Source organism: Lissotriton helveticus, chromosome 4_1, assembly GCF_964261635.1.
Source record: "Lissotriton helveticus chromosome 4_1, aLisHel1.1, whole genome shotgun sequence".
Lineage (NCBI taxonomy): Eukaryota > Metazoa > Chordata > Amphibia > Caudata > Salamandridae > Lissotriton > Lissotriton helveticus.
In genome coordinates, this window is record NC_136063.1 from 831,065,345 (window position 1) to 832,121,714 (window position 1,056,370).

The 1,056,370-nt window shown below is 45.8% G+C and overlaps 3 protein-coding genes and 1 pseudogene across 6 annotated transcripts; 1 reads left to right on the forward strand and 3 right to left on the reverse strand.

Annotated features, from left to right (window-relative positions):
* Window positions 1–1,635: 1,635 nt before the first annotated feature.
* PRELID3A (PRELI domain containing 3A) lies at window positions 1,636–274,668 on the forward strand. Its single transcript, XM_078685696.1, has 6 exons — window positions 1,636–1,821; window positions 104,300–104,468; window positions 139,783–139,872; window positions 145,159–145,229; window positions 145,323–145,425; window positions 272,713–274,668. The coding sequence occupies exons 1-6, from the start codon at window positions 1,790–1,792 to the stop codon at window positions 272,827–272,829; spliced, it is 582 nt and encodes a 193-aa protein (XP_078541822.1). The 5' UTR covers window positions 1,636–1,789; the 3' UTR covers window positions 272,830–274,668.
* A 66,187-nt stretch (window positions 274,669–340,855) lies between these two features.
* Window positions 340,856–920,182, reverse strand: SPIRE1 (spire type actin nucleation factor 1). 4 transcript variants are annotated; one of them, XM_078687479.1, is made up of 18 exons: window positions 919,622–920,102; window positions 884,082–884,116; window positions 716,929–717,159; window positions 569,290–569,415; window positions 541,461–541,544; window positions 512,124–512,288; window positions 472,699–472,785; window positions 470,915–471,044; window positions 461,853–461,894; window positions 452,268–452,440; window positions 411,224–411,314; window positions 409,977–410,119; window positions 381,707–381,739; window positions 380,152–380,289; window positions 376,534–376,604; window positions 367,775–367,802; window positions 358,688–358,824; window positions 340,856–344,269 (listed from the first exon to the last, which is right to left on the reverse strand). In XM_078687479.1, the coding sequence occupies exons 1-18, from the start codon at window positions 919,914–919,916 to the stop codon at window positions 344,011–344,013; spliced, it is 2,268 nt and encodes a 755-aa protein (XP_078543605.1). In that variant the 5' UTR covers window positions 919,917–920,102; the 3' UTR covers window positions 340,856–344,010. The 4 variants fall into 4 exon arrangements, with proteins under 4 accessions (XP_078543605.1, XP_078543607.1, XP_078543606.1 ...); XM_078687481.1 differs by lacking the exon at window positions 461,853–461,894; XM_078687480.1 differs by lacking the exon at window positions 381,707–381,739.
* LOC144826834 (lecithin retinol acyltransferase-like) lies at window positions 828,922–833,842 on the reverse strand. Its single transcript, XM_078685316.1, has 2 exons — window positions 833,254–833,842; window positions 828,922–828,951 (listed from the first exon to the last, which is right to left on the reverse strand). The coding sequence occupies exons 1-2, from the start codon at window positions 833,785–833,787 to the stop codon at window positions 828,922–828,924; spliced, it is 564 nt and encodes a 187-aa protein (XP_078541442.1). The 5' UTR covers window positions 833,788–833,842.
* A 13,410-nt stretch (window positions 920,183–933,592) lies between the features above and the next one.
* Window positions 933,593–933,768, reverse strand: LOC144829835 (U2 spliceosomal RNA; annotated as a pseudogene).
* Between the last annotated feature and the right edge of the window lie 122,602 nt (window positions 933,769–1,056,370).

The following is a 1,056,370-nucleotide window of genomic DNA, read 5'->3' on the forward strand; positions in this document are numbered from 1 at the left end:
ACAGAAGAATCCCATCAAAAACCCGCCCCTGTTGTAGCTGCTAAAGGGAGGGGTTGACTACGCCCCTGAAGCCACACAAAATGACTTTTTGTGGCTTAGTAAATGTCACTACAGTCCGTGGGTGCCGTGCATCGCCTTGCTCAACGCAACGGTGACATAAAGACTTAGGGGCAGATTTATGTTGGGAATGCGCCACGTTTGCGTCACGCAACTGCGGCGTAAACGTGGCGCATCCCTACGACCCTTTTACAACGTGACGCATCTAGGCAGATGCGTCACGTTGTAAAACCCTGCGCCACTTGTGGGCGTTCCGGCGCAGGGTGGGTGTTCCAGGGCAGGTGCGCCTCGCAAAAGTGGCTGAGTGAAATCTATAAGATTTCACTCAGTCACTTTCAGGCCAATGCTGCGTCAAAACCCTGCGCCTGCTTGAAGCAGCAGGCGTAGGTCTTGACGCAGCATTGTAAGGATGGGGCACCCCCGAGCCTTGCTGGAGCTGCGTCGCGCTTGCGACGCAACTCCAGCAATGCGCCACCTTTACGGCACAGATGCGTCACGCATCTGTGCCGTTTTTGCCCCATGGTGCGCCGCATTGTAAATGCGGCGCACCATGGGTGGCGGAGCAGTGGCGCAAAATAACTGGCGCATCCCTGGGGATGCGCCAGTTATCATAAATCATACGGCCTCAGTTCACTGCCCTCCTGCCAAGGCTGAATAAAGCCTTTGAACTCAGAATTCCAATTTCCTTTTTCAAAAAACACCTAAAAACATTGTTGCTGGTTTGAAAGACACATGACAAAAGAGATCCTTTTGTATATGGTTCGAGGTATGCTCCAAGGAGGGTTAAGGAGGTCATCCTGAGAATGAATGTGCACTGCTCACCTTCTAACCCAAGGTTTAATTTGCATAGCTGTTTTGGGCAAAGGGAAGCATGAAGTCACGCCACGTGCTTTGATCATTGCAGTTTACAGTCAGCTGCAGAGACAGCAGCACAAGATTGGAACGAAGTGACAGCAGCATGATTCTACAGCAAAGAGACAGCAGCACAGCAGAAGAGAGTAAAACTGCAAAGCAGTGGAGCTGGGAGACAGCATTGAAGAAGTGAAGCAGATGCGACAAGGGGAGAGAGCAGGGCAGGAGTTACGATAAGAGACAGCAGCACGTGCAGTTGCGCAGGGAGACACCAGAGCAGGAGTGAAGCAGGGAGTCAGCAGTGCAAGAGCGAAGCAAATAGACAAGAGCACAGGTAGAGACGGCAGAACAGGAGTGGAGCAGGGAGACAGCTGCACAAATATAAAGATATGTTTCTCCCCTATAAACAGTCTCTTTAAGGGAGGATGTCACTCTACCACCGATTCGACGACCATTGCATGCGGTTCAGGGGTAATACAATCTGTATTGTCGCAGTCCTCCTCCTTCAAGCAAGAGCGTTTCATTTCTAAGAACTCACAGCTAGTCAATGAGGCCGAGCGCCAGCCAGTGCATAGAGGCGCGCGACCGCGTTTACGTCATCCCCGCATCCTATCCTTCTTCAACTGCCTCTTCTCTGACGTTCGCGGGGTGGCGCGCGACCTTCTTCCGCCGCCTCCATGGGATTCCAGGGGGAGGCTCGTGGCCGCGCGTGCGCTTCTGCCGGCAGAGGGAGGATGCGCGCGCTGGAGAGAGACGCTGTTAACGCAGACTGGACAGCGGCTGCTGGAGCTGCAGTGCCGGGCCGGCGCAGCTGAGGCGGGCGGACATGCTGGCGCGTGCTGCAGCTCTCTCCCTTCACTGACCGGCCCTGGCTGCAGACATGAAGATCTGGAGCTCCGAGCATGTGTTCAGGTGAGTGGCAGAGACGGGTGCATCGCAGGGAACTCGCCGGTCTTCCAGCCCCTTGCCACCTTTCCGCCTCAATGTTTGGCTGGTCAGAAGACTGCAAGGAGAGAGAGGTCACGGGATTATAGTGCCCGTCAGAGGTCGGACATAATGTCAGAATGTAAGGGAAGCCGTCCTCCGTTGGGGAGCAGACGTGACGCCTAGGCCGTCGGCAGCAGGTGCATGGAGGACGGCATGCCCTAGTTACTGCCAGAAGGTAACCCTTCAAGTCGCCCTGAGGCATCCGCCCCCAGCCCCACTTGCAACATCCCATTTAGGAAGCTGTCCAAACAGTTAACTCCTGTATTAACTGTACTGTAACTATCACTGCTGTGATCCCCTTTCAGCGCCATCCTCCCGCCTCGCCCTGTACCACCTTTAGGATCCCTCCAGTATCTTATTCAAGGAGACCCCACTACACCATTATTACTTTTACTAATGCGGCTCCCATGGGAAGTAAGGTCGCAGACCAGTCTTCCCCCGGGGTTTTTGCGCAAAGGGTGGAAGGACAGTTTTCTGGGGAGGGGGTTGAACTGGGGGGGGGGGGGGAATAGGTGGAAGATTATAAGGGCCAGGGGAGGAGACTCGTCCTCTTCCTGCGCCCGACATCACTGAGAAGAGTAGTGACTTTTTGGACCACCCACCGACCCTACAAGTTCTGAGGGCAGAGTTGGTCTGTTTATTAGGGTGTCAGTTTAGGACAGGTTGTGTAGGCTTGGGGTTGGCAGTATTTTGGAGGGGTGGGGAGTCTCGGGTGGGCGCACCCATCCCTCCGGGGGGGAGGAGAAATCGGTGAATGATGGGGAGGGGGGGCAGGATGCAAGAGTGCGTTGGCAGGAGATACAAGAGAGGATGTTGAAAGACTAGCCAGGAGGTGAATGGAGAGTTGGAAGAGTTCACAGAAGGGAACGGGAAGTGTAAAGAAGAAGTGAGAGGAATGGATGAAGAATGAAATTTTTGGGGAGGGAATTGTTTTGAGTTTAAGTTGAAGTTTTTAATTTAAGTATTGTGTTTAAAACCTGCCCTAATAAATGGCCTTTTACGCTTCAAGAACAGCGTAGAGTGTAATTATTGCGCAATGTACCAACATCATTTTTCAGACCACTGAATCGTATACAAATTCCTCACGACCACTGTCACCTATTAGAACTGTCTCCAATGATCATTTTGGAGGAACTCTGCCCATGCTGACTTTTGTAGCATAGACCTCAAATTTAGGCCATACCCTAAACTGCTCTTAGATACTGTTCCTTGTGTGTGTGTCTTGTAAAGCGCACTGCTACCCGCACCGCAGGCCTCGTAGCGCTATAGACCGCTGGGGAACCCGTCCTGGCTTTCCCTGTGAGATAGTCCCTCCTGGGAGTCTCCAAGGTGAAACCAGGCATCCCTGGCGTTTGTGAGGGGCCGTTGTGGAGATGAGGCAAGCTTAATGCCCAGAGTTGCCGAGTGTGATTCCCTGGTTAGAGTAGGCACCGAGGCGAGAATTATCGAGTCCGCTGACCCTGGTCCAAGACCCTGCAGCATCTGGAATCGAACCCTGGTCCCAGGCCGTTCTCTGCTCTCGGGTCTGCCGCCTCTAACCAGTGAGCCACACCACTCCACTCCACTCCACTGGCTTGTTCTAAAGTTAAAAATTTTTTTAACGTTGTAAAGCACAAAGAGCTTTAGGAAAAGGCCATATTACCCTCATCCATTTGCACCTTTTGCACTACTCAACTAAGTGCTTTTCCTGTGCAGTGGTGCTAATAGCTCGACTCCTTTTTCTCTTTTGTGTACGTATTCTATATAGAAGTACCATTGTTTTTTAAATAGGAAATTTTGGACACAAGGCCTTCTCCTAATGTTGCAAGGATTTTACTCTACATTTGCATTAAGTGTGTATTATATAAAGAGAAACCCGCTGTAGTGAGCTGGTGTTTACTGTCATATTTCTTCTATGTTAACCCCTTCGGTGCTCATGACGAGCTCAGCTCGTCATGGCATATACCTCTCAGGTGCTCATGACGAGCTGAGCTCGTCATGACCACACCCGTTTTTATTGCTGTCCAGCACAGCAGGGGAAACTCTCTAGCAGCGATGAGGTTAATGTAGATGCTTTGACCGCATCATTGTATTAGAATATTATGATGTGATGTTCATTCCATAGTTTTTAGAACGTCCTCCTTTGGTTGCTAGGTGAGAGTTAGTTGATTGTTGGCTACTCATCCAGACAGGCAGAAGTGGCCGTGGTTTTTTTAATGTGACTTACTTTATCAATAAACTCTATTCAACTCTCTATTTTCAAGACTAATGATTCCAGCAATTCAGCTGTGACGGACTTACTTGTGCAACAATAGTGGTTCACGGCCCCCAACGACCCTCAGCAGCTAAGGTGACTTAATCCCCCAACCAGTAGTGTGCCATGAGACCCCTTCGCAGAGTGGTTGAGAAAGGGAGTCGGGTCTCTGATTACATCTCAGCAATCCGGCTGTGGAGGACTTACTAGTGGCAACAATAGGGGGTTTTGGCCCCCAGCGACCCTCAAGAGCTAATGGGACTTCATCCCCCAGCCAGTAGTGCCCCAGGAGGCCCGTTTGCAGAGTGGTTGCGAAAGTAGGTGGGGCCTCTGACGACCTCGCAGAAGTCCCGCTGTGGGGGATTTGTCGCAACAATAGGGGTTCTTGTCCCCCAACGACCCTTAGTAGCCAAGGGTATTTCATCCCGAGCCAATATTGCACCAGGAGGACCCTTTGCAGAATGGTTGAGAAAGGAGGCAGGGCCTCTGATGACGTCCCAGTAATCCGGCTATGAGGGACTTGTGGCAACAATAGGGGTTCTTGGCCCCCCACGAACCTCAGCAGCCAAGAAGAGTTCATACCCCAATGAGTCAATCAATCAATCAACTTGTAAAGCGCGCTACTCACCCGTGAGGGTCTCAAGGCGCTGAGGGGGGTACTGCTACTGTTCGAAGAGTCAGGTCTTGAGGAGCCTTCTGATGGTGAGCAGGTCTTGGGTCTGCCGCAGATGGGTGGGGAGGGTGTTCCAGGTCTTGGCGGCGAGGAAGGAGAAGGATCTGCCGCCGGACATTGTTTGTTGGATGCGCGTGACGGCGGCAAGGGCGAGGCTGGCGGAGCGGAGCTGGCGGGCGGGGGTGTAGAAGTTGAGTCTGTCGTTCAGGTAGGCTGGTCCGGTGTTGTGGAGTGCCTTGTGTGCATGGGTGAGGAGCTTGAAGGTGATCCTCTTGTTGATGGGGAGCCAGTGCAGGTCTTTCGGGTGGGGGGTGTTGTGGCTGCGGCGGGGGACTTTGAGGATCAGTCGGGCGGAGGCGTTTTGGATGCGTTGTAGTCACCGCAGGTGTTTGGCTGGGATTCCTGCGTAGAGTGCGTTGCCGTAGTCCAGCCTGCTGCTGACAAGGGCTTGAGTCACTGTTCTTCTTGTTTTGGTCGGGATCCACTTGTAGATCCTGCGAAGCATGCGGAGGGTGTTGTAGCAGGAGGAGGAGACGGCGTTGACCTGCTTCGACATGGAGAGGGAGGAGTCAAGGATGAATCCTAGGTTGCATGCGTGGTTTGTGGGTGTAGGAGCTGTTCCCAGTGTGGTCAGCCACCAGGAGTCGTCCCATGCAGAAGGGGTGGGACCTAGGATGAGGACTTCCGTCTTGTCCGAGTTAAGTTTCAGACGGCTGCTCCTCATCCACTCCGCGACGGCCTTCATTCCCTCGTGGAGGTTGGTTTTGGTGGTGTGCAGGTCCTTGGTGAGGGAGAGGATGAGCTGGGTGTCGTCGGCGTAGGAGATGATGTTCAGGTCGTGCTGGTGGGCCACCTGTCGAGGGGGGCCATGTAGACGTTTAACAGGGTCGGGCTGAGGGATGAGCCTTGAGGGCCCCCGCAGATGATGTTTGTGGCTTCGGATCGGAAGGGCGGGAGGCGGACTCTCTGGGTTCTGCCGGAGAGGAAGGACGTGGTCCAGTCCAGGGCCTTCTCCTGGATTCCGGCTTCTTGGAGGCGTGTCCTTAGTGTGCGGAGCAGACCGTGTCGAAGGTGGCTGACAGGTCCAGGGGGATGATGGCTGATGTTTCGCCATTGTCTTGCTGGCGCCTGATGTCGTCTGTGGCGGCGATGAGGGCAGTCTCGGGGCTGTGGTTGCATCTGAATCCAGACAGGGATGGGTCTAGGAAGTTGTTGTCCTCGAGGTGGCGGGTCAGTTGCATGTTGGCAATTTTCTCGATGACCTTCGCCGGGAAGGGGAGCAGGGAGATGGAACGGAAGTTCTTGAGGTCTTTGGGGTCCGCCTTGGCCTTCTCGAGGAGGGCGTTGATTTCGGCGTGCTTCCAGCTTTCCGGGAATGTCGCTGTGTCGAAGGAGATGTTGATGATCCTCCGCAGTTAGGGTGCGATGGTTGCGTCAGCTTTCTGAAGACTTGGTGTGGGCAGGGGTCTGATAGAGATCCTGAGTGGATGGAGGTCATGACCTTGCGTGTCTCTTCGTCGTTGGCGTGAGACCAGGAGGTCAGCTGGTTGGTGTAGGTGGCGTTCGGGGTGGGGTCTGTTGCGGCTGGGGCGGATGAGGAGTTGAAGCTGTCGTGGATGTCGGCGATCTATCGATGGAAGAAGGTGGCCAGTGAGTCACACAGATCTTGCGAGGGCGGGATGTTGTTGGTGTTGGCGCTGGGATTGGAGAGTTCCTTCACTATGTTGAAAAGTTCTTTGCTGTCGTGTGCGTTGTTATCCAGTCGGGCTTTGAAGGACGATCTCTTGGCTGTTCTGATGAGGTGGTGATGTCTGCGGATGGCGTACTTGTGGGTTGACTACTGACACGAATTTGGCGATGTAGTGTTGCTAGATTGGTCACACTACGGGGCAATTTTACGAAATAGTATCTATTAATTACGCTCAACCCCCTTCAGAGGACCGCCAGCCTCCCCACAACCAAGTTAAATTTGAAAGAATTAGGAAGGAGCGTACTAATAAAACATGCACAAAAAATGTATTTAACAAAACATTCACGATAATTCTTATTCAATAGAGACGTCTTCTCTGTTTTTCATTGATTTCTTTTATTCTTTTAGACAGATTTTCATGATTCACAGTACAATTTCTACAGCCGACGCGTTTCGTCCCGTGTTGGGACGTCCTCAGGGCTGCGAGAAAACATATACAGACAATAATAAAAAAAATGGTCTTATTAATAAAACAAGAAAACATGTATACACACTTCATTATCTGACCATAATGATAAATAATATATGTCCTCTTCAGCTATTGCACAACGTGAGCACATTTTACTGTTATCATACTTAACTCTTATTGTCAATTGTCCATTGCAACCTGCCTAGTGGACAATCTAGAAATCTCGAGAAACAATTTAAACACAAATTGATCATATTCATCAACATCAGCATCCTTATACTGCCACCTAACATGTTTAAGCAAGCTGAAAATGGCTGTATTGCTCACCTTTCAGAATTCTACTTCACCCCAGTGTGTTGTCTGACCACTCAATTGTTACTTCTTTATATTCAGTATTCAGAAGGCGACCCAAAATCTAAAATGATGTATAATCTGCAAAAGTGCTATGGGGGAGAAAAGACACCTCTATTACCTGACCGAGCCCATCTCTAAATGAAATAAATCTCTTAAAATGCAGATATCCCGTGGGATATTTACCCGGGGTCTTGCTGTCTGAGTGATTATCTATTAGACCCCTCCCGCAATTTACCTGTTGATCAAGATATTGTATTGCTCCTATTTGGTTGTCAGCAATCTCAGCATCCTATATATGATCTTGTCATGTAAATCTAATGAAATCCAAGAAAAAAAAAAACCACCTCATTATACCAAGTTTACCTTACTGTTCAAAATATGTCCTGCAATTATCTTGTATGACTTACTTTATAATTTGTCCTGTACTCCAACTATATCAGTCCCCACAAAATCCCATGTTCACAGACCATTAGATACTCTGTCTCTTGAGATATGTTCTCCTAAAAACACCAATGTAGAAACCTACTTTCAATTACGAGAGTTAAAAAGGAAAAGCTATTCATTCCCCAAACCTCGGCAAAGGTACACCAAGAAATTCTCACCTTGGGGCTATTATACAAAAAGTATCCTTCTTCTCTCTCAGTATTTCGTTTTCCAATGTTCCAACATCTAGACTGTTTCTGAAAATATCTAAAAGTAGAGAGAGAAAGGTATATATCGCTCTATTCTCTCTCAATGTACCATATTACCTAATCTCCCCTAACGCTCAACCCGCTAATTCCATTCTCACCTTTTTATTATTCAATAGCCGCCTTCCTAGACATCCTGTCGTCAGCCTTGTTCCGTTGACAATGTTAGCTCTAAAGTGCTGTGCTTAAATACTCTTGAAATTACCGAACAAATACCTAATTAGTAAATAGATTGAATACAAATGGCTGGCACCTGTGTTTTTATTGAGGTGTTTCCATCCTGGTCCGCTTGTCCTCCCATAACTCACTGGTTATGAACGGAATATACTATTGGACAATAGCTTGAATAAGCCCATCCCATTGGTTGCTGTCCCACCTATTACTTGTCCCGTATGTCCGTAATAGTCATTGTACGCACTTCTCACCCTGATAATGGGGCCATTACAAAACATAAAACGCGAATCCACTTATTCCAAAATCCACTTCAACTGTGTTATTTCATGCGGCTCTGATATTGCCACATTCGAAAAACACCTAAGCGCGGACCTGCCGATCTCTAAAACAACGTTCCTCAACGTAGCCACTTCATCTGGTCCCCCATTGGACAATGGCCTGAATACACCCATCCTATTGGATGATTAACCCGCCTATCGCCTAGCTGTTTCCTCGTTACTATACACGTAAACAAAAATCCCGTTTAAACTACAAGAATCCTTTACATATTAATATGTCCAAATCTCTGCCGTGGACTTCCCATCTACATCGTACAAAACTTAACAACTACTCTACGCTCAAATATCTAAATCCCGACCGCAAAGTATACGTGTGCCCTCTACTCGTCTTGGCGTGTGTTGGTCCTGCTATTGGACATATTCCCGAATACGTCAATCTGATTGGTCAATATGTAACCAATCACCATACTGTTGTCTTATTTTCTTTACAATCCTGCATATGTATATACCCGTCTGAGCGGGTTCTACTCATCCCCAACCAAAATTTGACTGCATGCGCCACAGAATCTATCCTATTTAATCATATAGAATATTATCTATTATCACCAAGATTACCTGAGAGCCATATTCTATTGGTTCAATATGACCCCAAATCATCGTGAAAAATGGCACATCATGAATACTCCCTAAAGGATGATCCAAAAATCATACCTTCTGTTCGCCGATCAATCATCTCCCTAATATGTAGAAAATCAGTATTGCACAGCAATATCCACTTCTCCTTTGCATTAACCCCCCCATTTAGCACAGCACCCTATATGTATACACCCTCTGTAAGGTCTACCAATCAGTTCCTGTGAGGGGTGTCCAAAGTGGGCTATGCCAGAAAATAATGTAATTCAGAATCACTTTTGAGTCCCTCTTTTACAGATCTACACTTACTGATCCATCTGGCTTCCAATTGTCTGATTTTGTGTTCCCAATCCCCCCCCTTATATTTAGGGACACCTTCTGAATTCCGAGAAACCTGTAGAATCTCTATTTAATACTGCCCGTCTGTGCTCTTGCATTCTGATTTTCAACTGTCTTTTCATGCTGCCAATGTATATTTTAGAACATTCAAAGATAATGACATATATAACACCCATACTGTTGCAATTGATAAAGTCATTAATCTGAAATTGCTTATCATTCCTATATACAAAAGTCTTGGTTTTGTTCATACCAAGATCACACATATTACGTGGCTGTCTGGTGCGAGGTCGTGGAGCCATTTCTTCTCCAGCTTCCGGCATGTTCGTTTGGAGATCTGGAGTTCTTCGGTGAACCAGGCTGCTTTCTTGCTGGGGTGGTTGATGGAGGGTTTCTTGACCGGGGCAAGGGTGTTGGTGCAGTCGTTGATCCATTGTCTGAAGTTTCGGGCGGCGGCGTCTGTCGTTGGGGTCGGTGGGTGGGTTCTGGGCGAGGGTGGAGGTCAGCTGGTCTTCGGTGACTTTGCTCCAGCAGCGGCGGGGCAGCTGTTGTGTGCGATGGTGCGCCGTTGGTTTCTTGACGGAGTCGCTGAAGAGGGCACGGGGTCCAGGAGGTCTTTAGATGAGTGTTCCTCTGAGGGTGGTGTTGGGGTCGGTGTGGATCCGGAAGTGAAGGTGTTCGGCGGAGTAGAGGGAGTCATCTGCGAGGGTGTGTACCTGGAGGGTGGCCTTGTGGACGATGGCTATTCCTCCTCCTATCCTGTTGGTGCGGTTTCTGCGGGAGATCTTGTAGCCGTCCGGGATGGCTATGGCGATGTCCGGTGCCGAGGCGTCGTTCCAACAGGTCTTGGTCAGGAAGGCAACGTCTGGGGTGGTGGTGTCGAGCAGGTCCCAGAGCTCGATGGCGTGTTTGCGTGCGGAGCGGGTGTTGAGGAGTATGCAGCGGAGGTGGTTGGGTCCATTCTTTGGGGTTTTGGTGGTTCTGTCGCATGTGAAGTTGCAGGTGTGGCAGGAGAAGGGTCCGTGGGTGCGTTTCGGGGCGGCCTGGAAGCATCGGTGGTCTCGGCTGGTGTTGAGAGCGTGGAGAGTGTTGGCGTCATATCGGAGTCTGGCGTTGTGGCGTCTGCGGGGTTCTGGCGCTGGGCGCAGTCCAGGCGCAGACGGGCTTGCCTTTGCGCGCCTTTGGTGCGCAGGCGCCGCGCCTGCTGCGTGCGTCCGCTAAGCGTCCGGGCAGCGGCCGCCATTTGAGGCGGGGAGGGAGGGAGGAGCAGCTGGGAGGTGGGAGCGGGGCGGCGAGGGGGCGTGGCCGCTGGGTCAGCGGCGGAGAAAGCGGGAACAGAAATCAAAAAAGGGGGTGGGGGATAGAAGCTAGGCTACAACAGACAGAAAACACGCAATAGGAACAGAAAAACAGGACTGCAAGAGATAAAAACAGTGAAATTCAAACCAAAATCACAGCGGCGATCATGGGGCATAGGAGACTAGAACACATGCTAGGAGCGGCAGTAGGCAGCAGCGGGGCGAGCACACAGTGGTGGTGCTGCTCGGCAGTAGGGGGGGCGACCTGGCCTGCAAGCAGGGTCAGGGTCAGGAGTAGTGCGCCATGAGCTCCTTTTGCAGAGTGGTTGAGAAAGGGGGCGGGCCCCAGACGACGTCTCAGAAGTCTGGCTGTGGGGGACTTAACAACCTTCAACAGCCAAGGGGACTGAGCAGTCCAGCAGATTTCGGCCCAGGGACCGTCCATGTCTCTTGGGTTTCCTGAGGGCACCCAGTGAGCTATGGGACCGCAGTGGGACCCTGAAGGCCCCCGCGGTCCCAGCCAGCTCCCGACTCCTGCAGGAGCCGGTATTGCTCCCTCACGCATGGAGCTACTTGAAATAGCATATTTATATAGCATCGAAACTCTGCTTTCTGCAAGCCAGAGCTGTTTGACAGTTCAGGCTTGCAGAAAGCGGAGTTATGTTTGCTTTTGCTTGGCACAAGCTGGCCAAAACCACTTAATGGATGCCAATTTACAAAAAGGTCACTTTCTGGACTAATAGTTACCTTTCTGCCACATTTGGTGTAATTCCATTTAGCTATTCGAGCTGTAGGCATGTCTAACATCTCTATGGGAATTAACATGGGGAAAATGCGTTTTGAGACCCACCTTTTTCTCTGCTCCCGTTTGATGGATCACCATGACACTTTTAAGACAGCAGCTGATGTGAGCGTTGTAATAGTTTTAAAAATTTGACAGGGATTTGTCAAAACGCCGAAGTTATTGAGTTATTGTCAAAAAAAGAAAATGTTCTTCATATGGAAAATAGGTCCTAACTATACCTACTGGCTATCTCTCTCTCTCTCTCTATATATATATATATATATACATACATACACACACACACACCACATCCCACTCCAACAAAGAAGAAGGCAGGTACTTGTAAGGAATGGCTTTCTTTATTGTATCAGGTCTCACACGACCCATGACTAGAAAGACTTGTTTCGGCTTCACAGAAGCCTTCTTCAATCTAATTGGCGCCCTGCACCTGTGAGTATATATATATATCCCTTCCCCCCTTGAAGCACTAGTAGACACCAAGGAAATACTATTATGGTTTAAACGTATATAAATGCAAAACATTCTGCAAATGTACAAACATATTCCTGATATCAAACACATGGTGCAGTAAATTATTGAATACATTGCATCATAATGTATCACCAGACTTTGTTACACTTGAATATGCATAATACGTGTATAAACATATATCCTGGATAATCACATCACCAGGCTCCCGGGGAAAAAATATTGATGTCTAGAACATGTCATCAGTGATGTCATATGTGAGGTCATAAGCTGTGCATGGGGGTGCGCAAGTTATGTGAATTTCAGTTTTTTTTAAAGTTCAAAATGTTATTGTTGTCACTGAGTTATTCAACTAACTATAACGTAACTTTAACCTTTGTTTTTTTCAGTAAATTTCTAAGGTTTGTTTTAATCGAAAACACATATTTTTATTACACCTAACTATAACGTTACTTTAACCATTTTTTTCAGTGAATTTGAAGGTTTAAAAAAAATATATATATTTAAAAATACTTTTAGAAACTAACTACTCCAACAATGTTTATGCTGAGAATGTTCATCTTCTTAGTTTTTGTAACTCACATATACGGAAATATTCCCAGCATAGTTATCATAGTCTTTTTATGTATCTTTACATAAACTTCATATTTATATTTCCAAAAGACACTGAACGGTTTTTTGTTTACTGTAAACTATGTGAATTCACTATGTACATCCATTTGTAAGGTGTGTGATAGCTCTTGCGGGAGGCTCGAGAGATCGTAAAGTTATACATTGCGTTCTAATCTATTGTACAGAGATCATTTTCATGGGGTCAGTTATTAAATGCTAATCTTTAATAATAACGTCAGTACACTATGTACGTTGTATTTATTATTTCATTTACAAAGTTACGGTCCTCACGAGACGAGTGTGGGAGTCAAACATACAATCTCCTACATGGATTACGAGGGGGCTTGACTTCTTGTCCTGCTCTCTCAATTCGCTCATGATATCTTAAATTAGGAATTAAATTCATAACAGTGTATATTTGTTGTTTTGAAGAAAGTAAGACTTGAGAAGTGTTGTTTAAAGTAGAAAAACTTTGATGTATTGTTGCATTTGAGATATTAAAAAGTTTCTGCTTTTACGATCTTGTGGGATTTTTGCATCCCAAGGAAGGATTGTGATTGGTTCATATGGATGGCTTTATTCAGCAAAGAAAGATTCCTTTCTTGTTGCTTCATTTGGCTATTGGGTTTTGCTGTGGTTAGATCTTTCTGGCTAGCTCTCTGACATTGCCGATTTTCGGTCTGCAGAATCTCATCCTCAGATTCAGCTGAGAACACTACTGCTGTTCCTGCAACTCAACCACCCAAGTAGTTCTTGGTGTGGCAAGTTTAAAATGAGGCCTGGTGGGAAAAATTATGTGCCAAATATGTGATTCGTAAAAAGGAGTTCAGTAGGGGCAGCAGGAACATGTAATACACCATGGGTACCGCTGGGATGTGGTGATATTTGAGGCTGTGTACCCTCAAGGCCTTGCTCTGGTTGAGTGTTTATTCTATGGACAGAGTTAATTCTATACCACACTGTTTGCAAATGTATCTACAAAGAACAGTGCACATTTTATGAAACAGTAGTAAAAAAAAGACTATTTGCTCAAAATAGCCAAGATCGGAAGGTGCTAAAGATTATACTACCTGCACCCTTCATACAATGGTTAAAACTTTATAGATAGCGCTTCCTCTGAGGCAAAACAAGCAAGCATACATAGGTTAGTATGTGGTGTGCACACACTCTTTCATGTGTAGTATAAAATATCAAGCTGACACGATTCTCTCTAATAACTCAAGACTCCTCATAAAAGTTAATATCTACAATGTAGAATCTTTCTCCTGTTGGAAACCTTTTCTGCAGAACCAAAAAGTTGTGTGGAGTATAATGAATACAAGTCAGATGTCCCCTGTACACAGAGTTACACCTGAATGCAAACATTTATAACGTGTTCAATACCTCTGCATATCTATGGTGGATTAGGAGCACATGCGTTTTGTAAAAACACCCATTAGCTGGAAAAAGTTAGGTTGAGAAGTATTATGGTAGTTACCCACCACTATGTAAACAAGCTAACACACTCATTGGATGATGTCATCATGATGTCATAGAACATGTCTTGAGTGATGTCATATATGAGGTCATAAGCAGTGCATGTCAGTGGTGCAAGTTATCATTAGTGCTACTAACTATAACTGGTGAATTTCTGTGTTTTTTAAGTTCAAAACATTTATATTGTTACAGAGAAATTCACCTAACTATAACGTTATTTCAACCTTTCTTTTATCAGTGAATGAATAAAAACAATATATATATATAATATGAATAGCGAGAGAGAGAGAATGAAAGAGATGCTCAGACAGATAGATGTATGTTACCCACTAGGGGTCATCACTGGGTAATTATAGTTAGGATCATGTATTCAGAGGAAATGCATTTTTTGGTTTGCTTGTATTTTTGGTGTTGTTTGACAAACCTTAACAAAACGTAAAAAAAAAAAAAATCATCGTAGATCCTAACTGGAAAGTTTCAGGGGGGATCCGTCAAACGGGACCTGAGAAAAAGGGTGTGTCCCAAAAGGTGTTTTCCCCGTTAATTTTTCCATATCGACTTTAGAGACAGCTTCCTCCCAAACGGCTGAACAGATTTACACTAGATTCGGCAGAAAGCTACATCTTGGTCCCGAAGGAGAGCTTTGTGTGATTTGTTGTAAACCCATTCAGTAGTTTTTGAGCAATTAAGGCTCAAAACCTTGTATATATCGTTCCACTGAAGATTTGCAACGCAAACAGATTTCATGGTGAGGTCTGATTGACGGCCACCACATCAACAACGATGTGATGACAGCCATTGATAATGCTTTGTGGTAAAAAATGTTTTGGGACCCACCTTTTCTCTTTGCTTCCTTTTGATCAATCACCATGAAACATTGCATTTAGCACCAATGCAAAAAAAACATATGGGGCCAGATGTAGGTAATCCCAATTTACCTATTCTTAAATTCCAAATTTTACCGATTCGGTATTTAAGAATAGGTAAATGGGATGTAGATACATTTTCGGTAAAAATTACCGAATTGGTAAGATTCAGTAATTAAGAATCGATATTTACCGATTCCGTAATTCTTATTCATTCCTATGGGCCTGGAGGCCCATAGGAATGAATAGGAAGCCATTCAATATTACCGATTCGGTAAATACCGAATCGGTAATAGGGGGAACTCATGCAAGGGTGGCAGGGTGTCACATTGACACCCTGTTGCACCCCTGAATAGTGCATGGGTGCACATGTGGCACACATACATGCCCTAAGGGCATGTATGTCTGCCACATGGCACAGTAAAAAAAGCACAAAATTGCTTTTTTTTAAGGTTTTCGAAATTTACCACCAACCTTTATTTGGTGGTAAATACCGAATCCTTAACTGTGCAATGCACTCATTTGAGTGCTCCCTACATTTCAGATTCGGTAATTTACTGATTCGGTATTTTAAGGAATCGGTAATTTACCGATTCCTTAAATTACCGATTCGGTAAATTATCTAATCTGAAATGTAGCCACCTACATCCCAAATGCCCAATACCGGTCGGGTTTCGGCCGTTACCGACCGGTATTGGGCCACGTACATCTGGCCCATGGTCAGCAGATTTTTATGGTGATCCCTCAAATAGGCGTGGAGTTTTAGCTACCAAAAATCCAGGGAATATCAATCTCTGGCAACCTTAACTATAACTACAGCGTGGATAAACTGTATATGACTACAGATATAGATATGGACATACATATTTATATACATAGGTATATACCTTATATTTATATATACATATATATGTGCATACATATGGGTAAACATATATATATATATATATATATATATTTATATTTTTTATATCTATTTATATGTAAACGTGCAATTTGTAATGAGCTTGTTACATGTATGTGTGTGTGTGTGTGTAGTATCGGCAGTAGATAGTTATAGTTAGGACCAAAGTTTTGTTTTGTCAATAACTTTGGCGCCGCTTGATGAATCTTCACAAAACTTTCTAAAAACGTCCACTTTGTGGTTCAACTGCTGTGTTGAAAGGTGATCCGTCAAGCGAGGCCAAGAAATAGGGAGGGTCCCAAAGCGCATTTTCCCCAAGTTATGTTTGTGGGGATTTTTTTTTTCACGACTACAGCTCTAACCCATCAACGCAATTTCACCAAATTTGACAGGAAGGTAGATGTTGGTCCAAGAAGGGTGCATTTTGTGATTTGGTGTAATCCGTTAAGTAGTTCTGAGATATTCAAATTAAAAAAATATAGATATCTGTGAGCCCAAAATCCTACTGAAACCCTACTGAATTATGATTGGCTGCCAACACTTCAAACCAGGAAGTGCTGGCAGTTGAACCGAGTCACAGAAAAAACTTGAAGAAAATGGGGCAGGGTAGAAACACCCTGACCCCCTATGCCTCTTGGGGGGGTCCCACAGGGACCCTCCAGGGCCAAAAAGCATTTGAGTTTTTTACCTTTTTGGCTGGAGTCATGCTGGCTTGCTGAATCTCGCCTACATTTTAAAAAAAATGAAGGACAGGTTACTGCGCTTTGTTAATTATCTCCCCCCGGGTGGGCCAGATCTCGGGGGCATTATGAAAAAACAGGAGGGAAGGTGCATTCCCCCCCCCCCTCCTGGGGCTTATTATGCCTCAGGGACCACCACCTCCCCGGAGCGTCTTTAAACATAAATGCACAGGAGGCCCGTATGGCCTCCTCCACTAGCCCGGGAGCCACCACCTACCCGAGGCTTATTTCTTTTTAAATGGGGGATCCTCTTGGACCCCACCAGCCCCGGGGACTGCTACCTCCCTGGGCTTCATGCTAAAACAATGCGGTGGCCTCATGGACCCCCCAGCAGTCCCAGGGACTGCCACCACTTAACATTTAGTGTGGGAGGCGCGATGCCCCGAGTGGGCATATAATCCATGAAGTGAAACCAAGAACAGACCCATTGAAGCCACTGGGGACCACTACCTCCCAGGTCCGGCTCCTGCTACCTCCCGAGGTACCCACTCTTGGGAGGTAGCTGTTTGATATGGCTTGGCGGGAGCTTTACCACTTCTGCCATGCCATAGCAAACTCCGCTCCGCTTCCAGCAAGCCTTAAAAATGCTCTTGCTTACTAGAAGCGGAGCAGAATTGCTTTTTGACAGAGGAAGTTGCATGTTTAGCAGCTCCCTCTGTCCAAAAGCAATGCCTGCTCCGGCAGGACGCAGAGAGGCGGCAAGTACCGCAGGAACCTTCAGGCTCGCCCATGGTTCCCAATGTGAGAAACTGGCTGCCCCGGGTAGGACCAGGGCACCCAGCATTGTAGCGAGGTCCCAGGGGATAGGGTCCCCGGGGGAAAAATCGTCCCGAAAGGGGGACTGCACGGCCCCCCTCTCATGTTTTAACAAAATAAATAGAGGCCAGGCACTGGGGTATGGGGTGCCCGGGGCCAAAATCGGCCAAGGAAAGGGGGATCACACAGTGCAAAACCTTAGAAATTCACTTGAAAAACCAAACGTTACAGGGTTGTTACTATTAGCAAATAGAATTTTTTTTAAACCTTGGAAATTCACTGAAAAAAACAAAGGTTACAGGGATGTTATTGTTAGGCTCAGATTTCTATTGTACAAAACCAGTAAAAGTCTGCAGTTATAGTTACCTGAGCTAACTATAACTTACAGCTCCGTAATGCACTGCTTATGACCTCACATATTACGTCACTCATGACATGATCAGTGACATCACTGATGACATCATCCACTGAACCACTCACACACCTACTCACACCCCATACAATCTCTCGTACGCCCACTCACACACTCAGACAACCACTGAAATACCCATTCACAAACCTATACTAGTACTCACACACACTCACTCCTCCATAGAGCCTCTAATATAACCACTCCTACAGCAACTCAAACAAGCATTCACTCACCCATATAACAACTCATACAACTAGATACTTACCCATACAGCCAGTCACATAACCGCACACTCACCCATACAGCTACTCACACATTCACTTATTCACCTGCAATCACTCACACACCCAATCAGCCTCTCAACACAGCCACTCACTTATCCATACAAGCTCTACATACTCACACAACCATTTACATACCCATTCACACATCCATTCAAGCACTTACACATCCCTGTACTCACCCATACAGCCATTCACACAGACACTCACACTCCAATACAGCCACTCACACACCAACACACTTAACGAACCACCCACTTAAATAGCCACTTATACAGCCACTTATACACCCAGTCATTCACTGATACAGCCATTCAGACACCCATACAGTCACTACCCACCCACTTACCCACCCATAGAGCCACTTTACTGCCACTGACACACCCACTCAGTCACCAATACAGCCACTCACACAGCATCTCACTCACCCACACAGCTAGACGCACAAGGATACATATAATCATATAGCCACACATGATATATATTAAAAGTATTGTCAATCATTAGTTGTACACCTAGTATACTACTTTAAATTTTTTAGTACCTTAGTATATATGTTTAACAATCATAAAATCTGGGGGCAAGGCCAGGCGGCGCAACGTGATGGGTGCTTGATCTGCGAGCTCCGTCCTAATTGTCTTCCCCGTGACTATCCGTTAAAGCTAACCCGGGACCCAAGCCCATTTCCGTGAATCGGAAAGAGACCTGACTCAAATCCGACGTCAAACGGTGGTCGGGATCCGAAGTTACAACTCCCGATACAGAGGGTCCTTCATTTCTATCGGAGCCGGGACCTAAAATGCAGATCGAGGCCTGGATCGAGGTGAGGAGGGGCGGCCGTTTGTTGGCGCCAGACCGGGGCCTCAATAGGCACAACTGGTGAAGACTCCTGCAGTGCTGGCATCCCACGGTGGATCCTTCCCGCTTACAAGAGATTGCACCGATCGCGGTGAGAGCTCCCTATGGGGGAAGAACTGTAAAGCAGGCAGGACTCAAGGTACCTGAGGACCGAGGCGGAGGCCTTTTGCCAATCTGCCATAACGACAAGGGACAAAGAAACTCCCTGGAGCCAACGCCGGTGACGGGAGAATAGCGCCTTGATTCAGGAACTTGCAGGCTTCTTTCCCCCTCCCTCCCCGCATACCAGAGTGAAGCGGTTGTGCGACTGTGGCCTCCCTCTCCCCGTGATTGGGCAGCAAAGATTGAAAACGCACATATCCCTTTTAGGACATAAGACCTTGGGGAGGGCAGGACCTGTGTGATACCTGCAGAGCCTCTCGAATGTGATAGACCCCCCCTGGGACTCTGTAGCCCCTCATCATTTGTGCTCCACAAGTTTGACTATAGTCAGTAGTATCTGGCACTGTGATACCACGCCAGTGTGCATACCTAGACCACCTGACGGGAGGACCCGAATCTGTTACCATCCATTTGGCTCACGACGCACTTCCAGAAGGGAGGAGCCAGGCTCATTGTGACCCGTGGCTTACTACATGGCGACCTCAGAGAAGTCAAGAAAACCCGGCCCCAAGGGCCACATAATGGTCCAATCGAACAAACTTTACTGCTACACAGTCCCCAAAGACTCACCCCAGGACACATACTCGAGGAACCGGTCGATGGGTGACTCTGAAGGTTAGAGCCAGGAACTTACACTCAAAGATGTTATGGAGGCTATCACAGGAATCAGAACCTCCTTGGACATAAAATGGACACCCTTTTAATTGAATTAAATCTCATCTGGGCTGATCTTACTAAGGCCACTGAGAAGATCAAACAGGTCGAAATCACCACGGCGAGCCTCATGAGCGACGTAGCTCATCTTCAAGGAAATGTGCGAGACCTACAAGCATTTCGCAAATTCACAGAAAATACACTGGATGATTACCAAGGACGCCTCAGGAGGAACAACATACGTATTCTGGGAGTTCCTGAGAAAGCAGAGGGGCAGTTTCCGAACCTCCTTGTGGAAGACCTCATTCTGAAACACCTACAGCCAAAAGGACTCAGCAAGTTCTTTGTTGTGGAGAGAGCACACAGGGTTCCCGGGGGGCGGCCGAAACCAGGGACTCTCCGCACCCTATCCTCGCCAGGGTGTTAAACTTTACAGACTGAGATGTAATCCTACAAAATGCCAGAATGACTGCCCCCCTTCGCTACGATAATGCCGAAGTAACCCTTTTTCCGGATTTTATGCAGATGGTGCAAAGGCAGAGAAGATCATTCATAACGGTGAAGAAGTGACTTAGAGACTGAGGATTCAAATACGCAATGCTCTGCCCGGCTAAATTGAGAGTGGAGGCAGGGGAAGGACTTGGTTCTTAGAACAGCCAGAGGCTACTTCGGAGTGGCTTGATGGCCAGGTAGACAGTGGTCCTGGGCAGCAGGACCATGGATCCCACTCGAGAGATCGGCATGGAGATTGACATTGGCTCCGGATTCCGGCCGCCACAACTTCACTAGGACTGAGTCACTGTTAGTGTCATGCACATCTGTGGGACTAGAAGGATCCTCTCTGGAACTGAGGCCCTGTCCGGCTGATCGATCACCGTACTAGTAGGATGAGACTCACTTGGGTTCTATATAACTGTATTTGGGAGGGGAAGGGCAATGGGGGGTGGGTGCTGCACCCCAACTTCTTCTTTTAATTCAACAGTTGGGCGACAGGTGATCTGCAAGTTTAAAATGGGCAGTTCTGCCGCAAAAGTACAGGGAGGCAGGGTAGGGGGTAGTTGGTTAGGGGGTTACATGGGGTTGTGGGTTATGGTTTGTTTAAAAAGGGGTTTTATTTATTGACAGAACAGGCTGACTTGGCTGCAACAGACGCAAAACTTGTTATAGGCTTTAATGTGTGCGCAGTGGGACAAAAATGCTAAGATATTAGGTTGGGATGTTAATGGGCTTGGAGACAAGATAAAGCATAGTGTAGTACTCCAACCCATTAAACGGCTTGCTCCTGATGTGGTAATGCTTCAAGAAACACACTTGGTTGGGAAGTCATGCAAAGCAATGCATAGGTACGGATACACTTTGATAGCTTATGCTGGCTTCACCTCTAGTTCGTGCAGGGTGGGGATAATGATCAAGAAATCATTCCCTCTAATGGTAACTTGTACCTGGGTTGATGATCGGTACATTGGGGTCACGGGTACCTGGGAGGGCTACTCCATCACATTCATGTCAATCTATGTTCTACCAGGCTTATAGGCCACTACATTTACAGACCTAAGCGCCATCTTACTGGTCGCCACCCCCCGTGTGCTTGGACAATCGTCCCACTGGTTGTCAAACTTCCTCAATGCCATGGGACTGGTTGATGACTGGAGGGCATATAACCCAGATAAAATACAACACACATTCCACTCTGGTGCTCATGCTAGTCTCTCCCGAATTTACTACATCATAGTCCCTCGACCACAAATTGCCCATATACATGAAATACGACACCTAGCTAGGGGAATCTCCGATCACTCCTCGCTTTGGGTACACTTAATCCTTAGCGACACACAAGTGGGGAGGATTGCCCCCATTAATCCATGGTATCTCCGAGACCCCGAAATTCGTAAGGACCTTATCAAATCCATAGACGACTTTTTCAGGGAGAATGAGGGAACGGTGGGCTCGCCTCAAGTATTGTGTGAGGCCTTAAAGACAGTGATCCGAGGCCAAGCCTTATCCTTGATCTCAGGTGTGAAAAAAGACAAACGTAAAGACATTACGGATGCCGAAGCAGAGATTTACCGACTAGAGCAAGACCTGGCAACAGACACCACACCAGAGGCGACCCACACACTTCGTCTTAAGCAAGATAGCTATATGGCATTATTGACTGAAAAGGCCAAAACCTTGGGGAGGGACAAGTTGGGTAGAATATATGACCTGGGTGACAAGGCAGGGAAGCTAATAGCGTGGCTTGACAGAAAAGAATGGGCTAATAGACTGGTCCCTGAGCTTCATGGCGCTGAAATGTCCTGTATTATGGACCCGCAGGACATTGTTAACCAATTTCCTGACTACTTCCGCACCGTTTACACCTCCATAGCCCCATACAATGAAAACGAATCTGCTGAACTCCTAAGCGACATCTCTCTCCCCATACTCTCGGCTGCAGACCGTCAATACCTTGACAGTGCCCTTACAACAGACAAAATATCTCTAGCAATACGCTTGTTGCACTCAGGCAATGCGTTGGGCCCTAACGGTATCCCTATTGAGCTATACAAACTGAGACCGGCCAAGCTGGCTCCTTATCTAAAAGCTATGTACGATGAGAGCCAAGAGCGGGAACTGTTGCTGAAAGACCAGAGAATAGCTTCTATAATTACCATCCACAAAGAAGGTAAACCCAAAACTGAGTGTAGTTCATAGCGCCTAATTTCACTCCTTAATGCGGAACCCAAAATTCTAGCCAAAGTGTTAGCCAATCGTTTAGTGAAAATCATAGGGGACCTAATACACCCAGACCAATCTTTCTTTATGCCGCACAGAAATACAGCGCTGAACATACGCAGGGTCCATGGTGTCCTGGGCAGAGCATCCACCATTCTAGAACATGCTGTCATTGTCTCCTTGGCTGCCTCCATGGCATTCGATACTTTAGAATGGCCCTATCTTTTCGCGACGCTTGCTAAGTTTGGGTTTGGGCCGGGTTTTATCCAATGGGTACGCCTCATGTATCATAAACCCATGGCGCTAGTTGTCGTCAAGAACAAAAAGTCTGACACCTTTCAGCTTAGTCAGGGTACCCATCAGGGATGCCCCCTCTCTCCCTTTTTTTTTTGCCTTAGCCCTGGAGCCCCTAGCAGCCTAAAGCCGGAAGGATCCTGTCACCAATGGATTACGGAGGTCTCTTGACCGGGAAGACCGTATTTCCCTCTATGCAGACGATATTCTGTTGTACCTGACCTCCCCTAGGAGATCCCTGATTGCAGTTCTTGATATCCTAGCAATTTTTGGAAGATACTCTGGATTCAGAATAAACTGGCAAAAATCCCTTCTCTATGTCCTACAGGGAGACCCGCCTCAAATACCGCGAGGGTGCCCACTACAAATCGCAGCGGATGGTTTTAAATACCTAGGGATTTACATTTCCCTTTACTGTATGCTCCGATATACCCATAATCTCGTCCCTCCGTTGCAGAGACTCAAACGAGACATATTGCACTGAAAGACACTCCCTCCCTCTCTTGCTGTTGGGCAAAGCAGCTATTTTTAAAATGATGTCGCTACCCCGGTTTTTTACACATTGCAGATCTCCCTTGAGCCTGCCTCTAACTCATATTTTAAAGAAATTGAGGGGCTACAGCGAGACCTCTTCTGGGAAGGTAAACCTCCTATTGCACTACAAAAACGAACCCTCAACTGATATGATGGTGGAATTAGCCTACCGGACATTAGAAAGTATTAGTGGGCGTGACACCTTGCAGCGGTCAACCATGATATCTATGGCCGACCGGATGACCACGGCTATAATATGGACAGAAGGCTCCTCCCCGGGGGGAACTACAATCGAGTATTGTATTAAAAATGAGGTAGGTATCCTCTTACGGGCCCTACTAAGCACTCAACTGATGTTTGGCATGCAACCAATAGACCGCTGGGGTGGGGGAAGAAACTTACTCTAGCAACTCCGTTGTGGGACTCCCAGACGCTGGGTGACCTTTGGAAATCGAATGGTTTTGACAGATGGGTCCTTATCGGGATCTCACGGATCTGGGACCTCTGGGTCAAGGGTCAGGTTAAGTCATTTGCCACACTTCAGCACCAATAGAACTAGCAGACTCAGAACGCTTTCGGTATTCGCAGGTGCAGAACGCACTGCAATCGCTCTTTCCGGTGGGATTCTGCCCTCTGGCCACATCGCCCCTAGAGGACAGAATACTTGATGGACACCTTCCAGAGAAAACCATATCCCTCATATATAAAAAAAACTGATAAATAATATGGAAAACCCCCTCCAAGCACTGCCGGAAAAATGGGTGAGTGACGGTATTGAAATGGACGATGAAGAGTGACAGGAGGCGGTATCCTCTCTGAGGATATTCGCTATCCCAGTGCGTCTGCGTCTGATACAGCTAAAGGTCCTTCACAGAGTCTATGTGACGGGACCCCCGCTGCTACACATCGTAGTCACAGGAGGGGGAGACTGCAGAAGGGGTTGCAACCAGATAGGTACATTTATCCACATCATCTGGGACTGCAAACATATACAATCCTACTGGAGAAAAATACATGAGGTAATTAGTGAGGTATTCGTAATCTCCCTCTGCCCGGAGGCGCGCCGATGCCTCCTTAACATCTGGGAGCCTACTGATTTAAATAGCCACCAAACTCAGTGGGCCACCCTGGGTCTCACAATAGCCAAAACTAACATAGCACAGCTCTGGGGCCGCAAATGCACCAGCAATTGCAGACTGGGAAATGGTCCAAAATTTGGGACCCTTGGAAAAACTATATAGGGGGGATATTTGTAGCCCGCCCCGTGGAATAGACTTGCTGCATCTACCCCATATCTTCCATTGAACAGATATGTTTTATTGATGATCGCGGTTTGTTCTCTCTGTCAGCATACATGCCAAATCCTTTGTACTGTATGTAAATGTCAATGATTGTTAATAAAAAGATTTATTAAAAAAAACAATCATAAACTCTTACAAAATGCTTACACTCACTGCATGGTGTCATCAGTGATGTCATCTGTGATGCCATTTGAGATGTCATCAGTGATGTCACTGACCATGTCATGAGTAATGCAATATATGAGGTTATAAGCAGTGCCTTGCCGGGGTGTAAGTTATAGTTAGCTCAGATAACTATAACTGCCGAATTTCACTGGTTTTGTTCTAGTGAAATCTGAGCCTAACTATAACGTCCATGTAACCTTGTTTTTTTTCAGGGAATTTCTACGTTTAAAAAAAATTCTAATTGCTAACTATAAAAACGCCGTAAGCTTTGGTTTTTTAAGTGAATATATATAGATACATAAGTATGTGTGTGTGTGTGTGTGTGTGTGTGTGTGTGTGTATATATATATATATATATATACACACACACAAACACATATATGTTCAATCCACAAACATAAGTTGCTTGGTCCCGAGCCTTTTTTGTGTGGTGGGCCCACGGCGGGGTAGCGAACCCCTAAATTATCCAACAACAACAACGTGTTTAGCAAAGTAAGCAGCAACACTCCGTGGCCCGATTGTTTAACCACTTGGCTGCTAAGGGGTATGCATGTAGGTCCATTGACTTTCCATTGAAATCAATGGGAACTACATGACGAGTTACCCTTGTCATTAGCACTGAAGGGGTTAACAGCATGATTTATTGTGGCAACAACACTACGCGTTTCGGAACTCCTGGCTTCTTGGTCACGAGTCTCCAATCTACAGCAGTACATGCAGTGCTGTTCTGTTTTCACAAGAAACAGAAAGGATTTGAATGTGAAAACACTGAGGCGTTCCACGTGCCCCCCCAGTACACGGACATTTAAGATTAAGTTTGGCACTGCTCCCCAATATAAGTTTAAGTTTAAAATATTTATCAAGCACAACGTACACCTGGGCGGTTTCTTGGCGCTAAAATAGCAGGCAGCCAGCTGGGCAAGGTCAGTCGCTAAGACATAGACTGGAAAGGCAAGCAGAGCTTACGAGAGAAGAGCCTGAGTAAATAAAAAAGTCTTCAGGGCTTTGCGGAAGCTGGAATACTGGGTGAGAGACCTAAGATGGAAGGGGAGAGAATTCCAGAACATGGGGGCAAGAGTGGAAAATTTTGAGCCACCCTGTTTTTTTTTCCGATAGCGAGGAACTGCTAGAAGAAGTTGTGCCGAGGAGCGGAGGTCTCTGCCAGGGATGTAAGCTTTGATGGCTGAAGATATGAAGAGAGGGGCCAGGCCCGTCCTGGCCTGAAACGCCATGCAGCCTAATTTGAACAAGGCGCGTTCCCGCACAGGGAGCCAGTGGAGGGTCTTCAGGAGGGGAGAGGTATGATGAAATATCTGCAAGCCTTAGTCCAACCTTACCAACCTTCACGACTACTGCTTTCCAATACCCAGGGAAAATTCCTGATTCCCAGGATTAGACTTTCACGGATGGGAGGCCCTGTAGGAAGGTAGATCCCTGACTATGGTTGCCCCCAACTTTTTGCCTGGTGTTTTGCTGGTTTTCTGACTTAGTTGACCTGGGGCCCTGCTATTCAGGACCCCAGGCCCACTGCTCTCTCTGTTAAAATGGATTCCATGTACCTTAGGTACATATCTAATTGGATACTGAGTCACCTTATCAGTCCCTGTACAGTGTACCTTAGGTACCCAGGGCATAGGTGTACCCAGGGCCTACCAGGGGCTGCAGCATGTATTATGCCACCCCTGGCTGGCCATCCAAATCTGACACAACTGGCTGCACGACGGCTGGGGCAAGGTGGTGTAATCACCCTTTGCTTTAGATATAGTATACCTATATCTAACCCTAAAATGGACACATGTATTTCTATCAGTCACTCCTATGGCAGGCCTTAACAATCCTGAAGGCAGAGTGCTTGGAATAATGTGAAATGGTGCTCTGGCATGAGCTGAGCCCGTTTGCAGCTTGCGGAACCAAGTCCTAATAGCTGTTCCATGATAACGCATACCATATACTCTTAAGTGCATTATAATCCTCGCGGTTATATGCCAACTCTGGTATCACTTTATCAAAACATGTCGAGTAAGGTGTCATACGAATTGGAATACTAACCCCTCGCCAATTCTGGTGACGGGGTTATCATTCCACCCTTCTAGAGGGACACGACATGTATGTAACCTGTAACCCCGGTTAAAGTCAGACATAGCCTCAGCTCCACAAGATGGATGCTGCCACCGAGACACAAGTCTGCCCTCCTGCTGCTGGGAGTCCTCCCAGCACAGGAGGCAAGGACAAAGGGTTTCCTGTCAGGGGCGGTGCCAGCACCGTCCCAGACAGGATTGTGTGTATCCTAGGTAGGCAGGGCTTTAGAGGAAGGTGACTGCAAGTGGCACCCCGGTGCTCACTGTGCATAGGCCGGCTTGAACCAGTTCCAGGGGCACTCCAGCCTCTGATCTGGGGAAAGCCCGCCAAAGGAGAAGGGTGTAACCACCCCCCTCCTAGTCCCACCCATAGGGCAGGACTTAGTCGTGTGCCAGCCCCCTTTTGCAGGATAAAGGTAGGAGCAGGCCCCCTTCCAAATTAGATCATCTTTGAATCCTGAAACTACTTTCCACGAAAGGAACTCAAGACTTCTTCCTAAGATTTCTCCCTTGTGACTAAGGAGTAGTCACCTTGCAGCAGCAGGCACCAACCAAGCATCGCGGTCTGCTGTAAGTCCCCTCACCGGATCAAGACTGCCCAGCTCGACGAGAACCGGCTTCCCTGGCACCTCTGACCTCTACCTGCATCATCAGCCCAGCTGTGATTCGTGGGTGTGACGAGACCTCGAGGGACCGGCCATCTTCCAAGACTGCACAGCGCTTGACCAGCACTACTCCCGAGTGACCCTCGACCGAGTGCTTTGGGGTAAGAGAAGCCCCAACCCTGAGCAGCTCCAGCACCGAAGTTCAGCTCCCCTGCATCCACGAGATCTGCGTGGGGCCCTTCTGCTCTTTGCTGCTCACCGCGTTGTCCAGGTCGCTTGCCCGTTGGCTAGTGGCTCTCTGACGACGAATTTCAACGACAAACACCGCTGGTCTGGTTGCTCCAGACTGGCCCTTGCTCCCCTCCAACAGAGGAGCACCCTGGACCCTCCTGGTCCACTCCAGACGCCATTTTGAGTCCACCGCGTGGGCTTGCATTTGCCAAGACTTGTTGCCCCAATCCTGGGTCCAGCGACGTCGACAGCAGATATCTTCGTGGGACAGCTCGCACCTCCATCCTGGTCGCCGGCCACGCCTCCTGGTCCGAGAGACTGCAGAGCCCAGCAGCGCCCACTCACCTGGCTGAGGTGACTTCGTCCGGTGCCACTCTGGTGCCCACCTAAATCACTGGCTAGTGATTCAGAACTTGGTCCCCTCTGCTTACAGGTCTTCCTCTTCTCCGATCCAGGCTTGGATCCCCAAGAACTTCTTCACTGGTCGCCTGCCAGCAACTTCTTTCTTCAGGCTCCTGGTTCATCAACGAAGAAACCCGACGACATTTGAACCCTATGCAGCCGCAGCCGCAGCCCCTGGGCTAGGTAAACCGAGTACTCCGGTGCTCCAGCGTAGACCAACTCTCTAAGTGTCTAGATCCACTTTCGTTTTTGACCTACCTAGTCGGGTTCGCCCGAAAACACTAACTTTGCTTTTACTAGCCTCCATAGACTTTTTCCCGCCTTACGCGTGAGAGTTCCCACTCTGCACACGACGTCCCTAGGCCTCCTGCTTGTAATCTAAAGGTTCAGTAGTCCAGTCCTAGCGATCCTAAAGCCTATGAGAATAGTTACTTACCTGCTAGTATTTCGCATTCCACTTGTATAGTATATGGTTTTTCGTGCCCCTCGGGCATTTGTGTAGATTGTGCGACTTTAAGTATTTCTTTAAGAGTTTTGTTGTGTGCTTAGCTCCCTGTCTCATAAAGAGCCAGGGTAGTCTTGTTATAAATAAATATACTTTATTTTTCATAACAACTTGTGTGGTGTCCTTTCACTTGGTGTTCAAGGGGTATATGTGATGGTAAAACAGCTGGCTTAACACGCCCTCTAGAGTTTAGCCTAAAGACTGCACGTGTCCATGCTACTAGGATAGCTGGTCTATCAGGTTGACTTACAACCAAACATCAATAAGGGTTGTTTGGACTGATATATAGTGTTCACTAGAATAGTGAGTACTGCATATCAGGCCAACTTCTCACAGGCCCTACTCTGTGGAACACTCTTCCTGCATCCATTTGACATGAAACAAGCTTCGCAAACTTTCGCAAAGGTTTAAAGACATTGCTGTTTAACCAATAACATCAATATTTTCTTTCCAACCTTCAGGCAGGTGCTAGGAAACCCTTTTTGGGTAGCTGTGCGCCGTACAAAAATAATTTAACATAACATAACATTGAAGGATATATATGTGAAGGATATATATGTGCGTATATATATTCATTCATCTACCTGATCTATAGATAAATATATATAGGTGTTTATAAACATTTTTGGGTCTGTTTTGTTGGGAAAATCCATTTTGTAACTCCTGTTAACACCCTTTACCTCTACCTGCCCCAGAACTCCCACTCGAGCATCTTAAGTGGGGGCTGCCTCTAGGCTTAATGGGTTGGTGAACTGTGTCCCACTAGAATATTAATTTGTATTTGTGGGTCTCTTCAGTCGGGAGACTTAATTCTCATAAATATCTCTGTTAGGGAAACCATGACGGCAGGATGGGGCCTTTTGGCTGTAACACTGTGAAGGAAACTAAAAAAAAAGAAGGATGATTATAGAGGAAAACATCAAGCGGGATACAAGTTCTGAAAGTAAGCATGATAAGATAAGGGAGGTAGAAGTATGCTTAAAAAAGATTGGTAGATAGAAGTAAAAAACAATAGGATGCATAAGGAAGGGATGGGAATGTGAAAGGAAAGAAGGAAGAAAAGGAGAAAGTTATAATTGAAGGGTGGAAGGGTAAAAAGATGAAAGGTTGAAATGAAGAATAGATGGAAGGATGAAAAAATTGATGGAAGAATGAAAGAATCACTAGGTGAAAGGGTGAATGAATGGAAGGATTGTCAGAGGAGTGAAATGATGGATGAAGGGATAGTGAAAGAATGGATTGGTGAAAGGATGGATGGATTAACAAGTATTTTGCTGACTGGATGGCTGAAACGTAGGATATAGATAGATAGATAGATAGAAAACAGAATGGGTGGATGGAAGAATGTATAGTTGGATGGGTGGATGAAAAGGTGAAGGGAAGAACAGGTAGATGAATGAATATATGGAAATTAGTAGATGGGGGGTGAAAGGATGCGTGGGTGGAAGTATGAAGGGAACTGTTCTAAGGATGGTCAGGTTTGCCCACCACATGGTCAGTGAGTAGAGGTATAGTTTGTGGTTCAGGCAGGGAGCAGGGAGTATTTTAATTTTCTGGTTACTCCCTTGCCCTGAGCTCTAGTAAACCCTTTCCCCCTTTTACCTCAATCCACCCCTTAAACGTAAAATTACCCTTACCTTCCTTCACTACCCTATACCAACCCTAAGTTCATTCATACCCCTTTACTTCTACCCTCCCCTTAACTCTAAAATTACGCAACTCCCTTTTACGTGTACCTGCACCGTAACACTTTTTTTACCTAACATTAACATAATTTTTTTTAATACCTGCAGTGTAAAGTACCACATGGGAAAGGACGCGGGGTAAAAGTTAAAAACCATTAAAGTCACTTACCACATAGCACTTAACTGCTTGGTAAAGACTGTGGGGTAAAGGCCATGAGGGTTAAAGACAACGAGGTAAACGTTACATACTGTACATAGGACTTGAGAGTTTGGCCAAAGCGGGGTGCACCCCTTATTTATGGCGGTGCTCCCACTCTGCTAAATCCTTAAAAGCCTGCCCCCGTATTTATTTTCTTTATGTGACTTATTCTGAAACTAGAATTTGCTTGTAATAAGAAAACATCATAACCTTTAATAGTTACAGTTGACTTCTCATATTACAACAGACCCTGCAGGTGGCACTGCTCTTTCCTGCCTTCTGTCACGTTTTGAAAGCTATAAGACTGAAAGGCGGTTGTTTACATTAATTTCCCAGTCAATGATAAAGCAATTTAAGGTACACTAACTGCTCATAACAAGCCACAAAATGCTCGCACCTTGAGCACGTTGCTCTAAAACGGCAGTGTCAATTGAGGCAACAGGCTATGCGCAGCATAAGCCATCTGTCCTGACTGTTTTTATTTGGCTCCTAAGCGCTTATTGTACTAACACTGCATATTAGAGTAGCTTGTGAAAAGGTGACAACAATGCCGGGCTGTCTCCTTCCAAAGCTATCAACGCAGGGTCGGGCAGCCGGTGCTCTTATAGTGATGAATAATCATGGAAAAGGAAAAGCAACACTCTAACAGAAACAGTTGCTTTTTCAACTTCCAACACAGCTCAGCGGAAGCTTTTGGTTGCAAACTTAAATAGCTTCAGTTGGAGTTGTGAGCGTTTGTCAGGAAATTCTTTAGATTCTTGTTTTATATTGTTCAGATTTAGTTGATAAGAATCTCTGGTCAATATGCTGAAACAAGAATTGGCATTTTTCAGCAATATTTGTTTGGGTTGACAATGCCTTTCTTCGTGATCAATTGCTGTACGCACAGCAGCTACACACATTCAGAAAATTATGTTTGAGTCTTAATAAGATTATATGCTTCATTGTTTTGTTTTTCTGTGTATCTGTGCACTGTGTATGAAAAAGGATGTTGTGGTATCTTTAAATGGCATGTGCTGATTGCACAGGCACGTCCCTGGAGTGTAGTAGCATTTATTTATTTGGAGTGTCCCATCGTTTTTTTTGTAATATTAATATTTCTACAGGTTGTAGATCATGCTATCACCAAATAGTGGTGTCCTGGTGCTAACTAGGTGACGTTAGCAAAATGTTATGACATTTGCAGAAAGGATAATATTGTGAAGCCAGAGTAGAGATGGGACTTTTAAGGTTTCGTTGAAACCATGTGGTTGTCAATTTAGAGAAGATTGAGAGGTAGATCGTTCCAATCCTTAGCCACACGAAAGGTGAAGGTGCAACCACCTAAAAGTGCTGATGCATCTTGGAAGTTGCGCAGAGCTGGTGAGAAGATTGTAGAGTACAACTCTCAGTGTGATGGCAAAACTGTCACTGGAGATATAGGACCTGTACGATTAAAGACATGGCGAACTACATAGAGAACTTTGGGCCATATGTACGAACACATTTTCCCATAGACACAGAATGGGTAAAACCCTTTGATATATCTGGCCCTTTGACTTCCATATGAAGAGGAATGAGGAGCGAATTCAGGAAAGTGATCCAGGAAGAAAGATGAGCCAGGCAAAGTATTCGGAAAATAACCCAAACTACAACATTTTGGATGATGGCAAGTTGAGCCAGTAGAGTCGCAAGTGACCTGGGTAGAAAGAATTACAGTAGGCAAGGTGAGTCAAAATGACCACCTGGACAATTGTTTATCGAGCTGAGAGAAACAAAAACAGGGTGATTGTGCATAACAATGATTATGATAAAAATCAAGATGAGGAAGTTGATTTATCTGTGGAGTACAGGAGAGACAGAGCTATCGAAAAGGGTGCCTACATTTCTGACAGTGGACACTGGAGAGGGAGACGTAGCCCGATCTGAAGGCCACCATTTTGATGTCCAGCTGAGTAGGAGGTACCTATGATTAGAACATCTGTCTTGTCATTGTTTATTTTAGGAAACATATATTGCATCCAGTGACCTACTGCAGTGAGGCAGAGGAACAATATTGCTCACCATGTTGATACAGCCAAATTACGAGAAACCACAATCTATCTGTCATCGATATGCCATAAACATGAGACTAAATGGCTGAATATGGCTTTCCAATGGAGCCACATAGGTGTTAAACAAAGTCAAACTTAGGACATCCTTGTGGCACTCCATCAGATGAAGGCACTGGAGTGGATTTGAGTGGAGGAGTGGCGACTCTGTGTCCTGTCTGTTAAACTGGAAGCAATCAGGGCCTGTACCTGATCGCAGATGTCCACAGACACGAGTTGGGTAAAAAATAATTGATGTGTCACTGTATCAAATAAGCCTGATATGGATTCACCAGGAGACAGCTGGAGGGTTCAATATCATATGGGCTAAACTGGGAAGAAAAGTAGGTCATGGTGTGTACTGAATAGTATAGTTGTACCTGTCAATAGTTAATAATCCTAAGTTACTTTTTCATTGCAAAGAGAGGACAGTCAGCTTTAAAATGGAGACAAAGACAATTAAAAAAGGATCTTTTGGGGGCGTGGCCCAGATGGCAACCAAGTAGGATGTACCTTCTTGTCACTCAGTCTTGCCAACAAGGCCTAACCGCTCGTTCATTGCGAAGCCGAACCAGGGAGGCCAGCAGCGAGCCGGGCTGGTCACCCAAAAAGACTGTAGAGAAAATTGACCCGACCCCAGATGCAAAAGGGGAATACGAAGAGCATTCTGGTGTAGCCAGCCCATACTGGGGGCAGGAGCTGGGCGCCATCCCTGAGTCATGAGGCTAGGGCCGCTGCAGAGGCAGGGCTAAGTCGGACCCTCGCAGAGATACAGGGAAACCGGGAGACGGCCCCTGGACAGGAGGGGTGAACTGAGCCGGGACAGGGTAAGCAATCCTGTCCCGGAGGCCAGAGTTCGGCAGCGTGTGCCATCTCAGGTGGGGCGGAGCCTGGGGCCTGCGGTCGAGACTGAGCCCGTGTGCCTCTGCATCAGAGGAAGAGGAAGCATCGGGACCAGAACCCAGAAGGGCGCTTTGCCATACATGTTCCCCTGCAGTGTTGAAGGGAGCCCCCAGAGAGCCAAAGAAAGTGTGTCACCGAGGCGGGGAGGGAGCTTGCCTGGAAGGAGACTGCAGCCCTAGAAGACCAGGGACGATCAAGGCAGACAGAGGGGCTCGGACGGACCCTGTGAATTGGCGCACAAGAAGCTGGGGACTGACGGTGCTGGAGGTAGGCTAGGGAACCCTCTTCTGCAAGCCCCACAAGCAGCAGTGACCCCCTGGGACCGAGGTGGGCCAGAGTGTACCAAACCTCCACCTAACTGAGCCTGCACCGCCCGACCTATCTGGCAGGGTAAGCTGGGCAAAGGAGACACAGGGCTCTGAAGCAGGTTGATTTCACAAGTCCTTGGATTGGCTCTCTTGCGAGGTGTCTAAGCGGGGATCCCTGGGCCCCGGGGTTTGTCTGGGAGGTCTCCCGACCCTCCACACCCGCTCTTCCACTCTATACCAGACTCTGGGGCACGCAGGACAAGAAACTACATGGGAGTTTGATCTGGAAGAGGGGTTGTCCCTCTCCCAATGACTGGTGCCTTAGCCGCCCGGTCCCCACAAGGCTAGGCCGGACGGGGGCCCCCACTCGCTTTTGATGGGGCCTCTTGGGCTGGGAACTTCCTGGAGTCATAACAGGCTGGTGGGATACCCAGGGACGATCCCTGCCGTTTCGGAGAAAGATATATATACGGCCTGCTTAAATAGCCACTTTCTTTGGGCGACGTGCAGGCTCCCATTGCAACTGCATGTGGGCTTGGCTCACGGGAAGCGGAGACAGCCCCTGCCTTTCCTAATCGATTGTAGCAGACCACTGGAAGCCCAACTTCCTCCTGCTACAGAGCACTAGCATTCAATTCCACATGGTGGAAAGTAAGGTGAAGAAAGAGCGCTCGGTCAAGGACCTACTGTAATAAATAAGGTTCTTGAATCCAGTATGTAAAGTAAATATAATTTATTGTAGATTAATCCAAGTTAATTAATCAATAGATATAATGATAAAAACCCCACCAGGAGCAGTTCTTCTCTCGCTCAGCCTGTCTGCCATCAACTGCCTCTACTCAGAGCAGCCAGGTACTAAACATTCTAAGGTGTCATCAAACATTCTATTAGATGCAGTGGCTAAGCAATGGGGAAATCTAAGTAAGGGAAATGCAAAGCATAAGCAAGATGTAACACATCCCCTTTCCTTATATAACAATAATTAAAGATAATAGAATAAATTGCATTGCATTCATAAAATTATAACAATTGAAATATAAGATGGATTGCATTTTCATTTTAAAATATATTGACCAAAGGAACACATTACATTGCATTCTTAATTAACAGTTGAAATGCAAGAAGGATTTCATTTTCATATTTAATGACCTTTCAAATCTAAAGGCCCCATCCCCTTCCCTAAGAAAAAGTATCCACTAGAATGAAAAATATGGATTATATGCATAATTTAATAAAATCCACTAGAATGGAAAATATGGATTAAATACACAATAACATCCTTAAGAATGAAAATGGATGGGTCAAATAAATAAATAAATATAAGCCAGATAGAGTAATCTGCGGCTCTTCACAACAAAAAAAATTACAATATGAACACCTCTTAACATTAGAGCACTTGCGTGGTTCATAACAGCCAATAGAGTAAACTTGCGGCTTTTAACAACATTGAACAATGGAACTCCTCAGAGTTCATAACAAGAAAATTGAGCAACTAAGGCTCTTCACAGCATTAAACAATTGAACTCCTCAGAGTCCAAATCCAGAAAATAGAGCAACCTACAGCTCTTCACAGCCCAAAGCTAGGAAAATGGGGCACCTCAAAATGAGCAACGAAGTGGCTTCCCAGAAAGTATATATCTATAGTGGAGCGCCTCAAACATGAGCACCGAAGTGGCTCCAGCAAAATTACACATCCAAAAAGTCCAAACAACTGAACAATTAATCTTCATAATAAAATGAAATTGAACACCTCAGAAACAATTGAGCACTACAACAGTACCACGTATAGTAGAGCAGCTATTATACATGGACCACCATACACATGTATACACCCAACACATCAAACATGCAATCAACATCATATTTAAATTTACAATCAAATGTTTGAATTAAATAAACTGAGCACCTCAATCTTAATTGAGCATATAAATGGCTCACTACCTTAAAGAAAACAAACACAAAATTAAACCCTTGAACATTCTGCACTATAGCACACATGTAACAAACATGTGAGAAAGATGATATGTGTTAAAACCTTCTTTCTACTATCACAAGGTAAATTACCCACACATTGAGCAAAATGTTTCAGTTAATAAAACATTGTACCTTTATGCACACTGAACTAATTAAATAGTTTTATACAACGTGTTGATGAAACCTAAATATCTTTCACAATTACGCACACTAACATAAAATGAAACACCTAGAAATATTGATGTTCGTTTTGAAACATGCACAAAATAACTTGTTCTAAAGCTGTGCACATCAGCGTAGCAGAAATTTCACTGGATCACGTTACCAAAATATCTCTGGAGTCTTCACAAATTACTCTGTCATACGTTGTCAAATTCCGTTTTATATATATGCAGGAAGTATTCCCCAGCTTGACAGCGATATGAAATAAAATGAAGTTGAGGTGAATTTAAAAAAAGAAACTGCTGGTGATGTAACGACGCTACATTGCATCGCGTACACTGAGCTGCGCACGTAACCGTGATGACATAAGCTCCCAATTCAGACGGAGTGAAAATGGAGAACTCCTTGTTGTCAAGGTGACGACAATGCTCTGAAAATGATGCAGATGCACGAGCCATTGCCCTCGTAAGTCGTTCGTTATTATTTTAAAAATTGCCACAGGAGTCAAACGTTGAAAAGTTGTAAAAAATTCACCCCCAGGCATTAAAATGTGCAAGAAACATGCGGTTTCTGAATGCTGCTAATGTCGTACTCCTTCAACAAAACTGTAAACATTTTCTCCGATGCAACAGCTCTCGCTCACAACCGCCAGCATCCCTGTCTCTCCAGTAGGGGGCCAAAACAAAACTGCAAGTCCATTCCCACGCTGCTCACACTCTTGAAAAGTCGAATACAAATGAATGCTGCACATCCATTTCCCACAGCTGATGGCAAAGGCGTGTCTCTCCCAAACATGACACACATCTTTCCTCCTTTGAAAGTTTTTGAAAATTCAGGCTATTTCAGTTTAAATCGTGCAGTCATGCATCTTGATAGCAGCAAAATAAAGTTGTTGACAGATGCTTTCTTTTCTATAAACACTACGTGTATATAAGTGCTCAAATCCACAGTCACCAACACATGGGCAAAATGGAGAAATTATTCTTTCCTTTGAAAATGGAAAGTTCACGTTTTTTTTTTTTTTAAAACTTGGCTTTGTTAGAGGCTTGAGTAATTTTTAAAAGTTTCTCATGCACCATGTAGATTAGATATCGTTAAAACAGGTCTTTTTAAATCCAAAAGTAAACAGTGGGAGACTCTCACTTTAAAACAGTTCTCTTCAGATTTAATCATGCAGTTATAATTCCTTCAGATTCAAGCCCAAATCACGCAGTCTGAAATCAAACAATGTCCTGGGATGGCAGGCTGTCCAGATGGCTAGGGACACTGGTGGGGTTAACCAGGGCGTTTTTGTTAATTTACCTTTTCTTTTCCAGCTTAAAGTAGTTCCTTTAGTTGCAGTAGTTATCCATTAAATCCGTCTTCCTTCCACGCATAAGTTCAGTTCTGTACCTCGTCGCCATTTTGTAATAAATAAGGTTCTTGAATCCAGTATGTAAAGTAAATATAATTTATTGTAGATTAATCCAAGTTAATTAATCAATAGATATAATGATAAAAACCCCACCAGGAGCAGTTCTTCTCTCGCTCAGCCTGTCTGCCATCAACTGCCTCTACTCAGAGCAGCCAGGTACTAAACATTCTAAGGTGTCATCAAACATTCTATTAGATGCAGTGGCTAAGCAATGGGGAAATCTAAGTAAGGGAAATGCAAAGCATGAGCAAGATGTAACACCTACTCCTCAAATCTTCCAGTTCTAGCTCCGAGGTCCAGGTGGCTCCATTGGAGTCACACACATCCACAGCCCCGATGACATGGAAGCCCTGTTCACTCGCTCCTTTATATAAACGTTGTTAGCCTTGTTGAAGTATGACTTACAATCCACAAAGAAAGAGATGCCCTAGGAGCTCAGAGAGGTGAGACGGGATAGAGACTCGCTGGGAGACAGGGTAGACCCCTTGGAGGCACGTGAAACATGTAGAGATGAGGAAATTGAACAATTACAGCAGGAAGAGATCCGGCTCAGGGACCAACACCAGGCCTGCAGATGAACGCTGAGGACCTCGAAAATTGCTGGAGGTGCAATAACATATGCATCAGGGGGATTCCAAGCAGCACGAGGGGCAAAATATCTCTTCCTTTGTTGAGGATCTCTTCAGGGCAATTCTGGAGGCCCCTTCAGACCTGGAGATCAAGTTGGATCGCACTCACAGCATCGGCCCCAGGAGACCTGCCCCGGCAGCAACCCCTGCTGACATCCTCACTTCTGTACATGACTTCCAGCTAAAAGAGCGCATTCTTAAAAAGGCGAAAGAGTCTCAACCGCTTCAGTTCCAGGGTTATCATCCTCTTCTATATCAGGACTCTGCTGCTTCTATCCTTTAAAAAAGGAGAGCATTCCGGGCAATTAAAACCCATCTACGTTCCCTCGAAATCCCCTACTCATGGGGGATATCCCTTTTGATTAGTCTTTTGCCTAGAGGAGAAGATACATCAGATCCGTTCCTTAAAGGAGGCCCACCAATTGCTGAATATCTCAACCAACGCTATGAAGGACTCCTCACCGCCCACCAAGACAGACAGAAACAAAAGATTTTTTTTTTAAATATCTTTATTGGTATTTTATAACCAAGCATGACATCGCACAATAGATGTTAAATGACATATAATACAAATTAAACACGGCTTTCCACATACTACGCATTCGGTCATTTACTATGTATTACAAATTGTTATTGCATCTCATTTATTAAGTAAATGGCACTTAACGTGTGCGGTTAAGGAATTTCCTGATAATCAATTGCACACCCCTATCTATCGCATAGGAGCTCTGGTTTATTATAGCCCATCTGTTTCTTGTGACAGAGATGCGCCTGCTCGTGTAATTTTTCCTTGTTATTCCCTGGGGCCTACTAATTGGTGGGGAGTGCTTGTGGGAGCATCATCATCTCCATACATCAAGTATGCAAAATAAATCACTAAGTAACACAATATTAAAAAGAAAAAAAAGAGAACAGCCTGAAACAGTGCCTGCAGGAGGTTATAATTCTAGCAGGGTTTTCAGCAAGGGTGGTTAAGTTATAGTCTATTCTTCACAGTAGGACTAACTAAGCCTTAATTCCTGTCGGTTGGACCACTATATCCGTATACTACTATATTTATTGCTATTTTTGTTGTTGGGGGGAAGGGGAATCGGGGAGGGGGGGCTAGCCCAGATTCAGCGCCTGTCGTGCCGTTTGCCATGCCTTGTCTGACAGAGAACAAAGATCTCACAGATGGCAGACAGCGGGCTGTGCAAAGGCTCATCTTTGCCTTGACCCAGAGACAATTACTAAGGAACGTCAAGCGGTTCTGGCTTCCCTGGGTGATGGAAACAGCAACCCAGCGTAATGAGAGCCGGGATCGCTTGAGCTAACAGTCGCCTACTGGCTAAACTTAACGCCCCCTGGTTCATCCCTTCCAATACTCTAAAGGGGTGGTCGGCCGGGGCGCGGCAAGACGGGGAATGCAGTCATCTTCCGCCCACTACCATGGGCTCAACCACCCAGGACACTTTGGATGTTCAATGTTGTTATGTTTTTAGTTGGTTGTTTATAATGGGATATATCGGGCCCTCCCTCACCTCTGGTCCCTCCGGGGTAAACCTTCGGCCTACCCGGCCACTGTGCCTCCACCTGTGGACATCCCGCTCTTGGATTCCCACTTCTCAGATGATCTATTCCTCCAAACAGCGCATCTCCATAGCTCTTCTTTAAAACCCCCTAATGACACTGACTGTTAAAATAATCACTTTAAATGTGAAAGAGCTTAATAACCCAGTTAAGAGATGAGCTATAATTTCCTACTTAGAATATTCAGGCGCCCACATCTGCCTCCTTCAAGAGACTCATCTCCTCCCCATAGACACACACAGACTTCACTCTAGGGTATTCCCTCACCAGCTATTTTCCTTCCAATCCTCCAAATCCACTGGGTGGCCATTCTAGTATCTGCCACCTTTCCCGGGAAAGTCGGCACCAAGCAGGCGGAGATCAGAGGTCGGCTATTAGCCCATTTGTCTCCCACATCTTCACGGTAGGCATGATCGACGCCCCTAACGAAGGACAAGAACGCCTCCTGGAGAAGACGGTGTCTGAATTCACCCAATTGACTGACCAGAGCTTACTGTTGGGGTGCGACTTAAACCTAGCTTTCGACAACAGTATTGACAGGTCAGCCCAACGACAGGGCTAAACAGGTGTACTCTTGAGAGAGGGGGCACATCTGTTGGAGGAGGCAGGGTTGTTTGAAATATGGAGAACCCTACATCCCTCAGACAGGGAATATTCGTTCTACTCTCATTCTCACAAACCATACGCTAGAATAGGTTACTTCTTAGTCTCCCAAACCATGGTTACCCATATCCAACAAGCTGACATAATCAACCATATGCTGTAGGATCATTCGGCGGTGACATTAGATATTACTTTTCCCTCTTTCTGTCCCCCATCTAGAGTTTGGAGACTTAGAGATACCTTGCTACATCGCCCACATGGTTCAGCAGGTCTCAAAAGCACTGAAAGACTTTCTGGATAAGAACGGCACTCCTGAGACCCCTATAGCCACCCTTTGGGACACATTGAAAGCAGTAATAAGGGGGGAATTCATTGAAATAGCCTTGTTCGACAATAAGATACATAGGGATAAGAGAGAATCCCTCACAAGACAAGTACAAGAACTGGAACGTATACACCAATGGACTGGTGCTCCATGGATCTGGAGACAGCTAGAGGCAACTAGAGCCCAATTGTCTGCCCTGGACCTTGACAGGGAGGAGTTTGCAGCGTTCCGATTACGACATACTTTCTATACCAGGGCAATAGAAGCGGGAAACTGCTAGCTAATAGGCTAAGAAAGCAGAGACAAGCAGCAGGGGTATCATCTGTGATTAGCACGACAGGGGTAGAACTTACAGAAGACCAACAGATTACCTAAACTTTCCGCCAATATAACGCAAGATCTTCTCATAGACGCTCCGGCAGGTTACCTTCAAGAAGCCGCTACATCCAAACTAACGCCAGAACAGGCAGAACCACTTGCAGACCCGATCCAAATAGAGGAAGTGATTTCAGCCATTTCCAAGCAAAAGTTACTTAAGTCCGTGGCCCTGATTGGTTCACTTCGCTCTTTTACAAGACATTCTGCAATATTCTGGCCCCCGTTCTTACTAGAATTTAAAACACAGTCAGAATCTCCGCAGCCCTCCCAGCTGCATTGTTGGTCATACCTAAGCCAGGTAAAGACAGACGCCAATGTGCCTCGTATCGGCCAATCTCCCTCTTGAACGCCGACTCGAAATTGTTTACTAGGATATTGGCAACAAGATTTTCTTCACTCCTTCCCGACCAGGCAGGCTTTATCCCCAACAGACAATTCGCAGACAACACTAAGCGCCTACTCCATATTATAGGCAAGGCACAGCGCTTCGACACAGAGCGCAAGTTCCTCTCCATTGATGCGGAAAAAGCGTTTGATAGGGTCCACTGGCCATACTTGAGAGTTACCCTATGACATTTTGGCCTCCCCAACAAATATATACGGTGGGTTTTGAGCAGCTGCACTACACTGACAGCGACAGTGCGAGTGAATAGTGTTGCTTCTACCCATTCCCCATTTGGAGGGGGACAAGACAGGGATGCCCACTCTCCCCCCTTCTATCTATGGCCCAAAGGGTACGAGACAATCCCCACATTTCGGGGGTGCACTTTGGAGGAGACAAGCACACGCTTAACCTATGCGCTGACAACGTCATAGCGTCACTAGTGGACCCTATGACTTCTCTACCTGCCTTCATGACAGAGTTAGAACAATTCTGTCAAGCGGCAGGTTTCAAGATCAATATTCACAATTTCCAAGCCCTCAATCTATTTCTCAAAACCCCCACCCGCACGGCACTACAGCACACATATCCTAACCAATGGGCTCCATCGGCAATATCATATCTGGGGGTGCAGCTTACGGCGAGCACACAACACACAATGACACTTAACTATAATAATTTGCTTCGCCAGATACAAGAGGACTTACGTCGCTGGAGACCACATGCCCGGTCGTAGTTAGGCCGGGTAGCCACAGAGAAAATGACTATTCTACCTAAACTACTATATCTTTCCAAACCCTGCCATTAGAGCACCCTCCAGGCTCCCTGCAATCCATGCAAAGAGAGATTGACTAGTTTATATGGGGGGACAAGAGGCCCGCTTACATAGAGAGAGATCTTGGTCACTGACCCCCTGAGAGAGGGAGAAATAGGGACGCTTAACTTAAAAAAAATACCTTCGGTTGGCACAGTTGAAAACATTTGTTGAGCGGTCCCTCCCTGAGTCTGGAAAGCATTGGCTTTTCATGGACGGGGTGGTGGCGGGGCAATTATTGTGAATTTTTCCCTTTCTCCCCAAAACGGCAAGTCCTAAAAGCCTTTATATATCTCCCATTACATGTGCCCCTCTAGCGGAATGGGATAGAGTGGCTGTGAAAAGAGCTCTGAGAACATTCCCATCTTCGCTAACACCGATAATGACCAACCCAGATTTTCACCTGGGCTTTGAGACCGAGGCATTCACTCAATGGACGCAGGAAGGCTGCCGATCCATTGGCCATTTCTTCGATGAGTCTGGCCCGCTAACCTTTGAGCATTTTCGCACACAACAAGGACTCCCTGCAACTGAACGCTACAGATTCCAACAAATTAGAAACTGGAGATGCACCCGTCATCCGGACCCTAAGCTCACCGCTGCCTAACTCCTTTTGTGAAGTGGTTACTAGGCAAATTCTCAGATTCCCTTCTCATCTCCGAGATATATAGCTTAATCTGACCCCCTCCCAGTAGCTACCAAATCCCCGTGACAGAGAAGGTGGGAGGCTGAATTGGGCGTTCCCTCTTGCAACAGGACTGGGGAACATTTACTAGCACGCGCACCACACTGCTCTTAATGTATCAAGCATAGAGACGGCTACTAAGATAGCCACTTACTGGTACCGCACCCCCCGAGACTCCACATAGGGAATCCTGCCTGCTCTTCCCTATGCTGGCGAGACTGTGGTTCCCTAGGCATACTGACTCATTTGCTTTGGGACTGGCCAAAAATCACTTCTTACTGGAAGCAAGTACTTGACAATATAGATGGCCACTTCGACACACAGCTACCTTGCTTCCCTTCTAGGACTACCTAATGCCCTTACATTTCCCCTTAAATACCATGATAGAGGACTCCAAATTGGGTTTGCATTGGGAGCGGCTCTCCAGAATATATTTGCTCACTGGGGGTCCGGAAGGCTCCCTACCTATGTGGGTTGGTTACACCGTATATGGTACACAATGGGCATGGAACCTATCTCCCTTTCCCTCACTAAGCAGGGAACTACATTTCAGGAAGTTTGGAAACCATTCATATCTCTACTCACACTCGAATTTCGAGAACTAAAATGCTCCAAGAACTTAGGACTTTTGCGACTTACCGAACCCCCACAAGCCACGACTTTGAAGCAGTCACAACACATACATAGCACGCAGATACTAGGAAGGGGGGGGAGGAGGGCCCAAGTGCAGGGGGCACAGGATCTTTGGGGAAGGAGGGAGTTTTAGGGATATTACATTAAAATTGTTTAAATCTACGACGACAAGGGTGGAATTAGCTCTGTCATTGACTGTGTTACGAGCTTGTCCACATTTCATTGTTTTTCTTCTATGCAAAATAATAAAGAAATGCAAACATAACAAGCATTGGAAATGCAATAGGTCTCGCATTAGAAAAGTTGGAGTTATTGGTCTTGTAAATGACATATTTTATTTATTTGTTGGTTTTTAAAATTGCTAAATTGATGGCTTTGTCATTTACAATGCCAATAGTTATAACTTTCGCGAATGTGACACCTATAGCATTTGGAATGCAACATGTTTTGTATTTACGTCACTTAGATGGCAGCTCTGGTCGTTAGGCCACATCTCTAGAGAGCAGGAGAGTGCAGCAGGGGAGAGAAGCACAGCAATGCAATAGGTCTCGCATTAGGAAAGTTTGAGCTATTGGTATTGTAAAGGACACATTTTTTATTTATGTGCTTGTTTTGAAAATAGCGAAATTAATAGCTTTGTTATTTACAATGCCAATAGTTTTATCTTTCGCAAATGTGACACCTATTGTAACACAATATGTGTTGTGAGGGTGAGTGAGGGTGAGGGGTTGAGGGTGAGTGAGGGTGAGGGGTTGAGGGTGAGTGAGGGTGAGGGTGAGTGAGGGTGAGGGGTTGAGGGTGAGGGGTTGAGGGTGAGTGAGGGTGAGGGTGAGTGAGGGTGAGGGTGAGGGGTTGAGGGTGAGTGAGGGTGAGGGGGAGTGAGGGTGAGTGAGGGTGAGTGAGGGTGAGGGTGAGTGAGGGTGAGGGTGAGGGGTTGAGGGTGAGTGAGGGTGAGGGTGAGTGAGGGTGAGTGAGGGTGAGTGAGGGTGAGGGGTTGAGGGTGAGTGAGGGTGAGTGAGAGTGAGGGTGAGTGAGGGGTTGAGGGTGAGGGGTTGAGGGTGAGTGAGGGTGAGGGGTTGAGGGTGAGTGAGGGTGAGGGGTTGAGGGTGAGTGAGGGTGATGATGAGGGGTTGAGGGTGAGTGAGGGTGAGGGTGAGTGAGGGTGAGGGTGGGTGAGGGTGGGTGAGGGTGAGTGAGGGTGAGTGAGGGGTTGAGGGTGAGTGAGGGTGAGGGTGAGTGAGGGTGAGGGTGAGTGAGGGGTTGAGGGTGAGTGAGGGTGAGTGAGGGTGAGGGTGAGGGTGAGTGAGGGGTTGAGGGTGAGGGGTTGAGGGTGAGTGAGGGTGAGGGGTTGAGGGTGAGGGGTTGAGGGTGAGTGAGGGTGAGTGAGGGTGAGTGAGGGTGAGGGTTGAGGGTGAGTGAGGGTGAGGGGTTGAGGGTGAGTGAGGGTGAGGGTGAGTGAGGGTGAGGGTGAGGGGTTGAGGGTGAGTGAGGGTGAGTGAGAGTGAGGGTGAGTGAGGGGTTGAGGGTGAGTGAGGGTGAGGGGTTGAGGGTGAGTGAGGGTGAGGGGTTGAGGGCGAGTGAGGGTGAGGGTGGGTGAGGGTGAGTGAGGGTGAGGGGTTGAGGGTGAGTGAGGGTGAGTGAGGGTGAGGGTGAGGGAGGGTGAGGGAGGGTGAGGTTGAGGGTGAGTGAGAGTGAGGGTGAGTGAGGGTGAGGGAGGGTGAGGGAGGGTGAGGTTGAGGGTGAGTGAGGGTGAGGGTGAGTGAGGGTGAGGGTGAGGGGTTGAGGGTGAGTGAGGGTGAGTGAGAGTGAGGGTGAGTGAGGGGTTGAGGGTGAGGGGTTGAGGGTGAGTGAGGGTGAGGGTGAGGGGTTGAGGGTGAGTGAGGGTGAGGGGTTGAGGGTGAGTGAGGGTGAGGGTGAGTGAGGGTGAGGGGTTGAGGGTGAGTGAGGGTGAGTGAGGGTGAGGGTGAGTGAGGGTGAGGGTGAGTGAGGGTGAGGGTGAGTGAGGGTGAGGGGTTGAGGGTGAGTGAGGGTGAGGGTGAGTGAGGGTGAGTGAGGGTGAGGGGTTGAGGGTGAGTGAGGGTGAGGGGTTGAGAGTGAGTGAGGGTGAGGGGTTGAGGTGTGAGAGGGTGAGGGATGAGGGTGAGGGGGTGAGGGTGAGGGGTTGAGGGTGAGGGGTTGAGGGTGAGTGAGGGTGAGGGTGAGTGAGGGGTTGGGGTGAGTGAGGGTGAGGGGTTGAGGGTGAGTGAGGGTGAGGGGTTGAGGGAGAGTGAGGGTGAGTGAGGGTGAGGGGTTGAGGGTGAGGGTGAGTGAGGGGTGCGGGTGAGTGAGGGTGAGTGAGGGTGAGGGGTTAAGGGTGAGTGAGGGTGAGGGTGAGGGTTGAGGTGAGTGAGGGTGAAGGTGGGTGAGGATGAGTGAGGGTGAGGGGTTTGAGGGTGAGTGAGGGTGAATGAGGGTGAGGGGTTGAGGGTGGGTGAGGGTGAGGGTGGGGAGGGGTGAGGGTGAGTGAGGGTGAGTGAGGGTGAGGGTGAGTGAGGGTGAGGGTGAGTGAGGGTGAGTGAGGGTGAGTGAGGGTGAGGGGTTGAGGGTGAGTGAGGGTGAGGGGTTGAGGGTGAGTGAGGGGTGGGGTGAGTGAGGGTGAGGTGAGTGAGGGTGAGGGGTTGAGGGTGAGTGAGGGTGAGTGAGGGTGAGGGTGAGGGGTTGAGGTGAGGGGTGAGGGTGAGTGAGGGTGGGTGAGGGTGGGGGTTGAGGGTGAGTGAGGGTGAGGGTGGGTGGAGGGTGAGTGAGGGTGAGGGTGAGTGAGGGTGAGTGAGGGTGAGGGTGAGGGATTAAGGGTGAGTGGGGTGAGTGAGAGTGAGGGTGAGTGAGGGGTTGAGGGTGAGGGGTTGAGGGTGAGTGAGGGTGAGGGGTGAGGGCGAGTGAGGGTGAGGGTGGGCGGGGTGAGTGAGGGTGAGGGGTTGAGGGTGAGTGAGGGTGGGTGAGGGTGAGGGTGAGTGAGGGTGAGGGAGGGTGAGGGTGAGGGAGGGTGAGGGGTTGAGGGTGAGTGAGGGGTTGAGGGTGAGTGAGAGTGAGGGTGAGTGAGGGTGAGGGGTTGAGGGTGAGTGAGGGTGAGGGAGAGGGGTTGAGGGTGAGTGAGGGTGAGTGAGAGTGAGGTGAGTGAGGGGTGAGGGTGAGGGGTTGAGGGTGAGTGAGGGTGAGGGGTTGAGGGTGAGTGAGGGTGAGGGTTGAGGGTGAGTGAGGGTGAGGGTGAGGGGTTGAGGGGTGAGGGTGAGTGAGGGTGAGTGAGGGTGAGGGTGAGTGAGGGTGAGGGTGAGTGAGGGTGAGGGTGAGTGAGGGTGAGGGTTGAGGGTGAGTGAGGGTGAGGGTGAGTGAGGGTGATGAGGGGTGAGGGTGAGTGAGGGTGAGGGGTTGAGGGTGAGTGAGGGTGAGGGGTTGAGGGTGAGTGTTGAGGGTGAGGGGTTGAGGGTGGAGGGGTTGAGGGTGAGGGGTTGAGGGTGAGTGAGGGTGAGGGTGAGTGAGGGGTGAGGGTGAGGGGTTGAGGGTGAGTGAGGGTGAGGGGTTGAGGGTGAGTGAGGGTGAGTGAGGGTGAGGGGGTTGAGGGTGAGGGTGAGTGAGGGTGAGGGGTTGAGGGTGAGTGAGGGTGAGTGAGAGTGAGGGTGAGTGAGGGGTTTGAGGGTGAGTGAGGGAGCGGGGTTGAGGGTGAGTGAGGGTGAGGGTGGGTGAGGGTGAGTGAGGGTGAGGGGTTGAGGGTGAGTGAGGGTGAGGGGTTGAGGGTGGGTGAGGGTGAGGGTGGGTGAGGGTGAGTGAGAGTGAGGGTGAGGGTGAGTGAGGGTGAGGGTGAGTGAGGGTGAGGGTGAGTGAGGGTGAGTGGGGTGAGGGGTTGAGGGTGAGTGAGGGTGAGGGGTTGAGGGTGAGTGTGGGTGAGGGGTTGAGGGTGAGTGAGGGTGAGGGGTTGAGGGTGAGTGAGGGTGAGGGTGGGTGAGGGGTTGAGGGTGAGTGAGGGTGAGGGGTTGAGGGTGAGTGAGGGTGAGTGAGGGTGAGGGTGAGGGGTTGAGGGTGAGTGAGGGTGAGGGGTTGAGGGTGAGTGAGGGTGAGGGTGAGTGAGGGTGAGTGAGGGTGAGGGGGTGAGGGTGAGTGAGGGTGAGTGAGGGTGAGGGTGAGTGAGGGTGAGTGAGGGTGAGGGTGAGTGAGGGTGAGGTGAGGGGTTGAGGGTGAGTGAGGGTGAGGGGTTGAGGGAGGTGAGGGTGAGGGGTTGAGGGTGAGTGAGGGTGAGCGTGAGGGTGAGTGAGGGTGAGGGGTTGAGGGTGAGTGAGGGTGAGGGTGAGTGAGGGTGAGGGTGAGTGAGGGTGAGGGGTTGAGGGTGAGTGAGGGTGAGTGAGAGTGATGGTGAGTGAGGGGTTGAGGGTGAGGGGTTGAGGGTGAGGGGTTGAGGGTGAGTGAGGGTGAGGGTTGAGGGTGAGTGAGGATGAGGGTGAGTGAGGGTGAGTGAGGGTGAGGGGTTGAGGGTGAGTGAGGGTGAGGGTGAGTGAGGGTGAGGGTGAGTGAGGGTGAGTGAGGGTGAGGGTGAATGAGGGTGAGGGTGAGTGAGGGTGAGGGTGAGTGAGGGTGAGGGTGGGTGAGGGTGAGGGTGAGTGAGGGTGAGGGGTTGAGGGTGAGTGAGGGTGAGGGTGAGTGAGGGTGAGTGAGGGTGAGGGTTGAGGGTGAGTGAGGGTGAGGGGTTGAGGGTGAGTGAGGGTGAGGGTGAGGGGTTGAGGGTGAGTGAGGGTGAGGGTGAGGGGTTGAGGGTGAGTGAGGGTGAGGGGTTGAGGGTGAGTGAGGTAACCTGGCATGGTAACCTGAAAAAAATGTGGGTGTGAGCCATGTGAAGGGGTCTGCGGTGAGCGCGAGACCCGAAAAGGCAGAAGTGGGGAAGGAGAGGCTGCGGGTAAGGGTATGCACGAAAGTAAAATGTGCACAAATAGGGCCATGCCGTGGGCGAACAAAGCAGAAGCGTCTGGCAGGATGGTGGTGCCGGAATAAGCTGTGCACATGTCAGGCCATGCTTCGAGTAACTTATAGAGATGCGGCTGACAGGATAGTAGGGTTGAGAGCAAAAGCGCCGAAGGGGCGCCTGTGTATATGCTGCTAATAATTAAAAAATGCATATGAGAACTGTATTATCGCAAATGATGGAAAAGATATCTCACCTGAAAGAAAAACAAGAAAGGAAACAAGACGGAGGGCATTGCTGTGGGGAGGGGGGGGGAGGAGAAATGCACACGGCGGGCAGGGGAGGGGGCGGAGCGGGGAGAGCGGCATGAGGGTGTGAAGCAGCCGGGGCCTTTGAAGTGAAGCCAAGCTTCACTTCAAAGGTGTGGGAGGAGTGCGGCTGAGGGAACAGACGGCGATTTGGTGATGTGCACGCGCATTTTAGGTCAATGCGCTTGCGCATTGACCTAAAAGCCACGGGCACAGCACCAAATCGCCACAGTTAGGTAAACTTTGTTTAAAGCCCTATAGTCTCGCTTCTCTCAATGCGCATGCGCATTGATAGGTCACGAGACCTAAAAAGGAGCTTTTTATCACGTTAGCACACAATTTAGCCAAAACTGTAACAGACATAACTTAAGACTAAGAAACATATCTCCAGTGCCGTTGGACCGCAAGGCAGCACAGGAACAAATAACGGCGATAGCATTCGAGAGATAGGAGATTGGCAGGAGTGAGGAGCGCTGCTGCTGCAGGAGATCATGCAGTTGCCCTGACTAAAATTAGAGAGAGAGAGAGAGAGAGAGAGAGGAACATCCCCGTGTAAGCAGCTATTCCTATGACCATAAATGCCAGGTGTCAGCATCCTGCTACTTCAAGTAAGGATGGGTGCGTGAGGCATGTAGACCTGTACAAGTTCAGGGAAAAGTGTGCAGTCGCCTGAGGCCAGGAACAGATGGAATTGCCGTTGCTTCTGTGAGGCCTACCTTTCTTGTACAGGCTATAGGACTGTGTTACAGCCCATTTATAGTCTGAGCATCTCTGGCCTTGATGTTGTGATTTGTACATGTTGTGGCTTTACCTGTTATTCATGTGGCGCAGCAGTTTTAGTGTGCGCGGTAAGTGAGCATGTATGCAGCAAATGGACCAGCTGCCCCTATCCTTGGAGTGAGGCTCTCCTATGGCTCTCCTATATCTGCTGTGAGCTAATCTGTCAAGCTTGCTTGAGAGAGGAAAGCAGGTGTAGGTGAAGGCAATATTGTGACGTGAGCACAATCACCTGGCACAATGCCTTCTTAGTGTGAGGTAACTTGCTGCCAATTCCTTCATAATCCAAACCATAGGCTGTTAGACATCATGATTCCATGTGTTCCTCAGGTGTCAAGTTAGGAGTGTTTTGTTAAGAAAGACTAATTTCCATAGACTGAGATGCTAATGTGCGCGTATCTGCTTGCTTCAAGCTTTAGCTTGATTCACATCTTTGTATTAGTGTGTCTCTTTGTCCGACTTAGGCTGTAAGGACCACTGTTTAGTTTTTTCAAAGAAGAGGGAAAGTGTGACTAAAAGGTTGGCTAGGGCTTATTTGGAACTGTGCATTCCATGCTCAAGGAGGTGTTATGCTGATGCGTGGGTGATTGAACGTTCTATAATTGCATTAATTAAGTGTGTTGTTTTGGCGACTGGTCAAATATTGCATACAGTTAAAGTGGTACTATGTGTGCATGACATGCATTTATGTTAAGATTGTAATTCACGATTCAACAAGGCAGGGAGCTATTTTTAGAATGCGGAGGACGCGTGCAGCAATTTTAGAAATGGGGCGGCTGCAGGCTGCAAGAGATGCATGGAGAATATTATATCCAACTGACCCAGGCTATACGTATTATTCTGCCCCTCACATGCTCTATTCCAGAATAGATATGGCATGGGTGTCGGATAACATAATGTTGTCATCAGATATGAAATTATGCCAACGGGTTTCTTCCAGCCATAATCCTATCCTATTATCTTTCCGGGCCACAGCCAAATGCAAGACACTTAGATCTTTTTCTTTTCCTAGATATCTATTTACAGATAGTGTGTACCTGGCTAATATTAGTAAACAGGTTGAGCTATTTTTCAAGAGAATATGGGGTCAGCCTCCCCACTCACAGTTTGGGATACAATGAAGGCATTTGTAAGAGGGGTAACCCAACAATATATATGGTTGCAGTATAAAGAGTGGAAAGCTGCAAGCAAGGCTGTCATTCAAGCATTACGTAATATTGAAGAGCTACACGCTGTGGCAGTTTTGCGGGGTACTAGTGATCAGGATCAGCTACTTCTTTCTTTAATAGATGTAAGATTAGCCACGAAGACATCATTCAGGGAGAGAATTGCAGTTAGATACAACAAACATCGGCTTTCGCAATATGAATACGGGGAACAAATAGGAAGGGTTTTGGCCTATAAGGTGGCAGATGATATCAAAAGCTATATACACAAACTATAATATTAGAAGAAGGAGACATATTAACATCTCGAATGAGGAAATAAGCTTTGCAATATCTACTTTGCCTTTTGGGAAGGCAGCCGGGGAAGACTATACCTGTCGAATTCTATAAGGTCTTTAAAAATATTTTGATTTTACCGTTCTTCTTTGTTAAATGCATTAGTGTGTCAAAAATGTTACCCACTTGTTGACAATAAAAAAATAATAATAATAAAAATACAAAAAAAAGATTGTAATACGCATGTTCATGGGGTTTGAACTTCTTGTGAGTATTTTTGTTAAAATAGGTTGCTTACCATTTGGGTTATCAGTTTTATGACTTCTTTCTAAACATTACATCCTATATCGATGTTTGTGTTCTAGCTGTTCCTTTTTTGGACAAACGTGCCTCAGTGTGCTGGCTTGATGTACATTGTAATGTACAAGTGATTGGCATATTCATTATTGTTATTGTGAACATGGCGTCACAGGAAAGTGAGTATGTTAGAGTCAGAATAGTTGTGTGGGATTTTGATTTTCTGTCAGGTGGTATGAAAGTGTCCGTCATTGAGGAAGTTCAAACAGTGTAGATCAGTCGGTGATGTTTTGTTTGGTGCTAGGCAGGGGGTTGGAATCTTCGTGCGCGTGAATATGCAGTATGGTGAGCAAGTCTTGGCAGGCTGCAGGATATGAGAACCCGCAGCCATACAGTTTTCCTTACGTTGTTTTTATACAGCTCCCTCTGTGACAGACAGTAAGTAGTCTGAGTCTTCCTTGACGGTGGTAGAGCTGCATGGTGATCAATCCATTAGCAGCTTTCTGGAGTAGGGAGTGCGCAAAATGTGCGTTTTCAAATTCAGCTGTCATGTTGTGTTTCTCTGTTCAGGTGGGTGTTAGGAATAGTGTGCATGTTGTTGTGCATAAAGGGCCCGATTCACAAAGGTAAACTTACATTTATGTGTAAGTTTACTACTTTTTGGTATTCATAGAGGTAAACTTAAACCAAAATTCTAACTTTACTAGTAGTAACTTACCTATGTGAATACCGAAAAGTAGTAAAGTTAGACTTTTGGTCTAAGTTTACCTTTGTGAACACCGAAAAGTAGTAAACTTACACAAAAGTGTTAGTTTACCCTTCTGAATCGAGCCCAAAGTGTTTCCCAACCCTTCTGCATTGTAGGATGTGATGTGTGAGGCAACCTTAGCATGTAAGTGGTAGGTAGTGCAGAGTATTGTTTTCTGTGAGCAAGATGTATGGGCTCTTGGTCTGGTGCAGTGTGTGCTCTTTTGATGTAAGTCGAGGTGTTGTAGCTGTGTGTGATGTGCATGCAGAAAATGTAAGTGCTTTCCTTCTGAGTCGACAATGTAAGAATTTAGTTTTCTTGTGGTGCAGGGTTCACCAGGGGACAGGTGTAGGACCCAGTAAGAGAGGACTAATATAAGAGCTGTAGGTGAATGGGTTGTGTGCGTTTGTTTGGATGTCTTTGTGATTGTGTGTATGAAAACTACTAAATAGTATGCTTAAATATGTAAATAGTTATTGAATACTGAATTACATGCATCTTGTGCAAAATGTTCTTAATTGCAAAGATTAAGGTGCCAGGTGTGTGTACAAATAGTTGTAACTTGTGTAGTGACTTTCTATGACCTGTCCGTAATTTTGTGATGCACTCTATATACTAATTGTTCACACTACAAAATATCCTGCCTCCGTCACAGCACCAGCTTCCTATAGAAAAATAATTAGCAGGTTGCTATTGCAACCACCTCTGATTGGCTAGAAACTCTGGGATGGTGGTTTTCAAGGAACAGCAGACCCCCATCCCTAAGTTGCATTCCCAAAAAGGAAAGATGTTTTAAAGAAGCACATATTCCTTAAAGGAACAAATGCTGTTTCAGTTATGGAGGACATTGGGTTAAGCAGGCAGTGGTTCCCTTGATTACGGCCTGCTTCCCAAGAGACGCTCAAGACAATTCCCAAAAAGAAAGCTGCGCAGCAGGGGACAAGATCGTCTTTACGAATGGGTTGCCATATCCTTTGAGGAGTCAGGAACTTATTATACGTTTTTCATCTGTAGTGGCTCACGGAACTCCTTGGTGACTTGCAATATCCTGATTACAAACAATTCGTGGTAATTTATCCCTTGCATATCATGGTACACATACTGCACTTTGCGGCACTGGAAAGCTATAGTGGCAGCATAACTTATTAACACATACCTATTTCATTATAGTTTGTTAAGTGGTTCTTGTTTAGCATGTATCTCTCACATATATGGTGTTGCACCACTTTCTGTAGATTCTTATGTGTCTTCCTACTTTAACCGACCCAGAATAACATATTGTTGGGTGTATTGTGTAGCACTGGAGGGTATGGTGTGTCAGTTTAATTTCAAAGTGGACTGCCTACACTTGCTTGTTGCCTGGTATTTTGGGAGTTTGTGTGTTGAAGAGTGAAACAACACCAGCTGTGTGGCATGGGAGCTGTGGTTGTTAACAGAACATTTTATTTTTACTGTGATAAAGATGTTTGTTGAGTTCTAAACACATTTGTTGCCATCTGTTTATTAGTAATTGTTTCAGGTAGGTCGTAAGGTTCTTCCACCTTTTAATTGTCTGTTTCTCAGGGAAAAGCTCAGTCTTCAGTTTTAAGACTAGCTAGAGAGTGTTCGCACCTACAGGCCCTCTATCGACAAGATGACAAGATACTTGCTTGAAATTTACAATGCTACATGACATTAATTCCCTAAATTCATAATTTGCCTTCCTTTTCATATGACAGAATTGAGTCCGGTAAAGACAAATTGACATCTGTTAACCTGTTTAACACTTGTGCCACTGAAAACTGTATATGAAAAAACAAGGGACACCTTACTCACATGGAACCAGGGTACATTACCGTTTAACAGACAACAATTTAATATATAATAGCACAATCACAATAATCGAAGGCAAAGAGATGTCTGAAAGAGAAAAGGCATATAACACGAATTTTGTATGAAAATAGGTTGTTTGATATAATGTAATCACATTATTTTAAATCCAGTGCATGGTGTCCCAAGTGATTGTCCACAGGAACCGTTGTTGTCTGTTAAACTGGAAACTGTAGGACATCATCATGCTGTTAGATTTTCGTTACTTAAGAATGATCAGCACACACACTTTATCATTTCTAACTTTATGATGTATATCAATTAAATCACAGGATGCATGAACTTCATTCAAATGTGGTTCTTTTTTTCAAAGGAATTTCATTATTCAAATCTTCATAAAAATGACTTCCACAACGTAGCCAACACGTTTCGCCGTCTTACGAGAGACATTATTGTCCTTAATTGGGTACTCTGCCAGTGGAGGACAGTTGCTATTATTTCTGCCCGTAAGAAAGGGGTCAGAGTGATCCTATGAATTATAGCCTAATTCCATTTCTGAGTGTAACCAGTAATATGTGATTAAGTTCTGCTCTCCCACATAGAGAAATTAGTAGAAGAAAATATGAGTCTCACAACTGCACAAGCATATTTTAGATCTGCCAGTGAAACAATTGAACTATGCTTTATCTTATTTGCTCTAAATATGACCTGTTAAAAAGACCCCTTTAGATTTGGGACTTAGTGACCTTTTTTGGCAGGTGATCAAAGTTGTGGACATCCCTTAGGGATTGAAGGGCTGGATAATGCTTTACAAATAAAAGTGATTGTGTTTGGTATGGAAAAAAGAGTGTGTAATGCAGAGTTTGCTAGTCTGTCTGGTGTCAGATCAGGCTATGTGCTTGTGCCTAACTTTTCATACTGTTTCTTGCTGTTCTATACGAATATTCAAATGCTCTACAATTGGATACTTCTTTTTTTTGGAAAATGTATTTATTACATTTTTGTTGAAAAGCATGTCAGCAAACACCAGTTACACAGATACATTTCCATTTGAAAGAAGTTGTCACTATATACATGTACAAATTAACATACCACAGTGCCCAGGAATAGTTTGCACCGAAGGGACGGGACGGGGTGTCGCCATATCAAATGACCACCCGCGTAGCTAGGGGGGGGCAGGGGGGCGGACCGCCCCAGGCGGCACTGTTTTGGAGGCGGCAAGCACGGCACGTTGCACGCATGGTGGTGTGGTCACGACCGAGTCACGTCACTCGGAAGTCAGGCAGTCTTTCTACAGCATGCAGGGCAGGGCTGGCCCTTGCAAAAGAACATTAAAATATAAATAACCCTCGGACCCTCCGATGCATTACCGAACCAGGAAATAGCGACGCTGCTGCACTAAGACCATCGTCCCCCCCCCCCCCCCGCTTATGGCAAACTCTGAACGCCCCCCATGGCAGCAGCAGATCTCACTACAGCGTTTTGACCCCCTCGCTGAGCCCCAGCCAGAAGCATGCCAGACTGCTGTGTTTTCCGCGGGAGTCACTGCGACCTTTAGGCGGCCCGTTACTGAATAGTGAGTTACTAATCATATCTCTCTGCTCAATAACATTCTTTTTTAAATTAATAGTGCGATCATTCTGATCGTCTTCAGTGGCCTGCTGCCCTGTTTCAAGCAGGAATGTGCCAGACAGTGATGTGTGATACTGATCCATGCAGCCATGCGTGAAGATGTAAAGAGATTTTTTCAGAGCCTTTGTGTAGGTTTGTTAAAAACCTCACATCTTGGCAAGAACTACAAATATTTCTACTTTCTTATTTCTGTTAGAAAGTTAGGACTTTTACGATAAATTAAACTGCACATTTACTCATTTACCATCAGTAAATTGATCTGTCAAAGAAAGCATTGCAGGAAAGAGGTTGGGCCGGATGTACAATGTGTACATGATGTGTGAACTGAAGTGTGCCTGATGTTGGTAACTTGCTATGGCAGCTAACATTTGCTTCATTCCTAGCTGCCTGCCTTGCCCCTCCCTATATGTTTCCCTCGTCTTCGTTGCAAAAAAAAGGGTCACTCATAGTTGTTGAAATGTTACTCATAATTATGCTGACATTATAAAAATGTCACACTTAGCAATCTGAAACCTTGGCAGCTATGTTATGTCCGGCCTGCTGTTGTTACCTGTACTTCCGGTGCCAGCTGCGCCCCTCCACGTGCACAAACCATGAGCTGAACATTGCAGGCATTGCTCTGCAACTGCAGAAACGTAGACATGGACGCCGGTTGTACAGTGGGGTGTCGGAGAACATTCCATAAAGTATAGAACCCTGCGAATGCTGGTAATTTCTATGTTTTTATTTATTTATTTAAAAATGTATACCACGCGCAGACGACGTTAAAGTACTGTACAGTTATTTTTTTACAAAAAAATGTGAGAAATGAGTCCAAATAATAAACATACATATTTACAAAGAAATGTTCAGGATGACGTCAGAGCATTTTGCAATCTGTACATACATATTCTGAGAAATGCATCCGTCATACAATCCATGTTAGCAAAGATGTGTTGTCTTATAGTGACCGTTAAGTCGTCAGTTTGTTCTTCATGCTACAATATTTGATTTAAGAATTGCACTGCATATCTGGTGGTGCAGGTACTGGAGAGAGCTACAATTAAATGTCACAAACATAAATATTAGTATGGTGGCAGTCTGTGTGTTCTCCTTTGTACTGCCAGTCACCAGTGTATTTAACTGTGTAGCCTTGGACCGTGTCATGTATGTGCATGTAACTTGCATGATCGAAGTAACTATTAGCGGCAATACTACGTGTCTCTCGGTCCTTTTTCCCCAGCCTCCTCCCCCCCTCCCCAGGGGCGGCAATCTGAGGGATAGCCCCGGGCGCCACAAGCTCTAGCTACGCCTCTGCAAATGACTCAGTGAATATCTTTCAATGTTCGTGCAATCTTTGTCCATTTCGATCAACAATATATATAACCATTTATCACCATACTCCAAACCAGAAGAATCCATCTGCACGCTAACATGAAAGTAAACTTAACTAAAACAACTAAGAGAAAAAGAAAAAAAATCAATAACTGCCAGGAGTCTACGTGGGTCAACTGCATGAAAGGATTTAAGTGTCGACAATATAGTGGTGGTGTGAGGGGTGGGGCCCCGGGGAGGGGGTCAGTCCTGTCCACCATTCAGAGCAAGCAGCGCAGAGCATTCAGGGCATCTTCCATACGTGTATCTATTCTCCGTCCCCTTTCCCTGGGGGTCCTGGTCCAATCCATGACGTGCTTCCCAGGACCTGGCGATATCCCCCCATGGCTCCGCGTATGGCTTACGCTGCTTAGTGATCTTATCCTCAGAAACAAGCACCTGTTCCTCCGCATGGACCCAGCAAGTAACATCTGCTTCCCATGAGGTAACCAGAGACGGAGTCTTAACTTTCCAGTGGATCGCAATCCTCCTCTTGGCCAGGAGGGCCCCCCTATAAATGGGATAAGGCGCCGAGATCGTGGTCCCCGTTCGCACACGTGCCATGGAGTTTCCATAGAGCAGTCGAATCCACTGCAACCATCCATCTCCCAGCTGCAAAATGCCCATAACCGAAAATAAAAAGGCCCACCGTAGGGTGTCAAAGGCCTCTTCCAGATCAATCGCCACTACCACTGCATCAGCATAATCTCGCAAGTCAGGATGAAACATAATATGATACAATCTTCTCAGATTACTGGGCGTGGAACGTGAGGGGATAAAACCACTCTGGTCCGCATGCACCAGACGGCACATGTGGGGTAGGAGTCTCAGGGCCAATGCTTTACTTAAAATTTTTAGATCAGTATTTAACATGGAGAACAACCTAAATTCCGTTAACCTAGGTTGAACCAAGTTAGATTTGGGCAGTGGGATTACTCACGCCTCCCGTAGTGAAGGCGATAGGTTCACCTCGCGAAGTGCGGCGGCATACATAAGTTCCAACTGCGGGGCGAGATGTCCACGTAGGTACTATAAAATTCGTCTAGGAGGCCATCCGGCGCAGGTGTTTTCCCCTTGGCCATTTCTCTAATAGCTGCCCTCATCTCGCCCGCCTTGATAGGTGAGGCCAACGGATCCCGGGCACCTCGGTCCAATTGTACCAGTCGTTGCTTGTCTGGATAGGCTTGTAACTCTTCCCCATGGGACGGTCCTGGAGTACCATACAGGGTGTCATAGTATTCCTTGAATGCGTCATTGATTAACCTCAGGGAGGAGAGAATTTGTCCCCAGAAATTCTGGACACTCACTATGGGGGAACCCCTACTCTCGGGTCTGACTAACCAAGCAGTTGCCTCCCAGCCCTGCCCCCCTCTGTGTGCTGTGTGGCCTGATAATGTTTAAAATCGAGGGCTCTCAATCTGTCCCAGGTAGCACCGTAAAGGCTCTTTACTTCTGCTAATTTCTCCAGGTTCTGGACTGTCTCCGTGGTTCCCCTATCCAGTATCAGGATTTGGGCCTCTAAGTCTGTCAGTTCCTGGGTGACCTGTCGTCGAGTGCCAACAGTCTTGCCCAGACAGTGCCCCCGTGTCACCACTTTAAATGCCTCCCATTCCACCAGCGGAGAGCTGGAGGTGCCTTATCGACGGAGAAATAGTCAATTAGGGCCTCTTAAAGACCCTGCCGGAACCCAACGTCGTCTAGCAGCGACGGGTCCAGCCGCCAACGTGGGATCGGGGCTCTCTCTCTAGGACCGGGACAAACCCTACAAGCAAACGGCTATGGTCAGAAAGGGATCTGCCAAGATACTCATCACCGGTCATCATGGGGGACAGAGTGGCAGAACAAAAGAACAGGACCAGGCGTGTGTGCAGGTCATAAAGGTGTGAATAATAGGAATATTTCCTGCGCCCATCAATATGTAATCGCCATACCTCATGAAGGTCCCAACCTGTGGCCTTGGCTCTTAAACCCTTAGCGGTGGCAGCCACCGTGGTTCCCTGTAGAGGAGGGGTGGATCTATCCCGCTGAATATCAAAAAAACACTTTTAAAGTCACCTCCCAACAGTAAGGTCCCATGGGAAAACCCCGCCAACACCCCAGACAGCCGATCTAAAAATGGAAGCTGATCTCGGTTAGGGCCATACACATTGCCCAATGTGACCTTTATAGTGCCTGTGAGCACTACATACCTCCCCTCGGGGTCTACTACTTTCCAGGTAAGCTGGAAGGGCACCCCACGCCATATCAACACTCCCCAGGAGAAGGCCGAATATTTTGTAGCAAAGAATTGACCTCCCCCCCCCATTGACGCCTCAGGCGAGAGACCTCCCCTTCATTGAGATGAGTCTCCTTAGGCAAAATCTCTTGCGCCCCCGCCTCTTGATAAAGTTGAGAACATTATAACGCTTAGCTGGCGACCCCATGCCTTTAATCTTCCAGGTCATAACTTTAATCCCGTCAGATGCAGCCATCATTCCTATTTGCATACCTCCCCATCCCCCCACCTCCCATCCCCCTCCCACACAGAAACCACCCCCCTGGCATAAAACAACAAATCCTTTCAAAACAACTCCCTAACCCAAGAGCGGACTGACAACGGTCAGCTGCCCAAACACATAAGCAAACCGCATAGTGAAAACTCACACCAAATTGTAAAGATCCAAGGCTAACTGCACTGGGACCTGCGAGGGGCGCAGCGTGTCAGGGAACCAACAAATCGTCCGAAAAACTTCCTTCACATAGCTGCAGCCTTGATAGGCCGTCCCAACCCGCACCCGGGAGCGCATGCCCAGAGATCCCCCCCCTCTCCCTACTGCGCCCTCAGCATCTAACAATAACCTGAGTGTTCTCAAAATTTACTCTCGCCCAGGTAAATCATAAAGGATATACAACGACAATACAAACAGGCAGGAAAAAGGAAGTAAGGAGAAAACCGTCCTTCATTCTCCAGAACTTCCAGTCTTACATGTCATTTGAAAGCTGCGGAGTCACTATGGGCAAGGTGCCGTCGGTGGTCCGGGAGGCACCTGAATCTGTGTCGTCCTTGCCATATTTGGTTTCTGAGTCCGTCCCTGCAGAGGAGGCCCCAGATTGCACCATGAGGGAGGCAGCCTCCAGCGCCACAGCCCCCTCCGTCGCCGTCTGGAATGGACTTCTTGAGTTCCATTTTCTTTCGGCATTTCTGCAATCGTCTCACCGGACGTTCCATCCCAGATGGCTGCCGCTCCGGTCGAGGCTGTAAAGGGCCCCCCGCATGGTAGTCCTCAACCCAGTCCCAGGCTGCCTTCGGGTCCTCGCAGAAGTGGGTTGCCCCATCAAGCATGATCTTGAGCCGGGCTGGGAACATCAGCGAGTATTGCACCCCCTCTTCCCCCAGAGCTTTTTTAACTTCTAGGAAGGAGGAGCGGCGCCGCTGGACCTCCAATGTGTACTCTGGGAACAGCGTGACTCTACTGTTCTCGACGGGAAAAGGACCAGCCTCCCGAGCCCTCCTGAGCAGCAAATCTCTGTCCCGGAAATGGAGCAGCCGGGCCACCACATCACGGGGCGGTCGGCCAGGCGCCGGTGGACGGGCATGCACACTGTGGGCCCTCTCCAGGGTGTAGAATGGGGAAAGGCCCTGAGGCGCTACAACGTCCCTCAGCCATGTTTCCAGATAACTGACCATGTCTTGCCCTTCCACTCCTTCTGGAAGGCCCACCACTCATACGTTGTTATGGCGGATGCGCCTTTCTGTGTCCTCCGCCCGTTTCTCCAGATGACCGACTCTGTTGTTCAGCTCGCCCACCTGGGCTGACAGGGCCTGCTGGGCTGGTGCTAGCACCTCTAGGTATTTTAAGTAAGTTTTATTTGCATAGTTAATAAAAACCGTTGCAATTTCTCCAGTTAAAAAAAATACATATGTGTACTGTACATTAGCACCTCTAGGGATGATTCCGTCTGTTTTACCCTACCAGAAAGTTTAGCATGGTCGGCACGCAATAAACGAAGGCCAACCGCCACTGTGCTAATTTCTTGATGTAGGGTTGCCTTGGTATCCGCTATAGCCTTGAGAATTTTGGCCAGTTGTTGGTGAACCGGAAACTCCACCTGCTCATCACCAGTGTCCATTGCAGTAGATCCATCTTGCCGTCCTCCAGATCCAGGGGGGGACCAATCTGCTTTCCCCGCGGCTCCCCCATGGCTGGGACACCTCTTCTCTCCGTCCGAGTTTGGCGGGTCTTAGATGAACAGGAAACTGTTGTTTGCCCGGGTGGCACCCACCACTCCAGGGTCACACCATGTCCGGCAGGTCCCCCTGGTGCCTCTCTGTAGTTCACGGTGTAGGCCAGAGCCCAGTATATGCTGCTCCACTCCCGGGCCCACAATGATGGTGGGACAGGCCACTTACAGTCTCTGTTAGGGGGTCACTCAGTTTCCACACGGTAGCAAAGGGGGGAACCTGCCTGCACCAGCCCTCAATCACCTGAGCAAGCGTCACCTTTTCATGCAGTGTGGGTGGTGCACCAGGGTCTCAGGATCCCTCCCAGTGCTATCCGCCGACTCAATCTGTCGGCAGGGGGGGCGCAGTCCGCAAGCAGCCCCACCCCAGGACCAGGTCAACGCAGAGGTCGCCGCGCCCAGCCAGGGAACCAGTGCTGAACTACGAGTGTCCCAGCAGCTCGCTGCCGACCCCCAATAATTCCATAGCAACGTCCGCTCTTCAACGCCCGCCTGCGTCCCTTTCTCAGGGTCTCGCCAGTGGCATCTACCTTCGCGGAGCAGCAGTGCCTGGATCCCTGCGTCGGCCACCGCACAGGGAGCTCCCCGCACCAGTCTGGAGGTCTGCCCACGGAGCCTGTTCAACCACCGCAGGTGTCTCACAGTGGGGTGTCCTCATTCACGGGTCTGTCTTCCGCCGTCAGGGACGACCCGCCTTCGCCTGGGGCAACGGCCCCTAGCTGAGGGCTTTATCCGCATACTCTCCTCAGAGCTACGCAGCGCCGACAGAAGTCGCCATCTTGGGGCTGAACCAGCCCAGCCACTCCTTCGCCACAGCGAGCTTTCGGCGATGTCCCAGAGGCAACCCGGAGAGAAATTCAGGAGCCTCACATCTCCGCAAGTGGAAGTCTTCCTCGTGCCAGTGGCGGTGCGTCCATTGGGGCGTTGGGGCATTGCCCCACTAATTTCCACAGCCCCATCGTTCTACTTCTGACGCTAATTGCAGCAATCAGGACTCCTGATTGGAATTAGCGTCAGAAGTAGATCAGCGTCAGCGTCTGTAGAACACGGACGCTGAAGGAGGTGGGGCTGCGGCGGCAGCACTCTCAGGGTTGACTTGAGTGACAGCGGACAGCGCAGAAGTGCGCATGTTCGTTTTTGGGCTGATCATTTTTACGATCAACCTGAACATTCGCTCTAGTCTTCCCCTTAAGAGACCGCGGGCTGCTTAATGCGCAGCCCCCGGTCTCCAATCCTGGCGCTGCTGGAGCAGCGTGTGGATTGCCTGAGAGCCAGGGGTTGCCAGCCATTTGCGCAAGACGTTGAGAAGGCGCCATTCCAACGCACCGGACCCCGGCCCAGGAGGAGCAGACAGCAGAGGCGGCGCGGACCCACCCGGCCAGGTAAGTTTTTTTTTTTAACTTTATTTTTAAACACCCCTCCGGCCCCCACCACCGCGCGACCCCCAGTGACTGCTCTTTACCCTCTACCCCCGCTCATTTACTCCTTCGTTAGCTCCTTTCTCATGTGTATTCTTCTCTAAGGGCTACATTTCTCGGCTGTAGGAGGGGTGAGGGGGGTTATGGTGGGCAGTGTCTCAACCCTCAGCTTGTCCTGTCCCATTATCTCACTCGGTGCCCGTTGCTTTTCCAGTGCCACTGCCCTCTTGACCAGTGGCGTAACACAATATGACCCCCCAACCCCTCATCCCACCCATTTGTAAAGGGTCCCTTAGACTTCCATGTCTCACAGGTATTCATAGGCCTCGGGCTGAAGGCGAGGAAGGCCCGCAGAAGCCTGTGGTACGCTACTGCCTCTAAGCCTGCTCACTCCGACCCCCTCTGGAGTTTGTCCGTCACTGGCTGCTCCTTGTCTTTTCAGTCAGCCCCTGCCTTTCATAGGCCCCTCGATCTGGCACGATCCTTGTTGCCCCTCATACAATGTGCCCCTCAAACGGCCATACTCGAGCCCCCTCCCGCGCCTCAGATGCCCCACGCTCACCTTGCTGTTACTGGGGGCTGCGGGGCGTCCTGGCTCCCACTTCTCCCAGTCAGGAATTCTCTGGCGGTGGGAGGCCCTGGCTCCAGGTGCCGCAGGCAGGTCACAGCCTGCACCGGGGAGGAACAGCAGCAGACAGACATCTTTAGTGGCAGCTGTCTGCGAGACATCCTGTGTGCATGCTGTCCAGGAAGCACATTGAGACTGTCTCAGAGACGTGGTGAGTGTTTATTATCTGAGAAATGCCTGCCGTCTGGAGCATGTCCTAGACTACTCGAGAGACGTCCTGCGCTCCGGCTGTCTAAGAAACACCCAAAGACTGTCGCGTGGTGAGTGTGAATGTCTATTGTCTGATAAGAGTACCTGCAGTTTGGAGCACGTCCTGACACACTACCCCAGAGACGTCTGAAGAGCACTCCGAGACTGTCGCAGACATTCTGAATACCTGCTGTCTGGACCAACTTATCTCTGACATCTCAAAAGCCAAGTGCCTCCTCTCAGAGATGTGCTGAGACTGTCTTGTGAACACCCACTGCGCCTACTGCCTGCTAACGCTTCTAAGGCTCTTTTAGAGACATTCTTTGGTTGCAGTCTGAGACTCCTAAGATTGCCTTATATATAAATCAGAATGGATCGCTGTCTGACACTCTATTAGAGACTGTCCTAGTGAGTGTTGTCTGAGAACCTCGAGATTCTTCCTTAGACATCTCCAGGCATCACCAGAGGCTGCTGTTAGGAAGTGATCCAGCGGCCTATAGGAAATATGCCATAACTAACGCTAACCGACTCAATAACCTGTTACCTAAAATACTACTCTAACTCATGGACCCATTAATCAAACATGACATATTTGACCCACTGAATCAGGTGATCAAATTAAATCTATATACACCTTATTCACAACCTATATACACATTATATACAATCGCGATAAATGTTGACGTCACTTGAACAAAACCTAATTATTTAAATGACCACCATGGCGATGGCATCTAGCTAATAGTAACCTACGCTTCTGAATAATCAAGACCAGCTTGTTTCAAAAGTAAGATTTTATTAACTAATTGTAGATAATTCAAAATATAATTTTATGAATACAATTTTATTAGCAATATAGTAAGCATGTTTGCAAAGTATCATGAGAAAATACAGTTTAAGCAAGGAAATATAAGTTTAGCATTTCTAAAATCTAAGTCCCTAACTGAGCTAAATAAAATGGAAATAAAGTAAAGTTCTTTGAGGATTCTTACGTGCTCCACGCAAAGTCCATCAGCACGACACCCTCATCGGAAAGTCAGAAAGCAGCAGTCAACCCATCCCCAGGGAATGGACTTTTTATACCTTTCTATGCTAGCTAATCTAAGTAAAGGAAAGTTTTCTGCAAATTACGATGCCTCATTGGACGAAGGGTGACAAGTGACATGTCACCTACATTTCAAAACTTCCATTCGGTCATATTCTTTGGGACCATTGTCTTTCTTGTACGTGTTCCAAAGCTTCCTTGGTTTGCAACAATTTGAACGAGAGTTCATACTGACTCCATTGCACTTCCGCGGATGCCAAGTTAGTAAAGTTCTTTTCTACCAGTTTCTGACCTTGGCCACGTCCGCCAGAATAATGACAGCACATCATCTTTGCTGAATGAATACAACTTTGATGGAAAGCTTTTTCTTTCTCAGAGACATCTCGTGCTCCTTGCAGAGTTAAATTCATCGTTTAGCAAACTCGAGTAAACTAGGCCCAAAAGCAGGCAACTTATTTTTCTAGTATAAAACAAACACAAGGAAAGTATTAATGTAAGAATTGTAATTTATTCTGTATCCACCCTTCATTTACTAATTGATTAACCCACCAAATTAGTCTAACGTTACCTAGCATCAAGCAACATATAAGCAGCATTTTATATCTACCAGTCTTCATGAATCCATGAAACCTTATGTGCACCTAGAATAGTAGAAATGACATCACATAGACAAGGAAAGCAAAATAAGCACATGCTCTTTTAAAATCTGCTGCAGTTTAGTATTGACAAAAACGAAAACGACAAATTAATTTATTATTCTTGCACGAACAAAAGATGCAACATTTATGCACGTTTATGAGCACACGTGTTACCAACCCCATGTGTAAAGTTTAATCTAGGTTGTGTTAGCAAAACACACCACACAACGTTAATAATATCATTTATGTTATGGAAACGTGACTTCACGAGTTTAAACAGAATTCTGTTTTCTATCTCGCTCCATCAGAAGCCATCACGATAAACGACTGACAGTCTAAGCGCCACTTGGAGGAACTGTCTGAGAGAAATCCCAGGGGGCTGCTGTGTGAGAGACGCCCGGTTAGACCGCTTTCTCTGAGATACTTTTTGACATCATGAGAGGCTCTGAGATACTCCAAGACTGCTGTCAGTGAGAGGCCACATGCTGTTTACGTGGTTCCTTAAAAACGAGAGTCTATACTGCCAGGTTTATCTCGTTTTATTGCCCACGACGAGCAGCCGTCATGATTCACTTCCAGATGTATCAAATGTGCCCATTAGTAAAACTAACACATGCTCTAAGTCTGCTTGATGGAAATATGAAATACAGATACCGGGGAAAGTTAGGTAGCTAGACATCAAACCAAGCATTCCTTAGCCCAATGCTCTCTTCAGATCCTGTGTATTGGCAAATACTTAAGAATCCTGAGTTTGGCAAGGGGGCAGCCAAGCATGTGCTGTAGCCGACTGTGAGGAGGAACTCACCGAGGTATCTCCCTGGGCAAATCATTCACATTGTACACCGAAGGAACGGGTATGTCGGGCCGACATCAGGAGTCCCGATCTGAGTTCTGAAACTCCATGCCGTCTTTCCGTGTTCCCGCAGAGAGCCGACAGTCAAGACCCGGAAGGGGTTAGACAGGACACAGGAAGTGTACGCAAAGAGCCAATGAAAAGCGGAGGTTGTGAAGAAGAAGGCGGGCCAGACTGGAGAGTGGAATCGAAGGAGAGGACGCCAGAGGAAGAAACGGAGAACGCTCAGCAGGACCAGACCAGCGTGACAGAGCCCCGGAAAGAGGACGGCGCTGAAGAGGAATCGGACGAACCGTGGTGTGAGGACTGGTGGAGTCCCCCGAGGATGCTGGAGAGCGGCCGTGACTCTGGAGAGTTACGGCAGGGCCGGTGAGTGGGGTGTTACAAGGGACAGAGGGCGGAACACAGGAGGTGGTGGGCACGTGGGAGGTGGTAGGCACTGCATGCTTGCTTTATAGTTGTTGACCGCAGTTTATCCTGACATATCGTTCTTGGCCACAATAGCGTGACGTACTTGCTTGTAGACATTTCTATGCTAGCTAATCTAAGTAAAGGAAAGTTTTCTGCAAATTACGATGCCTCATTGGACGAAGGGTGACAAGTGACATGTCACCTACATTTCAAAACTTCCATTCGGTCATATTCTTTGGGACCATTGTCTTTCTTGTACGTGTTCCAAAGCTTCCTTGGTTTGCAACAATTTGAACGAGAGTTCATACTGACTCCATTGCACTTCCGCGGATGCCAAGTTAGTAAAGTTCTTTTCTACCAGTTTCTGACCTTGGCCACGTCCGCCAGAATAATGACAGCACATCATCTTTGCTGAATGAATACAACTTTGATGGAAAGCTTTTTCTTTCTCAGAGACATCTCGTGCTCCTTGCAGAGTTAAATTCATCGTTTAGCAAACTCGAGTAAACTAGGCCCAAAAGCAGGCAACTTATTTTTCTAGTATAAAACAAACACAAGGAAAGTATTAATGTAAGAATTGTAATTTATTCTGTATCCACCCTTCATTTACTAATTGATTAACCCACCAAATTAGTCTAACGTTACCTAGCATCAAGCAACATATAAGCAGCATTTTATATCTACCAGTCTTCATGAATCCATGAAACCTTATGTGCACCTAGAATAGTAGAAATGACATCACATAGACAAGGAAAGCAAAATAAGCACATGCTCTTTTAAAATCTGCTGCAGTTTAGTATTGACAAAAACGAAAACGACAAATTAATTTATTATTCTTGCACGAACATAAGATGCAACATTTATGCACGTTTATGAGCACACGTGTTACCAACCCCATGTGTAAAGTTTAATCTAGGTTGTGTTAGCAAAACACACCACACAACGTTAATAATATCATTTATGTTATGGAAACGTGACTTCACGAGTTTAAACAGAATTCTGTTTTCTATCTCGCTCCATCAACTCCCTCATCTGGTGATTAACAAATCACCACACCACCACCCAAAATTAGAAAATTTAAACTTTCTGGAAAATGATTCAAATTCATCTGTGTCAGTAATTCTAAAAATCTGTTTCTGCAAAATCCTTACAATTATCATAACGAGCTCGGTGTAATTCCTGCAACTCAATCTCCCTCTCCTCTTCCTTTTTGAGTTTATAAATTCTTTTCTTCTCTTTCATTTGTCTCTTTCTCTTATGCAACAAACAACCAATTTTTGTCAAAATAAAAATGAATATTATCACAATCAAAGGTGCCAATATCTTGCCAAGAACTGAACTTCCAATGTCATGAAACCAATTTTTGATTGATTGGAATCTTTTTGAAAGTCTTTCTGAAAAATCTTCTTCTTCTAACGGAATTATTTCTGAATGTATCTCTGTGATGTTTTTAATGTACATCTCAAGGTTCTTACTCTAATCAGGGATATAGGTGCAACAATGTTGCACATGTAATATGCCACAGACTCCTCCCTCTTTTGCCAGGAGTATGTCTAAAGCAAGACGATCTTGAATTACCATGGATCTAATTGCAATGACCTCAACGTTTACTATTTGGAAACCATCAGCTGTATCTGTTGACAGTCTATCAACAATTGTGGACAATTTTCTGATTCTACCTGAGTTCAGGGTTATACCTACAATAGGTATCACTGCTTGAAAAATATCTCCCATCACTTCTGTAAAAGATTCTCTTTTAACTCTATTTACATGGTTATGAATTTTGAACAAACCCTCTGAATTTCTGTCAACATGAAATATCTTAGGAAACACAATCCCAACATAACAGGTTCCGTACCAATGGTCCGGAAGGTTATAATAAGCCTTGTCACCACACACAAAATAAATCCCAGGGAAGATTGGATCTTTTCCACCTTTGAATCCCCAACCTCCCATGATCTGATAAGTATCTTCACAATTACTCGCACCCACAAAGTAGTTATCAAACAGTGTATTGTCTCTTCTAATGCAAAGCTTACCACTAACTGGTTTATCTATGTGAATTGCAACATTATCAAGCATTTTGCCATTAAGCTTCTCATCCTCTTTCTGCCAGAACCTGGATTTAGTCTGCTTGACTATCTCATTTCTCTTGTAAATTGCTCTCCTTTCTTCAACCAGGTTCAAAAACTTCTTTCCCTCAGCACTTAGTTTGCAAGTTAAATTATTCTTGTAAGCATACTCGTAGATAAGTTCATTAGTAACAAGGAAAAATTCCCTCATCTGTTTAGCTCTCTTATGCTTATTCAAAGCACCCTCAATTTTTAAATTAGGAAAAATCTCGTCAAAATCTGAATAATAGTATTCTAAACGTCCAGTCTGATAAAACAGACTAGCTAACACACTGCATGTTACACCATATGTAAGAGGAAGCATATTGTATGTCACTCCCTCAGAAACAGAAGCAGGTAACTTGACACAGACGTAGCAGTCTTTTGCATCCATTACCTTGACATATTCGCTCAAAAGCTTTGTGAATGTATTGCTTGAAAAATCACTAATAGAATTATCCTGATGAATGTTAGGTTGATGATCAATAACTTTGCCAGTTGCACTATTTTTGTTTTGACTAACTGAAGCTTTGCTTGTCATATTGGCTTTGTGAAGATCTTTGTTATGTTCAAATGGAATAATAACAGCTAAAACTACCCAGAGCAGAATTAAAATGAGCAGACACACCAGAGTCATCTTACAGCATCTCTTAAAAATGGAACATCTTGAAGTACTTTGTTCCATAACGTAAGGCATTTTTAGTTATTTTTGCCTTAAAAAGAAAAATTAAAACTATTTTAAAATTTAACTAAAAGAATTATTTACACCCCCCTTTTAAAAAATTTTTTTTTTTTTTTTTTAAAACCTTAACAGTATTTCTTCGACCTTATGTCACAAATGAATTTTCTTCAACTAAACAACTTTTCTTCGACCTTGTGTCACCTAACAAGATTTCTTCAGCCTTTTGCCAAAAACTAAAACCCAATTAAAATTTCTGTACTTCAATCATTGTCACTGATTTCTTCAATTTCTTCTTCTTCTTGACTACTATCGTAAATGTCAATAACAGGTGGAATTACTAAATAAGTCCACTCAGGTGATTTGTACTTTTGATTTGGCCTTATAATCCTCTTTCCTTTTCTTGTTATAACTTCAATTTTCCTTCCAACTCCAACTTCCTTTTCAGAATCCTTTTGACTACTGATTTCTTCCACCTGGTCCTTCGGTTTCTTTATCAACCTAACTCTCAATCTTCCACCAGGCCAGTAATCTGCTTTTTTCACAAACTTTCTTTTTGGTTCTGAAGTTTTCAACTCAGACTTCCAAGATCTTTTCTTTGGACTTCTATTTTCACCATCCACATCACTTTCTCCAGTATCACTGTCTGAAACTTCAATTATTGACTCGGGAACTTCTCTATTCGGCAGTTTCACTCCTTCAGGAACACTTTGTCTTCCATCACTGGTACTCGGCAATTCGTCTTCCTCCTCCTCTTCAATTACCTCCAACTTCCCAGATCCTGGACTTCTGTTCCTTACTTCAGAGCTTAACTTCTGCTTTTCGATACTCTCCTGGTCAGAAATTTCTTTCGGTTCAGCCTCACTGTCTTCAATGGAAATCACTCCATTTATTTTCTTGACTGACTCCTCAGTCGTTTTTCCTTCTGATAGATTCTCTTCTTCTCCAGAATCTATTTCAATTATTTCAGAACTTTTTCTTGATACTAATCCTTCATTCACAGGCTCAGGTTCCAGATGTCGACCTCCCTGTCGATCTTCAGTTTCTGGAATTGTTTCACCTTCTACTTCTGAATCAGAATCATCTGTAGTATCACTTTCTACATCAGAACTCTCAGGAGTAGGCACTGGAATGGTATGACTAGGATGTATCCACCTTTTCAATCCTCTGCATTTCACTGCGTTTGTAGTAACCAGAATTACTTGTCTAGGCTTCTGCCACCTAGGTGCCAAACAATTTCTTCTCCGGTGTACTTTTGTTCTGACCCAATCACCAGGTCTCAAATCATGTGTTAGAACTTTCTCATTTGATTGTGCTTCAGTTCCCACCTGATTAGACACAGAAGTCACTATATCAGATAACCTTTTACAGTAATCCAAAATAGCACTGTCATTTATACTCAACAATTTGCCTATTGGTACAAAAGCCTGCCTCATGACTCTTCCCATCAGTACTTCATGAGGACTCAAACCTGTCTTTTTATCAGGTGTACTTCTCAATGACATTAAAACAAGTGGAAGAGCATCAGTCCACTTTACACCTGTCTCTAGACACATTTTTCCAATTCTGTTTTTAATTGTTCCATTAATCTGCTCAACCACCCCAGATGCCTCTGGTCTGTATGCACAGTGTATTTTCTGCTCAATGCTTAATGCCTCACATATCAGCTTCATCAGCTTGTTATCAAAATGGCTTCCTCCATCACTCTCAATAGTGACTGGAAAACCGTACCTTGGGATGATTTCTCTCAGCAGCAATTTTGCCACTGTGATTGAATCACAATGTCGTGTAGGAAAAGCTTCCACCCACCTTGAAAACAAACAAACAATTACAAGAACATATTTCAAACAATTGTGTAGGGGCATTTCAATGAAATCCATCTGAAATCTGGTAAAAGGACCACCTTCTCGACCAATTATCCCTGTACCCACGACTGATTTTCTGTTTGGATTCATTTGTTGGCATGACAAACACCTTTGACAAAAAGATTCTGCAATGGTTCTAAATTTTGTGTTGAACCAAGTCTCTCGGAAAAGCCTGATCATAGAATCTCTTCCAAGGTGAGCTGGACCATGATACAATCTGGCCATATCAGCAATCAAACAATTTGGTAAAACTACTCTGCCATCCTTATAGACCCACACTCCATCCTCATCACGTGGTCTACAATCTGATCGCAACCATAGATCTTTTTCCTCATCATCTGCTTCATTTTGTAAGTCTCTGATTTCATTCCATGTTTCTACCACTGTTGTTAGCATTAATGAATTTGAATCAGTTTCTTTACTCTTTTCCCGATTGTATGCACAACCCTTTCTTGCGCAGTATTTTGCTGTCTCATCTGCATAGGCATTGCCTTTTGAGATATAATCCACTCCTTTTGTGTGCGCAGCACACTTTACAATTGCGATTTCTTTTGGCAACTGTATGGCTTCAATTAATCTTTTGATAAAGACTGCATTTTTAATTGGTGAGCCTGCTGAGGTCAAATAACCTCTCTGAGACCAGAGTTGTCCATAATCATGTACAACCCCGTACCCATACTGACTATCAGTAATGATGGTAACTCTTATATCTTTTGATATTTCACATGCACGAATCAAAGCAATCAATTCAGCCACCTGTGCTGAACGAATTCCTTCAAGACATGATGCTTCTTCAACATCTGCAACTGTACAGACAGAATATGATGCTTTTAAAACACCTCCCTCTGTCCTCAGACAGGAGCCATCCACAAAGTAGACAACATCTGATTCAGGCAAAGGTACATCTTTAATGTCCTGCCTTGGTTTGGTGCAAAATTCCATGACATCCAAACACTCATGTTCCACTTCATTTTCATCAATTATTTCAGAATCAGGCAGTAATGTAGAAGGATTCAGATTTAAACACCTCGAAATAGAAACATTATCTGCTCCTAGTATGATTTTCTCATACTTTGTCAATCTGCTGCTTGTTAAATGTTGAGTTTTACCTCTTGTCAATAATATTTCAACTGAATGAGGTACAAAAACTTTCACAGGAAATCCCATTATGATTCCTTCACTCTGTTCAAGACTGACACTTGTAGCTGCAACTGCTTTTAAACAACCTGGTAATGCTTTTGCAATGGGATCAAGAACTGCAGAAAAATATGCAATGGGCTTCTTTAGATTCCCATGTCTCTGGATTAACACAGACAATGCACAACCTTCTCTCTCACTGCAATACAGTTCAAAATCTTTCTCATAATTTGGCATGCCCAAAGCAGGAGCTTGACATAAGCTCCTTTTCAGGCTTTCAAAAGATTCCATCTCAGCCTCATTGAGAATAATTGGATCTTTCACATCAGATCTTGTCAGTCTTTGTAGTGGTTTCGCAATTACCGAAAATCCACTTATCCATTGTCGACAGTAGCCAACCATTCCCAAAAACATTCGGACCTGTCTCTGTGTTCTAGGTGGTTGCATTGCTTGAATCATTTTAATTCTCTCAACTGTCACTTGTCTTTTTCCCTTTGCAATTCTGTGACCAAGATATTTCACTTCTTGTTTGCAAAACTGTAATTTTGCTGGAGACACTTTATGTCCTTCATCTGCAAGATGATTCAAAAGTATTATTGTGTCTGTCACACAATTCTCTCTCGTTTTAGCAGCTATCAACAGATCGTCAATATACTGCACCAACGTAGACCTACCAGGTAAGTTCAAATTTTCCAAAGATCTTTTCAACAGTTCATTAAAGATAGAAGGACTCTCAGTATACCCCTGTGGGATTCTACACCATGCGAGGGTCCTACTCTGGAATCTGAAAGCAAAAATTTCTTGACTCTCTGGATGTAAAGGAACAGTAAAGAATGCATTGCAAAGATCAATGACAGTATACCATTCAGCATCATGTGGAATCTGATATAAAATCACTGCTGGGTTTGGAACCACAGGACAACATGGAACCACAATTTGGTTAACTTTTCTTAAATCCTGAACTATCCGATATGTTCCATTCGATTTTTTAATTCCCATAATCGGTGAGTTACAAGAGCTACTCTCAATTTCTTTCAAAACACCTTGTTTAATGAATTTGTCAATCACAGGTATGACTCCCTCAATTGTCTCTGCTTTCATTTTGTATTGAGGTATATTAGGAAACTATTCCTTGCTTTAGTGTAATTTTGACTGGATCGACATGTTTCATTAGACTCATCTCATTCCCAGTCAAATCCCAAATTTCAGATGTTACTGTTTCTTTGAGTTCTTCTGGCAGATTCTCCTTTTCAAATGCAGGAAACAATTTTGTTTCCTCTGTTTCCATTAACATCATTGTCAATCTGTACAAGCCATCTTCTTCCATTGTTTGTAATTCTACTCCTTCAGGAGAACAATATATTCTGCAATTCATTTTACACAATATATCTCTGCCCAATAAATTCACCGGACTACTGTTACAAACCACAAATCTGTGTTTGTCTTTGAAATTTCCAATTTCAACTGGTACTGGTTCAGTCAAATCAGTCCTGATTTGTTGATTACTTACTCCGACAACTTGGATGGTATCCCCAGAGAGAGGTAGGTTTTCAATTTCCACTGATCTAACAGTAGAACGGGTAGCACCAGTGTCCACTAGAAAAGTGATGTCTACATCATTAACTTTCCCATTTACAAATGGACCAGACTGGTCAACCTCAAGAGTGGCTCCAACAACACACTCTTCCTCCTCTCTCGGGCACCGTCAGTAACAATCATCAGAATCACTCTCCTGACCTTCTGTTAACAAAAACTGTTGTGCGGTATTTTGCACTCTCTGCCTTTTCGGTTTTATTACCTGATCTTCTCCTTGAAATCCCACACCTACATTATATTTCTGTGTTCCCCCACAATTTGGAAACGGTGCCTGAGGCAATTGATTCTGACGGTTATTCACCTGATTCACCTGTTGCTGATTTACCTGTTGCTGCAACTGTCGTTGAAGACTCAATTCGTTTAAACTCTGTTGCAACTGTAGCTGTTGCTGCAGGTCAACATCATTCTGCATCTGTGGATTTAATAATGGGCTTTTTAAATTTCTAGGCGGTTTCTTACACTCGTCTTTCCAGTGTCCAATTTCGCCACAATTAAAACAAGGTAATCTTTGTTTCATCTCTTCAATTTTTGGATTAAATTTTCTCACAAAAGTATTATTTTTAAACTTTCCTTGCCCTTGGTTCGGATTTGTAGTTCGCACAAAATTTGTGTTTTTATTACCAAGACTGGCAATCTGTTGCTCAGCCACCTTTACCTGAGCCCACATGGCTTTTTCCTTAAGTTTCTTTTGTCTGACTTCCAGCTCATCACTGCAGTACTTTGCCTTTCTCAAAATGTCATCAACAGATAGTGCTTGCCATCCGACAATACTATTTCTGATCATATCTGCAATTTCTGGTTTTAAACCATAAACAAATCTGTAGACGAAATGACTCATATCTTTCTCGTCTAATTTTTCATAGCCACTGTATTGTTTAAAAATCAACAGTAACCTTTCATAAAACGAATGAACTGATTCTTTTGTTTCCTGGTTTGTTCTTTCTATTTTAACCCAATCAACCTCTTTTGGTGGAATTTTATTTTTCAACCAGTAAATCACTTTTTCGTAGAAATCCATTACAAGAGGATTTGGAGCACCTGTTTCCTTAACCCGATCAGGTTCCGTTTTTGGCCAACTTATGGATATTTTACATTCTGTCCAAAGATCTGATGGAACAACTATGTCAAAAAATCCATCCAGATCAATCCACAGAACTTTTGAGACTTTGATAAACCTATCCACCTGCCTATACCACTCCACTGGCTTTTCCCTCAGTTTTGGAAAATCATTTGTGAAAAGTAGTATATCTTGTCTTGACCATGGGACATGAACATATCCTCCACCTGCAATCTCTCTCATTGGAAATTGTTTTGACAATTTTTCCAATTTCTCATCTTCCTTCTTTTTAGTCCATTTTACTCTCCACTTATTCAGTTCTCCTAATTTTTTAATGTACACAATCAGATCTTTTATATGCATTATTCTTCCCATAGAATTCAAACTTTCAATATCACTTTCTGAAAAGTCTAATCTGCAATGTTTTGCAAAATTCTTCTGTTTACTCACATCAATTTCCAGTTCAGCTGCCAGTTCTTCCAACTGATCATATTTATTTTTCGTTTTCCATTGCATACTCTTGCAAATGAACAGTAGTTCATCATCTCGATAATAATTTAAACTGTCAGGACCAATGGTACCAATTATTAATTCTTCGATATTTGCTTTTAATTTTGCAACATCAAGTTTAGGTTTGGTCACCCTAACTTCAGGACTCTAAGCATCAGATTCTGCACCCATCGGTGTTTTTGGAGATAAATCCTCATTAAAAGTTAAATCAGGCATTCTCGATTTTGAAGAGTTTATTTCAGATAAGTCTGAATAAAATTTTTCAGCAACCTTCTGGATTTCTGCATTTAAAGGAATAGTTAACCCTGTCTTATTAGCTTCTTTTTGCTCAAAAACAGGCTGAACAGGACCAATAGTTACTGGAACTGACACAGCTTCCATGCTTTTTGTTATTTGTCGAATTAATTCTTCTTTTGATCGTAAATACTCAGAAGAATCAACAGCCTCAACATTTCTTGTTTCTCTCACATAATTTTTTGGAGCTTCCCTTGCTCTTGGAGTCGCTGAAAAATATCTACCCTCATTACGGACATTTTCAAATTCTGGTCTTTTTGGAGTTTCAACGATTTTACAATTATTTGGATAGAGTCTCGGAGCTTCATTCATTGGAGGTGCACTCGGTGAAGTTTCTGTAGAAACCACCGGAGTAGACCATGACCTAGGAGGTCTAAAAGGCTGTTTCCTTTTATCTGTAGTGTATATTTCTTCTAAAACTGCATCTTCCGATTCACTTTCCAAAGGAGCACTATTTCTTTTTTCAGTTTCTTTTCCACTAGGAGACCCTGAAACCATTTCTCTAATTACAAAAAGTCCCTCACTCATGTTTCCCTGTCTCCACATTCGCATTCTGTCTTCATGTGTCTCTCTCTTCCAACTTGGAGGTTTAGAAGATCTTTTCATTCCACTTGCTTCCCTTTGTAACTGGTACATTTCATCTTCCCACTCAACTAAAGCCTCAAATTGAGTTGGTCTCGGCTTAGGTTTAAGAGCATTCATTTTCTCTCGCAAATTTCTCAAAACTTTACATTAAATGAACCATCATTAGGCCAGGCTAAAACACCGTCCTCTTTTGTATATTGTTTCCAAGCGTCAAACCACAAAACAGTATGATAACCATATTCACCTTCCATATACGCTGCAGGTGTTTTATACTTATGAAGTAATTTACCACCTCGCGTTTCAATTTTCTTGACAGGCGATATAAAATTTTTAAGTTTCTGAAACAACGTTGGCTTTTTCTCAACGTGTTTAAAATGATAACTCATCTTTATAAGTTATTTCCAAATAACAAAATTGTTCGTAAAATATTTCCGGGATGTTTCGCTAAAACAACCAATCCGTGCGCGAAACACACCAACAGGCCAATGAGGGTTGAGCTACGTCACTTTTCTACTCAACCAATAAAAATGAAGATTTTCTGAAGAACCAATCGACTTACAGTTCGTCAGAGACTCAAGAACCAATCAGAGTACAGCTTGTGACGTATGTCGCCCAATCCCAGCGCGGCTCTGTGACGTACACAGCAGCTGCGGTTTCTCGCTTCTCACTCCTTGCGCTTACCCCTCCTTCACAAATTCTTTTCACAGCGCCATTTTGAGAACGCTTTCTCTGTTAAAATTAATTTTTAACAATGACAATAAGGACTCATCTGACTGTTTCTCTAATTAGGATAGCTTGCATGCATTCAAGTATTCACAACTCGGAATAGTCGACGCTATTCTCATAGAATAATTTTCAATTGCCAGTAGAGCAACTTTTACTCTACCCTTCTATCGAGTAAAATATGAACTCATTTCCCTCTGAACGCACAACTAAGTGACTGTTCGAAAGTTCCACTTGAACATACCTTACAAAACAATTACGCACTTTCACACGGAAAAATCCCTAACTTCAAACACACATGAAATCCGTACAGGACTCTCACCTGTTTATAGAAATCATGCACCGTTAGCAAAATAATGTCGTTATCCGTACAGGACTCTCACCTATTTCTGGATATAAAACATGTACCCCTACAGGACTCTCACCTGTTTATAGATAATCATGCACCGATATTACCCTACCCTTCACTCAAGCTCGAATATAACTAATACTCTTATCACAGTGAGTTTTACAACAGGCGCTTTGTCCCTATTGTCATGCTGCTCTAATTTCTTAGTAAATCCTCACTAAACAAGATTCACACCTAGCCCTAAAACTGTGTTGCACGACCACAACACGGTGTTGCACGACCACAACACGTGATACACGACGATATCACTTGTGATACACGACGATATCACAAACAGATCAGATGTTTTGCGTGACTACCTTCTCATCACACAATCTGTACCGGTACAATTCACGTATAGCACGAAAACTAACTCAACATATGTTAAACATTGATCCTATTTTTATACCATAACATATCAATAACACCTTAGTTACCCCTAGCAACGCCTTGTTACCCTTAGCAACCATCAATTTCTGCTACCAGAAGAATTGATCCAGCGGCCTATAGGAAATATGCCATAACTAACGCTAACCGACTCAATAACCTGTTACCTAAAATACTACTCTAACTCATGGACCCATTAATCAAACATGACATATTTGACCCACTGAATCAGGTGATCAAATTAAATCTATATACACCTTATTCACAACCTATATACACATTATATACAATCGCGATAAATGTTGACGTCACTTGAACAAAACCTAATTATTTAAATGACCACCATGGCGATGGCATCTAGCTAATAGTAACCTACGCTTCTGAATAATCCAGACCAGCTTGTTTCAAAAGTAAGATTTTATTAACTAATTGTAGATAATTCAAAATATAATTTTATGAATACAATTTTATTAGCAATATAGTAAGCATGTTTGCAAAGTATCATGAGAAAATACAGTTTAAGCAAGGAAATATAAGTTTAGCATTTCTAAAATCTAAGTCCCTAACTGAGCTAAATAAAATGGAAATAAAGTAAAGTTCTTTGAGGATTCTTACGTGCTCCACGCAAAGTCCATCAGCACGACACCCTCATCGGAAAGTCAGAAAGCAGCAGTCAACCCATCCCCAGGGCATGGACTTTTTATACCTTTCTATGCTAGCTAATCTAAGTAAAGGAAAGTTTTCTGCAAATTACGATGCCTCATTGGACGAAGGGTGACAAGTGACATGTCACCTACATTTCAAAACTTCCATTCGGTCATATTCTTTGGGACCATTGTCTTTCTTGTACGTGTTCCAAAGCTTCCTTGGTTTGCAACAATTTGAACGAGAGTTCATACTGACTCCATTGCACTTCCGCGGATGCCAAGTTAGTAAAGTTCTTTTCTACCAGTTTCTGACCTTGGCCACGTCCGCCAGAATAATGACAGCACATCATCTTTGCTGAATGAATACAACTTTGATGGAAAGCTTTTTCTTTCTCAGAGACATCTCGTGCTCCTTGCAGAGTTAAATTCATCGTTTAGCAAACTCGAGTAAACTAGGCCCAAAAGCAGGCAACTTATTTTTCTAGTATTAAACAAACACAAGGAAAGTATTAATGTAAGAATTGTAATTTATTCTGTATCCACCCTTCATTTACTAATTGATTAACCCACCAAATTAGTCTAACGTTACCTAGCATCAAGCAACATATAAGCAGCATTTTATATCTACCAGTCTTCATGAATCCATGAAACCTTATGTGCACCTAGAATAGTAGAAATGACATCACATAGACAAGGAAAGCAAAATAAGCACATGCTCTTTTAAAATCTGCTGCAGTTTAGTATTGACAAAAACGAAAACGACAAATTAATTTATTATTCTTGCACGAACAAAAGATGCAACATTTATGCACGTTTATGAGCACACGTGTTACCAACCCCATGTGTAAAGTTTAATCTAGGTTGTGTTAGCAAAACACACCACACAACGTTAATAATATCATTTATGTTATGGAAACGTGACTTCACGAGTTTAAACAGAATTCTGTTTTCTATCTCGCTCCATCAGAAGCCATCACGATAAACGACTGACAGTCTAAGCGCCACTTGGAGGAACTGTCTGAGAGAAATCCCAGGGGGCTGCTGTGTGAGAGACGCCCGGTTAGACCGCTTTCTCTGAGATACTTTTTGACATCATGAGAGGCTCTGAGATACTCCAAGACTGCTGTCAGTGAGAGGCCACATGCTGTTTACGTGGTTCCTTAAAAACGAGAGTCTATACTGCCAGGTTTATCTCGTTTTATTGCCCACGACGAGCAGCCGTCATGATTCACTTCCAGATGTATCAAATGTGCCCATTAGTAAAACTAACACATGCTCTAAGTCTGCTTGATGGAAATATGAAATACAGATACCGGGGAAAGTTAGGTAGCTAGACATCAAACCAAGCATTCCTTAGCCCAATGCTCTCTTCAGATCCTGTGTATTGGCAAATACTTAAGAATCCTGAGTTTGGCAAGGGGGCAGCCAAGCATGTGCTGTAGCCGACTGTGAGGAGGAACTCACCGAGGTATCTCCCTGGGCAAATCATTCACATTGTACACCGAAGGAACGGGTATGTCGGGCCGACATCAGGAGTCCCGATCTGAGTTCTGAAACTCCATGCCGTCTTTCCCTGTTCCCGCAGAGAGCCGACAGTCAAGACCCGGAAGGGGTTAGACAGGACACAGGAAGTGTACGCAAAGAGCCAATGAAAAGCGGAGGTTGTGAAGAAGAAGGCGGGCCAGACTGGAGAGTGGAATCGAAGGAGAGGACGCCAGAGGAAGAAACGGAGAACGCTCAGCAGGACCAGACCAGCGTGACAGAGCCCCGGAAAGAGGACGGCGCTGAAGAGGAATCGGACGAACCATGGTGTGAGGACTGGTGGAGTCCCCCGAGGATGCTGGAGAGCGGCCGTGACTCTGGAGAGTTACGGCAGGGCCGGTGAGTGGGGTGTTACAAGGGACAGAGGGCGGAACACAGGAGGTGGTGGGCACGTGGGAGGTGGTAGGCACTGCATGCTTGCTTTATAGTTGTTGACCGCAGTTTATCCTGACATATCGTTCTTGGCCACAATAGCGTGACGTACTTGCTTGTAGACATTTGCCCTCATTTAGCGATACTTGTTGTAAGACTGCCTGGGGAAAGGTTTCTACTCGATTACGCATCCAAATAGGGTGTGCTGATCAATGCTCTTGACTTTGGTTCCTGCACATTTGTCCCTGCACAGTCTGTATGTTCTTTGGTATATTTACTGGACCCATACATGCTAAACTCTCCTTTATTTTGCTAAATCACTGGACCCAAGAACAACCCAGAAACAAACACTGTGGTGTGGTGACGGTTTAATCTTTGAAGGCTTGTAGGATTAGTGTTCTGACGGCCCCTTTCTTTTTACCTCTTTTATGAGCCTCCGGGGAAATCCTGTGGACTCCGATGAAGAGGAGCCTGTAACAACAGCCCTAACAGCCCTCCTTCGAGAAGAAGAAAAGCCGGAAGAAACCTATAGTGATTCACGAACCTTTGTTCCTCAACCAATCATTAATAAACAACCTATTCGCACTTATCTTCAGTCTCCACGCCTGTTTATCCGACCTGCGCTCCCACACCGACGTGTTACCTGCTGTGGTCCGTAAATAAAACGTGCATTATACACCACATTGCTGCCTCAAATTTCCTTTAACATGCACTATTTGCCACTCCCTCTTTCAAACAATATCTCTTGGGGGGTGGGAACCCCCCAGAACCTCCCTAATGTCAGACGGACTCATCCACAAATTTTCTCGCCTCACCACTTTGAAATGTCACCAGCCAGCCAACCACTGCCTTGTGCGTCCCGGGCCCGATCGGGATCACCGTTCTAAGTCGGAGAAATGGCCTGGCTAGCGCGGAGATCAAAGCTCACGCGTCCGCCATCTTCGGCTTCCAAGCCACGCCCGCCACAATTGGATACTTCTAGAAAAAATTACTACCCCTCAAACCATACTCTAACTTGCAGGTGATTAAATTTTAATAACATTGACTGAAATAACAATACACACCTTGCACCTTATTGTTATTAAAAAAAGGCTTGTGATTATAAATGAAAACAAAATATTGGGTGGAACATGACTGTTAAATAACAATTTTCAAATTAACTGAATTAAAATGAAAAAAGTTAGTTAAAAGCGATCATTTGAATCTAAGGAATAGTTGCTGGCTAGATTGGAAAGCTCCTGTTGAAAATGCTAATATATCTTATGGTCGCATAATTACTTTAACCAGGTTTAATCAAAAAGTAGTTCCCATATGATTGAACTGAAGCTGAAAGTCCACTAAGACAAAGCTGTTGGTATACAGCTGTGCATGATGTGGAATTATTAGCTCCCTTTAGGACTGGGGGACTTTTCTATTTATTTGTGATGAAAGTATAATTTTGAGGAATTGGTTAATATTTTGACCGTTAATTACGCTATATGTTTCATATCTAGAACTGGGTATAAACAGTATTTCAGATATTATTTACATTTTAACCCAGTATTGATGTATGTTCAGTTAGAAACAAATGGTGCTGCAGCATTGTGGAGAAATACATTCAATGATGGATATCCTGTTTTGCAATGTTTATCTCAAGATCCCCTGCTTTATTCATGTAAACACGTTTGTGTGTGCTATAGATTGTGCACATTTGTTGGAGACTGGAACATCTAACCTAAAACATAATTAATACTAGTAAAAGACACAAGTTGATCATGGAAAAAGAGAAAGAAAACAATATCAGAGAAAATAAATACTAAAATTGCTTTCTACCTGGTTCAAATAAATCTAAGAAGGATAGTTGACGATGCTAGAACCACAGTGTTCGAATCTTTATATTTACGATTTTAGACTGTGTATTTAATTGCTCAACACCTAGAAAGTACAATGTCTAAAAATTGCTACTTGCATTGCATTGTGAACATGTTTTGCTCTTTTTCATATTTTGTCCTGCATATAGCTATTTGAGTGTAAAGTGACTTATTATTTCTAACGTTTATAAATTGAAATCTGCACTGACACTGTGCTTACCATCAAAGCAGGTTGTAATTCAACAAACATTTGCATTCAGTGTATTCAGATAAGAAAATAGAAATACTTATAAATTGTTGTACATTATTATTTTTTAAATGTTATAGGTAACTGTATAATGCTCTCAGTACAGTCAAGAGCAGTTATATTCAAGTAAGATATAGCAGGAATTTGTGACGTTTTGTATTAAAAACAGATGTGGTTTGAATATTTTAGGAGTGTTGTAAGGTTTTTTATTCTTCATCATTTGATTAAATGTATTACTTTATAGTGTACTTTATAAATGTATAATTTATCATTTGATTAAGTGTTTTACATTGTTATATACTTTGTTAGCAGAATGTGACTCTATTGATATGTAACTAAGCCAGCCTTGAAAAATCTACTCGCCCACTCACAACTGCAAGTGGCATTTTATCAGGTGGAGCTATTTTTAGCACCTACTAGTCCTATCTGGCTTGAGTGAACGTAAGCTGGGAAGGAAGAGGAGTTCTGTTCATTCAGAAAGTGAATGAGAGGTAAAGATGCGATTAAATCTTGTTTTTATTTTGACACATTTGTTGTTTGTTCAAGGAAAGAGGTAAAATGTCAGTTTGTCTTTTAACTTATGGCTGCTTGGAAAATGGAGTTTATTTTTCTTTCTCTTACTACAGTTAGAGGTTTTTGTCAAGTGAGCTGTCTGAAGATGTCAGTTTTTTTCTCTAACACATAAGATTTAAATAAATATTACAAACATTTTAAAATATATCAGGAATACCGAACGCACGTTTGCTTTGTAATTAAGAAGTGCGATGCAAAGAGTTAAATAGGAGCAAAGCAAATCAGAAAACGTTACTTGGTGATGCGCAAATGGAACATATATGCAGAAACTCTATTCCCAAACATTATTGTTTGTACACAATATAGTTTTATCAGTAAAACCACATGTCAGTGGGAAATTGACAGGCCATTTCAATGTAAAATCTGCTGATTGCAAATGACAGTGTGGTACCTCTTCATGCTTTAGTTATGTATTTATTAAAAGTGATATTTTTTAAACATGATTTGAGAAACATCCCTTCCCCCACCCTGATGACAATGCTGTTAATGGTCTAAGAGGTAAGTCAGGGGTCTTGTGTTTCCTATACGTGGATAGATTTCTATTATATATAGAAAAACAGTTTAGTCTTATTAAATTAAACACAAGAGGTTTTTTTTGTACAGCAGACATGCCGATCTCACATATTTGAAGGTACTCTCATATGTGCTTATGAAGAAAATGGCAGCTCAATGAATGAAAATATTTGCCCACAATCACATCATTTGAAATCAGTTTATGGGTCAATAGCATTACAATTAGGTTGAGTAGATTATTTAAGTCACTAGACCTGCAGGTCTAGTAACATTTGTATGATTTTTCGAGGCCTCTAAGCAATTTCTATTTAAATGTGTGGTATCGGGCTGATGATTACTTATTTGACACACAAAAATGAAATTGCTCCCTGAACCCTCGAGATCATTTGTGTAAGCAGGACTTGCTTGATCTAGTTGCAAAGAGTGTGATTATGCAGAAGAAGAGTTTTCCAAATCTTAGCATATACTGAGTAGTAGGATTTGGAGAAGGAGTGACTCAACTGAAACCAAGGCTCTTCTGAAGATGGTGTGATACCGTCTCTTCCGTCTATTTAAAATTCTGCAAAATGGCTGTAGTAATTTGAGCATTTAGAGGCCCTGAAAGTTAGAGGAACTGCCATATTTTGGGCCATCTGAAGCCTTTAAAATCGCTATGAACAATGTTTGTTTAAAAGATCTTTTAATAGTGTAATTTTGAAATGATTAGTGAACCTCCGAAAGAGAGGTTAATTGAGAAAAAGAAAAACAGTAGGATGATAAATATTAAATAAAGGCCTCTGTGCCATTGCAGTCACTTGGGAATTCATACTACAGTCTCAATCCAAGTACCCTAGATTTTTAGCAATTTAATTAAAGATGAATGGCAGAGCAAACAAAGATGGGTGAGTTGTTTTTGTAGGTCAGTTTGCAGGGTGACGTGGGAAGGGGAGGGTAAGAACTTTCAGCCTGATTCATGTAGGTAAATTGCACTCGCAAAGGGCCAGATTCTGAGAATCTGGCCCTTTGCGAGTGCGATTTTTGCAATTGGTATTCATGATACCAAATGCAAAAATCGCTATTTAAGAAGTCGCAAATATGCGAGGAATAGCATTTAAGGAATCTCTAATAGAGATTCCTCAAATGCTATTCATGAAACATCAAGAAATAGCGATTTTGAACTTTTGGGGCCGCTATTTACCGACAGGTCAGACCTGTCGGTAAATAGCAAAAACTCAGAAAAATGCTTTTAAAAGCATTTTTCAAAGTTGCATGTAGCACACACACATGTCCTTTGGACATGTGTGTGCGCAACACCTGTCCAAAAGTGCATTTTAGGGGTGCTACAGGGCGTCCTTTGGACACCCCTGGCACCCTTAAAATCGCTATCTTAGTTGCGAGTAGCAAATTGCTACTCGCAAATCCCCATTCATTCCTATGGGCCTCTTGGCCCATAGGAATGAATGGGGAGTATTTGCGAGTAGCAAATTGCTACTCGCAAATAAAGAACATGTAGGAATCGCTATTTTATTAGCAATTCCTACATGAATGCCGTTTTGCGTGTCCTCAATAGCGAATCGCTATGATTCGCTATTAGGGACACGCAAAACGGCATGTACATGAATCAGGCTGATAATCTCTTCTTGAGGTCCTTAGACTTGATGTCACCCTAAATTCTTCAGCCTTGCCCTGGTTCTTCATCATCCCTGATTACTCAACCCGCCTCTTATCCCCCCTCCCCATTCTTGATCGATAACATGCAGAACAAGCATTGGCAAAGCCACTAGGTCTCGCCTATGATAGAGCCATTGGCTTTGTGAATGTCTTTTGGCCATGTTGTACTGCAGTGCGGCGGTTGAGCAGCATGGCTGAAAGTAAAAAAAAAAAAGAGGTTCTGTGGTTCAGCCAGTATTGGCGGTAACATAGCACTTTTTTTGTTGCTGGCGGAGCAACGGGGAGGGAGGGAGAATGCCCGTTTAAATTAAAAACAATCTTCAGTTCCTGGAAAATCCTTCATGGCTTTGCTCACCCTTTACTGTACCTCGGAAATAACAACTCACGATGGTTCTCTTGGGGACCGTAGGATACCGCCTCTGATTTTGCTCAGTGTGCTATGATGAAAAGTTCACGCTTTACAAATGTGCAGATTTATTTTGTTGAACTGAGTCAGGCTGAAAGAATTTTAGGAAAGTGTCTCTTTCTGATGCAAAGACATCTATAAAAGACGAGTATAGTGAAGTAAAAAGCATTGATCTCAGTTGTAGATCGGAAATGCACATCTGCGTGATTGAGAGAGAGAGAGATGCATTATACATCGATTAAGGTCAAATATCACACTAAAACGGCCTTTTGTTTAAAACTTACTTTAAAAGAACAGAAAATCGCTAGCCAGATGACTTAATTTCTATTGAAACATTGGTTTTGTTTTGAAATGGTTACCTATTCACGCAGTATTCGTGGGAGTGGGAAACGTGTTGCGAGTAGCAATTGTGGCAATTTGGATTATTGTTTTGTGTGCAAGTCTTTTTTGTGCAGGATACCCATTTTGTGAATTTCATTGTGATTATTTAGTTAGCTCTGTCTACATAATACAGTGCTTTGCATGTACTATTACTGCAGGTTAGTTAGACATTGTCAAAGCACTTAAAGGAAATTCGTAATTTTAATAATGACACTGAATAAGGTACAGTACGTTTAATTCATACAACTAAGAAGTAGCCATTAGAAAAAAAATGGTAACTTAGGTTCCTTTTACAGAAGACTGTACACTTATCTGTCTTTCCTTTGCACAGTGTCTTCTACCTTTGCTACCCTGCTTAAGCATTCCTAGACACTTGAAATGGAAAAACAAATTGTAACTTGACTATGGTTGTTACTACTAACATTGACATAGTCCCCCATTTCATCTTCCATGTTCTTCCTATAGCTTTTCATTTATTTGTGTTTTTATGTATTTATGTATTTATTTATTTATCTGCCTTCTTACTATCTACTGAACTGGGTCACAACTTTGGTTGCACAGTTCACAAACTGTATCATCTACACCTCTACTTCAGTCTTTGGAAAGTGACATTGTACTGCAACAAGTCATCGAAAAACTAAAGAATATATATACACGTGAGGGAGAAGCAAGACTGGCACACGAATTTTACCCTTTCCTATGTAAGATCTACTAAGTCTTTGGAACGCTTTGCATACCAGGAAAAATTGTCTTGTTCTGAACCTTTATGGTTATTTGCTCCAGTACAAAGTCATTCCCTAGAGTTACTGCCTCATCCCTTCATATGACTACCTTTGCTTTTGGGAAAAAGCTTCCTTCAGTGGAGACAGGACAGAATTAGTCGTTGCTTTTGTTACTAATATTATGCATTTCCTTCTAGAGACTCTTGGGAAATGTTTTTCTTGTGACTTAGAGTAGACTTCAGTACTATGCACGCTTGCAGCATTAGCCTTGGCATTACCTGCCCAAACTTTTTCTGGCACTGTTGGAATCAGTCGCTAGAAGTTCCATTCCAAAAATATACTGCGAAAAATGTTGGTGTCACTCTGACTGTAAGCCTGTAGTTCCATGAGTACCAATATCCCATTGGTTCCCTGAGAGTGGAAAATCTTGACTATGACAGTCAAAAAATAAAATCTTAGACCTGTTAAGTTCACTGGCACGCATGGTTGCAAAGCAAGAGGTACCAGTTTCACAAGGTACCCGCAGGACATGTTGAGTCCCTAATTCTGACCTGTTGATACCGAGTAACAGATCCTTTTTTCACCCACTGGTGACCACTTTACTAATGGGGCTGATATTGACCTATCTTCTGTGGGTCATGACAGTACAAATTCAGTACCATAATTTGCTTTAAATATATATGTTCCGGGGGCGTGGCCAGCAGCCGAAGAACATGGCCGCAGCCTAGGGAGTCTCCATGGTCCACACACCTTCCCCATAAATAGGCACACTTATCCGGCGGCTTTCTCACCTCATAAATACAGCATGTAGTATCGGAGGATCCCGTGCACCCGATGTTCTTGGTCCGGAGTCTATTGATTGCTCCCTGAGGCAAAAACAGCGAAAAGAAAAGACGTGGCCTACCCTGGCGAGGTGAGCTGGGGACTACAGTAAAAACAGAGCTGGCCGCGACACCCACAGCGGTTTGACGACCAAGGCAAGGCAGATCGCGGTGTGAAGCCGGATGAGGGTGGACAGGAAAGGCTCCACAACAGTTACTATTCGGGACTGTACGACGCTCGTCAGACAGCAGAGCGCTTACCTGGGGGGCACCCACGCCTGCACGAGGACTACTAAGATGGTATAAGTGGCGCTCGGAGCCCCTACGAAGCCCGCACCAGTTCTGGGCAATCATCGTGGATTCCATAGAGCAGCAATTGGTGCAGGTATGTGAGTGAGGAGTGTACCCCCAGAGAACGTACACAGTCCGGTTGCTCAGGGGTAAGAGTACGGGCACTACACATCGGCAGGGTGTGGCACAATAATATTAACGGCACCATATTGGCAGGAAGGAAGGGCATCACTGACGCTGGCACTTTCTCTCTAATCAGAAGAATAAAGAACACCCCCCCGAGCGGATGCACAGACAATGACCCTTGCTGATATTCCTAAAGTAAGTGAGGAAACGTAAAACCGGCGGGGAAGAGGTGCAAAACCCGACAGGCCACGTGGGTCACAATAGCCCACTGGCAGGCGGCGGAGAGTACCACCCCTGACCCTAACCATCACGTGCAACCGTCCTCACCGCCAAGATGAGCACTAAAAATCTAAAGGGCCCGAACCAGGCGAAGCTCGAAAAATATGTCTACACTAAATCACAGTCCGACCCCATGGGCCAGGACACTGCGTCTGCACCAACCGCAAAGGCCATAGAAGCACATGAAATCACGTTACAGGACATTATGACTACACTGAATAACGTGCACACGTCCCTGGACTCTTGTATTGGGACCCTTTCAGTGTAACTTTCATTGATCCGAGCAGACTTCAACAAAATGTCCACCAGAGTATCGGAGGTGGAAACCACAGCAACAACCCTGATGAGTGACACCGCCACCCTCAAGAAACAAGTACACCAGCTCATGATGGATAACAACCTGTTGGCTGCTAAACTTGAAGACCAAGAAGGTTGATTGAGGCGAAACAACATCCGCATCATAGGCGTGCCAGAACAGACAGGTGGCCCAGCCTTCGACCTCTTTGTTGAAGATCTCATTACAAATCATCTCCAACCACGGGGCCTCTCCAATTATTTTTCCGTGGAAAGGGCACATCGGGTCCCCGGAAGTAAACTGAGACTGGGGGACCCTCCACGACCCATCGTGGCCCGTATTTTTAACTACAGAGATGTGATATTACAAGATGCACGCGCCGCTCCTCCATTGCATCTCGACAACAGTACGATTACCATTTTCCCGGACTACACTGCAGCAGTCACGAAGCAACGCCGTGGTTTCCTCGACATCAAAAAAACACCATGAGAATGTGGAATCAAGTACTCATGGCTGTTTCCCGTAAAGCTAAGGGTGGAGGCCGAAAGGTAAAGCATGTTTTTTTCTGGCACCTGAGGACGCCCAGGAATGGCTAGAGGGCCGGCGCTGGGTCTCACGATCGGATCGCTCTGGAGGAGGCAATGGACAACGTGGTAGGACTGAACTGAGAGAAGGACCGGAGAAAAAAGAATGTGACGGGATACATCATTGAACACGAAGGGAAGATAGTGAACACGATGTAGATGTAGAGGCGGCCCGACTCTGAGGGACTGACGAAATGTAATGACTTATCGAATGGATCGGTTGAAATTAGAACAATAATATCAAGCCACCAGCGCGGTGAAGAAGAGTTCATGTAAACAGCTCAAGGGACACGACCAACCCCATGAGGTGACTCAATACCTACCAAGACCACAACTTGCTTGTTAAATCATGGAGGAGGACGCAGCCGCAACTTACGAAGATGTAGGGGAGGTCTTCAGGGTCGATCACTCTCCCCCCACGTTATGGTATCAGGAAAGGACACTAAGCACTCTGCACAGTTGGGGTGGCGGGTAGTTTTAAGTCCGTCAAGCAGGGAGGCAGGGAGGAGGGAGGGTGGGGGGGGGCTGTTCATTGTTTTTTGTAATTTATTGGTTGTAGTTTTTACAAGGGCAGTGGCTAAACATTTTTACTTATGCATTGATCATCTGAGATACTGTCGATGCATCTCCATTATTGCACGTGTAGACTATGTCAGGAACTATGGTACAGGCTCAGCAGAAACCTGAGTCACCAGCCCCCCACCTGTCCCCACTTACTCCTCTGATGCTGGTTACGTGGAATGTCCAAGGGCTGGGTGATAAGATTAAAAGAGGGCTGGTTCTACAATATTTGAAACGCTGTGCATCTGCGGTGGCCCTACTCCAAGAAACACATTTGACGGGCTCATCATGTAAAGCTATGGAGCGGTGGAGTTTCAAAATGGTAGTGCACTCTGAGTTCTCCTCTGGGTCACGGGGAGTAGGTATTTTAGTGAGGAAGCAATTTCCGCTGATAGTCAACCGGACATGGACAGATGAGCAGGGCCGCTTTGCGGCTATCACATGTCAATGGGAGGGACGGTCCTTTAGTATAGTGTCAGTATATATCCCTCCGGCACTCCACGCAGTGGCCCTCCCAGTACTCAGTGATGTTTTGCTCGCCCTTCCAGAGGGGAAATTTTTAATCGGGGGGACTTCAATGCCACTATTTGCGGGGCCTTGGATCGACATCCCCTTAAAGCTTAGAGTAATGGACTCTCCCGCCTTGCGGGATTAATAGAAGCACTTGGTCTCATGGATGCTTGGAGATACCGTCACCCCTCGACACAGCAATTTACCTTTCACTCTGGGGTACATAATAGCCTCTCAAGGATAGACTACTTGCTAACGTCAGGGGATAGTTTACATAATATAGTAGACATTGAGACCCTACCCAGGGGAATTTCGGATCACTCGCCAATATTGCTAACGTACACATGGCGCCCGTTCGTTGTGGAGTAAGAGATTGGAGCTATATTGAGTGAAGGTGAGGCAGCGTCTTCGTAATGCGTGGTCTTTTAATTAGGATATGTACCATGCTCGCTCTGTATTGAGTTCTATTTGCGTCAGTTTGGATATGTATATCTTTTGAATTTAGGAGTGTTTGTGTGTTTCTTTGTTTACAGTTAGTCATTGAGGGATATTGTGATTGTGGAGCAGGATTCCCGCAAGGGCTCCCCACCTCCTCTCCCCCCCCCTACTTTGTGGATTTGGAACAAAACGGAGCAAGCTGCTCATTAAGGTATGATATTTGGGGATAAGGGTGTGCGGTGTGGGGCTTCAGGGGGCATATGTGCTTTGTTTTACTAATAGCTTGCCGACCTGCTTGTGTTTTTGTTTATGGTAGATTCTCTCACTACTGTGAGTCCTTACGTAGGGTGCCATTGGATTGGCTCCAGGAGTAAGTGTTTAATCTTGATTCGCTTGTTTTCTGCACTTTGGCTGGTCTGAATGCCGGGTTGGTGATACCCTCACGGAGTGCTTGGGCTCTCTCTGGATCCTATATATGTTATTTTTCCTTTCCCTTGCCTTGGGGCCCACTTAGCATGCAGCTATTATTGAGGTGATGGGACTGTAACCTCTTTTTTCTCTTTTTATTGCTTTTGTACAAATCTTGGGATAAATCCTTTGGGCGTTTTTCGTTTTGAGATGCTGGATATTGGTTTTGACACATGCTTTGGCACTGGTATACCCACATGCGGTTTGATTTGGTGACGATTTGGATTCAGGTGGTATGGGGCACAGAGAATTTGACAGTTTAGTTTACATGTAGTATATTTGGTGTTATATCTTTTTTTAGGTTCTTTATCACCCTGTCCTGAGGAGGCCAGATTTGTTGGAAGGCCGAAACGCGACCGCGTCGACACTTTCACTACAGAGGAGTCTTTATGTTAAAATGTTTTGGAATTCATAACCATTTGACACATTTTTTCAGGTTCTGTGTAATTACTCTTGGAACCATTTGTGTCTGACTACCTCTATGTGTACCTTCTAGATTGTATAGGAGGACACTAAGCAGTATTTTTGTTGGGTGAAGAAGAAATTATCTGTGATTTGTTTTGTGTACAAATTGATGTTTTGTTTTGTGTTTATATTGTTGTATATATTTGTGTACATATGTATGTATAATGGTGTATAGTGTATAAATTTAATAAAGAAAGACAAAAAATCTACGGAAAATAACCGTTTGTGATTACAGTAAATAAAATATGTAATCACATCCTCTTTGTATAGTGATGGTTATTAAAATGGACAGTATTAGAATAGTGGACTAAGGCCACCGAGATAGGAGAATCTGTAGTCCCCTATTTGTTTAATATTTCGTTATTCATTCCTCCTTTTTCCAATTTTCTTTTTCTTTGCAACGTACGCATATCAGCACAAGATTAGTCGTCACATTTATCCCATACACCCCGGGTATTTACATAACCCTAAAATTCTCAAAGACATCACTAATGCAACACAACACTATTTCCAAGAAAATGTCTCACCAGTCCCGTCCCCGAACACCCTCTGGGAGGCCTACAAAACTGTTATTCGTGGCCAAGCCATTGCCTCCATTGCAGGTCATAAACGCGAAAAGCAGAAAGAGTTGGAGACCATTGAGTCAGAATTACAAAAAGCTGAGGACCACCATACTCAAGAACTAACGACGGGAGTGGCCCAATCCCTGCATCTTAAGCAGCAGGAGTGTTGAGAATATCTGAAAGAGAGGACTAGGTCCAGATTGCGGGCCATGCACCATAAGGTATATGAAATTTGAGATAAGGCGGGAAAACTTCTGCCCTGGCTCGATAAAAAAGAGCGGGCAAATAGGTGGATTGCGCAAATACGAGCAGAGTATGGCGAGCCCGTAACGGACCCGCAGGGAATAGTAAATAAACTACCCGAATACTTTCAGCAGGTCTATACGTCATCATCAACCACAACGGTTGAAGAAGCACAGGCTTTTATTAAAGATATTAATATGCCCAAACTAACGCCCGAGGCGGCCCTCAGCTTGAGGCTGACCTCACGACGGATGAATTACAGTTAGCTATCGGGACTATACAATCAGGGAAGGAGGTAGGGCATAACAGTATCCCCATCGAACTCTATAAAAAGACAGCTGGTACAATCACCCCATATCTCTTAAATATGTATCTCGAGAGTCTGGAAGCGGGGAAGCTCCCACAGGATCAACGTATGGACACCATAGTGACCATTCCTAAACTGGGAAATCCTCCAGAGGAATGTACCTCGTACCGCCCAATATCATTGATTCACCCGGAAGCCAAAATCCTTTCTAAACTCCTCACGATAAGATTAACCCCCCACCTCACTGCCCTAATACACCCGGATCAATCTGGCTTTATGCCTGGAAGAAAACGGCCCTTAATCTGAGACGCTTGCATTGAGTGATGGCCCGTATACTATACATCCAGGAACCGGCTGTTATTCTCTCACTAGACACCCGTATGACGTTTGATATGGTGGAGTGGCCCTTCATCTTCGCGGTTTTGAAACATTTGGACTTCGGCCCCAAATGCTGTGCATGGGTGCACTTGCTGTACTCGAAACCTTTGGCTCATGTCACAGCAAATGGTCACATATCGGAGGACTTTCTGCTAGGACGTGGAACACGTCAGAGCTGTCCCCTCTACCCATTACTGTTTGCCCTTGTTCTGGAGCCACTGACCTCATGCATTAGATGGAGCCTACTATCCGAGGGCTCAAGTAGGCGGCAGGTTGGGAAGACCACATCTCTCTGTATACCGATGACTTTTTATTGTATATGACATCTCCCAGGAGATCCATTTTGGTGCTCCTAAATATCTGTGACATTTATGGTTGGGTCTCTGGTTATACCATTGACTGGTCCAAATCAATCATATTTGTGCTTTATGGCCCACCACCACAACTCCCTAAAGGTTGTAATCTGCAGATCACAGAGGGAAGTTTTAAATATTTAGGTATCCACATCACACCAAAATCTCATGACCCTCCTGGAACGTCTTAGAAGTGACACGACACATTGGCACTCCCTGTCACTGACATTGCTTGGGAAAACTGCACTTTTTAAAACGATGGCATTTCCACGGTTCCTCTATGCTTTTGAAAATACTCAGTTTCCCGTGCCATCCAGTTATTTTAAAGCAATAGCGGCAGAAGTCTCCAGTTTACTATGGCGGAACAAACTGGCACGCATTGCCATGGACAAACTGGTCAGAGGGTGGTATGATGGAGGTATAGCTCTCCCAAACGTACAATTATACTACTGGGCACCGCAGTTGAAAAAATTAATCAATGGATGCATGCCCCACAAACAGACGCCGTGTTCACAGCGGACAGATATGGGTTGGGGGATGGAGGCATTATGAAAGCATCATACACCAAAAAGCGGTCAATCCCGCTAATCGGACCAACAGCACATACAAAATTTGGTACTCGGCACTTACAAAATTAGGATGGCATGAGTTCATTACACAGCTCACTCCACTTTGGGACACACAACGACTTGGACAACTTAGAAATAGTAAAGGTTTCCATAAGTGGGATGCTATAGGCATCTCTACGGTGGGCGACTTATGAATTAAGGGTGAGATGACCACTTTTGATCACCTACAGGAACACTACGAACTGGCACCCTCTGAAATATTTGGATACATGCAGATCAGGCACGCACTCACGGCAGTTATACCAACCGACACCGCACTACCGGAGGCCTCTCCCCTGGAGCATAGGTTGACCGACTACATGGACAAAAGGCTACCTCTCTCACCTACCGTAAACTCGTTAACAATTTGCCTTACCCAATGCAAACGCTACGGCAAAAGTGGTCCTCCGACTTAGGGGACCTTGATGATACAGATTGGCAAGCGGCACTTTCATCCCCACGCGAAGTAGCAATACCATTACGATTGAGACTGGTACAACTTAAGATACTACAATGCACTTACTACACCAGGGTGACCCTCCATAAAATAGGGAGTGCTATGCATCCGTGCTTGCGGGACTGCATGGAGGAGGGTACGTTCTACCACACCATTTTTTTTTTTTGTAAGACGTTTATTAATATTCCACAGTGCAGTACATATAGCGGAGCCTACAACCCTTAGGGCCGGCCGCAACTTGAGGATGCATGTGAAGGATAAAGAAGCGCAAGCGACAAGTATGCTGTCACACATCGGCTGCCAGACATTGCAGGTCAGTAATGGTAATCTTCGCGTTATGGGCGCTCCTATGTACAATGTGTCTTTAAAGGACGTCTTGTTTCATTAAGTATAAGAAAAACATTTCAACTCTGTAAACTGGACATTTCTCATCGGTGTGTCCCATTTCGTCGGTTGTATCACCAAAGAACATATCAACAGTTGTGTTTCCGAACCCAGAAAGATCGCGTGTAGACCTTAGCTGCGTGTCAATAGTGTGGATGCAATTGAAGTTCGTGTGCGGTCTACCTTTGCCACGAGGTACTCCACCCACTAATGGACAGCAGAGCCTCACATCTCATCCCTTCATTGTATGGTGGCTCGCGCGGGTAGCTTTATAGCCTATCAGTTAGCTGGAGAGATGAGGCCCACATTAGTCCTCTTGTCTGAGTCGTTGTTCGTGTGTGCCTCCTGGTTTAGAAACTATGTATGGGAGGCAAGAGTCCAGAACAGTTAAACGGGGGTGGGTGTTTGGGAGGGGGGGGGGGGTGTGGGGAGGGAGAGTGCATCTAAGGGAGCGACGCCGTGAAGGGCGATCAGTAAGACATTGTGACAGGTCTGTTCGTCGTTGCGTCTGTAGGTGGACATCTATCCGGTCCACCGGGTAGCGTATCGGACACGTGGTGTGTGCAGTGGTCAGGTTTCTGGGCAGCTGGGGAGGTGGCAGTCCCCACTGTTCTAGGAACGCCACTCATCCAGCGCTCTTGGCATGTGAATGTCGCTGGGGGGGGGGGAAGCACTAACTGCGCATCTAGCGTGCCCTTATCTATGGCGTCCGTGTCGTCTCACTCATGGCGATCCCTATATGAATCTACGTTCTACCACACCATGTGGCAATGTCCGCAGAATTTGCCATACTGGACAGCGGTAATGAAAACTATATCTCAAGTAGGGGAAGACTCAATGGTACCAGAACCCAAAGATGTCTATTAAACATATGGGAGCCCATTGATCTCAACCATGCAGCACAGGATTGGGCAACCCTCGGGATGATGTTTGCCAAACGCATTATAGCCAGATTGTGGGGTTCAGGTTGTTTACCGGTGCTCCATGATTGGTGCAAAGATATGGATGGGGCCTTGGTGGCAGAGAAGGCGTATGTTAACCGTGGATGCCCCAAAAAATGGGGGAGAATTTGGAGACCTTGGAATAAGGATAGAGGATATATTTGTGATCCACCTATGTCAGCGACCGATGGGGGTTCAGACTGAGGGGAGTGGTGGGGGGCGCAGGGGGTTTGTATTATCATATGGTTTATTCATTGTATTAACTGTATTGATGACGTGCATAAGCCAATGGAATCTGTATCGATCTAACAGCAGCAATTTCTCTAATTGTATGACTTTGTTATTATGCCCTGAACTTAACAAAAAGAATTAAAACATTTTTTAATTCCACACACCCTTTTTTGGTCCAAAAAATAAATAAATCACTGGGAGCACCCAGAATGAACAGGTGCATCTTTCTTTGGTAATGTTCTGTGGTAAATTGCCCAGATTAATGTGAATAAAAGGCTACGCCATGGACAACAGACCCTGTTTCTGAGATTTATTGGGCGTAGCGGGCGGTAAGGTGAAGGAATGGACAACAGACCCTGTTTCTGAGATTTATTGGGCGTAGCGGGCGGTAAGGTGAAGGAATTTGGGGAGGAGGTAATGTCACGTTGTGCGCATACTATGAACAATCGTCAACATTCTATACAATTAGCAGCTCTAAATATATTTAACAATTCAAAAATTATGGTTATATTGCTATCCCTGATATATGATTGCCAACATGCTATGGGCAGGCTAGTCGCCCTAAAGTGTAAAGGTATTCACTTTGTGATCCTCTATCAGAAATGTGGGGGTTATATGGACCCTCCTCCCACACCTTCCCCCAGCCAGAACATAAGTGGCACAAGATGATACTGATGCCCTATTACAGGGTGTGTCGCTGCCACTCTGGTTTTTCACTAAAAACACAGCACTGTTTTCAGCACGATGCCCCCTCTACTTTTGCCTGGCACTCCCCTCCACCACCCACAAGATCAATTCAGCCACCCAGAGGGCCCGCCCCCAGTTTAAAGATCTATGCTTGACATTGATGAGTGCAGGATTATTTAAATTTTATGCAGAACACTATCATATTGGACTCCTTTCTCCTTCCTTTATTATTAATATTTGTTACTTTTTTATTTGCATACTCAATTTATTCTTAACGATTTCATGTTTTTAAGCAGTTTATTCATTTTGGTAGTATTTTTCTATTCTCAGTTAAAAGATGAATATCCTGAGTTGAATTAACAATGGAACTTGTCTGTTCTTTCTCGGGACTGTCAGATTCGTTCTTGGGAATCACCCTTTCCCTAGCTGCGCAATGGATATGTATATATTTTACTTGTTCAGTTTCAGCTCTACACGAGATCTCAATTAGCATGTAGCGGTTTTGTTCTTTTGTCTTGGCAGCACAGTTGAGGAGTCAGCAAACATGTGGCTACAATTATTAGTAGGAATAACTTGGGAGCTCAACGTAATTTGTGTTCCCATGGCTACCCCAGCTCTCGGGAAATAAGAAGAAACCATTTTATCTACTTCTACTTATTAGCTTCTTTTAGAGCAGCTTGATGCTCATTTGTGTGTGCAACAGGAGACTAAAGGAGCAACATATGAGAACATATATGATCTTCCTGGGTCACATAGAGACTTACCAGTGACTTCAAAACAGAATATATTAGCTTCTTTAGAAACCTGAGAAGAGGAATGTACTGATAGTTGATAAGAACCATTGTCCAAGACACGTGAAAAGGCTGCCTCTTTAGTTGAGACTTATATGACTAGCAAAACTGGAGACCCGTAGAATGATACTTCTAAATCATCTTGTGTTAATAAAGGGTCTTGAATATTAATAGGGTGGCCTAGAAACTGAACTCCCCTTGATAGAGCATCTTCACTTGGAAATATCAGCTGCCTTAGAATTAGCCACTATCAGCCTGATTCATGAAGCGAAATTGCGCTCGCAATAGCTGCGAAAAAGCTATTGCGAGCGCAATTCAAAAAATCGGCATTCATCACTGAATAGCGAATTCGCTAAAAGAAACACAGAATCCCGGCAGGAGAGCATTAGCGAATCGGAATAAAATAGCGAAATCGCTATACAATCGCTATCGGTATTCATGAAAATGCGCAAATAGCGGAAAACCCCAAAATCGCTGTTTGCGAGACGCAAATTAAGGACAACCCAAAGCAGGTGGTAACCATCAAAGCCATGGAATTTTTTTTTTCAAAAAGCCGTTGCCCAATCAGTAACAGGTGCAGGCCTGACCAAACACATATAAGGAGATGCAGCAGCAGCATTAGGAGTCTCACAATGCCAGGACTGTACATGGTGGTCAGGCGGCGAAGGCTACAGCGAGCAGCCCGGAGGAGACGCAGAATCCAGGAGAGGATATTCCGCCAGCAGGTCACCCTGCTGGGCCAAACCAGAGAGCAAATATATGCAAAGTACCGCCTGAATGGGGCAAAGATTATCAAACTAATACAGGACCTTGACCCCCTGATGCAGCACCCAACAAGGCGGACAAATGCCGTGCCTACACATTTCCAGGTATTGTGTAGCCTGCACCTCCTGGCCTCCGGGAGCTTCCAGGGGATAGTTGCGGCTGCTGGGGGGATATCCCAGCCCACCATGTCCCGCTGCCTACGGAGTTTCCTTGACGCAATGCTGACCCAGCTACACCAGCACAACAAATTTCCCACCAGCCAACAGGATTTGGATTTGACCAAGCAGCAATTCTACAATGTTGCGCAGTTCCCACATGTGATAGGATGCATTGACTGTACTCACATCCACATCTGCCCACCAGCTGCAACGGAGTACATGTACCGCAATCGCAAGTCCTACCACTCCCTCAACATCCAGATGGTCTGCAATGCGAAGACATACATACCGGACATTGTGGCACAGTACCCGGGGAGTACACATGACTCCTTTATTTTCCGGCACTGCGGCCTCCACACACGACTGGCCAGGGGAGACTTTGGTGAAGGACACCTACTTGGTAAGTACACTTGCCCCACAATGTCACACTGTGATGTAGTATCTTCGCTGCACAGGCACTCACCCTCTGCTCCTCTTATGCAGGTGACAGTGGCTACGCCCTCCGTGAATACCTCCTCACCCCATACCTCAACCCTGCAACACCACAGCAACGGCGTTAAAATGTAGCACACATACGCACAAGGAATTGCATTGAGCGGACATTTGGGCTACTGAAAAGCAGATTCCGCATACTGCACAAGACCAGTGGGGCCATGTACTACAGTCCTGATGTGTGCTGCCGCATTGTGACTGTGTGTGCAATACTACACAACATTGCTACCAAGCGCAGGATACCTGTAGAGATCTCTGGCAGTGAGTCGGAAGGGGACGACCGGACACCTGCACATGTGCGTCATGCACGCGGGGAGAACCCAGCTGAAGGACACAGACGCCGCAACCATATCACAATGAACAGTTTCTAATGCACCCACCCCCCTCACCCAACAAATCACTATTGCATGCCAATGGAAATAATGACAGGAGGCAGATGTATGATGCAGGAATAAATATTATTGTTAAATGCACAATAATAATGTTATGTCTCCATTCATCAAATGCTAGCAGTATTGCGCCATACTGCTCCTAACAAAACACTGGACATGCTTGTATCAGCAGCATGTCCCAGCCAATGTACATGTAACTCAATTGCGCCTCCGGCGCGCTGCACCCAAACGCCTCTCTGGCTCTTGCTCTGGGACGGCACGTGTCCCTGCAGTAGGCCTGGTGCTGCGGCGTAACACGCCAACCAGTGAGGCAGACAGGCTGCTGACACTAGAGGTGCCCTCACTGGTGTCGTCCCCCCCCCCCCATTGCCTGGCCCATTAGGATGGAGTGCCAGCACGGCAGTGGTGACCTGCTCCAACACTCGTCCAACATCCTCAACGCATTGGATCAGCTGCTGCTGCTGCACCAGGGACCGTCGTGATAGCTGGGAGGTGGCATTCCCGATTATATAGTTTGAGCGGGTGTAGGCTGACAGCCGCGCAAGAAGCTGCCGGTGGCGGCGGCGGGTGGAGTTGCGCTGCGATATGAGCGCAGCAGTGTTTGCCTCCAGGGCTGTCATAATGCCCTCAATATTCACACCCACATTGCGGCCAATTTTGTTTAGCTGCAGCTGAATAGCCCCTTGCCGTCGTGCCTGCAGTTGGTGTATGCGTAGCATGTGCCGCTCAATGCTCAGGCCTGGCACGTGCACAGCCATCCCCCTCCTGCCGCTGCGTGCTGTATTCTGCTGGCGATCCCTGCCATGCCTGCTCTGCTGGCTGCCCACAGTGGGTGTGCGCACTGTCACCAGAGTAGCTGCACCAGATGTAGATGGTCCAGCTGGTGGTGGAGTTGTGGTTGTCAAAGGTGCTGCGCCGGTTGGTGCTGGCGCAGTTGGTCTTGCCCTGGCTGCGGGGTGAGGTGCTGGGCCGGATGGTGCTGGCGCAGTTGGTCTTGCCCTGGCTGTGGGGAGAGGTGCTGCGCCGGATGTTGCTGGCGCAGTTGGTGTGGCCCTGGCTGCGGGGAGAAGTGCTGCGCCGGATGGTGCTGGCACAGTTGGTGTAGCCCTGGCTGCGGGGAGAGGTGCAGCGCCTGATGGTGCAGGAAGTGTCGGTGTTGGCACCTCCTCGGCATCCTCTCGTGCATCATCAATGAACAGCCTGTCGCTGTCGCTGCTGTTGTCTGCGCCACCTGTGGGGGGAATGGGACGTACATTAATTGCATGTATCTGTCACACGTGCAGTTGCTACATGCATGCTGGATGACATTCCCTGCCTGGCTTTGGCATTGCGTGCTTTGGGACATGTGAGGCTGCATTGGGGCTCTTGTACATTGTGGGCAGACTACATGTCCCACAATGCTTTTGGGCATGACCTAATGTGCATGGTTTGCATGACTTGGGATGAATATGGGAGGCTATAAGGCCATGGCCATTGTTAGGGGACAGGGTCGCAGTCGCATGCCACTTACCTTGGCTGTCTTGGCTGGGTCGGGATGAGTCCAGATTGACGACCCCTATGCACGCCTCTGGCTCCAGAGTGTCCTCCACGCGGTCCTCCATGGGGGTGTTGGGAGGGACTGTTGGATCTCCGCCCCCAGTAGCCTGGGTCTCGCCCAGCCTCTCTGCCACCCTCTCCTTGGCACGACCTCGGAGGTCGTACCACCGCTTCTTCAGCTCATCCAGTGACCTGTGTGTCACGCCCACAGCGTTCACTTTAGCAGCTATCCCAAGCCAGATACGACGTCTCTCCACCTCCGGCACCCTCCTGGAGTCCTTCCCAAATAGTTTGGAGTGGTTCTCAACCACTCCCTCGATGAGGTGCTCCAACTCCTGTTCGGAGAACTTTAGCTTCCTCTTGCGCCCGGGGTCACTGGGCCCTGGTGCTGGCTCCTCTGACATTGCTGCAGTCACTAATGGGTGGGATTAGCAGGTTTGGAGGTGTCCTGGTAGGAGCTCAGTTCAGCTGCAGCCTCGAGATCAGTCTAACAGTACTGAATGGGGGTGGGAACTGCCTGCTTCCTGGTTGTGATGTCATCACTGTGCTCGAAAAGCGACTTCCCGTTTTAGTGATCTCGCTACTAGCGAGATCGTATTTTTCGATCGCGCAAATAGCGATCTCGCTAATAGCGATATCGCTAAAGCGGCACGGATTTTGAGGGTAATTGCGAATTTTCTGCGATTTTTGTAAGTCGCTAACGCTTTTTGCGGCCGGGAGCGATTTGCTTTTTTTTCTCGCAAACTATGATGAATGCCGATCTGCGCTTTTCAAATTGCGATTCGCTGTTAATCGCTATTTGAGAATCGCAGATTCCCTTTTTCATGAATCAGGCTGTATATTCCTGATAGCACTAAAATAGACTCCTGGCATCTTCTGTCTACTGTCTGCAGAGAGGGACTGTTACTATCCTCTAGGAGTTAAGAAAAGAGCGCGCTGCGGGGATTGCCGGAAAGCGTTTCGTCAGGTTTTATTTTACAACTGGTTAGATTGCAGCCCCAAACGTGTCTGTCACTTTAGTCTGTTTCAAAATATAGTCAATTTATTTTTATATTTAATGATCATTTTGTTGGTGCATCTGTCATTTTCTTTCTTCTGTCATCACTGGTTTAAAGCTCTGCCTGCTGTCTCATTCTTGATCCACATTTTAAATCAACCAGAATATCATGCAGTCACTGAAATTGTCCTATGTGTTGTTACAAACCCCCTCCTCAACCTTCCTAACAGCACTTGCGCCTGGTTGGAACAGACTGCTTTGCAGCTTGCCCAAAGCCCTTGGCATGCTTTTTTTTTAAATATGGCTCTATTCAACCATCGCGTCGTCCTACTTAGTGTGTGCTGCCCATCTCACTGCCCCAGTCCATTCACAGAATTCTGTATTTGCTTAGCTCCCCTGCCTTTCACTCTGGAGAACTCAAGATTAAGATTGTTTTTCTGCTGGTGTCACATTTCTGGAACACCCTCCCACTCTTCCTAACCTGTGATCTGCCCCTTACAGGAGCACCTTGTAAGTAGCCCTCAAACCTACTCCCCGCAACCTGAGCATTTCCTTCCTAAACCCTTCCTCCTAGCATTGATGTCTCTTGCATCGAGTTCTTCCATGATCTTTAATGGACGATGTTCGAGGCACCCGCTGGTGTGATCTTCTAATTCCTCACTCATTACGTCCTGGGCACAGTGTTGTGGTCCCCTCCTCTGCTATTTTCCGAAGTAATGTGATACAACCTCTGAACCGCATTACTGTTTGAACGCTCTGCTTGCAAATAAAATGCAAAATAAATACAAACTGCATAGTGCAAGTGCTGGACTTCTAATTATGGGAACCTTTTTGTTTTGACTCCTGGTTTCTGATGCTGATAGCGCTTCTAAACATGTAGATCCTTAATTGTGCTTAAATGCTGCTGCCAGTTTGTAGTTGTTGTGTTTGTCATATGAGTTTTGGCTGTGTAAATGTGTATCTTGTGTGTGTTGTCTTTAATGGTAAGCTTGACTTCAGGCCTTGTGGATGATTGCAGACTATTGTTCCGGTACAATGCTTATTTGTGTCTTGCTGGTGTTGCTTACTTACTTCAGTGCATTCCTCTTGAAAGCATCTGATTGTAATCTAGAAACACTTATTCTTCGGAATGTAAAATATGTAAGCTGTTTCTTGCTGTGGTTTAGTTTAGCTCTTATAAAAAAAAAGATCTGCTGGTGTGATTTGCATTCCTCCCACCTTTCGGCCCTGCTGGTTGTAAGAGGGATGATGGTGCAAGCTGGTGGGGCAGTGCCACTAAGTGCTGTCTCATCGCAATGCTGAATGCTGACCGTCGTGTCACTGGACACTGGCCAGGGTTATGTTGCTGAGTTGCCTAGCAGTTGTTGAAATGATATGTGAAACCCACGTCCTCTACTTTAAATGCTATATGTGCAACCGACCTTGCACTGTGTCCTTCCCAAAGAGAAACTGGTGATTTGGATCTGGGCAAATGCGGTCGAAAACTGTGCTTTCTCCTACCCAGAGTGCACATATATACTTTATGTGTAAAACACTGGTGAATACCCTCCCTCTTTGACTACTGAGAAATCTCCTTAAACTCCCTCTTTCGTTACTAACAAGTCTCTTTAAAATACATTTACCACAGACACAGAATGTGGAGACCAGGGCAAAAAGTAATTTTGATGTTCAACTAAGTAAATTATGCAGATTTTCCTAACTAGCAGTAAGGAAAGTTTTTTAAATAACTTAAAGACAACCAGGTGAATAATTCTATAGAGTCAGTCAAAGATTTATGTTGGAGGTGCCCCTTCTTGCACAAAAGCAATCCTGCCTACTACAAGACAGGCACTCTTTCACCATCGTGCAAGGGTGCCTGTGTTGGCTCTAGGCTGCCAAAACGGCGCAAGAAGAAAGGATAGGAATGTGCTGTGTTGTATAAATACGGCGCATTCCTGCCCTTTTCCAGTGACACAGGCCAGCGCATCAAAGTGACTTGCAGAGCTGGCCAACGCCACAAATTTCTTAAATATGCCCCCTTGTGTTTTACAGGTGACACTCTATTGACCAAGTCTGCAAACAGACTCTCTGCATCTCCCACAGCGAAGACGCTCTTGACCCTTGTCAGTCACACTGCACCTGCCTGACATCAGGCAATCCTGTTCCCACAAGGCTTCCTGTAAAAATACAAGGTTCCTTCTCCCGCCTGTTTGTAAACAATGGCTTGGCAGAGGGCAAAAGTGGATTGTGTAAGCTTTCTGCTCCAACATTCCAATATTTCTCGTTCTGTACCTCTCCCTTTTTATTAAGAAAAGTCTGCCCTCAATGGGTGGAATGCTCAATAGTATTATAAACGTTCTGCAGAGGGCTGTACTGGTAGTTGAATGCCCTCTTCTTGAGTTATAGTCTATGGTAGCAGGAGATTGGTTTATAATTACAGAGTGGGCATTTAATAGTCAGTAAAGCATCATTGCATATGTACCCCCCTGCCTAGCTATGAAACCCATCAAAGAAGTGAAAGCAATATTTTAAAGGACATAAGGTATGTAAAAAGACATCTCTAAAACCATTCAACTATTTCTCAACCCATCCTATTCAAGTAAATGTTTGTCAAACATCCAGCATACAAAGCAGTACTGTAAGATGTTTTATTAAGCAAGCCACGGTTAAGTGACTCGTGTTTATACCCAAATGAGAGCAAGCCAATGAAGTACAGAGCAGACTGACACCAAGGAAGCCAACATTTGATTATCATTGGCACAGTGCTGAACACAGTTCTGATCCCAAAATAATTCTGTCTTCTGTCCAATCTCTTCTTGTTAGTCTATTTGAGGACTAAATACCTCTAAGACTGGGATTTAATCATTCTTATGGCCTTTGTGTACATTTCTGTTTATTTCCCTGCACGGATGTTATAATCTATTTATCATAACAAGAACGTGCTGAAAGCCAAATATGCATTATACCTCTTTTCTTTTTCTTTCAGCCATCCCTGGGAGACGGTAATCAAGGCTGCAATGAGGAAGTATCCCAATCCCATCAACCCCTGTGTGGTAGGCGTGGACGTTCTGGACAGATCCCTGGATAACCGTGGCAGGTTGCACAGCCATCGGCTCCTCAGCACAGAGTGGGGACTGCCAAGCCTTGTCAGAGCGGTATGTGCTGTTGTGATGGTTAACATCCTTTCCAGATTCGACTAATAAGAAGACATCTTTCGTGCTCTGCTACATGTGGAAAAGCATATTTGGGGTATACAAGCCGTAACAATACTTTATTGTTTTTAGCATCTGTGGCAGCTAGTCACAAAGGTAAGTTTGGTCATACACTTAAGCTTGTTGCTAAATGTACCCTTTCTGCATCTGCAAAGAATTCACTGAAGGATTTCTGGCAGATACTGGCCCGTTTACGGGAGCACATATCTCCACCACGAGTGTGGATATCTCCACAGTCTTAAATCCACTAAAGGGGGTGGGAAAATGGGTCTTTCAATATGTGGTTGGTCTTGAAAGTTTGAGAATGCCCTCAATAATTGAAGAATGCTAGTTTGTCAATGTCCACAAATGTGGAAGTTTCCCCAAGCACGATCAAACCACTCGTAAAGTTGCTATGGATTTACTACAGCACAGGGCTGGTACAACTCTCCATCCAGGGTAGAAAGGGAACGGATCATCCTGACATTTGACAGGGGTGTAGGGGAAGGGCGTTCTCAACATTGAAATCTATTTTTCTCAGTGAGAATTTAAAAGGGAAAATTTACATTTTTAATAGGGAATACATTTGTCATGTACGGTGTTCTCTGCTACAGAAAGAATGCAAACAAAGTTTAGGATTTATGTACTTCCCAATGGAATCTCGATGGAAACCTGGTGAATGCCAAAATTGCTTCTTGTAATGATGTAGTTGTCCACATTATGATCAACAATATCATTTTAAAACAATATGTGGCTTGTGCCTTTACGCTCTGTTTTGAGGTATCCAATAACAAGTAAATTTGCAGAATACATATTTACTTTAATCTCTTTTTTGAAGGAATGTGAGTTTGACCGGTCCTGGGCATTTACTCAGTTGTGACATTTGAAGTTGTTTGCCACAGGTGGCCTCGGACCACCACACCTTGGACCCTAACATTGATTCTGAAGCACTCTCCTTTAGCTCTTAACTCTCAAGAGCAGTGCAATGGCAAGAATACTATGTGCCCCAAAGCAAATATGGAAAATGGACCAACTAATTGCAGTTATGTTTTATAATACAGTCGATCCATCACACATCAGCGTCCCAGTGCCACTGAGCTTACAACAGTAGTGATAGTTGCACCCCTGAGTTGTAATGGGTAAGGAGGCGCCGTGTCACAGAATGAATTGACCAGCAGTTTATTGAGCATGCTGCAAGAAGAATGGGTTTTCAGATCCTGTGTGTTGCAGGCTTAATGAATCGACAGTGACTCTGTCTCATATCATGTGTTGTGTTGCTAACAGTGCATGTGGGTCACCAGTGGTTTAGATTGGCTGTGCCTGTGAATTTCGGGCAGTTAATCTCTGGTGCCTACATGTCAGTAGTCCAACGGAATAGCAGTGTTTGTGTCACAGGCATGTTGATTCTGCAGTGCCTGTCAGTAGCAGGAGCAGTAGGTTTGTAATGCAGGTATGTCACTACAAATTAACAATGTCCACGTGTTACTACAGGAATGCCCCAGCTTGCTAAATAATCGTATACCCCTTATCTGAGTGTCCAACTCTATGTAAAAGTGGTATTTTGGCCCTGGCATCGCACTGATCGGGTGTGTGCCCAGAGGCCTAGGCCTGTTTCTGGTAATGCGAGGTATGGAAACTGTTCTGTGACTTTGATGGGTGCGCAGAACATGCCTTCATAATGGGTGTAGAAATACTGTCTATGCTGTGGGTGAATAAAGTAAAACAGGTTTGGCAGTGTATCAACTTTTTGTGACTCAGTAGTGTGGCCTTTTTCTCTGTGTCCGGTAGAGCAGTGGTTCCCAAACTTTTGACTCCTGAGGACCTCCACTGAATCACTACTGAAAGCCAGGGACCCCCAAGCAATTTGTACAATTTAAATTTCTTTTTAAAAATGCCTTTTGAAGCAGAGGCAATTTCAAGAGGGAGATCGCCTGAATTGGGTCTATTGGCATGGACATGTATGCATACAGCAGTGTATTATTTAGTGGTACCTAAGGGCTTGTGGAAAGTGAGCAATCAGACAGCAGCACAAAAATCCTACTGTTGATCCTGGCTGCATTTATTTTTACCTGCCTGCCAAGTAACGGTAACCTATACACATGTGCCTTTCAACGTTTTATTGCTTTTATTGTATTGCCTGTATTTTCATTGTTGTGTCTGTGACTGCTGTTGTCTGTCTTCCCCCGCTGCCTGTACATGGTCCGTGCCCCTTTTTCTTCCCTCTGTTCCCCTCGTTGTCCCCGTGCTCTCTCTGCCCGGTCTTTCCTTCTGTACCCCTCGCTACCCCGTGTCTCTGGCCGTTTTCTCTTCTGTTCCCCTCGCTGCCCCCGTGCCTCTCTGCCCGTTCTGCCTTCTGTTCTTAGCTGCCCCTATATTTCTGTATTCTGTATTTTGCCTCTGTGCCATTCGTTTTTTGTGTCCGTCTGCACTTTGTTCCACTCATTTTCCCCTCGTTTTTTGTGCCTTTCTGCCCTCTGTTCCACTCGTTTTTTGTGCCTTTCTGCCTTCTGTTCCACTCGTTATTTGTGCCTTTCTGCCCTCTGTTCCACTTGTTTTTCCCTCGTTTTTTGTGCCTTTCTGCCCTCTTTGGCCACTCGTTTTTCCCTCGTTTTTTGTGCCTTTCTGCCCTCTGTTCCACTCGTTTTGTGTGCCCTTCTGCCCTCCGTTCCACTCGTTTTTTGTGCCTTTCTGCCCTCTGTTCCACTCGTTTTTTGTGCCTTTCTGCCCTCTGTTCCACTCGGTTTTTTTTTTTTTTTTTTCTTTTTTTTTTAAATGTATTTATTATTTTCCAAAAGAAATACAAAATTAAAGAAAGGTACACACATGCAGTATACAATGATGAGTCATAAGGTGTCATTCCAGTCACAAATATTATGCATATCATCGTACGAACATACTCCAGGTGCTTGGTCAAAAATAGGGGTAGAGGTCCACAGAAGGGCAACATTTCCATATCAACACTGAAGGTAACAGTATCTCTCAATATACCCACCAACACACGTACAATATTTATTTCCCCAGTACCACGAGAATGGGGAGGCCCGGGAAATCTCACAAAGTAAGCATTGTTCAAATGTACAATATCAGGGTGTACCCGCATCCCTCAACCGATGCCCTCGGGGACCACCGGATGTGTAGGAGTGGGTTGATTTTTGGCAATGGTGTGTGCGATATATGCGCGGTATGGGCCCCAAATGTCAACAGGCCTGGATGTGGCGGGGACCATGTCGGAGTATTCGGTGCTGTTAAGATTGCACTGTGCAATGCTCCGGAGCCAGGAGCTGTGCAACGGGGGACGTCGGTCGCACCATCTTAGTGCAACTTCCCGTTTGGCTAGCAGAAAGCACAGTGCCGCCAGTCTGCGCACAGCCTTTGGAAAGTCAGCCACGTACCCCAGGAGAGCAATCTCCGGGATAGGGGCCAGGGTTAGATGCAGCATTACACTGAGTGTGTTGTGTATTTGGGACCAATATTCATGCAGCTTTGGGCAGGTCCATGAAAGGTGAGCGAAATCTGCAAATGGTCCACCGCATTTGGGACAGGCGTGAGATCGTGATGGATCAATCCTGTGTAGTCGCGCTGGTGTGAAGTACAGCCTACGCAAAAATTTAAAATTTAAAAGTTTGTGTTTGCTATTGATAGAGACGTTTTGGTCGCCTTACAGCACCACTGCCATTGAGCATCCGAGATGGTGTACCCCAAGTCTGTCTCCCAAGCAGCACGCACTGCCTGGTCTCTAGAGGGGAGGAGGTCGCTGCATATCTGATATAATTTAGAGACTAAATGTGCGCCCGACGAGTGCTGTATGATAAAAGTGAGGGGCGTCATCTCGTCTGGAGGGAGGGGGTACGAGGAGAATGAGGCGCGCAGCAGGGAGCGCAGTCAGGTTAGAACAAATGAGTCCATGAACGTCCTCTCCGTAAAACGGAGATCTTCTGTCAGTGAGAATGCATGGCCGTCCGGGAATAAGTCCCCGACAGAAGTCATGTGGAACTTAGTCAACGTTTGTCGCACCACAGTCTCCCCAGTTATCGGGAGCCAGGTGGCGTTGGGTAACGGAAGGGCCGGGAAATACAGGTTCCACTCGTTTTTTCCCTCATTTTGTGTGCCCTTCTGCCCTCCGTTCCACTCGTTTTGTGTGCCCTTCTGCCCTCTGTTCCACTCGTTTCTTAGTGCCCTTCTGCCCTCTGTTCCACTCGTTTTGTGTGCCCTTCTGCCCTCCGTTTACTCGTTTTGTGTGCCCTTCTGCCCCCGTTCCACTCGTTTTTTGTGCCTTTCTGCCCTCCGTTTCAATCGTTTTGTGTGCCCTTCTGCCCTCCGTTCCACTCGTTTTTTTGTGCCTTTCTGCCCTCTGTTCCACTCGTTTTTTTCCCTAGTTATGTGTGCCCTTCTGCCCTCTGTTCCACTCGTTTTGTGTGCCCTTCTGCCCTCCGTTCCACTCGTTTTGTGTGCCTTTCTGCCCTCCGTTCCACTCATTTTGTGTGCCCTTCTGCCCTCTGTTCCACTCGTTTTTAGTGCCCTTCTGCCCTCTGTTCCACTCGTTTTTTTGTGCCTTTCTGCCCTCTGTCACTTGTTTTCCCCTCGTTTTTTGGGCCTTCTGCCCTCTGTTCCACTCGTTTATTAGTGCCTTTCTGCTCTCTGTTCCACTCGTTTTTTAGCGCCCTTCTGCCATCAGTTCAACTTGTTTTTTGTGCCTTTCTGCCCTCTGTTCCACTCGTTTTTAGTGCCCTTCTGCCCTCTGTTCCATTAGTTTTTTGTGCCTTTTTGCCCTCTGTTCCACTCGTTTTTTAGTGACCTTCTGCCCTCTTCCACTCGTCACTCGTTTTTTGTACCTTTCTGCCCTCTGTCCCACTCGTTTTTTGTGCCTTTCTGCCCTCTGTTCCACTCGTTTTTAGTGCCCTTCTGCCCTCTGTTCCACTCGTTTTTTGTGCCTTTCTGCCCTCTGTTCCACTCGTTTTTTAGTGCCCTTCTGCCCTCTGTTCCACTTGTTTTTTGTGCCTTTCTGCCCTCTGTTCCACTCGTTTCCCCCTCATTTTTTAGTGCCCTTCTGCCCTCTTTTCCACTTGTTTGTTGGTGCCTTACTGCCCTCTGTTCACTCGTTTTTGGTGCCTTTCTGCCCTCTGTTCCACTTGTTTAATGTGCCTTTCTGCCCTCTGTTCCACTTGTTTTTTGTGCCTTTTTGAACTCTGTTCCACTCGTTTTTTAGTGCCCTTCTGCCCTCTGTTCCACTCGTTTTTTAGTGCCCTTCTGCCCTCTGTTCCACTCGTTTTTGTGCCTTTCTGCCCTCTTTTCCACTCGTTTTCCCCTCGTTTTTTGAGCCCCTCTGCCTTCTGTTCCACTCGTTTTTTTGTGCCTTTCTGCCCTCTGTTCCACTCATTATTTGTGTCTTTCTGTCCTCTGTGGCCACTCGTTTTTCCCTCGTTTTTTGTGCCTTTCTGCCCTCCGTTCCACTCGTTTTGTGTGCCCTTCTGCCCTCCGTTCCACTCGTTTTTTGTGCCTTTCTGCCCTCTGTTTCACTCGTTTTTTCCCTCGTTTTGTGTGCCCTTCTGCCCTCTGTTCCACTCGTTTTGTGTGCCCTTCTGCCCTCCGTTCCACTCGTTTTGTGTGCCCTTCTGCCCTCTGTTCCACTCGTTTCTTAGTGCCCTTCTGCCCTCTATTCCACTCGTTTTGTGTGCCCTTCTGCCCTGCGTTTCACTCATTTTGTGTGCCCTACTGCCCCCCGTTCCACTCGTTTTTTGTGCCTTTCTCCCCTCCGTTTCACTCGTTTTGTGTGCCCTTCTGCCCTCCGTTCCACTCGTTTTTTGTGCCTTTCTGCCCTCTGTTCCACTCGTTTTTTCCCTAGTTTTGTGTGCCCTTCTGCCCTCTGTTCCACTCGTTTTGTGTGCCCTTCTGCCCTCCGTTCCACTCGTTTTGTGTGCCCTTCTGCCCTCTGTTCCACTCGTTTCTTAGTGCCCTTCTGCCCTCTATTCCACTCGTTTTGTGTGCCCTTCTGCCCTCCGTTTCACTCATTTTGTGTGCCCTACTGCCCCCCGTTCCACTCGTTTTTTGTGCCTTTCTCCCCTCCGTTTCACTCGTTTTGTGTGCCCTTCTGCCCTCCGTTCCACTCGTTTTTTGTGCCTTTCTGCCCTCTGTTCCACTCGTTTTTTCCCTAGTTTTGTGTGCCCTTCTGCCCTCTGTTCCACTCGTTTTGTGTGCCCTTCTGCCCTCTGTTCCACTCGTTTTTTAGTGCCCTTCTGCACTCCGTTCCACTCGTTTTGTGTGCCTTTCTGCCCTCCGTTCCACTCATTTTGTGTGCCCTTCTGCCCTCCGTTCCACTCATTTTTTGTGCCCTTCTGCCCTCTGTTCCACTCGTTGTTAGTGCCCTTCTGCCCTCTGTTCCACTCGTTATTTTGTGCCTTTCTGCCCTCTGTCACTTGTTTTCCCCTCGTTTTTTGTGCCCTTCTGCCCTCTGTTCCACTCGTTTATTAGTGCCCTTCTGCCCTCTGTTCCACTCGTTTTTTTGCGCCCTTCTGCCCTCTGTTCCATTCGTTTTTTGTGCCTTTTTGCCCTCTGTTCCACTCGCTTTTTGTGCCTTTCTGACCTCTGTTACACTCGTTTTTCCCTCTATTTTTGAGCCTTTCCGCCCTCTGTTCCACTTGTTTTTTAGTGCCCTTCTGCCCTCTGTTCCACTCGTTTTTTAGTGCCCTTCTGCCCTCTGTTCCATTAGTTTTTTGTGCCTTTTTGCCCTCTGTTCCACTCGTTTTTTAGTGCCCTTGTGCCCTCTGTTCCACTTGTCACTCGTTTTTTGTACCTTTCTGCCCTCTGTCCCACTCGTTTTTTGTGCCTTTCTGCCCTCTGTTCCACTCGTTTTTTAGTGCCCTTCTTCCCTCTGTTCCACTCGTTTTTTGTGCCTTTCTACCCCCTGTTCCACTCGTTTTTAGTGCCCTTCTGCCCTCTGTTCCACTTGTTTTTTGTGCCTTTCTGCACTCTGTTCCACTCGTTTCCCCCTCATTTTTTAGTGCCCTTCTGCCCTCTGTTCCACTCATTTGTTGGTGCCTTACTGCCCTTTGTTCACTCGTTTTTGGTGCCTTTCTGCCCTCTGTTCCACTTGTTTAATGTGCCTTTCTGCCCTCTGTTCCACTCGTTTTTTGTGCCTTTCTGAACTCTGTTCCACTCGTTTTTAGTGCCCTTCTGCCCTCTGTTCCACTCATTTTTTAGTGCCCTTCTGCCCTCTGTTCCACTCGTTTTTTGTGCCTTTCTACCCTCTTTTCCACTAGTTTTACCCTTGTTTTTTGAGCCCTTCTGCCTTCTGTTCCACTCGTTTTTGGTGCTTTTTGGCCCTCTGTTCCACTCGTTTTTGGTGCCTTTCTGCCCTCTGTTCCACTCGTTTTTTGTGCCTTTCTGACCTCTGTTACACTCGTTTTTCCCTCGTTTTTTGTGCACTTCTGCCCTCTGTTCTACTAGTTTTTTGCGCCTTTCTGCCCTCTGTTCCACTTCGTTTTCCCCTCGTTTTTTGTGCCCTTCTGCCCCCTGTTCCACTCGTTTTTTGTGCCCCCTCGTTTTTTTCTTGTTTTTGTGACCCTGTTGCCTTCTGTTCCGCTCGTTTCTTAGTGCCCTTCTGCCCTCTGTTCCACTCGTTTTGTGTGCCCTTCTGCCCTCCGTTTACTCGTTTTGTGTGCCCTTCTGCCCCCGTTCCACTCGTTTTTTGTGCCTTTCTGCCCTCCGTTTCAATCGTTTTGTGTGCCCTTCTGCCCTCCGTTCCACTCATTTTGTGTGCCCTTCTGCCCTCTGTTCCACTCGTTTTCTGTGCCCTTCTGCCCTCTGTTCCACTCGTTTTTAGTGCCCTTCTGCCCTCTGTTCCACTAGTTTTTTTGTGCCTTTCTGCCCTCTGTTCCACTCATTTTGTGTGCCCTTCTGCCCTCTGTTCCACTCGTTTTCTGTGCCCTTCTGCCCTCTGTTCCACTCGTTTTGTGTGCCCTTCTGCCCTCCGTTCCACTCGTTTTGTGTGCCTTTCTGCCCTCCGTTCCACTCATTTTGTGTGCCCTTCTGCCCTCTGTTCCACTCGTTTTCTGTGCCCTTCTGCCCTCTGTTCCACTCGTTTTTAGTGCCCTTCTGCCCTCTGTTCCACTCGTTTTTTTGTGCCTTTCTGCCCTCTGTCACTTGTTTTCCCCTCGTTTTTTGGGCCTTCTGCCCTCTGTTCCACTCGTTTATTAGTGCCTTTCTGCTCTCTGTTCCACTCGTTTTTTAGCGCCCTTCTGCCATCAGTTCAACTTGTTTTTTGTGCCTTTCTGCCCTTGTTCCACTCGTTTTTTGTGCCTTTCTGACCTCTGTTACACTAGTTTTTCCCTCTATTTTTGAGCCTTTCCGCCCTCTGTTCCACTTGTTTTTTAGTGCCCTTCTGCCCTCTGTTCCACTCGTTTTTAGTGCCCTTCTGCCCTCTGTTCCATTAGTTTTTTGTGCCTTTTTGCCCTCTGTTCCACTCGTTTTTTAGTGACCTTCTGCCCTCTTCCACTCGTCACTCGTTTTTTGTACCTTTCTGCCCTCTGTCCCACTCGTTTTTTGTGCCTTTCTGCCCTCTGTTCCACTCGTTTTTAGTGCCCTTCTGCCCTCTGTTCCACTCGTTTTTTTCCCTAGTTATGTGTGCCCTTCTGCCCTCTGTTCCACTCGTTTTTAGTGCCCTTCTGCCCTCTGTTCCACTAGTTTTTTTGTGCCTTTCTGCCCTCTGTTCCACTCATTTTGTGTGCCCTTCTGCCCTCTGTTCCACTCGTTTTCTGTGCCCTTCTGCCCTCTGTTCCACTCGTTTTGTGTGCCCTTCTGCCCTCCGTTCCACTCGTTTTGTGTGCCTTTCTGCCCTCCGTTCCACTCATTTTGTGTGCCCTTCTGCCCTCTGTTCCACTCGTTTTCTGTGCCCTTCTGCCCTCTGTTCCACTCGTTTTTAGTGCCCTTCTGCCCTCTGTTCCACTCGTTTTTTTGTGCCTTTCTGCCCTCTGTCACTTGTTTTCCCCTCGTTTTTTGGGCCTTCTGCCCTCTGTTCCACTCGTTTATTAGTGCCTTTCTGCTCTCTGTTCCACTCGTTTTTTAGCGCCCTTCTGCCATCAGTTCAACTTGTTTTTTGTGCCTTTCTGCCCTTGTTCCACTCGTTTTTTGTGCCTTTCTGACCTCTGTTACACTAGTTTTTCCCTCTATTTTTGAGCCTTTCCGCCCTCTGTTCCACTTGTTTTTTAGTGCCCTTCTGCCCTCTGTTCCACTCGTTTTTAGTGCCCTTCTGCCCTCTGTTCCATTAGTTTTTTGTGCCTTTTTGCCCTCTGTTCCACTCGTTTTTTAGTGACCTTCTGCCCTCTTCCACTCGTCACTCGTTTTTTGTACCTTTCTGCCCTCTGTCCCACTCGTTTTTTGTGCCTTTCTGCCCTCTGTTCCACTCGTTTTTAGTGCCCTTCTGCCCTCTGTTCCACTCGTTTTTTTCCCTAGTTATGTGTGCCCTTCTGCCCTCTGTTCCACTCGTTTTGTGTGCCCTTCTGCCCTCCGTTCCACTCGTTTTGTGTGCCTTTCTGCCCTCCGTTCCACTCATTTTGTGTGCCCTTCTGCCCTCTGTTCCACTTGTTTTCTGTGCCCTTCTGCCCTCTGTTCCACTCGTTTTTAGTGCCCTTCTGCCCTCTGTTCCACTCGTTTTTTTGTGCCTTTCTGCCCTCTGTCACTTGTTTTCCCCTCGTTTTTTGGGCCTTCTGCCCTCTGTTCCACTCGTTTATTAGTGCCTTTCTGCTCTCTGTTCCACTCGTTTTTTAGCGCCCTTCTGCCATCAGTTCAACTTGTTTTTTGTGCCTTTCTGCCCTTGTTCCACTCGTTTTTTGTGCCTTTCTGACCTCTGTTACACTAGTTTTTCCCTCTATTTTTGAGCCTTTCCGCCCTCTGTTCCACTTGTTTTTTAGTGCCCTTCTGCCCTCTGTTCCACTCGTTTTTAGTGCCCTTCTGCCCTCTGTTCCATTAGTTTTTTGTGCCTTTTTGCCCTCTGTTCCACTCGTTTTTTAGTGACCTTCTGCCCTCTTCCACTCGTCACTCGTTTTTTGTACCTTTCTGCCCTCTGTCCCACTCGTTTTTTGTGCCTTTCTGCCCTCTGTTCCACTCGTTTTTAGTGCCCTTCTGCCCTCTGTTCCACTCGTTTTTTTCCCTAGTTATGTGTGCCCTTCTGCCCTCTGTTCCACTCGTTTTGTGTGCCCTTCTGCCCTCCGTTCCACTCGTTTTGTGTGCCTTTCTGCCCTCCGTTCCACTCATTTTGTGTGCCCTTCTGCCCTCCGTTCCACTCATTTTTTGTGCCCTTCTGCCCTCTGTTCCACTCGTTGTTAGTGCCCTTCTGCCCTCTGTTCCACTCGTTATTTTGTGCCTTTCTGCCCTCTGTCACTTGTTTTCCCCTCGTTTTTTGTGCCCTTCTGCCCTCTGTTCCACTCGTTTATTAGTGCCCTTCTGCCCTCTGTTCCACTCGTTTTTTTGCGCCCTTCTGCCCTCTGTTCCATTCGTTTTTTGTGCCTTTTTGCCCTCTGTTCCACTCGCTTTTTGTGCCTTTCTGACCTCTGTTACACTCGTTTTTCCCTCTATTTTTGAGCCTTTCCGCCCTCTGTTCCACTTGTTTTTTAGTGCCCTTCTGCACTCCGTTCCACTCGTTTTGTGTGCCTTTCTGCCCTCCGTTCCACTCATTTTGTGTGCCCTTCTGCCCTCCGTTCCACTCATTTTTTGTGCCCTTCTGCCCTCTGTTCCACTCGTTGTTAGTGCCCTTCTGCCCTCTGTTCCACTCGTTATTTTGTGCCTTTCTGCCCTCTGTCACTTGTTTTCCCCTCGTTTTTTGTGCCCTTCTGCCCTCTGTTCCACTCGTTTATTAGTGCCCTTCTGCCCTCTGTTCCACTCGTTTTTTTGCGCCCTTCTGCCCTCTGTTCCATTCGTTTTTTGTGCCTTTTTGCCCTCTGTTCCACTCGCTTTTTGTGCCTTTCTGACCTCTGTTACACTCGTTTTTCCCTCTATTTTTGAGCCTTTCCGCCCTCTGTTCCACTCGTTTTTTAGTGCCCTTGTGCCCTCTGTTCCACTTGTCACTCGTTTTTTGTACCTTTCTGCCCTCTGTCCCACTCGTTTTTTGTGCCTTTCTGCCCTCTGTTCCACTCGTTTTTTAGTGCCCTTCTTCCCTCTGTTCCACTCGTTTTTTGTGCCTTTCTACCCCCTGTTCCACTCGTTTTTAGTGCCCTTCTGCCCTCTGTTCCACTTGTTTTTTGTGCCTTTCTGCACTCTGTTCCACTCGTTTCCCCCTCATTTTTTAGTGCCCTTCTGCCCTCTGTTCCACTCATTTGTTGGTGCCTTACTGCCCTTTGTTCACTCGTTTTTGGTGCCTTTCTGCCCTCTGTTCCACTTGTTTAATGTGCCTTTCTGCCCTCTGTTCCACTCGTTTTTTGTGCCTTTCTGAACTCTGTTCCACTCGTTTTTAGTGCCCTTCTGCCCTCTGTTCCACTCATTTTTTAGTGCCCTTCTGCCCTCTGTTCCACTCGTTTTTTGTGCCTTTCTACCCTCTTTTCCACTAGTTTTACCCTTGTTTTTTGAGCCCTTCTGCCTTCTGTTCCACTCGTTTTTGGTGCTTTTTGGCCCTCTGTTCCACTTGTTTTTGGTGCCTTTCTGCCCTCTGTTCCACTCGTTTTTTGTGCCTTTCTGACCTCTGTTACACTCGTTTTTCCCTCGTTTTTTGTGCACTTCTGCCCTCTGTTCTACTAGTTTTTTGCGCCTTTCTGCCCTCTGTTCCACTTCGTTTTCCCCTCGTTTTTTGTGCCCTTCTGCCCCCTGTTCCACTCGTTTTTTGTGCCCCCTCGTTTTTTCCTTGTTTTTGTGACCCTGTTGCCTTCTGTTCCGCTCGTTTCTTAGTGCCCTTCTGCCCTCTGTTCCACTCGTTTTGTGTGCCCTTCTGCCCTCCGTTTACTCGTTTTGTGTGCCCTTCTGCCCCCGTTCCACTCGTTTTTTGTGCCTTTCTGCCCTCCGTTTCAATCGTTTTGTGTGCCCTTCTGCCCTCCGTTCCACTCATTTTGTGTGCCCTTCTGCCCTCTGTTCCACTCGTTTTCTGTGCCCTTCTGCCCTCTGTTCCACTCGTTTTTAGTGCCCTTCTGCCCTCTGTTCCACTAGTTTTTTTGTGCCTTTCTGCCCTCTGTTCCACTCATTTTGTGTGCCCTTCTGCCCTCTGTTCCACTCGTTTTCTGTGCCCTTCTGCCCTCTGTTCCACTCGTTTTGTGTGCCCTTCTGCCCTCCGTTCCACTCGTTTTGTGTGCCTTTCTGCCCTCCGTTCCACTCATTTTGTGTGCCCTTCTGCCCTCTGTTCCACTCGTTTTCTGTGCCCTTCTGCCCTCTGTTCCACTCGTTTTTAGTGCCCTTCTGCCCTCTGTTCCACTCGTTTTTTTGTGCCTTTCTGCCCTCTGTCACTTGTTTTCCCCTCGTTTTTTGGGCCTTCTGCCCTCTGTTCCACTCGTTTATTAGTGCCTTTCTGCTCTCTTTTCCACTCGTTTTTTAGCGCCCTTCTGCCATCAGTTCAACTTGTTTTTTGTGCCTTTCTGCCCTTGTTCCACTCGTTTTTTGTGCCTTTCTGACCTCTGTTACACTAGTTTTTCCCTCTATTTTTGAGCCTTTCCGCCCTCTGTTCCACTTGTTTTTTAGTGCCCTTCTGCCCTCTGTTCCACTCGTTTTTAGTGCCCTTCTGCCCTCTGTTCCATTAGTTTTTTGTACCTTTTTGCCCTCTGTTCCACTCGTTTTTTAGTGACCTTCTGCCCTCTTCCACTCGTCACTCGTTTTTTGTACCTTTCTGCCCTCTGTCCCACTCGTTTTTTGTGCCTTTCTGCCCTCTGTTCCACTCGTTTTTAGTGCCCTTCTGCCCTCTGTTCCACTCGTTTTTTTCCCTAGTTATGTGTGCCCTTCTGCCCTCTGTTCCACTCGTTTTGTGTGCCCTTCTGCCCTCCGTTCCACTCGTTTTGTGTGCCTTTCTGCCCTCCGTTCCACTCATTTTGTGTGCCCTTCTGCCCTCTGTTCCACTCGTTTTCTGTGCCCTTCTGCCCTCTGTTCCACTCGTTTTTAGTGCCCTTCTGCCCTCTGTTCCACTCGTTTTTTTGTGCCTTTCTGCCCTCTGTCACTTGTTTTCCCCTCGTTTTTTGGGCCTTCTGCCCTCTGTTCCACTCGTTTATTAGTGCCTTTCTGCTCTCTGTTCCACTCGTTTTTTAGCGCCCTTCTGCCATCAGTTCAACTTGTTTTTTGTGCCTTTCTGCCCTTGTTCCACTCGTTTTTTGTGCCTTTCTGACCTCTGTTACACTAGTTTTTCCCTCTATTTTTGAGCCTTTCCGCCCTCTGTTCCACTTGTTTTTTAGTGCCCTTCTGCCCTCTGTTCCACTCGTTTTTAGTGCCCTTCTGCCCTCTGTTCCATTAGTTTTTTGTGCCTTTTTGCCCTCTGTTCCACTCGTTTTTTAGTGACCTTCTGCCCTCTTCCACTCGTCACTCGTTTTTTGTACCTTTCTGCCCTCTGTCCCACTCGTTTTTTGTGCCTTTCTGCCCTCTGTTCCACTCGTTTTTAGTGCCCTTCTGCCCTCTGTTCCACTCGTTTTTTGTGCCTTTCTGCCCTCTGTTCCACTCGTTTTTTAGTGCCCTTCTGCCCTCTGTTCCACTTGTTTTTTGTGCCTTTCTGCCCTCTGTTCCACTCGTTTCCCCCTCATTTTTTAGTGCCCTTCTGCCCTCTTTTCCACTTGTTTGTTGGTGCCTTACTGCCCTCTGTTCACTCGTTTTTGGTGCCTTTCTGCCCTCTGTTCCACTTGTTTAATGTGCCTTTCTGCCCTCTGTTCCACTTGTTTTTTGTGCCTTTTTGAACTCTGTTCCACTCGTTTTTTTGCGCCCTTCTGCCCTCTGTTCCACTCGTTTTTTAGTGCCCTTCTGCCCTCTGTTCCACTCGTTTTTGTGCCTTTCTGCCCTCTTTTCCACTCGTTTTCCCCTCGTTTTTTGAGCCCCTCTGCCTTCTGTTCCACTCGTTTTTTGTGCCTTTCTGCCCTCTGTTCCACTCATTATTTGTGCCTTTCTGCCCTCTGTGGCCACTCGTTTTTCCCTCGTTTTTTGTGCCTTTCTGCCCTCCGTTCCACTCGTTTTGTGTGCCCTTCTGCCCTCCGTTCCACTCGTTTTTTGTGCCTTTCTGCCCTCTGTTTCACTTGTTTTTTCCCTCGTTTTGTGTGCCCTTCTGCCCTCTGTTCCACTCGTTTTGTGTGCCCTTCTGCCCTCCGTTCCACTCGTTTTGTGTGCCCTTCTGCCCTCTGTTCCACTCGTTTCTTAGTGCCCTTCTGCCCTCTATTCCACTCGTTTTGTGTGCCCTTCTGCCCTCCGTTTCACTCATTTTGTGTGCCCTACTGCCCCCGTTCCACTCGTTTTTTGTGCCTTTCTCCCCTCCGTTTCACTCGTTTTGTGTGCCCTTCTGCCCTCTGTTCCACTTGTTTAATGTGCCTTTCTGCCCTCTGTTCCACTCGTTTTTTGTGCCTTTCTGAACTCTGTTCCACTCGTTTTTAGTGCCCTTCTGCCCTCTGTTCCACTCATTTTTTAGTGCCCTTCTGCCCTCTGTTCCACTCGTTTTTTGTGCCTTTCTACCCTCTTTTCCACTAGTTTTACCCTTGTTTTTTGAGCCCTTCTGCCTTCTGTTCCACTCGTTTTTGGTGCTTTTCGGCCCTCTGTTCCACTCGATTTTGGTGCCTTTCTGCCCTCTGTTCCACTCGTTTTTTGTGCCTTTCTGACCTCTGTTACACTCGTTTTTCCCTCGTTTTTTGTGCACTTCTGCCCTCTGTTCTACTAGTTTTTTGCGCCTTTCTGCCCTCTGTTCCACTTCGTTTTCCCCTCGTTTTTTGTGCCCTTCTGCCCCCTGTTCCACTCGTTTTTTGTGCCCCCTCGTTTTTTCCTTGTTTTTGTGACCCTGTTGCCTTCTGTTCCGCTCGTTTCCCCAGCCGCTGTGCCCCCTGTGGCCCCACCCCCCCTGCCCACTGCCTATTCGCTGCCCCCGCCTCCCGATTGTATTGTTGTGCTCCAACATTCACAGCTCTTGTGTGCTGTGAGGACGCATGGGCGTTTCATTTTTCATTACGACGATAGGCACTCGAGTCCTGCGGACCCCCTGGAAATGTCTCACGGACCCCTGGGGGTCCGCGGACCACAGTTTGGGAAATGCTGCGGTAGAGCACTCTCTATACAGTTCTGTGATATAGAAACCCCAGAACCCCGTGCTGTCATTACATGTATGTTGGGTGTGTGCATGCGCAGTGAGTGTAACACCTGTATGGTAGTAGGACCTTGAGTGATGTGAGACACATTGATGGCCCCTGGTGCAGTGCAGCATGTGATGGAGCTTCCCCTAGATAGTACAAGTGTATTATTTGCATTCCTGTTGCCGAGGAGTAGAGATCCAGGCACTGAGGTGAGGGAGGGTGGAAATATGGCTATCTTTAGAAATTCAGTGAGAACAGTGTTTGCAAAATCCTGCTGATTAGCTCTTCACGAGCACTACCATTTGCTAGGTGGTAGGGCTTGGACTACTGTTTCTGTTGTTGAAGGTGAGGAGGTTTCTAGGCAGTGCCTGTTTTTTTCTCTGATTTTGATTATTGCCTTAGGAATGCTGATGACAGTCAGGCAAATAGATCTCAGACTCCACTGTGCCCTTGTTTTGGACACTCTTGTTTGGAACCAGCCTCATTCCTACCTGTTGTAAGAGTATTCATCACCTTCCACAAGTGCTGTCCTTGAGGAAATGCCAGAAAATGCCATTTAAAAGAGAACCCACCTAAACTAGTTCTAAAAACTTAACTATTTACCTGCATTCACTATAAGGAAAATGTTTATAAATGTGGGATCCAAACAACGACACTTTTTTCTATTTCCAAGTTCTTCTTGATAGAGCAAGGGAGTGCTCCACAGAGTACCTGAAGACTTGTTGTGCGACCAGTAATGGTGTTTGCATGACAGCTAATCTCACAGAAGTGAGGGGACATCACCCAAAGTCTGCACAATTTGCTAGATAAGCTGAAGATCTGCTTAGTGCCTAGAAGCCTGCATGTCTGCTAGGAAGAGAAGGAAAGTGGCCTTGCAGGGGACAGACATTCCAGGAGAAGATCAGTTGTGTTCCACTTCCCAGCATACAGAGTACCCAGAAGTTGCTGACTGCCGTTAGGAGAGAAGCCGACAAACCCATGTAGTGAGGGAATCTCCTGCTGTCCCAACACAGATCCCACAGTGGACCGCATACAGAAATTAAGCCTAAGAAGTTACCCTGTGCTGTCCAGTGTCCCTGTAACGCCCATAGGACTGATGCTGCTTCTGCTGCGCAACTTCAAGTGAATCGAATCGAAGAGCTGCTGAAGCAGGAATCTGATCCCAGACAGATGAGCACTTTGTTTAATCCTGGCCTAAAAGATGCAATTTCCCGCAATGAGCTCCATTCATATCCCAGCCAGGAGGCCGCATCTGCCAGGGAGTCACACACTGAACAGGACTGCAGTGCTGCTCACCCACTGTGTCCTGAGTGAAGCTGCCACCACTGTATCACGTTACTGGATTTGCCACTGAAAGCCCCAGCCAAGAGAATGTCTTCCAGGGCATGACCAAAGCAACATGAGCAGGTAACAGGGCCTCACATACAGACAGTGTTCTGTAGCAGAACATTAGCTGTTACTTATATATTCCCATTTTGTGTACAAACTGTTGAACTGATCTACAAAATACTTTGCTTGAATAAAGACCAAGTTAACTGCACCTGTGCCTAACCTATTCCTATGCACATGCTTGGGGTGGAGTTCCATACACACTACAGTGGCTAGTAGAACAGGGAGAGGGTGCCATAAATGGTGTAAATGCATATCTAGGAATCTTAGGTGGAATAACAACACCGTAGCTGAGCCCCATTGAAGTCTGTGGTATTATTATGTTTTGCTGTATTATTAAAGTACTTTCCTTTTTCTAAGGTAACACACTGGGCTGGGCAATGCATCATTGTAGCTCTTGTTTGACTGTTGTCTTCTGATTTCCTGCACCCACACTTTTTCCCTTAAAAGCCTTTGATTTCTCAAAACTTGGATCGTCAAAAGTGGAAAAGGTGTCCTTGGCCTACTTTGTAGATCCATAGTAGGACATACCCTAGGACACCAGTGGCAAACTACCTCAAACACGATAGCTAGGGCCAGTAGACCCTGGCTTCCTTGTGCCCCCTCCCCCAAACAGGGCCTGAAACCCCATGTCTTAGGTGCAGGGGAAGTTTGCTCCCCAGTTTTGCTATACATCAGCATTGCATGTTTTAAAAGGTACAGTGGCTGGGAAGAACCTGTGTGTCCTGCAAGGCATGGATCTTTAGCAGGGAGAATGGGCCAGTAGTGCCTGTCGGGCTCACTTACAGTGAGATGGCAGTGCCTGTGCATGTTACATACGTAGTGAGTAGCAATGCCTGTTTTCGGCAGTGCTTTTATAAGTCACATTACTGTGGCTTAGCAGTACATGTGAAGACGATTTGATTCATCCCTGCACGGACAAAGAATGGTCTGCCTTGCTGAAAAGCCCAGTCCACATCCCCCCAAAACGCCCGCTTCTGCCTTATTCACTTTACATTATACAAAGAGCATGTTACACTCCTGCCAAGATAAACAGCTACTTCCAGTGCAAGTATGCCGCCTGCCCCCATTGTCACTTGTTAGATGCTGATTTCCTCTGTATGTTATGGACCTGCCCATCCCTATACCGATACTGGCAGGGTGTCACACTCCACCTATCTGCCTGTACAGGGCACCCGGCGATGCATACATGGGAAGTATGTCTTCTAGGTCTTTACCGCAGGGACAAGAAACTAAGGGTCTCATCCCGCTTCCTTGACTTAGGGTTCCAGACAGCCAAACAGCTCATTACCCGAAGATGGAAATCATATGAACCACTAGCTGTTGCGGCCTGGAAGAAATCCCTCATTGCATGGGCCCAGGCAGAGAGTGTTGCCTTAGATAGCGTTGGCAGACTAGGGTTACGCAAATATCCAATAGCAACCAACCAGGACACCATTCTGATTGATATGCACATGCTTGGGGTGGAGTTCCATACACACTACAGTGGCTAGTAGAACAGGGAGAGGGTGCCATAAATGGTGTAAATGCATATCTAGGAATCTTAGGTGGAATAACAACACCGTAGCTGAGCCCCATTGAAGTCTGTGGTATTATTATGTTTTGCTGTATTATTAAAGTACTTTCCTTTTTCTAAGGTAACACACTGGGCTGGGCAATGCATCATTGTAGCTCTTGTTTGACTGTTGTCTTCTGATTTCCTGCCCCCACACTTTTTCCCTTAAAAGCCTTTGATTTCTCAAAACTTGGATCGTCAAAAGTGGAAAAGGTGTCCTTGGCCTAGTTTGTAGATCCATAGTAGGACATACCCTAGGACACCAGTGGCAAACTACCTCAAACACGATAGCTAGGGCCAGTAGACCCTGGCTTCCTTGTGCCCCCTCCCCCAAACAGGGCCTGAAACCCCATGTCTTAGGTGCAGGGGAAGTTTGCTCCCCAGTTTTGCTATACATCAGCATTGCATGTTTTAAAAGGTACAGTGGCTGGGAAGAACCTGTGTGTCCTGCAAGGCATGGATCTTTAGCAGGGAGAATGGGCCAGTAGTGCCTGTCGGGCTCACTTACAGTGAGATGGCAGTGCCTGTGCATGTTACATACGTAGTGGGTAGCAATGCCTGTTTTCGGCAGTGCTTTTATAAGTCACATTACTGTGGCTTAGCAGTACATGTGAAGACGATTTGATTCATCCCTGCACGGACAAAGAATGGTCTGCCTTGCTGAAAAGCCCAGTCCACATCCCCCCCAAAACGCCCGCTTCTGCCTTATTCACTTTACATTATACAAAGAGCATGTTACACTCCTGCCAAGATAAACAGCTACTTCCAGTGCAAGTATGCCGCCTGCCCCCATTGTCACTTGTTAGATGCTGATTTCCTCTGTATGTTATGGACCTGCCCATCCCTATACCAATACTGGCAGGGTGTCACACTCCACCTATCTGCCTGTACAGGGCACCCGGCGATGCATACATGGGAAGTATGTCTTCTAGGTCTTTACCGCAGGGACAAGAAACTAAGGGTCTCATCCCGCTTCCTTGACTTAGGGTTCCAGACAGCCAAACAGCTCATTACCCGAAGATGGAAATCATATGAACCCCTAGCTGTTGCGGCCTGGAAGAAATCCCTCATTGCATGGGCCCAGGCAGAGAGTGTTGCCTTAGATAGCGTGGGCAGACTAGGGTTACGCAAATATCCAATAGCAACCAACCAGGACACCATTCTGATTGATCTGCAAATCGCCACTTAGCATGCCACTGATGCTCAAGCCGACTTGCTAACAGACAGGGCACAGGCAGCAGATAACCAAGTGGCTGCTTAATCACAAGGTACAAACAGGAGGCTTGCCTCTCTCTGCACAATATGTTCAGGATCCCAACTTGCTCTTTTGTTTAGATGCATGAAGCGCAATGTTTGTGGCTGTTCTGGGGAAGGGGAGGGCTAGGGGTTCTTTCATAGTTGTTTTATTATATGTTTGAACAGCCTGTTTATTTCTCGATGCACATGTTACCCTCTTTGTGGGCTTTTATGTCGGCACCACATGTTCTCCCCTGGGCAGGTAAATTCATTCTGACAAACCCTGGCAGACTGTTGTATGGTCAATTTCTCTCGACATGGTACATATCTGTTGAGAATAACTTGTTGTACCTCAGGACACCGTGCTCCCAGAGAGCTGTAATAACAATTTAACTGTATTATGTATTTTGTCTGTAAACCTTGCCAATAACCTGAAAAAACAATAAACAGATTCAAACAATAATAATTATTGGGTGAATGTTAACTCGTTATACGCAGATGTCATCCTGTTGTATTTGGCAGGCAAAGAGAGCTCAGTTGATAAGATTCTTAAAAATTCTTGGGATCTTCATAGGCTATTCTGGTATCTGCATTTATCAGAATAAGTCCTGTTTGTACTCCCTACCAGGATAGTGACACAGTATGAAGTGGTATTGACCTACAGCCAGGGAAGAAAATGGCTTCACATAACTGGAGATATATATAACTGTAGACCGGAAATCATTCTGTGATTGAAACCTAGGAAAGCTGCTGGAGAGTTACAGACAGGACCAAATCATTGGGGGTGGCTGCTGCTGTTCTTGCTAGGCAGGGGGCCCTCTACAAAATCAACTACTTGCCCAACTTCCTCTAGGCACTCCAAAACTCCCTCTTTGAGGTCCCCGGTTGTTTATGGGGAAGGTAGAGGCCAAAACCAGTCTATTGCTGAGGGACGGGGATGTGAGAGTAGCACTGTCTACATTGATGAGGAAGCCTTTCGACTGAGGTATAACCATGCTGGACTTTCACTTCTACCAATGGGCAACCCAATTAGTGGCAGTTAATAGTTGGTCCTTTGCGAAGCAGACATAGCCATCCCTAATGGCAGACTGTATATCAGTGGACCCAGAGGGTTTTGTTAGACAATTGGACGGGCGAGGAACATTGAAAACCATGCAGACTCCGATGCCAATACATGTATGGAGAAAGGTGACCCAGAGAACAGGTTGGAAGGGCAAACAAACATTAGAAACACAATTGTAGGGATGCAGAATCTCTGCCCCCATTTATTATTTTATTTTTTATTTTTGTGTTTTATAGAGCGCAAACTTGACCCGTTAGGTATCAGAGCACTTTACAGAGTCATAGAGTTGTACAAAAGGCATGAAATCATAAGCGTATACCATCAATTGGGAGGGGGCGGGGTGCTGGGTACATAAGGGATGGAAGGATACAATGTATAGTTTACATTACAGTTACTCAAGATAAGGTGCCAGGTTTCTTGGTGGGGTGACTAGGTCATCAGAGGTGAATTGATCAGGGTCTCTGTGGCAGTTGAAGGTAAAAGTTTAAACAAGGAATTTACCCATAAGGAAGGATTTGGCCTCCTTTTTGAAGCGTGCAAGAGAGGGGATTCTTCTGATGGTGAGTGGGAGAGAGTTCCATATTCTTGGCGCAGCCCCAGCAGAAGCCCGATTGTACGTTTTTTTTCCCGAAAGCGTGCAGGCTGGAGTAGGAGGTCTCTGGCGGACCGTGAGTTTCTGATTCCTCCGGATACCATAAGTTTCTGTTCAAGATATGCAGGGGAGTTTGAGTATAAAGCCTTGTGTGTGATGCATGCCAGCTTAAGCTTTATTCTGGCCTCGTGAGGAAGCCAATTCAGCGCTTTAAGGTGTTGAGAAATGTGATCAAATTTCCTTGTGTCGGTAAGTAATCTGGCGACCGCATTGAGGCAGGCTTTTAAAGGTGCAAGGGAGATCTTGGGTAAACCCGAGAGGGTAGAACAGCCATATTCCAGTCTAGAGATGACTAGTGCTTGGACTGCCATTTTTAGGTCAGGAGTGTCAAGGAAGGGTTTCAGTTTCCATAGGTAGCTCAGGTGGAATCTGGCCGATTTGGCCATCGAGTTGATGTGGTCCCGCATGTTCAAGTTGGAATCCAGGGTTATTCCCAGTGATTTGGCCGAGTCCATGATGGTCGGTGGGCAATTTAAGGCTGTGATAGCCTTAATCCATATCTGAATCTCAGGGGAAGTTAGAAGAAATTCTGTTTTCTTTGCGTTGAGTTTGAGTTGATTGGAGGCGAGCCATTGGACAGTCAGCTTCAGGGGCTCATTCAGGGAGAGAATCTGCTCGAGAGATGAGATTTTGATGTAGATCTGAATGTCGTCAGCGTACATATGGTAGGAGATATTTGCAGTGCGTAGGACTTCGTCAAGCTGTTCTAAGTAAAGGTTGAAGAGGGTGGAGGACAGCGTTGATCCTTGAGGGACTCCAACTGTGACCGGAGAGGGAGCGGACAGGTTGCCATTAAATAGGAATCTCTGAGATCAGTTTTGGAGGAAGGATCAAAACCATTCTAGGACAGAGCCATCTAATCAAATCCTGAGTTTGAGGCGTTCGAGTAACTTTCCATGGTTGACCGCGTCGAAGGCCGAGGATAGATCTAGGAGCATTAGGAGACAAGTTTTGCCTTGGTCAAGGGCTTGGAGGGCATCATCAACGATGTGGAGCATGGTGGTTTCAGTGCTGTGTCCCGGTCTGAATCTGGATTGGAAGTCATCGAGTAGGTGGAAGTTGTTGATGTGTTGACTTAACTGCAGTTCAGTTGCACACACTTCTCCAACACTTTAGCTAAGAGAGGGATGTTGAAAATATGTCTGAAGTTGTCAGGGGAGGCTGGATCCAGCAACAGCTTTTTCAGAATGGGGAGTACTTGGTCGGCTTTCAGATAGTCAGGAGAGAGGTGTTAATTATTGCAGTCCAGCTAGGGATAATGGATTGGGCGGCGGCAGCTAGGCAGTTGGAGGAGAGGTGGTCATTGAAATGGTTGTTCAGGTTTAAGGTAGATATGATTTTGGAGACAGAGTCTTTGTCGTAGAGTGTGAAGTCGGTCCAGTGGGCTTGATTCTTAGGTGAAGCCTGTTGGGGTGGTGTGGAAGGAGGAGGCAGGTTGGGGGGGGTAGAGAGTATGAGGCAGAACTAAGTTAGTTACCTAAGGCTTTGATTTTGTCCTCAAAAAACGAGGTGAATTCCTCTGATGATTTTAGAGACTCAGGGTTTTCTTTCGATGTTCTGGCCAGATTGTTGGATTGGTGTTTGACCGGTTCGAAGAGTTTGCGGGGTCTGTTGTGGGTGTTCCCCAGTTCCAATTTGAAGAAATCTTTTTTTGCGCTGAGGATGTTCCTGTTGTATATATTTCTGGCCTGACTGAGAAGTTTTAGGTGAGCGGCAGAGGGGTGCTGTCTCCAGATTCTTTCAGATATATAGATAGATACAGGCTATGCCACCTCCTTTCTTGCTATGTTGCCTGTCCAGCCTTGCAGTGTTATAGTTGAGAGGGACTAAGAGGTCTAGGCATGAGGATGAGGAATTGTTTAGCCATGATTCTGTTAAAATTGCTAAGTCAAATTTTTTGTTAAGGATGAGAGCAGCAACATCGGCGACGTGCTTTGCTGCCGATCGACAGTTAATTAAGAGACCAGTCAGAGAGGGGTCGGAGGGAGAGTCGGGGCGGACATGTGTACAGGCGCTAGATTGCTTTTAATCACACTTCTGTTATGGAGGGTAGCTGCGTTGTAGTCTTGGATGATTGCAAGGCTTTCCTTTTCAGTGAGGTCTAGCGGATTTGGTGTGGCGGGGGTAGAGTTATAGGAGAGGACGAAAGCTAGGGTTTCCTCCTCCAATAGGTGGCAATTATGCTTACCAGGGTGAAGGTGCCTCAAGGATAGGATGTTTGGCGAGCTCTGTGATAAGAGGGGGGTGGAGTTCAGCAGGGGCTTGAGGCTAGCAAAGGAGAGTTTGGCGAGGTGTAGGAGTTTCGTTAGATCCAGAATGGAGAAATGGAGGCTCTGAATTATTTTGGCAGCTCTGGAGTGCAGAGTATCAATATCCATATAAGGGGGAGGCGCTAAGGGACAGGGGGGCAGTGGTTTAGCGGCAGTTCTATCGTCATGTATACAGGATGGGAATGAAGGGCTAGCTGGACCTGTGTCATAGGACTTTGTGGACGTCTCAGTCTCACGGTCGGAGTGGGGAGCTAGTGGGGAGGGGACCAGAAGTCTTGGGCCGATTTTGATGGCAAGGCCGGGAGACGTGCTAGGAGGGTTAGGATGGACTGTGTTAGGAGGAATAGGAGGGGTGGTTTGTGGGCTAGCAGGGCTAGCTTGACCTGTATCATCGGTCATTGGAGGCGTACCAGTCTCAGAGTCAGAGTGGGGAGCTAGTAGGGAGGATACCAAGGGTCTCGGGCCGATTGCGTTAGCAAGGCCGGGAGACGAGCTGGAGGGGTTAGGATGAACTGTGTTGGAAACCTCAGAGACAGTATGGGGAGATAGTGGGGAGGAGACCAAAGATCTCGAGGCGGTTGTGTTAGCAGGGCCGGGAGACGAACTAGAGGGGTTAGGAGGAACTGAGTTAGAAACCCTTAGGAAGATGGTTTGTGGGAGGTTAGTCACGCTAGGCAGGCTGGTCGGAGGATCGTCGAGGCGGGTGTTGGTCGCCCTGCTAGTGTCATGCACATGGTTTCGAGGAGGGTAAAAAGGTCAGCAAATGTATTGAGGTTTTTGGTTGAGGCTTGGATGATTACGATGGCGCTTTTGTAGAGGGTGATGGTGAGGTCAGCTCGCAGGGTTGAGGAGGGTGCTATTGTGAGCTTAGTGCCATAAGGAATGTTCCTGGTTGTGCGTCCCATGCTGAGGTTGGAAGGTTTAGAAAATGGGGCATGCTAGGCGTCTTCAAGTTTGGAGGCATTTTGAACAACACTGTGATGGCAACCTTTGCAGAGCTGCAGACACAACATACGCTAACAGGAAGCCAATACCTGCAGTACTTACGGATTAGACACATATTGAATGATTGTATCGATACACAAAGTTACATTCTAGATGAGAGCCCCATGTTATGTTATGTTATGTTAATTTTATTTTTATAGCGCGCTGCTGCCCCAGCAAAGGGGCGTCCAGGCGCTCAGACAGGTACTATAACATAACACGCAGAAAATAAGAGGGAGCGGCTACTCAGAAACAGGAAACAAAAAAGTTTTAATAGCACGCCTGAAGATGGATAGATCATTCAGAGCTCGGATGTGCATTGGGAGCGAGTTCCACAGTCCCGCGGCAAGCACCCGGTAAGAGCGGCCACCCATTCTACTAAGTTTGAAACGGGGGCAGACCGCCAAATGCAAAGCCTCTGATCTTAGGGATCTCGAAGGGAAATAGGGAGTGAGCAAGTTAACAAGAGCCGGCGGCGAGGAAAATTTCATGATTTTAAAAGCCAGACAGAGCGCTTTAAACTTAATCCTCTGTCTGACCGGCAACCAGTGAAGGGCAGAGATAGTACCGGAAACAGAGCAATGTCTGGGAAGACCAACAATGGCCCGCGCCGCGGCATTTTGTACCCTCTGAAGCCTGGATGCCTCAGTCTGATTAACCCCTAACATCAGCGCACTTCCGTAGTCCAACCGAGATAAAACCGAGGCTTGGACCACGAGCTGCCGAGTGGGAGGGTCAAAGTATTTAAGAACCGGCCTTATGCCTCGCAGAATACCGTAACAAGTGGCTGCAACCTTCTTCGTATGCCCTGTGAAGGTGAGCGCAGGATTCAGCCAAATCCCTAAGTTTTTCACTTCGGATGCTGGAATGGGAGTGACGCCCAGCTCTGGAGGCCACCACTGGTCTCCCCATTGCTCAGCATGTTTCCCTAAAACCAACACTTCGGTTTTTGTGGCATTCAGTTGTAAACAATTGGTACGTAGCCAACTAGCTACTGCCACAAGTCCAGCTCGGAATCTGGGGGCCTCCACTTCCGGGTCTCCACTCAGTGTCACCGCTAGCTGCATGTCGTCAGCATATGAGGTCATCGTCAAACCCCACTGTTTGACGACTGCTGCTAGCGGTTTCACATATAGATTGAACAGAGTGGGGCTCAACGAGGAGCCCTGTGGGACCCCCAGATCCAAGGGATGGATGGTGGATTGGCAGGGTGGTATAGCCACTTTAAAGGTTCGATCTGAGAGGAAAGATCGAAACCACTGGAGAGCGGTTCCAGCTACTCCGGCTTCCTCTAGGCGCTGAATCAGTATACGGTGGGACACAGTATCGAAAGCAGCGCTCAGATCTAATAATAGGAGCGCTGCCGTACATCCGGAGTCAAGCACCAGGCGTAAATGCTCGATAATATGGAGCAAAGCAGTCTCGGTACTGTGTCCCGGTCGGAAGCCATTTTGGCTAGAGTCTAATATCTGATTACGGGCAAGGTGATCAGATAAAATAGAGTTGACGTGGACTTCGGTGACTTTAGCAGTCCAAGGCAAAAGAGATATAGAGTGTTGGATGCCCCCCTTCAGAGGCACCCATTTCTTCAATATACAGCTCACTATTGGTAAATAGCCTGCCACCACTCAGGGTAGTAAGAGAGAAATGGAGAGTGGCCTGCAGGTACCTCGGGAAGGTGAAAATCCGAGCTGTGTTCTGGCTGATTCAATTGAAGCTGTTTCATAGAGTTTACTACACCAGAACTAGGCTGTATGTAATGGGCAGGGCTGACATGGATGGATGCCTGAGGGGTACACTGCTGCACACGCTGCGGGAATGCCCCAAAGTGAGGTACATTCTGGACAGGTGTTCCACGCAGAGTCATGTCCCAGACCCTAGAAGAGTCACTGGAATGGACCCCATGGCTGATCATGCTAGGACTATGGGGAGATCTTTCGCCAAACTGGTATTAGCTTCTCTTTTGTAATGCAGCAATACTCATGGTTAGACGTGACATTAGCCAAAGGTGGGGAAGCGCAGATACTCCAACGGGTGGGCAGAGAGAAGCCAACATGAAATGGTGCATGCAAGCTGAGGAACAAATAAATAAAGTAAGGACATGCCCCCAGGAATTTACCAAGTATGGGGTTTATGGAGAAACATGATGGGTGAAGTGGCCTAAATGGCAAATTTGGGGCCCGTCTCCAGGTGAGCAAACAAAGAATTGTCAAATAAAGAAAGAGACACTGAGGGTACAATGGGGACAACATTGGGTATGGGGTAAGGTCTCTCTCAGACTCCTGGAAGATGCGATCTGTTCAGCAGTGAAGATGTACGGCTGTTCCGAGGATTGCACATAATTGCTGTCAATGGGGGATTGTTGTTTACCGATGAAGCTACCTATTTGCTGTAAACAATGCAAAATAAAACTGATTTTAAAAAAAGATGTTGCAAAACAGTGGGTGTGCTGTGCATGTATGTGTATGTTGTAGGCACAATTGATTAGAGGTGCTTGTGTGTCTCAGGCACAGGGTGAACTTTGCCTGTTTGCTAAATAGGTCTGCTCTGCCTGTATGTGTCATAGGCACTGTTATGTCCCCAGATTAGGCAAATGTATCGAAGCTGCTCATTTCTTACATTGACCTCCTTTCACAATAACATTTCGGCTGTGATCTTTTGCACATATTGAAGTGTGTGACAATGTTGGATTAGTTTCTCTGAAACTACTTCTGTTTACACATCTTGCTTCGCATAATATTAGCGCAATGCCTCGAACACCAAGTACAAGGCTCCTATGCACGAATGTACACATGTTGTTCTATCTTCATCCACGGGGCAACAGGGCTATCTACATATTCATAACATTGCTGATCGATACATACATCGCAAGGATGCTTTTTATTATAAATAAAGCAAACACAAGGAGATGATGGACAGAGAGCTGCAACTTTTCAAACACTCACCCCAGTCACAGATCTGGGTTGAATCCATCATCGTTCTTTAGCTCACTTCGCCACCCCAGTTTAGACACAGCTATATGCAAATCACCCATGACCCTGTGCCTCATGGGAACACTGCAAAGCCATGTCTTCACTGGACCGGAAACAAGCATCCTGGGACCAGTTTCGGGCTAACAGCCCTCATCAGCCAGGCTAGCTTGAATCCAGTGGCAAAGTGAGCAAGGGACCCACGTCTGGGCATTCCTTGACAGTATAGGGAGAACAAAGCAAACACAAGGAGATGATAGACGGAACGCTGAAACTTTTCAAACACTCTCCCCCAGTCACAGATCTGGGTTGCATCTATCATCGTTATTGAGCTCACTTTGCCACCCCAGTTCAGACACAGCGATATGCAAATCAGTATTGACCCTCTGGTGCAATTGTCTTATAATCTGCGATCATTCCTGTTTTTACTCCTACCTGATGTTGATTTTGCATTATTGTCCTTCCTTCCTTCCTAATGTAAAGCGCTCTGGTATCCTTCGGGATCTTGTTAGTGCTATATAAAACTTTATAAATAAAATAAATAAATGAGTAATTGAGTGAGAGGTTCTGATCTGTTACCATGAGGGGTCAGGGTAGTCATGCTCAGTGGTTGCCAGAAACTATTAAATCCCTGGTAGGGTTATAGGGGCTTATGGTGGTACAGTGAGCTAGTTGGTCTCTAGGCCAACATATCCTGCGGGGTGCCCGTAATCAGTCTAGGCACCTCACCCAAAGTTTATGTTGTCCAACAAACACGCGGATCATACGGATTAGTGGGAACTACACAACAGCACAGGTGGTCAGGAGAGCATGGCTGTTTCATATGCATGACAATTCAGCAGTTCCTGAGTAGGGATCAGTGGGCCTGCAGTGTTTGTATAATATAAGTGACATTGCCTATGTGGTTCAGATGCTGTGGATTACATATACCTCTTTGTATCCAAAGCAGTGTTGGTTGTTTGTGCAGGTGTGTCGCAAGCGTAATAAGTTGGTAGTGCCTTAATACAGTTCCAATATGTAGCAGAAACGGTGCTTTCTCTGTGTGTTTTGTTGGCTCTGAAAGTTGGCAGATGTGGTAGGTCTTCAAGGCCTGTCTTACAAGTGTAGTGTGAAGGTAGTATTTGTGAGTCACAGGAACAATGGCTTAGCTTGCCCTATGCACAGCAGTGCCTATATTGAAGTTGCAGGTGCATTAGGTCGGCACTGTCTGTGTGGTAGATGGAGTGGTTCAAGTTGGCAGTGCCTGTGCATCACAGCTTTAGTAGGTAGGCTGTACATGTATACTGCTGGCATGTTAGTGATTGGGGCCAATATTTACTATGAACTTGTGTTGTCCTTGAGTGATTCAAGTCATCCCAAATCCTTATCTGGGATTTACTAATCCACTCAAAGACCCTTTTTGTGCTTTGCATGGTTTTTGTAAATTCGAACTAACGCAAGGCAGCGCATGCCTCACGTTACCTAAAGTAGGGAAGGCGTTTCATGTGTGGAGCATGGAGTTTCCCATGCATCCACCCATAGATTTTGGCGCATTCCTAGATTTACAAAGATTTGTAAACCTGGGAATGTGTCAAAATGCGACGCCTTTCCCTGTGAGGTGTAACAAGGAGGAATATCTTATTTCTCCTTGTTATTTCGTCTTTACCATGTGTGCTGAATCCTGAAAGAGGAAATCTGTATTAAGGATTGTTTTTGTGGAGGAAGGTCTCTTCCTGCACAAAAACAATCCTGCCTGTAACACAGGTGCCCTTGCACCATGGCACAACAATTTCTGCATTGGTGCTAGGCAGACCACAGTGCACCAGAACTAGGAGTCAGCAGGAATGTGCCATATCTTTGTAAATGTTTGGCATTTCTGCATCTCCCCTTCACGCGGCACAGCAAGTTTCCTCCTGCTTTGCATGAAAAATTTGTACAAATGCCCCTGGATTGGTGTCCAAATGCTTTCTCCTCGCAATATGTTGGGTTACCATGGCTTCTTTTTACCAAGGGTTGAACACCAAAGACTATGTTGCCTCTTAGGCATTTTAGAGACATGTTTTTCCTGAGGCATTGGTTTTGAGAATGTCATCTCACCGAGGAGAAGGTTACCATGTATATGTGGTTGGGTTTTTAAGTACCCAGGTTGTCTTTTCACTGAGGAGTTCGGACTACATACAATTCCTACAGCATCTCAGGAAGCCATTTCATCAATGAGGAGTGAAATTATTTGGGTGTCTCCTCACTAAATGGACATGTCCAAAGCCTGTCAATGATGTGAAAAGGTTCAATGTAGACTCCTCACTATAGCCCGGTGTCCCAAGTCTGCTCACCTGATTGAAGCCCGGCATGGCAGGAAAATCAAGGTGAGGGTCATGTATAGGATATAGGGCATTTCCTCAGTAAGGTGAACATCTCAACACATACATGGGAACTTATGGCTAGCTCATCTTTGTGGTGTGAGACCTAAAAGACATTCCCTCAATGAGGTTTGGTCGAAGATCTCATCTCTCTGCAGAGTGAAAATCTGAGCCATCGCCTCACGGACATACTAGTTCATATAACTTATTAATCACTAAGGCATAGGTGCCTCAATAAGGCAGTGGTTTCAATATCATCTCACTGAGATATGGGGTCCAAAGGGCATCCCTTCACAGAGTGGTGTAGTCAGACGGAGGTCGTTTTACTGAGACATTGGGTCCTAAAGGTGAGTAGTCCGTGAGGTACGAGACCCCAGTGTGATTGAGGTATGGGGTCCTACTGACTTCGCTTCAGTAATGCAGGGGTCTGTTAAAAATATGTTTTTATATGCCTATCGAAGTCTGAAAAGGTTTGTTACCAAAAGAAAAAATAATGATCTGTGAATCACAGATTCAGTCGACCAGAGGGTACCTTGAAAAATTGTGGTGGAGCAAGTTCGACAAGTAAAGTCAATGCACAAATGTATAGACACAGCTTTGCAACAGATACAGGAGGTGCATTCAAACAAGGGGAGCAAACAGGTGTCGGAATGAGAACATAAGAAAGGAAGAAGACCCTTAGATTGTAACAAGTATATAAACATTCAGCGGACTAAACAAATGAACTTTCATGTCTCTGGAGCAACGATATGGAAACGAGACTTAAAGCATCAGAGAGAGGCGCTTATTTTAGGTATTTGTGAGTACGAGCAGTAAAACATGGCTGAAGCAATTTAGTTACGCTAATGAAAATTACATTCCACAAGCCTTTCAGTTGTCTCCTCATCGAGGCTTGGTTCTCAAAGCCCTCTCCTCACAGAGGGTTTGTTTATAAATATAATGCTATATCCTGACTGCGGCATGAGTCTTCATTTCTTCTTCTCTGTAAAGTGTAGGGTCCCTAAGGTATAGGGGTAAGGTGTAGGGTCACTAACGTAAAGTGTCCAGAAGCAGTTTCCTCACTAAGGCATATGAAGAGCACTTGGTTGAGGCATGTGGACAGAGGGCCAACCCGTTGCTAAAGACCAGAGGTCCAAAGCATGTCCTTTACTCAAATGCGGGAACCAATAGTTGTGAGTAACCTCACTGTGTCCTGGCATACTTAGGCATCTTAATGAGATACCAGGTTTAAGGGCTATCTCCCTGCTGATGCCCGCACCCTGGACCACAAACGCCCGTAAACATAAAGAGCCGGGCCCTGGCAAATTATGGCACCGGGAAAAAAATCCGGCAGAGTCTGCTTCTGCAGTGCGCCATGCATCGATGAGCAACAGGGAGACCCATTAACCATAGCGAATATTCCAGTTAGATGGCGGGGTCTGCCAACCCTTGACTCACGTGTGCGGGTGAGAGATCGCGGCCCACGCTCTGGGGCATAGAAGTCTGTCTACATACACTGGTGGTAGACCGGAAAACTAGGGAGGACCCTTCGGAGGGCGAGTGTTCAGTCAGCTCACTGATCAGTGATGGCTAGCGTAGTACAAGAAAAGTCAGTCATATCGGGGCATGACAAGACTGTAATTAATAACACCGGGAATCAAGCCCTGAACACTGTGAGGCACCAAAACATAAAGGCAGACCATAGGGATCAGGCCCATTAACAGGAATTTATATCTGGGTGGGCCAGGGGTACTTTCGGGTGGACCAATGTGTGTCCAATTTTTGACAATTCTGGAGGTAGTCTACAAGTGCTAGATTTACATTATATTTTCTTCCAAACAGTCATAGAGAGCACGTGGAGAGAGTAAAAGCTGATGTCTATACTCATCACACCCATCCATCATAATTTGCAGCAGGCCAGGTTTCAATAAAAGCACCCGGATACAAAGCAGATTATATTAGTAGTTCAAGTTTAAGGAGCCCCCTGTAACCACACCCAAGCATTTGCTTCTTTGCACTAGGAAGACTAGCTATTTACTCCTCTCAATTTGCCCAACACCTATTTCTTTGCACACTGTGATCTTTGAAACTGGTTTTTTTATGTCATTCCTTTGCTTTCATTGATAAAAACACAGTTTAAAAATGTATTCTTGATACCTGTGAGCAGATTTTATGCCTGGAAAGTGTAAAACTAATTATTGCAGTCAGAGGTAACTGCTGGGTCGTATCACACAGTGAGCCCCAGGGTTGCAAAGGGCTGCTTTGTGTGCCCTGGAGCACTGTGGTATTGCAGAAGGGGGACGTTTGTGCAGCACCTTCTGTAATACTGAAAGCTCTGGTGCACATATAGATCCAGCACAATTTTCAGAGTGCATTCCATTAGTTTCATGGGAATATGGCCCCATGCAAATGAGGGAATGCTTTTGCCACTGTGCCCGCCCCATCTAATGGATTTGGGCACATGGACACCCTCAGAATGCGCTCTTGAAATATGCTACAAAAAGGTGGTGCACAGTCTGTGTGCCTGCTTAAGCCAGCCTTCTGGAGGGTGCCAAACGGCCCGCTAGACATTGCCATGCAGGCAGGGACAGTCACTAATTGCACCTGCCTGCAAGGGGATCTCTCTTCCCTCTTTAAGTTGTAGACTGCATGCCACCTGCATTGTGAAACACGTGATTCCTGTACCTATAAACAGCTGTTCCTTATTTCACTGAAAGCCCTGCCCAAGGGCAGGCGTGTGTTACCGGCTTAACTGATGGCAGTACATTCATTCTAAAAGGGTGCACTGTCCCTGTTGCAGTGATGCAAACAGGGATAGTGTTCCCTGTCTGTAATACAGGCCTTGATGTTCTTAGAAAACTCTATTACTAATGCATCGATTCATCATTTTTGTGAGTTCCATCTTATGTGCTAAAATGGTCAAATTCTGAATCCACTCATTGTGAAACAGAAAGGTGTGAGGACAGTAGATAGTGTTTAAAAGGTGCTCTCAAAGGCTGCAGTTTCAATTCCTATAACGACTGTAGATACATACATTTTATTTTGAAGTTCTGCAAAAAGCTTCACCATAATCATGCAAATGGTGGCAACATCTGCACCAGTGTAGCTTCTTGACGGAAGGTTAAATATGTGTCTTCAGGGTGTGAAAGCCTGCAGTGCTGACACCCATGACTTGGGCTCTCATGACGATTTTTCAGTCGGTGACGATCCCGGGGTTCTTGGCATGGATGATTGACGTGCAAGTAGGTCCTAGCTCTGTTGGCCACCAGTGTAGTCGCACGACGAAGAGCTCTACCCAAAGAAAACAACTTCAGTCTTTTTAGTGGTTAATTTCAGGCAGTTAGACTTCATTCAACATTCATTGGTCATTGTGATATTTATATATTCTAGGCAGATTCAGCTAGGGGAAAGAAGCACTGAAAGCTTGTGGGGTTTGCAGAAAACCTGTTTGTGAATAGTGAAAGTGTGTGCTTGTGTAGCTCTAAGTGTAAGGGATCTACAAATGTACATGTGTAGCTTGAGTGAATATTGTATGTGTGTGCATGTCTGTAGTGTTTTTGCGCATGTGTGTGGCATAGCCGTTCTGGTGTAGGTGTTTCTGTGTGCAGCATTCCTTTGAACCTGGTGTGAGTGTGCTTATGTTTTGTGTGAATGGATATAAACATGGTGTTTATGCATGTGGTGGGTACTTGTATATCATGTGTTTTGCGTTCATTAAACACTGGATGGGTGTGCAAAATGATATTGATACATTGATAGAATAACTTATTTGAGGCAAGCAAAGAGCATGTATTTTCTGAATGTGTATATGATGCAGCCCTGGGTCCCCAAGGTTGAAGAACCACACACTCTGCAGAAACTGCACATGAATCATCAGCTGTGCGACCTTTCACTGTAACAGCAAACCTAGTGCTATGCAGTTAAATGTAAAAAGCAACCAAATACTATTTAGGAAATGTGACCAAAAAGAACAGATTACATTTTGTCTTAAATTTGTACACATTAGGTTTTAACTTAGCTGTATAAACTATATGATGTGATGTATACAAAGACTGAAAATCATACTTTGTTTGTGGCAGAAGTGTAGCCTCAGCAATTTTAAAATATACCTGTGAAATTCATTATTTAGTACGGAGGTAATTTGAGTTGATTATCCTTAATGCCATCTTGTGCATATCATGCCACATTGCATAACTGAAATTATGCGGCAGGGAAGGACTAAATTATGCGGCAGGGTTGACTAAATTAATGTAGCAAGGAAGACAAATAATGTGGCGCATTGAGGCACATTTTTTGATAGTATTACTATATTACATTACTTTGACATTTTCTTTACACTTGTTATCATTATTTGGGCATGCCCCTCAGCGCTGAGGGTCTGATACCTGCCTGCCACGAAAAGTCAACTTTCCCCTTTTGGAGGACTCCTCACCGCGGCGGACTCCTACCTCCTGAGCCCCCCACACTGGCCCTCCCCCGGAACCGACAACACATGCTCATGACAATATATGGCAATATTTTTTTTTTTGTGTGTTAGCTTTTGCAATTGTTTTATTTTTCTCCCTTCCTGTTTCTTAGTTAGTTGCGTTGTAGCGTGTTGACAGACTTGTTTTTTAGGATGACGCATTTCTTAAATTGGTTTGAATACGGGATTATATGTCAGCCGCCCTCCATTTTACAGCAGTTATACATGGACACAGAGTGGGCACCACACCCCATATCTATTATTGGGTAGAAGCTGACGGAGATGATAGCTTGGAGGATATTGCCACTTTGCAACACATTCACATGACTCAAGGTGCACTGCATTCTGAGACACAAGACAAAGTACTCTCTAAAAGTTATTTTCGATACTCATAACACTCACAACCGTTCAGACTTCCACCTAGAGGCTTATTAGGTTTTTTCGATCAACAACACATTATATCTCTACGCCACGGACCCCTTGTTTCTTGGGCATGTGATTTTTTTATTGTGCACAGCGCACCTCGGAGAGAGACGAATTTGCTTTTCCCTTTCCTTTTCTCTCCCCTCTCTCCTCTCTGCCCCAGGTGCAATGATGTGTGATTAAGATTTTACAGTGATTTGTGTTTTCTCCTGTGGGCCTTTGTATGGCTAAGAGATGGCATAATATATTTCCTTGTTTATCACATCTGATATGTAGTTGAGTATATATTGAAAATGAATAAAAGATATTCAAACAAAAAAAATCACTATTAGGGCATAGGTTGCACCTCAGTAGTACGAGTGTGTCACCCAATTCTAGCAATAAGCAACAAAAAAGTGACCAGTCAGCCTTTGCGAAGGGCCTTCAATAGTGCAGCAACATATGTTGCAGTATTTTTAGCAACTTTTGTTCCATTTGAGCTAGAAATTTTTTTTTTTAATCTGCAAATTATGCATCAGATAATGGATTAAGTGGCAAGTGTGTGTTGTTGTAAAGTTTAAACTGTAAGTGATCAGTATTTACTTTAAGTTTAGATCTCTATGTTCATAATAACAATTTGTGTGCGTTTATTGCTTTGATAAAGTATCTGTAAGCTGCATTAAATTAGGTAAATGTTTTGCAATTGGTCTATTGGTCTGTTTCGCTGAATAATATTACTGCACCTTGTTTTGTCTCTTAGATTCTTGGAACACATAGAACTTTGACGTACATAAAGGAACACTCTGTTGTGGATCCAGTTGAAAAGAAAATGGAACTCTGTTCTAGTAATGTGAGTACTACATGAATATAAGTTAGAATGGTACTGGTAACTTGAGCAACAAACAGGAAAGTACGCCACATGTATCATTATCCATCTGTAAATTACACTGATCTGGTAAACATGAGAGAAGATCCTGGCACCTCCTCGTGTGGAAGGCCTAGACAGACTGAACTTCCTATTCAGAATTTCAGTAAATCGAGATATTTTTTAACTTGAATAATAAACCACACAGCAAATGGCTACATTCAAAACAAAATTAACCCCTGCCTTAACGTCACAATCACATCAGGTACTCTGCATAAATTTCACCATCCAGTCATGTTTGTTTGTCAAGAAACTAAGGGACATATTCACCATAAAGTGGCAAAGCGTGTCGTTAAGCCAAGAAGGCTAACGACACGCTGCGTCTCTTTAGAAACGCAGAGCTGCACCATATTAACTAGAATATGGTGGAGCCCTGCGTTTTCCCTGCGCTGGTGCTAATTTTAGTTGCCTGGCGCCAATGCAGGTACCCTTGCACCATATTGCAAGGGTGCCTGTGTTGAGAGGAAGGTTCACATAAACAGTCTTTAAATGCCGTTTTGTAACTTCTATGTGTGCTGCTTAATGCCGCACACAAAGAAGTTGCAAAACAGCATTTGTTTATAATGATCGTGCACATTAACAATTATAGGCAATTTGCACATGGCAGCACACATGGAAACAGCAAAAACAAGGAGAAATATACCTCAGGCCAGCCAAGTCACTCTGGCTTCAAAGGGGCACCCATGAAGAAAAAAAGGTTGACCAATCTAGCTATTGACCATACTTGAGGTCCAGCCCAGCTGATCTGGCTTCAGAGTGGCATCCGTGCAAAAAAAAAAATGGTTGAACAATCTGGCTATCCATCATGGCACTGATGATTCTCTTACTTGTGAGCATTTGATACGACATCTGGGAGGTCCCCAGAGCCACAGAGGTCACATTTCTATCCCTCTGATGCAATGACTAAGTTCAGTGCACCAATATTGAATTAGCAAGCCGAAACACAAAACCACTGTGTAATCTTTTATAGGCTATGTTTACAGGGTACGGTCCATCCCTGTAGATGATTTCAGGGACACAGTGGCAGTTCAAATATTTTTTCATTTGTGAATAGCACTCAAAAATAGCACTGATAAATGGGGACATGTAGTTGTTTTTTTTTACACAAAACAATCTTCAGTCTAGTACATAAATTATGTATGGGAACCATTCAGAATGCAAAAACAAAAGCAGAAGTTAGGCTCGTAACAGTCAACAAAATAAGATAACATTTTCTAACATTATTAGCAAGTTTCTGACATCCTAACAGTCTAAAGTTATTTCTAAGTGCTATGCCAAAAATGTGCTAAATCATTAAATCGCGAAACCTGCCTTTCGAGTTTCTTAGGATGGATGGCACAGCATACCCTTCAATGGCTGTATGCTACTATTCCTTATCAGAGTTCTGCTCCAGGAACGGAATAAGTGCTTTTGGTGAAGGAAACCTTCTGCACGGTTTCAGGAATCAACTCTCGCACTGCGAGTAAAGGGCTCAGCATTCAGGCAGGGCCTCTAGCGATAGTTCCGGAGGCAAAGTCCTCTCCTATTTTATGGTCAAATACTGGGGTTTATTATACACCATTTGACCACTGTTTTCATCTCATGCTTTTGAAACAAAACAGGGTTTGGAGACAGTAAAGCTTCTCTAAGACTACACCAACATGGCACAAACTGCATCAGCTACAACCACACGTTTGCATTAAGCCTTCATCTTTGTATACAATAAGCTTACACTGCAAGGTGCGATTGTGTGATGGCTGCGCTCATTAATAAACAAAAAACATGCCAGCCTGCAGGGTTGTAAGCTATGATGATATCAGCATTTTTTGTATGTGTTCAAGGAGCTGCACACTTTTTATTATAGGTGAAGGAAAAACTAACCAGAGTTAAGAAATGAAAGCAAACTGCCTAAATTGGAGTTGTCGCATTAATCATGACACATGAGGACTTGCGTCCAACTAGAAGGCATGTCTCTGCCCTGCCAACACCCTCTAATCACTTTTCATTGCCCTTATGTCCTCTACAAAAGAACTGAGGAAAATCAGATCTTTGAAGCACCAATGGACAAAACACTAGGGGCCTAGTTTATGGGGATTTGGCATAGGGCAGCGCAGGAAGTCACCTTGCTGCGCTGCCCTATGTCAAAGTGAAAGGGCATTACTGTCCTTTCCCACTGCACTGCTGCCATTTCTGCAGCCTAGCACCAAAGCAGGCACCCTTGCACCATGGCGTCGGCAGGATTGTTTTTGTGCAAGAAGGGGCACCTTCCTGCACAAAAACAATCCTGGGAGGCTTTTCCTCTTTCTACGTGTGCTGCAGAATGCGAGGAGGAAATAGGAAAAACTATGAGAAATAAAGTTATTTCTCCTCTATGCGCCTTCCCTAGGGAGGTGTATCATTTTGGCGTATCCCCAGGTTTACATGGGTTTGTAAATCTGGGGAAGCATCAAAATAATCCATGGGTGTTGCATTGGGACACCCGCTGCAATGCCCATGGAACGCCTCCAAAGCACAGAGTAAGGCAACACAGAGATTTGCACTGCCTTGCCTTACTCCATATCCATGAGGGCATTCAAAGCCATGCAAAGTTGCTTTGCGTGACCTCATAAATACCATTTTGTAGTTTGCACCACAGGAGCGTCACAAAAAGTGATGCTCTGGCAGCACAGGAAGCTCATAAATATGCCATTTTGTGCCAAGGCACCACTGCATGGTAAACGTGTGTGCTTTATATGTACTAAATCAACTCCGAAATCAAATCAATAAACTGCTCACTGAGCTCCAGAACAACTCTTGCATGAATAGTGCCTTTCGCATATCTGGTTGCATGAACACAGGCTAATAGAAACCAAATCACATTCCGCAGTCCTAACATCTTCACTGAATGCCCACCTCCGCGCACATCCAGTTCAAGACTCCACAAGATCTTCAAGGCCATCAGCACAGAGAAGATTAGGGATCTCACAGAGAAGCCAATGTTGGCTGGCTCCATATCACAAGAAGCTTCACCCTGGTCTTACTGGAAACCAACAATCCTGTAGTCAAAGGTAAAAGAGGCAAGATTTTTCTAGCTGCCCTTGAACCTTCCCCACTTCTCCTCCACTCCGCCTTTGGAATGACGTTCCCTTGAACCTGAGATTCCCCACATTTCCTCCAGCAATTCAGATAAAGAGCTCTTCAAATAAAAACTGCCTCAGCCCAGCCAGCATCCTTTTCTTTTAGCCTTAGCCCCCAACTTATAACACTGTAACCCAATGTTAAACGTCATAGAACTATCTGTAAGTAGTCATCTATGCAAAGGGCTTCTCTCCTCTTCTCCACTGAAAGTCTTTACTACGTAAAAACACCTAGTAAAATACATGTTACAAGATATAGCAGTAGCCTTAGTTATTGTTTTATACGTTTTTTTGAGACATTTGAAAATATTAAATGTAGTAATGTTTTTTTTTTATGTTGAACACCGTTACTACAAACAATAAGTATCTGTTCGGTTGTTACCCACAATACTCAGTAATTCTGTCATATCGATAAGATTTGTTGCTTGTGTCATATATATATTTACCATTATTTTACTGCAAGTCCATTATTTGTTGTGACTAAACTATTTTGATCCATATTTACAGTTTGCCAGACAGTCTCTGTACTGTCGCCATGGGAGAGCACTTTACTTCCTCCATGGTGAAAGTATTTCAGATGACAAATTTAGAGATGTCAGCTAAATCGTTGCATTTACAGGAACTGCTGTCACTGCGGGTGTTGTGAATGCATTGAAAATGTGCCTTGCCGCTCCGTCAAGATAACAACACTGCACAGCTCACAATTCATTTTTTTTTCCAATAACAAAATCCCAAAGCGGGATTTTGTTTTTGAAAATAAAACATGTAGTGACCTCCTATCCTCACCATGGGAGTTTGCTCCCATGGCGAGGTAGTTTTGAAAAGTTTTTACTTTTACATACCGCTACGTTTTGGGTGATGGTTTTAAAAGTAAAAACTGACCATGTTTCCACTCACTTTAAATCAGTCAGATGGGCACATGGCCAAACCTCCAACGGTACTTACCTGGAAGCGGTATATATGTGGTGAAGATAGAATAGTCTCCACCATCTCCTACTGAATTTCTGCCTATCTGTAAACCAGGCAGGCGATCCTTCAGTTTGGCAGAGAGGGTACTCCAGTGCCTTTAAGAGTACCCTTTCCACCAAACTCGAAATCAGGCCCTTTGTCTGTAAGAGCCTGATGTTTAAAGGTATTTTGTGGTTGCAGAGCCCTGAAATTACAAAATCACATGGTTTGCAACTACAAAATACCTTGATCTTTTTTATAAATTCCTTTATACGAGTTGGAAAGGTCTTTCTGACTCTAAAAGGGTGTTATGCGACCCTGTTCAAATTGCAAATAGGAGAGGTTGTAAAAGGGGCGTACTACTCCTGTTTGCGTTAGAGAAGAATGTATTAACAGTTTGTGACAATTGCAAACCAGTGTTCAAATACACCTCAAAGGAGGCAATGTCTATTGATAGTGCCCAAGGGATATCTTCTCCTTAGAGAATCGTGAGGGTCGACTTAGGGAGAATCGGCAGTGATCCCTAAGACCGCTGTCCCTGGTGGGTTTTTTTTGCAATCTGTTTTTTTTTAAGTTTTACGTTTTCAACTGTTTAGTAAATGTACACATATACATGATAAACAGGTCATTTGTCATATAGGGGAGATTGTAGTAGTAAATATTCCATGTCAAAAGACTCTTACAGGTGTGATCTGGTCTGTGTGTTGTAACCAATGGAAAATACTGATATAGAAGTCTTTGTCCCTGATGTCTTCTTAAATGGAAAACCTTTTTTTTCCAAACCAGCACTGTTCCCTTTAATGGACATGGGTGTTATAAAAAAATAAAAGGGTTTCAATTTAAGTATACAAATGCATGGATGGCGGTCTGCTGTCCCTGCATTTATAGCCAAACACAGGGGCTCACAAACTATGCCCTGCCTAAATATTATTCATTAGGCAGGTCGTTTTACAGCCCTATGCAAATTTACAATGAGCTTTGTGAGCCATTACTATATAGGTCCCATCGCAAATTGCATTTCTAGTCACAAACCAGTCGGTTTTCAAATTGCACATCCTTAGTTTGCGAATTGAAATAGTACAACATGGCCGAAAGGAGACTGGTTCAACTTGTAGTTTTTCTTAACAAGTAATCTAACCATTTTGACTCTTCCTGTTTTACCTAACAGATCACACTCACAAACCTGGTGTCTGTTGATGAAAGACTGGTGTACACACCTCACCCAGAAAACCCTGGCGAGTAAGTTGACCGTATTTGGCTACTCATGGAATCAAGAGGGCATGGTTATTGTTTTCAGTCTCTGCTAAAATTATCATCTTTTTTATTCTATAGAACTGTGCTAACACAAGAAGCAATTATTACCGTTAAAGGAGTAAGCCTTAGCAGTTATTTGGAAGGTTTAATGGCAAACACCATCTCATCCAATGCCAGGAAGGTATGTATGCATTTTAGGCTGAATGATAGGTCATTACAAGAAACCTGGGTTCAGAGGGAGCATGAAAGGACACGTTTAGACATCATTTTGGAAGTTCTTGGTAATTCCTGGTAAAGAGTCATTTATACTTCTTAAACATTTTAAGCATAAATACAATAACCATTAATTAAAAATGGTTTTATTTTTGGTAGTTGAAAGGATAGTGAAAAAAGTATTGCATGTAACTATGCTACATATGCTGTATGCATTGTTATTTTGTGTTCTCTCGAACCATAGATTGTGTGGTATACATTGATACAGTATTTAGCTAGTCAAGCTGGTTAACTTGCTGGATTGTAAGCTAAAATGGCCAGCTATTTCTTTCTGGTGCAGTACCCCATGCAAACTACAATAATTCCTAGAATTTATGATAACAGCTTTAATTCTGCAGTTTTAAAATTCAATTTGGTACATTGTTTTGCACTTTAAGGCTGTTCCAATCTATCTGACTTCCCTCCCCTTAACATGTTTTGTAAGTTGTTGAGAAACCTTCTAAAATGACATAGAGCATTGCTGATCCCTGCCATGGTGGTTCTCCTTTAATCCCATTCATTTTAGAAGTTGTAAGAGAATGTACCCCGAACACAACTGCACCATTCTACTACATGCTTCAATTCAAGGGTATGCGGTAGGGTTACAGACATGTCATTGACTCCATCCCCTCTTTTATATTTATTTTAACGTGGCTGGAAACTGAATGGAGCTGCAATAGAGATCTCACTACATTCCCCAAGAAAAAGACGATGTACAGCAGTGCTGAATTTAAAAAAAAATTATTTGCTAGGGCCCTTGTCTGGAGGCAACTGCATCTTGCAGTCCCCGTTGCCCCTGCCTGAGTGCCAATGACCGTACCAAACAAACTACTGCCCATCAGATTCCCACAAGTGTGACAATTGAGACAATACCTGCTGCCCCAGCCATTATTATAGCTTTGAGGCCTGACATTAAGTAATTTTTAAATGTATATTAAATTCATAAATAACTATTGTTGTGCTTATCTCTAAATTAGACAAACAGTGCCACCATTTAGCAGACTGTCATAAGTGCTGATGCTGGCAATTAAGTGTCAGTGCAGAGCATCGGAAACCACCGGCTCAAATTAGGCACTGATGTACAAGGACTATGATGGTGTTGTTCTAGAGCGGATCGCCACCAGATGTAAAGTTCTTTTCCTTCTCTCCATGGTATAAGAAAATGGTGTGACAATTGCCATGATACAAAATGAAAAGGGAAATATAAAATGAACCTCCCATTGTAGACCCAATCTATATTAAATTATGTTAATCATTTATGTATCAGAATCATTGATTTTTAGTTTAAAATGTTCAGTGGCAGTGTTCACAATGCACATGCTAAATGGCCAGTCTCTGTCCAGATTTTAATATATGTGACAGCTTAGATGTTTATTATACAAAGCCCCTTGGGTGACCTATACAATGCCTCTATTAGAAATGAACATAACTTATGGTCCTATGAGATTTTGGAGGGAGGTACTAGCCTACTTACCCCAAATTCACGTGTTGCTAAATATTTGATGGAGGGGCAGATTTTGAGTATCCATCCCAAAGCCTTAATTTTCTGCTAGCAGACCTTTTCCTCTTGCTGTCTAGCCAATCCACTGCAGGGATCTGGGTTCTAACCCATGGTTATGGTATACACCTGCTTCTATCCAACAATCCCTTAGAACCCCATCAAAAAGCAATCATGTTTCGATATTCATTCAATGTCCACCAAATTCTGTATTCAGCAAATTCAGATATCCATCCCATACAGTGGGTGCTAATATTTTTCCTGCCATGCCTAACTATGGCCACAATTTATTACAGCTCTTTTGCAGTAGGTGTTATTATTTTTCCTACCATTCGTAACCATTAATAGCTCTGTTGCTACTGTTATCCTAGTTTCCAGATAGATGCACTCTTTTCTATGTTTTGTTTTATCAAAACAATCTCGATGTAGTGTCTTGAAAAAAGGAATGCTGCAGCTCTTTTGGTTCCCACTGTATACCTTACGCCTGTGACGTAAGCGTTGGAGGGATGAGTTGAAGGTAGGCTTAGAATGTTGAGTTCTGACTTACACGCAGTGGAATAAAGACGTGTAAAATTACTCCCCGTGTGTGGTGTACTTATTGGCAAGTGCCTGGGCTGACAGGTTGCTACAACTGGCGACGAGATAAGGGATCTGAAGCCGTACTCAGAAAGTACTCTTTCAGAGAGCTCGCCATGGTCCAGCAAACTGCTCATGCATGCTACATGTGCTGCAGTTGATGTGCACAATCAACGCTGGCAGAGGTGGAGTCTCAGCAGAATACCAGCCTGTGTAAAATGCTTGAAAATAAAGAAAGCAATATTGGAAGTCTGCATGTCCGTGGCCAGGAACTGAATGAAACGACCGCAAATTAATGGTACTGTGCCATTACGCAAATTAATGCCATATGCTATGCAGAGTAAAGAACTATAAAGGCGGATTCAACCAGGATACAAAAGCAGCGCACAATGATACTTCATTGTACAAATCAAATTGAAATTCATGTGCTACGAAGCAGAGATTAACCAGGTGGTTCTGAGGAAACATTTATGCATGAAGCCGATCAAAATCCATAACATTATCTGTTTTCATGAACTAGTAGAATACAAGGTTTATCTACTTACCAAAACCATTAACAAATTGTTGTGCCACAACATGCTGCAGAGTGACCCCACAAGAGGGTCCGGGGTTGTTCGTGCGGCGTTGTTCCCAGAAGAAGCACTCCACCACCAAAGCTACCACACAGGGGCCCAGAACAACTCCCTAGACAGCCATCAAGTAAAGAGCTACAATGGAGAGCAAGGACAAGATACTATCAGCAAAAGTTGGTAAGGCTGACCCTGCAGCCAGCACGTTACAAGGTGCTATAGAAGCTATGCCTGATTAAGTTCCACACAAAGAACCAGAGAGACCACTACTATCCACAAATGTATATACTGCTGCTGCATTCTTAAAACTGCCAACTGCATTTGATACTGCTAACAAAACACAATATTGGCACTAGATGGACTGCATGGATAGAAGATTTGATAGATGCAGTAGATGAAAAAGATGATAAAAATATTATAAAGTATCTGAGGAACATGGCTGGTGAAGGAGTGAAAGAAGCCATAAAAAAGATACCACAAGAAGGTGAAGTGGCCTTCAAACAAATCAAAACAGCCTTGAATGTCAAGTTTAATCCAGTGCCAAATGCAGATTATGAAAGATACATGTTCAGTCAAGAACGCCAGAGACCGGGTGAAACCATTGATGAATTTGTTGAAAGACTGGATGTTCTAGTGAAGCACTGTAGATTCAATGAGTTTAACAATGAGGAAGCTACTCGCCTCAGAGTAATAGATGGATGTCTGTCAGATTCCTTTCGACAACGAATGCTGAAGGAAACTGAGCTTAGAACAAGTCCTTAAGGCTGCTCTCGCTGAAGAGGGTGCTGATCGTCAAGCGACTGACATAGAGGCCGGAGGCCAAAGTGAGTCAGTCATGAGCATGAAAATTAAGCCAATGTACAAGGCTGAGGGACACAAAGTGATGTCTCCCCAGAAAAAGAGAACTTTTTACAGATATGGTTTGTCATTTCCACACAGAGGTAAATGTCCTACCATTGGACAAACATGCCTGGGCTGTGGCAAAGCGAACCCTTTTGTGACGACTTGCAAGGCGAAGAGAAAAGTAAGGGCATCACAACATGAAGTAAAATGACTGACCAAACGCTACCTCAGCTGCGGTAGACATGCTCCTAAAAGTCCAAGTGGTCACACCAACTGAGGTAAATCGACACCAAAGTCGATCATCATCTAAATCATTGACAAACAGTTCCTCAATTTCAGTTTCCAGTGAAAGTGACAATGATAATTGTACAATGTGGATGTTTGCCTCAGAAAGGCATGTTCATGTGGAACTGGTGAAATGTGACAAAAAACTCAAAGTAAAGAAAAATCGACATGAAGAAGCTCAAAACACATTCAAACATTATCCAAAGCTCACTCTAAAAATAATGGGTGTTTGATACCATTCATGATTGATAGTGGTGCATCGATAAATATTATGCCTGAGGAGAAGTATCAAGAACTGACTCCGTTACCACAATTTACTAAGTCAAAGACAAGAAGTATGCCCTGGGTAGCTTTGACGCCCTTAAAGAGTCAAGATCTTTTGTAGCCATGATGAAATACAAGAAGAACAAGAACCTATTTATGTACTTCAAGGAACAACTTCAAGTTCTTGTTTGCTGAGTTTTATTACTGGCGCTGATATGGGACGGATATCAATGAACTACAATAGTAATGCTCATCGTGGAATTGAAAGTCAGTTTCCTTTGTTATTTCATGGGCTAGGAAAACTCAAAACAATTAAATTAAAGTTACACATTAATGAGGATGTTCGTCCTGTGGCTCAAAGACACAGACAAATTATGTTTCACTTGCAAGATGCTATTGAAAATAAAAGTAATTTATTATTCAAACATGCCATCATTAAATGCCCCCCTGGTCCGACAAAATTGTTTTCTCCCATTGTAGTAGTGTCAAAAAGAGACAATGAAGGAGCTGTACACATATACATTGACATGCTTCAGGCCAACTGGGCCGCTGAGAGAGAGAGAGACAACCTGATTCGCACATTGCTGATATGATATCTCAACTGAATGATGCAAAGTTCTTCTCTTGACTCAACTTAAATAAAGGATATCACCAATTGGAGCTCAAAGAAAAATCTAGGTAAATTCCAACATTTTCTACTCATATTGGTTTGTATCGCTACAAGCGATTGAGTTTGGTATATCCACTGCAGCAGAACATTTCCAAGACATCATTTGACGTATCATACAGCTTGTAGTAAATGCATTTAGCTATAGTGATGTAGTGATGTATTAGTTAGGCTCTCATTTGTTGATCAATGCAGGCTTCACTCTGAATGCCACCAAATGTGAATTCTACAAGACAATCTTGAAATTCTTTGGCCATGTCTTTTCTATGGGGTATGAAACCTGATACAGCAAAAGTGCAAGCATTGTCTACAGCAAATTCCCCACAAGACACTTCTATGTTGTGATCCTTTTTTTGACAGACCAGTTACTGTTCGAGTTACATACAAGACCTTGCTAAGGTCAGTGCAAGGTTACAAGAACTAACGAAAAATAACGTATCTTTTCATTTGTGACAGAAGTGTGAGAAGAGTTTCCAACACATCAAGCAAGCCATTGAGAGTGCCACTGAAAGTACCTGCTTTGATACCAAACTACATACAGGGGTTGTAGTTGATGCTAGCCCTGTCGGGTTGGGCGCAATCTTTGCACAGCACAGCGGACAGTCAAATGCCCTGAGACATATCGTGGCATAAGCAAGTAAGACCCTGTCACAAACAGAACATGCTACTCGTAAACTGAGAAAGAAAGTTTGGCAGTGGTCTGTTTTTGTGAATATTTCCATGTTTTCTTGTACAGAAAGCCTTTCATTGTAGTGATCATCTAGCACTGTTGACAATGTTTGGCAATCCAAAAGGCAAAATGCCTCCTCAAATTGAACGCTGGGGTTTGAGGTCACAAGAAAACAACTATACAATTATTCATCGTCCAGGAAAAGATCAGAATCCGGCTGATTATTTTTCAAGAGTGCCATTTCAACGCCCCATCTAAAACAGCGGATGCCTTCACCAATTTTATTGTGAAATCGAGCACACCAGCTGCCATGTCTTTAGAACAAATTGTCTCTGTTACAAGCCAAGATAGTGTCATGTTAAGATAAAAAGACATTATTGCTCATCAATCGTGGAACCAGCAATTGGACCTTTCACTAGTGACAATGAGTATTTGTAAGAAATTAACTTTCAGTGACCCAAGAAGGCCTCATTCTGCCAGGTACACAAATTGTTATTCCTGAGGATCTACGACAACAATTAAACTATGTCGCCCATGAGGGACATCAAGGAATAGTTACCACCAACAGAGATCTTCGTGACTGAGTCTGGTTTATGTATCTCGACGAAAGGGTAAAAAAAATTAAAGACTTTTTACATATGCAACTGTCTTTCATCTCAAGTCATTCAGCACTCTTTGAACATATCCGACTTGCCACATGGTGTTTGGGAGAGAATTGCTATTGATTTCTTTGGTGCTCTTCAGAATGGGCATCATCTTCTAATCATTGTCGATGAATGCTCCTGTTTCCCATTGGTGGAAGACCTTTAAACCACTGCACGTGAAAAGGCCATTCAAAACCTGGATGGCATCTTTGCGACATGGTGTGTACCTGCAGTATCCTCTTTGGTCCCAAGCCAGTGGCCTGGCAGAACAGTGTATGACTACTCTAAAGAAAGCTATTCAGCATCCTGCATTGGAGAAGTTAGGCCTCAGAGCTGTTTTAAACGCCACTCTTCAAGCTTACCATTCGACTCCTCACTCAACGACAGGTAGCCCCACTACTCTCGTGTTTGGAATACCCATGATGACAAAGCTGCCCCAATGGACCAACCTCAGATCTAAGAATGAGGAAGACATTCACACTATGGACTTTGGTCACAAACAGAAGATAAAAATATATTCTGACCGATAATGTCATACAAAGGACATTTCTTTTACAAGGGGAGATCGAGTGCTGGTTAGACAGTACAGAAGAAGGAAATCTGATGCTCCTTTTAAGGTTAAACCCTTTACTATCACCAAAACCAAATGACTCATGATGGCTGCACAGCATCCTGGGAAGTCCCTAATGAAAGATTCCTGTCATTTTCGACAGGTGGACCATCACTCACCAAACATCGATGTCAATGTAGAAATTGGGTATAGACAGACTGTTGGTGACTCTGTATCTGCTAATAATTCCACCTCACCTGTGGAGATCACTGACACTTCAACCACCAGTTCCCGGTTTCCAGTGACCCGATCAGAAAGGCACCACAGCACTTAATTGAAGAATTGTAATTGCTTGTGTATCTATGTATGTACTCATGTATTTAATCCTATTGTTATTTGTGTATTTATCTATTTTTAAAAGTTGTGACTTTTTATTTAACTTATAATAAAAGAACACTGGAACTCTTTTGTTTCCCACTAAGGTAGGGAGATCACCCACTCCCCAGTTAGATGACGAGGTCAAGCCAATTTAGCAATTAATATCTCCCCCAGCACTCGCTAGTATCCAAATATTATTTGCACAGCATCAAGTGATCCAATCGAGTACGCTCTGAAGTTTAGAACGTACTCGCTTGGACCACTTGATGCCGTGCAACAAATATTCGGAATCTGGAAAAAAACAAAATAATGATTTGAGACAACAGTATTGGGGTTGTCTGAGCCTGGGAAATTTTATCAGACTTAAGAAATGGTGGGAGCACCAGGATGGAAGTAAAAGTGGTTCAAAGATAGCCACAACTTACTAAAGCAACAGCCCTGAGGAAGTCGCGGTTACTTACCCTTGGCGACGAAACACATGTTGGCTAAAAAAGAACTACAAGAATAAATCAAACAATACAAGAAAAACAAGAATTGATTACATATGTAATTTATGTATTGTACAATAAAATGATTATATGTTGATACTAGCAAGTGCTGGGGAAGAGATTAGTTCTTCACTCATGACTTTAAAAGATTGGTTTTAGCCATTCAGCTGGTAGCATCTGTAAAGGTTAGAAAAAAGTAAATTAGTTTTCTGCTTTCTTTGGTTGGCATGTACAAAATGATGGTCATTTTTTGGCCCAGCCCCTTCTATGTTATGTTTACAACATGGTCCAAATTAAGTCTAACTCTTAAGCCCAAAGTTTATTTCTGTGTCCTTGGATACAGATCCGGAGCTCTGCTCCCTAGTTTTAGTGGATTTTTACTGATAACAACATTTCATTTCAAATTCAAAACATGTTTATTGCTTTAGTTAGTTAAACCCATAACTAAACATCAATTGATTCACAGTGCATTGTTTACACAGCTCATTTAAGCATAACAAAAGATGTCAAAATGCAATAAAAATCAGGCCAATATAGTCTGTTTTGTGAAGACAGTCTCAATTCATTGGACTTTTTAGCATAATAATGTAGAAACAATAAAAACTAATCAGGACTGGAAGAGACAATTGTAAAGTATGGGCCCTCCAAATTGCTATTCTGTAACTCCCCTTGGACCGGACTTAACTAGTTTTTCATACAGGTTTAAAAATGTCACCAAGTTACAATTGAGCTGGGGATCATTTGGATCAAGGCATTTCAATGTTGCTGCTCGACAGGTGCGAATGCCACTTATATTAAAATGTTTTTTCGATAAAAAAAGGCGATATGGTTTTAGGTTAGGGCAGACGCAAATTAAATGAATTAGATCCTGCTTCGGGGCTCCGCAAAGACTGCAGGCTTTCTGGCCTGTATATTGCCAGCTCGGTTGATCAGCATTTGATGGAATTGAGCCAAGGTGTAGTGCTAAGAACTTTGTTTTTAAATGCGGGGCGTATGTCTGAACTAAATACATTGCCGTTTGCAGTTTGGTACATGATTGTTGGACCATCCATGTATGGGATTGCTTACTCAAACTTGTTTTGTCCTCCATTAGTGAATGCTTTATGGCCGCTTTCTTTAGCGTTGGCTGAAAGGAAGAGAATGGAAGATTCAATTGCCAAAGACTTGTAGTATTTGTGAGTTTTAAGGATGATTGTAAGTACTTAATGTAGGCAGACTGAGTATCATCATCTAGAGCCCTCCACAGCGCATTATTGATTGAATTTTGCTGGTTGGACCACATTTTGTACCATGTTTTTATAGTTGTGTATCGTCTTTGCACGGGCTGCTGCTGCAACCCGAACTCAAACCTCACCTGGGCTGGGGAGGAATTACGGGGTAGAGAGAATACTATTGTTGTACATAAGGTAGTGTAGTCCTTGTAGTTCCTTGTAAGTAGTTTATTCAGGTAAGATGGTAAAGTAAGAAGAAGAGGATAAAGGCCCCACCAGGAGCAGCCTCCTGCCGCTCAGCCCTCCATCCAACTGACAGTCTTACACACTCAACATTCTAACAAGCTCTCACACCAAACATTCTAGGCTGAGCAGCAGGAATAAGTACAACGCATCTACCTTCTTTAATAGAAGAACAATAAATCAGAATACAATTGCGGAGAACAAGTCAAATCACACAACTTCAGAAATTAACATGAAATCAGGCAACATCAGCAATTTAACATTCACCCACGCAAACCAGCAAATTTCATTCACCACCACCTTCTCCCTTTCTCACACAAAACACAAACCTCCCACACACAGTACACCCAAGTCAAAACAACCAACACACCACCACGCCAACACACAGCATACAAAACCCAAGAAACCAAACAAACCGACTGGCCAGGTTAGCAAAAGGCAAAAGGGTCCCAACTTACGGCGTGACAGGGAAAGATGCAACAAATATAGACACATTATGCAAAACTTACGAATGTGACAGCAGTCACGTCACTTAGGTCACGCGCTGACGTGCTCAGGTCACGGGCTCGCAATCTCATATTGACAAAAATAAGAAAAATAAGACGTCAGGTGACCTGTTCACACACTGCCATACCAAAGCAGTCATTCAAAAAAAAAGCAAAACAGTATAGTAATGAGTGGCTTAAGCTTGACAGCCATGTCATGCGCTACATAAAACTCCCATAAACCATGCATGCGATGAGTGAAAAACAATATAGTAATGAGTGGCTTAAATTTTACAGCCATCTCATTTGCAACACAAACTCCCATACACCATCAAGCAATGAGTGACTTAAACAACTTCTCAGTCATCTCATGAACAGTAGAAAACAAGAGTGACTTAACACTTAACAGGCATCTCATGCAAAACCAATAAAACAATAAGTGACTTAGAACCTAGCAGTCGTCTCATGTACCAAAACACACAGGAAAAAAATGAATTTGTAACAAGTGACTTGAAACTTGACCACCGTCTCATATACAACAACCCCCAGACCTGGTTGATGTAGTTCAAGATCTCGAAGTCCTAGATGAATCTTCTCTGTCAAGGCACCGACAAGTTTCTTGAGATCGCTGTTCTGGTTGATCAGTTCAATGGGAACTCTGACAAACTGTCCATCTCAATGAAGCTAAGTATTCAGCAACCTTATTGGCAAAAGAAAACTGCAATGTTCAATAAGCCAAACCTGGGATATAAAGTGTTCACCGGGCTATTTCCAACGTTGACTCCCGTCCACTTAGATGCAGGACTCACTCAGATCTATTCACGTCTCCGGACGCGTGCAAGGGACAAAACTTTCTTTTTTCTTTTTTTTAAACAACTTGATTGGCAAAAGGCAAAGTGAAATGCAAGGCAGAACAACAACAAGCATTTACAATGCAATGGTTTTGCCTTTGTTAAAGTTTGAGCTATTGGCATTGCTCTTGACAATATTTTTATTTATGTTTTTTTTAACATAAATAAATGGCATTGTCATTTACAATGCCCCTAGCTTGATCTCTCGCAAATGACACACACAAACACCCACAGAGAGCCCCCCCAATACACACTCAAAGGCCTCCCCACACACACACCCACACAGAGCCCCCCACACACACACACACACAGAGCCCCCCCACACACCCACAGAGCCTCCCTACACACTGCGAGCCCCCCCCACACACTGCGAGCCCCCCCACACACTGCAAGCCCCCCCACACACTGCAAGCCCCCCCACACACTGCAAGCCCCCCCACACACTGCAAGCCCCCCCACACACTGCAAGCCCCCCAACACACTGCAAGCCCCCACACACTGCGAGCCCCCCCACACACTGCGAGCCCCCCCAGCATGCGAGCACGAAGGAAAGCACAACAAAAGTGTATTTACATTGCTGGAATCAAAGTGCGACCACTGAGATATATATATATATACACACATACATACATCATGTCAGCACGAAGGTGAGCTCTAACTTATAAATACGCTGCTGGGATCAACATGTGATCAGAGGTAGATACACACTGCCAGGAAGGGCGTTTAGGCAGAACGGTGAGCACAAACATGGGTATGCACTGCAGAACAACATGTGAGCGCAAACATGTCAACACACTTTAAAGAACAGTGTGTGTGTACGAAGGTGTGATCAGCTAGTAATCAAGAGTGTGAGCACAGGATACTTTTTATTAGTTGCGGGGATCAGGTTAGTGTAGGGCGAGCACAAGCACATGTATGTGCTCCTGAGATCATCATGTGAGCGTGGGCTGAACACAAGCACATGTATATGCTGCTGAGATCATCATGGGAGCGTGGGGCAAGGACAAGCATGTATATGCTGCTGAGGTCATTGTACACTGCCTACGCTACAGTGCTGGATAATGTGGTCTTCTGTGAGGGTTACCATTACAGCCTCCACCACAGCGTGCTCGAAATTGCTCTAAATGTGAGCTCTCGAAAATAAACACACTGATCCCACGCTGGACATCCATGTGTGCAGGGAATTCAGCAACGGCGCGAAAAAGAAATCTTGTATGAACTTCAGTCAGCTTAAGGATTCGACAGAACATTTGAATTTTGGCCAAACGAAGTAATTCCAGACATTTCCCTGTATGTTTACCTATTGGAAGCTTTACTTGGGTGAGTGACTCCATAACCCCCAGGCTTGTTTCTCCTAGACTGAAAGTAGCTGCCCCGTTCACGGACCCTCGGGGCATGTATGCACCCCCAAGAAACAACCAACCACAGTGCGCAGCTCCAACAAGCATACCGGTTCTGTGCATTGCATACACAGGCAACCTAGTCCAGTACTTCATTCACTTGACGCTTTAAATAAGATTTCCACATCGAATGTATTTGCACAGTATAGTTAGGTAATTGCTCCAGCAGTAGAATTAAATGTACATTTTCTAAACGTGCCTTCTGCCAGAAGAAAAAGCCCCATCCTAGAGTGGCACATTCCCTCCCTTGGCCTACATCTCACAACTCCTGATGCAGGATAACACAGGTCCGCCTCGGAGGCAACACTGTTAGCATGCACTGGCTCCATCTGGGACCGAAGGGCTTTTCTTAATTTCACCGTCTGGTGTCTGACCATTTTCTATTACATGCACCTGCCTGCCGCGGTTGTGGGGGCTCGCTGGGCATGCGGATGGCTGGCTGGGCACCACACATCCAATGCCTGCATTATCGGCAAGGCCAGGGACGATGCTATGTGCCCTCGTGTAAGCTTCACAGACAAAAGATGGAAAGGACTCGCAGCGACATTCACTTACGCACCAATGAAGGTACCGAGAACAAACACTGCTACGAACATGCAGCGAGCTGGGCGGGCAGAACCACTAATGCACACTCACGTGAGCTGCAACCTCACCGGACACACTTCTATACAACCTCCTTTAAACTGTAAGGAATTAAGACAAAAACATTGCTACCCGTGTTCGCCTAAAGTTAGAGACTGACGGAAATAGACACAGCCACTTACAAAAAGCATTTTCAAACCTCCATTCTTTTGCACATACGCCGACTACTGTTCACACGGCTTTACGTCATTTTAAAATGGTTTTTTTCTTTGCTCACACCTATGTTAAGCGAAAGTTTCTTAGTGTTTATAGTTCCCAATTTTAACAATGCTCTTTAATAAAAAAACAGTCGAGTACAAAATCCCTTTAGGGTAATAAAATAAATATGAGCGCACACTCTCGCAGTGGGCGTGTCTGCCAGTGATGGTGTACAGAGTGGTTTGTGCTTTCTATAATCTGTGCTGCTCTCAACTGGGAGAGCCACAGTTTAAGAGGCAGCGAGGTTAAACGATTATTCCATAGTTAGCCAAACGGCAGGAGAAACATTGCAAGCAAGCATTTTTAAGACACCTCAGATGGAGATAAGCCGATTACACGTGGCTGTTTGTTTTGATGGTAAGTCAGCGCGTCAAGCACCCATTTCATGTTGGCTCCTGTCTGATCAGCGCGGAGCCGGAGTTAATGTAATAATCCGAGCTGTAGGAGGGCTGACACCATGCCCCAAAGGGTCCCTGCATGAAGACGCAGAGGTGCCGGCAATGCCGGACCAGATTCGGGGGCGTTCCCGGCTTTCGGCTGACGTCGCGTGACGTCGGCAAAAGCCAAAGAATCTCGGGAACGCCCCCGAATCTGGTCCGGCATTGACGGACAGGCCCCTCGTCCAATGGCTAGGCTCCATTTATGGAGCCAGCCAATGAATGACGAGGGCCGACCCAAAGCCACACTACAGTTCTCATCAGGTTTTCGCCTGCGCGAAAAAGATGCGCAGAGCGCATCTTTTCGCCAGGCAAAACCTAAAAAGGAATTCTAGGTACATGTGATTCAGCCATCCACAAAATGGCACCACGGTAATGACGCTAAGCCGGGTGGTTGTCGGCACGTCCATGCAGTACAGCATGAAAGCTGCAGGACAACACGTGTAAAAGAATACTGGGCTCGTGCTAATTCAAAGGTCAGAACGCGCGAGCTGAATTCGAGTCGGTGAGTTTCCAACTGTCATCAGTTTAAACAAATGAAAAATAACAATGTGTGAATTGCCACAATGGTTAATTAAATCGTCCAAAACAGCTACAGTTTTAATTATGAGAGAAAAGGAAAGACACTGGAGCCCGATTTCCGCCCCCAAACAACACGCCTCATGATCACCTCACATTTGGACCAATCTTTGCCTCCAGATCATCACATTTGACAGTAATTGTACTCTCGATGCCAAACACCACTCTTCGTCAGCATTTCCCACCAGAGCTCGATCTTTGCCTGGAATCACCATACTGTGAATACCGACAGTGCACAACACCCTTACGTGATCAGCACTGCACAGCGGGGTCGGTTTCTTTTGTCCACAAACAGCAGGTAACAACAGTTCCCGTTTCAAGCAGCAGAGCGCTTTTAATTATTTAATTACGTTTTGCTTGTGATGCGGTTTGCTTGCTGCTGCTCTCTCTCCATGGGGCCAAACAGCAGGCACCGATCTCCCCACAGGTAAAACCCAAAAAAAAAAAGGTTCACTTTACAAACAGCAGAGCGCGACTTAGGTTAACGCGTGTAACTGCTCACAGCGGGGTCTTTCCCTAGAAACAAAACACTCGTTCATGTAAACTCCTCTGTGGCGTCGAAGGGTGCTCAAGCTCTCTGGCATTCGTAATGGGAGAAAGTTTATTTAAAGTCTCTCAATACTTCAAGGGTTCGCAACAGCGTAAATACTCATCTGAAGTATAGGTTTTCCTCAGCACTTAAAAATGGCTCACCATTTCACACTGGCCTCCTGCCGCTCAGCCCTCCATCCAACTGACAGTCTTACACACTCAACATTCTAACAAGCTCTCACACCAAACATTTCAGGCTGGGGAGCAGGAATAAATACAACAACTATCTTGTAAGCTTTTGTTTGTATGGCATCCAGAGTAGCCGCATCTTTCCCATGCTGGATTTCACTTGCGTATTCCACTGTGGGCAGGAGCTTAACTCTAATAACGGCTAACAGCGGGGTGAACAATGGCCCTTTAAGGTTCCTTGCCATTGAGCAGAAGGCAATTAGTGGCCCGTTTCCTTTTTTCGTTTGGGTCTCATTAAGATTTCGAAAAGTGAGTAAATTATCTATGAGCACTCCTAGATACTTGTAGGTGCTAACCTCTTCCAAGTCTATATTTCTGATTTGGAATGGCAGATGTTCCCGAGCACGACGACTTATAATCATGGCTTTTGTTTTCGAAGTATTGATTTCCATCAGATTTTCTTTGGCAAATTGCGCCAGTTCATTGATTGCCCTTTGTAGGACTATTTGTTTCTGGCTTAGAAGCACTATATTGTCTGCATAAGATAGATGGTAGATGGGCAGTATGCCTAGGCGTGGTGGATGTGAGTTCACCTCATCTAGCTTTGGGGAGAGATTGGGCATAAAAAGATTTAACAGGTTTGGGGCCAAAACACACCCTTGTTTTAAACTGGCGTTTGTATAGATCTTCCTAGTGAGCTAGTTACAGTCGGCAAATTTGACTTGGATCCAGGTATTTGTGTATAGTAGCTGTATGACTCTTCGTGTTTCCGGGAGTCCCCATTGCCCTAGTTTATACCATAGTAAACCTCTGTTTACTTGGTCAAATGCCACTTTAAAGTCTATAAAGCATAGGTATAAGCTCTTTTGTTGCTGCAGACTCTTTTCTGCCATTAAGCCTAGGGCAAGAAGGTTTGTAGTGGTGCCCACGCCTTTACAGAATCCCGACTGGTTAAGAGGGATTTTGTTGTTGGTCTCTGACCAGTCGAGCAGATCCGATAGAATCAAAGATGCGTAGTATTTATCTTCTGTGTCAAGTAAGGCGATCGTTTGGTAATTGGCTGGTTTGGTTCGGTCTCCTCCTTTATATACCAGGTTAATTATTGATCCTCTCCAACTCTCTGGCAGGCTACTTGAGTACCCACCTGTTGAAAGAGACAAGACAATGGGACAGCCCAAAAGTTAGGGTCCTGTTTGTAGATTGCTGGTTGGATCCCATTTGGGCCTGGGGCCCCATCTCATCTGTCCGCCTGAATCACCTTAGCTGTTTGATCTACTGTGTATTGAGGTAATTGCAGGCCCATTGCCATCATGGCATTTGGAGTACTTCCAGGAACTTTAGGTTTCCTGATCATTGTTTGTGGTGGATCTAAATGGAGTTTTTGTCTTGCTGCTTCGATTAGTTTAGCCGGTATAGTCAGGTTTATTGATAATGGGTGAATCAATGAATTACAGACTTTAGCGAAGGAGTGGTTAGATTTTTCCACGTCTTCAACCCTTTTAACTGGTGTGATGAAGAATGTTAAAGTTATGTATGTTATCCAGGCCAGCTCAGTTACATAGGTGTTATTTATTGTCAGTTTTGATCTTTTTAGTCCATTTACTAGTTCCCAAAAAGCTCTTGTGTTTGATCTTTTAACATTGAATAAGGTTTTTGACCATACGTTATCTGTTTTGCTTTTTTTGTCCTTGCAGATTAATTTTTTATATTGCCTCTTCAGCTCTTTTATTTGATCCCAAGTAGCTTCAGACACTGTGGTTCTCCTTGTCTGTTTGATTCTTCTGCTTAGTTCAGTTCTTAGATTTATTGCAGTTTTTCTCAGATGCTTATCCTGGTCGTATCCAGTGGAGCTGAGATGACAGATTTGCAAAAATTCCATCATTAGTGTTGTTAGGAATGTGGTCCAAACTTCTATCAATAAACCTGGCTGTGCTCCAAGGGTTATGATCCGTTCCTTTGCCCTTAAGGAGATTTTTGGAAGGGAATTGCTTGTCCATCTTAGACGTTTTAAATTAAGCGATTTTACTGATCCTAGTTCAGGTGACATTATTGTGTGTCTAGAGAAAGAGGTTGCCAGCACGAGGCATTGGGCTGAATGATCCCTTTCAGTAGTATATTTGATTGAAAATTCCTTTGTTTGTGTAAGTAGTGACAAAGTGAGGATTGTGTTATCTAGGATAGATCGGGCCTTAGGGCCGTGATAGGTGCACGTCGGGGTTTGTCTTGCTCAGAGCTTCCATTCGGTACCCACAGCCCTAGATGTTCAAGGTCTACTACGAGTTTCTGGCCATTTACATCATGACGTCTGAGCACGGGATGATCTTGGGCTTGCACTGCCCATATTGTATTTGCTGTTATTATATCATCATCCTTGTCCGGGGTGTGTATTAGATTCAAATTAAAATCACCAGCTTCTATTATGTCCCAAGCTGGATGCTCAAACCTTATTTCTTCTATTGCCCTTATCAAATCATTGAATAGAATTTTTTTTAGTTTCATACATCGGATGAGCTTACACATTAAAGAGGATAATGGTACTTGCCATATTATTGGATCCCAAGTCCATTTTTATTACTTGCATGTCTGTTGTGGTAGCGGGCATTTGGATGGAAGCAGTGTTTAATGCCGCAGAGATGTAGACGGCCAGACCATCCTTTGGTCTGCCATATCGCTGAGGTCTTATGGCTTTTACAAAGTGCAGAATGTATCCTGCAACCTGTATTGGGGCCATGTTTCTTGGAGGGCTATTATTTCATACCTCTTCCAGCAGTCTGGAAATGAATTATCCCACAGTTCTTGTTTTGCTCCTGCTATATTCCATGATAAAAGGCTTAGTGACAAGCACTGTGCTGTTGTTTTTTTTATTTTATGTCATACATGTCTTGCGCCCCTTCTGGCTCCATCAGTTTCTTGGTGTGTTTTCTCTTGTGGCGCTGGCTTTAACCCAATCATGCCCTGCTTACCTTTAGCACTTTGTAAAAATAGTGAACTAGGCTTGCGCCGGAATCATCTGGCTTCATCTTTTGCCGGTGAAGCAATGGTGAGGAGTAACATTGTTTTTTAGGCACTCAAAGTGTGATACCCCATGCTTCGAACTGGAGTGTGGCAGTTAATATCAATGAGGCGATCTCTGCTGTCCACCAGGTTGAGAGAGTTGGTTCATTGTGGTTATGTATTCCTTGATTGATAAACCAGATGGCTAGCAGGTCCAGTGAGGACAGGTGATTTAGTCCTGGTATGGTTCCCGATAGATTTAAAACGTTTGCTCTGTTCAGGTCATCTTGCAGCTACTGTGACATGTATTGGGGTGTTAGCAGGATTTGGTTAAACTAGATGCTTTGATACTCATTGTCTCTGATGTGAGATGAATGGGGCGAGCACGGAGTTGGAACTTCATGTTGGTGCGTCTGATCATTGCCCTTTGGGCTGGTGTTGCGTAGATTGACATTTATCAGTATTGTCTCGAAGTGTTCATTGTTTGGTTGGTGACACCTCTGTAACACGACCTCCCGTTCTCCTCTGGATGAGTTAATGTTTTTATCTGATAGTGAGGGAGCCATTGTCATTTGTTTGAATTTCACTTGGTCTCCCTTTCCTTGCTCACTTGTTTGACTCCATGTTTTTTTCTATGTAAGATGTGTCTTCCGTAAGGTTAGTTTGTTCTTTTTGCATTATCTCCATCTGAGATCCTCCGGTAAGGCACTTTTCTTTGGTTTTAGTTAGGTCGTGTGTTCTTTTTGAATCTCCTACCGAAGTATCTGATAGCTCCGAAGTCATGACAAACTCATTGGAGTTTTTGGAGTCTTTGTTTAATTCTTAGTGTGTGACTGATATAACTGAATTTTGTTTTTTGTTTTTGAAGTCAAAAATAGAATAAAGTCTGGTCACCTTTTTCGCTGTCCTGTTGATGGACTATTGGCTCTTTCTAGCCTTCCTGGCTCGCTTCCTCTGCCTTTTCATTTGAGAAAGGAGAGGTATGTTAACTTGATCATTTTGGGTATTCAATTGCTGCTGGGCAAAAGGTTGAATTATGGCCACTATTGAATCAGCTAATGAGGCTGGTAGTACTCTGTTAGCAGCTGTAATCGTCTGATCTACTTCACCACTTGTTGAATACTTGGCTTTGGCTCGATTTAGATCGACTGAGGGATTAGATGATGGAACTGAAGATTCCCCAGTACCATTCTTTGCTAAAACTTGCAATGGTTGCACTGTATGGGGCTCGTGTGGGGCGACTGGGGGAGTTATATTTTTACCCTTAGGTGATGTGACGCACGCCACCATGTTATGTTGCGTTGGGATTCTGTTAGGACACTTACCCTCTTGGAGTATGGACTTTAGGATTGTTGGAACTTCACTGAGTTTATCAATTATTGGTCCACACAAGCAGTTGCAGAGTGTGCAGAGCTTGCCATGTGCACTGTAAGTAATGAGCAAGGAACACAGTGGGCATGCCCACATGTTAGACATGGCCTATATGTGAACTTGATTATTACCCACATGCTTGGGTCTTTGGACTAAAACTTGGCACCATAGGCCCCAAAAATGTTGTTTTGCAAATCACTGTAAATCTGACACACTTTTATCCCCATGGGCATGGATATTGGTCTGCAACCGGTGTCATCAGTCATTGATTATTTGGAAACAATTCACAAAGCCCTGCTTTACAAAAAAACTATCTTCTCTGACGTTTTATCACCCTTTGGGTTTAAATCTTTTTTATTGAATGATGCATGAAACAAACGGGCTAGAAACGAGCCATGCAGGGCCCACCAGCTTGGCTAGCGGGTGCATTGAAAATATGAAAAACACACAAAATGAGTACATTCCCAACCGCCACCTAGAAGAAGAAGCAAAGGAAGAAAAAGGAGAGAAGGAAAACAGAGACAACCATCCCCCTCCCTTCCCTGGTCCATCACTTCAAAACAACACCACCCGGAACATGCTAACATATATGAAGCTATCGTAGGCTAGTTGTCGAAATCCAGGGTGGTTAGGTGCAGGAGACATAAATATTTTGGGCAATATAACTCCCTGAATTCTGGAGCTAACAGGGCGAGAAATGGCTGCCAAAGGTCCCCAAAGGAGGATCCCTTCCCCGCCAGAGTGAGGAAAATCTTTTCTATGCCTAGTATGTGCCATAATCGCTGATACCACCCGGTGTGTGCGGGGATGCAGGAGGTCTTCCAATGTATCAATATGTTTTGGACGGCTGTGCCTAGGGCTATGGCGATCTGTTTCCCACATCTGGACCTCAAGGGGTAAGTGAGCGGATTTGGTACCCCCGGTAAAACATACTCAGGAAGCCTGGGGAGTTCTGTATCTAGATATTTATTAACCTCGTCAAGAAGTTGCAACCAGTGCGTCCGGAGGTGTTCGCAATCCCATAGGAGGTGAGCTAGTATGCCCCTCTTCACACACCCTCTCCAGCAATCAGGACTGTGTGTAGCATCAGCTTGGTGAAGTCGCTCCAGGGTGTAGTACCAATAGTATACGAGCTTGGTGAATGTTTCTGTTAGGCCTACGTGAGTCGCTGTGTGTAGCTCTCTATGACATGCACCTTCCCATTCTTTAGAGCCAAGGGTCTGTCCCAGGTCCCTCTTCCAACACCCACGTCCAGTGTGGTTGGTATGAGTGTATTGGGACAAGAGCATTTTGTATAAATCCGAGATTAACTTCTTGTCCGAGTACCTTGTAATGAGCCACCGTTCATACAGGGTGAGAAGTCTGGATGCTTGCTCCCAGTTATCAGGATGCATAGCCCAATGTCGTACTTGTAAGTAGCGCATTCGTTCAGAGTCAAGGAGGCCGTAGGCGGTCCTAAGTTGCGAAAAGGGGATGATGTTGCCTTTGTCGAATAGTAGGCCTAATGCTCGGCAGCCAGCTGCTCTCCACAACGGGAAGGTCTGCAGACCCATCCCGGGACTAAAGTCCGGATTATTGAAGAGGGGGGTGAGCTGGGAAGGGAAGGTCATGAGAGCGTGTTGTGTGTTTGTCCGGTCCCAGACATTAAGGGTTGTGCGTGTCACCTGTGAGGCGTATAAATTAGGTGGCCGATGGGATTTCGGGACAAAGGGAATTTTCATGAGAGACGTACCCGCCACTGCCCTGTCTTGGAAGAGCCAATGTTTCTCAGATTCTGCTCGGCTCCATTCGACCAAATGTCGCAGCTGCGTGGCATAGTAATAGAGCGTGAGGTCTGGAATTCCGAGGCCCCCCTCATGAGGTGGGAGGAAACTCACCAATCGTTTCATTCTCGGTCTGTGCCCCTGCCAAATAAAAAGAGAAAGGTCCGACTGTACCCTCTGGAGCCAGACCGTGAGAGGTGGCAGAGGGAACGTTTGAAAAAGATACATTTTGGGCAGAATCATCATTTTAGTGGCCCTTTATGGCCTAGCTACGAAATTGAAGAATGTTTCCATCGCTGCAATGTTGAGCAAATGTGTGTATGGAGAAAGGAGTAATTAACCTTCCTGTTGACTGGCAAGGTCGGGCCAGTTGTATGCCCAGGTAGGGGACTGTCTCATCGGACCATTGTAAGGGGTGTTGAGCCTGGAGGTCCGCCTGTACCTGCAACAGTAAGGACAGGTCCAGCGCCGTGAACTTCTTACGGTTAACCTTAAAGTCGGAGGTTCCCGCAAAGGAGGCTTGCTCCTCCAGAAAGACTCCCAATGCGGTCAAGGGGTCAGTGAAAGTGATCAGTACGTCATCTGCATACAAACTTATAGTGTGCGTGTCCCCGCCCATGCGGATATCTGTGATCTGGGGGTGGTCCCTCACCCGTTGTGCCATAGGTTTCATGTAAAGGGCAAAAAGCAAGGGCGACAAAGGGCACCCCTGCCTCGTACCCCTGCGGATAGGAAACGGCGTAGATGTGTGCCTGTTAACTCATACTGTAGCGGTAGGGAAGCTGTAGCAGTTAAGAATGTGTTAGCGTTTTGTCTCCTATGCCGACATGTATCAGTGCTTGCTAAAGATAGGGCCAGTGGACCCGATCAAAAGCCTTCTCTGCGTCTATAGTTAGGAGCATATAAGCACCAGGGATGTGGGAGGCCTTTTCTATAAGGTGTGTGACCTGTTTGGTGTTGTCGCTCGTTTGCCTCTGTGGAATGAAGCCCGCCTGGTCGGGGTCCACAAGTCCCTGCATGGCTAGTATTCCTGTATACAGCTTCAAGTCAATATAGCAAGATGGACCGGTATAGCTCGCATGCTGCTCGGTCCTTCCCCAGTTTAGGAATAACGGCGATTGCCGCCTCTAACATGGAAGGGGGAATCGTCCCTGTGGTCGCAAAGGAGTTAAAAAGCCGGGTGAGTAATGGGGTAAGCGTAGAGCAAAACTACTTATAATAGGCCGCGGATGAGCCGTCAGGGCCAGGAGACTTGCCTAAGTTTAAACGGGAGATGGCGGATATGACTTCCTCTGGTCTGATCTCCCTCTCTATGTGAGCCGCCTGTTCCGGCGTGAGGACGGGAAGGCGAGCCTGAGCGAGATAGGCATTAATGTCCGCCTGCTCCAGTGGTTGTTCGTCATAAAGCCGTGCATAAAACTCACAGAACATCTCGACAATAACCGCATCATCAGAGCGCAGCGCCCCTGTGTGATCCCTGATTACTTGGACCCCGTCCCGCTGCCGCATTTCCCAAAGCTTGTGAGCGAGTAGTCGCCCGCACTTATTCCCGCCAACATAGAAAGGGTATCGCAGGCGCATCGCAGCGTATTCCGCCTTGTCACGATCCAGGGCAGCCAATTACACTTGAGCTGAGGACAACTGTCTCCAGACACATGGAGCCCCGGTGCGCTGATGAACCTGTTCTAATTCTCGCACATTTTGTGTCAGTTCGTCCCTCTTCTTCTTGCGATCTACATTGTCATCGGCAGAGATAGCTATAATTTCTCCCCTAATGGCCGCCTTTAGGGCCTCCCATCAGGTGGCAAGGGATGTATCAGAGTTATCATTATGTGCTAGATTATTATCTAGAGCTCGCTGTATCTGTGCTACTGTGTCCGGACGGTGTAATAGAGTGTCCCGGTGCCGCCAGTGTCTGGTTGGGCACTGTATTTGTGGAAGAGCCAATGTGACCACCACTGGGGCGTGATCAGGCAGGGTCGCCACTAGTATGTCGGTGGAGAGTGTGACATCCTGAAGGGTCGTAGAGCCAAAGAAATAATCAAGTCTGGCATATGTTTTATGGGCAGCAGAGTAGAACCAGAACTCCCACAATTGAGGGTGTTGTTGTGGCCACAAATCAGTGAGGCCGTGTTCCTGCAGGCCTTGTAAGCCCTGCACGCGAGAGGGCACCGACCTGGTTAGTGCACTGTGCCGATCTGTCCATTTCATTATCAAACACCAGGTTAAGGTCCCCCCCTATCAAAATGTGCCGATCGTGGGTGGTCGTCACCTCTATGAGTGCCTCGTGTATGAATTGCTCTTGACTCTCATTGGGTGCGTAAATGGACCCCACCGTTAGAGTGTGTCCCCCTATGGTAAATTGGTATGTAAGCAGTCTGCGTTTAATTTTGACACCCTTCTGTACCACCCTCCCCTGGAAGCCCCTAGATAGCAGGATAGCCACCCCAGCCGTCTTAGTGGTCCTAGAGGAAAAAAAATTATGTCAGGAAGGAGCGGGACCGAAGCCTATGACAGTCCTTGGGGAGTAAATGCGTCTCCTGGAGAAGACAAATGTCCGCTCAAATACTATCCAGGTATGAGATGAGTGCCCTCCGTTTGACCAGATTGTTGAGACCTCTCACATTGAGGGTGAGAATTTTGACTGGAAGCTAAACCTCTGGAGGGAAGTAGCACCAGATAATAGCCCCTGCAAAGAAAGGACCCTGATGTGGCCTATAAGGAACTCCATGGGGGGCATAAGGATGATGGTGCTCTTTGGACCAGGGAGTCCCTGAGAGTAAGAAAGAAAGGGAAAAAATAGAAGAAAGAAACGAGAAAGAGACCCCAGAAATCTGAAACCAAAGAGAGGAAGAAACAACAAGGTACAACCAGCGCCGGAATAAGAGCGACATACAGTCATAGTCCGTCATCCAGAGATGATCAGAGGAAAAGTCTGTTGGGTATGTGTGTGGCGCATCTCAGCCCAAACCCCCCTCCCTCCAACCCCCCAGAGCCACGAGGAAAGGATACATCATAATAACCAGATACAGTCACTCACTTGATGTGTTGGCCAGGGCTTTCGGCAGGGCCGCCGGGACGGCCATCTGTTCCTGCTTAACCATTGTAGGATCTGGGCGATGGACGCAGCGCTGGCGTCTCCGCTGCTGTCATCTTCGCTTGCCATCAGTGGACTTGGGGTCTGAACACTCCCCCTCATCTGTGCCTTCCGGGAGGGCACTCCCCAATATTTTACTTGCTTCAGACAGGGAGCGGAGCTGATACAATTTGCCATTGTGGCGAAAAATCCGGCGAAACAGGTGTCCCCAAGAGTAGGCGATGTTGCGTTGGCGGAAGGCCTCGGTGATGGGCCGAAAGTTCTTGCATTTCTTGAGCGTATTGGCGGCAAGGTCCTGATAAAGGGTGGGCTTCTGGTTGTGAAAGGAGATCTGCGGGAGCGAGCGGGCTTTACGCAAGATTGCTTCCTTATTTTGAAAGTCTTGGACACAGACCAAGATGTCTGCTGGCGATGCCATCATTGCCCCGGGCGGACCCACTCTGTGTGCATGATCCAGTTTCAGGTCAGCATCCAGAGGGTTGCCCAGTGTTAGTTCTGGGGGTCTCTAGTTGGCAGAGAGAGGTACCAATGTCCAAATAGCGACCCTTGCTTCTAGTCAGGGTAAGGGGATACACTCTTTGGATTACCCCTGCTCACCCCCTTGGTAGCTTGGCACGAGCAGACAAAGGCAATGTGTAAAGTATTTGTACCAACACTCACAGTAACACAGTGAAAACACCACAAATGGACTCCACACCAGTCTAGAAAAATAAAGTATCCTAATATAAACTACACAAGACCAAAACAACAAAAATTCAACATACACAGTTCAAGAATATGCTTTTAAAAGAGTTCTAGGGTTTGCGTCAAAATAATCCACAGTTGCTTCACTTTTAACCCAAAGTACCTGTGAATGCGACAAAAGTTCCTAGCGGCAATTGCAGCGTCGAAAAACAACCGATGCGTCACTCCTGAGTTCCTGGGGAGGCGATGAGACAACCCTGCTGCACGCAGCGGGCATGTTGCAATGAATCTGATCTGTATGGGGAGCGATGCGATACCTTGTGTGGATTCCGGTGTGCAGGTTCTCCGGTAGAAGCGTCTTGCACAAGCACAGGCACGGAGCGATGATCTTCGCGACGGCACAGCATTCATCCTCTTCTGCCGCGCCCCCTCGATGCTTTGGCGCTGGACTCTGCAACGATGTTCGCAGCGACGGGATGTGGTTCGCAAGCAAGCGATGCGACGGTCTTATAGCGACGACAGGCTCTGCAACAATATGCGCAGCAACAGGAATCTTCCCGCACCGGGGCAATGCGCTCCGCAAGCGAACGAAGCATCAGTTCTTGCAGCGGCAACAGGCGCTGCGACGCTGTTCGCAGTAACGGGAATTCTCTTACACTGTTGACAATGCGCTCCGCAAGCGAGCGATGCGTGCAAATTGTAGATCTTCTTTTTTTCTTTTCCAGCTCCCCAAACAGCAGGAAACAACCTCCAGAGGCCCACAAATGGATCAAGCACTTTAGGCAGGTCAGAACTCACACAGCAGAGTTCAGGGGGAAGCTGGGGGTGAAGTCCTTTTGTTCCTGGGACTTCTTAACAGGAGCCCAGCTCTTCTCACGCCCTTGGAGATCTCTTCAAGCAGGGGACACAGCAACAGCAAAGTCCTTCCCCTCTCCTTGGCCTAATAGCAACTGCAGGTCAGCCTACAACACACAGCAGGACAGTCCTTCCTCTTCAGTCTTCCATATTTTCTCCTTGGTAGAGGTTCCTTGTTGATTCCACGATGATCTAAAGTCTTGGGGTCTGGGTACCCCTTTTTATACCAATATTCCCTTTGTTCTCTGAAGGCAGAGAGGCCTTTGCCTAGTCCAAACCAGTTCTGGTCAGTCCTGGAGCACTCTGTTTACATGACTCCTTCTTTCCTTTGAGAAAGGTGCATGGTCATCAGCCGCCCAGCAGGAGGTGGAGCCAACATTGTGGAAGGCAGGCACAGCCCTATTCAGGCTGAGGTGCTATCCCCTCCCACCACTCAAGATGCAGATGAAGCTATTCAGCCTAGTGCTGACTCACCCAGCCTCCTGGAGCCACCCCAGCCCCTGTCACTCACAAGCCAGACAATCAATTCACAAAACAGGCAAAGGCACACAGAAAGGTCAGACAAGAAAACAGCCACTTTCTAACAGTGCTGTTTTCAAACACAGGATTTAAAAAACATCCTTCCTAAAAGATGGGTTATTAAATTCTGAGTTCAAAGATACCAGACTTTAATGTTTTATCTTGCTCCTATGGGAAGATATGCAGCTAAACATTATACACAGCATTCCCCATTCTAGCCTTTGGGCAAGATAGCCTTTCAATAGTGAAAAACGAAATTGGCAGTATTTCACTATCAGAGCATGTCACCCACACTAGTACATTCTCTACCTTTCAGATACACTGCACTCTGCCCAGGGGGGTACCTTGGGCCTTCTATAGGGGTGTCCAAAGTGTACAGAAAGGGATGGGTTAGGCCTGGCCAGTGGGGACACTGGTCAGGTCAGTATGGCAGTTAGCAACTGCACACAGGCACTGCGGTGGCAGACCTGAGACACCATTTTAGGGCTACTCATGTGGGTGGCACAATCAGTGCTGCAGGCCCACTAGTAGCATTTGAATCACCAGCCCTGGCACACTCAGTGCACTTTACTAGGGATCTACTGATTAAAAAAATCTGCCAATCATGGATAACCAATTATAATTGCAATGTATACAGAGAGCATATGCACTTTAGCACTCAGCAGTGGTAAAGTGCCCAGAGTCCTATTGCCAACAACCACAGGTCAGGAAACATAAAGGAGGAAGAAGCAAAAGGTTTGGGGATAACCCTGCAAAAAGGGCCATTTCCAACACCCAGGATATGATTGAAGAGCTTGCGGAGATATGAAAATATGCCCCCAGCTTCCTCGTTGGTACCCACCCCACAGATTCTGATGTTGTGGCGATGGGAACGATTCTCAAGGTCCTCCAAATGTGACTGCAAATCGACCTGTTGCTCGTGGATTCAGATTACCTCCTGCTGCGTAGCAGTCAAATCCGTGTTGCGGGCATCGCACCTGTCCTCTCAGGTCACCACTCTCTCTCCGAGATCATCCATGTCTTTACAGATGTCTTTGATCTCTGCGGTAACATCGCACTTCACGGTTTGGAGATCATCTCGTAGGGCAGCGAAGATGGATTCCAGAAAGGCCCGCGTCACTGGCCCTTCTGCAGTGGCCGCCATCTGTGCCGCTGAGCTCGGTCGTACCGTGCCTCCAGACCCTCCTCCTTGTGTTTTGACGAATAAGACCTTAAGCGATTTTTCTCTTGTGTCATACTCAGCAGTCTCGTAGTACTGGTTCCAGCAACCAGAGGTGGGGTTAGGGCAGATGTCACCAAAGCTCAGCGTTGGTCACCACCATGGGAGCACACTATACCCAGGGATCTAAGCCGTGAGCTCCTGCCGGAAGTCGCGTTCGACGCAAAGAGGCATACCCTACAACGGTCGTTCGTGCACCGTGCCGATATTAGGATGCTTGTGCTATCAGGACCCGGGGGGGGGGGGGGTTCATGTCACTCTGCAGTGAAATCCAGAGGGGGCCCCGAAGAGTGAGGCCCGGAGTCTCTCACCGGGATATAAGCACCACTGGTGGAGCAACGGTGTGGGGTGGGAGGGGAGAACCAGACTTCGGGCAGTGCCCACCACCACCTGCACCCTACCCAGAGGCGCAAAGTGGCACCACAAGCGTCAAGGGACCAGCGTGACTTGGGCCCGGTAGCAAAGGGCCTCATCCGTAATGTCTCTCGGGGCTAATGCCGGCAGGTCCCTCCTCAAAGATCCTGATTAGGTGTGTGGGTGCAGGCCCAGCACCAGAAAATGTCCCTGTGTGGTGCAGCAGGGCCCAGGCAGCTCTAGAGGGCCCCAAGCAGTCCGGGTCTCAGCGGGGGCGGCGCAGCAACAGCAGAAGCAGTCCGGAACACTCCACAGGGCCTAAGGGCAATATGCCTCCCGGAGACCTGTCTCGTGTCACACCAACCTCAGGGCCCCCACTTGGAGTCGCAGGTGCAGAACCACCAGCTCCCACTGCCACCCCGCAATCAACAGGCACAGCAAGCTGGCGGGTCTGGAGCAGCAAGTGGGAGAACTGAGGGTAGCAGGCGCGAAGCAGGGTCCACAACCAGGGGACTAGCATCCGGAGAGGCCCATCTGCAGTGGGTAGTTGCGCAGTATGACGGGAGCCAGGCGCTTCCAGTCGGCCCGGAGGGAAAGGGCTTGGCGTCGACCGCCAGACTCACCGCTACATCTCCGCTGGGAATTCCACGGCTGTGAAGGTCGATACGCCTCCCGAGAGCCCGCTCGTCAGCCTCGGCGCACCCATGCAAGGTCGCCGCTGATCGTAGGCCCCACACAGAAGGCCGCTGTGCAGCCCCTCCCGGTGCTCCAGGTCTCCGCACGGTCACTCCAATCTCTGTCTGGCGGACAGGTGCAACATGATATGCCCCCTGGTTTGTGCCAAAGTGAAGCAGACGGGACTCTTCACCGCCGAGAGCCCAGGGCAGCGACGTCGCCACTACAGCTGCGCCCTCCGACTCCACTCGCCTCCCTCCAGCGTCTGGATCAAGCTCACGCCGTCAGCCCTGGACGCGGTTGCCAGGACTCTAGGGGCACTTCGGTGAGTGTAAAGGAAGCCCAGGATATTGTAGCGAGAAGCGCAGCCAATTTCCGTGCGTTTTAAGGCCGGAGGCCGGTGCAGGAAGTTGGCCGGTGGAGGAGAGAAGACAAAGCACGTCTTAGCTCTCCGCCATCTTGGCCACGCCCCTTTATCACCCTTTAAAGTACAGATTTTCCAACTCTTTGCATGGTCGGAATGACAAATGCTTATGATTCATTTGTTTGGTGAAACAACCATGTATTGATACATTTTTGACACTCACTTTTGGAAATGTAAAAGAAAAATGCTAATGGATTTGCACTGAACCAAAAGGTGCAGGTTTTGGGACCTGGCATTTCCTTCTCACCCTTGATCAAACAGCGAGAGATGTTCTAGGATCAAATATACATCCATATTTATTTGCAAGTCATGTTCACATTGGTAAAATGCACCCCAAAATGTTAAGACATGAAAAAACACTGTCCTTGAAATCTGCATCTCTGCCAAATGGCTGCCTGTCATGGAACATGTTTGCATGTAATTGACTTACCCTGACTAGAGTGGTGGTCCCTACGTTGACAGGGTGCATAACTCTTCCAATTAAAGGTTCTGAGGCTTATTTACAAGCCCATTGTGCCGCCAGAGCGTCACTTTTTTTGGCTCACCGGCGGCACAGTGTGCCTGTCTATATTTACAAGGCCACATAAAGTCACCCTGCGTGACTTTTCATGGCCTTGTAAATATGGGCCCATTTCACACATTACTCTACGTGAAAGGGGTGTTCCATTGGTGTTGCTGTGGGTGTTACCACGCAACATCCATAGAACCTGACACATTCCCAGATTTAAGAGTAGCGCAACCAGGAGAAATGCTTGTATTTCTCCTTGTTTGTTGCTCTTTATAAGTGTGCTGCATTTTGCAGCACACATAGAATGAGCAAAACGTCATTAATGGTTGTTTTTGTGCAGACAAAAATTCAGCAAATGTACCAGCAAAGTAAAAAATTTTGAAAGATCCCATTTGTCGTAGTTGATTTTGCCAGTGGCTAGTGGCAATGGCCATTTTAACGGGGTGATTAGTAAGTGAAACGAAATGATAGATGCCACTAAAAATGGGCCTGGGGGTTCAGTTTTGTTTTAGACTTCAATCTAGATCGAACAGTGATAAAGGGACTGACTGCTGTTAAAGGCTGTACATATCATAGAAGCTATTTTTGTTTACACAAAAGGGCACAATTGCGTAAATTTTTTAGCAAAGTGTTTTATTTAAGGAAGATTGTTATTGAATGATACAATCAGTTCCTCAAAATGTTTCCATTTGTGATCACTGTTAATTCTGTAGATTAAATGTTGCTTTTAATTAGACCACAGATATACATTTCATGTGCCTTCCATTACTAGTATGCATCTATATTAAGTGTTTAAATGTTGAATCCCGGTGGGAAAATCTGTGTTTTACCATGTGTATCTCAAATCTGTATGTCTCTAGGGGTGGGAAGCTATTGACTGGATAATTCAAAATTCAGACAGCGCTCTAAGCTAACACAAACTACCTCTGCGTCCATACTTGGTAAATACGATATTCCTTAAATCAGTACCTCATTACGTCTTGTTTAGTGAACGTATGCATGTATATGTTCTGTGTTTTAACTGTGTAACATAAAGCTATTTTAATCTAAACAAGTGTTTTTTCTCTTGCATAAAACATTACAGTCTGAAATAGAAATGAGATGCTCCCATCAAATTTAATTATTTGACACCTAGAGTATTTAATATAATTACTTGGATTTCAATACACTTTCCCGGAGTAGGGAAATGGGGGGCAGAGAGGGAACACAGCTTGCCATACCACCACAAAAATTGCCTAAATGCATTTTTGTTCATGCAGTGCTCAGTAACACCTAAGTTGAAAGTTTATCCAGTATTATGGGTATCTTTCATAGATTCACATGCCTGAATCATTCCCCGTCGTCGGGGTGGGAGTCCCCGGTAAATAATTATAGTAATGTCACATGGACATATACTTAGTAGTAGGCCAGAGGCCTCACATTAGTATCCTATCTAGGTCCTTATGTAAAAAGGACCAAACTTTGGCCAGTAGCCAATCAGCCCTTATCACCCTCCTCACCTTCCTGGAAGGAGCCCTTGTCCCTCAGATTTTCTACCGCACGTCGTGCTACAGGGAGTCTCCTCTGAGCTCTGCTCAGGTTTTTTCTTATATCTTTGGATTTTCCTATTAATTCTTCCAGTTTCCGATTAGAAGGGAGTATTGGTAGTTAATATGTCTACTACTCCTAAAAAAGGGCTATTTAGACCCTGTGCCTCTTGTAGTAAAATGAGGTTACATATAGAGGATAAGCATGAAGATTGCTTGTATTGCCTCTATCCTCAGCATTCTGCCAAGGAATGTAAGATTTGTCGCACTCTCCCGGTCAAGACATTGAAGGACAGGGAAGGGCGCCTGCTTCTGTGGCTCCAGAGACTGAAGGACAAAGAGCATCTAGTCTCCTCAGGTGAGAGCGAGTGTTCCTTCAGGAGCTTCCACTCCTCTTCTAAAAGGCCTCCACAGACATCTCCAGAACAGTCTGTTGCGCCTCCTCACAAGAAGCCAAGGTCCATGGAGAGTCATCCTAAGGTCAAGCCTCAGAAACCTTCTCTTCAGATGACAGACTTCAAGAAGCCTACTTTAGTGTCTTCTGGCCTGCCTGTGACGATGTCGACTGTCTCCATCTCGACATCCACGGCGTCTACTTTCTCTATGGCATCGACTACTTCAACATCGTCGACGATGGGTAGGTCAATACCTTCTGTCATTCCTGTCAAAAAACAGTCGACGTCGCTGCTGAAGGCGCCCCCGTCGACGTCTGCTTCATCGTCGACGAAGACTAAGCTTCCAGCGTCGACGAAAATCCCACCGTCGACGAGGGACTCGTCATCGAAGATCCCGTCGTCGACGAAGATACCGCCGTCGACGAAGACTACCTCGTCAGTGAGGACACCGTCGACACCACCGTCGGCGGGCCCGTCGACAACGAGGCCGTCGACGACGCCATCGTCGTCGACTACTACAGTGTCGACGCCGTCGTCGACGAGGAAATCATCGTCGTCGTCGACGAGGACATCGACGACGACGGTGCAGGCGATGATGAAAATGCCTGATAAATCATCAAAGCTCGTAGAGGCTCCACCGTCGACGGACACCGCGTCAGCAGATCTACACTCTAAGGGCTCTCTCTCATTAAAGTATACATATACACAATTTAGAATGTCCTCATGTTTGGTGACACCAGAGATGACCTCACCCAGCAAGGTCCAACAGCTTCTGCCAACGCAGTTTTTAGACACAGAGGATCCTGAGGAACAGACCATGTTTCCTGTAGCTTCCAGTCCCTCTCATCTTAACATAAAAATTCAGGAGAGTTCGGACTATGAAGATTTTGAAGAGGTTACAGTTCAAGAGACGATCCAGCAGCATACCACTGTTCAGCCTATGGTGTGCCTTCCAGCTTCAATTGTTTCTGACCTTCAATTTCTAATTTCAGATTACAAACAAAGATTTCCATCTTCTTCTTCTGCCTCTGCAGTACAGGTACAACAGGCAACGCCAACTCCTCAAAATTTACAACGGTCAACCCCGCTGGTTGTGCGTCAGGTGCAAGATACATTACCTCCTCAAATTTCGTCAGATGAGGATGATTATGAGGAAGAAGTGAGATATGACGAGGCCCAAGAAGAAGAAGGTGAAATACATGATGATGATGATCAATGTGAAGATAACGTTTCCCCAGACCAAGTTCAGGACGATTCACCTCCGGAAGACTTAGGAGGATTCCATAATATCGTGGGAAGAGCGGCTGCGCGGTTCAACATCCAAATAGCATCGGAAACGCAGGACTGTTTCCTTCATGATTTTAAAGAACCCTTTAAGAGATCAGCTCGCTCCATTCCAGTAATCGATTATATATGGGAGCAAGGACTAAAAATAATGAAAACTCCTTTCTCTCTCATTCCAGTGCCGGCTAGGCTTGAAAAGAAGTACAAAGCCCCGGACACTGCGCCCGCATGCTTAACTGGCCAAACTAAACCGGATTCAGTTATATCTCAGGCCGCTCAGCGCAAATCTAGCAATCCGTCAGCGGCAATGACAACCCCTCCTGATAAAGAAGGAAGAAAACTTAATCCCATTGGCAAACGATTTTCCTCCATTTCCGCCCTATCGGTCAGGGCGGCAAATTCTCTGGCATTAATAGGTCGCTACAATCGACAGATATGGGCAGATATAGCCCCATATCTAGGGGCGATCCCAGAAGACCAGAAAGAAGAGGTTAAGAAGATTTTACTTGAGGGTGAACGCTCTGCCTCAGAGATGATCGAAGTGGCCTTGGATATCGCTTCCACAGGTTTCCGACAATTGGCAGGAGCTGCAGTTTTAAGGTGCCAAGGCTGGCTTAAAGCTACCGCATTCCGGCCTGAAGTGCAAGCCAAAGTTCTCGACATGCCATTTGATGGGGAGCTTCTCTTCGGTGAGCATATCGATGACATGCTGCAAGGTATTAAGAAGGATACCGAAACGGCGAAAGCACTAGGCACCCTACAATACAAGCAGAATTCCTTTCGAGGCTCCAGAGGTCGGGGACAACCGGCTCGTGGCAACTATCAAGGTTACAAGTCCTCTTATAACTCTTCCCAGCAGTACAAACCTCAATATCAACAGAGACAGCAACAAGGACAATCTTCATACAATAAGTCGTCCTTTCGAGGAAGAGGAGGAAAGAAAGACAATAACAGACGCTGTAGTGTAGTTCCTATTATCCCAATAGGCTCTGCGCATTGGAATAATACCTTCAATAGTAAAGGCCTAGACCAGACGTTAACTAGGTCTACTACTGTCGATATTAGACTTAAGGTTTTGGGTTTGCCAGCTAGCTCAGAGTTCACTAGAAACTTTCTCGAATGTTCAGGAAGGAATTAACTTCCCTGATTAGACAAGAAGGGATTTAGTTTCTGACAACCATAGAACATGACAACTTTGCTCTCCCCTAATCAAGAGTGTATCTCGAGAGTCCTGTGAACAAAAGGCAATTTATTTTACTCAGTCAGTACGTGCATTCTTAGTCTCATCAGAATGTAGAGAAAAGGAAGAGACAGGCGTGTTCAATAAAAAGGTGTTATTTATTGATCAGTCTCTTTTCTCATACAAGAGAAATGGATCGATATTATTGCAATACTTATACTTAAGTAAAGTGCATACATTAAAAGCAATAGTATGAAATAATACTGTAAAAACATTGATATGGTTTCTAAGCCATAAGATGTTTTAAAATGAATAACATATATTACATACACATATACATTTGACTAAACGTACTCAACTGGTGTTTCTAAATACGCCTACCCCGTGTACCTGACCTAAGCCTAATACGTGGGCGGGAATAGAAAGTTACAGTTTAAGTTAAGTTTGTTTTTGCCAAGTGAATAACTAAAGAATTCTCTGCGAGGGGTTGTTCAGTTCTGTACCTGGAATCTAGGTTGAATGAGGGATGGTATCTCTCTCTCTGGTCTCGATATTCCAGGCTGCCTGCGAGGGCTACCCGGAAGCACCGGTGCTGGATTTCTCGGCAGGAGAAATGGGCAGCTGCTCGATTTCAGCGCGTCAGGAAGGCGGGGCTGCGCCAGCGGGGTCTGCTCTGCTCTGGGCTTCGGCAAGTATGGCTGCTCCGTCTCGTCACCACCGCGTGTGTTTGCATAGGGCAATATCGGTAATATTTATACCTTTAAGGTGCCGAGATTGACGTAAGGATGGACATAGATACGTCAATAAGGATGTCATACGACTTGCTCGTTAGCACATTCTTTTGCTGAAGTTCTCTGTGAAATCAAAACAATGGCCGCAGGGTTTTGCCCAGGTTGTCATAGGTTTGATTTGTTATGAGAACTCCGTATGCCTTATCAGGGGCTGGAGGAATATCGCTTGTCTAATTAGATCGCAAGCGTTATGACCTAATCAGATAACACGTTCCTGTGCCGTAGTGTGACTGCGTCAGATAACGGTATCTGCATCATGGGGGTTTTCCGCCTCATGGGCTGACTGCTAGTTAACTTGTTGGTTTGTTTAACCAGAATAGGGTCAGGAATAGGGGGATCGATTCAGAACCTATAGGAATACATCACACCCACTCCACGCTAACTATGGACATATTTACTAATCTATGCATAGTAAAACATACTATAGAGTATAGTGTATACCTTACCACCCCAAAATACATAAATGCATTTTGAAATTTTTCAAATATACGGAAGAATTGCAATCATATGTATTGTATGCACTCAAGCTGTAGAATAATGCCAAAGTAATCACGCATTTGTATACATTATTGCTATTTGGTATATGATAAATTACACATGAAATGGCTCTTAATACAGAAAAAAAGTTCGAGACCATTCCATCACAGAATAAAATATTTATGAACATACCAGCGGGCAGCTAATGTCTATAAGCTATCTAAAAGTTAGAAACCTTAGTTCTCTAAGAATAGTTCTTACTTTAAGCAGAAGATAGTGTCCCGAAAAATATGCAAAAATATTTTGGGGCTGCTGAAAATTGCTGTCCGTGAACTGGAGGTGAAATTGTTCATGTGACTTTATTTTTAAAGTTGAAGGCCGAATTCAGGGAACGCCGTGTGCGAGCTTGCTCAAAAGTCTCTATTTCTGCTCTGGTGAGAACATCATATCATTTAGGCTTTCGAAAAAGCTGTCAACAGCTTCCTGGGAAAGTTCCACTAACTCGGAAAAAGGTGTAACCATGCATTCGTGCGCATGATTGTCTCCATTGACATTCTGATTCGCATTGCTGACAGAAGGTCGTACCTGTTCGATGCTGCTTTCATCTTGAACTTCACTACCCCTTAATCGTAGTGGTGAAGCTTCCACGAATGCCGTCATCAGGATTGGTAGCCTTTGAGGGCAGCACAAAGCGTGAACCTTGATCGGGCTCAACAATGTTTCTGCATCCATTGGCGCATCCGATTGTAGCGTCAGACAGGTGTCTAACACGCATTCTTCTCCGCATAGCAGACACCTTAATACAGGTAAAACACATCTTTGCCACATTGGTCGAAATGATAGAAACCAAGTCATGTTCAGGTCTCTAAGCCAGGAGAGTCCCAGGATTTTTGATATCCGGTCCCGGTATCCAATGGCTAGGATTGTTTCTTCCCTTGTCGCAAGAGTTTTGTCTGTGACATGGGTTGCCATAACGAAAAATAAGGACTAAGAATAGGATTCCTGCAATTAGTCCCAAGATCAGGGGAAGTCCGCCAAAACTCGAATGGACGAAATCTGGAAAAATACCCAGTATGGCTTTGAATGGTGTTAATGCCATCGAAAATACTGTCTTAAATACCTTTGAGACCCCATTGGTATCAGAAATATTTAAGATTTCATTCAGGATTTCTGCGAAATGTATGGGGGAATTAGTTGATAACAATGAATGTATCTCTGCAGTCGTCCTTGCGACTTGTAGATCATACGTTCTTTTGATGACGTGAGCCTTGTAGGCGTCTGAAGAAGCACTGTTTTCATTCTGCTTAAAGTATCTATTCGAATAGAAGTAATTTTCAAAATGGGCCATGCCCTTGCCTCCCTGTCTGGAAAGGAGCTGGGGAACAATGAGCGTCCACAGCACTTGACCTTCGCAGTCGTAGTTACGAGATAAGGAGTCCCGGGCATAAGACTACAACATCTGCGATCTACAATTAGAATGTAACTCCCATTGTAGAGTCTTTGAAAGAATGGTTCTATCTCTGTTGCAGGTGCGCCTTGCTGGTGACATGAAAGGTTGTATGAATTCCCTTCACAGGCTCCATGCAAACTAATTCCGTTACACAGAAGCGTGCCGCTTAGTGACATCGCACAATTATTGCCACTAAGAAACACTTTCTGTCCTTTATTACTGACACATGCATGTGAATAGGGCAGGTTCCATGTTGTTTTAATGTACCCCTTTCCCAATTTCTCGTACATGCCAGCCTGTATATATTTTTGGCAGTATTGAAACCTGAAGGTTGAGATTGGAATATTTATTATCCCATGTATTATCCATTCACTGACAGGTCGTTCTGACATTGTCACTGGTAATCTTTCGAGTTTTTCAATGCTCAAGATTGTATAATCAGCACCCTTTTGTGCCATACTGACTTGTCTATCAGTAAGGTTAAAGATTTGGAATAGTGACGTTGTGTTGATTAAACGCCAAGGCACATAGCCTGAACGCAGATTTTGTAACGTCCAGCCAAGCTGTACAATAGAACTCAATTGAGACTGACCGTGTTGTAATAACAGTAAGTCTTGCGATAATATGTCGATTGCTGAAGACACAATGCTGTCCAAAGAAAAAATTCTGGAGGACCGAGTCATTAACCCATTGTCCACTACAGAAAGTGAATTTTCCAAATTAATACGGTCAATTTCCCGTATTCTCTCTGCTTTTTCCACTATGAGTAACCTTCCAGGCCTCATTGTATGCTGCATATACAGAGGCTGCTATGAAACGTTTTTGACGCTGTTTGCGCGGTATGATAATGAAATCACGCAAGTCAGCACCATCAGTAAGTAAAGTTAGGTGTTGCTTAATTTCTGTCAGTGTGGAAGTTTGTAGCCATTGAAGGCATAATTTGCCCACACTGTAGGTGGTTATTATCCCTGGGTGATGTCTTTGAGGATATCTAGGGTCTGGCCTGGTCATTTTGAACCCCTGTGTTTTGTTCAGGAATCTGTCTTGACAGTTATTAGTATCTGTGGGCCAGATCAACCACTGTTTCCAATCAGGATGTGTTCTGTTTTGGTTTAATACATAATTTACGTCTATCTCCTCATCTGTAGAGGTATTGCTGTACATTGTTGGTTTTGGAATAGACGGTTTATTTAAGTCTTTGATTTTGGCTAGGCCAAGACAGGTAGTTTGTTGAACAGTGTCGTTTAAAAATATCATTTGTTCTGGGATCATGCAGGCTCTAAACAAAGATTCTATACCCTGTACTTGCCATTCTTTTGTGCCCCAAACACTTTTCAATTCAACATTTTTGTCCCAATAATCAAAACCAAAAGTATTCATTTGTTCAAAGAATGAGTCTGAATATATCAATTTTGTGTTTGTTATCATGGTCTTAGTTCCTGTCTTGTTTGACAATTTGAAATAAAATGCTTCAGCATTACTTGTGTTAAAACCTGAAAAGTATGAATATTTGTCATAGAAGGTTCTTGAGCTTCCTTTTGGAGGGGTTGCACAATGTTCCCATTGATTATAATTTAAAACATTTCTAGGTTGTGCGGATCTATGTAAAAAAATGGTTACCATAGTGGTTATAACAGTACATACTATCATAATTTGTAGAACCCTGCAAATAATCAATCATGTTTGGTAAATTTAGCAGACATTACTAAGTCAGACATCATATTATTAATGCTTTCGAAGTCCCAATCATCAGCAAATGAGCTTGGTTTTGCAAAGTCACTCAATGAGATCTTAATTTGGTGTGGATATTTCAGGATTTCGACCGGACCATAAATTTCATAGTCAGTGTTGTCCCAGGCTACCCCACCCGGTATCGGATTGGCTGTGAAGTTGACTGAAGAAAGTTCTCTTTTCTCGACGTGTGAAGATGTGTGTGGTTTGAGGATCAAGTTGATTTTCTGACTTGCTGTGTCCATTTTAGCATATTTTCCCTCAATGAAGCGTCCCAAAGTAAGTACCATGATGAGCCAAAGTATGAGGATAAATGCACCAAAACCCACCCAAAATTCGATCCATGGAGAAATCAGATATGTTTCTTTTAGTTGTTTCAAAAGTTCTTTTGCTTTATCTTTAAAGGTTTTTGATGATGGCTGTGTCTTTGATTCACTGAAGCCTTCAGAGGAATCATCGAAGTTTATGAAGTAGCCGGATGCAGTTCTGTCAATTGTTCCAATTGCTTCAGGATTACTGTTTCTTGCATTTTCGCTTGGTACTTCATTATAGATTGGTGTGTCTCTGCTAAATGTTTTTATTTGGGTTTTCAGAGGTCTGAGTTCTATTGCATTGTTGCATAGTCCTTGTTGTTCTTCTGTAGGCGTTTCGAATGTGATGAGCCTCTTCGTTAGGACCTCTGTACTGGTAGCAAACCTTGGTGTTCGGCTACTTATTGGGAGTCCACTTGGCCTACTGTTTGTTATCGGCCACATGATTGTGGTTTTACCAGGTCGATGGATACAACTCGGTTCTCCTTTATACCAGCAAGTGGCGGTAGTACAACTGACCTTGTCCCGTTGATAGACAAGACAGGAACTGCTTTTCTGTAAGAAGGCCCAAATTCCTTCTTTACCGCGATCTTTTCCCTGACTAGATCCCCGACTTTTGGAATCCAGACAGGTCTTGCTGGGACAGGTGGTGGTTCTTCAGTGGTTGTTGGCTGTTGTTTCAACTTTATGTTGCTCAGGTCTTTTCTTGTTTTGTTTAAGTCCTGCAAAATAGCCAAACGGTCTTTGATATCAAAGCTTTTTTCTTTCACCACTGAAGTCTGACTATCAATGTCAGAGATCAACATCCTAGTTCCAAATAATAATTCGTACGCACTGAATCCCTTCAGAGAATTTCTTGGCAAGTTATTTAGACTACGTTGGACACTTATTAGATGTTTGACCCACCCAGCTCCCGAACCTAATATCCTTTCCGTTATAGATTGCTTTATGCCTTGGTTTTTTCTTTACACCATCCCGTATCCCTCAGGAAGGAAGTGAGAAGATTCCCGCTGTGCTATGCTCATTTGGCCATGTTTCCCATCAGGCTGGAGGGCTAGAGTGAAAACAATGGTCAAACGTAGCATGCTCTTAGCGTATATGCCATTTAGACTCGCAAATCTTTGTATAACAGTCCAGACGTCAGCCGAGTGCTGGTGGTCTACATTATAAGTGGAAACTAGCCTGTATATGTTAATCGCAAGCCTTCCTTTTTACTCTTGATTTTTTCTGGAGTAAAACGACGAGGTATTAAACTGTTTCTCTCCCCACTGCGATCTCTGTTGCAGTTTGGGCAGTTTTTTACAAACATGGTGTGACGCAGGCTCATGCCTGGCCACCAGTACCGTGATTGTAATTCTTCCAGAGAATCTTTTAGTTTGAGGTGTCTGAGACCCTCGCCCATATGTACGTCTGCGATTAACAAGTTTCTCCTGTCCATGTTTGGAATCACTCTATCCCCCACTCCAGGGATTCGAGCAAAAGGGACGGAGTTTGCATCGATTATGTATGTATAATTGAGTGGATAGTTGATCGGTAACGCTGAGCAGTCGCCTTTTGATGACGTTTTCACCGCCAGCACTGTTTCACCGTCAATGTATTTTAATGTACGCTTTTTTCGAACTACGGGAGCCGATTTACTGGCTGCCGCTGTGGCTGTCTCAGCCAATGAATTCCCTGCAACGTGAACGCCATCACGCTGATGACTCAGTGAGTGTGTCACGTGAGTCTTTGGTAGTTCTTTTTGTAAAAGAGCTATTTGTTCCCAGAGCAGTTTCTGCTTTATTGGTGCATCTGTGTCATCTTTGTAACCGTTTTTAATCCATGTCTGCAAATCCTTGTTATATGATTTGACGCAGTAATATGAATCTGACACTATAAGTGTCGGGAATTCGCGATCCGCATTATCTAGCGCCATTTTCAATGCTAGTATTTCAGTTTGTTGTTCTGAATTAGTTTCTACTGAGTGTGTTTTTGTTAATAGAGGTTTTAGTTTACCTCCGCGCCACACTTCTTTTGTAATCCCACATGTGGGGTTGTATGCCTGTTCTCCCCAAACGGGGGGTTGAGCATGTCCGTCTGTATAAATTACACAGGCGTAATGTCGTAAAGGCAGAATGTCGATTGGCAGAGGGTATGTTTCTTCATATTCTAGATTTTTTAATTCTTCTAGTTCTGGATCAAAGTAGTAGTATACTTTGTCCGTTGTAATTGAGTTCACCCATTGTATCCATTCCGGATTCAGTGTTGTTGTTGGTAAATTACACGGTGTTGTTAGTGCCTCAAAGGCTGATTCTGCTGTTCTGACTGTGACATGTCTACCGTCAGCTTGATCTTTCTCTCTAGCTACTTCGGTTTGAACAGCATGAGCAATTTTTTCTTTAATGCTGAACTTCTTTTCAGCTTCTGTGTACAAGTGTGATTTGAATGCAATTGGTACCTTTTCTCCCTCATTAGAGGTCAGGTATGTGAATCCGCATCTCCCTGGGATGACTCGAATCACAAGATTGCGTGTGTTATCACGTGTTTCTAATTTTGTTTTAATTAGCATGTCTGTTTGTAAGGATCTCAAAATTTCTGTGTGTATTTGAGTCCAATTGGATCTTTTAAAATCTGGTTTTATCAGATCATATAGGGGTTTGACCCTTTCTGCGTAATTTGCAATGTATGTTCTTCCGAAATTTAGGAAGCCTAGAATCGACTGTAGGTTTTTTAGTGTTCTAGGTGCTTGGATTAGGGCACATTTCTCTAGGAAATTGTCGGCCAGGCTTTTGCCTTCACTTGATAATTCATATCCTAAGAACAGGACTGTCAGATGGGCAATTCTGGATTTTTTAAAGTTGAATTTGTAACCCTCTGCTGCGAACCCAAGTATTATGGTGTTCACTCTCTTCAAGTGAGTCTCCAAGTCATCATCTGTTAAGTAAATGTCGTCGACATAAGATAATGCTTCATCATCATATATTTGTAGTAATTCTGTTACTCTCGCTGAGAATACTCCCGGGCTGTTCTTGTACCCCTGGGCTAACCGACAGAATTGTTTTTGAGTGCCATTTATTGAGAACGCAGACAAATATCTGCTCTCTGGTGCAATGTTTTGAAAAAAAGAATCCATTAGAAATGTCTAATGTTGTTTTGTATTTTTTGTGCACTATGTTATTCATTAGTGCAGCACTATGCGAATTTTGCACTGCAAAAGTTTTGCAACATGTGTTAAGGTGTCGGTAATCCAAAACTAGACGATATGAATTGTCTGGTTTGGAGACCGGAAACAAAGGGTTGTTCATTTGTGAGGTGCAAGTTTCAATCACCCCCTGGTATTCTAGCTGATCTAGTATTTCTTTTACCTGTTTTTTAGCTTCTTGCTTAATTGGATACTGCCTTTGTGCAGTAGGTTGTGATTTTAACTGGATTTTGTGAGGAGGAGAGTCCTCATCCCATCCCACGTGATTTTTATATAAAGCAGGAGCTAGAGCCACTGCCCACTTTCTAGCAAGTGTGTATTTTTTATGAATTGGGATATGATTTGAGAAGGCAGGCATAATTACTTCTTCGCCATGAGGGCAATCCCTGACAAACTCTGGTGGCCAGTCTTTTTCAGCTAGAAGGATATCATAGCCCTTGGAGAGATTATCCCAAAATAGTCCCCTTATTTTTCTAGTCTTATCCCCCTCTATACGCAATGTTATTTCGTATATTTTGTGAGGTTTGCTAACTCTGGTGTCTGCAGTTTCCACTTGAAGATATTCATTCGTGTCCACTGTCTCCAGATGATTCATAAGGACTTTGCGAGCTATGCTCACTTCTGCTGCGCTGTCTAGCATTGTCTGAGCCCATTCCCCGTTTTTCAGTTGTGTCCTCAGAATTCTCGGCATTGTTAACTATTTTAATGCTGGCTACCTTCTTCTTTGGAAATTGTAATTTCTTTTTTAGCTGAGCAGGTTCCTTGTCTTTGGACTTGGCGTGCTCTTCTCTTTGTTCTGATCGTCCTCTTCTTTCCGATTTCTGCGAGGAAGTCTGAAAAGATTGAGAGGGACGTGTATCAATGTCTTGATATCTATCAGGCTTTTTTATATTATCCCTGTTTCTAAGGTTATATCTTTTCCCAGAGGGGTCACTCTGGGGTGACCTGTGTCTTTGGTTCGGAGATTTCTCTCTTCGCCTAGGAGACCTTCCTCTGGACTGGAATTTCTTTTCTTTGGGATTGGATTGTTTGTTTCCATCCCAGCTCTTTTTCTGTGATGTTGAATTATTATTAAAAAATATTTTTTCAGGACTTTCAATCAGTTGTGGTTTTACTGGTATTCCACCTAAACTATCTCTACCTAGTTCCTCATAGGATTTTTCTATGATTCTGGCAATTTCAGCTGGTTGGTCTGCTATATCTGTCTCCTTTAACCTCTGGCGGATCGCCACGTTTGCTGCTTCTCCCTTTATGTTGGCTAACAATATAGCCGAGACCTGCTTGAAGTCTTTTAGTAATTTCATACCAAGAGTTAAAGCGGGTTCTGGACCATATTCATCTTGAATTTGTTTTAGCACATCTGGTATTACCGAAATGGATGGAACACTGTGTGTTTTTGTGTAGATGGAAGCAAAGACTGTACCCCAAGTGTCACAGTCCTCAATGTGTGGTGCGATTCCCATTGGAAGACAGATAGTCAGAATCCTGTGTTTTTCTAATGGGGTGGTGTCAGGAAACACCGCCTCTATTTGGGTGATTTTCTGTGCCAACCAGAATGGTATTTGTTCCCGTTTAGCCGGTACATTACCTAGGCAGGATTGTATGTTCTGTGGTGTAATTTTATTTGTGTTCCCCTGGTGAGGGGTCAGCTGTGGAATTTTAATTGCTGGCTGAATTGTAGAAGTCCGCATCACATACTGGACTAATTGTCTATGTATTTTTATTAATTGTTTTAGCTGTGTTAACAGGTTAGCTGCAGACATCCCGTCGATGTCTGGATGTGGTGTGTATCCGGCTAGGACCGGCCACGTTGCTCCTGGTCTACCTAAAGGACCGAGCCTGGTGATGTGATTATTATGTTTTAGGGCGCCATCAAATAAGAGCAAATGCTCTTGAAATTTGAGTGGTACTTCCACCTCCTCGAAAGGAGTGTACGTTTCAGGAGGTTCCTCTATTTTGTAATAGTGGAAGTACTTTGTTACAGGATTTGCTGCTGGAAAGTTTATCCATGAATAGTATACCTCTGTCTGCCGATATTCGTGTGCCTCAATTACGAATATGACTGTACCACCTCTAGGTGTCAGTCCATTTTCTATAAGTTTTATGGTTATAGATTTTCTTTTAATGACCGGGATGAGTATTATATCCGGGTCAGCTTCCTGTATGGTAGCATCAGCTGCTGCGAGTTCAGTTGCTAATCTAACTGCCTCTCTTTCATCATCACTGTCTACCATTTTACCGACAGGATGGTTATTTCTTTTGTTTGCAGATCAGGTTTCTTATGGAAACAAAGATTAGATGCACAATATTTTGGAACAGTGTATCCTTCAACGTTGACTATACCAAGAACCATACATAGGAGTTCCCTCCTGCGAGGTCTGGCGGATATAACCTTTTACCCACTCCAGACGTCTTTGGAGTATAATGGGAAAAAAGGGGTCTGAGTGAGAAAGCACGACTGAGTTACTTTAAATGTCTTACGTTAGTTTTATCGCCCTTTCCAAACGCGTTGGGCGCCATGTAGTGTAGTTCCTATTATCCCAATAGGCTCTGCGCATTGGAATAATACCTTCAATAGTAAAGGCCTAGACCAGACGTTAACTAGGTCTACTACTGTCGATATTAGACTTAAAGTTTTGGGTTTGCCAGCTAGCTCAGAGTTCACTAGAAACTTTCTCGAATGTTCAGGAAGGAATTAACTTCCCTGATTAGACAAGAAGGGATTTAGTTTCTGACAACCATAGAACATGACAACTTTGCTCTCCCCTAATCAAGAGTGTATCTCGAGAGTCGTGTGAACAAAAGGCAATTTATTTTACTCAGTCAGTACGTGCATTCTTAGTCTCATCAGAATGTAGAGAAAAGGAAGAGACGGGCGTGTTCAATAAAAAGGTGTTATTTATTGATCAGTCTCTTTTCTCATACAAGAGAAATGGATCGATAATATTGCAATACTTATAGTTAAGTAAAGTGCATACATTAAAAGCAATAGTATGAAATAATACTGTAAAAACATTGATATGGTTTCTAAGCCATAAGATGTTTTAAAATGAATAAAATATATTACATACACATATACATTTGACTAAACGTACTCAACTGGTGTTTCTAAATACGCCTACCCCGTGTACCTGACCTAAGCCTAATACGTGGGCGGGAATAGAAAGTTACAGTTTAAGTTAAGTTTGTTTTTGCCAAGTGAATAACTAAAGAATTCTCTGCGAGGGGTTGTTCAGTTCTGTACCTGGAATCTAGGTTGAATGAGGGAGGGTATCTCTCTCTCTGGTCCCGATATTCCAGGCTGCCTGCGAGGGCTACCCGGAAGCGCCGGTGCTGGATTTCTCGGCAGGAGAAATGGGCTGCTGCTCGATTTCAGCGCGTCAGGAAGGCGGGGCTGCGCCAGCGGGGTCTGCTCTGCTCTGGGTTTCGGCAAGTATGGCTGCTCCGTCTCGTCACCACCGCGTGTGTTTGCATAGGGCAATATCGGTAATATTTATACCTTTAAGGTGCCGAGATTGACGTAAGGATGGACATAGATACGTCAATAAGGATGTCATACGACTTGCTCGTTAGCACATTCTTTTGCTGAAGTTCTCGGTGAAATCAAAACAATGGCCGCAGGGTTTTGCCCAGGTTGTCATAGGTTTGATTTGTTATGAGAACTCCGTATGCCTTATCAGGGGCTGGAGGAATATCGCTTGTCTAATTAGATCGCAAGCGTTATGACCTAATCAGATAACACTTTCCTGTGCCGTAGTGTGACTGTGTCAGATAACGGTATCTGCATCATGGGGGTTTTCCGCCTCATGGGCTGACTGCTAGTTAACTTGTTGGTTTGTTTAACCAGAATAGGGTCAGGAATAGGGGGATCGATTCAGAACCTATAGGAATACATCACAACGCCAATGACTGCTTTCTCCAGCAAGCCTCCACCTCTTCTCCTCAATTCGTAGTTGGAGGAAAAATTACCAACTTTCTTCACAATTGGAAGCAAATTACGACAGATGTGTTGCAGTTAGTCCGCTTCGGACATACCTTGGAGTTTGTGGAACATCCTCCTTCGAATCCGCCATGTCCGGTGCAACACAAGAATCTATCCATACTTCAACAGGAACTCTCACTAATGCTCCAAAAAAGAGCAGTGGAAAGAGTTCCTCGAGATCAGAAGGGGAGAGGATTCTATTCCCGATTCTTCCTGATCAGAAAAAAGGAGAAGAAGCAGTGGAGACCGATACTGGATCTGAGAAACTTAAACAAATATCTCAAAAAGCAGTCTTTCCGCATGGTTACCCTACAGGAGGTATTGCAACTACTCAATTCAAAAGACTATATGGTATCCTTAGACCTCCAGGATGCCTATTTTCATATCCTCATAAACAAGAGTCATCGACAATTCTTGAGGTTTGCAGTGGCAGGCAGACACTACCAGTTCAGGGTATTACCATTCGGCCTGAAGTCAGCTCCACGCATCTTCACAAAGTGTCTGTCTCCAGTAGCGGCTTACCTTCGCCAGCATCATCACCAAGTCTTTCCCTACCTGGACGACTGGCTAGTCAAAGCTCCTACTCGGACAGGCGTGGCCAGGTCCTCTACAGCCTGCCTTCATCTCTTCGAGAGCTTAGGCCTCACGCTCAACCGGGAAAAGTCAAATCTACGACCATCACAACGTCTCAATTTCCTGGGGGCAACGTTGGATACACAACAGGAGAAAGCCTTCCCTTCCAGGGAACGTCAGGTCAAGTTACAGACCCTGGCAGTCCAAATTCAGACAAAAAAGAGAGTCAAGGTCCGACTCTTCAAGTCGTTGCTAGGAATGATGTCTTCCAACATTTTTCTCATTCCTCACTGTCGCCTCCACATGCGACCTCTACAGGAAGCGTTAACAAATCAGTGGATCCAAAGTGCAGGATCCTTCGACGATTGGATCATGATCACTCAGACCATGAAAAAGGCTCTGAGATGGTGGCTTCTGGGCGACAACTTAAACAAGGGTCTACCTTTTCTACTCCCAGTCTCTCCATATGTGATAACCACAGACGCGTCACTGGAAGGATGGGGGGCGTTCCTTCAAGAACTGCAAGTACACGGTCAGTGGTCAGTAACAGAAAGACATCTCCACATCAATTTGCTAGAGTTACGGGCAGTGCGCTTAGCACTTCGAGCATTTCTACCCCGTATCAGGAACTTCCCAGTGCTTGTGAGGACGGACAACACCACCACAATGCACTACCTGAACAAGCAGGGAGGTACTCGATCCAGAAAGTTGTCTCGAGAATCTCAGCAAATTTGGATTTGGCTGCTCCAGCACAACATTTCTCTGAGGGCGGAGTATGTCCCAGGAGTAGACAACACCCTGGCAGACTCGTTAAGCAGGCAGCGCTCAATCTGCCACGAGTGGGAGCTCGACCAGAAGACGCTCGATTCAGTGTTCTCCCGATGGGGCAAGCCTCCCCTGGATCTCTTTGCGACAGAAACCAACGCGAAATGCCAACATTATGCAAGCTGGTTTCCCCAGAAAAGGTCCCTAGGGAATGCCTTTTCGATGACATGGTGCAAAATCTTTGCTTACGCTTTTCCACCGTTTCCCCTGATCCCCAGGGTTCTCCGGAAATTGAAAGCAGAGACTTGTACCCTGATCCTGATAGCCCCAGCGTGGCCGCGCCAGCACTGGTATACAGAACTACACCTTCTATCGCTAGAACCTCCAATTCTATTCAGGACATGTCCACATCTCCTCACAATGAACCAGGGACAAGTCCAGCATCCGGATCCAACATCTCTCAAATTATCGGCTTGGCTCCTGAGTTCAGAGAGTTCCGGAATTTAGATATTCCGCAGGAATGCAGAGTAGTCCTAGCCCGGGCTCGGGCTGAAAGTACTAATAAGACCTATTCCCTTAAGTGGAAAAGGTTCTGCTTGTGGTGTAGGACTCAGAAATTACATCCTTTCACTTCTACTCCAGCACAAATCCTGCCCTACTTGCTCCACCTAGCCAATTCAGGGCTGGCACACGCTTCAATAAAAGTCCACCTGGCGGCCATATCCAGGTTCAGACGTTCTTCGAGTGGAGCTTCGCTATGGACTAACAGACTGATCAAGCAGTTTCTGAAGGGGTTATTCAGAACTTTCCCTCCAGTACGAGCGTCACCACCTACATGGCAACTAAATGTGGTTCTAGCTCAACTAATGAAACACCCGTTTGAGCCAATCCACAAAACAGATCTGAAATATTTATCATGGAAAACGGCCCTACTACTGGCGCTCACGTCAGCAAGAAGAGTGAGTGAACTGCAGGCTTTTTCTGTGCAAGACCCTTTCATCCAGTTCAAGAACGACAGGGTCATTCTACGGACTAATCCTAAGTTTATACCTAAGGTTCCGTCCTCTTTCCATCTCAATGAACCTATTGTATTGAGATCTTTCTTCCTGAATCCATCATCTGCGGCTGAAAGATCTTTACACTCATTGGACCTCAAGCGATGTCTCAAATTCTACATACACAGGACGGAGCAATTTCGGAAGTCCAACCAATTGTTTGTTGCATTTAGCAGGCCCAGGAAAGGCCTAGCATTGACAAAACAGAGCATTTCCAGATGGATTTCAGCGGCCATCGCATTCTGTCACCAACAGGCGGGCCATCCTCTGCCTTCAAAGGTTCGAGCACACTCCACTAGAGCGGTAGCCACTTCCATGGCGCTCTTTGCTGGGGTACCCATTGTCGACATCTGCAGAGCGGCGACATGGAAGACGCCACATACGTTCACCAAGCACTACTGCTTGGATTCTGAACTGATGAAGGATGCAGCAGTAGGACAGGCGGTCCTACGTCATCTATTTCATTAGAGGTGAGCCTTCTTCCTATCATCCCACCTTCCAGGTAATTTATCGCACATTTCTTATCAGGTTGTGAGTATTTTGTAAACTGTAGAACAGCTTTTGATAAGATTATTATGCCTTTCTAGATGTATTTGCGAAATGTGCTCATTATTGCTTGCTATTCTGATTCAGGCATGTGAATCTATGAAAGATACCCATAATACTGGATAAGAAATGCGTTACTTACCTGTAACAGCAGTTATCCAGTATTGGTATCTTTCATAGATTCACATGCAACCCACCCGCCTCCCCTGGAAGGGCTCACCTAAGTCTTCTCAGTAGGTACTACTTGGCACGGTGCTTACAAAAATCTGAGGGACAAGGGCTCCTTCCAGGAAGGTGAGGAGGGTGATAAGGGCTGATTGGCTACTGGCCAAAGTTTGGTCCTTTTTACATAAGGACCTAGATAGGATACTAATGTGAGGCCTCTGGCCTACTACTAAGTATATGTCCATGTGACATTACTATAATTATTTACCGGGGACTCCCACCCCGACGACGGGGAATGATTCAGGCATGTGAATCTATGAAAGATACCAATACTGGATAACTGCTGTTACAGGTAAGTAACGCATTTCATTTTTTTCAGCATTGTTGGTGAGGCAGGTGCGGTGTATCTCCAGACATGTGTTTCAAGATGTTTGTGCTTCTTCAGTAGAGAGTAGCACTTTAAGTGTGGGTGCCCGCAATGCTGCTGACAGTCTTTTCAGGTTTCTGTACCACTTCAAGAGCACAAGTGGATCCCAATGAGCTTGTCAGCCCAGTAACTCAGCAAGGAGTCAATCAAACAAGGGGTGTAAGGCGCACACTGTCTGGCATACCAGCACACAATTTGCCTAAATGTATTGAGGGGCATGCTTGATTGGCAACGAAATTGCTCTACAGTGACAGGATCTCATATTATTCTTCTGTTGCAGACTCGAGCATTGGCTAGTCCATTTTAGGTTGATTTATCAGACTTATTGTATAATAGCAACACATCAGCATCAGGCACAGCTAATGTGGGTGTAAATACATGCCTTTTTAATATGCTGAATGCTAAAGCTCCTGATTACAGAGTGAGTTCCCATGATATTCAGCCTACTGAAGTTAAGTTACCGAATACCGTTCCCTTTTTTATGGTTCTAAATCATTACAATCGGTTAGGGTCTTCTAAATTGCTGTATATTAGACCGTCTGCCTTAGGAAATGTGGCTAGCTACCCTGTTCTCTTAGTGAAAGGTGATTTGATGCAAAGATTGGGAGGAGGAATTTAAAGAGTTAGATTTACTTGAGGATGTTGCTAAGGTTTCCCAAAACGGATACTAGGGATCATACCATGGATAAATAAGGAAGCTATTTGATAGATTTAATTGCTAGCTGAGTAGTCTGAAAGGGAGTTTTCCCATTGATTCATACTTGTCCAACATTCTTAGCAAGAGCAGTGGACATTTTTGATTATTTTCTGGATAAGGTAAATCATTTTTCTGTTTTCTCCAATATTGAGGTTTTAGAAAGAAAAAAAGAGTGGCCATACTTCTGTCATTGTTATTTTTACTGGAGAGGTATTTCTTCATTGAAAAATCCATCCTATTTTCTTTCCTCTATGGTTGCTCTTTCCTGTGATTTTTGGAAATAACTATGGCTGAGTATTGATACAGAAACAGTTTATTTGCAGGTGGTACATCATGCTCTAAGTGCCACTCAGATTTGTTTAGCTATGTTTTCACAAATCACTAAAATCCTTGTGGTTTACCACAATATTAATATAATTATTGCTCACCATCTGAGAGCCATGTGGAAGGGTCATGTTAGGGCTAAGAGTAGCCAGTTCAATGGACAGTACCAAAAGTCCTGTGAAAATTTGAAAAAGGCACTGCCAAGGAATACTAGATCCCCTAGGGCATGGATGTTCACAAACATTTGCTATGGGGCCACAAAGTACGGTCTGTAGTAGGACCAAGGGCCGCACTGATGCCAGCAGGTTGGCGGTAGGGGTCTGGGTGGATCAAGGGTTGTGTAAGGAAGTCTAAAAACATGGTAAATAAACAGGTAAGCCTTTATTTGCAGGTTAATAAATGCTTGCCCATTTAGTTAACATTTATTCTTAATATTAGTGCTCAGCAACTTAACAGCAGCGCGTGCTGCTGTTTCCCGCGGGCCGTATGTATAGGTCAAGAGGGCCGCAAGCGGCCCCCGGGCAGCACTTTGAGTATTACTGCCCTAGGGTGATGTTGCTGAGAAGGCAGTGACACATTTGATCAGAATTGATGCCAAAATAACAGGAAGTGCTCAATGCTGTTTTCCTGCATAGTGAGCTTAGAGATTTTTGGAACTTTGTTCTACAGTTCCTGAAGGCAAAAAACTTGAACAAATGCAGGAACTAGTTATTGTAAATCTGTATACAGTGTGGCTAAAAATTATTTGACATCCACTTATGAGTATTTGTTGGGGCCCACAGATGAGTGTTACTCTATGATTTTTTTTTCTAGCAGTTATTGTTGCACTAAACTCTTCTATGACCCCAAACTGGATACCACTAGATTTGTTCAAATATGTACCAGCCATGTGGATTAAAAACTGCATGCAGGGATCACTCCCTTCCCCAGTTTTGTCATCATTTCATCATTGCACTTGTTCTCGAGAAGGGGGTAGAGGTAGACCTGCATGTTAAAATCTAATATCACTTATAGATTCCTGTATTAAATGTTTGGGCTGATTTGAGAGCTGGGTGGAGAATATATAGCATCAAATGTACAGTTTGGTCCTAAAGAAGGGCTGGGCACAAACAAACAAAGTGTGGTCCTATATGCTATGATTACATACAATACACAGGTCAGACTTAGAGCTTACCCCCATTCTCCGCTTTTACAATCACTTGTACAACCTTCAAGCCTTTTATTATGCAATCATTAAAAGACAGCCCCCACTCACCTGGTGCATTATGTGCTGGTTGTTTAAGCAGTCCTAAGAACAGGAGTTTAGATACTCTTCTTAAAAATGTATCTCATTCCTATTGTTAAAAAGTGAAGGTGGCCTGGATGCTGCTCTGTGGGACAGTGGCATAGGACCTTGCCGCAAAAAAGACTTTTAAAATATAGTACGATGATTCATTCAAAAATGAGTAGGGCTGCTTCTCAACAAGTGCCATCTTAGAAATAAATGCAGCCTGTTCACCAATCCATGTCAAAGAAACCAGCTTATCTAAAATTCAAAGGTCAGGCTCACATGATAATCGAGCAGATACTTAAAAGGCCAGGAGTGTCTAGTAAGATGGCCCACACTTCATAAATGTTGATCTCAGGAGATGAGCCTAAAGGGTGTACCTTTTTTGACCTAGAAGGAAAGGTTCAAGAACATTATAAAATCATCCTTAAATAGCAAAACTTAGATAAAAGAAAAGACGTTGGCAACCTCATGTAGTCTTACAAGAAACTCCACACCATCAGCATATGTCTCTGACAGAGTACTAAAAGACAGCTCAAAGGAACATCATCAAGAACCAAGAAATACAATTCAGGAGGAAGCAAATAGCCTCCCACAAAGGCTTATGTGGCTCAACTTCACATGAGTTTTTTCTTCAGCTAATAATTTTCATCATCATAAAATCTTCTGTCAGACAAAGCGACCATAAAAGTGTGGCATACATTATAAAATCGAGCAAGAATAAATAGGACACAAATCACAACAGCATGATAACATAGTAAAATGCAAAGAAAGAACTGAATGAAAAGCTCGATATCAGCTATAAATACAGGATCATCAGTCATGCCTCGAGCGTCTAGATGCCAGGGCTACCTGTAAAAGAGCTTGATACATTGAGTAAACCATGTTCATTGGGTAGCAATTGTAGGCACATAAGGGCAGGATGCAGGAACCTCTTTCTAGGCCAACTGTAATTATTACAAAACAGAACAAAGTGTCTGGCGTCCTGCGGAGACCTATTGTCGCAGCCGCAGAGCAACCTGTCACCAGAGTGCACCCAGCCCACAAGAGAGGCAGCGCATGATTCATTTGATTGAAATGGAACCTGGCCAAAGAAACCGGACATGCCTATTGGTACCCTGCACCAAATGCTGCTCCGTTGCCTGAACAGACTTTAAAAGCATATGACCCCCTCATTAGAGGTTTCAACATTTCAACTTCTTCTCTGTTAAACAATGCCCACTCTAAGAACAATGCCTTTATACCCTATAAATCACGTGATCTCAGAGAGTAAGGGGTGAGATACGCATCTGCTCTCCCTAGGAACATAAGTACCGACTGAATGTAGGCAATCCATGGGATTCTAGGCGTACCATCCATAGCCAAACATCAGAGAGGATCAATGAGTTTAGCTTGATGTCCTGTGTTGTCCAAACTTTTACCCAACAAAGAAGAAGACTAGAAGCAATTAGGTCAGCAAGAAATCTTACTCCAAGCTCTGCGTGTACAGACCAAGCCGGTGTGCATCGTGGTACCATCTGAGAAATTTGTTTTCTACTATTTGGATTGAGTCGGACTCGCATAGCCCCAGACTTCACTACCATAGCGAACTTGTGAAACACATTTCACCACATACATTTTTAGCAAAACCTACACGCACCATGGGTCAGATGTATCAGTGTAGCAATTTGCGAGTCCTTAATAGTGATTTTTAGCGAATCGCTGTTAAGGACTTGCAAAATACTATGTAGGTAGAAATAGCAACAATAATTGCGATTCCTACATATTCCTTAATTGCGAATCACAAATTGCGTTTCGCAACTAAGGAATCCCTTCCCATGTATTTCTATGGGCCAAGAGGCCCATAGGAATTAAGAGGAATTGCATGCGCAATTTGCGAGTACCCAATAGGTACTCGCAAACTGCACATGCAATTTCAAGGGTGCAAGGGTTCCAAAAGGACACCCTGTTGCACCCTTGAAATGTGCATGTGTGCAAAATGGCACTTTGAAAAAAAGCAAAAAAGTGCTTTTTTTCATGGAAATCGCAAATTACCACCAAGTTGACGTTGGTGGTAATTTACGATTCCTTACAGCAATGTCGCAATTTGCGATGTCTACTAAAATAGGATTTAGGGAATCACAAATTGCGATTCTTTAAATGCATGCACAAAAAAGGGAATCGCAAATTTTGCGATTCCTTATTTTGCGAGTAGGTTTCTGCTTACCTACATTGCACATCTAAATTGCGATCGCAAATGCTGAAATTCTGTGAATTTCAGGGATTGCGATCGCAATTTAGCTTGATACATCTGGGCCCATGAACCCAGCTTATGAGCAAACCAAGCCAGGGCCTCTATAGATTTAAACAGCTCCACTCTCTTCCTCCCCAGTAGGGTGTTCCAGTTGTTCTTAACATCAAAAGGTTCCCCTAGGTAAGGAAAGGCTGAAACTTTATCCATGGTATACTGGCCCACCTTGAAAATCTTGGAACTAGTGGACCGTGGTCCTACAACCATAAAATAGGATTTCAAGACTTTAACGGCCAGGTCGAGGCTATCCTTAAAGGTTGCAAATTTATCAAGGAGGATCTGCAACCCCCTAGCCATGCAGGCCATCAGGATTGCATTGTCAGCATACAACAACACCAGGAGCAGCATTTGGCCCACCTTGGGGCAAACGGCCTGAGTCTCAAGGAGAGCCTCCTCAAGCCTCTCAACATATAGGATGAACAAAAATGGTGCAAGTATGCATCCTTGCCGCACCCCCTCCTAGTGGAAAAAGACCTGGTGGTTACCACATCGGGCGAAAAACGTGCTGAGGTGTTTATATGTAAGTCTTCCACGAGAATCCCTATATTATGCTCCACCCATAGCTCGATCAATAGGGCCCATAGTTTAACTCGATTAACCCTGTCGAACGCTGACATAAGGTTCATGAATGCCAGGTGTAAATTCTCCGGCCTGGCAACAATTAAGAAATTGCACCCACATGAACATTTCCAAACAATTTCCAAGTGTCACCCTTCCTCCCTAAAAAGAATAAAAAGTGTAGCTGTCAATGGCCAACTTTTGCCAAAGACCATCTGATCATCATGAGCTCATAAACTACTCAATCTGTAACTCTGATTCCAGGGCAAACTGCACCCTCGTTAACTCCACCAGCATCAGTGATTTTTATCACAAGCCTTAAGGGCTTTATTGTTGCTGAGTAGTTTCTCTAACAAGAGGCCCTCCATTAAGTTGATTGGCTGCTTCAATTAAAAAAAAAAAACGAGTCATTATAAGTGATTAAAAGTATAATCTTAGCATGATAAACATTGATTAGTGGCTGGACAAATGTCCACCTTGATTACAATTAAAGTATAATAGGGCATTGGTTATAGCTTGCAGGGATCGACACTTGGTGAAAATTATGTTTTTTAAAAGAGGTCCTCATCAAAAGGAACCTCTTGCTATGTATAACTGATGACCACCTCCAGGGGGCTACCACTGAGAAAGCAGAGACCAAAAAAGTTGAATGTTCAAATACCTTGACTGACTCCTACTCTTGTCAATTCTTAGCAAACGTACATAGCATACCTCTAACATACACTGGAGTACAATGGCTAAATGATTGTGTAATGGTAGATCATCAGTATAATATAAAGCTTTGATCTTGAGATTACAAAAGAATGGTGGGAAAGTTTGAATAGCGGACATGGCTGTGTTAAGATCAGGAAAGTGGATGTTAAATGACATTGATGCCAAAATGCACTTCTTTCTTATACTGGGCGGGCAAGAAATGCTTAAGGGGTAGCTATCGGCATTGTATTAGGCAGATATGCCCAAGTGTATTTGGATGTCAGTCTGCTAAAATACAATTTAGTCAAATAAGCATACATTATTTCCAAAAAGAGATCAATCGCTTTAGTCGAAGACCGTGAAAAGGTAATGAAAGCACAGTGGAGTGGTCCAGCTGCCTAGCACCTTCAATAAGAGCTTCATTTGCAAGAAGGCAAAGGAACAATCCACCATCCATAGTGGTACCCTACCCATTTGTGTGGTGGGCAGGATATTAGTAGCTTAAATCTGGTGTTGGATGTCGCCTGAGATCGTTTTGAAGAAAAGTTCCACAAAAGGACAAAGCAGAGTTTACAAGTGATCATCATCAGATTAACGGGGATCATATATGTTTTTAAATAAAGGGGCCAAAGTTTCATCCAACATACTGGATTTTTTTTTCAGGATATCAATGTTGCACAATCCTAGGAAGAAAGGATAGTTGCTCAGCGAATTTGCATAACACTATATGCATTCTCTATTACCTTTAATCATTTTCTCTTTTTGAGATACATGTTCAGAATTTGAATATCGCTTAAGCAGTTAAGAGTGTATCTTATCTTGAATCTACATTCAAACTGCTCTACAATCAGATTTCAAAGAAGCTATACAACAATTTTCACATCCGTAATAGAGTCGCATTGGGACTGGAGAGCAACCCTGGCATCAATTTCTATGCCAGACCCCAGGAACACCATCTAAAACTTTGTAGGAAGTGACCCTGATTTGTTCTACGGGGGTTGGTTGGATGAAGGGAAGGTTCTCACCCCAAGAGCCTTTGGTGAACAACGTGGCAATGATGCATTTTAGAATTGCTTCCAAATATATTGGCTAAAAGTTATAGGATTTGCTTGTTGTTCTGGGGGGTGCATAAAGGAGTTTCCTGGAGCAATATTTCTCCGTAGCAACAAAATAATTTCTACTCCTATGGCAAGAAATGGTCCTGCACACACAAATTGAATGCATAGTGGGTAAGTAATTGTGCCACTGGAGCAGCAGTATCTGTCCATTATGATATGCCCATTTGTTTGTCTGGATGCTTTCTCCCCAAAGATCTGTAGGGGCAAAGTTGGCGTGGCTGCCACCATGGTTGCTTGAGGCCTCTAGCTATTGATGCAGCAGATGAGGTCCCCAACACATCAAGCTCACTGGAAAATACGCACCTGCTTAAATAATCAGTCAAGCCATCCTCATTGGCCATTATTATCCTCTGTACCAAACTGTTCTAGGATCAGACAACGAGTAAAAGAATACCAGCAACCAGCACAGCTAAAACAGCTATCACAGTATACCTTCAGCCATATAATTGTGTCTTACCTCACAAATGGTTCAGACCTGATGCAGAAACCAAATCTAACCTTACACCTGGCTTCAACACTGAGCCTAAACTTAAAGATGAGCCTTCCCAAAATCTAATCCAAATACTAACTTCTACAATCTAACCCTAATACTAAACCTAAGGGCATCCACTCACCCTGATCCCAAACCAAATATAAATCCTAACTTTTCCCTTACCTCTATACTAAACCGACAAATATTCCTTGCTGTGTAACCCTTACGTTTTCTCTTGTGGTGGTCTCCTTTGAGTTAGTGGTTTTCTCAGCAGCAGTATCACCAGCAGGGATAATCACAATGTAATGGTGCATGAGTGAGGTGGAACCTCCCTTGTATGGACTGCATGTATCTGGTCTCCCTCTCGTGTGCTGTTTCACTCGTGTTTACCCCCGTTGACTCTTCTTTTCATCCACATACAACAGTTCTTTTCTGTCATCACCTATCACCTTCTTTTCAGCTACCCATTCGGAATAAAATCATGTAAAAACCGCAGGTGCAAGTATCATGGAGTCCATTTACAAAGACAAATGCCGTTACCTTGTATAATGCAGGCGCACGTGTGGCTTAAGGATATAACAGTGAAAGAGGACGAAACGTGATCTTAGTTCACCAATTCAAAATAGTTTCATGAGTACAAATCGGATGCACCAACAGCTTCAAAACCTACTCCATAATCAGAATGAGGCTTGACCCCAGTGTTTGCAAACGTGGTATACATTAAATCAGTCGCTGAGGATATGCCCATTAATGAGTGTGTACCTTGTTACTTTACTATAAGGACTGTACTGTAATGGTAATAGTTCAGTTATTTATGTAAAAGCAATATTTTAAGACTGGGTTGTGGGAATGTTTTAAATGATTTGCTCATATATCGCGCTTTAGGGAAATATCATGGAGTGGAATAGTAGCCTCTTGTAATTGCTGTTAAAACTACAAGTTATATAAATTGCATTCATTTTTACTCCTGATTTGTGCAATGTTTATTAGACCTGTAGTTAAAGTTCATAACAAATGAATGCTGGTGAGAATATCTGTTTTTTACCATGTGTATCTTAAACCTGTTCTGTATGTCTCTAGGGGTGGGAAGCTATTGAGTGGATAATTCACAATTCAGACAGCGCAGTAAACTAACACAATCTACCTCTGTGATCCAAACTAACACTTGGTAAATACGATGTTCCTTAACTCAATACCACTCCAAGGCCTGCCTAGTAAACATGTGCATGTGTATGTTCTGTGTTTTATCTGTGCAGCACGATGTCATTACAATTCATAAGAAATACGCACATTTCCATCAATTTGAAACTTCACAGTTTGCTGTTCCTTTAATTGTAATATGTGATTACCTGCTGCATTTCTTTCAAATGAGCTGCAGCTATACTTTAAACTACTTATGTATTATGGAGTTGACCATTAGCTACTTTGGTGTAGTCTGTTTTAAAAGATCCATTCTACGGGAAAATACATTTTCCAGTGCTTATGACATTGTCCAAAACAACATGCAGCAATTTTCATGAAATTTCACACATTTTGAGATGATAAAAAATGGTGAAGTCACTTTGGCGACTTATTTTAGATGAACAGGTGGTATACGCATTAAGCACAGAGTTCAATAAACCGAGCAGGTCCATGCAGTGATGGCCGCCCTGCAGATAGGACGCACGCTGTGCGTGAGGGGTTGCGTGGCTAGTCTTCCGAGTATGTGCAGCAGAGCTCCTCCCTGGCTTTTGCAGTGAACAGAGTATGGCGCCCCTTGTAAAGGCTGTGAGGTGTCGTACTATAAGACACCCTCATTGCGTTCCACTTGGGTTTTCTTTTAACTTTGCTAGAGACTGAGACTACTAGATGATCATATATTTTAGCCAGGCACTGACAAGCAGTCGCACTATTGTAACTACAATTCTTTTTACAAATGTTCCATAGATACAAGGATATGGAATTTAGCACACAGTTTCCCAGGTAAACGGTGTTCTGATCAGATGGAATACATTTCATGGGATCAGAGCTGTTGTCTATTACTTCGTTAAGTTTTGAGTCAATCCATTATGGGCGGCAAAGTTATGGGGGATAACATGTTCATCTGCTTATAGCTTCAGCACTGTCTGATGAATCTGCATCAAATTGGTCAGGCAGATAACAAATAACATCAAGTGCAGATATTTCAGGTTTTCAGGCAGATCCAGTGGGGGGGGGGGGACCAAAGTTTAAGTTGCAATGAAAACATTTTGAATTTACTATTAGCTTTCGCGCTGTTAGATGGTCTGCGCACAATTTGTCATAGATTAGCACACTTAACCTCCTCTTCATTTTCTCTATTCATTCAAGTCCATCAAGGAGATCTGTCAAAAGGGGAAGGCAGGCAGGGCTCATTTGCTAATAAAATCGGCACAGTTTGATGAACCTGTTTACAATTTGGTAGACATTTAGCAGGTTTAGCTTTCTGTTGGTTTCTTCCAGTTGTGAGCGGATTCGTCAAGATGAGACAAAGATAAGTAGGGGCAATAAAAGTTTTTTTACCAATAACTTTGGCATTGTTTGATGAATTTGCATGACATTTGGCAAACAGCAAATTACCTTCAGAACTGGTGAATTGCAGTAGGTCTTTTTCAGTTTTGTGTTTGTGAACCATAACAAACGTTTTTTGAACTGGATTTTCACAAAACACACACAAATCTATAATGACAAGTGTAGTAAACCTATATTTACCTTTATAAACTGAACTTCAAATTATTTTCGTAGTTGATATTCTCTCAGCAATATTTTTGCAGAATGACATTTGAGACTCTATGCTGGTAGTATTCTATTAGTCAAGGGGCTCTACCCAGCACTGCCATCCTCAGTAGAGCTTGCCTGATTGCAAATCTCTGTTTTACACTGAGAGACCTCTACTTTGGACAAGCCGAGATCCCTTCTATACTTTAACTGGAGTGCCTCTTCACCATCGAACTCAAAAATAAAGCTGCCATATCCTTACCAGGTGTAAATACAGAAACAAACCTTAGGTTTGTAGCTAGAGGGACTCTCTAGCTGTTAAGATTGCTTCTCCTTAACTTCACTTTTGTAGCCCTAGATCTTTACCTAGACGGAGACAGTGATCGTGGCACATCTGTTTCTCTCTTTCTTCCTCTCAGTTTCCGGGATTCCATGAACTCTCTTTTTTGACTGAGATTCCTTGTTTTGAAGCAAAGTTGTCATAAATATGGGCAGTCTTGATTACAAGTCTACCTCCATCACTCTTAGGTTGCGCCCCTTCCTCGGAGATCGTGGTTCTGCAGGCTGCTCATCACTCAGTTTGTTTTCAATTTGTTTAGTCGAATGTCTTAGAGGACCTTGCTATTTTTGTCTTCCTGTGTTCATGCAGTACACCCACGATTGAACAAGAATGCAGCTATTGCAGATTTAGAATCAGGACATGTGTACCCAATGGATGTTGGCTCCCATATCTCAGTCACTGAAGGAGCCCACTGAGTGTTCACCACTTTTGTTCTACTGTAGAGGAATATCTCCAGATAATAGGAGTCAAGAGGGACATAAAGGACTAGGTCGCCCTCCACTCAGTCAAGCACTAATCACAAATTGACCCAGTCCTAAAGGCAAATAATTAATGTAGAACTGTAAACAGCTATAGATTGTCAAATGATCGTTCTAATCATACCTCTAATTATAGAGATTATTACTCTGTTTCAGTCTATTGCCTTAAATAAAAGGTAGCCCGTCTCTGATAAACAAGTAACCAGACAACACAGTACAGACATCCACTAGAAGGACAACATTTGAAAAAAGTGTGAATAGCTAGATGACACCTCACGGGCGCACCACCAATGGGACCCCTGGTTGGTACTCACCAGGATGGCCCTGTTCTCATCATCGGTGTCAAATAGCTTAACGTAAACGTGTCCAAAAACCCAAAGGAAAGAGGAAGACAGTGAATGGTGCAGTGTACGCAAAACTTATATGTGACAAGGACTAACAACGTTCAACATATAACACACAGGGGAGGAGGAGCTTGGCGGGCATCCGAGATGGCCGCGTGAGCACAGCGCTCTCCGGACCCCCGCCGCTCCCGGCTTAATATCCTGATTTAATCCTGAATTTTTGCGAGGATTCATATAGAGGACGTTGGGCTGATCTACCTGGACTTTTCGTAAACGGATTTGGACCTCGGGTGTCTGAATTATGTTCATTTGAACTTTTGGGCTCCGCCCTCGAAGTGCGCCCGGGACTGGGTGAGGTTCGGTGGCCGTCTTGGAGTTGAACAACAACGGCAGGGGGATTGGTCGTGTGAGACCCCCTCTTAAGTTTCGGTTTCGTTTCTGCCTCGGACTGGGACATTGGTGAGAGGGCTGGGCCGGAGCTGCGGCCGTGCTCCACGTAGGTTGTCTGGCCCTTGGCTGCACTGTTTCTGGAGTGGGCTGCATCTATCCTGGTGCTACATCTCTTGTAGTCCTTTGATCCGGGGGCCTCCGTTTCTGGTGCTCGGTCTGTCGACCCTGGTGACATTGCTTGTGACGCATCTTCAAAATGGCGGGCAGAGGGGACCGAGAGACGCGCAAGACGAAGACACCTCTGCGCGGGGGTCCGGTTCAATCTAATGTCATGGATCGTTATACCCACTCTAAGGGGTCCCCCGGAGCTGCCCTGCCCGGTCCCACTGTGTCGGACCAAGTACTGGATGCGTCGCCGGAGCCCTCCTTGCAAGACATCATGGGCGCCATTTCTGGCATGAGGGAATCCATAGGCCACCAGTATGAAACTTTGGCCCACAAACTGGACACTGTGGCGATTGAGGTCAATTTGATTCGAGCCGATCTCTCCAAGACGAACGAAAAGGTGAAATCGTTGGATATCAAATCTTCCAGCCTCACGACGGACGTCTCTGATATTCAGACGGAGATTGGCAATCTCCGCAGGGTGAACGATTTCATGACCCGGCGCTTGGAGGATTTTGAGAACAGGGCGCGTCGCTGTAATGTTCGCGTGGTTGGTGTGCCGGAGAATCCAGAACCCCACTCGGTTGATCTCCTGGTTGAAGATCTTATCCAGAATCACCTTTCACCGTCTGGCCTTAGTAAATTTTTCGCAGTGGAGCGCGCACATCGTGTTCCGGGGGGCCAGGGCAAGCCAGGCGCCCCGCCGAGACCTATTGTTGCCAAGCTTTTCCACTACAGAGATCGGGACGCTATCCTGCAGGCCTCGCGGGTGAAGGGCCCAGTGGCCTTTGAAAATGCCACGGTGAACTTTTATCCGGACTTTTCCCAACAGGTCCAGAAGCAGCGGATGGGATTTCGTGGTGCCAAGAAACGTCTTAGGGACTTGGGGATGCGTTACGCAATGCTCTTTCCGACCAGGCTGCGGGTGGAGCATGATGATCGAACTTTCTTTTTTGATCGGCCAGAGGCTGTGAATGACTGGCTGGACTCCCTGCCTAATCGACCTCCTGAGACTGAGTCCGAAGCCCACCCGGGCGGTGCTGAAGTTGGTGTTGAGAGCTGAACGTTTCGTTTTTGACTGATGCCTTGTTTTGTATGACTTTTCCAGGGATGTAAGCCTATGTTCCTCTACCTCATATGTGTTTTGATGTATGGTCTTATTCTCGCTATTTATTGATCGGGGGGCGGGTGGGACGGAGCCTTTCCTCCTCCGGGGTCTTCGTGTAGAATAGGGGTTCTTGGGCGACAGGCACACTGCAGGTTGGGGTGGCTTTTTAGCTTTTTGCAGGGGTGCAGGGTGGGGGGTGTTTTCCTGTTATTTGGGGGGTGGGTGGTTGGGAAGTTCATTGTTTGTGTGTTCTGTGTTCAAGGCGACTTTCTTCTGTATTTGAATTGCTTTTTGTGGTCGTGCTCATTGATGGGGGGTTTGGGCTTTGTCGGGTGGGGTGGGAGGTAGCGGGTTGAGATTTGTTTCGTGGAACGTTAATGGTCTGGGTGATCGTATCAAACGCAGCGTGGTGTTGAAATGTATACGACGTTTATCTCCTGACATTGTTTTCCTGCAGGAGACTCATTTGATAGGCAATGTCTGTCATGCAATGAACAGGTGGGGCTATCGCCTCGTAGCACATTCGGGGTTCACCTCGGGTTCCAGGGGTGTGGGTATCCTCATTCGGGCTTCCCTCCCCCTGGCTATTGATGATGTTATACAGGATGACCGGGGGCGGTATGCTGTCCTTGTGGGTCGGTATGAAGGCCGTACCCTCTCCTTATTAACTGTTTATGTGCCCCCCGGCTTGCAGACTTCCACCTTTTCAGATTTGGGCCGTGTCTTGTTGGACCTTCCTGATAGTACTCTCTTTCTGGCTGGTGACTTTAATTCGGTAGTCTCTGGCCTTCATGATCGCCACCCTCCTAGGGATACCCCGGCGGCTCAGCAGTGGTTGGGTGGCTTTTTAGATACCTTCGGCCTAGTGGACTGCTGGAGGCTTTTGCATCCTACGCAGCTGCAGTACACCTTTCACTCCGGGGCCCATGGGAGTTTGTCTCGGCTGGATTATTTCCTGATGCCTGCGGCTCAGTCCCCGGCTGTGCGTGAGATTGTGCACTTGCCCAGGGGTATCTCTGACCACTCTCCGCTCTGGCTTCGTTTTGAGGTTGGGGTGGAAGCAGCGGGCAGGGTGGCTCCCATTAATCCGTGGTACCTTACCTCCCCTGAGACCCGCACCCTTTTACTTAAGTCCCTCGACTCGTATTTTCTGGATAACGAGGGGTCGGTTTCATCTGCTGTGTCCCTGTGGGAAGCCTTTAAGACTGTGATTCGTGGGCAGGCCCTCTCCCTTATTGCTGAGGCTAAGAGAGCGAGGAATAGAGAAGTGGTTGATCTTGAGGGGGAAATTTCTGTACTGGAGGAGGGCTTGGAATCTGGTGTCACGCCTGAGAAGCTCCATGCCCTGGGTCTGAAACAATTTGATTATAAGTCCTTGGTCACGGATGCCGCCAAAGTGATGTTTCGGGAGCAACAGGGACGTTTGTATGATGTGGGTGACAAAGCGGGTAAATTGCTGGCGTGGCTGGATAAGAAGGAGAGAGCTAATCGTGTGGTACCCGTGATTCAGTCTGCCTGTGGTGTGAGTGTAACTGACCCGATTGGGATAGTTGACCGGTTTGCCGAGTACTTCCGTGTGGTGTATACCCCTGTGTCTGTGAGGGATGTGGTTGACTCTCGCCTTTTGTTGCGTGATATAGCCCTGCCCATTGTTTCTGATTCGGACCGTGTGGCGTTGGACTCCCCCTTTACGGTTGATGAGATAGCTACTGCCATCCGTTCCCTCCGTTCTGGCAAAGCATTGGGCCCGAACGGGTTGCCAATCGAATTGTACAAATTGCGTCCGGATAGGCTTGCTCCGTATCTCTGCGCCATGTTTCTGGAGTCCCGGGAACGGGGTATTCTCCCTTATGATCAGAGACTAGCCACGATAGTTGTCATCCCCAAGGAGGGCAAACCACGTGATCTTTGTTCCTCCTATAGACCCATATCCCTACTAAATGTTGAACCCAAGGTGTTGGCGAAACTCCTGGCCACCCGTCTCTTGACGGTCATTAGTGACTTGGTCCATCCGGATCAATCTGGATTTATCCCACATCGCAACACGGCGTCTTCATGGCGCGATCGCGAGGGCGGGGCTTCTGACGGAGCCGGCCATTTTGGCGGCGTGCTTCCATGGCCTTCGACACGGTGGAGTGGCCCTATCTTTGGGCGGCTCTTGAGAAATTTGGTTTTGGGCCTGATTTTATTGGTTGGGTCAAGTTGCTGTACGCGGCACCTCTGGCGCAAGTGGTGGTGAATGGTAGGGTCTCGGCTCCTTTCACCCTCGGCAGGGGTACCCGTCAGGGATGCCCCTTGTCTCCGTTACTGTTTGCTCTTGCCTTGGAACCGTTGGCTGCCTGGCTCCGGTGGGAACCGTCTCTCAAGGGGATTCGCTGGTCTCCGGACTTTGAGGACCGCGTTTCGCTTTACGCGGACGATATCCTTTTATACCTCACCTCCCCGCGTAAATCTCTGTCTGTTCTGTTTGATGTTCTTGCTTCCTTTGGGGCCAATTCGGGCCTCGTTATTAATTGGGCCAAGTCCTGTGTCTATGTTCTTTCGGGGGTCTTGCCCCCCTTGCCGAGTAGACTTCCTATTCAAGTGGTCCAATCGGGCTTCAAGTACTTAGGGATTTTTATTACGTTGGACCCGACGCTCCGCTTTGAGCATAATCTCCTCCCACCGTTGCTTAGACTCCGACTGGATGTGGCCCGTTGGCGCAAGCTTCCTTTATCACCGCTGGGCATAAAATGATGTCCTTGCCGCGATTCCTTTACGCGCTCCATAACTCCTATGACGCTATCCCTAAGACCTATTTCCAAGAGATTGAGAGTCTTCAACGGCAGTTGATATGGGATGGGCGACCCCGTATCGCACTCGCAAAGCTCACCATCCCCTGGTATGACGGGGGCATGGCGCTCCCCGATATCAAGCGATATTATTGGGCTTCCCAGTTGTCTGCCATTAATCATGTGATGTTTTCCCCGGGTCGTAATCCTGCATTCGAGATGGACAGACTCCAGCTTCCGGGTGGGGACTTTACTAGAGCGCTTTATTCCCGATCGGCCGGGCGCCATCTTGTGGGCCCATCCAGGATTGCAGTAACGGTGTGGCGGGCTGCGAGTGTGAGTTTGGGGTGGGAGGATCGATTGACGTTAGCGACACCGCTTTATGCATCCGAACGTTTGGGCGGACTCTGGTCTACCAAGGGTTTCGACCGCTGGGATGTGATTGGGATCTGTAAGGTGGGTGACGTGTACTCGAACGGTTGTGTGAAGTCGTTCCAGGCCCTCCAGGCGGAATATGGTTTGAGTGGTAGGGAATTTTTTCGCTACCTGCAGGTCTGACATGCCCTCGCCTCAGTCTTGGTTCCTGATGAGGCCTTGCCTGAATCTTCCCCCCTCGAGGACCGTGTCCTTGATGGGCATCTTCCCGATAGCACTATTTCTCTGATTTACAAGAAATTGATTAATAATCGGGTGGACTTACTGGTCCGACTTCGGGAGGCTTGGGTTCGCGATGGGTTGGAACTGGACGACGAGGATTGGCAATCGGCGCTCTCCTCTCCCAAGGAGGTGGCCATTCCTGCCCGTCTCCGTTTGGTTCAGCTTAAGATTCTTCATCGAGTCTATGTCACTGGTCCGCGTCTGGTTACGATGGGCTTTTCTTCAGATGGGCTATGCAAGCGTGGATGTGGCTTGAGTGCGACCTTTTTGCATATCCTTTGGGAGTGCCCGGTTATAGCTGCTTATTGGACTGCTGTGCTTGAGGTGATGACTGCTGTTACGGAGGTGGCCCTGCGACCGGAGCCTCGCAGATGTCTGTTGAATGTGTGGGAACCCACTGACTACTCTGTGGCCCAGACCAGATGGGCTACCCTTGGTTACATGATTGCGAAGCGGGATGTCGCGCAACTCTGGGGCGCTTCCAGGCCCCCTGAGGTCTCGAGGTGGGAGGACAATATGGACTGGTCCATGTTTCGTGAGAAGACGGTTTATGTGGCCAGGGGCAGACCCAGGGCGTGGACGAAGGTTTGGGGCCAGTGGAATGATTATCGTGGGGGTATTTGCACCCCTCCCCTTGAAAACACTGCTGAAATTCTCCTTTCTCCCTAGACTAGAGTTCCCTGAACCTTTCCGTAAGGTTTTTTATACTTCCGGTTCTCCCCGCTGCTCCCCTCCCCCCCCTCCCCGACTTGATTGGAGCCTCCGGGCTCTGGGTGTGTTCTCCTGATCGTGGAACCGTCCCCTCCGCTCTTTGGGCTGACCTTAATTATCGTCCATTCGCCTTTAGTGTTTATGTTTTCTTTTTGTAAAAATAAAAATACAAATTGTTCTGTGATGTCTATAGAGTAATGCTCTGTACTTGAGCTGTACCTCTCCACGGGTGTATATTTTTCTTACATGCATTTTGCCTTGTTATTAGCGGCCAGCCCGTGAGGTTGTAGGCCCATTCTTGTACTTTTCTATGCTTACTCCAATAAAGGTTTTGGAAAAAAAAAAAAAAAAAAACATATAACACACAAAATACTGTGCAACAAGATACAACAACCTTTTTACTCATATTTTCTTGTTGCTTACAGTAAACATGTAATATTAAAAGGAGGGGTACGAATACTACCTATCGATTCGTACTCAGCTCACAGCCGACATGTTTCATTGCCTTAGGTATTTTATCAGGCAATTTCTTCAGGGCAAACGAGAATTAGGGTGTCACTGCCAGCGATACTGTGTTTTAAATGCTGTAAATCAAAAATAAACATATATATATATATATATGTAAAAGACTGCCGGTAGCTTTACTGCGAAGTTAACACTACATTGTATCCATGCATTGCACCTAGTAATAGACAATAATGTTGATTACCTGGGAGGCACCTTAAGCTTTCATACCGTTACCAATATGGCTATATAAAATCCTGGACCCACTTCCAAACGGTAAGTATGGTCTTGCCTCCCTTCTATTTTCATCTAACGGAAAAAAATGAAGAGAGGGGAGGGCGCCATACGGGCGCACGTTAGAGTCAGCCATTCTAATCTCACCGTATCAAAGTTCTATTGTCCGGGAGCAGCGCGTTTACCAGTGGAGGGACTTCATTCGGCGTCTTCTCAGCACCGGAGCGCCGAGTAAATGACGCGCGGTCTATTTACCTTTACCGGCGTCAATGCCGGTTGGCTCTGATTGGGCCGGACTGTCATGTGTGCAGCTCACTTCTGATTGGTCCCAAAAATCACATGGCTATTCTAGCTATCGAGTGCGGACTTCTACCTATATTTACACTTCGTATTCTATTTACATTTAATTTACAGGCCATCAATGGTTGCGTCTTCTATGTCCGAAGGGGCATGATTAAAATCAAACGTGCTCCTAAAGACACGGGCATGTACAAAACGTGACGGGCATTCCATTGAATAAAGCGGGCGCCATCTTGGAACGGTACTGCTTAACATTAGTAGGTTATGGCTGTACACAGTGTGGGTGCAAACATAATGTCCCTTGATTATAACATATTAATTTATTAATTGTCAACCACCAAGCTCATTGTATATTTCTCAGTGAGCCGCTGTTTCCATGGAAATACGTGGAAATACCATCACACAAGTGCAGTGTACCTTGATTTGGATATCGAGGCTTCTGAAGGGAAGTTTGCTACTAGTGTGCACCAAAAACCCACAGATAGAAACTCGCTACTGGCTTATCAATCTTATCACCCCAGGGCACTCAGGGACAATCTCCCAGTGGGCCAATTCATGAGGTATAGGAGGAATTGCTCTACGACTGAGGTCTATAAGGAACAAGCCAAAGATCTAAGTAGCAGGTTACAAGCCCGGAACTATCCATGTAAAGTAATTCGTCAAGCGAATAAAAGGGCTTTGAATACACCTAGGACAGCACTCTTAGAATCACACAGAAAAGAAAAATCAGAGTGTCTACCAGTGGTCATGACCTTTGACCCGCTGGCCTCGAAGATTCGACAAGCTATCAGAAAACATTGGCCGATCCTGAGTACGCAAGATCACAAGATGCTGCCACCCCGTTTTGCTTTCCGAAGGGCCCCCAATCTAAAGGACAAATTGGTCCATACCAGGATGATAGAGAAAAAAACGTTAGAAACAACGACGGTACCAAATGGTCATTATCCCTGTGGAAATTGTTCGGTGTGCCATCTTACGAGCAAATGCAACACCATTTTGCTAAAATCCGGAAAGATATGGACGCTGAACCATTTCAGCAATTGTAACACTACGAATGTAGTCTATAGATTGAGTTGTGAGTGCGGCCTTGAGTACATCGGCCTTACAACACGTAAAATCAAGCTCCGGATCCAAGAGCACCTAAGTACGATACGACAGGGCAGACTGACTACAAAGTTAGTGCAACATTGTCATCGCAATAAACACTCCTTTACTTGGGTGGTTCTGGAAAGAGTGGTGGGCGAGGCGCAGTCTATGGAAAAGCGCCTGGCAACTAAAGAAGCACGCTGGATATACCAGGAATCTAGCGAACAGCAAGGACTAAATGAATTACTGGAATGGAATAAGTTAAGATGATATAGTTGTTCCTTGGCTCAACAATCTAAAGTCCGATGGCCCACATATTATATTGAAAATATTGATAATATCTAATTTACGCTCTCCCTTATTTCAGATGTTGTAAGGTGTTCACGTAAACTATCACACCAGATACTAACAGCTGGAACTGACATGAGGGGTTATAGCTCTTAATGATTTGGCTCACCTCATGGAAACAGCGGCTCACTGAGAAATATACAATGAGCTTGGTGGTTGACAATTAATAAATTAATATGTTATAATCAAGGGACATTATGTTTGCACCCACACTGTGTACAGCCATAACCTACTAATGTTAAGCAGTACCGTTCCAAGATGGCGCCCGCTTTATTCAATGGAATGACCGTCACGTGTTGTACATGCCCGTGTCTTTAGGAGCACGTTTGATTTTAATCATGCCCCTTCCGACATAGAAAACGCAACCATTGATGGCCTGTAAATTAAATGTAAATAGAATACGAAGTGTAAATATAGGTAGAAGTCCGCACTCGATAGCTAGAATAGCCATGTGATTTTTGGGACCAATCAGAAGTGAGCTGCACACATGACAGTCCGGCCCAATCAGAGCCAACCGGCATTGACGCCGGTAAAGGTAAATAGACCGCGCGTCATTCACTCGGCGCTCCGGTGCTGAGAAGACGCCGAATGAAGTCCCTCCACTGGTAAACGCGCTGCTCCCGGACAATAGAACTTTGATACGGTGAGATTAGAATGGCTGACTCTAACGTGCGCCCGTATGGCGCCCTCCCCTCCCTTCATTTTTTTCCGTTAGATGAAAATAGAAGGGAGGCAAGACCATACTTACCGTTTGGAAGTGGGTCCAGGATTTTATATAGCCATATTGGTAACGGTATGAAAGCTAAAGGTGCCTCCCAGGTAATCAACATTATTGTCTATTACTAGGTGCAATGCATGGATACAATGTAGTGTTAACTTCGCAGTAAAGCTACCGGCAGTCTTTTACATATATATATATATATATATATGTTTATTTTTGATTTACAGCATTTAAAACACAGTATCGCTGGCAGTGACACCCTAATTCTCGTTTGCCCTGAAGAAATTGCCTGATAAAATACCTAAGGCAATGAAACATGTCGTCTGTGAGCTGAGTACGAATCGATAGGTAGTATTCGTACCCCTCCTTTTAATATTACATGTTTACTGTAAGCAACAAGAAAATATGAGTAAAAAGGTTGTTGTATCTTGTTGCACAGTATTTTGTGTGTTATATGTTGAACGTTGTTAGTCCTTGTCACATATAAGTTTTGCGTACACTGCACCATTCACTGTCTTCCTCTTTCCTTTGGGTTTTTGGACACGTTTACGTTAAGCTATTTGACACCGATGATGAGAACAGGGCCATCCTGGTGAGTACCAACCAGGGGTCCCATTGGTGGTGCGCCCGTGAGGTGTCATCTAGCTATTCACACTTTTTTCAAATGTTGTCCTTCTAGTGGATGTCTGTACTGTGTTGTCTGGTTACTTGTTTATCAGAGACGGGCTACCTTTTATTTAAGGCAATAGACTGAAACAGAGTAATAATCTCTATAATTAGAGGTATGATTAGAACGATCATTTGACAATCTATAGCTGTTTACAGTTCTACATTAATTATTTGCCTTTAGGACTGGGTCAATTTGTGATTAGTGCTACTGTAGAGGAAGCCAATCATATTTTAGTAAACGCTACAGGGCCCCTGCATTATCGGATGAACCCTAGCAGGGAATAACTAGTATTAGAAAAAAAGAACACAGCACCAGGTTTTGTGCATACATATATAAACTAACCATACGTTGAACACTTCTAATTTAAAAAATAGAAACAAGCTATGAAAAAATATTCTCTTTATTTAATACTCTTTACATAAATTTTTCTTCCTTTTTTTAGAAAAGTTATACATCTTTGTCTGTTATCTTTTGATAATCTCATATGTTTTTTTTGTCATTAATGAATTTTCAATCAATTTTACATATATATTATTACATCACATGGATAGATAACAATTCAAAAATAGGGTTGCAGTCACAATGATAGTTATACAGAACCAATCAATCCAATCAACGCGTTTCGGCGAATGCCTTCCTCAGGAGTTCTATATAGCTCCAATAATAACTGTATTCACTCTTGATATTGCAGCCATATGTGACGTTCATGTGTGGCACATCTAGGTGTAACTTGGTCTGCAGGTATTATTTAAAACCATGGGATCCCGCGATATCTGTAGTATCTAATGAGCATATAATTAAAGCCGCTTACCCATACGAACTCTTTTATTCGTGGGTGACGTTTCCGGCTGTGGACGCTAATTCTTGTGTGTTCCACACTTACACTCCCTCACCTGTACCAAATGAATATACTCCGTACAGGGCACAGGAAGTACCTATTGATACTTGGCAGCATCGCGTTTGGTTTGGTGGCACCCTACCCCATTTTTTAACCTCTCCGAGGTTAGGTCCTTTGTCCATTCCAGGCGCAAATTGGCCTGTTCTGGCTGGATTTACTCCTCACCCTCAACACGGCAATTGTAACCTAGCTGAAATTCGTAGACTACATGTAGTCTCTATTTCCGTTATTCGAGCTTTAGTGCAATACATAGCCCGTAATCTTCCGGGTGGGCCCCCGGGGGGTGCGGCGCTTCCTGCCGGACAGGGCGGTTTAAAGCTCAGTCCCGTAATGGTCAATGCAGTGATGGGCAAGCGTCCCCAGGAAAAGGATGATTTTCCTTTCTGGCTTGCCGAAAAGTTTGATCAGCTGGAAGCAGTGTTTCCTAACACGACTCCTGGTGAAAAACACAGGATTCTGACACTTAGTTTGCCAAAAGATTTGGCCCCTGAAATCGGTGACTGTGAGACCTGGGGTAGAACATTTGCGGCGGTCTATGCGAGGTGTTACGGCACTCCGTCTATGGCTGTCCTGCCTACGGTCCTTAAACGTGTTCAGGATGATCACGGACCAGAGGCTGCGGTTGAATTGGGTATGCGCCTGTGTGGCACCTTTGATGTGGTTTGCGATCTCATTCTTGCTAATGTCAAGGGGGATGCAGTGAACTTTCAGGTAGCTAATGCTTTGGCGGCGATTCCCGATGCCGAGAAACCCCGACAGTTAGCGAGGATTATTGTTGCGGCTTATAAGACCGTGGGTCGCAATAGTAGGGGTCTCAAGCCTTTTTCTGTTAAAGAGAAAAAGCAACCCCAAGGGCAGACTTCAGAAACAGAAGTTCAGCCCAAGTCCAAAAAACAAAATTGGCCTAAAAAACAGAAACAGGGTAAGCAACAGCAACAACAGCAGACACAAGAGTCTCGTCCTGCGTCTCCGATGCCTGCGCAAACAGAACGTGTTTATGACTTGCGCGATCGCACGACGATTAAATCACCTGATCGATTTCAGGTTTCTGATCAACGCTCTCCTCGTTCCTTTCAGGACTCATCGGCCCCGAAGACCGGTGGTGGAGGAGGCGGAAGGGGTCGGGGTGGTCAGCAAGGACGTGACCAGCCCCGCCAGGCAGACGGTACAGGAAAGCAGGACGGCTCAACGCCGAAGAGACCGCAGTTTGCCAAAAAGAAAGTCGCGGCTTTAAAAGCCCATCGATATGCCACAGATAGTGAGAACGCGGCTTCGGAATCTGACATGGGCTCTGACTTTTCTGGACAGCATGGCGGAGATTGCCATTGTGAGAGAGGCCCTGCGTCCGCTACTGAAGGTGACGGCGACTGATATTTATGTTGTGATAGAAACAGCTGATACACGAGTTGTTCCCCCTGATAGACTTTATGAAATTGTCCTCTTAATCGAAGGTGACATACAACGTACCATAAGAGGGGTATTTTGGGAAAATCTTTCGTCTACATATGACATTTTGCTTTCGGAGGCTGACTGGCCCCCACCTTTTGTGCTCGCAGCACCGCGAGGGGAGGAGGTAATCCTCCCCAGCTTCGCGCACACAGCTAAGGCTCTAGCGCCGGCTCTGTACTGTAACCAATGTGGTTGGGATAAATTGTCCCCATGCCACGAGATACCTTTGCGGGCGCAGCCACAGCCTCAACCTCAATATCCCATACGGCGTGAAGCCAAGGCTTCCGTCGCAGCAATCCTTGAACAATTGGAATATCAGGGAGTTATTGAAACATGTGTGTCACCGATGAATAACCCTCTTTTTACTGTGACCAAGCCTGACGGTTCATATCGTTTGGTATTGGATTACCGGCATTTAAACTCGCATTGCCGTAACTGTGCAGTACAGAATACTCACGGCTCTGCCCTAGTGGATAGTCTTGTGCGTAAGTGTTTCAAGACCACGCTTGACATTTCCAACGGTTTTTATGCCCATCGATTGGATGGTCTTAGTTCCCAATGGACCAGCTTTACTTGCGGCGGTGTCCAAAAACAATTTCGGCGTCTCCCAATGGGCTATAAGAATAGTCCTGGGATTTTTACTGCCCGCATAGTCTCTCTTTTGGAGAGAATCGACCCAGATGCATGCTCGTCTGTGGATTACATATATCTCACAGACGACGAAATTTGGGAGCATCTGTGTCGACTAAACAGAATAATTTGTAACTTTGCCGACATGGGTTACAAATTTTACTTTGCGAAATTGCAGAGTACACAGTGTTGTTCCTGGGCTATGAGCTCAACAATGAAGGTAGAGGTTTGGCTCCTCACTTTCTGGAGAAATGCGCACAGTTGCGCACTCCTACAACACTGAAAAAATTACAGTCTTTGCTGGGGTTTTTAAATTTCGGGAGAACTTACATTCCGGAATATGCCCAGCGTATAGCCTTTGTATGCTCTGATACAACCAACTTTTTCCAAATCATGCTGGCTGCCTGAGCACTCAGCCATCTTGCAATCCTTGCAGGCTGATCTGCCTGCTTCTAAATTCTTACTGACTCGTGATAACCACACTAACCTGGTGATAAGAATTATTCCTGGGACAGAGGGTTTCACTCACCTAACTTTTAATGAAGGAGACACAGTACCTATTGCTTACAAGTCACACTTGTACACTTCGGCTGAAATGCGGTTTTCCACTGTGGAGAAAGTTTTAACGGCTGTGCAGATGGCGATTCTTAAGGAACGTGCTCTGTCACAGGGGAAACGCATGTTGGTTGTTACACCCTGTCCTCATTTGGAGGCAGTTACGAAAGCCAGTGTACCGAATTCTAAAGCTTTGCACCCTCGGTGGATTCAATGGGCTGCTTCCTTGACGTCCACGGATGTCACGTTTATTTTTGACGCCTCATTACGGTCGCAGGAGTACTTGCAGTATGAATTCGTTCATCCTGCTCCTCTAGCTATGCGACCTTTGGAGGACTTCCATAGCATCATTTACACTGATGGTTCGGCGCAGGTTGCGCATGGCTCTAAACACGCCTACGTTTCCGCATGCGCCATTGTTGTTGGTGCCATGGTGAACGATGAGTTCAAGTCCAGAGTAGTGCATACGCAGACTCTAGGGGACTGCACCGCACAATTGGCAGAGCTTCGTGCTCTTTTACTCGCGTTGGAGTACGCTGATCCTAGTGTGACTACTCGTGTTGTGAGTGATTCTTACTACTGTGTCCAGTCTTACAATGAAAGCTTGTTCTTTTGGATTCAGAATGATTTTCGTGATTCCAAGGGTAGCACAATAAAACACAAGATGATCTGAGTTCGATTGGCTGAGCTTAAGGCTGATTTGCCACTCTTTTTTGTGATTCATACTCTCGGCCATCAGCGCGTGGGAGTTCACGCTGTCGGTAACTCGCTTGCTGATGAAGCGGCGAAATCAGCGGTATTGACATATTTAGTTGCAGCAGTTACACGGTCCAAAAGTAAGATTGATGATGACATCTTGGCAGCTGTTGCTGCCACTGAGAAGGGAGGTAAACATCCTAGGGGGTTCCCTTCGAAGTACACATACCACTTAAGTCCCAAGCAGGTTCCTTTTGTGACAATTCCTGAAGTTGGAGAACGTTTGATTCCCAACTCGGATCGCAGAGCTAGCTTGATTATAGCGGCGCATGAAGGTGTGGCGTCTGCGCATGCGGGCGTCTCGGCCACTGTAGCTCAATTACAACAACATTTCTGGTGGCGGGGACTGTACAAACAGACGCGAGACTATGTCCTTCAATGTGACATATGCCAGCAGATTAAACCTTCGACTGCTGCGCGTCCGCCACAGACACAGTTGTACATATCTAATAAACCACTAGGTTGTGTTTATTTAGATCCCTGCGGTCCTTTTTCCTCAGATACTGCGTATAAGTACATCTTAGTAGCAGTTGATTCATGCACACGCTTTGTGTGGGTATGGCCCCATCGCAGCGCTGATTCACGGACTGTCATAAGAGATTTGCGTGCTTTTGTAGGGATTTTTGCCTGTGGTACCTTCCATTCGGATCAGGGTCCGGCTTTCGCCCCTAAGGCGTACAAGGATGCCATGACTTCGATGGGGGTCCAAGTCAAGTTTGTCTCCCCACAGACCTGAGGGTAGTAGTGTAGTGGAGCGAATGAACCGTGACTTAAAGCAATCATTGACAGCTCGAGTTATAGGCACTGGCAGAAACTGGCTGGCCCACCTCAATGGCGTGCAGCGTGCTCTTAATAATCTCCCTAGAAGGTCTCTGGGTGGGCGGACCCCATACGAAATGTTCTTTGGCATCAAGATGTACGTCCCTGACCTTGATGGTCTAGACTGCGTGGCTCGCGCCACAACCTTTGACGTAGATGAACATTGCAATGTTTTACAGAATCTACAAAAGACCAGAGACAGTCTTCCAAAGGAACATTTGCCCTCCACATCGGATGATGCGTTGCAGATCCCGGTAGTTGGCTGGCTACCCCAGAGAACTGGTTCGAGAGAAGATCGACAACAAGAAAGAATTTGGACCTTCCTATCGAGCTCCGGTTCCAGTCCTTGGAGTGAAGGGCACAAGAGCAGTCATTTTACCACCGCTTCCAGGTCGTAAGGAAAACAGGTTTATCTCCATTGACAATGTCAAGATACACAGAGTGGCCGATTCTTCTTAGTATGACACCGGCAGTCTCCTGTCCTTCTATTGTGAGAAATTCTGTTTTGGCCACTGCTTCTAATCCTGAACCAGAAGTGGCCATCGAGTTCCCTGCAATTTCCAGTCCTTTATTAAGTACTTTGCCTGGTACAGACCATGATTACATTGATTACACTTACCCCACTGACTTATCTATGCCTGACCTGCAAACACGTTTGGCCACAGAATCCAGATTTTCTTTTGACACTGTTTCCAATGCCTCAAAGAAGCCCTCACGGTTTGCAGTTTATGCCAGTTTATTTAAAAAACATTTTTTGATTCCCCCTTGGACATATATTTGGCTGGTACTTTTTTCAATTTACCTTTTTATGTCAATTGGTTTTGTGTTTTATTTTTTTCGAATTGTCAATGGACACTATGTCGAGGAAAGAACATGCATTCGACATCTCAATGGAACTTTGGCCCCCCTTTCCTCGTCGCATTCTGCACACAGACTGAAAAGAGACTTGACATTTGTTAACATCACTGCTTGGCCTGTCCTTGATGGGATTGTGTGGGATGCCGTTAGATTTCAAATTCATGGGCCTACTGAGGTTGTTAATGTCCCTAATGTGCTTAGAGTTAACATGGGGTATGTAGTGAAACAAAACATACGTTCTGATGATTGGGATGTTCAGGCCGTAGAGACTTTGTTTTCTGATTTGAAATACTATGCTGCCTTTGATGCTGAAGATTTGTACTTAGAATCTGCTAATTATGGTGGTTTGTTTTGTTTTCAACATTTTGGCAATCACTTCTTACATAAAACTACTTCCAGAAGGAATACTGTAAACTATACGCAATGGGAGCATTGCCCAGCTCCTATACAAGGCAGTTCAAGTACTTTTTTGAAAAAGTACACTTATTTTACCGACTTCAATCAGTCCAATCCCGAGTTCTTTTATTTTAAAATGAAACAGAACCCGATGTCCAAGGTTAGACTTACCGATACTAAATTGTTGTACTTGAAGTCCTTTCTTGATCAGCTGGCTGTTGGCGGCTACAAGTTGTGGAAGTAAACTATTGACCTTAAATCTGTTTGGGGTTCTAAAGGCTAGCAGGTACAAGGCACTGAGGCTTTGCACCGTGCATGTCTCATCCCGAATCATATGTTGTTTTTTTAATTCATCTATTTCGCAAACAACATGCTTTGGATTGGCTACTTCTAAAAAATTAAATACACCTACTATCCCTGAGTTAGAAGAATATTCTGGCTGGAGTAATTTTACTGAGTTTTCCATTAGGGACTTGCAGACCCTATTGCTAAATTCATCCTTTAACATATCCAGTATGGATCCAAAAGGTTGGCTGATGTGGCATAGAAGTGCTGATTCATGCCAGCACCATTTTCTGGGTTTATCTGATGGCTTTAAACAGGTCAGACCTGATCCACGTTTTGAAACTGACCATTCGGTCACGACTTACTCAGTAGACAAATTATGTCAAAATTGGCTGAAACATTCTACCTTGGCTGCGGTTAAACTGCATCTATCAAGCTGAATGAAGATGTATATTTAAATGATTTCATAAAAGGCCCGGCTAGTGGTAGATCAAAAAGATGGATATATGCGATTTACAATGAAATCTGGAAGACATCACAGATTGAGGCGGCGACACGCCTTAGAGCTATTGATCAAGCTTATCTAGAAAAGGTGCTTGCAGTTGTTGATAATAGTATTAACATGCTTTCTTCCCGCATTTGCACGTTAGACAACATTGTGTCCTCTGTAGTGGATATAGTGCAGGATGAAGTGTCTGTGTTGTACCATGGTCAAAATCAGTTGCGATCTATTATGCAATTTGCGTGGACCCTGCAGACACTGAAGGCTGGCAAGGTGCCATGGAGCTACATGAATGGGTCCTCCCTTTTTGCCCCTTTTAATTTGACTGACAAGCAGCGCTTGCTTTCCATGTGTGATGCGTCTTTTTCCATGTTACATATTGAAAGGTTAGAATCTTTACCTTTTTCTGTGGCAGAGGCCACTGCTGCAACGTGGCTAATCCACGGTTTAATAACATTACCATTTGCTTTGTATAAATTTACAAACTGTATGCGCTATGTTGCTATAGGTCGATATGAACCATTGGGTAATGCATTTCTCCATGAAGTCTGGTCCCTCCCATTTACTTACAGATGTTTAAAAGACGGACAAGAAGTGTATCTGAATGGGGAGGAGTGTACAGAGACACCAGATCACTCTTTAATGTGTAGACACATTCAATTGCACGGTTCTTGCAACCAGGACCGCCCTAATCTAGCCTGTGTTTTGAAAGGAACACCAGTTCCCGCAATCATACCCACTTTTACATTACTGGCAAACGGCAGTTATTTACTTTTAAATAATGATGATTGTTGTGGGTTAATTAAAGGTGTTGCTTATGTGGTGACTGTATCTGAACGTGTAGTTTGCTGCAAAAATGTTTTGTACCCACCCCCGCATGGGAAAGGGGATGTTTCCATCTGGCCGCGCATCCCAACCTTGACGGCAGAGTTCAATGGCATGATTAGAATAAGAGCTCTTTTGTCCCAAAAAGAAGTGGCCTTGAGTTCGGCTCGAGAAACATTTGTGCTTCACATAGCTAACACCCGCACAGAGGTTCAGGCCCTTTTAAATACAGATTTGCCGTTGCATTTCAGCGAACTGGTTCATTCAATCTTTAACGCGTCCTCCACGACTGGGCTCGCGCACTTTTTTAAGATAGTTAGCAGCGGTCTCGTGACTTCATTTGAAAAAATATTTGGGGTCATTCCTGCTTTCTTCCATTCTATTTTTTCAAGTCTATTTGGTGGATTCCCGGTTTTGCTGGCACTGGCGGCAGGCGTTCTGGTGATAGTCTGCTTTATTAAAAATGGATGCCCTTCCTGTGCACGAAGCCGCACAGCCCCTCCTGGCACTGTTTCGCAACAGAATGCTTGAATGCTATGGCACACTGCCGCTTGCGACTTTAAGCACGGCATATGGATTATCGTTTTGATTTTCCTATTTTACATGTGTCCAGCCTGTTTTTCATTGCCTGAACTGGGATTTTGACTGGGCCCTTGATTTGTGTCTCTGCAAGACGGTGTCTCCTGACGTCGATTTTAATCAGATGATGAGTCCCGTCGTTACTCACGAGTTGGTTTGTTCTGGCGAAAGGATTATGGCCTTGGCAGCGATGCATGGACTAATGGGTCATTGGAACATACTCGCAGCAGCGCAAGATTTCTTGGCACAGAGCTTTCTTGAGAACCCACTGAGTTGTCCTCTGATGGTGATAGAGGCTCCGGTACTAGAAGAGCACGTATGTTCTTTCCCACTATTAGATTGAATGGCTGAACTGTTTTCGGATGAAGACGGTGACTTCATGTTGGAGGCTGTTGCTGCATATTTTGCATATTCGGTCTTACCCTAAAAGGCTTTCCAGGTTTCTGATCATAACCCCCTTTTCTACTGACATAACTTTTTGCTTAAATTTTTCAACTCCCAGACCTATTGGCTTGAGTAAAAGTGAACACTGTATTGACACTTTGGAATTTTTTACATTGACTTATGAAGATTTTTTCCATCAAATTTTTTAATTTTGACATTGCTCATCGTTCTTGAACTCTGCTTTCATGAAGAGCCCCTTGTCTTATCTTATCTTATCCGTGCTCAGATCATGGGGGGTGTCATATAGTTACTGCTTACCTATATACCGTGTTAAGTTAGCATGAGCTTATTAAATGTTTAAACACCATTTTTCCTTTTTGCTGCTTCTGCACCCGGCACATAATTGTTGTTTTAGCTTTCAGCCTAGAAGAGCGTTGTGATTTACGTGAGAATAATATGTTATTGCTCTGATATCAGCTTTGCTTGGTAAACTATGTCTGTACAGTGAGTGCTGAAGCTTCAAGGATAACTCGACACAGTATTGTTGTGAGGTCTGATCTTCGCACCTTCATAGACATAACATAAGTGCAGCTTCTGCCAAATTCTGGCTTCAGGCGCGTTTTATATTGCTTTGCTTAGAGCACACATACACACTTGATGCAGTTCGCATGCAGTGAGCTGGTGGAAGCTGATGTGATCCCTTCACACTAGGATCTTGAGGTATGGGGCCGCCCTGCTAAAACCCAAAGAGACCTTCTTAGATATTAATATAATATGCTAGTTAGGGAGGGTGAGAATTAGGTGTTGTTAACCCTTATTTATTACAGCATTTTAGCATGCTGTCACCTTTTGCTTTCTATGGACTAGTAACTAAGCTGATAACTTTGCTTCTGATAATATGTTTCCTTGTATTATCTAAGATACTGTGTTTGAGAAAACGGCATTAGTAAATAAATATTTCAAATATGCACGTGTCCTCATTTACTCCACGTTCTGGTGTGAAATGATTGTATAACGAAAGAGTGCTCATGTGTTCCACGTGACCTGAGGTATTGTAAGTTCATGTTCTGGTTTGTCTAAGCATTGGGAGTTTGTTATGACCAATGAGACACTGTAGCTAGCTCGGTAAGGGGATTTTGGGTACTGAGGTGAGTTTTGGGCCACCCTAATTCACTGAGGTTCCAAATCTCTATGCACAGTTCTGTAGGAGAACGGAATCCCTGCTACAGTACACAAACAAGACCCGGGAGAGCAGGCAGGTGCTGACATCTGTGCCTGCCCGGATCGCCTGCCTGCAAAGCACTTAGCAGTGTGTGACTTTTGATCCCAACCTACTGCGCTAGAGTCTGGGAGGAAGGACAGCCTACTGGGCCTAGCGGGGCCTTGATTCTTGGTTGCGGCCCACTCACCCTTTGTAGACTATGCAGAATGGGTTAACACCCACAGGGCCAATGCAAAGGTGCGACTCCCACCTAAGGAGGCATTCAAAGAGAACCCAGAGAACGTGAACAAGTGTCTACGCAGGCCCGGATTGCCTGCTGTTGAGGCACTTGGCAGTGCAGGAATACCGGCCCTGGCAACCAGCCCTAAGGCCCGATAGCAATGACGGTGCTCTGGACCTTCTTGGATCTCATTTCCGGACAGTGGCCTTCTCCCCTCTACAACCTGCAGAACCCACCTGTAGGTCTCGCTAAGTGGGGGTCCCCCGCTGACTTGTGGAGAGCGACAGTATTGACCTTGTGGGCTACTCCCTATGTTCCCAGTCGCTAAAGTAGAGGGGAGTGCCAGTACCTTCACAATGTCGAACACCACTTAGAGGTAAGCTATAATTAAATAGAACCGCGGATCTCGTGTTGCGCTGAGGATTAGGGGCCCGTGGAGGCCGGCCTCTGCAAGAGGGCTGGAGCCCATGCCCGTAGAACACTGAGGAGCAGTGACTGACCCCAGGACACTTCGTTGGGATGTGGGGCGGGAACAGGTGAGGCCGTCCCCCCTTGAGGCATTGGTGATGGCTTGCTGGAATTCTGGGGCCTATGACACTAGAAATACGGCTGACCAGTGATGAGTGGGCGCTGAGCATGGCTTTTGACCTGGCAGACAGTGGAGTGCCTAGCGCCTGATTGACATGACCAGAGTGGATCCGCCGTGGGCCAGTGCACCATGTGCGATTTGGGGCAATGTGGTGAGCTCACACTGCTTGGGGGCCCTGGGTGTGCTTGGTAGGTACCCGCTGTACATCTTTGAGTGAAAAAGACCAGGGGTTGCCTGGACCCCGTAGAGTTTTGGAACAATGGTGAAACCACGGCAGCCCAAAAATCCCTCACCAACTGAAGGGACTCCCGCGCCCTAGGATGGGGAACAGGCCGGGAAGGATGGCTCACTGCGCAATCTCGAGGCCATCCTGGACAAACATTCGAGTGGAACCTGCAAGGCTATCCTGGAATCCAAACCAATCCTGGAATCCAAAATAGATGCTGTCTATCATGATGTTTGATTGATCTGCACAGATCATCGACACTGAATCTGCTCTGACCATGATGCATCCTACACTGCAGCAACTACGATTGCAGATGCAGGAAATGAGAGCCGATATCACCACCTTGCAACAGAGGACAGAGAATCCCAAAGGGTGCTAAAGGCGCAATAATGTTCGCTCCATGGGTTTCGCAGAGCGCTCTGAAGGCTCGACTATGGAACTTTTCCTCAAAAAGTCGTTGATGGGTACAGTACTGGCTGGTAGGGTGCCGAAATTATTTTCGATTGAAAGTGCTCACCGCCTGCCGGGATGCCCTCCCTTGCTGGGAGCATGGCCATGCCCAGTGATTGTACGGGTGCTCTACTATAGGAACAGAGATTTGCTTCTTCAGCTGTTCCAGGCAAAGGGCCCCTGGCAGTTTGAGGACATCGTCATCACTGCATACTCAGACTATACAGCAGAGGTGCAAAGGTGCTGTAATTCCTATACAGCTATGAAGGCTAATCTGTGCAGCCTAGGGATGAAGTACGCTCTTCTGTTTCCATCCAAACTTAGGGTGATTGATAGACTCCGCTCATTGTTTCCAACCCACAAGGATGCCTGGAACTGATTGCATGTCAAGGGACTGGCAGAGCGGCCGGCGCTGTCTCAGGACTCCGATAGGTGGCTGACACTGCAGCCGCATCAGCGGCGGTCCAAGAGATCATGTAAAATGCCCATGTCCAAACAGGCAGCCAGGGAACATTCACAAGTGGTGGAGGAAGTGTTACAGCCAGCCCGCAACCCCTTTGAGGTCCTGCGCTCTGATTGTGTCCCCGCCACCAGCTCGGACACTGGTGGCACTGTTGTATCTGCCAATGATCATCCCAATGGACCGGCGCTGGCACCACGGCTTGAGGATGACCTTCTGGAGTGGTAAGCCCTGTGACTATCTCTGTGGGTCAGTCAACCTTTGATGCCATTTGCGGGGAGTGGGTTGGGATGGGGCAGGAACTACACACACAGGGTCTGTATGCACAAAGGTATCCCTCAGTTAGTTTAAGGCCTAAGAGGAGGGGGGAAAGGTAAATACAATAGGAACAACCTCTTATCTGGCCTATCTAGTTTCAAAAATGGTAATTACTCAAAATAGACATTTCCCCATGAAACAAAGTCCCAGCACAGAAGCTACTTTCTCTCTAGTTTTTTTTATTTATCCAAAACATTTATATTTCTATATTTTGATGTACTTTTTTTTATATATATATATTAAACTCATATGCTCCTAACAACATTTACAAAAAAAGACAAATTCATATCAGCGTTTCAATTGCAAGAAAAACAAAAATTTGGTTCTGTGAGTTTTGTTACCGGTTTTAGTAATCCCCAAATGACACCATCAACCTTCCATTCTCACCTTTCATTCTCATCGCACATACCAACAATCATACCACACAAAAAGGACAATAAAAACACATCTGTGATGGAGTCCTGCTCACTGTTCCTATCAGTCACAGTTATCAAAAAACAGGTTTAGGCATTCATAAGTCCATCAAACTTATTTCTGGTCGATTCTTCTTTAGTTTGGTTCTTTCACAGATCACACACAGGGGCCAGAGGTACATTGCCTACGGTGAAGGCGGGAAGGGGCATGTATCGGGAGCCGTGATGCCTCATGGGGCGTGGCCTGTACTTTCCTCTTGACCTTATTACATGTGTACACCTGATAAGAATTTTAATGCACAGTACAACCTATTGACTTGAAACATGAGGGGCATGGGCACTCTGATGAGGTGCTACCAAATCCACACCTACCGTAAGCGACGCCACACTCACATGGCATTCCTTCAGGAAACGCAACTGATGCTGTCAGAATTGCAGCAGTTGCCTGCAAAATGGAGGGGCCAGGTGTATGGTACCGCAGTCTCAGTCTATGCCAATGGGGTTCTAGTCTGGATAGCCCCCACAGGAATCTCAAACGTTGATCCAGAGGGCAGGTATGTCATGGTGGAGGGGCATTTGGATGGTAGGTCCCTTGTGCTGTTGGCTATTTATGCCCCTAACACAAGTCATTCCACCTTCAGGGACTGACTTACACCGGCTCTGTTGCGTGACCCTCATACCCCTAACATATCAGGCAAGGATTTCAACTGCTTCCTAACGTTAACAGGGCCCGATTTATCAAGGCGCTGGAGGAGGCACCCTGTCGCAGAAGCACATAGCATTTTCAGGAATGGCTGATTAGCCATAGGGTGTTTGATGTTTTGCGCCTTTAACACCCGGAAGATAGAGAATTCTCCTTTTACTCCCCAATACACAGTTCATACGTGACTAGATCTTTTCCTGTGTGGTGCAACACTAGGCACCCTAATACTCCCTACGGAATACATGGGGCGCAGTCTCTCTGATCACTTCTGCTGTTGTTGCAATGGAGGAGGGCTCACCCCTTTATCCTAACCTGGAAGCTACAGGCTGGTTCACTTCTCGATCCCCCCCCCTTTTGCAAGGGCTTAGCCGCGCGCACCTGACTCAGTACTTCGAACACAATGCTAGCTCTATGTCCTGTAGGGCATCTGAATGAGATGCTCATAAAGCAGTGGTAAGGGGTTACTGCATTGCAACTACGTGGGGAGGCCGGTCAGACACCATGTAGGGACATACTAGCAAAAGAGCAGGCACTGCGCCGCCTAGAGACTGACCAGCTACAACTTGTTTGCAGAGCTAGTCTCTGCTCCAGGTAAGGAAGGGAACTGGAATCGCGACTTTGGTAACTTGATTATGAGCAACACCTAACTAGACTGCATGAGAATGGCGATTGCACCAGTGAGATGCTCACATAGCTGGTACGCAATGACCAATTGCACCCACCCATGGCGGAGATTTGGATGGATGGGGACACTTAATACCCAGGTGAATATTAAAACTGCCTTTACCAGTTTATATAGATCCATCTTTGCAGCGGTGACAAGCCTCTCTGGGACCGCATTGCACGGCTACCTGTGGGGATTTCAACTGCCCCATCTGAGTAAACTAAAGAGGGCTGAAGTGAATGCACCTCTGCAGCTGGAGGAAATTCACATGAATATTTCCAAAATTGCTCGCAATAAGACTCCAGGCACCGAAGATTACTATGTTGCCTAAAGCGGTACCCTAACACTAAACCTGCTGGAGATTTACAACAAGCTGCAGGAACGTGGGCACCTACAGGACACGCTGTGTGAAAGCTTGATAGTGGTACTTCCCAACCAGGGCCAGAACCTGCTGGATGCCTGCTCCTACTGGCCGCTTTCGCTGTTGAATTCGATTTTAAGATTCTGAGGAAGGCCCTCATGAATTGACTTCTCCCTATGGTTGGTAGTCTGGTTCATGTAGATCAGAACAGGTTAATTCCGGGCATAGCACTTTCCTTAATATCCACCGGCATCTGTGGCGGAGGGGTGCCATTAACAGTGTTGCTTGACATCGAAAAAGCCTTTGATACCCTGAGCTGGGACTACTTGTACGTGGCACTAGAAGAAATGCACATAGGTCCAGGTTACCTTAGTTGAATCCAAGCCCTTTACGGGTGTCCGGGTGCCAGAGTCCAGAAGGGCAGTTGATATGTGAGAGATTTGATACTCATCAGGGACTAAACAGGTCTGCCCCTATGGCCATGGAGCCGCTGGCCTGTCAGCTGTGCCTGCGTTCAAGAGAGTGGGGGTAGAAGTGCAAGGGGCCCACCACATGATCTCCCTATATGCAGATGACGTCAGTGACTCACTACTGTTGGTGGTTACACTGTTAGATATTTTTTGGGCGATGTCAGGCCTGAACGTGAACTGGGTCAAGTCCTGTCTGTTCACCTCTGTCCAACCAATAGGCCTGACAAGAGTGGACTGCCCCAGCCTTGGCTCCAGTAACAATTTGACACATTCAAATATTTAGGTCTACAGCTATACCACACTGATGACAACCTCCTGGAGGGGAAGGTGTATCGGGGGCTAAGATAACTGTGTCGCTTTGTATCGTTCTGGGTGTCTCTCCCTCTGTCTCTTTTGGACACAGTGGCAATATAAAAAATGCTGGTATTGCCACAGCTGTTATATCATTTACAGAGTGTTGCTCCCTTGAGCTCAACTCGCTTTTAGTGGAAGGCAGAGGGTTGCTCTTGACAAATTGTATAGCTCGCTTCAGGAGGGTGACCTTGGTGCACCTAATTATGAATTATAATATGCGGCTACTCAGTTGCAGTGATTGCTGCAATGGTTTGGAACTGCTTTTTGCACTGATAGGGAGGATGCCCGGGGAGGATGCCCGGCACTTACTGGGCGTGTTACTCATCTACACCTGGTTGATGACCCACCCAGGCTCCGCTTCCTGGGTGAATCGCACAAGATGTGGAACGCCAGATGTAGCTGGCAATAGTATATTCATTGCAAGAAATCCCACCCGTACTCACCCTTGATCTCGATTTAGCGTATGACGGCTCTGCAAGAGATTATCAGACATCACAATGTAGCGTGCTGGACGGAGGCAGGAGTAACACATGTAGGTGATTTTTATGTAGAGGGTACACTTCGGTTTTTCCAGATCAGTGACACGTACTCCACCTCTAATTCAGGGTGTCCTAGATGTGGGCTGCTTGATGTGGACTTTTTCCATATCATGTGGGACTGTCCGGTGATTGGGCGGGTGTGGGAAGAAATTGCAAGGCTACCTCTGCCCTGGTCAACAGTGTGGTCTTGGCCTCCCCTAAATCTTGTTTGCTCAGCATCAGGCCCAGGCTAACGGTTATAAATATCTCAATAGGTTCCTTAGCCTGGAATGTAGCTTGTATAAACACCACATTGTAATGGCATGGACATTTCTGGTAGCCCAGAGTTGAAGAACTGGCTCCACACACTATTAAAATGGGCAAAGGCCTAGGCTTATGTATTGGCGGAGGTCTGCAGGAGGGCGGCATCAGCCAGGGAATTACTACCTGGGATATATACATAACCTGGAGGCAAAAGACGATACGAAACCTCTGTAGATACCTGTATCTGTACTCTTTCATGCCTTCCTCCTTTGTATTCAATTGCGGGAGCTCCATATACAGGAGTGAAGAGAATTAAGCTGGGTTCAAATGGGAATGGCAGGGTGGGAAACTATTCTGAGACTCACTTATAAGTTATAACGTAGGTTGACTGTTGGTTTGAGGGTCTGTGTAGCGACAACAACAAAGATGCTTCTAAGCGGAGCGCGGCAGAACTCGGAAAGGATGGCTGTCTGGAAGAGTGTGTGGCAATGTAATATTATTAGATCGATATGTTTATCGATCTGGGGGCATGTGAGGGGGCTGTTACTGGGTCTCAGGTGCTCTGTTCTTGCGTTGTGGTACACTTGCCGAAGTCATATCACTCCGAGGTCATCATATGGAGGTACAATGAGAAGACGAGGGAGACCCCCCCTTTCAAGGCTACCTGAACAACGACTGGTATGCGGACAGTCTGCAACAGTTTTAGACCTCAACAACAGTTAATCACTAGCAATGCAGCAGTCAGAGAAGTCTTGAATCTACACTTGAAGAAACTGGGGTAAATGGGGGTGCCTCAAGTCCCAGAAGCTTCTAACACATAAAAATGTCACCGAGACTGTTAAGACCAGGTTGAATTAGCTAATAGTTGAAAACGGAGATGAGGGGGCATTTTGGAGGTATAGGCAGGCTGAAGGTTGGGCTGTTCCCACTTTTTTACAGATGAAATACAGTGCAACACCGAAATCCTTGGTCCGTCCTTTGTCCAACTGTCCTTTGCACCTACCAGAAGGGAAAATACGTGTTCGAGGCATATGAGCTGCAGAATACATACTTGTGCATAGATCGCCATCTGGTGTTGGGCTCGGATGTTTGCACTTTGTTGTTGTCTTGGAAGGAGTCTTTTTACTCACGAGATAGGTGACTCCTCCTTTGGACGATAGTGCACATGAGCATCGTCTCCATCCTTAGATTGTTTTTTTCCGCCATTGGGTTCGGATGTGACTTGCTGCGCTCCGGTTCGGTACCTTATTTCTAACCCTTTTCGACGCGCAACCCATCACCATTCGACAGTAATGTTTCGTTTGCGTGCCCTTCGATGCTCTAACCTTAAAATACTTGATTCCGGTCGTAGACGCAGGCCACTGGGCCTATCGGCGCCATTCGGCCCTAAGGCTAATGGAAATGACTCCATTTAAAAAATGCCCTAGTGTGGAACTAAATTTCCACACAGTGATCACCACAAGGTCTGCAACCTTTGCCTCTCACCAGAACACGAGGAAAGGGATTGCCAGGCCTGTGCCGCTTTTTGCTCAAAAAAGACTATCCGTGATCGCCGGGCTCGACGACACGTTATGACTCAACAATCTGCACCGGTGCGGGACGACATTTTCGACGAAGGCCCCGATGTTTCAGAGGCAGAGGATTCAGAAGAGCTCGAGATCGTCTCTGAAGCTGACGACACCGACGACCACATTACTCCAGGTCAACAACTGAGTACAAACCTCCATGCCCCTGCCCCATCGAAAAAACAAAAGGCTCCGGTCAAAACTTTGCCTCAAGGCCTAGGTCGAGACCAAAATAAAATTTTCAGAATCCCCACCTCCGGGACCGAGCAAGCCGCATCTTGGTACCCATAAAACACTGTCTGTACCGAAATCAGGAACACACCCTATTCCTGTGACACCCAAAAAGGCCTCTGTATCGAAATCTTCGGCACCGAAATACCATAAGGCATCGGAACCGAAAAAACCTTCGGATCTGAAGAAGATTTCGGACTCGACACCGAAGCCGAAAGAGCACAAGACCCCTTCTACGGTTCCAGAGCCCAAATCAAAACCATGATCGGAACCTAAAAAATAAGCACCGAAAGCAGACAACAACCAGGAAGAACTGTTTCGGCCAGATCCTATCGATCCAAAACAAAATACATTACATGTTGACCCTAAAACAGGCAGTATTGTCACTGTTCCAGCAAAGAAGAGGAAATCAGATACCCCACACTCTCCTGAGGTACCTGTGAAGAAAAGGGACTTTGCAACTTCACCCTTAAGACCCTCTTCTCTTGTTCTTCCTACCAAACTTTTGTCTACAGAAACTCTCCTATGCACTCTCCTAGACTCTCTCCAATACTTCCATACTCACCCTTACCACCACAGGATGAGGATGATCTAGGGGACGGGGGTGGACACAATAAGGATCCTTTAGATGACTCTGATGATAACACTATTCCACCACAGGATACATGAGATGATTACAAACATCCCACAGATCCTCCAGACATTCCTGGTCCGGATTTATACCCATCTAGGCCATCCCTTCCAGACGACAGTATAGGTTTTATTCAGCTCTTTAATAGGGCTGCGCAATATCATGGGGTTGAACTACATTCAGACCCCATGGACTAGAATTTCCTACTAGATACATTTCCTCAGTCACAAAAATCAATACAGACATTACCCATGCTTAAAGGTGTCATTAAACATGCACCAGACATATTTAAAGACCCTGTCAGGACCAGGATACTCAATCTTCGGATTGATAAAAAATATAAACCTGCCTCTAACGATCCAATTTACATTAAAGTACAACTCCCTTTAGATTCTTTAGTAGTCTCAAATGCCAGAAAACGTGCTAATTCCCAAACCTCCGGTGATGCTCCACCTCCAGACAAAGAGTCTAAACTGCTAGATGCATCAAGCAAACAAGTTGCCTCCCAAGCAGCCAATCACTGGAGAATAGCTAATGCACAAGCACTTTTTGCCAGATATGACAGGGCTCACTCTGATGAGCTTGAAGATTTTATTCAACATTTACCTGACCAATACAAAGCCAAGGCCAACGATCTGGTCCAAGAGGGCAAGTTAATTACAAAAGCATCCATCAAATGTGCCCTCCATGCAGCAGACACTGCATCTAGGTCTGTCAACATCAGTTTCTTACTTCACAGGCATGGTTGCGCATTTCTGGTTTTAAACAGGAAGTGCAAACAACTGTCTTAAATCAGCCGTTCGATCAAGAACACCTCTTTGATGCATCCAAAAACATTAGCACAGACACTAATTCCTCCTACAAGAGTCCCAACCTAAACATCCCCAACAAGGGATATTTTAGAGGTGGGTACAGAGGAAATATTAACAAGGGTAGAGACCGAGGTAATAACAACCGAACCTCCCCTACTACCAAACAATGATTTCTCTCCTCTCCCTCCAGACCATTCCACTCCAGTGAGAGGAAGACTCTCACAGTTCCTACCTGTCTGGAACTCCATCACTACAGCCAGGTGGGTAAGACATATTATCCAGTATGGTTACTTCCTGGAACTTACCGCAACTCCCTCAACCATACCACCCAAACAACGTCCAATGTCCACGGAACATCTAACGCTCCTGAAACAGGAAGTTCTCTCACTTCTTCAAAAGCATGCAATAGAACCAGTTCCCCTTCAGCATCAAGTAACAGGGGTTTACTCCCTCTATTTTCTCATCCCCAAAAAAGACAGAACTCTCAGACCAATTCTGGACCTCAGACCTTCGGATATCTACATACAATAAGACCATTTTCACATGGTCACTCTTCAAGAGGTCCTCCCATTGCTCCAACAAGGCGATTTCCTTGCCACTCTAGATCTCAAGGACGCCTACTTCCATATTCCTATACACCCTGCTCACAGGAAATTTCTAAGGTTTGTAGTGGACGGTCAGCACTATCAATTCACGGTCCTCCTATTCGGAGTGACCACAGTATCCAGAGTCTTCACAAAATGTCTAGCAGTAGTAGCCGCCCACTTGGAAGACAACAAATTCACGTGTTTCCATACCTGGACGACTGGCTCATAAAAGCCAAGTCTTACAGCCATTGTGTTCACCACACTCACCAAGCAATTCAGCTGCTCCACAACTTGGGGTTCACAATAAACCTCACCAAGTCTAATCTTCAACCATCCCACATACATCAGTATCTAGGGGCCACAATAGATACTTCCAAAGCACTTGCATACCCCAATCCAGTCACAATAGCCAGTATGCAAACCTTCATAACAAAATTTCAGCCCCAACACTTGCTACCAGCTCGAGTGTTTATGCAGCTGATAGGAATGATGGCCTCTTGCATTCTCATAGTACCTCATGCAAGACTCCTGATGCGCCCTTTACAAGAATGTTTAGCACGTCAGTGGAACCAGGCTCAAGGTCAACTTTCAGATCTGGTGTTGGTGGACAGCCGCACACATCGCTCTCTGCAGTGGTGGAACACACAAAACCTTTCCAAAGGGCGGCTGTTCCAAGACCCAATTCCACAGATAGTGCTAACAGCGGATGCATCGCTCACCGGCTGGTGAGCCCATCTCTCAAACCATACAATTCAGGGCAGGTGGACCCCTCAACAAAAAGTGCTCCACATCAATCACCTGGAGTTACTGGCACTCGTTCTAGCATTAAAATCATTCCAGACTCATCTCATCAACAAAATTGTCCTTGTCCACACCGACAATATGACAGCAATGTATTAAATACAAAAACAAGGAGGAACACATTCTTTGCATCTGTCTCAACTACTGCAAAGCATATGGAAATGGGCCATCCCACAAAAGATATACCTTCTAGCAGAACATCTTCCAGGGGTACACAATCAGATTGCGGAACTGCTCAGTCGTCAGACACAGCACATCCACGAATGGGAACTTCATCAACAAGGTCTAAATCCATTTTTTCAGATGTGGGGCCACCCAGACATAGAACGGTTCGCCACACACGCAAAAGCAAAATACCTAACCTTCGCCACCAGCTATCCACACCTATTGTCCAAGGGCAATGCGATATGTATGAACTGGTTAGGCAGATTTGGGTACGCTTTTCCACCACTCCCACTCATTCCATTAGTAGTGCGCAAGCTCAAACAACAGTCTCTCAAGATGATCCTGGTTGCTCCAACATGGGCCCGGCAACGATGGTTCACAACATTCTGGAACTCTCAGTAGTTCTACACCAAAAACTACAACTCTCCCCAAATCTTCCTACACAGAACCATGGAGAGATAACAGGGACTGTATGAACATTATTAAAGAAGCTAGACGCCCTACTACTAGAGCTTGCTATGCAGCCAAATGGAAAGGATTCGTAATTTACTGCAATAACAACCAAATTGACTTACTAGATGCTTCAAGTCAAAACATTATTTGCTATTTACTGCATCTACACAGATGTAATCTGGCATACACATCCATAAGACTACATCTTGCTGCCCTTGCCGCTTACCTACAAAACAGACAACATTTGCCATTGTTTAGGGTACCTGCCATCAAAGCGTTTATGGAAGGCCTAAAAAGGATAATGCCTCCCAGAATACCACCCTCTCCAGTGTGGAATTTAAACACTGTCCTTACTAGGCTCATGGGTCCTCCATTTGAACCTCTGCACAAATTCAAACTGCAGTTCCTTACATGGAAAGTAGCTTTCCTGGTGCAATCACCTCTCTCAGAGGAGTAAGTGAGATCCAGGCTTTAACCATACAAGAACCATTCTTACAGATACATCATAACAAAGTGGTTCGTAGAACAAACCCCAAATTCCTTCCCAAAGTAATCTCTGCTTTCCATCTTAATCAATCTGTGGAATTACCAGGTTTTTTCCCAAAACCAGATTTTGTAGCAGAGAGAACCCTTCACACACTTGATGTCAAAAGAGCTATACTTTATTACATTGACCGAACTAAACCTTTTAGAAACAAAAACCAACTGTTTGTAGCTTTTTCTCCACCTCATAAAGGAAACCCCATCTCCAAAGCTGGAATTGCCAGGTGGATAGCCAAATGTATTCAAATATGCTACCACAAAGCAAAACGCACATTAACAGTTCCCCCTAGAACCCACTCAACACGCAAATTAGGGGCTTCCATGGCATTCTTAGGGAACATTCCCTTAGATTACATTTTTATAAAGCAGCAACATGGTCTACAACACACACCTTCACCAAACACTATTGTGTAGATGTGCAAGCAAAACAACAAGCTTCTGTGGGCCAGGCTGTTCTTAGAACACTTTTTCAGACCTCTGCAACAGATAGAGTTGACCACCACTAAGGGAGAGCACTGCTATACACAAGTATGCACAACTATGTATTCTGCAGCTCATATATCTTGAACAGAAAATGCTACTTACCAGTAGGCATCTGTTCTTGGTATGTAGAGCTGCAGAATCACATACGCCCACCCGCCTCCCCGGTACCTCTATCTGTTCCACAGTTATCTTACTTAGATATATTACACATGGACATCTTTTCTGTTTCTTACAAACTCCATAATTTCCCTTCATGGTGAAAAACAAGCTAAGGATGGAGTTGATGCCCATGCGCACTATCGTCCAAAGGAGGAGTCACCTATCTTGTGACTGCAAAGACTTCTTCCAAGACAACAACAAAGTGCAAACATCCGAGCCCAACACCAGATGGCGATCTATGCACAAGTATGTGATTCTGCAGCTCTACATGCTAAGAACAGATGCATACTGGTAAGTAGCATTTTCCTTCAATGTCAATACTTTAATTGACCTGTCTATTTATGGTAGGGACTATTATTTAGGCCCTGCTGTCCATTTAATGACCTTTGTTACTTTACTGGGTAAGATTGGGCTAGGTGAGGGAGGGAGGAAGCTCACTTGAGCATGAGCTGAAGAATGGGGAAAAGAAGCGTATGACTGAAAGCAGATTCAAGAAACGCCCATAAACATTTTCAAACTACTATCCCTAATGTGAAGGTGCTAAATCACTAATCTTGATCTAGAGGTGGCCTTTTAGCCAAGAAGCCCACCTCTTCCAGCAAAACCATTTTCCGATAGGGGACGAATTCTACTATAATCAATTTTGGGTCTCGGCTTCAACAGAATATGCAGGGGTGCCAGTTCTCTGTAAGGCACACATGGGGAGAGTTTAACCGCTTCAGCGCTCATGATGAGTTCAGCTCGTCATGAGCTACGGCGCTCCGGTGCTCATGACGAACTGAGCTCGTCATGACCGCGCCCGTTCCGTGGAACGCTCGCATGCTGGGCTGATTCCCCTGCAGTGCTGAGCGTTCCATTGGAACGGGTGTGGCCATGACGAGCTCAGTTCGTCATGAGCACCGGAGCGCCGTAGCTCATGACAAGCTGACCTCGTCATGAGCATGGGGGCGCTGTGCGCGCCCCCGCCCCCCAGCACAGCGGGGGAAACAGCCCCGCATGGAAGGGGTTAAGATCAAAAGAAACAAAGCTGGCCATTGCATCAAATATTTACTCTTACACAGCACTCCCCTAGTTCTGTTTAACATATAAACTCCTAACACAGCCCAGGAACCATTCCCCAAACAAATAATTAGAGGCCAGTTGAGAAATATAAAGGGGGGATTCAATTGTTGGGGGCAGAGAGGGTGCTTTAACGTAGCCTGGGAACCTAGGCCTAGATAGTAATAAGAGCACCTACTCTGGAACAGGGGTGATGTATGCAGCCCTCCAAAAGGAAATACATGGTTTTGGATTAATAGAGACCTGGAGGTTTTCCACCATGACCAGAAAGATTTATAATTCTCCCACATACACACCACATACTTGCATCTTAATTACCCAATCAGTACTGTATGGATTGGAGGACGTAACTATGTTAGATAACTTAATATCAGACCACACTGACGTGGAGATGGTCCTGGGGAGGGAGACTCAGGCACCCGGGACATCATGATGTAGTTCCTATAGGCTGATTCTATGGTTAAATATGGAGACAAAAATATTCACCAAAATACTGGCAAGTCATCTCAAGGCCCTTGTGCCCCAGCTCAAATTCCCTGAGCAAGGGGAATTTATCAGATATAAACAGGGCAGCGACAACATCAGATTCCCCTACCTCGGGATTATCCACACTGACGAATCCAATAATTATGTGTTAGTGTGTAAAGAGATTATTATTAAAAATATATAAGCTAAACCCTCAAACACCAACCTAGGTGGTATATTCATCATCGGGTTGTCCCAGCCGCCCGACAGTTGTCTAGGGGGGTGGATGGACTCACTGGTGCCGCAGGAAGTACTTTGTTGTGGGTGGGAGAATCCCACTTGATCACTCTTTAAGAGGAAAGACAGGAAAATAAATATACAACCTTTAACTTGACATACTTTATGATATAAGCACAATTATTGTTTAGTCTATAGAATCATAAAAAAACAAAATAATGGATCCCACCTTCGAAAAATTAATCAACCAATCCTTTAATTAGAAAAGCAGTTTACTAGAAATAAAGTTCATCAAAGATAATGGGGAAAACAAGTATAATAAAGAAATGTATATCAATTTAATCAAAAGACTCGTCCTTCAAATTAGTGTGGATATTAGTGTTAAAACAGAACATGAGGAAAGAAGGCTTAGGTAAAAGGAGAGAGAATACGGAATGTTTAAGCCACCGCCCCACAGAATGTTGCAAACAAGAACATAGGGTAATTTGGGGCTTTGCGGTGTTCCCCTCAGGAAATTGGAAAGGAAAAAAATGAGTGTGAAAGAGGCCAGCAGGGGGGGAGGGGGTTAACCCTTCAGAACAGGTTTGTAAACAACTGTCAAACTTTTGCGCAATATGTTGCAAACAAGAAGAACATAGGGTAAAGTGGGGCTTCGCAGTGTCCCCCTCAGGAAATTGGGATGAAAAATCAGTGTGAAAGAGGCCAGCAAGGGGGGGTTGTAACCCTCCAGAACAGGAATTTAAAAACAGGGAAAAGTCACCCAGTGACAGAACACTGGAAGGACTTGAAGGGTACAGCGAGCTATGGAAACCTTGTTGAAATACTCCTTTGCGTGATTAAACAGTTTAGGTGAAATGCTGTCTAAAAATTGGTACTCAATGATTGTTTTATGTGAATCATACACACACAGACTGCTGATAACTGCTCTTAACATATTATCAGGTAGATTTTTCTAATTGATTTGGAAAAAACATCACTTTGTTGTAGCTAAATAGGATAGTAATTTCTACAGTCAGTTTTTCGTTTTTTGGGGATCTCCATTTTATATTTTCCTGGAATACGTGAAATTGACAGTATCGGCTCTGAAAACCATCTGTTTTCAATTATGGAATTTGGGAATTCTAGTCCAAAATAAAATAGCGACAAAAACTGGTGCTCAACCAATATCTTTGGCTTGTTTTGTTGTACAATCAGCAAATTAGTTGGCTACGCAAAATAATTTGAAATGTAGAAATAATGATGGTTTAAAATCTTAAAGAAGGTTTGTACAAAACTGCAAACGATGGTCTTCACTGGAATATACTGAAACCGAATCTTTGGGGGGAATGAATACTCTAAATATGGTTATATCATGTCAAATCCAGAATGCATTCTTCAGAATATCCTATATACAAGAAATTCCAAGGCGCATTAAATAGTTTGTAAGGCTTATTTCTTCAGTATGCCTCTGCTTTAGTAGCAACTAGGGCAGATTGTACAGCATCCAACCAGTAGTAAACTCAGTTCTGCAGTCCTTCCAGCTCTACCATTTATTTGTTGTGGCAAACTCAAAATGAGGCCCTTAGTACTTTGCCACTAACGCACAGCAATGCCTTGAGTCATGAAATCAGATGATTTCAGGAATTATGTCTGTAATCTGTTTGAGAACACACTGTACATTCAAAACACTGCCAGTGGGCAGAGGAGGGACAACAGGAGTGAGTCAGAGCGAGGAAGGAACGGCAGGAGTGGGTCATCTGACACAACTTATAAGCACTGTTAAGCTTGAGGCCAGCTAATAATGCATGAGCCTGTCAGTTAGGTGAAGGCAAGTTACTAGAATTATTGGCCAGCTTAGTAGTAAATAATGATGAAGTAGTGAGTAGAGTAGTGTGTTCTGGTGATATTACTTCATATTTTGTGGCCATGACTAAATATATGTGCATAACAGAATGTCAATGCATACTTAAAAAATACATTGTGTATATTTGGTTTGTTATATGCATTACCCTACATTCAATATGATTGCAGTGTGCAAATAACTGAATGTAGGTAACTGGATTGCCTATGGTAAATGTTAAACCCAGCAGTTTCCGGCTGGCTGGAAAACACCCAAGCCAGACAGAACCCACTGTTCTAGATAGGATGAGTACGATACACTTGTCAGTTAACCTTTGCTCACCCTTTGGTAGTTTGGCATACAGCAATCAGGTGTATCCTCAGGCTCAAAGTGTAAAGTATTGGCACAGCACCACCCTTGCAACACACTGTTTACACTACAAAAAGACTCCACTTTGTATGTATAAAATACTGGTCTTTGTATTACAAACACATTGAAATCAAAACGACATAAAATGGTCAAGACATCACGGGGCAGATTTATGAAGGCCTTGCGCCGCCGGTGCGTCATTTTTAACATGGGAAAAAGTGACGCGGGGCAAGGCCTTCATTTTCATAAATATGCCCCCACATGTTTTGTCTATGCCGCGTGACCCAGCCCCTCAAACTAAAACAGTCAACTATACACGTTGCACCCACTGGCTACACTTTGATTAGGTTGTTGGGACCACCTAAAGCAGAAGGAAACAGTTACTTGGTTTCGTCCATCCAAATTAGGCCGCCAAGGCACCTAGCAGCCCCTTCAAGAGTTCAGGATCACTATCCCCCGTAGGCAAAAGAATACGACACCGGAAGGTGGCGCACTTCCAATTTGGAGAGCACACAAGGCACAACGAGCCCCTCGAGTCCAGTCCCGATGTTACTAACAACAGAGTACCTTTTGGCTTGGGTCCAGGGAGAGGAGGCAGCGATCTCGGAATAAGGCAGTGATGTCAGGCACTGTCGTCCTCCCGATCTGGAGGTCGGAGACAGTCCAGGCTTCCAGCTCTGGTCCCACCGACTCGGCAGACGTCCCCTAACACCCTTTGGACACCACACCCTACGAAATGCGAGCTAGTACAGGTTTCCAGTTGCAAGCTTTGGTCCCTCGGACTCTGGATACTTCCCCAGCACTCCTCACATTATGGCACCCCAGGTGGCCGCTGATCTTTATGAGCACACTCCTCTGCACAGTATGATTACTGCATACGTCAGAACAGTCCTTGTCCTAACCGACGATAACTTCCACCCTTCTCCATGGTATCCTGCGTGGTCCTTAAGATCTTGTGGAAATGCGGAGATCCTTTTCGTCCCTGGGATCTTGTGGACTGGAGGCCAACCAGCCTGCCCTTGGAGAGTGCTTAGGGACCTAGGCCACAACAGTTGCCAATTAGCTGCATACCTTCAACATCCAGGCAAAATCAACCAAGTGATAGTCCTTTCCTGGAGCACGGCAAGTCACTGGCCACCACAAGTCTGTTGATAATCCAGTTGCAGTACTTCCTGCCCCAATGGTTCCTCTTGTCGATGTCCCAGAGTCAAACCCGCGTAGTATGGTTCCAGTCCCAAAAGCGTCTCTAAACTCCAGAGGACAGAGCCCCAGTAGTTATAACCACAATGGCCTTTGAAGATGAGATCAGTACAAAAGGCCAATTTTGAAATGCACAGGCCCCTTCCAAATGTAGTCCTGTCTGCCATCCTACCCTGAGAGGCTTGATCAACATATTTAGTGGGGCCAAGTCCCTGCCCCTTGGAATGCAGGCGCCAATTCCACCTCCTCTTATCCATCCCAGGAATGTCGCTCAGAGTCAGAGATCTGCAGTTTCCGTTGAGTGCTCTTAGTTTATGGCCGTCTATCAGGAATGCACAGATGTAGCTGTCCCTCAGATGTGGATTGGAGACCTGCTGACAGTCACACAGAAAGCCACAAGCACAGAGATGCCCACTGTCCCCAAAATGGCATTTCCACATTAGTAATGTCAAATCCACTCTCACCACCAGAGAGGATTTTCCATTACTAATCCATTGATACCAAACACCATGGCTACTCTTCTGCACATAAAAAATACAGCTCATAGCTTTTTCGCAAAAACCCCATGTTAATCAATGTGAGTAGCAGGCCTTACAGTACTGAACACGCGATCCGATATTATTCACTTCTAGGGCATGTAGTGCGCACATGCCCTCCCTCTTCCATACACCGCACCCTGCTCATATGGAGTACTCAGATGGAGTGAGAGATATGCAGACCTTTAGCAAGTAGCTTTGCCAAGCTGAGTAAAAGTAACCTGCACACACATGCCCCCCCATGCCAAGCCTGTGGTACGTTTGAAGAGCTACCTCCATGAGTGTCCCAACCAGTGTTGCAGGTCCACAGAGTAGCATTTGAGCTACATGCCCTAGGTATGTCTTACCACTGGACAAGGGGCTTACAGTTAACTCCGATCAGCCAATCATTTTTACACCAATCACCAGTATACATATGACAAGCACAGCGCTTTGGCACTGAATTGCAGTGTAAAACCACTCAAAGTCCTAAGGCTAGCACATAGATCAGCGGAAAACCAGGAGGGACAAAAGCAAAAAGTCGAGAGAAAGCACCCTAAAAAGGGCCATTTCCAACAGTAAACATCAAGCCAAAATGTACAAAGAGTTTGCGTCAGATTTGCGTAACTATGTTTGACCCAGACTCGATGCAAAATCCATTGTGATATTTAGAAAACAATGCAAATATTGATTTGCGTTGCTTTGGAGAAAAAAAAGATAAGAGTAACACAAGGAAGCGCATTGCACTGCCTTTTGTTACTTTGCATGAGGGTGGTGTTCCATGTGTGATGCATGGGCCTTCCAGTGCGTCCACCATGGATTTTGGCTCAAACCCATATTTACAGAGAGTTGTAGATGTGGGTTTGCGCCAAAAAGGTGTGCCTGCCTGAGGCTGGTGTGACATGGAAAAATATGTTTCCTTCTCGTCAGTATTTCCTCTTTGCCTGTGTGCTGCACAAAAACGATTCTGACCATAACACAGGTACCCTTGCACTATGGGGCATGGGTGTCTGCATTGGCGCTAGGCAGCCTAAAATGCACCAGCTCAGGCAGAGATCAGAACTGCGCCATTTCAGACCCTTTCACGCAACACAGAGCATTTTCACTTGCTGCACTGTGTTTCATGACTGTATGTAAATGTAATTTCATGTTTCCTTAATTATTTATTATTCAGGTAGTGTTATTATCGCTGTCATTTGTAGCTGCTATCGTGTGGCACTGAAACAAGACCTTATGGCTTACTCTTTTCACATTCAACTCCTAAAGTTTTCGTCCAATATATTTAACTGATGTTTTTGTTATAATGAACTTATTAGAAAGGTTATAGACTTTCTTTTTACATTTTAATTTAATAAGTAACACGCATTTGTCTGTGAATGCGCTTCAGATTCCTAATGTATTATGGTATATGATTTTTTAGTTCGGTCTGCAGGCAATATTCACACTGGTTACCTCATGTCATCAAAACGTACAGGGAGAGAGCGGGCTTTAAGCTAGCCCACTTCATATTTTGCCATTGCATGGCTGCTTGGATGGGCTGTCCATTATGACCATAGCATTTTCTGGCCGGTGACATTGCCCCATTTGTGTTCCCATTAGGTTTTGGTGATGGGCTCGTGTAGTTCTAGAGTGAGTTTTTGCTCTTTGGTGTATTTACTTAGCAGACAAAACAAAAAAGTTTAATTGCTAGTTTATATTTCTTGTTTAATAAGTGCTTGGTAGTTGGGTGCTTTGACCTGTAATAAAAACACAGTGTTGTTCACTAATCCCCCTTGCACATTCACCTGTTTTATTATATCTTAAACAGGGGAAGAAAAAACAGGCCCTTTGAAAAAGTATCTACTGTGCAATATTTTGAAGTAGATGCATTTTATGTTCTCCACCCTCATCACAAAATGTATATTCGGATTCCTATTCAGAACTCAACTAACGCAACAGCTGGAGGCAGCACACACATCATCTAGAGGTTATGGAACACGCCCCCTAACAAACATTCAAGCCTATTAGCTTTAGCAATTGTAGTTTGTAAACCAGTCATTGCAATTAAACGATATTTATGTAAAAATAATGTTACATGAAAGTACGGGTGTTGAGTTTCATGCTGCTTCTAAAGCAATGCTCTCTGAGTAATGAAGGAGGTTGATTAATAATATATTTTTTATATTTCTTTTCACACCCCACTTTTTACTATTTTCATAGATTGCAAATAACAGGTGTTCCTATTTCTTAATTTAATGCTACTCAATTTACAAATCTCGGTAGAATGGAAGTCAGAGTTGGCCTTGTGATTTAAACGTGACCTCCAGATCACAGGAAACGCCTGGAGAGAGGAATTAGTCATCTCAGCCACCGTGCCAGCTATGAAAATGCTTCTTATCTTAGAGTGCCTAGCATTAACCTGAGCACATTCCTTCAGGAATCTTTCACCAATGAAGTAAAATTCATACAGGAATTGACAATACTGATAAGAAGGAAGGCTGTGTACAGCTATAATGAAACATTTTCCTTGTTCAATATCAACCTGGTAAGAAAGAAAAAATGCTATTTTGTGGCAAAAAGTAAGATTTATCTTGCCTATTCCTGCAGGGACCACTTAAAAAAAACAATAGCACTAGGTAAAACTTTTTTAGAAAATACGCCTGTCCCTTGTAAAACTTAGAAATATTTTCTAATAAAAGTTGGAAAATCAACTTTATGAACGAAAGTTGTTTTCAAACAAACATTTAAATGTCATATGAATTGTATTTTTTTAACTTACATGTCTGCGTTTTGTTTAGAAAACTTAAGATAGGGCATGTGCAAGCTACAAACATATACTTTATTAAACAATTTGTGTTGTGAAGATCCTATACATCTTAATATTGTTTTTGTTTGATATGTGTTTTTATTATGCCGAAGGAAGAAGCCACAGCTGAAATAACTTGCTGTTTGAAAGATAATTGATTATATATTTTACCCCAAGGTTTTTGGCTGATTAGATGGAGTAGGATGTAGGCCTAGCTCAGTTGGCCACCAGGTTTTGGTTCATACTTTCTTAACCAGAATAAGAATGTCCGTCCTATCTGAGTTAACCTTAAAGTAATTCCTGTTTATCCAGGAGGAGATTGATACGTCATTGTTTGAACCAGGTGCGCAACACCCATTGGGCTCACGGGGCTTCAGCCCCACCCAACCCCCCCCCCCCCGTCGTGTGTGTCAGCCCGGGCTGACACGTCTTCGCGGGCTGGCGAGCATCTAATTGCAGCCGCACCCGAGTACTTAAAAGGTCTTTAAAAGACCATTAATTGTAAATGAGGCTTTTGTTGTGTGTTCGGCCATTCTTACAGCCACTCTGTCTGTGGTTAGAAGAATTTCTGTATACGTCCCTCTTGGTCTGCAGACTACGACTTTTGCTGATTTGGGGAAAGTAGTTCTGGGACTTCCAGATGGCGTTCTGGTGATGGGTGGAGATTTCAATTCTGTCGTCTCTGGCAGAGAGGACCGCTACCCCCCCAGGGACCTTACGGGATCACAGTCTTGGCTGAGTGGGTTTCTGGAGACGCTGGGACTGGTAGATTGCTGGAGGCTACTGCATCCGGGACAGGCGCAATACACCTTCCACTCTGGTGCTCATGGTAGTCTCTCTAGACTTGACTATGTCTTGATGCCAGCAGCACAGGCCTCGTCAGTTAGGGAAGTTAGACACCTGGCTCGGGGTATTTCAGATGACTCCCCACTGTGGCTTTCGATAGATACGAGGATGGGGGCTGAGGGTCGAGTGGCCCCGATTAATCCTTGGTATCTCCGCAATCCCAAAACCCGGGCAGAATTGGTCAAGTCTCTGGATCTGTATTTTGCTGAGAATGAGGGATCTGTGTCCTCTTATGTTTCACTGTGGGAGGCTTTCAAGACGGTCATCCGTGGGCAGGCGCTATCGTTAATCGCTGGTGCCAAGAAAAGCAAAAATGAGGCAGTGGTCCGCCTCGAGACTGAAATAGCTGAGTTGGAAGGGGATTTGGAATTGGGTATTACCCATGAAAGGGTCCATGTCCTCAATCTCAAACAACTTGATTATAGGGCATTGGTGACGAACGCTGCTAGAGTTATGAGTAGAGAGCAGCAGGGACGGCTATATGATGTAGGAGATAAGGCTGGGAAACTGATTGCTTGGTTAGACAGAAAGGAGAGGGCGAGTCGTGTGGTTCCTGTGATTGAGAAAGCCGATGGAGTGCGAGTGACTGACCCTGTTGAGATTGTTGAATGTTTTGCTGAACATTTTCGAAATGTGTATTCCCCAGTCTCTGATAGACTAGAGGAAGATTCTCATCTGCTGTTACGAGACATTGCGTTGCCTTGCTTGTCGGATTCAGATAGGGACCTGATGGACGCAGCACTTTCGGTTGACGAGGTGGCACTCGCTATTCGTTCTGTCCGTTCGGGAAAAGCTATGGACCCGAATGGTCTCCCCATCGAGCTTTACAAGCTGCGTCCTGATAAAATGGTGCCGTATCTTCGTGATATATTCCTGGAATCGCGAGACATAGGCACCCTCCCCCGTGATCAGCGACTTGCGACCATTGTGGTGATTCACAAGGAAGGGAAGCCGGGGATCGCTGTGCATCTTATAGGCCTATTTCGCTTCTAAATGCGGAGCCTAAGATCCTTGCAAAATTGCTGGCAAACCGCTTGATAACAGTTATCAGTGACCTGATCCATCCGGATCAACTTGGTTTCATTCCACATCGTAATACAGCACTGAACTTGCGGCGCTTGCATGGAGTTCTCGCAAGAGCAGTGTCACTGCGTGAACCGGCCATCTTGGCTTCCTTGGACGCTACAATGGCCTTTGATACAGTGGAATGGCGGTATCTCTGGGCCGCCCTTGCAAAGTTTGGTTTTGGTCCTGGTTTCATAGGATGGGTGAAACTTTTGTACGTGGAACCGTTGGCTCAGATTGTGGTGAAAGGTCGGGTTTTCCGTCCTTTGTTCTCGGGAGGGGCACGCGGCAGGGGTGTCCGTTGTCCCCGCTTCTTTTTGCCCTCGCCTTGGAACCCCTGGCCGCATGGCTGCGGTGGGAGCCTTCGATGAGGGGTATTCAGTGGACCCCTGAATTTGAGGATCAAATATCACTCTATGCAGATGACATCTTGTTGTATCTCACGTCGCCTCGAAAGTCGTTGATTGTATTGTTTGACGTGTTGAACTCGTTCGGAAGTAACTCAGGCCTCGTGATTAATTGGGCTAAGTCTTGTGTCTATGTACTTTCGGGCGACACTCCCTCTTTGCCGCGCGGTTGCCCCATACAGGTGATGCAAGTGGGATTCAAATATTTGGGGGTCTTTATTACGTTAGACCCCGAGGTCCGTTACGGTCGTAATCTGCTTCCTCCGCTCCAACGGTTAAAATCTGACATTGTGGCCTGGCGCAGGCTGCCTTTGTCCCCCCTCGGGCGAGCAGCTCTTTTTAAAATGATGTCCTTGCCGCGGTTTTTATACGCGCTACAGAACACGTTTGATGTCATCCCGGCGAGCTATTTCCGGGTGGTGGAGAGTTTATAGAGGCGGTTGATATGGGATGGGCGTTCGCGGATTGCCCTCGCCAAACTGACCCTTTCCTGGTATGATGGCGGTATCGCACTTCCGGATATTAGGCGATACTATTGGGCCTCTCAGCTGGGAGCGATCAACCATGGAATGTACGGTCCTGCGTTAAATCCGGTGTTCGAGATGGATAGGTGGCTGCTACCGGGTGGAGACTATAAAAGGGCGTTGTATTCCAGATCAGATGGAGGGAAACTTTCGGGACCCACTAAGATAGCGGTGCGGGTATGGCATTGTGCGACTGCGGCGATGGGATGGAAGGATCGACTGACCCGGGCGACTCCGCTCTATGAGTCTGAAAGACTGGGCAGCCTATGGACGACAAAAGGTTTTGAGAAGTGGGATATGATCGATATTTCTAGGGTAAGTGATCTCTGGCCCAAGGGTAGGATTAAGACTTTTGAGGAGTTGAAGGTAGAATATGAGCTGAGTGACAAGGAATTCTTCCGTTATGTGCAGATTCGCCACGCTTTGAGTTCGGTTTTTCCTGAATGTACTGTTATCCCGGAATCGTCCCCGCTCGAAGATCGGGTGCTTGACGGATATGTTCCCGACAGCACTATCTCTGATATATAAGAAATTGATTAACGATCGGGTTGACCTGTTGGCGCGACTCAAGAGAGGTCTGGGCCAGTGACGGTCTAGAGTTAGATGACGAGGACTGGCAATCGGCGATATCCTCACCTAAGGAGGTCGCGATTCCGGCCCGTCTCCGACTCGTACAACTTAAGATCCTGCATCGGGTTTATGTGACCGGCCCCCGCCTGATTCATATGGGTTATTCTGTGGATGGGTTGTGTAAGCGTGGCTGTGGGTCAATTGGTACTTTCCTCCATATCATTTGGGAATGCCCGGAAGTGGTAGTGTTTTGGAATCGAGTACATGCTGTGATGAAAGAGGTCACGGGTGTTGCGCTGTTGCCTGAAGCCAGGCGTTGTCTGTTGAATGTTTGGGAACCGACTGATTATGATGTGGCGCAGACTCAGTGGGCGACGCTTGGGAATATGGTGGCCAAGAGAGACATTGCGCAGTTGTGGGGTTCCCAGAGACCGCCTACGGTCCGGGCATGGAAGGAGAACTTGGACTGGTGTATGTTTAGAGAGAAGACGGTGTATGTGGCACGCGGCAGACCAAAGAAGTGGGGCAAACTCTGGGGCCAATGGAATTCCTACCGGGGGGATATATGTACACCACCCCTCGCTGATATTCCAGATGTTCCTCTTTCCCCCTGACCCGACATTCCTAATGTTGTTTAGGCTGCAATGTACTATAACTGATTTCCCCCTGCTCTCCCCCCTTGCACTGATGATTTGTATTAACTGTAGTGTATGTTCCCTCCTCCCAGAGCACATATCCAGCTGTACTGCTTTTATTGCCTTGTTTGTTTATGTTTTATTCATAATAAAAAGAAATAAAAAAAAAAAAAAAGAATATTGTTCGCTTCAAGGTAAAGGGATAGTTGACGATTATATGTTTTTCTACCATTACAGTAAGCAACTATATAGGATGATAGTAAGGAGTTGTGCAATTTGAGCTGGTTTCCAAGATTTAGGAATTGTGGTGGTGTTAATGAATGTTTTGAAGAGCGTCCATAAGATAGGTGTGATCGTAGGGGCTCCTAGCTCGAGAATGGAAGGAAGATGGGTACCACAGGGTTCCAGATTTTGACTAATTAATGAGATCCAACATAGCATCAGGAGAGATAGGAACAAACTTGCTAAGACTACAATTAATAGTGTGGAAAAAATTTATAAAAAAGCTAGATTGTATAGTATTCCTACTAGATGGAGAAGTGAAGACTTCATGTATGAGACTGATGTCGTCCTGAAAGAAAGTAGGTAAGTTATCAAAAAGTAATTGGGTATCACTAATTCCTTGGCTGACTGCTGATGGGCAATTCGAAGATTTGACAATACCGAAGATCTCCTTAAGTGAATTATTTTCCAGTGCCATCTTCTTTACATAAAAATGGGATTTTCCAGGTTTTTGTTTTTCTGGTAATCTTTCATTGCAGCTCGTTTGTGCTTTTTTACTGATGCTCTTAAAGAGGACCTTCATTTCCTTTCCAGTTGACAGCACTGTCGTCTAGCTCCTGGGTAAACCTGGGTGCACAGTGGGAGGAGGTTTTTTCTATTTTAACGTAGGTGATTCATCAAGGGCTGAGGTAATCTAGTCCTAGTATCAAGCAAACCCTTCCTCTATAATACTGGAGGGTGCAGGCATGTTCCCAGCTAATGAGGAATTGAAGTGGCCAATGCAGCGTTGGTAAATGTTGTTGCCCCCTTCTCTTTCTCCCGTGATGTTTGGCATGATAGCATACATTTAAACAGATATCAACACTCATCAAGGTTAGTGGCGCTGTATTCTATCTTTGAGATAACCCGAGACTCGGTCGCAAGCTTCTGGTGAGTGTTGGGTGCAGTGAAGCAGGTATTACGTAACCACTGGTAGAGCTGCTACAGAATTTGTCTCCTTTATATTTTAGAGAGTTTTAAGGACAGTTTTTACACCCTGATTTAATAATCTCGAGGCTATGTTAGAGTTTCTGGTTCAGGTCTACATAATCATATTAGAATAATCCTGTTTGCTTTCATTGTGTGAAATATTAGAGGAAGATATTCTTGTAACAGGAAGGGCTCACTCCAAAATTATTTTAAATAGAAAGAGTAACAAACATCATAGCTCAACATGGACAGCACGAAAACAAAACATACATCATTTAACCACATCGCTGCACTAAGGGGGCGGGGGGCCGCGTGGCGGGCACATGCTGGTGACGGAACCGCTCCGTCACCAGCCGCTGTTGAGCTGTGCTCATGACGGAGCGGTTCTGTCATGGCCCCGCCCGCTCAATAGAACGCGCCGCGCCGCGCAGGAACGAAATCAGCGCCGCGCAGGCGCGGCGGCCGGGCCATGACGGAACCGCTCCGTCATCAGCACAGCGCCACCGCGGCTGATGACCGAGCGGTTTCGTCATCGGCATGGATAGGGTTAAAAAACAATGTTGCTGACGATTTCCATGTTCACATTGTGGACAAGGGAAAGAATGGTATGATGCATTCAGGTCACCTAGTTTGTTGGACAATGAAGAAAGTACAAACTTATTTAAACTTTTTTAGCATTATTTAAAGTTTTTCTAGTTGGATTTGAACCAGTCCTGAATTTCTGCAAAGAGTTGATGGAGAAGGACAACATCTGTTGCAAATGAGCCTGCATATAATTCTGTCGTTTCTGCATAAGTTTGAATGCAATGCCAAGATGGAGTGCAGTGCCCAAAGGTCACGGTGCTAGCAGCGGCTCGGTGACGTTGGTCAGCGTTGTCAGGGTTGTGGTGCGAGATGCGGAAGGTGGCTTCTGTGGTGCTTTCTGGACACGGAGTCGGTGACAGAGTTGGTTGCTTTTCCCTTCTCTGTGGCAACTGAAGCAACGGTTCCAGAAGCAGTACCCAGAGGTGTGTGAAGTCTTTGCAGTCCCTGCGCCTTCAAAACAGGAGGCAAGCTCTACCTCAAGCCCTTGGAGAGACTGAGCACAAGTAAAGAAAGTTCAGTCCAGTCATTTTACTGCCCAAGGCAGAATACAGTAACTGCAGGCCAACCCAACAAAGCAACAACACAGCAAAGGGCAGTACTCCTCCTGGCAGCTCTTCCAGCTCATCTTCTTGGCAGGTTCCTTAATACCGGTGAGTTCTCTGAAGTATTTTATCTCCCTGAGACTTCCAATAGGAGTCAAGTTCTACTTCAAGCCCTTGGAGAAAACTCTTAACAGCAGGATGACGAAAGTACAATCCAGTCCTTTCCCTGCCTAGGACAGAAGCAGCAGGCCAAAACGGCAGAGCACGCAGCGAAGTGGCAGTTCCTCCTGACAGCTTTTCTAGCCCTTCTTCCTGGCAAGTTCCTTAGTTCAGAAGTAATCTAAAGTTTTGGGGTCTAGGCCCCATTATTTATACTCAGTTTTTCTTTGCTATTTTGGGCAGAGAGTGTCTGTGCTCAGCGCAAACCAGTTCTGTCCTCTCTGGTCCAGCTTCCCGGCAGGAGGTGGAGACAGCATTGTCCAAGGCAGACAGGGCCCTTTTCAGAAGCAAGGGAAATCTCCCACCACTCTAAATGCAGACCAGGCCTATTCAGGTGTTAGTGAAAACTCCTCCCACTACTCTGAATGCAGTCTAGGTCTATTAGGCTCAGCCCGACCTATTCAGAAAAGGTAGGACACACATTAACACCCCCCCCCCCGTGGCTGTCTGAGAGAATGCACATCCCCAGCCCCTGTCACTCCAAAGCCAGACAGTAAACTCACAAACCACCAGAGGCACAGAGGATGGCTAAGCAAGAAAATACCCACTTTCTAAAAGTGATACTTTCAAGCACAAACCATAAACATCATCTTTACTATGCATTTTTACATTCTGAGTCCAGGCATACTAAACTCCATTTCCCCATCTTGTCCCAATGGGAAGTTATGCTTATAAGATGTTATAAGTAAACTCCAATTCTATCCTACGAGACAGATAGCCTTTCCATAGTGAAAAACGAAATACACTGTAATTCACTACCAGGACATGTAACATACAACAGTTCACATCCTACCTTTAACCTTTTCCATGCTCATGACGAGCTCAGCTCGTCATGAGGCACACTGGAGCTGTGCTAATGACGAGCTGACCTTGTCATGAACAATGGGAAATCTGGGCATGCAGCACAGGAGGGGAAAACCTTTAGCATTGAAGGTGTTAACATATATAGCACCCTGCCCACATGGGTATCTTGGGCCTACCTTAGGAGTGACATATGTAAGAAAAGGGAAGATTAGGGCCTGGCAAGTGGGTGCATTTTCCAGGTCAACATGGTAGCTACTAACTGCGCGCAGACACTGCAGTGGCAGGGCGGAGACCCCTTTTCAGGGCTAATTGTGCGGGTGCAACAACCAGTGCTGCAGGCCCACCAGCAGCATTTGATTTACAGGCCCTGGCACACATAGTGCACTATACCAGGGACTTAGAGGTAAATAAAATAAAACAATCATGGAAACAACAATTCATAATAACAATTTACACAGAGAACATATGCACTATAGCACTGATCAGCAGTGGTAAAGTGCCCAGAGTCCTAAAACCGACCAACAAAAACATGATCAAAAGCAGGAGGCCAGAAAGCAAAAGGTCTGGGGGTAAACCCGCTGAAAAAGCCAAGTCTAACACAGCAATACAAAAGTATGTCTTGAGGATTCTTCTCCTCCTCGTGTCTTTATCAGGCAAGCTTGGGCCTCCCAAAATGAAACACAGGGTCCTCCATGTAATGTGCCATTGTAGGCACGCTTGAACTCAGTTTACTTTCCCAGCATACTTACTCTCCAGTACTGTTACCTCCATGCACAGTGCCACAACAATCACACATGCATTCAGCACACACATTCAGTCACTGTGCACTGCTCAGTACTGGTTCCTTTCTATATTGTACCAGGGTATGCGATTTACACACACACACTCTACCAGCATACATACACTCACCACGTGCCAGCTGCACAATACTTTACCCTTAATGCATTGTACTTTACGCAAGCACACAAACACCCAGAATAAGCTTCCACAGCACAGCAATAAATCTTTCATGTCATATATTCACTGCAAGCATACATACACTCAGAACATGCACTAACCCCAAATGTAGTACTCAGTACTGCCCTATCCCTGTACTGTACCCTTCCCAGGCACACATACATCCAGCGCAGTCACTACTCCTGCACTGCGCAGCGCTCCACATCCATCTGATGTAGGCAAGATTGAGTTCAGCACACATCAGCTGAACTTTTAAAAAGGTGTATGAGCTTTTAGGCCTCACTCCAGTGACACAGGGTAAAAGTTACCTGTTGACTACTGCTGATCACTACACAGTATGATGCCACTACTGCGGTTGTGCTGCTTAGCTCTTGGTGAAGGTTGTAGCCCTCCACCAACATGAGGGTATCATGGCGCACTCATATGATCCATGTTTGTGACAACAATAATCATCATTAGGGAACGAGACAACAGGACAGTTGGGCCATCGGGGCAGGGGTATATGTCTTTAGCCATGCAAAGGACTTTTCCTTCCCAACACTCCTGAAACTCAAAAGTCACTGACTAGACTCATGTTCCTACAGAGAACCTGAGACATTGCTCATCTACTTGGATTGATCATCAAGATCTCATTTGGTACCTTCCAACATGTTTGGGAAATGCTTCCATTTTCCCCTCCATTGCTCTCACCTTAGTCTTAATGTTATGGGAGGTATCTGAAGTACTTTCAGAGTAGCACCTAAGAGGCACTCACCCCATGATAATTCTAGCACCTGCTCATCATTAGGTTCACTGTTCCTGTCAGAAACTGGGTTACCAATTTGGGAGGAAAGCCTCCTTACCAACTCAATAATAAAGCCTGGTTAGGTCACAACACATTTCTAAGTGAATCTCTGCTTTATCACTGGGAGCTATGACACCGGTAGCAAGCAGTCTCCTAGAGAAAAGTGTTCTCTGTTCAGGCAATACTAAACAAATATTAAAGTTAAGAACACACAACAACGTAATTCCCAATCCATTGGGAAAAAATAAGAAACTTTAATAAGCAAAAACATTGAAAAATTTTTATAGTTGGTTAAGGGGATCAGGAGGCATAGCATTTTACTTTTTAAGACAAAAATCACAACTAACACACAAAGCACTACTGAATGTTAATGTTTGCAGTAGACGTGGACCCAAGTTTCATTTCAGTCTGACTGTGGTGGAACTGGGGTTGAGTCAACCTAATGGGCTTTGCCACTGGGGGATAACCTGGATGTATTGTATTGATCCCAAGTTTTACCACTGACCCAGCGGATTCAGTCTCGCAATACTGAGCCCAACTGTTTTGTTGAGAATGTACTCCGTTGCCTGGATTATTTACCTCTGCTTTTCTTACTTGCTAGCTTGGTCCTCCGATTGACCTTTCTGCGTCGCACTGAGGCGAAAGAGAGTTAACATTTCGTGTCAAATCAATTTAACTAATAGTGCAAACAGTTGGCCAAACAAGGAGGACCAGGAATCAGTGGCCAAATTTGAGATTAGGTTTAAGTGGACCACTCTTAAAATCAAATTGTATAGATGTAGTATAGCAACAGGGAAGCCTAGCATCCTAAAGAAATGTAAGCAAACAAGAATCAAACAAACGAGCAGCTTTGGGGCCACCATTCAAAACAACAGCATTAAGACTTGAAATACAATCTAGCCTGATCTTTCCGGGCATTAGCAATTCAATTTCTCTTTAATACAACCTAAGGCACGTTACTACTCATGACACAAATCTACAAAAGACAATAGGGAGTATTAGCAACAGCATTGTAGAAGCTCTGTCAGGAGTCTTCAAGGGGTCTGGAAGTGTCGGTCTAAACCACGCTTGGGAAAATAACGTGACATAGGGGAACATCTCTAAGAGTCCATTTAAGGGGCCATTAGATTTGGGGGATTTTGTGGAACAGAGACATTGTTTTTGCTTGGAGTCCAAATGAAAGCTCTGCAAGGAACTTGCAGAAAGAGTTCAGCAAAAGAGTCCAGCATGCGGTTTGGAAAGAAATCCAAAGTCATCTGCCACTCCATCCAGGGAAATTGATCAATTATAATCCTTGAAGTAAAGTCCACATTTGTAAAGCGCACAATCACCCGTAAGGGTCTCTAGGCGCTGGGGGCCGTCGGGAAGATTAAGCGAGCTATTGCCCAGAGTCACATGGTGCTGGGCTAACCTGCCGCCGGAGCCGGGGATCGAACCGTGGTCCCCAGATTCCAGCGTCAGTCGCCCTGGCCGCGGCGCCACACCTCTCCCTATGTATGTCGTCAACTCCCCTTTAAGTACGTCATCAGTAGTAATCCATTGTATGTGTTTCAAAAGTCTGTATAGTTGCACATGGTATTTAGAATGAAACATCGTAGGAATGTTACATACCAAACATGGGAACATTGTCTCAGTCCTACACTCCTGGGAAAAGACAGTCTATTGTTTGTCTACAGAGTTCTCATGTGCTCCTCGGTGGAATCCATTTCCAGACGTATCTATTACGTGTTACAAGAAATGTATCAAGTCAGACTAACAGTTCGTGAGAACTCCTGCAAAGAAAGCAAGTCAGTATAATGCAGAAACGCAATGAATTCTCACAGGACCACGAATTACGCCATTTAGTGTAAAACAGCTAAGTTAACACATTGAATCTATAATGCACATTTAATATGCATGTAAACATTTAAACATATGCGTTTATACTATTTCTTTAGTACTTTAGTCCACTAAATCATATAGCAAGCAATAAAACTGCATAACAGTAAGTATACTTGGGAACTACATTCATGAGTATATACGTGTAATATTAATGCACACATTGACGATCTTTTATTGTTCAACCTACATTAGCACTCTACATATATATATGGATCATGTGTAGCCATGAATGACATTTCTAGCAGTTACACAGACTAAATTGCGCACAGTTGTAAATCAAGTGAAAAAACGTAAGCAATGAAATGGAGGATGGTTTAAAGCGATCAACACATTACAAATGTTTCATTATTCAGTATAATACATGTTATTTCTTATAAATCCTTTTAGTGGTAGCAATCATATACATGTATTAATATGTCAGTCACTTTATTAGCAAATTATTTTTATTTCGAGACCTCTTTTATGAAGGCATTTCTCTCGACATTAGTAAAACATTAGATGTGAAATCCAAACTTTTCCATAAAGACTGTCTGCACCAGCAGTATCAAGTGTAACATATGTTAGAAGCACAAAGACACACAAGATTCATGTGCAAAGTGCACGTTCATTTTATGTGTCAAGAATGGTCTTTTTCTTTTTGTGTGACCTGTATAGAGTGGGCAACTTTACTCTGCACCACCACCATTGGCACTTTTTTGACTCAGAATTTTCCAGTGGGGCAAGGCTCAACTTTGTAGCTATTTGTCATGAAAGATTCCCTTTGGGCACCTTAATTCAGAGACAACAATTCTTTCAAACACATAGACAAATGTTACATCTCACAGAAATCTATCAATCGAAGCAATGCATAAAATAATAACACAATTCTATAAAAACCAATAAGTTCAGCTAGTACGGTTTATTCATATACATTAAAAAAGAATTAAAATAGAGACATAATTAAAATTGGTAACACAGACAATATAATAAAGGAACACATTTATATACACATATTCTTTGTAGCTAGGCAGATCTCCATGATGCTGCATACCTGATGGTGCAACCATGAAGCATTTGTCCTGAGATCCATCTGAACCCTTTTACTTTGCGGAAAACTACCACTTCAGACTTCCTGGGGCAGATATGCAAGCCCGTTGTGCCACTTTAGCAGCATTTTTAACATGGAAAAAGTGACTTAAGGGTGGCGCAAGGGGCTTGTGAATAAGCCCCCCTGTTCTTAGAAACATCAGCATTGTTCTTCAGGAAGGCATTCATTCATAACCAATGTGGAATGGAAATTACAGCCACAGACGTGGAGACTCCAATCAAACCGGTTTGAATCCAGTTTGCTATTAGGCAGCACAAAGTATGTTGTGTAAAAGTTGCATACCCCTAAATTTTTCAACATTGAGTTAAAGTTTTTAATACAAGTGAAGGGTAACTTTGAATTATTTTTCTACTTCTGTCATAGGCAGAGTTGTGGGACTATTTCTGGTCACTGTCAGGTGTGTTCATGGAAAATGTAGTTTGGTCCATTCAGTGACAAACAGATTTTTACAACTGTTCACTGTGGTGGCAAAATAAATTTCTTGAATATTTCGTATATCCCACTTTTATACATTAAGCACCCAGCCCTGCAGACTTTCAAGGCACATGTAGGGATGACCTAACTAAAAAAGTAGATTTCCTTAAGGGAAAATTACTTTTATCACTTCAGTAGTTTTAAACTGTTTCTCAGCCGGAGCATAATGATATTTCCTGTGCCAATTTACCATGGCCTTACTCGATTTGCAGGGGCACAGCACAGAGTTCTATTGCTAGCTAATCCAAACACGTTAACATGTGGGGATCATCATAGAGTGATGTCTGATTTTACCACTCCTTCTTAAAACTACCCCTCTGATTAGGGAGGCTAGGGTTCAAAAAATCATTCTTCCTCCCTGTTCCTTTGTTCTTCTTGGACGGCTTGGTAGAGGGCTGTTGAAGACCTTGTGAACTGGAAAGTCGGGGTAACCATCTGAACTACATGGTCTTCTGGTGCTCTACTACCTCAAAATCCTAATCCTGTTTCATCCACCTGGTGAAGGCACATTATGCCTTCAATCAGCACAGAAGGGGATGACACCCTTTATAGGAGAGCCAGCCCTGCTATGGACTTATTCAGGGGCTTACTCCATTTCTTCACCAGGCATCAGGGAGTACAGTTCAGTGGCAGTCCAAATCTGCTTTCCTATTGCAGCTCATGCACGTATCCCAAACCCTATTAACAATGCATGTGCTGCCACCACTGCTGCACTGCTAGACCTTAATTTCGCGGTGCGCTTAACAACATCTTTGGTCATCAGCACAATGAGGGGAGGCACCGTTATAACTTCTCTCTGCGGGCCAGGCAGTGGAACGAAGGGAACTGGGAATGAAGCATAAGAAACACTGCACTTTCTCCGTGCAGATCCTGCCTGCAAACCCCACAGCTCTTTCCCCAGTCCTACAGACTGTTCAGAAAAGGGAAACAAGTAGCCGCTCTTCACCTTGGCAGGATGTGCCTGTCACATACACATTTGTTTTAAGAATCGGAGGCGTCTCAAACATAATGAATTACGTTCAAGGTCATTCTTCAGTGTGGTCAGTTTTTTAACTTTGGAGTAGATTTTCTACTTGAGCGGCAGCTTTCTCAGTGCGAATGGCTGCAAACTGACATGAGCGCCGGCATTGAAAAATGTCACCAGGAAGTATTCTAGCGCCCGAATATTGCATTGAGGACGCAAATTCTTGTTTGTGCTCGCCAACTTAACATTGGTGAGCCATGTCAGAGAACAAACTCTACCACGCAGTGGTTGGTGGAGTTTTTTCAGACCTCTGCGTTCCAAGCAGAATGGGGAGTGGGCAAAACTCTGTGAAGTCTGCCAGCATAGCGGAATTTTCACCAACCCCTAATTAAGATATTGTATCGTTTGGTTTTTAGGTCTCGCCTACGCAGCGAGCATGCGCTGCATAGGCAAAAGACCTTTAGCAATCGCTTCGGCTTTTCAACCAAAAACGTGCACGAGTTCCATTGCCTTCAATGGCAACGCATGCACGTTTGGCGATTCACTTGCGGGAGCGAGCGGCGCCATTTGGTAGCAATTATTGCTCCTGGCGCTGCTCGCTCCTGCAAGTGAAACGCTTTCACTTTTGCAGACACTTTTTTTTTACTTTTAGCGCGCGCGCGCTTGTTTCAGATGCTACCAGTCCCTCCCTTGTTTATACTGGTATTGCGATTGTTCTGTACTGACTAGAAAGAGCCCAAATAAATGTCAACAGTATTAAATTTAACTGACATGAGAACACTGCAATCACTCCAAGGAGCGTGGCTGTCATTAGCGCGGCAGGAGCGGTGGCAGCGGGGCCCAGCTGGTGTGTGGGCCCCAATTATGGCTGTCTTTCACTACCTAGCCGAGCAAGGGGGGCATTTTCCTTCCTACAATAGAGCTCATGGAACCCATGCAGTTCTCTACAGATGCTTTCCCATGCTCCTCCCGCCCCTGCACCCTCTGCGGCTGCAGGAAGCGTCCCAGGCTCTCCCGTTCAGTAGAAAAGGCCCATTCATGCCTCCCGGCGATGCCGCGCTAGCCCGGCTTATCAGCCCCACACCGGAGAGCACTGCGTTATTTTCAACGTACGAGCCACTTTCCGGACAGTTATCGCAAGGTAAATAAGAAAGTCGGCCCTGGAAAAACACAGAGTCTCCCGGCATTCTTACCTCCCAGGGACAATGGGGGGCCGCTTCTGTCATTGGCAGCGCCCGCGCCACCCTGATCCCCGGGCAGCGGCTGCCGCTCTGGGCCAGCTGCCTCCCCCGAGGAAAGCAAACAAACAGGATGGGATGAAGGCTTTGGCTCGCGCCCCGGAGGGCCTGTCCGTCTTCTCGTCAGTTTGGTCCTGTATTCTATATGTGTGCTTGCATAGAGGAGCATGTTTTTTCGTGTGTACCCCACTGCACGTTACTTGTGAGCTTGTGCATGAGTCACTGTGTATGTAAACGCTTGTGCGTGTTTGCTTGTGCAATAAATGTGTACAATGATGTGTGTATCACATTTTATGGCGTGTGTGCGCTGTGCGAATGTTGTGCTTGCGCCTTTGCGCATGCCTGTGTGTTTGTGTAGATTGTGTACGCCTTTGTACTTGGTATATAGCTCCGTAGTAGTGCTACAATGTGTAAAGTATGACTGTGACTTTCAACTGTGCGTTTGTGCATGTATACAAAAGCTTCTCGAACACCTTTGCATGGTGTGAATTATTATTTTTTATATAGGAATGACTGTGTGTATATAATGCTTGTTTAATGTATCCAGCAAAAACACATCAAAAGTGTATGTTCAGTTTATACTTTTCTAAGAAGTGTAGGGAATCTCTGCTTTTTTTCCTGCACACGCCAGATGCGTGTTCACACCGGCAGTATTTCAGAGTTAGCTATGCAGGTTTTGCAGAGGAGCGCGCACATATAATTGGGCCACTCTTCCCCCTGTATCAGATTGTCTTGAGAAGTGTTTGTATTAACTTCAGGACAAGCAATTAAAATCATGTTTCTTTTCTGATTCTCTCCACTTTCCCCGGAATCATGTGGCAAAAATCAATATTTCTGCTAGCACTGTCTCCTTCTACGCTGTGCGTCCACCCTGACGAGCTTGAGATTTTAAAATATCGAATTGCAAAGTCATGATTTATTAAGAATGTTTTTATTCGAATTTTACATATGCGTTTCTCGCCATATGCTGTTTTAAAATATGGAACAGGAGACGGATAGATTTGAATTGTGTTTGCACGGATCCACCAGTGTTGCATCTGGCTTCGTTAAAGTGGGGTGCTGGTAAAGAAATGCGTGAGAGAAGGGTTACGTTGAGGAAGGATTCGCCGAGTCCACGTGCGCAGCACTCTCCAGAGCTCCACAGGGTGCTGCTAGAATTGTAATGGATGGATCCGTCATCGCCAGAGGTTTCATTCACCTTCTGAGAGAATCCTTCCACTGCATAATGTACTGTAGCTGTCAGCGCCGCTGCTGTTTGTGCGGCTCTCTGGCCCTATCCCACTTCCTGCCAATCATCGTGAAGCTGGTGAAAAGCTGGAACTTAGGTGGCCTTATGCATTGCTAGGCGATTAAAGGCAAGCAGTCCCCATTAATAGGACGTGTAGAGAAAACACATGCTACCATTTTGTTTGTTTTTCAAAATCGCCAGAACAGTTGATCCTCACATATGAGAACACAGCCCACCCACAGTGACCATGTGCACTCATGGAAGGTTCAGAGGATGCTAACTAAGGCATTGCTCACAGATACCATCCCATCTCAAGAGCATATCCGAAACAAGCCTTTGCTTAGCCAATAGGTCTCGCCTTTGGGACCTTATAAGTGTTTAGTGATCCAGCACAATATCCTTGGTGCAACAACATCAACTGTTGCATGGCTAAACACTTATAAGGTCCCACAGGCAAGACCTATTGGCTATGCTAATGCTTGGTATTCACTTGAATCAATAACTATGTATATTAGTGCCATCCGTGCACACCGTGATGCGATTATGTTAGAGGGCATGTGAGGAAGTAAATGCATAAGGAACACATATGATTTCTCTTCACTTACGGACTTAAGATTACACAGACTCAGTGTGACACAGCAATGGATGATAATTAAGGCAAGACAATAAGCTAATAGCATAATCACTTAGACCAGTTTATTTTGGCTCCACGCCAGACTAAGAAAAAAGTTTAAAAATTGGGTGAAACGGAAAAGAGGAAAGATGTTCGGGTGGTTATTTAGAACTTCTCCTGATGCTGTGGTTGATAGAAAGATGAAACCATGCTTGCACCAGTTACATCAAGTTTTTACAATTCCTAAAATGGTTTCTGCAACCCATACAGACAGTACCCATACCATAGTGTGTATATATATATATTCACTGAAAAAACCATAGGTTATAGACCATATATAGTTAGGAATTAGCATTTAAAAAACCTTATTTTACTCACACAAAACCATTGAAATTCCATATATAGTTAGTTGCACTAACTATATATTGCGCACCCGCAATCCACTGCTGATGATGTCACATATTACATCATTCATGACATGGTCAGTGACATCACTGATGACATCACTGATGACATCTCAAATGACATCACTGATGACATCACTGATGACAACATCCAGTGACTATGTTTCTGTAAAGTTAAAATATGTCTTACATATTGAAGAATGAGTGGATGTATAAGTGTCTGGACGAAGGATTTAGTAGGTGCATGACTGAATGTATGAGTGAGTGATTAAATGTGTCTCACTGAGTGCATGGGTTAGTGACTAAAGTGTCTTAATTTGTGCATCATTATGTCTGTTGTTCTGTAAACTGCTGCATGTGTTGATCAGTAGCTATATGAGTAACTATATGGGTTATTGATTGATTGCCCAAGTATTTGCATGGGAGACTGAGTGTGTGTGTGGCTGGCTGGGAGGTGTGTGACTCTGTACAGATCAATGTGTACTTGTATCAATGATTGTATAAGAGAGTAAGTATGTGTTAGTATATGGTTGAAAACGTAAGGTGCTCTATGTTTAACTGTATAGAGTAGAAAATGGAAGTGTGATTGATTCTTTACAGGACTGACTAGGTGTGTGAGTAACTCCATGGATGAGTGGCAGAGTGTGAGTGTCTGTATAGGTGTATGAGTGCATATGATAGTGTTGTAAACATGAGTGATTGTATGTATGAATGATTGTATGGGTGAATGAGTGAATGTGTGTGTAGACGTAGGAATCAGTGAGTACGTATGTAGTAACTAGTATTGGTGTGTCAATGGTTTCAAAAATTATACTCTGTTTTTAACACTGGGTGAAACAGAGGTTATATTAAAATGTGAGGAGATGCATTGTATTGTCACATGAATGATATCATCAGTGATGTGGTCATTAATGTCAAATGAGATGTCATCAGTGATGTCATCAGTGATGTCATTTGAGATGTCATCAGTGATGTCATCAGTGATGTCACTGACCATGTCATGAATGATGTAATATGTGACATCATCAGCAGTGGATTGCGGGTGCGCAATATATAGTTAGTGCAACTAACTATATATGGAATTTCAATGGTTTTGTGTGAGTAAAATAAGGTTTTTTAAATGCTAATTCCTAACTATATATGGTATATAACCTATGGTTTTTTCAGTGAATTTTCAAGGTTTTGTAAATGCTAATTCCTAACTATATATGGTCTATAACCTATGGTTTTTTCAGTGAATTTCAATGGTTTTTTAATAGCAAATATCATAAGCTGTCGAATGTCAAGTACGTGGTAAGTGAAAACATTTTCGTGTTTATGCACACTGATCTGCTTTGAATGGTGCCCCCCCCCCTCATTTCTATTAGGAGTACTCTCTCTTTGCAGATAGTGAAAGGTAGTTAACGCAGGCCTTTGCCCCCGTTGTAATCCGTCGTGCCTGCTTCTCTCTCCATTTGATTGATTGTTATCCAAGTATTTACTGTTTTAGAATTAGTTCTCTTTGGTTCATTCTCTATTTACAAACAAACACAGAGTCGCAATACTCTGTTTAGTCTTTGCAGATAACGAAAAATCGTGTAAAAAAAAAGAAAAGGAATCGAGTAAAATCAGTAGGCCACTAATGGGATCTCTTTTTGACCTCGCTAAAATAGAAACATTAGGAACAACCCCTCATGACAAATACAAAACTAGTGAGATGAACTGAACTCCACACAATGATGGCTGCAAAACAGCTCGGCTCCGCCACCCACCCCGCCCAAAATAACGATAAATAGCGGCTGCCATGATTGGTTGCGGAATGGCCACAACGGAGCTACGAAATGGTGGTGCTCTCATGCTAACCCCAGCTTCAGTCTGAAACATCCAGAAACACTGTAGACTACCAATTCGATCAGTTCCGGTAGCGCCCCAATGTAACCCGGTAGAGAAGACCTAGCCCTCCCCTCTTTGACTGATGGTTCTTGTTGCCTGTCCCTTCTGTTGTCATTTAACAGAACTATTTAGCCTGCTGAAAGGGGTTGTGTTTCGACCGCTGGTTGGTGGAGACATTTTGACTATATTCTGGACCTGCGTTGTCGCGTAATGCGTCATATGACGCGCCGCGTTAGCGCATCCGGAAGTCATCCGGGGCGCGCAGCGCGTAACGTAAGCATAACAAGTCATGTGACTTGTTAATAAAACTTTTCATTGGTTCATTTTACTTTTCTTATTCTAATGATGAAAGCCTTGGTCATATCACCTAAAAATTACGCTTTTAATTACTTCCGAACATTCTTTTTTCTTAAATATATGTTATAATGTTCCAGGCTAATGTACTTTCCCGGAAATTTTACAACTGTCCTGCAAGTAAAATATATTCTTTTTTCGAGAAAAAGAGCGTTTCTTCGTCCCATGACGGAGCCGTTGAGCAAAAGAGGGTCGACCTGCTGTCTTAGTCGCCGATACGCCTGAATATGAGATTCTTATCGATCACTTTCTGTTGCAGGAATAGAAAACACAACAGCCCTTGACCATTTATCTTTACTGCGTTCCTTCGTATTATACCTTTTACCCTTCATGTAATTGGTCTGCTTTATTTCACTTGCCTTTTAATGATTCTAAAACAGTGACTATTATTAAAAACTTTACCAATGTATATACTACTACCATGTTTTCTTTTAAAAACCTTTATTGTGAAAATTTCATTATACAAATACGAGCCTATAACCACGTGGGCCTGCCACGGAGCAAACTGTAATCGTATATGATGAATAGACATTTACACTGTAGAGGAACGTAACGGGCGGGCCATTAGGTTGCAAGAACTAAGGTGTCTAACAGTTACGGAATCGGTGGACGTACATTTTATAATTAAAATACGACAGGGCCAGTTACAATAAAATTATCTAGATATACATTTGCGAGCAAGTACCATGGGTGACGTTAATTCGAATTTTCAACAGCACAGTAATCAATAACACATCAGAACTTAATATCAATAGGGATGTCGAAATATTCAATCAATTCTCGTCCCCGCCCGCCATGTGCTTCAAAACTGCATACGTATCTCGTGATTTCAAGGTTCTGCAACCAGTACACAACAAGGAGTTACGAGTCCCATTTATTCCGGCGCCATTTTGGGCGAGGACGGGCAGGTCCAGAATATACTCAAAATGTCTCTACCAACCATCGACTATGATGATGTTCATATGCTGTATTTATTAGAGTAACACTCATCTGTCCACATGAAATTAATTTACCACAATCTAAACATGTCATTTTAATCTTTCCAAAGTTCTTCTAAATATTTGGGACCGTTTCCCTTGCCTCTGAAGCTCTCAGTGCCACTTCTTTGATGAATGTACTAGCAGGTCAGGGGTTCTCCTCCAAATCTCTCTTTTATGCAGCACTATAATTAATTGGTGCCACCTCTCCATATGACGATGCATGGTATAGTTACCACAACTATATTTTTTTTCGGTTCCTCTGGAGAGTTCATTGTGGCAGATGAAGCGTGTAACGTACCGGGCATTTACCTTTTTTTGCATGTACAGGAAAGGAAAAAAAATCGAGCGTCCGAGTTCTAAGGTGTACCAGGGCCATTTTAGTGGACCAGGCCCAAATACAAAGAACAGGCCGCCATTTTGAGAGTCCTCTTGCAGCCGCCTGTCGCTGTAGCATCAAGAGCAGCCGAAACTCAGCTGAATGGCAACTGAAACGGTAAATGGGCGCCCCACTACATTTCAGCATTGTAGGATGACCACACCAGTACAGCAACTTGCTAGACATCACCTCGGTGCCATCCGGATCTCGGCGCCCCACTGCAGATGAAGTGCCTCTCAACTATGAAACCACCACGGTGACATCCGGATCTTGGCGCGTTGTGCTGCCTTCGGCCTATTCGCACATCGGTCCGCTACTGACGCCATCTCACAGGCTAATGGGGTGACCCACGCCGAGTTTCAGCATTGTAGGATGACCACACCAACTTGCTAGACATCACCTCGGTGCCATCCGAATCTTGGCATCTCAACGCCTAGTGGTATCTTCCATACAGAAAATCTTGTTACGCTGCCTTTGGCCCCATTCGCACATCAGTCCGCAACTTAGACATCACCTCGGTGCCATCCGGATCTTGGCATCTCAGCGCCTTGTGGTGTCAGTCAGAAAATATTGTTGCGCTGCCTTTGGCCCCATTCGCACATCAGTCCGCTACTGACACCATCTCACAGGCCAATAGGGCGCCCCACGCCGACTTTTACCATTGTACGATGGCCACACCAGTGGCACAACTTGCTAGACATCACCTCGGTGCCATCCGAATCTTGGCATCTCAACGCCTAGTGGTATCTTCCATACAGAAAATCTTGTTACGCTACCTTTGGCCCCATTCGCACATCGGTCCGCAACTTAGACATCACCTCGGTGCCATCCGGATCTTGGCATCTCAGCGCCTTGTGGTGTCTTCTACTCCGAAAATATAGTAGAAAATATTGTTGCGCTGCCTTTGGCCCTATTCACACATCAGTCCGCTACTGACACCATCTCACAGGCCAACAGGGCGCCCCACGCCGACTTTTACCATTGTACGATGGCCACACCAGTGCCACAACTTGCTAGACACCACCTCAGTGCCATCCGGATCTTGGCATCTCAGCGCCTTGTGGTGTCTTCAAATCAGAAAATATTGTTGCGCTGCCTTTGGCCCCATTCGCACATCGGTCCGCTACTGACGCCATCTCACAGGCCAACGGGGCGCCCCACGCCGACTTTCAACATTGTAGGATGGCCACAGAAGTGCGACAACTTACTAGACATCACCTCGGTGCCATCCGAATCTTGGCATCTCAACGCCTAGTGGTATCTTCCATACAGAAAATCTTGTTACGCTACCTTTGGCCCCATTCGCACATCGGTCCGCAACTTAGACATCACCTCGGTGCCATCCGGATCTTGGCATCTCAGCGCCTTGTGGTGTCTTCTACTCCGAAAATATAGTAGAAAATATTGTTGCGCTGCCTTTGGCCCCATTCACACATCAGTCCGCTACTGACACCATCTCACAGGCCAACGGGGCGCCCCACGCCGACTTTCAGCATTGTAGGATGGCCACACCAGTGCGGCAACTTACTAGACACCACCTCGGTGCCATCCGGATCTTGGCGCGTTGTGCTGCCTTCGGCCTATTCGCACATCGGTCCGCTACTGACGCAAACTCACAGGCCAACGGGGCGCCCCACGCCGACTTACAGCATTGTTGGATGGCCACACCAGTGCGGCAACTTACTAGACACCACCTCGGTGCCATCCGGATCTTGGCGCGTTGTGCTGCCTTCGGCCTATTCGCACATCGGTCCGCTACTGACGCAAACTCACAAGCCAACGGGGCGCCCCACGCCGACTTTCAGCATTGTAGGATGGCCACACCAGTGCTGCAACTTGCTGGACACCACCTCGGTGCCATCCGGATCTTGGCGCGTTGTATTGCCTTCGGCCTATTCGCACATCGGTCCGCTACTGACGCCGCCTCACGTACCAACGTATTTTCTCCGCATTTTACACCCTATGCCGCATAACAGGTCATGTGACTTGTTTATAAAACTTTTCATTGGTTCATTTTACTTTTGGTTTCCTAATGATGGAAGGCTTGATCATGTGACCTAAAAACAACACTTTTCATTGGATGAAAACTTTTTTTTTTTCCCAAACGATGAAAGCCGCACCTTGTTTCTGGATGTTTCAGACTGAAGCTGGCGTCAGCATGAGAGCACCACCATCTCGTAGCTCAGTCGTGGTCATTCCGCGAGCAATCATGGCAGCCGCTCCCCACCAGAAGCCTGCAGGAGTCGGAGCCCCCAAAACTTTTGATGAATTCTCAAGGCGGAGGGGACGCTTTCGAGAATGGGGTCCAAGACCTAGCAGACAAGCGTCCGATTTCCAAGGTGTCCCAGGGCCATTTCAGTGGACCAGGCCCAAAAAGGAAAGAGCCTGCCGCCATTTTGAGACTCCTGTGACAGCCGCCTATGGCTGCACCGCAAGAGTGGGCGCAACTCAGCTGAATTGCGGCATTTGACACAGTGGACCAAAAACGGACGGAATGGCAACTGAAACGGTAAAGGGGCGCCCCACTACAACAGATGACACTCCACCTGGAGAGGCCCGTTCACACCGCCTCCCCCGGGGCGCCCCACGCCGTTATTCGGAGCAGCATTGTAGGATACCAAAACCAGTGCGGCAACTTACTGGACATCACCTTGGTGCCATCGTTCTGCTGCCTTGGAACTATTCGCGCAACAGTTTGCTACTGATGACCCACCCCCCGCGACGCCCCATGCCGTTATTTGCTGGGTGGCAACTTACTAGACATCACTTTCGTGTCATCTAGATTTCGGCGCGTTCTGCTGCCTTGGAACTATTCGCACAACAGTTTGCTACTGATGACCCACCCCCCGCGACGCCCCACGCCGGAAATCTGGACGTTGTGCTGCGTTGGGACTATTCGCACAGCCGACCGCTACTTCGTTGTTTTTCCCTAAAAATGTTTATATGTTATTACTATTTTTGTTTTCTTGTATATATTTATAAATTATTAAAGTTTTATAATCTTACTACTTTGTCGGAGTGCTATATATATTTAATGTGACACATAATTGTAAAAACTTTGATGTACAAAGAGTCATCCCTGGAATCTTCCGCTTCAGGCTCGGTCCCCTCCCCAATCACAATACAGGATGCTTTTCAGATAATAGCAACGCTTCTGCTGTGCCGGATCTCATCGAGTGTGGGCCTTGATCTACTATAACTCCTTTCAAGAGGGGTGATTCTTTACAGCTGTGGCCATAAACTACATCTGCAGGGCTAGCTGATACCCTAGGACCAGCCTGGACAATCGGACACAGAGGAAAAGGAGTGTCAGAGGGTGCAGTAGTGAATAGGGCGAAAGGGAGGTGTCGGGCGGGCACAGGGTGTGATTCTCAGGGAAGAGCAGCGCAGATGGGGGGAGGTTTATTACCCATGCATAAGACAGAGAGCGGGGGTGACCACTGCCTGGGGGAGATGCTTGCGAGGGTGGGGAGCCATGCTAAGGATCGACAGCGTGCACAGAGTGGATCTGGTCAAGGCATCTAAAATGGCTGCCGTGCACGACAAAAGTGTGGCATTTGAAAAAAGACAAGATGGCGCAGACAATGTTTTTCAACACTTCCTGATTTCCTTCGAATCGAACGTTAACAGACGTTGGGGCATATTACCAAAGTTAAGCGATATTTATCCCTAACGATGCTTAGCAACGATTTTTTTACCGTCAGAAATTATCGCAGATAAACCTTGCTATTATCAAGGTTTATCGGAAATACGATAAAAAACGACCGCAATGCATTAATATCGCTGAAAACTCAGCGATATTCATGCATTACCGAGCTAATGCTCTTAGCCATGTTATCCACCTTCCATTGGATAACATGGCTAAGAACTGCTCAGGGCAGGTGGTAGCTTTTGGAGATATTCGCGCTTATCTCGAATATTTCCAAAAGTTGATAATAGGAGATAGCGATGTTAGCGACTGTTTCCAGTCGCTAACATCTTGGCATGCCCACTTTCCATGTCATTAGTGATAAATATCACTCACATGCAAAGTGGGGCCCAAGATGGTCGCTATCTTCTACTAGCCGTCGCTAACTGGTGTTAGCAACAGCTAGGTAATACACATATAATTTTATCTCCGCGAAGCGGAGCGCTGTTACAGATATATATCTTGTTTTTGAACGTTAATTTCTCAAAATGCACTGAAGCACATATATTGAGACCTAGCAAAGGCACATCGGGCTACCAGTCCCTACAATTTTGCCAAGTTTCGTGCAAATCCATTCAGCTGTTCGATCCTACCGAGAGACAAGATGGCGGCCGCTACGGACTGTTTGGAATGTTTACAGACACCGGAGAGCCAATCAGCTTCGCTTCGCAAAGCTCCGTAACGCGAAAAGTACGCGAAGCGGTGCGGTGTTACAGATATATATCTTTTTTTGAACGTTAATTTCTCAAAATCCACTGGAGCACATATATTGAGACCTAGCAAAGGCACATCGGGCTACCAGTCCCTAATATTTTACCAAGTTTCGTGCAAATCCATTCAGCCGTTCGATTATTATTATTCTTTTTTTTTTTTGCCCCGCGGGGCCCTTTTAAAACCTCCACATCAAACCTAGGGGGTCAGCGAGGATCTACTATTCCCCCTTATGGTCATTTGCCCCTTCGCTTTCGCCTCCTCTTGTCTCTCGATCCTACCGAGAGACAAGATGGCGGCCGCTACGGACTGTTTGGAATGTTGACAGACGCCGGAGAACCAATCAGCTTCGCTTCACAAAGCTCCGTTGCGCGAAAAGTACGCGTCCTGGGCCGCTGCCCAGTCCGCTGTTACAGATATATATCTTTTTTTAAACGTTAATTTCTCAAAATCCACTGGAGCACATATATTGAGACCTACAAAAGGCACATCGGGCTACCAGTCCCTACAATTTTGCCAAGTTTCGTGCAAATCCATTCAGCCGTTCGCGCTAAAAGTGAGGCCAACCGCCCTATGGAAATTAACATGGGAAAAACGCGTTTTGGGACCCCCCTTTTTTCTCGGCCCCCCCTTGACGAACCCCCCCAAAATTTTCAGGGGCTGCTCAGAAACAACATTTTCCATTTTCCTGAAAATTTCAGCCAATTCCGTCCACAAACGCCAAAGTTATTAGACATAGAATTTTCAAAAAACCCATAGAGAAAAAATCCTAACTATATATACCTACTGGCGACCGCCAGTAGGTAATATATATATATATAACTATAAATATATATATATTGGTTTGCAAAATCCCATTCCATTCGCAAAAGGTTTTTGCAAATGGAATAATATTTCTCTTGTGGAGTAATGGGTGGCCTGTTGACATAGTTAGTGCTCATTAAACAAGAATCTGGTTTGTGGGCTTCACTGTTTACCTCTGCATGTTATTCTAGTGTGGTATCTTGGATTTGCCAGTAGTAGAGACTCACCAGGAAATTAACTTCAAATTTCAACGATCATATTATCATAATATGGGGCGTATTGGCTAGTATAAATCTTGCCCCTCGCCCTTAACACCTTGGGAGCTTGTAAACATACCTCCCCAGTGCTGCGCTGTCCATTATCCAGTGCTGAACTGGACGTCCAGCGGTCGCACGCAGCACTGGGGAGGTAGTGCCCGTGACGACCGTTGGCCGACGGCAGCACCTAAAGGGTTAAGTAGTTAAGCATTTTACAAATAGCAGGAAAGTAGAGGTCATTGTTTTATTTTTATTCGAGGAGATAATATATTCTTTTCCATTTCTATATATTGCCAAATCATTTTACCATCACTGTTTTTATAAGCCTAGTTATTTATTTTGGATTTCTGAAATAATTTGTCTGTGGTATAAAAATCAGAATATAAGCAATGCCTATTCAACTTGGTTTGCAGTATATAACTTATCCAAAAATGGGGGGGAGGGGCAACTACAGAATGGCCAATGATGTTTGTAGGTGACAACCTCTTATGGGGCTAGTGATTCGTATTTTGAAGAGAGAAGCACTATTGATAGATTGGATGTCTGATCGATAGGGGTGGTGGGGGGCACATTTCCACCTACCATCTACATTATTACATTTAGGCTTGGTTTTATTTGTTTTAATTCTGTTGTTGTTTTGCTTTTAGGGACAAGATGCCATGGAGTGGGTGATTGACAAACTGAATAATGAATACGAGGAACTATCGTCCTTGAAGCAGGAAGATGTGAAAGCCTCAGTGGCAGCTGCCTCAGCAGAAACTTAACCCAAGATGTTAACAGTGAGACTCCTGGCTCTCAGTGTCTTCAGCACACAGACCCGGTCTTTTGTTTCTGATTCAGTTTTTTTGTATGCAGAGATATTTTGATCTGGAACAGTTATTTGTATTTTTGTACAACAGATATTTTTATGAGAAGAATATCAAGTATGGTGAAACTTCTACGCTCCAGCAAACCTTTCCTTTAGGCATCCAAGTGGATGAGCTGTTGACCAGAACCTATCAATGGTGGCCCTCAGAGGACTTCCCAAAGAGATCTCCAGCCTCGAACACGCTTGTTTGTTCTGAAGCATGCCTGCATGCGGCCATAGAAACTCACAAAGGTGACATCATCATCAGACAAAAGGAGTCCTGCATAACTTAGACCTCCATCTTTGGTTCCTTCGTTTAATTGAGTTTGGAAATAACACCACTGTGAGGCTTTGCTTATGTCGTATGGATTTTCCAAACAGTAGTTTAATTTTGCTTGGAGATGAAAAAAATGCATGTCAAGTGGGGGTGACGTCGCATGTTGGAACTTGTCTTTCTCAGTGTGTTTTGCGATTCTTGCAATACAGTAGCAAACGGTGCTTTGACTCTGGACTTTTCCAATCCAGGCACCCTTGATAAACAGATGTTAGAGGTCAGTGCAAAGGTCATGCTAAATAGAGCATGGTTTGCTTGAGTGTGCTCAAGTAAACCCAATCTGTCGAAGTATGTTAGGCTCTTGAAATGATAGCGCTCATCCTTCCTCAATAACTTTAAAAACAGAAATGCACTGAGTGTCTTACGGGGCTACATCCAGCCTGACACTTCTACAGAGTTGGGTCTTGAAATGTCGTGAATTTTTTTTATAATTATTTAATAACACAACTACTAGCTCCCAGGTGAGTTTTTGTACGGGTATAATATTTGTCATATTATTTAACTGGCCTAACATTATTAGGCAGAAGTAGAATATTTATTTTGTAAAGATTGTATGTTAGGACAGGCTTTTATATTATACATCATTAAGTTATTGTCACCGTTGGGTCCCTCAAGTTGAATTAGATTTAATACAAGTCAAAACCCCTTTATAAGCTGCTGAGAAGTGTGTGTGGTCGACCCAGGTACTCATCAGGGGCCTAGCCCAACGACAACACATAGAATAGGACGACAGATGAGAGCTGCCATTTACTTCCAGTCCTTCAGATCCGCTGTGCTGGACAGCTGTTTTATTCATCAGTTAGTATTTTCCAGAATAAAATAGGCAGGGCTCTGGAGCACCCTGTTTTACCCCCTACAATAAGAACAGTACTCCCAACAGAAAAACAAAACTACCCAGTAAGGACACAGCATGCTTATAATTTCAGATCAGTGTCATAGGCTGCACAGGACCGTAAGGAAGAGAGCTCCTTCCTGTCTGGTATGAAGAAACCACCTAAGGCAAAAAGGTCTTATTTCATTTACTTAACGTAGCCGCAATACAACAGTATGAACGCAATAAAGAAATATCCACGTTATCAAATGAAGATAGATATTTGCTCTCTTGGTCATCATTCCAGCAGAAATTGGAATTTAAATTCGTCTTAAATAAAACATTTTCAAGAGTAAGAAGCACATTGCCCTCACTTCCAAATGCTACTCCTGGATCTTTGTCAAAACAGCTGTCTAGGTGCACTATTAGTGCTTTACCTCTGGTGCTGATGAAACCGAGCCCTGCCCTTTCACCTTTTCACATTGATGCGGTAGTGTGATCACAGGAGAAGGAGTCCCGCTCTCTCAGCAATACGGTTTGAGGTTAGATCAAAATTAATGATTTGAAAGTTGTTAAAAATAAAAAATAAACATGCCACCCAGAAGCGGCAACTTGAGTCTCTAATCAAATAAGTAACGAATGTGTCTCCACGTCACCTATTTCTACTTAGTTATGTAAAACGTCATGCTCTTACTTTGCAAGGCAGGCAAATACGCCATTGCTGGAAGTAACATGCACAATATCAAGCAATAAACACATTTTCTTTGGGATCAATTTGTTTATAGGCTTTTAAGTGAACATATCTTTGCACTGCACTTATTCACAAAGGGGCATATTTATGAGTTCTGGCGCATCTCTGCAAATCAGCAGGGATGCGCCAGAACTGATGCGTCACGCAATTCCATCCTTGCGGCACCACAGATGTGCCGCATTTACAATGCGGCGCACCATGGTGCAAGGAAGGGCAGATGCGTGACGCATCTTGTGGTGTATGGGCGGCGCATTGCTGGAGTAGCGTCGCAAGTGCGACGCAACTCCTGCAATGTACAGAGGCCACCCATACATAATGTGGTGTGTCACTCCTTACGCCTACATAACGTGGCGCAAGTCCGACATAAATCTGCCCCAAACTCTTTTTCTCTTTCTATATATTTTCTAAAAAGGTAGCAGTTTGCACTGTTTTGCTTAGTGTCTGAGATCTTGTTTTTTGTCTGTCCCTAAAAACAGGTGCTTCTTTAGCCACACTTTGCTCACCAGGTGAACAAGCATTTACAATGCAATGGTTTCGCCTTTTGAAAAGTTTGAGCTATTGGCATTGTAAATGACAAAATTTGTATTTATGTGTTGGTTTTGTAAACAGAAAATAAATGGCATTGTCATTTACAATGCCAATAGTTTAATCTCTGCCAAATGCCACACAAAAACACACAGACCCACACACACACAGACCCACACACACCAACAGAGCCCCACACACACACATTTACACTTTGTGTAACTACCCATTCCACCCCGCCCACACACACATAGTACATCTGTGTGACTACCACACAAACACATAGTACACTTATGTGACTACCCATTCCACCCCCGCCCACATACATATTATAATTTGTGTGATTACCCATTCCACCCTCGCGCACACACAAACAAATATTACACTTGGAATGTATTTTTTCCAATCCACTTTGAGCGCACTGAAATATATTATTACATATATACCCTTCGACCCTCAGTGCGTAAATGAAAAAAAGCAGCAATATGTACACGCCAACCCACACAAACACAGAGAAACACACCAAACACAAACACAAAAAATAAATACTGACATGGACACCTTACCACACAGATGCAAATACACCCAAGCATACAGAAATACAAACGGAAAGAGAAACACGTGCGTAGACATATACGCAGGTGAAGAGAAAACGCACAAAACGAGACACACAAATATAACACTGACTTCAAACGTAGGCAGCCCGCGATTAAAAAATAAAAGCAGAGAAGTACACCCACGGGTCCATTTAACTCGCATGTCCAACTCTTTGCGTAGCCAACTTCCTGTGTCAGAGCCTTCACCGGCGAGGGGAAGTGGGTTCCACCCCTACAGGACACTGGCTCTTCTCAAATGAGCCTAACTTTTATGGCCGATTAACAAAGGAAAACTGCATCTTGTATTGTTCTGTTGAGTCTTTGAAACATCCACATTTATACAGAAATAAAAGTGACTCAACCTTTTGGCATTAACTTGAAACTCCCCCTGGCCTGGGAGGGATGCAGCGCTCACAGCCACTAACTTTGTGGCCGTGAAATGTCTGGGTAAACACTGAAAACACTTCCTCGGGGCAGCGTCTCCCGCCACCAGTCCAAATCGAAACTAAAAGTGCAGAACGGGCTAATTTTAGTGTTTGAACTTGTAAATCTTCGGAGGAACGCGCTGGATGGGCTGGTTAGGCCCCGTTACCAGCTCACATGAAGATCACATCACACGCCGCTCGGTGAACACAACGAAGTAAGGAACGCGGCCATATTACAGCTGGCGCCATTTTCAGGCAGTATCTAATAACGGGTCGATATTGTTTCTGAAGCAGCAAAGGGGAGCGATTATCGATGAACTGACGGAGCAGGGCCCTCTGCTTTACACTACTAGCGGGAGGGGGACGGGCACACGGACAGCGGGAGGGGGACGGGCACACGGACAGCGGGAGGGGGATGGGCTCACGGACAGCGGGAGGGGGACAGGCTCACGGACAGCGGGAGGGGGACAGGCTCATGGACAGCGGGAGGGGGACGGGCTCACGGACAGCGGGAGAGGGGGACGGGCACACGGACAGGGAGGGGGCGGGAACGGGAGTAAAATATGCCGCTTACCTGCTAGCAACTCTAAATCACGCAGCCCACCCCTGCAAGGCACACATTGGTAATGAAACCAACATGCCGATACGAAGAGAAAAAAAAAGCACCGCCCACCGCCGCATGACGTGGGCAAAATGCGAAAAACTGTCGGGAACGCCCACGAATCTGGTCCGGCCATGACGGACAGATCTCTGTTCCAATGGCTAGCCTCCATTTATGGAGCTAGCCAATGGAACAGAGAGGCGGCACAAACATCCATACTGTAACTCATAAGATTTCGCCTGCGGGAAAGTCTGCTGCGCAGCTTTCGGCGAGGCGAAACCTAAAAAGTCGTTTTGAATAAGTGATTCTTCCCTGTGATTGTGGTGGTTTTAACTGGTGAATCAGCTTCAATTCGCCTCTGCTGATTCCCACTTCCCTGACCTGCCTCCTCCATTAATCTCAGTTAGTCAAAGCCGAGCAATCCCCTGATATATCACAGCCAAACATGCAATATCTGTTTTACTGCAATGTTACTCAACGGGGGAATCCTCGCAGTTCACCTGAAGTACTGGTTATCCGACGGTCTCTATCTCATCCACAGCGATGCTACTCAAGGAAAGTAGGTTCACGGAAACACATCTATAGTGTGAGATGCCTGGACCCTCTCATTGGATAAGCCTGGTAGAGGCCCAGGGTCGCTATAAAATGATTATTTACGCTAGGTGCAAACTACATGAAAGCTTCTCATAGGCTTACTAGTGAAAACATTTGCTCCTGCGATTTGGCCCCTTCTCTTCTTCACTACTTCACATCTGTTGTCCACATCTATTGTCATTTCTCTATCTCTTTAGCCGTCATTTCCAAATGACTAACAGTGTCCTTTTTTTTCCCCGCCATCTTGTACTGATGTTATAACATACTTCTCAGGTCCAGCTGATACTAGAATGTTCTGCACAACCGCATTCACACAGACAGCTGTTATACAGGCCCACAAAATAAAATTAATTAGGCCCATAAAATAAAACTAATTACAAGCACCCAGAAATATGCAACTCTCGGTGTGAATGCTACAGTAAGGGCTACCCAGGCTTAATAATTTTGAGACAGTAGCACATCAGTATTAATAGCAGTTACTTGTATGTAGGCACTAGAGTTGCTGTCCTTTTAGGCAGTGCAATGTGACCGCTACCTCTAGCCATGGACTTCCTTTTTCAAAATATTTCCATATTGCAGTTTCTTTACTACTGGTCAGGGTTCATATCATAGCACACACACACATCGTTTTACCCCAAGTAAATATGCATGTGCTCTTAAATTCTGTTGTCATAGAGACTGTAGTTTAAATAGTGCACCAGTTCAGAAGTCTTGCTCCGACTGCTCTTTAGCTCCAGTCATTGCCTCTTTCAGCATTTACTGTTCTGCTATCATTCATGTGGCAACAAGACAACAGAAGTGTGCCATTTGAAATGTAGGACGCCTTGTACAAGAATGCTATATCTCTCATGCGATGATTGGGGTAGGGGTGCCTCTATTCTAAAATCCATGGTACGGTGTCTTGCCAAGTGAAAGACCTTTTGGCACTTACACTGTGAGCCTGCATCTCACAGGCTGTGGCTATTCACTTATCAAAAAAGTGGCCATTAACAAAATAATTTTGTAGTTAAAGACTGTATCGGTCTATACGGAAGGCCTTACAATAATCTTTCATCTGGTTTTTCTTGTTGGTCTGTTTCTGGTTAATTAATCATTCGAAACAGCAAGCATATGGGAGAATGAAATCCATTTCTTTTTCCTGTAGTTTTTCTTTTATATTAATTTATGTAAAAGTTTGCTGGCACATATATATCAACAGAAGTGTATAAAAACAGGAAGCTACAACATACAATTACTAGAATCTTCTGCCACAAATGTTTACAGTACGCAAACACAAGTTGACAAGTAAACAAGGGCAAATAAATGAGTACAGAAATGAGTTGCACAATAAACATTAGAAATAGTTATTTAAAATGTTTTAACATATAGATGTCCGAGAAGGGCGATTACATGTTTTGGTATAGTGGTAACACTTTCTTTAAAGTAAAATATTTTTCTTCACTACAAATAAAACAGATCTGGGATTTATCGGTACATTTATTTTTTTTAGGTTTTAGCAATGTGTTTGTTGGCAGTCAAAAGGACTATAAGCAAATAATCGGTCTCCTAAGGGACCTTGTTCTGTAAAATCACATAATGATATCAAACTTATCACTGTAAAATTTGTGTTCCTGAACCAATATTGGTTCTGTCTGAAACTTGTCTCCGAAATATCCTTTCACAGAGGCATTCCCATTGGAGTTCTCATATTCCCTTTAAGGAGGTTGCAGCACCACCAAGATAGATCATTATATCTCCATGTCACATGGCCCCAGTTGAAAATAATCTAGGCATCAATATTAGATGCATGTATTTTAGGCACATGTCAGTTGAATATTTGGAAGTCTATGAACAGGAAAAAGTGCACTGTTCATTTAGAAGGTCAATTTGGGATTCATAATTTAGGTCCAGATAATACGTATAAATAACCTCCATGCAGGTGTGCATTGAATTCATAAACAACTTACAAGAATTCAATTGCTTCAGGTAAGTCTCATTCAAGTAAGTGATAGTATAGCACCGCGAGGGACATGTAAATCCATAGGTTTTGGTGTAAACGTAAGTTGCCCCACTTAAGTTCATATGTATACTTAAAAAAGTAAAATATCCGCACTTTCTAACGTGAAACACTAGCTACAAAACCACATTCTCCAGATTTTTACCTTGGTTGTTATTGTCTAGCAAGGCCAAGATATAAATCCTATGCCCCTCATATGTTGGTGGTTGTGTTTCACAATACTCCTAGCAAAGAAATATAGATTTACCTGGTGAGAGGATCATATGTCTGATAATTTTGTAGGGTATCTGCTTTGCAAAATGGCAACAATGCATTTAAGTAGACGTGGAAAGCATCACTTGCAATGTTACTTTTCCATGACATATCGAAATATTTTCCACCTGAAAATGGTATTGTGCGACTCATTTATTCACTAATTTGCATTTGTTAGGTGGACGGCATTTGGCAAATATTTTGGCAGATCACTTTTGTTTAATCTTTAAGTAGCCCATATCCCTAATGACGGCAATTATGCATTTCTTCTTGTAATGAGTAATATATTGTTGTGGATCAAAGTTTAAATTGTTGAAAAACCATTGTTATACCTGTCTGTTATGATTAATATGAACAGTAAATGCACACAAGCTAGATGTTGGAGGATGAGCTGCATATTTTGGGGATTCACTCGCCAAATCACACTTGAATTGGATAGCCCTTGTCTGTCTTCTTCACAGCTCTTATATGCTTGACTAGATTTCATCTTTGAGTACAAAGTAACAAACAACCATGCCTCCATTATATTCCTTCAGATGTTTGCCTTATTAACTCCTCACTTGGTAATCTACTCACAGGGTACCACAAGCTCCACTGCTTTCACTCTTTAGTTTGTTTCTGGCTACTTATAAATGCTCAGAGTTACCCCTACTCCATCAGCATTATGGAAGAAATTGGGCCCACCCTCACTCTTGTTCTGTGCAGGGTTGTGATGCTTGTTGTCCCTCAGGTTGCTGCACTCATATGCTCAACTTTGATCCGATCATATCGAGAAACATATCATTAATCTTAGTAACCCTCAACAACTTCAGATACATCTCCACTTTTAACTTCACTGCTATCTTCCAAAAGCAGTAACTAAGCAACTTTGTTGTCACATTGTATCGAACTTCCTCCTTAATAGCTTCTAGGTTGGCTTCTGAAATTTTTCTCAGATCCTTCTTGATGGACATTTGAGCACAAGACATAGTGGTTTATCTGGATTTTCCTGTTGCTGTCAACAAAGTTGCTAAGACGCCCTAATTATAGACATCCGCCACTTTCTGTACTTCAAGGTTCCAAACCTAAAATGTTTGCACTCTTTCTTGATGGCTGTATCAAACCACCCCCTTCTTTTCTGTAGTCCCTGTGGTCCATGGAGACCTACAGGTCTTAGCACTGTCTCAATCATTCTGTTTAACCTATACTTCTGACTGTTGCAATCTAGTGTAACATTCTGAATGTGCATATGTCATATAGAATTATGATTGTTGGTCTGGGCTGTTGATTCTATTGAGAGTAGATACAGTGTCAGCACAGAACAAAATACATCTTCTCTAAAGACAACTGGTTTCTTTTTACTGCTGAGGAGGATGGGATTGATGTTTGGAATTTACCACTAACGTGAGCCATCTTTACTTCATTTATTGTGCATCAGCTACCCACCGGCACTCCCACAAACACTGCTGCGAGCTGTTAAAAAAACTCAATTATTGTGCACTAATTGACAAACACAATGCTTTTGTTCCAAAGCATGGTATGCCGAGCTACGGAAATTTTTAAATATGTTGCAAGAGCGTAAGACTTATGGAACCTCAACAGTGTAATTTTTCCCCGATAGAATCCGTGAACAGGACCAACAATCATCATCCTCAATGACATCATTGTGTTCTAACCTTGTGCATGCTCAGATAGTTATACTGAATGATAACACTAATAACATCAGGTTATTCTGTCTCGCATATCAGAAGTACCCCAGAGATAATCAAACCATACTAATACTAGACACAAATGTGTGCCCCATCACCCTGAGTCCTGCTAATGCCAAACAAAAGAGAACACCACATGAACCAGTTTGAATCATTTTTCGCTTGTAATCAAGGATTGATTCAAAACTTCCTCAAAATAAATTCCCCAAGGCAATTATTTTTTTCAACTGCATCACTCCTGGATCAATACCTTCTTGCCCTCTGTCAAGGGCGTATCTTGCTTTACTGCAACCTTGCTTCAATAATACATTCTTTTCATGTTTGAACATGATCTTTCTTCTGTACCCCACAACTCAGGTAAACTCAGTTCTTCTTAGCCTTTTCCTCAACAGCTGACTGTTGTAGCCAGCTTTCTATACAGCCACGAGTTGTAACAACCTCTTAAGTGGGCTTTCTTGCATTCCACCTGTCTGCTAATATGGGTTTACACTGATCTGCACTGCAGATATCAAGACTCTATCCCCCCTGCATTTGCAGCTCTGCACCGTCTCGCTGTACAGTTTTCTGCTCATCTACCTCCTCTTATTCTCTAATGAACCAAAGCTGACACGTCCTTATCCATGCAAGGTGCATCCTATTGGAATGTCTTCATGCTTTCTCTCACATTAAACAACATTAGGAGATCGCTGTATCCCTCAAGGCTCATCTTCAAACCACTGTGTTATCAACAATCTTGTGCATGGTGTCCTGGTCCCACTGGCTGGAATTTTTCTGACATATATACCTTTTGATCGCTTGTGTTTTTACAAATCACCAGTGCTTAAAATGGAAAAATAGAAGTGCAGGTACCCTGAGTACATGCTTATTTCTGAGAAGTGCCGGTACTCTCCAAGTAAAAGTATCACCTCACTCTTGAGAAGTGCAGATACCCTCCCTCTCAAAATAAACAAGCATTGGCATAGCCAATAGGTCTCGCCTTTGGAACCTTATACGTGTTTAGTTATCCAGCACAATATCCTTGGTGCAACAACATCAAGTGTTGCATGGCTAAACACTTATAAGGTCCGAAAAGCTAGACCTATTGGCTATGCCAATGCTTGTTTCTAATGTAATAGCGTTTTGGGAATCCCAAGCACTATAAAAACGACAATATAACGGTCTTGCTCAAAGGTATGCATGTTATTTCCCCTTTTTTTAAATAAATTATGCTGTTACGAATAACTGTTGCAGTGTGTTTGTCAAGGGGGAAAGTGGGGCGATATGCTCATGAGGCCTTTCATCTTTTAAAAAAAAAAATACATTTACAGTTTTATATAGCGAAAACTCGACCGGAATATGTCAGAGCACTTTACATGAAAACCAGTCGCATTACAGAGAGACACATTTATTTTTAGGCATGGGGAGGTTAAGTGATTTGCCCAGAATTGCAGGATGTTCGAGTCTCATGCCAGACTCGAACATGCTTCTTTCTCCTACTTCAAAGTCGGGGATGCCCTAGCCGTTAAGCCACACCCTCTCTGTCCAGAGGCTGCTGCAGCCCGGACTATAGGTGGGGGTCCATCAATCAAGTAGCCACTAATGACCGCATGAATGCTTGTAAATACCTGCCCCTCCTCCCCTCTTGGTAGCGTCAAATCGTCACATGTACGTAATCAGCCTAATAAGGATCAGGGTATGTGTGCATCCACCTTTAGTCAGACTTGATTGAAGGATGCTGGTGCAAGGCCACGGTCAGTGTGCGTCCGAGAATGGAGGCTCCGACGTGGTAGGAACTCAGTGAGAGCGCGCAAAAGAAAAAGTCTCATTTGGTGTCTGGCTGGTCTTGCTTGAGGGCCAGACATGAACAGCGATTGAGGAAGGGCTACATTCAGGCACTGGAGGATGAAGTGGAAAAACACTAGTTAAATAATATCTGCAGCTGTGGGCGAAGGCTGACTGGGCTAGTGCACAACAGCATCCGTGAAGTTTCTTGTTCATTGCCGCTTGCCAGCATAAGTCTTCTCGTGGCACGTTTCCCAAAATGCAGTGCGCCTGCAGGCGGAGGGGATAGGCAGAGCTTTAGTGTCCTGGGTCATGAGTTCTAAAAACCAGGTGCTGAGATGGGTCCCGATCGGGCTCTCCATTTTGCTCTCAGTTTGGAATTTTTTTTTACCTGGCAGGCAGTAACATCACCGGCCTTCCAGAGACTTCCTTGTTGGTTGACAGTTCCTGAAGTCTGCAGGGGGCAGGAGGGGAAGAGAACAGAGTTTAGGTGCAAATGTAACACCTAATCAGTAATTTCCTGGTCTGCAGTCATGCTGACCAGTGGGTTGGGCCCACAGTCTCTGTTGAGTAGGAGAGATAGGGAGGCAGACGGAGATGCTGATAGTGATTATACCGTACACAGACTGCTGAGTAAGTTAAAGTTGAATTAGCTTGTCTCACATTGGTGGAAATGCAGAGCTAGAGGCAGGAGACGAAAAGAAGGCAGCTTGGCTTTGATGCCCACATGAGCCTTTTCCTTGACTTCAGGCAGTGCTGGAAACCCGTATCTGCTGCAGGTGACACAAACACACCAGCAGTCCACCCCTGAACCTCTTGCCCCTCTTGTTACTGTCCAACTAGACATTTTAAAGCTGTTGCGTGGTTTAAAAAAAGAAATAATAATCAAACAAACTTGTTCCCCACATGTATCCCTTTTCGTCTACTGTTAATGTCCTGGGCAATTAGTGTATTTTTTCTGACAGATATTTATTTATTTAAGGGGTGCTCTTGCGTAGTACCTGAAATAAAGACTCGGGCAACTCTTTCTCTCTGCGCCTTGAGGCACGCCACCCAAGAAATAAACCTCCATACATCGCCCCCAAGCACGAGCTGGCGCCCTGCATGCTCTTTGTTTATTGTTGTTAAAAAAACAGAGCACCTTGCATATGTTTACAATTACAAAGCTCAAGAGGAAAGAGGGGAAGATACTATTAAATGGAAACAATCCTACAATATAACTAGAGCTGGAACAGGTGATGAACGTGTTTTACAGAAAGATAAAGCTGACCCTTTTACACCGCCCAGCTTCCCCTGAGATTTCACAGAGGCTTGTGAAAATTCGGCCATGGGGAGAGAATGTGACATCAGGGGGGCCCTGGGTTGCAGACTTCTCAGTGGAGAACCAAGTTCTAGAGTAGGCGTTGGCTCGACATCATGTGATTCTGGGCAAACCATGTTATCTTCCCGAGCCTACAAAAAATTTGTCATTGTGTAATATAACTAGTGCCATGTTATAGCTTCAAGTTGAATTTGTGCTATATTAAAACTGCAAAAAGCAAAGCCAACTGCAAAAAAACAAGAGGAACTAAAGGAAAGGAAAGCGGGAGAGTGGACAAAAACAAAACAAGCATGCGAGTGGTGTGTGAGAGTGGTGCGCGAGTGCGCATGCTTCGCGCTATATGTAAAAAAAAGAAAAAAGGAGACATGTCTGGCGAGTGGCGAGCGATGGGCTTAATGAGCCATGACAAGAGAGGAAAGCCAGATGGCGCCTCTGCACTTAACTGTACGCGTAACTGCAAGCCTTAGGCCACAAGCAAAAGCGTGTGGTGAGCTTTTTAAAGCCCGCTTACTAAAAGTCTTGCCAGAGCAGCACATGCGCTGGCTCAGGAGAGACCTAAAAAGTGCCGGTACTCAGTACCGGACACTACCAGCCCATTTAAAGCCATACAATTCACTATGCATTCTGGTGTGCAAAGTGGAACTGCAGGAGAGGCAGCCACCATGGGACTGATAGGGAAGGGCGAACTGTCAAAATATTTTCTAAAATTTGTCGCATAATTAAACAGTGTATTCAGCACAACTGTGAACAATGTGCCCCCCTGGCAAAAGGTAACCTTACAAAATGTGACTATTCAATAATAGTAAGAATAAGGACTTATTGCACTTTAATATTCCAGTGTTTTTCTTGAATAAATAAAAAGACTTTTTCCGATCCCTTTCTTTCCGGACTTGGGTTTAGAGTGAAGGCTATTTATAGAGATTGATCGCGTGCATGTACTTGTATTTCTCACAGGATAATACACTCCAGGCACTGAAATTTCACTGCGACTCATTACCAAATTATGGGACATGTTTTCTCAATTCTGATTCTTCATAAAAAAAAAACCTGATCATTTAGAAAATATGGTAGACTTTTTTTTAAAGAGTAACACAATATGTGTGTTTTGGAGATAGCTCACTAGTTATTTATCACAATGCACTGACGGAAGTCTGGGTTTGTTTATTTTGCGTATACACTGTAGGTGACTTTCTAGAGTTAACACCCTGCAGCAAAATACATCAATTTAATGTCTGTATTTGAGCGCATTACTAAGAGCCGTTTCAAAGTTGAAGAGAGCAGGTTTTAAAGGTATTATGAAATGGATTGAATACCGACTACCCTCTTGTAAAATGATGTTCTGACAAAATTGTGACATAAACGTTAATTGCCCTTAACTTTTATAGGGTCATTAAAAATATAACAGACACATGCATTTATGCACAAATAATAAATCCGAATAGTTTCTGTAAACAAAAAAGATTACATTAAAGTACTATTAAATTGGGTAATATTAAGACCTAATACTTGCGGAATTAGGAAAACAGAATTATGGTATGACATACTATATAAAGAACAGGTTGTTGGATCAGTTCCAGTTATGCTCATATGCTGTCAGGTTTCTGTAAAGGAGATGTTAAGAAACATAGGGGGGGTCAGAACTTTCCTTGACTCCGAGGCACAGAGTTACAAAGGCTTTCCACCATTCCTATTGCGGCGCAGAGCATCAGCAGTGATTTACTTTCCAGGGCAGAAGATGTTTTTCACTGGAAAAATGCCCTTTTCAAAGTGCAAAATCCACTTAGCTCCACTTTATAACAGGAGGGCGGATCAGCCCTAGCACAAAGCTTGATCAACTAAGACACCCTGGCCAGACTTTTGGATCAAAAAATATGGCCTGCTATAAAACCGATGCATCATCGCATGTGCTGCAGTCCACAGCACACATCGCATGCTTCTGCGGTTGTCCGCTTTTAGGAATTTGCACTGGAATTGCATGCTTCGAGCACAAATCCTACACAACATATTGCACTCCTTCCACTATGCAGAGGCCCAAGGATGTGCATTTTCAAGGCGACCTGTTTGTGTCCCAGTGCTAGAGATGACACCAGCAGCAGGCCATTGTTTGTAGGTCTGCCACAGCACTGCGTTTTCACCCTCACACTGCACAGAGCAGCACTTTTGGATGCTGCAATGTTTTTTGTGAAATCTTAGTAAATCTAGGCCTAAGAGCTGTCCTTCTTATGATCTATCACAAAGCACCACTTTTCTAGAAAGTAAGAGAGCCTCTCTCTCGCCTGCAACAATAATTGTATTAGAAGATACAATGCATGATTAGAAAAAATGATTTGTTCCTCCTAAAATTAACATTTTGTTAGTTTTTCAACACTACACAAGCAAACAGGGCATCTGAAATCATAATAGGCACCAATAATTCCCATTACCGAAAATGCACATTGTTAAAGCTCCAGTTGCAAAAGGGAACATTTGTGGGAATGATGAAAATGTTGTTTACCATGTAATAGCATGTTAATTGACCATGTCATTGCTAACATTTTGTTTTATAATATTGTGAAACAAATGCATTTTGATAACTGCTTGATTTTTAAGCTGTATGGTGAAAAACTAAGAAACTGACATAATAAACCATTTTTGCAAAAAAACATTTTTCCTTTATCAGCTTTTTGCTTTCTTTTGAATGTCAGACTTCAAATTTAAAGAAAGTAGACAAATATGTAATTCTAGTTAGTAACAGATTTTATTGACAAGCAAGTGTGTGGTTCAGTTACTTCTTGGAGTGGTCCAACGAAAGAAGGGATTTGAGAACTCTAACGTAAAATGGAATGTTTTTCAGGCTGTAAGTATTTTAAAGGCCCTTGTCACTAGTCCATGGTAAATCATTTTAATTCAGTTGGTTACAATTTAAAATGTATATCTCCCAATGTCGTCAGCTAAGTGACACTGGAGGTGTCTCAGACCTCAAGAGAGCAAAAGAGGGATTGAAATACATTGGGGGTGCCACTTGTTCCTGGAACTAAAAGTACAAATAGTAAATGTTCCCAAAAACGCTAAAATATCATACAAAACTGTTGAGTAACCATGTTCACACAAAATAATGTACCCTTTTTTCAAGTTAGTTACATGTAAAAGTGATCTTTATATAAGTAGAAGCATTCTGCAAGAATACTTGAAACTACATGAGCAAATTATTAATTATTATGAAAACAAGTTCATGGAATGGTCAAGAATTAAACTTTTTGTGTGCATTCAGCAATTTTTATTCAAGCTTGTATTTCAAGCAGCATCAGGTTAGCTATTATTGCGGCCTAATACGAGTAAATGAAAAAGCTTACAGTTTTATTAATTCTAAATATATTATTTTTATTCAAAGCCAGAAAAATAATTCTGTACATTTATTAAAACCAGTTAAATCTGCTTTCCCAATCCCCATCTAATGATTATATTAAGCATCACATTTTCGTTTCATGAATCCTCCGAGTTCATTCTAACTCTCAGTTGAGTCCTTTCTCTTTCTTTTCAAACATTCATATTTTTTGCCTTCCTGTATTCATCACAAAGGCAATCAAATAAAAGCAGTATGCAAATTCCTACTACTAATACTGGCAAACATGTTGCTCTAATATACCCTTTTCCAGCTGTTGTAAACCAATTTCAGATAACAGAAACTTCTTTACCTAAAGTTTCTAAAACACTAGTGGGCATATTTACGAGAGAAGTGGCGGAGAATGGCGTTAGCCTCCTTGGCTTAACACTACGCTCCACCACTTCTGAAACGCAGGGCTGCACCGTATTTACAAGAATACGGTGCAGCCCTGCATTACACCCTGCGCTGGTGCTAATTTAGCTGCCTAGCGCCAAGGCAGGCACCCTTGCACCATAGTGCAAGAGTGTCTGCATTGCAGGGGAATGATTGTTTATGTGCAGGAAGGTGTTCCTTCCTGCACATAAACAATCAGTAATGGTGCTTTGTAACTCCTGTGTGTGCTGCTTAATGCAGCACACAAAGAAGCTGTAAAACATCATTTTTTTCAATGATTATTCATGTGCAGGAAGGGCCACCTTCCTGCACATAATCAATGGTGTTTTGTTTATTCTATGTGGGTTTGCCCAACACAGCACACATGGAAACAGCAAAAACAAAGAGAAAGAAAGCATTTCTCCTCGTATCGCCTGTTTAAGACCAGGTTAAAAAAAAAAAAAAAAAGATTGTGTGTTAGGGACTTCTGTGTTTCAAGTATTTCCCCCTGTCCTAGATTGGATTGAAAGGGGACCTCCCTCTTTTTCTTCACTAAGACCGGGTTTTCCCTGGTCTTAATTTTGGTGCTGCGTCCTATTTACGCCACCCTTGCACATAGGGGGCAGCTTCAAAGTCAATGGGTGTTGCAGTGGAACGCCCGCCGCAACACCCATTGCTCTCCTCTTTCACACTAAGTGTAGCGTGAAAGGGTGCCTTATTTACAAGGCAGCGTTAAGCCATGTCAAGTGGCTTAATGCTGCCTTGTAAATAAGGTGAAGCCCCTATCGCCAAACAACGTCTGAAAACTTGACGTGTGGCTGCCAGGAACGGACCTTGGTGTTCTATACGGAACGTATTAGGGATTATTGCGGTCCAGTTCGCCGGGGAATTGTCGGTATCGATCTGTCGATAGCCTATGATAAGGCCAGACCTTCGCGTTCTCTGTGGAACATCCAAGGCGTCTGCTGGGCACGATGGCACTATCGACAGATCGATACCGACAATTACCCTGCGAACCGGACCGCAATAATCCCTAATACGTTCCGTATAGAACACCAAGGTCCGTTCCTGGCAGTCCTACCACAGGCTCCACGCCCTCCGGCTCCTAATTCTCCCACAGAGCACTGGTTCTGTCCTCATGTGAACCATCGCGTTCCACATATCGTCAGCCCCCTGAACCAGCACGACCTACAGGTCCGGCCTCTATAGTCGCATCATAATATTCCACAATCACCGGTGCCAATCTCGACACCTGGGTTACAGGTTCTGACCTCGCTTGGACCCCTTAAGCTTCACATCTCCCTTGCTCCCTGGGCCCAGCACGATCGTTATACGTGGCTCGCAATTCCAGGCAGTACGTTGATTGTCCTGATGATGGTCCTTTATTATTATAGGATCGAAACGCCGTCGACAGTAAATGTAGTTTAAACACCAGTTCTCCATTGTGCGACATATTTATGTTTCTACTACATGAGAAAAGCTAGGATATTAGGTGCCATATGTACTAGCTTCTCACAAAAGAAATATTGCCTGATGAATCTTTTTACCCCCTTGTTTGTCTAGTCCTGTTGTATGCTGTGGATACAGGCTTGTGTCCCACTTCATATTTGTTGTGCTGTTATTGTCTTGCATCATTTTCATTGATTAAATTTTAGGGTCCGGCTGGACACCTTATGTATTATAGTGCATATTGTGGCCTATAATTATTCAGTTGTTACATTCTTTCTTGCCAAGGACCACTGTTTTATGATAATAATGGGAGTAGAGATAGCAGCCGAACAAGTTCAACTACTACTACGAGAATTTTCCAACTTAAAATCAGAGATTGCTGGTGATACTGCCCTGACAAATGCCAAGGAGGCCCTTGAGAAACTACCAAAACTTTAAAAGATTTTGAAATCAATAAGCAGCAGAAGAAGCTAGACAAACTTGCCAAAGACGTCAGGTATTACGATAAGAAGAGCACTTATCCCTACCTCAACGAGGACTATTATAAGCAGGACAACCAAGGTCGCTTTACAGGACGAGGGAGAGGTGGTTACCGAGGTCGCAGGAATTACACGACTTTCTCTGATTCCTCATACAGCGGCGAGAGTGACAACGACCAAGGAGGACCTGGCACGAGCCACGGATACCAGGGTGACTGGTACCAGCCTCAGAGTACTATTCCTTTTTTAGAAGAAGGCCAATGGCGCCCGCCGAGGGGCAGAGGAGGCGGGAACTGGCAGAGAAGCAATCCTCGAGGACCACGAGCACCCAATCCCAACTGGGACAGGGGACGGGGCGCGGCACAGAAGCAAGTACATTTTCCACCGGAGACCCATGGCGAGATATCCACCCGCAGGAAGGTTTACAGATGGTAGAACAAGGACCCAACCCGGTGGTTAACATTTCATCTTACACTTTGAAGGACGATGAGATCAATGTCCTCAGCAAGGGTCTTTCCTTTGTACCTACCGCACCGCCTAATGCTTTCACGATCAAGACTGAACTGATCAAATTCTTCCGCAAAATTAGACTCAGGTATTTTTTCAGAAACAGCCCACCATTACTGTCTTCATCAAACACGGGACTGAGAGCACCATCCACTTTCACCACGCCCTCAAGCTCCATGACTAACCAGATCTTGGCCTGTGAGCACACGGTCCTGAAGGACGTTTCTAATACACTGCAGGTATATAAACATACCAGGCCCAATGTGACTAAAGAAGAAATAATGGCTTTACTGACATTGAAAAACAACAAAGACAAGGGCGGTGCCATCGTGGTACAGGATGTAGACAAATATAAATTCGAGATCCTTGGCCAACTTGGAGATGGTATCAGCTATCGGAAACTACGTACCGACCGTTCAAAAGAACTCGCCCTGGAGATTGTGACCCTGACTAAGGAAGCGAATGAGAAAGGCTTTCTCAGTGATCACGAATTCCGCTACCTTAACCAGCAAAGCCCCCGGATACCCACAATCTATACCCTGCCCAAAATCCATAAGAACATGCAGGAACCACCAGGGAGACCGATCGTGTCGGGATGTGGTTCAGTCCTTGAACCATTGTGTAGATACATTGATGTATTTTTAAAACCAATTGCTGAGGCGACGGATACATATCTTCAGGATACCCTCCAGACTATCAACTTGGTAGATGGTCATCCATTCAACAAAGACAATGAACTCCTAGTCACGTGTGACATTGTGTCATTATACACAAGTATCCCACAGATGGAAGCCCTTGGAGTAATTCGACAGACTTTGGACAGACGGCCTGCACCTATGGCAGTACTCACTGAATTAATAGTAGATCTTCTAACCATTGCCTTGATGAGAAACTTTTCCATGTTCCAGAATTGTTTCTATCTCCAGACGAAAGGCATCGCAATGGGGGCAGCCTTTGCACCTGATCTTGCCATTATCTTTATGGACAATTTTGAGCAGCAACATATTCTCAACGAGAAAAATCCCTACTTCCACCAGATAAGATGGTGGAGGCGCTATATTGACGATGTGCTGATGCTCTGGACAGGCACTAAAGGTGACTTGGATTTATTCCACCTGTGGCTCAAACAACAGAGCCAAGACATTCAATTCACTCTACAATCCAGTAACCACCAAGTGGATTTCTTAGATATCACTATCTATGAGGAAGATAATCACCTCTCCACTACCCTGTACCGGAAACCAGCCGAGCCTAATTCCTTACTACGCTACAATAGCCACCACCCACGCAGACTGCGGGACAACTTACCGGTAGGACAATCCCTTCGTGTCCGAAGAAATTGTACCAAGAAAGATGACTATTTTAAAGAATCGGAGGATCTCAGCACAAGACTACTTGAGAGGGGATACCCTAGACGGCTGGTGAGATGATCCCAAAACGGGCGTGGTACAGCCCCCGTGAATCCCTACTGCCAATACAAGAACGGACGCAAGAGAACATGGAAAGGATGATCTGCGTGACTACCTTCTGTACCCAGAGCAATGCGAGTCACAAAATTGTGCACACACATTGGGGTTTAGTAGCAGAAGACATAGAACAGAAATCGTTGCCCATGCATTCCTTTAAAAAGGCCAAAAGCATCAGGGACCACGTGGTTACTTCACTTCTGCACAGCCCTGAACCACAGACCATACAAACCTTGTGGAATTTGCCAGCCACGGTGGGACATTTCAAGTGCGGAGGCTGTAAGGCCTGTGACATGACCACTCAGAACAAACAATTCATAAACAAAACACACAAGATAGATCTTAGGTCTTTCAAAAACTGCAACACGAATAACCTTATTTACTGCATCACATGCCCTTGTGGCTTGATCTACGTTGGGCAGACCCAACAAAAATCAAATCACGCATCTTGCAAAACTGCAGTCGGATAAGGTGTAATGTTCAGGGTGCACCACTTGTTGACCATTTCAAATCAGCCAACCACAAACCTGAGGACCTAAAGTGGTTAGTCCTAGAAAAGGTGACGCTGGGACCCAGGGGAGGCAATTTGGGTTCTATTCTCAACACTAGGGAATGTAAATGGATGAACCGTTTTGACTCTATTAACAGTGGGGGCTCAATGAACTTGATGCTAGCTATGCCCAGTTAGCATGCCTTGGTTGATTGTCCAGAGACACAGTTGTTTACTGTACCTTACTGATCTCCAATACTGTATTCCCATAAAATCTGTGGTTACTGTACCTATTTGATCTTTAACTCTGTGTTACTGATTTGTTAAAACTCACAATATGTTGTTCTTTATCATACTAATTGTTATGAAGGGTACGCCACATTACGATATGTGAAATATGGCAGTTTTGTTCTCATTTTGTCTCATTGAATGCGAATGCCATCTATCCGCAATGTGTAGACATTGACCTTGACCATTTCCTGACCCAGCCCTAGGTCCCCACTTAGTCTGTTTTCCTTTTCCGAAATACGGGGATGACGCGTTGCCCTGGCAGCATCCAGCGGCTGCATGCTCACGCGCCACACGTGTACTTTAAAGGAGCTCTGTAGGAGCACAGGCGGCCTCTGTGATTCATTCCGACACTTCGGCAGCTGCCCATGCAGTTAGAGAGGCCCCCCCGCTTGGAATTAATTTGTGGATAATCAGCTTGTGAACTTTTGGCCCGTTTGTTTTAAAGATTCATTCGCTTGAATGTAGCTTCATTCTTTTCCCCTTTAGATTGATGCACGTGTTACAGGCCACCTCCCGCATCAATCTTATATAATACTACAAGGCTTGGTGAGTCCGTGTCTTTTGTTTTCGTGAATGCTTACAATGCTATTTCACTCGTTCCCCCTTAAGATCGGTGGTGATTTTCTCTTCTTTTATCCACAGATTGTTTATCGTTTTAACATCGTGAGGTAAATACTGTTTTCTGAATACTCGGTGTGTTAGTGATTGGGTTGTTTAGTTTTGACTTCACTGTGACGGGCTTATACAAATGCCCCTATGGTTGATTTATGCCCATATCTCCGCTACAATGTGCTGATTATATCTGTGACTAAGACGCAGTTTTCCGTATATATCCTGAGACAAGAGTGTAACGTTCTGGTATGGTTGATTCATTGCCAATATCTTTGTTTTAATGTGGTGATTGCATTTCGTAATAAGGCGCTTTCTCTCTGCTTTGCCCTGGTTAACAGTACAACCTTATGATCTATATGACGTTACAACCATTGGCAACTAGTTACATGTTTACTGATATACCTATCTGAAATTGGCAGATAACCACACGCTCTCTTTGTACCTTTAGGAGCCTACAGGCCCAATCATCATTCTACATTCCATGCCACCTCGTGGCTGGTCCTTGGTAAATATTGGCAGCTTTTGTGCATCGCTTTGTTTTTATTAGGTCACTATCCTCAAGTTTTATATCACTTTCCCTTATTCTAGGTGCCCCCACCCGCCCCCACCACACTTTCCCGTCCTGGTGAAGACCCCAATGTAAGGTGCAACTTAATCTACGTGACTCCAGGGGTCGAAACGTCGACTGTCTACATTCCTTCCTAACCATGAACAAACGGACTTATTTTTACCGTGTTCTGATATATGGGATAGGACCCGAACTACTTTCCTATGTACTTTATTGACTTACCTGTGTGATGTCAACTATTTATGCTGTGATCACACTATAACTCTATGAAACTTTTCACTTTACCCTCAATCCTCACCTAACACCTTCCAACCCATCCTCCCCTTTTTGGGCACAATACGTTCTGATATACAATTGTGATGAAGTATTTCTACACCATTGATGTATAGTTGAGGATGTGATCAAACAACATCTCTCACCTAAATAATCTATGATTTTTTCATCCATTCCTGTGAACTGATTGTTTTGAATTATCGGTTATTGTTTTATGTTCTTACTGGGACCCCTTCTCCCTGCTAACTACCCAGGTCCCAGTACTAATGGGTTAACCCTTCTATGTAACTACAGTGCCATTATCAGCAAGATTCCTGGGGGCACAAAGTCCCAGTTCTAGTCGTACCCGCTCCAGTGATATGGCAGTCTTCAGAGGTGCAGCAAGCGCCCTCTTGGGCACTCACAGCGTATGTGGCAGCACCTGCAGTCTCTCTCTGTTGAGCAGCACTGTAGGTTCGTTCCAGTGATTGGAGCTGCTCCCGCTCGTCAGACACAAAGGTAAGTGTTACGGCGGGGCTAGTAATAGGAAGGAGACGTGTCCTAGTAGTAGAAGATTTTATTTTCGCATACAGGTCATCTGTACAGGTTTTTCTTGTGGCGCCCTTTCTGGGGGATCGGCTCCTTTCCTGACGGGTCTTTCGAAGCACTCCCTCCTCCTTCCTCCGGACGGGGCTCCTCCTCCTACTGCTGGGCTCTGGAGGCTCCGTAGTGCTCGCCCTCGCCGTCCGCCGAGAAGGGAAAGAGAAGAAAGGACAAGTAAATGCTTCGGTCTGACAAGAACGGTATTTGAGTGGGGAAGGGGGGTGTGAGGGACGTGGGGGGAACACACGGTGCTCGGTTAACAAGACTCGTGATTGTGCAGTTATCGTGCCCGATCAAACAGGGGGAACTGGTGGTCTCTACGACCGTTAAACTAAGTAAGTTGTCGGCCTTTCCGCCTCTACCACCCCAGGAACCGTTCACGTACCTCGGCTAGCCGTACCCCTCCTGGCGTACGGCTGGGCGGCTCGTGGGGTTGGCCTCCAGGCTTTGCTGATCCCGTCTCTTCTCTCCCGGCGCTCTCGGCTGCGGTCTCCGCTTTCGTTGATTCTTGATCCGCCGTCTCCGGTAGCTGCCGCCTTGTTTCCGTGTTCTTTGTTTCCGCAATGTTCTCCTCACTCAACCACCTCTCGCCTCCGCTCCACCCCTCTTCCTGCAACCACCTCTCTCCTCCTCTCCAGTCCGTCTCGCTGCTTCCCGCCTCTCCGCTCTCCTGCACTCTGTCCGCTCCTCCGGTGTAGTAACACCCCTGTGGACTGTCGGTGCCTCCTTTTACCTGCTCGCGAGGCTCCTCCTCCATCAGGGTCTCAGTCCACTTAAAGGGCCCCCATCCGTCTTCATCCTCCTCGTCGCAACTATACTTTTCAAGTGCCGACCATCCAGGATTTTGGGGAGGCTGTGGAGACAAGAGGGGGGGGTCGGACATCATTAAAGGGGGTCCCTCTTCCCGGCGAGACCCCGTACCCGGGTTACACACCATCCCCCCTGAACACTTCCGTTCGGGAAGGGGATTCCGGGATAAAAAGTCAGCCCCCGTATTGTCGACCCCCTTTTTGTGGCGCACGCTAAAGGCATAGGGCTGCAGAGCCAGAAACCACCTCATGACCCTAGCATTGTTCGACTTGTTACGGGCCATCCAGAGAAGGGGCGCATGGTCCGTGTAGAGCGAGAACTGACGACCCTCCAGGTAATAAGACAGTTTCTCCACGGCCCACCTTATGGCCAGACATTCTTTTTCGACGGTCGGATACTTCAGTTCCCTCGGGAACAACTTCCTGCTGATGAACAGAATTGGATGGTCACATCCATCGTCACCCACTTGAGAGAGTACGGCCCCAATACCAGAGTCCGAGGCATCCGTATGGAGGGAAAAGGGCCGTGCAAAATCCGGGGAGGTGAGAATCGGGGTGGAGGTGATTGTCCTTTTTAGGGAGGCGAACGCCTCCGACATGGACGGAGTTGGCGTCCTTAAGTCTGACTGTTTGACCTTATTCTGTAAGGCGTCCGTTAGGGGGGCAGCCAATTGGGCAAAGTCAGGAATAAAACGCCTGTAATAGCCAATGAGGCCTAAAAACGCTCTGAGTTCTTTTTTTGTGCTCGGGAAGGGGGTCTCTGCTATGGCCCTCACTTTCTCCATTTGGGGCTCAATCCGGCCGTGGCCTAGTACGTATCCCAAGTACTTCACTTTGTGGAATCCGATTCGTGATTTTTTTGCGTTTACTTTCAACCCGGCTTGGGTGAGCGTCTCGAACAATGTATGCAGGTGTTTTAGATGTGTGTCCCAGTCAGGGCTGAAGACTACTATATCATCAAGATATGCAGAGATGAAAGTCGAGAGATCCTTTAGTACACGGTTCATCAACCTTTGGAAGGTGGCAGGGGCCCCATGTAGGCCAAAGGGAAGAACGTTGAATTCGTACCTTCCAGAGTCCGTGGTGAACGCGGTTTTATGCCGGTCCTCCTCTTTCAGGGGGACCTGCCAGTAGCCTTTGGTAAGATCGATCGTGCTTATGTATTTGGCTTCTCCGAGTTTCTCTATGAGTTCGTCTATCCGTGGGATGGGGTAAGCATCAAAAGAGGAAATGTCCTTCAGAGCTCGGAAGTCCATACAGAATCTTCTCGTTCTGTCCGGTTTTGGTATTAACACTATGGGGCTTGACCATTCACTGTGGGAATGCCGGATCACCCCAAGCTTTAGCATTTCTTCCACTTCTTGTTGTATCCCGGTCCTTCTGGCCTCCGGGATCCGATACGGTTTGATCTTTACCGTTTTTCCCGGTATCGTATGGATATGGTGCTCGGCCAGACTGGTTTTTCCTGGGATATCTGAGAACACCTTGGCATGTTGCTGTAGGGTTTTCCCCAGCTGCTGTTTCTCTGGTGCCGTCAATTCGTCGTTGACCACTAAATTGGAAAGGGTAGAAGGGTGGTCGGGCTGGTTCGGTTCCGTAAGATGAATCTCCGCTGGCGGTCTGCCTAGCCATTTTTTTAGAATGTTGATGTGATATACCTGCGTGTTTCGGGGACGTATTTTCAGTCTGTAGCTAGTGTTTCCGATTGTTTCTACGACTTCGTAGGGGCCACTCCATTCCGCTTTAAACTTCTGAGTCGAAGAAGGCAACAGAACCAGGGCCCAATCACCTACGGAGAGTCTTCGCCATTTTTTTCCTTTGTCGTATATCGTTTTTTGTCGTTTTTGGCTCTTCTCCAGGTTGGCAAAAGCGAGGTCTCTTAATTTTCCCAGTTTGGACCTAAGGTGTCTGGCATACTCCAGGGTGTTTGTTACCTCCTCGGGAATTTCCCTCTCCCAGGCTTCCTTGGTCATGTCCAATAGGGACCGTGGCTGCCGCCCATATAGCAGTTCAAAAGAGGAGAATCCTAAGCTGCTTTGTTTTTGGCCCCTAATAACGTATAGAGCCAGGGGAAGTATCTGATCCCACTCCGCTCCGTTTACTTCTAACATTTTACGCAGGGTGGTCTTCAATGTGCGGTTGTACCGCTCCACCAGGCCATCGGTTTGGGGATGGTATACGGCCGTCCGGATTTGATGGATGTGAAGGAGGGCACATACTTCTCTTATGAGGCGGGACACAAAGGGGGTACCTTGATCGGTTAGTATTTCTTTCGGGAAGCCGACTCGGGAAAACAATTCCAGCATTTTGTCTGCTACATTCTTGGTTGTGGTCGCTGTCAGTGGGAAGGCCTCGGGAAATCGTGTGGAATAGTCGACCATGACTAACACGTATTGATGTCCTTTTTTTGTCTTGGGGAGAGGCCCTATAAGGTCCATCCCTACTCTTTCGAAAGGGACTCCTATAATCGGAAGAGGTTGTAGGGGCACGGCGGGCGGTCTGGTCATATTTCGTTTCTGGCACACATCGCATTCCTGGCAATACACCATAGAGTCTTTATATATTCCAGGCCAGTAGAAGCATTTTAGCAGATTTTGCGTCGTTTTCTCTGCTCCTGTATGTCCTGCCACTAAATGAGAGTGTGAATAGAACAACACCTGTTCCCGAAAGGATACAGGTACCAGTAGTTGTTCGGGGTCGTTTTCCTTCCCCTGTCTGTACAGAAGATCGTTTTTTATGAAGAAGCGGGGATACCTTATGGGGTTTAGGGTCTGAGTTTGGTGGGCTGTTTCCCAGGCGTTAAACAAGGTAGCATCATTTGCTTGGGCGAATTGGAAACTTCTGTCCAATATCCAGGGCTAAAGCTGGCACAGACTTCTTTTTCTGAGAGGTACTTCTTGACCCCTTCTCGGGGGTAAGGCTGGATTTGAACATGTCCAAAAAAGCTGGGTTGTCTGTCCCAATAATCAGGTCTTCGGGCAGGGTGGCTAGTACCCCCACTTTGACTCGGAACGGGGTACCTGTTTGTGGAATCAGGGGGATTACAGCCACTGGGTACTGCTTCACGTCCCCATGAACGCACCTGATATAAACTTTCTCTCGGGGAAGGATCTGATTGTGTAGCACGTGGTGGGCCTGGACCACGGACTGACGACATCCTGAGTCTAGCAGTGCTTTTACGGGGTTGCCATTGATCCCCATACTCACTCTATATGCCCGTCCCATCTCAGCCGAGTATAAGACGGTCCCGGGCAGATATCCGACCTCCATGGGCTCATCTTCCTGTTTCCGTCGAGGACAATGTCAGGCTATGTGTCCCCAGGTCCCGCATTCAAAACACTGCGGCCCGCTATGTGGTAGAGGCTCCGGTTTCCAAGTCCGTGGTTTCGACACCTCCTGTTTTGTTACGGGTTTCTTCTCCATTTTGTATATGTGTTTCTGTCTGTCTGTTTCCCCTACCATCGGGGGTCTTTGGGGTGCTCTGGAAAAGGTGTTGGCCATTTCGACGGCCTGGAGGGTGGTTAAGTTGTGATGTTGCTTTAACCACCTTTGGGTCGAGAAGGGGAGCGCCTCAAGGAACTGCTCGAGATAGATCCGGTCCATGATTTCTTCTTTTGTACTTTCATTGGGTTTTAGCCATTTGTCCGCGGCCATTTTCAGGCGGACAAACAATGTCTTTGGGGTCTCACCTGGTACACCCCTCTCCTTCCGGAAGCGAATCCGGTAGGCCTCTTTGTCCAGGCCTAGATGGTCCAAGATGATCTTTTTTATATCGGCGTATGACGTGTCTCCTCGGGGGTTTGCCACCTGGTAGGCGGCCTGGGCCTCCCCCACCAGTAACGGGGCCAGGAAGAAGGGCCATTTCACGACGGGCCATCCACAGGCCCGAGCAGCCCTCTCGAAATTAAGGAGGAAGGCGTCAGGATCTTCCCCGGGCTGATACTTTTGTAAAGACAGCCCTCCTATAGCATGTGGTATCCCGCCCACCGCCACTGGACCTGTTGATACAGGGGGGTCCAGGTTGCGGGTTACGACGGCTGCTTTTATTATTTCTCTATCCGCCTCTTCCGCGAGGAACTGCTGCTCAGCAATCTTTTCCAATCGTTCTTGACCATGTACCAGGGCTTTCACTAGTTCATCCATCTTTGGTTGACAGACGGTGGTTATGCCCACATTCTCCACCACTGTTACGGCGGGGCTAGTAATAGGAAGGAGACGTGTCCTAGTAGTAGAAGATTTTATTTTCGCATACAGGTCATCTGTACAGGTTTTTCTTGTGGCGCCCTTTCTGGGGGATCGGCTCCTTTCCTGACGGGTCTTTCGAAGCACTCCCTCCTCCTTCCTCCGGACGGGGCTCCTCCTCCTACTGCTGGGCTCTGGAGGCTCCGTAGTGCTCGCCCTCGCCGTCCGCCGAGAAGGGAAAGAGAAGAAAGGACAAGTAAATGCTTCGGTCTGACAAGAACGGTATTTGAGTGGGGAAGGGGGGTGTGAGGGACGTGGGGGGAACACACGGTGCTCGGTTAACAAGACTCGTGATTGTGCAGTTATCGTGCCCGATCAAACAGGGGGAACTGGTGGTCTCTACGACCGTTAAACTAAGTAAGTTGTCGGCCTTTCCGCCTCCACCACCCCAGGAACCGTTCACGTACCTCGGCTAGCCGTACCCCTCCTGGCGTACGGCTGGGCGGCTCGTGGGGTTGGCCTCCAGGCTTTGCTGATCCCGTCTCTTCTCTCCCGGCGCTCTCGGCTGCGGTCTCCGCTTTCGTTGATTCTTGATCCGCCGTCTCCGGTAGCTGCCGCCTTGTTTCCATGTTCTCTGTTTCCGCAATGTTCTCCTCACTCAACCACCTCTCGCCTCCGCTCCACCCCTCTTCCTGCAACCACCTCTCTCCTCCTCTCCAGTCCGTCTCGCTGCTTCCCGCCTCTCCGCTCTCCTGCACTCTGTCCGCTCCTCCGGTGTATTATTATTATTATTATTAAAAAAGATTTGGTACCGCGCACATACACCAATTGGTTTCTTGGCGCTCGAGACCAGGTGGGAGGAGAACATTCAGGGACAGGGCCGCTAGCCGTGCGCCAGACGGAACAAGTAAGTTTTCAAGGAATTGCGAAAGCAACGATAATCGGTGGACAAACGAATGGCAAGAGGAAAGGAGTTCCAGGTAACAGGAGCAAGGAAGGAGAAGCAGGCTCCTCAATGTTTCTTACGGTTGAACCTAGGGGTGATCAGAAGGTTATGAGCCGAAGATCTGAGGTGACGGGAAGGGATATAGGCGTGCAAACAGGAAGAAATAAAGGCAGGGGCGCATGAGAACAAGGATTTGAAAATGGTGCAGGCCATTTTAAAAACACACCGCTGTGCAACTGGGAGCCAGTGTAAAGTTTTCAGCAAAGGGGTGACATGCTGATGTTTAGGTTGCTGAAAAATTAGTCTGGCTGCCTGGTTCTGGACCAGTTGGAGACGGGAAAGATGGCAGGCAGGGACTCCCACGTATAGACAGTTGGCATAATCTAGACGTGAGGTGATGTAGTAACACCCCTGTGGACTGTCGGTGCCTCCTTTTACCTGCTCGCGAGGCTCCTCCTCCATCAGGGTCTCAGTCTACTTAAAGGGCCCCCATCCGTCTTTATCCTCCTCGTCGCAACTATACTTTTCAAGTGCCGACCATCCAGGATTTTGGGGAGGCTGTGGAGACAAGAGGGGGGGGGGTCGGACATCATTAAAGGGGGTCCCTCTTCCCGGCGAGACCCCGTACCCGGGTTACACACCATCCCCCCTGAACACTTCCGTTCGGGAAGGGGATTCCGGGATAAAGAGTCAGCCCCCGTATTGTCGACCCCCTTTTTGTGGCGCACGCTAAAGGCATAGGGCTGCAGAGCCAGAAACCACCTCATGACCCTAGCATTGTTCGACTTGTTACGGGCCATCCAGAGAAGGGGCGCATGGTCCGTGTAGAGCGAGAACTGACGACCCTCCAGGTAATAAGACAGTTTCTCCACAGCCCACCTTATGGCCAGACATTCTTTTTCGACGGTCGGATACTTCAGTTCCCTCGGGAACAACTTCCTGCTGATGAACAGAATTGGATGGTCACATCCATCGTCACCCACTTGAGAGAGTACGACCCCAATACCATAGTCCGAGGCATCCGTATGGAGGGAAAAGGGCCGTGCAAAATCCGGGGAGGTGAGAATCGGGGTGGAGGTGATTGTCCTTTTTAGGGAGGCGAACGCCTCCGACATGGACGGAGTTGGCGTCCTTAAGTCTGACTGTTTGACCTTATTCTGTAAGGCGTCCGTTAGGGGGGCAGCCAATTGGGCAAAGTCAGGAATAAAATGCCTGTAATAGCCAATGAGGCCTAAAAACGCTCTGAGTTCTTTTTTTGTGCTCGGGAAGGGGGTCTCTGCTATGGCCCTCACTTTCTCCATTTGGGGCTCAATCCGGCCGTGGCCTAGTACGTATCCCAAGTACTTCACTTTGTGGAATCCGATTCGTGATTTTTTTGCGTTTACTTTCAACCCGGCTTGGGTGAGCGTCTCGAACAATGTATGCAGGTGTTTTAGATGTGTGTCCCAGTCAGGGCTGAAGACTACTATATCATCAAGATATGCAGAGGTGAAAGTCGAGAGATCCTTTAGTACACGGTTCATCAACCTTTGGAAGGTGGCAGGGGCCCCATGTAGGCCAAAGGGAAGAACGTTGAATTCGTACCTTCCAGAGTCCGTGGTGAACGCGGTTTTATGCCGGTCCTCCTCTTTCAGGGGGACCTGCCAGTAGCCTTTGGTAAGATCGATCGTGCTTATGTATTTGGCTTCTCCGAGTTTCTCTATGAGTTCGTCTATCCGTGGGATGGGGTAAGCATCAAAAGAGGAAATGTCATTCAGCGCTCGGAAGTCCATACAGAACCTTCTCGTTCCGTCCGGTTTTGGTATTAACACTATGGGGCTTGAGCATTCACTGTGGGAATGCCGGATCACCCCAAGCTTTAGCATTTCTTCCACTTCTTGTTGTATCCCGGTCCTTCTGGCCTCCGGGATCCGATACGGTTTGATCTTTACCGTTTTTCCCGGTATCGTATGGATATGGTGCTCGGCCAGACTGGTTTTTCCTGGGATATCTGAGAACACCTTGGCATGTTGCTGTAGGGTTTTCCCCAGCTGCTGTTTCTCTGGTGCCGTCAATTCGTCGTTGACCACTAAATTGGAAAGGGTAGAAGGGTGGTCGGGCTGGTTCGGTTCCGTAAGATGAATCTCCGCTGGCGGTCTGCCTAGCCATTTTTTTAGAATGTTGATGTGATATACCTGCGTGTTTCGGGGACGTATTTTCAGTCTGTAGCTAGTGTTTCCGATTGTTTCTACGACTTCGTAGGGGCCACTCCATTCCGCTTTAAACTTCTGAGTCGAAGAAGGCAACAGAACCAGGGCCCAATCACCTACGGAGAGTCTTCGCCATTTTTTTCCTTTGTCGTATATCGTTTTTTGTCGTTTTTGGCTCTTCTCCAGGTTGGCAAAAGCGAGGTCTCTTAATTTTCCCAGTTTGGACCTAAGGTGTCTGGCATACTCCAGGGTGTTTGTTACCTCCTCGGGAATTTCCCTCTCCCAGGCTTCCTTGGTCATGTCCAATAGGGACCGTGGCTGCCGCCCATATAGCAGTTCAAAAGAGGAGAATCCTAAGCTGCTTTGTTTTTGGCCCCTAATAACGTATAGAGCCAGGGGAAGTATCTGATCCCACTCCGCTCCGTTTACTTCTAACATTTTACGCAGGGTGGTCTTCAATGTGCGGTTGTACCGCTCCACCAGGCCATCGGTTTGGGGATGGTATACGGCCGTCCGGATTTGATGGATGTGAAGGAGGGCACACACTTCTCTCATGAGGCGGGACACAAAGGGGGTACCTTGATCGGTTAGTATTTCTTTCGGGAAGCCGACTCGGGAAAACAATTCCAGCATTTTGTCTGCTACATTCTTGGTTGTGGTCGCTGTCAGTGGGAAGGCCTCGGGAAATCGTGTGGAATAGTCGACCATGACTAACACGTATTGATGTCCTTTTTTTGTCTTGGGGAGAGGCCCTATGAGGTCCATCCCTACTCTTTCGAAAGGGACTCCTATAATCGGAAGAGGTTGTAGGGTCACGGCGGGCGGTCTGGTCATATTTCGTTTCTGGCACACATCGCATTCCTGGCAATACACCATAGAGTCTTTATATATTCCAGGCCAGTAGAAGCATTTTAGCAGATTTTGCGTCGTTTTCTCTGCTCCTGTATGTCCTGCCACTAAATGAGAGTGTGAATAGAACAACACCTGTTCCCGAAAGGATACAGGTACCAGTAGTTGTTCGGGGTCGTTTTCCTTCCCCTGTCTGTACAGAAGATCGTTTTTTATGAAGAAGCGGGGATACCTTATGGGGTTTAGGGTCTGAGTTTGGTGGGCCGTTTCCCAGGCGTTAAACAAGGTAGCATCATTTGCTTGGGCGAATTGGAAACTTCTGTCCAATATCCAGGGCTAAAGCTGGCACAGACTTCTTTTTCTGAGAGGTACTTCTTGACCCCTTCTCGGGGGTAAGGCTGGATTTGAACATGTCCAAAAAAGCTGGGTTGTCTGTCCCAATAATCAGGTCTTCGGGCAGGGTGGCTAGTACCCCCACTTTGACTCGGAACGGGGTACCTGTTTGTGGAATCAGGGGGATTACAGCCACTGGGTACTGCTTCACGTCCCCATGAACGCACCTGATATAAACTTTCTCTCGGGGAAGGATCTGATTGTGTAGCACGTGGTGGGCCTGGACCACGGACTGACGACATCCTGAGTCTAGCAGTGCTTTTACGGGGTTGCCATTGATCCCCATACTCACTCTATATGCCCGTCCCATCTCAGCAGAGTATAAGACGGTCCTGGGCAGATATCCGACCTCCATGGGCTCATCTTCCTGTTTCCGTCGAGGACAATGTCGGGCTATGTGTCCCCAGGTCCCGCATTCAAAACACTGCGGCCCGCTATGTGGTAGAGGCTCCGGTTTCCAAGTCCGTGGTTTCGACACCTCCTGTTTTGTTACGGGTTTCTTCTCCATTTTGTATATGTGTTTCTGTCTGTCTGTTTCCCCTACCATCGGGGGGTCTTTGGGGTGCTCTGGAAAAGGTGTTGGCCATTTCGACGGCCTGGAGGGTGGTTAAGTTGTGATGTTGCTTTAACCACCTTTGGGTCGAGAAGGGGAGCGCCTGAAGGAACTGCTCGAGATAGATCCGGTCCATGATTTCTTCTTTTGTACTTTCATTGGGTTTTAGCCATTTGTCCGCGGCCATTTTCAGGCGGACAAACAATGTCTTTGGGGTCTCACCTGGTACACCCCTCTCCTTCCGGAACCGAATCCGGTAGGCCTCTTTGTCCAGGCCTAGATGGTCCAAGATGATCTTTCTTATATCGGCGTATGACGTGTCTCCTCGGGGGTTTGCCACCTGGTAGGCGGCCTGGGCCTCCCCCACCAGTAACGGGGCCAGGAAGAAGGGCCATTTCACGACGGGCCATCCACAGGCCCGAGCAGCCCTCTCGAAATTAAGGAGGAAGGCGTCAGGATCTTCCCCGGGCTGATACTTTTGTAGAGACACCCCTCCTATAGCATGTGGTATCCCGCCCACCGCCACTGGACCTGTTGATACAGGGGGGTCCAGGTTGCGGGTTACGACGGCTGCTTTTATTATTTCTCTATCCGCCTCTGCCGCGAGGAACTGCTGCTCGGCAATCTTTTCCAATCGTTCTTGACCATGTACCAGGGCTTTCACTAGTTCATCCATCTTTGGTTGACAGACGGTGGTTATGCCCACATTCTCCACCACTGTTACGGCGGGGCTAGTAATAGGAAGGAGACGTGTCCTAGTAGTAGAAGATTTTATTTTCGCATACAGGTCATCTGTACAGGTTTTTCTTGTGGCGCCCTTTCTGGGGGATCGGCTCCTTTCCTGACGGGTCTTTCGAAGCACTCCCTCCTCCTTCCTCCGGACGGGGCTCCTCCTCCTACTGCTGGGCTCTGGAGGCTCCGTAGTGCTCGCCCTCGCCGTCCGCCGAGAAGGGAAAGAGAAGAAAGGACAAGTAAATGCTTCGGTCTGACAAGAACGGTATTTGAGTGGGGAAGGGGGGTGTGAGGGACGTGGGGGGAACACACGGTGCTCGGTTAACAAGACTCGTGATTGTGCAGTTATCGTGCCCGATCATACAGGGGGAACTGGTGGTCTCTACGACCGTTAAACTAAGTAAGTTGTCGGCCTTTCCGCCTCCACCACCCCAGGAACCGTTCACGTACCTCGGCTAGCCGTACCCCTCCTGGCGTACGGCTGGGCGGCTCGTGGGGTTGGCCTCCAGGCTTTGCTGATCCCGTCTCTTCTCTCCCGGCGCTCTCGGCTGCGGTCTCCGCTTTCGTTGATTCTTGATCCGCCGTCTCCGGTAGCTGCCGCCTTGTTTCCGTGTTCTCTGTTTCCGCAATGTTCTCCTCACTCAACCACCTCTCGCCTCCGCTCCACTCCTCTTCCTGCAACCACCTCTCTCCTCCTCTCCAGTCCGTCTCGCTGCTTCCCGCCTCTCCGCTCTCCTGCACTCTGTCCGCTCCTCCGGTGTAGTAACACCCCTGTGGACTGTCGGTGCCTCCTTTTACCTGCTCGCGAGGCTCCTCCTCCATCAGGGTCTCAGTCCACTTAAAGGGCCCCCATCCGTCTTCATCCTCCTCGTCGCAACTATACTTTTCAAGTGCCGACCATCCAGGATTTTGGGGAGGCTGTGGAGACAAGAGGGGGGGGTTGGACATAATGAAAGGGGGTCCCTCTTCCCGGCGAGACCCCGTACCCGGGTTACAGTAAGTTGCTCGTATCCCTAGCGGCAGAGGTGAAGTGCTGGTGTGATCCTCTGGCTCCCAACTGGAGCTCCAACAAGGGTATGATACTCTCAGCAGCGTCATGGTGATCCTGCTCATCGCAGCAGTATTCCTTTGGTACAGGCAATGACCCAAACCTTTGGGAAAAGTGGTACCGGCAGCCCCTCCTGGCATATGGGGTTGTCGCGGTACTCACAGTCGGCGTGCAGACTCTTTATGTGATCGCCCTCCCTGCAGCTGCCCATCCTGGCATAGAGGGTAGCTTATTTCAGCAGTCACAAGTCCTGCGCTACTGACCCAAAATCAATTCCCTGTGACCCTCACTGGCATAAGGTCTCTGGGGTGTGGCGATGCAGCCTGGTGCTTCCCGTACAGCACTTCTGATACAGTTCAGAACAAGTCAGCTCACTCCTGGCAAAAGTGGGGGTCGCAGAACTGATACTGCACAAGGGCAACAATCCGATCAGTGCACAGTCTCACACCCCGCTCAGGAAATCCTCGGTGAGGGCTTCCCACTGGACCTAACTCACTCAAACGCTCTCATCTACCTCATAGGTCAGAACGCATTGAACATGAACTCCTTCTTCCTGGCCCCTGCAATGAAAGGTTATAGGTGCTTGATGTAGGAGAGTAGGGTCTGCTTTCCTATCGTCACCCCACTTTTTGCTTTTTGCTTCACTGGTTTTCGACTTAATGTAGCTGTGGGCCTGCTAATCAGACCCACAGCCCTGCTGTTCTCTCTCTAAATTCACACCATGTACTTTAGGTACATCACCAATTGGGAAATGGGTAACTCTTATGAGTCCCTGTACAGTGTACCATAGGTACCCAGGGCATAGGTGCACCCAAGGCCTACCAGGGGCCGTAGCATATCTTATGCCACCCCTGCTGGCCATCCAAACTGACACAACTGGCTGATCACTCAGCTGGGGCAAGGTCGTGTAAGCACCCCTTGCTTAGGTATAGTATTCCTATACCTACCGTTATATATAGACACATATGCACCTATAAGTCACTCCTATAGCAGGCCTTAACAATCCTGAAGGCAGAGTGCTTGGTTTTATGTGAGATGGTGCTCTAGCATGAGCTGAGCCTGTCTGCAGCTTTCGGAACCATGTCCTTATAGCTGTTCTATGATATAGCCATACCATATACTCTTAAGTGCTTTATAATCCTCGCGGTTGAATGCTAATTTTGGTTTGGCTTTATCAAAACATGTTGTGTAAGGTCTCATATGCTTTGGAATACTACCCCCTTTCCAGTTCTGGCGACGGGGGTAGCATTTCACCCTTCTAGAGGGAGAAGACATGTTGTTCCTATTAATCCCGGTTAAAGTTAACCAGAGCCCCAGCATCACAAAATGGATGCTGCTGCCACAGACACAAGTCTGACCTCCTGCTGCTGGGAGTCCTTCCAGCGAGGGAGGCTTGAACAATAGGTTTCCTGTCTTCAGGCCATAGTGTATTGGGGCAGGGAGGGTTGAATGAAATGAGACACTGCCTGGGGCACACAAGGTGTCCCATGCATATTCCGGTTCAAATCGGTGCTGGGGCACTCCAGCCCCAGCTCTGGCGTGAAACTGGACAAAGGGAAAGGGGTGTAGCCACTCTCTTCCCTGGTCCCACCCATAGGAGGGACCTAGCAGGTAATCCAGCCCCTAAATTTGATATATAGGTAGGAGCTGAGTCCCAAGACTTTAGATTTATCCTGACTGAAACTTGAAATTAAACTCTGGACCTTCGACGTTCTACCTGAAGATAGAAGGCTGAAGAATCTCCCTTGTGGTCAAGGAGTGACCACCCTGTGCAAGCAGGCACCATCAAGCAATCAATCGTTTGCTTTGTCGACGCTCCTGCCCGAGCCTGACAAGACCCGGACTTCCAGACTTCGAACAGCCCGATCCACAGCCACAGCAAGGCTGAGACCCGTGGAGGCGACGAGAGACGTGGGACCGGCCATCTTGGAAAGCCAGCGAATTGCTTTCCGTGCAACTTCTGAGGCACCCTCGAAGTTGTGCATTGGGGATTGAGAAGCCCCAGCCCCGAGCACCAACTGCACCAAAGATCAGCACTCCACACTCCACGAGTTCTGTGTGGGGCCCTTCTGCATTTTCCTGCTCGACGCATCTGTCAGGTCACTTGCCCGTTGGCTAGTGGCCTCTGTGACGAAGAACCTTTGTATATACACTGCTGGTCTGGTTGCTCCAGAGTGGCCCCTGCTTCCCTTAAAAAGGAGAAGCCCATCAGACCTTACTGGTCTGATCCGGAAGCCATCTTCGATTTCTGCGTGGGTTGCCTTTGCCAAGGCTTGTTAACTCCAATCCGGAAGCCGACACCGCCGACAGCGAAAGCCTTCGTGGGACAGTCCGTATCCAGCTCCTGGTCATCGTCGACACCTCCTGGTCCATGTGGCTGCAGAGTCAAGTTTCACGACATCACCTGATTGCTTCGCGACATCGCCTGGTTCCTTCCTGGTCACTGGCTAGTGACACAGACTCTGTCCCCTCTGCTTTCAGGTACTCTTCATCTTCGATTCGCCCTTGGATCCACCCGGACACTTCTCTCCTGGTCGCCTGCAGCATCTTTCTCCAAGGCTCCATAGGAATCAGCGACGAAACACGACACACTTTGACACCTATGCACCCACTTCCTGTGGGTGAGGTAACGCGAGTACTTCGGTGCTCCTGTGGGTATTGACTATCCTAGTGTCTAAGTTTTGAGTAGCTTTCTCCTAGTCCATCCGGAAGTGCCCTAAAATAACTAGTTTCCAATTCTTTCGTTCCCATTCTAACTCTATGGTAACTCGCATGTGTGTAAAGACACTGCACACGCATCCCGTGGGCCTCCTGCTCCCTATCCTTTGGTAGTACAGCATAGCCCCAGCGATTCTCCAGGCCCTAGGCCTATCCTTTGTTCATGACGTGGTTCTTATACCACTATTTTAGTATATGGTTTGAAGTGCCCCTAGGGCATTTGTTTGGCTACTAGAATAGTGGTAATTTTTACTAGGTTACGGCGCCACAGGGAGATGTACACTTTTCTTGTATACAAGTGATCGGTTACTAATGTTTAAACGGTGCTACAAGGAGAAGAGAACCACTTTCCCTCTTCTAGTTAGGCAATGCCACAAAATGCTTGATACTCCTTAGCACACGTTTGGTATTCTACGTTATTGATATATACAAGTGTTTCCACAATACAGTTCGTACACCAACAAAATAAATTTCTTAATCCTTTTGTTCAGGGTTGGTTGTTGTTTATTGCAGGAGACGTCACAGCCAACACGTGTTTCGTCGTTTTGGGGAATGTAACCCCCGACTTTTTCAAGGCTATTCTCCAATGCTGCTTTTCGTTGTTATTTGAGGTGATAATTCCAACCCTCAAAGGGGGTTCTAGTGGGTATATCGTGGGTATTATGGAAGCTTCGTCGATGTGTTGACCAAAATAATGGTTCACTCTTTGTAAGCTTATCGTAGTGGTCTTCACGGGAAGTTATTCGTCCCTTCTGCTTCATATAAGGGCATTACTGTATTTTGTGCAACTTATTGTATGATAATTGAGCAGCTTGTTATGTGCTTGTGCCTCTGACCTCATAAAGAGTACAGAGGATTAATGTAGTAATAAATACATATATATTTTTTATATATAACCTGTGTAGTGTCCTTTCATTTGGTATTAAAGGGATTGCATATGGTAAAACAGCTGGCTTCACATGCCCTCTTGAGTTTAGCCTAAGACTGCTTTGTCCATGCTACCACTAGGATAGCTGGTCTATAAGGTTGACTTTACAACCATCACCATAAGGGTTGTTTGGGCTGGTGCAAGGTGCTCACTAGAATAGTGAACATCATATAACAGGCCAACTTCTCACACTTGAGAAATAAAAAGGAATCAAGATCAACCACAATTTACCAATCACAGTTTAACCCATTTGCCCACACAGTACAGTTCAGAGTCGATTAATTGGATTAAGTATGGATTTATTACAAATTCAAAGCCAAGCGGATATAAATCAGTCACAGAACCACGGTATAAAAATGCAGAATCACTCAAAGAAATCCTTAACGATGTACAAAATGTATCCTCAATATTAGAAAGCAAATGAAAAATTCTGTAACTGTTACACAAAGGATGAAAAACAAAGTCTGCTGAGAAGATTGAAAGTCTCCACGCTCGGCGCCAATGCTGCTCTTTCCACTGTCGCTCGGCAGTCCCCAGAGGCTGTGACACTGTCCCTGGGGCAATCCCTGTCCCTCACAAACAGGAAGGGACCCAATTCAATTCCATCGGCAATCCGCCCTTCCAATCTCAGCCATGCTCACCGTCTCACTTCAGGCCTCACTGACAGAAGCATGCTGTAGGCTCCAGTATTGGCCGCACTTGGTCCAAATTGCCACTTGGATCAATGCAGTGGTTATTGCATCCAAAAGGGAACAGTCTTACAGGATTATGGGGATTTTTATTTCCAGAGCGGGAGCTAGTGCAGGGCAAGTCTAGTTGGCCATCTTGTGAGGCCAGGACACTGTTTGGGTTCTACTTGTCGTAACTGGTGCTGCCTTTTGGGCATGGCAAGAATGCTTCTGAAATCTTTGGGTGTCCATTTTCTCGTATCTCTTTTCAGACCGTTATGAAGTGGTTTTCTTTCTCACAGCCTTTGCATGTCTGTCCTATGGCTCAACATTTACCTTCATGGTAAAATGAAAACCCAAATCGGAAGCATAACCTTTACTTATTCGGAGACATTGACTAGTGTGCATCTATTTTGTGCTTATGCTTGCTTTTCATGATCAGCGCTGATTCATTATGCTCTGTTCCTGCTTCCATATCAGCAGGTTGTCGATCTGCTCATTCTTCTGCCCTTGCAGCCATTAACATTTCCTCTACACCGAGTGTCTCTCTCAACATGTTTCTTCTGAAGGAATCTGAAAGACAACCATCAATGACTCGAGGCTTCTTCATCATTAAAGTCACAGAATTTACTGTGTTTGATATGTGGATCAAGTCTCTCAACAAATTCATCCATCGTTTCACCAGCCTGTTGTCTTGCTTGCTGGAACATGTACCTTTCATAGTCGACATTTGGCATCGGACTGAACTTGGCTTCCAAAATATTTTTTTATCTTTTAGTAAGATATTGCATCAGTTTGTGAGACTTTGTTTAGCGCTTCTTTCACTCCATCACTAGCAAGGTTTTTCAAATATTTAGTGATTTTCTTATCGTCTTCTTCTAGCGCATCCATGAAATCATCGAACAATTCGATCCATGTAGTCCACCTGGCAGCGATGTTCTGTTTCTTCGCTGTGTCAAACGGTGGTGGTGGCTTCACGAATGAAGCCACTATAAATTGTGTGGTTCTTTCTGTAGGAAGGTGGATACCCGACTATGGCTACCCCAGATTTTTTGCCTTGCGTTTAGCTGGTTTTCGACTTAGTTGGCCTGGGATCCTGCTAATCAGGGCCCCAGGCTATCTGCTCTCTCTGTAAAATGGACTCCATGTACCCTAGGTACATAACTAATTGGATATTGAGTCACTTTATCAGCCCCTGTATAGTGTACTATAGGTACCCAGGGCATAGGTGCACCCAAGGCCTACCAGGGGCTGCAGCATATCTTTTGTCACCCCTGGCTGGCCACTCAAACTGACACAACTGGCTGATCACTCAGCTGGGGCAAGATCGTGTAATCACCCCTTGCTTAGGTATAGTATTCCTATATCTACCCTTATATATATAGACACACAATAACCTCTAAGTCACTCCTACGGCAGGCCTTAACAATCCTGGAGGCAGAGTGCTTGGTTATGTGTGAGATGGTGCTCTAGCATGAGCTGAGCCTGTCTGCAGCTTTCGGAATCATGTCCTTATAGCTGTTCTATGATATTGCCATACCATATACTCTTAAGTGCATTATGAACCTGGCGGTTAAATGGTAACTTTGGTTTGGCTTTATCCAAACATGTAGTGTAAGGTGTCATGCGCTTTGGAATACTACCCCCTCGCCAATTCTGGCGACGGGGGTAGCATTCCACCCTTCTAGAGGGAGAAGAAATGTTGTTGCTGACTATCCTGGGTAAAGTTATCCAGAGCCCCAGCGTCACAAAATAGATGCTGCTGCCACAGACACAAGTCTGACCTCCTTCTGCTGGGAGTCCTTCCAGCGAGGGAGGCCTGGACAATAGGTTTCCTGCCTGGAGAGGTGCAAGCACCACCCCAGACAGGATTTTGTGTATTGGGACAGGGAGGGCTGAATGGAATGAGACATGCCTGGGGCACACTAGGTGCTCCATGCATACCCCAGTTCAAACCAGTTGCTGGGGCACCCCAGCCCCAGCTCTGGCACGAAACTGGACAAAGGAAAGGGGGTGTAACCACCCCCCTTCCTGGTCCCACCCTTAGGAGGGACCTAGTGAGTAAACCAGCCCCCTTTAGTTGTATAAAGGTAGGAGCTGACCCAGGAGACTTTAGATTAATCCTGGAATCGAACTGAAGACGAAATGCTGGACCCTTCGACATTCAACTGAAGCTGAAGACTGAAGAATCTCCCTTGTGGCCAAAGAGTGACCACCCTGGGCAACCAGGCACCAACCAGCAACTCGATGGCTTGCTTTGTCCTTGTTCCCGCCGGAACTCGAGTGCAGAGCCTGACAAGACCTCGACTCCCGGACTCCTCTGACCCCACTGCACGACTCCAGCACAGCTGAGCTCCGTGGAAGCCGTCGGAATTCGTGGAAGCAGGCAACTTGGAAAGTCTTCAACTTGCTAACAGCGCAGCTCCTGAGGCATCCTCGAAGCTGATCCCTGGGGAATGAGACACCCCGACCCCGAGCTCCACCTGCACCGAAGACCAGCCCTCCACGAGATCTGCGTGGGGCCCTTCTGCTTGTGTTCTGCTCGACGCGTTGTCTGGTTGCTGGCCTGTTGGCTAGTAGCCCTCTGACAACGATCCTTGAGAAACTCCATTGCTGGTCTGGTTGCTCCAGACTGGCCCTCGCTTCCCTGAAAAGGTGAAGTACCTCAGACCCTCCTGGTCTGCAACAGAAGCCTTTTGTGTATCCTGCATGGGTTGCCTTAGCTTAGGCTTGTTGGCTCCAATCTTGAAGTCGACCCCTCCATCTGCGAGAACCTTCGTGGGACAGCTCCTCTCCAGCACCTGGTCATCCTCGACGCCTCCTGGTCCGCGTGGCTGCAACGACAAGCTTCACATCTGCACCTGATTGCTCCTCGACGACATCTGGTTCCTTCCTGGTTTCACCCGGTCACTGGCTAGTGACCTAGACTCTGTCCCCTCTGCTTTCAGGTCCTCTTCATCCTAGATCCACCCTTGGATCCACCCGGACATCTTCCTCCTGGTCGCCTGCAGCATCTTCTTCCGAGGCTCCATAGGAAACGACGATAAAACCCGACACACTTTGACACCTATTCACCCGCAGCCCGTGGGTGAGGTAACGTGAGTACTTCGGTGCTCCTGTAGGGATTGACTATCCTAGTGTCCAGTTTTGCTAGTTGTGTAATCCTAGTTAGACCGGAAATGTCCTAAAACTTCATTACTTACCTTTTTACGTTCCTATTGACTTTCTATTGACTCTCGCGTGAGAGTACTGACTCTGCACGCGCCGCCTGTGGGCCTCCTACTCTTAACCTAAGGGTCAGATAGTGTAGCCCTAGCGATTCCCAAGGCCCAAGGCCTTCTCCTTTCCCGAGTCGTGGTCCATATACCACTTACTTAGTATATGGTTTTACGCGCCCCTAGGGCTTAATTGTAAATTGTGCTATTTAAAGTATTTCTGAGTATAACTTGTTATAACAAGTTATGTGCTTTTGCCTCTGACCTCATAAAGAGTTCAGAGGAGTGTGTTAGTGAATAAATACCTATATATTTTATATATACCCTGTGTGGTGTCCTTTCATTTGATATTCAAGGGGTTACATTTGGTAAAACAGCTGGCTTTACACCCCCTCAAGAGTCTTTTAGCCTAAGACTGTTCTGTCCACGCTACCTCTAGGATAGCTGGTCTATAAGGTTGACTTACAACCATCACCATAAGGGTTGTTTGGACTGGTGCAAGGTGCTCACTAGAATAGTGAACATCATATACCAGGCCTACTTCTCACACTTTCTACTGCCATTGAGAGTATATGCTGTTCAGGCAGCATTTGTTGCACAGGATGCCACCTGCAACTACTGCACGCATCAGCTGCACACCTGAGTCTGGGTCATCACATTCAATTTAAGGTAGGGTGGCAGTTTAATTGCCTGTGTCGGTCAGTAAGTTTCTGTTTTCGTACCTGGTTGTCACTGCCTTTAGCATGTGCTTCATATGCATGATGGCTCTGTGTTACAGTGCAGCGCAGTATCTCTTCTTTCAGCCTTCCTAGAGGGTTCTGGTAGGCCGTTCGAATGTGCTCCTCTGCAGGGCCTTCAACTTCTTCGATGGCTGTGTATGGGCTAGGGCAGGGCTTTGATTCCACATAAGCCAACTGCAGACTGCTTTGCATCGATTTGGGGCTTGTGTGGCATGCACGAGCAGTTTGCTGTACCTTTGCAAACTCTCAGGGAGAGCGCCCTTGTTTCTTCAGGGCACGTATCCCACCCTTGTTGCCAGTTGTAGCTTCTTCCCTAGCCCGGGGGCATGCAAATGAAAACCCCACACACAGAGCTCTCTAACAGACGTCTTTATTCTTCAACATACGATCACGCTCTGCATGCATTGCATTATAACTTTTATAACCACACCGTAACACCTTCCAGCACATTACGTAATTCCTCTTTTGAGTCCGCCCAGAAACGCAAAATATCAACAAAATTACAAGATCCTTCTATGTCCTTGGCTTGATCAGGTCTTTGGACCAGTGGTCTTAAAACTATGGGGTACTCCAGTCCACGTCTCCCTAGTGGCATCCACAAGCCCCAAAATGCACTCAATCCTGGTTTTCATTAGTGCATTTTGTAGCCTGTTCCCATCATTGTTCGTTTTTGGCCTTATTGTTACATGCGGATGGCCTTGTACTGAAAATGGCTTGGGCTCGAGTAAAGAAGAACAGCAACAGCCTTGAAAACTCGGTACGGTAGCAAAGGTGGACAATTTGGTGTCTAAACTATCCATTTTGAAATGTCCACCTCCTTGCTGCTCCGAATTGTTCATTCTCACTGTGGCGGGGTTGAAGGAAGGGCACGGAGACCAGACCTTGGGATGTAGGGTTTTATCTTTATTAAGGTTTTCTTTTTTCTCAATGTGAGTCTTTCCTGGGCCAATTTGGCAGGATCTGTTGTAGCTTTTGTGGATGGTGGTCTTCTAGAGTCCGGGTGAGTTGATGTGGTCCTTCCTACTGGTGTCTCTTTCGTGGAATCTCCAGTGTAGGAAATGCGAAAAAGAAAACACGACTGTCAGTCGGTGCTGTTTTATTGTTTTACCCACAAAGGGAACCCGGGGAGTGGAGGGATCACCAGTGCACGTATGTATATACAACTACTATATACATTCAGTGAAGGTTTCACACGTGGGGAAAAAGGGGTGTGAGGGTACGTGTATTGTGGGGAGCGGAAGCAACAGGGTCAGAATATTTACAAAAGGCGGCCCATGAGCAGTGGCTACTTTTCCTTGTTCACTCCCCGTCTCCCCATCCAGCCCGACACGCGCCGACGTACCTGGCTGAGCCACACTCCTCCTCCTTGAGTGTGGCTGGGCGGTTCGCGGTGACGGTGGCCTCCAGGCACTGCGACCTCCTTGTTCGGCACTTCGATTCTTCCGGACCTTGCCTCTTTTCCTCGGTATGCTTCTTCTCCTTCCCGATCCACACGCTCTCCTCGGCAGACCAAACGCTCCTCGGTGGTGTCACACGCCGGGGTCCTCACTTCCTCTCTTTTCTCCAATCCATGGAGTCCTACGTCATCCGGGGGTGGGACTCCTCCTCTAGTTCGGTGTAGTTAAAGGGACCGTCCTCAATTTCATCGTGGTGTATGTTCCACAGTTCTTCAGCGTCCGTCCTCCACTCATTCTGATTGGGGTGTAAAGAGGGAAGGGTACTTGAGTCAGCGATCCACCATTCGATTTCCGGTGCAATACCCTCTGCTTACCCAGTCCCCTTGTTACACTCACATTGACCCACATAGCTCTAGGTAAACTTATCTGAGGAGTGTTGCTATAATTAAGCATAATTTCAGTACTATTGGTCCTTTCAGTGAGGTGAAACAATTGTGCATCTGGCAAGGGGGCGCATCAGCCTTGTCACGCTGGGGCTTTGCAGAAAGAATATGGAGGTGCATTTACAAAGATTATTTGGACTTTGGAAATGGTGTATTGTGAGCATGGTAAGTGCAATTAAGGTGCAGATAAAATATTCAGCTGAATGTGGCACATTTTGTGATAGTATTATGTGACTATTTTGCTATTTATACACATTAATATTTTCAGAGCAAAGGTTTCACCTCACTAGTATCAATATAACAGCCAAATACTGTAATAAGCGACTGAAAGATGACCAGTCAACCCTAGCAAAGAGCCTCCCCTGCGAGGCAACACGTGTCACTGCATTTCTTAATATCTTTTGATCCAATTGAGCTAGAAGCAAACTTGCTTTGTTAAAATATGCAGATTATGCAACTCTTGAATTATGTGGCAAATACAGCACATCCACAATTCTGGAGATCACAGCAGCCACAGAATCACGATTCCAGTGTCCTTGATGGCAAGAAATGTGTAGAGGTGTGATAATATAGCTTTCTACAAAGGATTTGGAAAGGAGTCTGAAGATGGGTGCTCAGTGTCGTTTGGCATAACGAAGTTTGAAGACCACAGCCTTAGACTTATCTGAATATAGTGTGTGTGATTTACTGGTGCAGAATCAATAGTCTGGTACAGTTGCCCCCCTCCACATATGCATGTTGCACTAGACAGTGGCTCCCCTTCAGCAAAATGTCTTGGTCCAGAATGGACATGCAAGCCTCTAAATACTCTTTCAAGTACTCCCTCCCCAAAGGCTATTCTACCTGCTAGGTGAATGGCTGTTTGCCAATTTCCTCTAAGAGTAGGTTTTCCACTGTCCCAGTGTCATTCTTCCTGAGTTGGTGCTGGAGTATGAAGCAATAGGTACATCTGCTGGACTTTGGGTGACCTGGAATCAACAAAATCACCTCTACTAGCTGGTCTGACTTGCAAGCACATGCTCCAGAGTTGAAAGTTGGACAACAACCGCAAGTTGCAGTCATCTAGGATTGGAGCAGTGATTTAACTTTTGAAAAGACAATCTTGAGAAACTATGATATATATATATATATATATATATATATATATCCAGCTCCAAGTTCCTGCCGGTAACATTGACAAAGGCGGAGCGCCGAAACGCGTCTGTTGCGAGATTAAAAATATAACGAGCTACCCCGGAGTGCGTGGTTTCTTTGACTTAGGCTGTCTTTCTTGGAAACTACGAGCTGAATATATATATATATATATATATAATGCGTGTGTGTGTGTTTAAGCATTACAAGAACATTGAATTCAGCTACAGAATCACCCCAACCCGAATAAGCAGACGTGGTTCCATCAATTGAACGATATTCTTGCTCGGTTCCTTTGGGGAGGCGGTGCAACGCGAGTTGCGCTGAGGACCTGCTTCCAATCTACCTATTCTGGTGGAGTATCTACTCCGAACGTCCATGCGTACTACCTGGTCTCGCACCTTCTAGTCCTTAACGAATGGTGGTATGGTGACCGTGAGGACCCGGCGTATGACGTGGAACGCTGGCTGCTGGGAGATACTGCCGTGCACATGGCGCTTTATTCGGTGGCGCTGTTGAAAGAACTACTGTCTGCCACGGTCACTGTCTTCAAAATCTGGAGGTCTGCGCTCCGCCAAATGGGTTGGTGGGGGAGGCTCACCAGGGAAACTCCATTATGGAATAATGGGCAACTACCAAAGCTGGCAATATTGCCCGGCTTCGGGGCTGGGGGGCCATTGGAATAAACACAGTGGGGGGTTGATGTGTGGCTGTACACTCAAGTCCTTCCTTGATATGCAAAAGGAATATGATATGCCCTGCATGCAATTCTACCGCTACCTACAATTCAGACATGCTTTTACCCCCTGTATATCTAGCCTTATGGAGATATCCGAATTTAACCCTGTTGAGGCTAAAGTCTTTATGGGGGAACCATAAGATCACCAAAATATACAGTACGATCATTAACAATACACCCACCACCCTGCATAAAACCAGGGAGGCATGGCAGCAAGATTTGGGCCCCTTGGATGAAGATGACTGGGTGGAGGCTCTGGAGTCCCTGCGTAATGCAGTTATCGCAGCCCGCCTGCGCCTTAGCCAGTTTAAGTATCTCCCCCGGCGTAGAGCCTATTACACAAGGCACAGGCTGTGGCGGGCTGGGCTAATTGCATCTCCACATTGCCTGTGATGCGGGTAGATGGAGGATACTCTTCTACATACTGTGTGGTCCTGCCCTACCCGGTTGAGGTTCTGGAGGGGAGTGCTTACATGCTTGTCCGAAGTATTGGGTGTGAGCAGTCAATTCTCATATAGAATTGCTGGGGCCACATAAATCAACAGAAAAACCGGTCGCAAATGGGCAGATTCGCAGAATCTGACCCTTTGCGACAGGTATTTTAGCATTTGGGATGCAAAAATCTAAATTTAAGGAATCGCAAAATTTGCGATTACTTAAATTGCAATTGCATTTAAGGAAATCACAAATTGCAATTCCTTAAATGCAACGCATTAAACAAAAATAATTTGCGATTTCACAAATATCGCAAATCACCGTCATTCTAAAGTTGATGGTAATTTGCGATTTCTTTGAAAGATGCACTAAAGTGAACTTTTCAAAGTCTTATGTTACACACACAAATGCCCTTGGGGCAAATGTGTGCGCAACATGTGGATAAATTGTAATTCCAGGGGTGCAACAGGGTGTTCTTTTGGCACCCTTGAAAATGCATGCGCAATTTCACAAATTGCGCATGCAATTCCCATGAATGGGAATTAATTCCTTAATTGTGACTCGCAAGTAAGGAATGTGTAGGAATCACAATTTGTTTTGCGATTCCTACATGTATAGGCAATAGCGATTCTTTCATTGAGATTCTTTAAAAATCGCAATTAAAGAATCGCTATTTTCTTTTAATGCATGTGCACTAGTGTACTGTACATCTTAGTAGACAAACTAGAGCTTGTATTTAAAGACATTTTGGAAGAGATAGGTCTTTTGGAGATGAGGGTTTCAGTTGAGGCATTAGAGTATGTTATCTGTGTTAGTCCCCATGAGGGCTGGGGGGGGGGGGTGAGTACTATGTTAATCCTAGTGTCCTCTCTCATTTAACACTAAAAACCAGTTTGAGGCAGCCACTGCTGTACCCAGAATAAACCCAGAAACAGAAGTCTGATAGGAAAAAGCAGAGTCCTTCAGCATTCAGACTGTGGATCAACAAGAATTGCCTTGGGGTCTGTTCTCTCCCATTTCAAGTGTGCTGCAAGGGTTATATGTGAACCCAGCAGACCTGTCAAGCATACATTGCAGAAGTGCCAAAAAGGATACCCACAGCTTCCCCCCCAATACATAGAGCATATTAGTTTAGAGGTGTCAGCTCTTCCCATTCAGGGCAGCCAGCTTACTGTTTGCTTCTGGGAGTCATTTCACACCTATTCAAGGTTTGAGCAGAGGGTGATAGCTGGCAGAGGATTAAGCTAATTACCCTCCTGACAGTCCATACAGGTAAGGGATAGCTTTCTAAAAGTTACTTTCCCTTAATAATTATTACAAATCCAACGTCATTATTGTTTTGAATTTTTAATAACTATTAGAAATAGCGTATAAATGTATTTAAGCTGGGTCCTTTCCCAAGATACAGTATTAGGATTTTAATCTGTAGTCTGGTCTTCAACATAGAACAGCTAGGCATGCCACAGTGAAAAATAGCTAGTAGCTTTTGGGTGCTACTCACTGTAAGGACATGTTGCCATGCATTTTCGATATGACCTACTTTTAAATACCATGCGCACTGCCTTGTGGACTACATAGGGGTAACTTAATATGTAAAAGGGAGTTTTTTTACCTCAAAAATTACTTATTTTGACAAGTTGCAGTGCATTGTTTACTTGTTACAGTCAGGCTGCAGTGGTAGAGCTGAAGCTGTGACTGTCCTGCCACTGCAATGAGTGGCACAACAGGAGCTGCAGTCCACGTAGTGTCATTTAACTTCCAGGTCCTGGGTACTCTTTTTACCATATACTAGAGACTTAAAGGCAAGTTAAATATGGCAATTAGGTTTATGCCACTTCTACCATGTTTAAAGGGTGAGAACAAGCGTACTTTACTACTGGTTAACATGGGCAGCCTACACAGTGTTATAAAGCTAGCAAAAATATAGGGTCCAGCAAAAGGAGAAAAATCTAGGATTACGCAATAAAACAGCAGATTTCTTACACTGTCCTTCTACCACAACTCAACAAATTGCAGGTGCTAGGTGGGCAGCAGCAGACTAGAAACATTAGCTCCATCATGTACTGAATAGTGGGGTGGAAATGTCCAAGCCACTACTCAGAAGGGGCTCAGGAAATAATTTGACTAGTGGAAGGCATAATCTATCGGAATATTTATGCAAACTAATTGACTACTAAAGTGAAGGCATGGTTGAGCGGATAGGAGATTGCCCTTTGTACAAGCTGAAAATAGAGCTTACTGGGGGGAAAGGGTGTGTAGAACATTGCGTAATTGCAATGGTGTTCCAGATACCTGAAAATTGGCCACATTAGGGCAATTGCAAAGTGTGCATAGTGGGGAACTGCGGAACACTACAACATGTGCTACTTGGGGCAATGATGGGGCATTGTGAAGTATAGCAATGTACATCATGGATGTGGCACCACTTCAACTATTAAATTATCTCAAAGTGGTCCACTAACAAACCATTTCCATTGAAATTGCTGCTAAATCCGATAAGCTCCGATGACATTCAGGCGTTTGCTTAATTATTCTTTTTAAATAGTCAAATGTTGTTGATCTTTGCCCATAAGGACTGTCAAGCACTAACTGTGCACAAAACTTAAAATCAAGATAATACTTTACATGTGAAGTAACTTTCACTTTTCTACTGCATGCTATGGCCGATGGCTTTTGCAGATTGTTTGAGGACTAGAGAACTAATGTCATAACATAACGCTTAACCCATACCTCATACATAGCTGCATATTCATAAAAGGGCTTTTAGAAAGCCTCATTTGGGTATTGGCTAGTGGTTCAGCTGGCATTCGGCATTGTTTTATAGGGCCGTCTATGAGCGTTGGAATCACCCCACAACATTTCACAGATCTGCATGCATCGCAACGGATGCGCATGAATGATCTGTGACACAGGAGATCCAATGTACTCATTGACAAAGCCAATTTACCTACATTCACCTTTTAAAGGCAAGACCTACTGGCTTTGCGCCTATGCTTGTTTTGTATTATTGTGACTGAAGAACATCAGACAGGGTTTTACCTCACTTTGAGGGTTTTACCTGCAGACTTTCCATCTTCTAGACTAATGGTTCCTAGCCTGTGCTCTGGGGACCCCAGGCCTACCCAGGGGGTCAGAAAATGCTTAGAAAAATGCTTAGAAATATAAATAAATTTAACAGATTAATAAAGTGTATGTAAATAAAGAAGCACAATTGAAAATGCTAAGTACGTGTGAAGTCATTTGCAATTGGAGGCTTCAAATTAAGTGGGCGCCCTCAGATTGATTTGTGGGAACAGTGCAAATGCCTCAAACAGAATACAGTATGGATGTGTGACCTCAGTTGAATTCAAATGAAACCTTTGATGTTTTACATTTATTTGTGAATTACATACCATTTGTCATCATCTGTTTATTTGTTTGATAAAGGATTGTTTCTTTATTTTTGTGTTTTGTTTTGAGGTACAAATCATCAAAATTACTTAAGTCAGTGTCCTCAGCTTCCAGTAATGACTCAGTGGGGATCCCCGGATTCAATTAATGATTCGGTGGGGGACCCCATACTCTAGTAATGATTAAGAGGGGTTCCCAGAAGTCAAAAGGTTAACAACCATTGTTCTAGACTGCATAGCACTATGAAGTAACCTAAGGGAGACATTACAGCACTTTACAAAACTCTCGAATAAACAAGAAATAAATGTGAGTGGTTTTAACTCTAGTGATTGAAACACCCTACTGTTCTTTGACAGTAAAAAAAACACCTGCACCAGTTTATTACCTGGAGCAGGTTCTTCTCGTCTGTTAGTTAAGGTACAGATTGCAAAACAGTCAACTCATGTGTCTCAAAATACCTTTGTGAGGGTGGGGCGTTGAGGAGTATACAGTGAAATGGCCAAACACCCATGCAAAACATATGCCTTTCCATCACACAGCTGAAGATTTGCTACTACCAACTATATATGATAGCTCTGTGGACTAAAACATTAATTGCAGAGGCCTGTGCGTAACTTGAAGGTCACTGGTTCGACTCCTTGAGGTTCCACTTAGCCTTTCATCGTTTCAATAATAAAAATGATACCATTGAGTTAGAAGAAAAATGAACGGACAAGTTACTTTTGATCCGTAATGCCTTATCTGGCAGAGACATAATCTAGCCGCAGATTCCTTACCTTAGTATATCCCAGGAATCAGGCTGGATTCGGAAGACTTTTCCTTGAGCAATACTCTTGTGCACCAGTAGGTGGCATCGGTTGGCTCCGTGTTGCGACTTCCGCGCCAGAAGCGACGTCCGCGACACCTATATAGGTAGCACTTTGATGTCAGTTACTATTCACAACTTTCAACACCAGGAACGCAGAGCCATGAAGTGCAACAATAGTGGTGTGTTTAGAATTACGGCCCTGAAAGGGATCGGTCCTGATCCAAAAAACCTGTCTGCAGTGTGGGGAGAATGGGTGGGTTGGTACGGAATCTGTGGCTAGATTAGGTCTCTACCTGATAAGACGTTACCGAAGATAAGTGAATTGTCCATTTGATAGAGGCATCTAGCCGCAGATTCCTTGCCTTGGAATAGACACCCAAGCAATACCACCCCAAGAGGAGGAACTGAGGACAAGTTTGGACCAGGAAGTTTTGCAGGACAGAGTGGCCAAAAAGGCCATCTCTGCAGACTTGACTGTCAAGGTAGTAGTGCCTAGCGAACGTGTGTAGTGACGTCCAAGTTGCTGCCTGACAAAAGTCAAGGACTGGTACACCAAGTTGCAACATTGTGTTTGCAGCCTTAGTTCCAATGGAATGAGCTCTTATGCCTTCAGGAGGCTGTATCTTGGCCAGAGACAAGCAACTTTTAATGCAGAGGACGACCAGTTGTAAGATAGTCCTGTTCTGCACCGTACAACCCTTCTTTGATCCAACGTACCCAACAAAGAGTTGGTCATCCACCTGGAACTTTTTAGTGCGGTCACAGTAGAATGACAATGCTCTTTTTGGGTCCAGACGGTGAAGTTGCTCCTCCTCTTTAGAGGGATGTGGAGGAGCATTAAAAGCAAACAAAGTGACTGATTGCCCCAAACGGAATGGTGTTACTACTTTTGGTACGAAAGAGGCCCTAGTGCGAAGCACCAACTTAGCAGGGAAGATGGTCAAGTAAGGACGCTTGGATGACAGTGCCTGCAATTCACTCACCCTCCTGGCGGACGTTATTGCCACTAAAAAGGCTGTTTTGATGGAAAGCAGCCAGAGGGAACAGGTGTGCAGAGGTTCAGATGGAGCCCACATCTGGAAGGTGAGAACCAAATGAAGGTCCCACTGAGACATGATGCATAGGGCAGGTGGCAACATATGTAAAAGCCCCTCACAATAGGGGATTTAAATAAAGAGGGTTGATCTGGCAGCCTCAAGAAGACAGACAAGGCTGAAAGCTATATTTTAAGAGTTCCCAGAGCAGAGCCCTGCTGGGCAAGGGTCAAAATAAAGTGAAGGACTTGAGAGAGGGAAGCAGAAAGAGGTTCAATAGACCTTTGTGTGCAATATCTTACACATTTCTGCCAACGGCAAGCGTACAGTCTCGGTAGATTGATGCCTGGCTGCCAAAATCACATCACAGACTTCAGGAGGAATGTCAAATGCTGTCAACTGTTGCTGCTCAATCGCCATGCAAGAAGACAGGGTTGACAAGTTCGTGTGGAGGACCCTCCCCTGCTTCAGCAACAAAAGATCCTTCCGAATGGGCAGCCTGATCGAGGATCAATGCTCAGTTGAAGCTCAAACTCTCCATGCCCAGTCCGGAGCCACAAGAATGACGTGGCCTGGTCGCTCCTGATCTTCTGGAGCACTTTAGACAGGAGTGGTATCGGCAGAAAGGCGTACAGGAGGCCTGAGCTCCACTCAAGACAAAAAGCGTCGCCGAGTGAGTTCCGCTTTGGAAACTTCAGTGTGAAAAATTGCTTATATTATGCATTCTCTGCTCATGCGAACAGCTCTAACCAAGGCTCTCCCCACTTCTGAAAGAGACCTTGCGCCACCTCCGAATGGAGGCGCCATTCATTATCTGCTAGGCATCGATAGCTGAGTTTGTCTACCCTGGTGTTTTGAGAACCTGCCAGGTGTTGAGCCACCAGGGATATGCCCTGTTGTTCCAGCCATGGCCAGAGACGCAGGGGCCTCCTGACAAAGGGTCCACGACCCCACCCCACCCTGTTTGTTGCAGTACCACATTACGGTGTTGTCGTTGAACACCTGAACAATCTTTCCATTGATGGAAGGGAGAAAAGCTTTCAATACCAAGTGAATCGCTCAGCGTTCCAGCACGTTGATGTGGAGTCCGGATTCCACTGAAGACCAGAGTCCTCTGATCTCCGCCTCTCCCAAATGGCTACCCCATCCCAGGAGTGAGCATCTGTCACTACTATGTGATCTGGTTTAGGAAGGGAGAGGGACCTGCCTCTGACCCAATTGCGCTTGGTCAGCGATCACTGCAGATCCTGTGCAGTCCCCACTGAGACCCAGATTACGTGAGACAGATTCAACCTGATGCAGCGCCCACTGGAACTTCAGCACCTGAGAGGGAGTCAAGTGTGACTTTGGCATGTTGATAGGGGACTCCAGCGAAAGCAGGAGATTCACCCTAGTCTGGAGGTGGGAGAGGCCAGTCTGGGGAGAGCTTGCCTTCAACAGCCAGTCGTGATAGGATAAGACTGACACCCCCTTGGTGAACACCCGAGGGGCACTAGTAAGGCCACAGGGGACCCCTGTGAACTGAAAGTCCTTGTGGCCTACCGTGAAAATCAGGTAGCACTGATGCGCAGACAGGACGTGAATGTGAAAATAGGTGTCCTGCACACCCAACGCCACCATCCAGTCTCCAAGGTCTAGGGTAGACCAGACCTGAGCCGGAGTGAGTATTTTGAACTACTCCTTTTTAGGTCGAGCGTCAGCGAAAGACCTATTGTGGCCCGTATTTGGGAATGTAGACACGAGAGGGTGCACGAGCGCAGATTTGACCTCGTGGGCGCGCACGGCGCCGTGCCCCTCTCGTGCCTCACATTCCCGTGCGCACAGAGCCAGCCACCACACCCCTGCACACACGCCACACAGGCACACGTACACACAGGCAGGCACACACACAGGTACAACACACGCAGGCACATACAAGCGCACCCCTCCGCCGCTTACATACACACACAAACGCGCACACACACACCCCCAACCCCGCTCACCGGGCACACGCAGGGCTTCCGTCACTGGGGGGGCGGGCACCGTCAAGTTGCCCCGATGCCCCCCCTCACCGGGTCTGCTATACTCTTTTTAGGGCTCGCCTGGTGTTGCAGCGGCTTCTAAGACGTGTCCCCGTCCCACAGCCTCACAGCACTCCTCAAGTACAGTGGGCGAAGACTGCAGGCGCCGCCACTGTCACGAGCCGCAGGGAACGCCAACGTGCACGCTCACGGCGTCACGCTCCTGCCCTCCCGCGTCTCTTCTGCGCTCCAGGCCGACTTTTTTTTTATAACGCGGTCCTCTTCCACTTTGGGGACCGCGTTTGTTTAATTAATTGTTTTGCTGTAGTATGGGCCGCTTTCGCATTTTGTATGTCTTTAATTATTTAATTATTTTGGAGCACGGTCCCTACCTTTAGCCGCCGCGCTTGTTTGTACTTTACAACTGAGCAGGGCCCCGCTTCAAGGAGACTGCGCCCTACTGTTTAGAATGGGTGGAGGTCGAGCTGCTGCCGTCCAGTCAAGTACCTCTGTTCGCGGCCGTACCCGGCCAGCTCTTCCTCCTCACCGCCCACCAGGCCCCCGCTGCTGCCCTAGTCGCTGCTGGACTGCGCGGCCAAGAGCGTGGCCGAGAGCTGGGCATTTGAGCAGGTGGAGGAGCTCTTCAGCTGCATCCCTGAGCCCTTCCAGCGCCGCATCGTGCACTGGAATTCTCCCGCTCCAAGTGTCAAATATGCATGTTTTCCTCCTTCCAGTACCGGGGTGGTCAGGAAAGCCCACCGCTGCCGGCGAGGTTCGCAGCCGGCTCAGCCCCAGCGCCTGCAGGGGCAGCAGGAGCCGCTCCGGCAACTCCCATGGGGACCACCGTAGCACCCGCAGCCAGGGACGGGCTACCCTTCTGCCGAGGCATCCGCCTGCTAGAGACGGGCTGCATGGATAATGGCCTGCAAGTCGGTGAGTGCACGCCCCGTGCCCCTTCTTGAGATCCCCCCCGCACCCCCTCCCCCGAAGCTCCTGTGGCTGAGTGGATTCAGTATCCCATAAATGACTTTCGGGAAAAAAGACGTGCGCAGTGGCAGAGCTTCAAAGCCCCCCTCTCCCAAGGGATGGTGACATTGCTAGCAGTTTGCTAGTAATCTGAGCTAAAGCCCATCATGGTTTTGTTGGTTAGGGCACTCCGAGCCGCTGGGGCCATGCCCAACAAAAGGCGACTCCCAAGCATCAATCTGTGCAACCATTCAACAACAAGTGGTTCAAATATGTTCTCTCAATGTTTCAAGCTTTATTACAAATGTCACAAAAATATGTCAATATTTCACTTCTGTTCTTGTCGTTACAATAAAATACACTAAACATAATCTTCACAAAAGTTATGTACAAAACTTTAAGCTATTGCCATTATAAATTACAATAACTTTTATTTAAGTATTAATTATTTAAAAAAATTAAAAGCCATCGTTATTTGGAATATCAATACATCGAAGTCACGTAAATACAACACATATTGCAGTACAAATGCTATAGGTGTCACATTTGCGAAAGTTAAAATTATTGGCATTGTAAATGACAAAGCTATTAATTTCGCTGTTTTCAAAACCAACACATAAATAAAAAATTTGACGTTTACAATACCAATAGCTCAAACTTTCCTAATGCGAGACCTATTGCATTGCAAATGCTTGTTGAGAAAGTAGTTGAGGGCTCGCAGATCTTGAGTAGGATAATGGCCCTTGTCCATTTACGGGATCAGAAAGTAGTGGGAATAGCAACTATAGCTGCCTTCTGGTGCCGGAACCCTCTCTATGGCTCCCTTGGCCAAGAGTCCTGACTTCCTCCTGAAGCAAGTTCAGGTGGTCCTTCATCAGCCGGTCATAATTCAGAGGAATGGAAGGTATAGGTAGTCTCAAAGGGGAGGGAGTAGCCCTTTTGGACTATCTGAAGAACCCACTTGTGTGTTGCCAGTGGTAGAGGGGATGACTGACCATGCCACCAACCGGCCACCCATGATCTTGAAGGGCCAGACTAGGAAGGTTTAGAGGCTAGAGGGTGAGGAGTTGACTTAACGAACCTCTGGCATCCTGACCCATGGGGTCGAAAGGAGCCAAGGCTGTGCAGAGGTTTCTAAACGTGCACGGTCTTGTGGGTAGGATAACCTAGGAGTGTGCCTCGATCCTAAACTCCCGTTTGAGTCCCAAACTAGAAAGGTGGCAGGGAGATGCTTTAGCACTCTGAGGACGCTAAAAAAAAAACTAGACATTCTTCCTGTATCAGCAAGGAAAACCATAGTCCATGTCATGTCATAATAGCTTCATTTCGATAAAAACATATCTTAAAAGCTGTAGAACAAGAGTAAAAAAGCTATACAAATAAAATCAAAATACATTCTAGCAGGAAATAGATGTACCCAAATCATCTGACTAGCAAAATTAATCAAAGGCCAAGTAATAAATACTAAAAATGAAATTTTCAACATAAAAAAGTGCAATTTGCAAAAAGCGGGAAACACATAGCAGCAGAAGTATTGAAAGATTAGCATTCAGGGTTCTTGATCTAATGCTCCATACCCATCTCAGAAATTTAGCCAGACCGCAAGCATAGAGGTCCCGTGCATCAGATCTTAAGATGCGCAGCGCAACAAAGTGCCTGCGAGTGCCCAGCTCTTTGCAGAGTGGTTTGAGCCAGCGTTTTCTTGGCACTTTGTAGGCTGGACACGCGAACATGACATGCGCGATTGACTCAAGGGTAGCCTCACAGTTCTGGCATGAAGTTGGTGTTTGGTAGGGAGCCTTCCATTGCGCAGTCAGCTCTCGTGTGAGGAGTGAACCTACCCTGAACTCAAATGTCGTATGGTTTTTGTATGACATCTACGTATGGTTCATAGCGAGTAAGGTGCTTGTGTTGCATAAACTCCTCTGTCAGCCTACCTATTTTGGGAATAAGGAGACCCTTGTTGCCCTAGACATTCTTCCTGTATCAGCAAGGAAAACAATAGTCCACACTCTGGTGACCTCGCAACTTGATTACGGGTATGTACTATATCTGGGTGCACCAAAAGACTGCATGAAACGCCTCCAACGTACCCAAAATGCAGCGGCACGCCTTGTTCTTAATCTACCGAGTTGTGCTTCAATGACAACAGTTTTCGATGCCCTCCATTGGCTGCCTGTTGGACTTGGCCCTTCTGGCAGGTTCACCCCTAAACTTTTTGCTTTTGATATGTGCCTTGGTATTAGTGATTTTTGGTTTCTGCGCACTTTACCACTGGGTCCCAGGGTAAAGTGCGTGCGTGTGTTAAGGTTGGCCTGCCCTCCCTTAGGAATGCATGGGAAATGTATGTGTACCTGGTAGTTCCTCGTGCGTGGGGAGTGCAGGGGCGAGTTTGGTATGTGCGAACTCGTGAGAGTGAATGCTGCGCGATGATGTGTGCGGCATTATTGTGTCTAGTGTGGAAGTGCCACTTCTAGAAGTTGGCATGTCTGTGTAATTTATGTGAATTGGCTGTCTGGCTTGTGATTGGCTGGAGCTGGCTGGTGAGCCTGGCTCCAGGAGTCAGGATGGGTCTGCCCCGGTGGTGAGTGGAGAGATCTGCATGATTGATGTGAGGGAGGAGGGCACCTGGGACCTGAATAGGGCTGGGCTTTCTCCACACAATGCTGGCTCCGCCCCCTGTGGTGCGACTGATGACCCTAGCCTGACTAGTGAATGGTGAGAGGGGCTGAGCCAACCAGAGTGCTCCAAAACCAGCTGCGACTGGTTTTCCCCCCACCCTGCAGACTCAGACAAAGGAATTATGTGTATAAAAAGGGGATGTGACCCCTTGGAAAAGGTTCTTCTCCTGATCCTATTTTGAGGGGGGGCCTGCTGCTGGGCGCCAGGAGGACCGCCACTGGGACTGCCTCCCTGCCTGGAGGGCCCTGTGAGCTGGCCCCTGGGCCCAGCCTTTGCCCCCCTGCCTGCCTAAGGACCTTGGACTTGTGATTTTGTTTCCTAGAGCCCTGGGAGCGCTTTATCCTCCCTACAGCAAAGCACCTTACTTTTCAGGAGGAGCGCTTTATTTGTAAACCCTGCAGCGCTGGGCTGCAGCCTGTCTAGGGATTCCCCCTCCACGTGGTGCTTGTTAGCGGCGCGGGTGCCCACCCCGCATTTCCTGCCGCATTTGGGGGAATTCGATTGTCACCCCGCAATTTTGCTGGTTTATTTCCCTAGCGGGTGCCCACCCCGCCAGGGACTCCGTATTTTACCGGGTGCCCACCCCGGATTGCCACAGACAAAGGAAAACATCACTACGGGCCGCCGCTCTGCCCAAGGTGACCCGGAAGCGCCCCAACCCAGAAGCAGCTGCCCGGAAGAGCCGCGGCGCGAGGAGAAGAGGACGGCTGAAGGTGCAGGCGGGGCTCCGGTGTTGGAAGAGAGCCCCGCGCTGCCAAAAGAAGAAGCCCGCAGCCGGCGCCTCCCACGGGGCTCCCAGGAGTGAGGGAGAGCCCCGTGGTGACCAGCAGAAAAGGAATCCCCGAGGCAGGGCTCCCGCAGCCGAGGTGCGAGCCTTGCTGTCCGACCGTGAGGAGGCGCCCAAGGAGTCCCGGTGAGTGGGGCCCCGGTTTTGCAGTGCTGAGGGCATTTGTTTTCAGAGCCTGCGAGGCTCCCGCAAGGCTCAGACGCAATTTGGGGGCATCTATGAGGGTAGAACGGCCCCGGTTGGCAGCGGGCTGCTCCCCCCAGTAGGCGGCATTGTTGTTCGACCCGAGAGGCTCCTGGACATTTCCTTTGGTTCAGAGTCCCCAGAGGGGGGACTCCCACGTCTCGGGGGCATTCTTGTCTAGAGCCCACGAGGCCCCACTAACGACAGGGGCCTCTTGTTATTCCAAGCCCGAGAGGCTCCAACGTGAGGGGCAACAGTGTAATCAGAGCCTGAGAGGCTCCTGGGGGCATTTTGTGTCTTGAGCCCCGAGGCTCAAACATGTTCTTGGTCCCTATTGTTTGTTCCGAGCCCCACAGGAGAGCCAGGAGGCACGCTGGTGCCCGGCTCAGGTCCTACAGCTGCCCAGCACTTAGTGGGCAGCTGCTACGTTTAGGGCCTTGAGCATCTTCTGTGGCTGTCTTCCCAGACTGCCCTGACATTTTGAACACAGGGCGTTTCAGCCCCTGAGGGGCCAGTTAGCCTGGGGACAGTTCACGTGTTTATGCCCTATGTGATTTTAGTGCAAATGTAATTACTTGCCTAATGTGATTTCTGCATCATGTATAATGTCTTTGGGCCTATACCTCAGAATGTATTGTTATGCTTAGGAGGTTGTTTTACCTAGTATAGGTTATGCTAGTGAGTTCATGATTCCCTGCGTGATATTTTCCTAAGGTGTTTAGGATTGCGTAGGTGGTACTTACCTTTTGCCAGTGGTTACTGGTTGTGTGCTACATTTGTTATTTGGTGCTACAGTTATTATATGTGCTATGTGCTAAGCGTTATTCCTACAAAGTGCTAATTCTACCAAGTGCTAGTTCTAAAAGTGCTTATTCCTGACAGTGGTCCATGTGGCCCTGTCCCATGTATATAATCCCCTGTAAATTCTGCTCGTGCCTGTGGCACATTGTAAATTGTGTGGTTTATTATCTAATGTGTTTGGTATAATACAAAGGCTATTTTTATATATATGTAACACGAAAGATTTGAGAAGGGTCCAAGGGGAATAAATATTTAGAGACCACAGAACAGTCTTCACCCCCATTTTACATGTAGAAACAAAAAAAAAAGACTAGTAGTGGTCTATATTAAGGAGAAGACTGAGCAGAAAGACAGAAGCAAGGAACTATGTGTCAGGTGCAATACGTGTGTTAGAGACTGGAAATTAATCCCATCAGCCCACCCATATGGCGGAGCATCGTCATCTGGGATTGTTTTAGGTAATGGTCTAGATAAGGAGACACACCTGTTGGTATTGTGTGAAATTCTAAAATTCTCCAAGACCTCCAGTGATGGATCCGACCCAAAGATGTTGTCACATGGGTGTAATGGTGTGGGAAGTTGATTGCAGTGAAAAAATGTGTGTGAACGGAAATCAAATGTGCAACTTAAAATTGGCTACCATGATATAGGGGAACTTTATTGGGGATAAATCATGGTGTCAACGTTAAAAAAGAGTGTATGACAGTCTGAAATAATGACTGCCAGGGCTAGATGGTATTGCGGTCAACATGTTTCTGCCATTGCAGGGGTGTCTCCCCTACCAGGCTTTCATCAGGACCTTTATATACACTACTGCAAAGAATTAACAAGAACACTGTTCAAGATTGTTAAACAAGTGATACCGGATACCCTACCGTCCGCGGAATACTTCCTGCGTCGGTGTTCCGGTTTCTGAATTTCTAAAGGATTCTTTCCTGAAAAATTTCCAAACACACAAATATATCCATATAACAAATACATATGACACATACAAAACGTGCTTACTGTCAAAAATGATTTTTAAATTGCTTCAAAGTCAGCCTTCATAAAGATAGTAACAAAAGTAGTGGTAATTTTATTTACTCACCCAAAAATGCTTGGGAGTAAACCTCACCTCTCCTGGCCACTGCTCAGGAAATGGAGGCCCCGCTCTATAGTAGTGGAAAAACAAAGAAAATACATATGTGGGTTACCCTCATAAGGTGTGGCCCAACAAGTAAATGTCCACTACGAAAGATGCACTGAAAACCTTGGTATTGGTCATGGAAAATGGAGATTGCAGGAATTCCATTAGGCTGGTATATAACGTAAACACAAGTTTTGCTTTGAAACCATAACCAGAGCTAGTATAAGTGATGTATAGCTCTTGGTAGTGTAAAACAAGAAACCGGCAAAACTTTCAAGATCATGTCTGTTGGTTTTTGACCTTGACTTCAAAAAGATGGTCAAAGAAATGTTTACCACAGGACTCTAGCCAAAAGACACCCCATGAGTTAATGCAGGCGCTGGAGAGGGAGCAACGTTCCCCTCTGGCACGGAAGCCCTGCAGAGCATTACAAAATTGCAGAAGAAACAGAAGCGAAACAGGAGAAAACAAAGCGCCCTGCCACACCTCACCTGTCCGTCGGTACCTCTGGCCTCGTCCTAAGCCAAGGGGGGAGGTACCGACGTGACGGTGCTGCCCGACTATGAACAATGCTGAAGCCAATCAGGAGCCCGCAATACGTCACTCGAACAGCATGAGGGCTGCCGCATTTCCAAACGTCTTCTGTTTTAAGTGAAATTAGATGGCCAGAAGCCTTCCGACCCGCTGTCACACTACGGATTGATTATAGAAGCGGCCAATGATAACGGTAAAAACCGCACCACGTGGGCCTGTACGTTCAAAAAAGTAAAGGTCCGCCGTGAAAAAATGAATGAGCCACATAATTCCATATAGATTATAAATACACGTTAGAATATCTATATGTGTATTAATCCGTGCTCACAGATATTAAACGCGGCGGCACAACGTGGAGGAGCAACGGCATTCCGCCGGGTTCCTACTACATGTAAAATCCTCAAGCATGATTGGTCCGTAACGTGACCAATAGTTAGGTGTAGATCCAAGGGCCCGGAATTAGTAAATACAGCGCGAGCCTGCTGTCAAGCAGTACGTTATGTCTGTTGATTTCCACAAAGGCTATTATGTAGCGATATCGGCAAAATATGCACAGACCTTAGGGAAAAGAAAGGTCATTGTTTATAGGTGCTCTTTAGCACCAACATGAGCTTTAGTGAAAACTGCACAGCGGACCCATTTAGAATCATCGTAGTTAGACTGTCTATTTTTCGCTATGGTGAAACGAACCCGCTGTCCTTACCGCACATTGGTTAATAGCGCGTCCAATAGTATCACTGTGGAACACACCACGTGTGTCCATACAGTGAGACTATACCCAAAGACCCCAGGGCTCATAGGTCCATAAAGTGACATAAAGAAGGCAAACTACATAAACCCGAAGTTACGGAGTATGGTACAAGCCGACTTTACAACAATGACTCATGCATGTAAAATTCCACCAAGTTTACTATGTAGTGATATTGGCATAACGTGCTCAAAGGAGGCTTGGTCACTGTTGTAGGCATTCTAAGAAACCAACAGGACAAATACAAAAACGTACTCCCCCCATTAGAAGGGTTTAACATGGGGTCACGTGTCAGTTCAATCACTACCTGTCTGTGCAACCTTAGTAAGCCACTGCTCAACAAGATGACAATCGAAGCAAAGCGGTGTTGTTTAACAGGTAAGGCTCATAGTGTAAGCCAAGTACTGCATGTCAGGTTTGATGATATTAACACAAGGGAAACAGAGGTGTCTGTAGAGACAGGTAAAGGGAACTAGGAGTGGAGTTTTTAGATAGTTTTTATATATAACCTTGTGTGGAGTTTCCTTTGTGGGGGGCCTTGGGTGTTGTTGCTGGGTGCGTGCGCAAATAATTAACCTACATTGCCTCCGGGATCAGCCTTACTGCTCGTGTCACGTTACCTAGAGGGTGAGCAGGGGTTATCCTTGGCGTGTAACTCCCTTGCCCTGACTAGAGTGGTGGTTTCTGCCTGGCTTTGGCGCAAGTCTTAGCCAACCGGAAATACCATTTCTAACACTGCCTAATGAGAAACGAATTCTCTTTAACGCCATGTGTTTCTGTCATAAGAGCCTACAGGGGAAAGGCCCCAGTTATCTGCATGACTATCACCCCATACAATCCTAGCTGCCAGCTGAGATCGACAGGAGCGCACTTACTCAAGATCCCCAGGATAAGGAAAGTCAGGATGGGCGCTCGATCCTTTGGCTACCTAGCGGCCAAGAATTGAAATACACTTCCTTTCTGGTTACGAGCTGAGCAATCAGAACCAGTCTTTTGCAGAGGACTAAAAATCTGACTTTAAAAACTTTCGTCCAGTTGTCTCCACCACTCTTGCGGACGTGTTTCTAGCGTGGGGACACACCTTTTGGGGTAGCCAGGCGTTTTACAATGGACTATTATCATTATTATTATTAGGACCAGTGTGGCTGAAAGCCCCTTCCGAGGCCCCAAAAGAGGTGAAAAACATATGGGGATGGGTGGACCCTGAGAGGCCCATGGACTTGGCCGTAGCCCACAAGTCCCTAAAGCGCCACAGAGCCAGGTCTGGCTGGTCTCTGAAGAGATGGGTGCCATCAAAGGGCATGTCCATAAGGGAAGCCTGGACATCCCCAGAGAAGTCAGAAGTTCTGAGCCAGGTGAGGCGTAGAACAGCCACCATTGATGACATTATTCTACCCAGCGAGTCCGTGGTGTCAAGCCCACAATGAATAGGGAAATTCTCCTCATCTCTCCCATCTGATACCGCTTGGGAGAGAATGGCCCAGGCCTCCTCCGGGACCTGTGGCAACACCTGTGAAACCGTTTTCCACAAGGAATGAGCGTAATGCCCAAATAGGCATGCAGTGTTCATCGACCATAATGCAAGTCTAGTGGTAGTAGAAATATTCTTGCTCCAACTATCCAGCCTCTTGGGTTCCCTGTCCTGGGGAGCGGAGGGAAACGCTCCCTGTGAGGTGGAGGCCTGGACCACCAAACTCTTGAGGGTAGGGTGGTTGGTAAGGAATTTCGGGTCGCCTGGAGCAGCACGATGACAGTGGGCAACTGTCCTTTTCACAGGGGCACCAGTGCTGAGCTTGGACCAGGTTCCTAGAAGGACATCAGTCAAGGCTTCGTTGAAAGGAAGGAGGGGTTCGGAGCAGGAGGGACCCAGCTGCAAAACCTCCGTCAAGATGATGTTACTCTTGACTTCCACTGAAGGGAGCTGAAGGCCCAGGACTTCAACTGCCCTTCTCAACACCACAGCATATGAAGCTGCCACGGTAGGGGGGGAAAGCAGGCCAGTATCAGTGGAAGTAACCAGGCCACTGACCTCACCCAATTCCTTATACCAGTCAATTTCGTGCTCAGGCTGGTCTTGCAAAGGGTCCAGCAACCCCTCCCAATCATCCTTAATTTCTAGCCTCTCAAAAGTAGGCTTAAGAATCAACCTAGATTCCAAGGGTGCCGTTGGCGCCAGAATAGGCATTGACAGGCGCCTATCCGATTCTGAGTCGTCGGGAAGAGAAAGGGGATGGTTCCGGCGGTGCTGGGAGTCTAGGCGCAGGGACCGGCACCAGGGAAAGTCACAGGGGAACGACCTGTGCCGGTCCGGATCTGCCACCGGATCCATTAGGGGGCATTGGTGCAGAACTCGATGGAGCCCTTCCTGAACCTCTGGGGCCCAAAAGAGCACCAGGAGGGTCAGGTCGCTGAAATATGAAGCACATGGCATCATAGAAGTCTTTTAACTAGGCCGGGGTTGCTCCGGGCCCTGGAAAAGCAGGGAAGCTCGGAGCTGACCTAGGCGCAGGTTCCAAAGTATGAGGCCTAGGGCGTCTAGGCTCCTTTGTCAAGTCAGCCGATGGATGGGGAGACGTTGAAGCATGCTTCGACTTCTTGTGCTTCTTATGCCTCTTACCTGACCGACTCAACGACTTCGAGTGGGAGGACGAGGACTTAGGACTCCGAGAGCACGGCCGGGACCTGCCCCTCAACTGGGAATGAGACCTCCGGGGTGAACGGGATGAGTCGAACTCAGGGCCGCAAGCAGCTTTAGGGACCGCTCCCTCAAAGACTTCGGAGCCATGGCCTGGCAGTTGGAGCATGACTTAGAGTCGAGGTTACTCTCCAGGCACCAGAGATAAACTAAGTGTGGATCTGTCACCCTCATGGCGTGATGTCAGGTGTCGCACAGTTTGAATACAGAAGTCTTCTTTGACACTGAGGAAAAACCTGCACACCAAAACTTAAAAAAATATCAAAAAAAGCCTGTCAAAATGTGACAGAAGTAGGTCTCCTCACAGAGCTGCGCTAGCTGGTGTGGAAAGGAAAGATCTGATGTCAGTGCGCCTATATACATGATGTGGACGTCACGGCGTGGACTACAATGCCACGCAGCGCCGACCAACGCCACCTACCAGCACGCAAGGGTATTGTTTGAGAACATGACTCCCAGATCCAGCCTGCCACCTGGGACATTTTAAGGCAGGAGTCTTCAAACTGTGGGGCGAGACCCCCAGGGGGGTCGCGGAGTGAGAGAAAGGGGGTCGCACATTCCTGGTTACACTGAAGGGTTTTGCAAAAAATAAAAAGTCGAGAGTCTCAAGTCTGCTGTGGTCGTGTTCCGTGAAGCACCACGTGTCTTCAGTGTTGCTGTTTACTACTGTACTCTCAGCTTTCAATGAAGCTGCTTTTTTTTTTTTTTTGCGTTTAGGTAGTTGAGAGAGGTTTCTTTTCAGAGGACGTTTCATTAAATTGGGAATGACGTAATGCTGGAGACGTGTAGATTGCACACAAACTTGCAGGGTGTGCTTAATTCCGCAGTTTCCACATTTTTTTCAGCTCAACAGATATTGTTTCCTTTCTGCTGAAGTGCAGTCTTTTTCATGCTCGAAGGTCCGATTCTACCAAATGCAGGTGGTGTCCTCCTCTCTGCATCAATACAGGTGTCAAATACGTGAGAATAGCGTAGGTGAAATCGAGGCCCCAAGTCTCCAAGTCAAAGACCATAGAAATCAGGCCGAAAGTCCAGCAGAAGTCCGAGGCAACAGGCAGTGAGTGGCCACACGGAAAGCAGGCTCCTGAAACCAGTGTCAGGCATTTCTGATCGGCTGCAGTTCTGTTCCTGTGCATTAAGTGCCATTCTCCTCTCTGCCCCCACGGGTACTTTACTGCTTTTACTTGATCCGGGAGTTTAAATGCAGTAAGTGTGCCTTCCTGTTTGTCTGCAGCCAAGGTCGTTTTTGTACAGCCAGGCAGTGCTTCGCCTGTCCCTGTGAATGCTTGTCAGAGCTCCGTGGGATCTCTTATACGTCCTTGTTATGCTAATGTATATAATTGCTTTCAGTGAGGTGTTGACACTTCCCAAATTGTTCTGTTTGATTGCCATTACCCTTAACTTTGTCCTTTTCTTAGGAAAGATTTGTTTACGTCATATTGATGCAACATGCAATTTACTGACATCACTATGCAAAGTTACTCGCAGAAATATAAACCCAGAGCTTTGTCCATGATGATTAATATTAGAAAAGCGGATATCCACACAATGGCTGATGTGTGTAATCTTTGAGTTGGGAATTTGGGATCAAAATCGCAGCTTCCTTGCTTGATCAGATTGTGTGATTTTGGGAAAATCCCTTTACTTGGCTGCCATCACATTTGAGAGCACTTTTAAGTCATTCAGCTGAGGGCGAGTACTAACCAGATTTATTTGACAATATTATTACTACCGTATACTAAAATTATTCTGCTTATTTAGTCATGTGGGCATGTCAAATTGACTTGTCTCCTTGTTAAACTAATGACGTAATCACGAAGGCATGATGGGCTTCATGAATGTTCATGTTTAAAAACGATTACCTTTATTAAATGTAATTTAGTACATCAGTATGATCTAGTGTACTCAGTGATGGACAGGGAGCCCAAAACAGCCCATGTAGTTTCGATACTAGCTACAAATTGCTACAAGCGAACATAGTGAGCAAGCCTGACATTCTCAAGGTCATTAATGTGGAAAAGGGTCTTTTCCCAGGTAGTGTACAAAGAAATAGGACAACACAGTGCATTTTCAGCACATTCTTCTAAAACTTATATATATCAGTGAGAAAATTGTGTCCCCAGTACAAAACACTTGAGGCACAAATCGGGATTATATTTTGGGTGCGCAAATCGGCTGCAGTGGGACCCACGGGGTGTGGGGCACTTACACAATTCCTATTTTAAGAGAAATGTCACCAGTGTTTTTCAAATAATCGAGGGGCGACCACCTTCATAATGGCTCTACACCAGGGGTCTTCAAACTGTGCGGCGCGACCGCCATGGTGGTCGTGGAGTGATAAAAAGGAGGTTGCATATTCCCACTTCTGCCTATTATTATTACCATGTGTAGTGTGCTACTGTTACCAAAAGGTGTCCTTGGGCTAATAATCATCTGCTGCCAAAAATGGCAAATAAGAAACACACAGAAGGGGAAGAAGAACCAGCCAAATGGGGTAAACTACAGGGTGTAGAGGCAGGTTTTTATAACTCCCTAAGGTATAATATATTGTTGGTGGAACGAAGCAAAGGAGGGTGCAAGTTCCAAAACTGTGCAGCCTGCACCAAAACAGCGAGACCGATAATTCCTGCCTTCCTGAATTAGGGAACAATAAGAAGATTGGCACAGGTCGAGAGGCGCATACAGGTCAGTTTATGCTATAAACCAACCTGTATGCTCGGTGAGGAGAGGTGAGAGGGTGAGAGGAGACAGGATGGTAGAGGACAGCAAGGGAACGAGAGCATTCAATTTAAGAGGTCAGGAATGAGGATAAATGTGAAGTGCCAAAGGATGTGCAGAAATGCGAGAGTAGAGGTGAGTGTGAGTGAAAGGTGAGGGTTACTGTTAAACTGTGAGAGAAGATGGCTGAGAGGTGATCTGTGACGTAAAAAGAGAATTTGATGCGACATGGGTGAGGTGCAGCAGCAAAAGGGGAAGAGAGGGAGTACTGGGATGGGGGCTGAGGTAACAGGGGAGAGGCACGTTGATTCAAATAGGTGTGAAAGAAAAAAGGGGATATGTGAAAGATAAATGGGGGGACTGGAACGGTTTAAGATACAAATAGACAGAAATTTGAAGGGAGAGACTTGAGGTGAATGAGAAGTGCTGAGGGGCGAGAGAGGTGACGGGCCAGAGAGGCCATGAGATAAATGCAAGAGACTGTTGGAGATGAGGGCAGTGAAAAGACATAATAGCAAGAGGTGATTAAACAGAAGGATCCGGGTTTGGGAGAGGACAGAGGGATGGAAGGGAGGGGGTGGGAGGAAAGAGGCGTGGGTAACCCTGCTTAACTCTGCACAAGACCACCAGGGTTTTAAGGGACCCTTGCTGCTCCTGGCTAGGGCCAGGTGAGCTTTTAAAGTGGTAACATGTATTCCTGTGGTCTGAAGGCCCTACTCAAAGGTTGACTAGACAGCTTTCTGTTGTTTATTGCGGTATTTTGGTTATAAACTAGTACTGATGTAATGAAATCTTTCCTCAGTGTTACTGTGTGTAAACAATGTCAAAATAATGAAGCAATACTATACCAAAATATGCGGCATCACAAAGCATTATTTACATTTTCTTACCACACAATTTAGTTGAACCTGCCGCATAATTAGGTCCTCTTAATGCCAGTAGCCCGGTCTATAGGTTTAGAAATTTCTGCCAGGAGGGGGTCCTTACTCCTGAAAATATTGACAGGGGGGTCTCGCCTTCCAAAAGTTTGAAGACCTCTGTTCTAAGGTAAGAAATCTGCGGCTAGATGTCTCTATCAGATACTGTTATCAAGGCTACAGACAAGACGTAGGGTAGAGAGCACTGCATAACGGCAGTACATTTTGTTCATTTTTCTCAACATGCTCGTTGTACACCTGATTTGCAGAATTAAAAACGCAAAGCCACACTTTCACATTGTTTTCTGAATAAGTAAACAGAGACAAAGGATAAGACGAAAATGTAATTTATTACACCTCACCCCCCCCACCCCCCAGTAATGTACTTTAGTTAAAAGGAAGTACCTAAGAGTGAAAACATTTCATCACTGTTGATGCTCTCGATAATCAGAGAGGAGATGCACTGGTACGGACACAAAATACATTGCAGATGTAGTCGATGAGAAGGCCTGCATGCATCGAGAACAGTGCAAGAACCTTCAACCAAGCTGGCCTGGAAACTACTAGCCACTCTATGATAGAAAATAAAAACTAAATGGCACAGATGACACTGTTGACAAATGGTGGCAGCAATGAGAACCAAATAGGTTTTTACAGTAAAACCCAAGACATCCTACATCGAAATAAAAAGTTTAGAAAAATAAACATTTTTTCTTTAAAAAAAATATGGAATTGACCTCACTGTGCTAGTCAGACAGACTCCTCCGTGTGTTTTAAAGGGTCTACATCTCAAAAATGCTCTAAGTTATATCTTAAAAGATGCTGTTATAGTTACTACACATATAAATATAACTCGCTTTCATCGTTTCATCTAGGTGGGGAACTCAGTTCCCAGCACCAACTGCGTGACAGAGTCCAACTGTTAATAAATATAGAATTAGTATATACAAGCCACATACCCATGTTTTCGATATCCCAACCACAAGAGAACGCTAAGAACTGGTTGACATCATGGGTGTAAAAAAAGGACCCTTCATGAGGTACAGAGTTACAGAACAGCGACAATCTAGTCCTGCAGAGAGGGGTACCATGCGCCATCAAGGCCGAATTACATAAAAACAAATCCCTTGCTTTCACTTTCTTCCTATCAATCGCAATTAGGTTATTTTCTTGGACCCCAAGCATACAGGTAAGGTTCAGCTCTACCATCCAGTGAAGACTCGAGCAGCATCGGTTTGTAGGGCCAGCATGAGGTTAGGGAAGAAATGCATTGGCTTGGCACAAGAAGGTAAAGCAATAAAAAACATAAAAGTGCATAATAATTGGGAATGGAAAAAAGAGGTCTGGAGTTGACTTGCGACAAAGGTTGTTGTCGCTTTCTATTTGCATCACTGCATTTACACCTATTTACATATTCTAAACATCATTTACGTTGATCAACGATTGTTCAAATAGGATATTTCTGGATGGTCACTGCCACCTCCATCCTAGCCCCAACGCTGCACATCTGTATTAATAACATAAAATACCACCAACTGGTTCAAACGCTCCAAATAACAGAGGCAGGTGCATAAACACAGTCTCTGACACATACTACATCTTAAGGTTGTCCATAAGATTTGTTGAGGGCAAGAGTAACTTGGAGTGCAAATAACACTAAGTACTTTTGCTTGGAGAGCTGTGTGGTTTAAATGATAAATAAAAACAGGAAACAATGTGATCCTTATACTAAGGCAACATGGCCTTTCCCATCTGGCACTCTATCATGGAATATTTAGTGTCTTAATACACTTTTAAAAAATCACTTTGAATTTTAAAATAACTGTATATTTCTTAAGCCAGATTTACCGACAGAAAGACAAGCGTGCACTTAGAAGTATTAGATCGAACAGGAACCAGCCTTCAACCAAAACAAAACATGCCTTATTTTTTACAAAAACATCCTTCATCATGGTGCAAAAACGTCTGCTTCATTGAGACATGCAGATGGCAGCCATTGTCTTTGTGCTACTGGTTTGATAAGTACAAAACTATATTCATCAGAACACCTAGCAAAGAAATTATCACAAGTAACTCATTCATTTGCGGAGTGCTGGCAGATTTCACATAAAGCTCAGCAGTTCTCAATCTCTGTGTACTGTACTGCATGTACTGTAGTGTAATCTACTATTTTTTGTCGTGCAAACGTTAGACTTAAAAATGATAGCTGAACGCAGTTAATATGGCTTTGTTAGCGATTGGAATTCCCCGTTATTATACTGGATGGTAAAAAAAAATGACAAAATGAAGCCAAACATGCCTCATGTTTTGCCACTGGCCTGCCCCCAATTAGAATATCTGATTGTGCAAAAGGTGCACATGCAGAATTCAGAGTGCTTATCAAAATTCTCCCCTTTCCACACCAAAACAATACATGTCTGATATGTCTTTCTTTATTGTGACTGGCTGATGACTGATATTCGTATCAGAGCGTGGAGCTCTAGCCTGTTAAAGGACATTTTAGTGCTGAAACCAAGATCAGCAAAAGAGGACACTAACAAAACATGGAATGTTGTAAACTGTAGTTTGCCTACAAGTTGGTCAAAAATAAAGGATTTTAATCTGGAAAAAGGCTGAAATGGTCATTTTAGAAAGAATGTGCAGTATTTCTCTGCTTGCTATTCCCAGTTTCTTCTCTTCGCCAACGGAACTGGACGAGTAATGAGGAGATGGGAGGGGCGATCTTGCCAGCAAATCAAATTGTTGGTTAATTTATCATCCAATTGAGTGAAAACAGTTGTGATGGGTCAGACCACGAGCTGCAGTAACAAATTCTTCATATTTTAATCTATTCCATGATCCCAACTTACTCTGCCATCTCTGCAGACGCACTAGCGCCGTAGATGCACTATCATCTCCGCAGCTTTGTGAATATCTTAGGAACTATTTGTACAGGTAACCAGATTATTACAAGCCATGGTCTGTTGATTCCAAACTGTCCATTAGAGGAATAATGTAAGAACTACATGTATTCTTTAAGGGTTAAACAGATTCATAGCAACAGCACAATTTGTTAGATCCTCTGGAGAAAATTAAGGCAGAAACTGAACAGAGGCATGTGCTGATACTCAAGGGCTTCAAACCGCAACAGAACTTCCTCGGCCAAGGAAACAAAGACTCCTGCAACATACTTAATTCTGTCTGTTAGATATAATAACAAAAACGGAGAGGAACATTCAACTGGACTCCTGTTGAAGATGTCCAGCCTCGTTACCCCGAAGTATGATGAATAATAATAGAAGAAAGGCAATGGTTTGAGAACCTGCATTTCCTTCCAGTGCAAACAAGCTATTGGATGACAAGTGGAGATCCGCAGGCTGATACAACGTTGGCTTACAGTCTCTGGAAGCTATGACCCTGTGCCATTAGGAGTCTGAGAAGGTGATTGGAAGAAACAAGCTCAGCCCTGCAGCGCCAAGGTGACAAGACTTTAAAAGGCACTAGGGCTCAAATTTCATTGATCGTTCTTTCAGAGGGACAATACTCGGAGGGCCCTGTCGAGGACATGTAGAAGGACTGTGTTTTGCGTTTCAACCGTGCACGCTTGTTGGCCAGCAGCATGCTGCGACGGCTTGAGTTGATGATTTCCGAGATAAACTTTTTACAGTCCACGCACACCTCCATGGTGCTCCAGTCCTCCATCAACTCTTTGGGAAACTGCAACTCCTCATCTGATTTGTCCACTGACTTAGTCTTGGAGGAAAATCTGTAAGAATTGGATGGAAAATAAACAGTTATTTGCACTGGAAACCCTGAGCTGTGCAACTTTGCTGATTAACATAATCTTAATTCCATTACTCTTACAATTTTTGTTAACTTCTTCTCCTCGCCTGTTTTTTTAGGGTGAGTTGATAGCAAGGGAAGAGGCAAATCATCTTACCTCTTCAAAGTTCGAAAAGTACTACCTCCCCCTTACCTGTGCCCAACAATGCCTTCCCCGCCGCAGCCTTCTTGTTTAGTAAATTGACAAATTACACTGAAGAGTAGGTGTGAGTGGAAAAATAAGGACTGAGTGATGGGATGGGTGGGACGGAGTATAGTGAAGCTTATAGGTCAGTAAAACACCCTCGACAAAGATCTTATTTCATGACTAAATAGAAAATACCAGGTCCAACGCTACCTGAAATAACCCCCGCCCAATAAACAAGATCATCAAATTCTCCAATTGAACCCAACAGATGCACATCAAAGGGAGCCGTCTGCAGACTTTAGACCCCTAGCCTATGGATGAAGAGTCCTAACGAGCAAACAAACTGTGTTCATGAAGCAACGGGGAAGCCAGAACAAGTGTCACAAAAAAGGCATCTTCCAAGATCACCAACTCACAGCAGGTACATCCTTATACATAAAAGCCACATTAGCAGTAAGACAAGTAATAGAAACAGACAACCAAACCAGAGGTTTAAAGCTGTCAAAAAGGGAATGCACTGCATTTAGAAGCACTGAAAGCTAAAAAGGGAGTCACAAACCAGACGTCAGCAGAGAAACCCACAAAGTTCCAGAGCAAAGACGTAGCGCTAGTATAAGGAAACTGTGTGTTGGCCCAATCGCTCACTTGAAAAGACCATTAAACTCCCTGTTCTGCATGTATACTGATGATACTCCAGTCTTGCCTACTTTGCATGGGAATTTGGAATAAAAATGTACGAGAGGTAGGATGGTTATTAGTAAGTGGACAGGTAATTATTTTATGGAGATGACTGAAGTAGTGGCTGTAGGTGGCATGGATGCTGATCGCTGTAATCTAGATTCATGACCAGAATCCATGAAAGGAAATCCCTTCCCTGTAGCTGATGTAATAAATCTTGGGGAGAAAATGTACACTGACCAACACCTCCTACTTCTACAAGAAATGTCAGTGCAAAGTATTTGCTTTTAGCTACCATACTATTAGAAAGGAAAATACTACATAAAATGTAAGCACTTGTTCGTAGCGTATATATTGTTTTGGATTTTACAGGCTCTGCATGCTCCTGACATCTAGTTTTGGGTTCGGATGTATGGCAGTTGTTTGTCTTTGAAGAAGTCTTGCCCATGGGCACCAACTCCATGTTAGATTTTTTTTTTTACACAGTGAGAGAGCGTATGTATGGAGTGGTGAATGGTCATGGCATGGTGCACTATGTGTGTTGTGAGTGTAAAACCGATGAGAAGAGGAGATATCTGCAGCAGACAGACTCATGGGAGGAAGGTGTGCGCATGTGAATCTACAGCACTACATGCTACAAACATGCCTACATGGTAACAATCTGTAGCATGTGTAGCATGTGAGGCTGTGCATAGACTGTAAAGCAGTACCCTGTATAAGTGGTGGTTAGCACTTGAATGGTGTAAATGTCTGAAACAAAGTTCTTAGCACTGACTCATCTGCCAGTTTGTGGGATATGGCACAAAAAGCCAAGAATGTGCCCGTTTTTGAGGGTGGAGTGAGCCCTGGGGGTAAAAGATAGGGTTCCTTTTGCTTAGTGAGAGCAGGTCTGGATGCACTACACTATCCACCTAGCTACGCCAACCTTTAAAATTGGATGGCCCTTCTGCGATTTGGCAAAGGCAATAAAGAGGAGGTCAGACTTGGAGATGGGCTTAGTCCTATTAATATAGTACAAGAGAGTGCATTTAACATCTAGTGTATGATAGGCCCTTTCCACCACAGAGGCTAGATGTGGAAAGAAGACTGGGAGCTCTATAGTCTGGTTGAAGTAGAAAGAGTAGACCACTTTCAGGAGGAACATAGAATTAGTTCTTAGAAGAAATGCGTTACTTACCTGTAACAGCAGTTATCCAGTATTGGTATCTTTCATAGATTCACATGCCTGAATCATTCCCCGTCGTCGGGGTGGGAGTCCCCGGTAAATAAATATAGTAATGTCACATGGACATATACTTAGTACTAGGCCAGAGGCCTCACATTAGTAGCCTATCTAGGTCCTTATGTAAAAAGGACCAAACTTTGGCCAGTAGCCAATCAGCTCCTATCACCCTCCTGACCTTCCTGGAAGGAGCCCTTGTCCCTCAGATTTTCGTAAGCGCCGTGCCAAGTAGTACCTACTGAGAAGACTTAGGTGAGCCCTTCCAGGGGAGGCGGGTGGGTTGCATGTGAATCTATGAAAGATACCAATACTGGATAACTGCTGTTACAGGTAAGTAACGCATTTCTTATCCAGTATTATGGGTATCTTTCATAGATTCACATGCCTGAATCAGAATAGCAAGCAATAATGAGCACATTTCTCACATACATCTTGAAAGACATAATAAACTTATCATAAGTTGTTACACAGTTTACATGATACTCACAACCTGATAAGAAATGTGCGGTAAATTACCTGGAAGGTGGGATGATAGGAAGAAGGCTCACCTCTAATGAAATAGATGACGTAGGACAGCCTGTCCTACTGCTGCATCCTTCATAAGTTCAGAATCCAAGCAGTAGTGCTTGGTGAACGTATGCGGCGTCTTCCATGTCGCCGCTCTGCAGATGTCGACAATGGGTACCCCAGCAAAGAGCGCCATGTAGGTGGCTACCGCTCTAGTGGAGTGTGCTCGAACCTTTGAAGGCAGAGGATGGCCCGCCTGTTGGTGACATAATGCGATGGCCGCTGAAATCCATCTGGAAATGCTCTGTTTTGTCAATGCTAGGCCTTTCCTAGGCCTGCTAAATGCAACAAACAATTGGTTAGACTTCCGAAATTGCTCAGTCCTGTGTATGTAGAATTTGAGACATCGCTTGAGGTCCAATGAGTGCAGAGATCTTTCAGCCGCAGATGATAGATTTGGGAAGAACGATCTCAGGACAATAGGTTCATTGAGATGGAAAGAGGACGGAACCTTTGGTATAAATTTTGGATTAGTCCTTAAAATGACCCTGTCATTCTTAAACTGGATAAAAGGGTCTTGCACAGAAAAAGCCTGCAGTTCACTCACTCTCCTTGCGGACGTGAGCGCCAGTAGTAGAGCCGTTTTCCATGACAAATATTTAAGATCTGTTTTGTGAATTGGCTCGAACGGGTGTTTCATTAGTTGAGCTAGTACCACGTTTAGTTGCCATGTAGGTGGTGACGCTCGTACTGGAGGGAAAGTTCTGAATAATCCCTTCAGAAACTGCTTGACCAGTCTGTTGGTCCATAGTGAAGCGCCACACGAAGAACGTCTAAACCTGGAGATGGCCGCCAGATGGACTTTTATTGAAGCGTGTGCCAGCCCTGAATTGGCTAGGTGGAGCAAATAGGGCAGAATTTGTGCTGGAGTAGAAGTGAACGGATGCAATTTCTGAGCCCTACACCACAAACAGAACCTTTTCCACTTGAGGGAATATGTCTTATTAGTACTTTCAGCCCGGGCCCGGGCTAGAACGACTCTGCATTCCTGTGGAAGATCTAGATTCTGGAACTCTCTGAACTCAGGAGCCAAGCCGATAATTTGAGAGATGTTGGATCCGGATGTTGGACTTGTCCCTGGTTCATTGTAAGGAGATGTGGGCATGTCCTGAATAGAATTGGAGGTTCCAGCGATAGCAGGTGTAGTTCTGTATACCAGTGCTGGCGTGGCCACGCTGGGGCTATCAGGATCATGGTACAACTCTCTGCTTTCAATTTCCGGAGAACCCTTGGGATTAGGGGAAACGGTGGAAAGGCGTAAGCAAAGGTCTCGCACCATGTCATCGAAAAAGCATTCCCTAGGGATCTTTTCTGGGGAAGCCAGCTTGCGTAACTTTGGCATTTCGCATTCATTTCCGTCGCAAAGAGATCCAGGTGAGGCTTGCCCCAACGGGAGAACACTGAGTTGAGCGTCTTCTGGTCGAGCTCCCACTCGTGGCAAATTGAGCGCTGTCTGCTTAGCGAGTCTGCCAGGATGTTGTCTACTCCTGGGCCATACTCTGCCCGCAGAGAAATGTTGTGCTGGAGTAGCCACCTCCAAATTTGCTGAGATTCGCGAGACAACGTCTTGGATCGAGTACCTCCCTGTTTGTTTAGGTAGTGCATTGTGGTGGTGTTGTCCGTCCTCACAAGCACTGGGAAGCTCCTGATTCGGGGTAGAAATGCCCGAAGAGCTAAGCGTACTGCTCGTAACTCTAGCAAATTGATGTGGAGTCGTTTTTCTGCCACTGACCACTGACCTTGTACTTGCAATTCCTGAAGGAACGCTCCCCATCCTTCCAGTGATGCGTCCGTGGTTATGACATAAGGGGAGACTGGGAGTAAAAAAGGAAGGCCTTTGTTCAAGTTGTCGCCCAGAAGCCACCATCTGAGAGCCTTTTTCATGACCTGAGTGATCTTGACCCAGTCGTCGAAAGATCCTGTACTTTGGATCCACTGATTTGTTAAAGCTTCCTGTAGAGGTCGCATGTGGAGACGACAATGCGGAATGAGAAATATGTTGGAAGACATCATTCCTAGCAACGACTTGAATAGCCGAACCCTGACTCTTTTTGGTCTGAATTTGGACGGCCAGGTTTCTCAGCTTGACCTGACGTTCCCTGGAAGGGAAGGCTTTCTCCTGTTGTGTATCCAATGTTGCTCCTAGGAAATTGAGACGTTGTGATGGACGTAGATTTGACTTTTCCTGGTTGAGCGTTAGGCCTAAGTTCTCGAAGAGACGAAGGCAGGCGGTAGAGGATTTGGCCACGCCTGTTCGAGTAGGAGCCTTGACAAGCCAGTCGTCCAGGTAGGGAAAGACTTGATGATGATGCTGGCGAAGGTATGCTGCTACCGGAGACAGACACTTTGTAAAGATGCGCGGAGCTGACTTCAGGCCGAATGGTAAGACTCTGAACTGGTAGTGCCTGCCTGCCACTGTAAACCTCAGGAATTGTCGATGACTCTTGTGAATGAGGATATGAAAATAGGCATCCTGGAGGTCCAAGGATACCATATAGTCTTTTGAATTGAGCAGGTGTAATACCTCCTGAAGGGTAACCATACGAAAAGACTGCTTCTTGTGGTATTGGTTTAGGTTTCTCAAATCCAGTATCGGTCTCCACTGCTTCTTCTCCTTTTTTCTGATCAGGAAGAATCGGGAGTAGAATCCTCTCCCCTTTTGTTCTCGAGGAACTCTTTCCACTGCTTTTTTCTGAAGCATTAGCAAGAGTTCCTGTTGAAGTATGTTTAGATTTTTGTGTTGCGCCGGACATGGTGGATTTGGAGGAGGATGCTCGAGAAACTCCAGAGTGTGTCCGAAGCGGACTAACTGCAACACCCAACGATCTGTAGTAATTTTCTTCCAATTGTGAAGGAAGTTGGTAATTTTTCCTCCAACTACGAACTGTGGAGAAGAGGTGGAGGCCAGCTGGAGAAAGCAGTCATTGATGTCTGTTATTGTCTTTCTTTCCTCCTCTTCCTCGAAAGGACGACTTGTTATATGAGGATTGTCCTTGTTGTTGTTGCCTCTGCTGATATTGAGGTTTGTACTGCTGGGAAGAATTATAAGAGGACTTGTAACCTTGATAGTTGCCACGAGACTGTTGTCCTCGACCTCTGGAGCCTCGAAAGGAATTCTGCTTGAATTGTAGAGTGCCTAGGGCTTTCGCCGTTTCGGTATCCTTCGTAATGCCTTGCAGCATGTCATCAATATGTTCACCGAAAAGGCGCTCCCCATCAAAAGGCATGTCGAGGACTTTGGCTTGCACTTCAGGCCGGAATGCTGTGGCTTTAAGCCAGCCCTGGCGCCTTAGAACTGCTGCTCCCGCCAATTGACGGAACCCTGTGGAAGCAATATCCAGGGCCACCTCTATCATCTCTGAAGCAGAGCGTTCACCCTAACCTCGTCTTTCTGGTCTTCTGGAATCGCCCCCAGATATGGGGCTATATCTGCCCATATCTGTCGATTATAGCGACCTAGTAAAGCCAGAGAATTTGCAGCCCTGATTGATAGGGCGGACATGGAGGAAAATCTCTTGCCAATGGCATCAAGCTTTCTTCCTTCTTTATCAGGAGGAGCGGTCATGGTCGCTGACGGATTGCTGGACTTCCGCTGAGCGGCCTGAGATATAACTGAATCAGGTTTAGTTTGACCAGTCAAACATGCGGGTGCAGTGTCTGGGGCTTTGTATTTCTTTTCAAGTCTAGCCGGCACTGGAATGAGAGAGAGAGGAGTTTTCATTATTTTTTGTCCTTGCTCCCATATATAATCGATTACTGGAATGGAGCGAGCTGATCTCTTGAAGGGTTCTTTGAAATCATGAAGAAAACAGTCCTTCGTTTCCGATGCTATTTGGATGTTGAATCTTGCAGCCGCTCTTCCTACGATATTATGGAATCCCCCTAAGTCCTCAGGGGTTGAATCGTCCTGTACTTGGTCTGGGGATATTGGATCTGGGTTAGCATTATAATCAGAATCCATATCATCGTCATCATGTATTTCGCCTTCTTCATCCTGGGCCTCATCAATTCCCACTTCTTCCTCATATTCTTCCTCATCCGTAGAATTTTGAGGAGGAAATGTCTCTTGTTCCTGATGCACATCCCGCGGGAGAGGCCGCTGTCGATGTTTAGGAGTTGGTGTTTCCTGTGGTACCTGTACTCCAGAGGCAGGAGCAGATGATGGAAATCTTTGTTTATAATCTGAAATTAGAAATTGTAGGTCAGAAACAATTGAAGCTGGAAGGCACACCATAGGCTGAACAGTGGTATGCTCTTGAACTGATTCTTGAATTGTAATTTCCTCAAAATCTTCACAGTCCGAACTCTCATGAATTTTGATGTTGAGATGAGAGGGACTGGATGCTATGGGAAACATGGACTGATCTTCTGGATCTTCCGTGTCTAAAAACTGCGTTGGCAACAACTGTTGGACCTTGCTGGGTGAGGTCATCTCTGGTGTGACCAAACATGACGACATTTTAAAGTGTGTATATGTATACTTCAATGAGGGAGAGCCCTTGGAGTGTAAATCCTTTGACGCGGTGTCCGTTGATGGTGTAGCGTCTACTATTTTTGATGTTTCAGGTGTTTTCATTGTCATTGATGTTTTCGTCGACGACGACGACGTCCTCGTCGACGGCGACACTGCAGCATTCGACGACGACGATGCCACCGTCGACGGCGACGGCGCCGTCGACGGTCTCGTCGTCGACGGTCTCGTCGTCGACAGGCCCGTCGACGGTGGCGTCGACGACCTCGTCGACGACGGTGTCCTCGCCGACGAGGAACTCGTCGACGGCTGTATCTTCGGCGACAGTTGTGTCTTCGTCGACGATGGGATCTTCGTCGACGATGGGATCTTCGTCGACAAGGAAGTCCTCGTCGACGATGGGATTTTCGTCGACGCTGGAAGCTTTGCCTTCGTCGATGATGAAGCAGACGTCGACGGGAGCGCTGTCAAAGGCGACGACGACGATTTTATGACAGGATTGACAGAAGATATTGACCTACCCATCGTCGACGACGTGGTAGAAGTCGATGCCATGAAGAAAGTAGACGCCGTGGATGTCGAAATGGAGACTGTCGACAACGTCACAGGCAGGCTAGACGACATTATAGCAGGCTTTTTGATTTCTGTCATCTGAAGAGAAGGCTTGACCTTAGGATGACTCTCAACAGACTTTGGCTTCTTGTGAGGAGGCGCCACAGACTGATCTGGAGATGACTGCCCAGGCCTTTTTGAAGCGGAGTGGAAGCTCCTGAAGGAACACTCGCTCTCACCTGAGGAGACTACCTGCTCTTTGTTCTTTAGTCTCTGGAGCCACAGAAGCAGTCGCCCTTCCCTGTCCTTCAACGTCTTGACCGGGAGAGTGCGACAAATCTTACATTCCTTGGCAGAATGCTGAGGATAGAGGCAATACAGGCAATCTTCATGTTTGTCCTCTATATGTAATCTATGTAGAGAAAGGACATAGCAAACTCTGTGGATATATGTTGACCCTCAACATTTAATATATACTATACAGCATCAAATGAATATATACTGAAACAGTAATATATCAAAATTATTTAATCATTTTATTTCTTTTTATGGTATATTTTCTTATTTTCCTCATTTTGATTATGTATCTTCAATTAAAAACTGTTGTAAATCATGTAAATAACATTCAAATTCCATACATAAGACATGTTTCAAATGGAACAGTGCAAAAAATAATATGTATAAACAAGAAACTAGACAAAAAAAGTGATATACGATATAACCAGTCGTTGGAAATTTGGATGAAGGCAATGCGGTTGAATGGAACTACGCGCGTTTCGGCCAAAAGGTCTTCGTCAGGTGACCGTCATTCGTACGTTACATATATAGAAAAGAATATAAAGACATCAAAAGAGGGATTGTGTGCAAATACACGGAATATCTGGTCCCTATGGAGCTGCTTTGCTTTGATGGCGTCAACTTTATAACATACTGGTAAATCTAAGATGCTGCCCTAAGGAGCAGGTAATTTCATATGTAGCTCGGGGGTTTAAATGAAGTTATATCCATATATTTGTAACCTCATTTTACTACAAGAGGCACAGGGTCTAAAAAGCCCTTTTTTAGAAGTAGTAGCCATATTCACTACCAAAACTTGAAGAATAAAAGGATAAAAGGATAAAATCCAAAGATATAGGAAAAACCTGAGCAGAGCTCAGTGGAGACTCCCTTCAGCACGACGTGCGGTAGAAAATCTGAGGGACAAGGGCTCCTTCCAGGAAGGTCAGGAGGGTGATAGGAGCTGATTGGCTACTGGCCAAAGTTTGGTCCTTTTTACATAAGGACCTAGATAGGCTACTAATGTGAGGCCTCTGGCCTAGTACTAAGTATATGTCCATGTGACATTACTATATTTATTTACCGGGGACTCCCACCCCGACGACGGGGAATGATTCAGGCATGTGAATCTATGAAAGATACCCATAATACTGGATAACAAAGCTGTAACTGTGAACCTGAATGAAAGGTTAAGTACCTGCAGCCCACTCATGTGGGAAGATATGGCAGCAAGGAAGTCCATCTTCCACAACAGGAATTGCAAATGAAACGAGTGTAGGGGTTTGAAGGGGGACCCGTGAGCAAGATAAGCAAAACATTAGGATTCAATGCAGAGGTGGGGGTCTCCCTCGCAGGTATGATCCTCTTGAGGCACCCCAATGAGCACCTTGATGACAGGGACCCTAAATAAGGAAGAATGTCCCCTGTTTTGCATGTGGGCAATATTGGCAAGGTGTAACTATAGAGGTGTAAGCCAGTCTTGAATATTGTAGGTGCAAGAGGTAATAACTGACATCCTCAACAGCATGATTTAAAGGGGCCAATTTTTTGGGGATGCAATAGTGGAAAAAACGTTTCTAATTTACAGCATAACATGTGCGGGAAGTAGGTCTGCAAGCTTCACAAAAGATGGCCATGCACTCCTAGGGAAGACTGAGAAAACCAAACTCTAAGACCTCAGTTTGCTAGGCTGGGCTGTCTGGCATCCAGATGCCTCATTCTACCTTGGCTCAGCGTTTCGTGGGGGCTGATGAACATCTCGAGGAGCGTTGATTACTAAGGTTGCCTTGTCTAAGTGAGAGCCACGTGGATCAGTGTGAGAGATGTTTACTACATCTTGCTTACCATGTATGGAAGAAGTGGGAGAGGGGAAAACGTGTAGGCAATTATCCCTGATCAGTTTAGGCATAGATTATTGCCCATGAACGGTGGTTGTGGGAACTTGGAGGCAAAGTTTTGGAATTTTGCCTTGTCATGTATGGCCAACAGGTCTTTCTGAAGGGTGCCCCAATGGTGGGAATAGGGGGGAGTAGAAATTGTGGATGGAGTTCCCACTCATGCGGATGTGCCCTGCTGAGCAAATCAGCAAATTTGCTGTTTACCCAGAGATGGTACTCTGCCAGGATTTGTATGCAGTGGCAGATAGCCCACTGCCAGATGGGTGGCTGACAGCTGGGAAGAATGCAAACAGCCTTGATTCTGGAGGTAATAGATGGCGGTCATGTTGTCTGTCTTGGTGAGTACTACTTTCCCCTGAATAATCTAAAAGAAGGCTTTGAGAGTTAGGTGCATAGCCAGGAGCTCGAGGTAACAGTGACCTAAAGGGCGGGGTCTGCAAAGGTCCTGCCTTACAACAAGTTGTTGCTGTTCCACCACTGCAGAGAGCGATGGGCGCTGGTCGTTAACAACACTAGTTCCTTCCAATGCCCCGCTGCATGTGACCATTGCGCTGAGGGGCACTCCTACAACCGGCCCATGTGAAGCCTGGCATGGAGTACTATGGCGATGCATGATTCCATCATCCGTAGGAGCATCAAATATCTGATTGTGAGGTGACGATTGGACTGAAAAAGAGGCAGCAGCTACTGAAATTCCAACACCCCCTCTTGGTTGGCCTAGGCTTTGCTTGTAATTGCTTTTAGGCTGGATCCCAGGAAGGTCTGGACCTGCAAGGGTTGAAGGTAGGGCTTGGTGGCATTTATGGTGAATCCCAGGCTGTGGTAGAGAGTGATTGGAGCTCAAGTGTGAGCTAGGCATTGCTACCTGCCAATGCTCTTGATCAGCCAATTGACGGGATAAGGAAACATGGATTTAAAATGAGCGGTACCAATAGCAAGCACTTTGCAAACACCCTTGGGGCAGTGGGGACACCAAAGCAGAGTACTTTGAATTGGTAGTGCTGTACAATTACCACAAAGCAGAGGTAGCCCTGGTGGGCGGGATGGATCGGTATGTGAAAGGAGGCATCCTTGAAGTGTAATGTCGCTTTGCTGGAGGTGAGGAATGACGTCCTGAAGGGTTGTAATATTGAAATATTCTTCCAGGATGTATTTGTTGAGACGACTGAGGTTCACTGCTGGCCTGAGCAATCCATCCTTCCTGGGAATGAGAAAGTAAAGAGTAAACACCCTTGCCCACCTGGTGAGGCCCACACCTCTTTCTGAAGGCAAAGATGTTCTCTGCTGAGGGTATGTGTGGGCTTGTGAGCCTTTTTGTAGTAACTGTGAAAAACCAATGCAAGAACCCACTGATCTGAGGTGATTTCCTGCCAGGAGGGGAGGAAATCTAGCAGTCTCCCCCTGACAGGTAGCAGGTGATTGGTGGCAGGGGATGCGGGAAAAGTAAGTGCTTAGAGATGGAGGCTTCTTTTACAGAACCTCCTCTACCTCTACCCTTGTTGCTATTACCCCTGTAGGCACATTTAGTATAACCCAAGCCCGCCTGCTGGGGGAGGACTGTTGTTGCCTCCGACAAGCATGTGGCTGGTCAGGGAAAGTGACTTTGGCCCCTTCTTTGGGCTGCTGTCTGAAAAAGGAATGCCTAGATGTTGTAGTTTGAAGGGCACCTATTGGTTTTGTGCTGCTTGTGTCCTTGATCTTCTCCAGCAATTCATCAACCTGTGTCCCAAATTGGTGTTCCCCATCGAAGGAGAGGTTCAGGAGATGCTATTGGACCTCTGGATTAAAACCCTGAGATGTGGATCCAGGCATAGTGTCTGGGGAGGATGCTGAGGCTAAGCCCCTGGGAGGCTGTGTCCATGGCATCAAAGACGCAACAGATGTTAGTGTTGGAGATGCTCTTGCCCCTCCTGAACTCCTTTAGAGAGATATTTAACCAGCTTCTGGCTCTTCACCCTTTGAGAACTGTTATATTAGGAGAGAACGCTAACAGAATTGGCCTTGCAATAGTGGATAACTGGCCAGCCTTTTGCCTGCTGCGCTGAGCTTCTTTGTCAGGTGGTGGGGCTATGGCTTGAGCAGAAGCCTGTTTGTGGGTGGTATGGACGACTCTAGAGTTGGGTGGACATGACCTCCAATATAGACAGATACACAGAAGGAGGGATTATACTTTTTCTCCCCCTTGGACCTTACTAGCCTTGCCTTCATGAGTTCCATGATTGTGCCACAGGTGGGCTTAAATATGTCCTTGAGCATGGCCAAGAATTGCACCATCCTCTCTGATTTAGATACGGTCTCAACAAAGAAATCCTTTTCATCATGAAGGACCTTTTGGAAGGTGACTGCCTGTTAGATGACCTCGTGATATACTGCGGTATCATTTGGGGGAGTTGCCGAAACGTATTAGTGATTGAAGTCTGGATCTCCCAGGGGACCAACATCATAATCATACCAAAGTAAGCCTTGGCTTGAACTGTGTAGCATCAGAATCAGCAGGGACAAAAAGGATGTATGCGTCGGAACAGGATCATGGGGTTCCCTCAGGTGGCTCTGTTGTAGGCAGTGGGGGTAAAGAGTGCAACAATGTTAGTGGAGGCTGTGGTGGAGTAGGAGGTAGAACATGAGTGTGAAGGCTAATGCCCTGGTCTGCGTCTTTTTGGTATGGAATCTGGGGAGCCTCTGAAGCAGGTTCCTCCTCTAAGGCAAGGCTCCTCTTTCGAGACACTCTTTACTGGTAATGGTAGGGGTGGTTTTGCTGAGATTTTACCCTGTGACAGGATGAATAAACAGGCAGTTCTGCCTCGCATCTATCTATTTTTGGAGTCTTTTTAGAATTGGCTGCTCCAAAACCTCTGAGCTGGTCATCGATGGTACTCTCTGTATCACTGCTGGCTTCAGAATCAACAGAGGTCTAGGCACTGGTGTGGATGATGCCTTTGGCTTTCAGTGGTGTTAAGATTTATTGGAGCTTTTGAACCAAATGGGATTTAATGAATGGGAGGGGTAATCAGCTTAGGACTAGTCCTTTCTCACATAAGAGTCCTTCAACCAGTGCTAATTAGAGCCCCAAGGCAGCAGAGGCCCTGGACATGGTAATGTCTTGTATACAGAGCTTGATGTCTGACTCCCTTGGGATTGGTGCTATGCAGCATGAGGCCTCTTCTGAGGCTTGGAATCACAACCAACCATTCTTAAGACCCTGGGCACAGTCTTCAGTAAGGTCTGTTGTTTGTGTGAGTCTCCAGACCACCTCTTCTGCTTCTGTGTCGGAGGCCCTGGAGAAGATGGCCTCTGGGCAGGTTGTGGCTTGGTGCAGCAGAATGCCGGAAGGGCCGGCATGTTCCTCTTTCTTAGTGTCGAATGGTCTTGAATGCCGAATATGTTAGGGTATCAGCAGCAGTCTTATGCTTCATCATGCGGTGCATCAATGCCTCTCCCTTCGGTACCATAAGGTTTTATCAATCAGAAGCAAAGCAAAATTCACATGAGATGTTGTCGTGCTCCAGGGAGAGGCAGAAGTTACAAACCATATGATGGCCTGACCAATGGTACTTCAGTTGGCACCTGCGGCTGTTCTGGAAGGGGGCATCCATTCCATCACGCTCTAAGCATCATTCTTGGATGTCACAGATCAGAAGAGAGGGGGAGTGGCCCCAGAAGGCAGGGGGCCCTGGTCTTCAGGGACTCGGTCGCTGGACTGATATCTCCAGAGGGTATCAGCGAAAGGAAACAAAGTAGACAAATGGTTGTTTCAACATCTTGTCGATACATACCCGAACTCGATGGAAGAAAAAAGCAATCTAACTTGGAGTTGGTGCCCACGCACATTCTCCACCAAGGGAGGAGTCACAATGCATCGCATAATTTGAAAGATTTCTTCAAAGATAAACAACTTGCAAACATCCATACCCAACACTATGGCAGGAGTGTTCCGAGCATTTGTATCTACAGTCACACATGCGACAAACAAATCTGCTACCTTCCTCAAGATGATCACATCTTATCATTCATTGCCACTTCACCAATACACTTTGGTTATGAAAAGCTCTTGATATGCAATAATCCTCCACAACAATAAATAAAATTAACTCCCTTGAGCTAATGAGTTGATGAGCTCTGATTAATGCACTAGCACCCAGTGAGTGGCACACAGACCTGAGAAGACTTATTTCTGGCACCCCCCAAAAGTCTTGCTGCTCTCTACTGACGAAGGACTAAATTCAGGAACACTTAGCTAGAGATAGACAGCACTGGCTGCACCAACAAGGGTGAAAAAATAAAAGGCTACCACTGGAGTAAGCGTTGTCATGCACTGCATTTACCATAATGCATTGGGGCAAACTGAGTGCTGGGATGTGAGGCAGTGTGCACCCAACCCTCCTTTTGAACAAACAGAATAAGCAGATGACTGACAAGTTCAGCCATAGGAATAAGCACAGACCATGCAACTGAGTGGCCCAGAGCAGAGGTAAGTTGCAGACATAGTCAAAGGAGCAAACAATTTCTTAAATGAGGTATTATAAAATCATACGGTACACAAGATGTCTCACCTAGCTAAGCTTTTGTGTGGCCGATGATGACTTGTGGATTCCTTTTCTGGCCTCATAAAGCTATCCCCTCTTTGTAAAGCTGATGGCCCCAGAGAGATGATAGGAAGAGTGGCATATGGCTTGGAGGGTAGCCGCATCTGTTATGTAAAAAAAAAAAAAGACAGGAATAAAGAAGAACACAATTCAGCTTAGTTTTTATGCTTCGACAAGGAAAATAACTATAAATTAGGTGTGTATAGTGCTCAAACAAGGTGATCTAAAACACATTTCTACAATATACACTGTAGTATTTAGGAAGAGGTGAGAGCAGTCCTAGGGAAAAGGGATAATTCAGCTTGGTGGGTTAGCTGTGAATAGGTTTTTTAAAAGACTAATTAAAGGTTTCAGGAAACTGAGCCAGCAGTCTTGTCACAGTGGTGATGCCAAACAGGTCCTCAGTTTAAATGCTGCTTTGGAAAAGAAACTGCTTGTGATGTTTAAGTTAGCATTCCGATCTAACAAACCAATATTGGTAAATCACCACTTAGGTAAATTATTAAAATAATGACTAGCTTTGTGGGCGAAAATCAGGTAATTGTCAACACAAATAATGCACCAGTCCTGGTACTAAAACCTGAACAAGAAACAAATAATTCTTACAGTTAGTAAACCATTAGGAAATACAAAAATAGACATTCACATAAAAGGGGTGGCTGTAGTCTGCCCCCATGGTCTATCATGACCAGTGCAGGAAGTGAAAGCATGTGGATGCAGTTTAAGACGAGGCAGAGCAAAACAATTAAGAAGGAGGAAGGGCACTGGGATGGAGAAAAGGAGTGAGGAAGAGAAAGTAGAGACAAAACAGAGTGGAACAGGTATGTCAGCAGGAGATGTAAAAAGAGGAGCCAGAATCAGTTGAAAAGAAAAAGAAAAGGGACTAAAGAGGGCTGGCTGAAAAATGAAGGTTATTCTGGGGGAGGGGAGGCTTTGTTATGTTTCTCCGTAACAGGATTCCTGAAGTTTGTTTTTGATGTTTTTTTGCCTCCATCACATACATCCCTCTTTGGGTGATGCCAATTAGCCAGGACAAGGATCTGGCTTTAACAGGAGTTAATTGGGTGTTAATGAAGGGTGGTCAATAATTGGGGTTGAAGGAATTCGCATCCAGGACCAAGCAGGCAAAATTATTCTCTCTGCAGTCCCTTGAATTGATGCAGTAGCGATTGGTAAAAGTATGGAAGGATGTCCACATGATTGCCTGGCAGATGTTCACAACCGTAACGCCTGAGCCTAAAGCAGTAGTTGTGGCTTTTGGTCTGGTTTAATGAGTCCAAAGACAGTCTGGAGAATCCTTCATGGGATGGGCATAACACAGTTTAAAAAAGAGGACACTCCATTGGTCTAAGAACCATATCAGTACCACACTTCCTTTCTTCGCACCAGCAAACCGAATAAACAGCTGCCCTATGAATGAGAAACAAAGAATCTTCCATGGATCCAAACCCTGATGCCCCTCCTTCTCTTTCAATGGATGCGAAAAACATGTTGGAAGCAGTGGCGACTGGTGGAAGGCATAAGTAATGGGGCAAACAAATCAGTCATTTTGACCCACTGACCAGCACTGAGACATGGAGAGCCCCTTTAGGGCCAACGCCAAAGCTCTCAACCATGGCTTGTTATAAACAGTGTCTAACGGGCCATAAATGGGAGCTCTGGCTTGAGGCTGAAGGCAGTACTAGTTTCTCACAGTGCCCATCAGTGGGTCAGAACATTTAAAATGAAATATATGCTCATACCAGAGCCGTGCAGATGCCTATTAAACATGTGGGAACCCAATGATCTTACGCATCCTGGGCAAACATGGGTTACACTGGGACTCATGGTAGCAAAACGTAATATAGCGCAAAAATGGGGGGACGAGGATCTGCCATCGTTGGCGGCCTGGTGTAGAGATATGGACCTTGCTATGACGACTGAAATAACAGTTTATATAAACCGGAGATGCCCCCGGAAATGGACCAAAATATGGGAAGCATGGAATGCATATCGGGGGAACATATGTGAGCCAATACCTGATTACGATGAGGACAGTTCTGACGATGAGTTCGCAGATATGTAAGAGTGGATATGTGATATGTGTTGAGTAGATTGCCTAATGTTTCAACTGCTATCAGCCAGATTAATGCAGTAATTAACGATGATTTGTTTAAATGGTTATGTAAGCTAACTGTAACATGTGATTATATACATTCTGACATTTTTGCCGAAGTTGTGAATGAAAACAATAAAAACAGATTTAAAAAAAAAATGAAATATATACTTACCCACTCATTCGCCTCCTCTCCTCAGTGTTCTTCAGTCTGTCGAGGAGCACGTGGTTTCAGAGACAACACCCTTAACCACTCCAGACGCTGTTCTCATGCTGCTGATGTTAAGCGATTCAGAAAGGGGGTGGTGATGGACAGAGCATCTGAGTTAAACAGAACACTCATACCCAGTCAAAAGATCAGTGCTTGATCCACCACCGTTTTTTAGCTCACTGCACCATCCCAGTTCAGAACCTGGCTATATGCAAATTAGTCTGACCCTGGCCCAGTGCATCATGGGAACAGGGCAGACCAAACTACCAAGCCAATTCTTTACTGGAAAGGAAACAAGCTTCCGGGGACCGGTTTCTGGCATTACAGCCGTCTTCGGCCCGGCTTGCTTGAATCCTGATGGTGCAGTGAGCAAGGGACTCACATCTGAGCATACCCTGCCACTCCTATAGTGGCCAAAACGATTCAGAAAGGGGGTGGTGATGGACAGAGCATCTGAGTTAAACAGAACACTCATACCCAGTCAAATGATCAGGGCTTGATCCACCACCGTTTTTTAGCTCACTGCACCATCCCAGTTCAGAACCTGGCTATATGCAAATTAGTCTGACCCTGGCCCAGTGCATCATGGGAACAGGGCAGACCAAACTACCAAGCCAATTCTTTACTGGAAAGGAAACAAGCTTCAGGGGACCGGTTTCTGGCATTACAGCCGTCTTCGGCCCGGCTTGCTTGAATCCTGATGGTGCAGTGAGCAAGGGACTCACATCTGAGCATACCCTGCCACTCCTATAGTGGCCAAAACGATTCAGAAAGGGGGTGGTGATGGACAGAGCATCCATCATCACCCCCTTTTTGTAATTATTTTGGCCACCATGAGTGTGGAAGGGTATGCTCAGACATGAGTCCCTTGCTCACTGCACCATCAGGATTCAAGCAAGCCGGGCCGAAGACGGCTGTAATGCCAGAAACCGGTCCCCGGAAGCTTGTTTCCTTTCCAGTGAAGAATTGGCTTGGTAGTTTGGTCTGCCCTGTTCCCATGATGCACTGGGCCAGGGACAGACTAATTTGCATATAGCCAGGTTCTGAACTGGGATGGTGCAGTGAGCTAAAAAACGGTGATGGATCAAGCCCTGATCTGTTGACTGGGTAGGAGTGTTCTGATTAACTCAGATACTCTGTCCATCACCACCCCCTTTTTGTAATTATTTTGGCCACCATGAGTGTGGAAGGGTATGCTCAGACATGAGTCCCTTGCTCACTTCACCATCAGGTTTCAAGCAAGCCGGGCCGAAGACGGCTGTAATGCCAGAAACCGGTCCCCGGAAGCTTGTTTCCTTTCCAGTGAAGAATTGGCTTGGTAGTTTGGTCTGCCCTGTTCCCATGATGCACTGGGCCAGGGACAGACTAATTTGCATATAGCCAGGTTCTGAACTGGGATGGTGCAGTGAGCTAAAAAACGGTGATGGATCAAGCCTTGATCTGTTGACTGGGTAGGAGTGTTCTGATTAACTCAGATACTCTGTCCATCACCACCCCCTTTTTGTAATTATTTTGGCCACCATGAGTGTGGAAGGGTATGCTCAGACATGAGTCCCTTGCTCACTGCACCATCAGGATTCAAGCAAGCCGGGCCGAAGACGGCTGTAATGCCAGAAACCGGTCCCCGGAAGCTTGTTTCCTTACCAGTGAAGAATTGGCTTGGTAGTTTGGTCTGCCCTGTTCCCATGATGCACTGGGCCAGGGACAGACTAATTTGCATATAGCCAGGTTCTGAACTGGGATGGTGCAGTGAGCTAAAAAACGGTGATGGATCAAGCCCTGATCTGTTGACTGGGTAGGAGTGTTCTGATTAACTCAGATACTCTGTCCATCACCACCCCCTTTTTGTCATTATTTTGGCCACCATGAGTGTGGAAGGGTATGCTCAGACATGAGTCCCTTGCTCACTGCACCATCAGGATTCAAGCAAGCCGGGCCGAAGACGGCTGTAATGCCAGAAACCGGTCCCCGGAAGCTTGTTTCCTTTCCAGTGAAGAATTGGCTTGGTAGTTTGGTCTGCCCTGTTCCCATGATGCACTGGGCCAGGGACAGACTAATTTGCATATAGCCAGGTTCTGAACTGGGATGGTGCAGTGAGCTAAAAAATGGTGATGGATCAAGCCCTGATCTGTTGACTGGGTAGGAGTGTTCTGATTAACTCAGATACTCTGACCATCACCACCCCCTTTTTGTAATTATGCCGATGTTAAGCAGCATGAGAGAAGTACCAGGATTGGTTGGAGAGGGTTGGCTCAACGCTCTCTCAGGCACTGGGAGAATTTGTCTGCTCCACCCAGTTGTCTATAACAGGTTGGGTTCGAGAGGTTTGAAGTGTGCATGTCAGACTGGCCGTCGCAGTTAGCCATCAAAGTGACACGTGCACTTCTAACTGAAGTTCCTACCAGTCCTCCCTGCTGCTGCCAATCCGCAGCAACGGCCCCACCCTGCCCTAACTCTCGGGAGAAGTGAAAGATATAATGGTAATAAATCAACTTTATTACCATTTTATCTTTGGACTTTGCAGCATTTTAATTAGGGGGGTGACGCTCCTCCGCCTTAATGGAGGAGCCGTGGCTGATTGGAAGTGTGATGGTCTGCACATGTGGTAAGGTCATACCACTTTCAGAAGAAAGGATGCATGAGTCCTAAGCATCATTGTCAGGGTGACAGGAGGCTGAAATGACAAGGCCGGCAAGCTTGCTCACGCAAGTAGTAGAAGTGGTGGCAACGAGAAACTTGGACTTTAGAGTTAAGAACTTAACAGTACAACTGTGAAGAGTCTCGGAAGGAGCACACATCAAGATGTTACTAAGAAATTGAGGTCCCAGTGTGGCATAATGTAGTGGCTAGGCATACACAGGTGTAAGCTATTTTAGAAAATGCATCACACCGAGTGATTGGAGTACAGACGGCTGCAAAAGCAAGCAAAGGAAGGCTGACAACCCTTAACAGTGCCCACAGCAAAGAGAACACAAACAACATTTATCAACTAGATTATCTAACCCTTAGAGTGTCAACCTGCTTCTTCTTGCACCAGGCAAAAACATGACCAGCAGCCAGAATAAACTGATTTGGTGGAAGAGAGGAGACCAACCAAAACACATCAACCACCTATGACTGTAGATGAAAGCCACTCAATCTGATCCACTCAATCTACATGCATGAAGTTGTAGTTGTTCTGCTGCAGCATTCTGCCTTACTGGTGGGACAGCAGTTCCCCCTTAAGATGAAGCCGGGGTAGAGGGCAGATGCTCACGCTTAGTAGCTTGGAGTACCAGAGCCTCCTGGCCCTATCCAGGGCCACCAGAATCATCTGTGCTCTGTTCCATCTGACTTTCTTCAGAACCCTTGGGATCAGCAGCAGAGGTGGAAACACATGTAGGAGGCTGGAGTACCACCAAAAGCAGGACATGTCTCAAAGAGATCCTCGAGGAGGAAATACTGGAATACAATAGGCTGGCCAACAAATATTTTCAGAGGCAACGGATAGGTCAACTTGGCAAAGATATTCTGTGCCAACTCCCGGTGCAGATGCCACTCATGATTTGCTAGATGGTTCCTGCCAAGCTCTATGCTGTGATGATGAGGGATCCTGCTAGCTGACTATCAAGGAAATGCTGTGAAGTTACAGTTATCTCCAAAACCTGACAGTCTCCAGACAGAGGACTTGAGACTCTATTCTGTTCTGCCAATTGCACTTACATGGGGCCGTTGTGTTGTATGTCAGAACCTTGAATGAACTGCCCCTCAAGGAAGAGAGGAAAGCCTCTAAGGCCATTGGAATGATTCACCGCTCTAGAAGATTTATGTAGTGGTGGTGCTGCACCTGGCACCTGTGATCTCTACCTCGTCCAGATGGCAGTCCCATCTGAAGATGACACATCCATCATTGGGGTGAGCTCTGGAGGGGGCAAAGAATATGGCTACCTACATGTGAGATTGACATCCATCATTTACCACTGAAGGTCCTCATCCGCCTCATAATTGATACAGACTCTATATAAAAGACATCCCCACGGTGATGGGCTCACTGAAGCCATAGATTCCATTAAATGGATATGAGACATCAGCAAGATGCCAAAGGCCAAGAGCCCAAGCAGCCTCAGTACCACCAAGGCTGGAACAGAAGCTGCTGCCTGAAACAGTGGGACCTTAGCCTCAATTATGATGCAATTCCAAAGGGCAGTACAATAAATTGGAAGTGATCTGACCCCACTTAAAAGTGGAGATAAATACATGTCCTGCTGGTCCAGTAACAATGTCCAGTCCCCCTAATCCAAGGCCTGCAGAACCTGAGCAAGTGTCATCATTTTGAATTTCTCCTCTTTCAGGCAGGAGTTCAAGTGTGTGAGGTCTACAATCAGTCCTATTAGGCCTGTGACCTTTTAGGGTTCCAGAAAATTCCAGGAGTAACACCCCAGTTTATTTTCTGCCTCTGCTACCAGTGCAACCAACCCTTTGGTGAACAACATCATTACTTCCTTTGACACGTGTTGGTGCATGCTGCACCAATATATGAAAGCAGAACGTTTGGACGGCTTCTGAGAATCCAGTAGAATGCATCTAGGCATGTCTTCTGATAATGATGCTGGTGCCCAAGAACATGCAACATACTTCACAGCATCTTGACCATTATGTAGCATCTACTGAAAGGTGTGGCAGACGTCTAATGGCAAAGTCGACAAGATATTCTGTGCCATGTCTCAAAAGGCAAGTGTGTAACAGCCCATGAGACAAAGTGCATTCAGGAGGAGTAATGTCAAACGGCTGTAGAAAAAAAAATTGGGGGGCCCTAGCATTGATTGCTTTTGACTTTCTGACCGGCAGAGGCTCAAAAAAACACTCGCATATCTCCCCGGACTTTAAATCACTGAACTGGCTACCTTTTGAAGCCAGAATACAACTGAAAATCGCATGCATGACACACAAGGCTGTTCACCTGAATTCACCCGCCTACCTCACTCAAAAGCTGACAATTTCGGGTGGCTCCCGAACTACTAGAAGCACAAACAATCTTTTGCTGAAACCTCGAAGATTTCGGAAGGAAAAAAATTATAAACGCTCCTTTTCAGGAATGGCACTCAGGATCTGGAACTCACTCCCTCCTGAAACAAGGCTCATCTCCTCCAACACAATTTTTAAGAAAGAAGTTAAAGCGATCCTCATGGCAAAATACACATGATCTACTATTCCGTATCACTCATGAATCTGCTCTGTAAGACCTGCCCGACCCCCCTGGTCTATTGTACCACCCGTATTATCGAATTACTTGACTGTATACGCTCACTCTTTGTATTTTGTTATAATGTTTGACGCACCTGTTTGACTATGTATATTGTTATATTGTTGACGCACCTGGTTGACTTTGCACACTTTACCCACTCCACCTCAACGATCCCTACTTCTCTACTACTGTCGCACCTGTGGGACTATACATCCTGCACACACCCACCTCAACTTTGCCCACCTTTAAACTCTAAATATTCTAAACACGCTTAAGCAAGTATATGCTCCTTATTATTGTACTTTATACTATTGACGCAATTGTTTGTCTATGCACAGTGTACCGACACTACCTCACCTGTGACCTACCTCATGTCCTTTGACCTACCTATGTAACTAGCACCTTGTACCTAACTACCTCATATATTACTTTGTATATACGCTTTATTACTCTGTATTTTTATCCCCATGCCCTTGTAAAGCGCTCTGATATCTGCAAAGATCTTGTTCGCGCTATATAAAATTTTCAAAATAAATGGTTATATTACTCCTAGAGGCCTGAAATACAAGGCTTTCCTGTGCTGCATGTTGAGTCAAACATTTTGCACCACCAGGCACTGGAATGTGATGCCTCGCAATGGGGGGAATTCAGAGCCAAGGCCAAGTCAGTGAGGGCATCATTAAAAGACAACATAAGATCAGAGGTCGATGGCCCAGATTGCACAACTCTGTGAGGAGGCTAGATTTAGTCCTTTGTGAGGGGAGTGCTAATTCAAGGACCTACAACGTCCCGCAAACAACTACTGCAAAGGAGGCACTTTCTTCCATAGAAGGGCCTAAAGGTGAATACAGAGCGAACTCTAGATAGGTATCCAAGCAGCATGAGTTCTACAAATCGTTAAAAAGGCCAATATCTGTATAATGATCTGAAATTAAGTTAGCTACCTCCTCATCGTCATTATCATCTGAAAGATGTAGAAGGCCAAGAATGGTGTCCGAACTGGAGTCACAAATGTCCCCCATTCTCCAGCAGTACCATTGGCAAGACAGAGGGGCTTGAGGGAACCATAGGCATTCTTTGTTAATCGTTAATCGTGCAACGCAACATTGGGTGGACTCTAGCTGAAGATGGCTCCAGCTCCGACGCCTGAGCTGGAGGCATATCTAAAGTACAGAGGACCAGGAGGCAGGTCCTTTCACATAGGAGTGAAGACACAGGCTGGGGCTCTGGGGGAAGGAGCTGACATTGTCCGTTGTCTGAATTTGTTACAATTGATTTTACAACAGGGGGCTAAAGTTGGATTGAACTGAACCTGTTGAGCCAGAGAAGATTAGTTGAGATCAGGAGGTTCAACAAAAAGGTATCAATGTGCCTCACCATTGTCTTGCCCATGAAGGGTGGGCTGGAGATTGGTTAACAGTAAAGTGGACTTCCAAACTTAATGGACAGCTTCATAAGCAAAGAGTGCATGCCATATGTAAGACATCTGGAAAGGAGTTAGGAGTCATATGTAAGTAAACTTACCTTTTTGCAACACTGTGAACACACTGGCCTGAGAGAAAAAAAAAAGAGCAAATATTATCGAAAAATCAAGTCATTCGAAAGCCACTACACATTACTATTACAAGTACTGGAGGAACTGATGCCAACATAAAAGGCACATCTGTCATAACAATTGACACTGCTGCACTATCATTCCATCACACATCTACAACATGACAATTTTGTTTACCAAACAGCGTTATTTTTCTTTTTGCTATTGCATACCTTTCCCTAAAAGGTGGCTCTGACTAAAGGCAACCAAATTAACGACCAGGGAGAAAATGAATACCTCTAATGGCTTTAGTCATGGATAAGTTATGTTATAACCTAACAGATCGCAGGTGATTCAGTAATAGACCTCGCACATAACATCCCAGGCTGGCTTTCACAAATCATGAATAAGTAAACGGAGTCAATAATGTAAATAAAACTGACCTCCTAAATCTGGCTTCTTTCCATTCCTGCACTGTGATGTTCTTTCTCTCTCCTTGACATTTTTAGATCTCGCTTGACAAGCGCCGCCGTCTGCAAGATCAATTTCTGCCAATTCTTTAAAATATAAATGGAATGGGCTTTGGCAGCACCCAGAGAAGTGTTTTTTTCTCGCCTCATGCTATTGCTGGCACCTCCTATGAAGAGCTTGCATTCCAATGCCAGAGAGCTCACTCAAGATCTCATAAGTATAGTGAATCATCATGCATTAAATTCTTTATCTCATAGATGCGCTGCTTGCAGAATACAAATGTCTTTTTTCCACTGCAGACAGTTTCTATAAATGTTATAGTGAGGACTGAAAAAGAAACCGAAACCTATTGGCTTTGCCAATGGTTGATAAAAAAATCGTATGGACGGTTGAAAATAAATGTCTTAAAGGCACAGTAATGTAATTCATATTTTTATTATCTAATCTAGATTGGCAAATCAGTGAAGATTAAAGTACCGAGTCCACTATTAGTACCATCAATGCAGACTGCACAAACAGATGCACATCAGGTGAGCTCCCAGTTTTAAGCTCTAAAACCCAACTGACAGATATGAGAAGACACATTATAAACATTTACCTGCCTCACATAGCTGCTAAATGTTGGCCAAACATACATTTTAGCAAATCAGCCCTACACAAAACCTGGGATCATATACCAGAGATGGTCTAATAAAAGGTCAGTTAATAAGTCAATGCTGGTTTGTCTTGCACAAAAAAACATTGCTTTTGAGATGCAAATGTCCCCTGCATGGTGAATAGCTGTGTACCCCTGCAAAGAGTCCCCGACTGCGTGGGAAGCTGGTATCCTTAACTTTATTTTGGTCTTGATGGCATGCAAATCCTGTGTGTGCATAGTGCTGGAGGTGTCCCGGGTAATGTGAGTTCCAGAACTTGTGTGTGACCTGGAGAGGCCCACCAAGCGTGACTTCCTAGTGGGCATTGGATTACTATCCATGCCCTGGGTGGATTACATGAAGCAAGTGTGGCAACTACGCCATTTACTTTAAATCTATAGCATGACCAGGCTTTGTCTCAAGGAGGTCCGACCCCACATGCTCCTCTTATGTAAAGTTCTGCCATTATATGATACCCAGAACCGTGCACTGGCATTTCGTGAGCATGCTAAGTGTTTGTATGTGCAGTCAATGTGTAGTAGGACATGTATACTATTAGGACTCTGTGTGCTGCTCGCATCTCCGTACCAAGGCCAGTGGGATCCATTTTGGATGCTTCTGGCTTAGTATGACACAAGCAAACACAACAGTTGATGGACAGAATGCAGAACCCGTGGGACGAGTATGCTCAGACGTGAGTCCCGTTCTCTCCACGCCACTGGAGTCAACCTATCCTGGCTGAAGACGGCTGATAGCCAGAAACCGGTCCTAGGATGCTGGATTCCGGTCCAGGGAAGACATGGCTTGGCAGTTCGGGCTGGACTGTTCCCATGAGGCACACGGTCAAGGTGGATTTGCATATGGCCATGTCTGAACTGGGGTGGAGTGCAAAAAAACGATGGATTAAGGCCCAGATCTCTGTACTGTGGTGAATGTATGACATTGTTCTGCATTCTGTCCATCAACTGTTGTTTTTCATTAGTATGACACAAGGCGCAGAATGAGGACAGCTTCCACCAGAGAGTGGAAGTGTAGTGCAGTGTTGCATTCTTGTAGTTGGAGGGTGGAGACCCAGATACTGAACAGTGTGAAGAGCATGACAGCATCACACTGCTGATCTAGCACTCCCATTCAAAGTGAACACACCCAACAGGACTTTCATTTGTTCCTTTATGGCCAGAGGGCAAATATTTATTTTATGAGCTTTTTATTGGGGTACACAAACAACAGCATTTCAGGAAACTTACATGGGATGCATATGTATACACTGTATTATGCTTTAGACTCACAAGCAAAATTATTTAAAGATTTTTCTTTTTTTTATACCTTTTTTTTATTTATTTTTTTATTTATTTATTAATAAACTGCATGATTACTTAAAATCTTTACAGTATAAAAAATAAAAAGCTTTATGAACGTCCCAACTCACCCCTCACCCAAGTTCCATCCAAACATAAAAATGAAAATCACTTTAAGTTAAAAAACTAACATATTAATCCTGATAAGCTGTCCAAAACAGAGTTCTTTTTAAAAGGAGTAATGTATAGGTTGTACAAGTGTTTCCCAGCTGATAAGGGGAGGCACATGAAAGTTCGGTAGAGTCAATTCATGTACCAGGGGCTGTTAACGAAAGATGGATTCTTCGTAGATCTTTAAACCAGCCCAGGTTGGATAACTGGGGCGGAAGGCTTCCGGTTACTTTGCCGACAATGCCATTAAGTGGGAGTCGAGTGCCATTTTTACCTGGTATATAAATTTCCCAACTCTGGCTATCAAACAGGTCGTGGAGACTGAGAGGCACCAGTGCGAAGCCTCTCTGCAAGTTCTATAATCCGTGTTCCGTAAAATCGGGAGCAGCAAGCGATGGCGGTCATTGGCCAGCTTTGTGCAGCAGCACAGCAAGTGTAGCCAGGATTCTCTACGGTAATTGCATAGACGGCAGGCCAACGTGCCATCCGTACGGGCCCATTTGGGGTTGAAGTCCATGATCCTGAGGGCCAAAAGTCGAAAGTACAAAATTTTCTTTCTCGCGTAGGTGGATACTGGATCTTGCAGGTAAGGTTGGGGTTTACCTGGAATATATGATTTGTCCAGGGCCTGAGTTAGTGGATTTTGCCGAAGAGATGCTAGGTCAAGACCAAAGGAGATGATCCGGATTTGTCGCTTGACTGCTTGGGCCCAAGCTGAGAAAGGAATTTCGTGCAGGTGCAAACTCCTTCTTTCGATTTTCAATGCTGCAATAGCTTGTCCTACCTTTGAGTACCAGGGGGAGCCCACCTCATCAAAGATTGATTTTAGGGAGTACTTTAGCGAATGCTCTGGTGCTTTCAATACTCTAATGTAGAGTTTTTAAAAGGTCTCCCAGTAATACCAGCTCAGGTCGCTTAAGGCCTATTTCTAGCCTTAATCTAGTGTTCCTTGCGTATCTAGGGGCCTGTAGCACCATCTTATAGGCTTTCGCCTGGTCCGCGTTGACCATTTTGTCAAATGCACCAGGGTAGGCTATGTGCCCATATGCAATGGCAGGGATCAGTTTTGCCCGGAGCACTGTCAACATTGGTTCTGCTGAGGGACTGTCCAAGCGGTGGCATAAGCGTCTTAGCGACAGAATGGTTTTGTCAATTTTAGGTTTCAGCTCCTTCAGATGTTTGGCTGCAGAGGCACTCTCAGATACCCAGGTGCCCAAATAGTTGTAGGATGGGGCAGTGACGATACGGTGCTCTCCCAGAGACCATGAAGCTGCTTTTTTGTGGGGGTATTTGCCAAAAATGACGATTTTGGTCTTGCCCACGTTGATCCTTAAGTAATTTGACTTATTGTATAATGCCAAACTGCTTAAGGCTCTTTGGAGCCCCACCCTAGTGTGGTCCATGATCACTGTGTCGTCTGCATACTGGAGTGTTCCCAAGACGAGCCCCCCCAGTTTTGGAGGTGCTAAGTTGGCATCTTTCAGAGCTGTCCCCATGTCCGCAGTATACAAGTTGAAAAGCATGGGGGCCAACACGCACCCCTGCTTGAGGCCCGAGTTGGTTTCAATTCTTGCAGTTGTTATTGTGGGGCTTAGCTTCACCTTAACCCAGGTGCCCTCATAGAGCGCTTTTATAGCTTTTAGCAGAGCCTGTGGTAGCCCCCACGAGTCAAGTTTTGCCCAGAGCCGACCCCTGTTCACTCGGTCAAAGGCTGTGGAGTAGTCTATGAAACAGCAGAACAGGGGCGGTTTGTTCCTCGTATTGGCCTTCTTCGCAAGGTAGGAAAGGGCTAAGATGTTGTCAAGAGTGGAACTATGAGCCCTAAAGCCAGTCTGTGTGGGCGGAAGAATGCCATTCTTGTCCACCGAGTCCTCCAGATCCCTGAGAAGAAGGCGGGCATATATCTTTGCTTCTACGTCGAGGAGAGCTATAAGCCTATAATTGTCCGGGTTCGTGTGGTCCCCCTTTTTATGGATGGGGAATAGAATAGAACCTTTCCAAGAGGATGGCAACATTGCCGTGGCAAAAGAATGGTTAAATAAAGGGATGAGTCTGGATGCAAAAAAGGCTGAGGCAGTTTTCAGAACCTGGGCCGGAATCCCATTTGGGCCTGGAGCGCCATCAGTTCTAATGGCCTTGATGCACTTTAGTACCTCCATTTCTGTGAACAATCTGGTGCAGGTCGAATTTACGCCTTCTGACGTAGCTCTTTCGGGTTCGATAATTTCCGCCGCCACCTTGGACCATGCACGGCTTCCTGCAGTGGCCTGATTTGACTCGCAGGTATACAACCCTTTGGCATACTGTTCCCACGCTTTCCCTGCAACACTGTTTTCCTTTTGCTCTCCTCTGGGGGTCAGACTGTTAATGAAACGCCAAAGCTTGCTATTGTCATTTCCTTTAATTAACGAGAACACGGTCAACCAATTCTGTTCAGTCTGCCGTTTTTTGTGGGCCCAGACTTTCTATTTATAGTCTGTTCGCAGAGCAGCAATGGAGTATCTCCCTGACAAATGAGTGCCTTTCTTTTGTGCCCTGATTGCCTTATTTAGAGCACGCTTACACTGTGACAGGCACCACGATGTTGCACGGCAAGGATCAGAGTGGAATTGGCGACTTCTTGAGTGATGATTATTGCCCAGGCGTTCCAATAAGTCGGAGGTCAGAGTTTCCCAGAGGTGAATGATGTTCTTAGTTTGAACTGGGTTAGGTTCTTCCTCCCTTCTAGCTACATAGTCAAGCAGGCTATGACAGAGATTGGTTGACCATTTTATTCTTTTACGCACTTTGTGATGTTCCTCCCCCGTGGTAGTTCCAATAACTACTTGTAATTCTGCTTGTACCCGCGCCAGATTGAATGTGGCGCGGAGGGGCCTATGGTTGCTTTCCTCTCTGTCGTCCACTGTGAAGTTGCAAAGATTGTGGGCAAGCCCTTCGTTGATAAAGATGTAGTCTATAGTAGAGACATTTCTAAAAGTCGGGATGGTGGTCCATTCAGGTTGGGTCTTTTTTTGTATTCCATGGATGGATTGCAGCTTAAAGTTTGCGAGAAATTCAGTCAGTAAGGCTGACTTCTTGCTTGATGGAGCTTCCGGAATTAAACCCAGGCCTCTGTGATTGAAGTCGCCCGCCATTATTACGTCTTGGTCCTTCCAATTTAGTAAAAGATCTTCCAAAATTGAAATAAGTGATTCCATGGCCTGGGAGGATTGATACTTAATTGGGTTGAAATAGCAATTAATTAATAGGAGGGGTACTTGACTCTTTAGGTGCTGAATCCATCTATTTAAACAGTTATCGCAGTTCTCAAAAAAGCTCTAAAGAAAGTAAAGCATCTTGATTTTGGCAGATTATCACAGAGAAAAGTGAGCTGTACAGTTTAAATGGAAGGAGATCACCTCATGTATAAGCAATACGTATTCAATGCAGATTGAAATAAGAAATGCAAGGACTATATCTATCATGGACTTTAGCATTTTTAAAGGAACAACCTCTGCTTTCTCGGTGTGCCTGCATCAACCTGCAGGAGGGACCTATGCAGTCCCTGGGCCCCATGGCCTCCCCTAGATCTCATGTCCTCTACCAAAGGGGCTTCCAGGGGTCCCCCTCGGTGGGTTCACAGACTGTGGGCCACTTCATATGACCCTATGCCCGCATCAGCAACACTATGTGAGTTAAGGGGCAAAGGTGTACCCTAAATCGCATGGGGCCACATCCCCATGTAAACGAGGAAAGACCAGGACTTTAAGTGGGCCTGGTCCTGTTGGTGCTCAGCACTGGCAGTTCTAATAATGGGTGCTGAGATGGATCCCTATTGGGATCTCCATTTTTGCCCTTATCCTCAGGGTGAAAAATTCATCTCAACTCTGCAACAGTGCCACCCTTCACTGTATTTAAGGTAACTTTAAAGAAACTCGTTACAGATCTTTCATAGTCACATCATGTCAGCACTGAAGCATTTGCAATGTTGTTGGACTTGTCCCTTTTTGTAGGGTCACCCCAGAACTTTTTCCCTACCTTCTGTATTTTTTCTGAGCTGGTGTTGGTGGTTTTATGACTCTGGGCACTTTATCATTGCTGATCAGTGCTAAAGTGCATGTGCTCTCTCTTGTAAACTTGGTAAGATTGGTCTACATCTGTTTGGCATATTTAATTTACTTGTAAGTCCCTTGTACAGTGATATCCCATATACCCAGGGCCTGTAAATTAAATGCTACTGGTGGGCTTGCAGCGCTTCTTGCGCCACCCACCGAAGTAGCCTTTCAAACCTGTCTCAGGCTTCTGCCACTGCAGGGCTTGTGCACGCAGTTTACTGCTGCCGTGACGTGGCATGTAAAGTGGTTGCCATGTTGACAATTCCCCTTTTACTACATATAAGTCACCCCTCAAGTAGGCCCTAGCTAGTCCTATGGGTAGGGTGCAGTGTAGGTAAAAGGTAGAACATGTGCCTTAACTGTGTGGAACGTCCAGGTAGTGACAAACAGCCTATTTAGTTTCTCACTGCTGTGAGGCTGCCCTCGCATATGGATGCATTGGGGATTCCCTGATATGTGCTTCAGTGGTAATTCATGACATGAGAGGGGTAGTGTGACTATGTATAGTATGTTTGGAATAGTAGTGATAAATCCAGCTTATTAGTGAAAGCAGATTTGTTATGACTTTTTTAGATATGCCACTTTTAGAAGTGGCCATTTCTATGTGCTTATGTGTCTCTGTGCCTCTGCTGGTATGTTAATTGACTGTATGGTTTTGGAATGACAGAGACAGGGGATGTGAATTCTCTTCAGACAGCAACTGTGGAGTTTAGGTTTGACTAATTGCCAGTCCTAGCACTGGTAAGCCTACAGAGAAGCGGTGGTTGGCGCTTCCCTTTGTGCTGTGCTTGTTGAGGAGATCAGCACGTGTGGAGTCATGACAAGTGCCTAGTGGCACAGTAATATATGTGATTGTGATCTAGTGTGTTTTCATGGATAATACAAAGGATATTTTTTATATAACCTTGAGTGGAGCCTCTTTTGTGGTGTGCCTAGTGTGTCACTGTTGTGTGAGGGTGTTGTGCCAACGCTTTACACATTGCATCTGGAATATGCTTGACTGCTCTGCCAAGCTACCAAGGGAGTGAGCAGGGGTTTTCTTCAGTGTGTAACTTCCTTATGTCTAGAGTGGTGGGTTCTACCTGGCTTAGGTGCATACCACAGCCAACCAGAAACCCAATTTCTAACAAATGTTATATACAATGAAGCCACTGTTGTTGCTTATTTATCTAAAGCAACTAACAACCATTGACAAAGCCAATAGTCTTGGCTTGTTGTATGTGTATTGTATGTCTGGAGGCAATGACAGAAGCAGCAAAATACCTGTCGGGCGGCACACTTGCTAAGCCCAGATTTTGTGTGTTGTAAGCTACGCCCTTAACCTCTTCCACGCTCATGACGAGCTGAGCTCGTCATGAGCCACGGCGCTCCGGTGCTCATGACGAGCTCAGCTCGTCATAAGCCGTGGAACGCTCGCATGCAGGGATAATTCCCCTGCTGTGCGAGCATTCCACGGCAGGTAATGCACCTGTGACGAGCTGAGCTCGTCATGAGCACAGGAGCGCCGTGCCTCATGATGAGCTCAGCTCGTCATGAGCGTGCGGGCGCTGGGCGCGCCCCCCTCCCCCCCAGCGCTGCGGGGGAATAACCCCCGCAGCGAAGGGGTTAATTACATTGGTCACGCCACTTTAGAGGCCACACAGTTTTTTCATCCCAAGTAAAGCCCTGGGAATGACTCCCTTGAAATAGCTGGGCACGAAACGTGCACCTGCACTTCAGGTATTACAGAAGGTGCAGTGCAGACGTCACCAACGCCCTCGGTAATACAGAAGTGCTTAAAAGAGCACACAGAATGGGTGCACAAGTTTGTCGAGTCCCCCAAGGCTTCGGGCAGAAAAGTTCATCTTTAATATGAGCAGTAGCGTAAATACAACGGTAGGAGCCTCCAGGTGATTACAATCTTCAGCGTATTCTCAAACATTGAAATTCCTTTACAAGGTCTACAAAATGAAAACAAATAGAACATATCGTGATACTATAATCTCAATAATATTGTTTTCAACCATTTTAAGGTGGTCAGACTGCTAAACAGAAACAGAACAAGTAGTATAAGGTGGACTGACGAAGCAAAACCACTTACCGTTTACAGAACTGACAGGTGTAAGACCAAGTGAAGAAACTGAACCTTTTGGTCCGGCAACAGAAGCAGAGCTGAGGGAACAGAACAGAAGAAAGAGTTACGTCACTGTTGGATAGCTGGTTCTGTAGTAGTTGAGCAGTTTAAATATCGGATATTCTTGTTTAACCACCTATGAGTCCACCATTCCCCATGAACTTGGATTAATTGGTTTTCTACCCCTTTGGTGGGTGAGGAAAGCCACTCGAAGACCAGGTCTGGTTTCCAGCTTCTAAAAGGCACACAGCAAGTGGCCTATTTGTCCTACCTGAATTGCACTATCATTTTTACCTGATGTCTAAGTTGAGAGCCCTTAAGGAAGCTACTGCTATAACTAGTTTTTAATCACTGATTATCCTCATGCACACTTTTGTTATTTTTTTGGTTTTGAATGATTTTATTGCGTTTTTCCATATATAAATTACATTAATTTTATATGAAAGATTCAACCCCGTTGTCGAGCATTTAAATCAGTCTTCAAGTGTATACCAACTCTATTTTCCACATTCCAATTTACTATATATGTAGATGTTTGCCCTTGATCTATTCGTTATGGCTCAGAGCATTTTAACCAATAATCTAACATGAACACAGTTATAAACTTTGAGTCTTTTGTCACGTGTTTGTTTCAGGGTGGGAGTCTCTACTCTTTCCTTCTCTCCAGCATTGCCATCTCTCAATCACATTTTGTTGGTGGGGGCTAGGTATTTCTTCCCCATCTAAGAGGGTCATGAGTAAGAGTAGCAAAGTTCTTTATTTTGAGAGTTGTATTCTTCTTTTTTCTGTTTTAGGTTGGTCTACTAACAAGATCGATTTTCAGAGACCTATCGCCCCTCTTTTCATCTGTATTGACTATGCTCTCCTGTTTTCCTATTGATTTCTCAATCTTTAAGCTATTTACTATTTCCTTCTGTTCTCATCTGGCTTTCAAACTCTATTGTTGGTATGTCCCAGGCTGGTACCACCACCTCTTCTCTGAGGCCATTTCTATTATCGATGTATAATCCCTTGCTTCCTTGATTTGCTAATGTCACCATTTCTCCATTTGATATCAGGGGCATTACGCGACTTGCAGTTAATGGCTTATTTAATATTCCATGTGTCGGTGGTTCCACCCCATTTGTGGACCCTATTTCTTTCATCAATTTGCATATATTGATGCGAGTTAAAAACAGACTCGCTGCTATCCCATTCTCACTTATGCTACCGGCTGAAAACGTTTCAACACCTCATCAGGGTTAGCAAGCGCTGTATAAATGCAAACCATTCCCCCTTCTATCCCTCCACTATCCTTGTTTAATCCAAATAACAAACTCACATGCCCACCGCTCACACTAATTTCATATCTCCATATACTAGTTCACCGCTCAAACTAATTTCGTATTTCCATATACTAGTTCACCGCTCAAACTAATTTCATATTTCCATATACTACTTCACCAGTAATCCTCTTTGGGTTAAGGAGTAGTGAGCTACTCGCTGACAAAGTGCTTCAACGCCTCATCATGGGTAGCAGGTGCTAAATAAATGTAATTACAATTATCAATACATGGGTTTGTATCAAAAGCCCATCTTCATATAACTCTCCCACTGTTGTTCCTGTATTTTCATGGTATTCTGGGAATTGTAGTGTCACTATATGCAAGTGATTGATGAAGTAGAATTTGCGTAGTCCTTTGTTAATGTTTATGTATAAGCTTTGGAGGCACACACATGTAATGAATTACCTTCCAACGTTGAATACGGGTGGAACCACTTCAAGAAAAGGTTTTTGCAGTGAGAAAATTTTACTCGCACCAGAAGCGTTTTTACACACTGTGAAGGAACGAAGGAACGTTTGATTTTAAATAATATGGGGACCCACCAGTCATGTTTAGCGCAAATTAGTACAAGTCAGGGATAAAGAGTGCAGTGATGTGTAGCACACATTGGGGGTAGAATTACTGGGATACAAAGTGCTGAATATTAATGATGAAACCAAGGAGAGAATGTTTCTGAACATGGGTTAAATTATTGTTTAAATGGTTCGTGATTCTGGTTTTGGTTGTAAAACTGATGATTTTTGTTTTTAAATGTGATGAAGCGCTTAACATAGTTGAACACGTCAGCTGAAATTCGTTCTTGTATTTGTAGATGCCCCTGAAGAAGGAAATTTACTTTCCGAAATGCATTGGGCTGTTTTAATGAATATCATGGGATGTGGAACCTAATTTGGACTCCTGAGCTTTTGTGAAACATTTTCGTCTACCTAAAAATTGAGTAAAATGAATTGACTACAAAACAAGAGGAAAATGATTAAAACGGTTTAAATAATGACGAATAAGCAAGAGACAAGCAGATAAAACATTGATTCATTTGATTCAATTCAATGTGGCAGTGCAGCCTGACGGAATCGGAAAAGGGGTTCCTTGTGGAAGACACCTCTTAAATGAGCCATGCGACCACATGTACGGATACACAGCATGCACATGGCCTCGGTGACAGCCCCTAAGACTGTCTTTGCTAGCCTTGGGCTTCCACCTCTGGAAGAGCATGAGAGACTAATGTATTACCCACTGCACCACCTGGGGTAACAACCTTAAAAAACATAAACAGAGTGTGCATTTGACTTGTGGAGTAATTAGGGCTGCACTGCATTTATGCTTCTGCCCTAACTCCCAGGGGTGACCAGCTACCAAAGGGTCGCTTTGGTTGAATTAGCCTAAGGGAAATCAGCGGGTGAGGCACCACAAGGGAGAATTGTAACTTGGATCACTGCAAAGTATACTGAATCGAATTGTTCAGTATTTATGACTTGTGTGTGATTAAAAAGTACTTTTTCTTCTTCTGTTGGTTGATTGTTGAGTTCCGAGCTCATGCACCCCCACCCTATCTCCCTGGGACTGCTCGTCCTCGCTACCGTGAAAGTCAAGTGCAGAAAAGATTATACTTGGCCAAAGCAGGATGGGCCCTAGGACATCCGTGACATATGGTCTAACCACCATGACTGTGCCCGTGTAGCCACTCCCTGTCCCTGTGCATTCCCCCAGAATGAGGTCTGACACTAGCTATGGTGTAGTGTTTTAGTTCGCTCTGCGGAGGTTCACCTCCCCAAGGAAAGACTTGGATTAGGAAGTGTGAGGATGAAACAGTGATATATGGAATGTTACATAAAACAGAATAATGAACTTTTGAGATATTGCTCCTTTAATGACCAAACTGTATCTATTTCGTTGCATACCCAAGTAAGTCGAATAAAAGGTCTGTGCCCTCACTTGTGTGTCTGTATGTGACTCGGGTGCTGGTAGAAGGAAGCAGGGTGCTGTCTGCTATGGCCTAGCTCTGAGATATGGCCAAAGTTTATGGAGTTTGGCTAGCAAAATGGATCTCGCAATGGAGAACTGCTGCTAGCCTTAACAGCCTCTGCTTCTACCCAGGAATAATAATCAATTACTGAAGTACAATGCAATCATGGGAGTGGGGATGGGAATAAGATACAAGAAGGGAATACTCTTAGAAGATAAAGATGGATGAGAGGGCGAGAAAAATAAAGTGGAAACGTCGGGCCTCACTGTGATCTTCTTGAGACTACTTCATACTTGCCTTTCCTTTCTTCATTGCATTGTAGACATCTTTGTACTGCTGGAACTTCTCGAGCTCAGCCTTCACCAGCACCTGACGGATGTGCATGACTTCCTCCACCGTCAAGCCCAGGCACTCCACCGGGTAGCAGAACTCCTCCTGAAATTTAGCGACTGCACATTAGTACGGCAAGCCCCTGTCCCATCTCACACCACCACCCTTCAAACACCAGACACTTCGGTTAGTAAGGCAGGACAGGGGGGCAGGGTTCAAAGGCACAACAAAAACAGCCTGGTCTGATATACGAGGCTTCTGGAACAACATATGATCACACACCTTTTGTGCCAGTTCTGCAAACGCCACCCTGCAGCTCCGAGACCTGTGGCAACAATCCCTTCCTTAAAATTACGAGGAGAAAGGAATTCAACAAGCATTGGCAGGAGAGTTTTGTTTATATTTCTCTATGCCAAATGGGTGTTATAGTTGGAATGCTGCAGGGCTCTGACATGTGGCTCCTGTTTACTGCTTCACAAAGGGGCAGATTCCCTTGAGGTGATGGCCCAGCTGGTTTGTTGTGCCCAGAGAAGCCATAGAAGCTGGTTAGTACACACACTCCAAAAGTAATTTTTATACAGAGGTACCGTTGGGATTAAAATGCTGGAATAAAAGCATTTGTTCTGTCTAACTATTTCGCCACTGTGGCAGACAGTTTAAATACCTGAAACTTCCAAAGAATTGCCCGGCCAGTGTTCTGTGCTACAGGTACGGTGTCTATAAACGTTCAAGCGACTTGGAGGGGCCCATTTGCAATTATTTTGAATTTAACGAGCTCCTGCAACTAGAGTCTTTTTCAAAGGTGGTGGCCCCCACAGGATTTTATAGAGAACATACTTCGGTACCACAGTATAAAAAAATATTTTCCTCCCTGTAATCCAACAGGCCAGATTTGATGTGTTTGACCAAATTACAAAACTGAGATATGCATTGCACCTTCTGCGTTGGATGTACTGTGCGCTTGTACCAGCCTCAGAAACAACGCTGATGAAACTACAGAATTACTGCTTGCATCAGCAAGTGGTCGACGTTAACACTTGTAGTATGCTTTGGTATTTAACAGCACTTATTTTCAAGACTGTACACCTGCCCCCCCTTTTGCAAATAGTTCCATCTACGTACAAGAAGTATTTCTTCTATTTCTAGTATATAGTAATGGGCAATGCGGCCCAAATCTACCATGTAAAGCAGCAGTATCACTTTGCATTAAAACTCTTGTCGACCACTGGCTGTCATCACACTGCGACAGCGCAAGTACTTGGTGGTTGAATCACACACGCAGGAGGTGAGCAATCACAGCCAGTCAGCTAGAGACTGGTAGAAGGGTTTGTTTGGCCTTCCAGTGTGAAGGAAACAGAGTGCAAAGAAGAGGTGCACAAGTGTCAAACATTAGCATTCCAGAACCTCCACACAACAAAAGACCACGTCCCTCACCTCGCTGGAGACTCAGCACACAGAAGCTGTACCCTGTTAAAGTACCCATCAAAGAAGTCTACTGCTTTAAATGTTGGACAAAACATACCCCTGTGGGTACTTCCTTGTCCTGGAGAGTTTCCTAGCAAGGGAGCAAGTTGAGATTGGTTGGAAAATGGTGAACATGTTACTACTTCAAAGTTACTCTACACAATTAAATAGGGTAAGAGCGTCTTCAAATGACTCCTGCCTACAAAACATCTGAACTGCATCTTAATTGGGATACCCAATTCATCTCATTCTACACCTTTTACGTAAAATCAGGATTCCCTAACAAGTGGTGATGGACACCTTATAAAATAAAAAAAGTATTACATAAAATAGTACAAGATACCCTCTGAACCAACGTCAGTACTCCTGGTTAATTAGCCCCTTCCTTACATTAACACTTGGAACCTGTGTCCTTCTGGGAGACCACCTATGTATATTCAACACGCCTTCGTCAGTACATTTTCTCTTCACCTGCCCAGGCTGTTCAACTTAGAAAACTTGAGGCTGGGGGAACCAGATGGTTCACCTGAAGGAAGGGGGCAGATGGACGAGGAGTACAAATGTTGCTACAGCAACCACGGAGTCATTCTACGGTATCCCCAATGCCCACTTTCTTAAACACACAGACAGATTCCAATGCATCACAAAAAGACAGGATGGCAAACGTCGCAGCAAAAAAGGTTTCTCCGGATGTTCAGATTAAAATTGGTTTTAGAACCAATGCACGAAAGTATTTCAGAATACTGTGAACTTAGATTAAAAATGCCTTGGAGCGCCTTCATGGGGTTAGAAACACCATAACGGACTGTGTGTCTAAAGGAAGAAATTGGGTATGGTAATCTCCAGATAAAGCTTATGACCACCTGGATTGATAAATTTGTTAAGGATTCTGCTTGCCTGTTAAAAGTTTAGCAAAGAATAGTGGAAGAATGACTTCATGCTTTATGGAAAGATATGAGAATCTTTGGAAGACATTTATGGATAATTTTAAGAGCCGCCCAGTGTTGTTAAACTGTATAGGGATCTTTAACAGACTATGATTTCAACTCTGAATCAGTGGGCAGACAAATCAGCAAACAAAATAAAATAACTGTTTTCTGGGTGTCTGGCCATGGGTATGGCATTAAGGGGTGTCATTGATTCAAGGGCTTGTAAGCTTCAGGGGTAATGGAAGATTTAAATCACCATTTGAATGATGATCTCCGAACTGGGGGCATGTATGTGAAGGACCCCAACAAAATAGGTTTTCACAATTTTATTCTGAAAGAACAAACATCTTCAGACATAGATTGCTACTAGACTAATGTCTGAAACACAATAAGAACAACCAGTGATATTCCAGAATCACACTTGCCACATTTAGGACTATTACTTGATAAGTCCTACCTGCCAGAACTACCACATTAAAGATGGCGATGGAGGGAAAGCTCGTTTGTCACCGCCAAGCTCTGTATCCTCCGTCACTGGAGACAACACTTAAGCCCAGGTGAAGCTGAATGGTTAGTAGAACTATCGTGATATGCGTCTTGGGAGCAGGTGATTTATAAGATAAATTAACAATCTCATGTGTTTGACCAGAACTATTGCCCTTTCCTTAGAACTGAGGATGCGTCCAACACATCCCATACACCTCCATCAGCTGCTGTGTAGACTGGATGGACTATATGATCCACAGCTGGCGCCCTACATACAAGCCGAGACAACTAGCGTACAGCTGACACCTAGCTGATGTCCACAGGTCCTGAGTCTGAAAAACACAGATAGTGGATCCTTTAATGCTACACAGGGAGTTAGTAATATTCTGATGCTACATATGGACTGATTGTAAGGAAACGTCTCCAGAAGCCACCAGGACCAAGGTACGAGAATGTCCAACAGCCTGCCCCCTTCTTCCACCTAGTAGGGACTGAACAATCTCGCTTTTCAAACACTCCTGCTGATAATCAATATCCACGTCAGGGCCAATGACTTCATCTCTGCAACCCAGACCTAAGCTGTTCCATTCTCTCTAAAGCCCTAATGCTGAATACATACCAGGGCTTCTTCTCCTGACGGTTATCAAGTGAGATCTGGGTACGATTGTGCTATATACCAGTTATTCGGAACAGACCCCTCCCCACCCTGTTCCCCTTTAGTGGGGCTTTCACTGTTATCTTGTGTTGTGGTTGGTTGATCTGTGAGAGGCTTAAGCCCCTGATCATACAGATGTATTTTCCACAGTATAAAATGCAATATTAAAACATTTAGTAAAGAAACTAAACTTTAAAAAAATGTCAGTGTGTGCACATGGTCAAAACCTGTATGCTAGAACAAGCCACCTGTGTCAGTGATGGAAATGCAATGTCTAGGTAGTAAGGGATGGGTCAAATCTGTTTACATCTGGAGAGCACTGCGCTGCCATCTGATGTTATGCTTGCTTCTAAGAGATTGTTTCCTGGGTACCAGCTGCATTGTGATTTGAAAGGCCAAGGTAACCAGAGGTTATGTCCAGCGGTAGGAAGTCGATACGGTCATCGATGAAGTTCAAAAGTGATGGGCCTGCTCCATTGGTACAGGTGTTAAAAAGCTAAATACTTGCTCCGAAAGAGAGCATGGAAAGGTGTGCTGGGCTTCGAGGAGATGCTCTAAAAGCAGATGGACCAGGGGAGAGGCTTGAAAAAACATTCCAACCAGTCCAGGAACAAGGTGTCTCCCAGGATGGTCCAGCCCTGTAACATTTCTTGCTCTCCTCCATGACATGGAGCGCCATTGACAGCAGGCCATAGCAGAGGAAGAGCAGCTCTGCACAATCTTTGAGATGAGCCCTTTTATGAGGCAGATGTAAGCACCTGGTCTGCTTTTAATTCTGTGTGTTGTGTCCACAATATATTGATTGTAAACGCATTGTATAATCCAGTGCCCAAGAAGCACATTTCCTGTGCCAGCCTGCAAAATGGTCTAACATGGGTCTTATGCCTATATTTCCTAATGTAAAATATGATATTACTGGTAAAAATAAATACTAGCTTTTAGGAGTAACAGGAAACAAGCCGTCAGAGGAAAAAAGACTTAACTCATCAGGATGTGTATGAAGCGGTCAGAGGAAAAAGCACAAGTTACTACTTGTGTAACGATATATCTGTAAGAGACATTAGTTAGTATTAGATTCCTTACCTTAGAATATCCCCAGGCTTCAGACTGGATCCGGAAATTTTTGCGTAGCAGTACCCTTGCGCGTCGGTAGGCGTCGTCTGCGGCTCCGCGTCCGTCGTCGGCGTCGTGGGCGCCGTGATGATGTTGTCGGAGTACTTAGACGCCGCCTCCGCGTGCTGACGTCAGTTCTTAGACACAGCTTTTCCGCGCCAGAAACGCAGAGCCATGTTAAAAACCAACACTGGTGCCACTGAAACTAGGGCCCTGAAAGGGGGCAACCCTAACCCTAGATATTGGTTCGCAGAACGGGGAGGATGGGTGGGTCGGTAAGGAATCTAATACTAACTAATGTCTCTTACAGATATATCGTTACACAAGTAGTAACTTGTGCATCTGAAAGAGACACGTTAGTATTAGATTCCTTACCTTAGAATACATACCCCAGCAATACCAACCCCGGTGGTGGGTCTGCGAACCAATAATCACACCAGAAAGTCCTGGAGGACGGAACGGCCAAAGAAGCCATCCCTCCGGACTTGGCTGTCCAGGCAGTAGTGTCTAGCAAACGTGTGCAGCGATGCCCACGTAGCTGCCTGACAGAGGTCTTGTAAGGGCACTCCCCTGCCCAGGGCAGTGGTAGTCGCCGTGACTCGGGTAGAATGAGCCCGCAATCCAACAGGAGGCTCCTTTCTAGCCAAGGAGAAGCATGCCTGGATACACAGGATGATCCACCGGGAGATGGTCCTCTTGTGCACCGCTTTCCTCTTCTTCGCGCCCACGTAACCAACAAAGAGTTGGTCATCCACCCGGAACTGGCGTGTGCGATCCAAGTAGAATGAGAGCGCACGTTTTGGGTCCAGACGGTGGAGCCGCTCTTCCTCTTTAGAGGGATGCGGTGACGGGAAGAAGGTTGGCAAGGTGATAGACTGCCCGATGTGGAAGGCCGTGACAACCTTGGGCAGGAAAGAAGGTTTGGTACGCAGCACCACTTTGTCCGGATGGACAGAAAGGAAAGGTGGAGTACAAGAAATGGCCTGGAGCTCACTCACTCTCCTGACAGAGGTGATGGCAACCAGGAAAGCAGTCTTCAAGGTAAGAAGGCGGAGAGGACAGTTATGAAGTGGCTCAAAGGGAGCGCACATCAGAAATGTAAGAACCAGGTTCAAGTCCCACTGAGGCATCACAAACGGAACAGGAGGAAACGTGTGTGTGATGCCTTTAAGAAATCTACTGACAATAGGGGACTTGAACAAAGAAGGTTGATCAGGCAGCCTGAGAAAGGCTGAAAGGACAGAAAGGTAGCCCTTGATAGTGCCCAGAGCAGAGCCCTGCTGGGCAAGAGAAAGAAGGAAGAGAAGGACCTCAGAAAGAGGAGCATTGAGGGGATCCACAGCCTTTGCTGTGCACCATGCCACAAATCTGTTCCACCTGCAGGCGTATACCGACTTTGTGGAGGGACGCCTGGATGCCAGAATGATGTTACAAACTTCAGGAGGCAAGTCAAATGGCCTCAACTGTCGCCGCTCAATCTCCAAGCATGGAGGTGGAGACAGGACAGGTTCGGGTGGAGGACCGTCTCCTGCTGCTGCGACAGAAGGTCCTCCTGAAGAGGCAGACGAACCGGGGGATTGACTGACAGACTGAGTAGCTCTGGATACCAGTACCTTCTCGCCCAGTCCGGAGCCACAAGGATGACTTGGGCCCGGTCGCGCTTGATCTTCGTCAGCACTCTGGGCAGAAGTGGTATAGGCGGAAAGGCGTACAACAGACCGCAACTCCACTCGCGACGAAAAGTGTTTCCGTGCGAGTGCCGCCTTGGAAATTCCAACGCGCAGAACTGATGACATTGCGCGTTCTCTTCGGTGGCGAATAGATCTAACCAAGGCTCTCCCCATCGCTGAAAGAGGGCTTGCGCCACGTCTGAGTTCAGACGCCATTCGTGATCCATCGTGCACCGATGGCTGAGCTCGTCCGCCCTGGCGTTCAGAGAACCTGCCAGGTGTTGAGCCACCAGGGTCACGCCCTGGCGTTCCAGCCATTGCCAAAGGCGAAGAGCCTCTTGACAAAGGATCCACGACCCCACCCCGCCTTGTTTGTTGCAGTACCACATGGCGGTGGTGTTGTCCGTGAACACCTGCACTACACTCCCCCGGACAGAGGGGAGGAATGCCTTCAGTGCCAGACGAAGCGCCCTGAGCTCCAACAGGTTGATGTGGAGCCGGGTCTCCGCCGGAGACCAGAGGCCTCTGATCTCCGCCTCTCCCATGTGGCCTCCCCAGCCCTGGAGGGACGCGTCGGTCACAACTACGTGCTCCGGTTGGGGAAGGGAGAGGGATCTGCCGCTGACCCAATCGCGGTCCGTAAGCCACCACTGCAGCTGTCTCGCAGTGCCCTCCGAGATCAGGACGTGGTCGGACAGGTTGCCCTGATGCTGGGCCCACTGAAACTTCAGGTCCCACTGCAGAGCCCGCATCCGCCACCTGGCGTGATGCACCAGTAGGATGCAGGAGGCCATCAGCCCCAGAAGCCGCAGCGTCAACCTGACCGAAACCCGGGATAACGGCTGAAAGATGGGAATCAGAGCCTGAATATCCCGGACCCGCTGTTCGGGCGGATAAACCCGAAACCGCGCCGAGTCCAGAACCGCTCCGATGAAGAGGAGCTTCTGAGAGGGGCACAGGTGTGACTTCGGCACATTGATGGAGAACCCCAGCTGGTGCAGGAGGTCTGCCGTCGTCTGGAGGTGGCTGACGACTGTCTGGGGCGAGCCCGCCTTCAACAACCAGTCGTCGAGGTAGGGGAAGACTGAAACCCCTAACCTGCGCAGATGAGCTGCGACCACCGCCATCACCTTTGTGAACACCCGTGGGGCTCTGGTAAGGCCGAAGGGGAGCACGGTAAATTGAAAGTGCTCGTGGCCAACCATGAACTGCAGGTAGCGCCGGTGGGCAGGCAGGACGGGGATATGAAAGTAAGCGTCCTGCAAGTCCAACGCTACCATCCAGTCTCCTGGGTCCAGGGCAGCCAGGACCTGAGCCAGTGTCAGCATCTTGAACTTCTCCTTCCGGAGGAAGCCGTTGACGTTCCTTAGGTCCAAGATAGGGCGTAGGCCCCCTTTGCCCTTCTTGGGTACCAGAAAGTAGTGGGAGTAGCAACCACACCCTACTTCTGGCCCAGGAACGCACTCGATGGCCCCCTTGGCCAAGAGGGCCGTAACTTCCTCCTGCAGAAGTCGCAAATGATCCCCCGACACACGGTGGTTCTGCGGTGGCATGGCTGGAGGAGTCGCCTCGAAGGGGAGGGAGTAGCCCCTTCGGACGATTTGCAGCACCCACCTGTCCGACGTGACAGTGCGCCAGTGGAGGTGGTGATGGCGAACCCTGCCCCCCACTGGCGTCACATGGGCCTGAAAGCACGGACTAGGAGGGTTTTGAGGCGGATGCTGCGGGGGAAGGTGTGGACTGACCTCGCCGCTGCCCCCGACCGCCCGGACGGCAGTTCCCACGGCCGCCACCGCGTTGGGTATTGCCCTGCGGAGCGTGGCTGGCGGCGCATGTGGGCGCACCCCTTCCGTGGCCACGAAAGGAGTGAAAGGCAGCCGATTGCTGGCGCTGGCCCGAGAGGCCCAAGGACTTGGCCGTAGCCCTGGAGTCCTTAAAGCGCTCAAGCGCATGGTCTGCCTTGTTGCCAAAGAGGCGACGGCCATCGAACGGCATGTCCATGAGCGTGCTCTGGACATCTGCCGAGAAGTTGGCGTACCTCAGCCAGGCGTGGCGTCTGACCGCCACCGTCGTTGCCATCGCTCCACCTAGCGAGTCGGTGGTATCCAGCCCACACCTGATGGAATACTTTGCTGCATCCCGGCCCTCCACAAGGGCTTGGCCGAGTTTGGCCCGTACCTCCAACGGACACTCTGGCAGCACTTCCGCGACCTTATCCCACACAGAGTGGGTGTAGCGTCCCAATAGGCAGGCGGTGTTGGAAGACCGCAGGCCTAGACTAAGGGATGAGAAGATCTTCTTCCCATACTGGTCATACCTCTTGGATTCCGTGTCCGGCGGGGCCGACGGGAATGCGGTCTGGGAATTGGAGGCATGGATGACCAGGCTCTCGGGGGTAGGGTGGGAGGACAGGAAACATGGGTCGCCCGGGGCTGGGCGGTGGCGTCTGGCCACGTTCCTATCTACGGGCGAACCCGTAGCGGGCTTGGACCAAGTGCCCAGAAGAACGTCGGTCAAGGCCTCATTAAAGGGCAGCAGAGGCTCGGCCGAGCTTGACTGCGGTTTAAGGACCTCAGTGAGGAGGTTAGTCCTCACGGCCGCGACGGGGAGCTCAAGGCCCAAGGCCTTGGCAGCCCTCATCAGCACCACATTATATGTTGCCCCCTCCTCCGAAGCCACGGTAGGAGGGGAGACAAAACCAGTGTCTGGAGAGGTGTCCAGGCCACTGGCCTCCCCAAGGTCTCCTGTCCAGTCCTCATGAGACTGACACTCCCTGGTCAGAGGGTCCTCAGACCCCTCCCAGTCCTCTTCATCACCCATCTCCTGAAACGCAGGGTTCTCAGCTAATGGGGCCTGTTCATAGAAGTGAAACTCCCCAAACGACGTCTGGAGCGGCGCCCATCGGGGCCGTCCCGGCGCCGGAACAGGAACGAAGGTGGAACCGGGGACGGCGCCGCCGGAGGCGACACCTGAGGGTCCGACGCCGGGGAGGTCGTAAGGTCCACCGGCGACGAACCAGATTCCGAAGGAGGTCCAGTGGCGTCCTGCGGCGCCGGGCCCGAAGGCGCCGGCGGCGCTGGAACAACTGAACCCTTCGGCGCCGGCGGGATAACGGGAACCTGCGGCGCCTGGCCCGAAGGCGTCGGCGGCGCCGGGGCCGAAGCACCCGACGGCGTCGGGGCAGATCCCCCCGACCCGCTAGGGGTCCCAGACGGGTCCGCTGGGCCCGAAGGCGCCGCGGAGCCCGTCGGAGGAGAGAGATTCCTCATGGCCATGAGGAAGCGCTCGATCTCCTCCGGCGTCGCGTTGAGCCCAGGGACGGTAGGGTATGGGGCTGGATGCGGCGCCTACGACTCAGACGGAGCCGCGTGGGTGGTGTCACCCGAACCCCTGGCCGCATCGCGCGAGCGTCGGGGGGAGTCCGAGGAGCGATGATGCCGCTTGGACTTCTTGTGCCGCTTACCTGACGACGACTTCGACCCGGAGGAGTGCGGCCTACCCTCGGAACTGTGGTGACTCCGAGCCCGCGACATGTCCCTCGACCTCCCATGGGATCGGGACCTCTCGCGGCGTGGGACCGACTGCCGGAGTTCGAGCCGCCTGCGGGACCGCTCCCGTCTGGCCTTCGAAGAGAGGGCCCGGCAGTCGGAGCAGGCCTTGTCGTCGAGACAAGATAAACACACGCGGTGAGGATCCGTGACCGACATCAGGCGGTCGCAATCATCGCAGTGCTTAAATCCGGGCATCCCTACGGCACCGTCGGAGTCGATAGACTTCGAGAACAATCAAAAGTGATCAAAAAGTTAGTCAAAAAATGACTAGGGTTACTGCTTTTTCCAGATCTGTGCTTGCTGGCGCGGAAAAAAGAACTGACGTCAGCACGCGGAGGCTGCGTCTAAGTACTCCGACGACGTCATCACGGCGCCCACGACGGACGCGGAGCCGCAGACGACGCCTACCGACGCGCAAGGGTACTGCTACGCAAAAATTTCCGGATCCAGTCTGACGCCTGGGGATATTCTAAGGTAAGGAATCTAATACTAACGTGTCTCTTTCAGATAGACTTAACTCATCAGGATGTGTATGGAGCCGTCAGAGGAAAAAAGACTTGGCTCATCAAGATGAGTATGGAGCTGTACTCCCAGAAGTTGCATGTCAGGGACACCTATGAACTCAACTGTTGGAAGAGCACTCCAAACCTCAGACCGCTCCTACAAACTACTAAACACGGCCATGAAGCTGGGTGGAGATGGGGACAGGACAAGAGTTTTTTGTTCCAGTGATGGTCCACAAGTTGCTTTTCTGAAGCTTTTGTACATAGGAAGTCACATGGAAACAAGAGTGCTCTGAGCTGGAATTGCTTTGGTACCTCTTGCAACACCAAGGCCTCTGGAGAAAGGAAGGACAGCCCAAGTGATATGTCTATCAAGTTCTTAGTGAATTTCCGGTTGCCGAAAAGGCTTTCACTTATGTTAAAAAAGGACTCTTGAGCCAATAATACTCAAACCAACCAGTTATTCTAGGGCATACTGCACAGAGCAAAACCCTCATCTGAAGAAAGGGCAAGATATGCACCAAAGTCACCATCTTCAACTCTGCTGAAAAAGGATGTTTGAATATTGTAATCTAGAATTGTACGCTTAACCAAAGCTAATATCCCTGCATACACTACAACCAAAAGCTTGGCCATATGAAGCAAGTCAAAGGGCACAGAAGCGATCGGAGGCGAAATGGACAGGTGTGAGGTACCTATCATGCAGGAATGCCAGAGCTTCTGGAGACCTTTAGAGGATACAAGCAGCTTTGCTTGACTTTAATTTGTCTGAGTGCACAGTAAATTGGGCAATCAATATTTGTCTTTTGTTACTAGGGGTGTGAATTAATTTAAGATCGCCCTATTTGAGATACTTTTAAACTACTTGCTGAGGCCGCTCACTGACCCAGGATTGTTTGCATTGACAGCCACGTAACCCTTAACATCTACCCTAAATACCAATACCGATCAGAAGAACAAAGGAGACATATCAGAGCTTTTGAAGGAGGTGTGGAAGAAATCACCAACAAGTACTTCTCAGTGATCTCCAGTACCTCACACCAATTACGTCATCAGTGGTCAACAAATAAATCTTTCAAAACAAATATCTTATATGTTCTGCTGAGCTATATATGCATTTGGGACTTAAGCCACTAATACTCTAATGGACATTTCTGTACAATCAGTTTCATAAAGTCATGAGGGTCCCCGAAGTGACATCAGATACCCCTCCACCCGGTCATCAGCACAGGAAGCAGCAACACAACAATTTCACAGATACGGCATATTGGCCTGTGCACGACCATGGACTGTAGAGGACGTGGCGATCTGAAGACAGGCTGACAAACGAGGTGTTGTCCTCGGAACAGTTGTGTTCTTGGGACACCTGCCTGCAGGACGCCATGTCGAGTTTACTTTCTCAATAAACTCGCATACGTTTCCAATGTTGTTGGGATCCCTCCATACATGCTGATTCAATTAGAATCGCATGTGATCAGTTAAATTGGTACATTGACCGAATTACGGTGTGACCAATATTGGAACGGGCAACAACACATGTCCTGAAGAAGACCGGGGTGACCTTCGTGGCACAGTAAGTCGGTCGAAACATGTTGACAAAGGCGGTATTAGGAGGGTTGTTTTGAGAATCATGAGTTTCTCCTAAAACACTACCCATCCTCTTATTTCTTTTAATCCTGGTTGTGGAGCCTGTTAATAAAGTTTTCGTTTGGTATCCACAAACTAGTTTTAAACACTTTCCCTTTAACTGCACGTGTTGTGGACCTTTTCCAGTCACAGGGTGATATCCACTGATCATTATTTGACTTATATGTTTATATGGTGTTTAGTCTCGTACATTTGTTTTGTGGTGTTTTTATGTAAAACCCCCCCCTCCCTATGCTCCGTCCAGAGTGTGGCTACACCTGGGCGTATTGTAAGCAGACCCGATGTTGGACTTTGGCCCTTAGGGCAGGTTCACCCCTAGACTTTTTGCGTGAAATGGTGACCTGGCAATGGTGATTTTAGGGATTCTGCGCACTTTCACTGTGTCCCAGTGGAAAGTGCGTGCGCACTCTGAGTGCATGTGCTGGGCTAGGCCTGCCCGCCCATAGGAATGCATGGGGAATGTATGTGTCCCTGGTAGTTCCTGATGCGTGGGGTGTACAGGCTTGAGTCTGGTATGTGTGAACTCGTGAGAGTGAATGCTGCGAGATGGTGTATGCAGCATGTATGTGTCTAGTAGAGAAGCGCCATTTCTAGACATGGCTGTACGTGTGCTGTGAGGGTGCTGGCGTGTGATTGGCTGGAGCTGGCTGGCATGCCAGGCTCCAGGAAGTCTGGATGGGTCTGCCCGGTGGTGAGTGGGAGATCTGCATGAGTAATGTGTGGGAGGAGTGTACCTGTGTCCTGGATGGGCTGGGTTTTCCCCACACAATGCTGGCTCCGCCCCCCTGTGGTGTGTCTAATGACCCAAGCCCTGCCAGTGAATAGAGAGGGTGGTTGAGGTAAACAGAGTACTCAAGAACCAGCTGCGACTGGTTCCGCCCCCACTCTGCACCCTTGAACAAAGGATTTCTCTGTATAAAAATGGGGCTGTGTCCCCACAGAGGTTGTTCTCTTCTAGGATCCTGAGGGGGCTGTTGCTGCTGCTGCTGGGCCAGAGGACCGCCACTTGGGGTGTCTCCCTGCCTGGAGACCCAGTGTGCTGGCTCTGGGCCCAGCCTTGCCCCCTGCCTGCTCTGAAGGACTTTTGCTGGACTCTGTTGTCCCTAGCGCTGGTGAGCGCTTCCTGATTTTCCTAGCGCCTGGGAGCGCTTTGTTTTGCTTATAGCGCTGAGCGCGCTTTATTGCGACCCCCTAGCGCTGAGAGCGCGCTCTATTTCCTGCAAGCGCCTCGGGGCGCTTTATGGTTCAGAGCCGGTGCCCACCCGGCATTTGCCCCGGTCGCTACTGCATTCGCGAGTGCCACCTCGCTTATTTGGGATTAATTTGTCCCCTGGCAGGTGCCCACCCTGCCCGGGACATTGCCCCTCGAGATTCACCGCCGCAGCCCGGGGTGTTTAAAAACGTTGCCGGGCCGCTGCCAAGTGCGACCCGGAAGTGCCCGCCTCCCTGCGAGGAGCCGCGCTGCAATTGGCTGCCCGGCCGGAAGCCAGGCAACCTGTGGGCGGGACTGCGGGACAACCGGAAGCGGACGGGAGGCCACCCCGCGCTCCGGCAAGAGAATTTGCCCGCAACCGGCACCTTCCACGGGGCTCCCAGGAGTGAGGGAGAGCCCCGTGGTGACCGGCCTGAAGGAGAGGGAGCCCCCGAGGAGCGGGAGCTCCCGTGCAGAGCCGCCCAAAGCCGAGGAGCAGCCCCTGTGAGGAGAGCCCCGGACCTCCGCAGCCAGACCCGGTGAGTGCCTGGAAAGGGAGAGGGGCGTCGGGACACATTGTCGGTGTCCGCCCCTCCCCCGTAGCGCGACCTCGCGCTTTGTGATTTAGAGCCCCGAGAGGCTCGTAAAGGCGGGGGCATTTACTGTATGTGAGCCCGAGAGGCTCAGGGGGCATATCGTGTGTTCGAGCCCCGAGGCTCCGGGGGCATAATTTGTTAGTTGAGCCCGAGAGGCTCCAAAGTGCCCACTATTATTTTAAGAGCCCCAGAGAGGCTCTAGGTGCCCCAATTTTGCTTCGAGTCCCCAGGAGGGGGACTCCAACGGCGGCCATGATTGATTTCGAGCCTAGAGAGGCTCAGGGGGCCATTCTGTTTGTTTAGAGCCACGAGGCTCTTGGGGGACACAAGTGCTTTGTCCAGAGCCTGAGAGGCTCCAACGTTTCCCCACCAGCATTGCACCAGTTGCCCAGCACTTTGTGGGCAACTGCCACGTTTAGGCCCCCTGACATTGGGACAGTTCTGGTGTTCCTGCCTATGGACAGTCACAGGTGGTGACTTGTGAGTTTGGCGCCATTGTTATTGTTATGCACCTCTGAATGTATTGTTGATGCATCATGTGTTTTCCTCCCTTACACCTCTGAATGAATGTTATGCATTGCATCATGTGTTTTACTCTTACACCCCTACAGGTATTGTGATACATAGGTGGTTGTTTTCTCCCTAGTACAGGTGGTGCTAGTGAGGTCCTGTTACCAGTAGTTACTGGTTGTGTGCTATTTTGTGCTATATTCTATGTACTAAGTGCTATTTCTGAAAGTGCTACTTCTGATTCCTGACAGTGGTCCAGGTGGCCCTGTCTTGTAAATATCCCCTTGTAAATTCTGCCCGTGCCTCTGGCACATTGTAAAGTGTGTTTTATCTAATGTGTTTTGGTGTAATACAAAGGCTATTTTTATATAACCTTGTGTGGAGTTTGCTTTGTGGTGGGCCTTTGGTTGTTGTTGCTGGGGTGCGTGCGCAAATACTTAGCCTACATCGCCTCCAAGTTTAGCCTTGCTGCTCGCGCCACGTTACCTAGAGGGTGGGTAGGGGTTATCTTGGCGTGTAACTCCCTTGCCCTGACTTGGGTGTGGTGGTCTCTGACTGACTTTGGCGAAAGCCCTGGCCAGCCGGGGATCCCATTTCCAACATTGGCGGCAAGCGGTGGGATAAGGATTTGTGTTTGCGTTGTACCTTGGTAGCAGCTGGCTGCACCACAAAACTCTGCATTTTAGATGACCACATTTTAGGGGATTGTTTTTTTTGAAGTTTCATATTTTCTTCTCCTGAAGGTATCATTGTGCAATTGTGTCAGTACATTTGTCCCCTACCCTGCGCCCAGAGTCGGTACCTGTGTCACTTGTGGTCAGGTTGAGGAATCAGGGGTGGTAGAAACTGCCTTACCAGTCCGAGGGGAGGGTTGTGTGTGGATGAATGGTGGGTGGCACTAGGCAAGTGAGTGTGAGTTCTCTGGGGTAGAGAGCTTGCTGATACCTTGTGAATTGTGTACTCCTGTATTAGCTCAGACCCCTAGGTTCCCTGTGTGATCTTGTCTCCAGAACGTCTGCCAGAATGGAGCTGGTTTTTGATTTCAATGATCTAGCCACATACGGTGTGTGGGAGTTGAGAAAGTTCTGTGAAGAGAGAGGCATAGGGGCGGATCAGTCAGGATGGTATGCACTTAGGAGATGCATGGTCAAATGGCAAGAGGATCAATGGGATCTTGAGCGCAGTGAGGAAAGGGCCCGGGCTTCACACCAGGAGGGTGGTGGGTCTGTGGGGAGCCCTGAAGATTCAGAAGAGGAGGAAGAAGATGACAGCACCTGGATGCCAGTAGAGAGTGAGGACCCCATAGATAGGGAGTCCCTTGCTGGGTCCAGCGTAGGAGGCAGCGCCTCATCCCTTTCCCTGTCCCCAGAGGAGCTGGAAGATAGGAGGAGAGAAAGGGAGCACCAGCTGGCTTTAGAGAAGCTCAGGTTGGAGCATGCCCAGGCTATGGCGCAGCTGGAGCTTAGGAAGCAACAGCTAGAGACCGAGATGGTCTTAGCGCAGGAAAGGATAGAGGAGGCCGAGAGGGCCTCCACCAGAGGCAAAGTAGCTCTGGAGGATAGACTATCCCCTGCGCGCAGTTTTAATTTTCTGGATTCCCCAGGGAGGGCTGAGTCCAGTGGTGGCAGCTGTTTAGACTTCAGTGCAGAAAGTCCCCTACCCCGTGCCCAACGTATGGTCCCTTGTTCCCAAGAGGAGGAGTTAAGGTTGAAGTTCAGGGGCAGTAGGAAACTGCCTCATCAGAGTTGGGTTTTTTTTTATGGATGACTGTTCTGATGCAATGTGGGATTGGCTGGAGGCTAGCTCGGATGATGAGAGAGACGGAGTACTGAATATGTTTCTCAAAGAGCAGTTGCTCAATGTTGTTTGTCCAGAGTTGCGCCAGCACCTGTTGAAGTCTGAATCCCTTAGTCCAAGTGAGCTTGCAGATGAAGCAGACCACTGGGAGAGTGCTAAAGGTTCTCTAGAGTCATTAGGGAGTGACTCCAAAAGTAGTGGTTCAGGTATCTTCCAGCCCAGCGTGGTGGAGGAGGCTCAGTGTAGCCCAGCTAGGTCCCAGGATAGCGAGGAGGGTGTAGGGGCTCACTGCCTGGCTCAGTGGAGCAGGAGTGAGGGGGAGACCGAGGTTCCCCGGACGCCCGAAGCCCTGCCTCAGGACTTGGATGGTTTCTGTAGGGAACACCAGGTTGGGGACCTAGGCTGTCCTGTTAGTCCACTTGAGGAAGATCTCCTAGTGAGTAGAGGACCTGGAGCGTCTGTAACCAGAGCTCCTATGGTTCTAGAGTCTGGCAGTACCGCTCCGGTAGGGAGGGTACAGGAGTCCAGAGTGAGGAGTGATTGGGGGAGTTCCCCAGTGGAAGGACCAGTGGGTCAGGGACTACCCAGTCGGGCTAGGTTCCCGTGTAGTGACCATGGTAACACCACTTCTGGTCTGGGGGATCGTCACGCACTGTCAGGTGGACAGAGGGCGGGAGATCTGCGCCAGACAGACAGTCACACAACATATGTCTCATTTGTTAGCCTCAGGGGGATGGAGTGTAAGTCCCCAGAAGTCCTGGAGTGCCAGGCAATTGTTCCACCGAAGGTTTTAGACCAGAGGTTGGAAGGCCAGGTTCAGGATCAGCCTGACCTGAAGGGTAGGATGACTGTAACCAGTGTCCTGACCGGTTCTTCTTCCAGAGGAACTTCTCCAGGTGGGAGAGGGCAGACCTCTGGAAGGGGGTGCAGAGGGTGGGAGAGCCCCCCTCTGACCCCGGTGCAACCTGAGTGGATAAGCCCTGGGTTGGAATGGCGTTCTAGGTGTACCCCTCGCCGGAGGAGGAGTAACCCTAGGAGAAGAGGTAAGGGGAGGAGAGCCTTCCCTGAGACTCCTGGTCCGCCTGAGGTTGTAGGCCCTAGGCTGGAGAACCAGTGGCAGTCTAGTCCTGTCTTGCAGACAGGAAGAGTGGAAAATGGCCGCTATGTGCCAGGGGTTACTACCCCCCGCTCTGCGAATTGGCAAGGACCAGTGGCACCTGGGTGGCCCAGGGCCTGGTCCTGGCCGCGGACAGCTCGGGAGTACCAGTGGGGTAGCCCAGTTGGTCCGGATAGTGGTTCTAGAAGGAATCCCATGGGTTCACCGTGGCGTAGAACAGGAGGGTGTCCCTGCAGTTGCGGGCCTGCGTCCGTGTTCTATCGCCCCAAGCAGGGAAGTCCATCACGGTGGTGATTGGTCTCCCCTGCGTTTTGGCTGGAAGGGGGTTATGTTGGACTTTGGCCCTTAGGGCAGGTTCACCCCTAGACTTTTTGCGTGAAATGGTGACCTGGCAATGGTGATTTTAGGGATTCTGCGCACTTTCACTGTGTCCCAGTGGAAAGTGCGTGCGCACTCTGAGTGCATGTGCTGGGCTAGGCCTGCCCGCCCATAGGAATGCATGGGGAATGTATGTGTCCCTGGTAGTTCCTGATGCGTGGGGTGTACAGGCTTGAGTCTGGTATGTGTGAACTCGTGAGAGTGAATGCTGCGAGATGGTGTATGCAGCATGTATGTGTCTAGTAGAGAAGCGCCATTTCTAGACATGGCTGTACGTGTGCTGTGAGGGTGCTGGCGTGTGATTGGCTGGAGCTGGCTGGCATGCCAGGCTCCAGGAAGTCTGGATGGGTCTGCCCGGTGGTGAGTGGGAGATCTGCATGAGTAATGTGTGGGAGGAGTGTACCTGTGTCCTGGATGGGCTGGGTTTTCCCCACACAATGCTGGCTCCGCCCCCCTGTGGTGTGTCTAATGACCCAAGCCCTGCCAGTGAATAGAGAGGGTGGTTGAGGTAAACAGAGTACTCAAGAACCAGCTGCGACTGGTTCCGCCCCCACTCTGCACCCTTGAACAAAGGATTTCTCTGTATAAAAATGGGGCTGTGTCCCCACAGAGGTTGTTCTCTTCTAGGATCCTGAGGGGGCTGTTGCTGCTGCTGCTGGGCCAGAGGACCGCCACTTGGGGTGTCTCCCTGCCTGGAGACCCAGTGTGCTGGCTCTGGGCCCAGCCTTGCCCCCTGCCTGCTCTGAAGGACTTTTGCTGGACTCTGTTGTCCCTAGCGCTGGTGAGCGCTTCCTGATTTTCCTAGCGCCTGGGAGCGCTTTGTTTTGCTTATAGCGCTGAGCGCGCTTTATTGCGACCCCCTAGCGCTGAGAGCGCGCTCTATTTCCTGCAAGCGCCTCGGGGCGCTTTATGGTTCAGAGCCGGTGCCCACCCGGCATTTGCCCCGGTCGCTACTGCATTCGCGAGTGCCACCTCGCTTATTTGGGATTAATTTGTCCCCTGGCAGGTGCCCACCCTGCCCGGGACATTGCCCCTCGAGATTCACCGCCGCAGCCCGGGGTGTTTAAAAACGTTGCCGGGCCGCTGCCAAGTGCGACCCGGAAGTGCCCGCCTCCCTGCGAGGAGCCGCGCTGCAATTGGCTGCCCGGCCGGAAGCCAGGCAACCTGTGGGCGGGACTGCGGGACAACCGGAAGCGGACGGGAGGCCACCCCGCGCTCCGGCAAGAGAATTTGCCCGCAACCGGCACCTTCCACGGGGCTCCCAGGAGTGAGGGAGAGCCCCGTGGTGACCGGCCTGAAGGAGAGGGAGCCCCCGTGCAGAGCCGCCCAAAGCCGAGGAGCAGCCCCTGTGAGGAGAGCCCCGGACCTCCGCAGCCAGACCCGGTGAGTGCCTGGAAAGGGAGAGGGGCGTCGGGACACATTGTCGGTGTCCGCCCCTCCCCCGTAGCGCGACCTCGCGCTTTGTGATTTAGAGCCCCGAGAGGCTCGTAAAGGCGGGGGCATTTACTGTATGTGAGCCCGAGAGGCTCAGGGGGCATATCGTGTGTTCGAGCCCCGGGGCTCCGGGGGCATAATTTGTTAGTTGAGCCCGAGAGGCTCCAAAGTGCCCACTATTATTTTAAGAGCCCCAGAGAGGCTCTAGGTGCCCCAATTTTGCTTCGAGTCCCCAGGAGGGGGACTCCAACGGCGGCCATGATTGATTTCGAGCCTAGAGAGGCTCAGGGGGCCATTCTGTTTGTTTAGAGCCACGAGGCTCTTGGGGGACACAAGTGCTTTGTCCAGAGCCTGAGAGGCTCCAACGTTTCCCCACCAGCATTGCACCAGTTGCCCAGCACTTTGTGGGCAACTGCCACGTTTAGGCCCCCTGACATTGGGACAGTTCTGGTGTTCCTGCCTATGGACAGTCACAGGTGGTGACTTGTGAGTTTGGCGCCATTGTTATTGTTATGCACCTCTGAATGTATTGTTGATGCATCATGTGTTTTCCTCCCTTACACCTCTGAATGAATGTTATGCATTGCATCATGTGTTTTACTCTTACACCCCTACAGGTATTGTGATACATAGGTGGTTGTTTTCTCCCTAGTACAGGTGGTGCTAGTGAGGTCCTGTTACCAGTAGTTACTGGTTGTGTGCTATTTTGTGCTATATTCTATGTACTAAGTGCTATTTCTGAAAGTGCTACTTCTGATTCCTGACAGTGGTCCAGGTGGCCCTGTCTTGTAAATATCCCCTTGTAAATTCTGCCCGTGCCTCTGGCACATTGTAAAGTGTGTTTTATCTAATGTGTTTTGGTGTAATACAAAGGCTATTTTTATATAACCTTGTGTGGAGTTTCCTTTGTGGTGGGCCTTTGGTTGTTGTTGCTGGGGTGCGTGCGCAAATACTTAGCCTACATCGCCTCCAAGTTTAGCCTTGCTGCTCGCGCCACGTTACCTAGAGGGTGAGTAGGGGTTATCTTGGCGTGTAACTCCCTTGCCCTGACTTGGGTGTGGTGGTCTCTGACTGACTTTGGCGAAAGCCCTGGCCAGCCGGGGATCCCATTTCCAACACCCGATGATGAAGCATGTCACACACTTCGGTGTGTGAGTGAGGGCAGTATTCTCAAAACAAAGAATGTTATTGTTTTGTGGAATGCTTAGGGTTTTCCCTATTCCGGTTTCCTTTTCTTGATTTTCCTCTACACCCCTTTACGTGTGTACAATTACTATTCAGGTGGTTCGGGGTGTGAGAGCTTTAGACACAATTGACCCTCTCCCCTTATTTGTGTTAAATGACACTACCATGGACTGACTGGGCTTGCTCAGCACAGGACCGACCTATCCCTGGTACATGATTCGCACCAAGAGCAAGAATTTCAATGGGCTCCTGCTAGGAAGCATGGTAGCCAAGAACCCTTACTTATATACCTTTATCATGTTTTTTTTTTTTTTTATCGAACCTTTATTTGTAGCAAATCATAGTACATAGATGGGCCTACAACCATCGCGGCCGGCCGCTAGTAAAGTCAAAACATTGCGAGCGATAAGCAGTGTGGCAACAATTCAAGATACAGGATAATATAGTAACAATACAGAATTCGGATGCGGTATAGCAGCTCGAGTAAGGATATGAAAGGTTCATTTTACTAATAAAGAGCAAGAAGAAGCGTCACGCAGTCACACGCAGTCCCACGATAGTGCGTAAATCAGGATAAATGAAACAGTGTCTATACGATGAGGGGGGCCCCAGGGGACAAAATATACATAACAGGAGAAGCAAAGGCACAGCCCCAGCATATGACAGGTCCAGACCCACCCTTCAGCACCATACACACCGCAAGAAACACAGGCAACGACGACAACTGAAAAAAGAAAGACTAAAGGGCCATAATAACGAACACAAACATACGCCCCACCCGCAACCCCCCACCCTGCACACCCGCAGAAGGTCATGGCCTACCCCCCAGCCGCGTGCCTGTCGCCCTAATAGAACCCGAAATATAGAGAGATAGAAAAGAAAGAAAACAAAAAGAAAAAGAAAGAAAGAAATGTAGGAGGACCCCCAGTGCGCCGCTCGGCCCCGCCCTGCACCCCAACACTAGGAAAATCCCAAAAAGGAGTCAATACCACAAAGAAGATCAATAGAGCCTGGGTATAGGAACAAAGAAATAGCAATCACAGATATCCACGACACCGCCCGTCAACAATAAAGCAAATAGAGGACAGGCCACCTCAGCCCTGACCCTGTCTGATAAGAATATTGCCTGAAGTTCTATCAATAAGCAATGGGAAGCACAGTCTCGAAGGTCCAAACAGGATAGGCGGGCCCGGACAGAACAAGGCCATAAAAGAGCATAATAATTCAAAGCCACCCAAATACAGACAGTAAAGAGAAGGCAACCACAGCGCCGGTCCCATGAACTTCCAAAAGCTGGCACAAAAGAACAGCATCCAGGAGGAGAAAGTAAAATAGTCCGGCCGTAGCCGCGAACCCCCGGGGCCAGTCCAAGAAGAAAAACAGCGCTCCACTCCCAGCCGCCAGTCAAACATGTGCCCCGAGGACAAAGTCATACAGGCGATCAAGACGGCCAGCACGGGCAAAGAAGTCTGGGCTCCAAGCGGTCAGAGGAACCCTCGAGGAACCAGAACCTTCCCCACAGAGGCAGCAGCAGGGTCAGTGGCCGACTCCCGGAGTAGGACCATGGTCGACATAGGTGGCGAAACAGCGAAGGCATCCAGTCCCATACCCAGGACTCGGGCGTAGCAATCAACAGTCTCCTGCAAAGTCGTTAAGGCAGCCAACACATCTCGGGGTGTGAACTCCGTCGTGCGATGCGGGCATCCCTGTCCCATCTCTGCAACAGCCGCCCGGCTCGGACGTGAGCCGCAAAGAAAGGCGCCAGCCGCCATCTTGAGTTGATCGGCGCCGGTCCCCTGCACAGATCCAGGGAGCGGGCCGCACCGTGGGGTCATCGCAGGATGCATCTCCAGGACAAACAAATTGTGGGGCAGGGTCCAGAAAGGAGAGCCACCAAAAGGCTAAAGTCCTGCCGGGCCCCTGGAGCCGCCCACCTATATCAGAGCGATCTCCGGTTATGCCTGGGGAACAAACGTTGGGGAGGGGGCAGGAGTCAAGCGCCCCCTCCGACCCCACGCCGCCACTCTGTCCCACGAGGGTCCACGTCGATCAGTTCGTGTCGTTACCGCTGGCAGCGGTCGGTCAGAACATCGGCCCCCACCGGCGAGGCGACGCTCCACCCTCGACGGCCGTCGATGCTGCGGCCGAGGCCGGAGGCCCCGCCTAATCAACGCCCCGGTCCCACCATCACACAGGCCGCAAAGCAGACGGGGAGATTTCTCAGGATCGGCGGCACGTAGACGCTCCGGAAGCAGACGGTAGGTGTTAGCTTTCTCTCCGGAGGCAAAGGAGAGCACTTTGGGTCAGGATATTCGGCAGGATAGTCGTGTGGGGCAAAGGGGCTCGCGGAGCCGAGCGACTATGCGGCCATTTCAGATGGCTGCTTGGCTCCTCCCCTTTATCATGTTTTAACAGTTTCAAGGAGCAGCATATAAAGCCGCAAAAAGCTGTACTTCGTCTACGGCCACCTTCTCTGTGTCCAAATTCTTCTCCAAATCCGTCACTGAAAAAGAAGGATGTGAATGCATACAGTTCTCTGAACCCAACGGTCTTGGTGAGTCCTGCCAGGCACTTACTGAAACCTCCAGGACGCTTTTTCCTTGACTGGAAGTTTGAAGCTAGGACATTCTCTTGAAGTTTGCATGCCTTGTTGTGTGACCTTGCTAGTGGTTGTCATTAAACCAGTAGATGACATCCACACTGCAGCAGAGAAATGCTTATCAAGGCAAGAGGCCTCAGCTGCCACTGAGACCACCCTGGACGCATTGTTGATGCCACTAGACGTTGGTGGCACCTGGAATGTCCAGCTGATCTTTCAGGGAGTTGGAGCACCCCTGCCGCAGAAGCAAGAGGGCGCACTGTAAATCTGACATCAATAACCAGGGTAAATGTGCATGTTATATGTGACACATGAGAACTAATATGAGGCACATGTGGAAACTTCCCATATACATAACACCTCATGGCTGCTGAGCCCACATATTTTGTCCTAAGTTATGCGCAGTACAAGTGGCAAGATGAAGAGGGTATGTTTGGAGTCTTACTTGTATAAAACAAAGATGCCACTTGGTAAATTGCACAGCAAGAACACTTCAGAACGTCATCCTAGTCGAGTGGACGTCCTGCTTGTATAGGAAAAACACTAAAGGGACAGTGGCCTGGAAAAAACATTTTACTCACTTGACCATACAATATGGGCTGCTCTAGATTGCCAACTCCTAGGTGTTCAGCCACCGAGAGGGGAGGGGTGTCTCTAAAGCTCTTTCTCTGGGATGTAGCTTTGAATGCTGGAAAAAGAAAAGTGTGGAGTTTCACAAATTCTGGCAGAAGAGTTCAAGAGGGTAACCCAGAGAACTGGCCTTGAGGGTGACACGGAGAGCTGGCCTTCAGGGTGACACGGAGAGTTGGCCTTCAGGGTGACACTGAGAGCTGGCCTAGAGGGTGACACAAAGAGCTGGCCTTGAGGGTGACCCAGAGAGCTGGCCTTGAGGGTGACAGAGACTGGCCTAGAGGGTGACACAAAGAGCTGGCCTAGAGGGTGACAGAGACTGGCCTTGATGGTGACACAGACAGCTGGCCTTGAGGGTGACCCAGAGAGCTGGCCTTGAGGGTGACACAAAGAGCTGACCTTGAGGGTGACATGGCCTTGAGGGTGACCCAGAGAGCTGGCCTTGAGGGTGACAGAGACTGGCCTAGAGGGTGACACAAAGAGCTGACCTTGAGGGTGACATGGCCTTGATGGTGACACAGACAGCTGGCCTTGAGGGTGACCCAGAGAGCTGGCCTTGAGGGTCACACAGAGCTGACCTTGAGGGTGACCCGAGAGCTGGCCTTGAGGGTGACACAGGGAGCCCATATAGAGGGTGACACAAAGAACTGACCTTGAGGGTGACATGGCCTTGAGGGTGACACAGAGAGCTGGCCTTGAGGGTGACCCAGAGAGCTGGCCTTGAGGGTCGCACAGAGCTGACCTTGAGGGTGACCCGAGAGCTGGCCTTGAGGGTGACACAGGGAGCCCATATAGAGGGTGACACAAAGAGCTGGCCTTGAGGGTGACACAGACAGCTGGCCTTGAGGGTGACCCAGAGAGCTGGCCTTGAGGGTGACACAGAGAGCTGACCTTGAGGGTGGCATGGCCTTGAGGGTGACCCAGAGAGCTGGCCTTGAGGGTGACACAGGGAGCCCATATAGAGGGTGACACACAGAGCTGACCTTGAGGGTGACCCAGAGAGCTGGCCTTGAGGGTCACACAGAGCTGACCTTGAGGGTGACCCGAGAGCTGGCCTTGAGGGTGACACAGGGAGCCCATATAGAGGGTGACACAAAGAGCTGGCCTTGAGGGTGACACAGACAGCTGGCCTTGAGGGTGACCCAGAGAGCTGGCCTTGAGGGTGACCCAGAGAGCTGACCTTGAGGGTGACACGGCGAGCGGGCCTTGAGGGTGACATGAAGAGCTGGCCTTGAGGGTGACCCAGAGAGCTGGCCTTGAGGATGACACGGAGAGCTGGCCTTGAGGATGACATGGCCTTGAGGATGACACGGAGAGCTGGCCTTGAGGATGACATGGCCTTGAGGATGACACGGAGAGCTGGCCTTGAGGATGACATGGCCTTGAAGTTGACACGGAGAGCTGGCCTTGAGGGTGACGCAGAGAGCTGGCCTTGACATGGAGCACATACTCTAGAGCACAAGCAGCGAGTGATATGCCCTACACGCACTCACCACCAGAGGAAGACAAGTTGCTCTATGAGCCTTCACTAGACAGAAGATGGACCGACGAGACGGAGTTGAACACTCATACAGATGGTCCTGGGGCACGGCCACGCAAGGACTGGACTCCCTGGTATGACACGTGCTTCATGTGCCTCCGACGGTGGAGTAAATGTCCACCTCGCTGATTGAAGGTGTGGCTAAATTAAACAGGGGTATATTTCTTTGTGGTATCTTGTACATTTTATGCAATGCCACCTGTGTTACATAAACTGATTACCTTTGGCCTGAGCAAGAGCAAAAGTACCTTAAAGAGTGCCAAATCCCAGGCTGGCGCAGCTTGCAAACACTGCAGAGGCAGACACCAGACTGAGCACTGAAGAGCTTTGTGGGTGGGCAGACAAATTCACATGTTCCAATGCTAATGTTTAATTTGAAAGATTTCAAAAGGACAACAAAATGTTAAATGCAACATTGGACTTTCCTCTTCAGATGTACAGCCATATGTACAGAAAATACACCTGAAGGCGGCCTGCATCCATTGAATGGCAACTGCAAAAGCGCCATCACCGGCAATGTACTGCTAGGCACAGAAATGGCTGATAAACACTCCCTATGTCACCAGAGACATTCAGCTTGAGCGCTTTAGACGTCTTAAACTAAGGCACGCAGTAAAAACGCCACTATATAGAAAGGGAGTGTTGTTAAAGCTCTAGGAATCTTTCGGGGCCTTAAGTATAGTTTATTTTTTAGTTAATAACCTAATTCCGGGTTTGCATATCGTGCAAACATCATGTCACTGCGTTTTGCTTCCTCAAACCCAACCGTGATTTTTACTTAGGGTAATGTAGGAAGAACAGCGAGGGAGGATAATATGGCATTAGCAAAATGGCAGGAGCCTTGGCTTCCATCAATGTATATAAGGAAAATAAAACGCAAAATATTACACTCGACTCCTGTCAAAAACGTTGCATGGCGAGTTTGCTGTCCTTTTAAATCTGATTTCACTTTCTGCCTCAGGCGATTGGATTAAAAAATCACTGTCACTTACCAATGCTCTCCTCACAGACACTATCCGATTCAAAGAACATTACCAATCAAAGGTACAGACAGTGCGCACCCAAGCTGTGAGGTACCGTCCCAGTACCACAGATTGAGTACTGGGGACTGCTAGGGGTGTGCGGACAGAGAAATCTCTTCTGAAGCCAGTGCAGGCTTCAGAGAGGCAAACCTTGGGGGGCGTCCGCCTGCTGGTGTAAGCTCTTTCACACAGATAGTACATTGCCCCTGCCACCCCTAACATGGCTGCTTCAAAGGGATGGGAGCCGAGCAGGGACGCGGTCTGAATGGTTGCAAATGGCGATGGGATAGCCATCCTGGAAAAGAGACTGGCTATCCTAGGAACCTGGACAGTGGGCAGAAAAGAGGGACAATGCAAGTACCTGCGAGTCATCTTGAAAATAAAAAAAAGCACATCTACCCCTATGAAGCAGTGGGTGGATCATTAAAGAGCTCTCCTTCAAACGAACTTCTTATTATCTAATTCTACTACACCACGAGCACAAGTGTCCAATCATATTCTAAGTGCTATCTGCTGGCAGGACAAGTCGGGGGACAAACTGCACAGCAGCCTCTGACAGACTAAAAATTGTATTTTCATGAAGGTGGGAAAAAACTACAGCTCTAACATACTGGTCCGCAATTCACCCTATATTTGTCTCAGTAAAGATCAAAAACAGCGGGTGGTTTATTAAGAGAGCAATTTACATACTGGTAATCTTTTTCTTTTCACTAGAAATTTCGACAACATGATTCGAGAGTAGCGATTGGTCACCCAGTTGTGCCTAAAGTCTAATTTGTTAATCTGTTTGATGGTATGTTTAACTCGCGAACACTAGAGGGCGCTCTTGCCAAAGATAATTCACTAAGAGATAAATAGAGTGTCCGTCTATTATTAGCAAGTGTTTATTTTGCAGGCAGGCAGAGATATGCTTGTAAATATTGGTTTATAGCTTTATTGCCTCTTAATTAATCCCTACCTAGAGAGTCATTTGATCTGCGCAATCTGGAACGTAGGCAGTTTGTTTTCGTCTGGCATGTGTTTGTTCTGATGCCTCTGTTCACACAAAGGGAAGGATTCCAGCTAGTGAGTTCCCTGACCTTAGATTGCACCTCCGCTAACAGTACAGATTAAAGAATCTTTAAGAGGGCTTTGGGAAAAAAAATTGAGAATTCAGTTGATTGAAATATTCAAATAAAATACTTTGGTGCCTATGCTGTTTACTCAGAGACTGAACGACCTAATCAATAGGTAGTAGAAACGTAGGCCCACTGCTGCTGCGGGTACAATTTCAAACACAGAATAATACAATAAAAACCCCTGTACTTTCCCCGAGTTACTTTAATGTGATCAATGAACAGACCCCGCCTAATGCTGAATTGTTTGGAGGCTCAAAAGTGATGTGTAAGAAGAAAAAGTAATGTAGTAGTAGTCAGATCTAGCTGAACTAGTATAGTACAATTCTGCCACGAACATCCCCCCCTGTGACTGTTGGTTCAGTCCAAAGCCTTGACGGTGTTCTTTCAGGGACTGAACTGCTTGGGCACAATGTCTTAATGTTGGGTGAACAGCTAGGATGTGGCGCCCTGACAGGACTGCCCCCGCCTTTAATGACGCCACTAACAGATAAACGCTGCTCACAGCGCCTAGACTCCACGCCATCCCTATGCCATAAGCATGCAAGACTATCCTTCGGGTGAAAGGAACATTCCCAGCCTTGTCCAAAGGCCTTCATTCAATTGAAACGGAAAAGGACACGGGACAGAACAGCCTTAAATGAAATGGTTCTAACACTAAAATCCTAGTCATTGCCTCTCCCATCAGAAAGATGATTGTTTTGGGGTGAGCAACGTACCCTGCGTAGTGTGCTATGTGTGGGGGACACAGAGCACACGTACACCTCACAAGACCAGCAGGTTGTACACATGGGCTGGTACCTTCATGAAAATCAGGAACGAGGTATGCACTTGTGTACAAATTCCTTGAGTTACAAGGCCAAGGGGTGCCCGTCAAGTGTGTGAAAGTCACACAGTGAGTGTACGTTGCTAGCACAGGGCGTGCGGCTGTGGCAAAGGTCTCGTTAAACAGTTTACACAACGCACAGGTATAAGAACTGTGCAAGATTAAGGTATACAAAGTGTCCACAAGCTCACTCAGCAAGCACTCCCCCGCATCACCCCAATGCAGTAAGGAGCATAGGAGTCTCATGTGATGAGAAATCGCAGCCTCAAAGCCAGGACAGGAGCAGCAGCAAAAAAATACTCCAAGCAGCAGATGCGCCTTAAAAAGGCCGCTCCTTTCCTAAGCCCATCTAACCAGCTCATGGTGGTCGGCAGGCTTGCCAACCCAGGCCTTGAATGCCGCAAAGCCCTCCATGGCGGCCTGCACCTTACCAACTGAAAGGCTGGAATGCAAATTCAGCCTGGAAAAACAATGCCTCCCTGGGGCCCTGCGCAGGCCAGGGCTGTATTAAAAACCGCGCGCATCGCCACCAAATGCCTGAAAAGGGTTAGCCACAAATACCGCCAGGGCAAGATGCAGCATCCGTGCTGGAGCCAAGTCATGGCTGCCAAGGTCACCCTGGCCTGGAATCACAGGGAATGGTCAATGCAGCCGCGACCCCACCTTGGCACCTAGAGGTGTGTATACCGCTCCCCTGAGCGCCTAGAAGCAATTCAGTTTTGATGTGTGTGCGCACTCCCTGTTCCCTTATTGCTGCTAGAATGACATCCCATTAGATAAGAAATGTCATCAAGGTAAGTGCTGCAGAGATCGGTGGGTAACCTGCAGTCACACATTTAAAAACTCCCCATCCATAGTGATAACTGAAAATGGGTAACAGTGAAAATCTGTCAAGAGTGCCACGAATCTGATGCACAGCGAAAAAGCACTTTTTAAAATAAGTGTTACGTTAACTTTGGCATTTCAAAGCTGATGGGGGCTGGACAGAGACTGCCCGGCAGAAGATCAAGTTTTTATTGGACGCTTCATAAGCAGTACTAAGGGGTGCCCAGACTGCCCCATCACTTAGCAGTGTGAGAGAAGCGCTGTGTGACAGTGCCTGCCTCTGAGAAGAGAGGCACTACACCAGCCCCCTTCTGAAAGGGTGGAGCCCTTTCTACCGCAGCACTGAAGGAACCGAAGGGCAGCAGCGCCACACGGTTGGCAGGAAGGAGACTTTTCCTTTTCAACCTCTCTCCACCTGCCAGGAACGCCTGGGTGGAAATATTTACACCACGTAGGGGCTGGCTGAGAAACCAGCGAGTGAGTCACCGAGCTGCCTTTTATTGTGCAGAGGAGTACAACTCACCCCCAGTGATGCATCTCCTGCCCGCAAACAGCTGCTGAAAGCACAAGTACGGCCGCTTTAAACTCGGCGTCTAGGGCACTATGGAAAAAGTGCCTAGTGTGCAACTTTGGAGTCAGATGCACATTTATATATACATAAATACAAATTTGAAGATATAGAGATACAGTAAGGACGTTCAAAATACCAGCGTTAACAGAGTTTAGTGTTGAAGGCACAAGCTAGCTGGACCTGTAACCTGTCCCATAAAATGCATACTCCCCAACTAATATGGGGTCCGTGTGGAAACAAAAGAAAAAAACATCCAAATCATACCTGGACGTATTTTTTAATTTCCTAGCTGAACTGGTCCTGCTTTCAGAAGCACGGCACGCATGAACCCATCTCACAAACACCCCTGGATGATGCTTTATTGGCCTACAGCCTCCTGCAGTCGGTCCCTGCTCCATCACACTGACCAGGGCCCCAGGCAGACACCATATACTTACAAGGGACCGCGAGCTCTGCTTGCAGGGCGGCAGGAACTGTCGCACATTGGTAGGGGTCTCTTTTTCAATGGAGTGCCGTCTCTGCGGAGGCTGCCGTCTCTCCGGCTGTGGGGTGGACGATATGGGCAGGAACTTCGGAGGCACTGAAAGATTAAACAAAAATGTGACCCAGGCCTCTGAAAAGCTTCCGAGACACCCGCAGAAACGCTGCAGACGGATAGACCAATGTAAATCTAACAGTACATAAAATATTCACGAGTGATCGTGTTCACAATATATGCACAAAAGAGGTGTAAAATAGGTTTAAAAATGTCCCCATTGTGGGTGTTCTAAATTGACCAAATCACTCTATAAGTATATTTTTTAGTTATACAGCTGTTTTTAAATCAAACTCAGTAAAAAAGACAAAAACACAAAATCCAATTTTCTACCTTTTCACAAATGTCCTGGAACTGCTACAACTAGTACTTTAAGTTCATCTTAACATACAATACATTAAGAAATAACTTTTCCAGGATGTGAAGCCTCTTGTGCACATACTATTCAGCATATGGAAGGACAAAGATACGTTACCCCGTTTTAGACCGAGGCAGAAAGGAGAAAAAATATAATCTCCAAAGTCTCTATGAAAATACTGTGAAGGAAGCTGTAAAATGTACGTTGACGTTTCTGAGTTCTTATTTTATATGAGAAGGAAATATCTCTCTGTTCAGCAGTGATTACAACACCAAAGTCAAGGGAGCCAGCCAGCTCATACCACAGCGGTCTGCCGTTGCTGATCTGACGAGGAGATGTGGCCTTGGCCCTTGTGGCTAGAGCTGCCGACCGTGGAACAGGGGAAGCAGGTTTGAATCTCGGCCTTGGCTCAACAGCCTGTGATTCTGGGCAAATCACCTAACTCCCCTCCCCGCCCCCCCCCCCCCCAACTCCTCCAGGGTGTCTAAAAACATGTGCAACTCCTTCTGCTGTTCACATGAAGAACTCTAATGCCCCCTAAGCCAACTTTGTAGTATATGAAACCACAAATAAAAATGAGCTGACCAGGACACGATTATTGGACTCACTTAGATGTTCTACACCTTATCATCATGCATGATTCAACACTTTTTTCAGGTTCCTTGGTATTCACACATTTCTTGCACGACCTTGATTATATTAAAGATGATAGGAATCCAAGAGCCTAGAAGATTTACATGTAGAATTACCATCAGTGGAGAAAACCAGATCTTGTACTTTTAAACACTTACTTCTTCGGAGGACAGGGCCATCCGGCAAAGTTTCTTCTGCTTGCGAAGGCGACGTGCTGCTGGTGCTTGCTGATTTGTGCGTGGACTCTTCCTAAAAGAGGATAAATAGGGAAAACTGAAAACCTTTCTACACAAAAGAATGTTTTTTCCTCGTTGACTTTTGGTCTCTCAATGATTCATACAAAGATGAATGGCTTTTAATCTTATTTACACAGAATCCTACTTTTAGTTCCACAAAAATAGTCCATATCCAGCAAATATACTTACAATCCCCTCCAGAAGAGTAGTTAGACCACAGCTGGGTGCAAATATACCAGCCTGACAACCAAACAAAGACTCACCCTCAGTATAACACCAGGAAAGAAAAGAGCGAAGCAATACAGGATTTTCACCAAGAAAGCGTCCTAAAAGTGAGCCTACCTGAAATGCTAATTTATTGTTAAATCTTTAAATGAAAATGCTAATTTATTGTTAAATCTTTACATGAAAATGCTAATTTATTGTTAAATCTTGCAATAAATGTGTTGCCATAGAAACACCCTCTTCGTTGATATGACTATTACATTAAAATCTACAAAGTGGTGTGATTGACTCCACACAACTACACAGTATCAGCTACAAACATTTACAACCAAAACGCATGAACTATGAATCCAAGTATTCAGCAAACAGTAGAAGCGCAAAGACAACCTGCACAGACAGAAGCCATTCCAAGATGGACAGACTGGCTCACAACAAGCATGGTGCTTGCGGGAGCTGTACATCAATGCGTCTGATGGATCACGTCTACGTACTCTTGGGATTGGACTACTATTGCCCGATCTCTGCACTGCTCCACTGTGGGGTTTACTACACTAACAGAATCCCAAATGACATGTAAGGTGAGTGCCGCTTAAGAAGGCATTTACAGCAGCTTGATCAGGAACTGATAAAGGCGAAGTCATCTGATCAGACCTGCTAATGGTTTTGGACAAGGACACCTTAAGAGAAAATAACAATACACGGTTACCCTAGCGCTTTAGCTACTGAAGACCTTTGGCTAAAGGTGCCAAGAAGACAAGCACAATGAATTTGTTGGTGCCTTAAATTTCTTTCCTTCTACAACAAAGCTTTTGGATACTCTGTTGCCTAACTGCAAGGGCTTAAAGAAGGTTTACAAGTGAAGCAACAGCGCAACCTATCTTTGGGAGGGAAAAGTATAGACTATTTGTTTCACTTATGGGTATTTCTCTGTATTCCTAATTTGTGAAAACAATGGTGGGGTTTAATTTGCAAACATGTCCCCTGGATTCACTGTAGAATTAGCAATCAAAAGTGGAAACCCACCAATAAATGAGGGTCTGAGAAGTAAATTCACTAGACTGGAAAGACTGACAAAGAGCAAATTGTCAAAAATGGTGGGATGGGGCCACCTTAAAACGATACATCAGATTGGGTAGAATACCGAGGTGCCTCAGCGATCATCTTTTAACTACACAAGATTGTCTAGAGACAGCAATGGTGATATGTTTTAGTAAAACAACATGGGTTTCCACAGGCTCGAGGACTATATTTGAGCCGCTCTTTGCGATAATACATACTGTCACAAAGGGTAGCGGACATCTGATGTTAGTGATGGATATCTTTTATTCCCAACTTCTATACACTTGTTTGTTTCGCAGCCCTGAAGAAGGCGCTGCGCATGACAAGGGTGACGAAACACGTGTTGGCTAAGGATCTCAAGATTAAACTGAAGTGATTGCCTCAACGGAGGAACAAGAGTGTTTTTTATTATTGCCATTGATACACAATACATGCTGTCGGCGTGTGAAAGGGATTGTTGTTTTAGTTTGCCCTGGATGCAATATAGTACCACGTAAGGAGGAATGCCACCCCTCCCCCCCCCACCAAGTCCTCAAAAGGCAAGCGACGAAGCAGTAGAGGTACTAAGAAGAGACTAGACCAGACACCCCGGTTATGCACTTATCTTTCTGTTATGGAATCTCTGCTGCCCTTGCTGTTTTTGCCAAGTCTTGCTCTAAGTGTACTGCGGAGCTCTCCAGACCCCTAACTGCCTTCACGGACCCGCCCGCCTGTCTCCCGCAGCTTGACCGCTCTGATTCCAGCTAGAGCGGGGCTGCCGAGAGGAGACCGGCGAGGGGCCAACTACATCCCCCAGAAGCCCTTGCTGGGGTCCGTGTCACCGGGGAGCGCCAGGCGGCGCATTTAAATCGCATCAGCCCCATTGAGTGGGGGAATCTCTGCTGCCCTTGCTGTTTTTGCCAAGTTTTGCTCCAAGTGTACTGCGGAGCTCTCCAGACCCCTAACTGCCTTCACGGACCCGCCCGCCTGTCTCCCGCAGCCTGACCGCTCTGATTCCAGCTAGAGCGGGGCTGCCGAGAGGAGACCGGCGAGGGGCCAACTACATCCCCCAGAAGCCCTTGCTGGGGTCCGTGTCACCGGGGAGCGCCAGGCGGCGCATTTAAATCGCATCAGCCCCATCGAGTGGGGGAATCTCTGCTGCCCTTGCTGTTTTTGCCAAGTCTTGCTCTAAGTGTACTGCGGAGCTCTCCAGACCCCTAACTGCCTTCACGGACCCACCCGCCTGTCTCCCGCAGCCTGACCGCTCTGATTCCAGCTAGAGCGAGGCTGCCGAGAGGAGACCGGCGAGGGGCCAACTACATCCCCCAGAAGCCCTTGTTGGGGTCCGAGTCACCGGGGAGCGCCAGGCGGCGCATTTAAATCGCATCAGCCCCGCCTCGCGGGACGCCGGGCGAAGCCCGGACCAAGGGCGGGCCCGTTGTTGCCCGTTAGTGACCGGTAGGGATCGGTTCGGTTCAGGCCATTCCCTTTGATTTTTGATTTTCGCCATACAACTTTGTTCGCTGTTGTTGCTGTCTGTCCTATTCTTTTGACCAGAGCAATATGACCCGAGGATCCAGAAGTAAAACTAAATCTGCACTAAGTGTAGCCCAGCTTACTGGACCAATAGACCAATTTATTTCACGAACAAACGAGGTCATCGATCAGAGTATTTCCATTCTGGAGCGCGGAGTTTCCTTGGATCTCGCTAATGCAAAACGCTCCTCGATAGGCCCTTTGGCCACAGCAGCCTCTCCTATCCAACAAGTCCCTACCACTTGTATAGCCCCTACCACTTGTATACCGACACCATTTGCTACGGCTGCAGTTATCCACACAGTGCCATGTTCTGTGGATCTGTCCGCAACTCAATCTGAATCCGACTCCTTTTCGTCAGTAGACTTAGAAAACACCCCAGACCTTGAGCTATGTCAAACTCTGGGAACATTGGAAACAACTCTAGATAAACAGCTCCGTGGGGCCAGAGAAGGTGCCATTTCGAAACGAGGATATAGTAAGTCACGTGGTAACGTAGTAGAGCTTGATACCCCTTTGGAGTCCGGGGGGGGCAGTTCACACAGTTCACTCAATTTACACAACCAACCTCAATCACATCAAATGTTAACAACTCCGCAGTGCCTATTACTATCGCGGAGAATTCTTCTGATAATTCACCTAAAAAGACCCAGTTGGGGGGCTCCTGTATAGTCTGTAATTCCACCACGCAAATACTAACTACTATCAGAGAGCTCTTCACCCAATTCCTAAAACCTCTGGAAACTAGTATGAGGCATCTTGAAACTCAGCTAGCAATTCTAACACGTATTCCACCTAGCGTGTGTAGCTTACATCCACCCAAACAAGGGAAAGGGAAACCTAATTACCCAATAAAAACTCCCCAATTGGTACAACCGGGTGCCGGAAGTTTACAGCCCGCAGTGGCTACTCCACCCCTAAGCACATTACCCCCCTAGTCCAACAGCAGTTAAATCCAGTGGCAGGTGTATCAACGACGACTACAATGTCCACTGTCCCGCCCCAAGTCCCTCCAGGGCCTGTGAAAAATGCAATCCAATCCACTAATAACAAACAGGTATTTTCATCTCCTAAAACGGTGGGAATAAAATCCTCGGTGACAGCTAAAAAGGGAGGGTGACCATGGCGCCCAGTACACCTCCCACCCGAGGCATCCCCCTACACGGTTATTCTTACAGGAGTACCTGAACTAACTGAGGGCACCAACGAATCCGCTTGGTCACTTAAAAATAAGGTCCTGCAGTGGCTAAGCTTAAACAGACCCTTAGAGTCCTGTCATTTTGGCAGGATCTCCACAGTTTGTAGAGTAACCTGGATAGGGGATGAACGTAAATCAATCCAGGGCGACTGCATCATAGTAAATTGTGATGATCCAACTACTGTCAAGTACATCTGCTCCTGGCCAACACTGGGGAAAAAGGGCGGAATTGACGCCCGTCATCTTTCCTTTTTCTATCCCCCAGTGAATACACATCAATATTTTCCTACTTCAAATTGGCAAAACCCACGGGAAGGGCACTGGAACCAAGTGGGCTATAGTTACAGAAATAGAAATAGGAGTAGAGATTGGCAGACTCAGTTCTGGCATTCTGGTAGGCCCCACTTTTCAATGGAGCGTTGGCAGGGTTTTCCAACCAGTAATAGATATGATTGTCTGGAAATGGTAGACTGACCGTTAGCAATCACAACGAGTATGACCCAGGCCCCTAAAACTCCCGGTCCCCCGGAAAGTCTCGATTTAAAATTAAATCTGTCTAACTCTCAAGTCCTTCCAGAACTAATTCCGTCTATCACAAATATTAATAAGACAGGTCCCACCATAGAATCTCCCCATTTCATCCTAAATACAATAAAGATTAGTCCTTTGGAGACCCTTACTGGAGTTAACGTTATAAACTCACATCAGATTAGAAATCAGGATAATTCTAAAAAACCCACTGTGATTCCACCAGTGTGCTCGCTTTTGCAATCCCCTGATTCTCAACCACCATCTCAGCCAAATGACTATCCAAACATCGCAGATCTGAGCTTCTCAATTTTATATTGGAATGTCGCAGGTCTGCGTGCTAAGATGTCATTGCAACCATGGCTTGATACGGTACGGAAACATCAGATAGTTTGTCTCCAGGAAACATGGTCAGTTACACCAAACCACCTAACGGGATATAAAACTTTTCATATCCCAGCAACTAAGGGAGCTATGGGTAGACCAAAGGGAGGACTGACAGTTTATTATGCTAATACTCTGTCTCCCATATCCCTACATAAGTTAAAAGAACACCAGAGTTATCAAATTCTGCAAGTAAATTTTAACAAAAACAGTACCTACATCTTGATTAATTATTATAACAATTTAGATACAATGGACTGTATAAAAATGCTTACCGAAATTACCACTTTTTTAGAATCCCTGCAGAATGAATTACAGACATCCCCAGTATATATAATCTGGGGCGGTGATTTTAACCTCCCACTATGCACTAATTCCAAAAATGGAAACTGTGGACTGCAGGACGAACACAGTAGTTCTTGTTCCATTTCGGTCATTCCATCTGCGGTAACAAATTAAATGAGTCCCTATTTTCCCTAGAGCTTGACTTTGTAAATAATTTAGTAGAACCCCAAATAGATTTCTCACCAACGTTCCATGGCAGGGGGTCCTCAACCATTATTGATTATATTATGACCTCCCAGAGCCTAAAGGGGCAAGTGGCCAATTTCTCTACTGGGACGGATGTTAGTAGTGACCATTTCCCCATTAGTGTAAGAGTAAAGCCAAAAAAGGTCAAATTGCACCCCATCACCACAAGCCATCTAAGACAAAACTCACTAACCATGAACAAACTGAACGGTTACACGGTTAAATGGGCTAAAGTAGAACCAGTTGTAATCACGGAGAGAGTTCTTGCAAAAACTAGACCCTGGGTACTTGACTGTCTATCAACCGACTCCTCTCCCCAAATAATCATGGTTAGCTTCCAAAATATTTTGAAGGTAATTGGACAAGAGTTTTCTGGCAAGCATAGGAACAATAAGTCTGCCTCCGAGAGATGGTTTAATGCAGACTGTCGCAAGGCCCTCTCGAACCTAAAGGAAGCCCTTCACAGACCCACGAGGGATATTTTGGAAATTTGCAATTTAAGGAAACTTTATAATAAAGCCCGAGTGGAACGCAGGAGAGAAATTAAGGAAACTCTTTGGGCACAGTTGCATGACAGCTGTCAAAGCAAAGATGGTGCCCTCTTCTGGCAAGTTATTAGATCCCCCTTTTTGGTCGATACAACAAAGGGACAGCATCTAGACGTTGCAGTTACGGCAGCCGAATGGGTTTTTCACTTCTCTAAAATCTTTGGGAATTCCGATATGGACTCTTTAGGGGAAGAACATATTGGAGGTAATAAGTCGGGGAAGAATAGCTACCCGATCAACATCCATTTTAATCACGAAGAGGTTACTAAAGCACTCAAGGCGTCGAAACCCGGAAAAGCCCCCGGACCTGACGGTGTTCCGCTGGACTTTTTTCTCCACAACTTTGAACTTTGGTCACCACTTCTTACCCAGGTCTTGGCCGCAGCATTATCAATAGGGCTGATAGAGTCTTGGTCAACGTCCATCCTGCTCCCCATCTTTAAAAAGGGTGATCGCAATGATACAGCCTGCTACAGGCCTATTTCCCTTCAGGACTCCATAGGTAAAGTTGCGGGTCGGGTAGCTCTGGACCGATTACAATCATGGGCCCAAGATAATAACATCATGACCGACCTGCAATACGGTTTCCAGAAGGGTCTTGGGACTGTGGAGCAGGCCCTGAATCTTGCCCTCTTGATTGGAAAGTATGTGGGTACAAAAGGAGGTAACATCTTTCTTGTGTACGTCGATCTCAGTGCAGCATTTGACTGTGTCCAGCATTCCAAACTTTGGGCTATTCTTAGTGACCTTGGGGTGGACCCAGCCCTTACAGCCTTCCTCCGTGAACTCTACTCTGACGCCACGGCACGAGTCAGATTTGGAGTTAACGGAGAGCTCTCTCCTTCTTTTCCCATAGGAAGGGGGGTAAGACAGGGGTGTGTACTGGCTCCCTTCCTGTTCAATCTTTACACCAATGGACTTGAGCAGGCTATGCTGGAAGGGAGCCAGGATCTACCCCAGATTAATCGTCGCCCTATACCAACATTGCTATATGCAGATGACTCGGTCATTATAGCTCGAACACTGAATCAACTTCAAAAACAACTTAATAAATATTGCTCCTTTATGGGTTCTCTTGGTCTCAAAATTAACATAAAAAAGACATTTACCATGCACGTTGGTCCTAAGGTTAAGAATTCTAAACCAATCCTGTTATGGATTCTAAGGAAGTAAATGTAGAAAGTATATGTTAAAAATAAATGAAGTTATAAAACCATGTCTTAGTTACAGTACTTGTGCACAACCATTGGTGTTAGTCGAATGGTGTGCAGGATTTTGGGGTTCTCATGTTCAACTACCCCAGTTAAAGCCTAACTCCTTCCTTCATTGGTCTGTTTGTTATGAGTGAGTGGGCTGTGATCAATATTCCCATGTAGAGCTGCTCAACTGAGCATATGGTTCACTTCCTTGTCAAAGTTAAGCGCTCTGTTCACAAATGAGCTGAAAGCTCAAACATTTTTTGTGGACCCACCTCCTGCTTTTTCACAGAACAGCTTCTCAGAATCAGACCGCTTTCGTACGAGTGAGAAGCAGTGGCAGAAATCCCACAGTACCGTAGAGGTCTGTCACCGAGCAGAATCTGGGAGTTCCCCAGAGTTGTAATTCATTTATTTCCCATCTTCATTTGGATCACGCATCGCACTTACTCAAAAGTGCTTCAGCCAAATTTGATCATTCCGGGAAAACCCAACGTTTGCTTTCGCAATCATACTTCAGTAGTGTTTTACTCAGCTCACTGGGCCTACCACTGGAGTACTCCCTCTGAATCATCTCCTCCTAAATGGCTCCACTCCCTCTATATAGGAAGTGCCCTTATTGTGTCTTTGGCACGGAGAGGCTTTGAAGATGTCATCAGACTCTGATCCTGATATTACGGGAATGATGTTCCTCTGTCACAACGGCTACAACTGCGTTGCATGGCATGTTCTACCTAAGAATGCACGCGGACCCTTCCTACTACGGCATCCCAGGTCAATTTTACTATGCACAGAGTTTCAAACTGGTGACCGAATTGTATTGTATACTCTTTCTGGGCTTTGTTGTACATATACCTCAATATAAATCAGTTTTATACTTATGAAATAACTGGCAGTTTTTATAGCAATTTAATGCCACAGAACGGAATGTATTAAATTTCCCACTTGTATCTTGTGCAAGGCCTGATGTTAATGAGCCTTTTCAACTTCACAGTAATGCACTTATGGGCTATGTGCCTTTGCCTTGAGAACTGTTTGCTATGCTCAGTCCCAACCAAATTAGATAATTTCTGTGGCACTCTCTCTTCTGTTTATGCGGTTTTATGTGTTTTTTTTATCATGTTCCATGCCACAAATTGGTGACCGATCTGTATAATTTTCCAAAGCTGCCTTGCTCAAGCACATCAAGCCAATTCCGGCTTACACAGATGAACTGGTTGAATGTTCAATGGGAATCGAACATGGTGCCTAATGCATTATGTTGCCGCAACATCTAGCTAATTGTACTGCATATACATTTTTTATAAACTCATCTGTATTGATAAATTAGGTGACTGGTTTTATTGGAATTGTTTGCAGTTACTAATGTTTAGTTGATCACATTGTCTATTTTCATGAAACAGTTTTAATTACTAGTTTGCTGTATATATATATTGCGGGGACATTGGCAATCCTTTTAATGCTTTTTTGCATGTGAATGGCGGCGGCAACCCACTTGGGTTCTACTGAACCACCAGTCCCAGAAAGCATTGCTTCAGGTGTTACACCTGTGTATAATTATTGTGGGTATTTACTGGTGCTTGCAGCCTGCCGTCATGTCACATGGTCTGCCACTGAAGAGGGCGTTGGCCCGAAACGGTTGTATGTTCTTACAACGCATTCCGTTGCAACGCATGCCTTTACCACGCATGCGTTACAACAGAATGGTTTTTCAACGCATAACCTTTTCCTCTAATTCTTGCGTGGTGACGTCGTTAAGAAGAAACTGAAGTTTCTTTCCTTTTCCTCCTAAACGACGACGATTCCATACACATTCTGACGTGATTTCAGGTGAGGTTTTTGTTTGGGGGGGGGGGGGGAGACCCCACCAAGCCCCCCTTTTTTATTTTGAACCTTTACCACATATGCCTTTACTACATACCTCGTAGTAAAGGTATGCGTGGTAAAGGCTTTCGTGTTAACCACACATGCGTTGTAATGCATGCGTGGTTAATGTATTTGTGGAAACGTCCGCGTTGTAGTGGCAGTTTCCCCGCCCGAAACGTGTCTGGCAGGAAAAGGACTTGGTTCGCGGCTCGCGCCCTTGCGTTGGCATTAATTCCTACCTGTAAGTGCATCCCACCCAGGGGCAACATATATATATATATATATATAGATATATATCTCCAAACAAAGGCTTCCCAACACTCTCGCGCACACTGGCCGGCAATGCATGGAGAAGAATGGGAAACGGACACCAGAGGTTCGTGGTTGAAAGCAGGTGTTAATATATTCAAGCCTTTAGTCAGACGCGTTTCGAATAACTCAGTATTCTTGTTCAGTGTGTGCACACACATATATCTATATTTATTTTCTCTTTCTTTTTTCTTATTACTGCTTTTAACTATTGTAAGGCTAATGGCTGAAACAATAAATATTTGAAAAAAGTGTACCATGGCCACTCCAGCTAAAAGAAAGCGGTGAATCAAGGTACAGAAATGCATCCTTCCAGATTCACGAGAGTTAGCTTAAAAGTTCGACTATATGTGGTGTGAGTAAGGCAGAACACTTTTTTTGGAAGGCTGTTGCGAGTTGACCCTGTGGTTCTAGAGATGGAGTGTTTGTTGAGATCATGTTTAATGCTCTTGCAGCGCGGTTTCACTTTGTTCCTGGTGGACACATGTTTAACAGTGAGTATATATTCATGTTCTGAAGAACAAGCTTTCTTTACACCTCCCGCGAGTTCTTGTGGTATCTTGTTGTTACCTTTCCTTCACCTGGTGTGCATTGATCCTAGTGATCTTGTTGTAGGTATGTTTGCCATAACATAGTTACAATTACTCCCAATTCATCAACCTTAATGTGTGTGTGTGCGTTTTATTTATATATACCTTTGCTTTTTAGAAGAAACTGGCATAACAAGTAAAATAAAAAACCCTTGATAAAGTTCTTATTGCATTGTTTACATTTGAAGTTTATTTCTCTGGCGTCAAGAGATCACGTCAGTGTCCCATATGGCTTGGCTGAAGGAAGGAGGCTTCTTCTAGGCCCGTCCCTCTCCCCCTCCCCAATTCCACCCGCCCCCACATACCGGCATCCAGCAGCGCTGAAGAAATCTACATAGGAGGGGGTCATAGTAATCCCGCTGCATATCTTCTGCTCTATAGGAAACTATTTATGCAAATACTACACTATTCATAGTCTGACGCAAGCACGAGGAACTGGGAAAGAGAAATTTAAATAATGAAATGTCACTCAAACCAAAAATACTGCTACTCTACAAACGCAAGTCTAATTAAACCTAGATTTACTCAACACTAAAATGTACAGAAGTCTATTTTAATCTGTGCCAGTGATTCATCGAATGTTCCTGCAATTATTATAATGTGTAACATCCTTCAAGGCAGCTTGTTCGGAGCTGTCAGGTGTTCTGTGTGGCGGTGTTTGATCCACTGGACGCACTGCAACCAACCCCCTGGTAAATGCAAACCCTTCATGTACTCACCAACACCAGGAAGGCCCAGTGCGAGCCTGGCTAACATTCTCTACACGACCTTCTGTCTGTTGTAAAAGAATACACAGAGACCGAGTCCTTTTAAAATTCTACTGAAAGTAGTAGCCCTGAACAGGGCCACAGAGACTAAAACTAAACGTGTTAACTTGTACAGATGTATTGAGCTGTGAATGGGATATGTATGTAGTATAAAAGATATGTGTGCGTGAATGAGTGGTATGGTTGTGTTAGTTCTCTACCTGGGAGTGAATAGATTGTAATGTGGAAAACGAATTTTGAATTGTAGATTGTTGAGGATTTTATAATTATGTATCTTTGATAAAGTTTTATGTTGAAAACAATAATGATAAAAAAAGAGTGTTAATGAAAACCAGTAAAATAAAAGAAAGTCAAAAAGTAAAATGTATATGTTTTTGAATTTTGGTTTTCCTTAGTGCCCCTGTTTGAATTCAGAGTCTGAATCTTATGATACAATATATAGGTCACGAGGGAGTTACTTTACGGTAAAAGAATACACAGGCCTCAGAATCAATGCACGGCCATGTGCGCCTGGGGAAGTAAAGCCAATCGCAATTATCACTCAAGCGGAGCCGTCGCCTGAGAAACAGCCACACTTATTAGTGGTAAAAACGTAACGCTACTTCCCGTGCTTAATTTGTAAAACAATAGGTGCTGGTGCCTAAAGTTTTCTTCTGGAGCCCGCGGTTGAGGTTGACGAATGTTCAGGGTGGCGAATACCACGGCTGCCTAGTCTTGATTAAGCATGAGCGCAAAATCCGCTCCGATCGCGGATTTTGCGGATTTTCGGTAAATCCGCGATCCGCAAACTCTCGCGAATTTACCGAGAATCCGCGATCGGAGCGGATTTTGCGGTCAAAAGTTCAAGCCTAATGCATAATTTACGATGGCGCCGGCAAGCTGCCAGCGCCATCCTCAAATGGTTACTTAATTAGCTTCGACAGGAAGCTCTAACAGATAAGATAAAGCAGGGGCTCGAGCGCCTGCTTTATTTTATCAGTTGGAGCTTCCTGTTGAAGCTAATTAAGTAACTTTTGCAGGATGGCGCTGGCAGCTTGCCGGCGCCATCGTAAATTATTTACATGGTGTCTTCTTGAATAAATATGAAGGGCAGGATTCATTCTGGCACGACGGTCCTGGCACAAAAAATAAACCTCAACAGGAAACACTTGCAGATATCAATAACGCATGTGCCCTAGTTGAAGCTTAAATTCAGTGACTCATTCATCAGCCCAAAAATAATCGTGAGCGTTGTGGAGGCTGGGCAGGTGTGCCTTGTTCCCAAATATACCATCGAAAATCCGCTGTGATGCTGGTCTCTGACCTTTTATACACACAAGAGGCATGTGCGCTCGCATGGAAGCCCCGTCCGTTTGGCCCCGCCCACACACTCGAGGAAGCCCCGCCCCCAAATCCACCGATCCGCTAAATCCGCGGATTTTGCGGATCCACGATCCGTGAATTCGCAAATTCGTGAATCGTGGATCCGCAAAATCCGCCCATGCTTAGTCTTGATTCAATCTCATGCAGTGGTGGCTCCTCCGCTAAGGCAGAGGATCGTTGCCCCACTGCTCACGGAGAAGTGTAAACGAAAAAATAAAATGATAATAACTGAAGTCATTATCATTTTATTTTTAGTATGGTCAGGCTAGGCGGGACAGGGCTTGGCTCCCCTGACTTTGGGGAGGAGGAGTGGTTGTGCACTCTGTAAAGTGCGCATGAATGTGTGACCGGCCCTCTTGGGCCAGACAAACATTCATACGCACTGCGCATGTTCTCCATGAAGGCTGCATTACAGCCTAGAACATGCCCAGGCCCCTATTCCCAGGCTGAGAGATGAATCACGGAGCTCAGACCAGCAGTGTTGTGATTGGCTCAGGTAAGCCTGAGTGCTTACCGATCACAACGCTACATTGCAAAATTGTGATGGGCTGTGGGGAGCCTGGGTGCTTCCCGGTCCCCGGAAGAGACTTACTCGACATGGAAGAGCCGCATCGATGGAGGGAAGGCAGCGAGATCAGGTGTTTTTTTTTTTTAATATTCAAAACCACCCGCTCTTCCAACCGCCACCCCCGTACCATACCGGCTGCCACTGATCTCATGCCTCTTTAATCCATCACCACATACTCCCTGACCCTTTGGCTCACCTAGCTTTCTTTCTTTGTCACTTATCTGTTGTTCACTCCCTCTCTCTTTCCTCCTTCTTTGTCTCGCTCTCTTGCTCGGGCCAATGTCTGATGATGAAAAATAAGTGCTAGTCCATAAGAAAGAGTGCTAGTGGACATGTTCATCTGCAACCATCGGCTGAAATTAAGCACTGAACATGGCGCCATCTCATAAAAACACCATTATTAATTAAAAATGCTTCTTCATTCCTCAACACCAAGATTTTCCAGATTTCCCCTCGCTGATTGTATTGAGTTTGGAAACAAGGTATAAGTTAGAAAAATAGACCCATCCTGTCTTTAAATTAGATATTCAATGCAAGTTTGCAGTTTCACCATCGCTGGAAAGAACATACATGAAGAGTTTGCAGTAGACTATTCAAGCAGTAGATGGTGGGCAGATGTAGAAAGCCATGTTGGGCCATGCAAAATTGGCTCTTGTTTCTTTACAACAGCCTTGACTACATTTTACTAGCGCAAGGAGGTGTCTGAAATTTTCTGCTTACCTGCCCTGGCCTCAGCTTTTCTGGGGACACAAAAGAATAGCGTCAAACCCTCTGTGAGTTTACCCAGGTCGGGCCTTTGTGATGTGCAAATGTGGTAGGTGATAGATCCTCCCCCTCATCAAGTCAGAGATGGCCCATCCTGCAAATAGCTATTTCCCCTTTGTCTCAATGACTGGGAGCAATAATCATGTGACCCAGGATACAGGCACAAAATGGTTGGGACAAGAAAACGTCTACTTTCTAAAAGTGGCAGTTTCAGGATTATGACTTAAAATCCAACGTTACCATCTATCTGAGCCTACAGGAACGCTTCACGAACAAACTTCAACGGTTGCAAAACGCAGCAGCAAGGCTGTTGTCAGGCACACCCACATTTGCGCCCATGTCCTAGGAAATTAGTTAACGTCATTAGTTGCCGGTCAGGAAACAGGTGCGCTTTAAAGTCCTGTGTACACCTTTTAAGGTTCTTCAGGCCATAGGCCCCGAGTATCTGAAACAGAATATTCAATGGTACTGGCTAAAAAGGACCCTGCGTTCCATGGAAGCCAAATTGGTGAGAGTACCACCTACAAAAAGAGCCTCCTGGGGCGGAAGAAGCTTTGTCTTGCGCGCTGCAAAAGCTTGGAACAACCTTCCTTTTTACTTGAGAAACAGCACAGACCTCCTGAAATTTGGAAAAATTGAAAGACCTGGCGTTTTAACCTGTAATAGCAGCCTACCGTTTCTTTACCCAAGGGATGATAACTAGCGCCAGGACACCTCCGGGTAACCGCTGCGCTTTATAAGTTCCTATGACATAACAAAGAGGGTTTTAAATTACAATTCTTTAGTCACCAAACTCAACACCCCCATCTGCTCCTAATTGAAAGTTGAGACTTGTTAAATGTAATAAGGGTACCCAATGTTATCCTATGAGAGAGGTAAGCCTTGCAGCACTGAAAAACAAATGTAGGAGTTTTTCACTATCAGGACATGTAAAACGTAAAAGTACACCTCTACGTTTTTAAATACTCCCGGCTGTGTTGGGCCTACCCTAGGAGTGACTTATATGTAATAAAAAGGAAGGTTCAGGCCTGACAAAGGGTTTTTCTTGCCAGGTCGAGATGGCAGTTTGAAACAGTACACAGGCTGCAATGGCAGGCCTGAGACATGTTTAAAGGGATACTGAGTTGTGTGGCACAATAAGTGCTGCAGGCCCACCAGTAGCATTTAATTTACAGGTCCTGGGAACATGTAATATCCCTTTACAATGGATTACAATCAAATTAAATAATCCAATTGGGTGTAAGCCAATTTCTCCATGTTTCAAGGCGAGAGAGCAAGCATTTTGGCACTGGTCAGCAGTGTAAAGTGTGCAGAATCCTAAAACAACAACAAAAAAAAAGGGTTCAGCAAACAGGAGGGTGACGGCAATAAGTCTGGGGATGACCCTACAGAGGGTCAAGTCCAATAGTTTTTTTCTGTTTAATTTAGAATCTTCCCCTTGTTGCATTTAGCTTGGGCCTAGAACTGAAGTAAATAGCCTTTAAGTTCCAATACAGTCATCAGCAACAGGCAACAATGCTAAAACAGTTTTCACACTTTAGGTTCTGTCTATTAGTCACACTTTCTTCAAATGTAAAGCAGAATCCTCATAAATACATATGTAGGTGTAGGTGATTTTCAGGTAAAGCAGATGCATAATTATGTCATCAAATCTATTTTTTGTAAACATATCATATTATATCCACTCAACACGCTCTTGCCCAAGTCCTAGAACATAGTGTCTCCACAAAATACTGAATGAAGCCATTTGCTAATCTGCTGTCACTCCCACCCCAATACTGAAATGAAATTGCTCAGTGTGCCGGATAATCTCCTTCAAGCACTGGTAGGCTATTTGGAAGTCCCCCAGAGGATCACATCACTCATCCAAGTAGAATCAACTACAGAGTGCAATTTCAGACAGCACTCCTGTGATCAGCGTCCTTTCCCTCAGAATGTCCAAATGGTGCCTACAAGCCTACTATTAAAAGTATGACTGGGCCCTAGTGGGCTCATCATTCTTCCCCTATTTTTCAATACCGGTCTGTCACCTCTTGATTAAATCCTTTAAGCTCACAACACTGAATATCACATGTAAACAGGTGACACACGGGGGCGTGGATACGAGCCGAACATGGCGGACGTGTAGCGACCTAGCTCTGTCTCTTGCCCGAAATACTTGCCGATTATCCTGTCACCCTGCAACCCCCAACCACCCAACTGCACCCCATGTGGACGCCGTAGGTGCGGAGAACTAGCGACGGCGAGTCCCGTACCACCAGCTGGGACCGGGTACAGCTGTCGGCGCTACCGCGGCCTAGATCCCTGAGCCGAGCCGCGGACCGGAGTTATCGCTTGTGCCAAACCGACTGACGGCAACCGGCGCGGCACCGAGTGGAAGCCGGAGGTGCGAAGCGCAGCGCGGCCCGACTGTGGTGCCTGGAGAGCGGCGCTGGCACGGCACATACCTGCAGGAGAGTGGCGCAGGCGGGGCGCAGTGGACGTGCCCTCTAGCCTGGCCCCGTACGGACGCTAGGGGTGACCGGGCAGAACACCCGGTGCGCCGCCGCCTGGGGGGCCACGACTGTGCACACGATCTGGGTGACCGGCGGTTTCGCTGGGAGCGGTGCAGGGTGCCCAGTTGAGGACTGCAGGGTGCGCACAGAGCCCGGACAAATACTGTGGCTCGTTCGCAGGAGGCGCTTGCTCCCGCACCCGGATAGTGGCGCGTGGTGCCATTTTGGAACCCTAGCACGGGCCGGCACTGAGGCCCTGGAGGTGAGGCGGCCTCGCACCACACAAGGCAAAGCCTGCGTACTGGAGCGTCGGCGTCCACGTGAGATCACCACCACAGCGGCGGGCAAACTGCAACACCATACAAGACACATCCCGATAGAGGAGTCTCCTCGCGTGCAAACAGCTGAACCCGCGTTTTTGAATGGACGGACCGGCAGTATAGCAAACTAGAAATCGGCATCCCCGAGAGCCTCTAAATTCACCATCCCCTGACGTTTCCGCATGCCGGTCACCGTCTCTCCGAGGTCTTGACAGGTTACATCCATCAAACCCTCTGTGTTCTTGATCGTTTTTTGTTTACCGGAGGGCAAAAGAAACATTATTTTCTAAAAAATTCCATCCCGACTGGAGACCGCGCCTACAAAGCTGCGTCCGCCCTTTAGCATCTTATGCAGATAAGGCCCCATCCCTTGGGATTTGTGTATGAACATTTCTGCCCGATGGAACTTTTCCTTCTAGAACAACGCGATTTTTCTTAAACATCATCCTCGAGAGTGTATCAGACTGTTTTCATGTGACCCCTCTATCTGAGAGTGGCCGTTTTCCTGATTTCTTGTTGCCCCTGCCTGTTGCCCATCGTATACATGCCCTGACGTTGGTGCGGCCGCAGATCGGGCCTAGCACTGAAACGCGCGTAGGCGTGGTTACGTTCTGTCCTGCTATTACCATCATTTTTCTCCCCAGCGAGTTGCTGAGTGGATGTCGCAGGACAACTTCAGTGTATTAGTGTACGGTGTGGTCTGAATGTATGAATAGGATATGAATGCTTGAATGGTTGATGAGAGTTTAGTAGAATGTTGCTGTGATGAGGAATGAAGAATGAATGGGAGACTATGGGCGTCTTATTGAATTCTATGTGATTGAACTATTGTTAATTTTGTACAATTATGCCTTTGAGGAAAATACTTATAAAAATAAAATGATATATTTTTGTATTCTGTGTCCGAATTCTCAGTGAATGGCCCTGAGTGAAAGTGAGCTCAAAGTTGTGTTCATTGAACAATATTTGTGGACTCTATAAGAGCCTTTAATCTAAATACATGGGGCAGACTTCCTTTTCTTGATATTAGATACGTTTTTTCCCCTGCTGATCTGCCCTGCATCCAATTCAGGGGGCCCCTTATTATATTAGGTCTCCTCGCGTGCCCCCTGTGCTGCATGCTGAGCCTCCACCTTGTGGGTCGGCACCGGCGGAGAAACGAGAAGCAACAACCCCCGACCGGGCACGAAGTGGTTCCCAGGCGAATGGTAGGCGACTGCGGCCTGACCCGCTAAGCGTTGCAACACACTGCGCCCCTACGAGAGGAAGGGGGTACAAAACCACGACGTCCTTCACGAGTGCCGGCCTGTGCTGCCGACGAGACCTGCCAGCTGCGTCCGAGGCGCCTCTGGGATTGAAGCACGTTTGCCCCTGGGCTGCTGGGTGTGCGTGTGGCGAGTGCTGCCTGCACAGAGTGGGCGAACACCCGAAACCACGCAATTCCTGCCTGGGTGCCGCGTGGGCAAACGAGATCGGACCACCGCCACCCTGCACACGAAATCCATGGGGAGGAATAGGACTAAAACACAGGACCAGGGCGCTAATGGGGACATGCAGTCCACTGGCTCGGAGGACCTGCTGGCCTCATCCAACATGGACATTATACCGCCGACGGGCAAAGGCACGCAGGATGCAAAGCTGGACCTCATACTGGCCGAGATAAGGGCCTCAAGAGAAGCGCTGGAGCTGCGAATGGATAATATGGCCACTGGCCTGTCGCTCCTTAGGGCAGACCACAACAAACTAGCTGAGAAGGTCTCGGAACATAAGCTCGCGCTAGACGACCTGATACCGCAGCAGACGGACCACTCCACGAAGATAGAAGGCATGGAAAAACAGATAAAATTGCTGTGGGACAAGATGGATGACGCGGAAGGGCGGGCCCGCCGCAACAATGTAAGAATTTTGGGAATTTCGCAGCGAAGGGAAGGAAGGAATCCCACGCAGTTCGTTGAAGACTGGCTGAAAAAGGTTGTTGGTCCACAGGACCTAACCCCGCTGTATAGTGTGGAACGTGCGCACAGAATGCCTGTAAGACCGCCCAAGCCGGGAGCACCACCGCGACCACTGATAGCACGTCTCCTACATTATAAGGACCGGGACTCAGTACTGCGAGTGGCAAGAGAAAAAGCGCCGCTAAGGTTTGAGGATAAAACCATCTCAATCTACCCGGACTTCACCCCGGCGGTGCAACGAGCCAGATCCACATTCCTTTGAGTGAAGCGAAAGTTGCGGGACAGGAATTTGAAATATGCCCTGCTGTTCCCTGCTCGTCTCAAAATACTGTACGAGAATAAATCGTACTTCTTTGACACCCCTGAGGAGGCTGCGGAGTGGATGGAGGTGACTCTCACGCCGCCGAATACACAGGACCTGTTTGAGGAGGACCGGGGCGGAGGGCCCTCGCACCAAGAGGATTATCAGCAGAACAAAGCTAGGGACGAGCAAGCGAAAGACTCGTCAGAGGGAAGGAGATCAGGATCAGACCGGTCTGGGAAAAGGTCGAAAGTGGTCCAACTGACGGAGGCAGCTCTGGCCGCCCACGATGCAGGAGGCATGGCTGACACGGGCAGCGCTTAGGACACGCGTACGGAGGTGTCCGGCTCTGCGGACAGCCTGCAGCTCTTCCCCAAGATCACGGCACAAATGGCGGAGGATCTTTGACTGCACCCTTGACAGACTACAGGTGGTAATGTATGAAACTCAAGCACAGGGACGAAATTGGGTGGTGGGGTGATGGGGACACACCAGCCTAGGGCATGCTGTGGCAACATCAACAGGTACCTGGCAGGTGTACGTGGACAACACCCCCCCAACATATAGATATGTTTTGGTTTGACTTCTGCCCACGTTGGGTAACAAGGTTTGGCCCTCGGGTTTTTCTGCTTGGGGACCTTAAAGTTAGGGGGTTACACGTTTTAATGGCACTCAGATCATTGCATACCTTTCACATGGCCTTCCGGCTTCGAGGCTTGATGGATACGCTCACCGCAGACAAACATGGGGACCCTTAATACCTACAAACTGTGCACCTGGAATGTACGGGGCATGGGGTCTATTCACAAGAGACACAGACTATTGGCGCAACTTAACCGGAGAGGTATCGGGATAGCCTGCCTCCAGGAAACTCATCTGAACAATGCGGAGAGCGCTAAACTGCTCAAGAAATGGAAGGGACAGCTGTTTGCTACCTCTTACTCTGAATTCTCGAGGGGGGTGGCACTCTGGCTTAGGAATTCAATACCCTTTAAGGTTGTGGAGAAGAGGATCGATAAGGAGGGCAGATATGTCTTTGTACGTGGTTTACTGGATGGCTCCCCTGTTGTGCTTGGCAGTGTGTATGCACCGAACTTCGGTCAATCTGACTTCTTAGCTAGCATGAATGGTGTGTTGGCAGACTGGGCGGAATGCAAGTGGATTATAGGCGGAGATTTTAACGCAGTACTGGATATATCACTGGACAGGTCACATCCACCTCTACACGCCACTGAGAGTAGGAGACAGGCAGACGCGCTAGCGCAGTGGGCAGAGGGATGGGATTTAGCGGACGCGTGGCGTCACAAACACTTGTTGAACAGGGAATACACTTTTTACTCTCCGCCCCATAGATTGCACACTAGAATAGACCGAGTTTTCTGTACCAAACCCTTGTTGGAGGCGGTTCTCACAGCGGAACATATGGGTAAGACCCTCTCTGACCACAACCCGGTGGAAATAGCACTGCAGTGGGGTAGGGTCCCGACGCCAATACCGACATGGCGCCTCAATGTGGAACTGCTGGAAGACACGGTCTTCAAGGCGTCACTTGCAGATGCTATTACGTCTTACTTCACCATAAATACAGGTTCTGCCAGCTCCCGGCAAGTGGAATGGGATGCATTTAAAGTGTCGATAAGAGGGGAGGCAATGGGCGCACGGGTGGGCAGGAGACGTGATGTGATAGAAAGCCTTCGAGAGGTAGAGGACCGCCTGGCAATGTTGGAAAGTGAGGCTGCGGGTACCCACCTGCCCTTTACGCCGCTACAGGAGGCGCACATACGCCATGCTGAACCTGCGGAGGTTAGGCCAACTCATGCTGGATGAGCAAGCAGGCAAGGGAACGGAAGGTTGTATTTCCCTGGACCTGAAGCAGGTCCAGGGAAATCCAGGGATTTTATGTTTGCGACACTCGAAAAATTTGGGATACCGCCCGAGTATATTGCATGGGTCAGGCTCCTGTATACCCGCCCTACAGCCCGTGTACGTATGAACAGGTGCAGCTGGACATTGCGAAGGGTACCAGGCAAGGTTGCCCGCTGTCCCCGCTCTTATTTATTCTAGCGCTTGAGCTGCTGTTATACACTTCGGAAATTGGCACATCACAGGGGCATACACAGAGCCAGAGCAGTTCACGTGGTGTCTGCATATGCAGACGATATTATTCTATACCTGCGGGATCTGAGAGGTGACCTAGACCCCATGCCTAAACCTTTTGAGAACTTTCGAACATTGTCGGGCCTCACCATTAGCGAGCCTAAGTCCTATGGCTACTGCTTCAACGCTACTGGTACGACCACCCCACTATCCTTTGCGCCTCACACTTTCCAGATGGCGGAAACAACCTTCCGTTATTTGGGGATTCAGGTGTATAGAGGAGCTGCGGACATGATTGATGGCAACCTGGGAAGGGCAATAACAGCACTGAAATCGCAAGTACACTTCTGGACCGCATTGCCACTGTCTGTGGCGGGCAGGGTGGCCATCTCCAAGATGGTTGTACTACCCCGCCTGATCTACTACTTCACGAGCTTACTGTTCGTGATCCCGGCTCCAACGTTTAAGGTGCTGAATACAGTCCTAACGGAACTTGTGGGGGGCTCGGGGCGGAGGCGCTTTGGCTTGACCAAGCTGCAGCTCACCACCGGAACAGGCGGTATGGGAGTACCGGACTTCCGGGCATACAACTATGCTTGCCAACTACAGTGGCTGGCCTACTGGCTGGCGGAACGAAATCTGCACGAAATTGAAATGTCGGAAGCGGACTGGTCAAAGGGGAAAGTCCATACACTGCTCCTACCTCATTCGGAGGTTCCTGTGTCGACGCCCCCGCTGCTGCGACTCGCGATACACTATTGGAGGAAAGCAGTGAAATACACGTTACCTGCGTCCTCCTACGCTCCCACAATGCCACTTCTGGGAATCCCGCTGGGGACGGGGCTGCTGTCGAACCAGGCGCTCACAGCGTGGCACGATGCGGGAGTGACACAAATCGGGGATCTGTTTGCAGATGGCAGGATGATGTCCTCAGAGGACTTTCGCAACACATATCATACCGCAGGAGGACTGTTTCTCCTGCATGCCGGAGTGCGTCGGTATGTGGCGAAGACATGGACGCCGGATGGAGAACAACCTCTTACAAACCCGCTGTTGACGATGCAATACCTCATGGGAACGGGCAGCCACCTGACTAAATGGCTTACGAACGGTATTAGAACGGGGAGGGCGGTATCGTTACAGCCCCTAAGAGCCAAATGGGAGGGGGACATCGGCAGACCGCTCCGGGATAGGGAATGGGACAGAATCCTTAAATTTCCAAAGAAAGTGTCAAGAAACCCGAAGTTTAAGTTCATACAACTGATGGTGCTACATAGGGCATAGGGCATACCTAACACCTCACCGCCTGCACGCTATGTTCCCCACCGCAACTGATAATTGCCCCCGTTGTGGTGCGGATGACGCAAGGCTAATACATATGATATGGGACAGCCCGAAGTTAGGGTACTACTGGAAAACGATACATGAGACGCTGCTTGCTCTAGCTCCTTCCAGGCCGATAGACACCATAGAATATGCCATACTGGGATTGGGGCCTGCGGAGCGCAAGAAAAGTGTAGCTACATGATTCACTGATCTGGCCATGCTGCTTGCGAAACGCATGATCACAATGAGGTTGAAGTCGGCTCGACCACCGGACCCAGAGGTATGGAGGGCGGAGGTGGTGCGCTGGGGAAAAGCGGAAGGCGAAACACTGCAGCGCGAGGAGCGCAAGGGTCTCAGGCAGACCCCAATACCCTTAGATTGGTATGCTATGTTATGGGCGTTTGAAGCGAATGGAGACACAGAGTCTGACTCGATATCCACCGCCGGATAGGACGAGGGTAGTGTGCCTGTAATATGTGTAGATTAATGTATAGTTGGCGCTAACTCACACTCAGATGGGAGAATACATTTCTAGGTGCACCGAATGGAAACCTTACGTAACTATTTGTATGCAGTCCCTGTGTGATCGGTGTTGGGGTGTGAATTGGAAATTAGAAGTGATAAGTAGAGCCATGTATCAAAGTTTTGCTACAACTATTTACGAGTACCGGGTGAGGGAGGGGAAGGGAGGGGAAGGGTGGGGGGGGAGTTTAACATGGAATTCTTTGGAAAAAAATGAAAATGTCTAATAGTTGCACCTGATACTGAGGATATGTGTACACATCAGACTGTAGAACATATGACTGTAAGTTGATACCTGCAAATGCACTTAATTATCCTGCTAATAAAAAAGATTTTCGAAAAAAAAACAGGTGACACACAGCTACAGGTAATGCTCAAAGTGACTCCCACACTTAGCAGTTCTATCGCAGTTACCCTGACTCAAGTTCAAGCATAGATGATTGCAAACGCCTCAGCTTTAAACAGTGCAATAGTGTCCGCAAATCAGGCAAGTCTCCCCTTTACACCAGTCAACAATGTTTTGCCCTCCTCCACCCACAGTTAGATGCGCCAGAAGTCATCTAAAACATCAGCTTTTCCATTGCAGCCCAGACTGATCAAATCACCAAACAAGATACTGAGAAAACTAAATGAATTGCAGCACTGAATCTCCCACCCCAAAGACAAGATCTCTTTAGGCAATCTGTGGATGCAAAGTGGGCTTCCGTAATTTAGTCTGCTGTGGTACGCTTAATGATGTGGTCAACAAGCTTCAGCCAGTGTAGAACCTGGTCGCCAGAATCACCTTAGGAGCAAGATTGCATTACTCCTTTCATATAAAAACTCTATTGGTCGACCTATAAGAAAATGAAGTGAATTCAAAGTACTCCATCTAAAGCATTAGACTGGGTCACTCCACAGATCTGAATCACACACAACCACCCTGAATGCCAGGTGCGTAATTCAAAATGACAAAATTGAGTTCTCCTGCCATCAGATGCCTCAGACAGCAAGGAGGACTTTTCAATGTCAAGTAGTAAGCTGCTGGAATACTTTCCTCCCAGACCTTCTGAATACATGCAACCTTTTACATTTCAGGAAGAACATGAAAACAACCCTGTTGAAGACGATCTTATTCTCGGCGAGTAGAGCGAGCAGTTTGATGCTACTTTGCACTGGCATGCAGTACTTCCAGTCTATGCCTTGCATCTTAGAAGAATTTAGGCGGTGGCACCCTGCCTCCGAAGGTGAAAACATGATTGGGAACTACCGCACAGCCATCAGTGTCAGTGTGGTTTGTGGACCAGACTAGGAGTTTTGGTGGGGAGTGCTAGCAACCACACAGGAACTGGGCCAATGGCATCTTGCAGGATGTGGGACACTAAGCAGAGGAAGACATGGAAACAAATTAAGGAATCACACAGGCAGGTACCAGAACCTTGATGAGCGAGAACACATACACAACTGAACTATTGTTCAAACCATCTAAAGGTTGGGATATGGGGGTTAAGAAGAATACAATTCTGTATCGTTTTGTGGGTTGGGAGACACATAGAAGGAAGGTATTGCTGGATTGTTGGCCTCAGTGAAGCAGCTGCACAGTAAAATGGGCGGTATACAATCCAGAATGAGTGCACTAAAATCCAAAACGAAAACCATCACATGTAGCATGCATAATCGGCACAATGGGTGAAATGTCTGGACGTGAAGGTGAAGGATAATGTCAGGGACCTCAAGAGTGTCAAAAAGTCATAAAAGAAATGTCTTGAATTTTAACATCGTTCTACCACAGGATTAATGCAGATGCAGAAGATGAGAAACATACCTTGTGTGCCATAAACCTATGCAATCTTCTAGGAACTACCTGTAAAAACATTTTAGAATTTGACCCCTTTGTATAGCCTTAATAGATGCCACTGTCCTTTGGTGGCACATTCTTTCCCACAATACTGTCCTTAGATTCACTCAAAAATATGTATTTGCAGGTTGAGGCACCATGGAACTCAGATTGCAAAAAACGAGAGGTTGTAAACAGAAGTTTGAAAGGATACAGCAAGTGCTGTAATGCCAAGGAGAGAAGGTTCCACGAGTGGCAGCTGCCCCCAGAAGGCCCACACATTGAGGTTCTCTTCATTTTGGGAACCTGAGGAATGCAAAGATGAGACCATAACAACAGTGGTGGGTGGTACCTGCTAACGGGCGTTGTGAGAGGTGTATTGGACTTGGCAGACAGGGTTTTATGCACTAAGCATAGACAGGAAACCTCCTCCAAAAGAAATGTCTGAGACCTATTGATCTGACAGAGGTGGATACAACGTGAGCATATCAAAATAGACACTGATGATCATGCCCACCTGAGAATAATATTTTTTGAGTAAATCTAATGGTATGCGGCCCCAGTAAGAAAATAAGCAGCAGCTACTGTTAGGCAGTAGGTTGGGCTTCTGCCAGGCAAACGTACTACGCAATTCAGGCTGAGGTGACTGGGAAAGACCTCCTTCATAGGGCAGGCAGACCATACAGGCAAATGGGCATTCCACTATGCAAATCCAGTCCCTAACCCTTCCACACCAGCCCCTTCCTTGCGTCCTGGGAGGTCACCCCATGGTCCATCTCGGCCCTGAACACCGATTTCTGCTTGGCAGTGGAGTAGCACATCGAGCACAAATGGCCTAGTAAGTGGAGAAATGCCCAGGTACAGAAGGGTGACTTCTGTACCCCCTCTTCCCCCTAGTGGATGAAACTACCATGCTTCTAGGAGGGTGGCTTCCTTCTGCAATGAAGGCCAACAGGCTTTAAAGCTGTTCTCATGTCGCGCAACAGGGAAGCTACCGGTCTGATGATGGTGTAAGAGTGCCACCCTAAGTGGCTAAATTGCACTTTAAGAATTTCTAGCAATGGCAGAGAGAATAGAACGAGTTACACTACGTGATCTGCATTTTTTCTAATTTAGGGACAATATAATTAGTTGTGCTGTAGAGAATCTGTTTGTGTTTTTATATTTAGATTTCTTTTATTGATTTCAAAAACTTAGATCAACATGCAAGCCCAGCAAAAACAGTGTTCATGATAATGTAGCCCAGTTGTAGGACCATCTCGGTGGGCGATAAACCATAACAAAATACCAACCCACCCTCCCCCCCCCCCCCCACCACCTCCAGACTTCAAGTAGTACAAATCAAAACAGCGAGTGACCACAGTATATATACTGCAAGACATCCCAAATGGTGGGGTCCTAAGGGCGTGTATGAGTGTCCGATTCTACAAGTGTGGGTGGATCAGCTAGCCTTAGAAGCCTCAGATACTTAGGACAGGTGAGCTCTGTGAATTCTGCAGTCAGCAGAGAGAGAAAAGGCTTCGACAGGTCATGGAAGGCGGCACCTGGGCGCGTGAGGGAAAGTGACATTTTTTCTATCCCAATGATTCCCCAATGCCTGTGAAGCCACCCCAGGTAAGTTGGGACCTTCGGAGTACCCCAGCAGGAGAGGATATTTTGTAGGGCAGGCCCCAAAGCTAAAGCCATCTGCCAACCTCTTGCGTCCCAGCTCCCCCTCCCAGTGCAGTTGACTAGGCGACTTCCCATCACCAGGAACATCCCTAACAAATGTATAAAAGTCCGTTTTCAAATGGGCATCAGTGTGTCTCGTAAGGAGACACTTTTTAAAGGAGGTGAGGTGCCTAGCAGCTCCTTCCCACACCTCAGAATGCATCAACCAGTGTCGTATCTGTAAGAAGCGGAACCGCTCCGTTTCAGGAATGGCCAGGTCCCGCAGAAAGTCAGAGAAAGTCAGGGGTCCTGTTGTATCGAAAAAATGCCCCATAGAGCGTTGGCCTTCCATGGTCCATTGTGAGAATCCCACCGAGTCCAGTCCTGGGGTGTAGTCTGAGTTGTGCACTATGGGCCGAAGTGGAGATGGAAATGCTGTGAGCCCCCGGGAGGTAGCCACCTTATCCCATGCTTGCAGGGCTGGGTGAGTCACCTTAGAGAGGTACAGATTCCGGGGCCTGGCCGAGCGGGAGAAGAACAGGATACCCCACAAGGGCTGCCTGGCTAGGGACCTGTCCATAAACAACCAGTGCTTCTCGGATTCTGGGCGGGACTATTCAACCAACGCTCTGTGCTGCACCACCCACCAGTAGGCCTGCAAGTGGGTAACACCCATCCCACCGTTGACAGGGTCTCTATAGCTCAGTTCCTTGAGCATCCGGGGTCGCTGGTCACGCCAGCTAAAGTGCTCTATATCTTGCTGGACGGAGAGGCTGACACCCGACGGGGAAGCTAGCGGAAGCATTTAAAACAGGTATACCAACTTGGGAAGTATGGTCATTTTTATGGCCGCAATGCGGCCCAGCCACAAGAGTGAGAAAGGCTGCCATCTTCGAAGGCAATCCCATATATGCCGTAGTATCTTCGTATAATTTATGCTAGTAGTTGTCTGAATATCGGCAGAAAGCTGCAAACCCAATGTCTACTGAATCCTACAGGACTGCTGCAGGAATGCCAGGTTGTCATGGTGTAGAGATAGATTAAGTGCCTGAGATTTGTACAAGTGAATCTTGAAGCCAGATACCGAGGCAAACCGGTCAAGCTCCGCCAGCAGGGCAGGGAGGGATTCCCCAGGCTTCTCCACTGTGGCCACCACATCATTGACATCTGATTTTATGCCTTGTCCCCCCAAATTGCACCCCCACAATGGAGGGGTCATCCCTGACCTGTTGGGCCATGGGCTCCATATATAAAGCGAACAGAAGGGGCGACAAAGGGCACTCATGTCGTATTCCTCACCTGATGGAAAAGGCCTTCGAGAGGAGCCCATTCACCCTCACCAAGGCAACAGGGCTAGAGTAGGTACTAAGCACTCAGGCGATGTAACGCTGTGGCAGTCTGAAGTGGGCTAAGGTTTCAGTGAGGAACGGCCAATGGACTCTGTTGAACGCCTTATAGGCGTCGACCGAGAAAACCATGCATTGATCGGGAAAGGATTCCGACCTGTCTATTAAGTGTACAAGATGTTTCGTATTGTCGGGCCATTGGCGCCAAAGGACAAAGCCGGACTGGTCCGGGTCTATCAATCCGGGCAAGTGGGGAGAAATACGCTGTGCCAGGATCCCAGTAAAAATCTTTAAGTCAACGATAAGAAGTGAAATTGGGCGGAAGGAAGCGCACAGCCGCATATCCTTACCGGGTTTGGGAATCACAGTAACGAGCGCTTCCAGCATCGAGGATGGGAGAGGGCTGGAAGCACCGATGGAATTATACCTACTCACAAGCAGCGGTGCGAGGATCGAACAAAAGGTTTTTAAAAAGGCAGAAGAAAAGCCATCTGGGCACGGGGATTTATGATGCTTCAATTTAGATATGGCCAAAACCACCTCCTCCAACCAGATAGGGCCCTTGAGCTCCTGAACCTGACTCGGTACTAACCTGGCTGTGGCGACCCCATCCAGATATTGGGCTGGACCATACTCTGGGAGATTCTGAGCACTGTACAGTGTCTCATAAAAGGGGCGAAAAGTTGCAGCTATCCCCTGGTCCGTGGACTGTACCTGGCCCAGTGTATCCATGACTCCGGAGATGTGGGATGCCTGTCTCTGTGCGCGAGGCCTATTGGCCAGTAGCCTCCCACACCTGTCCCTGCCCCCACATAAAAGGCATGCCAAAGACGAAGGGCGGCATATTCGGCCCTGTCCCCCTCCAGGCCAGCTAACTGAGCCCTACCACTTAAAGTTGTTTCCAGACCCTCGGAGCACTGATTTTCTGGTGGATGCGCTCTAGCTAGGTTATTGCGCTCGAAACTTGTTCCGGTTTCTCCCTCCTAAGTCTATTGTCTGCGGCAGAGATCCCAAAGAACTCCCCTCTGACGATCACCTTTAAAGCATCCCACAGGGTCGCGGTCGAGAAGTCAGGGGTATCGTTGGTCGCCAAGTAGTCCGTTATTGTGTTGGTTATCTGCTGAACCATGGAGGTGCGCTGCAGCAGTGTTTCTCGGAGATGTCAAAGGTGGTGAGGAGGCTGGCCATGCAGCTGGGATAGTGCCACCCGAACTGCGTAGTGGTCAGATAAGGGGCACGGGAGAATCTCTGCGTTCTGAGACTGTTGTGTAAGCACGTCAGATGTTAAGATATAGTCAATCCTAGCATACGTTTTGTGGGAATGCGAGTATATGTATATTTCCTGGATGTCGGATGATGGGACCTCCAGACGTCCGTAAGCCCTGTGTCCGTGAGCAAGCGCTTCGCTTTGCTAGAGATGGCCCCAGTTTGTCACATCCGCTGGGCGGACCTATCCATCTCGTTATCGAGAACCAAATTGAAGTCTCCGCCCCCCCCACCCCCAATAAGTAGGGACCTGTCAGGGACAGACTTGTCAGCTCCTGGACCATCTCCTGCAGGAACCCCGTCTGTCTCTCATTAGGGTCGTATACTGAGGCCACCGTGAAGGTGTGTTGTCCTATCATGAAGGTGTAAGCTAGTAGTCGACCACTGAGCTCGGCCCACTGCTTGGGTCCTATGGTGCCTTGAAACCCAGCAGCCACCAGGATTGCCACCCGTGCCGTTTTTGTGGACTGGGAAGAAAACAGTTGGTGAGGGAATGCTCTAGACCGCAACTTATGTGTGTTGTGAGGTAAAAGGTGCGTTTCTTGGAGGAGACAAATGTGGGTATCTGAGTTTTCAAGAAAGAACAGTACGGGGGGAGGAGCCAAGATGGCGATCGGAACGGTCGCATAACCGCCTCGCTCCGTGATCTCTTCCTCCCCGCCACCTATCCTGTATTTCATCCTGTTCGGGGTGTTCCGAATTTGGTCACTGAGGGAGAGCCGTCACTTACCATCCTTCTCCGGGGCTCTGGCGTGCAGTGATTTCGGCGTTCTGCCCTGGTCACCTTGTTGGCCTTCCCGGCCCTGACGCCGGGGCCTCGAGTGCTGTGCCTGCCCGGTGATGTTCGGAGTGCCGGCGGTCCGGAACCGGTGGAGAGACCCGATGGTGGGAGCCTGAGAGCCGCGGGCCGGGACCCCCGGGGCGGACCCGCCCCCGCTGGTGGGCCACCCCGCATGTCCGTTCGCCTACCGGCCCGAAGAAGAGAAGCCGCGCTGTCCGGCACCCCTCAAGTGAGAAACCCACTCCTGTTGTTAATCCCGACCGGGATCCGGTGCTGGGCTCCCCCCGAGTGCTGTGGGGAGCACGCCCGTTCTTCTGGTGACTCTCCTTTCTCCGCCGAGCGCCTTCCGCCGCGGTTTGGCGGTGAGCCCTGGGGCCGCCGGTGCTCCTGGTGGACTTGGAAGAACCTGTGGCGATGGCGGAGGGTGCTGTACTTAAGATGGCGGATGGCCCCTCGGGATGTCTTTCTCCTGGAGACAGGGAGGCTGCCGCATTTGCTTTCTCCAGCCCTCGCGTGGTTTGGGCGGCCCCTACTCGGAGTGCTATCTTGTTTGCCCTGTCTGCTCTGCGGATCGACCTGTCCTTGAAATGTCGAGCCATGGAATTGCGGATAGCTGCCATGGTGGCTCCGCCATTTTGTGACGAAGTGTCGTCTCCCCGAATTGTACTGCCTGGAACTTCGCCGGCGGCTGTGCTGGGATCTCCGGCTGGGTGCTCGATTCTATGGGATCTAGCGGACCCGGTGCCGATGCTGCAGTGCTTTCTGCATCCTGTTTTCTTTGCTTCGTGCTGGACGGCTCAGATACTGTGCTTGGTCACATGGATCCTTGAGGAACTTTTGCATTTTGACTGCTGCCGAGTTCTCCTGGTTGCTTCTGGTTTGCCGGGACGGTGTTTTGCGGAGATCCCACCGGCTTTTCCTGACTGGTGTGGACCCACTGTGTTCTGCTGTTTTTTGGCTGTGGCGGGGTTGGGAAGCTCGACTCTTCATAAAAGTGGACAGGGGTGATCGTGCCCGGATGCCTGTGGGACCCTTTTTACATGGCATCTCCGGGCCTCGTTATTCTGGATGGTTCCTGTTTACATCCCGGTGTAGGCTTTTCTTGACTCTCCTTTTCGACCTCGATTAGTGCATTATTGTTGCGGGGGGGTAGTGTTTTATGTCTCGGTCGCTGGCTCCTCTCCTCTCTCTTTCTTCCTTATCCTCTGTTTCCTTTTCCTATTCCCCTCTCTTTCTTCGTTATAATTCCCTTTCTCTTTTTCTATATTTCGGGTGACTCTGGGCGACAGGCACGCTGTTTAGTGGGGTAGGCCGTAGCCATTACAGTGATGTAGGGTGGGGGGGGTGTTTGTTATTTTAGTTTGTTTTATTCTATGGTCCCTTTATTGCCTTTTTCTAGGGGGTGGGCTATGTCCCTTGGTGTTTACTCCTCTGTTTCGCTAGCGTCTGCACTTTCTCCTTTTTCGGGGCGGGTGGGCTGTACGTGTGGCGTCCACTTTATTTGTTTGCTGGTATTCTTCCTCTATTCTGCACCTGGTATGGGCGTGTGAGGTCTTTGGGCTTTGCCCTACTGTGGTCGTCTGCTTGCGTGGGGGGCTATTTCCCTCCCGCCCCCCCCCCCCCTTCTTTTCTGTATATGTTGCATGACGCGCTGGTAGATATGGTTGCTGCCTCCTTTATATAATGTAAAATGAAACCTCTTTTATCCTGGCGCTGGCGATGTAACAACTTTATTTGCATCCATCCTGTATTCTCCCTATCGTATACATTGCTTTGTTATTTTGATTCTCCTGACTTTGCGGCCGGCCCCTGTGGTTGTAGGCCAGCGCTTGTACTTATACGTGTCTTTCAATAAAGGTTTTTAAAAAAAAAAAAAAAAAAAAAAAGAAAGAACAGTACTGCTCCCGGCTTAGTGGGGCAATTAAGGCCCTTGACATTAAGCAACAGGATTTTAACGGAAGCCATCACCAGAGTAGTTATCAAGATGCCCAAGAAGAGGCTTGGGATGAATGGTCCCATCCCGCCAGTATTCACCCCATGACATGACCTGCCAAAGTCCCCGCGACCCCCGCTTTCCATAAATCGAACAATTGATTCAAGCATAGAAGGAGGAGGAGAGCTGAATATGCTACTTACCAGTATGCATCTGTTCTTGGCATGTAGGGCTGCTGACATTCATATCTATAGCATAGATCGCCGCCTAGTGTTGGGTCCGGATGATTGCACATTGTTGTCCTGGAAGAGTCTTCGAAGTATCACGAGATAGGTGGCTCCTCCCCTGGACTACAGTGCGCATGGGCATCGACTCCATCCTCAGATTGTTTTTAGCCATTGTGGCAAAGATGGCGTGCAATAGTGTAAGCGATGGCCATGCTGAAGTGTAAATGCAAGAAAGTCTGCAGCCGCTACAGGCGCCGGGAAGGAGGGCGGGCGATATGAATGTCAGCAGCACTACATGCCAAGAACAGATGCATACTGGTAAGTAGCATATTCAGTTCGAGGCATGTGGGCTGCTGAATTCATATCTATAGCATAGAATACATAGCAGTCCCTCCATTAACGGCGGCCGCCTGTGCCAGCTGCAGAAGTCTGAAAAAGTGTTTTAAGAACAGCCTGTCCTACAGCTGCCTGCTGTTTGGAGTGCACATCTACACAGTAGTGTTTGGTAAATGTATGTGGTGTAGACCATGTGGCTGCTCTACAAATATCTTCCAAAGGAATATTACCCAGGAACGCCATGGAGGCTCCCAACTTGCGGGTGGAGTGGGCTCTGGGGGGTACTGTTAAAGTGCGCTTAGCCTTGTGATAGCAAATCTGAATGCACTTAACGATCCACCTGGCTATCCCTGCTTTGGAAATGGGGTTGCCTTTGTGCTGGGCTGAAAAGGCAACAAAGAGCTGTTGTGTCTTTCTAAAGTCCTTGGTCCTATCAATGTAGTACATCAACGCTCTCTTGACATCAAGAGTGTGGAGCATTCTTTCTGCTACAGTCTCAGGGTTCTGAAAGAATGCGGGCAGTTCGATGGTCTGATTTACATGAAACTGCGAAACCACCTTAGGAAGGAATTTAGGGTTAGTGCGTAGCACTACCCTGTTGGCGTGAATTTGAATAAATGGCTCTTGCACAGTGAGCACCTGTAGCTCACTAACACACCGTAGAGATGTTATGGCAATAAGAAAAGCCACTTTCCATGTCAAGAACTGAATCTCACAGGAATGTAGAGGCTCGAAAGGTGGGCCCATCAACCTGGTGAGGACCACATTGAGGTTCCACACCGGAGCTGGCGGGGTCCTGGGAGGGATGACCCGCTTCAGCCCCTCCAAGAAGGCTTTAATGGCAGGCACCCTGAAAACAGAGAGATGCTGCCTGTTTTGAAGATAAGCCGCTATGGCAGATAAGTGTATCCGAATGGAAGCATATGCTAGATTGCATTTGTAAAGATGTAACAAATAGCAGATGATGTTAGGAATGGATGCATCCAGCGGGTTAATGTTGTGGTCTGTACAGTAAACGACAAACCGCTTCCATTTTGCTGCATAGCAAGCTCTGGTAGTGGGCTTTCTTGCCTCCCGGAAGATATCCATGCATTCCGGAGGCAGATTAAGGTAGCCAAATTCTTAGACCTCAGGAGCCAGATCGCCAATTTTGAGCTGTTGCGGATCTGGATGCTGAATGTCGCCATGGTTCTGCGTCAAGAGCCTGGGTGTGAGGTGCAGCCTTTGATGCGGTACCACGGAGAGTTCTAGAAACGTGGTGTACCATGGTTGGCGAGCCCACGTTGGAGCAACCAGGATGAGAGTCATCGAGTGCTGCTTTAGCTTTCTTGCCACCAGCGGGATGAGAGGTGCTGGGGGAAAAGCGTACGCAAATTTGCCTGACCAGTTCATCCATATCGCATTGCCCTGCGACTGTGGGTGAGGGAACCTGGCGGCAAAGCTTTGGCATTTTGCGTTTTCCCTTGTGGCAAACAGGTCTATCGCTGGATGACCCCACTGCTGGAAGTACGGGCGGAGTACTGATGGATGTAACTCCCACTCGTGCATCTGGTGGCTGTACCTGCTGAGCAGATCCGCCATCTGATTGTCCTTGCCCGGGAGGTGTTCCGCCATGAGGAAGATGTTCCTCTGAATGGCCCACTTTCACATGCTCTGAGCCAGATGAGACAACTGTGGAGAGTGTGTACCTCCCTGTTTTTGGATGTAGTACATGGCCGTCATGTTGTCCGTCCGGATCAACACGACCTTGTTGCACAGATGTACTTTGAAGGACTTGAGCACCATGAAGATTGCCATCAGTTCTAGGTAGTTGATGTGCATCTTCTTTTGCTGTGTCGTCCATAGTCCCTGCACCGTGTAGTGGAGCACATGAGCTCCCCCTCCCTGGAGAGATGCGTCCGTCGTCAGGGTAATCTGTGGCACAGGCTCTTGGAACGGTCGGCCCTTGCAAAGGTTGTGTGGAGTCCACCAATGCAGAGAGTTGAATGCCCGACCGGTCACCAACACTAGGTCTTTTAACTGTCCTTGAGCCTGAGTCCACTGATGTGCCAAGCATTCTTGGAGCGGACGCATATGCAACCTGGCGTGCGGGACTATGAAGATGCAGGAGGCCATCATGCCTATCAACTGCATGAACACTCTCACTGGAAGGGAGTGTTGCGGTCTGAACTTCTGGATTAGCGACTGGATGTTGTCGATCCTCACTGAGTTCGGCTGAGCCGTGGCCGCTAGAGTATCTATCGTCGCGCCCAGATACTGCCGCACATGGGCCGGCTGAAGGTGCGACTTTGGATAGTTTAGTGAAAAACCCAGACTGTGAAGAAGGTGAATGGTGTGGGACACGTCGGCGGTGCACTGCTGGGCTGACTTTGCCTGAACCAGCCAGTCGTCCAGATAAGGATAGACATGGACGTTTTGTCTCCTGAGGTGCGCCGCCACTGTCGCCAGACATTTCGTGAACACTCTGGGGGCTGTGGTCACTCCGAAAGGAAGGACCTTGAATTGGTAATGCCTGTTCTGGATAGTGAACCTGAGGTATTTCCTGTGGGATGGATGGAGTGGGATGTGAAAGTAAGCATCCTTGAGATCCAAGGTTGCGAGGAAGTCTCCCTGATTTAGCAATGGAAGAACCTGCTGCAGTGTTAGCATGTGGAAGTGTTCTGAGAGAATGTACTGGTTTAGGGGCCTTAGATCCAGAATAGGTCTGAGGGACCCATCCTTCTTTGGGATTAAGAAGTACAGGGAATAAACCCCTGTGCCTTCTTCCCCCACTGGCACGAGCTCTATTGCGCCTTTCTGCAGCATGACAAGAACCTCCTGCTGCAATAAGTGCAAATGCTCTGCTGACATAGGACGGTGTCTTGGTGGTATGTTGGGTGGAGTGGATGTTAGCTCCAAACAATAGCCGAACTGGATAAGTTTCCTGACCCACCTGTCTGTGGTGATGAAGTTCCAGACTGGCAGGAACTGCTGGAGTCTCCCCCCGACAGGTGTTTGATGGTCGGGGGGCAGTGACAGGTAGTCACTGTTTGTTGGTGGCGGAGGAACGGGAGTTGTTGTTGCCCCTGCCCTTGGTGCTGTTGCCGCGGTATCCTCCTCTACTCTGCTTGATGTACGAGGATTGTGCCCCACCTTTATTGAACTGTGTCTGCTGTGACATGTGGCCTCGGTGCACACCTCGATTGCCTGAGCGACGAAAAGTGTTCCCTCGAAACTGTTGGGACTGTAGAGCCCCCATGGACTTGGCAGTCTCAGTATCTTTCTACATTTTCTCCAGGGTGGAATCCACCTCTGGACCAAATAACCTGTCAGGGTTCACCGGCTGGTTGAGGATGGTAGTCTGTATCTCTGGTTTGAACCCGAAGATTCGGAGCCATGCCTGACGCCTCAACATTACACTAGTGTTAATTGCCCGTGCTCCGTGTCTGCAACGTCTAGTGCACACTTTATAGCAGCGTTGGAGATGAGCTTCCCCTCCTGGATAAGCATCTCAGCTACCTCTTTAAACTGATCCGGTAGGTGTTGCAACAGGGTCTCTAGGGTGTCATAGTGTGCCCTGTCGTATCTGGCCAAGAGGGCCTGCGTGTTTGAGATACGCCAGATGTTGGCCGCCTGAACTGCTACTCTCTTCCCTGATGCCTCCAGCACTTTTGATTCTTTGTCTGGGGGAGGAGCTTCACCCGTGGTTTGCGAGTTCGCCCTTTTGCGGGCATTAGAGACTACCAGGGAGTCCAACGGCAACTGGCCCTTGATGTAGGTAGGGTCGCCAGGTGCCGGTCTATATTTCTTTTCAATTCTAGGGTTGACAACCCTTGACCTTGTAGGTTCCTTAAAAATGTCCGCAGCATGCTTAAGGACCCCTTTCAGCATGGGAAGAGTCTTAACAGTCTTTTCAGCAGTGGAGAAAGTGTCAAAAAGGAAGTCAACCTCCACAGGGTCAGCATGCATCTCAACATCGTGGTTTTTAGCTGCCCTCTCAATCAAGGCATTAAATGCCGCAGAATCTTCAGTGGGAGACGTCTTGACGATGTACACCTGAGGGTCATGGATGGTGTGCTGATCCCCTTGATCACCTGCCTCCACCCACGAGTCCTGTTGCTCATCAGGCTCTGTATTGGTAGGAAAGTTGTATTCTTCATCCTGCTCCCCACCATCCTCTCCATCAGAATAAGTGGGTGAGGGTGTTGCACTTTTTTGAGTCTGTGGAACTATTGGTTCTACCAAGACTGGTGTTTCTGGTGCAGGTTTTTTGCGCTTTAGAGGAATTGTAAATGACTCCAAAGGCTGCGATGCTGTAATTTTCCTTTTGTAAAGCGTAAGCTTTCTGGTGTCGGCATCGATGAAATGCTCCGACTGCTCCTCCAGTAAGGGTGGTCGATGCCTTAAGCTCCCAGCCGGGTGCATCGGCTTCGATACCACAGAGTCCTTGGGCACGGAGCGTGGTGCGAAGGCCTTCGGCGCCACCTTAGGCGGTAACGTGAAGAGGATTGGCGTTGAAGTTTTTTGCGTCGGGACAGCCTGCTTCGGGGCGGAAGGTGTCTTCGGTTCCGATGCCGAAGCCTTGTCCTTAAGTCGCTTGAGGGAGTCGGAGACCTGCTTCGTAAAGGAAGCGGATGGTTTCGTCGACGCGACGGATGACCTCGGTCCACCCCCAGGGGAAGACCCGACCGTCGATGACTTTGGATTGTCCGATCGATGCGTAGGAGCAACCTTCTCCGGGGCGCTACGATCTTTATCTACGGCAGCAGACGTCGACGCCGACGGCTTCGGGCCGGTGGCCTTGACTACTGGCGCCGGGACCCAAGACTTCGGCTCGGCACCCTTGCCTAACGTCGTCACGACGGGCCGTTTGGCTTTTGGCTCTACGGCCTTGTCCGACTTCGGCACGGCAGCTTTTTTGGATGTCTGCACGACTGCCTTGCTCGACCCTGAGTGTACGGCCTTTCTAGTGCTTGACTCGACGGCCTTGACCTCCTTTAACACTTTGACCGGGTCGATACCTTTCTTAGGCTTCGACACCTCTGAAGACGATGGCGTCGATGATGGGGGAGCAGACGTCTTCGATTTCGATGGCGCCTCGACCATCTTTGTTTTTGTCGACACCGATGGTTTCAGTTTCGGTTTTGATTTCGACAATGGCGGCTCCGCTGAAGTGTCCGTAGCCGGGCCGGAAGGCGGGCCGTGGATCTTGGTGTAAGGTCTTGGGTAAGGCCATGTGGCGATCCCTCGACCTGAGCCTTTGTAAGTGTTCGAACGGGGCATAGCCCTTCCTCTGGGCTATCTTCCATGGCCCCATAGGCCTCATCGTCGTCTCCTACCTCGTCAATGACTTCCTCTATGTCTTGGCCTTCGACATCCGCATCGTAGTCGGATTCGATGTCCACCGTTGGAGGCGAAATCTGCAACTGAACCTCTTGTTCGTCTGCTTCTTCGTCGTCAAAGATGTCCACCGGTGCCGGGGCCGATCGCCGGGCCTCGAGGCGCACCACGCGCCAAAGCCGAATCGTCTTCTTCGAATGAAACCTGGAACAAGCCATACAGCTGGCTTCGTCGTGGTCCGGCGACAGGCATTTGTTGCACACTGGATGGACGTCAATGTGAGGATACTTCGACCCACACACGGGACATTTCTTGAACGGACTCCGTTCCATGCCGTCGAAAGTCTTGCCGCGTCGACAGGGCCTCGATCACCAAGAAGTCACCCGACTTCCTGGATATCCGACAAACTGAGCTGGAAGTAAACCGGGACCGAACGCAAACAATACCGACGGTTCGAAAAAGAGGCCTTCTGGCCTTGAAAAGTTTATACTGATTCCGAACTGGAGAGAACGAAATTACATCCGAACCCAACGGCGGAAAAAAACAATCTGAGGATGGAGTCGATGCCCATGCGCACTGTAGTCCAGGGGAGGAGCCACCTATCTCGTGATACTTCGAAGACTCTTCCAGGACAACAATGTGCAATCATCCGGACCCAACACTAGGCGGCGATCTATGCTATAGATATGAATTCAGCAGCCCACATGCCTCGAACACCCATTTACCCATCAACAAAATAAACCGAACTGAACTGAAACTGAACAGTCCATAAGTGTCTGGGTGAGATGTCCAGCAGGAACCCCCCTGACGCCCGATCCTATTCGAGATCCGGCCTCAAAAGCCCTATTGGTCCCCTCTAACAACCCACCCCAGGGATATCAGATCTTTATCATGGTGAGTCCACAGCAGCCGAGTCCTCCGCCAGGGTTGTTCCTTTGCCATAGTGTCCAGATCCGGGCAAAGGCGCAGAAAGGTATTCCCCACCCGCTGCCACTTGTCCGCTCCTCGGTGCCGACCCCCCATGTCCTCGCACACCGGGGTTGCTGCGTCCTCTTTGGGTAAGTTAAGGAGCGAAGTAGCCTCCTGATGGGAGCGCATCTGGAGTAACTTGCCCTCCCACTTAAATACAATTCTGAAGTGGTGACTCCAGGAATAAGGAACGTCCTTGGAGCGCAGGAAAGTCGTGACAGGCCTAAACTCTCGTCTTTTCTGTAGGGTGGAGGCGACTGTCCTGGAACAAGAGAAGTTTTGCTGTACGAAACTCTATGGGGTGATTGGCCCGTGCTTCCCGAAGGATTTTTTCTTTGAGTTGGAAATCATGGACACACGTTAAAATGTCGGGGGGGGGAGGGGTGGAGAGCAGTCGCTGTTGGTCTTGAAGTAGGAAAATCTCCTGCTGAAGCTGGGTGGCCTCTTCGCCCTTGCCGACGCCTGCGTCTCCAGGGCGTCAACTCTTTCACCCACTGAATCAATGTATCTACGATTTTCACGGCGCTCCGAGGAGATTGCCTTCTTCATCGTATGGAATTCCCAGTAAGCGTAGCAAAGAGAGACTCGCGGACGCTGTAAGTGAGGGGGGCCCTCCACATCGCTCCGATCTCGCTCAGCAGGGTGTCCCCCTGATGCATGCGCCGCCTCAGCCCTACCAGCACCTATCTTGACGAGAAGGTCCTTACCCGACCGTTCCTTCTTGTTTTTGTTGGTGTGACGAAAAAGCTCCTTGCCGAAGGATTCAATATCCCGTCCCTCAATGCCCTGAGGAACCACCCGGATCCTAATGTTCTGTCGAGGTCTCCCGCGTTGGCCTGGAGGTCCAATTGTTGGACTTGAAGTCGGCGAACCTCCTGCTGAAGCTGGGTGAACTCTTCGTCCCTTGCCGAAGCCTGCGTCTGCAGGGCGTCCACTCTTTCACCCACTGAATCAATGTCTCTACGAATTTCGCGCCGCTCCGAGGAGATTTCCTTCTTATCGTATGGAATTCCCCGGTAAGCGTAGCAAAGAAAGACTCGAGGACGCTGTGAGTGAGGGGGCCCTCCGCATTGCTCCGATCTCGCTCAGCAGGGTGTCCCCTCTGATGCATGCGCCGCCTCAGCCCTACCAGCACCTATCTTGACGAGAAGGTCCTTAACCGACCGCTCCTTCTTGTTTTTGTTGGCTGCCATAGTCCCTAAGAGCCGCCGTCCGCAACCAGATCAGGTATTGGGGGCACAGGCAGCGGTCGGCAGCGCTGCTATAGCGTGTGTTGGTAGAAGGCCTCAAGATCAGCAGGCCGCAGGAGCCTGCGAACAACTCCCCGGGGCGACCACTTCAGAACTCTTGCCTCTCCAAGGCCACTTGCGGAGTAGGCTCTCTCTATACGTGTGTCCAACTGTAGACATGCTGGTCCCCCCCCCCCCGGAGTGCAAGGGTTGGCGTGAAGGGAATGGTTCAAGGACTAATCTCCGTATGCGAAGCTCTCATTACCTTGCTGTGCAGGGAGGGCTGGAAACATGCGGCTTTGCTCCCATCTCCCCGACGAGCAGCACGGTTTTGTCAGGTCCCACGTCTGTTCCCTTCACCGAGGACCGTACCTGGATTCAGTCTGCCTGGTGTCCCGCTGCCGCACCACGCCAAGAGGGCCACCAGAAGCCACTCCACCTCTCCATCTCCCGGTCAGGGCAGGTAGGTACGCTGGCAACCCAGCCTACGCTCGTCTTCTCTCCGGCCGGCAGGCCTATCATCCCCGGCACACGCACCCGGACCAACACCACTGGGCCCCGCCAGGTCCTTCTGCAGCGCAGGCAGGAGGGGCCAGAGCCGCCCGGGGGGGGGGGGGGGCAGGATTCACTCGCCTCCGCGGCCGGGCTCCCCCTTTCAGGCCAAGGCCACCACAGCTGTCTCAGCACTCAAGCGGGGCAGGCCCCGCCACCCACACACAGCAGGAATCAAACTAAGTCGGGCCCGGGAGGAGACCGCTTTTTCACCGAGGCGGCCTGACCACTTGCGGGTGGAGCCCTCCTTAGGCGACGATCCCGGGTGGGCGCACTCCATGCCTAAACCATCAGCCAGAGCCTCACTTGCCTGCCGTCCGGCGGCAGGCCTCGGGTACTGTGGCGCAGCGCCAGCAACGCCTATCACTGGCGCCCACGCTTCGGATCAGCTCTGCTCCCGGGTCCGGACCACCACACCAGCAGTCACCAGTAAGACGGCAGGCACGCAACACCCATTGGACTCACCAGGCTTCCGCCCCCCCCCCCTTCCCCCCCCCCGTCGTGTGTGACAGCCCGGGATGAGACTGTCTCATCCCGGGCACACACACAGCCACACCCGAACGTTTCACAGGTCTTTAAAAGACCATTTGAATGTTAATTAGGCATCGCTGTTGTTTCACCCCTTGTTGAGGCCCTGCAGCTCCACTCTGCCTACTGATTAAAGGTTCAGCCCCCCCCCCGAAACTTTTTCATAGCCCCCCCCCCCCGAAATTTGGCTCTAGTTGCGCCTCTGTAAGACGGTAGGTACGCACACCACTGGGGTCAGCAGTACGCAGCTGGTAGGCCTGGGCTGAGGAAAGGGACCGGAGCGGCGAGCAGGCAAGTCCTACTCGTCCGCCATCTTGGCCATGCCCCCCTGTATTTGTGTTTTTATATGTGTAGCCTGAGAAGAGGTTTTGGAATGAAGGTGCAGCCCCTCCTCCTCTTGTACGTGTTTGTGCTCTGAATAACTTGCATTATTGAATCTGAGTTTTCTGGAAGCACTTTAAAAAGATGAAAAAATAACACACTTTAACGCTCATTGTTCAGGTAAAGTTATTATAGTATAAACTAATTTATTACAAGCAAGTTATATAGAGCTGTGATTGTTGAAAAAAGGCTGCCACTGAACTTACCTCAGAGTCCGAGCTGTGAAGCTCATCCAGCTTTGGAGCCTTGAGCAGTTTCCGCTGCACAGTCACCTGGGTGCTACTGCTGCTCCGCCCGTTTGCCTTTGTAAGAGGAACCAAGCCGCCGTCCAGTAACATTGAACCTTCTAACCTCCTCTGCATCTCTGGAGTTGGGATATCTAACCAAAGGAAAACAAATCATCAATTATAACGTGTGATGCAAAGAAGCAGCAGTGCAACAGTTAACGTGATAAAAAAAGTATGAGCAGAATATGTTTGTGGTTCTGTTAAAGGACACACTACAGAGTTCATTCCTTATATGTTTCACAGGCAAAGAGGAAAACATCTCTCTGAGATCATATAGCATGATTCTCGGTCAGATGTTCTGTGGTTGTTTTTTCTACACACTCAGTGAGTTGAAATTGAGGGTAGTGTTAGTCCCAGCGTCAGGCCTATAGGCTTGTGAACCGCATGCAAGAACAGGTCAAAGGACCACAAGGTCTGATTAGGTGTGATCAGACCATCTGACTTGTAACGAGGGCGGCCATATTTGTGCATCAATTAAAACATCAAGAGTGAGACAGAAGGTGTGGTTCAGGCTGAGCTGCAATCTTACAAAATCGTCACAGTAGAAGTATGATGGATGGCCAAATTGAACTAGTTTTCACTCACTTTGAGCACGCTTTAACAAGGAACTTCGAGCATCCCGATAACCACAGCTTGATTTTTTTTCAGTAATTCAAGATCGGATGCCACAAAATATCCAAACTTTGACAAGGTCTTCTAAAGGGGCCTAAACAATGTGGTACAGACACCAAATTGCAAGCACTGAACTCAGAAGTTGATTTGAACTGATATGGGATCATGCAGTACTCTAAATCATCATTAGACTCACGGCCCTGGAATACATCAACGGAGCGCCAGCCCTGGAGAGATGGCCAAGGGAACCGCCATGTGCTCCACCCATTTACCTCTGCCTCATGCCTTGGCTACTGTGTACATTCGCTGGAAGGTCAGCGTCTGCCACTGACTCTTTTTGTGCACCTCACCATGGAGACACCAGAAAGAGACTTCTCACCATGGAGACACCAGAAAGAGACTTCTCACCATGGAGACACCAGAAAGAGACTTCTCATCATGGAGACACCAGGAAGAGACTTCTCACCATGGAGACACCAGAAAGAGACTTCTCACCATGGAGACACCAGAAAGAGACTTCTCACCATTGATTCACCAGAAGGAGACTTCTCACCATGGAGACACCAGAAAGAGACTTCTCACCATGGAGACACCAGAAAGAGACTTCTCACCATTGATTCACCAGAAGGAGACTTCTCACCATGGAGACACCAGAAAGAGACTTCTCACCATGGAGACACCAGAAAGAGACTTCTCACCATTGATTCACCAGAAGGAGACTTCTCACCATGGAGACACCAGAAAGAGACTTCTCACCATGGAGACACCAGAAAGAGACTTCTCATCATGGAGACACCAGGAAGAGACTTCTCACCATGGAGACACCAGAAGGAGACTTCGCACCATGGAGACACCAGAAAGAGACTTCTCACCATTGATTCACCAGAAGGAGACTTCTCACCATGGAGACACCAGAAAGAGACTTCTCACCATGGAGACACCAGAAAGAGACTTCTCATCATGGAGACACCAGGAAGAGACTTCTCACCATGGAGACACCAGGAAGAGTCTTCTCATCATGGAGACACCAGAAGGAGACTTCTCACCATGGAGACACCAGAAAGAGACTTCTCACCATGGAGACACCAGGAAGAGACTTCTCACCATTGATTCACCAGAAGGAGACTTCTCACCATGGAGACACCAGAAAGAGACTTCTCACCATTGATTCACCAGAAGGAGACTTCTCACCATGGAGACACCAGAAAGAGACTTCTCACCATTGATTCACCAGAAGGAGACTTCTCACCATGGAGACACCAGAAGGAGACTTCTCACCATGGAGACACCCGAAAGAGACTTCTCATCATGGAGACACCAGGAAGAGACTTCTCATCATGGAGACACCAGAAGGAGACTTCGCACCATGGAGACACCAGAAAGATACTTATCTAACACTCCCCATTGGAGCGTGCATGCCAAGATTAGCTTCAAGTAATACCATAACACCTCACACTATTTCTAGAGGCACCACTAGTATTAAAAAGTAAAAAAAAAAAAAAAAAGCGCTGAGGAAGGGAGACCAAGGATATGAGGGACAATGCTGTTCAGTGTGAGATTATAGTCACGCATCCAACCCTGCTTTTAAGGGTCCTCACCCCGATTCTACACTTGTAAATCCTTTGACAATGGCACTGTTATCTATCCCTATGGCTCACTATCCCTTTCTGTGTCTAATATGTTTGAACACAGAAGTGTACATGTGACATGGAGCATGTTTGCTGGAGAATCTCTGCAAGGAAAAAAATACAAAACATTACTTTGGCAGCCTATTTAATTAAAGGCTGCAGAAGACAGGAGGTGGGAGTATTACTTTGTATTAAAAGCACAGATCTCTCCTTTCTTTGCCTGAACAAAAACAAATAATATTAGAAAATGATTTAACCTCTAAACCACTTTTTGTGCAAACCCCCACTGTTGTCGGGAAGCAGCAGTGTGGTTGACTACTTCCCTAAGAACGCTTGCATCTTCCAAGGGTAGCAGTTATAAAATACAGTCACACCACCGCACTTTTACATGGAATAAGTGTACAGTTTAACAATGAAAAACTGTACTAAATAAACCTGGTTGTAAAAGAAGGATTTGTAGAAAAAAATCATTAGTATACCATTAGAAGCTCATGTAGCAGTCAGATATTTAAAAAAGTGGAGGGCGGTTATTCAGGAACCTGTAAAGCACTATGGATTCTATGTAAATCTGTAAACTAAGGGGCTGATTACGATATCGTTAGGAAAGCATTCCCACCGAATCGGGTTGGGAATGCTTTCCTTTGGAATCGCACTGGGGAGTCCCACAGACCGAGTACAATGTGACCGTATGTGTACGGACTCGGTTCGGTCGGACTCCCATTGAATTCAATGGGAATCTGTGTATCCAATGTGAACACAGGCTCCCATTTAAAAAAGGGGTTGGTGGGGAAAAGCATGCACCCTCTGGCGGGACCCCCAATGGGACTCGCCACACTGTGCATGCACAGAAAGGAGGGACCCATGGGTACCCTCCTGCGACTGATTCGGTGGGCCTCGGGTGAAGGGGGGCTTGCTACGGGCCCCCGAAGTCCGATTCCCACAGCCGTTTTGTCTCATCAAACCAAGTCAGTACGGCTGTCAAAACCAGTCATGGTACTCGCTCGTTCGGAAACCGTCCCCATTGAGCTGCATGAATCGGCTCAGAACAACTTGAATTGACTGAATCGTATTCGTAACCAATTCGGTCAGTGTGGACTGCTTCCTCACATCGTACTTGGTAGTCCGGAAAGGTGAACGATTCGGTTGGAAAAATAGGCTCTGAATAGGATTCGCTTAATCCGGATCCTGTTTAGAGCCTTTCCTAACTAGATCGTCATCGGCCCCTAATTGTCCATATCTGAAAGGAAATCTATTTGCATACTTTTCTGTTCTAATTCAAGTTTCTAAGCATCAAGACTGACACAGGAAATAACATATACCTCTGAAAGAACAGAAGATGCAAGGACATGTGTTGGTAAAAGGATAGTACAAAACAAAAGAAAAAAAGAATGAAGAGGCTTTCCCGCAACAAAACGCCTATTAAAAGGCCGTACCAAGCAAAAACGACATACGCCTTACTAGGAAAACTAGGACCCTGAGAATGTTGGCTCACATGTGAGATATAACTCAGATGCAAGAATTCTGATGCCCCTTTTAAACACAAATTTCAATCACCAAGAGTCAATGCTTAACGCAGTAGCAGAAAACCCAATCATTTGAAGGAGTTGGAGTTAAATCTACTCCATGGTCCTAGGCACGGATCACATGATCATGTTGGGTGTAGAACAGAACCGAGCTAATGGCGCCCGCCCATCTAGGAGAGGCAGATCTGCATCTCAGAGCGCAGTTTTGGGCATGCTTCCTGCTGTCTGACATGAATGATTACGAGACGAGCCACCAGTGACTGCTAAAGTACTAGGTTGAGGGATCAATGGGTGGACTGGGTGCGCCCCCTTGATGGCGTGGACTGGTGTGATGCCCTTATGGTCCCCAGAACATTCACTGTGTCCGTCAAACTCAAGCTGATTCAGCTCTACTACTTACACTCTGCGTACCTCACTTCCCTGCACCTGTATCGAGCGGGTTTGCGCCCAGATGCGTCATGCGCGAGATGCAACCATGCCCCAGCTGACTTCCTCCACATGGTGTGCTTGTGCCCCCGTTTGGAACAGTTCTGGGGATCTTTTGAAGCGGAGCTGACAAAGGTGTTGGGCTGGGAGGCGCCTCATGATCCACGTCACTCTTTGCTGGGGATTACTGATGGACTGGACGGGTCCAGGAGTGACAAGTTATTTTATAACACAGCTATGATGGTGGCCAAGCGGGACATAGAGGCGGACTGGAAGAGCCCTGACCCACCGGCCCTGGAGAGGTGGCGTAGAGGGGTGGACTGGTGCGCGACCCAGGAGAAAGCCCTTTATAAGGCCAAGGGGTGCGTGAAGAAATACCGCAGAGTGTGGGGGAAGTGGTTGGGGATCAGGGGGGTCCTGATTAACCGGGCTCTAAATCTCATCCATGTAATTTGTATGGGGTTTGTGATTGGAGGTTACATTGCTTTTGCAAATGGACTCAAAATCGTGATTTCCGTGTACTGGCTGAATTGTTTTATGCATTTTAAAATCAATTAAATTGCTTATCAAAAAAAAAAAAACTCAAACACTGAAGGGGTACTCAGATCAGTCTGAAAAATTCTACACACCTACACATGCCTGGTGGTACCTAAACGTCTAAATGTTGGAATTATCCATCTGGCCCTTGACTTGCTAGGAGCGGGGCAAAAAAAACAACATATAGGCCACTGATCCTTTTTCAATTTTACAGGACAGGCAGGCCACGATGGCTGAATTAGCTGTTTTCATCTATCTTGAGCAATATGTGCAAAGTGGCAAAGGTCCTTATCTAAAGTGCAGGTACAGTTTCCTAGCCACATTTGGCACAATACTGTCTAACAATAGTTCAGTGTGACTTACAAGTGTTCCACAGTATCCAATTGAAAGAAGTTGCCAACAAATCTCTGTTCAATCTCTCGAACCATGGAAGGCCTACACATTTAAGTTCAGGGTATGCCCCTGGTCACAGTACACAATGCCCTATGGAATGGCCTCTAAGCCTATTTGACAGAGTGTGTAGGCAAAAAGCAATGTCTTCCAGCTGTGTTCCTCAACAAACATTGGTTTTTAGGCGACAGTCATATTCAAAGTGATGCAGCCTCCCAATTATGGAATGATTCAGAGACAGTCTTAAAATCACTAGGGCTCAACAGCGGGTGATTCCAACTGAGATGTTCTGTAGCCGTAAATTCTACTGGTTCCTTGATAATGGGGTGTATTCCTATGGAGAGAGGGTTGCAGGATCTCCGTACAGCATTTTCTAAAAGCGTTAAAAAAATGTCTTTCAAGTAATGTAAATGAACCACAGAATATATATTAGTATACCATGGTTTAAAAGCACTAGCAAACTACAAACATCCCTACCACACTGCTGGGAGGTGGACTGCTCTACACTATTGATGCTACCCAAAGGTAACCATTTTTTTAAAACTACTTATACAGCCTTGTATGCAAAGTAAGTTGTATTATGGGCATTAGCAGCAGTTAGAAAGAGGTCGGCCAAGGGATGGTATGCAATTGGATTATAAACTGAATATGTGTGGGGGATTGGTTGGTTTGACCGGACTACAGAATTTCCTACTCTATGATCTAAGGCCGCAAAATATTAGCAGAGGTACAACTTCCAAGGTATTCTAGTGAACTTTGCATTTGATTCGGAAGATAAGCTTTCATATGTACCACAATGTTTTCAATCAAGATATCCTTTACTTGAATACTATCTTGAGGTAGAAATAAAACGTCAATTAATCTTTAGGTTAGCTAAAATATATTAAAAAAAAATACTATCTGCTTAATTACTCTTCAGAAGAAGGAGAAACATCTGTAAACCTGTATCAAACTAGTACACATACCGAAGGCTCAATAGTGTATATTCACCTGCAACGTAGCTTCCTAAACTGCAGTGAAACATCCAACAATTAGACATTAATTGGTTTTTTTAATCATCCCAAGCACATCTCTCTTACATTTACGTTTTAAACTATGTAAAATACTTACCTCTATATCCAGGTGATTATAAATGAATTCAGTTAGATTTCCCTACCTGGGATGACAGCCAGCCACTGCGAGAGAGTAGTGTTGTTGATAACAGCAGTCGACACAGGTTTGTAGTTACTTATATTTCCATAAACCAGGCAAAAGAATGATTTGCTCACACAAATCTGAGGGAGCGCATTTATCTTACTCGTTGATGCCAATCAATAGTTCCGAGAGCATCCCATCCACTTGCACTCACGAAGCTGCTTGACAAAGGGGCTTGGAAGTTCCTGCATTTATCTGTATATCCCGCAGTGGTTCGTTGACTTTGTTTTTATGAGACATTTTTACATACTATTTTGCTAATCTTCATATTTTAAGTGGGTTCATAGAAAAGGGGTAGGTGGGTTTGAAAAAAAAAATACATCTGACCAATAGTTTGGTGAAGAAGTGTGTACAATGCTTCCAAAAGCCCAAATCCTTCATGACTCATCAATGATCTCTTCCGGTGTGGGTTGTGTGTCATAATGTCCAATAGTAAGGTGTCATTTCAGTTACCCAGCAAACGCTTGGTATCTAAATTCCATTTCCACTGCATGATATTAAACCCTCGATGTTCTCCCAAACAAAGGGAGAGCATTAGCAACCAGTATAACAGAAAACAAACATCAGTTCTGAAGTTGTGTTCCACGTGTATCAATGGGTGAAACAACAGTCAAAATAAAAAAAGAAAAACACAAGTGAAAAGAAAGCAAATACAACAGCACGCAACGCCAATGGGAGTGTTACTATACAATGGGAGAACACAAGCAAAGCACAGACATTCATGGTAAAATAACAATAATTGCACAACACAACATCAAATAAAAGAACTGACAAATGGATAAAGAAACGTGAAAAACTTCCATGGTCAACCAAATGTAGAAAGCAAAGTTAAAGCCTGCCCACAGATGTGGTTGAGATTTTTGGCTGGGCAGAGAACCGTCACGTTCAACTGATGTTTTTATGAACATAAATAAATATTATACCCAAGATCACAGCCATGCACAACTTGCAATATTAAATGGGTAAAAATGTTTTTTATAGATTTTTTTTTTTGCCCTCCCGCTTCACTTTGTCCTTTTTTCAAATTGGTAAATCGTTGTTGTCCTAGCCATGTTGCAGCTTGTCGTAATGTTATCAATTCAGATATTACTGCTGATTAATGCACCTTTCTTTGTTCCGTTTATTAGTTTATACTTCGGAGGCAATTGATTTATAAATATAAATTAATGTGCATGTCGCCATCAATTCCACAACTATAATAAACAGAGACGAAAATAGGAGTGATTCTTTGTTTACTCTTATGGAGCTGCCATTGGAAATCGGTCTCATTTCAATTATGAAGCTTTATCCACATTACAGGTAACTATCAATACATTCAAAGTCCCAAGTGTAACTAATAAAAAACAGAATCTGAGCTACTTTTCTGGTCCAGAAATTTACTTTAAGGTAGTTGCTCAGATCCCTGAAGTTTAAGTTCTTAACTTATCAGTACTCAATAGTATGCAAGTACTGTACAAATGTAACTCGAAGACCATTTAAGGCTCCAAATTATAGTCTTCAACTACAAAAATTCAATATTAACATTTGCACAGCAGCTGCACACCACTAATACATATTAGAACAAATGTGCAGATATCTTGAAGTGCTGCAGAACACTAGTTCCCCCTAACAAAGATGACACCCAAATGACATAAGACATGCTTACCCTCAAACAAATGGCCCATTGCACACTGACCATAGAGTAAAGATTTGAACAACCTTACTTATTTTGGCCACTGACCTATTTTGCTCCCAGATCTCCTCGGCACGTTTTTTTATTTATTATTATCAACTGTACCGGGGGGGGGGAAATATAGTGCTAAATAGCAAAAACATTAAACATAAATATGAGTGGTTAAGTTAGGGAATAAATAAAGAATGCAATACTTTATTAGTGAGATTGACTCATTATACTGCCCAGAGTAATGGTAACTGATGACAAATTCAAATGTCAAAGACGAGGCAATTTGTACCCAATAATCTTGCTATAATTATCTGTGTATTAGTCAAAGGGATCAACTAGGCAATTAAGTAAGAGGGAAACATTTGGGAGCAGTGTGAAGATAGGAGGAGGCAGCGACTACTATACACCTCACTATGTAGGTTTAAACTAGAGAAGTTCAGTACTCCTTTTCGTTGTTTTAAGAGACTATTTCATTATTGTTTTTGACTAAATATCTAACAAAAACTAACTGAGCTATAACAATGCATGTTTTTCCATCAAGTCATTCCCACTTGGGAGTGTGTTTTCTCTATACATTGAACTATCTTAAAAACGTTCACCATCACGCTCTTTCAAAAGTGTGGTACAAAAACAGCATGTAGGATATTGGCCCTTATTCTAAAGCCGATTACAACTCCTGTGCCACCACATCTGTTAAATTAAAACTGGAGAGGTTTAGGTCTCTATACAAGATGATCTATTTTTTTAAGAGGCACTTCCCTATGGCACCGCTGGGGGGTGGACTGCTCTACACTATTGATATCAAGTAAGCTTTTAACTAAAGTACCATGACTAGAACTACTTTTTCTCATCAATTAAGTCACTTTGTTATTTGGGAAGTGCTCTTTCTCCTCCCACAGGACAATCTTTGTCCCAATAGTATATCAGCATAGAAGAATTCTGTGGTGACCACTCTCTAAAATATTCACGTTGTGGTCCTTTTCTAGCCCAGTTGATGATCCTAGTCTATGGTACGGTAAAGTGAATTTAGTGAACTGGATATTCTGAAGTTATTTTATTTATTTTTAAATATCTAGGCTCATAATTTCTTTCACTTACAGTACTTCTGTTGTATTAATTAATACTGATTTATGTAATTCCATTGTCTACCACAAGACATATACAAGTTAAATATATATATATATATTTTTTTTTTTAAATATCTAGGCACATAAATTCTTTCACTCACAGTACTTCTGTTGAATTAATTAATAGTGATGTATGTAATTCCATTGTCTTCCACAAGACATATATAAGTCAGATATTTGGGGAACACAGGCTAGCAGACCTCAAGCAGGAAAGACCTGCCTACTGTTTGTTGACAGCGGCCTGGTCCCAAGCGACATTGTGAACTGTTGGTTGTGTCGTAGCTTCAGTGATCATAGCCCAACAGAAGCCATTCAAGTTTCTCCATACCACAAGCTTTCACAAACAAATGGGAGGAAGACATTCATCACACTGTTAACAGCAGGGGGGCATAAAAAATGTTTACCTGACCAGTCACAACTGTAAGACATGCTAAGAGGCCGCATTGCTGGAAAAACAAAAGTACACAAAAGAACAAACCTGTTAAAAGTATAAAGAAATTATTTTAAAAACATATATTTTGTGCAATATACCCTATCTCTTGAGGTGGATAAATCAGAAAGTTTAGTTTTACAAGGAAAAGCGCACAACTTTTGTGGTGTTTACCTGGTTATACAGCAACATAATCATTCATACTGTAAGAAGGAAGGATGAAGCAAAAGGATCTACAGAAAGAAATGGTCAATTTAATACAGAACAAGCTGTAACTGCTTACTGAACAGGAAATGAGATATGGGTTTTGTCAAATTCTGAGGAGGCGTGTGTATGGTGTCCAGAAAAAAACGTTGATTGGCCTTCCATAGGCCAAAGGCATGTATAGTGCAGATTCAGGTGAGCAATAACAATGTCCTGGAAGACCAGTATCTCCCGAAACAGATCAGGATGTAAAATGACAATCCAACGGGGGGTTAAAGTGGAACACTGCACTCGAAGCTTAAACGACTGGAGAACTGGAACGTCTGAAACTGCCCTGACACACGCACCTCTCTTACTACAATTCCAGAGTGACGACTTCACATGACCACTGATCCCTTCATATTTAGATAGGTATGTGTATTTCCAAGTTGTCGCTGTAACACAATACCGATATGTCGATGTTTACAGGGGACTGACTGAACAGATTGCTACGTTTCTAGGAGTATCTTTGGGTTAACAATGAAGCATAGTGATAAAGTACCAAGCTGCACCTCCTTGATACGACGCTACCTTGTGTGTTGTTTGTGGGAGAGGCACGGTGGATCTCTTGTGGGGAATATCTGCTGTATTTATGCCAGTACGCGTATTATCTACACACTTTGTTACAGTGGAGGAATTCATAATTAATTCACCAACCATATTAAATAACATGTGAATATGACTTGTACAGTAGTGGGATAGTTAAACAAACTCATCTGATCACTTCAACATGGGCTATGTATTTTAATTACTCTTTTTTCATTAATTTTGTTGTATGACATTTATTCTTATGTATTTGCAACGTAACACTTTCTAAGCCAGAGGTGTGTAACTTGCCATTTGGCTAACAATTCAATTAAAACCTTTTTTTTTTTTTCTTTTTAAAGTAAAGTAATTTGACAAATGAAGAATTACATCATCAGTCAACTATTTGGAAAAATAAATAATTTTCGAAAGATATGAAATGCATGCTCTTTCACAGTAAAATAATATGCTTTCTACACAGTAAAGAGAAATAAACTATTAAATGCCTAATTGCTGATGTGCAAATAGAGTGAAATGAACTTAAAATGTGATTTTATATTTTCATACCCTTATCAATAACAGATGTCACAGTAACCAGGATGAAAAGCCCTGTGTTTGCACTCCTTTCTGGGTGTGGTTGTGGTTGATTGCTGCACAGGTAGGGGGCAACAGATGGTGATGTTATCCTGCACAGACACAAACAATGCAACCAAAACGAGTCCTTGTTTTGTGTTCATGCTATTTTGTTTGTTCTTTTTAGGTTTCGCCTAGCGTTGCAACTGCGTAGCAGTTGCTCCGCACACGGCGAAATCTCATGTTCCTACATTTGGCTTTGGTTCCACCTCTGTCTCCCATTGGCTAGCTCCATAAATGGAGGCTAGCCATTGGGAGACAGAGGCTGTCAATCACGCTTTCTCGTGAAAACGCGATTCGGGGGCGTTTCTCGGTGTTTTTTTAAGTCCCGCCCCTTTGTCCTGGGCCGCGCTGTCATTGGCTGCCGGCCCGGGACAACCCGTGACGTCATTCCCCGGGCCGTGCTGTGATTGGCTGCCGGCCCGGGACAACCCCCCTGACGTCATTCCCGGGCCGCGCTGTGATTGGCTGCCGGCCGGGACCTGACTTGTTTTATTTTTGGGCTGACTGAGGGCTGTGTATCAGCACAGTGCCCTCAGGGACGCCACACAACGCTTGCATTTTCCAAGGTTTATTATTCTTTTAATCAGCACGACTGCTGCGCACGTAGTTATGTTTTTGTTTAATTGGCCGTTCTCTCCCTGACTGCTGGTTTCCCGTTCGTGTCGGAGTCCCTCCACCACCTCCCACACGTCGTTCATTTTCGGATTTTTCTTTTTGTCGTACATTTGACCCTTACACAAGGAAATTCTTTGGAAGATTGTTGGCAATGGTAGTAGAAATTGTTCACAATTACTAATCATCACTGTCACGTCAAACATCTAGAATTTCCTTTCCTTAGCCCTCTATCGCTCACAGTCGTGCAAGTCTCCACCCAACTCCCCCTTTACTGAAGAACATGGGAGCGATGCATTTTTACTCTGTGCGAAGTGGCCGTGTTGTTCACTTAATCACTATGCATTAGCTGCAGCAGGTCTTTCCTCCAAATCAAACTGCTAGCTTAATCAGTTCTTTCCCCAAAAATGGCTGTTGTGTTTTACAAGCTTGTTTTTCTTCACCATAGCTACGGCCATCACACTTGATGTTTGTCGTACATCACCTGAACTTCCCACACCACCCCCCACCATCTACTGCGTCTCCTGTTTCTCCAGCTCTCAGCCTGTAACTGCCCCGGGCTCAGAGAAGGCACTCTCTTCCCGAGCAGTAATCCGTTCCCTGGCTTTCCCCTTCCCGGGACAACTTCCCAGCTAAGCCTCAGCCATGAAGATTGAGGAAGCAAAGAGCACTGCACAATGCTAGTGGCAGGAGACCGCTCGAGAGATCAGGAGAGATGTGCATCTGCAGCACGGGCGGGGCACAGTTTACGGAAGTATTTTTCAATGTGTTTTTTTGCCCCCCACGTTGCAGCTTACCTTGATTGTTGCGTCTCTCCTGCCCCTAAGATCCGTCTATGCAGCGCAGCACCTTACATAAATGTGGTGAGAGAGGTGCAGTCTGGGAGTAGCACTAGCAGAGAGTTGTAATTCTATGCAAGTGAACGTACACAAGACTATAGCATGTATTTGTGTACACATACCTGGGTATAATGTGTGTCTGCATATCCGGTACAGGTAGATAATTGTTTTTCAGAGTTTACCGCCTAACGCAATGGCATATTGTTTTGTGCCACGGCGTGTAGTGACTTTCCACATTCCCTTCTGTTTATTGAAAAAGAGAGCGCTCTTTAGATTGGGGCTCTTGTTTTTTCTGTACTTGAAAGATATGTGCGTAGTGCTTTGGAGTGTGCTAGTGTAACCATTACCCCTGTGAATAGACTCTTCTGTGTTTACCCCATTACCCCTGTGATTAAACAACGTGGGTTGTCCAATGAACGCCTGATCTATTGGCTGGTGGGACACGGCACCTACTCGTTAGAAATCCAGGAAGGATCTCCTCTTGTATAGGTTGGGGGGGCGGGATGGGGAAGAAGAGGGGGAATTGTGTGGACCTCTAAACACAGTGTGTGGATCTGCAGCCTGCAGAAGCCAAGGAGAAAAGGACGGGCAGGGTGAATGAAGGAACTGTGACCAGGAAGCTGCACGTGAGCAGCGGCGCGCTCAGACATTTTCACCTGCATTACATAACGAGGTGACCCATGGCGCTAAGGACTGTCAGCCTAAAGACTTGGGTTTACTCCTCCAAATCTATGGGTGGCCTTGTAAAGCAAATAAATATGTTTTGTGAGCTGCGGAATACTGTGAGTAAGCCTTGATCTGCTCACATTTTTTCCCAGAGATTTAAGTGCTAAAGGAGTGTATGTTGTGTTGGGTTTTCAAGGCCTTAGTAGGTCAGCCTCTGTACATCAGACATGTGGATTCGACTCAGTCTGAAGTCTTTAAATGACAGCAAGTTATCGGATTCCTTAATATTAGATGCTCACTAGAGTTGTAAATTCCTGGGAAATTCTTAGATTAACCGATTTTCCAGCCTTTATGCGATGTAATATTTTTTAGATTTCTGTAAGACTTCTCTTACTTTCTCACCCACTAATGCAGTAATATCTTCTCGCAGCCTGGCCTAATATACATCTCGGGTGACTTCAGGAGACAGTTCTGTGCGTTTTCCTTTATTGCATAATGTCTGGTTTTATCAGTGAACAGTACTGAAATACCATCATTGTATTTTGGTTTACAAAAGAGTGAGAATTCCTTTGTGTTCAATGTGCTATGCTACATATATCTAGTAGTGTTTCATCTCCACTAACCCCATTGAAGGGAGTGTTGCGGTCACCCTGGGCTGTCCGAGGCGGAGAGTGCTATGTGCCTCTAGGATTCACTCATTTGGGCGGGCAGCTTGATAGGGTTCCACTCAGCAGCTGATGCACGATACGCCCAATAGGAGTCTCCTGTCCGCCCCTTCTGTCGGTGGAGTCCTCCGTATCCAATAAGTGAAGAGGCTCTGCAGCTCTAGTGTTAAAGTTGCAGGTCACCCACTGTATTTAAACACCAGCACAGATCTCTGCAGACAGTCCAGAGGCAAAATAGTTAAGCTTCTTAGCGACCACCATCACTCCAATAAAATTGCTTGAGAGTTTGCTGGTAGAATTCGGTGAACGAGTTTCTTGGGCTCATTCACATTGTCAGTTTCATCCTTCAGTCAGTCCCAATGAAATCTTAGGAAATCTTCTGGTCATATAGAGATATTAGAAAATGAATATGCTAAAACGTGTATTTAGCTTCAATTGCTCACATACTAGTGTGCACATGACTATAATTCTCATGATTTTGATGCTGGTAGAGGATTTCATGTTTATTTGACTGACCTTTTAGTAATGTGCAACAGAATGGACTTTACATCATGCCACCTTTGTGAAATGTTAAGTGTTGCCTTCTATTTATGTTCACACTATATTCAAACACCTCAAATGTATTATATGATTTTTTCTTCTTTTAACAAATTGTTTGACTTTATTTTTAATAAGTAGTGCAATGGATATCTGCTAGAATTCTATGTTGCTTTCCGTGCCATAGTTTTTGCTTCCCACTGCCTTTCCGTATTGTTGTCCCCCCATCTTTGTGTTGCTTCCCCTGGCCCAGTCTAGAAAGAAAAAAAAAACAATAATGCAATAGGTCTCGCCGTTCATTAAGTTAAAGCCATTTGCTTTGATATACAATACCATTAGCAAAGCAAATGGCTTTAACTTAATCAAAGGCGAGACCTATTGCATTTTCAATGCAATGGTTTCGCCTTTGGAAAATTTAGAGCTATTGGCATTGTAAATGTCAAAATTTGAATTTATGTGTTTGTTTTGAGAATAGCAAAATAGATGGCATTGTCATTTACATTGCCATTAGCTCTAACTTTTCCAAAGGCGAAACCATTGCATTAAAAATGCTTGTTTGTGTCTCGTATCTACCTGGGTCCTGTACACTTGTTCTGGTGCAGGTACGTTTTTTAAAGTCACATATCTGTTTTCTGGTTGGCATCACAAACTCTACGCCTTTATAGGTTCTGAACATTGCAATATGGGAATTATTTTTGTAAATTTAAGGTTTTGTAAGTACAAAAAAAAGACAAGAGGTTTCGGGTGATGCTCCTGTAGCCAATGCTTTTTAAATTTTTAAGTAGCAGTTATACCAAACCGGCACAAATAGGATGAACAACTGGACTATACTAATGCCTGTACAGTGGACTGCCATGTCTTCTCAATACCAAGTGGTAGCATTTCCAAAACAAGTACCCGGCCTACTATACAACCTTCAACCAAGAGAAGTGCGAAACACAATCTTGAAGAAACTGCACCTGCTACTGGCAGATAACTTTCTCAGATTTAAAGCTCTCTCTGTGTAGACCCCACTCGGGACCTGCCTATTTACCAAAGAGGGTCATTAGATACACTCCATCATGGCATTAAAATCTTCAATGATCCCACGTTCCCCCTCCCTCTAGAAGAATTCCCTCCCCTTACCTTCCTTATCCAACACTCATCGGGGACGCACCTGGTCTCTAAACTATATCGGATGTGCTCCGAAATGCTCCCGGCCCCGGATCAGGCAGTACGGGCTGCGTGGGAGTCGGAATTGGGTTACCCCTCACAGACGAACAGTGGCAATGGTGCTGCAGGGTGACCAAAGACATCTCACTGAACAGTAGACACAAGCTCCTACACTTTAAGTTCTTGCATAGACTCTACTTCACACCAGCGCGACTGCATAGAATAGACCCTGCGCGTCCACACAACTGCCCCAAATGTGGCTGCCCTCAGGCAGACTTCGCGCACCTTTCGTGGGCATGCCCAATGCTTCAAGACTACTGGTCCGGAGTGCACCGCACACTTAGTGACATGCTGCGCTTGAATCTAATCCCCATCCCCGAGATTGCCCTCCTGGGCTACATGGCCGACTTCCCTAAGGCGACACGTAGGCTGGCGGCGCTGGGATTCTTGCTGGCAAAGCGCGAGGTAGCACTTCGTTGGTGCGACCGTCGACCCCAGTTGCACGGTTCCTGGCTCCGGAGCATGGCACACTGCAACACCAACAGTGAGGAGTACTCTGCCACGGTGCCCATTACATCCAGACCAAAGGATATTTGGGGCCCGTATCGTGCATATCTGGCTGGCATCGCGGCTGCGGCCCAGACGGCCTCTACTCCGGATATGGATCCCGAAGGGATCGGTTGATAAGCTTTGTTGACACACTACCCAATACACGGGCTTTGTGGAGCCTGCCCAACCATTTCCCAGATTACTTCCCCCTCCCTTGTCAGGTATTGTGGGATTACGGGTTAACCCTCTATTTCGTCAAAGGCTGAGACATCTACCCGAACGCACTTGGGCCCAGCGTTGCAATTATCTACATTGACTGTCCGATGTATTGGCCTGTTCTTGATATTGGGTATGCTCAAGTTATTCTGAACTGTATGTATGTAACCATGGGGGCACGGTGTGATGCAACTGTATTTATTTTACATTTCTACAACATTTTCATTGAATGTTTATTTTTGAAAATGATAAATAAAGATTTAAAAAAAGAAAAAAAATTCTTCAATGATACCCTTACTGATAGTACGAAAATTCCTCAGGTCATTTGTTGGCAGCAGCAGTGCGAGCTATCACTCTATGGAACCATCTGCTCCTTCCCATGAGAAGAACTGAATCTGCTGAAAATCCAGAAGCTTAAGACCTTCCTTTTATCAGTTTTCCTTGAATACTCCTGCATTGCTTTGCTTCTTGCAGATTACTTCCTTTTTCAGTGGCTCTTCGTGTGCTCCATTTCCAAATCCGCCTTCTGTCCCTTCTACCACCGCTTTCAACTCCAACTTTTCTTGACCAGTCTATTCACTGAAGAGGTTCCTTAGTCTGCATGTAGCATGTGACAAATTTTCAAACAATCACAAAATAAATTCAACTCACATAGGCCTCTATATAACAGCAGGTCTCCACAAGTGCCCTTTGCACCTATGTTTATATGCAGGTTGCATTTCCCACAAGTATAGGTAGTATCTTGTGGAGTGGTTGGTTTTAACATAGGCATGTCCTCTTGGTGTTCCAGGGTAAAAAAATAAATGCTGAAAATAATATGTTAATCTCAAGAACTGACCCCACAACACCGCCCTCTTTTCCACTGAAATAATCAAAAGGGTATCAGATGAAGGCACATATCTTCTCTCCGGCAAGTCCATTAAGAAAGGCTTTGCAGATACTCAGACAGCACAGGGAGTTTAAAGATTCAGATTTTGTGCAGGTGTAATGTGGATACACCACCATACATTTTCTTATATCCATTACAACTTTACTCCATTGCTCAGGACGACCAGAGGGAAAGCACACACAGCTTTGTTTGATCCTCATTTCTACAACTTAACAGCGCCCACTTCTCCGTGAATGCATACTAGGTGTCAAACGTCCCTCTCATGATTATTCTATGATAGAGATTACACCTACGTTATACCTTTGTGAGGCCAATCACTAGATATGTTTCACTGTAATGAAACCACGGTCTCCCTGAAAGGATAGTAAAGTGAATCTCTCAAAATAATTTTGTGATCCACAATGGAATGCTGCTTTAGAATGATTTGCTTTTGAGAAATGGAAGCATATCTCTCTGAACAGGATCAGGAATGACTGTACTCATAGACATTCCCATATAACTGCCCAAGAATATGGCCGGTGTATATTTTCCTCTATTCTGGTCAACGAGGAACAGAGAATGCTGACGGGTTGTTCATTCACCACCACCAAACACGAGCCAGCTCAACCGCAGTAATAACCTCTGTGCTTAAAGTACGAGGCCTCCTCCTTTGGTAAGATATGTGAATGGAGGCCCCTTAGTGTGCATTGCTAGGTAATATGTAAAAGCTAAATTCAGTGAAGCCAGCAATGCATCTGCCTATCCCCCACCCAGAGCACATGGGGTGGGGATATATATGTTTCCACATGTAACCTATATATGCTTGAATCCTTATTTACTTTACCAATCAGTTGGGTTGCTGTTAAGTAGGCCAACGCTTTGGTGATGTAATTGCCAAGTGTATTTTTTTCATGACCACGTCTCAATTTCAACGTGTTGGAAGCAGCAAAGAAATGACTACGCGGTCAGGGATAATTCTCAAACCTTCAGGGGTTTGATTCTCTGACCGTGGGCCATAGATCTTTAGACAGTCAAATCCGGCACACAACCAAACTGAAATGAGATGGTGTGAATAAAGCAATGGCCTGGGCCACGAATGTATTCTTTTCAATCTAGAGCACATCAAATCAAAAAACAAACTAACAGAATAAATAACAAGCTGCTGGGGATTTGGAGCTGACCATCTCTTTCTTGATCCAAGTAGGGTCAAGCTCAGCACTCTACCGCTCTCATTTCTGCATGTCCTTCAGGGACCACCAGGCCATCCAATCGGCCAAAAGGTCAGGACCTCTTTCAAGAGGTTGGGATAAGATACAATCTAGTAAAATCTTCTTTTGTGCTATTTTGGGACAAAAGGAACTCCACCCGACTTCTTACGAAAACAAAACAACTATTGCTTCTAATTCATTTTCAAAAACAATAACATTCCCTCAAACCAAAAATATACTTTGCCACTTCGTATGCAATGTACTAGCTGGGTTTCTTTCCATAGCAGATCGCTTCATGCGTAGTAGAACAGAACGCTTACCTAGTCGGCTACGCCTGATCTCATCCGGAGAGACCGGCCGCAATTTCCTCTCCGCCTTGATTCCCTCTAGGATTTTCTCATGCAGACTCTGTGGCCGTGCTGGGGTTGGCTTTAGTTTTCGGGATGCCACCTACAAAAGGAAGATGTTACCTTTCAACCATTTGATTAGAGATTAAACAAGTTATTGTTTCACGCAGAGGAGTGCTAATAGGAGTGAGTCAAAAAGAACTCTGTCTGTGCAGGTGTGTAAAAGGAGGTTGAACAGGTCACCTGGATGCAGAGACACAGCTTGAATCACTTTCTTGTTGGTCATCTTTCCAGCAGTAATTGAGATGACCCTTGTGAAGGTGCGTGCAACATGCCTCGGCCAGGGGCCCTGATAATGACCTTAAAAAGTGGACTCTAGACCTCTCTGATTCCATGCGGTGGAACACATGCTTCTCTACTTTGTTGCACGTTTTTATTTATTTATTTAAATCAGTGACCATTTTCTGGTGGCTCTAAAAATCCTGATCCAACTATGCTGAAGCTATCGGGCACCCACATTATTTATTTATTTCCCAGATTTCTATAGTAGGCGTGGGTGTGAAATTCCATTCCACCCGCAGTTTTTTCCACTCGCCAACATTAAGTTGACGAGCGCAAAAAATCTTACTCCAGACCGCTCGCGTTGAGAAACCTTCTGTTCGCCTTGAGGAAGGTGCCGCTCGAGTAGAACATCTACTCGAGCAGCAGAAAGAAACAGCGCCATCTTGCGCTGCGCATGGTGCCATTCACGCTGATTTTCCACTGTGGGACAAACATCTGGTGCTAAAAGTCAGTGCTAATGCGTGACTTTAAGCACTCCGCTGCTTGCAGAACTCCACACAGCGCGGCAGAGTTTTTTGGTCAATTCGCGGAGTTCTGCAAACTCCGCCAAGGCCTATTCTATAACGCACAGTCACTAAAGGTATATTTCTCAACTTGCTCTAGTAAAGTACACAGAGGGCAGGTTCAGGTGGACAGAATGTTCTTTGCTACTAGTGAAAACCATAAGCAGATGTGACCTACGCATGAGAATGGATTCTGAAGGCAAACTGATCTATCATAAATATGATCAAGAATATTGCATCTGTGACTGTGATTGGTTCAGAAAAACAATAAGTTGAAACTGTGTAATTTGTGAAAGAATAAGTTCCAGGCCCAAAATTTTGCTCAGATCCCGCAGCAGGCGTTATCCGAGCTCAGGGTGCCGAATAACCAACTAGATAGCCTTGAGCTCACCTCATGCCTCTTTAATCCATCACCAGACTCTCCCTGCCTCTTTATTTAACTTCTGTAAGTTCTTATTAACACTGCTTTCTACCGCTGTCACTGTTTTTCCTTCTTTCTCTTCCCTCATCTTTTCTCCTCATGTGTTTTTCACTTTCTTGCTCTGGATCAAACTCTGTTAAGCAAAACTAAGTGCTCTTCCCCCAAATAGGTGCCTTTGGTGCTTGCAACCACCGGCTTAAATTACGCACAGAGTCCAAAGGCCCAAAATTTTTTGGGAGCCCAAAGGATTCTTGTGTTGCAAGGAATGTCACCTTTAAAAAAAATCTGAGGTAGGTGTATGCAAAAACAGTGGAAATAGGTGGAATTTCCAATGGTTTTCCTTCTTTGCGCCACATTAAAAAACATGAATTCGCCCGCCACGAAGGAAGAAATTAGATTAGCCCCTCCTTCCAGAATAGAACATTTTCATAATTTCAACAACATGAAAACAAATAACTGTTCATTGTGACTTAAAGGTAGTTGCTACATACAGGATTTAGCGGAGGCCGAGATCGGATGAACTCCAGGATTATTTCATGAGCGCTCTTCTTTAATCGGGGAGGAATGTCGCCTTGGACCTGGAAAAACACAAAAAGAGTGTACGTTTTATTTCTTAAGCGCAGCAAGCAAGAGGTAGCTTCAAATACAGTAGGCATGCAGTCAGAAGACCAAGATGGCGCTCACAAAAACTACACATAGGTGAATAAATAAAATCTTTGGGATTTTGGATGAAATTATCTAAGTAGGTTCCATATATAGATGCCTTTCTCTTTGCGTATCCTACCCTAGATCTTTCTCACACTACATAGGGATTGTTAATATTTCGTTATGAAGATAATGGCAAGTGTTCAACACAACAAAAAACATTTTTGACATTTTATACAACGAATCATTTTAACACAGAGCATTTAATCGATTATGGCCTTCATTTGCCTGGGGCAGGCGCAAAACAGCACAGACTCAACCACATGCCACTGAGCATCACAAAAATACCTATTTAATGTGTGCCCAATGTTAACATAAACGGCTCAGTAGCTTAAGGGCGGTACGCGTCTAAGTTTATGCTCTTTTTAGGTCTGGTGTAGAGAAAGTTTTCGTCTGTTTTGCCTTCCTTATGTTTTGCAAACAATGTAAAGTAAAAATATATACATACAAGAACAGAGATAGTTGCTTTCGGCCAGCCGTCAACATCAAATGATTTATTTAAGTATCACTCACAGTTTCCTTCTGCCCACCACATTAAACAGCACAGGTAAATGGACCAACCCACTTTATGCATGGTCTGTCTTGCACTGCGAGTAATGCGTTTTGCCTGGTCACATGCACAGCCACCTATACGAGCGTGTGCCTCAGTGCCCGACCTGAAGCACATGGGCGGCTCGGCCATTTTTTGCATGTTCCACACCTATCGGCCCAAAAAATAATAAAAATAAAAATAACTCAACGACCAGACCTATTGCCATCCCCCAATGCATGTTTTAGGATGTGACTTGTACATCACCTTTGTCCAGTTTGAATGGCTAGAAAAATGTACGGCTGAGTGAGAAGTTAATTTTCTATTTTCCACAACATTTCACTTTTCTACTGTTCCTTTTACGAGGTGCATATTTTATTATCATATAAACGTGAAATAGCAACTTATATTGCCCCTGAAATTCTCACTAAGGGAAAATAAGGGCTCACTGGAAGTGTCATTTGACATTCATATGTCAAGAAACCAAACACTAGCACGATAAACAACTGTTGTTATCAGTGAGATCCGCCCAATAACTCATAAGCCCTTGCGTTGGACATCAAGAACAAATGCATAGTGCACAAAATAAGAAATGAAGAAATCCCTTGTGAGTTTCTAGGCAAGATGCAAAGTAATTGCAAATGTTCTTAGAAATGACAGCACCACCTATAAAATCCATTTTGAACATAGTGGGACAACTATATAGTGGTATTTACTCCCAGGGCTGAAATCTACCATTAAGAGATTTAAGCACATCATGCCTTCAATCCAGGATCTAGAGTAAAAGCAGCATTACAGCAACATCTGGCTTAGGCACTCATTACTGAGCACTGGTGTTGATGTCATTTTACACAGAGAGCATAAGAATGGCAGCACAGATTATGGAGCAACTGCACTGCAGTGAGATGAAGAAAAGGCTGTTTTTAAAAGTTTTTTTGCCTTTGCCAAGTGGCCCACTGAGGCTTCAAGTTGGACGGCTCGTTAACTTGAAGTGCACACCAACTAATTCAATAGGAGGATCTCCTGTTGACGTGTTCATGCTGAGCGCGCTCACCTTCAATCAATAAAATGCAGCCCAGGCATACGGTGAAATTGGCTTGACACCCCTGTTTCTTCTTCCAGACAAATGTGGACTTGTTTTTTTGTGTCAATTTGGAAGTATACCACACAATACTCTAACTCTCTTCAAACATCTGCTCTGGTACATGTAGACGAGACCAGCAGCAGCAGAGAAAGTGTGATATCCCTTTGAAACTACACTACGCAATCTTCATGTAAGCAATAAGAGGTGGATCCAGGCTAGGGCCATATTCTTCTAGTCTTTCAGTGGCATGTTGTGATTCACAGTGCCAAAGCCTGGAGCGAATTCAGTAGAATCAGGTGTATCTACTCCACAGGCAAGTTTGATCCCTAGATTCTTTTGATTAATCTTCTAACCTCCACCACGCTCAGAGTTTTGAAGCAAGTTAAAGTTGACCTTAGCTGTGGTGGAGGATTGCAGTAGTAAAGGGAATGGAGCTGCTCCACAACTGCTTTAGACTGATTTTAATATCTGACATTTTTGACTCGCTAAACTGAAAGACATCTTTTCAATGTTCTCAGGCTGTGTAGTGGGCGTTCTTTAGAGCTTCTTGGATATCCTGGTCTTGTGCAAACTGAAACTTTGTTTAGTGCAATTAAGGCCTTGCTGATTATCTAGGCAAGATATTCCTTTTTGTTCGGCTGGCAGCTCTGTTGTTGTTGTTTCCCCAAGTGTCTTGCACTGCAAATCATCAGTCTCAGTCTATTATCTAAGATAAAATAATTTGATTTTGATATTTTTTTTTCTCGACCAACTCTGTTGTACCATTTATTAGTTACTTTAAACACTAGCAGTTTTCTTAATCTGACATGGGCCAATTTGTCCAATGTGTTGAAGATGTATTTTGGCTTGGAAGTAATCTAGAAGGACCTCTGAGCTTGCCCAATTTGTTTGTGAAATGAGTCAAATTCTAACTAGCATACACTTTTTCTGTTCCTAACTGTGAGCAGGAGATACCACAGATTGGAATGTAGGATGTGATTCGAGAAAAATGCAGGCCAAACTTGTGCTCATATCATTGTGAGCCCATGGTTGAGCAAGTACTGTTCGAGTGGTGGTTACAATGCAGAGTGAGAACACAACATCACCTGTGTGGCCTTTTTGGACCTTTGGGTGGTTCACAGACATGCTAGAAACCAGGGCATTCATATTGCCAGTAAGTATGGCCCACCAAATGAGTGTGTAGTCTGTTCATCCCTAGAATGAAATCACTAATAATTACTACTGTATGGGCTATGGGCTGCAGGAACACAACAAGTTGGAACACATTAACCACAATCAATCCTAAAGGTGGATGCATCACCACTGCAAAAGGATGAGTTGGTTAAGAGGGCAATACAGTGGAAAACAACAAATCTTAGAGATGAAAGAACTGTTCATTTTCCCCACGCAAGTGAGTTCTGCAAGAGCGTATCTGCCCACTTACAAGCTGGAGACGTGGCATTTGTTTGAACGATTTTATTTCACATTTTATTTAGGTTTTGTTTTTCACAAACAACTTTAATTGTGATTTTTTTTTTCTTAAAGGAACGGTTGAAAACACGGACCATTGTGGCATGTATATAGGTATCAATTTTGTGTCAGGCTTCAAATTACTCAGATGCTGCATCACCTTTTCCGATCCTCTCCCTAATCGCCATCATTAATGTATGGAGCATTGTGGACCAAGTATCTGAATCATCAGATAATTTGTCGTCCGTTTAGGCATTTTCCTTTTTATTGCCTCTGCAATTGCCCATTCCAGCTGAACTTTTTAACAGGAAGTCACTGCCTGGCTTCTTGGTTTAACCACTTCGGCGCTGATGACGAGCTCAGCTCGTCATGAGTTGCGCAGTCGCACGCTGATGACGAGCTGAGCTCGTCATGTAACGCGCGTTTTAAGAAAACGCCGCGTACAGCGGGAAAAGCAGCCGTGCGCATGCGGTTAAGCCACTGAATGGCAAATTCAAAGTTTCCCCAATACCAGTCCCAATAATGTAAATTTGTATTTAGTCCGTGATTTCTTGGGCATAAGCATAACACTGCTTAATGGACAGTTCAATAGTCAAACCCGTAATATCACACCATTTATTGATTGTGGTTTTCCAGTACATATATAACTGATCTCTCTAGGTATATTCTAGACAATTTTAAAGAGGAGTTGGCCTAACGGCTAGGGAGGTTGACCTTGAATCTGGGGCACCGGGTTTGAGTCTCGTCAATGACGCTGAACATCCTGGGATTCTGGGCAAATCACCTAATCTCCCCGTGCCTAACAAAAATGAATGTGTCCTCATGTAATGCAACTCGTGCTATGTAAAGCGCTCAGATACCTGATATTGGGTCCAGTTCGCGCAATATAAAACTCTGTGAAAAAAAAAAGTTGTCAACTAAATGCGGTGGAAGAAACTAAGTATGTCAACGTGAACCGAGCATTGCTGGAGATCTGCTAGACATGTGCACAAGTCTGGTTGCATTCTTCATCTGTCAACTGTGTTGCCAGTTCCCCTCCCCATATTTTTTGAACAGGCAATATTGTCTTATGTTTATCTACTCTCAACGCTTTAAAGAGTCAGGACACTAAATGAGCAGAATGGCCCATCTCTAATAGCACAGGCAGGACCACAGAAAAGGGAGGAGCTACAAGTAAATCCATCCAAACTTCCCTAGTGGTCCTGGACAGAAGAGTACTTCAGGAACATGTCCTGATCCTCCATACTGGAGTTACACCTCCTCGAAGAGCAAAAAATAACCCCCAGGTTACTTGCGTACTGGAGTGTTCATGTGTGCCACCTGTACTTCCAGGTATCTAGAACTGTTCAGTTTCCCATCTCATATTCGGGAGTGAATCCAATATAACCCCAGCCAGCCTACCTAGTGGAAAATCCACGGATTTTCCCCAGTTAATAGGCACACCACTGGCATTGCCAAACGTTTCCAGTTCCGCCAAAAAGACTGGAAACAACATCTGTGGATTATGTAGATATACCGGAGTTTAGTTAGCGTACATTGAAACAACATGTGTCACTTGCCCTATGATGATCCCCACATATACATTACCTTGTGTAGTCTGATGGTTGATGGTTCTAACACAAGTGTGAATAAAACGGGTAACAATGGGCACCCCTGAAATGTTTTGCATTCAATATTCCACTTATGAAATACCATATTTCCTAATCTTACCTATGGCTGTGGGTTCCATAGAGAGGAGTTTCACCAACTGCAGAAAGATGAGGCCAAAGCCCACCATCTCAAACATATGGTCCCATCCTGTGGTATCGAATGCCTTTTCAACATCTCGTACCACAAGGAGTAACTTGCTGGACATGCATTTAAGAGGTGAACGTTTGCTAATCTGACCTGTTTTCACAATAGGGATGACATCCAATTGGAAGAGTTGTCTGGAAATGATAGGTAGAGCTCAAATGCTTCAGGTGACCGGCAGAAGGTATATGAATTAGCAGGAACTCCAAGAGGGCTGGGAGGGAGGTTGGGCTCATTTACTGAGGTAATGAAGAGATTTCAAAAGCACACAGTGGGATGGAATGCGGCCAACAGGAGCAAACCCCAGTGCGGGCGGACTATCAGTCCAAAACTAACAAACGAACAAAAACACACACACCTCCACTCATGTGGCCTACTGGAATGTTGCTGTAAGCAGCTGTGAAAAGGCTGCTACGGACAGGAGCGTGAGTGGTGCTCTCGTGGTTTATCTTGAACTTTATTAAACTCATAATAATTAACAATAACTATAAATATCAAAACAAAACAGTGTGCAGGAAGGGGTCTCAGAAATTGCCTTTTCTTAAAGGAAAGTTCAAGTGGCACTGTAACATGAATTGATGAAAGCTTCTGAAATAAAGTTCACCAGAGGTCCATAGAGTGGCATATCTTAGGGCATCATGCCTAATAAGGAGGGAAATCGGACTCTACATAGAGTGAATAAGGGGTCTGTAAAGCCCCTGTTTTCTTGCAGAGAGAGAGAGAAGCTAGAGTAGTTAGGTTCCTAGAAACAATCCTAAATCTTTGTCCCTACACCTCTTATTCATGCTCATGTCTGAAGAAAGTGTTCATTCCACAAACTTAAAGGCAAGTAGTTAATTCTAGAGCTGATCCTTACAAATACTTGTCAAAACATGTTTCTCATCACAAATGTGCTGGTGCACTCCAATGGACTTCAGAAGAGTCTCAGAAAGAAGGCTAGTTCATCACGGAATACATTAAAAAATAATGTCAAGTAACAGAAAAAATCAAATCCTAATGTCCATCGATGTAGAGATCCTTGGAGTTAAAGAAAAGCAAAAACGTAACATCACAGTAAAGTAACAGTCTTTGCGCAGCGTCTAATGAAACAGTGGTGCACATATCAATAAGAGGGCAGCCAAAGGCCCAACATTAAAGTGGGAATGGACATTGTTTTTAAAGGAAAGCAGCTACTTAAAAGCGTGATGCAGTGGTTGATGGAGCCTGGGTCTTTATGATCTATGACAGAACAAGCCTTCATGCTTTCCTGTGAAAGTTAATAAGTTACCCAGTCATGCGGTACACAGGCAGAGGTAAGGAACAACATTAAAGAAAGCATGCGTCTGGGCACCAGCCCAGATGCCAAGGAGAACTGATGGGAGAACATCTCTATTAGTCCATAAGATTCCATGAGAAGTCCAGGATTTGGAAAAAATCCTTCGGTACTGCTCGACAACTAATGCTGAGAAAAATTGGCAGACCAGTTACCAACAGACCAGCTTAATCCTTATCCACAGGATGGACTTAATTCTAAAGTCTCCTCTTTGGGGTTCTTCCCCATTAACACCTACTTATACTGGGGCTAATGCTAAATGCGTGGTGGTTGTTGCACTGACAATCATTTCTGAGAACTGGGACATTTTGTATCTCCAGACCTTAACTTGGATCAAGAGAAGAGGGCAAAATGGAAGAAAGAAGGACAAAGAGAAAGCGATCAGAATACAGTGACAAAGGGAGAAGGCAAGGCTGAAATGAACCTGCAAGAGTTATATAAAGATACAGGAAGAAGCATGCGGTGTAATCAATAGTACGCAGCCCTGGTTGTCCGGTCCCAAGCAGTTGCGAATAATTAACCTATTGAGCTCCAATTCATCCTTCAACCAAACTGAAAACCAAAGAAGCAAGGGACGGAGGCAGATGAAATCAAATATGTATCCCACACCCAATTCATTATGAGCAGCCTCAGCAGGTGTGCATTGTGAGATCTTTTGAAGGACTCTGAAAAACTTGTTTCCTGCTGTTTAGATGGGGTCTTGGGGCCCATAATCCCAAATCTCACAACTATAGCTGCCTTTAGGAGTACATTTGGCTTTGGAAATATCCAAAACAGACTTCAGCGGAGTACGTACAGGGGGGCAGAAAAAATCACCAATACTGTATGTGGCCCTGTTGAAGGACATTATGTTATGATTAATCAGCAAGTGCCAATTAAAATGAGAATCCAACCGTATACCCAAATAATAGAAATTATCAACCTTACTGATATGGTCGCCCTTTGCCACAAATTTCTGGGTTTTGGTGTTGTTCGGACCAGGTACCATAATGTGAGATTTCAGAAAATTAGTGGAAAGATCGAGACTATCCATAAAACAGATCTAAAAGACACTGTAGCCCCCTGGCAGTGCATGCAATTAAAACCGTCATCTGCATAAAGCAGAGCAAGAATCGACAACCACCTACCCTGGGAACATCCAGGGGCAGTTCTGTTAAGCCTGAATCGAGGCGAATAATATAACAAATAAACAAACAAGGTGCAAGATTGTAACCCTGGCAAACCCCTCGCTTCAGGCTAAAGTGCGGTGTGCATTCTCCATTGAGGCCATATCTCATCGAAGCCGAAAGGCCATTGTGCAAATCTCGCAAGAAGGTGACCTGTGCAGGCTTGAACCTAATCAGCGCCATCATGGACTTCAGTTGGGCACGGTTGGCTATCGAAAGCCGAGAGGACCATGAAGGCAAGATGGATTGCACCCTTCTTTGCTTTAGTGTATTTGCAGACAAGTAAAAAAAATGATTTAGGCTTTGCTCATTAGTGCCCGACCAGGCCTAAACCCATATTTGTAAATCAGACAGGATGTTATGCTCTTCATTACAGGACGCGAGACGGTACAACAACACCCAACCTAATATTTTCACCTCAGAATCTATCAGAGATTTGGGCCTAGAACATGCTGGGTTTGCTCTGTTCCCTTTTTTAAATATCAGGGCAATTATTGAGTGGCACCACGATGGTGGCCAAAGGTCCACTGGCGAATGCATTTATGTATAGGGTCAGTAAGGGGACCCACAAGTCGACTAGACCCTTATAAAGGTCACCAGGGACCCTGTCTGGATCGGGGGCCTTTCCTTGGGTGAGACAAGATATAGCTGTTCTCACCTCCTCCCATTGAAATAAGATTCTCTGGTCCATCTGGCATCGGGGGAGGGGGGAATCCGGGCCCTCGTGATTGTAAATGGTCTCGTAGTGATCAATCCAAGCCTGCTCCGTGATGGTTAGACAGCTGCTCACAGCTAAACAGAGGGTGGTTTCACCACTCGCCAGAAGGCTGCACTGTCTTGCTGTGAGCTGGCAGCAAGAAAATTCTCCCAAGCCTCCATTTGAACTGATTCCTACACTCTTTGCACGCTGAGCTGTTAGCTGCCCTGGCCCTCCAACCTCTTCTTGACAACAAGGTTTTTTTATGCAGAGCTACTAATAGCTCTTTATGCGCTCGCTAACACTTCTTGTCAAACCACTTGCCTGGGGGTAGAAGAGGAGGCCCTCCAGCCCAACACTTGACAGATCCACAAATGCTAGAAAAGGACATCAAGACACTATGGGCAGAGGCACCATCACCTAGACATAATAAAAAGTCAGACAGACAAGAAGTGACGAAAGTAGAGATACAATCTGGTAATAGAATCTTCATAATCAAATAAACTTGAAACAAGTATAGGAGGTAAGTAACACTAGTAATTTGCATATAACTGGTTGGCCAGATAATCTAAGAAGATTAATCAAAGGTCAAACAATACTTCTCTCTGAGCAAAAATAGCTGGTCTGGGTTGGAAAGACAGCTCTTTGAATGCTAGTTGACAATGGAGAGCCTTCAGTGACAATACTGCATTGGCTGCCAGTTAAAAGGCAAATTGAATTTAAATCCCTTTGTATCGCCTTTAAAGCTCTACATGGGCTTGGTCCCGATTATTTTACACACAGATTCAGGTGTAATGTCCCAGAAAGGCTGCTTTTCTCGGCCACATCTTTTAATCTTGTAATCCCAAGAGCAAAAACTGCCTCCAGGGGAGTAGAAGTTTTATGGCAGGCATAGTTAGCTTGTGGAATTCTCTAACCCTGGCACTTAAGAAAGAGAGTAACAGGGCCGAACATGAAAAAATGTGTCAGTTGGCTAGTAGGCCTGCCAAAGAAGGAGAAAAGGTTCTTAAAAGGTGATTGGGTATATCCAATCAAAACACTCCTCTCAAAGCCATAAACCCTTTGCATTGAAATCCCAAAACCATTTGCGGGATCCCTCTGTGTCTGATTGCCATTTAGATCTCCCCCCGGTCGCCACACCATATATTGTTTTTCTGGCGAATGTTCCAAAAAAGGAGGCTGCAGATGACGAATGATGGGTATCCTTAAGAAATAAATCACTCTATTGGCTAGGTAGAAGAGTAGGTTTGACCAAACAACTATTCCAGGAGTTTAAGATAGCAAGAAGGGTACATTGGGTGGGTCATCGAGAAAAAATGTTAACAGGCGAATGTATAGTTTTGACATTTGCATCCCCGCTATTGGTCAATAAAATCCTTGTGGGGGGCAAGAACCACTTTGTAGACGCGGTGGGGATTAACATCCTACCGTTAGGGTTCTTTTACTCTCCCCGAAAAAGCTACGAAAATATTGTTAAGACCGGATTTATTACCACCGATTATAACCAGACGTACTTAGATCCTACCCATAACAGATTTAACCCACTCTCAGGCTTGGAAGATAATGATTGACTGGCTGATTCTGATCCATCTTCCTCGGGGCAATGACTGGTGCACCTTATTCCAGGACAACATCAATTGGACTTCCTAACGACATCCAATCTCTCCAGCCGCATAGGTGATATCAAGCTGCACTCTGTATCACACCACTCCCCAGCCGAGATTTCTGATCCAGCTCGATCAGGCCCCTTGCTATAAACTGAGGTGAACATGGTCTCATTAATGGTTTGTAACTCAAATGAGGAACCAAATACTCCAGTCCCTATAGGTTCCCGTATATCTGGAGCCTCTAAACTTAATATTATCTTTTGGAACGTGGCAGGTCTTCGATCTAGAATGTCCAATGATATTTGGTTAGACTTGGTGGGAAAACACAACATTTTGTGTTTCCAAGAAACATGGACAACCACAGACAACCATCTTGAAGGTTACAAAACGTATACTTCATATGCCCTGCCGTCGATCTCTGGGAGGCCAAAACGGGGTCTGACAAAGTTTATTTCAAACACCTTAGAAATTGAGGACATAGTCCCGCTAAGATTGGAAATTAATTTTCAGATTCTAATGCTTAAAATAAACAAGTCGGCTAATTATTTCCTGGTTGATTTTTATAACGACTTACACCAGGCAGACCTCATGATAGTTCTAAATGATATTTTTTTCTCTCTTCAGGAATTAAGAAACAGGTACATTAATAAAGATTTTAAGTTAATTTGGGGTGGCGATTTTAATTTATCGCTCTGTAAGAATAGAACTAATAAAAATTGCGGTATTCTGGATGAGCACAACAATGCTTTAACCCACTGCCCCCCATTCAATCGTTGGGAATCGCCTGAACGAAAATATGTGTGCCCCGGAGTTGGGCTTTGCAAATGAGCTGGTGGCTCCCCAGTTCCATTTTCTGCTACTTTTAACGGTAGGGGGCTTTCTAGTATCATCGACTATATTTTAGTTTCAAGTAGTATGGAGCCCATCATTCAGGATTTTTTAACCATTAACAACGCTGTAAGTGACCATTTTCCTAATAGCCTTTTATTGTGTATTCTAACTAGCCCAGTAAAGCCTAATTCAGACCCACCAGCATTTCGCAATTTCGCGATTCACGAAAAAAATCACGAAATCAGCTGGCAAGCGCGATGGGCGCGATATTTACCAAACTGCCCGCAAATAAAACTATCCCGGTAGTCAAGACAAATTGATGCCATTTTATTGGCTGTGCGCCCATACGTCACCCCGTAAAACGGCGCTTTACAGCCGTATTAGCTGCCTGCTTCCTCGATTATTTTCAATAGTTATGAAAGAGGAGCGAGAAAAGGGAAAGGGTCGCTTCTCTTCTTTCCAGCTTGTAGGCTCGACTGGAAAGAATGTAAAAAATTAGGATCCCAGCACGGGGACAAGAGGGGCGCGCAGAGAAGGAAAAGGGCTGTCTTTTCCTTCTTGCGCACAGAATACACTGACTGTGTCTGCTCTGCCAACTGCCCTTCCCCCTTTCTTTCTTCCTCCTTTTTCTTCCCTCCTCCCTTTTCTTCCCTAGCAGCTTCTCTCCTACTGAAGCCCTGACTTCAGAAACCGTTCTCCCCATTCGTTGATTTGTGCCCTTATGAAATGGATCCAAAAAAGAAAAACATTGTAATTGACGTCTTTTTGTGATATTTTACTATTCCAAAGTAGTGCTTGAAATGCTTGTTTTTGAGAAGTGCCGGTACACTCGCTCTCTCTCTCAATATAAACAAGCATTTACAATGCAATGGTTTCGCCTTTGGAAAAGTTTGAGCTATTAGAATGTAATGACAAAATTTTTATTTATGTGTTGGTTTTGAAAATAGATAAATAAATGGCATTGTCATTTACAATGCCAATAGCTTAATCTCTTGCAAATGCGAGACCTATTGCATTTGCACCCACACAGAGCAACACACAGAGCCACATGCACCCACACATACAGAACCACACACACACAGACGGACGCAGACAAAAAAGCAAACACAGAAAGGGCACACCACACAGACTCTCACTAGCAGGCAGGCACGGGCAACAGAAAAGTACAGGGAAAGAGACAGATGGATACACGAACAACCAGCGCCAGAACACACCGTGCCGGAAATGGAAGGTCCACTCTCCCCCCTGACCAAGAACGGACTGTGTGGGTCACACTTCACTGGAGACCTCTTTGCCAATATGTGACTGGGTTCGCCCCACCTCTACTAACCATTCAGAGGCATGTGGCGTACGGTGGGTGGGGATGGAGGGGGGGGGGGAAGTCAGGGAAGGGTGGCAGTCATGCTTAAAATAATATAATGATTAGCAACACAAGTCAAGTAAGTAAATGTATAGATTACTAAAACTATACACGTACACACCTTCTAAATACAGCATTACATGGTACTGCCACGCAGCCTACAACCACAGTGCACAGGAAGATAGCAACTATGGGCTACGCCAAGGCAAGCGCCCTGCCTCTACAGCTGATAGTGTGCTTTGTATGTTACTACAGAAGTTACTGTGGGAGACCAAGAACCCCTGTGCTGCCTGCGCTCTAAACCCCCCACCCCACCCGGTGTGAAAGATTGGGATCCTGCTTAGAGCGTTCGCAGTGTTTTAAGGCCAGCCTATGATGTGCTCAGAACATGCTGTGAGTAGCAGCAGTGTCGGCCTTGCGGGACACAAAGAGTTAATAAAAGCACTTGGCTGTCTGTCCAAAGTTCACCGCGCTAACTTCACTCATTTGCTTGTATTGGATACCTGTCTCGTCACAGTGTCCTTCTTCATATTACTAGTGCGCGTCACCGCCAGCGTTTTCACGCTTTGCACGTTAAACGGTTGGGGCCTGTGAGCAGGGATGTGGCGGGGGGGACTGGGGGTGCGTTGGATAAGATGTCAATCGTGGCGAGGATGTGATTCGAGGGGAGATTTGGCTTAGGATGGAACAGTGGGAGTAGGTGTGCTGGACATGTTGCCTACGGGAGGTATGTCCCATGTGGAGAGATATGGAGGGTGACATGGCATTTGGAAGGATGTGTGGGGTGATATGATTTGTGGAGGAGGGTGTGGTGACGCGAATGTGATCCACAGAAGCACGTGCGGCCAATAAAAGGAGGTATCTGCGGGGAGGGGGGGGGTATGTGCTCTAAATGCGAAAAGGTGGGAGAGGCGGTGTTTATTTAAGGAGATATTGGGCGGTGTGCTCTAAGACTGGGGCGGTGGGGTGTCCTCTAGCCCTCGACTTGCTCCCTGTGGACCCGGCTCCCTGTGCTGCAATCTTAACACCCTCAATCTGATTGGTATCGGGGGAGTCAGTGTACCCCCGAGCGCTTCATTCACTCCAGCAGCCTTATAGAAAGTGCCAGCCTATTTGGCATTATTTAGATCACCAGGCGGGCACACTTCATCCTCAGCCTGCTGCCAGCGGACAAACTGTGCCCGGCCAACAAGTGGTAGGAAAACACTTTTGCCTGGCACACCAGTGCCTCCACCCTGAAGAACCCGGGGGCACCACAAGCAGTGAGTGGGAAGTACTGGACTGTGAACCGAGTCGGGGGTGCATATCACCCAGCCCCCCCCCCTACAGAAGCAACCAGCGAGCCATCTGCTTCAACCCTGACAGCAACAAATAAATATGAACGCGCTTCCTTTAAATCCAACAAGTTCACGAGCACAGCACTTCCTGGCGGGGGTCTGGCGTTGCGGAGAGGCGGATTTGGAAATTACCATTGAGTGCATAATAATAGCCTGTTCGGGATCTTCCTCTGAATCCTCAATGTGCCCCTCTCCTCCTGTCCGTCTGTCACAGAAGCCGTACAGACCAACAGTAAACTGTGTGCTAAAGGAATGAGTGAAATCCACGTGTGAGAAGGAAAACAAAGTACTCAGTGAGCTCGGGTGCCGTGCAGGCGGTTTGTGGGTGTGCTGTGTGTGGAGTGGGAATGCAATACATGCTGCTCTCCGGAGGTGCTGTGTGAGAGGTGGGGTGCCGTGCGTCCTCTCTGGTGGATCTGTGTGAGGTGGGCATAGAATGGAGGAAACTGGTGGTGTGCGGCGGGGGAAGAACGCGGGCTGCTCTGTGGGGGAGCCGAGCGCTGTGACGGCAAAGCATGCTCCACTGTAGACAGCAGTGCGTTTGAAGACATACCCTCCACCACCGTGTGCGTTCGGTGGGAGCACACGGCAGGGTGCGGGGAAGCTGTAGTACGAGCACTGGGGCAGTATGCAGGGTGGCTGCTCTGTACGTATCAGCGGGAGGGGGGGCGGGCAGGCACACGGACAGCGGGAGGGGGGCGGGTGAACGGTCTCACGGACAGCGGGAGGGGGGGCGGGTGATCGGTCTCACGGACAGCGGGAGGGGGGGCGGGTTAACAGGCACACGGACAGCGGGAGGGGGGGGGGAGCACTCACCAGGACTTCTTCCGGTGGCGGTCGGCTGCGGAATGAGCAAATGAAACCTCGAGGACCAAAAAAATAAACCCCGCCCACCGCCGCACTGACGTCCTAAAAGGGGCGGGACTTAAAAAAAGACACGGGAACGCCGCCGATTCGCGTCCTGACGGGGGAAAGAGTGACGGACAACAATGTCTTTCAATGGCTAGCCTCCATTTATGGAGCTAGCCAATGGAAGACAGAGGCGGAACCAAAGCCCCATATCTAGGACATAAGATTTCGCCCTGGGCGGAGCAACTGCTACGCAGTTGCTACGGCCAGGGCGAAACCTAAAAAGTGGCAGGTACTTCGTAGTGGACAGTACCAGCCCAATGAAAGCAATGTTCCAAAGTGTAGCGGGGGAAAAAAAGGTTAAAACATGAAAAATAACTAAATAAAGCCAAATAGAGTGATAGCAAAGTGGGCAGATTGATTTTATTCATACCCAAACACATTTGCGCCACTCTACAGAGTTTGCCAGTGAAGCTCTACTTTTGTTTACTTGACTTTCTTTGAATAGCGTTGTTTTTCCCCGGGCGAAGAACTAGAGCACCACTGCTGGAGGCACTGCAACACGTGGATTGGAAAACAAAATGTGCACTGCGTCTCGGTGTTCAGGAAATTGGCCTTTTTACTATACTGCTTACATTCTGTAAGGATATAAGAAATGGACATTGAAATGGGTCCAGTCTGTGCCCTGTAGTCATGTCCTTAACTTTTCAGGCAAAAGCACTCTCTGATTTCTGAATAGTGAGTGTAAAAGCGTTTAAGTAACCATGTTTTCACTGCTTACATTTTACATGCTTTACTTAATTTTGTATTCCCTATAAGTATTTGCTTTTTCCAGGATGATGATATTTCTTTTTTTGTAGGCAGCATATTGCCCCTTTCTGGTGCGTAATTTAAATTGAGCCGCATCCATGTGTTTATAGCGGGAACAATTGGGTTATAGTTGAGGCAGTGCAAGTTTCTCTCAGTGGCCGGTATGTTGTTTAGTGGGGGAGAGGATGTGACACCATAGTCAGAGCTACTGAATTTAGAACTGGGGAACCTGGTTCTGAAGGATGATTATTGCGAGATGTCTGCCCTGTCAGCACTACCCATAAAAGGGAGTCAGTGCACGCAACACAAGAGGAGGCTGTACCTCTGCACCCAGGGAGCGATGGGGATCTGTGTGACTGCACCCAGGGAGCAAATGGGGGCTGTGTGACTGCACCCATGGAGCAAAGGGGAGCTGTGTGATTGCACCCAGGGAGCAGTGAAAGTGGTGCCCCGGAAGAGGTGCACTCATGGGCGCTAGAAAATCCCAGGGAGAAATACGCCCCCTCCCACAAGGTTAGTAGGTTAGTAGATTGGAGCTGTGCTTCCGTAGAGCTGTAGAAACTTTAACCATGCCTATTTCAAAGAGGAATACTGTTAGAACTGGGATTTCTGGTTTGCTAAGGCTTACGCCAAAGCCAGGCAGAAACCACCATTCTAGTCAGGGCAAGGGAGTCACACGCCAAGTTAACCCCTGCTCACCACCTTGGTAGCTTGGCACGAGCAGACAGGCTTAACCCAGAGGCAATGTGTAAAGCATTTGCGCACGCACACAACAGCAACAACATCCTAGGCACACCACAAAAGGAACTTCACACAAGGTTATATAAAAATAACTTTTGTATTGTCAAAACACATCAGATAGTAATCACACAATATACATTGTGCCAACTGGCACGGGCAATATTCACAAGGGATTATGTACAAGACAGGGCCACCTGGACCACTGTCAGGACTAAGCACTTTTAGAACTAGAAATACTGTTAGAAATAGCACTTTGTAGATCATAGAATAATAATCACTTTAGCACACAACCAGTAATCACTGGTAACAGGTAAGTACCACCTACGCAACCCTAACCACCTTAGCAGAATATTACGCAGGGAAGCTGGGCTACACTAGCACACCCGTACTAGAAAGAACAACCACCTAAGTATCACCATACATTTAGGGGTATAGGCAAGAACACATTACACACGATGCATCACAACATTCAGAGGTGTAGGGAAGGAAAACACATGATGCATAAACATATATTCAGCTTTGTAGGTAAGACACATAATGCATAAAACACATTCAGAGGTGTCAAAGGCATAATGGCATAGCACATTACGCATAACTCTCCCATAGTGAAAACATCTCACTAGCATAAACCTACATAGGTAAAATAACCTCATAATCATAGTAATATCACATTGCGCAAAAATCACATTGCGCAGAAATCACATACCAGCCCCCCTGGCCAACTCAAGGAGGTGCTCAAATGCCCCGTGTCCAGAATGTCAGGGCGCGCTGCCACGCAGCGCCAGTCAAACCTAAACGTTGCAGCTGCCCACTAATTGCTGGGCAGCTGATGACAGTAACAGGGCCTAAACGTTGCAGCTGGCACTAAGTGCTGCACAGCTGTAGAAGGCCTGGCACCTCTGTGCCATCTCTATCCCTCCCAGGGACTCTCACTTAATTGCGCCTAAAAGGTGCCGCTGCCCACTAATTGCTGGGCAGCTGTAGACTTCAAATGCGACATGGGCCTTCAGGAACAGAAACTGCGCCCCAAGCCAAACGCTGGAGCTACACAGGCTCTGGAAATAAAACCTCCCACTAGGAGCACTCCAGCTCGTAAACGAATTGTGCACCCTTAAAAAGTCAGAGCACTGGCCCCCAGACACTAGTGTCGCAAATATCTGTGCCCCCAGGGAACCACTCAGGCTCTAAAACAAATATATGCGCCCTTCTGGGAGCCCTCTAGGCCCTGAAATTACCAAGGCGCAAAACGGGGGAGCCCTCTGGCTCTGGAGAGGCTGTGGCACTAGCTGGAGCCACCTAGGCTCTGGACACAGCTGTGCCCCAAATCACGTGGAAGCCCCGCTCGGTAGACTCAACAGAACAATGTCCCCCAAAGCCCTCGTGGCTCGGACAGAAAAATGCCCCCGGCGTTGGAGCCTCTCGTGGGCTCGAAAGAAATGCTCCTGAGATGCTGGAGTCCCTTGCTGGAGACTCAAAAGGCCAAAATGCCCAGGAGCCTCTCGTGGGCTCTAATTAATACAAGGCCTCACTTATCAGAGGAGCGACCCGCTGCCATCCGGGGACGCTCCTCAATCGGAGCCCCCCCGCACTCACTGGTCTGTTCTCTTCCAGAAGAGCCACGCGGTTGCACTTCTCCTGCGGCCTCTTCACCCGGGCCCCCTCTCGGGACCCGGGACTTCCTCTGGCATGCTTCGGAAGGCGGGGTGGGCTCCCGTTCTTCCTTATGTTGCACATACCGGGGCTCCCATCACTCACGGGAGCCCCGCGCTGATGCCCAACAGCTTCTGGTCCTGCCGCGGGCCAATCCCAGCGCGGCTCAATAGGACGAGTCCCTGGGTGACGAAGCACTGCTTCTGGCGCTGCCCGATCCGTACTCGGCTCACTAGACGAGCCCCTCAACAGCGGCCCAATCACTGCGCGGCCCACCGGACGAGCCTCCCGCAGCCAACCAATGGCTGCGCGGCTCCTTAGAAAAGCTTCCCTCGGCGGCCCAGTCCCAACGCGGCCCCGAGGCTGATGGCGGCGAGGTGCTTCAGCGGTAATTGCGGGGTGTGCACCCGCCCTGAATTAAATGTATATCGGCACGGCGGCCATCATGCAGGGTGAGCACCTGCTAAATTATCCACAATGGGCGAGGTGGGCACTCGCGCTGCTGAGAGCAAGTGCAGCATTGAGGGCCACAAAAGGGCAGAAGCGCTTCCCCCACAGGGAATACGACAGCGCTCTGCTCATACTGAAAAGAAAAGCGCCCACCAGGCACTGGGGCAAGGTAATTACAAACCCCCCAAAGAAGGAATCCTCTAGAAAGGAAAGGATCCCAGCAGTCCTGGACACCAACCAAATGGTGCAAGCAGCTCCCTAAGAAAAAGGAAAGTCCTCCAGTATCCAAGTCCATCCAGGGGCTGGGCAGGGCCCGGTGAGGCAAGCCCTCCCCTGGGCCCCAGCAGCAGCACGCCCCTGGTAGATTCTAGTTAGGGAAAACAAGAACATTTTGTAAGGGGACAGAGCCCCTTTTTATACAGTGAATTCCTTTGTCTAAAGGTGCAGGGTGGGGGAAAAACCAGGCGCAGCTGGTTTGGGAGCCCCCTTGAAGAGCTCAGCCACCCCTCCCATTCACTAGTCGGGCTAAGGTCATCAGTCGCACCACAGGGGGCGGAGCAAGCATTGTGTGGGAAAAGCCCAGCCCTATTCAGGTCCCAGGTGCACTCCTCCCCTCACATCAGCATGCTTATCTCAACACTCACCATTGGGCAGACCCATCCAGACTCCAGGAGCCAGGCTCCAGCCAACCATGTGCCAGCACACTCACACCCATATCTAAAAGTGGCACTTCCCCACTAGACACATTCATGCCGCATACATCATTACGCAGCATTCAATCGCACGAGTTCGCACATACCAAAATCGACCCTGCACTCCCCACACATCAGGAACTACCATGGTCACACATATTACCCATGCATTCCTATGTGAGGGCAGGTCACTCTCACACATACACAGAGAGCTCACGCACTTTACACTGTACCACAGTGAAAAAGTGCGCAGAGACCTAAAATCACCAACACCAGGTTACAGAAACAGGCTAGGCAAAAGCAAAAAGTTTCGGGGTGAACCTGCCAAAAGGGCCAGGTCCAACAAATACTATGCTAAAACAGGTTCCATTGATTTAGGGCTGAAAAGGAATGATTATGAGTAAAATAAAGTGCCGCAATAATGCTGCTAAATTTACATTTTTGTGCCGCTAAATTTACATTTTTGTGCCGCAAAATTTGCACTCTTAGGCTGCTATATCCTGGGGGGTCTGTAATTCAACAAGCATCTTGGGTCAACAAACTTTAAATTTAGATAGATTAAATGGTTTCTCTTTAAAATGGATGAAAATCAATCCAGCTGTAATAATATCTAAAGTTGTGAAGAAAGCATTGCCCTTAATTGAAAAATGCCTAAACCCTGATACCTTGCATGAAGAGATACTGGCTAGCTACATAAGCATCACTAGAATAGTACAAGATGTACTTTTTCAGAAATTGAAACCTAAAGGGAACACTGTTAAAGGGTGGTTTAACAAAGCGCGCACAAAGACCTATTCTAGTCTGAAAGCAGCACTCCATAAACCACACAGGGATAAAGAGGAAATTGTCAAACTTAGAAAGATCTATAACAAAGCACTAAAATCCGGTAAGGTAGTATTAAAAAATGACTTATGGGACCAACTGCACAAAAGTTGCACTATGAACGATAGTGCTAGCTTTTGGAGAGTTGTCAGAAACCCTTTTCTCCTAGGTGTGAAGGAACATCCTAAAATAGATGTTGCTGTTGATGCTTTGACATGGATCAAGCATTTTACCCAGATATTTAGTTTAGACTCACATGAACGCACTGGCCGAAATGAAATCGATGGGGGGCACCACCCTTAACACAAACATCTTTCCCAATTCCACTTACTTTTACGCTTTTGGAAGTGGAAGACGCCTAACTAGCTAGCAAGGGAGGGAAAGCACCGGGCCCTGATGGGGTTCGGGCTGATCTCTTTAAATTTAACCTGGAATTATGATCTCCTATCTGACTAAAGTGCTCGAAGCCGCTTGTGCCGCAGGTCTAGGCCTAGTTGACTCATGGTCAGCCTCAATTCTTGTTCCGATCTTCAAAAAGGGTGACCGGCATAGTCCATCATGCTACCGTCCTATTTCCCTCCTTGATTCCCTTGGTAAGGTGGCGGGTTGTATTCTTCTGGAACGACTCCAAAACTGGGCAGACGACTGCAACATAGTTTACGACCTCCAATATGGGTTTAGAGAGGGACTAGGTACAGTGGAACAAGCTCTTAACCTGTCCCTTTTAATGGGGAAATATGTTGGAGCAAAAAATGGACACCTATATATGGCTTACGTCGACTTAACAGCTGCTTTCGACTGTGTAAGCCATTCTAAATTATGGGCGATCCTTTTGAAAATGGGTATAGACTTACCATTGGTCAATTTCCTCCGTGAACTCTATTCCGGTGCGACTGCAAGAGTGAGGTATGGGCTCAGGGGAGAACTCACGGCATCATTTGGTGTGGAGAGGGGGGTTAGGCAGGGCTGTGTCCTGGCTCCCTTCCTCTTTACCTTTTAACCAATGGGTTGGAAACAGCTATGTTGGAAGGGGATCTCGCCCAATACCAGCCCTCCTGTACGCCGATGATGCCGTGATTTTAGCTAGAACCCCTCTAGAGCTCCAACGTGTTGTAGAAAGATACCGCAGTTTTATGGCTGGCTTGGATCTTAAAATTAACATTAAGAAAACCTTTGTAATGTATTCGGGAAAGGGATTCAAGAAAACAAGGGATATTTTTATAGACAACATAAAGTTGGAGAGAACAAACACATATCCGTATTTAGGGATTTCAATAGATGATAAGTCTTCATAGAATCAGGCCATTGAGTCTAGAAAACTATTGTTTCTCAGGGCAACCACCGCCCTAATAGCATTCGCACAAAGGTTAGGCAAAAGGTCGGCACCTGAAATGATTAAGATATTCCAAGCAAAATGCATCAGTGTAGCATGCTATGGAGCAGGGGTTTGAGGACATGGAAAGGTGGACGCCCTCCAGAAAGTCGAGAATAGTTTCTTGATATACCTACTGGCTCTTCCACAGAGCTCCTCGACTTATTGTTGCCATTTAGAGCTGGGGATGGTATATATATATCAGATACTATCAAAATTCAACCGATCCTCTTATGGCACCGTGTTTGGACGTCCCCAAAGAGCGAATTGTCCCGAACCCTTCTCCGCGATTGCCTTTTGCTTGAAAACAGGCATAAGATTAGTTGGCTTGTTTATGTAAAAAACTTTCTTTATGACCTGGGCCTGGAAAAATGCTATCATTTTCCATTAACTATATCGGAGGTCTCAAGAAAGGTTTTTAAAAAGTTATGTACGTCACACTTGAAAGAGCTAAGATTAATTACTGAGGTCAGAAAATGCTCAGTGCAGCACATTTTAACTATTCAGATTACATTTTTCCTATGCAGCCTTACCTAACATATAAGCTGAGCAATTACGAGAAATTCTTACTGACCCGTTTTAGGTTCAACAATTTCCTTCGACTGGTGACCTTTCCACAAATTAATGATTGGTCCAAGAACCTTTCAGTCTGTACCTGGGACGACGCATCTCCCCAATCTTTAATGCACACTGTTTTATTTTGTACATTTTACAATGAGCCCAGGAAAACTTGGATAATACCAATCTTAAAAATGTGGGGCCTGCGTAGATGCCGCCCTGCTTTTCTTGCCCTTCAATTTCTGGAAGAGGAATTCTACGCAAAAAATATTGCCCGCTTCCTGAAGTTCTGTGTCAAGCATAGAGCTAATCTTGGATAAAGCCATGTTTGTTTATACCACCCTAAGAACTTTGTGTTATCTTATAACTTGACTTATACAAATTTTTATTGTATTTTAATGTTCCTCTTTTTAAAACTGTGTAACGTTGTAATGTATTATATATATATATATATATATATATATATATATATATATATAGATAGATCTCATGTATTTTTATATGTACTTTTATGGTTTTATATGAAATTTGAAAACTTCTAAGAAAATGGCTGTTTAATAATTAGCTTCAGCTTACTATCCATCTTTTTTCACCTCCGGGTAGCCTTTTTGTCAGATCTGCTGTGCCTAGACACCCTCGTGTATTAGTGAGCGTTACAAATTAAAATGTTATTTCACATGGAGAAGTTCAATGCCGTTGAGAGAGGTTACCAAGGAACAACCTCCAATCGGTAAAAGAACAAATGATCATGAAGAGAAAGAACATAAGTATTAATACAATAGTTTAGGAGATCATTTGCAATTGACATAGTTATGACTATATTGGAAATATTGAATGGCTTGTGCACCGACAACTTAAAGATTTGCCAACTCAGTGTCATAGTTGAGTGCAATCAAACAACGTCACCTTGCCAGGTTCGTCGTGTTTTCAACTAGTTCTCTGGATTTATTCCATGCCATGCTCCCCTAAGTTACACACAGACAGGAAGATAAAGCTAAAAAAAAATCATGATTAAAGCACCATGTTTTTTTTGTCAGCAGACATGCACAGCAATTTCATGAATGCCAACCAGGAACTAGAATTAGAGACATGGGGAAGCAAATGATGTAACTTGGCACATGCGAATGTTTGAGGAAGACACAAACAAAGGGAACTGTCGCTGCCAATTCATGCCTCCGGCGACAGGTAAACAGTGAAGCAGCAGTGGATGGAGAAATTAATATCTGTTGATGCAAACAAAACAGACTGCAGCACACCAAACTGCATATAGTTGTGGTGCATAGCTGTTTTCTGAAAGCAGTCAGGTCAAACTTAGTAAACCCACACGTATCCAGGGTAACTTAATAATGTATAAACGGGCTATTAACAATTTGGAGTGTTTTACTTTCATATGCTGTTGTTTGTAGCGACTGTCGACGCTTGGGTAGCATGTATTCCCGTTTAGAGGCAACAGGACAATGGCTGATTTGCATAATATTGGTCCCTGATTGTAGTGACACAGCAAAGCAATGATAGACTGAATGTGGCATAAAGTAATAAGCAGTGGCTGGGATCAATTCAAGTATCGCACCCATCATTACTTTTGTTTTTTCCCATCACCACCTGACCCTTTATCTTCTTGTCCTTGACCCTGTATGGTCCCTTGTGATAACGTTTACCAGTGTCTTCATCCCCACATTTCCCGGTCTTGTTCCCCCCTTTCTTCCAGCCCCCCCTATCCTAATATCCAGGGTCTGCTTACCCATGCCCTATGGTCCCCCATGTCAGTATAGCCTCTGTATATGTATCCGTGTATGTATCCCCTTTACATATATGCGATCCTACTTCGGTGATTGAGCATTTTCTGCCCCCCCCCCCCCAGCAGTGTATTCCCTTTCCACCTGTCATTGTATTCTTTGTTCCTGTGTCAATGCATTCTCTCAAATGGTGCCTTTGTACCTACCCACAATGTGTGTGTTTCACTCTCTCAGTGCTGGTGCCTTCCCTGCGCTTCCTGTCCAACTCCTCTGTCCTAGTAGCCATAATCCATTCCATGATTACAGGTCCCCTTCTCTCAGGTGTGTAGATACCTATGTTGACATAGTTATGCCTCTCTGTTTCAATTACTGTGTTGCTGAATCTATCTTATGGGTAGTAGTGTCTCGTGTGGGACGCCTTTACACATAGGTCAATGCAGCCTACTCAGTCAAAGTGTCGTGAACGGGTTGCAGCACCCCATGAGTGTATCCTTGTCCAGTAAGTTTGTCTATCACTCCAAACAGGCTGCCTCTTCAGTCTCATTGTGTTGAACATATATATTTTCCATGTCCTTGTTTCAATAGCTTCACTATGCAAGGTGCAGAAGTGTTCTCGGTCTCCCTGCCCTGTCTCAGAGTACACGTCTTCCTGCACCATTGTTATGGTCTCCATTTGCTAACATCGTTTATTGAGCCCTTGTCTCTGCGCTAGTATGCTCGGTCATAGTAAAGATACATAGGATTGCTGCAAGTCTCATGTAGTATTGACTGAAGGTATTTGTTGGGGTGCTACAGTGAGTATCACTATTATTGTTAGTTTTTCAGTATTTGTAGAGCGCGCTAATTACCCCGAGGGGTATCCAGGCATTGCGTGGGGCTACTCGAACAGCCAGATCTTGAAGCCACTGTGCTAGTTGTCCCCTTTGCGTCACAGCCAGTGTCTGCGGGAGACATTGTCACCTTCATGTCCAGTATCCACACTAGCGACACCTATCTATCAGGTGAAACATGTTCCCCGCCCCCTTCGCGCTGGACAGCGAGAGTGATGGTTAGGTCAGGTGCCTGCAGTGGGGTCTGGAAAAATGAACTGACAGAGAATTATTGGTGTTCACAGAACTACTTCAAGCAGCGTGGCCCATCTAAACAGCACGGATGCACCGATACCCAAAGCTAAAAATACTATTTTGTTAGATCATACTTCGCTTCATCTTCTCCTGTAGGATCCATTTGTCAAACAAGCATTGGCCATGCCAATAGCTCTTCCTTGTGAATGAAAGTGATTTTTCAGTAAAAGGTGAGATTAGACACACTTCCATTTATCCACCTACTGACTCAATAGCACACAGAAAAAAGAAAAATGCTACAGCATGAACGTAGCAAACGTGATTGCAATTATAAGTGAAAAATTAAACACAGCAGTGAGAGTCTATCTGGTTTAGAAATAATGGCTATGCAGGATGCAGCGCACTGCAGAATAAATGAGCAGTAAACGAGCAGCCCAGTAGCATTGACTAAGGAGCTGCCGGGAGCTCCAAAAAAGGTAAGGAAAGAAGAAAGAAAGGTAACCTATACAAGGAGAAAACACAAAATACGCACAAGCCCTACACTGGATCATACTTAATTTGAGGCACATGTGCACACCTTATCAGGGAAAATGTCATCATACTAAAGACAATAGAGCCAGTGGCTGAAGTGCGCTGACTGACTGTACCATGGCATATACTGCCTTGGGCAGAAACAGAATGTGAACGACACTCAAACTCAATGATGGCTGAAGACGGCTAACTCAAAGTCCTTCCATGAAGGTGTATGAATGAATGTATTTTTATGAACTTTTTCGATTATAAAACCCAAGCAGGCAGCTAAAGCTGCCAGTCCAGATCCAAACACTACTTTAATACACAGTCCATTAAATGCTATGCATAAAATTCCAAACACATAAAAAATTACAGTAGGTGAAACAGTATGAAATACTGCCAAAAAGGCCAAACAAGGTTTCTAAAATGCAAATCTTCTACCCTGAGGGTGTTACAAAGGGCACGGGTAACAAACACCAAAACCGTTGCAAACTACATTATTTTTCTCGGATTCAATGTATAGAAGGTCCTGTCTACAGGTTTTAACACAGCATCAGTACAGATCTGTTTTCCTTTATTTATTTTTTACTGTAAATAAGGCAGGCTCGCAGCCTTTGTCATAGATTTTGTAATAAACAGAACAGACATTAGCCATTAGACATACATTTTTTCCAATTAGCCAATCAATTCTGTATCCCTTAGTGCCGGGTTGCTGCCATAACCAACGCAGGCACTCTGTATTGAGCATTATTTTTACCACACGCTAACCACCCGGCATGTAGGAAAAAAATTAAAACTATGTACAGAATTTCTGTTTGCAAAACAATAAACAACACGTCCTAAGTGGGCTTAATAAGGTCCCTGGCAGTGTAAAATTTCTACCATAAGGGTTTGGCAGAGGGGTAACCAACTTCAAAACTCTTGCCTCCCACGGTAGTCAATGCGATTACATATAACAAAATATTTTTTACAATAAAGGAACCAGGCCTTCAGCCTTTGCCATAACTTTGCAGAATAAACAGATCAGACCCATCGCATCTGATTAAATGTTTTCCAATTAATTAATTGGACATATACTGAGGCATCTGTATTGAGCACAAGCTTTTCCTCAAAGGACCCATTGATATGCAGCCACATAATTCCAAATATGTACCAAATTACAGCTAGCAGAACAATATACAAGCCTGCCTAAAAACGACCAAGAACAAATCTACCTCACGCGAAGTAAACACCATGGCCAGGCCTACTACAGTAATCTCAGATTCCATGTAACAAAATCAATTTCAAGTGTCAAGTAAGAACACCCCTTTGGGTAAATTTACACACCACACATTCTAACATGCATCAATATGTGGATCCACACATCGACGGAGGCGTATGCCCTACCTTTGAGTCCGTGCAGACTGCTGGCGGCCCTGCTTTTTTAATACGTTGGGATTACTAAGTAACCCGTGACACCGGAGTGATTTGGACCGTGCGTCCAAGACTGTTTTTATCGCATTTTAAGACTTTTACTGGTACTGTCAGCTGCCAACATAACGCCCACCGAACTATTGCGTATTGGACATAGACTTGTGTGGCTAGAAAGTACTACGAAGAAACCAAAGAAATACTGTTTTAAAAAAACGCTTTCAACATTGGAGGTCTTTTTAAACCCCATATATGAAGATATATTATGCTTATGTGGAAACAAAATATTATTTCCTGAAGAAGGTGTTGGCTATTTATTCACTTGCCCACCGAAACGCGTTGATACATATGAGTGGAAATTACGCTAAGTCTGGGGAGATAACAACTCTGACTACAATTGGAACATTAACCAGAATTGATTTGTTGTTGACTATTGTATTTCCCTCGTGCCAATAGGAATTAGTTGTACTTACTGCGTTTCCCATTCTTGTGTATGCCCAATGTATTTATATCTTCTTATTGATTAATATTGTATTGATGATAGGGTTGTACCATGTTTTTAGAATGACTTGAATAAGTTGTATACTATTGTAAGATTTATTTTTAAGATTTATTTTTACATTTCCTCTTTGTTCATCTTTTCATTGTAAATTCAGTGTTGTGCATGTTAGAATGCGTGGTGTGTAACTTTATACCCAAAGGGGTCTTCTTACTTGACACTTGTCTTTAGTGGTATCCCACCCCTTTGGCTGTTCGGTCCCTCTCTTTTATTAGAGAAAAAATACATTTCTACAGCTTTTAACTCTGTGCAAAAACAATCCAGTCTTAAAGGCCTTAGCCTTATGTTTTTCATAATAATTCAGGCCGATGGTCTCTGTAAATGTTTATAAAAAACAGTTAACATCTATGACATCTGACAGCATTTCCCAATGAACCAATCAGGCCTACGTCCATTATAACTGCCTTGTGACTATAACCAAACTCAGGAATACTCTATTGAGCATAAACTCTCCCAAAAGGCAGCCATCAGGCATACAGTCATACAAGTATAAATATGTAAAAAATAACATTTGACAAACATTTACACAACCACTACGAAGTGGAACGAACAAGGAAAATCACCATGCAATTCACCTACACCCAGTGTTTGTCAGCGAGGGTAACCAACACCAAAATCTTTAATCTACTATGGTAGTAAGTGAGATTCCATTTAACAAAAAAGACTGGTTATAGGCCTAAATACATAAGAGATCAAAAGTATTGCATCTAAAAAATTGCATCACTGGCTTGCCACCAATTTAGGACTATTGTACTGAGCACAGTGGTTCCCACAAGGAATACAGTGAAAAACAAGAACTCTTTATCAGCAGAAGCACACAACTTCCGCATAATCAAATGCTGAAATTGAGAGAATCAAAATGTAGGTGCAGCCATAGCCCCTCTCCCGTAGGCAGGGTCAGACTGCGACCAAAAAAAAAGGAGCAGGCACCAAAATAAAAGTGGCTCCTCCATTAGTGAACCAGATAGCAAGAGAAGTGTCCCACAATTGCAAATTAGGTCAGTTTTGAACATGATAAAACACTCTGTATAATTTGCAAGGTGTGGGAGACTGCATGCTTTTGGGCATACTGCAGGCAGTGCTTGTGGAAATGTCGGGAAATCAACAGTAAAAACTGTCTCACGGGGAGAAAAAACAGGCCAATAAATTGCAAAAAGACTGGCCGACACACTGATCTTTCACACCTGCTCATCGGGCACTGCCTGATTGCCCTTTAGGCTAGTCTGACACTGCCTGTAGGGCTGCTTAAAGCTTTTTGTCTGTGGATTACATAAGGTCTAACGACATCTCTGTTGTCAAGCCTGACCTAAAAAGGGTTTGGTATTTCTTCTCAAGACAAGATTTGGCACATAATGCTTGCTGGAATTAGTTACGGGTTTGACGTATGAAATAAAAGAGAAACTGGTCTCTGATCTTCTGCCAGCCCTCTCACCAGCCTCCCATAAAGCAGACTTGAAAGATCAAGTTATGGGATACAAGAGGGAAAAGAGAAAACACTAGATCGCTCACAGGATCCACCATACAATGTCCTCTTGTTTACTTAAGCTGTATAAACTTGGAGGATTTTACAAAATTTGCAAAAGTTGGTTAAGAAGACAGCAGAGCCATGTAGGCCTAAGAAACACCGAGCCAAGCTACAAGGACCTACGTTTTGTATAATACCCTTGTATATATGTGAGATGCTGGAATCTCAGAGGGGCCCCTGACTTTCTGCAGTAGGCCACTGAAATACTTCAGCAGAAGACGCCATTAACCATGCTGTGTACTCCAGGTCCTACTCTTGCTAAGCCTCAGCAGTAAACAATAGAGTGCCAACCAGAGAACAAGCGTGCAAACTCTATGCTAATTACTGCAAATCCTCCCTTGCCACCTATATTTTTCAGAGTGGTGTAGGAATTCCTAGGTGGAAACATGCTAGCAGAACCAATCTTCCTCTACCTCCAGTTAGCTGGCCTCATATGTGGCATGTTTCTTAAGAGACAGGAAGCACTTTGCTTTGAAACATATTCACCGCCTGGACAGATTAGTGTTCAATTTAGTAGAAATGGCTCCCAGACTGAGCCTCCCTCAGTGATGGACGGGCACTGCACATGACCAGTAAATAACCAGTTCTGTTTACCTATCATTTAAGGAAGTATAATCAAAGCTAATTTCTGATCCATATTAAGGAGGCAAATTACATTAATCTGTCCTGACATTTGAAAAGATGTTTAAGCTATAGGGGATGAATAGTCGTCATCATATAATGCCCCATATTTAACCATTCATAAATTCACACTTCCCTAGGATCTCATTAAAAATCTGATAATTATTTTTTTTAATGAAAAAATACATTTACGAGAGCTTTTCCCAGATAAATTTAGCTCCTCGATTTCCACAACTACTACTAATGTAGAAAAAAAGTTGTGGCCAATGTTTTATTCTCTTATACATGTCCCATACGTAATGCACTGTTTCATCAGCACTTAAGCTGCTTCCACCTAAAATAAATTCATAACCTTCTGACAGAGGAAACCAGGTCGTTCTCGACTAGGAAATGATTCGACAGCTACATAGTTAAGTCAACGGCATCAACGCGTTAGAGGGAAATGTATTGGATGATAGCCTGAAAAATAAGCTGGAAGTAAAACTAAATTATTCAAATGTTATTTTGTGGGAGGGTGCAGACATTCGTCAGACAAGGGGCAGGAAGGGTGGCCCTTTGCAGGGACAAGTCCATGTAGGACAGTCCTGATCCAGCTTAAAACCTGGTTATTCGTTGTACGGCAATTAAGCTGTACAGGAGAACGAAAACACTCCTGTATAATTTATGTACACCTTGCACAAGTTATAGAACCCTCAAACATCATCACAAGCACCGCAAAAGAATCCTTCGTTTTTAGACATAGAAGAAAAGCCTTTGTGTCTAACTTGCCTAACAGTTGAATTTGTAGATTTAAACCATGTTGAAATAAAAACCCACAAAAATGTATTTTCTGCAATTACACAATTAATAAGAAATGAGTATATGTCAACTAATTATTGATGCATTATTGAGATTTAACTGAAATCGTGTGGATTCTTATAATGACTACGAATGTAAAATGCTTAAGAAACTATCTTCTGTTCTCATTGTAATGCACCATTGACATTGAAAAGTTGGTGCCAAATCTATGTGCCCAGAGTTAGAAAGCTGAAATTCTCCACAAATAATCTTTATAACAAGAGACTTAGATTTTCTAAAACGAAAATTGTACATAAAAATATATGGTTTGCATGTATACACTTTGAAAATGTGGTAGGTAGTAGGCCACATTCACTCATGAATGATTTCATGAAATTATTTAAAATACTTGCCTCCTTGATACTTATATTAATTTAATTACATTAGCTTGCATCTGTATGTGCACATATTCATATATGTATTTTATGTACTGGCTTGAATGACTTAAACTTGATTGTATTCCTTAGGCCTGTACTTTCTCATGAGAATGACAAAGAATCTTACTTCAGTCCACACTCATTTTACTTTCCAGTACTTTCCCATGGCATTCTGGAAGGAAGAACAATAGTTACTTACCTGTAATCTGTGGTTCTCCAGTATTGGTGTCTTTCATAGATTCACATGCCTGAATCATTCCCCGTCGTCGGAGTGGGAGTCCCACGGTATATAAAAAAGCAATAATATGCTATAATAACATTGGAAAAACCAATAAATACCAACCAGGAAGTAAAGTAGCCCAAGCTACAGTAGAAAAAACTTCCACACTCATGACTATCCTAGTCATTTTGTATAGTCCAAACTACAGCCAATCAGGCGACAGCACCCACCAGAATGTTCTCCCCAGAGGCTCAGGCTCTCAGATTTTCTCGCACAGGAGTGAAACTAAAAACATCCTAGCCTAAAGAGCCTCAGAGGGGAGGTGGGCGGGTTGCATGTGAATCTATGAAAGACACCAATACTGGAGAACCACAGATTACAGGTAAGTAACTATTGTTCTTCTCCAGTATTAGGGTGTCTTTCATAGATTCACATGCCTGAATCAGAGTAGATAGCAGTACCGAAATAATGCTTGGAAGACGCTTTTTGTAACAAATTTGTACATAGCAAGTATATACATTCACATAATAAAATGCCAACATTCATATATGCATGAAAAAACTTGCAAGCACATGAGAATGCATCCATAGTAGGCATGGAATAAGCGTCTGGAAAGCAGTACAGAGGAGGTGGGAAAAACAGAGGCTCATCTTATCTGAAAAGATTGCGTAGAACCGCTTGACCCACTGACGTATCAGCCTCGCTGGCAGCATCCGAACAATAATGCCTGGTGACAGTATGTCTGTTGGATAAAGTCGCTGCTCTGCAGATTTGCTGACGAGGAACTCCAGCGAAAAGAGCAGTCGAGGAAGAAACAGCTCTTGCAGAGTGAGCTCTTGGAATTGTCTGTAAAGGTCTTCCAGCTTGAAGATGGCAAAAGTCAATAGCTGCAGAAATCCATCTAGCTATGGTTTGTTTAGACACTGCTTGTCCTTGCCTTATCTTTCCATAGGCAATAAACAGTTGATCAGATTTGCGAATGGCAGAGGTCCTTTGCAAATAGAATTTTAGACATCTTCTGATGTCAAGGGTATGTAATGTCCTCTCCGTAGGGGATTGCGGATTAGGAAAAAACGTCTTTAAGATGACTGGTTAGTTCAGGTGAAAAAACGAAGGCACCTTAGGCATAAACCTTGGGTTTGTAGTACCACCACAGAATTGGACGTGAATTGCCAGAAAGGTGAATTGACGGTGTCAGCTTGAACATCACTGACTCTTCTAGATGAAGTTAATGCTACCAAAAAAGAAACATTCCATGTTAGGAATTTGAAATACACCCTGTGAATTGGCTCAAATGGGTGGCGCATGAGCTGCGCTAAAACTACATTAAAATGCCACGATGGAGGCGGACGACGTACTGGAGGAAACATTCTGAATAGTCCCTTAAAGAACTGTTGTATTCTTGAAGAATAAAGAGAGGTGGACCCATCCTGACGTCACCTTGAAATGGTTGCCAAAAAGACCTTCAACGTTGCATGAGATAAGCCTGATCTTGCCAAGTGCAAGAAAAAAAAGGTAATATCTGGTCCAGCGTTGCATGAAATGGGTGAACCCCAGCAGATTAACACCAAATGCAGATTCTTTACCATTAAAGTCTGTATGTCTTTAATTTAGCAGGTGCTTTCGCGTAAGCCAGTACCTCCTTACAATCCGTCAAGATTTTCAGATGAGCTAATTCAAGGTGCTCAGAACGCCAAGCTGCTAATTTTAGAGAAGCCGGATCCGGATGGCACATCTGACCATTCTGAATGGAGAGGAGATTCGGTATTGGTCGAAACTGTATTGGATCGCACTCAGAGAGGAGAAGAAGTTCGGTGGACCAGAATTGGCGAAGCCACCTGGGGGCGAAGAGAATAAAGCGACATGGCTCTTTCTTCATCTTCCAGAGAAACTCCCGGAACCAACAGTATCGGAGGAAAGGCGTAAGCATATATTTGAGACCAAGTTATCGAAAAATGCCTTCCCTTGCGAGTCCCTGTGGGTAAGCCAGCTTGCAAAGAAACAGGCATTAGCTGTTCTTTTTCATCGCAAAGCGGTCCAGAACGGGATGACCCCACTGCTGGAAGATTCAATCCGCTGTTGGCTGATGTAATTCCTATTCGTTGTTGGACACCGTTGACCTGCTGATGGTGTCCGCCAGCACATTTGCAACTCACGGCACATGAACAGCCAAGAGATTGATCCTGTGTCGTATCGCCCAAGCCCATACCTCTTGGGCTTCATAAGATAGAACAACCAACCTCGTTCTTCCCTGTATGTTTAAGTAATGCATACTTGAAGTATTGTCTGAGCGAACCAATACTGTGGCCCCTTGAATGATTGCACGAAAGGATTTGAGGGCTAAGAATATGGCACCTAGCTCTAGCAGATTGATGTGCCAAGCCTTTTGTTGAGGGTTCCATTTCCCGCTGACTTTCAGCCCTCGAAGACATGCTTCCCAACCCTCGAGGGATGCGTCTGTAGTGATTGTGTAATTTTGGCGCTTCTTGAAGGAAACGCACACACCTTATACAAATTTCTTTCTTGGACCCGCCAAACAAGAAAGGCCTCTTGCATCCGAGGAGTGAGTAGAATGATATCTTCGGTTGAACTGGAGACCTGCAACCACTTCTTGTCTAGCTCCTCTAACAATTTTATCATGTGTAATCTGTAGAAGCACCACCAAGTGGGAGCTGCAGGCCCGTCGTTCGTGTGAGACAAACACCTTTGCTAGGTTTGTACGGATTGATGCTCCGAGAAACGTTCATATTGGAGTTATTACTAGTTGGGACTTGTCATGATTTATTGAAAACCAGGTTTTGAAACAGTGACTGACAAGTCTGGGTGTGCTGGACTGCTTGTAAATAAGAGCGAGCACCTATTATACAGTTGTCTCAGTAGTGATGAATTTGTATGCCTTGCAGACATAGATAGGGTGCCACTGGTGCCCGGATCTACGTGAAGACACGTGAAGCCGACCTAAGTCCAAAAGGTAGGACTTTAATTGAAAATGTTTTGTACCTATTGTAAAGTGTAGCCACTTCCTGTGCTTAGGAAGAATTGGCACATCAAAATAGACATCTTGGAGGTTGAATGTAGTTATAAAGTCGTTCTGGCATAAGAACCATAGGACTTTCTTGAGGTACAACATTGGTAAAGTTTGCGCAAAGATCTAAAATCATGCGCTACTTTCCTGATTTGCTTGTTGAGGAGGAACTGAGAGTAAACCCTAACGCTGTTGGAGATTCGGAACCACTCCGACGGTCCCTGTTTGTATCCATATAGACACTTGTGCAAACGACTCCCGTAGATGAGAACGGTGGAGGTCCCTTTGGAGGTGTAGAAAAAGGGAAATTTGATAAATTCTAGAGTGTGCCCTTGGGCATGACGTTTAAAAACCCAACGGTCCTCTGTCACCTTTGACCAATTGGAATAAAAGTGAGACATTAGACCTCCGACGTTTTTTGGAGGGAATAAAGGTGGGTTCAAGGTAATCCATTGTTTCTTAGAAGAGTTGCCTCGGCTGTACAATGATTTTCTATGTAGGAACTGTTGGTACTTTGCCCATATGACTGTGTTTGATTTGAGTGACGCAGTTGGTTTTGATTGTAGGAGCCAATACTGGATGGAACTCCCTTGAAAAAAGGACGTGGATCTACGTCCTCGGCACCCCGAAAAGGCTGCGATTCTATATCCAGAGGGTGTGGGCAGTATCTGTGTGCTGGCCAGAAGGGATCCTCAATCAAAAGGCAAGTGAAGTATTGAAGTTGGAACCTCCTTGCGAAAGACGTAGCATTGAAGCAAAAATGTCTTCGCCATGCTGCCCCTCTTGCGAGCTGTCGAAAAAATTGTACACGCAATGTCCGCTGCACAGTGTATTATTAATGATGCACTACTCTCTCTCTCTCCCTCCTGCAGGATCTTCAAAGTGTGAGGCTTGGAGGATTCTGGAATACGTTCTACTAGCGCCAACATGTCAGAGCACATCTGGCGGCATACCTGCCCACTGGCTTGCAAGATAATCGCTGAACCGCCTGAGTAATGACTGAGTCAGGGTAGGCTGAGAGACTAGAAAAACAGGTGAATAGTGGCGAGCTTCACACGTCTTGTCAAGGCGTGGAAAAAACGCTGGCACAGAGTTTGGCCCCTGCATGAGTTTAACACCTTCTTCCTAATAAATTCTATGATAGGAAGTGAACGAACTTGCATCTGTGGCTTCCCCAGGACGAGGGGAAAGGGGAAAACCGATTTGCCGCTCTCTTAATAAGGAGGGGAAAACCTCCAATATTCTCCAAGAAGAATAATGGCGGAAGTAAAAAGCCATCACGCCATCACGCCATCACGTGGATGTAGCGGACAGCTGCTTCGACGAAATAAATCGTCTACAAAAGCACTGTGCATAAAAGTCAATAGTGTGTGAAACCAACTGTCAACGGGCTCAAACGTCGACGAATCCAAGAGTTGACAGGGTCATCTGTTAACGAAGTCAACTGGCATCGAAGCTGAATGTTGACGGAGCTCACCGTCTACAGAGCTCACCGTCTACAGAGCTCACCGTCTACAGAGCTCACCGTCTACAGAGCTCACCGTCTACAGAGCTCACCGTCTACAGAGCTCACCGTCTACGGAGCTCACCGTCTACGGAGCTCACCGTCTACGGAGCTCACCGTCTACGGAGCTCACCGTCTACGGAGCTCACCGTCTACGGAGCTCACCGTCCACGGAGCTCACCGTCCACGGAGCTCACCGTCCACGGAGCTCACCGTCCACGGAGCTCACCGTCCACGGAGCTCACCGTCCACGGAGCTCACCGTCCACGGAGCTCACCGTCCACGGAGCTCACCGTCTACGGAGCCCACCGTCCACGGAGCCCACCGTCCACGGAGCTCACCGTCCACGGAGCTCACCGTCTACGGAGCTCACCGTCTACGGAGCTCACCGTCTACGGAGCCCACCGTCTACGGAGCCCACCGTCTACAGAGCCCACAGTCTACAGAGCCCACAGTCTACAGAGCCCACAGTCTACAGAGCCCACAGTCTACAGAGCCCACAGTCTACAGAGCCCACCGTCTACGGAGCTCACCGTCTACGGAGCTCACCGTCTACGGAGCTCACTGTCTACGGAGCTCACCGTCTACGGAGCTCACCGTCTACGGAGCTCACCGTCTACGGAGCTCACCGTCTACGGAGCTCGCCGTCTACGGTGCTCGCCGTCTACGGAGCTCACTGTCTATGGAGCTCACTGCCTACGGAGCTCAACATCCACGGAGCTCACCGTCTACGGAGCTCACCGTCTACGGAGCTCACTGTCTACGGAGCTCACTGTCTACGGAGCTCACTGTCTAGGGAGCTCACTGTCTAGGGAGCTCACTGTCTAGGGAGCTCACTGTCTAGGGAGCTCACTGTCTACGGAGCTCACTGTCTACGGAGCTCACTGTCTACGGAGCTCACTGTCTACGGAGCTCACTGTCTACGGAGCTCACTGTCTACGGAGCTCACCGTCTACGGAGCTCACCGTCTACGGAGCTCACCGTCTACGGAGCTCACCGTCTACGGAGCTCACCGTCTACGGAGCTCACCGTCTACGGAGCTCACTGTCTATGGAGCTCACTGTCTATGGAGCTCACCGCCTACGGAGCTCAACATCCACGGAGGTCACCGTCTATGGATGAGACTACCGTCTACAGAGGCCACCGTCGACGAGCCTACCGTCGACGAGCCTACCGTCGACGAGCCTACCGTCGACGAGCCTACCGTCGACGGGCCCACCGTCGACGGGCCCACCGTCGACGAGCCCACCGTCGACGAGCCCACCGTCGACGAGCCCACCGTCGACGAGCCCACCGTCGACGAGCCCACCGTCGACGAGCCCACCGTCGACGAGGCCACCGTCGACGAGCCTGCCGTCGACGAGCCTGCCGTCGACGAGGCCAACTGTCAAAGACATTTACATCGACAAAACTCCCAGTGGTCGACGAGCCTGCAGTCGACAAGAGGGCACTGTCCTCACTGTCGTCGACGAAAGCCTGGAGGCGGTGTCGTTGCAGAGCACCAGTGACGGCAGAGATTGTCCTCTGAGAGTAAATCGACCGTATTGTCGACAAGCTGGCACATTTTTACGAAGAAAAGTGCGCAGAGTGAGTCTAGACGCCTGAGAGTAAATCTCGTGGGCGTAGATGTGGGAGGCACAGACTCAAAGAAGGCCAGAGACCCCTTAATTGTGATGTTACTTCAGCTGGTGAAGTAGAGGAGAAGCATCTCTTAACATCTTAACGTGCAGGACAAACAAAAAAATCCTCCCACATCAGAAGGGGGGTATAGTCTAAGCACAAGAACAACCCCTTCTCTTCCTACCATGTCAGAGACAGGCAGAGTGCTGGTCCATATACTCTTCATGAGGGTTCACAGAAAAAGTCTCAGCTTTCCACAAGTCACGCAGGGCCTGAAGGTAGACTTCATGTAAGAAGATATTACAAAACTGTGATATTTTGAAGAAAAAATTTAGAAAAAACTATGAAAATTGAAGAAAACTGAGCAGAGCTCAGGGAGACTCCCTTCACACGACGTGCGGTAGAAAATCTGAGAGCCTGAGCCTCTGGGGAGAACATTCTGGTGGGTGCTGTCGCCTGATTGGCTGTAGTTTGGACTATACAAAATGACTAGGATAGTCATGAGTGTGGAAGTTTTTTCTACTGTAGCTTGGGCTACTTTACTTCCTGGTTGGTATTTATTGGTTTTTCCAATGTTATTATAGCATATTATTGCTTTTTTATATACCGTGGGACTCCCACTCCGACGACGGGGAATGATTCAGGCATGTGAATCTATGAAAGACACCCTAATACTGGAGAACCGATACATATTGTTACACCCATATTGATACTACCATGTGACATGAACTCTTGCTAAGAGCCCACAGGAAGCTTCAGTAATAAATGATTCTTTGTAGACTAACCAGTGTGTCCAAGACGGACAGTCGATTCCCATGAACTGTGTGGGAAAGACTGCGAATGTTGCCACTCTTGCATCTTGTAAGCAGATGATGACTTCATGTGTACCTGATGTTAATGGTGTGACAGTCGATGTCCTCTCCAGACTTGTGGAACAATACTGACGAGCCTTTCATGGAGGAAGGCTGGGTCGTCAGTGGTTCGGTTGGTCAGTTGCTGCTGGAGCTGCTGCTGTTACTATTGAGTAGTGTGGTCCAGAGCCCTGCCAATAATACAGAAGCTGCAGTGTTGACTGTCCCATTTTGCCCTTGCTGTCCTCTAGACTCATGCTGGCAGACTTGCTAGCTTTCTGGATGTTCTCTTGCCTTGCCTCTGATCAGACTCTATGCCTATTGAGGGGACTTTGGAAACTCTCTCCTGCTCTTGGCATGAACCCCTTGCCTGGCAGACTTACCTTGGACTCTTTTCTCGAGCCATGACTTTACAAATGGCTTGTGGAATTTCCTCTTGGGAGTTCTTTTCCTAGACATTATTCTCTATGGACTTTGGGAACAGCTTCCTTATTCAATATGTAGTTGTATACTACATTTGTAATTGTATTCTGAGACTCATGACTGAACCTTCCAAATAATGATTATTGTCTTGATTTTATTTCTGGCTAATTTCACAAAAATTGAAACCCTAAATTTCTGAGTCTTTTTAAATTCACTAATGTTGTTTATACAAAGACTATGCACATGAGATCTAAATTCTAATGTATAGCAAAGTTAGACACTGATTGTTTTCAGAACAACAGGTCGTATTGCTATTGTTAGCACAGTAGTCACCGAGCTGTTAGTTTGTATGATTTTGGCCCGACTACATTTCTTTAGGAGGGTTTGACTTTCAGTTGCCATCGTATACCGTTACAATATGCGTTTGAGAGTGGTATATTTGAACTTGATCACTAATTTGTAAGTTGGTTACCAATTACTGATCATCATTGGGTAGCCAACAGTTGTCACCCTAGTTTCCTTCAACCCTCAATGTGATGAGCAAGGTCCATCAGAGGGCCAAATGAAGGAAAATAAATAAGAAATTAAAAAAATTATATTGGGCCCATAGGTCTTCAGCTGCAACAGTCCCAAAGATGGTGGACTGTAACAAAAACCAGGGTTTGGTGTGAACAGGAGGCGACAGGCCGAGGGAAAGTCTAGCACGGCATGGCAGCGCAATCAATGTCATCTCCATATGCACAATGATGAAAGGAAATGTAAACAGAGAGGGACAACGTGCCAGAAAGACAAGGAGCTTCTGGGGGTCATCTCCCATGTGCTTGGACACGGTTATGCCAAATAGAGGAGTGTGACAAGGTGCTTCATGCACAAATAACATACGATTGTAAGATCAGAGGCAATTAATAATTTAGTTCATGCTTGTAATCTTTTGTTATTGTCTTTTGCACCTTGTTGCCAAAATTGTACACTCTGAAATTCATTCTATCTGGAACTAGACAAAACACCTTCACTACTAAAGCTAGAAAGCTCAACCAGGCCCTATGATTCATTCATTCCGATCCGCAACTCAAGTTATAGATCCCTTGGAAAGCATTCCCAACTAGACCTGTACCCATCAGTGGATGGTGAGCTTAATGGGGCCATTTGGACTGCAGCAAGGAAGGAAATTACTGCTATGGGCAATTAATATGCATTCAGCAAATTGTACAGCAAATATTTTCTTTCTTGCACCTTTTATCAGTAACAGTACATGTTGTGATATATGGTAAACTGTTATAACACGCTTCCTGGGTGTGGAAGGTGTGATGTCAACAAACTTCAGGAATGCGGAACGGACACTCTGTTGTTCATTGTAGGTCATTAGGCCTCAGATCACTTTATGTATTAAGAGGTACGGTGAAGTCTAGAGTGTATTAACTCCTCTACAAAGGGTGACGCTTCTACTACAGTCAGAGGGGGAGTCACAGCATTAAGCAAAACAGCCATGCAGATCTAGGCTACAATGAGGGAGAATGCGTCATTAGATAAACAATTATATAGCAATGTAAATTGGATGGATTGACACTGCATCATGAATAAATGCGGTGCTTGCGAAGTCATGTGATTGCACTATGAATAAGGATGTCCTCATAGAACCTGACAGCAAAGACTTGTCCTACTCATTACTCCTGTCTGGTGTTGTGAAGCACATTTCACACAACATATAGTTGAATTTTTTTCTCGAATGGAGTGTCATGCATCATTATTGTAATTTCTGAGAACAACTGGCCTAGAGGTTGGCCTATCAAAAAAGAGCCGGTTCAGGTGCCCAACTTACCATCACCTTCCTCAAAGTATAGCGTTTCGAGCGAATATCATCCATTAGCATCTCGTAGGGCGTCAGCTGAAACTCTATTGGCAGCATGCTGTACTGACGCTCCTGGACCTTCTTCAGTTTCACGCCATTTCGCAAATCTCGCATCACTTGCACCCAGAAACAGGCCTGAGGAAGCAAGGAATTGGAATGAAATCCCAGATCACAACTGCCAACACAACATTTAAATTACAAAACAATTTTAGTGGTACTTCTCACAAAAAGGAGTACCTCTTAAATGTTACTATATATGTCCTATTCGTAATGTTCTTTACAGCAATGTGTGATAAGTATCTGTCAAAATTCTCCACAGCTTCTTGTGGACTTCACTATATTTGTTTACGTGGTGCTTCTTCTGGGTCTAGATGCAGAATTTACAATATGACATGAAGAGTAATGTGAGGGTTAAGTGGAAACTATCTAAACAAGCACTGTACAAAGTTGGTCAAAGCCAGACAGATCCAGGCCAGGTATTTAAGGCCTCCACGTAAAATACATTTATGTACAATGAATCTAAATTGAACTCGTTTACAGTCAGTGGCTATTCTGAAAGTCTGGTATGATCATAGTGGGCAACCCTAGCCTAACCTCAACTATGCCACATGGGAAGTCTCTGTAACACCACTGATGCTGATGCATTTTAAAAACGAAACATCTCCTCACTATGGAAGTCTGTATTTTAGAAAAATAAGGCTTTGGGTCAATCCCACAAGATAAAAACAGAGGCAGGTCAAATTATAATGCTTAAGGGAATGATGATCAACTGTAAGGAACCACCACACCTATTTAGAGAAAATGACCTCCCCTCTTAGTACCGAGGCCGCGCCCTATTGACGAGAGGTGCAGGCTGTTACCCGGACGTGCCGACGGGCAGGTGTGGTGAGTGTGAGGTGGGCGGAGACTGGCTGAGGCCGTGCAGCTGGGCTGCTGCGAGCTGTGCGGTCAGGGAGTAGGGAGCCGGGAGCCGATTGAGGTCCGGTTTGGGGGCTCCAGCAGAGCCGCGGTGTGCCGGTAAGTCGGCTAATTGCGTGTGGGAGGGAGTAAGGGTGTGGAGAGGTGCCCCGCCACTGCTGTGGTAGGGCTGGGCTGGATAACCGGCAGTAGGAGCTGCTAGCAAACGCGATACAAGCCCTCTGCCCTGAACCACACGCACGTCGCATAGAGCCACTGCTGCCTGCTGCTGAGAGATCCCCAACCCTGTACATCCTGTACAGTCACCCTGGTATCCCCCAGGTCTCTCTTGTGTTGCTCCTGATTTACTCCTGATTTACTCCAGAAGGCCGTCCGGCGAGCAAGCTCCCCCTGCGGCGCCCTGTGTCGGTTTTCCCGCGCAACCTCACCTACTGGCCTGGCTGTCGGCCGTGTGAGGTATCTGGCCGCCCTTTTCAGCTCTGGGGCTGCTCCCCACGCCGTCCTTCCCCCCCCCCCCCCCCGAGCCTGCCCAGTGACAGCCAGCCAAGCTGCGAGCCCAGCAAGCTCAGGACACTAACAAGCTGAGTCTGCCTGACACACACCAACTTTCCATCTGTGTTCAGACTCCGAGCTCAGTCTTGAGCCCAGTCTTGAGGTGTGCGGCTTGGCGGGCGGCCGTGGGTTAGGCGGAAGGGGTTGGTTAGTGAGCAAAGGGCGTGGGGGTGCCACATCCAAAGGTACCTCAAGCGCAGACAAAGCACCTGAGCGCGCCCAGTGAAGGGCCACAGTGCCACCTAAATAGCTACCTAGCTACCCATCATCTAGCTGGGCAGCCACCGAAGATCAGACCAATCAAATCGGAAGATAGTGGAGAACAGATGTGGAGAACATAAAGGAACAAAAAGGAAGGGAGCAAAAAGGAAAGGAATACTGCACTATCAAGCATAGCGGACCCAGACGGAGGGATCTGTACCGGTTGAACTGGCAGTACCCTCAGACTGAACACATTGACCACACCCGCCAGAGCTCCAAGGCTATTAAATCCCTTCCAACTCTTCAACAGCAGAGCCATTGCATAGCTATCGGAGACTTAAGGCTATAGCAACCCCCTTTTTTTTTTGTGACTATTTTGGACTACTTTTAGGCTCTTATCAGCCTTGGTAGCTTACCCTACCTCCATTTAATTGAGGCAATGAGATCGGGGAAGGTAAGAAGGACCACAGCGGCACCCAAACGGAGGATTACAAAACAACCGGCACCCAAAGAGAAACCCCATTCGGGTAGCCATTCAACCCTCCTGGGTCCCGAGGATATAGTGACAGCGGTAAAAGCTTCTCCAACCAGCTGCTGCCACTCAAGTCAGAAAGGCAAGAGTTCGGACATGCCAAAAACCATGAAGCACTCAAACCTGTTGTCCTACTTTAAGAAAACACCACCCACGTTGGATACGCATCCACAGTCCCAGCCCCAGGACGCAGCAAGGCTTGATGCTCCGGACCAACTGGCCGAAATAAGCGTGCCCCCTCCACAACTGTTATCCCCATTACAGTGGTCAATGAAATCCAAAAAGTCTGTCCAACCCCCGGGAGTGTATATCTTTGGATCAACTTTCAACGATTCTATCTCGGCTAGGCCAGGGGATGTAAGCCCTAAACAAAACCCCGCAGTCATTTTTCAACCACAGTTGCAATTAGGACAGCAACTTTTAACCGCTGGAACAGACAAGCAAGGAGTATGCCCGCTCCAGTCCTCCCCGGTGGACCTGCAACCTAACCCAAGTTCCTTTTCAGATCACAAACCGAGATCAGAGTCCCCTGCACTTACCTCTCAACAAGAGCACGCCCCGTCAAATGAACCTACAATGGTCCCCCACTGCCAATCAACTCTTGCACAAATTCATGTGCAAAATCCCCATGTGCGCAATATCACTCTCCAAACGTCCTATTCACCCCAAGTCATAAACACATTAAATCAGCTCCCGGTCACGCTAAGTCCCCAGCGCATAGACAACGTCGTGTCAAGTCCTCAGCACTCTGTATTCTCACCACCAGCAGCAAAAATATCATCCCCTCGAGAAACAGCCAAGAAAACCGATCCGAACAACCAGCTCTTAGCGGATCTGTCATTCTTTTTCAAAAACACTCAAAACTCCCCCAATTATACGCCAAATATTAACTCTAACAAAGAAGACCTAACAGTAACCGGAGTCTGGCCACAACTCCTCCTAACGTTTCAACAAACAGTTAATGCACTAAATTATCATTCGGACAAACTGGACGTGCAGGTCGACCTTTTGAATACTCTAGCCCTGTTCATGGCAGGGATAGATAACAAACTCGACAAATTGAACAACTTAATATTAGGAGCACAAGCCTCGACCAAGCTCGTACAGTCTGTCTGCTGTTGCTCCCCAATCATTGACTCACTTTCTTCGCTTCCAGACTTTCTATCCAGTGTCATAAAGGAAGTTAAGTCGCTGAAGGGGGGTAACTCATCCATAAATTCTGGTCTGCAACAGCAAAGACAATCGGTAATGGACCAAGCCTCTACTAACCCATGGTCCATTACTAATAAAGGCTTAAAGCCAAGTGGTGGCACAGAACCAAGCACAAACCAGCTAAACGATCAGCCAAAAAGCGGACACCTCCAACCAGCAAGAACGGGTTCTGATCGAACTGAAGTGACGAGTGAAAACGCCGGGGCTTCCACCGGATACACAACCTGCATGGATAACCCTGTGACCAGGTCAATGGCCAGCCCAGTGGCCTTGGTACCCTCCAAATCAGAAGTGTTGTCAGCCCCCCCGCCACCATGCACCAAGAGAGAGCGCAAACGACAGCGCAAACATAGAAACAAAACAAGAGCCAAAGCAAATGCCGCATACCAGGACTTCTTTCCCCTCTTTGCGAAGGCAATTGATAAGAAAGCCATAAGTGAGACGGATGTCCCACCAACTTTAACAAGTCCCAGTGCCCCCAAATTAAAAGGGGATTCACCAGCAAGCGCCACCCAGCCATCCTTGGGGGGTATCCAAGATCTTATCGAACCAGCTAGGGGAGCGGCAACTGAAGAATCAAGCATAGCTGTGGAAAATTTAATGACCAAAACTGCTGAGCCAAGTCCAATAGGGCCCACAGTTACTTTAATAAAATCTAACCCAATGTCGGTCACATCCCCTCCACGCTTGGACACTGTAAAAACAAGAATGAATCTCACAAAAACAATTCACATCCAAAAAACAACTGTGCACAAAACCAGTCATCCTTCATTGAAGGTTCCTAATTGTCCAATGCAACAGGTGCAGAAAACAGATGCAGGACTGTCTACTAATAAAACCAACAAGTCGGCCCCAAGCATACCCAAAGAAGAGAATAAAAATGATTCCTCACTCTTTCACATCCTACTGGCACCAGAATATAAATCAAGGGGTCGACAGGATATCCTCAACAGATCTAACATAATAAAACTCGTGGAAGGCATCCCAGGGTTCGCAGGCCTGGCATCGGAGGACATAGAATCTATCGAATTTCTCCCACCAAGAGGCACCCAACCGTCCGAGGTAACGCTAGTGTCACTCAAGTCGGCCAGCTGGGCAGGAGTCTTTTTGAACCATAAGACCACCCTTCGGGACTGGGGCATCAGAGTGTATCCATATTCCACTCCAGGTTACCCCACCTCCCTACTAATCCAGCCGACACCTACTCGAAATGCTGGTACTACCAGACCAGCGCCCCATCTCAGACCGTATTCGATCTTAAAAAACGCGGCAGGATCCGAGGAACTATATAATATTCCCCCAACGGTGGTCTCCAACGTCGACACAAGTCTAGGCTGGGAATGGCTTCCAGCAATCCTGTCAACCAAAAGCTCAGATTGACCCTCCGAAGTAGAGCTTTCTGCCGACAACTACAAACCCCAAGCAACGCCAACTCCTCCAGTAGTTCCATCTACAACCGCTCCAATTCCAGAAGCTGATCCAATTTTTCTTATATGTTCTTGGAACATTAGCGGCCTCCACCAGAAAATTACGCACCCTGACACTTTTTCTTTCCTATGCGAACATGCCGTAATAGCCCTACAGGAAACCTGGGCTACAGAAGGATTTCCTGTCATTGGCTATATTGAATTATGGAAACCCGCACTCAGGGACAGCCGCTATGGCCACGCCAAAGGTGGCCTTTCAATATACATATCAAATAACCTAAAAGGCCCAATCTCACGACTAAGTACCAAGGAAGACTGGCTACTCGGGGTTAAAATTAATTCGTGGCGAAAACAGCGCCCACTTCTTCTTTTTAATGTATATATCAACCCCAATACACGTACAAAAAAAGATCACTTGGCACGCCTAACGGAAATAATGAGCGACATAGCTGCGGAACACCCCGACTCAGACTGCATTGTCACGGGGGATTTCAACACCAACTTATTCCAGGGGGACTTAGCAGATACCGACGGGCCCTTCTTATTCCCCATTACTGAGGCCTTGACACAAATCAAACCAACCAATCAAGCCTATTGCGGTCTGGGTGAGATCTGTGTGATGAAACTCTACAGCGCCGGCTACCTGGTAATGAATGGCAGGTCTTCGGGGGATATCCCCCCGAATTGGTCCTGGTCTAACGGTAGCAAACACTCTTATCTGGATTACACCATCTGTAACGCGGACCTGCTTCATTGTTTGACCAGCTTCTGTATCCTTCCACGTTCTGAAAGTGACCACAGACCCCAGGTCATATCCCTTAACACAAACACAGTGAAGCACAAACCCGCACCCTCGGCGTGTTTGGGAACATATACGGAAAATCTTAAGCGCCTTAAGTGGAGCGATGATATTAGCCCAACTATCCTACAGGTATGCATGGAACGTATAAAAGGTGGAAACGATCAAGATATCTCCCCTATCGTAATATGGACAACGCTGTGCTCCCATCTGACCAACTGTTTTCCAGTAATACAGCAGGCCCGAAGGACAACTCAGCCTCACAATTTCAAACTTTCATTACAGTCAAAGTTACTTAAGAAAGCCAGGAATAAGGCCCTGCGGTCACTTGCAAAAAATCCTGGGAACAGCGAATGTTTAAATCTCTATCAAGCTGCCCAAAAGTCATTTAGGTTGGCGACCTTCAAAGACAAACAGAACCACGAAAATCAATTTTGGTGCAAACTGGTGTGGGAGAGTAAGAGCAAAAACCCAAGAAAGTTCTGGGCCCTAATAAACCACACCAATCCGAGCACCACCAGCTTCGGATCAGCAAATATCCAAGAGTCTGAATGGGCATCATTCCTCACAGACCATTTCAGTTCCCCAGAACATCTAGGACCCATAGGATGCGGACCGTTGAGAGAGACCGCGATCGGGGCCAGCACCCAGCGGAACACACCCAATGAGCCTTCAAGCTCACTCAATATGGATCTTCAGGTGTCCCAAGACAGAGTAGCGACGGTTGTGACTAAAGCGAGATCAGATGGAGCACCGGGCCCAAATGGCCTGCCACAGAACCTCTTCAAATCTGATGTAGCTTTTTGGTCAGGAACTCTAACAACCCTTTTCAACTACGCCCTGAGAACCGCAACCATCCCAGACTCATGGCGGGGTGCAATAATACATCCAATTTATAAATCAGGATCTCGCGCTGCCCCTAACAACTACAGACTCATAGCTCTATTGGACATTGAGGCTAAGCACTATGCAGGCCTCCTCTTGGAGGACCTGAAGCATTGGGCAACGGAACACAACCGGATTCCGATGAATCAAACGGGGTTTGTTGCCAACTCAGGGACTATGACCAATCTCCTAGCAGTGTCAACCATCGTCGACAAAGCACTCTTAACATCCAGGACAGTGCTATGCTGCTTTGTCGATTTCAAAGCAGCATTTGATAGGGTTCCTAGGGCGGCCCTATGGGAAAAGCTAAGGAAGTGGGGAATCCCTGACAAACTACTGGAGGCCATGATTCAACTTCACTCTCGTACCTGGGTACGAGTGAAGTTAGGGTCCGGCACGCATCTCTCCCGGAAAATTATGACAACGAGAGGTGTAAAACAGGGATGCATGCTGGCCCCCCTTCTCTTTAATCTGTTTATAGCAGATCTGTCACAGACCCTGGATGAAACTAATAGTCATCCTCCAAAGGTGGGCGGCACGGCACTCAGCAATCTGTTATATGCCGATGACCTAGTTCTTTTCAGCCTCACCAAGGTGGGGCTGCAAAGGCTCCTTGACACACTGCTTCGCTACACAATAGCGAATCAATTAGAAGTCAATCTAAAGAAAACCCAAGTAGTCCCCTTTGGGAAGAAACGACATGTCTGCGGTGGGTGGACTTTCAACAACATAAGCCTCGCGATTGGTCAATCGTATAAATATCTTGGTGTCCACCTGGATTCAAGGGGCAACCTTTTAAAACAGCGTCATGAGATTGCAGTTAAAGCCACGACCCTTGCAGTATCTTTAACCAAGCTTTCGAAAAACCTCTCAGGTCCAACCCTTTCGCCCCTCCTGGAAGTCCTGAGAGCGAAAATCGGCCCCACCCTATCATACGGGATAGAGTCATTCAAGGGTAAATTGAATACGGCCCTAAATCAACATACCACCAAAATCTATAAAAAGGTCCTCCAGTTGCCAACTTCTGCATCTGCTGCACAGATAAGACTGGAGATGGGGCTACCAAACTATGAGGTTTTCAATATTGGTGCATATCTAAACTTGTGTCACAAGCTGAGGCAGGCTAACCCAGGCTCACTAGAATCTCTAGTCTGGCTGGAAATCTCCCAGAAAAATCCAGGTGGAACGTTTGGTCGCCTTTTTAAGGACTATATTCAACAAATGTCAGCAGGTGACCTATGGGCTCTTAACCCCAGTCAGACAGCGTTTAAAATCGCCATCAAAAAATGTGTAAGAATGAGATCACTCATCACAGACAAAGCACTCTTCTCAAAACGCAGCCATTCTTGGGCCCTTGTAAATTCTTACAGTCGGCTACTCCCCGCCGCTTACTTTTCCTGCACATATCCACTGTATCTAAAACGAACCCTTATAGCCATTAGAATGGGTGACTGGCGTTTTCTGCAAGATTTACCTCCTTGGAGACGGACAGTGGAAGATCTAACCTGCAGAGGGTGCGGTAAAACAGCCGAAACATTGCTACACGTGGTTTGCCTTTGCCCAGCCTTTAACCTCCAACGCAGGTGCAAACTAAAACCCGAATGGAATAGGTTGGGCGCCCGAACCTGCAGGCAAGCCATCATTGTGGCTCTGAACCCTGAAAACACTGACTTGAATATCAGACTTACAAAGTTCATCCAGCAAGCTTATCGTAATTTTAACTTAAAGAGGTCCTGCTAAATCCTCCCTCTTATTTCCTTTTTCTTTTTTATTACTTAATGACTCTTACGATACATCCCAAATTTCTAGGGGGATGAAACGAAAAGAATATGAGTAGTACCCCTAGGAGAATTGGGTCGTTTTTTAGTTGTTTGATATCCAACTCAGTGAGAGTAAAGAAAATGGGGTGAAGTTCCCAGTATATTAGATTTTAACTTTTGTATTATTTTTAGGCTGAGGATGCGGAAGACCCCTATTTTTATCATGCTTGGCTAATTGACTGTCTTGTTGTTTTTATTTTTAATAAGTTGTATACAACGTGAACAATGTAATCCTCTTTTAAAGATATCTGTGTTATATCTAAATAAAGAATTTCTACTACTACCTCCCCTCTTGTGCTATTTGCTCAAGTAAATTGCATGTCAGCTAAGGCGTTGGTTGACAATTGCCTACACGTAAAGCTTACTTGAGGCAAAAGGCAGGGGTACAAGTGTCACTAATTTATGAAGAAAGGGGAGCGTTGCCAGGGACCAGTTGGCCAAAATTTACAATCAATATAGGACTGACAAAGTTAAAGTGGGCAGATAAAGAATGGTGTTTGGAGCAGTAAAGAGTGAGCGAAGTAGGGAAGATCAGACATGAGAAACACTCGGAGGCGTTTGACAAAGCTGTGAAGAATGGAGTTAATCCAAAAAAGACGCATAAACAATGAAAAATAAAAAGGATCCCAAATTGTAATTAAGGGCCGCTCAAAAATGAACCACATTTTGTGCAACAGTATCAAGTGAGGGTTCTAGGTCACACAGTAAATAATAACTTGCTTTCATTTAAAACAGTCTTTTTCATGGACCAATATTTGAAAGGTGCTAAGCATAGTCAGACTGGGACCTTTTCTTTGTTTATTGTATACGGAAAATCTGCATTTTATAAACTGCAAGATAATTTGCAGTTTCAAAGTTAAAATGAGCAGTATCCGGGATAACCTTCAAACAATGAACATATACGTTTTTCTAGTTAGCCTCGCAATACCAACCACCTCGTGTGTTCCTAGATGGGAGCCCACCCTCTATACACCGTTCTGAATAGCGTGTTCTACCAAATTGACCAAGCACATTTGATACATTAGTTCAGATAGCCACCAAATAGAGAGGTAGGTGTGAACGGTCGCAAAGTAAGCAATTATTTCAGTGATGCAGCCAAATCACAATTTCAGCAAGACAAAAATAGAATTCAGCAGGATAATCTAGACTCCACTTAAGTCGACAAAGAAAAAAAAATGAAATGACTGAGGTTTCTCAGAATTTGGAAGCAAAAGGAATAGAAAGTGATAGTACCAGTTCTGGGTGAGAAGTCCCTCTCCCAATAACCACTAATGGTCACTATTAAGTGCATTCAGTCAAAGCTCAGACTCCTTACAGTATAGTAAAGTGCAACATGCAGTGGTATACACTGGTTCAATCTATGTAAACAGCATATGCCAAACTCCAGAGAAGATAAGCTCAAAGAAAATAGGAGAATAAACAAAGAAAAGCTCCATAAAAGAACTGAATCGCACAGTGGGCGTGAAAGGACTTGAAACGTAAAACATTTCCTGGAGAAAGGTAATCTAAATCTTAGTGGTCGAACTTAAAATGGCTTTTCATTTACAGACCCCGATCATAACATAGATTGCACAAGTCACAGCCCTAGCTCAGGTGAATGTCCGGAAACTAGATGCTGAACACAAGATCAGTTGGCCAACTGGTAATATACGGTCGAGAGTGGAAAAAGGGAAGGATGCCACTGCTGCCAAGGTGTACTAACACAGAAGTTACTAGTGCTCGGGTGTTGGGTACCGTCTCATCGTTTAAGGAAGATGACACAACTTAACAAGAACAAACTTGCACCAGGAGCATCTCAAATACCCCCCCCCCCCCACACACACACACAAAAGTACAAATGGGGAGGACAATTGCTTGTATGTGTGCGAAAAGACATGATTGTGCTACATCTCTATGCTGGGATGTTTTCACCATCACAACTGAGCCCTTGGTCTAATTGTGCTCTTAATCATAAAGAGGTAGGTACAGGAGGTTCTCTGACCTGGAGAAGTTCAGATCTATCTTAGAGATGAGTATTTCGCTTTGTCACAAAGCTTTAATATGCTTCGAATTACTATGTAGAAAATGTGGGTGTTGTACTGTAATGCATCATGATGCCGCCCTGGAAGCATCAATTTTGGGCTTCTATTTTCAGTGTTTACCTCGATGACTCATGAGCATCCTAAAAGCAGAGAATGTCCAACTTGAGTGGTTTTAGGATATGTCCTAATGCCGTTCACAATTTCTGCTGCTGCAAGCTATAACAGAATTATTAAAATTACAGAGATGGATCTGCTGTACATAAAAAAGAATTGGTTCTATACATCAAACTGATCCTAAGTATTGCTTTGTTGAAATATTTCTGATATTTCTCTTCTGAAGCAGTTTCATGTTTGCATCAGCACAGTCAATAAACAGGACAGGCAAACAAATCTTATACTTCCAAACAGTCTTAAACATGCTGAAAGGTTTCTTCTAAAGTCATTCAAAATTAACCCGTGAGACAGAAGGCTAAAGCAAAAGAATATAATGCAGAAATCATTGAACTAAATATAATTATTGGCAGTCTGATTTTCAGAGCTAGGCTCAGAAAGAACTCGTAACTTTTATATTTTACTACAAGGAGTCGTTTTGTTGATTTTTAAGCTAATTAATTGAGGCTCCTTTTACCAATGGGCCTAGGAATTAAGGCCATAATAGCCCAAAGGCAGGCATATTGATGGTAAAGAGTAAATAAACACCACAGTGATGCCACCGACTTGGTTCCTAAAGTTGGAGGATGGTGGGCGCGGTGTTGGCTGGGTCAGGTTCGTGGGCGGGTGGGCTTGTAGGCATGTTGTATTTCCAGAAGTGTCTGATATGTGTGTGCGCTAGTGTGGTGCTGCTGTGTGGCAGTCTGGGGTTGCCCAATGTGTGCACAGGTCAGGCATGCAGGCACATCCAGAGGTCTCCAGGGAAGTGCAAAACTAGTGAGACATTGGAATGTACTCACATCTACATGATCATCTCACATTACCAGCAGTGTGACCTGGTCATGGAAGAGGAGAAAGAAGAAAAGGAAAAACAGACGAGAAGAAGTGGGAAAGACAGAGGAAAGGAAAGAAGGGTAACTCATTTCAGGAGGAGAGTTAGGAGAAGAGGAATAACGATGAAAGAAGGGAGGGAGGGTTGGTTCTTCCCTTTCCGAACAGTCCCCCCACCTACCATTAGATTCCTCCTGCACCTTTTTACAGCTCTCCTGGTGCCCGTCTCTCCTTTCTTCTCTCTTCCATCTTTCACAGTTATTCAATTTCTGCCACCTTTCCCCTCTCAGTTCTGTTTCCCCCCTTCCCTTCCTTCTCCTTGCCTCTTTCACCCTCATTCTAGTTGCGATTCCCTTTTCCCTGTCCTCTTTCCTTGTACTGGTCACGGGGCGCTCCCGCCAGACAGAAGCACTTGAATACTCCATGAGTGACTACCGACACGCACTTGTGAACCCGATGTGCTGTTCTAGCTAATCCTATTTGGTCAAATGTACAGTAAAATGCATTATTCGTTTCCAAGCCGCTCTGGGAGCGCCGGGCGCAGATGGCAAACAAGAGATTATGTTCAATATTTCACAAGTGTACCTCCAGAAAGGCCTGCAAAATATTGGTCTTTGTGCTCAATGTCTTTGGAAAAATAAGCAGACAAATACAGCATTTTCTTAATGTTTACGGATTTTACTAATTTGCGCTACAATTGTTCAGATAGCTTTCAGCTCACTATGCAGTAAACTACCCGACATATCCCTGTAAACATAATGGAGTTCACTAACACTGTGCATATTCTTGTTTTCAAAATATTTAGGATTCTTTTTATTTTCTGTCACAATATCAAATGTGTTCTTTATTTCTTGAGTGCAAGCAATTTAGTTAAACAGAGAGGGTTATATTAGAGTTGTAGGAGAGGACGCCTCCAGAGAGCATATATCTATGTACTTTCCCAGCAGCATCAAAATTCTTATACATTGTACCGATTATCGTTAATTGCAAAATGGCAATAAAAATGTTCATACTTTTTTTTGTTTTTTAATTGTTATACATGTCTTACTTATCTGTCTTGTGGTGGGCACCTCAGGAAAATTTGGCTTAACCCCCTCTTTCTGAGCCCAGGCATTAACTATGTCAGGAAGGCGACACAGCCAGTGCTTAATTTGTAAAAAAAAATATATATATATATATATATATTTATATGTATATATATATATATATATATATATATATATATATATGAAGTGCCAGATTCCAATTTTTTTTTCATGAGGCCAATTCACATGGAGCCATCTCAGCTCCAACCACTGCTACTAAATGCTAGCGACAGCCATACCTACTTACTCATTTTTAAAAAGTATATTGCATCACCATTGAGGAATGCTGCTAAAAAAAAAGAAAATAGGCACACATCGCCACCATGTGGTGGATAAATATATGCTGTGTCTAGAAAAAGGTGCCGGAGCCATGCACCGGCAAACACTGGCACAAATTAAGCACTGGACACAGCTCCTTTACTTCACACCAATCAATATGTACTTTTTGCCATTTCACTGTTTTTCTGTAGATGTAGGCAGCAATTTGAGAGGTTTTTTAAAAAGCACCAGCCTGCTGCCTGTTTCTGAATGTGATTCCCAGGACACAACACACTGCAATGTTGCAGCTCTTATGCTGATTTTAGAATTTGGTGTTTTTAGCTGGATCAGATGTTAATTTTCTAGCTTGGTTTGTGTTTTGTTGGATTGTGTATTTTGCACATTCTACTTAAATGCCATAATCTTATGACATGGCAGTCAGTCACGTACCACAATCACGCGTAAAGGTTAGTCAGGGTGGGGTCAGATTCACAGGTGATCCTGACAGGTGACTGGCCTGTTCCCTAGTCTTAGCAATCTTCAGAGAGTTTCTGGTATGAGTCAAACAAGTATTAGCAGAGTAAACACCGTGATTACAATGAACACAAAAATAACAATTTGCGCACTTCGAGGCTCATTACTCAGCTGACTCATTCCATTCCTTTTTTTTTTTAGAATTACAAGCGTACACACAAGAGATGGCCTCCACCATCGTGACTGCTCTGCTCTTAAGAATTCAGGTTGGGAATCATTCATGACGTTTAAAAGGACTCTGTAATGACACAAGTTGCTTACCAAGTACAGACGAGTGACGTGTTCATTCTGCTTGATCCTTCTCTAAGTAAACCATGCAGTGGCGAGGGAACTTGGACAATTTGTGAGGCCCGACCCATCAGTCAAGCTGGTAAATTCATTTATTCACAGTTATTGTACCAGATTCCTGGTAGCATTTGGTAAATTGGGAGTTGACTGACCAATAAAAAGATAGGTTTTTTTAAAAAAAAGCTTGGGGGCTCTCAGATTAGAAAACTTAAATTCTGAAGGTGAAACCTGGGGTTCCTGCAGAATTTAACGTTTTTGGGAGACATGCAATATTTGTATTCTGAAATTGTATTTCCAGAGTTGGAATTCTTGAAATCTCCTACTGCTGGTCTAATGAGGGAGAAAATATGCGTAGCATTAGTTTAGGTTTGTAATTGCACGTTCAGTACTTGTAGAAAGTGATAAAAAGTGGTGTAGATCTCAGGAAAAAACTCTGATGTGGGTGAAAGAAGTCTTGTCCTAATCAACAATTAACCACCAAGCTTGCTATCATGCTCCCCGGCTACCTCAGCCTTTACCAAAAGAATTCCTGCTACCAACATCTTAAACCATGAATTATATTTCACCTGCAAACTGTGCACTAACCAAGGTGTTTTATTTCAGGACATATCTGCAGCATTTTGCAACTATAGTTTCTTATTAATTAAATGTTCCTCCCATTTAAACATCATTGTGTGTTTTCCAGAATACTCTGCGTTGTGTTCCATCTTTAAACTTGTGCGAATATATATTCAGGTGAATTGTATCAAAATGAAAATGTATTGCTTAAGTTAAATTTGCACTCAGTACTTTTATACTGCACAGAGGTTTCAAAGACATTTTAATTGTGAGGTTTATGAATTAATAAATGTTTTATTTTAATTTAAAAGCATAGAAAGTGAAAATGATTTAGGGGGGCGTGGCCAGCTGCCGAACATGGCGGTCGCCCTCTGTAGGAGCTCTGACCCGGGCTGTGATTATCCTGTAGAGCCGCCGTATCCCGTGCTCTCTGCCGCCCGCTGCATCAGTGGGCAGCAGCAACTACCTGGTGCTGTCTGCCGTGGCACTTCTGGGTTCCCGGTGTGGTCTGATCTGGGGACCAGACGGACCGTACTAATTGTGGCCTGCAGAGCAACGCGCGGCCTAGAGCAGCCCGGCCAGAGGAGGCAAGGAGACCCAGGTGAGATAGGCTATTACCGCATGCTGTGGAGCGGCTGGGGAACCTGTGTGACGCCGCGGTGACCAAGCGGCGCCTCAAACAGTTGCTGAAAGGATAGTGATGACAGGACGCACCCGGTGCGGCTCAGGCAGGCTAACCTAGAGTGTGGGCTCCCGGGCGCATCTACGCAGGTGCCGAGGATTGGGCCTACGTGGGGCTCTGCGGCTGGGAAGTGAGATGAAGACGGAGGTGCACAGCGATCCACTGTGAGTGGGGGGCATCAGCAGAATCCAGAGACAGAGACAGAGACCCGGTGGCGTGGTGCGGACCCTCTCCGCCCCCTCCCACTGTGAAAGTACTGTCGCTTGAGGACTGTGTGGGTATAGGTATAGGCGCTTGGGGACGCGCTTGTGACTGGTGCCATGATCAGAAAAGTTGTTAACAACCACAGGGGCTGTCCCAAAACCCCGAACCCGGGATAATCAGTTATAATATCAAACAATAGGTTCAGGGAAAGCAAAAACACCTTCCAAACTGTACGTGGTCTAACTCAGAAAGAAATAAAAGGAAGAAAATAGGATAAAGAGGAAAAGCCTATGGAACAACGTAATCAGTATCACCAAAAATATTTATTATTTAAAATCATTAAAAACAACTACGCTCAAGACAAATAATGCTGGTGTACATAAGGAGACATATAACAAAAACCAGACAAGTGGCACATAAAATCTTTACATAATAAAAAAGGAACAACATAGACATAAACACAGTGTCCTTAATAAATTTAGGCCACACAGAAGCGTCGACGGCGTTTCGACCGCTGCTTGTTTTAAGCAGTCATCTTCAGGAAAAAGAATTTGCTTGAGCGTTGAGTATCTGTCAGAGAAGTGAAGAGGACCAATCATTAATTTATGGTCATCCGCATGTAACTTTGAAGAGTTTAAAAACGAAAAGAAAAGACACACTTGGTCAGTAGGATTTTTCAGAATCTTGGAGCAATGGCAGCGAGTTTTCTGCCAGCATAGTACCCAATAATTTGGCGGCCGTCACAAATTTGAGGCACGTAGCTCGAACCGGATATGTGTGCTTTTCCTTTCTTTTCCTAACTCTTCAAAGTTACATGTGGATGACCATAAATTAATGATTGGTCCTCTTCACTTCTCTGACAGATACTCAACGCTCAAGCAAATTCTTTGTCCTGAAGATGACCGCTTAAAACAAGCAGCGGTCGAAACGCCGTCGGCGCTTCTGTGTGGCCTAAATTTATTAAGGACACTGTGTTTATGTCTATGTTGTTCCTTTTTTATTATGTAAAGATTTTGTGTGCCACTTGTCTGGTTTTTGTTATAGGTCTCTTTATGTACACCAGCATTATTTGTCTTGAGCGTAGTTGTTTTTAATGATTTTAAATAATAAATATTTTTTGTGATACTGATTACGTTGTTCCTTAGGCTTTTCCTCTTTATCCTATTTTCTTCCTTTTATTTCTTTCTGAGTTAGACCACGTACAGTTTGGAAGGTGTTTTTGCTTTCCCTGAACCCATTGTTTGACGATCAGAAAGGTGGAACTGCCAGCGTAAGGAGGTGAGGCTGGACGGAGCATTAGTCCTGGTGTTGGAGGGACTTTTTTGAAGCGCTGCTGCGGTGTGTGAGGTACGGGGCACCCCCCTTCCTCACTTGCTCCCCTATAGACGGCCTGGAGCTGCGTGCCTGGCTGGTCCTGTGGTGATAGGAGGTGGGTATTTGGGTCACGGAGCAGGAGGGTGCGGACCGGAGGCCTACGGACCAGCGGGAAGTGAAGTGTACCACGGTTTGTGCTGTGAGCTGAAGGTGGGGAGTATTGCTCAGAGGAAGTAGCCAGGTCTTGTACAAACTTGTCCTAACGACGGTGAGGGTGCCACACTATCAGGGTGCCACACTATTAGGCAGCCCTCATTGACCGAAACAGGGAGACTACACACGCCGAGATGGGGCGCGTGAAGGGCAAACATCATGACACCGAGGCTGGAACAGATTGCGTCCCTGACACTGCAATATCGTCGGGGGGCTCCCAGCAGACCGGCTTCATCTACCAACTTAGCGGGGGCGACAGACAAGCTAGATCTGATTTTACAAGAAGTGCGTGACTCTAGAAAAGCCATAGAAGCTCGAATAGGCGCGCTTACATCTGGTCTGTCGCTGCTCCGTGCGCATGCCAAGCTTGCAGATTAGGTGAAGGATCATGCAGTGGAACTCAAAGCCTTATCCCCTCAGCAAAACCAAAACACTGCCGATATTTAATAACTCCAATCCCAGATAGCCACCCTCATGCACTGAGTGGAGGATGCGGAAGGGAGAGCACGGAGGAATAAAATCCGCGTAATAGGCATGCCGGAGAGAAACGAAGGAGCGGATGCAGCCCGATACATGGAGGGGTGGCTCAGGGAACATGTGACTTCTGAAGGCCTTTCTGATCACTTCTGCATTGAACGGGCGCATAGGATCCCACGGGCCGTCCGAAGCCAGGGGCCCCACCGAGGCCACTCATAATTAAGCTGCTAAACTACAGGGACCGGGACGTGCTGCTACAAAAATCAAGGGAAATGCCGCAAATCACCTTTGAGAACACTAACGTCTCGTTGTACCCGGACTACACGCTTCTAGTACAGAAACGGCGCTCCTCCTTATCAGTCAAGAGGAAATTACGAGAACTGAACTTGCAATATGCCCTCCTCTTCCCAGTGCAGTTGAGGATTATCCATGAACGGAAAACGTATTTCTTCGAAAAGCCCAGGTGACGTGTAGGAATGGTTGGTGGTGATGGAGCTGGGGAGGCAATCAATGGCTAACTCTCAGTTATCGACATCCACGAGACAAGTGGGCCGCGCGGAGGGACGCCGTGCTTCCAGACGACTACGCAAAAGAAATACACAACTACGACCGACGGGTCAACAGCTGTGATGCAACAAGGAGACGGCGCTCCTGACGGTCTCCTCCTTCCGTACTAGGACGCAGTTTGGCGACCTGACTACATCTGAAGCAGACACCCAGAAATCGGACTCTGATGGGAGTGTGGCCCTGTTCCCCTCGGTGACTCCACAGACTGCGGACGGACTGATTTCCTAAAGTGAATGGACAGTACTATGAACTCGCAACTGAACAGTAACGTATATTGCTGCACTATTCATACTATCATATTTGCTGTTGTTGTAAAAGCTTTATTCGAGAAATTTTACTCATAAAAGCACAAACATACATTTTAAAATACATTAAAATCCATTTTCCATACATTTTAATACATGTAAAACAGTTGTGCAAGCTTTAACAAGAATAAAAATAAACTTATATTATTTAACAATATCAATTCGTTTTAGCAGATAAAATCCGGCGCCTAATGGACCATGCCCACCCCAAATACTTAGCAGTTCCAAGCACAATGGGCATATCAGTGGTGGTACAGATAATTCGTAGCCCCTCAACACCACTGGATGTCCCAAGGTTTCTACACACTGGAGTCAGCCATACTCTCCTTGGGATGGCGTAGGCCTCACACGAGAATAAGTGGCGGCCTATGCTTTCTTTACTTACACCACACACCGGACAGCATGAGGTGTTCGTACTCCGCCATCTACCCGTCAAGGATCGCAAGGGAAGGGAACCAGACCTTAGCTGAAAAAATAACTTCCTATCCATTGGGACAGTAATACTGTCCCAATATTGTTCCAGTATAGGTCTCATTTTAATTTCCAAGAATCTCCCCCCCATTGTTTCAGATTTAGTATTCCTCCATAGTCTTTCTTCTATGTGGTCCCAATAAAGAGTCTTGATGGTACTTTTACTTGGAAATACTTCCCCTGCTGGATTATCCCAGAGATTAGGAAGGCCAAGCTCGCCCAAAACGACCCTTAGTTTCTTCAGCCATGTTATTTTATGGAAGGTATCTGTTTTGATTAAAGCTAAAAACCCGTCAGCATAGTGTCGAATCTCTGGGGTAGTCCATAGCCGTCTCCAGTAAAGAATAGGCCTTAATCTAGCTCGGTCACTAACAGATCTCCTTCCTAAATCAAGGCCAAGCGGGACTAATGGCGCACTCTGAGGAAGGCCCGTAATTCCCCTTAAGAACCTATTCTCTGATGTTTGTAAAGTGAGGAGCCTCTCAAAACCCCACACTTCTGCCCCATATAGGGCTGACCCTATAGCTTTAGCATCATAAACGAGAAGAGCTGGTTTTATAGGCTTTGTTTTTGATTTAGCTTGCTCCACCCGAAGTGCCCCTGCAATCTGCTGGTGCCTCAGTACCGCTTTATCTATGTGGTGGTCCCAACCTGGCTTACTAGATATCTCAACCCCAAGATAAGTAAAGACACTTACTACCTCGAGCTCAATGTTGTTCAGGGATATCCTTAGTCGGGGTCTATGCTTTTGGGAGAAGGCCATCAGTTTAGTCTTACCAACATTAACTTCAAGGCCATGCTCCCCACAAAAAACATCAAATATATTTAAAGCACGTTGCAGTCCGACCGGGGTTTTAGACACAATCAAAGTGTCGTCCGCGAACATCAGGATCGGGACCCTGATGCCCGCTAACGAAGGTGCGTCTACACTCGCGCTAAGCATCCTACCCACAATTCCATTAATAAATAGGGAAAAGAGCAAGGGTGCCATTGCACATCCCTGTCGCACCCCCCGTTCTACCGGGAAGTCGACAGTGGATTCACCATTCAACCCCCACTGTACTTTGGCAGAGTTGCACTCGTGGAGCCTCATAATCAAAGTGAGCAACTCAGGCGGGACCCCAATTCCATTCAGAACAGTCCAGAGCTTGCTCCTAGGAACCAGATCGTAGGCAGCCCGCAAGTCGACAAAAGCAACATACAGGCTGCCCCCACCAAGGAGCACCGTCCCCCATCGTAACATGGTAAAACGGAATATTTGATCTACCGTGCTGGTTGCCCGCCTGAAACCCGCCTGGTAAGGGGAAAGAGCATCATGTTCCTCTACCCAGTCCATCAGCTTATTTACCACTATCTTCCCCACAACTTTTTGTACAGTGGCAATTAAACTTATTGGTCTATAATTTAAACTTATTGGTCTATATCATATTTGCTATTCAGGCATTGTACCACTTGTAATTAAGGCCCGGGGGCTGGTTGAAAATCAAGGTAGCTCAGGGTAGAGGGTTGTGCTTCATGGGTAGGTTTGGCCACGTACCCCAGTATGCGAACGCTATGCACAAATGTTACACAGGTGCCTTGGTTTCCTGTTTTGTTGGGTGGTCCGGTATAGTTCCATGACCGGACCGAGTACTGGGGATTGTTGGGGAGGGTAATGGTCCTGCGGAGTGCACCCCCTTGCGCTGGTGCGCCGTTACATTAGACTCGCTAACTACATGGTGGCCGCATCCAGACACGTGATGCAAATACATAATAAATTTACCATAATAACGTGGAATGTTAGGGGCCTGGGGTCAGTTCAGAAGCGGCAAAGAATACATGCGCAGTAATTGAGGCGCAAGGCGCAGATAGTGTACCTGCAAGAGTCCCACTTGATTGAGTCGGAAGTGGGGAATCTGCGTAAAAAATGGAGGAGGTAGGTGTTCTCCACCACGTATTCGGGGTTTGCGCGAGGCGCCACGATATGGATGAGGCACGGAGTGCCATTCACGCTAGCAGAGCACAGAGTAGACCAACAGGGAAGGTAAGTCTTGGTCAGGGGCACCCTGGATGGCTAAATGGTAGTACTGGGCTCAATATATGTGCCCAACTTGGAGCAGGACATGTTCCTAAGTAAGTTGTTGACTGCACAAATTTACAGGATGTACTGCTCCAACACCATTGCAATGCAGGCGTTGACCACCACATATCTGGCAAAGTCCTTCTCCGACCATAACCCCTTAGAGGTGGTGATTGAGTGGCGCAGGGTTCCCACCCCAGTGCCAACGTGGCAATTGTGGCCTCAGATGCTGGAGGACTCGGTGTTCCGCACTGCCATGTCGGACATCATTCAGCAGTATTTCGTAGACAACAGTAACACAGCGTCTACCAGGTTGATAGAATGGGACGCCTTTAAGACAGTTATATGTGGGAAAGCCATTGGGGCGACGGTTGGGGCTAGACAAGAACTACATAGGTCATTGGTAGACGCTGAGGAGAAGCCGAGTAGGTTGGAGTAGGAAGCTGTGTTGAATGAGGACAAACGAACCCCCTTGCAGGAAGCTAGAATTAGACATGCCGAACTTTTGGAGTCCCTCAGAGTCATAGACCACCAAAGATATACTCAGATGACCCACACCGACGCAGACAAGGCGGGACACTGCTGGCAAAATTATTGAGGCACGACCCCCCGAATGTGGTGATTAATGAGGTGGTTGCTATCACGGGAGGCATAGCAACCACTCAGGGAGAAATTAATGAGGCCTTCAGGCAATATTATGCTAGCCTTTATGATGCGCCTGAGGAGGAGGTGGGTACTGAGGTAGAGGAGTTTCTATCCACAGTTCATTGCCCCCAACTTACGATGGATGCTCGGAAAGAATTGTCGGGCCCAATCATGCAATCAGAAATTAGGGTTGCCATTAAGGGCCCCCCGTATCAAAACCCCTGGGTTGGATGGCTTACCAATTAAGATCCTATATAAAGAAATAATGAAGGATGGATATTGCCTCTCACTACAGCGCAGGCGCTGGTGGTGTCACTTCCGAAACCGGGCAGGGACCCCACAGATATGGCTAGCTACCCGCCTCTATCATTGTTGACGACAGAGTACAAGATACTTAGCAAAGTTCTGGCCAACAGACTCCGGCCCACACTACACAAACTGATTTCATATCGACCAGACAGGCTTTTTGCCAGCACGCAGCACATCCCTGAACACTAGAAAGTTACACCACCTTCTTGCAGAGGCCTCGAAAGGAGCAGACTGTGTGGGCTGTATCTCGTTGGATATGCGCCAAGCGTTCGACTCGACTCGATTAGGTGGGACTATATATTTAGAGCCCTAGCGAGTTTTGGACTGCCGGTGGAGTACATTGCCTGGATCCGACTGTTATATCAAGCTCCCACAGCTAGAGCAAGGACGGGAGGGCATATCTCGGCAGAATATAAGATATGTAGGGGCACGGGACAGGGGTGCCCGCTCTCGCTGCTTATTTTTATATTAGCTCTTGAGCCCCTGGCATTAAAGATTAGGGCGGAACTGCTGGACATGGGGATCACTATGGGTACTACTACACACTTGCTATCGGCATATGCCGATTATATCATCTTATACCTCCGCGACCTTCGCTCCCCCGTAGCCACTATGGCAACGCTATTTGCCTCCTTTCAACGGCTGTCTGGTCTCGCTATTAACCCGGCGAAATATACGGTTTTTTACTTTAAAGAGCAGGTGTTCCCACAGGATTTTCAATTTGGAACGTTGAGATTTAAGATTGCCCCCCATACGTTCAAATACTTAGGCAGCCATGTGTATAGAACTCAGGCGGATATGTTAGAGGGCAACCTGAACAGAGCGCTGAGAGCCATACGATCCAGTGTTAACTTCTGGATATCCCTGCCGTTGTCGGTGGCTGGCAGGGAAGCGAGCGAAAAAATGGTGGTCCTTCCGCGCTTACTCTATTATTTCATGAACATACCACTCCTGCTCCCGAACACTACTTTTAAACTGATGAATACCTTGTTAGTTGAACTCATCTAGGACTCGGATAGACTGAGGATTAGCCTGAAGAAGTTGCAGGGTGGCATGGCTAGTGGGGGCCTGGGAGTACCGGACCTTAGAGCGTATTTTTATGCCTGCCAATTGCAATGGTTGTCCTATTGGACTGCAGGACGTCACTTGCAGGAGATAGGGATAACCGAGCGAGATATAGACATGGGGGCACTACACACCCTTTTACTGCCACATAGTAAGATACCTCAGGATCTTCCTCCTCTCCTGTATACAGCGCTGCGGTGCTGGAGGGCGGCACTGCAGTATGCAGGGGCGTCCCCCGCCTATGCTGGGAATATACCTTTGCTTGGCATTCCCCTACAGGGAGGACGCCTAACAACGTGCAGGCTTACGCCCTGGGAGGATGTGGCGGTCACTACAGTTCCAGACCTCTTTGGGGAGGGGATGTTGTTAGATCATGATAATTTTGTCAGGGGAACAGGAGCACCAGATCATTTGTACCTCTTACATGCCGCATTGTTACAATATGTGCGGAAGTATTGGGCCTCGCAGAGACAAGAACCCCCCCACTAATGACCTAGTCAAAACCCTGTATTACATTGGTAGGGGACGTCACCTTATTAGGTGGTTATATGTAGGCCTTCGTTCACATACACAGGTTGATCTGACACTGCTTCACACCGCCCGGGAGGGGGATATGAATAGGATACTTGAGGATAAGGAATGGGAGAGAGTGCTGGAGCACCCTAAAAGGGTATCACGGAATGCGTGCTTTAAATATATTCAAACTATGATCCTACACAGGGAGTACGTTACACCACGCAAACTCGACAGGATGCACCCGGCAACGAGTCACCACTGCCCCAGGTGCCAGTTAGAGGGAGAGGATTTGGCGCATATGATCTGGTCCTGCCCGCGGATCGGTGGATATTGGGCCTTGATCAGGGGACATACGGCGGAGATCACCAACAGAGTGATAGATAATACAATGGGGTGGTGTATCCTTGGACTACGAAAGGGGGCCTCGAAGTACAAAGTGCAATATAGATTTGAGAATCTGGTGCTCCTACTGGCAGTGCGAGCGATCACCATGCGGTGGAAGCCAAAGACGTCACCCGCTATTCACACATGGTATGGCGAACTGATTCGGTGGGGTGTAGCAGAGAGCGCTGCATTGAGGCAGGAAGAGGCCAGAGGACTACGCATGACCCCAATAGCAATGGACTGGAACATCATGTTAGAGGCATGTAGATCTTTGGACATACCCCTATGCACTAACGTCAGTCATACCTAAGGTGGTGACTAAATCTACGGGTTAGAGTGGCATGGCCCCGGACACTAGCAGACGGGAGACAATAGTGTGGATGCGGTCACAGACAGTGCCTACGACTGAATTTCGATTGAATTTGGAGGGTAACCCTATGTATATATGCAGGACCAGCGGGTCAGGACCAGCGGGTAAGGGGTGGATCACATACAGTTGCGGGGGGGGGGGGGGTTTAAGTATTATGTGTTCTGACAAGTCAGCGTTAAAAAAGTATGGAAAGTTGTGCTTTAATAGGGCAAGCTGACATAGTGTCATGTTATCCTTTACCTGGTTCAACCGGGATTGAATAGTAGAGCAATTGGAAGTTAATATTACTGCCTGTAATATGTGATGATACGCTCTTGCAATGTAGAATAAGAAAAATGTGCTAGTGTGCTACACGTAATGTTATATGTTGTACGTTATGAGGAAATGCGCTCATATATCCCTGTATGCTGTGAAAAAAACCTGAAAATCAATAAAACTATGTTTAAAAAAAAAGTGAAAATGATTTAGGAGGGCTATTTAGACCCTGGCGGTGATCTCTGTACTGTGAAGGGAGCTGTAACCGTGGCAGCTCCCTTCCCAGCACTGCAGACTTGCCAACTGGGGGCCATGTTTTAGGCACAACTTTGTGCGTATTCTCACTGCACATGGGGGACTCATGCATTTTGCCCTTCGCATGTCCACTGTGCATAACATGGCAGAGATAGGCAGGGAAAATGAGTGACTGTTATCCTACCCTCAAAAGGACGAGGCGACCTTCACTGTGACCAGGCGACTACTTGGCAGATGGGCCTCTAGGTTAGAGGTCTACACTGGCAAAGGGAGTGGTGGCTCTGCTGGGGTAAACACAGTGTTTACCCAACTCTAAATAGAGTGGGGGGAACTATACTTTTTGCAGGGTAGGTGCCCTGGTGACTTACTGTTGCACCTCCGCCCTGCGAAACTCCAAATGAGGCCCTTACTCTAATCCAACTAAAGTTGGTGCGTGCCAACAGAAAGGATATGTGGGAGTGTTAGCAAGATGTGTTTGCATGTTTCTAATGCTTCAGTGTTGCTACTTCCAAAGGGCAGACAGTATTTTGGTGGCTCTCTAGGGCAGACAGTATTTTGGTGAATCACTAGGAAAGACAGTATTTTGGTTTATCTTCTCCACTGGTACACCACCACCAAATGGTTAGTTGACCTGTGTGTCACTTAGACTCCTGATAGGCTTTCAAATCTAGGTGCTTTGAATACACACTGAATGTAACTACATCCACTATTGATGCTCCATAACCAAGTGGGTCTGCTGAGTGCCACGGCCCTTTCCCAGCCATGGTACTGCAATATCATAATGTGTGCCTCTCCAAAAAGATTCAAAAGTGAAAATGATTTAAAAAATCAGGCTGTTGAAATCATTTTTGCTTTCAAACTCATTGACCACATAAAACTACCCTTGAAAGCAGTGCAACTGCTTTTAATGGTGCAAGGAGTAAATATTCAAATATTGTGCTTATCACCATAAGTACAAAGCAAATCTCAATTCTATAATCAATGATTCACTCTAAGGTGGCTCAAAATAACAACGGTTGGTGGGGAGGTCAGTTGAGCAGAGTTGTGGGAGTTGGAAGTTCTAGACTGCCTTTTATTTCTGCCTAGGTTTACCATTTTTAGGTCGAGCCTGGGCAGCGCATGCACTGCTCTGCGAGGCAAGCTGTTTTCAGGTATGGACTTGATGTTCCGCCCATATTTTCAATTGGCTCCTGTTACTGTTCTTTCTAAATGGTTGCTTCTGATTTGTAAGTAGGCTTGTTAGTCCCTCCTTAGTTATGCCTTGTCTGAATTTATAACCTCCCATGAGCACTGGACTTTTTACTTGTGTTGTTACACGGTCTGTTTTATCTACAGCCTGTGAGCACTATTTTCTTTAATGTCTTTAATATAAGCTGCTTCTGCCGGCACGACAGGCTCTCTCTAATCCACCCTGTTTATATGACAGTGTGGCGCCCGATCGTGGATGCGGCACTTTATCTTTCAAAAATGCTTCCTGCAAAGCGCGGTACTTATGCACGCGCTGTGCTGCTTAACAAATGCTTTTTTTTTTTGTTTTTTTTAAGTGCCCCATACCGCCCTTTTAATTTAATGGCGACCGCACCTTTCTTTACACGAGCCGCGTTTTAAAGAAAGGGGCGTGGCCATCATTGAAGCGAAAGCGCCCTTTTAACTTAATGGCGACCGCACCTTTTAGACGAGCCGCGTTTTAAAGAAAGGGACGTGGCCACCATTAAAGCGAAAGCGCGGCATGGGGCACTTTCACAAACAAGCATTTGGAATGCAATAGGTCTGCATTGGCGAGAGTTTAAGCTAGTGGCATCTTAAAAACCAAAACATAAATAAAAGGCATTGTCATTTACAATGCCAATAGCTCAAAGTCGCGTAAATGGGAGACTTATTGCATTGCAAATGCTTGTTACTGTTGCAATGTATGTAAAAAAGTCTCCTAAGAAATTATTTGCTTATACATAGGCTCACACCACACTGGCAGACACACGTGATCAGCACCATTAAACGCAACCAGAACCCCGAGGCGTTTTACCTCTCTAACGCTGCTCATTTCTGGACCATGCTCTTGGACGTTTTTTGTGCACTTACTCAGTTTATAGCTACGCGTCACGATAGCCATGCACCTGCACAAGCCACAGCAATGGGTCTGGGTGTGATAAGACCCCACTCCTGCAGCCGTGCACTAGGATGCAGTTTGTATAATTTTGTCATCACTTCCGATAGCATTCAATTACTTTTCAAGCCTTCAAAAAAATTAATTTAATACCTGCACGCATATATTTGTCAAAGACAAAAACGCAAAAACCTGACAACCTAGCAGAAAATGTCCGCTTTTGTACCACCCTCGGCCCCAACTAATGATACTGGAGGTCCCCAAAACTAAAAGAAAAAAAAGATATGTCTTGACCATACAAGTGCCTTCCCTCAGGAACAGCCTCATACCCTACCGAAGGTACTAGTATTGTTGCTCCTGACATTTAAACAATGAAATCAAGAAACTACCTGTCTTACTGCATCTGACACCTTCCCCTCGCGGAACCCGCACCGTAAATAAAGTAAATGATATAAATCCAAGAATCTTCGTAATTTATGGAGCGGTAACCATGTCTAACTCAACTGTACCTGTGACGACATCTGCTCCTCGGCTTTTCTAAATGTCTGCTCAGGCTCACTTAACCTGCACTCGGTGGCACACAGTAACCTGTTCTTGGTAAAGAAATGTGTGCTTTCATGGGTTAGGTCAAGGGAAACAGCAATACCCCGAAAATGAAATATAAAATTCTCTAACTGCATTTTCTCAACCTTCTTTTTTCCTAACAGCATATTTTCACTTTAAGAATTTGAACAAGCAAACGTCTGCTTTTATTCTCTATTCTGACACTCTTCTTAACTTGTTATCAAACTGTCTGGCAAGCCTTTGTTGCCCACACAAAATCACAATGAAGTAGTCAGAGTGGAAGACAAGTGAGCGAGATTCGCAGGCAGCCATGACAGGCGGCCCCCGGTGGTGTTGCCAGGGGGAACGCATTTCTATGCCCATCTAACATTCCTAATCTCCGCAGGCCTGGGACTACTAAATCTGCAAACTATGCACCCTATAATACTGTGCCAAGAGACACCAAACCCAGGGCTGTTTTAACAGCATTATAGGCCCCCAGGCAAAGCAGTGCACGGGGCCCTGCCTACACAACCACTCACAGGAATTAAAATGTTTAATGGAAAATGTGTGTTAATATCTGGTCTGCAAGAGCCCTCTATGCTCGTGGAGCCCCGTCGGCAACTACCAGGCATGCCCAAGAGTTAACACGGCACTGACCAGACCCAAACCTTTTAGCAGAGCCGTAGGAGCTGTGGGCAGCTGCTTGTCCTCTAACTAAAGCCTAGAGGAGCAAAAAACACTCCCCGCTCAGCTACTCTGCCTAACCCCCACCCTCTCTCCACCTGTACTACCTGTACTACAGACTTCCAAAAAGGCCTGTCCCGATTTACTACCTACTTCGAGCAGGTGGAAATGGTGCCAAATTTGAGCTCGTTGCTTCCCAAGCCTTCCTCCCCAAATCCTGCTTTGGACCCGGTATTTCCAGGTCCATATGTTGTTCACAACATATGGAAATAACCAGGATTTAAGAGCAGAGATACATTCCAACACAGCTGTGGCAGGACCTCACTCTGCAAGGAAATCCCAAGTATGCCTCCATCTGAGGAGCACTGTTTACAAAGCAGCCAGCACACTGGGGTTTTTACAAGGATGACGCGTCTGGTGGAGAATAAGATGTTGTTTGTCGAGTCACTGGGGTGTGGCGACTGTTGTGTGTCCTACTGGAGTCTGCTACATCTTTCTTCCTTTACTGGAATGGATGCTTGAGGCATGTTCCGGCTCATTCAGCGTGATTAAGCCGCTTGTTCTTTTAGGCTGAACTGTTGTGCCGCGCCCACCCTTTCCTGCGCTGTTGCTCCCTTAATGTCCAACTTGAACCTTGGCCAGATCACATTCTATTCCACTGCAGCAGTCCGGTGTCATTTCTTCAACTCAGCCGCAGAGATATTTTGCTTCTATTATTTTATGTGCTTTGGACAGTTGTAATAGGTCGTGATTACTTGTCGTAAAACAAAACCATTGATTTGGGTGTGTTTACTGTAACTACACCATCTTGACGCAGATGGCACCGCCTGGTTTTGGCAATGGAAGAAAATGTTGTGAAAGCGAAGGAAATCATTGCGCGACAGAGGCATAAAATGTAGGACTAGCAGAAGTGGTTAGAGTACTTTGTTTCCGTAATATTTATTTACCTATTTAATAAAGCACTCTATTGCCATGCTGGGGGACTGCACAACCTGACAGTTGAATTTCAGAGTTCGTTGGCTACCCAGTTACAGTGAAAACATGGGGGTTAACCGGCGTTGGACTGGGCTATAGGGCTATCAGGCAGTGCCCGACTCGCTTGTCTGACAGGTCAGTGAGTGGGACAGTTTTTGGGCTGTTTCTGGGACTGTTTTATGGTCAGCTGGGCCGGTTTTTGCTATTAATTTCCCGGAAATTAAAATAAATGTTGCCGACAGCGAGCTCAAATTCATGCAGTCTTCAATACTTTGCAAAACACTTATATAGAGTGTCTGCCCCAATCTGCAAACAGGCCACTTTTTTAGCTATCTAATTCACAAATGAGGGTCTCTTATTTTGGTGTCTGGGGCCTATTTGCTGTCCCAGAGCGACCTTGCGGACGGCATTCTATAAGAAGGTGTCCTGAGCCTCAAAGGATTGCCTTGTGTTCAAACCCTGTGGAAACAGCACATTTTCAGAAAGCCTCCCTATAAATGTGAAACCGATGAGGGAGCCTATCCAAGTGTGAGCACCCAAGTGCTCTTGTAGCCAAACCAATCACTGCCTGTTTTGAAGAAGTTGCAGCTGCAAAGTCATACCTTGAAGTAAGCCTAAGTAAAGGCCGTTGATGACCTTTCTACAGATGTGTATCTGTGAACTGACAATCAGTTAACATGCGTGTTTATTCAATGTTACATCTGTCTTATGACTTCTCCAGGGTACACCGGATGATTTGAATAGTGTTTCTAATAAACCAGAATAAAACATGTTCTATATAGGTCACAATCTTCCTCCCACAACGATGGCATGTTTGCGGTCAGGAGGATGCTTACCCAGTCGTCGTTTTCGAGCTCATCGAGGTCCGTGCTGGATTTGTCGCTAATCCCCTTATCCATCTCACGAATCTTCATCAGGCTCTGGGAACATAAAAACATCAAATCAGACAGTCAGTGACACGTATAATTCAGTGGTTCACAAGAGGGAACATCAACAGAACACGAGATACAAATGTTTCACCTCTCCTTACATCCGCTGATTCCTTGACGCTCTGCATGTGAGCGTTGGCAACAGGTCGTATATTGTAAATATCCTGAAAATGAATGCACCTTTTTCAAATCTAAGCCCTTTCTGCAAAACACCAGCCTACGTTTAGGAAAAATGTATTCAAATGATATTTTAAAAATACAAAGTAATCCCACAGCACCAGTGCATAACAATAGCCCCACAGCACCTTGGTGCGGGGCGAGTTCCATGTAGTGGCGGCAGCTCCACAATGACCGTGCACTCCACTCCCTAAGTGCGCATGTGTGTTTTGGCCAGCTGTCTCAGGCCGACCAAAACACACATGCGCACTTAGGTCTTCTCCAGCCCAGCAGTACTGAGCAGGTGGGCTGGAAAACCCCCACAGACTCCCTTGTCTGAGCAGGGCGTCTTTCTTACCTGCTCAGACCAATCCCCGCGCTGCTTTGCAGCACAGGGATTGGATGGGAGTCTGGGTCCCAGGGGCTGCCGGGACCCAATAAGAGGAGAGGGAGCAAATGCAATGCGGCGCTGGAGGTGGCCGGCGGCAAAGGCAATTTAAAAAAAAAGTACTTCTAACACCACCCACCCACACATGCATGACCTCACCGGCCTCACCACCCTTTGTTTATGGCAGCGACCGCTGGTTCCATGGGGACCCCTCTGGCACTATGCACGGGCGGGCTTGGTAGCGCTTGGCTGGGTCCGGAGCATGGGGGGCCCACTGCATGCAATTTGCACCTGGGCCCCCCTCAAGTTTCATTACACCAGTGTGCACCACAAAGCAGTATTTTACACTTAGTCTGGAAGGAACTTTCGAGAACCAACAAGCTGAATCAGCACTGTAAAAAAAGCCCTGTTCTAAGGCATTAAAATTAACAGGTTATTTATTTATTTGTGGTAGACAGTCGAATGCCAGCAACAGAAACACTACCCATCTCTGAACCCTAAAAACACAGAAATGCCCCTTAATGCATGCTACCCTTCACTGAACCCTAAAAAAAAACATTCCTATCCTTTAATGCTATCCTTCCCTGAACTTAAAAAGCGATTAGTTGCCCTTACTGCTACCTTTTCCAGAACCTTAAAAACCCTTACTTCCCTTTAACACTACTGTTCCTTGAGCCATTAAAACACCCTTCTCTACCCAATCCTGAAGGCTAAAACCCCTGCACCACCCCTTAATGCCACCTTTCCTTGAACCATAAAAAATGGCTACCCCTTAATGGTACCCTTCCCTGGACCTTAAAAACATACTGCCCCTTATTGTTACCCTTTCCCGGAATCCTAAAAGCCCCTTTCTGACCTCCCAACCTCTTCCTCGCCTCACTGTAAATGCTCCTCTCTACTTTAGCAGGAGGATGGCCCATTGCCCATGCCCCAGTACACTTAACTTTGCTGTATAAGGCAAATGTTTCGATTTGTTTGTAGTCACAATATTTTCTCCATTCTTTTTTTTTCAGTAGATTACATTTTGGAAATAACTTTCAGGGAGTACTTAAAGGGATGACTCCTCTTGATAACTGGTTGAATTCAGAAAGCGTTAATTAAATACATCAGAGCCACACTTTATTGGCCAGGGGGCTAACTTGTTAGTGGCCAAAACCAGAGAAACTGCAAATCATACCTAAAGGGAAATTAAGAAGGCCTACCGCTCCCACTGACATACCAGATCTCAACAGGTCATCTTAATCGATGTTGAGGGTATAAGAGCCTCCTTAGTACGGAGAAGTGCATTTCGAGGGCCGCAACCCAGTGGCGTAGCAAGGTCAGGTGGTACCCGGTGCGGAAAATTTCTTGTCAACCCCAGCTTGACAAAATGGCAAAAATATGTGCTTAAAACACATATTTTTGCCGTTTTGTCACCTCCCTCATGAGGGCACCAGAGGCGGCCCACACCCACCGCACACCCCCTTCCCACGCCACTGCCGCACCCCAATATTTAAGTTTGCTTAGTATAAAGATTCGACTCGGGATATTCCAGTTGAATGTACCTCCTTTTACATGGGGTACACGCAATCACCCATAAGCCACTGCGAAGACTTAAGAAGAACACGAGGACATGGAATGGAGAGTCATTTCCTCTATCTCTACTATCCTGTTTAGAAGACAACACAGTGGCTTTATTTGATCCTTCTTGTGTCTGAGGCTAGGAATGCGAAGGAAGGGCTGCAAAGATCAAACTCTGCAACTACAATCTGCCAACTATCCTTTTAAATGCCGTGCTTGATACAGGATTAGATGTATAGAGACGTGACTTGTTATGCATACATTTGATTCTCTTAACAGATGGTGTTTTTGTTAAGCTATGCGATGCACTGCCTTTCTGGCATGTTTTTTTTCACAACATGTTTCAAGCTTTATTTAGGATGTGTAATTTGGGATGAATGCTTTTACTGATCTACAGATTTTAGTGATTTTTTAAATTCGAAATAAACGTGTATGACTGACTGACACACAACAGAGCTGTATTGAAAATCATACCAATAATGACAAGTGACACACCATAGTTGTATTGAAAGGCACACCAATAACACCTATAATGATAATTGTTAACATTTTCATTCCCATTCTTAGAACAATGATAGTAATAAGTATTGTTCGGGCGTTCTCGGACACGTCACAGCCTGTGGGCTGCCGAGATGGTATCATTCACGAGTAGGCCTCTGTCGTGCCGAGATGGGGACAGTCACCTGACCTGGGCTCTGAGGAGCACAGTCTGAGCTCCAGCATTGTCTCACCAGTGACAGATTCCCCTGAGCGAATTCTCAAGACCTCCCACGTTTCTATCCGTATAGACAACAAGAAGGAAGTTCAGTTCAGTCGTAGGTTTCAGAACCTGCCACCTCTAACGTGCCACCTGCGCACGCTCAGAGAACCAGAGAACGAGTTTGTCTTTCTGTATCCATCCATCAAAATGGACTGAATGTATGGTTAAGGGGGAGGGGGGGCGGCGGGTCATGTGCCCGCCTGTGGGGCGGAAGGAGCCTGTACACAGCATTGTCCTCTCTTGGTCTGGAAATATCTGACAAACACTAAGTCATGTAGAAATTTTACGTCCCACCTTATATTACTCGCTCAGGAACCGGTTGAAAAAGAATGTATCATATCCATAACGATATTAAAAATAATAATTATGAAAATAAATCCAACTATAATTATATTAATCATACCTTCTATAATATCTAAAACAGTTAACCAGGCAACGAAAATAAATGATAATTGTATTAACGTAAATAACTATTATAAACACCCCCTGAAATTGAATGCAGGCTTCTGGATGGCACTCGTACGGCCCTTTGACCTTCCCCCGATGCCCCAGCTCTCAACGGGATGTCCCCGTTCTGTCCCCCACGTCTCCTCTGCTCCCCGTGGTGGGTGGTCCAGCACACGTCACGCGCGGAGCTCGTGTCAGCGGTTTGCGGGCATGACCTGCTGCTGGCCTCGTGCTCCTCCTTTCAAAGGCCTCTTGTATGGCTCTATTCTTCCGAAGATCTCATCTGTGGTGCACAGTTTGCCGCGCGTTTACTTTTGGTGCAATCTCTTTACGAATACCTCATGGTGCAACTATATAATGCTCTTTTTTCCATCGCCATATTGAAAGGTTTATGCAAAGGCAAGGCTACGTTATGTACCTTTATGCAATCCCCACTGTTACCTGCATTTTTCTCCCCTCGACAAAATAGAGAATACATTTTTAAACAAGCATTTGCAATGCAATAGGTCTCGCATTAACGAGAGTTTAAGCTATTGGCAATACAATAGCATAAACTCTCGCAAATGCGTGACCTATTGCATTGCAAATATTTGTTTCTTTACTAGCGCCCCTGCTGCACTTTCACTTTAATGTCACATACCTTTCTTTAGAAGCGGTTTGTATAAAGAAAGGGTTGCGGCTCCTATGAATGTGAAAGCGCCACATGGGCGCTAGTAAACAAAATAAATAAATAAGTGTGTTCGCTAAATGCAGACATTGCTGCTAAAATAAATACATTTAAAAAACGCAGCTGCTATAGTTAAACCGGAGCGCCACTGGTAAAAATGAAAATATTAGCTGGCGGGGTGCTGCGAGGTAGTGGGTGGAATAGGGGAAGAGCAATAAATAAAATTGTGCTCTCCGACTTATTAAGCAGACCATGTAAAGACACCAGTAAAAGGTCCAGTCATTATGGGAGGTAACAAATGCAGACAAGGTGGTACCTAGGAGGGACTAACAAGCCTAATAATGACTCGGAAGCCATGTTTACGAAGGATAATGACACAAGCCAATTAAAAATATGGGCAGAAAGTGGGCGGGCTTCAAAGCCATACTACACTACTGCATGCCTCGCAGCAGCGCAGGCGCTGTCCAGGCTCGACCTAAAAACTGATTCTAAGCAATCTGATCTAGACCCATATTCTAGCTTTCTCAGCCCATAATCTGGGCATCATCTAAAGATTAGCGCAGGTCAAGAAAGCTGGATGCCATAAAAAGTTAAAGAAGGAAAACCCTGACCCACAGACCTAAATTTCTCACACCAAAATGTTTCTCCCTTCCTTTCCTGGCCTGCAGAGTATGTAGCTTTGAATCACTGAGTACATTAAAATAGAAACAAAATGAGAGAACCTGTTGGCAACGAGTAGTCTTAAATTTGCACGAGTGGGCCCGCCGCACAAAGGATGATAGGAAAGAATAAACTGGACACATTCTCACTAGATTTACATTAGGCTCAAGAAACAGATGAAGGTACTGAATCTTCTCTTTATAGTTCCTGCGACCTAGACTTCTAGGGTTTAAGCTCCGCATCCACAGCAACACTGCTTGTACGAGAACACGCTATTTCACTCCCTTCACAAGAGTACACCAACTCTGCTGCGTACCTAGTCTTAGTATAGCACACTGTGACACACGACAACTCAACATTCATTTTTCATTTTCTTATTGTTATGTTAATAAAAAACCATCACAATATTTTACAGATAATATAAGATAATAAAACTGTTTTGAATAAAATACTTCATAATTACTTTCCGGCTTTGTCAATTTCTTAAATGTTCACATTATTATTTCAACAAAACGGAATAATAAAATCATTTGGGGGGAGGAGCCAAGCCGGCGACCAAGATGATCGAGTAGAGACTCGGCTCCACTGACCTCCGTTCCTTGCGACCCTATCCTGTAACATATCCTGAATAGGTGTCAGTGGGTTTCAGTATTATTATGTTATGGTCAGGGAGTGGAATGGCAACGTAAATTTTGCTCTTGATTTGCTGCGTCAGTAAAAGTGTCGCTATATATGGACCTAAAATGGGGTAGTGGTGATGAAGCAGGGAACAGGATGGGATGGCGGGCTAGTTTGTGCCCTCCCCTCTATTTTCTACCTCTAGTTAGTTGTAGATTAGTATTGGGTGTGAAAAGGGGCAACAGGCACACTGCTAGTTGGGGATGCGCGTAAGCGGCATGCAGGGGTGCAGAGTGGGGGTGAGGGGAGGAGAGTTGAGGGGGTTTTCGAAATATTGTGTGTCACATTATTAGCAACGTGTTTACATTTTCGTATGTTTTGCATGGTCGATGGCATCAGTATACTATATTTGATTAGCATGCAACAGGCAGTAGAGGGTCATTTCCTTTTTTCATACGACGATGGGGGTAGTGAACTGAAGGTTTTAAGTTGGAATGTGAATGGGTTGGGGGACAAAATTATACGTAGTGTGGTTCTTCAGTATCTCAGGCGCCAGGCGTGGTCTTGTTCTAAGAAACGCATTTGGTTGGAAACTCATGTATGGCGATGCATAGAATGGGGTACAAGTTGGTGGCCCAAGCTGGGTTCACATCTGGGTCCAGGGGGGTGGGTATCCTGATTCAGAAGGCGCTCCCCTTAGTGATAGATTCTACGTGGACGGATGACAGGGGAAGATATGTTGGGATCACGGGTCGATGGGAGGGGCATGTTCTTACCCTCTTGTCGGCCTATGCCCCCCCGGGTATGCAGTCCTCTTAATTATTTGATTTGGGAAAGCTATTACTTGAACTGCCGGTGGGGCTCTTGATCCTGGGTGGTGATTTCAATGCGGTAGTTTCTGGTCTCCTAGATAGACATCCCCACAGGATACTGGGCGTGCCCAGAGGTGGTTGCCCGACTTTTTGGATGCAATGGGATTGGTGGACGACAGGAGATTGCTCCACCCAGACCGGAAGCAATATACATTTCACTCGGGAGTGCACGGTAGCCTCTCCCGACTGGACTACTGTCTGGTCCCGGCGGTTCAAGCATCTTATATCGTTGAAGCAGTCCATCTTGCTAGGGGTATCTCCGACCACTCCCCACTTTGGCTCCAGTTTTGTGTTGCTCCAGGATCGGCAGGTAGGATCCCTGGAGAACCCCTGGTATATGCGGAATCCCAAAATCCGTAAGGACCTCATCAATGCTTTAGACAAATATTTTATAGACAATCAAGGATCGGTGCCTTCTTCAATATCTCTTTGGGAAGCATTTAAAACGGTCATAAGAGGCCAAGCTTTATCATTGATAGCTGGAACGAAAAAGGAAAGGAATAAAGAGATTGTTGAGGCTGAGGCTATGATTGGTCGACTAGAGGAGGATCTGGAGCAAGAGGTAACACAGGCTAACTTACATACTCTGCGCCTTAAACAACATGATTATAAATCTCTGGTCACTGATGGGGCTAAAGCTCTCGGCAGGGAGCAGCAGGGTAGGCTTTACGACCTCAGGGATAAGGCAGGAAAGCTTATTGCTTCGTTGGACAAAAAGGATGGTGCCGGGCGTGTCGTCCCAGAACTTGTTACCGATGAGGGAGAGTTACTTACCGACCCCTACAGTATTGTCGATAGCTTTGCGTTGCATTTTCAAAACTGTGTATGCCTCGGTCTCAGATCGGCCAGAAGAGGACTCCCATTTATTGCTTCGTGATATACAACTCCCTTGTTTGTCCGAAGAGGACCCTGATTTTATGGATAGTGCCCTGACAGTAGATGAAATAGCGCAAGCCATTCGGTCGTTGAACTCGGGCAAGGCACTAGGACCCAACGGGCTCCCTATCGAGCTATATAAGCTTAAGCCAGATAAGCTAGCTCATTACCTCAGGGATATGTTTGTCGAAGCCCGGGAGAAGGGGATTTTGCCTCGAGACCAGAGGGTGGCGTCGGTGGTGGTAATTCACAAAGAAGGTAAACCAAGGACCAACTGTGCCGCTTATAGCCCTATTTCTTTATTAAAATGCGGAGCCCAAAATATTAGCCAAGCTTCTCTTTAATAGACTGGTAAAAGTGATTAATGAACTGATCCACCTGGATCAATCGGGCTTCATTCCCCATAGAAATACGCCCCCAAACTTACGCAGGTTGCATGGAGTGATAGCTAGAGCCCACACCCTGCGGGAACCGGCCGTGTTCGCTTCCCTTGACGCAACCATGGCCTTTGATACTGTAGAATGGGCCTATTTGTGGGCGGTCCTGGCTAAATTTGGATTTGGACCTGCCTTTATTGACTGGGTGAGCTTATTGTACGCTTAGCCGCTTGCCCGGGTGGTGGTTAATGGCCGGGTCTCGGCATCCTTTCGTTTGGGCCGGGGCACTCGACAGGGCTGCCACCTCTCCCCCCTCCTTTTTTCATTGGCTTTAGAACCCCTGGCGGCATGGATTCACTGGGAACCATCAATCCGCGGCATAAGGTGGTCCCCTGAGTGGGAGGATCGGATCTCCCTATACGCGGATGATATTCTGCTTTACCTGACTTCCCCTCGGAAATCCCTTATTGTGGTGTGTGACGTTCTGGTCTCTTTTGGTAAAAACTCCGGGCTCTCTATCAATTGGGGGAAATCTCTGCTGTTTGTCCTCTGGGTGGAGGCCCCGGTTCCTCCGAGAAACTGTCCCATCTAGATTAATACAAGTGGGTACAAATACCTGGGTATTTTCATTTCCCTGGACCCGGCAGTCAGATATGTTGAAAATCTTCTTCCCCCGTTGCGGAGGCTTAGGAGTGACTCCGCTCATTGGCGGAGACTTCCGATCTCTCTGTTGGGTCGAGCAGCCCTCTTCAAGATGATGTCCCTGCCTCGTTTCCTTTATGCCCTTCAGAATACCTTGGATGTAGTGCCCGCTAGTTATTTCTGTGAGGTAGAGGGGCTACAGCGTAGCTTGTTATGGGAGGGAAGGTCCCGTATTGCTCCCATGGTATGACGGAGGTATAGCCCTCCCAGATATCAAACGTTATTATTGGGCTTCTCAGTTGGCCGCAATTAATCATGGAACGTACAGACCCGTAACCGATACCAGATACGCTATGGACAAGTGGCTCCTCCCGGGGGGTAGTTCTAACAGGGCACTGTATTCTAGGCCAATGAGACTGGGACTGACAGGACCAACTAAACATGCAGTGAAGATTTGGCATGATGCCACAAGTTCTTTGGGGTGGAGGGGTAAGTTAACATTAGCTACCCCTCTTTTTGATTCGGAACGATTGGGTAAACTGTGGAACACTAAGGGGTTTGATAAATGGGAGCTGATGGGGATTTCAACTATTAAGGATATGTGAGGGAAAGGGGGGATAAAAACATTTGAGGAAATGCAAGTCGAATTTGCACTTTCAGGCTCTGAATATTTCCATTATGCGCAGATTCGGCATTCATTACAGGCGGTTCTGCCTGTGGAGGTGGACCTGCCGGAGGCATCACCCCTTGAAGACTGAATTTTGGACGGTCATCTCCCCCAAAAAACAATCTCCCTGATCTATAAGAAATTGATTAATAATAGGGTGGATCTACTTAGGGAATTGAGGGATAAGTGGACACGAGACGGAATAGAATTGGATGATGAGGACTGGCAGTCGGCTGTGTCCTCCCCAAAAGTGGTTGCTATCCCTGCAAGATTGCGACTCAGACAGTTGAAGATACTACACAGGGTCTATGTCACCAGCCCCCGCCTTTACAGATGGGGTTGATGGATGTTGGGACTGTGCAGACGGAAGTGTGGTCTTGTGGGTACATTCCTTCACATTATCTGGAAGTGTCGATACATAGTCCAGTACTGGGGTGAGATTCATAACACTATTCACGAGGTCACGGGTGTCTCCATATTACCTGAGGCGCGAAGATGTCATCTCAACATCTGGGAACCCACTGATCTTAACTCTGCACAGACACAGTGGACCACACTGGGCTTCCTGATAGCGAAAAGAAATATAGCCCAACTATGGGATTCCGAGTTGCCTCCCACCCTTGAGAACTGGAAAAACGATTTAGACTGGGGTATGTTTTTTGGAATTGAGGGATAAGTGGACACGAGACGGAATAGAATTGGATGATGAGGACTGGCAGTCGACTGTGTCCTCCCCAAAAGTGGTTGCTATCCCTGCAAGATTGCGACTCATACAGTTGAAGATACTACACAGGGTCTATGTCACCTGCCCCAGCCTTGTACAGATGGGGTTGATGGATGTTGGACTGTGCAGACGTAAGTGTGGTCTTGTGGGTAAATTCCTTCACATTATCAGGGAGCGTTGATACATAGTCCAGTATTGGGGTGAGATTCATAACACTATTCACGAGGTCACGGGTGTCTCCTTATTACCGGAGGCGCGAAGATGTCTTCTCAACATCTGGGAACCCACTGATCTTAAACTCTGCACAGACACAGTGGACCACACGGGGCTTCATGATAGCGAAAAGGAATATAGCCCAACTATGGGATTCAGAGTTGCCTCCCACCCTTGAGAACTGGAAAAACAATTTAGACTGGGGTATGTTTCGAGGAAAAACTGTGTATATGGCGAGGGGATGTCCCCGAAAATGGGCCTCAATTTGTGATCAGTCGAATAAATATAGAGGAGAGATTTGTGTACAGCCTAGAAATTCTGTTTTTGATGTTCCCTCCTCCCCGTGATGTTTTCAACATGTATGTAACTAGGTTCTTCTCCCCCCCTCTGAAGATGTACTACAGATTATAATGTGATTCTACTGTACTGTGTTTTGTTTGATGCCTCTATTTAATAAAAAGAATTATAAAAAAAAAAATCATTTGGCATCTCCGTTGTTATCGTTTAAGTGACCAATAACTTTCAACTGAGTTGTTATCAAGTGACGTTGTCTGTGAAGGTGACAAGTTAAGCTATAGTTCAATTTGTGCTCATTACCAGAGTCCCATAATGGAGTCATATAACTGTCTTCTCTTCACAGTCCTCTGATTGTTTATTCATTGTGCGGACCCGCTCTCTCATACTGGAGTTGTGCCCTCTGAAGCCTGTTTCAGTGATCTGTTGTGAAACTGTAAAAATGTCAGTAGTTTTCAATTTAGCAGAGGGTCCGTGGAATCAAGACTCCTCATTATTGCCATTCGGCAGGTACGAATCCACCTCTCGTTGAATGTTCGTCTTCACAATGAGAGGCGTGCTTGCCTTAATGCGGGACATATGCAGACCTAGTGTGTAAAATCCTCTTTGAAGGCGCCACATAGCCTGCACGTTTTCGGGCCTTTGTATCTCCAGGAGGGTTTGTCCGCTAAGGATGGTAGCACTCCTAGGCAAATAGCCAGTAGCTTTTTCTTTAAATGCACAGGATAAGTTAGGAGAAAGTATGCTGCTGGTTGCAAGGTGGCATATGTTTGAATTGTCATCCAGGCATATGATCGCCACGAAAATATATTTTTATCTTCCACTAGTGAATTACATTTTGCTGCTTTGTTGATCACATGGCAGAAAGTGGAATGTGACAAATTTAGATCCCATAAGTCAGCTGTATTTGTTTTTTCCAATGACGACAATAAATGCTTGTTATAACTTGCCGTTGCATCGTTCGTGCCATAGAACGCTGACTAGAGGGCTTGACTGTGTATTTCGTATTCACAACACACAGGAAAGTAAAATGATTTAGCCACAATGACATTATTTTAGTCAACTGCTGAAGATGGGTTTAGAACCAATGCCAAGTTCACCACTACAGCCACATCTCCTTCCTGAAAAGGATCTTTAGGCCAATATTTTATTTTACGTTTTCCTTCTATTTGAGGTTTTTGTAAAAAGCTGCACGCCACCTGTGGTAGCCTTACAGCGCTTTGTAATGAGAATGCATGAAAGGGGAAGAAAAAGTATCAGAACTGAGGGCTGCTGAACCAGTCAGCTAGCAGAGGGAAGGATCCTGTGGGTGTGAAACCATGCCCATACGTGACAAAAGTATTGGGACAAAGCCTTGAAGGAGACCATTGAAGTGTTGGGGAACCATCATTGATAAATGGATAGCCAGTCGTGGGTGTCTGATCAGCAATTTAGAACATCAGTTACAATGGCCGATTACTGAGTTAGAGTATGATTTTTTACTCTCTATTTAGCAAGATGAACAGGTGGGTTTTAGAGAACTTTGAATCTGATTTAGTTATTTTCCTTTCTATTATCAATTTGCTGTGAAAGTACATATTGCTTCTGGTCTGTGACTAATGTGAATTGGGTGACTGCAGCACGCTCAAACATTGTTCGAGTAATAGAATAGCAGGCGCCTGCTTGTCGTTTCGATCCAGGACCAATGTTGCGAGACAGATTTCGCAAGGTAACCGTCCATCTGTTTTAAAGGCCAGCACCATCACCCTACCTTGACTGATGAGGGGGGAGTGCACCCATTCATGCTTACTCCAGTCCAAAGAGGACAGAAAGTGTCCTCGTTGTGCTCTTTGTTAGGGAAAATGTCAGCTTTAAATACACAGAACACTGTCACCACAAGGGCTGAGGAGACCCCGTGCTCCCAAGCACTGTCCTAGGGCGCCAACGTCAGCCAGACGTCGCGCTACTAAATGTCATTCTTTTTACTTCTGTTTTAATGAAGGCCAGATTCTGACGTTATTTTTCGAAGTTTTCTAAGGATTAATAGCTTCCTTCATTAATACTGAGAAGCTGGCCAGAATTTGAATTTGCAGGGTCACGCGAGAGGATGGCAGCCTTTGAGTTCCTCAGTACAGACTCACTCAGGCCACCTCTGTGAACTGACGCCAGCCATTGCCCCTCAATCATGGAGCCCAGATCATATTTGATATTTATACCTGTGGTGTTCTATTGCACAGCCTCTGGGAAGACTTGTAAAAAGATTTACAGTCCTGCAACCAGGACAGTGATACAGTACTTTGGTGCCACAGGCAAGATACATGTTTAGCGCCCTCCTTTTCTTTGCATACGCACAGCGTGGTTACACCCTCTATTTTTGGCACATTCCAAATAGAGCACGCTAACTGCAGTAAATGATGGAATGAATCCATAACTAATGAAGGCTTTAAAGGGAGCAGGATGGTTCAGTGCCATGCTGTGTGAGCTCTGTCGGTCACGAGGACCATCTCAGCCTTTCGTTTGCAGAAGCGGAATCCTAGACCCCAATATTTCGGATTGTACCCTAATAATAATGGCACACCTACATTTTCAAAATATAACCATTTACCTCAGGAGGTTCCACTCCGGGTTGGTCTTGCATTAGAGAAAACCCCACCCAACATCAGTTTAGCAGAGCAACATAATAAGTCATGAAGACCACTCAATAACTGGTTTTAGATCAGGGAAAAGTTTACGAGTTTTGTAACAAAAACCTCAAAATCAAGTGGTACAATATAAAAGCCACAAGGGCTCCGATTTGCGGAGTTATACAGAATAGCTAAAGTCAATTAATCAAAATAAATCTCAAATGAGCCGCAAAATCAAGAAAAAAGTCAGACGGCATCTCCAATAGAATGTGAAGTCGGATAGGAAAATCTGGCTCACCCCCAAAATCTATGGGATTCTTAAACACAGTTCTTGCATAGAAGATTGGCTAGAATCACAGATTCAGCATGGCACCGTCCTTGTAACCTTTGTTTAGACAAATCATAGTACATTACATAAATGGCATTATATGTTAGCACTATCTCATTTCCTAAGTAAGAAGAACGCTCATCAGTGATACAGTCTTCCGGAGAAGTTTTGAACATAGCTTACAACAGCTAACAAAAACTATTGATGAACGTGCAAAACAATCTTTGCCACAGAAACACAGTGGAAAAACACCATGAATGTTACAAACTTCCTAGTATACTAGAAGCTTCGTTTTAATGGACCATTGAATGGTTGATAATCAAAAACACATTACATCCGTGGCCTTTGCTTCTGTGGAGCCTGTGGGGACAGAAGATGCACAGGGGTGCCTGATGGGAGAGGTGAAGTCGGGACTGAAGACACAGAGACACAAAAGCATCCATTTTAACTAATATGGCAGCTTCACTAAATTGTGGCATAATCAAAACATGTTAACAAACCCAGTTCTGACGCTAGCAAGCAAGATGGCCGCATAAGCTCCCGGCTCCGCAGACCTCCGCCAGCAGCTCGTATATCCTGCAAGTTATCCTGTTTTCCAACCAGACTCCCGTATATATGAGGAGTGACTGACTCTGAAGGCGCAATCCCGAACTTTTTATCACACCGGATGACGGAGATACGCCGTGTTTCATTTTCGGCCTACCTGGGAGTGGAGGCCGGGGCCTCGATTTCTAACTCATCCAGGCTGGAATTGAACAACATCGGCTGTGAACCTTGGGCTTTGTCCGGTCTCCCGAACGGGGACATAATCTACCTGTTTTAAACGGCGATTTTGTGTCCTGCCTGCAACGCACACGCTACGGCGTGACACATCGTTTGCTGCGGCCCTGTATCCGACGCCCGGAGACATAGTACGCTTGTCGGGGGGGTGCGGACGGGAGCCCCGACCAGCGGCGAAGGTGCAAAATTGTGAGGTGAGAGCGCCCGTGGTTGCTGTCCGCTCCAGATTTGCCTGCTTCCCCGGAGTAGCCGGCCTCCGGGGTCTGCAACCTGATCTGTTGCTTACGAGAGGAGATGGAGGGGACGGAAGGCACACCACTGTTGCGCGCCGTAATGGCGGCCATTAGAGCGCTCCACTCACAGATCATCGTCAACTACCAGGCACTGTCGGTAACAATGGATGTTCTTTGCCGAAGACCGTACAGCGGCTTTTTGCCATCATCGCAGCCAGCGGTGCCACCAGTGAAACATCGTGTATCCAACTTCGAGGTCCCTGTGCAGACGCCGGATCCCTTTCGCGCTGCTGATTCCTATGAGACAGATCGCGCGCCCGTGGACATTGTCAGCGTCCCTTGCTTGAACCCTATCTCGCCGACTATCACTATGGACAACTTTGACTGCCTTAACAAGATCACCTGTGACTATTGGAAAGTTTTATCATCCTTCCACGCTTTTCCTCGCTTGCTCTGTGGAGATCGTGAACTTTTATCCTTTATTTGGCTTGCTCATACTGACTTGAACTTTCATGGAAACTTTACCTCTCTCATTGTTGCAGTGGCCTGGGTTGTAAGTGCTCCAGTGGACATTCGTTCTGGCCAGGGTTAACTTGTGGGACTTTCTAGGATACGTGAAAATAATTTAATCTGCTACTGGGATTGTGACCTGTGAAATGCAGGAGTCAGGTGGTATGTTTCGTACTTCCCGGATTGATTGTGCATCTCGTTACATTTATTTTGCACTTGTTTCCGGGTGGTTGCGTCTGGTGGAGGGTAAGGGAGTCCGGGAGTGTGGTTTTTTTTTGTCTCTCCTCCTCCGCTTCTTTCCTTCTCTCTTTTAGGGACGTTTCTGGGCGACAGGCACGCTGCTAGTGGGTTAGGCCGTAGCCATTGCAGGGGTGCAGGGTGGTGGGGGGGGTTTGTTATTTTGCCTTTGTTTTGTTCTATGGCCCCTTCTTTCTTCTCTTTCTCTCTCTTTAGGGTATTCCTCTGGGCGACAGGCACGCTGCTAGTGGGGTAGGCCGTAGCCATTGCAGGGGTGCAGGGTGGGGGGTGCGGGGGGGGTTTGTTATTTTGCCTTTGTTGTGTTCTATGGCCCCTTTTCTTTTTCTCGCAGGGTCCGGTAGCGATACTTTCGATCTCATCCTGCTGCATATGAGTAGGCGGGGTTTGGGGTGGGTGGTTATGATGATAGATAGGTAGCTTTGTTCTTCTCCCTTAGTGAACATACTGGCGCTTGCATTTTTACTGTTGGTCTATCTTGCTCCATGACTGCCTTTTAACGCCTTCCAGCATTTTTATACCTCCAGTGTGTAGCTCCGGATATCCTGTATCTTCTTCTTTATCTTGTTTTTTGGGGAGGGGGGTTCAATGTAAAATGAAACCTTAGGCATATCCTTGATCTCGAAATGTTTTCAATACATCGTCTATCCTCTACCGCTGCCGGACCCATGGGTTGTCGGCTGAAGAGCTGTGTTATTGGATTTCCTGATACGTTCTGCATACATGTGGTGACCGGCCCCTGTCGATGCAGGGCTACTTCTGTATTTTGTGTTGAACGATATAATAAAGGTTTTAAAAAAAAACAAAAACAAACCCAGTTCTGGGGGGGCGGAGCCAGGCCGGCGGCCAAGATGGTCGCCCGGGCTCCCGGCTCCGTGGACCCTCTCCCCTTGCTGCTGGATCTGGCTGTCGGGGCGGCGCTGCTGCCACTTCCCTGGATGTCTGAAAAGGACCTGTCCCGCCGAGAGTTACTCCGGAGGCTCTCCGAGCTTCAGGGACTGAGATATCCTTCCCGTTCGGTGTGGCCTACGCGGGTCCCGGAGCCGGGACCTCGCGTGATACTGTAGCCTGCCATGAGTGGAACAACAACGGCCGGGATGACCCGGAAAGGACCGGTTGCCCGCCGGGGCACTCGAACCCACCCTGAACTACAACCTAGCGTCCGTTGCTGAATGCCGTCCCCTCATGTCGGATGGCGAGCGGGACCCCCCCCCACCCGAATGCTGCCTTGCTAACTGTGGACGGGTGACGCAGCTCTTTATCTCTCTGCTGAGACTGATATGACCCGTTTGCTACTGTCTGTGTCCCGCGACCCGGCTAATCGGGGCCGATTGATGCATGGCGATTTGGAGCCGTGCGGACACATTGGGTGGCACAGACGAGACCTTCGGTGTGGCGGTTGAGAGGACTGTTACAACGTGTGCAACTGGGGGGACGCTTGGTTGGTGCAAATAATGGCGGCTCTGGTGTGAACTCCGGTGGCCTTTATGCTGTGAGCCCCATTTGGTGGTGATACCCTCATGAACCCCTCCCCACCCGAGGCAATGGCGATGCGCATCTCAGCAGGAGCGTGGAATTCGGAAACCCCTTCCCGTGTTTTGGCAGCACAGCGTATAGGTCGGGTTCGCGTGGCGATCGGACCCTGACATAAGTGGAAGTACGAGAGAGCCTGAAGTACGGGACCCCACACGTTGCTGATGAGTGGAAGTTGTTGCGTGGGGTCTCCTCGATCGTTACAAAGGGCATCGTTAGCATGGAACTTGGTCCATGGACTCATGGAGTGTTCGTGGATTCCATCGGATGTGCGACTCGTGGTGACTCCTTTGTTGCCCGTTCCCTTGTGACCGACATCGTCGTGTAACCCATACAAATTGACCTGCCTACTCTCCCTGAATCGGACTTTGTCTTGCTGCATGGGATGTGGTCGTGGGCTGTGAACGGCTGTGAAATGTGTCGTATCCTGGTGTAGTGCAGGATTTCCTGCCCTTCTTCGGATATCCTTGTTTATTGTACTTCTGGGGGTTTTTGTTGACTACGCATTGTGCGGACTGGGACACGTCTCTGATTAAGGCCGGGTGGGGCTGGGTTACAAAATGGTGATCGTATCCTTCAGATGCTGAAAAGAGGGGGCCCCCATTGAGGTTGGGTGACTGTGTGAGCTGGCGGGGCGATTACTGTTCTGATTCGATAGGTGCCTTGGATATTTTGCAGCAGCGCTTATGTATCTGTAAGCTACGCGAGGGGGGGGGGGGCGGGGGCCTGTACTGGGGAACCCCCAATTTAATTCCTTTTTTCCTTTCTATTTCTTATTTATATTTCCCCTTTCTTCTATATTTCGGGTTCCTGGGCGATAGGCACGCTGTTAAGGGGGAGGCCGTAGCCATTGGCAGAGGTGCGGGGTGGGGGGTTAGGGGAGGGGAACTATTGTTAATTCCTTTTTATGTTTCTAGGGCCTCTTTCTTATTCTTTGTCTCTCTTGGCTTTCTTTTCACTTTTCCCCCTTTTTATTCTTTTGGGAACGGTGTAATAGGCTGCTCTCTATACGTCCTAGTGGTACGGATTACAGGGGTGGATGTTTCTATAACGTTTTTATGTTGCAGCGGGCATATACTGTATCGGTGGGCGAATTGTATTGCTCATTGTTCATCCTGCTTAAGGTGCGTCGACGCCAACGTCCTGCCTGCAGTAGTCCTGACTGTAAATATCCTGAACTGTGATGACCCCTTGCTTTTGTATTATTAGATTGTGCGGCACCAGATCCTGTTTCTTCCTAAACCTTTAAAAAGAAACCTCTTTTATCCTAGTGCCAATATGGCACAGAGACTATCCTGAGTTACAACGGGGCATTCGGGAGGTGGGTTGAGGCACTCTTATGGCTTGATTGATTTGCGGGGCTTACGTCTAGTTCGATCGGGGAAGAATCTTGCAATGTGCGCTTAATGTTTTTACAGTGTTGTTCTTTTGGGTGGAACGCCGAGTTAGCGCACAGTTACTGTATGCTTACATATATTGCATTTTGTGTCCTTGAATCACCTTCCTAATCGTTTCATGCTGAATGCTTACATCCTGCTACATGGTTTGCTCCAACTAAGGCTTCACTAGATTGTACGTTCTTAAGATCCTCGTTCCCTTATTATAAAATGGAATCCTCTCACAACCTGTTAATTCGCAGATACGCTTTGATATGAATCCTGTTTTTACGATTTGCTATAACCAAGGACCGGTAGTTGCTGTACTGTGCTCATTTAACTTTGCATGATCTTGATTATGTCTTGTTGGCCCTAAGGGTTGTAGATTCCTGTCTGTAACTTTCTAAAGCAATATATATGTGGTTTTCCAAATAAAAGATTTACAAAAAAAAAAAAAACCAGTTCTAAACCTTATCTTAAACTAATTTCAACTACAAATATACAACTTCATTAATAACGCAAAGAATTCCACATAAAAATCGTTAATACTCAATGTTATTTATAATGTGAAAAATATAACCTAGAAAGAAAACTATTACACTTTCTAAGCCATACAATAAAGTACCCCTATCACCTGTGCTTGAAGCAAAGACTCAACCCAGCTAGCTATTTGCTGTGACTGAGGCCTGGGAACTGCAGGCTACAAAGTGCCTTCCGCATTTAGACAGGGGTTCCAGGGTGCTTTTATGCCATGCTGTGTCCTATGAGGACCTTTGAACAGACATATTAGCTATTAACTCTCTCGAGGTTTAGAGGCCTTACTGGTGAATTTAGAAAATATACAAACAGTTGGGGCACCAATAAAGAAAAGAGTAAATTTTTCTTTTTTTCAAGCTATGTGGACAGGTGGAGAAATGCTCAGCTGCCAGAAACAGAACAATCATATTAATTAGGTACTTAAAGTAAAGATTTACTCAAAATCTCAGCAAGGAAAATAACGTTGACTTTGCAGGCCTGGTGTTCCAGTGACACCACCAGCAGATACCCCTAAAGACAACCACCTAAGTTGCCCACAAGCGTCCCTGCCGGAGACTGGTAGTGTCTTTAGACAACAAAGTAGGTGCTTTAGACCCATGATTAACTAGTCTGCTCTGTTATTATTGTTAAAGCATTTAGCATTCATCGTTCAGCCATTTTAAGACCAGTGATGCTTCAATGCGATCATTAACAATAGCAGGTGTGTGTGTGCCGTGGTCGCAAACACAAGATAGTATGTGGACTCCAATGCGAAAACATTGTCAGGGGTAATAAGCACTATTTAAAAATAATTTGCAATTACAGTCACTTTGAGTCCTGCTATCCATGCATAAAGGTCAACTTCCCTTGCCACAGAGCTATGAAGGAATCCCAGAAAAACAAACGGCACACCAAGTAATCATGCTCTCATATGAAGAGGCAATATTTTACAGAAAAACAGTGCTAAAACGGATTGTAAAGAGCACAACTTTTTCTCTTTCTCCGGTTATCTGCTATCAAATCTCATGTCGCGTCTTTTGCAGTTGACTTGTGTAAGAATACACAGCAAGAGTTCATTGTGTGTCAATCGGAATGTGTCCCACTTGTGGTATAGACCGGTTTCATGCTCGAACCTTTCAAAAACAACAATAAATTCTTACACATCATGACAACCTGTGCATAACCTGTAAAGGTGTTGAATTGTAGACTTGATCCTGTGGATTGCAGAAGTGTGGCTCAATGGTTAGAGCGGCAGACCCTTATGCAGAGGTCTAGCCCGGAACCAGGGTTCAATTCCCCGCCTCGGCGGGTCTTGGGCTCAAAATTCCACGGACCTGATAATTCTCGCCTCGGTGCCTATTCCAATCATGGAGTCCCACTCTGCAACTCTGGGCAATAGCTTGCTTAATCTCCACAACGGCCCCCACAACGCTAAGGATGCCTGGCCTCCACCTTGGGGGTGCCCAGGAGTGGAAACCTCACAGGGAAAGCCAGGATGGGTTCCACAGCGGTATTCGTACAAGCGCCTTGAGACCCTTGCCGGAGAGTAGTGAGCTATACAAGTATCAATTTACATTTTTTATGACAAAACAACATCTGACACGTTTTTTTCTTGTTCTTATTTATTAATTTAAACCAGCCACAATGCCTTTTACGAAAATAGAGGATTTTTTAAAAATAATTATAATTTGAGAAGTTGTTAAATAAAGAACTATGGGCCATATGCATGAGCACATTTTCACATAGATACAGAATGGCTAATACCATTTGATACATCTGACCCTATATGAGAGCCATGACATTATGGCGACAGAGGAAATTAATTATAGGACTGTTTTCCAAGAACATTATGTACACGTCTACTTCTACAAGTTACTTTAGCAGGTTATTCTTGGTTTTACAAAGGAACAAGCATTGGCGATGCAAACTGATCTTGTGTCAGTTGACTGTCTTTTGGCTTTGTCAATGTTTGTTTTGTTAAGGTTTCTATAAACCTTTATTGTTGGGCGAGCTGCTGGGCCTCAGCACTATAACAAAATACCATCTAAAGGCAAACATGGGTTTTGGTCTAAAAAAAACACACATTGCCATAGAAGCCCTGGCACACAGGGGAACTACATTGTGGATGTGTTCGGTGTGCATGGTCTGAATGCCATTACTCACACTAAAGTTAGTCAGTGGATGAAGTGGACGGACTCACTGCCCCATACTGCAGCGAGCAGAAGCATATGTGAATGGCACAACAGAACAATGGACGAAAGAAGCTGGTTGAAAGCATTGTAAGTATATTACATAAATATTTATAGTGAAATCCAAAGGTCTTGGTTAACGCCAGACCTAAAAATCATTGAAGGGAAGACGAAAAAAAATATTGATGTAGTGGCTCACCTTAAAAGGGGAGTATTTTCAAAATTGTGTTTTAAAAATGACATTCCTTTAAAAGGCAACATCGTCCACATGAAATAGCTACTACACCTTTAAAGAGCAATGAGGACCAGGTTCAGAGCGCTGTACTACTTGATGGCGTAGGCACCCGCCGACCCTCATCGTACCTGCTCTATAGAAAAAAGAAAACTGCCACATTTAAAAAAAAAAAAAAATCTTCACGTATTCACTTTTTAAGAGTTGCAATTCACTTTGCTGTGAAATGCGATACCTGGACAAGATTATAACCTTGCATAATTTATTTAGCATAATCGGGCATATTCACAAATTAGCAAAAATACACTTGGATATTTGAATCTATTTGAATCTACGACTGAGTGTCGATTTAGTACTGTGTGCAATACACATATTCAGATTGGAATCCACGGGAAAACACATGATTTTCCAGTGGGGATACCCGAGGTGGATAACTCAGATTGGGGAATGGAATCCTTCGTGCAAATGTACATTTCGAAAAAATGGTTCCTCCACAGGGTTTTTCTTGTGTTAATGAGAAACCCCCATAAATTTAGGGGGGATCCATTAGCACTTCCACACTGGAAAGTGATTTACACCAAGCCTTCACTGAAGTCAAAATGCGGTTCCTCCTAGGATGGAAGGGGAAATGTGACGAGCTTGTGTGAATGCCCACAGTGGACTAGTGGGCATTCCCACATGTGGACATTTATGGGACTGGTTGAACTTGTGGTCTTTCACAAACTTTCAAGGTTAACCTTGCCTTTAAACACCCACAATGCCCTGAATACCACTCCTTGAGTGGGCTTTACAGGTGCAAATTGAAATCTGGTGGAAATCTACACACCCATAAATGACCTTATGCCTCCCTGGAATTCCTCTGTCAATCCCAGGCATTTGTAATTGAGATGAATTTAGTCATAAATGTACGTTTACAAGAAGCAAATTTACCCTAGTGAGTAGGCCCTATGTGGTTTAACACAATGAAAATGAAAAAAAGGTGTTTATTTTAAACTCCCTTTAACTAACCTAAATGATCGAAAGTAATTACATGCCTGTCTTCCATTTAACTTTCAACATGCTGTTTAGGACTGCAGGCCTATCATGCCTTGCGAGACCCATAGACACAACACGCAACTTCCCTCCCAGTGTCAAGGAAGAGGTGCAAACTCATGTCATGAACTATTCGGAAATCCCCGCCTCTCTTATTCTTCTCGCAATCCGAGGATTCGATCTCCTTCGATTGCCTAAAATAGTATTTTATTTTCAACTACCACACTCATTAGCCACGCGTGCCTCAGGGCTTTTATAAAAACCCTGATAGGTACATTGTGCGCTCTCTGTTATCGGACATGCAGCAAATCGAGGTCATTTCGCAGAACAGCCACAGAATTAATCTGGCGGGGTCTCAAGAAATGCTACTGAACATCTGTGCTGCTGTGGGATTTACAAACCATTTTGGCCTGCGGATTAGAGAGGGTAGTGGCTATTCGTCCCTTAAAAAATAACAGACAGGATAAAAAAAAGTGCATCTGACGAAATTATTGTATGCTAGGATAAAAGGAGGACACTATCTGTCTAACCTGCAGAACACAGACACAATCATGAAATAGGTTGTTAAAGGAGCTGTGCTCCATGGTGGCCTCAAGGACAACAGCAGTGTGTCTTTTACGCCACCGAAGTAGTTAGCTAAATTTGTGCTTTGATTGTACTGTAATGTAATTGCATTTATATAGTGCTTACTACCTCTGATGAGGCACCGAAGCACTTTACAGCGAGTAGAAGGTGGCATACACGTTTCACAACTATGAAAGCGGAAAATGGATCTCATGCAAAACTAGTTGTAGCGCAGTGACACCACTGGGGCAAATTTATAATACTTGTTCAGACCACAGGCATCACATAAAGGCCAAATTTTTTTTTATTTGTGAACGGACTAAGGATCCATGAAATTCACAGTGAAATTCCACTTGCAACACTGTAAAATTTGCCAGGTTAGCAGATGTCTCGCTTCCACAACAAAATAAATTTCTTAGCGATAGCAGTTGGGTAAAATGGGAACAATTTTGGGGGTAGGCCCATTTATTTACTATGGCATATCCCACCCTATAAGTACAAGTACAATTACTAAAAAAACAAACTGGCGGAAGTGTCTGTTTACAGTATGAAAGAGCCCCCAAAACACCCAAAATATCAGCTGCTTGTTCAGTGGAAGGCATTTCTCTAAGTGGATTTTTTTTTTATTATACAGGGGAAGAGGTCACAAATTGTATAATTTTGATAAAACCTACAAATATGCTATTTTAGACTTTTGGGGAAACAAACATGCTTGCCTTTCCTGTTACTCTCATGTGCTGGCTTCCTATTTGATGGTTTGCCTTGTCCATCCTCCTCAGATCATTGTCCCTTTGTGTCCTTCCAAAGCTCAGTTTTAGGGACCTATTTGTTTCTTAGACTTAGGCACTTCATGAGAATGAATGCGTTTTCCAGCTATCCTGCTCATGACTTTTCATGACCACCCTCCGCACGCCGTGTCATGCTCTCTCATTGTGTGCTTCTCCAACATCTTCTGTGATGTGCTTGTCGCCACATGCTTCTTCCACACATTCCTTTCTTGCCCATGTGCTTCTTTCCTACCTGCTCCACATTTCTCTGGCTCTAACCCTTTGCTCTGCCTGTGCTCCATTCCATGTGGCTCTCTATTGCACATTGCTTCTCCTCCCCACGCCTGCTCGTCATGTTGCTTCTGCCTGACCCACTGCTTGCCCCACCAACCCCACCATCGTAGTTGCTTTCCCCACCCGTGCCCCCATTCTCTCACATGTTTCTTACAAATCCCCTCTCCCATGTTGCTTTCCATCCATCCCCCGCCCTCTGAACCTCAACCCCACCAGTTCCTTAATAAAAACATTGCTTGCATCATTTTGCAGACAGGCACACCTACAAAAATTATGTGACCGATGCACCAAATCACCTTTTATTGCCTTTAGCCATGCGGCACGGCTTCAGCGATTCTGTACAGCACAGCTAAAAATCATTAAAAAACCTATAGGTCTCAAAGGCAAGACCTATTGGCTTTGCCAATACCTATTTAATTAACCAGACCCTCTATGAAGAGGCTCCTGAAAGCTTGTTCATGGATAGCGACATGGCAAGTTACTCTAACCCAGGACTTGCCAGAAAAACAATTCCCTTTAGAGCGATTACCACAGATGGAGGTTTCTTGGAATGTTAATAAGAAAGTTAATTCTGCTATCTGTTACATGTTTGCAAGTCCTCTATCACTTTCTAAAACTAAAAAATAGGAAGGTAACAAGGCAGCCTGTTACATCGAAGACAAGGCATGAAGGTAAGGTTACAGCAGATTATTATCAGGAAACAAAGCTGTGACCTCAGGAAGTCTTGAGCCTCCACAGAATGCCCTACCTACCCCATACAGACCCCCCATTCCCAATGATCTGCATTTTACTGGCAAGAGACTTTATGAGATGCTGGGCAACAAGCCGCTACACATACCAAGAACACGGACTAAACCAAAATACCAGAAAATACAGCGCAAGTCTCACAGCTCTACCATCCACACCACTTTGAGCCCTCAAACCTCCTCCACTACACAAGCCCAATCTACTCTTCCAAACTTGGAGCGATCCAGCAGGCGCATCTCAGTCCGCGTCTTCCCCTGGCTAGGACTGCCACAGAAGCACAGCTCAGGTTAGACTGCAGCTGCGCGGCAGGTGTAGAGGCGGGAACGCAGTAATTACAGTGTGATCTACAAAGGACTGTGTACGGTGGTGCTGCGACCATCAACAAGTGGTGGTGCCGCAGCATTAGCTTTTGCAAGACTAGCAATTTAAAAAAAAACAAAAAAAAAACAGCAGCAACATATGGCTAAAAACCTTCTACGCATGGATCACTACAGCAAGCAGGGTTCGTGGAAAGTCCAAGTAGAGGGAATGTCTTATTTCAAGGCACTTTAGTCCTTAAATAATGGTAAAATCAGATCTCCATCACTGGATATTGGTTTCTTATCCGAGGCCGTGTGCGAAAGGCACCATGGGCGGTTAGAACAAGGTATAATTTAATAAGTAATCATACCGCGTACCTAGCAATCACAGCACTCAGGCAGGCGGTGGAAATAGCAACTCACAACCTTCAAGGGCACCCATAAGGTTTCCCACGCTACATTTTTAATCCAATAAAGTGCTTTACTATAGCTTTAGTATTACAACTGCAACCAGGTGCGCCTTGACAAAAACTATAATTTAACAGGTGTGGCATAACCTTTCAAGTACCTTGCGAGAAAATAATGCATGTTTCCTTCAAGCACCACCAGCTTATGTCAGCAACAGCAATGTCTCCAAGAGCAGTTTATGGTAAAGTTATGGTAAAGTTGCTCTAGTGTTACCGATCTCCTTAATGTGTGTGAATCCCAGAGATATTCCACGTATTACCAGAAATCATTAGCAGACGGTATCTTGGAAGGTCTTCGCATCTCATTTGCTTCAGTTTGCTTTGTTCAGCACTCCAGGATGCTACTTACAATATGAGATTCCCAGTTTTCGGTTAACTAGGCCCAGAAGGAGGTGAAAGCTAGGCAGAATTTTTATGTGATAACATTTTTTATATTGAGATAATGAATTAAAGTGCCAGTCTTGCCTCTGTTTAAAGTGGCTGTGGAATATCAAATTAAGAAAAGCACACAGCAGTATTTAAATTTTGATTGCCCGTTTTTATCCAGACTATGTAGCTGGTTTATTATTCTTGAAAACAGGACATAGATACCACTGAAGTTTTAGGATATCTCCAGATTATTTTTTATGAATCTGATATAATTCCTGGAATATGGGGATTTGCAACACTACTACCATGTCTTCAAGTCTCACCCTCTGCACCCAGTTAGTCCTATATAGGCCAAGTCACAACCACAATCTTCTCACCAATACACCCAAAGGGCTCCCCGGTGATGTGGGACCATGTTGGCACCAGGAATACAAATTGAGTAACTACTTACTCAACAATCCAGAAAGTGAATTAGGTCTTGCAAGGGGTATGGAAAACTCTGCATAACTACCAATGCAACAAAAATCTGCCTATGAGACATTTTACAGGTTTGCCACGTGTGTGCTTTGGAACTCAGTGAATCATGCAGCTCACTGAGTTCTAAAGCACCGCTGTTCAAAATGGTAAATGTATGATTTTTGGGCTGAGTGAACTCTAGTAAGTGATATTTTGTGCGGGTGGAAAAGTGCACTTTTGGAAAGCCTCAGTGCGAGAACAAACTAATTTGGCTACTGTGGGTCGGCTTGCACTGGAGCTATCCAGATTTATTTCAGGGGGTGTCCATAAGGGAGCCACTCTAAAATAATGGAGTAACTGGATGCAAACTACATTGCCTTAAAAGTTAATACACTTAAGGTGATCACGATCTGATGGTCTAGAACAGGAATGGATCCTCACACACGGTCCTGTAATTTTAAGGGTGCATGGACCCAGGGATGAAGCCCCTATCTTGATTGTTCATCCCGTCCAACTGACTGGTTGTGCACCACTTGAGCTGTGATAGGCATCAAATGGATTTCAGAAGATTATTACGTTTGTGAGTTGGTTGACCATTCAGTGTCCTTTATTTTGGTTCTCAGAGATGTGGGGGGATTCCAACTATGTAGCACTTAGTTGGGTGGATCTGGTATGCAACGTTATTCACCCGAGAACTATTAACGTGCTGGTCTGACTGTCTTGAAAACTGACGAGTTTCTGATGATCGAATGATCACTTCAAAAGGCTGTGGTCATGATATTGTGTCTGGCCACAACTTTTATGGGCTGTTAAGAGCTTGACCTGGATAACACATTTTTTTGTGATCCATATTTGCACTTCTCAAATATAAAGGTACAGCTTCTGCTTATATTTCTGTGTACACAACATGAAATGCAGAAACCCGAACTTGATATTTTAGACTATTCTGAACAGCAGTGAAACTGTGGTATTCTCTATGTACTTAAGTATTAGACACTCTTAAGTTACTATTGCCTTCGCACTATTTATTGAAGAACAAGCCATTCTGCGCTCCCTCCCACTTTAGGAACCAAATAAAATAAGATTACCTAAATCTGTTCTAAGCACATTCTCTCTGCTAACGTTTCACTTGCTGTCAGAACAGTCAGATCTACGGGTGACTGCGCATAAACTTGCCAAATGTGAACTGACAAACGCTTTTGCAACAATTCAATATTATTACATAAGGTTAATAGAGTAGTATAGCAACACCTCATCAACACTTAAAGATGGTTAAAATCCCTTGTGTTAGCCAACAGGATTCTCACCCTGGTCCTGAACTGTATTACATGATCGGCCTTTGACAGGGACACTCAACTAGAGCCATAGTTAAGCTGCACCACTTAATAGCTGGAGCCACGGAGCATTAACCACATGCACAGACTACTTTGAACTTGTATACAGGTAGAAATGCAAAAACATTATACTTCAAAAGGACAAAGAAAGCCCAGACATTGGCTTAAATGTCTCAAAAACGCAAAGCTACAGTGGAAATATTAACACAATATACTCAAAATGTCATTTGGTGCAACCCCAGGTACCCAGACATCATGGCGTGGAGGCATTTAGGGCTCACAGTGGGTCGCAGCTCAGAATGTAACGCTGTGGACTGAACACACACTGGTCTGCTTCTATTGAACTCTTCTCAAATTTGTGGGCCATCTTCCCGTTTTCTTCGGACGCTGGATTTTTAGTGATTGCTTTTGTTTTCTATTTGGGTGCATTATAGTTAACGTAGGTGTAATGTTATTGGTTATGGTGAATGATACTGATTATATTGAATGCAACATTCCAACTGAGGAAGGATTTTGTAATTGTAAGTATGCCTTGAAAAAGCCCTGAGGACAAAACACGTTCACTCCTTTTATCCATTGCATTGTTGTTTATGAATTAAGCAGAAGCCTGCTATAGGGTTGAACACATGAGCTGTGAGCGTTTCTTAAGATCTTGATTTTGTAGTATACAGTTTTTTTAAATGTAAAGTTATGAGTGTTGAGACTCCGCTATTTTGATGAAAATGTATGTTTTCAAATTAACCTTAAACACAGATACAACAAATCAACTTGCCAAATTTCAAAACATTCACACCAATATATAAGAGACGCCTTATGCGCCCAAGTGACAAAGATCCCAAAACGCGCTCAGTAGCACACAGCACATCTGTAGCAACTTTTAGACAATTATTCACGAGTAGAGAAAACAAGCATTTTGCTTCCTGCTAGATACCTGTTTGGCACTCCGGATCCTGGACAGGAACATGTGCAGCTCCATGGTTTCTGCAAACAGCGCGCGGCACACTGCCTGGTAGTGGTTTGGTGCCTCCGCTGGGGTTGTAAGATGGGATGCGCACAGCTGTGGAAGAAGAAAAGCATTAAAAGCCAATCTGTACACTCATCCATGGCTTCTTTCCTGCATTCTAGATACACAACAATATTTTCCGTGGGCTGTTGCACTGATGAGATTACATCATAACGGTCATAAACTCAAAATTCTCCTACTGAACGGACAAGATTTTTGGTTCAGTGATTTTAAACTCAAAATTCTCCTACTGAACGGACAAGATTTTTGGTTCAGTGATTTGAACGCCCTAAGTGTCTGCAGGTCATGGGTTCAAATCCTGGCGAGGCCAAATAAACTGCCACGGTTTCAAAATTTGTAAATGTAGCACCATTAAATTGGGCTATATTGACACCTGATATTTACACTGCCTAAAATGGCAACAGTGTGGTATGAAACATTGTATAAAAACATGTTATTATCCTTGATACTTGCCACAAAATCAACAGTACTGTTTTGACAGTTCAGGTAGGATTTTTGGGCCCACTGTTAATGATGAAGTAAGGCCACTGTCTCACCTCACTTTAGAACTAAAAACAATTGTTCACCAGGCTATATTTGGAATTTTAAAAAATTCAACTATTGTGATATAATCTTTATCATTATTAAAAAATAGATAAACAATTAACGTTTGTGAGTTAAAAGAAGAAGGCTTGTTAAAGAAAGATAGTTGCATATTTAATCTTATATATTTAACAAAAAGAAATCGCTGTGTAGAGTGTATTTTCCTCCGTGTGCTTGAAATACCCAGTCTTGTTTATGTAATCATTTTAAAAACCAAAGTAGTCTTCTGAATTGAGGGCAACTATAGAGCTTTCTTGTGATAGCACCCCCCTGCCTCGTTTGAGAAGTTGCAGGCCCGCCCCTAGAGTATGAGTTATGGGAATATACTTACATATATGGTCGGCCAAAAGATCCTGGCTGACTGTATGCGAGGCCTGGAAATTGGGGGCTCAGCGTTGGAACTCCTGAAATCATTTTTGGCAGACCAACTACATAACATAACAATGGGCAATTTTGTCTCTAAGCAGTTTTCCCTGCCCTGCAGAGCCCCCAGGGATCGGCACTAAGTCCAACGTTGTCGAACCTCTATGTTATGCCACTTGCGTCAATTATCAAAGACTCTGGCTTTACTTTAGCGTCTTACGCGGATGACACCCAAATTGTGGTGTCACTAGCAAACAGTGACATTAACGCAGGCAAGGCCTTCAGCTTATGCATGAGTAAGATGAGCAACTGCCTGAAACTGAATGCATCCAAAACTGAGGTTATCATCTTCGGCAACAAACCCTCTCTTTGGACACCGGATTGGTGGCATCTAGAGTTGGATACACTGCGGACGCCTTCAACTAAAGTAAAGAACCTGGGATTCCTGATAGGCAGCTAACTGAAATTCTAGGACCAAGTTAATAAAATTACCTCTGCCTCCTTTTTCTCCATAAGGCTTATAAAAAATAAAAAAAAGAAATCGAAAAATGTCTGCCTCCAGAACTTCTAAAAACAGTAACCATGGCCTTGGTCCTCACAAGGATTGACTACTGCAACAGTCTCTACCTTACTCTTGCATCAGGTCTTTTGAAAAGATTACAGATCTTGCAGAACGCTGCGGCTCGCCACATTTTTAAAATTCCCAAATTTGAATCGGCCAAAGATGCCATTAGGAAACTACATTGGTTGCCAGTCAGACAACAATGTAAGTTCAAAGCCCTCTGCCTGGCATATAAATCCCTGCACGGATTCGGGCAGACCATTTCAAGAAGAGACTGAAATGGTATGTATCAGTCAGAGCACTGTGCTCGGGCTCTGCCGGAAACATGACGGTCCCCTCATTTAGGAAGGCCATGTAGGGTTGGGAAGAGTTTCTTCAGGACTACTGCGATACTCTTAAACAGTCTGCCATAGACTCTAAAAACAGCCCCCTCCCTACTTAGTTTTAGAAAAGCCCTAAAAACTTGGCTCTATTTACAGGATTAGAAGGCATCGTGTGCACTCGTCAAACGCGCCGCAGACACTGCCACTGTCGATGTCCGTACCTCCACAGCGCCAAGACGCACGTGGGCATGAATTGCGCTATATAAATTATAGTTACATTACATTACATATATTACAGACTTAATCTTCAATGGTTCTAAAGAGACTGCTCGTCTCAGAAAGACGGACACTAAAAATGGAACATGCAGCCCAGGAGGACATGAGTTAGCAATGCCTTGTTTTTAAAGTGGATTTGGAAATGTTTCTTTATTGATTTCAACAAAACTCGTTTCCATTGTGTAGTGCTGTGTTTCCAGTGCATGCCTTTCTTTTAACTGCTGCCATTTCAATTGAACCCTCAGGGGAAAAAAGCCTTTGACAACATGTGTGGTTTCCACAAAGTCTGTGTAATGCTCTCAGCAAACATTAATCAGCTTGCTCTGGCACCAGTAAACATATCCGAACAGACACTGCCAAGGGGGCAGAAATCCTTAATGGCAGCACTACAAACTGCCTTTAACTCAAGTGATGGGAGAAATAAGAGACATCTGTCATCGTGATGCACCGTGCAGCACAGTGCAGTGCGCTGAGCAGTTATCAGCTCAGGGGCAGTCCAGAGACAGACCTTCTTTCTTAAATGGTCTGCTAACTAGAAATAAAAGGGCTGTGTTCACTGCACCATGTATAAACAGTAGGTGTGATGGAGAGAGGCAAACTGAAGTGTGAAACTGTGGCACTGGAAAGAAATAAGGCTATCTTATGACCAGGCTGCTTCTGACCCAGAATGTGAGTCAGGCAACAGTAGATGTGCCTGATTCCAAAATGGCTACTGCAAATGCACACACCAACTATTATACACTTTGTTGCTGTCAAACCATCCTCCAGAGAGGAAGGAAGAGCTCGAGCAACACGAAGTACAACAGTGCATCGAGAGGTGCGTTCTATAGGCATGCTCCTGCTCAGATCCACTCAACGACCTGACCTAACACCATGAAGGTGGTTTCAAGCACCACTCAGCAGTGGGAGCAGATTGAGAACTTCCATTTTTTAAACTGTATTTGATTAGTTTTCATTAACGCAACAAAAAAAAAAAAAGAACATACAGTGCAGGAAGTTCAGTTACACACAATACCCCATGAAATACAAAGTGGAGACGGTTACAGATATGGGTTCACACACATCAGGCATTACAGTATCGGAGACACAACAACCATAGTCAGCACAAGACAGTACAGGGACCAAATCATCGAACAAAACATCAGACAAAGAATTATAACAGCAACACGCACAGTCGCCGTAAGCACGACAGTGCAAACATTAGCCAGGTCAATTACCCCTACGAACCAGAACCTTCACCAACATCGAATAACCATCCTCACTGAATCTCCCAAGTAATGATTGCAAACTTTATTTAGTGGGTGGAGGGATAAAAGCTTCTATGTAGCAACAAAATATTTATAAAATGATTTGAACATTAAGATAGTTAGTTAACAGTTCTGAAAAAATGTTCCTTATCATAAGAAATGTAATATAATAGCGTCATCCTAACGCTGGATACATTTCAACGAGGGGAACGTGTGGAAATGACACTCAAAATTCAGTGCAGTACAACAGAACACGTTTGACTGCCTCTAGTGGCTACTGCAATATCCACACCTACATGTGTTGCCCCAAGCACTCCTTTGTTTGACTGTCAATTTTTTTAAAACGCTGCGTTTCCATTCAAAAGTGTGTAAAAAAAACACTCAACTCTGGATCCATATATTAAATACAATGGGCAAGCAAAGATTTGCGGTGGAAAATGCTAAAGAAAGTTGAGCAATATGTTTTTGGACGCAAATATTTCCTATCTTTAGTCGGTCCTGAAAAGCTGGAAATAAATTCAAATGGAGGGGTCGATAACAGCGTCATATATAACAAGCATTGGATAATGACTGCCTGCTCCTGCCAGTGCTGACGCCAGAAAAAACACGATAAAATATCTAGTTAGCTAAGATACTTTAAAAGCATTACAGTGTCATGCGTGTGCCCCTGAAAGGTTAAGTAAGTTGAGGCAGCTGGATAAATAAACAAAACACAGCTGTACAGAGGGCAAGCACTTTTTAGGTCGAGCCAAGGCAGCGCTCATGCGCGGTAAGAAATACCAGTTGCTTTCAGTAAGGGACTTAGTGTCCGCCTGCTACTTACCATTCATTCAATGCAGTGCCGCTCTTCTTTGCTACCTCATAACTGGTTTAGGCAGCGATACGTAATTTCTGTTCTTTTCCAAAGCAGCACCGGACAGGCTCAGGTTTGTTATGCTTAGCTAGCTTATCTATTCTTTGGGGGAACTCTTTTTTTTTTTAATTGCTTTGCTTCATGCTCTGTCAGTGATTTCCAGCTTTGGCACCTGTCTGTGTCCCTCCACGCCAAGATTGCTGCTTTCTTTAGGTTCATGGACGCCGTGCTTTATATGGTGTGGCCATAGTCACATTTTAAGGTTGTTTCTCTCGCAGCGCCGGTATCACGACTGCTGCGCTTCCTCTACGTTTCCCCTTCCTCAGCGGCGCGTCTGCGAGCCTTCTTTTTAAAAGCTTTTTTTATTTTTTAGGGTTACGGAGTGTGTGTGTGATTATAGTGGGCAGTGCAGGTGCCCTCGCCACTGAAAGGGCAGGGTGTGCGGGACCCAACACAGTCCATGCGGAGGGTCCCACTGCTCCGGTGGTAGGCAGGACAGTACTACATAGCTCAGGATGCTCACCCTGGCAGGCTCCATAAGTGATGCAGCTGCAGTGCAGACACAGACTTCTTTCTGCACTACCTGCTGGGTTGGGGCGTCGCTTTCTCCCGCTGTAGCCGCCATGGAGCTTGCTGCACCCGTCACTCAGCTCCAAGTAACACTCCAGCTTAGTACCATGTGTGCTTCTCCCTATTGCCTCCCCTCGCGTTTTCCATGTTCCTTTTATTTCCCACTGGCCTTCACTGTGTTGCTTTAATATTCATCCCCCACCCAACACCATTATTGCTGCGAAGCGCCTACGCGCGACTGGTTTCAGGTAAGTGCAAATCAATACTATTAAACAATATTTATTGTACGTGTTACCATATTCAGGGACTGACAGCCTGGATGTATTTGGGTAAAAGGCATTGTGCTGTACAATGCCAAAACCTCCATCTCTTGCAAATGCGAGACCTAATGCATTGCAAATGCTTGTTGTGGAAGCACACAACTTATGACCAATCAAACAGGTACTGCTGGCTCCCAACATGTGGACAGATCTAAAGCCCCACTCCTGGTGATTATCACACAATTGTGTGGCTATAGCTGGGCTGTCAAGTCAGACCATAAAGGGACTTGGCCACCAATGTCTCTGAAAGATTTGTGTGGAATTTAGTGAAGCTCTTGATCGCAGAGGGTACACAGGATGGCATATCTGGCCATTCTTATTTAGAAAGCAAGGCAGATCATAGTGAATCAGTCTCGCCTTTGCAGAACACAGGCAGAAATCCAGACCAAATGCTTTGACGAGTAGAGACGTCCCGATTTTGAATGCTTACTTGAGAAAATAATCTTCCACTTTAGCCAAACACTGCTTGTCTCCCGATGTCCAGATTGCAGCACTGTAAACAAAGTATACGGCCAGCTTGCAGGAGCAACTAGTGTGACTATCAGTTTTTCCAATGGGCATACCTAAAAACCAGGCCAATATAATACTAAGCCAAAGTTCAAACCAAAGCAATAATTTTAAGCTCCCCTTGAGCCGGTTTATTATTCAATTCTAATGAGTGCTTAATTTGAGCCAGTTGTTTCTGGTGCTCGGCGCGGGTACTTAATTGTCAACAACAGCACTTATGACAGTCTGGCCCATGGTGGCGCTGCAGTGCAATTTAGAGATGAGCTCAACAACTGTGGTTTATTAATTCAATATACATTTTTAATTACTAATACGGGGCGCCCAAGCCATTCTTATAGCATCGGGGACCTGTAATAGTCTAAATTGTCACACTGGTAGGAGTGTGAGGGTTAGTAGCTGTGTTAGTACTGTCATTGGCAGCACTGGCAGGAATAATTGGAGGTGCAAGCAGCAATGGCCTCCTGACCAGGGCCCAGGCACTTACTTTTTTGCAATTCCAGCACAAATTCCAACATTTTTATCATTTTATTTTCCTTTGATTGTAAAAAAAATACAAAAAATAAAAATCTTAACAATTTTACTTCAGCTGTGGCTTTTTGAGCCAAAAACAGGCACCTTTCAAAGGCGGTCCAACAATCAGGGGCACGTTTTGCCCTGACTGGGAAAGATGAGCCTGATACAATTAAAGTAATATGAGAATACGAAATACTGCCGCACAAACAGGCCTAGTGCCTTGCTCAGAGGGATGCTTCAATGCTTCCACTAATCTCTGCAGATAGATTTCCTATCGATGGTGGGATACTTTAGACTCCTAACAAGATTAAAAGGACTGTGACCGCCTGGAGAAGTCGCAGAACAAGGATATTGTGTACCAGTGATAATCCCGCCTGGCCCGCTCCCATTAGCCTGTGCAACTGAATTCCCCTCAACAAGCTGAGAAACTGGGCAGCGTGGTTAGCACTGGTTGACCAAACTCGCTAACAGTCCACTATTAAAACCATCCAACCGGTAAGTGCATAAGACCGACCAGTAAGTACTATGTACAAACAGACAAAAGCTATCAAAAAGCAGGGAGAACCAGAGAACAAATTGTACGGAAATTCAAACACAATGGTTCTTGTCCAAGGCAAGGACATCAACTTGTGTGTTCAGAAAGATCTTCATGATCTTGCAGCCCATCACCAGAGACATCAACCAACAAGAGCACAGTGTCATGGTGCTACCAAACTCTTAGCCATGCCCAGCATGTAAAGTTATGCTGTGGTGGTATTCGGATTACATTGTACGAATTAAGAATGGGGGGATTTCTCTGCTAGCACATTTAAAGAAGGGACAGAGTCCCACTTCATGTCCAGAGAAAGGCACGTGCCTTCCCCATCTAGTAGGCCACACAGAGGCAACCTTGTTTATTTATATACTTATATGGATGTTTTAGAAGTGGTTCTAGCAGCCTTAAGAAAGTTTCAGAGCGCGGTGATTGCCCAACAGGAATGCCCCACTGAACAATTTCGGGGTAGTACGAGTCCAACCGATCGCAAGGCGCGGTTCTTCAAACATGGACAGGTATGTATCCACGCATTGGTTGGATTCACCCCTCATTCTTTCGAATTCCCTCAGTTAATGTCTGCAGCTCAGTAACTCTATTACTACTGACACCTTTGGAGCACAACAGCTTGCCATGACTGAAGCCACCAACAGAAACCTTCGCTGGCTTACATTAGCACAAAAGAGCAGCACAAAATCAGCTCAATAGGCTGCAATAAGGAAAGCTGAGATGCCAAGCAACGAGAACACTTCTTAGGCACAAAAGGAGCACCACGCTGATCAGATAAAGAAACAACAAATGACCAGGACAGAAAAACCATCAACGTTGAGTACAGATGTCGTACAACCAACTCAGCAAAATCCAGACTTAAAAAGCAATGCGTACACGCTAACCTACCTTGAGAAGCATTTCTGAAAGCGTGATCAGGAGATTGTGGTGCATTGTGAGGTGAATGGCACTTTCAAGGCAAAATCTGAGTTAAATTGTACAGTTATTGGCTCGGCTGCATGAGTACAATGGAACATACGGTTCATTGGCTGCTGTATTGGAAATTTCCATTTTACTTGCTACGAAACCAATGTTATTTTGCAGGTGACTATGAAAATGTTCTCGTACGATTAATACAAATCATTACAAACAGCCAAATACAAGCAGTAATGGCAGTAGCCATACTTTGTTCAACAAATAAAAAGGGAGTATGTTACAATTCAATAAAATAGGTTGTGTATTTATAGTAGCTTAATAACTGGTGCCAGGTATTTAAAAAATTGACCAGTTGGCCTGTGGGTCTGATCCATGTAGACAAGCTGTAATTGCATCTTGCCATCTTCTCATATTCAGTTTTATAAAGATCGGCCTAAGCCAGAATCCTCTCGGAGAAGTCAGGAGGTAACAAGAGCAGAATATGTGTACTAAACTTTGAATTGTTGTTCCACATACAAGGCAAGTACAAACCTGTAGTAATGATGACCCTATAGCCGAATTTACCAAATCTGAATCTTATCAAAACCCTCTCTTGCTTTAAAGGCAGAGGTAGATCCAAGTGGTTTTGTTTTAGTTGTGTTTCATACGATCTTACGATCATACAGATGTGTCTCCTTGCTTTGATGCTTGCTCTATCATCACAGAAATATATCAGTTGTGCCTGTTTTTTTTATTAGAATTCGTGTATGGCTGATGTTTAAAGTGTGTTATTCAAATCTTATTATTGGTCGACATCTATCAGGGCTTTAATTGGGGTGGGTCTTATTAAAAACAACTTTGTAACAGGTCCCTATCTGGCTCTATATTCATGTCCTTAAATCTACAGATAAGAACCTTGAATTCTCAAAATGATTGTAAAAAAAAAAAATTAAGTAATGCATGTCACTGAGGCAATCCCTGTTACATTTCACAAATTGTACTTCATCTTGCATCCCAGAACAGTATTTGCTTTTTCCAGACGTGTTTCTTTAGTTTTTTTCATGTAATGTAAAACTCTTGAATAGGGCATATGGATAAAACAGAGTCATATCCAGGTGTCTAAGTGAGTTCAGGTTGTGGGTGGGTGTCTATGATGGGGCTTGATGGAGAGCGCTGAAGCCCAGTCTGAAGCAGTACGGGTTCCTCAACAGTGCCTGTCAGTGGGTTATAAAAATATTTAGACTACACCCACCATGACGTCAATTCATCAAAGTTCCAGGGGTAGCGGAAATTACATCACATGCCCTTTGACTTACTTACACTCTCTCTCTCACACATAAATACACTTTCACTTACACTGACACACGCACTTACACATACAGGCCCATTCACACTTACAAACACTTTCACATAAACACACACTCACCTGCAAGCAAACACCCAACATAAATTTAAAAGCATTTTTTACTTATGTCAGCTGCAGAGGAACGTCACATCCCAGCTTATTACACTCCATTTTAAATACACTAATATTCAATTTTAGAGTAATAAACAAATTGACAGGAAACAAGGAGAGTGGAGTCCCAACCAAATGTCCATAAGGACGAGCTGCCCCCTGCGTTTCTGGAACTGATTTTGCCACCTCTGAGGCCAGAGATCGCAAAGGCAGTGCCAGGGGTAGCAAGGGGCACATGGATCGCAGTTGCAACCCCTCATGACCCCTAAATGGCGTCCAAGACACCCACATCCAGCACTTGGCGTCTCTACATTGCGCACAGAGCATTGGTCATATATTTGTACTATACTATTTAAAAAAATAGTTTTAAAAAAATGACTCCAGAGCAGTGCTTAATTTATGCTGGTGTTTGCTGGTAGTGGTCACTGGCACTCATTTCTGGGGATTGGGACTTATTTTTCAATCAGACTTTAACCCAGTGCAAGAGAAAGGCATCAAATTGAGAAATATGGACGAAAGGAAAGATATAAAGCAAGGATGAAAATTGAACCAGCAAGAATAAATATAGAGTCAGGAAGTGTACGGTGAGGACATAACAGAGGCAAGAGGTGCAATTAATTCTAGGCAACCTTGGCGTCCCGGCAGTGCTGGTGGTGTGCTCTTAAGTAAAACTTTGGACATTGCGGTTTTTGAAAAAAGTTTCTTATTTAACAAATTAAAATTTAAGTTCTGGATATTTTGCTGAGCTCACCTGAAGCAAACACAACAAGATGATGGACAAAGTGCTGAAACTTTTCAACCACTCACCACCAGTCAAAAGATCTGAAGCAGCAGAGCTCGAACACAGGGCTGTTTTCAGTGACTAAATCAGCCGTGATCATGTCGCATCTTTTAGCACCACAAGGCGACCTAGTTCTGAGAAAATTACTAACAGAGAAATGCGAAAGGCATTTTCCTAGCACGCACCAGCGCCATTTAGAGTGCACTTCACTGTGCAGGCGATCGCTTCCATCAAGGACCTCAAGGTCATGATGCAAAGAAGCAGGACTAACCCGTGACTCTGCAGCACGGGGGACTCCATCTTGTGACAGGGCGAGGTTTAACTATCAGCCTTTTATCCACTCTTGGAGTATGAGCTTATAAGGGGAGCACTTCAAGTCACAGGAAGTGGCAGGGAGTGTCAGAAACAGCATGTGGCTAAAAAATGTGGCGCGGGATCAGAGTAAGAAAGAGGGTGTGAGACCACACACATAAACAAGCATTTGCAATGCAATAGGTCTCGCATTAGGAAAGTTTGAGCTATTGGTATTGTAAATGACAATGTTTTCATTTATGTGTTGGGTTTTGAAAATAGCGAAAGTAATAGCGTTGTCATTTACAATGCCAATAGTTTTAACTTTCGCAAATGTGACACCTATAGCATTTGTAATGCAATATGTGTAGTATTTGTGACATATGTATTGATATTACAAATAAAAATGGCTTTTAATTTTTGTAATAATTAATACTTAAATATGTTATTATTTTATAATGGCAATAGCTTTTGTAAATAACTTTTGTGAAGATTATGTTCATTGTATTTTGTTGTGACGAAAATCCAAGAACAGGAGTGAAATATTAACATCTTTTTGTGACATTTGTAATAAAGCTTGAAATATTGAGAGAACATATTTGAACCAGTTGTTGTTGAATGGTTGCACAGATTGATGCTGTGGTGGTGCTGGGTGATGCTGTGGCGTTCAGTGATGCTGTGGTAGCGCATAGTGATGTTGTGATGCCCCTGAGTGATGTTGTGGTGGTGCTGAGTGATACTGTAGTGAGGGCGACAGACAGACAGAGTGAGGGCGACAGACAGACAGAGTGAGGGCGACAGACAGACAGAGTGAGGGCGACAGACAGACAGACAGACAGAGTGAGGGCGATAGATAGAGTGATGGCGATAGATAGAGTGAGTGCGATAGACAGATAGAGTGAGGGCGATACATAGATAGACAGATAAATGTATGTTGCATTGAGTAGAGTGTAAGTAGGAGGTGTGTAATTATGTGGCACTGAGTGGTATTATGTGGAGTGTATTTACGTTGCATTGAGAAGAGTAATTATGTGGCGTGTAATTATGTGGCACTGAGTGGTAATATGGGGAGTGTATTTTGCATTCAGTAGAGTGTAATTTTGCAGCGTGTAATTATGTGGCACTGAGTGGTATTTGGAGTGTATGTTGCATTGAGTGCAGTGTAATTATGTAGCATATAATTATATGGCACTGAGTGGTATTGTGTGGAGTGTGTGTTGCAGTCAGTAGAGTGTAATTATGTGGTGTGTAATTATGTGGCGGTGAGTGGTATTTGGACTGTATGTTGCATTGAGTGCAGTGTAATTATGTTGCATATAACTATGTGGCACTGAGTGGTATTTGGAGTGTATGTTGCATTGAGTGCAGTGTAATTATGTGGCACTGAGTGGTATTTGGAGTGTATGTTCCATTGCAGAGTGTGTGAGGGTGCAGAGTGTGTGAGGGTGCAGAGTGTGCGGGTGCAGAGTGTGAGGGTGCAGGGTGTGAGGGTGCAGGGTGTGAGGGTGCAGGGTGTGTGTGAGGGTGCAGGGTGTGTGTGAGGGTGCAGGGTGTGTGTGAGGGTGCAGGGTGTGTGTGAGGGTGCAGTGTGTGTATGAGGGTGCAGTGTGTGTATGAGGGTGCAGTGTGTGTATGAGGGTGCAGTGTGTGTGTGAGGGTGCAGTGTGTGTGTGAGGGTGCAGTGTGTGTGTGTGTGAGGGTGCAGTGTGTGTGTGTGTGAGGGTGCAGTGTGTGTGTGTGTGAGGGTGCAGTGTGTGTGTGTGTGAGGGTGCAGTGTGTGTGTGTGTGAGGGTGCAGTGTGTGTGAGGGTGCAGTGTGTGTGTGAGGGTGCAGTGTGTGTGTGTGAGGGTGCAGTGTGTGTGAGGGTGCAGTGTGTGTGAGGGTGCAGTGTGTGTGAGGGTGCAGTGTGTGTGAGGGTGCAGTGTGTGTGAGGGTGCAGGGTCTGTGAGGATGCAGGGTGTGTGAGGGTGCAGATTAGGGTATGCTGTAGCAGTATGAATGTTCGCAGGTGAGATTGCAATGAATATGTACAGTAGTGGTGGTGTTTGGTGCAGCATGATGTTGGAAGCCCAATGCCATCCAGGTATGCTATAGCAGAGGGGTGCAAGAAAGAATTGAGAAAATGTGTGGCAAGCCTTGGGTTGGATTGTATGTGCATCCAGAAAAGTCTGGCATGGTTCCCTTGGAGATTTGTCAAGGGCTCCAATGTGCCGCCCTTTCCTGGGTGCTTGGAACTGGGTTATTCCTGCATCAGGAACCCGACCAGCCTGCTGATAATGGAAGGATGGAGTGCACATGAACGGGCACGCTGCAGAGACATCTGTGCAACACACAGGCTGAAGATTTGGAACAGGCGGTCACCTCTGAAAGGCTGGTAGAGCATAGGAACAACAAGCCACAAGCCTGTCATGTTAGTCATTCTTCCCTAGCCCAGGTATTCCTTGGGTAGAATTAGTCAGCTGGCAAGCTTTGACACTCCCCATGCTAGCCGGCCTCTGGCTGTCAGTGGAGTAACTGGACTCTGTGGCGGTGATGAAAATCGAAGACCAAGTGACTGCACCCGCTGTCTTACCGGTATATACAAGGTATGGCCTCATCAGGTGCAGCGGAGAAAATGTACATCCAAAGAGTGGTGTCTCTGCAAAATCGAAGTAGGGAGACACACAAACGATGGTCAGGAGTTATGATTATGAAGGCTTCAACTTGAAATGTGTAATTGCTAATGCGGCTAAAATGCCACGGTCCTAGTCAGTATGCTAGAGTAACGTAATGGCCACAAAACAACCCCTTGCAAATTTGCGCAATGGCGTCACTCCAAATACAAGCCGGCAACCAGGGGAAGGGGGGGGGGGGGTGGAAAGAGACCCAAACGCTGCTTACCCGCTTCTCATAGGATGTGAAGCTACCGGACTTGCCGCTGCAAAACCCAGGTTAGTGGCGAAGTAGATGGCGCCGCTGGGCAAAGAAGTACAAAGTGGGGCTGCAAGCTCCCACTACGGGTACCAAAACAGTACTGGGGGCGGCGCTGCATGTACCAAAGCAGGAACCAAGTAAAGGCGCCATCACGTCTCAGTAAACGTAACTGTTCCTTGTTGGGAACCCGGCGTTAGACCTACCCCGTTCTGCTGCGTCCAGGAAGGTGCCATCTCCTCGCTGTGCGTGGCGTTAAGTATCCTGGAGTGCAGGCGCGTAGTCACGGGCCGGTCCATCGCGGGGGTGTGGCAAGTGCAGAGATTGCTAGAGGTGCTATAATGGCTAATAAACAAGGCGGCCATCTTAGAGCGGAGTGTGAAGATCAACAATCTGGCCTCAGTAATGGTAAAAGGTGGTGTGTACCTTAGTTCTACGGATGGTTTGCTTAAATCATTAAATAAACACTGACCTGGTGGTATTTAAGAAAGGGCTCAGAGAAAGAACTACTGCCTCAGGTTAGTCAGCCAAAAATGTTATTACGAGTTCAGTGCACTAACAGTTATGTCGGCTGTAAACAAGGTGTCGTAATCAATGGGACTGAAGCAGCATACACCGTGAATATAAAGTCACTCACATGTCAAGGGAAAACAAGGGCTGGCATTCCACACTTAACTAGCAGGGAGCTCCGGGGACGAGCCAGCGCTGGACTGAAACCGAAACCTTTCATGGGGCGGGACTTCCGTCTTCGAAAGCCCGTGCACGCGCCCACGGAGAGAAGCAGTGCTGGTGACGCGGGGCTCCCATGCCCGAGGGAGAGCCCCGCGGAGGCTGCAAGAGTTTATAATGGCGGTAAGTGGGGCTTGTGGGGTGGGGGGTGCGCTTGTATGTAGGCGGCGGCGGCCGGGGTGGGTCTCTGTGTGTGTGTGTGTGTGTGTGCGTGTGTAGGTGCGCTCCTGTGTGTGCGGCGGGGGGTGCCGGTGAGTGGGGGGAAGTAGGGGGGGTGCGCGCGTGTGTGTGTGTGTGTGTGTGTGTGTGCGCGCCTTCCTGCCTGCGTGTGCATGTGTGTATTCAGGGAATCTGTGGCAGGGGACGTGCACGGCGCCGGCCTGCGTGCGCGTTCGCGCACCCAAATCCGGCAGAAAAGCTCGTAACACCCTTTTGTCCCTCATTCCCCCGAGACCGGCAACTATAAGTCTCCATCCAGCCTGGACGCATCCTTCGGATGCTAATTCCAGGCGAGACCTAAAAAGAGTAGAGGCGAAAAGAAGTTAAAACGAAAGGACGGGAAATGAAGAAGGAAATGAAACAGAGTGAGATAATGACAGATTGAGGAATGAAGCAGGGGTTGAGACATGGGTACGGGAAGGACTTCAATAGGAAAGGAGAAAAAAAGCCTCAGGAATGATGATGGGAACAACTCGGAAATGAGAGAAGAAATTTAAACGAAGGAAACCTCGGAAATTAACAAGGAAAACTGGAAAAGAAGTACGAAAACCAGGGATATGGTGGGGAAAACCTGAAATGGGGGTATTAAAGGGAAGGAATGATGGAGGAATCCAAGAAAGAACGGAAAGGGACCTATGGGAGTAAAACCAGGGAAGAGAAAAGGGTGATCTAGTATTGTAATTTTGGAACCTGGAAAGGAAAGATTGTAAGGCAAAGAGGCGAGGGAAACGTATTCATTTATTTGGTTTGTGGCTTTGTACCAGTTCAGTGCCTTTCAGGAGCGAGCATGAAACCAATAAGCATTTATAGTGCTAAATATAAAAACCACAAATCACTCATGAAATGGAAAAACGCAGGTTAATATAAAAAATGAATTGACAATTTCAGGCAAAAAAAGTCATAAAAAAGGAGTATATAGATTATTGACAGATATTAATTAATTTAAGTATGAGAACGAAGTATGTCTCTGTAGAGATAAGGTATGTATGTATAGATATTGAGACCTGCCTTATTAGGTATAGAAAATGAACTTAAGGTGGAGAAGCTGTGTGACGTCTGAAAGAAGACATTCTTAATCTCCCTTGAAGGTAGAGTGGGAGGGTCGGTACAGGTGGAAAGGTCCAAATATTGGGTGCCAGGCCTGAGAAGGATTGATTCATAGTGTATTTTTTTTTTTATTTCAAAATACTTTATTGATTTTCAAGAGGGAAGATAGAAAAAAAACTGTAACAAGGTTAACATAAGATATCTAGGGCAAAATTACCACATATACAATCATAAAGTGAAGTTATTACGCCTATATGGGTATCAAGAGACTAACCCAAGTGATCAATAATAAAAGAAGAAAAGATAGGCAGAAAGGAAGGAAAAGGGATAGAAAGAGAAGAGATGGAAAGGGAGAGCGAAGGCTAGTCGAGCGATAACATTTATTTCCAAAATTCTATGCATATGTTTTTTAATGTAGCGGGCTCAAGTGAAAAGACTCAATACTTAGGAGAAAGCAGCGGCCACCTAAGATTTTCAGGATTTGCAGCAGATAGTAGGTGGGAGTTAGGGAGGGGAGCAGGTGTAAGATTTTGTGCCCTATGCAAGCTGGTTTTACTAGTCCATCTCACTGTGGCTAGAAGTCACTGGAGCACCATGAGCACAGGTGTGGCATGGTTGAACCACATGCTCCCTGACAATAGTCACGCCGCAGCAGGTAGGGCTGCTTCCGAAGGGGCAGGTGAATTGTGAATATTGTGCAGTGCTTAATTTGTAAAAGAAAAAAGTGCCAGGGCAGGAGGCCACTGCAGCTTGTACCACACATTGCCCCCTGCCATGCTGCCAATGATAGTAACAACACAACTACTAACCGTCACACTACTACAAGTGTGACAATTCGGATAATTTCAGGGCCCCCAAAGCTAGAAGATCTGCTTGGGCGGCAGGTGATAGTCATTTTTAATGTATACTGAATTAATAATTTACTGTAGATCATCTCTAAATTAGCCTGACGGCGCCCCCCTGAGGCAGCGGAACGGAGCTGGAAGGAACAGGTACCAAAGAAACTACAGCTGATGGATTTGTGGGGAAAAAAAGAAAATAAATGAAAGTGAGAATGGTGCGAAAGGATAGAAAATATGGGGGAGCAGTAAATGGAGAGCGAGGGAAATGGGAAGTTAAGAAGCAAACACAGTAGCAGGTAAAGGGCAGAAATCAAGGGTTGGCACTTGGCAAGGAAGAATGGAAGGCGAACAAAGACACCCTAGAAAACAAACCCTAGCACCAGCTTCCTTCCCACATGAAAACAGAGCACCTACGGAAAGTGATCAGCCGTGCACTGTGTACCCGCCTCCCCTATCAACCCACCTTATCCGCTTTCAGCCCAGGGAACCGACGATTCCCGCTGGCTTCTTTCCACCGCGTCTGTGGAAAATTCCATGCGAGGCATTTAAAAATGAAAGGAAACAGAACATCTCTGTGTGGGGGAGACGGCTATTCAATGTAACCTGTTTGCTGGATTTTCCGACTGCCAAGTGCGTCCCAAGCAGAATACACCTGCTGATGGCGTCTGTAATTCGAATGGGAAGATTCATTTGGCGCCCTGACCCGAGGAGATAGGATGCTGTGAGGCTATAGTCACTGATTGCTCTTCCTTTCTATGAATAAAAGAATGAGCACACCGATAGTGAGTGCACAAAGGAGTAGTCATTCCCCACCTGGCCGCTTAGTGTAAAACGAGACACAGGAGAGGTCTAAGGAAGGCCCTGAATCCAGCTCACATTTTCAGGATAACCAGATAAGATAAACGCACATTCAGTGTAAATAAACAGAACTGTTTTCCACAATCAGCGGCTACCCTGGAAACTTGCCATGGGTCTGGCCCTGCTGGCTCAATGCTGGACGCACCTGATGTACACTCATCCTCCTCTCAGAAGGTGTTACTCCACAATTGCTCCAGCGTGGCAGTACCAGGCCCCACTCAAGCCTATTACTCATTTTCCCCTGTTCACAAGTGCTGAAAATTATTTCCCTTTTTAAACACAAAGATAGGACTAGCTGTATTCCAAGAAAGAACCTGTGTATGCACAATGCAAAGGAAAACGTTCCTTCAGGAGGTATTCTGAAAAGTTTTCAGTATCTGAGAATTTGTATCTGGATTCAAAAGATCTGGTCGAGTGGAGGTTTCGCAAGCCCAAAAATATTGCGAAGAAATACGCCCTAAAAGTGGGGTGAGTGATTAATGTAATGGTCTACAAAGAAACTGACAAGATCACTGTATTGTTTTCCACACACAATATGTACACAGTCAAAGATTAAAAGAACTTTAAATATATAATTTTGAATAGTTCTATCAGTAGTTACAGCATGTGAATGGCAAAGTACAAGGCGTACACTGCAAACCATATCCAAAAACCTGAGGTTCAACAGGTTGACGTGGGCCAGAAGGAGCCACTGGCATATGTTCTTTTCACATAGGATGGCACTGAAAACAATCCCATATGTGAGCTATAAATGTTACGTTTCACCCTTTTCCACTGATTTAGCATGGTCTTCCTCAGGAAAAGCCAACATCCTATGGATTGTAAGCAAGATCTTGTGCCCACTTCTTAGACATATCAAACCCTCTGCAGTTGTTTTATGTATCAACTCTTATGCAACCTTTTGCTAATATGTGTTTATTGATATTTTCAACAATGGACCCATTATTTGGTTAAAATGTTATCTTTACAATCTTTCACCCTCCATCAACAGCCAAGTTACAGCCATAATATGCATCCACTGCTTCCTGTATCTTAACACTCTGAAAAGACCTGTAGGCGCATTATAAAGCAAAAACGATTAATAAATACAGAATGTACGGCAGGCAGCACTGCAAATGTGTACCCTTTGCGGGTCTGTAGAGGAAGCCAGCCTAAATGTGATTACAATTACTAGACCAGTTTTGAGGCTGCACTCGGCTGATATTCGTGGACAGAAGACTAACTTAATCGTTTATCAATCACTGTTCCAGGGTTGTGCGGTGAGGTAGCACTGAAGGTTTGGCACTGCTAAAGAAACAGAACAAAGGTCTGTGTGGCATGCAGCGCCAGCCACTGAGAGACAACAAAGAAGACACAGCAACTTAAACAGACGGCAGCCAAACTAAACAAGCTCTGACAAAGACAGTAGGTATGTTGTCGACTGACAGCCTTTTGGCTTTGTCAATTCTTATTTTGTTTTCTTTTGAGCATTGAAAACGTGATTTTTGGGAGAGGTGCTGGACATTCAGCAATATAAATTTTAAAAAATCGCTAAAGCACATATATTTTTTGTCTATAAAGCTCACAGTACCATAGTAGTGACTGACACTAAGGAACTACTTGGGGGGGGGGGGAGGAACATTTTTCACTCACAGCACAATTAGTAATGAATATTTGCTCCAAGAGCTGCGGCGCCTCGCGGTCAGGGCACGAGGACGCATGCCGGGCGCTTTCATTCATGCAGTGATCTGCGCAGGCAGTGAGTGAGTCAGCGCGAGGCGATGGCCACGAGGACATTCACAAACTGCGCGCGCTGCTGAAGAGGGGAGGCTGCGGCGGCTGATTGCCCGATGACGTGGCATTTCCATTTTACAGATTGAGATTAATATCTTCCGCTCTTCTTTTCTCCTTGGTCAGACTCTTCTCGCGGCGCTGTCTTGTCTTTCTTGCCTCTATCTGTCAACGCTGCGGCGCAGCCTGATGCGAACATGCTCCGACAGCAAATGAAAGCACCGCAGAGGTTTTCAACGGCAGGCAGGAGTGGATTGCTGGTCACGCGCACAAAATTGTGCTGTTTCTGTTCATTGCTTTTCGCCCTAGTGTGTGCACCTACACGAGGGCCCCCAGCACCTGTGTTCATGCAGCATTTGCGATACGTCAAGTGGTCAAACGGTTTTCCTAAAAAAAAACAATATTGAGCAAAAGATAGTACTATGGGTAGTGTTATCTTGGGCGCACGGGGGGTCAGGCAAATGTAATTGTCAGATAGAGCCCGGAGCTTTGTATTGCCTCAACAGCAATGGCCGCAGTTCCTAAGATACTGCACTATGGAAATCAAACTGGGGCACAAGGACACAGGGTCATTTGCCTAGGATCACACAATCTCACCAAGTTGCATTCAAATCTAGGTCTTTATGTTGCAAAATCACCAACTGTGCCACTAGATTGCATCTTTAAATCTCGACAACGCACTCAATATTGAACCCCTTTACATTTCAGAGGTTTAGGCCTGGGGGTAATATGCATGCCGTTCCTCCCTGCCTGGAGTGGCACTGTAGGCTCAAAATGACGCACTGGAATGCGTCCAGTGACTGCCAGTGTCTTAGACTTCTGCCAGCATTTTTCCCATCACTTTTTGTGATTTCGAACAAATTATGCACAAATGAATTGCAAATTAAGCAGCTTACTATGAGTTCAAATGTAGCTATTTTGACCTTTACTAAAGCATTGGTATCCATTTTATATAAACATATAGGTTTGTTATTGAAGAACGCTATATATAAACCGCAGATCCTATGCAAAATGCTACTCAACAAAAACATGACTTCTTCCATGCAAGCAGCAGAATGCGTTTTTATTAGGTCTAGACCTACAGCATTGCTTTAGCAATGCTTGTTTGTCGAGATTCTAGTAAGGCGTCCGAAAAGTCTCCCCAAACTGCGGATTCGATACAGTTCATGTGAGCCAGGCGCGTGCATATCGCCAGGCACATCCCACACCATGCCTCGGCATCAGACTTCAAAGGAAGCCGCTCCCCTGGCCCCACCCCCCTCAGACTTCAAAGGAATGCGCTCCCCCGCCCCCGCCACAGCAATGCCGAGTGCTTGTTTCTTTAGTGCGGAGCACTCCATTAGTGTTTGTGAGCCATCTCAATTGAGTATATCCACCCCATAACTTCATGTTACTCTCTGTTGTTGCCTGATAGCTTCTCCCTGCTCCTCTATTTTGCACTTGCCTATTTTCCTTTTGAGAATACTGTTTCCCACGCTGCCTTCGTGTCCTCTCACCAGCCCTCCCGCTGTTGCTTTCGTGTTGCTCCCCCACCCCCGCAATGCCGAGTGCTTGTTTCTTTAGTGCAAAGCACTCCATTAGTGTTTGTGAGCCATCTCAATAGAGTACATCCACCCCATTACTCCATGTTACTCTCTGTTGTTGCCTGATAGCTTCTCCCTGCTCCTCTATTTTGCACTTGCCTATGTTCCTTTTGCTAATGCTGTTCCCCACGCTGCCTTCGTGTCCCCTCACCAGCCCTCCCGCTGTTGCTTTCGTGTCACACCCTTGTTGTTTCAATGCTCTATCCCCATCCTCCCCTGTGGTGCTTCGTTGTTTGCCCCCTCCCTCTGGGATGTTGCGTCACAGTATCTAGTGTTGCTTCTGATACCATCGGGACCCCGCCCCTACCATCTGCCCACTTCAGGAAAAAAACATTTTTGGGGCCTTTTCTTTTCTTTTAGGCGACCGATCCAACTCCGATTGGCAACTAAAAAGAAAAAATGCTGTCTGCATAATTTTTTGGGTGGGTGCATGCATATTGCGCACTTCTACAAAAGAATGTGCGGCTGTGTCAAAGGATTTTAATTTGCTTGTTTTATTTATTTTTTTACTGTTTGATTGTGGGGCGCATGGACGTTTTATTGATCATGAGTGGACTTGAAAAAACAATATTCGCAGAAGGACCAAGACTAAAATAGGTTGAACGGTTGATGGTGCACCATTAACTTCAGATCTGGTAAGAAACGCTTCTCTAAGATAACGGGTCTCTTTTGAAGATTGCATTAACGGTACTTCTGGATAAAATAGCCATTCCTAATTATGCTATGGCTTTTGGCATTCCTTGGCTAAGAAGATATAGTCCACATGTCAATTTCACTACTGTGATCATATCTGTCATGATCATTCTGGAGTCTAACTGAGGAGACTAAAGAGATTTCGTGTCAACTTCTAATTTAATTGTGGCTAAACTCTCTTCTGTGCTACCTCGGTTCAAAGCATAGTCTATAGTCTTTGCTAAACCGGAGAACTGCTCCTTTCGCCTACACTGCACTCAATGCAACATGCACTCCAAATCCCACTCAGTGCCACATAATTACATGCCACATCATTACACAGCACTCAATGCAACATACACTCCAAATCCCACTCAGTGCCACATAATTACACGCCACATAATTACACAGCACTCAATGCAACATACACTCCAAATCCCACTCAGTGCCACATAATTACACGCCACATAATTACACAGCACTCAATGCAACATACACTCCAAATACCACTCAGTGCCACATAGTTGTATGCAACAGAATTACACTGCACTCAATGCAACATACACTCCAAATACCACACAGTGCCACATAATTACACACTACATAATTACACTGCACTCAATGCAACATACACTCCAAATACCACTCAGTGCCACATAGTTATATGCAACATAATTACACTGCACTCAATGCAACATACACTCAGAATACCACTCAGTGCCATATAATTACACACCACATAATTACACTCTACTGAATGCTACACACACTCCACACAAAACCACTCTATCTATCGCTCTCACTCTATCTATCTATCGCTCTCACTCTATCTTTCTATCGCCCTCACTCTATCTTTCTATCGCCCTCACTCAATCTTTCTATCGCCCTCACTCAATCTTTCTATCGCCCTCACTCTATCTTTCTATCGCCCTCACTCTATCTTTCTATCGCCCTCACTCTATCTTTCTATCGCCCTCACTCTATCTTTCTATCGCCCTCACTCTATCTATCTATCGGCCTCACTATCTATCGGCCTCACTCTATCTATCGGCCTCACTCTATCTATCGGCCTCACTCTATCTATCGGCCTCACTCTATCTATCGGCCTCACTCTATCTATCGGCCTCACTCTATCTATCGGCCTCACTCTATCTATCGGCCTCACTCTATCTATCGGCCTCACTCTATCTATCGGCCTCACTATCTATCGCACTCACTCTATCTACCGCATCACCACAGCATCACTCAGCACCACCACAGCATCACTCAGGGGCACCACAACATCACTCAGGGACACCACAACATCACTCAGGGACACCACAACATCACTCAGGGACACCACAACATCACTCAGGGACACCACAACATCACTCAGGGGCACCACAACATCACTCAGGGGCACCACAACATCACTCAGGGGCACTACAACATCACTCAGGGGCACCACAACATCACTGAACGCCACAGCATCACTAGTCGCCACCACAACATCACTCAGAGCCACCACAGCATCAATCTGTGCAACCATTCAACAAAACTGGTTCAAATATGTTCTCTCAATGTTTCAAGCTTTATTATAAATGTCTCAAAAAGATGTTAATATTTCACTTCTGTTCTTGGATTTTCGTCATAATAAAACACAATGAACATAATCTTCACAAAAGTTATTTACACAAGTTTAAGCTAGCGCCATTATAACTTACAAGAACTTTTTTTTAAGTATTAATTATTAGAAAAATTACAAGCCATTGTTATTTGTAATATCAATACATCTAAGTCATGTAAATACAACACATATTGCGTTACAAATGCTATAGGTGTCACATTTGCGAAAGTTAAAACTATTGGCATTGTAAATGACAAAGCAATTAATTTCGCTATTTTCAAAACCAACACATAAATAAAAAATTGGTCATTTACAATACGAATAGCTCAAACGTTCCTAATGCAAGACCTATTGCATTGCAAATGCTTGTTAGGCTTTCCTTTCTGATCTCAAAGTAAAATAGTTTGTGTAATAACATTTTGAATGTTGTACTCAGCAAAAAACGAGCCTACATATACACACTTTCTGCAATTAAAAGAGAGTGGAGCCTCTTTTTTATTATTAAACTGGAACCATACCATCAGTTGTATTATGAAGAAGCACTGCCCCTGTGACAGGCATATATTTTGGCATTCCAAGGCCAGTGGATACCACAGGTGGACATTCTCCTTTGCAGAATGTAGGAAGCTGGCTCTAAGTGATATGTCAATAAGTTGATTATACTGTGTAAAGATTCCAGGGGGTTCCTGTATGAGTGGATAGGGGCTTGTTATGCAATTCCAAAGTGCTCTGTTAGTGGGTAGTGCGGTCGAGCAGCCTTAGACTTAACAGAGAGGAATGCAAGACATTTGCAAATACACACAATGATTAATAAATGACACACACGATCAAGAAGAAGATCCCCACCAATTTATAAAAATAGCACGTGTATTTATATATGTTTAGGCATCAGAGAAAAATCGTTCAGGTAAGTACATTTTTAAATATAGATTATATTCACTTTAAAAAGTGGACACTGCAATTTCTTAGTTTTGCAACTTTATCCTATTGAAGGAAGAACAAGTTCTGCAAACAGGTACAGTATATCGACTAACAGGACCAATCTCCCGGAGTTAAGGTGAGTGCTGGGCAAGGCCAAAGGCAGCATCAGTAGTACACCACCAGCGGGACGAGGGTGGCCGGGTGCAGGGTGCAAATCAGCGTTGGGAGATCAATAGGTTCAATAGGGATCAGTCTCTGTATAAAGAGGCCGCAGGTTGTGGCTAGGAAGCCAGTCAGGTTGTACCAACAGGAGTGTTCAAGGCTTGCGATGCTCGGGGACGTAGGGACACCTGGGGTCCTCTTCTCCACAGCCTGGGGAGACGGATGCAGAGGTTCCTTTAGGCGTCTGGTTTTTCTTACCCGGAGCAGTCGCGGTCGAGGAAGCCTGCGTGCAATGGCTGCCAATGACGGGGGATCCACAAGGGGTGAGAACACGATGGACTTGAGCTCAGGAGGGTTGGGGAACCTTGGCACCGGTGGCACACTTTCAACTCTGGCCGGAGACAATGGATGCAGTAGCAGCTTTGGGTGTCAGGTTTCAGCTTTTCCGGAGGGTTCAGAGTCTTCTCCTTTGGAACAGGTCCACTGTTCACAAGTAGTCTTGGTCTCTGTTGAAGGCAGGCAGTCCTCCCAGGTTTTGAAGGCATTCAGCTGCAGCACGAGTCGTCTTTAGCACAGGGTCGACAGCGAACGGCAGACAGGTCAGCAGGGCTGGGGCCAAGTCAGATGCTTTCTTCAGTCTTCTGCTTTGGACGCTCATCATGTCCTTTTTTGTAGTTCATTAAGATCTGTTTCTCTTGTGCCAGGGTCTCCGCTAATTGCTGGATTTAGGGGAGTGTAGAGTAGTAGCCAAAGCGCTACTGATCCTTGGAGTCACTACGCCCCCTATATGACCACTTCCTGTGGGAAGTGGGCATAACCCTGTCCCAGAATTACTAAGTATGCCATCACAAAGATGGCTACTTCTGAAAAATCTTGTCCACCTCACAGTAGCTCACTTTAGGGGTGGTAGTAGCCTGGAGGTGGAACGCCTACCTCACTAGTTAATTTTCCCACTTGTCCAGGTGCCAGGGGGGCTCTGGATGGGAAACATCGTTAGCATCGCGATGTAATCCCCGCATTGTTATTACATCGCGGTTTTCACAACGCAAGACATTACAACGACTTGCACTGGATGGTGCTCTAGGACAAGGAGTAGTATAATTTACTATCTAACACCTTCCCTACTGTACGTAGACTGGAGTTGGAATAGTAAATTATACTACTACTAAGTCCAGTGCCCTCCAACGCAAGTCGCTGTAATGACTTGCATTGTAAAAAACGCGATGTAATGTACCACGATGTACATGTATGCGTTATAACATCATACATTCCTCTGGATGCGGTTCCTCTCCTTTGAGGGGAGCCAGATTTGCATTCCAAAGGCAGCAGCTTCTTTTAAGATCTCCGACCCAAATAGGCAAATAAGCAGGTAATCCTGTGAGAGGTTGTGTTACACCCTCTTACCGGACAGGCTTTTGCCCTGGGTCTCCTGAGAGCAACAGTTCTCACCTTAGGAGGTCAGAACAGCATCACGAATGGCAGGCACCAGTCAGCAAGCACACCAGAGGCTGGTAGGTTTTCAGGGGCACCTCTAAGGTGCCCTCTGTGTGCATGCATTTGTAAATCCAACACTGGCATCAGAGTGGGTTTACCAATACGAGATGTTTGACACCAATCATCCCTATTTTCAGTGAAGCTCTTATGTAGCTGGGGGACTCATTTTCACCAGTGTCCAGCGTGTTTTAAAATGGCTTCCTGGGTCACTTGTACAGGCAGTAATGGAATTGAGCAGCACAGGGGTATATCTGCTCATGTAGGTATGCCCTCACATGAAGTACTAAGCACCCTGCCATAGGACCTAGTTAGTTATGATGAGTGATAACACTCACCCGATCGCGCACTGTTCACCTGGTGCTCCGCACCTTATTACTTTCAATTAATTAATCAATCTTTTTCAAATGTTGTTCATCTTTGTTAACACATATTTTTATTCATAGTGTATAATCATATTTCATCTTTATGTTATTCATGATTTGCATAACGACATTTCATTTGAACATTCTGTTTTACAAATATTTTTTAGAACATACTATACATCTTAACATTGTACATTTTATTCATTGCTCTTGTGGAGCCCAATGCATTTCGGCAAACGTGATTGCCTTCATCAGGGGCAATTCTTTGTGTATCAGTTTTATACCGATATATTCTCAGATACCAAAGCGTCCACTGTGTGCTCTCACTGTCTTGTGTGAGTTTTTTTCTTAGCTTGTCGTGTGTTCTTGCTCTTAACTTCTCTTGTGTTCGTGTAACACGGCACTTAACACAGGGCAGCGGGAGGCTTGGTCGACGGCGACCGACGATCATTTTTCAGAATACGAACACAAGAGAAGTTAAGAGCAAGAACACACGACAAGCTAAGAAAAAACTCACACAAGACAGTGAGAGCACACAGTGGACGCTTTGGTATCTGAGAATATATCGGTATAAAACTGATACACAAAGAATTGCCCCTGATGAAGGCAATCACGTTTGCCGAAATGCATTGGGCTCCACAAGAGCAATGAATAAAATGTACAATGTTAAGATGTATAGTATGTTCTAAAAAATATTTGTAAAACAGAATGTTCAAATGAAATGTCGTTATGCAAATCATGAATAACATAAAGATGAAATATGATTATACACTATGAATAAAAATATGTGTTAACAAAGATGAACAACATTTGAAAAAGATTGATTAATTAATTGAAAGTAATAAGGTGCGGAGCACCAGGTGAACAGTGCGCGATCGGGTGAGTGTTATCACTCATCATAACTAGCCATTGACTTAAGGGCTGACGACCCTTCACGACCGCAGCACCAATTGATCATTATATATTTTGTTAAACTAACGGAGTGCTCTCCACGAACCCCCTTTCTCATAGGACCTAGTTAGGACACGCCCCGCGCCGCACGGCCACCAGCTGCTGCGTGTGCCTCCCGCCGCCTGCCTCGCTGCCCCGGCCGCCGCTGTGTGACCACGCCCCCTGCCACCGAGCGGCGTGGTCTCCCACGGCGCTGCCCCTCGACACTGTAGCTTCTTCTTTTATATTTACTGTTTTTTGTTGTAAATCCTGCCTGTGTGCCTGTTCTGCCCCCGTAGCGCGTAGCCCCTTTGCACTGTTTGTTTTTTCTTGTATTTACTGCTCTTTGTTGTAATTCTCGCCTGTTGCCCCCGTCTCCTCCCTACCCGCCTCCCGCTTCCCGCCACCGCCGCTGACCACTCCCCCTTTCTCTTCTGTACCCTACCCGCTCCCGCCTCCCAGCTGCCCCGCCCTCCCTCGCACTTGGCCATATATGGCGACCGTGCGACGCAGGTGAGTGTGACCTAGTTAGGACACCCCCCGCGCCGCACGGCCACCAGCTGCTGCGTGTGCCTCCCGCCGCCTGCCTCGCTGCCCCGGCCGCCGCTGTGTGACCACGCCCCCTGCCACCGAGCGGCGTGGTCTCCCACGGCGCTGCCCCTCGACACTGTAGCTTCTTCTTTTATATTTACGTTTTTTTGTTGTAAATCCTGCCTGTGTGCCTGTTCTGCCCCCGTAGCGCGTAGCCCCTTTGCACTGTTTGTTTTTTAGGTTTTGCCTGGCGAAAAGATGCGCTCTGCGCATCTTTTTCGCGCAGGCGAAAACCTGATGAGAACTGTAGTGGGGTTTGGGTCGGCCCTCGTCATTTATTGGCTGGCTCCATAAATGGAGCCTAGCCATTGGACGAGGGGCCTGTCCGTCAATGCCGGACCAGATTCGGGGGCGTTCCCGAGATTCTTTGGCTTTTGCCGACGTCACGCGACGTCAGCCGAAAGCCGGGAACGCCCCCGAATCTGGTCCGGCATTGCCGGCACCAGTGACTATCCTGCTCCTGATTGGTGAAGCTGCGTGGACGTCACTGCTGGTCCACGAGGGAGCCCACTCCTCGGGAAACTTCGCCGCCCGCCTGCCTGAGCTAGAGACGGGCCGCCGCGCTGCCCGCGGCGACCCGGAAGTGACCGGCCGGCCGGCCAATCCTAGCGCGGCCGGCCGGAAGTGCCCGCCCCCCGCAGCCCGGGGGAAGAAGGAAGACGGCAAGAAGTATGGCGGCGCCCGCGGGGCTCCCGTGGCCTGGAGGGAGCCCCGGGAGATGCGGAGGACGTTGCCGGTCTCCCATGCCAAAGAGGGAGACCGGAGAAGTGCCAGCGAGATTGCCGCCGTCGATGTTGCCGGTCTCCCATGCCGAAAAGGGAGACCGGAGAAGTGCCGCCGTCGCAAGGTGCAGGTGAGTCTATCTGCTTGCACAGGAGGAGCCCCGGGGAAAAGAGAACGTCCCTCCGCGGCCCCGGAGAGTCCCGAGGAGCGGGAGCTCTCGTCCAGCAGCCGCCGGACCCGGTGAGTGCCTGCAAGGGGAGAGGGGCGTCGGGACACATTGTCGGTGTCCGCCCCTCCCCCCGTAGTAGAAGTCACCATGTCCCCTGCGCCTCTGTCCCGTGCAGCCCCGTGCGCCTCCTCCTTCCCTCGTGTCGGGTCTCCTTCTCCGTGGGTCTCAGCCGTCTGGCAAGAAGCTGCAATATGCTGGATTTACATTCAAATTTTACGCAATAAGTGTTCTACTGCACATGACTGAGTGCGTATTTTTCTGGATCGTTTGAGCCCAGAGCTGCGTTTGAGATATGAATCTCCTAGCCACTATATGGATCTATACACACATATATATAATGCATACACTTTTTTTCTTCATTTTCATGGTAAAGGCATAAGTGCTGTAAAATAGTCTGGTAAAGGCATATGCATTGTAACGGATGTGTGATAAAGGTATTACAGGGTAACGGCCGTAGTGTAAAGGCAGTTTCTCTTAAGCAACAGCTTTTTTTCATGAGCAGGAACACCATACATCGCCAGTCGGAATTTACTTTGAGGACCCTACAAACGCTCTTTACTCTAATGTGTCCCTGTTGCCTGCTTGTGCCCCTGTTGCCTGCTTGTGCCTCCGTGTGCCCCTGTTGCCTGCTTGTGCCTCCGTGTGCCCCTGTTGCCTGCTTGTGCCCCTGTTGCCTGCTTGTGCTGTGTGGGTGTGTGTGGAAGGCTCTGTGTGGGTGTGTGTGGAGGGCTCTGTGTGGCTGTGTGTGTGGGAAGCTTTGTGTGGCTGTGTGTGTGGGAAGCTTTGTGTGGCTGTGTGTGTGGGAAGCTTTGTGTGGCTGTGTGTGTGGGAAGCTTTGTGTGGGTGTGTGTGTGGGGGGGCTCTGTGTGTCATTTGCGAGAGATAAAGCTAGTGGCATTGTAAATGACAATGCCATTTATTTATGTTAAAAAAACATAAATAAAAATAATGTCAAGAGCAATGCCAATAGCTCTAACTTTAACAAAGGCAAAACCATTGCATTGTAAATGCTTGTTCTTGTATTTACTGCTCTTTGTTGTAATTCTCGCCTGTTGCCCCCGTCTCCTCCCTACCCGCCTCCCGCTTCCTGCCACCGCCGCTGACCACGCCCCCTTTCTCTTCTGTACCCTCCCCGCCTCCCAGCTGCCCCGCCCTCCCTCGCACTTCGCCATATATGGCGACCGTGCGAACGCGCAGCGGTCACGCGCAGCAGGCGCGCCGATTGAGCGCCGAAGGTAAGCCCGTCTGCGCCCGTCCGCGCCTGGACCGCGCCCAGTGCCAGGACCCCTGGCCCCCACCGATGGAAGACGACCCGACTGTCCTACAACGCCACCGAACTCATCGCACTCAACACCGGCGGAATCCCTGGATGCTACCGAGCTACCCCGAAGCACACCCACGGACCCTTCAGCTGTAACGCCTGCAAGTTCACATGCATCCGGACCTGCCCCACACCAGCAGCCGCCAAGCCGATCACCAGCAGCAACCACCTCAAGTGCATCCTGATCAACACCCGCTCCGTCCACAGGCACGCCATCGAACTCTGGAACCTCCTCGACACCACAGCTCCAGACGTCGCCTTCCTCACGGAAACCTGGATGAACGACTCCTCAGCGCCCGACATCGCCATCGCCATCCCGGACGGCTACAAGATCATCCGGAGGGACCGCGTCAACCAGACAGGAGGAGGCATCGCCATCATCCACAGGGACACCATCCACATCACAACTAACACCGACGACACCCTGAAAACCGCCGAACACCTACACTTCCAGATCCGCACCGACCCGAGAACCACCCTCAGAGGCACCCTGATCTACCGACCCCCGGGACCACGCACACAATTTAGCGAGGACATCGCCGACTTCGTCAGCCCGCATGCCCTCCCCTCCGCCGACTACATCCTCCTGGGGGACCTCAACTTCCACCTGGAGAACAACAACGACCGCAACACCATCACCCTGCTCGACAACCTCGGACTCAAGCAACTGGTATCCACCCCCACCCACCTCGCCGGACACACACTCGACGCCATCTTCTCATCCAGCAAACACATCGCCTTCAGCCACGCCACTGGAGTCAACTGGACGGACCACAGCTGCGTCCACTTCACCTTCAGAAGAACAACGATCCACCACCACCAGCAACCGGTTGCTCGAAGAAGCTGGAACAAGATCACAGCCGTCCAGCTCGCCGCTTCCCTGAGCCAGCACCCCCCCGCCAGCTCAGCGAACCCCAGTCAGGCCGCCGACAACCTCACGAAGTGGATCATCAACTGCGCGGACGAACTCGCCCCACTGAGGACCCCGACCAGCAGACCCGGCAGCAAGAAGGCCCCTTGGTTCACCGACGAACTCCAGAGCTCCAAGAAAAACTGCCGAACCCACGAGAAAGCCTGGAGAAGGGAACCAACACCGGACAACATGACCGCCCTCAAGCTTGCCACCCGGAAACACCATCAACTCATCCGCGCCACTAAGAAAAATGCATTCAAGGACCGGCTGGACAACAACGCACACAACAGCAAGGAACTCTTCAACATCGTGAAAGAGCTCTCCAACCCCAACGCCGGAAACAACGACATCACCCCATCGCAAGACCTCTGCAACTCCCTCGCCACCTACTTCCACAACAAGATCGCGGACATACACAACAGCTTCAGCACTCACCCGACGCACGCCACAACCGAACCACCGCCCCCCACCACCACCCTCCGCACCTGGACTCCGATCAGCACCGAAGACACCATCCACATGATGAACTCCATCCACTCCGGATCTCCGACCGACCCCTGCCCTCACCACGTCTTCAACAAGGCCGACGCAGTCATCGCACCCCACCTGCGGGACATCATTAACACCTCCTTCGACACCGCCACCTTCCCGGAGAGCTGGAAGCACGCCGAACTCAGCGCCCTACTAAAGAAACCTACAGCGAACCCCACCGAACTCAAGAATTACCGCCCCATTTCGCTCCTCCCGTTTCCAGCCAAAGTCATCGAGAAGACCGTCAACAAGCAGCTGGCCGCCTTCCTCGAGACGAATGGATCCCTCGACCCCTCACAGTCTGGCTTCCGAGCCAACCACAGCACCGAGACCGCCCTCATCGCTGCCACCGATGACATCCGAGCCCTGATGGACAACGGGGAAACAGCGGCCCTCATCCTCCTAGACCTCTCCGCGGCTTTCGACACTGTCTGCCACCGCACCCTAGTGCAGCGCCTCAGCAACGTCGGAATCCAGGAGAAAGCACTGGAATGGATCATCTCCTTCCTCGACGGAAGAACACAGAGAGTCCGCCTACCACCTTACAAGTCAGAGGCCACCGGAGTCATCTGCGGCGTCCCTCAAGGATCCTCGCTGAGCCCCACCCTCTTCAACGTCTACATGAGCCCCCTCGCAGCCATCGCACGCCAACACAACCTCAACATCATCTCCTACGCCGACGACACCCAACTGATCCTCTCCCTGACCAGCGACCCCGCCGCCGCCAGAGCCAGCCTTCACGAAGGGATGAAAGACGTAGCCGAGTGGATGACGACCAGCCGCCTGAAACTGAACTCAGACAAGACGGAAGTCCTCATCCTGGGTTCCTCGCCCTCCGCCTGGGACGACTCCTGGTGGCCCCCCGCCCTGGGCAGCGCACCCAAACCGACAGACCACGCACGCAACCTGGGCTTCATCTTGGACTCCTCCCTCACCATGACCAGACAAGTAAACGCCGTCTCCTCGTCATGTTTCAACATCCTGCGCATGCTACGGAAGATCTTCCGGTGGATCCCCACCGAGACAAGGAAGACGGTCACCCAGGCCCTCGTCACCAGCCGACTGGACTACGGCAACGCACTCTACGCCGGAACCACCGCCAAGCTCCAGAAGAGACTCCAGCGGATCCAGAACGCCTCAGCCAGACTCATCCTCGACATCCCACGACACAGCCACATCTCCGGACATCTGAGAGACCTGCACTGGCTCCCCGTCAACAAAAGAATCACCTTCCGCCTCCTCACCCACGCACACAAAGCCCTACACGACCAAGGCCCCAGCTACCTCAACAACCGCATCAACTTCCACGTTCCCAAACGACAGCTCCGTTCAGCTTGCCACGCCCTCGCCGCCGTCCCCGCATCCGGAGAACGACAGCAGGAGGAAGGTCCTTCTCCTACCTGGCCGCCAAGACCTGGAACTCCCTTCCGACCGACCTGCGCCTGACCCAAGACCACCTCTCCTTCAGGAAGAAGCTCAAGACCTGGCTGTTCGAGGAGTAGCAGCACTCCCCCCCCCATGCGCCTTGAGACCCTCCGGGTAAGTAGTGCGCTATATAAATGTCTTTGATTGATTGATTGATTGATTGACTGTCAGACCTACTGTTGGGGTGACTTACAAGTATCCAGATGCAGTGGCAGGAGGGATGGCACACAGGGATGTGTGACATATTGTGTTTTCACTTTGATCTGCACCAAGACACGCAGCCTGCAATGGCAGTCTTGTATGTGCTTGGTGAGGGGTCCCTTGGGGTGGCACAATTCGTGCTGCAGCCCTTAGGGACCCTCTGTAGTACCTCAGGCCCTAGGTACCAGGGTACAATTTACTAGGGACTTACAGACGGAGCTAAAAGTTTTGACGATAGGAGGAACAATTGTATAGTTTTTAGGGAAATAACACTAGTACTGAGAACCTGGCTAGCAGGGACCCAGTAGACCTCAATCAAAGGTGCATGAAAAACAGGCAAAAGTGTGTGGGGGGTACTGCAACAAAAACCCAGTTTCCTACCCAAGTCCCCACACGCCCCTCCCCTTCCAGGCCAGGAGACTCAGCCAAACCTGAGAGAATCTTCCTTGTCTGTCAGGCGAGGAAAAGTAAGGACACAGACTGGATTGCTGCAGGGTCTATTCTGCCTTTCATTCTCTTGTCTAGGTCATTCCCTCTGGGGAGCTGACCTACCTCAACAGTGTTAGGACCCAATTTAAGATGCCCTTTGTCTACTTCTTCAGTGTCCTCGCCCAATCTTTTTGCTTTGGGATCAGAGGTGTCCTCCTCTGCTAACTATCTTAGCCAGGGCAACCTCCAGCTTACCCAAAGGGTTACCCACAACTTGAATAACCCCACCATGACCTATAGGGTCAGGGGGGCTAACTTGATATTTGACATGGGATCAGACCACCGTGCCAAGAACAGTGTGGCCATAAAGGCCAACAGAGGCAGCAGTCAATGCCCTGAACCTCACCTTTAGATCTTCACTGACACGTAAAGGGGCTAACTTATACGTTTCTTTGGTTTTGGGTTGCCTGTCTGCTGATTTAGAGTGGGGGGGTTAATATCTTCCGTCGTAAACACCCTTCTCCCACTCTCTTCTGATAGATGAAGAGCCAGCATCTCAGGCTTAATGGCTGCCTGACCAATCAGCTTCAGTCCTGTGCGGCGTAGGCGGATAGCTGAAGAGGTAATTGTAGGTGACAAAAAGGATTATTATTATTAATGAACAGGTGGCAAAAAGGAGATGTGCAAGTGCACAGCACATGTAGGAAGGTGAAGAAGGAGAAGCAGTGGAGGAGAAAAATTTGGGGCCTGATTGAGAGTTTGGCAGAAGGGTCAATCACAACTTGACCAATATCGTGTCCGCCTTCTTATATGTGCCACTGGATACTATACAATACAAAAACCCATCCTCTAAACTCTAATCAGGCCCTGAGACATACATAGCAGATTTGTTTTTGCACATAAGCAAGGAGTAGCAAGACCGCTTTTGCACAGTAAGCGAGTTGATCAGAGAGCAGTGCTTACACATCGGTTGAAGAGTAGTGACGTGGAAAATTAGTATTTGTGCACACCACAAGGTATTCACTCATGCCTACCTCCGAAAGTCTCTTTAATAGTTAATTTACTCTCAGATGGAGCAGAGTTTTATACACAAAGTAGGTGGTATTTTCAAATATCCTTGTGGGAGAGATTAAGATGTGTATGATGGCGGAGGGTGAAAACAATGAGCAAGTATGGAGGGATTAGAAAGAGTGGAGGTAAAGAGGCAAGAGGGGTAAACGATTTAGAGAGTTTGAAAATACGACGCAAGGATGGTGAGAATGGAATGGGTGGAGAAGGAAAGGGTTAGGGAGGCAAGCGTGAGAGAGGGGAGGGTGACAAAAGTGAGGAGTGAGTATGATAAAGGAGGATGGGGAAAAATTAAACTTTTGTGAGGGTGTGGAAAAGGAGAAGAGAAAAGAGCACAGGGGAGAGTGGAGGAGGGGCTAGAAGGGTGAGAATGTTGAGGCAAACAGAGGAGAGAGGTTGAAGTGAGCACCAGAGTTGGAGAGAAGGGGGGGATGACTAGGAGAAAGCAAAAAGTAGGGCTGGGAGGACCAATAGAGGGGAATGAGGGACAAGAGGGGGAGAACAGGGAGGATGAAAGAGTAAAGAGAATAAACAAATTCCAAACCTATCAAGCTGCCACAGGTCTTGTTTGGCTCTTTAAGCCATTCCTGAATGGCTTTGAAGGCATCAGCTCTTTGCATGCTGCCAGTTACACTCTCTCATGGTGTAAAGTGGTGAGCATTACAAAGCCAAGATTGCCTCAAGTTGATGCTATGGATATTTATTTAGTGTTTCCCATACCCCTGTTGGGCCTTGAGTGCTTCACACAACACTATGCCACTTGGCAGTGAAAGGGACTGGAGAAAAGTAAAAGGGGAGGCAAAAAGTGTAGAGTGGATGTAATAGAGGACAGAGAGAAGGGCAGAAACGAAAATACTTGTTCAAAAATAGAGCAATACGTGGGGATGGAGAATTTGATAGTGAAGTGGCCCTGAATCACTCTTTTCTGCAGTCCCGCAAACCACATGTAATGGAGCCATACTGCAGGCGGGCAGTAATGCAGGTTGTGTAGAAATGGAAGAATTAGGGTAGTCTACATGCTTCACATAAGTCCAGTAGTAAAGGAAACAAGGGCAACCCTAAAGGCCTATAGTAACATTAAAGCAACATAATTGCTTTCAGATGAATGAATGAAATAAAAAATACTTGTAAATCCCACATCTACTCAATCAAGTGCCCTGGAAAGATAGAAGGCAGCATGTGTGTCGTATAGTCCCTGCCCTGTACTTTAAAAGTAACTTGTAAGGTTGAAACATCAACACTATAGCAGGCAGAATGAGTTCCAGGTAATTTATTGAGGTCTTGAGATGTGTTAATTTAAAATCATATATCAAGCTGAGCTCCATGATGTCTGCCCTCTGTTTTGTATATACACACCTATATTCACAGTTATTTGTCTCTTTTACTGTATGATTGAAGGGGGCACTGAGCACTGTTGAGATTGTTTTCTGGATATCTTTTTTCATTTCTTTAAAATATATGCGGTCAGAGCATAGTTTCTTTTTTCTTCAGTATCATATTAAGTTTGGTAAGCAATATATTTGCTTATGAATACTTTAAGCAATATCTTTAAACCCTTACTCATTATACAAATCACAGATGTTCAAGAACCAGCTTGGCACATATAAGTCTTTATTACTAAAATGCAGGTTGCTAAGGAGTCAGTCAATCTGAATGAATGTAAGCTAGAAACATAAGGACTCCAGCCAGAGCAAGCTGTATACATCTGAGCTTCTTCCAACTGCCTCTCAAGTACCAAAGATAACACTTACATGCCACTTTCCACAGGAGAACATCCCATGACATCTAATGCTCCAAGTCAAGTTGACAGTGAAAAACAAGGCTTCCAAAAGGTGGGCTACACAGATCATTACAGATTAGTATAGCTATGAGCTTATTCGTAAATTGTTATATTAGCAGAAGGTTGTTCGTTTTTGAGAGCTACAGGTGCACCTGGCTCTTAAGAGGTGCAAGCAAGCATTAGCAAAGCCAATAGGCTTGGCATTTGCCAAGCTAATAAGATTTGTATATATGTTATCGTTATTACAAGTGATGGAGCGCGATGGTGCTCTTCCATTTGATGGGGTGCCTCATAATCACGAATAGTCTGTACCTACATTTATTCTTTTGTTGTGTTAACATTTGGTTATTAGAATGTACGTGCCAATAACATGTTAAAAAGAAATGATAGAATTGTTTTGTGCCATGTAAAGAAACAAACCTAGTAGTTGTGTTTTGAATAATGTAACCCTTAGTATTTGTTTGCAATTGATTAACAAAGTTTGCTCTTTTACAATGTAATGCATAGATTTAAACGTGCACCACATTTAAGTTGTACGTGAATGTGGTTAATTGAGTCTAATGTGTAGAATATCATACGTTGCTCACAATGATTTGCGCATTTGATGTGTTTATGTAACATGATGGTTTATAAATTCTTATACAAAATATTCATTTATGTGTAATTCGTAGGGCCTCTGTGCTTCACTCTTATGTTGGCTAATTTCTGTAGGCCTGAAGTGTATTCTCCCTGACTGCTCTCGTAATGAGGAAAAGCTGAATTTCATGTGCATGTTGGATTTGTTCTGTTATGACGTTTTTGTTGCAGGTGGAGAATGTCGTCTTTGTTAGAATAACGTCTTTTGTTTTAGGACTTAAGCTTGGGGAAGAGAGGATACTTTTATGCAAAGAATGCTGATAATTGGGAGGACGGAGGCCTGGGAATCAAGGTCATTGAGCCAGGATCTGGGAGTATTGAAATTATATGGAAAATCACCTATGAGAAGTGCCCAGCAGGATGAGGTGATCCAGATGCAAGCTGTGGGCGTGTTCTATGTTTTTGTGTTTTGAATTAGGGACAGTGCCCCAGGGGTTGAGTCATGAGATCGATGGAGAGGGAAGGAGCAACTTAGAACGAGCTGTGTAGCTTTGGTTTCTTGACCCATACAAGGCGAGTGCACTTCTTAGGAAATCTAGACGCGCTGAAAGCTTTTCCTGATCTTGCCTGGGGAATGCTTAGTAGGGATGTCATGTTACGGTGGTTGTAGTAGTTTAGGGACAGACTAAAGCTTTTCACTTACCAACCTCAACTGAAGACTGATCTTGACGTGGGGGCAATCATTCAATACCTGCTTTCTAATTCTGGAGTTTGTCATTCTTTTCATGCTCCAGCGTTTCAATCTTGCTCGTAGGTTTGGATTTGTATCAGTTCCAAAGTATTTCTACAACCTCGTCTTGAGGTGTCTATATGTCCAGGTATTTTTGGCTATGCAATAAACCCACTAACTTAGAATTTGGAGTCTGTGATTCTTCAGAGTTGTGTTCCTTTAAAGCTGGTAGTTTGCCTTAATGTGTTATTTCTCCCGTCTACACTTCTCAGCAGGTAATAAGGGTCCACTGACCAAGGATTCCAGAGTAAATTTGTAGAGAGGAACCTGGCCCTATCACAAGCATATGTCGAAAATGGAAAAAGTAAGCATACTGAATGTACACAAACTGAATGTACACAATTGCCATGAGGATGCCATTAAAAATCAAATGTTAGAATAAGTTAACAATAGGAAAGAATTTCAAAATAATCATCCAAGTGCTTCCTAACAGGCAGGTGTACTTAGAATAGATATATAAACCTTTTTTTAATTTTGATGCAGGTCACTTGGAAAATATGATTCTTATTATGCAAAGAAAAGGTAATGTGTCTTTGAATTACGGTAACTGGAAGACACAGATTAAACTGGCAAGACTCACTAAAATGTAAAAACGTTAATGAGTGGAAAGAAAAAAGCATTGACAAAATACAGTATTGGCCCACCAGCCCTAGCACTGAAGCACAGTTTATTTTACATGGGGCATGCACCTGTGATCAGGCAAACTGCAATCACTCAGAATACAAAAGAGTCAATGGCAGAAGTGGGCTGACCCAAAGCACTATGCTGCAGCGGGAGGAAGCAAAATGTGAATGACATTTCAGCAGACCAGTAGGTGAAGAAGAATGGCCCAAAGCCTTCTCTCTATGTATACACATATAAATATTTGATTTATGATGGGGTTTTTTACTGCCTGAGGCTGGCGACGAAACTAATGATGTATATAGGCAAGACCTAAAAAGGATCAGACCGGAATGACGCTATGAAACCTGCATTCATTGGTGCTACTTGAAAATGGACCTGCATTAGAGCGTTCTGCAGCATTTCTCAATTCAACACAAGCATTCCTGAGAATTTGCAGCCGGGGCCCGTGCACCTCGCTTTATGTAACCCGAATGTCACATGGGTCGTGTTACTGTGCCTGCTTGGCGTGATAACACCCATCGGCACTCTGTTTTGATTTCAGAACGGTAAGTTTGGGAAGAATGTCTTGATCTACAATTGCTTGCCTATTTAGGCGCATGCGTAACGACAGTCTGTTCTTTTTCTCATCCCCACTGCCACATCCCGGCTCTATTTTTAGACCTTCATGTTAGCCGCATGTGCAGATGTTGCTAGAATTTCAATGTTAAGCTTGGGGGAGTCTGCGCGTACAGTATGTCAGCTGCAGATGTCAAAACAGCCACAAAACACAAAGTGGGGGACAAGTCAGGCGCATGCACTAGATAAACTGGTTCTGTGTTACTGTATAAATCAGAGATATATAGGTCTTTATAAAACAGCACACAAATCCATTCGATCATAGCTAGTAGGGAAATTTTTAAAAAAGAGTATACAAGTTGTGTCTGCTTGGACTTGCATTATATGTCGGTTTGTGTAACGTTGTGCAATTTCTCATCAACAGCATCCACAATTTCCATTAATGCAATTAAACCACCTTTCTCCTTTAAGCGTTAATTCTTTAATAATTGATTAAGTGTTTAGTATCTAAACATTATGTATGCCCCCACCAAATGAACGCAGAAAAATAAATCAATATTATTATTTATTTATTTTTAAGCGGGGTGGGGGGTTTTAAGGGCATTTAAAGCAGGCATGACCAAAAGAAACCCATCCTACTGTGAAATCCGGCACTGATTTAAGCACCTACTCCTTCAAGCCAGAGAGGAATTCTGTTTGTAGACCCTCACCCTACAGGCTCATTCATTTAGCCTCAGTGGCCCAAATAGCCCTGCTCCTGGATGAACGCAAGTGTAGACCTCGCAGCTTCATTCACCCACGTTTATGCTAGAGATATCTCTCTAGCAGATGCAACAAGCATTTACAATGCAATGGTTTTGCCTTTGTTAAAGTTAGAGCTATTGGCATTGCTCTTGACACTCTGAAGCTCCACTCTGAAGCTCCACTCTGCACTCTGAAGCTCCACTCTGAAGCTCCACTCTGCACTCTGAAGCTCCACTCTGAAGCTCCACTCTGCACTCTGAAGCTCCACTCTGAAGCTCCACTCTGCAGCTCCACTCTGCACTCTGAAGCTCCACTCTGAAGCTCCACTCTGCACTCTGAAGCTCCACTCTGAAGCTCCACTCTGCACTCTGAAGCTCCACTCTGAAGCTCCACTCTGCACTCTGAAGCTCCACTCTGCACTCTGAAGCTGCACTCTGAAGCTCCACTCTGAAGCTCCACTCTGAAGCTCCACTCTGAAGCTCCACTCTGCACTCTGAAGCTGCACTCTGAAGCTGCACTCTGAAGCTCCACTCTGAAGCTCCACTCTGAAGCTCCACTCTGAAGCTCCACTCTGCACTCTGAAGCTGCACTCTGAAGCTCCACTCTGAAGCTCCACTCTGCACTCTGAAGCTCCACTCTGAAGCTCCACTCTGCACTCTGAAGCTCCACTCTGAAGCTCCACTCTGCACTCTGAAGCTCCACTCTGAAGCTCCACTCTGAAGCTCCACTCTGAAGCTCCACTCTGCACTCTGAAGCTCCACTCTGAAGCTCCACTCTGCACTCTGAAGCTCCACTCTGAAGCTCCACTCTGCACTCTGAAGCTCCACTCTGAAGCTCCACTCTGCACTCTGAAGTTGCACTCTGAAGCTCCACTCTGCACTCTGAAGCTGCACTCTGAAGCTCCACTCTGCACTCTGAAGCTCCACTCTGCACTCTGAAGCTTCACTCTGCACTCTGAAGCTTCACTCTGCACTCTGAAGCTGCACTCTGAAGCTCCACTCTGCACTCTGAAGCTCCACTCTGCACTCTGAAGCTTCACTCTGCACTCTGAAGCTTCACTCTGCACTCTGAAGCTCCACTCTGCACTCTGAAGCTCCACTCTGCACTCTGAAGCTCCACTCTGAAGCTCCACTCTGAAGCTCCACTCTGAAGCTCCACTCTGAAGCTCCACTCTGAAGCTCCACTCTGAAGCTCCACTCTGAAGCTCCACTCTGCACTCTGAAGCTCCACTCTGAAGCTCCACTCTGCACTCTGAAGCTCCACTCTGAAGCTCCACTCTGCACTCTGAAGCTCCACTCTGAAGCTCCACTCTGCACTCTGAAGCTCCACTCTGCACTCTGAAGCTCCACTCTGCACTCTGAAGCTCCACTCTGAAGCTCCACTCTGAAGCTCCACTCTGAAGCTCCACTCTGAAGCTCCACTCTGCACTCTGAAGCTCCACTCTGAAGCTCCACTCTGCACTCTGAAGCTCCACTCTGAAGCTCCACTCTGCACTCTGAAGCTCCACTCTGAAGCTCCACTCTGCACTCTGAAGCTCCACTCTGAAGCTCCACTCTGCACTCTGAAGCTCCACTCTGAAGCTCCACTCTGCACTCTGAAGTTGCACTCTGAAGCTCCACTCTGCACTCTGAAGCTGCACTCTGAAGCTCCACTCTGCACTCTGAAGCTCCACTCTGCACTCTGAAGCTTCACTCTGCACTCTGAAGCTTCACTCTGCACTCTGAAGCTGCACTCTGAAGCTCCACTCTGCACTCTGAAGCTCCACTCTGCACTCTGAAGCTTCACTCTGCACTCTGAAGCTTCACTCTGCACTCTGAAGCTCCACTCTGCACTCTGAAGCTCCACTCTGCACTCTGAAGCTCCACTCTGAAGCTCCACTCTGAAGCTCCACTCTGAAGCTCCACTCTGAAGCTCCACTCTGAAGCTCCACTCTGAAGCTCCACTCTGAAGCTCCACTCTGCACTCTGAAGCTCCACTCTGAAGCTCCACTCTGCACTCTGAAGCTCCACTCTGAAGCTCCACTCTGCACTCTGAAGCTCCACTCTGAAGCTCCACTCTGCACTCTGAAGCTCCACTCTGCACTCTGAAGCTCCACTCTGCACTCTGAAGCTCCACTCTGAAGCTCCACTCTGAAGCTCCACTCTGAAGCTCCACTCTGAAGCTCCACTCTGAAGCTCCACTCTGAAGCTCCACTCTGAATCTGAAGCTCCACTCTGAATCTGAAGCTCCACTCTGAATCTGAAGCTCCACTCTGAATCTGAAGCTCCACTCTGCACTCTGAAGCTCCACTCTGCACTCTGAAGCTCCACTCTGAAGCTCCACTCTGAAGCTCCACTCTGAAGCTCCACTCTGAAGCTCCACTCTGAAGCTCCACTCTGAAGCTCCACTCTGAAGCTCCACTCTGCACTCTGAAGCTCCACTCTGAAGCTCCACTCTGCACTCTGAAGCTCCACTCTGAAGCTCCACTCTGCACTCTGAAGCTCCACTCTGAAGCTCCACTCTGCACTCTGAAGCTGCACTCTGAAGCTCCACTCTGCACTCTGAAGCTGCACTCTGAAGCTCCACTCTGCACTCTGAAGCTGCACTCTGAAGCTCCACTCTGCACTCTGAAGCTCCACTCTGAAGCTCCACTCTGCACTCTGAAGCTGCACTCTGAAGCTCCACTCTGCACTCTGAAGCTCCACTCTGAAGCTCCACTCTGAAGCTCCACTCTGAAGCTCCACTCTGAAGCTCCACTCTGAAGCTCCACTCTGAAGCTCCACTCTGAAGCTCCACTCTGAAGCTCCACTCTGAAGCTCCACTCTGAAGCTCCACTCTGAAGCTCCACTCTGCACTCTGAAGCTCCACTCTGAAGCTCCACTCTGCACTCTGAAGCTCCACTCTGAAGCTCCACTCTGCACTCTGAAGCTCCACTCTGAAGCTCCACTCTGCACTCTGAAGCTCCACTCTGAAGCTCCACTCTGCACTCTGAAGCTGCACTCTGAAGCTCCACTCTGCACTCTGAAGCTCCACTCTGCACTCTGAAGCTCCACTCTGCACTCTGAAGCTGCACTCTGAAGCTCCACTCTGCACTCTGAAGCTCCACTCTGAAGCTCCACTCTGAAGCTCCACTCTGAAGCTCCACTCTGAAGCTCCACTCTGCACTCTGAAGCTCCACTCTGCACTCTGAAGCTCCACTCTGCACTCTGAAGCTCCACTCTGCACTCTGAAGCTCCACTCTGAAGCTCCACTCTGGCTGAACATAACAGTCTGCAGTTTCACACGTTACATTTGTGTTAGCTGCATTACGTCATAATTTATTGTCAAAGGCTGGTTCAAATATGTTCTTTCAATGTTTCAAGTCACTAGTCAGCCCACTACCGAGCAGACTGACCCGGACCCAGCCCAGTCCATCCAGGGCTTTCAGTGGCATTCATCACAGTGTCTCACCGGAAGGCGGGCATCAGAGAGAAGCGGGAGGGGGCGGGAAAGGGGGAGGAGAGAGCTGACGACGGCCGGCCGGAGCACGAAGGCGGGCACCAGGAAACAAGCGGGAGGGGGAGCAAGGGAGGTGCCGGCAATGCCGGACCAGACTCGGGGGCGTTCCCGGCGTCGCGTGACGTCGGCAAAAGGGAAAGAATGTCAGGAACGCCCCCGTGTCTGGTCCGGCATTGACGGACAGGCCCCTCGTCCAATGGCAAGGCTCCGTTTACGGAGCCAGCCAATCAATGACGAGGGCCGACCCAAAGCACCCTACAGTTCTCAACAGGATTTCGCCTGCGCGAAAAAGCTGCGCAGAGCGCATCTTTTTGGCAAGGCAAAACCTAAAAAGGGTAGTTAGTTTCCAGCTTGTTAGGAGAAGCAATGGCTTACGGAGATTTATATTAAAATGATCATACAACCAGGCAGCACTCTTTCACAGCGGGCAGGAAGTGGCAGAAGATTAAGTGATGAAGACAGTCACTTCCCTTCTCCATGGCCCAAGTGCTTGACACACTACTGCGTTACTCTCTTAGTGTATGAAACTAAAAGGAGGAATTTTCTAGGGCCTCTGTGTCCCGAACCCCTTTTGAACTTATTTCTACTAGTCTGTTAAGACCTTTACTAAATGGTGTTTGCAAACGAGATGCTAGTTTCAATAGTAGTTGGCATGCAAATTTGTGCCATCATATTACTCTACCTATAGCTGTTACTGTCTCTGGGTTTATGAGTGAGCGAGCCATCTCATTCCAAGGGATTGGATAAAGGTTGAAAACAAAGACACGCAACATAAATGAAAGTAGATTTTTATAAATAGTGACAAAAAGTCATATGAGGCCCAGTGTGCCATTTCCTTTCCCACCACCATGGACGGACTGGACTGGCCATGCTGCCTTTCTGGCATTTTCCAAAAGGAGGCTTGAGAGACGCTTTCACAGCCGCATGGGCTGCGATGACCAAACCATGCCCTCAAGGAACTATTCTATTCACAGCATCCTGAAATGTGAGGCTGGTCTGAACATTTTTGCAAGGGCTGATTTTGGTCACGCGTCCAGCTCTGCTATCACCCTAGAAAAGCAAAGCAGGGGATTAGCAGGGGAGATGAAATTAAGGTGCTACTAAGAAGCACTCTCACACTAGTTGGTGTTTGATTTCATACTGATGCTCCTGTTGCATTATTTAGCTTTTCAACTTCTTTCCTAACCAGCCTGTATATGGTTTTGGATGTCTTCTGGCTTACACCCAACCACCAGGTGTCAACTAAAGCAGGCACACAGTATATTCTTGGGCTAGTTTTACTATATCGTCCTTGTTTCTATAAACCAAAGGCCTAAAACAAAGTTACATGTGTGTAATTAAAAACAAGCATTAGCATAGCCAATAGTTCTCGCTTTTTGGACCTTATAAGTGTGTAGAAATGCAACACATTGTCCTGGGTGCTGTGCCGCCAGGAAATGAAGAGCTATACAATTACAAACGGGTGGAGGGAGAGGGTAGAGAAGAAACAGACAGGGGCTGGAGGGTGAAAGGTAAAAGGGAAAAGAAGCAGCCTGAATACAGAACAAAAAGGGGAGGTCACCCTAGTCCAGTACATATGGCCATCAATTTAAATGAAAGCTTAAAAAATTGTGATAAAAGTGGAAGGCAAGGAAAGAACTAGATGGGAAACATGCTGCTGGATGTCCATTAACTGGAGCAGTCTCTTGGGCAGCTTCAGTCTCCCAAGTGATTTACAGGGTTCTCCAGTTTTCCAAAATCATGCCTCAGTTGATTATAGCCCAGGATTTTTACTTTGCATTTTGGAATTTGTAGTTCTTTAATACCAATATTAAATTAGGGCTACAAGTACTAATATTCATAGAAAAATCCTGACCTGGATGAGCTACTTATAAAGGATTGAGAGCTCTGGAATTAATTAGTTACGCATAACAGCGTAATCAAGAGATTCCCCAGGAAATATACAAAAAAATTAGTCCCCATACGAACAGATAAACAACCCAAAGCGTAAAGATACATAATTTGGTCCCTGCTCCATGGGCAGAGACAAAAGACAAAAAAAAAGGAGAGATAAGGGAAATGATTGACCACTAGCAAGCAAGATTTTTTAAGGACACTGAAATAAACAAATGAAAAGCAGTGGGAGGGCTTTAAGCCACTAAACTATATACAATAGGTCACAAAAGCTCAACTTAAAAAAGGAACGCCACGCCAGCTGACATATCCAATTACCACAGAATGGTGAGACTTGCTCAGCAGAGGCAGACAATTAAACCGGTGACCAGAAGTGAAACAATAACCATCTGAAACAACAAATCAGGCCCAACAGAGAGAAGGGACCAGCCTCTGAAAAAATACACAGACATAAGACACTGTAAACAAACACCCACCTAGAAGACAGCAGCAAGTCTTGTATCCAATTTGTCGTCTGTGCCTAATGACAGACTTTAAGTTTTAATGAGGGCGAACTAAAGCATTTATTGCTTTTTAAGAGGACACCGGAGTTCACAGTCTCCCATCCTTGTCTCACCATCATTAGCTCATTGAAGAAGGTAGGTAACAAAAGGGACAAAATACAGTAATGGAGTCAAGCTAATTAGACATTACAAACTCTGTACTGGCTTTCCCCAGAGCAGCAGGTTTTGTTGTTCAGGTAACATAAGGGAGCTGAGAATACAGTGTACTTCCTCAGGAATAGTACTGTCCACACCGAAATATGATGACAGGCAAGTACCATCTAATCCAATTGCTTTTTAGCTGTACCAACGCAAATCCCCTAGTGGTGTACGCTTGTATTATTAATATATGAGGATCTAAATATGGGTACTTGTGTCGGAAAGCTTATGTGACTAAATGTGTTTAGGAAAATGTACCACTGTGCCTTAAATGTACAATATATTTTGGTCTGTTTGGATCTGTATGCCCTACCCTTGCAAACTCCAACTAATGAGAGGTTCAAGAGGGGCTTGAGCTGGAGAGAGTGACAAGGAACCTGACCAGTGCCAAAGAGTGGAGCCTCACAGGCAGTGACTCATTTATGCCGTTAGTTGCAGGTGGTGGGCACCACCACTCATTTCTGGAAACTGGGACTTTTTTTTCCGTCAGGCTTTGACCCAGAGCAGAAGAAAGATAAAGGCAAAAAAGGGAGGAAGGGAAAGACAGGACAACATTGACAATGGGTGAAAGCAGGGATGAAAATTAAGCTGAAACAGTGACATAAAGAGTCAGGTAGCGTATGGTGGGGAAGAAAGAGGCATGAGGCGGATTCAAGACGAAACAGTCTTATATTCAGCAACTCCACCATTTGGCAGTTCGGCGGTGAGCTCCTAATAAACACTTTAGGCCACTGCAATTTGTTATTAAATTAAACACTGCTCATGAACATTGGTAGCACAAATAAGTAATGTGAAGGTTGGCAAACGTTCACAAAATGCTAAGATGGCATCTAGGAGAGCCAGAGCACGCTTGGTGCACACAAAGGCCTATAAATGGCTTTTGACAGCACCCTACAAAGCTTGCCACTGCACTGCAGAAATGCTGATCCGACGCAGCAGGCTCGTTTGTCTTTTCCCACTATTCCCTACCTGCTTCAAAATACCCTCATCAGCAATGTTGATTTATTGCACATACAGCGCAGGCAGCTCTCGGCGGAGTACTGCAGTTCTGAATAAATGTGGTGGTGAATAAACAGGCATGGTATATATTAGAAAATGTACATCTAAAAAAGCACATGCCACCAGAACAAGGGGGCAAACTGGGGAGATGCAGTGATGCAACACAGCAGTAAGGCTGCCGACAGTGGAACCAGTAATCAATTATCCCTCACCCCACACTTCAGCACACCTCAAGTTCCTAGGAAACATCCATGTGTCTCAGATCCTGACTCTTGCAAAACTGGGAACACGTAGAGCAGAGGTGTGGCTTGGGGGAGCCCAACCAGCCCACCCCTTTAACGGCATCCACAAGTCCCTAAAGTAGCGCAAAGCCGATAAATATCAGTAAGAAATGGGAGTATCAGGGGCCCCTCACCACATTCTGCAGGATAGGCCCTATCATTTTGGGATATACCACTGAAGTAGAGACAAGTGAATTTTAGGGGGGCATCCTTTCTGCCTCAGAGAAACTAGTGGGGCACCAACAAGTGTGATATGTTTTCTTAAATGTTTTTAAATCTTACTTTGTATATGTGTATATATATGTGTATATTTAGATATGCATATACGTTTACATACACACAAAGTCAGATTTAAACATTTTAAGCAAGCAACACTGCTTTGCAATGAAAGATGTATGTGGCAAGGTGCAGTGTCTGTTTTTGCTCTGTCACTTCCTCCTACATTTAATAGCTGTGATAGTGGGGCACAGGGGGTGAGGACAACTAGAGCTGGGACACAGGCCCCATCTGGCATGAAAAACACCTCTAGAATGTCGAAGGAAGTAAGAAACTTTGGAACTACCATGGACTCCAAGTTATCAATGAATCCCCAAGTGGACAAATTAGCAAGATCAAGCTTCATTACTATGAAAACTCGGACGCATCTTCCCCCCCTCCTGTGATTTCCACAGAGGTTCCAAGCCACTATCTCTTGTATTGTCTAAACTTGATTATGCCAATGGCCTCTACCACGGATCATCTTCATCAACTATGAAAAGACTACAATAGATTTAGAACTATGCTGCCAGACTACTACATGTAAAGCCACAAGATTGAGGGCCCACTCACTGTCACAGAGCTCCTGCAAAAAACTGGAGTGTTCTGCTACATTGAATCACACTTTTTATTTATCCAACCCCAGTTTAGTTTCTTCCTGTTAAGCCAACCAAATACCTGGGAATCCGTGAGGGTTACAGATTACTTGTGATAGTCATTCATTTAATTCGTACTTGTAACCGATTCCGTGTGGCTGACATTAATTTCCCTCCCCTCCTCCCCCAATGGCAAGCCTTAAATTGTACTCAGCCTCTCTCTAAGAATCTCTTAAATCAATGCAGCCACATGGAGATCGTGTGAGAAGTCAGCCCATTCGGAGAATGAAAAAACTGCACTACAATATAGGCCTGATGGGTCCAACACTTGTGCTCAAGGGCAGAAGACATACCACATTTTCAGAAAAAACACTTTGGAAAATGTACATACAATTCATATAAATGGGAATCATTTAAATAGCCACCACTGATCATAGTTTTTATGCCAAATAAAATGACGGATTTCAAATTTACTCCGCTGGATAGTCACAAGCTGGAGTATGCAACAGGTTTTTTAGCCTGCAAAGTGTTTTTGACCTTTGGCACGTTCCCAAAGATTCACTTCTCAGTTGCCCACACAAAGTTTTTCTCCACATAGCGAGATAACTTTCAATGCACAGCATAATCATTTTAACTTTAATCCTACCGAACCGAACCGAAACGAACCGAACCAAACCGGAAAACGTGGTTAGAATTTCATCCACAAATGGACCTTTTGCAGAGCTGTTTTATGCACTGTTAGACGGAGACCTGGAGGGTCGGCCGAGCACAGTGATCGCACAGACAGGTAACTTCCCCCCCACAGATGGACACCACACAAAGATTAGGGTAACACCTTTTATAGGCACTTCGGGTAGTAGTGTGGCACGATACAAGGCGATCAGGACACGATGATCCTCTCAATTCTAGTCTCTAGTAAGGGAAGGGGGTAGCGGGACAGTCTTGGTACCCACGGGTACGGGTGTGTAACGGTGATAGCTCACAATCCTCGAGCTCGGTGTTCGGATGGGTCAGACCGCGGCAGCGCCGGCAGGTCCCGAAGAGGTCGTAGGTGGCAACGGGCCGCGGCAGCGCCAGCAGGTCCCAACGAGGATGAAGGTTACAACGGGCCGCGGCAGCGCCAGCAGGTCCCACGAGAATGCAGGTTGCAACGGGCCGCGGCAGCGCCAGCAGGTCCCAACGAGGATGAAGGTTACAACGGGCCGCGGCAGCGCCAGCAGGTCCCACGAGGATGCAGGTTGCAACGGGCCGCGGCAGCGCCAGCCGGTCCCAACGAGGATGAAGGTTACAACGGGCCGCGGCAGCGCCAGCAGGTCCCACGAGAATGCAGGTTGCAACGGGCCGCGGCAGCGCCAGCAGGTCCCAACGAGGATGAAGGTTACAACGGGCCGCGGCAGCGCCAGCAGGTCCCACGAGAATGCAGGTTGCAACGGGCCGCGGCAGCGCCAGCAGGTCCCACGAGGATGAAGGTTACAGAGGGCCGCGGCAGCGCCAGCAGGCAGGACAATAGTTCACAAGGCAGGGCTGTGGCAGCGCCCACAGTCCGTCAAGGATGAGTTCGTCGCGGTGTCTCTCGACTCCAGGATACAACTGCCTTCCTGTCCTGGGGCTGCCTCAGTTATAGGTCTGGCGCCCTTTGATGTCCGGACCCTCGCTCTTGGAGGTCGGGAGGTCTGGGATGAGGGAGTCCAGACACCCAGCAGGGGGGCGGAGCCAGCGCCCAAGGAGGCTGGGGGTGCTCGGCACCTGGCGGGGGAGAGCCATCGACACTTCGTACTCCCATTGACCTGCCAAGTGGGCCGTTCACCTCCTGGGTGGAGGGTGGTGCCGGGATGTCGGGGCCTGGCCAGGCCCAGGGTTGGGGTCGGGCTGAGGCCGCGCGGCCGCGTGGTGCCGTGTCCAAGATGGCGGCTGGGCCGGGCAATGGTGCTGACGGTGGCCCGGGCCCTGTCCTGCGGGGAGGGAGCGAGCCCTTCATGTGGCCTGTCCAACATGCGTCCCCCCCAGCTGAAGGCGGGGAGAGTCACCCATCTTCTTGGGGACTTTCCTCGTCGAGGCGGAAAAAGCGGGACAGGCCATCCGCGTTGGCGTGGTCTTGGCCAGGGCGATGTTCCACAGTGAAGTCCATCCCCTGCAGGGAGATGGACCATCGCAATAGTTTGGGGTTCTCCCCCCGCATCTGCATGAGCCATTGCAGGGGCCGATGGTCCGTCTGTACCCGGAAATGGGTTCCGAAGAGGTATGGCCGGAGCTTCTTGAGGGCCCATACCACCGCGAAGGCCTCTCGCTCAATGGTGCTCCAGCGCTGTTCTCGGGGCAGTAGGCGTCTGCTGATGAAGGCCACTGGTTGGTCCACTCCTTCGGGGTTCAGTTGGGAGAGGACGGCCCCAATACCATGGTCGGAGGCATCGGTCTGCACGATGAACTCGCGGCTGTAGTCGGGGGCCTGGAGCACAGGAGCGGTGCACATGGCGGCCTTCAGCGTCTCGAAGGCTGCTTGACAGTCGGGAGTCCAGTTGACTCTTTTTGGGTGGTTCTTAGACGTGAGCTCCGTGAGGGGCCCCACAATGCTGCCATAGTCCCTTACAAACCGCCGGTAGTATCCGGTGAGCCCCAGGAAGGCTCGGACCTCGGTTTGTGTCTCGGGGGGTTGCCAGGACTGAATGGCAGCTACCTTGAGTTGGAGGGGGGCCACCAGACCGCTCCCCACTTGGTGTCCGAGGTAGGTCACGGACCCCTGGCCGATTTGGCACTTGCTGGCCTTTATGGTGAGGCCGGCCTGTTGGAGGGCCTGCAGGACCTCTCTGAGGTGGTGGAGGTGATCCGCCCAGTGGCGGCTGTATACCGCGATGTCGTCCAGGTAGGCGGCGCTGAATTCTTCGAGGCCCGCCAATACCTGGTTCACCAGTCTTTGAAAAGTGGCTGGAGCGTTTTTCATGCCGAAGGGCATCACTCTGAAATGGTAGTGCCCATCCGGGGTGGAGAAAGCGGAACGTTCTTGGGCTCTGGGGGTGAGGCCGATCTGCCAGTAGCCCGCTGTCAGGTCGAAGATGCTTAGGTAGCGGGCTGCCCCCATGCGGTCGACTAGTTCATCTGCTCGGGGGATAGGGTGAGCGTCGGTTCGGGTGACCGCGTTCAGACCCCGATAGTCAATGCAGAACCGGAGTTCAGGGGTGGTGCCCGGGGCCGCGGCCTTGGGGACCAGGACGACCGGGCTGGCCCAGGGACTGTCCGAAGGTTCGATGACTCCGAGGGCGAGCATCTTGGAGACTTCTTCTTGGATGCATGTACGTACCCGATCCGGTACTCGGTACGCCCGGTGTCGAACAGGAGGACTGTCCCCCGTGTCCACGTCGTGCAGGCACCAGGAGGTGACTCCGGGTGCGAGAGAGAACAGGTTTGCGAACGGCAGCAGGAGGGCCCGGCAATCTTGACGCTGCTCTGGGGTCAGGGCCTCAGAGAGTCGGACCCCGTCCACCGAACCATCTCTTTCCCGGGTCCTCAGTAGGTCAGGGAGGGGCTCGGAGTCTCCTTCTGCGCCACTGTCGGTAGCCATCAGCAGGCTGAGCTCTGAGCGCACGAAGTGGGGTTTGAGTCGGTTGGCGTGGAGGACCAGGAGGGGGTTCCGGGGGGACTCCAGGTCGATGAGATAGGTGACGGGGCTCCTGCGCTCGATCACCTTGAAGGGCCCCGTCCATTTGTCCTGCAAGGCACATGGTTCGATGGGGGACATCACCCATACCTGCTGACCCGGTTCAAACTCGATGGAGGAGGCATGTTGGTCGTACCACTTCTTCATGTCCTCTTGACTGGCCTCCAGATTGGCTTTAGCGATCTCCCTGAATTTCCGGGTCTGATTACGGAGGGTCAGGAGGTATTTGTAGACGTCCGGAGGGGTCTTTAGGGGGGCCATTTCCCATTCCTCCTTCACTAGGCTGAGAGGCCCGCGAACGGGGTGTCCGTACAGGAGTTCGAAGGGGCTGAAGCCGAGGGACTTCTGGGGGACTTCTCGGTAGGCGAAGAGGAGGCACGGTAGTAGCACGTCCCACTGGCGGCGTAGGGGTTCTTCCAGCCCCATGATCATCCCCTTGAGGGTGCGGTTGAACCGCTCGACCAGTCCGTTCCCCTGGGGGTGATAGGGGGTGGTGAATCGGTAAGTGACTCCGCACTGCTGCCAGAGGGATTTCATATACTTTGAAATAAAGTTCGTACCCCTGTCGCTGACGACTTCCCGGGGGAAGCCCACTCGAGAGAAGATCCCCATCAAGGCTCGACCCACTACTGGGGCTGTTATCGTACGAAGGGGGACCGCCTCAGGATAGCGGGTAGCGTGATCCACCAGGACCAGGATGAAGCGATGTCCCTGTGCTGTTCGGGGGTCCAGGGGCCCCACAATGTCTATTCCCACCCTTTCGAACGGGGTGGTCACCACGGGGAATGGTTGTAGGGGTGCCTTGAGTTTGCGGCCGCTCTTCCCACTGGCCTGGCAGGTCGGGCAGGACCGGCAATGGTTGGATACGTCATTTCTCATTTTGGGCCAAAAAAAGTGAGTCACCAGGCGGTGGTAGGTCTTGTCTTGGCCCAGGTGCCCGGCCAGGGGGACATCATGGGCTAGGTTCAACAGGAAGTCTCTGAAGTGGAGGGGCACCACCAGCACTCGCCCGGCCCCCAGTTCTGCGATTTTCTGTTCGCTGTACAAGAGATCATTGTCCCAATAAACCCAGTGGGCCCCGGTGGTGTCTCCTTGGCTCTGGGCGAGCGCTTGCTGTCGCAATCCCTCGAGGGAGGGGCAGGTCTTTTGCTCCTGCCGGAATTGTTCCTGGGTGGGCCCCCCTTCTTGACGCCACTGAGCCAGGTCGGGAAGCTCGGGGGGCTGTGTGGACCCCTCTGGGGTGGGGTCCGGGTGGTCGGTCTGGAGGAAGTCTTCTTCTGGAGTGATCGAGGGCGGAGGTGCTGCCCATTCTGGTTCTTCTGGTCTAGGGATGGTGCGGGTGGCCATGGACCGGGTGGTTACGCACGCCCAGTCCGGGAGACCCAACATCCCCAGATGCTCTCTTCTTTCCACAGCGGCCCACGGGGAGCTCTCGAGATCGTTCCCCAGGAGGCAGTCTACGGGGGCATCGTCACGGACAGTTACTTTCAGCATGCCGGACACTCCTCCCCATTCGAAGGGGACGCAGGCCATCCGACACAGGCTCTCTGAGTTATCTGCCGATCGGACGGGGCAAAGTACGTTTGGTAGGATTTGTTCCGGGGTTACCAGGTGACAGCGGACGGCCGTCACACTGGCCCCGGTGTCACGCAGGGCCTCGGCCTTGCGCCCATTGATGCTCACCCATTGGCTGTACTTCCGAGTGTTGGCGGGCAGGGGAGTCCGCGGGACCATGTCTCTTCCTCCTAGGCATGCCAGGGTCATGGCGGCGGGTTCCCACTCGAACTGCTCCGACTCATAGGTCTCCGTGTCTTCGGAGACTTGTTCTTCTCCCAGGGCGGCGGCCGCCATTTGGCGGGGCCCGGGGGCCTGGTTCTTCGGGCAGGTCGGGTCACTGGCATAGTGGCCGACTCGCTGGCATCGATGACACGTCACGTTAGCTCGGAACCCCGGGCGCATCAGGGGGTTTCCCCGGCCTGCTGGGGCCGGGGTGGCGTTAGTGGGTGCGGCCGGGGCGGCGTCTCTGCCCCGGCCCGGGCCTCCTCCTCCTCCTCGGGGACGATGGTGACCTTGGTTGGTTCTGTTCTGCTCATTCGGCCCACTCCGGGCCACTCGGGTGCTCTCCCACCGGTCAGCCTCGGTGGCGAGCTGCCCGGGTTCAGTCAATTTACTGTCGAGGAGGTGCTGCCTGAGCTCGACAAAGCAGTTGTTGGAGAGGTGCTCCCACACAATGAGATTGAAGAGTTGTTCGTAAGTGGTTACGTTGTTACCCTTGATCCACCCCTCGAAGGCTCGGCTGAAATAGTTCACGTATTCCAACCACGTCGTACCTGGGATCCGGGTGCAGTTGCGGAACCTCTGGCGGTACATTTCGGGTGTAAGTCCATATCGACTGAGGAGGGCGGCCTTCATGTGGTCATAGGACGTCATTTGATGGTCCGGAAGTTGCAGCAGGGCATCACGACCCTCGTTGACTAATCTCCCCCATAGACCGGCTCCCCAGTCACTTCGAGCGACCCGGTGGGCGGTCATGGCAATCTCATAGGCCTTGAACCACTGCTGTATGTCGTCGTTCCGGTGATATTCTCGGACCACATCCTTGGGGATGTGGACCTTCTGCTCGGTAGGACCCGGGGAGTGCGGTTGCTCGGGCACCCCTAGGTTTTTGTTCAGTTTGCGTATTTCTATCTCCGCTAGTTTGCACTCGTGCTCGTATGCCAGTCTTTTTTCTTCGAGGTCTCTCTGTCTCTGTTTTTCCTCTCGCTCTTCTCTGAGCCGTAAGTGTTCTAAGTTTATTTTTTGTTCCGCCAGTTTCAATTCTCCGTCTAATCTGAGTCGTGCCAAGTCTAACTCGTGTAATCTATTTTTTTCCCGCTCTTGGATCTCTTCATGGGAGGGGCCTGTTCTCCGTTCCTCCGTCCGGGTGGTGTTGACTTCCGGGGCTGCGGGGTCCCGGGGGGTTGCGGTATTTGTCTCTGTCCAGGCCTCTAGGGCGTTTTTGAAGTCTTCTTTTGTGCTTAGCCCGGTGGTAGCAATGCCTAAGTCCATGCAAAATTGTTTGAGCTCTCGGTGGTTGTATTCTTCCAGCTTTTCCATCTGGAACTTCTCCGCCGATCCGCTCTCTTTGGTCGTCATTGTGGTTTTAGTCGTAGGGTGAGTTACTGTCTGTACGGTACGCGTTGGTTCGGATCGCGCCGCTAGCCACCAATGTTAGACGGAGACCTGGAGGGTCGGCCGAGCACAGTGATCGCACAGACAGGTAACTTCCCCCCCACAGATGGACACCACACAAAGATTAGGGTAACACCTTTTATAGGCACTTCGGGTAGTAGTGTGGCACGATACAAGGCGATCAGGACACGATGATCCTCTCAATTCTAGTCTCTAGTAAGGGAAGGGGGTAGCGGGACAGTCTTGGTACCCACGGGTACGGGTGTGTAACGGTGATAGCTCACAATCCTCGAGCTCGGTGTTCGGATGGGTCAGACCGCGGCAGCGCCGGCAGGTCCCGAAGAGGTCGTAGGTGGCAACGGGCCGCGGCAGCGCCAGCAGGTCCCAACGAGGATGAAGGTTACAACGGGCCGCGGCAGCGCCAGCAGGTCCCACGAGAATGCAGGTTGCAACGGGCCGCGGCAGCGCCAGCAGGTCCCAACGAGGATGAAGGTTACAACGGGCCGCGGCAGCGCCTGCAGGTCCCACGAGGATGCAGGTTGCAACGGGCCGCGGCAGCGCCAGCAGGTCCCAACGAGGATGAAGGTTACAACGGGCCGCGGCAGCGCCAGCAGGTCCCACGAGAATGCAGGTTGCAACGGGCCACGGCAGCGCCAGCAGGTCCCAACGAGGATGAAGGTTACAACGGGCCGCGGCAGCGCCAGCAGGTCCCACGAGAATGCAGGTTGCAACGGGCCGCGGCAGCGCCAGCAGGTCCCACGAGGATGAAGGTTACAGAGGGCCGCGGCAGCGCCAGCAGGCAGGACAATAGTTCACAAGGCAGGGCTGTGGCAGCGCCCACAGTCCGTCAAGGATGAGTTCGTCGCGGTGTCTCTCGACTCCAGGATACAACTGCCTTCCTGTCCTGGGGCTGCCTCAGTTATAGGTCTGGCGCCCTTTGATGTCCGGACCCTCGCTCTTGGAGGTCGGGAGGTCTGGGATGAGGGAGTCCAGACACCCAGCAGGGGGGCGGAGCCAGCGCCCAAGGAGGCTGGGGGTGCTCGGCACCTGGCGGGGGAGAGCCATCGACACTTCGTACTCCCATTGACCTGCCAAGTGGGCCGTTCACCTCCTGGGTGGAGGGTGGTGCCGGGATGTCGGGGCCTGGCCAGGCCCAGGGTTGGGGTCGGGCTGAGGCCGCGCGGCCGCGTGGTGCCGTGTCCAAGATGGCGGCTGGGCCGGGCAATGGTGCTGACGGTGGCCCGGGCCCTGTCCTGCGGGGAGGGAGCGAGCCCTTCATGTGGCCTGTCCAACATGCACAATACAATTGCACAGAAGAAGGCAGTGTTTTCTGTTAAGTATATCCCATGGAAAACCATTTTGATTTTATTGAATAAGCAGGGTACAAGTCCTATAAAAAGAAGTGGGGGGCAGGGGTGGCCTTAGGCATGTGCAAGCTGTGCACCTGCACAGGGCCACCAAACCCCAGGGGCCACCACGCCAATATATATCCTTAATATAATAATCCTCTGAGGATGGATACATATTTGCGTGGCGGCCCCTGGCATGGATTTGGCGGCCTCCAGCGCTGTTCCACTTCCAAACACCCTGACCCCCCCCTCTTCACTGGCCTCCGCGCTCCACCCCGCCCGGACCCCCTCTTCTGGGGCCCCCTACCTGCTCCCTGCCCAGGGCCGCCATGAGCCTAGAGGCGCCCCTGTGGGGGGACTGACAATATGCAAATGAGCTCATGACGTCACGTGCTGAACGTGTCCCGGTGTCTGAAAATTAAACCGGGAAACGTTCAGCATATTTCTGTGGAGCCCAGCTTCTTGGCAGGGGGGACGGCGTCCACCCTTTCAAAAGAGTGGGGGATGCCGTGTACCCCCGACTCGAGCCCTGTAATAAGTTTGCGCAACAGAAATAAAAACAAAAAAAAACATCATGATTGACTAAAAACTTCCCACCTTTTCAAAAACGTTCCTTACACTAAGGCAAAGCTTGCAGAAAACTTGCAAATTGCGCAACCCTACGCACAAGGGGTTAACATCTGTGCTGTGGAATAGTGACTGAACAGGGAGCGCGTGGATAGGCCAGACAGTGCGTGGAGAGATGAAAGACGAGAAAACGTGGGTCTGTCCCGCCCAGCTATACCACCTCTAAGTGTATGACGTGCTGCTTCTCGTCCACTAAGCAGAGACACTGTTTTGCATAATATCATGGTATTTGAAAACTTGCTACACCTTGGAACTGCCCCTTCGAAAACACGTCTGTCAGGATCTTCAGAAAACCGAATCTAAGCCTCAAAATAGATTTTGCTCCATTAGCACACTTCTTCCGAATCTTCTGTCGATTTAGGCAAGTTTCCATCACCTGATTTTACCTCACGCGTCATTAAACGTACTTTGCAAACGACCCCCTTTGGTTTCTCTGTCAATACGCTATAATTTATCCACACTGACTCACTCCTCCTCCTCCTCCTCCGCGGTGCCTGCGTGTTTTCTCACTTGCAACACTTTTCCGGGATATTGAGACAAAAATGAGGAAGAAGGCATTTTAAAATGCAAATATTTAGTCACTCCGTATATTTTTTTATAAGCATACCATCCGCCGGTCACCAGCCTATAAGTAAAGTGACAATTAAAAAGGGAACGTCTGGGGTAACAACTTTGATCCCAAAATGATAGCTGCTTTTAAGGCGAAAATAACTATTGTGTCCATATGCAGGGCTGCATTATTTAAACTCGCACTTAAGCAAGCATTGTCATAGCCTATAGGTCTGGCATTGGCTGCCAGCATTTTGTCACGGTATTTGCTAATTTTGATTGTTGGAAATATGGGCTTGAAGAGCAGCTGGCCAAGGGGAGTCATGGCCCCCAGGCATTTTGGGCAGCTTGAACAGTCCAAGCGACTGTTGGTAGGTTTGCCTGCGCTGCTCGGTAGGTTGGGAGGGAGAGCAAAAATATAGCGCTTGTTCTTGCCCTGAACTGTGCCCTCAGGGCAGCAGAGGGTTTGGCGGACACTGGAAGGTCAAAATTGCTATTCTAACTCCAGTCCCTAGAATGTTTGGGTTAAGAGCAGCTCCCCCCCCACCCCCAAATATTCCAGGAGGCTTAATTAGTATTCCAACTCTATGCCCTTGAATATTTTAGGGAAAGTTATAAATTCCCCAAATATTTTTAGGAATGGTTGAAAATTTTGAATGGCAGAAAGTGCTGCCCTCAAAGGCGCAGCTAAGTGCAAAAAAACAGGCATACCGTATATAGCCAGAGGTCTTTGGGCAACAGCCACCATTTTAGGATGAGGTGACATGGTGGCTGGTAGGTGCTAATCAGAGAGGGAGGATGTTGTCCTGCCCTCCCACCCCTTTTTAGGTTTCGCCCTGGCCGTAGCAACTCCGCCCAGGGCGAAATCTAATGTTATCTCAATAGTGGGGACTTGAAACCGCCCCTTCTTCAATTGGCTAGCTCCATAAATGGAGGCTAGCCATTGGAAGAGATTGGCTGTCAATCACGCTTTCCCCGTGAAAACGCGATTCGGGGGCGTTTCTCTGTCTTTTTTAAGTCCCGCCCCTTTGTCCTGGGCCACGCTGTGATTGGCTGCCGGCCCAGGACACCCCCGTGACGTCATTCCCCGGGCCGCGCTGTGATTGGCTGGCCGGCCCGGGACCTGACTTGTTATACTGCTTGAACTCGACCCCAAGATATCGGAGCGCTTTACATGAGCGCCAGTTGCATTATGGAAAGACACATTCATGTGTTTTTTAGGCACGGGTAGATTAAGTGGTTTGCCCAGAATCACACTGATGTTGAGCCTCTAGCCAGACTCGAACCTGGATCCGCAGCTTCAAAGTCGGCCGATCTGGCCGTTAAGGCACACCCTCTTGAGGCATAGCCGGGCCACTCCTAGTAGTTCAGCACCGTATATTCAGCCCTTGTATTTTTGCACGCCAGTGACCTGTATGAGCCTTTTACTCTAGCTGCATGGGTTCGAATCCCACCTCAGCCACTTATTATCTTTTTTTGTTGTTGCAGTTTTTATACTGCTTGAACTCGACCCCAAGATATCGGAGCGCTTTACATGAGCGCCAGTTGCATTATGGAAAGACACATTCATGTGTTTTTTAGGAACGGGTAGATTAAGTGGTTTGCCCAGAATCACACTGATGTTGAGCCTCTAGCCAGACTCGAACCTGGATCCGCAGCTTCAAAGTCGGCCGATCTGGCCGTTAAGCCACACCCTCTTGAGGCATAGCCGGGCCACTCCTAGTAGTTGAGCACCGTATATTCAGCCCTTGTATTTTTGCACGCCAGTGACCTGTATGAGCCTTTTACTCTAGCTGCATGGGTTCGAATCCCACCTCAGCCACTTATTATCTTTTTTTGTTGTTGCAGTTTTTATACTGCTTGAACTCGACCCCAAGATATCGGAGCGCTTTACATGAGCGCCAGATGCATTATGGAGGGACACATTCATGTGTTTTTTAGGCACGGGTAGAATAAGTGGTTTGCCCAGAATCACACTGATGTTGAGCCTCTAACCAGACTCGAACCTGGATCCGCAGCTTCAAAGTCCACTACATTCATTCATACCCCCACAACAGACATACATCCATCCCACTCCATACATCCATCCCACCACTCCATCCATACATCCCCCCACTGCATCCAACCATCACACTCCATCCATCACATTCCATCCCACTAAATCCCTATTTACATCCACCACTCCATCCATCCATCCATCCATCCATAGCCTCCCTCCATTCCATCCATACAAAACATCCACTCCATTCTGCCAGCCATCCCCTAATCCATCCATATATCCATCACCACACTACATTCATTCATAACACCACACCATCCATCCATCCATCCCACTACATCCAACAATACATCCCAAAGCATACATCCTTTAGCCACTCCATCCATACATTACATTCCAAACATGTAACACTACATCCAGACATCCATACTATCCATCCATCCCATAAACTCCATCCATCCATCCATCCATCCATACACTACTACATACATACAGCCAAACCACAATTACAAGTGCAGGGGATGAACAGTGCTAGTGCGAGTTCAGAGTGATGAGTGTGTCTTTGATAGTGCAGCCCATTAAGGTCATACTTATTTGTACTGGCCATGCTTGTTTCTTAACTTCCTGACATTTTGACGCAGCGTGAACACATTACTTTTTGTGGTCCAGCCCACGTAGTTTAATTTCTGATTGCAAAAGGCCTACTGTGTGCCTACAACCTGTCCATTGCTTACCATTGGTTGTGTTTATTGTCAATCTCATTTATTTGCTTCTTATTCGATGACTTTTTTTGTCTCGGATTGTACTCCGTGAGAGTGCATAGGTTTATCAGCTCTTTTCTTCTGTCCCCAGTGTGATCCCCACAAAATTTCCACCCCCCCTATGTTCAATGTTTCTCTCTCAGAGCTGTTGGCAATGTAAATAACAATGCCATTTATTTATAAGTAAAAAAAAAAAAAAAAAGAAATGTCATGAGCAATGCCAATAGCTCTAACTTTTCCAAAGGCGAAACCATTGCATTGTAAATGCTTGTTTCTAGAGGCTTGGAGGCACCTCTTTTTTATACGAAGCGCTTTCATGGACTAGGTGCGCAGGGAAGGGTTGGAGGTATGTTTTTATTGTCGCTGATAAGCAGGTGTAGTAGCAGAAGTTTGCCAAGTTATCATGGTTTGAATTGGTTTTATTGTTGGTGGGAGTGGGTGAAGCAGTTTCAAGGGGAGGGTGGGAGTAAGCCAACACTTGCAGAAGGCAGGAAGTTAAGGTTTACAGTTTAGAAATTTAAGTCAGCTCAGGATGTATATAGTGTAGGTGCAGTGACAGACAGTCTGGCTGTTGTAATTCCGCGGGGACAATTAGGGGTGGGGGGTAGGCAAAGTGGTAGGTGAAGACTGATGTATGGTGAGGCCATTAGTTTAGTAAGGCGATTTGCTTAGGGTTAAGAAAATGTTTGGAATGTGCACCTGCTTCAGTAAAGTGGTCTTTTCCACACTACAACTGGTCAGCTGCCTGTGCTCTCTTGGCGAATGCTGCAGGGCCCATATTAATGTTAAACAAAGTAAAAATATAAACTTTTGACTAAAAGCAAACATTTTCTTTGGTTTCAAAAAGCACGCATTGCCACAGTAGTCCCTGGCATTTAAGAAAACTACATTGTAGGTGCATGTACCCCTTATGAAAGGGTATAATGCTGTCACTCACAATGAAGTAAGCGTATAGCTTAAGAGGGCTAAGCCAATCCCCCATGCTGTAGCGGGCAGAAGAAAATGTGAATGATAATAACAGATCAACGGATAAAGAGGGCTGGCAGAAAGCCCCTAAAAGTACATTTATTACGCACATCGTTTTAGGAAAGTCATTAGGTCTTGGCTAAAATCAGACCTAATAAAATCCTCTAATAGTTCCAAACATGAAGGCTGCAAGACCTGATCAATCTGCATCTTCAATGTATGCTCATGATGCATATCACACAGTCGCAAGTTTATCTTTGTTTCAGCATCATGTTCATAAGCATGACAGTCTCCTGAAAGTGGCATCTAACTGAGGAAACAAACATCCATTAGATGAAAAGCATGGATGTTACATCAATGATCAGTCACCCTTAAGAATCAAAGGAGACTAGTAAAATCCCTCAGTCTCAAAAGCAGCAGGCATTTTGGAGTGTGTCAGCGTTCTACAATACACTATGGGGGATGATTAGAATTGACTATTAGAGCTCCATTTTAAGGCTTGTTCTTGATTATAAAAGCCAATGCATTCCAAGTTCACTACCACCTTCATGAACAAAGAGACATCACCCACTGCCCCACTCTTCTACTGCAGTGTTCAAGAATACAGCAATACCACAACCTTGTTTCTGAAGCTACAGACAAATTTGACGAACCAAACAAACCTCATGTTTCAATGTAACGATTTGGATAATAGCCTGGTGATTGGAGCTGAAGTTGTAGAATAGAATAAAACATTATCTAAAGTCTTTGAAGCCCTTGCCACATTTTGAGAGAGCAGGAATATACCATATGACACAAATATTATTCTAATTTAACAGGTCACCTTTTTAATTACTGCACTATCAGTTATACTATACCAGACTATATAGTCTATACGCCAAACTTTAGACTCGGGGGGCAGGGCAGCTTTGGTCCTTTTAGATCTGTCGGCAGCGTTTGAACTCATGCCCTGCTCTTGTCTCGTATGCAGGTCACTGGCATAACAGGTTCCACATGGGAATGGTTGAAATCCTTCCTGAGGGTAGAACTCCGCAAGTCTGGATCCCTCACTTTACAACCAAACCTCCGGAATTTACTGACTGGGGTTCCGCAAGGGTCGGTCACGAGTCCTTTACTATTTAACATCTATATGTCTCCCCTTATTGGAATGGCAGAAGACTTGGGCGCCAAAGTCGTCGCTTATGCTGATGACACTCAGCTTCTTTTTACGTGGAAGAAAAATGAAACATACTCTTCCCATGTCAAAACCTGTCTGACAGCAGTGTTTGACTGTCTCACTGCGATCCAGCTAAAATGCAATAAAGAAAAAACCGAGATCCTCCTTTTCGGCAATTTTCCTCCTCAATATTGGCATTCTTTCTGGCCAATCCCTCGGGGTTTACCTGTCAAGAACTTAGGGATCTGGTTCGATGGAAAGCCGAGTTTCAGCTCTCAGATCACTAAGTTGACTGGAATGTGTTTCGGCATTCTGAAATCACTGAAAAAGTTCCTTTACTCCCTCTGTCGGCAAGGGAAACGGTCACATGTGCATCAATTACCTCACGTATGGACTATGCCACTGGTCTGACTATCACTTGGACAAACTTCAAGTAGTTCAAAATGCCGCAGCCAGAACCCTGCTTAATCTCCCTAAGAGAATCAGTGTCAAGCAACACCTCCGTAACCTGCTCTGGCTACCAGTGAAAGCACGGGTGAAATTTTAGTCCTAGGTTATGGCACACACTGCCCTCTACGGGCTAGGCCCGGTGTATCTTAGAATACGTTTTCAGTCCTATAGGCCTACAAGGCAGCTTCGCTCTTCCTCAATATTGATGGCCTGCACCCCCAGGTTCCGTCTTAAAAGAGTAGGTGGCAGCTCCCTCGCTTATAGGGCAGCGAAGGCCTGGAACCGACTGCCTTTTGATCTACGCTGTCTGCAGGAGCCAGAAAACTTTAGGAAAAGACTCAAGACTTTTCTCTTTAATTAAATACTCCTTCCTCTTTCCGCACTTCTCACTGCGCTGGGACACTCTTTGTGTAGCTGTGCGCGCTACAAATGCTTTAACATAACATACTATCCAACTTCAGTGAGCAGTTTGTCTGCCTAAAAATCTTCTATCAAAAATATTGTAATGTCAAGAATTGGAAATCTAAGGCACAATCTGCCGTAGCCCATAATAGGTATTCAAATAATAAGTGAGTTATGATTCTGCAAATCCCCTGTCAATTCTTTGACCTCTTAGTCGTTAACTCCTCCAAACTGTGCATTTGGCAGCAATGCCTGGATGGAATTACTCTTTCTCCCTCTACTGCCTGTTTCATCACTTAGTGGAATAGCTCGACCTAACAGACTTTGACATACTCCGATAGGACTGCGATTTCAATCTGATTGACCTAAATGAATTCCATTAGTATCTGTCTCGCAGATTTGCGGTTAACAAGAGCAGTCTGTTAGATAGAGCTCCCCTCATCGGTCACTGATCGCGAGATCTGTCTTCTTCCAGCTAGTCGGTTAACCTTGTATCAGTGTTAATAATCACTGTAGAATTCTAAGCAGATAATATTCTTTCCTACTTCATCGAGCTATCAATATTCAGCGTGAAAATTATGTAATAAGCTATTATTCACAAAGAATCGTGAAAGCACAGTTCTACAACCTGGCAGGACTGGCCACAGCGACGAGTAAAGTACGTACATCACAGTGCATTAATGGTCCAAAACCAACTTGCTCTCCTATTACTTGTTGACTTTATGCTAGTCTTTGACCCTGTACAGCGCTCTGTCGCTTTTCAGCTAGGTCTACGCTATAGAAATGCCATAAATCTACATATAGATACACGTATGCCAACGCCATTTTCACAAAACCCCTCAAAATCACCTGCCAATGCACCATTCCTTACGCACACTCCCTAACTGTTCGCCGAATCTGGCAATTCCAAACTCATCCTTGGTTATGGCTGCACTTAAAAATGTAAAATGTTTCATTCTATTGAATATTTCACTATTTACAGATAATTGACTTAGAAACAATATTTGACTTTTATTGATGTAGAGACACTCAATCTTCTTCACCAGCCTTAAACGACGAGAAGAATACCCTATCAGAATGAAAAAAAACACGCTGTATGCCAAACAGACCTCATTACCACACCCAGCCGCCTCCCCATGGCCACTCATCCAACTATGTGGACCACAGTTGATGAACTGTGGTCCACTCACTCATCATCTGGTTCCAGCAGCCCTCTCTAGCTTGCTCTCTTTGAGAAAGGCTCAGAAGCCTTTCTTCCCCATCCCTCATGGACTGCCTACCCAGACAATTATTTCTTGGGCAGCTCCTATGCCCTCCGCTGAGAATAGTTCAGGCCTGTTTACCAGGCTGGACATTGTTAAAGTCCGTGTGCCCAGGCTTTGCAATGCATATGGTCTGTACTGTGCCTGCTAAAAATCCTGTAAATATAAACAAATATGGCCCAAAACAGTGCTTTCGCAGGTCAAACGGATGCAAGAAGTTTACGCCAGTGCTGACTATTCCAGTTTTCAAGGTGCAAAACCGAAAATGCTCCAAGGGGGGCGCATCGCAGCAGCCACTCTCCAGAAAAGCGCGCCAATTCAGTCAGACTCCTGTTACATCAGACAAAGCACAATTTGCACTGATAACTTCTGAGCATTTTTAAACTATGGAGTTATAGGCTTCTCCACAAACAATTGTACACATACTGGTCTTTTCATATCGTGGTTCTGTCTGACGCATAAACTTAATGTCAGCCTGTTAAATGGGTTGCTTCTCCACAAACTGCGAACACCTGAGGTGTTTGTAAAGGGAGCGCAGCTATGTGTTCTGTATTTTCATTGGTCACATTCCCCCTACGATTAACCCGCTCCAAGGAACCGATCTACATTAAAGCACGCAGAGGATAAATTACTGGATCCTTATGCTTATCTTTCTGGATTTTGTGCTTCCTGAGTGCATGAACAAGCACTGGCAATGCAAATCGCTTTCCGGTTTGCATTGTAAAATAGTTTTCTACAGCTTCAGGAAGATAGAGAGAACAGGTGCTACCTGTATATCAGCAGTGCAAGCTTTCTTAGCACCCAGAGAATACTCCAACATGGGCATCAGCAGAGCAAGCTTCATTCACACACACAGAACGCTACAACATGGGATTCAGCAGTGCAAGCTTCCTTCAGACCCAGAGAACACTCCAACATGGGTATTAAGTGCAAGCTTCATTCACACATAGAACCCTCCAACATGGGTATCCGAAGTGCAAGCTTACGTCACACCCTGAGAAGACTCTAACATGGTATCAGGGGATCACTGACCGAATATCGAGGAGAAGAATATCGACCTACCACAATATCGAGTTAAAAATATCGAGTGACAGAAAATCAAATTCCTATCTACAAACAGGTTAAGTACAAAAATATTAAATCCTAAATATCGTTGCTAATAATCTAGTATGTTAAATTATCGACTTTTTTAAATGTCTTAAAAAGAATAAAATTAATTTTAAAAAAATGTAATGAAAAAAATAAACATGCATATTTTTGTGTATATATTAACATTAATAATATTAAAGAAACATTAATCTTTTTAATTATAAAATATTAAAAACAATTTAAAATATAAGTACATATATATATATATATAAAACTATAATATAAAAATAAATTATATATTATAAGTTAAAACATTAAAATAAATATTTAAAAAAATATATATTTTACACTACATTAAATATAACAATACTGAAAATGTTTTATAGCGTGGGGGATAACATTACTATTCCCACTCCAGCGTGTGGTACAGTAGGTAAAGTGTTGGATAGCAGGTGGGTAAAAATTACTATTCCCACTCCAGCGAGTGCAACAGTAGAAAAACTGTTAGATAGCGGGTGGTTAAAAATTACCTTTCCTACTCCAGGGAGTGCAACAGTAGGGAAAGTGTTGGATAGCGGGAGTGGAAAAATTAGTATTCCCACTCCAGCGAGTGCAACAGTAGGGAAAGTGTTGAATAGCGGGTGGGTAAAAATTACTATTCCCACTCCAGTGAGTGCAACAGTAGGGAAAGTGTTGGATAGCGGGTGGGAATTTTTCAAAATTAATTTACCGCCCACCATTTCGCCCCTATAAACGTCACCTACAAATTGTAAAATATTCATAAATTAACATATTTAATTAACAATTAATTGATTAACTAACAACAATTAACTATAAAATTAATAACCATCAAATTTAAATTAATTTACACAATTAACACTAAAAAATAAGTTTTCATTATATAAAAAATAATAAAAATGACATTAAAATTAAATTACTTCTCACCCTACTCCCCTAACAACCCTCAACCCGCTCATAAAACAAATACACAATTAACATATTTACAAATTAATTATTAATTGTTATTGATCAATTTATAATTAATACATTAACTAACTTAATTAACGATATTACTTATTAAATACTAAATTATTAATTAATACAATAATTATTTCAATTAAATTAATTACCACCCTATTCCCCTATAAACCCACAACCCGCTACAGAATCAAATTACGCAAAATGTAATTATCATATAATTAATTAATTTTAAAGAATTCTTTAAAAATGTATTATATTTAAATTACTTCGCACCCTGTTCCCCTATAAACCCACAACCCGCTACGGAATTAAATTACGCAAAAATTAATCAACATAAATTTCATCAGTTTAAAAAAATTCAAACATACATTAAAAAATATATACATATACTTTGAACACAAATACTAACATACAAAACAGTAAAAAAAAAAAATACTATTATCAACGATATTTTGACAATATTACTAACTTCGATATTATTAAAATCGATATTTCTTACCTGCATGTTGATATTCTTAACCACTATATTTTTGCAAGTATATATCCTGTCCACTCGATATTAGAAACTCGATATTTTGTCCATCCGATATTATGACTAGTTACCAGTATCAGGAGAACAAGCTTCCTTCACACACACAGTACACTCCAACATGGCTTCAGCAGAACAAGCTTCATTCACACACACAGAACACTCCAACATGGTTATCAGCTGCTCAAGCATCCTTCACACCTGGAGAACACTCCAACATGGGCTTCAGCAGAACAAGCTTCATTCACACACACAGAACACTCCAGCATGGGCTTCAGAAGTTCAATCTTGGCTCACACAAAGAAAACCAGTACAGTATCAACATTAGCCGTACAAGTACCGTTCACACAAAGAAAACAGGTACAGCATTGAAATCAACAGTATAAGTTACATTTATGTAAAGACAAAAAGGTATAGCAGAGGCACCAGCAGTGCAAGCTTCCCTCATACAGAGTAGGGAAAGCACAGAGCAGCTAAAATGCAATTTCAAGGCAAATTTTCTTTTAAAGGTGGCAATTTAAATTCTACTAGCTTTCTTACAAGTTAAAATCTTTTATTTACAAAGCCTAGTCTTTAAAGTGTGACCAATCAGATCTAGGCTGTTTATGGATAGACAAGGCATTTATGCAGAGTCCTTTAAGGGATGTCGCCTGCTAGTGTTGAAATTATTTCTATGTACACAACTGGAGCCCAGTGAAGCTGATTCACCCAATGATTCCCTTTTGCACATTTCAGAAAGAAACAAATTAATTTTGCCCACCTTGACAAAACGTAGTTGCAAATTGGCTACCTCGTGACCAAAAGCGTTATTGCCAGGCATTGCTAGGTCAAATAACCCCCAATAGGGTGCGGAGCGGGTTAGGAGCATGGATTACTGTGTCCTCACCAAAGAATCAGATATATATCTGTGTTGTATTTTCTCTTCTTCCTCTCTCTCTCTCTCCTTCCTTCCTCCCCCCCCCGGTTCTCCGTGAAAAGCAATTATATTAAAAGAGACCAAGAAATCGCCAACTCTCCTCGGTATTGACACCGGACTTTGCCTGATCTTCAACAAAGTTAACAGAAGTTATTTTAAACAAGCATTGGCATAGCCAATAGGTCTCGCCTTTGGGACCTTATAAGTATTTAGTAATGCAGCACAATATCCTTGGTGCAACAACATTAACTGTTGCATGGCTAAACACTTATAAGGTCCTGAAGGCGAGACCTATTGGATATGCCAATGCTTGTTTTTTAAATATTCAATGAGCTGTGACCACATGCACAAATGCAAGCTTTAAAGATCTGCATATGCAAATGTTGGCTTTTGTTCTTTTATACGTTATTTTAGTCTTAGACGTTAGCATCTGTCATTTGCTTTCTTGTTTATCTTTTCTGCCCTCTTTTGCAACCTGCTGCAAATTTAGAGCGTCTCATTGAGAGTCGCAGTCTTACTGGAAAAGCATGGAATGTGTTTGCATTTTTGAATGATGGTGGGGTTCACTGGGGTAATTCTGGACCTATTTTAGAAAAAAAATCATTGTATAGGTTTCCATCACAAAGTACTAACTTCATGTCGGCGACAGAGTCTACACATTTGAGCAACTTTTTCCACAGTCGGTTTGTCGTACACCAGTCGGTTTACCCTTCATGTTCCTTAAACATTCGCCTCCTAAAAAAAAGAAATGAACGTTTATTCCAAAAATAATAGGTGCCATTGGGTGCATTGACGTTTGCACTGTAGCATAGGCAATGTAGTAGACTTCCTTGCGACTGGTATTTGTGTGAGGATGACACCTGATGCTCCTGGCCGCTACGCAATAGTTAGCTCGCACCTTTTTGCATTTCTGATTTGAGCGCATAGCCCAGGGTGCATCAGTAGCAGTTCTCAGATGACTGCAGTCCCAGGTTCATAACATTGTATTAATATGAATTGTACGTTGGCAGTAATGCCAAGTTGGCTTAGCAATGTCAATTGGGGGCTCGTGGGACGCGAGCTGCCGGTGGGTGTTTTGGTTCCGGTTTCGAGCAGTCATTTGATGCAAACCCCTGTGCCTGCAGTCCACGCTGAGAGTTTAACAGGCCTGCAGGCCGAGCGCACTAAAGAAAATGATTGAATTCGGAGATTGAGAGAGCTGACAAATCACTAAAAGTACTGTCCATTAATCACGCGCCTGACATTTTAATCATCCAAAGTACTGTTTTGAATTGGGCTGAGGAAGGAAGAAAGTCGGGAAGTAACCTGAAATTTTGTGGAGAAAGATGAGCTGTGACTTAACGCACAGGCCGTTTGAAATGCATTCACTTGCTTGAATTTGTGTGCGAGATTTTTTGAGGGCGTCCTCCTTCTTAGCTCCAACCGTTGCTTCTCTGTACGTGCTCACTTCTCCGATGACATGCTTGTGGGCGCATCGTTCAATTTTTATTTTTTATAAATGATTTGACTTTCAATATACCGCTCATGCTGATCTAGAATTGTCTAACTTTGGGGTTGGTCAGGGTGGCGGGTCGGGTGTTAGCGTTGAGGGCTGGAAGGGGGGTCACAGTTCTCTAGGTTATAAAACTCTGGAGTTGGCTGTGCAGTATGACCAAAAGTTTAGAAAAAAGAATGCAGGCAGGTCCTTTTTTTATTTTTAAATATAATTAAACCGAAGTGAGATGGATCGTAACTAGCCATCCAAAGACATGTCTTGTAGAGGGGGAGGAGGGAGGAGAAATGCTTGTAAAAAAAAAAAAAATGCGTGCGCCGGGAAAGGAAGGCAGAGAAGGGGAGGGGGGAGGAGAAATGCGAGACGGCGGGCAAGGGGGCGGCGAAAATGACTAATTAGGGGAGGAGAAGCCGCAGAGCGCACGCTGGGCGAAGCCCTTTGATGTGCTGTGCGGCAAATGGAGGGAGGCTGATGCGCGTTCATGTTTGAACACGTGGTTCACATTAACTGCATGAAAACGCCATGAAAACGCCAGCAAAAAGCTGGTGGTTTCATGATGTTTTCGCCGCTTGAATTCTCGCTCCGCTCGATGCGCATGCGCGCATCGATAGGTCGCGAGACCTAAAAAAAATCCACTTATCTCACTCCCCCTTGGCAGGCATGTGGCCAGCTTTCTGGAGGAGTACCTTAAGAAACTGCTTAGTGCAAGTCTAAAAGCCAAACTGCCAAAATGTGTTCTTCTAAACTAAAAAAATATATATATCAGACTTCAAATACCATGAGCATGTGAAACAGAATAGTATCCTGAGAATTGCTTCATATGTTTGCATTATATTGACAAGTGTTCAGCATGGGGGACAGGAAGTGTAGAAGCAGTGACAGGAGGTTCACCAGAGTGATCTCAGAACAATAAGGATGCCATTAGCCTTGGAGTCCAATCCTTGTATGTAGCACTTTATGCTGAGGATCAGACAGTGCTGCAGCTTGTGGCAGTTAAGGGCTGAGGAAGTGGAATATAAAGTGAGTTGTTCAGGACAGCACTCGTTGCCCCAGCGGATTTTAACCTTACTTTAATCTGCACAATTTAGCACCAGGGAAAGGTGGAGAAGCCAATGGTAGACTCAAATCCCCTAGCTCCACAATCGACAAGTCGCTTTTCTGTCTTTGACATCCCCAAAATCCAATCCCAAGGTCAGTATTATACAATGAACCCAATAAAGTGTGAATAGCCTTAACTAATCAAATGGAAGAAGAGTCTGTTTGCTACTCCTACAGTGGATATGGGACAGTAAAATGAAAGACATCGATGGCAAACAACTATGTTGTTCACACCCAAAGCGAAAGCATTAGACAAAGATATTTCTACAAACTTTTCTTACCTTATAGTACAAAAGGGGCAGGAGTGAAACCAGCGGAAGGTATCTGAAATGATATACTGTGAGCGTTGTCAATGTGATCTCAACAACAAATAGGAAGGTCAATATAAATAAAATGGACAATGCCAAGATAACTCCAACAACAGACGTGCAACGTGATATAAACACTACATAGCTTCCAGTGAACTTTGAACTGCAGGCAGCAGGAGCAGATATTTAAATTTATTCCTGGGCATTGTACAGTGAAAAGACTGGAAAGGGGTAACATGATGCAGACGATAATATGCTGGGTGAAGCAGGTACTTGGAGATAGTTTCACCAACAACACGAGACATGTTCAACATTAAAATATTGCCTTCAAGCCCAGCATAGACAACATAACTACCTCAAAAACACTAAACCACCTTTACTCTCCCCTGCAAGTGGCATGTGTTCACAGATACAGACTTGCTCGAATTCTTAAACCTTTGTACATGCACGTTGGACATTTCATAATGTATCCCAACCTACTACAAAGCCAAGAGTGCTCTACAAAGATAGGCAAATCAAGATAGTAGGCTTAGTACCCATGAGCTTTAGGAATATGGCCACGTTAACGATCCTTTTACCTCAAAGAAAAAGTAGGATGAGATTTACTAAGCATGCCTTGCAATTGGAACACATTTTGCATGTGTGTTTTGTGCACTAATATTTGTTAATACATAAAATATAGTTTTACTGAGTCACCTGAAACATGAGGTTCAGACTCATTACAGTAGGTAAGAAACTTCAAAATAGTGAAATAGCAGATTATCTTTTAGAGTTGTCCACCTTCCTTGTCAAAAATGGGTCTCTTAAGGTCATGTTACTGGGTTGTTAGAGCCGCAAAACAGCTGGCAGCTCGGTTATCATCATCTGTGCAGCTTTGTCAAAACAGAGATAAATTAACATGTCCAGAAATAAAACCATAATTCCATCGCATTACTATTTCACTTCCCACTGATATTGGAGACAACTCCAACAGCCTTTTGCTTCCAGAGGAGACATGTGGTAACGGCCAGCAAAAAATATGTTTTGACCAATTATTCTCCAATTTACCAAGCACGTCTCTAAAAAATGCGCAAAATGGCTGCCCAGTATTTCCGATGCGGCCACTGCCTTCGCGTTTATCAAGAAACCGGAAATCAGCTCATTTGAAAGAACTATGACTGTTTGTCCAGAGATGAGGAAGATGAACTGTAGAGCGCCAGATTTTACTTCAGTCGCCTCAGTCACTACCTATTTAAAGCATTGACTCCACTGCACATTATACACACATTAGGGGACAAATTCTGTTGCATATGCAAGAAGCATGTGGACAAAGCCTTACTTTATTGGTGCCCAAGGTGGAACCAATCCAGAATGTAGAACTGATTCGGCCTTAAAGGAACAAGCTTCTACTGCTCAAGCGTAAACTACAACTCGCTTTGAAGTAAGTGTACTGCATTTACCAGAATGCAATAGGGGGAACTGTCTGGAATGGTAGGCATTGTGCTGCTGCCCCACCCCCCTCGAGTTTAAAAAGGTCCCTTGAGCGAACAAGCTGGCAAGCTCGCCTGGGATGCACCCATGTGCCTTTGGAGTGATATTGCGACCTGTGAAGCCCTGGGTAGCATTTCAGCAACCTCAGATGACTTTTCTCTGCTCTCTACTACTTCTGCTCTCCACTGACGAATGGCCAACCCCAGAAACACATGTCTAGAGATAACAGACCACCTGCACCAACTTTTGTGAAAAACTACAGCAACTTTGAAGGAAGTGTACTGCATTTATGAGAATGCACTGGGGTGAACTGTGCTGGGATGAGAGGCAGTGTGCTCCCTTCCTCCTTGAACTCGCTGTGTATGCCTGCTCCCAGGCACAACTGATTTAACTGTCCTCTAATAAGAAAGACATGATGGACAACTTTATATTATCCTGTAAGTCCATGGAGTGGCAACAAATTACCATTTCTATTTTGAGATAATATCTAGCATTTCCACACTTCTCCAGCACAGGTAACACAATATCCTATTACTGTCGATTTATAATCTGATTTTCATATGAAAGCCCCCTTGACTTGGGTTATCAAAAAAGCTAGTAGACGAACGGCAGAGAGCAACACACAGAGGCATACACTTGTGCTGAAATCCTCTTCCACAAAGCAGACCCGTGGAATCTCCAAAGCCTAGATCCGTCATCAATACCTGTTAGGGCCTAAACATGTGCTCCTTTGCTCTCTTAGGTCCCTTCTAAACATATGTATGTGAGGAGAAAATGGCTGGTATGTTGTTCATCAGTGAAACAATCTGTCACTGTGAGGGAACCGGTTTCCCTAAAGCAGGCTCTTTTAAGAAAGGAGGAAGGAAGCAGACCTGCTTGGGTAGCCTTCCAATTGAACGGAGATATCAGAGCTGAATTTTATATATTATATCGCTTGATAGATATATTGCCATCAGTACAAGTACAGCAGGTGAATACAACCGTTATTAACACTAGGTAGACATAATCATATACTTACCATGACAATGTAGCGAGAGTCATGTCCTGAACACGATATAACCGCAGATCGATTTAGCTGACCTAGGTATAGAGTCATAGCATCATTTTAACCTATTATTTCTGATGTTGTATTTAAATGTGTGCATCACTTTGTTTTATGTATAGTATCGTACATTTTTTTGGAATGCTAGCGAACCATCATGACAATTACTTCATAATTTTAATAAGATATAGAGTAACATAATTATATATCTTATAGCCAGGGCACAAGTCCTAAAAAAAGAAGTGGGGGTACGCTGACGTCACAACAGGAAGTTACGTCACGAACTGTGGCATGCACCATCCGACTTATTGCCTCTCCTCGCTTACCCCTTAGATGCGTTTGCATCAGAGAAGGCAGCGGGTGAGCAGCGTTCTGAATCAGCTCCGATCTCGCCCCAGAGAGACAAAAAAGTGAATGTGTGGCTCCATTTGCTCCAGTAATCGAGCTCCTGGTAAAATAAGTGGGGGGACGCCGTCCACCTGCGATACCCCGACTCGAGCCCTGCTTACAGCAGAAGGGAAATTAGCCCAATTAAAAGAGCGGAGATCACCTTGCATTCTGATCATGAAACTGGTATTTAAAAAAGATGTGATATCACATGGCTACCACAATTGTAAAGTGCTGGCCAATAGGAAAGTAGCTATTCAGAATTATCATAATGTGCAACTTAACTCATACCACTGAAGAGACTAAGATCCAAAGCCCATGGTTTTCTTTATTAAATTAGTAGGGCAGAGTGATCTGTACTCATGAAGGATGGACATATTTCATTATTCACAGTAAAGCTATGGGGTGCAGCAGGTCCTTCCAATAAATAGCCTATCATGTATCAATTATCCTTTAAACATGGCGGCTGAACACTGTGCTACCCAGTTGATCAAACAGGTTAATGTGACCTTAAAGGGAAGAACCAGTGTGAACAAGCAGAAATTTGAGGGCAGGGCTAGTTTCACTAAGACTGTAATCACACCATTTTCTGTTGTGTAACACCAACCGAGACCAATGGAGAAATAGTGATAGACAGCAAAAAGGTAAATATTTATTGTACGCCGTAGAGCTCAGTGAAAAAGCAGTTTTGTAATTTTTATCCAACGTGTTTGCCTAATGTCTAGCCACGCTAGAGCAAGGGTAGCAACTCAAACATGGCGATTACACAATTTGTTATGTGAATAAACGCAGAAGAGTGCACCACCCACATGGCATCTGGTTACTGGTGATACCCAAGAGAAAGAAAGAGTAGTAGATGCCTGGATTATGAGCCACAAGCATAGGTTACATCTTTCCATATTTCCAACCTCGGTAACCAGGCTGAAGATTGAAGTGCCCATGAGCTCTTCTTCATGGCTTCGTAAGGCCACTCATGGGAGGTCGATTATTCAACAGAGGACAGAGGTGCATATTCATGATCTATGTACGCACGTGTTGAGGGTGCTTGTAAAACGCTGAATGGTGCTGTGGCTTACTTCAGAGCTTTGGGATCAGTCAAGTTAAAACAACTGACGGAAAAGAGCAGAGTACAATAGGGAGCAAAGCTAACAAGCCAAGTCTGAAACTTGTCTTCCAGCTGGCAGGCCTGCCTGTGACAAGCACTCTAAAGTCTAGTGCTAACGCATTTCACAGCTTCACTCTTCCAACATCCAGTCTGAATGTCATTTTATCGAGAGCAAGCTGGAACTGGTGCCAACTGGATGCAGGAGCACACCAGAGGCAGGATGCCAATCTGTTACGATGTGGCATATACACGGAAGAAATGTTTGCACTAGTAAGATATAAAAGCCTTTAAAAGCAGACATTTAAAAGCCAGAAAACCTGGTAGAAGATGATGCTTTGTCCAATGCAAGTCAGTAAGTGACCTGACAAATTCAGAATAAGTCAGTGAGTGACCTCACAAATTCAGAAAGTTATCACACCTCCCAGGCACCTATATCCTAGAGTCAAATCTGAAGTTTACTCGAAATCAGAGCAAAGGTGGTCCTGTCATTCTCTTTCAGAGGCATCTCAAATACCAGGCTGTGCTATTCAATGGGCAACTTTTTTATCTCTAAGACGGCTGCTGGAGTAAACACAGGAGTTCCTCTGAGGACATTTGCTTAAAAGTGCCTGTGGTTTGGGGCTAAGGTTTTGCACGAAATTCTCTGAATGGCTCGAACACAAATATACAGTGTGTGAGGCATGAAGAGGTGTTAGCTGTGTCGGATGTTACACAGCATGCGATAACCACCATAACACCCTATGTGTGCACACATACACCCCACATGGTAATTATCTGAACTCTAACAGAGGAGTGAGTCTCGTGTTTCTAGAACTGCATTCTTTCTCTTAAGCAGTTTTAAAGTGAATTCCTCGGCCTGAAGCAAAGTACATTATCTACGGCTGATTAACTCCGGCCTCGGTACTAGCTAGCAATGTCAACATAGCGTGGGGTGTTATTCGGAGCCTGGCTCTTTCTGTGCGGCCTCGTGTTTCCCTCCCAGATCCATCATGGCGCCCTCGTGCTTCGCCGTGCTGAACGTGGTTCCCGTCTGGCGCTCAGGTTGTCCGGTCAACCGGTTCGAAAAATGTTATACTTCACTGGAGAGCTGTGCGCTACTTTGCCCGAAGCGTCTCCTCACGCATCACATGCCCGCGTCACGGGATCCCAGGAGACGTGGGCGCATAGTGACGCCCTGAACTGGAATGTCCTACCTCTCGACCCTGCGCAGCAGCTCGGCGGGGGAGATGTAAGGGGTGTGCTGTCAGTCATGCCAACTGGCACTTTAGGTGAGGAGTCCCCATCTTTTTAGCCGTAAAACGATGAAATGTGCTCAAAAAGTTAAAGTACTGTGTTCAAATTACAGTACGGGCTGCTAAAGATTTTTTACAGTCTTTGGTTTTCCTAACTTTGCTTGGTCGTGTTTTCATCCATTACACACGACTGATGCATGTATTTCTGGGCTGTTGAACGGCCTTTGAACAGGCAGTCTGGCCAGAGGGATATAACCCAGGCTGATGGGACCCCCGGTGGTTAGACACACTGAGTTGAGAGGTATGGAAAGGTGTGGTAGCTTGGCACCAAAGAAGAAATCCCATTGGATGAGGAAGGAACTCCTTCTCCACAACACAAATGCTTGAAATTAGAGTAAAACTCACCATGAAGGGTCCTTTTTTGTTTAGAAATAATGTATATTCAAACAAGGCTGCAAAATACTTCACCAGGAAGTAGCAAAAGGTAATTTTGCTTTCAATGTCTGGTCTTGTATGGAGTATCTCGAGCACACCCTTGTGCTGGGCCTGAGCCAATGGGTAGGTGCTGTGCAGCGTCACTGCAACTCCAGGTGAACCACCTATGGCATAGTGTCGAGGCATGCAGCTCTACAGGAACTGTGCTGTTTGCTTATTGTGACATGCTGTAACAACAATGACACTCCATTTCTCGATCACGGAGCAATTAACATGTTTGAGCGCACAGTAACATGTACAATCAACAACGAAAGGTGGGAAAATGATGAGGCATTTCTTTTCCTTGGCATGTCCACATATGAGAATCGTGCGTGATGAGCCACAAAGTCATATTTTTTCAGACTTTATCGGTTACACCAGAAAAAGGAATTATTGTGTTAGCATATTGAGCCAGCCGAGTTTTCAATGATGGACAGGGCCAATGGCATTATGCTGCAACAGAGGACCAACATATGAGGCAAGTTTGACTTAATTATGTGCAAGAAATGGCCAATGGTGACGCACTTTGCAGCACATTCGGTGGCAGTATTATTTTGCCATTTTTTTCACTTTAACACACATTAATAATGTCTGGGAAAACGTTTCACCTCGTTCATACCAGTATATAATCTGTACACAACAATAAGAAATTGAAATGAGACTAGATAATCTGCACAGACGGTCTGCCACTGAGCGGCGCCATGTAATAAAGTGTCATGGGTGACCTAAAAGCCATATGGAGCTTTGAAAAGGTCTTTCTCCCTATTTTAGAATTTTATAGAAAGTTTGACATGATGGGTGGTCTTTTCAGCCATTCAGCAGTTTCGCAATCTAATCACAAAGACAAAACCGGTAGGTGTATATTCATTACATTTCAAGGAGCAACAAATAACCGGTCAACTTCCAATACAGCCAGAAGCCCTCCATCTAATGCAAGGATGGTAAACGTGTCTCTCTATCCCAGAAAGAAATTCAAGTCTCGGCACAGGAACAAAGTTACCCTCTACCTATCAACGAGGACCCACTCATTAAATATTCTGGACTGCAAACAAAGCGTAAAATTATAAAATACACAAAATCTCTAGGTTTCGCCCTTGATAAAAATCTTCCACTGGAAGTGCATCTAAGCACCTTAACAAAGAATGCATAAAACCAAATGAGAATTTTTCAAATAATAAAAACATTAAATACGGATGCAGGTTTTAAAATAGTGTTATAATCTTGATTATATCAGGTTTAGACCGTGGGAACAGGTCACTTACAGATATTCTAAAAGTTCACCTAGTACTAATGAAGGTGATCTTGGCATGCTGCAGCTAGTTAGGCCGACGTCTGGTGCGAAATGATTTTATCAAATCACTCCTGTTCTCGTTACCCTAAACTGGCTCCCGACAGAAGCAAAAAGCATTTATAAAAATGTCCTGCAACACACACAAAAAACCTATATTGTGGTACCCCACAGTACCTAGCACAAAAACTCACTCCTGGAAGTAGCCGTTCCATCTGTAGTGTCTATCTCGCTTCTAAATCCACCCAGATTCAAGACCCAAGAGCCACGTCCCAATCTTTCTCTGGAAGTGTCACAGAATCTGGAACTCTATTCCTCCAGCAATACGCACAAATCCATCTTTCTAATCATACAAGAGGGAGCTAAAACAAATACAGACACAAAGATTCATTCTCTGACAATTTCCTCACCCTCACAACCAGCAAACACAAGTGTAAATAGAGCTCGGTGCTGCAAGTACCGCCCTTTGTATACACACTTTTTCTGTTGCTAATGGAAGCTTAAGCTTGTCAAAAGAAGGGATTCTCTTGGCCTAACGTGTGTTTCCAAATTACTCTTGTAAAGTGCTGTGATACCCCTTGCGCTACAAAACTGTCTAAATAAATATATAACTAAATGCCAGATGTCCAAAGGGAGTCCAGATCCCACAAACGTTACAAGACCATACAAATGATGGAGCACCACTACAAAAGTGCTGGTAACATAATTAGTGTTAAAAAAAGCTTAATTTAGCATTCCATCAGCAGTCAAGTTGTGTATAACTGTTTCATACTAATCTGCATTATTTGTTTATCACAATCCCTTTCTTGATGTCTCAGACCACCAAAGAGATGTTGGTATGTATCATCTTAGACATAGGTCAAAAATAATTAGGTGTGCATGTGAGTAGGAACCCCAGAGAATACTATAGCAGCTCCCACCTTCTAATGGTAGTAAACTCTCACAGAACAAGCATTTGCAATGCAATAGGTCTCGTATTAGGAAAGTTTGAGCTATTGGTATTGTAAATGACAAATTTTTTATTTAGGTTTTGTTTTTGAAAATAGCGAAATTAATAGCTTTGTCATTTACAAAGCCAATAGTTATAACTTTCGCAAATGTGACACCTATAGCATTTGTAATGCAATATGTGTTGTATTTACGTGACTTACATGTATTGATATTACAAATAACAATGGTTTTTAATTTTTTAAAATAATTAATATTTAAATAATTAATAATTATTATTATTAATAATTTATAATGGCAATAGCTTAAACTTTTCTAAATAACATTTGTGAAGATTATGTTCAGTGTATTTTATTGTGACGAAAATCCAAGAACATATGTCAAATATTAACATTTTTTTGTTACATTTGTAATAAAGCTTGAAACATTGAGATAACATATTTGAACCAGTTGTTGTTGAATGGTTGCACAGATTGATGCTGTGGTGGAGCTCAGTGATGTTGTGGTGCCACTGAGTGATGCTGTGGTGGTGCTGAGTGATGCTGTATGCTATGCTATGTTTTGTTTTGCTATCCTATGTTTTGTTTTGTTATGCTATGCTATGCTGTTTTGTTATGCTATGCTATGTTTTGTTATGCTATGTTTTGCTATGCTATGTTATGCTATGCTATGTTTTGTTATGCTTTGCTAAGCTTTGTTTTGTTATGCTATGTTGTGTTGTGTTTTGTTATGCTATGCTATGTTGTGTTTTGTTATGCTATGTTATGCTATGCTATGTTTTGCTCTGCTATGCTTTGTTATGCTATGCTATGTTTTGTTGTGTTTTATTATGCTATGCTTTGTTTTGCTATGCTATGTTTTGTTATGCTATTCTATGTTTTGTTGTGTTGGTATGCTATGCTGTGTTTTGCTATGCTATTATGTTTTGCTCAGCCATGCTATGTTTTGTTAAGCTATGCTGTTTTGTTGTGTTTTGTTATGCTATGTTTTGTTATGTTATGCTATGTTTTGTTATGCTATGCTATGTTTTGTTTTGCTATCCTACGCTTTGTTTTGTTATGCTATGCTATGTTTAGTTTTGCCATCCTATGCTTTGTTTTGTTATGCTATGCTATGTTTTGTTGTGTTTTGTTATGCTATGTGTTGTTGTGTTTTGTTATGCTATGTTTTGTTATGTTATGCTATGTTTTGTTATGCTATGTTTTGTTATGCTATGCTGTTTTGTTATGCTATGCTATGTTTTGTTTTGTTATGCTTTGTTTTGTTATGCTATGCTATGCTTTGTTGTGTTTTGCTATGCTGTTGTGCTCTGCTATGCTTTGTTAGGCTCTGCTATGTTTTGTTGTGTTTTATTATGCTATGCTATGTTTTGTTATGCTGTGTTTTGTTATGCTATGCTAAGCTTTGTTTTATTATGTTATGTTGTGTTTTGTTATGCTATGCTATGCTATGTTTTGTTATGCTAAGCTTTGTTTTGTTATGCTAAGCTTTGTTTTGTTATGCTATGTTGTTTTGTTATGCTATGCTATGTTGTGTTGTGTTTTATTATGCTATGCTTTGTTTTGCTATGCTATGTTTTGCTATGCTATGCTATGTTTTGTTGTGTTGGTATGCTATGCTGTGTTTTGCTATGCTATTATGTTTTGTTCAGCCATGCTATGTTTTGTTAAGCTATGCTGTTTTGTTGTGTTTTGTTATGCTATGTTTTGTTATGTTATGCTATGTTTTGTTATGCTATGCTATGTTTTGTTTTGCTATCCTAGGCTTTGTTTTGTTATGCTATGCTATGTTTTGTTGTGTTTTGTTATGCTATGCTATGTTTTGTTGTGTTTTGTTAGGCTATGCTTTGTTATGCTATGCTATGTTTTGTTATGCTATGCTTTGCTCTGCTATGCTTTGTTATGCTATGTTTTGTTATGCTATGATTTGTTGTGTTTTATTATGCTATGCTTTGTTTTGCTATGCTATGTTTTGCTGTGTTTGGTATGCTATGCTGTGTTTTGCTATGCTATTATAAGTTTTGTTATGTTTTGTTAAGCCATGCTATGTTTTGTTTTGTTTTGTTATGCTATGATTTGTTGTGTTTTGTTATACTATGTGTTGTTGTGTTTTGTTATGCTATGTTTTGTTATGTTATGCTATGTTTTGCTATGCTATGCTTTGTTATGCTATGCTATGTTTTGTTATGCTATGCTATGTTTTGTTTTGCTTTGTCTTGTTATGCTATGCTATGTTTTGTTGTGTTTTGCTATGCTGTTTTGCTCTGCTATGCTTTGTTAGGCTCTGCTATGTTTTGTTGTGTTTTATTATGCTATGTTTTGTTATGCTATGTTTTGTTATGCTTTGTTTTGTTATGCTATGCTAAGCTTTGTTTTGTTATGCTATGTTGTGTTGTGTTTTGTTATGCTATGCTATGTTGTGTTTTGTTATGCTATGCTAAGCTTTGTTTTGTTATGCTATGTTGTGTTGTGTTTTGTTATGCTATGCTATGTTGTGTTTTGTTATGCTATGCTATGTTTTGCTATGCTATATTTTGTTATGTATGCTATGTTTTGTTATGCTATGGTTTGTTGTGTTTTGCTATGTTTTGTTATGCTATGTTTTGTTATGCTATGGTTTGTTGTGTTTTGCCATGTTTTGTTATGCTATGTTTTGTTATGCTATGCTTTGTTATGCTATGCTTTGTTATGCTATGCTATGTTTTGGGTTGCTATGCTTTGTTTTGATATGCTATCCTATGCTTTGTTTTGCTATGCTCTGCTATGCTTTGTTTTGTTATGCTATGCTATGTTTTGTTGTGTTTTGTTATGCTATGCTATGTTTTGTTGTGTTGTGCTATGTTTTGTTATGCTATGTGTTGTGTTTTGTTATGCTATGTTTTGTTATGTTATGTTATGCTATGGTTTGTTTTGCTATCCTATGGTTTTTTTGTAATGCTATGCTAGGTTTAATTTTGCTATCCTATGCTTTGTTTTGTTATGCTATGTTTTGTTATGCTATGTTTTGTTGTGTTTTGCTATGCTATGCTTTGTTATGCTATGCTATGTTTTGTTATGCTATGCAATGTTTTGTTGTGTTTTATTATGCTATGCTTTGTTTTGCTATGCTATGTTTTGTTATGCTATGTTTTGCTATGCTATGCTATGATTTGTTATGCTATGCTAAGCTTTGTTTTGTTATGATATGCTATGTTGTGTTTTGTTATGCTATGTTTTGTTGTGTTTTGTTATGCTAAGTTATGTTATGTTTTGATATGCTTTGTTATGCTACGTTTTGTTATGTATGCTATGTTTTGTTATACTATGTGTTTTGCTATGTTTTGTTATGCAATGCTTTGTCATGCTATGTTTTATCTTATGATATGTGTTGTTGTGTATTGTTATGCTATGTTTTGTTTTGCTATGCTTTGTTATGTTTTGTTATGCTGTTTTGTTGTTTTGTTATGCTATGCTTTGTTGTGTTTTGCTATGCTATTTCTTGTTTTGTTATGCTAGGTTTGGTTTTGCTATCCTATGCTTTGTTTTTGTTATGCTATGCTATGTTTTGCTATGCTATGCTAGGTTTTGTTATGCTATGCTGGTGAGGGTGGGTGTGTGAGGGTGAGTGAGGATGTGTGAGGGTTAGGGGGTGTGAGGGTGAGGGGGTGTGAGGGTGAGGGGGTCGTGAGGGTGAGTGAGGGTGGGTGAGGGTGTGAGGGTGAGGGGGTGCGAGGGGTGTGAGGGTGAGGGGTGTGAGGGTGAGGGGTGTGAGGGTGAGGGGTGTGAGGGTGAGGGGTGTGAGGGTGAGGGGGTTTGAGGGTGAGGGGGTGTGAGGGTGAGGGGGTGTGAGGGTGAGGGGGTGTGAGGGTGAGGGTGTGTGAGGGTGAGGGGGTGTGTGAGGGGGTGTGAGGGTGGGTGAGGGTGAGTGAGGGGGGGTGAGTGAGGGGGGGTGAGTGAGGGTGAGGGGGTGTGAGGGTGAGGGTGTGTGAGGGTGAAAGGGTCGTGAGGGTGTGTGAGGGTGAGTGAGGGTGTGTGGGGGTGAGGGTGTGTGGGGGTGAGGGGGTGAGGGTGAGGGGGGTGAGGGGGTGTGAGGGTGAGGGGGTGAGGGTGACTGAGGGTGAGGTTGTGAGGGTAAGGGTGTGTGAGGGTGAGGGGGTGTGAGGGTGAGGGGGTGTGAGGGTGAGGGTCGGTGAGGGTGAGAGGGTTGTGATGGGGTGAGGGTGTGGGGGTGTGTGAGGGTGTGTGAGGATGAGGGGGTGAGGGGGGGGTGAGTGAGGGTGGGTGAGAGGATGTGAGGGTATGTGATGGTGAGGAGGTGTGAGGGTGGGTGAGGGGGTGTGAGGGTGAGGGGTGCGAGGGTGAGGGGTGTGAGGGTGAGGGGTGTGAGGGTGAGGGTGACAATGAGTGGGTGTGTGAGGGGGTGTGAGGGTGAGGGAGGGTGTGTGAGGGTGTGTGAGGGTGTGTGAGGGTGTGTGAGGGAGTGAGGGTTAGGGGGGGTGAGGGTATGAGGGTGACTGAGGGCGGGTGAGGGTAAGGGTGTGTCAGGGTGAGTGGGTGTGAGGGGGTGTGAAGGTGTTTGAGGGTTGGTGAGGGGGGTGAGGGTGAAGGTGAGTGAAGGGGTGTGAGGGTGAGGGAGGGTGAGTGAGGGTGATGGTGTGAGGGTGATGGTGTGAGGGTGATGGTGTGAGGGTGACAGGGTGTGTCAGGGTGAGGGTAAGGGTGTGTCAGGGTGAGGGGGTGAGGGGGTGTGAGGGTGAGTGAGGGTGTGTGAGGATGAGGGGGTGAGCGTGTGAGGGTGAGTGAGGGTGCAAGGGGGAGGGGGTGTGAGGGTGAGGGGGTGTGAGGGTGAGGGGGTGTGAGGGTGGGTGAGGGTGTGAGGGTGGGAGAGGGTGAGTGAGGGTGGGTGAGGGTGCATGAGGGTGGGTGAGGGTGAGAGGATGTGAGGGTATGTGATGGTGAGGAGGTGTGAGGGTGAGGGTGGGTGAGGGTGAGGGTGAGGGTGTGAGGAGGGTGAGGGGTGTGAGGGTGACGATGAGTGGGTGTGTGGGGGGTGTGAGGGTGAGTGAGAGGGTGTGAGGGTGTGTGAGGGGGTGTGAGGGTGTGTGAGGGGTGAGGGTGAGGGGGTGAGGGTTAGGGGGTGTGAGGGTGAGGGTATGAGGGTGACTGAGGGTGTGTGAGGGAGAGGGGGTAAGAGTGTGTGAGGGTGAGTGGGTGTGTGAGGGGTTGTGAAGGTGTGTGAGGGTGGGTGAGGGGTGTGAGGGTGGGTGAGGGGTGTGAGGGTGAGAGGGGGTGTGAGGGTGAGTGAGGGGGTGTGAGGGTGAGTGAGGGGGGGTGAGTGAGGGGGTGTGAGGGTGATGGTGTGAGGGTGACAGGGTGTGTCAGGGTGAGGGTAAGGGTGTGTGAGGGTGAGGGTGTGAGGGGGTGTGAGGGTGAGTGAGGGTGAGTGAGGATGAGGGGGTGAGGGTGAGTGAGGGTGCGAGAGTGAGGGGGTGTGAGGGTGAGGGGGTGTTAGGGTGGGTGAGGGTGTGAGGGTGGGTGAGGGTGTGAGGGTGGGTGAGGGTGTGAGGGTGTGAGGGTGAGTGGATGTGAGGGTGTGTGATGGTGAGGATGGGTGACCAGAGACAGACAGAGGCCACTGGAGGCAGTCAGAGAGCAGCCTAGGCAGGGGAGAGAGAGCGGAGAGAGGGAAGAGAGAGCGGAGAGTGAGAGGGAAGAGAGAGTGGAGAGTGAGAGGGGAGAGAGAGTGGAGAGTGAGAGGGGAGAGAAAGCGGAGAGTGAGAGGGGAGAGAGAGTGGAGTGCCTAGAAAACAGCCTGCCTTTGGGTCTACAGAGCACAAGAAGAAAGCCTCGGTGTGCTCAGAGTGACAGCATTCAGATGCAGTGAGACCGGATTGGATAAAAATGAGTACTGCACGATTTAAGTTTCCCGTCAGTGGGAGTCAGTCATTGGAGACAGGCGGTTGGTAGGAGAGTTTGGAGTCGAGGAATGCCGCCCAATGGGTAGAGGGAGGGTGGGTACAAAAACCTACATTTTGGGAAGGAGCTTGGAGGGGCGCTGAAGGGAACGAAGGTTGTGTTTGTCTCTTGTTTACGTGGCGGAATAAAAGAACGCTGGACAAGTTAGAAGGGTTCGAAAATGCAGGGTTTCTGCTGCTTCAATACTATCAGCTAGGTGAATTGTGAGCCAGGCTTTGTTATTTTTTATATGTCTGTTTAGCAAGAAAAGAGAATTTCATTAAGAATGAACTGGCACGGGGAGAATTGACAATCCTGACACTTATTGTTTACAAAATGTGTTGCGCTTACACAAGTATCCCTATAAGAAACGCTGTACATACGAATTTCTGCAGGACCTAAGGTTGTGTCATCATTATTCCTTGGGAGGAGGATAAAACCCAAATGGCCCTAAAAACCAGAAAGGTTTAGTCGTGATGGACTCGAATGCTTAATGGTATGCATACCTCTCTGGGTAAACGTGGCAAAATCGTGTCTGTGATTAATGAACATTATTGACCTATAGCAGTCTAGTTGGAAAATGAATGCTTAAACTAGCTCCGGTTGAAATTGTCATTTGAATCCAAGAAACTTCAGGATGCAAAACAGCGGGCACGCTTACAGGCTCTGCCTCAGTTCAGAGGTAAATGGCTGAAACTGGAGTTGCCGGGAAGGGTCCAAGACAACACTTACGGTACTTGGAAATATAGAAACGAGAAGCAAGTCATGATGGATGGAGCACAACACACGAGGGACTGCAATGAACACTGTGAGACACACAGGCTAATTCACCCTAATTGAGAGGAACACTACGAGTAGGAAACCAAACGCGCTATGCAACGACTGTAACGTTTTGCATCCTTCTCTCTAATCCACTATCCTGACTTCAGCGGAAGTCAGTGGGCTGGCGAAGGAAAAGACAGCTTTTCATCATCAAAACAATCACAATGAGAATTTAAAATGTTGATGGCAAATGGATGTCGAGGGTATAGTCTCCTTATACACCCTCATTTGGAGAATCGAACCTAATCTCATGCGCGTGATTAAACAAGCACTGGGGGAAGAGAGCAGGGGAAGTAGAAGCGAGGCACGGCCTGCGGCCGTGAATAAGTGACGGCGGGGGGCGGGGCAGCTGAAGCCTTTGATGTGGCAAATGCTGCTGGCAGGGGGAAGCCTGAAGCGAGGCACGGCCTGCGGCCGTGAATAAGTGACGGCGGGGGGGCGGGGCAGCTGAAGCCTTTGATGTGGCAAATACTGCAGGCAGGGGGAAGCCTGTGGGGAAATGCAAGCTCGTGCACGAGGAGCTTGTGGTCACGTGATTTCACGTGAACTGTTGAAAATCCGGATCGTAAAAAGTCAGCTTTGTGGATGGACGGCAAAAGGTCTCTCTACGAGACCTAAAAAGAGGGTGTGCACTGCATTTTGCAACCTGTGGGTGGCCATGTATCAACACCTAGAATTTTCCACTTTTTGTCTATGGTGATACACCTCTGGTGTTCCCTTACGGGGGTAACATGGTGGTACGTAGGCTATGTCGAGGTGCCTGACTAGTCATATGAAGGATCCACTTTCACATACAGGCTGAAGACAAGACACTACCAGATGGCTGGCAGAGAAAGGCTACACAATTGCCAAGTGGCTGAAAAGACATGTTTATTAAAGGGGAAGCTTGCGCCCTCTAGTGGAGCGCCATTATACTTGGGTAAGGTTCCATTTTGATTTCCAGGTGTGTAGGAGCCCAGTGAATGGTTCCTTTTCACTAGCTGTGTAGATAGAACTGAGGTTGAATGCCAGCGCTGGATTCGTGCAGGAGCAAAGGTCAAGAGGATTTCACACACATTAACATTCTGTGGATAATTGAATGGAATGTTGGATACGAGGGGTGTAGTTTTCCAGAGTTTCACATGTGCTGCTAAAATAGAGGTAATATCTTTTGAGACCCGAGCTACGGTAAATGCTTAACAGAGAGTCTTAAGAGTACATTCAAGTGGTTGAACAACAAGAGATTAGAGTAAGAGAAAACACTTCCTCTAAGGCAATCATGATAGGAGACTAGGGGAAACCCAAGAAAATTAGGAATACTGTTGTGTGTAATGGGAGTCTTTCTTCGTTCCAGCTTCAAATAAGGGATGACAGACGATATCCTTCCAAACAGGTGAGAAGATGGTCCAAGCGGTATCTAATCAGTTCTCAATTTGAATGAGATCACCCATTACCTGACCAGTTAGCAGCAGACTCGCAACTTATTTTTTATTGTCACAGCAAAACGAGCTTCAGACAGTCATCAAGGTCTACAGCATTCAATATATGAACATGGGTAGGTGATGAGTCTTCAAGTGTATCAGATAGCAAGCACTACGTTGATGCACTTAAATAAGGGCCCTACAGTCGTGATTGGCGGCTGTTGTTAACATGTAAGGTAATAGTTCTCTCCCAGAGACCTCAAAAACAAACTTGGAAGAAGGTCTGGGATTAAGTCCTTGAGGAGGAACGGGATTGCTTGCTATTTCATGACAGTTCTTTGAACAAACTTGGAAATAGGAACCCTTGGTTTGGTCACAAGTGAATGTAGTGCACAGGTGGGTAGGGTGTTACTTTGACCTTTTGTTGGGAGTCAAGAAATGAGGCATAAACAACGGGAGGGGGTTGGCTGTAAACCATTTTGTACATTTTTAAATGCAGTGCAGTGACCCAACAGTATTGCTTATGGGTTTGTGTGCAGGTGTAAACACATAACACACACCTAAAGAAACTGATTGGGAGGGGCAGTCTTTGCAGCAGAGAAAGCTAGAAGCGTGCAATAATGAAACAGGCTTTTGGGGCTGTAAGCCTGGGTGTTGTCTGAGTGATTTGTTATTCTGTTACTTTTCGATTTACATGCATGACGGGTCCAAAACAGCAAACAAAAAGTGCTCCTGGGACTTTCCACACTTTGACATGACCATAGAAACTAGAGTACCAGGGCCTGATTAATAAAGGTAAATTAGGCCTGGAGTCTAAGGGCCCAATTCACAAAGGTAAACTTAAACCTTAAGTATAAGTTTACCTTTGTGAAATGGGCCCTTAGACTTCAGGTCTAAGTTTACTTTTGTGAATTGGGCCCTTAGATTTCAGGTCTAAACTTAGACTTTAAGTCTAAGTTTACCTTTGTGAATCGGGCCCACAATGTTCAGGAATGAATCCTCGTACTTCTTTTGCGCCGTCACTTATTTGCCAGTTGAACCTGAGGGTGCCCGAGGATCGAGGCACAGGTAAGGAAAGCACAGTTTGAAATGTACGTGGACGGGCAGCTCTGTTCAAATGCTTTAGTTATTCGGAGAACGCCTAACTCTCAGATTAGTCGTGTCAATTAGCTCTGGTCACATGAAGGGACTAATAAGGTAAAGCTTTGCCCAACCGTTTTGCTTATTATCTATTGTCTGAACTGAGATGAAGGGAGATGTTGTGTAACCCTACATAGAGAGTGCACATGCCCGGCATGTTCCACCTAATATAAGTAACTTTGTTATGAAGATTGTTCAACTGTGTTTCCTATTGGTCATTCACCTTCCATGTCATTGTGGAGAAGTGTGGCTCAATGGTTAGAGCGGCAGACCCTGACGCAGAGGTCTAGCCCGGGACCAGGGTTCAATTCCCCGCCTCGGCGGGTCTTGGGCTCAAAATTCCACGGACTTGATAATTCTCGCCTCGGTGCCTATTCCAATCATGGAGTCCCACTCTGCAACTCTGGGCAATAGCTTGCTTAATCTCCACAACGACCCCCACAACACTAAGGATGCCTGGCCTCCACCTTGGGGGTGTCCAGGAGTGGACACCTCACAGGGAAAGCCAGGATGGGTTCCACAGTGGTATTCGTACAAGCGCCTTGAGAACCTTGCGGGTGAGTAGTGCGCTATACAAGTATCAATTTACATTTACATTATAAGTCCTCCCCCCTATTTAGCTTGCGTCACCTCTTGCCTGTCATTCTTGCCCCAGCTGTTCCTTCGCAGTCATCTCTGTTTTCAGCTGACTGCGGGCCTATACAATAGTAATAAATAACATACTTAAAGTATAAATGTGTGAGGCTTTATTTAAGAAACTCTGACACTTCAATTTGGCGACGAGGAACGGGATTTGCAGTGAGGAAAAGGCCCGCAGAAGCAACGGTGCGGCGATGAAAATTTCGCGAGGACTTCCGTTTTATTGAAGGCAAGTTAGTATTAATTGGTCTGGGGGCGTGGTTTGGACGCCGAGAGAGATGGCGGCTCTGTGAATCTCTCCACCCGTGCGGAGGCCTCTAAACAAGCTGGGAGCAAGTGTAACCACTCTGACACGGCCGAAAATCAAGATTCGGCAACCGGAACATGAGAGGAGTAGAATGTGAGTTCGCCCGACAAGTTCCGTGAGCGGACAGTGGCGTTTTGGCTGCTCTGAAGTACATGCCGGGGGCTGAAGCGGACCAGGGCGGACGGAAGACCGCGCGGTAACCCAGGCGTCGGCGGACGTCTTGTGAGGACCCTACACGGACTCTGGATAATCCGCTGGGGGCTCCGGTGAAAAGACCGAGTTAAGGTCACCTTCATGAGGGTCGCGTGAGTAATGCACCCGCTGTAAAGTAAATACTGCTCGCGCCTACATAAGATGGCGGCTTTGTTGCTTCATACGGCAACACTCAAGGCTTAATAGCGAGTCAACGGCTCAGGCGCTGGTGTCACTGGCACACATCAAGAGAGGAATGAAAAGAAATTAATCTGCCTTTGGCTCGGCAAGATCTGTGACATGACATGTGGGCTTTTGAAGAGTTTTGAGAACTTTAAAATTTTGGAATGCATATAAATTTGGAGGGAAACAGTGTCATGATCCCGAAACAGGAGTGAATCAGAGGGAGAATCCGTGAGCACTGTGCCTTGTTCGCCTCAGGATATATGGGCTGCTTGACTGTCTATGGGGTACTCTTTTTGAGTTGTTGCCTGCACTTAGGAAATGCCTGAATCTAGAGTTCTGGGGCTAACGTCTTCCACACGACTGTAGAATTAAGCACGCAGGTAGTCCGTTCAGATCCCTATAGGGGACGTAAGCAGCATCTGGCTTTACGTTTAACACGACTGGCGCAAAGCAACCTACGCAAGCACTACAAACAATTGGCGAACAAAATAATGGCGAAGATGGCGGTTATGCTGGCTATGCAGTCCTCCTCCCTTATCTGAAATGCGCTCACTTCATCATGGATTGTGAATAAGGTCAAAACATATTAACGAGTAGTACGACTAAGGTACGACTGCGGTATTGCTTCCTGGGGACCTGAGAGGATCTTTTTGTGACTTTAGGTGTCGGTGTCGTCCTAGATAAAAGATCAGGTCTTCCGGTAATTAAGTGACCTCCATAAAGTCGTCTGTAACGTTTAAGAAACCTGCGCCATAACCAGTCATGGCAGAAAATAAAGAGCTAATGAAAAGCCTGAAGAGGCTCAAATATGATCAGTTGAATCCGAATTCGCCCAACAAAGGAGGGAAAAGCAATCCTGATCCGATCGACCTGATACTTAGCAGATTGGATGAAGTAAGGGATCTGGCGAAGGCGACCAAAGAAGAAGTGGCGGCGATCAGGCAGGATAACCGCGACACCAACGCAAAACTGCTGGAAGCGGAGTCAAGGATCAGCAAACTCGAGGACATGGAGGTTAAGTCGTGTGAAGCCATCAAGCGCCTATGTATTTCTGCGGATCAAACGACTCGCAAACTCGCGGAATTGGAGGACAGGAACCGGAGGGGGAACCTACGTATTTTTGGGGTTCCGGAAGGTTCGGAAGATCAACATGGGAACTGCGTGGCCTTCTTGGAGTCCTGGTTTACCCAAGCTACTAACTTAACCTTTCATCATCCATTAGAGTTTGATAGGGCACACAGAGTGCCGGGCAGGATCAATAAGAATCAAAAAGGCCCTAGAGCTATTGTGTGCAAGCCACTACGCTACCAGCATGTTGAACAAATTCGAGACTTCATGCGGAAGAACAACCATGTCCTGTGGAAATCTGCTAAGATCTACATTTCGCAGGATTTTAGTAAAGAGACGGTAGACGTAAGGAAAGCTTTCTTGGCGCTCCGTCCACTGTTGAAGAAGAGGGGCTTTCAATATGGTTTTATGGGTCCTGCAAAGTATCGTGTGATTATCCAGGGCTCTCCACACATCTTCTCAGATCCCATGAAATTGAAGCGCATGTTGGATGGTCCTGAGGATCTGGAAATGGAAACGAGCAAACCAGAAGGTTCAGGGGATCAAGCTTCGGCCTCGGGCTATAAGTGACTGTTCTTTGCTGTCGATTTACCAACAACTCTCTTTTGTGTCCCCTTCCCTTAGCTTGAAGGGATATCGACAATACTGATCTCTGCTTAGAACTTACCCACTTCTGAATGGTTTTTCATCGTGGTATGTACTCACGTTTTGTATTAACAGACATCGAATATGTCTTATTATCGCCTACTAGTGTAACGAATGTTAGGTAATGTACACCTGATTACAAGTTGAAATGTTAACCAGCTGGTATTTCAAAGGGCTAAGACAGTTGAAGTTGTTGTTGTTTTGCCCTGGTCTCAGCGGATATTTGATAATCTCACTTCATGTTCACTTCGTAATCAAAGGACTTATAGTTGTTAGTTCCGATAATGTCCTGATAATATGCTTTCCCAAAGATACATTAGTTAGCAGTAAACAAATGTTCTATTGTGTAAATTCACTTGTTCCGAAATTATCTGAAGTTTATGCACGGGGAGGTTGCATAGTAATCTCTCTTCAGTCACCATACCTACTACATACAGGTGGGGTGGGATGGGTGGGGGGATGAGGGGGTTAGGGGTTGGGATATGTGTTATGTGTTTTTTGCTTTTGCTTCTTTGTGCTTGCATTTTCCTTATTGGTCTAACGCTTGGTAGTGGGGAGGCTCGGAGGCTCTATTGTCATGTCTCCGTACGAACGAGCCCTTTAGATCTTGGAAAAATGTCGTTACCAGGTGTGATATATAAAAGTGGGATGAAGGTAGGAGTTATTAATGTCACATAGTACAATTAATACTCCGTTGGGAGTATGCAATGTGGACAAGCTGAAGATACTATCCCTCAATGTTAAAGGGCTGAATCAACCTATTAAGAGACAAAAGGTTTTGGATTATGTGCGGAGATTGAGAGGTGATATTGTTTTACTTCAAGAGACGAAATTGGAAAGTAGGCAGTTCTTCCACCTGAGAAATAAGTTCTATAATGAGGTGGCGGGAGCAGAGGCTGTGAACAAAAAGAATGGTGTCCTGATACTTGTGGCAAGGAAATCTAAGGTAGAACTGTTGTCCTTCGAAGCGAGTGATGATGGGAGATGGGTCACAGCCAAATTGAGTAGGGACAATACAGAGTTTTATATCACGAACGTATATGCTCCTAATACTAGCGACCTAAAAGTTTGGGAGAATCTGAACAAACATATTGAAAATATCCCGGATAATGCTGTTCACGTATTGGCCGGGGACTTCAATCTCCCAATGGATGTAATATTGGATAGAGACTCCCACTGTCCCTTCAAAACGAACAAGTCACATAAAGCCTTTCTTAATCTGTGTCAACGCTTCCACTTAGTAGATGCGTGGAGACTTCAAAATCCCACAGGGAGAGATTATACTTTCTATTCCGCGCCACATGACTCATACTCTAGGATAGATTATATTCTCATAACACAGAACGGAGTCCCCAGGGTAGACTCTACTACTATAGAACCCCGAGTAATGTCTGACCACTCTTGCATCTCCTTATCCATATCCAACACCAAACCCTCCTCTCGTCAAACGTCTTGGCGCCTAAATGACGAGGTCTTGAATAGTGACCAACATAGGGCCACACTACAAGCTGCAATCTCCTCCTACCTGCAGGACAACAAGATGGGGGACACATCTGACCTTACTAGATGGGAGGCATTGAAAAGTACTATAAGGGGGGTATGCATCAAAATTAGGTCAGCAATGAATAAAAATCATAATGCGAATCTGGAGTCTTTAGAGAGTGAAATTGCAAGCCTAGAGTGTAAACATTTGAAAGATAGAGATGATATGTCTTTATACGCCTTGGCTAATAAAAAATATGAATATAATAAGCTAGTCAGTGAGAGGGCGGGAGTTTGGCTTGACAGAACAAGGAGATTTAAGATCTGTGAATCTAACAAAGCTGGCAAGAGTCTAGCCTCATACTTGAAGTTTAAAGCTCAAAAAAACTCGATCAATGTCATTAAGGACGCCTCAGGTGTTTTGCACTCGGATCCAGGCAAAATAACGGAGGTGTTCAAAGACTTCTATGAAGATCTTTATGCGAAAAACAAGACGGTGGAGGAGGACAAGATTAAGAGTTACTTAGACGAATGCGATCTTCCATGTCTCTCTGCTGCAGACCAAGTGAGTCTTAATGCCCCGATTAGTGCTTTAGAAATAGGGAAAGTGATTAAAAATCTGAAATCTGGAAAGGCTCCAGGCCCGGATGGTTTTACGGCTAAATTTTATAAAACCTTCCCCTCCCTACTAGTAGAACCCCTTCTGCATCTATTTAATGAAATAAATAACTCAGGAGAGGTCAGGGGCACATTAGCTGAAGCAATAATTGCAGTTCTCCCCAAAGATGGAAAGGACCCCTCGTTCCCAAAAAATTATAGACCAATTTCATTGATCAACATAGGCTGCAAGATCCTGGCTATGATACTGTCCGCTCGCCTTCAGAAGGTTCTTCCTCAGTTAGTCCATCCTTCTCAAGCAGGCTTTCTTAAAAACAGGTTGTCCAGTGACAACACGAGGATTCTGGCACATGTTCTAGAAAAGGCTAAACTGCTAGGCACTTCTGCAGCAGCAATAACATTGGATGCTGAGAAAGCCTTCGACAAGGTTGATTGGGCCTTCCTTAAAGCAGTCCTTCACAAATTTAACTTAGGGGAAACTTTTATAAGACTGGTAATGTCCCTGTACTGTTGCCCCTCAGCGAGGGTTAGAGCTGGCGGTTCTTTCTCTTCTGCCTTCTGTTTAAAGCAGGGAACAAGACAAGGATGTCCCCTGTCCCCCTCACTTTTTTTTACTAGCAATCGAACCCTTCCTATACCATATAAGGGAAGATCCCAAAATCGTGGGCATCCCATTTGGGGACTGCACAGTCAAATTAACTGCGTACGCAGATGATGTACTGGTTCTGTCTGAGAGAGCTGAAGAGGCTATACCTGCGCTCATGACTGATATTGAGGAGTTTTCCAGAGTATCAGGATACGAACTTAATAAGGACAAAACAGAGGTCAAGCTTCTGAACAATATTGGTGATAAAAGTATCATTGGGGATTCCGGTCTTACATGGCAGCCCAAATGTTTTAGATACCTGGGTTTAGACTTCGCTAATGATTTGATCACCACCCTGAAAATAAATGAGGACCTGATTCTTAAAAAGATATCTACATTGCTAGAAGGGTGGTCGCCAAAATTCCTCTCCTGGTGGGGCAGAGCGGAGACACTAAAAATGATGTCTACTCCGTTGGTTAATTACCTGGCCAGCATGCTCCCGATGACGTTCTCGAACAACTTTGTTGCTAGGGTGGATCAACTGTTTGGCACTTTCCTGTGGAGAGGTAAGAAAGCCAGAATCTCATTAAAAAAAGCTGCAATTGGCTAAAGACAGAGGAGGATTGGGTTTGCCTTCATTCAGGAACTACCAAACAGCCTTCCTTTGCAAACAAGGTGCTCAATGGTTGACGAAATCACCTCACTACACACCAGTCTGGATTAACATAGAGGAAGCTTTAGTGAACCATGCTCCTCTTGAAACCCTTCTCACTATGGACCTGTCTCACCTACCACATTCCAAGTACATAATGTTAAATACTAGGCGAGCTTTGCTTAGACTTGATCAGACACACAAAACCAAATTGACCTTCGCTAAGTCGTCCTTCATGTCCCTATGGAGAAATCCTTATCTCAAACACAAGGGCAGTACACTCTTCTGGGACTCATGGTCCACAAAGGGTATTAATTTGGTAGGAGATCTATACGAGGGGAGGTCACCACTCCCGTTCTCAACCTTGCAGCAGAAGCACGACCTTACTCCGATGGACTTCTATGATTTCCTAAAAATCAAAGCAATACTAACTGCACGCAATTTCTCTCCCTACACACCATGGCTATTGACTCATATACCGCGTCTCCTGTGTGCGGGTCACTTTGTCTCTAGGGTGTAAAAACTATTATTGCCCTTACCCAGGAAAACTCATAGGAAGGTGGAACTGAAGTGGGAAGCTGAACCGAATTTAACAGGCATAGGCTTTGACTGGGACTTGATTCATAAGACAGCTCTAACCCAAAAAGTCTCCCCCATTCTATTTCAAACGAAGTACATGCTAATAAATAGGGCATTTTGGACTCCGGATAGGCTCTTCAAGTGTAAATTAAGAGATTCCCCCACATGCTGGAACTGCCACTCGGGGACCGGAGATCTCGCGCACATGCTATTCAACTGTCCTTCTTTAAGTACATACTGGGGGAAAGTATTTGAATGTATTCACCACGTATTCAAAATAAGACCTATACAGAACTTTGCTTATGTTATTTTGGGGGCATTAGATCCACAACTGTCAAATGACCAGGACCGCCTACTTTTGGACTTAATGTTAACACTGGCATGTAAGGTGGTACTATGTAAATGGAAATGTGCGAAAGAGGTAAACTTCAAAATTTGGCAAGAATGTCTGTCATTCCTAAGAGGTGCCAATAATCCAGCGCTGCAGGCAGCCACATGGAAACCGTCTAATAGGAAATTATGGACATCACTAGATGCATCATCATTTCACTATGAACCGCCTTGATGAGTTAGAGTGGTTCTGTTACTTGTCTTGTGGTACTGAGGAACACATCTGCTGTAACCTACTGAAGTCCATGCTGAGACCTCTCCCTACTGAGTGTTAAGTATGTAACTGTACCATAAAGATGCAAGCTGGTTTGTTTTATTTTTATTACTGTCATCTTGCTTTTCTTCGGTATTGTCCATCAATAACTGACCTGATAATGTCTGTAAGGAAGAATTATTGTTATGTCTTTTCTTTGTTTATCACTTCAATAAAAATGATTTGAAATAAAAAAAAAGTATTAATTGGTCTGAATTCGGGGCAAAATCTATGTTATTAATACTCCATTATTTTATTCTCGGTGGAGTTGACGTTACGGAGTTTCATACGACGAAAAAGAAAATTTCTTCACACAAGTTCGTCGACATTCAAACTTCTTAAAGAGTTTTTCCAGGCAAGTTTCTACTTTCATTATTGCCTAATTAATTTCTAGGGATTAGACTAATTCAGTGCCGCCAGGATGCGCGATCTTCTTTCTACCCAAATAGATTTGGTGAACATACACACCTGTTTTGCCTGATCTCCACCATTGTGTTTAACCTAAAACTCTACCGCACACTGGTAGTCATTTACTCCCTAGGAATTCAATTGTTCTTCAGTTGAACTCTTATCCTCCCCTACTCGCGGCACTTCTCGATTGCGATTTTTAACCTAAATTCACCACAACAGACGTATGTTCACCTTTGATGACGTATGCTGACTGCCGGGTCAGAATAATCACCGGTTTTCCATATAGGACACACGACAGAGAATCCTTGCAGACGCTTCATAGTTTGTTGTCTTGAATTTCTATTGTCCATTTCTGCGCACAGCCGGGTTGGGATTATCTCCGGTTTTGGTACTTCATCGTGTTTACCCAACTCTCTACAGCTCTGAAGAGTCGTGGGATTACTTTTCCCTGACAAAACATGTGTCGGCTGGTTGCGTTTCTTACCAGAATAAAGAATATACAGCAACACTCAAGAACTCTGTACATATTACTGACCAGGGCCGGACTGGGAACCAAAACCGGCCCTGACAAAGTGCTCTGCCACCCCAAACCGGCTCCCCACCCGTGCGGCACACCGGGGGATTGCCCGGTGCCCGCTACGGCCAGTCCGGCCCTGTTACTGATGTCTACTCTTGTACCCATTTTAAATATGCAAATTGGAAATGCGCTGGAATTATACCTCGCTAGATTTGCAAAAGAGGATGTAGCCTTAAGGCTAGAGTGGTTGACCTCGAAGCTGGGGAACTGTGTTCGAGTCTCGGCAATGACGCTCAACATCTTGTAATTCTGGGCAAATCACTTAATCTCCCCGTGCCTAACAAAAATGAATGTGTCCATCTGTAACTAAACTGGTGCTCATGTAAAGAGCTCTGATACCTTCGGGTCAAGTTTGCACTATATATATATATATATAAGGTCCCTCAACATGTATTTCCCTCATCAGAAAACCTGTGATTTTCCCATTGGCAATATTTGCACGATATATAGCGAATTTGCACAGATGATAAGAGATTGTATAAATTTTAGTCATGATTTTAACATGCTTTATATAAACTGTTTATTTATCCTTTTAATTGATTTTATCTAAATCAATTTTATTAATGGGAATACACAATAGGTACGATCTGAGGAATCTGAGCTAACATGTGTAGAAAAAAACGGCAAAAAAATAACAAAATCCGGATGTTGGGTGCTTAAATCTATGCATGTTAATGTTCAAATATGAGTGAACAAGGACCAAGAATTGATCTGTATACTGAATTGCATCTTAAGCAAGTTACGATATACTGAAGTACATTTTCTCCTGTAACTAGGCTGAAGTATGTTTTTTATTTCCACAGGCTGATGGGTCAGATGACGAAGCACTTGCACTTTAAATTGATTGGTGGGTTGCCAGACCATGTCATGTGATCAAGGGGCCGAGGTCCCGAAACGAGTCATGGCAGCGTGTGTGTTTTCTGCACTTTTTTATGTTTAAATAAATTTTGCAATTTCCTATTTTGGGTCCGGATTCGTTTTTCTGGTTCAGAGGTTCCTTGGGACTGTAAACTGAGTTCTTTTCATAATTCTACACCGACAGCTTCTGGGTGTATACCGGACCCCTCCAGTATCCAGGGCAAAGCGGAAGGAGCGAAACTAACGGCTTGCCGGAAGGATCAGTGGCTCTGGTAAGAGCAACCGCAGTAGCCCCCGAGAAGCGGAAATTTCTGTGAACCGCGGCTGTCCAGCAGGGCGTATCAGTTCCCACGGCTGGGGTAGAGCGGACGCTGGGAGCAGTCGGTGGATTTTTTTCAGAGACCGCGAGGAATTTATATCGGGACTGGAGCCTGGATCAGCACAGCGGAGGGGATTATTGTTAATCACCGAGTCGCAAAGCTGAGGCAAAGAAATCCAACAAATATTCAATAGTGCAGACACCATGGCCGCCGCTGATGTGGTCAGAAACCGAGAGCAAGCAGCCATCGATATGTTCGACAACACTCCAATCACGGACATGAACCCGAGCAAGAAGGTAAATCAAACGGGAACGGGGGACAACACCTTGAAAGATCTCTTTAGGAGATTAGAGAAGGCTATGCGTACGGAGCAGGCTAAATGGTGGGAGAAGAAGTCGCTAACCCGCTATTTAGAGGTGGAACGTGTCCCTCGTGGACTGAGGATAATGCTGGCCCCGAGCTTTGAAAACCCTGATCCGGAGATGCTGCAGAAGTGGGCCCACTGTAATTTAGACAATTCCAGCAGGCTGTTACGGATACTGGTCGAGTATGCTGAAAGTGACGGAGTCAAACTGGGAGTAGTAATAGCGGAGCTGAATGAACAGATTGAGAAATTGGGCGATGCAGAACAAGAACAGAGACTCCGCCAGGCAATGCTACATAGACTCGCTAAGGAAGAAGATGTGATTAAAAAAAGAAAAATGTTCAAATTTCAAAGGGACAAACTGGATTACCAGAATGGCCGCATATTCACCTTTTCCAAAAAATATGATCCACCAGAGGGAATTGCCACTCCCCAAACGGTTGGGACAGGAAAGAATGGACAAATTGGCAATAGTCCCTCCACATCGGAATCCAACCTAAGTTCAATACCAGGAAGCGAATCAGAGAATGAACAGAGGAATGGTGGCGAGGCATTGGGGTTTACCAAGCGGTCGTTGGGTCAGGAAGTAGAGTGCCTGCGAAACGACCGCAGACAGACCCTAAGATCACACAATGCAGGCTTAAAAGTAAACAAGAACACAACCTCAAACGCAAATGGCGGAGGCGGAGTCGGGCAGCAAAGCGGCGCAGGGAATCCACCACAGAGGGGGCGAGGACGCAAACGGTGGAATCGTCGTTAAATACACAAGTAAGCAGCAAAATGTCTATCATCAATCTGTCTAATATCGTTTTGACTCCTAGTGAAACCAGAACGTTATCATTGGGTTTAACCTATTGCCCCCCTTGTACATTTAATTATGCGCGCACTAGAATGGACTTTTTTAAATACATTAGAAAATTAAAATGGAAAAAGATGTTCTTACTTAGAAAGTTTAAAGCACGCGCACCATCACAGATGGGGATTGTGGCAAATGAGAATGCAGCCCAATGCCTAGCAGGAGAGGTGGATCTATATGGGGCTTTGGATGAACTCAACAGAGAAGGGGGCACACTGGATGATACTATTGTGGAAGGACAACTGGTAACTAATGCTCCTGCCTTAACAAATTTCAAGCCAAAATCAACATTTAATCCGATATTGACCTTTGACAATATAGAGGTATTTAACAACTTGGTAATATCGGATTTGAAGAAGTTACATCAGGTATCCCTGACTAGAGATGCCAAGACTAAACAGCACAACAATGCATTTGGCAATCTTATGAAAAAACTACAGGGGGAAAAGAATGTAATTATCAAGCAATCAGACAAAGGGGGCAACATTGTCCTATGGCCCAAGAAAATGTATATGGAGGAAGCCTTACACCAACTTAATGACAGGAATTGTTATTGCAGGAGTGATTGGAAGACTGCTAGAACGGCCTGGGACACCTATCACACCAAACTATATAGATGGAAAAGTATGGGATTACTGAGTGGTGACGAACAGAAATTCTTGAAATCGAATTATCCAGTGATCCCTGTATTCTATATGATTCCCAAAGTCCACAAGGACCTAATGAAGCCACCTGGCAGGCCAATAATTTCAGCGTGTCAAGGGATATTTGAAAACACCTCTAGATATATCGACCACTTTCTGCAAGATCATGTGAAGGCTTTACCCTCATATATTAGAGACACCGGGGATTTTCTTGATAAAATTGGCACGGTTGTGTGGCAGGATGATTATGTATTACTGACTCTGGATGTAACATCCCTGTATACGAGCATTAACCATGGGGATGGTTTGCGGGCAGTAGCTCATTATCTACAGAAAAGACCGGCCTGCATGCTAGAACACAACAACATGATTAATGAAATGACTGAGATTTGCCTTAGAAGCAACTACTTTCTGTTTCAGAAACAGGTGTTTCAACAGTTAAGGGGAGTTGCGATGGGGGCCTGCTTCTCCCCGAGTTACGCGTGCTTGCACATGGGGCTTTGGGAGGAGCAGGTCCTTGGAGGAACCTATCGAGAGACAATGACCACCAATATCGTTTCTTGGTATAGGTTCATTGACGACCTCTTCATTATTTGGAGAGGGTCTGAAAGTGATGCATCTCTATTTATCTCAGATATAAATAAAAATGATTTGAATCTGAGATTCACTGGTCATGTTAGCAAAACCATGGTTACCTTTCTGGATGTGGAGATCAGTATTGTCAATGGTGAATTGGTCACAGATTTACATCGCAAGGCAACAGCGGGCAACACGATCCTGCACGCCACTAGCCATCACCCAGCCCACCTGATTCGGAGCATCCCCTATGGGGAGATGCTTAGGATCAGGAGGATCTGTAGCACAGAGGAGAACTGCACTAGAGCCCAAAATGCAAGTAAAGAAAGGTTTATAGAGAGAGGGTACTCAAGAGACATGGTGGAGGGAGCAATCAGACGAGCTAATAAACCTTCGGGCGATAGTGAGGGTCCAGATGCTGTCCCAAATGACACACAGGAGATTAAGGAGACTGGGCAGCCCAGGTTGATAATAGCTTACAGCCGACAACACAAGGAGATACACAACATAGTTCGCAAGAACTGGCAGGTCATTAAAGGAGATCCAGTAATTGGGGGGACTCTAGCGGATAGGCCAGCACTAACATTCAGTCGAGCTAGGTCCATGAGCGACATGTTGGTCAGTAGTAGTCCTGAAGTAGGTGAGGACAACTGGCTGGGAAAGAGCAAGGGCTTTATCAGATGCGCAGTGTGTAAGGCGTGCAAAATAGGGAAGAGCTGCACTACCTACACTACTCCTTTCAGTGGAGAGGTTTGCAGTATAAGCAAGAAAATCACCTGCAAATCTGACTTTGTGATCTATGTGTTGGAGTGCGCTTGTGGGCTGCGATATGTGGGAAGCACTAAATTGCAGGTCCACAAGCGCATTCTCCAACACTTACGGGCAGTCAATAATAAGGATGAGACCTATCCAGTCGCAAGACATATAAATTCTTGCCATGATGGAAACATTGGGTGTCTCCAGTATTATGCCATAGACATGGTGCCACCACTTCGAAGAGGGGGAAATAGGGAGGCACGTTTAAGGGCATTGGAGACCCGGTATATCCTAGAGCTCAACACTAAGACCCCCAATGGCCTTAATCAAACTGAGGACCTTCACTCGTGCCTATATGAGGGGTAATCAAAATCTGTAAAGGATGGGGCCAGTGGAGGCAAGACTCGGGGTGAACAGTGTGTCAGGACGATTAAATTATAAATGAAGAACATTCGATGGGTGGCTTAACAGACAGATTCTATGGTGATGGGTTCGATTTGTATAAATTTTTGAATCTGTCTTTTTAACAAATATAATATTCACTGGATATGATCAGAATAGTAGGATTCAATTCAGAGTGCAAATAGTTATTATCCCATAACAAAGCAGCAGTGTGGATGCAGTGGTAATAGGAGTAAAAATGCCCACTTCGGCGGTATTTGAAGACCATAAGGTCCCTCAACATGTATTTCCCTCATCAGAAAACCTGTGATTTTCCCATTGGCAATATTTGCACGATATATAGCGAATTTGCACAGATGATAAGAGATTGTATAAATTTTAGTCATGATTTTAACATGCTTTATATAAACTGTTTATTTATCCTTTTAATTGATTTTATCTAAATCAATTTTATTAATGGGAATACACAATAGGTACGATCTGAGGAATCTGAGCTAACATGTGTAGAAAAAAACGGCAAAAAAATAACAAAATCCGGATGTTGGGTGCTTAAATCTATGCATGTTAATGTTCAAATATGAGTGAACAAGGACCAAGAATTGATCTGTATACTGAATTGCATCTTAAGCAAGTTACGATATACTGAAGTACATTTTCTCCTGTAACTAGGCTGAAGTATGTTTTTTATTTCCACAGGCTGATGGGTCAGATGACGAAGCACTTGCACTTTAAATTGATTGGTGGGTTGCCAGACCATGTCATGTGATCAAGGGGCCGAGGTCCCGAAACGCGTCATGGCGGCGTGTGTGTTTTCTGCACTTTTTGATGTTTAAATAAATTTTGCAATTTCCTATTTTGGGTCCGGATTCGTTTTTCTGGTTCAGAGGTTCCTTGGGACTGTAAACGGAGTTCTTTTCATATATATATATATATATATATATCTATATATCTATATATCTATATATCTATATATCTATATATCTATATATCTATATATCTATCCGGCCAGTAGTATATTGTTTTGTAGGATTTCGTTTTGATAGCATTACTTATCTGCGACAGGCCTGTGAAACGCTCCGATTCACAGTGCACTGCTGATGCACTTAAGAGTGCGCGTTCAGTAGTGTGTGAACTCGAGTTTCCCTACTTTCTTTTTCCTTGCAATATTATATAGAGCGAACTCGACAACATGGCATGAGCACAATTTACATTACAGAAGAACACATTCATTTGTGGTAGGCACGGGGAGACAAAGTGATTTGCCTGGAATCACAGGATGTTGAGCTGATGCCGAGATTCGAACGTAGCTCCCCAGCTCTAAAGTTCGCAATTCTAGAACTTGTGGCGGGAGGTGTGTCTAAAAGTGTATGTCGGTGCTGGCCATCAATGAGAGAGACCTGTGCATTTTTTAAATCGGTGGTGAAAAAATATGAGCATGTTGCTGGAGATGTGGGCGCCGTGCCACCAATGTACTTACCGGGGGAGGGTAAACACCCATTATTCCGGAACTTTCTTTCCGCATACCATCACTCCGCATACTTTCATTACGAAAGTACCATGACTCCGCAATGCCATTATAACGCATGGCATTACATTTTATATGCTTTTACCACGCATACATTTACGACTAAATTCATTGTAAATGCATGAATGGTAAAAGCATTTTTTTTTTAATGTTTGGATAAGGTAAGTATGGGTATAGGGGTATATGTTTTGGGGTACTGAGGTATGTTTTGGGGTGTTTAGGTATTTTAAGGGTTCAGATATAGTTTTGGATTATGGGGTACAGGGGTAGTTTTAGGGGTCAGGGATATGTATGGGTTTTGGGGTACATGGGTATTTTTAGGGTTCAGGGATAGGTATGGGTTTTGGGGTACATGGGTATTTTTAGGGTTCAGGGATAGGTATGGGTGTTGGGGTACATGGGTATTTTTATGGTTCAGGGCTAGGTTTGGGTTTTTGGGGTATAGGGGTATTTTTAGGGTTCAGGGGTAGGTTTGGGTTTTGGGGTACAGGGGTATTTTTAGGGTTCAGGTCTAGGCTTGGGTTTTGGGGTACAGGGGTATTTTTAGGGTTCAGGGCTAGTTTTGGGGTACAGGGGTATTTTAGGGTTCAGGGGTAGGTTTGGGTTTTGGGGTACAGGGTTATTTTTATTGTTGGACCCGGCCTCATGGCGTGGTCCTACCCCTCCCGCATGGCGGGCCCAGGACGACATCGGCCCTCCACCCAGCATCGGGCAGCCCTTTTGCCCAACACTGCACGCCCCAACATTGCTGGTCCGGTCACCATCCGGACCCCCCGCCCTGCCGGCCTGGCCCCATCGTGGGCCCCTCACGACCTAAGCACGAGGCCGCGCCCGACTCCATCTTGGGCCCACCCCGTCACGGCCACGTGGCTCCGGCCCCGGCCCAGGCCCAGCGAAGCCCAGACATCGAGGCGCCAAGATATACCCAGGTGGTCGAGTGGCCACTCGACAGATCCCGGAGGAGGGGAGTTTCGATGGCCCTCCAACCGTCCCCGGACGCCTGGTATCGATCGCCCCCGGCATCCCTGGGTGCTGGCCCCACCCCCCTGCTGGGTGTCTGGACACCATCTTCCCGGCCCCTCTGACCCCCAGGCGCGAGGGTCCGGACATCAAAGGACTCCAGTCCTATATCTGGGCCAGCCCCGGAGTAGGACGGCAGTTGTATCCTGGACTGGAAAGCCCTGCTGACGCTGTCACGGCCGACCCCAGAAGAACTCATTTCCTGGAACCTGAAGAGAACGTGAGAGCCTGCTGGCGCTGCCGCGGCCCACCTCTGCCGAACCATCTTGCGAGCCTGCTGGCGCTGCCGCGGCCCACCTTTGCCGAACCATCTTGCGAGCCTGCTGGCGCTGCCGCGGCCCACCTTTGCCGAACCATCTTGAGAGCCTGCTGGCGCTGCCGCGGCCCACCTCTGCCGAACCGTCTTGAGAGCCTGCTGGCGCTGCCGCGGCCCCCCCCCTTTGCTGAACCATCTTGAGAGCCTGCTGGCGTTGCCGCGGCTCGACCTCTCGGAACCCCCGGCTCGAGGATTGAGAGCTGTGCGCAGGGTATCCCTTCATACACCCCAACCGAGACTGTCCCGCTTCCCTGACCCCCCTTGTTCGAGACTTTACAGACCCCTTGGTCTACTTGTACATATCGCTGGGACCCAGCGGCCTTTATTTCCTGATAAAGCTTACGAACTCGACCTCTGGTGTGGTGTCCATTTGTAGTGTGTGGTTACTCTGCTGTGCGATCCTAGGAGAGGGCCCTCACCCAGGAGGCCTCTCAGTAACGCTCGGCTACTTCTTGACGGAGAGGTGGACCTAGGGGTGGGTCAGTCAGACATCTTCTGCCTCCCCCGGGGTCGCCTTTCTAACATTTATGGTTCAGGGCTGGGTTTTGGGGTACAGGGGTATTTTAAGGGTTCAGATATAGTTTTGGGTTATGGGGTACAGGGGAAGTTTTAGGGTTTAGGGATAGGTATGGGTTTTGGGGTACATGGGTATTTTTAGGGTTCAGGGCTAGGTTTGGGTTTTGGGGTACAGGGGTATTTTTAGGGTTCAGGGGTAGGTTTGGGTTTTGGGGTACAGGGGTATTTTAAGGGTTCAGGGCTAGGTATGGGTTTTGGGGTACAGGGGTATTTGTAGTGTTCAGGGCTAGGTTTGGGTTTTGGGGTACAGGGGTATTTTAGGGTTCAGGGGTAGGTTTGGCTTTTGGGGTACAGGGTTATTTTTATGGTTCAGGGCTAGGTTTGGGTTTTGGGGTACAGGGGTATTTTTAGGGTTCAGGGGTAGGTTTGGGTTTTGGGGTACAGGGGTATTTTAAGGGTGCAGTGCTAGGTTTGGATTTTGGGGTACAGGGGTATTAGGGTTCAGGGGTAGGTTTGGGTTTTGGGGTACAGGGGTATTTATAGGGTTATGGGGTAGGGTTGGGTTTTGAGGTACAGGGGTATTTTTAGGGTTCAGGGCTAGGTTTGGGTTTTGGGGTACAGGGGTATTTTAGGGTTCAGGGGTAGGTTTGGCATTTGGGGTACAGGGTTATTTTTATGGTTCAGGGCTAGGTTTGGGTTTTGGGGTACAGGGGTATTTTTAGGGTTCAGGGGTAGGTTTGGGTTTTGGGGTACAGGGGTATTTTAAGGGTGCAGTGCTAGGTTTGGGTTTTGGGGTACAGGGGTATTTTAGGGTTCAGGGGTAGGTTTGGGTTTTGGGGTACAGGGGTATTTTTAGGGTGCAGGGCTAGGTTTGAGTTTTGGGGTACAGGGGTATTTATAGGGTTATGGGGTAGGGTTGGGTTTTGAGGTACAGGGGTATTTATAGGGTTCAGGGATAGGTTTGGGTTTTGGGGTACAGGGTATATTTATAGGGTTAAGATGGTTAGTGTTTAAGGGTGTTGGGGTATTTTAAGGAGTAAGGGTGGGTTATGATTATGGGGTGCAGGGGTATTTAAAGGGAGCAGAGTGGACACCCAGAGCTGGAATGTACAGAACCTGGGAAGAAAAAACAATTTATTATTGGGCACAACGCTCGCTTTTTTTCCGAAATCCCGCGCCCCGCACACGCCCACAGCACACGATATGAGACATGGCATGAAGGGCGGAACGTACCACACGCCCCCAGCATTTGTCATGCCCAAGCACACACCCACAGCACAACGCAGACACGCCCACAAGGGACTACTTTGCTGGCACGGTTCTTTTACCTTTTAAATGTATATGGTGGGCGTCTGTATAGCCTATGTCCTTCTGCTGCAACTGCCCTTTCCAACGCTGTATTGGGTGTTGTGATTGGTGCTGTGGTTCCTGAGATTACCCGCCTCAAAGGTTTGGGCTCTCTCTTTATAATATTAGTATGGATATATATATATATATATATATCTCCAACGTCGCTCAACATTGCTTCTCCCACATCAAAGACGATAGTGGACCCAGGCACTTGTGCCAATCAAAGTTTCTTTATTGTAATTTGACCAGCCAGTCCGCCATGAGGCGTTTCAACCCCTATCGGGCCTTGATCATATACATATATATATACATATATATACACATATATATATATATATATATATATATATATATATATCTCAATTGTACGATGATCCGCTTTGTGGATCATAGATGAGGCGCACACAAGGAGGATATATTTTCAGTACCATATTTATAGACAAAACACTTCATGCCGTGAAAAATGTGTGTTGCTTGATCAGTGGTGAAAAATCGATGAGGAACAAACTTGTAGTTGCCTTAATGGTGCAAACGCGGGGGCCATTTTGTAGTTCATGGTAAGTGTACTAAAATTCATTTCATGCTCCACATTGAATTCATTAAGTCAGTTTCTATATACATATGTACAGTTGCTATTTACATATATATATACATATTGTAGACAATAATAGACCACATTGATGAAGGTGAGTTGAATATTGCAATATAGCGTATCCCATTATCTAGATGAGTGCAAACATCGTGTTATGAATTTTAATTAATGCACACAAATGGGTGGGAGACCTAAATACAACTCATGTCAATCAAGCCCTGGATGGGCATTGGCCTGGTCTCTATGTCTCCTCATTAGCCTCCTTGTTCTATGTAGGCACCCGCTTGTGTCATGTATACCTGTTTCCCTATGTCCTCATCTTCCACCTGTGCAGACTTTTCTTGCAAGTACAAAGTTAATGGATATGTCTCAGCTTAACCTATGTGTACCCAAAGTTCTTCTTTGGAGGGGATAGGGTCAAAAAATTACTGAAGTTGGAGTCTAAATATATTATACAGATGCAGTCCAAGAGCCCCACTGGACTAAACAACGAAGAATCAGTGATGTCATTTGAGATGTCATCAGTGATGTCACTGACCATGTCATGAATGATCTAATATGTGACATCATCAGCAGTGGATTGAGGGTGCGCGAAATATAGTTAGTACAACTAACTATATAGGAGCAATTTCAATGGTTTTGTATGAGTAAAATGTCCAGCTAACTATAACACCACTAAAACTTATAGTTTTTTTAGTGAATTTCAAAGGTTTTTTAAAAGCTAATTCCTAACTATATAACTCCCGAAACCTATGGTTTTTTCAGTGAATATATATATATATATATATATATATATATATATATATATATATATATATATATATAAAAAAATATTGCAAAGTTATTGTTCAATGTTTTGTGTTTATTGAGATTAATGTTTGGATGAGCAGATACAGCCAAGCACTGAGTGGTCCAACAAACTGAGCTGCCCACACACGTGATTTATTGTTCACAGACAACACACAAACCGGAAGTGCAACCATATATTGTCTGCTCGCTCTGCACCCCACTTCTTTCAAACACGATATACTGTCAGTAATACAAAAGCATAGTAGGGCAAAATGAAGCCCAGCCCCCCACCTCATACCAGAATATAGTGAGATGCCCTTCAGACTTGCATATTTTTTAGATATTTATAGGCCTTAGACTGAATGCCACCCCACCCCGGTGGGGTGGGAGCCCCCTGCACCGCAGGGATCTGCATCACGCTCCTGTGTCATGTATTAGCATCAAATCCCATCATTGGACAGCCCACAAACATAAAAGACACAGATTTTAACAAGTGCCACAGAGCAACTACTTAGCCCACAGAACACCTCAGGTCTTTAGAATCTGCTAATCTATTGCAACATATCCAAAAATTAACATGGCAGCCTATCTCCAGCAAACATTTTAAAAAACAAGGTACTACTCCACTCTCTGGTCGTTCCAGAGAAGGTTGAAACATGGAACTCTGATGTCTGAGGTGCTTACTGGTGCACAGATGGCTCATTGCAAAACACAAATGAGAGACTTCTACGAAGGTGTCCGTTGAGCCAACCACCCCCTTCAATAAGCGCAACAACGGAGCACCCTAGCCACTAATCACTCAGGCAAAATGATCACAGCAGGGTCAGGCGCACTAGCAAAAATACACAAATAATTTAAAAGTTCACATAGGTCTGAAGAATTCAACATGCAAACATCAGCAAGTATGCAGATCACATATACACCACAGGTTGGAAAAAAACTTTTTTGTATGGGGAGCAGAGATCCTACAGCAGAGGTGGGAATGAAGTCCAAAGACACTTCCACTGTAATGGTCTTCCAGCCAGGGACTGCTGCAAGCAACAGCTGGAAAAACAAAACTTGGTAATTCTACACAACTTATGGAATATCCTTCCACTCCTCCAAAATCACCCTTGGGCAAAGGTGATAAAAGGTCCAGAGGCATAGCAAGAATGCTGAAGGGCCCAAATGGAAGAAAAGAAAATGGCTCCCAACTCCACTGAATCTCCAGTTTGGAAATATAAAAAAATGCTAGAGCTGGGGTTCAGTGGGCCTGTTACATCGGTTGGTCCTGTGCCATGGAGAAGTGTGGTGCAGTGGCCAGGGCAGCTGACTTCGGAGCACGGGGTTCGATCCCTGGCTTCCGGCGGCAGCCCAGCCAGAACCATGTGCCACTTAATTTCCACAACGGCCCCCAGTGCCTTGAGACCAGGGTTGGATTGAGAATGAAAATCGGCCCGGGCACACACAAAAAAAAAAAAAATCGGCCCACATTTGCATAAACACTCCTCATAGCACTGCGTTGGTGTAATCTTATTAAAAAAAACTTTAGGAGGGGGGTACAAAAATGCAAGCGTTAGTTTAGACTGGTGAAACAAGTGAGGCCCCTTCTACTCAGGCCCCCTGCCCCCGCTCAGTATGTGCAGACATTAATGGGCCGGCCCGAGAAACAAAGGGAGTGACACCTCTGCCTGGTGCTAAACGGAGGTAATGAGCGCCCATCTGCACCTAGAAAGGCCACTCAGACACCCACTGGGCCGCTGACTGTATCAGAAGAACAGAGATAGCGCCCAAATAGCCCCCCAGACTGCTAAAAAAAACATCCCACAGCAGCCCTCGGACACCGGCTCCTCGGGCATTGCCCGAATGCCCGCGTTACCAATCCGACGCTGCTTGAGACCCGTAAGGCTGAGTAGTTCGCGCTTTACAAATACGGATTTACATTTACATGCACCTGGTGCAGCACTGATAACTACACTCCTGGAGGCCCCTTAATATGGTATGCTGGAATAACTTTATTGTAATTGAATTTGGGCTCAACTTAAATTCACTTACAAGCTACTTAAAACCAGGCGCACTGAATGTGTGCGAACTTAAGAAAACACACCCATCGAAAGACAGCTCTAAAAGTGATCAGGTGACTACCGGTTCTCATGGCGAAGAGTGGCATTGTAACACATGCAAATAATGTCATTTCCTTCTACAGTTTTACATGCTCTCTCAAAGCCTCTACAATATCCCTAAAAGCCCTTCTTGAAAACTGAAAATTACTTAAAACTTTTGATTGTCAACTCCCCTGTCTTTAGAACAAATCTCTCCTTTTCCATGCTCTGCATGCCTCCTTTCTCGGAGCACGGCCTATTCTAAGCCAGATGTATGGTTTGCCCTAGCCCGTATTATTGTATTGGTGCAGATTACCCACATCTCATTTTCAACCCACACCTCATTTTCACGATCACAACCTCTCCTTTCGACTTGGGTTAGGTACATTTAGTTTTTTAAGATGCTGCGCGTTGCAACGCCCTGATGACAGCTTCAGTGCACTATAATACATGTGCATAGACAAATTCATATCTTAACCTCTGTGGAATGTCAGCACAAGATAACAAAGGCGGGCTGCCTCCGTTAGAAATCTCGACACCCCACAAGAGGCTGGTGCCTTTGAAAGGCAGGTGGGCTGGGCAGAGACACTCGTGTCCAGCTCTGTCTGACATGGGGCTGACTCGAACTTTACACCTGCTCAAAATGTCTTTCAATCTGTCTATGCAAGACATTTCCTAAATGTAACGCACGTTACTTTTCAGGAAACCTATTCACAGCACGGCAGCAACATTTACACTAAATCAACGTTACATTTTCATTTCATTTCATGAAGCTTTATTCGGTTCATAATAATTAATGACCATAAAAGCACATAGCAAGATGCAACAGGATAAAATACAGGTAAATAATGTTTAAAAGATCATACTTTTCCTAAAAGCCATAGATTTACAAATAAAACTCGCAGCATAAAAACATATATAGGGGCAGTCCATATTATATAATAAACACATTGCATCATCCACAGTAAGAATACCATACCTAAGAAATACTGGTTTCAGATATGTGATCCTTACATTCTGGTACAATGTACAAATGAGCATAAAGTGCAGGGTGCTTTGTTTAGAATGCCCATCGCAGGGACATGGGCCAACCGGGTGCTTTTTTTGATGTGGGAAGGCCACCAAAGCATGAGCAATTCCAGCCCTTAGTCTAGTCAAAACAAATCTGTGCGAAGGCCTAGTTACCACGCTCAGATAATTCTGAAATCCCTCGGTAACAATATACTTATTATAAAGATTAACAGTGATGAGGGAATTGATCACAACTGAGCGTTTTTGAGCTCTGTATAGCTTAAAAGAATTTTTCATGTCCTGCTTGGCAAGACCTCTAGGGGGGGCAATGATCTAACAACAGGTTAATTTTAAAGATACTCTGGTAGCAATCCACAACATATTTAAGCCATGGTATCATCAAACAGTTATCTAAACCAAGGCAGTCCCTAATTACAAGTTGATTAAACTCAGTCTCTTCCTTGAGCCAAATAGCTCGATAAAGTAGTAGAGGCCTAAGTAAAGCAAGGTCGCCCAAATAAGCAAGCCCTACCTCTTTATGGATCAACTCTGTTGAAGCAGATTTAGGGAGACACAGTAATTTCTTTAGGAAGTTATTTTCTTCCCTCTGCAGAGGGGATAGATTTTCCATGCCTACAACAAACTTTACACCCTCTAGTGATAGATTTCTCCAAACTAACCCTAACTTCGTACCTATTGGCGACAGATTTTTTCAACCAACTCACGGGATGGTCTATGAAGTCCCGGTCCAGAATAGGTATCAACTCCTAAGCTCTCTGGACCAGAATGATTGACTTCATAAGGGATCTGTGCTTTGGAGGGACGTCATCTGGGATGCCAATCTGAATAATCCTAGTGAAGAAAAGGTGGTCGCTGAGAGCCAACATAGTAATGATATTGTGGGCAATACGAGTAGTAGGACAATAGTAACCTGTGTGACTGAGATTGACGAGGACCTAGGGAAGGCTGTAGGTAGTTGCACAGGGAGGTCAGTGATTGAACGAAGTAGTAAAGGCAATAATCGCAACAATGTACATGGCATTCCAAATAGTGACTGTACCATGGGGATTTCTATTGTTAGCTGGAATATTGCTGGATGGGCCTCAAAGGTAGACAAATTGGAGTGGGAGGGCATTGTTAGGTCCTACGACATCCTGTGCCTACAGGAGACATGGTGTGTTGTTAAATCAACGTTACATATTAGTGACATAAAAGTAACATCATGGCAAGAAGGTACATTGTTTTCTTGGTTATTTAAGACTTTCAAAGTGTTGCTCAGAATCTGTTGTTAAGGATTCATTCTGTCTCCTACTTGCCCTCAAAACCTCACACACCTCTCAGTGCACCAGAAAGTGTTACAAGTATGAATGCATGTAACCAGGCATTGCTTAACCGTGTTATCAGCTTGTTCTGACACAATGCACAGGCGTGCATAAAACGCCTACAAGCCAACAGTTTAACTACTCCAGTCACAGGTGCTTTAATAGGTCAAATTAACATTTTAAAAAACTCATAACTGACAGCAAGAAGTTCAGGCGGCAGTAATCAACGGCTCCGCGGATAACATGAAAGTCTGTCACAAAGGTTAGTTTCGAAACACTGGCAGACTGAAGGCTCGAATTGTTTCACTGATCATCTGGGCATAGGGTCTGACAGCAGGCCCGCCAGGAATATTTACACTGGTTCTGAGTTTTGCTGCAGGTGCCATAAGCATGCCAATCTCTGATAGAGTGGCGAACTGGACATAAGGGTGACTTTTTAACTGAAAAATAACGGAAAAGACTCACCAAGGTACAGGGCCAGCACTCAAACACCAAAGGAGGTGACATCAGATTCGAGGAGTTTCACAGTAAGGAACTCACTGACGAACTCACCCACTCGTGAGTTCCAGACACCAAAAAGCCCCGCTCAATGGTGTTTTTAGGTCTTGCTGCGACAGCACATTTCTCACTTGCGAGTGATATTGTATACTACAAGGGGCTTGCATCCCACCATTGCTTAACATTCCTTGGCTTCATTGCCACTCTTATTTGCTACCTTTTAATTGGCCACTGTGTGCTGGCTTAGTTTCTTTTCTTTAGGCTGGAGCATGGACCAAGTACTTATTGCTTTAGCTTGATTACTGCCCTCCCACTGATAATGCTGTGAATGAGGTACTACTTTTATTTTTTCTTCTTACCGATTGTCCTTGTTGAACCTCTTGCCATTTGTAGCTGTGTTTTACTATGCCACGCGCACTTAAAAGAAGCCCTTTACGCCTTTGAAATGAATGTTCATTGTGCCAACTGATGTTAACTGCTTTTTTTGTGACAACAGATGTTATATGCTTCGAAATGTACTTTCACTAAGACATGGAAGCAATTGCTTTCTTTATGTGATAGCTTTCTTGCCACATGTCATATTTTGTTTCTTTTTCATGCATGGGGAGAATAACTGATTTTCTCAGAATCACAGGGGTGTTGTCTCAAGACCTAACAAGCATTGGCAAAGCTAATAGGTCTGGTCTTTGAGATTATTGGTCCTGCCAAGGCTTTTTGTCCATACTGTACAGCATGAGCATTCCAATCTTGGCAGTGATTTTCATCATGCTGTATAGCAACGTGGGTGCTATGGGGCTTGGCTAAAAGTCATCATTTTAGAAAGGGACTATGAGGCATCCAGCACTAATGCACTTTAAATAAGAAAATAGCAGATTAGTTGTCACTGCATCACTGCACTTTTTAAAATTTGTTTTAGACACACTGCAAAGCATCTGCACTACTGTGCAGCATGGAAACAAAACACTGCCAAAGCCAATACCTCTCATGCATGAGACCTATTGGCTTTGCCAATGCTTGTTTTAATTACGAACAAATACTGCACTCCTTTTACTTACATTTTTATTCGAAGTTTTCCCTGGAACATTTCTATTTCTTGGGGCATGAGCAGTAGGAATAGATATGTTGACTGCGTAAGAGGGGCAGGCCCATGGACTGGGAACATAGCTGTGCTCGTCTTTGGTGGTCTGCCTTCATGCAGCGGCCAGACAACATTTTTTAATGAGTTGGTTTCTTTTATGTGGGTTGTCTTCGTACCTGTGGTGCACCCCTTACACAGTTTTGTTTTTCGTTTGCATTCAAAAGTAGGTGGAGGTGATAAGCTTGCACCAAAATAATCTGTAACAAGCATTTGCAATGCAATAGGTCTTGCATACACTATAGCATTGTAAATGACAATGCCTTTTATTTATCTGTCTTGATAATTAACATAGAAATAAATGGCACTGTCATTTACAATGCCAATAGCTTAAAACTCTTGTAAATGCGAGACCTATTTCATTTAAAAGAAGCGGCGGCCATTGTCCTGGGCTGCTTAAAAAGTGAAAGCGTGAATGGCGAGCTGAATGTTGCAGGAAAGCATGTTGCGCCTGCAGTAGGAGAAACTCATTAACCGCATGCGTGCGGCGGTTATTTTTGCGCTGTGCGGCTTTTTTCGAAATACTGCGTTACAGGACGTGCTGAGCTCGTCATGAGCATGCCAGCGGCGCAACTCATGACGAGCTCAGCTCGTCATGAGCATGGAAGGGGTTAAAGAAAATAGTGCTTACAAACTAAATAAAACATATCGTGTAACATTAGAAGCAAAAGGGCCAGTCCTCATGTGAGGTTACAAATGAAGACAAGGCGGTTACTAAGGCGGGACTAAAAAGCCTATTAACGAATCAAAAGCCAGCATTTACGAAGGGCAATGACACAAGCCAATTAAAAAAATGGGCGGAGAGTGGGTGAGCTTCAAGCCACATTCTCAAATCCCGCATGCCTCGCAGAGCAGCACATGCGCTGCTTAGTCTCGACCTAAAAATGTGCTAGAGGTTCTAAGTCGACATACCACAATAACATAATATTGAATAAGCAGGTTTTAATGTATTAAATCAGGCTCTACACACCAGTTTGAGAACAGAGATAAAAAGAGTGGCCCCTCTCCCAAACGGTGCATTTTCGTGGACTGATGGTAATGCATACGATAGAACTGTTTTGGGGTTTAAAATGTACGGAAAGCAATATTGCTCTATATGAATATTGCTCTATAGTGGCTAGTCGTTTTGCCATCAATTAATGATTTTAAAGTAGGGAACCATTTCAGGGATTGCTTATGACAACTAGTGTTGTTTCTAATGGCGTGAATACCTTTTGTTACTATTACTCAATTTATGGTTCTATCTTTTACGACCTCTCGAAAGGAATGAGTCAGCACTGCAAGGAATTGTACTTGTGATCACCACATTTGTCAACATCAAGTAGCTGAGCTACCCGAACTTACACAAGCCCATATTTTTACTAGTCAAATACCAGTATGAAAAAAGCCATGGTGGCAAAGGAAATAAATGTACTTTTCATATTTACTTTAAGGAGACTTTTGGTTTACTTTCCAAATTAGTTAAGATATTGGGGCCGTGTATATCAAAAGTGTGTGGCAACGTCACGAAAGACAGGAAGCCTGGTGATGGGAACCAATGGCACACGGAGAACCTGGACATGAACAGTGTGCAGCAAGTTACCACAGTAGGGATATAAAGTGAGCGAAAGAAGTCATTATAGCTAATGTATTTCAAATTCTAGTTTCTATAAGATTCCCTATCTTAAGATAGACCAGAAAGGATCAGGGATAATAGACTGCTCTGCAGGATTTTTTTAACGTTTCACAGACAAGAGCCACTCGGGATATTAAATACAAGCTTAAGTTCTGCTGTGAAATAATTCATCAGCCATATGGTAGCAATTCAGACACACTTAATGGACCATCTAGTGACCGTTTGAACTTGTGCAGTCAGTGAAGAGTAGGCCTTAAGCAATGATCTCCTAGGCCAGTGCACTCTTGTACATCAGAATTGGGCAAAAATCATAGCAACAGTTTCTACTACAAACTCACTTTGTACGTTGCGCAGCAACAATGAATTGCACTTCCTGATCTCCCGCTTAAAAGTTGGTATCACTATCTTCACAAAACGTGACACACATTAAGAATGTGTACGATGTGGTTACATTTTAGCAGGTAATGGGATTGACAGAACCTTTGTGCGTACCTTGGTCACGGATGTATGACGTTACAACGCATACTTTTACAACGCCTACCTTTACAGCGCATTTTTTACACCGCAACATCCATTACAACGCACACCATTACTACGCATGCCATTACAACGAATTCCTTGAAACTACCTTTACAACGCATTCCACTACAACGCATACTACATTTACAACGCATACCATTACAGCGCATTACATTACATTGCATGTAAGGTAAGTGTTGGATAGTGTAGGGGTAAATATTACTATTCTAACTCCAGGGGGTGCAACAGTAGGGTAAGTGTTGGATAGTGTAGGGGTAAAAATTACTATTCTAACTCCAGGGGGTGCAAGAGTAGGGTAAGTGTTGGATGGTAAGTTATGCGTTGTAATGGTATGCGTTGTAATGACTGCGTTGTAATGGCATGCGTTGTAGTGGTGTGCGTTGTAGTGTCATGTGTTGTAATGACTGCGTTGTAAATGCATGCGTTGTAATGGATTTTGCGTTGTAAAAGTTTTGTTGTAATGGTAGTGCGTTGCAAAAGTTGCGTTGTAAAGGTTGTATACCACGGTCACAGAATTCATAGGGTAAACTGGTCTGCCCCAAGTCGACACAGCCACATCAGAAGTTTTTGAGGGGCCAGACAATTTGTAGGATATTTATTAGTTTCCCATCAGGTTTGCAGCTCATAATTAAGAAAACAGGTATGCGAGGGAAATGGAAAAAAAAATTGGGACGTCGAATAGTGGTGTCGCCGCATTAGCTGCCTCACAAAGTACATGGTCAGACCTGCTTTCTTTGTATGTGAAGACTTAGCAGCTCCCCAACAATCAAGAATTACAAAAGCTATGACAAAACGAAGACAAGCATTGACAAAGCCAAAAGGCTGGCAGCCAATGCTAGACTGGTTGACTTTGACAATGTGTGTTTTGATGTACTCTCACACAGCACCCTCCTACCCCTCAGGCTGGGCTGGTGATGTGTACCTACCTATATATTTTTGACATCCTATGCTCCAAAATACCTACCTTTAACACAGACTCTCCTGGTAAATCCGTGGCCTCTAGCATAACAGAAACCATGAAATACTGCACATAAACAGCACAGTAAATTATAGCCACTAGCTAATTACAATTACATCCTGGGTGCCTATCACACCTTCTCTCCCCATACTACTAGGTGCTGCACCCCAAGATAAGATTAGAGAACCTCTCTTGTCACTTGTGATTCAAATCATAGAACTGCTTAGGCTGGGGTCGCTGGCTCCAACTGGGGATTCACTGGAGCGCCACGGAAGCGAAAGTGTTGAGAAAAGCTACCCTAAGGCATTATGCCCCAGGAGCAGTAGTTTCTTTTATTGATGCAGTGGGTTGAGGCATTTTTTTGCCAAGTATTGAGGGACCTTATAAGTATGTCACAATAAATGGTAACACTTGTCCTCTTATAAATGATGAGCAACATTTTGTATGGTACAATGTTTTGAGCTGGACCTTGTTCATCTACTGTCACGAGCACGTCTCCACAGTAGGCGCACGAGGCGCAAAGTTTCGAATGGGGACATAAAAAGCTGCCATTTTCATTAACATGCATTTACTGACTCAAGTAAATAAATATTCTGAAATTATGTGAGAGCAGACTAAAACATTTAAGCACATTTCCTTGCTAAATAAGTGCTCTAAATCGAAACAGTAAGTTCAATTTGGCTTGAATAAATCCTTGGTGGGGTTGAAGGGGAAGGAGCCTAATAAAGGCCACTGAATGCGATTGGAAGAGCCCACTCATTCAGCAATTACTCTTAAAAACCCCACAAAAGACTAACAATTCCGCTGTGACAAACCCACTCATGGGTGCCCTGGCGACTGCCAGTCAAGCCCAAGTGCAGCATTCCACTCCAGCCAACTCACCTCTGGGACAGCAGCAATCGTGTTCTCTACACACAAAAAAGAAGTTGTTTTCGAGATTTCGCCTCTTAGGCCAATACCGTCGAAAACAAGTGTCAGCAAAACCCAGGATCAGAATGTTATTCCGGGACACTTCCACCAACAGGGCTGCTACCTGTGGAGACCTGGTTTACTTTTAAACATTCCCCTTCTATTTGTTTTATTTTGCCTGCAGAGACTTTGGACAGTAAGTCGCAGGTCCGCGGAAGCAATCAGTCGAATGGTTAATTAGGAAAGGATTTGGCTCCGGTTGTTGTGGTTATTTTGTGAGTTTCGCAAACCCGTTACCAAGGAAACAAAATTAACAGCTTTGTTCGCTCGAGCCCCCCTCGCCCCCACAAACTCTCACCCTTTGGCGTATGCTGCTGCTATGGTGACTCCAGAAAGCCACAAATTAACCGCCAGCCACAGCAAGTCAAATGAGAGCAAAACGAGGCTACGCTACTTTGCCTCGTGTTTAGGAGATAGTGCGTGGCTTGTGACGTCTTACATTTCTGGGCAGGACCATTAAACAAAACACACCACAGGCCTGAACAAGCTATAGACCACTGCGAATAACCGAACAAGTGGTGAAGTTACACAGCAGCACTTCAGTCATGGATTAAGGTCAGGCGATCAGACCAGACTAAACAAGATCTGTCCGCTATTTAGCTGAATTTTACCTTATTCCCATATGTTGACGTAATTAAGGCTGGACATCACACGATTTCCTAATTAGCGTAACTCTTGATGTCACCACCAGCTGGGCCTTTTCATACCTTGCAAATAATGAAATCTGTTGTTAAAGCACAAGTTACTACTTGTTCAACGATATATCTGTAAGAGACATTAGTTAGTGATAGATATCTTACCTTAGAATATTCCCCAGGCGTCAGTCTGGATCCAGAAAGTTTTGCTTAGCAGTACCCCCGCTCGTCAGTAGGTGGCTTCATGCGGCTCCGCCTCCGTCGCTGGCATCGTAAGCGCCGAGATGACGTCATGGAGACTACTTAGGCGCCACCCATGCGCGCTGACGTCAGTTCTGCAAACGACTATCTGCGTCGAAACGCAGAGCCATGCAAGAGACTTCCCATTGGTGCATAAAACTAGGGCCCTAAAAAGAGATAACCTTAACCCTAGTAATCAGCTCGCAGAACAGGGAGGATGGGTGGGGCGGTAAGGAATCTTTCACTAACTAATGTCTCTTACAGATATATCGTTACACAAGTAGTAACTTGTGCATCTGAAAGAGACCCGTTAGTGATGGATTCTTCCCTTAGAATAGATACCCCAGCAATACGAGATTACACCAAAAAGTCATGGAGTACAGATCGGCCAAAGAAGCCATCTCTCCAGACCGGACTGTCAAGGCAGTAGTGCTTTGTAAACGTGTGCAGCGAGGCCCACGTAGCGGCCTGACAAATGTCCTGCGAGGGAACGCCGCGTCCCAAGGCAGTAGTGGCTGCAGTTGCCCTGGTCGAATGGGCTCGCAGCCCCACAGGAGGCTCCTTCTTGGCCAAGGAGTAACAAGCTTTAATGCACAAAACAACCCATAGGCAAATGGTCAGTTTGCGCACAGGCCGACCTTTTTTGGCGCCCACGTAGCCAACAAAGAGTTGATCTTCCACCTGGAACTGTTGTGTACTCTGCAGATAAAAAGCGAGCGCACATTTTGGGTACAGACGGTGGAGCCTCTCCTCCTCCCTTGAAGGATGCGGAGGTGGAAAGAAGGTGGGCAAAGTGATGGTCTGCCCGATGTGGAAGGGTGTAACAACCTTTGGCAAGAAGGAAGGACGGGTCCTTAAAACCACCTTGTCCGGATCAACAGAAAGGAAAGGAGGTTTAGAAGAAAGAGCCTGGAGCTCACTCACTCTTCTGGCAGAGGTCATAGCAACCAGGAAAGCAGTCTTTAAGGTGAGAAGTCATAAAGGACAATTATGAAGAGGCTCAAAGGGAGCGCACATCAGAAAAGTCAAGACAAGATTTAAGTCCCACTGAGACATTATGGAAGGCATGGGAGGAAACGTGTGTGTAATGCCTTTGAGGAAACGGTCAACAACCGGGGACTTAAAAAGAGAAGGCTGATCAGGAATCCTTAGAAAGGTGGAGATGGCAGAAAGATAAAGTTTGATAGTGCCCAGAGCAGAGCCCTGCTGGGCCAAAAACAGAAGAAACAGAAGAACCTCAGAAAGAGGGGCAGCAAGGGGATCCACAGCCTTTGCTGTGCACTATGCCACAAATCTGTTCCATCGGCAGGCGTATACCATTTTAGTGGAGGGACGCCTGGCTGCCAGAATGACATCACAGACTTCGGGAGGAAGATCGAAAGGTGTCAATTGCTGCCGCTCAATCTTCACGCATGGAGGTGGAGACTAGACAGGTTCGGGTGGAGGACCAACCCCAGCTGCTGCGACAGAAGATCCTCCGGAAGAGGCAGACGGATCGCGGGATCGATGCTCATACTGAGTAGCTCGGGATACTATACTCTTCGAGCCCAGTCCGGAGCCACAAGAATGACTTGGGCCCGGTCACGCCTGATCTTCTTCAGCACTCTGGGCAGAAGTGGTATAGGCGGAAAAGCGTACAACAGACCGCAACTCCACTTGCGACGAAAAGCGTCTCCGTGTGTGTGCCGCTTTGGAATTTCCAACGCGCAGAACTGACGACATTGCGCGTTCTCTTCGGTGGCGAGTAGATCTAACCAAGGCTCTCCCTACTGCAGAAAGAGACCTTGCACCGCCACCGAGTTCAGACGCCATTCGTGATCCACCATGCACCGGCGGCTGAGTTTTTCCACCCTGCGGTAGAGAGAACCCGCCAGGTGTTGAACCACCAAGGTAATGCCTTGATGTTCCAGCCATGTCCAGAGGCGGAGAGCCTCCTGACATAGGGACCGCGACCCCACCCCGCCATGTTTGTTGCAATACCACATGGCGGTAGTGTTGTCCGTGAATACCTGCACTACACTTCCCCAGACAGAGGGAAGGAATGCCTTCAGTGCAAGTCGGATCGCCTGCAGCTCCAGAAGGTTGATATGGAGCTGGGACTCAGCCGGAGACCAGAGGCCTCTGATCTCCGACTCTCCCATGTGGCCTCCCCATCCCAGGAGGGACGCATCTGTCACCACTGTGTGCTCGGGTTGGGGAAGGAAGAGGGCTCTGCCACTGACCCAATCACGATTCGTGAGCCTCCACTGCAACTGTCGTGCAGCGCTCTCCGAGATCCGGACGTGATCGGGCAGGTTGCCCTGATGCTGTGCCCACTGGAACTTCAGGTCCCACTCCAGAGCCTGCATATGTCACCTTGCATGTGTCACCAGCAGGATACAGGAGGCCATCAGGCCCAGAAGCCGGAGGGTCAGCCTGACAGAAACCCAGGATAAAGGCTGAAAGAGCGGAATCATAGCCTGAATATCCTGGACCTGCTGCTCGGGAGGATAAATCCGAAACAGTGTCGAATCCAGAACAGCTCCGATGAAGGGGAGCTTCTGAGAGGGACTCAGGTGCGACTTCGGCACATTGATGGAGAACCCCAGCAAATGCAAGAGGTCGGCTGTAGTCTGGAGGTGGGTTACGACTGCCTGGGGTGAGCCCGCCTTCAACAGCCAGTCGTCGAGGTAGGGGAAGACTGACACCCCTGACCAGCGCAGATAAGCAGCGACCACCGCCATCACCTTCGTGAACACCCGAGGGGCACTGGTAAGGCCGAAGGGGAGCACTGCAAACTGAAAATGCTACTGGCCTACCGTGAACTGAGGGTAGTGCCGGTGGGCCGGCAGGACGGGGATGTGAAAATACGCGTCCTGCAAGTCCAACGCCATTATCCAGTCTCCAGGGCAGCCAGGACCTGAAGAGTCAGCATCTTAAACCTCTCCTTCTGGAGGAAGCGATTGAATTCCCGGAGGTCCAAGATGGGGCGCAGGCCCCCCTTGTCCTTCTTGGGGACCAGAAAGTAGTGGGAATAACAACCACTCCCTACTTCCTGACTGGGAACGCGCTCGATGGCCCCCTTGGCCAAGAGGGCAAAGACTTCCTGATGGAGAAGAGCCAAATGATACCCCGACCTGCGGTGGTACCGAGGTGGCATGGCCGGAGGGGAGGACAGAAAGGGGAGTGCGTAACCTTGGCTGATTATCTGCAGCACCCACTTGTCTGATGTTAGGTCGCGCCAGTGGTGGAGGTGGTGGTGGATCCTGCCACCCACCGGCGTAGGGTGCTCCCTGAAGCTCGGATTAGGAAGGCTTAGAGGCGGAAGCAGCGGGGGTAGAGGTGGACTGACCCGTGCGCTGCTTACCAGACTGCCCCTGCGGAATCCACGGCCAAGGCCGTACTGAGGCTTGTTCGGCAAGGCTTGCTGGAAGAGAGTGCCTGGGTGCCCCTGCCCTGGCATCGAAAGGAACGAAAGCCAGGCGTGGCAGGGGTCTGTGTAGAAAGACCCAAAGACTTTGCCATGGCCCGAGAGTCTTTAAAGCGCTCCAGGGCATTATTGGCCTTATCACCAAAGCGGCAGAGCCATCAAAGGGCATGTCCATGAGCGAGCCCTGGACATCGGGTGAGAACCCAGTGGAACGCAACCAGACGTGGTGCCGCAATGCCACAGTCCTGGAAATTGCCCTGCCCAACGAATCTGCGGTGTCCAACCCACATCGGATGGCAAACCTCGCCGCATCCTTACCCTCCACAATAGTCTGGGAAAGGACAGCCTGGACCTCTTCAGATCACAGAGGCAAGACTTGAGTTACAGAATCCCACACTGCGTGGGAGTAACGACCCAACAAGGAGGCGGTGTTAACCGACCTCAACCCCAAGCTGGTTGAGGAGAATAACTTCTTGCCAAATTGGTCTAGTCTATTAGAGTCCTTATCCGGCAGAGCTGTGGGAAAAGCACTCTGCGATATCGAAGTCTGAATTACCAGTCTCTCAGGCGTGGGGTGAGTGGTCAAGAAGGCGGGATCGCAAAGCGCCGAGCGATGACGCTCAGCAACGTTTTTATCCACTGGCGCTCCCATGGCCGGTCGCAACCAAGTGCCCAAGAGGACTTCGATGAAGGCCTCATTGAAAGGGAGCAGCAGCACTGACGACGCAGATGCCGTCTGAAGCACCTCTGTAAGGAGGTTGGTCTTAAGGGCCTCTGTAGGGAGGTCGAGATTGAGGGCCTCCACAGCTCGCCGCAGCACCACGGTGTAGGAAGCGCACTCCTCCAAAGTAGGTGGAGGAGAGGCAAACCCCAGGTCAGAAGACACATCGAGTTTGCCCGCATCTTGAAGGTCGTCCACCCAATCCTGCTCGGAGTCACACTGCCGGGCAAGGATGTCCTCGGGGCCGTCCCAGTCCTAGTCCGGTTCCGTAGTAGAGGGAGCCGGCTGAGGCGGCAGGGTCAGAGCCGGAGAGGGGGCAAGCAGCGTCGGGAACGGCGCTGAAAACGGCGCCCGTCAGGCCGAGCCGGAGCCGTATCCCAATTCGGATCCCAGGCCGGAACGAAATGGTCCGAGAACTGGGGCAGGGGTGGGAGAAACGGCACCCAGTGCGGCGCCTGTGGCGAAGCCAAGGGTCGGCGCCGGGGCCGGAGCCAGGAGCGCTGCACCTTGTGGCGCCATGGTCGGCGGCGCAGGATCCTGTGGCGCCAGTGCTGGCGCCGGTGGCGGAGCTGCCAGGCCAACAGGATCTGGACACGAAGGTGCGCCGGCGGGAGCCCAAGGCCTAAAGAGGCGGTCCATGGCAGCAAGAAACTCTTGCATCTGTTCGGGAGTCGCTGACTGACCCGGGTATAGCGGGTAGGCCGCGGGACGCCCCGGCTCCAGAGGAACCGCAGGTGGGGAGCCCCTGCCCCCCTCGTCCGCCTCGGGGGGAGCGACGGGGGGACGTCGGAGAGCAAACACGCTTCTTTGACGTCTTCTTATGAAGTCGCTTCCCAGAATCTGAAGGCGAAGACTTAGAGCCAGAGGAGCGACAGCTCTGGTCCCGCAAACGGCCCCTAGACCCGGAGCGGCGGTGAGAGGAGTGCCGGACCTCCAGCAACTTCCGGTGCCGCTCCCGCAATAACTTCGGGGCCATGGCTCGACAGTCGTGACAGTCCCAGGAGTCATGCTCGGCCTCCAAGCAGTAGAGACACACCTCGTGGGGGTCCCCCACCGACATATTACAGCCGCACGACCCACAAGACTTAAAACCGGGCATCCCTACATGCACCAGGAGACAAGAAAAGGAGATAAAAAGCCTCAAAAAGAAGTAAAAAAATGACTGTGGTACGTGCTCAATCCGGATCTGCGCTTTCGGCTCGGAAAAAGAAAGAACTGACGTCAGCGCACATGGGTGGCGCCTAAGTAGTCTCTGTGACATCATCTCGGCATTTACGACGGCAGCGACGGACGCGGAGCAGAGCGACGCCACCTACTGATGCGCAGGGGTACTGCTAAGCAAAACTTTCCGGATCCAGTCTGGCGCCTGTGGATATTCTAAGGTAAGGAATCTATCACTAACGTGTCTCTTTCAGATAGGGTAATTAAGTACAATTCCAATGCTTAGAGAAAACTTTGCACACGCCCTCTGATTATGGTTGGTTGGCTTTAGCATCAATCTCCTTGCTTGACAAATGGCTATCCTTCCTCTTTTAGTGTTTATCAATCCTCTGGATCATAACTTCTTTAAACTTTTTTTGATTAGGTGACTTGTATTCCTCCACGACTGACATCAGCGAACTTCTTTTGTTTTTTCTTTCAGCACACCATGGGAGAGCATGCGCATGCGTTTTCTACCTCTGTCCCCTTTTTTATACCCGCTCACATTTCTGACCCACACTCTCCATTGCTTCCCCTGCCCCATTCCTCTCAGCTTATTTTTTAAATGTATTTTGTTGTTCACCTCCACAGCTTCTCTGTTGCTCCCCCACTCATCCCTGTTCACTGCTGCTCCACAGCATTGAGTTGCTCTCTAACATCCCACTACCCTGTTGCTCCCCAATCCTCAATGTCCTTTTTTTTGTATTTAATTAAATTTTCTTTCTTTTTCTGAGGGTGGGGCAGTTGCAATTTGGTAACGCACTGCTCCTTTCTCTAAAAATGCTTGAATGCACTTTTTACATTTTTTAATTCACTACTGAAAGACAGGTATCCACCAATTGTCAAATACTAAATTACAAGTAAAATGTATGAATAAATAAATGGGTATTGCAAAATCATGACACACAGCATGCAAAGTGGCACATGCGTCTGTATATGTCATGATGTTGTGGCCAGCCATAAAGTAAAAAAATGTCCAGAGCGACATCATGATGCATACATGCACGATGGCACAAGCACACATACAAGTCATCATGATTAGGCCGATAGTTTCTGATTTTTGGTTGATGCTGTGAACAACTTTTTTCTCCCTATGAAATTTAGCATCAACAACTCGCATTTGCAAAGTTAAAAGACCAGCAAATACCTTTCAAAGTCAAGACAGATTGGTTTAGCAAATGCTTGTTTATTAAGGAGGACAATTTCTAAGGCACAGATTTTTCAAAAAGAAATTTAAGCTTGGGGAAATAAGACCATCATGGTACCTTACAGCCACTCTTTTCTGGGATATGTAAGGGGTCTCTTATGTGGCTTCTTTCACGGGGCTTGCTGTATTACTCCATGTCAGGAAGACACCATTATTCCAGTCCTGCAACATTTAACATGTCAGTACATTCTGGGGACCAGTCGTCTCCTACCTCAGAACCAATCAATCAAGAAATTGCACTCTGACCAGCACTCAGAGTACCTTTCTTCAAATAGCTCTCTACCAGGATTTTTGGGGAACTTGCCAATGCACTGCCAACCCGCAGGTGATTCACATTACCGCCAGTATCAGGCCCGGACTGGTGAGTCCGGGCACCGGGCAATCCCCCGGTCGGCTGGAGGGTTTTGGGGGCCGGTTTCCGTCGGGGGGGAGGAGGGGGGCGGTTTTGTGTCTGGGGGCCGATTTTGCCGCGTGCGTCACTCACTTTGTTCAGGTACGCACTCTCGCACAACTGAACTGACTCTATGCATGCACAGTGCACTGCAGGCCTCAGCCTGCACGAAGCGCCGCCACAAGCAATTCATTCAAGTCAAGTTGCAAGCAAGCAACCTCCGACCGTAACCGTTACAAAAGTAAACAGTCACATAAACAAATGGAGGAGGAGGGGGGAGGTGCCTGTGCGCAGCGCGCAGAATTATGCCTGCCCCCTCCTCTGCCGTGTCTAGGGTGGGGGCTGGTGTAATTCTCCTCCTTCCCGGAGTTCCCGCATGCGCATTGGCAATTTACTGCGCATGACGACGAGAGGAGAGCAGTCCAGTCGGTGCGCAGGGAGTCGGAGTCCCGCCAGGCCTGCCCATAAATTAATTTTATTCTAGAGTGGCTGGCAGGCTAGTGGCTACTGGCAGTAGACTGGCTACTAGCGCCGGCGCCGCCTAGCCCGACCCCCTGCCCTGTGCCTGCCTGTGCCACCGTCGCCGTCCGTGACCTGCCGACCCTGAACAGCAGTCAGCAGACACGGCAGCCAGGCCTGAGTGAGGTGAGTGACTGAGTCAGTTTTAATTTCTGCCCGGCCGGCGGCCCCCCGAGAAAGTAAAGAAGCAAGCAGCGCTGCGCCGCGCTGCTAAGGCTGCTTACTTCTCCAGCGCAGCCAGCGCTACGTGACCAGGCCAGGCCCTGGTCCTCTGGTACCTACAATGGTGCCCACATTGGCAGACAGTAAACAGATTTTGCAAGAACAGGGTGAGCAGTAGCGCAGCAGATGGCAGCCATCTTCAGGGTCGGTCAGTCTCTTCCTCTCCGTGTTACAAGGTTTTGAGTCTTCCAGTTTGCACCCCCTACGTCTCTCCCAACAACTTTAGATCTAGATCTGTCTGATTACTTAGTCACATGCGAATATGAATATAAGTATGCCGAGGCCGTTTTCTTTTTTGATGTTTACATCATGCTGCCATTGCTGCCACGTTTTCATTGGTTTGTTGGGTCAATGTCAGGGCCATTGAAATTATGCGATCATCCGGCTGTGGCTTTTCCCGAACAATTATATATTTGCCACATTTTTTTTTAAAGAGTTTTATATCGATGTTGACACATGATCCACCATTTGCTGCATAATCTGCAGATTTTATCAAAAATAATTTGTTTCTAGCTTAAACTGATCAAACGTTTCGAAAAAAATGGCAACATGTGGTCGCAGTAGTGGAAGGCCCTTCACAAAGATTTACTGGTCTACTTTCAGTTGCTTATTTCTGTATTTGGTTGTTAAAATAGTACTAATAAAGTGAAATCATTACCCAGACAGTATCGTCATGTGTCTGAATCACAAAATTATCAAGTAATATTATTAAAAAATGGACTGCGTTATGCCACATGATTTATCTTTTTTTGCCGCCTAATTTAATCACCCATTAAACATTATTTATTGCTCTCCTAACGGATAATTCCAGTAGCTCTGGTTAAATTACACTTTTAAACGATTGTAATTGTCTGCTCTAGGTCTATGGATGATTATACTAAAATCAAAGTTGATTCTTCCCAAAACAGTCTTTCAGCTTATATAAATATCTTCTAATACTTTTCACTGTCCCCGAAATATATCTACTCTACATGCGTTGACACGTGCACATCAACACAGCGGACCAATAAAAACGTGACAGCAAGACTTACCCACATTAAACAAGAAAATAATCTTGGTTAAACAACCAGAAAATTAAACATACCTCACCTACTATCTTTTTTGCAATGCCATATGTTATTCCACTAAAGAGCCCATTACTTAGGACATAACCTAGGTAAGTGCATATTACTATTCTCAATTCAACATATATGTGTCTTGATGGTATGCACATCGTCATGGTAAGTGGATGTGTGTGTGTGTGTGTACCTTCTGTTGCTGCTCATGTTATACCTGTTCAGTGTGAGGAGAATGCTTGCAAGAATGTTGCCAGGGCTGTGATGGGCAGCAAGGGTTCCAGGGAATCTGTGAGTACCCTCAATTGCTACTGCCTGCTTGAAATGTATACTCCGTGTTTGAAAAGTGTTTTGCTCTCCTTATGCACCCTATTAAAAAAAAAAAGTGAATGTTCCTTTGTTCTTCACTTTGCTTATGCTGTGAGAAAGTCTGGCGTCCCTGGTTGCTCCCTAAGAATGAACCTTATTCAATAACTACTGCATTAACCACTAACCCTGCTTTCCAGACGGGCGGACTCCTTTCTGTAAAACCTTTCAACACCTTGTAGGGGTAATAAGTGCTATTTAAATCCAATTCCAATACTCTTGAGTTCATGCTTAATGCCGCACCCTGAAGGCCTAAATGGTCACCCCTGTGTTATCCGCGTTAGTCCTCCTTTGCAGGCAGGCATGCCTGGGGCCTAGTAGGACTGTGGTGGTTGGAGTGAATGAATTCTTGCCCTCTTCGTCATGCAGGAAGCAGCTCTTATAGATTTATTTTCCTCCAAAACTCTATTTTCTCATTGTTCATTCTTCCATAGTGTGATCTGATTAGTCCCATAATTTTGTGTTCCGAATGCAAGTTTTTGCTTTGTTCTTTTATGCTGTGTTCGGAGTCTGCTCTCTTGCCCAAGGTAAAATAAGGCTCTTAAAAGCCATTTGATGAATTACAAAGGTTTAAAAGTTAATAAAATGCTAGCAAGCTCGGTTAGCAGTGGCTCTTAAGAAGTTTTCTCCAGTAGACCAATTTGTTAAATGGCACTTTATGATGTGAAACTAATAGCGTCTTCTGGCTCGCAGCAGACTGTGTAATGTGCCTGGCATGAGAGCGTGCACTTTATGAACTGCACAGCCCTTCTGATAGCATATCTGAACGGTGACTTCAATGAGGACGCAGTACACAGGCTAATTATGTATTCCCTTGTGCTGCTTGCCTCCATAAGAAATGCTCAGACAAATTACTTGTAATTAAAAGATTGCTCGATGCCCTGATAGAAATCTTGTGCCGGCCGAAGCGTGGTTGTGGAGTGCACACACTCCTAAATCCGGTATTGGTGAAGCGCTAACTACTCACCCTAAAGGGGCGCTGAGCTGGCTTTCAGAGGAGGTCCCGCAATAATATATAAGTAAATAGACAACCTACATAAGTTCAAGTCAATATATGTTTGTATAAGGTTGAGACAATTGTGGATTTCAAAGTTTTTCACGCAACTTTGAGCAAATGTTCAGGTCTTTTGTGGTATTTCATATGACTAAAAATTCAGTTGTGTTTAAATCTTGGAGGTAATCGTGTGATCACGCATTTGTTTGTACTTTGAGGAGCAAAGGAAAGTGAGGCTGACAAACGTAATGTCAAAAAAGCTGTCTCTTCCTTTGGATCTGCTGCAGTTTATAACAAGTTTTGAAATGCTGACTCAGAGGTGTCCAAGTTTGGTCCAGGAAGGCTGGATCCTTGGCTGGTGTTGGAATGAGCACAGACTGTGTAATGTGTTCCATTTCACTTTCAGACTCTGTGGATGTGCATTTATCTCATGTCCATAACCTTAAAACGTCTGTATGACTATGTACCTTTTGGTTTCAACCCCCCAAACTCCCCCTAGTCGTTGCTCACAGCGCTTGCTCCCTACACACCATGTGGGGGTTGGTCTCACTTTTACTTTGTTCTCTCTGATTCACAACTTGTGTCTATTTTTGGTGCTCTCTGAAAGAATGCCTATGAATACATATGACTGGGTGGGTAACCCAATGTTCTTTAAGGTCATCATCTACTGTTTACTGTGCTTTGAAAGTTGATACAATTTGAATATGTAATGAAAAATATGCTGTAAAATTCACCATTTTGGTCTGTCATTTTTCAAAATGTTCTTGGGGGGAGAACCCCCCAAACCCCCCTGGTGGCCATCGGGCTCGCTCGCTGCGCTCACTCGCTACGTGCTGGACGGGGGCTGGTCTGCTACGTGCCGGGCGGGGGCTGGTCTTGCAAAATTTGCCAGGGCTGCTTTCAGTTCCCAGTCCGGCCCTGGCCAGTATTCAAGAATATTATACTCATCACCTCTACCAGTCAACAAGACCTACAACATCAAAACACGCCTAACGAAACAAGTCTTGGACCCGATCAACCAATCCAGTTTCTGACTGGAAATCTAACAGATCGGTGCTGGGCAAATTCATTTAAAGGCCAGTCTAAACAGCTCTGGTTAAGGCTCATATCAAGAACTTCACATATGCATCAATGAACACAGCTTGGCAGCTATGTGCCTAGTCACTCTGTGCAAAGTAGAACAAGCCAAGATGTCACTGTGCCTAGAAAGTGGCAACCGTAGAGATTCTGACTACATCAAAATCTTATAAAGAGAGGCTCAGACACATTTGACACAAAAACATGTACGGGCCTCTATTTGGAGCATTGCAGCTCCCTGCACGACTGAGTCTCTTGAAAGTATTCCTATGTCTATGCTTTCACTGAAAGTCGGAGGAAAAATACAACTATGCCTAGACACTAGAGGACAGGATAATTTGATATTCGAATTCCGGGCCTACAAAGTTTGATAAAACTGTGCCATCAGATGCCTTGTCAACTACATGCTCAAAAGAACTGGTAGGGAATGTTAATATAGGTAGCTTCAGCATATGTTATGTTATGTTATACGTTCTTTTATGGCGCTCGAATCACCTGGGGGCATCTAGGCGCTTGACTAGAACTAATTCCTGAGATTGGAAGAGGACCGAATGAATTAGAAAAGGAAGGCTTTTAACTGTTTCCTAAATGTGCCATAATTATCAATTTTACGAAGGGGATCTGGTAACTTGTTCCAGTATCTTGGTGCTAGGTATGAGAAAGCTTTTCCTCCCAACATAGCCTTATACGTGGTATTTGTAGGAGGCAACGCGTACCAGACCTCAAGTTCCTATTAGGAAGAACATGACCATCTGCATGGATGCATCCATCGTACTGCAGGAGCTATGAGCTTTTCGGCCATCTCGCTGTAGACTGCTTCAGCTACCCGACACATACAGCTACATGCAGTGAGGTTTGGGCAAGCGTCTTTTTTCATGATTGGATGGCTTTCTTGTCTAGGTCAATTCCCTGCATTCCCTTTCTTCCTTATTCCTGTATTTGCCCTGACCCTGAAACTGGCTCCCTTTACGCTTGCATCTGATTCGCTGAGTTGTGACCTTCCACCACAGACCTTACAAAGCTACTTTTTTTTCCTTCAAGTCTTTTTTTGACTCCACGTGAGTGCATGTGCTGCTCCCTCTTCTGTTATCTGTGCATTTTAATTGTGCTTATGCTTTTTTACTTGCTTCCTGATCCACGCCCAACCCATCTATCCCCTCCGATTGTTACTCTGGATAAGCTCAACACCTCAAAGGCGTGCCAGAATCAGTGGTTAATTTGTATTAAAAAAAATAAGTGCTGGTGCTCTTGTCAGGAAACAGCGTGAACCAGCCCATTACTCCTGTTAGCGCCACCTAAAATAAAATCAACTACTAACCATGAAAGCGGAGAGGGGATTTGGCATAATGGCCAGAATTGCTGACTTTGGAACTGGGGAAACAGGTTGAGTCTCAGCGTTGGCAAAAGATCCAGTGATTCTGAGCAAATCAGTTTATCTCCCCATAAATGAATGTGCCCTTGACTGGTGCTCATGATAACCCCAAGTGTTGATGGTGAAGTGCCAGTGCTGAGCACCGGAAACCACCACCTCAAATTAAGCACTGGCCATAATACAGGCTTGGTGATGCCCTGGGTGTGTCCCACCGAACTTTCTAGTGCCTCTTGCTGACGCAGGGGAAGCAACGGACTCTTCCTCCGTTTAAGGTGCTGGGGTGCAGGCTTGGTGATGCCCTGGATATTGTCCTACAGAACTTTCCTGTGCCTCTTGTTGCCTGCTTAACCCAGTCTTCATTCCCTCCTCAGCCCCTCTCCCACCAATGCTTTTACAATGCATCAGCCTTGGTAATTCCAATAGCAGCTAGGCTTGAGTCGCATTTGTCTTGACTCCGACCTTGTGTGACCATCAAAGCGCAGATCTCCTTATGGAGTGGAGTTGAGTGGACACATCTACTAGTCTGCGAGTGATTTTAGGGAGTTGCGTGCATGCCTACATTCTAACTTCGGCGTGTCTCGTTATTTTCCTCATTTGTGATTCTCTTATTGAGCCGCGTTGATTCGAAGGGTCAACTCAGCTTAAGCTGCGTTGGTGACAGGATAGCTCACAACTAAGAACAAGGCATGTTTCAAGTCTTTTAATCCTTGAGTGACATCAGCTGCAACTGCTGCATCTGTCTTCAGGGTTCCAACTGTGAGATGATAGTAGCTAAAATAAGTGACCAAATCTTATTGAAGAGTTGATGGTCTAAGATGAACAGCTAGTTCGATTTGTCTTATTCCAAAACCTGACTGGATCTGTTAGTCATAACTGTTTAACCATGGGCTCCAGTTTAAGAGAATTGGCGTCGAAATTATTAAAGCGTATTTTGTGCAATAAGACAATACTGTGCACTTTCTCTTTAACGCCTAGAAACTTTAGACGCCATGCACTTTATAAGAAAAACTGAAGGTAACAGCCTTCAAGCACTGGGCCCTTTCTTTAGTTTCGCTTGATGCACAGCCCGCCTTCTGATGGGTTCATGTGCATGGCGTTACCCCTTGGCTTTGCTCCAAAAGGCACAGCATTTGTGCCTTTTGTGTGCTCTCAAAATACACCTGGAGGAATAAATCCAAGACTTCCTGTAAATGTCAAGAAACCACGTTAGGAGGCAGTAACTCCACCGCCCTAAGTACCCAGTCTAGCTTTTTAATATGCTTTTTACCTGTAGTTCTGCATTTATAGTGGGCCAGAAAAAAAAACAGATGTGTATCTGAATGTAAATAAGAGAGACTCAAGTCAGGTTAATCAGGCGTGGGAGGAGGTGGAGCTCCAACTGCCCCATGCAGGTTTATCATCTCTGACAAACTGAAGAACAGGAACAGAGTGCGGCCTTGTTTGCAGAGGTGAGCTCCGGCGATACTTCATTACCAGAAATATATATAGTTTTTTTAGTGCTTAACCTTACTATGACCTCCTTCCTTCAAAGGCACTATATGCAGCTTTATAAGAGTATATGAGAATGTCTCTCAGGTGTGAGACATATGGAAACAGTGATGTGCGAGGCAGAGTTATTAACCATGGTTGGACAAAGGGGGGAGAGGGGCGGGCAGGTTTCAGGACAGAGCCTGACTTGTTCGGAGTACCGGTGAGAGTGTAATGCATGGCATGAGTATAGAACGAATACATATTTAAATCCAGCGTAATGATATGATGATTTCCTGCAATGCCGAGCACTGTGTGCCCTTTTGTGTATTAATGTTACTTTCAGTTAGTCTCTGTTGTGCGGGGGAGGGATCCTTTCATCCTGACAGCAGAGATTGCTGTGTGCGCTGCACGTGTTGTTCCAATCTGCAGAATTAATTGCGTGCACGCGTTCAAAGCAGCGCGATTTTCATTGAAGCTAATGAGATCTCCCCACCTATAGGAGGCGTGCATCCCTAGAACCAACACATGCGTAGAAATCGAGAGTCCAGCTGATGCCTCACTCAAACGAGGAGCTTCCGAAAGGCAGGCTGGATGGAACACTCAGCATTGCTATCTCAAAGTCTGTTATGAAGTTCTGTGGTTCTACTGAATAACCAGCTATTTACGTCATTATCATATAAAATCTCTTTATGGATCTCATACTACACTTTCACAATTGCTATATTAACCTTCTTGCTTTCTCAAATTTTCTGGAAAATGCCTCATTTACCCACTCTTTTTTCAACATTTCTCAGGGGAGAACCCCCTGAGACTCTCTTATGACAGTCGAGTTTTTGCGCTGCGCTCACTCACCACAGGGCACTCATTTTGAACTTTTATGTCCACAACTTTCAAATGTCCACAGCCGCCACTGTCTGGTAGTGAAAAACTCCAAAAGCTATTTTTCACTACTGTGAGGATTATCTCTCCCTTTCACTACCTTATTACAATTAACAAGAGCTAACTTTTGATTGGGAGCAGAAAGACATATGGTGTTTACACTCAAATGATTTGTAATTCAAAATCCACTTTAATTTTAAAGTTGGATTATAAGTCACAATTTTGAAAATGCCACTTTTAGAAATGGCTGGATTTAAACGAGTGGTGTAGTGAGAAAAAGAACAATGGATTTAACCCAGATCTCTTGACTGGGGAAGAATGTTTAATTTGTTCAGCATTCTGTCCATCATTTGTTGCCGCAGCACTCTTTGTCCCAAGTGAGATGGATATGCCCAGACGTGTGTCTCTTGCTCCCTTTGCCACTGGATTCAAGCTAGCCTGGTTGATATGGGGTGATAAAACCCGAAATCAGTCCCAGGATGCTTTTTTCCGGTCCAGGGAGGACCCGGCTTGGCAGTTCGGGCTGGACAGTTCCCATGCAGGGTCAAGACTGATTTGCCTATGGCTTGGGTGGCATGATGAGCAAAATAATGATGGATTTAACCCAGATCTCTTAACTGGGGTGAATGTTTGATTCATTCAGCATTCAATAATCATTTATTTCCGCAACACTTTTAGAAAGTTGCCATTTTATTGTCCTAACATTTTGCGCCTACTGCAAGTATCTGGAGTCCGATGACTGCAAATGGCGCTGCTGTTGGGTTTGTGAATTCCTACCAAATGGATACACATAAGCAGACTTGACGTGGAGGATAGGCTATCCTGCCAGGACCCTGCCCCACTTACACTTCAAAGGGCTTGGCGTCAGCACACATAAAAGAACCCTGCACAAGTATTTTGTCATCTCAGACTTCTTGGGGTCTTGGCAGGGGAAGGGAAGAACTTTCCAGAACAAGATATGGGGATAGTATAGAGCAGCTCCCCCCTACTTCATAGGCTGGCAGCAGGTATAAATATTGGACATCCAGAGCCACTCATCAGTAAACTCCAGGAACTGTGAACATGACAGAAGGAGGACGGTCTTCTTTTCCAGAGGACAGCCCTCCTGCTTGAGGCTTGCCTTGCTCTCCACAGGATTGACCTGCTGCTACCAGTGGACTGGCCACTGCTACTTGAAGACTGCCTTGACCCCCAAAGGGCTGACATGCTGCTTGAGGACTGCCGTGCTCCCTGAGATGGCTGACCTCCTGTCCGACAGGGACACAACAAGCTCCAGAGCCTCCCTGCAACTGTCCAACAGACCTGATGCCCTAGACCTGCAACTGGTCCAGTCCTAACCCTGATGGCCTCTTTTGGAATGTGTTCCTGATCCCCAAGAGGTGCCTCCCCAGGTACTGGACTCTTGGCTGGCTTCAGCTGAGCTCCTCCTGTGAATGAAGGTAACATTCTGAAGTTTTGTGGCTCTTACCGACCGCAAACAGGTCCGTTCACGCAGAGGCTCTCCCACCCGTGACAACAGTCAAAACAAAGCTCTGGTGAACCCAACTATTTGTGCAAAAGCAACCGCCAGTGACTACCAGCAACAAGAGTTCTGCACTACAGAAGCCAGAGTGCGCATTGACCACCAAAGCCAAGCTCGAGCAACGACTGTCCACAACGCCCGACTGTCTCTTAGGACTACAACGACAGCCTGCAAAGCCCGGCTTGCCCTTCGTGCCACAGCAACAACCACCCACAAAGCACTCTACTCCTTGCGGCCTCCTCCACTGTGAAAAGAACTCTTCGCGTCAGACTTTGAGAAGGTAACTTTTCAGCGGGCTAGCCTGGTCTCTTTATCTGCCCAGCGCCCCATCACGGCCAGCCTGAATTTGTGCTTTTAGGCACTCCATATGACCAATAGTGGCGCTTTGTGCTTTTAGCAGCTATATTGACATACACATTTTAAATTTGCACATCTCTGGTTACACTGCTTGGGTTTGTTATGTTCTGCTATCATTTTATTTATTAAAATTTCCTCCATATTTCTAAATTGGTTTGGGATTTTTCTTTTGTTGTGTTTTCTGTTTTTGTGCCGCATACATACTTTACATTTTGACATAAACCTGTCAGCGTTAACTTAGAGGCAAACTACTAGAGGATTAAGCTCAGATTAATTTAGTGACATTTGTGGTTCACCCTGTCAAGGATTGAGGTTGTTGACTGAGCTGGGATTCCACCCCCATCGACCAATACCCCATTTTCTCACACTCACCAACTACTGGCAAAAGGGAAAAGTCTATGGCTGTAACTGTACCTAAATCGAGATCCTGCAAAAAGGAAACATGCCCAAGACAGTGTTATCTTTGGTCAATCATAAGAGCTCGATGAGAAGATTGAAGCAGCACCAGCAGCTAGATGTGATTGGATTAGGACATTACTGTCATCACAAGATTACAGCTGTAGTAAAAAATGCTTTATTCTATGAAGGATTGTACTGTTGCTACAGATGGTCCAACAGGGGTAAAGCACCAGGGGTCGGATGCTGTTTGTCTGAGCGACTGTAACATAGTCACTACCAGTGATCCATATTAAGAAACACAGGAAGCCCAGAGGATCCAGAGCCAGCATTTGAGGCTTTGTATGAACCAAAGTAAGACAAATACATCTAACTGGCCCTGAAAGGCGGCTACCAAATTTCATGAGCATGAAGGATCAATCTGAAAGTCTTGGGTATTACCTAAAATATCGATGGGCAAACTGTGCCTATAGAGCTGCTGAAACTGGGCTCTCATTACATTTTGGATTGGAACCCAAGATCATATAATCAAAGAGGGAAACTTGTGATAGAAAATTCAAAACCATTCTTTGAGCCAGGCTTTATGGCCATCACACATCCTTGGGGCCTAGTGACCTGTCCTCTCTCTTCATTCCTTCTTCAATCACACTAACTAGCAGTCTTCCTTTTGCTAATGTAGTAAAGTAGCATGACGTTCTCTTCATTTTTTATCTAACTGTGGTGGAAAATTAAGTCCATGCGTAACTCACTGAGCCCTCACTCATGGTACCATGTCTGCAGAAGTTACCAATGCTTTAATTACTTTACTCCTTACTTGAAGGAATCAAATACCCACTTTTAGAACTCAGAATTGACTAAAGTCCTCCTGGGGCTTCTCCGCCCAACAGACGCTGTATGTGTAAGGCTCAAACTCTACACATTCGTCAGAAAATATTGAAACAGTTCTTGAAACCAGTCATCTGATTCTTCTGTCATTCCGTTTTCAATTGCTGTCCTCTCTAGATCTATTATTCTGCCTCTACCTGTGCTAGAAGTATTTTTTCTTCATCCGCTTAGAATGATGCTTCAAGATGAATAAAACTTTCCCTCGTTCCTCCATCCTCTTAACTACTTGATGACTTTACTGCCTCACCTAGGGATGGCCTGAGTTGCTTTTTCATTCTTTGAACTTTCAAATGTAGGTTGCCTTTCAGCACAGCCATACAATTCCTGAAGTTTGCCTTGGTGAGAGGACTTAAAACCAAAACATGTTATCTAAACAGACTCGTTGTAGTGCACAGATTTTGAAGCCTCGTTTCCAGCTCCTAAGTCGCTAGAAGGTAAAACGCTTTGAAGTCTGCAGAGTTCATTTTCTCCCCCCACATCAAGTATCACGCCATGATGGATTCCAACAGGCCGCCCAATTGAAAATTATTGTTAACACAGCTATAAATGCTCTGAATTTTGTCACTAAATGTGTTGTGGTAACAGGTAGAATCCTCAAAGAAGAGATACGCCTAAACACCCATCTGTTTTGGCTTTAAGAAAAATGGTGAGGGAATCTACAAGGCCTGCTACCTTAAGTCCAACTTATTCAGAAATGAAGTCCTGAAGAGTTCTGTTAAAACAAAAAAATAAGGTTGTCATAATACTGCTAGCTGCCTTAGTCCAGCCCTCTGTCCACCATTGAGCTGCTGTTCAAAAGGCAGTTACCAGTTAAGTGGTTTGAAGTTCTATTTTTTCTTTGTACTGAATTGCCAATTTCTCATGAAAAATGTCTGCCTACTATGATGACAGTGACATTGGCCTGGCGAGTGTCCTGCTCAATCCTTCATTGCCACTAAATCTTACTGCAGGTAAATGCCCGCTCTATGCCGCCTCAGTGATCAAAGATGGCCGGTCATGGCGCAATGGATTAAATCTGTTCCAACAGATAAGCAATTGAAGTGTTAGTCTTCTATGTCCCCTAACAAAAATCCCATGCCTATGTTTCAAGTGACTAAGTACGCTCGCAAAGGAGAACCACTGAGTGCATGAGTAACATCTTGCAGCTGCTATGACCACACAAGGTGCAAACCCACTGTTAGAAATAGGGTCTCTAATGCCAGTGGTTTGCACCCTGTCCAAGTAGGGGCCCTCACTCTAGTTAGAGCAAGGGAGCCACACTGCTAAAAGAACCCCTGCACACCCCCTTAGTAGCTTGGCACGAGCTGCCAGGCTTAGCTCAGAGGCAAAGTGTACAACATTTGTACATACACACACAGTAGCACAGTGGAAACACTACAAAAAGTGTGCAACACCAGTTTAGAAAAATAGCCAATATTTATCTGAATAAAACAAGACCAAAATGACAAAACCCAACATACACAAGTCAAAGATTAAGCAATTTTAGTTCATAGAAATCAATGGATGTGTTTCTTGTAGCCCAAAGTACCTTGGATGCATCAAAAGTCAAAGACAAAGGATGTGCAGGGGAGAGGCGCCGGAAAAGCAAAGCGACGTGTCGGGTCTTTACTCCACAGGGGAGGTGATTCGTTGGTTCCTTACTGCCATGGGAGATGATGCGTCGGTTCCTTACTACTAGGCAGGGGAGGTGATGCGTTGGATCCTTACTGTCAGAGGAGGTGATGCATCGGTTCCTTACCGGAAGCGGAGGTGATGCGTCGATCTCCAGACACACGGCCTCGGTTCCTTATTGCCGTGCGATGTCGATAAAGAGTTGGTGTCGTGGGATGATGCGTCAAAAATCCAGATGATCTGGAACGATGTTCTGCGTCGATTTCACAGCCGCGAAGTAGGCACTGCGTTGATTCTTCAGCAGCAAAGCAGATGCTGCATCGAAGTCGGAGTGGGTGACATGGATGTCAGTGACGCAGTGCTCGGGACTCACGCTGTGGAGATTTTTCAGCAGCTAAGCAAGTGAAAGATGATGGGTCTCAACTGGGGTGGTGAAAAGAGCAAAAGAATGACTCAACCCAGATCTGTGACAGGGGGTGAGTGTCTGAAAAGTTTCAGCACTCCGCTCATCATCTCCTTTTGTTTGCTGTGTCGAGAAAACAGGCACCGAGAGTCGATGTATGGATTTTCTCCCCCAGACTACACTTTCAGGGGCCCAGGAACTGGATTTGGCACCACTTGGCAAGTTATGGCTCTCAGCAGAAGAGCAACAGCAAACATTCAGGCTCAATTTAGCCTGAATGTTTGCTCTTGATCACGTTAGGGAGAGCGGCAGTTCCCTAGTCCTGCATGGCACACAATAATTGTAGTACATATATTAGCTTTAGTTCAATCAATACATTTTGGACAACGGTGTGCACAACTAACTGCAATTTTTACATCTCAGCTGAAGAACCAAGGCACTGTTAGGTGAAGTCTTTGCTGGTCCTGAGACTTCTTAACAGGAAGCAAGCACGTACAAGCCCTTGAATAATCTTGGAAGTACGATGGAGAAAGCAAAGTCAAGTCCCTTCAATCCCAGGACAGAAGCAGCAGGCCAGCACAACAACGCAACAGGCAGAGTGGCAATCCCTCCTACAGCATGCAGCTCTTTTTCCTGACAAAACGTCCTCAGTCCAGAAGTGTTCTAATTTGGGGAGTCAGAGATCCAATACTTCTACCCCTTTCTGCCTTTGAAGTAAGAAAACTTCAAAGAAAAGTGTATGTAGTGCACAACTCTGCATCTCCCTGATCTGGCTCCAGACCCACTACAGGTGGTGGAGACAACTTTGTGTGAGTACAGGGACAACCCTATTCAGATGTCAGTGACTACTCTTCCCACCACTCTTGCTCAGGAAGGCCCATCAGCCTGTAGGTGGCTCATCAGGGCCGCCAAGGCACACCTCAGATTCCTTTGTGGGACCATCTAGAGTGAATGCACAAGAGCCCAACTATCAGCCAACCCAAACATGTATTTTACAGACAGGCAGAGGCACAGAATGGTTAAGCAAGAAAATGCCCACTTTCTAAAAGTGGAATTTTAAAACACGCAATTTAGAAATCAACTTCACCAAAAGATGTATTTTTAAATTTGTGAGTTCAGATACCCTAAACTCCAAATCTCTATCTGCTCCCAATTGGAAATGACACTTAAAAGAAATTCCAGGACAAGCCCCATGTTACCATTTTGGAGACATAGTCCGTGCAGTAGTGAAAAAAACAGTTAACAGTATTTCACTATTAAGACATGTAAAACATACCAGTACATGTCCTACCTTTTAAATACACTGCACCCTGCCCATAGGGCTGCCTTGGGCCTACCTTAGGGGTGACTTCTATGTAATGAAAAGGAAGGTTTGGGCCTGGCAAGTGAAAGCACTGGTCAGGTAGAAATGTAGGTTTAGAAACTGCACATACAGACATTGCAGTGGAAGATGCAAGACATGTTTACAAGGCTACTCGTGTGTTTACAAGGCTACTCGTTTGGGTGGCACAATCAGTGCTGCAGGCTCACTAGTAGGATTTTTATTTACAGGCCCTGGGCACACTTGGTGTACTTTACTAGGGACTTACTTGTGAATCAAATATGCCAATCATGGATAAACCGATCACTATTACCATTTAGACAGAGAGCATATACACTTTAGCACTTGTTAGCAGTGGTAAAGCGCCCAGAGTCCTAAAGTCAACAAAATAGGTCAGAAAAAATAGGAGGAAGAAGGCAAACAGTTTGGGGATAACCCTGCACAAAGGGTGAGGTCCAACACCAACTGACACTGGATAGGTCCCTATTTATTTTAACTTTCAAATAACCTGCAGGCATTTTCCTGAAATCTTGATCTGGCTTCCATAAAATGACTTGAAAAGAGAGAGCAATGTGATGCAAACCCTAGAGTTAGTCCAGCCTTTGCATTCTGGATGGCTAGCAGTCTTCAGGAGTACAAAAACAAGGATAGGTCATGCCTTTGGGACGGACTGGCTTTGGCAATGTTTTTTGAAGTTGCTGCAGACCTCAGTAAAAACAATATGCTTTTTTATTGATGCTCTGAAAAAACAAAAAAAGAAAGAAAAATAGTAATTCATCACAAATCTACAGAATATCAAGGGAACCCTTTTTTCGCATCGACCGATAGAAGATGGTAAGTAAAAAAAACAAGGAATTGTAAGAGCACAGAAGTGGTTGCGTCATATCAGTACTTTGCTGATGGTCTCAAAAAAGATATATATATATATATATATATATATATTTTATTTTTTTTAAGTTATGTTTTTCTTAAACGTCCACAAGGAGTGGAGGAACATCATAGGAGTGGGTGTGGGAAAGCAATACGAAGTGGAGCAAGAGGGGATAAAGTAATAATAAAGCCAGGTGGGTGGACTGGGCAAAGAGCAGCACATGGTGGTGAGAGCAACTAGGAGCACAGGGGCAGGAGAAGCAGCACACAAGACAGTGAGTAGCTTACTAGGTAAGACAGCAATACAGTGGTGGGTAGTTGGGAGAGAAAATCACACAAGAGAGAGAGTTATAAAACACATGCATGCTCATGGAGTGCTTAACAAATCATAACAAAGTAATTCCAAAAAGTGAGCAATGGAAGGATACAAGTTAGCCAGTCGAAAGAACAGAGCAGAGGCTATGGTGCAGGGGACGGACAAACAAAAAAGAAATCCATCAAACAAGAAGCAAATAATGAGAGTGACAACAAAGCCAACCAATGGAAGCAGGGGGCAGGCTTTAAGCCCAAATTGAATTCTTGGCATAGGGTCTTTTGCAAACAAACATGTGACCTGCATGCAAGAGAAACTTTTTAACCTACACACAACGTGAACCTATCAACTGCCCAAGTAGACGCAAGTATCCTTTGCTCTATTACCAAATAGAAGCTGATGTGGTCTCAAAGTAAGGGACGCAAATGCCACAGTGCGCATGGAATTCCCTGTCCCTTGGGACAACACTGCCACAATTCCTACATTACTGGAATCTACAGTAATTAAGAGCATCTTCCCACTAATGTACTGACTAAGCAAAAGTGTATTGTACATCATTCCTTTCAAAGCAAGTTCTTGCTCCTCACAACAAGAGAAGTTTCGTTTTTTTAAAAAAACTTGTTAAAACGTCTCAGCAATAGTTGAAAACTTTTCAATACATTTTGTGTAGGACTCCCACGAGTCAAAAACGATCGCAACTGTTCACAGTTCAAATGCTTCCAGCAGACCTGGTGCAATCCCTTTACTGGAAATCACATTGCCAAGATATTACACTGCTTTCAATTCTTCTAGAGTGCAACCTAATGGTAGTCCAAATGCCTATCCAATTTAGAGAAAAACTTCTCTCCTGATAATGTGGCAACCATTTTGTCAACCCTGGATAAACTATATTAAGACTTCTGAGGCTAATGCACATCCTTTATTCATGATTTCTCATACGTTCTATGACAGTGGAGGACAACCATAAAGATGACTCAGTTGCCTCCTTCATCGCAAAGTTGGTTGAGTAATCTAATCAATCAACCTCAGATGCTCTGGGGTACACACCTAATTGTATCTTTCACGTGTCCACATCCTTCTTTGACCTTAATAACATACTTAAAACCATGAAATGCTACTCCTGCACTTTTACCCCTAAGACTTATAGAGCACACTCCAGTTTCAAATTAGCAAGACAACACTGGCGATGCCACCACTGAATATATGGTCCAGCTATAGAATACTAGACCTTGCCTTGCATGATGGATCCTCTGAATCAGACTATGGTCCCATAATATCTCTGCAAGCTGATTTTGGTCCATTGTACTCCCCACTCCCTGGGTTCATATCTGGCAGGAGTGGCTTCCCCTTGAGCCCGCTCTTATCAATGGTGCATCTGGAGATTATGGTTACTTTCGAGCCATTTTATGGATTGCTGAACAATAACAAAAAAGTATATGCACATGAGAGAAAAATTGATCAGTAGGGTTGTGAAGGAATTCAAACAGATGCTGACAGAAAGGCAAAATGTAGGCAATATGGAACGAAAGCAAAGGAAAGTGGTACTCTCCATACTGTGCACAGCAAACACCTCATGTCATAGAAGATCAAGTGTTCACTGTTAGGGGACTTAGCAGCTCCAAGCAGTCATACAATATATGGTGAGACTTCTCTGTGACCACGTAAAAAACAAACACACAGGAAAGCATAACTTAATCGTGTTTATAAGTTGTGGTTGGCAAATATGCGGTTATGAAAGTTTAAGATGTCCACCATGCATGTGTGTGCGCGGTGACGTACTACAGCTACACACGCTTAAGTCCCTGCTCTGTGTCACTCACAGGAAAAATCACTGGAGAATGGCGTCTCAGAACATTGAGGGGTCAGTGTTCTATGCTAGCAGCAATGACTACCATTGGCATTGAGGCCAAGAATAGCCATTAAGCACATCGTCAGGAATCAACTTCGAAGTCAGACTTGCCTTTAATAATTGCAGGAGTACGCTCTCGCTCCCAGAAGATGGCAGCACATGGATGTATACGGCTGAACCTGGAGCAGGATCACGTTGGCTTCCTCACCACTGAGCACCAGTGTAACAAAGTGAAAATCAAGCACTGTGCAGGCGAGAACATGGAACAGAGCAAGGTGTATTGAGAGGATCAAGATTCGAATTTTATCCACCCTTACCTGCTGCTGTCTTACCAGCAGACAAATAGAGTCTCCCAAGGTTTCTGCCCTGAATTCAAAAACCGTGACCATCATTTCAGAATAGTAAATGCAGCAGTTAAGGAAAACCACAAAGGTATAGCAAGATGTGATCGAAAACCATAATTCAGGCCTCTTAATTTACTCTGCTGCCATTAACAAAGACTCAATGAATAGACATCAGCACATTTGGTTTTCTTCCAAGCCACAATGTGCTGTTGCCAACTGTCGTGCTTAAAGAGGAATGCGCTGTCATTTGCGCACGCGCCGTTGCAGTTTTTGGGTAACTTGTATACACAGCCTTCTAAAAGCCAATCTCCCCAAATTTACTGCAATCATGTTAATTATTTTAATGACATATATCACTGATTAAATATGTATAACTTCTCAGGTTAAGAAGAAACGGAAACAAATTTGGACTCCTTATTCCCCACTCCATTTGCTAAATGGCCGTCAGTCCTAGTCGCAAACCTTTTTTGTTTTTGTTTTTATAATCAAATTACTGTAAAAATGATGTATACAACAACACATGCGTGTCATTTCTCATGTATGCATAATAGCTCATAACCAAAAAGAGCAAATATAGGAATTTAAAAAACAAGGTTTATTTTACAAATTTCTTTACCACCAAAGTTCTTTTCAGAGTGTTCTGCAACTCTTGTATCACAATGTATACATTGTGTGTGGTCTCATCATTTGTACTAACACCCTAAAAAACCCCAACACTTTGTAGAAGTCATCAAAAAGCATATTGGTGGTTAGGTAGTAATCCCATAGAGAACTACAATTTCTTTGTGCACTTTGTCTAATGTCATGTATAACATTTTGTCAAAGGTGCAAACAAACCGAGAGCAATGGTCATTGTTTAGACATCTGTAGCCAAAGAATGCAGTCCTGGTTTCTCCATGATAAAGCCAAGAAGTACCCAGCAGGAAAATAGTAATATACAATGCTGCGCCATAAGTGGATGAAATAAATAAAGAGGCTTTGACATACTTATTTCAGAATGGTGATGCATTCTAATTTGGTAAAGTGGAGTGAAACTCCATGACAAATAGCGTAAGCAGTACTGCTGGGCAGGGGTCTCACTAAAGGCCTGCTCTCAGTCGTTAAATCCAGAGTCTTGCACAAGTGGGTGTGTCATTATACAGAGCACGTATAAAGCAGTGATGGCCATGCTGCATTTGGCAAAGAGCTTGTGATCCCTGATGGATACCGCAACACCAGGATCCAGTCCTTTGCCAGCCTGGTCCTCCAAAAGTCAAAGGAAGCTACAATGCAGACACAGATCTTGTCCCTTTAGGCCCACAGGAAGTAGAACAAGAACCCCAAAATTAGACACGCCTCAACCCTCTTGGAATTCTGTACCCGCGCTGGACTAATATCCTAAGATTATAGTAACACTGCACCTCCACCCCCCAAATCTGGGGAAACACGCGCCTCTCTGCTTCTAATGCACACACCTTCCAAAATGTCTCCCTACACCAATTACGACTACTTTACATGGCGTAACCCGAATGCAACTTTCCCATTTTCTGCTATGTTGTTCTGCTACGTTCTGTAGCTGGTCACCCGCTGTATTGATAGACAAATTTAAAAAAACATAACTCCAATGACTGCACAGAGCCCTTTCTTCTGAAAATACAGAACTCTCATGTAACTCTCACAGTACTGCACGTCTGCTAGGATCATAAAAATACCATAATAATTGAATGACTAACTCACAGAGGTGGAGCACCATAAGGAAGAGAGTAAATCATTAATAGGAGACATGGCTGGAGGAAATAGGTGCTCTGTGATGAAATATAATGATTGATCAAATTTAAAGTGGAAAGTCAGTAATGCGATTGATTAAAGCACCATGAGACCGTGAGAGGAACCCATTACTGCTCAGCTGAAACACTGCAATACCCCAAAGGAAAGCAGCCAGAACAATTACTGCCTGCTTTCGATTGCGTACTTCTGAATGGCCATCTATTGCAATGTTCATTCTTGATCTTCAAAACAACCACTATGTGGGGAGTAATAGCCCACATTTGATCACATTCTTTTGCACTCACAGGACAAATCATGTTTGATAAGACATTCTGTGCCCAATCTCCTAAATTAAAGCGCATACATTGGAGTTATATACCCTAATCTCCTCGAATGAGGACCTTCACAAAAGAAATCACATTGCAAAGTGGAGTCCAACTGTGCTAATTAGTTGAGTAGACACACTCCTACCCAGCGGCCGACGTGGGTGGGATCTGAGGAGCATGACATGCCAGTGGCGTAACGAAAGTTTAATGGGCCAATGTACACGGAGGGACCCGAGCTCCGGATTTTATCCGGAGCGCTCAGTCCTCAGTACTGTGCTGAGTGGGCCCCCTGCAGCTGGGGGCCCTCCCACACCACGGGGTATGCGGGGGCCTGTGTTAACCCCCTGCGACATGCCCATACTTTTTTAATTTTAGAAAAACAGTTCTCCTACTGTTAGGGAAAAGACAACCGTCCTGGGACGTTTAATTCCAACAGTTGAAATGCTTCAGAAGAAGTGTAAAGCGGGGAGACTCCTGTGCTGTGAAACCGAGGGACGGGCAGACAGCTAAACAAGCCTTGTGGCCAGGGTGCCTGCTTGCCTGAAAGAAATGTAAATGTGCTAAACTGATTAATCTGCAAATGTAAAGGATACCTGACAGCCGGTATTGACTTTAATTGAGAGAATCACTTGAAGCCTGCTGATGACACAGATTTATTATTTTTTAATGACATTGCAAGGCTGAGCAATGAAGTGTGTTCTTTTAAAGGACAGTTATAAAAAATGTACTACATACAACCTGGGTATTACTAAAATCTATATTTTGGAAGTATTTTTTTATCTTAAATATTTTTGTGCGTTTTGCAGCAGCCAATCTTATACTGTGCGTAGGGCAAGTTTAAAATAATGACTTGCATGGTCACAGTCCTTTCTGACACAGACTGAGACCTCATAGCACTAAAAATGCACAAGTCATTATTCTACACTGCATCAACCAGGATTCAATTCTATGGCTCTCTGGTTACACACACGAACTAATTTAAGTTTCATAATATGCAATAGGTCATTTCCCACTGATTAACTTAAGTGGCATTTATTTTTCATTTAAGATGTGCTTTATTTTACATGTAGTTACCTGAAGGTAAAAGACCCAAAAAAGTTACTGAATAATTTTTTTAGCCACACCTTTGACCCCGCCCCAACGCTCACTGACCCACCCCATTGCATGCAACATCACAGTTCACACACTTTTTTAATGCACTTTGACCGCTGCTCAAACCCCGCACTGTGCAGTACAGATCTAAGGCACAGCCTCATATTACCGATTTGTTCACTAAATGCAGTAAGTCCCCTTGCATTTCATTCAGAAAACCTCTTAATGGTACCCACATTTTTCAAATTTCATTAGGGAAACATGTTACCAGTTCACGCCCCCACTGTAGAACAAGCTAGCACCAGCCAGGAGCAATCCCTCGGATCAGGTAGCCTTTATAAACAACTGAAGGTCTAGTTGTTTTCCTATGGAGTCAGCTGTGTTACCCAATTGCGTCATAGCTGGTCAATGTACTTGGAGATTAATCTTTGCACAAAGTTATGCAAGACATCAACCAACCAGACGTAAAAGATGATAAAATCCTAAAATAAAAATCAAGTTGTTCAAAAAAGCTAAAAACTATGGATACCACATGAAGAGGCCAGGCAATAGAGATAGCTCAATATTAACAGATTTCATTATTTGTATCAATGGTTCTCCACTTCCATCATAAATGCTTCGCGTCTTTTATGCTCTGTAGTGTCTGCGGTTTCAAGGCATTATAGACAGCAGGATTACTGCCATGTAAAGTTAGGCTGGGGGAGAAGAGTAGATCCGCTTCATGCCGAAAGGTTAAATGGCTAATCAAGAATAATGGATGATGATGTTTCATTACTGACATACATTTCACTTGAGATAGAATAAGATGTACATCATCCTTCCATTAATTCTTGATTAGCCAGGCAGTGCTATGCGGTCCCATGCCGAACGGGCATGTCTTTTTCTCCGCTTTGTCTTTTCACACAACGAAGACCCAGAAACAGATAAGAGCAGTTACTGCATTTTTATTTGTTGAGCCCTTTGAGATTATGGGACATCATTTTGTGAATCTTACTGGATTCCGCTGTAAATGTTGATCAAATGTCACTTAGTTTGTGACAAAAGAAGTTAAATTTCAAATCAAACATTTGGTTTCAGAACTTGAAATGACATGAAAATAAGATTCTAACTATTGTTTTAGCACATTATTTTGACCAATTTCTAAAGTACTTACCTTGTATTCTGCTACGCTTGTACTGCTTATGTTACATGCATGTGCACAATGCGTAGTATGCTATTTCATACCAAACTGGAATGAACACTTAAACCAAGGGTAATAAGTGGCATTTTCCTAATATTCTTGATGTTATCTGCTCCCATGCTGGATACCATATGCAGTGATCTTTGAAGACTTTGCACTGATAACTCGCCATGCAGTGTGTACGGGTGGTAAAACTGTATGTGAATGAAGTAATCTGCCTTCAAGAAATAACCATCACCTGATAATCAGATCCCACAGGCCCGCTTCAAGTGGATCATGCATACATTCAGATGTACTTATGTCTAATATAAGATTCCTGGTGCAGCCTTTACTTAGCATCCAGGCACTGCACTTTGAAATAAGAAACAAGACTTTCTGAGGACACACCCTGGGGAGATTCTGACAGCACTAGTGTCGAGAAGGGGGGCTTGTGTACCAGACACAGCTCTTATTGTTTAGATTTTGTAATCTTTTAGGTTTGCTCTCATGCAAAAATACCTGTGGGCACCACAGAAAAATTCCAGAATTTTCTAGTTCCCTTGTCTTGACTGGACAATTTCCCGAAAATGACAACGGTACCGCCTACAAATATTGGAATTCGTAAGTTGCCTGGACATGGCAAACAATTAAGAGGAAGACATATGATTCGTATACGTTTGCAGGACAGATGCCTCCCTCCTGATTCCCCATGCCATTCTGGGGGGCTATCAGGAAGTTATCCATCTCACTTATTTACTCACCATTATTACACCAATCTCAATTTTATCAAATTCATGTCATTTCATGCCCAGCTACATCTATGCTTTTGCTGTACTCCTCTTTACATGTTCTGATAGATCAAAAGCCATAACACCCACAATATGTCAAAAAGCATAGAAAATAAGAAAAATGGAAGCATAAGGGACAATACTACTGCATGAAATATGCTGCTCTCCAAGCAGGCATCACTAATTATCTCAAATAGATGACATAGGCACAAAGCCACTCCATATATTACCTTAGCATTAGGCATTTAACAAAAGGTTGATGCTCCATTGATTGGCGGAAAATATTTATTAATCTCACAGAAAGTAGCGCAAGTATCCACTGTACCTTCATGACATCTTTAAACGAGTGTTTAAAGGGCACTTCCCCCTTTCCACCCTCTTCTTCCTCTTCCTCATCCAGAGCATCATAGCCTTCATCGTTGCTCCCATCGGGCTGCTCAGTGTTGGTCATGTGATCAATCAGCTGCTCCAAGGGCGGACTGAGATTCCGCTCCTCGTTCTCCTTCAAGCCATAGTCGAGCGCTTTGTAAATGATCATTCCAAGTGACTCAATAACCTGGAAGAGATATTAAAAACAGATATGAATTTACTTTAGGCACAGAAAGCAAAATCGGCATGCTGTGTATTTTCACTTGTATATTAGTTTACAATGAACTTCAAACCAAAATTAGAAGATGACAAGACAAATGAGGTCCGCTAATGAACACAAATTTAACTCTACAATCCCTAAAACAAAGTGGTTGAAGAACGAATTTCCCACAGAAGAAAAGATGCAAACTGTCACAACAAGGACACATTAAGGCCTCCCCGGCAGTATGCAAGGTATTTAAAAGCCACCAGGGCACATAGCTGGTGAGATTCAAAGCTCGGGACCCCAAGAAGGTGAATGGCAAGACAACTTCACTTGACAAACTAAGTGTCGGGAGCATATGTAAGGAGGGGCCGTTACGGATGGCACGGTTAACCTGAGAACCATCAAAATGAGCATTACTGTATTTGTTTTGTAGTGTGTGACTACAGGAATCACCCTACCCCGAGGCCTTATGGAGTTAAACAATATACGTTAAATGTAGGTCACTGTGAAGGGTTTTTTGGACACGTGTGTGCGTATGGAACCACTGTTACTTCTCTTTACAACATGTGACATTTTTAAGTGTTGTTAAAAAGTTGTCTGACAAATTATAAGCGTGACAGTGGGGTGATCTCATGTGTGCACCATGTGTAGCATGATGTTGTACATTAAAATGGACATGATTATGTGCCCAGTGTGAAAAGATGCGATCAATGATCTCTAATTTTAGGCAATACAGAGGAAACATTCCAGAGTGGTCTGTATTAACGTTCATGCTCCATTTTTGTAAATGCTATAGTGTGACACCACTAAGAGACTAGAAATTTTGAAATACCAATCAAAATAGAGTAAGGATTAGATTAGTCTTGGTCCTGAAGAACGCCTGCTGACCCTTTAAGGCAATTGAGAGGCTGAAACATGTTGACCCCAATTTGATGGGTCTGGCTATTATATCCAGTCACATCACTCTGTTCTTAACCTTGCCTAAGGACCTCAGATTTAAAAGAAAAAATACAGACAATAGGATCCAGCAGACAATTTTATTCAATATAATCGCTCTTAGAAAAGTGATCCACTAGCAAAGTGTGTCGAACCCACCCACTCACACTAGGTGCAGCGGAAGAGGATTCGATGATGAAGTATGCTACAGATGGTACTTATGGGTGAGGATCCTAAAAAACCATCTAAGAGATGCCAGGATCTCAGTACCCACCACCTGTAGCAGGTAGAGCATAGAGAACAAGGTTAACCCTCCAAGATTGTTTAGGCTGTACTATATTTGGGAGGCCGAGGGTACCCTTACATTTATATCTTTTCATGCCACCTAAGTATGATACAGCTACTTATAGCTAGTCATTGCCTTGGGAATGGACCAGTAGCTGTTGCTTCCATTCTAAAACGGTGGGGCGAGTATTTTGACCAACTTACAGGTACTGTGAGAACCCTGCAAAGCGGTCAATCATGGTCGTTATAAACAGTGTTTACAATGAGCCAGGATTGAGAGTTCTGGAGTTGAGGCTGAAACCAAGGCAGTGCTAGTCTCCCACACTGCCTGCAAGTGAGTTTAAAAGTGGGTATTATTAAAAATAGACCAGCTTATTTAACCACTACCTCGTGTTCCTCTCCGGTCCTGCAATCCAAGGCTCCAAGGCAGCTAGGAGTCTCAGAGCCACTTCCCAAACCAATCCTGACGCTGGTCTCATGCTCAGGCCCGGACTGGCCGTTGCGGGCACCGGGCAATTCCCTGGTCGGTCGCAAGGGTGGGGGCCGTTTTTGGGCCCCTGGGGGCCGTTTTTGTGACAGGGCCGTTTTTGCAGCAAAGCTGCAAAATCGGCCCTGTAACAAATTCGGCGGAAAAGCGGCCCTGGTAAAGAGCTTGGTGGCATCCCCCCCCCTCCCCAGGGGGAGGAGGGGGGCCGGCCGAGCACTTTGCCAGGGCCGGTTTTGGTTCCCAGTCCGGCCCTGCTTATGCTGCTGATAATATTAACCAGTATGAGAGAAGCACCAGGATTGGTTGGAGCGGGCTGCCTCGACGCTCCCTCGGGCACAGGGGCCCTGTGCCTGCTCTCCACTCAGCTGCCTAAGACAGCTGGGTGGAGAGGTTTAAAATGTGCATCTCAGGCAGGCCATTGCAAAACAGCCGGCCAAAGTGACACGCACAGTTTATACTGGAGCAGAAACCACCAGTACTCCCTGCTGCCAATCAGAAACAATGGCACTGCTCCCACATTCGGCTCTGGCTGGCTGCTTGAAATATAAAATGGCAATAAAATCTCGTTATTACCATTTTATTTTTCATGTTTACTGCACTGGCAGTGGCAGGGGTGACGCTCCTCCACCCTAATGGAGGAACCGTCACTGGCAATGGACCGAAATCTCTGTGCCTCCCCTATTTAATAGGAAAGACACCCATAACCCATTCTTAAAAAATTGATTGGTGAATAACGTTTTGAAAGGACAACACAAAGAACAGAGTTGTGAGTGCCGTGGATCGGCACTAAGCCAGGGAAAACCTACAAATCCTAGGGCCTGCGTCACAATAAATACTCATTCATTTACAACTGCTCGGACTCACAGATGTGGATTTAGGAATTCCAGGGATTCACATACATTCCCGGTGGTCAGCTTAGAAAGATGAACCAAGGTCAGCTTTAGAGGCTTACTGGAATGTTAAGTGACATAAGCAGCTAGTTTTGCAACATAGGTTCCTATGTGCAGACAAACTCCACATTGAGGAAAGGTAGTCCACTGTGCAAATACATTTTGTAATTATTTTTTTTTAGGAACAGATTTTATTGTGTCAAATAGCAGATACAATGCAGAGCACTGTAAACCAGATTAGCCACAGCATATATTGCCGAATAGCGACATTGACATTTAGATGACGTATTTCCAAATGTGCATTTTAATGATTCTCTTCACAGGAAAATATTTTTTTCCCATGGAAAAATATGTTTGCCGGAAGAAAAACTTCTTACCCAGAATCCTCTGCGCAGTCTGGAGTTGGTGTATCCACCTTCCGAGCCTGAAGGCACAACTAAACAAACAGTTTGCTGAAGTGAATCTCCAAACATTTCCAGGGATGGAAACTGTCAGAAAGAAGTTATTGAATCGTAATTTTTGGGCTTTAATACAGCTAAATTGTACGCGGAGGTTTAGTATAATTATGCAGTGCTAAAAACATTTAAGCATTCCAGGTATTCTTTGAGGATACTTGACAGCTGCAAAAGGATCCATTTTCAACCATACACATTGACTTATAGCCACAAATGGTTGTAATCAGACTCCTAATATTCTCAATGGGTTTCCTGGTCATCACTTTCACAGCAGACAGAAAGTAATGACATTTACTATGTACACATGAGACTGGCCAAGTTAGTCACAGGGAAAACATGTTCCAGTGTTGTGGAAATCCAATGCACCATCCAGTTCTCCAGATCTACAGCATAGAGGACCTGGGCAAGAGTCAGCATCTTGAATTTGTACTTCTGGTGGAAGGTATTCCGGACCCGAAGATCTAAAATCAATCTCAGCCCTTCATCTTCATTGGGCACCAAAAGGTACTGAGAGTAACACCTCTAATCAATGGGTGAAACGTTCTAGGGGCAACCCTACCCACTTTTACAACACATCCTATTTGCATTAGTGCAAGCTCTCACAGAGTGGTCTAAGGGAAATCCTTTTTCAGGAGGCGGAGCTTCTGTTCCAGGCAGGGTTGTAGTTAGGGAACCGAGTAGGCTCCTACTCCTAAGCTACCCCAAACTGGATCTGCTATTGAAGATAGTTGTTGAATAATTTTACCAGCTGGTCCAAAATCAGATAATTAATATTTTAATCTATTCTCTAGTTTTCTCACAGGACGGCCAGAGTCCTCTACAGTAAAATTAGCTTTTGCGGCTAGACACTACAGGGACATGGTAACATTACATTTCTACATCTTCCACTTTTATATGACATGCCCCATACCTTTTAGGCCTCAAGGCCCACATAGGGGTGACTTATTAATATTTAAAAAGGCTTAACCTCGGTCAAAGGGGTAATTTTAATAGTTTGGGATGTAGGTTTACACTGCAGCAATCAGACTATATTGGTATAGTTGAAGCTATGTTTTCCTCATCACATTAGTAAATGGCACAATACGTGCTGCAACCCACAAGTGACCTTCGACTTTCCATGCCGTCAGTGTGGTTTCTACGCTAAATATTATAGCCTTATAGGAGAGTTTGATATGCCAATCAGAGGGGAGCCAATTTGTTCATGTTTTAGGAGTCAAAGCACATACACCAAACAGCAGCACCCCAGTGTGAAGGCTCTATAAACCAGCAATACAATGTAACTAAAAATTGAAGAGACCACACAAAAGGGGGCCATTTCATCTTAGAGACTGTAGCAGATCCATGGGGCTGAAGGCATTCCATGGGGATCCAGTATAATCCGAAAAAGGTGCAGCATCGCTTCCTCGAAGGCTTCATTCAGCTGCCGAGTTGATGATTCCCACAAAATTTAGGGTACATCAGATCAAGCTGAGGAAGTAGAGTGGAGTCAAATAATGGCAACAGAGTTGGGTCACAGACTGCATAACCTCACCCTGGAGTAGGAGCACGTGGAATCCAACTTGGAATTGTTGTGCTTACATCAAGACTTGTCTTTCAACTTCATCTTCAGGTAAGTCCAAAACATTGGGCTGGATCGAGAGCATTTTAGGGAGGGGCCCTGGGACATCGGCCGTGGCCAACCTTGCTTCTTATGATCAGAAACTTACGCCATTGCTTCAAGCTTCCTGATAGCATTAGGGTGCATCAGGGAGCACCTGCTTCAGGACTCAAAATCATGCTTGGTACCTACCCACCAAAGGCAGACGTTGTGCGGATCTGTGACCGACATTAGTTTCCTGCAGTCACAGCGCGCTTTAAAGCCTGTAGCCTACAGAGAGGGTATTTTCCTACACACACAACTGTGCTAAAGTTTTAGGAAGTCTGTTACTACCAATGCAAAGTTTGGGAGCAGAGCATTGAACAGGAAAAAAAAGAAACTGACAACATCCCACAGGGGTGGCGTCTCTATATGGCTCAAGACCATCTCTCCAGGGGGGTTGGGGAGAATTGTGAGACACCTGCAGAGTCCGAGAGCACAGTTTGTCAGCATGTGTGAATTGCTGCTGGCAAAATGTCTATATACAGTCTGGTGCCCAGGGGAACTGAAAAGGTGCAGAATCTATATTTATAAATATCTATCAGAAAAGAGGTAAGTACTTCTGTTTACCAAGTGCTTCAACATGGATTTACCATTAAAACTGTCTTGAACTTGCAATTCATTACAGCACTTTCCCACTACAGGCGGTAAAGTAAAGATAGTGGATAATGTTACAGACGTACAAAAGATTTCTTAGCAAAACTCAAAATGACATGTCCTTCTCAAGAAAGTAAGTAGGCAAACTTTGTTGTTTGCCTTGTTAATAATAAGTTAATTAACAGCAAACTGTGTACAGAATAGAGTTGTTACTACTTACAAATTATATATTGATATAAGCTAAAGGCCCAAAAAATAACCCGCTGACTGCATAAAAGAAAATGTTTGGTCGTACACTACCATAAGTAACAACTATGTACGCCTTGTTTTTTAGGAACATGAACAATCATTGCATGCACAAAGACACCGCATGAATATCCGAAGTTGGTACATTTCGCCACTTGCCCACATCCAAAGATATGTAATATCAACATTACTGTAAGGATGAGCAAAGAAAGCAGACTGGCAGACCCATTTCGACTTGAGCCATTAGCTTTAAGCGTGCACAAGCTTGTGTGGAAACAGCAGGGAATTGGAAGTGGTATCTTTGCAATGGGTGCCTCCCTCTCTCCACACCAAACCCCCATTGTACCCAAGTCCATGAATGGTGCTCTCTTTCGAAGTTTGCTTGGACTATCAGATGAAGTGTCAGCCAAATGGTTCAAAATAGGATCATGCTGGTGTTCTTACAACTCTTTACAAGTCAAAAACCTGTAAACCCAAGTGAAGGTGTTATCTCTCTGGATACAGCTTTCGTCCTTATCTGGAACAGCACCAACAAACTATATGGTCCACTAAAAGAGAACAGGTTCACAGAGAATTGTGCTTCTGTGTACCTGTGGTGCGGTCATATAAAATCCCCACTTAACTAACCACTAGTTGTTAACCAGATTTAGGGCATCTTATTAGTACGCATTAGATGTGACTTCTCTACGAGGTGTCCTACATACTTCCAATCATAGATGCTCCTTTCATCGTACAATTCGGACAGTCTAGGGACTGGCTTTGAAGAGAGGGATAACAAGGTGTTTGCTGCAGGAGACAATGGTGACCAGGTCTCTTTTGCACACGCACGCCTTATCTTGGGCTCAAGCGGAGTACTCATCGCAGATCTTTTTCTGTTGTTGATAAAAGTACCCGTGCTTACAACTTGACTTCACCTCCAGAGCAGGATCCTGGCATTCCACCTTAAGGTAATGAGTCTGGCACTTGATCCACAAGGTGAGCGGTGTCCTGAGCTTATAAGGTACATGGTTTGGAAAAAGAAGGGAAGCGACTTTGGATGAGCATTGGTCTTCCTTATTAATAGTGACAAAAGATGGCAACATATTGCTGCTTACTGAAAAGCAACAGGTAGTGAGTGAAGACTACGAAGTCACACTCCTATCAGAGCCTGAACTCTACAAAGAAAGAAGAGGACTCAACGTTTACAGAATTACACTTACTATAAAATATATCCTAAGAAATCAAATAATGTATGGTAACCAAATGTGAAGACACCAAGGCACTGGGCTAGGAGAGGCTTTTGTTTTTCAAGTGGAAAAACTTTTCTGCATACCCGTGAACGGCGAGACATTGTCTGCCTGCCACGATATAGCATTATGTTTATATTTATGTATTTATTTTTGTATAGTCATAAATCACCGTTCGGTCTCAGAGCGCTTGCGAAAGGCTGGACTAGAGATAGTCTGACAGGGGATTTTATATCAGTTTAAAAAAGCCAAGTTTTAAGATTTTTACTAAACGTTTTATGATTAAGGTCAGTTCTGATGGACAATGGTAGAGTGTTCCAAGTGGTGGGACCTATTTTGGAAAAGCTTCTATCCCCATTTCTGACCGTCCTAACCTTTGGGACTCTTAAAAGGTGTTTGTTGGATAAACGGAGGGTTCTCCCTGGACAATAACCCTGGAGTTTTCTCTGCAGGTATTTGGGAACATGTCCGTTTATAGATTTATGCACCAGGCAACATATTATAAATTTGATACGTTTTCTTATTGGGAGCCAATGTAGTTTCTTTAGACATGGGACAGAGGGGGGGTGCGAGGTGGAAGATCGAGGGTCAACCTCGCTGCTGAGTTTTGGAGGGTCTAGAGCTTGGTTAAGGAGCTTTCGTTTACATCAGCAAGTAGCGCATTGCCATAATCAAGGCGACTGATTATAAGGCCCTGAATAAGGGGTTTCCGGGAAGCAAGTGGAATCCACTTGAACATTTTTCTGAGGCTTCTCATTAGCCCAATGCTGATGCGAACAACTTTATTTATATGTGGGGACATGGACAGTTTAATACAAAGCTACCCCATCCAGGGGGAAGGCTCCTCCTTGCACTGCAAAAGAGACTGCACGAGTCTTATTCACTTGAATGCTTTTTAATAAAGTTTTGTACAACTTTGGTTTGTTTGTGTATTGTTTTCCATTTCAACACATTCATTTCATGGTTGTAACAATTTCGAATTCATCATGCATTTGCTGTGACATCAGGTACATATATCATCATCTTTTCATATATCCCAATGCATTTCGGGCTTTCTTGCAGCCCTTCGTCAGGGGGTTACTTATTGCGTTGTTTTCTCAATGCTGATTACTGTGTGTAGAAGATTTCTCCGTGTGGTGGTGAATACCGCTAACCCTCCGTGGACTTCACGGAGGGTTAGCGGTATTCACCACCACACGGAGAAATCTTCTACACAGTAATCAGCATTGAGAAAACAACGCAATAAGTAACCCCCTGACGAAGGGCTGCAAGAAAGCCCGAAATGCATTGGGATATATGAAAAGATGATGATATATGTACCTGATGTCACAGCAAATGCATGATGAATTCGAAATTGTTACAACCATGAAATGAATGTGTTGAAATGGAAAACAATACACAAACAAACCAAAGGTGTACAAAACTTTATTAAAAAGCATTCAAGTGAATAAGACTCGTGCAGTCTCTTTTGCAGTGCAAGGAGGAGCCTTCCCCCTGGATGGGGTAGCTTTGTATTAGACTTTGTAATTCTACACGCTGTTAGGACCAGACAGCGATACCTCCCTAGCACGCCACAGATCATAACCGTGATCACCAGCATTAAACCGAGCAGTGCCAGCCCCAAAAATCGCCATTGTTAGTTGACATGGACAGTTTGTCATCGATGGTGACTCCAAGGTTCCTAACTAAATTTTTCGGGGCTGGACATGGGCCTAACGACGGAGGCCACCATTCATTCGTCCAAATTTTATTAGCCATGCCAAACAGCATGATTTTCGTTTTTCCGGCGTTTAATATTAAGTAGTTGTTTGTCATCCACTCACGGACGGAAATCATGCATTGTTGAAATCTAACTTTAGCTTCTAAAGGGTTGGGGCCTAATGTTATCAAAATCTGGGTATTGTCAGCGTATGATACCGTATCAAAGCCATAGGCTTTGATTACCTTGGCCAGTGGTGATAAATATACGTTAAATAAAGTTGGACTCAAAATTGAACCCTGAGGGACACCTTTATCGTTTTCCACATAAGGTGAAGAGAATGAACCAATTTTGACCTTTGACCGTCTCCCTATTAGTATTAGGTAGCTCTGGATCCACCTGTGTGCGGGACCCCCGACACCAATCTCATCCAGCCGCCTTCACAGAACGCTGTGAGAGATGATGTCGAAGGCCGCCGACAGGTCCAATAAAATCTGGATGGCAGACTGCTTTGCATCCATGGCCAGTCGGATGTTATCAACTACCTCCAGAAGGGCGGTCTCGGTGCTGTGGAAGGCTCTAAAGCCCGATTGGGAAGTGTCCAATAGCATATTGTCCTCCAAATGTTTGGTTAATTGGATATTGATTAGGGACTCCATTATTTTGCCAAACAGTGGTAAGAGGGAGATAGGACGATAGTTTACTGGTTGCTTCGGGTCAGCATTATTCTCTTTCAAAATGGGTCTAACCGTTGCTTCTTTCCAAGACGCAGGAAAGGTGGCTTGGGCTAGTGATAGATTAAAAATTGCCGTTATTTCAGTTATCATGGCAGGGGCTATTTTTGCTAAAATCTGGGCAGATGCAGGATCACTTGGGGAGCCTGATTTTGCTTTCTTTAATTTGTCGCTAACTTCTTCCTCGGTGAGAGTATGAAATTCTAACAAGGTTTTAGACAAGGATGTTTGTTCAGGAGTAGACTTATTAAATGAACTTGTGGCATTGTCCTTAGCATTAGATTGTTTAGTCCCTTTGGGAAAGGCCTTATGAATATCATCTATTTTGTCCTTAAAGTAGGTGGAAAGCTTGTCGGCCCACTCTTGGGACTCAGTGGTGGGTGGCTGGCCAGAAGAAGGATTAGAAAATTCCTTTACTATGGATTATACCTCTTTATGCGAATTTCCCGCTTGTTCAATTCTGGTTCCTAGATAGAATTTCTTCGCTGCAGCTATCTGGCTCATAAAGTCCTTGTGTGCAGTTTTATATTGTGGTTTATCCATAGGATTCTTTGTTTTACGCCATTTACGCTCGGCGGACCTAGTGGTCTGTTTCACTAGTTTTAAGTCTGGTGTGAACCAGGGAGATCTTGTGTTGGGACATTTAGTTAGCTGTTTTGGGGCTATGTGATCTAATGCCATGGTGATTGCTTCATCTAGGTCTTTTACCACCTTATCTGGATCAGCATTATGAGTCACAAGGGGAGGCGTAAAAGCGCTGGTAAGAGAGTCAGAATTGATTTTGTTCCAAGCCCTACTCATTTTTACCTTCTTTGGGTGGACAGGTTTGATCACGTTCACTCTAATGTTGAACTTTATTATCACATGGTCCGACCATAGGACTGGATAGAGATCCACAATCTAAATTCCCTGGGAGTTAGTGCATAGGAGGTCTAAGGTATGTCCGGCCTTGTGCGTAGGACCAGTTTGTAGTAGCGTCATGTCCAATGCATTGATGCTATTTATTAATTCAGGAGGTATGTATATCTTGCCTCAGCTCAATATGATGATTAAAATCTCCTATTAGCAAAAAATTCTTGCAGGCTAAGACATGAGGGGCCAGAGTGTCCAATAGCTGAGTGGCGAAGTAGGTTTTGTTTTCAGGCGGTCTATAGACAAGCGCTCCTTTCCAGGATTCCTTTTCGTTTAGATCAAGGGAAAAGATGAGGAATTCACCCCATTTAGTAATTTGCGTGTCAATAGTCGAGATTTTTATGGAGGATTTGTAGACTATTGCTGTTCCTCCTACCCTCTTGGCGGTCCTGTCTAGTCTTAAGATACTACAACCCATAGGCAGAGCTGTTGCTAAGTCCGGGAAAGATGTTTCTTGGAGCCAGGTCTCCGTGATAAAAAAGAGGTCTGGTGATTCTTGGTCTAATAGGGCCCATATTTCAAGAGAATGTGTGGGGAGGGAACGGACATTTCCATACAAACATATAAGATGGTTAGACAAGGACAAAGGTACGTGCTTCAGGATGTGCCTATTACTGGAGGAGAGGGAGGTATTTAGGGAAAGGAGCTCTAGTCGGCAGTATCTGAGGGTGGCCATAGGGCGCTTTACTTCGAGGAGCGGGACTGGCTGCTGGCGCTGGTCTGGCGCGGACAGACGCGGACGGGCCTGACTCTGGAGCGACTCAGGCGCGTCGCTACGCGCGTTCGCTGCGCGCTCCGCCTTCTGTGTGTGTTTATATTCTTCCCAGCAGCACCACTAGACCGCCGCCTACCCGGAAACAGACTTTCCCTCCACTTCGATCGGGATAATTAGCCCGCGGTGGAACGGGGAAATGCCGGGGCGGGGCTCAGCGTGCAACCGGCAAGCAGCAACAGCAACAGGAATTAAAAGGTGAAAGACGGCGCAAAATAAAGAATAAATGTTAAAAATGCTCTTAAGTCAGCTTCTGAGTGTCAACAGCTAGCGCTAGGTATATGTCAGGCAGTCTCATACCCCAGTCGCGTCCGCTGCGTGCTCCGCCCTCTGTGTGTGTCTATATCCGTCCCAGCAGCACCACCAGACCGCCGCCCACGCGGAAACAGACCCTCCCTCCACTTCGATCGGGACAATTAGCCCGCGGTGGAACGGGGAAATGCCGGGGCGGGGCTCAGCGTGCAACCGGCAAGCAGCAACAGGAATTAAAAGGTGAAAAACGGCGCAACATAAAGAATAAATGTTAAAAATGCTCTTAAGTCAGCTTCTGAGTGTCAACAGCTAGCGCTAGGTATATGTCAGGCAGTCTCATACCCCAGTCGCGTCCACTGCGCGCTCCGCCTTCTGTGTGTGTTTATATCCGTCACAGCAGCACCACTAGACCGCCGCCTACCCGGAAACAGACTTTCCCTCCACTTCGATCGGGATAATTAGCCCGCGGTGGAACAGGGAAATGCCGGGGCGGGGCTCAGCGTGCAACCGGCAAGCAGCAACAGCAACAGGAATTAAAAGGTGAAAGACGTCGCAAAATAAAGAATAAATATTAAAAATGCTCCTAAGTCAGCTTCTGAGTGTCAACAGCCAGCGCTAGGTATATGTCAGGCAGTCTCATACCGCAGTCGCGTCCGCATTGCTCATTTTTACACAGACATTACAACCTAAAAAACAGCACTGACGTTTCTAAAAGAAGTGAAATTGATGGATGAAGGTCTAACAAGAATCTGAGATACAATAAGTCTCCTTGTCTCTGTCAGAATGAATAGAAATAACAGTTAAGGGCACCACAACAGACACTGACTCTTTAAAAGGCATCAACAACACATAATGTCGGGGAGGAACAAGGAGCCCTTATTTCAACAGCAGGTCAGCTGATGTTTGGAGTGCATGTCATACTTATCTGACGAACTCTAGGGATTTGATCAAATGTTATTGTGAAACAGCTATTTTTGTAGACGCTGAAAAGTCTTGAGATGACTTTGTAGAGTTTATTCGTCCTTGACATAGGCGCAAGCAAGGCCACATAGTGACCAGGTACACTGCAGAGCTTCAGATGTCCAGTTCTTGATCTAGTAATTCCTGTGAACACATGTTGTGGTATCTGAATCAGCCTGTGAAATCCTTCTCTCTCTCAGACATACAATAGACATCCAGCAGAGGGTTGGTTCAGCATAAGTAGCTGTGTCCAACAGAAAATGCTACTTCCCACAGTAGACACCGTTCAAGTCCTCGAATTATGCGTTGCAAGCCACATGTCAGCGGGTAGTTAATAAGAAAAGTTACTAAGAAAATACTGACTAACCCACAGTCTTAGTAGGTGAAAGTCAAAAGTACAACATAGGACCATGGGCCTGATTCACTAAGGGAGGCTGGATAAACATTTTATGAAGCCCACAAACAATCCCAATTGTACTCTAGAAATTCTAATTGTCTATATTTTAAGGTGTTAGTGAAATGTGCCAGCTACCTTCTAAGCGAAAGGAATCAAATAGAGACCACTTGGGCACAAACCAAGACCGTGTTCCACAGGAAAACACGTGGACCCATATTTATCATTTTCTTACGCCGCGCAATGCAGCAAGCCACCTTGTTGCGCTGTGTGAAAGAGAAAGAGCAGGAATGCACTGTATTTAACATTATACAACGCATTCCTGTCCTTTCCTAGAGCTGGCACACTTATGGCTGCCTAGTGCCAATGCAGACACCCTTGTATCATGGTGCAAGCGTGCTTGCGTTGTAGGTAGGATTGTTTATGCGCAGGAAGGTACATCTTCCTGCACAAAAACAATACTGAGAGGCATTTTCCTCTTTCCATGAGTGCAGCAGAATGCAGCACACATAGAAAGAGGTAAAAACAAGGAGATATTTCTCCTCGTTATACCTCACCTGGGGAGGCATAGTATTTTGACGCGTTCCAAGGTCTACCACAAATGGTAAATCTGGGAATGGGACAAAATCTATGGTTGGATACGTAGGAACACCCACGTTCCATCAATGGAATGCCTCCCTGGAGCAGAGTAACGCAAGTCTGTGATTTGTGCTGTACTGAGTTACTTTAGATCTATCAAGCCATGCAGGGCCATGCAAGGTGGCCTTGTGTGGCCTGATAAACCTCACTTAGGTTTTGTGTGGGCCTTGCAGCCCCTTGTGTGGCACAGGGGTCACGCAAAACCTTGATAAATCTGGCCCTAGAATTATTAGGTCTATCGCAGTGTCCAAGAAGGAAGTTCAATTGCCGTATCGGTGCTGTTCTCAATACTAAGATGGTCAATGCAGGGGCTAACCATTGACTACTTAACTGGCTTTTGTAGTCAACTAGTATTACTAATAACACCAGGGGCATTGTATTTATACAGTGCTACAAATGCCTGACTAGGCCACGATATACTCCAATGTTTACTGGCATCCTTATGGACTGAATAGCTAAAAAGGTGCAGAATATAGGCTGGCCCATACGGGAGGTGTTGGGTGAGTGTAGAAGGTGTTCAACGTTCAAACATTGTGGTGCATAAGATTGACGTGCTGCAGAGTGTGAGAACAGATGCAGCCACGCGTACCTGCTACTTTTAAGAGGCTTCCGCATGCTATAGGTTATTCAAATACAGACATTGTGGGGATCAGTAGACTGCACCATGGTGCATGCTATAGGAAGTTCATCCAGAAGCGAAATAGGGCAAACCCTTGAAGGCACTTTAATGCAACCTTAAAAAGATACCTGGATTTTGAGAGAATCTGGGGATCAAAACAGTTAGCGAAAAGCAGGCATCAGTTTCTCAAAAAATCTTCAGTCTGCTAAACTGGCTATGAAACGTAGCAAGCTAAGGCTGCTGCACGAAGAGCACCCTGCAACCAACAAGAGCCTACCTCTCTGAACGGCCAACCCTAACATATATCTGTTTGATCTCGCATAACATTCTGAAATGAAAATAAGGAGGTAGTTGATGTATACGTGTATTGATAAGATGAAAGCCAATCTTAAGAATTGGAGCCACTGCACCGCGGAGACAAAGGCAGTTCCCACTTACTTGAGCCAAACAAATTCTCCGCCTTCCTCCGGAGCTTCCTAGGCCGGTGCATATTCTTAGAAATACGAAGATGGGCTTAATGAATATGCTAACGCGGGATTACTGGTTACTAATTATCTTACCAAATCCCATTTCCTGTCGACTGAATCGTTGGTACCTGTCTTGAGTAAAAGGTAATCTCACAATAAAGCAATCAATTTAAGAACTTACACCACTCTAAATGACCACTGACCAAAATTAAGTTTTAAAGATTTAATATAAAGTCAAAGATAACTGAAGATACAAACTTCTCAAAATGAGATTAAGAAGATAAATCGGTATCACTATGAACATGAACTTTTTGAATAGTCTGAGTCTGAAGAACAAAATAATAAGTACAACTTCCAATAACATGAGCGTTGCCAAAATGAATACAAGTTGCAACCTCAAAGTCATTACAGAAAAGAAAATTAAGGTTAGTCTGTCCCTACACTATACTAAGTGACATCCCTACTTAGCAAGATCTTAACCCTCTAGGTGTCAGCCGTGGTGACTTCCTAAGAAGATCACGCACTTCTCTTTGTCTCTTCTCTGATAATGGGTCTCTCCTGATCAGCCTATCTGCCTACCCATCCGCTTCCTTAGGCTCCCCAAAATCATCTGCTCTGCTCTCCTCCCGGGTCACTTTCCCTAATACCAAATCACATTTCCAATAGAAACGCCCCTTGGGACGCCCCTCACGTGGTACATCTTTGCGCGGTAAACTCCATGATGGTACTCTTGAAGACCCTCGTTATAGTTGACCTTGGTTCCCAGGCTCCTTCTTCCGTGCGCTGATACCCCCTGAAATTCCTGGAAACTCCTACAGGCCTGCGCAAGGCGCCACTGAACAAAGTCCCTTTCATTCGAGCTGATTAGGACCCTCGCACCTGCATACAGCTCATCCTGCAGTGGGCCTCAAATTCCAGACTCCACCATATCTTTGGTCATAAAACACTCTCAAAGCTCCATGCTGGACACCTCACGACCTCTCCTCTAACGAGCACATGGCAATTTTAAACTACATGACATTATCTGCTCCGGCCTACTTGATTTACATGCAGCAGGTCCCTGCACTCTTAAAACGTTAACTTGATTTAAACAGCAAACATTCTTAACTAGCATACGTTTCTAAAATAACACATCTATAAAGCATATACTTTTAACCCTAAGTTCAATAGTACATTTTGGAAGAACCATGTCAACCTTATCTCACGTAAATTTAGCAGCACGTTCAGGTTTGCTGTGAATTGCCCTAAGGCCTACACATAATACTGGATTTTCAAAGTTACATTTAATTCGGACATGATTCTTTTAACCTGAGAACATGAGGTTTTCACATATATTCCAACATTTCTACATTAATCTCACACCGTTATGATTATAGTTACTCTACTTAACATTCTATACGTTTCACTACTGAATATAAAACACTCGTGTGCAAAACATGTTTAAACTAACTACGTGCTTGTAAATATGGCGTACTTATACATTTTTTCAAACTCGTGCTCTCTCAGTCCCCCCTTTGATGACCTTCAGGGGTCATCATCACCAAGACACTAAAAATGTAGAACCTTTTAAAGTGAAGTCAGGACAGTACCACTTCTTTTCATACTCTCTAATGCTTTCAGACTTTTATATTGAGTGTCCTGCATCGCTGTCAACTCTTCTTCCTGTTTCTTCATAGTTCTCTGCAACCTATTTGCTCTATAACATTGATACAAACGCACCAATCCCCACAAAGTGATTACACAAATCACTACTATGATGATGGGCTTCAATATGTACCAAACGATACCCTTTCCTAAGTTGGCAAACCAACTTCCAACTTTACCCATTCCATGGCCTACTTTTTCCCACACATTTACCTTTGCCAGGTCCTCAATTTCGTAGTGTATGGCAGTGATGTTTTGTATATACTTCTCTAGAGGCTTTGAATTGTCTGGAATGTAAGTACAGCATTCCTGGACCTTCAAGGCCCTACAGACTCCTCCCTCTTTTGCTAACAGAACATCTAAAGCAAGTCGGTTCTGAAGAACCATTGCCCTAATCGATTGCATCTCCCCTTCTATCAGCATCAAGGATCTTGCAGTACTGGCAGATAGCCTATCTACGACTGTAGCTAACCTCCTGATCTTAATGTCATTCATTATCAATCCTAAGAAAGGGAATGCAGCACCTATTACATCTCCAACTACTTCTGCTGCACCCAGCCCTCGCTTCCATCTAGTTGATATTTCTTTCTTAGGCGTGTCTAAATTCTCAACATGATATATTTTAGGGAAGACAACAGCCAGATAGCATGATCCGTACCAATTATCTGGTAACTTCACATAGGCATATCTTCCACATACAAAATATACATTTGGTATTGCTTGCATCCCTTTCATGAAGTTCTTAGAGTAGTACTCCAATTGAAAGGCATGTTCTGAGTTGACTTGTCCTACATAAACGTTTTCATAATAGGAGTAACTCCTGTGAATGCACAGTTTCCCCCGTTTCTCCTTATCCAAAGCAATTGGACCAATACTACCTTTTCGTTGTTGTGCCCTTTCCTCCTTGGTCCAATCTGTTTCCCCTTGTCCTGATGCCTTCAATACCTTCTGCTTCCTGTATCTAGTATCTACCTGAGCTATAAACTTTTTCTCAACTTCTGATATTTGACAAGTCAGATTGTTGATTCGAGCATGTGAAGTATCTAACGTTCTCCATGGAATAAACCATTTGTGTAATCTGTCTTCGCTTTTGTAGTAGTCCCATTTGTTCAAATGCTTGAAATTCGGAACCTCTGGCAATGTCGAGTCGAAATTCGAGAAGTAATACTCAAATCCGTCTCGTCCATAAAACATACTTAACAATAAACTGCACGTTATTCCATATGTCAACGGGAGATGATGGTATCTGATACCCTCCTCCACTGAAGCTGGTAATTGCATACAGACATAACAATCCTTTACTTCCATGGCATCAACATATTCATAAAGCAATTTAGCATAAGCATTTGACTTGTAATTTCCCTGTGACTCATCCATGTGTAACCTTTTTACTTCTGCATCTAACAATGCTTTGTCTTTTTCATTGATGTTTCCCTTCTCTTTAATAACGGTAGTTTTCGGTGTTGACACTCCCTTATCCTCCTTAACTGTGGTTTCATCCCCTTCGTGTCCCGCTAGGAATGAAACAGTTACCACTAAAATTATAAGAGAAACCACTACTCCTAAAGATATAACAGCTATACATTTTGCCCTGCGGTTCGGGTTGCCAGCCTCCATGTTCTCAAACAGTGTAGTTTTCGACTTTCTTCCAGCATTCACTTCCTCTTCTTTTCGAACAAAGTCTTTCTCTCTTGCAATGTCTTTCTTTGAACACTTGGAAGCTTGACAATTTGTTTCCGCAAAACAGTTCAAAGTCCAGTAGAAAATAGACAACCCTAGCCCTTCTCCATCCACTAAAATGAAACCCCTATCACTTTTCTTCTTCCACTCGGCGCTAGGTTATCTTGCAACAAGTTTTTACAATTTCTTTGCAACAGTCTTATTTTCGTCTGAAGTTATGTATGACTCAAGGAGTGACACTACTTCTTCATAAATGTCCATCCGAAGTATCATTCCCTCAGGTTCTGGACAGTTCGTACCACAACATGGAAAGTCAACTTTTTCTAGGATTATTCTCCTTATTTCGCTCAAGACAAGTGGACGGACGAAATTGAGAGTTAGCGTTTTTTCAATTTCCACTCCTGGTACTATCAGTTCTACATCCACAATTACAAAGGGGTTCGTTCTAATCAAGATCACTTTCTTCACCTTCCCAGTTCTGCACCCCCTTGAAGACATTCGCAATATGATATTAGTCCACAACAATAAGCGCTCCTAGCATTTCTACTACTCGCTCAAGCATTTCCAAACGAAGAAGAGTTCCCTCCAATATTGGATATCGTGAACAACAAACTGGAAACTCAACTGTTTCTAAAATCAACTTTCTTATTCCACTCAGGAGAGCAGGATGAACGATGTTGAGTGTCAGCAACCTTTCGGTCTCCGCTCCTGGCAGTAGAAACTTTATTTGCACTGTGATGATCGGGTCAGTTCTGATCAGTTCCACTTCCCTGATCCTCCCTGTTCTGTGTCTCCCAGACATCTGCAACAAGGTAGGTCCAGTCGGGAGTAGAGTATCTTCTGCTAGGCACTCGCACCCTTCTTGATCTTCTAAGACCCTCCTCGGCTTGATCCTGGATATCTTCTTCTGGATCTGAGTCTTCGGATATAGGAGTAAGCGTTTCTTCCTGGGCCGACCTCAAACTTAGCCTTCTTCTCCTTGTTGGCCAAGTGGCAGCTCCAAGCCTTATTCTCCTATTTCTTGTCCTCCCACTTGGTTCTTGGTCGCTCCGATACGGATCTGAGTCTGAGTCGTATTCACTTCTGCTCTCTCCTTCAGTTGCGTCTTCTGTCTCACTGCCGTCCTGCCTTCGCTCTTCTTCTGAATCCGATGCGTTCCCAACTTCTTCTGACACCTCCTCAGCTGCCTCAATCCCTTTTTGCGACTCTTCTTCCACTTCCGGGCTTTCGTCTGGGATGGGAGCTGTTCCTTCTAGAGGTGCTGGAACTCTTCGAGTATGGGATGCATGGATCCAATTTGGCAGCCCCCCGCACTTCACCGCGGTGTTCGTTATCAGGATTACCTGAAAGGGCCCACGCCAGCGAACATCTAGGCAGTTCTTCCGGACGTGCTTTTTAACTAAGACCCAGTCCCCTGGGTTCAGGTCATGACACAGGTTCCTCGCTGCTGGAACTTCAGCCGCATGCACCTGAAGGGACACAGAATGGATGGCGTCAGACAGTCCTTTACAATAATCCAAGATCAGATCATCTGTAATATTCAATAGAGCAGTAGTTGGAACTGTAGGAAGTCTCATGGCCCTCCCCATCAGGATCTCGTGGGGAGAGAGACCTGTCCTCCTATCAGGTGTGCTGCGCATGCTCATGAGCACTAATGGAAGAGCATCTGGCCAACTCAAAGATGTGGATGCCACTACTTTAGCCAATCTATTCTTCAAAGTGCCATTCACTTGTTCCACAATTCCTGAAGCTTCTGGTCGATAACTACAATGCAGCTTTTGATCGATATTCAGTGTGGAGCACAACATCTTCACTATTTCGCTGTTAAAATGTTTTCCTCTGTCAGATTCCAAAGAGGCAGGCACCCCGAAGCGCGGTATCAACTCCCTGAGCAACAATTTAGCCACTGTGAGTGTATCGCACCTACGTGTAGGGTACGCTTCAACCCATCTGGAAAATACGCATACAATCACCAACACATACCGAAGGCGATTGACTCTTGGCATTTCGATGAAATCTAGTTGCATTCTATTGAAAGGCCCCCCCGACCTCCCAATGTGACTCAGTGTGACTGGTGTTCGTTTGCCTACGTTCAGTTGTTGGCAGGTAACACATCGCTTACATACTGATTCTGCTGCTATTCTAAATTTAGGGCAATACCAAGTTTGCCTAAACACTCTCATCATAGCATCCCTTCCTAGATGTACTGGACCATGTATTTCTCTCGCCATGGGATTAGCTAATTCTTCAGGTAACACAGCTCTCCCATCTGCTGAAACCCAAAAATCCATTTCACTTCGCACACAACCTGCTATTTCCCATGCCTTTTTCTCTGTTTCAGGTGCGTTCTCCTGCATTATTCTTAAATCCTCCCAAGTGTCTACAGTTTCTAACATCATACTTAATTCAGTCTTTTCTTCTGCACCTTCTATTTCCACCTTTGAGAAAGAATAACTTTGTTCCGCACAATAGCGTGCGACTTCATCAGCATATCTATTACCTTGTGACACAAAATCTGTATTCTTAGTATGAGCTACACACTTCACCACTGCAATGTCAACAGGACCTTGTAATGCTTCTATCAGCAATCGCACAAATTCTCCATTTCGAATGGGCGAACCAGAGGAGGTCATGTAACCCCTCTGAGACCACAACTGCCCGAAATCATGAACCACACCGAAACCATATTGGCTGTCCGTGTAGATGGTGACTCTCTTTCCATTTCCTGCTATGCAGGCACGAGTTAGGGCAATAATCTCTGCTACCTGTGCGGAATGTACTCCTTCCAGGCAAGCGGCTTCCACAACTCCAGTAATGGTACAAACAGCATAAGCTGCTCTCAACCGACCAGTATCGTCTCTTAAACATGAGCCATCAACAAAATAAATTTCATCGGGGTCAGTCAATGGCTCATCCACAATATCTGGTCTGGGTTTCGTGCATAGTTCAGTCACATCAAGGCAATCGTGGTCTTCACATCCTTCGCCTTCTATTACCGTAGGTAATGGCATCAAAGTAGCAGGATTCAAGACAGAGCATCTCCTGAGAGTCACGTTTTCTGCGGCAAGTATAACTTGCTCGTAACGCGTGAGCCTGCTATTGGTCAGATGCTGCGTCTTCGTCCTGGTCATTAACAATTCAACTGAATGTGGTACATACACCACTACTGGATGTCCCATCACAATACTCTCGCTCCTTTCAATGCTGACACCCGTTGCAGCAACGGATTTGAGACATCCGGGCAACGCTGCGGCTACTGGATCTAATGTAGCCGAAAAGTATGCAACTGGTCTACGGGCATTACCGTGGGTCTGTGCCAAGACTGACAAAGCACATCCCTCTCTCTCACAGCAATAGAGTGAAAATGACTTTTCATAATCTGGCATTCCCAGAGCCGGAGCACGACATAAATCGTCTCTCAGCTGTAAAAACGCCACCAGACATTCTTCATCCCATGGTACCGGATCACTCACCTCCTTGTGCGTCAGTTTCTGTAAGGGCTTTGCTTTCAGTGAAAAGTTAACTATCCACTGTCGGCAGTAACCCACCATTCCTAGGAACATTCTAACCTCTCTCTGAGTTGTAGGCGCATTCATTTTCATTATCGCCTCAATCCTCTCTGGGGACACCTTACGTTTCCCTTTTTCTAACCTGTGCCCTAGATACTGTACTTCTGTCAAACAATATTGCAACTTGCTCGGAGATACCTTATGTCCATTTTCAGCTAAATGATTCAGTAAGGCAATTGAATCTACTTTACAAGCTTCCTCTGTTTCTGACGCAACAAGTAGGTCATCTATGTACTGTACCAGAACCGAATTCTGTGGCAGTACTAGATTCTCAAGATTCTTCTTCAGCAACTGATTAAAGATGGATGGGCTGTCTGTGAATCCTAGTGGGATTCGACACCATGTTAAAACGCGATCTTCCATTTTAAAAGCGAAAAGGTACCGGCTCTCTTCATCCAATGGGATTGAAAAGAAAGCCTGACAAAGATCTATCACTGTGAACCATTCTGCTTGACATGGTATTTGAAACAATATCACTGATGGATTCGGTACCACGGGACAACATGAAACGACTATGTTGTTAATCTTTCGTAAATCCTGAACTATCCTAAACTTCCCACTAGGTTTCTGCAAACCCATAATCGGGGAGTTACAAGGACTGCCCACGATTTCCTTCAGTATTCCCTGCTGTATCATTGACTCGATCACAGGCTTTATTCCCGCAATCGTTTCCTGGGACAATTTGTATTGAGGCGTTCTTGGAAACTCAACATTTGGTTTTACCAGAATTTTTACCGGTTCTACCCCTTTAATCAATCCTATATCTTCTCCTGTGAAATCCCACACCTCTGACGCCACTGCATCTCTTAAGTCTTGTGGAAGATCTTCTACAGTCAGAGTAGGATATAGTTCTACACAGAATTTTGAATTGGCCACCTTAAAGGTAGCATCATCGTCGGTAGTCTGTACCTCCACTCCTTGTGGGGTGCAGTATATGGTGCAGTTCAATTTGCACAACAAATCCCTTCCTAACAGACATACCGGACTCGAGTCACAAACCACAAACTGATGTTCGTTCATATGATTGCCTATTTTCACAGATACTGGTTCTGTCAAAGGACTAGTCATTCTCTTATTTGCGACTCCTACCACCTGAATTGTTTCCCCTGACATCGGCAAGTCTGGAACCACCGCTGATCTCAGAGTCGAACGAGTAGCCCCAGTATCCACTAAGAACGTAGTGGGACACCCTGCCACTTCTGCCTCAACAAATGGCCCTCTCTGATCCACTTCTAGAACTGCCCCGAGGGTACAGTCCTCTTCACTGCTCACCCGTTGTCCTGTCAATGGGTCAATGTAATAACACTTTTCTTCCTCGATAAACAGAGGCATTTGTTTAAAGACCTTTCCTCCAGCTGTTATCTTTGGTGGCTGTGGGAATTGGGCCCGTGGAGCCGAAGTACCCCCTTTGGCCACCTTATTACTTGGGACTGTCACTTTTTGCACTGGGTCTTCTTGGACCTCCTCTTCTACTTCTAACTCTCCATTTTCAGGGTTAAAGGGACACTCGCGTCGCCAATGCCCCACCTGGTGACACAGATGACACTTTGTCGTTTTCTTTAAAGTGGCAAAGTCTATCCTAGGTCTCTGCCCTTCTTCATTATCTTTGTTCTGACCATTTGGTTTTCGTCCCATCCCCTGCTTCTGCTGGCCACCCTTCCCAGCGGACTGCATTTGCACCACCATCAATTTCTCCTTTAGATTCTTGGCTTTAGAATCTATCTCGTCACTGCAGTACCTCGCATATCGTAAAATCTCATCTAGTGGTTTGTTCTGCCAACAGATTAAATGTTGCTGTATCATCAAACAAATATCAGGTCTCAACCCCAAGACAAACTTTGACACGAACTGCCCTATGTCTTTGGGATCCATTACATCTAGTCCACTGTATTGCTTGAATGTTTTCAACAATCTTTCATAAAACTCGTGAACTGTCTCCTTGGGTTCCTGCCTTGTTCGGTCTATTTTTACCCAATCTATATCCTGTGGGGGTACCTTATCTTTCAGCCATGCTATTACCCTTTCATACTTTCGCATGACAATCTCAGATGGTCCATTAGTTCGAGCATCCCTCAATGGTTCAGCATTTGGCCATTCGACACTAGTCTTACAAGGGGTCCACAAATCAGATGGGACCACGATGTCAAACAACGTGTTCAAATCTATCCACAGTACTTTCGAGATTTTAACAAACCTCTCTACCTGCTTATACCATTCGACTGGATTGTCCCGCAACTTCGGAAATGAGTTGGTAAATGCGGCTAAGTCTCCTCTACTCCAGGGCACATGTACATAATTTCCATTTGATATTTCTCGCAAAGGGAATGCCTCCATCTGCATTACCCTTCCCTCAGGGGTCATCACATTTGTACTTCGCCTAACTGTGCCCTTTTTCGACCACCTTTCTTCCCATTTATCCAGTTCTCTCCACACTCTTATCCCTGTTACCAGCTCTCTTATGTGTGTTTTTAATCCAGTAGTTCTCTTCTCATCTAGATCCTGGTCTGCGTACTGTAATCTGTGGTTACTCTGCAATGCCCTTGTCCTAGACAAATCCACGGCATACTTGTCTGCCAAATCAGTCAGTTTTTCATGAAACGCTCTAGCTTTCCTAGTAATATCCTTTGCCATGAACAATAACTCATCCTGTTCGTACAATTCTATCCTTTCCAAAGGCAATGTTCCATCTATTATCTCATCAACATCTGATTTTAAACTGGTAACATCAAGCCTTTTTGCCTTAATTTCAGCTTTCAAGACACTCAATTTAGCTCCTCCATCCGCATCTCTCCCATCCCAGCTCCGAGATCTACGTTTAGGTATGGGTGAATTATAAGGAGTCCTCCCCTGTTCCCATCTCTCTAGATCCCATGCCTTTCCGTCTTCTCGGGGTGGGTGGTGAAACACTCCTTCATGCCTCATAGCCCCTCTCTCCCCCTCCGGGCTAGTTTCACGGGATGCAGGGTAAGATGTTCCATTACTCCCTCTTTCTTCCCTACTTCCCTGTGATTCCTGATTATTCGAGGCGTGGCGGGACTTATCGCTGTTCTCCTTTCTCCAATGTTGAACGTCTTCCCCGAGTGTATGATGAAGGCACCTAAACCTATTCTGAAAAGCCCGTACCGCCTCATCTCCTCCCTTCCCCCAGAGACGGGACATTTCCTCACATTCTACAATCCTAGTATTTTGTTCCGGCTGTTCTCTCTGATTTGTAGGACATGCATCCCCTCTATTCTCTTGACTTTGGCCTTCCTGGCCCTGACTGCTTTCGCTGGCCCCACAATGAGATACAGTCCCGTTACCCCTGCTTTCCCACTCTGGTTCCGTTCTTGTCCTGTTACTCGGAGATACTATGGACCCGTCCCATTCCCTCAAATCAGCTCTTAACTCTGAAAAAGATCTTGGCCGCGGTCCCCTTAGATCCATTGGTCCTCTCGGATCTCCCTGTTCTGAATTGGGACCGACAGTTGTGTCTAATGGGGTGTTCCACGTTACCGAACCTGGTAATTGTTTCCATGCATTCGTCACATTATTCCTCCTTTCCATCTCAATCCTTTCCCTATCCAATTGCCTTTGTTGTTCCCCTCTATCTCTCTCAGAATTATAGATCGAAACTATGGGTCCTATGGTAACAGGCACTTGAAGAGCGTCTGGCAATCCCACAGACTCAACCCTTTCTGTGGTTGGCGTTTTCTGCACCACAAACCTTCCCACTACACTCTGTACAGTGTTGTTTGGAGGTGTTTCTCCGCCTTTGCTAGGTGTCCATTCCGATATAGGGAGTGGTGTATATCCCTCTATCTCATTCCCATCCTCCCTTGCGAGCCCTCTATCTTCTATCAACTCCACTCTCGGAGGTGGTCTATCCATTAACAATCTGTTTATCAGATTGTCCTCCGACTCGCTTTCCTCGTCTTCTTCCATGAGGTTTCCTCCTCCTGACACCTCCCTCATCGGATACATTTTCTCCACCTCAATAGTCTGTACTCTCCAACGCTTTTCCTCCTCATCCCATTTGGAATCTCGCACTGCCCTTACCGATCGCGTCAGCCTTTGTTGACGCCTGTTCAAATTTCGGTCGTGTGCAGCCTTAATCCATGCATTAAGAGCCTCAAACTGTGTTGGTCTGGGCGAGGGTTTCAATGAGGACATGGTTGCTTTCAGCCGATGTAACACCTCTAACTTAAACGTCCCGTACTTCGGGAACTGCATTTCCTCATTCCCTTCCGTAAGCTTATTCCAAGCCCCAATCCACAATATCGTATGCAGCCCAACATTCGTTGCCATATAATGAGCTGGCGTACCCTCTGGGGGAGCCTCTTCCCTGTAATAATGTTCACTTCGTTTACGTTTAAAAATCCCTTTCAAACACTTAAAACACTTCATGATTTCTCTTTTCTCCGCGTTTGTTTACTTCCTGATGACACTCCACCAATCTCAGCGCTGTTCTTACTAACTGGCCTATCCGTACGCGACTTTCCTCCGACGTCACTCTAACCGCCCAACCAGAGCGCGGCTCTAGCTAACGTCACACCAACCGCTCAATCACAGCGCGGCTCTAGCCGACGTCACCCGTCCCCCTTCGCAGCAGTTCCCCTCCTTTCTCAGCTCGTCTCCTCGGTCATGCACGCATCCCATTCATACTCTGAAAAATGATTACTTCCGTCCAAGCGATCACCTTTCTTTGACTGTACGCCCACAGTCTTTCTGTAGTTGTCACCCTAACTTGGCGAAATGTCTTTCCGTTTACTTCCAGACAATCGCCTTCTCCGATAGGTTACTCACACGCAGTAACTTTCGACCAGCGTCCGTTACTCATACACTCACTCTTACACTCCCCCTATCTTGGATCCACGGCGGTCAATGGTACCTCGTGACCTCCGTACTATGGTCGACAACTACCCTGGATGTTCGATACACCCAAAACCACTTAAGCTCTGGCCTGAACTTAAGATTTCACCAGTTCACCCGTTTACCAGGTTACCAGTTTACCAGGTTGCGCGCGCTCACAACCTTCTCTCATTCACGCTACAGGCATTCAACTCCGCAGACATTACAATACAAATACAACACAAAACACCGCAATCTGTTCACGCATGACCCTTTTTATACTCACTCTCCGATACTGCTGCTTTTCTCGCACCGTCTGCACCTTTCGGCACACGATTCTTCCGCTGCTCCCGTCTCTCGGCGTCTCGGGCCTTGGGGTAAACTAACCTCTCTAGATTACCTTCCTCAAGAAGATAACCATCCTCACTCTGCTACCAACTGCTAACGCGGGATTACTGGTTACTAATTATCTTACCAAATCCCATTTCCTGTCGACTGAATCGTTGGTACCTGTCTTGAGTAAAAGGTAATCTCACAATAAAGCAATCAATTTAAGAACTTACACCACTCTAAATGACCACTGACCAAAATTAAGTTTTAAAGATTTAATATAAAGTCAAAGATAACTGAAGATACAAACTTCTCAAAATGAGATTAAGAAGATAAATCGGTATCACTATGAACATGAACTTTTTGAATAGTCCGAGTCTGAAAAACAAAATAATAAGTACAACTTCCAATAACATGAGCGTTGCCAAAATGAATACAAGTTGCAACCTCAAAGTCATTACAGAAAAGAAAATTAAGGTTAGTCTGTCCCTACACTATACTAAGTGACATCCCTACTTAGCAAGATCTTAACCCTCTAGGTGTCAGCCGTGGTGACTTCCTAAGAAGATCACGCACTTCTCTTTGTCTCTTCTCTGATAATGGGTCTCTCCTGATCAGCCTATCTGCCTACCCATCCGCTTCCTTAGGCTCCCCAAAATCATCTGCTCTGCTCTCCTCCCGGGTCACTTTCCCTAATACCAAATCACATTTCCAATAGAAACGCCCCTTGGGACGCCCCTCACGTGGTACATCTTTGCGCGGTAAACTCCATGATGGTACTCTTGAAGACCCTCGTTATAGTTGACCTTGGTTCCCAGGCTCCTTCTTCCGTGCGCTGATACCCCCTGAAATTCCTGGAAACTCCTACAGGCCTGCGCAAGGCGCCACTGAACAAAGTCCCTTTCATTCGAGCTGATTAGGACCCTCGCACCTGCATACAGCTCATCCTGCAGTGGGCCTCAAATTCCAGACTCCACCATATCTTTGGTCATAAAACACTCTCAAAGCTCCATGCTGGACACCTCACGACCTCTCCTCTAACGAGCACATGGCAATTTTAAACTACATGACATTATCTGCTCTGGCCTACTTGATTTACATGCAGCAGGTCCCTGCACTCTTAAAACGTTAACTTGATTTAAACAGCAAACATTCTTAACTAGCATACGTTTCTAAAATAACACATCTATAAAGCATATACTTTTAACCCTAAGTTCAATAGTACATTTTGGAAGAACCATGTCAACCTTATCCCACGTAAATTTAGCAGCACGTTCAGGTTTGCTGTGAATTGCCCTAAGGCCTACACATAATACTGGATTTTCAAAGTTACATTTAATTCGGACATGATTCTTTTAACCTGAGAACATGAGGTTTTCACATATATTCCAACATTTCTACATTAATCTCACACCGTTATGATTATAGTTACTCTACTTAACATTCTATACGTTTCACTACTGAATATAAAACACTCGTGTGCAAAACATGTTTAAACTAACTACGTGCTTGTAAATATGGCGTACTTATACATTTTTTCAAACTCGTGCTCTCTCAAATATCACAGTTAATCTTTTACAAACATACATTTCTAAAAGATCTGCCCAGCTTCGCCAAAATATTCACCAGGAGCAAATGGAGGTGTCCCAACCTGTTGGATATGACAAGTCGAATACCGCTGTGCTCCAGCTCAGACGAGTAACACGCCGAAAGGTTCATTTAATGGACACACATTAGGAACGACTTTACATCTAAATGTCTTTCTTACGCCTCACCTGGACATCGCTTGGCTGCACTTGGCATGCAGGGCATCCCGATCATCGGGAAATGGTGCAATAAGTGTGTTGAACAACAATTTTGAATGACTGACAACACATGAATTGCTTTAATGAGAGAACTATATTGTCCATAATGTTCTCTTCTAGCATATTTAGAAGCAATTGCGTTCATTCCCTCGAGCTTTAAATAGAATAGATCAGCAAGACTAAACTGAACATCTGTATTTAATTAAGTCTTTTTAATAAAGCTAATTATTATACGTTTTCGTCAAGGCTTACACATAGAATATAGAGGCAGACCCAAAAAAGAAGGATTAGTTTAGCAATCTACAAGTGAAAACAAATGCATGTGCATTTGCATGCTCAGACTCCATTATTTGTAAACCACTTTTATTCCCAGCACAGAAAGCTGGACAGATAAGGTGTTGGGACGTCAAATGTCTCCTGCATGGTAAACTGACCTGTAACCATGCCCTATGTACCGTATAATTGGTATCATGACTTTTATTTTGTCCCTGGCATCGTGCTAATTTAGCGTGTGCGCAGAGGGATAAGTCTGCCAGTGACAACACAAGGGCTAAAACCTGTTCTGTAACCTGGAGTCGCGCACCAAGCGTGGCCTTCTACAGCACTACTGCCCTGAGTGTATCACATGATGTGGCTGGTGGTGGCAGTATACCATGTTTATGATTCTTCAGTGTTACCAATCTTTTTCCTGTGGCATTGAGAGAACCCTTTTGTGTAAAGTTCTGCTGTGATGTGAAACCTCGAACCTTCCACTCACATCTAGAGTGCATGTCAAATGCATGTATGTGCTGATGAGTGTCTTCTGTATGGTTTGAGCAATCAGAGTGTTGTATGTAAGTGAGTACTGTTGAGAGCCTTTTTGGATTCCCCTGGTTTAGCACGGCACAAGACGGAGGATGAGGCAGCTTCCCCCAAATAATGGAAGTGTATTGCTGTATTCCTGTGGCTGGAGACTGAAAAACCAGATAGTAAGCTGAGGAGAAATGGATAGAGTGCTCCCTTTAGAAATTCCATGAGGTCCTTGCAAGCAAAGGACTGCTGATTAACTCTTCCGGAGCACTGTCATTTGGTAGATGAAGGGGGCGAGGGGTAGGGCTGCAGTTTCTATTGTTCACAGTGAATAAGGTTCTAGGTGGGGCCTGTCCTTTTGTCTGTTTAGGATTACTGCTTCATGAAGGCTGCCGACATCCAGGTACAGAGAACTCATACTTTATTGTTCCCATGTTTTGGACACCCCTGCTTTGAGCCAGACCCTTTACTACCTGCTATGAGAGCCATAACTTTGCACAAAGACTGCATCTGGAGACCAACATGGACAAGACATCTGTAAAAAGAACCCACTCAAACTAGTTTCTGAAACTTTAAACAGACAGTGGACCCATAACCCATGTCTGGAAAATATGTATAACACCACACTTTATTCTACTGCAAGTATTTCTAGACCAAGGAATGGAGTGCTACACATAGCTGATGTGCAACCTGGGCTAGTATCTGCCTGAAAGACACTGTCCCAGAGGTGAGGCAACATCACTTAAAGGCAACACTTTTTAATGGATGAGCAGGTCTGTCAAAAAGAGCGTAGAAGCCTGCCTGTCTGCTGAAAGAGGGAAGGAGTGTGTTTGCCCTGCAGGAGAAGAGACCATACAGGAGGAAATCCTCAGGGGGTTCCATGTGTGAAGAGGACCCAGAGGAAGTTGACGACAAAAGAAGTCTCTTTGCAAAGCTCAGGGGTGAGCTCTATCAAAATGTTGCTACAATTGTAGTGACCAGCTGGTCTGTGGTCAGGCAGCGAGGTGGAAGCGCATACTTTTATATCTGTGTGAGTTGGACGTGAACATCTCTGGTTTATCTTAATACCATGAGGGTGAGCATTTACCCACTGTCTGAACAAGCTTGTTGTGCTGTGCCTGAAAGTGGCATACCACTACCAACGATACATATTGCTTTGGTGCTGAGCTGGATGTGTGATACTGCCAAAAGGTCTGCTAGAGAAAGTGTTCCATAACGAAGGAACCCAACAAAAATTGAAAGACAACAGAAGCTGCTGATGTAAAACCCTAAAATGCCCAAGAAATAGCATCTCAGCAAGTGAGCGGCACAACTGCAGAAAGTCAGTGGTTCGTTGGGCTCATGACACCAGTCTAAATATAGGGATTTCATAACTGTTCTTAAAGCACCACTCACACAGAAATTACCAAATTCACCAGGCCCATTTTTAGGTCTCGGCCTAGCGTACACTGCGCAGCAGTGTCGCGCAGCCAGAGTCCTTTTCTCGGGGGTTTTGAAAATGGACCTGGAAATTCCACGCAGCTTGTGCGTATTTTTTCTTAGGTCTATTTTCATTGGCCTTTGTGTGCGTGTATTTTTAAAACAGAACACGCAATAGGCCATGGGCGGGCGCGTAGCTCTGCCTATGGCCTATTGGTGTCTGTTACGTGCACAAAGGCCATAGGTCTTCAATTATCGTGCCGACACGGGCGTGATAATTGAAGACATATGCCTGCAGCGGCGCACGCGCGCACCACTGGTGGGCGTTTTTTTTTTTTTTTGGCAATCGCTTTCGCAATAACTTTGAGTGTGCTTCCCGGTTGTAAACAGACGTACCTGCTGGCCATACTCTGCTGTGACGTTACCATCGAACAAGCTTACTGCTGGTGCAGTCTTCAAGCTACAGCAGGACAATCAATACGGATTTCTTACCAAGAAACAAGATGAGGTCAGAACTCATTAAAAATGCATTATCATAGATTGAAAACATGTAAGAAGAGACGCTGCAGCTTGGAAAGGAGCTATGCAGAGAGCAGATAGGTCTCATTTAATGCGGGCAGGCTTGGACATGTCCTGGCACACACCCCCGCCCCTCCCTGGGTGAAAACTGATTCAGCTTCTCACTTGTTTTTTTTTTTTGCTCCGGTGTTCTTGTGGACGTGCTTGCCCGCTGCTGGCTTGGGGGCGTGTCCTGGTGTGCAGGGATGCTGTGTCTCCTCGGCTGCTGCCTTAAGTTGTGAACGGGTCGTAGGCTGCGTGGGTCTCTTCCGGCGTTCTGGTTCCCTGTGGCCTGCGGTGCAGCTGCGTTGGGTCAGTGTTTCCTGCAGTATGCCTACCACGTCTAAGGGTGTTTGGGCTCTGTGGCGTTCTGCCACGGGTGGTCATGCTGTTTTCCTCTTGCGTCATGTTCCCTGTAGTCCGGCCAGCCTGTTTGCAGTGGGGCAGAGTGTGGGGGTAGGTTTGGCATCCCACGGGTTGCTGTGCACCTGGGTGGACGCAATGGGGGGTTTTGGTGCATGCCCCATGTTTCCATGTGATGACATTACTGGCGTGCATTATGAAATAGCAAGCGTGCCTTATGGGCAGTGATGAAATTACGTCCATGCACTATGCTGACATTATGTGCGTGCATCATGGTGTCTGTAGTAATTACATGTGCACATTATATGATGTAGTTACAAGTGTGCAATAGGCCACTGATGAGATTGTGGTGTACATACTGTACAGTGATGACATTACAGGATCTTCGCCTGTGGTCACTGACGGCCCCGCCGTCACTTTACAGCAACCAGTAATGATTCATGTGCTTGTGTGTCACTCATGTTACCCCTTCGTCCCTCTTGCGGTTATGTTTATTATGCTGCATTGTTTGTGCCAGGTTGGAAGTTACCGGCTTCCGGGTGTGTGGCAGGACGTTCCAGAGAAGTCAGATTCAGGTGAGGTACTTGCACACAGACATCTCATTTATGCATCTATTTCTGGGAGACCCGGCAGATTCGGTTATTTGTAAAACAAGATAGTAGCATGGTTATACTTCTATAATACAAAAAGGCAATTGTTCGCAGCTTCAAAGCACTAAGCTTAAAATATATTCGTGAGAAACAATTATTGACCACACCGTTGCAGCAGGTTTTCTGGTGCTTATAGTGCTGTTCATTGAGATTTTCGGTATTTTTAGTATAGTTGAAATCAAGCAGTGGCCAGTATTTCCATTGTATACGTTGGCAGATGCATTTCGGTGATTACATTTTATCATCACAAATAGCGAGAAGTGCATATCATCTGGACTTTCAATTGCTTCTCCCATCTTCTCTGTAATTTTGGTCAAGAAAGTCGCTTGGCAGCTTCCTGAAACCGAAATGTCATTCTGTCCAATATATTGCAAGTTGTGTCTCCCTTTGTGGCTTCTAGATGACAGGCAGCCTGGTGGTACGTATACACATTATTCCTGTTTTGAAAGCAGGACAAAATGTCGTAAAATAGGAATTTAGAAGCCCACCATATCAAAGCTGGTAAGTGTCAACGTTTTAAATATATGTGTTATATTCACTGCTTTGAGTAGGATGACAATGGTGAGTGGTCTCTAAGGGGGAGGTACAAAGAGTTAAGGCCCCTTCATAAAAGGTGGGCCAAATACCTGTGAAATAGAATACTATGCCTCACAAATTCATACACGGGGCTTTTGATCATAAAAATAACTGGCATCAGTAAGCACCACACTATGTAGCAGTTTGTATGGCAACTTTACCCTGGGCCATAAGCAGGTGACTGTAGCCTGATATTTCTGGCTTCTATTCTTCCAGTGCTTGCTTTTCAACCATTATTTTTTTCTTTACTGTTAACCATGCCACAAGAGTGTTTTTCCCCACTCTGTGTTGCTCTTTGTTGCTTGTGTGCTTTTTCCTACCCCATTCTGGTTGCCCTCCTGTACTTCCCTCTATTGCTTTCTCGCCTGTCTGCATCTCCCCCCCAAGCCATGTTGCTATCTTGCTTGTTGCTCTTCCATCCCAACTTTGCCCTCCGTGTTGCTTACCCTTGTCCTCCTCTGTTGCCCTTTGAATTTCCTCCTCACCCTTGTACTCCCCCATTGGCTTCTTGCCGGTATGCTTCTCCGCCCGCTCTACATTGGTCTCTTGCCCATTTCTTCTCCTTCACTCACATGTGCCCCAGTGTTGCTCCAGGCCTCCCATGTTGCTTCCGCTCTCCTGTGTTGCTTCCCCCAACTACTACTCAAAAACAAGCATGTGCAATCCAATCTGTCTTGAATTTCTGTAAGTTCAAGCTATTTGCGTTGTAAATTATATTGTTTTGGGCTTATGTTTTTTGCTTGTAGTGGAGTGGATGTATGTTGTTTGCTATTTATAGAAGTACTGTATACTGATGCATGGAGTACCAAGTTTGAGCTATTGGCATTGTAAATGACAAGGCCTTTTATTCATTTTTTTTAAAACCTGCAATCGGTGCATAAACACGCACTTTGAACGTAAAGTCCTTGCCTATGATGAGCAAGGCTGGCCGTAAAATCCTCTATGTGTGCGTGACTGTTTGTGCGTCTCTGTGTGTATGTTTCCATGTGCGTGCCTGTCTCTCATGCCACATCCTTTCACTACACAAATTCACTCCACACCACTCAATTTCACGCCACACAATTCCAATCCAACCCACATAATTCCACTACACACCACATACATACACTCTATAACACATGGCTAAAAGTCATTGCCATTTACAATGCCATTAGCTCTAACTCAAATAAATCCGAGACCTATTACATTTCCAATGCCTGTTCTATTTTGACGCCACACAACCAATATCATAGCATGTAATCTCATTTACAAAAACATATTTTGCAAAAATCCCTTTCAAAAAACATATTGGACAGCCACCTCGTTCCCATGAACATTTCAGACAAGTTTAACATTGCACTCTATTACAAATATATGTATATATATATATATATACACACACACATATATATATATATATACACATATATATACACACACACACACACATACATACACACACACATACACACCCCCACACGCAAACACATACAGTAGGAATGACCACTGTGTTATTATAGTTAGGACAAACTTTACAGAGGAAAGGCATTGTTTGTTTTCTAAATAACTTTGACCTCGGTTGACGAATCTACTTTAAACTTTTGGAAAAATTGTTCATATAGCTCAGCTCCTATCCTTCATGGAAAGTTTCACACTGATCTCTAAAGCAGGAGCAAAAAAAAGGGGGTTGGGTCTCAAAAATTTGAATTTTCCGCGTTCATTCCCTTAAGACATGTTGCTCTCTGATAGAGAATAAATGGGTGAATGGAATTACACCAAATTTAGCAAAAAGGCGTAACTTTATTCAAAAAGGCTGCTTTTTCTAATTTGGTGTAAATCTGGTAGCAGTTTGAGAAATTATCATCAAAAAGTGACTCTGGTTGGGCATGAAGGAGTTAACCTCAGAAGACGTTACGTAATGAGGGTGGTAGGTCCTGCAAGACCCCAGTGTTGCAGAAAATTTAAAGTTAAACAGGGCATTCAGACTGGCCGAAATAACTTTTTCTCTGGTCGTCCATTTCGGTACACTGGTACCAGTGCCTGTACCACGGTACTTAGTGATCTAATTGGTTGCAGCTGCCATTACAGAACTCAAGGACTTGGTCACACAGTCCTGAAAAAAATTGAAAAAGCCCAGATGGGGGCAAGGTGGTTACCCCCTCTTACATGAAAAGACAAAACAAAAAATTTGAGATGCTGGTAATGAGGTACCAAACATAGCACCCATGTGGTACTGCGGTATAAAAAGGAAAAATTGCAAATGAATAAACCAGAGCCTGCAACCAACCACCACTGTGAGGCTGTGGACTGCATGCAGTAGGGGTCGGCCGCCTTCAGACGGTTGGGCGCATGGGCCAACCCATCGCTATACTCTGCTAAAGGCTGTGAGGAGTTGAGTGCCCATGGGGTGTTGAGCGCATGGTCTGGCCAACTTCTGCTGTGCATGCCAACAGGTGAGGGTTGGGCACATTATGTCCAACCCCATACTGCCCATGGCCAAAGCCTGTGCACAACAGGGCGCTGATCGCTGGTTGGCTTGAGGGGGATGGCCATGAACAGAAGGGGGGTTTGTTCCCATGAGGAGATTGGGCACAGGTTGCCGGAGGGATTTGGGTGTATACGCAAGTATGAACAGGATTTTTAATTAAACTAGAACGTCACAGAAAAAAAGCAAAGGTTAAAATTATATTATAGTTAGATTCTGAAATGCGATAAGAATGAATGTTAAAAAAGACAAATAAAATGAAATAAGCCAGTTATAGCTTCGCAAGCGTCCTATAATGTGTGCCCCCGTCATGCACTGCTTACAACATCACTGATGACCAGTTAAATTACATATTTGATATCATCACGAATGACACCACTGATGACAACATCCATGATACTGCTTATCACAGTACTGCGTAAACCCATACAAATTTTTTTTAAAGAAAGTTGTTAGTAGGGGGCTATAGTCATATACAGAATAAAGTTACTGTGTGTGCATTTGTAGGTACAAAAAATAGAAATAGCGGAAGCCCTGGAGACAAGTGTGGTTGAGCATGTCGAAAGTTATATAGTGTACAGTTTACAAATTAATAAAGTTTGAGGTGCAACTACTCCATATTAAATCAAGACAAAGACTGGGCATGGCTGATGTGGACTGCCGAGACATGTTTCAAAATAGATTGTGGCTTAAATCCAAAGCCTCATGCAAAAATCTGCAAGAAAAATGAAAGCTTCTGCTAACAAACGTTTATACACCAGCTGATGTCTGGCCACATGCTCATGTTAAATAGTTCCAATACAGTCGTATACATAAATTCTACATAATAATGATGGTGCATTGTGGGAATTGAAGGATTTACTTGTGGTAATGTGTTCACTAAGATTTAAGCATGGATACTCCCACGCTATGAACTTGCTCACCTGTGATCAAGGCTATTCCATTAGCCGAAACGTGTCAGGAAAGATTATGCTGCCAGCTTCATTTGAAGATAGATGCCAGTATGTTTCGTGAATTGGGATTAGTCATGTTTCCTTGAAGTGTGTTGAAGTGTTGAATTACGGGCTGCTCCAGGCCCGTTTCGAAGCCCCCTGCAGGCACGGGGGGGGGGCTCCTTTCACTTGAAGAGTGTTTGTTTGATATATATATATTTAGATATATATATATATATATATATATCAAAACAAAACCCTTTCAGGCTTAGAGTGACGCATAAATTATGGAAAAAAGAAGGAGAACTCTGGGTAGTTCTCAAGTTTAGGTGGAAAGCAGCTCCTGTTAGAGCACTCTCAACACCAGCAACATTCTAGATCTGCTCTCCTCAAAGGTCTGTTTTTCTATCAAAGTCTTTAAGCGTAGGATTAGCACAGTGCCATCCATGTCGAGCTAGAAAAAGACAAAGTCCTTTGCCATTTCTACAGCAAAGTCTTTAAGCATTGGACTAGCACAGTGCTGTCCTTGCCGAGCTGTAAATGACAAAAGCCATGTATCACTCCAGGCACAGTATTACAGCTTTGAATTGGTAAAATACCAACTCAAGCCAACCTAAAATGAGTAAAAGCAACCCCTGACACAGTGTTTCACTCTAATTAGAGCTCTTCAGAGAGATATAGCTTTGTCCAGACACAAGGGAGCACCCAGTATAAGTCAAAACAAAACCCTTTCAGGCATAGAGTGATGCATACATTATGCAAAAAAAGAAGGAGAGAACTCTGGGTAGTTCTCAAGTTTAGGTGGAAAGCAGTTCCTGTTAGTGCATTCTTAACACCAGCGACACTCTAGTTCTGCTCACCTCAAATGTCTGTTTTTCTATCAAAGTCTTTAAGCATAGGATTAGCACAGTGCAATGCACGCCGAGATAGAAAAGGACAAAGTCTTTTGCCATTTCTACAGCAAAGTCTCTAAGCACCTAAACTTGAGAACTAACCAGAGTTCTCTCCTTTTTTGTATTATATATACATATATAATATATATATATATATATATATATATATACACACATATACATATACATATATATATATATATATATATATATATATATATCCAAATATTGCAGGATACCCATTAGGCCACAGGAAGATGACATTTTCTCACATATTTAATGGCAGCATGCAGGCAGGTTACTGAACAGACACTCGCATCTCAAGTCTTAGTGCCAGACGCGTTTCGGGAATCAAAAAAGTCCCTTCTTCTGTGGCAAGTTGTTGTGAAAAGATGAAAGCACTGTTGCAATTGCGCATGATTCAATTTAAACTCCTGCCACAGTGGGCATGGCCCACCGTAGCCTTCTGGGTGTTGTAGTGCGTTGCCTATCTTCCCAAGTGGGCGCGCTATTCATTTTCAACAATAAAACAAAGTTCTATCCCAGGTGGGTAGATGGGAGTACTGGTAGTTGCCTGCTCCGCTTTCTTGCTGTCACTTCGAGCGAGCAGGCACCACACTGCAGTGGCGACAGCCCTCCTTCCTTGTTACTGTTCAAGCACCAGGTTGGGGCCTGTTAGGACCCGCACAGCAGCGGTGGACCTTACTTCTCGACCGGGAACAGCCGTTTTCAATCCAAACATTGCAGGATACCCATTTGAATAAGGCTACAGGAAGATGACATTTTCTCACATATTTAATGGCAGCATGCAGGCAGGTTACTGAACAGACACTCGCATCTCAAGTCTTAGTGACAGACGCGTTTCGGGAATCAAAAAAGTCCCTTCTTCTGTGGCGAGTTGTTGTGAAAAGATGAAAGCACTGTTGCAATTGCGCACGATGGTGCATGCGGCGTCTCCCTATGGGTAACCTGTTGTTTTGGATTTGAAGCGGCCTGCCCGGTCGCGGCGACGCCCTGCTGGTAATATGCAGATCGAGAGTTTGGTAACCACCAAGCTTGTATGAGCTGAGAAGGCCGCATGGCAGGACGTAATAATTGGACAGAGGTGGCGTTTTGTTCCCCTTCAAAGCCACTTGGATAATAATACAGGACACTGGAGAAAAATATCGGCACCCTCTTGGGATAATATTATATTGACTACTAAGACCAGTATGCTTCGGGGCACACGCCCTTAGAGGCGGGACTTACTATCAGTGAAAAGAGTCTGCCGGATTTGTTCAACTCACCTGTTTGACCCATGAACAAGAGCAGAGAGTTGCTTGAAACGCGTTGGGTAATTGATAAAGATTTGAAGAGGCTGCATCACTGCTGCACGGTTGTTCACCATTAACCCCTTCGCTGCTGGCCCGTTTCCGCCGCTGTGCGGTAAACAAACTAACAGGGCGGGGCCGTGACGAACTCCAGCCGTCATCAGCACACGAGCACCGCGGAGCGTGACGGCTGGGATTCGTCACCAGCATGCAAGGGGTTAAAAGGCTGTTAAACTTCTCCGCATGCGGCGTCTCCTTATGGGTAACCTGTTGTGTGATTATATATATATATATATATATATATATATATATATATATATATATATATATATATATATATATATATATATATTATATTATATATATATATATTATATATATATCCTACTGAAGATAGCCAGTAGGTGTATATAGTTAGGACCTAGCTACCATAGGAAATCCGCAACATTCTATTGGGAATAACTTTGGCGCCGGTTGAGGAATTTGCGTGTAATTTCCCAAAATTTAGGCCCGCTCCGCTCCGCTTATTCCCTGGAAATTTCAGGGGGATTCGTCATGCGGGGGCCGAGAAAAAAGGGGGGGGCCCAAAACTTGTTTTCCCCATGTTAATTTCCATAGGACGAATAGACAAGGCTACAGCCTGAACCGCTGAATGGAATTACACCAAACTTTGCAAAATTGTAGGGACTGGTACGCAGAAGTGCCTTTTGTTTAAATGGTGTAAATCCCTCCAGTAGTTACTGAGAAAATCAAAGGAAAAGAAATATATATATATCTGGGCGGAGCCTAACCACACATCTCATCGTGAGATCTGATTGGCTGTCAGCACTTCATCCAAGAAGTGTTGGCAGCCATCTTGGGACCAATATACATGATAGCACCTCATTAAAAAGCATTGTAGTTAATAGAGGGTTTTAGGACTTTAGTTACATTATAAATCATTTGTTGATGGTACATACTCATTTTAGGAATTGTGGTGTGTTCTAAGGTGATTTTACCATGTGAAAAAGCCTTCTGCTGGGATATCATGAATCATTTTTGAAAGAAAACTATTATCTTATGCTTTTCCCACAGTGGTTTGGAAGGGGATCTATAAGCTAAACTGAAAGCATATTTTCTGTAAATTCACATTATCTTTCTCAGTCATTTGAGAATGAAGTCTGACATTCTCAGTAAAACATGTACATCCAACAAGGACAGAGACTGTCAGTTGATTCCTTTGTGTTCTACTGCAGCCTCCTAGAGTGTTCTAAAGAACAACTAGAGCGCTAACAGTCCTACTTATTACAAATGTATGGCACACCTGAAGCCATCTTGATTGGAATAAAGTGGTAACTCTTAAAACATTTAATTTACAAGCATTTACAATGCAACGGTCTCGCCTTTGCAAAAGTTAGAGCTATTGGCATTGTAAATGACACATTTTTTATTTATGTATTAGTTTTTAAAACCGATAAATAAATGGCATTGTCATTTACAATGCAAATAGCTTAATCTCTCGCAAATGCGTGACCTATTGCATTTGCACCCACACACAGAGCCGCACACACACACACGCACAGAGCCACACACACACACACACACACACACAGCCACACACACAGCCACACACACAGAGCCCCCACACACACAGAGCCTAAATAGACTTAAATATACCACCAGACACAGCAGCACCGAGACACCAATATGTTCCCTGCAAACACACTTTCCAGGTACAGCATCAAACCAGCAAGACAATTCATGAGCTACGCAAGGGCAATAAACAATAACAAAATGCACTACCAAACTGCCATTCTGAAGCAGGGCCAAGCCACACCAGATAACACAACTGGGCAACACAGTGAGGCAAAACGCCCCTTCCTGGCAGCAGCTCGAGGACATTAATCTACCAGATCTAACATCCCTACCACACCACCAGTGCACACACCTTTGCATGGCAACACCGAGACAAATACCACCCACTTTCCGGTGCAGTAACGCCTTCTCAGCAGCAATACCACCACATACACAGCAATTAAACAGAATTCACCGCCAGGTAAAGCACTCATTCACCCGCACTCAAGGCATTGCCAACGAAAGTCTCTACTCTGTTTCACAGCATCAAGAGTAATCCCCTCCCATAATTTCGCTGCAAAATAACCCATCACCATTCCAGGTTAAACATAACCTCCAAATGATTCCTTGGAGCGATACCAAGGTACAAACAGAGAGAATCCCGGTGAAATGGAACTGGAGGAACGGATGCCGGGGCCCAGTTGGTGAACGCACGCACTGCCCTAGCACAGATCCCGTCAGACACTCACCCGTCTGGTCCAGCAGGTGCAGCCTTTCCACCACCGACGTCAGAGGTCGCCGCCCACCTCCTTCCACAGGGCCTGGGCACAAACCTATTGCCACCTCTGCGGGGCGCGCGTCCTTCCGACGCAGCTGTCCAACGGCTGCAGCGCGTGACCAGCAACCTGTCAGCGGCGCGAGTCCAACACTGCAGCCCTCTGCTGCACGGTGCGGAAAGCGTCAACTGGGCCGTTCGTAGGGGACTCAGGTCCCAGAGGACCATGCGCTGATAAACCACTCCGCTGCCGCGTCAATTTATTCCCCGCGTTCCGATGCACTGATTTCTAGACTTAGGCCTCTCCTCTAGCCCTCTCGATCCACATTCTCTCTCAATCTTCAACTCCCTCTACTCCCCCCCACCTGTGCTATTGGCTTGCCTTTCCTTCATTAATGTATTTAAAAGATTTTGTTTGATGTGTTCTTGTTTGGCTGTTTTCTCTGTATTGTTTTGAGGATCAAACCAAAGAAATTACTTAAACCAGGGCCCCTTTTACCAAGGAGTGAAACTGAGTGGGGTGGGGCATTTAGTCCGCAGAAGTCAAAATATTTTGTTAAATGCTTATATATGTATGTATACAGCAAAAACGTAAAAATAGTTAAATATTACAGCATATAAACCTGTTTTAGTAATATTCCAATATTGAATTTACCTTCCAGCTTAACATAACAGATAATAGTCTACAGTTTCGTTTCTGTTGGCACATAAGTAACAACAAAAAAAAGTTATTACACTCTTCTAACTTTCAACATAGCAACAATCATTTATGTTTCGAATTCTGTAGAACCCCATGCATTACATACACTTCAGCAGCTTGGACCGGTAGACATTCCGTTTCCACAAAAGTCCAAAGTGTTCTACATGGCAAATATAAACTTAGCGAAAAATACAGGGCGGCGTATTCGGAACCAGAGTCCAAATAAGTGGGACTGTACGAGGTTCTTAATTGAGTAAGTTAATGCACCAACTTCAGAATGCACTGCTCCAGCACGATGCTTAACCAAGATTTAACCGCAGAGCCTCCGTAAAACTTGCATGCAAGTGTAAAACAAGTCAAAACGAAACCTAAGAGCCGCGCGCTTGAGCTTCTACCGTAGACAGCTCACGTCGCCCGGCTCTTAGGTTTCGGTTTCCAAGGCGCATGGCAGAGTCGGATTCCGACGCACGCGACCCAATCCCAAGGCGCGCGTCGGAATCCAACTCTGCCATGCGTCTCAATGTGCGCGTGGCCTGCTCTTGTCCCCCCTCGTTTAACCCGACAGCTATAGTGCTCTGTGCGAGAGCGCGCTTTTCGCAGCGAGCCCTAAAAAAGGAACAAAATGAGGGGGTATATTTTGCCATAGAAAGTATGATTAGTGCTGCAGAAAGAAAAATTAGGGCACATTTTGAGTGACTTCTCAAATCCTCTTCTATTTCATTAAAAAATTCTGACATGCAGTCTCCCAAGATGGCCACCAGAGACAAAAGAGCCCAAATGTAGCCCAAATATCACCCAGATGTAGCCCAAGTATAGCCCAATGACAGAATGTCCCAGAGTGTTCTTAAGAACAACTAGAGCGCTAACAGTCTTACTTATGACAAAAGTATGGCACACCAGAAGCCATCTTGATTGGAATGAAGTGGTAAGTCTGAAAACATTTAATTTAAAAAGGAACAAAATGGGGGCATGGCCGACTGCCGAACATGGTGGCAGCCTGATCCGGGAGCTCCCCGCAGCATAACGGCCCTTCAGTAAAATCCTTCATTTATCCGTTCCATCGCCCGCCCGAAGTAGCGGCGCTGACTCCAGAACCTGAGCGGCACGCTCCGGTCTGATCCCGGAGCAAATCGGAGACCGGGAACTGCCCCGTTCGCCATTCCCGTCCAGCGGCCTGCGCCTGACTGAAAGCACCGGCCTTGAGTGCAGAGGGGGTCCCGGCGGAAGTACATCCTGTCCGGACTTGGCGGAGTGGACGCCCCCGCTCTTTCCCCCCCCCTCCTTGTGGTTCATCGGCGAGGGTCTCTCCGGCCCTGTGCGTTACACCTGGCGGCCCCTGAGCATCAGCGGCACCCTGCACTACTGGATTGGGCGGACTGAAGGGGAGATCAACGGACTACGCAGTCCGCGACCCTGCGACGCCGGTGGCCGCCATCTTGGGTACACGGCCGGCTCATTTCTCCTGAGGCCGGACGGCTTGAACTGCGGGAGGTGACGTCTCTGTGTGGAAGCGCCTGTACTTGGCACCTCGCCGATGGTTGAAGGGGGAAAAACACTGCCCTAAGCCCCTGGCCCCTGACACGTCTGCCCGCGGTGAATTCGGCTGGGAGGGACTAGCGCCTGGATAACGCGCGACACCTCCCGCACTGCAGACACGCATCTTACATGCCGTACCATAGCCACTGAGGCGCTTCAACAGGATCTGAGGTGAGAGACTTGCCACCGCTCCGACGTAACTGCACTTTGCTGGCCGCTTGGCCCTGCACGATCTGATCATTCAGCACAAGCGCTCGGTGCACGAGTGAGGGGGCCGACCTCTGTGCCACGCTGACGAGGCACTCTCTGAGGCACTCTCTGACCTGGCAGTGATTGGACCAGGGGTAAGACATTCTACTGGGCACTGTATCCACAGTCCGGTCTATAGCTGGGGACATTGTGTGAAGCGGTCTGGGGTCCTGACACCGGCTCGGACTGCTCTGATTGTGTACCCCGTCCCAGACCTGCGGAATCAGCCCCGCGGCTAGTTGAATTGTGGTGCCACAGGGGCAGCTATACTCGACCCCCCCCGCAATCCAGACATTCCACGCCATGGCGGGCAAGGGGACTAGGAGCACCTCACCACAGGCTAAACTAGATAAATTCGCCTACTCACAACACGGACACCCCCAGGCGAGTGGGCGACATTCTGCGGGCTCTCCACCTGACGCGGAAGGGGCCAAAAAAGTGACTCTGGAAGATGTAATGAGAACCCTTACGGCGGTGCAGACGACAGTGGGGTCCATCTCCTCAGAAGTTACCCTATTGCGAGCGGATCTCCAGAAAATGTCGGAAAGGGTGTCCCAGGTTGAAGTGGTAACAAAAGCGCTGGTGGAAGACACTTCAGACTTACAAGCGGCAATGGAGCGCATGGAAAAAGTCAATAAACAACTGCAGGAAAAGCTCGACGACCAAGAAGGACGCTCCAGGAGGAACAACATACGCATCCTTGGCCTACCGGAATCAGAGGGGAAGGGTGCGATGGACTTATACGTCGAGGACCTCATCAAAAATGAACTGCGACCGAAAGGCCTGTCAAACTTTTTCTCAGTCGAAAGGGCGCACCGAGTACCTGGCGGAACGCCCAAACCTGGGGCTGCGCCGAGACCTGTACTGGCCAGGCTCTTTTATTTTAGAGACAGAGACGCAATCCTACAGACGGCCAGGAATTCACCGCCTGTGAAAATCCAGAACTCGACTCTGGCCTTCTTTCCGGACTATACGGCAGAGGTGGCCAGGCGCCGGAAATCCTTCACTGAGATCAAAAAGGCCCTGCGCGATAAAGACCTGCAATACTCGATGCTGTTCCCCGCCAAACTGCGGATTGTGGCCGAGGGAAAGGCCTGGTTCTTCGACAACCCGGAGGTGGCGCGAGACTGGCTCGACGGATGGCGACAGGTGGGGCCTCCCCGGCGCCCACAAAGGGACCGACAAGATCACCGCGGCGGCGGCGGACCGGCGGAGCAGAGGCCTGTGGATTCTCCACGCGGGGAGGGTGCAGCGGAACTGGGATCGGATCTGGAAAGAGACCCATTTGATTCGGGACAGCCGGTTGACATTTGAGTAAAGCGTTGCCGACCCCTTTACATCTTTGGAACATATTGAACTCTGGAGTTGGCGGAGCTGAGTAGGGTAGGCATCGGCCGATGCCTGTAGGGGACTCACCCACCCCACGTGCAAGTAAGATAGTTGGGGACGGGATTAAGCACTCTGCCAAGTTGGGGATGCGGGCGGGGTATTGTCCGTGGTGCAGGGAAGCAGGGAGGGGGGAGGGAAGAGGGCTTAGGTTGTTCTTGTTCTTGTTCTTTATGTACACTTTTTTGGTTCTGGTCATCGCTCACTTCACATATCATGCATCCATCCTAGATGGCGGCGCGCTCCTTGACAACGCTGCGCACTACACACGCTCTGAAGCCACCCTGGGCCATAGCATGCTCCTCGTTATCTTCACGCTGGTCACCAACACATTGCTGATGATACTCTCGACACGAACCCATGGCTAATTTACTTCAGGCACCACCCGCCGGACACACCGCAGTAACGGTGGGAGTACCCCCTCTGCGCATGCTCACATGGAACGTCAGGGGGTTGGGTGACAAAATAAAGAGGGGCCTAGTGCTGCAGGCTATTAAACGACAGGGCCCGGATTTGGTTCTACTCCAGGAAACACACCTTGCGGGTACAACCTGCAAAGCGCTTGATAGGCGCGGATACAAGATGGCGGCACATGCAGATTTCACATCAGGGTCCAGGGGGACGGGAATACTTCTGAAGAAATCGTCACCCTTTATACTCACGCACCACACTGCAGACGACCAGGGCTGCTTTGCAGCGATCCATGGCCAATGGGAGGGTACACCGCTTAATGTAGTATCAGTATACATTCCCCCGGCATTACACTCCGTGACGTTACCTGCACTGGGTAGATTCCTGCTTGACCTTCCTGAGGGTGACACAATCATTGGGGGGGACCTGAATGCCATCATGGACTCGGCGTTAGACGCCTTTCCCACTAGAGCCCGCTCAAGGGGTCCTTCACCTCTTCCTGAATTTTTGGCAGCGTTAGGCATTGTAGATATATGGCGACATTTACGTCCCACAGCGACCCAGTACACCTTTTACTCTGCAGTCCACAATAGCCTGTCTCGCATTGACTACTTTTTGTTCCTGGGGGGGGGATTGGGCATGGCTGACAAGATCGACATTCTACCCAGGGGTATATCTGACCACTCGCCAGTCACTCTTACCCTTACTACTGGGGAACAAAAATGCGCAAGGGTCTACCCCATTTATCCGAATTATTTAAAAATTCCTAAGTTGAGACGAAAATTGAAACTAGCAACGACACAGTACTTTGCGGAGAATGGTGGCTCAGTGTCCTCCCCGTCGATTCTCTGGGAGGCCTACAAGACCGTCCTGCGAGGGGTGGCGATTACAGCTATTACGGGACACAAGCGTGATTCCCGGAAGGAGCTCACGGAACTAGAATTAGCCCTCCACGATGCCAACACGGCGCACATGGCGGACCCTTCCCCGGCCAAGACGCACACGCTAAAATTACGACAGCAGCAATACCAGGCACACCTGAGAACGACCGAGAAGGGTTACATGGCAAACACCAAACATAGGATTTACGAAGTGGGCGACAAGGCGGGGAAAATGCTGGCGTGGCTGGATAGGAGAGAGGGAGGCACGAGAGGAATTAGGAGGCTCATTACTACAGACGGCCACGTCATAACACACCCAGAAGACATAGTGCGCGCTTTGGCACGTCATTTCCACACAATCTACACACCGGACCGCGTCGTCACTGCCCAACTGGCGGCGGCGTCGCTGGAGGACATTGTCCTCCCCGGCATACAGCCGGAGGCTGCGAAAGAGTTAGAAGCAGATCCTTCGGAAGAAGAAATCCAATTGGCGATACATTCACTACAATCGGGCAAAGCCCTAGGCCCTAACGGACTTCCGGTGGAATGGTATAAATTGATGGCGTCAGACCTCAGTGGTCCCCTGAGGGACATGTATCTGGACAGTAGGGAGCGGGCTGAACTGCCCTTGGATCAACGTACGGCCACGATAGTGGCTATACCTAAGCCAGGTAAACCCCCGGAAGTCTGTACCTCATATCGCCCGATATCATTGTTAAATGTGGAAGCCAAAATTCTGGCTAAACTTCTGGCCAGCCGCCTGATGCCACACTTGAGTACCCTGATCCACCCCGACCAGTCGGGCTTTATGCCCCACAGGAGCACGGCACTGAACCTCAGGAGGGTTCATGGGGTGATGGCGAGATCGCACCTTCTCACTGAAAGGGCGGTGATCCTTTCCCTAGATGCGAAAATGGCTTTCGACCTAGTGGAATGGGAATACCTCTTCGAGGTGCTCGCGCGTATGGGCTTTGGATCGAAATATATAGCCTGGATACGGTTACTATATACTAATCCAGTGGCACAAGTGGTATCTAATGGCCACATCTCCCCGACGTTCCCATTGAGCAGAGGTACTCGACAGGGGTGTCCTCTATCGCCCCTGCTTTTCGCATTAGTGCTGGAGCCTTTAGCTATCCTGATCAGACGCACGCCCTTGTTTAGAGGCATTCAGTGGGAGGAGGGGTGGGAAGACAAGGTCTCCCTTTATGCCGACGATATGCTCATTTACATGGTCGACCCTGATAACGGCATCCCAGCCCTCCTGGACATTTGCAACACACATGGGGGAACTTCGGGCTATACCCTTAACTGGTCAAAATCCATAATCTACACACTGAAGGGCCCGGCGCCGGACCTACCGACCGACTGCCCTCTGGCGGAGCCGGTGACCTCCTTCAGATACTTGGGCATTAACATTGTGCCCTCTGCAACAGATTTCTTCGCTAGCAACCTAAAACCACCACTAGACCGACTGCGAGCTGATGTTAAACACTGGGCGACCCTGCCCCTCACCCTCTTGGGGCGAGCCGCCTTATTCAAGATGATGGCACTCACCAGATTTTTGTATGTGCTGGAAAACACCCCGCATCTTGTCCCTCCACGCTACTTCACACAGATAGCGGCGTTGGTCTCCGCTCTCCTCTGGAGCAATGGTACAGCACGAATAGCCTACGACAAATTGGTTAAAAGTTGGTATGAGGGGGGAATAGCACTTCCTAACATTCAGATGTATTACTGGGCGGCTCAATCAATCAATCAATCAATCAGGTCATTTATATAGCGCACTACTCACCCGTAGGGTCTCAAGGCGCTGGTATGGGGGGGGTGCCGTTACTGCTCGAACAGCCAGGTCTTGAGCTTCTTCCTGAAGGAGAGGTGGTCTTGGGTCAGGCGCAGGTCGGTTGGGAGTGAGTTCCAGGTCTTGGCGGCCAGGTAGGAGAAGGACCTTCCTCCTGTTGTCGCTCTTCGGATGCGGGGGACGGCGGCGAGGGCGTGGCTGGTTGATCTGAGGAGGCGCTTGGGGGTGTAGAAGTTGATCCGGTTGTTGAGGTAGCTCGGGCCTTGGTTGTGTAGGGCTTTGTGTGCGTGGGTGAGGAGACGGAAGGTGATTCTCTTGTTGACCGGGAGCCAATGCAGATCTCTCAGGTGTCCGGAGATGTGGCTGCGTCGGGGGATGTCGAGGATGAGTCTGGCCAAGGCGTTCTGGATCCGCTGGAGTCTCTTCTGGAGCTTGGCGGTGGTTCCGGCGTAGAGGGCGTTGCCGTAGTCCAGTCGGCTGGTGACGAGGGCCTGGGTGACCGTCTTCCTTGTCTCGGTGGGGATCCACCGGAAGATCTTGCGTAGCATGCGCAGGATGTAGAAGCAAGACGAGGAGACGGCGTTTACTTGTCTGGTCATGGAGAGGGAGGAGTCCAGGATGAAGCCCAGGTTGCGTGCGTGGTCCGTCGGTTTGGGTGCGGTGCCCAGGGCGGGGGGCCACCAGGAGTCGTCCCAGGCGGAGGGCGCGGAGCCCAGGATGAGGACCTCCGTCTTGTCCGAGTTCAGTTTCAGGCGGCTGGTCGTCATCCATTCGGCTACCTCTCTCATCCCTTCGTGCAGGTTGGCTCTGGCGGTGGCGGGGTCGTTGGTCAGGGAGAGGATCAGCTGGGTGTCGTCGGCGTAGGAGATTATGTTGAGGTTGTGTTGGCGTGCGATGGCCGCGAGGGGGCTCATGTAGACGTTGAAGAGGGTGGGGCTCAGTGAGGATCCTTGAGGGACGCCGCAGATGACTTTGGTGGCCTCTGACTTGTACGGTGGTAGGCGGACTCTTTGTGTTCTTCCGGCGAGAAAGGAGACGATCCATTCCAGTGCCTTGTCCTGGATTCCGATGTTGCCGAGGCGCTGTATTAGAGTGCGGTGGCAGACAGTGTCGAAAGCCGCGGAGAGGTCCAGGAGGATGAGGGCCGCTGTCTCTCCGTCGTCCATCAGAGTTCGTATGTCATCGGTGGCCGCGATGAGGGCGGTCTCGGTGCTGTGGTTCGCTCGGAAGCCAGACTGTGAGGGGTCGAGGGATCCGTTCGTCTCGAGGAAGGCGGCCAGCTGTTTGTTGACGGTCTTCTCGATGACTTTGGCCGGGAACGGGAGGAGCGAGATGGGACGGTAGTTCTTGAGGTCGGTGGGGTCTGCTGTGGGTTTCTTGAGAAGAGCGCTGAGTTCGGCGTGCTTCCAGCTCTCAGGGAAGGTGGCGGTGTCGAAGGAGGTGTTGATGATGTCCCGCAGGTGGGGTGCGATGACAGCGTCGGCCTTGTTGAAGACGTGGTGAGGGCAGGGGTCAGTCGGAGATCCGGAATGGATGGAGTTCATTGTGCGGATGGTGTCTTCGGTGCTGATCGGCGTCCAGGTGCGGAGGGTGGTGGTGGGTGGCGTTGTTGCGGTTGTGGCTTGCGTTGGTTGGTTGCTGAAGCTGTTGTGTATGTCCGCGATCTTGTTGTGGAAGTAGGATGCGAGGGAGTTGCAGAGGTCCTGCGACGGGGTGATGTCATTGTTTCCGGCGTTGGGGTTGGAGAGCTCTTTCACGATGTTGAAGAGTTCCTTGCTGTCGTGTGCGTTGTTGTCCAGCCGGTCCTTGTATGTATTTTTCTTGGTGGCGCGGATCAGTTGGTGGTGTTTCCGGGTGGCGAGCTTGAGGGTGGTCATGTTGTCCGTCGTTGGTTCCCTTCTCCAGACTTTCTCGAGGGCTCGACAGTTCTTCTTGGAGCTCTTGAGTTCGTCGGTGAACCATGGTGTTTTTCTGCTGCAGGGTCTGCTGGGCGGGGTTCTCAGAGGGGCGAGTTCGTCCGCGCTGTTGTTGATCCACTTCGTGAGGTTGTCGGCGGCCTGGCTGGGGTTCGCTGAGCTGGCGGGGGGGTGCTGGCTCAAGGAAGCGGTGAGCTGGTCGGCTGTGATCTTGTTCCAGCTTCTTCGGGCAACCTGTTGCTGGTGTTGGTGGATCGTCGTTCTTTTGAAGCTGAAGTGGACGCAGCTGTGGTCCGTCCAGTGGAGTCCTGTTGTGTGGCTGAAGGTGACGTCTTTGCTGGATGAGAAGACGGCGTCGAGTGTGTGTCCGGCGAGGTGGGTGGGGGTGGTCACCAGTTGCTTGAGTCCGAGGTTGGCGAGGTTGTCGAGCAGGCTGATGGTGTTGCGGTCGCTGTTGTTCTCCAGGTGGAAGTTGAGGTCCCCCAGGAGGATGTAGTCGGCGGAGGGGAGGGCATGCGGGCTGGCGAAGTCGGCGATGTCCTCGCTGAATCGTGTGCGTGGACCCGGGGGTCGGTAGATCAGGGTGCCTCTGAGGGTGGTCTTCGGGTTGGTGTGGATCTGGAAGTGCAGGTGTTCAGCGGTGGTTAGGGTGTCGTCGGTGTTGGTCGTGATGCGGATGGTGTCTCTGTGGATGATGGCGATGCCTCCTCCCGTCTGGTTGGCGGTGCGGTCCCTCCGGATGATCTTGTAGCCCTCCGGGATGGCGATGGCGATGTCTGGGGCTGAGGAGGCGTTCATCCAGGTCTCGGTGAGGAAGGCCACGTCAGGGGCGGTGGTGTTGAGGAGGTTCCAGAGTTCTACGGCGTGTCTGTGGACGGAGCGGGTGTTGAGCAGGATGCACTTGAGGTGGTTGCTGCTGGTGTTCGGCTTGGCGGGTGCAGGGAAGGTCCGGATGCAGGTGAACTTGCAGGCGTGGCAGCTGAAGGGTCCGTGGGTGTGCCTCGGGGCGGCTCGATGACATCCTGGGATGCGGCCGGTGTTGAGTGCAGTGAGATCGGCGGCGGTGTAGGTTCGTCGGGTCGGCTTCCGTCGGTGGGGACCAGGGGTCCTGGCGCTGGTCGCGATCCGGTCGCGGACGGGCGCAGACGGGCTTACCTTTGGCGCGCCTTCGGCGCACAATCGGCGCGCCCGCTGCGCGTGACTGCTGCGCGTCCGCACGGTCGCCATTTTAGGCGAAGTGCGCGGGTGGGCGGAGCAGCTGGGAGGCGGGAGCGGGGAGGGTACAGAAGAGAAAAGGGGCGTGGGAAAGCGGTGGTGGCGGGAAGGGAGAGCGGAGGGCGGCGAGGTAGGCGGACAACCAGGAAGGAAAACGTAAACACAGGCACAACAAAATCACTAAAAAAACAGGCACAAATGGCGGCAAAAACAAGGCAAAAGACAACACCTAGCAGCAGTAACAGGAGAGCCGGCAGGCGATCGCGGAGCACGCCGGAGGGGGCGTGGTCAGCGGCAGCGAGGCAGAGGTGGCAGGGCAAGGGGCACACGCAGCAGCTGGTGGCCGTGCGGCGCGGGGGTGTCCCACAAGTGGGTCACACTCACCTGCGTCGCACGGTCGCCATTTAAGGCCAAGTGCGCGGGTGGGCGGAGCAGCTGGGAGGCAGGAGCGGGGAGGGTACAGAAGAGAAAAGGGGCGTGGGAAAGCGGTGGTGGCGGGAAGGGAGAGCGGAGGGCGGCGAGGTAGGCGGACAACCAGGAAGGAAAACGTAAACACAGGCACAACAAAATCACTAAAAAAACAGGCACAAATGGCGGCAAAAACAAGGCAAAAGACAACACCTAGCAGCAGTAACAGGAGAGCCGGCAGGCGATCGCGGAGCACGCCGGAGGGGGCGTGGTCAGCGGCAGCGAGGCAGAGGTGGCAGGGCAAGGGGCACACGCAGCAGCTGGTGGCCGTGCGGCGCGGGGGTGTCCCACAAGTGCTCAACTTAAAATAATTAACCAATGGATCCACGCCCCGAGACACGACCCGGCATACAAGGCAGATTGGGCACAATTGGGGACAGACTCCATGCTGTCGGTACTGTATAGTAAACCGCGACTTAAACGTCTGCGCGGCCCGACACGGCACACTGCCACCCTTTGGCATACAGCACAGACACGACTGGGCTGGGCAGGCAAGATAACTAAAATGACACCACTGTGGGACACGAAATCACTAGGCAACCTTAGAACCTGCAAGGGTTTCACACAATGGGACCAAATAGGAATCTCCACGGTGGGAGACCTTTGGGAAGGGGACACAGTGGTACCATTCTCACAACTTCAACAGCACTATGACCTCAGACCCACTGAAACATTTCGTTATGTCCAATTTAGACACGCATTGCTCCAAGCGATACCGCAAGGCACTGCTTTGCCGGAGTCCTCGCCGCTTGAGGACAGACTGTTGACGGAGTATATGCAACAGAGCGCCACATCCCTCACTTACAAAAAATTCATCAACAACTTAAAAGACCCCACGGCAAAACTTAAGGAAAGATGGGAGGGGGAGATAGGTATGATGGATGACTCGGAGTGGAATGAGGCCTTGGCTTCTCCGAAGGAAATAGGCATTTCGGCCAAATTTAGACTGGTGCAACTAAAAATCTTACATCGCATTTACTACACCAGGACGCTGCTCCATAAAATACACAGAGCGCCCACTCCCTTTTGCTTGAGGGGTTGCGGGGAGGAGGGAACACTGTTCCACACACTCTGGGACTGCCCCAAAATACAGGGATACTGGACACGGGTAATGCGCACTATATCCCAGACACTTAAGATTTCCACTATGCCAGACCCGCGTAAATGCCTTCTGAACATTTGGGATCCCACTGACCTGAACAGATATGGTGTCATCTGGGCCACCCTTGCCATGACAGTAGCAAAACGTGACCTTGCACAGAAATGGGGGGCTCCGGACGTGCCCACTGTGGACAGATGGGCTGAGAACATGGACTTCCTAATGGTCATGGAAAGAGCGGTGTATGTCCTTCGGGCTGCCCCCAAAAAATGGAACAAAGTGTGGACAAACTGGAATGTTTATAGGGGGGAAATTTGTGAGCCCTTGCCGGAGGATGATGACCTGGATTCTGAGGGGGAGGAGGAGTGATGGCTAAGAAGAAAGATTAAGCTTCGCGATACAACTTGTGCTGGAGTAGGGGTTTCGTAGCGATGTGTCCTGTCACAAGGGCGAAGGAGCATGGTTGGGTAAGGAGAAGTGAGCGACCTAATTAGAAGTGATGACACAAAGTTGGGATATGGGGGGGGAATGTTTCTTCAAAAGTTACATAGTAGTTTCGTAGGTTGGGCACCATAGCACTGCTACTTGACATGTTGAGCACTATTAATACTATATATTTGATATATGGACCCACAAGTATAAGATTTAGACAGGCGAATTGTGATTGTGTCATAGCGGGAATGTTACTGATTATGATTCTGTTTTAATGCTCTGTAACCCGGACTACGACGATTATATGTATCATTCTCACTGAGTGCACTACCTTTTATATTAATAAAAGAGATTAAAAAAAAAAAAAAAGGAACAAAATGAGGGGGTTCATTTTGCCATAGAAAGTATGATTAGTGCTTCAGAAAGAAAAATTAGGGCACATTTTGAGTGACTTCTCAAATCCTCTTCTATTTCATTAAAAACATTCTGACATGCAGTCTCCCAAGATGGCCACCAGAGACAAAAGAGCCCAAATATCACCCAGATGTAGCCCAAGTATAGCCCAATGACAGAATATCCCAGAGTATTCTAAAGAACAACTAGAGCGCTAACAGTCTTACTTATGACAAAAGTATGGCACACCTGAAGCCATCTTGATTGGAATGAAGTGGTAAGTCTGAAAACATTTCATTTAAAAAGGAACAAAATGAGGGGGTTCATTTTGCCATAGAAAGTATGATTAGTGCTTCAGAAAGAAAAATTAGGGCACATTTTGAGTGACTTCTCAAATCCTCTTCTATTTTATTTAAAAAATTCTGACATGCAGACTGAATCATGCACTTTGAATACCAGCAGCAGACTTCCCTGGTGAGCAGTAGCTTTACTACAGTGATCTAATGAGCAACTAGAGTGCTAACATTCAGAATTTATGGCAAATGTGTGACACATCTGAATGCCTTCTTGATGGAACCAAAGTAAACAAGCATTGAAAATGCAATAGATCTCGCCCTTGTTTAAGTTAAAGCCATTCTGTTTGTAATGAGGTGGCTTTTTAGCTTTGCTTTTATTAGTGCATTTAAAACTTTCATGTAAATAACATGCATATGTATGCATATATGTAAATGTATGCATGCATTTATATTTGTATTTATATAGATATGCAGATTATATATGTTTATATATGTATGTATATTGCCTACTGGCGATAGCCAGTAGGTATATATAGTTAGGACCTAGCTACCATAGGAAATCCGCAACATTCTATTGGGAACAACTTTGGCGCCGGTTGAGGAATTTGCGTTTAATTTTCCAAAATTCAGGCCAGCTCCGCTCCGCTTCTTCCCTGGAAGTTTCGGGTGGATTCGTCATGCGGGGGCCGAGAAAAAAGGGGGGTCCCAAAACGTGTTTTCCCCATGTTAATTTCCATAGTACGAATAGACAAGGCTACAGCCCGAACCGCTGAATGGAATTACACCAAACTTTTCAAAATTGTAGGGATTGGTACGCAGAAGTGCCTTTTCTATATTTGGTGAAAATTGCTCCAGTGGTTTTTATGAAAATTAACTTAAAAAACACATATATATTTATATGCGCGCTTCGAGCGCTTACCTGTACGCGTACCGGGGAGCGCACCCTGCGCGCCACAGAAGTGCGCGAGCGGAAAGCTGATTGGCTCTCGGGTGTCTGTGAACATTCCAAGCGGTCCGGAGAGTCCGCCATCTTGTGTCTCGGTTCTATGGAAAACAAAAGGGGAAAACTATAAAAGGGGGCGGGGTAGAGACCTCCTGACCCCCTAGGATTTGTCAGGGGGGCCTAGGAGGACCCCGAAGGGCAAAAAAAACTAATATTTTTTTGGGAAAATTTCGCAGAGTACGCGCTGGGTGCGATGCCATGTACGCTTACAGGTACGCGTACCCTGAGCGCACCACGGGGAAAAGCAAAAAAAAAAAATTATTTTTGGGCCTGGGAGGTCCTTGTGGGACCCCCTGAGCAGGCCTAGGGGGTCAGGGTGCTTCTACCCTGCCCCCTTTGCGTGTTTTGTACCCTTGTTTCACTGCTTTCTTGTGCCTTGGTTCTACCGAGGCACAAGATGGCTGCCAACACTTCCTGGTGTGGAGTGTTGACAGACAGTGGCAGCCAATCAGCATGCCTTTCACGGGAAAGCAGCATGCTCATTGGCTGGCAACACTTCTAACCAGGAAGTGTTGGCATTCATTTTGTGCTAGGTAGACCGTGGCACAAAAGAAGCAGAAAAACAAACGTGTAGAATGCAAAAAGGGGACAGGGTAGAAAAAACCTGACCCGCTAGGGCTGCTCAAGTGGACCCACAAGGATATTAACATATTTAAACGTTATCCGCTAATAGAATTAGCATTTAAAAAACCTTGCGAATTCACTGAAAAAACCATAGGTTTCAGGCCTTATATAGTTAGAAATTAGCATTAAAAAAACCTTGCGAATTCACTTAAATAAACCATAGGTTTCAGGCCTTATATAGTTAGGAATTAGCATATAAAAAACCTTTGAAATTCACTGAAAAACCCATAGGTTTCAGGCCTTATATAGTTAGGAATTAGCATTTAAAAAAACATTGAATTGCTCCTATATAGTTAGTTGGACTAACTATATTTCGCGCACCCGCAATCCACTGCTGATGATGTCACATATTACATCATTCATGACATGGTCAGTGACATCACTGATGACATCTCAAATGACATCACTGATGACATCTCAATTGACATCACTGATGACATCATTCGTGTGATAATAGGATGCACCTCCTCACACTCTAATATAACCTTTGATACACCCAGTGTTAAATACAAACTACCATTCTTGAAACCATTGACACACCAATACCAGTTACTACATACGCACTCACTGATTCCTAGGTCTACACACACATCCACTCATTCACCCATACAACCACCCATACATACAGTCACTCATCAATACAATACTATCATATGCACTCATACACCTATACAGACACTCACACACTGCCACTCATCCATGGAGTTTCTCACACACCTAGTCAGTCATGCAAAGAATCAATCACACTCCCATTTCCTCATCTATACAGTTATACACACAACACCTTACTTATTCAAACATATACTAACACATACTTAATCTCTTAAACAATCACTGATACAAGTACACATTGATCCATACAGCCACGTGCACAATCACTGGCTCTCATGTATAGTCATTTATATATACCAACTCTCACATGCACTGTGTTTTACATATGTACTTACTTGGACATGTAGCACTGAGATATACATTCCCTCACCAACACACCAATGCACACAGTAAATCACCCATACAGCTGTTTCCATATGCACTCTTGAACTCATACACCTAGTGAATCAACTGCTCACACATCTATGCACAGTCACCCACCTCCCAGTCACCCACACACACACTCAGTCTCACATACAAATTCTTGGGCAACCAATCAATAACCCATATAGCCACTCATACAGCTACTGATCAACACATACAGCATCTTACACAACAACAGACATACTGATGCACACATTCAGACAGTTTAGTCACTAACCCATGCATTCAGTAAGACACATTTAATCACTCACTCATACAGTCAGTCAGTCACACACCTACTAAATCCTTCATCCAGACACTGATACATCCACTCATTCTTCAATATGTAAAACATATTTAAACTTTACAGAAACACACAGTCACTGGATGATGTCATCAGTGATGTCATCAGTGAAGTCATTTGAGATGTCATCAGTGATGTCATCAGTGATGTCACTGACCATGTCATGAATGATGTAATATGTGACTTCATCAGCAGTGGATTGCAGGTGCATGATGTGAGAAGTTGGCCTGGTATATGATGCTCACTAGTTCTAGTGATCACCTTGTACCATGCCAAGCAACCCTTATGGTGCAGGTTGTAAAGTCAACCTTATAGACAAGCTATCCTAGGGGTAGCATGGACTAAGCAGTCTTAGGCTAAACTCTGTAAAGGCATGTGAAGCAAGCTGTTTTACCATACACAATCCCTTGAATACCAAATGAAAGGACACCACACAGATATATATTGAAAATATATATAGATTTATTACTACAAATATCCCTGATACTCTTTATGAGCACAGAAGCAAATGCGTTAAAACAAAACACAGTTAAAATACACAAAAGTTGCACAATTATGGATGAGCCCTAGGGGCCACCTAAACCATATACTAAGAAAGTGGTATAAGAGATGCCACTTGGACAGGAAATAGGCCTAGGGCCTGGGGAATCGCTGGAGCTGTTCGGGACTAACAGTGAAAAAGTCGGGAAAGGCCCGCGGGACTCGGGTGCAGTGTTTAAAGTGCACGCACTCACCAATGCAAAGTCTATGGTGCGTAAAAAGTACAAAGTTAGTTAGAAAGGAACCTTCCGAGTGACCTAGAAGGATGAAACTTCAGACACAGACACTAGAGGTGTGTACCAGTGTGGGAACACCGGCGGAGCTGAGTTACCTCACCCACAGGAAGCGGGTGCATAGGGTCGAAGTAGTGTCGGGTTTCGTCACGCAGGTCGATGGTGCTTGGAGCTGAAGATGCTGCAGGCGGCTCGAGGTGAAGAGTTCCGGTGGATCTGAAGAGGTGAAGACCTGAAAGCAGAGGGGACAATGTTCAAAGTCACTAGCCAGTGACTACCGTGGAACCAGATTGGAACCAGGCGATGTCGGGTGCAAACAGGCATCGAGGTGTAGCTTCTCTCTGCAGCCACGTGGACACGAGGGGTCGAAGACGTCCAGGAGTCGGTCACGAGCTGTCCCACGCAGGCTTCTCGCTGTTGGCGGTGTCGGCAACTTGATTGGAGCAAACAGGCCTTGGCTAATGCAAGCCACGCAGGAATCGAAAAAGGCTTATCACTCGGACCAGCAAGGTCAGAGTGGGTGCTCCTTTTTACGGGAGCGAGGGCAAGTCTGGAGCAACCAGACCTGCAGTGAAAGTTGAAGGTTTCGTCGCCAAGATGGCCACTAGCCGCGTGGCAAGTGGACGGGATGGCGCGTCGAGTGGCACGGTGCAAAAGGGCCCCACGCAGATCGTGGAGATGCTGGGGGGCTGATCTTTGGTGCAAAGGCTGCTCGAGGTTGGGGCTTCTCAAACCGCAAAGCACAGCGTCGAGGGTACCTCTGGTGCTGCGTAGTCAGCTTTTCGGGGGTCTTCCAAGATGTCCGGTCCCACGTCTCTCGGTGCCTCCACGGGTCCCTTCTTTGCAGGGACTGTGGATCGGGCGGTGAGAAGTCTGGGAGTCTGGGTCTTGTCAAGCTCTGGGCTCGGGCTCCGGCGGGAGGCAGCGGCAAAGTAGACGTCGAGTTGCTGGTTGGTGCCTGTGTGAACAGGGTGGTCACTCCTTGGCCACAAGGGAGATTCTCTTCCGTCTTCTGTGCAGCAGAATGTCGAAGTCCAGTCTTCTTCTGTATTTCAAGTTGATTCAGGATGATCTGAAGTCTCAGGACACAGCTCCCACTCTTATTCGAATCTGGGGGGCCGGATCACCTACTAGGTCCCTCCTCTGGGTGGAACCAGGAAGGGGGGTGGTTACACCCCCTTTCCTTTGTCCAGTTTCGCGCCAGGACTGGGGCTGGAAAGCCCCAGCACCGGTTTGAACTGGCCTATGCACAGGGACACCTTGTGTGCCCCAGGCATGTCTGATTCTATTCAGCCCTGTCCTACCCAATACACAAAATCCTGTCTGGGGTGGTGCTAGCACCTCCCCAGGCAGGAAACCCTTTGTCCAAGCTGCCCTCGCTGGAAGGACTCCCAGCAGCAGGAGGTCAGACTTGTGTCTGTGGTGGCAGCATCCATTTTGTGATGCTAAGGCTCTGTTTAACTTGAACCGGGGTTCAGGCTAGGTACATGTCGTGTCCCTCTAGAAGGGTGGAATGCTACCCCCGTCGCAAGAACTGGCGTGGGGGTAGTATTCCAATTCGTATGACACCTTACTCGACATGTTTTGATAAAGCCAAACCCAAGATAGCATTTAACCGCGAGGTTCATAATGCACTTAAGAGTATATGGTATGGCAGTATCATGAAACAGCTAAAGGACATGGTTCCGAAAGTTGCAGACAGGCTTAGCTCATGCCAGAGCACTATCTCACATATTCCCAAGCACTCTGCCTCCAGGATTGATGAGGCCTTCCATAGGAGTGGCTGATAGGGACATATGTGTCCATTTTAGGTTAGGTATAGGCATACTACACCTAAGTAAGGGGTGATTACACCGACTTACCCCAGCTGAGTGATCAGCCAGTTGTGTCAAAATATGGAGGCCAGGCCAGGGGTGGCATAATACATGCTGCAGCCCCTGGTAGGCCTTGGAAGCACCTATGCCCTGGGTACCTGGGTACACTGTTACAGGGGCCAATAAGGTGAGCCAATTCCAATTGTGTATGTACCTAAGGTACATGGAGTCCATTTTAAGGAGAGAGCAATTAGCCTGGGGCCCTGAATAGCAGGATCCCAGGCCAACTATGTCAAAAACCAGCTAAACACCAGGCAAAAAGTTTTGGGGTAACCATAGTCAGATATCCACCTTCCTACACACGAAATATAGTTAGTCCAACTAACTATATAGGAGCAATTTCAATGGTTTTTAAATGCTAATTCCTAACTATATAAGGCCTGAAACCTATGTTTTTTCAGTGAATATATATATATATATATATACACACTAACCTGTGAAATACTTATATTTTTGTTGTAAAGGCATCCGTGGTATAGGCATATTCGTTGTACAAATATGCATGGTAAAGGTATCCATGGCAAAGACGCATGTGTTGTAAAACCTGTGCTGTAATGGCAAGCATGGTTCCAACCACGTTGTAAATGCTGTTTCAAACAGATATGCTATATCTCCAGCATGTCGTCAAAGGTTAAGTCCATTATCATTGACAATTACTGTATGGTGTCATCATTGCGGTCATTTAGTATGTCATGAGTGATGTAATATCTGAGGTCATAAGCAGTGCATGACAACAGTGCAAGTTGTAGTTAGTTCACTTAACTATTACTTGCAAATTTCAGGGATTTTTATTTTTCCAAACGTTTGGACTTGTCGCATTTCAACACCCAACTATAAAATGTTAAAGGTTGTTTTTTTCAGTGAATGTATTGATTATAAAATTGGGGATTGGATATCCCCACCAAAAACAAAGAAAGCAATATACTTAAACAAACACAAACACACACACATATATATTGAGATATATACAACGGACACACACACCCAGCACATTTAATGTTTTAGGTTTCTGTTTATTGTGAATGCATACATTGTATATAGGTATACATGGGTGTAGTGTACAGAGAGCACGAGAAATTGACAATAGGTATAGTACAAAAAATTATTAATTTATAAAAGATATCAAAGGAGGTCGAAATGTATTAAAATAAGTTTTGGCCAAAACAAGAAACAACATATTAAAACAAAATTTGTGTGCTGTTGCTCTACAAGTTTGGGCAGTTGCCTGTTGCAAAATTGCTCTTGTGGTATTTTTGATAGTATGTTGTTTTTATGTTTCCTCTGCCATCCTTTTTAGACAAAAACGAGATTGTGGTACAATCAAAGTTCCCTGTAATTTTTTTCCTCTATGTGCGGCAGAGTAAGGTCTCTGTGTGCTGCAGCCAAGGCTATGTGCGCCAAGAACCCGACCACACGTGTAGACCAGGGTTTTAAGTTGAATGAAAAAACGAGGGGGGTTTATCAAAGCGATGTGACCGATGCAATTAAGTGCATGGCTTAAAAGCAATTGAGCAAAAACCTGTGCTTAGAATAGTGCATGCCGTTTCCCTATTCGCGGATGATCTGTTGTTGTATTTTCGGGATGTCACTGCCATCCCGGCATCCGTCGCAGACATACTTCAATCCTTTGAGGAAAAGTCAGGGCTCCGGGTAAATTGGGCTAAATCGGGGATCTATTCATTTAGTGCTACCGCACCAGAGGTAGCTGTCTCTCTGAATGGTGCACCTCTCACTAGGTACTCCACCACATTCCGATATCTTGGTATTTCTATATATCGCTCGCCGGAGGACTTAATGAACTGCAATTTGATAAGAGCGATATCAGCCATACAAGCTCAATTGCACTTCTGGAAGACACTCCCATTTACTGATGAGTCGTATTGCCTTGCTGAAAATGATAGTGCTCCCTAAACTGATGTACTATTTTTCAAACCTCCCACTCTATATCCCACCCAAAACATTCTGAGACCTAGAACGACTTTCACGGGACTTGATATGGAATTAAGGAAAGCCGCGTATCGCGTTGTGGAAGATGTATGCCCCCATTAGCCATGGCGGGTTGTCGGTCCCTAATATGGAAATGTATTACTTAGCTGCCCAACTCCAATGGGCAAAGAAGTGGCTGAATGACAGGTGCCTGGAAGACACAGCAACCATGCACCAACCCTGGACCCAATCCCAGATTTGTCATCTGTTCCACCCCCGTGGCCAAACCCCCTAGGTACCACAGCTACACTTGGGAATAGCCCATAATTGCTACAAAAGAAGCTTATATCTCACCCGTACGACACCTCCTTATGCCCCCATCTTATCATTGCTGAGGACACAAAGGGGAAGGATGGGTACCTCGGAAGCGGCCCCGACGGCCTGGCATGCGGCTGAGCGTGACACATTGGGCGACCTATATAGGGACGGCGCATTAATACCTTTTGAGACGCTAGGCTAGGACAATGAATTGCCCGCTGGCCAATTTCTGCTACACACTTCCATCCTGAAGTATTTGTCAACTGCCTGGGGGGATTTGGCAGTTGAGCCGCCAACACACTTGTTAGTACAGTACTTACACGTAATGGGAGCGGGTCGCATGTGGTACACTGGCTGGCAGAGGCACTTCTCATACACACGCTGATGCCCATGCAGCGACTTAGAGCTAGGTGGGAGGCAGATAGAGGTCAGCCTTGGACCGACAAGGAATGGGAAGCCATATTAGCAGGTGCTGGGAATATACCCAGGAACTCAAGATTCAAGGTCTTCCAAACATATATCATACAGAGGGCATATCTCTCACTGGACATGATAAACAGATATTTCCACATTGTCACCTCTGCATGCCCATGCTGTCAGCAACCTCATGCAGACCTGCTGCACATGTTGTGGACTTGTACATTCCTCCAGAGTTATTGGCAAGAGATAGTCAGGACTCTGGCTGTATGTACCAAAACAGCGATGCCGTTGTCGTGGGACGTTTGCCTTTTAGGGCTTTACACCAGATCCAAAAAAACTAAAGTCACCTCAAGGTTCTGAGATTTGGGTCTCATCCCTGCTAAACGTCTTATATTTAAAAAATGGAAAAATACCGCCCCGCCGGAGATACTTAGTTGGAAAAGCTCATTTATAATATGGGCGCAGGCGGAAAGTACAGCACTACATAAAGAGGAGACGGCAGGACTTCGCAAGTTCCCCACTGCACAGAGTTGGGATGCACTACTGGCAGCCCTACAGGCTGGCACCCCACTAGCGGCTTACATCGCCTTATTAGCAACTCAGTGACAGACCCAATAGTTCACCATCTCTTAGCCAAGGAGGGTTATCACGCCTCAAAAACTGTAGACTGGGTAATTGTTGTCTCCTCTAACCTGGTATAGATAAATACTTGACTTATACCCTTCCTTAGGCATAACGGTCTAAGCTGATGGCAAATTAGTATACCATGTTGTGTGCACTGTTTCAACTATTCGCTAGATTTGCAGCTATGTGGAAATGCATTAACGTTCTTGTACCTCAATGATGCACCAGGAGTATAATTTTCTTTGTATTTAATGGATGGCAGATATTCTTTATATGTTCTAAGTTTCAGTTTCTTTCAAATGTTTCTGGATAAAAAGATCTGTTGGTGTTAATAGATGATCATTATTTGTGTTCTGTCGTCACTCAAGTTCTTTCTCCCATTGCGTAGGGAATAGACAAGAAGACCCTACCGTTAAAATTTTGGGTGTGAATAGTACGTATGTGTAAAATTCTGTCAGGACTGTTCAGACAAGTTGATATTAATGTAAGTGGTGATCGACAACACCACTACTCTATAACGTACGATGCAGCCACACTGAGAGCAATGTCATGCAGGGGCACTAATGCATATTCTCATATATGACAACTGTTTGTACTGGTGAATAGCATATTGTGATGTCTGTATACTGCTGTGAGATGTAATGTTATTCCGACAATGAGTCTGTATTTCTGATATCAGATTTCAAACATCTCTGTACGAATCAATGATGATAGTCATGTTAAATATAAAATGCCAATAAAGATATTTAAACAAAAAAAACATATTAAAACAAAATTAATGCAAAAGATGTGTTGTAAAAGTAATTTTAGCAGAACAAGTTTTGGATAACATTTTTATCACAGGAAACCACAGATATATCTACCTGAGAAATTAGCTGCATACCTTGTAATCATACTTGAGTTGTATTTATATAGCGCTTACTACCAAAGATGTGGCGTCAAGCGCTTTTCGGCGAGTAACACATTACCCTGGAGCCCAAAAAGGATTAGTGGTGGATTAGTGTAAATAAATATGAGGTAATTTGAGCAGTGGACATGTGATTCTGTAAGCTGAATTGAATAGGATAGAAGAGGAAGAGTCTAGAAAGTGGTATTTTGGAGATCATAGTAGTAAGAGGAAGTTTGGGATGAGTAAAAGGAGATTTGGAGGAGGGAAGAGTCTCTAGAAAGGTATTGGGGAGATCACAGTAGTAAAATGAGGTTTGGAATGACTCATAGGAGGTAAGAATCTAGAAAGGGTTATTTTGGAGATTATAGTAGTAGAATGATGTTTGGGATGAGTCAGAGTGTGGGGGTAGAGTATATATTGAGAGGCGTATAGGTTGAGACAGAGAAATAAAGTAATAAAAGAAATACATACACACATGACTAAATAGAAAGAGGGTATACGTGTATAAGGAAGATAATATATAGGGAGATTTAAAGTTGTATTGCATAAACGAAGACTTTCAAGTGTTGCTGTACTTGAAGCTAATTTATTTGTGTATCTTTAGAACTCCTTTTTTTTAAATTCTGTATCGGATAGACTCTACAATGAAGGTATCAGGCAGAATTGTGTTAGATCTCCTACAGGCTTGAGCCATGGGAAAATCCATTCTGTCTGGCATTCAGTGTGGGTCCAGGGAAGGACTTTGCACCACTGACCAGTTTCTGAATGTCTGACTTACAATTAATAAATATACCAGGGTGAACAAGGACTGTATCCATGAAGCCTTCATGGACCGGATCTCTACCTTTGATTGTACAAACCGATCAAGGCTATAGGAAAGAATATTAGCAGTGGGAGTTGAACCCCCTTTACTTTTTCAGACAGCTTGGCTACTATACTTAGTCTTCTCTAGTAACATACCTAGTCAGAATGTCAGAGGTGGCAGTGTGAAAAAATGCAAACATGCACTGCTTGCACTCCTATAGATTGATCAGTTAGGGGGTGAACAACATTTTTTTCTCCCATGCACTCATTGGACGTCTAGCAGCAACAAGAATTGGAAAAGCAAATAGCATGCACCTTTACAGAGCGAGTGACAAGCTGCAGGCTTTGCCAATGTTTGTCTGTAAAGTACTGCTTAAAAGTTATTATGAAAAAAACATTCCAAACACTGGAGGAAAAGCAATCCCATATCTCATGGTATTGTAACTCAATGTGTTCAAAGTTTATAAATGGAATGTTTTATTTTTCAAATACCTTTCACTCAGGAAACTCTTAACAAAATGTAAAAAGAATAAGGAAGTGCTGGAATGTAACCGAAATGACTGCCAAGGGCTAATTTACTTTCCTAGTGATTCAGCCATTTGGTCCTCTGTAGTAGCCCAGGCAGCACATTCATGGGCGTCCGGGATAAGTGGCATGCTAGATACACCTCCTGCCTCAGATGAGAGTTGAGTGTGTAGATGGCCCTTTTCTCAGCACCATAAAAAGCATTTGTGCACCAAAGCTTGTGATTTCATGCAATATGTGGAATGCAGGACATAGAACAAAAACATCACTTAAAATCTACTCTTCAGCAATCATAGTAAAAACATCCTTGTTGATGTGCTTTCACAGATAAGCTGAAGGCGGGGTGAGGAGCAAGATTGTGTACATGCACACTCATCCATACCCCCATACATTTACAAGTGTAGACACATACACCTGCCATTCATAAGTGCACATATTCACAGCGCGAGCGCACACACACACACACACACACACACACACACAGACCCGCGGCCCCCCCCCCAACTTACCTGCTGTAGCAGTGATCTCAGGAGGCAAGCCTCCAAGGTTACTGGAGGATTGGTAGTGCTGCCTCCTCTCTCTGACTAACCTTGGGTCAGTCATTGGGAGGAGGCAGCAGTTCCTTACTCTTAAGAGTTAGATGGGGTCAGTGAGAGCTGCTGACCCCACTACACTCTGTGACTGTCACTCATTGGCAATCAGCCCTAGGCACGTCAAGGCTTAAAACTGAAGCACACATGTTGAACCAATCAGTGACACTACCCCTCATCATGAGCGCTTTGCTGTGCTGAGGAGGTCATGCCCACAGGGTTGTGGCGTCTTCAGCCTCGCAAAATTCAAGTCAAGCAGCCAGGCGCCTGTGCATTTAGAGCCAGACTGCCTGACCTGAACATTCAGTGTGTATCAGGCTAACCATTGCTCAGTTTGACAAAACCTCTTCATGTCTGCCAAAAGGTGGGGGAAGGGCCTCTCCGCCCTTAAAGACGGGTCACTGCTGAGTGTTTGATGGCCCAATCCACCATGCATTATTTGGTTTCAATGCCACTGAAACAAAGAAACAATGGCAGGATAAACAACCTATCCCACCCTGAGAATTGAACTATAGCTACAGTTCTGAAACCCAAAAATTCACAAGGTCACCTTTGCTTTATTTTTGCAAACATGGGTCTGATCTTGTGGAGGTGTCAGAGTAACGCTTAAACACAAGTGTGTGTGGCAATCGTTCACAACTGGTTACACTTACAGAAAACTATAGATGTCTAGTTGTTTCTGTAAGGTCACTTCGCTGTCCCCTCTCCTAGCAAGGAGCTTTCTTGAGCCTCTGAATGATGGTATGAGTTATTATTCTTGTTTACTTGACTTAATTCAAATACAGCTGTAGCAACTACCATAGATCTTGCAGTCACCTTCACTCATGGAAGGAGAAGTATGCTGCTAACTTACGTTGTGTGATTAGTGACTGCACCTTCACTAGAAATGATTTAAACATATTGAAAACCCCGATATCTATATGCTGCAATTCAAAGGTCAGCGTCAGCAGGCAAAAACATTGAGACCATCACTAGCAATTTTGAACCTTATATTTATCAAAGGTACATAATTTACGTGTTCCCCAGATATACAGGTTCTACCGCACCTAGAATAGTATGTTCATCGTATGAACATTTATCCGATGAATGAATCGCTGGGTCTCTCACACACTAAGTCATAGAGGACTAGGTGAGAAGACTGATGGAACCAATTAACTGTTCTTTTGGAGATACTCACCTATTTAAGGGCATATGACCTGCTTTAATTAACACAGAGTTGGCAAAGTCTCACTTTAAAAGGGTACACAGTAGCTGTCAGTTCATAATCAATGACAGATACACTTTGTCAAGCTGAGAGAATAGGACAAGAGCTAACATTTACTGAAATTAATCCCATAAATGTGCTATATCCTACTTACTTGAATTTAAAACCATCTCTATTCAAGTCCTATACTTTTCACATACAAATGTACATGTTATCGCAATGTTTCCTTTAAAACTTACTGAAGCTAATACAAGAAAACATTCATTTTTTGGAGGCAGAGTACAAGATTTGTTTAGTGTGTAGGAGCTGAACCGTTTTTTTTCACATACAGTTAAGACATGTATACTCCGCAGAAAAAAAACACAACAGGAAAATATTGAGAGCTTGTCTTTGGAAAGGGCAACGTGAAGTGGAACATGTGTCTTTGACCGCAGTGTCATACTGTCAGATTTTTCTTGTGTCTTGAAAAAAAAATATCAATAGATATTCAGCTGTAAGACCTAGGCTGGAAACCTACAATTTGATTCTGCTGGATAAAGAAGGCAGTAACTGGGTCAGTGTTTTTGCTGCAAGAAGGAGGAGGACCTGCACTATGCCGTTCAAAAGAAAAAGCTCTTTCATCATAAACAATCAATTACACAGAAATGCAGTCAAGCCAGACAACCCTCAGCCTTGACTGCGATAGTCACACCAACAGCACGTGCCATCCGAAAGACCAAGGTATAAATGACAGAGAAAAACCTTCCAGTAAAGAGTACAGTCTTGGGAGCAAGAGGGGTTAGTGCAGCTGCTCGTCCCCAACTGGAATCTGTGGCTCTTTTCAGTTCCACTAATGTCCTTCTGACCTGCTCAAAAGTCAGTCATCACACTTTGCAACCTCTCGGAAGAGTAAACAGTATGTCTTCGGAAGAGGCATATGCATATAAGTGTGCATGTATTTATTTAAGTAAGCACATGGTATCTCTATTGCACAGACGTAGCCAGGTGCCAGAAGAGCTTTGTACACGGTCAAAGGCAAGCATAAAGTCAACGAGTAAGAGGAGAAGAAGCTGGATTATGGAGGTTTAATGCAATGTCATGTAGTCTTCTTTAAATAGGGGAGTCTTAAACTCTTTCCTAAATTGGAGCAGCATTGTGGCATGTCTAATGGAAATGGGAATGTTTTCCCAGATCTGTGTGCAGAGATGAAAAAGGCCTGCTGTTTTGTTGTTGCTTTTTTACACTTTTTAGTCTTCAATCTGATGGTGTCCCGGTTGCGGGTGTGCCAAGATCCACCGCAGATGGTGCGCTCATCTGCAAGCTAAGCGGGTGAGGTGGTGATATCTTTGTAAGTGATGAAGCCGGTTTTGAAGATGGTGCGGGCCGGAAGGGGAGTCAGTGAAGTTCCATCAGAATGGGGGTATGTGATCAGATTTGTTCAGCCCCAGAATGAGACGTGCTGCAGAGTGTAAGATTTTCCTAGGGGGTGTCAGTCGTCAGGGTATAGTGTAGGTTTCTTTAGGAGTGCGGTGATCTGACTTTGAGTGAAGGTACCATTGGCAATGGTAAGTAGGCTTAAGAGAGCATCACCAGAAAGAGCTTTGATGAAGGGCAATGGTAAGCATCATCTTCAGAAGAAGTAGCTTTGAGGAAGTTCAGTATGTCAGGGTGATTTTGGGAGAGATAGTGCTCTAAAGGCTGATCCTTGCAGGAGTCTAAAGGACGTTGTGGGTGTAACAATTAAAGCAGCCTTGGGATTTTCAATGTGCTGTCAGATCTTCTGCATTTCTTCAATGAAGAAGAAGTTAATGGCATTGCACTTTTTGTGCAGTGAGAAATAGGTGGGCCTCACAGGGGGTTGATGCAGTGCTTGATTGTCTTGAACAGCGTTCTGCTTTTGCTGGTGGTTTCATTGATGGCGTCGGTCCATTACTTTGCTTTGGTTGATAGGATGAACTATCAGTGTGTTGAGTGGTGGAACGTTAGCATCAGGAGGCCCTCAGGAGTTCTGGTTTTCTTCCATTTACTCCCTGTCTGCAGATGGATCACTTATTTTCAGCACAGTCTTTAGAGTAGCAGGGTGTTGTAGGGTTTGGCATGCACTTGCGAGTTGTAGTTGAAGCGTGCATGTTCAACGAGCTTTCAAACAGTAATTAAAGTTGTTTAGAAGAGTGCTGGTATCGGACGTGAAGCTAGTAGGATGAGAGAGGAGTTGAGCATTAGGTTGTCGATGGAGAAATCTTTGAGGGATCAGAAGGTTTGATCTTCTCTTTTGTGTGGACCTTGGTTTGTTGGTGAGACGATAAGCATGGAAATAAGAATGGCAAAACGGTTGGTCCAGTCTAGCCTCATGGGGGGCTAGCTATGGATTTGTGTTGGTATTGAGAACACGAGATCGAAGATGTGGCACTTGGAGTGGGTTGGTAGTGTGGCTTGCTGTATCACAAGTTGAGTATCAATGAGGCTCAAAAGGGTATATTTTTAGTTTTTTTAAGCCTGTGTTGAAGTCACTCATTAGGGTTGTGCTGGCATGTTGGATGGACAAGGTGGTGAAAACTCCAAAGGCCTTGCATGTACTTACAAGGAAGGAGTCAAGAAAAGAAAAGTCATTCTTGTTCTACTCTAGTGTCATCATAGGTAAAGCAGCAGTTCATTGTGTGCTCGCTTATGCATATGACCTAGCCTAGTTAGAAAGATTTTTGAAAGTTTAGACACCAAACAAGTCATAAGCGATGACTAAGCATGGGTGGAGTCCATGACAGCGAGGTGGTCATATCTTGCATGTGTGTCTGTTTCTTTAGCATCATACCATTTGGCAAGGTTCCAATTACAATATTCTTAGAAAATGCCCAATTTGAAGAAGAAAAAAATCGATACACCCTTTAAAGTCTATGAACGGGATTATTTGGTTAGGCAGAACAATCTACTGATAGGGTTTAACTTTTTTTCATACTCGTGCATTAAACACTCTGCACACTGAACTTTCAGTTGCAGGAGCATGGCTACCTTTCATAAATGTAACTCAAAACAAAACGTTCCTGTTCGCTTCAACAACCCCACACCGAGTCTACATATTAGGCCACACAATGACACTATCATTCCTTCCTGCTGATAACTCCTAAGTAAAATGTTCTGACACCGTAAGGGCTTTCACAATAGGTGAACAACAGTATAAGCATAGTGGCAACCAATAGCAATAGAGTGACTAAAATAAAAATACAGTGACCATCAAAGTGAATTGAAAACCTATGAACACACTCCCTAGCACTAGAGAACATTGGTACAACAGTTTAACATAAACATTGACTAAGACGTAAGGCTTGTGTGAGTTGATATTTCTATATCTTTTGATCCACAGTAAAGTGGGTATTCAAGATTTTAAAATAGTTTGCCACATGCTACATTTGTATTTACGTACAGAGGTCTTACGTTCAGTTTTATGGAACAGGTAGATCTTTACTTCTTTTTGAAAGGCCAGAATGTTTTTCTTTACTTCCATAAAACTTACTAGCTTGCATAAGGTGGACATTTTAGGATCTTTGTTGCTGTAAATATGACTACCATTCTTTGTCATTAAACAAAGGTTTCCTCTTTATCTGGTATTTGTTTATTGCTTAGTGTTGCTTGAATACTGTATAGTCTGTAAATGCAACATAGTTTTCTGTATTTAAAATAAACTCTTCATCTTTTACTTATCTGAGGCACTCTCTGTCTTTTTACTTGCTTTTTTCTCCTTTACTTATCTGTTTATCTAATTTGTATTGTTTTCCTGACCTCGTATGATTTAATACTTCATCCAGATTGTAATATTTTGGTCATTTAAATTAAGAATTTAGTCTACTGAAAATAAATCACAAAACGTTTTTTTTGCCGGTTTGCTATATTTACCAGAACACATTTACTATTAAAAAAAACTATAAATACTTGATGTAAACTAGTTAGTTGCCAATCTTTGGCAAATAAGCAAATCCAGTTCTCCAGGTCTCACACGGCCACGTTCAGGCTTCTTCAAGCCTGGCCAAGGGCGGAACAGTGTTCTTTCCCTTCCAGAGATAAAGTTAAGAAAATGCAGAGGCTTTGATCTCTAAATAAACTGCACGGTACAAGCAGCACCCATAACAATAATGAACGGTTTGTTCTCATGTGATCAATCCTGTATCATAGCCCTGAAGAAAATCCTCATGCTCCATTACGAGGCTTCTCTGCTACTGTGAGTCAATGATCTAATTCAGTCTGGAAGAATTGTAGCTGGAAAACCCGTGCACACACAAGGTCCCAAAATTAGCTAAATCCTGTCCGCATAGTAGAGAGAAAATCATAATTTAACAATTTAATAACCTTGTTATATGATTTATTTATGTTTTAATCAAATAAGCTTCTGGTAAAATTCTCAGAAAAAAAAATCAGTTAGCCCGGGGAGACTTAAAGTAAGTCAAAAAGTATTAAAGCATTTTTTTTGTTGTGATTTTGCCTAACCCTTCAAATACTTCTTTGCAAACTTTGTCCGCTAAAAATCAAAACTAAACATATTTGTAGACTTTCATCACATTTTTAGAAACGAATCCTGTAACGCTACAGGCCACATTGCGGAATTCCAACTAGGACACAGTAAATGGGTCATCATTGGAATGCCATGTTTACCAATAAAAACTCCCAAGTAAGGACTACTCCTAATATTTGGGTACAAAGGACTACGAGGAGGGGCTGCAACACTTATCCAACCAAACTATCACTGCAAATACAAATAGGTCATAAGTTAAACATCATTTATAACCTCACCACCAGAAAAAAGTAAAGGTGTACTTACGCAAGTAAAAAAAATGCAAATCTGAGCCCCCAGTCAAAGACAGAACTAATAAATTGTTACTGTATAAGTAAAGAACAGATCTACCATTCACATTATTCAAGGTGCATGGTAGTGGAAGCCATAGATCTACCACATCTTTTTGTTTTGTACCCTCAAAAATTATTGGGGGGGTGGGGGGGGACGTTCCCTCATTTCTTAGGACGTTTTGTAGACTAGGAGGGACTAGTCATCGTCCAACAGCATAGGTCACTTGCACCATTACCAGCAGCATATCCTGTGTTGGTTTGTAGAAGGAATCAGAGGCAGAAGCTGGTGATCCTCTTCAGCGTGCTTGCGCTATGGTGAAGGACACAGATCAACAATCCTTGTAATACCTGTGGCCTAGGATTCATTGTGTGGTGTTAAAGCAACAATGAATCACCTCGAGAGCTACGCTCCAACTCGTACCTTTAGGCTCAACATAGTGAAACATGAGCGCAAACGTGAGTGCGTGGTTTCTAACCAATGAAACTAAATAAAGCTTATAATTTCCCACAGTAAAACCTTACATCACCACTGTTTCATTCTGAGGTCATTCGCAGCAAGCAACACACAATTTCTCTCGGAAGAACAGCTGTCGAATGACTTGGATCTTTTCCTGCACCTTTACAAAGGACCTAAATATTCCATTATTAACTGGTGGAAAAACTTAAGGGTTGTTATCATGATGCACAAAAATCAGCGAAAAGGATGATAACATCAGATGGACAAACAACTGTCACCCTTCTGTCAAACCAGATATGACATATATTGGCCATGTTTGGACCCGTTTCTGCGTATGGACAAATCGCAGTAGGAAACATGCCTGTAGCTTTCCTATAAAAATGTTGGGAAATGTTGGTGTAAAAGACTACCACTGAGATGTTTAAGTTCCCATGTCATTGCTGCCCCGCAGTTGAAAGATAGGCAGCACCTATACGCCATGATGCAAGGGCAGTTGTAAGAGCTGTAAAGCTCTATGTGGTTTGGAATACGCCTATTATAAAGGGGACCAGTAGAAAATAAAGTTTAGAATATGTCCATCCCTTCAGTAACTCTATCTAACCACAAATTCCTCACCTTCTGAATATGCCCAGATGTGAGATTCAATGTGTCATCTTTTCAGCAGTACCTCAGCATGCCAGTAGGTGGCACAGTTTCAGAAATGACATGTGGAGGCTATACAGGTGCCACTCTTGCGCCATGACATAGGTTCCTTTCTTTCTGCACCACCAGAAATGGATTCAGAGTTATTCCTTGTCTCTCAGAGATGCTCACCTCAAATTCTTGTGTCTAAAATGTTCAATATGCCAACCCTGCAGTGACTGCGCGTTGATGAACCGGAAGACCATCCAGGTTCACAAGGCGTCAAGCACAAGATGACCCCATGACAAGACCATTCGAGATCACGGTCAAAGACCTAGGTCCAGACTTGAACCTGTTCATGTCCCTGCTCTTGTCCCAGTAATCGACGAAGCCGTTTAAGTATAAAGCTTAATTATAAATATTATAATAATCGAAGTGGGACTCTGTGCCCTCTCATCACGCTCATTTGCCTGAGCATGTGCGGGTGGCCCCATGGCTCTAGTTCTCAATCCAGGAGTTGCCCGACTTCAAAGCCAATCCCGCAACTGGTTCCAGTACAACCTGAATTTCCTACACTCCATAACAAATAAAAGAGTTCTGTGGGGCTATTCTCCAGCTCTACAGATCCTTTCGGACTCCTTCTGGCAGGTCTTCCGGCCCCAAGAATTCGAGAGCCCTTCCACAAGGAGTCAAGAGACCTTCCATTTAGAGTATCAACAGTGGGTTTGCTCTCAGCACCAGTTGGACCCTTCAAGTCCATCACAACACCTCGTATCCAATTCCGACCATGTCTCCCTCCAGAGCCATGGTCCATGCTGGTCCCTATAACTTCTACACTAGTGCCGAATCCATTGATGCCGGATGAGGAGATAGCCATAGTACTTTCCAACTCCGAGTCAGCGCCAGTCCGACCTCAACCGAAACAATGTACGACAACTGTTGAGGCACCGCTTGCCCCACTTGATCTACCACTTCCAGAAGACAGAATGCATCTGGCTAGAAGTTCCTAGTAGACAAATAGCATCATGGAACAAACAAGCATTGGAAATGCAATAGGTCTCGCAGCATTAGAGTTAGTGCTTTTAGAATTGTTTATGGGTTTTTGTGTAAATCTTTAGCATTTTTGTTTCCTGTAGCCAATGCTAAAGAATTAAAAAAAAAAGCCATAAACATTTCTAAAAGCTCTAACTCAAATGCTCCGAGACCTATTGCACTGTGTGAGGGTGAGGGGTTGAGGGTGAGTGAGGGTGAGACGGAAAGTTGTGGAAAAAGTCGAAAAAGAGAAGACACTGGGCATAGAGAAATCACGGGTAGTCTAGAGGCTACCATCATGAGCCTGTGAAGAAAGTCTTACAAATGTACAGATGTACACGTGCGACAAACATTAGTTAACAATATTTAAATTGCTAACAAACATAAAACCAGAACAGAAAGTAAATATTTTGCACACAAAAAAAAGATTTGGAATGAGGAGGCACAATATGGTAAGATGTGTGTGAGGACAACATTTCTGATTGAAATATGACGGCTCCTAAACGAATGAACACATATTCTGGGAGCCGCAGATCTGAAGGTGAGCCTGTCCAGTGAAGACGTGAACGGAATAGGAACCTGTCAAAAAATTTCTGAGCAGCCTTTTTTTTTGGGGAGGTTTTTTGTTTTCTTTTTAATAATTTACAGAAGAGATGCCTGTCATCCAATGAGAACGGTCGGTGCTCGTCTAAAACCCCCGCTTCTTTCTTAGTCAGTCAGTTCAGTGGCGTTTTATGTGGCGAAACGAACATGTGATGCATATGTGAGAGCCCTACGCCGTTTCATTTACCGTCCAGAATCCAACACAAAGAAAGCGTTATTTTTTTATTTTTAATTACATAACACGATTGTATTTACTCTTTTACACTTTATGTAATTTTAGGGGGTGGCGTAGCTACTTGCCTTCCTATCGCTTTGTAAGGTTTCGCGCTTGTCGCCGGTTTTCAGAGATCAGTGATTTATTTCCATGTTCGGTCGCCGCCGCTGTCTGGAGGGCTGTGAAGAGGCAGGGAGGGCTGGCGTCTGCCGCCGTGGGGTGGGGGATGGGCGACGGCGCGCCAGAAGGTGGCAGTAGTGCAGCGCGGTTGGAAGCACTGCCTTCCTTCCCCCTCCCCTGGCAATAAGTCATGTAAGGTTGCTGTGCTGGTTTCCTGGACGAGCTTTCAGAGAGCTGCAGCTTGCAGGAAAGCGCTTATGGCAGAGTCCCGGTAATCCTATCCGAGCCGCACAGTAATTTGAGCACTGTATCCCTCATACAAGTTGCAGAGTGCTATCAGGAAAAATAGCAACAACTCACGATCACGCGCGCCTGGTTTTTTGTGTGTTTCCCAGTAATATTGTCTTTTATTTGCTACCGCTAACATTTTGTTTGCTTTCTAGCGGCAGGCAGGCAGGGGAGGAGAGGAGGAGGGGGGAGGAGAGTAGGGGAGGCACGGCCTAGCGGCCGTGCAATCAAGTAGTGAGGGGGCGGAGCTGGGGGAGGGTGCGAGAGAGAGTAGGCAAGGCTAGCGGCAGGCAGGCAGGGGAGGAGAGGAGGAGGGGGGAGGAGAGTAGGGGAGGCACGGCCTAGCGGCCGTGCAATCAAGTAGTGAGGGGGCGGAGCTGGGGGAGGCTGTGGAAGAGAGTAGGCAAGGCGACACGGCGGGAGGGGGCGGAGCGGGTAAACAAAGACGGACATGCACGCGCCCGTGACTTTTAAGGTCAATGCGCATGCGCATAAGCTTAATGCGCATGCGCATTGACCTTAAAAGTCACGGGCACTGCAAGGAATCGCCACGATTCCTTGCAGTGTGGATAAAGAGTGGATGAGCCCCTATAGTCTCGCTTGCTCGATGCGCATGCGCATCGACAGGCGAGACCTAAAAATGGGAATGCAAGGAATAGATACATTTTGGGAAGTAGCCCTAGTTTAATAGGACTAAATCATAGTAGTTTGAGAGACAGGCACTGCCACTTCTTGGAGATACTTTCACATTACTGTAGAATACCAGTATAGTTTGAGAAGTAAGCACAGCTCCAAAATAAAAGCATTACTCTGAGATACCACAAATGGCTCACTATTTAGTGAATATTGGGATGTATCCGCTAGGACAATGTTCCCTCTAATGTTTCTCCTTGTGTGGCAGTAGACTGTTGTCTGACTAAAGTGGACTCACAGTGAGCAGAACTATGAACACCATGAGTGAACGAATGACAGCTATGTATGTAATCACTGCCCATGTTTACAAATAATACATGAAAGAATGTTGAAATATAAGGCAAGAGGTCTGAACTGTGAGCATAGTGAGAGCAGGATATGGGCACCTCCATTATTTAACAGCATGTCTAGGACTGGTGACAGAGGTAGAGAAAACGTGGAAGTGTGAAATATCCTGCATAATTTATAAAGCTACAGAATCAGTAGTCTGCATTCAGCCCATACTGGGTATGGAATATCAGGTGGTATGCTTACATTGCTTCAAGATGCAAAGTAAGTACAATATTATTAAGTTTAATTTATGGTCGAACCCTCTCTTTCATATAGCTGAAAAACTTCCTTCTCCCCAAAAAATTCTAAAATTCACTGTCAGGTCAATTTTGCCTCAATTCCTCCTTTCTCAATGTAAGAAAAAAATTAAAAGTTCGCACTCCACGGATAGGTCTTCATCTGCCACAATCAAAGCGCCAGGAAACATTTGCTTGTTACAAAGCACTTTGAAAAAAGTCGTTCATCATCACCATCCTTTTGTAAGTCAAGATTATTCCTAGGCAAAGTCTTGCAAAGTACTAAATACTTCAAATATTTATTGTTACTGCGCTGTAGGTTTTGCATTTTCCTACTGCTCTGCGGGTTTTACATTTTCCTATCGCTCTGCGGGTATATTACAGTTTTCTACAGCACTGTAGGTTTTGCATTTTCAAGAATCATTTGGTTTTTTTTCTAGGAAACCTTGTGGCATTTTTATTATACACATAACGCAACACACATGCTTGGGCACCCCCTTTCCCGGTCCTTGCTCTACTACAAACTTTGCTATTTCCACCAGCATTTCGCTTCTTCAAATGTTTAAAGTCAATAAATGACATTGACAAGTGGACCAGGAAAACGCACTTGTAAATTCAAAATATAAAACTATTTCTGTACCTCACTTGTTTGAAATAAATCATGTTGTATTTGATGCACTAAGTTTATTACCCCCAGGTCCCTCCGTCCTCGACACCTTCATACTAAACAAGTGGAGATGACCATCTCCCGACAGAAGAAAAAACAACAAGAGGCATGCTGGGACACTAATACTGCCCCTCCCCCCGGGAGTACATAAGCAGTACTTACCCAGCAGACCTCCTGTTCTTTTTTTCTGTCTGTCGACAGAGTTGATGGTGTGCTGGTGCTGCTCCTGCTGGGCTTGAGTGGCGGTGCTTCTATTCTCCCCCCGCCCTGCTGCCTGGCTGTGTGGGCGTGGGGTTCCCTGGACTGCCTCCTGGCCTGCCGGGCTTGCTTGGAGTCAGTCTTTCTCTGGAGCCGGTGTTTGGTTTGATGTGTTCCTGGCTTTGCTGTGTGATGCCTGCACCTGCCGGCCCTTTGTGGCTGGTGCTGAAGTTCCCGGTTGCTTCCGGGTCGCGGGCTCGGCTTCCCGAGCCTGGCCGGGGGCCCGTGCCTTGCTGGATGGGCTCCTGCTGACTTCTGAGTGGATGGTGCTGTGGGGGCCTTGTTGCTGGGGTTGGCCCCCGCTCCGGGTAAGTCCCGTTTTCGGGTTCCTTCTTATCCTGCCTTGCGTACTTGGAGCGTTTGCACTCCTGATGTCTTTGGATGTGATGTTGTCATGCTTCATCGTTTTCCATGACTGACTTCCTGCCTGCTGCTGTTCCCGGCGATGTTTCCTACGGACGCTTTGCCTCTTGCTGGATTCTGGCGTTCAGGTGGTGTGGGGGCCTTGTTCCTGTGGTTGGCCCCCGCTCCTGGTGAGTCCCGGTTTCAGGTTCTTCTTTCTTCCGCCTGCCTGTGTATGCTGCCCATTCTCTTTCTTTTTCAGGTGGCCGGTGCTGACGGCTGTGGGCGCCTGGCCTCGCTTCTGTGGCACTCTGCTCGTGCCATTTTCTCTGCCTGCCCCGGAGGGTGGGGGGGCTGCGGGGTCCCCCGCTCAGCCTTTGATGTCATCTGCAGTGAATATGGATATTAGTCTGGGCTTCCCACGCCGCGCCGCTGGCAGCATTGGAATGTTTCCTGTTACTGGCATGCGGGGGCCTCTGACGTCTGGTTCGGGGGCCGCCTCTGGTGTCCTCTGCTTCTTTCCTGTTGTCTCGGTGGCGGGTTTGTGCCTGGTGTCCGGGGCTGTGTTTCTTCGGTCCCTGTGGATCCTTGGGCGCTGTGTAGGGGACGTTCCTTTTGTTCCTGTTCCCTGCCCTCTGTTGCCCTTGCAGATGTGCTCGTGTTTTTCGCTTTCTGTCACGATGGTTGGCGATTGCTGAGGGTTTGTGCCTGTTCCCTCGGTTTGGTGTCCTTGGCAGGCCGTGTGGTCTTGGGCGCCGGACTCCTGTGGGCTTGTCCTTCGGTGTGGCTGTGCCTTCTGGTCTCCTCCTATGTCCCCGCCTTTACCTGGCTCGTCCTTTTTTCTGGCAGTTCCTGTCTTTTCACAGAGGCTTTCTCCGGTGGCCTGTGCTGCGTTTGCATGTGCCCAGGACTTTTTGCACGAGCCGGGGGGTTGGGTTTTCGGGGTTTTGCACACCCTGGGTTGCCTTCCATTTTTTGGGCGGGTCTGTGTGGCATGCTTCTGTGGCATGGAGCGCTGGGGTGTCTTGTTCCTTTGCTGCATGTGTATGTGTTTTTCTCGCATTTGCGGTGTGGGCCTTGTTGTGTTGTTGGCCCCCGCTCTGGCTGTTTTCACCCCCACTTTTTTTCTTCTAGGTGCTGCTAGGCGCTGGGCTCCGTGCTCCTTCTTGTGCCTCTGGTTTCGCTGGCGCTGATGGCCGTGGGTTCAAGTCCGGCCGCTGCTGTCCTGACGTCCGGTGTTGGTGGGTCCTCTGTTCGCCTGCTGGTGCCGGTCCTGGGGTGCTGCCCGGTGTGCCTTCTGGCGTGTGTCTTGTCCCTGGGTCGGTGCATCCTGGGTGTGCCGGGGTTTGTTGGGGACTTGCGTTCGGTGCTGTGTCCCGTTTTTCTTTTTGGGGTGTCCTGCTGCTGTCTCTGGAGTCCCCGCTGCTTGCCTCCTGTGTGGCTTGTTCCTGGTCTACGCCCTTGCCGCTTGCCCACCCCAGTTCTTGCTGTTGTTGCATGGTGGGCGTACCTAGGATCTGCTCCCTTTGGTTCTCTTCTTCTGGGTGTGCCCGTGCTCTTGGCGGCTCTGTGGGCGTTCGCCCTTTCGGTTTGTGGCTTGCCTCGGGTTGGCGTGGGTTCCGGTCGCCTCTGTGGTGGCGGGTTCCTTTCGCTGGCTCTGCCTTTGCTTGCTCCTGGGGTTCCCTGTATTGTTGGGGTTTTCCTGCGTGCTTGCTTGCGCCTTGCTATCTTCTGCTTGGCGTTCCTCTCTTCTTCTGCGGCGGCCTGTGGGGGGTAAGTTCTGTTCCCCCTCTTCTTCGGGCTGCCTGCCCCGCCTGGTGGTGGGCCGGTGTTCCTGCTCCTCGGGCCGATGCGGGGGTGGGGTCCTGTGGGCTGCCCTGGTTCGGGTTGGTCTGCCATTCTATTCTCCCTCTGTGGCCTTGCCTCCGCAGCGGGCTGGCTGTTGTGCCTCTGCTCTGCTTGGGTGTCCTGGTTCTTCGCTTTCTGGCTTCTGTGTGGTTGGTCGCCTTTGGGGCTCCTGGTACTGTTCTTCCCATCCCTTGGGCTGTGCCTAGTTCCGCTCTTGGGTGTTTGCCTGTGTCTTGCCGGGGGCTCTTTGAGGTGGTCTGTCCCCTCTTCCTGCGCTTGGGTGGCTTGTGCTGCCTTGGGTGCGGCTGTTCTGGTTCGGCCCTGCCTGCTCCTGTTCTCGTCTGTTCCCTGCTTGGTGCCTGTTTGTGGTGCCTGCCTGGGTCTTCCTGTTGGTGTGGGCTTCCCTTGCTCCCGCTTGGGGCTCTGGTGTTGTCCGGGGGCTTTTTTGTGTGCTTGTCCTGGCTGCTTCTGCGCTGGCTTCCCCTGGGCTGGCCTTTGGCTGTCTGTCCCTCCTGTTTTCTGCCGGGGTGCCTGCCTGGTTTTTTCCTGGCTGGGGCCTCCGGGCTGCTGCCGGTTCCCGTCATGCCTCCTGTTCTCCGGGTTGGTGTGCTGTCCCCGTGCTCCGCTGTCCCTCTCCTGTTGGGGGTGTTAGCTCCCTGGGTTTTTCTGGTCTCGTCTGGTTCCCTTGGTGGGTGCCTGGCTGAGGTTTTGGCTGGGGCGTGCCGCTCCTGCTTGTTGGGCTCCTTTTTGGGCTCTGCTTCCCTGCTGGTGTCCCTTTGGGTCCTGGCGGGGTGTTCTGCGTTGGGGCCGCTTCCTGGTGGTTCCTTCTGGGCCTTCTCCTGCTGTTGGTGGTTCTCTTCCCGGGCTTGTTTTCCCGGTTTGTGGGCCTGTGTGGCGTTCTGTGGCTACGGTTCTGCCGGCTTCTTGCTGGTTGTGTGTGACTTCGGGCTGTGCCTTCTGGGTTTTCGGGCTGTGCTGACCCTTTTTGGCCTGCTCTGGGGGTTTGTTGCCGGCCTTTTCCAGGTTCTTCCTGGTTCTGTGGTCCTGGCTCGCTCCTTCCTCCCTTGCTTTCCCGGGCTTTGTTCCCGGTGTGGGTCTGTTTGGTTGCCCCTCCATCTCTGGTTGGGGTGCTGTTCTGTGGTGCTCGTGCCTCTGCGGGTCCCTCCCTCCTGGCTGCGGGTTGTCTGTGGTTTCCTGCTGCTCTTCTTCTGGGGTTTGCTTGGGCCTGCTGTTCCTCCTGCGTGGTCGGGTTGCTTGGCTCTAGTCCTGGCTTCCCGGTTCTGTTGGGGTTTGTTGGCCTCTTTTTTACGGTTTGCTTGGCTCCTCTCCGGCGTTGCTGGGTTCGGGCCTTGTGGTTGTGGTCTGGGTGCTGTGCTCCCTGGGCTTTCTTTTTCCCGCTGCTCCTGCCCTTGCTGCTTGCCTGGCCTGGGTGTGGGGTTCCTGGGCGGTCCTGTGTCTTTTGGGCGCCTTCTTTTTACTGCCCTCTGTGCCTCGTTGGGCGGCTTCTGGGGTTTCCCAGTTGCTCTGTGCTCCCCTCCTGCCTTGTGTTCCTTCCCTTTGGGGTTGGGGTTTTCTGGGCTTGTGGTCGCTTTCTCTGTTCCTGACCGGGTTGAGTTTTCTTTGTTGCTGGTTTCCGGCCTTGTTGGCCTCTCCTTGTTTGGTGGGCTTTCGGCTGGGTTCTGGGGTTCTTCCCCGTCCCTGTCTTTTGGGTCGGGTTCTCGGTCCTGTTCAGCTCCTGGGTGCTTGTTGCTTCCTGGGCCTCCTCGGCGGGGTTTCCTCCTCGGGTCTCTTGAGCTCGGGTCCTTTCTTTTTGGGAGTTTGGCCGTGTTTCTGGCCTGTGCTTCTCCTTCCTTTTTTGGGCTGAGTGCTTGTGCCTGCGCTCTGTTGGCCTTTTCTTCTTTGGCTTTCTTCCGGGTTGTCTCGTCTCCCTGGTGGGTCTGCCTGGCCCTGTGTGCCTTCCTGCTGGTTTTGGCCTGGGCGGTCTTCTCCGGTGGGTTGTTTTGGCTGGTCTTGATGTTCTGGTCCGGGTCCCGGTTGCCGGTTGCTCGGGTTGGCGGCCTCCTTTATTTTGGAGCCCTGGGTTTTCTTTCTCTCCGGCCCTTGTCCCTGCTGTCCTGTTCTGGGTTGCGGGCCTGATGTTTCCTGCGGTCTTCCTTTCCTCCTTCTCCGTGCTCTCTTGGGTGGCTGCTTTTGTTGTGGTTTCCTGGGTGTGCTTGTGTGTGCAGAAGGCCGGGTTTCTGCTTTGGTATTCTCCACTTGTTTAGTATGAAGGTGTCGAGGACGGAGGGACCTGGGGGTAATGTCCTATTACGTATGGTAATCCTCATTACTCCGGGTCCCGTAGTCCTCGACACCTTCATACGCCCCTCCCTCCCTCCCGGGCGGCCGGCCTTCCTGTCTGGGCTTGTTAGTACAGGAGGTCTGCTGGGTAAGTACTGCTTATGTACTCCCAGGGGGAGGGGCAGTATTAGTGTCCCAGCATGCCTCTTGTTGTTTTTTTTTCTGTCGGGAGATGGTCATCTCCACTTGTTTAGAATGAAGGTGTCGAGGACTACAGTACCCGGAGTAATGAGGATTACCATACGTAATAGGACATTCTACAGTTTTTCATTAAAAAAAATTATTTATTTTTTAAAGAGGGTGGGGCGCCTTCCTGTTCGTAAAGTCGGGGAGCCCAACAACAAATGCTGGAAGCAAAGCTGTGACTATTAAGTTTCAGCGCATGCTCCAAATGTCTTTGTGCGCAGCATTAAGGATAGACATTGGCAACTGCGCAGGCCAGAGGGTCCTGAGCCTAGAAGTAATATTTTTTTCCAACATTTGCAGTTTAGGGATTTGCCTACTAAGATGGAAGCCAGCCCTTCCTCACCCTTAGCATTTTCTAGACCAACAACTCTCACAATTTAACTGAGTTTCATTACTAATTCTTCAGGAAGCGCATGCAGGCCTTGAGGAATGGACTAGTAAATGCAGCTAGAGTCTAGAAAGTCTGACCTACCCAGATTTTATCTCAGAGACTACCAAAAAACAGAACATATAAACAACATAATATTACATTATTTAAGGCGGAGGAGTGTCGCCCCACTAATCAAAATGCCTACATAGATGGAAAATAAAATGGTAATAAAATGCCTTAATTACCATTTTATTGTTCAAAACCCCGAGCCGAGAGTCAGGATGGGGACGGGGCTCTCCGCTGCTGCCAGTCAGTCAGCAGCAGAAAGCAGTGATGGGAAGGGAACTTTAAGTTTAAAATTAGCATGTCTCTTTGCCGGCCGTCTTGTAACGGCCAGCCAGACATGCGCATTTTAAACCATTCTAACCCAGTTGTCTCAGATAGCATGGGGCTCCAGTATGCTTGGAGCGCCAAAAAAGCTGTTCCCTCCAATCCTGGCACTGCTTTCGTGGTGCATGAGAGCAGCGCCAGGATTGGTTAGTGCAGTTCCTGCGTTGGAGCCTGACTGCCGGAGAAGACTGGAGCAAAGAGGACGTCACGCCAGGAAGGTAAGTGTAGTTAATTTTTACTTTTCTTATTTACTTTTATTTAAACCCCCGCCCCACCACCCTCCTCCTCCGTAAGACTGCAAGAAGAGCATATGAACGTCCTACAAGTCCAAGGCTACTATCCAGTTGCCCAGATCCAGGGCACACAGAACCTAGGCCAGTAACAACATTTTGAATTTGTCCTTCAACAGGGAAGGATTCAAAGGGCAAAGATCTAAAATAGAATGATGCTCTCCATCCCTTTTCGGCAGAAGGAAATAGCGGGAGTGACAACTATCCCCATTTCTGAGGCCAGAACCCTCTTGATGGCCTCTTTGAAGATGGATAAGCGCTCCTCTGAAAATTGCTCTGATGTGGGTGGAAGGAAAGAAATGGAAGGGCAAAGCCCTGCTCGATAATATCGAGGACCCATCTGCTGAATGTAATGGATTGCCATCCTCTGAGAAAATGTCAGATCCTGTCTCCCACATGGTGGCTGTGAGCTGCCAAGGCATACTAAAGCGCTTGGAGGGTGATGCCACAGGGGGTGGGAAGTTTGGCGCCCCTGGTGACCTGCACACAGCCTGCCTGATCCCTGTTCCCAGCTACAAAAGGGCTAAGAAGACGGCAGCTGGAGCAATAGGACCTGGAATTGCTTTTACTGCAAACCTCTAAAACTAAAACGGTCTGGCAGAGGTTGAAAGGCCTACAGAACACACCATGGGCCAACTTTTCTTGAAGCGCTCCAGGTTGGAATCAATTTTTCTGCCAAAAAGGTGGGCTCTATTAAAAGGCATATACATAAGGGGTGCCTGCTTATCTCCAGATGGATCTGTCGAAAGCATCCACTCATGGACACTGAGCATCAGACTATTGCCGATTTCTCGCCCCAAACAATAAGTAGTATCTAGACCAGTGCGAATCACGTATTTGGCTGCATACTGATCATCCTGAATGATTTGAGCCAAGGAAGCCATATACTCTTCCAGGGTCTGCGAGCAAGACCTCATTGGCCATGCCCCAGAGGACACGCGTGTAACAGTCTTGCATGCAAACTGGGCTCACTAACCTTTGGGCTAGGTTGGTCAAAGTAAACATTTGCTTCCAAAATACCTCATTCCCTTTTTGTCTTGAAGCTATATCTTCGAGAGAACCTCAAAGCGTTCATTTTCAATTACATGAAGTAGGACTAGCTTCTGTTCAGTGTTGTGACTTGTTGTGGGCAGTGAGATCTGTCCTCGAAAGAGAAATCAAATTTCCTATAATCACATCAGTCTTGATACTAAAAATAACTCAGCATGTAGAATGAAATAAAATGTACTGAATATTTCCATCCAATTTAAGGCGCGTGGAGCTCTGCTGAGAGAGTCTGGCACACTTTTCCAATCAAACATAATCCTGTAGAGAATTCTACACTCAGGTTAAAAATACTCACAAGCTCCATAACAAAATCTCCACAATTCCATGGAGAACTTAAACCTTCTACAGGCAACGGAAAATCAACAAATGTACAGATTTATTTGCAGAAAAAGAGAGACATCTACGTATTTGCAAAAACATTCAAATGTGGAGCGGGAATAAGATGAAATAATTTCCATGTATAATGTACTAGAAAAATACAGCAGGGTATGTTATTCCTGCTACAGATAACTTCAACCTGTAACCCTTCTCGGTCTGGATTTTGAGACAACTTTAGCTATCTGGCAGACTACATTTTTTCCAAAAAATCATACATAACATACATACCCAGAGGGGCTGTTGATCAGCAAGCTGCACCAACTGGTCTTAATTTGTCTTTCCTCATTATGCTTCCACCCACCACAGCATACAACATGGGGCAATGAGTCAGCCACTTTTCCCACTCACTCCCTTCACTTTGAGTTGCCACAAAGCTTGTGCGCATTACTCACATCCAGTTGCGGCTCGCATAGGGGGTGCTGCGGGGCGGTGAGGCTGGGAGGGGCGGGGAGGGGCATGGTCGGGGGTAGTAAACTCGGACATACGATGGAACCGAGGAAAGTAATGATTACTATCCTCCATTCTGTCGTATGTCCGAGTAACTACCTCCCCACCCTGCCCCGCCTCACCGCTCCGCAGCATACCCTATGCGAGCTGCCACGGTTCACATCAGCTCAAAAATAGTTCCTTTCTCTACGGTGGCAAAACTAGTTCAAAGCAGGTATAAAAAACTTTTGTTATATTATCTTTAAATAATAGATATTTATTTTGCCTGCCCTTTGAGGGTACAGATAGATGGCGATTTCTTTCCTATATCCATTTCAAGCTTGCTGCTATAAAAAGTTCAAGACATTCACTTTTAACTGCTATTTCGGTGCATGGTGGGGTGGTGATTTCTTCTTGTCGTATTAAGAAAAAATATTAAATGCTTGGCACAACTGAAAGACTTCCGATTTTTTTGGTATTCTACTAAAGCAGCCACATCAGTTACTGCATTTATAAATGTAACATTTTTATTACAAGCATACGATGGCAGGCTTAAGAGGCGCCTTTTTCTTTTTTTTTTATTTACATGCCATGTGCTTGTTATAAAAACAAATGTGAATATATTGCCCATTGCACCAGCATGCCAAAGTCATACTTGTAGGCTTTGGCAGGGCTTGTTTAAACAATATGTGAAATTTCAAACGAAGTAAAAATTTCAATACAAATATAAACGTGTTTTCTATTTAATGATTAGCTGAATGTAAGATATTCAATCACATAACGCATTTGTCTACATGTGCAGGCAGTTCTTCTGGGAACTTGCAGTTGCAAACAAACATAGGGTTGAATGGAGTTTTCTTTACACTATTTGCATAGCACGTTATTGGATTTAGATAGTCCTTCACACTTCTGACAAACAGCCCTGCCAAGTACTACGCATCAGGGGTTAGACTAAAGCATTTTAGTGTAGTGTCCGTATCTCCGCAATAAAAAGTATTAGTCACACATTCAAAACACCCTGACCACCCATATGAAGGGAGCTTGACATAGAGCTATGTTTAAGAAAGAGCACCCGCTGCGAGAACAAAATTAAGTATTTTATTTGTAGTGCAGCAGGCCCAATACCATGTGGTCTCACTCAGCGCATTTTGTAAACCCCCGGCAGTGACTGCCTTTAAGTGACTCCCTAGGTCACGCCTTACCAGTGGTTGTTGCCCGACAAAGTGCCATCCAGTCTAGGACCATGCTGGTGTCTGATTGCCCACTAAGGCTACAAGCGGCAACCTTGGTTGTCCTTACAGGACCCACTTCCACCAGTGGCATCTTGTGTGATTATTACGCAACCTCTGTGCTGTTTAATGATGCAGAAGAAGTTCCACTCTGACCACAGTCAAGATCATGTTTTCCTCACCTGTCGGATGAGAGCTAGTGAAAACAACTCACCTGCTGCCCTATATGTGTTTTGAGAGTCGGGGCTCAGATAGACTGTTTGGTACAGGCGAGTTGAACGAGGCCCTAAAAGGTGCAGTTCCGCTGGCCAACCAGTGATTGTTGACTGGAGGACTGCAGTACTGCAGTGAGCTTAGAGGCCGCTGATTGGAGACTCAACTGCAGCAGCATTCAAACCCCGGAGAGGCTCACTGCTACCAGTGTGACACAGTCCGTGTCCTCTAGCCAGCCAAACTTCAAGTAAGCTTTTTTGTAAGTGTGAGCCTAGTGGGTGGTGAGTGGGTGGTGCTGGGTAGAGTTAGTAGGTATATAAATCCATCAGCAATGCTTTTGTTCAAGTGGCATTCTGCCTGGGGGTTAGCTGCACTTTAAAATCCTGATGCCAATGCTGTCAAATAAATTCAACTTATCACTTCACAAGTGCTTAAACTAAGATTTAGAGTCAGGTTTTGGACTTTGGATTTCCATAATGTGTCCATCATAAGACATATGCATACACTGCAAAAAGGTAATAATTAGTCTTTCTAAATGAATAAATCACATAGTACTGTATGAATACTTATAACAAGACTTACTTACTACCCGAAACACCCTTTTCAGCAAAGTTAGAATAAGGTGAAAATGAGGAGAAAATAATAAGTTTCCAAACGTCTGCACTGCAGTCTACATGCAGCTCGTTGGTGCCATGCCCACAAACCACTGACCTGGCATACATCAGTCACCCCTCTAGCTGGGTGCCCTATGCCAGTGGTGAGGGTACAGGTGCATGAGCCCGGTACCCCTACAGTACCCAGGTCCATTCCTGGGCACTGTAGGTGCAGTGCTGCCATTAAGAGTATGCGGTGCTGGGAGTTTGTCTTTATGAACTTCATAGCACCATTGTAGTGTTGTTCCTATATTCCCAATAGGCTCTGCGCATTAGAATAATATATCCTATAAATTTGACGTAGGACTGAGGTCAACTAGGTCTCTAGCGAATATACTAAACTTAATTATGTGCGTGCCAGCTAACTCAGAGGTCACTGAAACTTTCTTGAATACACAAGAAGGGATTAGTTTCTGACAACTTTGTTTCCCAAGAATAAGAATATATCTCTCAGAGTCGCAGAAACAATAGATAAGTATTTCACTCAGTAAATCGTGCATGCTTCGTTTCTACAGAGTTGCCGAGAAATAGTGAGACTGGCGTTTTCAATAAAAAGGGTTTATTGAACAGTCTTCTTTCTCATGCAAGAGAGGTGAACTGCTACAATCGTTATGCAGACTGCAAAGTATAATGCGTACAGCGTAAACAGTAATATGAAATAATACTGTAAGAGCATTGTATGGTTTCTAAGCCATATAAAAATACATACATAAATAACATTGACTAAAATATTCAACTGGTGCTTCTAAAATACACCTACCCCAACGTACCTAACCTAAGTCTAGTACGCGGGAAGAAGTAAGTATTGTGTAGCAGAGGTTTTAGTTTTTGCCAAGAATCTACCAAAGGTTTCTCTAGGTTCTAATCAGCTCCATACCTTGTTTAGAATGAAGGAGGTCCGGTATCTATATCGCGGGACTCGATTTCCCAACATCCCGCAAGGGGAGCCGGAAACACTGGAGCTGGATTCTCGGCCGGAGAAAGGCAGCTTTCTGATCAGTGCGTCAGCTGGGGAGTCGGCTTCCTCCTGCACTTGCTGTAGAGAGCTGCGTAGGGCAAGTAGGTCTTCGAACTGCTCCGAACCACCGTATCTTGCTAGAGCAAGTGTAGGTATATTTATACTTTGAAGGTGTTTAGAAATGCCATAGTGTGACGTAAAATTGGGCATATGAACGTCAGGAAAGAAGCCCTAGGGAATAGTCGTTCTTCGTAAAGTAACTGAGTTCTTGGACAAATCAATATTCAAGCAAGGGGAAGTTCCCTAACTGCTTAAGCTGGATTTCCAAGAAATCGTTGTGACTTTTGTTACGGGTGGAAGTAGCCATGTCTGTATTTGGGTAGCATGGGCTATGCCTAAATAAGGGCTTGATTTCTATGCCTATATAAGGGCAATGTGAATTCTACCTACACAAGGGCATGAATCTGGAAAATTCACTCGGAGCTTAAAACGCCACACAACACCAACTCCACTTTCTTATGTACGACATTACTAAGTTCTAAACGCATAAAAACATGTCTAAACATGATGTGTTAAAACCCACCCAAAATACATAAAAATGCATTGGTAATGGTTGTACACGAAAAGCATTTGTGCTGTACGCATTTAAAGCAATGCTTCATTCAAAGCACATAGATGATATGTGAAAATGCTATCCAAATGAATTACGAAAAATATATTTATGAAATGGATCTTAATTATAGAAGAAAAAGTCGAGACCATGTCATGGCAGATTATATAAACTGGTTGATTGTGGACAAGGTCAAATATTGTCTCTTGGAAGTTTTCGAAGAATTCTAGTTCTCTATGAATAGTTCTACTTAAACAGATTCATTTGTGCCAAAAATAAAAAAAATACAAATTTAGAAAAACAAACGTTTGTTCATAGAAAACAAAATGGAGTTCCAAACTTAGAAACTTTGTTTTGAAAAAATGAAGGTCGAATTCAGAGTCTCTCAGAACACTGCGTGCCAAATCAAAAGTCAGTGTTATTGTTTGGAGAAAACATCAAATCTTCTAAGTCTGTAAAGAATTTGTCTACCATTGTAGGTGAAAGTTGGATTACCTAGTTAAGACGACTAATCGCACATAGATGTGAAGCATCAACGTCAGCATTGGTCACATTAGCAATTCGAATTGGAAGGTACCTGTGTGCCGCTTTCCTCTCGTACCTCACCGTCAGCATTTTGCTTCTGTGAGATCTCAATGAATGCCGTCATCAGAATTGGTAGCCGCTGGGGACAACACAGTGCATGAGCCGTCACTGGTACAAGCAAAGTATCAACATCCTTTGGCATGACTGATGGGAGTGTCAGATAGATGTCTAGCACGCATTCTTCTCCACATAGCAGGCATCGTAGAACAGGTAAGATGCAATGCACCACAGAGGGCATCTTAGGGATGCACCCTGAAACTCGACCAACCTCCAGTGACCTGACTGAGTGGCTGACTAGGGTGCCACCACCAGACATATTTCTTGACCCCTGGGGTGAGAGCTTGCTGCTTTCGGGGGCCTGAAACAATGCGCATCCAGGGACGAGGTGCCAAGCCTCCTCTCCCAGGATGGGCAGGTTTCACGCAGGAGAAGCTTCAAAGGCATGCCGCCTTTGTGAGCCTCTCCAGACCATTTGCTGCTTTCAGCAACTATTCCCACTGGTTCTACCCCCCACTTTGGGCAGGAGAACCAGCGGGAAAAACAAGTGAAGAAGAGAGGTGCGCCCACTTCTGCCAACTCCACCCCAATGGTGGGGGAGGCGAGGTGAAGCACAACCTCGAGTCCCCGCTATCTTGAGGATTGGGGACCCAGCCAGCTAGGGACAGGCTCCTGCCCCCCCTCCGACTGGAGAGTGGCAAAATAGGGGGTGTACGCACCCCAGGGAAGGGACCCATTGGTCCCTGCCCTTTACCTACCTGTAACACCCCTAAATGTAGTATTTATGGGCACCCTGAAACTTCCTTCCTCAGATCCAGCAACCACAAGAACAGAAGAGAAGAAGAAGGACGAGAAGCCATGCAGCGCTAACAAGAGGACGACGCCCACGGACTTGGCCCCAGCCCTACAGGCCTGTCTACCCTCAAACCTGCTCCTGCAAAACCCCGGCATGTCCAGCGGCCAGCAACCTCAAAAACCCCAGAGGACCTGCCTGCCTTCACTTTAAGGACTGTTTCTCCCGTGATCACCAGACGTGTTTAAACTGCAGCTTCTGGTGCCAGCCAGGAACCGCAAATCGAGCCCACTCTGCACCCACCGAACCCGGCCCGAGCTTGAGTGGAAAAACACCATGAGGTGATCCTGGCCCGAGATCCGGCAACCCCTGACCTGCCTCAAGCCTCTAGACGACGCCTACAGCCTCAATCCAGAAGACCCCCTCTACCGCGCCCAGAGTGGGTAAGAAAATCCGAAATCCCAAAGCACCCCTGCACCCGAAGCCCCACGGCCTTGTGTGCCCAACCCAGCAGTGCCTAACCAACCCTCAATATCCCAACTTACCCCTCAAAGTGGGGGTCGCGCCAGAAAGATCCTCGTCCCCGAGCCTGCAGTGTTTCTTTGTCCCGGAGAATCTCCATTTAAATCAACAGGGCACCCGACCTCAAAACAGCACCCTGCACTCGGCCGTCCTAGTGCCGCTGAGGGTGCCCCTTTGGTGCTAACATGGTCCCCAACTTGCCCTGAGCTAAACCCTAGGAGCTTTGCTCCCACAACCCGTGGCCTGCTTTCCAGCAGCCACCATCCGGAGCTCCCCTATTCTCCATAGGATAACATCGGGCCTCAACACTCTGCACCCGGTCGCCCTAGTGCCACTGAGGGTGCAACAACAGTGCATCACTGACCCTGGGAGACCAGAGTCAAACCCCAGAACCCTAACTCCAAAGACTGAGCACTTACCTCGAAACCGATAACCTGTTTTGCCTCATAGGATAACATGACACTTTTTCTCCCAAAAAGTCTACTTTTGAAAACTAAGAATATTTCTTAAAAATCGCACAAATAACCTAAACGAATATTCTCAACTCTTTGCAAGAAAGGTCCCAGTGCTGAATCTAGGTATCCAGCACTGAGTAAGAAAAGTAACTTAAAAGTAACTTACCTGTGATTTGAATTTCCTTCTATTGGATAACATTGGTGGTTCTGTGAAAAAGTTTCAAAGTGCCAACTTTTGAAAAACAAGAATATTCTTTAAAAATTGCGCAACTAACTAAAAAGCATTTACTCAACTGTTTTCAGGAAATGTCCCAGTGCTGAATCTAGGATCCAGCACTGTGTTAGAAAAAGTAATCCGAAAAGTAATTAATTGCATTTTACTTAAAAAGCCCATTCATTTGAATGTAGTATACCTGCTAAGTGTTGCAAACTGCTTACTTAAACTGTAACTAAAATCAGTACAAATTCTACTGCAATTTTGAACTGTGTTCACACAAGTAATTTACTACTGCAAAGTACATCTATGCTTACCTGTACCAGGTTTGCTTGGTTCTAGAAATTAAACAACAGTATATTTTTATACAAAAACAATTGGCCTAGAGTTCAGTTCTTGAGTGTGTGAATTAATATGCTGACTGAGTGGGTACATCAAATGCTTAACACTGTCCTCTGATACTGCCTTACTGCTCGACCAAGCTACCACTTTAGAGAGTAAGGTTCTATCTAACTTTAACCTCTGTCAAACCTCTGGAGACCCTTGGACTCTATACACACTGTACCTCACTTTGGTACAGTATATATAGAGCCAGTTTCTTACAAATGTCACTCATACATAAACGGGAACCATGAAAATGTCACACATAAGCGGTGTAAAACCTTGCCAGCTATGGACAAGTCGCCTTGGCACTTTTGGTTAACAGGTAGCACGCTCCACCAAAGGGTTTAGACAAAAATAAAACTCAGCGGGATGATTATGAACTAAATTTCTCTGTCACCGCAGGCCCCTCGTTGGCCAGGGTCGTGGGACCATTTCTCTTTAAGTCTGTTATGGAAATTCTAAACAGTCCAAGTGTTTCAAACGCGGTGTGTGGGGTCACTCTAAGCCACAATTGTGTCCAAGGCGGATAGCACGTTATAGATTCCTGCACAGTATGAACCTCAGGACAGTGGGATAACTGGAACGGCTGTGAGTATTTGAACTGCGTGGTCACCAACCATTCACAGGAAGCCAGCCATTACAGAAACAAACAGAAATGCTCTCCTGGCTGGACGGCGGCTTCCATTCCTCGACTGTGTGCGCAGCAAATTCATCATGCGCTGATGACTCCTGTCACACAGAAATGCCACTGAACTTCCAATCAAGGCGGGCCTCGAGACACTCCCTGAGTAAACTATGACAGGTACAACAAAGGATTAGCAGCTCACCGGCTGACTATGGGTGGTAACGAAATGCAGGAATCTACCCGAGGGACAGCCTTGTGAAGCACAGACCGGAAACTCAAGGAAAGAACGCGTTGAACCTTTGAGTACATATATATTTATTTTAACACAAATCATTCCAATTCGATAATCTGACTGGCAGAGGAGCAGTTCCAAATGACTGCTTGCTAATAATTGCAAATGGTGATGGAACATTTCTTTCTTTATCCGAAAGGCCAACTGTTTACACAACGATTGAATAAAAAACAAATACGAATAAGGCCTATATTACCGCACCTAGAGGCACTTTATGCCCAGGCTCAGCTAATTACTAACCATCTACTGACCATGTATGTTCCCCTAACACTTTGCGCAAAATCTTCCTGAAATTAGGCGAAACCTGCTGGAAGCTGCCTGCCATAAAGATGGAATAAATAGTCCACCCATCCTCAAAGAACACAGTAACTCACACCTAAAATTATGGATTGTTTCTCTACCTTCAACTCTGTACAGTTACCCATTACCTTTCAGCTAGGTATACCTAACGCAAATAGGGTGTGTATGTGTGTGTATGTATGTGTATATATATATATATATATATATATATATATATATATATATATATATATATATATCACGGGATCACGGGGTCGGCGCCGGGCAAAACGTGCGCATGAACTGTACATAAATAGCAGAAATACTTGCGCTGTCGAGCAAGAAGACGCCCGCACTCCTCGATGTTCTTCAACAATAACGTTTTATTTAGGCTAAAAAATCTTTTATTGTTGAAGAACATTGAGGAATGCGGGCATCTTCTTGCGTGACAGCCAAGTATTTCTGTTATATATTTATATTATATATATATATATATATCTCATTAAAAATGCTTCTGCGGGCTGTCTAGGCTCATTAGCAATGGCTGTTTTGGAGGTCAACAGACAGAGTCCCAACAGATGAACACTTAAAAGATGGAAGAGAAAAAAACACATTCTCAGGGTTTGTAAAATGTGTACAGCACCAGCACACAATAAAGTAAGTTATTGCCTCATGCACTCAAGGATACATATTCCATGACAGGGAATTCCAGAATGTAACGAAGATCTCTCTTACTTCACTTTTCCTAGATTTCAAACACAACACTCAATGGAAGCTGTTTTTGAAATGTATCAACCCATTACAAGCAAAGACCTTATTTCTTAAATTTTGCTCTGGCACCTTACCTCGAATGCCCTTACTGCAAAAAAGGAACTATCGGATTGTAACAAGTAGTCTATACCCAGTTTGCCAAGAAGCTGATAAATCACTAGAGCACTATATTTTTTTCTGTCTAGGTTATACACGTCCCGCCCCAGGAAAATATGGATTACACCTATATGCAGACATCTAGGCGGTCGAAAGATCGCGATTGCCATACGGCTCCTCTGCAAAGATTCTTCACAGGAAGTTGTCAGAGCGGTATCAAAATATATATACTTGAGTTGGTCAATTAGAAGCAAAGCCATCGAAGGACAAACATAGTTGATCTATCTATGGTTTTTTGTATGGTTTTAATTACTGTATATTTTATGTATTTTTAGAACTGGTAAACCACAGGGGGATAACTAGATACACGTATTTGCATATCTCATAGCTCTTGCTAATAATGACTTGCAAAATGTTTTGTTGATATGTTTTAGAGTGGGTTTTTATATTGTCAAATTGTAGATTTGTAGGTATTGTACCAGCTTAGGGACTTTTATTGGTAGATAGCCTGAATAAAGTATTTTTAATAATGATGATTGCCCCAGGCTTCCATACACCTCTCATAAGCGCTGCCTTTAGATGTCTATATGGATTGTATGGCCACAAAAGAAGGCCCTCTTGCAGCATCTCCATAACATTTGCAGATGTTTGTGTGCCCACCACTGAAAAGGACTAGTGTGGGATATCGACCATCCCTTATGTACTGACATAAAAGTGTATTACAAATGCAGAAATGTGATACACATAAACTAACCCCAATCATTCACAAAAAAGAATTAATCTATCACAAAAACTAGAGTAAATGAATGGAATGCTCAGCCTAACCAATAACACTGAACTAACTATTAACCTTGGGTTTCAGAGAAGGGTGCTGCCTGGCGTAAAGCACTTCAACACCTCGTTAGGGGTAGTATGAGCTATATTATAAATGCAATTACAATGAAATAAAATATATAACACAACAGACATGATGGCTAATTCCCATTGCCAAAGCCTAGGCAGTTACAACTAATACTGCAAACTGCAACACAAACTGAAATCGAAATCTTAACCTGTCTTCCATTAAGGCTCAAACTGAATATTTTTGCGGACGAAAACTAATAGTGTTTTGAGGATAAACAGAAACCTACAGATTATATAGCACTGGGCTGTCGCCTGTTGATCCCTTTTAATAATGCAATTTATGAACCACATCACGCCTCCATCAAAGGGCAAATCATGCCCGAGGAATTTCTACCAACCACATCTGAAAGGAACCAGCTTTGTTTAGTCAGTAATTACTGGGGATTTCCATAACAGCCTCCTTTTTAGATAAACTGACAAGTTAGAATTTGTTTAAGTGCATATTGTAGCCAGTAGTTTTTAATACTGTAAAGTCGCAGAAGGGAAAGACAGAGGAATTGTAAAAAATAAAAAGATACGGTATTGAGAACTAATGTTTTATAGCAAATTATGTGAAATTAATTTAAGTGCTTCAAATTTGGATTAGTGAGCTCACACAATGTTAGGCTACACCAACATCTAGAAGCCATACTACCTCGATGAAGTTCTGCTTGCACATATATTAAAGTTTTTTTGTGTTTTGTTTTTACACAGGGTTTAATGCTGCACGTCTGCCACCGAGGGACGTAAGACATAGCCCTTTCCCAAAAAATCACTTTAGATAATGAAAGCAAACAATGGAACCAACCCCCAAAGTCCAAGTTCCATAGACTACTTCAAATAGTTTTAAAAACAAGTCTCGGAGCCAGTCTACGTATGGTATATATAACAAAGAGAATATAGAAAATGCCATGCCTGACCCAAGACCCTGACCAAAAGCACTTGTAAAGTGCTTTATAAATCTGACCAGGTGATAAAAAAATACAGCAACAGGTAGATGAAACTGCAGTACACTATTAAGCAAATGTCAGGCCAAACTGGCCAGCGCCCAGGCTTAAAATAAGTCTGCAGGAGAAAACAAAGCTGGGGCAAACAAGCAATGGCAAATCCAACTGGTCTGCCTTTGGTAAGCATGCAATTTATTTTTAATGTACTTTTTGGAAAACATAGGAAACATACAGAAAGATTTGACGAACATGAAAAAATAAAAAAGGAGTAGCCTAGAAGCCCAGGCATACCAGCTATGGCAATTAAGTGCACACCTTTTCAGGTGGATGCACATGTGAATCATCAACATTTCATCATTCACAGGGCAAGACAACCAATGAATGAAGTGGGCTGACCGATTGGCCTTTGCGGTCTACTTTTGCTTAAGCAAAATGTGAATGAGACCTTAACAAACCAATTACTGAAGAGGGCTGGCTGAAGCTGTCTTTAGGCTAGACCAAAGAAGCATTTGCAATGCAATAGGTCTTGCATTTGCAAAATTTTAAGCTATTGGCATTGTAATTGACAATGCTTTTTATTTCTCCGTTTTCAAAACCGACACATAGATAAAAGGTTTGTCATTTACAATGCCAGTAGCTCAAATTCTCGCAAATGCGAGACCTATTACATTGCAAATGCTTGTTTAAGTTAACCCTTGCCATCAGATGTCTACATTGCCTTCCAATGTGGACATATTGTGAGAAAGATCTTTGTTGGAAAGTTTAAATGCGGGTGGCCTTGGAAAAAAACAAAAATGGAGCAAATACAACTTTTGATGCATCAATCTCACGTAAAACAGGCATGTTCTCACAATGGGCAATTCTGCCAGTTTCCCTTTACACCCATCAAAAAGAAAACCCTACCATGCACAGACATAAGCACTGTACAATATCTGATTTATGGACCATCTTACCACCAAGCTGCTGACATCTCACTGGACGATTGCAAAAAGAACAATTGATGGACAAAATGTAATTCATCCCAGTACAGAGATCTGTGCCTAAATCCATCGGTTGTTTGCTCCACCTGCCATTCCAGGACAACACCATCTCAAACACTGGATCCAACTCAAGTAACACAGAAGAGTCATGGAGTAAATTAGATCATACTAGACAGATAAAAGGTTTACTTCTCACTGATAATCAAGTTAAAATCGTGTTGTCTCCTATGTATATCTAATCCCTAATAGATGTCACCTCATTGTTTAGTGTATCGATCCAGGCTATAACCCTATTCTGACTTCATCTCCAACATCTTTTCTCCTCTTAAGCGTATTATTACTTGATTAGGTTTTGGGTTTTTCCTGTTATATGATATTCGTGGTTCCCAATATAATGACTCAAAGTATTATAGCTCAAGTATTTGCAAATAGGAAACATTGTTAATGCACATTAATGCAGTATTGTTCTCCTAGAAATTATGTTGATGTAGATTACACTTAGTAACCAAATATAATGTACCACTGTCTCTTTGTTTTTATTTTGACTTACATTCTCGTTGGTTTATTGAAAATATAAAAAATTACATTGACCCAAAAAAAAAATGAATTACCCATCAAACTTTTCCTCAATAAAAAGATAAATAAAAGCAAAACGGACAATTGACAACTCCAAACGCCCATGCAGTTTATACATCCGTCCCACCACCCAAAAATACACAAAAGAGCAATTTGAATCAATTTGGTTTAATAAAGGAAATAAATAATGCGCTCGCCTCTTTGTACAAAAACATAAAAACCTTAGACACTCGCCACAAATTATTTTCAAACGGCACCCCAAAATTACAGGAGACAGGAGAGAAACACTGCTTCTAATGACAGCGTGAACCCGCCAGCTCAATGCAAATAAGGCGTAAAAATAAATAAACGGAGCGCAGTGTCCCTAAAGCGGGTGCCGCATTCCGAATTAAAGTATAAATAAATAAATAAATAAATAAACGGAGTGTGGCCGCCATGTTAGGTATGCAGTGGTCTGGCGCATTAAAATATATATATATTTAAAGTTAAATCACGACGTCGCAGCACTTACAACAAAAAAAAACACATTTGTTCAGGATGCGGCTTAAGCATTTGCAAAGCCGAATGAAAATAAAAATAGTGCTTACCCACTAATAGAAGGAGACAGTATAACGCCGCATGTAAAAGATCTAGTCCAGGTGGGCGGGGCCAAAAGGAGACAGGGCGGAAACGAAAAAGCCTCATTTTCAATCGGAGGCCAGCGTTTTGCATAAATGATGACTCCAGCCAATGGGAATGATGGGCGGGGCTTCAAGTCCCCTACTGAAATCATATCTATGACAATAGGCCTGGCAGAGCGAGTAGCACATGCGCGCTCCAGCGCTAGGTCTGCGAGACCTAAAAAGGGATGGAGGAGGGACAGGCAGCTTGGAGCACCATGGTGAACCCAACTCAGCCCTTCTACTTCAATCCATTGTCATAAAAAAACACACGTATTTTGTGACATTACACCCAAACCTTTCTGTATGCCCGAATCTCACATACATCATTGGACATTGGTTCACTTGCTTCTAAGGGAGCTCAGAATGAAAAATGCTAAATTTGCAGTGCCTCATATAATAAAAGCAGTTTGCAGTTTGCAGGTCTAGACACACACACCTGTTCAGCACCAGGATACCCTCACGGGTGTTAATGCACTTTACAAATGCACATTACTTGACAACAGTCAGACTGCTATTGGCTGTACAGCTACACTCTCCCCCTGGGCCAGGCTGTCTTTTTATTGCATTGGGTATTTCCACAGTGGGCTGGCGCTATGGAGGTCTGAATGCCCAGGACCACTGCTGGGTGTCTCGGTCACTCTCTGCAGCGCTCCAAGATTAATTGAACTGGTTGAGGAGGGTCAAGAGAGAGGAGAAAAGGAGTGAATGGATGGTTGGAAAGAGAAATAGAGCGACAATAGGAAGTGAGTGGGGCTGCTCTGACCATGTCTGCACCCACGGTCATGGTTGCTTTTAGCTTCCTGCCTCTCGTGCTCCAAACAGCATGGAATGTTTCTCTAGATCTCAATGTTGCAAAAATCAGCTTTCACCCAAAACAGTTCTTGCAACCTTCTGATTTGCCCTCTTGACTATCCAGGAACACTTAAGCACTAGCAAAACTAACCTCTTCCCTGGCTAGGGCATTTTCATTCTAAGAATGTCAGGGGGTGGAATTCCTATAGCCTGACTCCCAGGACTCATTGTTTGGGGTCAAGGCAACACGTTTTCATGTTTATTTTGTTCTTAGGACAAGTAGGTCCAACCCCCTGCAGCACAAACCCTCTGGCTGCCAGTTTACAGTACCACATTATGGATCAGTGCAGGGCATTGTCTCAAGTTAAGGTAACATTTGTGTCGATATGTTAACACTGTTCGAACTTGTATTCATGGATTATTAATACAAAGTCTTTCTTATTAGGGCGAGCGCATTAAGGAAATTTTTTAAGCTCGGACTGCACTACAGACAGTGGTTCCGCTGTAAAAATGTGGACACACATTTTCAGAGTTTAACAATATGAGGCTACATCCAATGCTCCCAGAAGACTGTCTAATTAGATACAAATATCTGCAGAAGCTTGAAAACAAGACTAATGATCCTTTGATTTCAAAATAAAATGTTCACAAACAAAAATGTAACTAGGAAAAAAACACTTTGCTAAACTACTGTGAAATTGTAACATTTCTTTGAAGCATCATTTAATAAAAATGTGTCGAGACATGGTAGTATTTCCCAAAAATTTTCATAATGGGAAAACAGTGAAACCAGTTTCAATCAGATAATGGGAAACATCACAATAAACAAGAATTGCTCTGATATTGGGGGTCAGCCTTTTGGATTTGTCAATGCGTGTCTTGTTTTGATAAGGTTTTTGTAAAGCTTTGTGGGAGCTGCCAGGCCCTCACCATTATAATATACGTTGGCAAAAAGCAATAATATATTTTGGTCTCAAAAAGCACACTTTGTCACAGTAGTCTCTGGCACCGAGCAAAACTACTTTGTCTGCCAATATGCTCATTGTGAAAGAGCAGAACGATAGATAGAATCTTAATAAAAGCAAAAGGTCTTGGTTAACTCCTGACCTAATTAAGGGCCCAATTCATAAAACAAAGTCACAAGATTGCACCCATGGTACATGTTCTTACATTAGTGCAGATTTGCAGCTTTCAAGAATTCACAAGAATTTCCAGAGTTAGGCCAGGAAATTGTACTCCTAGAAAATATTTGTGAACTGCTTTTTAGCACAAGCAAATATACAGGTGTAGATCTGAGATAATCTGTGAAGCATTTACAAATTCACTTTCCCTCCAACCACTTTTTCCCCAACCCTTGATGAAGTTTTATTTCTATCGTTGTCAGGAGTAAATGTCCAACCTTTCTCAGTATGAGAAAGGTTTAGGTAAGAGCTGGCAAAAACCCCTAAAGCATTCAATTTAGCAGGTTTGCACAGATTCAAAAGGGGATTCCAGCCCTGGTAATATTGCTTAACGCTACCTCTAGCCCTGATATGTAGATCTGCAGAAAAGTGGAACACTAAGGAAATTGCTAGAATTCAACCCCTACTAAAGTGAGAGCCCTGGCATAATTAGAAAGGCTAATATCAGAGCTTTCATATAATGAGACTGTTGCCATAATTTGTCGCTGCACTATGTAGCACCAAATGGACAAATTGATTTTTTTACAGGACAAGTAGATTTAAGAAGCAACCTGTTCCATGGACAAGCAGATATTTGATTAAATTATGTTAGATCGTTATTTATTACTTCTTCAATATTACCAGCATTACTGCATCTCTCCATTAAGAGTAGCTCAAAGTATCTGGATGTTAACATCTCAATTTACCGATCAATGAAAAAAAGCACCACTGACCCCACTGAAAAGAGGAAACCCAGCAGATGATGGACGGAGCCCTGAAACTTTTCAGACACTCACCCCCAGTCACATATCTGGGTTGAATCCATCATCGTTCTTTAGCTCACTTCGCCCCCTCAGCTCAGAACCAGCTTTGTACAAATCAGTCTTGACCATGTGCCTAATGGGAGAAGTCCAGCCCGAACTGATATGCCATGTCTTCCCTGAAATGGAAACAAGCATTCTGGGTCCGGTTTCGGGGTAGCTTGAATCCAGTGGCAAAGTGAGCAAGTGCCCCACATCTGGGTATACCCTGCCAACTTAGGGTGAGCAAAGCAAACACAAGGAGATGATGGACGGAGCGCTGATAGTTTTCAGACACTCACCCCAGTCATAGATCTGGGTTGAATCCATCATCATTCTTTAGCTAACTTCGCCACCTAAGTTCAGACCCAGTAATGTGGAAATCAGTCTTGACCCTGTGCCTCATGGGAACAGTCCAGCCCGAACTGCCAAGCCAGGTTTTCCTTGAAACGGAAACAAGCATCCTGGGACCTGTTTCGGGGTAACACCCCTCATCAGCTAGTCTAGCTTAAATCCAGTAGCAAAATGAGCAAGGGACCCATGTGTGGGTATACCGTGCCAACTTAGGGCGAACAAAGCAAGGAGGGGCTGCATCTTAACCCCTTCCACGCTCATGACGAGCTCAGCTCGTCATGAGTTACGCCTGTCGTACGCTCATGACGAGCTGAGCTCGTCATGAACCGCGGCTTTTTGAAAAAGTCAGCGCACAGCGGGGAAAACCCGCAGCGCGCATGGGGTTAAACTACCTGAATGAATGTAGTCTCCTCTGTGCAGTTGTCAATTTTTGGAACTATGCCTTCCTCAAACATTGCAAAGAAATTTAAATCCTACCTCGAAATCCCGACTTGAAATCCTCCAGTGCAAACACTCATGATTATTTTGACTAAATGTTGCCTGCCTTCTCTGTACAAATTATTTACAGAGATCACCTCAATCCAGTCAATCACATTGAATGGAATACACACACTACCTATTTCTGAGCCCCACAACCATTTCATTTCAGCTCATATGAGCAGTCAGGCCTGGATTCAGAAGCCATTACTTCTCACTGCCCACAGAGACTCTGAGCGCATTCTTGGTCCCATTGTATGCCAAGGACCAGCAGCAAGGCTTTAAACAAGTGCTGAGAACATGAACAAATTAAGCTGCTCAGTGTTGGGAAAAGTATCCCCAACTCACACCCAAACTTATGTCGCATTGTGCTTGGCTGGATTCAAGGAAAGTACCACAGACACATAATTCAATCTAATTTACCTGCCACCAGACATTACATATGTCAAAGTCTGTGCTACCTCAGCAACAAGTTCTCCTCCTGTTAAATCTCTCTTAGAACTGTGGCTATTTCCTTAACGCTAAATATTTCCAAACAAAAAGCAGAGCCACTTAAATATCATACGCAATCTTGATCTCACTGGAAATAGAGGACTGCAAGCGAAATCCTAACAAAGAATCACTGAATACAACAGGTCTGTGAACAGGTTTAAGCGAAGGCTTTGTGAACTCTGATGCCACTGGGGGTTGCCCTGCGCCTGGCTACTAGGCCAGGCTCTATCTTTATAGTGTTCAATTTAAGAATGCTGGTGTGAGACTTTGACCTTACCAGAATTAGCCTAATTTCTCTCGAAGCTCATAAAACAAAACAATACATGCCACCAGACAATGATGGTTGACAGTAATTAGAGCTTTAAAACTAGGCTCTAGAACGTCATAATTAACGTTTAAACAATCAGGACTCAGATCTCAGGAGCAGACAAAAGATGTCAAATCTTTTCTTACATCAATCTTACAAAGCGTCACATTAATTACATGATGTCGATCACAATAAGTTTATGTTTTAAATGAAAACTAAGCACCTTCTTAGGCACAAGGTGGGGATGTTGAGTGAGTAGCTTATTTGAGTATTGAAATATGATCTTCTTTAAAGGAAAATAGGTGCCAGTGGGTTAAAAAGTCTTCACTGAACTATTTACACTATCACATTTAGGGAGTGGTGTATTAATGTCAGGGAGGTATTGTGCCAACGGCAGACTGCATACTGGCACGTGATGTCTTATTTGTGCAAACAAAAGGAACTTCAACATCTTTGGGAAAAAGTACAGAAAGGATTTCTAGGGCGGCTTATCTCTAGAAACAGACTTCAGCCATACGCTTTTTAATTTTCTCACGTAATTCCTAAAAAGAAGAACACCTCCTACCCTCCAGATCAAGCAAAACTTAATTAGAGCAGTTTGTTTGGGTTATGGAAGCCCTTGATTTTAATTTAACAATCAAGAAGGTGACAGCTGGTACAAATATTGGTGGAACACATGGTTATCTAACATAAGCTTCTTCAAGACATTTTTGTAGCCAGAATCCCTTCTGAACTAGTGCGACTAAACCAGAAGGAATTGTTTCTAAAGTCAAAGGAGGAATCAAGGATGTGATGTGTTCTTTGACAACTTAACAGTATGATATAGTTATTCTGTATTGCAAATCGTTAAGCATCCTCCTTCAAAGTACTTTAAAAAAGAGTTTTCTTCAGATCAAAAATCTAACTGACGTGCGCTCTGCTTTCAGGACTGAACTAGGAACCAAAGAATTCCTGGAAAATTTAGTAATCCCACGCTAGAGTGTCCCGTACAAGAAGATAGACTGACCCTCTGCCAAAAAGATCAAGGGCAGGGCAGATTCCACAAACTCATTTGGAAAATCTAGGCTGAATACTGCATGTTGAAGAGTCTGTCACAGTTACCAGGAGTAAGACTGCTATGTAGCAAAAAACAGTCCCACATTGTAGAAACCACGCCAAGAAATGTCCCGCTTTCCATGTGCAGCAGTTTAACCGTGACCTTTTTCAAATTGTGTGATTGCTTAAACTGTGGGATTGGTCGCGAATCGTAGGCATTGATCCTAATATACCACAGTGTTTTTCTTTGTTGTTAGTGGGCACATACAGATATTATCTAGAAGTGCATCCGTCAAGGACGGACTTTAGCGTATATTTTGTTTAGCCCCCACACTCGCTACCCAAAATGCTTGCTTCTAAAAATCCATGTGATTCAGGTCTTAGAAAGCTTTGGCTTACAATGTTTCTCCTTTGTCAGTGGTGCAGTGCTAGCGGCCAGACCTAAACTGTTTATCTGAAGTAAATTTATTCTGATCTTTCATTTTGTTTTTTACAAATATATAAATAAATGTGCCTAAAAGCAACATCACAAATTAGAGGTAAGCAAAGGGTATTAAAATAGTCATCGACCTTGCTACAGGGTTTGTAGCGTCTCTTTCTTGGTCACCAATATAGAAAAACCCAAGTTCATCAAGTCGTAGACTCACAGCCCTCTCTTGGCACAATGAAAGTGGTGCCTCCTTAGCAGGAGTCCTAGAGGTAGTCAGGATAGACACGCATGATGGACAATTGCAGCTGTGAATCTTTAACCAGCAAGCAAAATTTCTCAAAACCAGCAACAAAACTGTCCATAAGACTCCTCTAGGATTAGAGCATTTTAAGCTGCACTCCACTGCAAAGCTTGGAAAATAAAACCGAATTTAAAAAATGCACAGCTCTAAAGGGGCCTATCTTTACCCACAGACCTTGAATCGATGCAAGGACTGTTGTGCTACAGGTTGTTGGGTGCCTTACATGTCTTGTGAAATGGAAAATAACCCAGAGGCCAAAATTCAACCACAATCCAAATCACAAAATAGCTCAAGCGATAAGGATCCACGTTGAAGAGGTTGGCTCAGGTCGAAACTATTGACAGTTCTGGTGAAACAGAGGCCTTCTTCCATGTACCTACAGTGACATCCCTTCAAGAGAATTGAGTGTATTGCAGGCTTTAGCAAGAACTTCCACCATCCTAGACAATTTCAGGTGCGCCACCCTCACTCGACACAGAGGTTATTTCCATACTCAGTGTGCCTGCTGGTTTGCATGTGTTGTAGCCTCCTGTAATATGTTACACTCAGCTCAGTCAGCTACTTTTGCAAACTGACCATGTTTGTGAGAATCTTCTACCAGACTCTGTGTGCATGGACAGTGCTCAAGTCAAATCTTGTAAGACAAGAAAAATCAGTGCAAAAGAGGAAAGTAAATTCAGGTACGAGACCCTGCGACAGCAACGTGAAGTAGGCAGAGAAAACAGTGTACGATCTTTACTTTCGCCTTATTACTTCATTTAACATTTACGTAGCTGCAATTAATTAAATGGGGCATCTATCTGTGGTACATCATCACTTTACCGAGAACATCAGGAAAGCACGCTTTAAAGTAAGTATAATTTAGTATAAGCCTAAAAACACTGAATTATTTGGAATTAATTTAGGCTGCTCTATCTTTGTAGTGTGAGCATCCAATTGTTTTAGTGCCGAAAATAATTTCACTTAACTTCTTGAATACCCTCCCCCTTCTTGAATTAAGCACCATGCAGCATTTCGAAGTAGCAAAGAGAGAAACATAAAAAAGATAAATAAAATGCTTTTATCAGATTACCGAGTCACTGAATAATTGTGCCGAATTTTTACGAATTTCTATATTAAAAAATACAACAGAAACTTTATATACAATTTCATAACTGGGAAAATACAAACTTTGTGTGAACTGCGCATTTGCCAATTATTCAGGATTAGATACGTTTATATCTTATACGTTTGTGAATGTTGTAGAATACAAAAACATAGCAAGTGCTCAGCAGCTTTCATTCACCCTTTATCACCCAAACAACCTCTGTCAATGTCATTTTTTTTTTAATGAATCCCAAAGAAAGACTGCCCGCTGGTGACCACGTATTCTAGCACTGGTTTAAGCGTGTACTTTGGGAGCGCTTCATCAGAGCTAAACCGCTGGGCAGAGAGCAGAAAATCAACCGCACACTGCATTATCTCACAGGCACAACTTGTTCAGCAAGCTTAGTTGCAAGCATGTGATTAGAATGTTTTCCAAAATGACTGCAAACATGCTATTTTTAGAGTCACAAAAACTACTGACATTCCTCTTACTCAAAAGTTTGACAATCAGCTTTTGACAGGAGGATGAGCACAGCTAAAAAATTAATTTTAAAAGTCTATGCAAAGCAGAAATGCGTAAAAGAGAGGAGATCTGAAGTCACACCCACAGTAATTATTTTGCGGTTGAGTTTGTGAACGTGATGTCAGTAGTCCATGCTGTGCCTTCTAAGTCTCAGCAGTCTAGGAGTAGAAAGTTTTACGAGGGCTGCCAGAAGAGTCGCAGAACCCAAGAGTCAATGAAGCGACTAATATTGGCCACAATATATGATAACGGTCTCCTCCATATTACTTAAGGAATAACTGTGGGTTTGGAGCCTACTCAAGCAAAGGAATGATTTCTACTGCCAAGCCATTTCTCACATTTAGATTCTTATGGTAAGTGTCTAGGTTCCTTTTATTACAAATCAGTACACAATCAAAAACATGCCCTATAAACCCTGATTTAACAATTCTGTAATGACATACCAATCAAGTAATTGCATGCAATTATGCAATTTATGCAAAGTGCTCCGGCATTGTGCGCGGAGAAGAGCAAATGCATCACTTCATTGACTTTTTCTGCTGCGACCATGCTTCCGACACAGCACAATAGCTTTTTTAGGAACGAGACAGAACGCGATAGTAAAAGCGTTCATCAATTTTCTGAAGTGAATGAAAGAAGACAAGTGAATGTAGACACACTACACCAGGGTTTTCTACTGCTTATTATGTGAACAGAAAATCTGTGACTTATCTTGTAATCGAAAGTAGAAAAAACTCCACATATGCCGCATTAAATAGTTGACAAATGTTTCGCTCCATTACGTGCACTAACATCCAAACTGACTAAGGCAGTAATTTGGAGCAGTAAATCAAGTGAGTAAAATTAATGCAAAGTCAATAAAGCACGAGGTAGAGGTCAGTCAACTTAGTGGGAGCACTGACAATATTTTACGTCACATGGTCAAGTAGACTAAGGAGAAAGATAAGGTACTGGAAGCTCAAATCTCTGAAGAGGAATTTTAAATCTGAAAACCCATGAATTCCCTGAATTGCAACAGGGAGAATCTACTCAAAAAGGTAAAGGAAAGTCTCATTGCACGAGGAAAGCATCATCGGCAAAGCCACTAAGTCTGCCTTATAAGCGGAGGTGCCTCGAAGCTTCCATCCGTGCGGTCACTCATCAATCCATCAATGCACTCAATTACTCATCACCCATACACTCCATAACTCATCTTTGCGCTCATGCAGGTGTTTTGACTCATTCTTGCATTCACCCATGCATCCATTACAAATTCAACACACAAAAATAAACACCCCAATCAACGACGAGGCACTTTTACACATCACTAGACATACTGGTTTAGACGTTACTTTGTGCGGAGAATGAGAGCACTGTTGGTAGGGTAAGCCTACTACTCTGTGAGGGGATTTGTTATTGTATTTGTAAATGTAAAGCCACTTTATATTGTATTGGTCAATGGGTTACACAGTGCAAAGCCCTTTCCTGCAGAATTTGACTCAGGGTCTGCATTAACAATATCTCTATCCGATATAAGCAATGTAACTACTTCACAAATAGGCTAAAAGCACTGCTACTCAATCAAATGCGCCAAACCAATAACAATAAAGGGGCGATGCCAAGCCTTTGGACCACCTTAAAATTGAACCTAAACTTAGAACTAAGTACACCCATTAGCAGCACTTGACCGTCACAGTAGCAGGGCAGATCAGTCAAAGTCTAACCCAGGGAGGTGGTGTGAAAAAACGCAAAGCTCTGCAAAGCGCACACACTTAATAAATAAATGCAGTTCGTTTTTTACTATTAAAAAGAAAATATTTTATTTTACACGCAAAGTACAAACATACACAATGAAAACACATTTCTTTAGCTCTTTCTTAAACAGATATACGTGTAAGAAGGTATCTCAGAGTTAAGCAATGTAAAACGACTTTCAATGGTCTGTATCATGGATTTCCTAATGTAAACTCCTTCCTGCTGTATTTGTCTCAGTTCACCAAGTGAAGCCCCTTTCCTTCTGCACTTGTCAGAATTCTCAGTATAAAACCACTTAGGACTGTGTCTGTAACTGTAGGAGAGTTCACAGCCTCTTCCAATGGTGTCAGAGAACTGCCCCAGGCACGGGCCCTCCCACATCATTAGACAGAGGGTCTGGTCTGCCTTAATGTCTCCATCAGTTAAGGTAGGGCAAACCTAGCTGCTGCCAAATCAAAAGCCAAAAGCCCAAAAAGAAAATTAACAAACCGACAGAGCCGAGGACCCCTCTGCAATGCATACTGTTAATTCTTTTTATTGCATGAACTCTAGAATAAACCTAAAACTCCGACTAGTCAGATCTAATAAGTACCAAAATAAGAAAACTCGAAAATAAACGGACTGAGAGGTGTATTTGGAGGAACTGCAAGCGAGGCCTGAAGGGAGGGAGGCCGAGGTACAGCTCATGTGCATTTCTTCCGGGTTGCCCAATGTAAAACAGACCGCACCCTGTCCAGTTCTGTAACCTCTGACACCGATTCAGGCTACGAGTGAAAGTAAACGGGCCAGAATTAAGAGCCGCCCTGGTTCTCGACTTGTTCTTTCCAAACACGACCAGAAAAGTCCAGGGGAAGGGAAACGATGCACCCTCTACGTTCTCCAGAGATGTCAATCAGGTGATAAAGTGTAGAGATTACTGGGCCACCAGCAGCACTAACGTGTTTGTAGATCCGCTCAAGAGACTGCCGGCTGCAGTTCACTGCCAAGAGCCAGGAATAACAAAGGGGAAGAAAACTTGTGCATTTAGCCTCTTCACGCTGCCTGCTTCCGGCTGTCAACGCAATTCAAGTTTTACAAGTGATGACAAGAAGCCATTCTCTCGAAGTGAGAAGTGTACCACAACACCCAGATCTCCCGACCAAAGTTTGACATGACGTACTTTGGCAATAAACACATTAGTGTCACTGGGCCAAAGTTTTCATTTGGAGCAGTTTTGCTGCTCTCCAAAAGTAATGATGTAATTGTGCTGTCCTGCCTTCTGCAGACACAAAGTAGGCACGAAGATCCAATCACAGCGTAGTGGCAGTGTGTCATTCCCGCCATTTTTCATTTGCCCCTTGATGTTGCCATTTTTTTTCTTTTTATTGGAGCATGTGTCCCCCTACTCCAAGAGACCTCCAAACCGCAGATAAACGTGCTCCTCAGAGACAAGTGGAGTCCACTGAGATAGGAAGATTCCCAGTTGGTCTTCCTACTGGCTATCTCTAGGGAGGGATAGAACACTTCAACTTTCATTACACAAGCCCTGACTGGTGATAACCAACTCTTGTTTTTGGGGTGCTAATTTGCATCTAGGGGACTTGTCCGTTAGCTCCTGGTGTAAATTAAGCCCAAAGGCTAGGAGCAGTGTTTATTATTGTGAAGGGAGACCTTTTTTAATACCTTGCAAACAGTACACTGAGTTGCAGAGTAGTGCAGTTTAGAGTGCACGGTGTTGCAGACTAGTGCAGATTAGAGTGCAGTGTGTTGCAGACTAGTGCAGTGTTTCTTCTAGTTAGTGTCTGCCGAGGAGGGCAGGTCCACACATAGCAATACAGCATTTTTAATGCCTCACACAGGAGATCTGATATAATATATTAATATACCTTGACTCGGACCAGTGATAGGCATTACAGTTTGTCGGTCTCTTGTGTATTATAAAGCTGGAAGCCCGCTTCAAAGAATTCATAGTCAGACCGCAATGAACATTAAGGGGAGGGGCAATTTTTTTTTTTTTAAAAAGCCAGCCTACACATTCAGATGCCTATCCTTAGAAAATAAAAATCTGTTTATGCAGGTATTTAGGATCCTCAAATAAGTACAGGTTACTAAACTTTTCCAGGAATTGCTTAAAACCTAGTTTCTCAAACAAGTATTAATTGATACGCAACTCTCCAGACTAATGTAGGAGAGTATATATATCAGAGAACAACAAACTACTGTCATTACACAGCAATCACCCTACCACATAGCGAATCACAGGAGATAATTTACTGAATTTTAGTTGATAAATATTTTTTTATAATCGGTTTGTGCCACTATAGGGAATCTGCCTTTAAAGCATGGTCACCCCACATTTTTTTTTTACATTTTACTGGTCCCTATATTTTTGCTAGCTTTACAACACTGTGCACTTTACCCATGCTAACCAGTAGCAAAGGGCCTGTGCTGTACTTTTACCCATGGTTAAATTTACCTATTCCCGATAGCCACATCTAGCTTGCCTGTAAAGCCCTAGTATATGGTGTAAAAAGTGCACCCATTTGCCTGGAAGTTAAACACACTTGTGGACTGCAGCACCTATAATTCCGTCCACTACAACGGCATCACAAACATGCCTACAGGCCTACCCTGTGAAACGTGATGGCTGCTGTGTCACCCTGTAGTGCACTCTGACAAAATAACCATTTCTGATAGGTAAAAAATATATTTTTCAAATATTAGCAATTCACCCCTATTTGGAACCTTGTAGCCCACCGGGAAGGGTGCATGGTATTTAAGAGTGAAGCGTGGAAAAAAAATCATATTACCAGGTTCCGACAGTGACAAGGTCCAAAAGGCTATTCTCTCTGTGGCAGGCCTAGCTGTCCCATTTAGAAATCCAGAGCATAGAGCTTTCGATGTGCTCTCAACTTCTGTGATATGTGGGCAAGAGAAGATTCTAGGAAGTCAATACTGCTTTATTTTCCCTAATTTATTTACTCTGGGCGGTGGAAGGCCGGCTCCTGTAGTGCAGGGAGGGCACTGTTTAAAGTCCTTCATTTTAAGGACTTGTGGAACATGGGTGGCTCCTGCAGTACAGTGTGCTCCAGTCCTACACTATGAAGTCACACATGTAAGATCAGTACGATGGCCAGTCCCGCATGAATGACACTATGAACATCCTAGGAGAACTACCTTCTGCTATGTCTACAACGTATATACAGAAAAGGGTCGAATTTCTTCTTTGCTATAATCACTCCAAAACGAAGTCTTCTCAGCCTGAGTCTGTTTTAACAAGAACTGGCAAAGCCAATAGGGCTGGAGTTGGCTAATAGCCTTGTGGCCATGCCAATACATGTGTTTTTGTTTTGGGGGGGCGGCGGGCATAGTTTACAACACTTTATTGTTGGGGAAGCTTCCAGGCCCTCATCAATCTAAAAATAAGCATCATCATATTTGGCATAGTGCTCCCTGCCACTGAATGGAACTTCATTGTGTGTGGATGTGCTTTTTGTAAAATGTCAGAATGCTGTCACTCACAGTGAAGTAAGCCAATGAGTGAACTGGGCCAAACCAATGTTGTATTGGGTGGAAGATACATTTGAATGACAACCACCAATTGATAGAGGGCTGGCATAAAACCCCTATAAGTAAATATGTTATACATATAATCTTTGTAAGATTAAAAGGTTTTTGGCTAATGCTAGACAACAAAAAATAGCTGAACAGTATTGCAGGACATCACAAGAAAAAGCGAGAATTAAACGCATGTAGGAGAGTGAAAAATATAGAATTCCTCATGCAGGAAGCGTATCCTTCCAAAGAGTACAGAGACAGAGTTAAAACAATAAAGCAACAAAGGAACTAGAAATCACAAATCAAAAAATACTTTTCTGAAAATGTAATTTGTATTTTCTCTACCGCTACTCTTTGGAAGGATACTCTTCCTGCAGGAGAATTCTAATTTTTGACTCTCCTACAAGTGTGTGCTTCTCGCTTTTTTTTTTACTGCATTTGTTTTAGGGTCTTCTGGACGATTGGCCAGAAGAGTGAGCACCTATTGTTTGTGGGAACTATACAGAGTGCGGCAATACAATATCACAATCGTTCTGGTAGTTTGGGTTTCAGAACAGCAGGGCAGGACTTGCCCATGTAGGCTTTTTGAAAAAGATGTGGATTTACCCTCTGGAGCCCTTCTCCACAGAACCTTAAGCCAAATATACAAAAACTGCACTGAGCAGTTGGCACCGGCACAGTCCCTGAATTTCACAATTTTCTATATTTTCATATTAATGATTTACCAAATGCATTTTTTTAAAGCTAAACAGCAACTATTTCCTTTTTTTCCCTGTTCAGCAATTTTTATTAGAGCAAAAAGATACATGGTGATGTGATACAAACGATTAGGTATTAGCTGCATCGCTAGAGTGGTAATTAAATGCAACAGTTAGCATTAGATACAAAAAACAAAGATAATCATCAAAGTCAAAACAACTATACCAGTCAAATGTATATGGTATAATATAAAGTACTGGAAATGGCTTAAAGGTTTTGAACCAACGTATAAAAGAGGGGTACGAAGAAACACACATCAAGAACAGGTAGAAGCAATGAGCATAGCAGAGGAAAGAGAAAGGAAACAAAGAAGAAGAGACTGAATTGGATGACGTCAGTGAGGGTCTATATGGACGGGCGGGAAACAGCCAATAAATATAGGTGTGCACGTTTGAATGTGAGAGCGGATAGATCATGGCCGGATACATTTCTGTAGTTACAGGTCAATGGTATCCCATCATTTCCTGGACTGGTGTAAGGAATGTTTTTGGAAAAATGGCATTATCAGCGATTGTCGTGAAACACAGCCATGCCCACCATATAGGAGATTAACTATTTTGGGAACTTTTCCACTCAGTAAGGATTCGTTTTGTACCCATGGTCAGCGTTTAAAAAATGGTTTCATAAAATACTCATAAAACACCAGATATGTTGGTGGAGACAATTTGGAATACGATGAATGCAACCATTAGAGCGGAAATACTCAGCATTATGGCAAATAAGAACAAAAATATGAATATGAAACTGAATTTCTTGAAAACAAGGACCAAACATTTGGAAAGTGAAAGAACATTATCACTAGATCTAAATATTACAACCAGGATAAAACCATTAAATACGAATGCAATACAATTTTAAGTGACAGAACTCACGTATGGTCCAATAAAACGAAGGCTAGAAATCTCCTAGTGCACAATAAAAGCTTTAATGCCTAAAGAGCCAAAAACATGATTAATGTTCCAGTCATCAGAGACAAACACAGCTTGCTACAGGTTGGCCATATAAACATTTTAGAAGCTTCCCAATCCTTCTAAAATGACTTATACAAACCAATCCTAAATCTAGTATGAACAGCACAAAAGCTTGCCATAAGGACTTAGATGAAATGCCGTAAGCTAGCCTATCTGACAAAATGGTCCCAGATCTTAGCAAACAGATTGATACAAGCAAAATTATTAAAGCTATCAAATTCCTCAAAGCTAAGAAAACACCAGTTCCAGATTGCTTCCCGGCCTTCTTCTAAAAATACTATTGAAATATTTTATTACCTCAACTGGCTGATCGTTTTGCAAAACTAGAATAGTCAGGAAAAATTAAAGGGATATTCTCAAAAGCTCACATAGTAGTAATACCCGAAGAAGGTGAAGACCCATTAGAGATGAAACATTTTCGGCCATAGTTCAACTTAACACAGATTTTAACATCAATGCTAACATATTAGCTTTAATACTAGAGAAAACGTTCCCCTCTCTTATACCCTCATCCAACAGTGGTTTAGTAAAGGGGAGATAAGCTAAAGACCACATTCAAACCTTTTGCCATGTAACAGACTAGGCAAAAACGGATCCCTTCTCCCTCCGTGGCTATGACCCTAAATGTGAAGAAGGCGTTGAACAAAGTGTCAGGGCTCTTCCTCAATGCTGTGTTTCACAAATTAAATTTAGGTGACCGTTTCGGACGTAAGGCAATGTCACTTTACCACAACCCCTTGGCCCATATCAAACTCAATGGGCAACAGTCAAGGGAATTTCACCTTGCGCAAGGGACTAGGCAAGCTTGTCCTCTATGTCCCCTACTAGTCCTTTCAATTGAACCACTAGTCTACGGCATCTAAACAAATATCAAAATAAAAGGCATTCCTTTTCCCCACTATCCTAAAAAATTGGTGGCCTATTCTGATGCAGTTTAGATTTTTTCCGCCGAGGCAGAGGTAGCGGTGCAGGAAAACCTTGTTATTATCTGTAAATATGCTAAAGTATCAGGCTACTCGTTAAATAAGGAAAAAAAAGTAAACCTTCCCTCTGAATATGCTTTGGCTTCTGAGCATGGATACGCAAGCTAACCTGAAATGGCATTCTTCTAGACTAAAATGCCAATGCATTGAATTTTCGAACATGATTGAAGAAACCAGAGTGCATATGGGGCAAGGATCTCCAACCTTTTCTGTAATAAGAGCTACTTATGTTCACTGCAAATCATCTCGAGCTACTAATATTAGTGTTGTAATAGTTAGCAAGTATGACAAGGGTGCCATTAATGGACAGCAGTAATAACGTCAGAAAACGAGTCAGAGTTGCCAGCAGTAATGTAAAAAGACTTTGCCAATTTGGAATACCTTTGTGCGGATAATACATAACAGCGTTGATGCAATGTCCCTGGCAGCAAGGTAATAATGTTCGTAATACATCTCCCTCAATGCCACGACTTATCACTCAAATATCCACTTCAAATATATTTTGGAAATAGAACCAATTTTATCATAAAAGTTCTGAAAATACAGACATTTCATCTCAAATAAACACTTTTCAATTTTGGTATGCACATATTTATTTAGCCAAGCTAAAACTTATCCTTTATTAGGATGGACTACACCCAGGAGAGCTACTTTCAGGTAGATGGAAAGCTACCATTAGCTCACGAGTTACACATAGGAGAAGCATGTTATAGGAGCACTTTGCTGGCTAAGGTTAAAAGATTAAAATATATTTGGTCACCTAATTATATCACATCGTGGGGACATATAGAAATGTTCAAAAAGATGCTAGTGCCAAAAATAAACTTCATCCTGAGTATGTTCCCCTTTAAGACTATCTGATGTTTTACACAAGTCTGTCAATGTAATAATATCCTCCTTCATATGGAAAAATAGACATGCAAGAATTTCATTACGAAAACTGCAAACAAATAAATATAAGGACGGCTTGAACCTCCTAAACTTTAGATGCTACCAAACCGCCTTTCTGGCCAGACAAGTCACATAGTGGCTGAATCTGGAAACCCCTACTCTTCCTCCCTGGGTTGATATCAAGGTTGAAATGGTCATAATTATCTTCCTAATCAGTACCTTGTCGATAAAACAATTTCAAGTTCCTCACTCATTTCTGATCCTGAGGGACACATTAACAGCTATAAAAACCTTGGATAATTGATAAAACAAGGGGATTAGAGTTAGCCTCATTGTTTAACCATTCCATTAAACTCGACCCTACCACGGCTTTCTGGAAGGATTGGGCTGCTCGTGAAATTCTTTTTATCAAGGACCTCCGGGAAGCCAAAATCTACTACCCTTTGCTATGCTTTCTGAAAAGTTCCATCTCCAGCCTCATGACCTCTATAATTTCCTGAAGGTTAAAGTTTCCCTACAAAAGCTTGGTCAACTTCACCCCGCAGATTGCCTTCACTTTCTTGATAACCTAGCTAATAAAACCCACACTGCTTCTCTAAAATACAAACCATTGCAAAAAAACTCTAAGCAAAATAATACAAATATTCAAAATAAATGAGAGGAGTCATGTTCCCGCAAAAATATCAAGGTCTTCCCACCCTCTCTACCTGGGATGAAATTTAGGACTTCCTCCACCAACACAAAACTTCTCTATTATATCAGTGTAAATATTGGACGGACAACAGGCCCCTTAGGTCCGCTACACGTTTACATAAACTTGGACTAACAGACTCAGACTCCTGTTGGCCTTGTGGTTCCTCCCCTGGAACTTTAGATCACATTCTTCTTTACTATTAACATATTAGACCTGTCTGGACAGAGCTGATTAGAAGTGGTCTTTAATAAGATTTTCAACACTAACCTCACTCTGGCTTGTTCACCTACCCCTCTCTAGACAACTGGGATCATTTCTTCATGAATGTACTATGCACTATTATCATAAAAAATATTCTAGCAAACTGAAAACACCACAATAACATTTCAAATCACACGTGGTGGGCTTGGGTTTGCTTTACAAGAAGTGCAGACAACAGTGTGCATAACACTGACTACAACACCATATCTTACTGGCTATTATGGCCAAAACCAGATCTTTACCTAGAACAAAAAAAAAAATCAAGCCACTGTAAACATCAGCTCCTGCAAAATAAATATGATCCATAACTCCTTAGAGTGCGTATACTGTTACCCTTTCCCCTCTGTCCTGTTTCTTCCAATAGTTTTTTTCTCTTTTGGGTATTATTTAAGTTTCTTCATTCCCACTCCTTTACACAGTTTTACCGCAGTGCATTTATTCTTAATGCTCACTAGGCGCCAATTAGCTATGTTCTACTACAATGTATTGGAATTTATTAAAATGTATAGCCTGAAATATTTCCTTTGTATTGCTCTTTACTTGACTTCTTTAATAAAATTTCTTTAGAAATAACAAATAATAAATTTGGGTCATCTACCAATTTTTGTTGAGGGAAACCGTGTAATTTTGCGTGATGGGTTTGTGCTCTACTTACACACAACTGCCCGAGGTAAAATCTCCGATTCGCAGTCACTGTGGTGTTGATGCTTTCAAGGCCTGCAATCCAAGCAGCAAAGGTGGAACCTGACCCGTGCCAGCACGCGTGTACAATATAGACGCAGAGGTACGGTAAGTGCTGTGTTAGCTGTACTGTATACCAAACGGAAAAACAGTGACAAGACTTAACAAGAGCCACTGAGAAGTGCCAACTGAAGTCAAAGGAAATACGTCACCAACAAACACCTTCCACCCCTTCACCCGCACCAGTCCCCAAAAAAAACAAGCATTTGCAATGCAATAGGTCTCGCATTAGGAAAGTTTGAGCTATTGGTATTGTAAATGGGAAAGTTTTTATTTATGTTTTTTTTTTAAATAGCTAAATTAATAGCTTTGTCATTTACAATGCCAATAGTTATAACTTTCGCAAATGTGATACCTATAGCATTTGTAATGCAATATGTTTTGTATTTACATGACTTCGATGTATTGATATTACAAATAACAATGGCGTTTAATTTTTTTAAATAACTAATACTTAAATAAAAGTTATTGTAATTTATAATGGAAATAGCTTAAACTTTTCTAAAGAACTTTTGTGAAATTATGTTCAGTGTATTTTATTGTGACGAAAATCCAAGAACAGAAGTGAAATATTAACATCTTTTTGTGACATTTGCAACCTGCCAACCCAAACACTCACGTGAGAGATGGGGAGGGAGGGGGGGGTATTGGGTCGAGAATTACCTAAAGGCACTTTTGAACCCCACCCTGCCCCTAAGCCCCCCTCTAAAAAAATGGTTGTTGAGTGAGACTGGTGCCGATGTCTTGGGGTGTTTTTGCACCCCTCAATTGATATCGGCTGTTCAAAGCCTCGGGAAACGAACAGGAAAACCAATATTTACAGTGGTTCTCAGCGAGTTTCCCTTGCCACCGTGTGATTTCGGCTCTTCACCAGTGTGTTAGGAGCGGTGGGAGTTGGCAGGTATGTCTGTTTCACATTCAGTGATCTGACTGCTCCGTGATTTTGCGCCGAGGTATGTAAGTTTTACAAGTAACCACAGCGGCGGTGGTCTTTCACTGTGCCCGCCACACTCGCTGTAGGCATTAGTAGTACTAGTATTCCATGTAAACGTTACCTTGTCGGTCTGCAGGCTGGCCGGGCTGCCGTACCTGCAGCGGGTCACAAAGTGCTCGCAGTTGTTCCACAACAGGCTGTACTCCACGGCCCCCACCAGCTGCTCGGCTCGCCGCGCCACCTCCTCCGCGGGCAGCGCCCCCCGTGGGAAGCTGCGGTCCAGTTGGTTAACCAGGATGCAGCTCCCGTAGGCGAAGTCGTGCACCGAGTCCACCCGCACGCTGGCCGCCTTGGCCAGGACCCCCAGCACCAGCCGCTTGTTGGTCACCACCTTCTGCAGCAGGGACGGGTCTTCGGACAGCAGGGGCAGGATATCCGGCATCAGGTGGGCCACCCGGTCCTCCCCCAGGTAGATGCCAAAGTGGACGAAGAGGGTGCGGGGCACCTCCAGCAGGTCCCCTCTTTTGTATAGAGAAATGTCATAGTGCCATTCAGGGGCCACTTCATCTTCGGACACACTGAAGAATTTGAAGTTGGAAATCAGCAGCACTTTCTCGATTAGAAAATACAGCACTTCCAGCACTGGGGACTTCATCTTTCCTTCGCTGCAGGCTGCACTTTGCTGCTGCTGCCGCCCTGTTCTTTCTGCTAATTTGAAATACGGCCTTTCCTATAAAGGCTCTTTGACGGGAAGGCGGGGGCTGGTTAAGTGGAGGACGGAGCAGAGAAAACAAAACGTAGCCATCTTGCTGGCTTGCAAATCACACATGCCCAGCAATACTTTATTTAAAAAAGTAAAAAGAATCAACGGTCCCCTGCGTCAGAGACTGCTTGCCAGTCACAGCTCGCTCTCCCTCTACTTAGAAGTAACTGTCAGGCCTTCACAACTTGCACATTACCAAAGAGTCCGGTTCTACCCAAGTCGCAAACAGCACCACACACACGCATGCATTGATCTCTTATAGATATAATCATTACTGAAATTAGAGCGGTTCCTTTCCCAGGGACTGATATTTAAAGAGAGTCTCATGAGTGCTGCACAGGAAAACCAGCTGTAACCAGAGTACGCTCCTCGTCACTCAGCCGGCCTGCGACCAGGAAGTCAGGCAGGCCGGCGCGACAACCGGAAACAGGAAGTAGGAGGGTGGGAGCCTACCCCGCCTCCCACGGAAGAGCCGCGATTGTTTGGAGCACCGGAGCAGGCAGGAGCCTACCCTGCGCCCCGGTGCCGAAGGAGGGAAGAAGAGTCCTGCTGCCGGGCCCTGCAGCTGAGGAGAGCCGCCGCACCAAGGAAGCCGGTGAGTGGGTTGCTGAGCTGCGAGGGCGGGGCGGGGGGGGGCTGTGTATGTGTGTGTGCGTGCGTGTGTGTGTGTGTGTATGTGTCTTCGAGTGCGTGTGTGTGACTGTGGGGGAGGGGGTGTGTGTGTGAGCGAGTGTCTGTATGCGCGCGCATGTGTACGGCGCGGGACGCGACGTGCGCGTTTGCGCACACAAATCCAGGCAAAAGCTCGTACCACCCTCTTGTCCGTCCTTCCCCCGTAACAGATAACTATACGTCTCCAGCTGGACACATGCATCCTTCGGATGCATTACCAGCGAGTCCCAAAAAATAGGCTGGACAGCGGCTGTGTAACACTTAAAAAGTGTACTGATTCACCCATAAAAATAAGTTTACATTCAGGGGCACAGCTTTCAATAGTGGAGCAGGTGCGGTTTCCTCCAAAGCCCAGCAGTGTGAGGGGTCGACTTCACCACAGTCAGTGGCTGTTTTTCACTACCTAACCAAGGGCTGTGGGTCTAATGTCCTTGCTTGAATTAGGGCCCATGGCACCCTTGCTATGCCACGGTTTACATGCAGATAACGCGCCAAACCCAAACCATCAGTTTCTAGTATGACGCAATATAACATCTCACATGCCATCGCCTTGAGCAGCAATGTTCTCTCAGCACGAAGACAGAACTGCCTACCAGACACGCATACGCGATTACATAAACTGCGGCACTGTGATGTGAGGGCCACCAAGCCAGAAGACTTGGGTTTAATCTTGGAATTTGTAAAAAAAAAAAAAAAAAACATTGAAGACGTAATTAATATTACCACACAAGCCATGTCTGTCAAAGGTGTAACAAAGGCCCATGCGGCGCAGTGTGGTGTGGGGAGGGGGCACCAGCAGTTCTAAAAACTTGGTGCTGAGACAGGTCCCTATCGGGGTCTCCATTTTTGCCCTCACCATGAGGTTGAGAAATAAATCTTACATTCTGCAGCAGTACCACCTTTCATTACCTGTGATGTAACTTAGAAGAGACTCCTACTATTTCTTTCACAGTCTCATCATCCCAGTACTGAAGCATTTGCAATACTATATACAACAAAGCCATAGTTGTTGCTTCTTTATCTTAAGCAACTAACAACCACTGACAAAGCCAATAGTCCTGGCGTGTTGTAGGCATAATATTACTTGTATCATATCTGGATGTAATGACAGAAACAGTAAAATACCACTCGGGAGGCACACTATACTAAGTACAGGTTTTTAGCTTAGATGTTTTAAGCAACGCCTTTAATTACATAGGCCACGCCCCATTTAGAGCCCCTCTAGTTTTTTTCACCCCACTTAAAGCCTTGGGAGTGGGGAGGGTGGGGGTAGTTAATTGGCGACCCTTCGGGGGAGAGGCATATTCAGCCCAAGGCCAATAAGTATCTTTGAGATATGGGAGACTCATGGGCCCCTCAACCCCTTCTACAAGAGGGCCCCGTCATTTTGCGTTACGCCACTGACATCTGTCAACGTCTAAGAAATGCTCCTAAGTTCTACTGCTAGGCTTATATTTCCCTCCCACTAATGCCTCTCGTGATGTGTCACCCAGCACTGACTTAAGCCCAACACTTAAAATAATACACCCAGAAAACAAACAATCTATCACCGCTGCCAGATAATAAAACGCAGAGTTTGGCAGGCAAGGTCTGCTGGCTCGAGGACTAGGCTGAAAAACCATTCAGTCGATTGATCTCCTACCTGCATCGCATGAAACAAAGGCAGGACTACAAGAGCCTGTAATCAGACAGGGCACACGGTTCACACAATTCACAAGGGTTTAAACAGCAGCACCGTAGTAAAGTACATGCTCACATTCAAGCAACCACAAAGCCAGGCCACATGACTGCCTACCTTGGTCTGTCCTCTGTATGAAAGGTGAGACAGAGTAGCTTCAAGAAGCACCACTATAGGGACCGCAAGGCAGCTCAGCGGGTTAATTCACCTACTGAGCAGATTATTCTGAAGCCAACTGGCCACTGGTTTGAATCCAAGCGAGTGTGACTTCATCCTGTGGGGCCGATAAAAGGAGTAAAGTGTTGGTAGTGCACCTGTTTGTGACGGTGCAACAGAACAGGACTGCATCTCAGGTACTAAAAGGTACTGGAACAACGATAGGGCTGAGCAGACGGATGAGTCTAAGAGCATTTTTTATTGCAGTAGCTTAAGGAACACCTACGATAGGCGTGGAAATAAAGAAACCTCACCCAACCCCTTTATCATAAGGTTACCTTTTTTTATGTGTTGCTTTTGCTCCTTTTATTTTGAAGGGATCCCACCTGACCTCTCTCTCTGCCACTCTCTGCTGTTGCAAGGATCCTGCTCATACACAGAACTGTGCACAGAGACCTAGGACGTCAGTGAATTGTGGTGTACCAGAAACTCACCTCAGTACCTAGAAAAACCCCAACCGGCTAGCATCAGTGTCACATTAGCTCTTCGTCCTATAGCAACGTAACCAATGATTATACAACCTAGAACATGCGACTTAGGACCATCTCAGGAATGTTGGGAAGTGAGAACACCCTTTTGTTATACTCTCATACCAGTCTACAACAGGAGTAAAGAAGAGACACGGTAAGGTTAAAATATTTATTTTAACAACGTGTTCTCATGTGCAGTATCTTAGCCAACACATATGACATATGATTAAAAATAATATGGTCAGCATGGACAATTCCATAAAATACAAAAGGAGAAATCATATTACAAGGATGGTGAAAACAGGTCCTATAGCGCCTAGTTTTAACACGCTCCCTATATAGGAACTATGTATTATAAACTATAGAAGGTCTCTTAGGTTTGTGTGGGGGACCCCATTACCTTTCCGCTCAGTAAGAGTAAATTACATATGGATCAGAATAGGCTCTCATCATCCCTGGAAACGGAAATCTTCCATGTGTCTGAAATCATGGCTAGTGTGTGATAATAAGGACGCCAGAATCTTACTTGACTCACAGCTGCCAAAATGTTGTGTCTAGAAAGCGTTACCCAAACATGTCGAAAAACAACTAACATGTTTTGATAACCTTGACGGCTTTAGCACTCACTGTGCAGACTAGTGGCACAATGTAAGTCTAGAGATGTCGAAAACAAGCCTTTTCTCATGTGTAGAACTTTGTGAAGGCTAACTTACAAAAACAGCTATGCAGTGTTGTGTGCAAAAGCAGCAAAAGGTAAAATAGCGGTTAAACTTCTAATAAGCCATGCTAACATAACATACATACAAAGAAAGGCCCTAGGCCATACTACACTGCATTCCCATGTACACAATGACTTTCCTCTCAGCCCACCCGCTTCTTTCCCATACACACAGTGACTTCCCAGTTCCCCTCCACCACTCACCGTATTATGCTTTTTGGTAATATTTTCAGACTGTGGCCTTTTTGTTCATGGGTCAGAGATTCGAACCTCATTGAATAAGCCCATACTGCCCCATTTTTAAATGGGACGTTCCATTCAAAAATTATTTTGGACCCGGGATGACCCACAATACAAAATCAAAAAGCAATACATGTTATTTGTTTCCAGTGTACCTTCTGCCACTTTTTTCCATCATTACTAGCTAAAAGTTAACTCTTGGCAGCCATCGTCTTCCCCTTATCTTGCTATTTTAAGACACACTTTAAGTAAAGAGATGCTCAAGGTACTTTGTTACTTTATAAACAACACTCAAAATATCCATTTAAAACAACAAAGTAGCACAGAGCAAAAGCATAGCTTGGGTCAAATTAACAAAGTGTTGTTGTGGTCACGAACCTCGTGATTCACAAAGTCACAGGGGTTGCAACTGCAAAAGGGAATTTGCAAACCTTCCAAATCACGATTTAGAGGGGGCTTAAAAGGGGTATACTCGGGGAGGAGCCTAGCTCGAGAGCGTAATGGCCGCCTTTTAGCTCGGCTCCGTCGGCCCTCCGGCCAACCTCGAATATCCTGCAATATATCCTGTACTGCGACGATACTTCACTACAGATTTTGGAATTTAACGACCCACTCTTACTCACCGTCTGGTCCGGAGGCTCCTGCGTGCTGTGGGTCCGCAGCTGTGCCCTCGGTGGGATTGGGGCCTCCGGGCGCTCGAGACCGGGACCTCGCCTGTGGGACCCGACCGGCGGTGCTGAGATTGCCGGCCCCGGCCGCGAGAGTGAGCCACTGGTGGGAGCCGTTGTGTGTATGCCCCGGTGATCCTGAACCGGCCCCGATTTGTGGACCGTGCGGCTGGAGGGGGACGAGATGTGTCGGGGGCTGACTGTGTGAAGGGGTCCCTTCGCCTTTGTTCTGTCCGGCAGCCCTGGACCCCGCGCCTGGCTCTCGCTTGTGGGGCCCGCCACTGTTCGGAGGCGGCCCCCCCCCCCATTGAGCGCCTGCCCGTTCTGTGCCGGTGAGGCCATTGTTGGGAACCTCCGGAAGTCTGTAAAGTCCTACATTTGGGAACTGTTTGGGGGCCCACGGTGGAGTGCGGGGCGGCGAAACTCACAAAATGGCTACCAACAACGTGGGGGGTGATCCGCTCTGCACCGACGAACCTTGCTGGCCGGATTGCGCGGAGGCCTGGGCGTGTGCTCGAGCGCCCACGCTCGGAGATGTCCTGGATGCCTTGATGTCCTTGTACGCTGTTTTGGCCCCCGGTGCTTCTCCCGACCCCATGCGGCCCGCCGCCGTTTTGGGTCGTCGCTCTTTCATGCACCCCTATCGTCCTGATGCCTCCATTGCTTTGCCCCCTTCGGCTGCGCCAGGAGTTGCTGTCGCTGTTCTTCGGCCGCTTGATGGGCCGGTGGCTTTTGAACCTCCGCTTTCTCACCGCCCGGACTTCGAGGACTTGCACACGACGCGGAGATCTGCTCCTTCCCGGACAATTGGGAACTACGGTGGACCGCTGTTTGCTCCCGCTTCGATGGATTCGAGCTTTTGTCCTGGTGGGGTACCTTTGCATTGTCGAACTGCGAAACTGGACTCCGGCTTGCTTTTGCTTGCCCTGTCGTTGCTGCTACAATTGACTTGCTTCATTGACTTTTTGTATTCCATTAGTATGGTGGCTCTCCCTACTCTACATCACTGCCGTAACCCTGGTCAACATTACGATTATTCTGTGCTGGGTGGTCCGCTTCATGTTATCCTTTATTGGGTTGGTTTCGTGATTAGGAAGGGCTGGGGGTAAGTTGCAAGACACTGATAGACTGCTGGTTTACCTGTCCGTTGCACTGATGCTTGTACTCTCGACATTGTGAAATGTTAAAATTTCACCCCCTCCCCCCCCCCCTGCGGGTTTTTGCTGTATGTGAAGGTGTAGCACTGATTTGATAATTATTCTTTTGCTGGTCGGGGGAGGGTCGTAGCCGAGTGTGTTTGTTCATATCCTCTGGCTCCTCCCTCACATCTTATTTTTGTTTCATATTCCCTTTCCTCCTTCTTTTTGTCTCCTTATTCTACTTTCTTTCTTTACTATATTTCGGGTTTCGGATTAGGGCGACAGGCACGCTGTTTGGAGGGTAGGCCGTAGCCTTCTGCAGGGGTGCGGGGTGGGATGGGTGGGCGGGGTCTTTCAGATGTTTCTTTTTCGGTTCTATGGCCCTTTTCTATCCCTTTATAACGGTGCCGCTTCTGTCCTCGCTTCTCTGGCATGAGTGGGTTGGGGTCTGTCGCTATGCCACTTTTATCTGTTTCGATGCTCCGTCGCGACTGCCATACCCTTCTTTTCGCCAGCTCTCTACTTTCTTCTGTATTATTAGCCGCGGGATGCCTGGCCCGGGGTGGTGCCCATCTTGCACGATTGTGTTTCTCCTTTTATATTTCTTTTTCTCTGTTCCTCCTTCTTCCCCTTTCCCTGTTCTTGCCCTTATTGGTTTCCTCCCCTCTGTTTCCCCCCTATTTTTCCCCTTTCCCTCCCCCCTCCCCTTCCCTCCCCCCCCCCTTTTTTCCCCAGGCTCGTATGGCGAGTAGGTTTCGATCGTGCAGTTTATCTGCTCCCCTTGCCTTCGTTAGCGTGTTATTGGGTGGGGGGCGTGAGATGCTGGTAGTACTTGTATGCTTATCTACTATATTTTGCGTTTGTTTTGTGCTACGACCGACTCGTGTCTTCACGTCCCCCCTCCCTTCCCCCTCCTCTTCCCATTTTGGCGAGGGTGTATTTTTGTTTATTGTTTTTTCCGTATTTTATGAATCTGCCATGAGCCTTGTCCCCTATTATAAAATGGACCTCATTGATCCTGATATTGGGCCGTTAATGTCGCTTGTCCTTTCCTTAGCATTGTTTTAAATATGTTTGCCTGCCTGCCAGCTGGCCTTGTGTTGCTTATTTTGACTTTTGATAATTTTAATTGTGGCCGGCCGGATTGGTTGTGGGCCCACGCATGTCTATCCTGTTGATGCGAATAAAGGTTTAAAAAAAAAAAAAAAAAAAGGGGTATACTCACGATCTGCAACTCGGAAGGGGATACATCAATGGTTTGTCATTCAAATTGTGGTTGCTAATCGTTGATCATTTATTGACCCTCGAATTGGGGTGGTAACTGATAAGCAAAAGAGAAGATGTCCCCTTAGGGTCGTCTCAGCGTCCTTGGGGTGTGGGGAGGCTTTAGCAGGCAGTGGTCCTGGTCGATCTCTCCCATTTGGGAAAATATTGCGGGGGGGGGGTTATTAAAGGAGCACCTCTGCATTTAATGGACACTTTAAACAAAAAATGTTTCCTGTTCTGGAATGCTTATAGAATACTGAGGCAAATTGTTTTTACCTACCTACACCCTATTCCGCCGCGGGAAGTCCCGTTTGTTGCGGAGGGAAATACTGGGGTAATTCAGGGCCTCCCACACAGTCGCCATCTTAGGATAGGGCGGAACTGCTGGGGACGCGCTCTAGTTCTCTCCACATCCGGGCACAGCCTATTAAGGCAAGTCCCGAACAGTGGACCAGTGACAGAAGTAAGCACTCTCTGTTAGCGCATGATACAGAACTGTCACGGGCTAGGTTGCCGCAGAAATTGACACGGTTGCACTTTTAAAGCGTGATTACGACTTTTTAAACTTCAATTGTTGTTCGTATTTTAAATTTGCTAATGCACTATTGATGTAAATTTGCACAATTTTGCACAAACTGCTGATACAACCTGCATAAATCTGCACAATTGACCAAAAATTGTTTTTACCTACCTACACCCTATTCCCTGGTCCGCCGCGGGAAGTCCCGTTTGTTGCGGAGGGAAATACTGGGGTAATTCAGGGCCTCCCACACAGTCGCCATCTTAGGATAGGGCGGAACTGCTGGGGACGCGCTCTAGTTCTCTCCATATCTGGGCACAGCCTATTAAGCCACATGCTCGGAAGAACGCGCAGCGGACGCGCTGGCGGCGCGCCGAAGGCAAGCCCGTCTGCGCCCGTCCGCACCGGACCCGCGCCCAGCGCCCAAATCCCTGCCCATCTTGTCCTAAACACGTACTCTAAAGAGGAGTTACTTCTACTGCAGCCAAAGGCCTGTAAACATCCTGCAAACCTATATAATAATGGCACCTTCAACTCTTTAATTTCATCTCCTGTGGGTACCGGATTAACAAGGCATCGTTAAATCCCCCCCATAAGCCGCAGAACCTGTACGTGGATAAGAGCATCCCCATAACTATAAATAATCACTCGATTCCTATTAGTAAACAGACACATACGCTCAGCTACCCTGACAATAGCAACAGTACCTTAAAAAAACATTCGTTTAAATGTGAGATCTAGGTCTAAGCACAAATATGAGATAGAAGCACTTATTACGGATTATGCCGCCGATCTTGTGTTTCTTACAGAAACATGGGCCTCTGAAACGTCAGAACCTGACTGGAATGCAGCAGTTCCCGAAGGCTAATCCGTAGCACACATTAACAGGATAGGATCAATAGGAGGTGGAATTGCAATAATCCACAGGACCCATTTAAAAATATTTATTCTCCCCCATCCAGATTTGGAGGCTGAAGCCATGAGCTTTAGCATTAAGGATAGAAACCAAATAGTGTTCTCTGGCCTACTGGTGTACATGCCCCCAGGACCCAGAGCTCCTTTTACCAAAGCACTGCACACATTCCTGGAGTCTACCATAGACTCAATTCCTGGAGTCTACCTTAGACTCAATCACCTACACAGTGCTGGGTGACCTTAATTTTCATCTAGAGGAAAAGAATGATCCCGATGCAGCTACGCTAATTGACAACTTTCACAGTTTTGGGATGAACCAACTAGTCTTAAAACCCACGCACACAGCAGGACACACCCTAGATGGGATTTTCACTAACAATGAGTCTATAAAAGTCGCATCGGTCCTGCCTGTTCCCTGGTCTGATCATGCGGTAATCATTTTTGACTTAAAAATAAACCTTCCTGCCGCCTTCCGCAGAGACTTCTCGTTACCTGAAACAATACGTCCTTGGAAAAAGCTAGTACCCGACCAATTAGCTAGCACATTAGCCAGAAACTTGTCATTACCGGAACCATTTAACAGTGAAACTGGGGCGACCCATTTCCATAACTGGATAAGCCAGGCAATAGATCAACTGGCCCCAGTGGAAATTAAAAAACCTAGGAAACGGTCAGCCACTGCACAATGGTACACTCCGGATGTAAAATCATTAAAACTTAAATGCCGACGCTACGAGCGGATATGGCGTTCAGACTACAGTCATCAAAATAGAACAGAATATACGAGAGTCTTGCATGAGTACAAGACAAAGATAGCCCAGGCCAAATCGGCCTTTGTCACAATAAAAATTCAAGAGGCCTCTAATTCCCCTAGGGAACTATTTAAAACGGTTGCCCATCTGGCAAAGAGTCCTCGTTACATCACCTTTGTTCCTGATCAAAACTTTGTTGACAACATTGCTACTTTTTTTCAACAAAAAGTGCAGACAGTATATGATGACCTACAAGCCTTGGTAGTTGACAAACCTCCTACCTATCAAGAGAATGCAACACCGACTGTCGCTAATTACTCTCAGTTTCCACTGCTAGAAGACACACAGGTCAGGAACCTACTCATTCAGATGAAATCAGGGTCACCCCTAGACCCTTGCCCTCCTTATATACTGCATCTAATTCCAGAAACAATAAGTCCAGCCCTGACACCTCTGTTAAATGAGGTCATTGGATCTGGTAAATTTCCTCGTAGCTGGAAGAAAGCCTGTATTAGGCCCATCCTTAAAAAAGAGTCCCTGGATCCGGCGGAACCAAAACATTACCGACCGATATCGTGCCTACCTCTGCCAGCTAAGATTCTGGAAAAAAGCTATGAATCTAGAGTTAATGAAGTACATAGACCACAACAACCTACTAGACCCCTCACAACATGGATGTCGACCCTGTCACTCAACAGAGTCTGCACTTATAATAGCTTCCGAGGACATTCGCATGACAATGGACGAAGGTGGTATAACGGCCCTGATCCTCTTGGATTTAACAAGCGGCATTTGACACCGTTAATCATGAGGTCCTATTGAACAGACTGAAGGCCCTGGGAATCACAGGCACAGCCCTAACCCTTCTTACGTCTTTCCTAGAGGAACGAATTCAGCAAGTTCATTGGGGAGGTCTCCAATCCAACGAATTTTCCCTCCCTGGGGGGTACCCCAAGGCTCGGCCTTGTCGCCGACGTTATTCAACCTGCACGTGACACCTCTTGCAGCACTAATAAAATCTCATGGTCTGCATCTGGTGTCGTACACCGATGACACACAAATTGTAGTGTCACTTTCTCAGTCGGTAGAAATAACAGCAGAACGCTTCAGGAACTGCCTCTTAGATGTAAAAAATTGGATGAGCCACAATTTCTTAAAACTTAATACAGAAAAGACGGAGGTAATAGAGTTCGGCCAGAAACCATCTATCTGGAACCACCTCTGGTGGCCTCCGGAGGCCGGCACTTGTCCTGTCCCAGCAGATAAGGTTAGGAACCTCGGCTTTATGTTCGACAAAGAACTCTACTGTACCGCACAAATAAACCAGGTGACATCGGCCTGTTTCTACACCATTAAGGTGCTCAGAAAAATACTACCGCATATCCCACTCACCCTAAGAAAGACAGTGATGGGAGCCCTTGTAATGTCTAGGGTAGATTATTGTAACTCTCTCTACTTGAGTATGGGGGAAAAACAGATGGCTAAATTACAGGCAATCCAAAATGCGGCTGCTAGAGTTCTAATGAGTCTAACAAAACGTCACCCTACCTCCAAAACCATTCACGAACTTCACTGGCTCCCAGTTAGGCGTAGAATCCAGTTCAAGGCCCTCTGCCTAGTCCATAAATCCCATTATGGGAATGGGCCGGCAGACTTCACCAATCTATTTTCGCGCTACGCCCCTCAGCGCACATTAAGATCATCTAGTCAAGACCTGGTGTGCCAGCCCAGAATACGTAGAGCCCGCTGGGGTGAGAAATCCTCTACCCACCAGGCCTCCAAACTATGGAACTCTCTGCCCACCGTGCTCCGGTCTGACAAATCCAAACTGAGCTTCAGAAAGACACTAAAAACCTGGCTTTTCTCTATGCCATAAACTCAGAATTGCCGCCTGTTTCTGTTCTATAGCGCCAAGACGCCTCGGCAATAGAGCACTCTACAAATATTTCAGTCAGTCAGGCTAAACTTGGATTATTCTTACAGGGTCTACAAAAGAATGCGTTTTTAAATGAGACAATGTGCTTTATGAAGCAATGTCGCTTATAGGTTTGTCCAATTATTACTGTTGTGCTTATTACTGTGCAGTTGGGGAATAATACATGAAATTGAGTTGATGGTGTTCTACTTGATCCTCACTTTTGAGTGCCTGGTGCCACTGCTCGGCACAGGTATCACAGAGAAGTAAGCTGAGAGGGCAGTGGAGCTGTGGCTAGGTGGTGTGTAACGGAGCACCAGTGAAGGCTTGAGAAAAGGGGTAGGGTTTAGGCAGTTTCCTCCTTGGCAGCAAGAGAGCTGCAATAGTCAGCAGCCTGCACTCATCATGGAAATACTCTAGTGAGAGCCAGTTTGTGCTTCCATTCCAGTGGCATTCATGACATTGGGGCTCTTTTTCAATGGCCCTGGTCAATAGTTTGGCTTGGATAGTTATTCAGTTAGGGTGCGTTAAGCACATGAATTTAAAATCTAGCTTACAGACTGACACAGAACTACCACGGTCCACATATTTCACCCCCCTTAGTTAAAGTTGACTAATTGTTAAATTATTTTTTTTTTAGTTGGTTGAACTAGTTCAATTATGTCAAATGTTATAATTTCAAGAGTATTAATTCAACACAAACAGTTATTTCAGGAACAGTGTATGTTTAGCACTTCCAAAACTTCCATCCTCTGCATTCCAGACAATACCAAACTACACCAGTGCCCCAGTCCATAAAGAAAGAACACAACTTGCCTTAACATAACAATGAAGCAAATCATTTGCAGATTCCTTCTGTGTGTGAATTACACATGCAGGCATCTAGATCTGTGCAAACAGACACAATGCACTTTGCAGAGAACCTGATGGGCTCAAGGACCAAGGACAGCCCTGCTCTTTGGGTACAGGGACATGGCTCAGATCTTACTTGAGGGGAGCTGGGAATTCACTTGGTGTGAAGATAGATGCAGACAGGGCCACTGGAATTATGCGAGTGTGAGGCTGCTGTGCTTTTCGCATCATTATTGATTTGTCACAATTGCCAATCCATCATCTGCCACGTAATCTGCGAATTTGTAGGGGCCGATTATGATATCAGTCAGATTCATCATCACGGAATCGGGACAGCCAACCGTCCCCACCAACCGCCTAATTACGATGCGACCCCACATGGTGCGGTCGCATTCTCACATTTCCCTATGGGAGCTTGCGCTATGGCCGGTAACCGGGCGTAGCACAAGCTCCCATAGAGAAATGGGTGATTGTGTTCATCCGTGCACCATGTGGCAGGCACCTCCGGGTGCCTGCCGCATGGTATAGGGATCAACAGGGCCCCAACCGGAGGCCTTCAAGAGGCCCCCAAACTTGCTTTCCGACATTCCATGTCAGAAAGTCTGGCATGGAATACCTGTGGGAAACCGAGCAGCATAATCCCAAATGCAGAAACACTGTCCATTGGAATTACGGGCTGGTTTCTGACTGGCCAACGGGCTCCTTGAGCCCATCGGAATCCTGCCAGAATGACCGTCCGGTTTCAATTCCGACCGCCTAGATTATAATTGAAATGGACAATCTCAGTCGGAAAGCCTCCGACCTCAGGTCAGAGGCTTTCAGACTTAGACTGTAATAGGCCCCTTAGAATCTAGCTCAAACAGGTCAAAAGTTACAAAAAAAGCAGCGACACGTGTTCCCTCGCAGTGGAAGACCCTTTGCAAAGCTGGACTGGTTACCTTTGTTGCTTATTTCTATATGTGGGTGTTCAGCTGGTACTAATGAGGTGCAACCTATGCCCATACAGTGTTGCCAAGTTTAAAATGTCAAAATAATGAAGTAACACTACTACGAAATGTGCCACATTATGCTGCATAATTTGCCTCTTCTTGCTTCATAATTTACTCAACCCTGCTGCATAATTTGGCCCTCTCTTGCCTCATAATTCCAGTTGCCCTGATATTTATACAGTTCGCAGTGGTTCAAAGCAAGGCACGAAGATGAGGGTTCTGTTGAGATCAAGTACCTTCCATATACAAGGCAAACATAGAGACAGTTAGGAAGAAGGTTTGACTGGAGTTTACTATGGGAGTGGCCCAGAATTCCTGACTGACTGTGCTTTGCTGAGAGGTGCCAGTTAGACCTAGCAGCCAGAGGTTTAAGCAGTTTTGTAAAGTAAGAACTCTGTGCAAGCCACCAGCTTATTGGACTCTCTTCCAAAAAACGCTGAATTCACGGCAGCACATCTAAACTGGATTGGTCGAGTTTTGGCTGCTTTCTCGTAGTAATAATTAAGGTCTCAATACAGAGCTCCACTTTCCATTCTTCCGGAATTATGAGGAAACTATGACTTATGGAAACTGGGTACGGCTATTTAGTCCCAGGTCACACCATGAGTCAGCTTGGGTAATTCCCGCGTTTGGACAAAGTCAAGAGCTTCCCACGTGGCCCTCCACGTGGTGCTCAAGAGCGCAGTTATTGCCGCGCGGGTGTTTCATGATTTCGTGGTACAGTCGTTGTTTTTAGAGATCGCATGCGCTGCTCTGCGAGACATTTAGAAAGCGGGTTTTCAAAGTGCTACCACAGGCATTTTGGTGGCCTCAAGCTTGCGTGCACGCAAGCGTGCACGCGCACAACCACCATCTGTCTTTCCCCCTGTCACGGGTCATTAAGTGCATCGCGATGCACTTTCACATTTGCGACGCACGCGCAAAACACTCCTGGTCTTGTTATTTGGGGGGGGGGGGGGTGGAGATTGAAACCGGGGCCTCGTAGCTGCGAAAACCTGTGCACAGCCATGGAGCTCCCTCAAGAGTTTGACTCTCTGGGCAATTCTGGGGATTGAGCCCGGAATTCAGCTTCTAGTCAGACATTATCTTTAGGAGCGATTGTATTCTTAAGGGAGTGCCTGTCGGGCATTGCTGGCATCAAATAGCCCTTCAGAGACTGGGAATTTTGCAACACCGGATCAAATATACTTTTGCTAGCAGGCACTGCCGATTACCCTGGATTTTTATTTTTTATTTTTTTTTGTTTCTAAATTGGCCCGAGGTATCGGGTAATTGCGTGTTTTTCCTTTCTGTTAGGTACAGGGAGATCAAGGGATTTTCCCTGAATCACAGGATGTCCACGTCATTACCCTGATCTCGAAACCAGTCCCACAGCTTTGCGAACGACCAACCTAGCCGTTAGGTTGGCAAGTCCTCTCCCTAAAAGAGATTCTCCCGCCACCAAGCAAGCCAAAACTCAGACCTTGTTTCATTGTTTAAACATTGGCACTAGCGCTCGCCGTAATCCCACATACATTATAAGTACTGGTTTTGGAACTTCCTCAAAATTATGTGCAATTATTTTTTTATTTTTTAACAGTCGTGCTACGCAAGGACCCATTCATTTCTGTTCGGCGCGGAAAGCTTAACAGCAACTTTTGACCTCAAACACCTACTTTGACTACGTCTAGCTCTTGGACAGCCGTGGCAGAGAACAAACGTCCATGTTAACAAAAGACACCTACATCGAGCCCTGAAGAAACTTGGGTGGGGCGGAGGTGATCAGAGCTTGGCAGTAACACTCCTATTGGGGAGAGTAGTACGTCAATTTTAACAAAAGAAAACCACATCGGAGCCCCGAAGAAACTTGGGTGGGGGGGCAAGGTGATCACAGCTTGGCAGGAAAACTCCTTTTGGGGAGAGTGCCACCACCCCATTAAATACGGGAATACTCATTACCTTTTCAGACAGATCTCTGGATCTCGAGCGTTGATCCGCCACCGCCCCCTACCTTCACCCCTGGGAAACCCTCTGCTGTGCTTGCAAACTATCAGTGCACGTGGTGCTTCCCAAATATTGCAGACCAAACAGCTTTGCATACTAGCATTCCAACAATTATCGGGGACACCTGCTTTTTAGAATTGCCGGTGCTGAACACCGTCAGGACCCGGCCCACTTAAAGGCCACTGCTGTGTCTCGCATCATGCATGGCGTGTGTGAAGGGCGGGAGAGGGGTGGCGCTACTGGGCCTGTCCTTCTCTTCACTCTCACGCTACCCCCTGATGCTGCTGTGTCTTGCATCATGGCGTGCTGAGGCCGCAGCCCTGTCCTCGGGCATCTCTCCAAGCTGGCACACCCGTCCGGCAGTGGTCAGTGAATTGTTATGCAGTTGCAGATCTGATTTCATCTGCCGAATGGTGTCCTGTGTGTGGACGTAAGTAGGGTGATGGGGCTGGCCCGGGCGTCTATGTCTTGTTGCTGAACGTGTGGGTAAAATCCTCAGACCAGACACACACAGTTTCTCTCTCTCTCTCTCTCTCTCTCTCACACACAAACACACACACACATGCTCTCTTTCATTCTCTTTAACTCTCACACACACACACTTGCACGCTCTCACACACCTACTCTTTCTCCCCCACACCCTGCTTGAGGCGCCCAGAGGCAAGCCACTCTTACATTTCTACCCTGCCTATTTCCTTCATCCTGCCTCAAAATAACCCCCAAACCTCAGTGTGACTAGTTTTGTTTATTAACCAGTACATGTGCATTCAGCTTCAGCTGGCCCGTGCATATGGCTTAACTATATTAACAGTTTCTGTGGTTCTTATGGTCGTTTTAATTCAATGCAACATTTGTCGAATAAAAAAATGAAACTGGAAGAATTATCAATCTGATTTCTTAATAAAAGAATCTTCACTCGTTCCCCTTTAGTCACCGCTGACGGCGCCCTCTTCAGGTGATATAATCTATGGACATTTTCTCTTATAATCGGAAGGGTGATTTTATGTGCTCAAGACAATTCTTTTAACGCTACAATTACTTCCTCGTCCCTCTCGCTTATTTTCACTACACAGTAAGGCCAGCTCTGTGTAATGAAACACGCAAGAGTAGGACTCAGGGTAATGCAATTACCTGTTAGTTATAGAAGAATTACTTGGATTTTTAGCGCTCCTATTCGTAATCTAGCTGTTATTTAATTTATCTATACTTTACGTTGACAGTCATGTGGTCCGAGATGTGTACAGCGTGCTCGACACTTATTTGAACACCATAGCATGTAATTAATTCAAATTGTCATTGGGTCTTACACTTTCAGAAAGTCTGCATCCGGGGTAGATGGTTCCAGGGGCCAGTGTTTAACCAACGACCCCTGGCCTGTGTTACTATGGTTGGTGTAGTTTAGAGGGTAGGCATTTTCTCAACAGTGGCGATTAGTTTGTGGGTGAGGATACACTTGCTAAATCTGGGTGGGGTTATATACACGTTGTTCTTGCTGCGCCTCCCAGTGCTTCATTTACCAAATAATTCACCTTAAACCATATCAGTTATTTGTAGCAGGAAGTTTTAAATATTTGAGCGACCGGAGGTGTACGGAGGATAGGAAGGGAGAGCAGGAAATAGAAGCTGTGGAGGGCGAATAGGGTAGAAGGTAGAAAGGAGGAGGGGCTGGTGCAGAAGTGGCATGGAGGAGGCACAGTCTTTTAGTGTAGACCACTTCGCATCTTGTATCCCTTACCAGCAAGCTGGTGTTTGTAAGTCCTGCCCCGTCACTAACCTATGCTTGGTCGACTGCTCCTTACCCTGACTCTAGACCCATTCTTGCCCATGTAGTTAATGGCACAAGTACACTAAAGAGCTGCCCCGTCCTGCAGCAGGTTGTGGTTGCTTGAACCATGCTGGGTCGGTTTGGACGGAACCGAGGTGGATAGATTGCCTGTCTCGGGCAGCGCCAGAGGCCTGGTACAGGCCTGTATTTTGGTGCGGCGAGGAGGGTCTGGCCAACAAGTTTTAAAGCCTCTTCAGTATTTAAGATACAGTGAATATGACACTTTAGGCGCTATAGGCTTTAGTATCAGAGAGGTGACACATGGGTGGAGAGGGCTACAGGTGACTCAGCAAGCTTGTTGGTACTTCATAAGCAACTCGCATTTTTTACATCTAGTCCCTTTCAGTTTTCTTTAGATGTCTGTTATGTTGGAGGTTTGGTATTTATTCTATGTTTTTGTACGGTATTACATACTGCGACTAACCAAATCCACAGACTGTGTAAATCGCTTTAAAAGCTGATCTGCACTGGTATCTGATTGACCATAATTCCCCCTGACTGATAGCTTGTGTAGTGTTAAAGGACTTTGTCTCCCGCTTGGGACTCCAGGAAGAAGCTGTGCTGGAAAGCTGCACTGTACCCTAACAGTGGCAGGGTTAATGTCCGTCCTCTTCTCTGTTTGGGTAGTAAAGCACAGCCAACGGGCCTCTCCCATCCATGGTGACACTGCACTAAGAATATTAATGCCCCTGACAGCATGCTCTAGCAAAGCATTGGCAAAATCGATAGGTCTCGTCTTTGTGACCCTTTTGCTTTGGCATTTTTTTGGCATGATGTACAGCTCAGATTCTCTGCAGCGTGGCTAAGGGAACTACATTTAAAAAAAGGTGCTATAATGCACGCTTGAGCCTACAAAAGCATAGCCAATAGGTCTCGCTTTTGGACCTTATAAGTGTTTAGCCATGCAACAGTTGATGTTTTTGCACCAAGGATATTGTGCTGCATAACTAAATACTTATAAGGTCCCAAAAGCGAGACCTATTGGCTATACCAATGCTTTTTTATTTTCGTGGTACAGTGGGGCTCGACGCTGCGGCGAGGCTCGCGGAGTTACCTGCTTTTCTGCAGCTCTAAAAATAGATCAAACCTGCCTCGGGAGCCGCAGCCGCAGGAATTCTCTGCAGAACTTCGCTTCTGATGATAGGAATGCTACGAGGAGGGAAAAGCCGGATGCAGATCACAGCTCTGGAAACCTACTTTTCTTAAACGTTTAATGACCTTGAACTTGGTGTTGCCATGAGCCCTCGCAGTCTCCCTTATTTACATAAAATAAATACCTACGTGCAAGTGTCTCTCCAAGGCAGCGGATCGGATGCGAGACCCTGCCCACCCATGAGAGAAAAGCACGAATTCACGCAAAAGACAAAACAGTTGAGAGAAGTCATGTGCAGCTTCCGGCAGTCCCTTCAAGTTCCGGGTCGCAAAGATGCAAGTATTCATACCTGCGCCCAGAAAAATACTATGATCCAGACCAACACATGTTTTGTGTTTGCATGGGCAAAGAAAACACACACACACGCACACGCGTGTGCATCAGCAAGTAGCCAGTAGTTTACAAGAGCCTCGCATTGGGGCCAGCTGCTAGCGTCTCTGATGTCAAGAGAACAAGCACAACATGGTAACTCGCCACAGAGCACACACCAGATAGCCACCTGCACCGCAGAGGCGGTGACACACCATTCCCTTGAATGCATCTGTCATCCACTCTCTGCTGAGATTTAAAGCTCACATGGCAATGGATGGGCAGGGCCGAAAAACAAGCATTGCCAAATTCAACAGGTCTGCCTTTAATATGCCAAAATATGTCAATACTGGCATTCAGAAATGCTGTGTACGTGTGTTGCACGCCTAAACACTACCACGTTAAAGCCTGCCCTGCTGGCGTTGCCAATGTAGGGAAATGTAGCAACAGGGATGCTTTCGTTACAGAATGCATGCAGAAGTCAAAGAACTGAATGCAACAGACTGTGACAAGAACAAGTTTCACAGACTTCTCAGCCACAGAATGCACAACAGACAGTTCCAGCACCGCAGCCTATTGCTGCAACACAGCATGTTACACAGCAGATGTACCAGTATGCACAGTCTGAGTATCCAGAGTATCAGCCATATTCATGAAACAGCCTAGAGAGGGAGGTAGGCTTGCCTCTCATCGAGATTCCTGTAGATCAAGAAGGTCCCTATGTTCATAGTCAGGTACTAGGTAAAGACAGAAAGTTTCTGATTGATACAGGGGCAAGTAGGACGACCATCAGTCACGCCGAAGTTCCAGGGGCTCCACTCTCAGGCTCTAGAAATGTTTCCCTTGGATTTTCAGGAAAGCCTATTGTAAACGAGATATCTAAGCCAGTTACTCTAGAAGTAGGTCCATTGTCCCGAACTACTGATCTGTTACTTACGAAGTCATGTCCAGAAAATCTGTTAGGTATTAAAACACTGAAAGAATTAGGTGCAGTTATTTGCTGCTCCCCAGAGGGAATACGACTGTTTCTACGTGACTTCAAGGGTCACTATGTATTACGAGATTTTGATCCGAGATTGTCTAATGTTCCGCAGCATCTATGGGCCCAAGGTCCAACTGATGTAGGTTATATGCAAATCACACCCCATCGTGTGACTCTCAAACCAGGTGTAGTGTTACCACGAATCAGACAGTACAGATTGCCACCTGAGGCTGTAGCAGCCTTATCCAAAATTATTGACGAGCTCATGGCTCAAGGAGTAGTTGTAGAAACTGACTCCAATGTATGTAATTCTCCGATCATTCCAGTCATGAAACGTACTGATCCAAATGCACCCCCAGTATATCGATTAGTGATTGACCTTCGAGAACTCAATAAATGTATTATTCCCCAGTATCCAGTTGTCCCAGATATTTCTTCCCTATTGACAGCCATTGATTCCGAAGCCTCATTTTTCACAGTCATAGACCTCAAGAACGCGTTTTTCAGTGTCCCCATTCATCCAGACAGCCAGTTTCTTTTCGGATTTTGTTTAAATGGAAGGAGCTATATGTTCAAACGAGCTCCTCAAGGTTTCACAGAAAGTCCTAGTATTTACAGTCAAGCGCTTAAGAGACAACTAGACAACATTCACATGCCAACTGACACTGCCCTGCTCCAGTATGTCGATGATCTACTGATCACAGCCCGTTCTGAACGTGCTTGCGAGCGAGCATCACTTACAGTCTTGTATTTTCTCGCCGAGATGGGGCACAAGGTGTCCCCTTCAAAGCTTCAATTATGTGTCCAGCAAGTGATCTACTTGGGCCACTTACTGTCCAAGTGGGGTAGGCAGTTGACACCAGACCGTATCCAGTTAATAGCGAGTCTTCCTCAGCCCAAGACACAGAAGGAGGTACGTGCTTTTATCGGCCTTACTTCTTATTGCAGACAATGGATTCCTCAGTATGCATTTCTAGCTAAGCCACTGATACAGTTAACGACACAGGAGGCAGCCGTATCGACTGTCCTCCCTTGGACATCTGAACATACACTTAGTTTCAATGAGTTAAAGAAAGCTTTATGCCAAGCTCCAGTTCTAGCTACACCGAACTACAGTAAGCCTTTTACACTTTTCGTCACAGAACGTGAAGGTACAGCATTATCTGTTCTCACACAAGATCAAGCAGGACAATACAAGCCTTGTGCTTATTTTTCGAGCACATTAGATCCTGTAGCCCAGGCTCTGCCTGCGTGCCTCAAGTCAGTTGCAGCCACAGCTCTAGCTATCAGACAAAGTGATTCCATAGTATTAGGACATTCCTTGACAGTACAAGTTCCACACTCCGTGGAAGTTCTTTTAAACCGAACCCAGACTCAGCACTTGACAATTGCACGTTTAACAGGTTATGAATTGACACTGTTCCAGCCACACATAGAAATCAGACGCTGCAACGTTCTAAATCCTGCTACACTGTTACCGTCAGTTAATTCGAATCCTGCCACACACGATTGTGTGGAAGTAGTTAGTATTATGACCAAGCCAAGACAAGATCTGACAGATATTCCATTACCAGATCCCGACCTGACACTTTATGTGGATGGTTCATGTATGAGAACAAGTACAGGAGAACTAGTAGCCGCGTATGCAGTGACTACTGACACTGAAGTTATAGAAACACACCGTATTGACACCCTGTCTGCTCAAGCAGCAGAGCTAGTTGCTCTGACACAAGCCTGCATACACGCTAAGAACCTGAAAGTTAATGTTTACACAGATTCACGCTACGCATTTGGAGTTGTACACGACTTCGGAGTGCTCTGGCAGGAGAGAGGTTTCATGACTTCTCATGGAACCAAGATTCAGCATGGTCTCCTTATTCAAGCTCTATTAGATGCCATACACTTACCGACATCTATTGCTATCATGAAGTGCAAAGCACATACGAAAGTTACTGACATTATTTCTCAAGGTAATGATCTAGCAGATCGCACAGCCAAGCTTACAGCACAGACTCCAGACATTTCAGTTAATCCGACACAGACACCTACTCCAGATCCGACTACATGCATGACAGTTAAGGACCCCACTCAAGATGTCATAGATATCCAGTTACATGCTACTCCCGATGAAATTAAGAAATGGTCCGAACAAGGAGGGGTCCAGACAGATCAGGGATGGGTAACGAAGGGTAGAGCCACATGGTTTCTCCCCGACTCTATGGTTCAAGTCATTATCAATACCGCACATAGTCCAGCACATTTAGGAGAAAAAGCTATGTTAGACAGTATCCAGAACATTTGGTTCAACAAGCATTTACGAGCTGCAGCCAAGCAGAAAGTCCGTACCTGTATGATATGTTGCCAGTTTAATCCAGGTAAAAGTGTCCCGGTGGAACAAGGTGGTTTCCAGCCCCCTGACCACCCTTTTGAAGTCCTCCAGATGGATTATATTCAGATGGAGCGATGTCGAGGTTTCAAGTATGTCCTTGTAGTTGTATGCGCTTTGTCCAGATGGACAGAAGCATATCCAGTTCCAGATTACACAGCCGCGACCACTGCCAAGCAGCTGGTTCGTGAGTTTTTCCCCCGTTATGGACTCCCTAGAGTCGTATATTCTGATAACGGCCAGCCATTCTCATCTGAGCTTATGAAACATGTTTCCCTGTTGTTAGGGTACCAGTGGAAGTTCCATTGTGTACGCCATCCTGAAGCAGCCGGTCTCGTAGAGAGACATAACCAGACCCTGAAAATCCGCATTGCCAAAATATGTAAAGAGAAAGGTGTAGACTGGCTAGTAGCTCTGCCAGTCGCTTTGTTTTACATGCGCATGGTCGCACATTCCAGATCAGGTCTGTCCCCGTATGAGGTCGTATTTGGCCGCCCCCCTAATATGTGGGGTACACCTAGACCCCGAAGTATTACCGATGTTTCAAGTAATATGCTGACAGATTACCTAGCTTCCTTGATGTCTGCCCTACACTCTTGTCGTTCACAGGTTGCCGCCGCATTTCCAGACAATACCGAGGTGGCACCGCATGAAATCGTTCCCGGATGCATGGTTCATGTCCGGAATTTTGATCGTTCAAGTCCGCTGGAGCCTCGCTGGAAGGAACCCCGACAGGTCCTCCTGGCCACCCGTACTGCCGTCAAGCTGGAAGGCAGGAAGGGCTGGGTCCACCTGTCTCATGTGAAAAGATTTTACGGACTGAAGCCTGTTTCTAAGAACATTTCCCAGGATTTGAAAGACTGCCAAAGTACTATTCTCAAGGACTGTCCCGCAAAAGACAATGATACTAAACCCTCCCTGTTAGAGAAAACTCCGCAACAGGAGTATAAGCAAAAATTAAGGTCTAGTAAAATAAGTCAGCCAGTTTGATTGTCTAAGTCCTCCCCTAGGTGAAACGGTTAGACCGGTTTCTGACATGTATAAAATAGACCCCCATAGTGAGAGAGTTAGTCAAAACTCAATCCGATGTATCGTTTTTCTAAGTTTCATATTGTTTTTCAGCCTCATGATTACCTGCACAGGTTATGCATTTTATTTGTATTTACCAGTTTCTCATGTAAATAAGTCTGCTAATGCTACAGTAGAGCACACGTTTAGTGATCTGCCTCCTCATGAACTCTCTTATCGTCTTGCTATGCGTAATAATTCCTTTATCCGCATGTTACATTACTCACACCAGACCAGCAATGCCACTAATTGTTGGGTGTGTGGTCGACTCCCCTCATTCCAGACACCGAAGGGAGTTCTGCCACTCTTTCCTTATCCATTTTCACATAATGGTTCGTGTGGAGCATGGTCCACGTTAACGTCATCCTCAACAGATATGTCTTTTCTTAACAGTACATGTTTTCCAGACAAGCAAGGTCTTCCCCACAGAACAGGGTTAGATCTAGAATATGAAGTTTATAATCTAGGTAATTATTCTTCGAATTTCATGGTCCTGAATGTTCAGTCTGATACTACTCCAGACTTACCTGCTATGTCAGTATTACCAGTCAAAGGTGAATTATGTGTCCGAAAGAATGGTTCCGTACATGTAGGACATAGTGATTGTACTACTATCGTCAAGTATAGTGACAATGGGAAATCTATTTTCAAAGCTTCACGTCATTCTTATTTTGTTTGTGGCCAGACCGCATATGTTCGTCTGCCCCTCGATTGGGAGGGAACCTGTTACATTGCATTCCTACTGCCACCAGTTTTTCTAGCCCCACCTGACTATCATAGGAATTCCCACCTAGTACATACTAGACACAAGAGAAACCTCCCGATTGTCGATTATACTGAAACTGCTCTAGAACAATATATAGATATCAATAAAGGTGTCTTCCCTTATTTAGGTACAGTCGTGAATAGTAAACTGATACGTAGATTAACCAGAACACTCGAAGCAGTAGTGATTGAGACTACTTCTGCTCTAGGTAATTTAACCGAAGAACAATCCTTTATGAGAATTGTCGTGCTCCAGAATCGTCTCGTCCTTGACGTCATACTGGCCGATAGGGGCGGGGCATGTAGAGTCATCGGATCTAGTTGCTGCATTTTCATTCCTAATAACGCACCGTCTGTTTATTCAGCTATAACCAGACTCCATAAAATTGCCCATATGTTACACCAAGATCCAGGCACCTGGACATGGTCCGGTTGGTTCTGGAATATAATTTCCGCCTGGGGATGGAAAGTATTGTCTTTTCTAGGTATTGCAGTAGCGATCATATTCAGTTGCTGCCTATGTATACAATGTGGCCCTGCGATTTGTGGCATTTGTGCTACCTCTTGTATTCCTAGTCCCAAGTCCCGTTCTAAATCCCGTTCCAAGAAAATTCGAGACGAGCAAATGATACTGTATGAAATGATAGATGGTATCATGAATATTGATGTTTCCTGATGGAAACGTAGTGACAAGGAGGGAATGTGGAAAAGTAAATTTTGCCATGTTCTGTGTCCCTACGTGTCCCCCATCTTATGTTATATGTGCATGATTAATATGCATATGTATTCCCCATGATCGATTAAAGACGCAATTACAGCTGTGTCCATCTCTAGTATGCCAGTTTCCAGTTCTCGTGAAAGCTACGAGTATCAGGCCTATGTAAAGTTACGTTGCCACGTTTCTCAGTGTGCACGTTATTTCATTGAAAAAGTCCCCGTTTCTAGGCCTCAAAAGGGCCTGGACACCAGATTCAGCTCCTGTCTCCTGAGCCCTCGCTGAGGAGCGATACAGCCCCCACCTGTGTTCCTGACCCTTCACTTACTTCCTGCCTCACAGTGCCCGGCTCGGCCTGGCTCTGCCTGCTAGTCTGCCAAGAATATGTTATGATTCTAGTTATCAGTTCAGCCCTCCTTCTCTGCATTCCTAAGCTACTGAATCGCATCAATAGTTTCCGTCATTGTCTAGCCTTTACGTCTCCATGTAAGGGAAATACTGTATTAATGGTCATTTAATATTCTTCATCACGCACTACATGTAGAATAATGCATGCACCAGTCTTAGAGTCTGTTAGCCTTTACCCCGATAGCTTTTAGTTTATATCAACATGTTCTCTAAACATCAGATACTAGATATTGTTTAGGCACATGTCGCCCTGACTCTCCAGACTTCAGTCTCTACTCCTAGCACAGAGTTCATAGCCCCCAGCTTCTCCTAGTAACACGTCATTGTCAGTTTGCGCGCACCATTTAGGTCAGAGGTCCCGGCTCCTTAGGTAGCCCTCTCCATGTTTCCGCCCCATTTATGACATATTCTGTTACGTCTACATCACATGTCTATGTATACGCCTCCTGTTACACCTACTTTCACCCTTATCTTTCGCGACTGCTATTGACCACACCCACTGCTCCGCCTACTGTATTCATTGTAATGCAACTGTTTTAGTATATATGCTTGTACATTGTTATTAAAGTTAGCGCGCTCATCCCAGATCCAGCCCCGGCAGCTGCCGGGCCCTGCCATCCTATTCCTATGCAGGTTGTCCTGTTCCTGTCCTTTATGCTGTATTAAACCTGCAAACTCCTACTACCTCGAATCTTGACTCTTATTTATTGAGCTATCTGTTATTGCTATGTCCAGTAAAACCTAGATCCGGTATTATTTATTTATATACCACACTGTGATGGGGTTTACTTGGTGATGCCAAATCAATGAAGTTTACATCATAACCAATTTAGTTTTGTTGATGGAGAAGAAGGGTTGAGAAACTGCTAAAGCTTGGTTTCTTAAGGATAACTGTATCACATCTACAAAAAAAGCCTGTTGGAGGGCTCTGGAATCCAGTATTCCTATTCTTACTTCAAGTGACTAGCTTCTTTTGAAAGAAACACGAGATATGTTGAAAAAAGTTCTTAGTAATCGGTCTTAAACAACCAACACAGGAGTACAAGGACAAACTTGTAGTAAGATTTCAACCACTTAAAATAGCAACCCTAGAACAGCAAGTTCGGAAAGAGTTGGCCCTTACTCATATAAAACGAGGTGTACAATGGTGCATGAGCAAAAAGACAGAAACAAGAAACTATGTGCTGGAAAAACTATGTGTGTGAAGAAGCGGAAATGAATCCCATCAGCCCACCCAAATGGTGGAGCCTCATCATCTGGGATTGTAGTGGGTCAAGGTCTAGATAAGGAGACACACCTGATGATAATGTGTGTATTTCTCCAATTCTCCAAGACCTCCAGTGATGGATCCGACCCCAAATGCAATTTATTTTCCCACACCACCTTACCCACACATAACATTTGGGGTCGGATCCATCACTGGAGGTCTTGGAGAATTGGAGAAATACACACATTATCATCAGGTGTGTCTCCTTATCTAGACCTTGACCCACTACAACCCCAGATGATGAGGCTCCACCATTTGGGTGGGCTGATGGGATTCATTTCCGTTTCTTCACACACATAGTTTTTCCAACACATAGTTTCTTGTTTCTGTCTTTTTGCTCAGTCTTCGATGCTAAAGTATTGACCACTACCAGTCTTTGTGTTCTTGCTGTATGTGTACTGGGGGTGTAGACTGGTTGTAATGGTTGTTAAATATAACTTCTCCTTGGACCCTTCCTAACTTGTTGTGTTCCGTACAATGGTGCATGCAAAGCTCCTGCAGAAAACACAACAAAATGCCTACTTCTAGAAAGAATTATTTACAACAAGGGGTGGTGATGGACAGAGTCTCTGAATTAAGCAGAGTACTCTCACCCAGTCAAGAGATCAGGGCTAGATCCAACACCGTTTTTTAGCTCATTGCACCATCCCAGTTTCAGAACCTGGCTGTATGCAAATTAGTCTGTCCCTGGCCCAGTGCATCATGGGAACAGGGCAGACCAGACTACAAAAGCCAATTCTTACACTGGGAAGGAAACAAGCTTCCGGGGACCGGTTTCTGGCATTTCAGCCGTCTTCGGCCCGGCTTGCTTGAATCCTGATGGTGCAATGAGCAAGGGACTCACATCTGAGTATACCCTTCCACGCTTAGGGTGGACACAATTATTTACAACAAGGGGTGGTGATGGACAGAGTCTCTGAATTAAGCAGAGTACTCTCACCCAGTCAAGAGATCAGGGCTAGATCCAACACCGTTTTTTAGCTCATTGCACCATCCCAGTTTCAGAACCTGGCTGTATGCAAATTAGTCTGTCCCTGGCCCAGTGCATCATGGGAACAGGGCAGACCAGACTACAAAAGCCAATTCTTACACTGGGAAGGAAACAAGCTTCCGGGGACCGGTTTCTGGCATTTCAGCCGTCTTCGGCCCGGCTTGCTTGAATCCTGATGGTGCAATGAGCAAGGGACTCACATCTGAGTATACCCTTCCACGCTTAGGGTGGACAAAATTATTTACAACAAGGGGTGGTGATGGACAGAGTCTCTGAATTAAGCAGAGTACTCTCACCCAGTCAAGAGATCAGGGCTAGATCCAACACCGTTTTTTAGCTCATTGCACCATCCCAGTTTCAGAACCTGGCTGTATGCAAATTAGTCTGTCCCTGGCCCAGTGCATCATGGGAACAGGGCAGACCAGACTACAAAAGCCAATTCTTACACTGGGAAGGAAACAAGCTTCCGGGGACCGGTTTCTGGCATTTCAGCCGTCTTCGGCCCGGCTTGCTTGAATCCTGATGGTGCAATGAGCAAGGGACTCACATCTGAGTATACCCTTCCACGCTTAGGGTGGACAAAATTATTTACAACAAGGGGTGGTGATGGAATCGTTTTTGGCCACTACAGGTGTGGCAGGGTATACTCAGACATGAGTCCCTTTCTCACTGCTCCATCAGGATTCAAGCAAGCCGGGTCGAAGAGGCTGAAATGCCAGAAACCGGTCCCCGGTAGCTTGTCTCCTTTCTGGTGAAGAATTGGCTTGGTAGTTTGGTCTGCCCTGTTCCCATGATGCACTGGGCCAGGGACAGACTAATTTGCATATAGCCAGGTTCTGAGCTGGGATGGGGCAGTGAGATAAATAACGGTGATGGATCAAGCCCTGATCTTTGGACTGGGTAAGAGTGGTCTGCTTAATTCGGACACTCTGTTCATCACCACCCCCTTTTCTGAATCGTTTTTGGCCACTACAGGTGTGGCAGGGTATACTCCGACATGAGTCCCTTTCTCACTGCTCCATCAGGATTCAAGCAAGCCGGGCCGAAGAGGCTGAAATGCCAGAAACCGGTCCCCGGTAGCTTGTCTCCTTTCTGGTGAAGAATTGGCTTGGTAGTTTGGGCTGCCCTGTTCCCATGATGCACTGGGCCAGGGACAGACTAATTTGCATATAGCCAGGTTCTGAGCTGGGATGGGGCAGTGAGATAAATAACGGTGATGGATCAAGCCCTGATCTTTGGACTGGGTAAGAGTGGTCTGCTTAATTCGGACACTCTGTTCATCACCACCCCCTTTTCTGAATCGTTTTTGGCCACTATAGGTGTGGCAGGGTATACTCAGACATGAGTCCCTTTCTCACTGCTCCATCAGGATTCAAGCAAGCCGGGCCGAAGAGGCTGAAATGCCAGAAACCGGTCCCCGGTAGCTTGTCTCCTTTCTGGTGAAGAATTGGCTTGGTAGTTTGGTCTGCCCTGTTCCCATGATGCACTGGGCCAGGGACAGACTAATTTGCATATAGCCAGGTTCTGAGCTGGGATGGGGCAGTGAGATAAATAACGGTGATGGATCAAGCCCTGATCTTTGGACTGGGTAAGAGTGGTCTGCTTAATTCGGACACTCTGTTCATCACCACCCCCTTTTCTGAATTACTTCTAGAAAGAAAGCAGTTAACAGTATGAACTACACACACACACACGCAGCTCTTTTTATTCCATTAGAACATTTGTAAATTAAAATATTTTCATGTATCTGCTTTCTTTGCCTACAAATATTCCGATACAAGCCCCTCAGTGTCCATAGACACACTCCGAATTCTGACAAGAAAACAAAATGTAACCCATAACATTAATTCACCCTGCTGAGTCATGCAGTGTCTCCAGGGACAGACCTAAAACGAAGCCTTACAATCTACATCGTCACTAATGTGGTTAGTTAGTAAGGTAAAGAGTGTGGCGAGAGTGGCTGTGGAAACAATTATATAATGCAAGGGCGATGTCTTCAGGCAGAAGAGTTAATGCGGAACAAGAGGTTTTTTGTTACACTTTAGGACTTGTACAGTGTGTAGGTACACTGCAGTCATGGCACTGATCCGGTAGGTGTGCGTAAAACATGTTCACAACATGAACAGCCGGCCCAGGGCTGTTTGGATGAACAACTGAGAGTCAAGAGTGGAAAACAGATATTGATTATGTAAAGAGAACCGAAAATGACATAAAAGGGGAAGAAATGGCAGCTTTTTAGAGTGGTTACAGCAAGAGAGTAAAACAGTGAACAAAGGTAAGTAATATGCAACATGATGTCAAACAACAATCTTATGACAAAGCCAGTTCAAGACATCTCTCTAGCTGCAACATAGCCTTTGGCAGAGGCTAAAAAAATAAAACATTTGTGGCTGAAGGCAGAATGTATTTTAACCCTTTGCATGCACATTAACATTTCGTAGAAAAAAGATTGCATTGCATTATTCCTTCAAGAAAGAATCAAAGAACAGCGGATTATTGCCTAATAAAGACAACTCGCAAGCCTCATTACAATTTACCGACATCAAAAGGCTTAATTAAAAGCGGGATGGGAAAGCACAGAATTCCTTCCTGGATTTATTTTCGGTTTTGAAAGCCTTAATAGAGGTGACACATAAGCAAAATCGGCGTGACTGGCCGAGCTGTTTAAGCACTCAGGACAAATTACACGATTGGGAAGGCACATACTGCAGGTCACAGGGAGCCGACATACCGCTCGGTTCTCTGAAGGGCTCCATGCAGAGCAAACCACTCGTAAGGCATTAGGGGGTGAAGGGCGAGGGGGTCTCTTACAGCATAAAACACATTTACTCAATTCGGGCCGCCTAGACAAAAACATGATAATGACAAAATTATAATACCTAATGCCATAAAACACCATAAGCCTGCACCTAAAATTAAAAATAACGTGGTAGTCATATTAATATAGTTTGTTTGCAACACTTAATATCCAGTATTGGAGGAGGATGTGTAATCCAAGTCATTTAGGTGGATATCACTTGGAAATGCAAGAATTAAAATTTTAAAAAAAGACTCAATCCATCAAAATAGGTGTCAACTAAGAAAAACACTGGGTAGGAGTTCTGCAACTCTTGCCCATTAATCGAGAAGGCCCATCCTCTCGCATATATGTTGCACTCAAGGAAACCCCAGCAGCATCGATTTGAAAACTGGATCTCCACACGTAAATTGACTGTAGTTTAAAGCAGTGGCTGGGGCCGCAAACTTAGGGTCCGCCCCGAGTGGCAGTAGGTCTAGCTACGCTACTAATTTAGAGGCCAGCTAGCACACGTGTGACTGAAAACCCACATCTCTTTAATGGTTAGACCCAGTGACCTAAATTCCATGCCACACTCAAATGATAAACTATATATTAGCTGGGACAGCAATACTCCCACCACCTACATGGATGGCTTTATGATAGGTTTGGGGTAGACCAAACGTGTTCTTTGTCGACTATAGCAGAATACAGATGTGTATTCTTCTTCTGAACTGAAATCGGAGTAGGAAATGTTGGCTCTACTTCAGAAGGCCTCTGCTGCAACCAAAGGCGAAAAACGTGGATTTATAACAATGCAAACAACATGACCAAACGATCAATATCTAAACAATGGACAATGCATGATTAAAACAAAATTGATATGATGCTACCATCTTCAGTGTTCAAATTAATGTTACTGGTGGGCAATAAAATAATATTCTTGCAAAGATTGATCTCATGTCAGTGAGAATGCATCAGTGTGCCACAAATACCAAACATACTGGGGTCTCATTTGGTGATAAAAAGCACATTTAATGATCTTGTGGTTCAACAACACAATATCAAACAGCATTCTAGGAGCTAGGCTAATAGGACGTTTGATGCACTGTGACAACCTGGGATTATGTCCAGTAATCGATCATATGTACGCTTTTTAACCAAATGGCATGAAGCTGGTCGACTGAAAGATCATATCTATGTTGGGCCTGGTTTAGTTTACTGAGGTGATGTGACTAATACTTGTTTGAGGACAGAATATAGTACTGCATCAATTCAGTCCCAAACTTAAAGCACTGACACTTTATACTTTATGTCAGCTCAAAAGCAAAAAATAAAATAAAATTACTCTATACCCCCTTTATATATACCCTAATTTTTAGGTCTTGTCTGAGCACTGCATATGCTGTCACTTCAGAGTAATTTTCTTTAGTTACAGGGGAGTTGGAGCCCTCCCACTATTTACCATTGGTTGGCTTCATTATCACTCTCACATGCTGGCTCCTCTTTCGTCAGCGCTTGCGGGCTTCAGTTCCTCTTCATGTGTTTGTCCCTCTCCTGGAGCATGGACCAAATACTGCTTCTGTGCCCAATGTGTATCCTTCCACTGCTAGCGCTTTCAGAGGTAATTTTTCTTTAAATTGCATATTACAGCACTCCATAAGAGTGCATGTGTTTGCTTGCCCCATCCTTGATGCCATCGTCCTTGTGGCTTGTTGCCCCGTGATGCTTGCTTCCTCATCTTTGTTGTTTTCTGCCCGTGTTGCTTGCCTCTATGTCCTTGTTGCTTGCCACCCATGGAGCCAATAGCTGTTTTTTTCCTAACTCTTAGCCGTACTGCTTTACAACATGACTGAAAGACATCAACAAAGCCAATAGCTCTCGCATAGGCGAAAGCTTTTGGCTTTGCCAATGCTGGTTACCGTTTGGCACGCTAGCATGAGACGGGGTCTCAGTCTCTCCCCTTGTCTGACCCTAATGCAACTGTAAATCTGCCACAACATGCAATATAGTATCCATCTTTAATTAATACACCTTTCGGTTTCTCCTTAAAATAACCATAACCTCCACTTTGTCTAATCAATAAACTGACTCTTTTGAAACGGCATTATTCAAACTGGACAAAGACATAATTATTAGAAAAGTACTCACTGTGCATCAGTGCTTAATTTGAGTGATTGGTTTCCAGTGCTCAGTACCAGCACTTAATTGTCAACACCGGCACTTATGACAGTCTGACACATGGTGGCCCTGTTTGTTTTATTTAGAGATGAGCACAACAGCAGTTGTTCATTAATTCAATATACATAAAAAATGAATAATACCTGCCACCCAAGCCACTCATAGCTTTGGGGGCTTGGAATAGTCTGAAATGCGTCACTTAAGGGAGTGTGATGTTAGTAGGCATGTTTGTACGGTCTCCGGCAGTGCTGACTGGGGCAATGGGTGCTGCAAGCTACAGTGGCCTCCTGACGACGGCCCCAGAACTTACTTTTTACATGTTAAGCACTGCTGCACACTTAATAAGAAATAAAATATTGTGCACTCTTCTTGTGTGTGTAAAACATTATTGTGTTTATTAACTTGAACAGACAAGCAATGGAGAAATCTTACAGGTGGAAGGTTCAGCCTGTCCCATCTTTGTATGCATTTCTCTTTCAAACGATAGACATAACTTTAAGCCCTAACCAGGGTTATGATCCAATGTGTGATACTACGAAAGTTCCGTTTAGTGCAGTAATTAACTCCGTTTCAGAAAAGGAAGGAATACATCTTTTATCCTGAAGGCTAGGTCACAAATACCATAAAGCGAACATCTTACTCTGAATCAAATACTAGATTCCCCTGGTGAACTTTTAGAGAATTGTTTTATTGAAGTGTACTTCTCATTCTGGTAGAAGGTTTCACTGCCATTTCTATCTTCTTCCTAGGATAAGATATACACCTTGCAATGTCATACTCTTCCCTCTCCAAAATTAATACTCTTCTTTCACTCTCTGCAGCCTCACTGGACCTCTGGACGATCAGGAAAAACTGGGAAAAAAAGAAGATTACCCAACTGTTGCAACAATATGGGCTCCTGGCAGATCACCAGAGTGATGTTTACTTTAGAGTCCACCTCTCACCCAGCAACGCTCTCTCTGAGAATGGAAGTGTGGTTCACCGAGACACCATTTGTGGTCCTCAGGAACCTGAGACCCTCTCAGGATAAGAGTAAGAAAGGACTTTGGTATGTCTCTAGATGAAGAGAGATCCAGGGGTGCCCTCTGTGAGGCTTACCCAGAATTACTCACAACTTCCAGCCTCCACCCTTCTCTCCCTCTTCGATTCCTAAATGGCAAACATTCGCTCCACCTCCACACCAGCAGTTCCAATGTTGACATCATCGGTGTCGTCAGCTCTAGCCGGTAGTGGAAAGGTCTGCACACCAGTACATGTAAAAAACAGCCATTCAGATAAATAAAATAGTAAAACACCCTGAGGAAATGTAATTCCCCATCAGTAAACAAACAACCTATGATACTGTGGACTCTTTTCAGACGTAGTAACCCTCATATCACAGTGATGAGCAACAGCACCCCCCATGCTAAACAGGCACTCCTTTGCCAACAACTAAACTGCCACCCCCCTTAGCTTTTACAATACAAACTGATTCTCCCCAAATCTTATCTGTGTTATTTGCATGAAGATTTTTTTTCCACTTACATTAAGGAACTAATTAGCCACTATTTCAAACAGCCCCATATGGATTTTCCGTTCTGTATAAGGGGCCACTGATTTTTTGGAGAGAGTTAAAATAGTGAAACACCCATGCACATTATCTCACCGGTTTGCTATAACCCCTGACACGGCAGCGACTTTTTTTAATGGGAGAGTAAAACACAAAGTTCTTATTTACTTGGATTTAGAGACATTACCAAATTATTCGATACCTAACCCTCTATGATGGTTTTATCACATTTGTTGCGCACCCAGCTTCTCCTTTTCCAACCACTTCTGCGCATCCATCAAAAGCATTTAAAAGCAGGCTGAAAGCCGCTGGATACTAAAGGTGTGCACCATGCTTTGTGGTTTGCAGCCATGCTTCTTAGCCAAGCTGCATTTCCTTTCACTGAATAAGCACTTGCAAAGGCGATACGTCCAGCGCTGGCTGACAGCCTTTTGGATTTGTTAATAAAGGTTTTATTTTGACATGGTTTGGGGAAGCTATAAAAAAAACACTGGCTAAAAGCAAGAATATATTTGGGTCTTGCAAAAGGCACACATTGCCATAGCAGTCACTGAGGCAGAAGGAACTACTTTGAATGTGAATGTGCTCCATGTGAAAGAGCAGAAAACAGACACTCGCAGTGAAGTTAGCCAATGGATGAAGTGGGCTTACTAACTGCCCCATGCAGCAAGTTGTTGTGGGCTGAAGAAAAAGGGACCGATAAAAGACCAGTAGTTGAAGAGGGCTAGCTGAAAGATCATATATGTATTTATTTATGCATTTTTATGTAGCACACTCAACTCTAAGGTATCAGCACACCGAACATGAAACAAGAGAAGACACTTCAGCTATAATTGAACTGGCAGAAGGACAAAAAAACAATTTAATAACTGAACAAGCACAAACTGGTACCTTCTTCTTGACAGCGTCCAACAGGAGGGGTTCATAGTGGATCCTATCAGAGAGCACTAGGTAAAAAAAAGTGTGAAAAACTACTGCTTCATCACAATGATATGCTTCACACGTAGTGGAAAGGGGGCAGCCATTTTACTAGTGGGAATACCATGCAGCCAATTAATTTGACCACTGCACGTGGATAACACAGTATCCATCGCCATGAATATTACGATTCGCTATAATCGCTTTTCACCTACACCAAATGAATGCTGGAAAACTACGAATCCTCAAACGGGAGTGGCAGATTTCACGGGGCACACTTTCGAGACATCAGCAACTGGCACCAAAGTACCCTTTATTAGAAGTGGCAGCTTGTTAAATGGGCAAGTAATAGCTTTCCCTGATATCCAATTCACCAGCTGTACTCAGTCACACTGCATTACCATGGCCAGTGTGCTTCCAGGGTGAAGCTTCTAAAGGTGGACATGTAAGTCGCATATGAAGAAATTCATAATCTTGGAAAAATAACTGAAATAGCATACCCACAAGCTACTGGACAATAATGGAACAGCAAAAGTGGTACTCCTTTTATCATCAGAGACTATTATCTTCATGTCCAGGTCATAGCACTACTAATGGTGGGTGGCACATTTTCAATATTCATGGGGTACATGCTTTTATACCTGCTTCCAATTAAGCAGACTGCTAACAGGGTATATGGAAATCTATGGCGTCTTATGACGGAGCCCACGGCACCCACAGGGTGTAAAAGGTGTCTCACATCTATACTTGGGTACACGTGGAGTGGGATACCCCTAAGGGCAGGGTTTCGCACTATGTATGTAGCCAATAGAGGGTGCTTTATCAGATTTAGAAATAGTGGGAACTGTCTCCCACCCGCCTGCCAATCCCCCTATGCCGCTCCCACATGGCTCCTCCCTGCATAAAACACTGAAAAGCCAAGTGCGTGTCTAGTCTGAAAAATCTTGTGCACACCCAAACACAGAACTGTGAGCAAGGGCATGTCCAGAGCCGCAGGCATACACAAAAGAGATGGGCTGTCTGCCAACAACTGCATTGATCCTGTGCCCAGAGCTGCACTGTAGATGCAAGAAGCCAACACCAGCCCCTGACTGCCCAGAAAGCTTTCTGTCTTCAGTCCACAAAAGACAGAGGAAATTCTGGGGTGCCAGATAACCTCAAAAGGACCAGAGCAGTGCCTTGGGTAGCTGGTTGATACAAAATAGTACTCCGTCTACAGCAAGAGGCACTTTTAAACGATTATCTCCCTCCAAATGTTTCGGGAAACTTTGAGTGGTCAGTTTTCCTGGGACCAACAGCCACGGTTTCTAAATTTAGGTTCATTAAAACCTCATCTTTTTATGTCGACCTGCTCCTGCACTTGTGCGGAGACGAGACCAGAGAAAGCATGATCTGGCATTTCCCCTAAAGTAGCAGTAAATATACTTCAGGTCTGAGGAAAATAATATATTGCTACGCAACTTGAAGAAGAGAAGGAGGGAGACGGTGTGTCATGTAAAGCCTTCATGCAGCTTAGAGCAGGAGTCCAGCTGTCCAGTCGCTGCCTCGATGACCCTCATTCAACAGAGACAGCCAAGACCAGAGGCTTGCAATTACTGCCCAACCTGACCAAGAGCATGGCACAGAGGGAGTAGCTGAATATGCAGAGAGTGACTACTGCATGGGGCAAACAGCTAGCAAACAGAGCGTTGGCTGAGGACTCTGCCCGCTTGATGTTTCCAATCGAAGTGATGAAGTGATCAAAGCCTTGTCAAGCCATTAATTCAGCATCAAGAACTGCCTCTCCTGCAAAACTAAAACTGTATGACCCCCATGCACCTCAGACCTGAAGACCTGAGCTGAAAATACCTGCCTGCGATCAGAAAAAGAGCCAGCGACCAATGCATGGCAGAGCCAGTGCCCATCGCCACAGTCCCAGTCAGCGACCCGTGAAACAAACTTTCTCCGCTCCTCTGCCATACCAAATTGAGATCGACCCACCAAACTTTATTCTCATAATCAAGCCAGATGCTGTGCTTCAGTTAAACCAGTTTCTTACGTTTTATCCATCTGCTGACATGGGTATAGAGTTCCCTAGCATACACCAAAAATAGAGTACGCACAGGACCACACTCATTGCAGTTGCATGAAATTGAAGACCATTAACTAATAAACAATGTACCTAAACACGTGGTGCCCCAGCACAAGTCAGTCAGTAGGATGTGCACAGGAATACCCACATTGTCAGTGCTGTCATATGCTCAAGCATGACCCAAACACCATCAGTGCCATGTACCTATGCAGCCAGCAGATGTCAGAGAATGTCATAACTCATATATGCTGCATCAAACTTCATTCAACATCTTATACACACCATATGTCCGTGAATGCCTGATTATCCTGTGCATAAGTAACCCCCACAAGCTAGTCAATTAAACCACGTGACTGGGTATGCCCCATAGGCCAGACAATTCCCTATTACCATATACAAGATCACCCAATGTCTCCTATATTACTCAATGCCAGCTAGTACCAGGATATATTCCATATTTCTACAATTACACATCAAGCATTCGTACTTGTGCATACGTACTCTCTCGCGCCCTCACTCCCTCCCCATCTCTGCCTCTGCCTCACTCGCACACTCCGGTTTCCATCCGTAACATTCTACTGGTAGAATTCCAGGATCTGAACTTCCTGTACCGCTCAGTCCCGGCTGTTGAGTGGGGTCGTTGGGATAAAAGAGATACATAGTACTGCCTCCGCAGTAAGAAGCTACTGCCCCACACAGCATAAGGGCCTAAAATAGGAGCTGCAAGGGGCCAGTGGTTGCAGGAAAGATAGTGAGGCATGCAACTAGAACCGCAGCAGCTGAAAGAAAGCTTCTATTGTGTCCCAACCATGTCTCTGCTTCCTCCCATCACGGACTGGCCCTGGAAGTGTGCCTGTTAGGCTCATTTGCAGAGGGGAAATAGTTTGCCTGTGTTGTGAACAGACATTAACATCCTCAATCCTGCACTTTCACTTGCTTTTGCGAGCACACTGTCCATGTGGTTGGAGGGTAATTGTGCATGTGTGGACAGATGGTGTGCTATGCAGATAACCACCCACTAACATGTAGAATGTGCATGTTAGTGCCCATCACAAAGTGAATGGCTTGATCCTAGTTCAAGCCTTGAGCTCACCTAATGACAGTGGCAGAAGGCAAGGTTGGTTGGGCTCCAGCGACATATCTGAATGGGCAGGCAGGCACCAACTGTACCTCGCACAAATCGAGATCTGAATTTTGTGTTGGAGGCTTCTTGAAAAGTCAGTGGATTTTATCTCAAATGAGACGCTTTGTGCCCATTCCATCGTCATCCAGTGGGAAGAAGCTGGGCTGCCAAATAAAAGATTTCAAATCTACCATTCACGGGCTAATCCTCTTGCCATATGAAAGGATACACATGATGTAATTCTTGATCAATTGTAGGATCGTATAAGTGAGGAACCTAGAGATTACAGCTTTTGTTTATATAAAGAACATATTAGGAACTTGACGTTTTAGCAGCACTATAGTTTTAGAGAAGGCTACCTAGTCGGTAAAGGAGATGACTAAATCATTGCTTTTTTCTATTTCATTTGCAAAGTGAAAAAAGCTAATCCTTGATGTTGTCCTAACATGATTCTTTAAATGTCTATGTCTTGTCTGTGCATGTGAATGCCTGAGCTTCAGGACAGGGCATTCTGCAACTTTCTAATCCAGATGGCACTCTCCTTTCAAATAAACTTCCAGGGACTTTGTCATCAAGAGTCTCAGGGACGCAATGGGCATGTGTGCTACTTTTTGCGACGCCAGGGCTTGCGCAGCCACTTCTGTAATACAAATCGCACTGATGCATGTGCAACGCTGGAGCTTTTCCAAGAGGCGTTCACTCATTTACCTCAGGGGGAGGCGCCATGAAACAAATAAACATGTGTCTCTATGCACCTGTGCAGTATTATAGGTGGAGGTAAAGAGGTCATCAGGCGTTGCATACACATTGAGGTGATGAACAGTCAGTGATCCCCCCCACCCCCAAGGCAGTCTCTTGGAAGAGGGGAGAGGTGATCCAAGGGCTCCCCCTGAGACATTTCCCTATAGGCAGTGGCAGCAGTCACTCACTGCACCTTCATAGAAAGTAGGTGGTCTCTGCCCCCCCCCCCCTTTCAAAAGCAGTCCACGCTGCCGCCTGCAGAAGACAGGCAGACAAGGCTGCTTCAAACCATCGGTCTGCCTTTCACTAATGTGCTGCCCTGGGGCAATCGTGATGCACAGCTGTGCTGGAGGCTGCGTAATCACTGTAATACGAAACACTGATTGGTCTGCGCCCAGCACGCGCAGTTAACGGTCTGTTGTGACAAAGACCATGGCAGTTATTCCTATCTATAATATAGGCCCATGAAGTTAATCATTTTAGAAATGCTTGGGCAATGAGCGAGTGAACTCATCATCGCATGCACCCCTACGTAAATGAGATGGACAGACGAGCAGGTCTCGTGTGCCTGTGGCGTCCATGGTACAACTTGTCCAGGGCCACTGAGATTTAAAAAATCAGTTTCGCCTGCGTTTTTCACATTATTACGGAACGGCTGTTTTGCCACATAAGCCACCCTCTGCTACTTAATTTCGCACATTAACAAAATGTTTCTTGCTCAAACGGATCAAATTGGACTACTCAAAAAAAAAAAAAAACACACAGGATGCCGCACAGTGTGCAAATTCTAAATAGTCACCTTACAGTTGCTAATTGCTGTTGTAATCAGTTGCTATACTAGAACTAATGAGGTGCAATCTTTGCGCAGACAATATTAATGTGAGCTAAAAGGACAAAAAAGCTAAATAATACTGCACACATTGTGCTGCATTATGCCTCATAATTTAGTCATCCATGTTAATTTGGTCCTGTACTACCACATAATTCCGGTGACCCTGCCTATGTGCGAATTCTGAAAGTACAAATACACCATCATGGTTTGTACACGTAGGATTCTCACGCATACAGTCATGGCAGTATGATATGGTCTGGCATTTGAACAATTAATCCCATTAAATGAGGCTCTTCTTTCTACAGTCTACAGATGTAGGGCTGGGACGAGACTGTCTCACATCATATAGCAACAGTCCAAGCTATTTGCATATATCATTCAACACAGTTATTTAGACACCAAAGACTTAGGTCAATATTTCCAACCCCTCCACTCCAGAAATACAGACCCAAACACTGTGCATAGGACGCCAAATATTTAAATCAGCCAGGCACGTGTTAATCCTTTCTAAATGGATTTTATTGTGGGAGGAAGGGTGACCGCCTCCCTCCAGGTCATCTTGTACACTAGTTGGTATCCTGGATTTACGTAGGATAGACTAATGCATCCAGCTTGTAGTCTTGTTTTGCTTCGACTGAACTAATGAGACTAACACATCTGAAATCAATGACTTGTAGCTGAAAAGTTTAGAACTCTAGACAGTGTTCAAAATGACCTAGAAAAAGGTGGTCACACTATTGGTAGGGTTTGCCACAGTTTGATCTGCAGCCTTTTAGTTTTTTGTTTTTTTTACCGTCCAAGGACTCTAAATCTTTAGCTCGGGTCTTTGGTTCAAGATAAACTCATTCTTTTCTCACCTGTTGGTTTTTGCGGCTCTTACCCTCTCTTTCTTTGTAGAAGATCTTAGCAGGGCAACACATCTGCCATGATGTATCAGTGAGAGTTCTACTCTCAAAGTAGGAGCAGGAGAGGCATTTTTAAACACATGTCAGACAAATGGAAGGTGGCTTGCATCTATAAGCCCAGCCCCATCTGCTTCAAAGGCTTCCGCTTTACAGCAGCAACACGAGTGGAGCACCACACAGAGACACCCAACACTTGCCACACTGCAAACATGCATGTTCTACCCCTACAAAACAGACTTGGTATCCTCTCACCTGACCGGCCAGGGGGGTCGCTTTAGGTTCATGAAAGCGGTATAGAGAGGCAATACAAGTGCTACTTTATTATTTATTTTTTGTTAGAGTTTTATATAGCGTAAACTAGACCCGAGACATCGGGTATCAGAGCGCTTTACATAGCACCAGTTTCGTTACAGAAGGACACATTCATTTTTGTTAGGCATGGGGAGATTAAGTGATTTGCCCAGTATCACGAGTAGTGGTGCGGTTTCTCATGCTGTTTGAACGTCTTGCAAGTATCTAAAGCAGCTTGTGAATGGCACCCGGGTCCTTAGGAACTATCAACAAATAACAGAAAAAAATACGACCCCAGCATAGAGCAAAAAAGGGCAGCAGATGTTAAGGCAACATGTTGTCTATTAGACAAAAGACCTCTTCTGCCACACACCAATAAAAGACAAAGCTGGGCAAGTGTCTTTTCATTACTTATGATTATTTTTGTGATTTAAAAGACATATGGTTGTGTGGTTGCATGTACCTTATGACAATTGTAGTGTCCCGGTGTAGGCCTGAACAATGGAGACACTGGGACACGTGGAGTTGTGGTGGTGGCTAGTTACTCACTGACCACGCCCAGGGCTCTGGGCTATTTATTCATGAGGGGAGCGCAACGGCGCTCACGTTAGGGGCAAACCAAAGACCCTGCACGTCCCAGGGGGGAATGCACAGGAACAAGTGGGAGGGGGCGTGTGCTGCAGTGGTACGCCCCGCTGCAGCAACACTACATTCCTCCTTTACCTAGGGGAGAAACAGGACCATACAAAACAGTTAGGAGCCACAGTCTATTGTTCACATACTCTCTGGTCGGCGACCATGATAAGGCATGAGAGAGCCAACGTCCATGTGAAAGTTCACCAATTGTCTCTGATATAGTCTCTGGTCAACCTGCAAACATGGGATAACATTTTTAACTTCAAAAATAGAACATTCTTACTTCAGTTCTCGGCGGGGTCAGCCATCTCGATTTCTTCAACGCCAGCATTGTGCTACAAAGTCACGGTACCTCTGAGACGGCTTCGGGCATGGACGTAGGCTGTACCTTGTCTGACTTCGACTCTCGCCGGTGGCTGCAGGTGACCCCTCCGAGTCTCTAGTCTCTTGAACAGTGGGGTCTTCTGCGGGTCTCTGAGCGACTTGCATGCCGGGGTTATTGTTCTCTGCTTGGCTTGCTGCGGCACTGACATCCGCCGAACTTGGGAGCTGATGAGGAGTGGTCGGGTGCCACTCATCTTGGTCATAGTCTATGTTCTCTTCAGGCACCTGCTTGAAAAACGATACATTCCTGGTGACAGACTCGCCAGCTCTGGTGGCTGTGATCATGGTTCCGTTTACCTCTGTCACTGTCCACGGATCCAGCTCAAAAGGCATTCGGAATTTCCCTCCGGGGTGGCGGTCCTTTACCAGAACCCTGCTCCCGACTTGAAACGGCCTGTCCATTGCTCGTCTTCGTCGGGACGCTTCCTGATTGGTTTTGGTGCGCTGTTCCATGGACCGGTTCTGTGGGGGTGTGGCCTGTTCCCATGCCGGGTGGTGTGGGATGGTATCTGCCACGACTCTATTGAAGGAAAGTCGGCTTGGGGAGACTCCTGTAGTACAGTGGGGGGTCAAACGGTATTCTCTGAGGAACTGGTAGATTGCTAGCTCCAGACATTGGCCGTCAACAACCGCAATTTGTATAGTTTTGTTCAAAGTCCTCATTAGGCGCTCGACCTCTCCATTGGCCTGGGGCCACCGGGGGGTGATCCGTCGGTGCTTGATACCATGGCTTTGGAGGTATTCCGTGAATTCATTGCCGTTAAAGGGGGGTCCGTTGTCGGTGCGGACCTCGCTCACGAGCCCATGGGTGGCCAGTATCTTCTCAAATTTAGGTATGACTTCCCACGTAGCCGTCGACGACACAATCTCCACTTCTGGGTAGCGGGAGAAGTCATCCACCACTACAAGCATGTACTTGCCTCCCGGGAGGCTGCCGAAGTCCGCGCTCACTCGCACCCACGGGGATGTGGGGCCATCTTCGGTCACGATTGGCGCCGGAGGGTTTGGGAGGCTCGTCGCTAGACACACTGGGCACCGGTGGATCACTTCCTCAACTGCTTTATCTAACCCCGGAAACCACACCTTGCTCCGGAGCCTGTTCTTGGACTTGACAATTCCTTGGTGTGATCCGTGTGCTAGGACCGCGGCCTGCTGGGTCAACCTGCTGGGAAGTACTAGGCGAGGGCCTCGCAGGAGGCACCCTTCTGTAGATACGGACAGTTCGTGCCGGACTTGAAATAACGCCTTCAGGATGGTTTGGGCCTCAGGCGTGCGGAACGAAGCTGGGCTCTGGAGTGTTTTCCAGTCACCGCTCTCTATGGCCTGGATCGCGATCTGGAGGCAATCGTCTTCCTTGGTGGCACGTGACACCTCGTCCAGGGACATGGGGCGAGGTCTTGACCTCTCGATGATCAGTCGGACATACTCCTCGGTGTCTGCTGCTTCGGCTGCTTCGGCATCCGAGACGGGTCGGGCGTGCCTCGACAGATAGTCCGCCGGGTTGCGCGAGCCAGGCTGGTACTCCACTGTGAACTGAAACTCCTGCAGCTGCAGCACCCACTTCTCGATCCGTGGGGGAGGGCGAGAGGAGGAGCCTTGGAATAGTGGTATCAGGGGCTTGTGATCAGTGACCACTGAGAACGGGTGTCCATAGAGGTAGATATGAAAGTGGCGGCACCCCCACAGAATTGCAATGGCCTCCCGCTCGATCTGGGAGTAGCGTTGTTCAGTGGGTGTGAGGGTGCGGCTGGCGTATGCAACGGGGGCCCACTCTCCGCCTTGCTGACGCTGTGATAGGACGGCACCCAGGCCAGTGGGGCTGGCATCTACAAGCAGCTGTGATTCGTTTTGAGGGTTGAAATACACTAGCGTGGTGTCGGCTGAGAGAGCCGCTTTCGTGTTCTCAAACGACTCCTGTTGTTCCGGACCCCAGATCCAAGCGGTATTTGATTTTGTGAGATTCCTTAGCGGTCCCGTGAGATCGGACAGGTCCTGGATGAAACGCCCGCAGTAGGTCACCATGCCTAAGAAACTGCGGACTGCGGTCACTGAGGTGGGGGCGGGTGCGTCGTGGATGTCTCGGACCTTTTCTGGGTCTGGGCCTACCCCTTGGTCGGAGAACTTGTACCCGAAGAAGCTTATGTCTCTTCGCAGGAACTCGCACTTGTCTTTGTGAAGAGTCAACCCTCTCTCCTTGAGGCGATCGAACACTGCGTGGACGCGCCGGATGTGTTCCTCCAGCGTCGGGGCATGCACCAGGATGTCGTCACTCACGTTGAGTACCCCGACGAGACCTTGAAGGATATTGTGTATAATGTTCTGAAACACTTCGGCGGCGCTTGAGATGCCGAAATTGAGCCTCGTGTACCTCCACAGGCCAGCATGTGTCGAGAATGTGGTGATGGGGCGTGAGTCTGGGTGGAGCGGAATCTGGTGGTACCCGGATCTTAGGTCCATTTTGGAGAACCACTTGGACCCTGCGAGTTCTCCGATGATGTCGTCAATGGTGGGCGTTAGGTGGCGTTCCCTCTTAATGGCCAGGTTGGGAATACGCATGTCCACACATATCCGTACCGCGTCGGGCTGCTTAGGTTTTTTCGCCACTACGATGGGGGACACCCACGGGGTGGGCCCGGTCACACGTTCGATGATTCCTGCTTGTTCCAGCATTCTCAACTCGGCTTCTACCTTGGGCCGGAGGTGGAATGCTATCCGCCGGTGTCGCAGAGCCACTGGGGCTACAGATTGGTCAATGTGGAGCTGGACAGGGGGTCCACGGAGGCATCCGATGCCCTCAAACAGTGAGGAGTGTTCAGTGACTAGATTGTCCAGGCTTTGAGCTTGTACGGTCAGGGCGAAATGTATAAGTCCAAGTTCACGGGCCGTCTTGCAACCGAGGAGGAACCCTGACCCCTCTTGGGACACATAGACTTTTGCTTGCAGCTGCCGGGTGTCATGTGAAATGGTGGTTCTGAATACTCCGCACAGGCGTAGGGGCCGCCGAGTTCCGTAGGCAAACACTTGCACTCTGGTGGGGTGGAGTGCGGGAGCGTCCGTTAGGTCCTGGTATACACTGGCAGCCATGAGGTTTATCGTCGCCCCGGTGTCGATGAGAGCTCGGGTGGCCTGGTCGTGGACTTGGACTGTGCACATCGGCTCGGACGAGGAAGCAGCCGTCAGGGAGTTGAGCATGCGCACCACGTGGACAGATGCGGCGTCCTCGTCGTCGTCGTCCATGTCACTGCCGGGTGACGTATCCGGGAGTGGCGCCACCTGCCGCGCTCTCCTGGGTGGGCCGCTGGGCTTCTTCCGTTGGGACGACAGACAGACACTGGCAAAGTGGTTGGCTTTGCCGCATGCACTGCAGATTTTCCCTTGAGCTGGGCAGGCTCCTTTGTGCGGAGTGGTACCCCCACACCACATGCAGTTTCGATCCCGGGTAGACTGGGAGTGCTGGGGCTGGGGGGTCCTCTGCGGCCTGGACCGGCTATCTGGACGTTGCGTCCGGACAGCGCACACTGGTTCTTGCTTGATCTTGACGGCTGGGCCCGGCTCCATGTGGGCCGCCCGGGCTTTGGAGAGCTCCTTGGACCGTCCTAAGGCGAGTATTTCTCGCATAGGCATGGCGTCTGTTTCGAGGACTCTCTCTCTCAGTTTCAGAGATGCGCACCCCTGAATGAACTGTGCGCGAATTTCGTCTTCCGCGTCTGGGAGTGTACACGTGCTCGCCAATTTCTTGAGGCGCGCGTAGAACACATCAACTGACTCCTCAGGGAGTTGGCGCGCCTGTCGGAGCAGGAAACGTTCGTAGTCTGCGCTGGTGAAAGGTTCGAAATACTTGGTGATAGCATCTCGCAGGGTGGCGTATGTGAGGGGCGGATCGCCTTCAGTGACCTCCTTGGAGATGTCGTGGATTTCCTCCCCACCTAGGTGTAGGAGCATCGCCCTGCGTCTTTCCGCTGCGACCTCCGCCGCAATAAAGTAGGTCTCCAGACGTTCTATCCACTTCTTCCACCGAGAAGCCTGGGAGGGTGGCGTGCCGGTGACAGAAAAGGGCTCCAGGGGGGGCACAGTGGCCATGCTGGCAGCTGGAAGGAGGAAAGGGATACACCCCTAGCACTCTGTAGGCAGAAACAGGTCCCTCAGGGTCGCCCAGGCCCAACAGGAAGAAAGAGGCACTTCCGGCGAACACACAGGCCTCACTCCGCCAGATGCGTGAGGAATGGCACCCTCCCGTTCCCGCCGATACGCGAGAAGCGTGAGATATGGCAGCCGTCGGAACTGCGCATGCGCGGGAGTTCCGGGATGACGGGCAGGCTGGCGGCCGGCAGGGAGCGGGCCGCGGGCCTCCGGGCGGCAGGACAGAGCTGGAGGCAGGGCACAGGGGCAGCCGTGAGGTGCGGCAGGCAGCAGCCCGTACCTGGAGGAGGCCACGTGGGCGGGTCGGACAGCGGCACAGGCAGCCGGAAGGCCGGACGTCGCGCCGGAGGCAGGCGGGGCACTCGGGAACTCCGCTGGGGCACAGGCGGGCCAGGTGAGGACGGGAGACGCGGACCAAGCTGCTGGGCGGCCTCGGCAGACAGGGAGGCGCGCCGCCGACAGGATGCGCGCTGCGGGGCAGCGGGCCAGGCGTGGGTGACCGACAGGGTCACGGGTTCGATGATGCACGCGATGAGCGGGGGGCAGACCCCCTCGTCGCCAATGTAGTGTCCCGGTGTAGGCCTGAACAATGGAGACACTGGGACACGTGGAGTTGTGGTGGTGGCTAGTTACTCACTGACCACGCCCAGGGCTCTGGGCTATTTATTCATGAGGGGAGCGCAACGGCGCTCACGTTAGGGGCAAACCAAAGACCCTGCACGTCCCAGGGGGGAATGCACAGGAACAAGTGGGAGGGGGCGTGTGCTGCAGTGGTACGCCCCGCTGCAGCAACACTACAACAATGACGAGTGATGTTAAGTCATGAAAATTGTAGGCAACAGACGTGACGTCACATCAATTTACCCCCCACACCACCCCCCAAATTAAATCACAGAGTCGATCGAATGCTCCCCCCCCTCAGCCCCTCATCGGCCTCCTATTTGCTAATGAAGGGCTAGGAAAATAAAGAAAGTAATCAGCCTTCCTCGAGTCATGTTTCCTTTCAGTTGCTGTAACTTCCTTTCGAAATCTTGTAGCAGGATTATTAATAATAATAGTGGCAGTGCCAAGGGTAGCAACTGGTGACCCGGCTGTCTCTACTTTATGTCAATGCTGGTCACAGACAACATTCCATGATGTGGGAGCTCGCGCAGCTTTTACCTTACAGCGGAATGAGTTCCACTCAGGTCACTTTGGGTGTGTTTGCTACAAAAGCATTTGGCCTTTAAGGCAAAGGGCGTGCTAGCTCCGGTAGGTGATAAAAAAATGATCGTATTTTTCTTCTTTATTTGTATTCTCCTAAACTCAATTAAAACATATCCCACTGCTTGGTAAAGTCTGTTTTCCATGTCCATAGTCCTTGATGTCCAGTCTCCAAGGAAGCATTAATCATATTATTTTTAGTTCGGCCTCGTTATTCGTTACACGGGGATATTTCAAAAGGCCTAATTCATGCTGAATCATGGAATGCTGGGTCGGCCAAATGACGCAGAATATGTCTTGTAAACTCATAAAGGACAGGCATGCTCAGACGTCGATTAGTCACGAGCGGTTGCTGCGCGAGGCACAGCCACACCGACCTTGGGATGGGCTTCCTGTCAGACAAAAATGAAGACGTTCAAGTTTGTATTCTGCCGCGAGTCCAACCCTGCAGAGGCTGTTTCTTCGCTTCGAGGACTGCAGATGACGCAACTGGAAGATCTTAAAAACCCCAAGTTGTGCCAGTGAGCCCTGTAGCAATAAAGCATCTAATGGGGACATGAAAGCTCACACCCTCGCCACTTCTTTGCCTACATCTCCCGGGGCATTACATTCTTTTCTCAACGTCAAGCGCATTCCAGTGAAGAGAGCTGTGGGCAGGGCCGGGTGGGTAGAAGCCTCTCTCACAACTGCTTCCTCAGGCAGATGATGAATGTCAAAGCACTGAAGAGCAACCATGGGTAATCACAGCATGCAGGACGGCCCCAACAAAGCAAGAGAAGCCAGGCATGGAGAGGAAGGGAGATGACGGCATTTACCGAGGTTGTGACCCAGCTCGATGTGTGTGGTAATACAACAGCTTGCAAAAACCAACATGCGGTGGCTTGACAATTCAATACCGCCCACGCCATGCTGAATGAGGTTCAATGGTTGTATTGTTCAGCGGTGAGGATAGCAAACTCTGGAGGGACGTTAGGAAGCAGTACGCATGTATGGATAGACTTTGAACCTAGAGATAGGCATCCACTAGGACAACTTCACGTGTACAATTACAGCACTAAATACTCAAGGCTTGGATAAAAGATCTTTCAACTGGAGGTTAAGTTATCAGGACAGATGATGCAGATAAATATAATGTGCATCGCAAAATATATGCAGTAGATCCCTACAGAAACATTCAATGGCTTGAGAGTTAGACCCACACTATATCGGAAGCAGCCTAGAGAAATAAATAAATACATAGACTAAACTTCTGATAGAGACAATGGACATCATTTCATGCCTTACCCATAAAAGAATTTAACAAAATGCAGTACAGCAGAGAAAAGGCATATAGTACTGCTATCAGTAGCAACGCACAAGATTTTTAACATGCTGAACCACCAAGATTTTCTTACAACCCCTCCCATCCTCCACTTTCTTCATTTTACCCTCAAAAAAGTTGTGGCTACCAAGACAATATCTTCACACTAGCACACTCGACTTTCCAACAAAAATGTAACCTTTAGTTTCAATCTGTAAAGCTCTCAAGTTTTCAATGCACCTAATCTGCGCTCATCACAAGTGTATTTTAAGTCTTAATACACTCATTAAAAATGCATAAGAAGTGCAAATCAATCACCTCTAAACCAGCACCAATACTCTTGTAAAACACTTCATTTATCCATACCTGGATCGTACCCCTCCATTTCGACAAAAACTCCAAACTACGCTTTTATGCAAAAACCATGGAGCAAATATTCACAGAAGAGGTGCATGCCCACCCAGAAACATACTTTTTTTTCTGAAATATTAAACAATCATCCTTCAATTCCCATCACGGGACAGAATCGGCCATTACGTTTACTGGCACTCAAGTTGCATAATCATCACAATACTTTTAGGCCTATCATCAACTTCAATACAGTGATTTGGGACACAGTTTCAATGAGAGGCTTTCTGGTTACAAAGCAATACCTAAAAATGGATAGTGAATGATTATTTAAGCGCTAGCTGAGATCAGGGAATGTCTGCATTTAACAGATAAAATAATATGTAAACTGGCAGATGTCAATTCCCAATAGAAAGGGGTTTAAGTCTGCTTTCATATTACCCTGCCTTTTTTTTAAATCATTTTAAAGACTGATCACTATTAATCCCTCATCATCCCCCCGGACACACAGAGTAAAAAACAATTTGTATCTGCCACACTTTATTCTGGCAGTGTACTACATACATGAAAACAAAACAGAGAGCCCAGTTGTCCTAGAGCCTTGAGTTACTGTAGGACTGAACTCGTTCAATGTTGTAAAATTTGAAAAGCTTAATTTTTGATTTCACATTACAACTACTTTTGACAAAAATCAGCTGTGCAAAAACCTATCACAAGCAACAAAGGCTGATGTTAATTGTGCATTTTACTGCTTGATTATTTTAGAGCGTAATGCAAAGGAGGCCTACATTTTAACTAAAATATGTGCATAATTCCAATCTATTGACACAAATACATTCACAAGGAAGCTAAGGCATGTTGTACTACATATACTGTACTATCTTATCTAAAAATTATCACCAACTAAACTGTACCAATAATTGTTCTGCACCTAGAGGTAGATTCTTCAGTGTGTGAGGCGTAGGCAAAATAAGAGAAACATAAAAACAACCATACCATCAAAGTGATGTGCAATAAAAGTTACAAGTGTAGTATTTAAGGCGGGTTAGATTAAAACCTACAGTGCCATCAGATTGAAAGATCACTGAGGGGGTTGGAGACATACCCTGTTCATGGTGCCCTTCGGGAATGGCTTTCTTACCGGCTTGTGCATGGCACCCACTATTGCTGCCTTACAGGAGAGTCCATTCAGACCTATGGTGCAATCCTATTACAACATGAACACAAGCCCGTTGTGATATCACCCTCATCAGACATTCCCTCCCCTCTTTCAGCCATATATATTTCTCTCCTACATTCAAGCAGTGAGGCCTCGATTTTAACATTTTACATTCGCTTAAAATTTCAACTTCTATAGTTGTGGTTTTCCTTTATAAATCATCACTTTATTTCTTTGCAGTGCTTTCTGAAACCAGATCAATGCGAGCCTAAACCCAGAAGACATTATATGGGAAGGTCTGAGAAGGTCTTAATTCATGACACCCTGCAATTGACTACCCAAGACACAGAGAGATACAGGTGCTGTTAGCCATAATCTAATTACATAGCTATTAAAAAGTCTTAGTTTAAGGGCCAACCGGGCCTCTCCTGTTGAAACAACCCCACTGGTGAGCAGCATTTAGAGGGCGGCTGAGACTAAAGAGTATCCACTGTCACAACAGAATACCAAAATTCAAATGTCACACTCATCATCAGATTCCACTGAAATGGCACAATGAACAGGTTCTAAAATTCAAAACTGAAATTGGGCCCGTAATCCTTTGAGTCACTAAAAATTAGAATCGCCCACCAATACTCAATGTTCCCATGCATTATTAACAACATTATCATGATTACTACACTTAGGTCATGCAAGGTCAAGGTTTTTGCATTAGGAAAAGTATAAAGCAAATTACAAAGAAGGAAATTATCGAGAAAATGTCTTACCTCTGTCTCTGTGCAGAGCGGATGTTCAGATTTGCCTACATGGAAAAAAAAGAGACTCTTTAGATCCTAGATCTTCACAAAAACAAAGGACATAAGGCAGATTTAGCAAAGTTTTACTTCAGGGAGTGTGCTTGTGTGTGGAAAATACTTTCCTTACAAGAGAACATGAAATGAAGCTCTCATTTCAGAGAGAAGCTCGCCTGAGAGTCCATATTCCCAGGCCAAAATGGTCTGGGACTCTATGATGTTAACTGCAATACTTGCACCATCCTTAGTGTGCTTTAGGTTTAAAAACAACGCATACGGTCATCAAGAACTAACAGAGCATGGTAACTTCTTCGCAGTGCCAGGTATGGTTCAGAGTACACGCCTTCTCTATAAACGAGACTGGTTATTTAAAAAAAAGATTGTACAGCCATTGAACCATTTAATTTTTGGTTTTCAGGTGCGCCAGTTGGTGACGGTACTGTAGCTTAAAATACACAACTATTACCTTTATAAAACAGGGCGGATTGTTCCTGCTCCAATACACATTGTAATGTTTCTTCACTAAATGAGTCCCGTTGTAACCTCAGTGCCTAAAAGCCAGAGATGTTGGCTACTGAGACCTTATGAAAGACAGCAACCAAACTTCAACTCAGACCACACCTGTGCCCAGTTTAAACAAATATTGGTAAAGCAAGAAGGTCTGACTCGAAGGCTCTAAAATATGGAAACAGCATTTGTATATGCCCACATTTGCACATATTTTTATTGGCTACCTAGTTAAAGCCAGACCTAATCGCATCGTTAAAGAGTTTTTGGTGTGAAAACAGACAGGCGAGAACAATGGATAAGACACGAATGGAGAACACAACGGGAACATTTATAAGGTGAAAAAAAAATGGAAATAAACATATCTGGAAAGTCAATAGCACAAACTTAAGAGGAGAAAAAACTATGGAAAAAGCAGACAGGGAAAACACACGCATTTCGACTAAAAGATTTTATAAAAGCCAGCTCTAGTGAACAAGCATTTGCAATGCAATAGGTCTCGCATTATTTAAGTTTGAGCTATTAGCATTGTAAATGGCAATTGTTTTTTGCTTTGTGCTATAGTTTTTTTTTTTACATAAAAAGCTACATATAAAATATGTTTTATTAAAGTTATTTATGCAGTATCTAAATTTTGTTTGCATAAAAGAGTATCTGTCTGTCTTTGCTTTATTTTTTTTATATCTGTACATGTCTGAATTAGCTCATATGTGCGTGAGTGCTTGTGCGGTCATATATGTAACAGTAATGAATGTAACTGCATGAACGTGTGGGTTTGTGCTTGTGTGTGTGCGCGTATTGGGGTAACTGTGCATGGTGTGGATTGCATGTTAGCATGTAACCAACTGATTTTGGCCTTAGAAGTTCACATGCCCACAATTACAGATTTCACTCACTGGATCAGGCTGAAATCCTGAGCCAACTGAAACGCCCACCAGTAAGCTGTAACACAAAGACAAAAGACCCACGGGCATTTGAAGTTCCACATGTTTTCAGGAGTCAGCAGCCAATTTAAAACACATTTATGCAAATATGCAAAGAAAACTTCCAATCCTGCATCTGAACTTCAGTAGCACGAACAGGAAGGAGAAGCCAGACAGGACCTGCAGTGTTTAAGAAAGAAAAGTCTGAAAGTAACGGGGGGAGTGGGTGGGGTGCAAATGAATGCTGAAATAAACAATAGAGGAAAATCAGGAAATGTACTTGCTGCTCCAGAATTGAATGCAGTCATCTGTAAATGAAAAGCAATATTAAACACTATTGCATACTGGATCATCGGCAATGCATTGTGATTGGCTAGAATGTCAATTTATACGTATCTGAGGCTTTCGACACACAACAAATCAAGTGTAACACCTGCCTCGATTTTGAGGAAAGTTACTGTGTATGAAAAACTGACACTTGCAAAAAAGCTAATCCTGAAATGATACCACTGACTGACTGCACTGGACTCTACGAAAGAACTGACAGTGGTAACATAACGTTTTATAAAACTTAAGAATTCATACATATTTGTGTGCATTCATCAGAAGTTATTTCATATAGGTCCCGACTGCCACAGCTTGTGCGCAGTAAAAATTCAACAGTCTAGAAAACAAAACCCATAAAAGGTAAAACTGCATTATATTGTATTTGTTTTTTGTAAAGGTGTATATAATATATATATATATATTTTTTTTTTTAAAGAGCCTTGTATGCTATAATGTATATGGGACAAACCATGTTGGGTTTTTATCAGGTGGAAGGGTTTATTTTCCATGGGGCAGGGATGGCAAGCACTTTGGTCGAGTACATTAGATCCTGTATACCTGACCCTTATGATCCAGGCTAGACTATAAATCAGTACACTCACCATCTCTAGAGGCAATAACAATGTTGTGTGTAGACTGCAACTTAACGAATAATAAACATACAAAATATGTAAACCTCAGTACAACAGCAGCTGTCATTTAAAATCAGTGCTCATTCACACTTGTGGTAATCAGCTCAGAAATGAAGAGTTGCAATTTATCATGGCATTAAATTAATGCCAAATGCCGTACTGTACCATGAATACAGATTACTACCGGCTATCCGCGGTGCCAAACAAGGGAACCACTTTTTTTTACTGCAGACATGCAGCAGTGCCTCAACCCACTGAGCAATTTCACGGGTGGGTTGTGTCTGATGATCTGTGGTTACGGCAGGGTTAATATTACACGGCACAGCAGCTCGGAATGTATCAACCTGGGGAGGATGAAAGCTTCCTCTGGCGAGGCAAACCTTGTGCGGCAGGCACACGAACCCACCGAACTATCCTGCTGGCAGTGTCAGTAAATGGCTGCCACGTGCGCTACGCACTTGTGACTTGGACAGACTTTCTGCTTTTACACAAGTCTGGCGGCCTGGGGGCTGCGTCCCGGAGAGTGGGGGCAGAAGAGGAGTGTGGGGGCGGGGGCACGAACACAGGCACCCCCCACAGGATTAACGCACCCCGCCTGAATGTAGCAGCTCACACAGATGGCATTCATTATCCGTCTATCAACCCACTCACGAGACCGAGAACTTGTGCTCCGTGAATTTCTTGGACCCGGGATCGAGAAGGATCGACAAGGCCATTCGCTGCTGTTAGTCTGCTATCCCACATGACCGCCCTTTACCACCAGGTTCTTAAATGGAAGTTAGACCGATTGCCTTCTCTGCAGCGTTTCGCAAAGGGAATAGATCAGTCAGCAAGCGAGTTGTAACAAGCTGCATGTGAATACAACAAGCACTGCCATGGTGATAAACATCAAAAAGCACCAAATACTCACAATCGAGGAACTTACATTTCAGGATGGCACAGTGTTTAATTTCCTGCTTACAAGAACAAGTAAATGAGATATCTGATGTTCTCACATTCAATAATGTGACATTATTACAGGGGGTTAGGCACACCGTAACAGACTGCTATTGCAACACATAAACCCACTGAAAACCCTCACCCACCCTCCGTATCCCCGCCGAAAAACCTACATCCAGGCACTAAAGTGAGCGTGGGTGTCCTCAACTTGGGAGGGGGGAGGCTATGCGCGCTTAATGTGCGAGTGTAGAGGTAGCATGTGAGTGCAAGGGGCACCAGTACGTGGTGAGTGTGGGGTGTAATTAAATATAATGAAATGAGAACAAACTCCAAGTTGTCGTCCTCCTGCTGGGCTCTCACCTTCCTATACCACGCAAACACCAAACTGCCCATCCCCCTGCTCAAGCCGCCGGCCTCTCCTTGGAACAAGCATGGCGCGTGCTGCAGTCCGCCGCCGGCCTGCGACCAGGAAGTCAGGCAGGCCGGGCGGGACAACCGGAAACAGGAAGTAGGAGGGCGGGAGCCTACCCCGCCTCCCACGGAAGAGCCGCGATTGTTTTGAGCACCGGAGCAGGCAGGAGCCTACCCTGCGCCCCGGTGCCGAAGAAGGAAGGAAGAGTCCTGCTGCCGGTGAGAGCCGAGGAAGCCGGTGAGTGGGGCTTCGCCTTGTTGGGGGGGCATGTGTGTGCGCGCGTGCGGCGGCGGGCTTTGTATGTGTGTGAGCGTGCGTGCGTGTGTGTGTGTATGTGTCTTGGAGTCTGTGTGTATGCGTGTGTGTGTGTGTGTGACTGTGGGGGGTTGCCTGTCTGGGTGCCTGCGTGTAAGTGTAAATGCGTGTGCATGCATGCGCGTTAGCCTAACTTGCTGGGAGTATGGGAGGGAAGTGCACGGCGCAGGACGGAACGTGCGCGTTCGCGCAGCCAAATCCGCCTGCTAAAGCTCGTGACAGTTTTTTGTCCCTCATTCCCCGGCATCGGACAGCTTTAAGTCTCCAGCCCTGGACGCATCCTTCGGATGCGAATTCCAGGGCGAGACCTAAAAAGGAAAAGAAAAAGCATTGTTTTCAGTGTACAAAGCATTATGAAATAAAGTATTTAAATGATTCACCGTGCTTATTAGATATCAAATAATCCCTCCTCCACTGCAAATCAAGAACTTTATAAGAGGCAGAATCTGAATTAGATGTAAACAATCTGACTCAAGCCGCTAACAATATTAACTCACTGCCTCTACTACAGTAAGCGAACCCTTTGTGTCATAAACAACCTACAGCTATTAGAAGCACATTTTAGATGTTCGCTAGAGGTTTCTTAGGTTTTGTTTATCCTCCAAAGCACAATCTTCGCAGATTAACGATTCAAAGCAATCAAACAATTTCTTATTAGGGGTTTGTTGTGCCTCTGACTGCACAATAAGTGCGGATCAAATTGGAAGATGTAAATACTCAGCATTCTGGATGTTCTAGAAAGCGATTAATGAGATTTTTAACAATGGCCAGCTTTGTATTGGACACAGCCCATTGCTAATTATTTTTTTAACGTGCATTTTGTGCTTGGGGAGTCCCAGTAGATTGTGTGCATGCTACTGCCTTCTACAGAAATTTCATACAACTAGGATTTTCCTGCAAGCTTGTTTTTCCAAAATATTTTTGTTTTTACGTACTGATTGCAAAGAACCAAAAGAGTGTGTGCTTTTCTCAAAAATGATCATGCCTTTAGCTAATTTACCAACTTACGGTCAGCTAATTGCCAGGCATGTTGTGAGCTCAGAGGTAAACTTGATTTTAATCTGGTCTGACAAGCGGTTAGGCCAACATCTGTGAACCGATTTGTGGAGATATCACACTGCTTTTTAACAACTCTTTCCTTCACAGGGAGCCTGGAAAGGAGGAGGAAGTGGTCCAGCCTGACGTACTTAGGGAAAGGATCCATACGCAAATCTGGGCTCTCAACATTCTCTTACAAGACTTCCGAGAAGAGCCAGGTACATACAGAACAATCCGACCATATTCGTTGGTCTCTCGCTTAATGGCTAGGGAAAGGCAGAAATTCAAGTAAACAAGTGCTGGAGCCTTAGGACATCTACATTAAGTAAAAGCCGAGCAATTACATATCTCTTCGCTATGAGAACAACACACCTTTACCCACAACCATGTTCAAAAACTCCTCAAAGAAAAATATGTTAAGCTATTTTGTGTTAGGGAGAATAAAATGGATCATTTACTACTGACCAACACTGCCCTCTTACACTTCTTTAAATCTATAAAACTCCCTTCCTCACTTGCCTCCACATTTGCGTAGCTGTGCAAACATATTCAAATAAAGCATAATGCAGAGCTGCCAGTCGCCACAGAACCTCAACTGTCCAATCCCCTAGGTCTGTTATTTTCAAGGGCACAGCGTTCAACTTGGCACATTTACCGCCCAAAATATACACTAGTCTGACTTGATCCTTTGTATCATCAATGAAACCGGAATTAGGCACCACTTTGATGCAGCTGAACTGAATGCATGATATTTTGGAAATTTCTACAGGAAGAACAATTTCACGGAAAAGCCCTCTGATCAGATTTAGGTCAATCCATGCAATTAAATTAGGAATAACAAAGTTAAGCACACACAAGATGCGACACAACTCTCTCACTTTGATCTCGTCTTCCTATTTTCACAGCCTCACTTCCCTTTTCAGCCAGCTGGGATCCCCTTCACTTTTTGCTGCTGCCAATAGGACAGTTAATTATTCATTAATCCGGTCCCTGAGCCTTTTACAAACATTCCATTGCCATTCATCACCACGTCCAGGCCATTAAACCGCTGCCAGCTCCCATGAGTCACACATGGGTATCCTAGCCACTGGGCCTCCTCGCACGTGCTTCCCCAGCCCAGTCCGCTCCAAGTTGGCCTCTCTTGCTTGAGAGTTCAAACACATCAATTGCTTTCCTACCATTTGCTGTGGAACTCACGGCATAGGCAAACTCGTGCAGTTGTTTATAAACATTGAAGCATACAAACAAGTGACAGATGAAATGCCTGAATTATACTCAGTCATTGGAAATTACTCAGGGCAGCATTCCAGTCCATCATTATTTTACACACCATGCCACCTCGGTTTGGACCCAGCCATAGGCAGATCAGTTGTGTCCCTGCTCCAATGAGAACAGTCCAGATCGAACAATCACGCTAGGTCATCCTTGAACTGAAGAAACACAAGCAATCCAAGCTCGGTTTCATCCTTTTTAGGGCTTATCAGTCGGGTATATCCTGGTTCCAGAGGTACAGTGTGCACTCGACCCCGTCTGGGTATACTCAGCCCACTAAGGGCATCACACTGAAACATTCAAAAAGTGATCGGTGCAATGATTGACTTAATCTCAGCCACTGATAACTACTCGGGCCGCATCCCAGTTCAAAATTTTGTTGCACACCATCCCACCATGCCTCTTTGCACGAGTTTCCCCAGCCCCAGTCACAGTCCGCTTCAAGTTGGCCTCCCTTGTTTGAGATGTTTAAACACACCAGTGGCTTTACTATCATTTGCTGTGGTAGTCATGACCTAGGCAAAATTGGGCAGTTATTTAAAAACATGACACTTTCAGAATGTTTATTTTCCAAAACAATGTAGAAAAACTACAAAGTAGAAAACAAAGTAAAAATAAAGCCTGCTATGCTTAGTTCTAGGGATGTTCAAAATGTTTTCCAGGTGCAACTGCAGGGTTCTTATTCTGCTTTCAAATCACAGACTCTTCCTGCCAAGACCTATTTATGAGAAGGCTATTTCAATTATCTAGAAGATATTGATTAATAAAACTCCAGAATCACTAGTGTATCTGTATCTTTTATGCCCACGCTGTTGGGCACTGCTTATGCGGGCAGTAGCGTTCCACATTTTGTGAGAATGTTCTTGAGGTGGCAGTTGATGAGGGACAGAGACAAAAGATGAGGTAACATTTATGGTATTTGCAGCAGCTTTTTCTCTTACTGACTTTAGATCACCGGCTCAATAAATCGTTACAGTGGTAATCATTCTTTGGTCAGGTATTCAGTACAATTACAGGCTATATATAGTTATATCACAAAGATACTACATACTACGTGGCCAATCTCTTTCACAAATAGAAAGTATTTGACAATTATTATAAAGAAAAAAAAAATCTCTATTTATTTTCGAAATTGAAATTATTAGGTTTGTCAACAAAAATGTGAATACAATGGACGTTTACATGTATCCCTAAAGAAACAGAAGACATCTTGCCGAAAAACACATGTTGGCGGTCTCTGATAACATTTAGCAGTTAATTTCTGATAAATTATGTCATTTAAACGGCAATGAACTGCCCTTTTGATAATTTCTGGCTATCAGGTGAATATTAATCGAAACACGAACAATTTAAAAATGTGTAACTTTATAAAAGTGTTTACGACATATACAATTTGATTGTTTTTAAATTGTTCGATCTAAAAAATAAAACAATATTTTTTCATTATATTTGTCAAATACTTTGTATTTGTGTAAGAGATTCCCCATACAGAATGTAGTATCTTTTTGATATAACTATAAGCAGACTATAAACTGTTAGGTTAGTTAAGGGGTTGATCTCTGAAAGGTCACTGGTTACATGTGATACTGTACCTGTATTCCATCTTACTACCTACCTTACTTTATCCGGCAGGTATTTTTATAATGTATAACAAATAAAAAAAGCATTTAAGGATTAAGGGATGGTTAAGGGTTCAGGGTGGTAAGGGAGGGTAGAGATAAAAGGAGGTAAGGGTGTTATTTTTAGGGTTCAGGGAGGTGTCGCGGTAAAGGGAGGCAAGAGTTTTTTGAGTTTGGGGCAGGTAGAGAAAGGGAGGTAAGGACTTTTTAGGGTTCTGGGGAATAGAGGCAAAGGGAGGTAAGGGTTTTTTAGGGTTCAGGGGCAGATAGAGAGGCAAGGGGATTTTAGGATTATGGGATGGGTAAACGGAGGTAAGTGCTTTTTAGAGTTATGAAATGGGTAGAAGTAAAGGGAGGTTAGTGGTTTTAGGGTTCATGGCGGTAAGAGGAAAACTGTGAGTTTAGTGTTTAAGGCCAGGAACAGGTAATGGAAAGTAAGGGATTTACAAGACAAAACAAGGTGGGGAGGTTATCCACAAAACAGAAAAAGAGGGGAAAAGCTGTTTGAACAAAAGTGAGTTACCCTCCTCAAAAAATAAACACGCACACACACCTTGATGGCAGACAGCCACAACCTTTCAGACTCTGCAACATCGCCACTCCTACCACCACCCACCACCCTGCTCTCTCTAAATAAGTGAAATCATTACTAAGTGCCCATCATGGCCGTAATTCCAATTCTGGCACAATTGGAAGTCTGATATCGAAAGACGATCATGATTGTGCAAAATGTCCACAATTTATAGTTTCACCTATTTTGCCAGACAAATCGTAGAGAAATTTGCGTGGAAAAACTGAGCAACATTCACCTTGTAACGAGGGTAAACATGCTCTATTATTAAATTATCATCCAGAGCAAGGCGTGGTACTTGGAATGCAGAGATAATACTGCACCTAGTAAATGCCTCACCCTGCAGTATCATTTAGGCTGTACAGTGTAATCGCCCAAAAACAAGTCCACTCATAATGAGGCCCTTGGAAGTAATGTTGGTCCAGGACAAAATGCTAAGTGTATTTTTGTAACTTCACTTATTAAAATCCACTGACTTCCAGCATCACAAATTCATTCATGGCTCTATGTTAAAGACAACAACTTTCGTTTTTTTCTATTGGCTAATGATCATTATTTTAGTCTTGCATTCATAATGTACACCTAAAATGATCAAAGCAGGCCTGCTTATCAAATATGGAAATTAGTTTTGTCAATAACCTTAAACTTGTAAGGACAAAAAAAAAACACTCCTACACATGGCCAAAACAAGTCAACTTCATTTTACTTACAGGGGAATTAATCAAAATACTCCTCAGCGCGAACTAGAAATGCATTGTAGTACAAGGTTTGCTTCTCTGGAATACGATTGTTACCCAAATGAGGGCCCTTTTATGAGGGCGGTCGACCAACATCCAGGGTTTACAGTCCAACCGCCTTATTACAATGAAGTTTACACTCTCACCGCCATCATTGTAATAAGGCGGTAGGAGTGTAAACTGGCCGTTCTGACCGACTGGCTTCCGGGGGGGCTCAAGGAGCCCGTCAGCCAGTCGGAACCACAATGTAATCCCTTAAGGACAACGTTTCCGCCATCGGGATTACAATGTTGGTTTCAGACAGCCTTTCCAAGCCAGCCTTTCCAACATGGAAAGGCTGTCTGAAAGCAACTTTGGAGGACCCTAGCAGGGCACTCTCGCCTCCATGGCCTACGGTTGTGGGCCTTGGGGGCACCTATGGCACCCCACTGTAAATCCCTGCACAATGTGAGGTCGCATCTTAATAATGTGGTTGGGACCAAGGTTGGTGGGTACCGATTCCGCAGCGATGTCGATCGGAGGCCACTGACTGAGCAGTGGGGTGACGCTCCTCCGCCTTAGCCGAGGAGCGCCACTGCTTCAAGGATTGCTTTGTGTAGCAAATTTCACCGAAATTCTAGTATTTTGGCAAAGGCTGCTCAACAATCCTGTTCACGAGAGCAAAGCAGCCTTGTGTTTTTAGGTATTACCTACGATATGAGTAAAAAATGCAAAATCTGACGCAGAAAGACGGCAGATTGCCTTTGATTACATTGTCTCAGGCGAGGTGATGAGTCGATTGATTTGTTAAACGTTCTCTTGTCCTGTACATCTAGAGTACGGTTATTGATATGTGCCTCAGAAGTACTGCAGCTTCAATTCACAGGTCCTGGAAACATCCATTACAATGCAATTCCTTTACAACACAGCCAATATAACGCAAGTTCCATTACAACGCATGCCATTACAACGCATGCCATTACAGCACATGCCATTACAACACATGCCATTACAACACATGCCATTACAACAGATGCCATTACAACAGATGCCATTACAACAGATGCCATTACAACAGATGCCATTACAACGCATGCCATTACAACGCATGCCATTACAACGCATGCCATTACAACACATGCCATTACAACGCATGCCATTACAACACTGACCAGCAACTTCCCTGAGGTAAGCAACCTGCGTTGTTAGAATAGTAAATTACATTGTAATGGTGCATGCGTTGTACGGCTTGCGTTGTAATAGCATGCGCTGTAATGGAGCTTGCGTTATAAAAACCACGCTGTACAAGCATGCGTTGTAAAAGTTTGCGTTGTAACGACATACATCCCACAGGTCCATATAGAGTGTACCACTTCTGCACTCAGAGGCACACCCCATGTGATGGACTCAACCTTTTCTGCCGCACTGTGGAAGCCCGGATATACTAAAGCTTTTAGCTTCATGATAAGTAGACTTATGGGACTTTTTCCCCTTTTACTGAAAACAAAAAGACAGGGCTTGTAGACTTTGGTAAAGCCAGAGAGAAATGCTGAAAAAAGCAGACAAAAAAAGCTTCCATGAAGTGCAGGCTTCTGATTAGCCCAAAAACAAGGAGCATTGTCAAACTCTGTTCTTTAACACCGTGGTTCCATACCAGGGGATAACAACGCAATACTAAGCACTCCGGCAGGGTAACGTGACAAGATACACCGTTCCCACATCAGCCTGGCGGATGCCAAAAACTCTCACCCTGGGAGAAAGGCAATGCGAACGAGCAAAACAAAATTAGAGAACAAATGTATTATTGGGTTACATGTGTTGGCCTTAAGGTATTGTAACTGCAAACAGAAACAATGCAGCCAAAATGGGGGGTATACAGGCAAAGAGTAAAAATCTAAGACACCCTCAAACTGGTGATTGATTTGTATGGATCACAAGAAGGAACAGACTGCAGCCATCTGTCCAGAAGGAGACTAGACCAATCAGCCTTCTGCACAGCAGCGGCTTGTGTTTCTGTGACTCTCTATCTATGCTCTAAACCCAGCACAAAGGACAGCTTCATGCTATAATTAACAATTCAGTGTGGGCTCGGGGGAGAGATGAGAGAGTAAACATCTGATGCACTGAAGTTCTAGTTCAACTAAACATCTATTGTAACTTTTAAGGTTGTGCCTGCTCAGGCCCACACAGCTAAACATCTGCGTCCCGCAAACAATGCGTGTGATCAGCAGGGCTGCTCTGATAGCAAGTTTCGAATTAAGGGAGAAGGGGCATTTTTCACATCATGGAAGGAAAGCAGAACGAGTGCTGCTCCAAGCACAAGTTTAGAATTCTGCATGAACAATGTTCACCCACCTTCGGTTTTTGCTACCACTTTTATAAGATTCCCTGTCGATTCTAAAGCAATTGACAAGGGTGTGACATATTTAAAACAAGCACTGGCAAAGACAAGCGGTCTAGAATCAGGAGCAGGGAACTGAAACACACGAAAAAGCTCTCCAATTATGAGCAATTGACAGACCCAAAGCCCACTGTAAATATATGTTACAGTATTGTTTGTAATGCTGTCTGCGACAGATAGCTAAAGCAGTCTGTAGCGATGCCACTCAAATGTGCTCCCCGTGTTAACACATGTAGTTTAGATCTTTATTTTAAGCAACTACCCGGCTAAACCATTACTGTCATGCTGACATGACAAAAAGCAAGAATGCTCAGCCAAGCAGAAAAACGGTGTCAACTTGGTAAACAAATGTTGCAGATTTATTGTTTGTGTCACTAGAAAGTTTGTGTCCCTAGAAAGTTTATGTTGTTGTATTATAAAGGACACTTTTACATGATTCCGCTATTATTCGTTACAGTAGTGTCAGCATCTGTAGGTTGGAATGTGCTGGAGAAACAAAAATATTGTCTGCTCCCATAAACGGGGAAAGCATCAAACTGTTGACAAACTGAAGACGTAATGTGGCCAAAGTTAGCATGCCCCTTATTGGTGGGACCAGAGAGCAATTTCGGACTCAGCAGAACAATACTGCATTATGTATCCCTTAGGTTAGACAACAACTGTAACCCCAGTTTCTTCTTTGATGGCACACTAAGTTCAAAAGGCGTTTTGGCCATACTTTATGTAAACAGTGAGTTACCTATCCAGGAAGCAAACCCAGTGCCTACATCAAGCACTTTGATGAGCTGGCGATCAAGCCTTGTGTAAGGCAGTGGGGCGCTGGCGGGACACAGTCCCATTGGGTGCCTCTACCCTTTCGCTTCTGTGAATCACTGCTCGAGTGGGAGTCCCCTAGGCCTGGCCAGCTTTGGGATCCGCAGCCCCTTACAGCATCATCTTAAAGGGTTTCCGCGAATAATCTCCGGCCTCAAAAACCACCCCGACACGATCTCTTCACTTGTGCTTCAAGCCACGTGCCTTAATTAACAGATAATTAAGGGAACTTCATACACTCCATCTAAGCTTTTTTAGAATGCATAATGGCTGATCATGGAAATGTGCACATTCTCTGAGAGGAGATATACTCTCATAGTTAAATTGCCAACATTGTAATCCAGTGACCTACGTTTTGATACTGCCTTCTACTGGAAATCGTCTTTAGGTGCCTTAATCTGTACACATGAGTAAAATCTGTGGTACCATCTACAATTATACCATTTTCACTCGCCCTATAGACTATAGCGTTTTATAAACAGCCCCTTATGACCAAGATGCTCCAGCTACCATACAAATGTTTGACTCATAGTCTCCTGGAAGCTAGCTTTGTGCTAAATTAAATACCTACAGGCCTCCTATCACATTCAAGCTTCTATAATGGGGTCTCAACCGGATCCTGACAATACTGTGCTATGTACCGCATCTCATGGTTGAGACACTCTTACGGCAAGAAAATGTTCTCTGTAAACCTTTTTGCCACTCTGTGAAACCAGGTCTGTATTATATCAAACACCAACAATCAAACATTATATCAGAAACCAATAATAGATACAAATTAAAAAGAGGGTAAATGAACTGGCATAATAGTAGATTAAAATGACGATTCCAGTACCGTCTTATCAGCAGAAAGCCACTATAAAAATATTCTGTAATCCAATAATTTTTTGATCAAATGTTTCAAATGGAGAGAGCAATTAGTGATGGCAACTCGCCCGCCCCCCACTGGGCTGCACCTCAGGTTTTCACCAACTAGGGCTAGGTTTGGGAGAGGTTGTTTGGGCGAGGTATCCGTTTGTCCTGTGCCGGCATGAGATTTACCTGGGTACATGAAGGCAGGGGACGCCAGACCATAGAATATTCCAGGTTGAGAATAGTTGTAAATCTCTGGTTGTGTGTCTGCACACTGCTCAGGTTTACCTCGGAGTGTTTGATACACCAACATTCTGGGCAATCATATGCACTGCTCATCTACATATCACTCCGGGACACACCTCCTCAGATACCACCCAAAACAGAGCTCACCTGTTAGGCCCCACTACTCCTTCCAGGTATTTCTATTCACTAGGTATTGTCCATTGGATTCCAGAAGAGGCACAGCCTCTCAGGCTATATTGCTTCTAACATACTTTACCTCCAAGTATTTTAATCCATGGCTAGTAAAAGAGCTACCAGGGCTTGGCTTAGCTGCCAGATCTCAAAATGGATGCTGCCATTATGGTCAACTACAGGCCACGTCCCCACTTAACATTTAAATCTCTCTAAAGTCTAACCGAACTGAGCAGTCCATGAGCCTACATGGTGCTTCCAGTAGTTTTTGAGGATCCCTTTAAATACTGAAATTAACCCACTCCCACCTTCACCGAACACTTTAATTACAAGCAGGAACTGCTTCTTGTGCAGACTACATGTATTAGAAGATGTGCAAATACAACGCAAGGGTCTACCATAACACTAAGAAACTAATGTACACAAAATGGCCGCTCTCTACCCAGATCTGTGAAATCCGCATACTTTTACTTAAGGGGAGAGTGTATACACTAGAAGAATGGGGCGTTTTCTTTTAAAACATGGGAACTATTCAATGTAATCTATACGAGCAAACACTCTTTATTGTTTGCCAACTCGTGTCTTTCGCCGTCAGTTCCCTACAGTCCCTTCAGTTACAAGCAATTGGGTCCAGAGGTCATGTCAACTAGCTTCTAGAAATCCGCACCTGAAATGTGTGCTTTCTTCCCTCTCACAACACATGGGAGGCGGCTGGCGCAACCAAGCTTGAGCTTCTGAATACGAGGCAGACCTGAAGAATGCAAAACAAATGACAATGCTCTCAGTGGCAAAATATGTTCATTTTACGTCCACCTACATGGAGACCCCACTTCTGCTCAGTGTGGCCTTCATGCAGGGACAGACCAAAACATACTGTACAAATCAGATTCCAAAACAATCTGTAAAAAGTCTCGACTTCAGGCATATTTGTCTGCACAATGTCAACCTGCCTAGGCAACAACACTAAGTAATTATTTTCGAACCAAGGTCTTAGCATATTCGGGGGACAAATCCATGTCAAACTTTTGTAAGGGAGATTTCATGGAAAGTAAAGATTTTGGTAATCTATATTTTGGTGAGTATATGTAAACAAAAGAGATGATTTCAGGAGCGATCTAGAAAACACCTGAATACATCTCTCCGGGGAGCATCTAATTGAGACCCCAATCATCCTCGTCCCAAATATGAGTAAGAGCGACCCACACCCATGTCCACATTCTCCAATCTGTTTCAAAATACGGTGATCCGGTGCGCTCAGCCTATACAATTAAACAACAATACCACATTGGGTCATAAATACATATTGCCGTGGAGAAAATAATTACACCGATTTTTTCTAGTACTTGTGCACTCAACACTTATGTTCTTCACCATTGTTGATGGAAACACCACCTTTTTGTTTGCTTTCATTTTCTTACTTAGTAACTAATCAACTTTCATCCCTGAATTCCCATAAAGACCATATCAAAAAATGTAAACATAAACCATTCAATGTCTATCATGCATTTAGAAAGAGCCCTTGATTGCTCCAAATATCAATGAATAGTGTGCTACTCAGTTCACCCTTTCTTCTAGAAAGAGTCCTTTCTATATATAATGAATAATGTTCTCAATGAGGGTAGTAGAGGCATGGCATGTATCGAATTGCAGAAGTTGTCGTTTTAATTTCAATAGTGCCTCATTGGTCGAATGAAGATGGGCTCAGATGCGCATCTAAAAATATAGACAAAACTCACTGTAATTTGAATGGCACAAAAGAATTTGAATTGTGACCATCGGTTGAGAGACGGGATACATACAAGTTTCTGGAGTGGAATGTACTGCTTACTGTAAAAATGCCAAATGTGATTATTAGAATGAGGTGTGACTGGTAGAGGCCTAAACATGCATCAACTGCATGGTTGCGGTGAATCACCTTGTGGGGAAGGAAGGAGGGGAAGGCATCTCACCTGTGGGCTCTCTTTGGAGGAGTACCCGCTGTGTCAATCTGCAGAACCGAAACAGTGATAGTTTTATATAGTACCATTATATTATTATAAATGCAGCTGGCTTGGAAAGTGATGCTTGTATGATGACCCCACTGAGCTTCCATGGTCCACATTGTCTTTTTTCTTAGAATGACTCTTGGTTTCTACTGCCAAAAAGTGGCAGGTTGGTCTACTTTGCTTCTTTTTTCATGTTACGCCAAACTCTGGTTAGATAATAACCCCGATATCACCACATGCCTGTGCTCTGCCTCCCTCACGATAAAGGGGAGTTTACTCTGTATGATGGACAGTAAGACTGAGCCATCATAATTGGAGAAAGTGAATCAATCTAATTATCCTTCGAATTGCCCCGACTTGCGAACCCCTTCTTCAGCTACCTCAAAAGCCAGGGACCTGTGGATATTTTTGAACTCAGATCAAATGGTCGCCCCTCCAGTCAATGAAGAGGCCAAAGGGACCAATCCCCAGCTGCCCCATATATCATAAAATCTTCCAACTACACTATTGAGTCAATTAACAAAAGTCTGTTATTTTTCTCGCCTGGACTTCTACAACATCTACAATGACCTCACCTAAATCATTCATTTCCAGGTTACAAAGACTACAGAACCAAGCAGCCAGAAATTCCCTTATGCATCTGCAAATGGGTCTACATCAAATACACCTTCCGTGCTCTTCAATGGTGACCATTCAAAACTGGAATCAAATTCAAGGTTCTCTGCACCATACAAAGCTTTCTGGAAAAAAGACCAAAATACCTACAAAAACGAACTCCAGTTGAAACTTCCGCCATCTAACTAATTTATCAACTCTAATTTAAAAGTCAGAAACGCAGAGGAGAGACACTGGATGTCTAAAGACGGAAGACTGAAGATAAGCCATCAAGCATATAAGCCCATCCCATTTATCTGGATGCGTTCACTCAATACATCACCTTTTTTCATAACCAAACTTTGTTGTATGCCTCATCCTAAACTCTGAAATAATCAAAGGTCAACCACAAAGCAATATAAAATTCGAAACAAATAAATAATTGGAGTTCCAAATTGAATAAAACAAAAATGAAACTCACAGCGTAAATTATTTTCCCCACAAGACATTATTCACAATAATTTTTTGGATGTGGTAAAGAAAAGTGGTTTCAGGACTTACAATGGACGCTGTACCAAGACTATATAATAAAGTGTATGACTGGAGAAATAACAATCAGGCGGTGCTGGAAGTTCAAGAATAAATAGAAGTCCCCACTTCATGCCTCTCTCAATACCAGTGTCATATCACATAGTCTCTACCACGACAAAACAATAAGGAAATTGTTGCAGCGAGTCACGTCATGCGGACTAGATGCAGCCCACCTTGCAAATTGCAAATCCTTACTTTGCTGGGATAATAAGCATTTTGGTGAAAATGCTACAGTGGTATCCACTTCCTCTAATGGAGTTGTGGGAAAGATCAGATGAATCAACCACCACAGCCTACAAAGGAAGTTTACATCTTTTCAACCGTCACAAAGTATCAGCTCACACTAGTGACTACAAGTCCAGGGCTCGCAAAATCATACAAAATGTTACTAGACCTGCAGGTCGAGTAACTTGAATACTCTACTCGGCCTAACTGTAATGTACTGGACCCGTAAACTGGTGTCAAATTGTGTGATCAATGGCAAATATTTTATTGTAGAGTCGCCTTTCCCTTAATTCTCATGAGTGCACCTTCAAATATGCGATTTCAGCATTTCTGCTGTACAAAACAAAACTATTTTCTTTGATTAAATAGACTAAATGTTTGTACTATGTGTAATAAGAATCTTGCCCACATATAGGGTACACATGATCTCTGACTTGTCTCTCAGTTTACTGATAGCATTGCTGTCAGGGCAGGAGTGTTTCTCAGTTCATCTGTAAATACTCACTTTTAATAAATATATTACTAAAAGCACGATGGGGTAGCGCACTGTCATTTACAGACAGTACATTTCCAAGAAATGGCCAAAAAACGTCATACTATCTTTCAACTTTATTGTTAATACACTATCGTTTTAATCAGTAATCTGTGAAAATTAGGTTTAGAAAAACATATTTATCATTTGCACATCACCAAGTATAAAGTATTCCGATTTGTTTCACAACCTATTAAAATATTTTTTCATCACACAGAAGTACAAAAAAAGGGCTTTCACAACTACTGAAATATATTTTGAAATGTTTGCACAGTTGTCTTATTAGCTATTTAAATGTGTGTAAGGAAAAAATGCTACACTCTGTACAGCAGGTCAGACAGTTCACAATACAAAATCCTGGAACTCTGCAGTCAGAGAAGGAAAAGTAATTGTAAAGTGACTTCTAACTTGTTCTCTGAACACAGAGCAAATGTGACAAGATAAAAACAAGATTTAAAGGTACCTTTATTGCTCCTTCACTTTCAAATGAACAGAACACCTGTTCTTGGTCAGCTTGCTAGAATGGGCAAGTAGGTCCTAACTATAGCTGACATGATAAAATCGGACTCACCATAGGTAGTGGGCGAGTTTTTTCAAGGCCTGAAGTCAATGTCGCTGGTTTGTCAAAATAGAGGGTGCCTCGGGCCCTGCCAGATTTAGCTCACTGTCAACACAATGACCTGGTTGAAGATGATGTTTTGCCCATAATTTCAAGTTATACATAAACCCACTCTAAGCAAGAAATACCTTTAGAATGCGGTGTTGGGTCAACATTTTCACCCAATTCCACTTTTTTAAGGTGGAGAATAATGTGTAGTAACAGTTTGCAACCCGTTTCTCCCCCAAAAGAATTCACCACTGTGCACTGATTTGGCAGTGCAAATTCTTCCAAGTAATACAAGGATGAATTACCATGGACAAAAACACAGGACCAAGCACAATTTGCACAGAATCGTGAGATGAAATCTGGAGCACCCTTAACTCCTGATTTCAAAGTTATTGCAGCGCTCAGAAAGGAGGTGGTTTGTGTTAAAGATGGGGGCAAGATGCGGGGAGAGGGAGGGGGAGCAACAGCAATCAGCAGTAGACCTGAGGTATTTTATGAATGGTCAGACTATTCTGCATGTAAAATGCCAAATTGTGTGAATTTAAGCATCTGTCAATTAATACAAAATGTGCTGATGTGTTATGCAGTAAGAAAATAAAAACAGATTTAAAAAACAGATGGTGGCAGGCACCACCTCCTCTCTTACATTTAATGGATGGTAAGTTTTTTTTAATGGAATATATTTTATTGATTTTACAAACGGACATGTGCAATAAGCTCAGACAGACCACCAAAACACCACATCACTATCTTTCCTCCCCCCCCCCAACCTGAGGACAGCCATCAACTCCATCAGAACCCCACAAGTGTCCCAGCACAGGGTCCATGACTGGTTTCTTTATTTCTTTCATAAACATATTCAGCTACATTCTAAACCAAGTAAATAGCCACATGAGTTACAGACTTGCAGATCAAGTCAAATATTGCATGCAGAGCTCTTCTGGGGCAAATCTGGCCGCTTTATCTAGAATAAAAATTACACTTCCTGTTTATTTTTACTGAATAAAACGCCAGTAAGACAAAAAGCTTTGAAAAATGAAAGCACTGCAGTTACACATTGCCTTAAAACCAGCAGCGGCCCGTCCGTACGGGGTGCGGTGCTACGTCCCCCACCTTTTTCCAGGCAAGAAGAGTGTCTGTCGACAGACACTCCTCTTGTTCAGGTCAGGCAGGTAGAGCTAGACATGAGCTAAATGCGCATGTTCCCGGCTGCCTGAGCTGAACTTTTTCCAGGCTGAGAATTTCAAAGCCCAGTGGGCCCAGGGGCGTAGCTAGAGCTTGTGGCGCCCGGGGCTAGCCCTCAGATTGCCGCCCCTTGGGGGGGGGGGGGGGGGGGGGGGGCGGGAGAAGGGGGTGCTGGGGAAAAAGGACGGTGAGCACTTGAAAGATGTCCGAGAGACATGTAGTATTGCTGCTACTTCGGTTCAAAATGCCCTGTACAACTTGTGGGTTCGCAGAGAACATATTTCTAAAAACAAAAAAAGATATAAAAAGAATCGCATTTTGAGCAATCAACATCTCAATTGCATTCTTCTTCTCCGAACCCTGACTAGAGAGAGGGTCAGGCTAGCTGGCATGCTCACTCGGTGCTATGTGGGGTTAGTCTTAAAACATTTTCCAGAGCTACTTTTAGCTCACGGCCCAGCCCTGCTCACAAGTGTAATATAACATTACACAAAGTATGTGGTCTGGTTTGGGGCCCCTTACAAATGACTGCAGTCTGTGCTGATTCTTTGGGTTTCCACATGTTGAGAAGTACTGTCACCTCGGGTCTGGTATGTGGAGCAGCACCTGTACCCTAGCCAGGCACACCGGTGCTAACTCTCAGTAGAGGCTTTGAATGGGCGCACCCAGGTGCCGGGCACTCCCAGGCTCAGTGCAGCACCTGTTCAAATCTAGAAGGCCACCGCTGGAGAGTAGGTGGTACCCAGCTCTACTGCTGAAGGCTTCACTCTTGGCCACATGCCAGGGGTCAAAGATGGCCCTTCCGTGTCAGTGGCAGGTGGTAGCTGGCCTCAAGGAGCCCTTCTGGTCCTCCACCCATCAGGGCACCTAGGTGGTCTAAGCCCTGGTTAAAGGTGGTGTCCTAGTGATGGGTGCGACATTGGCCTGTGGCAGGATCCACCTTGGCGCGCTCATGTGCCCACTGTGTTTGTTGGAAGGCTGGTTTCATGGGCACAGTGACCCGAGCTGGCCTCTCAGTGGGGGTTAATTAAGGGGCTGTGCTTAGAGCACCCTCAGCTGGTTTCATATCATCAATGGAGACCGCGCGGACATCTTTCACTTACTATCTTCATCCTCGAAGAGTGAGATGGATGCGACAGTAATGTCTTGACTACCCACAGGTAACGTACATTACTTTGAGTAATCCTCATAAAGGGCGGCTTCCTACCCCCTGTTCCGCTTACACAGGCCATTCATTGAATGCAAAGATAGTTGTTTTACCCCGTGCTGCCTCACACACAAGCTGACAAGCACACACCATAGACATTCCAGAATGTTCCTTTAGTGCTACTCGTGAGCCCACGGCAGTATGCGAGCAAAGAGAGGCGGCCTCCTGCGCCTGCGCATGCGCATGCGCATGCGCAAGCGCAACCCCTGGATCTGCCCTTAAACACTTCATTCCACTCTGTCAAGCATATTCAAACACAACTCTGAAAAGCGAATATGTAAGAAATAAATAAATACTAGATGTTTTTTAATGAAACTTTTGATCACCAGCCAAAATACAAAGAAGCATCTATAGTTTTTGATTTGAAACAACCATAACACATTGATGTCCTAAATCACTGTCTTCCAATCCAAACCATGCCATCGCTCGTGTACTATCTCATGACAATGTGCAGTGCATCAGCCTATCTGCGCGACAAGATGCCCCTGTTGAGGTGATTTGTGCGCGTTATTAAATCAAATAATAATTACTGCATTGCAACACTCTACCACCTGAGCTAGCCCTCCTTAAATACACACCCTTAATCTGGAAGTAGAAGGTAACCCAGGAACCATTTACCCCCATCTTTAGCTGGGATAAGACTATGGTTGGAAGTTTTGGGCACCATCTTGGATTGGGATCATATAGCATACTCAAAATGGCACCAATGCGCAGAAACGCCAAAGCACCGACCCTGCACAAGAATGGAGGAAACCCCATGGAGGCCGTAGGCGCCCTGCTGGACGCAAAGAAAGCTTCCCATCGTGGGCGTCATTCTGAGTTAATGTGCGTTTGAAGCCTGCAGAACGCAATTACCCAAAATGCTGCCACAAAAGAAGCCTTAGGTAGTAGGGGTGAGGGCTCAGTTGCCTTCATTCTGACATCCTGCCGATCTCGGGTAGGACATTAGGCTGCAGGGAAGTGGTGCTTGGGAAAATCTAAACTTCACATCCTTAAAGACTGGGAAAATAAGGAAACTACCCATTTTCATCATTTGGTGAAAGCTCCTGAATTGTCGTATGAAGTGGAATCTTTGCACCCCCAACAGTGTCCTCACTAAAGAGTACTAAGCAACGCATGGAGGAAGATAGGGGAGCAGTTACTATCAAGTCTTGGAGGGCCAAGGCCTGATACAAATCCAGGTTTTCATCATGTGCCTTCTCCCATACTACCCATGTACCACATGTATATGCACAGATACCCTTTCTACACATAACATAACCCCACATCCAACCAAAGCAATCTCACGTACACCTCTCTCACTAATATGCACACATCCACAACCTATAAAGGTGCCCTTGCCCCAGCTGCCACTTACCTTGGAATGGTCCTCTGACCAGTCAGAGGCCATTTCGGACCCAGCGATTTGCTGCAAGACCACCGTCACTGCGCTCCATCTCTCTCTCCTCCTGCTTTCATTCTGCTCTCTGCTCTCATTCTCTCCTTCACACCCTTGCTTTGCACTCTGCCTTCTGTCCTCTCCTGTGTTCGGTGTCTGTGCCTGTTTTGTCTTTTCAGCCGGTTTGCTTTCTCTGGCTATTGTGCTCTTTGTGCTTATTGTGTCTTTCGGCTTAGTGCCCGTTTGTCTTTTGTGCTTGCCTGTCTTCTGTGCTCGTTTGTCTGGCTTTTTGGCTCTAGTGCTCATTTGTGTTTTTAAGTTGCTGTTTTTTGTGCCGGTTTGTCTTTTATGCCAGTATTTGTGCCTGTTTCTGCTGCCCCAACACCTGCTTTTCCCCTTGCTGCATGGACCCCCTCACTGATGACGAGAGCATAGTGGTGAGTGCGTAATGCGTCACCTATCGCGTTGCGAGGGGAGGGCTGGCCAAATGCAAATGTCCATTGCAGGGCCGTCATTGGTAGCGCTAGCACACGCTACAACTGATTGACGGTCCTGCAATGGACAGGACTGCGAGGCTGGGACCGGGGGGGGGGGGGGGACCAACAACGGACCGTCGGAGCCTGCAAGTGGCAACAATAAAAACGAAAAAAAACAAGTTAGGCCGGCGAGGAGGCGCACCGCGGCACTGGAGGCCCGTTGCGGAGCGGCCGCCTTAATAATTTATTTGGGATTGGGAGTTGGGACAACTGTGTTCAACAACTTTTCCCATTCCCAAAATAAATTACAAAGGCCAGCCGGAACGAGCCTCAGTGCCGTGCGACCGCCTCAAAAATGGTGCCGCCTGGGGCGGACCGCACCCCCCGCACCCCCCTAGCTATGCTGGTGAGTGGGCCTGACCGCCTCAGCTTGGCAAAAGTGCCTTGGGGCCCTCCCCCTTTTGACAAGAGGAAGCATCACTGATTGCCTCGGACCTGGGTGCTTCAGCCAATGAGGGAAGGCTGCAGTTCCAACCCTTCTGGGACCTCAGAGTCTTGGGACTGCTGCCTTCTCTCATTGGCTGACCTAAAGTCAGACAATGACAGAAGGCAGAAGTCGCAACCCTTCTAGGACCGCCGAGGCTTCCCTCTCAGGGAGCTGCAGTTGAGGTAAGTTTTATGTGTCTTCTTTATGTTTGGTGCATACGCGCATGTATGAATGTATGTGTATTTGATAGTGAGTGTTGTGAATGGGTGTGTGAATACATGGGTGTGAGTGAGGTGTATGTGTGCGTGTGTGGCCCTGCCCTCCTCCTTGGTAAAATTAGAGGCCACCACTGCTTAAAACCCTCCTAATGGTTCAAGTGCCATCTGGGCTGTCTTCACTCTGATATGGATCTGGATTAAAAGGAGGGGGCACATACTGCCTAAAGGCGGGTCGTGGGGCTAGTTTGCCCTCACTATGAATGGGTAACACCTTACTTACCCTTGCTGACCTTCGCTCCATCTGCTCCAAGCATAATAGGCAATAATGTAACTGAAATAACATGGCGGGGGTCGGGGATGTGGTGAAGTCAGTCAGTTGCGCCAAGCATACATATTTTTGTTAGAGGCGGGGGCTGCAGAAGGGAAGTCAGCAATCCCTAGTGAATACAAGATGCATCTGACGATGAAGGAGGGAGCTATGTGGCAGAAGTGTCCGAGGGAGCTCAGAGAGTCTGCAGGCCATTAGAACAGAGTGAGATATGTCCGCCCCTGCAGGCCACCGTACAGACGTGTCAAACTCCATAGCGCAAGAAGACACAGGCAGGCATGAAAGACTAGAATGTATACTTCCGCAGGCAGACAGGGCAAACAATAGCACGATTTAAATTCTTAAAGAGAGGGCTTCCCACGAGAGCTGGGTAGTAATTAGCAATCCGGAAAAGGCAGCGTGCCTGGCAACCGTAGGCAACCTTAGACTCAGATTTGGATTCTTAAACAAATGGAGTAAATCTACGCCCCGAAGTTTACAATCTGCTTGTTTACTGTTTAACTCATTTCTGTCATTTGCAAGGGTTTCCAAAGTTGATTGTAAACCTGTGGTAGTTGTTGTTTCCAGGTGTACAATTTGCAAGCCCGAGAAACACAGTGCACAAATGCACTTTGGCAGATGGTATCACATTTGTGCAACAGTATTTTTTCTCCACAGGAAAATATGTTTGCCCATGAATAAATCCCTTACCCAATACCTCTACAACATTTTGGGGGTGTTCCCTTTTTCCCGCCAGGCTGAGAAGGATTTACTCCTTCCCGGTCAAGAGAAAATCGCGGACATTTAATAGAGTGGGAATGGGTCAGAGGGACGTTTTTGAATACTCTCAAACTTACTTATTGGGTGTGAATAAATATTTACGGCATTCCAGTCCTAGAATATCAGCCAACACCCTCTGTGAACATATTTTACTCACACGAAAATCTTTGAATGAGTAAATCCTTGGACAACTGGAAAAGCAATGTACATGAAATTCAAAAATTGTTTGAAAAAGTGCATGTAAACCAAACTTATATGTGCATACATCTACGTGAATCTGACCCTTAGAACTTATTTTGGTGGAATTCCTATGCATTCTGCTCATCTCTACAGCACAGTACGTTTTAGAAAAGCGTGTGCACTTCAGATGTATAGAAACACGGTTGCCCAAATATATGGTTAGAGTGGAAGGAAGGAGACTCAGGTCGGACTGTCCTCTGTTCTACAAGGAGCCACAGCACAGCAAGCTGTCTATTCAGACAGGACCAGTATCTGTGATTGTGCCAGAGAGGTTTAGAGAGCATCAAATGCACATTCAGTAATCAAATGAGACACGGCCCATACAGACCTGAAATAGGAAAACCAGCACATGGGCTTTCTGTATAAAAGTGGCATCCATTTAAAAGTCATTTTTCTATAAACAGAAAGTACCAGCTAGTGGCATCTGTGCATGAAAATTGTTTTTGTGCCACCTTCATACTTTGAAGAGTCTGACATTTAGTTTGCACTGATAAACCATCATACCTCACCAGAAATAGCTTCACAGCCTATGTTCGCCCAACACACCATCATCCTTCTGAGGAGCGAATTCTCCAAATTTAGAAAAGTCTACGAGATTAATAAAATATATATTCTACCATGATTTTCAAACCCACTTTAAGTTAGGCGAACCAAAAAAGAACCGGACAATTTAAGGATTTTTGGGACCCTGACCCAACAACTTTGTTTTCATGATGCTTTTTTGGCTAATTCATGCCCGCTGAATTATACGTTAAAATTTCAGAAACTGTAAAATGAAAGTAGACAAATGGTAAGGAACTACTTCCATAAAATAGCATTAAATCTCCCATGCCCTTTAACACCCCTCCTTTTCTCAATCTGCCCTTGAACTGCCTTAATCCACATACAGTGCACAGATTGCGTGGAAATGGGCCATAAAGCAGCCCTGTATGAAGCTTTGGTATAATGCAAACAGTCAAAAGAGGCAGGATCTTACAGATTTCTAGCATTCTATTTTGCATGATAACATCACAAGAAATTACAACACAGGAAGTGCCCACACGACACATGACTTGGGACAGACTGCAGAAAAAGTCAATGTGGCCTTTGATTCTGAGGACTACAAGATATAAGTGCTCCAGGGGTTTACAACCTTTTCTTTACTGCGAGATATTTATGTTCAACGAGAGCGACTAATATTATTAGTGTTGTATTATCTCTATGTATATTAATTCAACCAAGAAAAAGCGTTCTAATTTAATAAGCTGGGCTGCACACAGTTGAGCTAGCTACTTAGAGATAGCTCCTATCTTCATGACTAAGCAGATGCAGATCTTTGCACCGCTCGTCTAAACCCACGTTAGCCAACTAATACACAATCATGTTGGTAGGAAATAAACAACAAAGCAAGATGACGTTTCTCAACCTGACACTACAGAGCCCAGTTTACTTTTTTGCATATCTAATTTTGACAACCATCTTTTAAGGCTGTCTTCCATCCTGGAGTGCAAATCAGGATGAGAGGTGTGATTCACACTTGTTTACTTACGCAGATACAAGGCCAACCGCAAGGTTAGCAACAAAATTATAAAATATTGTTTTTCAATGTAACAACAGTATGCTACTCAGGAATCCATGCCACATAATAGACTCGAAGGCAATTTTTTTTAACATTTGGGAATTACCAATAAGGTAGTCAAATTAGGTTGGTACACGCAGTAGTACTGAGTTGCATGATGAAAGGTTTATGGATTAAAAGGCTTGAATTAACAGAAGAGACAAGACAAGCTATTAATTACTTCATGGTAGCCAAGTCATCGAAGCTAGTGGATTATTAGAAAGTTAATCTTGAAGTGAAACACATTTACAATGCAAAAAATAAGAGCAATGTTCATATAAACTAGTAGAGTCGGTGGGCAAATGGCATCTTTTCCAGTATTACCGCACAGCTGTATTACAATTGTACGTTGCCACCAACAATAACGGTGAGTAACTCAAACTCAAATTCTTACAGAAATTTACCAGGAAGGCTTCACACCACCCACCCCAGCAGTCCTCCAACTCAAAATCACTCTGATGAATCTCGGTTTCCAGATTTAACTTCAAAGAAAGCATCACTGAGAAAACAAGACAACACTGTACCAATTCTCCTCCTCCCAAACAAGCAAAACCTATTCTCGCTGCAAGAGGTTCCGGGTCACAAGTTAATATATTTTACAGTTTTTGATACAGCACCAATAGGACCAGTAGAGTGACAGAGCGCTTTACAAATGTAATCGGGACTGGCAGATGACTGCCGCTCACACAGGGGAGGGCTCCCTGGGAGGTCAGGCGGGATATGTTTGGTTGAAGCAATGTGGGTTGCCATAATGTATTCAATGTTCACCTGCAGGATCACATGCAACTGACAGGAGGGGAAATGAGACCGACTGTCATCCGAACAGTGCTGCATGACTGGTCACAAGCCACATCAGCTGAACTGGTCCTTGAACATATCCAGTGCATCTACTGCCCGAGTCTTCCCTCCCACTTGATCCAGTACTCTCTTTTGGACCATCATGATTCAGTTACCAAAAAGAGGCAATGCATTTAATTCCCTACAATATTCTGTAGACAAAAGCCACCAACCTTATATTAAAAGTAGTTCTCCGTCGTAAAAGTTTACAACAGCTTCTGTAGTCTCTCCCCTTGTTTCTAAGTTTAACGTGTAGAGATACGAATGTAATATAGGCAGGTATCATGTGTGACACATTCGGCCAGTTCTGTCTTTTTAACTAACAGCATATCTTGGCAATAAGAAAAAGCCATCCTACAAATCTCAGACTAACCCAATCTATAGGAGATAAATGGAGACAAATGTAAACTCTAATAGATGCTCTTAACAAGAAGAGAAAATTCGATACAGATTTACTATTCCATGAGGAGTGGCGTTGCAACTGGGCAGAAACATATAGGAAGTCACATTGGCTAAGGAGGAGCTAAATTATTCGAGACAAGAAACACAGCCAGCGTCTCCCAGAAACAATGGGGGAAACATCATGTGAGAAGACAGAGGATGGGCTCCTTAAAAAAGCCAGCGAACATGATTCAGCTTGTTGAAGAGGGATATAGTACATCAACGGACACAGGAAAAATAAACAGGGAAGGACAAAGAATGCAGCTCTTGATTGAAGAACCTTCTATTCGCTGGATGTAGACTCAGAGGGGTTCTGAACAAGAGGCTGCTGCTAAGCTTTGGACATATAGTATAGACGTGATTGTACAATTGATCATTGGATTGGTCCAGAAGCGGAATCAGATTAACACAGGTAGATCAGTGATATTTGAGCCGGCAAAGGAGTGTTAAATTGCAGATAGACACTCCTGGGGGGGGAGGAGGGAGTGGTGGGGGTTGTTCGTTAACATTTTGTATTTCAATACAGTTGTGGATTTTGTTGAGGATTGGTCTGGTCAACTACAAGCAGAAACAACGTAAAAGTAAACAGACTTGAAATACACTCATATCTGATGGAAATCGTTCTACCGTATCACATTCCTTACTTTATCACTTAACGTGAAGTGGCTTAATTCTCCTTCTGAAAAGAATGAAGATTACCACTTTCGTAGCCACACAACATGGAGACAAAATGGTACACAGGAAAAGTATTTTTTTTAAAGGTGATGCTGCCAGATTTCAGGCTAAACTATATACAATGCAATTTCAAATTAATGAACACGACAAGCCATATTTGGTTGAGATTCTGATCTCCAACGTGCGAGGTTGTGATTCTGACCTCCAAGTCACTCCAGTTTGTGGAATTAGAAACGCTCATTTACAGGGAGGACAGGTATTTTATGGTGACGGGATGGATAAGAGAAACTTTTCACTATTATCACACTGTATGCTCCTAACCTGGAGCAGGACTCCTTAATTTACTGACAGGCAACACAGGGCAGATTAGGACACAGCACATCAACAGGGTGGAGAGGGATCTGTTGGACTAAAAAAAAAATCGTTTATGAAACAGGGAATAAGGCCCACCGTATCTTAGCCAATGAGCTAAAAACTAGGGTAAATAAAAAATGAATTTGAGCAATGGGAAACTGACATTTCATAACAGGCTAAAGGCAGAATTGCACAGGGTATTTTAAGCCCACCTATATTCCAGTGAAGGAAAGGAAGTTAACATGCGATCGTTTTTGGCTTCAAATTTTAGAGGACAAAGCAACGGCAATAGGAGTCCGAACTGAATATTATGAAATCAAGCAAGCCATAAAAACTCAAAATTGAATAGAGTTCCAGAGCTGGTTGGCTCCAGTGGGGACTTTTAGAAGTATACATTGCTAAGCTCTGACACATCTGGAAAAAGTTTTTCACTCTTTCAGAGATACAGGTTGGATTACAACTAAGGAAGATGCTGCATAGAGGTGATTCCCAAAGCAGAAAGGACCACTCAGAATGCTCGGCACATAGACTAATAATACTGCTCAATCTGGATTTGAAACTCTACATGAAGGTATTGGCCATGAGGGTAATCCCTCCTCTTCCAGGTATAATAAAAGAGGACCAATTTGGGTGGATTTTTTAGAGGCAGACCTTTGATAATACTCAGAAGGAAAAGAAAAGGAAAATGAAGCCTATGTTGGAAACAATGGATGCTGAAAGAGCTTTTGACATGATGGACTGGACGTTAATGGGGGAGGTTTTAGCTAGATTTTGCCATGGTGAACAGTTGAATAAAACATTAGCTAGTAATCACGACCTAAAGGCAGAGGTGGATGGAGTTAAGTCACCGTCCTTGAGCTTACCCAGGGGACTAGCCAGGAGAGCCCTTTATCGCCCTTGATTTATGGGAAGGTCTTTGAATGACTGGCAATGCAAATAAAAAGAGCCGAGAAAGTTAAAGTTAAAGTTATTTCCTTCGGGGGATGGATCATAAAATATCACTATTTGTCAATGACATCCTGTTATCCCTATGGGTACTAGTCACCTCACTGTTTTAATGGAAATTCTGGGGGACTATAGTCAGACCTCGGACTAAAAAAAATTATGAAAGTAAAAAACATAATGTCTATCTTTAGGTTTAGGGCAGGGCGACCTGCAAACGGTAAAGCACAAAGTTACCTTGACAGGATAGTATGCCTGGAGAAAAATAAAAGACGACTTAAAGAAATGGCAAAACCTATTTAGGTCTTGACTGGGTTGCATTGCAGCAGTCAAGATGAATGTGTTCCCTAGACTACTATGCACCTTTCAGGCGTTTTCAATAAGGGTATGGAGGGAACATCCGTCTGAGGTTTGTGTGGCGGAGGAAAAAGGCCTAAAGGGTTTTATAGAGTAGTTCTGAAGGCTCCAAGAGAGAAACTGAGGGGCTCGAACTTCCTGTTGTCCTAAATTTACTACAGAGTTGTCCAACTCTGTAGAACTGGTGAATGATCAATAGGGAAAAAGACAAACAAAAGGTTTTTATGGACAGGGGAGTGGTGGGCAGACCCTTGTGGGATCACATTTGGCTACCCAAGAGATCAAGGCCACCAATCATCTTTTGCAGTCAGATAACATTACCCATGTTTGACATTTGGGACACAATTGTTAAAAGTGGAGAGAACAACTTTACTGTCCCCTTTACTTCTATTCTTGATAATCCCAAACTCATGCCAGGCATGGGGCACATAAGATTCTCGAGTTGGAGGGAAGGAGACTGCTGTCTGGCACAGGACATGGTCAGAGAGGGGCAAACTGGGTCATCCATAGACTACAAAAACATGTAGGAGTTCTCTGAAACAGGGAGATTCCAATATCTACAAATTTGCCACTGGTCGTTTCAACCAGGTGTGGAAAAAGCAGACAAATGAAGCCTTTACACTAGAGGGGAACAACTGACATTGCTCCATTGCGCCAAAGGTGAGCATATGCTCTGTATACCTTCTCAAATCCCCCATAAAAGGTGAACCATTGTTGTATATGTCTAAGTAGGTTAGGGCCTTCAGGGGGGAAGTAGCAGGGAAAGGATGGGAAAGTGTATGGGAAGTTATCCATAAAACCAGCATGTCAGTGCAACATAGAGAATTTGCATTAAATAACACGGCAGAATGGTATTGGAAACCACATAGGTTTTATAAGATTCTCTCAGTAGAGACCTGCAATGCTTTCAGGGTGTGTATACTAGGATTACGTCCCCAGAATTGGGTGGAAGTCCAAACAGGGAGATCAGAAACTGGTATACCAACTATTGTTGATAGCCAGACATACTCTGGCTAGATTCTGGAAAAGGTCTGAGCAGGCAGGGCTGGTGTTTAAGAATATGGCCCCCTTAAGTGAGAGCTGTAAGGTTACTTGGCTAAATGTAACTAATTAGAAAACCTAGAGATAAGAACGTGATGAACATAAACATGGGGACTACACAGACAGAAAATGATAACTTTTCGATCAACACACTGAATCGTCACAGGGGTTGGTAATGAAGGTATATGGTTTATGTTTTGATAAATATTTTTCCGGAAAAGTTGCAGCCTTCCAAGAAATTATATCAGGCTTGCTGAAATATGTCTCCACTGAATAAGCTATGTGTAAAAAGTATGAATGACATAAGATTGATAATAATAATGTACTTAAAAAAAAAACACTATACAATTGTCTTGTGTGAAAAAAGTAAGCGCACCCTGTGGTTGAGTAACACGTGAAACCACATTTAGCATCAATAATATGAAGTAATCATTTCCTGTAAGAGTTTCAGAGTCTCATATCACCTGGGAGGAATTCTAGCCTACTCCATCTTACAAAATTGCTTAAGCGTGTGACTACTGACGGCGTTCAGCAATGCACAGCTCTATATAGGTCAGCCGCAACTTCTCAGGGGAGGATTATGATCTGAACTTCTACTTGGCCGTCCCAAAATTCTGATCCTTGTATTTTTTTGTCATATATGTATTGGTCTTTTTTGGATAGCTGCCCTGTTGCATGATTCGTTTTAGATGTGGTTCAGCAGTTTGGCACGTGGTATAACATTGTCCACTATAATCTGCTGGTAAAGAGAGACATTCATGGTGGACTCACTGAATACGAGGCATTTAGGCCCCGTAGCTGCAATTCAATGTGTTTCGTTTTTGTCAAACATATCTTCGAACAGGAGCGCAAAACATCTCAACGTTGGCCTCTTCTGTCTAGCGGACCATGTGCCAATAGCCTTGTTCTTTCAGTTGTTGTTTTGCAGATCTAAGTTGTACCCCGATGATATCGTTTTGAAGAGAAGAATTCTTCTCCTGGCTACCCTTCTATGAAAGTCAGGAGCCCTTCTGTTTAGCCTTTTCCTACAAGTAGAAACATGAGTTCTAATGTTTCCCATACTGATAGAGGGTCTTCAAATCCCAAGCTGTTACTTTGGTTTCTTTATGGTCTCTACAAGCATCATACTGTCTGATCTTGGGGTCAATACGTAGGTATGCCCCCTCCTAGGTAGAGTGGCAACCATATTCACCTTTCTCCAATTGTTAATAATCTTTCCCTTGTAGAATATTGGACTTTATATGGTTTGGAAATGGCTTTTTAACCCTTCTCAGATTGATGAGCAGCAACTTTTCTTTCTCTGAGATTGTCGCAGATAGCTTTAGACAGGTCAAAACAAAATGTCCAAGGCCAAACTGACAGCTTCAATTTTATATGCAGGGGGCAGCACTTGCTGAAGAATGAGTGACCGTGTGTACGTGTTTAGTTGCACCCAACTCTAATTACATTTTAACAGGTATGGTAGATGGTTCTTTTATTTAATCAATAGCAGCAAAGTGAAATTGATGTATGCCATTTGTCACATGAGGTAAAAGGCAATAACTCCTAGGACTTGGTGAGAACTAAACAAAGGGCAGGCATGGGTTTTTATTTATGTCCAACACACAACAACTCTAATTTATAGCTCAATGCAAGTACTGTATAAAGAGAGAGAGCGCGCCTATAACAACTTTCAAGAGGCCCTTAAATTCTATCACTCCTGAATTTATACCAGAAGCGCTTTGTATTCTGTTTTTTTTTCAGACCATTGCCCAGTCACTATATTGCATAATAGAGGGAAATTTGATATGTCTGTCTTTACAAGGGCATAGGTTTTTCATTTTACTTGTGAAAGTGTGTCCTAGTGTCAAACACTGGCATAAAAATACCACACATGCACACTGAAAGCATTTGTGTCACACATAAAAGTAAACTGAAGTCTTGCCTGTTGTATTAAATAATGCATGGTTCACTAAAAAAGAGGGCATATGTTCAACCTGTGTGTGATGGTGTTTTAATGCTTAAATTTCGACTGTGACTGAAACTGTGAGCACATCCAAGAGACACCTAGCGCATGCAATGCAAATTTCGTTCCACCCACAAAGTGGCAACTTTTGGGTCATTCATAAACATTTCAAATCCATATGCTACAACTAACTTATTCAAAAGGGATCTCTTTTTAGTTACCTTGAGTGTTCACCTTTTAGGTGGAGCAATGTCAATGCGCCTCCTAAGAGCTTCTTTGCCTCTGCGCCTGCATTAGGGTGCGGGAGCAGAGGCACAGGGATTCCCGCATTAGCATGAACACGCCCCCATGGAAATGAGGGGACGCCCCCTGAAAATAGCGGTGGTGCGCCAGTGCTAGCGGTATTACAGAAGGGGCCGCTTAAGCGTCTGAAGTCTCTTCTGTAATACTAAAGTATCCCTGAGGCACGTAAATAGGGCACAAACGTCCGCTTCACCCGCGGGGCGCTCTCTGTTATACACCCCTATTCGCTAGGATGCACCTGCACTGTTGTATTAAAATTATACAAAATTGGTATTTTTTTTATTTACATTGTTTATTGCATGCATATGCCAGCCACGTGTAGGGAGCACGATGTTTACTTTTATTATTTTCATGGCATAAGGTTGCAAAAAAACAACCATCGCACCAACATGCAAAGACCAGAACTATTGATTTTACTAATGCTTGTTTCAGTATGTGAGGACCTGGTAACTATTAAAAAAATTCAAAGGTGACAAGGCCAGGAATTGTGTTTAAAAAAAAGTTCCAATTTCAATATTCCTGAAAACGATGTACATTAGTTCTCATTGAGCGTGAATACTACACGTAATTACAAATATAACTGCATATTACGCAAGAGTGTAGGAAACGCAGGTGAACTGCCAAAAACCAGCTGCCTTTGGACTTGTCCAAGCCCAATTTCCAGTTTAGTCTCATATCTTTGTGAATCGCACTCAGAGTATCTGCTTTCAATATTAACAGACACCAATTCCCTCCGTAACCTCAGCGTAAGACCCCCGAAATGCATGACTGATAGGACCCTCCCAAACCCCACACAAAGCATGAGATGTCCCCGAGCCAGGGGGTTAACTCATGGTGACACTGCCCCTCCAGTGCACGCGCCGCGTCCTTTGTTTACAACCGCAGCCAGTGCGCACGGACGGACGGCGCGCGCCGTACGGATCTGGCGTCGCTGCGAGATCCGCGGAGCCTCCGCACACCGGCGGCCAATCCGAGGAGCGCGCCATTATGACTCCCATAATGAACCGCGCGCTCACGCGGCCGTGGATGAACGGACGGCAAACCACCGCGTCTAATAACCCACCCACCGGAAACGAAGGGGCCTGCAATAAACACCGTGCGAGAATAATGTATGTAATTCGGTGAAATCTAATTTAAAGAGCACCTCTTGGAAGCCAGCATTTAATTACACGAAGAGCGCATGAAATCATTTGCTAGTTGACTTAGAGCCTGACTTAGTTTATTTCACGTGCCATTGCGGTTAATTCTAATTAGGCGCACGAGGGAAAAAAGAGCCACCAATGACGACCATGAATGGCTGAAACACTTTTTAAAGCACACAGCCACCTACAAACGCATATCTAAGGGAAAACAGACACTGAGGGAGCATGGTGCATTGGGCCAGCTCATCCCCATCACAGGGTGAGGGCAGCGCCACAATGTAAACACACAGGCATGCCTGCCTTGTGCAATGCATTCTCCTGATGCCCAGAAGGGTGCCCGGTGCTGGTATGCAGCTTGCCCACCTGCCAGCTGCACTGGCAGGGAATATACCCCACGAGGCAGCATCGGGAAGGGTACCAGATCATCCACAACAATCCCGCCCCCCCTCCTGCTCTTGGGCGGGCTGGCAGCTCACCATGTCTGTTATCCCAGGTCCCCATGGAGGTCCCTCCAGCACACAAAGCCCTCACTGTGCCGATCCCTCAAGTGCCGGGAGACCCTTGCCCCCCCTCCCCTCCTCCACATCGCCAAGACAAAGCAGGACACCAGCAGCCCCGGCCCCCCTCACCGTACCCAGCAGGTGGGGGAGGGGCGCTCTAATAGACGGAAGTCTGTTATTATTATTTGCTGTCATGTTATCCTCAGAGCTGAAGGTGTGCTGGGCCAAGCCATGCATAAGGATGTAGCTTCGACAAGGGGAGGGCCACCCCCACCTCAGCTTGAGAGGGATGCTCTGGGACTATGAGCACAGATGTCCAGGATGTTATTTTGGACATTAGCTTAATATTAATGACTTACATAGTCATTATTATAGGTGGGCGGGCCATTTCAATAGAAGGAGGAAAGCAGAGGGCAGGAGACTTACTACAAGAAAGATGTAGGACAAGGAAGCAAGAAGGCCCGGCTCCTTTAAGGACACATGCTGGGGCGTCAGGGTCCCAAATACAAGTGCTCATGAGCGCTCTGCTGGTGCACATCTCAGGCGCGAGGAGGGCGGCAGTATCACTGAGGAGAGACAGTTCACAACACTGGGGGTGAAATCACAGCACAACATATAGTGAACTAGAGGGGACGGGGATCAATGGATTTCTCAGCCCATCTTGAACCCGTCAGCACCTCAGGGAGCTCGCGCGTGCAAGAGGTGCGTGTGCAGCTGGGCACGGTGCGTGCGTGTGCCGGGCAGGGTGCGTGCGTGTGCCGGGCAGGGTGCGTGCGTGTGCAGGCCAGGGTGCGTGCTATTCGGGCCCCTCACCTGTGTCCGCAGCGCCGGCCCCCGGTTGGGGCTCCGGGAGCTCGGTGCTGACCGCGCCGTCCTTGCAGATGCAGATGTCGGCGGGGCCGGCCAGCCGGGCCCGGGGCCCCCGCTGCAGCGCGGCGCAGCTCTGGAAGCACACGGCCCACGCCTGCTCCTCGTTGATGGGCTGGTTGTAGAGCCGCAGGATGTCCCGCAGGCTCAGCGCCTCGCCGGGGCTCTCCTCCTCGCCGGGGCTCTCGGCTGCCTCCTCCCGGGGGGCGGCCCGCTCCTCGCCGCGCACACTGCCCGCCATGCCCGGGCTCGGTCACCGCGGCGGCGCTGCCTGCAGCATCCTGGGGCGGCGCGGGCCCCGTCCGGCGGCGGGAAGGACCAGGGCACGGGAGGTCCACGGGAGCAGCCTCACAGGAACCAGCAGAGCGGCGCCGGGTGCCAGGTACAGAGCGGAGCCGACAGCAGCGGCTCAGGAGGCGGATACACTGGCGCCCTCCCCCGGCAACGCCTCCCGCTCCAGGCTCAGCTCCTGCCGCCGCCGCCGCTCCCCCTCGGCTCCGGAGCTCTGCCTCTGCCCAGCCACGAGCGCCCTCTAGCGGAACCGCGCACTGACACCGGCTGCGTCCTCCTGCACCGGCCGCGTCTCATCTCCTACAGTCAGAAGCTCTCCGAGGCTCCGCCAGAGCTGTCAAACTCTTGTCATCACGTGACCCCAGATGTAGAACCCGCCCCCCCCCCAGCTCTATGTCACATTTTCTTTATATCAATAGACTTTTGGTTTGCTTTTTTAAAAAAAATCTTTTTATTAACACATACACTTTTGGTTTGCTTTTAAGTTCTTTAATAAAGCTCTTAACCTCAAAAAATAGACTTGTGGTTCCAATAACCAGCTACAGTTCTTTTTTATCACAGACTCACGATTTTATCACGTTTATTATTATTAGTAAAGTTATATTATTGTTTTATTACAAGCATTACTTTATCACACGTAACTATTTCACCGACAGACTGTATCCCTGGACTTGATGTCTTCACCATTGGAGTTATTCCATTTCAAAAGAATTTTATTGTTATAAAGAAGCAAATGAAGATACAGATTATAAGTAAAAGTGATACAATTGATAACAGATGAGTAGCAATCAGAAGCTGACAATCAAAAATGAGTCATAGCAAATATATCGAAATATAGAAGCAGTCTGCCAAAAACAGAAAAATTCATTAATAATATAAGTTAATATCTTAGGCAGAGTCTACCACCAAAAGTATCACTATCAGCTGGTATAATCAGGGGAAGAGAGGACAGGAAAGAAGAAGGAAGAAAGAATGAAACAGAAAAAGGGCAAGAGTGGAAAAAGAGATAGAAGACAGATAAGGAGGAGGAGAAAGAAAGAGAGAAGGATTTCCAACGAACAAACCCGACAAACACGACAAACAAGACGTCATTCATCCAGACAAATCGAAGGGATATTGGTCAACCAACCCCTTGGACGACAACTCCATATAGTTATCCAGAGCAGTCCAAACCCCACTCGCAATAGATGGAGCCAGGTGAGCATGATCAACCGAGGTATGAGCACTTCGTAAAAAGGAAACCCATGCCCACCAAGTATGATAAGAAACAGAGGAAAAGGATTTCCATTCCATAAGTATTACTTTCACTGCAATAGTCAATAGGAGATCCAACAGCTGTAATTCCAATGGATCCAAGGGTAGAGGGGTTGGAGCAGCTAATGGACCTAATAAAATTAATGGGAAAGAAAGTGGGAACTTAATATTAAAAATGAGCATGAGGTGTTTATGAATGAGGTCCCAAAAGGGTTGAAGGAGGGAGCACTCAAAAAACATATGCGGAAAGTCACCTGCCAATAAACCGCAGCTCCAACACAGGTTATCATCTTTGAGATTGAGCGAATGTAAGCGAACAGGAGTCCAATGAAGAAGGTTGACAGAGAAAAATTTAGATTTCATTAACGATGGGGCGATTTTATTGCGAAGAGAAAATTTACCAATCAACTGCCAAGTGTCTGAAGAAATATGGTCAGTAAGACCATGCTCAAAATGGTGCAACCATTTTGTTTGAGCAACTGTCTGCGTAGGCAGTGAAACAGTTGATAAAAATTTATAGATTTTAGAGGCCACATGACCAGATTTAGTCCAGATGTGAAAGAGAGTAACCGTAGGAGAAGTAGGATGAAGACGCACCTTAGCCAGCGCTACTTTGATTTTAAGAAAGGTATAAAAATCTAAATTAGTTAAAGAATATTGTTGAGCTAAGGAGGAAAAAGGTAGTGGCTCATTGTTAGAGCCATAAAGATGTTTAACAAGCGAGACCCCCTTAGCAGCCCAATAAGATATCAGAGAGGGATCAATATTAATTTTAATTTTAGAATTCCGCCAAATAGACGACCATCTAGATTTGTGAAGTGGAATCGCCACTTTCTTGTCTATCTTCCGAATCGCAGCAAGAGTATCCAGAATAATAGAGCGGGAAAAAGGGATGGACAAGGTAGACGCAGTGCAAAAGGAAGCAGTCGGTAATGGAGAAGCCAACTCCTGTTCTATTAACAACCAGGAAGGAATATGAATAGGGGGAGAAGAGAACCACAGAGCACCTTGAGACGCCAAAAAGGCAGTTTGGTACTTCTCCCAATCAGGAAGATTACAACCTCCCATGTCATAAGGCTTCCGCAAGAATTTATAGGAAATTCTAGCCCGTTTATCATTCCATAACAATTTAGAGGTTAGAACATCAATTTCATGAAAGAAGGAATCCGATAGCTTCACCGGGAGCATAGAGGACACAAAGTTAACAATAGGTGTAATCATCATTTTAAGGGTCTGAAGGCGACCCCACCAGGAAATGTGTTTCGGGGACCAAGTGTCCAAAAGACGACGTACTTTAAGAATAGTCTGGGATTCATTATAAGTAATTGTAGCATATAAGGTCGAGCAAAAATAGATACCCAAGTATTTTAATTGTTTAGACTGCCATTTAAAACCAGCAGAACCCATATGCGTAGAAAAACAGTAGGCATTTAAGGGGAACATCTCAGTCTTATCCCTATTTAAGGTGTATCCTGAGACCTTCGAAAAAAAGGAAATCGTATCCGAGATAGCAGGAATAGCCAAGGCAATATCATCTGAAAAAATGAGGACATCATCCGCATACGCAGCAGTTTTAATACAATGAGGACCAAAAGAAAAACCTTTGATGTCTGGGTGTAACTCAATCAATCTGAGGAGAGGGTCAATGGACAATAAAAACAAAAGTGGAGATAAAGGACACCCTTGTCGAGTGCCTTGGCGAAGATTAAAAAAGGACGACGTAGCACCGTTGACTCTTATGTTAGCTCTAGGTTGAGAGTAAAGAGCCATGACCATATTAATAAAGGAATCCCCAAGATTATGTGCACACAAGACAGCACGAAGAAAAGGCCAAGAAACCTTGTCAAAGGCTTTTTCCGCATCAAGAGCTAGGGCCGCGGCTGGGAGATGAGAACGTTTAGCTGATCCGAGAATATGGCAAAAGGTACGTATATTATCACGCGCAAGACGGCCCTTTACAAAACCCGTTTGAGAGGGATGTACCAGTTTAGGAATGAAGGATTCTAATCTCTTGGCTAAGATTTTAGCAAAAATGTTAGCCTCCATGTTAAGAAGGGAAATAGGACGGAAGTTTTTTGGATCTGAATTATCCTTTCCCTCTTTTGGAATTACTACAATGGTAGCATCAGCCGCCGTACCAGACACAGACCCATCCTTAATGAAAGCGTCAAAGACCGATTGAAGCTTGGGAACAATCACAGGAAGAAAAGTCTTATAAAACAGAATAGGGTAACCATCAGGCCCTGGAGCTTTGCCAGAACGAGTGGCTTTAATTGCGGCAATGATTTCTTCAGGAGTAATCGGACCACTTAAAAAATTGCTATCTTCCCCGGATACCGCCTGCACCGGGACAGATTTCAAGAAGTCCTGACACTGCTCAAAAGAGGCCTGATTAGAAGGGGTATATAAATTATTGTAGAAATCACGAAAGACTTCAAGAATTTCCTCAGTCTGAAATTTTTTAGAACCAAGGTGATCGTTAATAGAAGAGATTTGAGAAGACTTGAAGGAAGAATCCTGAAATTTTAATGTAGCCGCGAGAATTTTCTCAGCCCGATTTTTGAACAACAGCCTTTTAGATTTCTGAGCCTGAACTCCAATATGGGCTCTTTTGGTAACTATTGTGTTATATGTGTATTTTAATTGCTTGATGGACTGTAAGCAAGATTTATCCTTAGACTGTCGAAAGGTAGATTCCAGCTTTTTTATTTCAGTTGCGAGATCTGTAAGTTGTTTTTTAAGAGCAGCATTCCTCCTTGACATACATTTAATGACCTGGCCACGGAAAGTACATTTAAACGAATCCCAAAGGACAATTGGGGAAGAAACTGAGCCTTCATTCTCAAGGAAAAAGGTTTCGATTGCACTAGAGAACTCATCAATCTGGGCAGTATCATGCAAAATTTCTGTATTCAATCTCCAGGAGCGAGCTCTTGATTTAGGGGCAAAGGACAACAATGTAAAAGTAACCGCGGCATGATCAGAAATCAGAATAGGATGAATAAGCGGAGAGGAGGAAGACGAAACAAGAGAGGAGAATGAGGTGAAGAAAAGAAGGAAAAATCACTACCAGTGGGGTTGTGAAGACGCCACACATCCTGAAGATGAGTTATGAAACACATGTTAAGCATTTGTTTATGGGATTTTGGAGGGCGAAATTGAAAAGCGGAATTCCTATCTAGAATGGGATCCATTGGTAGATTAAAATCCCCACCAACCATAATATTCCCAGAATGAGGTGTGTCATTTAATTTTTTGGTAACCGTTTTCCAAAAGGACGGATCATCCTTGTTAGGGGCGTAAATGTTCATAACGTAAAGATCAGCATTACCATCAGACAACTTAGTTAATAGCCACCGACCCTCAGTATGGTGCTCAGCGGAGACTATGGATAAACCGGAATTTTTGGAAATTAAAGTAATGACTCCATTCCGTTTGCCACAAGCATCGGAACAGACAACATCTGAAACCCATTCTTTCTTTAGGAATAGCGCCTCTCTGGTAGAAATCTTTGTTTCCTGAAAAAGGACTAGATCCGAGGAGAGAGATTTGCAATAATCTAAGATTTTTGACCGTTTCACTGGATGATTTAAACCCTTAACATTAAGGGACAACACATTCAAGCCCGGCATAGACAGAAATTGAAAAAAATAACATAATCCATAGATGGCAAACAGAAAACAAGCAGCACGAATACAAGCATCCAGACTTCAAACATTAACGTCGCAGCGGGAGAGTCCATGAGGGAAATCCGAAAGAAGAAAAAAGACAAGAGAGGAGAAGAAAGAAGAGAGAAAAGAAACAGCAGGGGAGGTCTGAAAAAGACCAAATTCATACCAGGGGGAACGTGGGAAGGCGAGCAAGGGGACCGTCATGAGGAATGATTATAATTGATATGAACAACCCCAAAACAGTATACAACTGAGTATACGTAATTAGGAGATAGGAACAACTGGAATATAAACTAATAACAGTAGAGTAGTACAAAACAATTCATCCATGAATCTATAAAGAGAATACGCATATATCAAGTTAATTCACAAGTAGCATATAAAGTAATCAAAAAAGAGAAATAGATGGAAGAGAGAGAGAAATCTAGTAAAAGAAATGCAATAGCAAGTCGCAATTATAGTTATACCTAATCATAAAGAAGAAAACAGCAAGAAAACATCATAAAAGTAGACGAAAAGTAGAGAGAATGAAGACGAGGCAGGCAGCATAAAAAACAGGAAAGAATAAATAGAAGAAACACATAATTGTAAAAAGACTACAGGGTGTAGCAGAAAGAAAAGAGATGAAATACAATAGAGCAAGGCACTCAAACAGGAGGTCAATCCATCAAATAAGGAAGCACTACCCTAGATAAATACAAGGAGCTATATCATAACGAGGATAAATATGAAAAAACGCAAGATAAGCAAACAATCAATTGTCTTTAAATATAGAGAACTTGTTATAATAATTGACACGAAAGTGCAGAAACATGTCAGAAATATAGTAAGAGAGAAGAGGGTAAAGAAGAGACTAAAAAGTGTAAAAAAAATAGAATAGCTTATTATAAAGTATAAGAGAAGTGCACAGATTTGCAATAGCCTAGCACCAATACAAGGAAATAGTAAATAGCTGAGAAGCAGAACAAGCAATGAAACAGCAATGTAAATATATAGTAAACCTAAATATACTATACATATTTAAAGATACTTGTAAGCAATGAATTGTCATGCAAAAGGTATATACACCCCGTTATAAGTAACTAGGGAGAACAGGAAGGAACAATAAAAGATAAGAAAGTCCTATATGATATTTAGACAAATTAATAGTAAAATATAAAAGTGATCCAATATCTGAGACCTCATAGAAAAGATCATGTAAGACCAGTAAAGCAGTCCAAGCATTAAAACAATAACCAAGTAAGCATATAAATAAATGCAAGGTACAATAATTATAGCATGGTGAGCGCAGCTAAACGCAACTATAGAAAATATATAATAATGAGCCTATGACCAACGCTTGTATCATAATACGAAACAGAACCAGACAAATTGAAGTCAAAAAGACGAAAGACATACAAGAAGAATGAGCACACACGACGGAATATCCAAGTACAAATCAAGTGAGAAATTAGACTACTCCAAAAACGATAAAGAAAGAAACAATCTAAGGACTGGGATAGAGGAAAGAAGAAATATGAATACACATTATAGCAACGTAACCAAAAATAGATAGACGCAAAAATGGTTACCGGGAAAAAGATCATACAGAAGCAGACTACTACTACAAAACGGAACAAGGAAACAGATATGAGATATGTCTAATATAACAATGAGGAATGAGAGAACGAAGACTAACAACACAAACCATAAGGAGGAAGAAAACCATGTCAAATGACAACATCATGAAGACGGAAAAAAGATCACACCGACTACAAGAAAAAAAACATCATCGAAAAAGGTGACTGACAACAACAGTCACAAAAGAAAGCCATATGCGCCCCATCAACCACGGAGCACGCAGGTCTAAAAGGTAAACTCAATAGACCCGGAAAAAACAGAGAAAAAACAAGGAAGACAAAGATTCACATCAAGTGCCAGAAGCCCCAGGCAGACGCGAAGCCTCCATTTGAAGTTCCATCTGTAGCTCCATCTGATTGTCTAAAAAAGAGGCCAAGTCAGCAGGTTCATCGAAGATTCTAGAGCGACCTTTGAAGGTAATGCGAAATTTGGGAAGGGCCAGAGAAGGAGAAAGGGATATTCATCTCAGATAGACGCTTTCGAAGATTAAGAAAACCTTTCCTCCTTATCACAGTGTCTCTTGCAAAGTCTTGAGAGATCGAAATACGGTGTCCTTCCCAAGAAAGAACTTTAATCTTCCGCATATGAGCCAAAATTTGTTCCGTGTGCTGATGACGCAACGGCTTAAAAATGACAGCCCGTGGTTGCGTAGCAGATTTAGAACGGAAAGTGGGGACACGATGTGCCCGTTCCAGCTCAAAGTCTTTTTGAAATGAAATTTGCAGAGTAGAAGGCAACCATTGGTATAAGAAGTCAATCATAGATGGAGCACCTTTCTCGGCTTCTTCAGGAAGGCCAAAAATGCGCAGGTTGGATCTACGGTTACGGTCCTCTTGCTCAGTTAGATCCCTCCGCAAAGCCGCCATTGAGCGCTCGAATTGTAAAAGAGATCTAGACTGCTTCTGCAGATTATCCTCAGCGCCACTAATGCGTGTCTCCGTGGCAGAGACACGAATGGAGAGAGCCTTAAGATCATTTCTGATGGCTGATACCTCCACCTGCAGTAAGTCTGTATTAGTTTTAGTAGACTGCGCAATGTCATGCACGTCATTGAGACGTGTCAGAATAGCCTCCAGAGTAGAATTAGTATCTTTTTGAGAGGATTCAGGTGTAGGAGATAGCTGTTTGAGTCTCTTAAGAGAAGCTTTCGACTCCTTTGAATCTTTAGCAGTCGGCGACAAGCCCATATTTGCTGCCATAGAGCCTCCCAAACAAAAGTAGAAGAGACAAGCACTTCAGAGAGCTGAGGAAAATCCCAAAGCCCGAGGATAATGATTTACTCAGGAGGCAGGGGAAAAAAAAAGAAAAATAGTAAAAATATGCAAGCACACCTCTAGCAGGTAAAGCAGGGTATTAAAGAGCAGTTAATAGCAGTGGAAGGCACTGAAGACGCTCAGAATAAAGTAGAGTAAAATGCAAAAAGATTATATTTTAAGGCACCACAGCATGAAAAACGGAAAAAGAAGTCTGTATAAGCTGGTAGGGGTTAATAGTAGTCACCAACACCTATTTGCGGGCATTTCGTAGAACTTCGTAGCCATGGTAGCTCCTTTGCTGAGGAGACTCGGAACTGCGTGTAAAGGCGACCCAAAATGGCGGCCGCCCACAGAAACACCGAGCGTCACCTTATATTGTGAGAAGATCAGTCACCAGTAAGTCCAGGGCACAGGAAGGACGTTCAGCCGGCACACGGCACCTTCCGACACATGAGGCTCCGTTTTTTGCGTGTATGGGGTCCCTGGAAGCGGAGACGAACCTCCGACGGCCCTCGCTCGTCTCGGAGCTCAAGCGCGAACCGCCATTCCAAAGCGGCGCGCAAGCCACGCCCCTTCACCATTGGAGTTATTGACTTCATAATATTTAATAAAGCACAACACGTTTATCTTGAATTTATCCAGCTTCCTGATTTTTAACTCAATGTCACATTGTCCTGGTCTTTCGAGCGACGATAAAAATAACCAAATCAGGGAAACAAAGTGGACCGAAAATCCAGACCGCAAAACAACATTTTAATTTTGTGTTCTTTCGAGGCAGTTTAAAATAAAGCTATGCACGCACAAGTCCTAAACAAGCATTGGCATAGTCAATAGGTCTCGCCTTTGGGACCTTATAAGTGTTGAGCCATGCAACACTTGATGTTGTTGCACCAACGATATTGTGCTGGATAACTAAACTCTTATAAGGTCCCAAAGGCGAGACCTATTGGCTGTGCCAATGCTTGTTGGTGTAAGCCGGCAACCAGGGAAAATGGAGGCACACATGACAAAATGATGGCCTTGGCACAATGGAGGTAATTTTTGACATATGAGGATAGGGGGCAGCCATGGCACATTTTGAAAAAATCGGGAACAACTTCTGGAGAGCATCAAGTTTCATTGGCTTGGGACGCAAAGTACAACTTTATGTGAAAACTGCTATAAACACACAATTTTACCTATTTTTTTAGGTGGAGACCCTCCCCCCTAATCGCACTAGCAGAGGTCCGACTTACTTGTTACAATTCATGCTATTTTGCTCCACCACTTTCAAAAATCCTTTCAGCACCCTAATCTAAGTGGTATCTAAATTGACGATTGTCTTTGTTGTGTTATTATACTAATAATGTAATTATAACGAAACTTGAGCAATTATTATGATGTCATCATGGTATTAGGGTTAATTTAAGGTCATGTGACAACTTCCTCCGAATACTCATGGTCAAAGGTCACATGATGCCACTGCCCGTGTTGTCATTAGGGTTAAACCGTCTGTGAGGAAATTCGCTAACACTGACATTTTTGAGAATTAACGTCAATGTCCTTCCGTAGCCGCCAAAGACCAGGAATGATATGCTTTTAATGCATGTGGACTATTAGCACACAAAATACAACTGCAGGTAATGTGCCTATTCACGCGAGGCACTGGGTTATTTTATTCATTACACATTTTATGCAATTATTATATTTTTGCTGATGTCACCTGTAACGTCATTCGTGTAAAAGACTGTGTGACACGATTTCTTAGGACTCGAACAAGGACATTTATTAAAACTCCTAAAGACTTCTAATACGTGAGGTCTAAACATCCCAGCAATCTAAACATTAATTATTTATCTTACATAAATCCACTACATCCAAAGGAATTTAGCAGCCGTCCACACACCCAGTTACAGGAATCCTATGCGCAAGTTATGAATGCCCACTGCTGTCAGCTTCTTCCTTACATAACCACTCCTCCTTAACGCTGCCAGGCGCTCCCTCCACATGCAAAGCAACCCACGCCATTCACAACTGCAACAAGGAAACGAGGGGAGAAATGTCAGGCGTGTGCGAGGGAAGAGACCAGTAGCGAAGAGAAAGCGACTTGCGGGAAGGAGGGCATTGGTTCCTAATGGGGAGTGCACAGCATCAAACATTCGGCGACTTCTTAGAGTCATGGCGGATAATCAGACCGATGAGAGTTCAGCAGCGGTGCTCTCGGTGGATATAGAAAAGGCGTTTGACAGCCTGGAATGGGCTTTCCTTGGTAAAGTCTTGGATAGATTCGACTGGGCGAAGGATTTGTAAAAATGACGAAGGTGTTATGTGAGTCGGCCACGGCTAGGGTGAGACTGGGCGAGGTGATATCGGGCCAATACTCGATTCAAAGGGGCACCAGACAGGGATGCTCATTGTCGCCCCTGTTGTTTGCATTGGCGATCGAACCCTTGGCGGCACAGGCGAGGCTGGGGCGATTCTATGACGGAACACTGCACCGGGGCGACCCGCACTACATCTCCTTATATGCTGATGATTTGCTTCTATTTCTCCGGGAGGCTGAGGAGGACTTAAGCGGGGCGACCTCTATGCTGTCCAGCTTTGGGAGGGTCTCCGGTCTCCGGGTAAACTGAAGACGTGCCTCTTTCCGGTGCGGCGGAATCTTTCGCCCCCCGCTGAGCTGGGTACCATTAAATGGGAAACGGCGTGCATCACTTACTTGGGGGTCCGGATTTATCATGCAGACCTGGATCTCCTGGAGGGCAATGTAGGCCGGGGTATTAGAGCTTTGAAAAAATGCATGGAGTTCTGGGCAACGCTTCCTCTGTCGGTCATGGGGAGAATTGCACTGCTTAAAATGGTGGCGCTCCCCAGACTCCTGTACTACTTCCGTACACTGCCGATATGGATTCCAACGAGAATCTTCAGGGAACTGAGGTCGTTAATGGAGGGTTTCATCTGGGGCGGCGGCAGGCGGCGCATAGCCCTGGCAACACTGATGAGGCCCAGATCGGAGGGGGGCCTGGCGGTGCCGGACTTTGAACGCTATTATTTGGCGGCCCAACTGCAGGTATTAACGCAGAATGTAGCGAAGGAATATCGGGGTCCGTAAAGTAGTTGGGGAAAGGGAATCCCTCGTCATGTGCAAGCCTACATAGTTCTGCAACAAAAGTTGAACCTGAGGGATTTGACGGGGGAAGAACGGACCCTCAGACTTTGCTGGAATAGGATGCAAAGACTAGCAGGGAGCCCCCATCCGTATGCACCGGAGATACCGTTGGGCATGCTGACAGCATTGCCGCATGGAGGGGGCTGGACCCCGTTGGCGGACTGGGAACAGATGGGGGTTCAGGTAGTGGGAGACCTGTATGTGAACCAGGAGTTGGTGCCTTTCTCGGTGCTGCAGGACGCGTTTGGGCTGCCGGACGGGGACTTTTTGCTGCATACTGCGATCACGACTGCTATACAAAAGCACTGGAAAACCGGGAAAATGGAACCAGTGGAAAACCTTGCCTGCCAATATGTAGTGATGGCGGCGGGGACGGTTAAGGCGGTGACCTACATCCAATCCCGGCTGCTCCGTGAAGGCATGCGTCCTCTGGATGCCCTTAAAGTGAAATGGGAAGAAAATATAGGTCGGCAGATACCGGATAACGCTTGGGCCCAAATCCTTAAAAGGGCGTGGAAATGCATGAGAAACGCGCGCTTCTAGTTCATCCAGTACTGTGTGTTACATAGGGCCTATCTGACACCGGGGAAGGTTCGGAGATACTTCCAGGTCCAGGATGCAGCGTGCCCAAGATGTCTGGAAGAGGATGCTGAGCTAGAGCATATGCTATGGCTTTGCCCACGCATGGGGGGCTACTGGGAAGAAGTGGGGAAGCTGCTGACCATGATCACAGATAGACAAATAGAGTATGACATGGCCGCTTGCTTGCTGCACTGGTTTCCACATACGGCCAAGACCAAGGTAACCAGCAAATTTATTGACTTAGGGCTTTTGCTGGCGAAACGTGAAATAACATGGCATTGGAAAGCGAAGGAAGGGCCGTCCTTTGAGAGATGGAGAAGGAAGTTCTGTAAGTGGGCCAGCTGCGAGAGTGTGGTGCGGCTCCGACAGACTACCCGCCCGGGTAACGAGAAAGCTCTGGAGGTAGCTCGGTCTTGGGAGGCCTTGCTCCAATCCTTGAGGGACAGCCAGTTGACAGAGGTGGAGTAGGTTTCACATCTGCGTGATGGTTACAAATATAGCGTAGTTTTGTTGACCCCGTGATCACTTAGTTGAGGTACACAAAGCGAAGCAGTAAGCGCCCACACCACCACATATGTCCGGGGGGTGGGATCCGGGGGGGAGAAGAGAGCTGGAGGGTACGACAAAGAAGTATTGTTAATGATGGCTCCAGGGTTAGTTCTAGTTTGTTTGATGGGATTTTGGGAGGAGAAAAGAAAAGCGGATGCAGGAATCCTTTTGTTAACCAGATAAGGTTTTATTACTGTGAAACATGCACTCATGCTGGAACTTTGGAAATTGCCGCCCGACCCTTGGGTTGTGGGCTGAATGGCTGTGTAATTCAAGTAGAACTGTCTCACAGATATCAAACACTGATTACAAAGTTGTTGACTGGTATAAATGTGTAACACTATATCTGCAATAAAAATATATTTAAAAAAAAGTAAATTGGTTCCTAATGGGGAGTGTAGGAGGGAAAACAGGAGCAAGTCTATGAGAAGACGAGGCAAAGCAGCTGTTGTGAGAAGAGCAGCAACACCCAGTGGCACAAATAGAAAAGTGCAGCAGAGCAGGGAGGGGAGAGCAGCATGTCAATCCAAGCAGCAAATTGAAAACATCAGCGCAAAGAAAACAAGCCCAGGAGTGGTGCCACCGTGCGCGCGCGCGTAGTCTGCTCATTTTTAAGTACTGCACTTGAGCTTGTGGCGCGCCCCTGCTCGCTCCCGCAAGGTGTATGCTGCCACAAGCACAAGTGTGTGCTTGGAAATGAGCAGGGCAACGGCTAAAGACCCTCCTATGCAGTGCATGTGCGCTGCGTAGGCGACACCTAAAAAAAAGGGAGGGGGACTAAATAAGTAGGCAGTATGCAAGTGTAATTATGGTGTGGCATAGTAGCATCACAGGAAATGGTATCATGATCTCACAGGAAGTGAAATCAGATCATAAGACTTCACACATATGCTTAGCAGGTCTATCATGAGTACATTTGGAAGCATTACAAGCAGTGATTGAAGTGGGCTTGATCGGCAGGGCACAGCGTGCCCCAACTTTTAAAATTGAATACAATCCGTCCCCCTACCTTTTTATTTTAAAAATGCGTTCCAGATAAGGCTCAACCAATTGGGATGGCTGGGGTTGGCAAAGAAGGAAAAGGACTCTGTGTTTTGCTTCTTGCCCAGAGAACATAAGGACAGTGTCCACTTCTCTGCCGCTGGCAGCTGCCTCCCTTTCTTCCTCATATTCCCTCTCTTCCTGTCTCACTCCTCCTCACTTGCTGAAAACCCTGACTTCAAGAAAGGCTCCTACCCTCTCTTTCCCCTCCTTTCCTTTCTTTGTTACCCTATTAAATGGATCAAAAATAAAAGAAAGAAACACTTTTGCTGGAAAGGTCATCTTTTTCTGGCATTTTTCTCTGCCAAAGTGCAGCCTCGGGACAGAGAGAATAAAAATAGCTTAAAAATAAATAACTAAATGAAGCAAAACAGAATGTTTGCACAGTGGCCAGATTGGGTTTATTCACACCCAAACACATTAGCACCACTTTACAGAGTTTACCAGTGAAGCACTACTTACGTTTTCTCCTCTTTCTTTGAACAGCATTGTTTACCCCTGGGCCGGTAAATACACCATTCCTGGAGGTACTGCAATACCAGGTGGATGCTTGGAGTGGACAGAGAAAGCTCCTATTCCATCTCCCTGTTCCAAAAATCAATGTAATATATGGTCCCCAGATAGAGGACGAACCAGATATTAAACTGATAAGAACAATTTATTTATTTTTTTGTCAGGAATTTGTGTCTGGTTCAGATACATACAATCCTCACCTTCCACAAAGGCCTATTTGTTTATAAGTTGTAGGTAACAAACTTGACAAGTGCACAAGCTAGCCCTTTGACCTTTTACCTTGCTTGACAATGATTACATAATCATTCAGCCCTGTGCGGTGCACATCAATGATGGCCTCAGCAGTCGCCATGACCTCCCCCAGCACCTCCTCTGTATTTGGGGGTAGAGGCCTGCCCTGCAACACTGAGTGGACCTTCAATCTTAGGTACGCACGTAAAAAAAGCTACCTATGATGGCCCTACAGTGATTTACACCTCAACTAGTGATGCTAACTGCCTGTCTCCACTGTGACCAATACAAAGGTCACATAAGATGGACTGGAGTCCCCGCTTTTGACCTCGTCTGCCCTTTAGTTTCAGGCTCACCCAGACTGACGATGCCACCAGGAAAAGAAGAAGAGGACTTTAGTGTGGAATTCCTGTCTGACTCCACCCATGCACTCTCCACCCTGCTAGAACTGCAAAATAGGAGAAAAGGAGTCTGCATTAGAAGAGGCCCTCCACTGGTCTCTTTTATTTATTCATTCATTTGAGTTTTATATAGCGCTGGCTAGACCCAGAGGCATCAGAGCGCTTTACATAAGGAACCACAAAATTACACCAGTTACAAGTTACATCAGTTACAAGGAAACATTTCAAGAGCGTCGGAAGACGGAATAAATGAAGCTTAGAAGGGTAAGTGGATGGGGTAAAGGTATAGGAGGGAGATAGGATGGATGGAGAGACGAAGGAAGGAGAGTCTGCCAAAAGTCCGGCTGGGTAGGTGGCCCCGAGGGGGAAGTCCACAGCCCATGTCCTCTATAGCTATCAGGTAACTAAACCGGGCATCAGTCAAGTGGCTAGGTCTCAATGAGAAAACAATTAGAGGGGAAAGAGGAGGGCTAAATGGAGCATAAAGGAGAAAGTGGGTGGAGTAAAGGGGTAGGAGGGAGAGTAAGACGGAGAGATGAAGGAAGGTCTGCCCAATGTCCGGCTGGGTAGGTGACAGCCGAAGGGGTAGTCCACAGCCCATCTCCTCTCTAGCTATCAAGTAGCTCCACTGGGTATCGGCCAAAAAGCTAGGTCTCCACGGTCAGAGGTAGGTTCACAGATTCAGCATCCTGAAGGATAGGACGGATGGGGGATGTGTTTGAGGTCTGGTCGAAGTCAGTTTTTGTTTTCCAGAGGAGTAGCACTACGTGGAAGAGAACCCAGTGGCAGCCATCTTGGGGTCAAGCAAGGAATTAACAGGTAGTAATAGGGAAGGCTCACCTCTTCATAGTTTGTCTCCTCCGCGTGGGAAGCAGTGCGTGTGCTTCAACAGGGGGGTTGCTTCCCTGAGATGCAATCCTGAGATTCGCTGTCCAATGCACCTTTTTTCTTAACTGCCAGGCGACCACCACACTGTTTCAAAGCCACAGGCACAATTTGAAACCCACCTTATCTCCAATGGCCTTCAAATACCTCGGTGGAGCTTGGCACACATGAAGAGAATGGTTCAGACCAAGCCGAGGTAGTTCTACTCGTGCTCGGGGCCGCCAGGGGGTGGAACGCACTGCAGAGCACCAGACACATAAGCGGTCTCTCCTGACACCGGACAAATGCCGCAGCCCGCTTGTGTCCAAATCAATCACATATATAGTGAATCAGGCTAATGAGTAACAATATATTCCCTGGACAAGGCTCTGGTCTCCAGAGGGGGCCCCGTTGTGGAAGGGCAGCAGACTCAATTCACGGGCACCTCCCCCTCCAGCCGCATTTGTACCTCGCTGATGGTGCCAACAAGCGGGTTTCCTGTCAAGGAGTTCTTTCCCCATGGGAGTCACCTGGAAGAACTTTGCTTCAAGAAGAGGGCAAGGCCACTATTAGATGTTACAGTGGTGGCTGGCGACATCGCGGTTTACTTCTCTCTGCTGGGTGTTTACTCATAATTCCCCGGGTGCCATCTTGGTTAATTTCCATGCGGGGATGTCGCGGGTCATATCTCATTGAGGCAGGATCACAGTGAGGCGGTTTTGCATTATAAATTATCCGCCAGTGCTCTGATTGCAGAATTGTCAATTTTGGCGGGATTATGATGTGGCGAAACGCTGCTCTGGAAGCCGGTGTGCGGGTTCATCACAGAGCATCAGCTACGTGCGGCCAACATGTCTGTGGCCATCATGTTCTCTGTTTCTGTACTCACTGCCGACCCAGCTCCACCAGCCTCTCTTGAAATCCATTCTTCATGCCTCCCCAGAGGTCCACAACCCAACTTTGACAGCTCTACTCTTTTCTCAGCACTGGAGCCGGCAAGAGCAGCCTGGACTGCCTGGACCTTTACTCAGCACTCTATAAAACAAATATCAAGTAAGTGTGGAAACAGAAGAAACCTGAACACTTTTTGTTTATAACTATGAAAACATTTAATGTGATCCTTATCAGCTGTTTTCCTTATTTTTGTTTATAAAATGTGTACTGCAGCTCTGTGTTCAGGGATGTGGTCCTTTTAAACCATACTGCTTACGTTTTGTATGGATATAAGCAATGGATATTGAAATGGTTCCCTTCTGGGCCCTGTAGTCATGTCGTTACCTTTTCAGGAAAAACACTCATTGATTTCTGAATAATGAGTGTAAAAGCTACGTTGTTCCGGCTTACATTTCACATGCTTTACTTAATCTTGCTTTCCCTACGAGTGTTTGCTCTTTCTATGATATTGTTACTTTTTTTCCAGGCAGCATATTCCTCTTGTCTAGTCTATAATTGGAACTGAGTCGCATCCAAATGTTTATTATTGGGCACAATTGGGTTATAGCTGAAGGCAGTGCGAGTTTCTCTCAGTGGGGCATAGGGAACCACGTTCAGCCTTCATAACCAATCCCCCAGACCACTCTCTTGAGAGAGCACATCCCCATGCTAGACCTTAGAAGGCCCCACTAGATAATAGAAGCCCTGGTGTCTTAGCGCCAGCAGGTGGACCCTAATGGTGGCAAATGTGGGTTAACCTTGAAGACCTGTCCACCACAATCCATACTGAAGGTCACCTCCAGTCTTGCGGCCAGGCCTACGAAGCAGCACACCTTAGAGAAACAGTGACTTTGTCACTGAGGTCACAGGACCCTTGAGGCCAGTCCGCCTCACACATTGGTACCTCCATTGGCCTTGTTTTAGCAGTAATAGTGCAACTCACCAGGGTTCAGAAATGCAGGATAAGCACGCACGCCCAACTAAGTCTTCAAACTTTACAGTCTCTATGCTACACGCACAAGCACTTTTAAAATGTGCTGCCTGCTTTGGGCCACTGGAATTATGCAGCAATGGAGGACAAAATGATGTCACAGTGTTGACTCAATTATGCAGCAAAAAAAGGCTGCAGCGTAATGCAGTACATTTTCTGATACTTTATTATTTTGACATTCTTACACATGCTAATAGTCTATGCAAATATTTTGCCTTATTTGTACCAGTGTAACATACAAAGGCTACAGTGAGAAAGGTGACCAGTCAACCTTTGCAAAGGGCCCTCCACTTTGCAGCAACACAAATCACATTTTTTACTAACTTTTGAGCCGTCTGAAAAAATGAACAGCCCAAATGTGGATAACGTTAGAGGTCTGACTACCTACAGTAGACAAGCCACTAAGTTCTATAAGCTAGGTATACAGCATTTGGTACCAAGAGCAAAGCACATTTCATGCATTGGATTCAAAATGCCAGAAAATATAATTGTGAGTATCAGAACTGTCAACTGTATTAACTTACCAAACATACCACCATTATATACACTGACAATTTGAGCACTTTGACCATTATTTAAAAGAAATGCAAGTTGCACACTGAGTTTGGTTTTCTGAGCATGGCAAATGACATTCCCTAAGAATTCTACAGTTATAACTAGATATTCTGCACATATGTTAATTTAGACAATGTAGACCATGCTGCATTGCCACAGGAATTTTAATCATAAGAAATTAGCAATGAGATATTTTACAAAATTAAATCCCTAACATGTTTGTATCAACATCATGTTAAAAAATCCCTTGTATCTGGCATTCTTTGTTGTGATGGGCAGTATGAACTACCTTCCTAGAATGAATGGCATCTACATGGTAATGAGCAGCCAGCCATCCGTTAACCTATAGCAACGGATTCCAAAGGGGCAGAGGAGGACCCACGAGAGCTATGAACATGAGTGTAGAAAGACGAACAATACCAATATAGTTTTGTATGGGTTACACTATCAAGGTCATGGTACTGCTAACGCGGGATTTCTGGTTACTAGTTACCTTACCAGATCCCAAACCAAGTCGACTGAATCGTTGGTACCTGTCATTGAGTAAAAGGTAATCTAACAATAAGTCAATCAATTTAAGAACTTACACCACTCTAAATGACCACTGACCAAATTTAAGTTTCAAAGATTTAATATAAAGTCAAAGATAACTGAAGATACAAACTTCTCAAAATGAGATTCAGAAGATAAATTGGTATCACTATGAACATGAACTTTTTGAATAGTCTGAGTCTGAAAAACAGAATAATGAGTACAATTTCAAAAAGCATGAGCGTTGCCAAAATGGATACAAGTTGCAACCTCAAAGTCATTACAGAAAAGAAAAATTCAGGTTAATCTGTCCCTACACTATGCTAAATGACATCCCTACTTAACAAGATCTTTACCCCTCTAGGTGTCAGCCGTGGTGACTTCCTAAGAAGATCACGCACTTTTCTTTGTCTCTTCTCTGATAATGGGTCTCTCCTGACCAGCCTATCTGCCTACCCATCCGCTTCCTTAGGCTCCCAAAATCATCTGCTCTACTCTCCTCCCGGGTCGCTTTCCCTAATACCAAATCACATTTCCAATAGAAACGCCCCTTGGGACGCCCCTCACGTGATACATCTTTGCGCGGTAAACTCCATGATGGTACTCTTCAAGACCCTCGTTATAGTTGACCTTGGTTCCCAGGCTTCTTCTCCAGTGCGCCGATACCCCCTGAAATTCCTGGAAACTCCTACAGGCCTGCGCCAAGCGCCACTGAACAAAGCCCCTTTCATTCTAGCTGATTAGGACCCTCGCACCTGCATACAGTCCGTCCTGCAGTGGGCCTCAAATTCCAGACTCCACCATATCTATAGGTCATAAAGCACACTCGAAGCTCTGTGCTGGACACCTCTCGACTTCTCCTCTAACGAGCACATGGCACATCAAAGGAGATGACATTATCAGTACAGGCCTCCTTGATTTACATGAAGCGAGTCCCTGCACTCTAAAACATTAACTTGATTTAAACAACATTCTTAACTAGCATACGTTTCTAAAACAACACATCCATAAAACATATATTTCAAACTTAATTCGATAATACAATTTTTGGAAGAACCATGTTAACCCCATCTCACATTATTTTAGCAGCACGTTTAGATTTGCTGTGAATTGCCCTAAGGCCTACACAATATACTGGATTTTCAGAGTTCTATTCAACTCTAACATGATTCCTTTAACATGAGAACATGAGGTTTTCATTTTCATTCCAACATTTCTACATTAATCTCACACAGTTATGATTATTGTTACTCTACTTAAACATTCTATGCATTTCACCACTGAATATAAGACACTCTGTGTATTTCACTTCTAAATATAAAACACTCGTGTTCAGTGCATGTATAAACTAACTACGTGCTTGTAAATATGGTGTACTTATACATTTTTCAGACTTGTGCTCTCTCAATCCCCCCTTTGATGACCTTCAGGGGTCATCATCATCAGGACACCATCACAAAATGTAGAACCCTTCAAAGTGAAGTCGTGGCAGTGCCACCTCTTTTCATTGTCTCTAATGCCTTTAGACTCCTGTATTGGGTGTCCTGCATCGCTGTCAACTTTTCCTCCTGTTTCCTCATAGCTCTCTGCAACCTATTTGCTCTATACCACTGATACAAACGCACCAATCCCCACAAAGTGATTACACAAATCACAATTATGATGATGGGTTTCAATATGTACCAAACGATACCCTTTCCTAAGTTGGCAAACCAACCTCCAACTTTACCCATTCCATGACCTACTTTTTCCCACACGTTTATCTTTGTCAGATCCTCAATTTCGTAGTGTATGGCAGTGATGTTTCGTATATACTTCTCTAGAGGTTTTGAATTGTCTGGAATGTAAGTGCAACATTCCTGGACCTTCAAAGCCTTACAGACTCCTCCCTCTTTAGCTAACAGAACATCTAAAGCAAGTCGGTTCTGAAGAACCATTGCCCTAATCGATTGCATCTCACCTTCCACCAGCATCAATGATCTAGCAGTACTGGCAGATAGCCTATCTACGACTGTAGCTAACCTCCTGATCTTAATGTCATTCAATATCACTCCTAAGATAGGGAATGCAGCACCGAATACATCTCCAATTACTTCTGCTGCACCCAGCCCTCTCTTCCCTCTAGTTGGTATTTCTTTCTTCGTCGTTTCTAAATTCTCAACATGATATATTTTAGGGAAGACAATAGCCAGATAGCATGATCCGTACCAATTATCTGGTAGCTTTACATAGGCATTTCTTCCACATACAAAATATACATTTGGAATTGCTTGCATCTCTTTCAGAAAATCCTTAGAGTAATACTCCAGTTGAAAGGCATGTTCACAATTGACTTGACCTACATACAAATTCTCATAATAGGAGTAACTCCTGTGAATGCACAGTTTCCCCCATTTCTCCTTGTCTAAAGCAATTGGACCAAAGCTACCCTTTCTCTGATGTATCCTTTCCTCCTTGGTCCAATCTGTTTCCCATTGTCCTGAGGCCTTTAGAATCTTCTGCCTCCTGTATCTAGTATCTACCTGCCCTATAAACCTTTTCTCAATTTCTGACACTTGACAAGTCAGATTATTTCTTCGAGCATGTGAAGTATCTAACGTTTTCCATGGAATAAACCATTTGTGTAATCTGTCTTCGCTTTTGTAATAATCCCACTTATTCAAATGCTTGTAATTTGGGACCTCTGGCAATGTCGAGTCGAAATTCGAGAAATAATACTCAAATCCTTCTCGTCCATAAAATATGCTCAACAACAAACTGCATGTGATTCCATATGTCAATGGAAGATGATGGTATCTGATACCCTCCTCTACCGTAGCTGGTAATTGCATACAAACGTAGCAATTCTTCGCCTCCATGACATCAATGTACTCATAAAGCAATTTAGCATAAGCATTTGACCTGAAATTTCCCTGTGACTCATCTGTGTGTAACCTTTTTATTTCAGCATCTAACAACGCTTTGTCTTTATCATTGATGTTTCCCTTATCATTAACAATAGTGGTTCTTGGTGTTGACACTCCCTTGACCTCCTTGACTGCCGTTGCATCTCTCTCGTGTCCCACTATGTATGAGACAGTAACCACTAAAATTATCAGGGAAATCACCGCTCCCAACAATGTGCCAACTATACATTTTGCCCTGCGGTTCGGGTTGCCAGCCTCCATGTTCTCAAACAGTGTAGTTCTTGACTTTCTTCCAGCATTCGCTTCTTCTTCTTTCTGAGCAAAAAGTCTTTCTTTCTCGCAATGTCTCTCTTTTGAACACTTGGAAGCTTGACAATTTATTTCCGCAAAACAGTTCAAAGTTCGGTAGAAACAGACAACCCTAGCCCTTCTCCGTCCGCTAAAAAGGAAACCCCTACCACTTTTCTTCTTCCACTCGGCGCTAGGTTATCTTGCAGTAATTTTACAAAGTCTTTTCAAGAGTCTTATATCCGTCTGAAGTTATGTATGGCTCAAGGAGTGACACTACGTCTTCATAAATGTCCATCCGAAGAAACATTCCCTCAAGTTCTGGGCAATTCTTGCAACAACATGGAAAGTCAACTGTTTCTAGGATTATTCTCCGTATTTCGCTCTGGACAAGTGGACGGACGAAATTGAGAGTTAACGTTTTTTCAATTTCTACTCCTGGTACTATCAGTTCTACATCCACGGTTACAAAGGGGTCCGTTCTAATCAGGATCACTTTCTTCACCTTTCCAGTTCTGCGCCCCTTTGAAGACATTCGCAATGTGGTGTTAGTCCAACACAATGAGCATTCCAAGAGCTTCCACTACTCGCTCAAGCATTTCTAACCGAAGGAGAGTTCCCTCCAACACTGGATATCGTGAACAGCAAACTGGAAATTCAACTGTTTCTAAAATCAATTTTCTTATTCCGCTTAGGAGAGGAGGATAGACGATGTTGAGTGTCAGCAACCTTTCAGTCTCCGCCCCCGGTAGCAGGAACAGTATTTGTACAGTGATGATTGGGTCAGTTCTGATCAGGTTCACTTCCCTGACCCTCCCGGTTCTGTGCCCCACCGACATCTGCAACGAGGTAGGTCCAATCAGGAGTAGAGTATCTTCTACTAGGCACTCGTACCCTCCTTGATCTTCTAGGGCCCTCCTCGGTTCCCTCCTGGGTATCTTCCTCCTGATCCGAGTCTTCGGATATAGGAACAAGTGTTTCTTCCTGGGCCGACCTCAAACTTAGCCTCCTGTCTCTTCCCGGCCAAGTGGCAGCCTCACACCTTGTTCTCCTATATCTCGTCCTCACACTCGGTTCTTGATCACTCTGGTACTGATCTGTGTCTGTTTCGTATTCACTGCTGCTCTCTCCTTCAGTTGCGTCTTCAGTCTCACTGCCGTCCTGCCTTCGCTCTTCTTCTGAATCCGATGCGTTCCCAACTTCTTCCGACACCCCCTCAGCTGCTTCAATCCCTTCTTGCGACTCTTCTTCCACTTCCGGGTTTTCGTCTGGGATAGGAGCTGTTTCTTCTAGAGGTGCTGGAACTCTTCGAGTATGAGATGCATGGATCCAATTTGGTAGCCCCCCGCACTTCACCGCGGTGTTCGTGATCAGGATTACCTGAAAGGGCCCACGCCAGCGAACATCTAGGCAGTTCTTCCGGACGTGCTTTTTAACCAACACCCAGTCCCCTGGGTTCAGGTCATGACACAGGTTCCTCGATGCTGGAACTTCAGCCGCATGCACCTGAAGGGACACAGAATGGATGGCGTCAGACAATCCTTTACAATAATCCAAGATCAGATCATCTGTAATATTCAATAGGGCAGCAGTTGGAACTGTGGGAAGTCTCATGGCCCTCCCCATCAGAATCTCGTGTGGAGAGAGACCTGTCCTCCTGTCAGGGGTGCTGCGCATGCTCATAAGCACTAAAGGAAGAGCATCTGGCCAACTCAAAGATGTGGATGCCACTACTTTAGCCAATCTATTCTTCAAAGTGCCGTTCACTTGTTCCACAATTCCTGAAGCTTCTGGTCGATAGCTACAATGCAGTTTTTGATCGATATTCAGTGTGGAGCACAACATCTTCACTATTTCGCTGTTAAACTGTTTTCCTCTGTCCGATTCCAGAGAGGCAGGCACCCCGAAGCGCGGTATCAACTCCCTGAGCAACAATTTTGCCACTGTGAGTGTATCGCACCTACGTGTAGGGTACGCTTCAACCCATCTGGAAAATACGCATACTATCACCAACACATACCGAAGGCGATTAACTCTTGGCATTTCGATGAAATCTAGTTGCATTCTATTGAAAGGCCCCCCCGACCTCCCAATGTGACTCAGTGTGACTGGTGTTCGTTTGCCTACGTTCAGTTGTTGGCAGGTAACACATCGCTTACATACTGATTCTGCTGCTATTCTAAATTTAGGGCAATACCAAGTTTGCCTAAACACTCTCATCATAGCATCCCTTCCTAGATGTACTGGACCATGTATTTCTCTCGCCATGGGATTAGCTAATTCTTCAGGTAACACAGCCCTCCCATCTGCTGAAACCCAAAAATCCATTTCACTTCGCACGCAACCTGCTATTTCCCATGCCTTTTTCTCTGTTTCAGGTGCGTTCTCTTGCATCATTCTTAAATCCTCCCAAGTGTCTACAGTTTCTAACATCATGCTTAATTCAGTCTTTTCTTCAGCACCATCTATTTCCACTTTTGAGAAAGAATAATTTTGTTCTGCACAATAACGTGCGACTTCATCAGCGTATCTGTTGCCTTGTGACACAAAATCTGTATTTTTAGTATGTGCTACACACTTTACTATTGCGATGTCAACTGGACCTTGTAATGCTTCTAACAACAGTCTCACAAATTCTCCATTTTGAATGGGCGAACCAGAGGAGGTCATGTAACCTCTCTGAGACCACAACTGCCCGAAATCATGAACCACACCGAAACCATATTGGCTGTCAGTGTATATGGTGACTCTCTTTCCATTTCCTGCTATGCAGGCGCGAGTTAGGGCAATGATTTCTGCTACCTGTGCGGAATGTACTCCTTCCAGGCAAGCGGCTTCCACAACTCCAGTAATGGTACAAACAGCATAAGCTGCTCTCAATCGACCAGTATCGTCTCTTAAACATGAGCCATCAACAAAATAAATTTCATCGGGGTCAGACAACGGCTCATCCACAATATCTGGTCTGGGTTTCGTGCATAATTCAGTCACATCAAGGCAATCGTGGTCTTCACATCCTTCGCCTTCTATTACAGTAGGTAATGGCATTAAAGTAGCAGGATTCAAGACAGAGCATCTCCTGAGGGTCACGTTCTCCGCGGCAAGAATAACTTGCTCGTAGCGCGTGAGCCTACTATTGGTCAGATGCTGCGTCTTCGTCCTGGTCATTAGCAATTCAACTGAATGCGGTACATACACCACCACTGGATGTCCCATCACAATACTCTCGCTCCTTTCAATGCTGACACCCGTTGCAGCAACGGATTTGAGACATCCGGGCAACGCTGCGGCTACTGGATCTAATGTAGCCGAAAAATATGCAACTGGTCTACGGGCATTTCCGTGGGTCTGTGCCAAGACTGACAAAGCACATCCCTCTCTCTCACAGCAATAGAGTGAAAATGATTTCTCGTAATCGGGCATTCCCAGAGCCGGAGCACGACATAAATCGCCCCTCAGCTGCAAGAACGCCACCAAGCATTCTTCGTCCCATGGTACCGGATCACTCACCTCCTTGTGCGTCAGTTTCTGTAAGGGCTTTGCTTTCAGTGAAAAGTTAACTATCCACTGTCGGCAGTAACCCACCATTCCTAGGAACATTCTAACTTCCCTCTGTGTTGTAGGCGCATTCATCTTCATTATCGCCTCAATCCTCTCTGGTGACACCTTACGTTTCCCTTTTTCTAACCGGTGCCCTAAATACTGTACTTCTGTCAGACAATACTGCAACTTGCTCGGAGATACCTTATGTCCATTTTCGGCTAAATGATTCAGTAAGGCAATTGAATCTGCTTTACAGGCTTCCTCTGTCTCTGACGCAACAAGTAGGTCATCTATGTACTGTACCAGAACCGAATTCTGCGGCAGTACTAGATTTTCGAGATTCTTCTTCAACAACTGGTTGAAGATGGATGGACTGTCTGTGAATCCTTGTGGGATTCGACACCATGTTAAAACGCGATCTTCCATTTTAAAAGCAAAAAGATATCTGCTCTCTTCATCCAATGGGATGGAAAAGAAAGCCTGGCAAAGATCTATCACTGTGAACCATTCTGCTTGACATGGTATTTGAAACAGTATCACTGAAGGATTCGGTACCACGGGACAACATGAAACGACTATGTTGTTAATTTTTCGTAAATCCTGCACTATCCTGAATTTCCCGCTAGGTTTCTGCAAACCCATAATCGGGGAGTTACAAGGACTGCCCACGATTTCTTTCAGTATTCCCTGTTGTATCATTGACTCGATCACAGGTTTTATCCCCGCAATCGTTTCCTGGGACAATTTGTATTGAGGCGTTCTTGGAAACTCGGCATTTGGTTTTACCAGTATTTTTACCGGTTCTACCCCTTTAATCAATCCTATTTCTTCTCCTGTGAAATCCCATACCTCTGACGCCACTGCATCTCGTAAGTCTTGGGGAAGATCTTCTACTGTCAGAGTAGGATATAGTTCTACACAGGATTTTGAATTGGCCACCTTAAAGGTAGCATCATCGTCGGTAGTCTGTACCTCCACTCCTTGCGGGGTGCAGTATATGGTGCAGTTCAATTTGCACAACAAATCCCTTCCTAACAGACATACCGGACTCGAGTCACAAACCACAAACTGATGCTCGTTCATGTGGTTTCCTATCTTCACAGACACTGGTTCTGTCAAGGGACTAGTCAGCCTTTTGTTCGTGACTCCTACCACCTGAATTGTTTCCCCTGACATCGGCAAGTCTGGAACCACCGCCGATCTCAGTGTTGATCGAGTAGCCCCAGTATCCACCAAGAACGTAGTGGGACACCCTGCCACCTCTGCCTCAACAAATGGCCCTCTCTGATCCACCTCTAGGACTGCCCCGAGGGTACAGTCCTCTTCACTGCTCACACGTTGTCCTGTCAATGGATCAATGTAATAACACTTTTCTTCCTCGATGAATAGAGGCATTTGTTTAAAGACCTTTCCCCCTGTCGCTACCTTCGGTGGCTGTGGGAACTGGGCCCGTGGAGCCGAAGTCCCCCCTTTGGCCACCTTGTTACCTGGAACTGTCACCTTTGGAGTTGGGACTTCTTGAACCTGCTCTTCTACTTCTAGCTCTCCATTTTCAGGGTTAAAGGGACACTCGCGTCGCCAATGCCCCACCTGGTGACACTGATGGCACTTTGTCGTTTTCTTTAAAGTGGCAAAGTCTATCCTAGGTCTCTGCCCTTCTTCATTATCTTTGTTCTGACCGTTTGGTTTTCGTCCCATCCCCTGCTTCTGCTGGCCACCCTTCCCAGCGGACTGCATTTGCACCACCATTAATTTCTCCTTTAAATTCTTAGCTTTAGAATCTATTTCGTCACTACAGTATCTCGCATAACGTAGAATCTCATCTAATGGTTTGTTCTGCCAACAGATTAAATGTTGCTGTATCATCAAACAAATATCAGGTCTCAACCCCAAGACAAACTTTGACACAAACTGCCCTATATCTTTGGGATCCATTACATCTAGTCCACTGTATTGCTTGAATGTTTTCAATAATCTTTCATAAAACTCGTGAACTGTCTCCTTGGGTTCCTGCCTCGTTCGGTCTATTTTCACCCAATCTATATCCTGTGGTGGTACCTTATCTTTCAACCAAGCTATTACCCTTTCATACTTTCGCATGACAATCTCGGACGGTCCATTGGTCCGAGCATCCCTCACTGGTTCAGTATTTGGCCATTCAACACTAGTCTTGCACGGGGTCCACAAATCAGATGGGACCACAATGTCAAACAACGTGTTCAAATCAATCCACAATACTTTCGAGATCTTGACAAACCTTTCTACCTGCTTATACCACTCAACTGGATTGTCCCTTAACTTCGGAAATGAGTTGGTAAATGCAGCTAAATCTCCTCTACTCCAGGGTACATGTACATAATTTCCGTTTGATATTTCTCGCAAAGGGAATGCCTCCATGTGCATTACCCTTCCCTCGGTGGTCATCACATTTGCACTTCGTCTAACTGTGCCCTTTTTCGACCACCTTTCTTCCCATTTGTCCAATTCTCTCCACACTCTTATCCCTGATACCAGCTCTCTTATGTGTGTTTTTAGTCCAGTAGTTCTCTTCTCATCTAGATCTTGGTCTGCGTACTGTAATCTGTGGTTACTCTGCAATGCCCTTGTCCTAGACAAATCCACGGCATATCTATCTGCCAAATCAGTCAGTTTCTCATGAAACGCTCTAGCTTTCCTAGTAATATCCTTTGCCATGAACAATAACTCATCCTGTTCATACAATTCTATCCTTTCCAAAGGCAATGTTCCATCTATTATCTCATCAACATCTGATTTTAAACTAGTAACATCGAGCCTCTTTGCCTTAATTTCAGCTTTCAAGACACTAAATTTAGCTCCTCCATCCGCATCTCTCCCATCCCAGCTCCGAGATCTACGTTTAGGTACTGGTGAGTTATAGGGAGTCCTCCCCTGTTCCCATCTCTCTAGGTCCCATGCCTTTCCATCTTCTCGGGGTGGGTGGTGAAACACTCCTTCACGCCTCATAGCCCCTCTCTCCCCATCCTGGCTAGTTTCACGGGATGCAGGGTAAGATGTTCCATTACTCCCTCTTTCTTCACTACTTCCCTGTGATTCCTGATTATTCGAGGCATGGCGGGACCTATCGCTGTTCTCCTTTCTCCAATGTTGAACATCTTCTCCGAGTACATGATGAAGGCACCTAAATCTATTCTGAAAAGCCTGTACCATTTGGTCTCCTCCTTTCTCCCAGAGACGGGACATCTCCTCACACTCTACACTCCTACTATTTTGCTCCTGCTGTTCCCTCTCCTCCGTAGGACGTGTAACTCCTCTATTCTCCTGACTTTGGCCTTCCCGCCCCTGACTACTTTCGCTGGCCCCACAATGAGATACAGTCCCGTTACCTCTACTTTCCCATTCTGGTTCTGTTCTTGACCTATTACTCGGGGTTACTGCGGACCCATCCCATTCCCTCAAATCAGCTCTTAATTCTGTATAGGACTTTGGCCGCGGTCCCCGTAGGTCCATCGGTCCTTTCAGACCTCCCTGTCCTGTGTTGGGACCCACAGATGTATCTAATGGGGTGTTCCACGTTACCGAACCTGGCAATTGCTTCCATACATTTGTCACGTTATTCCTCCTTTCCATCTCGATCCTTTCTCTATCCAATTGCCTCTGTTCTTCCTCTCTATCTCTCTCTGGGTTATAGATCGATACTATAGGTCCTATGGTAACAGGCACTTGAAGAGCATCTGGCAATCCAAAGGACTCAACCCTTTCGGTGGCTGGCGTTTTCTGCACCACAAACCTTCCCACTACACTCTGTACTGTGCTGGGTTGAGGTGTCTCCCCACCTTTGGTAGGTGTCCATTCCGATATAGGGAGTGGTGTATACCCCTCTATGGCATTCCCATCTTCCCTTGCGAGCCCCCTATCTTCTATCACCCCCACTCTCGGAGGTGGTCTGTCCATTAACAATCTGTTTATCAGATTGTCCTCTGACTCGCTTTCCTCGTCTTCCTCCATGAGGCTTCCTCCTCCTGCCACCTCCCTCATCGGATACATTTTTTCCACCTCAATAACCTGTACCCTCCACCGCTTTGCTTCCTCATCCCATTTAGAATCTCGCACTGCTCTTACCGATCGCGTCAGTCTTTGTTGACGCCTGTTCAGATTTCTGTCGTGTGCAGCCCTAATCCATGCATTAAGGGCCTCAAACTGTGTTGGTCTGGGCGAGGGTTTCAATGAGGACATGGTTGCTTTTAGCCGATGTAACACCTCTAACTTAAACGTCCCGTACCTCGGGAACTGCATTTCCTCATTCCCTTCCGTAAGCTTATTCCAAGCCCCAATCCATAATATGGTATGCAACCCCACATTCGTTGCCATATAATGAGCTGGTGTACCCTCCGGCGGAGCCTCTTCCCCATAATAATGTTCACTTCGTTTTCGTTTAAAAATCCCTTTCAAACACTTAAAACACTTCATGATTTCGCTCTTTCTCCGCGGTTGTTTACTTCCTGATGATATTCCACCAATCTCAGCCCCGTTCTCACTAACTGGCCTATCCGTACGCGACTTTCCTCCGACGTCACTCTAGCCGCCCAACCAGAGCGCGGCTCTAGCTAACGTCACACCAACCGCTCAATCACAGCGCGGCTCTAGCCGACGTCACCCGTCCCCCTTCGCAGCAGTTCCCCTCCTTTCTCAGCTCGTCTCCTCGGTCATGCACGCGTCCCATTCATACTCTGAAAAAAATGATTACTTCCGTCCAAGCGATCACCTTTCTTGACTGTACGCCCACAGTCTTTCTGTAGTTGTCACCTTAACTTGGCGAAATGTCTTTCCGTTTACTTCCAGACAATCGCCTTCTCCGATAGGTTACTCACACGCAGTAACTTTCGACCAGCGTCCGTTACTCATACACTCACTCTTACACTCCCCCTATCTTGGATCCACGGCGGTCAATGGTACCTCGTGACCTCCGTACTATGGTCGACAACTACCCTGGATGTTCGATACACCCAAAACCACTTAAGCTCTGGCCTGAACTTAAGATTTCACCAGTTCACCCGTTTACCAGGTAACCAGCTTACCAGGTTGCGCGCGCTCACAACCTTCTCTCATTCACACTACAGGCATTCAACTCCGCAAGACATTACAATACAAATACAACACAAAACACCGCAATCTGTTCACGCATGACCCTTTTTATACTCACTCTCCTCCGATACTGCTGCTTTTCTCGCACCGTCTGCACCTTTCGGCACACGATTCTTCCGCTGCTCGTCTCTCGACGTCTAGGGGCCTTGGGGTAAACTAACCTCTCTAGATTACCTTCCTCAAGAAGATAACCATCCTCACTCTGCTACCAACTGCTAACGCGGGATTTCTGGTTACTAGTTACCTTACCAGATCCCAAACCAAGTCGACTGAATCGTTGGTACCTGTCATTGAGTAAAAGGTAATCTAACAATAAGTCAATCAATTTAAGAACTTACACCACTCTAAATGACCACTGACCAAATTTAAGTTTCAAAGATTTAATATAAAGTCAAAGATAACTGAAGATACAAACTTCTCAAAATGAGATTCAGAAGATAAATTGGTATCACTATGAACATGAACTTTTTGAATAGTCTGAGTCTGAAAAACAGAATAATGAGTACAATTTCAAAAAGCATGAGCGTTGCCAAAATGGATACAAGTTGCAACCTCAAAGTCATTACAGAAAAGAAAAATTCAGGTTAATCTGTCCCTACACTATGCTAAATGACATCCCTACTTAACAAGATCTTTACCCCTCTAGGTGTCAGCCGTGGTGACTTCCTAAGAAGATCACGCACTTTTCTTTGTCTCTTCTCTGATAATGGGTCTCTCCTGACCAGCCTATCTGCCTACCCATCCGCTTCCTTAGGCTCCCAAAATCATCTGCTCTACTCTCCTCCCGGGTCGCTTTCCCTAATACCAAATCACATTTCCAATAGAAACGCCCCTTGGGACGCCCCTCACGTGATACATCTTTGCGCGGTAAACTCCATGATGGTACTCTTCAAGACCCTCGTTATAGTTGACCTTGGTTCCCAGGCTTCTTCTCCAGTGCGCCGATACCCCCTGAAATTCCTGGAAACTCCTACAGGCCTGCGCCAAGCGCCACTGAACAAATCCCCTTTCATTCTAGCTGATTAGGACCCTCGCACCTGCATACAGTCCGTCCTGCAGTGGGCCTCAAATTCCAGACTCCACCATATCTATAGGTCATAAAGCACACTCGAAGCTCTGTGCTGGACACCTCTTGACTTCTCCTCTAACGAGCACATGGCACATCAAAGGAGATGACATTATCAGTACAGGCCTCCTTGATTTACATGAAGCGAGTCCCTGCACTCTAAAACATTAACTTGATTTAAACAACATTCTTAACTAGCATACGTTTCTAAAACAACACATCCATAAAACATATATTTCAAACTTAATTCGATAATACAATTTTTGGAAGAACCATGTTAACCCCATCTCACATTATTTTAGCAGCACGTTTAGATTTGCTGTGAATTGCCCTAAGGCCTACACAATATACTGGATTTTCAGAGTTCTATTCAACTCTAACATGATTCCTTTAACATGAGAACATGAGGTTTTCATTTTCATTCCAACATTTCTACATTAATCTCACACAGTTATGATTATTGTTACTCTACTTAAACATTCTATGCATTTCACCACTGAATATAAGACACTCTGTGTATTTCACTTCTAAATATAAAACACTCGTGTTCAGTGCATGTATAAACTAACTACGTGCTTGTAAATATGGTGTACTTATACATTTTTCAGACTTGTGCTCTCTCAGTACTTTAAACCCCTTTCACAGTCACTTGAAATCACTGCGAATGTGTTTATTGCCCTTAAAACAGGCTGCATTTCTGTAATCTCACCCCTACCATTATCAATCTACTCTCTGAAACCATCTGATACAAGTTTTTAATTAAGAATCTCCTGCAGAGGTATATACACTAACAAACTACATACCCTCAAAATGACTCTCTTGTGCATTTGTTGTGAGAAATGCTCATAGGGTCTTTCTGCAGCCATGTAGCCAGGTCCTTAGGTACATGGACAGTCAGCAATGCCCTCGCATACATAAGCTACTCGTGCCTGTTCTGTGCACTCAAATCCTTCCTCTTTAGCCACACCTGATAATGCCCTAGAAATAAAGGTAGTAAAAGAATATAGGAAGACCATTTCGGCATCCTAGAATCAAGGCTTGACTTCAGTAAAGAAAACATAAAAAATTGGGAGGATTTTTAAATCCCTAAAAGGCTTAAATATGCAAAGTGAGGGGGGGCGTGGCTTGCAGGGTTGCAAAATGGCCGCTACTTAGGCGAAGTCCGCCGGCTAAGCTAGTTATCCTGCCATAATCCTTAGAAAACCTTCGCTCTGGGCAGCGCAGACACCAGCGCGGAAACCGGAGAAGTAACCGCACCGGCTGATCTAACTTTCAGCCCGTAGGCTGATGTAAGGAGTGAAATATTGCCAGCCGAAGTCGAGCGGGAAGAGGGGCTAGCGGAAGGCCGGAGGCGGACACCGTAACTCGAGCCCCGCTCTGAAATCGAGCCGGAGGCTGGGCTGGCCGCGCTTGGAGGCAGCGGCTGTGACCTGCCGTGTGAAGCGCGGAATCTACACGACGTGCGTTGCGGACCCCCACCGGTGAGGTTAGTGCTGGGACCCCTCACATTGCCTTCAATACCTGCCTGCAGTCGGAATCCTGCTGAAGGACACTGACAAGGCTGATCAGCACAGCAGCCACTATTTGACGCGGCGCTGAACTGTTCCCAATAGCGCTGGGGCCGGGATGAACTGTGTGGCGCGCTGTATCTTTCCCCCGATGTCTCCGACCTGCTGGGGTCTTCCTGATAATTGCCCTGAAGTCCCACTACGATCCTTGTGTAGTTGACTCTGTCACGCTGTGCTACGGGGCTATGCCTGTCTGCCTGGTGAAGCGTGGTCGATGTGGTGGACATAGTTGAGGCATAAGGGTCACTACTGTTGAAACATGTGGTGAAACGCTACACGAACCCGGGGCATACGTGTTGGGCATGCTATTCCCTGCTACTGCGAGCACTAGCGAGACGCCATCTTCTACACTGCGTTATACTTCGCCGCCATTTTTTGTGCTGAGGCGCCTACTGAAACTAGCTGCAGCGTAGCTCTACCTCCTTGCTAGCTGACCTGGATCCTGGGATCATAGGGATATTGTGACACCTGTGGTCAAACCCTGCAAATACAACTAGGGTAGCTGGTGGATTGAGTGATAAAGTCCTGCTCGTGGAATTTTTGCATGTGCTGCAGGAATTAACTACCGCACATCCGTAGCGGTGAAGATTGCTACTGACCGCCTCTGACCCTGCTTTCAGGCTATATCCTATGCAGCTCCCCCCTACTGACTGTCGGTGGGGCTGACTGCATATACTGGCGTTAACGAGAGAGTGTACCCTTGGCCTGCACCCTGTTTGAAGGTCTGGACAACAGTGTGCTGTGTGTACCTATATTTTGAGTACAGAGTCATAGGGCGGTCACATCATGGTCAGGTCAGAGGCCAGACAGTCAAAAATACTATTCCCGACTGCAAAGGGTGGGAAACCACCGGAACAGGACCAAGGTGCATCGGGAGGGGATGATGTTATAGAGGACCAAGGTGGAGACCTGAAGTCGCTCATGCTGGAAATGCACTTGAGCCTGAAAAGTGTAGTCGCCAAACTAGACACCCTGACTTCACAACTAGACGTGGTCAAATCGGTCACGACGCACAAAACGAGAGTGGACAGCCTAGAAAACAGGCAAACCGAATTTCATGAGTTCAGGCAGGAGACAAAAGAGCAACTCCTCAACATGGACAAACTACTCACGCTCATAAGGGCGGAGAATAATGACCTTGAAGCGCGCGCTAGGAGAAACAACCTTCCCCTCGTAGGGATTCCGGAAACTACAGTTATGCCCAGGATGGAGACCTTTGTGGCTGATCTGCTCCACGAACTATTCGACCCTCATCTGTCCTCGGTGTTTGCGGTTGAAAGAGCACATAGGGCTCTGGGTCCTTAGCCACCAGTTGGAGGTACGCCCGAGCCCATCCTCGCGAAGATTCTGAATTATCAGGCCAGAGACACCATTCTGAGGCTGTCAAGAGGGCGTGGCCCTATCACCCATAAAGGGAATAATATATCACTTTACCTTGATTTCACCCCTGCGGTGCAGGCTGCACGCCGGGAATTCCTTCCGGTCAAACGATTACTTTTACAAGCACAAATCCCCTACTCCCTACTTTATCCAGCCAAGCTCAGGGTGTCGCATGAGGGTACGTCTCATTTCTTTGTGGACGCCAAATCAGCACTCAAGTTTGCGAAGCATATCTGTGGGCCCACTGCGAAGCGAAAAGGAGTTGGGGTTGACCCTCTGGTGAACCGTCTCAGTGATAATGACTGAGTGCTGTCATGCAGCATGTGCACTTTGGCAGTGCTGATCTACCTGCTTATTATGCCATATGACTACTACATATGTTGACAAAAATGTTCAAATAATGAAAGTATGCCTTGAGGTTGGTTTTGAGGCTACGTAAGTGTCCTCACCTTTCGTTTGCCTGTGAGGGCTTGTTAAATGCGGTTTATGTCTATATGCTGTTATATGTGCTTGGTCTGTGCCGCCTCTGGGAGAGGTCTGCTGCTCGAAGCTTAGCCACCCTGTGTGCACAGGGGAGTATGCCTTTGTCACCTTGCCCCCACGGGAAATTTCCCATTGTTTGTGAGTTTCCACGCTCTGCGCGTTTATGGGGGGGTTCAGACACGACCTAATTGGGGGGGTTGATGTGGGTGGGGGGGATGGGGTTCATTGGATGGTTGGTAAGATGTCAGTACGATAACTGTATGTTTAACATTGTCATGCATCACACCTTTCTTGAGAGCCATGTTGAGAACGGAAGCACACAATTTGCTCATAACCCATGGGAGTGACTAAAATCCTAATGTGGAACATCCAAGGTCTAAATGATGGTAGAAAAGCGAGGTTGATGCATAATATTTACAAAGGCATGCCATTGATGTTTGCTTTCTCCAAGAAACTCGTATTATCTCTCAGCTATCAGTAAAACTCAAGCATGCTAGATGGGGGACCTCATATTCTGCCATATATTCTAACTATGCTCGAGGGGTGGCGATATTGTTGCGTAAAGGCATGGACTGGAGAGAGCGTACCACATACATTGATCCGGATGGGAGGCATATTGTGGTGAATGGGGTGCTTAGTGGCAAACTAGTAACATTAGCAGCAGTATATTGTGGAAAAGTAAATTTTGCCATGTTCTGTGTCCCTACGTGTCATCCATCATATGTTATGTGTGCATGATTAATATGCATATGTATTCCCTATGTTCGATTCAAGACGCAATTATAGTTGTGTCCACCTCTAGTATGTCAGTTTCCAGTCCTCGTGAATACTACGAATATCAGGCCTATGTAAAGCTACGTTGCCACGTCTCTCAGTGTGCACGTTATTTCATTGTAAAGTCCCCGTTTCTAGGCCTCAAAAGGGCCTGGACACCAGATTCAGCTCCTGTCTCCTGAAGCCTCGCTGAGGAGCGATACAGCCCCCACCTGTATCCTCGACCCTTCACTTACTTCCTGCCTCGCAGTGCCCGGTTCAGCCTGGCTCTGCCTCTGAGTCTGCCAAGAGTATGTTATAGTTTCAGTTATCAGTTCAGTCCTCCTTCTCTGCATTCCTAAGCTACTGAACTGCATCAATAGTTTCCGTCATTGTCTAGCCTTCACGTCTCCACGTTAGAGAAATACTGCATTTAATGGTCATTTAATATTCTTCATCACGCACTACATGTAGAATAATGCATGGTCCAGTCTTAGAATCAAGTTAGCCTTTCCCCTCCTGACTTCTAGTTTATATCAACATGTTCTCTAAACATCAGATACTAGATACTGCTTAGGTACATGTCGCCCTGACTCTCCAGACTTCAGTCTCTGCTCCTAGCACAGAGTTCATAGCCCCCAGCTTCTCCTAGTACCACGTCATTGCTAGTTTGCGCGCACCACCAGGTTAGAGGTCCCGGCTCCTTAGGTAGCCCCCTCCATGTTTCCGCCCCATTCATGACATATTCTGTTACGTTTGCATCACATGTCTATGTATACGCCCTGTTACACCTCTTTTCACCCTTATCTTTCGCGACTGCTACGCGTCACACCCTTTGCTCCACCCACTGCTCCGCCTATCATATGTACTGTAATGCAACTGTTTTACTATATATGCTTGTGTATTGTTATTAAATGCTAGCGCGCTCATCCCAGATCCAGCCCCGGCAGCTGCTGGGCCTTGCCATCCTATTCCTGAATCTGCTGTATTAAATCTGCAAAAAACTCCTACTACCTCGAATCTTGACTCTTATTTATTGAGCTATCTGTTATTCATTTATTCATTCAAAAATAGGGTATTATTTATTTATTTACCACATAATGGCGCCCGAATAGGGACTTGCCCTTTCCCCACGCGTCGGTGAAGCCACGCCGACCCCCTGACCCTCTGCAGTCGTGACGGAACTCTTCTGCGCACCGGCAGATATTTCTGCTTCAAGTATCCCTCAGGCCCACGGAGGAGACGGAGGAGGCGGTCCAGCATCCAAACGAGACGGTGGAGGAACGCGGCGAGTCCCGACCAGAGCCCAAGCCGAGAGTCCAAGGTCCGAGGTATCCGGAGGCCCACCCGTAACAGAAGTCCGAAGTTCGTCCGTCCGACGTCGAGGCAGTCCAGTCCAGTCTGAGGCTTTCCGTTCTTGCTGCCCGGTGAGTACCATTACTGGGGTAGTATCTAGACAGGGTCAATCTAATTGACTCTGGTCCGTGGGTTGGTGGTACCCAGACCCACAAACGAAGTGTCCACTTCGGTGGATGCGGGTCCTGACGTGTCTCTTTATGAGACCGGTAAGTTTCGTACTGTTTCAGCAGTGCATCTAGTTTCTGTTCCAGTCAGTTCTGTTCTCGAGAAAATTCATATAAAGTCATATATTCTGTGTTCCGTATTCCAGGTAGTATTCTGTTCGAACTGTTATTTCTAAATGTTTTTCATGTATTTTAATGTCGTGGTATGAATGGGGAATAAGTATCGTGTTCATTGTGTATTGTATTGTGTCTAGATTACAGTCCAGTCATGCCCTTATTTTCTAAGTTACGTCAGTTAAAAACTAGAAAGGGTCTGCTGGAAGCAGCAGTTCCAGTTCCGCCTAGGGACAGTCCAGGTCATTTTATGTATCAGAAGCATGGCATAAGCGCCATACTGTATCTAGATTTATGGGTAGAGTATACCAAACAGTTAGAAGAAAAGTATAGATGGCCCGTATCGGGTACATGGGATGCCGAGTGCATCATGCGAGTAGAAGAGGCATTATGGAAAAAGAAAGCCAGACAGTCACAGAAAGATGCCATCGAGTTATGGCGCAAAGAAGCTCATAAAAGAACTGAAAGGGAAATCAGAAAGTCAGAATTAAGTAGAGAATCCTTAGAACGAGCACAAGAAAAAGAACTAATCGAGATAGGTGAACAAGTCAAAGCCGAACAGTCAGACAGACAGAGGCATGCCCTTATTAAGGGTATGTATCCTCTTCTTGCCGAGGGCTTGCCAAAAGCGACCCCGGAGGCATCCAGTAATTTCCCGCCACCATTAGTTCCGACCAAGCTACGTCACAAACAGACCGCAGCTGATATTTTTATTTCGTCCTATTTGGACGACACAGTCCCAGAATATGCAAATCCTGTTCGCGCTCCGCCAGTCCCTGTAAATCAGGCACTTCCCGCTCCTCCAGACACCAGAGTACCTGTTACGGTACCCCCGGTCCAGCCCACCATACAAGTCCAGCCTACATTTCCATTTCCCACTCTGCCAGGACGAAGAGCCTCAGTAGACGACTCTAGTTTAGGGGCCGCAGGGGGAGGTACTCCTCAAACCCCGCCGCCACACAAGCGTTTAACGACAGCCGAATTACATATACAAGCATCACAGCGTACGCCCAGACATCAGACTGTAGCAGAAATAAGAAAATCCCTTGCCGAATGCGGCTATGATCCAGTCCCAGGCGAGGATAATATGGTTTTATATTCATTCCGCGTAAGAAAGGTGGCCGAGTATCTAGTCACCTTACCGAACATGAAAGAAGATCTAGACAGAATATATCGTTTCATCCGTACAGGGGATGATCCAGAAAGTATTAGCGAGGCCATGTCTCAAAGGAAAGCTGAGACCCAGCTCATGATATTAAAGTTTCTGATCAATTGTCTAATAAGAGAACAAGATTACCCGTCTAAAGATCCGGCTGAAATGAAAACCCTGACAAGGTGGAGTGATAATATAGCCGAGGGTAAGCACAAGACCGTCGGTGCTATGGAGAGTATGTACAAGAAAATCCGTAAAGAAATAATAAAATTACACGAACAGCGTAAAGCAGCACAAGTAAGCGAGAAAGAAAGTAACTCTGATCCTGAAGAGTTAGACGACGAGAATCCTGACAGAATAGCGTATGTAGGAAAATCTAGATTTCCAGATCGCCATTTACGCCTAGAACACAAGTCTATTTTTCATCATCCAGCACCAGACCAAGGTTCTCTAGAACAAGTATTTCAAGCTACCGATCACATTCTGAAATCACGAATCGGTTACAGTGAGTTAAGTACCATGCATGAACAAGAACTAGCCCGATCAGCAGTCCGATGGATTACTGATTCTACCACTTTTCCAGACGAAATAGTGGCACAAATGTTTCTGAAAATGCCCCCAGCCGAGCAGCGACTGGTGGGTATGTATATGATTCAGCACCTCATTACATTGTATGAGGGTCAGCACTCTGATCCAGGCCCGTTACATGATGTCCTGAACGAGTTACTCCAGTATAGATGGAAAGGTTTAGGTACCGACTTAATTAGTGTCATTCTAGAACAGCGTCACAAATATAGAACGTTTCTGAACCCGCATTTTGTTCATGTCTCACCCCCAGAAGGTAAACCATTTTACATGGAGAGACAGAATCCGTTACGAGAAGTCCACCCAATTAGAGGAACGGGTGGCGAACTAGAACGAGTGTTTGTTTACACTCCGATCACAAAGATGGAACTTCTGGAGATGAAGAAATTAATTCCCTGTCATGATAAAGATCCAGCAGGGTTCCATAGAGAACTAAAAGACATGCTCCGTATGGGAGAATACACGTATCCAGATATAATTAAAATGTTAAAGGTTCTGCTGCCCGCAGGGGTGTATGAAAAGCTCAAGGAAAAAGAATGGGAGGTGGGAGAGAAAAAGATCGATTGGGCAGTTCTAGAAGCTGAAGATAAGGCACGAGTACCAGGTACCGGTCTTGGAGCGAAATGTAAAGAATTACCAGAATTATTAATACAAGTTTTACCTAGATTATTGACAACTAGAAAAGAAGACTGGGATGCAATCTCAGCCTGTAAACAGAAACAAGACGAAGATATTAGTGATTTTTATTCTAGATTCGAGAAATGTTTTAGCATCAACAGTGGCCTCAAGACAAGTAGTGAGTCATACCCTCACCTTTTTGTTACTAAATTAGTCGAGAATTCAAGCCCACAAATTAAAAATCGAGTTTTGAAAGTCGAAAGTACCTGGCAAGCTAATACCCCGTCCCAGATGTTGCAGATGCTCCAATACCACCAGAATAGGATCAGGGAAGAACAAGAACACGAGAGAAAACGTATGAAAGACACGAAAATGAAAGTACTAGTTGCACAATCTGTTCCTCAAGACAGTCAGAAGAGGGGTCCAAATCAAGCCAGTCATCCTGCAGCTCCCGTTAAAGGGAACTGCAATTATTGTAAACAGCCAGGTCATTTTATAAATGAGTGTGCAGTTCTGAAACACAACATAGCTACTGGTAAGACTAAAGAAAGACCACGTCCGCCTAGACAAGAACAAGTTTCACAGACTCCTCAGTTACAGAATGCACCACAGACAGTTACAGCTCCGCAGCCTATCGCTGCAACACAGCATGTCACACAGCAGATGTACCAGTATGCACAGTCTGAGTATCCAGAGTACCAACAGTATTCATGAAACAGCCTAGAGAGGGAGGTAGGCTTGCCTCTCATCGAGATACCTGTAGATCAAGAAGGTCCCTATGTTCACAGTCAAGTATTAGGGAAAGACAGAAAGTTTTTGATTGATACAGGGGCAAGTAGGACCACAATTAGTCACGCCGAAGTTCCAGGGGCTCCGCTCTCAGGCTCAAGAAATGTTTCCCTTGGATTTTCAGGAAAGCCTATCGTAAATGAGATCTCAAAGCCAGTTACTCTAGAAGTAGGTCCATTGTCCCGTACTACTGATCTGTTACTTACTAAGTCATGTCCAGAAAACCTATTAGGCATTAAAACACTGAAAGAGTTAGGTGCAGTTATATGCTGTTCCCCAGAGGGAATACGATTGTTCCTACGTGACTTTAAGGGTCACTATGTATTACGAGATTTTGATTCAAGACTGTCTAATGTTCCACAGCATCTATGGGCGCAAGGTCCAACTGATGTTGGTTATATGCAAATCACACCCTATCGTGTGACTCTCAAGCCAGGTGTAGTGTTACCACGAATCAGACAGTACAGATTGCCACCTGAGGCTGTAGCAGCCTTATCCAAAATTATTGACGAGCTCATGGCTCAAGGAGTGGTTGTAGAAACTGACTCCAACGTATGCAATTCTCCGATCATTCCAGTCATGAAACGTACTGATCCAAATGCACCCCCAGTATATCGATTAGTGATTGACCTACGAGAACTTAATAAATGTATTATTCCGCAGTACCCAGTTGTCCCAGATATCTCTTCCCTATTGACAGCCATTGATTCCGAAGCCACGTTCTTCACTGTCATAGACCTCAAGAACGCATTTTTCAGTGTCCCTATTCATCCAGACAGCCAGTTCCTTTTCGGATTTTGTTTAAATGGAAGGAGCTATATGTTCACACGCGCTCCTCAAGGTTTCACAGAAAGTCCTAGCATTTACAGTCAAGCACTTAAGAGACAACTAGACAACATTCACATGCCAACTGACACTGCCCTGCTCCAGTATGTCGATGATCTACTGATCACAGCCCGTTCTGAACGTGCTTGCGAGCGAGCATCCCTTACAGTCTTGTATTTCCTAGCCGAGATGGGGCACAAGGTGTCCCCTTCTAAGCTTCAATTCTGTGTCCAGCAAGTGGTCTACTTAGGACACTTACTGTCCAAGAGGGGTAGGCAGTTGACACCAGACCGTATCCAGTTAATAGCGAGTCTTCCTCAGCCCAAGACCCAGAAGGAGGTACGTGCTTTTATTGGCCTTACTTCTTACTGCAGACAATGGATTCCTCAGTATGCATTTCTAGCCAAGCCACTGATACAGTTAACGACACAGGAGGCAGCCGTATCGACTGTTCTCCCTTGGACATCTGAACATACACTTAGTTTCAATGAGTTAAAGAAAGCCCTATGCCAAGCTCCAGTTCTAGCGACACCGAACTACAGTAAGCCTTTTACACTTTTCGTCACTGAACGCGAAGGTACAGCATTATCTGTTCTCACACAAGATCAAGCAGGACAATACAAGCCCTGTGCTTATTTTTCGAGCACATTAGATCCTGTAGCCCAGGCTCTGCCTGCGTGCCTCAAGTCAGTTGCAGCCGCAGCTCTAGCTATCAGACAAAGTGATTCCATAGTCTTAGGACATACCTTGACAGTACAAGTTCCACATTCCGTGGAAGTTCTTTTAAACCGAACACAAACTCAGCACTTGACAATTGCACGTTTAACAGGTTATGAATTGACACTGTTCCAGCCACACATAGAAATCAGACGCTGCAACATCCTGAACCCTGCTACACTGTTACCATCAGTTACTTCGAATTCTGCCACACATGACTGTGTGGAAGTAGTTAACATTACGACAAAGCCAAGACAAGATCTGACAGATACTCCGTTACCAGACCCCGACCTGACACTTTATGTGGATGGTTCATGTATGAGAACAAGTACAGGAGAACTAGTCGCCGCGTATGCAGTGACTACTGACACCGAAGTTATTGAAACACACCGTATTGACACCCTGTCCGCTCAAGCAGCAGAGCTAGTTGCTCTGACACAAGCCTGCATACACGCCAAGAACTTGAAAGTTAATGTTTACACAGATTCACGCTACGCATTTGGAGTTGTACACGACTTCGGAGTGCTCTGGCAGGAGAGAGGTTTCATGACTTCTCATGGAACCAAGATTCAGCATGGTCTCCTTATTCAAGCTCTGTTAGATGCCATACACTTACCGACATCTATCGCTATCATGAAATGCAAAGCACATACGAAAGTTACTGACATTATTTCTCAAGGTAACGATCTAGCAGATCGCACAGCCAAGCTTACAGCACAGACTCTAGACATTCCAGTTAACATGACACACACTCCAGATCCGATTACATGCATGACAGTTAAGGACCCTACACAAGATGTCATAGATATCCAGTTACATGCTACTCCCGAAGAAATCAAGTATTGGTCCGAACAAGGAGGGGTCCAGACAGATCAAGGATGGTTAACGAAGGGTAGAGCCACATGGTTTCTCCCCGACTCTATGGTTCAAGTCATTATTAATACCGCACATAGTCCAGCACATTTAGGAGAAAAAGCTATGTTAGACAGTATCCAGAATATTTGGTTCAACAAACATTTACGAGCTGCAGCCAAGCAGAAAGTCCGTACCTGTATGATATGTTGTCAGTTTAATCCAGGTAAAAGTGTCCCGGTGGAACAAGGTGGATTCCAGCCCCCTGACCACCCTTTTGAAGTCCTCCAGATGGATTATATTCAGATGGAGCGATGTCGAGGTTTCAAGTATGTCCTTGTAGTTGTATGCGCTTTGTCCAGGTGGACAGAAGCATATCCAGTCCCAGATTACACAGCCGCGACCACTGCCAAGCAGTTGGTTCGTGAGTTCTTCCCCCGTTATGGACTCCCTAGAGTCGTATATTCTGATAACGGTCAGCCATTCTCATCCGAACTCATGAAGCACGTTTCCCTGTTGTTAGGGTACCAGTGGAAGTTTCATTGTGTACGCCATCCTGAAGCAGCCGGTCTCGTAGAGAGACATAATCAGACTCTGAAAATCCGTATCGCCAAAGTATGCAAAGAAAAAGGTGTGGACTGGCTAGTAGCTCTGCCAGTCGCTTTATTTTATATGCGCATGGTCGCACATTCCAGATCAGGTCTGTCCCCGTATGAGGTCGTTTTCGGCCGCCCCCCTAACATGTGGGGTACTCCTAGACCCCGAAGTATTACCGATGTTTCAAGTAATATGCTGACAGATTACCTAGCTTCCTTGATGTCTGCCCTCAACTCTTGTCGTTCACAGGTTGCCGCCGCATTTCCAGACAATACCGAGGTGGCACCGCATGAAATTGTTCCAGGATCCATGGTCCTTGTCCGCAATTTTGACCGCTCAAGTCCGCTGGAGCCACGCTGGAAGGAGCCCCGACAGGTCCTCCTCACCACCCGTACAGCCGTGAAGTTGGAAGGTCGCAAAGGCTGGGTGCACCTTTCTCATATAAAAAAGTTTTATGGACTGAAACCCGTCTCAAAGAACATTTCCCAGGATTTGAAGGATTGCCAAAATATTGTTCTCAAGGACTGTCCCGCAAAAGACAATGTTACTACACCCCCCCTGTTAGAGAAAACTCCGCAACAGGAGTATAAGTTAAAACTCCGGTCTAGTAAAATAAGTCAGTCAGTTTGATTGTCTAAGTCCTCCCCTAGGTGAAACGGTTAGACTGTTTCTGACATGTATAAAATAGACCCCCATAGTGAGAGAGTCAGTCAAAACTCAATCCGATGTATCGTTTTTCTAAGTTTCATATTATTTCTCAGCATTATGATTTCCTGCACCAGTTATGCATTTTACCTGTATCTTCCAGTTCCTCATGTAAATATGTCTTCTAATGCTACTGTAGAGCACATGTTTAGTGACCTACCTCCCCATGAACTCTCTTACCGCCTCGCTATGCGAAATAATTCCTTTATCCGCATGTTACATTACTCACACCAGACCAGCAATGCCACTAATTGTTGGGTGTGTGGTCGACTCCCCCCTTTCCAGACACCAAAGGGAGTTCTGCCACTTTTTCCTTATCCATTTTCACATAATGGTTCGTGTGGAGCATGGTCCACGTTAACGTCATCCTCAACAGATATGTCTTTTCTTAACAGTACATGTTTCCCAGACAAGCAAGGTCTCCCCCACAGAACAGGTTTAGATCTAGAAAATGAAGTGTATAATTTAGGTAACTATTCTTCGAATTTCATGGTCCTGAATGTTCAGTCTGATACTACTCCAGACTTACCTGCTATTTCAGTACTGCCAGTCAAAGGTGAATTATGTGTCCGAAATTATGGTTCCGTACATGTAGGACATAGTGATTGTACTACTATTGTCAAGTATAGTGACAGTGGGAAATCCATTTTCAAAGCTTCACGTCATTCTTATTTTATTTGTGGTCAAACTGCATATGTTCGTCTGCCCCTCGATTGGGAGGGAACCTGTTACATTGCCTTCCTACTGCCACCAGTTTTCCTAGCCCCACCTGATTATCATAGAAACACACATCTAGTACACATTAGACATAGAAGGGAGTCCCCAATTGTCGATTATACTGAAACTGCTCTAGAACAGTATACAGATTTCAACAGAGGTTTCTTTTTCTTTATAGGACCTATCCAGAATAGTAAGCTAATCCGTAGGTTAACCAGAACCCTCGAAGCTGTAGTAAATGAGACTGCCTCTGCTCTAGGTAATTTAACTGAAGAGCAATCTGCTATGAGATTTGTCGTTTTACAGAATCGTCTCGTCCTTGACGTCATACTGGCCGATAGGGGCGGGGCCTGTAGAGTCATCGGATCTAGTTGCTGCATTTTCATTCCAAATAACGCACCGTCTGTTTATTCAGCTATAACCAGACTCCATAAAATTGCCCATCTGTTACACCAAGATCCAGGCACCTGGACATGGTCCGGTTGGTTCTGGAATATAATTTCCGCCTGGGGATGGAAAGTCTTGTCCTTTCTAGGTATTGCAGTAGCGATCATATTCAGCTGCTGCCTCTGTATACAATGTGGCCCTGCGATTGGCGGCATCTGTGCTACCTCTTGTATTCCTAGTCCCAAGCCCCGTTCTAAATCCCGTTCCAGGATAATTCGAGACGAGCAAATGATACTGTATGAAATGATAGATGGTATCATGAATATTGATGTTTCCTGATGGAAACGTAGTGACAAGGAGGGAATGTGGAAAAGTAAATTTTGCCATGTTCTGTGTCCCTACGTGTCATCCATCATATGTTATGTGTGCATGATTAATATGCATATGTATTCCCTATGTTCGATTCAAGACGCAATTATAGTTGTGTCCACCTCTAGTATGTCAGTTTCCAGTCCTCGTGAATACTACGAATATCAGGCCTATGTAAAGCTACGTTGCCACGTCTCTCAGTGTGCACGTTATTTCATTGTAAAGTCCCCGTTTCTAGGCCTCAAAAGGGCCTGGACACCAGATTCAGCTCCTGTCTCCTGAAGCCTCGCTGAGGAGCGATACAGCCCCCACCTGTATCCTCGACCCTTCACTTACTTCCTGCCTCGCAGTGCCCGGTTCAGCCTGGCTCTGCCTCTGAGTCTGCCAAGAGTATGTTATAGTTTCAGTTATCAGTTCAGTCCTCCTTCTCTGCATTCCTAAGCTACTGAACTGCATCAATAGTTTCCGTCATTGTCTAGCCTTCACGTCTCCACGTTAGAGAAATACTGCATTTAATGGTCATTTAATATTCTTCATCACGCACTACATGTAGAATAATGCATGGTCCAGTCTTAGAATCAAGTTAGCCTTTCCCCTCCTGACTTCTAGTTTATATCAACATGTTCTCTAAACATCAGATACTAGATACTGCTTAGGTACATGTCGCCCTGACTCTCCAGACTTCAGTCTCTGCTCCTAGCACAGAGTTCATAGCCCCCAGCTTCTCCTAGTACCACGTCATTGCTAGTTTGCGCGCACCACCAGGTTAGAGGTCCCGGCTCCTTAGGTAGCCCCCTCCATGTTTCCGCCCCATTCATGACATATTCTGTTACGTTTGCATCACATGTCTATGTATACGCCCTGTTACACCTCTTTTCACCCTTATCTTTCGCGACTGCTACGCGTCACACCCTTTGCTCCACCCACTGCTCCGCCTATCATATGTACTGTAATGCAACTGTTTTACTATATATGCTTGTGTATTGTTATTAAATGCTAGCGCGCTCATCCCAGATCCAGCCCCGGCAGCTGCTGGGCCTTGCCATCCTATTCCTGAATCTGCTGTATTAAATCTGCAAAAAACTCCTACTACCTCGAATCTTGACTCTTATTTATTGAGCTATCTGTTATTCATTTATTCATTCAAAAATAGGGTATTATTTATTTATTTACCACAATATGGTCCAAACGTAGATGAACCTGAATTCTTTAGAACTGTCTGGGCTCGAATTGTTGGGATGAACTGTGATACCATAATCTGGGGAGGTGATTTCAACGTGGTCCTTGATGATTCCGTTGACCGCAAAGGTGCATCTAGACCGCTACATCCACACGCTAACCAAGCCTTACACGACATTATGCTGGAAGGGCTCTGACAGATATTTAGAGAGTGAGGCACCCCACTGCACGTGAGGGTACGTGTATCTCGAGTCACCATGCTGCCTGGTCCGGATAAGATTTTTGGCTGGTCACCCCAGATGTGGCCGCCTGGACTGCTCGTGTTGATGGTATGGCCCGCTCACTATCGGATCATGCCCCATGTTTATTGGAATTGAACATTCCTGGTGCCCCAACCCATGCATTTAGTTGGCGTCTGCTGCCGCATGCGCGCCGTGATGAAGCTTTCAAGGAAGAGATAAGGAAAGATATTACAGATTATTTTGATATTAATTCAGGCTCGGTGTCCACGGACTCAATGCTGTGGGACGCCTTCAAGGTGGTTATAAGAGGAAAGTGTATTGCAGGGCAGGCGGGGGTCCTTAAGGCCATTAGAAGTACTATCGGCACAATTGAGGGCAAACTAAAAGATCTAGAGAATCAATTCTGCGCGGACCCTAGGCCTGAAACAGCAGCCGAACTAAAAGTGAAATAGCTAGACTTTACTGAGGAAGCACAGCGGGAATTGAAATTCCTGGGTAAGCATGCGGAAGCCCGGCGTTACGGGGAGGGTGATAGACCAAGCCGCACCCTGGCAAGAATGCTTGGCAGTACCGCAAAATCTGAATACATACACACAATTGATAGCCCCACAGGAAACACTATCGTAGGTCAAAGTGACATTCTACAAGCATTCGAAACTTTCTATTCTGACTTGTACACAACCAGGCACACTACCACTCCGGAACATCTTGAGGACTTTCAAGATTCCATCGCGCTGGTTTGGTTTAATGATGGACACCATAAATACATGGACCTCCCGGTGACGGTCGAAGACATAGCGAAAGTGATTAAGGGTTTGCCGTTAAATAAGGTGCCAGGCCTGGATGGGCTCACCATTGCGTTTTATAAAACATATGTGGAGGAATTAGCGCCACGGTTGCACGCGGTATTTGCGGAATCTCTGGAATTGTAGATCCTTCCGGCATCGATGAGAGAAGCCCTGATTATTACATTGCTGAAGCCGAACAAAGATAGCCAATCTCTAGACTCTTACAACTCCCTCTCCCTCATTAATGTTGATATGAAAATCTTCGCGAAACTCATTGCTGACCGTCTACAATCTCTCCTCCCAATGGAGGCCCTACCGGACCAATCTGGATTCATACCGGGGCGCTCCACATCCCATAACCTAAGGACCATATTTTCAGTCTTGCATTGTCTCCATCCCACTGTCCATGCGGCTGCGGTGTTTCTGGACGCAACAAAAGCATTCGACTCCCTTGAGTGGCCATATTTATTTCGCTTATTGCAACGTATGGGATTCAGCCCTTTATTTATCAACCAGATATGCCTCCTCTACACCAAGCCGACAGCACGAGTGAGAGTTAACGGTATGATATCAGACCCCTTCGAGAACTCCAGAGGAACTAGACAAGGATGCCCCCTATCTCCTTTATTATTCGCCATAGCTATGGAACCTCTCGCAGCCCGAATACAGCAGCATCATACTAGTAGAGGGATAGGTTTCAGTACGCACAGTTTATTAATTTCCTTCTATGCGGATGATGTCACCCTCTACGTCCTGAACCCGGCTGACAACCTGAACCCTCTGCTGCGGGAATTTGTGAAATTTAGTGGCCTATCTGGAGTGTCCATAAACTGGACCAAATCGGTAATATTTCCCCTAACAGACAACACACCGGAGGTACAGTCAGAGTTCCTACTGCGCTGGGAGGCAGAGGAAGTAAAGTATCTGGGAATATGGATAAGCCGCAACCTCCAGAACATTTGGTCTTTGAACTTCGGACGGGCTGTGCATTGGCTCGAGGGCAAGGTGGCGATATGTTCGAAATTACCACTCTCTATTGCTGGAAGAGTGGCGTTAACGAAAATGATAATACTGCCCAAATTTCTATATTTGTTTACGAACATCCCGATCCCGCGCACGAAACACTTCTTTACTTGTTTGCATTCGCAGCTTTTGTCCTTGATATGGGCAGGCACTCAAGCCAGAGTTTCATGGGCCTTGTTGACCTTGCCGTTGCGGCAAGGGGGGTTGGGTGCTCCGGACATGCGTTTATATGCTCTATGTGCGCAGGCCCAATTCTTGCATTTCTGGGCATACCCGACGCCCTATCAGCCGCATGTGGCGGTTGAGCTGGACTCGATGGCCCCACTGCCCTTGAGTGTGGCGCTTTATCACAAAACTCCGAGACCTACTACAGATGTTGATTCGGCCGACACCTTGCGCTGGGTATGGCGGAGTTGCAGCGTCGGGCTCAACTCCCATGTTTATATGCACCGGCCATTCCACTGAAACGGAACCCAATGATTCCCTGTTTGGCAGAAAGTGAAGGTGTGGTGTCCCTAGCTGGCACTCCCTTGCACACATTTGCTGGTGTATACCCGGACGGGAAATTTAGGGATCCACAAATTAAAGAGGGGGCATCACCTATACCGTTCAGAGACATGTTTATCCATCACAAATTGAAGTCCTCCTGCCCTCTGGAACGGTTTTCCAGACGAGCCTCCAACATTGCTGGCACTCCAAAACATATTAGCTCGAGCCTCACCCCAAAAACTAGTGACTCGCATATACACCACCATGCAAGACCAAGCCCCGATCACGCTGCCCAATTCCATGAACCTTTGGAATAGAGAACTGAACCCGCCATTAAGCGAGGTACAGTGGTCCTTCTGCTGCAAACAACTCCTAGAACTCTCACCTAATTACAAACTCCGCCTGGTAAATTCCTACATAGATATTACCATACCCGTCCTGACTCCATCAGAAGCGGTCGCTCCCACGCTCCCTGGCCTCCTTGTGGTATCGTTACTGACTTCGTTTGCATTGCTCTGTGCCCTTTAAACTCGGTGCCTGCTAGGATCTCATAGCGCTCATAGCGCTCTATTTGCCCATTAGCGCCGCCTGATTTCAAAGCGCTTTAGTGCCTCTTATGCTGCCTTGACTTATCTGCGCTGTGTGGGAAAATTGTGCATTTGCTCTTTTGCTCTGCTGGTCCCGTGGCGCTCGCATTGCCTGTTACCTAATATTCTCTGTGCCTGATTGTTGCCGGTGCGTTAACTCACTCTGTGCCCCAGCCTCACTCAGCTTTGCTTCGCTTCCATTTTGTTTGTTGTGCCTTCGGAGCCCGTCCTCCCCACCCCGCTCCCGCCTTCCCAGCTGCCCCTCCCACCCACTGACCCATACGGCTGACTCCGTCCACAGTAGAGCTGTGACCGTCCTGACTCCATCAGAAACGGTCGCTCCCACGCTCCCTGGCCTCCTTGTGGTATCGTTACTGACTTTGTTTGCATTGCTCTGTGCCCTTTAAACTCGGTGCCTGCTAGGATCTCATAGCGCTCATAGCGCTCTATTTGCCCATTAGCGCCGCCTGATTTCAAAGCGCTTTAGTGCCTCTTATGCTGCCTTGACTTATCTGCGCTGTGTGGGGAAATTGTGCATCTGCTCTTTTGCTCTGCTGGTCCCGTGGCGCTCGCATTGCCTGTTACCTAATATTCTCTGTGCCTGATTGTTGCCAGTGCGTTACCTCACTCTGTGCCCCAGCCTCACTCGGCTTTGCTTCGCTTCCATTTTGTTTGTTGTGCCTTCGGAGCCCGTCCTCCCCACCCCGCTCCCGCCTTCCCAGCTGCCCCTCCCACTCCCCTCTCCTTCCACTATCCACATATGAGAGATGTCTCTGCGCGCAGCGGTCACGCGCAGCGGACGCGCCCCATGCGCGCCGAAGGTGCGCCAAAGGTAAGCCCGTCTACGCCCGTCCGCGCCTGGACCGCGCCCAGCGCCAGACCCCCTGGCCCCCGCAAACCACCCTCCCCCCGCACAACGTATGCCGCCACCACCCTCCTAGCCCTCAACCCTGGACGCACCCCACAATGTTGCGTAGCTGCCCCAGGACACACCCACGGACCCTTCGCCTGCCACTCCTGCAAGTTCGCCTGCATCAGGTCCCTCGCCAAACCCACTAACCCCAAACACAGCTCCGACTCTAACCACCTGAAGTGCATCTTGCTGAACACCCGCTCGGTCCACAGACACGCCACCACAGACACGCCACTGAACTCTGGGACCTACTCGACACTGCTTCACCGGACATCGCCTTCCTTACTGAAACCTAGATGAACGCATCATCAGCACCCGACATCGCCATAGCCATCCCGGACACTTACAAAATCATCCGAAAAGACCGCACCAACCAAACAGGAGGAGGCATCGCCATCGTCCATAAGAACACCATCAGAATCACGACCAGCTCCGACGATAACCTTGCAACCGCCGAACACCTCCACTTCCAGATTCACACCGACCCCAGGACCACACTTAGAGGCACCCTCATCTACAGACCACCAGGAACCCGCAATCAATTCAGCGAAGACATCACTGACTTCATCAGCCCACATGCCCTCGCCTCCGGGAACTACATTCTACTGGGAGACCTCAACTTCCATCTGGAAAAGATAAACGACAGCAACACCAACACCCTTCTGGACAACATGGCCAATCTCGGACTCAAACAACTTGTTGACACCCCCACTCATCTAGCCGGACATACGCTCGACTCTGTCTTCACCTCCTGCAAACACATCTCCTTCGATCATACCACAGCTCTCCATTGGACAGACCACAGCTGTGTTCACTTCAGCTACAAAACTACCACGATCCACAAACCCCCACAACCTATTCCTCGTAGAAACTGGAACAAAATCACCACCGACCAACTCCTCACATCGCTCAACCAAAACCCTCCCGCCCTCTCATCGGACCCAAGCGAGGCTGCCACCAAACTCAAACAATGGATCACTCACAGCGTTGACGAATTAGCGCCCTTGAAAAACAACCAGATCAAACAAGGTAGCAAAAAGGCCCCCTGGTTCAACGCTGACCTTAAAAAATCCAAGAAACTATGCCGTACTCTCGAAAAACATGGAGAAAAAACCCAACCACTGACAACCTGACCACCTTCAAGGCAGCCACCCGCAAGCACCACCAATTGATCCGAACCACCAAGAAATCAGCATTCAAGGATCGACTCGACAACAACGCCCACAACAGCAAGGAACTATTGAACATCGTCAAAGAATTTACCAACCCCACCGCAGCCTCAAACGACATCACTCCCTCCCAAGACCTCTGCGATTCATTATCCTCCTTCTTCTACAACAAAATCGCCGACATACATAACAGCTTTGAGAACACCTCCAAAGAACAGTCCACTCCACCCACCTCCGGACCTAAACCGCCCTTTAACAACCTTAACGCCTGGAACCCAATCACCACTGAAGACACCATCCGCCTAATGAACTCCATCCATTCTGGCTCGCCAACCAACCCCTGTCCCCACCACATTTTCAACAAAGCAGACTCCATCATTGCACCCCATCTCCGTGATGTCATCAACTGCTCCTTCAACTCCGCTACCTTCCCAGAAAGCTGGAAACACGCCGAACTCAACGCCCTCCTGAAGAAACCCACAGCAGACCCCTCTGAACTTAAGAACTACCGCCCCATCTCCCTCCTCCCATTCCCTGCCAAAGTCATCGAGAAAGCCGTCAATAGCCAGCTCGCCGCCTTCCTTGAATCCAACAACTCCCTCGACTCCTCTCAATCTGGCTTTTCGAGCCAAACACAGCACCGAAACCGCCCTCATTGCAGCGACAGACGACATCCGAACACTACTGGACAACGGAGAAACAGTTGCCCTCATCCTACTCGACCTCTCCGCCGCCTTCGACACAGTCTGTCATAGCACCCTCATACAACGCCTCAGTAACATCGGCATACAAGGAAAAGCCTTGGACTGGATCATCTCGTTCCTCGCCGAAGAACCCAGAGAGTCCGACTTCCCCCATTTAAATCAGAGGCCACCGAAGTCATCTGCGGAGTACCACATGGTTCATCACTCAGTCCCACCCTCTTCAACGTTTACATGAGTCCACTCGCATCCATCGCGCGACAACACAACCTTAACATCATCTCTTAAGCTGACGACACCCAGCTGATCCTTTCCCTCACCAAAGATCCTAACACCGCCAAAACCAACCTTCACGAAGGCATGAAAGAAGTAGCCGAATGGATGAAAAACAGCTGCCTAAAACTTAACTCAGAAAAAACAGAAGTCCTCATCCTAGGACCATCTCCCTCTGCCTGGGACGTCTCATGGTGGCCATCGGCCCTAGGCACAGCACCCATACCCACAGACCACGCACGTAACCTAGGCTTCATCCTAGACAAGTCAACGCCGTCTCATCCTCTTGCTTCAACGTACTTCGTATGCTCAAAAAAATCTTCAGTTGGATCCCCTCCGAGACTAGAAAGACTGTCACCCACGCACTGGTCACTAGCCGACTGGACTATGGAAACACGCTCTACGCCGGAATCACAGCCAAATTACAGAAAAAACTCCAACGCATCCAAAACGCATCAGCCAGACTCATTTTGGACATCCCTCGCCAAGATCACATTACCGGTCACCTGCAAGACCTCGACTGGCTCCCCGTCAACAAGAGAATAACATTCCGTCTCCTCACCCACGCACACAAGGCCCTCTACAAACTAGGACCCGAATGCCTCAACACACGACTGTCCTTCTACACACCCTCCCGCCAACTAAGATCCTCCAATCAAGCCCTCGCCGTAGTTCCGCGCATCCATAGATCCACCATGGGAGGAAGATCCTTCCCCTACCTGGCGGCCAAGACCTGGAATTCTCTCCCCACCCACCTCCGCCTTACACAGAACCACATTTCCTTCAGAAAGGAACTTAAAACATGGCTATTCGATAAATAATACACCTCCTCCCACAAGCGCCTTGAGACCCTCTGGGTGAGTAGTGCGCTATACAAATTCCTGAACTTGAACTTACCCCTGTCAGCCTCCATCGCATGGGTTTGAGAGATGACACTAGATGCTGGAGATGTGGCATGGAAGATGCCACGTTCTTACACGTGGCTTGGGATTGCCCTTTCCTTACTAACTATTGGACTGAAATTTTTGATGCTATCAATCAGATCATTGACAGGTCGGATGACCCAACACCACATATTGGTCTTCTGGGGTTGATCACTGACACAGAACCTAAATGACGTAAACTACATGCCTTGCTCCTGCTGTATGCCAGAAGACGGGTGGCTATTAGATGGGGGCGCAGGGTCTTACCTACATTCGCAGCCTGGCTATCTGATGTTACATACGGGCACACACAACTTGGCACATACTGGGAGTTGATGCCCACTGCATCTAGGCCCCGCGATATATGGGAACCATTTCTGGTATGGGCACGGGCCAGGGCAGCTACCCCGCCATCTACACCACCAGCGCCTGAGATGGAGGGGCAGGATAGTCAAATCGGTGTGCATGCTCCAGCATCGGGAAGGATGGAGGAGCTACCTCAAATATGTGCAGCTGAAAGTGACCCGTAGATTGCTAACATGTTACAGACCTGTAAACTAGCATATTGTCCTGCCAGGTAATGCTACTGTCCATACAATGCATATCCTTATTCGTGCTCATTATGTTATGCTAACCCGTTACTCACTTGTGTTCTTATGGCTCATTCTGCATTGGACATTCTAAAGCGTGGCTGATGCTTGCTTTTACTTGAGATATTGATTAGTAGTACTGACGTATACCTGTTCTTCTTTTTTGTTGTTATTCTGATCCTAAGAAATGCAGCCTGTCTTATGTATAACTCAGTCATGTACATTTACAGATATCCTATTTATGTGCCATTTTGCATGAGATGTATGTACTGTGTATACCTGAAAACTTTAATTAAAAAAAAATATGCAAAGTGAAATATTGAACAGAGCGATGAGCTGTTCTTTTAGCTGTTTGAGTTAAAAGTATACTACTGCAGAGAATTATGTGTTGCATGTAGATATGTTTGAACTACAGCGACGCCACATCAAACTTTCATAAAATTGATGTAATTACAACCACAGAGTTGATTTAGGAACACCTAAAGTTATGAGGTAGATACATTAACAGAAGTAACACCTAGTAACTGCAGAAAACAGTGCTGAAACTTGTCAGACAGATTAGTGGCCAAGGCATGGGACACAAAGTGAGCCTCAATCTTGCCATGTTTGGAAATCATCTAGCATGCATGCAGAGATTGTGAAGGACAAGAATTACACACACCTACACACCTGTGGAGTAGTGTGGCTCACTGGTTAGAGGCAGCAGGCCTGAGAGCAGAAGTCAGCCCGGGACCAGGGTTCAATTCCCGACGCGGCAGGGTCGTGGACCTTGGTCAGCGGACTTGATAATTCTCGCTTCGGTGCTTACTCTAAGCAGGGGTTCCACTCGGCAACTCTGGGCATTAGCTTGCCTAATCTCCACAACGGCCCCACCAATTCCGGGGATGCCTGGCTCCACCTTGGGGACTCCCAGCAAGGGACCATCCCACAGGGAAAGCCAGGACGGGTTCCCCAGAGTTATACAGCGCCGGGACGCCCCGTTGCTGGGGCAGCTGTGCGCTTTACAAGTATACTACATTTACATTTACATTTACCTGACTAGGCAGGAGACACATGCTATAGTAATTTCGTCCTTAAAACAATGTTGGCTTTTGTCAGTGTAAACCTTTCTTTACCCAAGGATTTAACTAATTAACTCGCCCATTCCACCAGGTGTACTATTTCATGTGCAGTACCTTTCCATATAGAGGAGATTGTTTTAGCTGCCTGCGCTCTCAATGTCAGCTATGCTTCTCCAGCTGTACCCACAACATAATGTGTCTGTAGTGGTCACCTGCACTAATTTTAGGAGATTGGAGCTCATTTCACACGAATAAACAAAATGGACAAGTCCTTCTACTGGTTTTCAGTTCTGCGGTCCTGACCAAAACCTTTAACCCCTTGGCTGCTGCCCTCGGCCAACGGTCGTCATGTGCACTACCTTGGTAGTGCTGCGAACGTCCGTTGGCCGACGGTGCCCCACCCGTTTTTCGAACGTTCAATGCAGGCAAGGTGTTAAAGAGAGGAGCGCAAACAACTGCAAGTAGTTTTAGGAAACCCCTCACCCACCTACCTAGTAGGTGGCATGCTTCATCATCGGGGCCCAGCTGGATTACCTAGTGCAATCCAGCTGTGCTTCAACGCCTGAGTTACAGCGGAGCAAGTTGTTTGTGTAAGGAAAGTGAAGTGCTAAGTGAAGTGCAGTTATGGGTTAAAAAATCTCTCTAAGAATGACCCTTGTAAAAGTTTTAATCAAAGGGCCCTAGGACATAGGTAAAAACATTCCTGGGATCCGCTTGAGGTTTTTGAATGTACCTCTGTATCCCTGTAAAAATTTCAGTTTATTTTTTAGGGGGTGGATTTACTAAGCATTCCTTTACTGCGAAAATTCATGGTATTGGAATGCGTGGTAAAATACATTTCGGTTGAGACACAGTCGTACTAGAGACCTCGTTGTTTAGGGAGTCATTGTTGAGGAACTTGTTGTTACAACATACAATCGGTGTGGGTTGGACTGGGGTAGACTCGAGTGGTTTAAATTGTGGTAGATTGGAGTGGAGTGGAGCAGATTGGAGTGGAATGGGGTAGATAGGAGTGGGGTACATTAGGGTAGATTGAAGTGGGTTGGAGTGGAGTGGGGTGGGGTAGATAGAAGCGGAGTGGGGTTGACTCGGGGGGAGTACAGTAGAATGGGTAACGTGGAGTGGCATAGATTGGAGTAGAGGGTGTGGGGTTGATTGGGTTAGAATGAGTGGAGTGGACTAGATTGGAGTGGAATGGAGTGTGGTAGATTAGGGTTGATTGGCGTGGAGTGGCGCAGATGGGTTGTAGTGGAGTGGGGAGATTGGAGTAGATTGTAGTGGATTGGAGTAGATTGGGGTTGAGTGGAGTGGGGTTGATTGGGGTAAATTGGGGTGTAGTGGAGTGGATTGGGGCAGATTGGAATGTAGTGGGGTAGATGGAGTGGGGTGGGTAGATTGTAGTGGGGTAGATTGTAGTGGGGTAGAGTGGTGTAGATTGAAGTGGAGTAGGGTAGATTGGAGTGGAATGGGGTAGATTGGATGGAGTAGGTAGATTGGAGTGGGTAGGGTAGATTGGGGTACAGCGCAGCAGAGTTTAGTAGACTGTGGTGATTCGAGTGAAGTGGCAGTAGATTGGGGTAGATTGGAATAGGATAGATTGGGGTAGAGTAGAGTGGAGCGTGCTAGATTGGGTACATTTTTAGTGGAGTGGGGTGGAGTGAAGTGCAGTGGGTTACATTGGGTAGATTGAGTGGAGTGGGGTAGATTGGAGTGGACTATACTGGAGTAGAGAGGGGTAGTTTGGGGAAGATAGGAGTGGAATGGGGTAGATTGGAGTGGAGAAGATTTTAGTGAATTGGAGTGGGATACATTGTAGAGGAGTTTATTGGGGTAGATTGGAGTGGGTAGAATGATGTTTATTGGAATGGAGTGGGGTAAATTGGTTTGGAGTGGAGGGGCATAGAGTGGAGGGGTGTAGACAAGAGTAGAGTGGTGTAGAGTAGATTGGCGTATGTTAAAGTGGCGTGGCGTGTTTTAGAGTGTCTTAGAGTGGAGGGGCATAGAGTAGAGTGGCATGTCATAGAGTGGAGTGACACGATCGGTCCGACTTCCTATTTTTACTTCTGTAATCTTTTTTAAAGACCTTTGTAGATCTGCACACTTTAGTACAATTACCTTTCTTTCTACAAATCTTGCAATCTGCTCTCCATGAAGGACACTCATTATTATTGGCTAAATGGCCATGAATACCACATATCTTACATCCTACATTACATTTCACTGTTGTCTTATTTTGAGTTTAGGACTCGCAACTTGCACACTTACTAGAGTTAATTTGGTGGATTTTAAGATCCTTGGCCTCCATGGGTTATATGGGGCTTCCACAAAAGACATTTCAAGGATAATGTCCCCATCCCCAGTTCTAGTTTGTGCCGAAGTTTAGCTGGAGCAGGGAGACCTACTCAAGAGCTGGCCCCAGTTCGGTCGCCTCAGGTAACCCCCAAGCCTCCATCATATGGTGATTTAAATAGGAATGATTTTGCAATTATCTGAGCTTTCTTGTTCTAAAGAAGGTCCATAGTGTCCTTTGAGTGGTCTTCGCCGCCTCTTTTGTAAAGATAATTGGGAGGACTCTAAGGAACCAAGGCATGAAATTCATTTTTATGCGATTGATCCTTCGTGTTGAGGAGAGTTAAAACATTTCCTTATCTGCAGTACTCTTTAAACAACACAATGAACAGGTGTGGACTGTAGACTGACATATGTTTCTGAGACACAGGCGGGATAACCCACTCTTAGGTGTTCTATCCTTTTCTCTGCACTTTCAAAACCATGTCATGGAGGAGGAGCTTAAGCAGCGACCAAGATGGCTGCTTAGAGAGTCGGCTCCGCTGATCTCCCTCGTCCTCGGGACCATCCTGATTAGAATCCTGCTTCTAAACCCCCCACCCGGGTGTGGGAGAAGAAGCGATCCCCGCTGGGGTTTTCGCCACCTGCCTCCGAGGTCTGGCGGCGAAGCTACATCGCCGGACAGTTTGAGGCCTGGTTTGGCGGCCCCGCCGGGACCTCAATTAGTGAGCTGGCCTGCCGGGAGTGCAACAACATCAGGGGCGGTCGGCCGTGAGGTGCCGGTCCGCCCCGACTCTCCTGGATCGGCGACTGGAGGACGACGAGTTGGAGTAACGCCACGCTGCAGTGAGGTGAGGCGGGGGGGGGCCCGAGCCCAAGAGGACACAACCAGTTGAGCTGCCTTTTGTAGTCAGGGCCCCCTGGACTGAATATAAGCCCTGCTACACGCTGCTGCTTGCCCAGGTGCCATCCCAGCCGGCGCATGGATTGGAGCGCCTGGTTGGCGGCGCCAGGGACAACGGGTGGGGCTGCGGCCCAGGAGGTCGACGTGCGCCAAAGGAATCTGGGGTGCCACCCCGCCCGCCCTGACTTACGAGAGAGGTCCGTTCCTAGTAAGGGTGGCGGTGAGTGTCTCTCCCCGTGGGTAACCGCCCGGAACTGTGTGTGGGGCCGGGGGCCTCGTGGAGGTGTGATTTCCTTGCCTCTGTTGGGGAGGTCCAGGGCTCTGGCGGAGGCAGCCAGTGATACAGCTGCTTGCCGGGGAGCCTGACAGGCGTCCCCCACCAAAGCTACACCTGGGGGTGACGAGATGGTGCTGGAGGCGATGGCACAAACATCAGAGTGGTGCTGCCCGAGAGCTGAGTGAGGAGCCAAGCGGATCCCTTTAAATCCTGGTTGGAATGGTGATGAGACCCAGATGGGGGCTAATAGTGGACTCCGTGCTGTGCAGTATTTGACCTGAAGGGGTTGCATGGTGTCTGAGCTGGCCGCTAGTTGACTCAGGGGGGTGTATTTTAGAGGAGATGTGGTCAGCCCGCTGCAGTGGCCTTTACCCCCTATAGTGGTGCAGTTTGTGAAGCGGATGGGGAGCAGAGGTGAGGCCCTGTGGAGACTCTGGGGTGTGAGTGTGGTGAGGACCGCTATTGAGCTGTGTGGTAGTGCGACACGGGAGTGTGCGCCAAGATGGCGACGAAATGCGATCAGGACAAATCCTTGCCTCGAGCCCTCAGAGGAAACAGGAATGTACAGTCAAATACGTTGGAACCGTACACCCTGCCCAAAGGGTCTCCGTCGGAGTCGAAAAGGGTTCAGGCGAGAGGGGATTCCGATGCTCCCTCCCCGGTGGAACCAACCTTGTCGGATCTCATGGTGGCCATCACGGGTGTCTAGACGTCTCTGGTACAAAAGATGGAGGCTCTGGATCATAAGATTGACAGCGTCGCCATTGACGTCGGACTGATAAGAGCGGATCTCACTAAAGCGAGCGAGAAGGTGAAGTCGCTGGAGGTCAAGACCACTAGCCTCATAGATTACGTGAATTTGCTGCAACAAGAAATGCGGGACCTGAAGGCCTCAAAGGCCCTCACAGATCGAAAGTTGGATGAGTTTTAGGGTAGAGCGCGACGCAATAACATTCGCATTTTAGGGGTGCCCGAGAAGTCTGAGGATCAAACGCCTGACCTGTTTGTTGAGAATATTGTGCTTAATCACCTCAAACCCAAAGGTCTCCGCAATTACTTTACAGTAGAACGTGCCCATAGGATTCCGGGGGGCAGGCCCAGACTGGTGGCGCCTCCCCGTCCCTTGATTGCAAGAGTCCTGAATTTTCGCGATAGGGATGTGATATTGTAAGCGTCTCAGTCTGGGCCCCCGTTGAAGTTTGATAATGCGACACTTTCCTTTTTCCCGGATTTTACCCAAGCGGTTCAAAAACAGCGTAAGGGGTTTTTGTTGGTTAAGAGGAGACTCTGAGACAGAGGTATGAAGTATGCCATGATGTTTCCGGCCCGTCTTCGAGTGGAATACAATGGGAAGACTCTGTTTTTTTACAATCCTGAGGTGGCGGCAGACTTGTTGGAAAGCACGCAGGCGGCTGGATCTGAGAGTCGAAATGGAGGAGAAGGGGGTGATCAATAAAAAACTGAACTTGGGGATGAACAGGCCTGAACGTTGGGTTACTATGCACGGGTGGTGGGGCGGGATTTTAGTATTCCTTTGATGCTGCTAAGTTGGTAAACGTGTCTTTGGGTTTTGATCCGTGCAGTGGCGGTGTAGAGGGGCGAGGTGGGGGTGGGATTGTTTGGGGGCCCTCCTTCATTTTCTACTTTTAGTTAGTTGTAGTGTAGGTTTGGGGGCACACTGCTAGTTGGGGATGAGCGTAAGCTACAGGCAGGGGTGCAGGGTGAGAGGTGGTGGAGAGGGGTTGGTGAGGGGTTTGAGAAGTTGGAGTTTTGATAAAGCAATTGCGATGAAGAGATGTTGGATACATTTGGGTTTTGATGTTTGTTTTTTTCTTTTGCATTGGGTGTCACCGATTGATTCAGAAATAATGTCTTATCATGATGTCTTCTGGTAGACAGGGATTGGGGATCTCCACACTCAGTTGGAACGTGAATGGGCTAGGAGATAAGATAAAAAGAGGACTGGTTGGGCAGTTGATTAGAAGACACTCGCCAGATGTGGTGTTGTTGCAGGAGTCGCATCTTATGAGTAAGCGTTGTATGGCACTACACAAAGGAGGATAGAAGTTAGTGGCGCACTCAGGATTCACTACTGGCTCAAGAGGGGTGGGGATATTAGTCAAGAACTCCTTTCCGCTAACTATTCAGACTACGTGGGTTAACAATAGAGGCAGGTATATCGGGATCTCGGGGTTGTGAGAGGGGAGAATTGTCACATTTTTATCTGTGTATGTCCCTCCGGTCTTGCAGTCCGACACCTTTCAAGATCTGTGCAAAATGTTTTTGACATTGCCTGTTGGGTTATTGATAGTGGGGGGTGATTTTAACGCAGTGATGGATGATGAAGTGGATAGACACCCTGCCCGGGCCTTGTTGCCGTCCCGTAGGTGGTTGTCAGATTTTGTAGAGACCACTGGATTGGTGGATGGGTGGAGAATGAAAAATCCTGGCAAAAATCAATATACGCACGCCTCGGCGGTGCATAACTCTCTTTCGAGGATAGATTATATCTTGGTGCCGGCGTCTCAGGCAGCATGGATTCATGACGTGCGACATTTGGCTAGAGGAGTCTTGGATCACTCGCCAGTTTGGCTTGGAGTTGAGTTGGGTCAGAGGGATGTAGCTAGAGTTGCCCCGATTAGCGCTTGGCGACTGAGGGACCCTGACACTAAGAAGTAGATTGTGCGTATTAACGATGGTTACTTCCAGGATAACATGGGCACAGTGGACTCAAAATGCACCCTGTGGGAAGCATACAAGACTGTCATTAGAGGGAAAGTGCTATCGATTATGTCTGGGAAAAAGAGGAAGAGCCGGGCGGAGGTCGATAAGGTGGAGATGGAGTTGCTGGCCTTGGAGAGGAAGGTGTCTGTAGACGCCACCTCAGAGGGAATGCACCGCCTCCGACTCCTTAGGGATGAGAACAGGAATCTAGCTAGAGATAGGGCTAGACGCAACATGCAGATACTCAGAGTAGGATATACGAGCATGGCCGGGAAGTTGATTGCCTGGCTGGAAAAGAGGGAGTGGGCGTCACGCCTCATGCCAGAGTTATTGACGGAGGGCTCGGGTAAAACAACGGATTCACAACAAATAGTGGACGAATTCACCAGATATTATAAGGCAGTGTACACAGGGGAGGGAGGCTACACTGAGACTAATAATGTGGACATGGTACGAGATATCCCGATGCCCACTCTATCGGATGACGATAGAGACTACCTGGACTCCCCTTTCACAAACGACGAGGTGGCGCAGGCCATCAGGGGGTCCATTCCGGGAAGGCCCCTGGCCCGAATGGGCTCCCCATTGAGTTATATAAAGTGCATGCCAACAAACTGGCTCCATTTCTCAGAGAAATGTTTCTTGAGAGTAGAGAGGAGGGTCAGCTTCCGTATGATCAGAGAGTAGCTAATATCATAGTAATACACAACCGAGGATAGAGTGTTCCTCCTATCGGCCGATCTCACTCTTGAACGCCGAACCAAAGGTGTCAGCTAAGCTACTGGCGACCCGACTGGTAAAAATTACGACACTGATTCATCCGGATCAATCCGGCTTTATGCCGCGCCGCAAAACCGCTCTTAATATACTTAGGTTGCACGGGATCCTGGGTGGTGCCTCCAAAATACATGAACCGGCAGTTTTGTTGTCGTTAGATGCAACCATGGCCTTCGATAGAGTCGAGTGGCCTTATCTCTTTGCTGTTCTGGGCAAGATGGGCATTGGCCCGGAGTTTGTCAACTGGGTCCGCCTTTTGTATTCCGATCCTCTAGCCAGAGTGGTGTTGAATAACCACAGATCTGCAGACTTACCTTTGGGGAGGTGCACTAGACAGGGTTGTCCTCTCTCCCCACTGTTGTTTGCACTGGCGCTTGAGCCGCTCGCGGCGTAGGTCCAATGGGACTGAGGTGGACGTCGGAATGGGAAGATAAAATATTGCTGTATGCAGGCGACATCCTTCTGTATTTGGCCGCCCCCCGAAACTCCTTGATTGCATTCATGGATGTCCTGGCCATATTCGGGAGGTACTCCGGCTTTGCCATTAATTGGTCGAAGTCCGTTCTTTTTGTTTTGAATGGTGATCCCCTGATATCCCCGCAGGTTTCCCGGTGAGGTTGGAGGTGGTCGGGTTCCGATATCTGGGTATATTTGTGTCAATGGTCCCAAGATACGGTATGCTTCCAATCTGGTGCCTCCGCTGGCTAGGTTCCGGAGGGATGTGGCGAGATGGAAGTCTCTGCCGCTCTCCCTGCTGGGACGAGCTGTCCTGTTCAAAATGATGGCTCTTCCCCGTTTCCTGTACGCACTTCAAAACACCTTGGACCCAGTACCCCCCTGCATATTTTAAGGAAATCGAGTCCCTTCAGCGGCAGCTTCTCTGGGATGGCAGGCCACGGATCGCATTTACCAAACTTACGCTCCCCTGCTATGATGCGGGGATTGGCCTGCCTGACATTCGGAAGTTTTACTGGGCTTCTCAATTGGCGGCTATCAATCAAGCAATCTATGGATCGCCACTGGACCCAGGATATGCGATGGACCGTGGACAGATGCCGGGTGGGGACTATACTAGGGCTCTTTATGCCGACAGTGGGCGGGTTCCCCTGGTCGGGCCGGCGGCAATTGCGGTACGGGTGTGGCATGAGGCTACGAGATCTCTTAAATGGGATGGGAAAGTAACTTTGGCCACGCCGCTATGGAACTCGAATTGTTTGGGAGGTCTATGGAAGACGAAGGGGTTTGACAAGTGGGATCTTATCGGGATCTCACAAGTCAGAGATATTTGGGGTAAGGACGGGATCCTTACATTCGAGGCCCTGCAGGAACGACATCAACTGTGGGAAAGCGAGCTGTATCGGTATCTGCAGGTTCGTCATGCGTTGCTTACCAATGTCCCCTGTGGAGTTACACCCCCGGATGCCTCTCCGTTGGAGGACCGGGTGCTGGATGGACATCTTTCGACCAAAACGACTTCCTTGATTTATAAAAAGCTTATTAATTACACTGAGGACCCATTTGTAACTATCAGGTAACAGAGGGAGGCAGATGGCCTAGTATTGGAGGATGAGGACTGGAGAGAGGCTTTATCTTCCCCAAGAGTGGTTGCCATACAAATGAGACTTAGGTTAGTGCAGTTGACGATCCTTCATCGCTCTTATGTAACAGGATTGAGACTGGTGCGAATGGGTTTGACTGCAAATGGAGAGTGTCGAAGGGGTTGCGGGGAGGCCGGAACATTCATGCATATTTTATGGGATTGTACAGATATACAGCGTTATTGGGTCACAGTCCATGATAAGATACGAGAGGTGTTGGGTGTGGAACTGGAGGTGGAGGCACGCCGATGTCTCCTAAATGTTTGGGAGCCGACTGATCTTACCTCGCACGGAAAGATGTGGGTTACATTGGCATGTGCAGTGGCCAAGCGTAATATTGCGTAATATTGCCCAGCTGTGGGGAGCCAGTCAGGCCCCCCAGATAGGAAAATGGATAGAGGATTTAGACTGGTGCATGTTTAGAGCAAGATCGGTGTATGTTGCAAGGGCGAGGCCTGGGAAATGGGGGAAAATCTGGGGCGCTTGGAATGTTTACAGAGGAGATATTTGTGCTCCCCCAGTTGTACAGGAAGTAAATGTAGTGTTGCAATCAATCTGATCCCTATCAGAATCCTGGGATAAGTATCTTGTACTGGAAGTGGTATCATCAGCTGTTAAGTGATTGTGTGTCACCCAATGCTTTTTTTTCTTCTTTTGTTGTGTCCATGTCATGAGTGTCTGTTTACGGGACGTGGCCAAGCTGGCTATGAAGACGGACGTGCTGTGCTGAGGCTCCACGATTGGGCCAGCAAGTAGTCCGCTTCCCAGCGCCGATTCGGACAGCAGATACAGCAGAAAGGTGTCGGAGGGTGAGCGGCGCCCAACGATCCCCTCCAAATCCGGCACCGGAGGGTTTTGCAGTGCGGGAGGCGGAAAAAAGGAGAACGGGACCGGGGCTGGCGATAACAAAATGGCGCCCGCCCGTTATTAGCTGCACGGCGAAGGTCACAGCAGACCGCCCCAGCGGTGACAGAGAGCTGCGTGCCACCACGCTCCGTCCCTACCACTGGCTCAGCAGGACATAGACCAGAGGTGTGACTCACACCAAGGCACCAGTGGCCCAACAAAGTCCAGGAGGGCCCTTCAGCTTCGGTGTTGCCTGGAACCAAAATGGCGGCTGGGTCCCGAGATCATCGGTAGCACTGAATCTAACAGCCCCCCACAGACAACATGCCCGACGTATCGCGGTGAGAGACCAGACAACCTGCCACGAAGGAGGAAGCAGTCACAACCCCTCCCTCAACCGTCCCGCGGAGTGCAGGGCTGTTCTCTCCGTGCAGATGCCTGGACCCAAGATGGCGCCCGTGATCCTTGATGGGCCACGCAGCTGAAGCCACACACCAGGAGCCTCTGTGAGTACTCCACGTCCACATTCTCCAGGTGAGCCATCGGACTCAAAACGGGTTGGTACCAGTACAGCGGGGAGCCCCCACCCCCCCTCCCCATCTCAATACAACGCATTCCAGGCACACCTAAAATGGACGCTGCCTGACCCTAACATGGAGACGCCAAGTTCATAGCTACTCTCACCATAACCCACACACCTCAAAAGGGCACAACGTATGGACAGATTGCCGCCTCGCCAAGGACCCCAGCAGCGCCCTAGTTATTGGGATTACCACCCACAGTTCCACACGTCCTCCAAACCACAAGTGACGTACAAAAAACATAGCGACAGTTGGAGCAGAAGCCCCCCTTCTCTCATCGAGCAATCAACCTGACACCATCTTAACTCTGACCAGTTGGGTTCATCGGTTCTCCTGGTCCAACACCGAAACGCCTCCACTACAGGTCACATGCCCCAAGACGGCCGCGACGGTCACCACCACGGGGAAATCAAGAGCGTCCCAACCTACCACAGTTCCCGAGACCGCCCCCTAAAACATGCTTACTAAGGCCAAGACCGGGACAGCATTCGCTGCGCCACAGGCCGATCCCTCAATCTCAGAAAAGCTGGATCAAGTACTGTTAGCCATTGAGCATTCTAGAATTTCTGTGGAAAAGCGCCTGGGCACCCTCACAATGGATATCAACCTTATACGGGACGATCACCGCAAACTCGCTGATAAAGTGAAGAAAGGGAAGAAGGACCTGGCCGCGCTGCAACCCACTGTAAAAATGCATCAAACGACACTACAAGATGTCCTTTCCCGCCTTTCCACCATAGAGTAACGCACGGCTGACTTGGAAGGGCACTCACGACGCTGCAACATCCACGTGCTGGGCCTTCCGGAGGGAATTGAAGGCATGGACCCATTGGGATACATGGAAACATGGGTGAAGTCGTTCACCCCAGCAGCGGAGAGAGCAGCGTTCTTTTCCATCGAATGTGCCCACAGAGTACCAGCTCGCAGGCCCACATCAGGAGCACCCCCTGGCCCGATACTAGCGAACTTCTTACATTTCCGGGACCGAGACGCGGTGCTTCGAGCAGCTCGACAAGCAGGCCCCCTACACGTGGAGAACAAACTGACCATGATATTCCCGGACTATGTGCGTGCAGTGCAGCAGCAAAGATCCTCGTTCTTGGAAGTAAAGCGATGGCTGCGTGCGAACCAAATACAGTACTCCCTCCTATTTCCGGCTCGCCTCAAGGTACTCTATAATGGTGTGGCCACCTTCTTCACGAGTGCAGAAGAGGCACACGACTGGGCAGATCTACACTGCGCACATCAATCTAGAATGGAATCCGCACTAGATCTTACCTTCAAAGCACCTCGCACCAGGAGACGCCCCCCAAAACGACAACTTGGCAGAGCAAGAACAATGACGCGGACCGACACCCAAGATTCTCCAGACCTAGAACAAATTATGAAAGAGAGACGGGAGGTCCTACAAGCGGTGATCGATTTACAAGTCTCCTCCCAGTTGGAGGACGTCGACCAAGCTCCACACCTCTTCTCTTCAGATGGGGAAGACGACAGCGACGGAACAATCGCTGGAGTAGACTCAGTTACAGCCCCCATGGTCACCCCCCAGACGGCTGACACTTTAATGGATGGACAAATGAACTCTCTCCCGGCTTGAACTGATCTTACAGCTCGCCACATGCGACTCATGAAGCTTTCCCTTCCCTCATGAGCACCTGTGACATAGCCATGATTTGACATGCTCCGGACGACACTCTAAGATCCTACAACAGCCCGATCGGCGAGGTGTCTCGCCCTGCATGTACCACCACCCCCACTGTTTATCGTTGCAGTCTCCAGTCTAGAGAGAGTAGGTTTGGAAGTATCGATGGCTGCGATGGGTCCTCTGCATTTGGAATGTTTCCCGCCCCAGTTACATCCCGTTGTTTCTTACCCTCCTCCAGCATCACCCTACCCCCCATGGAATAACACGCTACAGGGTACCCGCAACACGTCACCTGGAGGCAGATGGCAAAGTGTAAGCCTCCCACACCACACAGGACACATTGGTTACCGGGTCCCACCAGGAAAGGCCCATCCACACGAGCACTGACAGAATCACATGGCTGCACAGGCACAGATCGCTGACATCAGCATCCTAACACGTAACGCTCGAGGTCTTCATACACCATGCAAGCGATACGCCATACACTCCTACACGAAGCGCCAAAACTCTCGAATTGTTTTTCTACAAGAGACGCACCTCACTAACACCGAGATCAGTAGACTACAGTCCAAATGGCGCTGCACCATATGTGCCACATCATACTCTGCATACGCAGGGGGGCACTGATCTGGGTCCGCCAGGAACCCCTTTCCAGGAACAAAGACGGTTGGTAGATAAGGACGGTAGATGCGCCCTATTAGAGGGTCTTCTCACAGGGCACTCGGTACTCCTGGGGAGTATATACGCCCCGAACGTAGAACAATGCAAATTCTGGGAACGACTCACTGGGGTACTCGCCCAATGTACCGCTGTACCATGGATTTTAGGAGGCGACTACAATTGTAGCCTAGACATCACTCTAGACCGCTCCCATCCCCCACCCACACACTCGACTGCCCAGAAACAGACAGAACGGTTCAGAGCCTGGGTCACACAATGGGCTCTCACTGACGTCTGGAGAATGCAACATCTACAGACTAGACTCTATTCGTGCCATTTCATCCCACATAACCTTAGAGTCCGTCTAGATAGATTCTGATGTTCAGCGGCGGTTTTACCCAAAGTACAACACACGGATTACATGGGCAGGATTATTTCAGACCACGATGCCCTCATTCTGCACTTAAACTGGAGACCCCCACACTCCCTGGTTCCAACGTGGCGCCTTCCACGGGACTGCCTAGTAGACCCAGTGTTTAAACATGATCAGGAACAGAGTATACAGGACTACTTCATACACAACATCGGGACAGCGTCCTCTACATTGATAGAATGGGACACATTCAAAGTGTTGGCCCGGGGAGAATGTATTAAGCAAATTGCGGGAGTTAAATGAACCCTAGAACAGACACTCACCAAAACCAAAAGACACCTCGCCACCGTCACTAAACGGGATGACTTATCGGAAGATGCAGCGACACAGATCGCTAAGGCCAGAACGGACTATATGGCGGCTTGTGTCAACCTCCGTCGATACAACTTCAGGATGTATGCAAGCCGAATGCACAAGGAGCACGATAAAACGGGTACCTTACTAGCTTGATAAGCAAACAAGACAATGACATGAAACCCATAACTGAGATCATAGATCCCCACGGTAATTTAGTTCGATCCCAAGACCAGATTCTTACAGCCTTCTATCAGCACTACTCGGAGGTCTACCGACACTCAACCTCAGACAAACAAAACAATATAGATCATCTTCTCGACCCCTTAACGATTCCCTCGATTACGAAAGATGACTGTACGTCATTAGAGGCAAAGATTCAAACCACTGACTTTACCCATGCCCTACGTACCTTAGCTTGCAACAAAGCACCTGGACTAGATGGGTTCCCCTTAGAATACAACAAGACCGCCCCCCCCCCCTACTGGTCCCTCGATTGGCGGCGATGTACACCACGGCATTAGATATGGGGGAGCTGCCGGAATCCCTCCAGGACTCGGTTATCGTGACCTTCCTGAAACCTCACCGTGATCCACAATTGATGACATCCTATCGCCCCATCACACTACTTTCCACCGATTGCAAGATCCTTGGTAAAATACTAGCTTATAGATACACGCACATTATACGGCCTCTGGTACACCCTGATCAATGCGGTTTTGTCCTGGGCAGAAACACATCCCCGCGGCTCTTATACTACTTCACAAACTTGCCAATAATCCCGCCCAGAACCTTCTTCCGCGAATTAGACGCACTCCTCAACTCGCTGATATGGGGTGCGAGCAGACATAGGATAGCATTGGCAAAACAACAGCTACCCACCACATAAGGGGGTTTGACCGCTCCATCCTTCTAATCCTATTTCTTATCCGCGCAATTACAGTGGCTATCCTATTGGATGGAAGGCAGACACGTAGCGGAGACGTACACTACGAACGGTCCAGTGCCCATTCCAGAAATCCGCCGATCACTATTACCTGGCACTAAACCTAGACATACATACCCCTTGCAGGTGGCAGTTGCATGCCGGTGCATGCAGAGGATACACCGTATATCGCCTACACGAGCCCTATACTCTCCCCTTCTTCTGGTAGTCGGATAGCCCATGAAGGAACGCTACTATACGTCTAAAACACTCCACATCTGGACAGACTGTGGCGTCACTGAAGCAGAGTGTCTATTCGAGGACGGCCAGCTTAAACCCTTCCAACGACTACTAGAGGATTATGACCTCCCCGCCGGCCAGTTCTTACTCCATCGCCAACTCCTCGCACATTACAGACAATACCATGACCTCCCGACAGGGGAACCACTGATACACCCGGTCATACACTCAATCTTACACATGGGAACGGGACGTCACTTGGTCACATGGCTTTAAAAAGCTATCAAGGAACTCAGGTACATGCCGCTAGAGACCCTACGGGCCACCTGGGAAGACTAATTAGGCCGCTCACTGCATGAGAAGGAATGGGAAAAAGCTCTTGAACACCCCAAGAAGGTGTCTTGAAATGCGCGTTTCAAGAATATACAATTCCACATCCTACATAGAGCGTACTTGACACCAGCGTGCCTCCAACGCTTCTACCCCGACACCCAGTCCCTATGCCACAGATGCCGTTCACAAGTGGCAGACTTTGAAGCACATGTTCTGGAGCTGCCCCACACTACACTCATACTGGCGACATGTCCATAAGTCACTCGGGGATCTTACTGGACTCACATATTTGAATACATGGGAAGCCTGTGCCCTGTGTATCTATCAGAAAAGAAAACAACACAAAGTACCCCTCAGATTTGCCTCACTGGCCATTTTACTGGCCAAACGCAACATTGCCATGCACTGGCGGACTCCCACAGGCCCCCCCGATCGCTGCCTGGGCGGGGGCGGTTCAAAAATGGGCATTAGCGGAGGAAGAGACGCTACGGGAGGAGGAGGTGAAAGTGATGCGCAAACACCCTATATCACTGGACAGGGCTATCCTACTGAACCACTTCAAACAATCACTGACCCATGATGACCCGGGAGACGGCCCTCACACACCACAGGACACACAACCGCAAACACAGACTGCGAACATCGACACCAGATCCTCTCCCGCAACACATATAGAAAGCCATTAGCTCTTTAGTGCTATGCTATCTGCCTCAATGGGCAGTCGTACCTCGTGCCGGATCGGCCATAACCCCACCCTTCCCCCAACTTTCCACCCTTAGAAGTATGTGGACCCACCATCCACCAGGGCATATGCCACCCTGCGACTTCAGACGATACCCGTCCACAAGATTCCATGACCAACCCCCCCCCCTGTTCTTCTCCAACCCAGTTCTGTTCAGAAATTGCCTATAAAACCACCTCCAGAGTGACAAAACATTGGACTAAAAACTGTGCGACGAATGCTATATTATGTTTTAATGCTTTGGAGATGTAATTCGATAACCTGCTACATGATGCAATCTGTCACAGTAAATGCAAAATGCCAATAAAAATACGTAAAAAAAAAATGAGTGTCTGTTTACTGCCCCAATGATTCGCAGCTATATCCATTCCCTGCAACTTTTGACAGTTCCCCTTAAAGCCCGAGATCTCAAGGAAGTTCTGGAACTCCGCCAATAACGCGGGCTGAGTTTGAAGGCTAAGTTAAGAAACATAAAATATTATTGGCTAATAGGGCCGATGTCTTAAGACATTCAGGCTGAGGCTGAGTCCTGGTCAGCTTCTGCTCTGTCTTCACAGCTCTGTCTGATACTTGGTGTCATTTTCGATCTTCTAGAATGTTCTGACTGCCACTCAGGTCGAAGTTCCGCTGCTGAAGCTTCCTCTCTGCTTTGTTCTGGTCCAAGGTTCACTAGTTTAATTGCTTGTTCCCTGGAGGCTACAGAATGGTGCTAACCATTCATGTGCAAAAACAGGCGGATCTGCTTGGAACTGAGGTGGTCATCTACAAATTTGAGGGACTTTCGTCTCAAGAGAGTGGTCACTAATATTTATTGGAATAGAGATGTAGAGGTTTAATTGTGCTTTTTGTGTTCATCTGTTTATGCAGCTCTTAGGATGTCCTCTTTGATCTTGAAAAATCCATTCAAGCTAGCTCATTAGGATTCTGCTGGTTCGTCAGGTGGCAGGCATTGGAGACTGTATCTGAGGCGAGAACACCACTGAAGTTATCTGGTGTTAGAAGGAGAGTGCATACAAGGCCCTGGCTATAATCCTCAGATTTGGCATTCTGCATTCCCTTGGGAATTCCCTTATTAAGGAGGATATCCCACCTAGTCATGCTTTCATTGTCATCTAGTTCATCTGAGATTTTGGTAACACTGCTCCAACTTTTCTACTCCACTCGCGAGTTCATCTTTTTTGTGGGTGCCTTCTGCAGGCAAAGTTTTGATGTAGCGTGCAGCTTAGCAAAATATTATCCCACTCCAACATTTTCAACTATATCATTTTCATTCACTGGGCCAAAACCTAAACTTACATTTCTTCCTAACAATGCACCATATCAAATTATCAGACCTTGGTCCTCCTAGGGATCTTTTATGTGAGCTAACAGGGACTTGAAGAATTTAGAGAACGTGAGGCAATTCCTTATGAGGAGCTGGAATAAAGAAATGCCAAATACATGCAAATCTCATAATCATACCACAGTTGTCACCAAAATCCATAAATTTCAAGACAAGAAACATTTATTCCAAGAATCACTCAAATACGATAAAGTTTGTCCATGTTAAACATTTATTAATGCCTCAATTTGAATGGTCAGGAAACATGAAATTGCATTCCATAATCAGATTTAATAACAGTCAATTAGTACAACTAGCCACTCAACACCATATAGAATCAATAAAACATTTCCTGTTTGCCTAAGAAAAGAATGAGAGAGAAACATGGGAAAAATCGTGATTCAGCATTTGATCATACAAACCAAATATGCAGAACGGATGCACAGCGTGCCACAAAAAGGAATCAGTTAAACCTTCAGCTGAAAGGTTAATTCTTGCACACTTTACCAGCCAGTAAAGTGCAGGTATAGAATAAGTCAGGAAAGTTCAGTCAGTTCAATGCTTTGGCATTAAAGGGAAATCAGAGTTCAGTCAGACAGCATGCCAGGCAAGGTAATTAGAAAATGACAGCCAGCATGACTCCTCCTCCAAGGGGCTATTATACTTCCAAAAGTTTACAGTTTACGCCCATTAGGTATCCTTTCTGTCATCTCATATGGTTTCCATTGGTTGTCCACAGTGGGCTGCTCATGGTGTGATCAATACCTCACCAAAAAATCTGAAAGCGTTAAGTAATCCTTTTTCAAAATCATCAAATTCAATTTATATTATATTTCCATCCTTTCCTCGGAAGTAAGAAACTTAATTTTGCTCACAGTCTGTCTGTTCCCAGACACGCTCTCTGGGTTTGTAATTTTATCAATACATTACTGTCAAAAGTGAGCCCATTGTTTTAGAGCACAGGAAAGAAACTTCATAAAAAGTTCTCACAGTGTCTAAAGTGACCAATCCAGCTAGAATCTGCCTATCGCGCAAGAGAAAAGAATGAGGAAAAGCATCTGAGGCCTACATGAATATTTCACTGAATCATTACCAAGTTATGATTAATATAAAACACACATAATTAAATTATTTTGACTTTCGTAAAATGGTTAATTTAATATTCTTTTTAAAGGTTATATGTCAATGTTAAGCACTACCAAAAAAACATTTTTCATAGCATATATTTACGTGTCATTCTGAAATACACATTTTAATCACACAATACTAGAGGAAAACTGCACATCTGCATGTTATTAATCATCTCTGAATGAGCAATTTAATCATTTCAAGGGTTTCATTATGCAGGCATTAATTTCATTTGACACATTTTAAAAGTTAGCGTCAGCACATTTTCTAAGTTAACTAAGGTTAGTTTCTCAAACTCGTAATTATGCATAGGTAATTATCATTGTTTCTCTCTTTTTTGTTTACATGTTTATAATTCCATGTTCTAAAACACTTCTGCATGCTTTTAGGATGCAGTATGAAATTGACTTTTTCGACTTTGTCAGTTTACATGTCTTAAATCAAAAATAATTGTTGTAAGTCTCTTTTGAAAGTGAGAATTGATAGAGACAACCAATATTTAACTTTTATGCTCCATCAGTTTCAAGTTGTTCTACCCTCAGTTCAACTTTCAGGATCTTATGGTTTACATTCTACAGCTTTGATCACACAGCTCCCTCCTGCTTTCTCATACTCTAGTTACATTATCAATTCCCTCTACTCAGCCTGGCCCGGAGACCTAGGGCTCCTTTTTGCGCCCCCGGTAATTAACAGATACTCCCTTCCTGTTCTGGCAATTTGGCATCAGGGCCCTGGCAGACTGGTTGGCCACTCTGTCCCCACTGGCCACGGCCTCGCTTCCTTCTTGTCTCCCTTGAATCCGCACAACACTCTCTTTCATTTTTTCGAAGTTCACAGCAACAAAGAAAGGACAAGCCTCCCGGGGATAGCGCCCTGTTCAGCCCTCAACTCTCAGCGCATCCTTACCTCTCCTAGGTTTGCTGGATGATCAGAACTTTTTATTTTTATCTATGTTCCCCCTCAAATCCCTCAACACTGCACTTGAGAGATATGGCCCCCAACTCATGGAGCGTCAGATATCCTAAAAACCTCTCTAATACCGCAAAAAAGATGTTCAAATACAGCCTTCTTAAACAACTACCGGAAAAACTAATAGCAGATACCTACTACAGCGCGGTCAATGACAATAAAAAAAAACAACTTTGTCTTCTACTCAATACACCCTGATAAGTGGAGAACCATCTTCCTTCTCCACCTACAGGCTTCCAAATCAATCAAAATCCCCTATAGAACTAAACTCACCACATGCCCCTCCCTAACCTTTAGATGGGAAATCTCAATTTCTATTTACAGGACAGGGAACATACTTATACAAGTTTCAGGCCATAACCTCTCCATATTTGATCAACACTATCTGTCCCTTCTCACTACATTAACAAAGCCTGACCTTGCGCCACAATCTCCCCTCTCCAACTCCTTCAGCCAAACCTGAACCTTCGCGCCCAGTTGACTACACTGACTCGCTACACTCCTTTGTTGAACAACCTGGTACACTAAGCAACCTTGCTGCCCCCCTGAGTCACGATTTAGCCAAGTAATCACTAGAAAGACTTCAAAGGCATTCACCCTAACCAACTAACATAAGGTAACAAAGCGCACTGGCATACACCTGGCATACACCTGGCATACACCTAAAGCACAACCTCGCCAGCCCCAACTCAAGACCAATCATCACAGAGTCCTATTGAACGCACCCCTCTCAACTAATGCATACCTCCCTCTGCCTACACAAATTGTCCACCTCCCCAACCTCAATGGCACTGGCCATTGAAGCTCACTCACTCCCTTTAACCACAAGACCTGATATGTTTTCATCCCCCCTTGGAGCTGGACACCTCGCTGACAGACTGTCCCAGCTCCTGAATCGAATAGAACAAAATCTTGAGTCAAAAGCTAAAATCATCTCACATGTAAAAAAGGACCTTTTGATCCAGGCCAAGTTAACTTGCTACCTCACGCCTGGTAGGGAGAACCTGACTACACTGATAGGTTCCCCAACTCTCAGCCAACATCCCTATTGGACCACTATCCCCTTGAGTTGTAGATCACAGATCCCCTTGAGTTGTAAATCACAGATCCCACTGAGCTCGTAGCCATTTATCCGATCTGGAAGCTGAAGAGCTCATGGAATCTTACAGCACTATGACCTAGAATATGGTCAAAAACCTTTGTCCACTATCCCAGTAATCGTGGGCTCTAATAGAATACCTCGAATGTTAACATCACCCAGACCTCCTGCCCAATACACAACTATTCAGACACTACATACCACAAACAATAGTCGTAGACAGCTAACATGCATGCACCTCAATTGCAGATCAGCAGTAAAACACGCCACAAATATTGCAGAAGTTATACTGGATAATGAAATAGATATTGCATTCCTCACCGAAACCTGGCTCAATGAACACTCGACACCCATTCTAGACCTGCTCATTCCTCCCGGCTACACCATCATGAGACAGGACAGACCACAGAGACTAGGTGGGGGTCTGGCAATCATTCACAAAGAAGGTATCCATCTCACTCCTTAAACAACCTCAAAATACTCTACTTTTGAATACCTCGGAGCTGAACTTTCAGCCAAAGGCATCTCTCCTATCAAACCGCACTAGTTCTACCACCCTCCTGGTGATCGCACCTTCTTCTCAGAGGAACTTACTGACCTAGTAAAACAGTTCTCCATAACTGACTCGAACAACGTTTTCTTGGGCAACTTCAATAGTCAATGGAATAACCCAGAAGACACCACTGTCTGTTTCCTTACTAACCTTCTTGAAATAAATTACCTCAAACAATTCTGCAATGAACCAACCCATTGCAAAAGCTCCACTCTAGATGCTATAATTAGAAAAAATGAGCTGATATCACTTCAATCCATCACACCTATCGACTGGACTAATCATCATCTCATATTATTTAATGTCAAGACCCACCTCAGATCTCACACAGCACCCTCCAAGAAACCTATGAATTGGGCTAGGAATATCAAACAAATCCTTATAACGGAATTGGAAGTCAGGGTCTGGGCCCAATTATAGTATCACCTCTCACGCTCACCGGTGAGGACTTCACCACCCACTACAATACAGTGATGATTGATGGTCTTGACCAAGTGGCCCCATTCAAACTAAAACAATCTAGAAAATTACAATCGAAATCCTGGTTCAACGCCGACCTCAACAACGAGACAGCTTAGACAGTCAGAAAGAATAGGGATACAGTACCTCTCTACAACGCACCTCACACTCCTAAGAGCTGCACAGCTTTCATATAAGAAACACATCTTTAGAGAAAAAGCCAACTTCTTTCGCAACCAACTTGACAGCGCTAAGCACAGACCTAAGGAGCTCTTTAACAAGATCAAATGGCAATCTACGCTTACCTCCCCTCACAAAACAACAGCCACTAACGAACGTTGTGAAGAAATTGACAACTTCTTCACTGACAAAGTAGCAAAAATGAAGCAATCCATCATCCGAGTCGAACATCCGTCTTCCATCCCGCTGACTCACTTTCCCTCATGGTTGCTCCCATCCCAGATTTTACTATTGACTTAATGGCCCCAAGAAAAACTATTGCCAACTCTGATCTCCGTCATCTGAAAAATTATGCTAATTGGTCTGACTTCAATCCCATGGTAGAGAGTGAAGTCTCCAATATAATTGCAAACTTGAAGCCCATATTCTACACCAATGATCCCCTCCCATCCACGTTAGTACAAAACCTCAACCATATCATTGCCCCATTCTGGACAAAAATCATCAACACCTCTTTCTCCTCAGAACATGTACCCAGGGGAGGCTCCTCACTGCTTTCTCGCAGCAAGAGAAGCAGAAACATAAAATGGTATTTAAAATGCCATTTTATGTTCTTGCTTCTTGCGCTGGTAGAAAGCTGAACGGTATACCTGGTTGGGGGTGGGTGGGAAGGTATGCCTGGTTAGGGGTGGGTGTGTCGGGGAGGAATTGCTTGCCCACTGTTGTGGGTCTTGACTGTTTGGTCGGCCCTCTGGGGCCGACCAAACCAGTCATTCACACTCTACATTTTCTCTTATGGGAATGACACCCAACTTTACTACAATATTAATTCACCGAGTGACATAAGTCATCTGAAAGATACACTCATCAAGGTAAAAACTTAGCTTAACAGCAACCACTTAAAGTTGAACATCAACAAAACTGAAATACTACTTTTCTCCCCAGACAACAACACTCTACCAATCCAAGATTGGCTCACTAATTTGGACGCCCTAAACTGCTCTCTTACACTATCCAACTCTGTGGACAAAAATCTGTCAATGAAAGACCACATCAACAACTCAGCCAAAGGAGTGCTGTACACTTAAACATATCAAGAAATTCAAACCTTTTATTCCGCCTGATGAAATTAAGATGGTAGTGCAGTCTCTTGCCCTCTCAAAACTACACTATGGCAACTCCATCCTCACAGGAACTCCGAAAACCCACCTTGCCCCCCTAACAACAGTTCTCAACGTGGCTGCTCGGCTACTAACAGGTGTTAAACGATTTTAGCACATTTCCCCGGACCTCAAGAACCTCAATTGGCTTCCCATCAAAGTAAGCTTTATCTACAAGACTGCTTGCATCACCCACAAAGCCCTTCACACTCATAGCTCAAACTACCTAGGTTCCAAACTTTCCAAAGCTGAAAGAGCCAGGGCTCTGAGAAGCTCCAATTCTCTTCTCATCCCTCCTAAATTGAAAAAGAAATCCTCACAGACTCGCTCATGCTCTGGAAATGCTCTTAGGATCTGGAACGCACCATCTAGAGAGCTCCGCTGTAACCCATCCTTTCCATGCTTCAAATGGGACCTTAAAAACCTTCTGTTCAATAAAAACTTTAACACTCAAACAAACTAAGCTATGCTCCCAATGATTACACCCAATACTTTTAGACAATTTAAGGCAAGCTTTTGATTGTTGAAGCTGCCTCTATGTCATTCATGCCATAATCTTGTTCTGGTACAATGTCCTTTACTACCTTGACTGCATAACGATTTTCTCAGTATGTAACATTTGATGACCTCTATGTGTGTTCTGTATACTTATATGTACCTCTATGGAATGGCCCTGCATTATATGTAAAGCGCTGTGATACCTTCGGGTCTAGCTAGCGCTATATAAAACCTATAAATAAATAATAAATACATTCTAGTCAGTTTTAGTAATCTCTCGGCATAGAGACCCAATTTTAAAAATGATAAAATTCAGATATCATGAGGCATACCCGCCTGTCATTTCTGAGGCGTCCATATCACTTCCATCAATTGTTAGACATAGGAGCTATCGGATTTTGAGGGTTGCAGCTCGCCCAGCTTGGGCAGTTACTTTGAAGAGTATAACATGGGGTTTATGATGGCTCTTTCGTGGCTTTAATGCAGACACTTGACATGTTGGTCCGCAATTGGGCTGTGGGGTCAATTATTTGATGGAAGTCCACCAACCACTCATGTTATGACTGTCATTTCAAGCTGCTTGTAGTATGACATGAAGCACTAGGGAATGTGGGGTTCTTGGGTCTGATAGAGCAAATTTCTTAATTTTTCAAATTAAACATGTTTAACTGAAAAGTGTGAAATGTTTTGCTGAATAACACATGAATAATAAATGGTATTTATACTACCGATGCCATATCAAACATTATTTTTACCCAAAAGGGTTAAAAGGCCTGTTTTCGCATTAAACTGTTGTCTTGCAAAATATGTTTTCCTCTTCCACTGCAGATGCTGTAACTTTCCAGAAGCCTTCTGTTAGCTAGTCAATAGGCATTTGTTATGTATTAGACAAATGAAAGTGAGGTTCTCACCAGGAGGAGAGATGACCGGAAATGCGAATCGTGGGAAGAACTGTCTGAACCGGTAGATGTGAACGGTGTATCGCTTCAAGGACGTGATTCTGTAGTCTATTATGAAGATGTGAAAAACTAAGGAGTTCCCTTGCTCCCAGAGTTTGCTGAGAATTGATTGGACGTTGGGTAAGGGGAATGTATACATTGTTGCAATTATGTTTTAGCAGATTTATGTTAGTGCGTATTCATAGAGCAGCAAAGGTTTATTTCAGAAGACTGCATTTGACCCTTTCCCATCTCTCACTTACGTAATAGGTACACATTCTGATTTATAGCTGAGAATATTTTCAGCTTTTGCTAATCTTCATTGCTTAGGTGCTGAGGCTTCATGGTAGGGCATTTTTATTCTCTCATCAGAACTGATTCAGGTTTCTGAACTGACAATTCTTTGCTTATTGAAGAAATTGTCATTCTTATGCCTCGACTTGTTTAATTTAGATTAGGGATTTCCTTCATGGAGCACTCTTGCTGTATTTTTTTCTATGTATCTGTAATCCTAACTAATGTGGTATTTTATCTTGTTTTTAAATACAGAGTAATAGATTATTTCAATCTTTAATGATGATGACTACATTTTACCACTTACTGATTAAATAAATCAATCTGAATTAGATTGTTAATAAAACTTTTAACTTGCACCAAATCTCTCTGTTGATTCTTGTGTAGTCCCAAATGGACTTCACCATTCATGGTGTTTGATGTAAATGATTGCTCCTTCTCAATTCTCCTTGTTGATGAACCATGGTCCATACGACCAATGGCAGGGGTTATTTAATGATACACTCAAAAAATGCGAGAGAAGACTCCCAGCTCCTGTGGGTCCTTCTCTCTCAGTTTGCTCTGAAAATACTGTGGAGTGCCAGGAGTAAAGGAAGAGACACTTGTTTTCTGCCTTCCTCTAGGTTTCAGAAGCAGACAGGATTCGCTATAAAGAGCCTCTCATGCTGTGACTGAGCAAGCCTCTCTCAGTCGTCGGCTCTCTTGTTCAGGTGTGCCGCTCGCACCCCTGTGGTATCTTGGTTTAGGTGCTATGTATCTTCCCTGCTTACCTGTTCTGCTGCTCAGCCAGTGTGGATGTATAGTGGAATGTTGGTATGTGTGATGTAATGATAGAATGTGGAGGATGCCTGGTGGATGGATGTCAGTTGAGAGATTGGGCTGAGCAGAAAGGGAGCTGTTCCTGGTGGGGCTTTCTATATTCCAGTACTGAAGACCTGATCCTTCTTTAATCCTGTACTGATGATCTAATGAACCTACTTAATCATCATACTTCGGCTACATCTATACTTATTACAACCCCCAAGAGCCAGCTGTCACCAAAGCATGCAGCCTCATCTCCAGCTAGTCTGGATGCCCTTGTTAATAGGGCTCTCTCTTCTTGTAGCTGTTTAGCTGTCAAAGCCTTCCCCTCTGCCACACAGCAGGGCAGCAGCTTTAGACGTCATGGCTCACTCTCCAGGTACAGTCATTTGATGATGCGCTCCTTCCTTTACATTGTGCCTCACTTTTGTGACAGACCCTGCACTCAGGTAGTCATCTGTTCAGGGGAAGCTTCCTGGATGCCAACGATCGAAGAGGATCCATTTACATGAGGAGTTCTAATGAACAACTAGAACGCTGACATTCTATACTCAAGGCAACATTGAGGCACTCCTGAAGGCCATGTTGATTTATTAGGCGCTGTTGAATTTAAAGCCTTTGCTATTGAGCTGGTGCTCCTAAAAATCGGGAGTTCCTCTGAATGAGTTACTATTTAGTATTAAATATCTTTTATTGAGCATGTCAACACAATATGGGCACAAAACCTTTGTAAGCAATCGCCAAGCAATTTTGTTGATTGTTAGGGTTCAAATATAGCAGAAGGGCAATCAATACGGTGCTGTACTTGCAAGATCATGGTTATACACAGCAAGCCGCCTACAACCCAGCAAGGGCCGGCCGCGTTTTAAACAGTGCAGAGCTATGTCATGACCACCGTCACCCCATCTGCTGACCCGCATTTCCCTTCGCCCGTGCGGTTCTTGACCCGCTCAAGGTGCAGTGAATCTCTGTCTACTGACACATTCTTTGAAGAACAGAACTCCCCCCTCCCCCCCTTCCCAACAACCCTGACCCCCCCAATGCCCAACTCCCCCCTCCCCTCCTAGCTCCAACCCCCTCCGTCCCGTCTCCTCCCCTCCTCCCCATCCCTTCCCCGTGTGGTCCATGGTCTCATTCTTCCTTGTGTCACAGCCGCTCCCAGCAACCTAACAGGCAGGTCTGTGGCCCTTCCCCTCCTGGTCAGTCTCCGTCAGCCTCAACAATCTAAGATACCTTGGGTAGGTCACCTCCACAAACTCCGAGGACAGGAGGGCCAGAAACGGCTGCCACAGCTCAGCATACCTGGCCCCTTCACCCGCTTTGTGCAAAGAAAGCCTTTCCATGCCCAGGACCATCCACAGGCGGTGGAGCCAACCCTGATACGTGGGAATTTGCGCAGAGCGCCAGTGTGCCAGAATGTTTTGTAGCGCCGAGCCCAGCGCGATGGCCATCAAACATCCCCTCCGTGATTTTAATGGATAGGTCAATGCGTTGGGGAGTCCCAAAATTACATATGATGGGAAGCGTGGGATTTCCGTGTCAAAATGGGCATCCACTTCATCTAAAACCTGGCGCCAGTATTCTTGCAAAAATCTGCAGTCCCAGAGTATGTGTGTGAGAGTGCCCAATTGTCCACAACCCCGCCAGCATAAGGGATCTTTGTTACTGTCCATCTCATACAGCCGCTCCGGGGTGTAGTACCAATAGGTCACTACCTTTGTAAGAGTGTCCGTGAGCCCCATATGGTAAGCTGAGTGTCGCGCTCTGTAGTATATACCCTCCCATTCCCTGTGTGTGATGGGTCTCCCCATCTCCCGCTCCCAGCGAACCCTCCTCGCACTGTAGGTGTACCTGTGTTTGTGCATGAGCATTTTATATAGGTCCGAGATTAGCTGCTTGTCAGTTGTGCGCGTGATCAGCCAGCGTTCGAAGTCCGTCAATCGCCTGTCTGCAACAGATCTCACCGTGGTGTCAAGGGCCCAGTGTCTGACCTGGAAGTAACGGAGTCTCTCAGTTTCTGGGAAGCCGAACTCCTGGCGGAACTGTGGAAAAGGGACCACCCCTTCCGGACCGTACACATGACAAAGGGAGCGACATCCAGCTGGCTTCCAACGTTCGAAAGCCTTCCCATCCATCCCCGGATGAAAGTTGGGGTTGTCAAGGATGGGGGTGAGCGGCGACGGCATGGTGGTGAGGCCAAGCGGCACCCCCACTCGGTCCCAGATCTCAAGCGGGACTCGCATAATAAGGGACGCATAAAGGTTGGGAGGCCTATGAGCCCTGCGCATAAAAGGGATCTCCTGCAATGTTCTCCCAGCGACTGCCTGGTCTTGGAAAAGCCAGTGCTTCCCCGACTCCCATCGGACCCATTCCGCCATAAAGCGTAGTTGCGTCGCTTGGAAGTACGTAGCTAGGTTCGGAATCCCGATTCCTCCGTGTTCCGGGGCAAGCATCGCTATCTGTGATTTCAGGCGGGGCTTCCTCCCGTTCCATATAAATTGTCAGAGCTCCGACTGCATCAATTTAATCCAGCCTCCAGGCGGAGGAAGGGGTATTGTTCGAAAGATATAAAGTATCTGAGGGAGAATCGTCATCTTAATCGCTGCAACCCTGCCAAGCCACGACAGCGGGTAATATTTCCATTGTCTCAACTCCTGTCTGACCTTCTGTCTTAAGTGGGAGTAATTAACCTCCACAGTGGTCTGTAGCGAGGGGGCCAATTGTATACCGAGATATGGAACTGCGTCCGCCGCCCATTGCAGAGGAAACCTGTCCCGCAACTCAGCGCGCGTGCTCGGTGTTAGGGAAAAATCTAGCGCCACTGATTTTGTCATGTTAACTTTAAAGCCCGAAACACTGCCAAACCTGGAAAGATCGTCCATGCAGGCGGGAAGCGAGCTCCGGGGGTCGGCAAGGGACAACAGGACATCATCTGCGTATAAGCTTATGGTGTGAACGTCTCCCCCAAACTTAATCCCCTTTATCTCTGGGTCCGTGCGGATTAGCTGTGCCAGTGGATCCATGTAAAGAGCAAATAATAGAGGAGATAGCCGGCATCCCTGCCTGGTGCCTCGTTTGATCTGGAACCGTGGAGAGGAAAAACCATTAACCCGGACTGTAGCAGAAGGGAACTTATAGCAGTTCATAACCCTGGTTCAAAACGTGGGTCCCATGCCTGCCTTCACCAACACCCTCTCCAGGTAGGGCCAGTGCACTCTATCAAATGCCTTCTCGGCATCGATGGCCAGCATCATGTATTCGCCCTGTGTACGGGAGGCTTTCTCTATAAGATGAAGGGCCCTTTTACTGTTATCGGAGGTCTGTCGCTCCGGAATGAAGCCGGATTGATCCGGATCAATTAGTGCACCCATGCATGGGTCTAGTCTAGAGGCGAGGATCCCTGTATAGATTTCGAAGTCGACATTTAAGAGGGAGATGGGCCTGTAGGCCCCGCAGTCTGTGTGATCTTTGCCCGGCTTAGGTATGACCGCGATGGAGGCCTCAAGTAGGTCCCTGGTAATCGCACCCTCCTCCGCGAACGAGGTAAAGAGTCTGGCAAGCAGCGGAGCCAGCTGGGCACAGAAGGTTTTATAGAAGCAAGCTGGAAAGTCGGCCGGACCAGGTGCTTTGCCGAGTTTGAGTCGGGAAATATCCGAGATAACCTCTCCTGGGCGGATGTCCTTCTCTAGGCTATCAATTTGCTCCTGAGTTAGAACCGGTAACGAGATCGCCTCCAAAAAGGCTGTTTCTGCCTCCGGGTCGGGTAGGAAAGCTTCATATAGGGCGGCATAGAAGTCACTGAAGGCCTCTGCTATTGCCCGATCTCCAGCGACACGTGCACCGTCCTTCCCCCTCAGTTCCTTAACCTCCAGTTTCTGAGTGATTGTGCGTAACTTATGCGCCAGGAGATGCCCGCATCTATCCCCCCCCGGTGTAATACGCGTGTTTCAGTCTTAAAGCTGCATACTCAGCCCTGTCCGGATCTAGCGCCGCCAGCTGCTGACGGGCCGTCTTCAGTTGGCGCCATATTCTCGGGGCACCCGTCCTCCTATGCATTTTCTCTAATTCCCTAGTCTTCTGGGTGAGCTCATCTCTCTTGACTTGACACTCTATGTTCTCCGCAGCCGAGATCGAGATAAATTCACCCCTTAAGACGGCTTTGAGGGCCGCCCACTGAGTAGCTAACGCGGTGTCCTCATTACTGTTGTGGGACAAGTAGTCCTTTATTGCTCCCTGAATTCTGGAGATTGCCTCCTTCTTGTATAGCAACGATTCCCGGAGCCGCCACACCCTGCCGGCGCGCGGCGCCGCCGGCCCGGCGAGAGCGACCGTGACCGGTGCGTGATCTGAAAGGGACGCTGTACCAATCTCTGCACCGGTGATAAGTGACTGTGCAGCAGTAGAGACAAGCAGATAATCCAGTCGCGCGTATGTTTTATGTGCAGCTGAAAAGTGTGTGTAGTCTTTCTCACCAGGGTGAAGCTCACGCCATGCATCCACTAACCCCAGTTCCCTCAGTTGGGCCAAGCCTGCTGCCGACAAGGCTCCCACCTGGTTAGTGTGCTGACAGGACCGGTCTAGTGAGTTGTCAAGGACTAGGTTCAGATCCCCTCCCAACAGAAAGTGGCGGTCCATTATGTCAGTAGCTTCTGTGAGCGCTGTGTTCAGAAACTTTTCTTGGCCTTCATTAGGCCCGTAGATCGAGCCAATCGTGTAGATCAGGTCCCCTATTGCGAACCTGTAGACCAGTAATCTGCCCCTGATTTCAGCAATTTTACCCAGTACTTTGCCTCTGAATTTGCGTGCTACCAGAATTGCTACTCCCGCCTTTTTATCTAGGCCTGAAGAGAAAAACTGAAGTGGGAACTTGCTAGATTGGAGACGATGGCAGCCCTTAGGTAAGAGGTGTGTCTCCTGCAAGAGGCAGATATCCGCCAGTGATTGCTCTAGGAGTAGTAGGACCGCTTTGCGCTTTACTGGATTGTTCAGCCCTCTCACATTCAGATTGAGAACAACTACGTCATTCCGAGTCATCAATGGGGGTAAGACAGGTAAGTAGCCATGAAATCGTGCCCAGACCGACCCACCCGGAGGGTTCTAAAGCCTCTCCCCTCTTCCACCAGTCCGCCTTTCGGAAAGCAGACATACCACACCACCATCCGACCATGGACCACAATCCCCCCCCAACTCCCCTCAGCCACCCCGCTCCATCCCCCTACAACCCACCCCAGAAACTCCCCCTCCCCAACTAGACAGTAAAGCAGTACAATCCCTCCCCCCCCTCCTGTGGCCAAACAGTCCACCAACCCCCCTTCCCCCCAACTTGAAGGATACAAAGAATAGTCCTGTCCAACATCCACAGTCGTAGATGAAGAGTTAGGGTCACTATCGGGAGAATGTGTCGGAGTCCATTACCTCCGCCCCAACCGCCGGCGCGATTGGCCCCAACACCCTTTTTCTCATCAAAGCCTTAGCGCCGCCACTTCGGTGGTTATCCACTGTCGGTGTTCATCAGCCCCAGCGCTACAGTTTCTACTGCCGCTCGCTGACCCTCCTCGATCTCTGTCGCGGCTGGGCGCCTCGGCCTGCGCCGCCGCCGCTGCTGTTTCCACTGTCCAGGGGCGTCCGCGCCAGTTGCTCCCCTTCCGGGCGGTCCGTCATCTTCCGTCGGCTCCTCGAGACCTAGCAGACTGCACGCCTCCCTGAGAGACCGCGACTGGTGAACCTTGTTGTCCAGCTTGAACACCAGGCGAAAGGGATGACCCCAGCTATATGAAATGTTGCGCCGTCGCAGTTCCGTTGTGATCGGTCTGAAGGACCGTCGTTTCTCCAGGGTGATGGCAGCAAGGTGCTGATATAGCGTCGGCGAGTGGGTTCCGAAGGAGATTGTTCCCATCTGGCGCGCTTTGTTAAGGATCTCCTCCTTGGTACGGAAGTCCTGCACGCAGACCAGAATGTCGGCTGGTTGGGCCGAGGTAGCTCTAGGTGGGCCTGTCCGGTGGGCCCGTCCGGTGGGCCCTGTCCAGCTGAACTGTGGAGTCCGCTGGCCGGCCCAAGATATGGTTAAAGAGGCCCTGGGTGAAGTGGAAGAGGTCGTCCGTATCGGGAGACTGCTTCACCCCCCGAATCCTGATGTTGTGCCGCCGGGAGCGGTTCTCCAAATCCTCGGCATGAGATTGGAGGTCCACCTGTTGGTCGTGTATGCGAACGATCTCCTGCCGCAGCGCCTCTATTTCTACATCTCGCTCGTCGCTTTTGGTCTCCAGATCCGCTACCCTTTCTCCTATGGCGTCAGTGTCACGGCGGACTTCCCGAATTTCCTCCTGTAGCTCTCTCTTCAAAGCGTGGATGTCCTCTCGCAGGCCCGTGAAGAGGGATTCTAGAAAGGTCCTGGTGATGGGCTCCTCGATGTCCGCCTTTCCCGAGTGCGGGGAGTCCGTGGGCTTCTTTTCAGCGCCAACCCGTTGGCCTGACGTGGCGGTGTCTGTCCGCTTCCCCATCGTGCTGGGGGTGAATAGGTCTTTGATGGTCCTGTCCTTCCGAATTCTCCCCGAGGACATGTCCCCCAGGGCCCCCCCCGGCCGGGACACCACCAGTGCTGCTGGACAATGTGGGCTCTGACAGCGAGTGTGCAGGGGGCTCGACGGGACGGTCAAGTATTCAGGGGGTCTCACAGAGGGCCCCTCAAGGAACCCCCGGTCGCTCTTCCGGTGTCGATAAGACGCCTCCTTGTCACTGCCCACACCCCGGGCCCCCCGTAGCTGGTCCGGGTCAGTCGCCACTGGTGTCTGAGTGCTCCTGTCTTGGCACGGGCCCCCAGTTGCCCACGGAGCGCAACACCTCCGCGCCCTGCTCGTAGTGCTGGGGCCAAGCCGGGGCCTCCCAGGGCGTCACACAAGGGGCAGTCTGTGCTCGCAAAGGCGTCCAGCGCGCTGCACAAAATGGCGGACATCTGCTCAAGGCGCCACAGGCCGCGACGGCCCCGCCAGCGCGAACCGGGCGTCCCCGCTCGATTCCCCTGCAGCTTCCACCTCGGTGCTTCTGAGACCCTCCGGGCCCGAGGGACGCGCCACCTATCTCGTCCTCCGCCCGCAAGTGCTTCTCTCACGCTGCACCTCACCTCAGTTTAGGGGACTTGGGGTCTGTGCTCCGACCTCCGTGCTCTGCGGGCGGGCCCACCGCACCCGGCCGCCCGTCCGTCCGTCCGCCTCCAGAGGTCCCCACCTCGGCCGCAGCCACAGCAACCGTGCGCTCGTGGGTCCGCAGCAGCCCCTGGACGGTACCGCCCCAGGGGCCTCGCGCCGTTAATTCGCGGGCCGGACCCACCCACTGTCTGTTTGCCGGGTCTCGCGCAGTCGGTCGCCGCCTGAGGCACCTCTCAGTCGGATGCCTTCGCCGGGGCTCAAGGCCACGCCCCGCGGCTCCGCTCTGCTAGGCCAAGCCCGGCCTCGCTCCCGGCGACTCTCCTCTGTCGGCTCCGGGTGTCCCCAACGTCGCTCCGCTCGTTTCACCAGGCTCACACCCCTCCTGGCAGCAAGCGCTCTCTGACGGGCCCACTGACGGGGGATTGAAGCGCTGTCAAGGTGCTAAGAAGACGGCCGGCGGTTGGAGCTCCGGGAGGCAAGTCTGCTCACACCGCCATCTTGGCCACGCCCCCCTGAGTTACTATTTAGACAGTTATTTTTCCTTTTAATTTTTCCACTTCCTTTTGTCTGTAGTTACATTCCCCTGTAAGAACAGTCATGGACTTCAAGTTAAATATAAGGAAATGATAAAACACGTTTGAAAATATATATTTATTGCCTGCAAAAAAGTCTCACAATATACCTCATAAAACAACTACATTTAAATGTAATCAGTTAAAAACATTTTTAAATAAGTAATAATTGTTAATCTGACATACCAATAAGACTGCCATTTAAAACAGCAATAAAAACTGTCATGGACTTGAGGATTAGCTATAAAGAGCCCTCTCTTATGCTGTGGACTACAAATATATACAGAGAGGGAACACTTCACATGTAGAATGCAAACACGTGAAAATTAACGCTTTCTGAATGCCTCTATTTCAGGAACGTGCAGCAGCACAGATGAGACCCATTTTCATGTACATAATCAGCTTTCACAACAGGAAAGTGTATGAATCTAAAGTTGTTTTCTCATGGAGGATGGACCCCACTGCAGGCACATTCTGTGAGCTGGGTCATCACAAGTTGCATGGTGGTAAAATAGCGCAGAACGTTATGCATCAGTTTCAAACAACTTCTAGCAACCTGTAAAGTATGCAGATTCTCTCAATAGTCTGTTATTCTAACCTTGAGATCGTTATGAGGGGCAGATTTACAAGCCCCTTGCACCACTTTTGCGTCACTTTTCCCATGTTAAAAGTGACGCAAAAGTGGCGCAAGGGGCTTGTAAATATGCCCCTTAGTGTTATTGCATTTGCAGCTCTGTTCAACTAGTAATGAAAATAGGACCCTTCCAGCCTCGCTTCAGGCTGTTGCTCTGCACGTCAAATGACACCGTGATTGAGCAATAGTGCCACTGCGTGTGTCCTAGTGTCGGGACACTTCACCAGGACAAAGTGCGGGTGATCACTGGGTCTGGCCTGGTGCATGGTTGAATCATTTTTATTTTTTTATAATTCATTTCCCCTCGTTATTGATGGAGCATGATTTTGCTTGATCAAATCCTGCTCAAAATAGTGTTCTACTAATATGTTTCCTAATATGATTGTTTCCTAAAACGAATAACAAAATGGGGGCATATTATCAAGCGGCAGCAATATTTATCGCTGCCCGCGCTTAGCGTGGATTTTTTTTCCGCTGGGTATTGCTTCAAATTATCGCCAAAAACTAACGTCTGCTAAAATGTGTTGGCCTTCTTGTAAATATCGCAATGTGCACAGCAGCGATAATTTACATGCAGTACTGCCCAGTGACGCCCACTCTGCATCTCATTAGAGTTGCAAAGCGAGGCATCAGGAAACAGGTGCTAACATGCGCTAATGCATGTTAGCACCCACTTGTAAATAGGTCGATAGTTTTATCTCTGCTTTTTTGTTTTTTAAAGCCAAAAAAGCAGAGTTAAGGCCCTTGTTGATATGCACCAAAACATTTTTTTAAAACGTGAAGGCTTGCAAAAACATGAAACTGCAATGAAAAATGTGCAGAAGAGTTGCACTTGATTGGGAGAGTTTATCTAAGACAAGGCAGAGATTTTTTCGTTAATGATTTATTCACACAGCTGAGACCCATTAAAGAGTCACTTAGGTTAATGAAAAACTGGAAAAAGTAAAAATGCTCATTTACTAATTTCACTTTGGGATTCCTTCTTGAAAAATATAGATCTGAAGGAGAAGGTGTTTATTTTCGTGCATTAATGGAGTATGACTTTATAAGTATATTAAAAATATGCATTTACATAATTTTCTGTAAATGTGTTTTAGTGCTTTATTTATAATAGTTTGCAATGAAGAACTTAGAAGAAATGTTTCCACACTGATTGTAGGCTCAGAAGAGAACGCTTGAAACCGACATACAGAGATACTTTGTATTCCCTTACTTCCTTCGAAAAACGTTTCCTTATTTCTTAGAGGACATTATTATAGACAATGGTAATGCATATCATATATGATATGATGCTGACTGGATTTTGGGCTGGAAAATAATCGTACCATGATCGGACAATGGATTTTGACCAATGAGAATCGTGCAAGTGGCGCAAAAGATATTTTGTGGGTAGGGTCTGCGAACTTTCTGAGGTATAACTGCCCCGTGAGAAAAGGACGTGCGGCGGCTATTCTTCTAGGAAATCTTTGGGCCTGAGATGCTGTCGGTATGAATTCTGATTTTTCCTGCTGAACTGAACTCTCCGGACTCCACCTGCCATTTACCGGCTGGTTAAACGCACAGGCTATATAACCTTTCGGCTGAGAGGTTCGTGACTCTGGCTATAGCACGCTGTGCTTTGAGCCTTTCCCCTTGCTCAGTCCGTCTTGGGATAGTTTTTCTGTAGATTCCAACTAATCCTTTGTTTCGTATGAAATCCGAATTGCGTATCGTCTTATTTGCAATAAACGTTTGTTTCTCTCTCTCTCCCCCCTATTTTCAGGTGTTTATTGATGAAGTCATACTCTGAATTGTGTCTCTTTGTGAATTTACCTGTGATGCTGAGGAATGACTTTCAAAGTTAGCATGATTTTCCTTGGTCAGAATGACAAGGTAATTTTTCCTTGTTCAGGCCGCAGAATGTAATCTGTCCTTCGTTATTTCCTTCGAAGGGACAGAAAATGCTGACCTGATTGCAAGTTCTTTCTTTCCTTTAGTTTGAATAATGAATATCCTTGAACTTGGTAGAAGAAATGTTTCCACACTGATTGTAGGCTCAGAAGAGAACGCTTGTCCCTATTAGCTCTTCTTAAAATATCTATCGACGGAGGACCTATGTGGTTTGTGATTTGTATGCAGAGTTTCAATGGGCCAAACTCTGTGTTGTTGTGAATTATGTGTTAAGTTTTGAGTTTGTGGTGATTATGAGTGCTTAGGTTGGAGTTTATAAAATTACAGCGCATCCGCTGGAACAATTTTCTGGTAGCGTGATCGGATGGTTATGTTGACTTAAAATACTAGTTAACAAAGAGACGAGTATAGAGGACATTGACTGAATTTATGTTGATTGTGTCTATGTTGTGGTCCGTCATTGACCTTAATGAAAAGTAGGCAGGTCCGTCGTTGACCTAAGATTCTGGGATATATATCAAGCATATGGGCAGGTCGTAGTGTGGTATACACTAAGGCCTAGATGTAGGTAAATGTGAATTACCGATTCATAAATACCGAATTTTACCGATTCGGTATTCATGAATCGGTAATTCAGATGTAGGTAGAAATTCGGTAACAAATACCGAATCGGTATGATTCGGTATTTACCGAATCTGTAATTACAGAATCGGTATCTGCCATTGATTCCTATGAGCCTTGAAGCCCATAGGATTCAATGGCAGTTACCGATTCGATAATTACAGAATCGGTAAAAATACCGAATTTACAAGGGGGACAGGGTGTCACTTTGACACCCTGTTGCACCCCTGTAACTGGCTTGTGCGCCATGTGGCACACATACATGCCCTTAGGGCATGTCTGTGTGCCACATGGCACAGATGTACATGCACAGATGTGCATGTACACAAGAATTCGTTATTTACCATGCAATTGTATTACATGGTAAATAACGAATTCTAAAGGCCCTGTTGCACTGTTAGAAGTGCTACCTACATAGGAAAATACAGATTCGGTAATTTTACCGATCGGTAATTTTACCGAATCTGTAAAATTACCGATTCGGTAAAATTACCGATTCTGTATGATTTTGCAGCCCCTACATGCCAATGTCCAAATACCGGTCGGAAACAGCCAAAAATCGGTATTTTCGGCCGTTTCCGACCGGTATTTGGACACCTACATCTGGCCCTAAGTGTTTTTGTCTGCTGTGGAAGTAGTACTGGATATAAAGCTTTCTCAGTGCGAGCATAGAGAACTCTAAGTATGACAATTGGTTTCTTAAGTTTTCTTAAAAAACGGTGCATTTGAAGAGACCGTAAAGATTTCCACTTACAGAGGGTGAAATCGCGCTGGTTGAGATTTTGCCGGCAGCAAAAGAAATTTTCAGGTTGAGTGCTTCTATCTTCTTTTTTTTAGTTGAGCAGACAAAATGGTTATATGTTTGTTATTGTTATTGCTAAAAGACTTTTTGAAGAGATGATGACAACTTTGTAAAGGGTGGGTCAGTTGCAGGAGTTATACTGACGTCACTAGGTGCTGCACTGGTATTAATTGGTTGCTGTGAAATCGTCACTAGGTGCCGCCATGTATTGGTCGGTTAGTGTGAAGCAGTGCAGGTATTGGACAGCATAAACAGTTGGGATTGAGAGTGTAGAATCATAACAGTGGAAGAGATTTAATTGGAATATTTTCTGGAAAGGTTCTGATTTAGTACAGAGAAAATTAAGTTTTTAAAAAAAACACAATTTATTTGTCAAAAACACATAGAGCGGAGCTCTGTGATCCAGAGACTTCCGTAGCATCAACATACATTATCATGACTTTGACACTTTTCTCGTATATATATATATGAGAATATTGAAAGGAATTGCAATTAAATCAAAACAGAAAGAAAAAACATACACCTCCCCACCCCCCACCCCATCGCACTGTCGACAATGCAAGATCAATATATACAGTCAAAGCAACAATCCTACGCTCACTACGGTTCACTTCTGAGAAGCTTCTATCCCACCAAGTGACACAAAGAACACCCCAGTGAAAGAGGGGGAGAGATTTGAGCCGGTCCGAGCATTGTGCTGGAACAGGCTCCAATTCCAGACCCCGATTGTCTGCCCAGCGCTTTAAAATTTTGTAGTGTTTACGAGGGCACCCCTTGCAACAAAGATGAGAGCCTCCAACCCCATATAGAAGTCCAGACCTGTCTTCCAAACCGAAATGGAGGGCGCTGCTGTCGCCTTCCAGGCTCTAACAATGTTACGTTTGGCCAGGGTAAAATCTAGGAGCATAAGGTGACGTTTGTAAATCTTGCCCCCGATATCATCCATGACGTGTAGGAGAACCAGCTTAGGTGAACGAGGGAGGTCCCAACCCAAAACCTCTGACAGGCAGGTCATTACTCCCTGCCAAAACCGCGCCACCGTGGAACAATTCCATATGATATGGAGGAAGGTGCCCTCTTCATGCGTGCAGCGAAGACACACTGGGGAAGCCACCAAGCCCGCCCTGTACAGCCTGACTCTAGTAAAATACACCCTATGGAGGTATTTAAACTGGATAAGCCAAAGGCTCATCGCAATGGCCCCCCTACGAGGGAAGGCAAGGGCCTCCGTCCAGTCTTCCTCTTCTAGCAAGCCCACATCACTCTCCCAGGTCTCACGGAGATGCTAGAGAGATGGGGAACTATGTGTTACCAGGGATTGATACATCTTGGAGATCCTATGGTCCTGCAAATCACCCAAGAACACTTTCGCCTCCATGGGACTGAAGTTGGCCAGCATCTCCAGTCCCACCAAGCTGGGCGAGATAGCGTGTCGAAATTGCACATATTTAAAAAATTTGGTACGTGGCATTTGCAAATCTTTCTACAAGTCCTGAAACAATTTCAAAACGGGCCCTAGCATAGCATCCCCCAAGGTGGAGACCCCGATTGCATCCCAGTCGCGGATTCCAGGGAAGGCTGCTAACTGCGGCAGGCATCCATTTTGCCACAGAGGGGTCTCCTGAGTCAAATGCTTCCACCAACCCATCCTCCTCAACGCCTGCCTCCAGATCTGAAAAACAAGCTGTGTAGCAGCCGGAAAAGAATGCCGCAAAGGCGCAGAATATAAGAGCGTTTGTAGCGTGTGATCACCCATAAACAGTCGTTCCACAGCATACGTCGGATCCGACCTATCCCCATACCACCATTCATTAAGGACCAACAGGTGCGAAGCCATATAGTACGAAAGAATGTCGGAAGTCGCAAGCCCCCCTCAATATGTGGACTGAAAACAGGTACAGAGAGCCACCCTAGCCGCCCCACGCCCCCATAAAAACTGGCCCAAGGCTGTATTAACCTGACGGAACCATCATGGGGAAATAGGATATGGTTGATTCTGTAGCTGATGTAATAGACATGAAAGAGAGACCATCTTGAAGATGGCCGAGCGACCATAAATAGACAAGGGCATGTGGGACCAAGCCTTAATATCCTCACGCACCCGATTCCACACCGGCACCAGGTTTCTGTCTCATGAAGTTGGCTGTGAAGCGGAGAGGAACATGCCCAGATATTTCAACCCCCCATGCACCACCTGCACCGTGGAGGCCCATGTACCAAGATCACCCCCTCCACCCAAGACCCAAAGGGTGGATTTCCGTTTGTTCATGTAGAGGCCAGAGGTCTCACCGAACACCTGCATGATGCGCAACAGCCGCGGGCCAGTCCTGTCCAAGTTGGTGAGAAAAAACAACACGTCGGCATACAGGGCTATGCGATCCAATAGCCCATCGGCCCATTCTAGACCGGTCACTTGCGCGTCAATGCGCACCCAGGCAGCCAGGGGCTCCATGGCCAAGGCAAACATATATGGAGACAATGGGTACCCTTGTCTGGTGCCTCAACCGATAGTGAAAACCGATGAGACAGAACCTGCCACGTGTACAGACGCCGTTATGTCAGTATAGAGTAGAGTAAGATAAGACAAGAAGCGAGGCCCTAAATTCAACCTATGCAGAAGAGCAATTAAATACTCCCAACTCAATGAATCAAAGGCATGGTCCATATCCGCAAGTAAAAGCGCTGCACGCACCCCCAGGCCCCTGACTGCTGCAATAGCAGTGTGTGCTCTGCGAATATTATGGTGGGTCGCCTGCTGGGGCATAAACCCGGCTTGATCCGGATGTACTAGGGAAGAAATATAAGGCCGGAGACGGTTGGCCAATGCCTTGGCCAGGATCTTGGCCTCGGCGTTGAGGAGGGAAATAGGGCGATAGGACTTGTGGTGTTCGGGAGGTCTACCGGGCTTATGAAAGACCACCACCTCTGCATGCCGCCAGTCATTAGACAGAAGACCGTGTGCTCTGGCTTCCTCCACCGCTTTGCGGTAATGAGGGCAGAGCTGTAGGAAGTAACGTTAAACAATTCATTCGGGAAAGCATTGGGACCCGGGGCCCTCCAGGGGTGCAACTCCCGGAGGGCGGCACCCAGTTCATCCTCCGTAAGTGGACAGTCTAGTTGCGCACTGACCTCGTCCGACAGGGTCCTAGGCGGGAGATCATCCAAAAAAGGGCCTATCACCTATGCCGGCAGGCATTTCTTAGAAGTGTACAGGTCCGCATAGTACGCCACAGAACTCTCTGCAATGGCCGATGGGTCCAATATTGGTGACCCATCCTGTCCGATAAAGCCCGGGAGAACCAGGGAGCCCGATGCTCCTTGACACAATCTATGTAGTAGCTTACTCAACTTGTCTCCCCACTGGTATATCCTACTCCGGGTTGAAACCAAGCCTGGCGGGCTTCGTCTAGCAAGAGAGATATGTAGCCCTGTTGCGCAAGCAATAGTTGGTGGCGGACCAGCCGCCCCCCTCCTCCCTGCTACCCCCCTCAAGATCCAAAATTGTGGCTTCAGCCAGAATGAGAGACAACCTATGGACCCTGCGGGCCGCAGCGCAGGAGATGTCCACCCCGCGAAGAGAGGGCTTCATTGCCTTCCAGAGAGATTCCGCCGCAGGCAACGACCCTACATTATATGATAAATACTGATCAATGGCCTCTTCCATGCATTCCCTGTAGTCTTCATTCTGGAGGTTCCATGTCGAGAGGCGCCACCGAAAGGGCCCACGTGCCAATACGACACGCAGAGTAATGGCCACCAGTGAATGGTCCGAGAGCCCACGGGGGAGAATATCCGCTTCAACCACCCTGCTGGCAACCCTCTGAGAGAAAATGCAGTTAATGCGGGAGAAGGAGCCGTGGACCGCTGAGAGATAAGTGTATCCCTGAGTCGTACCATGCAACCTGTGACATGGGTCAACCCAGTCCTGGCCCACCACCAGGAAATGGAGCTTGGTGGGGTGGCGAGCCGAAGGGCCCCGCCAGGCCTCCACCGGTCCTGGACTACATCTACTACATCATTCCAGTCCCCACTCACCACAGCCAGGCCCTCTGGAATGTCCGCCCATACGGTCACAAGTTTCTCTACCAGCCCTCAGGATAATGGCGGTGGGGCATAGACACTTCCCAGTATCACAGTCTCACCTCCCACCGTGCCCTGATGAAGTTTTTAAAATGAATGAAAACATTGTTTTGAAAGGATGAGCCAATACCGATTAGAGAGGGAGTTCTAGTGGCTCCAGAGAATACCCCTGCTACATTTATGTCATTAGAAAGGGGCTATCATACGTGTACATGGTTAGATAATTGGATGAAGTATAGGGAGCAAGATGGTATTTTAGCATTTCCAGAACATGGGGCATTTAACATTAGAATTTTAGAAAATTTGAAATATCAGATGAATTGTTTGAGACCTAATCCTAGACCTATGGAGTATGAAGCTCTTGAAAAATGGGAAAACGAGGTACATAAGAGAGACTGGGTAAAGTATCAAGCCAGATCCAGGAATACTGTGAGTAGATATGCTGAAGCGAAATGGGATGTACAAAAGAAAAGGTGGAGAAAAGAAGTAGCAGAAGGAGAGCATATGTTTCCAGTCATTCTGAGGTATAACTGCCCCGTGGGAAAAGGACATGCTGCGTCTATTCTTCTGGAAATCTTTGGGCCTGAGATGCTGTCGGTTTGAACTCTGATTTTCCTGCTGAACTGAACTCTTCTGACTCCACCTGCCATTTACTGGCTGGTAAAACGCGCAGGCTATAATTTTTCAGCTGTGAGATTTGTGACTCTGAGTCCGTCTTGGAATCGTTTTTCTGTAGATTCTAACTAATCCTTTGGTTCGTATGAAATCCGAATTGCACATTGTCTTATTTGCAATACACGTTTGTTTCTCTCTCCCCTATTTTCAGGTGTTTATTGATGAAGTCATACTCTGAATTGTTTCTCTTTGTGAATTTACCTGTGATGCTGAGGAATAACCGTTAGTAAATACTTTCTTTTTAAAAAATTTTTTTTATTTTGATTCCACACTTCCAAGGCATGATAGACATTTGACAATACACAATTTGACAATGTAATTTTTGCATGAATTTCATACATTATCTAGCTGAGCCTTCTAAATAAAATGAATCAAGAAAATACACTACATAAACATAAATACCAATAACCTGACAAAAGGTACATTTTCCTTAACTTAGCTAATATCCCTGTGGGAGCGCGGGCTTGATAAACAGGCGAGGAGGCTGCAATAAAGGTTTAGAAGTGGGTTTATTGATAGTAGGGGGAAGCGGAAAAGGTTGGTAAGGTGGGGGTTCTTCTTCTTCTGACATTTCCTGGGATGAGCCGGAGGAACTGGAGGCTTGCAAAGGTGTTTTCTTGCCCTCTGGCTATTCTGGACCGGGATGGTCTTTCCGGAGGCTCATAGAAGGATGGAAAAAACAATAGGGGAACCGTCAGAATGGGTTTTGTTATGATTATTTTGGGTTGTCCCTTCACCACACCATTGTGACTTTTCAAGAGTATTCAACAAGATTCAGGTTGGAACCGAGTTCTCCTATTACTCAGTCAGGAATAGGGATGCAGGGGTGGTGGACTTTAGGTGCCTAGGGAAGGGGGGGGAAACAGTGTGTATATACGTGTAGAGGTCAGCTACCAGTACGTTCTATTACAAAGACACAGCGTTCAAAATGCCCTGGTGCACACTACACATGCTCCATCTCCACGTTGTAACCCGTTGTGCTCTGCCCTCCCGCTATGACTTTCTCCACCCCCTCCCTCTGTGTGAGCCCGAGCCAGTTACACTCACCGGCCCCGCCGTAACTCTCCTCCGAGTTAAGTCCGCCTTCCAGCCTCCTCCGGACACCACCAGTCCTCCGACCAGCTTTCCTCTCCGTCTTCCGGGCTTCCTGACGTTCTGGAGTCCTCCAAGACGGGTCTAGCGTCTTCTTGGTCACCACCGGGTCCCGCGTCTTCCTGGTCACCACCGGGTTCCGCGTCTTCCTGGTCACCACCGGGTCCCCCGTCTTCGCTCTCTCTCTCCGCTGTATGACGCCGTCCTGTTCCTCCTTCCGCGTCTGCTCTCTCTCTCGTATTCTGACCCCACGCGCCTTTCATTAGTTCGCGCTTCTCTCTTCCGGGGTATGGGGGCAGGACTTCCGGTTCAAGCCGGCGATCGACGTCCTCCTGTGGAAACACGGGAGATGAACATGGACGTTGTAGTCCATTGGAGCGTGGCAGAAACCATGGTCGTGCCTGCGCTATCCGGGTGAGTGTGGGATCTTTCTCATATCCCCTTTCCCTTGCTGTCCTTCTTCTAGAGGAACTACTTTGAGGATACCTAGACAAGTAGTCAGCGTTCCCTTGGTCTTTCCCTTTCCTATGTCTAGTAAGAAATCTGTACGGTTGTAAGGAAAGAAACCACCTCAGGTCTCTCTCATTGTGACCCTTATTCCTTGCTAGCCATTCTAGAGGGCCATGATCAGTAAAAAGGATGAACTCTCTCCCTTCCAAATAGTACCGTAGGGTTTCTATTGCCCATTTGATAGCAAGAGCCTCTTTTTCAATGGTAGCATAATTTTTTTCCCGGGGAAAGAGTTTGCGGCTTATGTACAAGATGGGCTTTTCTCCTTGTGGTGTTTCTTGGGATAAGACAGCTCCTAGACCTAGGTCTGATGCATCTGTTTGTAAAATAAAAAGACGGGAATAATCAGGGCTGATCAGAACCGATTCAGAGGTTAGTGAGTTTTTTAAGGACTCAAAGGAGTGTACTACTTCAGCAGGAGGAGATTGTAATATCTCTTCCGTTTGTATGTTTTTCTGTAGAAGATCCGTTAGGGGGGCTGCTGTTTGTGAAAACCCAGGGATAAACCTTCGGTAATAACCCAATAATCCCAGGAAGGCTCTCAAATCTTTTTTTGTCCTGGGTAAAGGTATTTGGGAAATGGCTGATAATTTGGATGTTTGGGGTCATATGACTCCTTCACCTAAAAGGTAACCTAAGTACCTAACCGTTTGGGCAGCCAAATGACTCTTGGCGGGGTTGATTTTTAATCCATGAACTCCTAAGGTTTTTACCACTTGGAAGAGGTGAGTCAAATGCTGATCCCAGGTGTCACTGTATATTACTATATCGTTTATGTAGGCTCCAGCATAGGCCTCGTGGGGCTTGAGCATCATATTCATGGCTCGCTGGAATGTTGCAGGCGCTCCATGTCAGCCAAAGGGCAGCATTTTAAACTGGTATAACCCATCCGGGGTTGAGAAAGCTGTCTTTTCTCTATCTTCTGTCTTTAAAGGAATTTGCCAGTATCCTTTGCATAAGTCTAGCGTGCTAATATACTTGGCTTTTCCTATCCTTTCCACCATTTCATCCACTCTTGGAAGAGGGCAGGTGTCAAACTCAGAGATTTTGTTTACTTCCCTAAAGTCAATACAAAATCTCACGGACCCATCTGGCTTTGGAACTAAAACTATAAGCGAGTTCCATTCGCTTTTAGACGGTTCTATAATGTCCATCTGCAACATCTTCTGTACCTCTTCCCGTATAACCTGCCGGCGGGACTCTGGTATACGGTATGGTCTTAATCTAACCCGTTTACCTGGAGGGGTTCTAATGGCGTGTTCAATGAGATTGGTTTTTCTAGGGGAAGTGGAAAAAAACGGAGACAGTGGTGGTAAAACCCTTGTCAGATCACGTGCCAATGTATCAGGCAATTCTGGATCAAAACATTGTTGAAACAGTGGTGTTTGGGGTTCTGCGCTATTCACTGTCACAGGTACAGGTCCCTCCCATTTCTTCAGTAAATTCACATGATATATTTGTGATATCTTTTTCTGGGAATCTGTCTCTATCCTATAGGTCACTGGGGTTACCTGTTGAATGACTTTATAGGGACCCTGCCCTTGGCCCAATAACTTGTGATCTGAGGTAGCCATCATAAGTAATACGAGGTCTCCTACCTGAAAGGTCCTAGGCTTAGTCCCTCTGTCGCATTGTTTCTTTTGGGCAATCTGGGCATTCTCCAGGTTCTTCCTAACAATACTTCGAATGTGTCTCAAATGAGTTTTTAGGTTAGAAACATATTCAGTAAGTGGTCTGGTATCATCTTGTTCTGTTTCCCATTGCTCCTTGGCCATGTCTAGTAAGGTACGCGGCTCATGTCCATACAGCAATTCAAAGGGAGAATACCCCGTGCTTTTCTGTTCTTTGCATCTGATGGCGAAAAGAGCCAAGGGAAGAATGTCTTCCCACTTAGGGCTTCCAGGTCTAATAATTTTTTTAGGGTGGTCTTAATGGTAGCATTATATCTTTCAACCAACCCATCTGTTTGTGGGTGATAGGCTGAGGTTCGGATTTGCTTTACTCCTAGTTGAGTACAAATGTCTTTCATCATTTTGGAGATAAAGGGGGTTCCCTGGTCATTTAAAATTTCTTTTGGGAAACCCACCCTGGAAAAAACACTAACCATAACCTTGGCAATATTGGTTGTGTCGGGTCTGCGTAGGGGTATGGCTTCTGGGAACCGAGTAGCATAGTCCACCAGAACCAGTACGTATCTGCACCCACTTCTAGACGGCAATAAGGGCCCAATAATATCCATGCCAATGCGACAAAAGGGTTCATCTATGATGGGAAGGGGAAGCAATGGTGCCCTTGGGGGTTGATAGCGGCTATGTTTTTGGCAAACCGGACATTCCCTACAATATCTTTTGACCTGATGATATATACCCAGCCAATTGAAATTTTCCAGGATGGTTTTTTTCTGTCTTGTCTGTCTCAAAATGCCCCCCAAAAGATGACTGTGAGCAAGATATAATACTTTCTCTCGGAATGGATTCGGGACTAATAACTGAGCTTTCTGATTTGGGTTGTTCTTTCTATATAATAGGCAATTTTTAACAAAAAAATAAGGACCTACATGTAGTGGATCTTCTTCATCAAGTGCCTTGTTCCATGCTTCTTGAAGGACAGGGTCCTCCCGCTGGGCAGCATGGAAGTTTCGGTCCGTCTCCCAGGGATTCTCTACGATAATTACGGGCACCACCAGGGACTCGCTGCCTTTTTCGGCCCTCCTCTGTCTGCGGCTTTTCCGGGTTTTAGGTGCTGGCCATTCTTTTTCAGTCTCGGTAGAGAAAGGTTCGGAGGCTAGCCACTCGTCCGCAGCCAGAGAGGACTCCTGCAACAACTGGGGTCATTTGGCATAATCATTCCCTAGGATAGCTTGTTCGGGCAACCGAGGTATTAGTCCCACCGTTAAGGAGGTCCCTGAGTCCTTGGGATGTTGTACCAACACCCGAGCAGTTGGATAGGGTTTGGTGTCACCATGTACACACTTGATGGCCACCATCCCTTCTATTGGACCAATGTGGCTACCAAGATCCTGGGGTCTAACTACGCTGTGTGAGCATCCGGTATCCGCTAGGGCAGTAACGGGTTGTCCATTCATGGAAACGGTACACTTATATGGGGGTAGTCTTTTGTCTTCTTGGGGTGAGCAGAAGTAATTACGGGCCATTCCATTTTCCATAGGTTCTTCTTTTTGTGGACAAAACCTTGCTATGTGCCCTAATCCCCCACACTGAAAACATTGGGGTCCTGTCACAGGGGGTCGTACAAACGGGATACTGGGCAATGGACCACTGGGAACAAGCGCAAGAGGTTCTGGCTTTTTAGCAACTGGGGGTCTAGGAGGCCGATTTTGTATATGTCCACCTGCTTTCCCCGTGATTTCTTCCCTTCCTTTTTGGAAATCTTGCGCCCTATTATAGGCACTGGCTATCTCTACGGCTGTTTCCAGGGTGAGGTTGGCTTGCTGTCTAACCCACCGTTGGATAGGAGGATGAAGGGACGTTAAGTACTGTTCTAAATAAATCTTAGCCATGATCCCATCTTTGTCAGTGGTAGCCAGTTTGAGCCAACGATCTGCCATGTCCTTTACTCTGAAGTATAAGGCGCGAGGAGTTTCTTGAGGACCTTCCTTCATTTGTCTTAGTTTTAGTCTATAAGTCTCATCATCTACTCCTAGTCTTTCCAGAATACATTTTTTTATGTCCGCATAAGGGACAGCCCCTTATAGAGTAGCTGCCTGGTAGGCTGCTTGTAAATCACCAGACAACAGAGGACCTAAATACTGGCCCCATTTTTCGGCGGGCCATGAAGCTGCGTTCGCCATTCGCTCAAAGTTACTAAAGAAAAAATCAGGGTCTTCTCCCGCCACATAACGCTGTAATACCACAGATGGCAGGGTAGTAGGGCCCCGTTGATGGCCCAGGGCTTCTGTAAGTTTGCCCATGGCGGCTTTGTGAGTCTGTCCCTGTCCAGTTATGGCCTGTTGTAACTTGCCCCGGTCTTCCTCTACAACGGTCAGAAAACGTTCCATGACTTTGCTGAGGTGTTCCTGATTCTCGGCCATTCTTGTGAGGGCAGCCTCCATTTTGCCTTTCAATCCCACTTATGACACCACTTGTGGGAGCGCGGGCTTGATAAACAGGCGAGGAGGCTGCAATAAAGGTTTAGAAGTGGGTTTATTGATAGTAGGGGGAAGCGGAAAAGGTTGGTAAGGTGGGGGTTCTTCTTCTTCTGACGTTTCCTGCGATGAGCCGGAGGAACTTGAGGCTTGCAAAGGTGTTTTCTTGCCCACTGGCTCTTCTGGACCGGGATGGTCTTTCCGGAGGCTCATAGAAGGATGGAAAAAACAATAGGGGAACCGTCAGAATGGGGTTTGTTATGATTATTTTGGGTTGTCCCTTCACCACACCGTTGTGACTTTTCAAGAGTATTCAACAAGATTCAGGTTGGAACCGAGTTTTCCTATTACTCAGTCAGGAATAGGGATGCAGGGGTGGTGAACTTTAGGTGCCTAGGGAAAAGGGGGGGGAAACAGTGTGTATATACGTGTAGAGGTCAGCTACCAGTACGTTCTATTACTAAGACACAGAGTTCAAAATGCCCTGGTGCACACTACATGCTCCTTCTCCACGTTGTAACCCGTTGTGCTCTGCCCTCCCGCTATGACTTTCTCCACCCCCCTCCCTCTGTGTGACCCCGAGCCAGTTACACTCACCGGCCCGCCGTAACTCTCCTCAGAGTTACGGCCCCCTTCCAGCCTCCTCCGGACACCACCAGTCCTCCAACCAGCTTTCCTCTCCATCTTCCGGGCTTCCTAACGTTCTGGAGTCCTTCAAGACGGGTCCTGCGTCTTCTTGGTCACCGCTGGGTCCCGCGTCTTCCTGGTCACCACCGGGTCCCGCGTCTTCCTGGTCACCACCGGGTCCCGCGTCTTCGCTCTCTCTCTCCGCTGTATGCCGCCGTCCTGTTCCTCCTTCTGCGTCTGCTCTCTCTCTCGTATTCTGACCCCGCGCGCCTTTCATTAGTTCGTGCTTCTCTCTTCCAGGGTATGGGGGCAGGACTTCCGGTTCAAGCCTGCGATCGACGTCCTCCTGTGGAAACACGGGAGATGAACATGGACCTTGTAGTCCATTGGAGCGTGGCAGATACAGTGGTCGTGCCTGCGCTATCCGGGTGAGTGCGGGATCTTTCTCACAATCCCCCTTTATGCTTTGGCTTGAAAAGTGTAATTGCCATATTATATTATGTTTACAACTACTGCTAATCTTTATACATTCCATAACTCCTTGTTATTTGTATACTAATACTCTCAATTATTCATATGAGCCAAAAAATGTTCCCAGGTCATAAGACCCAATTTCCGTTTTCTTACCCCCTTTAACGAGTATAAACTAAATTCCAAGCTAGCTATTCTGTATAGCTTAGCCCTCCATACCTCGAATCTTGGAGGCTACAGACATAACCAATCCCCTGCTATACATAAACGGGCTATAGTCATTGCTACAAATAGAAAATGTCTATACTTATATAAACTTCCCCCCTTTGAAACATCCTGCCCCATCCCTAAAAGCATCAAGGCATGCGTTATACGTACAGATCTCTCTAGTGTGTCAGATAAGAATCGTTCCATATCTTGTATAAAGGGATGCAATTTAACACAAGTATAAAATATATGATCTATATCCGCATCGGATGAGGCACATCGAAAACATTTACCATCATTGCAACTGCCCCATTTTTTCATCCGCGCGGGTGTATAGTATAGCCTAAATAAAGTTTGAAAAAATTGTACTTGTAAATTTGCTGACATAAGAACTTCCCTAGCTCTTACAATCGCTTCCTCCATTGATATGTCAATTGCATTTTCACCGAGAGTCTCCACCCAATATGCCTTATGTTTTTCCAAGTCGTCGTTCTTTCTCAAACTGAAAATTTTATACAACCCACCAATTCTACTATGAGCCTTTAGAGCCTCTATCAAAGGGTTAGACATCAGTTTCAAATTCTTTTTGAATAAAAAGTCCCTAATTTGCAAGAACTTAAAAAACTGTGCTTGTGGTAGCCCATAAGCCTGTGCTAGTATTAAGAACTGTTTGAGCATTCCACTTTGGTCATATAAGTCACCCAATGTCTGAATCCCTTTAACCTGCCAGGCCATCGCCACACTGTCCCCACAAATGGATAGGAGCAATTTTGCCGCATTTAATGGGGTATAAAATGTTAAAGTTCCTAAGTTAATTAATTTGCGTATTTTCTTCCAAATTTTGCTGGCTGCTGCTACCGTCTTAAACTTAGTTCTTTTGTAATAGCTCCATTCTATCTCTCTAAACAAACTCCGATTAGCTTCCATTCCCAAAGTTAAATGATATATAGAGATGTTAGAACTTGATGTTATTAAATTGTTTCCCTCTGCACCGCCCAACAATAAAATGCGCATCCTTTGCATGAAACAAACGTGGTAATACAGGACAAAATCCGGGACCGATAGTCCCCCCCCCCCCCCTGTCTTTTGGTAGCGTCATAAGCCGCATAGCTCTTCGCGGTTTACCCGGGGTCCATATGAATCTGGCACACAAAGCCTGTAGCTGCTGGATTTGAGCTGGTAATATTTCTAATGGTAGTGCTCTAAAGAGATATAATACCCTTGGTAGTATGTTCATTTTTAGTACATTGGTTCGGCCAATTAAGGTAAAGTGTAGCCTCCCCCACTTCTCTAAGGATTCTGCTATATTTCTATAGAGTGATCCCCAATTAGCCTCAACTACCTCAGACATGGCTGCCCTTATCTTAACCCCCAAATAGGTTGCTTCTACAACTACTCTAGGGTCATTGACTTTCGCTACTTCAGAGCAACCCAACTGTGTTTTCGCAGCATTTAACTTGTAGCCAGGCAATTGCCCAAAAATCTTAGCTAAGCGCTCAATTTCTAATAAAGCTGAACCCGGATCCTCTGTAGTCACCGCAATATCATCTGCGAAGGAAAAAACAATGTGTGGGATGTTGCGTACCCAAAAAGGTTTAATGGCCTCACTACTGGAGAGCATACCAATGAAAAAGGAGGGGAGTGTAGTGTAGCTCCTATTTTCCCAATAGGCTCTGCGCATTGGAATAGTACCTACAGCAGTAAAGGCCTAGGCCAGACGTTAACTAGGTCTACTACTGTCGATACTAGACTTAATTTTTGGGTTTGCCAGCTAAGCTCAGAGTTCGCTAGAAACTTTCTCGAATGTTCAAGGAAGGAATTAACTCCCCTGATTAGACAAGAAGGGATTTAGTTTCTGACAACCATAGAACATGACAACTTTGCTCTCCCCTAATCAAGAGTCAATCTCCAGAGTCGTGTGAGCACAAGGCAATTATTTTACTCAGTCAGTACGTGCATTCTTAGTCTCATCAGAATGTAGAGAAAAAGGAAGAGACGGGCGTGTTCAATAAAAGATGTTATTTATTGATCAGTCTCTTTTCTCGTACAAGAGAAATGGATCGATATTATTGCAATACTTATAGTTAAGTAAAGTGCATACATTAAAAGCAATAGTATAAAATAATACTGTAAAAACATTGATATGGTTTCTGAGCCATATGATGTTTAAAATGATTAAAATATATTTACATACACATATACATTTGACTAAACGTACTCAACTGGTGTTTCTAAATACGCCTACCCCGTGTACCTGACCTAAGTCTAATACGTGGGCGGGAATAGAAAGTTACAGTTTAAGTTAAGTTTGTTTTTGCCAAGTGAATAACTAAAGAATTCTCTGGGAGGGGTTATTCAGTTCTGTACCTGGAATTTAGGATGAGTGAGGAATGGTATCTCTTTCTCTGCTCTCGATATTCCAGGCTGCCTGCGAGGGCTGCCCAGAAGCGCCGGTGCTGGGTCTCTCGGCTTGAGATAGCAGCGCGTCTCTCAGCGCGTCAGGAAGGCGGGGCTGCTGCCTGCGGGGTCTGCTTCTGCTCTCGGCTTCGGCAAGGGTGGCTGCTCCGTCTTGTCACCACGCGTGTGTCTGCATAGGGCAAGGTCGGCAATATTTATACCTTAAAGGTGCCGGGATTGACGTAAGGATGGACATAGGTACGTCAATAAAGATGTCATACGACTTGCTCGTTAGCACATTCTTTACTAAAGTTCTCTGTGAAATCAAAACAATGGCCGCACGGATTATCCAGGTTGTCATAGGTTTGATTTGTTATGAGAACGTCGTATGCCTTATCAGGGGCTGGAGGAATGTCGCTTGTCTAATTAGATCTCAAGCGTTATGACCTAATCAGATAACACGTTCCTGTGCCGTAGTGTGACTGCGTCAGATAACGGTATCTGCATCATGGGGGATTTCTTGCCTCATGGGCTGACTGTTAGTTGACTAGCTAGGTAGTTTAACCAGAATAGGGTCAGGAATAGGGGGATCGATTCAGAACCTATAGAAATACACGACACCCACTCCACGCTAACTATGGTCATATCTACTAATCTATGCATAGTATAACATAGTACAACATACTATAGAGTATAGTGTATACCTTACCACCCCAAAATACATAAATGCATTTCGAAATTTTCAAGTATACTGAAAAATTGCAGTCATATATATTGTATGCACTTAAGCTATGAATTAAATGCAAAAGTAAACACGCATTTTATGCATTATTGCTTGTTGGTATATGAGAAATACACATGAAATGGCTCCTAATATGGCTATACAGAAAAAAAGTCGAAACCATTTCATCACATAAAATATATTGTGAACATACCAGCGGGCAGCTAAAGTCTATATAAAGTCTATAAAGTATCTAAAAAAATAGAAATCTTAGTTCTCTAGGAATAGTTTCTTACTTTAAGCAGAAGATCAGTGTCCCGGGAAAAAATATATAGAAAAATATTTTAGGGGCTTGCTGAAAAAAGTTGCTGTCCGTGAACTGGATTGTAATTGTTCATGTGACTTTATTTTTAAAGTTGAAGGCCGAATTCAGGGAACGCCGTGTGCGAGTTTACTCAAAAGTCTCTATTTCTGTTCCGGAGAGAACATCATATCATTCAGGCTTTCGAAAAAACTGTCAACAGCTTCATGGGAAAGTTCCTCTAAGTCGGAAATAGGGGTAACCATGCATTCGTGCGCATGATTGTCTCCATTGACATTCTGATTTGCATTGCTGACAGAAGGTCGTACCTGTTCGATGCTGCTTTCATCTTGAACTTCACTACTCTTCAATCGCAGTGGTGAAGATTCCAGGAATGCCGTCATCAGAATTGGCAGCCTTTGAGGGCAGCACAGTGCGTGAACCTTGGTAGGAACCAGCAGTGTATCTGCATCCACCGGCGCTTCCGATTGTAGCGTCAGACAGGTGTCTAACACGCATTCTTCTCCGCATAGCAGACACCTTAGTACAGGTAAAACACACCTTTGCCACATTGGTCGAAATGATAGAAACCAAGTCATGTTTAGGTCTCTAAGCCGGGAGAGTCCCAGGATTTTTGATATCCGGTCCCGGTATCCAATGGCTAGGATCGTATCTTCCATTGTCGCGAGAGTTTGATCTGTGACATGGGTTGCCATAACGAAAAATAAGGACTAGGAATAGGATTCCTGCAATTAGTCCCAGGATCAGGGGAAGTCCGCCAAAAATCGAATGGACGAAATCTGGAAAAATACCCAGTATGGCTTTGAATGGTGTTAATGCCATCGAAAATACTGTCTTAAATACCTTTGAGACCCCAGTGGTATCAGAAATATTTAAGATTTCGCTCAGGATTTCCGCGAAATGTACGGGGGAATTAGTTGATAATAATGTATGTATCTCTGCAGTCGTCCTTGCGACTTGTAGATCATACGTTTCTTTTGATGACGTGAGCCTTGTAGGCGTCTGAAGAAGCACTGTTTTCATTCTGCTTAAAGTGTCTATTCGAATAGAAGTAATTTTCAAACTGGGCCATGCCCTCGCCTCCCTGTCTGGAAAGGAGCTGGGGAACAAAGAACGTCCACAGCACTTGACCTTCGCTGTCGTAGTGACGAGATAAGGAGTCCCGGGCATAAGACTGCAACATCTGCGGTCTACAATAAGAATGTAACTCCCATTATAGAGTCTTTGAAAGAATGGTTCTATTTCAGTTGCAGGTGCGCCTTGCTGGTGACATGAAAGGTTGTATGAATTCCCTTCACAGGCTCCGTGCAAACTAATACCGTTACATAGAAGCGTGCCGCTTAGTGACATAGCACAATTGTTGCCACTAAGAAACACTTTCTGTCCTTTATTACTGATACATGCATGTGAATAGGGCAGGTTCCATGTTGTTTTAAGGTACCCCTTTCCCAATTTCTCGTACATGCCAGCCTGTATATATTTTTGGCAGTATTGAAACCTGAAGGTTGAGATTGGAATATTTATGATTCCGTGGATTATCCATTCACTGACAGGTCGTTCTGACATTGTCATTGGTAATCTTTCTAGTTTTTCAATGCTCAAGATTGTATAATCAGCACCCTTCTGCGCCATACCGATTTGTCTATCAGTAAGGTTAAAGATTTGGAATAGTGACGTTGTGTTGATTAAACGCCAAGGCACGTAGCCTGAACGCAGATTTTGTAACGTCCAGCCAAGCTGTACAATAGAACGCAATTGTGACTGACCATGTTGTAATAACAGTAAGTCTTGCGATAATATATCGATTGCTGAAGACACAATGCTGTCCAATGAAAAAATTCTGGAGGACAGAGTCATTAACCCATTGTCCACTACAGAAAGTGATTTTTCCAAATTAATACGGTCAATTTCCCGTATTCTTTCTGCTGTCTCAATTTGAGTAACCTTCCAGGCCTCATTGTATGCTGCATATACAGAGGCTGCTATGAAACGCTTTTGACGCTGTTTGCGTGGTCCCAGTATGAAATCACGCAAGTCAGCACCATCAGTAAGTAAAGTTAGGTGTTGCTTAATTTTAGGCAGTGTGGAAGTTTGTAGCCATTGAAGGCATAATTTGCCCACACTGTAGGTTGTTATTATCCCTGGGTGATGTCTTTGGGGATATCTAGGGTCTGGCCTGGTCATTTTGAAACCCTGTGTTTTATTCAGGAATCTATCTTGACAGTTATTTGTATCTGTGGGCCAGATCAACCATTGTTTCCAATCAGGATGTGTTCTGTTTTGGTTAAGTATATGGTTTATGTCTATTTCTTCATCTGTATCAGAGTTATTGCTAAACATTGTTGGCTTTGGAATAGACAGGTTATTTAAATCTTTGATTTTGGCTAAGCCAAGACAGGTAGTTTGTTGAACAGTGTCATTTAAAAATATCATTTGTTCTGGGATCATGCAGGCTCTAAACAAAGCTTCTAAACCCTGTACTTGCCATTCTTTCGTCCCCCAAACACTTTTCAAATCAACATTTTTGTCCCAATAATCGAATCCAAAAGTATTCATTTTTTCAAAGAATGAGTCAGAATAAATCAATTTTGTGTTGGTTATCATGGTTTTGGTCCCTGTCTTGTTTGACAATTTAAAATAAAATGTTTCCGCATTACTTGTGTTAAAACCTGAAAAATATGAATATTTGCCATACACGGTTCTTGAGCTCCCTTTTGGAGGTGTAGCACAATGTTCCCATTGATTAAAATTTAAAACATTTCTAGGTTGTGCAGATTTATGCAAGAAATGGTTACCATAATGGTTATAGCAGTACATGCTGTCATAATTTGTAGAACCCTGCAAATAATCATGTTTTGTAAATTTAGCAGACATTACTAAGTCAGACATCATATTGTTAATACTTTCAAAGTCCCAATCATCAGCAAATGAGTTTGGTTTTGCAAAGTCACTCAAGGAGATCTTGATTTGGTGTGGATATTTCAGGATCTCGACCGGACCATAAATTTCATAGTCAGTGTTGTCCCAGGCTACCCCACCAGGTATTGGAATTGCTGTGAAGTTGGCTGAAGAAAGTTCTGAAGAAAGTTCTCGTTTCTCGACGTGTGAAGATGTGTGTGGTTTGAGGACCAAGTTGATGTTCTGGCTTGCTGTGTCCATTTTAGCATATTTTCCCTCAATGAAGCGTCCCAAGGTAAGTACCATGATGAGCCAAAGTATGAGGATAAATGCACCAAAACCCACCCAAAATTCAATCCATGGAGAAATCAGATATGTTTCTTTTAGTTGTTTCAAAAGTTCCTTTGCTTTGTCTTTAAAGGATTTTGGTGATGGCTGTGTCTTTTGTTCACTGAAGCCGTCAGAGGAATCATCGAAGTTGATGAAGGTACCAGATGCAGTTCTATCAATTGTTCCAATTGGTTCAGGATTTTTGTTTCTTGCATTTTCACTTGGTACTTCAGTATAGATTGGTGTGTCTCTGCTAAATGTTTTTATTTGGGTTTTTAGAGGTCTTAGTTCTATTGCATTGTTGCATAGTCCTTGTTGTTCTTCTGTAGGCGTTTCGAATGTGATGAGCCTTTTTGATAGAACCTCTGTACTGGTAGCAAACCTTGGTGTTCTGCTACTTATTGGGAGTCCACTTGGCCTACTGTTTGTTATCGGCCACATGTTGTGGTTTTACCAGGTCGATGGATACAACTCGGTTCTCCTTTTTTCCAGCAAGTGGCGGTAGTACAACTGATCTTGTCCCGTTGACAGACAAGACAGGAACTGCTTTTCTGTAAGAAGGCCCAAATTCCTTCTTTACCGCGATCTTCTCCCTGACTAGATCCCCGACTTTTGGAATCCAGACAGGTCTTGCTGGGACAGGTGGTGAATCTTCAGTGGTCGTTGGCTGTTGTTTCAACTGTATGTTGCTCAGGTCTTTTCTTGTTTTGTTTAAGTCCTGCAAAATAGCCAAACGGTCTTTGACATCAAAGCTTTTTTCTGTTACCACTGAAGTCTGACTATCAAGGTCAGAGATCAACATCCTAGTTCCGAATAATAATTCGTACGGACTGAATCCCTACAGAGAATTTCTTGGCAAGTTATTTAGACTACGTTGGACACTTATTAGATGTTTGACCCACCCAGCTCCCGAACCTAATATCCTTTCTATTATAGATTGCTTTCTGTCTTGGTTTTTTCTTTACACCATCCCATACCCTCAGGAAGGAAGTGAGAAGATTCCCGCTGGGCTGTGCTCATTTGGCCATTCTTTCCCCCCCCAGGCTGGATTGCCTGAGAAAAAGAAAAAAATGGTCGAACGTAGCATGCTCTTAGCGTATATGCCATTTAGACTCGCAAATCTTGTATAACAGTCCGGACGTCAGCCGAGTGCTGTGGATCTACATTATAAGTGGAAACTAGCCTGTATATGTTAATCGCAAGCCATTCTTTTTGTTGGTAATATTATCCGCCTTGCTACGACGAGGTATTAAACTGCTTCTCTCCCCACTGCGATCTCTGTTGCAGTTTGGGCAGTTTTTTACAAACATGGTGTAGTGCAGGCTCATGCCTGGCCACCAGTACCGTGATTGTAATTCTTCCAGAGAATCTTTTAATTTATGGTGTCTGAGACCCTCGCCCATGTGTGCGTCTGCGATTAACAAGTTTCTCCTGTCCATGTTTGGAATCACTCTATCCCCCACTCCAGGGATTCGAGCAAAAGGAATGGAGTTTGCATCTATGATGTATGTGTAATTGAGTGGATAGTTGATCGGTAACGCTGAGCAGTCGCCTTTTGATGACGTTTTCACCGCCAGCAATGTTTCGCCGTCAATGTATTTTAATGTACGCTTTTTCCGATCTACGGGAGCCGGTTTACTGGCTGCCGCTGCGGCTGTTTCAGCCAATGAATTCCCTACAACGTGAACGCCATCACGCTGGTGACTCAGTGAGTGTGTCACGTGAGTCTTTGGTAGTTCTTTTTTCAAAAGAGCTACCTGTTCCCAGAGCAGTCTCTGCTTTATTGGTGCATCCGTGTCATCTTTGTAACCGTTCTGAATCCAGGTCTGCAAATCCTTGTTATATGCTTTGACGCAGAAGTATGAATCTGACACTATAAGTGTCGGGAATTCGCGATCCGCATTATCTAGCGCCATTTTCAAAGCTAATATTTCAGTTTGTAGTTCTGAATTAGTTTCTACTGAGTGTGATTTTGTTAATAGAGGTCTTAGTTTACCTCCGTGCCACACTTCTTTTGTAATCTCACATGTGGGATTGTATGCATGTTCTCCCCAAACGGAGGGTTGAGCATGTCCGTCTGTATAGATTACACAGGCGTAATGTCGTAGAGGCAGAATGTCGATTGGCAGAGGATACGTCTTTTCATATTTTAGATTTTTCAATTCTTCTAGTTCTTAAAAGACTGTCAACCAGGCAATACTTGATAATTCATATCCTCCGTACTGGATTTTCAGATGGGCAATTCTGGATTTTTTGAAGTTGAATTTGTAACCCTCTGCAGCGAAACCAAGTATTATGGTGTTCACTCTTTTCAAGTGAGTTTCCAAGTCATCATCTGTTAAGTAAATGTCATCGACATAAGATAATGCTTCATCATCATATTGTTGTAGTAATTCTGTTACTCTCGCTGAGAATACCCCCGGGCTATTCTTGTACCCCTGGGCTAACCGACAGAATTGTTTTTGAGTGCCATTTACTGAGAATGCAGTTAAATATCTGCTCTCTGGTGCTATGTTTTGACAAAAGAATCCGTTGGAGATGTCCAAGGTTGTTTTGTATTTTTTGCGCACTATGTTATTCATTAGTGCAGCACTGTGTGAGTTTTGCACTGCAAAAGTTTTGCAACATGTGTTAAGGTGTCGGTAATCCAAAACTAGACGGTACGAATTGTCTGGTTTGGAGACCGGAAACAAAGGATTGTTCATTTGTGAGGTGCAAGTTTCAATCACCCCCTGGTATTCTAGTTGATCTAGTATTTCATTTACTTGTTTTTTAGCTTCTTGCTTAATTGGGTACTGCCTTTGTGCAGTAGGTTGTGATTTTAACTGGATTTTGTGAGGAGGAGAATCCTCATCCCATCCTACATGATTTTTATATAAAGCAGGTGCTAAGGCCACTGCCCACTTTCTAGCAAGTGTATATTTTTTATGAATCGGTATTTGATTCGAGAAGGCAGGCATAATTACTTCTTCGCCATGAGGGCACTCCCTGACAAACTCTGGTGGCCAGTCTTTTTCAGCTAGAAGGATGTCATAGCCTTTGGATAGGTTATCCCAAAATAGTCCCCTTATTTTCCTAGTCTTATCTCCCTCTATACGTAATGTTATCTCGTATATTTTGTGGGGCTTGCTAACTCTGGTATCTGCAGTTTCCACTTGAAGATATTCATTCGTGTCCACTGTCTCCAGATGATTCATAAGGACTTTGCGAGCTATGCTCACCTCTGCTGCGCTGTCTAGCATTGTCTGAGCCCATTCTCCGTTTTTCAGTTGTGTCCTCAGTATTCTCGGCATTGTTAACTACCTTGATACTGGCTACCTTCTTTTTGGGAAATTGTAATTTCTTTTTCAGTTGAGCAGGTTCCTTGTCTTTGGACTTGGCGTGCTCTTCTGATCGTCCTCTTCTTTCCGATTTCTGCGAGGAATTCTGAAAAGATTGAGAGGGACGTGTATCAATGTCTTGATATCTATCAGGTTTTTTAATATTATCCCTATTTCTAAGGTTATATCTATTCCCAGAGGGTTCACTCTGGGGTGACCTTTGTCTCTGGTTTGGAGATTTCTCTCTTCGCCTAGGAGACCTTCCTCTGGACTGGAATTTCTTTTCTTTAGGATTGGATTGTTTGTTTCCATCCCAGTTCTTTTTTGGTGAATTATTATTATTAAAAAATATTTTTTCTGGACTTGTAGTCAGTTGCGGTTTTACTGGTATTCCACCTAGACTATCTCTGCCTAGTTCTTCATAGGATTTTTCTATGATTCTGGCAATTTCAGCTGGTTGGTCTGCTATATCTGTCTCTTTTAACCTCTGGCGGATCGCCACGTTTGCTGCTTCACCCTTTATGTTGGCTAGTAATATAGCCGAGACCTGCTTGAAGTCTTTTAGTAATTTCATACCAAGAGTTAAAGCAGGTTCTGGACCGTATTCATCTTGAATTTGTTTTAGCACATCTGGTATTACCGAAATGGATGGAACACCGTGCGTTTTTGTATAGATGGAAGCAAAGACTGTACCCCAAGTGTCACAGTCCTCAATGTGTGGTGCGATTCCCATTGGGAGACATATAGTCAGAATCCTGTGTTTTTCCAGCGGGGTGGTGTCAGGAAACACCGCCTCTATTTGGGTAATTTTCTGTGCCAACCAGAATGGTATCTGTTCCCGTTTAGCTGGAACTTTACCTAGGCAGGATTGGATGTTCTGTGGTGTAATTTTATTTGTGTTCCCCTGGTGAGGGGTCAGCTGTGGAAGTTTAATCGCTGGCTGAATTGTTGAAGTCCGCATTACATACTGAACTAATTGTCTGTGAATTTTTAGTAGTTGTTTTAGCTGTATTAGCAGCTCTGCTGCAGGCATTCTTTCGATGTCTGGATATGGTGTGTATCCGGCTAGGACCGGCCACGTTGCTCCTGGTCTTCCTAAAGGACCGAGCCTTGTAATGTGATTATTATGTTTTAGGGCGCCATCAAATAAGAGCAAATGCTCTTGGAATTTGAGTGGTACTTCCACCTCCTCGAAAGGAGTGTACTCATTAGGAGGTTCCTCTACTTTGTAATAGTGGAAGTACTTTGTTATAGTATTAGCTGCTGGAAAATGTATCCATGTATAGTATACCTCTGTCTGCCGATATTCGTGTGCCTCGATTACGAATATGACTGTGCCACCTCTAGGTGTCAGTCCATTTTCTATAAGTTTTAAGGTTATAGATCTCCTTTTGGCGACCGGAATGAGTATTATATCCGCGTCTGCTGCTTGCATGGTAGCATCAGCATCTGCTATTTCAGTAGCTAATCTAGTAACCTCTCGTTCTTCATCGCTGTCCATTTTGCTGACAGGATGGTATTATGTTTATTTGTAGATCAGGTTTCTTTATGGAAACAGAGATTAGATGCACAATATTTTGGAACTGTTTTATCCTTCAACGTTGACTAGACCAAGAACCATACATAGGAGTTCCCTCCTGCGAGGCTTTGGAGGATATTATAACCTTTCACCCACTCCAGACGTCTTTGGAGTATTTGGGAAAAGGGGTCTGAGTGAGAAAGCACGTCTGAGTTACTCTAAATGTCTTACGTTAGTTTTATCGCCCTTTCCAAACGCGTTGGGCGCCATGTAGTGTAGCTCCTATTTTCCCAATAGGCTCTGCGCATTGGAATAGTACCTACAGCAGTAAAGGCCTAGGCCAGACGTTAACTAGGTCTACTACTGTCGATACTAGACTTAATTTTTGGGTTTGCCAGCTAAGCTCAGAGTTCGCTAGAAACTTTCTCGAATGTTCAAGGAAGGAATTAACTCCCCTGATTAGACAAGAAGGGATTTAGTTTCTGACAACCATAGAACATGACAACTTTGCTCTCCCCTAATCAAGAGTCAATCTCCAGAGTCGTGTGAGCACAAGGCAATTATTTTACTCAGTCAGTACGTGCATTCTTAGTCTCATCAGAATGTAGAGAAAAAGGAAGAGACGGGCGTGTTCAATAAAAGATGTTATTTATTGATCAGTCTCTTTTCTCGTACAAGAGAAATGGATCGATATTATTGCAATACTTATAGTTAAGTAAAGTGCATACATTAAAAGCAATAGTATAAAATAATACTGTAAAAACATTGATATGGTTTCTGAGCCATATGATGTTTAAAATGATTAAAATATATTTACATACACATATACATTTGACTAAACGTACTCAACTGGTGTTTCTAAATACGCCTACCCCGTGTACCTGACCTAAGTCTAATACGTGGGCGGGAATAGAAAGTTACAGTTTAAGTTAAGTTTGTTTTTGCCAAGTGAATAACTAAAGAATTCTCTAGGAGGGGTTATTCAGTTCTGTACCTGGAATTTAGGATGAGTGAGGAATGGTATCTCTTTCTCTGCTCTCGATATTCCAGGCTGCCTGCGAGGGCTGCCCAGAAGCGCCGGTGCTGGGTCTCTCGGCTTGAGATAGCAGCGCGTCTCTCAGCGCGTCAGGAAGGCGGGGCTGCTGCCTGCGGGGTCTGCTTCTGCTCTCGGCTTCGGCAAGGGTGGCTGCTCCGTCTTGTCACCACGCGTGTGTCTGCATAGGGCAAGGTCGGCAATATTTATACCTTAAAGGTGCCGGGATTGACGTAAGGATGGACATAGGTACGTCAATAAAGATGTCATACGACTTGCTCGTTAGCACATTCTTTACTAAAGTTCTCTGTGAAATCAAAACAATGGCCGCACGGATTATCCAGGTTGTCATAGGTTTGATTTGTTATGAGAACGTCGTATGCCTTATCAGGGGCTGGAGGAATGTCGCTTGTCTAATTAGATCTCAAGCGTTATGACCTAATCAGATAACACGTTCCTGTGCCGTAGTGTGACTGCGTCAGATAACGGTATCTGCATCATGGGGGATTTCTTGCCTCATGGGCTGACTGTTAGTTGACTAGCTAGGTAGTTTAACCAGAATAGGGTCAGGAATAGGGGGATCGATTCAGAACCTATAGAAATACACGACAGGAGAACAGGGGCATCCCTGCCTTGTGCCTCTGGTAATTTGCACTGTGTCTGTAGTTGCGCCCATAGCCGCTATCCTAGCTGTTGGTGCCTCTTATAAAATTTGCAATGCCGTCATAAATTTCCTAGGAAATCCCATATTCTCCATTAGTAGCCATAAATACTTCCATTCCACGCGGTCGAACGCTTTTTCAGCGTCAAGTAATATCTCTGCTATATCGAACAAAGTAATAACTTTGTTTATATGTGCCACTGTGCCTCGACCTGGAATAAAGCCATGTTGATCAACAGATACTAATGAAGTAATGACTTTTGATATACGGTTTGCCAGGATTTTAGAGTAAATCTTCCCATCACAGTTTAAAAGTGAAACAGGGTGGTATGACCCCGGGAGATCAGTCTATTTTCCCTTCTTACTAAAGACAACTATAATAGCTTCGTCCCATGATTTTGGTGCTACCCCAGTTTCAGCGACCCTAAATGTATCCAACATTATATCTTTTAGTTCCTCAAAAAACATTTTCCCTGGTAATTGGTCACGGCCCGCTGCTTTGCCCATTGCTAACGTTTTTACTGCAATAGCTAGCTCGTCCTTTGATATCGGTGCCTCCAATAAATCAGCCAGTAGTGGGTCTAGCTTAACAGGTGTACCAACTATAGTAAGATCTAACTCCTCCAAATTATTTTGTTCAGTTTTATACAATGCTGAGTAGAAATCATGGAGAATAGCCAATATGTCTTTGGGTCCGGTCTCTGAGATCCCAGCCTTATCTTTCATAGATGGTATATTGCGACTAGCATCCTTCATATGCAGCTTTAAAGCTAGTGGTCGTCCTACAGTTTCATCATACTCGTGACAGATCTTCCGTTGTGCCAAATATTTTCTTGCATTTTCACTGTCCCATACTCCCAGTATTTTTGCCTTTTTCTTTGCGACTTCAACCTCTAATGCTTTCACGTCCCCCTGAGTAGCTATCCCGCTGTTAAGTTCTCCTCTGCCTGCTGTAATCCCTGATATAACCTCTCCATCTCTGCTTTTAATTTTCTTTGCCGAGCGAACCCAAAGCTTAAAACCTCCCCCCTAAAACAGGCTTTAAATGTATCCCAAACGATATTGGAGCTGAATTTCTATTATTATCGAAAAATTCTCTCATCCACTTCTTCATATACACTGTAAACTCCTCATTAAAGCATAGTTTTCCTTCAAAAGTGAATTTCCGCCTCGTAGCCGGTTCCCCCCAACTAGCTATTGACAAAGCAATAGGTGTATGGTCGGATGATATGCTTGGATAGATCTGCATTTTAACTTTAGCTAAATAAGGCACTTCCATAAAAAAATAACCCAACCTAACCGTCTTTTTGTGGGGATGGGAGTAAAAGGTATAGCCGGGGTCCGTCGGAAACAAAGTGCTCCAAACATCCACCAGGCCATAATCTTTTAAAAAATTGAGAAGGGCCGTACAGACCTGCGGTTTCTGACCTTTATAAGCCTTCACTCCCGCAACGATATCATGCGCTGTTAAATTAATATTCATATCCCCACAGATAATCAAGGGGGTAGCCCAAGATGCGAGCTCAGCATGTAATTGTTCCAAAACCCCTGAGTCATATTGGAAAATTCCCATGCTGCCCCCCACATTCAACCACCGCCCACCTACCATTTATGTCCGCTACTTTCCGTCGTACCATAACCAAATTCCTTTTTGCTAAAATAGCTACCCCCCGAGTCATACCGGATTGTTGGGATGAGACTAAGATAGAAAGCCACAGTTCTGCTAATACTTGATGTTTATGCCAAGGGAGATGGGTTTATTGTAAGCACACCACATCTGGAGTGACATGGCGCAGCTCAGCCGCTACTCTTCTTCGTTTATTAAAATTGTTTAGCCCAGAAACATTTAACGAGCATATTCGAAGATCTCTAACAGTAGACATATGGCTCAGCTAGATATCCCGCACAATTAACCCCATTTAGACTTAGAAATACCATACAAATACCTTTTGTCACATTGTCTATCCTGTTTTTTATTGATTCTCTTTCGAGTTCCATGTCATTTTTGAATGCAAGTGTGGATTTTTTACCCCCTTTTAACCCCACCACCAAGTCCCTTCACATGCCCATCCCACCCTCTGCCCACCATCCCCCTAGCCCACCCCCCACCGTTCCCAATAACGAGGCATTAGGACTTATGGTCCTGTAGATGTAGCTGGCAATTCCCCGCACCCCCCTACTATACAACTCATTTATTACAATAGATAGGAAGGAAATCCTTCCTTCCTGTCAGGAGAGACCTCATCCTAAATAGAGATATTGTGTTCCCAATAAATCCTCTTAAAGAAAAAGAGACGTACAGCTACCATAACCACCTGTAAAAGCAAAAAGAAGGATTTTTAGTCCTCACAGATTGCCATCTCACTAGACTCTAGGGTTAAGCTACCCCTCATAAATCCACCTTTCTGCCCCCCTTGATGATGTTTAATTAGTGATCTTGCTTAGAAATTCCTTGGCCAGCCCCACACTGGTAAAAAATGGTATCAGTTCTTTATAAACGATCTTCAACTTCGCGGGGTTGAGCAGAAACACTTGGGCTCCCTTGGCCTGCAGTGGAGTAATTAATTGTCGAAGTTGCCATCGGCTGTCCACCGTATATTTACAGAAATCGGGGGTTACAAAAAACTCGAACCCGGGGCCAGGCCGTCGTTTGTCAGGTCTTGCAAGTTTGAATACATCTTCCCGAGCAAGAAAACTATTAAAGGAGATCAAAAGAGCCCTAGGCCTGCCCATATTTCTCTCACTTGCTTTTTTTATTCCTTTCTCAGTTCCTTGACCGGCAGTCCCCTTCAAGTTAAATGGAAAGCGATGCGCTCTTTTGACCTCCCTGTCCCAATCCCACTTTGTAAGTTCCGGGAAGGCTTCCTTAAACAAATTGACTATAAACTTGCGAGTGTCATGACCTTCGTTGCCTTCAGGGACTCGGAGGACCCTCAGATTGTTGCGCCGAGCCCTGTTTTCAAAGTCTATTTTTAAACAACAAGGGGACCCCAATTAGTATCAGCGAGGGACCTCGGGGAGCTTAGTTATATGGAAACAACAATGGTCCCTGGCAGCGAGACAAATAATTGAAAATAAATATAGACTCAGTCAGTTCTATATTATAGAAGACATGCCCAGCCGGGCAGAGGTCCTCAAAATTTATATTTAAATCAAGGTTTTACAAAACACAATAACACCTTCAACAATTCACGTGCGTGGGGCACAAGCCTGTACCCAACCACAACAATACACAAACAACAACATACATAAAGGGCTTGTAAGGCAAAATCAACACTCTGAAAAATTCAAGTTTAGACAGAGAATTTCCTATAGGTACCATTACACAATTTTTGTAGCAAGTTATTTCACAAGTATATGGTACACAGTGGGTCGACGACGTTTCGGACCCCTTGCTAAATGATGGGGTCCATCAACAGGACAAAACAATGGTTGCCTTTTTAGTTTAAAAGCCTCTTTTGCCGGAGAGGTAAGGGAGCTGGAGCTCAAATAGACGCGGGATTACTACAGGTATAATTAGCAATCCGCTACAACCGGATTATCAATGATACAGTTTATATACTATTCGAGGGTCCAGAGCAATTGAATGGAGCGCGCAGACAAGGAGTTTTGAGCGGAGCCAATTATGGAGGCATTATCCGCTTGGTTGGTTCATCAGTGAATCCAGGACGCTAAATCGAGGGTCCAGAGGCAGGCGAAGAGTATAATCTTGCATCCGCATATACCTTGTGCGCCGGATGATACCGGAAGCGCCGCGTCGCGCTGGGATCCTGGAACCAGGGGGGCCGGGTCAGTCGGCAACCACGATTTCCTTTTGAACCAGGAAATCGTGGTTGCCGACTGACCCGGCCCCCCTGGTTCCAGGATCCCAGCGCGACGCGGCGCTTCCGGTATCATCCGGCGCACAAGGTATATGCGGATGCAAGATTATACTCTTCGCCTGCCTCTGGACCCTCGATTTAGCGTCCTGGATTCACTGATGAACCAACCAAGCGGATAATGCCTCCATAATTGGCTCCGCTCAAAACTCCTTGTCTGCGCGCTCCATTCAATTGCTCTGGACCCTCGAATAGTATATAAACTGTATCATTGATAATCCGGTTGTAGCGGATTGCTAATTATACCTGTAGTAATCCCGCGTCTATTTGAGCTCCAGCTCCCTTACCTCTCCGGCAAAAGAGGCTTTTAAACTAAAAAGGCAACCATTGTTTTGTCCTGATGATGGACCCCATCATTTAGCAAGGGGTCCGAAACGTCGTCGACCCACTGTGTACCATATACTTGTGAAATAACTTGCTACAAAAATTGTGTAATGGTACCTATAGGAAATTCTCTGTCTAAACTTGAATTTTTCAGAGTCTGTTGATTTTGCCTTACAAGCCCTTTATGTATGTTGTTGTTTGTGTATTGTTGTGGTTGGGTACAGGCTTGTGCCCCACGCATGTGAATTGTTGAAGGTGTTATTGTGTTTTGTAAAACCTTGATTTAAATATAAATTTTGAGGACCTCTGCCCGGCTGGGCATGTCTTCTATAATATAGAACTGACTGAGTCTATATTTATTTTCAATTATTTGTCTCGCTGCCAGGGACCATTGCTGTTTTCAAAGTCAGCAAGTTTCCAGAGAGTGTCCTCTTTAAGGGCCATATGTATGAAGCAAATTCGCATTCGCAAAGGCCGAAATTCGCAGAATTTCGGCCTTTGCGAATGCGAATTAGCAAAATGATATGTATGAAGTAAAATCTGGTGCAAAATAAGGAATCGCAAAATTTGCAATTCCTTATTTTGCAATTGCATTTAAGGAATCGCAAATTTTGCGATTCCTTAAATGCAATGTATGAAGCCAAAAAAATTAGCAAAATGCCCTTAAGGAATCGCAAATTACCACCAACTTCTAGTTGGTGGTAAGTTGCGATTTCTTTGAAAAATGCACATTTCAGCATTTTTCAAAGTGCCATGTGACGCACATACATGCCCTTAGGGCATGTATATGCGCCACATGTGCACCCATGCATATTTCAGGGGTGCAACAGGGTGTCCCTTGGACACCCTTGCACCCTTGAAATTATTCTCAATTTGCGATTTTCAAATTGCGAATCTCAAAATTGAGAATACCTTCCCATTCATTCCTATTGGCCTCCTGACCCATAGAAATGAATGGGAAAGTATTCCTTAATTGCGATTCGCTATTTGCGAATCGCAATTAAGGAATAATAAGAATTTGCTAAAAAAAGTGAATTTGTACATACATACCAATTTGCGATTCTGAAATAGCGATTTCTTCAAAATCGCTATTTCAGAATCGCAAATCGGTACCTTCATACATATGGCCCTTAACCCCTGTAAAGCCTCTGTTGCTCCTTTCTGCTGCTCTACTGCATCCTCCAAATTGGAGATGCGAGTCTCGGCCTCATTAAACCTGTTGGTGGAGTCTGCCTGTGACTTCGCAAGCCTTCGAACTGAGTTTTGAAGCTTTCGACACATACTTTGCACCCTGCGGCTCTCTTCCCTTGTCTCATCGTGCAACGACATTATAGACTCATAGATCAAAGCTAATGAAATGTCGGCATTCCCTCCAGCAAAAGACTCGTCTGGCAGTTGATCTACCCTAACGGCATTGCTTATGTGGGTTTAAGCTTCAATGTTTAAATGGCGAACAGTGGAAGGACTATCCTCTATAATGTCATTAGAATCATCCTGGCACAAACTACTTGCCTGGCTCCCTCCTTCAAGACTCATGTGCAGGGCATATTGTGATACTAAATCCTCACAAGATGAAGGCAACGATGTTTCGGACATAGAGTAGAAATCCCCAGACTCGCCATCCGGTTGAACATGCTCCTCTCCTCCAACTGCTCCCAGGGCTGGGGGGTAAACCTTCCCCTTCAGGAGGGTTCTTCCCAAGTTCCTGACTCTCCCCGACAATAATGGTAGTTTTAGGAGAAGAGCCCTCAGTTATACCCTTTGCAATTACACCTTTAGCTCTGTCTTTTTCTAATGCTGCCGCCGCTGTAGAGATGGAGGGGATTACATTCTTGTCTGCCCCCATCCCGGTTGCAATAGCATTAGCACTTAATTGTGCTCCCTTTGCTTTCACTGGTTCAGCTGGTGTTTTGGGCTGAGTTTTCTTACCTGTGACTGTCTTGCCCCCTTCTTTGGGAGCACCGTTTTCCCCCTGATCCTCCGAGACCTTCTGCTTCTCCCTTGTTCCTTTGGGAGCCATATCGTCTGCTTTCCTGTGCTTATCGTCCAAAATCCAATTGCAGTACAGCTGTCTCGCTGGGCAAGCTTGCTTTCTATGCCTTATAGTAAACACTCACCGCCGCAGCTCCGCGGGTCTAAACAGTCTGCCCGATGGTGTAGAGCCCCAATGCTACAATGCTCCAAAGCGTGAAGAACACACAGAGTCCTCTCAACCACGTCTCTCTCCGTCGCTCCCCCGGTGCCTGCAAAGCCGCGGAGAGCCCAGATCAGAAACAGGTGAGGTGAGCCGAGGCGAGGGCTGGAAACGCCGAGGATCAAACAGATGCCGCCGCACAGGTGTTTACGCATTCTCCGCTCTGCTCACTGAAGCCGCGAGTCTGTAGACGCCATTAACGTGTCCAGACGCCGACACTGATCCTTAAACGTAAATGGTAATTTGCTCAGTTTTTGATCAGCCACAACTATCCGACTTTAGAATTCCAGCTCTCCGAATCCGCCACCATGTAAGTTAGCGTACTGCAACGCCTATTTTGTCGTCAGGTCTTCTCCGCTATCGGAGCTTGCAGAGATACGAGGAGTGGTCAGCCTACACGTCCACTCTCGCGGGTGCCATCCTGCCTCTAATCAGGAATACGTTATTAAATACTTTCAATGTATTCTTGTGCTCTGACCATTCATATTGAAGTTTAGATAAAAGTGTTTGATAATTTACTTGTGTTTGTCCTTTTTCAATGAAAATCTTTATTGCAGCTGTTTGTTTTGCCTAGCTTGACTCTTCGTTATTACAGGTCCTCATGAAGGAGTGTCAAATCGTCTCTTATAAACTTAGTCCCCGTTAGCTCTTCTTAAAAGATCTATTGGGGGACCTATGGTTTGTGAATTGTATTTAGAGTTTCAATGGGCCAAACTTTGTGTTGTAGTGAATTATTTGGTGGTTTTGAGTTTGCGGTTATTATCAGTGTTTATGTTTGAGTTTATAAAATTACACTGCTTCCGCTGGATCATCATCGTCGTCGAAATCTCCCCCACAGCTCTTACCTGCACGGGCCTCGGCTGCCTGGTTCTGAATCAGTACGAGCTGCCAGAATGGGACTACAGCTGGTTCCCCCGCAATGCCAGCACATTTCCTGTCAAAATAGCAATGAAGACAAGAAACTGCAATATGTCCAAAAACTTGGGGCACTGTCGGTTAAAGTGGGTGGGCCAGGCCCTTCCATGAAAGCCATTTGAACAAGCCCAAGACCATTAAATCTGAACAAACTTCTATTGCAATGGTGGCTTGTTACCTTTTAAAGCAGTCTCACATCAATATGTCCAATTATAAACTTAGAAGCGTGGCTAGGTTACACTTTGCGCAAAACCAATATTTGAGTAGCAATATGATCAAATACCTTTAAAGTTGCTACAGGGAACAAAATAGAAACAGCTTTTTTTTTCACTGACTTTTGAACCTACAATGATGGCAGGAGTACTCTACGCTTTTTGAACTATTTCTATTTACATTTATCCGGACCAGATTATGAAACCGCCCGAGATACTTATTAGCAAAATATGCCAGATCGCTGAAGGATACATACCGTATATTAACTATATTTTTAGACCCATGTTTTATGGGACCACATGCAGGCCTTACCTGGAATGTGGTGAACTTGCTTACAGAGATTTGTGCTTGCCCTGAGGAAGTCGTCTAGTGATTTTCCCTGAGACGAAACACGTGTCGGCTTTGACTATATTTGGTAATGTCATCTATACCAACTCACTAACAAGAATCAATTTATAAAACATTTACAATTGTGATAAGAACAAAGGATATAAGGAAATAAAGAAGATAACTACTTGAGAACGCCTTGAATCTGGAAACTTTTGTGGACTGAACTTGATATGGCTGAATTCTGAATGTTAATTTGTCCTTTGCTCTGGAGCGATATTTTGTTTATTAATATGTCCCGTTACAATGTTTACAAGAAAGTCTGTGCGTGGATCCAAGTTAAATCGGTTTCCTCTTCTAACTATGGATCAGATCCATCCAAAATGGCCGCTGGCTTCGTACAAATTTAAATTTCTTACTTAACCAGCGGTTTAGTCTCGCTTTTGCAGCATTATCTTTCCTGTTAGCCGCAGGTTCTCGCTGCCAGAAAAAGGCAAGGATTGTAGTACACACGGGGGAAACCTTGCTTACCTGCCCATGATGTATTTGAGTTCTTGGAATACTATATTCCTCTAGCGGTTGGCCCTAGAACTGTGTGTGTCATAATGATGTCCTCCCAGCTCTCTGTGTTGTGATACTATTGCTTTTTCACAATTCCAGAGCCTTATATTGACTTTATATAATTCTCTCACTTAACTTTTTGCCTTTTTATTTGCAATGCCACCAATTGAAGTGCCTAGGACCTCTTAATAAGCACACCATTGTTTTCTTGGGCAGTACATTTTTCAATTCTTTGCTGCCTCACATTTTCTTTCTGTACAGTACCTATGCTATTCCTGTTCAACTTATAATTGAGTTTTTAACATATTAACTGAACTACCCTCAATTTCCGCTCTCAAGATCTCCTTAAATACTCGTCTACTAACATAGAGGAAAGCAGCCTGATATGGGCCTCATTCAGCCACCCTGCATTCCTGTACATTGCTGCCTGTCCTTTAAGCATGTTGATCTGTGCATATCCATTAGGGTCCGTATTTATGTATATATCCATTTGGTCATGCTTTTGATATGTGTATATATTTATTAGGGTCACTATTTATGTATATATCCATTGGGGAAAACCATTCTGCCTTGTACTTTGAATGTACATATTTGTCTAGTCCTTTCGTTGTCCAAATCTACCACTCACAAAGGTTTCCACATACAAAATTCTCTCGGTGTGCCACCCACGTTGCATTTTTTGTGACATTATGCATCACGGTGCTATTGCCGAAATGCGGATTTCCATTTTCAAGAGATAAATAAACAATACATTGTTTCTTCACAAATGTGGATAGCACCACCAAATTTCAAAGAATAATTACGTCCATCAGCTTATTTGTATTACAAGACTTTCTTTATTCTTATTTTTCGAAAAAGTGCCAAAACAGCCAATGCATTTCGTCCAGCTTCTGTGGACTTAGTCAGGGCTCAATGAACAAATATGCTCTTCTCTCGTTGTTCTTATGCAAAAGAATCTAGGGTACAGTTTATATCCTGCGTTGGAACTGTTCCCTCCTGTGTCCAGGGGTAGTTCGATATCACTCTGCAAAAATGAGTGAATGTGCTCATCTATCGTTGTCAATCCTTATGGAAACAAACCTAGGCTATTGTTAGTATCCGTCGTTGGAACTGTTCCCTCCTGTATTCAGGGGCAGTTTGATATCATTCGGCAGTAGTGCCGTTCTGTGCGACAGTAGGGAGCTTCCTCATTCGCGTCCTCTGCTATGCGGTGTATCAATACATTGCCATCATGATAGACATGAAATCCAGCATCAAATATGTATTTGGTCAAAGTCTCTATCCTGACAAGCGGCCACCTGCACCAGAAGCTTATGTCATGGCAAAGCCCAAGCATTATTTAGTAATAGTTTACTAACAGAACCAACATTGCCTGCAAATAATTGCAGACCAAGTCTTGATAAGATATTGTAATATTGGGCATTAAAGTTATTAGAATAAAAAAAGTAATATTGCCATATTACTGGTATTTCATCTATTATTGTAGCATTTATATAGCGAATGTATTATATATGCATACAGTATGTATACGCAACTAATAAGTGCAGGTGTTATGTTTGTTAGGTTGACATCTGTGCCACCATTTTACCTCTCAAAGACACCATTTTCTACTATAATCGAAACTGGTACTTGATCATTTACAAAAACTGGTCCTTGGTAAGTTTGGTTTCTTCAAAGCTGAATTTTGCTCATTAACGCAAGCCTTTTCTATTACATGGTGCCCTTCTCCCACCTGTCTAGTGGGGAGGATAAGCCAGACGATCTTGAGCAGTAGATAGCTTGTGCCAGGCTGTGGAACTGAAACTTCTGTTCTGTACCCCCTTTGTATTACGACAGCTACCAGTGTTTTTCCATAGTAAGCGGGTCTTTGTGGGCTCCGCAACACACATAATGTAACTTAATGCTTGTTAGAGTCAGTCCCTCATCAGCCATCATAGGAGGCTGGTCAGATTGGACTCCACTGCAGTGTACTTTGTGAATAAACTAGTTTGCTTGCATTCTCTACTGCGTCAACGACTCTTCATTATTGGAGGTCTAGAGGCGGTTGAGAGTGGCCCGGGTGGCCCTAATTGGGTCACTTCCTTCAAAGTACCTGGACAGCTAGTAACTGTGGCTGAAATTGCTTGTACCGATACACAACCCCCTCTATTCCACAGTAAAGAAATGATAAAATTCCCTTTAAGATCTCTAGGAGCATGCTTGCAAATATGTATTCATGGTTGCAATTTTATATAGCGCATTCCAAAGCGCTACACATACATAAATGTACATATAAACTGTAATAACAACATAAACAATGTATAACACAGAGAACATAAGAGTCAGAAAGACAGTATAGGAGCAGCACAACGTCGATGATATAGCAAGAGCAGTGCTAGATCCGTGCAGCTGGAATAGGTGGCTGGGTTGGGAGCACAAGCTGAAAATTTAATGCAGATCTAAATTTAGTTAAAAGTGGCAATGCCATTCAAATAGGAGGCCCTTCATGTCTATTCTGATTGCGGCGTGGGAGGCATTAGTTTAGATAGGTTTGCTATGACCCCAGACCTTGTGTGCTCCTTCAGAAGGCATATATGGACGTTGTTTTTCCTTTGAAGTTGAGGCTTCAAGAAGTAGGACATTTATGTAGGCATAAAAGTGCAGATTCCTTTTGTCCTGCAGAAACACTATAGATTTGTCACATTCATTGGTGGAAGCTTGCACTAAAACATGTTAAGGAAGTGGCATCAAGGTTGTCCTGGGAAGTGGCAATGAGGGCATGAGCTCAGCAGGAATCCGTTTTTAATAGTGCCCAATTTTAGATGTTGGATAGACATCCAAGACAGTTTATTGTGGAGTAGCTGGTCTAGGGTGGCATTGTCCTCAAGGGAAAAGACAGTCTTTTACAGCTGGGTGTCATCGTGGGATTCAGGAACCTTAGGAGTGCACCTGGTGGTTCTAAAAGGTTAAAGAGCATGAGCCATAGGATAGAGCCTCTGGGATCTCTGAGGAAGAAGAATGCGGTAGATCAGTATTTTTTTCTTCCTTCAAATTATTTGGGTCTGTTCGCTTAGACTAGAGAACCACTCACGAACTGGCCTGTCCAACGGCACTCACTCTTCCAGGGATTTTAGGACAGATTGACTGCATCAATGGCTGCTGATACCCAGTATACCGTTCATCACTTAAAGGATTGTAGCCTCTGTGGCAGAACCTGATCAAAATGCTGAAATCATAAAGAACGTCATTGTTTGTGATGAATTGTGCAAGTTATGTTTTCTACATCTTTGCGAGACAAGTTGTACAAGTCTTCCTCATCGTTTTTGAATTTTTTTTATTAAAAAGGTCTTATTTGACCCTTTTTGGTTAATAAGTTATGAAAGGGTGATTTTCATGAAGAATGACATTCTATTCCAGGTGAATGGTAATTTGAACGGAATCTTTTTTGGGCTGGGAGGGAGCGTTTACTGTTCTTTGATTTCGATTATAAAAAATAAAAATCGAAAGGATCACATTTTTAATGTGATGTGTCATGGTAAGTTCAGTAAATAGGGTTCATGTTCGGTTTCACAATCTCAAGCAACATTCTAGGGTTGCATTTAGCAGAATGTATTTCAGATCTGAAGTATGCTATTTATAGATTTTTTGGGAGGGATTTTGTCCCTAGATACCTTCTGGGGTTGCATTTAGCAGAATGTATTTCAGATCTGAAGTATGCTATTTATAGATTTTTTGGGAGGGATTTTGTCCCTAGATACCTTCAGTTTCCTTTCCTCGTTCATGTTTTTCAGTTATCATTCGTAAGATTGCTTTTCTTTGGTGAATAGCGTAAACCCCTTTAATGTTCATCATCATAGTATCACTACTAGTCAGTGACCAAATTCAACTCTAGCTCGGCTGGGACGGATTGTAAAGGTTTGAGGAGATGCATGCTGTAAATTGCTCCTGTAGTCTCAGAGCCAATGTTGGGGTCTTAATGGTTGACCAGGGTCACAGTTTTGGGGAAGAAGAGAAGGTGTGATAGACGAATAGGACATTATTTCCTGAGTAGGTTTGAAATTCAAGTCAGAAATGGTTATTTACAATGAGACATTTGTGGGATGAGATCTGATCACACATGTTGAAGCATGTCACAGCCGATTAACGCCACATCACTCGATAATTTAACTAATTGGTCGACACGCAGTATTGACAAGATCAGTAGTGGGTGGGCAAGGAGATCCATTGCATGTTGGCAGGGGTCATTAGGCCAGGTTTCAGTTAAGGATAATAGGTTGAGCTTGTTACTGGTGATCAGCAATTTCTATTGAGTGTTTAGCTGTCGATCAGAAGTAATGCAAAAGACAGTTGAAGAAAGATTACAGCGTTGGGGGTAGGCATATAAATTGTTAGTTTAATGTGTTTAAAGTTACTCACCTTCAGTAATGCCTGATCTGGTATAGACTATTTTTAACCACGGATTACTTACCATAGAATATTCCACAGGCATCAAACTGGATAAGGTAAATCTTGAGCAGTACCTCTGTATGCTAGTAGGTGGTGTTGATCAGCTGTGTCAGCACCAGATGTGGCAGCCTGATCAGAGGACCGATGCTCATGCTCAGGAGCTTGGGATACCACATTCTCCGTGCGCAGTCCAGTCCATCATGTTCTTCTTCAAAACTCAGGGCAGGAGAGGCATCAGCAGGAAAAGGCACAGGAGCCTCGAGCACCCCTCGAGGAGAAACAGGTGTCAGAGCAAGAACGCCTTGAAAACTCCAAAGCACAGAAGTGCTGAAATTGCACATTCTTGATGGTGACAAATACATCTAACCAAGATTCTCTCCAGGTGTGGAAGAGATCTTGCATCACCTCCAGGTGCAGATGCCAGCGGTGATCTGGGAGGCATTGGCACCTGAGTGTTGTTACGAAGTCATTCCACCGCCTGCTTCTAACCAGATTTCGTTTTAACTTGATTCACTTTTTTCTGGGTAACTCGCAAGTTTGGAGTAGAACGAGTGACCTAGGGCCTTGTACTAGTGACAATTACTTGACATTTTACTATGTTCTGTGATTACTATCATGATATTCGTAGGAGGTTCCTCGTTCCAATACTTAAGGGGAAAGGCTTTACTCCGGTCAAAACTGCTTTACTGAACTCTTGCAATTACATAATGACCCATGGGAGATTTTTAAGATTGCTAGTTTCTTCGTCGCAGCTGTTCGATTAAGGAAAAAACTGCTCCCTATGCTATCCAATGTGTATTTGTAAAGGCTAGCTTATTATTAATTTTTAAACACTTGCCTTTTTTTTTTTTTTGAGAACCTTTATTGTTACTTCAAGTAAATACAAGCATGGGCCTACAACCACCCCGGCCGGCCGCTAGTCAAGTCGTAAGTACAGCAAATCAATGTAGAAAAATACAGCAGCCCGAAAATCGGGGTCTAATAAGTGTCCAGGATATAACTTGTATTCAAGCGTACTGTGCAAGATTCAGGATTCGAGAAGGTTCATTTTACAATAAAGAAAAACTCAGAATCAATGCCATACGGTCATACATGGTCCTACAATAGCAAGCATGAAGCAGGAAATCCGCAAATAGTGCAAATACGTTTGAAGTATTGGGGGTAAGGCATACGAGTCAGGATAAATGTAAAAACAAACACGTTTCGTAGCAAAGCTGCACCCCACCCCTCAAAACGAAACATACTGTAGGAAACATGAAAAATGACGACACCAAAAAGGAAGAAAGACAAAGGGCCATAGAAACAAAGAAAGGACAAATTAACAAACCCCATCCCCCTACCCCCACCCTGCATCCCTGCAGAAGGCTACGGCCTATCCCCCCCAGCAGCGTGCCTGTCGCCCTAAATAAGAGACCCGAAATATAGAAAAAGAGAAAAAAAGAGGAAAAATGTGGGGAAGGGCCCCCCCACCACCGCGCACAGTAAACATCCTAAAAGCAAGATCAGAATAGCCATGGAAAACATTAATCACCGATAGCACAATCAATAACATCCCCGCCGAGTGTCCCCCAAATCACCGTCAGCCAACAATAAGTTCCACTATGTCCTAGACGGTCTCACCCCTGGCCTTTTCTATCAGTAGTACCAACATACGTCCACTTATCAATCGGCATGCAGAGCAGCGTGGAGGGTCCAAGTGGTCCGGGCGGACCGGGCAGTGTTGTTACTCCATGGGACTTCAGCCACCAAAACCCAGCCGAATATGTATGGCGGAAATCCGTCGGTGTCAGTATTGACCCCGAAAACATCCTCCAGTCCGAACACAGTCTCATCAGCCAGGGAAAGAAAGTCGCACCATCCGGTAAGCGCTGAAACGCCGCCGGGGCAGCCCAAACCATAGATCGACGTTGTTTCCCCAGCCGCCGATTAGATATGTGCCCCGACGAGTCACTCACATGTACAACAGATCTGTCCAAAGCGATCTCATGAACCGGGTCTTCCAGCATCTCCACGAACATAGGCGTAGCTGGAGCACTCATCACTGAACCAGAGGCGGGCACATCGGCGCTTCCTTGAGATCGAACTATGCCCGTGTGGAACGGTGGGACAACAATGGCGGCCATCCTTCTTCCCAGATCCCGGGCGTCCCGGATCAGGGTCGTATGCAGGGTTGTTAGCTCAGCCAGTATATCGCTGGACGTGGGCTCTGTCTCGTGTCGCCAGACCCCAGGACTCTCCCGCACAGCAGCTTCTCTGCCTGGATGTGGTCTGCGTAAGAGGGTGCCATCCGCCATCTTAGCTGATCCGGCCTTGTCCTTCTCCACCTCACCTCGGGACCGGGCCCCACACCAGGGCGCAACAGGATTCACCACAAGGACCCCGAAAGTCAAGGCAGGCTTCCCAGCGAAGGGTCACCAAAAGGCTAAACAAAATCTCCGCCGCTCCCTGGGAGCCGCCCGCCGATTCCGGGAGAAGTCATTAGTCATGCCCGGACACAACACTGGAAAGGGGGCCAAGTATCGTGCACTCCCCTCGACCCTGCTTTACCGCACATCCCACAAGGCACTCCGCTAGATGGACTGGGTCGGCACTGTCGCCTTCGGCCCATCAGATCTCCGGTGCCCTCCGGCCGACTCCTCACCTCCACCAGAGGCCGCTGTTATCGCAGTCGCGGCCGGCTACTCTCCTCACTCGACACCCCGGTCCCAGCTCTGTGAAGGCCGCAAAACAGTCGGGGACATTTCCACGGGTCTGCCGCACGTAAAAGCCTCAGGAGCAAACGGTCAGTGAAAGTTGTCCTTCGCCTACTTGAATATGCCGTTACGGCTCAGGATAGTTGCCAGGATGTATGCGCGGGGTGAGAAGGCTCACGGAGCCGAGCGTCTATGCAGCCATCTCGGTCGCCAGCTTGGCTCCTCAACACTTGCCTTTTTATACTGATTTATTTACAGTCAAGCTCTTTAATCTCATGAATTCTGATTTATAGCCTCCAGCATTGTATTTTGTCACCTTCATCCTTGACGATTTGGATATATTTTATTGTGTTATATGTGACTTATGTATTGTTTTTTTATGGTACTTTTATGGTTTTTAATAACCGAATAAAGTGGTTTGATGATGAGGAGGAGGATGATGGTAGCTGAGTTTATCCCCCACCTAGCATTCCAGACAGGTGTGGAACGACCATCAAAAATGTCCTGGCGTTCCATCCATGTTCAGAGGCACAAAGTCCATGACCCACCCACTCTGTTTGTTGCAATACCACATGGCAGTGGTGTTGTCTTTAAACACATGAACTAGTCTTCCCTTGATAGAAATCAAGAAGGCCTTCAATGCCAAACAAATCGATCTCCACTCCAACAGGTTGATGCAGAGTTGAGACTGCTCCGGAGACCAGAGTCCTCTGATCTCCACCTCTCCCAGATGGCCACCCCAACCCAGGAGTGACACATCTGTCACCAGTGTGAGCACTGGAAAGGGAAGTGAGAGGGGTCCACTCCAGACCCAATCGCGGCTCTTCTGGCCTCACTGAAGATCTTTTGCAGTTCCTTCCGATTTCTGGACCAGGTAGGAGAGACTCCGCTAATGCTGAGCCCATGGGCATTCTGGCCCCACTGCAGAACCAGCATAAGCCAGTGAGCATGCTTTACCAACAAGATGAAGGAGACAAGGGGTCCAGCAGCCTCCGGATCAATCTCACCAAAATCTAGAATAGAGACTGAACCATTGCAATCCTAGCCAGAATACCCTAGACCCGCTGCTCTGGAGGATAGGCGCAGATTTGCACTGTGTTCAGAATGGCTCACATGAAAGAAAGCATAGAAGAGGTAGTCGGGTGTAATTTCGGCACATTTATAGTGAACCCCATCGTATGCAGGTGGTCTGCCGTTGTCTGGAGCTGGGTGACAACTGCCCGAGGCGAGCCTACCATTAACAGACAGTTATCAAAGAAGGGGAAGACTGGAGGCACTAACCTCCGCAGATGGGCTGCAACCACCGCCATCACTTTTGTGAACACCTGAATGGTACCTGCAAGGCCAAAGGGCGCACAGCAAACAAAGTGCGTGTGGCCTGCTGTAAACCGCAGGACGGGTATATGAAAATATGCGTCTTGCAAGTCTAATGCTACCATCCACTCCAGGATCCAAAGCACACCGGACCAGAGTCAACGTGAGCATTTTGAATTTCTCCTTTTTCAGAAAGTTGAGAGGATGTAGGTCTAGTTAAGGGCGGAGGCCTCCATCTTTCTTCGGAACCAGAAAGTAGCGGGAATAGCATCTACGACCTACTTCTGGTGTTGAAACCTTCTTGATGGCTCATTTGACATCACTTACAGAAGCAGCTGGACTGAGGATGGTGGCAGGGGCGGTAGGGTTTTCGTGACTGGAAGGGCATAATTTTGTTGAACAATTTCGAACTGCCATTTGTCTGAAGTTATGGACTGACAGCGGGGCAGGTTGTGCTTGTTGCTGCCGTCGACCGGTTGCCTGTGATATTGTGAGTGCATGTTAAAGGGGTTTGGGGTTTGGGGTCTGCAGTGCAAGGCTGGCGGAAGAGAACATCCTCTTCCCAAAGGTTTCCAGCCTTCTGGGATCCCTATTTAGTGGCTTTGCGAAATTCTGGGATGCGTGTTCCTGTGCCTTGTCCAATGGCTCTGACTGGCGCAGTTAACTCAAAGAATACTACTATGGCTCAGACTGGTGCAGTCAACTTGAAGAATACTACGACTTCTTTTTCTTATGAGACTTACAGGACGAGGAGTTTGATCACAACAACGACCGGCAGGAATGACTGAGAGCGGGCCTGGGAGCATCCTCCCAACCGGGCCTGGAGCAGTGTGGAGTTGACCAGTGCTGGGCGACCAGGAACTTCAAGGCATTATTTTAGACCACCCTGGGGTTCATTGTGCGGCAGTCTGGTCATGCCTTGGAGTAACTGCCCGGCTCCAGGCACCACAAGAAAACCGGGTGGGGTCTGTCACAGGTATCTCCCTGTGACAGGATCCACCAGGTTCAAACCCAACAGGTTTAATAGGGAACATCCCTAATGCACACTTCGAGCTTAGCTCAAAAAGAATTTCATCAAAAAGTTGAAAAAGGTACTCCAAAAACGACTAGGTAGCACTTCTGAATCTCATTGATGCCATGGAAAGAAAAGAACTGATGTCAGGACGATGGGGTGGCTCTTATACAGGCACTGTCCATGTCACATCAGACGCAGACGCCGCTCACCTGATCGAAACCACCTGCTAGTGCACAGAGGTACTGGTCAAGATTTTCCAGATCTAGTCTGATGCCCGGGGAACAATCTACGGGTAATGAATCTACTGCTAGCAGTCCCTTTCAGATAAATATAAATTAACTTTTTGAAACATTTTGTGAAATTTTTTCAAATCTTGCAAAAGTTATCAGTAAACCAAAAAAGATTTTCCTATTGTAACGTGGCCCTAGCTATGACTACCCAGCGGAGTCTGCCACTTGAGTAGATATATACATACATATACTAGCGGTTGCCAGTAGGTAGTTATAGTTAGGACCTAGTATCCACAGGAAAATCATTTTTTGTTGTGCTGATAATGATCAAAACTAGTGTGCTAGTCACTTCAGCTGCTGTCTGGAAAGTTTCGGGATGATTCGTCATACGGGGGCCAAGAAAAGTGGTCCCAAAAAGCCTTTTCCCCATGCAATTACCGATAAGAATTTTAGACCCGACTGCAGCCCAAACTTGCTTAAAGGAATTACACAAAATTTGGTAGAAAGCTAGATCTCCCTTCAGTAGCTACAGCTCAAAAATTAAGATGTGTAGAGTTTCTGCAGGAAGAGGTTTCCATAGGCAACAGGTGAGGAACTATCCAAGGTGTAAGATTCAGAAGAATAAACATGATGTCTACGTGGTAGAAAGAAGGCTAAAGAATGACCAGCACAAAAGAGTATTTACAAAATACGACTAGGACTGAAATATACCCATAATGTTGGAGCACTATGAAAAAAGGACAGGAAAATGCTGAAAGGGACAATGAACTTGTTGGAAAATAGAACTTTAACTGAGCTGCAACACAGGGAACTGAAGCTTCTGCTCTTTTATACTACACGAATAAACAGGACAAGCAAACATATCACTGGAAAAGCGGTGTCTTTCTTGGATTGGGCTTCAACGATCTTTCCCATCTAGTCAGCAGCCAGCATGAAATGGAATAGCAAAAAGTCTGGAAGTTCTAGTATGGAAATGAGGGAGCACTTAAACACAGATACCAGACCTGACTCTTTCCTCCTCTGTGGTCCTTGCATCACTAACCCCTGAAAGAGCAGACACAGCAGATGTACCCACCAAGACACAGACCATACCAAAGAGATCGGGAACCACTGCCCTGCAGCCACACGAGCATGACGCACAGAATAAGCCGGCCTGGAAAATGCTGCCATTTGTCAACCATCCACAGATGCAGGTAGGATACATGTGTGGTGTTCTTTCAGTGACCCCTGATAACACCCAGTCACACCTGTGGTACCAATATGCATCATAACCCTGTGTTCGCAGGTGTGGTCTTGTGTCTCGTAGGTTTTGAATAACATCTACATATTCCCTCTGTTATGTAAAGTGTCCTGTGACTGCATTTGGCTAGGGTCATCATTAGTAGCATCTCACAAAGTTAAAAAAAATAAATATACTTAAGCCCTAATGATAACCCAATGATTTAAGGTCTCCAGTTCACCTACCTTGCGCACGTCTGCCTCGAGGTTTGTTGCTTTGTGGTCTTAAGCGTAATGTGTCATCAGTTTTCCCTATCAAGAATCTACTTCATTGTTCGATCTGAAATATCATCAAAAATATTTAGGAAACCTTCTGCCTCTGTTTTTAAACTAGAAACCAAATAGGTTTGTATGTGTACATTACACATCTTATGTATAAATATTGCTTTTGTTTGTGTTATCCTTCACCTTTAAATGCAAATAAAGTATCAAAAAGGCACAGTGATGATGCATGGGTGCTAATGAGGCATAGGAGTATGTACCTGGTCTCCTTGATACCGCATCAGTTCAGATATAGGTATTCTTGAAAAAAAAATTTAAACTTACCGGAGCAAAATTCCAACATGGTGAAACACGCATTTTATCACTGACCGT

Bases quoted from the DNA above. Each gene is read 5' to 3' on its own strand.
- PRELID3A (XM_078685696.1), top strand. From the start codon at position 1,790: ATGAAGATCTGGAGCTCCGAGCATGTGTTCAG. The intron at 1,822-104,299 runs GTGAGTGGCAGA...TTTTTCTTTCAG, and splicing joins AGCTCCGAGCATGTGTTCAG to CCATCCCTGGGAGACGGTAA. The intron at 104,469-139,782 runs GTATGTGCTGTT...TTTGTCTCTTAG, and splicing joins TGCCAAGCCTTGTCAGAGCG to ATTCTTGGAACACATAGAAC.
- LOC144826834 (XM_078685316.1), bottom strand. From the start codon at position 833,787: ATGAAGTCCCCAGTGCTGGAAGTGCTGTATTTTCTAATCGAGAAAGTG. The intron at 828,952-833,253 runs GTAACGTTTACA...TGACTATTCTAG, and splicing joins CCAGCCTGCAGACCGACAAG to TTTTGCAAAACGATCAGCCA.
- SPIRE1 (XM_078687479.1), bottom strand. From the start codon at position 919,916: ATGGCGGGCAGTGTGCGCGGCGAGGAGCGGGCCGCCCCCCGGGAGGAG. The intron at 461,895-470,914 runs GTAAGCGTTCTG...TTGTTTTTCCAG, and splicing joins GATCAGGCGTAGCCGACTAG to CAATGCGGCCTCTTAGCATG. The intron at 381,740-409,976 runs GTAAGTATATGG...CTCCCTTGCTAG, and splicing joins AGCAGAGCTCGCGGTCCCTT to GAAACTCTCCAGGACAAGGA.